We start from the raw sequence: 1,055,879 nt of genomic DNA on the forward strand, positions 1-1,055,879 counted from the left end.
CTTGTGGGTTCGCTACTGTAGATTTGGACCCAGCCTGATGACCAGCACCAAATAACTTGACCAGACTTTTTCAAGGAAGAGTCTACCAGGGGTAGGGAAGAAGGCAAAGGTGGAGATGGGATGCAGATAACAGTAGCCTTGATAGTGGGTGGGGAAGAGAGGAGGCAAGAAAAGGAGAGAGGCTTTGAGGGCTTTCAGTAAAGGGAAAGAGAAAATAGTGAATAGTGGGAAAATGAGATGCCCCTTGCAAGTCCTTATTGGTCCCCTGCTTGTAGATTCCTATCCATATATCTAATTCCCAACATGCCCCCTATGTGCAGATACTTGTTTCTACAGATAGGAGCCACATGGAGGGTAAACAGATCTTTCAGCAAACTTGGGGCACTCCCCAGGTTTGCAGAAAAATCTGAAAATGTAAAAAAGTACGAGTTTAAATTTCTTCCCCAAAGTAAACAGTGCTATCTGCACATGCTCAGACCGTGCAAGTTACCATTGAGAGCCAGGCTGCTGCTGCTCCTCTGGAACTGGGCTGTCCCTGCCCACCAAGCCCAGGTGGCAGCTTGCTGCTGGTGTGTGGTTCTGCCTCTTCCCTTCCCTCCCACCACTGGCAGACAGAGCCTCTCCCCAAGAATTGCCATGGGCTCCACTGCCACCCCCCTCTGCAGCCCCCAGGTAGGAGCCAGCTGGACTGGACAGCTCCTGCTGCTGGATGCAGGGTGGCTCCCTGCCCTGTGCATGCTCAGAAGCACCCTGTCACCCGTTCCCCAGGCTCCTTGGTCAGCTGGCCTCTTGTGGAGGGATGGGATTTCCCATGTCCTTATCCCAGTGTGCCTGATGGCCTACTCTGAAGGGAAGAAGAAGATGATGATATTGGATTTATATCCCACCATCCACTCTGAATTTCAGAGTCTCAGAGCGGCTTACAATCTCCTTTACCTTCCTCCCCCACAACAGGCACCCTGTGAGGTGGGTAGGGCTGAGAGAAGTCTCACAGCAGCTGCCCTTTCAAGGACAACCTCTGCCAAAGCTATGGCTGAACCAAGGCCATTTCAGCAGGTGTAATGGAGGCGTGGGGAATCAAACCTGGTTCTCCCAGATAAGAGTCCGCACACTTAACCACTACACCAAACTGGAAGGGGCTCAGCAGTGGCTGGAACAGAGCAAGAGCTTTCCCTTCTTTGGTGCCCCGGCCCCTAGGCAGGAACAGCCAGCTTGACAGGATGAGAAAGTGGTAGGCCCCTAAAACTTTTGCCAGCTTGAGACTTGGCTGTGCAACTGATGGGGCCCCATCAGGTGAGCCTGGCAGCAGGGATCTGGGATGCTCCTGTGCCTACCTGCTGCTTTATCTTGTGGACTAGGCCGCCGAGCTCTAAAGTAGAGGGAAAGGGGGGGAGGACATGGATTGGGGAAAAGACAGAAAGGGAAAGATGGCGTATTGGCTTTGGGGAGAGAGAAGGAAGGGGATTGGCTTGAGGAAGAGAAAGAAAGAAAGACAAAGAATGAGGGATTGATTTGGTGAGGGGTTGTAAAGAAAAAGGAGGAGGGATTGCTGAGAGTAAGAAAGGGGAAGGTGGGGGGAAGAGGGAAGTAAGCAAAGGTGGAGGATATGCCCCCTCTTGCAGGTCCTCACTTGTAGATCCCTATGTCCTCAGGGATCTACAGGTCCTCATGTCCTCAGCTCAGAGACTCCATATAAACTGCCATTAGCTAGATCTGTAGATCATCTCATTTTTTAAAAGATGGCTGTGAATAAACCTTCCACATGCATAAAGCTGAGCCCCCCTCCAGTGTATTTCCATTGAAGATAGTCATAGTTTCATCCCCTGCTTTCTGTCTTCATTATGGATTGTCAAGAGGTAAGTATAATGACATCACTGACAACCAGCAAATTGCCTTACAGCAAAGAGATTTGCTGTCACAAACCATCATAAATATTATATTTGCCACTTTTCTGTAACTCCAAGGTTCTACTTAAGCCCAAAGATAGTCCAGAAAATGTTGCACAATACACCAAGAGGTGGCTGCCACTTTTATTCCCCCAAATACCTACTGGTTGACATACATAATGCTTGAGGCACATCTTCTCCAAAGTGGGAAGCTCTCCAATGTTATTTACATTAGATTATAAGAATGCAAGAAAATCTTGTCAACCAAGGTGACAAGATTCTCAGCAGAAATAATTTTGTAAACAGTCTGAGACATTGTGCCAACATACCCAGAAGTAGTATTTTATCTACTGTACATATAGCCATAGACAAAGTGACAGTGTAAACAAATACTCCCTTATGTAGCTAGAGTGTTTGCAAATGGCTGTTTGCATAGGCTATTTCTGTTAGTGTGAGATTTGTATTAAAACATTTTAAGTTTGGAAGGGCTTTTTGTCTCTTTCTTTTTTACATATACAAATGATCTCGCTGTTCTAGGAGAACTGTTCACTTCAATTCAGCAAGTTACTTGATGGTTCCATTACATTTTCACAGATGTAATCATCATGTTTTCACTGTTATCATAACCTTGAATGGTGTTGGACCACTTGTTGCTAATGCACTATATGCTTTAGCCAGCTTGCTGGATCAAAGATATAGGTGCCTGTACTTCAGAAACTAAGCAATAGCTTAAAAATCAAAATCAGCAGTCAACCAGATTTATCCTTTGTGGTAGCTGATTTGCTACTGTCAATGTCACTTAGCTCTACTGCCAGCCCTCACATGGGAACTGTGAAGAGAAAATAGAATAACTGTATGCATAAGTCTTTCCGTTCAATCGAGGAAGTGTAGGATCCAATACAAACTCGAGAAAGTAAGTAAGATTGTTCCACAAATGTCTGTGCTTTCTCACAGCTTTTCTCCAAGGCAACTCTAACTGCCTGAAACTAAAATTTGGGCTGATAAATCCACAGAATAACAGATGCAAACAAATAAAGGAGGCCTGTGCAGCACAGTATCTACCGCACAATAGTGACCACATATCTCTACGAAATGCAGCCTCTTTCATTAAGTACATGATAGCACTCACCAATGTTCCCCCTAAGCTGAGTTAGTGTGAACTAGCTCACAGATTTTTAGCCTCTGGCTCACACATTTTTGTCTTCATACAGGAAGGATGACCCCAGAACACACTAATTTATGCAGTAGCTCACAACTTTAATGCCAGTACTCACCAAGTAGAATTTTTGCTCACAAGACTCTGCAGCTTAGAGGGAACATTGGTCCTCACCTCATTTCAGTAAGAAAAAGCAGGCAGCACAACTAAGAGATTGTGGTTCTGGCCTGATATAATGGGATTAGTAGAAATGTAATACAAATCTCACACTAACAGAAATAGCCTATGAGAATCTATTTTATTTCTCTGATGAGTACAGCAACCCAATGACATAAAAAATAACTAAATATATGGAATGCCAGTGTTAATTTAAGGATTTGTAAAACTAGCAGTTACATTCTTGCTTGCATGGCAGTGAGATTCATGACAGAAGGTTTAAAGTGTTTATTGTAATGTTACCTAAGCAGCTCTTTATCTTCTTAATCTGTCTCCATGAGGTAGAGCCTCCTGCTGAGGAATATACAGCTATATTGTTAATATAGCAAACCCCACTGAGCGATACAAAAGCCACAGTTGTTGACAATAATGAAACAATGACAGGCATTTCCAAAACACGTAACACAGAGAGAGAAACATTCTTATTGGGCTATTATAAGAACACATTTGAAGCTGCCTTATACTGAATCAAGTTGTTGGTCCTTCAAGGTCAGTATTATAGCCACCCTGAGCCTGCCTCGACAGGGAGGGTGAGATATAAATCTAATAAACCATAACTATAATCTAATAAACCATTGTCTAGCCAGACTGGCAGCAGGTCTCCAATGTCTCAGGTATAGGTCCTTCACAACACCTACTACCCAGTCCTTTTTAAAAACTGGATATCTCAGGGATTGAACCTGGGACCTCCTGTATGCTAAGTAGATGCTCTTCCACTTAGTCACAGCCCCTCTTTTTGACAAAGACAATCAATCAGCTTACATAAGGGAAGATGTTAAGGTTGTTAGCTGAGCCTGGTCAGCTAACAGGCTTTGGATATTAGGAAGGAGACCCACAAAGACTTTTAGGGGGCATCTAATTTTCCCCTCCCCCACTATTTTCCCTTTCCTCTCCCTGAATATCCCCATAACCTCTCCCCTTTTAACTGCTTCCTTCTCTCCTTCCCACCCAGTAGTCAACTTTATCCCTATCTTCAGCATTCCTTCCTTCCCTCCTGCTGGCAACCTCTATCCAGTAAAACTATGAGTAAGTTGTGCAGTGCCAGCCACCAGGCTGTGGGCAGAGTTCCATGGCAGGGGACCTACAGGGACTTGTGGGGGGGACCTCACTTTCCCATATATTCCCCTTCCCACACTGTTGTCTCTCCCTCCTCCTGGCAACCCCCATATCCTCACTTCCCCCTGGTTTCCTTTCTTCTTCCCAACAACTAATCAATGCACCTTTTATGTGCCCCTTATCTTAAGCTCAATTTACTATTTATTTATTTCATTTATCTGGTGTCTTTATCTACAACAGGAACTCAAAGCAGTTTATGTCTTCTGTTCTGTTTTATCCTCACAACAACCATGTAAGGTACATTAGGCTGAATATGCATGACTGACCCGAAGTCTGCAGCTTGCACTGCAAAATGAGGATCTGAAGCTGCTCTGATATCCCAATCACTATACCATGCTAGCTTTTATGGGGTGGCTGATGCTGAACAGTAGCAAGCAGCCAGGCCTGGGTGGGTGATTTAATCACATCAAGTCACCCAGTGGTTCCTAGAGGTCCTGACCCCAATAAGTCTCCCCTCAAAGGCCAAAATAGCCCTACAAAGGGCCCTCCCCCCAGCCTTTTACTGAAAGAAACCAAGGTTTGAAGGCTGGCAATATTGTTGCAGTTGCTTAGAAAGCCCCACAGCAGCCATTGAAAGGACATTTATTTCTTAAAGTTACAGGCATGGCTTCTATTGTTCTTTGGGGTACTAATCCCCCTTTTTAAAGATTTCAGATTATTTGGCATATCTGTGTGTCCCGACCAGCCATGGCAGGGACTTGGCAAGCCACCCTTCTCCGGCCCCGGAACAATGATGGAGCTTGCAGCTGCCACCACCCACCTAATCCCAGAAAACAGGGGCACCTGAAGCTGGGCCTCTGAAGATGACTACCATGGTCAGGTAGGTTCATAAGAGACCAGGCAGTCCTTCAGGTATGTTAGTCTGAAAGCATATTGGATTTTGTGCCCAGAAACAAGTTGGCAGCCTGTGTAGATGGGCCAAGACTGGAGTGATATGGTCTCTATGAACCGCTCCAGTAAACATCTTGGCTGCAGCATTCTGTACCAAATGAAGTTTCTGGATGCTTCTCAAAGGCTGCAGTCAGATAGGCGGTTAGAAATGGCTTCATTGCTTTTGCTTTGCAGATTTAAACAGCAGGTTCAGACAGCAATATCTGTCTACTGTCCCCCAGATGTTGGCACCTAGTACTCACCATCTTAGAGCAGGAGTTTCCAAGCACTGAGGAATGTCTGGTCTTTATGGGTGTCCATGGTTTCACCCTATATTTCCTAATGTCTGATTGTGCTGTTGCGCACTCAAGCTGTTTGGGAAGTAAAGCTTCCGGTTTCTGGCTGCTGTTTTTTTCTTCCCCTTCCTGATATGCACTTAGCTACTTATTTGCCCCTGGCAAATAAGCAGTTCTGTATATGCACGCAAAGACTTTTAAACCAACAGAAGCTGCCCAACACCTCTCCCCACACACTTGTGGCAACTATGCAGGCCAGTCAACCATGCAAGTGAGTTCAGAGTGAGGGTGGGGTGTCTGATAGAAAGTCTCTGTAACAAATAGATCACACCAAGCCTGTAGTCTGACTGCAGTCAAAGGTAGCCTCACATAGAGCACATTGAAGCACTTTAATCTAGATGTAAGAAGGGCATGCACCACAGTAGCCAGATCTTTTCTGTGCAGGAAATAATGCAGCTGACTAAACAGTTGACTCTGGTAATATACACTCCCTGGCACAGTTGCTACTTGCTTATCTGGCAGTAAGCCTGGGCATTGATTATCCCAGCAGTAGCTGAATAATCTTCAAATGGATTAGATTGATTAGAAATAGGACCAAAAGAATTTTTATTTATGAAATTGTGGGGACAGCGGGAAACAGAGTAATTAAGGAATGCATATTTTCCCTAGAAAAGTCCAGATATGTATTTTACCCCAACTGATGCATTATTTTGCCTATGGGAACCACCCCGTCTTGCTACACTGTGCTGTAGTGGCTTCATTGTCATGTCCCTAGCAATTAGAGAGCATTTCAACTCAGGCCTGTTTTTATAGTGAGGAAAGCAGTGAAAAGTGATCTTGTGAAGTATGGACAAAGATGTCCAATGAAAATATACTGTAATCAAGAATCAATCTAATTTTGCATTGTGATTTGGTTCGAACTTGGCAATGGCAGTTCAGGAAAGTGATTTTGAGATTATGCTAGATAGCTCAATAAATGTCTTTATTTACTGATATTCAGTTTTTTGGTAGAAAAAGCCCAGCAGGAACTCATTTGCATATAAGGCCACACCCCTAACACCAAGCCAGCCAGAACTGCATTCCTGTGCATTCCTGCTAAAAAAAAAAAAAGCCCTGCTGATATTAATAGGTAACTAATAAATATGATAAGCCAGTGCTATGACAGGAAAGACAAATTCTGATCCAGGGATTACTAGGAAAAGGGCATTTCAAAAGGATTAAAGCCAGTATTATAATGACCTCATATAATCTCTGATGCAGTAACATTTGTAATACTTTGTATGTAAGTCTGGCAACTCATTTAAAAAAAGATATAGGGAAGGTGCTCCAACAACTTTTGTTCTCTCTGTTTTGAGATATCTTTTGACAGGACACTGTTGGAAACAAGGTGCTGGGCTAGATATGGTCTTGGTTGTGGCATTTCAAAAGTTTAAAAAAACTGTCAGAGAAGAGTTCATCTAGCACTTGTAGAAAGTAAAGGAAGCCTGTGTGTCAAGGAAGCCTTATAAACCTGGGTGGGATGACCAAATTCTACCAGTTCTCATTATAATATAAAGTTGCATCATGGAGAAAAGAGTTCTTCCAGTGTTCACAATTCAAATCTATTCCTTGTGAATATTGTCAACAGAAAAAAATCTATTTACACCTAGGTTAAACATAAACAAACACACAACCACAAAAGCCTGCATTGATATGCACATATAGCCTATCCATATGCATTATCCAGAACTATCTAAAAGAGCAAAGGAGATCTTTTCATTTGCCTTTTGTGCTGTTCACTCCAGGAATCCCAGCTTGATCTTGACAGATCTGCTAGTTTATAATGAATATTTTCCTAGCATCAAGAAGGCACCTGGGAGTAAAATTTGCTCACTGCAAGGGGTTTTGGTATGTTTGTCCTCCTTTTTAATTATATGGTTGTTGAGTGGTGGGGGGTTTTTTACTGGAATATTTGGAGTTTCCTTATAATAAACATTTTGATTGTAACTAAATATTTTATTGGTTTAAGCATGAAGAAAAGAAGGCAAAACAAACAGAATATTGGCCGTCCTGTTGTACTAGAAAGAAATATAACTGAATATTACCCAAGAAAGGTGTATATAAGATTAAGTATCAAACATACAATTTTGTCCATCACATGACATTAATGATAGCACTAGGGATGGGCATGAACAGAGTTCACGAGCTAAAGTTCATGACAAATTTCGGCCAGTTCATAAACTTAAGTTCATGGCAGGTCAACCAGCATGAACTTTCCACAAACTTTCAAGCAGTTCATGGCAGTTCTTGAATGAATACATTTCCAGACAGACCATCTCCACTCAATTAAAATGCTTACCAAACTTCAAAACAACAAGGGGGTGAAATTCTCCAGCCTTAAAAACACTGATGGGGGTGATGTTTCCCTGTGAGTTTGGTGTCACTGGCTTGTTCTTGAGTCATTCCATAGATTTCTGTCACTGCAGCTGTCTTTTTCCAGAGAAAGCACTGGGAAGACCTTTTAGGGGGGTCCATAACTGGGACCCCAGAAATGTAATTGGCCCCCAACTTGGAGAGATTATAGATGGATGGGTGGCAGGGTAAGGTTCCCTGTGTTTGGCATGCATAGTTTGTAGGGGGTCCATTCTATACACTTTTGAGCAAAAGTGTATAGAATGTTTTTCCCCAAAAGCACTTTCCTGGGAGCATCTTCTTTGGGGGGCCATAACTTGCACTTTCTAAATCCAATCTGTGCATAACTTAGAGGACATGTAGAAGAGCATCAGAAGGAGGTCCCCAGTGATTTTGATATCTCTAGCTTACACAGAGTGCATTCTATACACTCTGGACCCAGTGCCTGTCATTTCCCTAGAAAGCACTTTTGGGGGGCATCTTATTTGGGGGGCCATAATTCAAACCTTGAAAATCTAAGCTTCACCAAATCTCTACCTTTAGCTAAATATTTAAATTATATGTCAAAAGGCTTACATCATATGCTCAAAAATAATAGTACATCATATCCACCATATTAAGAACTTTACACAAGTCTCAAATCCATAAGAAGCTAGACAATGACTACGTCCTAGCATATACAATAATTGACTTTTTGCACAATAATTTATATAGTCTTTGGCACAAAAATACTAGAGTATATATTAATGTCCATTGTTGGGTGAGGCAGTGGGCATCTATTCACTAGATCGGTTGGCCTCCCCTACTGTACTATCCTACTGCACTGTCTGGCTGCATCGTATTGTTATACCATCTTGGTCCTGCTGAACTATTCTGTTGGACTGAACATCGTAATCAGTTTTTACTGTTATGCTGTTTTATTGTTATGGTGATTTTATTGTGATGTTATTATTCATGTTGTGCTCTGCTCTGAGCTCCTATGGGGAATGGGCAGAATATAAATAAACAGATAATAATAATGATAATAACAATAACAGTAATAACAATAATAACAGCAACAACATCAACAATAATAATTATAAAGCTGTCCATGACCCAATTGATGGCTGGTTTTATTCCATCCGTTTCAGAGAATGTCCTTTGGGGGGGGGGGGTGTTTTGTTTTGTTTTTGTTTTTGAGAGAGAGAATGTCCTTTGTCAATGATTGCTGATGCAGACTCTTTTAAAATTATGACTTACTATGTTCATACCAGACATTTTGTTAATTGTCTGGTATGAACATAGTAAGTCATAATTTTAACTGTTTGTCATAAGAAGCACAGATTACAGCCTGCAAATACACAGGCGTCTGAGCTTAATGGCACTATGGAAATTGACCAACTGAGATTTACTGAAAGTTTTGTAAAAGTATTTATTAGTTATATTATAGCACTGAATAGTTTTCACAGTGTGGTTTTCTTAGTTCGGTGTCTCTAGCATACTTGGGGAAGGGGGTGGCATGTGAAACCTCACAATCTGAATTGGTTCATTTGCCACCTAAAAGTTCATGATGGTTCATGGCTCGCAAACTGGGCATGCCATGAGCCATGAACCAAAATTAACTGCATTTTCTGGGTTCATGCCCATCCCTATAAAGAACAATTCCAGAGATTTTGCATGCTGATGATCCTGGAAACTGGGTCTTTGCCCCAACTGGACACTGAAAAATTAGATACATTGATGGTGCTGTATAAAAGAACTAGCATCCAATTGAGTCAAAAGCACATGCACATTTAGATTCTGTTTGTAAATTTAGGAATAACCTTGCAAAACTATAAGGATATTGTGAGGCTTTACTAATTTTGCAACAGTGCTCCCCTTTGACAGAGCTCAGACAGCAGGCGTCTGCTCCCTCAGAGCTGGAACCCAGAAGTCTAGTGTTCAAGATGCTCTACAAAGTTTTTTGCAAGCAGGACTTGCAAAGGGCAGCAGGGCTGCTGCCCATAGCAGGCCTTGGATTTGTGGCCAGAGGATATCAGGCAGGGATATAACCTTTGCACTATACAGACTACATCCACATGTTATTTTGTTCCCAGTTAAATCTTCCCTCCCTGATAGAGTGGCACTTGTGGGAGAGAGAAGCAATATGTTGGTGTCTTGCACTACAACACAGGCATTAGAGACAGATGGAGGTGCAGACAAACCAGATTACATTCCAGTTCCTCATGTTAGACATGGCACTCGCTGGAGAGAATTCCTAGTTTCATTTTTTTAAAAGTATAATCCTTTTTGTTGTGGAGATATAAGGGGAATAGCAATTGGGAATTTTCCCCTTCTACAATGAAAAGAGTTAGGTATTTACTCTCCCCTCCCCCCCGCCAAAAAAAACCCCAAATCCAAAAGCTGGGAATTCAGAAAACAAGTAGATCATGGTAATAGCGCATAGCTTTACTACACTATTGCACAATGGCAATTATACATTTTTATAAAGCTTCCTGAAAATCTTCCAGTAGTACAGGAGGGGGGGGGGGGCAAGCAGGACAAATGACATCTGAAGGAAGAAAGTGGGCACAAATATCTCATGTGGATGCTCCATTATCAGTGCAAATTTCTCTGCATTCACAGTGGCAATGACTGAAAAACAGAATCCTTGCCCAGTGGCTGCAACCCCAGATCTACCCAAAGAAAGGCCCTGCAGGGGGACTACATGTATTAGTCTCCTCCCCCCAGAAAAAAAAGAAAGAAAAAGCCTCCTTGCACCAAGAGTAGTTTAAATAATATTCTCTGATTTTCTGACCCCTCATTTAGCTGGTTCACTAGCTGGAATAACCAGATCTGTTCCCTCTACTGCCTTTGCTTTACTGTACTGAACTGGAACTGTTCTGACAACAGATTCTTGACCACAAGTTGCTCAGTTTAAATACTAGAGAACCCATGACAAAATGGAAAGAAGGAGGGTGGGGGGGGGGAGCATTAAAAATAGCAAGAGATGAATATAAGATATTAATTATATTTTTATCCTATTGGTGTCTCAAGAACCTCTCATTGGTGTACATGACTGTCCTTCCATTTTTTTCTGTAAAACAACCTTTTATGTTAGGTTAGGTCACACAACAAGCTTCAGAGCTAACTGGTGATTTGAACCTAAGTTTCCCCAGTCCTACTCCAACTAGTACACCACAGTGGCTGTCATAGCATAGATGGTGCTAATATCAACTACAAGGATAAGACACCTTCCCTAGAGGGGAGCAAAAGATGTCTTCTTTAAGAGAGAGAAACCCACAACCGATATATGAGCCCTATTAATAAGAGTGTCCTGAACTTCAATATATTAACAAATGGACATGCACTCATGCTGTAATCAGGAATTGCAGTGCTGCCTTTGATGCTTCATTGGGCACAAAGCTCTTACAAAATGTTTGAAGTGTCTGGCTGTGTAATAATGATTTATAATTCTCTTGAACCAAAGCAAAATTTGCTCGTAAAAAATAATTTTTGAAATAAAAAATAAATTGTGACTGGAGGGTCTGGGTTTGTTTCAAAAAGAGATCACCCACAAGCAGCAAATTATTTTAAAAGCACTGGTTCTAGTGTTTTGAGATAGGCAGTGCACAACTCAGAATTTCAAAGTACTGTTAATTAAGATCAGTTTATTAAAATGTCAATCTTTCAAACCAAAAATTTCTCCTTCATAATTACTAAGTGCAAGTTACATTCTGTGTAACACTTACCAGAGCAATGTATCTAACTTCAGTGCCATTTTTTCTCCCATATCTGCCTATTTCAATATTAGATTTTTTTTCCTTCAAAAATGTTTCTTTGAGTGGCTGCTTGATGGGGCAATGTGCCACTTGCATGATTGGTAAGTTCTGGTTTCAGTATCCCAGGCAGAAGGTGGTGAATAGAGCAGTGAAATTAGTAGAGTTGCCAACTCTGGGCTGGGAAATTCCTGTAGACTTGAGGATCACAGCCTGGGGAGGGGAAGGGCCTCAGCAGGGTATAATGCAATACAGTCCACACTCCAAAGCAGCCATTTTCTCCAGGGGAACTGATCTCTATCATCTGGAGATTAGTTGTAATTATGAGAGAGCTTTAGGACCCACATGGAGGCTGACAATCTGAGAGACAATGACAGGCATGTTCACCAACCAGAATAATTTTCAGTTATTCACCCTAAAGAGGATTGTCACTGTTGGTATTTCTGTGCACAGCAGTTCCACTTTCTTCCCATCATTTCATTAGTTCAGATTTGGGAGGGTTTTTCTGTTTCCATTTAAGCACTTCTCCAGTTTCCTGCATCACAGGTGGAAGGACAGAGGCAGAAAGTAACTAAACTAAATCTTCCTTCTCTAATAGAAAGACAATGCAGTGCACCTGTGGGAGAGAGAAGCAATATGTTGGTGTCTTGCACTAGAAAACAGCATTAGAGGCAGATGGAGACACAGACAAGCTCGATTACATAAGAACATAAGAGAAGCTGCATTGGATCAAGCCAGTGGCCCATTCAGTCCAACATTCTGTGTCACACCATGGCCAAAACCCAGATGCCATAAGGAGGTCTACCAGCAGGGCAAGAATGCCAGAAGTCCTTCCACTGTTGCCCCCTGAACACCAAGAATATAGTGCATCACTGCCCCAGATATAGTGTTCCATTTATATGCTGTGACTAATAGCCACTCATTTATATGTTGTGACTAATAGCCACTCCATATGTTTATCCAATCCACTCTTGAAGCTGTTGATTCTTGTAGCTGCCACCACATTGTTTTGGGGCCAAGCACATCATCATAGCCCCAGGAAACACTGACTAGGAGAATGCCAATTTGGGTAACAATGCTGGAGATGGGACAAGGGAAGATTGAGATCAGCAAAGGAAAGGTCAAAAGAGGAGAACATGTGAGAGAATTGAGAAGGCGGCTACCTATATAAAAGATCAGTGATGAGAAGCACCTTTCTGGCTGGATTTAGATGGGCAGCCAGTGCCGGATTAAAACCTGTGGAGGCCCCGAGGCAGTAGAAATCTTGGGGATGCCCTCACAAATTATCTCAGTGTCTGATTGCCTGCCCCACTGCCCATGCCCCCGCTGCAGCCTGCAGGCACCTTCTCAAAAGCCCCTTTTATTAAGCTTCAGGGGAGAGGCAGAGAGAGGCAAACTTGGCGACACCACCAGCAGCATCTGCACCAGGCAAGTCGGGCAAAGAGCAGCTCAGTTGCTGGCTGCACGTGCAGGCTGGGAGGGCTGCAAACAGGGAGAAAACCAGTGTGTGTGTGGGGGGGGGGGGAGCCAGCCCGGGGCCTCTAAAAACATGGGGGCCCATAGGCCAGTGCCTACTTTGTTTAATTGTTAATCCAGCTCTGTGGGCAGCTCATGGTGGCAGCCTCTCAGCTTAAAAAAAAAAAGCCAGCACAGTTTGAGATACACCACTATGACCAGGTGCTGCCCAGCTGCTAAGAGAGGCATAGGCTGCATGTGCCCTGGAAGAGTGGTCACGCTGCTCATGCAGATGGAAGGCACTTGCATGGCATGCCCCGGCCATTCAGATGGCCTGGAAATGTGCCATGCAAGCACTTCAGCTTTTTGAGGCAAAGTAGAACCACTGGAAGACGAGGTGGGTGTGCTTGTGGCTTGGGGTCCAGATGTGCATGTGTAAACACTCTTTAAATCTGGGGTGGAGTAGCTGTGATAGGCCAAAATGCCTATCTGAATGCAGCCTCTGAGTTACTTTAATTTCATATATAGTCAATAGTGTAGGAAGTCACACCATTTTCCCCTTATGATTTGACCCTCTCTGCTGCTTTTAGTCCTGGAGGTGGTGGTGAAAAAGAGAGACCGATTTCCCACTAGTCTTACCTCACTCTCCTCTTTTCAGTGGGGCTTCCCTCGGATTTCACACAAGCTGCCCTGAGGCTAAAACTCAGTTCTCCTCTTTCGCACAGCAAACAAGATCCTCTAAAAAACCAGTTTCTGTTTGCCAAGTGAAAAAGGCAAAGCTAGTTGCAGTCCCAGGGAAGATAGTGTGCAATCCGACAGAAGCCCCGCGGAGAAGAGGAGCGTGATAGCGGCATGAGGCTAGTGGGAAATCAGTCAGAGTGTCCTCTTCACGTACAAAGAAAGAAAGAGATGGGAGTGTCAAAAGACAGCACACCAGCTAGGTATGCAACATCACCCACTTTTTCAGCATTTTTCCTCTCAGGCTTACTGACTTCTGTTATCAGAGTATAGTGAGATAATTTCTGGGGGAGATTCTTTTGCCCCCCCAGTCGGAATGAAGAGGCAGACACAATTGTTGGGATTTAAACCGGGCCACTTTATTAGAATTAACAAATATAACTGGCAGGGAAGGGAAAAAACCAGACCAGACAAGCCCTGGGGTCAACACCTGGACCCCGCCTTGTCCAAAGGGCGAGCCACCCTGCCCCCAGCACAAACCCGCCGTAATCGGGTTGTACTGAGCGGCCAGGCCTGCAGCCATCACCAACCGGGCTGGCATCAATCCCCATGGAAAGATCCAACCAGGTGAGGCTCTCTGTGATCTGCATCACCGTACTGAGCCGTTTAGCCCATCTACGGTTCCTGCAGACCACCGCACCAACGGTGCTAGGCCATAGGTGCTCCCCTGGAAAATCCAATGGCCAAACCTAATCCAGCCTGTGACCGAACTAATACTCGAAAAACTAACCTACTAGACAGTACAAGGTAGGCGAAAAACACCCCCACATAGGCCAATTTTGTGGGAGTGAAAAAATTCCTACCTGGCCCCAAAAGGCGACCGGCATGCACCTGTACTGCCATGGGAAGGGTGGGCGGGCAGAGAGCCGAAACAAGACTGCGCAATAAGGCGGGAGCCGGGGCTTATAAAGCCCCGACTCCGCGCCTTGCAAAACACCCGTATGTCGGGTGATGTTGGTGCCCCTCCCTCCTTCCGGGGGCGCAAAGACGGCCCCCAGCCTATAGCCCGCCAGCTGGCTCGGCTGGGAAGGGGCCGGACCTTGCCCCCCCAGTCGGAATGAAGAGGCAGACACAATTGTTGGGATTTAAACCGGGCCACTTTATTAGAATTAACAAATATAACTGGCAGGGAAGGGAAAAAACCAGACCAGACAAGCCCTGGGGTCAACACCTGGACCCCGCCTTGTCCAAAGGGCGAGCCACCCTGCCCCCAGCACAAACCCGCCGTAATCGGGTTGTACTGAGCGGCCAGGCCCGCAGCCATCACCAACCGGGCTGGCATCAATCCCCATGGAAAGATCCAACCAGGTGAGGCTCTCTGTGATCTGCATCACCGTACTGAGCCGTTTAGCCCATCTACGGTTCCTGCAGACCACCGCACCAACGGTGCTAGGCCATAGGTGCTCCCCTGGAAAATCCAATGGCCAAACCTAATCCAGCCACCGCCAATGCCAAGCCTCTGCTTAGGCATTAGCGCCCCACCGGGTGGCCCAGAGCCAACCGCACCCCCTGCCAAACTTCCTCTAGAACGGCCCGGTTACCCAAGCAATAATTAAACACTATCCGGCCGGTACAGGTCGACTCAAATGACCCGAATGGCCGGATGAGGAAAGAAAAACCTAGTCACTACTCCGTGGCCTTGGAATGGCCCTATTGGCCTTACGTCAGACCCGTTAAATTCCCCCGGGGGAATGGCGCTCCCAAGTAAACAACAGGAGTGTGAAAGCAACGCCACTCCCTCCCTAACCCACAGGACAGATCCCGCCAGGAGCCGTCCGGCGAAATGGGCAGCCCCAAAAGACCATGCTGAGCCTGAAGATGAGGACCCACCTTCTCTCACCCCGAGCCACAGCACCTGAAAACAAACCACAATCAGCAACGTGCAAAATTACAACATTAGGCCAACCCCCAGACAATCCACAGAGGGCTGCCTTCCATAGGTCTTTTACCCCGGCGACCTGTTCACCTCGGCAAAACCGTCCCCAAAATAACTAGCATCAGCCCCGCACGGGAATGTGGCCAACGACCTACTGGGAGCCGGCCGGCGGAGGGGGCTGGGGCCCTTTTCCAGGTGGCTGCGAACCGCCGCCTCCGCCTCCGGGGCGCTTACCGCCCGCTCCGTACTTTGATCTGCTGCAGGCCGACAGTGCATGGGGCCCACTGCACAGCGGACACTCGTGACGAAATTTACAGGGCTCCCTGGGGCAGACCCCCTTGGAAGCGAACTCCCAGCAAAGCAACCGGGAATGCTCCTGCTGGCCCACCGAAACACGGGCACCTGGGGTAGTCTGTTGTTGCTGAACTCCCTGCACCAAATGGCCGCTGTCGGACCTATCCCCGGGATTTGGTTTTGCCGGGGCCATCAGCTGCAGCCAAAGCTGTTGATTTATTTGGTCCCACGGCATTCCGGGATTGACAGCGGCCCGCATACGGAAGGCTTCGTCGTATTGCAGCCATGCTGCCCCGGCGAAGTCCGTATAAGCCCTATAAACTATGTCTATATATTGAAAGAGGGCGGCCGCCCTGGCCGGCTGTGCCCTTGCGATGACCCCGGCATAGATCAGAAAGCCGGGCAACCAATTTGCCCAGGCCCTGTCAATCTTCCTGCGCTTTATCTTTTCTTTTTCCCTGTCGTCGAGCTCCTCCTTACTCTTTTTTTCGAGCTCCCTGAACAGGAGACCGAAAACATCGACGTACTCCCCGCGGAGGATTTTCTCCCGTGTGGCCGCCGTCAGATGATCCCCCAAAGGCAAAGAAGTGTCGCCATAGGGGAGGGCATGAAAGGGGATACTCGCATAGGGGTTCGGGGGATAGAACCACCCACCCACTTGAGCTGAAGGCCATACCCCCCCCAACTGGGCCCCCTGTTGACCACCACCTGGCCAAATGCCCGGTGTGGGCAGTGACGGAGGGGCTGAAGGGGGCGCCCCGGCGCCCACCAGCTGACCAACGGGGGCAGGGGCCGCACTGGACAGCAAACTGGGTGTATTAAAACCCCAAGCCCACGGCTGAGCGGGGCCCAGCTGTTCGTTGGCGCCGGACCACCCGGGCCCCCAACCCAGCCCGCCCACCCCCAGTAAATGGGGGGTTGGCCGGGCTGGACCCCAAGGCCAACCTTGAATGGGCGAAATCATGGGCTTACCACCATCACCCGGAAAGACGCCCGAGCCACTAGGGGGCCGCGGGCCACCGCTTCCGGATGCCCCTTCGCCCGATGGCACGCCCGATGGGCCTTCTCCTGGATCTCCCTCCTGGTCGGGGTCAGGCTCCAGCGGCGCTTCCGGCTCCAGCTGCCCACCCTGTAAAGCAGACAGCCTTGCAAGTAATTCTGTTTCAAAAGTCAGCTGCGCCGACCTACCAGTGGCACGGCGACGGCCTTCCCAGATGGGCGCACCACTGGCTACGCGCTCCTGCTCAAGGGCCTCCAATTGACTGATGATGGCGAGACGAACCCGCTCAGTCTGGCCCTGATCCTCAACTGGGGCTCCTTGTTGCCCCCGCCCCCGAGGTGGGCGAGCGGGCTGCTTGCCTTTGGACTTACCCTGTCCCTTTTTTGGAGCCATCCCCTTTTCTCAACACTCCCTTCCTACAGTAGGAGGAATGAATGCACCCCTGTAAACAAGGCCGCCCACCTACCAATCCCCAGCACCCGACAGGCACCAAGGCTTAATGACGATGGACAGGACTAATCAGGAGTCCTCTGCCTACAAAGGAGAGCTGGTCCCTGACCCGCGGGCCTTCCGCCCCACACGGGCAAGGAAGGGCTGGCAAGAGGGGAAGGCTACTGAATGCACAAGCCCCCAGCCCCCAGGTCCGCCGTAAAGGGGGGAACAAACGGGGGTGGGGGGGGGGGGTGGGAATGTTTCCTCAAGGAAAAAGCCCGGCCCGCCCTGCAGGAAAGCAAAATCCCGGGTAAGGGCCGCCTAATGCGTAACCAGCAGCCCCAGCCCCCCGACTGCAACGCTGCACCTTGCCCTCCTGGCCTCCCCCCAACCCTCAAAACTCAGGCGCCTCGCTGCGCTACTCAGCCGCCGCAAGCGCGTCTTCTCCGCGACGCCTCCCCGCCGCGCCAACAGCTGGTCCGATGCCGCCTTCAGCAATCACCGCCGCAAGCGCGCCACGCCGCGCGAAGACCAGCGCCTAACAGCTGATCGAGCAGAAGCTCGCCGCCCGAGATAGCCGCCGCAAGCGCGTGAGCTCCGACGAAGCTGCCCAGGCCTAGTCCTGCAGCAGCGCTAACGCACGTGGCTCTCTCCAGAGAGCCGAAACAAGACTGCGCAATAAGGCGGGAGCCGGGGCTTATAAAGCCCCGACTCCGCGCCTTGCAAAACACCCGTATGTCGGGTGATGTTGGTGCCCCTCCCTCCTTCCGGGGGCGCAAAGACGGCCCCCAGCCTATAGCCCGCCAGCTGGCTCGGCTGGGAAGGGGCCGGACCTTGTTGTTGTTGTTCTTTCCTACATTATTTGGTTAAAAAAATCACTTGAAGCTACTCATCACTTGAATGTTCCAGGAAAGGAGGGAAAAAATGAACAGTCTAATCAGATGGCCTGATAAGATGAGACACTAGAAAACCCATGATCAGAGTTCCCCAGTAATTTTTTAAAAAATACTTCCCCACAAACTATTCCCCCAGCCCAATTTGAGAGTTGTACATCCGCTATTTGAAAACAAAAAGACACTAGGGAGAGCCAAACACTTACCTCTTTGCATGCCATCTCGTTTGGCTCTCACACCTCAGTGTTATCAAATCTCTGTGTGCTGGCTCTGCAACAGAAACATTTAATTGCATGTTTTCTCCCATCTATATGTAATTTAGTAAGAAGCATGCCTTTTATGAGAGGTACAAACCCAGAGAATTTATTTAATTATTTAAAATATTGCAATGTCACCTTTCCATCCAAATAGAGGCCCCAGCAAAGCAAACATAAAACATTAAGACATTTGAACACTTGAAACAGCATTTAAAGTACAACATAGAATGATTCTGTAAAAACATAGCACTAAAACAGGGAGAAGGGACAGTAATAGTTATTGGGACTATGCCAAACAAAACAAAAATTCTTTATCCACTGGTAGAAGATAATGTTAGAGGTAGACAGATTAGTTTCCCTGGGGAGTGAATTCCAAAGTTTTGGCATCACAACCAGGAAGGCCCCTTTCTCAGGTTGCCAGCCATCTAGTCTCAAATGGCAGGAGCACCCAAAACTAATCCTTCAAAATTGACCAGAGTGAACAGTTTCCTATGGGAGAAGGCAGTCCTTATGAAATTCCACATAATATATAAGATAGGTTTACGCAGAACATGCCCTTATGCTTTTTTTCCCCAGACCCCTGTTCAAGTTTTATAGATTTTATTGTAGTCAAGTTTGAAATAGCAACATAGACTGCATTAAAATATATCAATAGTAATTTGCTAGTAAATTTGTTAACAGATCAGGAACTATTATTTTTGTGATAATTTAGAGATAATTTTGTCCAAATACAAGAGCAGAGCTGTACTGAGGGCTAAAGCTAAATATGACTGTTTGAATATCTCAATGACAATTTGTTACAAAAATGCAAATCAGAGTTTAGATTCTCTCATGCCATTTCCTGAGTGTCATTTTGGAACAATGTCATAGTTAATTATGCTGGAAATAGAAAATCTAGAGAGAGTTCTTGCTCTTGTTGTTTTGCTAATGGGCTCTTATTTTAAAAAAACAACAACAACTTTGGGTTTGTAGTGTAAGGGCTGAGAGCATTAAGGCGCTACACTTGAATGCACTGAGCTTCTGAACTCCATGATACTCATTGTAAACTCAGCTTGAGATCAAGAAAGTTGTCAAGTCCCAAGTTTTATTTCTTCAAAGAGATCAAGACATGCTAAAGCTTCAGATTCTAAATATGAAAATTCACGTTGCAAAGCCACTGATGCACAGGTATCAGTTTCTGCTTCAGGTCCCAGATGGCATCCATGAAGTCTCTGCCATTACCCACTTTTACCCTTCAGTTGAAATTCCCACTGTGTTGATTTAAGGATTGGATTTTAAAATGTTTTCCCGCATTTATGACCAGATCACATTGTTTAAAATCTTATGAACAAAATACCAAAACACACTAATAAACACAGTCTCACATTGGGTATGTGATTCTACTAAAACAGTCACCGAAGACAGCACTGTGTATAGTGGTTAGAGTTGAGACTGAGATCTGGGAGTTCAGGTTCAGATCCCCACTCTGCCATGGAAGTTTTCTGGATGACCTTGGGTCAATCACACCTACACCGCCTAACTTACCATAGAGGGTTTTTTATAAAGATAACATAGAAAAGGGGAGACTGTTGCAAACCACTTTCAGTCCTCTTTGGGTGGGAGCAGGGGAGTTTGATATAAATGAAATAAATAAAATAAATGTACTCTCCACGCTAACGTTAATTTTGTGACAGCACCATGCATCTCACAGACCTGTCCTGAGCTCCTCAACCACAAAGACAAAGGCATTAGACAAAAAAATACAAATCACCAAACTTTACAGAATATATTTTGAGGAGAAGCGCATGTCCTGCATACCTGAAAGAGGCACAAGGTCACACTGTATTCCCAGGGGTGGACTGCCCTGAGCAAGACAAGCCTAAGCAAGCCAAACTGAGTTACCTCCTCAGGGCTTAAAGGAGATGACAATACAGACTGTGCCAGTAATCATTGCCAATGCCACCAGCTGGTCCCAAACTGAGCAGCCTCTGTGCTAGTGCTTCTTGCACTGTCTTACTTGTTGCTGACTGTCTGTGACCCTCTAAGTGTGGGCAACCCTCAGAGAACTCTTCCAGTTAGTCAAAGGGTCAGTCCATCCCAGCCTGGCCCCAACTTAGGCAATCCCATGTCATATAAGTTACTAGAGAGTATTGATTCTTCCTGTTGCATGTGCTGCTAACTAGTAGGTAAAGACTCTGTGGACTCAAGAGAGGAAGTAAAGTGCATGGCCACACCAGCCACCAGGAATAAGGCAGCCAAGTGAAGAAGAAACTGGGCAGTCCGAAAGACTTATCAATGCTGAGTGATATAAGGCAAAATCAATTTGGAATCAGCATATTTGGGTAGCTGTTAGGTCCTCCTATACACTAGAAGGGCCTGCCACCATCCTCTGACCTGTCACTGCACAACAGTCACTGTTGTTTGTCTTCTCTCTGGGGAGCAACAGGGATGAGCTCCCAGTCAATGTACTGTGTTGTACCAGATTACTGCTGGTGGTGGAGGTAGAAGCGCTTTATCCTCACCTTCCTTAATTGGTAAACCAGGCCACAGGGCATGTGCAAGCTGGGTAGCAGCTGCCACCACTATTTGCCTGCTTCCTCTGGTTGATGGCAGCAGGAACTGTTCCAGCTGTTTACCACTACTGGTTCTTTGCTTAGCACTTCCAAAGGCAAAAAGCAGCAATAGCAGCTAGAAGCCACAACCACTACTCACTCACCTGCCCATTTTCTCAGTAGCACCTGCTCCATGCAGCCATCAGTATTCAGCCCTCCACCTTGGTCCAGCTGAAGGTAGTTGGTGGGCCTACTGGAAAAGCAATCTGATGAGGGGTTCTTATCACCTGCAGCTACCCTTATGGACAGAGTTGTCAAGTGTCACAGGTTCCCAGTCAAAGATGCTCTCTGGGTCCTCTTTAGGGTTACCAGGTCCTCCCTGGTAGCCACTGGGGTCAGGGGGATTTAACAATGGTGGGCAAGGCCCAGGCCAATAATGCAGCAACTTCACCAATGACAGTCTGATGCCACTTCTGGATATACATGTAAGTCCCCCGTCCTCTCCTCAGTTGAGACACCCCAATTTGATCCCCAATCTTCTCTTTGTCATTTTGAAGGGCACCCCCTTAAAAATCTAAGTGCAATGGGAATGTCTAGGATAAGTTTCAGAGAGTGCATCTGGTCTGTCATATCCAGAGCACATTCCAGCTATGGAGGTAGGGTATCACTGAAATGCTTAAACATTTGAATTCCCCTAACTCCAAGCCATGCCTGATACATGAAGGCCACTTCATCAAGCCAATGTGAACCCTTTCCAGCTACAGACAGTTCAGCAACCCCTAAGTATCACTAAACCAATCCAGAACAAAGTTTGAGTCCAGGGGCACCTTCAAGACCAACAAAGTTTTATTTAAGGTATAAGCTTTTGTGCACATGCACACACTTCTTCAGATACAATGAAACAGAACTTCCTCAACCATTACATATACATATGGGGGGTTAGTTGCCAGGAAGGGCTAGTTAGAGTCATGATGCATATGTAACTGGGCAATTATAGCTGAGATTGGATTAAGGTTGTTGGGAAGATCTGTGAATAGCAGTAAATTAGCATACAGATACAAGAATGAACAAACAGATGTGAGAACCACGTTTGAGTCCAGTGGCATCTCCAAGACCAACAAAGTTCAATTCTGGGAGTGAGAACTGAGAGGACATAGCATATGTAGATGCACACTCCTTCAGTTACAGCCAGCCAGTTTGGTGTGGTGGTGAAGTATGTGGACTCTTATCTGGGAGCACCTGGTTTGATTCCCACTCCTCCACATGCAACTGCTGGAGTGACCTTGGGTCAGTCATAACTGTCAGAGGCTGTTCTGGAAAGAGCAGTTTCTGTCAGAGCTCTCAGCCCCACGTTCCTCACAGGGTGTCTGTTGTGGGGAGGGGAAGGGAAAGGAGATTGTAAGCCATTCTGAGACTCCTTTGGATAGTGGGCAGGGTATAAATCCAATCTCTTCTTCTTCTATATTGAAACAGATTTACTCAAATGTTACATATAGGTAGAGGGTAGTTGCCAGGAAGAGCTAATTAGAGTCAAGTTGCATAAGTAACTGAGCTATGATTGGAATAACACGTTTTGTAAGACCTGTGAATAGTGGTGAATTGTAACTAACAAACAGAACACAGCAGGGACTCTACCTCATGAGACTAAACCAATTTACACAAATATCCCGCGGGGAGGGAGCAGATTGTTTCATTATACCATATACAATAAAATACACCATAGTTTTCAAATAATATTTAGGTTGGGTCTGAGTAAAACAGCACAAAAGACAGGGAGCAGAACACCAGCAGTGTCCCTATGCCCTGACATCACTCCTCCCCCTCACAACTGGACCTGATAGGGGGAATTAGCTGTTTAAAGGGGTTCCAGAAAGGGATAATGCTACATCTTGTAGTCTGTGTAATACCAGGGTGGATCTTAGTAATTATACCCCAAAATAAAATAACTTGAGAGGCTTGAGAATGGCACAGAATCCATGCTACAGAAGTCCAAGGTGGCAGAGTATTGAGGAAGAAACAGGGAGCCTGCAAAGTGGTTGCAGGGGCATCCAGATAATGGGAGGACCTGGGACACTTCCTACCAATTTGGGATGGTCTTTTTAGGGGAAAGGGTCCAGTAGCTAGTCATGAGACCCCACTTCCCAAGGCCAGGATTGGTCCAAGATACGTAGTTTGAATTTTATTGGACAGTTTGAAGGTAACTGCTTTCAAGATCTGGCAGGAAAATACCCAAGATTCCAAGATGGGGCTCTTGTTGGACATACTGATAAAGGACTGGGCATGAATGATGGATTTAAATGTCCTTTTGATAGCTCATCCTGGGTGGATTGGATCTTAAACTAACTGTTTCAATGACTGGATTGGATTAGATTCAGGTGAGTAGCTGTGTTGATCTGAAGCAGCAGAACAAAGTTTGAGGCCAGTGGCACCTGTGCATGAACTCTCTGGTCCTGAAACCAGTTGCTCCCCATCCCTGTATTTCCTTGCTAATGAATAGATTGTTTGAATGTATGTGTCTCTGCTGTGAGAAACTAAAAGGAGAGTGAGTGAGTATTCCTAACCTTGAAGCAAAAGGGAACATCACCAAAGTATTCCAGGTCTTCCAGGACCATAATGAGTGACCAGGAATTTTGTATCATTCCCCCTCCAACCTTGGCAGAAGGGCCTTGTGAAAAGAAATAATGAGAGAGTCATGAAGGTTGTTTTATTAACCTGTCAGCTGGTAAAGTGTGAATGGAACCCTAAGACTAATGCTACTTATTAATGCATATTAAATATTTCTGTTCTGCCTCTTCTGCATTGCTGAAGGAGTCTTACGAAAAGTGTCACCAACCTCCAGGCGGGGCCTGAAGATCTCCCAGAATTACAACTGATCTACAGTACAGAGATCAATTACCCCAGAGAAAACTTCTGCTTTGGATGGTGGACTATATGGCATTATAACTTGCTGATGTCCCTCCCCTCCCCAGATCACATCCTCCCAAGGTTCTATCCCTAAATCTCCAGGAATTTCCAATCCAAAATTGGCAATTCTCATTCTAAAACAAAAACAAAATCTGCTAAACGTTAAGGCTGATGCACATTTTAAAACAAAGATTAACTGCTGAAAAAGTCTCTAAAGAGCCAACAGGCCAGTCTGCATAAAGTTCTATCCAAGGGAAAAGAGCCAGGATAATGTCTTCTTCAAATTCAGTGACAGTTGATGTGATTCCTCTCCCCCTCCCCCATGCATGGATCAGGTTATATGGGGAAGAAAATTTGTTTAATCTGGTGTGGACAGAAAGGATGTGTTTCCAAACTGAGAGTTTCTCTATATATACACTGATTGTCAGTGAAGATCTAAAGACCAATTGGAAAGCTTTTAGCAGCTTACAAGTGACCTAGAGTTGCCTGAATCCCACTATAACTATTGGCTGTAATCACTGGTACTAACTCAAGCCAATACTTGGAATAGAATCTATAGTGTTTCCTTTGTGGTTCATTCAATTGGGGAAGTGGCTGGTGATTGTTGAAGCTATTTTTAACAGCCGATTTTGAATTTATGCCCTTCGTATTCACCATATAGTTATTGGCTATCTTTTTTGGACTTGTCTTTTTCTCTTGATTTATGGACCTGCCATAAAGAATCAAGAACATAAGTAGATGCTGATATATGTTAATTTTATTAAAATTAATAGGAAGATAATAACTTCTTTACTTAATTGTTCCAAACTGTTTAAAGTGTATGAAGCAAACTTAAAGCACTTTAGATACACGAATGTGTCACATTTTATTTCCGTTTTGAATCTTCTCAGTGATTTACAGCATCAGAATTATACAGTAATCAATTAAAACAAGATTAGCAGCACAAATATGGCGTCTTCTTACAAATGCTATCATCTGAGCAGTTTTAAACAAGAGAATTGCCAGAAGCAAGCAAAAAAATATTAAGATTTGTATAGCTTACAAAATTTTAATAAAGCACATTGGCAAATATTTTCCAACAAATAACTTTTGGGGTTGTTGCAGAAAAGATTCTGCTCTTCTCTGCCATCATTCTGATATCTTTGGACAATGTAATACTGAGTTGCATTTATCCCTGCTGAACTTAACTTGGAAAGGGGGCTTTATGGCAGAAGGAGGTCTCTCTGAGATGTGCTACCATCAGGCTGCAAAGAATTTTGAAAGACATAAACAACACCTTGAATTTGGTCTGGCAGCAACTGTGGTTGCAACAACGCCAGTTCAATATGTTCCTGGAAGGAAGCAGGCTGCAGCATTCTGCACCAACTTCCACAACATCTTCACACATAAATAGGGTTGTCAGATGTGGGATGGGAAATTCCTGGAGATTTTGGGGGTGGGGCCTGGGGAGGGTGGAATTTAGGGAGTAAAAGGACCTCAGTGAGGTATAATGCCACAGTGACAGAGTCTACCTTTTAAAGCAGCAATTTTCTCTAGGGAAACTTACTTATGTGGCCTGGGGATCAGTTGTAATGCTGAGAGATCTCCAGGTACCACCTGGAGGTTGGCAGCTCTACACAGAAAGCATTCAAGTAATTGATTCTACAGTTTACAATAGCATGAATAATCATGGTTCAATCTTTATTATCCAAAAGACTCCCTTGGCAACAGCTGCCACCTGCTTTTAGAAGCAGGGCCAGATCCAGGAAACATTCTAAGGACTGCTAAGAACCACCATGATCCCCTGGACAAAGAGTCCATCTCCCACTCCACCCCGATATGATCCTGATCCTAACCATGTGTCTAATTATGTAATTTTACATTTGTACACACATACATATGCGTACCAGTATAGGACACACGTCTTACTTTTGATGAAATGGGCTGTAGGTCACAAAAATGGCTTATAACAATAATTCTTTAGTGAGTAAATCAGTAAGAAAAGTACTTAAGGTTACACTTGCACCTTTACCTAGCACCATTTACCATTATAGTCAATGGTCCCCATAGACTATAATGGAGAATTCATTCAGGAGTATCTGGGGCTTGGGGGCTGTTTTTTTTTGAGACAGAGGCACCAAATCTGTAGCATTTGCCTCTCCTCAACACCCTGCCCCAGTTTTAAAAGGACTGGACCAGAGAGTCCAATTCTATGGGCCCCTAAAGAAGGTGCCCCCATCCTCTATTGCTTTCAATGGAGGCAAAAGGGGCATTTAAAGAGATTGCAGGGAAGAACAATGCTGTATGTTGCTTTGGATCCTCATAGGGAACAGGAAAAGGATACAGATAGGTATTATACTGGAATGCTTTCACAAGGGAAAACATTGTCTAAGATCTGCATCCTTTTTACACCTAGTAGCTAATAAGCTGCAAACATGTAACAAGCAGGAGCCAATTGTGTGGTTTCAGTTTTATGAATTATGACAAGGCTGGGATCATAGGTTGCCAGATTTCTTCAAAGAAGAATCTTTTGAAGAAGAACCTGCAATTTTAGAAAGTAAAGTGAAAGCTAGACTCAAAGCAATTAGAAGAAACAAATCTCCAGGAGTAGCTGGGATATTAAGCCACAGGAACAGAGTCCATTAAAATCTTAATAAGATTCTGCCAACAAACACAGAAAACAAAACAATGGCCCAGGGACTGGAAATTATCAATCTTTATTCCAGTTCCCAGAAAAGATGGCAAAAAGTGAAGCAACTATCAGACCATCACATTTATTTCTCATGCAAGTAAAGTGATGTTCAACATCTTACAAGATTGTTACCATATCTGGTGTGAGAAATGGCAGATGTTCAAGCTGGAATAAGAAAAAGAAAAAGCACCTTAGATCATATCATCATCATTTTATTTATATTCTGCTCATTCCCCCATGGGGGCTCAAATATGCATTAATAAAACAAACAATCAGGAACAGCTAAAATCATAAAATCAGTTACAGCATTGAGCTCAGAATCTAGTCAGCACTCTACATACAATATATTATGATGTTACATAACCCACTGGTCCCCATCAGTAACAAACAAAATATTGTAAATTTACGGAGCATCTGACAGAATTTCAGAAGAAAATCAGCTTCTGTTTCAACAAAGTTTTTGACTGTGTAGATCATGAAAAGTTATGATTAGTTTTAAAAGAAATGGGTGTGCCACATCTGATTATTTTGATCACACTACTGCCAGAAAACAGTAAAGACTTGAAATGACTACTGATAAAGGTTAAAGCAAAAGGTGCCAAAGCAAGATTACAGCTGAACAACAAATGTAATTACTGGGGAATTACAAATCTATAAAGTTGATGATGAAAAAATTGAAATAATTAAAGATTCTCTATTCCTCAGTTCCATCATCAACCAAAAGAGAAATTGCAGTCAAGAAATTAGAAGGAGACTGAGACTGGCGAGGGCTGCCATGAAGGAGCTGGAAAAGATTCTTATGGGTAAAGGATGACTCCCTGGTGACCACAATCAAGATAATTCATACCATAGTATTCACTATTACCACTTATGGATATGAAAGTTGGACAATGAAGAAAGTGGACAGGAAGAATGTGGATCTATGTGAAACATTGTTTTGGAGAGTTTTACAGATACCATGGACTGCCAAAAAGGCAAATTAGTGAGTTCTAGATCAAATCAAGCCTGAACTCACCCTAGAAGCTAAAATGACTGAAATGAGGCCTTGGTCACATTATGAGAAGACAAGAGTCACTGGGAAAGGCAATAATGTTTGAAAAAGTTAAAGGAAGCAGGAAAAGTGGAAAACCCAACTTGAAATGGACTGCTTTGATCAAGGTAGCCACAGCCCTCAGTTTCCAAGCCTGTGCAAGGCTGTTAATGATAGGATGTTTTGGAAGTCATTAATTCATGGGGTTAGTATAATTTGGAAGTATCTTGGCTGAACTTAAACATGCACACACACACACACAGGACCTTGGGTTGGGGTCAGAAAACAGAAGCCAAGGACCAGAAGGTCAATATTATTAGGCATGTGAGGATTACAGGCATATATTAAATATATTCTCTCCGCTACTGGGAGGTCTCAGCTCGTGTTTCTGTGCTTTATAGAATCCATGCAAAGAAAAGCAGAAGCTGTTGTGTCTTTTTCTCTGTGTATGTGTACTCATAAGTTCTTCCAAAGTCAAAAAAGCAGCTGTAAAGGGGCTCTTAATTCAGCAGATAGGGTACTGAAACCCACCTACATGTTCCAAGTCAAGAGCTGAAGAACACTGCTCTAAGAACAGTGAAAGCAGGTCTCTTGAAGGCTTTGTATAAAGCTGTTCTTTGAACTGTTCTTCAAAACATAATAGAAGACATTGCAGAACTCTAAGCATAGCTGTTATTTGCTTCCATTAGCTCACTTCCACTCTCAAGCTATCTACTGTATTTTGAACTAACTGAAATGTCCAAACAGATTCCTTAGCCCAGTCTAGAGATTAACATGACATTTATTATATTTATCACCTGCTTTCTTTTCCAAAAGGGAAAATCCAAAGCAGTTTACAAATAACACCTGGCAAGAGCAAAGGAACAGATCTGGTTGTTGCTGTTGTTCAGTCGCACAGTCGAGTCCGACAAAGTCATGCCAGGCGCTCCTGTCTTCCACCATCCTCCAAAGTCTACTCAAATTTGTATTACATCAGTAACGCTGTCCAGCCATCTCATCTTTTGCTGTCCCCTTCTTGCCCCCCCAGTCAGAAGAAAGAGACAAACAAAGTATATGGGTAAACAAACAGGGCAACTTTATTGAACACAACACGGCATGGGGCAACCTAACTAGCCGGACAGGCCAAGGGAAACCCCTGACCCTTCCCTGTCCGGCAGGGCGAGCCACCCCGCCCCCGACAGTAGCCGATTAATACCGGCTAACGTCAGGCCAGCAAAGGCCAGGTATACCCTCAACCAGCCAGGCGCTGTACTCCAGAGCAGCCTGCTAGAGAAGGAAACCCTATAGCGGGCCTCCGAGCAAAGAGCCATCCAGCCCATTTGCCGTTCATCCTGCCTTATTCCCTGAAACCGGGAATAAACCGAGGATGCTCACCCGTTACCTAACTAGCCAATAAAACTCCTGCCCAAAAGTTACTGAGCAAGAAAAAGAAAAAAGGAACTCCCAAACAACTGCAAACAGTACAAGGTAGGTGAAACACATCCCAACCAGTGCCAATCATTGAGATGAAAAAATTCCTACCTGGCCCCGTACAAAACAGAGACCGGAGAAGCCTGTCCTGTTGCAGGGAGGGAGGGTGGGCCAACGAAAGCCCGGGTGAACTGCGCCACAGGAGGCGTGCCTGGGCTTATAAAGCCCGATCCACGCCCCCACCCCAACATCCCTGGATGATGGAGGCTTGTTTGCCTCTACTCCATCCGGGGAAGCAAAAACGGCCCCTTCCCTCAGCCGCCGGAAGCGGCGCGGGCTGGAAGGGGCCGCATTCTTTCGCCTTCTGTCTTTCCCAGCATCAGGATCTTCTCCAGTGAGTGCTTCCTTCTCATTTGGTAGCCAAAGTATTTGAGCTTCAGCTTCAGCATGTGACCTTCCGGGGAACACTCGAGATTGATTTCCCTTAGGACTGACTGATTTGATCTTCTTGCAGTCCAAGGGACTCTCAAGAGTTTTCTCCACCACCACAACTCAAAAGCATCTATTCTTCTGCGCTCGGCCTTCCTTATGGTCCAGCTCTCACAGCCATACATTACTACTGGGAATACCATCGCTTTGACTATCCAGACTTTTGTTAGCAGGGTGATGTCTCTATTTTTTATTATACTGCCCAGGTTCGCCAGTCGTTTTCCCAAGGAGCAAACGTCTTTTAATTTCATGGCTACAGTCAGCATCTGCAGTGATCTTGGATCCCAGAAATGTGAAGTCTGTCACTACTTCCATGTCTTCCCCTTCTATTTGTCACAGTATGATGGGGCCGGATGCCATAATTTTAGTTTTTTTGATGTTGTTTCAAGCCTACTTTTGTGCTATCCTCTTTCACCCTCAACAAGAGGTTCTTTAGGTCCTCCACACTTTCTACCATTAGAGTGGTATCATCTGCATATCTGAGGTTGTTGCTGTTTTTCCCAGCAATTTTAATTCTGGCTTCTGCTTCATCCAGGCCAGCATTCCTCATGATGTACTCTGCATATAAATGAAATAATCAGGGTGACAATATACATCCTTGTCAAACTCCTTTTCCTATTCTAAATCAATCAGTTGTTCCATATCCCGTTCTGACCATTGCTTCTTGACCCTTATACAGGTTTCTCAGGAGACATGTGAGGTGGTCTGGTATTCCCATCACTTTAAGGATTTGCCACAGTTTGTTGTGATCCACACAATCAAAGGCTTTAGCATAGTCAATGAAACAGAAATAGACGTTTTTCTGATACTCCCGTGCTTTCTCCATAATCCAGCGAATGTTGGCAATTTGATCTCTAGTTCCTCTATCTCTCCGAAACCCAGCTTGAACTTCTAGTAGTTCCCGATCTACATGCTGCTGAAGCCTAGCTTGTAGGATCTTTAATATGATCTTGCTGGCATGTGAAATGAGTGCAATGGTGCAATAGTTTGAACATTCCTTGGCATTACCCTTCTTTGGGATTGGAATATAAACTGACTTTTTCCAATTTTGTGGCCACTGTTGCATTTTTCAAGTTTGTTGACATAATGTGTGCATCACTTTAACAGCATCATCTTTTAGGACTTTAAATAGCTCAACTGGGATATCGTCATATCCGCTCGCTTTGTTGTTAGTAATGCTTTCTAAGGCCCATTTGACTTCACACTCAAGGATGTCTGGCTCAAGGTCAGCGATTTCACTGTCATGGTTGTCCAGGACATTGAGATCCTTCTTGTATAATTCTTCTGTGTATTCTTGCCACCTCTTCCTGATTTTGTCTGCTTCAGTTAGGTCCCTACCATTTTTGTCCTTTATCATGGCCATCTTTGCTTCTGTTAGGTCCCTACCATTTTTGTCCTTTATCATGGCCATCTTTGCACAAAACGTTCCCTTGATTTCTCCAATTTTCTTGAAGAGATCTCTTGTCCTTCCCATTCTATTATTTTCCTCTATTGATTTGCATTGTTCCTTCAGGAAGGCCTCCTTAACTCTCCTTGCTGTTCTCTGAAAATCTGCATTCAGTTGGGTGAATTTTTCCTTTTCACCTTTGCCTTTCGCTTTCCTTCTTTCTTCAGATGTTTGTAAAGCCTTGTCAGACAGCCACTTTGTTTTCGTGCATTTCTTTTTCTTTGGGATGGTGCTGATTGCTGCCTTCTGTACAATGTCATGAACCTCCAACCATAGTTCTTCCGGCACTCTATCAACTCTAGTTCCTTAAACCTATTCTTCACCTCCACTGTATATTCATAAGGAATGTGATCAAGCTCAAACCTGAATGGCCTAATGGCTTCCCCAGTTTTCTTCAGTTTAAGCCTGAATTTTGCAATGAGTAGCTCATGATCTGAGCCGCAATCAGCTCCAGGTCTTGTTTTTGCTGACTGTAAGGAGCTTCTCCATCTTTGACTGCAGAATATATAATCAATCTGATTTCTGTGTTGCCCATCAGGTGATGTCCATGTGTAGAGTTCCCTTTTAGGTTGCTTGAAGAGGGCGTTTTCTATGACCAGTTTGTTCTCTTGACAAAACTCTATTAGCTTTTGTCCAGCTTCATTTTGTTCTCCAAGGCCAAACTTGTCAGTTGTTCCGGTTACCTTTTGACTTCCTACTTTGGCATTCCAGTCCCCTATGATGAGGAGGACATCTTTTTTTGGTGTTAATTCTAGAAGGTGTTGTAGATCTTCATAGAATTGGTCCACTTCAGCCTCTTCTGCATCAGTGGTTGGGGCATAGACTTGGATTACTGTGATATTGAATGGTTTGCCTTGGATACGGACTGAGATCATTCTGTCATTTTTGAGATTGTATCCCATTACTGCCTTCCTCACTCTCTTGTTAACTATAAAGGTCACACAATTTCTTCTAGGGGACTCTTGCCCACAATAATAGATGTAGTGATCCTCTGAGTTAAATTCACCCATTCCCATCCATTTTAGTTCACTGATTCCCAAGAGGTTGATGTTCAATCTTGCCATCTCTTGTTTGACTACATCCAGGTTACATTGATTCATAGATCTTACATTCCACGTTCCAATGCAGTATTGTTCTTTGCAGCATCGGACTGTTCTTTCACCATCAGTCACATCCACAGCTGAGCATCCTTTTGGCTTTGGCCCAGCTGCTTCACTCTTTCTGTGGTTACTTGGACTTGACCTCCGCTCTTCCCCAGTAGCATATTGGGCAACTTCTGACCTGAGGGGCTCATCTTCCAGCACCATATATTTTAGCCTTTTGTTACTGTCCATGGGGTTTTCTTGGCAAGAATACTGGAGTGATTTGCCATTTCTTTCTCCAGTGGATCACATTTTATGTGGGTTCTCAGCTGTGGCCTGTCCATCTTGGGTGGCCCTGCATGGCATAGCTCACAGCCTCATTGAACCGTGCAAGCCCTCTCACCATGTCAAGGCAGTAATCCATGAAAGGGGATGGCCACTAGTATAATCTAAAAAGAAGTGGCCAGGCAGGTTAATGAGGGGAGTCTGGTTTTCTCTCCCTCTTCTTACAATGTGCCTATCATGCATTGAAGTAGTCAATTCACAATTGGCAGACAGACATATGCTTACAAACAGCCCCTGTGGGGCCTATGATAAAGTCACCCAAAGTTACACTGAGGAGGAAAGAATATGGAATGCAAGATCTATCTTTTGTTCGCACCTGGTAAAATTATGAAATATATATCTTTATGAAAACAGATTCTTTCTGCCAGAGAAGGTAGTCATATCAATAAACAGATGTGTCGACATGCTTGAGAATGCAAACATGATGGTTCACCTGCTACCCACACTGAAATACTGCCTGCACTATTGATTTTTTTAGTGGACATAGATTTGAGGAAAATATAATTAATGCATATCTGGCGCATTGCTAATTCCGTTACAATGTATATTTGATCCACATTACCACAGTCACCAGCAGGAGGAAACTGGTGTAGCTTCATGTAATCCAGTATTACTAGTCTGCCAACAATATTTGACAGAGAGAGCATTTCAAAAATTCTCAAACTAAATTCCCATGAACTGGATTATAGCCATCATTTATAATTGATATATACTTGACTTTAGTTATTACAGTTTACATATTACAGAGTTTAAATGCACAAGCTGTATTTGTACCTGGCGCTAGTACATTTCAGCTCTGCGAGTTCTTTTTATACATTATGCTGGAATACATTTTTAAAAATTGTCAGCGTGATGCTTTGTTCTATTTGTGTGTTGGTCTGTGGTTGGTGGTTTCCATCCTGGAAAGTGATCCATACGAATTAGGTTTGCTTTGTTACTATGGAAGCTATGAAGGACCTGGCAATTTATTACTAAGTCAAGAAAACGGAGACAAAATTAAAGCTCTCTTATGTGACGGTTTTTCCTTTCCATTATGCATTTAGAATTTTTAGCCAAGTTCTCCTAAAAGGAGGATTTATTTCAGTGTGGGAGCTTTATGTGTCCTGAGGAAATGTATTGTGTTAAATGGAAATTTGAGGACAATGGACAGCACAATACTACTTTGTATTTTGAAGTTGTAGAACAGACTCTGGATTCATACAGACTGCATACCTTGTTCAGATTTTGACATTTCCACAGTAGTGTGACAAAAACATATGTGAAGGCAATAATAAGGGATTTTAGAAAAGGGGTTGTTTCCTTACCTTCTGACTAGCTGGCTATTTGAATAAGATATTAGCCAAGGTGACATTTCACTTTGATTTAAATATGAACGTTTCAGAGCGCAGCTAAGGGAAAACATCTACTTACTGGAAAGGTTTCATTGTTGTAGGATGCAGTGCCAATGGGATTGAGAAAGGATTGTCTTGCTATTCTACTTGGCTGCAAAGAGTGAGGTCTCCTCATCTCAGATACCTTGGTTTTTTCAATTTCTTTAGTAACTTTGTCTCTTCAAATCCCAGCACAATTTGTAATCTCTCAGCCTTTTTTCCATTTCAGATATTTCTGAAATGATGCTCTCTGACCTCTAGCACAGAATTCTGTCATTGGGAAATCTCATGTTGGACTGATATATAGGAGTCCATATTCCTAGATTTTGAAGATAATTTTTAAGAGTTAGTTTACATATAATAAAAGCAAATGCTCATCACCATTGCTCTGGTACAGTGGTCTGAATAGGATCACTGAAATTTAACAATCTATCCTCTTTGGCTTCCATGAGGGATTCTGACTTTTTTTGGATTGGCCCATTAGTTTGTTCACATTCTTGTTTTATATTGGAAACATCAGTTATTGGTTAGTCTAAAATGCAAGTTAGCATCCTCACCAATGGGAAAAGTTGAACCAGCTCTAAACCAAAATTGTCAGGTTTAGAGAAGTACTGAGTAATGATGAGCATGAACTTAAGTTTTGCTTGTAGATTTTTTGTTTAAAGATGTGATGTTTACATACATATCTTATATTTAGCATAAACACTGAATACCCCAACTCACACGTCCGATGAAGATCGACAGTGAAATGGCTGGTTCCAGCTTGTAGCCCCATCACAGGAATCTTAATTAACGGGGTTCTTACTTCTGGTCCAGAGCCCCATGGCGCAGAGTGTTAAAGCTGCAGTACTGCAATCCTAAACTCTGTTCACGACCTGAGTTCAATCTCAGCGGAAGCTGGTTTCAGGTAGCCGGCTCAGGTTGACTCAGCCTTCCATCCTTCCGAGGTTGGTAAAATGAGTACCCAGCTTGCTGGGGGGAAAGTGTAAATGACTGGGGAAGGCAATGACAAACCACCCCGTAAAAAGTCTGCCGTGAAAACGTTGTGAAAGCAATGTCACTCCAGAGCAATGTCACTCCAGAGTTGTGAAAGCAATGTCACTCCAGAGTCCCTACTTCTGGTCCACTGGTGCAAGGAGAAGGAATCTATTTCCCATTGAAAATCGTCAAGAACACAGTGGACTTTTGGATATTTGAGATGGACTTTAATCTCTGGTGTTAGCGGTTCATTTGATGAGTCTAGTTCTCATATATGAAAGCATTTTTGCATATTTTGAATATATGAAATTTATGCCTTGAATGGTACTATTGAAGTATTTATATATACTTTTTTGCTTATTTTGTTCATTTTGCCAGTAATACAGCAGTGTTTCGTGTTTTGTTTTCGGGTTTTGTATGTAGCCAGCTGCCTGTGCAACCTTCTGTATTTTGGATGTTCAGGTAGACCTATTAAAGTGCACATCCTGGAACACAAATAGCAAATTCATCACAGAAAAGTGTCAGCTAGTCTAAAATGCAAGTTAGCATCCTCACCAATGGGAAAAGCTGAACAAAGGCTGAACTGCAGGAAACTGAACAGTATTTTCTTAAGATGGGCCATACAGAGGAAGACCTTAAATTTAGTGTTGCTTATAAATACAAATTACGTCCGTATGACAAAGTAGACATTTAGAAAATTTTATTGCAATTGGAAACTAAGTTTATTTTTTCTTACAATACCATGGAACCCTTAGGGTTAAACTAAGACTTGGATCTCTCATTTTTTTATGAATGTGTCCTGGTATAATTAGTTATTTGATTTATTAGAGTTGAAGGGCAACTGTGGGAAATTGTACATACTTCTTTAATGACACAGCAAGATTTGGAACTGTCATCTGGTGGTTCTTTAAGGTAAAAGGTAGTCCTCTGTGCAAGCACCAGTCATTTCCAACTCTGAGGTGACGTTGCTTTCACAACATTTTCACGGCAGACTTTTTACGGGGTGGTTTGCCGTTGCCTTCCCCAGTCATCTTCCCCAGTCTTTAGCACACTGCATATAATTAGTGAGGTAAGGCTGAGCAGACAGAATACTCCTAATAGTGAATGGTAAAGATTTGGCATTCCGAATGCACTGGATTCTCAATTATATAGATGAAGTATTAAAGTATATTCCCCTGAGGAAGGCACGAAATGGCACAAAACGGACTACATCGTTATTCAAATCCATCAGGAGGAATATTATTCAGGATGGAAGTCTTGAGAAGCACTGACTGGAAGTATGAACTTTTATGCTGTATGTCAAGGCTTATTGTGACAACTATTGTATGGATGGACATTTTGATATTTTGTATTTTGAACTTGTGATATGAATTTTGTATTGAGTATAGGAAATGTTGTAATAATAATACATGAGAGATAAAAAGTGTTGACATATTATTTATTTTATTATTGATACAGCAATTGAGTTATATATTATACATGGTGAGATTGCATTTGTTCATACGCCATGGTCAGCAGATAACAGAACCACTGTACAACACAGAAATACAAAGCAAGATTATCTTCTTTGTCTAGAAGACTTGCTATATGTTCTAAATCAGACACCATTATTTTCAGGAAAAATCTGCTGAGCCATTTACACGAAGAAGTAGTCATCTTAGAGTGGCTTACAATCATCTTCCACTACCCACAACAGACACCTGTGAGGCAGGTGGAGCTGAGAGAGTTTTGAGAAAATTGTGACTAGTCAAGGTCACTCAGCTGGCTGCATGAGGAGAAGTGGGGAATCAAACTCGGTTCTTCAGATTAGAGTCCACCACTCTTAATCACTACACCATGCTGGCAAGACAGCAAGGCACCATAACAATTGTTAGATTTAAAAAAAAAACTAACCATACTTAAACATTGGAAATAATTCTGTTTGTATCTGAAGATATATTTATGGATGTGGTTTGTGTTAAATTTGGATTTGTAACTGAACATCCATTACAAGCCACATCTCTTATCATCAAGCCACCAAATTATACTTGATACTTTAGTCATGATATATATTTTCTGTACTCTGTATGAATCTTTTCACATTGTTAGTGCTCAGAATTATTGAAGCAGTGGCTCTTGTGCCTGTGGATGCAGCCAGGTTTAGCCATTTTTAAAGCGCTTTGGGATTACAGGTAAGAATCTATTAATATGATGTAAGAGCAAAGCATTATTACATTATTACCTATTTAGCACCTGATTAAACACCACTTAACCCACTGGCACTGGGCCAGTGTAGGACTGCTAAGTGGTTTTTTTGCTGTTGTTGTTTGCGAATGCCTCATTGTTTAGATGAAGAAAGCATCTGTGCAGCAGTCACTGTCTTCCACTATCATTAGGATAAATTGGTTCCCTGGGCAATTTCCCAGGAACACAGGTGTCCTGATCACAGACATCCTGATTATGTGGAGTAGACAACAGTCATTCACAAAAGGAACCCAAGCTTATTGTTAAACAATCACTACTAAGCATTTGTTACCAATAAATACTTGCAAGCCATCGCCCATATAACCAGATATCAAAGTTGAAAACAACATATTCTAACCAGATTTCCACAAATATACTGATTACCAAACAAATATTACAGGTATATAAAAACATACAGAGTTCCAGATATACTTGAAAAAAATGAACAAATAGTCAGAAACTCAAATCACATGAAAACTGAGAACATTTTGTACTGAGAGCACATTTCGTAACAGCAACCAACAGGCATCTTGATACCACATGACTTGCATGACTCAGCCAGGCCTGACTACCTCCTACTGTTCAACAGCAGCCACTCCCAAACCCCACAATAGCCATTATGGTGAAGTGGTTAGAGTTTCAGATTAACATCTGAGAGAACGAGTTTGGATTTCTACTCTTCCGTGGAAGTTCACTGGGTGATTTAAGGCTACTCACACATTCTAAGACTAAGGAGAGAAGGAAGCAGGGAGAAGTGAGGATATGGATGCTGCCAAGAAGAAATAGTGTGGAAAGGAGTAAGAGGTTCCCCACTTTGCTCGGGCCTGGTCAGGCTGGCCCTGTGCAATGGCACTTAGCCAAGCCTGGCAACTTGGGCTTTTCATGGGGAGGGACTGCCAGAGAGAGTGAGGGAAAGGAAGTTGAAGATGAGGGCAGATAAAGGATGGTAAGTTGTGTGGTGGGTGGGAAAGAAATAGGAAAAAAGGAGAGTCTGCAGTGGCTTTCAAGAAGCTATGCCTCTTGCAAGACCTTGTAGGCCCCTGTTCGTCAATATATCTAATTATCAATGTGATCCATATGTGGATACTTAAATCCAGAAATTGGGAGCATGGACAGAGAAGACAGATCTTTCCACAAACCTAAGGGGGAAAAAAACAGGATAGAAAAAAAATAGTTAAAAAAATGACCCTTTTTAGTAAAAAAAGCACAAAATAATAGTAATGTGGGTAGCTTTAAGAAAGTGATGCCCTCAATGGACATAGCTAAGCACCAACAACAGTATTCAAGTTTTCTTTTCTGTCAGGAAAAGGCAGGGAGATGTGGAACAACCCTTTTCAGGACTGCTTTGACCATTGAAGCAGAATTTATTGGGACCAGGTCTAACAGCAGTCACTGTCTAACTTGCTACCATGTGACTTGCTTGACTCACCCAGGCCTGGCTGCTTGCCACTGTTTGACAGCAGCCCCTCCCCCCAATGAAAGCCTATGTAGTGGTTAAGATTTCAGATTGGATCCAGGTTCAAATCCACATTCTGCTGTAGAAGCTCACTGGGAGACTTGGGGCCAGTTACACAATCTCAACCTAATCTACCTCAAAGCATTGTTGTGAGGATAAAATGGATGAGAGGAGAATGATGCAATGATCATTCAGCCAAATGAATGCACACCCCTAATAGAGACCACACACTGGGATGACTGAAATAGAACAAGGAACTAAGAGCATTGTGCCCCCACAACAGTTTATCTGGAATCAATAGCTTCATTATTTCAAACATTCTATTATAGGTGTCCATGTTTTATTTTTTGAAGTAAAATGTAAATACATGGTGGGTATGAATTACCCACCTTGGCATGCCATGTGTACAGTTGGTAAAACATATTTGGCATTTTATAAAAGATTCCATCTCCATAGATGATATCTTTGTTTAATTCAAGCATAAGATCTCTGTCACCTAAAATCAGAATTCTGTCTGGATTTTTTCCACACCAGAATTGTGAAGTATCAGTTGCCTATACTTTTCAGGAATGTCAAAATGTATGGTTTTGGGGTTAGGCAAATTACTGCCTGCTCTTTGATAGCTTCTCTTTCTTAAATAGCAGAAGTAGTTAAGGCCTCTTAGATCTAAGAAGCTAAGCAGGACTGACTCTGGCAAGTATCTGGAAGGAAGAAATCAATAAACATAGTTGGAATTAATAAAAAGAATGGTATAATGGAAAATTAATCCACTGGTATCTTGGCCTCTGGGGGGGCTGTTTTTTTGAAGTAGATGCACCAAATTTGCAGCATAGCATCCAGTGCCATTTCCAAAAATACCCTCCATGGTTCAAAAGGATTGGACCAGGGGGTCCAATTCTATGAGCCCCAAAAGAAGGTGCCCCTATCTTTCATTATTTCCTATGGAGGGAACAACATAAGAACATAAGAGAAGCCATGTTGGATCAGGTCAATGGCCCATCCAGTCCAACACTATGAGCGTTTTCGTACTCACCTTCAGCCGGCGCGACGCCCCTCTTCACCGCGCAGGATCTGCGCAGATTTCACACTTAAAGCCTTGGAGCAGTCGAAAGAGCCGGAAACTCCCGGTGCAAAAGCCACGCAAACGGAAACTGCTTTTTGGCGGTTTATGTTTGCGCCGCAAAAGCGCCGGGAGTTTCCGGCTCTTCCGGCTGCTCCGCGGCTTTACGTGCGAAATCCGCGCAGATCCTGCGCGGTGAAGAGGGGGGTCGCGCCAGCTGAAGGTGAGTGTGAAAACGCCCTCTGTGTCACACAGTGGCCAATACACACACACACACACAGTGGCTAATAGCCACTAATGGACCTCTGCTCGATATTTTTATCCAATCCCCGCTTGAAGCTGGCTATGGTTGTAGTCACCACTACCTCCCATGGCAGTGAATTCCACATGTTAATCACCCTTTCGGTGAAGAAGTACTTCCTTTTCTCCATTTTAACCTGACTGCTCAGCAATTTCATTGAATGCCCATGTCTTGTATTGTGAGAAAGGGAGAAAAGTACTTCTTTTTCTACTTTCTCCATCCCATGCATAATCTTGTAAACTTCTATCATGTCACCCTGCAGTTAACGTTTCTCCAAGCTAAAGACCCAAGTGCTTTAACATTTCTTCATAGGGAAAGTGTTCCAAACCTTTAATCATTCTAGTTGCCCTTTTCTGGATGCTATAATATTCTTTTTGAGGGGTGGTGACCAGAATTGTACATAGTATTCCAAATGAGACCGCACCATTGATTTATACAGGGGCATTATGATACTGGCTGATTTGTTTTCAATTCCCTTCCTAATAATTCCCAGCATAGCGTTCGCCTTTTTTATTGCAATCGCACACTGTCTTGACATTTTCAGTGAGTTATCTACCATGACCCCAAGATCTCTCTCATGGTCAGTCTCTGCCAGTTCACACCCCATCAACTTGTATTTGTAGCTGGGATTCTTGGCCCCAATGTGCATTACCTTGCACTTGGCCACATTGAACCTCATCTGCCACATTGACGCCCACTCACCCAGCCTCAACAGATCCTTTGGAGTGCCTCACAATCCTCTCTGGTTCTCACCACCCTGAACAATTTAGTGTCATCTGCAAACTTGGCCACTTCACTGCTTACTCCCAACTCCAAATCATTAATGAACAAGTTAAAGAGCATGGGGCCCAGTACTGACCCCTGCGGCACCCCAATGCTTACCATCCTCCACTGCATTTAAAAGGAGCGTGGTCCGTTTATATGTGATGGCCAGAACTCCCTTTGGAGTTCAATTGTGCTTGTCATAACCTTGCTTCTGGCTCCACTCCCAAAGTTCCCAGATATTTCTTGAATTGGACTTGGCAACCCTATTCCACAATTATAAACATCTATGGTGCTTACATATTTTTCCATGGGAGCTTTTTTCCATGGGGGCTTCTTTCAGTGTGGGCTTTTTTCCATGTGGCTTTCTTTCCATGTGGGTTTATTTCCATGTGGGCATTTTTTCATGTGGGCATGTTTCAATGGGGGCTTTTTTCCTGTGAGCATTTATGTCCATGGGGTTTTTTCTTTGGGCTTTTTTCTTAGAACCGCTCTCAGGGACTGTGGTGGAGGGAAAGATCAAGACAAGAGGGCAGATAGAGACAGGTTGGCTGGTGGGTGGAAAGTGAAGAAGGCAGCAGAAAAAGGAAAGAAATTATGGAGGCTTCCAGGGAAAGAGGAAATAGTGAAGGAAGGCGATATGAGAGATCCCCCTCAACTTCTTGCAAGTCTTTCTCTCATAATTTCTATGTACAATCCTCATGTAGCTTTGCTGTATAGGTGAATGTACAATAGGGTTTCAGTCATTCGCATGGTGTCCTTTACCACATGCAGAGCCTTTAGTGCAAACTAGTGCTTCTATCAATAAAAACTGAAATGAGAATGTCAGTTCCTCCAGTGTGAGCAAGGGCCCCCTATTTTCATTCATATACGGACATCGTGATCACTAGTTTGGTTGCCAGGGTGCCTGGAGTTTTGACTTGCACACATCTGCTCTGAAACATGGGGCTTACCTGCCATTTTCTTAGGGACTTATGTGGATACTGCCTCAGCTTTACAGTAGCACTCTCTATCTCTAAATGAGTACTAGCCAGGAGTGAAGACAAGCTCCCAGCCGCTTCGTGTGTGTACAATATTGGCCGTTGCAATGGAAGAAGTCGCACCACCATAAGCTATCTAGTGAAGTGGTTTCCAGCCGGTTCCATGAAGGCTACATTCCAATGCTGACAGCACTAAATGACCATCTTCTGGCCCAGCCAAGATCCCATGAGGGGGATGCGAGAGGCTAACGTATCCAACAACAGCTGTTTCAACATCTGCATAAGACAATCAAGCTTAATTTCAATAGATTGCCCAAGCTTTTGTCAAATGGACTATAAACAAAGAATGGTACCAGCCAGAAGAGGATGACCAATCAAGAGCTATTGTGTAGACCGGGTGCGACCTTAGGTCCTCTATTGTCATTCTATAACCCTTGTGTTAATCCCCTAGACCATTATTTGACCCAAGCCTGACCCATGTCCCATCCATACCGTCATTTTGGAGCCTCCCCTTTTTCTGAGGTAACAGACTATGTGATGCAGCATCATGTCCCATCTGACCCCATGTCATAATCTCCTGGACCTCCTACCCCCTAAGGGCTCAAGGTAGTCCTTATAACCTCTGACCACAGGTGTGCATCTGACAGTACCCCTACCCTGCTATTTAGATATGCCTCCGGTACCTGATCAGTTGAGGGTCCCTCCCCCATCTCCCTTATTCATTGCCATTGGAGCCTTCCTTGAAGACTACGACTGGTAATTATCACCCTGTTCATCCATCCTTGTGTTACCCCTATCCCATTTCATATCTGTTTTTCTTAGATCTGTATGAGTGCTGTATGTATCCATTATCTTGTGAGTGTGTTCTATATATATATTTCATAATAAAAGCATAATGGATTTACTTAATTAAGTGCCCTTGGTCAATTTAGGGAGAGTTTCTGGAGGTAGCATCCTGTATACATAGATTCTGAATCCCACTGAGCCATTGTTGCCCACCTGTTAATTCCCCAACCTCCATTTGAGGGCAATTTGGCTTACACCAGACTCCTGCAGCCTTTTTTAAAAAAAAATTATTGATGAACAGACTGTGGTCATGGCCTAAGCATGTACAGTATGTAAGACATTATCCAGCTTCTTTGCCCTCCATGGTAATGCTGCTGGAGGGCAAGGACTGCTTTGCCACCCTGGAACAGGGATGAGGCAATGCCAGTCTTGCAACACTGTGCAACCAGTGGAGGTGGAGCCAGCTTTGATAGAGGCCAGGCTCCACCCTTGCTCAACCAGTCTTCACCTCATGCTAAAATAGAATCCATTGATTGATTGCAGGACAGTAAATGTGGGATACCTGAAGTCCTGGATATGATTTATTAACTCTTTCCAGTCAATAATAATTGGTCTTTTGAATTCTGAGATGACCTGGTAGTAGAAATGGTCACTTATAGTCACCCTTTCTGTTCATACCCTTGGTTCCCTGAGAGGTTGCGGACGATTGAATGGGTGGGTAAATGATTTGTGTTTAAATGGAAGACATCTGGTACAGAGTATACTCAAACAAAGGTTAGCATATATATCCTTGCCAATTCTGAAGGGCAGCACACTTTCTGTCTTCTGCAGGGACTGATGATACATTCCCTTCTATGCCTGAAGAAAGTTCTGAGGTGTAAGCCTACACAACGTGTTCACTTACCAGGCTAGGCCCTGAAGTCCTCAGTTCAAGCCTTGGTACCCTTATGAATACACTGTTTTAAGGAACTTCCTATGCTGCAGTATTCAGAAGTCATGGGTCCTTAAACATTTTACAAGGCTTTTTTAAAATTATTCACAGTGAGATTCAGAAACTTTCATTTGTAACAATGTAATCTTTAAGAGCATCAGCTAATGGGACTGAATGGTGCCATGTCCTGAATGAACTCTATGATAACTTATGATGGCAAATTCAAGTTACTGTTCCACATCTTAGTTACTAGTACATCCAAACAGTTGGACTAGTGAATTTAAAATATCAAAGGACTCAATAAATAATGAAATTGACCCCATTTCCTTAAAAAATATACAGAACATGACAAGCTTTTCTTCAACCCTATGAAAGAGTAGAAAGAAGTTATCAGTACCAACAGGAATTGCCCTGTTTGTAGATTCTTTATGGAATTAAGGGACAGCTGGCAAAATTTGCCTTGGGGTTAAAAGCTCAATATCCATTTCAGCTTCCTCTTTTCATCAGCAGGGACCCTAAACACAAATCACATAATGTAACACATTTGCTTTCTTTTGACTCATTCTAGGATTTAGATTATCCACCAGTAACCTGAGCTTGGCTCTTTAAACAATATAGATGTCATACATTATAATATTAGCTTTACTCATTGTCTCAATGCAAACTTTTAAACAGAACATTTTTGACCCTGAAACAAAACTCACCTCAAAGAGCCCCTTCTCTAATTAAAACTGTATGTGACCCACAAGGCATCAAGGCAAGGAGCATCATCAAGCTTATTGATGCCACCTTCACCTGCTAATGAAAAACAGAAGCCAGTTTAGAAAGTGAAAGAGGATCAGAAACAGCAAAGGAGGAATATATATATATATATATATGAATGAATAGGACAGTGGTTCAGTGAACAAAACATATATTCTTTAAACATTCATACGTAATTGTGAACTAACTAAAATGCCTTGCACCAGATTTGAATGCAGTACCACCTTAGAGACTCAAATCTAGCTGTTCTACTGCAGACCAACACATTACCTGTAACCTTCTGAAACTGAAATGCCTTGTGAGGAATCCTGACACTTGTAAACCATCTGAAGAAAGTAATCAGCAAATGCTGTTTAATACCTGCATGGTCCACACTGTTAGACAACCAGACTATCTACTTTCTTGTGTTCATCAATGTTTGATTTTCATTTCTCACATTTGTTTCTTGTCTGCTTAAATGATGTCACATCATTATTTGATGACAATAGTTAATCAGAGTTTCATACTTAAGTGTTTGGAGTCAGGGAGGAGAAAGTTACGGTAAATATCTTTGACAACTTTGCTTGTGAGATTTCTAAGGATAGCATGCAGATTCAACCTTAACTTGCGCTATTTGAGCCATCTATGTTTCATAACATTCACAGCCAGATATCTTTGGAGAGGTGGATAAAAGGAGGGGATAGTAGACCAGTAAATCAGGACAAGCTTAGTCTTGACTCCTCCACCTCATCCTTGAAGACATTCATCAGAAGGAAGGTGAGATACCAAATGCTACCATGCTTTGCAATAAATAAAATAAATAAAACTTTGCTTAAGCTTCGCTTTGCTAAAGACAATAGGCAAGACACTATGAGATATTAGACTTATAACTATGTATTCATTGTAATGTTTCATGAAGATTCCTGAATTGTAATTGGATTTTGATCTTAGAACTATGTGTTAGCAAGTACTTCTGAATAAATAGCCATATATTTAAAGATTCTTGAGTCTGTTCTGTTGCTCCTTCTTGTCCTAAGGGAATTTCCCAGAGTCTTGGTTAACGATTCCCCTCTTGCAAATTTGGGCTAAGACTTCTAAACACAGAGGTTAACACCATGAAGACTTTGCAATGTGTGAATCAGCCACAAATAGGTTGTAGTCAGTGCTTTCGAACTAGCTCACTCAAGTCCAAAGGTGTATGCTGCTCCACTGAAATCCTTAGTTGTGCTCCTCTATTAACATCCTTGGAGGCTGATGGCATGTATGGCAACATTTAGTCACCGGTACCTCTTTGGACTGCGGCTATAGAAAACATATGCAATTCTATTATTATCACTAGAATAAAAAGTACAAAGCATTCTCTCTCTTGGAGCAGGAACAATGCTCCTAAGTAAAAATAATTTACCTTTTGCTATACACTGTGCAGAGTCTAAGGACAGCATAAGAAATTGTGGGTACAGAGTACAGCTGAGAAATCAAACTTATATCAAACAATAATCTACTATTATGCAAAAAAACCCATTAAAAACTGCAAATGTTCTCCTAATCTTTAAGTTTGTGTCTTGTGCATGAAGTCACTTGGATAAATGCCCTGATGAGAAACCTGATACATTTGCTCACTTGCGTAGTTTACAGGTATGCAAAAGGCATTCTTCACAGCCTGACTGTCAGGTGGTGAAAAAACACCAAAAAGTATCAAAGACAAAAGAGGCCAATGCAGAAATTCCACAAATCAGGCAAAAGACTAGTGTGAAATTTGTTTTGGAGAAACGCTTCTTTACATTCTTTCCCCTAGTCATTCTGCATTGGAGAGTACAGCCTTGCTCTTACACGATGGACTTTAGTAACAAGACAGTCACTCAGTCACAGCTTTGTCTAGAAAGAAAATAAAGCAGACACAAAAGAATGCCACTTGGCACCACAGTATCCATCACTTCCACAGCTAAACACCAATGGCTTTTGTATTTGTGCTTATCGGCAGGAAATCCTGATGCCTTTGCCAATGAGTGCATTGCTAAGATGAGGGGAATGAATTACTATTTGTTCTGTTCCCATAACATTACATTCAGGCTACTCCAAAAAGCTTCAAATAGCATAACTTTTGAAGACTGTACAATGTGAACATAGAATTCACAAACCAAACTGCTTTGTCATATTAACTTTGTAAAGGTGCTGGGAAGGGCCAGCTGCATTAACAAACATGTTTTCCTATCCTTGTTTTCAGTATTTCTATTATGTTGTTTCTTCAGCAGAAGAACTCATTATCATTCTTATCATCATCACCACCATTATGGAGCTTCATCAATTTGTTTGGAGCTTTATGCACCAAATGCCATCTAAACAAAGAAAGCAGGTACCGGAAGAGCAGCACTTTGCATGGCAAAGATAACAGGGAAAAGGGAGGATGATGAGGCAAAGGTAAGAATATGGGCTTTTCAGTTAGATTGACTTAGACAATACACTAGGAAATGTAGTTATATCACTAATGATACAGCATTTATCTTATATTCTAATAGCTACCCATGGCCCACATCTGTTGATAGCTAAATCAATGGATTGGAGCCACATAAACAGATTGTTCAGAAAACTTGGGGTACTCCCCAGGTATGCAGGAAGATCTGAATATATTTTTTAAAATTCAAAATTGGGTTTAAATCCCCCCCCCCCCCAAAGTAAAGTAGCATTCTCTGAGCAAGCACAGATAATGCTCTTTCCTACTTACCTGTGTGGTGGAGGCTGGGAGCTGCAGTGGGCTGTTCAGGAGCTGCTCTGGGCCCTGTTGCAGCAGCAGCAGATGCTAGGAGCTGTTCAGGGCCCTGCCACAGTGACAGTGGATGCCAAGAGCCATTTGGGGCTCTGCTGCAGTGGTGGTAGATGCTGGGAGCTGCTCCAGGCTCAGCTATGGCAGAGCTTCAAGGCTCAGCAATTGGCGAGGGAGAGAAATGGGATTCCCCCTATAAGTTTCACTGGCCCCCACTTGTACAATATTTATTAGTAATGAAATAATTTAGTTACAAGCAGTAGCTTAGTTACTTGGGGGCAGGTGTCTTTGTTCTGAAATAGAGCATTCCAGTTGAATATGTACAAGAATCCCTTACAAACTTTTTACAAACAAGATTAATGTGCAGTAGGTTTGCAAAACCATAAAAACAAAACTCAAGCGTGAGAAGAAATAAAAGCTGAAATTTCTCTCCAGAAACCTGATAAGGTTAGAACGTAAAATAAAATCAGCAAAAATAGATCGCTTGAATGAAAAGACTAGGTAAAGAGTAGACTTGTGCATGGGAGTTTGTTTCCTTTCCTTTCTTTTCTTTTTTGTTATTGATTAAAATGGCACTTTAATGAACATATATGGAACTGCCTTACACTGAATTTGATCAGTGGTCCATCAATGTCAGACTGGCAATAGCTTTCCAAGGTCTCGGGCAGAGGTCTTCCAGCTGATCCTTTTAGATGGAGGTCCCCAGGATTAACCCTAGGACATTCTGTGTGCCAAAGAGATGTTGTACCACTAAGCCACAGCGGCTCCTCCAAGAGCTTCTTCATTATTGGGTAGTTTTATACAGGGATTGTTTTGTAGAAAAAGAGGTGGTGGCGCTCATCCAGGGATTGTTATGCAGCTGCAATACTATTCAATGGACAAGGAGGTGGAACTCTCAGGAGGAGGAGGTAGAACTCTCAGAAAGGTTCAGGAGCTGTGCTCCTGTGAGCTCCCACTGAATCTGAGGCCTGGTTTTATATGATTGTGTTTTATTGCCTTTTTTGTTATTGTTGCTTCATTTTCATAATTCTATTTTGTTCTTCTATTGGTGTCAGTAGAAAACACACACTCCTCATGTGATTCACACCTTCGTGATTCTCAATCCAAACAATGAAAACCACCATTTGTTGTTGTTCTTCAGTCACACAGTCGAGTCCAACTCTTTGCAACCCCATGGACTAGGCTTCCCAATCCCCAGGTCCCAGAGGGGGATCCCCCAGTTTTACAGGCTCCCCCCTCCCCCAGCCAGCTGGCCAGCGGGGGAAGCCCCGCCCCCAGAGCCATCATGCACCTCCATTAACGATTCCCATAGGGAATGATGGGGAATTGAACCGCGGGTATCGGGGGCTCTGGGGGGGGGCTGTTTTTTTGAGATAGAGGCACCAAATTTTCAGTATAGCATCTAGTGCCTCTCTCCAAAATACCTACCAAGTTTCAAAAAGATTGGACCAGGGGGTCCAATGCTATGAGCCCCAAAAGAAGGTGCCCCTATCCTTCATTATTTCCTATGGAAGGAAGGCATTTAAAAATTTGTGCAGTCCCTTTAAATGTGATGGCCAGAACTCCCTTGAAGTTCAATTATGCTTGTCACACCCTTGCTCTTGGCTCTGCCGCCAATGTCTCCTGGCTCCACCCCCAAAGTCTCCTGGCTCCACCCCCAAAGTCCCCAGATATTTCTTAAACTGGACTTGGCAACCCTACCATGGACCAAGTCACACCAGGCCCTCCTGTCTTCCACCGTCTTCTGAAGTCTGTTCAAATTCATGTTAGTTATATCAGTAATGCTGTCCAGCCATCTCATCTTTTGCCATCCCCTTCTTCTTTTGCCTTCTGTCTTTCCCAGCATCAGGGTCTTCTCCACCCTTCTCATTTGGTGGTCAAAGTATCTGAGCTTCAGCTTCAGCATCTGACCTTCCAGGGAACAGTCAGGGTTGATTTCCCTTAGGACTAACTGATTTGATCTTCTTGCAGTCCAAGGGACTCTCAAGAGTCTTCTCCAGCACTACAATTCAAAAGCATCTATTCTTCTGCACTCAGCCTTCCTTATAGTCCAACTCTCACAGTCATATATTACTACTGGGAATACCATTGCTTTGACTATACGGACTTTTGTTGGCAGGGTGATGTCTCTACTTTTTATTATACTGCCTAGGTTCGCCATAGCTGTCCTCCCAAGGAGCAAACGTCTTTTAATTTTATGGCTACAGCCACCATCTGCAATGATCTTGGATCCCGGGAATGTGAAGTCTGTCACTATTTCCATGTCTTCCCCTTATTTTTGCCAAGGAGTGATGGGGCTGGATGCCATGATCTTAGCATTTTTTATGCTGAGTTTCAAGCCTACTTTTGCACTCTCCTCTTTCACCCTCAACAAGAGATTCTTTAGGTTCTCTTCACTTTCTGTCATTAGAGTGGTGTCATCTGCATATCTGAGTTTGTTGATGTTTTTTCCTGGCAATCTTAATTCTGGCTTCTGCTTCATCCAGGCCAGCATTCCACATGATGTATTCTGCATATAAATTAAATAAGTAGGGTGACAATATACATCCTTGTCGAACTCCTTTTTCTATTCTAAACCAATCTGTTGTTCCATATCTTGTTCTGACAATTGCTTTTTGACCCTTATACAGGTTTCTCAGGAGACATCTGAGGTGGTCTGGTACTCCCATCTCTTTAAGGACTTGCCACAGTTTGTTGTGATCCACACAATCAAAGGCTTTAGCGTAGTCAATGAAGCAGAAAGCTGTTTTTCTGGTACTCCCGTGCTTTCTCCATAATCCAGGGAATATCGGGAATTTGATCTCTAGTTCCTCTACCTCTCCAAAAGCCAGCTTGAACTTCTGGTAGTTCCTGATCCACATACTGCTGAAACCTAGCTTGTAGGATCTTTACTATGACCTTGCTGGCACGTGAAATGAGTGCAATGGTGCGATATTTTGAACATGCCTTGGCATTACCCTTCTTTGGGATTGGAATATAAACTGACCTTTTCCAATCCTGTGGCCACTGTTGTGTTTTCCAAATTTGCTGACATAATGAGTGCATCACTTTAACAGCATAGTCTTTTAGGACTCTGAATAGCTCAACTGGGATACCGTCATCTCCGCTTGCTTTGTTGTTAGTAATGCTGTCTAAGACCCATTTGACTTCACATTCTAGGATATATGGCTCAAGATCAGCAATTTCAGTGTCATGGTTGTCATGGACCTTGTATAATTCTTCTGTGTATTCTTGCCACCTCTTCCTAATATCTTCTGCTTCTGTTAGGTCCCTACCACCATATTTAACTTTAAAGTCTATGGAAGAACTGATAGGGAAGATTCTGAACAGTAACACACAATGCACTAAACCACTTAGCTAGAAAGACAGTAGCATGAGGTAGAGGCATATAAACAAGGTAATAGCATTCAGTGGCATGAAGTGTGAGGCATGGAGGTGGGCAGGCATCAGCAGGAGAATTGTGAGATAGATTTGCTTGGACAGGAGACAGGACAGCAACTGGAAAGCAGGGGAGTACAGACTGCAAATGAAAATTTGGCACTGGAGGGCAGGCATTGGAAGGAAAGAAGAATGTCAAGTCTCACCCCATATCCTTTAGGATTGTGATACCTCACACATGGTATGTAATTGTGGCTGGGGCAGATTGAGGAAAGGGAAATTGCCCTTGAAAAGAGCCATGCCCCCAGCCCACTCTTACCCAACACCAAAGAAAGGAGGGAGACTATTCCTGGCCAAGCCACTGGACTGGCTGGGCTGGGCTGGGCTTTCACAGCAGTGAGGCCAGGACTAGTTCCATGCTGGGAAGAGTGAGTTAGACATTTCCTTTTCTTCAGATTTGGCTCATGGTTGTGGTGACTTGCACCTATCCCTTTCTTTTGGCTGTGCTGATCCTAGTGGGGGAGTGGCTCCTAGTCTAGAGTGGCCTGGCAGGCCATTGGCCCATCAGGAATTCAGCTGGTTAGTTTAATAGCCAATTCACCTCTGCGTCCTTCTTCTTATTGCCTATACCATCTGTTATCCCCCCCCACATTGATTCATCATCTGAACTATTATATCTGAGCCATTGATTATATTCTAACGTACACTATGAGCCTGCCCGCCTCTGTTATATAATACTGTGTTGCTTTGTTTTTAATTGTATTTTATTGGTTTTATTGTATTTGACTGTTTTTACTTGGTTGTAATCCATCCTGAGCCTGTTTGAGAAAGGGTGGAATATAAATTTACCAAATAAATAAATAAATAGTGACTACAGGTTGGAATCATTCAAGAAAGCCCAGAGCCTCACCCACCCCTTAAGGAACACTGGCATCTCTCTACACCTTTTATTTGAAAAATCCAGGCTGCCTTGTAAAAGTGAAACCAATAGAGACCAAGAATTCAATGATGAAAGAAACAAGAACCAAATGAAAGGAAAATAATGGTTTCTTTTTGTGTATACTGTTTAGATGTGGAATTTCTTTGCTTTCATATTAAGATAACAACAAAGCACTTCATTTTTATAATTATTGTCATTTATAACAACAGAAATGTACAATAATAAAGAGAAATGTTTTGGCCTATGGCCCTGAAACAACACTGTCAAATAAGCCTCAAAAAGGAAGGCATCACTGAAAAAGTCTAGTTTTTCTTACTACCTACAATCACTATAGACAGAGAACAGTCATGGTTGCCAGGCAAGGGCTGACATATTTTAGGAGATTTTGGAGGTGTAGTGACACCACCTGATGCTGTGACATCACCTCTTGTCATATAGCTTCATGTGATGTCCCTTACCCTCTAGCAACCCACCAAATCTCTATGATAAAACCATAAAGATTTTTGGAATTGTTAGAGTGTCATAATGACATGTGATGTCACTTCTGGCTATGCAATTAATAGTGGATTACAGTATTGCTGTGATGATGATTTTTCCTGAACATTTCTCCCAATACTGCACTGGGGGCAGCAGACAGCTGCAGCAGGGGATGGCAACCTAAGAGCACAAGAGGAACAGTTAGGCTGGAAAGTACGGGAAGAGGCAGTCTTTCAAATAAGAACTAGGACTTTGAATTGACATCTATTTGCATATCTTTAAATATAACGGTAAAATAATTCCTATATCTTTCAACTGACAACTTGGCTGTCATATTTTCAATCAGCTAAAGTTTTTGCAGTTTTCAAAGGTAGCCATTGTTATAATTTGGAGATCCAAGGTGCTTTGAAGCATATTAGGAAGTTCCTGGGATCTTTACAACCATTCATTTTCTTAGGGAACAGAGCCCTAAATTCACAAAGAGATCAGTTGGCAGGATATGTTTTGCCTACCTGCCAGGAAGGCAGGATGGATAATGGTTGTAAAACATGTTCTGGATATTCAGATGTATGAGGTATGTGCTCATGTATGAGGTATGATTGGAAGTAGACCGGTGTGTACCTTTCCATATGGCCAAGTCCGCCCTGAGCCACTTGTGGGAAGGGCGGGATATAAATCTTAAATAAATAAATAAATAAATAAATCTGGAATGCGGGAGGCTTCCAAACAACACAGGGCAGGAAGGATTTAAAAGGTTGGTGACATCTGTTAGTCTTGTTCAAGTGCTTCGTCAAATTCTGGAGCTAGACTCCTCTGTAGGGAGCAGGAGGCAATTCTGGAAGTCCATATGTCCCACAGACAGCCAGGAGGGATTGTCAGAGGTAACTGTTCTGCCTTGTTAAATTAGCTTAGACTTATGTTTAACGTTCTTTTCATTAGATTCGTAACCACTAGGCTTGATGGCTATTTTCTCTGTCTGTACTCTAGCTTAATCTGTAGCAATAAAATATTTTTCTGTTTAAGAAAGCAGACTGCACACACCTCTCTTCACATTCCTAGAGAAAGTTGCAAACATTCCATTGTTGGGCAAGCTTGGAGGCTATCAGCTTTCTAGACCTATTTAGTCTGGTTTAAGGGCTGGATTTGGTGTAGAAATTACCTTGGCCACCCTGACTGATAATCTTTACTTGGCCAGAGAGAAGGTGTTCTTCCCTGTTGATTCTCTTGAACTCCCAGTGGTTTTCTGTGGTTATATAAGGAGAATGAAGATGGGTCCCTGTATGACACTATAGTGTATATGCCATGGGGCCAAGTATTAATCTACAGTCACTTCTGGAAATGGCTAGCCAAGACAAGAACTACAATGCACAGTACCCTCTAACTCAGCTAGCCATTACAGAGGTATACACAGTCAATGGTTTGAAATGCCTCCAAACTCCAAGCAAATTGACAGGGATGAATTCCTTCTCTCATAGTCCTAATGAAGAGCATCACTCAGAATGAGTGTGGAGGTCTGGGGTTGATAAAATTTCTACAATGAGGTTTTAAAGTTTTTCTCTCTCTTAGCAGAGGACAGGCAGGAAAGGGGAATTTAATATTCCCCCTGGAAAGCTTCACACTCTGCTGATAACCTCCTGGTTATCCCTGGCCCAAAGGATGTCCAATTAGCCTCAGCCAGAGCCAGGGATTTTTCTGTCCTGGCCCCTACCTGGTAGAACATACTCCCATCAGAAAACAGGGCCCCATGGAGCTTGTTACAATTCCACAGGACCTGCAAAATGGAGCTGTTCCACCAGGCTTTCTGTTGAAGTGGTAGACAGGTACTCATAAGAACATAAGAGAAGACATGTTGGATCAGGCCAACGGCCCATCCAGTCCAACACTCTGTGTCACACAGAGGCAAAAATTTTTATATATACACACACAGTGTGGCTAATAGCCACTGATGGACCTCTGCTCCATATTTTTATCTAAACCCCTCTTGAAGGTGGCTATACTTGTGGCCGCCACCACCTCCTGTGGCAGTGAATTCCACATGTTAATCACCCTTTGGGTGAAGAAGTACTTCCTTTTATCCGTTTTAACCTGTCTGCTCAGCAATTTCATCGAATGCCCATGAGTTCTTGTATTGTAAGAAAGGGAGAAAAGTATTTCTTTCTCTACTTTTTCCATCCCATGCATTATCTTGTAAACCTCTATCATGTCACCCCGCAGTCGACGTTTCTCCAAGATAAAGACCCAAGTGCTTCCAAGCGTTTCAACCTTTCTTCATAGGGAAAGTGCTCCAGCCCTTTAATCATTCTAGTTGCCCTTTTCTGGACTTTCTCCAATGCTATAATATCCTTTTTGAGGTGCGGCGACCAGAACTGCACACAGTACTCCAAATGAGACCGCACCATCGATTTATACAGGGGCATTATAATACTGGCTGATTTGTTTTCAATTCCCTTCCTAATAATTCCCAGCATGGCGTTGACCTTTTTTATTGCCAACGCACACTGTCTTGACATTTTCAGTGAGTTATGTACCACGACTCCAAGATCTCTCTCTTGGTCAGTCTCTGCCAGTTCACACCCCCATCAACTTGTATTTATAGCTGGGATTCTTGGCCCCAATGTGCATTACTTTGCACTTGGCCACATTGAACCGCATCTGCCACGTTGACGCCCACTCACCCAGCCTCAACAGATCCCTTTGGAGTTCCTCACAATCCTCTCTGGTTCTCACCACCCTGAACAATTTAGTGTCATCTGCAAACTTGGCCACTTCACTGCTCACTCCCAACTCTAAATCATTTATGAACAAGTTAAAGAGCATGGGACCCAGTACTGAGCCCTGTGGCACCCCACTGCTTACCGTCCTCCACTTGGAAGACTGCCCATTTATACTCACTCTCTGCTTCCTATTACTCAGCCAGTTTTTGATCCACAAGAGGACCTGTCCTTTTACTCCATGACTCTCAAGCTTTCTAAGGAGCCTTTGATGAGGAACTTTATCAAAAGCTTTCTGGAAGTCAAGGTAAACAACATCTATCGGGTCTCCTTTGTCCACATGTTTGTTCATCCCCTCAAAGAAATGTAACAGGTTAGTGAGGCAAGATCTTCCCTTGCAGAACCTATGCTGAGTTTTCCTCAATAACCCGTGTTCATCAATGTGCCAACTCATTCTGTCCTTGATAATGGTTTCTACCAACTTTCCCGGTATTGAAGTCAGACTGACTGGCCTGTAATTTCCCGGATCTTTTCTGGAACCCTTTTTAAAGATGGGAGTGACATTTACTACTTTCCAGTTCTCGGGAACGGAGGCAGATTTCAATGAAAGATTACAGATTTTTGTTAGAAGATCCACAAGTTCAACTTTGAGTTCTTTCAGAACTCTCGGATGTATGCCATCCGGACCCAGTGACTTATTAGTTTTTAATTTGTCTATCAGTTGTAGGACCTCCTCTTTTGTCACCTCAATCTGACTCGGGTCTTTCAACACCCCTTCCAAAATTAGTGGTTCTGGGGCGGGCAAAAAGTTCTCGTCTTCCACAGTGAAGATGGAGGCAAAAAATTCATTTAGTTTCTCAGCCATTTCTCTATCCTCCTTCAGTAATCCTTTTACCCCATGGTCATCTAAGGGCCCCGCTGCCTCCCTGGCTGGTTTCCTACTTCTAATATATTTGAAGAAATTTTTATTGTTGGTCTTTATGTTTTTTGCAATATGCTCCTCATAGTTCCTTTTTGCCTGCCTGATCACAATCTTGCATTTGATTTGCCACAGCCTGTGTTCCCTTTTACTAATCTCACTTGGACTGGTTTTCCACTGCTTAAAGGAGTCCTTCTTACCTTTTACAGCTTCCATTACTTTGTTTGTTAACCATGCAGGCCTTTTCTTATGCCTGTTTGTGCCTTTCCTAACTTGTGGTATGTATTTTATCTGAGCTTCTAGGATTATAGCTTTAAATAGTGTCCAAGCTTCCCCAAGGGTTTTGACCGTATGTACCTTTCCTTTCAGTTTCCTCCTCACATGCCTCCTCATCTCAGTGTATTTACCCCTTTTAAAGTTAAACGTGGTTGTGGCGGTCTTTTTGGACAACTTTTTGGACAACTCTCTTGGCCTCCCTGCAAACATTGCCCAAACATTGCCGATGGAGCACTGACAATATGTAGTTTCATTTGACTCCATTCATTTGTCCACATGGGCTTATATCTGGATTGTATTTATATTTCACTATTTTTAAACTGTACGATTGTTTTTAATGTTTTGACTGGTTTTAATGGTTGACTATGTTGGTACCCACCCTGAGCCCACTTGTGAAGAAAGCAGGATAAAAATCCAAACAAATAATTGTTCCCAAGCCTTCACCAAGAACCAATAATCAAAACTTTCAAAATGTTAATAGGCTTCTTGGCCAATGACAATGACATGGAAACCTTACACCTTAACTGGGAATCTGATACATAAAAGGGACACAAAGACTTGCAAATGCAAGGAGCTAGACTGCATCTTCCTGAAGATTTCAGGAAAAGATTCCTTGACTCACAAGGAGTGTGCAAACAGTGATAATAAAATCTCTTGGCACATAATGAGATGGATCCATTTTGGCTGATTCAACCTGAAGGCTGATTCAACCTGAGTTCTCACATTGGAGCTCCTACTGAAGGCCCTCATTGCCTTGTGGAGCAGACAAGGGCTGGCTGCTGAACAAAGACTCCAAGGTAATACGTAGCTTTTAGCAAACTGCAACTTCTAAGTTAAACAGTTTCCTTAGAGTTTCCTTAAAGTAAGATCAGCTAAGACATATACCTAGTGAGGGACAGAGGAACTGTATGTTTATACCTCTCTTTTGTATTCCTTGCTCAGTCTGTTGCTGTGCAGAGAGTGTGCATGTGGATATTTCACTTTTAATTTTTTTTTACTATTTTGAATGCTGGTAGTTGTTCTCCATACCACATAGACCTCCCCTATTCAAACAAGAGGGGAAAGGAAGCAGTCAATTGGTAACTGGTCACTATTTCCCCAGGAATGTGCAACTGTGGTAAGCCATCCCTATGATAAGCAGACTCTGGGTAGCGGGAGACATAGGCATGAGGAAGTGGAATCTTAGAATGGCAATGCAAGAAAGGGAGCTGGGACCACTAGAACTCACAGCACATAATTCCCAAAATAGCCAGTTGGTGGCAGTGATACTGATGCAGGGTCTGGACTGGCAGCTTGGAGCAGCAGCCTCCCATCCCAGAAAAAATCCAGTAGAGGGGAAGATAAATGTTTCAACAAATCTGCACTTTAATTTAGATATTCAGTCCATAGAAAAATAAGATATTGATCATGTAAAGACTCCCTGAAGTTACTTTCCTTGTCCAGTTCTTAATGGTAACTGCTGATGCCATCCATCTCTAATACCACAGAGAGTCTTCGAAAATGACGCAAATTTAACAAATGATTACTGAACTGTTTCACAGAGAGTCCAAGAACATCATACAGAGCTAAAGAAAGCTTCATATCATGTATCAGGGATATAATAATGTATCTTTTCTTCAATACCTATGATAATAAAAAGGAACCTTTACTTCAGTACTATTTTCATGTATCTATATTTCACCAACCCTCATTTTGAACAGTAATTCAATAGGAACAAGGCTTTTATATATATATATATATTTATATATTTTTATGTTCAAATATATATATATATATATATATATATATATATATATATATATATATATATTTGAACATAAAAAGTAGTCACTATTTGGAAATCAGAAATACAATGAATTATGTTAGCAACACTATTCTGTGATGGCACCACATGAAGTTACAAGGTGCATGCTGTTCTAGCTACTGTGTTTTGCAATATCATGTAACATGTTTTAGTACTTGAATTCATATACTATATACTTTGCTGATCGATTTGCATACCATATCGATCCCAAGGGTTTTTAAATATATTTCACTTGCCTGATTAACTGACATTTAACCTATTGACCTTTACTCTTAATTAACAACCCTATGTAAATGTTGAGTAGTAATCAAGTGGCATGCAATTTTGTGTGTAATTTAAATCTTGTGAAGTTCTACATATTATGTCTTTATGCCAGGAATGAGTCAAAATGTCATTACTTCAGGCCAAAATATGTAGATTTTAATAGCTTTGGTTTTTTTACTAAAGCATTTATCCATGTTACTAAAATGCTGATTTTTACTTTGCTCCCTCTAGATTGTATCTTTTCTTCAATACCTATGATAATAAAAAGGTACCTTTACTTCAATACTATTTTCATGTATCTATATTTCATGTATCTATAAAACTCTGTAGTTTTAGATTTTATATATTTTAAATTGGTCTTTTATTGTTTTTATTGTTGATTGTTTTTATGATGTAACCTGTCCTGAGCCTGTCCTATGGGAACGGTGGGCTAAAAATCGAATTGAATAAATAAATAAATAAATTGGAGATGCCATTTGTTAAAAGCACCTGATGTTCCCTATAAATTAAGCTAAAATCAAAACAATAGCCTCTCTTACCCACCACACAGTGTTATCTTAATACATCAAATGTTTTCAGTTCAACTCCCAAACACAGATTCTGCTCCAATGTGTTTGCTGGTGGAAGATGACTGGGATTATTTGGGCATCCTTTTACTATGTTTTAAATTAAGAATACTTAACTACAGGAAAAGCACAAGAAATGTTGATCTCTATGGCATAATTTCATCACCCACTATATCCTCCCTAATACCTTCTTGTACAAACTGCTTCATATGAGGAAATTTCTACATCTTGTTCTCACGATGCAGAAAGTCTCAACTTGTTAGGTACACACACACGAAGGCTGTGTGTACCTAACAGCACATATAAGCAATAACAGAACTGATTATCCACTTATAATATTAATCAAATGATTGACATGTTGTTGCCATTTAGTGGTACCCAAACTCTGCCAGGAATGACCCACCATATTGCTTAGTATCATCTCTGATGGTCTTTTTGCATATTGTAAAAATGTGCCCATGCAGCAGTCCAATCTATCCTTAATGATATCTAAGCCAAATAATTATCTACAACTTTCTGGTCCACACAGGGCCGGCCCGCCCACTAGGCAATTTAGGCATTTGTCTACGGTGCTGGCAAGGCAGGGGTTCCAAATTCAGCCCTCCCCTAGACAAATCCCTAGTTTGCCTCTTCCTCCACTTGCCTCTTCCCCTCCTCTATAGCTTACCTGCCCCATCTGCTCTCTGTTGCTTCTCCGCCATCCTCTTCCTTTGCCCACCCCTTCTCCTCCTCCATAGCTTGCTTGCCCCACCTCCTCCTGTTGCTTGTCTGCTGTCTTCTTCTTTCACCTGCCTGCCCCAACTCCTCCCTGTTGCTTGAGCAATGGGGAGGAGGTAGGGTGGGTAAGCTACGGAGGAGGAGAAGGGGTGGACAGCTGGAGGAAGAGGACAGCAGACACAAGCAATGAGGAAGAGGCAGGGTGGGCAAGCTATGGAGGAGGGGAAGGGGTGGTCAAGCAGAGGAAGAGGACAGTAGACACAAGCGATGGTGAAGAGGTGGGGGCAGTGGGTGGTGAGTCTGCCTGGGGCACCATGCACCCTAGGGCCAGCCCTGGTCCACAACAGTTTGGCCAGATTTGGCTGGGGTGGGGGCAGTACTGCATAGTCTGCAGAGGCACTTTGCTTTCCATTTCCATTTTCTCACTCTGTTTTTAAGATTGCTTTTTTCCCCTGGCAGCAGCAAGGTATAAAGAAGGGAAAGTAAGGAGATTGTGCAAATCAGCAGATTTATGCACAATAGGAATGCTTTCCTAGCAGAAAACTTAGTACATGCTCATGCAGCACAGTGTTATCCATTACAGGCAATTCTGTGAAGAGGGTTTCCCTCAATCACATAGCTGGTTCACTGGCTTGGGGAAAGTTCTCATTTAATATAATCAAGGCACTGATTGCCCTCATCCACTTCAGCTATTAGGCCTTGGCCAGACTGCAGGAGTGGGCAAACACTCTGGTTGCACACTCACATGGGGTATGAATAGAGACAAGGATTCCAGAACATTGTCCAAGTTACTTGCTGAGATTTGTACCTTCAGACAAAGTTAAAGGCTTTGTTTGCATCCTCTAAGAACAGCTTTCCTCTACCCCATTTGTTTCCCCATATGGATCCTCCCTCTTTTTCAGTGCAGAGACCAGGGGTGTTTTTTTTGTTTTGTTTTTTTGAGCAGGTATGCACTGGAATGCAGTTCCAGCTGGCTTGGTGTCAGAGGGTGTGACCTAATATGAAAACGAGTCCCTGCTGGGCTTGTTCTACAAAAATGCCCTGCATGAAACAATACTGACATCAGGGGGTGTGGCCTAATTGTCATGTTCCCAATATTCCTTCAATAAAGATGACTCTCCATGGAATTAAATAAGCATTTATTGTAAGGATCTGGATACAGGACACTGACTTGTTGCCAAGCAGTATTAAAAGTAATACACAATGGTAGAGATTCAGATTATATACCCTTGAAGTGATCATTAAAAGCATGCCTGAATGTAGAGCACAAAGACAGTTCAAAATTTAGTGGCTACAGGTCATTCACACACATTCACTACATAGCTTTCACCTAAACATACAAGGGAGCGAGCAACGACCTTCGTACCAAGATATCTCTCATCTCCTAGGAAGCCAGGTTAAAACGGATAGAAGGAAGTATTTCTTCACCCAAAGCGTGATTAAGATGTGAAATTTACTGCCACAGGAGGTGGTGATGGCTACAAGCATAGCCAGCTTCAAGAGGGGGTTAGATAAAAATATGGAGCAGAGGTCCATCAGTGGCTATTAGCGACAGTGTGTGTGTATTGGCCACTGTGTGACACAGAGTGTTGGACTGGATGGGCCATTGGCCTGATTCAACATGGCTTCTCTTATGTTCTTATGTTTTTAAGCCAAGCGGGTTAACTTCTGGTCATGCAACAGACTAAGCATTGTTACTCTCACATTCCACATTCTACATCAAAAGAGAAAGAAAAAAACACAGCAACAGAGAAAACAGGAAGGGGACTTGACACTAATATGCATATGAGTTCTTGCTGGATTTTTTCTTCACAAAAAGCCCTGGCAGAGACTATTACAGTTTTTCTCTCTAACACACAAGCCGGTTCATTGGTTTCAATATCTTCAAATTCGTACTATCATGCTAGAAATTAACCCCAGGAAACTCACCCCTAAACCTTTGACTGCTTTCGAAACTATTATAAATAACTATGGTTCAAAAACAAGATATCTCCTCTCTGGCATCTATAAAACTATTTTGGATGCTTAACTGTCATCTCCTCCATCATATGTAAGTAAATGGGCAAAAATCCTCCCAACAAAATTGTCTTTAGATGACTGGGATGAGATATGGCCGTCTGTCCAACTTATCTTCATTTAAATCTTTATTATCAAAACCCAATTTTTAAAACTTATACCAAATTGGTATATGACTCCCAGTTGACTTCATCAGATTGATACAAACCATTCTCCTTATTGTTGGAAAAAATGTGGTCAGTTGGGAACGTACTTTCATCTTGGTGGGAGTGTCAGAAGGTGGTGTCTTTTTAGTTAAAAGTCAGGATTCAGATTGTAGAGTGGACAGGAGCGAACATCCCTTTCAGTCCTGAATTTCTGCTTTTAGATCACTGGCCAAATATCTCGGTGCTAAAATCCAAAAGAGATTTTATTTCCCAGCTACTAGCAGCTGCTAGACATACCACTGCCTCCTGCTGGAAAGATTTAGCTAAACTTACACTCAAAACATGGTACGATAGAAGAAGACTGCAGATTTATACCCCGCCCTTCTCTCTGAATCAGAATCTCAGAGCGACTTACAATCTCCTTTATCTTCTCCCCCCCACAACAGACACCCTGTGAGGTGGGTGGGGCTGAGAGAGCTCTTAAAGCAGCTGCCCTTTCAAGGACAAGTCCTGCAATAGCTATGGCTAACTCAAGGCCATTCCAGCAGCTGCATGTGAAGGAGTGGGGAATCAAACCAAGTTCTCCCAGATAAGAGTCCGCACACTTAACCACTACACCAAACTGGCTCTATAACAGAATCTGGGGAACTTTCATTATGTCTCAAATTACTCAAAATTGTTTATCTTAAATCCAACAATGTTCTACTAAATCGATCAGTTTATAATATATGGTTATTTATAATAAATGTGTTTATTCTATCCCTTATCAGTATTTTAAACAGGATCATTAGCTTTTTGTTAACTATTCAGGAACCTGAAATATAAATTTGATAAAGATGGAGTCATCAATATACTAACACATAACTTCCTTTGTAACTTTGTTTGAATGTTGGTTTATGGATACATATGTTGATATCACTCATTAATTGTTTGTAATGCTTGGAATGAAACCCCTATGTTTGTTATGTCAGTTAAGTTTTAAAAGTTCAATAAAATTTAAATTGGAAAAGGAATGTAGTTTCAGCTGGCTTGGTGTCAGAGGGTGTGGCCTAATATGCAAATGAGCCCCTGCTGGGCTTGTTCTACAAAAATTCCCTGTGCTAAACAATGGTGACATCAGGGGATGTGGCCTAATATGCAAATGAGTTCTTGTTGGGCTTTTTCTACAGAAAAAGCCCTGGTAGAGACTATTAGAGTTTTTCTCTCAAACACACAGGTTCACACACATTCACATGAAAAGGGAACAGAAGGTAGAAAGATTGCCCTTCTTTCCAAGAGTAGCTGTGGGTGACCATGAGGCTGGCCATTTGTGTATAAAATGAAAGTAGAGGAAGGAAAATAATTTCCATAATTTATTCCACTGATTAAAGCATTTAACTCTTCATGCACACTTCCGCACATGAGCTTGAGGAACCAGTGTGGTATAGAGTTTACAATGTCAGACTAGGAATGGGAAAACCCTGTTCAAATCCAAACTCAGCATGATCACTGAGTGATCTTTGGCAAATTGCTGGCTCTTGGCCTAACTTACCTCACAGGGTTGTTGTAAGGATGAAAAGGGGGGGGTATAACTATCTACACTACCTTAATTTCCTGGAGGCCATAGGCTAGAATTTAAATTTCAGTATAAATATCACCCAAACACAACAATGCCCCTAAATGCATAACCTAAAATTAGTCAGTAATCTGAGAAAAAAGTGAAGTGGTACCCATATGAGTGGTACCCATATCTGAAAAACTGCATGTGCATGAATTATTATAGATATGTATATCTTTTTGACAGTTGTTTGATATGAATACAAGGAGATTCTCCAGCAGCTAAGTAGAGAATTCTTCATCTAGTGATAAGAATTCCTCATGTAGTTAATAAGAAATTTTGTACTAGATCAAGCATGTTAACCTCTCTGTTTATTTTTATTTATTTTTATTTATCTATGACTTGTATCCCGCCCTTCCCACAAGTGGCTCAGGGCGGCTTCCAGCAATTGATCAACATAAAAATTAAACAATATTTAAATATATAAACCATTAAACATTTAAAACAGTTAAAACCTTAAAAACCAGTAAACGTTCCAAATACATATAAAACATAAAACAGAAGTCTGGCAAGCTACATTGAGTTCTCATCTTAGCTAGGTGTAGGCTAGCCGGAAGAGGGTCGTCTTACAGGCCCTGCGGAACTGGACAAGGTCCCGCAGGGCCCTCACCTCCTCCGGCAGCTGATTCCACCATGTAGGGGCCATAACGGAGAAAGCCCTTTCTCTGGTGGATTTCAAGCGGGCTTCTTTTGGCCCAGGGATAGTGAGGAGATTTTGTGTTCCCGACCTCAGTACTCTCTGGGGAACATGTGGGGAGAGACGGTCCTTCAGGTAGGCAGGTCCCAGGCCATATAGGGCTTTAAAGGTAATAACCAGCACCTTGTACTGGACTCGGTATATCACTGGAAGCCAGTGCAGGGTCCGAAGACCCAGCCGAACGTGTCCCCACTTTGGGAGACCCAATAACAGCCGGGCCGCGGCATTCTGCACCAGCTGCAATTTCCGAGTTCGGGACAGGGACAGCCCCATGTAGAAGGCATTGCAGTAGTCCAACCTTGAGGTGACCGTAGCATGGATCACTGTTGCTAGGTCGTCGCGCTCCAGGAAGGGGGCCAACTGCCTTGCCCGCCTAAGATGAAAAAACGCGGACTTGGCAGCGGCTGCTATCTGAGCCTCCATCTTTAGGGAAGGCTCCAATAGCACCCCCAAGCTCCTGTAGCAGTAGAAAAGTGCAAGAGTCCAGTAACACCTTAAAGACTAACACAATTTGTGCCCAGGGTATGAGCTTTCATGAGTCACTGCTAGCTTTTTCAAATTCCATACAATTTTAAATAGCCAGGCTTGAAGGAAACTAATCTCCATTACCTCTGCCCACACACACTTTTTCAGTACAGAAACTTTCCCTTACAGTAGTTTCTTTCTAATTCACATTAATTACCTGTGCAAAGAAAAGATGAAACGACTTAACAAAGTGTCAATGCTTTTATTCTGCAGATTGTCATTTAATTTTAATTATTTAAAACACCTCATTATATTTACAAAAGATATATCAGAATGCACACTGTGTGAAATATCAATAATAAGAAACCTGATATCACAGTGGAGAGGAGGGGCTTCTGCTTCCCCTGTGCTGTTCTTCTAACTCCAAGGAGCCCTGGGTATCAAGTTGTTAGGAGGGGATTGCACATGTAGAATTCAGTTTGACCCAGGATTGGATCTAGGGGGGAGCAGAGGGGGCGCTTGCCTCAGGCACTACTGGAGGGGGGGCACCAAATTGGGTATGGAGTCCATTCTATTCTATGGGCCCATAAGATACAATGTGCTCATAAGGGGGGGTGTCATTTTTTAATTTTGCCCCCCCCCCTCAAAAAACATGTAGATCCAGTCCTGGTTTGACCCTACTTTGGAACTGAATAGCATACCTTTATTTATTTTCCTTTTAAATTACAGAAACACCATGTAGGCAATGGTCTAGAGACTCTAGTTCTAGCATATAGCTTACTGAATGAAGTGTGAATTCCAAGGCCAAATCAATGACTAGTTTTATAATTAAAATCTATGGCCAGTGTTTGCAACAGACAGGTTTATGGTAAAATACAAATATACATTGGAAAACATGGGGAAAATATATATGAGACCAAATTTAAGAAGTTCTGCTAGATGCAAAACAGGAAGAGGGCAGTATATGGATATGCAGATACTAATTTTGGCTTCAGCTACTTGGTTGTTGCAATTTCTCATTTGGTCAAAGTCCTGCAATGTAAGTGGCTCCTATGTTGCAATCATATATCAATTTCAGGAACAGAAACGCAAAGTATCCCTGAAGTATATTGCTGTAGATGAAAGCTGTCTTCATTCTTCTATACTTCAATACCTTATCATAGCTCCACAGTTCCATCTACCTTGACCTTTAGCAGCAACCTTAGCCATTAGTGGTCAGACAGAAACAAAGCCACAGGTGAAATCAGGAAGAAACAGCCGTTTATTTAACGTGTACATGGACCCCAGATGAGACTCATGTCTAAACGAATCCGGGAGCCCTGATTTCAGGAAGGTCTACAGTTTTATAGTCACAGACAATCATTTCCAGTAAACAATCACACAATTACAGGAAAGGACCACCCCCATATCCCTTACATCATTACAAGCATCATATTACTAAAGGAACAAGGAGGAGACAGGGAGGATCTTCCCATACATGGCATTGATGTTGCTAACACTCTTGCAGCAATATCCTTAATCAAAAGCACATTTGCACCTTTGACTTGCTCCCGAGACATTTTCCAAGGTACATTTGCTCATTGCTTATTTTAGTGCTTATTCCAGCAAGTTTCTAGTTCCTCTTTTAGGCAGCTGCGGCAGAGCTGGTGGGTGAAGGATTAACTTCCTCTTTTGCTGTTCTATGCTTCTACAAGCTGGACACATTGCTAACTCCCCTTTCCTTACTTTCGCAGTCTAGAAGGATTATTTCACAGATGCATCTAGCAAGCACTTTTAAAATTTCTTTGTCTGACCTTTTGTTTCCTTGCTATTGTGCCTAATTGATGGCTTTCAATTTACCTTATTTAATATCTTTTTATTTCAGCCCTGCTTCAGACCATATTTCAGTCTGTTCAACAGAAATGCAACTAAAACACAAAGTACATGAGAATCTCGCCTATAAAATATTCTACTTATTCAACAATGAATGCACCTTGATTAGTAAAGTGCATTACATTTTAGCTACTTAACTTTGCAGCTTGATTAGTGAAGTGCCATTTAATCAGCACAGCATGCAATTCAAATGACAATATACACCAACTAATCCCTCTCTTATTACAGACTAGCAACCCACTGTATTAGCCTCATATGCACCTGCATGAAGAGAATATGGAATGCATCATTAATTCATGCAATTTATACTGCGATGAAATGCCAATTAAAATATGCAACAATTGCAGTCAAGTCCCCATGTTGTTTCCAAAAGGGTATTAATTTAGGCTATAAGACTTAACATGTTGCTGTGATGCAGTAGAAGACACAGCAAAGAAACGTAAATGCAGTTGATCATCAATCAGACAATCAACTGGATCCTATAGACTTTCTGCTTAGCAAAAGCAGATTTTTCCCTGCATTTCCCCATTCTCTACTGTGACACACCCCCCCACCCCATTACTGCTATAGAGTCAAGGAATCCTCACAAACAAAATGTCATCTTAATCTGAGAACTGCAGAGAAGAAGGGAATCAGATGACAACACCTTTCCTCTCTCTTATGTCAGTGGAATGTCCATAGCATCCAGCCTTCTTAGAGCCAAAATATAACAGACACTATACACATATTCCAGCAAGTCTTGCTGAAATGTCCTTTAAAATGTAGCCATGGCTCCACTTGTTCATCTTCCCAGCAGTGTTCCATGTGACAGCACAGACACATGTTCAGCTGGTTACAAGTACTTGATATTGTTTCTTCAACCACTTGATGGTGCAATCACAAAACCCATGGCCAGGGAACCCAGGAATGCTAGCATATGTGGCAGTGGCAGCAAGTGCACAGCGGAGAAGATAAGAAACATGTGGAATCTCAAGCACTACAACATCATAATTGTTGTCATTGCCATCATCATAATCATTATTGTTGTTGTTGTCATCTTCATATGGAACTGTATGTAGTACAGCCAGGTGATCCTAAGATTGTCTGGCAGCCAGAAGTTCCTGGTTTCCCACCAAGATTTCAGCAACAGGGCTGCTAGCTGTTGTCTGCCATTTTATGCACATGTGGCTTCTTCAGGCTCCTGAGAAGGGACCCATAAATCCGTCAATTCACTATAAAGGAAGTAATTCCTCTGGAAGTCTTTGCAGCATCTTTGGCCATAAGCAGTGTGCTTAGATCTGAGCTTAGTCACTGCTGCCTACCACATTGTGTCAACTTAGTAGGTGGCAAGAAGAAAAGTACAGGGGATGAGCCATCTTTCCCAAAACACAGAGCCCTAAGGTTTATCAGCTAAGACTTCAGTTAGATTGCCACACCTAAGACACAGAGACTGGGAAAACCTGAAAATAGAGACTGCATATTTCTTCCTTTGGGGTAAGGAAGATAAGGAATGACCCCAGAGGACAACATACTCTCAACAGGAAATTTTAAATTCTCTGGACATGAGGAAGAAGTGTCTTTCTTCCTTAAACTCTTCAGCTGTGCTGAAGACATGAAGCACTTATAATGAGACTCCACCTTGACCACATGTCAAGAGACAAGAAGGAGGAGCTCCAACATGTCAAGGGACAAGAAGGAGGAATTCCAAATTCTGAGTCCTAACACAATAGAGGATTTTAAGTGTTGCAATTTAAGGGTTCCTTGTCTATCCTAATTCAACATTGCTAAACTTTAGGGTATGTATAGCAAGTGCTTGGGAAACAGTGTGTTTGCTCCATTTTTTAAATCCTTGCTTAGCCCAGTACTTGTACATGTGCATGATCATGTGAATGTTTTTTTTTTATTTATTAATTTTAAAAATAACCTGAATGGCTGAAGCATGATCCCTATACCACTAATTCATTACTAATTCCTAAGAGCCAGTTTGGTGTAGTTGTTAAGTGTGCAGACTCTTACCTGGGAGAACCGGGTTTGATTATCCACTCCTCCACTTGCACCTGCTGGAATGACCTTGGGTTAGCCATAGTTTTCGCACAGGTTGTCCTTGAAAGGGCAGCTGCTGTGAGAGTCCTCTCAGCCCCACCCAACCCACCTCACAGGGTGTCTGTTGTGAGGGAGGAAGATAAAGGAGATTGTGAGCCACTTTGAGACTCTGTGATTCGGAGTGGAAGGCAGGATATAAATCCAATATCATCATCTTCTTCTTCTAAAGAGCTGTAAATAGGTTGAGTTGCCAGTATGAAATTGCAAATATGATCATTCATCCCTACATTACCTACTATGAATGAAGTAGGTCACATGCTAGGGGTGTGTGCAATGGAACTTATGCGGTGAAAATATACACAAAAATTGCTGTTTTGCATCGTTACTTCAGGTTCTCAGAATGGTATTAGGAATCAAGGATTCTTACTGAAACAAAACTACCCTTCCTGGACATCTATGTTGTTTGTAGTTCAGGTGCTTACCAAGCTAGCAGGAGCATTTGCATTCACTCACCATGGTATTCTTTGAGTCTGCTTGTTTTCATGGACAACAGTATTATTCCAACCAGCTGGGACCTGGCAACAGTCTAGTGCTCCCAGACAACCACCTTTGCAGACAAGCTATATAGAGGAAATGCAGTGTGCCTGTGCAGAAATTAGTGGGGGGGGGGTTAAAATGGAGCCACTTCGCTGCATGCAGCTGAGATGCAGGGGTTCTAGAGAGCAGAGGGAAGCCAGTGTTCTGTGCAATTTTGGTGATATATGCCATGTTGCTGCACAGGAGACCCTCGAGTTGGCTGTGCATTGAAAAGAATGGTGTCTGCAGTGTGCATGTGCAGAAATGAGGGACTTGCGGGGCATAAAATGGAGCTCCTTTGCTTAATGTGGCTGAGATTTGAGAGGCTGGAGAGGGAGGACTGAATTCCATGTGATACTGGTGGCATTATATACCATGACTACTGCACAGGACACCCTAGAATTGATTGTGCATTGAAAAGAATGGTGCATGTCCCAAAACATGTCCCAGAACATGGTCCCAAAAATCTAAAACACAAAAACATGGCATGGATTTAAACCCAAACCAGTAATGCCTTACCTGAAATAAAGCAATCACAGTAATTTTTGCCTCCCAAACCCTGGATCCAAAACTGTAATGACATTTTTCTTGGCATGAACTCCTAAACATCACAAAGAGATATAGTCTTTAAATGGCAATGTGATAAAGAGAGTTTGAAGTATTAATCCTTTTAGCAGGAGACAATCTTCCAATTTAGTTGGTAGCAGTGGAAAATACTCAGATATTTGTACACTGGGAATATGGAAAAGTGAGGTCTCATGGGGTGGAGACGATGGGCACAAAATGAAGTATAAATCACAATTTGTGCCTGAAACACCTGATTTGTTGTTCATTCTGAATCAGTTCAAGTACTCACGCTATGCACAACTTGCAAAATGAAGTGGCTTGTTTTTGGGGCGGTTTGTCTGTGTTGTTATTGGTAGAGGATTCTCCTTGTGTGGCTGCAATGTGCACATTTGCAGCGCACTGACGCTTTCTAGCCTTTTTGAATCAAACAAACCAACAAAGCACAATTCATTCCAATTTTTTTAAAAAACATGAAATGAAATGAACCACCAATTCAGGCAAACCAATGAACCACAAAACAAAATGAACCACCATTTTCATGGTTCTCGCTCATCCCCTGTGGAGACCCTAGGTGGCAGCAGAAATTTCCAAGGACATAGCCAGGAATGGGGTTTGCAAGACTATTTCCTAACAGGGGTTGTTGAGGCATGTAAGGCACAAGCTGGTTGATATTCATTGGCTGTTTATGCTGTAACAATTTCTGTTATTCAAAAAGAGATTTGGTGCTGTGATGGACTGAAAGCAGTCTGCCTGAGTGAGAGTTGAGAAGCTCACTCTGATTGGCTCACTGCTTCCATGGAAACTAATGTATCAAATTAGAAGAGGCAGCCAGGGGGAGAAATCTCCTCAGTGTTCAGTTTGGAGTTTGAATTGGAGATCGGAGTTGAGAGCAGACTGAGTGGGAGAGTTCAGTTCAGTTCCTGAGACAGAGCTGGTTGTAATTTAGAGCTCTTGTTTGAATGAGAGTTTATTTGTGAGAAGGGGCTAACAATAGTCTTTACTGGGGAAAACTCTCAAGGCTGTGGCACAAAGTGTCACAAGGCAGAGTGAGACTGTAAATCTCTGCTGAGGAGTTCTGGCAGACCAAAGGACAGACTCCTGGTACTAAGAAAGCACACTAACACACACTGTGAGAGGGAGGTTCTTGTGGTGACAGAAGGTTCTTGTGGTCATGGGGAAATCCCAGAAGTCAGACAGAGAGAGGGGCAGAAGGAGCATTCTCATCAGTTTTTATAATACTACTACTAATGATAATGACATTTGAGAGTTGTCATAGAGATGTCACCCGCTTTGAGCTCACTTGTGGGAATGAGGGGTTAGAAATCCAATTGGAATGGATGGATGGATGGATGGATGGATGGATGGATGGATGGATGGATGGATGAATGAATGAATGAATGAGTGAATGAATGAATGTTTCATGGCCATGGATTGCCAAGACAGTGAGGATGCTTTCAGGATAGTCTTAAGCAGGACAATTGTTTTAGTTACTTCTAGAACTGTATGCTGCCCTTTTTGTTGTTTCTATTGCCAGAACCCATTGATAATAGCAAATGCTATTGAACATGAACACAAGAGAAAAATGTTTATTTTGGGCATATGGGCAACATAAATTAACACAACTTGAACTCTGAAATGCTTTCTACCTTGAATGTTTTTTAGAAGGTAACCCTTTTAAACTATGCAAAACATTTGACCCAGATCCCCACAAGCCTTTGGGGGGGGCAGGGGGGAGTCCAGTGTATTTGAAAAGATCACAATCACTAGACAATAAGAGAAGTCTGTATTCCAAGCACATAGAGAGCTAGCAAGTAAACCCTGACAAAAGCAGCTCCCCTCACAAAAAGAAGCCAATAAATATCAATGACAGAAGAAAAAATACCTCACTTCTGTCTGGTTCATTAGATTTTTGGCTTCTTCAATTAAGTTCTGACAAGCTGGTGTTCCAGGCCTAATAAAATATTGTTATTCCACCAGGCTCACTCCAATGTTTAGCCATTAGAGTCATACAATTGTAACAGAACAGAGGCCTGTCTTGACCAGTGGCACATTAGTTATTATCTGCAACATAAACACCTTCCACTTTGTATTAACATTTTGGCAGTGAATCTAAACATAACACAGCTACATCATAATTCTGAGATCTGAGTTATTTTTCCTTCCAGCTGGCACCAGTGAAAGTATCTTATAACAAAGAAAAAGTAAATGGAACTTTTTATGAGGGCTTTTCTTTCATTCATTTAATTCTCTAACAGCAGCAAGCAGGAGAATGATTTCAAGGATGGATGACACATTTGCACAAGGACTGCTATCTAGCAAAGATGAGCCCAGTGAAGGATAGTACAATGATGGCTGTCTTAGCCTACCACCAAGAAGCCTGAGCTGGTTTAACTGGAACTTCCTGTTACATTTCCTGAGATCCAAAACTTGGTTTTGATACTAAGTCCTGGGGCAGGAATTTACTGTACATAGTGGCAAGGACAGAGAGAAAGCACACTCCTGCCCCCTCTGCTCAGCATATACACTTTTCAATTGATCTCTCAAACACTTTGGAATGTCGTCTCCAGCCCTCACCTCAATTGTCACTGGGTAGGAAAGCGAAGGGGGTGGTGAAATTTTTTACCAGATTTCCTTGCCAACATTGAGTTGGTGTTTCAGAACAACTACCCCCCCCCCCCCCAAAGTGGATACTGACCTCTTGACTTTTCAGCCTCTCTGCATTCTGTCCTAAAGGGAGTAGTCACTAATTCCAGGTACTTTCCCACTTTCCATTCACATTCATTTCCTCTCTAAAGCATACTTTCCTATTTTGATGGGAGAAATAAAAATATTTTGTAGGTTTTTGTTTATTTACATTTTGTAATGTCTAAAGCAACCACATTAATTGAACTAAAAAAGCAAGATTATGTGGGTGGAAAACAAAAAACAGAAGAGGGGAAAGAAGGGGTGCTCCCAAGTGAAAAGTACAGATGTGCAGCATATGAATGTATCAATGAGTATACATCATGAGTCTTGCTAGCAGCCACTGGAAACCAATAGATTCCAATTTATATTTTGCAGTTAAAATCCATGATTTAAATATATGTGTACTGTTAGAAACTGTGCACATATGTTTTGAAGTTAGAAAGCTACTCTTGAGAGCAAATTTAACTTATGAAAATTATTTTAGACTTTGAACTACTTGTTTCTGTTGCACTTCACTCTTTGCTCATTCCCTCATTTTCTTACCACCTCCAAAAAACAAGTCAAAGCAGTACTCTTGCCTATTATAGCTTTTATAATAAATTGGAATAATATTTTCCATCCCTTTCTCAGCTACGTCTTTAATGCATGGATATTGTAGATACCCTCCTTTCTTCTCCAGTTTTTCACATTCCATACCCAACGCTGGTTGGCTAATCAAGGAATGAATAGGCTTTCCACACAGTGTTCAATGCAAAACATACAGAGTTAACACACAAGGCAGAAATGGAAGAGTAAACATTTTGGCCACTGGAAGCTTCCCTCACATATCAAATAAAATGTAGTTCAACATGCTGGAAATAAATTTAGATGAATGAAAGAGCCCTAGAAATAGCCAAAATGTCATTAAAATGTGGTAGGAAATAGAAAACTATCCCTGTTTCCACATTTTCTATAGATCAGATTTTGTAAAGTTAAACCTGTGCAGTTTAAACCACTGTGCATATCCTCAGATCAAAGGATAGAAGTCAGAACTTTCCACAATAAGAATATTATTCTGATTAGAGCTATGAATGTCTAAACTGAGGTTTGGAGAGAATTTGACCCTAGCTATCAATATTATAGATGAAATGTAAAGATAAGCCATACATTAAACATTGAAGGGAATTTTCAGTAGCAGAATAACTTGTTTTAGGCATATGAACTGACTATAAAAGAAGGTACTTAAATGTTCCTTTTTTGCATGTGTGGGCCAAGGAGGAAAGGACAGTGCTAGAGCTACGCCTCTAGTTTTCAGACAATTCCAAGATAAGCGTAAGTCCAGGATCCTGAGAATCCTACAGTGCAATGAAGGCAGAATTACACCTTTCTAAGTCCACCAAAGTCAGTGGGAATGAAGGTGTAACTCTGCTTAGCACTGCACTGTAGGTCTTTCTCTTAACAGTTATGCAATATGTCAGGCACCTGTGTATATGTCAGAGACAACTCTATTAATAGTAATCTATCCCCCCAAATATTGACTAAACAATAAGAAAAATAGGTGTGTTATTGCAGTTATTTAAAGGATCGTACAGTACAGTATTCTAGAATTATTCTCTCTGGTATTGCCAAACTATTATCTACAGTTACCCACAGCTACTTTTGTTGAATTATCCAAAACCTTGTACCTACCTACAACTATTTCATCTTTAATGGAGAAAGTAATATCTAAGAGCCAATTTGGTGTCGTGGTTAAGAGCGAAGACTCTAATTTGAGAGAACCGGGTTTGATCCCCCCCCATGCAGCTGCTGGGTGACCTTGGGCAAGTCACAGTTCTCTCAAAGCTGTTCTCTCAAGAGCAGGGTGTCTGTTGTGGGGAGAGGAAGAAAAGGGGATTATAAGTTGCTCTGAGACTCCAAGTGAAAGGTAGGGCCTCCTCCTCCTTCAGCTTTTGATCCTTTTATACTATTTTTAAAAAGTGTAATTACATTACATTTATTAACAATATGATTTATTAACAGTTCCCTTGATCAAAACACCACATTAGAAATGTTCACTGAAAAGACCCTGTGATTGACAGCATATACTAAGAGGCAGTGCACATGAGAGACAGCTAATGGAATTCACTCTGATTGGTGAACTGCTTCCAACTGTCAAAAGAGTGTACCAGTTAGGCAGTTGGAGGAGAATAAGAAGAAGATATTGGATTTATATCCCTCCCTTCACTCTGAATCTCAGAGTCTCAGAGCAGTTTACAATCTCCTTTACCTTCCTCCCCCACAACAAACCCCTTGTGAGGTGGGTGGGGCTGGAGAAGGCTCTCACAGCTTCTGCCCTTTCAAGGACAACCTCTGCCACAGCTATGGCTGACCCAAGGCCATTCCAGCAGGTGCAAGTGGAGGAGTGGGCAATCAAACCTGGTTCTCCCAGATAAGAGTTTGCACACTTAACCACTGCACCAAACTAGCTCTCTAAAGCAGTTAGAGTTGAAGGAGTTAACAGAGTTACTGGAAAAGAGAGTGGTAGCCTTTGTAAAGTTCTCTAGTGTGTGTCAAGGGACAAAAAGCAGAGTCTGATTCAGAGCCTGTGTAGAGTGGCTTTGAATAGTACAGACTCTGGTAGAAGGCTGTTCCCAGGAGTTAAGAACAGTTTCTGTAAAATGAAGTATAGCATCTTGAGAAGGAAAACAATTTCCTGTATTAAGCTTAGTGTCCAAAGGGGGGAAAGCTGGAAGACTGGTAGATCAAGCTTGGGCAAAAGGTTTTGCAGTGGCAGTGAAAGGCCCTTAAAAGGTGCCAAAGGCACAGGTTATTTATCTTCAAGGGAAGATAGTGATGATTTTGCCAGAGAAAGAAGTCTAGTGGAGAGTCCTTAGTCTTATAACCCAAGGGACAAAGCAGGGTACACTCAAGATTGTGTAATTAGCAAGTGGAAAAGTTACCTAGAAATCTAGAACAGCTATACAGAGATAAATATTTAATATCTCACCCTAAAACAGGCAGGTCAGAAGCAAGGAGCTTCTTTTAAGAAAAAAGCTCCTAATAAATTCAGAATCCCATATTTATAGATTGAAAATCACGTTCCAACAATAGCTAGGTGTTCTATTTGTTCCCTTTGAACAAATAGAACACATGTGTTCCCTTTGAACAAATTTTGAATCCATTGGCACCTTTAAGACCAACAGTTTTATTCAAGGTATATGATTTTGTGTGAAAGCATGCTTTGTCAGATACATTGAAACAATTTCCTCAAGCCTTACTTATAGGGAGTGGGGTACTCAAGGTACTGTCAGGAAGGACCACTTTGAATCAAGATGCATAAGTGTCGGATGATTGAAGGTGAATTTGAATGCAAGAAAGATCCATGAATGGCAGTAAATTGGCATACAAATATAAGAGTTAACAAACAGATGTGGGAATGAGGTTTGAGTTCAGTGACACCTACAAGTCAAACAAAGTTCAAATCTGGGTACAAGTGAGAACTGAGATACTTAGTATGTACACTCCTTCAGATTCATTGAAACAGATTCCCTCAAATATTGCATGGGAGGGTAGTTGCCAGGAAGAGCTAATAAGAGTCAAGATGCCTAAGTAACCAAGCAATAAATACAGCTAAGATTGGAATAACACATTAGTTGAGACATGTAAATATCAGTAAATTGATATACAGATAATAAAGGAGTTAACCCTATACAGGAAACCAACTGACCAACAAACATACCTCTTTCAACAGGTTTCTCTGGCTATCATTCTGGTGTTGTTGATCTATCTCATCAAGTGGATACTTCAGTTCCAAAAAGGTTTGTTGTAGATCTCTCAAGTGAAAATGTCTATCTGTAGGACTGTAGGATTGGAGCAGATGCAGTTGTAGCATAGAGTCTGGCTGTACATAATAGAGCAGGGGTGTTGAACTCATTTGTTTTGAGGGCCGGATCTGACATAAATGAGACCTTGTCGGGCTGGACCATATGTGTACCTAGCTAAGATTAGGTAGCAGAGATATCAACTTTATAAAGGACATAAACATAAAGATTTAAAAAAAAAAACATGCTTAAAACACTAGCAATTGTTGGTCTTAAAGGCGCTTTCTTTGTATTTCTCCCATGGGATCGAGGGAACTGGCAAAGAAAGCTCTGGCTCTCTCCTTCTTTCCCCAGGGGACCAGGAGGGAGTGGAGCCTCAGCCAATAGAAGGAACAGAGGCTTGGCTCAGTGGCTCTGCTGTGGGATCGAGAGAGCCTGGAAAAGCAAGCTCTCCCTCCCCTCCTTCTTCTGCAAGGGAGGAGCCTCAGCCAATGGAGAAAATAGAGGTTTTGCTCTGCAGCTCCTGCATGATTGAGCAAGCCTGGCAAAGCAAGGGAGAGGGAGAAGGAAGCAGATGACAACCAGTTACTCAGGGCCTAATAGGAGCCCTCTGGGGGCCTGATTCAGCCTCCAGGCCACATGTTTGACACCCCTGCAATAGAGTGCTTAGTATATGCTGGCTGGAGGCATATAGGTATGTTTGCTGTCAGTAGGTTTCAACTGTACATGCATTGACTGTAACATGAGAATTTCTCAACACACATTTTTTAAAAAATCAAGTGCACATAGTACATGGAATGCATTTCCATTCACTATAACTTGTGAAGAGAGTTACTTTGATGGACATTCAGGTGGGTGGCATAATGGTTGACACTGAGGAGGAGCATTTCCTCCAACCGCAGGATCTGTGAAATAATGGCTTATTTGCCACAAGCGCTACCAGAGAGACCATCACTCCCATTGTCATGGAAGCAGGGATGCCATTTCAAGCAATTGCAAAACCCAAATGTGTCACAAGAAGTTGAAGGTCTTGGCCTTCTCTGTCATTCTCTCTGCTCCTAACTCCTGCCTGACCTGACTTTGGCAATGGTCCTCTCACCTTAGCAGCCCTCAGCAATGCCCAGAGACCTTAATGGAAAATCCATCCCATGTTTTCTTTGCAACTTTGTCTGTGCTGCAATGTATTTCAATGGAGTAGCGCTAAAGCAGTTTCACTTTTGCAGCAGTTATAGCCAGTTGAAGCTCCTTGCAAATAAAGGATTGATGCTTAGAGCCAGCTTGTCTCTGCTGAATGGACCTCAGAACTGGTGCCTAGTGAGTACTCTAAACTGGGAACCCACAGCCAAAGGGGGATATTACACTGGAAAGCAATTGTCAATCTGAGTAGACTCTGGGGAGTGGGGGGGAGATGTTGGCAATACCCAGCCATCTCGTGTTTACTAGGCTCAGAACATTTTATATTTTTCATTTCTGCTGTGATCCTGGTGCTTTCTCTTGATGTTTTATTATAAAAATTGCATTGCCAAATGCCACTATTCACCCACCTTTCCATTTTAAACAAAATGCCACAAGAGTTTTAAGCAAGTTTGTATTTTAAGTTGATGAGGAAGACATGCATAGTTTATATTTGCATTTAATACTTGCACTTGGAATAAATATGTTTTGATTATTTTGATATCTTGTACCCAAACCCCTGAAATAAAGTAATAAATTTTCTAATTGTTCAGGAGAAGCAGTGAAAAACTAATGACATAGCCTGACTGCTTCCATTTTCACACATCATGCAATTAACTTACCCTTCCTAGCCACCTGTCTAACCACTACATCATGTTTCATAAATTATAGCATTGCTAGAAATCCTACCCTCCCACCCAAATGTGTATGTTGATTAGTCAACACTTTGATGTCATTCCAAATATCCACACTTTAGAGTCAAACAAGTGTAGACCTGAACAATCTGGAGTCAACTGAAAGTTTTGCTCAAGGACTTGTACATTTTCAACTCTGCAATTTTTCAAACATTTGCTGAATTTAGCAGCTGTGTGAGTCTGGCATCTTCTGAAAGATGACTTCAGAAAATGTATGTGGTAGAAAACATCAGGTTTTAAGAGTCATCAGTGATAACTTCCAGGATCTTAAGGCAAGCATGGTCCCTTCTTAATCTTAACATTGGTACAGTGAACTGGAGGAGGGCAGGGAAGGAGCACAAACTAGTTCAATAAACTAGCAGATGCAGTCAGGAAACCTCAAGTTGTCCATAAGTGTTCTGTTCCAAATCCCCTTTATGCAGAACCAGAGCCGGCCCTGCCACTAGGCAAACTAGTCAGTTGCCTAGGGTGCCAGCAGACTGGGGGCACAGAATTCGGCACTCCCCACATGACTTGGTGAGGCAGCTACCCAGTGGCTGCCTCTCAGATTCCCCTGAACCTCTGGGGAGTCTCTGAGATGCTGGCGGTGGGGGCTTTCTCCCTGCCTTTGCACCCCTGGGGTGCAAAAGCAGGGAGAGGATACCCCCCCTTGCCACTCGGGAGTTTCCTGAGAAGAATGGAGGCAGGGGCTTTCTCTCTGCCTTTGCACCCCCTGGGGTGCAAAAGCAGGGAGAGGAACTCTCCCCCTTCATTCTATCCTATGGGTCCATACTTTCCTATGGGCCCATAGGATAGAATGGTGGGATTGTGCCACCTCTGTGGCGTGATGCCAGAGAAGGGGCTTAAAGTTTAAATCCCCTTCTCTAGCATTGCGCAGTGGAGGCGTCACTATCCCTCCATTCTGTCCTATGGGCTCATAGGAAAGAATAAATCCATTCTATCCTATGGCCCATAGGATAGAATGAACTCCGTTCTTCCCTATTGGCTCATAGAATAGAATGGACTCCATTCTTTCCTATGGGCCTATAGGATAGAATGAACTCCGTTCTTTCCTATTGGCTCAAATAATAGAATGGACTCCATTCTTTCTTATGGGCCCATAGGACAGAATGGAGAGATTGGGCCACCACTGCTGCACATCTCTAGAGACGGGGAGTTAAACTTTAAACCCCTTCTCTGGTGTGGCACTGCAGAGGCGCACACAAAGTTAGTTTTTCCTAGGGTGCAAAACTCTCTAGGGCCAGCCCTGTGTAGGACAAATGATCAGTGAAGCAGCAGGATGAAAGGAGCTAATGCTGCAAATATTCATACTAACTGCAAATATTCATACAAATTTAGTGACTATTCTGTTCTCCAGATTGCACATGAGACTACTTTTTCTATAATTCACAAAACCCACTGAATCTGACATTCATTTTTTAAAAAACAAAACAACTTTTTTTTTGCTTTGTATGTGTATGAGAACATATATTAATTTTAAAAATGTGTTGCATATGAATATTTAGCATGATCTATGACAAGTAATGATGGTGTGGCTGCTTCCACTCACCATATAACAGGGATTATATATGTGTTCTAGGTTTACAAGGCCATTATTAATTAATATCCATGACATTCTTTGACGACTGAAACATTACATTATCATTCTGTATTATGGTCTTAGGGAAAGGTCTTAGAAATGCACATACAGCTGAGAGAAAAGAAAAGCATCATGGATGAAAATTTAATGAAACCAAAATTATTCCATCCCTTAGATGGAATTATCATGTTGCTTTCTCACTGTACATTATTGTCCTCTTCCAATATTTTATCTTTAGCTGTTATGGAAATAAAATATGCAGTTGATTTTAGTCTAATTATCTGGAAAGGCTTTTGGATACTGCAAAGAATCCACTCCATCTTAGTTCTTTTAGGCTATCTACAATGGTTCAAAATTCAGATAAAGTATCAAATAAAATCATAAAATATAGACATGCTGAAAACCAATAAATCCGACAATTCTTGACAATATGAAATCAGCAAAATGTAATGAAACTTCAAATGTCATCTGAGATAAAGTTTGTTACCTGCCAGTTGGCAGGCTCCACTGCTGTGGCTAGTCTGCTATAACATACTTAAGCTCTAAGGTTGCTTATGTGAAGCAAAGCCTGTGGACTGCAACTTACTAACATATTTAAACACACAGGCTTGCTCTAGTTGCAAACAAGTAATCTTGAGTATAAATTAATTATGGATGGGATTTGAACTTTGGGCATGAATGCCCATGCATTCATATTCTCATTTTCCCCTTTTTTTAAAGCACCTGAACCACAAACCAGAGGCAATATATTTAATTGAGATTCTTGGACGGAAGTATTACTCTTCCTCCCAGATAAAATTCACTTGTTGGAGATAGCTCCTTGCCTGTCCAAGTGGGAAAGTGTGCCTCAGTCTTATACAATGAGCAGAGACTTTGGAAATCTATAAAGCTGTCTATTGTAAAGTTCAAAGCCGTAGCAGAAAAGGGATGCTGCTGATAGAATCTGTGCTCCCACACCAGGAGAATGGGTCCTTGCTACTGGGTCTGAGGAACAGACTCGGCAGCAGGTAAGTAGGACAGAACATAAGAAATCTTCTTAGAGACATTTCTGTTGTTTTCTTTGCCTGGAAACCTTTAAACTATTTAGCTCAGAATATACTTCTCTTTGACCAAGAGCAAGTGCTTCCTGCTTCTGCTGAATAAGTATGTAGCATAAATTCCAATTCAAGGGCTTGATTTCAACAGACCATTTCCACAGACAGAATGACTACCACCCACAGCCAAAAACATTCATGCCTATCAGTCATATGAACATATGAATTTATACTGAATCAGACCCTCAGTCCATCAAAGTCAGTATTGTCTACTCAGACTGGCAGCAGCTCTCCAGTGTCTAAAGCTGAGGTTCATGCCTATTTGCCTGGACCCTTTGTAGTTGGAGATGCCGGGGATTGAACCTGGGACCGTCTGCTTACCAAGCAGATGCTCTACCACTGAGCCACTGTCCCTCCCCTATGTTGCACCTATGAGATAGGAAACCCCAGGAAAAGCATTTCAAGAAACATTTTGAGCTTCAGCAGTCAGGTGTGTGTGTCACATTTTATGGACAGAAATAGTTCCCACCACAGAAACACCTCATTAGCTCAAGCCCAGAGCTACAGTGCCCCAACCCTCTTGGTACAAGCCAAACACTCCACCTTTTGCTTGCACATTGGCCAGCAGAGTACTTGGCACTGACTTTAGGCAGGCTTCCATCAGCTGCCCTGATTTGATTATGCAGACTTTCCATTAGTTCTTACCTGCCTTTCCTATATGCAAGTGATCAACAAATTTTTGCACTTCATCAGTAATAAATGATGAGCGATCATCAGTAATAAATAAAAGCCCAACTGTAATGGCAAACCTGAGAATTTTCATTGGTTGGATGTGACCTACACAGGATTGGCTCGCCCTCTGTCTCTGGCATGCCATTGGCTGATTCTGTTCTCCCATTGCCGGTCCCATCAGGCAAAAACCCCACCAGAAGGCCACTGACCTTTGAGGGAGACAGTTCTCTGCTGACAGGTTCTCCTGGGGGCTTATTGATCACTACTGCCTCTCCTCAGGGCCCATTGTAAGAAGTCTGGGACAGTCCATCTCCCCCCTCCCCAAACAACACTGCTGCGAAGCAAAAAGTGAAGCAAACAGTAAACTGTGAGATACATGTTCATGAAACAAAACAGTAGCAGTTACTTCTCTTCAACTGACACAAAGGGAATGTTCATTCACAGCAGGGAGGGGCCAGTTCCACAGCAACAGATAAACAGACTGACACTATACAATGACACTATATGAAGCCTCCTTTCCACCTGCAAATACTCTTCACTCTTTCTATTCAAATTAGGCTACAGTGGGCTCATGTGATAGAATGGACTCTGAGGGAGAGATTTTTCCTCCTGGAGAACCACTGTTGTCAATCTCTAGGTGAGGCCTGGGGAGCATTCAGAATTACAACTGCTCTCCAGATGGCAGAGATCAGCTCCCCTTCAGGTGTGTGGGGGGGAAACGCCTTCACTTGGGTGGGTTAAAAGACAGCAAGGCTGGGGGGGGCGGGCACTCATGTGGCACCTTTCCAGGTTGGTGGGAAATTCCTGGAGATTCTGTGGTGGAGTTTGAAAAGGCATATGAGTTAGGGCTTCAGAGCAGGGCCTGCCAGACACAGGTTCTTGCTGTGGAAGATGACTGGGTGATTTTAGACCAGTCACAGACTTTCAGCCTAACCTGCCTCATTGGGTTGTTGTTCAGATCAAAGGGGGGAGAGGAAAATGATGTAAACTGCTTTGATCCCCCAAAGAAGAAAGACTATCCTTTTCCTATGTAGAGGCTGCAGGGAGGGGGAAGGAAATGGAAACCTGAAAACAGAGGGGGTAGATAAACAGAAGGAGATAGGGTTGCAACTCCAGGTGAGGAAATTCCTGGAGATTTAAGGGGTGGAGCCTGGAGAGGGTGGGGTTTGAGGAGGGCTAGGACCTCAGACAGGTACAATGCCATTTCCTACTGGAGAACCACTGAGATCACTCAGATTTACAACTGCTCTCTAGATGGCAGAGATCAGCTCCCCTTGAAGTGTGTGTGGGGGAAGTTAATGCCTTCACTTGGGTGGGCGGTAAGACAGCAAGGGTGGCAGACACTTGCCCAGAGCCTCCTTCTAGAACCCGTTGTATTTTTCTTCACAGTGGACCTTATTCCTAGTCTTTTAATAACGTTTGTAAAACTCTGCCATGGTATTTTACATCTCAGACATGCTCGCAAATCCAGGTAGTACTTCTCTAACAATAAAGAGTATCAAGGGAATCAAGAAGGCAAAGTTCCATTTCTCATTTTGCTGCTCCAGAGGTGGTGGGAAGAGGGGATGAGAAGGAGGGTGAGTGCTGTAGATGAGTGGTGCTCAAAAAAGGGGCTCCTCAGCTGACCTCCCCCAATTCCAAACAGCTTGCTTCTCCAAACAGTGATGAATATCAACTCAAACATACCACCATTCAGCTTAATCGTACCCAGATGAGTACTGTGTATCATATCAACTTCACTTATGAATTACTAGATTTTTAAAAGTTTAATTACATTTTAAAAACCCTCAATTTAGGAAAGTGGGCAGTATCTCTCAGTTTGTTGTTAATTATTTACCTGGATGGGTCTCCTGTTTCAGTCAAAATAGACTTTATTGTATAAAGTAAATAGCTCAAAGAAAATTGATAAAATGTTGGTTTTAAGCTTATCATATGCGCAAAGGTAGAGCCTTGAGTTGTCCTCTGAGAGTGTAATTCCATCCCTTAACCAATATTTGCTCTGCATTATGAATACACAATGTGCTTCAGGGTAGGATTACCCAATCTCTGACTGAATCATAGAATTCGGCCAAATTGGCACATTACCGGCCGGTCTCGAATCTACCCTTTCTGGGTAAAATTATTGAGAGGGCAGTGGCGTTGCAGTTACAGAGCTTTCTGGAGGACGCTTTCGTTCTCGATCCCCATCACTCCGGTTTTCGCCCGGGCCATGGGACGGAGACAGTGCTGGTTGCCCTGGTGGATGACCTCCAGCGGCACCTGGATCGAGGCGGCTCAGCAGTACTGATGCTGTTAGACCTATCGCCAGCGTTCGATACAGTCAGCCATCGGTTGCTGACTTACCGTCTCGCCAATGCAGGGATTCAGGGGTTGGCCCTACAATGGCTTTCCTCTTTCCTTGATGGTCGGGTACAAAGGGTGGCGATTGGGGGTGAACTGTCCCGGAGACACATGATTGACTGCGGGGTGCCTCAGGGGACGGTGCTTTCCCCAATGTTGTTCAACATCTACATGCGCCCCCTTGCCCAGATTGCCCAGAGGTATGGGTTGGGTTGTCACCAGTATGCTGATGACACCCAGCTGTATCTATTGATGGACAGCTGGCCTGTGTCCCAGAAAATCTGGGCCTGGCGCTGCAAACCGTGGCTGGATGGCTCAGGCTGAGTAGATTGAAGCTAAATCCAGCGAAGACAGGGGTCCTTTGCTTGGGTTGGCGTGGTCGAGGAAGGGAAATTCCCCTACCGGCCTTTGACGGTGCGCCACTGACAATGGCGCGCAGGGTCTGGAGCTTGGGGGTACTACTGGAGCCTGCCCTGACAATGGAGACCCAGATAGCAGCCACTGCTAAGTCCACATTTTTTCATCTTAGGCGGGCGAGGCAGTTGGCCCCTTTCCTGGAGCACGGCGACCTGGCAACAGTGATCCATGCAATGGTCACCTCGAAGTTGGACTACTGTAATGCCCCCTACATGGGGCTGCCCCTGTGCTGAACCCGGAAGTTGTAGCTAGTGCAGCATGCCGCTGCCCGGCTGTTATAAGGGCTTTCTAGGTTGGAGCACATTCAGACGGGGCTCCGGGGACTGCACTGCCTGCCAATAATATACTGGGTTCATTACAAGGTGCTGGTTATTACCTTTAAAGCCCTATATGGCCTAGGACCTACCTATCTTAGGGACTGTCTCTCCCCACATGTTCCCCAGAGAGTACTCAGATCTGGTTCCCAAAATCTGCTAGTAATCTCTGGGCCAAAGGAGGCCTGTCTGAAGTCATCTAGGGATAGGGCCTTTTCAATCACAGCCCCCTGCTGGTGGAACCAGCTACCGAAGGAGGTGAGATCCTTGTGGAACCTTGGGCAGTTCCGCAAGGCCTGTAAATGGTCCTCTTCCGGTTGGCATATAATTGACTGGTATTTAAAAACTGTGGAGGAAGGCTGTGAGAATAGCACCGAACTGTTAGACTGTTTCTTCTTGTTTTACTGTTTTAACTATTGTAAATTATTGAATATATATTTTAATATTTATTAATCTTAATTGTTCTGGATTTTATGTTGTAAGCCGCCCTGAGCCTGCCTCGGTGGAGAGAGCAGGATATAAATCGAATAAATAAATAAATAAAAATCATAGAATCATAGAGTTGGAAGGGACTTCTAGAGTCATCTAGTCAACCCCCTGCACAATGCAGGAAAATCACAAACACTCCCCCCTAAATTCACAGGATCTTCATTGCTGTCAGATGGCCATCTAGCCTCTGTTTAAAAACCTCCAAGGAAGGAGAGCCCACCACCTCCCCTGTTCCACTGAAGAATCGCTCTAATGGTCAGGAAGTTCTTCCTAATGTTGAACTGGAACCTCTTTTGATTTAATTTCAACCCATTGGTTCTGGTCCTACCTTCCGGGGCCACAGAATACAATTCCACACCATCCTCTATATGACAGCCCTTCAAGTGCTTGAAGATGGTGATCATATCACCCCTCAGCCACCTCCTCTCCAGGCTAAACATCCCCAGCTCCTTCAACCTTTCCTCATAGGACTTGGTCTCCCTCACGATCTGGACCTGTTCCAGCTTGTCTATATTCTTCTTAAAATGTGGTGCCCAAAACTGAACACAATACTTCAGGTGAGGTCTTACCAGAGCAGAGTAAAGTGATACCATCACATCACGTGATCTGGACACTATACTTCTGTTGATACAGCCCAAAATTGCATTTGCCTTTTTAGCCACCGCATCACACTGTTGATTTATGTTCAGTGTATGATCCACTAAGACCCCTAGATCCTTTATGCACATACTACTGCTAAGACGCACATACTACTGCTACTCCCCCATCCTATAATCATGCATTGGATTTTTCCTACCTAAATGCAGAACTTTACATTTATCCCCGTTAAAATTCATTGTATTGATTTTAGCCCAGTTTTCCAGCCTGTCAAGGTCATCCTGTTTCTGTCTTCTTCTGTGTTTACAACCCCTTCCAATTTAGTATCATCTGCAAATTTAATAAGCGTTCCCTCTATTCCTTCATCCAAATCATTGATAAAGATGTTGAATGAAACAGGTTCCAGGACAGATCCTTGAGGCACTCCACTTGTCACTTCTCTCCAAGAGAATGAGGAACCATTCATAAGCACTCTTTGGGTGCAATCTGTCATCCAGTTACAGATCCACTTAACGGTAACGGGATCCAAACCACATTTTACCAGCTTGTCAACAAAGATAGTATGTGGAACTTTATCAAAAGCCTTACTGAAATCAAGATAAACGATGTCTACAGCATTCCCCTGATCCATCAAGGTAGTCACTTTCTCCAAAAAAGAGATCAGGTTAGTCTGACATGACTTGTTCTTGAGAAAGCCATGCTGGCTCTTAGTAATCACATCCATTCTTTCTAAATGTTCCAGGACTGACTGTTTGATGATTTGTTCTAAAACTTTTCCAGGTATAGACATCATTTTTTTCATTTACTTGGAAGAAAGCTTTGGTCTCCTTCTCCAGAGCCTCCACTATCTCTTTTTTCTGCAGTAAGTCTTCATTTATCCGCCATCTCAAAGTTTTTTAGTATCCTTCGCAAACCACATTATTGGGTTGTGATCTGCACTTATTTTAGGAAGAATCTCTATTTTATTTTGTTATCAACCCCAATTTTTTTGTAATCCATAACGTATCAATCCTTGAAAAAGAGTTATGTCTTGCTGAAAAGAACGTATAGTCTCGCGCTGTAGGGTTCATTTCTCTCCAAATATCCACACATTTTTCTTGTTTAACTAGTTCAAAAAAAAGATTTTGGCAATTTCCCTTCTTTATTTTTTCCCCCAGATCTGTCCAAAATATTCTTAACTGTTCCATTAAAGTCTCCCATTATCATAATTTGCTCATATGTCACTTGGTCAAGTTGTTGTGTAATGTCCTTAAAGAAAGAGTCTTTAGCGCCATTAGGAGCATACAATTCCAATAACAAAGTTCTTTTGTTGTTTAACATCACTTCTACTGCAATAAACCTACCATCATCGTCTTTAAAGATCAATTTTGGTTCTAAATCCTGCTTCACATTTAAAAAACATGCCTAATTGCTTAATCCATAAAAATTTGTAATCCTATTGTTTAATATGTACTTCCTGCAAAAAAATAATGTTACACTTTTGCTTCCCAATCAAATGAAAAGTTGCCCTTCTTTTTTGTGGTGAATTAAGTCAATTTACATTCCAAGATAATAATTTGTAATCCATCGTGATTTTCTGGTTTTAATCTGTACCCCCAAATTCTTTATTTTCCATCAGAAATTTTTCCATGTCTTGCACACTTGTGATGGTACATCTCATCCCTTTGTAGTCAAAACCCACACCTTCTGGAAGAATCCACCTATATCTCAGTTCACTCTTTCTCAATTGATCTGTCAGTTTTTTATATAGTTTTCTGTCACTTAGAATTTTTCTTAGTAATTCTTTCATTATTCTGACTTCACTGCCCTCCACCACCAAATTACCATCATATTGTTTACTTAAAATTCTACCCACCAGGTCTCTTATTACACATCTTACTACCACATCCCATTTTTCCTTGCGTACTCTGAATTGATCCTGTAAATATAGTTATAGAAATATTTAGTCTCTTCAGGGTCATCACCAACAAATTCAGCAATAATCCTTATTATGTATTAAGTCCATACCATCTTTTTCAGGTACCCCTCTCAAACGTATCTGGTTCTCCATTAATTTGCAATCTTGCAGTACTGCTTTTTCCTGCATTTTTTTAATAGTGGAATCCACTGAGTTAATTTTTACATCATGGTCTGTCACTTTATCTTGAATTCTTTTTGATATTGCTTTAACTTCTTTAGTGAGTGCTTCTATATCTTTTTTTAATTCCTTCTTGCTTTCACTTACAGATTCTTTAATCACCTTCACCAGTCTTGCATCCATGGCATCCATTTGTTCTTTTTTCAGATTTTTTAACTTCTTCTAGTGTCTTGGCTTTTGTCTGTATCGGTTTCCCTGGCTTTTGGGCTGACATTACTGCCTCCCCATTGTAAATATAGGCGCTAAAATTGATGTCACCAAAACTTTTGAAACTTTACAGTCTTATAGATTAGGGCATGCCCTTTCAGATAAGCCCAAATTTGCTGTCCTCCTAAGCTCCAAAGCCAAGATATTAATTTTTAAATTTTTAAAATTTCCAAAATGGCAGCTGTGCAATTTTCTCTTTGTTTTTCAATTTTTTTTCTTTTTCTTATAGATTGCTCCCAGATAGCTTTGAATCACATAGTCCAGTATATTTAACCTTCAAATGTTGATATTTATTGGCTCCACTCTTTTTAACTGTCCCGTTCTTTTTAAAAAAAATTTTTTACAAAAAATTACCTTCTTATAATGGCCGCTGATGTTTCTCTATGGTTACAGTCCTAGAGAGGCTTAGGAGGCTTATTGTTTTCCCTTTTTTTAATGGCCACCACTTTCCTTTCTTACCATGAAGTCTCGTTCTCTATGGTATAGAAGTCTCATGATATTTCTATGATGTCACTTCCTGTGACGTCTTGTTGTTCTGCATTTCTCTTCTAATGTTAGAGGGGGTAGCTGGCCACAGGTATGTACAACAATTCCAATTTTCCCCCTTTTTAGCCGTTGCTTTAATTTTCTCAGTTCCAATTTTCCCCCACCTACTTCTTTTTTGTTTTAGTGTCTTATATTACTATCCAGACCTTTATTTTTCTTCCAAATAAATCTTAGTTTAGTCCCGGAGCAATAGATAAAGATCTTTACCTTTTTAAGACGTGATCCTTCAAAAAGCACTGGTCAAATTCCATTAGTTATTAATTAGTCCCAAAGAAGCTTTGGCTCATGATGAATTTAAGTCAATTTAACAACTCCAGATATCCGCTGTAGACACTGGAATGCAATTCTTCTCCGGAGGCTCTTCAAAGCCAAAAGAAACCCCACTGGGATTCCTCGTCAGCCAAAGTAAATCTCCTCAAAATTTTATAAGCATGTCTTGGCCACCTTCTTGTCTAGAAGATGTGGACAGCAGGCATTAAAACACCTTCTCTGCCCAGAAAAGAGGGTCTGGTCTGCTCCTCACTGAGAACCATGTCAATCCTCCATGAATCCAAAACCAGAAGCCATCTTTTTTCCCCTTCTTGAAGATAGGGACAACATTCGCCCACCTCCAATCTTCCAGCCCCACTCTTGTTCTCCAAGAATTCTCAAAAATAATAGCCAGAGGCTCAGAAATTACATCCACAAGCTCTTTTAGAACCCTTGGATGCAATTCATCTGGCTCTGAGGACTTAGTTTCATTTAAAGAAATTAGGTGTTTTTGTACTACCCCTATGCTGATCCTAGGTTGGAACTTCATACCCTCCTTATATGTTCTGTTTTTGCCATGTTGAGCACCATTTCCCTCAGAAGAGAAGACTGAGGAAAAAGTAGAAATTAAGCAGTTCCGCCCTCTCTTCATTACCTGTTACAATTTCACTTTCTTGCCCTCGCAATGGGCCTACCATATCCTTGCTCTTTTTCTTACTCTGAACATAAGAAAAGAACCCTTTTTTGTTCTTTTTAGCATCTTTGGCCAGCCTAAGCTCATACTGAGCTTTAGCTTTCCTAACTTTTTCTCTACAAGCACTGGTGATTTGTTTATATTCATCCTTGGTTATAAGGCCCTCCTTCCAATTCCTAAAGGAGTATTTTTTATTTCTCAAGTCTTTAGAGAGCTGTCCATGGAGCCACTTTGGCTTCTTTAGGCTTTTTCCATTTTTTTATTCTCATAGGAATCGTCTGTGATTGCGCTTTCAGTATTTCGCTTTTAAGAAACTCCCACCCCTCCTGAACCCCCTTCCTCCTAAGTATTTCTGACCATGGGATTTTACCCAGCATAGTTCTAAATTTATCGAAGTTCGCCTTTCTGAAGTCCAACCTATAAGTCTGACTACGTATAGCTTTTCCCTTCCCTAAGACTGTAACTTCTAAAATCACATGGTCACTATTGCCCAGGGTGCCCACTATTTCCACTTCTTCAATCAATTCTTCCTTGTTGGTGAGAATCAAATCCAAGATAGCGGATCCCCTTGTTTCCTTCTTCACTTTCTGGAAAAAGAAGTTGTCAGCAAGACAAGTCAGGAATCTATCTGACTTCATTTTTAGCAGAGTTTGACTTCTGACAGATGCCCGGGTAATTGAAATCTCCCATGATCACTGTATCCCTTCTCTTGGAGAACTTTGCAATCTGCTGTAGAAGTATCTCATCCAAGTCCTCTGCCTGACTTGGTGGTCTATAGCAGACCCCCACAATAATATCACTGTTATTTCTTACTTATTTTATTTTTACCCAGAGTCTCTCAACTGAGCTGCCATGCTCAGATTCACATATTTCCTCACAAGTATATACCTCTTTCACATATACAGCTACACCTCCGCCCTTTCTCATTTGCCTGTCCCTTTTAAAAAAGTTGTACCCCTGAATCCTAATATTCCAGTTGTGAGTGTCATCCCACCAAGTTTCATTAAGGCTTATTATGTCATAGTCTCCTTCCTGTATTAGGACTTCCAGTTTCTCCTGTTTATTTCCTGTACTCTGTGCATTAGTGTAGAGACATTGGAATCCACGTTTTATGCATCCTGAGGGTTTAGTTTCTGTACAAGCCTGCAAGTTCACATCACATCCTGTCTCAATGCTGGACATGGACTGTTGGTGCAGTCTTTATTTGGGGAGGTTATGGTAGGTCATCTTTATTTGGGAAGGTTATGACTGGCAGCTCTGAAGCAAGGAGGTATTTGACTTGCTTTAATCAGGATCTAATACATTAAACTGCAGTCCTCACCAGTTTCTTTGCATCCTGCAGAAGGTGTCTGTTCCATTGTTTCTGCTTGCTCTTTCTGTGCAGATCCAAGCCAATTATCCATTCCTTGCTAGTCAAGACTCTGTTTTTTGGGACTCACTGTCACAGCAGTCAACCTCAGCTACCTTTCTATCCCTTCTTTTGTGATTAGAAGACCAAGTTGTTCCCATTCAACTCCCAGCAGGTGAATGTCATTTCTGGCTTTGTCATGTTATCATTTGTTTATATTCATCCTTGGTTGAATATAACCATTCGTGGGAAGGGGATATGAGCCATTCGTGGGAAGGGCGGGATATAAATCTCGAATAAATAAAAAAATAAAAAAATATATCATTCAGTCATGCTCACCAAGTAGCAGGCTCTCAACAACCTGTTTGGGAAATAATGTACAAACTGCTACAATAAAGGGTGAATTAAAATGTATTAGAAAGATTCTGAGAGTTGACTTTGTCTTCAGTAAATTGTTGCCTAACCAATTGCAGCAATGTACTGAGTCAGTTTAAATACCTTCTAAGAAGCAAAACCATCTCTCATGCCAAAATGCATCAAAATGTATTGACGGACTTTTTAATACAACTGTAGTAATTTTTGAGATCCATTATGTTTGCATCCAGAAAATGTTATAGACATTTTTAATACAACTGTAGCAATTTTTGAGATCCATTATGTTTGCATCCAGAAAATGTTATAGACACAATAATGTAATTGAGGAATCTAGTTTCTTGATGCCATGAAGCTAAATTGGTCATAAGATATACTATTTAAACAATTAGTGGGTTTAAAGTAATAACCAATGGTATAAATTGATTTTCTGACAGTTAATGTCCAGATGTAGATGCTGAAGTTCCTTAAATTCAGTTGACCATTAATTTCAGCGGAAGATACAACCTGCAGCACATACAGGCTGCATATGAATATCTCTCATGCCATTTTTAATAGTAAAATGAGTATTATTGTATTAGTAATACTATTTATTACAGTGATTTAGAAGAAGGAAAACTAAATAATTGAAAAATATTGTGGTTCATGGAGCATATTAGTGTACTTAAAATCAAGTAGGATGGCTTAGAACATTTAATAAGAGTTTAATATGATGCATTTTATAAACTGGGCCTGGATAAAAGTGTTATAGTGCAATTCTATGAAGAGTTATCCATTCATTTTAATGGGCTTATAATGCAGTAATTCTCCATACTATGGAGTCCATAGGATTGCACTCTTTGTGTTTGGTAATTTTTACCATATAGACCAGGGGTGTCAAACTTATTTGTTATGAGGGCCAGATCTGACATAAATGATACGTTGTCGGATCAGGTCACGTTGGACTGGGCCATGTGTGCAGAGCCGGCTCACCCACTAGGCAAACTAGGGTGCCAGGAGGGAGGGGGCACTGAATTCGTCTCCCCTTCTTCCGGTGCCCCAGGCAAGCACCTAGTTTGCCTGTCTCCTCCACCTGCTCACCACCACTGCTGCCTGACCACCTTTCCCTTATCTTCCCATCGCCTCCCTTCCCCCTGCGCAGTGCCTGCCTGTCCCCTCCTTCCCTTCCCGTTGCCTCCCCCCCACATGATCACAGTGCACCGTGCCTGGGCCCTGCTGGTTGGGACACAGCGTGCATCTTATTATTCAAAGACCACACTGGAGAAGAAGCCTCCAGTGCGGTCTTCGAATAATAAGATACATGTCAGGTTGTAGCCGGTATGGCCCAGGCACAGCACGCTGTGATCGTGCAGGGGGGGAGGTGACTGGAAGGGAAAGGAGGGGCAGGCGGTGGTGGGGGTGAGCAGTGCCCTCAGGGGGTTGCGACGGAGTACAGTGCAGGGGGCAGTGGCAGGGGATGCCTGCCTGGGGTGCCATGCACCCTTGGGCTGGTGTTGCATGTGTGTACCTATTTAAGATTAGGTAGCAAAGATATAAACTTTATAAAGGACACAAACAGAAAGATTTGTTTTTAAAAGCACTCATTGGTCTTAAAGGTACTTTCTTTGTATCTCTCCTGTGAAATCCAGGGAACTGGGCAAAGGAAGCTCTGGCTCTTTCCTTCCTTCCCTAGGGAACCAGGAGGGGAAGGAGCCTCAGCCAATATAAGGAATAGAGGCTTGGCTCAGTAGCTCTGCTGCATGATTGAGAGAGCCTGGCAAAGCAAGCAATTCCTTCCCCCTTCCTCCTCAAGGGAGGAGCCTCAGCCAATGGAAAAAAGAGGCTTTGCTCTGTAGCTCCTGTGCAATTGAGCAAGCCTTGCAAAGCAAGCTGTTATAAAGAAGGAAGCAAGAGACAGGGAGAAGGAAGCAGATGACAGCCAGTTGCTTGGGGGCCTGATAGGAGCCCTCTGGGGATCTGATTCAGCCCCTGGGCTGCATATTTGACACCCCTAGACTCTCTCATTCCTAACTCATCTAATAAATTAGAAGGGGTAGTGCTCCATAATGCTAAAATTACTTCAACATTTGCATGGATATGATAGAAAAAAATAACTCTTATTCCTATTGAAAGCATGTTCCAGTCCTGAAGTACAGGACAACATGTGCATGTTCAAACAAAAATAAATATTATTAAACTCAGTGGGATTTACTGAATTCAGTATGCATAGAGTGTTAGCCATATCATGCAGTCCTGAACAGTTATACCCTTCTAAACCCATTGATTCAACTCAAAACCAGTTTCAACTGATGTAATCAGAGATCTGCACTCATGCACAAGGTAAGCAAATTACAGTTTACAGCCTCAGATTATTAGGAGCCCTTTAAATACAAATTACTAAAATTACTAAATTATCATTTTCTGGGAATGCTGTGGAACCTCTTAAATTTGATATAATTTAGGGCCATGGTATATCTTAATTTGGCACAAGATGGGATAATCATGTAAAAATGCTTTCTAAGTCAGACTTTGATGCCTTTTCAAGTAGGACTGTTGGCTGTATTGTCTCAAGAGGACCAAGACTTTTCTTCCACTCTTTGTCTTGGATAGTATCTGTGAAAACAGTTTAAAATCTGTTGTAATCAGAACTTTTTTTGTAGAAAAAGCCCAGCAGGGACTCATTAGCATATTAGGCCACACCCCTGACATTGCTGGAAGTGCGGTTATCCCACCATGCCCACCTCATAGAGTTTCTGGTGATTGATGCTGGAAGTTCTAGAGAGAGTAAAGACTTCAGCCTCACACACCTTCCCTCCCATGAGGTCTTCCCTGCTTTCCATTATACATAATTATGTTTATATCCCATATATTACAAGTTGCCTGACTGGTTTGTACAATATTTTAACCATTTGTTTAAAGGCAAGAAACAAATACATGATAATTTTTTATGGGCTCTAGTTTTTATCTCTCAATCTAAACAATTTACTTTCAATCCTTCCTACTGATTTCAATGAAAGCAGCAACCAAATAAAGTAACTATTAGCATACATTTTGGACCAGTGCAGTACATAACTGAAGATTTCAATAAATCTCATTACTGCTGACAGTACTAGTACAATAAAACCTTTAATGACCTCAAACATGTTATATTATTCAAGCCTTAATATCTTTAATGTACCAAAGAAATGCTATTAGTTCTCTTAAATTTTGCATTGCAATGGTTAGGGAAAAACTGACAATTCTTTCATACCAAATAAGTAAACTTAAAAACACCAACACTCAAAAATACTGCTGAAAACCATCCTGTAAACAGCATTCTTGAAATGAAAGGATTTTGACAGCACTTTTGGAGGCTTGATTAGATTAGGTGCTTTATGCAGAGTGGTGGTAGTGCTAGTATTTATAAACTGGTGGTGGTGGGAAATCGGTTTAAGAAAAGTTTTGCAGGGGCTCTAAACTATGGGTTGCCAGCCTCCAGGTGATGGATGGAGATCTGCGATCGCAACTGATCTTCAGGGGACAGAGATCAGTTTGCTTGGAAGAAAATGGCCACTGTGGAAGGTGAACTGTATGCATTATACCCCACTAAAGTCCCTCATCCCCAAACCCTGCCTTCCTCAGACCCCACTCTCCCAGGTGACTGAGCCAGCCTGCAAGGCAGCAGCCACCCCAAAGAAGGCGGCTATGTGCACACAAAAGCTTTTACCTGGAGTAAAACTTTGCTAGTCTCAGGTGCTGTGAGATGACTTGGACATTGCTTTTACTCTCTCTCAAGCGTGCACTGTATGTCCTTCCCCCCCACCTCCCTAAAGGAGTGAGGGAGATAGCCCAGGGAGGAAAGGCAAGCTGTTTTCTCTCTCCTGCAGGACAGAGGGAGTTGGGTTGCAGTTTTCTGGGCAGAAGAAGCCTCCCAAACCGTGGGGAAGAAACAGGAAGCTGTTTTCTCTCTCCTGCAGGACAGAGAGACCCAGGTTGCAGTTTCTCCTGCCCTACAGAGGAAGAGTCCTAAAGCGGCAGAGGGAAACTTGTTTTTTCTTTCCCACATGAATGAACCAACTTACAATGCAGCCACCCAGAGAAGTGTGCATGTACACAAGCTTTTACCTGGAATAAAACTTTGTTGTTCCCTTAGGAGCCTTGGGATGACTGGACTTTGCTCTTTTTGAAACCTGTGCTCTCTCTCTTTCCATCCCCTTCCTCCCTGAGAGGGAGGAGACAGCCAACAACAATGGCTGTTGTCCAAGACCTGCTTGTAGTTGGAGGAGGGCAGTTGGATGGAATGGGCAGCAAGGAGGTGCACTCCGCTATGCAGAGGGCTGCACAGGGAGACACCACAGCACCATGCTCAGCCCTTCATCTTGCCTCTGGTCCTCAGGATAGGGTCAAGAGGAGAACCCAGCCCACCCCACTCCCATGCACCCTGCAGATGCACTTAGGTTTCTCCCGGGGACCCAGAAGGGAGGGGGAGGAGCGTGCTTCGAGGAGGCATGAAGACTGCTTTGGGAAAGAGGGTGGGAACAGGGTGGCAACTCTTCAGCTCAATGGAGAAGCTGAGGTAGTCTTTTTCTGCTGTCAGTCACAGATAAGCATCATTTTTCCAAAATGGGGGGGGGGGCAGTTGTATTGTTCATGCATGCTTTCCTGCTGAGTCAGCTCGGGGCAGGGCTTTTTCTGAACAGGAACGCTGCTCAGCTCAGCAGGAATGCTGCCCAGCTGAGTTGGAACTGCATTCCAGTGCATTCCTGTTAAAAAAAAAAGCGCTGGTTGTAATTCAGATTTAACATAAGAACATAAGAGAAGCCATTTAGAATGTTCTGTTGAATTATATTTATTACAGGACCTGCAATATAATGTATTTTTGTTCAGAAGAAGAAGGTAAGAACTTTCTATTCAAGCATGATACGGTACTGAATTGTTTGGACCCAAGGCAAAATGGTGTTATAGTTTTTATATTGCCAAGTTTGGTTAGTCCAATGAAGTTGAAAAGGAAATAAAAAGGAATGTGGCTAACAAGGAAGGAATTTTTGTTCTGCCTATTATTACTGGATGCAAATCCATCTTACATTAGGTTGTTTCAAAAGCATTTCCTGCTAACATATCATGAAATGATATGAAATGAAGTTGTTTGCACTTATAGGGGTAAAGAGCACTAACAGTGAAAAAATCAATAATTTATGTGCCACAAGAAAGCATTCAATAGACCAAGAATGGACAGGAAAGGAGGTTGACTGGAACGAAGTAACAGGGCTCTTTCTCTCCAATAGTTCCTTGGGATCTTAAGCTGAGTGTTCCATATAAAAAGAACAGAATAGGCTACACAGAAAAAGCCACACATATATCATAAAACAAAATTTATCTTTAATCTGTAAGTGTCAACAGCAGTACAAAAGATGGAGTGATGGTGAATAGATTAAGGGTAGAGAGGACAGTCTTGAGGTAAATGAGCATAAATAGGCAGTCTTATAGACACTCCCCTGAGGGGTCAGAGCCCCTATCATGGCATATATGGTATTACCCAAAGATGACATGTTTAACATATCAGGAAAGCACCTTGTGCAAAAATAAAAAAAAGGAAAAAAGAAAAAAAATCCCCTCAAATATGTAGGTAAGGTGCCAACATATACCAGAATATTGATATAAAGACAGTGTCTTTCAGTTTTGTCTTTTCCATTAATTTCTGAGGCAGAGGAGAGAAGACTTTTAAAGTACCACTGAAAATTATTTAATATTTAATTTACCTCACGTCAATACTGCACAACAAAATCCAAGAAGTCTGTTTATGCTAAGAAGCAAAGCTAAGAATGATTCTTTTTTCCCTTAAATTAAAAGCACAGATACTTTTAAAAAATCAACATCCTTAGCAAACTTTTCCTTTTCTTTCAAACTGCTTCAAGAGGAGAGTGTGAGAAAGATGTGATGGCAACCTTTTAAGTTCATTTAAAAACTTTACACTGGACTGTACAAGATTTTTTTTGATAAACTATTTACATTTTCAGACTTTTAAAACATATTCAAAGCAGCAATAGACACTAGGGTTTTTTTTCCTCTACATGCCCAAATAATTACCAGCCTTGGGCCCAGGTAGGTACCCACACTGTATCTTGAATTTCTACAAAGAAAACCTGCCCATTAAACTTTGCTTGTGGGTGTCAAAACAGCAGCCCTACCATCTTAAGAGCCACACTCATACTGTTGCTATAGGAACCAAAGCATAGTTCCTTGACAAGGGGAGTCCCAGTTGACTCCCAACAGCTCTACACAAAAACTTTACACTTTGAAACAGCAGCTAGCATGTCAGTCCAGCATGTCAGTGAATTGTGCTGATTAAATTAACATAGAATACAATCTCACAATATACATCACAAACAAATTACAATGTTGAGGGAGGGGAAGAGTTACAGTAAGATAAGTTATGTAGTAACAGCTTATAAGCTTGCCTTAATGTAAAAAAAAAACCTTTTATACATGGCAAATACAATAAATGAAGGAACAGAAAGACTAAAACATTCCTAACATTTACTACAGGCTGATGAAGAGTACAAGGGAAAAAAACCCTGTGCTTTTGAGAAAGCAAAACACAAATTACAAAGGAAGACGAACGGAGAATGCACACTAGCAGATCTGCAATGTGCAGCATACAAACAGTTAAATATTTGCACATTCCCCATACTTTTAGAGAGCACCAAGGACCTCACTTGTGGTTTTTGAAGAAAGCAGAAGTTATAAAGCAAACAATTGTCAACTAAGCTGCTTTATAGCTTTTATATTGCCATAAATACCAATTGGATACATTTTCCTTACACACACACACACACACACACTAGTCCCATCCCTCATCTTTGACTATAATGAGTGGACTCCCTCAGAATGCATTTTTGTTAGCTTTAAAAAATGGGTCTTGGACTTTTTAAAAAGAATGCAAAACCCATTAAATACATGTGGCTTCGAAAAGAGTAATCACTTCAGTAAATGCTTTCTGTGTTCTAGCTAGGGATCCAAGTTTTAATGTATATCTAATATATTGTCCCCCAAAAATTAAGAGATCAATGGTTCGTGTTAAATATAAGAGCAGGGATAGGAAACAAAAGAAAGTTTGAGGAAAAGGTTAAGTGCTTTTATAAAAGATTAAATGAGGTCACATGTTAGTTTTGAACAGGACATGCTTAAGTGCCAACTTCAGTTTTTATATATGCATGCAAATGTTAGGATCCAACACTATATTTATTGAAAGCATGGAGGACTATATTATACATTCTATCTGCTGCTGTTCTAGAGCAATTGTTAGCACGATCCAATCCACATATACACATACAATTCTGCTTAACTTTAAACATACACCTAAATATTTGGAGTTCAGTAGAATGGCTCGGTTGTTTAAAGTTAAGCTGCTGCCTGAGGCTATCATTTTCATACCACCTACTCTGAGGTAGAATCATGGGCGTTTGCTGGGACTATTCCAGAGTGTGTGGTTTGAGGATTCCAGCTTTAAGTGCTTTGCTGGACTGAAGAATTGTGATATTTCTTACAGGGAAATTCTTGTCAACAACACAGAAAAAAATTTCAAATCTTTAATAAGACAAAGAGTAGGAGATCATGTTTTAATGTTGTATTAGGGGATACTGGCTTCAGTCAATCATTGCTTTCAAGTTACTGCTGTAATTTTTTTCACAAGGTTTTGTATTATTCTAACTTCCCCTCACACTCCACACAACCATGTGAACTGAAGCTGTTGAGCAATTGTACCCCCCATTTTCACTTTTATGCTTCCTATTGATGTGTACAAGTACATTGATATGGGATTAAATGAAGATCCCATAGCTTCCTTAAATTATTGGGGTACTAGTTCAGAATTGTATTAAGAGGAGTAGGGGTCATAGCTCAGTGGAAGATAATGTGTGTTATGGGCATAAGTTTTCAAGCTCTAGCATCTGTTGGGGAGAAAAGCCAACTAGCATAAAATGGGGGGTGGGGTGGGACAGTGCTTGAGTCCCAGGAGAATATTATCCTGTCAGAATAATGAACTAGATGGACCAAAAGGCAGATTCAGTATAAAGCTGCACCTTATAGTCTAAGAAATGGGTCTTTCAATCAGAGTTTCTTCTCCTTATAAGCATAAACCCAGTGAAATTGTGTTTCAATTTCATTAAGACTTTTTCATTTTGTCAAATACTAAGTGAAGTACCGTAGTTATTTCTTAACTGGTAACAAAGCATTCTGAGAGTCTTCTCTTGCTAGTGAATTCCTTTAGAAGCTTTACCTTCATTATTCATAGTACAGACACTGGCCTGAATTCTAGCACTCCACTAAAGAAAGCCTGAAATCTTCCTCCTTTTTAACTAGCTATAAATCCCTCCAGCATATGGTGGCATACTGCTCACAGAGTACTAAATATCTGCATGGAATCATGATGTTTAATTTTTCCTTTTTTTCTGGGGCACATGAGAACTTTGACTGCTGCTTACTTTTCTAAAGAGTAGTTATATAAGCCTTCCTATTTCAGTTAATATTTGTTTGATTAAACTTTTTAAAAATGGTATTGCTTACAAAGGTCTGGTTAATGATGTTCTTCCAGAGCATCTGTCTCTCTCCCTCTCTTTCCAGGTTTGGCCATTCATATTGATACATGTTACTATTAGCATCATTTGCTTTCAAATAAAGATCAAGATATTTCATCAGTTTTGTTTGTAGCAAACTGCAGATCATGTCACAAATTTACTATGGGCTGGACTAAAAATTTTGCACATCTGCAACCCATTCCTAAAGCATTTGCTTTTCACAGAAGCCCTAATTAAGTGAAACATACTAGGTTTGTTCGTGTACACTGAAGATGAGAACAACTGACTGATGACAGCTCCAATCCAAAGCATACTTCTTAGAGAGGAAGTCTCATTGAACTCAGTGGTATTTATTTCTGAGTATACATGTTGGCAAATTAGTTGCTATATTAGCTTGCAACAACGGTTTTACATCATGGGCCCCAATTCAGAGAAAGTTGTACTTTTAAATCCCACTGAAATCAATGGAACTCAAATGAGTTACAACTACCTTGGCCCACTGGTATAAATATGACTTACATTTCACTACTTCTACTGAAGTAGGCATGGTCTGTAATGCTGTAATCTGCTGGTGCAACAGGATGCGAAGTTACATTTCTCTGATTAATATGTTAGCAATTCCAAAAATATAATACCACTATTAGAGAGTGAAGAATATGAAAACTGTTATTCTGTAAGTGGGTGCAGTATTTTTTTTGAAATGGTTGGCGTTTATGAAACATAAAGAGCACAAGTGAGGCATCTTGCCATTCTAGCTACAGGTCCACAATACTGCTTCAACACTGCAGGTGTAAATTCAGCATCTACATGAGGTACAGTGATTTGTCAGCATTTAATATGGACCAACGTATACTGATACAGAACAAAAGTAAATACATAACTTATACTTTACTACATATCCATGAACAAAAAATAAAATTCTATTTCCTATGTTATATTTACACATTTTTTTTAAAAAAAAAAATTGAAACTGAGATGGTGAACTAATTAAAAACTTTGTTTAAGCTCCATTTAAGAATTTTTTTAAAAAAGTTGTGGTTTTCCTTACGATTGTCCTTCCTCAATTTCTACAAACACTTTAGAGCCACAGTCGGCTAATAAATACAATAAACTGCCCCAGCACTTATAATAGCGAAGAACTTTTCCACCCACCCTGTCCCATAATGGCACATTCCACCATCTAGCTGTTACTGAAGTTCTTCCAATTGGTGTCAAGAATGCAACTTTATGTTATACAATATCAACACAGACACAGGGCTGGAGCTAAAACAAAGTATTCATACATACACAAATTTTGCATAAATAAATGAAATAAAAAGACATAAAAATGACTCAAATCTGGCAACTGTGAGACAGGCCCACACGAGTCAAAACAGATGACTTTTGTTCATGTTGTTTTTATACAACAGTTTCACATTAGTTAGAAGTGATAAAAAATACCATTTATATCCAGTGCTTATAACACTTACGAAACAAGATCTGTGAGTGTGTGTTTTTGTACTATGAGCAACATCAAGTTTCAGTCCCAAAGAACAGTCCTTTGTTCTCCGCCAGCCTGCAGAATATTATTTTGGCATGGTCATAAAATTTATAAAAAGAAAATTAACCCCCTAATCTAAATGTCTGCCTTTGTGCAAAAATAATTACATAAAATACAATACTTGCAAGACAGCATTCTACCTATGCAACAAAAATACATGAAGAAAGAAAGAAATGAGGGTGGAGAGAGATGTAGAACATTATTAAGAGAAATCTGTAGGAAATTAATAAATAGATGTTCTTGAGAAAAGAGTGACCACCTCCCCTCCAAGCTATATGTAGCACAACAGTTCAAATTCCGAAGCAATCTTAACTGCAAAGGATTTCTTTCAGTACCTTAGCTAGATAAAGAGGGCGCTCACCAGCTAATTACACAGCAAATGCCTTTATCATCTTGGCTGGACTATTTTTATTGCTTCAGCTGTAGATGCAAAACCACTATTCAAATAAATAGTAAAGATATGGTTTTGTTCGGGATTACAAAATGGCTGCTAAACTTGATGAGAGTGTTGATGTATCAGAATAATATTTTGCCTTGTAAACTCAACAGTTCCATTTGTTTGTGCAAGCTGAAATGTCTATTTTAATGCAAACCTGATTACCTCCACCACCAGCAATTACTCCTGAAAAGTATAAGGGTACTATTAGCTTTCCCAGCTAGTTCTGTAAGATTGTATGATAGCATAACAATACACCACCTGGATATTTTGCTAATATGGATCATAATATAAAAGCCACTAAACAGAAATGCAAAAAGGACTGAAATCTAGACCAGAAACCTCTGTGTCAGGATTCCCTAACGTGGTGCCCGGTACCTCTCCAAGCACCCATTTAGCTTTTTAAACAATAGGTAGGGCCATTGTAAGGCAGGGATTGCTATTGACTGTCCTCATTCAAATAAGAGAGATTTCTGCAGCTGCAGTAGCAGCCACAGCTACCAGTTCCACTTTTTCCTCCATTCTTCCACCTAGGCTTTGCTTCATTTCCTTTTATTCCCCAATTGCAATTAGGTTTGGCATCTCACAGCAGCCATTCTTGGGAGGGGCTCACCACCGCCTCTAAAAATTCTAAAGTCACCAGCAAATTCAAAAAAGGTTGCTCTCTATACGGAAAGCAAAGTTCCCAGCATTGATTACAGAAAAGGTAAGAGCCATATCTGCCATGAAGCTGCCTTATACAGAATCAGACCGCTGGTCCATCAAGGTATCATCTACGCAAACTGGCAACAGCTCTCCAGGTTCTCAAGCAGAGGCCATTCACATCATCAACTGCCTGGTCCTTTTACCATGGACTGAACCTGGGATCTTCTGCGTGCCAAACAGATGCTCTACCAGTGAGCCACAGCCCCTTGCCTACAGCTATAGTCAGTATCTGAAGCTCAGGACACAAAAGAGGAATGTGGACTATAGCCTAGGATTTCAATGGGAATGGGATCATGCTCAGATTTTTATTATTTATTTGCTATTTTTGCCAAAGATTCTTTGGCCATCATATAAGGTACAGAAATATTTTTGCAATGCACTAGGATTCTTTTCCCTGGGCAAAACTCGTGAAGGGTGAGAATGCTCTTCTAGCCTTCACATGGATCCTTAAAATGCAGAGAAATCCCTAACATAGTGCCAGTTCACACAACCTATAATAAGTATGAAGGCTGTTTGAAATGTTTTTTTGCTTGGCAGCTGCTTCATCATGATAAGTATCTAGCTTGCAAAATATTCATAGCCATGCTTTGTAATGGAGAAAATTATATTTAGCAAGTTTAGTCCTTGGAGTTGTCACTATGCAAATAATTGGGTTGCTACTATACCAATAGTGTTTGTGTGAAGTAGACTTTAGAGGTTATGAACATTTTGCACCAATAAGTTTGCCACCTCTTTGGATTAAATACCTCTCTGGAACGGTTACATGAATCCATACAGAAAACCTTGTGAACAAAATACGTCTTTCCTTCTCTTACTAGTATTTTAAACATTAAGAGTCAGATGTATTTACAAGCTGCTGCAGTCAGTTTTTGTAGAACTTGCTGATGAGGTGGAGTAAGTAGATGTTTCTGTACCCTAAATTTTAAGAGTAGATTTTTGTTTACAGAATTTCATGCTGTATAATATTGATCTAATCCAGCTTTCTGGGTTGAATGCTAACACTCAACACCTTATTTGGGCCAATGGATTTTTACATTAAGATCCAGTTTATTAACCTGTTAAATTTACCCCAAGCAGTTTTATCATTTAAGCCTGGCTTATCATTATAATCATTAAATTTCAGCAACACCTTTCATCCAAACATCCCAAAGGACTTCACAAATATTAATCTAATTTTTAAGAAATACTTAGAATATTGCTATGATTCTCTAGTTATCTTATTGGACAAACATTAACATCCTTCAAACTTTATATTTGTAAGTATATAATGTGATTGCACTCTTTTTAAAAAGTGGACTATAACTATATTTTAATGGCAAAGTATAGGGATGAACTTGGTACTCTTTTGAGTTTTCTGAGCCTTACTGATTAACTGAGATATTAAGGTATTGTGTAGCTTTTTCCTATGTAGAGCTGATGAACAGGTCAATATAGTAATGACAGTAAGAGAGTCTTTCAGCTTGATTATAGGAACGACAGCTTGTAGAAACTTAAACTGCTGTAGTATTTTACATCTCTAAAAATTCAGGAAGACTCAGTGGAATTTCTAGCTGTCTATAGTTTCTGTTCTATAGTAAAGAATATATGGTTGGGATCAGCCCCGTGCTAGGGGTTCTGCCACTTGAGGCAGACCCCTGCGCCGTGCCCCCCTGCAGGCTCCCTTTATGGAGCTCATTGGAAGCCTCTAGAGAGGGTAGTGCATTGTGCAGCGCTCCTCTGATCCTGCCTTCAAGGCAGGATCGGAGGAGTGTTCTGCGTGGGCAAGGGGGAATAAGGGGGTGTCTGGTGGCTCCCCCAGGTTGGGTAGCGCCCCAGGCAGCCACCATGCCTACTCCCTGGTTGGGATTCAAAGAACTATTTTAGGAGGACCTAAGGGCTAATGGAAGCCTAGTCAGGTTCTGCGTTACCCATTGAACAACAGACTCCCATGTCATATTGCAAATTACCATAGAAACTTCCCTCACTTTCAAAACTGGCTTGCCATATAGTGCGGTAAAGAAGGAAGTTGCAGCTTAAGAAACTTAAAAACACTCCTGGGTATGTGGAACTATTTGGATAAGCTTTAGGTTCTGTTCTGTGTGAAAGCAAACCCACAGCACAGACAAATGGTGCAAATACTGAAGGATGTATTCTTTTGTTCTGCATACCATACAATTTTCCAAAGTGTTTTTGATATGAATAAACAATTCTCCATATATGTATATATTTCCCTTTGAATATTAAGTGCCCTCCTAGTTTAAGATACTCAGTGACAAGCTGAAAATATGCTGCCATCACAACATACTTTTAAAATTTAATGGACCCGTGACATTCTGGAATGAAGACACTATTTAAGAGAAATGGTAATTAAGACTGAACTTAGGGATAAAAGCAAAGGAGTAGAGAATGGATTTGGAGGTGGCCTTATTCTCTTAAAACAGGCCTGTTTATAGCTGGTGTTCACTCTTTTGTGCTTAAGTAAGGTTTTCATCTGATGTTACATCAAGAGGCAAATGGGCAAGTGCATTATGGTAACCATGTTCACTACTTTAAGTAAATGCTGTCTCCAGATTCCTGAGTACGTTACCATTTTCTGGAAAATTAAGTTTTTAAAAAGGTATATGGGGAGGGGAGGTTAAGATGCCAAAGGATTGTCTAAGACTTTACAGTGTCTCCCTTAAGACTTTTAAATGTTAAGATTCAAAAGTTATGAAAGTTTGGCACATCAAAAGATCAGCTATACATGTGGGAAAAGTGGAATTTAGAGACTTGTTTAAAAAAGATGAGCTAAGATACACAGATGCACATATTTGAGGACTTGTTCTGTTTCATGATAGGAAACTTGCAGTAATTTTTTTTGTTCTGTTTTTGTTTTCTAAAATAATTCAGAATAAAAACACATTCACAACCTGTAGGCTGGCACAGCATACCTGAGTGAGAATGTAAAACCCCCATTTAAAACAGTAACTTAAACCTTTTTATCAGCATCCAGGAAGAGAAAAAAAAAACCCAAAAAGATAAGACTTGTAAGACAGCTGTTGATTCATATAAGTTTTCAAGTCCCAATGTCTGATACTTAATGTCTTCACCTAAATTAAAAAAGGTTCATGAAAAATTAGGGAACAATCTGTGTCACACATTAAGAAACATTTAAGACCATTCTGCAGATGTAACTGTAGGAGCCACACATGCATGCAGGCTCATTTAAGAACTTTTTGTTCAAAAAAACAAAACAAAGAAGTCAGAGTACTTTAATTCAGCAAACATCCTCAGTTGGCAGTAACAGCCTCATGGGCTTCATTTTCACTGCTATAGTCTGATTTGGGTTCATCTTCAAAGTCCTCATACATTTCTATCTCATCCTCCCCATTTATCATTTCATTTCCAGCAAGGCTCCCACTGTCTGTCTTCATGCCATAAGTGCTCTGAATGACAGGGATGCTGGGCTCAGGGCTAGCAGAGGTGCTGGAGCAATCAGACGTCATCTGAGGTGATGGTGTAGTAGTTGCCATAGTAATAGCACCAGGGTAGACCACACCTGTTCCTGTGGTGATTGGAATTTGAGGCTGTTGCCTGCAAGGAAACACAAATATGTCTAGAGTTGCTTGAGTTCCTATGTACCTCTTATTGTTATGGAAAAAAGTATTATTTCATGTTTTAAAGTTATACCCCAAACGTATGAAAATGTATCCTAACACTTTTATTGAGGCTTTATAGAATAAGCTTTTGATTTCAGTGTCTCTCTACAAAGGGTCATCAAATTTTACAGCATGAGATACAACACAACACACAGGACAAACCATTTAAGAATATCACGGGGGCTATAATTCTATATTCTTTAATATACATAGTCACTTCAAATACACCAAAATATTCTTTGATGGTAATGTGTGTAATTCTCAGACTTGCACACATCTTTTTCCCCACAGTGCAGTTCTTTCCTTCTGTTCAAATTTAGAAACAAATTAAATATGAAGTGGAAAACTATGGATGACACCTAATTTACAATTAGAATTGAAAACCAGGATTTGATAGCGATTTCCTTTTCTGATATGAAAGGTAAGCAAAAACCATAATGGGAAAGCTAGGGTTTACTTACAAACTGCAAAGGATGAAAGGAATCATGGAATGTAATGGGGCTAAATAAAAAACAGGAAGACACTGTTGGTGGGTTTTGGAATTTATCCTATTGGAGGATTTTTGTTACTACGTTATTGAATATGTCTGGCTACTCAACAGTGTTTTAGGTTTTGTTGGATGAGCCATATATAACTGGAATAACTAGGAGAAATCTACAAAGCTGACTTTTACCAAAACCACCCAAATGCTAAATTGGCAACATTCATTGTCTGCTGTTCCCTTCACAGTAATTTTTCCTGACACCTCTCTTAATTAGTTCAACAGTATTAGGTAAACTATTTTACATGCTATACCCTTTGAGACATAAAATTCCTAAAGAATGACAGAACATTAAATATGATCCAGATATTTATTTTTCAACCTGGCCAAATCTCTTGATACTTAAAGGCCAGATACAGGTGCTATGAACACACAAGACAGATCTTTCTACAAAGCAGAAAAATCAAGGTGCACAGAAAAATCTTAAATCTATAAACATAATACATTGGGGCCTAACTTTCCAAAATAACAGAACAGTGCCTGCACCTTTAAAAAATGAATGCCCCTCCCCCATGTGGGGGTTGTTAGGCAATCAGAACATTACTGCCAGTCTTTAAGTCCTGGTTTCTGTTAGTGAAAGGCAACTGGCAACACCCTTTTCAGGTCTGTTTTGGCTGTTCAGAGAGGACTTATTGGGGCTGGGGCTAGCAGTAATCAGTGGGTGACTTGCTACCATGCAACTTACATGAATCATCCAGGACTGTTGCTTGCTACAGTTCAAAATGCAGCCACCCCACATACACCAGTGTGGTATAGAGGTTGGTTTCAGACTAGGATCTGGCAGATCCAGGTTTGAATCACTACTGTGCTGTAAAAGCTCACTGGGTGGTCTTGGGCCAGTTACGCATTCTCAGCCTAACCTACTTCACAGGGTTGTTGTGAGGGTAAAAAAGAAGAGAGGAGAATGATGTAGCCTGTTTTAGCTCTCCATAGTGGAGAAAAGCTGGATAGAAATGAAGTAAATAAATAATACATATAGTTGAAGATGGAAAGGCAGATATAAGTAGGGTGGTTGGTGGGTGGGAAGAAGGGAAGGGAACATGGAAAGGTGAGTATGGAGTATGCCAGGAGGAGGGAAAGAAGAGTGTGGGGAGGAGATACAGGTGAAAGTGAGGTGTCTCCCACAAATCCTTGCAGATTCCCCACCCTGCTATTGACTTCATATTCAGCATTACACAAATGGACCATAGTTTTCCCAGGTAGAAGCTGCTAGGAGGAGGGAAGAAGGGAAAGCCAAAGACAGGGGCAGATAAAGGCAGGTTGGCTGGTAGGTGGGAAGGAAAGAATAAGGGGATTTTCAGCTGACTTAAAAAATAGCAGGGAGGATAAATTAGATGCCCCCTCCAAGTTCTTGTGTGTCCTCTGTTTGTAAAAGCATAGTTGTGTAAACTATGTAAGCTAACCCTAACCCTAACCCTTAGGCACAGCTTAACTGCCCAGAAATATTCCAAATGTATGTTATGTGCAGTATGCAGAAACAGAATCAGATGAGCAAAATAAAACAAGACACAGAAATCAGACCCGGAGGGGGGGGGAGGGGGCAGGGAAACAGACAGCTCCTGAAACTTCATACAATTAATTTGTTCCATTAATTCCAAATTCCAATTGGGATAACAATATTTAAACCAGATGCCTTAAGGATGGTGCAAATGGACTTTTTCAGGGAGGGAATTCCACAGTCTCAGAACCATTACTGAAAATGTCCTGCTCCAAGTACATACCACAAAGAGCAACACCTTCACTGATGACTATTGTAAGTGGTACTCAGAGTAAATAGTCTTCATGTACCTTGGTCTCAGGGGCTTTAGAAATCTAAAGCCCAAAAGCTAACTAGGCACCAGGGTTATTTCAGAATCAGAGTTAAAATGCTGAACATCATTGTAAACGGCCTCAAAGCTGCACTCTGAACCAGCTGATTTGCCAATATTTTAAAAGCAACCCCTTTAGAATGTGTAACAATCATTTAGTGTGGAGCTCACCCAAGCCATAGCTAGCTTCTAGTTTCTAGTTATAGCATCAACATCCATCAAACATCAATTTAATTGAAACTCACTGGGTAAAAATTTAAAAGACTTGGATGCTTATTTGGATTTGGAACACCTGTCTTCCAGCTAGTAAATTATCCATTTAATACTACTATCCTGAGGGTTTTCGTTTGGAAAAATTGCTTGTAAGTTGATTGTATTTGGACCTAATTGATTATTTAGCTACTAAATTGAATGGGGACATGAATTTTGCCAATTAATTAAAAGGTGGTGGGGGGAGGGTTTTTATTTTTTAGTTGGCTTGGATACATTATTAGTAGAAAGTATGTGTTTTTAGTTAGGTCTTTAAGAATATTAGTAGATAGAGTATTAAACTGAGTAAGTGGGTGAGAGGAGAAGAATACGTGACTGCGTGATCTGAGATTGGTGACCTGAGACTCTGTATAGATCCTTAGTAAATGATGTCGAGTCAAGGGATTCCAGTGCTCCTGGGGAGGGCAAAATTGGAACGGAAGGAGATTGAGACACAAGAAGGCTCGTTCCCCTTCCGCCCTGTGTCCCATCCCAAAGATAGCAGGTAGAAGGGCCAAGTGGAAACACTCACCTCCGTCCCTGATATTGTGCAACGCCAGGTGCATAAATAATAAAACCTCAGTCCTGCAAGATTTTTTTATCAGACAGAACATGGACCTGGCTTGCGTGACAGAGACCTGGGTGCGGGACAGGGAGACAGTGGCTCTCTCCCAAGTAACCCCTCCTGAGTTGTCCATTCTTCATCAGATTCGGACTAGTGGGTGGGGGGGAGGGGTGGCTGTTTTCATACGGGAGGATTGCTCCTTCAGGGTGCTCCCTCCACCAAAGATCGTAGGCATAGAATGTGCTGGCCTGGTGTGGGATGTAGGGGAGAATTTAGCAATCTGGCTGGTGTATCGTCCACCTAGCGCACCAGCCAGTGCCCTACCATCCCTGATGGAGGCTGTAGCAGGCTGGGCATTGGAGCACCCTCGGCTTATAGTCTTGGGTGACTTCAATGTTCATGCTGAGGACGCAGCTTCCACTTGGGTGACAGTCCTAGTGCTTTCCATGGCAGCACTGGGACTCTCCCAATATGTAACAGTGCCCACGCACCAGGCAGGGCATACATTAGACCTGATCTTTGTGGCGGGAGTTAGAGTGGATCAGATTTCTGCTGAGGCGATGCCATGGTCTGACCACTATGCCCTGAGGGCTCGTGTGAATACGCCACCTCTACCCCGTCTAGGCGGTGAGCAAGTTTTAGCTCGGCCACATAGCCAGATGGACCCTTTGCGGCTTCAAACGGCTATGCGGGATCCCTGGCCCTTTGGCGACTCGTTGGATGAACTGGTGGAGAACTGGAATAGCCAGTTTTCCATGGCCATCGATGAGATCACTCCCCAACGTCCTCTTCATCCTCGTTCATGATCCGCTCCATGGTATACCCTGGAGCTGCGATCAATGAAATGGCGATTAAGATGACTAGAGAGACAATGGCGACATACTCGTGACGAAGCTACGAGAACATCCTATAAGTCATTTATGCGAACCTATGAGATGGCAGTCCAGGCCACAAAGAAGAATTACTTTGTGTCCCGGATTGCATCTGCGACCTCGCGCCCAGCACAATTGTTTAGTATAATTCGATCACTAACAATTTTACCGCAAGGTAAACAAAATATTAGAGAATTAGAAATAGGCTGTGAGGCTTTTGCGAGCTTTTTCACAGATAAAGTCTCGTCGCTCCGACACGACCTTCCCGCCATACTTGATACAGTGAAAGAACTTGGGGCACCAAGCACGTCTTCTGGTCTAGTTCTAGATTCCTTCAGTCCACTCAGCCTGGAGGAAGTCGACAGGATCCTTTTAGCTGTACGTCCTACGACTTGTAGGTTGGATCCGTGCCCGTCCTGGCTTATAAAAGCTAGCCAGGCGATGCTACATGAACCACTGCGAGGTATCATCAATAGATCCCTGATAGAAGGGATATTTCCCATGCCACTTAAAGAGGCTGTGGTCCGTCCCTCTTGTAAAAACCATCTGCAGATCCGGCCGTATTGGCAAACTATCGGCCAGTATCAAACCTTCCCTTTTTGGGTAAGGTTATAGAGCGGGCGGTGGCAATTCAGCTACAGGGATTCCTGGAGGATGCTTCCGCACTGGATCCATTCCAGTCCGGCTTTCGACCAGGTCACGGGATGGAGACGGTTCTGGTCACTCTCATGGATGACCTCCTGTGACATCTGGATCAGGGCGGCTCAGCAGTGGTGCTATTATTGGACCTGTCAGCCGCTTTTGATATGGTTGATCATCAGCTACTGACTGGCCGCCTTGCCAATGTGGGGATTCAGGGGTCCGCCTTACACTGGTTGACCTCCTTTCTCCAAGATCGGGGACAAAGGGTGGTGATAGGGGAGGAGTCATCCCAGAGGCACTCACTCACATGTGGTGTGCCTCAGGGTGCGGTTCTGTCCCTGATGTTATTTAACATCTATATGCGCCCCCTTGCCCAGATTGTCAGGAGGTATGGACTGGGTTGTCACCAATACGCAGACAACACCCAGCTCTATCTGTTGATGGGTGGCCAGTCCGACTGTACCCTGGAAAATCTGGACCTGGCTCTTCAAGCTGTAACATCCTGGCTCAGGCTGAGTCGGCTGAAATTGAATCCGACGAAGACGGAGGTTCTCTATCTGAGCCGGGGTGGTCCAAGGGGAGGGGTCCAGCTGCCGGCTCTAGATGGGGTGCCATTGATACTGGCCCCTAAGGTCAAAAGCTTGGGCGTGCTCCTTGAGTCCTCCCTTACAATGGAGGCCCAGGTAGCAGCCATTATTAGATCAGCCTTTTTTCATCTTCGGCGGGTGCAGCAGCTGGCTCCTTTTCTAGAGCACAATGACTTAGCAATGGTGATCCATGCTACGGTCACCTCAAGAATAGATTACTGTAATGCTCTCTACATGGGGCTACCCCTGACGCTGACTCGGAAACTACAGTTAGTGCAGAACGCTGCGGCACGGCTGTTAATGAGGCTCCCTTGATGGGAGCACATTCAGCCAGTGCTGGCTACCTATTGTGTTCTGAATTCGTTTCAAGGTGTTGGTATTGACCTTTAAAGCCCTTTATGGTCAGGGACCTGTTCATCTGCAGGACTGCCTTTCCCCATATATCCCCCAAAGAGCACTGCATTCAGGGACAAAAAATCTGCTGTCAACCCCTGGACCAAAGGAGGCCAAGTTGCATTGGACATGAGCCAGGGCCTTCTCGGTGGCAGCACCAGAGTTATGGAATGCTCTCCTGGAGGCCATAAGGGCCCTGTGGGACATTCCTACATTCTGCAGGGCCTGTAAGACCGAATTGTTTCGACAGGCCTTCAATGCTTAAACTGAGAGAGAGCTGCCACCTGACATCAGCCAGAGTTCCCGGTGACCAACCATCTGAAAAGCAGAACCGCCAACATAGTAATGGTACAGCACCGTGGAATAGTTTTTAAATTTTAATTGTATTAATGTTTTATAGATTTTATTGACTTATTGTTTTAAATCGTGTAAACGACTGTTGTAAGCCACCCTGAGTCCGCTTGCGGAGAGGGCGGGATAAAAGTCTAATGTAAATAAATAAATAAATAAAATTATTATTAAGAATATCTCATTAGCAGTTGAAATTATATAAATCTTTTACTACTATAATACAATGTTCACAATCAATTACGATTATAATACAATGTTCACAATCAATGACAATTATAATACAATGGTCACAATCAATTACATGCTCCAGGTTTAATAAGGAATGAAATACAGAATAATTGAAGTAATCCAACTGGACTTTACTGTGTGAACTGGCAAAATCCAGATGGAAATTGCTTTGAAATTGGATTGAAAGTACATTATTTAACGTGTGTGATTGCAGCCTCTTTCTGTCTACCTTCTTTCCTTCCATTTCTCTTTGGCTGTTTCTACACTTTGCAGAAAATCCTGTCTTTGTGCGTATTTAAAAGTAATAGTCTACATTGCATATTGCTGTCACGTCTGTCTTGCTTTGCATTTTCTTAAGCTTTCTACATTCATTTTTTTGAATGGGCAAAGAAAAAGCTTTCATCCTGGAGTTGCCCTGCAGTTCTCAAGAGTACTTTTGAACAAAAGTTTTCCTGAACATGAAGATCTAAGTTTGTAATTGTAAAACTTTCCCTCTGAATTTTAAAACTGCTCCCCAAAGCTCCGTCCATTGTTCACTTGCGAGAGAACTGATTCAGGAAGTCGGTAGGTACACTGCTCAGAGGTGCGTAGACATGTGCTCTCCTTTGAGCAGGGCTTCCCTCACAAGAAAAGGTCAGAGGAGAATACAAGCAGTTCCTTGGGAAGGTACTGTGAAGTCTAGTGCCCACTTGATAGGAGGGAGAAGATGCAAACTGCTACTGCAAAGAAATCATGAATGCAGTTCAGGCCGCTTCATGGGTTGTGGAAACTGTGGAGGGAGGTGGCTACAGACATCCAAACTCTCCAATCCTAAGCACCTGAGATAGAGACTGTGTTTATTAATCTCTATATTGTGTATAATTGGTTTCTGTTGTTTATTTGAGTGTATTAATGTTTTATGGTTGGTTTTTCCAAGGCAACACCATTTTGGGGTAGACTTCACCAATGGGGATCCAGATTGCCAGACCCCGTGATTTGGTCTAGCGGGGTGTATGTGTGTCATGATCCAAGGCCAATGAGGCCTACAGGCTCCAGAAAAGCCTGCCTCATAGTATTACTGAAAGCCTACATTTCCCAGGATCCCTCCTGTCCCTCTGATTGGGTGGCAAGGTTTTGGAGGGGAACTAGCCCAGAGAGGGGTGAGATCTGGGAAGACAGCATGAGCCAAGCCCAAACAGGGTGTGTTCTTTCCTGGAAACGCTGCAGGCGTTTTCACTAACCTTTACTGTTTCATATTCACTATAACACTAAATCTTTGTCACCCACTTATTGTTTTAGAGTACTAATAATAAACTTCTTTTTGTTGTTATATTGCCTGGGTCCTCATGTCTCCTTGGTCACAATTAGGAGGTATTTATTAATAAGTAAGACAAGGGTGGTTGGGTGCTCTGGGCCAAGTTTGGTGTAGTAGTTAAGTGCACAGACTCTTATCTGGGAGAACCGGGTTTGATTCCCCACTCCTCCACTTGCACTTCCTGGAATGGCCTAGGGTCAGCCAAAGCTTTGGTAGGAGTTGTCCTTGAAAGGGCAGCTGCTGTAAAAGCTCTCTCAGCCCCACCTACCTCACAGGATATCTATTGTGGGGGGGGGGGAGGTAAAGGAGATTGTGACCGCTCTGAGACTCAGAATATAGGGCGGGATTTAAATCCAATATCTTCTTCTTCTTCTCCCTTACCAGAATGATGGCAGCCAGTAGAAGGCCCTGCTAGGCCCCTGCTGTGTGAGAGAACATATGCACACTGTGATACCTACCCATCTTCATGTGCTCGCCAACATGAGATAAAAGCGACATCATTTTCAGCTGTCTCAAAATACCAACTAGGTGTAGGATGTATAGTATGTATAATGGGGCTCATGGAAATTAAGATTATTAGAGTGGATGTCTAGCTTTGGGTGAATACTGAGAGTTAAAGTGGCAGTTCTTCTAGCATTAGTGTTTATTCATGATTCCAAAATGATATTATTCTATAGTTATTAATATGTACATAATTCATTCTATAGTAATTAATATGTAAATTTAAGGGTAATGTTTTAGCGAGTTTTATTACACTGATGTAATTAAGTAGCCTATACTTTCCAGCAAGTCATCTCAACTTTGCAGAAGTCTCCAGCATGTGTGAATGTTATCCACTAAGGTACAGAAGAGAACTGGTGGAAGGAAGTACAAATAGCTTGTCCAGGTTGAAATTCTTTTCCAAAGGTAATGGAAAATGCCATAGAAGAAGTAAAAATCCTATCTTCCCACCTAATTGTTTCAAAGTACTTAAGTTTTTGAATGTTACACATGTCCATGTTTAGATGTTCATCACTGTGATGACATGTCTTCCTTGTTGGAACTTGCTTTTAAAAAGGACTGTTTTTTCTGTGAGAGGGAGTCAATTTACAGCTCATTTACAGCCAACTGCTGTCCCCCCCTTCTTAATCACAGAGGAAAGAGTTATTTGCTAGAGAGGCAGTATGCAAACAGGAAGTTTGAGACATGCTTTGGAGCTTTTCTTCCCAGAGTGCTCTATGGAAAAGGTGACCAGTTCCTAGGTGGGAAAAAGAGTGGAGAGATATTCCCCACTGAGGAAAAAGAATGTGAAGAGTGCTGGGCCCTCAAGGAGAGCAGGCCTCTGGCTATGCTGTGCTACATGCTGGCCATTTTGAGAGACCAGGCAGCCTGTTGGGAAGCTGCAGAGCTCTTCAGTGTTGTAAAGGCCTTAAGACCAAACTCGAAACTTTCCAAGATTTATTATGCATATTCTGCTCGTAATATCTAGATGGAGTATGTGTTAAAAGGAGGGAAAGGAAGAATGTGTTTTCTCCAGTTTTCTTTTGTTTCCGGTTTCCTGATCTGGTGCAGGGTTAAAAGAGTAATCGTAGACTTTTTCTTTTCAATAAATATTGGTATCTTTTGAATCTGGCAATGTTCTCTGGACCATATAGTTCTCCAACCACTTGGATATGCTACTCATTTACCAGAGAGGGGTCAGATTGGGAGGGAAGAGGTCAAGGAACATGTTCCCAATCCTCTGGGGGGAGCCCCAGAGAAGGAAGTTGGTCCCTGTATTAACCAGGCGCTGGGTAACAGGAGACCAGAGGAGGAGCCTCAGGTTGAGAAGGAAGTCAGGAGTCTGTCCCTCCTGGCAGGAAGACCCCCAAAGGACAATAGTAGCAGTGATACCCTAAGTGGCAGGAAGTGGAATAGCTCCCTCGTGGAGTTGGCAACCCAACAGATGGAGTGGGCAGAACTGGGTCTTCAAGGAAAAGCAGGCAGGTTTCACAGAAATCACCAAGAACATTTAATAAAAGAGGATGGGGTTTCAGGATTCAAAGTCCAGCAATGATTAAGCAATTAATGTTTCAATAAACATATTATTTCTACATCTTTCAATCTGTAGCTACAAAACCTGGGGGGAAACTTAGCAGAAGCTAGAATATCTGATGGACTGGGGTACCCCCTGATACAATATGGACTAATGTCTTTTCAAGACTGGACAAAGGCAAAATTAATTAAAGTTGTAGAAATCTCCATTTTATAAATCCCAAGTCAAACCTGACACATCGTGTCTAATGAGGAACTTAACTAGTTATCATCAGAATATATATATATTTTTAAATGCTGGTACATAGAATTAGAAACATGTAAAGTATTCAAGTGATTTACAACTTTGAAAGTTCACATATTCTATAATTTCTTCATTCTACATACTCCTTCCTCTCCAGTGCTGATCATCCATGTGCCTGTGTCAATTTATATTGTATAGGTCATCAATCAGTGCCTGACTGCTGTGGTTAAATGGCTAAGGGTAAACAGGTTGAAACTGAGTCCTGACTAGTCAGAGGTAAGGTTGGTTGGGAATGTTGAGATCTTGAGGGACACTGTGCTTCCTACTTTTTATTGGGTCCAGCTGACACCCATCATCTCAGTGAAGAACCTAAGGATTATTCTGGATCCAGCTTTAGTTAATGCAGCTGCAAAAAGTTAATGCAGCTGCAAAAAAGGAATTCTTTCAGCTTCACTCAGTTTGGATGTTAGTAGCTTACCCTGATTCAGCAGTAGACATGGACACGAAATGAACCATGAATCGCAATTTGTGCTCAAAATGGGCTGATTTGTGGTTCGTTATGAACCAGTTCATTTGATTACGTTGTGCCCAAAATGAAAAATGAACTGGCTTTTTTCCTTGTGGTTTATTTTTGGTTCATGTTCCAGGCAGTCTGACAGGTAGAGGAGAGCCTGCTGAAGAGTTTGATGTCAGTTTAGTGTCTTTAGACTATTGGGGGAGCATTCTACCTCCCGAACTAGCAAACCACCTAGGGGCCTCTAAGCAATTCTCACCAAACTTGGAATGCAGGTAGAGGGTAGAGGAGAGTCTGCAAAAGTGTTTACCACAAGTTTAGCATTTCTAGCCCACTTAGAGGCCATTCTACCTCTTCCCAAACCAAACAAACCACAAATTGATTTGGGAAACAAAAAAACAAAAAAGAACCAACAAATTGGGCAACCCAATGAACCACAAAAGAAAATGAACCACCAATTTTGTGTTCCGTGCCCTTCTCTACTCAATAGATCTGGCCCTGTGGATTGATGCTATCATTACATTGAGGCTAGACAACTGCAATACATGGGTCTGTCCTTAGAGTCAAGTTGGAAACTTCAGTTGGTAAAAAAGCTGCCCATCTTGATCTGTCTCAACAGATATGACAATTATTCTGCAAATACTTGCAGGTATGTTGGTGAAAGGCCATTAAGGACTTTGTAGGTGATAACCAGAACCTTGAATTGAACCAGTAGCTACTGATTTAATTAAAGGTTCTGGTTATCACCTATAAAGTCCTTAATGGCCTTTCATCAACATACCTACAAGACTAATGCTCCTTCTGTGCTTCACTGTGATAGCTTTGCTCATCTGAACATCTTGCGGGTAAGATCAGCAACTGCCTCATCATGTAAATTTTCTGTGGTGGTTCCCACCCTGTGGGACAGCCTACACACCCTTCTAACACTTTGCAGAATGTGTGAAACAGAAATGTTTAAAAGGGGATTTTAATAAAGCAATTAGAACTATAATACAATGGAACAGTTTAGGAGGTCTCTGCTACAAGAGATAGCATTGCAGTGTATTGCAATGTTTATTATATATACCACTGCCTTTCCTACTATCTATGTATGTATGAGTGTATACATACATGAGTGTATATAAAATTCTTTCCACCAGCTTTTTGGACTGCAGAACATCTTGCCCTTTCTTTATACCTAATTTGCACATATGCATACACATGTAATCACACACATCACCTCCCCTGAAAAGCTACATTAACCATTTATTTACAAATGACTTTTCATTATCAGCTAAAAATGGTGGTTATTAATACAATACTTTGATTCCTTGTATAAATGGCATACTGTGATTTTTTTTTGGGGGGGGCGGGACTTTTGGTCATTCCAGTCTTGCTATTAGTCAATATGGGAACATCTGAAATGGTTCACAAAAGCCATAATAAATTTATTAGCCTTAATATTGCATTTGTTGTATGTGCTATTCTGATACCACTGATACCAATGCATTGGCTTCTAGAGATCTTGTGAATGTGTTATCAACTAGCAGTCATTATCAGGGACAGTGCACTAAGCCATAATAAATGTATTAGTCTTAGTATTGTATGTGCTATTCCACAGCCTTTTCAAAGTAATTTCTTTTAGCTCATCTATTTTGTTTTGTTGTATATTTGATGGCTTGACAGTTATTGTGTTAACTTGGTTAGGTACTTTGGGGGCCCATATTAGCCAAAACATGGGGATTTAATGCTTTAACTGAATATGTACATTTTAAACAATCAGATCTTTTTTCTTTCCTTCCCCACCTCCAATGAGCCTTTCTCTTTCATTGAATAATCTGGATACAGTAGCAGTGCCTTTAAGCTGAAAAAGTAATGTGGCTGGCTGGTCTGAATCTCTGAGACTCAATTATAAAGTTTCCTTGCTACCCAAAACCAGCTTTTCAGTATAGGCTAGAAAGGCTTGTTGCCTCATCATATTTCAAGATATCTAACCCTCATCATATTACCAGATATCAAAACCTGATTTTGACAAACCCACACTGCTGCAGGCTTTACCACAATATAATTAACTGCAATGGGAGTCCTGCATGCCAAGCCAGAAACAAGGCACAGAACCAAGTAGTCAAGGTCAATTATCTGGTTATGGGGCCCACAATAAAAGAAGACTATTGTGATGAGAGAAATAAACAGAACTTTGTGAATGTAGAAGAACTGGCAGAGAAGTCTCTTTCTTAAATTGCCAGAAACTCTAGGAGAGGGGGACACTGAGCATTTGAGTTTTTTGTTTCTAAGAAAATAATGGAAATAAATCAGCTAAGACACAACTGTTTCACTAGTCTTTAGGCTGAAAACTAAATAATCATAGTAATACAGTCTATTCAACAGTCAAAGTTCATAAATGTCGAGTGGATTCTTGAATCCTGCCTGAAGATAGGGGTTGTCAGGCATGGCAATAGCATCCAGTGGGAAGTGTAGGAACATCGGGGGGGGCACCCTCAGTGATGTTGTGATGTTATTTCTGGGGAAAATCAGGAGTGAAATTACACCACTGGGCCAACAGCCATTTTTTTTAAAAAAAAATTTCTCTCTGTCATTCTGAATAGTTGTAGGAAAAAGGAACTGGGGGCATAGGATCCCCCATCCCTACCAGGGGCTTGGCAACCCTACCTGGACAGTGTATTTCTAGCTTCGTTTCTGCAAAGCAGGTCCCACATTTCCACATGCACATCTGAGCAAATGGGAAAACCATTCCATCAGATAAGCTACTGCTCTACTGATGACATAACTCCTTAGGAGCCAAGCCAAAGTCTTTATTTCTTACTTCAGTTCATTTACGTTTTATTTAATGCTATTAAGTGAAAGAGCATATAACACAATTTCTTCTTTGGAAGAGGAATATGTGATCCAGCTGTAGGCAAGTCCTTATTCTAGCAATATTAATCCACTTGTAAGAAGGAGGTAAAAGTGGAGGGCAGAGAAACCACATGAAAGGCAAGAACATGACAGCTGACTGGGAACTCAAATGAGTGGCATCCTAATTAAACAGGTAGTTACATAAATCAGACTCACCAGGCTAGCTGATCCCACCATGTATTTTATTCTAAATGTTTGGCTGTATGGTATTGTTACTTAACAACCACAAAGGAGGAAATACTGGAGTGTCATTCATGACAAAAGCATTTAAAAATCCCACTAATACTAATGCATTGGCTTCTGGAGATCTTGTGAAGGTGTTATCAACCAGCAGTCATTATCAGGGATGGTACACTAAGGAAGCCTAAAAACTTTTCATCTATGGGAAATGGCCTAGAATAAATAGGTGGATCCTTCACAAAAGATCTAATCCCCCTTGAAAGAACATATTTGGGAACTATAGTTAGAGTGCTCTACTGAAAGTAATTTCAATACATACCCTACAGTAAAAAATTGCCTCATCTCCTGTCTTCGAGATCTCATCAGTTGTTTGTATTCTCCAATACGCAGTTTCTTGCCATCAACAATACATGTGCGTTTGGGTCGGGGTTTATATTTGTAATTAGGGTACTTCTCTAGATGGATTTTACTTAGCCGTGCTTGTTCTTCATAGTAAGGTTGTTTCTCTTGGTTAGACATGGATTTCCATCGGGAGCCTGCATAGAGAAAGATAACTGTGACTTCTCAAGAAGGTTTGAGTAAGGGCTTTTTCTCTACTTTAATGTGCCAGGGAAATCAACCCAATTGGTGTGACCTTTTGGAACCCATTTCTAGAGCTTGTGGTATAATCAATACAATCTAGAAGTCTTCCCAGTCCTTAGACATTCCTCTCAAGTTTCCAAAATGACTACTTCACTTCCTTAGCCATATAACTAACACATTATTTAACAAAAGAATATTGTAACTTGCCATCACCTTGACAACACAAGAGAGGCTGATACCATAATATTTGCTAATGAAGCCATTCTCCTTTAAGTGATCTCATTTAATGAAATCACGTTGAATGTTGACTATAACAAATTCTCCCACCATTCATTGATTACCCCCCTCAAAAAAGTTTAACATATTCAGTACGTGACTGATTTATTAAGACACTTTTTAGAATCCAAAGAACTGCTACTTCCATGTCTTCCAGAAAGATGCAGAGCTGTGGCTCTTGAAATGACAGTTTTGGATGGCACATGGCAAAACCTCCTTTTGAAACTGAGAATATTTTCAAGCCGGTTACTAATATGACATGGGAGTCTGCCATTCAAAGAAAAATAAGGCAAAAATCCCATGGAATGTACCCAGTCCCTCAGACACATTGAGATTATTTCTTTGAATCCCAGCTACAGTATTAGAGGTATGTTTGTATTGTACTCATTTGATTGCTCTTCAAGGTTTTTCACATTGCTCATGCATGCACATTTTGCCCATATGAATCTGACTTCTAAGTTTATTATAATAAATATAATGACTTGAAATTTTGCAAACCCTTGTTTTTTCAGAAAATCAGATATATTTATTCTTTATCCAAGTGAGTCTTCTTAAGTAAGATGCTCTTTGCTATAACCCTAGTTTATTATTGGCTTCCTGGCCCTTATAAATCCTATTACACATCATAATCATCCAGTGATACGTAATGAACACACTGAGTGGCACTTAAAGTTGTATTATTTGATATAAAGTGGAAAGTACATTGCAATGCTCTGCACTACTTTATTTACTGTAAATGTTAATCACAAAATACACTAATAAAAGAAAAAAAATATGACCGTTTACATAGAAGAAGGATAAGCACTCAAGTCTGTTGCATTCTTTATGAAGAGATACCTAAACAGTAAATTTAAAAAATAGCTTTCAGCTGGATAAAATGATTACAGCTGTGGTAAGCGTGGGTGGAAGCTATTCTTTTACCACGAACTCTTATACATCAACAAATGGAAAAGTTATATAAATATTATCCAGAGTCAGCAGTACTCTTGTCAGCTCTAATATTCCAGATTCTTTTCTTTTCTTTCTCTTTTGCTATCATCCTGGAAAATGTGTACAGATATTATATGTAAATTAACTCTCTCTTCTTTTACTGGGTCAACTCCTAGCCAGGTTGTACTCCCTGTTTAGCAAACATACAATTTCTGGCACTTTTGAAATATCCGTACTGAATGTTTACATTTTAATGAATACTGTTACTATACTCCTAATAGTTTTTTTTTCCTTTCAAAGAATGCACACAAATAATATAGATTCTCAAGAGCTGCCAAGACTGGAACACTGCAGGTTTTATATGAAACTGAAAGGCTATTCATAGAACTTACTAAAATGGTAGACAAATAAGAGAACTTTTTATGTAAAATATTGCAAGTTTCAGAACAGTGTTACATTTATTTCTAGAAAAAACATTTTCTCTGCAAAAAAAAAAGTGGTAGGCAAGAGTAACAGCTTCGTTAAAATGCATTCTAAAGACTGACAATAAAATCATGATACTCAGAACTTCACTATTATGATTTTTTATTGTGAAAAACTAAATTTTACATCCACATTTCACTTCAAATAACTGGGGAGTAAATATCAATTTAAACATTTCACCAGTGCCACACATTTTCATGTATGTTATCAATTCTTCTGATAGAAATCCAGTTTAAGTTATCTGAAAACTCAGCTTATTAGTGCAAATATACATTCCTTATTGCCAGATGATGTATGTTTTGTTCATTAAGTTTTAATTTTCGAAATAATCAATTAAAATTAATTTGGATGTTTAAACTTTTTATTCCCAAAAAGTTTTCTTTTTGACGTCTTTTAACAATTTGTATTACTTTGAATACTTACAGATCATTTAGATGGTAGGAAATGAGATGATTGCATAGTTTCTCTATTCCAACCACTGCCATTAAGATGGACAATTTCGTCACGATAAGCTCCTTCCCTCTTCCCCCAGGATAACAAATTATTGGTCAACATTTTCTTACAGAAATATCACACTACTAATTCATTGTGATTTCTAATAAGATCTTGCACCTGGACAGTAGCAGAAACAAATATATCTATAGAACCAGTTGTTATTTCCCCTCAAATAGCAAATCACTGGGAAATTCAAAGTTTCCTAACTGCCTAAATATCATTTACATACTTTGTGTATATATGGTGCATTCTCTATCTTCTGCTTTTCTTTAAATGCAAAGCATATCAATAAAACTTTTTTTCTGCAATAAATTATCCATGTGTACCTTAGTTTTAATTCACTTGCTGTGATTTGTGTGATCATGAATGCAAAAAGTTTTCACAGGGTGCTATGGAAAGGCAAACATTCAACTCTTATTTCAAAGGTTATGCTAGGACATTTGCCATTCCATATCCAGCTATAAGAATTTCTATGTCTGAGTTCTATAGGAATTTTCTGCATGTCATGCATTCTCTTTGAATCACAAATTCAAAACATAATGTCCTTCAGATACTCAAAATCTCAAAGTGATCTCAGTTTCTGATTGTACAATTATTTATTGTTTAATACTTACCAAGGATTTTGCTAATATTAGAGTTATGCATGTCAGGGAACGCTTGGAGAATTTTTCTGCGTTCATCCTTTGCCCAAACCATGAAAGCATTCATTGGTCGTTTGATATGTGGCTCACTGCTACTTCGGCCCCTGGCATCCCTGTAGACTCGAGCTTCAGCCACGGTGGCGCCTCCTGTTGGCCAACAATAATACTGCTGTAGTTTAGCTGCAGAGCCATTCATTGCTTTACTTCCTGTAATATCAGGGCAGGAAGAAACAAGATGGATGCAAACATTATTACATTACGTGGATTATGTGGCACATATTCAATTCTCCCTTACACTTCCAGACCTATGAGATAAAGCAATGCATATCCCCTAGATATAACTGCTAAACTGGAAAATGAAAAAAATGATGCAGGACTGTGCCTTCCAATAAAAAAAAACTATTGTGAATGTTTTGGAAAGCAAGGAAAAACAGATATTTCAATGTAATTATTAATTATATCTCATACTCTCACGTGTACTTCATCCAAATTGGTAAATTAAACGAGAGGTCAGAATGGGACCAAAGGCATTTGAATAAATGAAGCTATGGAGCAAAATGATCTGATAGGTGGTTGGCATTCTTAGTTCATTTCTCTTTCACTGAAAAATCTGTTGAGGTGTTCCAATTAAATTGTCTGACCAATTAACTCAAAGTTTTCTTCTTTGCCTATGCATATCAACATGCCTTATGTAGCCACTCTAAAGTCAATTAAAGAATACTACGTGTGTATTTTAATTAATAAATAAATGCAGTAACAAAAGTTTTGTGAGACAGCAGTCCAGAGGCTTTGCAATTATTGACTGAAACATTTGAGAATCATATTTGATACACTTTTGAAAAACTATGATGCATTTGCACAATGGGAAAGTGACATGATGAATAATTTTAAATCCACTGTGCATCAAAACAACAAAGCATATCCTCCTGCAACAATTATGACAGGACTGAGAAGAAAATGAACTGTATTTCACATTTCTTTCCACTACTTCAAATACATCTATGACAAATCTTCAGCATCTACAAAATGACACAGCTTGATGAAACCTAAACTGGTATAAATCAGTAAAGCTCTATTGAGTTCACAGAGGCAGGATGATTTGTACCAACTCAGAACTTGAATCTATATTTTTATGTAGAATCCTAACTGCCAAATTGTACACAACACTTATTTTTGTTTTTGTGTGGGCAGTTCATTTTATGGATAAAATCTTGGAACAGAGGATGCATAACTAATATGCTACCTTTTTGCCATTGTGCCCACAGTACATTAATTTCATTTCAAATGCACTGACCATACAGGATAAATTGATTTCACTTTATATGGTGTTGACAGCCATGTTTATTGTGCAGTGAAATGTAGTGTAGCTTCAAGCTGACAATATCCATCAACATATGGCAATGTGCTGACTGCTGGGCCAGATGAAGACATACATTACCCTGGAAGCAAAACACTTATTTCGATGTGACACTGTCTTCTCCTGAGGATCACTAGGGTAATTTATGAAGCCCTCAATACCATTACTTTACAACTGACACCAGTTTCACAACTGCATGCAGATAAAAGACGACAGGTCTTCTGTGAATATCAGATGCAGAAGTATTTTAATGGTACCTCAAGTTTAACTACTTTGCATTTACCAGCTGCAACTATTACTGCAGCCTCTCCATCACAGACACTGAGTAGATGGAAATGTACTTCACACTTATTCCAAAGCCAATATGATCAAATTGGAGTCTTATGACACATCACAAAGGTTTGGAACCAAACTGAATAAGCAATTTCTTTCAAAACTTCTAATGACTGTTACTTTGGTATATTTGCCTTATGGATGTGAAATGCACATAACATTTTGGCAATTCATTTCTTAATTTCACAATGTTCAATAAGAATGGTTGAGATATTCCTCTGAAGCATACAGAGTTGATCTACCATTAGCCATCTGATTTCCCTGGCAAGAAGCACAGTATAAGCATTTGTGAGAAGGTTTTAATAAGACCTTAACAACAAGCACAGGAGAGCCCCGTGGTGCAGAGTGTTAAAGCTGCAGTACTGCAGTCCTAAGCTCTGCTCACGACCTGAGTTTGACCCCCGGTGGAAGCTGGGTTTTCAAATAGCCGGCTTGAGGTTCACTCAGCCTTCCATCCTTCCGAGGTCGGTAAAATGAGTACCCAGCTTGCTGGGGGGAAAGTGTAGAAGGCAATGGCAAACCACCCCATAAAAAGTCTGCCATGAAAACGCTGTGAAAGCAATATCACCCCAGAGTCGGAAACGACTGGTGCTTGCACAGGAGACCTTTCCTATCCTTTCCTAACAACAAGCACATAAATAGCTCCAAGGACTATAATAGAATCTCAGATAAATGAATAAAGTAGTCTGTCATAACTTCTCTCTATGTATGCCATGTAGAGAAAGACAGAAGTGGCCTCCTACATTGAAAGCTTTCCCCTAATTTGTAGTATAGTCATCACCAATTCTTGTACCTGAAAAGCACCACCTGCTCCTAGTAAAAAATGATGGTGATGGCCTATGTATGAAACATGATGAAGAAAAACACAAAATCTATTGCATTCACAAGGGCTTTTTGCTCTGATTTGGGCCCCCAATTTAGTGGATTATTTCTGAGCTGCCACTCAGCCTATCCAATGTCTCTCTGTGGTTTTCTCATGCTTTCTTAAACCACCTTTGATCTGTGTTTCTTGCCAATCTACAGCCACAGCATTCTTGGCTTCCTTATGGAAGGTGTGCGGCCCTTTTAAAATAAGCCCTGGAAGCTTTTTTTTTTTAATGGCAATAACTATCTGAAATTCTAAGTTTTTTTCATTTTTTTTAAAATTTTATCTCTATCTCTTGCTGTTTCCAAGATGCATGTTTTCCCTTTTCTGCAGTGAGAAGGACTAGGACTTACATTAAAGAAAAGGAACCTGGGAATTCAGAGAACCTAGTTGCTAGAGCATTAATATCATAATGTTATAGCAATCCATCTAGTGCCAATTATTTTTTAAAAGATTAAAAAGGTGCCTAGTGCCATGGGGGAAATTGGCTACCAAGGATCAGGGCAGGGAAAGTGTAGGGAAGCCCACCATTTGGAAGCCTCATTGCCACTATGCTGAACTGGCAGCCTTAGTGGCAATGGAAAACTACATGGAATTGTTGCCATGTAGAAGACCTCAAATATAGCCTGGCATTGTATTAATCCAAAATCTGCTATATATCTTGTAAAAAAAAAAAGGAAGTTCATTATAAGATGGTAACTCAAATAATGTATTGACTTCTACATGCTACAACTCTACTTATATGTCTTGTATAAATGTCGTTTAGATTTTAAAAATAAGAGAAGACCTGCTGCTGTCTGGTTGATCGATAAAATTTAATATGCTATTTCATACAGTGGCCAATCACATGTCCCTGGAAGAACCAGAACATAGCATGGATACCGAGGTATTCTTCTTCTTGCCCCCAGCACTAACATTCAGAGGTTTACTCTGCATATGGAGGTTCCATTTTGTTATCATGGCTAATTGCCACTAATGGATGCTATGCTCCCTGGATTTATCTAGTCCCCTTTTGGACTGCCACATTTCCTTAAAAGCTAGACCTCACAGATAGTCTTCTTGGAAGAACCCTCCCTTTGGTTGGCATGATTAGGAAATGCCTTTTTAAATACTTTAGTTGAAATAATAGATTGAGCTCACTGTATTTGTTAGCAGATTCCACAACTGAATCTCAGTCTAATCTTGAATTATTAATACTGATAAATGACTTAACTTCTGATGCACTCATAATTCCAGAAGTATTTTGAGAACATAAACTATAGGTTACTGGAAGAATGATATCCCAAGGTACATTCATTAAAGCAATTTTTTTTTTAAAAAAAAATACTTTATCTCAATATTCTTTTGTTAAGAGACAATTCTTAATTGGAATCATAAATTACAAATAGACCCTGAAGATACTACCATCTGAATTCAGCAAGCCTGCACTTGAAGGACTTGGAAACAAAGCCAGTAAAACCTTGAACTTTTCTACTTGATCTCCAAGTCAAGTGAATATTTGTGCTTCAGCCTAAGGGCTGCCAAAGAAGAATTTGTGTTAAATTAGCTTCTGCAAATAATTAACAGTCACGTAATCTGCCTGTGCTCCTAAACAGCTTACCATTCCAGGAGCATGTTGAACATAATGTAAATTACAGAATGCTTCTGTTTCTAACATATTTGAAAACTCAAAAATTATTATTCACTTACACTACATAAAGTGCACTGAAAAACAAGAAAACACAGATGCAAAAAGCCACTTTCTTGCAAGCTGAAACCTATAATAATAAGAGTAATTTTGGATTGAAAACAATTTCTAAACTACTTTAATGTGTCAGTGAGAGACTAGATTTTTAAAATCTGTCCCTGGAATTTCAGTGTTTCTTACAATCTTTATTCTTGTTCTGAACTTTCAGTTCCAATAGCAAGCCATCCATAAAGCACAAAGTACTATAGAAGAAGAAAAAAGCAAACTATTTTAAAGAAAAAAAATCAAAAGAAATCTATAAGGAGGGAAAGATTATCTTTTAGATCAGAGAACAGAGGGAGTTCCAGCAGGAAACAAACAGGTTTCATGTGTCTCCAAAGGATGCTTAGAGTACTACAACTGTTGTCTTTTTCAAAGAGTATGCAGAAAATGCACTAAGTGGAGACAAAATAAAAACACTTGTTTGACTTTAATGACTAACAGGTCATTTGCAAGTATACTGTTTACAGCATGGTAATAGAACTGGACTCTAACTTCTGGAACTCAGAGACTAGTTAAGATGCCAAATAGAAGCAAATGTAGTGAAATTTGGCTGTGTAAATGGTTTGGGCTTCTGCTTCACAGCTCAGCAAAAGCTCCAATGCCAGCAGCTTTGGATTCCAGTTCTTTGATCTCTCTTTGGCTGACTTTTGGATCTCATGACGCTGTATGCAAGCCATAAGCAAAGTGGCACTTCCATAATTTACACTCTACACACATTTACTGAGAAATAAAGCATGGTTTGGGCATGCAGAAAAATGAGGTAGTAGAATGGGCTGTACCACTTCAGACTTCAGGGCAAGAGAGACATTTTTAATTCTCCTTATGTAAAAATTACTTGCAAATAAAAACATTAATGGTGCTGTACTAGGATCCCTTTTACAGGAAGTTATTAATGTAAGCAAACTTTGAGCCATGTTAATCTAAAGCAGAGAAAGTTGTGATAATGGGTGACTGCAACTAGTCTCACATGAACTGTTTAAACATGTGCTTGAGTCATACTGTAGAAATGAAATTCCTACATTTTAAAAGTTTGTATTGGTTTCTAAGAATTAGGAATAGGGGATAAGAAGTGATAAGAAATAAAAATTACAAATCAGTCTTAATCAGCATATAGAGTACTTTCAAAAAATACAAGTCTGCATCTGCTATACTTTCTTAAAATACACAGATTGTCACATATTATCATCTCTTAACTTTGCATTGTCAACATTTTGATATTTTGTATTATAAATCTTTATGTTAAAATATCTATTGAATTTGACATTTCCAGTAAAAGCAATCTTGTAATACAGAATACAGGGAAAAGGAGATATAAGTTCACACCAGAGAATCTTAAGAGTCTTGAGTATCTAGCCAGGCATAGAATTTCAACCAATATTTTCTTGCTTCCTCCTTAAATTTCCCAGCCAAGAGCTGGGATAAAAAGTCCAGCTCTGCTGTTTCCAGAATTTTTCCCACCAAGTCCATTCTCGTGGGAATTTCCTGAAATTTCCATCTCTGTGCCAAAAGGCAATTGATATGGAGGGATTTTTCGTAGGCTGTCCACTGCCCTTGTGCCATTAGCGTGCCAAAGTGGGCTCCCCAACCCCACCTCAAGGCATCTGTCATGACAATGGCTGATGGAGGTGATCTTATGAATGGCATCCCCGCCAGATGGTGATGTCCTATTGTCCACCATTCCAGTGCTGGAAGCATATAATGTGGAACGGTTAGTAGAGTTCGTTGGCATTGATGATGCGGATGGAATGTCCTTATGAACCATAATTGCAGAGGTCTCATGCGGAGTCTTGCATGGCAGAGGACGGAAGTCGTGGCCGCCATAAGACCCAGCATGCACTGAAAGATGAGAGCTGTCTGGTTGGGATGAGATTTGATGGTAGTGGCCAGAGACTGAATATTGTGAACCCTGTCTGCAGGAAGGTAGGCCTTGTGGGATACCATTGATACCATTGATAGGCATGCACCTATGAATTGGATGTCTTGTGTTGGGACAAGGTTGGACTTTTGAAGGTTGACTTGAAGGCCCAGTGACGATAGAAGTGTTAGAGTAGTGGAAATGTCCTGTTGAAGTTGCTCTTGGGATTGAGCCACAATGAGCCAGTCGTCTATGTAGGGATATATGGATATTTTTTGTTGGCAAAGCAACACCGCCACCACCGCCATGCACTTCGTGAAGACTTTTGGTGCTGTTGATAGGCCAAAGGGGAGGGCACGGAACTGATAATATTGGTTCCCGACAGCGAATCTCAGGAGTCTTCTGTGACAATGGTTGATGGTAAGGTGGAAATAGGCATCTTGAAGGTCTATGAGTGCCATCTTTGGGGATTAATGGGAGAACAGACTGCAGGGTGATCATGCAAAAATTTTTGTACTGGATATGGTGGTTTGAGTTTGTGGAGGTCCAGTATTGGACGTTGTCCTCCATCTTTCTTTGGAACCAGGAAGTATCGAGAATAGAACCCTGTGTGATGGAATTGCGGTGGGACTGGTTCTATGGCTGCCTTGGCTAGCAAGGCAGCGATCTCTTCCTGGAGAGGTAGAGAAGGAGGGGTACGTATAGAGCGATGGTGCCTCAGGGGCAAATCAAACTCTATGGTGTAACCTCTGTGGATGATCGCCAGGACCCATGAATCCGATGTTATGGATTCCCACATGGGGTAAAAGGGAAGCAGTCTTGTTGTATGGCATGGCAGAGATTAAGGTGGTACCAGGAAGTCAAAGAGACTGTTTTGGGGCAGGAGTCGTCTTCTTAGTAGGCTGTGGTCGAGATTGCTGATGGAATGGTTGCCTAGCTGGTGGAGCTTTGCGTTTCCAGTAGTCGACCTGTCTGGGTGAACGGGGACATTTGTAGAAGGATAGTTTCCAGCCTCTTTGTCTGTTGGTTTGAGGCTGTTGCTGACTGACCCCTAATCTCTTGGCTCTCTTCCTGCTGTCGTCCACTGTAGTTAGAATGTCATCAGTAGTCACATTAAAAAGACCTTGACCATCAAAAGGAAGGTCTTCAATTTTGAATTTAATGTCAGGTTGGAGTGACGAAGAGTGGAGCCAGGCATGCCAACATAAGGCAATGGAGGTGGCCATGGTTCTAGAAGAACAAGCAACAGCGTGGTGGACCGAGTTAATCTGTTGTTTGCTTACTCAGGAGAGCTCTTGCAATATCTGTGAAGCTTGCTTCTGTGTAGGGTCAGGTAAAGACGGAACCAGTGTATTGAGTTGAGATGTTAAATTAAAGGTATATGCCAAAAAGTAAGCCAAATAATTATGGATCTTGGAAGTGGCAGTCGAGAGGGAGTAAAGTTTTCTTACCTAGGTGTCCAACTTGTTTCCCTCTTTCTCAGGTGGGACAGGATGACATGTTTGTTTTGATTTTGAGGAGGAATGGATAATCATCAAATTGGGTGCAGGGTGAGTAAATAAAAATTTTGAATCCGGTGCATGTATCTTGTATAAGGATTCAATCCTCTTAGACGTAGGTGGTACCGATGCAGGCTTGTCCCAAGCCTCTTTTAGTCCTTCCAAGTGAACGGGTAGCATAGGTAAAAAGGATCCTGCAGGTAGGTCCGCATGGACCAGGTCATGGACCACATCTGATACTCTCGGTAAATCTGTGGTAAGTTTTATATTGAGAGCATTTGCCATGTTTGTAAGCAGGTCCAGGTATGCTTTGGATCCCTCAGATGGAGAGAGGTCAGCTGGCTTGGTAATGTCCAACGTAGGTGATGTTGGTGACGAGATCGATTGCGAAGATTCCTAGTGCTCGGCTTTGGAATCCTCCAGAGCATCCATAGGAGTCATAGGTGGGTCATGTGTAGGTGTAGACAATCGTAAGGTCTTACTTGTGAGGGTAGGTTGGTCAGGCTGTAACGTTTGCTGCTTCGACGGAGCAGATGTTGAAGGAGCCGGTGATGTTTGCTTCAGTTCCTGGCTAAAATGTTGGGGTTGATAGTAAGATTCTTCATGGTACCAATGATGGTGTGCATCTTCATGGTACCGAGGTTCCATGTGCCTGTATTGATGAGTTTCCTCACGGTACCGAGGTCAATGTTTTACAGATAGTGATCTAGAGGGTCTGTAATATCGATGGTGTCGATATGGAGATGGAGATCTGGATCTGGACGGGCTATAATAGTAGTAGCGATCCCTATGCCAATTAGAGACCGTTCAAGGTACCGACGAGCTGGGGACTCCCGATGGAGTGGGGAGACAGCAGAATCTTTGGATGTACACGGTGCCAATACCTCACGGAATGAATGCATCTCAAGTAGGTTGGCTCGTTGAGCTCGGAGTCGAGGTGACGGTTCCAGAGACTCCGTGGCCATGATGTCTTCAGGCAAAGACTTGTGAATAGACGGTGACTGGGATCGAATGCGGATGACTTCATTGGTAAAAACATCGGTAAGGATTGAGAGTTTGGGTGGAACAGTCAGTGCCGTGGATATCGATATCGAAGTGGAGGTTGTCGGATGCGAGGTCATGGTATCCAATGGTCTCGGGTCCGAGTGACTCTTCGAAGCCAACTTCGATGTAGATTTCGACTCCAAGTGTCATTTTGACGACGATTCCAAGTGGTGTTTTTTCTTGGAGTCGTCCGACTTCTTAGTGTGTTTCCCGGACTTAGGCTTATTGGGAGCTGATGCCACAGAAGCTGCTGGTTTGACCACGTCCCTTTGCAGAGTCAGGGAAGGTGGTGAATTTTGGGACCCAGAAGCATGGGACATCACAGGCCGCAATGAAGACTCTAAGAGATGGCTCTTCAGTCTAGCAGCACAGTTTTTTCTGGCCTGCTTCCTGAATTGGCTACAATGTGTACAAGTGTTGGTCCTGTGGGCCTCCCCCAAACAAAATAAGCACAGAGAGTGTCCATCTGTTGAGGGGATTTTGGTCCCACACTGAGTACACTTCTTGAAAGTTGTTTTAGGATCCCTCCTTTCCATACGCCCGGGGTGGGGGGGGGGGAGGAGACAGAGCAATAGACGAAAAAGATAAAGGTTTTTTTTAATACCAGTAGAAGCTGAAGAAGAAGAAGATGTCGAAGAAGTAGGTATTTGGTGAAGAAGGTAGCAAGGCTAGATGAAGTTGAGGAGACACAACAAGGAAAGACTATTCTGAGCAGCGGTTAGAAAGAAACTGGGTGTAGCGCCTCCCCCTCGCTCCAGGCATGCGCAGTGGATGTCTGCTCCCCAAGACAAAAGGGAATGCACGCCAAAATAAACACCTAGGCTAGCTTTAAATTCTCCAAGGTTGGGTTCGTTCCTGGTGGAAAACCCATGTATGAGACCACGATGAACATCTTTTACTTTTAGTCTGTTTATGTGGGGTTTTGTCCAGTTGTCTGTCAGAAACTGTATTAAAATCTCCTATTATACAATATTCCATATATTCCAAAATTGATAATTTAAAATGTAAATCTTGAAAGAATTTCTCTTGATGATCATTTGGGGCATAAATATTTGCCAGTAGGATTTTTTAATTGTCCACAGTAATTTCTACCAATAGGGTTCTTCCATCTTCAGAGGCGTACTGTAATTGTGGATTAAATTTATCCTTAATATATATTGCCACTCCTCTTTTCTTTTTATTCCTGTCTGTTGCTGCAAATAAACTGCCAAGTTTCTTATTTTTCAAAAGGTGTTGATCTTTAGTTAAAATATGGGTTTCTTGTAAACAAATTATATCAATTTCCAATTCTGTCGAATATCTGAAGGCCTTCCTCCTTTTAACAGGAGAATTGAGTCCATTCACATTAATAGAAATTAATGATGCCATTATGGATTTTTCTTATCACTATTTTTTTTAGTCTGCAGTCTTGTCAGATATCATTTGGATTCTCTTCACCAGATCTTCCTTCTTCCTCTTCATCATCATTCTTTTCCTTCCCCTCTTTTTCCTTCACTCTATCCAGAAAATTCTGGGCTTTGAAAATGGAGTTTATCCTGTACCTGGAGTTTATTCTCTTCATAAGTAAAAAGGAGGCCTTCCGGCATTAGGGTATTTCTCTTTCTCTCAGGAAACCCATTAAAGCTTGGTATTCTCTCCTCTTTTGTCTCACTGGCCATGGTACCACTCTCAAAATTTTCACCATATTTCCAGCTATCATCATTGGTTTGTCTCTTGCTTGCTTCAAAATATCACCTCTGTTCCTCTTCCATGTAAGTTTCAAGTGAACTTCATTGGGCAATTTATTCCATCTCGTAAAACTTGATGGCACTCATCTGACTTGATCAAACTCTTCTTCCATCCTTTGAGGAGACACCTGTAAAATTTCAGCCAAGGCTTCACTTAATATTTTCTGTAAATCTTCAGTTTTCTGGTATGTTTTGAAACCTCAGCATATAGGCAGCTCTGTCTATTTCCAATTGCAAGAGTCTGGAATCACGTATGTTCTGTTCTTTTCCCAATTGTTCCACCTGGGCATCTAATGCCTTTAAGGCTTTATTGGTCTCTGCTTTCTGTTTGCTGTTCTCCAGAAGCTCTTGTTTGATCTCTGCTATCTGTTCTCCTATATTATCTACTTTACTAGACAGCTGTGCTATGGCAGTTAGTAGAGTATTTTGCATCTCTTTCATATCTCCCTGCATGGTCATAAATTTTCCTGGCCCGAATGAGGCGCTGGGTGAAGGTATTGGTGGTTTATCTTCTCAATTATCTTTTTTTAAATTGTTTATTTAAAATCAATTGCAGATTTATTTTCCATCCTTATTAAAATAGCCACCAGATCCGTATGCTGCCTCTTAGGGATTTGTTTTGGAACTCAATATTCCTGTTTATAGTAGATAAACTAATCTCTGCCAGACAGTGCCAGTATTATAGAATGATTTTAAAAGAAAAACAACCTTCTAGCTTCTGTCAACAATTTGCCAAACCCAAAGCAATGATAAGACTAGTAGTAAACAAAATCTTTTTAGTACAACATCCTTAGTACCACTTAGCCAAAATAGCTCAGCTCACAATTCACTATAACAGGTGTTCTACCAATGGTAGTTCAATTAAAATCCAAGTCACAAGAAGAAGAAGAAGATATTGGATTTATATCCCGCCCTCCACTCCAAAGAGTCTCAGAGCGGCTCACAATCTCCTTTACCTTCCTCCCCCACAACAGGATCATCCAACTGCTTCAAGGTGTAAATTTGTAATCCAGGGCTGAATGCCCTATTTATAATCCACAAGAGAGATCAAAAATTAAAAATTAAACAAACAACCCAAGAGAAAAAGAAAAACACAAACTCCCAAAAAGATAGCAACAAAAATAAGAAAGTCTCCAAATATAGTATATAAAAAGGGGGGGGAAATGGAAAAAATGAATCAAAAGCCAAAAATACTCAAACCATATAAAAATAAAAACAAAATTAAAGGGTTATATCCATAACATCCACCATCAGAGAATTATAATCTACTTTGAAAATTTGCACAGGCATTCTTCCTTCAACCAACAATCAGGTTATGTTTTATAATCCAGTATACAAAGCCCACCAGGATTTAAGTGTCTAGTTGGAGCTCACATAAATTTTTTCAGAGCACTTCAATATAAGCTTCAAATTACTTCTTAAACCAGCTGTCCTTCTCATCCATATATGCTTTCAAACAACTTTCCCAAAGTCAAATCTTTCTCCAGAAAGAAGTTTAAAACAGATCAGTTAAATTCAGCCATCAAGTCTCTTCTATGTTTAGAAATTAATGTGATCCATATTTCTCATGCAGGGATTATAAGCATCACTGTGTTAGGCAGAAACTTTTGCAAGCCTTGAAAGAGAAAGAGAGAGAGCCCCCCCCCCTCTGCCTTTGCCTCGGTCTGAATTCCGCTTCAGCCCCAGCTCTCCACTTTTCCTGCTTGTCAAAAACAATGCCTCAGGATTCAGTAGTGGAAAGAAAGAAAACTTACAGTCTTTATAGTAGTGATGCAGCTTGTCCCACTGATGCAGAGTCACTTAATTCAAAAGAAGAAAAAGAAAAGTCCGGCAGTCAACCCTCAAGCCATTTAAAAATGGCGATCGAGACAGCGAGGCTTGGAGCAAGCTGGGATCAGGGGGCAGCCGCCACCACTGTCACCCCCGTTCAACCACTAGAGCTGCTTGCCTTCCAGGACCCTTCCTAGGTCCCAGAGTCGAGTTTCCCCTCAGGAAAACTGTCAGATTTAGAAGCAGCTCTGGACATGCCGGTCCGAGCCGCTCCTAACAGCACATTGCCGAAACCAGAAGTCCAGAAATGAAATTCCTAATTATCATAAATGACTGTGCAATGGAACTGTCAATCACAGAGCCAACCAGAAGGACAGTGATCTTGGTTTTGAAAGGGGCTCAAGACTTGGTAAGAGATACCATTATTGATGCACCACTTGGGAACAGTGACAACAATCTATTAAGTTCAGCCATCATGTCAATGAAAGTTACCCCCAAAGTAAAAAAAAACCCAAAACCTGTAACATTTAGTTTTGAAAGAGGGAACTTTACAAAAATGAAGAGACCAATTGGAACAAAGCGGAAAGGGAATCACAAGAGAGTCAAATCCCTACTGGATGCTTGTAAGCTATTTAAAGACAAACTGACTGAAGCCCAAAAAGAATGCATTCCCCGGATTTAGAAAAGTACTGCCAAGACTAAAAATATGCCTGCCTGATAAATCCAAATTTAAGGAAGCCAAAATGATGGTTTGCTTCATATGTGGACCAGTTCAATTCCAATAAAAGGTATTCCCAAAAAAATACACTTGGGTTAATCTCTTCATACCAAGTCTTAAATATATTTACCTTAAAGTAAACCTATTTGTTTCACTGGAATTTATTGCTATAGGGGTGCTTAGATTAGGACATAAAGCTTCTCCTGCCTCAAATTATTTCCGTTATGAGACAAAACGAGTTTATGCCTATTAAGCCAGTATCCTGTACCTGACAGATTCAAGTGGGTAGCTGTGTTGATCTAAAGCAGCAGAACAGAGTTTGAGCCCAGTGGCACTTTTAAGACCAACAAAGTTTTATTCAAGGTATAAGCTTTTGTGTGCATGCACACTTTTTCAGATACATTGAAACAGACTTCACCAATGTTTACATATAGGTGGGGAGAGGGAGGGTACTTAGCCCTTCCTGGCAACACTCTCTCTACCCTCTACCTATATGTAATGGTTGGTGACTTCTCTTTCAGTGCATCTGAAGAAGTATGCATGCAAACAAAAGCTTATACTCAGAATAAAACTTTGTTGGTCTTAAAGGTGCCACTGGACTCAAACTTTGTTCTGATCTAACACTGTTCATATATAGGAAAAACATAACAGAGAGAGAGGGGTGTGTGTGTGTGTGAGAGAGAGTTTTCTGATTTTAGAGTGCTTCCCTCTTCCAACTCCCAACTTTTCAGTGCTATTATATTATTATTATTATATAAGTGATTACAAATGATAGCACCTGACTTGTCTCTTCTTTATGAGCCTTCTAATGCCCTGTACCTAAGTATACTAAGTTGTCAATGTAGCAATGTATTCTTGTAGAGAAGTACTTTAGTCCATGTTTTCTGCAGTAAAAACATGAAGTATGATGAACAAATGTGCATCTCTAAACACCTGGGGACATGTACTGAGGAGTGCTGATTGGTCATGGCTCCCTGAAGCATGTCTCACGGGTATTTAGGAACATGTGTCTTCCCTTCACACTTCTCAATTTCCTTGCAGGAAACATTGGTTAAAAACTGCACAGTTTTGGCAAACACAACAACTATGTTAAGTGTGAAGCAGTGCTTAATACTACACCATCAATTAACTGGTGTGAAACATTTAGATACCAATCCCCACAGAGTTAGCAATGGATGAAAAATTAAAACTAGATCACAAAATGAGAACTTCAGAAGTCCTGGATATAGTGAAGTTGTTTACCTGCAGTTTTGCTACCAAACATGTTTATTTGGTAGTAAGGCAGCCTTTATTCTACCTTTCAAAAATGTATTATTCAGCTGAAAGCCTGAAAGCCAAGATTTCTGGGTGAAGAGCACTTCAGTTTAAGAACAGTATACAGCTATATTAGAATATATTCTAATACTTTAAACAGATTATAAAACACTGCATTTCCATGAATGCTAAAATATGCAAAGTAAATCCGAACAGAATGGGTAACATAGCAGAGGTGAAATCTGAAAAAGCATTATTGAAGCTCCCCCTCCCAATTTTCTATTACAGGCGCTATTCTCTTGAAACATCAACAAGAAGAATGAAAGGGAATTCCCTAAGGTCAGCTCTGAGGAAACATAAACCTCTAATTCAATAAACTTAGCTACTGCTCTGAAAAAGACCTTATTATTGCAACATCCATATGGAGTCAATTGGACATTAATGACTAATCAATCCCTCCCCTTTCTATTCTACTTATAGTGTCACAAACCATGTTTAGATTAGACCATTTCCTGCTTAGGATTGTTCAAGATGTCTTTTGTTCTTCTAGGTCTGCTCTGATGGAAGCAACTTAAACAAACACAAGGCCCAAGTGGCACAGGAGTTATAAACTGCCATATGTGAATGAACAAAGGGACCATACTAAAGACGTTTGTGGTATTTGTTAATGTTTTTCCTCTGAGCTTTAAAAGACCTAATAGCTTTATGGTGAACTGATGCATGTGGCTTGTGGCTTTGCAAAATGAAGGAAATTTTAGCCACTTAGATTTCAGTATGTATTTTGCACTGTTTCTTGTGCTTGGTTTTGATGAAAACATGTTTACTCTTGTCATAGTATTACATTTGTGTTATATTGGAGAACAGGTTTTATTTTTGTTTCTTGTTATTTTTGCTGTCTTGTTTTTAATAATATTTTCTGTTATACTAAGAAAAAAATGGTTACCTATAGAATTATCCTGCTCTTGACCATTTGGAAAGCAGAAATCAAAAGTATGTGATTTCCCCACTCAAATTAAAGGAAAATTAAAAATCAATTCATTGCATCCTTCATGTTTTATTACTGACTGATGACATTTTTCATAAATTATTAAACTATTTTAAGTAGGTTTTAAATGGGGAGCTGTGTTAATCTGTCTGTAACAGTAGAAAAGAGCGAGAGTCCAGTTGCACCTTAAAGGCTAACAATATTTATGACAAGGTATGAGCTTCCATGAGTCACTGCTATTGAATAAGTGATCAGTGACTCACAGAAGCTCATACCTTGCCACAAATGTTGTTAGTCTTTAAGGTGCTACCTGACTCATTTCTACAATTTTAATTAGGATATTTTAACCTCATTAAAAGCAATCACACATACTTAATTTTATGAACCTCAAATAGCTATGTTGATAAAATCATGATAGTATACAGTGTATATTTATTGGTGATAACACTCTGCTTCCTTCAGTACATCATAGAACATTGCCAGAAAATACTGAAACTACTGAAAAACCAATTGAAATGTCCCATTGTTAACATAGATGTTCTAAGCAAACCTTAATTGAAAAAGTAATGAGTTTATAATATTTGCAGATCTTTGCAGATCTGGTCACATTTCTGACATCTGGCTTTGTGCTCAAGATAGTCACATGGTAATGGAGGGAATAAATGAATAGCTTTGCAGATATAAGAAAATGACAGGTATGCTCACCAATCCACAAAGATGTCCACTAAAGGGATTGCTCTGAAGCATTTGTCTTTTCTAGACGTTGCTCACAGGCTGGGGGGGGGGGGCATTAATGTGATTCTAATTAAATAAGGCTATTCTATTCCCTCTGTTGTTCCACATGCTAGGCATAAGGACAACAGTTTGCTTGCTACACCTACTCCATGATGACATATATCCCTGTTACCAGACAGGGTGGAAGAGGCAAATGCTACATTCTCTCCATGAACATGCCAGACAGCATCTTTCATGCTATCTTCTCTCAATAACTTGTGTGCAGTGTTATCGATACAAGAAAGTATGCTCGCCCCAGGGCCATAGGCAGGATTTGGGGAGGCAGGGAGCTTTGGGATTTCTGAGGGGGCACTCAAGCTTCCCCCCAACTCCCCTCCCGCTGCAACTGGTTTGAGGGATGGACTGCATGGGAAGGAAGGGGGGAGGAGAAGGTGGCAGTGGCCACAGCCACTCTTTCAGCGGCTTGTCCTTCCAGCTGCTGCTGCCCCCTCACCCTGCACTGACAGTGATTTATTTTATTATTTATTTATTTATTTATTTTATTCAATTTATATCCCGCCCTACCCCACCGAGGCGGGCTCAGGGCGGCTTACAACACAAAAACTAACAACTCAATTTAAAATACATTAATAATACATTGATAATTATAATTATACAATAAAATACATATAAAATACATAAAAACATGTAAAACTCACTTCAGTATGTACTATGCTACCTTCTTTAAATCAATTCTTCAATATTCCAGTATTAAAAATCTGATGTTCGAGACTTGAATATTCAGGCATTTCGATAACAATTAATTATATGCCAACCGGAAGAGGGCTGTTTTGCAGGCCCTGCGGAACTGTTCAAGGTTCCGCAGGGCCCTTACTTCCTCCGGGAGCTGATTCCACCAACAGGGAGCTGCAATCGAGAAGGCCCTGTCTCTGGTCACTTTCAGACGGGACTCCTTTGGCCCAGGGATTGTAAGAAGGTTTTGGGACCCCGATCTCAGCACTCTCTGGGGAACATGTGGGGAGAGACGGTCCCTATGGTAGGCAGGTCCCAGGCCATAAAGGGCTTTAAAGGTCATGACCAGCACCTTGTACCAAACTCGGTATGTTATCGGCAGCCAGTGCAGTCTCCGAAGCCCCGGCTGAATGTGCTCCCGCCTAGGGAGCCCTAACAACAGCCGGGCAGCGGCATTCTGCACTAGCTGCAACTTGCGGGTTCGACACAGGGGCAGCCCCATGTAGAGGGCATTGCAGTAGTCTAACCTCGAGGTGACCGTTGCATGGATCACTGTTGCCAGGTCGTCCTCCTCCAGGAAAGGAGCCAACTGCCTTGCCCGCCTAAGATGGAAAAATGCGGACTTGGCAGTGGCTGCTATCTGGGCCTCCATAGTTAAAGTAGGCTCCAATAGCACCCCCAGGCTCCCAACCTTGTGCACCGCTGACAGAGGCACACCATCGAGGGGCGGTAAGGGAATCTCCCTCCCTGGACCACGGCGACCCAGGCAAAGGACCTCTGTCTTCGATGGATTTAGTTTCAGCCCGCTCAGCCTGAGCCATCTAGATACGGCCTGCAGTGCCAGGTCCAGGTTTTCTGGGACACAGGCAGGCCGGCCGTCCATAAGTAGATAGAGCTGGGTGTCATCAGCATACTGGTGGCAACCCAGCCCATATCTCCGGGCAATCTGGGCAAGAGGGCGCATGTAGATGTTAAACAACATCGGGGAGAGAACTGCACCCTGAGGGACCCCGCAATCCAGCGGGTACCTCCGGGACAGTTCACCCCCAATTGCCACTCTTTGTCCCCGACCCTTGAGGAAAGAGGTAAGCCATTGTAGAGCCAACCTCTGAATCCCCACGTCGGCAAGATGGCAAGTCAGCAACCGATGGTCGACCATATCGAACGCTGCCGATAGGTCTAACAACATCAGTACCACCGAGCTGCCTCGGTCCAGATGCCGCTGGAGATCATCCACTAGGGCAACCAGCACTGTCTCCGTCCCATGACCCGGGCGAAAGCCCGACTGATGGGAGTCAAGGACGGAAGCATCCTCCAGGAAGCTCTGTAGTTGCAACGCCACTGCCCTCTCAATGAGTTTACCCAAAAAGGGTAAATTCGAGACTGACCGATAGTGTGCCAATTCGGCCGGGTCCAATGTTGGTTTTTTTAAGAGGGGGCGGACCACTGCCTCCTTAAGAGGTGTTGGAAATTGCTCTTCCATTAGGGATCTATTTATGATATCCTGTATAGGATACCTAAGCTCCCTCTGGCAAGATTTAATAAGCCAGGAGGGGCACGGGTCCGAATTCCAAGTTGTAGGGCGTGCAGATAGGAGGATCCTGCCAATTTCCTCCAGGCTGAGAGCGCTGAAACCATCCAGAATACAGTCTGAAGACAGGCAAGGAGCCTTGGGTCCGCTTACTGTCTCCAATATGGCGGGGGTGTTGCGGTGGAGCGATGCGACTTTATCTGCAAAGAATTTCGCAAAAGCCTCACAGCCGATTTCCAATTGACTAGCGTTTGGGCTGCCCTGTGGCAGCGTTATCAGAGTCCGAATTGTGTTAAACAATTGTGCCGGGCCCGAAGTTGCAGACGCAATCCTAGCCGCAAAGTATGTTTTCTTTGCGGCTTTGACTGCCATCTCATAGGACTTCATACATTCTCTATAAGATGCTCTAGTCGCTTCGTCTCGAGTACACCGCCATTGCCTCTCTAGTCGTCTGAGTCCACGCTTTAATTGCCGCAACTCCTGGTTATACCAGGGTGCTAGCTTTAGGCGAGGGCGCAGAGGGCGCCTAGGTGCAATCTCGTCGATGGCCCTGGAGAGCCTATCATTCCAGGCTTCCACCAGGTCATCGAGGGAATTGCCAGAGGGCCAGGGATCCCGTAGAGCCATCTGGAACCGTTCAGGGTCCATCTGGCTCCGCGGGCGAGCTAAAATACGCTCACCGCCTAAACGGGTTTGGAGTGGAATATCCACACGAGCCTTAAGGACATAGTGGTCCAACCATGGCACTGTTTGAACAGTAATATCGTCCACTAAAATTCCCGCCGCGAAGATCAAGTCTAGCATGTGCCCCGCCTGGTGGGTGGGTGTTGTAACAACCTGGGAGAGTCCTAGTGTCGCCATGAATGACACTAGGTCCATCGCCTGACTAGAGGACATGTCATCGGCATGGACATTGAAGTCACCCAGGATCAAGAGCCTTGGGTACTCTAATGCCCAGCCTGCTACAGCCTCCATCAGGGATGGTAAGGCGTCGGCCGGTGTGTTAGGCGGTCGGTACACCAGCCAAATCGCCAACCCTTCCCCAACGCCCCACACCAAACCGGCACATTCAATGCCCCTGATCTCTGGAGGCGGGAGAGCCCGAAAGGAGTAAGCCTCTCGTATGAGTATAGCCACCCCTCCCCCCCCGCCCGCAGGTCCGGGACTGGTGAAAGACCGAGAATCCTGGGGGAACCAACTGGGAGAGAGCTACAGTCTCCCCCTCGTGCGCCCAGGTCTCGGTCACGCATGCCAGGTCCATATCCTGTTCCAACAGGAACTCCCGAAGGGTAGAAGTCTTATTATTGATGGACCTGGCATTGCATAACACCAGTGTCGGAGGCGAGTAAATTCCTCTGGCCCTACTACTTGCCACCATCAGGATGGGACGTAGGCTGGAGGGGGGTCAAGCCGTATCATGTCTCAGCCCCCTTCCCTTATAGTTCCGCCTAGTCCCACCGTCATACCTTCCCCTCCCCAGGAGTACTGGAATCCCTAGGCCAGTCATCTCCTAGTTGTGTCCGCTCCACTGATGGAATAGTTGAAGCTGAAGCTGCCCCCTCCTCAAACCCTCCTCCTCTCAGCCGATCTATTTATGAAACTAATCAGCCAATTGCTCTAATAGTTATTTAATTAAAAGTCCCACCCCTATCTTCCCAATAAATAATTAGCTAAAATTTATTGATTTATTATTATTATTATTATTATTATTATTATTATTATTATTATTATTATTATTATTATTATTATCTAATTCTGAAGCTCCTTAATTGTAAAACCCCACCAATAAATAAGTACACTTCCCAAATTAATTTGCCACAGATAAATTTTCAGTTTAGCTAATTAATTAATAATCAATGTCTAATTTAAATAACTAACAATTTAACCACAGTCCATATTATTAATTTGGCAATCTTAGATCCGCTGAAGGGTTAAAATAGGGACATAAATAGGGTTAATAAAGTGCGGTAGATTTAAAGTGGTAGTGCCTATAAAGTGCAATGCTCTTGTTCTCTCTCCTGTTCTTCCTTGCCTTTGTCTCTAGCGCGCCGGTGTCCATGTGGAGCCCGTTCTTTCTTTCTTTCTTTGGGTGCAGCCTGTCGGCTCAGTCCCTTCAAGTGTTCCTCCCATCTTTTGTACCGCTCGCTCATACACGGAGGGGGAGGGGGGATGAATGGAAAATCCAAGGCAGTCGTCCCAAGCAGCTTCTGCCGCCGTGGTACTTCACCTCACCCCCCCCTCCCAATTTGGCCACACAGGCCACACCCAGCCCGCAGCCGGCCCACACCTCCAGCGACTCCGGCGTTGCCAACCGCACTGCTCGCTGCGACTCTCCGCTCAGCTGCACTCCACCCAGCTCCACTCCAGCTCAGTCCGACTCACCCGGCTCAGCCCGCACCTCCACAGCTCAGCCCACACCTCTGGCTCAGTCCGCACCTCAGCCCGACTCGCCTGGGTCAGCCCGACTCGCCCGGCTCAGCCCGCACCTCCGTGGCACCAGCAGCTTGGGCCAGCAGCTCGGACACCGCGGCCCAGACACACGGCTCCAGCGGCTCCGATAAGTTCAAGTCCTGCAGACCACGCTGCCACGCTGCCCGCCGCCGCTCCCTGCTCCGGCCCCACTCCGGCTCCGATAAGTTCAAGTCCTGCAGACCATGCTGCCACGCTGCCCGCCGCCGCTCCCTGCTCCGGCCCCACTCCGGCTCCGCTCAGCCCGGCTCCTTTGCCGACACCACTCACAATATTTTCGGGGGAAAGGTAGGGCGAAACGTTCCAAGCCACCCTTCACCTTCTCAATCGCATATTATTCAGCCTGGAAGCTGTAACCGTGTAGCATAGTTTATTCAGCGACAAAAGTTGGTTTTTCAAGGAGCACTAGCGTTAGGGCTCCTTGACCATCACCATCTTGGTTTTGAGCACCAGAAAAGCCAGAGAGCCAGCACAGGAGCCATGATCTCTGGCTCCATTTTACCTGTCAATCAGCTGATCTGGTGGGAGGTTTTAAATAGCCCAGGAAGCCGCAGCCGCTCCATGCCCCTTCCTGGGCATTGAAATGGTGGGGAAGGGAGGGAAGAGGAGGCTGGGGAGCCGGGGAAGGACCCCTGCAGTCCTCAAGCCACCAGGGGCCCCAAATTTAGGGGATAGCCAGGGGGCTGTTCCCCCACAGACCCCCTCATGGCTACAGGCCTAGCTCACCCAAAACCATACAGGGCTTTAAAGGTCAACCCCAGCACCCTGAATTGGAAAACAGTTTAGATGGACCAAGACTGAAGTAATACGGTCCCTGTGAACCACTCCATCAACATCCTGGATGTAGCATTCTGTACCAAGTTTCCAAACACCTTCCAAGGGCAATCCATATAGAGTGCTCTGTAATCTAATTGATATGTTATCTGGGTATTTACTGCAGTGACCAGATCTTTTCTGCCATTGAAAATGTCCTACTGGCTAACCAAATTTAGTAAAAGGCATATCTGGTGTTGACTGCCACCTCCTTATCTGGCAGTAGGGTCAAAGCCAGCAGCACACCCAAGCTTTCCTGGAATCTGGAGACACTTTAAATCTTTATATTCACCAGTAGCACTTCCATCTTGTTGGGATTAAGATTCATCTTTTTAGACTACAGCCACTTTGAAACTGCCTTAAGGCACCCATTCAGGGTATTAACAGTTTCCCTGGGATCTGCTCAATGATATATATGAGTGTCATTTGCATATTGCTGACAACTCAGCCCAAATATCTGTATGACTTTACCAGTAGTTTCACTTAGATGTAAAAAAGCATGAGGGACAAGATGGAACCTTGCAGGACAGGCATCATCTGACACTGTTATTGCTTGAGAACCAGTTTGGTGTAGTGGTTAAGTGCATGGACTCTTATCTGGGAGAACTGGATTTGATTCCCCACTCCTCCACTTGCACCTGCTGGAATGGCCTTGGGTCATTGCGGGGAGAAGATATAGAAGAAGATGATGAAGATATTGGATTTATATCCCGCCCTCCACTCCGAAGAGTCTCAGAGCGGCTCACAATCTCCTTTACCTTCCTTCCCCACAACAGACACCCTGTGAGGTGGGTGGGGCTGGAGAGGGCTCTGCCAGCAGCTGCCCTTTCAAGGACAACCTCTGCCAGAGCTATGGTTGACCCAAGTGGAGAATCAAACCCGGTTCTCCCAGATAAGAGTCCACGCACTTAACCACTACACCAAACAATATAGGAGACTGTAAGTCGCTCTGAGTCTCTGATTCAGAAAGAAGGGCGAAGTATAAATCTGCAGTCTTCTTCTTCAATTCTGCTGATGAAAGAGGTAGGGTGAGCAATTTTATCACCTTTTGTCTCAGTGCATCACTCTGATCTAAGCGGCTCTTGGTCCCACAATTCTGAATTAACTTTCTTTTTAAAAAGCCTGCTAGAGAGTAGAGGAATTAGGAAAAGATCTATAATCCTTATACACATCAGCACCTTCTGCTGATTACAGTGGGCAGCACCTTTGTAATTTCTATTCATATCTAATTAAATGAAATTTTCAGGAATTTTACAGTGATGTATTTGGAAACCTAGCAAAGCAGACAGAAGGCATAAGTAATATACAATATCAAAATAACAGATACTTGCACAGGTCACATCTGGTATTTTATTGTGGGCAGGAAGAAGGTGATTTGAAGGAGGAGGAATTATGATAATTCTTTTGCCATGGACAGATCACAGGCTTTGGGGAAAACCAAGGCTCAACAAGGGTGAGGGATCTGTTAAAACGATCAACACTTAGAACAGATGGATCTAAGTGACTTTCTAATGTCTCTAGGCTGCTGAATATGCCCTGGTTAAGCTCTAGATTGAGGAAATGATCCAGTTGATTGATATGATCACTCCCAGGCACCCTCTCTCAGGTTTTAGAGCCCAAGTAGCCCACTGGTTTTCTTATGGGCTATGGCTGATGAAAAGAAAGAGAGACAACCAGAGAGATAGTGAAGAAGGATTTGGGATGAATCCAGTCAGATATGGCTCAGTTTAAAGTCTACTTCCTTGTGGTTATGCCAGGAAACAATACTTACCCACCACCAGTTTGTATGCAGAGTAAGATCAGTGGAGTTGCCCTGAGTGTCAGGATGCTGCCTCCTGGAGCAGGTAGACTGGTGGTTACTATGGCTAATTTGCGCAACACACAAAGCATCCAAAATAAATAGTTTGCAAGCCCACACTTTTGTGATCTCACTGGGGGGGGGGTACTCACAGGAGTTGCTAACTGTAACAATCTGCTGTATTTCCACCAACTTCTTCAGACTAACACAGGGAAACAAAGGGGAGAGAGAGAGGTCTACTCTAGGAAAACGCCAACCCATAATCTAGTTTCAGTTAACTCTTTACTATCCCTTTAACTATACAAGGCACTTCTGAAATGAATGCAGAGGCTATGCTGTCTTTCTCACACACTCACTGGGAAGAGCCACATGGCTCTGCCTGCTCAACCTTCCCCATACAGTTATCCCATCCTGCTGAGATTTAAAGGCACACACACATTTCAAAGAGCTTGCATGCTTCTTCTAAACCTGCTGAGAGCTAAAGGCACACCCTAGCTGTTGAGGTGGAGCTTTTCCCTGCTGGTTAGCCGTCTGGTCGTGGGGTGCAGCCTGCAAAACCAGGGTATCCCCTGCTGGGATTTGGGGACTGGCAAACCTATTATGCTGTAATAAATTTTGGAAGTCTTCAAGATGCCATTGGACTCCTGTTTTATTTTGCTGCTACAGACTAACACAGTTACCCACCTGCCTTATAGCTTTATGTGCCACAGTGCACATGCAGAACTTTGCATGTTTTGACTTCTAAGATGATACTAGAAACACTCACCAAGCCTCATGGTCTCTGCACTGGCTGGTAGCCTCACATGGTTGCCTCTGCATATGGCATGTCGGGCATAATCAGCATTGACATTAAATCACTGAATTCCTTAAAATTGTATAAAACAATGCCAACTCTGGAATGAAGTTGTTGATATTGGTAATACTATGAGAGGCACAACAAAAAATACTGTTTCTGGTTCTTTTAGAATCAACCTTCCATTTTCACTTTTGAAAACACACTAGATAATCCAGCAAGAGCACTTTGCACTTACATGACTTGTAATACTTTCTGCTGCAAACTTTACAACTGATGCACACAGGAGACTGGAGGAACTTTATGTAACAGAACACTGTGAAACTCTTAAAATAATCTCTAAAATGTTACCTCTTTCAGTTTTTTATTTTGATTTTCACATAACTCTATTGATACAACCACTAGGAATGTGCATAGGATTTTTTAAAATTATTAAGTTTATTTACTTAAAGTGATTAGTTTAACTTCCAAGTAATATGTTTTAATTATTCAATTAATTATCTGTTTTATTTCCACAGATATAAATGGAAAATATACTTCCCACTGTAATAGTTTCCATGTCCCATTCAGGTCAGGGTTGTACCCCTCACCAGAAGGATCGCACTAGCTAAATGTCAGACAAGCTGGAGGAAGTATCTCAATAATAAAGGCAATTTTTTAAAAAAATGGAGAGCAGGGACAGTATTGTTTGACCGCTAAAGAAAGCATGTAGGAATGACAGAAAGGTGCAAATGATATATAAATAATAGATACAATGCCTGCAGACACCACATTCAGCAGGAATATGCTACACATACAGTGATCAGGTGTGGTCAGAGCTTCAGAGGCTCCATTCTTTTGCTCACTTAGTCATCTCAGTGTATGAATTTTTCCAGCATTCCTTAGGTTGCCTGTCAACTGGTGGGGGGTGGGAGAACTTACCAGCAGCAAAGAGACGCCTAGGCTGGCATTACCAGCAACATCACTTCCAGCATGCACCGTGACATCATGTCACCGGGGAGCTATATCTCTCAAATGCTCTCTGAATTTAATTTGTCAAATTGGTCAGCACATATTGAGAAAAAATAAAAGCAATGGGGTTATCCCTAGAACTATTGTCCATGCTGTCCCACCACCGCAGTTGCTAGATATTGAGCGCCAAGACCTATACAGTCTGGCTAAGAAACTTGTTCCCCACTAAGTTTTGAGATCTCTCTTAGTACTGGGGAAATGGCCTCATATCTATCCGTCTTGCAGGTGCCACAGCAGTGTAGAGCTTTGTCCCTTGCCAGATGCAGTGTCATGCCCTCTGCCATTCTTTATGGCAAATTTAACAAGACAGCCTACTCAGTCAGATACTGTCTCTGTAAGCAAAAATGTGTGGAGTCAGTTACTCATATTCTTCTTTATTGTAATTTGTATACAGATCTTCATCACAAGTATTTACATCCTCTTTTAGTTAGCATGGCTGATTGTTCTGATGCACTTAAGGTCTATAGTCTTTTGAACGATACTTCATCTAGTGTCACTGAGAAAGTGGCTAAGTTTCTTTATTCTGTTTTAAAGGCATGCCAGAGGATCTCATAGAAATAGTTTGTTTATGCTTTTCTTGATGTATATGTATGTAATTGTTCCATTTTATCTTTTTTTTTAAACCAATTTGCTCTGATATATATATCTATATATTTTATGCCAAAAAAGGCTAACTTGACTTGACTTGACTCCTGTCGTCAGCAACATAAGGTACTCTATTTGGGCAAAAACTCTACAGTATAAACTCTGGAGTTTTGCTCAAATACCAGAACATTCCACATTGATGGTGATACAATGATGTCACTTTTGGAGCACACACTCACTCCTCACTGGCAGTAAGTGCCTCCAACAGCCAGCTCATTGATGGTGGGGGGCAGGGCTCAGGGCAAGGGATCTCTCACCACTGGCAGAGCCCAGCAGCCCTAGTGATCCTACGTATTACATAGAGTTCTGTGATGGTTTTTGACAATGTTTGTGTTTGTTTGTGTGTTTACTGGGCCTGCAATTTCAAGGGAAAAGTCATCTCAGTAAGGGAAGCCTTATGGCAACCCCATAGGGTTTTCTGGGCAAGAGACATTCAGCGGTAGTTTTGCCATTAACTGGCTCTGTGTAGCAACCCTGGCTGGACTTTCTTAAAGGTGTTTTCTCTGTATTTCTCCCATGGGATCCAGGGAACCGGGCAAAGGAAGCTCTGGCTCTTTCCTGCCTTCCACAGGGACCAACATTGGAAGGAATCTCAGCCAACAGAAGGAAGAGATGGTTGGCTCAGTAGCTCTGCTGTGCAATTGAGAGAGCCTGGCAAAACAAGCTCCCCCCACTTCTCCCCAAGGGAGGAGCCTCAGCCAATGGAGAAAATAGAGACTTTGCTCTGTAGCTCCTGTGCAATTGAACAAGCCTTGCAAAGCAAGCTATTATGGAGAAGGAAGCAAGAGAGAGGGAAAAGGAAGCAGATGACAGCCAGCTGCTCGGGGGCCTGATTCGGGCTGCATGTTTGACACCCCTGATCTATCACTTGAACAGAGGCTTATCTACTCCTTACTCAAAAGGTTCTACAGGGTTTCAGAGAATACTAGGAATAATTTTGAATGAATAAAAACCAGGACACCTTAAATGCTGAGGTGTCATGTTCCATGGTATATCAAGCAAACCTCCAACAGGAGATGCAAGATACACTGATACCTAGAATTTGGGGCACACAAACTGGACAGTACAATTCAAAGTAAGGTTTCATTTCTTACAAATCCACTTTTTAAAAAAATTGCCTACTGATACGTACATGAATTTTAAAAAATTCTTATCCATGGAGGGAGGGGGAATTAATTTTACACCACAGTAAACAGGTTAAAAGTTTGGCTGTTTCTGATTACAATTTTTTTAAAAGAAGAGATAATTATTTCATATTTTTATAATTTTAATATTTCCTAATTATAGGATTTAATTATATATTTAATATTAATTTGTTTTATCTTGAATTTGTATGGATGAAGCAACATGTAGAAAAATCCTATCCACAGTTGTAAGGGACATCAGGTTGCTTGTTTCCCATGATGGGCCTGAACTGACAAGACAACTGCCCAAACTAGCCACTAGTACAAGCAAAACTTAGCAGGTGAACATTATATAAATGTTCTTATATAATGTTCTTTCTTCTTGTTTAATTTGAACCAGGACTTGCTTTTATTGCCACTTCAGGAATTGCCACTTCAAGAACGTGTATGTGTGTATACCATCTTTCCTATGTTGAATGTGGTTTACAAGTATTGTTAATGACTATTGATAAATACAACAATCGACATGACTCATATATTACTATAACAACAGATTAACCTAGCGCTCCCCCCCCCCCCCACACAAGCTACCTGAAAACAAAAGCGTAACTCTTTGGAATATATATGGAAAATATACCAGCATTATATTCTAGGCCATATTTAATACAAAAGCCAAATTCTAATGTGTCTTGGGGTAGTAAAATATCTCCCCAAAACAGTGTCTGTGGTGGCAGGTCAGCCTATTTCACATCACCCAGAGCCTAAATACACACTTTCACGTTAAACAAAATGCTTTCTTTGACTTGATTGTACCTCCCCTTGTACATATTAAGTGACTTACACATTTATTCCTTTTTTATACTGGCTGGGACAATGAGGTACCCAACAGCAAAATCATTAGATTTTTAGGAATTGTTTTGTACCCTAGGAGCTTTTCTGGTCATAGACAGTAAACTGTTATATATTCTAAGGACAACAATTTTGAGCAACTTCTTTATATTGTCTGTCTAAAAAAAAGAGAAGAAGGTAAAAGCGGTGCCTTTTTATCCTGGAGATTTTGACTGGAATGTCTTTTTCCTCATCTCAGAAAGCTTATTCCAGTATCCATAAATGAAAGAGTCTGGCCCTGTTTGCTCTTACCTGAAGAATGACAGCACCACCAGTAGTGCCCACCCATGCAGTCTTTAAGATCTCTGTTGGGCTCACTGGGCATTAGCATTGTGCTCTCTGAACTTATTGACCATCAGTGGGCTTCATGACTTTCAAACTCCACACAAAAGAAGTTTCCCAGATATTTTTTTTTGTTTTAGGACAGCTGAATGCTATTGTAGATCTTACAAACACTTTCCAGTATATGACTCGACTTCAATGTAATGACAAATGAAACTCTGAGCAAACAAGTTCACCAACCTTGGTCTTGACAAGACACAAAAAGCTAAGCTCTTTTGCAAAACAAGGAAAAAGCTTCTTGCTCTCACATCACAAGTACTAGCTTGGTCTCAAAACTGAGGAGACAAAATCCAGCATATTATTTTGATTTTAAAAAGCTCCTCCAAAATGTACTAAAAATCAGAGCCACTAAGTCTATGCAGTCACTTGGGAGGCAATGTCTAGGTTTTGCAGGGGAAGTTTCTAACTTTCTAGCAATCAAAGTTGACCTTTTAGTGAAAAGCTCGGAGCAGCAGGGCAGCAAGTAGCTGGTAATAGATAGGTGGCAGATGACAAGGTAAGAGCATAGACAGAGCTTGAGGAACCTGTCAAAACTCTATTGTAGTGTCAGCCCCAACAAGAAACCACATTAAACTAAGCTTTTAAATCCTGATGTGAGCCCAGTGACTGCCTAGTTCCTGCTCCTCAGCTGAGACCTAAAGAGTTCCTTAAGGATAACTGCTGTGCCTTGAAGCCTCGCAGTTGTAATGCCAATGCATGCCTCTGCTGTACAAGCAGGGTACATTACTGGAGCAGTGTGCCTTGAGCACTCTATATCAGGACAAAGCATCAGTTTCTAGAAAAGCCTGAATTGATTTGATCACTGGTTTTGATGCTGTGTCTTCTTCCTCAGGGAGATTTGCTAACTGTTTTCTTTCAGACTATAGTTTGGCTGTGCTTAGGGATTGTGGCTTCCAACTGAGGTGGATTGGTACAGACTCTATCTACTTGCAAAGAGTAGGAGTAGAGAATTTAACATATATACTGGAAATGACAAAGGCCTATTATGCACACACATATTAGATTCTATGTCCACCTTACATATCATTCTTTTTCCTCTGGCATATTTATTCTGCAGCTACAATTTTTAAAAATGCAATTTTCTAAATTGGGGTGGAACATCATTTGTGATGTATTGGGGGTGGTGTCCAAAGGTTTTTTTTTTAAAAAAAATGTGCACTTGCCCTATCACAGCTGCACAGTAGCATCCAGCAAGTGCCTTCCATTTAAATTCTCATGGTTCAGGTTTTATGCATGCATTTTAGCATTAGTTTCTTGAATTAAAGGGAAGAGAAAGAAACGCAGGCAAAGGGGGAAAACCTGATATTGAAACTAATCAGTAAAAAAAAAACCTGACTAGCAACCATAAAGCCCTATTTTCCATATTGCTGAGCACCAGGGGATTCTCTGTGGTGTTATTGGCCACTGTGAAAAGTGGGAAAGAGTCACATGATCTCATAATGTGGGGGGACATGTTGAATGTACAGAATACACAGTAGAACCCACTGATACTCGCATTGCAAGCTGTGATTATTCATAATGTATCTACAGTATGTCACAGAAGTGAGTGCACCCCTTCACATTTTGTAAATATTTAGGTATACGTTTTCATGTGACAATGCTGAAGAAATGACACTTGGCTACAATGTAAAGTAGTGAGTCTACAGCTTGTATAACAGTGTAAATGTGCTGCCCCCTCAAAATTACGCAACACACACAGCCATTAATGTCTAAACTGCTGGCAACAAAAGTGAGTACACCCCTAAGTGATAATGTCCAAATGGGGCCCAAAGTGTCAATATTTTGTTTGGTCACCATTATTTTCCAGCACTGCCTTAACCCTCTTGGGCATAGAGTTCACCAGAGCTTCACAGGTCGCCACTGGAGTCCTCTTCCATTCCTCCATGACGATGTCATGTAGCTGGTGGATGTTACAGACCTTGTGCACCTCCACCTTCCGTTTCAGGATGCCCCCAGATGCTCAATAGGGTTTAGATCTGGAGACATGCTTGGCCACTCCACCACCTTTACCCTCAGCTTCTTTAGCAAGGCAGTGGTCGTTTTGGAAGTGTGTTTGGGGTCGTTATCATGTTGGAATACTGCCCTGCGGCCCAGTCTCCAAAGGGAGGGGATCATGCTCTGCTTCAATATGTCACAGTACATATTGGCATTCATGGTTCCCTCAATGAACTGTAGCTCCCCAGTGCTGGAAGCACTCATGCAGCCCCAGACCATGACATTGCTACAGAGGTTGAAGAGGTGGGGGATCAGCCTGTCAGTGCTCAGACCATATGCTGCACGCTGCATCAAATTGGTCTGCAGGGCTGTCATCCCAGAAGGAAGCCTCTTCTAAAGATGATGCACAAGAAAGCCCGCAAACGGTTTGCTGCAGACAAGCAGACTAAAGACATGGCTTTCTGGAACCATGTCCTGTGGTCCAATGAGACCAAGATAAACTTATTTGGTTCAGATGGTGTCAAGCGTGTGTGGCGGAACCAGGTGAGGAGTACAAAGACAAGTGTGTCTTGCCTACAGTCAAGCATGGTAGTGGGAATGTATTGGGGATGTTGTTTTCTGAGCTCGAGGTGCAACACAATAGACTGAGAGGATTCAAAGATCTGCATTCCAGTTGGCTGCATAATTCTAACTGGCCAATCGGGAGGTAGTATCAGGGAATCCTAGGAACTGTCAATGGGCATGCATATTCTAATGAAGGTTCTAAAAAGGGTGCAATCACAGGGTGTTTTCTGCTTCATAGCTGGATATATTGTTGCATGTTCTGAGTGCTTGTCAGTAGGATATAGTCACTTAATAAAGATGCTGAATCATTATGCTGGCTGAACTCACTACTTAACAGGGGAAGAGTCCTCTGGCAGAAGTTCTGGAAAGCTTTTTAAGTCTTGTGCCACTAAATTGAAAAAGGGGGGTTATTTTTGCCAATGCCTTCGCTCAACTGCATAGTAATGCTAATTTCTTGCCCTTCCTTGAAAATTGGCATGGATTTCTCTTTGTGATTCACTGATTCGATCCTGAACACTGGTTGCGATCTTGGCAGTTTTTTAGAGTCTGTCTTGTTCATATTGTACTCTGTCCTCCAAATGGGTCAATCTCAAGAGATTCTTAATGGTGGTTTGCAAAAGGTCCATGTGGCTCAGCCACCATTTTAACGTTAGGCTTCTGGAGACTCCCCCCCCCCCAAAAAAAAAGTTTCATTCACTAAAGCATTAAAGGGGAAAATGTTCTCAAAGCTTTAGATTTCCTATCCCAGTGCCCCTCTCTCTTTACATCTCATTTATTAATTTCATTCCACGCTGATGATCCCTCCTCTTGTTTTGTTTGCATGCAGCACTGAAATCCTCTCTCTCTTTTTGCACTGGGGACATTGCCAGAACTAAACGTTGGGCAGCTCCTTTTACCCTACCCCTCCAATCATTTTTTTTTTTTAATTCAGCAATCTGAGACTAGCAACTGTCTCATTGCTAGACTAATGCTACTTTCAAAAAAAAAAAGTAAACATTTTAAAACAAGGAGAAAATGGAGCTTGTATACTGATGAAGAGCAGAGGGTGGCAGAAGGTGCAGAGAGGGCAAACTACCTTGATGTGGGTTAGGGACTGATCTTCAAGGGACAGCAGAAGGGTGGAGGGGAAATTTAAGGGAATATGTGATGGACAAGGTCACTTATTTGCATATTTAATTTACATTACCCATCCAGAGGCACACCAAGAAATCACAATTTATACTTAGAACCACATCAGAATATGGGTTAAAGTTCATTTTAATTCCAGTGGCTTCCTAACACAAGATAGCCACCAATGTTCTTGGTAATTAACTTCTCAAATGAGGTATTGTCCTAATCGCAAGCTGATGTGTTTGCAGAAAGTTTAAGTTTAGACCTCCTGGCAAGCAGTTATTTTAGGAGGTGAGAAAGAGCAAAGAGAAGCAGTTTGAAGAAAGAGCAAAGAAGACACCTGGAATGGACAAAGGAATGTGCCCTCTTGAACTTGTAAACCACAAGCGACTGGTCAACAGAAGTATCCAGAGGGGGGGGGGGGTGTCTCCAAAGTGTATGGAGTCATCCTTGGGTAGCCAATCATGGTTGTTTGTATAATTTGGGATGAAGCCAGTTAAGGTATAAAAGGGCCTGCATTTCTTGTATCCCTCAGAAAGCTGAAGGATTCCTGAGAATCTTTCACTCTCTGTTCATGCTTTCTCTTAATTAATTAATTTTCCCTTTGCTACAGGACTTGTACTGTGCTGCTTATTGGCTGGGGAGCACAGGTTGTGTGGAAGATCTGTACGTTTTTGAATTACCTTCAACTTGGAAGTGAAACAAGGGAGAAATTGCCATAAACACACTCTCAAGAAAACCAGGGGAAACAGCAACCAGAAACTGAAATGAGCACTGAATAGAAGGAAATCAATGCAGAATGACAAAGAAAACCGGTCAGAAGTGAGGGAAAACAAAAATGGTTAGAAATGAGGGAAAACAGCTATGCATAATAGGCCAAGCACACAAAAAAAATAATCTTCGGGCGCGGTCACACGTACCATTAGTTTCGACACAGCTCCGTCTGGCTGACGGATTAAATGTGTTCGTTCAGACATCCACATCTGGCAATCGAGCATCATCCGGCATCATCCAGGCTTGCTACGCATGAATGGCGCATTAATTTGACAGCACATAAAGTCCGGCCCTTTTGCAAAACAGCGGCACAGGATCGGCTTTTTGTTGTTTGGACAGCTCACGCGCAATACTGCCTCTCACCATTTTTTCCAAAGAAAGCCCCAGCAGACATGCGCATTGCCAGATCATCCGGGAATCTGAGGTGACGCTTCTGCTTCTCCAATGAATACAGGATTGGAGGGGGGGGAAACGTTATCCCACTATTCAGAACAGGGGAAAAATTCTTTTTTTTCAATGTGGAGGATTTCAAGATATCATTGTCACTGTCAATTTCTAGGAAAATAATTCCTGGCAGTTCTGTGGTTTGGATCGGCAACATTAATTCTGGAAACTTTTGCTCTTCCCCCTTTGCCTCTGAAGAAAGTTTTGATTTCCCAGCTCCAAACAGTTGGGCGCATGTTCAATGGACCCCCTCCCCTCCCAGAAATCACCATCTGATTACGCATGCTCCAAGAAAGGAGCGTGATAGTATTGGATGTCTGATCGCACACAACAGAATGAATCGCATTCTTGGATGCTTGTCTGAACTGCCCTGCATCGAATCAATATTCAGCAGTTCAAATTTGAGCGCTATACACCCGCTTTTAATGGTACGTGTGACCGCACCCTTCCTGGTGTTTTCTGAAGTACATCCATTCATTGTTCTTCGTTCATCTTTTTATTATACATGCAGGCCATTTACATATTTTCTATCATAGCAGAAGTGAGCACATTATATCTGGTAAGATTAAAATGACCTATCCAAGTTTTGGATCCATCTCCCAAAAAGTGCTTAAAATTTTAGCAGTCAGGATGCTCATCTTGCCAATGACTTGCTGGTATTTTACTCCTGTACAAGTGCTTCAAAGGATGTCAACTACATCTTCCTACTCTGATTGAATAAAAATGTCAAACTCTTTCAATTTGAACCCAAAAGTAATTAACAGTTTTCTTTCATGTTGAAATCACCTTAATTTCCCTTAGCAAAAGGAACTCATTGCTGTTTATCTGAAATCAATGGCACAGCATTTTTAAAGCTATATCTTTCATAGTGCATATGTTAAAATTATTAACTATTTTAAACCACTCTGGCTTTCATGTATTACTGTGCGAGAAAATCGACATTAGACCCGGCCGAATTTGCACATTACCGGCCCATCTCGAATTTACCCTTTTTGGGTAAAATTACTGAGAGGGCAGTAGCGCTACAGCTACAGAGCTTTCTGGATGACACTTGCGTCCTAGACCCTCACCAGTCTGGCTTCCACCCAGGTCACGGGACGGAGTCAGTGCTGGTTGCCCTGGTGGATGACCTCCAGCGGCATCTGGATCGAGGCGGCTCAGCGGTACTGATGTTGTTGGACATATCGGCAGTGTTTGATACGGTTGACCATTGGTTGCTGACCCACCATCTCGCCGACACAGGGATTCAGGGGTTGGCCTTGCAATGGCTTTCCTCTTTTCTTGATAGTCAGGTTTTAACCTGACCAGTGGTTCATCGGTTTCAATATATATATTGAAGGCGGCTATGCTTGTGGCCGCAACCACCTCCTGTGGCAGTGAATTCCACATATTAATCACCCTTTGGGTGAAGAAGTACTTCCTTTTATCCGTTTTAATCAGACCAGTGGTTTATCGGTTCCAATATATTCACAGAATGGCTAGTCCTAGAAAGCAAACCATGGCAAAGAGACAAAGATCTCTCACTGAAATTGGATCCTAGCACTGAGGTTTACTGCTTCTGGATGTGGTGGTTCCCTTTAGTCTCTCTGGCTAGTAGCCACTGATGAACCTTTCCTCCATGAATCTATTTAAACCCACCTATGCTTATAGCTGTTATTACATCAATTGGCAGTGAAATCTACAATTCAATTAGTCATTGAGTAAAGTAGTGCTTTCTTTTATCTATCCTGAATCGATTGCCCCTCAACATCATTGGGTGCTTCCAAGTTCTAGTGTTATGAGAAAATGTAACTCCCTATTCATTTTCTCCACCCTGTGCACAACTGTACAATCTTCTGTCATGTCCCCTTTAGTCAGCTATTTCTAAAATGATAGGTCCACCATCTTTCCCTCCAGCCTCTCATCCCCTATCCTGTGCTTTTTCTGGAACTTAAAAAATCATGTCTGAGACGTGGCCACCAGAACACTACATATTATTCAAAATGAGGCCATGTAGATCCCAGAGCCAGTGAATTGTAGTGGTTTGAGTGCTCAAACCCAGGGGGAGACCCAGGTTCAAGGCCCCACTCTGCCTTGGAAGCTTGCTGAGTGAACTTGGCCAGCCACACATCCTCAGGTTAACCTACCCCAAGGCAAGTGTGAGGATAAAATGGAATAGAGGAGAACAATGCAAGCCTCTTTGGGTCCAATAAATCTATAAATGGGAATTACAATATTGATCCCCTTTTTCTTAGTTCCATTCCTAATGATCCCAGTATGGAGTTTGCCTTTTTCAGACAATAGCAAACACAAGAGAGCCTCTACCCATTCCTGGTTTTCTGCTGTCACAAATAGTTTGTTGCTTAAAGCTGTTATGGTTAATCTGCAGCTTCCTATACGGGAAAAGCATCTTGTACAGCAGGAAGGTGTACAAGGGTTTAATTTTTGTGTCCTTTTTCAAAGCACCTTGTTTTGAAATGTTCTCTGTTACTCCCTCTCAAGGCTTTTTTTTTTTTTTTTTTTGTAGCAGGATCTCCTTTGTATATTAGGTTACACACTCCTGATGTAGCCAATCCTCCAAGAGTTTACAGTGTTCTTATTACAGGGCCTACTGTAAGCTCAAGGAATACTGGTGACACCAGGGGTGTGTGGCCTAATATGCAAAGGAGTTCCTGCTACAAAGAAAGCCTTGCTCCCTATGAAACCTCCCCACTAAACTTCCATGAAAGACTTCTTCCCAACAGGACCTCTTCTACCAGTCCTATGCAACACAAAACAAAAACAAAACTGCAAGCTTCTGTTAGCATAATCTGATTCCATGTTCCCAGGAAATTAAGTGAATTTTAAGAACTGAACTTGGAGTTGACAGCTTAAGTTTTTAGGGGCAGTTCAGCTATTTTAAAAAAATCTGTCCACATTAATTAAAATGTTATGATCTCTAAATCGTGAAGGTTTTTTAAATGGTTAAGTACATGCTGTGTTGAAACTTACACTGTATGCAGTTCATATTAGAAATTATAAAACCACAGAATGCATATCAAATTTTAACTTAATGCAGTTCACATTTCTGAACAGAAGGCTAAAAGATATTAACAAATGATACAAGTCACAAATAATATTTTAATGTATGGCTACCCCCATCATGTATTAAATTCAAACATGTTAATTAACATGGCATGCATTGAGCAACTACTATGCTTTAAATCTTCTGCATACATCTATGAAACCCCTTCAAATTTCTGACACAAAATCATAGTAGAGACAAATAGATGGTAATTCATTACTAACAATGTTGTAACTTTTGCCTGTAAAAGAGAATGTAAACTCCAGTACTGCTGGCATGTCTAAAAATATACCTTTGGTATATTAAGGGCCATTTACAATCTGGGTAGCTCTGTCTAAGAGAATTCTTCCAGTACAAACCCTAACATAGATTCCAAGCAGTCTGCAAAAAAATACTCTAACAATTTCTTTCAAAAGAAGCTATCTGAACTGAGATTCAGAATTTTAGATAAAAGTCTGAGCTACTTCACTTCTAAAATATTATTTAAAAAGAAAAAAGAAGCATTAATAAACCTTATAGCTTTTTCAGACCTTCACATTCCAGAAGAAGGAGCAAAATCATTCTTGGTCCCTAAACTTCTAACTTCCATGAATAGATTGGTTTTTCCATGTTCTTTCAGGGCCTACATATATACAGTGTGTATATATACAGTATATACACTGTGATTTCCCTCATCCTCTATATGCTGATTATATCCAAGCCTTGGAAGTCTTAAGAGGGCTGTAAACACCACCAATACATCTGTTACAAAAAGCAAGAACAATTATCCTCTCTATAATAAAAGCCCTGTGGGGTGGCCAAATGCAGATCTACCATTGCCTGAGGGATGTGCATCAACCATTGGCCTATCAACCACCACTCAAGGTCTGTTGCATTCCACTGGCTAAGAACTGAGGCACCGCTTCACTGGAGAGAGAGAGAAAGCCTTCCCTCAATTGGTTGACAGAGAGAGGAGGGAAACTGCCACAGAAACCCTTCTTTTGATTGGCGCTGCTTCACAGAGGAGATTAAAAACGCCTTCTTGATTGGCTGAGGGAGGGAGGGGGAGGAGAGAAACAGTCACAGAAAGCCTTTCTTCAATTGGCTGACAGGTCCTCCCCTTCCTCCTCTAGGAACCAAACAGCCAGAGAGACATAGACAGAAAAAATGGCATCGCTTCCCAGCAGAAGAAAAACAGGTTGCTTACATGTAACTGATGATCTTCAAGTGGTCATCTGTGCAGTCACACTGATGGGGATTAGGCGCCAGCGCCGATCTCGATCGGTAAACTTAAAAGCTGCAGATTTCCGTGCCGACGTGCCAGTGCGCATGCCCAGAAGCCCCACTGCGCATGCCCACTGAGATGGGTGCGGACATCCCACCAGTTCCTTCTAACCGCTGCATAAGCCCAAGCTGGACCTGCAGCAGAGGGGAAGGAGGGCGGGTAGTGTGACTGCACAGATGACCACTTGAAGATCATCAGTTACAGGTAAGCAACCTGTTTATCTTCTTCATGGTCTCTGTGCATCACACTAATGGGAGATTAGCAAGCCAAATTCCTACCTGGAGGAGGGTGCAACGGTTCATCAGCAGGAAAGAGACTTCAGAACAGCACGGCCCACCGACGAGTCCTGGCGAAAACGTAGGTCCAGTGCAAAGTGACTCACAAAGGTATGCAGTGAGGACCAGGTGGCAGCCTTGCAAATGTCCGGGATCGAAATGCCCCACAGGAAAGCCGCCGAAGTCGCCATAGCTCGAGTGGAATGGGCCCGTATGGGCCCTGGCAGGGGCCTCTTGCTCAATAGATAACAGAGTTTATGGTCTCAGTTATCCATCTTTAGGGCAGCGAATCTCGTCCCAAAGACTTTCTAGTCTTTGGGACGAGATTCGCTGCCCTAAAGATGCTGTGGCATAGGAAACAAAAAATCTGGAGTCTTTCCTTCAAGGATTTACACAATGGAGATGGAACGATAATGCTCGCTTCACGTCCAAAGCGTGAAGTCTCCTTTCAGCATCATTGGCCGGATTAGGAAAATACACTGGCAGGGAGATTTCAGAGTTCAAGTGAAAGGGAGAAATCACCTTGGGAAGGAAGGTGACGTCCGGACAAAGCACTATGCCATCATTGGTGAAACACAAGTAGGGGGCGTCGCATCTGAGCACTGCCAGTTCACCCACCCATCTCGCAGAAGTAATAGCCACCAAAAAGGGCCGTTTTCCATGCCAATAATTGCAGAGAGCAAGCAGCCATCAGCTCAAAGTGTTTCCCCGCTAGAGCACGTAGGACCAAGGAGAGGTCCCAAGTAGGAGTAGGCTGTCGCACAGCAGGATACAGTCTAGAGAGACCTTTGAGGAACTTCTTAGTATCAGAATGTGTGAAAACAGAATGTCCATCAATCTGGGAATGATTAGCAGAGATGGCACCCAAATACACGCGTAACGACGAAACTGCTAATCCCTTATCCAAAAGGGAAAGAAGAAAATAAAAAATTGTAGATAAACCCGCTGTTGACGGTTCTAAGGAAAGATTAGAAGAAAACTGAATGAATCTTGACCATTTATAGGCATATGACTTGCGCGTAGACGGCTTCCTACTGTTCAATATGACGAATTGAGCTCTGTCTGATAGTAGAGTCTCTGTAGACGCCATGCTGTTAATTTCAGATGCGGCACATCGTGGTGCACCACACGGCCTTGGTGTGTGAGAAGAAGATTTGAGGCCTGAGGAAAATGGTGAAACTTCCCCTTGGCTAGATGAAGGACCAGGGAGAAGCAATGCTTTCTGGGCCACCAGGGCATCACGAGAATGCCCACAGGTCTTTCCCTCGAAAATTTCTGCACTACCTTGTTGATCAGAGGAATGGGAGGGAGCAGGTACACATGCTGTTGATTCCACGGAAAAAGGAGGCCGTCCCCCAAGGACAGGGGATCTGCCCCCCCCGCAACAGAATAGTTTGCATTTCCTGTTGTTGCATGTGGCAAAAACGTCTATCTCCGGAGTTCCCCAACTGTGAAAGACGGGTTGAAGGAAGTTCCAGTTGAGTTCCCATTCATGCAGCAAAGCTCCCCCTCGAATGAGGAAGTCTGCACACACATTCAAGTCCCCCGGAAGATGTGTCGCCACCAAGGACACACCCATTGATATGCACATCTCCCATATGTTCAGAGCAAGTACACAGCGTCTGTGGGAGACCGTACCCCCTGTCTGTTTATGTAAAACATGACCGTCGTATTATCTGTCAGAATGGCCACCGTCTTGCCTATGAGAAGCGACTGAAAGGACTGGATAGCATGGAAGATCGCCAACAGTTCCAAGAAATTTATATGGTGATGCACGTAGTGAATGGGCTACCTGTCCCCCATGCATAAGCCATTCATATGCGCTCCTCAACCCCACAGGAACGCATCTGACATTATTCTGACTGACGGGGATGGTCTATGACAGGGAGCCCCCTCCATCAGGCGCTGCCACTGTTGCCACCAAGTTAGAGAGGACAGAACTTCTGGAGGGATGGTCATCAGCCAAGATGGAGAATCACCGTTGCATCTGAAGTGTTTGAGGAACCATAGTTGCAGAGTCCTCATATGCAGCCTGGCGAAGACCAGAACCAAAGTAGTGGCCGCCATGAAGCCCAAAAGACGCTGTACCTGACACGCTGTGACCCTAGGTCTGTGCTGAACGGTTTGAACTAGATTATGTCGTCCGCTCGATTTGGAGGCAGGAAGGCCTTGCAAGCATTGGTGTCTATTATGGCTTCTATAAACTGCACCCTCTGGGAGGGTTGAAGGTGTGACTTCTTTTGGTTGACCTGCAGTCCCAGCTCCCAAAGCAGAGAGAGAGTAATGGCAATGTGCTGCAGAAGACGGACCTTGGATTCCGCCACGAGGAGCCAATTGTCTATGTACAGGAACAGGGTTATCCCCTGCAATCTCAGATAGGCTGCAATAACCACCATAGTCTTGGTGAAAATCCTGGGGGCTGTAGAAAGGCCGAAGGGCAATGCCCGATACTGGAAATGGGCTGCTCCAATGGTGAATCTGAGGTACTGCCTGTGAGAGGGGTGAATGGAGATATGGAAGTACGCGTCCTGTAAGTCCAGCATGGCCATCCAATCTCCGTGATTGAGAAGAGGGAGAATTGTTGGGTAACGAGGTCATTCTGAATTTATGGTAGGTGATGAACAAGCTCAAGGCTCGAAGGTCCATGATGGGCTGAAGACCTCTGTCTCGTTTTGGGACCATGAAGTAGCGAGAGTAAAAATTGAGTCCCCTTTGATCTAATGGAACTTGTTTGATGGCTTGTTTGAGAAGCAGAGACTGTACTTCCTCTCACAAGGTGTCTGAAGGGCTGGTGGAAACGAATGTCGGGGTGGTTGGATTCTAATGGAATTCGATCATGTAACCCCTTCAGATTATAGATAGGACCCATTGGTCTGAAGTGATGTAGGTCCATGCCGGGAGATAGGGGAAGAGGCGGGTATGGCCTAAGGAAGACGGGTGGGAAGGGAGGAAGGACAAAAGGCAGTCAAAGCCCCTGCTTGGGCTGTTTAGGGCCCTTCTGACGAGAAGATTGAGCAGAAGAAAAAGAGTATTTAGATTTGGTTCCATATGAAGGCTTGGTAAATGGCAGTGTCAATTTCGGGTGCCAAGATTGCTCTGAAGGAGATTTTGAGTTAGGTTTCTTATTCCACAGTTTGGGCCAAGGACGTTTAGCTTGGGAACGCGGAGTGGAGACTCCCAGGTTTCTGGAGGTTCGGATACTCTTATCCATCTCCTGCAGCACCAAGTCGGTATTGGAGCTGAAGAGGCCATTGCCATCAAAGGGTAGATCCTCAATGTAGGCTTGGGTGTCTGGTTGTAAAGCCATGGACAGTAACCAGGAATGGCGTCGTAAAGTGATGGCCGTTGGCACAGGTGTCACCCAGTGCTTGGCCGAGTTGAGTTGCTGCTTAGCCAGAGTCATTCCCTCCTTTTGAATCTTCCGCAGAGCAGACCTGCTCTGTTCCGGGAGGCTGGGCAAAATGTTGGAAACCTGCTCCCAGAGAGCGTATTGATATCGACCCATGCAGGCAGAGCAATTGGCAATTTTCACACCCAGGGAGCCAGCAGAGTACAGCCTTCTTCCTAGGTTGTCCAATTGTTTCCCCTCCTTGTCTGGTGGAGCAGAGTGTGTCTTCTTCGCCTTGGAAGATGAAGACACAACTACGGAATTCGGCTTGGGATGGGTGCAGAGGAAGTCTGCACTGGACTCTTGAATCCGATACATGTGGTCCAGTCTGCGAGATGAGATGGGCGTGGAAGCTGGTTTCTCCCAAGAAGATTTTGCAGTATGCAGCATGACAGGAGTGAGTGGTAGAGCTACTGCAGTAGAAGTGTCCATTTGAACGATGTCAAATACAGTATCTGTAACCACTGGTTGAGGTTGGACCGTAGTGAGGGACAAAAACTGAGCCATACGCTTGATAAGATCGCCATAAGACTTTAGGTCCTCCAAGGGAGAAATGGGTTGCTCCTTCGCTATCTTTTGTGGTGGAGAGGGTTCCCCAGGTGAAGACGTTGTTTCCTGTTCCTCCGGCGTCGACCCTTCAATGGACTTGGGTGACGCATCAGGAGAATCAGAGCGCTCTGATAAATGTGGAGTTGGGGATGACACAGGCTCCGTTATTCCACCCTTAGACTGCTCCAAGGTGGGGTCCCGAAGGGGTCGAATAGGCTCGACATCGGGCGGCTTCGACACCGACGCAGAAGGTGCTCTTTTAGATTGTCAATAAGAGGTTTGGGATCGATGAGAAGCTTCGGAAAGCTGATCCCAGTCCATCTGGCGAGGTGGAAGCCAAGGAAAGGAAGGTTGCATGGGATATGCCCCGTAAAAATACTGCTACTGACGCTGATCCCATGGGATTTGCAAAGGCAAGCGGTGCGGAGGAGAGTGATCGATCTCTCAGTATCGAGGAGAGTGGCTTCTTGAAGAGCGGTCCCTTCGTGAATCATGCAGTCGACCTCGAGGAAGCGGGCTCCGGGATCTAGACACCTCAGCTACCCTTTGGGATCGATCAGGTGGGCACTTCTCAGTACTGAAATGCTGTACCGGTTCAATCTCCCGATTGGAGTCAGAGAATAAGGCGAGCTCCGTCGACATCAAGGTGAGGATCGGAGGGCTTAGCCAACGACCCGGTGAGGTGAATAGCTTCAGTGGAGGAACGATCGGTGCCGTCGGGTCCGATGGAGAGACTGGAAGAGCTGGAGAAACGGATTTGGTATGCTTTGGCTTATCCGATCTCTTAGCCTTCTTCTCCTTCTCCTCATGAGCGCCCTTATCCTCCTTATGCCTCTTAGCAGGCATAGAGGAATCCGACATAGCAGCCGAGCCCGAGCGTTTGTGAGGGCGGATGGCGTCGGAAAGGGGACGATCGTTCTCGAGCAATGTCGATGGGTCGGCCGATGTGGTTGGTTGCTCGACCCGTTCTGCTGAGGGCAGTTTCCGATGGGGCTGCTGCAAGGCGGGCAGCTCTGTTCTTTTTGGTCTGTTTAGAGAACTTTGCGCAGTGTGCACAAGAGTCCGTTCTATGGAGCTCCCCAAGGCACAGTAGACACAACGAATAACCGTCAGGTGGGGCGATCTTACTCCCACACTTAGAACACCTCCAGAAAAATCCCCAACATCTTTCCATACGAAAATAGAAGGAAGGACGGATTGGGGGGAAGAGGGGGGAGGGGGGTGGAAGAGCGGGAGAAAAAATAGAGGTCTTCGCACCCACACTCCCCAAAAAGCCTATTACTATAACTAACTAACTAACTATAACTATAACTACAACTATATAAATATTTTTGAAAAAAGCAGTTCACCGACCGAAGTGATGAAAGATCGACTGATCAGCATGGCGGTCAGAAGAGAACTGGCGGGATGTCCGCGCCTGTCTCAGTGGGCATGCACAGTGGGGCTTCTGGGCATGCGCACTGGGACGTCGGCGTGGAAATCCGCAGCTTTTAAGTTTACCGATCGAGATCAGCGCTGGCGCCTAATCCCCATCAGTGTGATGCACAGAGACCACGAAGAAGATCGATGTTTTATTCTAGATACAGGAATTAAGAACAATAAGCTAATAGAGTTTATAGTGAAACATGCCCTGCATAAATTTTAATGGACTTCTCCAGATATTTACTAACAGCCTTCACTTTCCCCTCAGTGCCTGTTGCTGGCCAATCAACTTGGGCTTTGTCAGAGAGAAGAGGCGCTTTCAAGGCCTATTTTGGCCTTTGAGAAGAACTCATTGGGGCCACTCCTGACTAGGGTTACCAGCTCCAGGTTGGAAAAGGTGGGTTTATTGGAAGTTCAGTATACAAGCAGCTCATGCTTACATCATCCAAGCCTTGTTCATTGTAGTGATGCTTTTCTCATGACTCCACCTGACATCCAGAATCCTCAATGTTGCCCTGAGTTTTAGAGTTCATTGGTTTCCTCTCTACTGCCCACATTTTTTAGGTCAAGCCAATGTTCCTTCTCTTCCCTGCTTTTCTTCCTCACCCATCTCTCTCACTCTCCTGAGACTCTTGTGCCTCTTCAGCCTATTATTATTGCCCACCACTCAAATTGCTTCTCACCTCTCCCTTTTATCTCCATTATCCTTCCAAGTTTCATATTCTCCACCTGTTCTCAGCCTATCCATCCTCCTCCTCATCAGCTTTGTTGTCCAGCCTCATCTGAGGTTGTTTGGGCCCAGAGTCAGAAACCCAATGGTTAAGTGTCAGCAACTGGATGCTAGCACCCACCTTCCAAATAGCTCCACTGCATTATCCTTCCTTAAAGGGCTCTTCCAGGCACCCAACCCTTGACAACACCTCTTCCTCTTCTGCTTTCCGAGTGGTCAGGTAAATCACCATCATGGATCTTCCACAAGTAGTTAATGTCACCATTTGAACAGAGTGTTTTTGTTCCCATTGCAATGTAGTAAAGTCCCTGAAGTCCTGTTTGTCAGTAAGATGTAAAGTACACCTGTAACTGAAAGGGCTTTTCTAAATAGTAGTTCTATTTATTTTATGGGCTACCCAAACTGCTTTCTTCATTAATTTGTCTCCTCAAAGACAAAGGGATAATTCCATCCAGCTTCTTCCATTTCAGTAACATTAAATATGCTGCTAGCATTAAGCCATGTAACTTGAAACTCATTCATGAATTCATGTAGTGTCATAGCTGTGACAGGCTTCAGAGGGCATCTTCAAGACTTTGTGACGTCTTTGGCTAGAGGACAATTAGGATCAGGAGACTTCACATTGGAGAAGGACCCTCACTAACAACATCACAACATTGTTGGTGACACACTAGCATCACTTCCAGTGTGACCCAGCAGTAAAGTCATCATATAAGGATGACACTCTACCATTCGCCCAAACCTGTAATGGTTTGAATGAATGCTAGAGCGTCGCTCAACATGATCACATCAATTCTGAGTCACACCAGAAATGAAATTATGGTATCATTGTGCCTCTAATCCCTCCTAATTGCCCCAGCATTTCCCAATTCCACTCAGTTGAGAAGCAGCGGGCAGAATGACAGGAGGTTGGAGATCTCCCACCAATGTAAGAAACCTGCCTCCCCCAGCACAATATGCCTGCTAAGGGTTATATCTCACAAAATTTCATAATTGTGGATGGCCTATCACTACAAAGAAGAAGAAGACTGAAGATCTATACCCCAGCCTTATCTCTGAATCAGAGACTCAGAGCAGCTTACAATCTCCTATATTTTCTTCCCCCACAACAGACACCCTGTGAGGTGGGTGGGGCTGAGAGAACTCTTACAGCACTGCCCTTTCAAGGATAACCCCTATAAAAGCTAGGCTGACCCAAGGTCATGAAGCATCACATGTTAAGGAAATGTTGAAAGTGAAAGGATGTGAGGGAAATAGGTAAATCCAGGAAAAACTAAAGTTACTTCCCACCAGAACATCAAATAATTCTAAATTTTATTCTATTCATGCTGTACTAAGTACAGTTCATAGGGATATCAGTAAAATAATCATTTGTTATACTGCTCAAAAGATAAAAGAAGGTGCAAGTCTTGACATGGAAGATGACCTATTTATTCACTCATTAAGAATACAACCAATTTTAATAGAACTTTCAACCAATTAAAAGCTTTTAGCTGATTAATGGTATTGTTTTTAATTGATCAATCCAAGTAACTAATTAAAATAAACATCGCAGTATGCATCCTTCAGCTGTGGAAATCAATGCAAACTCTTAAATGATATCCAAAGTTCATAATTCCTTGATGTGAAATATGAACCTTGGCAACTTGCTTGCCTTTAACATAAGACAAAAATTACAGCCTTAAGAGTTTTCACCAGCTCAGGTTTTAATCTAAGCCAGAGAATAACTTCTCTCTCATCCCCTTAGCTCACTACTACTATAGCAGATATCTTATTTGCTCACTTTTCCAACCCCAACTCCAGAAACAATTTCTTTCCCTCATGAAGTCTGATATCATGGGACTACATCTCCCATGCACCTTAATACCCTGAATGCAGTGCTGAGAGTGAAAGACAGGAGGATGAAGAGTTGTTCTTTTCTCTGCTGAATTGCCAGCCACCACTGCAAAGTATGAGGATATCTGTGGGGACTCACAAAAAGAATTCAGCAATTATGGTCTTATTTAGAACCGTAGTAAAAAAAAAAAAGATCCCTAGGGATTCTCCATTGTCATTTGTAATTATCAGACACTTTGCAAATTGAGTATTGGAATGTTCACCTCATCCCTGCAAATGGGTAAGATTGGCAGTTTCCTGTTCATGCACATTCTCTGTGGTGGCACCCATGTTGTGGAGCGTCCTGCCTGAGGAGGTCAGGAAGGACTCCAAAATTATATGTGTAGATGTGTAAAACAGGAATATTCAGGGTATTGTTATAATTGAATCAGAGAAGTCCCCAAGCAACGTTCATATGGTAACAGATCTGTAGTCTAGTGTAATGATGATGATATATTTTACAAATGGGGTCCGTGAGACTCTTGAGTGGGGGAATCTCATATTCCCCCACACTTTCTCACTGGATGTCCACAGTTGCCACCAGGCCTGCTCTCTTCTGTCTCCCCCTCCCAGCTCTCTGCAGCTCACCTGGAGCAGCTCTGGGTGAGCTAGCAGTAGGGTTGTCAAGTCCAATTCAAGAAATATCTGGGGACTTTGGGGGTGGAGCCAGGAGACATTGGGGGCAGAGCCAGGAGCAAGGGTGGGACAAGCATAATTGAACTCCAAGGGGGAGTAAAGGAAGTAGAAGGCCAACGGCAGCTTCAGGGAAGTGTGGAAGCCACACTGGATCCAACAAGAAAGCTTCCTTCCTCCCCTCACTGCTCTCAGTGATCTGACCTCTTTAGCAACCAGAGCAACCCTAACTTGATGCTTTGTATCTTGTATCTTGTTGCTTGTAACTTCTGCTTGCTCCTATAGCCTGGGACCCAGACCCTGCATTCTGCACCTGTTCCCCAGCCCTGGAACCAGACCCTGGAACCCTTCATCCTTATTAGCTGACTCTTGGACTGGACCTTGGATCTCTGACTCCAGATTGGTTTGTAGATCTTGCCTCTGTATCTATTGTTGTACTTATTATTACTGAATTTATGTATCCTGGAAACCTCAGGCAGACCAACAGTGGCCCTGAACATAACAGCAGGGAGGAAGGGAAGGAATCCTTGCCTGGCTCAGAGTTGCCGGGGGGTGGGGGGAGGCAGCTGCAGGAGTCTGGAAGTCACACCGGGTCCAGCAAGAAGCTTCCCCAATGTTGTATAAAAAAAAAAATTAGATGTTTCTGCAAACCTAGGGATCACCCAAGTTTTCAGAAAAGCCTGTTTGGGGTAAGTGTGTCCCCTTTCTGTGGATTTAGATATCTGCTGATAGGGGCCACACTTGGAAATTAGATAGATAGATTGTAGGTATCATCTGGCTTTTACTGCATTGCTTTATACCTTGTAATTCCATAGTCTGCATTGCTCACACTATACCTCATCTCAGACAGTTTGCTGTTCTCATTGTTTCCTACATTATTTTTTGAATGTTGTATTCCTAGTACTAGTGCATTTTTCATTTGATGCCTTATGTTGCATGCAGTACTCCCTCTAAGCTGAGTTAGTGTGAGCTAGTTCACAAATTTTTAGCCTCCAACTCACAAATACAAACACACTTAAAACTCTTGCAATATTTAAGATGAAAAGGTGGGGGAATAGTGGGATTTTGCAATACAATTTTAAAAATAAAACATTTCATTTTTTAACCGTTTTAAAAAGAAAAAGTGCAAGGATCACTGCAGAAACTAAAAATGTAAAATGCTTTGAGCCTAGGAAAACATTAAATGTTTCCTCCCCCACCTCCAATCCCTGGATCTACTCAGATTGGCAATGGCTTTCCAGTTTAATACCCCTCCCCTTTGGCTGTGGGTCCCCAGATTACAGTACTCATTACTAGGCACCAGTTGGGTCCATTCAGCAGAGACAAACTGACTCAAAGCATCGACCCTTTATTTGTAAGGAGACAACTCCAGGAAGCAATGGCTTCATCTGGCCATAGGAACACTGGAAGTGAAACACTGAAGTACAAAGTTGCAAGGGAAACATGGAATGGATTTTCCACTACTAGTCTATCTGGGCACAGAGAGCTTAATGGAAAATCCATTTTGCATTTTCTTTGTAGCTTTGCAAGCCCAGAAGAGCTTCCTGCTGCAACCGGCAAAGACAAGGCAGAGGAGCTGGGAACTTTGGCAGCTTTGGAGCTTCAAAGGTTGTGGACAGGAAGGGGAAGAGGGGGGGAGAAAAGAGATGCAGGCCTGATTAAAGCCCTGGATGGGCCGCTTTCATCCTACAGGCTGGACATTTGACACCTCTGCTATAGGTGGAAGAAACTGATATAGGCCGTGGTCACACTCACCATTAAATCCATCCCTAACCCGTCGCTATTATACCCCGCAGCTTTTTTACAACGAATTTCCTGATCAGACATCCCTCCATCTTTCAGTTCTAAGCAGCGTTGGTCCCGTCAGTGGTTGATCAGAGGTCTCAACTGGACCTCATTTTTTGAGATGGCATTCCACACTCGCACAATTTATTTATTTATTTTATTTATTTCATTTATATCCCGCCCTCCCCCACCACGGCAGGCTCAGGGCGGCTAACAACATTCTACAATCATACAATAACAAGTAAAACCTTAAAATTACAATATAGAGCAATAAAACATTAAAATATTAACTTAAAACCAATCCAGTAATACAGTTGTGATGCGGTATAGATCTTTAGACCGCATTGGCGGACCCTTGGTTACCGTTTTTCCTAGCAGTCCGAGTATGCTAATTTAAAAAGGGTGGTCTTGCAGGCCCTGCGGAACTGTTCAAGGTTCCGCAGGGCCCGCACCTCCTCTGGGAGTCGGTTCCACAGGGTAGGGGCCGCGATCGAAAAGGCCCGTGCTCTGGTACTCTGATATTTAATTTCCTTCGGCCCAGGGGCAGTCATTAGGTTTTTCCCGGTTGACCTCAGTGCTCTCTGGGGTTCGTATGGGGAAAGACGGTCCCTCAGGTAGACAGGTCCTCGGCCATATAAGGCTTTAAAGGTAACGACCAACACTTTGTACTGGACCCGGTATATAATCGGCAGCCAGTGCAGTTCACGTAGCCCCGGCTGTATATGTTCCCGTTTTGGGAGTCCCAACAACAGCCTGGCCGCCGCGTTCTGCACTAGCTGCAATCTCCGGGTCCGGCACAGAGGTAGCCCCAAGTAGAGGGCATTACAGTAGTCTAGTCTTGAGGTGACCGTTGCGTGGATCACTGTTGCGAGGTCCCGGCGCTCAAGGAAAGGGGCCAGCTGCCTTGCCCGCTTCAGATGGAAGAATGCTGACTTGGCAGTGGCTGCTATCTGGGCCTCCATCGATAGTGAAGGCTCCAGTAAAACACCCAGACTCTTTACCTGGCACGCTGCTTTCAATGGCGCACCATCAAAGGTCGGGAGAGCTATTTCCCTTCCCAGAGCGCCGCGACCCACGCATAGGACCTCTGTCTTCGCTGGATTCAACTTCAGCCCACTCAGCCTGAGCCATGTCGCAACAGCCTGTAATGCCCGGTCGAGGTTCCCTGGGGCGGAGTCGGGCCATCCATCCATTAGTAGATAGAGCTGGGTGTCATCTGCATATTGATGGCAACCCAGCCCAAACCGCCGGGCAATCTGGGCAAGGGGGCGCATATAGATGTTAAACAACATCGGGGAGAGAACTGCTCCCTGAGGCACCCCACAATCCAGTGTGCGCCTCCGGGACCGCTCGCTCCCGATAGCCACCCTCTGTCCCCGACCTAGGAGAAAGGAGGAAAGCCACTGCAAGGCCGACCCCTCAACCCCAATGTCGGCGAGGCGGCGCGTCAGTAACCGATGGTCGACTGTATCAAATGCAGCCGACAGGTCTAACAACATCAGTACCGCAACGCCGCCCCGATCCAGTTGCCGTTGGAGGTCATCCACAAGCGCAGTACCGTGGGATATCGTGCTTGGCTTTTTTTCTTTTAAAAAAAAAAAAAGGTGCCAGAAAAGGTGGGTGATCTGCACCCCCCTTTTAAACACCTGGAAAGGAAGGGGAAGCCCAGGAGTTCTCTTTGCTGTCTCTCCGCCTGGCGGGGAGACAGCAAAGGTGGGTCATCTTCCCCCCCCCCCATTTAAACACCCCACCGTGGTGTTTAAATGGGCGGGGGAGCACGGCAACTCTCTTTGCTGTCTATCCGCCTGGCGGGGAGACAGCAAAGGTGGGTGATCTTCCTCCCCCCCATTTAAACACCCCGACGTGGTGTTTAAATGGGGAGGGAGCACGGCAACTCTCTTTGCTGTCTTTCCGCCTGATGGGGAGACAGCAAAGGTGGGGGATCTTTCTCCCCCTCATTTAGGAAAGGTCCGCTGTGCAAGCACCAGTCATTTTAAACTCTGGGGTGACGCTGCTTTCACAAAGTTTTCACGGCAGACCTTTTTCAGGGTGGTTTGCCATTGTCTTCCCCGGTCATTACACTTCTTCCCCCCCCCCCCCCAGCAAGCTGGGTACATATTTTACCAACCTCGGAAGGTTAGAAGGCTGAGTCAACAATTGCTGGCGCAATGATATCATTTGGAGTGGGCTCTCGCAGGGAAGCGGATGTGCGCTTGCGACGAGTCGGCTACAATGGAGCATTCAAACATAGAAAGTACGCACGGGAGTCGCCGGAAGCATTCTTATTCCGGATTTAATGTGCTATCAAAAAAAGTCCGTGTCTCATTCATGGCAGTTCGGGACACGAACGAGCCAACGACCATTGCCAGAAGCTGATGTTTGGACAACCGCATAAAATCCGACATGCATCTGGCTTTCATCCATGCCCATCTCGTCAGTTTATGTGCGCCTGACCTCGGCCATACACATTTAACTCTGAACATTGCAATGAAGCAGGAAGACATGCACATAATATAACTAATCAGCTCCCATGTGTGGGCTGTTCCAAAACCAGGAACCCCTGCCAATAGAACCTGGTGTGAGTTTTCTTGTCCAGTGCTATATGACTTGTGTGAGCAGTTAAGTATACCATGTTATCAGTCAGCTAAGATAACATACAAACTGACAGAAAGAGCTTTATGAAAAGAAATGAAACACACCATAAATAATGAATGGAGAATTCATATTGTATGATAACATTTTAAAACTATGACTTGTTCTTGTCGATGGCATAGAAATCCGTGCAAAATTCCATAAAGCTATGCATGAGGACATAACTATGCAATGCTCACCTAAGACACCATGAAGCATTCATTGTTAAAATGCTCATGGAAAGCAATGCTTGCTGACTTAATGATTACTGTAACTCACCCTCTGCATCTTCTGGCCTTGTAAGGTCAATAACTCCTGGGCCCAGTTTTCCATCTTCATTGGGCTTCCCTGATAACTGTGGGCCTAAGTTTTCAAAATGTGTTCTTTCCTGCTAAAGAGAAAAAAAAAACCTTTTGTCTATTTATGCTTTTATACTTCAGGAGTCAGGACACTGATTTGTATATTACCTGAAGTTCTGTTGCTGCTCTTCCTACCCTCACTACAGACTTATCAGTCCTTGACTACTTCTTCCCTCCCTAACCTGTCCATTTATTGTAGGTCACATGCCACAAAGGTTATGAACCTCATCTATTTGTTCTGAGAATTGTCTATGACTAAGTGCTAAAATATATGATAATATTAGTAGAAGCAGTAGCTGTGGGTCTTAAAAATACGAACAAAGCACGTTTAACTGTAGGCATCAGTTTGGAGTTTATAATGAGACCTAATTTTCAATGATTCAGATCACCTGCAGAAAATATGTGCAGCCCCCATCTTTTCTGGAAAATGCCTCTTCTCTTGGCTCTACCCCCAGTATCTCCTGGCTGCACCCCCAAAGTCCCCAGATATTTCTTGAATTGATTTACTGAACACTATTTCCTCACCTTCATGGTTGACCTGTTATACGTGACTGCTTAAGTTATATGGAGATAGAGTTGCCAATCCTGAGTGGGGGCAGGGGATCCCCCAGTTTGGAGGCCCTCCCCCCATCAGAAAGTGGGTGAGGAGGGGAGGGAAATGTCTGCCATAGGGAATAATGGAGAATTGATCTGCGAGTATCTGGGGTTCGGGGGGGAGCTATTTTGAGGTAGGGGCACCAAATTTGCAGCATAGCATCCAACATCTCTCCTCAAAAGACTCTACAGGTTTCAAAAAGATTGGATAAAGGGGTCCAATTCTATGATCCCCAAAGTAAGGTGCCCCTATCCTTCATTATTTCCAGTGGAGGGGAGGCATTTAAAAGTTGTGCAGTCCCTTTAAATGTGATGGCCAGAACTCCCTTTGGTGTTCAATTATGCTTGTCACAACCTTTCTCCTGGCTCTACGCCCAATGTCTCCTGGCTCCACCTCCAAAGTCTCCTGCCTCTACCCCCAAAGTCCCCAGATATTTCTTGAATTGGATTTGGCAACCCTATATGGAGAAAATTGGGGAGAAGGATATAATATGTTATATTCCACATCAGAACTGTTGACTCAGTGAGTACTGATACAACAATGGAAAGTAATCCTATTATATGCTCCTCACACATTGTCTCCCCGACATATACATAACCAGAGCAGCATGGGAACCTCATCATAAACATTAATGTATAAACTGATGCCTACTTCTGGGCGTCTTAAATTCACCAGCTCTCCATGGCAAGGGGGAAAACACACACACACTTTATTTTGACATGTTTTTTCATCTCAATGGGTTGTAAAAGGAAATTAATTATCACCAATCATTTAAACTGACCTTTAAAACAACTCATTCCAGCTTAAGTTAGCATAAAGTGAAACAATATCTGTGATATGGAAATGAAGGATTAGGATAAAACCTCCAGGAATCACATTTAACCAATAAAGAACACTAATAATATTTGTTAAATGAATGTAGGAATGGTGGCATTGAGTAATACTAGAATTCAGAAAGAGTAGTTTCAATTAACACTGGATGTTAATTTAATGGGAAAATAATCACTAGTGCTAGCAACAGCCACACTCCTCTCTTAAAGATATGCGTTTGCATTTGAACCCTTGAGAAAGCACAAGTCTGAATTTTATGCAAGAGGGTTTCAAAGACAAGTATTTCAAAGAAGGAATAGTAGATGACAGAAATGAGAGTATTATTTTGTCTAGGAATTTGAACTGAAACTCAATGGGAATTTTAAAAAAGAGAGTAAGAATACGAATAAGACAGTGCCTTCTTCCTAGGCAAACACACTGATTTTGATAGAAACTTACATAGTAAGTCTGGATCCAAACCATTAAAACAATAATCAAGAAGCAATTTATGTGTCAGTCATTTTCTCAACACACTAGCAAGCCTTGCAACAATATGGCGTCACAACATTCTCTCAAGTGGGAGCCTCAGTGGTAATCTGTATCTGTAGCAAACTGTTAAATGGTTATCTTTAATTTATTACTACCATAGGGGGAAAAACACAATGCGTTTTCCCTCCTGCCCTGTTGATACTTCTTAATACCTGGCATTGTGTTGTAGCTGTGAATGAACAAAACATTGTTCTTCATTGCTATGAAACTACTATATTAAATGTCATGTCATGTTGAATTTATAGACATGAAAAATTAGCTTTCTGTTTTGTGAACAGTTTCTGTATGTTATACTTGATGCATTATGCAGCAGAAGAGTGTTGATTGCCATTCACTCCATTGTTCAATGACCTAGTTCTTTACTGAGCATATCAGACCCTGGAAGAAAGAGAAAAACAACTAGCATGCATTTCCTCCCCCAAAATATCTAAGGAACGTGGAACTACTCTTTAAAACCAAGCCTGTGATTACTCTAAGAGGAGCTCTGGCTCTTTTGCTCAAACCTAGTATGTTTGTGCTATTCTAGTCTGATGCTTTACAAGGAAAAAAATGGTTCCCTAATTAATTCTATTTAACAAAACTGTGCAGAAAGTTGCTGGATTTGTCAGTATAGATGACTGCAAAATGACTGCAAAACCCCCAAACAATCCACACAAACTGACATATAGTTATTTCACTTCACCACTTTACTACATAATTTATTTTTAATATTGTGTGTTAAGTTACTATGCATTATAAACACCATAGTAAATTTTGCATAATGTAACTACTGTAATGCAGAGAAAACAGAAATATTTTCACTGCATAATCAAATGTACTAGTAAATATTATTAAAAGTTTCTTTAAATGTGCAAAAATGTTGAAATACAGAGCATTAACACTGACTATAGAAAGGAAAGCAAACACAATATTCTGTTGAAGTATCCAATAGTATCCAACAATAACAGTATGCTGTCAGGATAGATCCTGCCTGGTAGTGGAGAAGAATAATTTTCCCCGAAACTCAACCATGTTTAAAATTCAAGAGAGTGATTTTTACAAAATTGTAGCACTCAAAAGCACCACAGATACAATCAGCATTTTATGCACAGTGTTTCTATTCCGCCCCCCCCCCTTTTTTTCGTATTTAACATCTTTTCTTAAGGAGTATTAATATAACACCAGTAATCTTCGTGGCAGAAGAACCAAAGTATGTTTTTTAAAAAAGTAAACTAGCATTCTGCTTAAAAAAAAAAAATCAACAGAACTTGCTATGTATCAATATGCACATTTGAAGTATCTTGCTAGTCATTCATTCTCTTTGATTTTCTCCAGAAAATATTCTGTGTTAAAAAGAAAGTTTCTGAAAGAATATCAATATTTTGACACTGAAAGAGAAAAGGGAAAATTATATGATAAGGTACAAGAACAGTAAGGAAAGAGAAGTGAGCATAGTAATAATAGTTAAAAGAACTGAAGCATATTTATGATTCTGTAATAACCTTTAGTTAGCAAGTCATTTGAATATATTTACTACTGCACCAATTTTCTGTGTGTATACACACATACCTAATCATATTTCATATCATTTCATGTTTGCACTTAAAAATATTCTTCACAGCAATGGTTGCCAGCATTTTATAGGAAAGCAGTAAAGAGGGGGGGGGGAAAGCACAATATTTGTGATACATACAAACGTAAGAGCATTTCAAGAGCAAATGAAGTAAATTAAGTGAAGTATTGAGAAAGGGACAGAACTGAAAAATTTACTAACAGAAAAATATGCAGGGCCCAGGCATAAAGAGGGCAGAAATGCTTTACTAGGGTCTGAGGATTTGGGAGCCCCAGCTCAAGCCACCAGGACAACACCTGGATATGGCCTACTTTAGATTTTTTTTATTTAAAAAATCTATATGGGATAAAACGATTATGAGTGGCCCAAGTAACATTTTTTCTGACCTATTATCTTTGGGTGTTCCCTTTAAGCTGAGTTAGTGTGAGCTAGCTCATGCATTTTTTAGCCTCCGGCTCACACATTTTTATCTTAGTTCATGAAAGACAAGACTCCATAGCTTAGTGAGAGCATTAGTCCTGACCAATACTCCCTCTAAGCTTTTGTGAGCAAAAAATCTACTTCGTGAGCTACTGGCATTAAAGGTGTGAGCTACTGCATAGATTAGTTTGCTCCGGGGCCAGTTTTCCTGAGTTAAGACAAAAATGTGTGAGCTGGTGGCTAAATCTGTGAGCTAGCTTGCATTAACTCAGCTTACAGGGAACACTGATCCTGACTATATGAATATATACCTGCATGAAAAATATACATAATTATATACACAGCCTTCAAGCATTCACCCAAATACAGTTATAGTTATATGCATATCCAAAACACACACCAATCTATATATGTGTAACACACATGGAAAATTGTGAAAAATTTACACATACACAAAATTTATATGTGGGTGTAAGTTGCCACCAAGTTGCAGCCAACTCATGGGGACCCCAGCAAGGTGCTTTCAAGACAAGTCAGCAGTAGAGGTGGTTTTTTTCATTGTGTTCCTCTACAGAGCCTTCCTAGGTGATCTCCCTTCCAAGTACTGACCATGCTTTGCTTCTATGATCTGATGAACTCAGGCAGACTATACCATGCCATCTTCCCTCCCGCACAAAATGTATACAACATCCAAAATCATACATGCAAGTAATCCTCCATGTAAACAGACTCCCTTATTTTCTTCAGATAAATGTCGGCAGTGCTTTTTGGTTTAAAAATGAAGTGCTTCACCTGAAGGCATAAAGTCAAAGGCATATGTGACAGGTAAACCATGGGTAAGAATCCTCCATGTGTACACTAAAAGAACCCAAACCCAGCACCAGAGGACTAAGAGCCTCTTCTTAAGTAAAAACTAGTTTCTTTGGCCATATAGTTCCTTGCTCCTTTAAAAGTAGAGAGGTGACAGCACACCAGGAGCAGGATTCATTTTGCTAACAGCCAAACCTTCATTTTCCACTCAGTGACACGATTAAGCACTTATTTATGCATTGTCAGGCACAAACATGCAAGCAACATAAAAGTTATTGAAAAAATTAAAGCCTGCTTCGCTGTGTCACAGGACTGTTGGTTAAGTGCTTTGAAATGATGATGTATGAGGTAGATGTTGCATATTAAATAAAGATATTTAAATGATAAAGCCTCCTTTAGCAAGCATTGATTAATGTTAAATGTTCCAAGCCAAAAGGCTGAGCCATCCCTCATGTTCAAATATTATCATACTCAATGGTAGAGCAACCCCAGAAATGACAGATGGACTGTGAGATTATTATCCCCTTATTTCTAGAATTGCCAAACCAGTCAATTCCTGAAGCATTATTTTTAGCTTTGCATCACATTAATAACTTTCTCTTCGCTTCTGTGATTGGAATGATCGATTCTTTCCTTCTGTGTAAAGGGAAGAAAGTTGACTGGTGTAGTCAACTGAAAGAAGGAGGCTGGGCATCCTGTAAATGCGAGGGGGGGAGATGCTGCTAGAAACTTCAGCTGAGTAGAATAAATATAAAATTGTGATCTTGTGAAAGAAAAGTAATGATAATAGTAAGCACACAATAATGGCTTTTCACTGCACTTAGGTAAAAGCTGAATTTTTGATGTGCACAGTATATTTTCATAAAATTTTATATACTATGTTTTATACACTTATTGGCTATTCCATAATAATGTGTGCGCTAACAGTAAAATTGCTCCCAAATTTATGTGTGTTATTTATTCGTTCCCACGTAACAATGCTTTTTGTTGTAAAAAATATTCTGTTTATTAATGTAACTTTACAACTGCTGCATCCAAGATCCGTGGTAAATTAATGACATTTTTATTATTTTATAGTGTCATTAAATTTTTACTGATCACTCCATCAAACAGGAGCCATAAAGGCCGTAATGCAAACTGGGACACTTAGATCAGGGGAGCAGGAAACCATTCCATAGAGTCTGAAGTAAACGGCTTGCTATAAATGATATTTATACCATCTTTAAGTATGTAAGAATACTTGGACAAGTTTGGCAAAACTGTTTCAGTAGTGCTGTGGATTGTTTACTTAAATAACAGTTTACTTGCCAACAAGCCAAGGATTTCTTATGTGCCTTTTTTACTTTAAAACCATATGAAAGAAGATGACTGATTGCATCCATCTCTTGAAAAACACAATATATGAAATGTAATAATACACCAAGCACCCCTCCCTTTTGAATTACTAAGACTGATCAGACTCACTATAACCATTCCTCAAATTATTTCAACATGCTGGGTCCCCTCCCCCACTAAATCTGAAATGTATGTCGGGGTTGAAGTGGAAAATGGCATACATGCTGATCATTGTGTGGAAGGGCTTTCTTCTTTTTCCAAACAAATATATTTTGTTTAAGTAGACATAGCTGGACAGTGATGTAATAGTCTCTATTTCAAGACTCTAGCATAGATGCAGTTAACATTTATTTAAAGATCCAGTTTTGGATTTTCTATTAATGTGGGTCATACACAGAAGCCACAGAGCAAATGCCTATGTGGCTGATAATCTGGGGACAATGTTTCAGTTGCTAAATGTGCAAGTAATTCCAGCATTCTGTCTTTACATATTGTTACTGTTAACATTACTCCATACTAAGCGCTCGCTCTCTCATACACACACACATACACAAACACAAATATTTTAGTGGCTTATTTGTTACTTGTAATTTCCTCTGTTCCAAGAGCAGGATAAGCAGGAAAAGGCTATTTTCAACTAGACAAAAAGAAAGGTTTCTAGAAATAAAGCATTTGTTGATTGTGTGCACACAGCTCCACAAATTCTAGCATCCACTGTTTGAGTAAATCCTACATCAATGAAGGATCCTACAAAACTGACTTAGAGGATCTCTAACAATGAAACTGTACTTGATTCTCTTTCCTAACTCCCCTCTCAACCTAGTCTGTTTAACAGACAAGAAACAATGCTCTGGAACATTTACAAGAGCACTGTTCTTCCTGTAAAGCTCAAGTTGCGTGTTGCCCCAAATTTCCCCTTTCTTTGTGTCAGAGGTTATTAAAAAAATGTAATTGGCCTCAGTTTTGAAGCTTTGACAATATCCTAGGAATGTAAGGATTAATTAAGCATTGAGTCAAAGGATTATTGTACCAAATGAGGTGAGATGCAATGGTAATTGTTTTGTCTATGGAGTCATTTATTATCACAAAGTTTTAATAAGAGATGTCAATGCAAAAAAAAGGTCATTTGTTTCATTGAATAGTGAGTTCATGAGTCCTGCTACTACAGTAGTGGCATGGTACATTTATAAATAAAAGTGGAGACCCATGAGAAGTGATGGAGGAAGGGTCTTCTTTCCTTGCTTCCCCCCACCTCCTTCCTCAGTCTCTCCCTTGCTTTTCTAACCTTCTCTCAGTCCCCCCTCTTTCTCCACCCCCTTTTCTCACAGTCTTCCTCTATCTCTTCAACCACATACCCTCAGTCCTGCCTCCATTTGCAAGGCAAGCCAGCTACCTGCTGCCCAGCTCACCCAGCAGCAGTTTCTCATTAGGCTGCAATGGCAGGTAAACTTGGTGGATGTCACAAACTATCCCTGCCCTGCCTGGCTGGCTCTAGAGATGGCAGCTTGTGTCCTGGTCTGCCTCCTCACCTGCAGCATCTCCATCTCTAGACCCACTCTATGATCTTTCCAGCAATATCAAGCAACCTGGAGCTGAAACTACAACAGGTGGTCTCTGTTTTACATGGAGGAAAAGCTGGTGATGGTTTTACATGTCAACAGTATCATCCTTTAGTCATAAAATCCAAGCCATGGTGGCAAATCCCTGCGTCCTGATTCACTGGAATTGCTGGGAATCTACTGCACCAACTACTGGCTGACACACTGTCACCACTTCCCACTACCATAGGGTAGCCTCTCTGTCACCTGCCCACCGCCAGCCCTGTCAGGCAAGAACCCTATCAGAAGGCCGTTGACCTTTGACTTCCAGCCTAACTTGCCTCACAGGGTTGTTGTTTAGATCACACAGGGGAGAGGAGAATGATGTAAACTGCTTGGTCCTCCCCCCCACTGTAAAGAAAGACTGTCATTTTCCTATGGAGAGGCTGCAGGGAGGGGGAAGGCAATTGAAACTTGAAGTCAGAGGGCCAGATAAAGGCAAGGAGACAGGTTGCCCACTCTGGTTAGGAAATTTCTGGAGATTTAAGGGGTGAGGCCTAGAGAGGGTGGGGTTTGAGGAGGGATAGGACCTCAGACAGGTACAATGCCATTTCCTCCTGGGGAACCACTGGAGATCACTCAGATTTACAGTTCCTCTCTGGATGGCAGAGATAAGCTCCCCTTGAGGTGGTGGTTGGGGGGAGAGTAAGTGCCTTCACTTGGGTGGGTAGGAAGACAGCAAGGGTGGCAGGCACTCATCCAGAGCCTCCTTCTGGAGCCCATTGTATTTTTTGTCACAAAGGGCCTTACTCCTAGTAGATATAATAAAAGCCTAATGGGTGGCTTGATCCTCAATTTTTATTGGAAACTGTGGCTACCACAGGAGTGGCCTTGCACTCTGTCTGTCACCACTCCCCCCTGTCATTGGGTAGCTTTGCTGTGACCCACCTACTGCCAGCCCTATCAGGCCAAAACCACATCAGAAGGCCACTGACTTTGAAACGAGACAGATCTCTCCTGAGAGGTTCTCCAGGAGCCTTACTGATTACTGCTGCCTCTCCTCAGTCCATCTTCCTCCCCCACAAACAACCCTGCCACCATTTTATCGCCTCCAACTAACACTTCCTGGCAAAGTTGCACTTGCCCAGTACACACACTCCACCTCTACTGTTCGTGACACACACACACACACACACACACACATATATATATATACACACACATACACACACACACATTCTATTTACAAATATGCCAGAAACTCCTCCTTATGAGGCAATATTCCACATCTTCATTTACAGCACAGTCTGTGGTTGAATCCACTGTGAACTAATATCATGTGGCAGACACACTTGCTTAAATAACATTGAACATTGTTTAATAACTATATACACTGAAGCAAACTCTGACAGAAAACAGTTAAATATCTTCAAATGGAAGAAAAGGAATGTTCCATCACAATGGGGGGGGGGAGTTCAGCAGCAGCAGAAACAGACTCTATACTGACTCTGTATCACCTTTCCACCTGCAAATGGTCTTTACTGTTTCTGTTCAAATTAGGTTACAGTGGGCTGCTTGTTTTAAGAGTCTGGAAGCCATTTGAAGGCTCCCTTTCGCTCCCCCCACACCTGCAAGTGGTAGCAGTTAAAGGCAGGCTTCTAATGGCTGCCTACCTTCCTGCCTGCTTGCCTGTCTTCCTGTCATGTCTCTGTCTTCCTTCCTTTCCCTTTATTTTATTCCTTTCTCCCAAACTTCAACAAAACTCTCACTTCACTCATTCCTCTCATTCTTTATTAGTCTTTTTTTTTTTTTTACATTCTGTCTTCCTTCTCCCTTTTATTTCTCACACAGGCCTCATTTTGGGCAGGAGCTCATGGGAGTGGAGTTCCAGAACCTCTAAATGTTATTGCGCTTTCTTTCTTAACCATCTCACCCCCCCCCCAAAAAAAACCCCAACAACTTGCTTCTGAGCTCCATTGTTCAAACCTCCTGTGAGAATTTTGCTAAACTCTAAGATTTGACAAGCTTTCTAATATTTGCCCCACAAAAAATGGGAAAATAACCAAAACATAAAGCAGACAGGTGGAAATCTTCATCATGCCACTGTGGCCACATAGGAGAAAGTAATTTTAGAACTATGATGGGAGAAAGGTGACAATTATAATTCAAGAAGCATGTTAAAGTAGATGCTGAGCTAATACAATTTAGTACACCTTCCAGTTATGTCAGGGTTGCGTGGCATATAGGAAAGTTATGCAAATGAGTTATGCTAATGAGCTCTAGCATCTCTTCTTCTACAAAATGACCCCTGCTCTTACTTCTGCTCCCCCTCATTTTTCTACCTCCCTTCTGTTCTTTCTCTCATTCTTTCTCAGAATCTCTGTCTTTCTGTCTTTTTATTTCATTCTGGCTGCGATCACAGACACTAAATAATGCACACTCATCAGGATTGCCAGGTTCAATTCAAGAAATATCTGTGGACTTTGGGTGTGAAGCCAGGAGACTTTGGAGGTGAACCCAGGAGGCATTGGGGTGGAGTCAGGAGCAAGGGTATGACAAGCATAATTGAACTGCAAAGGGAGTTCTGGCCATCACATTTAAAGGGACCACACACCTTTTAAATGCCTTTCCTCCACTGGAAATAATGAAATATAGGGGCACCTTTTGGGGGGCTCAGAGAATTGGACCCCCTGGTCAAATCTTTTTGAAACTTGGACAGTATTTTTTAGGAGAGGCACCAGATGCTATGCTGCAAATGTGGTGCCTCTACCTCAAAAAACAACTCCCCTAGAGACCCAGATACCCACAGATCAACTCTCTATTATACCCTATGGGAATTGGTCTCCATAGGGAATAATGGAGTAGCCAGCAGACATTCCCCCCCCCCCTGCTTTCTGATGACCCTGAAGTGAGGGGAGGGCCTCCAAATTGGGGGATCCCCTGCCCACCCACCCCCTGGATTGGCAACCCTACTTTCAATCCACTTCCCAACTGGATTTTACTGTGTGAACTGGCAAAATCCAGATGGAAAGTGCTTTGAAACTGGATTGAAACTGCATTATTTAATGTGTGTGATTGCAGCCTCTGTTTGTCTACCTTCCTTCCTTTCATTTCTCTTTGGCTGTTTCTACATTTGGCAGAAAATCCTGTATTTGTGCATATTTAAAAGTAATCGTCTACATTGCATATCACTGTCACTTCTGTCTTGCTTTGTATTTTGTTAAGACTTCTGCATTCATTTTTTTGAATGGGCAACAAAAGAGCTTTCATTCTGGAGTTGCCCTGCATGTCTCAAGAGTACTTTTGAACAGTTTTCCTGAACATGTGGATCTAAGTTTGTAACTGTAAAACTTTCCCTCTGAGTATTAAAACTCCTCCCCAAAGCCCTGTCCATCATTCACTTGCGAGAGCACTGATTCAGGAAGTCGCTAGGTGTGCTGCTCAGAATTGCACTGATGTGTGCTCTCCTCTGAGCAGGGCTCCTTCACAAGAAAAGCCCAGCTCAGAGGAGAATGCACCCCGTGCAGCTGCTCTTGCCTTCAAGGAGAAGGTAGCCAGGCAGAACTTCAGTGCAGCTTCTCTGAGCCAGGCTTCCCTTGCAAGGGAGGCCCAACTCAGAGAAGAATGTGCCCTGCATGGCTGCTCTTGCCTTCAAGGTTAACACAGCCAGGTGGGGCATCAGCGTGGATCCCCCAACCACGACTCAGAGGAGAATGCTTCCACAGTGCATTCTCAGAGGTGCTCTGCGCCTCTGAGAATACACTACGCAGGCTTGGCTTGGTCGAAACCTGCCCACCCTTCCTTTCACACCACTGTGCCTGCTCTCCCCTTGGGCAGGAGTGCAGTGGCAGGGCAGGCACAGGTGGGGGGCACAGAACTGGTGCCGGTCTGGGGCGATCAAGATCATAGCACCAGGCCTGTCCTGGGTAGACAAAAAAGGTGGTGGCAAAGGACTTCAAGTGATGGAGAGGTGTCCCACAACCCCCTTCAGCTGCCTGGGTCCCAGGCAGGTGAAAGAGGCGGCACCCGGCAGCAATATGCACACTGCCACATGGGGGACACATTCTTGACTGAGGCTTCCTTCTTTTCAAATATAGAAGCAAAACTCTGCAAAAGATAAGGAGCATATTTTTAAATGTAGAAGCATTTTGAATGATGTGAGTTTGTAGCGGGTGGATTCAGTGCTCAGTAGATCTGGAGCAAAACTGAATGGAGAAAGGGTCTTTCACTCTCTTCTCCCCATCTTTTCCCTACCATTCTTTCTCTGTCTCTCTTTTTCTTTCATTCTGTTTGTCCATTTTCCTTCCTTCCTGCCACCTACACATTCATCACTCCCCTCCCAAATATTTTTCTAGGGCCTGTTGTTTTTCTTCCTACAATGGGTTTTACTGCTAGTTCATTAAATAAACCTGCATTCTTTATTTTAATAATAATAATAATTATTATTATTTATTTATATCCCGCCCTCCCTACCGCAGCAGGCTCAGGGTGGCTCACAACATATAATAAATACATAATTACAATATAAAACATTATATCAATACAATATATAATTCATAATATTTGCTATTTAAAACCAATGTAATTAAAACCATCAAAGTTAAAAACTCACATTTACAGGTGCTATGTTCTAGATGTTCTCCTCTTGTAATTTATGATGGCCGTATGTAGTAGACTAAAATCCACATTAAGAGAAGGCCAGTTGGAAAAGGGTAGTCTTGTAGGCCCTACAGAATTGAACAAGATTCCACAGGGCCTGCACTTCATCCAGTAGTTGGTTCCACCAGCATGGAGTTGCCATCGAAAAGGCCCTTTCTCTCATACTCTTCAATTTGGCCTCCTTCAGCCCGGGGATTGTCAAAAGATTTTGTGTACCTGATCTCAGCACTCTCTGGGGCACATATGGGAAGAGACAGTCCCTAAGGTAGGCAGGTCCTCAGCCATATAGGGCTTTAAAGGTAATGACCAGCACTTTGTAACGAATCTGGTATACAACTGGCAGCCACTGCAGTTCGCACAGCCCCGGCTATATGTGCTCCCACCGGGAGCCCTAATTACAGCCTAGCTGCCGCATTCTGCACTAGCTGCAACTTCCGGGTTCGGCACAAGGGCAGCCCCATGTAGAGGGCATTACAGTAACCCAATCTCGAGGTGACCATTGCATGTATCACTGTTGCCAAGTCGTCACACTCTAGGAAGGGAGCCAACTGCCTTGCCGCCTAAGGTGGAAAAAAGCGGATTTAGCTGTGGCTGCTATCTGGGCCTCCATTGACAAGGAAGGCTCCAGTAGAACCCCCAGCTCTTGACCTTGCGCGCCACTTTCAATGGCGCACCATCAAAAACTGGAAGAGGGATTTCCCTTCCCAGACTGCCACGACCTAGGCAAAGGACCTCTGTCTTCATTGGATTCAGGTTCAACCTACTCAGCCTGAGCCAACCTGCCATGGCTTGCAGCGCCAGGTCCAGATTTTTTGGGACGCAGTCAGGCCGACCATCCATTAGTAGATAGAGCTGGGTGTCATCTGCATAATGATGACACCCAAGCCCATACCTCCAGGCAATCTGGGCAAGGGGGCACATGAAGATGTTAAATAACATCGGAGAGAGCACTGCCCCTTGTGGCACCCCATAATCTAGTGAGTGCCTCTGGGACAACTCTCCCCCAATTGCCACCCTTTGTCCCCAACTATCAAGGAAGGAGGCAAGCCATTGTAAGGCCAACCCCCGAATCCCTGCTTTGAATCATGTCAGGGTTCAGAATGCACTCAGCCAAGAACTCAGAGATTGGAACAACCAACCAGCAAGAACAAAAGAGAAGAATAACAAGTTGTTCTATTTTGCTCTCTAAGGCTTTTTTCAGATACTGAAACATGGGGTTTTTCTTGTGGTGATAGTCACTGGTGCTGAGTACTAGCCTATGGGGAGGGGCTGTCCCAAGTCCTGATGGGAAAATTGGTAGAAACTGATGCAGCCTTATATATGAATTCTGGAATCTTTTTTTGAAAAAATCCAAAAAATCATTGATGATACGCAGGTCCAAGCTCTTCTCTACACGCACAATGGCTTGAAACTTGCCTTGAAATTGATTCTGGAAATTAGATTAGTAAAATATCAAATTCTAGATGATAGATTCTGCATTTGTGCAAATAATCTTCAAACATGTGGAATATATACAGCCCAGTTATGCATGCATCAATGATATGTACAAACACCAAGCGACCAACCTCTGTAAAATGCAACGAGAACCTTTCACGCATTTGAATATTTATCAGGTTTTTTCTGTTATATTAAGCTTAGAATTTTTAAATGAATGGACTTTTCAGGAAAAGTACTACTACTAAATATTTATCCATGTTTGTGAATTAAAAGCTATGAAGAATATACAAAGTAACAATATTTTAAACCCAGGGAACTTGGACATTTCTTTACTTGGCAAGGAGATGTCAAACCAAGGGATTTAAAATTAACAACAGTATTAATTTTTTTTCCTGGGGGGTAAACACTTGTGCTTCTCCCCACCTCCACTCCAAGTATATTTCCCAAATCCTGGAAGGCTACTGCACTTGGAGTCACTTCTAAATCACAAACCTCTCAGTTAGATTCCTTTCATCAAGATTATTGTACATGTGAAACCCCCTTTAAACTGAACACTTTATGTCTTTGTTCATCTGGATTTAATATGGTTTTAACCAATTGCAAGGTTATTTATAAAGTTTGCAGCTCCTCGGTAGTTAGAGTTATAAAGCGTTCAGTCTTAAACATAACCAGTTGTGTGGTAACCCAACTACTGCTTTTATGTGGTTTCCAACTTTTTATTTATGCACAAAAGCATGATCCATGGCAGTATCCAAACACTTTGGGATTAACCATTTGTTTCCACAAGAGATTTGTGCAGCTTCTTAAAGTATATTTTATTATCCAGCTAAAGCATCACAGAACAATTCTCATAAAGAACGAAACTTTTTGATATTCTACTTAGATAAAAAAAAAAATTCCACTGGTCTTCAAAATGGAGAGTTTGAACCCATTCACATACTCTGTAATGACTGAAAAGGAAAAAGGACTGTTTATGATATTTAAATGTACAAAATCCAGGGATACCAAATAATAAATATGTCTGTTCAATTATATTATATATGTGGATGTATTTGGAAACAAATGAAACATTGTTTCCTAGTGTGAGCTATTCATATGCATGGAGACAGATACCTTGTCTCAGCACCCCAAATAAAGACACAAGATCAGAGCACAGTGTTAACTCGTTTATTAGAATTTGCTGGTCTACGTAATCAAATATTAACTATGCTAATATTTAATGGGGCAGGTTGCACTTGACTTGCAATTTCCACCAGCCTTGTACTAAGAGGTGCCAAGTCCCATTCCCCTTACCTGATGTACCATAAAGCCACTACCATGTTGTGCCCTCTCTAAGAGGGGTGCTCTTGGATCCCTCTCTAGCAATGGAGGCCCAAGTAGCTGCCACTGCCAAGTCAGCTTTCTACCATTTACGGATGGTGAGGCAGTTGGTCCCCTTTCTCGACCACGATGACTTGGTAACTGTGATCCATGCTATGGTCACCTCGAGGCTGGATTACTGTAATGCCCTCTACATGGGGCTGCCCTTGTCCCAAATCCGGCGTCTTCAGCTAGTGTAGAACGCCACCGCCAGGCTGTTAATGTGAGTTCCTCTACGGGAACACATTCAGCCTGTGCTGAAAGCACTGCAATGGCTACCAATAATGTACCGGATTCACTTCAAAGTGCTGGTTTTAACCTTTAAAACTCTTTATGGTCAGGATCCTGCATACCTTAGGGACCGCCTTTCCCCATATATGCCCCAGAGAGCACTTCGGTCCAGGTCTCAAAACCATTGACAGTCCCCAGCATCAGGGAAGTTAGGCTTCAGTCAACTAGAGCCAGGGCCTTTTCCGCGGCTGCACATAGCTTGTGGAATGAGTTGCCTGAGGAAGTCAGGGCCCTGCAAGAGCCCTCACAGTTCCGCAGGGCCTGTAAAACGGCACTCTTCTACCTTGCTTATCCATAAGGACAACTTGCACCAATGGACTAGGCCCATAAACCGCAACTTAACATCATTCTGGACTTCCTACCACACTATGGCAAATTGGGGTCCCTTGGAACATCTACCATTGACTATCCAGTCTTACTGCTACCATCAAAACTCAATTGCATCATGAATTATTGTACTAGCATCTATTGTCATATTGTTTTAACTGATATTTTAATGTTGTTTTTATGTATTATCGATGTTTTTATCTTGTTTGGTCATTTTTGACCTTAACCTGTGAGCTGCCCTGAGCCTTCCTTTGGTGGGGAGGGCGGGATAATAAATAAATAAATAAAATGTTCATAAAGATGCTGCTCTGTACCAAAGGCACTTCTTCCCAAGCCCCATCCCAGTGTAAATCCAGTGATGATTAATTCAGAACACTCTCTGCATCATGCCCAATGTGTCTGGGTGGTCACAGCTCATTCCTACCTACCATGAGCAACCCACCCTATTCCTGCCAAAACTAGTTACGGCCTAAACAGTCTACAGCCAGGCCTAATGTATTCCACCTCTATGGAACACTGTGAAGCGACAGTGTGGGGAGGCTCTCCCACACTGCCAATCAGAGGAAAACTCAAAAATTCCAAATGGTGTCTAGCTGCTCCTGTGATAGTCTAGGGAGAGTGGGTAGGTTGGCAGCAGGTGGTAGAAGCCTGCAGGGAAAGGACAAGGTTTAATTATATAGCCAAGGTTTAATTATATAGCCATTATGCCTTCCCATTGGATGGCTACCATTCAGCCAGCCAATCACTGCCTTGTATCTTATTTGAAGAGAGGCTGGGGCAAATTAACCCTTGGCTTTATAGCCATGATTATGTCTTCTCCTTTCCTTCCTTTCTGAACAGTTCTTTCCCTTTCCTTTCATCAGCAGCTATTCACAAACATACATAATGGGGCTGACGATTTATTTCCATTGGTAGTGCCTGGACCACAACCAATGCCAGGGGATAAGATTTAATAGGCTGATGATGGATTATGAAGGACAAACTTTATATTCCTGTTACGTATGAAGATCAGGAAATGCATAACTTTAGAGAAGACCTTTCCCTTTAATGCCATGCTTCACTATGTTCTTGTTTTTTTAAAAAAATGAAAAATGAGCCATCCTAAGGCAGCACAGGAAAATTACTAGGAAGACATCAGTTTCTTCTTGACTTCTGCATCAGTTCAGCAATTATTTTATTATTCATTTGTTACACATGAAAAGTTCTTCCTCTGAAGAGCTCAGAGCTGCTTACATTTGGCTCTCAAGAAGACTTTGATTTGCAGGGTTCAACCTGTTTAGCTTTAATATCAGAACTGCACAGTGCTTATTTTAAACAACTGACAGAACTTGAAAAAAGCAATGATGACTAAAGTCCTAAGCATAGTAATTTGAAATTAATTTCATTGCAATCAGTGAGACTTGCATAGTTAGGACACAGATGAAGATGATTCATGGCACTGGGAGAGAGAACATTACCTAGGTACCCCTTAGTATGTGGGGTTCCCCAGGGGGAAATCCTCTCTCTGATGTTAACATCTACATGCACCCCCTTGCCCAGCTGGTTCAGCGTTTCAGGCTGGGGTGTCACCAATTCGCTGATGACACCCAGCTTAGGTGGTTGGCTGGATTGTCCCAGCAAATTTGGCTGAGGGGCTAGAAGCTATGGTGGGATGGTTGAAAACAGAGCCAGCTGAGACTGAATTCTGCTAAAATAGACGTTCTGTAGCTGGGGTGGGGTGGGGATTCAGGTCTGGGATGCCATCTCCCAACCCCTGATGTTGTGTCCCTAAGACCAGTATCAACTGTCAAGTGTTTGGGTGTGTTTCTGGATGCCTCCTTATCCATGGAGACTCAGGTCACAAATGTTGCCAGACTAGTGTTCTTCCAATTATGCCAGATCAGGCAACTGACTCCCTACCTGTCATGCCCTGATCTAGCCACAATAATCCACATAATAGTCACCTCCAGATTACTGTAATTTGCTCTATGTAGGGCAACACTTGAGACTGACTTAGAAACTCCATCTGCTACTGACTGTGGTGGTACATGCATGTGTGCCGCATGAGTTGCTTTGACTCCCAATGGAATACTTGATCAGTTTCAAGGTTTTGGTGTTACCTTCAAGGCTCTTAACAGTCTGGGACTCACATATCTTCAGGATTGCCTGTCTTGGTATACCCCTAGGAGAACACTGCATTTGGTAAATAAGAACTTGTTAGTGGTCCCCCAGCCCGAGAGATATCAGGCTGTCCTCAACCTGAGCTAGGGCATTTTCCATCCTGGCTCCAAGCTGGTGGAATTCCTTGCCAAATAACATCTGTGCCCTGCAGGACTTGATGCAGTTCTGCAGGGCCTGTAAGGCAAGATGCTCTGCCAGATGTTTGGTTGAACATCAAAAAGGTGGCAGAGCAGTTTTTAAACTAAATCTCAGGGGAAAGCCGACAGGAAATGTCTCTGGTTCGGAAGGACTCTTCTCAAAGAGATGAAGCGTTAGCTGTTACTTTTCTACCGGGTAATGGATCAGAGTTGTCCACTGAGATGGTGACAAACGGTATGGACTGTCTGCCAAAGTCTCGAGGCAGCAGGAGGAAGGTTGTGGGCCTAACTTGCCTGGGAAATTATAGATGTTTGTATACAAATGCTAGAAGTGTTCGAAGTAAAATTGGGGAGTTGGAATGTTTAGTGTTGGGGGAAAATATAGACATTGTGGGAATTTCAGAAACTTGGTGGAATGAGGAGAATCAATGGGACACGGTGATTCCTGGATATAAGTTATATCGGAAGGATAGGGAGGGAAGAGTTGGAGGTGGGGTGGCTCTGTATGTCAGAGAGGACATTCAGTCCAGTAAGACTGAGGTCAGAGAATTAGATTCCCTTCTAGAAATGCTATGGGTCAAAATAGAGGGCCCAAAAGGAAATTTAACTATGGGAGTTTGTTATCACCCACCAAATCAAAATATAGAGGACGATTAAAATATGATGGGATTAAAGATAGTGGCTAAATGTAAAAATTGTGTCATAATAGGTGATTTTAACTACCTGCAGATTGACTGGGTCAATATGTGTTCTGGTCGAGAGAAAGAGATTGAGTTTCTAGACACTCCCAATGACTGCTATAGAGCAGATGGTCAAAGAACCTACAAGGGGCGGAGCGATCCTGGATTTGGTCCTAAGTAATGCCCAAGACTTGGTGAGAGATGTAAAAGTGATTGCACCACATGGGAGCAGTGACCATAACGTTATTGTATTTATAAGGTCAACTTGTGGATCTCCTGACAAAAATATGTAATCTTTCATTGAAATCTGCCTCTGTTCCTGAGGACTGGAAGGTAGCAAAAGTCATCCCCATCTTTAAAAAGTGTTCCAGAGGAGATCCGGGAAATTACAGGCCAGTCAGTCTGACTTCAATACCGGGAAAGTTGGTAGAAACCATTATCAAGGACAGAATGAGTAGGCACATTGATGAACACGTTATTGAGGAAGACTCAGCATGGGTTCTGTAAGGGAAGATTTTGCCTCACTAACCTGTTAGAGTTCTTTGAGGGGGTGAACAAACATGTGGACAAAGGGGACCCAATAGATGCTGTTTATCTTGACTTCCAGAAAGCTTTTGATAAAGTTCTTCATCAAAGGCTCCTTAGGAAGTTCGAGAGTCATGGAGTAAAAGGACAAGTCCTCTTGTGGATCAAAAACTGGCTAATTAATAGAAAACAGAGAGTGAGTATAAATTGGCAATCTTCACAGTGGAAGACGGTAAGCAATGGGGTGTGGCAGGGCTCAGTACTGGGTCCCATGCTCTTTAACTTATTCATAAATATATTGGAGTTGGGAGTAAGCAGTGAAGTGGCTAAGTTTGCAGATGACACTAAGAACCAGAGAGAATTGTGAGGCACTCCAAAGGGATCTGTTGAGACTGGGTGAGTGGGCGTCAGCATGGCAGATGAGGTTCAACATGGCCAAGTGCAAAGTAATGCACATTGGGGCAAAAAATCCCAGCTACAAATACAAGTTGATGGGGTGTGAACTGGCAGAGACTGACCAAGAGAGAGATCTTGGGGTCGTTGTAGATAACTCATTGAAAATGTCAAGACAGTGTGCGATTGCAATTAAAAAGGCCAACGCCATGCTGGGAATTATTAGGAAGGGAATTGAAAACAAATCAGCCAGTATCATAATGAACCTATATAAATCGATGGTGCGGTCTCATTTGGAATACTGTGTACAATTCTGGTCACCGCACCTCAAAAAGGATATTATGGCATTGGAAAAAGTGCAGAAATGGGCAACTAGAATGATTAAAAGTTTGGAACACTTTCCCTATGAAGAAAGGTAAAAATGCTTGCGGCTCTTTAGCTTGGAGAAACATTGACTGCGGGGTGACATGATAGAGGTTTACAAGATTATGCATGGGATGGAGAAAGCAGAGAAAGAAGTACTTTTCTCCCTTTCTCACAATACAAGAACTCATGGGCATTCAATGAAATTGCTGAGCAGTCAGGTTAGAATGGATAAAAGGAAGTACGGTACTTCTTCACTCAAAGGGTGATTAACATGTGGAATTCACTGCCACAGGATGTGGTGGTGGCTACAAGCATAGCCAGCTTCAAGAGGGGTTTGGATAAAAATATAGAGCAGAGGTCCATCAGTGGCTATTAGCTACAGCGTATTATTGGAACTGTTTGGGGCAGTGATGCTTGTGAACCTCCTTTCTTTTTTGGTCACTGTGTGACACAGTGTGTTGGACTGGATGGGCCATTGGCCTGATCCAACATGGCTTCTCCAACGTTCTTATGAAGACAGGAATTGTTCCATCTGTCTGGTAATCCTACTCCCTGCTTTCCCCATGAGGCAGTGGCACTAGAAGTTTTTAGCATCATCTGTTAGGTTGATTGTTGTATTTTATACTGTTTTAACTGTTTTAATTACGTATTTATATATGAATGCATTTTATGTTGTACATCGCCCTAAACCCTGTTCCCACAGGGCAGGGCAGTTTAAAATCCAGTTTAATGAATAAATAGGTAAATTGGTGTAGACAAAAAACTGGAAACTAGAGCAATCTCAAAGTAGATGATCAAATTAAAAGGATTTGCTAGGGTGGGAGGAGAAGCAAATATTCTAAATAGAAAAATCACCATCTTCTTTCTCCAGTTAATATCAGCTGCACCATCTCACATTTTTGGGGGAAGGCTTTCAATATTTGGGGAGGGGGATTTTCTAGTCCCCATTCTTGAGTATATTCAAAATGTATAAAACTATACAATTATTTATTAAAATTACTTATTAGGGCAATGGTATCAGCACAACCCTACTAATTACATGCACCCTTTTAAAAGAAAATGGATCTAACACAGGCCCATTGAATCATTTATACTAATAGATATTCGGTGTGTAGAACCAGTAATTTGCCTGGAGCTCCTAAAGAATAATGCTCTGAAATATATATTTAGGAAAGGAACATGTTTCAGGATCAAAATTGAAAAGACTAATTAGAAAACACATATTATCCAGAGATATTAGAATGGTGGTGTGATAAGGTTAGCAACCTTGAAGTGGGGCCTAGAGTTCTAGAATTACAACTGATCTCCAGATTAAAGAAATCAGGTCCCTGGAAAAAATGGCAGCAGTGGAGGGCAGACTATGGCACAACCTCTCTGCTGAGCTCTGTCTAAGCCATAAACTCCACCCTCACAGAATTTTCCAAGCTGGAGTTGGCAGCCTTATTACCCAACAAGGCTTCTCATAGGCCACTGGAGATATAATTGGATTTGCAGATTTTTTTTAAAAGGTTGCTTTGGCAGCAACACAAGGATCTTCACTTTTTGGATAAATGTAAACTCTGGCAACCATTTTATGACCAGCTGTATCTCCTGTGGCAGCTCTTTTGTGATAGCCATTTTGTGGCTGTGCCCACCATAGGGTTGCTAAGTCTTACCTTGGTTTTGGCAAGGGATTATTCCCTCATGTGCATGGTGCAATGATGTCACCTGGAAATGACATCATCATGCTGGGCACATCATACCAGGGACACTCTAGGATTAGGTAAAAACTCTAGGGCACCATAGAATTTTTACCCAAATGCTAATGCCCAGCACAATGATGTCACTTCTGGGTAATGTCATCATGCTGGGCACATCATGCAACAATGGAGCTCTTTGGGGGCGGGGATCCTCCCAGTGGCCCACTCCATGCTGGTGGTTTGGGGGGGCCCCAAACTGAGGGGAAAACCCACCTGCAACAAGAGCTTGACAGTCCTAGCCCACCATGTTATATCAGAATTCCAAAGGTGCCTGCAGGCTCAAAAAAGTTTGGGGATCCTGATCTAGAGAAACACAATGAGTGACATAATGCAATGATATTGTGTTGCTCTGCCTGTGCTTAACATCATGATGTCAAATTCCACCCCACGCCCCATCACAGGGCAAACAGATATGACACTGTGTGAGCCCTTTCTCTCTCTGAACATTTAGATGTTCATCTACAAAATACATATACATATATATATATATATATATATATATATATATATATATATATATATATATATATATATATATATACACACACACACACACATATATATATACACACACACATATATATACACACACACACACACATATATATATATATCCTTATGCTTTTTAATGGTATACCCCCCATGCATCATGTTCCAAATTATGTACATAGTAGCTATTTGCATTTATCGAAGGTGGTAAGGGTACGTGAAGGAGAACTGTTTGCATGTGCAACTGCCTTACCCTGTAGCAGTTTATGTATAATGTTCCAAGCATTTATTTTAGCAGTGTTTTACTTTGTTCATATTCAGGAATACTTGGTAATGCTTCAGTGGAAAATGAAGACACTTCTAACAATCTAGGATGGATGACAATGGAACAATGCTACTAACATCATTATGCCATGTCTTTCTTCTTGTATCTACATCACTGCTGGTGTTTTCCTGTGATTAATTCAGCCTGAAGAAAATGCTTACTGCTTGTGTCAGCAAGGATGCATTATTGTATGCTAAGTTGTATCAAGCTTTCTAGCAGGAATGAAAGTGACAAAACACACACTTCAACCCCATCTTTTTTTTTTCTTGTAAGAAAAATAAAACATACTAGAGATTAACAATGCTGATATAATTTTAGGTCACAGTACAAAGCTTTACTGAGTAAAGCTGCCCAGAAAAACTTTCATTGTTGTTTCCCATGGCAAAATTCACCTGGCTATGGGTTCCCATTTTGGCTAGAACTCTCAGAGCTTGTTTTAGAGGCTGGTATCATCAGGTGTATGCCCCAAATAGAGCCCACTGCCTCAGAGGTGTCACTAGGGTGGGTTGCACCCTGGGGTGTAACTGATTCAAGTCACCCCCCCCCATTGGGCATCACCCCTTTTGGAGGGCTGCGTCACCCCCTCCACACACAACCCCGCCCACTTCACATGGCCCCTCCCTCATCCACCCTCTGGTCACATGACCAGCCCCCTTTGGTCATGTGACCAGCCCCCGTAATCCAACCCTGTTGGCGTTTTGGAAGCCCATCCCCCCCCATGCACAGAAAGCAAGCAACTCAGCAACACGGCACCGGTTTGGGAAGCCCCTCCACCCCCCCACCCCCCAGGCACACAGAAAACAGGCAGGACTCACTCAGCAGAGGCACCGTTGGAGTTTTGGAAGCCCAGCCCCCCCCCCCCATGCACAGAAAGCAAGCAACTTGGTGGCAGCGTGAGCTGGGAAGCTCAGCCAGCCCGCCCACTCACCCCCGCTGAACAGAATGCTGATCCCCTTGTGGTAGAGGCGGCAGCGCGGCCCCGGTTTCAGAATCCCGGCCAGCCCACACAGCAGCAGCGTTCTAGTCCCAGGGCCAGCCCCTTCCTGTTGGGGGGGGGGGCATGGGTCAGTGCCTGGGGCCAATGAGAATGCTCTGGGGGAGGGCCGATGGCCCCCTTGGCCCCACCCTAGTGACGCCGCTGCACTGCCTACTTCTGGACTTTTGTGGCCCTGCAGCTTTTCTTCTGGACCAAGAAACTGGAGATGCTGATGAAATCTGCACCTCTTGTGCCACAGCAGCTCAGATAATGGCAGCCTCTTTTGGGTCTTTCTCCCCATTACCCTGAAGGCAATGCTGATCATGGAAGCTAGCTGGTATCTCTCTCTCTCTTCTGTTGCCCAGCAAATGAGATGCTATTGTGGCAGTGTCCAATGCATGTCCTGGGCATCCTGAAAAGAGTTGCACCCAGGGTGCCTGACATTAGATGTCTGCCAGTGCCATCTGCCTGGTATGAAAATAGAGATGTGGTGCTGGAGAAGACTCTTGAGAGTCCCTTGGACTGCAAGAAGATCAAATCAGTCAGTCCTAAGGGAAATCAACCCAGACTGGAAGATCAGATGCTGAAGCTCAAATACTTTGGCCACCAGATGAGAAGGGAGCACTCCCTGGAGATGATCCTGATGTTGGGAAAGACAGAAGGCAAAAGAAGAAGGGGACGGCAAAAGATGAGATGGCTGGACAGTGTAACTGATGCAACAAACATGAATTTGAGCAGACTTTGGAGGATGGTGGAAGAGAGGAGGGCCTGGCGTGACTTTGTCCATGGGGCTGCAAAGAGTCGGACTGTGCGACTGAACAACAACAAAGGAGGGAACTTCCAAGTCATTCTGAGCTCAGAAGAGAAAGTATTTGCTGACTCCATGGCAAATAGCTTGGTTTCCCCAAGCCATAACTGCTCTCTTTAAGTATCTGAAAGGCTGTCAGAGGAGGGCACCCTCCTCAAGCTCCACCCTCAAAATCTCTAGGAATTTCCCAACCTGGAGCTGGCAACCCTAGTCCTGTTGCACATATTCATCAAAGTGTCCAGTGAGACTATTTAGCTAGAGGAACCAGGCATTTTATTCAATTAAAGGACCAGGGTTGCAAAGTAGTGACAGGAAGATGCATTCTGCAGCAGAGAAGGGTCAAGTGCCTTACTTTGCAACCCCTTTCTGCCAGTCCCCCTCCCCCCCCCCCGACACAACGAACAAATATTCAGAAATCCAGCTGGGGGAAAGTGACTGTGAAGAAGAGTTACAGGAAGAAAGTAGTGGAAGAGTTAAGCACAGGGCTTTTTGTGTAGCAGGAACTCCTTTGCATATTAGGCCACACACCCCTGCTGCAGCCAATCCTCCAAGAGCATACACGGCTCTTAGTACAGGGCCTACTGTAAGCTCCAGGAGGATTGGCTGCATCAGGGGTGTGTGGCCTAATATGCTAAGGAGTTCCCGCTACAAAAAAAAAGCCCTGGTTAAGTACACTTACCTTCTAAGCATCTGTCAAGCATCTAACTTGTTCCTAACACTTATTATTTTTCAAAATCTAGGTTTATAATACAAAGGATACCTTCCATAAAAGCTACTACGATAAGCCTGCTTCTTATACTGCTACATCCACATGTTTAAATGGAAATACAAATGTAAACCTGTTTGCTGAAAGTCTCCATGACTACAACATCTCTCTTTAAAGAGACACTGAAAAAGTCAGAGGGCTCACCTTTCCATAAGATGCTTCATTCTGTGTTTCTACATGATCAAATTCTAATTGCGTCAAATGCATTCGGCACAGCACTTCTGCGTGTGCGAGTGGTATTGTAATCATTTAGCTATTCAAAGGAAAATTTAATTCCTGATCAGGCCGCCAAAAACAGTCTGGTCTATTGTTATATTCAGAAAAAGCTGATTTAGGGGGAAATATTCCAAGAAAACATGATAATTAAATGCATACGAAAGTCGCAAACCTTATTCCTCAAGACTGTCTCTGCATACAAAAAGAGAAAGAAACTTTTGAGTCTCCATATACCTCGCAGCAAACTTAAGACCAAGACCAACACCCTGCTGCTGAACAATGTGCCTTCATCCAGAATCATTAGAATCATTAGAACAGGCACACTGTAAATATTGCTATAAAGCAACATATGTCTGTGACTCAAATAGAATCTATACCCAGGAATATGAAAAGCTTTCACTTCTAATATAAAGGGGGCAGTATTACATCACTTCATGTTTCAAGTTCCAAAATATTTATGAAGACAGCCCAGGCAAAATCAAAAGCTTGTATGTTGTACAAAATTGTTCTTAATACTTCTTGGCCACCGCTACACTAAAAAAAAAACGAACTACTGTTTTATTATCAGAGTGATTGTTTTTGCATACAGCAGTACATATAAAACACAGCATAAAATTCTGATGTTTCAAACTGCAGAGAGAAATTTAAGAGCATGAAGAGTAAAGATGCACCATGCTATCAAAGGCTATCAGATTTAGGAGCTTAAACCTATGCCTTCATGGACCCATTGCTAGATGGTGACAGAAAGGAGAACAAGCCTTATATGACTGGTTGGGGCAGGAGTTAAAGCATTCAGCAAAGATTCAAGTGCTTTGCTAACCCCTCACAACTGAAAGCCCCAAATGTTGTATCATAATCTGCTTTTAAATCCCTTGGATTGTTGTTTAGGATGGGATGCTCTACAAAAAGAGCCCCGTGGTGCAGAGTGGTAAAGCTGCATTACTGCAGTCCTAAGCTCTGCTCATGACCTGAGTTGGGTCCCAGCGGAAGCTGGGTTCAGGTAGCTGGCTCAAGGTTGACTCAGCCTTCCATCCTTCCAAGGTCGGTAAAATAAGTACCCAGCTTGCTGGGGGGAAAGTGTACATGACCTGGGAAGGTAATGTTAAACCACCCTGTAAAAAAGTCTGCCGTGAAAATGCTGTGAAAGCAACGTCACCCCAGAGTCAGAAACGACTGGTACTTGCACAGGGGACAACCTTTACCTTTTTTTTTTACTCTACAAAAATACACATAAACTTTCCTTTGAGCAGAGAGAACTAATTGTGTGGTTTTTTTGGCGCCTAGCTTACATGACACCCCCCCCCTTTTTTTTAAAGGAATGTAGGTCAGACTCATGTGTCGCTTAATAGTAAAGGTGCTTTATATAAGTGACTTTATTTCTCCAACAAAGTGAAAAATCCAGGTTGTTTCAGTTTGTATTAAGCTGCTGGATTTGCACAACCCTCCTTCCGCAAATTAGCATTTAATAGAGGGCATCAAGCAATGTATTTAGGTGAAAATCTGTTTGTATCTATTAGGCAGTGACTCACCATACTTAAGGCATCATCATGCACAAGTGGGATCACAGGAATGCAACACTCCTGAAGTGACTGAGAGAAGCTAGCTAGATTTATTTTGTATGCTTATGTTTTTAAACTTGTGTCTCACTTTTCTCTCCAACTGAGATCCAAAGTAGCTTATTCCATTGTTTTCCCTCCACCTTACCCTCACAACCACTCTTTGAGGAAGGTTAGGATGAGTGTCCAAGGTGACTTGGCATACATCTACAGAAAAGCAGGGATTCAAACCAAGTTTTTCCATGTTCTAGTCTTGCACTCTAATAACTACACCACACCAGCTTTCATAACTGACAGCTGTGGTAACTTCAGGGCTCCTGTTGGTTCTAAAGCAACCCTACCTAGGGTTCAGACCAGCAGGAGCTACAGTTGAAGTACCCTACAATAAGGGTGCAGAACAACAAAAACAAACAGCCAGATTTGGAATCAGGTTGCATGCTATTTTATATCAGAACTACAATTAATTGTATCAGGAAATGATAGTCTTTCTGTTAGCTTCAATGAGAAACATATTTTTCCAAGAGTAATTATCACTCCTATCCACCACCTAATCACTAAGGTGTCCTACACACATCTTAGATGGAGTGAAACTGACAGGGGCTGTGCAAGGGACATCCAAAGTATCTCACCCTTTCAATTTTCAGAGAGTAAAAATAATTGAAATGCTCATTTATAGAGCTATTGCAGGCATGTATGAGCTAAAATGTAAGAGGCCTATTCCTCCCCAAGTGGCAGGATTTCTTGGTTGTCTGGAAAGGGTTTTTTTGCTTGTTTTTTACAAAATGGATAAGTGAAGCTAAATAGTCCCACCCTCTAGCTGTGATACCTCATTGAATTTATCTCAGTGTGGCTTATTTCTTGTATTGGAAGTTGACTAGAAAACAATGTGCCAAGCACTATAGCAAAATTCAGAGTTCAGTTCTCTTGACTGTCTTGTCTGGTTTTGTTTAAAAATAAGCCACCACCCTGGTTTGTATGTATGAATAAGTTTAGCTGTCTGTCTTTTCCATGTACCGGAGCTAATGAGATCAGAGTGGGGGTAATCTGTATCAAGGAAAGCTGTGGTTACTTAGTACATCTAAATTTTGTATATACAGTTCTGCGATTTAAGAATCATTGAAAAAAACAACATTCAGGTGTTCAATAAAAAAAATCTCTAATGATATCTGGGTGATTTTCTAAGCTGATGTATGTTCAGTATCACAGTAAAGTCTTTATTATCTCTAAATTGTGGGATTGCATAAATGCATGCACATGGAGGGGAGCACAATGTTTTCCCTGCACCCGCAGTCTCTATAAATACAAGAGGGAGAAAATGAACAAAATGAGGGGACTCTTTCATGCCTTTCTTTACTCTGCCTACATCCTTTTATTATTATGCTCCTCTGGCAAAAGGTCTTAAGCAAAGTCAATACAGATCCAAAATAAAACAGAGAGCAGTAAACATTAAACTACAACATTGCAAATTAAAATCCACCTCTGCAAACGGCTTTAAAAAAGCTCAAGTGCTAAGAATTTGGCAACAGAATGTGTTCTTTCTGAACTGGTGTCTACCAGCCAAAAAGAGATCATGTCAGGATGATTTAGTTTGCTAGTAAGTCTTCTGACTGAGTATTGTTGCTTGCACTGACAGTTTACTGATACTGAATTACTCTCTCCTAGTCCAGCGCTCTAACCACAACACCACACTTGCTCTCTTTATTTATATTTATGACTCAAAATTATTCAGATAGGGGTCTGATCAATAAATTTCTGAGTGTACATCCCTACGTAACAGGGCAGGGCTACAGAGAAGGGAGATCAATGAGACACTTGTCTGTTTCAGTCTTTCAGAGGCGTTAAACTTCCAGCTGCTGTTCTGCTGCTGTTCTTTAGTATATACAGTATTATTGCTTTCAAGCTTCACAATATTTTCTTTTATTTTACAATATCACAATTCAGTAGTGTTCTTAGCCAAAGTTAAGAGTCTTAAAGTTTCATTGACTGCATCAAGAGAGATTTACAATGTTTTTAATTGTTTTGCTCAAAGCAGTAGGCAGCTGTTCAAGTGATCAAGACACTAAAATGGTGCACATAAAGTTCAACTAATGCTTCTGAGCCTGTGTTTCCTTCCAATATGCTTCTCAAATAGTCCCACATTCCATCATCATCCAAATATATGTGGGTCATAGCAATTCCTAGTCTTGAGATAGTGTGGTATACGAAATCTCCATGTGGTATTCTTTGCGCCTCAAGTGGTAATGGGTGGCTGAATGCTGGGCAGAGAACAGAAATACCACCGTATTGGGGTATAATAGGCCACAATTTAATTAATTACAGCTGTAGATGACACTGTGTGATCCCCCTGCCACACAGGGGTGAGGACAGGGTGGTGGTCCCTGAGCTGGTCCCTTAAAACCTCCCCATCTTGGATGATGGGAATGCAGGCCCAATCTTTCTCCACAAGGATCCATCCCAATGCCAAAAACACTATCAAGCTGTGACAATAGCAAAGGAAATAAAAAGAACCTGCAAATGAGTAACAACAAACAACACATGCAACTAAAGTGAGGGAGGGTTGTGTGGGAAGCCACCCAGGATGAATACAACCCAACGTGCTGGGAGCTGTAATTAAGCCAAGCAGGCAGACAGATTGACGACTGTTCACCTCAGATCCATCGGTCTAGCCCCATCCCGAGAGTCAGCCTGTCCAACCCCCTGATTGACTGACCAGGGAGGAAAGTTGCAGTGGCCCATGCAAGTCACTCAGGACTCCAGAAAATGCTAGTGCACTTTAGGAAGATGGCACTTGCCCAACAAACTGCTCACCTTGTGGTGTGTAAATGGGGGGCCCCTGGTAAGTTGGGAACCTGTTCATATTACCATTCTTATGTTCTAGTCATAAGACTCAATAATTTTTAAGTTGTCTTTTGGGGAACCCAGGCATGTTTAGAAGCTTTTCAAACATTCCTCAATAAAAATGGCAATGATACACAACTTTCACTAATAGGTTGACTATCTCCTCCCTAATTATGTACCATTGCTTTAAAAGGCTGAGTGCATTCTATCTCACATACTCAGTTAAAACAGGTAGCAGTGGACCCCACTGACCTAGATAATGCCCAAATAAAGTGAGGGTGTGCCCTAGAGTATGTTCTAAAAGTTTCTGTAACATGTAACACAATTCTGTGTGTGGTGGGTGATTCTTAGGAAGAATCATGAAGGCTCATAAAGCTGAGAAGTTATCACTGAGCAGCATGAAGAGCCAGGAATCAGTTTCCTAAGTAACAAATGAGTCAGGTGCCTCCAATGACAAATGAAACCACTGTGCTTTCCATTGTTACATGTAATTATATTGTTACTAGGAGTAAGGCCTGTTGTGAAGAAAAATACAATGGGCTCTAGAAGGAGAGTTGAGTCACCCATTAGGCTTTTATTATATCTACTAGGAGTAAGGCCCGTTATGACAAAAAATACAATGGGCTCCAGAAGGAGGCTCTGGGTGAGTGCCTGCCACCCTTGCTGTCTTCCCACCCACCCACCCAAGTGAAGGCATTGACTCCCCTTCCCACCTCAAGGGGAGCTGATCTCTTCCATCTACAGAGCAGTTGTAAATCTGAGTGATCACCAGTGGTTCCCCAACAGGAAATGACACTCTATGCATCTGAGGTTTTATCCCTCCTCAAACCCCACCCTTTGTAGGCTCCACCCCTTAAATCTCCAGGAATTTCCTCACCTGGAGTTGGCAATCCTATCTCCTTCCATTTATATGCCCCTCTGACTTCAGGTTTCCATTGCCTTCCCCCTTCCTGCAGCCTCTACATAGGAAAAGGATAGTCTTTCTTCACAGCATAAAGGGGACCAAAGCAGCTTACATCATTCTCCTCTCCTCCCCCCCCCCCCTTTGATCTGAACAACAACCCCGTGAGGCAGGTTAGGCTGAAAGTCTGTGACTGGTCTGAAATCACCAGTCAGCTTCCACAGTCCTCACCTGGAGATTGACAACAGTGGTTCCCCAAGAGGAAAGACCTCTCCCTCAGAGGCCTGTAGTGATATCTTAGAAATTTTCCACCAACCTGGAAAGGTACCACTAAAAGCCTCTGGGTGAGTACCCCCCCCCCAGCCTTGTTGTCTTCCCACCCACCCAAGTGAAGGCATTCACTATCCCCCCACACACACACACAAATCTCAAGGGGAGCTGATCTCTGCCATCTGGATAACTGTTGTAATTCTGAGTGATCTCCAAACCTCACATGGAAATTGGCAACAGTGGTTCCCCAGGAAGAAAGGTCTCTCCCTCAGAGTCCATTCTATCATATGAGTCCACTGTAGCCTAATTTGAATAGAAAGGGTGAAGAGTGTTTACAGGTGGAAAGGAAGCTTTGTATAGTATTGGTTTGTTTATCTGCTGCTGTGGAACTGGCCCCTCCCTGTTGTGAATGAACACTCCTTTTGTGTCAGTTGAAGAGAAGTAACTGCTACTGTTTTGTTTCATGAACATGTATCTCACAGTTTACTGTTTGCTTCACTGTTTGCTTTGTGGCAGTGTTGTTTGGGGTGGTGGGGAGACCAACTGTCCTGGACTTCTTACAACGGGCCCTGAGGAGAGGCAGTAGTGATCAGTAAGCCTCCAGGAGAACCTGTCAGCCGAGAACTGTCTCCCTCAAAGGTCAATGGCCTTCTGGTGGGGTTCTTGCCTGACAGGGCCAGTGGTGGGCAGGGGAGAGCAGAATCAGCCAATGGCATGCCAGAGACAGAGTGCAAGCCAATTCTGTGTAGGCCACATCCAACCAATAAAAATTCTCAGATTTGCCACCATAGTTGGGCTTTTATTTATTACTGATACTAATTTTATATCTTAGTTGTAATACACACAAAAATAATACTGATCATTACTACAATGAAATCTACTTAACGTCAGGACATGCATTATTCTATGAAATAACAACAAGATAAAACTACTGGGAAAATATTCATAGAATATTGCTTGTTTCACTAACTGTTGAACTTCATCAGTACATCCTGCAAAATTTTTCCAGGTAAGCCTTCACCTGCATGATCAATAGCCACATGTGATTGATGGAGTCCAAAAAGCTGTTATATTGAATTACATACATTTTCCATACATTTAATAGTCTCTAAATACATTACACAACAGCAGACCTTGTCTCCTCAAAAGGGCCGTTACGGACTATCAAGTCAAACTCATTTAACCAATAGACTGTAACAACTCCATTGGCAAAACATACCATTTTTAAAATTTCCCAGCTGCATTTTACATATAAACCAACAGGACTTGTGTTAGGATTTCATGTTAGGATTTAAACTGTGTACATTTGTGTCTACTAGCAGCATATTTTAGGACTTGCTTTTAGATCTAATGACCACCTGCACTTAGCTCTGAAGATAATATACTAATGAATACTCTGAACTAACAAAACTAACAAAATTTAATAAAATTTTATGTCTAGTCCCTTGCTTTAAATATGCAGTGCACTGTGAGAACTATAAAAGAAGAGGCATTTTAAGATGATTCTAATAGGGGCATTTTTAGCAGTTCCATATACGAGTATACATACACCCAAGTGGGAACTAGGGATGGGCATGGAACATGAAAATGGTGGTTCATTTTGTTTTGTGGTTTGTTGGATTACCCAATTTGGCAGTTTGTTTCATTTTGTGATTTGTTTGTTTTTTAATTTCCCTGAACAATTTGTGGTTCATTGGTTCATTCAGTTTGGGAAGGTGTGGAATGGCCCCCAAATGGGCTAGAAAGTGCAGGCATATTGTGATATGCCCAGTGAGATGATGAAGAGGTTTTTTCCATGTGATAGAGCATCCCCTGGTGATGCGCCCAGCACGATAACATCACTTCTGGGTGATGTCATCACACTGGGCACTTTGTAGCGCACAAGGAGGATCCTCCATCAATAATGACACAGGCGAACTGCCCAACGAACAAACCATTTTGTTTTTATTTTGTGCACAGCACCATTTGCTAAACCGATTTGTAACAAACCACGAATTGGCCATTTTTAGCATGAATCACAATTTGTGCTTCGATTAATGCCCATACATAGTAGGAACCTGCAAAGACTTGTGGGAGGCATCTCATTTCCCCTTCCCTCACTATTTCCTCTTTCCCTTTCCTGAAAGCCCCCACAGCCTTTTCCTTTTCCTGCTTCCTTCTCTCTTCTAGGGTTCCTGACTACTATTTGGGGACTGAAGATTTCCTGGAATCAAAACCAGATTATCCTACTAAAAAGATTTATTTATTAAATTTGACTTTTATACCACCCTTCCCTATAAACAAGGCACAGGGCAGTGTACAGCAATAGATAAATAACCATATTTATACTAATTTAAAATTAGAACATTGGAATTACAATAAAATTAGTCAGTTTGATCAGATGGTGGTCACACTACTAATTGTGCCACTGCCTTGCAGAGGGGAGGCAAGGGGTAAGATGCCATCGCTGTTCTCAGCCAAATGCCTGGTGGTAAATCTCTGAGTTACAAGCCCTGCCCAACTGTATTAAGTCTCACAGGACACAGATTTCGCTTGGTACAGAGTTCCACCAGGTTGGGGCCAGGGCTTTTAGTGCAGTTTAGTGTGGTGAGGGTATAATGGATAATCGATCTGTGGGTATCTGGGGCTTGAAGGGGGAGCTGTTTTTTGAGGTAGAGGCATCAAATTTTCAGCATAGCATCTGGAGCCTCTCCTAAAAACCCTCACCAAATTTAAAAAAGATTGGACTAGGAGTCCAATTCTATGAGCCCCAAAAGAAGGTGCCCCCCTCCTCCATTATTTCCAATGAAGGGAAGGTAAAGGAGTGTAGTCCCTTTAAATGTGATGGTCAGAACTCCCTTCAGAGTTCAATCATGCTTGTCACACAACCTTGTTCCTGGCTTCACCCTCAAAGTCTTCTGGCTCCATCTCTAAATTCCCCACATATTTTCTGTCAGATCTGGCAACCTTTTAAAAGTTGGATTTCAGCATTCAAAACTTACTTAGGTTATTTCTGGCATGGCAAGCTACTCAGCTCATGGTATGAAGTACTAGAAAACTTGAAAAGTAATTGCTTTACAAAAAATAAAAGGCTTGCTCCAGTCTTCCTGGGGCAGAGAACAGACTTTCTCTGTCATTTCCCCACTTGGGTCCTGAGATATAAGTAAAAAGTGGGCACGTACATATTTTAAATATATGAATATAAATATATGCATACTGTGGCTGTAGAGACTCAGGACCATTCAGATCTGTAGGACAGCTGAGCGCATAACAAGGTCCATAACAAGTTACTCCTTCAGATGGTGGCCATTATAGTCCAGCACAGATGATCCAAAGATGCTGAGCATTCTGTATAATAAAGCTTCTATAAACACACCCACTCACGATGTAGCCCATATTCAGCCCCTACCCAAAATCCAACAGTGAGGCAATTAGAAGGAAATTGTTTGGAAAAGGTTGAAATAGTAAGTTGTTGTTATTTGTTGTTATCTGAAATAATTAGCTCTTTCCAGAATAAAACCTAGTTGTTTGGATGCACATTTTCAGAATCTCTTTTTGCAGAGTTGCTGAAAATTAGTCTAGGAAAAACAGAACATTTTCGAAAGAACTTATACAAAATGTTAAATCTGATCCTCATAGTAATGGTATGCAGTATATGTTACAGTGATAATTTATGGCCCAATTATCACTGTCCATGCTGATGCTGAATAAGTCTGCCCATGATTTAGCAGCCTAATCTTCAAGATTCCGCTAATGCAAGCACCATACTCTTCACAACTACAGATGCCTATGCAGCTCTGTAAACCAAAGGAAGTCACTTATGTTTTTCAGTGCTTTTTAGAGGAACAGATTTATAAAGAAGGCAATAAAAGGACCAAGTCTAATCAGGGTCAGTTTGCAGTTTGAATTCTGGACTTCCAGTGATTCTGAACTATCTCCCTTCTCTTCTGGCACCATACTGCTTTGGTTTATCCCCTCATTTTCTCATACATCTTTGTGCCTTTAATTTTCTGTTCAAGTTATTTTTTTTCCTGCTTTTTTTTCTTTTGAGACCAATATGTTCTTCTGGAAGCCAGTTCTGAGTCACCTTTTTCATGTTAATTTTTCTTTCAGCTTTTTTTGTTCTGTCCATTCCCACCAACATTCAGATCACTTTTCAGTGATTGGACTGTTGTGGCCAAACTACTTCCTCTGCTTCACCCCACCCTGAAAACAAGCGGTTTCATTTTCTTTTTTTATATATCAGCACTAAAATGTTAATATATAGCAAGAGCACTGTAATAACTGGCTTTGCAGGTTCTCTGCGTTCCATGTTTTCACTTTTCAAAAAAAAGAGCAAGTCTCTAGTTCCTGCACTTGCAGAAATATATGGGAAAAGGCATATCTCCATGAAGTAAGGAAACAAAAGACTTTTTAAAATGAAAGCTGGGAACTGAGAGAACCAAAGCCTATTATTACAATAGGGTTGCCAAGTCCAATTCAAGAAATATCTGGGGACTTTGGGGATGGAGCCAGGAGACTTTGGGGGTGGAGCCAGGAGACATGGGGGTGGAGCCAGGAACAAGGGTGTGACAAGCATAATTGAACTCCAAGGGAGTTCTGGCCATCACATTTAAAGGAACCGCACACCTTTTTAAATGTCTTCCTTCCATAGGAAATAATGAAGGATAGGGGCACCTTCTTTTGGGGCTCATAGAATGGGACCCCCTGGTCCAATCGTTTTGAAACTTGGAAGATACTTTGAGGAGAGTCACTAGATACTATACTGAAAATTTGGTGCCTCTAACTCAAAAAAACAGCTCCCCCAGAGCCCCCGAAACCTCCAGATCAATTCCCCATTATACCCTATGAGAATCAATCTCCACATAGAGAATAATGCTCACACCATCCCAAGAGGAAGCCTTTCAATCAGCGACTGAAGCCTCCGGAGGTAGAAACGCACATGGTCCTCCGGGGGCGAAGCTCCCCCCCCCCCCCGCCAGCCAGACTCCCAGAGGAGACGCCACCCGGCAGCCGGAGAGGATGCAAGGACTACAGGTCCCAGCATGCACCTCGCGAAGGGAGGCCGGACTGGAGCGAATAGCAGGCCGGCGGTGGGTGGGTCTTTGTGACCCGGAGGAAGGGAGAAGCCTGAAGCCAGGCAGGGAAAGAGACACGGCGCCTTTTCATTCCCCCCACCCCCGCTATCAGATTTTTAGAGAGCGGGGGATTAGGCTGCTAATCCAGGAGTCCCCCGGCAGGGCGGGGGGGTTGGGAAGCCTATATTACAATGCTCTAGTAATAGAGCAATACTTTACTGCTGTTCTGAAAAATGAGGAAATGCTGTGTCACAACTGATGATAACACTGACAACAACAGCACCCTCTCTTGAAAATCCTCATTATTGAAGGCATGTACAAAAGCAAATAAACTTCCACATCTGAGAAAATGCAGAAGGAGGGCAGACGTGTGGAAGGACCATGCCCAAATCGATTCCAGGGCTTGTGGGTCAACTGCCAAGGAAATTAGGAGTAAGCTGAGCATGCGGAAATGCCCTCTGTTGACCTTAAGCACAAGGTTGGCCTTCACAAAAACTTCCACATTCAGCCTTCAATTCTTTTGATTTTATGTTTCACAAATTTCTTTCACTGTGGCAATTTGTATTAATTAATTTAAAATGCTATCATTTAAACAAAAGCTGTTGCAAATACATATTTATTATGTAAATACATATATTTATTTATAGTTATGAATTTGTTTTATGAACCATGCTTAATCTTCCATTGTTGTTAATATGTTGTTTTATTGTTGTACATTGCCCTGAGTCTGCTTGTGGGATTGGGCGGGATACACATCAAAAATTAAATTAAATTAAATTCTGCGGGCACAAGGCTAAGCAATTCCCTCTTACAAGCACAGACCCTTATACCTGTTTTGAGAAATAGGAAAAGGTAACATAAATCCAAATGAAAAGACATCTTGTCCTGTCTTTGAGAATTCAATTTGCAGCATTATTTTCCTTTTGTGCATGGAACTATAACTAATAAACCTCAGACAGCTACACTTTGCCCTGCCAAAAAGATGTGAGGACTGCGGCTAGTGCTACCAGCTCCTGATTTGGGCATAAATTTGACTGGAAGGTTTGTTACATTTTAAAAAGTAAATTAGGTGGACAAGAACATCTTTAAGAAAAAATGTGTCCTTAGTTTAACCCTATTTGCTAGCAATAGGGCAATTAACAGACAGCTTTTATTATCTTGTATTGGTTTTCCACGCAAATGCTATCCAGACCAAATATTCTTTCAATTTGTTAATTACAATATTTTGCCATTGGATTTTAACTTTGTACCATTTTGCATTCTAAACCACAGCCCACCAGCTCACTGTACCTCATTCCTTGTCTGAAGAAGTATGCATGCATAATCCTTTTACGCCTTGGTCATTCAAGGGCCCCACTGCCTCCCTGGCTGGACTTGTCCTTTTAGGGTAATTCCACATTAGCCTTTGCTCCAGCCTTGGTGCTTTGTTTCCCAGGGGCAGATGATGGTTTCCACATTTCTTGACCCAGAGCAGCAGTTTGACCTGCCTCTAAAGCAGTGCCACCCCGCATCTAGGAGATCGTCATTTTGCAAGTTTATTTTTGATGCGGTTTCAGGGTTCGAAATTTATGTGCGGAACTCATGCCAATGCGCTGTCAAACTTCTTGCATCAGTAGAACACACCCACATAACTCCACACCCATGATTCCGCCCAGTTATTTCATCATACTTCCTTAATTTTACTCCCTTTGAAAATTATCCAATATTTTCCTGAAATAAAGTATTTTTTAAAACAAATCATGTTTCGCGTTACAACGCGAAAAATATATAACGATGTAACGCAATTTTCTTTTACCGAATACATTCCTTGCTTCCACCCGCCCCCATTCTTTATGGTATTCCACGTGATTTTGATAATGTGTCATTGCATTGTGATTACTTTCTTCCCCCCTTCGATTAAAATCACTTCTGACTATTATAATTTTTCTTTCAAATAAGGTTGTTACAACGCAACTAAATAAATAGCGATGTTACACAAACTGCTTTAAAGATGCGCGATAGCCACCTTTATCGATCCCGCCCCCCCGTATGGCCTCAAACGGGAACAGGAATTTGATTATGTTTATATGTTTATATTTTTGATAGGTTGGGGAAACTTTCTCCCAACTCCTCTGCATAAATCTTCCCCCCCACACACACACACACTTTCATGCATCTGTTTGTAATTTGTTATAGCTTTTAATGGAAAACTGTGTGCTTAACATTCAGCGTGTGTGGATAAAAATGGTGGATCGCCGACTCAGATTTCCCGGGGCTTAGATAACCTGCCAATGGCAGGGCGAAAGGAAAACACGTGACTTTGCCAGTATAATGCCTCTGGCATTACAATGTAATGCAAACAAAGTCGATCGCGTTGTAACGCGAACACGTATGCGTGTTAAAAAAAAGGGGGGGCAATGTATGAGGGAGGTCGAAATTGCTATGATTTAATTTGTCTCCAGGAGCAGCAGTAATGCGGAATCAGAACACAAGGAACAGACTGGGAACTGAATCCAGGAGAAATCCTCTAGTGGACTTGTCCTTTTACTCCATGACTCTCAAGCTTACTAAGGAACCTTTGATGAGGAACTTTATCAAAAGCTTTCTGGAAGTCAAGGTAAACAACATCTATTGGGTCCCCTTTGTCCACATGTTTGTTCACCCCCTCAAAGAACTCTAACAGGTCAGTGAGGCAAGATCTTCCCTTACAGAACCCATGCTGAGTCTTCCTCAATAACTTGTGTTCATCAATGTGCCTACTCATTCTGTCCTTGATAATGGTTTCTACCAACTTTCCCGGTATTGAAGTCAGACTGACTGGCTTGTAATTTCCCCGATCTCCCCTGGAAAACTTTTTAAAGATGGGGGTGACATTTGCTACCTTCCAGTCCTCAGGAACGGAGGCAGATTTCAATGAAAGATTAAATATTTTTGTCAGGAGATCCACAAGTTGACCTTTGAGTTCTTTCAGAACTCTTGGATGTATGCCATCTGGACCTGGTGACTTATTAGTTTTTAATTTGTCTATCAGTTATAGGACCTCCTCTCTTGTCACCTCAATCTGACTCAGGTCTTTCAACACCTCTTCCAAAATTAGCGGTTCTGGAGTGGGATGCATACTTTTAACTTTAAAGGGGGTAAATTCTCTGAGATGAGGAGGCATGTGAAGAGGAAACTGAAAGGAAAGATAAATGCAGTCAAAACCCTTGGGGAAGCTTGGAGGCTATTTAAAACTACAATCCTAGAAGCTCAGATAAAATATATACCACAAGTTAGGAAAAGCACAAACAGGTATAAGAAAAGGCCTGCATGGTTAAGTTGTTCAGAGTGGTAAGAACCAGAGAGGATTGTGAGGCACTCCAAAGGGATCTGTTGCGGCTGTGTGAGTGGGCATCAATGTGACAGATGAGGTTCAGTGTGGACAAGTGCAAAGTAATGCACAATGGGGCCAAAAATCTCAGCTACAAATACAAGTTGATGGGGTGTGAACTGGCAGAGACTGACCAAGAGAGAGATCTTGGGGTCGTTGTAGATAACTCACTGAAAATGTCAAGACAGTGTGTGATTGGAATAAAAAAAAGGCCAACGCCATGCTGGGAATTATTAGGAAGAGAATTGAAAACAAATCAGTCAGTATCATAATGCCCCTGTATAAATCGATGGTGCAGCCTCATTTGGAATACTGTGTACAATTCTGGTCACCGCACCTCAAAAAGGATATTATAGCAATGGAAAAAGTGCAGAAAAGGGCAACTAGAATGATTAAAAGTTTGGAACACTTTCCCTATGAAGAAAGGTAAAAATGATTGGGGCTCTTTAGCTTGGAGAAACGTCGACTGCGGGGTGACATGATAGAGGTTTACAAGATTATGCATGGGATGGAGAAAGCAGAGAAAGAAGTACCGTATTTTTCGGACCATAAGACGCACCCCCCCCCCAAAAAAAAGTGTGGGGGGGAAGTGTGTGCGTCTTATGGAGCGAAGGTACCTTCCTCCGGGGGGGGGGGCGATCCGCTGCCTCCACCTCCGATCCCGGCGCTTGCTTTAAGCATCAGAGCTGGAGCCATGCAGACAGGCACGGAGGAAGCACCCGCCCCCTCCGCAAACCCAGCGCTTCGCGAGCGCCGGCTGTGGAGGGGGCGGTGTGCTTTCTCTGTGTCTGTCTGCCTGGCTCCAGCTCTGATGCTTAAAGCAAGCGTCAGGATCGGAGGGTTTGCGGTGGGGGCAGTGTGGAGCGATCCCAGCACTTGCTGGAAGAAGCTGGAGCCAGGCAGGCAGGCACGGGGGAAGCACCGGGATCGGAGGCGGAGGCAGCGGATCACCCCCCAGGAGGAAGGTGCGTCCTATGGTCCGGAGCACCTTATGGACCGAAAAATACGGTACTTTTCTCCCTTTCTCACAATACAAGAACTCGTGGGCATTCAATGAAATTGCTGAGCAGTCAGGTTAGAACGGATAAAAGGAAGTACTTCTTCACCCAAAGGGTGGTTAACATGTGGAATTCACTGTCACAGGATGTGGTGGTGGCTACAAGCATAGTCAGCTTCAAGAGGGGTTTGGATAAAAATATGGAGCAGAGGTCCATCAGTGGCTATTAGCCACAGCATATTATTGGAATTGTCTGGGGCAATGATGCTCTGTATTCTTGGTGCTTGGGGGCGGGGGCAAAGTGGAAGGGCTTCTAGCCCCGCTTGTGAACCTCCTTTTTCTTTGGCCACTGTGTGACACAGAGTGTTGAACTGGATGGGCCATTGGCCTGATCCAACATGGCTTCTCTTATGTTCTTATGAAAGCTTATATTCTGAATAAAACTTTGTTGGTCTTAAAGGTACTACTGGACTTCTGGAAAGAGAGAAGGACAACACAAGCAAAACACAAAAACCTATGAGACTCCCACTGGTTGCCAAACTTGTGCTGCCAACCCTACTGCCATCTCATCTGAGGGTCATTCTTAGATCTTCAAACCTCATCCTGCATATGAATGAGTTGGTACTATCAGAAATGACCCTGCTGCCTTATGTGAAGATTTCCTAGGACAGACAAAAGGAAATACATCTCAATGCAGCGAGTAATGAGACTGTGGAATTTGCTGCTGTGGCCACAGTGATGATAATAATAATAATAATAATAATAATAATAATAATAATAATAATAATAATAATAATAATAATAATAATAATAATAATAATAATAATAATAATAATAATAATACTTTTTATTTATATCCCGCCCTCCCCGCCAGGGCAGGCTCAGGGCGGCTTACAACATAAAAATACAATATACATCAACAGTTATACTTATAAAATCATCATTAAAAACAATTTACAAGATTTACAATTCACAATGTACAAGATTTACAATCATCATTAAAAACAATTTACAAGTTATATTAAAATTAACATTATGGTGCTATATTATGGTGATTCCAAGAGTGTAGATGGACATAAACAGGGGAGAGCTCTACTAATGATTACTAGCATTGGTGACCTGCCACAGTACTGACAACTGAGGTCAAGGCTCTTGAAGGCCTTTGGTTGGTTCCACACTGGGCCATGAGGTCTTTGGGGGTATGTGGCCCCAGCAGCAGCTGTAGGCTGGCCCATCACATTTCTACTGGGCAGCCTGGGGAGTAGTGGCGCTCTGGGCAGATCTGAAGTTTGGAGTTTTCACTCTGGTCTGCCCCTCCTCTACTTAACTGGGCTGCTGTGCAGTTTTCCCTCCCACACTCCCTGCTTTCTTGGTTGTCACAGGTTGCATTTCAGTTTAATTCTGCTTGTTGTTGACTTTCTTCACCACAGCTTGACTGGTGGTTTTAGCATTGGGACAGATCATTTTGAGGGGGGAGACTGTACCTCTGTACCCACCTCCCCCATTCTGGGGACTCCTTTAAGCATTCAGCAGCATGCCCAGGTCAGGACCTGTCAACTGACTCTCACCACCAAATGGAAAGGGAACCACACAGCAGCTGGTGCCTACATGAATCCTGGGGCACACCACTCCACAGCCTCTTGCCCCCAGCAGGTGGGCTGTGGGGGATGCAGTATCAGGCAGCAGGCAGGTTGTCTGATGCAGGATCTGTCCCAGGATGCTGCACCAAATCTCTTGTGGTGTATTCAGTAAACCTGTGACCTGTTTTATCCAAACTGGCTGGGGTCATGGTGCTTCTTCTCTCACCCCTTGTCCTTGGCTCTGGGCCTGTAAAAGGAAACCTCCAGATATAGAGGCAGCAAACCTCTGAATAGCAGTGCTAGGAGGCAACAAGGGATAGGCAGAAACCAGCTGACAAACTAATGTTCATCATGAATTTTGGCTGGGTTGTGAAGCAATGTTCACAAATAAAAGAACTGCCATGAATTCTGGTGCAGTTCATGAAAAGTAGAAAGCATTGCTCTTCACAAAAAACAGCAGTTTGGCTTAAATAGCTCTGAGCAGTCCTACCACTGAGCTGTTTGGAAACCCCTGCTTTTTGCTCTTCACAAAAAAAACAGTAGTTTGATTTAAACAACCCTGAGCCACTTGTGGGAGGAACGGGGTATACATTAACAGAGAGAGAGAGAGAGAGAGACAGATGCTTTGAGCCATTTAAACCACCCGGGATCAGGCCTTCTCCATTGCAGCCCCACTGCTGTGGAATCAACTCCCAGAGGAGGTACGGGCCCTGCGATGTTTAGACCAATTCTGCAGGGCCTGTAAGACCTACCTCTTCAACATAGCCTTCACCTAATGCTGAGTCAAGAAAGTCTCGTTGGACATATTTTAGTCACTGAATTTTATTAAAGACCTAAGTTATAGCACCACAATGTTAATTTTAATGTAAGTTGCTAATGTTTTAATGCTGATTTTATAATTGTAACTGTATTTATTATGTATGGTTTTATTGTATATTATATTCATATGTTGTGAGCCGCCCTGAGCCTGCCCTGGCGGGGAGGGCGGGATACAAATAAAAAGTATTATTATTATTAAATAAAAAGTATTATTATAAACCAAATAGATGAGTGGCAGTCCCGCCACAGCTGTTTGGAAACCCCTGCTTTCTGCTCCCTGTGAAAAGCCACGGAGAGCAGAAAACAAGGCTTTAAACTTTCAATGGCTCATGAACCCATGCAAACTGGGTTTGTGCCTCATGAATCAATACAAACTGGGTTTGTGGTTCGATTAATGGTTCAGCCACGAACTATGAACTGGACTACAAAAATGTGATTTGTGCCCATCCCTAGAGGCAACACTAAGTTAAGCTTTTTTTGTTTGTTTTAACTGTTCAAGGCAACTCTTTGACTGTTGCATGAAACAGTATGCTGGATTAGATGGATCACTAGTGGTAAAGCTGCAGTACTGCAGTTCTAAACTCTGCTCACAACCTGAGTTCGATCCCGGCAGAAGCTGAGTTTAGGTAGCTGGCTCGAGGTTGGCTCAGTCTTTCATCCTTCCGAGGTTGGTAAAATGAGTACCCAGCTTGCTGAGGGGAAAGTGTAGATGACTGGGGAAGGCAGTGGCAAACCGCCCCATAAAAAGTCTGCCGTGAAAACATTGGGAAAGCAACGTCACTACAGAGTCAGAAACGACGGGTGCTTGCATAAGGGACTACCTTTACCTTTACCTTTTAGTCTGATCCAGCAGGATTCTTCTTATGTTCTTATGTTTTAGATATCTTCAGATTGTTTCACTGGAGAACAAAACTCTCAGACTTTTCCACATTAGCATCACAGCTTTCACAGTGAACAAAAATGGGTATGTTTGAACACTACTAATTTGCACAAGTGATATTACTGTATTTTTCAAATAAGCTCAACTGTTCAGTACAACAGATCTTTTACCCCATCAGTGCTCGGTCCACCAAGCTATGTCACAGGATATTTTTAAATTATTTTTGGAAGCCTTAACTACCTTCTTCTTGAAATAGTCACAACACTATCCTAATTTTTAATAGTAATATAATAATTCTATTTAGTGATGATTAAAAACAGCAAAGAAAAATTTCTACAATAAATTTACAGGCAATTTGACCAGATAACTTGGAAATATAAATGATTAGTAGAAAAGAGAGAAGAGATATGCATTACCTTTTCGGTTCTACAGTTGTTTAAACCTATGTTGTTCATGGAGGGAAGTTTTCCATCAATGCCATGTGGTTGTTGCTGCTGCTCCCTCTGGATCTGTTCTCTCATTTTTCGTGCTTCCTGAATGGCTTTCATTACTGTATCCTGGTCCCCAAATAGGGCAGGTGAGTTAAGACTAGAAAGGATGTCTACAAATAACAGAAACAAAACCTTTATTGAAGGCTATTTTTGAAATATGATTGTAAAGTATTATATAAAACATGCCTCTCCTTTTCAGGAGTGCCCAATACATTAGTTTTGAAAAACACATTCATATTTTGGTTGTTCAGATTAACTTTATAAGCCATATAATAACGCTGTAATATTAGTCTGCACTTATTTAACCATCTAGTTTGAACTACTGATTTGAGGGAAGGTAATGAATTCTTACGACAACCCTGTGAAGTTAACCCTATATCACCTTGCCTGCAGCACTTCAGCTATGAAGCTTTATCATATTATTTAGTGATTTAAGAATTTGAGCCTTCATAAGATAAAAAAATTCAGAATCATAAGAAAACAGTTTCTCTCACACAAACACACCAACTTCCATTTATTACTAAGAAAATAATGATTTTCTAAGCCACGGGGTCCAAATAAGACGTTTTAAAATGGAATATAAACGAACTACCAAAATACAGATATCCATTTCAATAATATTCATATTTTAATTGTTGTTTCATTGTGACTGAATAACTCTGGATTCTACACATTTTAGTCATGGAATGGCATGTTACAGCATGGGTGAGAATACAAGAGTTATCACATTAATATAAGTCCAAAACTGCAAATAAACTGAGACACAATATTTTTATTCTACCATGATCAGATACTTTTAAAAATACCAGCAGGTTTTAGCATGAAACAAACTCTCATTCCTTTCACAGAGGGATTCCATTGTAGAGAAGTAATAATAGTAGTAGTAGTAGTAGTAGTAGCAGCAGCAGCAGCAGTAATAATAATAATAATATTTTGAAGGGGTGTCTATGTTTACACCAGAAACAGCGGTGAGGATAAGCTGGTATGAGTTAGTATGCTGTACCAATAAGAAGTCAGCTGAAACAGTGACTGTGAGGAGGCTTGGAGGATGGGAACAACTTGACATCCTTTAGTACAAGATGGGAGGAGGCTCACACCCTCCTAGTATGTATCCAGATCAGTCTCCTAGCACAGTGATCCCCAATCTTTTTGGCCCCAGGGCCGGCCCACCAACCACAGCCCCAAGGCCAACAGAGTGGGGGCACCCAATTTGGCCCCCCACAGTGCCTCCTCCTCCCCCATTTCCCTCCTCCCTCCTTTGCCCCCTCCATGCAGTCTCACCTCCTCGTCCTCCCCCTTCTCGTTTTCACCATTTTAAGGCCAGGGAAAGTGCCATGAAGCCCCTCCCAGGCTGACCCCCCCCTGCCGATCAGCTGATCAGGCAGGAAAACCGCTGAAGCAGCGGCGAGCAACGCTGCCCTTGCCTCTTTCTCACTTGGGGAAGAGGCAAGGGCAGCATCCTTCACCACTGCTGTGGCAGTTTTCCCAGTCTATCAGCTGATTGGTGGGGGGGTTGGCCCGGGAGGCGCTTCACAGCCCCTTCCCCGGCCATAAAATGGTGAAAACAGAAGGAGGAGGCACCGCGGGGGGCAGGGCAGAAAGGCTGTGCAGCCCATTTCAAACAGGCTGCAGCCCGGTACCAGTCCCTGGCCCAGGGGTTGGGGAACCTTGTCCTAGCAGACTTAGTAATTAAAAACACTGCCAGCATGCTTTAGTGGGCAGCAGTAAGAGTAGCTGGGGCTTTCTGGGCACAGAAGATGGGGAATTCTATGTGTATGTTTCTTCTTCCTCAGTTCAAGCAAGACTTAAAGACCTCATTCCACACCGGGCCACTCAGAGCAAGACCTGCTTTGCCCATGAAGTGTAGTGATTGGTCAGCCATCCACCCAGCCTGTCTGTTTGTTTGATGGGAAGAGAGATGAGGTTATCCTCAGAGCTGGGCTTTCTTTCTCCATTTACAATTAAAGGCTTTAAAGAAGGGAGGTATCAACCTTGGAGTCCAGTCGATTTTTGTATCCTACAGAAGAACCCAAAGCATTTGGTCTGAATGGGTGCCTTTTTATTCTCTCTCTCCAAGTCCTATCCAGAGGCATCTTAGTGCTTGGGAGGGGCAACAGTGTGAGGACTTCTAGTGTCCTGGCCCCACTAATGGACCTCCTGATGGCATCTGGGTTTTTTGGCCACTGTGTGACTCACAGAGTGTTGGACTGAATGAACCATTGGCCTGATCCAACATGGCTTCTCTTATGTTCTCATGTTCATGAGTTGTCTGCATGCTACACTAGATGCCTCCTTAGTGCCTTAAAAACTCCTTGATTTTGTGGTCTGAGGCAAGAGCTTTGAGAACATGGAAGGTGGTACTCTGCTGGACAGAGAAGAGAACACTGGCAAAGGGTGGTGAGATCCCTTTAAAAAGGCACAGAAAGTCAATGACAATTATTTGTATGTGATGGAGACTTGTGTAAAAATCTTGCTTCTTATCTGTACCTTTTAGTCCGTTATCTGCTTTTTTGGTAAGTTTTTTTCTCTGGTGCAAATTAATAATTAATAAAATTACCTGTAGTCTGTTGGTTACCTTTAGTCTGGTGTTGGTCAGTGGACTATGCAGGTTTACGTAGAAATAAATCCCACGGCAATGATTGGGCTTAATCCCAGGTAAGTGTTCTTAAGATTGCTCTGTAAATCTGGTAGCCATGAGTCACACCAGGATCTACAGACTACTCTTGGACTAAGGGCATTTATTCAAGATCAAATTTTCATGCACTAGAACCCACTTTTCCAAATGCTAAGGATGGTGCACTATTTCCTTTGCTACTCCTGCCCTCTCTCCACTACTCAGTTTAACGGGACTTAACACTAAGTGTTTTTAGGAATGCAACTTTACATGCTTGCAGGAAAAAAAATATGTGTTAAGACCTTCTGAACTGACTTCTTTGTGCATTGTATTCTTCGTGCTGCTTCTTTTCTAAGATTGATTTCTAACTGCGGGGACATGAGTTTTTAGATTTAGACTCAGCTGGAAAGCTATCAGTGGAAGAAGCAACAAAATTGTAGCATTTGTTCTGCAACATCTACACTGAATTTCAGTATTACATTATGGGAAATGTTTCCCTAACATTTGTGATAATAAGTTCAGGTGTTTATACCAACATTAAGAGCCCCGTGGCGCAGAATGTTAAAGCTGCACTACTAAGCTCTGCTCACGACCTGAGTTTGATCCTCGTAAAAGCTGGGTTTTCAGATAGCTGGCTCGAGGTTGACTCAGCCTTCCATCCTTCTGAGGTCGGTAAAATGAGTACCCAGCTTGCTGGGGGGAAAGTGTAGATGACTGGGGAAGGCAATAGGAACCCACCCCGTAACAAAAGTCTGCCGTGAAAACATTGTAAAAGCAACGTCACCCCAGAGTTGGACCTTTCCTTTCCTTATACCAATATTAAAGTATTACTTTATAATATTGATTGTAGCTTTGGGTATGGCAGTCTTGCACAGTAATTCATTATATAAATGAGAATCAGTAGTAGGGAGTGGCAGAAAGCCAACAGCATCCTTAAAAACTTTTATCCCAAACCAAAAAAAGAAGACTTAAGGAATTTTAGATTTTTTTTTTGCAGCTTATTGTGCTGTCAACTATATAATAATTTTACATTCTTATCCCAACCAACATTTTGGAGACTCCTATAAGACAAGAAAATAAATATAAATTCTTTCAGTTACATGAGCCTAAATATGTTCACGTGGTCTGTCAATGCTCAAAACTACTTGCCGGAGAACTGGACTTGGCTCTTTAAGAGCATGGCAAATACAAGAGAAGATACAGCCAGAGTTTCTCCAGCTCCAGTTTCTATTGTCCAATTTTAGGAACACCCTACAACAGTCTGAAAAGGAAGAACAATGATGGAACAGATGGAGGATTAGGGTACCAAAAGCCAATCGCTTAATATCCAGTTATAGAAGAGAAGAAGAAATTGGATTTATACCCTGCCCTTTACCAATGGCAAACCACCCCGTAAAATGTCTGCCATGAAAACATGAAAGCAACATCACCCCAGAGTCGGAAATGACTGGTGCTTGCTCAGGGGATCTTTCCTTTCTTTTACTACCTGAAGGACTCTCAGGGCCTTTCCCTTTCCTTCCCCATATGAGATAGGTGGGGCTGAGAGGGCTCTGACAGAAACTGCTCTTGAGCAGAACAGGTCACTCCAGCAGGTGCCAGTGGAAGAGTGTGGAATCAAACCTGGTTCTCCCAGATAAGAGTCCGCACACTTAACCACTACACCAAACTGGCTCTCATAGCGCTTGTAAAGAAACATGGTTTATATTGCTTATGTTACTTTATCTGGTGTTCCAAGGTAAACCCTATATAATAAACTTTACAGGAATCACTTCTGAAAGACAGGACAAAATGACTGTTAGCAGATCTCCCTCCCCCCCCCCGCCCCCTTATTGGTAAACTTAGAAACGTGATTTTGCACAGAAGCAAAAACCCAAGCTGTCACAAGACTATGAGGCATTCCGCACTAGACCTTTAATCCTGGTTCAGCCCTGTCCCAAACTGACATTCTAAGCTTGAATCATAGAATCATACAAACCAACTCTATGAGTTTATGATTCTATGATTCTATTGTAGAAAATCAGTTTGGGGACATGGCTGAACCAGGATTAAAAGTCTATGTTTTGTGGGTCCTTTCCTGTGTGGACTGCACCACTCCAGGCTGTTGTGAAGATAACTGAGAAAAGGACAGGAGCTGTTGTTGAACGGTATATGACTGTTGTGTGGGACAGGATGTGCTAAATCAAACACAAGGATCTCAAGAAAATGATTCAGAAGCACACCTTTAGAAATCAATGCTCTCATAGTACCACACTTTCCCTTTCAAAATCAGGAGTGTAAAGTAGACTGCTTTGTACTTCCAATTAGTACCTGCTGGTTGCTGGGATTCTTGCAAAAGATGGCAGTCTAAATGTATGATCCATCAAAGCATTTCTTACATTATTAATCAAAAGAAAATGCTCAGGATCACTTAATGTTATTCAGTTCATTGCTGAGATCCTGAGCATGCACCCTTTAAAATATATATACACTGGCTGATCATGCGACTGAGTTGGGGTGTGGGGGAAGTAGTTAGTCCTTATCTGTTCTAAATAATCCACATTTCTTCCTTTCTTTACCTAGAGAAGATCCTCTTCCCAGAGCTGCACCAATAGGGCTGGGGAGTCCACTTTTATTAGCCACATTCACTGGGCTTGATTTACTAGTAGGGAATAGGTTCTGTGTTGGTGACGTCGGGGATTTGACAGGTTCAGCTGTCTTGGGTCGGGCTGAAAGATTCAGTGGCTGTGCAGCATCATCCTAGAAAAGTTTAATGTAAATAATTATTAGAAAAAGACAAATGAAACACATTATCACTTAGGAAGCCACAGCTATTTTACACCTCCTAGACAATGCCAGATTCTCCAGTAATAATAACAAAAGAAGCTAATTGTCTACACTCCTTAAAGATTCCATGAAAGCAAAACCTCATTAATTTCTTTATGCTGTGCCTCTGTTTACATAAACTATGTGGCTGGATCATTCTTTTTGACAAATTAAAATTTGAATTAGCTTGTATTATTGCTTAATTTCTTAATGTGTTTTCTGAGATTTAAATTAACCCAGGGCATTTACAAAGAATTATTTAAAATACTTTATAACAGCTCAGTTGTGTTGTATCTACTCAAAAACTTCTTAAAACTATAAAACAGATTATGTGTGTGCGTGTGAGGGGGGATAATAGTGGAGATATAGGTGAAATTAAACAAAGAAAAACATATTAACAAGCATGTAGAATAGTTTATCCCTCAATATCCAAGTCTCTGTTGCAGCTTTATGTTTGCACATGACATCCTGTGTAATTTGTCTCTGCAGAATTTCATTTGTGTTCCTGACCAAAGATCTGGACGAAAGAAATGGTAGTACATTTTATGGCACATGGTCAAATCCTATGGCAGGAACAAGGGTTAGTGAAGATAAAACAGCACCACTTTATTGAAGAGCCCCATGGTGCAGAGTGCTAAGCTGCAGCACTGCAGTCCAAGCTCTGCTCACGGCCTGAGTTTGATCCCAGCGGAAGCTGGGTTCAGGTAGTCGGCTCATGGTTGCCTCAGCCTTCCATCCTTCAAAGGTTGGAAAAATGAGTACCCAGCTTGCTGGGGGTAAAGTGTAAATGACTGGGGAAGGCAATGGCAAACCCAGGGCTTTTTTTGAGCAGGAACACACAGGAATGCAGTTCTGGGTGGCTTGGTGTCAGGGGTGTGGCCTAACATGCAAATGAGTTCCTGCTGGACTTTTTCTACAAAAAAGCCCTGTGTGAAACAATGGTGACATCAGGGGATGTGGCTTAACATGCAAATGAGTTCCTGTTGTTTTTTTCCTACAAAAAAAGCTCTGAGCAAACCACCCCGAAAAAAGTCTGCCATGAAAATGTTGTGAAAGCAACGTCACCCCAGAGTCAGAAATGACTGGTGCTTGCACAGGGGATTACCTTTATTAAAGAGGGACCTCTATAAAAGTTAAAACAGCTTGATAGTGCAGTTCTGCTCTGCTGGTCATAGTAACACTCCAATATTTACTTATTTACTATCAGAATTTGACAGTGCAGTTTTGCACAGATGAGCAACAGCTGCAGAAGCAGACCCTCCCCTGCAAAACCTGCCCACCTTTGCCATACTCTGCAAGAGCTGGGCAGAACAGCTGGGCCAGCGATGGTAGTTGCTGCCACTGCACTAGTGCAGTAGCATTTGTCCTCTTAGACACTTTTCTGCCAGTATCTTCAGATCTACAAAGCACAGAACTGGATCACTGGTTATCTTGTTATGTAGGTAAGACAGGCAAGACTTAAGGACCCTAACTCTCATAAGCAGCCAGTTAAATGTTTTCTATATCTGTGTATTGTATGAAAAGAAGCAAAGAAAATGTATTGCAGACAGCAGACAACACTTTAGTATTTGTACAGTTTTGTTTAAAACAGTCCATTATTCTTATATTATACATCCTACTCATTTTAATGTTCTTAAAGTGGAATTTGAGATAAGTAATATGATGTACTATTTTTTTTAAAAAAATAACGTATCTCTCTTTAATTTACAGCATATGTACAAGTTTAGACAAGCAATATATATATATATATATATATATATATATATATATATATTCCTGCAATTTTAAGTGCCATTTGCTCTGTATAACATTTTGTGTCAGTGAAAAGAGAGAACAAGGATGGAAAACTCACTGAGAAAACTCTGAGCTCATCTAATCTTAAGAAACATCAAACTTTTGGAAAGAAGGAATCTAAGAAACTTGTTCTTTTGATCTACTGCTCCCTTTTGCAACGAAACCTTGCCCTGTTCATTGGAGAGATTGTACCCTGTGTTGAACTTGTTAGCAATCAGCCAGGCACAGCATTTTTGGAATAGCAGAATACTGATTTTCTGTAATTAAAATGAAAAGAGCCTGGTAACATGGCGCTCTCATTTAAAATATGCCCAAAGCTGAGATATGCTGGATATAAGGGTGCATCATCTATATTTCAGCAGACAGCACTGAACACTTCAAAGGTTTGAAATATATGAAAGAATACAATAATGCACTCCATTATCTTATCATTGCCATTCTCCTTGCTGTCAAGTCAAGATTCTACATGGTATATCTTGTCATATATAATGTATTATATAGGCCAATGCAACAAATAAGTAGCTATTTAAAACACTGAACTCCTCCTATGTCTGATGTTATTGCTGTTCAATTGCCATAGATGTATTGTTTCATATTTTGTAGAAGTCGCTGGAAATGTAGCCCCTTGGTCAGTCCTAGGGAGATAATAGTAATGCACTGGGGGAAATGATGATGGCTTGTCAAAAATTTCTTGGGCATATCCACACAGCTGTTGCTTTGGAAATTTAGATGTCTCATTTCATTACATCTGATCCGATAGTCCCTACATGCAAGGGCTCTTGTTCATGTTCCCTAGTCCACATGGTTGAAGGAGGGGAGGGGTTGTTGGACCCACATGGGTTGGGCAGCTTGCCAAGCTCAGTGTGGATTGTCAAATGACAAATGGAAAGGTGGATCTGCCTTTTTCTTGGACACTTACAATGTTCCTAGCTATACACTGAGGCATCTAACCAAGAATGTGGGATGCTTGTATACAAATGTCTCTTTTAAGCATTAGCAGGAACATGTGATATTGTCACAGACAAATGTCTTGATTTGTATACTTTCCTTTAAAACAAGGATAGTCTAGCTCTCTTTGATGAGGCTACTAGCTATTTATTTATTATTTCAATTTATATTCTGTCCTCCCAGCAGCTAGAGAACTGGAGTTGGCTCTTTAGTTCTTTTACCTCCTGAACATTTTTCAATACAAAAAGACCTTACATAACTTCTAGCACATCATCAGAAGGCAGTGGTTGCACTACAAAATCACAGAAATTAAAGGCTGAAAGAAACCTTAAGCTCCAAAGAAGGATACTATTTGCCAGCACTATGAACAGATATATCTGATAGAACAGAAAGGCTGACCAGCTCCTTTCTATGTCTGATGAATGTATAACTCAAAAAAGGAGGGATTCCATTTCTTGTTAAGGATTAATACTGTTTGCAGTTCAACAAGTAGGATATTTCTCATTGGCTATATTCCCTAATTTAAGGTAAATAGAGATTATATAAACAGTGACCGATTTCCCACTCACTTTACACCGCTCTCACATTCATCTTCTCAGCGGAGCTTCCTTCCGATTGCACATTATTTGCCCCAGGGCTGCAGCAAACATTGGTGTTTTTGCACAGCAAACAGAAACTGGTTTTTAGTGGTTTCTGTTTGCTGCATGAAAACGCCGACGCTTGCTACAGCCCTGGGGCAGATAGTGTGAAATCAGGAGCCCCGCTGAGAAGACGAATGTGAGAGCGGCATAAGGTGAGTGGAAAATCAGTCAGTGTTTCACTTTGTAAAAAACTGTATCCTCAGAATGGTGGGATCTCAATCTAAATAAACAAGCATATTCGGGCTGCCTACAAAATACTAGAAAGGAGAAGGCTTGGTAGTTGCATGCTGTTGCTGCTGCCAACTCCCACCCTGAACCCTCCTAGTTCTAAGGCAGTGACAATTAAGCATGCATGAGCTTTTGACAATACATCAAAACCAAATAGGAGCAAGCTAAATACCAACAACAGTGTGACATCAACAAGGGTCCAATCAATCTGCACTCATGGCATATCTTTTTTTCTCCCAATCAATCCGCAGTGATGGTCTATTTTTTCCCCCTCTAGACACCCTCCTTTTTATTTGAGGCTTCTATTGATTTAATGATCAATGTGTTAAATGAGTAGAAGGGGTGTGGTTTCCTTTGCCATCTCCCACACTTAAGGCCAATTCCTAACCACATCTTAGCATGGGCTACCATGCAATATTAATAAGATTTATGCAATCATGCTAGTGTTACAATCACATGCCTAGCATATCTTGCCCAGGTTATATTAAACATAGGACCTCACAGAGTGGCTGCACCACTGGCTCATGCAACTTGTCAATCACAGAGATTTTTTATGCTGTCCTTGCTTGGTAATGAAGCTTGGAAGACCATATGGGATTTATATTTCAGTGTTTAATTCATGTTCACTTACAAACAACAATGTAATACTGAATGACTGAAACTGGTAAAAAGCCTGCTTTAATAACTGGAATTGATAGAAAGTTTATATTACACTTTATTCTCTAATAATGATTTACCTAGTCACAGGGCTTTTTTTGTAACGGGAACTCATTTGCATATTAGGTCACACACCCCTGATGTAACCAGTTTTCCAAGAGCTTACAGTAGGCCCTGGAATATGAGCCCTGTAAGCTCTTGGAGGATTGGCTACATCAGGGGGATGTGGCCTAATATGCAAATGAGTTCCTGCTACAAAAAAAAGCACTGCCTAGTCAAATCAACCTCTGATATATTTAGATGTTCAAGGAGGAAATTAGATACTACAGTAGGCTGGAAAGATCAGAGGCTTGCCATTCCTGGTAAGTGGTCACAGAAACAACAGCAGGATTGTTATTACCTGGTGGCTGCAGATCACAATGCTGTAGATAAATGCAGGGATCTGTTAAATGGCGTATCAGAACTGACATATGATGGATTTACACAACTGAATAAAGAGAGATTATCTCAGTTCTGATATTATAAGCAAGGCTTTGAGTATCTAGAATTAGCTACCTCAAGGTAGCAAAGAAGACAAAGGTCTTGCATCATCCTAGGTGACAAATTATTCTTCTTCTCACCCAAATATGTAAACAAATGCTAGAAGAGAATGAATCAAAAGGTTATTGTATATCAGTAGTTCAAATAGAGGTAATCCAAAAGAAGTACCTTAATTTGAGTTAAAGGACTGGTCCCTCTCTTTTCATTTTTCATCCCAGTAGGTGAAAGTGCCACTGTTGTGTTTGGTGGCTGAGGGGTAGAGGGCATCTTGGCTCCAGGTGAAACCTGCATGCTGGCCAACTGAGCTGCATAGAGTTGCTGCAATAACAAAATAAGTTTGTCAGAGAAAAAAATTCTTCCTAAGTGGTAGGTGAAATAGTTTGGATCCTGGGGTGGTGAGACACCCTCCTTGCTGCTAGTAGGTGTGGTTTAAGAGATCATACATTCATAGCTTGGGGGCCATCAGAGTGACTTCAGTAAGATACTAGAGTTATCTGGATTCCCATAAAATAAGCCAGGGTATCATCAAATAGGTTTGGCAAGCCTAGTTATTAGAGAACATCTCTTACAACCCCATCAAATATAAAAATATTTGCAAGTATCTATCAGATATTATACTGAATTCCAGTTAACTTCCATTGGTAATTTTTTGCTAACATTAATAAAATAAAATTTTATTTACAAAATTTGACTGCCATCTTTCTGTCATTGTTGTTGTTTTTATTGTTGTTAATTTATATTCCGCCCTTTCCCGAGAACGTACTCAGGGCAGAGCACAACATTTAAAACCATTAAAACAATTCAGCAATTAATAATTAAAACCATTAGGTCTATAAATCAGTCAACAGATGCACTTAAATTTCAGGGGGGCCCAAGGTGGGCAACCATTTAAAACATGGCTAATAAAACACATTTTAAAAACATTAAACTTAACCTACAAACATACATATTAAAACACAGAGTTAAAAGATTTGACTAAAACATCCAGAAAGAGGAATCACTGAGAGATTACCAAATGGGGGGGGGGGAGTCTTCGACAGAAGGGGACAGATGAATGTCCCTGGGGAGAGAGTTCCAGAGTTTTGTTGCCATGACTGAGAAGGCCCTCTGCCATACTGCCTGCCTAATCCTGGAATGTGGGGTACCCAAAACAGGACCTTCAAATATGACTGTAGTGGTCCAGTAGATTCAAAAGGGAGTAGGTTGTTCTTCAGTTATGTTAGTCCCATAGGGTTGCCAAGTCCAACTTAAGAAATATCTGGGAACTTTGGGGGTGGAGCCAGGAGACTTTGGGGGTGGAGCCAGGAGACTTTGGGGTGGAGCCAAGATCAAGGCTGTGACAAGCATAATTGAACGCCAAAGGGAGTTCTGGCCATCACATTTAAAGGGACAGCACACCTTTTCAATGTGTTCCTTCCATAGGAAATAATGAAGGATATGGGCACCTTCTTTTGGGGCTCATAGAATTTGACCCCCTGGTCCAATTTTTCTGAAACTTGGGGGGTATTTTGGGGAGAGGTACTAGATGCTTTGCTGAAAATTTGGTGCCTCTACCTCAAAAATCAGCCCCCCAAGAGCCCCAGATACCCACAGATCAATTCTCTATTATTTTCTATGGGAATAAATCTCCCTAGGGAATAAAAGAGTTCCCAGCAGACATTTCCCTCCCCTCCCCCCGCTTTCTGATAACCCTGAAGCGGGGGGAGGGCCTCCAAACCGGGGGATCCCCTGCCCCCATCTGGGGATTGGCAGCCTTATAGTCCCAAGCTGTACAGGGCTTTGAAGGTCAGGATCAGCACCTTGAATTGTGCCTGGAAGCAAATTGGGATTAATGACTGCTGATATTGTTTCACTGTAAAGCAGTCAACAGATTTTATTTCCTCTGTAAGTGCAAGGAATTATATATCTAATACTTCATAGTGCTAATATGAATAGTGTAAATCCTCCCTTACAAAAGTGGAGCAAAAAGTACAATCTTAAGTATTATCATGGAGCTTATATTTAACTTCCTCAGCTTTTCAGAAGCTGAACAGAACTCTGTTAGAAGATGCAAAATTAAGTAATATATTCCCAAAAAATATGAAGTGTTTCCTGAACTAACAAAACAGGTTTAATTTCAATGCAGCAACCAACCTTCAAACCTCACCTTGAATTAGAAGCAGCAACAATTCTACCATTAAAAACGGAAGATCCCATTCCTTCTCCCACACATAAATCTGTATAAAATTTGCCTTATTAGTGAAAAAAACAGGTGGTTTGTATGTAATTTCCAACATTACTATCATTCAGATGGACAAATAAAAAAAATTACAGTAATCAAAAGCAGACCTTTCAGCACATGTAATTAAATGAAAGCGTAATAAAGAATAATTTGCAAGAGCCAGATGTGCTTATGTCATAATTGTTGCTTTCTTTGGAACAATTTTTCTAATATAACAAGCCTCCAAAGAAATGAAAGTTACACAATACTATATATGCTCAATGACTCAGTGGCTAGACAAATGAATGCATAAGGTCAATCAGAACTCTGGTCTTTAATGGAAAAAAACCAAGGGTTTTATGTTGTTGTTTCTCAAAGGTGTTCAAACCACTGGGCTCAGGAAAACAGCCTTCACTTTATGGATCAGGACTGACCTTTCAGTTCATGCTCCATTCTATTTCTATGCCATACAGTCCCTAGACAAGTAGATCACATGCCTAAAGAATCTACTGAAACTGAATACTTGAGACAAATATTGTTGTTTTTGCTCCTTCACTTGAACTAAGATTTCCCAGCTCTCTGCTGTGCAAGAATAATTGCTGTACTACTGCCAGGGCCCAGTTTCTTATCAGCACCCCTTGGCTATGGTGCAAAAGTAACAATGTTCAAACAAAACAACAACAGAACACCACTCACAGTCACATACAACTCAGATCAAATTGGTTCAACACATCATTAAGAACCTAACCTATGCTGGATAACAATATTCCTCACTATCAGGCATTGGGAGGCAAACCCCTTTTTTGCCCAAAGAGACTCCTAACTTTAAACAACTTCTCACCCAGAACAATGCCTTTCGTAACCCAGACACAGACTCTGGGATCAGGGTCTGCAATAAACCAAGATGCCAACTATGTCCCTAGATTCACTCTAACAACACAATCACCAGATCTAGCAACACCAGCTACACCATCTCAGGTTCATTCCCATATTCCAGTAGGAAAAAAACCAAAGTGGGTACCCATGTTAGTCTGACTGTAGCAGCAAAAAAAACTAAGAGTCCAGTAGCACGTTTGAAGACTAACAAAATTTGTGGTAAGGTATAAGTTTTCATGATTCCTGTTCATGTCACCTCATGAAGAGGTGACCATGTAAAGTGCAGAGGAAACTTGTATGTGGGAGTCCTATTGCCACTGCAAAGGTCTCTGCACTCACAGTGGTAATGAAAACACAACAGAGAATTGTTGTAATGTAGATGTAACCAAGGTAGTTAATATTGAGTGTGTAGTTCATGCTGTAAAAAGCAACAGCATCGAAGGCCTTTAGCCTCTCCTGATTTATTGGGCATAACTTAGTCACACACAGACACTGCCAATTTGGGCTGGTATTGCCCTGCCCATAGCAGAATTTTCAACATTCAGAAATTGGTAATCCTAAACAAATATGACATTCTGTAGTACAGAGATAAGCCTAGAATAGTTTTAGGGAAAGAAGTCTATTACCCAGTGTGGTATAATCCAGGCTTTTACAATGGGAAACTTAATTAAGGCAACTGGGTCATTTGTTCCTGTTATGCTTTTTGGATGCATTTCATCTTCAATGACAGAAAGCATAATTGCATCCTTAGCATAGAAACTTGGAAAGGTACAAGGCCAAACTAGTACAGTATTCTATTCAGAAGCAGGGTAGATTCTGTTTGATCTGGTTTTCCTATAACTAACACCAGGCAAATGTAGGAATGGTTCAAATACACTATAATTTCTCAAACCGTTTATCTCATTATCCAAAATATTATGTTGGTGACTGAAGATAGCTCTCACATCAATGTTCTTCAGTATGCCTGATATGATTCTGGGGTTGCTGAGGAACATGACCTCACCAAGCACTGCTGGCAAGTCTAGTTTCAATGGCTGAAATACTAGTCAAAATTATTAAACCAAGTTTCCAAACTATGACTTTAATTGGTATTTTAGTAACTTTACACTGTTGGTGAAACCAGTGAAGAATTTAGAGGCAAGCCCAGAAAGACACTTTTTAAAGGAAGATGCATAAAAAACATTGTTTTCTTTGAACACTTTTATATAAGTATTTTCCATAGAAATATTAACTCTGTACCTCTTTTGACTAACAATTACAAAAATTATTAGCCCTCAGCCAAAATTACAGATTTTAAGTTATGTTAGAAATCCAGGCATTGCAATTCTTTTGTCTAATAATACATTTAAAAGAGCTCTAAATATTTCCTCCTTTTTGATACTCATTTGTAAAATGAAAGTTTAATGGCTAAGGCAACAAAGTTATAAGATCAGTACAAGAACTAAAACTTTCATACTTTTATAGATACAGAATTGAAAGCTACATCAGTTGCATAGACAGTGAAACAGACAACCTTTTAATATCAACCCAACATTTAAGTGTATATATTACAACTATATAACAAGAAATGCATAGAAAAAATGAGGTTAAAAATAAAGACTTATGATAAACTGAAAAAGAGTAGAAAGAGACATGTGCATAGTATTCTTATTAACACTTGAATTTGATGTTGATGTTAATGATAAAAGAAAACAAATAGTTCAAAGTTCCAGGATTAAAGGAGAAGAACAACAGATTTGAGAAACAGCACTCTGAGGAAAGGGCAGAAAAAATGAGAAGCTCAAAACACTCCACATATATGGTTAGAGTCAATATTTTTGGCCTGAAAAAGCAATTTTTTAAAAAAAGTATATTGTTTCAGAATAGTAGTTCTGCCAGTCTGGTGTTCTGGCAGTGCTACCTTCCATAGTTTTTACTGGTAAACATGGATCCCTTTCACTGCCTCAAAAAGGGAACCTCTTTATTCTATTTGTCTGAAATGTGGCATTGTGTGTGTCCTAGGGGAATACTAAAAAATGGAGGTCTTCCATTAGAATAATGGAACAAAATTATGAAAATGAAACAACAATCATGCAATAAAATCATTACGAAACAACTGGATAACAAATAGTTTCTTTTGCAATTATAACAAAAATGAAGGAAGTAAAGCAATCTCCCATGTACAAGTCTAAACTGTTTGCAGCGTTTCATAATGAGCCACTTTATTTTTTTTCATCATTTCTCTGTGTTTTATTAAGCGAAACAGTTTTTCAATATAACAATAGGGTGATAAATCTGAGAGAGGCACCCCAAAATGAGAAAACATGGCACCACCTGAAATTCAAAATCTGATCCAAGTGCACTGTGCAGTTTAAACAGCCCATCTGAATGTGCCCTCTTTAAAGCAATCCCACCTTGCTTTTACAGTATTTAAGACCAAACCTGACTGAAAATGGGCAAAAGTGCTCTAAGAGTTCTGTGACACTTTAAAGACCACCTTTAACTTCTATAAGCAATTGCTTGTTTAATGAGATCTATAATTAAGTACAATGCCAGCACATATATATATAAAACTCAGACTGATGCAGAGAAGGCAAAAGCCAAATTGGTTTCTTTTCTGACTGGGGTAACTATTAACTCCCACTGGCAGTGTCAATGGCCTCAAATTGTCAATTCAGTCTCTTTCCCAGTATCCAAGCCTTGACATTTAATACTTTCATTTCCACCTTCTTCTTCTGGAGGTAGGATCCTGAGTCAGTTGTCAGTTTCAGACATCACTGAACACTGCATGGGCCATTCTAACTATCTTTCTGGCTGTGATTGATTTGTGATCATTACTGATAATCACTCCATAAAGATTGACAGAAATATTATACAAAATTTGTCAATAATGGTGTGCTGTGCCTTCTATCAGGAAAGCAAGAATCCCTTCTTTGTGTAGTAGCACCAATGAGTCAGCACAAGTACAAGTACAGCCAGACAAGCTTAGAAACACATTGTTTGGACTCGCAATTTTGTGGACCTATTTGCAAAGACTGCAGAGTTATAGAGGGCACCTATTAGTAACCAAGGCAAAATACAGCAAAACGCTAGAGGGTGAGTCACATATGTATAGTCATCTCACTGCCTTCCTACAACATCAAGGAATAACTCACATAGTTGACTGTGTTACATATATAACTTTCATATCACTTGAAACATATTGTTTTCAAAGGACCAATTCACTCATTCCAAAATCAGGCATTATTTATATTATTGCTTACTATACTTGATGAATGCAAAAGTGATGTACATGTACACGTGACCGAGGTGTCAGACTGGCAAGCACAAAGAACTAAGAGAGCCTTTGGTGTCTCCCTGCTCCCTCCTCATAAAGTACACTTCCTTCTGCCCTTAAAAGACTTTCCTGAGAGATATGCACCAGCAGTAATTCACTGCCACAGATTAGATGTGTGAATACAATACACTCCTTAGAGCTTTGAGAGGAATATGTGTTTAACCTCGACACTGTGTTGTTAAGAAAATGAACTGTGCTGTGAATATCTGTACTCTGTGTCATATATAAACTGGTTTGATGCTGCCTATATATGCAACAATACCAAAAATCTGTACCAAAGATCCATACAGGATACTGGCATGTTAATATTGCACACACTGGAATCAGCTATCTAGTTTATACCATCAGGGCTTTTTTTGAGCAGGAATGCACAGGAACGCAGTTCTGGATGGCTTGGCATCAGGGGGTGTGGTCTAATATGTAAATGCATTCCTGCTGGGCTTTTCCCACAAAAGCCCTATGTGAAACAATGATGACATCAGGGGGTGTGGCCTAATAAGCAAATGAGTTTCTGCTGGGCTTTTTCTACCAAGGAAGCCCTGCATACCATACAGTGATTATATAGAAATCCCAACAGGTAATTTTGAATAACAAACATCATCAGGTTTAGTAATTAACAGTACAATCCTAAAGAGACTTACTCTAGTCTAAGCCCATTAAAATGAATAGGCTTAGACTGGTGTAACTCTCTTTAGGATTGCACTGTAAATCTCTCAACTGTGCACCCTGTTAGTAGTCAGCCAGCTGCCTCTAGGTAGCCTACAAGCAAGACATAATTATAACAGCATTCTCCTCTCCCCCTCCCCCAGCATCCTAGTAGGCCCCTACCCTATGGAACCGACTCCCCGAGGAGGTGCGGGCCCTGCGGAACCTCCATCAGTTCCGCAGGGCCTGCAAGACCACCCTTTTTAAACTTGTACACTCGGACTGCTAAGAAGGTCGGTAATTAAGGATCCGCCAATGCGGTCTAAAGATCTATACCGCTGTATAACTGCATTTATTGGACTGGTTTTAATTTTAATTTTAATGTTTTAATGTTTTATATTGTAAATCTAAAGGTTTTATCTACTACTGTATGTTTTATAGAATGTTGTTAGCCGCCAAGGTGGGGGAGGGCGGGATATAAATGAAATTAATAAATAATAAATAAAAAATAGTATTTAAAGGTATATCGCTTTTGAACATGGAAGTTCCATTCTCCTACCAGTGGGGGATAGGAGGAGCTTCCATGGAGATAGTGAGAGGAGCTTATGGATGATGAAGATGCATATAAGTAAGGTATCGTTGAGAGTGGACTGCGGAGGTTGGTAGGACTTGAAAGACTTCCCTGCACACCTTTTGTTGGCATCAGCTACCCTTGCTGTACAGAGTACTCCAGGCTCCAAATATCTACATTTCACTTCCACTGATTTCATGATAGTCAAGTCCATACTTAACTGACTTCCGTGTTTGCATATTACTACAACTGCCATTATTGCTACTTTCTACAGCACTTTCAGTACAGCTTCTGGAAGAGTAGCTGTGTTCATCTGCTGCATCAATATCATCAAAACACTCTGGCACTGTAAAACCAAGATTCCAAGTAACATGAAGATATTGAGAAAGGCCCAGGTGCTCATTATGCCATCCTAAGCAGTCAGTTGAAACTGAGGGAAGTTTCAGACTGAGTCTGTGAAACTGTGTTAGTCAATCATTCAAAGAATAATGATCATCCCACTGGACTGTAGCAAACCACCAAGACCTGCACTTAGGCTTTCTAGTCCCCAGGTCCCAGCGGGGCTTCTCCCACTTTCCCAGGCTCCTTCCCACTCCCAGTCAGCTGGCTGGTGGGGGAAGCCCCGCCCCCACAGTCACCATACGCCTTTCCACCTCCAGAGGCTTCAGACTCCGCTTGGAAAGGTTGACTCTTGGGATGGTGTGTCTGTGTCTTTAAGGCTGAATGGGGGCGGGTGGAGAAGGCAGAAGAACATGATAGCTCCAAGTGGCTGTGAAAGCAGCCCAGATCCTCTGTTGGTTTCACAATCTTTTCAGAGGTCGTTTGCATAGGAAAGGTAAACTTGAACCTTTGGTTGCTCTGTGTTACTTTGAAGAAGTTGGAAGTTCAGCAACTAGTGAGTAGAGATGCCAATTTCCCACTTCAGAGTCGTCAGAAACGGGAGGGGGATATCTGCTGGGTACTTCATTATTCCCTATGGAGATCGATTCTCATAGGGTACAATGGAGAATTGATCTGGGGGTATAAGGGCTCTGGAGGGGGTGTTATTTGAGGTAGAGGCACCAAATGTTCAACATAGCATCTAATGACACTCCTCAAAATGCTCTCCAAGTTTCAAAAAGATTCGACCAGGGGGTCCAATTTTATGAGCCCCAAAACAAGGTGCCCCTATCCTTCATTATTTCTAATGTAGGGAAGGCATTTAAAAAGTGTGTGGTTCCTTTAAATGTGATGGCCAGAACTCCCTTTGGAGTTCAATTGTGCTTGTCACAACTTTGCTTACGGCTCCACCCCCAATGTCTCCTGGCTCCACCCCCCAAAGTCCCCAGATATTTCTTGAATTGGACTTGGCAACCCTACCTGCACTGTGGATCCTGACCTACTGTGGAATAAGCTTTTATGAGACAGAGCCCATTCCGTCAGATCCATTACTATACCATTCTGGTTCCAGTATTGCTGAATTCCTAAAAAAATGTTTTAAAAAAAGCAGAGCCCACAGCAACTTAGTTGACTTAAAGAAATGGAAGGCAAGCCAAGCTACTTATCATCAGCCTAACCATGTGATAAACCCAGAGGCAACTCCAAAGCTGCTTTGCTACTGCTTGTGAGTCTGCCAAGGAACCAGATGCTCTTGCTCAAAAAAATCTTCCACAGCTCAGCATCTGGTTCCTTTGAGGAGGAAAAGTGTAAATTGCATGCACAACTGTGTGCATGTATTAAAGCATTACAAATATTTTTTAAAAGTTCATAGCTGAATAAAGCTACTCATTTACTGTTTGAAATGAATTCAATATCGGGGGGGGGGGATCCAAAGGTTTGAGAGGGGGGTTAAGTGCATGTTTTCTTTCATTTAACAGTTCATTTACACAGATGTTACCTGTTAGAAATGTGTACATTCTAAATACCAGTGTTTCTGTATTCAAAACCATATTGCAACAAAACCACAACCAATTTTTATGTCTCAGTAGGATTTTCTTGGTTAAATACAAATATTATGTTAAGAAATTGAAAAGTTAATATCCCTTTTAAAGAATACTAATGTTAGAGGCCAACCCCCCCCCATCCATATTAACACATGCCCTACACAATTAATCTCAGAGTTTTAATATGTAGATCTTTATAGCTACTCCTACTTTAACTTGGCCCAAACGCTAATAAATGAGCATTGTGCAGAAAAACGGAATTTGACTAATAATCTATGAACAGAAAGGGTAGGAGGTAATCAGTTTAAAACTTAAAAAAAATCAAAATTATAGCAAATACTGTTTGCTAAACATGTTAAAGTTTTATGAGGTGGTTCACACAACCAGTTCAGCATCCACACAGTACAGCAGCAGCTGCTTCTTAGGAATGGTTCATAGGCTTGTGGCAACTTCAAAAAACAAAATAAAGCACTGATATTCTGAGGGGCTATATCAAGGGTGGCCAAACAGTGGCTCAGGAACCACATGTGGCTCTTTCACACATATTGTGAGGCTCTTGAAGCCATCATCGCCTCATTGGTTGATGGCTTGGAGAATGCATTTAAAGTTAAAGTTGCTTTCTTTCCACCTCTCTCCCTCCCCCCTTCTCCCATCTATTTGCCTTCCTTCCTTCCTTCCTTGGGCTCTCCAACATCTGACGTTCATGTACTGTGGTTTTCAAACAGCTGATCTTTATTCTATGTTGCTCTTACATTAGGCAAGTTTGACCACCACTGGGCTATATCCTTTGGCAGATATCCCATTTCCTATACAAACACCTTGGGAAAAGTGTGGAAATGCAACATATATCATCATAACAAATTTGAGTCCAGTGGCATCTTTTTGTGTGCATGTATACTTCTTCAGATACAATGAAATGGAAATTACCAGCCCATACATATAAGTAGAGGGCAGGCTCATAGCCAGGATTTATTGATTTGGGGGGCTTTGGGGAAAAGTCGGCGGCATCAAGGGAGAGGGTGGGAAAGACAGCAGGAAGAGCAGGACGAAGTTTCCATTGTGGCACAGCCTGGACAGAGCCCAGTTGGCAAACTCTGAGTGAGCCCAGCAGCACAGACACCTTCCACCCCCACCATGCCAGCCTCCCCTCCAACTCCCCTGCCAGGCCCCCTTGGGCATCACGCTGGAGGAAGTTTCCCCTCTGTCCAGTCCCAATTTCTCTACCCTCAGCCCTGTGGGCCAGGCTTGAAGAAGCCCAACATGCTGCCCTGAGTCATGGGGCCAGGAGGTAGAGGGAAAACCCGCTGCTGCTGCAGAGTGAGCTGTGCAGCGACGGGGAACTGCTGCCATGGTACAGCCTGGCCATATGAGCCTGCTCAGTGAGCCCTGAATGGTGGCAGTGCAGCTGCTGAGGCTGCTGCTGTGATGCAGCCCAGCCTTGTGAGCCCAGCTGGCCAGCAAAGCAATCCCTGAACAGTGGCAGTGGGTGTGGGCTTCTGGAAGCTGCTGCTGTGGCACAGCCCAACCCTGTGAGACCACCTGCCCAGCAAGGTGAGCCCAGAACAGCAGCAGCAGGTTCCCAGAAGCTGCTGCTATGGCGCAGCCTGGCCCTGCAAGTCTGCCCAGACAGCTAGTCCTGAATGGTGGCATCAGCAAGCTCCAGACAGACAGCAGGTAGTAGGCCCTGAGTCTGGGAGCCTTGGGTGGAAGCCAGGGGCAGGGCCCCAGAGGCCCTCCGTGGCTATGGGCTTGGTAGAGGATGAGCAGTAAATTAGCATGAAATCTAATGAAGGTGTTTAACAGATTCAAGGACCAAATAGGAATAACAAGCTTAGTTTATATGGTTACCATTTATTTAGGTTTAATTCCAGGGGGAAACATAGTCAAGGAAATAAATATGTCAAAGCACTGCTGCTTCAGACCAATATGGCTACCTACCTGACTCTAATATATATCATGCTATTATGAATCTGGTCACGGATTACATGTATGTTTGTACAATGTATTTGTCACTTTGATTAATTAACTCACTTCCCAATTCTATTTTAAACAAGACATTGTTTTTACTTTCCTTCTATGGAAGTCCATGGCCTTATACTATGAACTGCACCAACAACTCCCTCCCCCCACATAAGACTGAGTGTGTTTGTCAGCCTGTGCTACTGTATGACTGGAAGGAGACAATTCTGACACAGTTTTTTAAGTGTCATACAGAAGCCCTGAACTGCTGTATACCCATAATGGAGAAAACATGGCATCAGCATTGCGGTAAGGTTGAAGGCAACAAGCACCATAGCCAATCCCTTACTCCAGTGTCTTAAACCTTCCAGCAGCTACCCAGCTCATCCTGCCTGGTGGTGCCTTCTGTTGAAATGGGATCCCTTACCCAAACGGTGCTCAGCATTTCCAAATCACAGACTCAACTTTAACCTCCAGTCAGCATCATGGGACTCGCTGAGTCCCATATGACAACATACGACAGGAAGCCACACAGTATCACAGAAATGCTGTTAGCCGCCCTGAGCCTGCTTCGGCGGGGGAGGGCGGGATATAAATAAAATTTTACATTACATTACATTACATTATGTGACATAAAAAGAAGCGACTAGAGTCATAATTTCACTGGTGTCAAGGGCAGGGTTATGTGAAGGAGACAAAGAGATCTAGCAACAGGAAATCAAAGCCAAGTAGAAGCCAGCATTATTCTCTGAAAGATTCTGTCCTTGCCCTTTCTCTCTCCCCACCCAAGAGTGCCCAAGATACCTGCACACATACACCAGTTGTCCAATTGTTCTCACTTTTGTTTCCTAGAGAGCCAGTTTGGTGTAGTGGTAAAGTGCATGAACTCTTATTTAGGAGAACCGGGTTTGATTCCCCACTCCTCCACTTGAAGCTGCTGGAATGGCCTTGGGTCAGACATAGCTCTTGTAGGAGTTGTCTTTGAAACAGCAGCTGCTATAAGAGCTCTCTCAGCCCCACCTACCTCACAGAGTGTCTATTGTGGGGCGTGGGGGGGGGGAAGGTAAAGGAGATTATGACTGCTCTGAGACTCTGAGATTCAGAGTGAAGGGCAGGATATAAAATCCAATATCATCATCTTCTTCTTCTTCTTCGTGGAACCCTCTGTCCTTGAAAGATGACCTGCAAACATATGTATGAGCCATTGAAAGATGACTTGCAAACATATGTGTAAGCCTCTGGGGAGTAAACAACAGAGTGGAGAAAAGGAAGAACACTTTGTAGAAAGAAGGAAGCCCTGCTACAACCACAGGTGTAGAACATTGGAAGACTGACCGATGGGAGGAACAGACTGGAATGTACTAGGATGAGGGAAGAGGGAGAAGGAAAGATACAGCTGTTGACTGAAGGGGTCTCTGCCTCTGTTATGAAGAATCCCTCTCCACCAATGAAAATAACCTTACCTTTCCATTCCTGCTTCTCTTCTTCACATGAGTGCAAAGTGAGGCCAGAAATGTGGCACATGCCTTCTCTCAGCATGCAAACCATTAGCATGTCCTTCCAAACATAGCAGAAAATGGTAGCTTTATAAGGATCACAACTAGGGTCCCCATCCTCCAGCTGAGAGTGGGGTCCCCCCAGTTTGGAGGGCCCCAACTCGCTGGCACAGAGCTGGCTGGCAAAGGAATCCCCACCTCTGAAGAGCTCCATCAGTACCTAACATGCCCGGTGTGATGACATTACCCAGAAGTGATATCATTGTGCCAGGCTCGTTGCTTGGGGGATGCTCTAGCATTTCGGTAAAAACTCTATGGCACCAATGCAAGTCATGAGGGACATCCTCCTGCCGGGAGCTAGGTAAGACCTGGCAACCCAATTCACAACCCAGCAGAGGATCCGCCTACCACCCCCCCTTCTCATAAAGCTGGATTCCCCCCACCCCCCGCAGAGACCTGGAAGCCCTGTAACACCCTTTTAGACAGCCTCATGCATAATGAAGTTAGCTCTCAACCTTATTCTCTATATGCATTTTTACTTACGTATTACAGTCATTTTTGGAACTATATAGTAAAAAAACACTTTAAGTAATATCAAAATTATTTCTGATAATTTTTTATCAGTTTTTCAAAAGTTAAATAGAAAAAATAGTGGCTAGATATTTTAAATGTAAAACAAGAGTACTCATTTATTAAAAGACCAATTTTGAACCAAGTAATGCAATAGTTATGTCTCAGTGTACTACTGTGATAAAGTTATGCCCTTAGATTTCGTTACTGGTCACCACTTCCATTCAGAGCTTCTTTCTGTCATTCCTTCTTTAACTAACAGCTCAGCAAGAGGATTCATGAAACAAGTATCTATTTTACCTTGGCAAACTTATTCTAGCTAATCAAAGCTTTCCAGCAAAATAACTCTGCATAAAACTTGGCAAGAAAAATATGCAGAGAACAAAGCTTTTTGTCAAACAACACATCTCATGATGTAAACACATATGTCTCTTAAAGGAAATCTTATAGCTTCCACATTATTGGTGCACAAAAGGAGCATTCTTGTCGTAGACCTGATGCAACTGGGGAGCCATCGTCACTGGAAACAAGAGCCTGATTAGGTTCCCACACAGATATTAATGGCCTTTCCTTTTTCTGTGTAATACCACTTTTCTTGTTTCTTAAGAACAGATCACCAGTTGTAACTCTTAGGTTGGGGAAGGGGTGGGGACTAAAAGCCACACAAATCTTATGAATTGTATTGGAACATGGACACTTGTTTCTTCATTTTGTGGTTTCTGTTGTGATTATCCAGCCTTTATTATCCCATCTGTAGTTGTCCTGTCCTAGAAAGCCTGAATTAATGCACAGCTGTAAAGATGAGCAAAAATTCTGTAGACTCTAAACACATCGAAGTCTCTAATGAAGTTCACAACCTGCAAGACAGATGGTAAAAGGATCTGTAAAATAAGTCAGGGACAAAGATCCTGACCTCTGCTGGGGAAATCTTTTATATTATTCCGGAAAAGGGCATAATTCCATGCAAAAGCATTAACAATTGGGGGGGGGGGCAATCATGAGTTCTTTATAGATTCTGATTGCTTGCCTAAGTCAAGAGAAATAGATTCTCAGTAATTGTTACATGGGATAGAAAATGGGTTCTGGTCCAAATATGAGTATGATAAATAATTTATCGTGCACTCAGATGATGTGACTGCTTTTACTTTGTTCAAAAGTGCTGTACTATCAGTGCTGTCTTAACTATGCTTGCAGTACTAACAAAAAGAACTTGAATTAATAATGCTAACCACAGCACATCAATTTTAAAGTTTAGCACAGTGGGAAATACAAACTAAAGATCAAATTTGTACCCAGCTAATTTTTCATTAAATGGTATTAACACTGCTTGTATTCAAAACTAAAGGCAATTACAGTAGCATTCTGTGTTGACTCCATAGCTGTACTTGCTGGGAGAGATATAGATTTCTGTGATAATATACCTGTATTTAAATGTCAAGCAATCTCTTTCTGTTCCATGGTTCAAACATGGGGCTCAGACATAAAAAAGCTACACAGAACATCATAGTTTGCATATGTGTCATATAAACCTTTTCTAGAGTAGTCGTAGTCAGTGAGTTTGGTTTGTAGTTTTTGCTTATATACAGTGACTTCCACCATTTCAGACAAATGACCAGACAGGTGTCTTCTCTCTCTCTCTCTCTCTCCCTCTCTCTTGGAAGAAACACACAAATTGGCTGTAAGTGTGACTTTGCTTCATCATTATAGCTGCTTCATTATCTTTATGGGGGAGAAGCACACACACTTTCCTACCACATGACTGCAATACCAGTTACTAACTGTATTATCAGGCCACACAACCTCCTTCATATCACTTTCTGTAAAATGGTCCAACATGGGAAAATAATTCAGGATATTTCAGTTCTCTGGCCTATCTGTAATTTAATAAAACGTACCTGTGTTTCTCAAATTTCTGAACTTCTAAAAACTTACACTGCACACATAATTCCATATCAACCATTAGTCAAGGGAAGGGGACCGCGACCAATTAGGGCTCGGTCACCTTCCAGTCGTCCCATCCCAAGGGTGGCAGGTAATAGGGCCAGACTAAATAACCCACCTCCGTCATTGGTGTTATGCAACGCCAGGTCCATTAATAATAAGACCTCTGTCCTCCGAGAGTTTTTACTCGAGCAGGACATGGACCTGGCTTGCATGACCGAGACCTGGGTTCAAGAGGGAGATCTGGTAGCTCTCTCCCAAACAGCTCCCCCGGGTTACTCGGTCTTTCACCAATCACGGACTAGTGGGTGGGGGGAGGAGTGGCACTGTTCATACGTGAGGCTTACTCCTTCAGGGCACTCCCGGCCCCAAAGATTGAGGGTATCGAATGTGCAGGCCTGGCGTGGGGGGTTGGAGAGGGGTTGGCGGTTTGGCTGGTGTACCATTCGCCTAGCACACCGGCCAACGCCTTACCATCCCTGCTTGAGGCTGTGGCAGGCTGGGCGTTGAAGCACCCAAGGCTGATGATCCTGGGAGACTTCAACGTCCATGCGGATGACCCGACCTCTAAGCCGGCGATGGACCTAGTGTCATCCATGGCAACACTGGGACTCTCTCAATTTGTCACAACCCCCACCCACCAGGCTGGTCACATGTTAGACCTGATCTTTGCGGCCGGGGTCACGGTGGACGATGTAACTACAGAAGTAGTGCCATGGTCAGACCACCTCGCCCTCAGGGCTCGTATAGACGTTCCATCCCAAACCCGCTTAGGCGACGAGCGTATTATGGCTCGCCCGCGAAGCCAAATGGACCCAGAAGGGTTCCAGATGGCTCTACGGGATCCCTGGCCCTATGGCGGTCCCCTCGAGGGCCTTATTGAGTCTTGGAATAGCCGGCTCTCTACGGCCATCGATGAGATCGTACCTCGGCGCCCTCTGCGACCCCGGATCAGACTGGCTCCATGGTATAACCCGGAACTGCGCCAGCTGAAACAGGGCCTCAGACGGCTAGAGAGGCAATGGCGACGTACTCGCGATGAAGCGACTAGAGCATCTTATAGAGAATTTATGAGGTCCTATGAGATGGCAGTCAAGGCCGCAAAGAAGACATACTTTGCGGCCAAGATTGCGTCTGCAAATTTGCACCCGGCACAATTATTTAGAACAATTCGGACTTTAACTACATTGCCGCAAGGCAAGCCAAACGTTAAGGAATTGGAGATAGGCTATGAGGCTTTTGCGAAATTTTTTACAGACAAAGTCCAATCGCTCCGCCGCGACTGCCCCGCCATGCTGGATACAGTAAGTGGACTCGAGGCTCCGTGCCTGCCTTCTGATTTGATCCTGGATCGCTTCGACCCCCTCAGCTTGGAGGAAGTCGACAGAATCCTCTCTGCTGCACGCCCAACAACCTGCGACCTGGACCCCTGCCCCTCCTGGTTAATTAAAGCTTGCCAGGAGGAGCTACGATGTCCTATACGGGACATCATAAATAGATCTCTCTCAGAGGGTCTTTTCCCAACTCCTCTGAAAGAGGCAGTGGTCCGCCCTCTCTTGAAAAAAACTACATTAGATCCGTCCGAATTGGCGCATTACCGGCCGGTCTCAAATTTGCCCTTTTTGGGCAAAGTAATAGAGAGGGCTGTGGCATTGCAGCTACAGAGTTTTCTGGATGACGCTTCCACCTTAGATCCTTTTCAGTCCGGCTTTCGCCCGGGCCATGGGACAGAGACAGTGCTGGTCGCCCTCATGGATGATCTCTGGCGACATCTGGATCAAGGTGGTGTGGCGGTATTGCTGTTGCTAGACCTATCGGCGGCGTTCGATATGGTCGATCACCGGCTGCTGACCCGCCGCCTCGCCAACGCAGGGATTCAGGGGTTAGCCTTGCAGTGGCTTTCCTCTTTCCTTGAAGGTCGGGGACAAAGGGTGGCAATTGGGGGAGAGCTGTCTCAGAGGCACCCACAACTGTGGGGTGCCTCAGGGGGCGGTCCTCTCTCCAATGCTATTTAACATCTTTATGCGCCCCCTTGCCCAGATCGCTCGGGGACATGGGCTGGGTTGCCATCAGTATGCTGACGACACCCAGCTCTACCTATTGATGGGAGGCCGGGCCGCTGATGCCCCTATAGATCTGGACCGGGCACTGCAAGCCATTGCTGATTGGATCAAGCTGAGCGTGCTGAAATTGAATCCAGCGAAGACACAGGTCCTTTGCCTAGGTCGCAGCGCCCCGGAAGGAGGGATTCCCCTCCCAGCTTTTGACAGGACGCCATTGGCACCAGTGCGTGAAGTCAGGAGCTTGGGAGTGCTATTGGAGTCCTCCTTGACAATGGAGGCCCAGATAGCGGCCACTGCCAAATCCGCCTTTTTTCATCTTAGACGGGCAAGGCAGTTGGCCCCCTTCTTGGAGCGAGGTGACCTGGCAACAGTGATCCATGCAACGGTCACCTCGAGATTAGACTACTGTAATGCCCTCTACATGGGGCTGCCCTTGTACCAAACGTGGAAACTACAGCTGGTGCAAAACGCAGCAGCCAGGCTGCTAGTGGGACTACCTCGGTGGGAACACGTGTGGCCTAGGCTGCGGGAACTGCACTGGCTGCCAATTGTGTACCGGGTTCTTTACAAGGTGCTGGTTATCACCTATAAAGCCCTATATGGCCAAGGACCTGCCTACCTCAGGGACCACCTCTCTCCATATGTTCCCCAGAGGACACTGCGTTCCAGTTCACAAAATCTTTTGGAAATCCCTGGGCCTAAGGAGGCCAAACTTAAAACAACTAGGGAGCTGGCCTTCTCCATAAAAGCGCCCCAATGGTGGAATCAGCTACCGGAAGAGGTGCGGGCCCTGCGGGACCTTAGCCAGTTCCGCAGGGCCTGCAAAACTGTCCTCTTCCAAGAAGCCTTCAAGACGTGACCAGACTGAATATTACGCTGCCTGTATAAATAGAGACTGTAGCACCACCATATAGTTTTTAGCTTTTTAACATTAATTTATATTTGTATCTGTATTTGTATTTATATTGTGAATTGATTTTACCTGTATTGTCATATCATGATACTGTATCATGACAGATTGTAAGCCGCCCTGAGCCTGCCCCGGCGGGGAGGGCGGGGTATAAATAAAACTTATTATTATATTATTATTATAATTTGGCATGTAAATTGTGGACACTGTTTATGCAAAGTACTATAATTTAGCAAGCTAGTTCCTTGCTCAACCATCTAGTTATAGAGTTTATAGTGTGTCTAAGATAAAGGTGTTTTTTTCAGTGAGAGTAATGTTCTATATACTATGACCATTCATTACAGCACACAATTTGAACATCAAAGTTGTAAGTACAAACATGGAGGAAACATAATGGGAGGCAGGCACAACTTTCTTACTCCAAGTTGTGGAATTCCTGGAGGCTTGGGAGTGATACCACTCACTATGATGTGAGGTCTTGTGATGTTACAACTTGTGAAGTCACATCCAGGTCAAGGATCTACTCTTCCCATCCTATAATATCACTCCCTCCCCACCAAACACACTTTTTCCTTCTATCCATTCTGGCAAAGCAGGGAAGAGCCACCAGGAAGGAAAGGGAGGCAACTTAGCAAGCCTAGAGTGAGGTGACCACAGGGCTGCAGAAGGATGAAAAATATGGTTTGGGAATCTTTGTCTAGATTTGCAAATGAATTCAATATTACATCGTGAGAGATTACAGAAACTACAACTTTGATCCAGAGCCTTGAATGTAGTGAAATGAACATATCTGAACATATCTTATTTCATCTGGCCATTGATCCATCTAGCTCAGCTTTATCTATGCTGACTGGCAGGAAATGCCCCAGCACCTCCTACTCAGGCCCGTAGCTATGGGGGGCCCAGGGGGCCAAGCTGCTCTGTTAACCCCCCTTCCCTATGTAGGGCCCTTCCATTGGAAGGCCTCCATGACCAGCCAGGGGGAGAGCGGCAGAGAGAGAGAGAGAGAAAACAGCAGCGCGAAAGACAGGGACAGAGTAAGAGAGCAGCAGAGAGAGAGAGAAAACGGCAGCGTGAAAGATGGGGACAGAGTAAGAGAGTGGCAGAGTGAGAGAGAGAGAACAGCAGTTCAAAAGACTGGGGGACAGGGGCAGAGAGAGAGAACAGCAGTGTGAAAGACAGGGGGACAGAGTGAGAGAGCAGCAGAGCCAGAAAGAGAGAGAACAGCAGCACAAAAGACAGGGGGCAGAGTGAGAGAGTGGCACAGAGAGAGAGAGAGCGGCAGCGCAAGAGAGAGGGGGACAGTGAGACAGCAGCAGAGAGACAGAAAGCGGGAGAGTGAGAGAGCAATAGCAAGAGAGAGCCAGAGAAAGAGTGCATGAGAGAGCTGGAGCCGGGTGGGCTGATCGCTGGAGGGAAGAAGCAGCCAAGCCCCACAGCCCTCCCACCAAATTCTTCAGTTCCCGGGCCTCTCCACCCAAAATTTTCTGCCAATGGGCCTGCTACTACTTGATATTCTTTTTTTAATTGCAGATGATAAAGATTAAACCTGAGACCTTTTGTATGCTCTTCGACTCAGGGATGACCTTTTCTATGTCTTTGGACATTGCCCGCTAATTTAAATGGAGGGACAGTTCTGCATGTACAATGTGCCATTACCTTAAATTTAAAGAATGGCATGATAGCAAGAGGCAGAGTAGAGTTTTGAGTTTGGGGGCAGGATAGGCTGGCCCTTGTACAGCTTTCAGTGTGCTCCTTTAGACCTGACCCACCCAATACGGGGAGTGAAGATTAATTAATTTAATGTTCTGTTGCAGATTGGTTTTAATAAAAACACTTAAACCCAAGTGTTTGTGTCACTAGATGTAATTCCAAGGTATGAAGACAATCTTATGCATCAGAACCCTTGCACCCGCAGTCTTTATAGAGATTACAGCAAAATTTCCTTTAAGGTTTACATACACAGGACTTTACTTCAACAGAGAGGTTGACACTTATTTTTCTGAGCTGTAACTTTGACAGAATAAATTGAGGGGTATTGTGCTCCCTGAGAACAGCCAAATTACATAGGACAGATTCAATTATGATGTTTAAATATAACTTCCTTGAATTACCTGTTCACAACCAGTTTACCATAAAATTGAAAGCAAAGCCACAAAAGTACACTCAGATAAACCACAAATAGCTGCCAGCCGCTGTGGCAAATCAAAAGAATTTGGCACTTGGCCGTTGCTTTTATTATATATAGCATTTGCTTCCCATATGAAATAAAGCAATTGTTTTATTAGTGTTATTAAATTCAGAAAATACCTTGGTATAATGAAATATACTGACTCTTACAACATCAAAATTTGAAAAACAAAATTTCCTTCCTAGGTGGAAATTTACATATATTTTAAATTAAATTAAAAGAGCCTCCCATCCCCCCTGCACCACTTTCCCAGTCCAAACTGGGCCCCTGCAGAATGTCTATAGAGGATTCAGAGCGTCTCTCCCTCTTTCTCCTGTGCTGTCTCTGTAAACCAGTTCCTAAAGTGTTGTCATAATTGGCATGGCACACTAAGAGCCAAACTACATGTTATATTTTACATGAGGTTTCAACAGGGACTGGCAGCTACACCTGTGCAGCTCTATGTAAAGCAGAGAAGGAAATTAGGCATTGGAGGGGTGAGAGGCTCCTGTCCTCAGGGTTTTTCTCCTGAGCTAAAACAGTCCAAGGGATGTTATTTCCCTTGTTAATTCAATGTGCAAATAACACCCCCAGGCTGTTTTAATTCTGGAAAAGGATACAGGGAACAGCAGAGCCCCCCTCCCCTGCCCAGTCTCAGTCCAAATTGGGCCCTTGCAGAATGGCTATAGAGGAATCAGAGAGTCAATATGTATCAAGATCTCCAAGGCAATCTCGTGCAAAACACAACATTAAGTTGGCCCTAATATAATATTTAATTTGGCCCTCTCATGGATTGCTGCCTTGATGTGGCGAAGGGCTTGTGAAAACCAGACTCCCCTCATTAACCTGCCTGGCCACTCCTTTTTAGATTATACTAGTGGCCATCCCCTTTCATGGATTACTGCCTTGACGTGGTGAGAGGGCTTGCACGGTTCAGTGAGGCTGTGGGCTATGCCATGCAGGGCCACCCAAGATGGTCAGGCCACAGCTGAGAACCCAGACAAAATGTGATCCACTGGAGAAGGAAATGGCAAACCACTCCAGTATCCTTGCCAAGAAAACCCCATGGACAGTAACAAAAGGCTAAAATATATGGTGCTGGAAGATGAGCTCCTCAGGTCAATATGCTACTGGGGAAGAGTGGAGGGCAAGTCCAAGTTTTGTCAAGAGAACAAGCTGGTCATAGCAAACACCCTCTTCCAAAAACCTAAAAGGTGACTCTATACATGGACATCACCTGATGGGCAACACAGAAATCAGATTGAATATATACTCTGCAGTCAAAGATGGAGAAGATCCTTACAGTCAAGAAAAACAAGATCTGGAGCTGACTGCGGCTCAGATCATGAGCTACTCATTGCAAAATTCAGGCTTAAACTGAAGAAAACTGGGAAAGTCATTAGGTCATTCAGGTTTGACCTTGATCACATCCCTTATGAGTATACAGTGGAGGTGAAGAATAGGTTTAAGGAACTAGAGTTGGTAGACAGAATGCCTGAAGAACTATGGACAGAGGTTCGTGACATTGTACAGGAGGCAGCAATCAGCACCATCCCAAAGAAAAAGAAATGCAAGAAAGCAAAGTGGCTATCTGATGAGGCTTTACAAATAGCTGAGGAAAGAAGGAAAGCGAAAGGCAAAGGTGAAAAGGAAAGATTTACCCAACTGAATGCAGATTTCCAGAGAACAGCAAGGCGAGATAAGGAGGCCTTCCTGAAGGAACAATGCAAAGCAATAGAAGAAAATAATAGAATGGGAAGGACAAGAGATCTCTTCAAGAAAATTGGAGAAATCAAGGGAACGTTTTGTGCAAAGATGGCCCTGATAAAGGAAAAAACAGTAGGGACCTAACAGAAGCAGAAGAGATCAGGAAGAGGTGGCAAGAATACACAGAAGAATTATACAAGAAGGATCTCAATGTCCTTGACAACCATGACAGTGAAACTGCTGACCTTGAGCCAGACATCCTGGAATGTGAAGTAAAATGGGCCTTAGAAAGCATTACTAACAACAAAGTGAGCGGAGATGACGGAATCCCAGTTGAGCTATTCAAAGTCCTAAAAGATGATGCTGTTAAAGTGATGCACACATTATGTCAACAAATTTGGAAAATGCAACAGTGGCCACAGGATTGGAAAAGATCAGTTTATATTCCAATCCCAAAGAAGGGTAATGCCAAAGAATGTTCAAGCTACTGCACCATTGCGCTCATTCCACATACCAGCAAAGTCATGTTAAAGATCCTACAAACTAGGATTCAGCAGTATGTAGATCGGGAACTACCAGAAGTTCAAGCTGGGTTTCAGAGACGTAGAAGAACTAGAGATCAAACTGCAAACATTCGTTGGATTATGGAGAAAGCACGGGAGTATCAGGAAAATGTCTATTTCTGTTTCATTGACTACTCTAAAGCCTTTGATTGTGTGGATCACAAGAAACTGCGGCAAGTCTTAAAGAGATGGGAGTACCAGACCGCCTCACATGTCTCCGGAGAAACCTGTATAAGGGTCAAGAAGCAACTGTCAGAACGGGATATGGAACAACTGATTGGTTTAGAATAGGAAAAAGAGTTCGACAAGGATGTATATTGTCACCCTGCTTATTTAATACATATATACATAAACTTTATTGCATTAGCAATAAGAGCCATATCAAGTAAACTTAAAAGTAAAAGCATAATACAATAATCAAACCAGCAAAACAATTAAAAATTGGGTAATTCCAAAAACATAGAATACAAGTATAAACATCATTACATCAGTAAAATTTATATATCATCGATGAAATTGTAATGAAATCGGTACAAACTGTTTTTAAAAACAATTTAAAAATTAACCAGAAGCAGGTTAAATGTCGTATTAATCATTTTTTCTTTTTCTCCATTTTTCCTATAACAGCAGTGGCAAATTTAGCCACTTGGATACTGATATATTTTACCCTATCAGACAATACAAAGACCAATTTCTCTTGGTCTGTTTTTTAGAAAGGTGAGATATAATGGGCCATAAAAACCTACTTCGTTCAGCTTCATGTTTTATGCAATAAAATATAGCATGAGGTAGGTCTTCAATGGACTTTTGATCACAAGAACATACTCTTATTTAATTTATATGCAGAATACATCATGCGGAATGCTGGCCTGGATGAAGCAGAAGCCGGAATTAAAATTGCTGGGGAAAACATCAACAACCTCAGATATGCATTTGACACCACTCTAATGGCAGAAAGTGAGGAGGACCTAAAGATCCTCTTGTGAAGGTTGAAAGAGGAGAGCACAAAAGTAGGCTTGAAACTCAACATCAAAAAAACTAAGATCATGGCATCCGGTCCCATCACACCATGGCAAATAGAAGAGGAAGACATGGAAGTAGTGACAGACTTCACATTTCTGGGATCCAAGATCACTGCAGATGGTGACTGTAGCCATGAAATTAAAAGACATTTGCTCCTTGGAAGCGCAGCTATGGTGAACCTGGGTAGTATAACAAAAAGTAGAGACATCACCCTGCCAACAAAAGTCCATATCATCAAAGTGATGGTATTCCCAGTAGTAATGTATGGCTGTGAGAGCTGGACCATAAGGAAGGCTGAGCACAGAAGAATAGATGCTTTTGAGATGTGGTGCTGCAGAAGAACCCTGAGAGTCCCTTGGACTGCAAGAAGATCAAATCAGTCAGTCCTAAGGGAAATCAACCCTGAGTGTTCCCTGGAAGGTCAGATGCTGAAGCTGAAGCTCAAATACTTTGGCCACCAAATGAGAAGGGAGCCCTCACTGGAGAAGAGCCTGATGCTGAGAAAGACAGAAGGCAAAAGAAGAAGGGGATGGCAAAATTTGAGATGGCTGGACAGCATTACTGATGTAACAAACACGGATTTGAGCAGGCTTCGGAGGATGGTGAAAGACAGGAGGGCCTGGCGTGACTTTGTCCATGGGGTCTCAAAGACTCGGACTTGACTGTGCGACTGAACAACAACAATATAACCAAACATTTGAGTCCCTGATACGGTTATGCAAATGATGTAGAGAGAGCATAGGCAGATCAGAGCAAACTTTACACTTAATGACTGCCATTATATTCTCAGTACAAAGCTTTATACTTAGCAACTGCCATTATATTCTAGATACGGAGTAAAAGGGCTCAGTTCTCCCTTCAACCCAGACAAGACTATTTTGAGTCTTCTAAGCAACAGACAGGGTTGTTTCTTGAGTTATATTCAGGCTTCATTCAAATTGTGGACAAGAGATAAATAATTTTTAAAAAACACACAAGAAAAGTCCTGCTGGATCAGACAAAATGTGTATCTTGCTCAGCATCAATTTCCTCACGATGGCCAACCAGGTGACATTGGAAAGACTACATGAAACTGGTATTCAGAGATGCACTATCTCTTAACGTGAAAACTGCACACATGAAACTTAACACTTATTTACATCTTTCTTTGAAAGATTCCTCCCAACTTGGGATGGACATGAACTGCACCATGAATTCTGATTCAAGAATGAACTGAGACAGTTTGTGGTTCCCAAACCAGGGGGTTGGGAGAAATGCCTCCCATGAACCCTCCCTGAATCTCATGAACCTCCGTGGAGATCTGTGAGATTCGAGGAGGGTTTGTGTGGGCTCCAAAAGCATTTAAATACTTTTGGAGCCCAACCTGAGCGAGCTCCAGAGGCATCTAAATGCCTTTGGAGCTCTCACTTGTGTTGGTTTCCAGGTTGGGCCAGCCTGACTGAACTCTGAGGTCGTTTTCGCACTTAGCGTTTGCTCCCCTTATTCCGCGGAGCAATTATGTCCGGATCATTTTTCTCGTTTTCCCACTAGTGACTCTTTGCGGAGTCGCCTTCCCTGAAGCCCCGGCTCAAATCGTTTTCCCACTGGCATCGACTTGAGTTCGATGCCCTGTCAATCTTTTTTTTTTTAAGCGCAAGTCTGGTTGCGTAATGACGTACTAACGTAACATCGAGCAGGCACAGCTGTTCCCTCCCCTTCTTTTCGTGGACAAACCGCATCACGTGTGCTGCTGCTGCTTATGGATTGGCTGCAGCTGTAGAATCCTCCACAGCCCTTTATGTATTAACAGAAGCATTATGTATTAACAGTCTATTTTCTAACCGAGCGGAATGTAGCCAGGGAGAAGAATGCAGGACTCCAACTTCCCATTTTATACATGGCGATTTTGTGCAGGTCCAGAAATCCTGGTGGCACAGCTGAGGGAGGCATTCCCTTTTTAAAACACACACACATGAACGCACAACTTTATTAGAAAACAATCTTCCTGGAACGTACAGTATCGTTTGTCCCCCTCCGCGCAACGCTAGACACAGCCATACATTCATAGAAACCCGCTTCTGCACATGCACATCGCTAGTTGGTGGGAAACTGCAAACATGCAGATGCACAAAGAGGTGCTGCATGCTTGACGTCCCAACTTCACCCAGCAACTGGGCATGTGTGCATGCAAGCACTCCCAGATAAAATGGAGGAGGAAGTCCCGGGGCCTTAGTTCTGATGTCTCTTCATGTGCAGGGCCAAGTGGTCAGATTGAGAGAAGCTGCGATTGCACACAGCACACTGGAAAGGCTTGGCTCCGGTGTGCTTCCTGTAGTGGCGAGTCAGCTCATCGGAGCGAGCGAATCTCCACTCACATCCTTCCCAGGCGCTCTCCTCCCCCGGCTCCGGGCGGCGGCGGTGGCTTGAGTTCCCCGGGGCCGCCGAAGAGCGCGGCCTCCCGGGCCCCCAGAACTGGCTTGAGCTGGGCGAAGACGGGCTCCTCTGGCCCCAGGCAGGCGCTCATGCTCAGCACCCGGGTGGCCATGCGAGCCACAAAGAGCGGCAGGCAGCAAGAGCCTCGCCCGGGCCCGTCGCAGCTCACGAGCCGCGTCCTCCTCCTCCGACAGCTGCGCCTTCGCGCATGAGGCTGCCCTCCACCTGGCCCGGCACGTCCCTCCTGCCGCACACATGAACGCTTTGGCCCGCACCGGCACTAGATTCCCCCCCCCCAACAATGGTCGTTTTCGCATTATCGAGATAACGCAACAGCGAAATAACGCAACTAAAGTCAATAATAATAATAATAATAATAAATTCTAACGAAACCAATTGAAGTGGCAATTGAGGCTATTCCAGGAGGGTTTTTTTTTATTATTTGTTAATTTCGAAATATCGCTATTACGCAAAACTGTGAAGTTTAAAAAAAAAATGGCCATGCCGGCACTTTGGGGAAGCGCCGCGAAAGGCTGATGATTGGCCAAGGGGGTGGATGGGGTGGGAGGACAGAAAGGGAGAGGGTGCCGCCCACAAAGCAGTCGATCCGGCGTGGATGGATTTCCCACTGCAAAGTCCGCGGAGTGGATCCGGTGTGGATCCGGAGGTTTTCAAAAACTCCGGCAGCATGTTGAAAAACATACTCCAGTGTGAAACCCCTGAAGCGCCGGAGCAAAGCGCAGCGCCGGAGCAACAGGTGCGAAATCCAGGAAAAGATCCAGAGGTAAATGGGGCGCTATGCCAGAGCAAACGCTAGTGCGAAAACGGCCTGAGAGTGAGCTCTGAAGGCTTTTATAGGCCTTATATGCCATGGGTGGGCCAAACTCCTGAACCGGATGAACCATGAACTGGTTCATCCAGTGGAGGAGTTTGTTGGAAGTTTGTGGTTCATGAAACCCCTGAATCATGAACCTCCAGTGAGCCCCCATTTTCCCGGTTTGTGCACATCCCAATTCCCAACCCCTCAGCTTCCAGACAAAATCCACACAAAACCATGATTTCAAACAGCTCAATAAATAACCCAAAAATGTTAACACACCATTTCACCTGTATAAATTCATGTGCCTGCTATCTCTCTTATAGTGACTCCTTGTTTTGCTGTCCTTCAGATTTATGAGATCTGACTCTGCCACTTTCAGCTTTTTCAACTATAGTAGGATTGCCAGCCTCCAGGTGGGGTCTGGAGATCTCCCAGAGTTACAACTGATCTCCACACTACAGAGATCAGTTCCCCTGGAGAAAATGACTGCTTTAGATGATAGACTATGGCATTATACACCACTGTGGATGCTCCCCACACCCCAATCCCCAGATAGACTGGAATTTCCCAAACCAGAGTTTGCAGTTCTAACTTATAGCCTTAACTCTCTCTGGGACAGTGCCCTGACCAAAAGTTAAGAGGTTGTCCACCAGAGTAACTTTTAGAAACAAACAGGGCTTTTCCTTTTTTTTTAGCAAGAACGTGCAGCAATGCAGTTCCAGCTGGCTTGGCATCACTATGCAAATGAGTTCCTGTTGGGTCTTTTTTAACAAAAAAAGCCTTATGCAAAACAATGGTGATGTTAGGGGTGTGGCTTAATATGCAAATGAGCTCCTGCTGGGCTTTTACTACAAAAAAGCCCTGGAAACACAACACAGTTCTGCTTAGAAGGAATTAGGAAGAAGTTAAAAATAGTATGGAGAGGGAAGGCAGCATGGTATAGCCTGATCTCATCAGATCTCAGAAGCTAAGCAGGGTCAGTAATTGTAAGGGAGATCACCAAGGAAGGCTCTGCAGAGAAACAAAATCACAAAATACCTCTGCAGGTAATTCACCTTGAAAGTCCTTTGCTGGGATAGCCATAAGTCACTTGCAACTTGTTTGCGCTTAGATAGGTATATAAATACTGTGTTCTTCTGCATTGGCATGAGCTATTCACTTGGTTTTTTTGCTGCCTCTAATTGGATTGGACTGTAATTGTTCTTTTAGTTTATGATTGTTTTAAACTGACTTTGTTAGTTTAATGTTTATCATATATTGATGCATGACATTTAACATCTACATGGAACTGGGAAAAATCTTGATGTCTGGAGTGAGGCGTCACCAATATATAGGTAACAGCCAATTTTATTTCTTCTTAACAAGTGAACTGGGAGAGGTTATGAAAGTCCTGAACATGTGCCTAGAAAAGAAAACGGTGTGGATGAGGGTCAATAAACAAAAGTTCAAATCAGACAATGAAAAAGCTGCTTGAGGACTGATGTCAGCCTACTTACCCCTATCAGGTTCACTGTGTGAGGGTGGTGATGGATCATGACATCATTTCAGGCTCAGTACTTCTCCATGGTAAATAATGCTTTTCAGTAGCTTTAGCCAATATGCCAGCTAAGCCTTAAAAAGGATGATCTGGCCATGGTGAACCATTTTCTGATAGCATTCAGTTTAGATTATTGTAATGCACCAGGACAGCCCAGGATAGCTCGATCTTGTCAGATCTTGGGAGCTAAGTAGGGTCAGCCCTGGTTAGTATTTGGGTGGAAGACCTCCAGGGAAGTCTATGGTCATGACAAGGGCAGGCAATGGCAAACCACCTCTGAATGTCAGTTTCAGAGGGTTGCCATAAGTCAGCTGTGACTGATGACTGCCAAAAACTGTACTCGATTAATGTTTTAATTAGTTTTATTATTATTTTATTGTGATTTTATTTTATTTGATGTACTCTGCTCTGAGCCCCCAATGGGGGAATGGGCGGAATATAAATAGACAAATAATAATAATAATAATAAAAGTACTTTTTAACACCATTTAATCATCTATTTTATACCATTTTTAATACCCCTAAATTGTTTTTAATACTTATAATTTTTCTTGTTTCTAGAATTTTATGGTATTGTTTTTATTTCTAAACAGTAGCAAGCAGATCACTGGAGAAAAAGTATATATCAATAAGTGATCTCATTTTAGGGAAGAAAATACAGGATACAAATATTTATTTAAAACTATAAAATACTGAGAACAAAGAACAATCAATATGATCACTATACAGCCAATTTTTAATTGTTAATAAAACTCAGTTCCCTTTTTAAAGTCATTTAAGATCACTACATCCTTGGCAGTGATTTCCATGCATTAATCATGTGTCTATTTTTAAAATATATATATATTTTATTTTGCCTGTGTGGTGTTCTTGTTAGAGCAGGGGTGTCAAACATGCAGCCCATGGGCCGAAACCAGTCTGTCCAGGGCTCTTATCTGTCCCACAAGCAACTGGTTGTTACCTTATTGCCAGATGGAGTGGAGGAAACCGCCGCCAGGAGCTATCCAGGCGAACGGTTATGAAGTTCTGACCATGGAATCCACCATGGAGAACTAACACTACACACAGCCATCTTCCCACCAGGCTTGACTCCATTCCAGCAAAGCGAACGGCTCACATACACACCAGATGTCACCTATGCCTGCAAGCAGCCCACCCACCTCAGGAGTGGTTAAATCGTCCAACTGCCACTTTCTTTGTTTAACGGAACTCTAGACAAAGACTGGTGCCCAGAAGAAGACAGAAGAGGAAGACCATTTTCAGCCAGAGCCAAGTTCCTTTGTACAAACTGGATGTTACCTAGGCCATGATTTGACTCTCTCTTGTCACCCTTTTAGATAAGTCTAATATCCTAAGTATCTCCCCACCCAAGTAATCTCTCTATTCTTCTTCCCAACTGTCACTTTGGAGCCTCCCCCTGGTCCGTTTCAACCTGAAAGTTCTCTCAGGTATCCAGGATCCAGGACAGTCCATTGTTCAAGAGCAAGCACCCAATTAGGTGACACCAATGAACTCCCCATTGGCTATCGCAGTAGTCCAGCCCTTATGGTCACTGTGAAGCCTCCCCTTTTCATGAGGTCACGCACCAGCTAACCACCTTCCTCCTCCCTCATACCTCCCATTCCCTGAAGGCTCAAGAGAGTCCTTATAATCTGTGGACTAGCTACCCACAGGTGTGCTTCTATCAGTATCCCAATTCTGCTGCATAGATCCATCCCCAATTCTAAGGCCAAGTTTCGGGTCCCCTCCCACTTCCTCGCTCGTCGCCAGTGGAGCCTTCCTCAAAGACTACGATAGGTAAATATCGCCTTGTTTGTCTACCCATATGTTCCCCTATCTCTCTATCTATTTTTCCTAGGACTGTATGTATGTTTCATGAGCACATTGTCTGGTATGTAAGCCTATATTTTCTAGAATAAATTTTAATTGTTTTACTTAATTAGAGTCCTTAATATTTTTAAGCATTACTTTCTGGACGTGGAATCCAGTATACACAGGTAAAAAGATCCTGACTAAGCCAGGTGCCCACCTGACAATTCCCCAACCTCGTTTTGAGGGCATTTTGGCTTACACCACCCCCAAAGTCTCCTGGCTCCACCCCCAAAGTCCCCAGATATTTCTTGAATTGGACTTGGCAACCCTAGTCTTTGGGTCAGTCACACATTCTCAGCCTATCCTCATAGAGTTGTGAGGATAAAATGGAGGAAAGGATAATGACATAAGCTACTTTGGGTGAGTCCCCACTGAGAGAAAATTGGGGCATAATTGAAGTAAAATAAAATGAATGGATGAATGCTGAATTACTGCCTATCAACTCCATTTGGTGACCCCAAGTTCTAGCGTTAAGGAAAGGGGGTTATTCGGTTTCTCCATATACTTTGTAATTATAATTAGTAATTGTAAAGACTTCAATCACGTCCTCTTCCCTTTTCTTGTTTGTATTTACATCACAAAGACCCAACTGTTTATTCTCATAGAGAAAGTGCTCCAAGCCTTTGGTTGGTTATCTTGTTCTGCACTTTTCCCAAATAGATGATATACTTTTTCAAATGGAAATTCTTGAGCAGTAATTGATAGGGATGGCCATTAAAGTTTGTTGAATCTTGGCCAGTTCATGGTTCATGAAGTGATGTTTGCAAACTGAAGAACCCCCACAAATTTCCACAAATTTTAATAAAGTTTGTGGCAGTTGAGAAGAGCAGAAAATGGGAGCTTAAATGGCTCTAAGGTAGTGATCCCCAATCTTTTTGGCCCCAGGGATCAGCCCCAAGGCCGGCCCACCCACCATGGTCCCAGGGCCAGCAAGGTGGGGACACCGAATTCAGCCTCCCCTCCTACTCCCCCACGGTGCCTCCTCCTCCCTGCCCCTCCACAGCGCCTCCTCCTCCCTCCATTTGTACAATTTTAAGGCCGGAAAAGATGGCGGTGAAACACCTCTCCAGCTCTTTAAAGGCCGACCCCTCCCCCCACTGATCAGCTGATTTGTGGAGAAACAGTGGCGGCAGCACGAGCGACCGGCTGAAAAAGCCATGCTGCCCTTGCCTCCTTCCCACTTCCTAAGTGGGAAGGAGGCAACGGCAGCACGGCTTTTTCAGCCAGTTACTCGTGCTGCTGCCGCGGTTTCCCCGCTGATCAGCTGCGGGAGGGGTTGACCTTTAAAGAGCCGGAGAGGTGCTTCATCGCTGTCTTCCCCGGCCTTAAACTTGTACAAACAGAGGGAGGAGGAGGCACTGTGGGGGCGGGTGGCGCAGTGAAGCTGCGCATTGCTGTGGGGGTGGGGCAGCGGGGCTGTGTGCCCTGGTTGCCAACACGCCATGGACCAGGACCGGTCCATGGCCTGGGGGTTGGGGACCCCTGCTGTAAGGTTCTTAAACAGAGGCTAGATGGCCATCTGACATCAATGCTGATTCTGTGAATTTAGGCAGATTTTTAGAAGGAAGGACAGGAAAAGGTGCATCAGTCCTTATTTATTTATTTATTTATTTTTCACATTTATATCCTGCCCTCCCTGCCGAAGCAGGCTCAGGGTGGCTAACAACATCATAATATCAACAGTAAAACAATAAAACAATCACAAGTTCCTGTGCTTACATGTTCAGGGAAATACTATTCACCACTTCGGGATCAGGCAACATTTTTTCTCCAGGCCAGTATGGTCAGGAATCCTGGAGTTTTTTGTTTTGGTTTTGCCATCTTCTGGGTGTGGAGCAGGAGTCACTGAGGGTATGGGGGAGGTACTTGTGAATTTCCTGGATTGTGCAGAGGGTTAGACAAGATGACCTGGAGGTCCCTTCCAATTCTATGATTCTATGATTTTATTTTCAATCTTTCCCCGAAGCATTGCTATAATAGAATTTGCCTTTTCACTGTTGCCACTTGCCAAGTTGACTCTTTCCTGGTATATCAGCCACAGTTCTAACCCAGTTTGGGGCTTTTTTTTTTTTTTGTTCCAGTGTGCTTCACACTTTGCACTTACAATGAATCCCTTTTGCTATGTTATCCATTGACTCAATTTGGGGAGATCTGGAGGCAAAGAATTTGAAGAAGAGAAGAAATGGGATGTGCTCAAAGAAAAGAGCTGGACATTTTTAAATCTGCCAAAAGAAAAGCATCTAAAATCTGAGCAGTGCACAGTCATGCTACCATCTCGATGGAAACAAAATGACCATGTAACTAAAAAACGATATTCTGGTTTGAAATTTTAAACTTAGGCCTTTTCATCCACCAGAGTGATCTGAGCTTTAAGAAATTAACCAAACAGAAACAAGTCCCAAATAGAGAGAAAAAGAATTCCTAATGTGTCAGAAGACAATAAAGGGCAGACTCACAGCTAGCCTGAGAAGGGAAAGAATGACAAAACAACAAACCGGGAGAGGAGGTGCTGCAGTGTGGATGATGGAATTTCTAAACTCAGAAGAGCAGATCCCATATGAAACCATCTTGAGAGTAAAGCAAAAACTTGCCCTGACTTGACGGCTGTGTCTCACCTCATTTCACTCATTTTTTTTTTCAGCAGACTGAGTGTTGCTCTGCCGAGAATATGATGTTAAACCACTTTTCCTGTAGAGTTTTTTAAACAGGGCCTCTGAGAAAGGGTTTGATACAACTCAATGACTGAAGTAATACGTTTGTCCATCTGAGCATTAAATGGCCCATTGAAATACAGCTTAGCTAGAAGGAATTTTTCAGTAAATGGTGGTTTCTCTGTTTTTTAACTCCTTTCCCTACTGACTAGACTCTGGCTCTAAAACTGCAGTTCAATCACTTTTGGTTGCCTCTCAGGTCAGGCCTTTAGCCAGTGTTAATTAAATATAACCCCCTTAGAATAGCAGAGGTTAACTGAAAGCAACAAATTGGTCTTCAGCACAAAATCTAGTAGTATTCAAACTAAAGAAACCTGCTTGGGAGGCCTTTTTGACTTACAAAGTCCTCAATGCATTAAATCATAGAACATAAAAATATTAATTTTTTCTTTCAATGTCTGATGACAAAAGCGTTAAAACATTTTCCCCTATATGATTTGTCTTTTTTTAAAAATAAATAACCTACACACCATAAAGAAAAGTGTTGCAGCAGCAGAGTTACAAATTGATAAAGTATCATTGTAAAAAAAAGACATGTCAGATACTTTTTGACATGAAAGTTGTTGCCAAACAGATGCAGACAATATGAACTTACTACTGCAAGGAAGAATATTAGCAACAGTTTTCATATACCTTCATTATCCGTTTGTCATTGGTTATATTTGCTGTCTGTTGTACACCTGGACTAGACCATGAAATTGGAAGCTAGCTGGAAAAAAACGCCTCTCTCTAATTCTATTGATTTCAAATTATATTATCTAGCTTTTCTGTGTTTGTATTTGTTTAGTGCTATCATAAGAAAAATATTAAATAAAAAGCTTTTCTTAAAAAAAAGAAGTCTCTAGCTATTTGAAGATTAAAACAAGTTGGAAGGTTGTGTTTTAAACACTCAGCAATTATCTTTGTCTGCATGAACATGACTTTCCTATATATACTCCACCTTGACTACCCCTTTGTCCCAAGATTCCTTGGAAGAAAGCAACCAAGCGATAATTCAGCATTATTGCTGCCTCAGTGCCCTAATCGCTTAAAGAGCAGAAAAGACCCTATGCTCACAGCCACAAGGCTCTTACAGCCTCTTGGCCTAAGGCAGGCTTCATAAGCCAGCAGCATCCAGATGTCAAGAGGAATATCCAGGTCCTGATGCAGCATGCCGCTCCATTCCAGTATGGCCTAACATCTGTTTCAGCTGCTGCCACTCAACCTGCTGAATACACTGAGACCAAAGCTCAGGCTAGGGAACAGAAATATGGTAGAACTGAAATACTGAAATTGCCCTGTTCCATACAGGCATCACTAAAACATATAAAAGTTATGTTCTGAACTTCTTCCAATTTTTCTACTCACAATAAAAAAATTCTGAGATTTGACTGCTTATGCCATCTAGATTTTTTTTGTAAGAAAAGGAAGTGAAGGTAGTGCTAATAACCAATTAATGTTCACATTTATCAGTAACATCCACTACCCTCTTTTATACAAAACATCCTGACTAACTTGCCTTATCAACTAGATTCTTGTATTGCATTGCACACCAAGATGGAGAACAGGAATAAGAAGTCAAAAGGCAAACATGCACATACAGCTCATAAACAGTTTGTGAAGTTTATGAAATGGGGTTCTACAGACAAAAGGCATTTAAACTAAGGTGAACATATGTCTCCATTATGTATTTATGGTATCTTCTGGATAAGTTGCTTAAGAGCTTTAAAATTGCTACACACCTTTTCTCCCTTCAGCCTTGAAAGAATGCATTGAAAGAAAAAGGTTGTTAAGGGGGCATGAGAAAAGAAGGGATCTAAAATATATCTGAGCAAAGAATCAAGAATTTCTCACATTGACTCAGTCAGTGACCTTTGACAAGCCAGCAATTTCCACAGGACATTTATAAAAATGGCCATAATAATAATAATACTTGCAATAGATATAAGGCAGGATGCAGTGCTCTGAAAGCTCTGGATGACAGTTGCAACCACAAATGACTGAAAAGCATTATTATTTGTATTTGCTCCAAAAATCTAGTTAAACGTTTATAATCTTAGTGCTGGTGCACATGTGCCTTGACATTTTAACAATTGTTTTGAAGGTTAGCATAAAAGCAGCTTACAGTGAACACCTATTTACACATATCCCTTTCCTCTGCTATCCCTTCATCCTTGTGTTCTGTCCATACCACCACAGCAGCATTCAGATGGCATGTGCCCCTGGGCAGGAGCTTGTATTTTCACTTATGCAACTCTGTACAATATCACATTGTTTTATTTATTATTGAGAGTGCTTTCAACAAAAATTAAGAGGTAATGAGAACCTGAACTTTTTCTTTCTCCACAACGCGGTAAAAACTCAGAGCATGTTCAGGCCGCAGTACAGAATAGTGACATCAAACACTTCCACAGGCAATGGATCTGGCCAACTATAAATGTCAGGAGCCTGTTTGTTTTGCCTATTTTATTAGGTTTATGATATATTTTAACTGTTTATAATGATGTATTTCAAGGGGTTTTAATTGATCTTATGAAATATTTGGTTATGCTGTTTTCATTGTTAACCATTTTGGTGGCCTTGATTGGGCAGAAAGGCAGGATATAAATGTTGTAAATAAATATTTAAGACAGTGTAAATATACAGTAATACTTCCTTTGCTCTGAGCTGTCTCTTACTTGGCTTCTTCCCCAGCCCTTGATGCATGGTATCCCAGTCTCTGGCATCTCCAGACTTGTATTACAGATTGGAACAGTACTCCAGTTCCTGATTGCTGTGGCCTCTATGACACATTACCATTTATCTGTTAAGGCCTGGCTTTGTTTCCCCAGCCATTTAACTGTAGTCCAGATTTAACCACTACTTAGATTTTAAAATACTGGTGTTGCTACTCTGGCCTGGCAACTAGCAGGAGATAAGTGGCATTAGCTGATGGCATATCACTTCAGGGGAAACCTGGATGTGATATTACACCCATCTAGAAATTGGCCAAACCACTATGGTAAAACCCTTAAGTCTTTGGCAATTCCTAGACAGGATTGACAGCAGTCTGGAAAAAACCTGGAAATGACATTAGTGCTTTCTAGGAATTGAGAAAAACATGGTTTAACCACAAAGTTTCAATCAATTCCTAAAGAGGCATGATATCACTTTAGAGTTGCCAGGTCTGTGTTGGAAAATACTTGGAGACTTTGGGGATGGATCCAGGAGAGGGTGGGGTTTGGGGACGGGGAGGGGTCTCAGCATGGTACAATTCCTTAGAGTCCACCCTTCAAAGCAGCCATGTTCTCCAGGGGAGCTTTGCCAGCTGGAGATCAGTTGTAAAAACGGAAGCTCTCCAGGCCCCATCTGGAAGCTGGCAGCCCTATATCACTTCCAGGTTTTCCCAGCAGTGACATCATGTCATCAACTGACAGCCATTTTAAAAATTTCATTTGTCTCCCACTGCCATTTAGAATAGCAGTGGAAAATAGCAGCTGGGGCAGGGCATCCCCCTTACCCATCAGATGGCTAGCAACAGTGCACTGTGGCCATAATCTTGCCTTGATTTTAAATGAAAAATAATTTTAAAAAATTAGACCAACCCCCCATTTCTTATACACTCAAAATCCAACAGCATAATCAATATACCTCTGATGCAAAAAACAAACAATCAAGCTAGGTCCTCTTCATAACATTGTTTGAAGCAATTTCACTATTTTCACTAGCAGGAACTGAAGAGGAGATGGGGATATTATAAATATATGCTGGCTCTACTGATCAGGAGGAGTTTTATCACTCAGCTGGGGCACTTGCGGGGGGGGGGGGAAGAGTCATTCAGGTGTATCTCTAGCATCCCATTCAATTAACATATCATTAAAAATAGCTTCTCCCCACTGACTCTTCTACATTACCTGATAAGTAAACATGTTTTCTACAAACTGTATATTACATGCATGCATGTATGTATGCGTTATAAAATAATAATGAAATGACATATTGTTTGTAAATTATATAACTGAACACTGAGGCTACAGTGGCTTCAAATCCTTAAAACCATTCAAGTTTACAAGTTATTTCCCAGGCTTTGTCAATTAGGTATTTTGCATATAATCCAGTACAAAAATAGCAAAAGGTCCACAACATTTTGCAGACAAACCATTTAGCTTCTGTTTATTAGCAACTTCCATTTTCAGAGCAATTCAGCAGTGTAATTTACTCACAGTGTAATTTACTTATGAGATGTGCTACCAACTACCGGTCCTGCTCAGTAATCATTCATTTCAATGGGATTTGAATGAGAGTATCACTTGGTAGACTGCACCAGCCATTGACTTCCAGCCTCTGTCTTCTCTTCTGGTATCTATCAATGTCTAACTATTTGCAATTCAGTGTCCAGTTTTAAACATACACATTTTTCTTTTTATGTTTTAATTAACACTATAACATATCAATTCCTGTCACCCCCAGTCAAGGCATTTATCTTGCCTGTACGCTGGTATTTTTAAAGTCAGCTCTCTTACTTGCCTCCCAGAATTACTGTATGTGTAGTGCATTTATAACTGCTTAAACTTTATGCGGAAAATCCAGGGGGGAATCTAAGTCATTGAAATGCATCACTGTGATCAGAGAACTGATCCATAAAGTTAAGTGGATTTCAATTAGAATTATTTATTTATTTATACACCCTTAGCCAAAAGCACAAAGCAGTTAACACTTCTGAAAAAATATAAGATAATATCCAACACTAATAATTAAAGCCACCAGTCACTTAAATCATAGAGGAACCAAGGATAAATATAAACAAATAGCCAGTGCTTATAGAGAGACAGTAAGAAAAGCTAAAGCTCAGTATAAGCTGAGACTAGCAAGAGATGCTAATACAACAACAAAAGAGTTATGTTCAGAGTAAGAGCCAGGACATGGTAGGCCCACTGCGGGAACAAGAAACTGAAATTGTAACAGGTGATGAAGAGAGGGCAGAACTGCTCATATCCTACTTTTCCTTAGTCTTCTCTTGTAAGGGAAATGGTGCTCAATGTGGCAGAAACAGAACACATGATGAGGGAAGGTAGTTGCAGCCTAGGATCAGCATATGGGTAGTACATAGACATCTAGTTTCTTTCAATGAAACTGAGTCCTTGGAGCCAGATGAACTGCATCCAAGAGTACTAAAAGAACTTATGGACATAATTTCTGAGCCTCTGGCCATTATGTTTGAGAATTCTTGGAGAACAAGTGCCAGAAAATTGGGGGCAAGTAAATGCTGTCTCCATCTTAAAGAAAGGGGGAAAGGAAGATCTGGGTAACTACTAACCCATCAGCATGATCTCTATATCTGAAAAAGTTTTAGAACAAATCATCAGTCAGTCCTTGATCAGTTAGAATGGAAGGCTATGATCAAGAACCAGCATGGGTTTCTCAAGAAAAAGTTATATCAGAGTAACTATATCTCTTTTGAAAAAATTACTACCTGGCTGGATCAAGGGAATGCTGTAGACATAGTTTATCTTGATTTCAGTAAGGCTTCTGATAAGGTTCCACATAATATTCTTGTTGACAAGTTGGTAAAATGTGGTTTGGATCCTATTACTGTTAGGTGGATCTGAAACTGGTTGACAAATCCAGGTGGGCAGCCGTGTTGGTCCAAAGCAGTAGAACAAAGTAGGAGTCAAGTAGTACCTTTAAGACCAATAACGTTTTATTCAGAATATGCATGCACATGAAAGCTTACATTCTGAATAAAAATGTGTTGGACTTAAAGGTGATACTTGGTTGACAAATCACACCTTGATCTTGGTGATGAGTGACAAGTGGAGTGCCTCAAGATCTGCCCTGGGACCTGTTTTGTTCAATATCTTTACTTCCTACTGTTTTTACAACCTAAGCCATTTACAACCTAAGTCATAAACAGTGAACCCTTATCCGATGGGAGGAGAACCTAAAAGTTGGTTATTGTGTAACTTAACAACAGCTGCCAAAAATTTCACCACACACAGAGTGGTTTGTTTATCTTTTGTCTCCAAGTAGCCAGGATGATTTTTTTTTCTGGAGAAAGAGAGTTCTGATTAAATAATGGGGAAATCAATTCAGCTCTTAATTCTGAAAGCTAGGACAATCAAAAAAGATGTGGTCAACAGAGTCAAACTTACTGATGCCTTAGTTGCAGAATCTATCTAAGTATGGAATTCCACTGAATCTTCCTGGCATCACTGCTGAAGGTAAGGCATCCAGGCAGGCTAGCATAAAATTCAGATAATTTGGCATATTTGCTGGAAGTAGAATGCCAATTTAGGAAGATGAACACACTCTGCAGGCTCTGATCAGTGTACTCTTGCAATCAAAGTCCTAAGATGTCTTAAAGTGAGCTGGGTCAATTCTTGACTACTCATTGTTTCCACTGACAATTTGTGATCCACTCACAATGGTGGCCCAACTTAACTAGTCCAGGGATTTGATTTTAATATCCTAAATTTCAGGTTAAATGCTCTTCCCAGGCCTTTGCTTCAACATCTTAATAAATGATTTAGATGAAGGAAGAGAGGGAATGCTTATGAATTTTGCCGATGATGCTAAATAGGGAGGGGGTAGCTAATAAAGTAGAAGACAGAGTCAGGATACAGTATGATTTTGACAGGCTGGAAAACTGGGCTAAAATAAATTGTAAATGGTTTTATGATGCCTTCTTGATTGTTAATGTTATTTGTTGTTCCCCACCCTGAGCCCATGTGGGGAGGGTGCGTTAGATATTGAAGATATGAATGATGAATGAATGAATTTTATCAGGGATAAATGTAAAGTTCTGCATTTAGGTAGGAAAAATCCAATGCATAATTCTAGGATGGAGGAGACTTATCTTGATAGAAGTATGTGCAGAAAGGTTGTAGGGGTCTTAGTAGACCATACACTGAACATGAGTCAGCAGTGTGATGCGGTAGTTAAAAAGGCAAATGCAATTTTGGGCTGTACCTACAGAAGTATAGTGTCCAGGCTACACAAATGGTATTGCTTTACTCTGTTCTGGTTAGACATCAGCTAGATTACTGTGTTCAGTTTTGGGCACGACGATTTAAGAAGGATATCTACAAGCTGGAATGCGTCCAGAGGAGGGCAATAAAGATGGTGAGGGGTCTGGAGAACAAGTCCTATGAAGAAAGGTTGAAGGAGTTGGGTATGTTTAGCCTGGATAGGAGATGACTGAGATGTGATATTATCACCATCTTCAAGTACTTGAAGGGCTGTTATATAGAGGATGGTGTGGAGTTGTTTTCTGTTGTCCCAGAAAATTGGACTAGAACCAACTTGTAGAAATGAATCCAAAGAGTTTTCAGCTGAACATTGGAACTTCTTGACAGTTAAAGCAGTCCCTAAGTGGAACAGGTTTCCTCTGGAGCTGGTATCCTTCCTTGGAGGTTTTCAAACAGAGGCTTTGAGGGCCATCCAGCAGCAATGCTGATTCTGCGAACTTAGGCAGATCACATACACCTGCTGGAATGACCTTAGGTGAGTCCTAACTCTGTCAAAACTGTTCTGCTCAAGAGCAGTATCTGTCAGAGCTCTCTCAGCCCCACCTACCTCACAGGATGTCTGTTGTGGGGAGGGTAAGAGAAAGGAGATTTAAGTCACAGGGAGACTCCATTGGATAGTGATGGGTGGGGTATAAATCCAATCTCTTCTCATCATGAGAGGGAGAGCAGGAAGGGCTGCATCAGTGCTAAGTTGTTGTTTTTCCCCCCTCTTCTGGGCATGTAGCAGGGGTAACTGGGGGTGGAGGGAGGAATTTATGAATTTCCTGGACTGTGCAGAGGGTTGAACTAGATGACCCTTGAAGCTCCTTCCAATTCTATGATTCTGTATTTCTAAGTCTAATGTTCAATATCCTGATAAGGGAAAAATATTTTTACTGATTTTCTAAATGGGCCAACTGAACTCAGGAGAGAATCCCACAATGGAGGGACCACTAGAAAACCTAGCCTGTTCCCAGTAGACTTCAGTCTTACTTTGTATGATGACAGAACCTGAACACGATCCTTATTTCCTGATAATAACTCCAACCACTTATATATGGAAGAAGGGTCCCTTAAACAGCAGGATAGTTGGATGACTCAGCAGCACCCACTAAATGTAAGAAATTACCTTTTCTCCTATGAGCCACTGTGATAACACATCAGGTTCTACTATTTGTGAACCAGCTTGCATGGTAGACAGATAGACAGGCATGCCTATTTTTGTCTCATAATTACAGTATTCCATTCCTCTAGGTACTTGTCAAATTTGGAGCTTCTGTATAGCTTTTTCTTGGCTTGGGTTTAAATGTGAAATATGAATGTATTCATTGGAGGGTGAAGTTTAAACAATGCATGTGAAGGAAAGAAGGGCTGCTAGAGGGGATGTACCACAGTAATTTGATATATTACTAGGGTTTATTTTTATGAGCATAACCTGAATCTAAAGCCTTATGTGAGGATATCAGCATGTTCCGTGAGGCTTTAAAGACCTCTTTTTCAAACTCAGTCTCCTACTTTCCAAAGGTGAGGTGCTCTCCAAAAAAGGGCTCACAAAATTTGGGGGTATATTGGGAGTGGCTCCAATGCAGTTTGCAGAGTGGCAGGTTTGAAAGGGAGGAATGGCAGTTGGTACAGAGAAGTTCATGCATGCATACAAAGGGATTGTTGGGTCCCTGACTAATTTGATGATACGTCTGAAGACTGGAGCACTCTATACCACTAAATATGATAATGAACAAGTGGATTTTACTATCCTTTTAAGTTTAAACTAACAATTACCACTTTTGACTTGCTTTTTAGACATGCTGGTTTTCCAAATATAACAAACAAAATAAATGCATAGGATCTAAGACACCTGCATTACAAGGAAGAAGTGTTAATGTCTAATAAGAGAAAGAAGCTTACTTAAGTGTGAGAGATATGAAAATACTGGCATCCTACCACCTTGTCACTTTTTCCCCATCAGAAATCTGTTCTGAAATATTTCATCTGAAGTGGGCACAAGCAGCACAGCAAACTTCTTTATTTAAAAAGCATGTAGTTAAGGACCAGCAGGACATCTTTAGAATGGGTAAAAATCTGCATCCACATTCTGGATAGCATGATTCTCCTCTTCTTTATATTTTAAAATATATGTTATGCATTTTATATTATACTAAAAAGAATGGTGTATTTCATACATCTTGTTGTGAAAACACCCCACCTTGCAGGAGGTATCCTACAGATTTTATTATTAGTAATACATAAGGGTACAGAATCTTGAAGTTGGCAACAGGGACGTAGCATTGCCAGGCTGTACCTGGCAATCCCAAGAGCATTTGGAGATGGGGGATGGGGAAGATGGGTGTCATATGATTCAGTGACATCACTTCTGGGTAGATCTGGAAGTGCCATTACTGTATCACAGGGTCAAGGAATTTCCTATGGTACGGTAAATAGCGGGTCATGGACATTTGGGCATTATCACTTTGAGGTGTACTCACTTTTGTTGCCAGCAGTTTAGACATTAATGGCTGTGTGTTATGTAATTTTGAGGGGACAGCACATTTACACTATTATACAAGCTGTAGACTCACTACTTTACATTGTAGCCAAGTGTCATTTCTTCAGTGTTGTCACATGAAAAGATATACTTAAATATTTACAAAATGTGAGGGGGTGTACTCACTTCTGTGACATACTGTAACAACAGATTTTAACTGACAGCAGGAAACAAACATCTACCTTATAGAAGTGGGTAAGACATTTTGTTCTCTGAGTAAGGAGACCGAATAGAGAACACCTTCTAGCTGAAAAAAATTCACTAGTTTTAATTTTTTAAATCAAATATATCTTGTCTTTCAGGAATACTTTCAAGATGACTTTTAAAAAACATTTTTTAAAGTTTATGACATTAAATATTTAAAATACAAAATCCAGCAAGCAGATAAAAAATAACAGCAGATAAAGCAGAAGCAATTTTAAAGTACATATCTAGCTTATAAAAACCAGAATCAGCAGAAAAATTACTGTAACCAAATGACTATCCAAAAAAGGATGGTAAGGTTTCTCATAAAATGCAAAAGGGGGGCAGACATTTGTATCAGGTGATGGCATTCCAGATACTTGCTTCCCTCCCACCCCAAAGCTGAGATTTAAGTACGGTATTTAAAAGCCAAGAACTTGCTCAGAATTTCAAAGGTAAGTGTGAGCATGGAAGTATACAATAAGCTTTTGCTCACCTTTTGCTTTTTATCCTTTTTTTAAATCCCTGAAGTGTTTATCCTTGTCTTTCTGTATTATGTTCAAACATTTAATTGGTTATTTTGCTTGGACTTTTCTATCTGAATCCTAGAAAGTTCTGGAAAAAAATTCTTGATTTCATTAACAGTGGAGACTTAACAAAAGCTTGCATAGTGGGGACTGGGAAAATCTACAGCCATGTTGCTGTGACAGACTCAGGCAAGCTAGCCTGGAAGCTGGAAACAACCTTGCAAAGATTGGCTGGGACGCAGCAATGGTAACTAAAACGTAGAAAATTGAGAGATGCTTGGAGGGAAGTAAAACGCCTCAGGGTTTTAGATTCAGTTCAGTTGGAGCTTGAGCATGAACAGTTAAGGGTGAAGACTGTGTACTTTGGCTGATCAGTTGTTGTTGAAGCAACTGGAAGGAGCTGAGAACAGCCAGTGGAGCGGAGTTCCTTGAGGAGACAGAACTTCTGTCTGTGTGAGAGTTTGTAGTCAGAAGGGGGTCAAAAACCAGGCACCTTCCGAATTAAAAGAGAATTTTATAAATATTATGCAAAATTGTTTAAAAGCCACGTGGTGGATAAAGAAAAAATAGAGGCATTTTTACAGAAAATAAATGTAAAACCCTTAACTGAGAATATGAAGAAAATTTTAAATGACCCGATTGAAAAAGAAGAAATAGAGGCAGCAATTAATTCAATGAAATTGGGGAAAGCTCCCAGTCCAGATGGATTTACAGCAAAGTATTATAAAGTTTTTAAGGAGACTCTACTTCCAAAGCTTCAGAAATTGATGAATATTATAAGAGCTGAGGGGAAGCTACCTAATACTTGGAAAGAAGCAGTAATCTCATTAATACCAAAAGAAGATAGAGATGCCACAAATGTAAAAAATTATAGACCAATTTCATTACTTAATAATGATTATAAAATATATGCTAGTATGCTAGCAGAACACCTGAAGCAGCATTTGAATAATTTTATTAAAGAAGAACAAGCAGGGTTTCTTCTCAGAAGGCAGATCAGAGACAATATCAGAACAGTATTTGATATAATTGAATACTATGATAAACATCCAGAAAAATAAGTGGCTTTGTTTTTTGCAGATGCAGAGAAAGCTTTTGACAATGTACATTGGGAATTTATGTTTGCAGTAATGGAGAAATTGAGATTGGGTGAAGACTTTGAGAGAATGGTTAAAGTGATATATACTGACCAACAAGCAAGACTTTGTATTAACGCAGACTTGACAGAGAAAATGGTAATTAGTAAAGGAACAAGACAAGGGTGCCCTCTATCCCCATTGATATTTATAATGACTTTAGAGATATTGCTTATGCAAATTCAAGAAGATAAGGAGATAGAGGGTATGAAATGGAAAGGTTTTTCTTATAAATACAGAGCATTTGCAGATGAGGTAATGTTTATAAACGAAAACCCGACTCAAGTTACACCATTGCTGCTTCAAAAAATTAAAGAATATGGTGAATTGGCAGGTTTTTATGTGAACAAAGAAAAGTCAAAAATTCTGTGCAAAAATAGGTCAAAGAGTAAACAGACAGAATTACAAAACTTAACAAAATGTGAAGTAGTTTCTAAAGTTAAATATTTAGGAGTAGAAATTACAACAAAAATATTGATTTATACAAAAATAATTATGAAAAGCTTTGGCGGAAAATTGATGGAGATTTATTAAAATGGAATAGGTTGAACCTGTCTATACTGGGTAGAATATCTGCAATTAAGATGAATGTACTACCAAGGATCATGTTCTTGTTCCAAACAATTCCAATAGTGAAAGAAGATAAACAATTTAATAAATGGCAGAGGAAACTTTCAGAATTCATATGGACTGGCAAGAAATCAAGAATTAAAATGAAGATCTTGACTGATGCAAAAGAAAGGGGAGGTTTCCAAGTGCCGGATTTAAAATTATATCATAATGCGGTTTGTCTGGTGTGGATAAAGGAATGGATAATGTTATTAAATAAAAAATTGTTAACATTAGAAGGCCATGGAAATATTTTTGGTTGGCATGCATATTTGTGCTATGGGAAAAGTAAGATGGATGGTTTTTTCTCACATCATTATATAAGAAGTAATTTGTTAAAAACGTGGCTGAAATACAAAAAATATGGTGATGAGAGGAAACCGCTTTGGATTGTGCCGACAGAAGTAATAAAGTTATATTCTGATATTGAGGAAGGAAAATTGATAACGTACAAACAATTGCTAAAAATACAAGGTGGCAAGGTGGAATTAAAATCAGTATTGGATTATAAGTATAACTGGTTTCAAATGCAACAAATTAAAAGTATGCTTGAACAGGATATTAGAAATGAAGGAATAAGACAGGATCAAACTGAACTGGAAAGAATGCTGTTTGAAATAGTGAAATAATGAAAAAAATGATTTCAAAGGTATATAAATTATTATTGAAGTGGTCTACAGAGGATGAAGTGATTAAATCTCAAATAAAGTGGGCAATTAACATAAATAAAGACATTCAGATGGAACAATGGGAATATTTATGGAAGAACTCTATGAAAATATCGACATGTAATAATATTAAAGAAAATTGTTTTAAAATGTTATATAGATGGTATATGACTCCTAAGAAACTTTCGAAAATAAATAAGCAGATGTCTGATAGATGTTGGAAATGTAAAAAACATGAAGGATCTTTCTATCACATGTGGTGGACTTGTGAAAAGGCTATACAATTTTGGCAAATGATTCAGCAAGAAATTTCAAAGATTTTCAGTTACAATATAAGAAAGCACCTGAAATCTTTTTATTGGGATTACAAATGGAAAATTTACCGAAACAAGATAGAACATTGCTTTGGTACATGCTTTCGGTTGCACGGACATTATATGCGCAGTTGTGGAAGCAAAATAAACTACCAGAAAAATGGGACTGGATTATGAAAGTTATGCATTGGAGCGAAATGGACAAACTTACAAGAACTTTAAAAGAACTTGATATAGATAAGTATAACAAGGAATGGGAGAAATTTCAAAAGTATATCGAAAAACAGTGGGAGGTGAAAGGACATTTGGTGATTTTTAACAATGGTTAATTTTCCCCCCTCTTCTTTTTTATGTAAAGTGTTAACTATAGATAAAGTAGAATTATGGAAATATATAGTGTTCTTTGCATACAAGGATTGGGCTTAATGGACTATAATTAGGATAGATAACACCAAAAATTAAATATAGCAATATTATAAATAGACTATTAATTAAGATAGAAAATAATAGTAATAAGTAATTTTGTTCTTATTTGTATTCTATTATAGTCATAAGTGTTTTTAAAAGGTTAATATTACCTTTTATTTTTTTATATTTTATGTTGAATGCCCCGGGGAAGTCACAAAAAGGGGGGAGGGAGATGGGAAATGTGATGCAATATTTTTGATGTTTATTCTTGGATGATTACTGATGAATGTTGCTGAATAATAAAAATTGTTTTACTCAAAAAAAAACCAGGCACCTTCTATGAGGAGAAACTCTCTCAGAGGATCTGTCAGCACAACAGGGCAGATTCCTAGTAAACTGAGAACACGCAAACTCGCAAAAGGAGGACTGGATTCTGGTGGCTAGAAGGGAATCCTAATAGTCAGACTAGGAATCTAGCTGGGTGGGTCACACAGGAGTGAGTGGCTGGATATAGCACTCAGAAGGTGTGGATCCTATATGCTACTGTGTATGTCTGTGAAGGAGAATTGATCTGGCACAAATCAGTTCTCACTGAGTGTGGAAGACTGAATGTCAGTTTATTATTTTTATAATTTAAAGAAGCCTGAGCATAGCGCTATTCCATCTGTGCAAGTGTTCCTAGTGCTAAGTAGGCACTGCCTGTTCATAGTTATTAAGCCTGCCGGTTTATAGTTATATTTTAGAGCTACTTTAGCCTGATAAATCTCTGGAGTTTAGAGATCGTTTATTTTGATTTTCTGCCTGCCAACTGATTTGTTTTGATAACAACTAATTAATATTATTTTATCCCTCTCTCTTACCTTCAGTGAACCAATAAACATTCTTTTGGTTTTGAATTTTGAAAATGTCTGGTGCCTATTTTTTAGAGTTCTGACAGGATTTCTGTGTGGGTGCCTGAGGTACTGAGGGAAGGTGACAGGGGAAAAAAATTCATAGTGGTCACCCTCCCAAGCTGACCCTGACCAGTTCTTTACAGTTGCAGTCTCTACTCAAAGTGTCACCTTCCCCAGAAGAGTTCTCTTGGGAACTCTTCTCGATAATGCACGGTGCAAATACTTTCCAGGTATATTTCTGTTTCATCACTGGTCTACCCCTGATTTCCTCAGGACTCATCCAGATGACTGCTTCCTGCACTTTTGCTTGATGAATTACTGTTCAGCTGGAACTTGGGAACATGGGAGTTACATGAAGAGGGAAATATTTTTTTCCTATTCCATACTTCCCATAGGGAGCCATGCATGTCGAGTACATATAGGAACCTTAATTCCAAATGAACCATTCAGTAATGCTATAAGCAGAGGTTTGTATGCAGAATAAGTCTTTTCTCCCTCCTTTCCCACTGCAGACTGCTTTATTAAGTACCCAAGAAGTGGTTCCTGGCAATATTTGGGATCACTGCAGAGTATGACATGGTGACAATCACCTTTTTTGCTAACAGAAGTGGGATTTTGGATCCAATCTATGACCTGAAGCAATCAGAAGTACTGAAAGTACAAACAAGTTACATATTTGCTTCTTAGTAATCCTCTTTTTCTCCAACCCAGTTGACTTCTCCCTGTATTATATCACCTCTAATGATATTTAAGGAAGTGCCTCCAAGATGGTTTTGGACAATGGTACTATACATAAGCTATCTAGAAAAACCACTCTGGGAAATACAGATGCCCAACATAATATTCCTGTTCACATATAATAGTGAATAATATACCTCCTACCTATGTGTGCACGTATCTGTTTGTAAGAAAGTGCCAAAATGCGTTCACTTTACAAATGAAATCAGAAACCAGTACCTGGATAAATAGAGGTTAGAATCATATATTCAGCTGTATGTGCATTGAGTTATACAACAGTAACTCAATTCCAGGACACACATATATCAAGTGCATGCTGTACAGAAACTTCAAGTGTATTCACTGTAACTTGTGAACACTGTTATTATCTTTAAAGTATTCTCACTTCACCAGGGTGCTAGAGCCACCGGTCTTGCCAGAATACACTAGTCATCCTGAAGTACTGTTGAAATTTATAGGACTGAAATCAGTCATAATTAATTTATCCTCTTGATTTAAATAGGACAGGCATGGCTCATTTTCTCTAGACCTGTGAGTTTAGAATTCAGGAGTGGCATGCTTTCGAAATTAGCCCCCTTTAAATTGCATCCCCAATTTTTAAACAATATCTATAATAGATCGTAATTAAGTTGAGCAGACCTAGTGATGTGGATCGTCTTAGAGAATTAAAGTTTGATAGAAATATAATTTTAACAGAACAAAGTTTATTTAATTTTCTTTTCTACATCCCCAAACCTTTTTTCTTTTCTTTTTCTTTTTGTCATTTCCTTCCTTTATTAATGATTAGCAGCAGGATTTTTTTAAAAAAAAATGTCTACCCAGAGCTCAGTAGTCTTATGGGTGCTAGGTAGAATGATTCTATAGAGCTAATGAAGATGGAAACTCTGCCTGTAACAATATTAAGTTTATTTTCTCTAGTGATTCGAAGAAGTGAGCAATCTGTCACTAATACACTGAGTGAAATTACTTGTCTTGTTGGAATTCCTGCTGACAGTCAGTCACTCACAACGCTGACCTAAACATCTACCTGCTGACAAACAAATTGCAGTGTCAAACTTTGAAATGGTAACTAGCTGGTTTTAATTTTGATTGGTCTTCCTTGAATCTCTTATGCATTCTTCCTAACTCTTCCCCCTTTCTCTCTCTCCACATCTCCATTCTTTGCTAGGCTGAAAATATGAAATAAAGGAAACCCCTGTTTAGCATTTGTGTGGAAAAATTATTATTGCTGGCTGCATCAGAGAAATGTTATGTCAGATAAAACTGTTAAAGTGTGTCTAAGCAACATTAAGAGTGGCAGGCCCGCCAGTGACTGACTGGGTGAGTGAACACATTACCCAGACAGCATTGTAGGAATTAATTTTCTTCAATAAAGTGATTTTTAAGGCTCATATATTTCACAATCTAAACATATGTCAGTGTTTCATAAACAAAATAAATGGATTAAAATAATACATTACCAATATGCTGACACATGGAGATATTTTAATTAGGAATACTTAAGCTGTGTGATATTTAACTGCTGTATTTGTTGAAGAGATGCATGCATCTTTTCATAAAGCATGAGGCAGGTACAGAACTTTACATAATGGGGGACTGAAGCAGGACCAAATTGCTCTCTTTTTAACAAAGCTCCATTGCACAGCATATACCACTAGCATAAGATAAAAATAAAATCTTATACAATATACAAGACACTCCATAAAGATATGCAGCCCTTCAAACAGTTTTTTGCAATAGGGGGGAGCAATAATTCTCAAGAATAATATTTTTTCATAAAAGGCTACATTTTAACATCTTAGCTATTTAAAGGCCATATTTACATGACTGTCACATTACAACAGCCTCTTTCCTGCACATTCTTCTTGACTTTCTTTAAAGGTTTGCACAAAAATAGCTGAGGAAAGCAAATGTCAAGCCTGTCCTGAAATTTATATGTGTGAGAGAATTAGAATAAGTAGAAATGTAATATATTGTTTACTGTAGTGAGTGCCCTCTGTTCTCTAAAGGTCAAAAGCATTGTAACCTTAGAGTTACAGTTTCTGATTGTTCCCAGGGTTAAATACATTATCAAAATTAATGGTTCAAACCCCTCAACCTTCAGATATATGAGTGTTTCTTGCCTCCATCTGCCAAACTGCTCAACTAAAAATAGCATTCTTTGGCCTTCATTCTGTTAATATTGTACCCCTGAGGCAAGCTGTGCAATGCTTCAGCAGTACTTTGGATCTGCACCCAGTGGTATAACAAAAGGTCATTACTTTGTGTACAATTAAGGAAGGGGGGCTGAGGAGAGAAAAGCAACACACTGAAGAAGCATGCTGTACATTTTTTTTTGTTTAATTTAGTCAATGATAAAAACTTCAGTCTTCCAGCACACAGCTGCAGCCATAGTTAAGACTTGCCAAGGCTCATTAATGTTATACGCGATAAACTTTGAAGGACAAATTACGCAAGAAGCATCAGGGAAAAGGTAAAAGCCATAGGTTTTCTTGCTTGCTTGCTCTCCTGCTCTCCTCTCCTCTCCTTCTGCCTTTAAAGATCACTTTGTTTAGGAATAGCTCCAGCTAACATAATTGCAATGCATTATCACTAGCAACTATTTATCAACATCTGTTGATAGAACTGCTCTATTTCTTTCTTTACCAACATTTTTTGAGAAAAGAACCTGGAACATTATTTGTTTTGCCAAGGGGGATTGAAAGAGAAATGACAAGAAGGCCTCACAAAAGATTTAATGCAGTCAAGTCTTTTGGGGCAGATGCATGTCTAAGGAGCTGCAGTTGCTACAAGTGTATTATGATCCCTGAAGAGTTAAGCACAGATTTTTTATGTGATCCTATGGGGGGGAAAGTCACATAATGTCTACTTGTTTTAAGGTAAAGACTAAGAACTACCGCAATAGTGAAAAATGAGGGAGACAGGTACAGGGCAAGGAAAGAAAAGAAAAGTGAGAAGACAGAACACCAAACTGTAAATGCTGCATCATAAATATTTCCCACTTACCACAATTAAAAACTGTGTGTGGGTATTAGTTAATGCAAAAATAGGGTTGCCCATCCCCAGTTGGGGCCAGGGGATCCCCTGGTTTGGAGGCCCTCCTTCCACTTCAGGGGCATCAGAAAGCGGAGAGGGGAGGGAAATGTCCGCTGAGCAACCCATTATACCATGTGGCGACTAGTCCCCATAGGATATAATGGAGAACCAATCCATGGGTATCTGGAGCTTGGGAGGGCTGTTTTTTGAGGTAGAGGCACCACATTTTCAGCATAACATCTGGTGCCTCTCCTTTTAAAAAATCCCCAAATTTCAAAAAGATTGGCCCAGGGGACCAATTCTATGAGCTCCAAATGAAGATGCCCCATCCTATATTATTTCCAAAGGAAGGAAAGCATTTAAAAGGGTCACAGTTCCTTTAAATATGACAGCCAGAACTCCCTCCAATCATGCTTGCCACAACCTTGCTCCTGGCTCCATTCCCAAAGTCCCCAGATATTTCCTGAGTTGGACCTGGCAACCCTAGTATTTATTTATTGAAACATTTCTATCCTGCCTTTCTACCCAAATAGGGTTTCCAAGTCATTGAAGGTCAAAACATTACAATATTAAAACATTTAAGACATTAAAACAGCATTTTAAATAGCGTGTATATAAAACATTTAAGCAATTCAGTTAAAGCATATAAACACGCAGACACACCTAACAACATAAAACAAAAAGTCTTCATCCACAGGGTGTAAAGGCAACGATAGAGACACAGTGTCAACCTCCTTGGGGAGAAAGTTCCAAAGTTTTGGTGTCATAATGAAAAAAATCATCAAATGCAAGGCAACCCAAATCAGGACCTCTGAAGATCACTTAAGAGGATAAGTAGGTTCATATGAGAGAAGGTGGTCCATGAGAGGCCACCTCAGACTTTGTGAGAGGAAACTGATCACTTTACTTATTTTATTGGTTCCTGATGAAGGGAGCTTTGGATCTCAGAAGCTTATATCACCCCAAATTTTGTTGATCTCTAAAGTACTACTGGACTCAAATTTAGCTCTTAGGGGTGCCAACCTCTAGGTGGTGGCTGGAGATATCCCGGAATTTCAACTGGTCTCCAGACAACAGAGATCAGCTCCCCTGGAGAAAATGGCTGCTTTGGAAACTAGACTGTATGACACTATACCCTGCCAAGGTCCCAGCCCTTCTCATACTCCATCCTCCACAGGCTACAATCCCAAAAATCCCAATCCCAATTTGCCAACCCAGAGCTGGTAACTTTGCTAGTTCTTCTACTGCAGACCAACGCAGCTATCCTCTCTAACTGCTTATTTTACTTTGTCTTCTCCCATATCAAAAAGTTTACATATCAAAAAAGTAGGCACATTCCATTTTTAAGGTGTCACACATTTAGACACAGACAACTGGAATCGAAAGAGTGCACAGATTTAGCCATAGTTATGGGGGTAATGGAATCAGATTAGCTCAAGATACTTGTATCAGGCTAATGCCAAAAGGCTTCTCTAATTATCTGTTATATGACCATTTCTAAGGGCTCTAAGGCCCTAAGGAATGTACAAGTTACTCAAAATAGGAATTTTACTTAAGGTTGCCAGCCCCCGGGTCCCAGTGGGGAATCCCCTGGTTTGGGGGAATTTTCCTGCTGCAGACCAGTTGGCTGGTGGGGTAAACCTAAACAGAAGAAGAAGATATTGGATTTATATCCCACCCTCCATTCTGAAGAGTCTCAGAGCGGCTCAAAATCTCCTTTTCCTTCCTCCCCCGCAACAGACACCCTGTGAGGTGTGTGAGGCTGGAGAGGGCTCTCACAGCAGCTGCCCTTTCAAGGACAACCTCTGCCAGAGCTATGGCTGCCCCAAGGCCATTCCAGCAGGTGCAAGTGGAGGAGTGGGGAATCAAACCCGGTTCTCCCAGATAAGAGTCCGCACACTTAACCACTACACCAAACTGGCTCTCCAAACAGCAACATCACATGAGAACACTCTGGTTTTTGGGCAAACTCTATGGTTTAAGCCCAATTTAACAATAAAGTCTGCAAAAAAAACCCCAGAACATCCCCATCCCCATTCAATGACATCACTTCTGGGTGATGTTATCATATCGAGGACATCATGCAACATTCCTGCCCCCCACGCCAGAATGCCACCCAAATCTCCCTGCCAGAACAGCAAGGGCACCTGGCAACCCTAATTTTATTAATTCAGTAGACTACTATTCTGAACATTGTGAAGACATTAGCTGAGTTCTTCTGCACTAGTCAGTAAAGTATATGCTTTGCCACTTTAGTTGCTAGCTGAAATATCCAGGGCAGATTTCACCTCGGCAAATAGACAGAGTTCTTTAAATGACAGCATTATCTACCTGTGAATAAAGATGTAAAATTTATATGCTTTCCCTACACTCTTTACCAACAATTAGTTTACTACTGTAATAACATGAAATATATTTTGTACAAGTTAACACTACAATTGTAGTGATTGGCATATTTGAAAATATAGAAGTATAGATGTGTTTATTTTATTATTATTTTATTAATATTATTATTACATATATACCCCCATTTTTAACAGAGTGAACCGTAAACTGTGGTACCTGAAGAAACAGAAACCATCAAAGTGTAGTAAAGAAACTGAAGGTTACATAGACTTTTGATTAAAGGCACCTTAGAATTATAATATAGAAACATAATAAAACTTACATTTTTACAGAAAATTCAGAAAATAATTATTCCTATAAGGACATTAATAAATACTAATAAAGGTGGATAGTTAAATTTTATAGCAGCACTGAACTCTTCAATTATATAACCTTAATATTAGTAGTTGGTGCAAAATCCTACTTGGGCAGATTTTATAGTTTCCATTGCACTGCTCTTTGCATTAAAACGCCAAATCTCTATAATCAGTCTGAAATGGGCTCATTTCTGTGGCGTGTTTAACGTTTCCATCCCCCCACCCCAGTCTCCATGTAGACTGTAGCCACTGGAGAAACATTTTTTCTTTAAAACCCCATAGATGCATGCAACTGCACCTGTAAAATTCAGGCATCCCAGGAAGAGCATAACTGTGTGTTTTAGAAGAGAAGCAACAACAACAACAAGAAACCCCTAAAAACCACCACTTAGTAAGGTTGCTAGCCCCTAGGTGGCAGCAGGGGATCCCCTGATTTTGCAGGCTCCTGCCCGCCACTGGCCAGCTGGCATGTGAAGAAGCCCCACTCCCAACAGCCATGACTTCGTGTGATGTCCCCAATGTGATGAAGTCACATGGAAGTGATGTCATCATGCTGGGGACGTCACACAGCAATGCTCTGGTATCTTGGGTAACACTCACTGCATCAGAAACATTGCACACAGTGACATTGCCCCCCTCCTTTAAAGCTCCATCCCTCCCACCACAAGCAAGAGCATAGGACCTGGCAACCATAACCCTTAGTGTGCTGAAAAACATTCTTAAAAAACAAAACATCCAAACATTAATTTTTCCAGATCCAGGATGGGAAACTCCTGAAGATTTGGGGGTAGATCTTGGGGAGGACAGGGACCTCAGTGGGGTACTATGCATAGATTCCACCCTATAAAGCATCCATTTTCTTCAGGGGAGCTGATCTCTGTAGTCTGCAGATGAGCTGTAATTCTGGGGGATCCCCAAGTCCCATCTGGAGTCTGGCATCCCTACCATCTCTGTCTAAAAATCATCATGGCTCCTAATAAGGATAAAGTCCCAATGGGATTCATATACTATCCTACTGTAGAAGTGATTCCAATCAAGGCAAAGCTATGTTGCCTGATCATCTGTAAAAGGTTATCTAAGGCCACTGAGAATATCTCCTACTTCTGAAGAGATTCCTTGAAGGAAAAGACTTCTACAAATGAAGCACCTGGCAACTAAAAAAAGAACTTTAGAGCTATTACATACATAATATCATGGCTGTTCCTGTACAGTTTGTGATCTAAGATTAGGAAACATTTAAATATTGCCCCTCTTTCAAAAATTAAGCTGTAGAGTACTGAATAAATGTGTCATTTGATGTTCCTATTTCTCATTTCTAGCTTTTTGTTATTTTGGGCTCTGACCAGCAGGGTCGGCGTGTGGGAGTAGGCAAGGTAGGCAGCCACCTCACCACAGGGATGGGTCCCCCTCCCATTCCCACTCGTGCTGACTCTGATACTCTGCATTGTTCTTTCTTTGCTCCAATTGTTCGGAGCGGAGAAAGAAGGATGCAGCCCCTGCCCAGCTCCCTCTGAAGTGGGAGAGGGCTGGGCAAGGGGATGGCCAAGCATTTTTTTCTTGGCTCTGAGTGATCAGAGTCAAGAAAGAACACTTGCAGAAAGCAAATGAAACCTAAATATTACCAAAATACATGAATTTATTATCAAATGGTTAAAAACATTTATGGATCCAATTATAGCATTAAAAATACACTGTATACAAAAGGGAACTATTGCAACCTGACATGTTTTGGCCCATATAAGCCTTCTTCAATGGTCAAACAATGTTTTTACATAAAGATTAATGATACAACAGGAAATGCAATATGCAAAAACAATATAGAAGTTGATATCGGACCAAGAAAGAGGTTTAAAAATAAAAAATAGTTTATACAAGGCGAAATAATGTCTGTGAGGCCTCCTTAAGTCTGGCCTTATGCCTTAGTCCATTGCATACATGCTGAGTGATATTTTTTATTATATACCTTCCAATTTTGGTCCAAAGAATACAGGTGAAGATTACTGATCAGAGCCAATGTACCATAGATAGCTCTGACCAGGAGAAACAGAAAATCTCTGGGCACTGCTGTTGAAGGTTTTCCAGTCAGGTGCCCTGTTTAATTGGTCATCCATGTTTATTTAGTCATATATTTTTTTTTCAACTACTTTTCCATTCAAAAGTCCACAAAGCGGCATGCAACAGAAATCAAAATTAAAATCAACTAAAACACTAAGCGATAATGGAGCAACCAAAGTAATACATCAGTCAAGAGAGCCAGATAAAATCATACAACTTTCATTTAACAGGCATACTATACATTAAATTGTCTTAGACAATAAGCAAGTGTTAACTTACCACTTGATAATATTATTATATTTTACTACACAAACATAAACAAATATAACAAGGTTGTCTGGAGAAGTAATCTGTAATTTGTTCACCACCACCAAAAAGACTCACCAACCACTTGATCATAAAAACTGTGAGTTTTGGAATAGGTTACATCATGCTGATCTCAAAACCCAAGTCTGAGTCATGTCATCAGCCCAACATTTGCCTTCACCCCAGACATTCTGGGCCCTCCATGGTTCTGCCTCCCAATCTCCTCAAGCCTGCCTGCTGCTTCCTTTTGATGGTACATGCAATGTGAAGGGGCCCGACTCCTCTGCCAGTGGTGGTCTGTCATTTCTGGCTCAATGTTCACTTCCACCTGGACCATTAGGAAAAGCCCACTGCCTCCTGGGCCTGATGATCCAGAGGGAGAATTCAAGTGGTTCAAGTCCTTTAGAGCCATAAATACTTGAGGGATATAAAGTAAAAACCAGCAGCTTAAATCATGCCTGGGAACCTGCCAACAGCCAGTGCAGATTTTTTAGCAGACAAATATGTTCAAAATTTCTTATCACAAAGAATAATCTGTCAGACATATTCTGGACCAATAGAAGTTCCCAGACTGCCATTAAGGACATTCCCATATATAAAGCACTGTAGCCTAGATATTAAAGAATATTGAATGTGGTGACCAACTATCTCTGTCCAAAAAAAGGATGTAGCTAACACAATCAGACCGTTTTCATGCACAGCTTACCACGCAGTCACGTTCCTTTTCTCTCCACAGTGTCCGTCGGATTTCCCACTATCTGTGCTGAAGTTACAGGAAGTGCCGCAGCTTTTGCGTAGCAAACGTAAACCGGTAAAACCCAGTTTATGTTTGCTACGCAAAAGCCGCGGCACTTCCTGTAACTCTGGCGCAGATAGTGGGAAATCCGACGGATGCTGCGGAGAGAACAGGAACTTGACCGCGTGGTAAGCTGTGTGCAAAAATGGTAAGCTGCCAAAAAAGCACTACTGAGCTTCCCAAGTAAAGGACTGATCTAACAACTTTCTTCAAGCTATGAGTCTTCTCTTTAAGGGAGTGCAATACCATCCTATTTAGACTGGATACTACTTTGTGGAACCATAGAGCCTATCAATAGAACCTTTGTTTTGATTGAGTTGGTCTGAGTTCTGGTAAACCATGTGCAGTACCACTTGAAAAACAGCTGACTAACAATACAAATCCTATTATAAGATTAGGAAGTTCAGAGACTAGCTGAAGCATACTATGTAGTGTGAAAAACTAATGTCCCAGTAAACCCATTTATCTCCTGGGTTCCAAAGTAATTTTTGTTACTATAGAATCAACTCTTCCCAGTGATAATAGTTATAAAACGTATTAACTACACCATTTAAATGTCCAGGAGCTAACCTCTAGTGTGATGATTAAGCTTATCCCCTTTATAAGCTTTCAACTTCTACTTCATTATTTGACACTATTGCGCCTTTTCTTGGGGAATATTAAAAAGCTATATAATAAATTGGAGTGTAAATCATTTTCACACAACATTTAGTTCCCCCTATGACAAAAATAAATAAATGACCTAGCAAGGGACCAAACTCAGACTCCTGATGGCTGCTGGCATCCGACCAACTTAACGCATGGAAAGACAGATTCCATAAATACAGAAGCCGCAACTGTGTATAGCAGTCATCACCAAGCCCAAAAGAAAGGATAAAAACCATTTATTCAGATACCCACTACAAACAGCAAGAGCCAAGCAGGCCATACTTGGGGAAGCTTAAGAGAAATGCAATGTGCTGAATTTGTCTTTCAGTTAAATGATGGCATACTTGCCCTCTCCCTCCCTCTATAAAGGTATGAGCCTCTCCAGGTTAAGTATTTTGAACCTGACTGATTTCAGTGGAAGAGAGTTAAACATAGTAAACTCTCCTACTGAGACAGAAAAAGTGCTTAACGAAGATGGTATCATGCCCAGTATTAACAACTTATAATGCAAAATGGGCTGTGTTTCCCATTATCAAGGCTGATAGCATACTGCTCGGTTTGCAGCATAGTAAGTACACAAGGTGTTAATCCTTCTGGGGCTGTACTTAAAAAATTACTTAACATTCAAGCTATTACTTAGCATACAGCTGGTTAGCAGTTTTCCACTAAAGCATTGGCCTGGAGCCCACATATTTTTGTTTTGGCACATACCTGGAGCTGTAAAGGGCTGAGTCCAGAAGCAGCAGCAGCTGCCATTGTTGACGGAATGAACTGCACAGGATAGTTATCACCTGTCAAGAAGAACAATGCATACAGGTTTAGACAATGAGCAGAGAATAGCAGCAGACAAGTGCAAACATGGCTTCAACAGTACCTGTGCTCCACAACACTGCTCTAAGCCTAAACATCTGCAAACACAAAAGGGGTTTGCTGGGCACAGACTTGCAGCTCTACGTTGGAACTTTTGCTCCAGAGATCGCTAGTAGGCAAACTGGCAAAACATTAAATGCAATGCCTAGACCCAAGCATGCTCACCGTTATTACAGATCACAAAGCACAGCATCCTTGAAAAAATAAGAAAGGAATAATTATGTGTTTATAAATGTTTCAAGTGATAATGACACAGAGAGGCATGCAAAGGCTCAGTCTTGTCAGATAGTGAAAACCTTTTGAGCTTGGAAAAGTTGTTTGCTGCATGTCTTATAGCTAATTGATGCATAAGTGGAGGTTAACTGATTTCAATAAATTGCTTCTCCCTGAAGCATAAGAGTAGCTCAAACTTCTTGTATTCAGCTCATAGACCCTTTTCTATACTTACTATACTTTCATTGTGGGGTCCAGTGTCCACGCACCAAAAAATATTCTACAAATGCTCTGGCACAGAGCGGTAAAGCTGCAATACTGCAGTCTGAGCTCTCTGCTCAAGACCTGAGTTTGATCCCGGCAGAAGCTGGTTCAGGTAGCCGGCTCAAGGTTGACTCAGCCTTCCATCCTTCCGAGGTCGGTAAAATGAGTACCCAGCTTGCTGGGGGGAAAGTGTAGATGACTGGGGAAAGCAATGGCAAACCACCCCATAAAAAGTCTGCTGTGAAAACATCATGATGCGATATCACCCCAAAGTCGGAAATGACTGGTGCTTGCACCTTTACCTTTTTTTTTTTTATTACTTCATGATTCTAATTATCTGTGAATGAAAATTTGATACTAAACCAAGTAAACAGAACCCACATTAAATTAATATAGCTGAGTTTCAAATATTGGTCATTCATAAAGGTTGGATCCAGTGGAAAATTTCCAGAGAGCACCAATCCCCACCTGTCCCCATCCTCCATCATGCAATTTCTAGGGGCCCCTCTGTCCTCCAGAAACTTTATTTGGAGGAGCATTTGGGGAGTATTGTGGGCTGCAGTGGGAGGTGGAGAAGTCTCACTCTATTAATGGAAATCATTTCCATCAGAGGAAATTCAGATATGTATTTGCAGAACATGGTGACCTTTTGTAAAGAGCAGTTTGTCTGATCAGACTGAAATGTTTCCTCATGTCAACCTCATACAACACGTCTCTCCCCCATTGCTAACCTACCCAGCCTTCCCATTGCTGAGGTTTAGATTTACAAGTCCTTGGAACAGGGATCAGGAATTTTTGCTTATTGTCCTCTGCAAAGCACCATCTACATGGATCGTTTGTAATCATTATGGTTGAAACATTTGTAAATATTTTCCCTTCTCCAGGTAGCATTAGAAACAAACCTACTAGTACTTTTATAATTCAGTCCTGGATACTGCAGCAATTTAGAGTGTTTTATATAGTTTTGCTAAGAAGACCCGAAGTAGCCGTGGCCTGTGGATATGGTTGCCTATATATGGCATTGTTTTAAGCCATAGCAAGTATTAGGCATTAAGTCTGCAGCCAACTCCGTCACTTCAACATGCTTTTGCAAAGTTAAAGCTAGAAGGGGAGAGAAGACCAGAGCTTAAAAATTAAACTTGCAATAAAAATGCAGTGATTGATAAATTACACAATAACCATAATTTAATAGATTATCACTTTGGCTCCGTATTTAAAGTCAGCGTTATATGCTGTCTCAAGGCTATGTTTTAATAAGCTGCTCCTCTACACATTTTTGACATTCATAATAATCAAGCTACTTTGCATCAACTTATCTACATTGTATGCAGAATGTAAAAATGTAGGTGTAACATACAGGATCCAGAAAGTGTTGTCTAAGAACTATGAAGTTTTCCCCTGCACAATTGTGCCAAGTCCAATTCTCAAATATTTAGTAACATCCCATATCCTCATGAATACCCTTACTTCAACTCCCACCCAAAGCCCTGCCATACTTGCACAAATATAGAGCAAATAGTAAGCTGCTTTCACTTTTAAAATGAACAGTGAGTTTTGAATCCACAAGGTCTCTTTGCATCATATCCATAATACCTCATCAGACCATTGAGCACAGTATGTGCTTGTACACAGTCCAGTAACAATTGGCTTCTGATTGCATATGGAGCACTGCTACAATGCCTTTGCTAACACTACATTGTGCTGGTGTCCTATGGAGTAATGTTCATAATAACAAAAACTCCCCTGCTCTTATTCTCCGTCTTTATTTATTCTGATATTTGCAGAGTGCTGTTGTTTTAAATAACTAGGGGGTTTTTTCTTCAGTGGTGGGGTTTTTTGCCTATTTATGGTTAGATAAGTCTGCTTATCTTCTTTGATGGCTAAATGGAATTATGTGAATAGAGTTACAGAGTATCCTCACCCAAAGTTAAATAATGTTTCATAAATATACAAGTTAAAAAAAAGAAATCACAAAGATATAGAATTAATGATGCTTTAAATAGGAGAAAAATAAGCATTCAAGCTACAAGCATGGATTGCATTGCTGAACATTTCTAAGGCATTCTTTCTTTAAATATCATGAATTATTCATCCTTCTTCCATGCAGTAATCCTTTTCCCCCTCCATTTCCCCCTTTTGTAAGTTCAATACCAGTTGCTTTATTTGTACTAAAACATTTTCCATGTCAAACATTTTTTTAAAAAAAAAACAAACCCAAACTCTGAAAGAATTCCCTGTGGCACTGCTTCTTCACAGCTGTCATGCCTCTACGGTTTGAAATGGCATACATACACACACACTCAACTTAAAGTTAATTTATTAGTATCTGTACCACACCCCTCTGGCTCACCTGCAGCTACAGTTTTCCCTTTTGCTGATAATAAGCTTATTTTCATTCCTCTGTATTTTTCTCCCCTAAATCACACAGATATAATAGTGAACAGTATACAGCTAACATAATCCTGCCGCATTATATAATAGCATTATCTTGAGAACAAAGCATGACACTTCATACCATTGGAATGCTCTGCTGACAATAGTAAAATTAAAACAGGGGAACATTCTTTATGGGGAGGGGCTCTAGCTAAGGGTGTAGAGGGGTGATGAAAGTTTTAAAAATTTAATTACAGAAGACATATCTTTCCCATTCTAATTTTCTCAGCACAGAAATGGATCAAGGAACTTCTTGGTAGCTGCTTTGGCAATCTATCAGTCAACATGTTGTAGCAATTTTTTTCAAATTTGTTTCTGGATTTGGAATGCTTGTGTGAGGACCCATTCTCTTTAATTTTATAAAGGGAGACCAAACAAGTTGGAACAGGTTCCTTGTAGGTATAGGTGTGTGCTAATCTTGATTACTAGGAGGATGGCTGAGTGCAAAAAATACAATCCTTCATCATTCATTCTTGAACACACTAACCCTCCTCAGCTCTCCTGCTCAGATGATTGTCTATTTACATTACTTCTATTGTTTACATGTACAATGGAGCTTACAAGTCATGGGAACATTAGTTAACTTCTCTTTCACTTGTTAGAGTTGCCAATTATTTTAAAGCAGCCGCACATACTTGCAGCACATTGTCCTAGATGCAGAGCAAAAGAATGTTTCCCACTTTTAAACTAAAACGGATCACATATGTTGTGGAAGTGGATTTCCTGCATGGAAGGCACATTATGCAGCATGCAAGACAAAAAATTACCACATGCATGCAAGTAAAAAAAATGACAGTCGCCTTTTGCCATCTGTATAGCCACTTTCCAGTTTTCAGAAATTTGTTTGGTTTTACCTTCAGTGTGTTTTCCCAACCAACTTTAATGCTAATTAAATCAAACTGTTGGAAGAGCTACAATGAACTTCCTAGGATCAAAGTAAAACAATTGAGGAGCACAGCTCACTGGTCATCAAGCATCGTCATTTGCTTTCAAATTAATTAATATACTAGCTCAACTGTTGAGATAGTTCAAAATGACTGTTTCCCAACAACAATAGGCGGATTCAAGTTGCCATAGGAGCAACTGCTTTGTGCACCAAGCAAACTGTAACGGGAAAGATGGGGATGGATGAGGGGGAAGGAGATTCCTTCTCTCATTAGCAAAAGCTGTTTTCAGTCACCTTTTCACTTTCTCTTTTTCCAAGAACCCCAGCAAAAACAAAGCCTCCAAAAGTTTTAGATGCTTCTGCTGAGGGGAATCGATGGCTGTAAGGTTGCCAGGTTCAACTTAGAAAATATCAGGGGACTTTTGGGGTGGATCCAGGAAACTTTCCCCTTCCCTAATAAAATAAATCAATAAAAATACAGCAGTGCAATTCTGCTGAATACAGTCTTCATCTCCTCATCCCCAGCAGCTGCAGTTCCACGAAATGAAAGTGAACACACACACTCTCTCAGAAAGCAGCCAAATAAACACAGCACACACACTGAGGCAATTTACTCACTGGAGTTGCTGAATGTAAACATCTGCTGTATTTCAACCAACTTCTTCAGACTAACAGGAAAATGAAAGCAGAGTAGCCTAGGGGGTGAAGTTTTCCTCCAAACAAACAGAGGGACTCTGCTTGCTTCTCTTCCTTTCTCACATGTTTCACAAATAGGGTTCCCAGGTTTTATCTGGCTGTCAGTGGGGGACTTTTTTCACACACACTTAGCGCACGTGCTGCAATGATGTCACCTGGAAGATATGTCATCATGCCAGGCATGTAGCATGGGGGGACACTCTAGCATATGAGAAAAAACTCTGGTGCCATAGAGTTTTCAGCCCAAATGCTAGAGTGTCCCTCAAATGACATGCCCAGTGTGATGATATCAGTTCCAGGTAACATCATCACTCTATGCAAAATCACCTGGCATGTAGAGCAACAATGAGTTCTTTGAGGGCAGGGCTACCCTGCCGGCCGGTGGGTTGGAAGCCCCAAAATTGGGGAAAACCACTCTGGGGGGCAGGGGAATGGGAACCCTATTTACAAACTCACTGGGAAGACTTATGTGAGTCTGCCTACTCACCCCACCCTTGCTCAGATTTAAAGGAACACACACAGTCCAAACACAGGCAGTTTGCAGGCTTCTTTTAAGCTTGCACAGATTTAAAGACACATGGTGGATGTTGGAGTGAGGCTTCTCCCCGATCAACTGGCTGGCAGTGGGGAGGAGCCTGCAAAACCAGGGGATCCCCCACTGGGGCTTAGGGGGCTGGCAAGTAGTAGGATAACACATGAGCTAGTAGGCTAACACATGGAAAGGAATGAGCCACACACTTCAAAGCCTATAGGAGTTTCTTGCATTAAGCAAACTGAATGGGAAGACTGGGGAGGGAGTGGACAGAAACGCCTTCCCTCATTGACAAAGCCAGGGAGGGAAGCAGGGAGATTTCCTCTCTCACTGGCAAAGCCAAGGAGGGAGGTGAGAGGACAGAAGGAGACTCCCCATCTCATTGGCAGAAGGTACAGTTAGGAGTGGGCCCCTGGCACTTCAAACTGGTCAACAACTGTCAAGATGTGTTCTTGCCAAGGTATGTGTGTTGACCTGTAACCTCTACAATGTATATTTAATTGCATTGCCCTGTAGCAACCCTGTTCTTTTTCAGCTTAGCTGCTATCTGTCACACTCCTCTTTAGAACCATCATGTATCCACTATCGCCCTGTGCCCAAAAACCTCAAGGCCAAGGTGTCTGGTTCACAGTGACCTGCTTGCATCTGCAAAAAAGGGGGCATTTTGGGAAAGAACTTTGAAGGGAGGGAATGTTTTTTGCGCCTACTACTTGAATATGCAACAATTGTTTGTAGGATATATGTAGGGACCAAGTGCCCGCCAAAAACCCCAGTTTTAGCAACACTCATCTACGCTGTCATGTCATTCTCTCAGTAAATTGATCTCTTGCTTTCACTCAAGTCATTTAATGGGGAAGAACTGGCGGGAGTTGATAAACAACTAACCAAGTAAGCCCTGTTTTGACACTGGGCCTTGGGGCAGCAATCAAGATGACATTAGCTCACTCAGTTCCATGAAAAAAGCCCACAGAAAAACCCACCATCATAAATGCTCACAGGAAAAAAGCCCAAATGGAAAAATGCCCACACAGAAAAATGCCCACTCAGAAAAAAGGCCACATGGAAAAATGTCATGTAAAGCACCATATATATTTATAATTTATTCATCTCCATTTATGAGAATTAACAGATATTACCTACATTTATGTTGCTACTTTAGGATTAGTATGTCATATTTACATGCAACAACTTGTGATTTTATCAAGTATAATTGAATAATAATTTTGCTATGTTATTAGTATATTAATTAATTACAATACTAAAGTGACCTGAATGAGGACGGCTTTAATGCTCTTGAGTGTAAAGGTTTAGAAGGGGAAATATAGGAAATAAAAGCAACCATTATTAAGAAGGAAAAACTATAATAATAGAAATTAAACTCTATATAGAAATATTTTTAAATAAATACTTTAAATTTATTAATTTACAATTTGTCACCCTTTTTATGTTGGTATGAAGTAATTTCTAAAATACTGTCTAGTATTCACAGCTTTTGAACAACTACACGGCTTAAAAATTTACTTATTTTGTTATTGAAAATTAATACCATAAGATAACAAAACCATAACATTAAAACAAGTTGATTTCCTAGCTCAATTTTCCTTTACTTGTATTTTAACAAATATATTGTGGTACACCGAGTGACCATGACAATAGGCTGCCTAACCCTAATAATAAGAGCAACAATTATTTAAGAACAACAATAATAACAACTCAGGTATAATTCTTCATTAGCGGCCCCATGGCACAGAGCGGTAAAGCAGCATTACTGCAGTACTGTGGTCTGAACTCTCTGCTCACGACCTGAGTTTGATTCCGGTGGAAGCCGGATTCAGATAGCCAGCCCAAGGTTGACTCGGCCTTCCATCCTTCCGAGGTTGGTAAAATGAGTACCCAGCTTGCTGGGGGGAAAGTGTAAAAGACTGGGGAAGGCAATGCCAAACCACCCCGTAAAAAGTCTGCCATGAAAATGTGAAAGCAACGTCACCCCAGAGTCGGAAACGACTGGTGCTTGCATAGGGGACCTTTCCTTTTCCTTCATTGCAAATGAGCCAGTCTCCTTAAGTAATTAAGTTTATCTTCCACCTGCTCATATTGCTGCACAGAAGTGGCAACCATGTCATGTAGTGCCTCATACTTTCTCTTTTTCACCTCTAGGCGGCCTGCTGGTGTATTAGCCAGTGTAAGGCTGATTTTACACTGGGCAGAAGATTCTCTTTCAGGGCGCTTTAAAAAATGTTGGGCTGATTCTACACTTAGGTTTGATGAGCACTGAATCCGCATTGAATTTGCCTGCTAGAGATCCACATCATTCAAAGTGCATGCACATTTAAAAATCTGCTCCTCACCTTTTTGCCAAGTTTTACATCTACATTTGCAAAAGAAAGAAGAAAGCTGCAGGCCCTAGCCCCTCCCAGAGCCTGGAGGTTGAATTCAGCTGTCTCTCTAGATTGCCCGGTCATAGGTGTGTGTATGGGGCGGTGGTTCGTAACCCCAGTCAAGGCGCTGCTGTCACACACATACTCTCAACCACCCCAAAACGGGCTTTGCTTTGGCTCTGGGCTTTTCTTCCAGGACAGGGGGGGGAGAAGTGAGCAGAGCCGCCAACAACCTGGAGCAGGAGAGAGATGCCACCCCTAGCAAAGACTCCAGCCCCCCCGCGCAGCAGTGTGCACATTACTGCCGCACATCACCTCTTTCTCCTTCCAAGGGAAGTCGAGCTCAGAGGAGAAGGCACCCCAGTCAGCTGCTCTCACCTGAAGATGACAGAATCTGGGTGGGGCTGGGCGTACTCTTCTCCTCTGAGCTTGGAGGAGAAGAACGCACCCTGCTCAGCTGCTCTTACTTTCAAAGCAAGAGCAACTGGGTGGAGTGCGTTCTCCTCCGAGCCCAGCTTCCCTTGCAAGGGAAGCCAGGCTGGGTGGACAGCACCACCAATGCATTGTCCAGCTGCTTTCAGCCAAGAGTGATGGGGAGGGGGCACCCTATAGGCGAGGTAGCATCTCAGGTCGCCACCTACCTTGCCTACTCCCATGCACCGGCCATAGGTCCTTCCACCCCAGACAAGGACCCCTACCCCTTGCAGCAGTGAGCGCATTGCTGCTGTGCACCACCTCTTTTGCCTGCCCCGGACCCAGAAAATTGTACAGTTGATGCCAACCACCATTGCTGGTGAGGGTTCTGAGCCAAGCAGATCTTGAAGAGTTGCTGGGGCTTAGTTCTGCTTCATACTGGCTACCAGCATCCCTCTACGGCATGGCCCACCAGAAAATTTCCCAGGAAGATAAAATGACAGGAGAAACAAAGAGGTAAAGGAACCTGTTTAAACTTTTAAAATCTTTGCTCAGCTGCAAGTGTGATACTTGGCTACAGTGCTAGCCAAGAGATGTGTACTAGGAGCATGTTCTATTGAGCATGCCAAAAACTTTCCAAACTAACTTAACCGAAGCATACATACATGAACTGATACTGGTCAACCGAACCATACTGTGCACTCCAGCTAGAAGTATTCTCTGAAGTATCAGGCTAAGTCTGGAGACTGAGATCACTATAATAGGACTGAACCGTATATATCCTGCTAAACCTGGGGATTTCTACATGCAACATTATACTATTGAGACTATATTTACCAGGTATGCAGAAATACATGTGTACAGTCTGCAGTGATTCACTTTGTAATCTCTGCTTTAGATAAAACAAAGGCACCTGTATGTACATCTTTGATATGCATATGAAAAATACAGCACTGCATTGTCCCTTATATTATATTCAGTTACCCAAGAGAGAAAATTCACACTTTGCTTCTTATTTTATTTATTCATTTATTTTTACCCCACTTTTATTCCCCAGTGAGGACCCAAAGGGGCTTACATAGTTCTTCTCTCTTATGTTTATTCTCACAGGAGTCCTGAGAGGTACGTTTGATTGAGAGTGTGGAAAAGTGGGGATTCAAACTAGCATCTCCCAAATCCTAATCCAGTGCTCTAACCATTACACCACACTGGCTGGCATTACCATTGCTGGCTACTCTAAAGAGTTACAGTGACAGCAGCACTTCAAATATGGAGATAATTGTACAAACAAGCAGAGGTTTGTTTAGAACCATATTCAGTAGTCCCTTGTAATATCCCTTTAAAGTCTGTTGTTTGCATAGGATGGGGCATAGTACACCCTGCATCCCTGCTGAATGGTCAATAGCACTCTCAATGCCACTTCCTAGGTAGCCTCAAATAGAACCTTCAGCACTGTGCATTTGAAAACATACGGCTTAATTTCTAAACCGATACTACCTCTTTTTGAAAATCATTGCAAAATTTCAGTTAACAGCAGCATCCAGTTCCAGCCACTGCTTTTGAAATTTATACATTTAACTTCCAAAGAATAAGCTATAACAATTTTTGTTTAATATTCATTAGAGGGGGACCAATATTAATTAGTAAACTAAAGATGCCTCTTCTGGGTTGAGGATCTGGTTTACAAAGAATATACAAATGAAAATAAGGTTGCCTTTTATTAACTTAATGTTTTCATACCCTGGATTCTTTCACTAATGTGGCTTTAAACATTTGAAGCCCTGTTTACAAGGTGGTTCAGAGAGTAGCTTCAAACCATTATATCCCTAATTGAATTCCCCAGGAGCCCAGTAAACTCAAAAGGATAAAAAAAAATCATAACGTTCGTTAAGTCTCCAAACATATCTCACTGTGAAGTTGCATGACCTGCAAGAAGCCGAATTGATGATTACAGCTGAACTGCTCAAACCTCTGCTACTAAGATGGAAATCACACCAAATATTCCCCATTGCAAACACACAAATTAAATCATGCCTACCTTCACTTTTTATCTCTAATTATGGGTAAGAAGGCTTGCACAAAAGACCAATGTATGTCCATACTGATGATAAAAGGCCAAAAAAGAGATATATGTAGCCTCCCTATAAAGAGCCAAGCTACTCCCACATGCAGATTGGATAGGAACTGGTTCAATAAATTCAAAGGAAATGATATTTGTAGTACACAGAAATAAAATAAATATGGCCCCAAATATCAATTCCCTGGGCATCTCTCTAGAAGAAATTTTCATCTAGACTTGCAAAACGGCACACATTTTCTTTCCCTCAGCTAACCTGTTTGTGTATCACTATCCATACCAGACAGATCACGAGAGAAGTCATGGTTAATATCTTAACATGTTCAATAGCTTTACATCCCTGTCAACTTACCTGGTTTATAAGTTATTCCTGGGGGGAAAAGGAAACCTTGCTGAGCTGCAGCAGCCGCTGCCAATGTCCGCTGGTCGTGTGGAAAAATTGGGATCATGAGCGGAGGCATGTGACCCTGAACCTGCTAAACAGAAGACAGTCTTTGATCAGAAATTGCACAGATTTGTCTCGACAGATACTTCTCCAAGCAGTGATAGTGTTCTCGTGTTCAGAGTTCCAATGCATCTTCTCCTTACTATAATTCTTGCCAATTTCACATTATCACTCCAAAGCCCATGCTAACATTTCTTTCCCTCAGAGTCAAAGGTTTAACAGTCAAGGAACAGCTGCACTGTTCCTTGTTTTTCCTTGCTTGGTTTAATTCTTTGCTAGCATTGTTCTATGTAACTAAGGGCTGCTTTTTATTTGCACAATTCAATATTTTCTGAGCTTGCTTTCATTTGTTTTCAATTATTACTGTATGATCATGTACAACTCTTCATATATTTTGAACATTTTTAAGGTTCAGCTATTTTAGCATTAACATAAACTCTGAACAATTAAGTTACAATCATATTAGTAATACAGTATTGTAAGTAATACAGTATTTAAACAAAACTGACAGATCCTCCCTATAAAGGTATTGTCTGTCTAGAACATTTTTAGTTTTAAGCACAGTCACTTGCCTTGGCAACTTTATAGGGATATTTAGAATACATACCAGAATAAGTCCCATTATACAAAATTTCATTCAACATTACATGGATCAAAGAGCAAAAAAAACTTTTACAAATCAGAGCTAAGGAGTATAATAGCAAATAGCTTTAATGGCTCTATAACCAGAAAATAATTTCAGTCCCTTCTTCTGTTAAAAGGTAGTGGTACCAATTGCTGTTTAAAATGAAATTCATGCACTTTTTTTTTTTGCTTTAATTTCAAAAAGAAAGTTGTTTTGCTGGTAAAAATCCATATGTTGACCTATGACATTGTTTAAATAGTACCACATTTTCTTGTCATATCCATGTTCCTCTCTCAACCCCTGATGCAGACCAGAAAGGCTACTGTATGTGTGTGTGTCTATGAGCTAATTTACCAACAAATCTTCTCTGGGGGAAAAGCCCTAAGATGTAGGTTAATAAGGGTCACACAAAATATAAACACTTTACAGTATTTTTCAGAATCCATTTCTCAAGAAAATCAACTTATAATAAAAAGGTCTTTGTGCAATTACTGCCATAGCACTGGGGCGTGAAAGAAACTAGCTTTGAACAGCCATTTCTTTCATTTTAGCTGACTAAGCCTGGTTTTCTGCGTTAGCAACACACACAACGTTGTTAAATTGAAGTTGATCCCCATGTGTCCAGCACTGACTTTGTACAACATGACTGAGTTTGTGGCATGATAATAATTGCTACTGGCTGTGTGAGTAAACAACAAACAAACACAATTATATTGTTTAATGGCAAAGGCAAAACACTACCATATTTAGTCCAAACTGGATAAAACATGTTTTTCAATCACTTGGAATGCTTTCAGAGAAGGTATCAAATCACTGAGACCTCAATCCAAACAATTAATAGATAGATTAGAACAACTTGAAATAATGGAAAGAAACCGAAAACAACAGAATTCTGATGAACTGAAAAACTAAATATGAAGACTAAAGCTCTGGACATCTGTGAAAGTGAAAGAAGCTTGTTCCTTGAATGTAAATGATACATTATCACCATGCATAAGGGCAGAAGAAGTAGATATTTGGGAAGATAATACCAAAATCTACATCCTCACATGACCCACTGACACCTAATTCATGTTGTGAAATAAGAAGAGATCTTTGGACACCATGCTGCCTTCGAACAAGCAGGTTGCTTGTCTATCAACCAATACTGGTTCATCTGCTGCAGCTGTTCTGAAGAAAGCTGACTTTCCCTCAGTTAATTGGTAACATCCAGATTAGATTACTGTCATGTGCTTTACATGGGCTGCCCTTGAAGATAACTAGGAAACTTTAGTTAATATAAACATGTCTCCAATGATCCTTAAAGGGATGTTTTAGGATGATCCCATAAAGCCAGTGCTGTTCCAATGGATTCCAGTCTGTTACTGGGCTCTGCTTAAGGAGCTACTTTTGTACTTTAAACTTCTAAACAGTTTGGGTCCAAGTACTACAGGGATGCAATCACTCATGTCAAACCACCCAGATTCTGAGATCCATGAATGATGCTCCCCTATGAGCCAGCATGAGCTGAGGTTAGGTTAGTTTAAAACTGGGGGAAAGCTTTGTGGCCACTGGCCACAGATAATGAAGCTTTCTCACTCAAGAGGTAATGCTGAATAATTGCAATTTTATTTAATTTTAACTGGTACATCACTTTGAACATCTATGTATGGAAAAACAGTTGACAAATGTTTTAGATAAATGAATGAAGAAATCAAATAAGATCCTTGATGGATAAGACCAACATTCCATCTAGAACAGCATCCTTCTCCCCACAGAAGAAGAGATTGAATTTATACCCCGCCCTTCACTCAGAGTGGCTTACAATCACTTTCCCTTTCTCTCCCCACAACAGACACCCTGTGAGGTAGGTGGGGCTGAGAGAGTTCTCAGCAAACTGCTCTTGAGAGAACAGCTCTGCAAGAACTGTGGCTGAGCCAAGGTTACTCAGCAACTGTGTATGGAGGAGTGGAGGATCAAAGCAGACTCTCCCAGATTAGAATCCACGCACTTAACCACTACAACAAACTGGCTCCCAATCTGGTCAGCAACTGACCAGATATCCTGGAAGACCACAAAGGTGGCACAAAGGCCAAAGCCTCCCCCTGCTGCTGCTTCCCAGCAAAAGAAATTCAGATGGACTACAAATTAATCAGAGGGAGTAAACTTCTGAATATGGAGGGTCCCACTCTATCATGGTAACCAGTCATGGATAGACCTATCCTTTATGGATTTCTCTAATCCCCCCTTTTAAAACTGTGTAAATTAGCAGCTATTACTACTGCTTGCAGCAAGAAACAAGTGATGGAAAGTGTCATGGGAAGAGGTTGGTCATATATTCATTAATTTTCTTGCTTCATTTAGCCTCTCTCCTCAAGGGGTACCCAAAGAACTTACACAATTCTTCTCTCTTCCTGAATATACCATTCATAAATTTCTACTGTGACCCTACTTTCTAGTATTTAGAAAATGTGTGGAAATATTCGATTTGCTTTTTCTACATCATGCATAATTTTATAAACTTCTATCATATCTCCTTAGTTCCAGACTCTTCAGTTTTAGGGGAAGTTTTTCAACATCTTGATAACATTTTGAGTGTCATTTTCTGCATCTCTCCCTTTTTGAGACATAATGACTAGAACCACACAATAATCCAAATACATGCATGGTACAGAACTCTATAATAATATAACTACAGTTACCATTGTATTTTCAATTCATTTCCCAAAAATGCCTATTACAGAATTTGGGGTTTTTTTACTACTACCATGTAGACATTTTCCTTGAGCTGTCTACCATGACCTAAACATTTCTTTCCAGATTAGTCACCATGAGTTCAGACCTCATTACTCTTCATGTAAACTTAGAATTAGGAAATGGGCAATGTTTTTCATGGCTAAACCCTGATTTAGATAATTCATGAACAAATTAAATAGTGCCAGTCCTAATACTGAGACCGTTTTCGCACACAGCTTACCACACAGTCACGTTCCTGTTCTCTCCACAGTGTCCGTCGGATTTCCCACTATTTGCGCCGAAGTTACAGGAAGTGCTGCGGCTTTTGCGTAGAAAACATAAACCGCTAAAACCCAGTTTATGTTTGCTGTGCAAAAGCTGCAGCACTTCCTGTAACTCTGGCAGATAGTGGGAAATCTGACGGACACTGTGGAGAGAACAGGAACATGACCGGGTGGTAAGCTGTGTGCAAAAACGGTATGATTTTAATCCCTTGGGTCCTTCTGCTTACTGTTGTATTGTGAGAGCTGCCTGTTACTCCTATCTTCTGCTTCCTGTTCCTTACATAGTTATGAATAAACAAGACTCCAGTCCAGTGGCACCTTAGAAATCAACAAGATTTTGGGGGGTATGATCTTGTTGGTCTCTAAGGTGCTTGTTCTCTAATCTTGTTGGTCTCTAAGGTGCTACTGGAATGGAAGAAAGCTGTTCTACCGCAGACCAACATGGCTACCCTCTGAAACTACCAATACTCAAGAGACTCTGTTATCTTTTAGCCATTTGTTTGATAACATTCCCAAAGAGCTCCAGCAGGGTTAGCAAGCTTACATACTGCACACAACTCAGGATCAGGTCCAGGATTGGATCACTTGTAGCTAATCTATGGTTAAGTGTTACCAAGTACAACAATATATAATAGCTAGACATTCTGCATCTATGTCAGAACTCTAATGTGAAAGATCTGGGGATAGTTGTATCCCACTCTTAACTTTCCTCCAGGTTTGTGAAATGCACTAAGAATTTCTTTCTGGGTATAAGTAAAGCAAATACCACAGACATAGTTCCTAGTGCTTTTTGCAAACTGATTTAGGTGGATAAGAACAGCCAGGCTCATCAAAGCAGAAAGATGCCCAGAAAGGTTAATTGCTTCTGTGTTCCTTGAGTCTTTCTGAAACTCAAGATACCAAGCAGATGCCAGAGAAAAACTTAAGACTTGCTCCCTTTCTATTCATAAAAGCAGTGTATTGCTACACCATCTCTTTCTTTTTTCCTCTTCTGCTAACTTGATGATGATGCCTTTTTATTTTTGCCATCTGCCCTGGAGCTTCATTAAAGATACATGAATGGACTAACTGGCCTGATATCTTGTGAGGAACAGGTGCTATTGTTTGTCCCTGAAGACTTGCACTAAAGATCTGACTTGGAATACTTGAGAAACAGCATCTGCAGCAGTCAGTCAGAGAGCAACTTGGCAAAGACCTTGCTATGTGCTAATGTGCAAACAGAGTGACACTCAAGGGGACTCATTTTCTCTTTCATGAAGATTTAACTTATTTTTCACATGATTGGAAATATGTATTAAAAACTGAATGATCCTCTTGTTTCCAGCCTGTCGTGAAGCTACAGAATCAAAACTATGTGAATTGCTTTAAAATACTGATCCAAAGATAACAATTGTAGCTGTCTTCTAATTTACTAAACAACTTTTCAAGAAATGTAATCTCATTCTATACGGTATTTTGTGGCAAGTCACAGTTACATATAAGGTGGTGATTTTTTTGTACACCTAGTATTTGAACACTGTTACCAAGCAATACTATGCTGAGTGAAAGCCAAAAGGAACTTGGCTGTTCCAATCACTCATCAGCTGCCAGGCTGTCATTGCTCAGTCCTGTGCATAGTAGGGAAAAAATCCAAGTTTTTTCAAAGGGATTTGGCATAAATGAAATATGGTCAAGAGAACATTTGTTTTACTCTTCTCTGAGCAACACCTCAGTGCTCTGTAGGCATGAAAAAGGACTCTATGTCAGTTGCCCCCCTGGTCCTGAAACAAAAACAAATTGATGTTCAGTTATGTTTCTATTCAGATTGTTTATCTAGGAATTGGACTTCAAACTGGTTTCAGGAGAATGCTGCTCTTTTCCAGCAGAGAACAATAATTTGAATGGCCATGTGAATTCCCTGCTAATATTCCATTGCCCTTTTATTTTCCCAAAGGATAGATACAGAGATGTTTCAGTGAATAAAATCACACTAGATAAAATCAGTGGCAACTAATACTATGTTTGTCATAAGAAGGGAAATGTGTATTTTCTGTGGATAGCCCTTTATAGAACTCCTCAGAAAGCACACCTTTGCCCCTATGTTTCTTTGTCCCTAGGCATCCCTATCCTTTTCTTGTAGAAAGGATAGACAGACAGAAAACAATAAATACACTTTATGAAAGGCTTTGTAATTGTCATAGACACTCCAGTGTGCACATGGAATGAAGCCTTCAAAATTTGTACATATGCAAACTAGTATTTTTTCAGCCAATTAATCCATTAACTGTAAATTAGAGAAGTCAAATGCACACTTTAACAACTTGTTATTAGTTTAAATCCTCAGTGTAGTTAACATGCATTGCTATAATAAGATTAATTTCCTCATAGTGTTAGCCAACTTCACAGCAAAACAGTCATCTGAGTTGCTATAAATAAAGGTCACCAAGATGATGGGATAAGTGGTAACAAAGCTTCTTGGTACCAGTTTTGCTTCTTTCTGTCTTTGCATATTCTCCCATTCCATATTTTTACTACCTGTCTATTATAGAGACCAATTTGTGTCCACACCTTTAGCCATACATGCTGAAAACACAAAAGGCATCTAATACTATTTTAAAACGTTAAAAGAATGAAAAATGATTAATTAAATGACTTCAAATTGTATATGCTTTCAAGAAGCAGTCACTAGGAGGGAATGAAAATCTCTCAGCTATAAAAAAAATTAATAAAACATGTTATGCAAAAGTGAATTTATGGTTCATTTGAAATTAGAGATCTACCACCTTCTCAATCCATACAAATGCATAATCTTGTCAATTAAATATTATTGTTAAGGTCTAGTAGTATGTTAAAATCACTTTAAAGTGCAACTAAGGAAAATTCATGTGTGTTTATTACTCCTTATGGGTCTATTAGTGGGCATTTTATTCAGATTCGTGTTGTAAAATCTGCATAAACTCAGCATATTGTTATCCCCATGTGTGCATTTGTTTGGTTAAAGCATAACAGCAAATCTCGGTTACTACAACTTCTGAAAAAGTCAAGAGGGCTAAGAGAGTCTCACTTTTTAATCAGATCGAAACAGTTCATGACTAAGGGAGTGAAGAGCTGACTATTATGCAAATTCTCACAGCTAGTGGTCACTCAGCCATCACGGAAGACAGAACAAGTCAATTAATTCAGATATTTGGAATGACTAGTGAAGATCTATATGTTTCTTATATCCACTGTGTCCTATTTTCTCAGAAATAAAAGCAAAATATTGAAGTTTGTTTTCATTTAGAGTAAAGATTCAAACAAATTAGTTCTACATTTTAATAATGTTAATTTATGTGACAATTGATTTAGATTTGAGGTAGTTCAACTTCCATCTGACATTAAAAGCTCTCAAACAACATGGGTTTGTTTTCTCTTTAGATTTTTACTGACATAAGGATAATTTTTCCTGTATTATAATTGTAGCACGCACTCACATACAGCATGAAATATGTATGTATTTTAAAAGGTAAAGAGAGTCCCCTGTGCAAGCACCAGTCGTTTTCGACTCTGGAGTGACATTGCTTTCACAATGTTTTCACGGCAGACTTTTTACGGGGTGGTTTGCCATTTTCTTCCCCAGTCATCTACACTTTCCCCCCAGCAAGCTGGGTACTCATTTTACCAACCTCGGAAGGATGGGAAGCTGAGTCAACCTGGAGCTGGCTACGTGAACCAGCTTCTGCTGGGATCGAACTCAGGTTGTGAGCAGAGGGCTCCTACTGCAATACTGCAGCTTTACCACTCTGCGCCTCAGGGCTCTAGGTATGTATTACAAATCTATTTATATGAACATAGTTTGCTCCAAATCCTAGGGATTTCTTTCTGGGGGAATGCAGTGGAATGGAGTTCCAGAAGTTCTTTGTGGTACCCCTATATGTTTCTCCTTCATTTCCCTCTTGAGAGTTTTGGCACCTCTTTTTTCGGGGGGGGGGGGAAGTCCCACCAAACCCTATATGTTTTAACTGTTAGCCACTCTCTAGGAACTAAGGAAGGAGGAGATATTTCCCTGCTATCTAAGATCCTTTAACTCAGGACTAAATCAGGACTAAATCTGGGGCCTTCTGAATGCAAGACATGAGCTATACAGTACCTCTCATCTTTGTCTTGAGTGCTTAAGGGAAATGAGAGAGTAAATCTAACTACATTTTTTTAATATGATTTTACTAACAAATACTAAGGACTTAAATATATTTATGTCTATATCTTAATGATTGTCATTAAGCTTATATCTATGTATGTCCACATAGTACTGAAGCATGCATACTTTACAACACAACATATGCTACTTGGTTGGTACGGGTTGCATCTCTGTAGTTACACTTTAGGCTACTACAGTAAAAAAAATGTGTAAAGGAACGACATGGATTCAGCATATTATCCGATTTATTTCCATATTTAATTTAATTTAATTTTCAATTCATACCCCCACCCTATTCCACAAGCGAGTTCTGGGCGGCTTACAACATTAAAAAACCTTACAGAAATATTAAACAAACCACATCCAGTCTAGATAATATCATAATTAGAGAATTAACAGAAACCATGATCCACATCATTGGCAAAAAGTCATAAACCACATATAGGCTGGTAGTATTCAGCATAACATAAGCACCTAGTTGGTAAGGTGCTAATAAGATGCTGGGGGGAGCGATGACTTCAGGGGACACCTGCCAGATCAATTAAAAGCATGGTGAAAGAGCTCCATCTTACAGGCCCTGCGAAACTTCGATAAGTCCTACAGGGCCCGGATCTCCAGCGGGAGCTCATTCCACCAGGTGGGGGCCTGGACCGAAAAGGCCCTGGCCCTTGCTGAAGCCAGTTGGGCAGGACCAAGGATCACAAGAAGATGTTGTGCAGCTGACCTCAGAGCCTGGGGGGTTCATATGAGAGTCATCCCCCTCTTGGGACCAATGGCATTGGAAACAGAACCCATTAATTTGTATGATCCACTTGGCCCCTTCTTCTACATGTTACAGGATTGCTGTAGGACTCAGCTAGGAAGCAACGGCTTCCACACCTCTCTAACTGGGTGCAAGAAAGCAGTGTTACTAGAGTCAGTAAGGTCTACAGAAGTCTACAGAAGTACCATAGTGCCAGTCCCTCCCCGCATATATGTTTAGAAAAGTAATGCAAAGTTTGCTGCATCCATAATATTGCAACAGCATTTCCATTAAGTCATCTTTGCAACGTAGTGCTATGTAAATTATTACTTTTTTCATAACACTCATGATAGGGGGTTTTTTTCCTTACCATAATGCCACAGTAAATTAAATCTCACTATTGCACTTTTTGTATCATACAAAGGAATCAGCTTGAGTGGGGATTTCAGTCTTCTGGGTCTGGTGCTATAATATTTACATGTGTTCTAACTTAAACTAGAAACCACAAAATTAGGTGCAAGCTGAAGACTACAGTGGGCTTATATGATAAAATGGGCTCTATTTCTCTCCTATGGGTCCATAGGACAGAATGGACTGCATTGTATCCTCTGAGCCCATAGGACAGAATGGAGTCTATTCTGTCCTATGGACCTAGAAGATACAATGTAGTCCACTCTTTCAGATGGCTTCATAAGATGGAATGGACTTCCTGCCACCTGCCAGCAGGAGGGAGCAAAAGGGAGGCTTGCAATGGCTCCCTGCTTCTTACAGCCACCAGCGGAGTGGGTCTACCTGTCAGCTGCTTGCTTTAAGAAGTGGGAGCTACTGGAAGACTCCCTTTCGCTCCCCCCTGCCTTCAAGCAGAAGGGGGTGAAAGGAAAACTTCTAATGGCTACCTTCCTTTCAGCCTGTCTGTCTTCCTGTCATTTTTCTGTCTCCCTGTCTTCCTTCCTTTCATTTTCTTTTATTTCACTCCTTTCTCCCCAGCTTTACCATAACTCTCCCTTCCTTCCTTCCTTCCTTCCTTCCTTCCTTCCTTCCTTCCTTCCTTCCTTCCTTCCTTCCTTCCTTCCTTCCTTCCTTCCTTCCTTCCTTCCTTCCTTCCTTCCTTCCTTCCTTCCTTCCTTCCTCTCATCCTTTCTCTGTTTCTCCCTGTCTTTTTCTTTCATTCTATCTTCCTTCTCATTTTTCTTTCTCTCACTCCTTTCTTCCCCTCTTTTTTAACCTCTTCCTTCTGTTATTTATCTCACTCTTTCTCTATATCTCTGTCTTTTTAATTTCATTCTGTCTACCTTCCTTCCTTTCAATTTTCTTTCTCACACTCCTCCCCATGTTCTTCCTACTCTTTCTCTCATTCTTTCTCTGTCTCTCTCTTTCTTTTTCTTTCATTCTGTATGTCTGTCTTCCTTCCTTCCTGCCACCTACACATTAATCACACACATTCCAATGTTTTTCTATGGCCTGTTGTATTTCTTCCTACAATGTTTTTTACTGCTGGAATGTAATGAGATAAGAACTCAATATCCCTTTCTTAAATCTATTCTTAACTTCTTAACTCTATTTTTATTGATGGTACCTGTGATGAAATGGCACCAAAGTTAAAGCTGAATTTCAACCTTGTAAGTGCTCAAAAGTTTATATATTTATTTACTTTATTTATAGCCTGCCTTTCTCTCTGAAAATCAAGGTGGATTACACAACATGAAACAAAGTAATTAAGTAGCATGAGACATCCAATAAATCATGCAATGGGGCTACTATCGTTCTATTGCTTCTATTGACTCTAACTTTGTTCTATTGCTTCAGACCAACATGACTATCCACCTGGATCTAGGATTACAAAAGTTAGAAAACAGTGTAACAAGAAAAAAGGTACCAGACATGATACAGTATATCATAAAAGATGCAGAAAATTGAATTACCAAAGTACAAGACAGTGCAGTAAGAACAGGATAAACACCCAATAAACCTTGAAAAAGATTACAGTACTGCTCCTTTTTATCCTCCTGAACCATACCTTTGTACTACAGCTCTGTCCCCTTAACCTAAAACTACCTTTATAGACAGGCAAAGGTTACAGGATATGACTATCTAGTTTTTAGTCCTTTTTGTTAGTCTTTAAAGGGCTACTGAACTCTTTTCTACTGCTACACACAGACTTAACATGGTTACCCATCTTTATCCATCTCGTTTTCAGTCTGTCATGCTGGCAGTATGTAGGGTTGCCAAGTCCAATTCAAGAAATATCTGGGGACTTTGGGGGTGGAGCCAGGAGACATCAGGGCGGAGCCAGGAACAAGGGTGTGACAAGCGTAATTGAACTCCAAGGGAGTTCTGGCCATCACATTTAAAGGGACCGCACACCTTTTTAAATGTCTTCCTTCCATAGGAAATAATGAAGGATAAGGGCACCTTCTTTGGGGCTCATAGAATTGGACCCCATGGTCCAATCGTTTTGAAACTTGGCAGATACTTTGGAGAGAGTCAATAGATACTATACTGAAAATTTGGTGCCTCTACCTCAAAAAACAGCACCCCCAGAGCCCCCAAAACCTCCAGATCAATTCCCCATTATACCCTATGAGAATCGATCTCCACATAGAGAATAATGAAGTACTCAGCAGACTTCCCCCCCCCCCCCACAATTTCTGGCAACACTGAAGGGAGATCGGCCTCTCTACTCACGAGTTGCTGCCAACTTTTTCAAAGTAGCACAGACACCCCATCCCAAGAGGAAGCCTTTCAATCAGCGACTGAAGCCTCCGGAGGTAGAAACGCACATGGTCCTCTGGGGGCGGAGCTCCCCCCCTCCGCCGGTCAGACTCCTCAAGGAGACGCCTGTAGCAGCCGGAGAGGATGAAAGGACTACGAGTCCCAGCATGCAACTCGCGAAGGGAGGCCGCGCCGTTTCCCCCCCACCCCTCCCGCTTTCACGTTTTTGTAGATCGGGGGAAAAGGCTGCTAATTCAGGGGTCCCCCGGCAGGGCAGGGGGGTTGGGAAGCCTAGCAGTATGTCATTTCATATGTGGACGGGTTTGGCCAACAAATACAGACCCTTTCATAGTAATTGTTACTAGATAGAAAGTAGAGGTCACATGGGCTACATAGAAAAATATATGTGCTTTGTGGAGGGAGAAGAAAATTTGGAATATCTGTGAATTCTTTTGGTGAGAGAAGAGACTCACACCCCAAGGAAAGATGACAAATTAAAAGACTGGGAAAGAGAGAGAAACAAACATAGCCTGAACTTTAAGAATATTCTGTCTGTTTCTTAATTGACCTTCAAAGTGAAATAAGTTTTGTATTTTTGGAAGCTGCCTGTACTAGTCATTTTATTTTGCTTTGATCATATGTTAGTCAATTTTTGCTATATGTTTTTTTCTCTTTGTATACTATGCCTCTTTATGCAAGTAAAAGTTCCCTTCTCCTCCCTTTCCTGAAATATGGTGGTCTCCTGTACTCACACAGAAACCTAATCAGCTCCCGTTTACTAGGGAACAAACAGGAGACAAGTGAGATGTCTGCCTGGATCTGAATTACCGTAGTGAGATTTCCATGGTTTCTCTTACATACATTTGTATGAAGATTCTTAATGTAAAGAAAAGAAAAGAAGAGAAAATGTGGGGGTGGAGAGAGATATTGTGTGCCTATTTAACCCATTTTCACTATATTTTATTGTATTCTTTTTTTCTAATGGCAAACTAGAATGATGTTTACATGTTTAAAAGTAAATTAGGTGGACAAGAATATCACTATCCAATGTATTTCTCTTTTAGCTGTATTGACATACTCAAATAAGGGATATTGGCTGTTTATCTCATTACAGATACTAAACCCATCTTCCACTATATTTCAATGTATTTTTCTTCTAATGGCAAACTATATGTATGTTACATGTTAAAAGATAAATAAGTTGGATCGGAAAAGTGTCTGAGAAAGAAATGCCCTCATTTTGGCCTTCTCACATTTTGGCATGTTACTGTTTTATTGGTTTCTCACACTCATGCTACCCAGATCAAGGGTTTGCTCAATTTGTTAATTTTGCTATTCTGTCATTGGATTTCAAATTTGTACCATTTTGCATTCTAAACCACTGCCTACCAGCTATACGTAGCTCTGCTCACTGCACCTGATTCCTTGTCTGAAGAAGTGTGAATGCACACGAAAGCTTACATCCTGAATAAAACTTTGTTGGTCTTAAAGGTGATACTTGACTCCTACTTTGTTTTACTACTTCAGACTAACACCTGGATCTGTAATATTTGAAAACAGTGAAGGCTTTGTTTTGTTCCATTTTGAAATAAATGTAAACATTTTTAAGGAGGTTATATAGCAGGCTGAACCAGGGCTCTTGACAAAGAGATGACATGATCGTCAAGCTCAAGGTTCCTACACCCCAATTTTGGGAGAAGAGTCTCCAGGTCCAGAGAAGTCAGCAAGTACCTAATAATAGAGGGACACTGGATTATAATATTGTTTTGTAGTGCTTGGGACTTATTTTTCAAATTATTTATCTCTACCTGCAGGATGGTGTTACTGAATTATGTAATATTCCTATGTGTATGCATGAAGTGTACACCATATTCACTATATGTTCACTATATATGTTGTAATTATTAACCACTACACAAAAATGATAGAGGTTTAAAGGTGAGACTACATTGCACGTAGTAGAACAAGATACCAGTGGGTCCTATTTCACCATAGTGTCCATAATGCTGTTTCATCATTTGTAAATCATTTATAGCTGTTTCTCATACACAGTAAAAAATATTCTCCTTTAATTGCACCTGACCAAACAGCAAGAAAGGTCTACTTCCTGTGCAACTAACTGTACTAACGGCAGTTCCATGATGAAATATATAGTCACATCTATATAGAATTATCAGTCAGTTACAATGAACCTTTGTCCAGCTGTGACTATTTCACCACTACAACCGGGCCTTATCTGCTCAAGAAATGTCTGTTTTAACTGACAGGTAGGAGATTAAATCTACAGCTGCTGAAACACAATCTCCACTGTTAGATAGACTTTCACTGAAAAGTACTATAAACACATAATTTGTTTATGTTGTACCAGCAATCTTTGACAAAGCAGAATTTCTAGCTGAGACAAATGTGGTTAAACCCATTTATTGTATTATTTCTGCTACACAGAAACTAGACAAGGCAAAAAGCTCTGGCTGTCTAAAAGAATCAAGAATAGATGACTTCTTGCTATACATGCTGCCTCCAGAGAAATATCCATTGCTATTTCTTAAGCATAAGGTTTAATTATTCTTACAATTTCCTACAGTAATATTTGTTTTGTTTTACCTGGAAGAAGTGACATTTTAACAAATCAGCTATTCTTCCCCTAACTAGAAATGTAAGTACTATTTTACCCACCAAAATATTTTTATACATTTTTTAAAATATACGTGACACATATTTTCCCACATTGGCCTGGAAACTGTGACATCAACAGATGGCTGAAGTCCTGACAGCTATCTAGAATAAGCTCCTGTCTGGAAATCTGAATGGGTAATGCTCCATAGTATGACAGAGATAAAAGTTTTCCCTGTTCATGAAACAGCTTTTTGATCTTTTACCATAGTGCACACCCTGCTTTCCATGCACACATTCCTGTTATTACCAGGTTTTGGGGGTTTTTTGTTTTCTTTTTTGTAGAAAAAGCCCAGCAGGAGCTCCCCCATGCCTGCCACAGTGGGCACGTTTGGGAAGGCTGAAGTAATCAGGGAGGCTAAATGCCTCCCCATGCATTCCCCAGTGTGCCAGCTGACCAGCCCAGGTGGAGATCCACTCCTGTGCACTCCTGCCCCCCCAAACCCTGGTTATTATACAAGGGCAACAGCATTTTTAAGAGCCAGAGTGGTGTAATGGTCAAGACCCAGGTTGGAGACCCAGGTTCAAATTCCCATGTGCAGTATGGAAGCTTGCTGGTTGACCTGGAGCCAGTCACACTCTCTCAGCCTAACATAAGAAGAGCTATAATCTGGATCAGAACAATAATCCATCTAATCCACCATCCTGTCCCACACAGTGGCCAACCAGTTCCTCTAGACAGCCAATACCAGGGCATAGCGGCCCAGGCCCATAGCTCCAGGGAGGGCCACTCTATTAACTCCCCCTCCCTCTGTAGGTCCCCTCCATTGGAGGGCCTCCAGGGCTGCTGCTACTCAGAGGGCTGCATGAGAAATCCCCAATGTGAGCCAAGGCAACATAGAGCTGGCCTGGAGTGGGTTCAGCGGGGTGAAACTGACCAGCTGCACAGCTTCAGGCTTCTGCACCTTGGCTCACACAGCTTCAGTCTGGGACCTACATATCTACATGACCGCCTCTCCCACTATGTCCCTCAAAGAGCTTTATGTTCATTGGATCAACAGCTGCTGGTGGTCCCCGACCCAAAGGACATCTATTTAGCCTTAACCAGAACTCAAGCTTTTTCAGCTCTGGCTCCAACCTGGTAGAACAGTATCCCTGGTGGAGATCGGGGTCCTGCAGCATATGCTTCAATTCTACAGGGACTGTAAAATGGAGATGTTCTGCCAGGCTTTTGGCTGAGGTGATGGATTCTCATTATACTGACCACTCCTGCTTCCCACCCCACCCCTGAAGTGATATGTTCAGGGTCTGTCAGGGGAGAATGCCCCCCATCCATTGTTCAGTCTGGGGTTTATTTGCACAAATCCACAGGAACACTGCATGCCTATGTCTATGGGCCATCTTGGATTTGATTTTCTGTAAAATTTATTGAAAGTTGTATTGTTTTTACTGTTTTATCTGCACTTTAATTGTTGTATGCTATCCTGACCTCTGCATGCAGGGAAGGGTGGGGTAAAAGTCTAAGTTAAAGCTACCAGGCTAAACATAACAAGGACAGATTACCTCAATGTATGATTTTGTTTGTTTGTTTTAATGGTTATGTATGTTGTTGTTCAGTCACACAGTCAAGTCCGACTCTTTGTGACCCCATGGACAAAGTCACGCCAGGCTCTCCTGTCTTCCACCATCCTTCGAAGTCTTCTTACGTTTGTGTTAGTTACATCAGTAATGCTGTCCAGCCATCTCAAATTTTGCCGTTCCCTTCTTTTTTTGCCTTCTGTCTTTCCCAGCATCAGGATCTTCTCCAGTGAATGCTCCCTTCTTATTTGGTAGCCAAAGTATTTGAACTTCAGCATCTGACCTTCCATGGAACACTCAAGGTTGATTTCCCTTAGGACTGACTAATTTGATCTTCTTGCAGTCCAAGGGACTCTCAAGATTCTTCTCCAGCACTACAGCTGAAAAGCATCTATTCTTCTGTGCTCGGCGTTCCTTATGGCCCAACTCCCAGTCATACATTATTACTGGGAATACCATCACTTTGACTATATGGACTTTTGTTGGCAGGGTGATGTCTCTACTTTTTATTATACTGCCTAGGTTCGCCATAGCTGTCCTCCCAAGGAGCAAATGTCTTTTAATTTCATGGCTGCAGTCACCATCTGCAGTGATCTTGGATCCCAGAAATGTGAAGTCTGTCAGTCTGTCTGTCTGTCTGTATGTATGGTCAAATAATTATTTTGCATCCTGCCTATTTTCTTTACATAAGGACATAAGAACATAAGAGAAGCCATGTTGGATCAGGCCAATGGCCCATCCAGTCCAACACTCTGTGTCACACAGTGGCCAAAAAGACCCCAGGTGCCATCAGGAGGCCCACCAGTGGGGCCAGGGCACTAGAAGCCCTTCCACTGTGCCACCCCAAGCACCAAGAATACAGAGCATTACTGCCCCAGACAGAGAGTTCCAACAATACGCTGTGGCTAATAGCCACTGATGGACCTCTGCTCCATATGCTTATCCAATTAGTAAACTGCTTGTGTCATTTTGCGTCACATGCCATTGTTGATATGCAATTTATTAAACATTTTTACACAATTATCAGAAAACCAGTTGTCCATTTACTATCAAACTTTGTTAGCATAATCAGGAAAAAGAATGAATGGAGTTTCATCCGAAGCAGGGACAAACTATAAAAGAATCAACCTTTCAACCTGAATTAGAGTTGCCAACCAGAGTTCGCTACTATCTCTAGCTCTAATTTAACGGTACTTGAAGTTATGGGATACTTTTACCAACTTCCATTTTACTTCCAGGGATTAACATATATTAAAAAGAACTACTTTACAAATTGTCACTAAAAACAGAACATAACTGAGAGGCATGATCAGGGGTTTTTTAAGCAGGAATGCACAGGAATGCAGTTTCAGCTGGCTTGGTGTCAAGAGGTGTGGCCTAATATTCAAATTAACAAAGAAGGAGTCAAGTTTAAGACCAACCAAGTTTTATTTAGAACGTAAGCTTTCATGTGCTCTCTAAGCACACTTCATCAGATGAGGGGATCAGGTATTGTGGCTGGAATTCATGCAGTTTGTTGATTGAGAGGGCAAACTAACTGATCACATGGTCACATAAAACAGTGGCTTGACCATTTGGTCTGGATAGCCATAAAAGGTAATAAAATTCTCTGCCAAATGGTGTTTCTGCAAATCTAGGTAAATCACAAAAGGACATGTATATCCTAGTTGTAGTCCACCCAAACTACTTATCAACATCAATCTATACATTATAAACATCATTCTAGTCTGCCATTCCTGACAGTTCCTGAGAACTGTCCATATTTCACCTTGAAAAACCTCACCCCTTGTACGGCAACCTCCCGTTACTGGAAGTCCCGAATGATGAATGAGGAAGGGTGCAGTCAGGGTCCCTCCAGTGTGCACAACTGTCTGAGGGTCTGGGCCAAGATGACTGCATAGGTGGCCCTGAGTAAATCTCAATTTTGCATGGAACACCCTGTATTTAAGTTTTTCCAGGGAAGGCATAGAAAGTTGGCATAGCTGGCCAGCTGATGCCATGAGGGAGTGCAGTTCCTCAACGAGGATGACCACATGGCGTTGGCCAAATTGTCACCTATTTGCTCCCCCAATGACTGGCGGGTCAACTTAGTTCAGCGAACCTGCACCAGATGGCCTGTCTTTCCGCACCGGTGGCAGACAATATCCTGGAACTTGCAGGAGCAGCGCTCGTGGGGCTCCCTGCAGCTGGAACACTTTCGGGCAGGCGCCATTTCCGTAGCATGTGGCAGCTGGCACTTTGCGGCCACGTGGTGAGGTTTGAGGGCGGTGTCACCATTGGAGTCCTCAGACACAGATGCAGCAGTGGCCTTATGCATCCTGGTCGCGGGTTGCTCCTTTCTAGATCTTTCGTAAGTGGAGACCTCCCTGAGCGCCTTTGTTAGCATGAAAACCTCGTGGCTCGCCAGCTTACATTGCAACTTCTTGTCCCAGAGGCCAGTCACAAAGCGATCGAGTAGGGCTTCCTTGAGGTTCAAGAACGCACAATTTAGGGCCAGCCAGCAAAGCTCAGCAACGAAGTCGGCTGCGGTCTCCCCTAACCTCTAGATTTTGCTTGTGGAAGTCGAGTCGGTGGGTTGTGTGAGTTGGCTGGAGGGAGAAGTGGTTGGATCCTTCTCCACCAGCGTTTTGTATGTTGCCTCTTTGAGCGTGGTGGGTGAGATGAGGCCCTCTGCCAACTTCAAAGTGGCCATGCCACAGATGCTGAGCAGGAGAGACTTCTGCTGGTCCTTGTCATAATCCTATGATACTGGATGAAGTAGTTCAGCCAGTTCTCCCAGGAATCCCACATGTCTGGGTGAGCTGGGTCGAATTCTGGGATGTACCCATGTGGTCCAGGAGCAGCGGCGATGACAGGGCTGGGTGGCAGTGTCCGTTGTATGGTGGCGCTGGAGCTCAGTGCGCTGGATGGTGCCGGTTGGTCCTGGGCATCACTCATCTGGATCCCACCCTCATCGCCACTATAATACAGTGGGTTCAACACAAGGAAGAAGTGAGGTGGTAGTGATAATACCTCCTTATTCTGCACAGCATAGTATAGGGCTGCACTCTTAAGACTTGAGAACTGGGCCAACGGGGCCAACTATATACAACTCAGGGTTCCCGTGCAACCACATTATTGAATCATTGAAACCCCCTCAGCAAGGGGCCCCCTTGATTGGAGCAGGGCAGCAGGGATTTGGATCCTACTGCCCATTGTTCACAAGTCCCCAAGCTCTGTCCTTCAGGCTCCAATGAGCCAGGCAGGAACACCATTGATATCTATACTTTAGTCCACATACACAACACATTTTGTCTCCTAAGAATTCTTCAGGTTTACACCAGAAGAAATAAAATTAAAACAGTAATTGAGTGAAGCATTAAGTATTCAGAATCACACACACACACATACACACACAAATATGAACAGACTGCAACTGGGACAGAAAGGTCAAGCAGATCACTGAACCTCTGCAAATTTACTTCTGAACTGACAGCAGCATCAGCCTCTAAAAACCAAACTTTAAATTTATTTTATCTGTGCCATGTGGCTACAAAATTCCCTGTTTACTTGCTTTATTAAAGTACACAGTCCTTGTTTGGTAAAAAGGGTTGCCAATTCTGCACTGGGAAATTCCTGGATATTTGGGGGTGGAGTCTGAGGAGAGCAGAGTTTGGGAAGTGGAGGGACCTCAGCAAGGTATAATGCCATATAGTCCACCCCTCCAAAGCAGATGTAGCCAAGACTCTCCTGAAGGGGCTGGATTGCTGTGCAGGCAGGGGAGGGATTGAGGAGGTCCCCCTCCCCTTGTTCCAGCAGGAGAATGGCAGGAGCCTTAGGCGACCGCGCTGGCTGGTCCTGCATCATCTGGGGAGGCCAACCTGTCTGGTCAGTTCAAATTTTGGCGGGCACCATGCAATGGTGACATGGAGCCTGCCCAAGGTAAATTAAAGCCGTGCTGCTGGTGGGTTTAGCAGTGCAATTTTGTGGGATCTCCACACACCCTCTCCTTTTTTAGGTTTTGGTATTTTTTCTGTCACAGCTGGCAGTTTTTCCATATTGGGGTGGATCCATTCAGAGGAGACGGGCCTACATGCCCACCTCCTCCCTTTATGGGATTCTGGGTGTGAGCCACCATGCAGGTGGCCCAGCTTGGGAGCCATACCCAGGCAAGTGGGTACCACTCAGAGGCATCTGCCCACGTGTTACCAATGATATTTGGCACACCCAGGTTTTCCCAAGCAAGCGGGCTGTGGGACAGCTTGATTGAACAGCAGGCAGGTCATTTGATCTCCTTGGATCCACCCCTATGCTTTGCCAATGCTTCCTGGTTTTGTAATCAATAAAAACTGCGGACTGATTTTATTCCAAAAAAAGATGTGTGGCAGTGTTTTTGTGGATCTCCATAAGACCTCTCCTTACTAAGCCATGTGCCTGCAATCATTTTTTCTAGGGGGGAACTGATCTCTTTTGTTTGGAGATCTGCCGTAATTCCAGGAAATCTTCAGGCATCACTTGGGGGGACTTGTGCAGCCCAGTTCTTTTTACATTCATTCAGAAGTAAATGCCATAGACTTTCCTTTATTGGAGAACAAAAAGAACAATGCTTTTATTGGCTTGAGAGCACATATATATTGTGTGGAATTTTATTTTTATTATACTGTATTTCAGATCACAGCAGTCTGAATCTACTGAATCAGACTGTTAGCTTATCAGGGTCAGTACTGACTACTCTGACTGTCAGCAGTTCTCCAGGGTCTCAGGCAGAGTTCTTTCACATCATATGCCATCTGATTCTTTCAATTGGAGATGTCAGGGACTGGACTTGGGACCTTCTGCATGCAAGGCAGGTGCTCTCCCACTGAGATACAATCCCTTGATAATGAACACATGAAGCTGCATTATATTGAGTTGGCCTGCTGGTCTAACAAAATCAGTGTTGTGTACTCTGATGGGCAGTGGTTCTCCGTGGTCTCAGGCAGCAATCATTCACATCACCTACTGGTGGTTCCTTTTGAGTGGAGGTGATAGAGGCTGAATTTGGGACCTTCTGCATGCTCCACCAATGAGCCATGGTCCCTTCATTATTAATGAAGTATATTGATCTTGCTGACAGGTAGTCATGTAGGAAGAGGTGTGGAAACACTGGGCCTGACCCTCCCACTAAACCCAATGGTGTGGATCCTTCCTCTCCACTGAGCAAAGCCTACTTGGTTGCTAATATCTTTCTCCCACACTGCTGCCTTTCCCTTTGGCTCAAGACTGGTGCCCTCCCCCAGCTGCGTGGGTCTTGAGAGGTTTTAGCTTGATTAATGTATCAAAACTAGGATTAGAAATTGGCTAGATACAGATCACCTGGGGAACTTAATGAAAATTCAACTGCATATGTCTAATGGGAATAATAATAGTAATGTTGACACTGTTTCCAATTTCTGGAAAACAGAGAAAAGAAGAAGAGAGAAGCTTACTTAAAATACTTTCTGTAATGAAATTAGACATGATTGTTTTTACTTATGTTTAAATCATTCTTAAAATATAATTTAAAAGAATTCATTCTGATATTTTTATAAATGAAACCTTAAAAGCAAATATAAGTAAGTTGTAAACAAATTATATGCATTGTAATACAAATAATAGTTTATATTTTATGTTTGCAAGTTTTGTAAGTTTCTAAACTGAAATATTTTTAATTAAAATTAAAAAAAGGCTTGTTCAGAACTTTTATGCTAGTTTCTCCTTTGGCTCACAACATGCAATAGCTTAGAGGGAACATTGGCAAGGAGGCACCTACTTCGGGGTCTGTAAAACTGAGTCCCTTTGTTCAATCTGCTTGAAACTTAGGGAGACTTTCAATTTCAGGAATAATATGTAATGAGCAAACTTGGTATCACTGTCTTTACAAACAGCTGCCCCAGACTGTTGAATTGGTTCCCCACTGAAAATAATGGCCCTAAAATTCCAGTACTTGAAAAACCACTTAGATTTGAATCCTGAACCAGTAACATCCTATCCCAAAATCTATAATCACAGGGTTTTTTTAAAAAAAAATCTTGGATCTGAAATTAAAATGAATTTTTTCTCAAAGCACACTCTGATAAATAGCTTTATTTGGGGGGGGGGGGTAACCAAATAATACAAAACAGATCTAGCATAGAATATAATCACTTAATGAAATATTTGTTCATAGTATGCTATTACTAACTGAGGGAAACAGATCGGGAAAATGTTAAGCTTCTTGCAAGGATTCCTGGACATCCCAGGGCCACTATGGACTAATTCAGTACAGAGCAGTCTTGTTTTGTTATTTTATCTTCATATCATTAATTTCTACAATGTTACTGCTTTGCCCTATAATAGAAGGGCCTATCTTCACTTTCCAAAGTCAATTCCCATTCCTCAGAACTGAAAGGGTTTTCCTACAAAGACATTCCTTGACATTTTCACCTTTTCTCCACCTCTCTTATTGTGTCTTTTTTCAAGTTTTCAGTTTTTTCTGTCCATCTTATTTAGATTCAAGCCCTCCAGGCCAAGAAGGCAAGGAAGACAAAGCAAACATTTAATGAAGGCAAAGTGAAAGCACAGATGAGATGGTCTGTGGGAGAAAGAGGATGGGTGTGAAGAAAAAGCAAGTGAAAATGTTGGCAAGGACAAAAAGAACAGGTTATCCACAGTTAAGAGGATTCAAACCCCTTTAGCAACAACACAATTTCTAATTGTTCTTTTATAAAGTAGTAGTATTAATCGTTATAAACCTTGCTTAAATTTTGCCACCTTTCCCTTTTAGCATACATTCGGACCTTAGAGTTGTCTAAATGTGTGTTTGGGAAATAAACAAAAGAGACTATTTAATTTAAAAGGTAAGACAGAGTGAACAAATGCATCTTGTTTCTGGAAGATTTGCTGAACTTCTCATCCATACAAATTCAGCTTGCAAACTCCTCAGGGCTGTCATAATTTCTCCTTTTCCCTCCACTGCATGTCAAGGTTGCTGAGTGCTGATGACACAGATCACTGCTGGGGTTTCTTCAGAGCTGTGTTATGCATCCAGCTACATTGCCTGTTTGACACATTCTCATGAAATCATTGCTTGACTTGTTTCCTTGGTCAATCAAATTCCTATCAGCATTTTGCCATGCTCAGAAAGAACAACTTTATTAGACAACTTTCTAAGATAACCTCCTATGACAACTTCTTCATAAGCCTGTCCATTGGCTAAACAACTAACGGAGAAGCAGTGGGAAAAAGTATCTCATCCAAGTTACTTGATACTTATTTGCTATGCCCATTTCAGAAGTGTTATTTGCTGTACACTGTTTAAACAATCACTTAATCACACATCATCCACCTTCATGAAACTGATTTTATTGGCGCTTTATCTCATGCAAGCGACATGAATTTTCTGTTTTACTTTCTTTTTCTTATGTTCCACTGAAGGCTGGAGCCTAGTAAAGTAGAAAGCATCATTTTACAAATGTATCTGCTGATGTATTCCTTTTCTCAGGTATGAGCATTCTTGTTTAATGAATAAATTCTTTTTGCAAACATAACTTTGATATAAGAAAAGAAAGATGGGATACAGAGAACTATAAGAGCAATTATAAGGAAATTTTCATGGGACTAAGCTCCATTGTATAGATTTGAGCAGTGTTTTGACAGACGTGCTTAGGATTGCTTATCAAGGTATGTGTGCTATATAACTTGTACATGCCTGTGTTTTTTTTAAATTATTTCCTTTGAACAGCCATCGCTCTATGATATGCTACAGTCTGCTCTGAAACTCATCCCTTTCAAAAGCTGTTTGTCAATTAGAAAGGAGAGTTACAAGTGTGCTCTGCGAAAAAAAGTCATTATAATTTCAGATACAGGATTTGGGGAGGACACCTTTACCGTTTATTGGGTAGGAAAGTACTGGATCGAGACTAAAATCCATTGTTTGGCCAGATGTTATTTCAGGGTCATTTTTTTCAATGGGGGAACCAATCTGAAGTTCTGGTGTAGCTGTTTGTAAAGGTAATGGCACCATATTAGCATAGAACATAATCTTCCCTCTAATATACAGTTCTAAATTTCAAGCAGAATATAAACAGCATATATACTGAGTTCAGTTTTACAGACCTCCCAACACATTTCTCCCCACTGTTTCCTATTGGCGAAAACTGCAGCAGCCTGAAAAGAGAATGCTAGCCACTGGCATTTTTTTTAAAAAAAAAATTCCTGGCTGCATGTGTGGGTTTTTTACATAAACTTACAGTGACAGACTTTTTGTTTTTAACCTTTCTGCTAAAAACTGAATTTGCTATCCTTTCATGTTGTGCCCACTGTCTCCTTTCACAAAGTAAAGAAGGGTTCCCTTTGCAGAAAACCAGCCTACCCACACCATCACTTTAGTCATTGAAAATAGTTCATTATTTAAAAAGCATGCATGTGTGCAGGGCTTTTTTTCTGGAAAAAGACATGCTGGAACTCTCAAGAGAGATATGAAGGAGAATAACACAGGATTCTTTGAAACAATGTTATTTCCATGCGCTATGATGGACTTATCTCTACTTTAAAGCAGTTTCCAAACTTTAGACATGACACCAACTTCCTGAGGTCTTTTTTGGGTCTTGCTTTTGATGCCTAACACTGGATGATGACCTTGAAGCAACTATGTTTTAACAGACTTTGTTGGATCAAAGACTGTTGTGCTCTCCCAGTGCACCTCATGAACTTTTAGACATTTTCTGAGAATTTTGTTTCCACAAGGAGACTCCAGAACTCCATTCCAGTGCATTCCCCCAGGGGAAAAAGCCTGGTATGAGATATTATGTGATGAATCAATCACACAGTTGCTATGGGACACATGTCCTGACATTGAGTGTCAACTGCAGGGGTATTTTAACTATTTCTACCAGGGCTTCTTTTGTAGGAAAAGCCCAGCAGGAACTCATTTGCATATTAGGCCACACAACCCAAACACCATTGTTTCACACAGGGCTTTTTTGTAGAAAATGCCCAATGAGCTCATTTGCATATTAGCCCACACCCATTGACACCAAGCCAGCCAGAACTGCATTCCTGCTCAAAAAAAGACCTGATTTCTACTTTTTAAGGAGTTCCTGGTGGGTGGAGTCTCTCATTCCTCTGAAAATGTCATGCAGCTCAGAGACACAGCTGTAAGTCTTAACAATTCCTTCTCTGGGGCTCATTTCCAAAGGCTGGAAACAGTCTCCTGATCCCTTGCAAGGATCCAGTTGGAAGGGAAAAATCAGGAGAATTACAGAAAAAACAATAGTTAGCATGAACACCCCAAAACACACACACACACAAAACACAAACCCACAGCTTTTTTTCAGGGGTATTCAGTTTAAGAATCCCATATTCTTGCTTACTGTGCCTTAAATCATGGTAATAACCCAAAATACCAGTTTTTATATATAATTTCTGTTCATGAATTTTGTCATGCACACATCTAGTGAGGGCTGCTTCCAAAACAAACACAACCAAAAGCTCCCTTAGGTGTAAGGAATTAATGTATTATTGTTCTTTAAATGGAATCAAAACTACTGTAAAATGTTACATAATTCAATAAGGCATAAGGATATCTAATTTACATGATGACAATGGCTTTTCTTTAACAAAGTTTCAGTCAAGAGAACCCTTGTAATTTTTTATGTCAGTTAGGTTTGCCAAGTCCGATTCAAGAAATATCTGGGGACTTTGGGGGTGGAGCCAGGAGACTTTGGGGGTGGAGCCAGGAGACTTTGGGGCGGAGCCAGGAACAAGGGTGTGACAAGCATAACTGAACTCCGAGGGAGTTCTGGCCATCACATTTAAAGGGACTGCACACCTTTTTAAATGCCTTCCTTCCATAGGAAATAATGAAGGATAGGGGCACCTTCTTTTGGGGCTCATAGAATTGGACCCCATGGTCCAATCGTTTTGAAACCTGGCGGATACTTTGGAGAGAGTCAATAGATACTATACTGAAAATCTGGTGCCTCTACCTCAAAAAACAGCGCCCCCAGAGCCCTCAAAACGTCCAGATCAATTCCCAATTATACCCTATGAGAATCGATCTCCACACAGAGAATAATGAAGTACTCAGCAGACTCCCCCCCCCCCCATTTCTGGCAACACTGAAGGGGGATCGGCCTCTCAACTCATGAGTTGCTGCCAAGTTTTTCAAAGTAACACAGACACCCCATCCCAAGAGGAAGCCTTTCAATCAGTGACTGAAGCCTCCGGAGGTAGAAATGCACATGGTCCTCTGGGGGTGGAGCTCCCCCCCTCCGCCGGCCAGACTCCCCAAGGATACACCTGTAGCAGCTGGAGAGGACGCAAGGACTGCAAGTCCCAGCATGCACCTCGCGAAGGGAGGCCACACCGTTTCCCCACCCCTCCCACTTCCACGTTCTTGGAGATCGGGGGGGGGGAGGCTCCTAATCCAGGGGTCCCCCGGCAGGGCAGGGGGGTTGGGAACCCTAATGTCAGTGTATAGTTTTTAAGTAACAAGTTTCAAAAGCCTAAGCACCTGTTTCTTCATCTCATGATATTAGGCAAAAAATTAGCATAAAATAAACATTGTAAAATAACTGATTTTATGTTAGTAGAAAATGGTACCATCTGACTCAGAAAGCTTGTGTGTGCACGCCATTCATGTGCTGCATGAACATATATACACATGTAAATATAAATCTGCAACTCTATGCCAGTAGCACTGTAACATCAGTGTAAAGAAAACAATTCAAGGTTTTTGACTCCTTAAAATAAATTTGCTTTATGCCAATCAAGTTCTTTTAGTCAAACCACCCAAACCAAAAGAAAAGAAGAAAAATCTCACATTGTTTGCAATAATCTGGAAGAAAATTTAGTGTACATTCATGGCGTTCTATGTTTTCCATCTAGATTAAGCTGTTGTCTTCACAATTGCCTCCCAGCTGCTGTGACTCACAAAAACAACAGACTCAACTCTGTTGTCTGCAGAAAGCCTGGATTGTTATAAGTAACTTTATTGTAGGCACAAGAGTGTGTTAAGACTTTAAAACACATTCAAATGTCATGTGCACACCCAGAGACAGGCAAGAATAATTATGAAAAAACAAGAATTCTATGTCTATGAAACAGTGTCCTACAAAATGGGCCATTCATTGTATCCCTTTGGGAATACTCAAACTCTACAGCCAGAAAACAAAAAGGCACTTTTTTTTCCTGCTGGAGGCTGAATGCCTAGCTTTGCCATCTGAGCCCTAAGAAAACATAGGCCCCTCTCTAACTACTGGTTGGCTTGCACACAGTAAAACGTATTAATGCCCTCCTTTTCCACTAGTCCCTCATATGCAGGCTACAGCCAATGAAAAAGTCTAAAGACAAAACAGCTTGCCTAATATTCATTTATTTTTAAGAAGAATAATCCACAACTTCAAAACAGTCTGATAATCTCTCTGACATAGAGATTTCTTCTAAGGTAGTTCTCTTCTCTCCTTGGGTATGTTACTTTAGTAACTGTTAATGCTTTTAGCATGTAATTACAGCTGCCTGCCATTATACTTGAGATTCTCAAGGATGTATAAGATGCTACCAAAGAGCAGGAATGTGTGTAGTTGTTAAAAGGTCATTATCTACTTTATAGAAAAGCCGTATTCATTCCTCTTTTTCAGATCTCTAAGCCTAGAAGTACCTTGCTTCTTTGTCAAATGGCAGAAAATCCAGCTCTGGAGACACATGTATTTAAAATATACACTATCCATCCTGACCAAGTCTCTTACTCAAGATTTCACTTAGTGTTGAAGCTGCATGCATTCTCACTGGTCAATTTCATGACTAAACTGCTTGTATGAAGCGAAAGAAAATAGACAAAACTAGGGGGAAATTGTGAAAAATCCTCCCCACCCCAACAAAATGAAGTACCTCTCTGCTGCTATATCAGTCATGATACTAATGCTAAATGCTGAATCAGTACTAATGCCACAGTAGCACCGATTTATTAGTAATAATTTGGGAAGCAGCATGATAGTGCTAAAAGGGAGATTTCTAGAAACAACTGCCTGTGGACAACTGCAGACAATGCTGAGTTTGACCTACTGCCTAGACTGCAACATTAACGAAAACTATAAGAAATGCAGCCATCTCAGCAGGATCTGTGCTGGGTTGATGATGAGCAAACATATTCATTACCAATTCATCATGTCAATTTTCAGGAAGAGCGAGGGGAGAAATGGTACAATCTGCGCTTGCAGAAGAGGAAGGAGGAAATTATTTCATCCTCTTCTCCTTCCAAGATCAGCCCCGTGACTTGTAGGGCTATTAGTCCATGCATGTCCCACAACCAATGAGTCAACTTCTCTGGATATTATTGGGAACTAGTAAGTGGAGAGGAACACAAGAAAGACCAAAAATTTGAGTTGAGTAGCACCTTCAAAAACCAACAAAATGTTCCAGGGTGTAAGAGTTCAGAAGTCAAAGCTCACTTTGTCAGATACAACAGGACAGACCCACAAGCCTTGCGTCCACAAGCCTTGCGTAAATGGACTGACATCTCAAACCCAAGATCGACACTCAAAAATATTTGTTTTATGCGACTAGACAGCGTTACAAACAAAGTGTGAAACACTAAAACAAACAGTCTTCTATTTACCATACTCCACATCAAGGTCAGCACAAGTGCAGCAACTTAAATTGCTTTGTGGTTCATGACCCATGGTTGTTCTGCCTTGCCCTTTCTTTAAATCCAAGAGTGTCAGAGAGGATTGATAAACATGCTAACAACCACCTGGAAAATCCAAGGCTTTTGCTTCCCAGGGATCCAAAAACACTGAGCATCCAACTAGGCATGAATTTGTTTTAACAATCCAACATCACCATTTCTCATTCATCCACTTAGCTTAATTTTCCTACCATCACTTTCATTGCTGAGGTTGTCTCTATTAAGCCATTTTTTGTGCATCATTAACTTTTAACCAGGCATCGATAGCTTTATTGTTTAAATTGCGTATGACTTTATTTAACGTCAGCATTTCTTCTGGCTCCTGACAAGAAGTCACATTTTATAACTAATTAAATTGATCCCTGGGAAGCAAAAGCCACTAAACGGAATTATTCGTACCCAAGTGTCAATATATTAAATCAAAGGGCTAATGAGTTGGGTCACTGCTTCTTTTATCTGATGGCTATAGAAGAATGTTATTCATATCATCCTCTATTTTCTGCTTTAACAATCAATTTTATCTCAACCAAAAATGCATTTCATTAATACATTTGGATCTACTAGTAAATAATACATTTTAAATAGTCTATTTTAGAAGTTGTATGAATTCTACAGTTGTAATAGCAAGGAGGAAATTGCTGTTGATACAAACTGTCCAAGAACATGTTTCCTCTTCGCATATGGCAAGAGTGCTCCTGCTAAGTCATAGAAATGTCTGCAGAAATCTAAGAGGTGTTTTGTAAGTAAATGGCTTTGAGGACTTTTTTGAGTTTATGGGTGCAAATCAAGAAAAACATTTGCATCTTGGAACTGACAATACTGTCTAACGATAATGATAAAGAAATGACTATATTTGTCATGTCAGCTTTTCTTATGGTTCTTGCAGCTGCTGAGTAATATTCTGGATCCTTTTGCTATTTACATCTGGACTCTTATTTTAAAATTCATCACCTAATAATTCAGATCACTCACTATATGTCACAGCTCTGCTTCCTTTTACCAAATGTCTTCACACTGTATAGAAAAAGCTATCATTTGGAGCTTGTCTTCAGTTAATCAACTGAAGTCCAGATGACCACATCTTTTATACTTTATATACCCATCTTCCCTCATTCCCAAGGAAATCCCCAGTGGTGAATCTCAACTTTCAGTCCAGTTTCTACATCCCAAACTCAATTAACAGTACCTACCAGCAGATAGCTGAACTGTTTGATTTTTTTAATTAATTCAGCACCAAAAACTCTTATACTTATGACCTATAAGCAATGATATGGTAAGGGATAGACTTTGGAGTAAAAGTTTTGCCCCCTCCCCCAAATGCAGGTGTAACTAGAGATGGGCAAGTTCTGCACAGACCTCTTTTATCTTTCCTTATTCTTCCACTTTCCTTCCTATAGTGCATTCTCAAAATTGCTCTCCAATGCAGTTATGTAAAAGAAAGGGAAAGGGGGGGGGGCACCTGGAGCATTTTGAGAATGCAGGTCCCAGAATATCTCATAGTTACTGTCATGTACAATTCCCATAATGTGGGAGAAGAAGATGGAGGATTAAATATAGGTGGCACTGCAAACATTTTCTTTCCTCTTGGCTGGCTCCTACTGCATCATTCTCCAACAACAGGACAGATAATTTGAGATGGAAGGAAAAGAGGAAGGACAGAGGAATGCTTCCTAGGCTTATATTTAACTGGAATTCAGCAGCTGGGAAGTTTGTTCCAAATTCAAAGCCAAATAAGTGTAAGCATTTATCCAATTATTCACATTAGTCATCCCCAAAAGACCATTAAGTCCCTAGTCTAAAATTTAATAACTACACTACTGCCTATAAAGGGGGTACTGTTAAAAAGCCATAGCCAGCAAATCAGAATGACCGCTAAAGCTTAAACATATCAAAAAGCACAGACAAGTATAATCAACTTCTGATAAAGAGCAAGGAACATTTTTGGCATGAAACCAAAATACAATTAAGAACAGTGCAAGGGAGGCAGTTGAAAATCTTCAATGGCACCTTAAATTCTCTAATTTTAATGGGAGAATTAGAACACACTTAAACTTCCATTGAAATTAATGCGGCTTAACTTTAGTTGGATCAAACCCACTGTGATTGAATTAGAGAGGATCATGGTTTCCACTGTAAAATCTGAGGAAGGAAATATAGAGCTGAAACATTGCATCCTTTACTCCCTCCAATAAAACTATGGCAGCATGGTTGGGTCCTTCTCACACTCTTTTAAAAATATTTTCAACAGCATTTTGAGGTACATTAAACTGAGAGACAGTGATTGCTCCAAGATTAGTGTGCTTTAAGAACAGGAACCTAGATTTCCCCAGCCCAAGTCCACTATCAAATTAGGTACCATTAGAATAGACTGTCTTACCACCTTCATTAATTTTCCATTCATCTTTGTCTAAGGACAGAGCCAAGGGTAAGGTGTAGCAATTAAAAAATGGCATGTATTTCTTCCTCCATTGGCAATGTGAATAGCATCAGGAAAATGAAATTATCCTGGTAATGCGACACATTTCCCTTGAGACATTTTCTAAAGATGTACAATAAAGAAGAACATAGGATCCCTGCTGGATCAGACCTAGGGTTGCCAGGTCATGTCATGGTGGGAGGATTGGGGGGGGCATTCTGGGTGTGGGTAACATCAGGCTGTTTATAAAGTTAGGTAAAAAAGCAGCTCTTTGATTCTTGAAAGTTTTTATTGAAATATATAATGGCAATTCTGTCCTACCCCACTAAAGACAATTCTTGTACCCCTATCTCATTGCTTTTTCATATTAGGGGCTTCCTACAAGCACAGTGGTTTCTTTCAAAGACAACTGTGGATGGTTGCTTCTATCAATTTTCAAAATGTACATGTACTTTGGTGGTTGAATGTGTTTTCTTGTTTCTTCACATCATTCTAGTGTTATCAGCAAATTTGGAAAACACAACAGTGGCCACAGGATTGGAAAAGGTCAGTTTATATTCCAATCCCAAAGAAGGGTAATGCCAAGGAATGTTCAAACTATCGCACCATTGCACTCATTTCACATGCCAGCAAGATCATGTTAAAGATCCTACAAGCTAGGCTTCAGCAGTATGTGGATCAGGAACTACCAGAAGTTCAAACTGGGTTTCGGAGAGGTAGGGGAACTAGAGATCAAATTGCCGACATTCCCTGGATTATGGAGAAAGCACAGGAGTACCAGAAAAACATCTCTTTCTGCTTCACTGACTACGCTAAAGCCTTTGATTGTGTGGATCACAACAAACTGTGGCAAGTCCTTAAAGAGATGGGAGTACCAGATCGCATCACATGTCTCTTGAGAAACCTGTATAAGGGTAAAGAAGCAAATGTCAGAACGGGATATGGACCAACTGATTGGTTTAGAATAGGAAAAGTTCAACAAGGATGTATATTGTCACCCTGCTTAATTAATTTATACGCAGAGTACATCATGAGGAATGCTGGCCTGGATGAAGAACAAGCTGGAATTAAGATTGCCGGGAAAACATCAACAACTTCAGATATGCAGATGACACTAATGGCAGAAAGTGAACAGGACCTAAAGAACCTCTTGTTGAGGGTGAAAGAGGAGAGCACAAAAGTAGGCTTGAAATTCATCATCAAAAAAACTAAGATCATGGCATCTGACCCCATCACTCCTTAGCAAATAGAAGGGGTAGATGTGGAAGTAGTGACAGATTTCACATTTCTGGGATCCAAGATCACTGCAGATGGTGACTGTAGCCATGAAATTAAAAGACGTTTGCTTCTTGGGAGGACAGCTATGCTAACAAAAGTCTGTATAGTCAAAGCGATGGTATTCTCAATAGCAATGTATAATAAAAAGTAGAGACATCAGTGGAATGTATAATAATTATTTAAAAAGTAGAGAAATAATCAAAAGTAGAGACACCACCCTGCCAACAAAAGTCTATATAGTCAAAGCGATGGTATTCCCAGTAGTAATGTATGGCTGTAAGAGTTGGACCATAAGGAAGGCTGAGTGCAGAAGAATAGATGCTTTTGAGCTGTGATGCAGGAGAAGAATCTTGAGAGTCCCTTGGACTGCAAAAAGATCAAATCAGTTAGTCCTAAGGGAAATCAACCTTGAATGTTCGCTGGAAGGTCAGATGCTGAAGCTGAAGCTCAAATACTTTGGCCACCAAATGAGAAGGGAGCATTCACTGGAGAAGATTCTGATGCTGGGAAAGACAGAAGGCAAAAGAAGAAGGGGATGGCAAAAAATGAGATGACTGGACAGCATTACTGATGTAACTAACACAAATTTGAGCAGACTTCGGAGGATGGTGGAAGACAGGAGGGCCTGGCGTCACAAAGTGTCAGAATTGACTGTGCCACAGAACAACAACGTGACCTCCAGGGTCATCTAGTCCAGCCCCCACAAAATGCAAGAAAATCACAAATACCTGCCCCTAAATTTAAATTCACAGGATCTTCATTGCTGTCAGATGGCCATCTAGCCTCTGTTTAAAAACCTCCAACGAAGGAAAGCCCACCACCTCCCAAGGAAGCCTGTTTCACTGAGGAATCGCTCTAATGGTCAGGAAGTTCTTCCTAATGTTGAGCCGGAAACTCTTTTGATTTAATTTCAACCCATTGGTTCTGGTCCTACCTTCTGGGACCACAGAAAACAATTCAACACCCTCGTCTATATGACAGCCCTTCAAGTACTTGAAGATGGTGATCATGTCACCTCTCAGCCGCCTCCTCTCCAGGCTAAACATGCCCAGCTCCTACAACCTTTCTTCATAGGACTTGGTCTCCAGACCCCTCACCATCTTTGTCACCCTCCTCTGGACTTGTTCCAGCTTGTCTATATCCTTTTTAAAATGTGGTGCCCAAAATTGAACACAATACTCCAGGTGAGGTCTTACCAGAGCAAAGTAAAGCGATACCATCACTTCACATGATCTGGACACTATACTTCTGTTGATACAGCCCAAAATTGCATTTGCCTTTTTAGCCACAACATCACACTGTTGACTCATGTGCAGCATATGACACCTAGATCCTTTTCGCACATACTACTGCTAAGACAAGTCTCCCCCATTCTATAACCATGCATTGGATTTTTCCTACCTAAATGCAGAACTTTACATTTATCCCTGTTAAAATTCATTTTATTGGTTTTAGCCCAGTTTTCCAGCCTGTCCAGGTCATCCTGTATCCTGTTTCTGTCTTCTACTGTATTTGCAACCCCTCCCAATTTAGTATCATCGGCAAATTTAATAAGCATTCCCTCTATTCCTTCATCCAAATCATTTATAAAGATGTTGAACAAAACAGGTTCTAGGACAGATTTTGTGAGCAAAAATTCTACTTCGTGAGCTATTGGCATTAAAGTTGTGAGCTACTGCATAAATTAATTTGCCCTGCAGATATTTTTTCTTAACTAGGAAAAAATGTGTGAGCCGGAGGTTGAAAAACTGTGAGCTGGCTCACATTGACTCAGCTTAAAGGGGGCACTGCCTGTGACTAATATATTCTTATTTTATATCCGACATAAAAGTATAATTTGTAAGGATTTGGTATGAAACCATTCACATTAATATGGGGATCTAACTAATTTATAGCAATTTATTATTATTATTATTATTTATTAATTATTGGATTTATATTCCACCCTTCCCACTGAAGCAGGCTCAGGGCGGCTCACAACAAACTAAAACAATAAAATAGATAACCATTTGAGTTTAAACCAAGATAATAATAACAATTAAATAACTTAAAACAATTTTGGTGCTATTATCATTAATTTCTGTATGTTCAGCGATGTTGGGCGTCCTCTTATACTGTTATTCAGCTGAAGGCGAGTCAAAATAGTGCTGTTTTACAGGCCTTGCGGAACTGGGCAAGATCCTGCAAGGCCCTTACTTCTTCCGGAACTTGGTTCCACCAGTAGGCGGCTGCAATTGAGAAGGCTCTCTCTCTCTAGTAGACTTCAGTCTCACCTCCCTTGGCCTAGGGATCAACAATTTAGTGGTCAATTATCTTCCAAAGAATAAATTTCAACCCTAACCTGATTTTCCTACTGCCAACCTCAATGCAAAATACAACAACAAAAGAAATGTCAAATAATTTTTACTGGACAGATAACATTTTGGGAGGCCAATATTAACAAAACATTTAATTAATCAGCATGGCTGTCAATCAGATTCACCATTTTAAAATACCCACATGTGACAACTGATACATACTAATGAAGCCCCCCCAATTTAAATTTATTTCATCCAGCAACTGCAAGTGATCTTTAGTGAGCTGGATTTAAGTTAATTTTTTGTGAAGATGTTATTCATGTTAGAATTACAAGTAATGTGATACCATACACTATGGATTGATCATAACAGTAATCACTGTTCCACAAAGCCAGATAATAATCAGTAAACTTCAAAAGCTTTTGCTAACATACTGACTTAAATTTGCAATAAAAGTATATTTCAGGTCTTTCTGATCATATATACTTGGGTAAAGTAACTCACTCATGTCCCCTTAGGTCTCATGTTGAACCTATAGTAATTAGCAGTTCCTGTTTCTCCCAATTTACTTGTGGTATGCTTTCCTTTTCAAGACACTTCCCTACTCAGATGCGTGTTTGCAGGCAACAAAACCCAATATGGGATACTGGAAGCAAAGGAAAATATAATCATGTTCTAAATGCAAATATGGAATATTACATTCCCATTTATCCTAGAAATGTTTGCACATAATTTTTTAAAACATTTCTCACATATTCTTACACATACAAGTGCACACATGGAAATAACTCTGGAGCTTCATCCATTTTTTAGTCATTACCTGATGCACACTGGAAATTCTTGGTGAATGTAATGCTTTAAAAGGAAACTGACAACTATAGAAACTGAAGTTATGTTTACACACACAGTACACCAAAAGAACATGAAAAAAGTTCACCAATGCAAAAACATTGTAAAAGGGAGACATTTAATGAAAAGTTATGAATATGAATAGTTATGTTGCACAGATAAAAATGGAACTTAATGAAAATAAGGAAATTAGAGGCAACTATAGTCATCTAAATGCTTATCTAGTAACAGTTAAGCTATTTTCTAAATGGCCATACATTCAAAGAATTGAACCAATCCCAGATGATAACTAAAGTTATCTACTCAGAAAAGCTTTCAAATCAGAACATACCTTAACTTAATATTTCTTATATGAACCATTAACTATGGAATTTTCTAAATTTTAATTAGTTTCAACAATTAACTCATCTTCTATTTTCCTTAGAAGGAAATAATTAGCACTTATTTCTGTAACAGTTTGCAGTGCATGTTCAATCTATGGACACACCTAGTAAATTATATTATTATTATACTAGGAATAAGGCCCGTTGTGAGGAAAAATACAACAGGCTCTAGAAAGAGGCTCTGGGAGAGTTCCCCCACCCTTGCTGTCTTTCTGCTCACACACCCAAGTGAAGGCATTCATACACCCCATACCTTAGGTGTTTTCCTACACCCTCACTCCAACTCCCACCCCCTCAACCAACTCTTCCTCTCAACTATCCCTGCACCCTGCACTCTACTACTCCCCCCACCTGTGACATTCACTCACCCCCACCCTTGCTGCCTTACCACCCACCAACCCTTGGCCTTCGCTCACCTCCCACACTTGCTGTCTTCCCACCCACCCTGCAGCTGAAACAGATGCTGGCTTCCCTCCCCCCCCCCAATATGTATGTGTGTCCATTTCTGTGGTAGTTCAAAAAGGTGGAGATAAAAAGGTAAAGGCAGTCCCCTGTCATTTCCAACTCTGGGGTGACATTGCTTTCACGTTTTCATTGCAGACTTTTTGCAGGGTGGTTTGCCATTGCCTTCCCCAGTCATCTACACTTTCCCCCCAGCAAGCTGGGTACTCATTTTACTGACCTCGGAAGGATGGAAGGTTGAGTCAACCTTGAGCCAGCTACCTGAACCCAGCTTCCACTGGGATCGAACTCAGGTTGTGAGCAGAGTTTGGACTGCAATTCTGCAGCTTACCACTCTGCACCATGGGGCTCTTAGAATGGAGATAAGGAAGAATAATTATGCGGAGCATGGGAGAGCATGACAATAGTCACACAAACACTGAAACTCAGCATTCCTTTAGTTTGCAGTGCATTGTTGCCACCAGGGCTTTTTTGTAGAAAAAGCCCAGCCATAACCCAATTGCATATTAGGCCACACCCTCTGACATCACCATTGTTTCACACAGGCTTTTCTGTAGAAAAAGCCCAGCAAGAACTCATTTGCATATTAGGCCACACAACCCTGACACCAAGCCAGCCGGAACTGTGTTCTTGTGCATTCCTGCTAGAAAAAAGCCCTGGTTGCCACCTTTTTCTGTCATATTCAGCCTTGTGGAGTTTAGCATCAGTGGCAGCTTGTGGCGTGATTTGGTTTTTTTGGCCTGTCCTGATTATATTATGGTATACCATAGAACAGGGATAGCCAAACTTGCTTAAAGCAAGAGGCACGCAGAATAAACATGAGATGTTTGAGAGCCACAAGACATGAATGTCAGATGTGTGAGAGAAGGAAGGAAGGAAGTGTGAGGAAAAACCCCCTTACAGAACATCGTGATTACCAGCTTGGTTGCCAGAGCACCTGGAAAAGTGACTTGCACACGTCTGGCCAGAGAGTGTGGGTAAACCTATCCAGGAACATAAGGGACTTATGCAGTACTAGCAGCTATAACGCTACAAAGGCACTCTAAACCGGTACAAGAGTGCCTACCAGGAGAACGGAAGGCTTCCCGTCGTTCCGTATGACGTCCATCCCAGCACTGAAGCGAAGGAAACTGCACCACCAGGAGCTATCCAGGCAAACGGTTATGAAGTTCTGACCATGGAATCCACCGTGGAGGGCTAACACCACGCAGCCACCTTCCTACCAGGCTTGACTCCATTCCATCAAAGCGGACGGCTCACGTACACATCAGATGTCACCTTTGGCCTACAAGCAACATACCCACCCCAGGAGCGGCTAATAGTCCCAACTGCCACTTTGTTTGTTTAACGGAACTCTAGACAAAGACTGGTGCCCAGAAGAAGACAGAAGAAGAGGAAGACCATCTTCAGCCAGAGCCAAGTTCCTTTGTATATACTGGGTGTTACCTAGGCCACAATTTGACTCTCTATTGTCACTCTTTCAGATAAGTTCCCTAATCTTGAGTGTTCCCCACCCAGTAGTCACTTCTATTCTTCTTTCCAACTGTCACTTTGGAGCCGCCCCCTGGTCCATTTCAATCTGAAAGTTCTCTCAGGTATCCAGGATCCAGGCAAGTCCATTGGTCAAGAGCAAGCACCCAATTAGGTGTCACCAATGCACTTTCTATTGGGTGTCGCAGTAGTCCAGCCCTTATGGTCACTGCGAAACCTCCCCTTTTCATGAACTCACACATCAGCTGACCACCTTTCTCCTCCCTTGTACCTCCCATCCCCTAAGGGCTCAAGAGAGTAGCTACCCACAGGTGTGCTTCTAGCAGTATCCCAACTTCTGCTGCACAGATCCATCCCCGATTCCTGATCAGTTTCGGGTCCCTTCTCCCACTCCTCGCTTGTCACCATTGGAGCCTTCCTTGAAGACTACGATAGGTAAATATTGCCCTGTTTGTCTACCCATGTGTTCCTCTATCTATCTATCTATCTATCTATCTATCTATCTATCTATCTATCTATCTATCTATCTATCTATCTATCTATCTATCTATCTATCTATCTTTCCTAGGACTGAATGTGTGATTTTATGAGTATTTTATCTTGTATGGAAGTCTATATTTTTCTTAATAAATTTTAACTGATTTTACTTAATTAGAGTCCCAATATTCTTACGCATTACTTTTCTGGATAATTAATCTTGTATACACCCAGGTAAAAGATCCCGAGTGAGCCAGGTGCCCACCTGACTAATTCCCCAACCTCGGTTTGAGAGCATTTTGGCGGAAGGAAGGAAGGAAGGAAGGAAGGAAGGAAGGAAGGAAGGAAGGAAGGAAGGAAGATAGATTGGGAGAGGTGGAAAGAAATCGACTTTAACTTTAAATGTTCTCCAAATTGCCGGCTGGCCTCGCTTGGAGATTTAAAGAGACAAATGCCTTCTCCAAGCTAACCGATGGGGTGGTAGGGGCTTTGAGAGCCACACGATATGTGTGAGAGAACCACATCTGGCTCCTGAGCTGCAGTCTAGCCACCCTTGCCATTGAATATGCACCTCAAGACAGCCGTTTTCTGTACGATAAGTGATCTGACTTTAGCTTTTCATCTCCTTCCCCCTCCCTGCAGCTTCTATATAGAAAAAGTAGTCTTTCTCTGCAGTGGGAACCAAAGTAGGAGGAAAGTGACCTCAGTAGGGTATAATGACACAGAGTCCAGCCTGCAAAGCAGTCATTGTCTCCAGGGAAAGTGATCTCTACCATCTAGAGAGCAGTTGTAATTCTGAGTGATCTCCAGCCCTCAACTGCAGACTGACCACAATGGTTCCCTAGGAGGAAATGGCTGGTTTGGAGAGTGGAGACCGTGGCATTGTACCTGTCTGAGGTCCCACCCCTCCTCAAACCCCATCCTCTCCAGGTTCCACCCCTCAAAACTCCAGGAATTTCCCAACCTGGAGTTGGCAGCCCTATCTCCTTCTCAGTTTACCATCAACCTACCTTTATCTGCCTCTCTGATTTTAGCTTTCCATCTCCACCCCCTCCCTACAACCTCTACCTAGGAAAAGGACAGTCTTTCTCCACAGCAGCTTACATAATTCTTCTCTCTCCCTTTTTGATCTGCACAACAACCCTGTGAGGTAGTTTAAGCTGAAAGTCTGTGATTGGTCCACAATCATCCAGTCAGCTTCCACAGCAAGAACCTGGGTCTGGCAGACCCTGCCCTGAAGCACTAACACCTATGCCACACTGGCTGTCATGGGGGGCTGCTGCTAAGGTTTAGGGCAGCCAACCTTCAGATGGAGCCTGAAGATCATCTGGTGTCACATCTGAACTCCAGACAACAGATTCATCTCCCCCTGGAGAAAACAAATGCTTTGGTGGGTGGGCTCTATGGCATTATATTTAGATGAGGTCTTTCCCTTTACAGACAGAACCAAGTTGGGTTGCCTAACAGCCACAGCTGAATAGCTTCCCCAGTGGCCCAATCCTCATCTGTCCTGGGGTGAGGCTAAGGGGAAGATGGAGGGAGTGACAGGAAAAAGGTGGCTGCCATGGCATCTGAGGAGACACTCCCAGTGAGGCCAGGCCTTGCTGCCTAGTCACATTACCACTTCATCCCCTGTCTCTTTGCCGTCTCCACACCACCGCTGCCTACTTTCTCTTCTGAATGCAAAAGAAAGTGGGTATGTGACAGTGGACAGGAAAGAGAAGCAGACTCAACCAATGGAATGCAACGAAACTTGAGTGGTGGTTGATGGGCCAATGGCTGATGCAGTGAATAATAACCATTATATTACAAGGGGATTAGTCTGAAACACCACTAAATGTTTAGACTGCATAGGAAAAATGTATGTTTGTTTAAAACATGTTTAGTTAGCATAATCACTCCTGTTGAATATCAACTTTAAAGAGCCAGTTTGGTGTAGTGGTTAAGTGTGCAAACTCTAATCTGGCAGAACCAGGTTTGATTCCCACTTCTCCACATGCAGCTCAGAGCTGTTCTGCTCAGGAGCACTTCTTGGAGGGCTCTCTCAGCCCCACTTACCTCACAGTGTGTCTGCTGTGGGAAGGGTAAGGGAAAGGAGATTGTAAACTGGTCTGAGACTTCAAGTGAAGGACGGAGTATAAATCTTCTAATGTTAAGATATTTCAGCTTTATTTGAGGATAGTCAATGGATTGGATCCATTGGAAGATACTGGAAGAATGAATCGTTCTTGTCTTTCTTTTCATCAAGTAATCACCTGTTTTCCCCAATACTCCTCTTAGGATTGGAGAGTCTCTCAAGTAAAATGTGCTTATAGAACAGTGGAAAAAATGAATAAAATCACCTTTTCCTTTCTTCTTCTGATGAATGGTATGATCATTACCAATGGCTGCTTTTATGAACTCTTTTAGTGGATCCAACTCACTATTCTGTTAAAGGCAATGAACTCAGGAGCTACAAACTCCATTTCTGCAGAGAGTGTGTGTCTAGCACAATTCATAGACCTTACATACCACAAAAATAAAAACCCATGCTATGTTAAGACAACACCATAGAGAAGAATCAAGTTTCTGTCACTGGAGGTGACTGTTAATTTTGAAGGGCTAATTATTCCCTAAAAGTCCTTTTCTCTGAAGCTCACATTACAAATCAAGTCCACTTGTTATCTCCTCTGTTCTTTTCATGCTATATTCCTTACGATTTTGCCTCCTTGCATTATTCTGAAAGGAACACCTTTCACTGCGATAGTTAGCCAATGTACTTGATAACCCAGCCAATGTTCCTTCTAATTCCCCCCTTCCACTAAACGAAGCAGTTCACATACTGAGCAGAATATAACTCTTGTAATCTTAAAATAGATGATGGGCAGTGGAAAACCCTGCATGGCTCCAGGTTGCTTTTGGGTGGGGCTTCCTGTGTTAATGAGTGGTGTACAGTTTAGAAGGGACAATGTCCAGCACTCCAATGATTGAAATAATACAAAGTTGTCTCTCTGGTGTCTGATCAGTGATGATCCAGTCACACATGCAAACTATTACTATATACTATAATCTGGAGGTACTATATATACATGAGAGGAGGACAACCCTGAATTTAGGACACCTTTTAAAAAGAAAACTAAAAAGGGGGGAGCAGAGAATATACATGAATTTGAAAGAATCTTCCATCCCCCCTTCAAAGTAAATAACTATTTTCTATCTGTTTTCCATTGAGTAAGCATGGTATCTGTGCAATGCCCTAGATCAATGGAAGGCATTTGACTTACCGGTCTTTTATTGAAAGCAGTGAATCAAACTGAAACTGAATCACAATCATCTGACTCTGTGCTTTCAAGAATGACAATTCTTTTTACTTGTTATTTATGCCCACTTTGCTTAGGCTTATCTTTGAGCAACGGAAAATATTATTGTCAAATTTCAAAGAAAATTTTGGGGTAATTGCGCCATTATACCACCCAGAAAACGGGGGTTTCCAGTAGAACGTAAGTGTTAAACGTACATTTTGCTTTACTTTACTTACATTTTAAAAGGAAAACACACACGAAAAGAAAGAAAAGAAAGAAATTGAAAAAGAAAGAAAAATGAAATTGATAGGACACATGCATTACTAGAAAAAAACATTTCACTAGCTGGGTTTCACCATCACTTTGTCCTCTTTTTGCACTTTCCTAGTCAGAACTCTGCTCAACTCATTAAAAGCTAAAGGATATATTCAGCTTCTTTGAATATGTAGCTCCTCCTGTTTATTCATAGGCATGCACAATATGCTTTATATATTTGAATAATGTTTATCTATACATACCCCTCAATTTAAATTACAGGCAGACTTTTGTATTCAGTGTGCTTAATGCTTCAGTATCCCTGCTTTAAATTACATATTGCTTCGCCAAATTATAACCATTCTTATACCTCTGCCAATATTTAACTGCTCTGCCTGAAATTTTCCATGCTTGGTTTTGACTTTAAGGGGTTTTTGTTTTGTTTTTTAAAGTATTAAAAAATAGATGAGATTTAATGAAAAATAATATGCTCACACAGCCATTTTTCTTTTTAAGAGCTCTGCTATTTCAGGGATTTCTGTTAGGAACCTGAAAGCTGGCAGAAAGAGAAACTCCTGGACTCAAAGAACAGCCTTTTGTTATCCTTGTGGCTATCCAGAGGGTTTTGTTAAAGTACTGCCAGTTCTACATGCTTTTCCCCAAGGGCAACTAGTTTTTCATGTAGATTCAAGACAGGTTTGTTAATTTTCTTAATTTTCATGTTGTCTTATCTAAAAGTCTGGTCCATAGATCAGTTACACTAGTAATGTAAGTGCATATGTGTGAGAGTGTTTGTTCCCTACATTGCACACATAAAACATGTTCATTGCATCAATGTAGAAAAATGTGCATGATTCAGAGTGGAAAATGAAGAAACCTCTTATGCAGATCTGAAAATCCTGCTTTGTATACCTGAGAGCTGTTTCTTTAGGAACAGAGAAAAGTTAAAAACAAAACAGGAAGAGACCTATGCTGCAATCCCATACAAACTTTACCAGGAGTAAGTGCCATTGAACACAGTGTGACATTCCCAGTAGACATATATTAGGATTGTTCAGCAAATAACTGAATATACCAGAATACATGATGTTACAATAACGTTAAAGGGATGTACCTGCTCACAATTTGATCTAATTCTTCCAGATTTGGTACATGGATTAAAGCTGCACCAATTTTGACTGGAGTGAATCTCCAAGGCCGCAAGCAGAAATTTTGCCCAGTCTTCCTGCCCCATATTCTTTTAACTGGTCATGCCAGAACTGAAGCTGGGGACTTCTGCATGCAAGGCATATGATCTAAGCTGAGCTATTTGCCCTTAGTATCCATGGAAAATGATTTGAATAATTTTGTACAGAAACATTTTATTAAATTGTGTATTAAATTTCTCTCTGCTTCGCTAACTCTGAGGATACTTGGTAATATTACTATATGTATAGTACATATATATATACTTCTGGTATATTTCACCATAATATTTTTCCTTCTGCCCTGTGTAGTGTAACTCTATCATTGTGACAAGACATCACACAACCCCATTCTAAAGAAACAAGAATTTATTCCTTATCTCATTCATTCTTATCTTTTCACTATTCATCTCATTTTTCAGGAGAAGTGGTCTGAACAGAAAGGTTAACTGTGGTGGGGGTTTAATCTAAATCTAATTAGGTATAAATTAAGGAATATCCATAATAAATCTCAAAAGCTGAACTGTTCTGCAGATATTGAGAAACTGTCATCCGCAAACCAAGGAAAGGCAGAGGGTACAGCATGTATTCAATTAAAAAGTTACAAAACTGGAGTAATAACAAGGTTGCCATCTATTTTTTGAATGTGTGAACAAAAACCCCTGTGAATAAATTCTTATATATTTACAAAAATTATACTAAACTTTTCTGCTCTCATAGGGACTATCAAGGTGGGTAACAAATTCAAAATGTATGCCCATGCACAGCTTACTGCAAATTTTCCAAACTTTGGATTCTGTGCCTGCCTTATGCACCATTCTTTTTTTCTCCAGTGTATTTATTCTGCAGCTATTACTACACCAAAAATTGCAAAGATAATGTCCCCAAGGGCAGCTTGTTGGCCACTAAGGACAGTCAAAATATATACGTTTTATGGTTTCTACCATATTTGGACATATATCTTCATAAATAAAATTAACCAATATCCAGAGCATAATGCTCTAATAGTACTTTATGTTGTAGTACAGCCTACCATGAGACTGCTCATTAATTGAAGCCAGGGCTATCAGGAATCCCAGTTCCAAGCACCCAGCCATCAAGTCGTCCTCACAGCCCAGCTTTTTTTAAGAGTTCAGGCAAGAGTTCAAAAGTCCCTAAAGAATTCATAGTGCAGGCACCTTTCCTGAACTGGTTGATAAACTTCAGGTACAAGATGCTAAAATAGCCACTCATAATGAGTTATGGCAAGGCCCTTCTGGGCCAGAATTCATTTTGCATCACTTTTTTCTTAGTGATGCAGTCTGTGAATTACCTCCTTGGTGATAAAGATCCGCAGATATGTGCAGAAGAAACACCCTTCCAAGTCACTCTCAGAATTATAATTGTGCCTCACCAGTATACACAGTGATGGTCACAGAGTTTGTAGGGCTCTAAGTTTCAGCATTCCCACTAGAGCAAAGCTGTATTATACCAAACATGCCTCTGCACAGGTTCCAGATGCCACACTACTTCCATTAAAAAGGCCCAAGATCCACCAGTACTCTTCAAAATGGATTTCTTTTCACCTCCTTTATTAACATATTCCACAATGCTAACACACATTTTAGAAGAGCGACCTTCCAGTCTCTGTTCCCTCATTACAGTTTGACTTTGAAGGCTCTCAAGCACTTCCAGAGCAGTGGACCAGAATTTGGGACTTGTTGCACCCCAGGAATGGATGACATAAAAGATGCTAATATCTAGAAGTGTCACTCTACTCTGGACACTACACCTTTTCCTGATCTGTTGCTGCAGTTCTGAATTCCTATAGCAACTCTATTAACAATTTCCTACAACTTCCCTGCTGGTGGCCACAATCTCATCTCCTGCTACTGTCAACATACAAAATTTGGAAGCCACTTAATTTGTTTGTAGTTGCTCTGTAGGAGGGAATCTAATTTGTTTTCAAGAGAAGATTCCTGTATTTTGTAAAGGCTAGTCTTGGAGTCCATAAAGTGCAGCATTATGATGACACGTTGACCTGAGAGAATGCTTTGCTTTATTAAGTAAAGGAAAACAGAATGGGTAGTGCTACTGCTCTTGGGGGTTTGAGGACAGGTAGTATGCCATCATCTATTTATTCAAGTAGAGAAGGGATGGGCTAGACCAGGGGTGGCCAAACTTGCTTAATGCAAGAGCCACATAGAATAAATGTGAGATGTTTGAGAGCCACAAGACATGAATGTCGAGAGGAAAGTGGTGGAAATAAATCAACTTTAATTTTAAATGTGTTTTCCAAGCTGCTGGCTGCCTTGGCTTGGAGAAGTGATTTAGAGACAAATGCCTTCTCCAAGCTAGCCAATGGGTGGTGGAGACTTTGAGAGCCACACAATATGTGTGAGAGAGCCACATGTGGCTCCTGAGCTGCAATTTGGCCACCCTGGATGCTGAATGGCAGCTTGCTTCTGTTAGGAGAGTCAGCAGGTTCTAGGCAAAGCAATGTGCAGCACACTCATGCGTGAATAGATAAGAATTGTTGCTCTGCACTATCTGGACTTTATTCCTAATAGCATCTTCATTCTCTACCTTCTTATGGTGAGGGCTGTGATGGTATCACTACAGTAACTCTGTTCTTGGTAAAAACTAACAACTAATTATTTCAAATTGTGAATACTTAATTCAAACTTTTTAGCATATAACAATGGTGAATACCTAAAGATAGTCAATGGACCAGAAGTTAAATTACATCTGGTCCAATCTGAAATGAAACCATCTCACTGCCTTTTGCTCCCCACTCCAAGCACTAAAGCTACATAATTAAGCTTTTTGTATTTATTGAAAAAATAATATAGTGAAAAATAATATAGCATTCATTTTATCAGGAATTAAACTTGTTTATTTCTTTAACTTTATCTGCAGGAAACTAAATAATGAAGGCATGTGATGTGGGGGGCTTTAATATTCTTCACAATTCTTGCAAAATACCTCAGAAGTCTTCTCTGTGCATGAGAAGGAGATAATCTTGTGTAGGACCTTCCATTACGAGAAACAGAACAGTCTCCTAATCAAATGATGAGAAAGGTAAGGAGCTCATTTTCTTCCAGGGAATGGAAACAAATCTTCAGAGGAAGGCTTAATCAGAGAGTCTTTGCAAAATCCAGGTTAAACCATTTTTCCTGGGTCTTGTTTCAGCACCAATTGTGCTTGCGGGACATGAGATTCCTTGGCCTTATCCAAAGCTGCATTTAAATCTAAACAAGACTTCATACTGCAGTATCTCTCTTTGTAATTTTATCTGAATGTTTCTGGAATCTGTAGTTCATCAAACATTATGGACTTTGTCATACAAAGAACATATGGAGATTACTTTGTGAGACTCAACAACTGTGACACTGTTGTTAGAAAACATTATTATTTATATCAGGATACACATGTTTCTGTTTGGCAGAACTACTAAATTGCATGAAATGGGAGTTCAGACTAGGGATCGTATGCAGGAAGAGCAAAAAGAAATAGTGAGATGATTCTAAAGCATTAAAATTACAAAAGGCTAGACAGCTTCTATTGACATTTCTTTCTCCTTAAAAGGTTCATTGTTCATTTCCATTTTAACGATTTTGTACAATCACTAAATAATTTAATTATCTTTCTCGCCAATGTATCATACTTCTTAAAACATAATTCTAATATACCCATTTTTACATTGATAACTCTTGCTATTTCCAAGATTGACTGATATCTAGCAAAAATCATTAAAAGATTTTGAGAGAGACTCCCTTCTAAATAGTTCCAAAGCCTCTTGGTTGCAGATACTAAAATCCCATTTCATGTGTGTAACCTACAATATCAGCGTTCCAATTACCCTAAGCAGCTCCACCTGGCAACATATTAAAATGAAAAGGTTCTGTGTGTGGTTACACCTATTCAACTGAAATAACACAAACCCTATAAAGAAGGATTCCCAAACTGTATAGTCTGTTATATCACAGAAAAAGTTTAGCACAGAGATCTATTTCCTTGCTGTTACGTTTAATCTGTGTGGCAGATAAGTTTACATTGAATTTGTGATCATGAACTGGGCCTCCTTAAAAGGTTAATTGTTCATTTTCATTTTAACAATTTTGATTAATTTCCACCAACTATCTGCTGAAATGGAAAAGTATGTGGATAATGCAATGGTATTGGTAACTCATATTCTGTGTGGTAATTATTGAGGTGGGAAGATAAAAAGAATAACAGATCAAGACGAGAACATTATGCTGATAAAATGAGGAGGGGACTTGGCTCAGTGGTACAACATTTGATTTGCCTCTAGATTCAACACATGGCATTTCCAGTTAAAAGGATCTGGTTAGAGATGATCATGGTAAATCAAGGCAGACAATACTGACCTTGATGGACCAATAGTCTGATGATTCATTATAAAGCAGCTTAACGTGTTGTTGCATAATTCACAAAAATACTTAGAAAACCAGTACTTCATTTATATATAATTATCACACACACACATACATTGGTTGACAATTATTTCAGTCCCATTAATTTAATGACGTAGGCTTCTTTAACATAAACAACTTTTTATAATCATGCTGCAGCTAATATTCTAGAAAACATTCCAGTCACGATTGAATTTACAACTTTCTTCCGTTCAGATCCAAATGTAGATTGAAGGAAACTAATCAAAATATTTATGACTTTTGAGATATTTCTGTTCTCCAAGAGAAATCTGCAACCTTTTATTTTTTCCAGCTAAGTGCACACAATGTGTTACAGTCTCTAGCTAGTCACACATGTTTACAGTCACAGTAGGTTTGCTCTGCTCATGTAAAACACTCTTCCTGAAGAAGTCAATAATTGCTTGTTAGTGAGATGGCCCAATTTCTTGGATTAAAAAAAAAAACCCTGTTTATATGGAAAGTTTAAAACAAGGTGACATTCTTCCAAGAAGCCCAGTGAAGGCCACTGTTCTATAACAATTTAATAGAACATTTGAATCTTGCTCCAGTCTAATAATAAAAACTGTGTTTTTGTTTAGTTGTATACACACACACAGCTACCTAAGACAGTATCTGGGTGCTAACAGTCCATTTAAGTATATTCAGACCAACACTGGCTCAAATACATCATATAAAACATTCACACAGTATGAAAAGCTTGGGGGGAATATGGATTTATATTGTCCAGAGCACAGCCTATGCTACACCAGCATAGCCTGTGCTAAGCAACAAGTTTGCTGCCAGTGAAGAGGTTAGGCTTCCCAATCCCCAGGTCCCAGTGGGGGATCCCCCGATTTTACAGGCTTCCCCCCTCCCCCAGCCAGCTGGCCAGCGGGGGAAGCCCCACTCCCGCAGCCATTATGCACCTCCACCGATTCCCATAGGGAATGTTGGGGAATTGATCCGTGGGTATCGGGGGCTCTGGGGGGGGCTGTTTTCTGAGGTAGAGGTGCCAAATTTTCAGTATAGCATCTAGTGCCTCTCCCCAAAATACCCCCCAAATATTATGCTATAGAGTCCACTATCCATATGAGCCCCAAAAGAAGGTGCCCCTATCCTTCATTATTTTCAATGGAAGGAAGGCATTTTAAAACGTGTGCTGTCCCTTTAAATGTGATGGCCGGAACTCCCTTTGGAGTTCAGTTATGCTTGTCACACTCTTGCTCCTGGCTCCACCCCAATGTCTCCTGGCTTCACCCCCAAAGTCTCCTGGCTCCACCCCCAAAGTTCCCAGATATTTCTTGAATTGGACTTGGCAACCCTAGAAGAGGTTGACACATGGTAAAGACTGCTTCCTTGAATGTAAAATTAAAGAAATAAGAGCCACTCCTAGTAGGGTGCAGAAAAAGAAAAACTTAAAAAAAAATTACAGCATTCCAGACTGTGTTTGAATGAGTAAAGGGCAGGGAGAGGGGACAGGGTCATTTCCATGCTTATTTGGGCCTTTGAGAGAGGGCTCATTGGGACCTGGCCTCAGTCTAGAGTTACTAACCTCCAAGTGGTGGCTGAAGATGTGCTATTACAACTGATTTCCAGCAGACAGAGACAGTTCACATGAAGAAAATGGCTGCTTTGGAAGGTGGACTTTGTGGCATTATTAGGGTTGCCAAGTCCAATTAAAGAAAAATCTGGGGACTTTGGGGCCGGAGCCAGGAAACTTTGGGGGTGGAGCCAGGAACAAGGATGTGACAAGCATAATTGAACTCCAAGGGAGTGCTGGCCATCACATTTAAAGGGACAGCACACCTTTTTAAATGCCTTTCTTCCATAGGAAATAATTAAGGATAGGGGCACCATCTTTTGGGGGCTCATAGAATTGGACCCTCTGGTCCAATCGTTTTGAAACTTGGGGGGTATTTTGGGGAGAGGCACTAGATGCTATACTAAAAATCTGGTGCCTCTACCTCAAAAAATACCCCCCCAGAGCCCCCAATACCCATGGATCAATTCCCTATTATTCCCTATGGGAATTGTTCTCCATAGGGAATAATAGAGTGCCTAGTAGAATTTCCCTCCCCCCCATGCTTTCTAAAGGGGGATAGGGCCTCCATACCAGGGAATCCCCCCTCCCTGCTTCCTCCCTCTCTCTCACACACAAATACTTACTTGGTCTTCTTCCAGCAGAACTTTGCTGTGAAAACGAAAGCAAGGGTGCACAGAAAAAGAAAGGGAGGGGCTGTTCTCCATGGAAACTGTTACTGACCCTTTCCCATTAAGCCCTTCCTGTTTCCTGTGCAGCCTTAAAGGGACACATTTTAAAAACGGATCAGAAGCTCTACAATAACATGATGCCTACAGGTATGTTCTCTCCCCCCCCGCCCCCAGATTTTTTGAGAGTGGGGGAGGAGTCTGCAAATTTGGGGGTCCCCCGCCAGGGCAGGAGGGTTGGGAAGCCTAGGCATTATACCCCATTAAAACCCCTCCCTTCTCCTGCCATCCTCAGACTCTGTCCACAAAATCTCCAGATATTCCCAACACAGAGCTAGCAACCCTAGGCCTGGCTACAGTTGCTGGCTCCAGTAAGAAAATTCCTGGAGATTTGGAGGTGAAGTCTGAGGAGAGCAGGGTTTGGAGAGGGGAGAGGCATCAGCCAGATATTATGCTATAGAGTCCACTATCCATTTTCTTCCAGGGGACAGATCTCTGTCATCTGGAGATGAGTTGTAATTCTGGCAGTTCTCCAGGTCCCATCTAGAGCTTAGGAACCCAAGAACAGGCAGCAACCTCTGGGTGCCTTGATAACACTCAACTTGCATTACTCAACTAGGCCTAGCAGCTTGCTACTCTTCAATAGCAGCCCCCCCCCCCTGAAAGCTAGTGTGGGGTAACAGAACTTTAGAGTAGAATCTGGGAGATCCAGATTCGAATCCCTGTCTTGCTGTGGTAGCTCACTTGTTGATTTTTAGTCATGTATTTTCAGCCTAACCTACTTCACAGGGTGGTTGTGAGGATTAAAAGGAGAAGAAGAGAACAGAGTTGCTTTGATCCCTACTTTGGCGAAAAGGATGGCATAAATGAAATAAATAAATATAGCTGAAGATGTGAGGCAGATAAAAGGCAGATTTGTGAATGAGTGAGGGGGAGGGAATGAAGCAGGAGAAGGGGAGAGGATATGGAGTTCCAGGAGGAGAGAAAGAGGAAATAGTACAGGGATGCGGGAAGTGAGATGCCCCCTTAAGAGTCTTTGAGGATTTCCTACCATGTATGTGAGCCTGGCCCAGTGGCCAAGACCATGCAGTTGTGTGTAGTATTCCTAGGTAGAAGCTATTGGTGGGAAAGAGGGAAAGCTAGAAGAGCAGATAAATGTAGATTGGCTGAGGAGAGGAGGAAGCAGGAACATGGGGAGAGGCTATGAGAGTTTTAAGGAAAGGAAAAGAGGAAATAATGGGGGAGTAGGGTTACCAAGTCCAATTCAAGAAATAGCTGGGGACTTTGGGGGTGGAGCCAGGAGACTTTGGGGGTGAAGCCAAGAGACAAGGGGGGTGGAGCCAGGAGAAAGGTTGTGACAAGCATAATTGAACTCCAAAGGGAGTTCTGGCCATCACATTTAAAGGGACTGCACATCTTTCAAATGCTTTTCCTCCATTGGAAATAATGAAGGATAGGGGCACCTTCTTTGAGGCTCATAGAATTGGACCCCTCAGTCCAATCTTTTTGAAAAGTCTTTTGAGGAGAGGTGTTGGATGCTACGCTGCATATTTGGTGCATCTATCTCAAAAAACACCCCGAGTCCCAGATACCTGTGGATCAATTCTCCATTATTCCCTATGGGAATCAGTCTCTATAGGGAATAATGGCATGCCTAGTAGACATTTCCCTCCCGTCCCCTGCTTTCCAGAGACCCTGAAGCGGGGGGAGGGCCTCCAAACCAGGGGATCCCCTGCCCCCACCTGGGGGTTGGCAACCCTATGGGGGAGGGGAAAATGAGATGCACCCCACAATTTCTTGCAGGTTCCCATTGTAATATTTTCATTTGATTTTGTTTTAGTTGTTAGATCTAGTTTTATCCTAGCAATAGCAAAGGGGACAAGAACCAGGCAGTTTCATGTGGCTTGTACAATCAGGGCTTGTACAATCTATTCTGGCGCAAGAATGGAAAGAATGTCCTTTCTTTTGCTTCAGGTCAGGTCATCCCTTACCATTTGTATTTCTTGTTGGCAAGGGAAAAAGTGACTCAGAACAAATGACCAATATCACACCTCTCTCTCTCAGACACACACACACACAAACGTATAAATACACACATACATACCATACACATACACCCCATCTGAGATAAAATCATGATCAACTCCTACCCACACAAATACAGGTACCATTCAGCTTGATTGGGTTTAAAATATTTAATTGGTATCACAACATTTACATACCAGTCTGTAAAATAACTATGTGAGCCAGTTGAAATGAAGTATTTAAATCAGTGAGTCTTTATGTGATTAAATGAACAAGACAAATAGTAAAAAAAAGTTAATCCCCTTTCCACTGGGGGAAAGAAGACGCAAACATATTGATGTTTCTCTTCATAGTTTACTGAAGAGTAGCTAAGCTATGCATGCTGCTGTAGACCTGAAAAGAAACATATCCGCTGAACCCTTAAAATGCTTACATCTAGAGTAAACAACCTCTCTCTCTCCCTTTCATTTAAGGCATGTTTAGGTAAAACAAAAGTGGCAGTTCTATGTTAATAACCTTCATGGGTAGAAGGAATAATTAGTCCTTCAGCATCTCTTTTTCTTCAAAATGATTCCTCCTGGGCCAGTGCTTTTAAACGTCTCCAATTCCCATTGCCTGTGTTCAGCTCAGAAATGTTACACATATGTGAGAAATTAAGCCCTCATTTAACAGGGACACATGCCTGTCAAGTCCAGAATAACAAAGGCTGGTCCCTTAGGACTACTGAACTCTCTGTGGCTGCCAGTCATCCAGTTAGCAATGCTTACCCTTTACAGACACTATATAAGACTCAATAAATCATTTCATCTGCTCTAGTTAGTATATACAGAATCCTGTTTTTTCTTCAGTGTATTTTGTCTTCTCACTGAAAAAAAATGCTGTTGGTTATCTAACAGCTGTCTAGTTGTTTTAAAAAATGGCAAAATTTACCATTAACTACTATGGTTGAAACCATCAGGGGTTTTTTAAAGTTAAACTTTGTATCCTTAGTCAGTTCCAAGCTAGAAACAAATATCTCCCTCAAAGTGGCAGGAATTTACAGATTTACAGAATTATTGCTGCCATTTTGAATGGAGGCTTAGTAAATTACAGTTCAAAATTAACACTCCATGGTTATGCTTTAAACACTTGTAAATGCTTTTATTTTTGTTTAAACACACACACTTTTTGTCAACAACAGGGAGTACAACAGAGAAGTTTAAGATTATCCATAGGCATAATGTTACAGTTAAATAGAGACAGTAAGTTTATTTCTAGGAAATCAGAATAATATGACAGTCAAATATTATTAACAAATATTTCAAAATCTAGTTAAAAAGCAAATTAACGTTGTCTTGGGATGTTAAAAGGGGTTATACATACAATTTTGTTTTCTAATTTTTTAAAACACAAAATCCTTATTCGTGAATTTAAATGAATCCAAAATAATTAGTATTTCAATATACAACATTTGTAATTGCATGCCTTTTTGAGTGCATAAGGAAGAGTAGAAGATGGAGATCTAAATTTCCTGGTGATCAGCCTGAACTATGTGGGGTCCTCATTGACGGGGATGGTGATCAAGACTTCTTAGAAGTCACTTCCTGTTTTGAAACACCATGACACCCTAAAGCATGATAAAAAATATTCTAGAAAAGCATGATAAAATATTTTAAACAAAATAAATTTTAAAACCTACTATTAGTTAAAATATTTATGATTTGGCAAAAGATGTGATGTGAAAAATCCAACATTTTAAAACATAGGCCCTGTTGTTAGTGCCAATAAACAGTAATTTGAATGAAGAATTGATTAATATTGAATCATTAGACAAAAGTAGAAAGGATATTATGGGCACTTTGCAACTTATGTGATAGTCTAAAAGGAATCAGAAAGTTTCTTTAAAACATTTACAGGACAATGAAGGAACAGGGTGGGCCAGATAGAAAAGCCTCTGCTTAAAGCATAATAAGATCTCAAGTCTGTGTGACCAGCCAGTAACAAGTTCAAGAGAAGGTATAAGGCACTCTAGTAATATCTGTATCACAGTATAAGTAGCGAAGTGTCTATAACAGCAGCAAGCCAAAGTAAACCAAGAAAAAAAAACACTAAATATTTCTGGTGTTGTAAAAAAGCAGTTCTGGATCTATCTTTAAACCTCTCTCTACCAAACCTACCCCAAAATCACTTGCAAATATAATTTTCCAACCCCTGCCTGTTTGTTCCAAAAAAATCGATTTCTGTTTCAACTTTCAGTGTGCCTAGGTGCCTATTTCTAACGGAGAATTTATAGAAAATTTATCCTCAATCACAGTTCCTTATTTGGGGTAAAAACAACAAAGTACCAAGCAGTAATAAGGTGAGACAATGGCATTATAATAAAAGTTTATTTACTACATCAGAAGAGTGACACAGTTAGATGTTGTGGATAGTCTATATATTTATCTATTACCCATACTGTTTAGTTATTATGTTATGGCATTATGTAACTTTCCAGCTATTCTTTGTGGATATGTTTTAGTTATACGATGTACTGGCTTGATGCCATAATAAGCTGTCTAAATCTATGAGTGATATGCTACCTAAAGGCTATCCTGTTGGCAGATGGGGAAGTGAAAATACATAGATACATTAGAAGATGCCGGTGAGGAAGGAGCTGGTGTAGGTCACTGGTGTCCATAGGAACTGACAATAGTCTTGGTTTTGAGTGTGACAATTCAGTTGGAGCAAATGTGACAGAGGAGTGGATGATCTGTTCCCGGCCATGATCCTATGGCAGATATGGGGACTCAGGCCCCTGGTAAAGATCCCTCTGGAAGAGTGTCAGGACTGAGAGCTATCATAGCAGTCTAGGCCCCTTGAACCAGATTACTGAAACCAATGGGGTGGCAATCTAGCAACCAATGGGGTTGACATAATATGGTCTCCACAAGTGAAAAGCAGAGTCAAAGTGGTATCACTGTAGAGTGTTGGACTCCGAAGCATACTTAGATCCTGCAGTCTGCCTCTGCAATGAGATTCTGAATGGGACCTCATCCAATGTGTGGAGTGGTCAGATCTGGATCATGGCTGGTGTCTCAGGCTCTGTTCTGAGAGGTTTCATGTAAGCTATTGCTATGCCATTAAAGGTTATTGGAATTGGAGAGATTTCAGCCACATCAGGATTGGAGCAGTCGAGGTCCCCACCATGAGTAGATGCATGGGAAGGAGATGGAGATTGAGCGATGGCTGTGATGGTCTGATAATCCTTGGAGACTTGTGTCTCAGCTGACACTAAGCTCCCTGACAAATCCTCCCAAGAGAGAAGCATAGAAGTCATGAGACCAGATATAATCAATAAAGGTACTTGGGATAATATTGAGGTCAGGCTCAGTTTTGAATAATTCAGGATCTTCATCTTCAGACATCCTGGTTTCCAATTTGATGCCCTCTTGGACTGTTTTTCTTTCTTCAGCTGAGAGGAAGAAGCTAAACTCCCAGATGATACTGAGTGTGCCCACAGTGGAGGTGGGAGAGGTGGTGCCTGGTTGCTCAGGCTGGATTGGTCCACAGCTGGTTGGAGGGAGTTTTCCAGGACAGCAGCATGAAGGGTTTGCTTCGGAAACTTTGAACAGTGGGCGCAAGTCTCCACATGATGACTTTTGCCAAGACAAAGACAACACTGGTCATGTCCATGTCTGAAAGGGATTTTTGCCTCACAGACACTATCCTTTTTGAAAAAACTGCCTTTTCCATTCACCTCAGAAAGAAAAGAGGGGGGGGATGGGGAGGGAGAGGAAAAGCATGGACAAACACTAAAGGAAGACAAACTATGAGAGGAAAACCATCCAAATAGAAGCACTGAGGAAAGTATGAGCAAGTAGGAGACGTTGCAGGAAGAGATGTTGAGGAGAGGTTTGATCAGTGCAGTTGCTGAAAAGGAACTGAGCTGGGGGCAGGTTTTTCCTCAGCTCCAGGCATGTGCAGTCGATGCCTGCTCCACAGAGCAGAGGAGAAAGCCTGCCAAAAAAGCCTTGAGGTTAGCTCTACAAGTGCCAAAGTTGGTCGCTGTGCACATGTGGTACCCAAGTGTGAGACTGCACAGAAACCATGAAGAAAAACACCTAAGATACAGGAAAGGAGTAGAAGAAGAACTAGCATATTGTTCGGGGCCCTTTTTAAAATGGATGCTGTAATGTCAAGCTAGGCAGCCTTAACCATAAATTATGTTAATTACACAGTTCTTGTAAGTCCAAACCCTACCACAAAGGTAAAGTTTTATCATTTTGTAAAGTATGGATTTCACTATTTTCTGTAATATAATTTAATATCCCTGTATAATTGCTCTAAAATGTCTACACAGTATTTAATGAAAGCAATAACGTACCCAGAAATGGCAGAGGATATCTCAGTGATGCTCCCCTTACCCTGCCCTAACCCACCTCACAGGGTGTCTGTTGTGGGGGGAGAAGATATAGGAGTTTGTAAGCCGCTCTGAGTCTCTGATTCAGAGAGAAGGGCGGGGTATAAATCTGCAGTTCTTCTTCTTTAATGAAAGGAAAGTGGGAGGAGAAAAGACCATCCAGAAGTCATTTCCTGTTTCAGAAGTGGAAGCTCCATAATGGAAGCTATAGGTTGCCATGGTGTTTCAAAACAGGAAATGACTTGGCCAGGAGGCCAAGGAGGTGCTGCCTACCTCTTCGAGAGCACCCCACCAGAGAGAGAATGGGATCCCAATTCTGGAAACAAAATGGATGCTGCTTATCAGAAACTGGCCAAGTGTTACTGCAAAGGGTCAAGAGATACATGTTTTAGGCTTGTTCTGATTACAACATAGGCATCCTCCTGGTCTAGCCCCTCCCCTGCCCCAATGGAATGCATAAAAACAATGGGGTTCACAGATAAGTATGACTCATGCCTTAATTCTCTGCCACTGATTAATGGCCCATCTTTCTGTCTCCTTTCTCCAACTCAGCTCCTTCTGTTTACTTCTATGCTAATGTCTGCTACATTGCACAAATCCTGTGTCCTCTACACTGGCTCCTTCTCAGAGTGTCGAAGTTAAACTGATTAAAACATTAAACCCACACCATGGCAAACATTACAGTGTCAGCCTCACCTATTGTTTTGAATTAGAAATCTATTCAGATGCCCAGGAAAAATGTATCAGTGTCCACTAATCCTTTTTCAAATACCTTGAGAGCCTGCCCTTCTGTGATGTCAGGGGTCACATGAAGCTATGTCACAGGTCATCTGACAGCTGTGTCATGGGTCACCTGATATTGCCTGGGGATATGAATTTGGCCATATTGAGGCATGTTTTGGCCAGTTCAGTGTGTCATGTCCTGCCAAAGATTTGCATCCTCAACCTCTGTTTGGGTCTCTTTTATTATTCACCTCCTCTCCTTTATGGATCCCTGGACCACACCTAATATTACCCTCTAGAACGATCCCTAAAAATCCCTATCAATCATCTCTATATTTCCTAGCTCTTGATTGTGTGTATTGTATTGCTTGTGTGCGATTGCACCATTTTACATATTTTTCCAGTAAACATTATAAAATATATTTACTCTGGAGGGTTTTTTTCTAAAACCAGACCTCTGTATCATAGGTGGAAAAGATCTTCACTCCAATTAGCTCTACCTAAGTCTCCCTCTTGCTAATTTCCCCATAAAACGAGGAGACCCCCAGCATTTCTCGTAAAAACCCCATGCTCCCGGGGATTGACAGCTGAGCGCTCGCATGCCTATCTTTCTATCACAGTTTGGTAAGATTATTTTTTTAAAAAATAATTCCTAGTTTTAAATTGATTAATTTTGATCTCCTTTTCTGCTTTTCATTTTGGTTTTGGTTTGCCAAATCTTACATTTCAGGCCAAACTTTTAATCTGCAACCCATTTACTGCAGAGTAGTTCTTTTGACATTGGTGGAAATAGTCCAGCAGAGAGGTATATAACAATTAAATAGTTTTCAAAGATTTCAGGTTTTCACGGCTGGTAACATCATTAGGGTTTGTAGAATCTTTCGGGCTCAAGTGCCGTGTTCTACTGGAGAAAGTTTTCCTTCCAGACGTTTCGTTCTCAGCTGCGGAGAACATCCTCAGTGGCGTTGCAGCCGGAGCAGGCGCTCAGACCTTCTTGGCTGCTGTGCATCACTCAATGCACAGCAGCCAAGAAGGTCTGAGCGCCTGCTCCGGCTGCAACGCCACTGAGGATGTTCTTCGCAGCTGAGAACGAAACGTCTGGAAGGAAAACTTTCTCCAATAGAACACGGCACTTGAGCCTGAAAGATTCTACAAACCCTAATTAAATAGTTTGTTTATATCTAGAATCAAATATATAACAAAATGCTGACAATTTCATTGTTGATTTTTAAAAAGTTTCTTACTCTGGAAACTACTTTGCTAAGGAAAGGAAAGGAAAGGAAAGGAAAGGAAAGGAAAGGAAAGGAAAGGAAAGGAAAGGAAAGGAAAGGAAAGGTAAGGAAAGGTCCCCTGTGCAAGCACCAGTCATTTTTGACTCTGGGGTGACATCGCATCACATTTTCACAGCAGACTATTTATGGGGTGGTTTGCCATTGCCTTCTCCAGTCATCTACACTTTCCCCCCAGCAAGCTGGGTACTCATTTTACCAACCTCGGAAGGATGGAAGGCTGAGTCAACCTTGAGCTGGCTACCTGAATCCAGCTTCTGCCGAAATTGAACTCAGGTCGTGAGCAGAGAGTTCAAACCGCAGTACTGCAGCTTTACCACTCTGTGCCACAGGGCTCCGTAACTTTGCTAAGACTTTATCCTAAATAAACACAATTTCAGAATATAATTCTTTTTTATTCTATTCTATAAAAACCTGGGTGACTTCAGTGGGAGCACTGGGTTTGCAAGCAATGCACTTCATTTAGTGTCGAGTAACTGGCAAGACTGCACAGGACATTAAGTCTAGATCCCACTGAAAAATATGAAGTGTCCCATTTCCACACACCCCCAACCCCCCCCCCCCAAATATTCACTATTTTAAAATGGAAACATTTTAGAAAGCTGAAATTCAAGCAACACTTTTACATTTGTACTGGATTGAAGCTGGATTGCGTATTCTGACAGTTCTACAATTCAGTGAAGTGTAGGGCTGATGCTGGTACAACATGATATTTCTTAATTGTAAAAACAAAAAAGTAGATTGAAAAAGTAAAAAAAAAATAACACTAGGTGTATCAGACCGATATATGTTAAAGCCCTACAATTAGTAAAGGGAAATAAATTTCCAAAGGAATACACTTGCAGATCAACCTCCCTCCTCTAAAGAAAACCCTATTCATACATGTCCTTACATTTATCAATGGTACAAGTAAATGCAGACAACTAGTACCCCTCTGGTTTTTAGACTACAATAAGAAAGCATCTGCCACTGCAAGATTCTGCTTTGTATCTAATGCTCGGTTTTCTGTTTAAAAGTTTCTATGGATTGATCAGACCTCTCATAAATGCAGCTGCTGTCCTTCTGAATTAACGCCCCCCCCTTGTGTTATGATTGACAAAGGCAATTATTTATCAGATGGATAGCTGTTAAAATTCCTACGTTACTTATTTTGTTACTCACAATATATTTAGAGCATTTAAAATCATAGAATAAATTGTATTATAACTGGTTCCATGGAGCTATAATATGATAAAACACCTAGGGGATTAGGCTATTTCAGTATCTCAGGAAAATGGGGAATAATTTAAAAAGGAGACAGTTTAAAATCATTCTTGCCCACTTATCCTAAAAAAACAATGGATTTAATATTAAATAAACAATGGATTTAATATTAAATAAACAATGGATTTAATATTGAATCCAGCACAGTAATTAATTAAGTAATTATATGGTGGCATGTATAGTATGGTCTAGCCGTCAGAAGTTCTAGCTCTTTTGGTGTTACGCACCACTAGACGGCGACCAAGACTTGTTTTTAAGGCAAGACTTGTTTTTAAGGTGTTTCAGAAGTGGTTTGCCATTTCTTGCCTCTGCATCATGCCCCTGGTATTTGCCATCCAAATACTAGCCAGGGCCAACCCTGCTTAGCATCCAGGCCCTTGCAGGACATTACAGTTCCACAAGGCCTGAAAAATGGAGCTATTCCACCAGGCTTTCAGCTGAGGTAACGGGGATCCAAATCATTCCGGCCTCCCCTGTCTATAGCTCCTTCTCAGTGCCTTGGTGCTTTTTGATATTATTTGGATGCTGGAGTTTTTGGACACACACATCTGACATGAGGCATGGTGCTTTTGTTATTAATTGTTGATACTTTTTATTGTTTTATCTTGATTGATGGTTTTATGATGTAAGCCATTCTAAGCCCATTTTTGGGGTAGGGTGGGTATAAATTGAATCAATTAAAAAAGTGAAAATAAATGGAAAAGATCTAACAGGATCAGGCTAGCCTGGGCTATTCAACACAGTGTTAGTATACAGCTTCCAGCAAAGCATGGTTTTCTTGACTCTTCCCTTTTGCAATAGCCCAAAATACTTTCAAAAATACTCTTCCTGGTTACCTTTCTCAATTTTGCTGCAGGAGTGGGGAGTCATTGAAGTCATGTTCCTGCAGTGGATCCAACACAAGTGCCTGAAGGTTTCCTAAATGCACCGGTCAGGCTACTGCAAGAGACACAGGGGCAAGTGAGCTGGTAAATCTTTAATGTTTCTCTGCAAGGCCTTTTTAACCATAGATCTCCTAGCAATACTCTCATATACCTACATCTGATTACAATACCTTAAAAGAATTCTACATATCATTACCCTAAGACCTTATGTCTTCTAGTTATATGAGATGATCTGTAAAAACTATTACTCTCATGCTAAATGTAAGCGCCTGAAAAAAAGACATTATTTATACCAAACATATACCAAGCATAAAAGAAAAGAAATGTTGTGTTTTCAAAGGATACGTAGTACTAAAGTTTTGTTCTTGGCTTTTCAGGTTGATTAATATAGTCATTTCTGTAAGATTTAAAAACCCCAGTCACTTAATCACCCACCCCCCTTTTTAAAAACAAATTGCACTTTTGCCACACAAACTAGTAGGTAGAATATGTGCCACATTCTATGTATGCCACTGACATAATTCTTTATTAGGATATGTTGTAATTTCCTGCAATTAATAGCAAAGCTATAAAGCCCCCCCAAATTTAAACATACTTTCTATGCTAAAATTAATGTTGTATTTATCTTTCCATTATTAGTACTTTTCCCCACTCTTTTATATACCTGGCTAGCCTAAAAGGTAGACTATTTGATCCCAACTTTAAAAGTACTGCAGTTCTAAGCTCTGCTCACGACCTGAGTTCGATCCCTGGTGGAAGCTGGGTTTTCAGGTAGCCGGCTCAAGGTTGACTCAGCCTTCCATCTTTCCGGGGTCGGTAAAATGAGTACCCAGCTTGCTGGGGGGAAAGCATAGATGACTGGGGAAGGCAATGGCAAACCACCCCATAAAAAGTCTGCCATGAAAACGTTGTGAAAGCAACGTCACCCCAGAGTCAGAAACAGCTGGTGCTTGCACAGGGGACCTTTCCTTTCCTTAAAAGAGATATTTTGATTACATTTACACAAAATAAAACTTTGACAAAGTATTTATTTGGGGGCAACTTGAGCATCCTTCTTTATACATATAATTCAATAATGGAAGGGGTGGGATTGTTATCCAGCTTCCTTGGATAATCATATTCTAAAAGTATCCATGTAGAAAATGAAACAAGAGTAAATTTAGTAGAAAACTATTTCTGAGAATCAGAAGTTGAAGGAAATGATTAAAAACAATGTCAAATATGTCCTGCTCAGATAACAGTTTGACCTGAGTTATGAAAATTGAGAGGAATTCCTACACCACAGAGAAGAAAATAAGTAAACAGAAGAAGCCACTTCCAGATAAAAATGGGAGTGGAGGAAATCTGAAGAAAAGCCAATGCCCATACTCCCTCTCTCCTCAGGTACAATTCTGGGAGTGAAGCATTGTCCAGAAGGACCCATCATCTTCTAGGAAGTAACTACAACTTTTGATGAAAAAAGGGAGTCAGTCTATAAAATGGGTTTACATTATGATTGCCATGCCCTCAGGTGAAGGCAGGGGTTCTCTGCTACCTGGTCCCATCTCCCCACCATCCATCAGCTGGATGGCAGGGGGGAGGGACTTACCTCAGAGATCTCTCCAATGTGCAGCAAAGTCCCTATGTTACTGTCCACATGACCCAGAAGTGACATCATCACATCTGGGCTGTCACTCTGGTATTTGGGTAAAAACTATGATAAAAGCCAGATTTACCAGAGTTTTTACCAATATGAGAGCATCATCCCAACATCACAGATGTGATGTCACTTCTGGGTCATGTGTGCAGTGATGTGGCCACATCACAATATGTCAGATGGGCCTCCATGCTGCTCCTGGTAAGTGTCTCGTCCCCTGCCAGTTGCCAGGAGGGTCTTGGCATCCCTAGTTTACACAATGGGCTTAGAAAAAGTCATCATACAGTGACTATTTATGTATTTATTTATTTAAATTTATATCCCGGCCTCCCCGCCGAGGCAGGCTCAGGGCGGCTCACTTGGTCATGCATATGCATGAATATAAATATACAATAAAACATTAAGAACAATAAAAACAATTTAAAACATAGAAACTAACATTTCAGGTGCTATAATCTTAAATGTGTTGTCTTGCTATTCCAGCTAGGTGATCACTGTAAAGCAAATCTTAATGGTCCTGATGTTCTATATGGAGCAGATTTGCAAGAGCTGGTACAGATGTTTTTTGGAGACTGTAGTGGCCAATGATCTAACTTGCAAATGCCTGGTGGAAGAGTGTGGGGCTGCTACAGAAAAGGCCCTAGCTCTAGTTGTCATGAGCCTGTATGCATACTTAATACGCTTCCCACGGTAGCATATTAAGTATCTATACATCAACAAATTTATAGTTAACAGCATCTTATAGAACAGTTTAAAAATAATCTTCATCAGAATATGGTTAAATATAAATTTAATCACACATACATATGCATAAAACCATGGCTTAATAACAGGAAAGAGGCTTTTCCCCCTTTAAATGATTTATAAATTCACCTATGATAGATTAGATAGATAGATAGATCAGCTGCCCTTTCAAGGACAACCTCTGCCCGAGCTATGGCTGACCCAAGGCCATGCTAGCTGGTGCAAGTGGAGGAGTGGGGAATCAAACCCGGTTCTCCCAGATAAGAGTCCGCACACTTAACCATTACACCAAACTGGCTCTCTAGATAGATAGATAGATAGATAGATAGATAGATAGATAGATAGATAGATAGATAGATAGATAGATAGATAGATAGATAGATAGATAGATAGATAGATAGATAGATAGATAGATAGATAGAATGAATCCTGCCGTACCCCACAAGCGGGCTCAGAGTGGCTTACAACGTGCTGTCCAACAATAAATTCATAGTCACTAATAAAACACTTCATTAAAACATCAACTCAAACAGATTAAAATTTAGTCAACTCATTCCAGTATCTACTAAGAGCACTGTGAATATATCTGTGAAGAGTAAGCTTCAGATGGCAAAACGTGAACAACAATCTGAAGTTGCTTCAGGGGATAATAAACTGAACAGGTCCATGTCCTCACAGCATAGGCTAGGTAAGAAACTACTAGCTAAGGCAGGATCCTGCCTGGCTGTTGTTCACCTCCCTATATTTTAAAATACAAATATATCTACTTCTGTACATACACACACACACACACAAAATGTTTGAGTCCAGTGCCACCTTTATGACCAACATATTTTAATTCTGGGCATAAGCTTTCATATGCATGCACACTTCATAAGATATACTGAAACAGTTTCCCTCAAGCCTTACATATAGGTAAGGGAAGTAGTTGCTAAGAAGGGCTACTTAGACTCAAGATGCATAAGTATACCTAAGATTGCATTGAAGCAGTTGGTAAGACCCATGGATGGCAGCAAATTAGAATACAAATACAAGTGTTAACAAACAGATGTGAGAACTAAAAGTGGGTTCAGTCATACCTCCAAGACCAACAAAGTTCAATTCTAGGTATAAGTAAGAACTTAGAGACAAAGTATGTGAAGATAGAAGCACACTTCTTCAGATACATTAAAACACACTTCCTCAAATGTTACATATGGGGGGGTTTAGTTGCCTGGAAGTGCTAATTAGAGTAGAGATGCATAAGTACAGCTAAGATTAGACTAAGACAGTTGGTAAGGTCTGTGAATAGCAGCAAATAGCATACTGATAGAAAAAGAGTAACAACAGATGTGACGACTAAGTTTGAGTCCAGTGGCACCTTTAAGGTGAACATTTAATTCTAGGTATAAGCCAGAACTGAGTAACTAAGCACGTGTATGAGATATAAACCTGATATCTCAATTAAGTTCTGGGGGTTCCATTATCCTAAATGTTGTCACAACTTGTAATTCAGCAATTTCCCATTCCAAACTGTTTCTGAAATTCCATTGCAGTAAAACAGCTACTTTGAGGTCCCCCACTGAGTGCCCGGAAAGTTGAAATGTTCTCCTACGGGTTTCTCAATTTTGTGATTCTTGATGTCAGATTTGTCTCCATTTCTTCTTTGGCATAGGGTTTGACCATGTGAGAAAAATACCTCTAATTCCAGAACATCGTAGTCACCAGCTGCCAAGGTGCCTAGAGACTCAACTCACACACATCTGCCAGGAGAACGTGGGTTTTGTCTACCAAACTGGAAGGAACTTATGAGTACTAACAGCCATAATATTGCAGCAGCACTCCATGCCTCTGGAAGAGTGCTAGCCAGGAGAACAGATGGGTTTCCAATCGTTCCATGCAAACTCCATCTTGGTCATTGGAGCGGAAGAAGTTGTGCAGCCAGGAACTGTCTGGGCAAGCGGTTTTCAGCCTTGACCACAGAATCCACTTTGGGGGGCTAACACCACAAGCAACTATCTTCCTGCCATGCCAGACTCCATTACATTGAAGTGAGAGGCTCACGTACTCAACAGATGTCACCTGTGCATGAGATCATCAAGCTTATCTTAGGCGTGGATCCTGCCAGACCGCCTAAGCCTTTGTCTATCGGAACCCAAGACAAAGACTGGTGCCAAGAGAAGACTGAAGAAGAGGAAGACCATCTTCAGTGAGCCAAGTTCCTTTGTGTAAACCAGGTGTTACCTTAGGTAGTAATTTGGCCACCTATTGTCACCTTTTTAGATAAGTTTGATAAACTCAAGCATACCTCCACCCAGTAACTTCCCCCATTATTTCCCTTAACGGTCATCCTGGAGCCTCCCACCCTGGCCCATTGTTTCCTGGAAGTCCAATCAGGTAACTAGGGCCCAAGCTTGTTCATTGGTCAGTTATGGGCACCCAATTAGGTGCCATCAATTAACTTGCTATTGGCTACTGCATAAGTCCAGCCCTTATGGTCACTGCAGTGCCTCCCCTTTTTCTGAGGTCATGTACCAGCTGACCACCTCTTCTCCACCCCTGTACCTCCCATCCCCTAAGGGCTCAAGGTAGTCCTTATAATCTGTGACCCAGATCCTCACAGGTGTGCATCTAGCATTACCCCAGTTCCGCTGTCTAGAAACATCCCCGATTCTTGGTCAGCTGAGGGTCCCCTCCCCCTAGTCCTCGTTCGTCGCCATTGGAGCTTTCCTTGAAGACTACAATCGGTAATTATCACCCTGTTTGTCTATCTATGTGTTGTCTCTGAATCTCTATTTTTCTTAGAACTGTATGTGTGTTTTATGAGTTATTTGTCTTGTATGTATGCCTATATTTTTCTGGAATAAATTTTAATTGTTTTATTTAATTAGTGTCCCTGGTAAATTTAAGCAATAATTTCTGGACGTGTATCCTGTATACATAGATTAAAAAATCCTGTTTAAGTCATGTGTTCACCTGTCAATTCCCCTACCTCGTTTTGAGGGCATTTTGGCTTACAACCTACTTGCCCTCTGCAGAGAACTGAAGGGCACTGTTGACATTTAATTGCATAAACAACGTTGGAAGAGGAGTGAGTGAATAAGTTTGAGATGGTATAGTTCACGGGTGGCCACTCCATGGCTCAGGAGCCACATGTGCCTCTTTCACACATTTCATGTGGCTCTCAAAGTCCCAACTACCCCATTGGCCAGCTTGGAGAAGACATTTCTCTCTTTAAATCACTTCTCCGAGCCAAGCCAGCTGGTGGCTTGGAGAATGCATTTATGTTAAAGTTGCTTTCTTTCTACCTCTACCTCCCCAATCTATTTGCTTTCCTCCCTCCCTCCATGTCATTTATTATATGTGGCTCTAACATTAAGCAAGTTTGGACACCCGTGGTATAGTTTATATTGTTAAGTCAGTGATTGTGTTGTGGCAGCAAAGTTGGCATCTGGATTTCTTGCAAGCTCTGGTACCAGTGTCCATGTTCAAATTACATATTGTATTATCTTGGGGAGAAACAGTCAGGTAATATTTGGGTTAATTCTGAATATTGGCATAGATTGCATGCTTCCCCCCGTTTTTATTATTTAGCATTACTTAAATATTCTCTTTGCACAACATTATTTTGGGTGATCTAAGATAAATGTGATATCCTGTAATAAGCTATTGTGTATCATTCTTGCAATCTGATTTCTTACACTGAATCACTACAAACTTCACTAACAGTTTACATAAGTTCTTTGGGCACAGGAATTTTAGCATGGTGATACATCCCACTGGAACTGAAAAGATGGCCTGCTGTGTAATATCATGTATCGCACAGTATATCACTTTTTATTTCCCATCCCTCAAGTATGGTATGCATACTGTTTAACTTCTTAAAATCTCAGTGTAGACATAATTTACACAAGCTGTGCAAATGCTTGATTTACAGAAGATGCTCTATTGCAAGATTTATAGGAAAGACTTAGTTCTCCTAAACAAGCAGCCTCTTAAGTACAACAGAGCTAAGGACCTAACTCCACTATGTAATTTATTTGTAGCTTGAAAGATATGAAAGAAAGAATGGGAAATACTTGTTATCTGCACTCAAAACACCAGTTCTCTCTCTTTTTTGAAGACATTAAATTTTTTTGTGATAATAGTGATTATTTTTTGTTGTTGGATCAAACGCTTAAGAAAGAGACCTTACAACCCCACCCCTCTACTGAGCCATCTGACCTTTCAACTTCCAAAATCCGCATGAAAGAATATATTGCCAATATCCATATGTAGCCCTGTGTGTCCATTAGGGAGTTAAATAGTTGAGTTATTCCATATAATGGGGGGAAAGCGCAGTCTTCCTAGAATGATTGGAAGTCCTGAAGTAGCCAGTAACTTGCTTCAGGAGGATTCCAGCTTGCTTACAAGAAACTCTTGAGAAAGAAGAGGTCAGACAAACCAGAGATGCAAGTACGCTCAACTCCAAGGGACTGGCTTGATTAAAGACAGGACAGACAGTGAGATCCCTGGCCTGCATAAGCACAACAGGCCTGAACTGTTCCATGTTAATTATTGCTTTATAGACCTTGACATTTAAATCTTAGTAGAGTTCCAGGCAGTGCCTGGCCATTGGTGGGAGGGTTGCGTGGAGCAGCATCCCAGGAGAAAAAAGAAAATGAAAAATAGTCAACTGGTCAACTTACGGTAAATTCTTACTATAGAGTTCCTGGAGAGCAGTACTTGGCCGGCTGCTACTGCCGCGTGTAGAAAGCGTGCTGGCGGGTGAGGTGGGTCGGTTGTGGCGATAAGTGGTCGGTCACTGCCTTGATCAGACCCTTGTAGGTGGCGGCCGCGAGAGTGGGAGGCACAATGAAGTGCTTCATCAGCTGAAGAGTCTCGACCCTGCATGAACTCAGCAGGAGCGCCTTCTGGTAATCTGATTCTTCCATCTTGTGCAGCAGGATGTAATACTTGAGCCGGTCCACCCATGACTCCTACAGGTCTACAAGGAGGAGGAGAAGGTGCCATGGGGGGGTGCGGTGGGGCAGTGAGGTTTCGTGGCACTGTGGAATGGGTAGGCCAAATTTAGTGCCCCCACCCTGCTGGCCTTGGGGCTATGGTGGCCCAGTCAGCCCTGGAGCCAGTCCCTGGTGCCAAAAAGGTTGGGGACCACTGTTCTAGATGACTAAAATGTTCTGGTCAGTGACTGTAAAAATAAACTGAATTGAACTGAACTGAACTTCCCTCCCCTATGCTTCCCTGGACTGCCCCAGAGGTGCGGGGTGGCTGGGCTTTTCTCCTGTATTTCCAGCCTCGGCTGGAAACACAGGAAGAAGAGCCCCCCCCCCCCATGTGCCTCCTGGGACTGCCAGAGAAACGCAGGGCGGCTGGGCTTTCCACCTGTGTTTCCAGCCCCCGTGCCTCCCAAGAGGGGCAGAGGCAAGGCTTCTTCCAACCCCCTCTGTTCTAACCTATATGCGCATAGGATAAAATTGTGTCCATTCTATTCTATGGGCCCATAGGATAAAATGGAGGGATAGGGCCGCCTCTGCAGCACAACCCCAGAGAAGGGGCTTAAAGTTCAAACCCCCTTCTCTAGCATCACGCTGCAGTTGTGGCCCAATCCCTCCATTCTATCCTATAAGCACATAGGATAGAATGGAGTGCATTCTTTTTTATGGGCCCATGGAATAGAATGGAGGGATCAGGCCACCACTGTTGGGTGACGCTAGAGAAGGGGTTTTAAAAGATAAGGTAGAATTGGGGGGGGGGGGGAGTAGTTATTTCTGCCTAGGATGCCAAAAGTTCTAGGGCCAGTCCTGCTAGTGTTGACAGCTCCAAGTTGGTAAATTTCTGGTAGAGGAATTTTATGGTAGAGTCTGAGAAGGACAGAGTTTGGGGAGGGGAGGGCTTCAGCTAGGTTGCCAGGTCCCCTTGTCGCTCCAACAGGGGGATTTGGGGGTGTTCTGGGACATCCTGACATAATGCTGTAATCAAGAAGTGACATCTTCACATTGGGGGTTGATGCTTGCTGACACTCTGGTTTTTGGGCAAAAATCTATGGTAAAAATGATAATGTTACTTCTGGGTGACATCATCACATTGAGTGGGGAGAAGCCTCCAAAACTGGGAGGAACTCCTTTAAGAAGTCCCCCCTGGGGACTGGCAACCCTAGCTGCAGCAAAATATAATGCCTTAGAATTCAAGCTCCAAAGCAGTCATTTTCTCCAGAACAGATCTCTGTTGCCCAGAGATCAGCTGTAATTCTGGGAGATTTCCAGATTCACCGGGTGACTGGCAAACCTAAGCTTGGCAGCAAACTCTGGATGACTTGATACCGCCCTGTTTGCATGACTCAATTAGGCCTAGCTGCTTACTACAGTTCAACAGCAGCCATCCTATGAAAACCAGTGTGGTACAGCAGTTAGAGTTTCAGAGTAGGGTCTGGGAGACGCCAGTTTGAATCCCAGTCTTGCTGTGGAAGCTCACTGGGTGATTTTGAACCAGTCACATACTTTCAGACTAACCTACCTCACAGGCTTATTGTGTGGATAAAAAGGAGAAGAGAATAAGGTAAATTGCTTTGGATCTCACAGTGGAGAAATGTGTGGTATAAATGAAATAAATAATAAATATTGCTGAAGTTGGCAGATAAAAGGTTAGCTGGTGAATGGCTGAGAAGGAGAGACTGAGGCAGAGAAAGGTGAGAGGATATAGGAGTTGCTAGGAGGAAAAAAGAGCTACTAGTAGGGGGAAAGGGATAAAGGGAAAATTAGGTGTCACCCAATAAGTCCTTAAAAATTCTCTAACATGCATTTGGGCCTGGCTCAGTGACCAGCACAACACAACTGACCCACAGTTTTCCTAGGTAGGGACTGCTGTAGGAGGAAGAAAACCTTAAGGCAGTGGGGCAAGTTACATTGACTGTTGGGCAGGAAGGAAATAGGTTTGCAAACTCCAGGTTAGGAAACTCCTAGAGCTTTGAGGGAGGAACATAAGGGGTGGGGTTTGAGAAGGGAAGTGACCCCATGTGCATATAATGCCATAGACTCCACCCTCTAAAGCAGCCATTTTCTCCAGGAGAGGCTGGAGATTACCGGGAATTACAACTGGTCTCCAGATTATTGAAGAAAATGACTGCTTTGGACTCTATGGCATTTTACCCTGCTGAGGTTGCTTCCCTCCTCAGACTTCACCTTCCCAAGGCTCCACCCACAAATCTCCAGTTTAATCTCCCAACATGGAGCTGGCAATGCTAAGGGGAACTGAGCCCTGTAGTTGGGAACTCTGTTGTGATTCCGGGAGATCTCCAGGCCCAGTCTGGAGATTGGCAACCCTAAAAGGAGGAAAGGGGGAGAGGCTCTGAGGGCTTTCAGGAAAGAAAGATGAAATAGTGGGGGAGGGTGAAATGAAATGCCTCCCACAAGTCCTTGCAGGTACCTGCTTGTTATTTTCTAATTTAAAAAAGTATTCCATACTTTCTCGTATCCCTCATTTAAATCCAGTATGTCTCCCAGCCTTTTTATTCATCCTCTCAGTTATGGAAGTTGTTTAAAGAAACACATATGGACTTCTTCCCGTACTTTCATAAATGTCTGAAAATACGTGGCTGCACCATGAAGTATAACATCTAAAAACCACTTGGATTCCCGAGGTCAAAGTTTGCCTCATACAGTGAACAAAATGCTTTACTGTTACACTGAAAAACCTACACCCCAATTTATTTTCTAAATACTTTTTTTCCCACCAGTGGGGCTACACTTTACCTTTTGTTGAAATACCTGTATCTCTAAAAGAAAAATCTGACCTTTCATATCATCACATTCCAGTGTTGCCAGGGCCAGATTAACCCCTGTGGAGGCCCCTAGGCAGTCAAAATCTCGGGAGCCCCCTTGCAAATTATCTCAGAGTTGGAGTGCCACCTACGGCTCCTGCTGCAGCCTGCAGGCACCTTTCTCAAAAGCCCCTTTGACAAAGCTGCAGGGGAGAGGCAAAGAGAAGCAAACTTGGCGACAACGCCAGCAGCAGCCGCACCAGGCGAGTTGGGCAAAGAGTGGCTCAGTTGCTGCCTGTGCATGAAGGCTGGGAGGGCTGCAAGCAGAGGGAAAAACAGGGAGGGGGGAAGCTGGACCGGGGCCCATAAAGGCATGGGGGCCCATAGGCCAGTGCCTACTTGGCCTAATTGTTAATCCAGCCCGAGTGTTGCTTGTATGCACAGCAATTGCCACAAATCAAGTTGTTTAAACAACTATACTAAGATTTTATTTATTATTCACTTTATTTACTGTATCCTAGAAAGCACATTGAAGAGAAGAAAATTATTGCTCAATCTCAAATAGCACACGATTAATGATCAAAGAAAAATTCCATGCACATAAAACATATGGCAAGAAAAAGGCTCAGAACTTACATTGTTTCTTTCAACATCTTGCTAAGGGATGTGCCTTACAATAATACTGAGAGACAATCCAGGACAGTCTTTTGCAGTAAGCAAAACCTTAGGGTACCAACCCAACTTCTGCTTCTTTCCTATTTTCTTGGGGTTTCCCTCTTACCAAAACAAACAAAAAAGCAACTGTCAGTGATAATTATAAATACAATGTATCCTGGAACAACTTGCCATTCACTCCTTTATACTGGAAAACCAGTCCTGCAAAGAGCACCTATCAGCTATAAGTGCCACACTGAAAGCTATTTATTTTATTTTCGTATATTTCTATTCCGCCCATTCCCTGTAGGGCTTGGGGCGGAGTACAACATATGATATAGATGACATATAAAGATGACTTTAATGGATTCAGTGCAAATCTGCTTACAATGTGTAAAATCAGGATTTCAGCCTGTTTTGGGAGATAGCATTATACATTTTGTTGGATTCATCCATCTGTGGACACAAAGGTTTCCTGTGTGCCCCTCACCTCAACAGTTCTTTCTGAACATAGTATAAGAGAACCCATGTTGGATCAGGCCAATGGCCCATCCAGTCCAACACTCTGTCACACTGTGGCCAAAAAAATCCCAGGTGCCATCAGGAGGTCCATCAGTGGGGCCAGGACACTAGAAGCCCTCCCACTGTCCCCCCACCCCAAGCACCAAGAATACAGAGCATCACTGCCCCAGACAGAGTTCCAACAATACACTGTGGTTCAACCTCAAGGAAATTGATTCTGGGAATCACAGGACCCATGTAAATTCCACTGTGTTATGCCTAAACTCCTCCTCCCTTGGAAGGACTGGTCTGGTACCCTGAAAAAAGGTGACAACAGGCAATCTTGTTTCTACAGGATCACTCACTCTATGAACATATGAAGCTGCCTTATACTGAATCAGACACTTGGTCCATCAAAGTCAGTATTGTCTTCTCAGACTGGCAGCGGCTCTCCAGGGTCTCAAGCTGAGGTTTTTCTTCCCTGGTCTGCAAATAAGATCAAAGCCAGCCACATGGATTGTGTGCCACTAAACACTGACCAGAGGCTTGCCTGGGAAAAGTTATCCTAAAGGTACATTGTGAAAAGGGTCTAGTTACTGGCAGCTCCCTTCCTTTAAATTCAGCAGTGTCAAAGATTAATTTCCAGAAAAGGACAGAAAACTAACTAACCTTATCTGGCCTTTCCTTACCTGGTTATTCTAAGTGCCTAGTAAAAATAATTTTAATCCCATAATCCTCTATGTGATAGCTGCCTTGTCCTGGCACTCACCAAACACAATAGACATTTTCACATGAATTGCATTGCATTTGCAATTGCTGAGAAAGTTATAAAGCTTCAGACACACCGTTTCATTAACACCATCATAGCATTGAAGAAGATGAAGAAGATATTGGATTTATATCCCGCCCTCCACTCCGAAGAGTCTCAGAGCAGCTCACAATCTCCTTTACCTTCCTCCCCCACAACAGACACCCTGTGAGGTGGGTGGGGCTGGAGAGGGCTCTCACAGCAGATGCCATTTCAAGGACAACCTCTGCCAGGGCTATGGCTGACCCAAGGCCATGCTAGCAGGTGCAAGTGGAGGAGTGGGGAATCAAACCCGGTTCTCCCAGATAAGAGTCCGCACACTTAACCACTACACCAAACCGGCTCTCCGGCTCTTGTTCTAGGAGAAATCATGTCATGCCCAAAGGATATATCAAGCCACACTTTGTTCAGTAGTGGGACTGTGAGTCTGAGTGTCTCTGTCTGCATGTGTTTGTTTGGGTGTCCACTAACTTACACTCCTAACATGAGACTGAGTACACTTCATTCCTTGAGTGAGACAATGGTTTGTTTCACTTGTCCCTCTTCTCAGATCTTTGTTTTTTGGATAAATAAATATAGTCCCATAGAATAAGTTCCCTTCTTTGTTTCTATAAAGCTACCACTTCTGGACTTGTATGTGTGTTTATAGAGTGCTCTTCAATTAATAAGTTAACATTTTATTCTTTAATTCTCTATAATAATAATTTTAAAAATTCATTAATCACAGCCTGGTTCATTTGAGAGTTCTACTGGGGGGAAATCCCAGTACATATGTGGAGATCCTGTTTACCTGCCTCATGCACAGCCCAGGGGTCTCCTTGCTAATTCCCCCAATAAACTCAGGAGACCCTTACAACCACTTAGAGTAACAACTGACACAAGAAGCAGCAAGGGTGATTCTGTCCTTTCCCCACTACTCAGTGGAGCCCGACTAGCCATGTACCTCATAGTCAATGAAGGTCCTGTGACCTTGGGAATTAATTTTGCCAGGGAACCAACTTTGCCTTTAGAAATAACTATGGAGAGAGGGTAACACAAAGAAAATCCAGTCTTAGCCACCTTTCACTGATAAATAACTTGATCTCAAAGAATGTGAGGTCTCATCAATTTGCAGCATACCATGTTTATTGATCAACTAGTAAAATGTCAGACACTGTGGCACATGGTGAATATTTAATGGAAGTTTAGCTACCACAAGGATCCTGGGGTACTCAGTGCAAGGTACTACTTTCCCCTAAAGCAGTTAATCACAATCTCTCAAATATGTACTACCGGGGTGGAAGCTAAAATTGCTTCCTATCCCCAGTGATTCTAGCCACTGAGAACTTTGCTGCTATCAGTTTAGCTCCATCTCCATAGCACCATCCTGGGTTCTGTTTAATTTCGATTTATATCCCGCCCTCTTCACCAAAGCAGGCTCAGGCGGCTTACATATTCATGTTTAGACATGAAACACAAAAATACAATTAAGACATAAAAATATAAAACCATAAAAATATTAAAAACATTCCCGGTACTATCGATCATGGATGGCTATTCTGCTGTTCCAGCTGGATGTTCTATATAAAAATAGATCTTATGCTCATGCTAGAGGTGGTCCAGATGTTTCAAAGTCTGTTATAGCCTGTGCTCTAATTAACAAATGCCTGGTGGAAGAGCACCATCTTGCAGGCAATGCGGAACTGTGCGAGTTCTCGCAGGGCCCTAACCTCCTCAGGGAGCTCATTCCACCAGCTCTCTTATCTCCATAACTGTCCTGGATTGTCTCTCAGTTTTATTGTAAGACACATCCCTTAGCAAGATGCTGAAAAAAACAATGTAAGTTCTGGGCCTTTTACTTGCCATATGTTTTATGTGCATGAATTTTTTTCTTGTTCCTTGCTCATTCTGAAATATGAAAAAATCTCAGGAACCAGATTTCATATAGTTTGCCAGATTGCTTGACATGGTAGTCAATCCCCACCACCACTCCAGCAGGAGCAAATATGGGGGGTGGGAAGTAATGTTGCAGCAACACTTTTGGTTGTAACCAAAAGCGACATGGTGCTCCAGGAATTCCCCCATGGTTTTTACTAGAAGCATTTAATAGCTATGTTATTATCTTAAAAATTATTCTTTCAGTTATTAAAAATGATATTAAACAACAGAATCAGCACTAGGGAACTTTTAGCATGGGGAACAGGGTCCACGGATTGTAGGCAATGTGTCCCAGGGAGCTCACTAGGATGTAACCTCATTAACATAACAGGTTGTGTCCAGACTACATTTTCCAGTGGCAGAATAGAATCCTTCTGACTTCATCCTGTCACTGAACCTCACTGATCTCCATAAAATCTTGCTCTGGGTGGGGAGGGGGGACAGGGGACACAGAGGTATGACATGAAGGGCATCTACAGTGGAAACTGGTCATTTAGTCTCAATGTGTTCCATTTATCCTATTTTAATATCATGGTGCAAAAGGTTGTATGTTTTGGATGGGAGCATTGGAGGGGGGGATGTACCCTCGACCAAAAATGATGCTTGGTGGGGAACCCAGAAGTGATTCAGCTAAAGAACATAGTTAATAATGTGACTTTTGGCATTTCAAAATACAATTAAGCATGTTCTCCTAATTAAGCATACCTCTCCAATTTTTTGCTGTAACTTTAGGTCTTTTACACAAATCAGTTCAGGTTCAGTGTGCTAGAGACCTATTCTTCAAGTTTGTTGAAATATCACTTTCCAGAACATGTGTGCTAACATTTGGCCAATGCTACCACAAGATGATTTTATTAACTTGTAGCTCATTTCATAGACTGTTGCTCATGTTGCTAACATATGCTAGCCTACCATTTACTGCTGTATAATTAAAGACATCATGTGAAAGAGATACTGAAGGCATAGACTTTCCCCCCATTAAATACACTGCTTAGACATTTCAAAGGGAAATAAGCACTTCTTTTAATAATGCCATTTTCTTGCCTAGGTCAATTACTGTTTAAAATTTAGAACAGGTTAAATAAAATATATAGTTGAACGAGTTAAGAAAGTATTTCATGGTTCCCTAAGAATTCAACATTATGCAAAATTTAGAATGTAAACCATAATGTTGCACTAACATAGGTTGGAACCATCATAACACTTCATTTTCCACAGAGTATGACTGAAATACTGCTCATAGAGGTCTCCTGTCCCCAAGGAGTAGCATGGGGGGCCCATTTTGGAAGGTGGCAAGAACAGTTTGGTGACAAAATCCTGCTCTGTGGAAGGAAATCCTTCCACCCACAGACATGCTGCTCTGGATCCAATCCACTATTTAAAACTTCCTATGGTCTCAGATTTCATTAGATTGGGCAGCCCATAGTTGTTTTCACTTTCCATCTGCATACTACTCATGGCTATAAGTACAGCTTTCAGGTCCAGTGACACTTTTAAGACCAACAAAAGTTTATTCAAGGTATGAGTTTTCATGTGCAGGCACACTACCTTAGACACAAAGAAATGGAAATTAACAGTTCATATACATAGGTAGATATTCTATATAGACGAACCGCAAATTAGCATATAACTTAATGAAGATGTTTTGACATATGCAAAGACTAAACAAAAACAGGAAGCCAAGGTCACACTATGTTTGAATTTCATTATGGGAGAAAAAAAGTGGAGCAATATGTCAAAGTAGGAGACAAATGTGTAAAAGTATCCTTCTTAATTGTTAAAAGTAATTGAAACTCTGTTGTTATGCTCCCTTTGCCCCTTCTCAAGCATGGAGTTAGTTAACAGGATCCTTTCCTTTGAGGTGGGTGCAGTGTTAACTACAGTTTGCTAGTGGACAATCATCACACCATACCATAGTTTCAAAACTCTCTTCAAATCATTTCTGATTCTGGTTTAACAGCCAATAGCAAACCATAGTTTATCAAGTACAGCTTAAAGAGAGCCAGTTTGGTGTAGTGGTTAAATGTGCGGACTTTTATCTTGGAGAACCGGGTTTGATTCCCCACTCCTCCACTTGCAGCTACTGGAATGGCCTTGGGCTAGCAATAGCTCTCACAGAGCTGTCCTTGAAAGAGCTGACCTACCTCACAGGGTGTGTTGTGGGGGAGGAAGGTAAAGGAGATTGTAAGCCACTCTGAGGGTGTTTTTACACTGACAGTTTGTGATTCTCTATCACCGTATTGGAAACTCACCTTTTACACTACCTAACGTTCTCACAACTGTTTTGCATTGTTGCTGCCTGACGCATCTACATTTGTTTCAGTGAGATGGGTTCCAACACTGCTGCTGCAACGTTTTTCTCAAACCTAGTTCTGATCTGGTCATTTCTCTACAGGCGTTTCAAACTTGTATTGTAGAAGTTTCCATGCGTTTTAAAAGACTTCTCGCCAACAGTAATTTGCATGAAAACTGATTGCGCTTGAAATTTTTACATATCATTGCTTGCCTCATCTTGTAATTTAAATTTGTATTGTTTTTGCAGTGTTGACACAATTTCCAAGCAATCGTATACATTTAACTAAGCACTGGTATTTCAGTTGCCCTCTGATCAGAGACCCCCCACCCCCCAAATTGAAACACCTTCAGCAGGCAATATAGAAGTTTGGCTACGCAAAATGAGCAGAGCAAATCCACAAATGTAAAAGGAAAATAATTAAAGCGGAACAGTGGCAGGCGATTTGAAGACTCTTAAACTCTGGATCAAACTTAATGTAAAAACACCATGATCCAATATCTTCTACTTCTTAATTAAACAGTCAACTAACTTCTTTCAGTAATACAATAGTGAGGTAGAAGAGGAAGTTTAGACAGACTGGATTGCACTTGTAGTATTAACATGATGGCTTGATTCCTGCTGAAATTGTTTGCTGATGCATTTCAGTTTACAGAGATGGAAATCCTTGCCTCCTCCTTCCTGCTGCAGTCCACAATACCACCCCAGATGATGCTTTAGGAGAACACCATAGAACAACTGGGGGGGGGGGGAGAATTGCCCCTATTCTGTCAGCAGAAATCCTCTGTATGAGACAACATGTAAACCATTATTCAAATAAATAGGTGATCAAAGGAAGTCTTGCTATGTTTAGGAGGCCCCGTGTTATTTTTTTCATATTCTATCTTCAAATGGCTAGTTATATCAAAATTCTCAAAGACAGGAATGCACATCATCATCATCATAATTATTATTTTAAAAAACCAACCCTGCCAGGCACTTTATGCAATTATGAAATAAACAAGCAATTCAAGGTGCTGTTGCTTTCATTTAAAGCCCTATGTGGTTTGGGACCAATAGACCTTGAATTCAGCGGGAGCTCCTGAACCTTTCTGAGGGTTCCCCCTCCTCTCCACCTACCTACCTTGTCCATGGAACAGTACATGCAGCTGCATAACAATTTCTGGATGAACTCCACCACCTATTTTTCTACAAAATGACCCCTGGGGACCAACATATCTGAAATGACCCCCAAACTTGAGCTCTCTCCCCCGTGACATCCATCTGTCCCCTTCTCTTCCATCTACCACTAATGGCTGAAGACTTTTTGTTTCATTTGGTGTTACATCAGTGACTCCTCCTTCATGCCCAGTTTAAATTGTTGTTTTTAATTTCTGTATATATTTTTGGTCTGATTTTGTTTTAATAATTCTATTTTAATGAAGTTTAAGATAGAATTTTATCATGCATGTTTTCATTTATTAGCTGCCTGGGTGGCTGTTCTGAAGGTAGAAAGGTGAGGTATAAAACCTGTCAAAATCATAAAATAAATAAGCATAACAGATAAATCTCCCAAGAAAACTGAAAGGCCACAAAATGGGACAAGTTATGCCAAGCCACAAGTACTATAGCAATGCTGGCACTATGCACATCTTGGATATAGTCTTCCTTTGTTCCCAAGAGGATATAATAATAGAAGTTTGAATATGAATAATGTTAGCAATCTATGCATCTAATTTCAAACATAGATAGAAAGCACAGATTTTAAAAAAAAGAAATTGGGGCAAGGTACAGAAATGGGATTTCCCCCGCAACTTCTCCAAATAAACTTTTCTATCAGTCAATACTAAACACCTTTATTATATTTCACATCAAAGTATTTGTATTTCACATCTGTATTTTAATCTTTTGTAAAGGGCCAAAGAACGTTGGAACAGTGTGCACATAACAATAAAAAACACACAATAGTGAAAATGAACAGAATTTGGGGGGGGGGGGGGGTTGACTAATTAATGACGAGACAACTATAAAATACAAGTGTGGGCTTTACAGGGATGATCCCGTCTTCCCCCAACTTTCTCTATGGGCCCACTGCAGTTCCTGGGCTCCAGCACAGCCACCTGGCCTGATGCAGCTCCCAGGCTTTACTGCAGCTACCATCAGGCCTGGCATGCCTCTGGGCCTCAGCCACAGTTGCTCTAGGGTTCTGCCACAGCCACTGCCATGGCTCCCAGGCTCCACCACCATCACTGGACTCACTGCAAGTCCTGGGCTCCACCTAGGCTTCCCAAATCCCCCGCTTTGCCTGGTGACCCCGATTTGAAGCCTTCTTCTCCCGCTAGCCAAAACTCTGGAAAGCGGGGGGGGGGGAATGGCGGCCCTTCCCACCCAGCCCCGATCTCAGCAGCTTTTCCTTGCCCTGCCCTTCCCACCCAGCCCCGATCGCAGCAGCCTTTCTTCAGTTTTCCCAGGCTGCTTCCGGTCCCAATCAGCTGGCTGGCGGGGGAGGGGGGGGAGGGGGGGGAGAGAGGGAGCCCCGCCTGCAAAGGACCATGTGCCTTTGCACCTCCAGAGGCTTGACTCGAAAGGCTTCCATTTAGGATGGTGTGTCTGTGTGTGTTTCTGTGAAGAAGCTGGCAGCAAATGGTGAGTTGAGAGGCTGATCCACTGCTTCAGACTGGCCAGAAGGGGGGGGGGAGAGGGAAACGTCCTCATTATTTCCTATGTGATCGATTCTCATAGGGTATAATGGGGAATTGTTCTGGAGGTTTTGGGGGCTCTGAGGGAGCTGTTTTTTGAGGTAGAGGCACCAAATTTTCAATATAGTATCTAGTGCCTCTTCCCAAAGTACCCCCCAAGTTTCAAAATGATTGGACCAGGGGGTCCAATTCTATGAGCCCCAAAAGAAGGTGCCCCTATCCTTCATTATTTCCTATGGAAGGAAGACATTTAAAAAGGTGTGCTGTCCCTTTAAATGTGATGGCCAGAACTCTCTTGGAGTTCAATTATGCTTGTCACACCCTTGTTCCTGGCTCCGCCCCCAGTGTCTCCTGGCTCCACCCCCAAAGTCTCCTGGCTCCACCCCCAAAGTCCCCAGATATTTCGTGAATTGGACTTGGCAACCCTAGCTCCACCACAGCCACCACTAGGCCCAGCACAGGCCCACCACTAGGCCCAGGCTCTACTAGAACCAAGCGACAGCCACACAAGAGGTAGGTGTGTCCTTTGCACTTCTGCACAGAACTTTTATTTGGAGGGGGGGATTTAAACCCCGCTTCCAAGTATTTTTTTTAAAGTTTGAGATTTTTCCGCAAAACAGGGGTCCCCCTGAGTTTATAGTAAAATCTGTTTAGTTTCCATATGGCCCTGGTCTACGATTTCAGATATCTATAGTTGGGGGGCAACACACACCCACATATATATTTAGGACTTAGTGGAGAGGAGGACTATCTGTAGGCTCATGAGCTTTGTGCATAAGCCTTGAGTTATTTTCTTTTTATAAGGGCGCCTCTGATTTATGTACCATGCCAACAGAAATATCAGATTACTTCCAATGGCTTTATTTGGTCCTCTTCTGAGTTTGCTGGAAGGGGATCAGTTTCATGATCGATAACAGAACGAGAGAAAGGGCATTATTCCCTCTGCCAGAGCTCTGGTGCTGTAATTGCTTTTTGCTGTTAACGCTAAATACAGTTTACAAATAAAGAAAGAGAACCTAAGCAGCAATAGTTGCAGCCTGATGTGAACGAAATTCTAGCTGGTGCCTCTTCAGCAAACTTATAACTAGCAGCTTTAACCCTTTTCCAGAAGGCAATAAATGCAGGGTCCAGCTCTTGAAGAGGAGGTCAATTAGATACTTAATGATGAACCATATCTTCAAATATATTCCTACTATTATTATCGTAGCAAAAAAATTAATTAACCAGGTTGTGAGGGCCATGAAGGCTAATGTAGAATGTAATTATTCCTGATCTTTAGACATGCACTTCACATAAAGAGATAGTCCTTATTCAGCTCACCAGGTACCTGGATTGTCAGTAGTTAATCACAGATAAGGAGAGGGATTTGTTGGTTCAGCCTCTTAAGTTTTAAGTACAGCACAAATTACTTGCACTCAAGGACAGTTTAAACAGTTGTCATTTTTCATCTTACTGCCCCTTTGTTTACTGTTATGCTCACTCATTTTCATAAAGTGAGACCATGCAAGTTTGTTGATATTAAACTACACAGCATGAGCATTAGTTGCTAGACCTGGAGGAAAAATTATCTGTAGAAATGACTCCTATGGCAATTAAAAGAAAACACATGGAAAAGAATTCAACTTTCAATGTACAGTGGTACCATCACTAATTCAGCAGAAATCTAAATGCAGGAAATAATAGCAAGGTCAATGGGAGCCAGGGGAGGTGGAGGAGGTAGCAACATGAATGAGGAGCCCTTTGAGCTACAATTAGGAAGATTTCTTTTCCCATTGTCCCATTTTTTCCCATTGTCATGTGGAAGTGGCTAGTGGTTACATGGAGACAAACTGCACAATGGGTGCTGATCCACTCAGTAAACCAGTTTACACAGAATAGCTAATTGTGTGTAGCTAGTGATATACACAGGGAGTCTCAGGCAGCCTCTGTTGTATTTAATACCAATTCACTGAAAACATTTTGTTCCTTATTAAAAAATATTTGCTATTAGATTCAAACAAGTGGGAGACATGCAGGAAGGGGTCTCATTTTTCCTTCCGCCAGTATTTCCTCTTTCCCTTCCCTAAAAACCACCAAAGTCGGTCCCCTTTTCCTTCTTCCTTTTCTCCTTCCCATCCATCAGTACCCCTATCTTTAGCCTCCCCCGCCCGCCCACCTGCCCGCGTGTCCAGCTCTGGCAGGAAAAACTATGTGGTTCCAGCCACTGATCCAGTTGCAAAATGCCAGGCACCAGGCCAGGCCCAACTGCATGGGGGAGAATCTGCAAGGACTTGCAGGGGCACCACACTTTCTTTTATATCCTGCTCCCCACACTACTTCCTCTTTTCCTTTTCTTAGCAAGACCTTCTCATGCTTCCATTACTCTTTCCCACCCACCTGCCCATTATCTGCCCCCCTCCAGTTATGTTTTATTATTCACTTAATTTATACTCCACCTTTCTCCACAATGAGGACCCAAAGCAGCTTAAAAAAAACAGAGAGCCTTGAGTGACAGGCTGCTCTGAGCAATCTGATTGGTTAGTATCAGTTGAGTAAAAAAAGACTTGAGAGCTGCATGCTGAGATTTCTGCCTTGAATGAGTTGAGTCTGATTTCAGCCTTACCTGAGAGCAGTTTTACACAGACAGAGTGCTGGGGGGGAACCACCAGTAGAAACCTTAAGGGTGAGTAAAGCTCAAGAAGAGTATTGGTGTTCCAAGAGAAGGGGTTTGGGTACTGGAAGGAGTGTACCAGCCTTCAGGAAACCAAAAGAGTAAGATAATACACTCAAATAAAGTGTACTGGATTGTGTTTGGGGAAACGCTGGAACAAAAGCCTCTCAACATCAAGATTTAAGTAACTGTGAATAGCTTAAGAATTTTGCAGACTAAAACATAAGAATTAAAGTCTGTGCATGTAGTGGTTTTACCTCAGAGTCATCTATATTGAGTTACCTCAGAAATATCAACCCCTGATGTAATCTGACCTTTCCTCTCTATGTTGAATAAAATATTTTGTTACTTTTGAATTTCAAAATCTCTCAAGTGCCATTTAAAGTGGTTTAAGTTAAACGGTGATTCCAACCCTTCCCTGAGGTTCCTGGGCTGAGTCAGTAGTAAAATATACTGAGAAAGGGTGTGACAGCCAGACTTCTTCAGGAAAGAACAGAACAGATTTCTAGGGCTGCTCAGCCAGAAAGGTAAAGAAAAACAAAAAGAAAATCTTGCCTCTGGAAGTGAAGAAAGTTGACAGGGTCATCATAATGGCTTATGCTGAGAATATGCAACTGGCCCAGGGTCACCCAGAGAGCTTCCATGGCACAATGGGGATTCAGACCTGGCTCTCTCAAATCATTGTCTGAAATTATAATCACTATACCTTTGTGTGGTGGCTCCTGATGAAAAGAAGCAAGCAGCTGGGCCTTGGTGAGTCATGCAAGCCAGGTGGCAGCAAGTCATTCAGTAGTTACTACTAAGCCTGGCCTGGTAAGTCCTCCTTCAAAGATCAAAATAGTACTAGAAGGTTCCCTCCCTGCCTCCTGCCACTTTTTACAGATAGAAACCAAGGCTGGAAGGCTGGCAAAACTATTGTGGTTGCCTAGCAATGGTAACGGGGAACACTTGTTTATTAAAGTTGCAGGTACCGTTTTTATTGCTTTTATTTCAGATTTTTCTGGAATTTTTCTTTGATTTATAGAAATATCTGTCTCATCTATCCATGCCCCCAATCTCCATATGTAAGTATTCATAGATGGCACCATGTTAGGAATGAGATATATTAACATTGCTGTCATTTAAATGTTATCATATCTTGTAATCAGTTTACTAACTGATTGAATAAGTATAATTCTCTGCCTTGAGTCCTAATGACAGAGGTAAAAATAAATATAAGTGAATCAATGCAATAAATATAAATTGCTAAATATTAGGTGACATTGTTCAGCAATATTAGATGTCATAGAATACTAGGCTGATCTCTGCAAGGTAGGGGCCACATGTTTATAGTGGGTTAAGTTCATGATCAAGGCATGCAGAGGTGCCATTTTTCAAGTTAGCTATCATTACTGGTGCAATAATGGTTGCTTTTTTAAAATTCACTGCAATAATACAAACTGCAATCCCTGTTTATTCAGCCCTGGAAACTGTAATGTGAAGGTGGAAAAAAGTTGTGTAGCTTGAATCCAGAGCCCTGTTCGTTTAAAACAGTACATTATTGGCCTGGATTTTTTAAAAAATGCCCAAAGGAACTTCAGAATTTTCTCCCCCAGTTCTATATGACAGAATTCTTTAGAATGAGACTTTCTAAGACTCTTTGGCATGGGATTCTGTCAGATACAATAATAATTCAAATATCAGACTGGGTATGCATGAGGGATGCCAGCCTCCAGGAGGGACCTGGTGATTCCCAGGAATTGCACCTCATCTCTAGACTATAGAGATCAGTTCACCTGGAGAAAATGGATTCTTTGGAGGATGGACTGTATGGCATTGTATGCCACTGAGGTCCCTGTCCTCCTCAGGCTCCATCCCCCTAACCTGGATCTGGCCACCCTACCCTCCCAACCCCTGTTGGTGGCTGGGCAGGGGAAGGGGTACCTGCAACCCTACTTTGAGCATGCCTAAAGTTGCTCTTTTGATTACAGCTATAGTATCTTTAAAGGTATCCTAATTGTTTATTCCTTATATGTGCTTTCAAGTTATAATGCAATTTTCTACTTGGTTCCTTATATCACACCATCTTCTACATTCTGAGATGTAGGACTTTCCCATATGTCCCTAACAGACATTTGAATCAGCTTTGAGGTAAGTAATATCTGTCAAAGTGCATGCCTCTGTTTTATATCTGTTTTTGAAATAATATCCTGGTCACTATATGCTTTTTGTATCCTGCCACAATAAGTGTTGCAGATAATTTTGCTTTCAGTGGGGTATAAGAGTGCCCCATCCTGTGTTGAAATTTCTTTAATTTTTCTCCTTCCTCTTCACTTCTTAATTCATGGGGTGCTTCAGGAAGTCAACCACTGGTTATTTTTGGTATCTTTTTTACATTTTCTGCTTCCTGCTTCTTTACAGAAAATGAATTTCCTTGCATATTATTGCATTGATGATGTTAAAGAATGAAGAAGTTGTTCAAGCACAAACAAAACACAACTGAATGTGGCAAGATGCCTAAACATTACCCACCCCAAACCTCTTGGATAGGGCAGGTAATTAATTAAAATAAACAAGCTAAAGCTGGAAATGTCTTCAATAATGCTAACCATTCTGCCTCTCTGAGACTCGTTTGCGAGTCTGATGTGGCACTGGCCCAGCAGCTCCAACAGCAGCCAAAACAATTCCTTGCAAGATGCTCCAGGACAGAATGAAAAGCTCACCAGAATCCTGGCAAACATGCTATGAAGGAGAAAGACTTAACCTGCCTGAGATATTTTAATGAGCTTTCTCAATGCACACAAGAGAGAGAAGCAATCCACTAGTCTCTCACACTAAACAGGCTCTTAAACAACTGGATTGGCATGAAGTGACAAAATGTTCTGCAGCGGCTAAGCTCCATAACTCAGTGGGAAAGATGTGTATAGAACAAGATGGATTGGAAGCAATTTAGCTGTTTCTAGGAAGAGGAACTGCCACTTGATCTCAGTGACATGCCTGTTAACCTTTGCTTGAAGAACAGAATAGAAGGCAATAAGCAAGGAATCGACTAGTTTTATGAATGAGTAGCAAAGAGAAGGAACCTAAACCACTTCCAGTGTGATCTCTGTATAACCTACGGCCAATGCGAACAAATTGTTCTTGGTCTTACTGATGAGCAGAAAGAATCTTGAAGCTGGCACTCAGTAATAACAACCAGGCAAATTATTGGCACCTTTATTTCACCATGTAATTTTTTCTAGACTCCCAAAACCTTTCTGAAAAAACTGCCATATATCTCTATGTTAGAGAACACTCTTACATTTTAGAGTCCAAGGAGGCAAGGAGAAATCACTTATTAAAAATACCCTACAAATTCAAAACTAACAGTTAAAATAGGATAAGTCCTTTTCTCTAAATTTTTACATTGGTGACTGATCAAACATCTCATAGCCCTCTGAAATGGCATCATCCCAAGAGAAATACTGATCAAACACAGAATAATAAGACTGTAGAGCTGAACAGACTGCACAGGATAGAAAATTCTTCACCTTACACACCTTTGTAAAATAACTTTAGACATAATTACATAATTATTAAAGGGGTAAAAGAATCTCACTTGAATGCCTACCTATTTGAATGTCAGAAGTGGGGAAAACACAACCTATGGGAGCAAAGCTGAGGCACGACAGCACACAGAAAGCATAATGTAACCAAGAATTCTAAAAGTTATTATCTCTGTTAGAGAACAGTCTTACATTTTAGAGTCCAAGGAGGCAACGAGAAATTACTTATCAAAAATACCCTACAAATTCAAAACTAACAGTTAAAATAGGATACGTCCTTTTCTCTAAATTTTCTCTACATTTCCAGTGCTCTTTAAAATAGGAGCCACATACCAGTGACCATCAGGAAGGAAGGGGGGAAATGTTATCTCTCACAGAGCACCTACCATCATGTTGTGAAAAATCTGGAGACAGATAATTGAATCCTACACCCAAGTAGTAGTCGCTACTAATACTCCCTCTATGCTGTGGAGTCTTGCAAGCAAAAATTCTGCTTTGTGAGCTAGTGGCATTCAAGTTGTGGGCTACTGCTTAAATCACTTTGCTGCATAAATCATTTTTCCTGAGCTAAGACAAAAATGTGTGAGCTGGAGGCTAAAAAACTGTGACTAGCACACTAACTCAGCTTAGAGTGAACATTAGCCACTACATCTTCTGTTTTCCATAACAGTAACAAAGACCTTTGGGATACAAACAGGATGATGGTTTGATCCTGAACAGCAAATTGACTTGATATCGAGCCACAAATCCTATTTTGTCTCCCTTTTTAATACAGTATTTGACCCTGATCCAGCAACTGCCTTTGTACATATACACAGAGAAGACAGAGCAGAATTAATTTTGGACATCTCTGGTTAAAAAACCAGGAACAGTCTACAGGATCACATGTCTTCCATTCTTCTCTTATCCAGTACCAAGTCCTTCCACTAGTCTTATATAGATTCAAACGCTGCATGAGATTTACATTTATTGTAGTTAATACTAACTAGTACGTTTGCAAGCTCTGGGTTGGGAAATACCTAGATATTTGGGGGGGTGAAGCCTAGGGAGTGCAGGGTTTAGGGAGAGGAAGGATATCAGCAGGGTATAATGCCATAGAATCCTCCCTCCAAAGTAGCCATCTTTTTCAGGGGAACTGATCTTGGTAGGAATGCCAGTTCCCCAGGTGGGGGTGGGGGAATCCCCTGATTTTGCAGGCTCCTGCCCACCACCGAACTCTGCCCCCAAGCCCTAGCCCCAACAGCAGCCACTATAGCCACCTTGCTATAGTCAAGGTGAAGTAGTGAATTCACCTCTAGGAGTTCAGGTGTGCAATCCCCTGCTTCTTGCCATAAGCATTTAAAGTGTCCCTTTAAATGCTTTTTTTCAAAATGGGGCAGGGGCTGTGCGCACCTGAACTTTGAGCAGTAAATTTGCGGCTTGGAGTGCAGGTGCATGCAGCTCCTATTTCTTGCCAAAGAGACCCTTTATATGCTTTTGACAAGAGTGAGGGCTGCACATGCCTGCACTCCAAGTGGTGTGCTCCCCCTGCTTCCTGCCAAAAGCATTTAAAGGGATCCTTTAAATGCTTTTGGCAAGAAGAAGGGAGCGTGCCTGAACTCCAAGAAGTGAATTCACTGGTCCCCAATGCGATGATGTCAGTTCTGTGTGATGCCATCATACTGGAGACAACCCTGCCCCCTCCAGAAATGCATCCCAAAGTCCCCTTCTGGGGACCAGGAAGGAACTGGCAACCCTAGATCTTGGTGATCTGGAGATCAATTGTAATAGCAGATCTCTGGATGTTGGAAACTTTGCTAACCGGGGATGGGAGTTTTGCCAAGATTTAAGAGCAAACCTTGGTTGGGTGAGAACTATGTTACACAGAAGGGGATAATTCATGCTAGAGAGTAAAGAGAATGGATATGAGGTCACATATCCTTTATTTCTCTTTATTGTTATGAAAACCTGAGGATATTGTTTGATATAGGATTTTGTAATTTGTCTCCAGAATGTTCATAGCTCCCCCTTTTAAACTGACTGTTTGATCTGTGATGATAACATTGCCATAGTCAAGGTGAAGTATATTAAAAAGAAAACAACAACAAAAGCAATTAAAATACCATACTTTTCACAAATGGATCTTCATTTATATTCAAGAGTATACTATGGATCTTGTTGAATGCTGTTCTCCCAGATTCACTGAATTCACACACACACACACACACACACACACACACACACACAAACGTCTTTGGCAGATAAACAGTAATCTGTTTTAAAGATAGTTCTCTAGAAAAGATTTGATGGCAGTGTACCTACATGGAAGCAACAACAAATGTTTTCCATAATAATTGTCTCAATATAAAACCAGGTCTCTCTTGGTTATAATAAAGCAATCCATAAACAACAACTGAATCACTGCTTTTCCTCTGTAGCACAGAAGTTTAAATGCCTGTTTATCTTACAGTTAAATGGGAAGATTTAAAACTAGCATAGGCCTTTCAAACAAAACCTGTTTATTAACAAGATACAGTCTCCAACAAAATTATTTTTCACAATTATTTAAAACAAAATGCAGAGAATCTTCCTTGAGTTGAAGCTTTACTAGGCTAAGACAGTAAAAGCAATTTTATTTTAAAGCTTCACTTTCTCTAAATGGAGTTCAAGAATAATCAAAAGAGAGCAATAAAACACACTGACCTGAATTTGCTGCTGTAGTAGATTTATTTTGTGCTGCTGTTGCAGAAGTTGCTGCTGTTGTCTTGCAATCTATTAGAAATAAATTTTCCATTAGATTAAAACAGTGATGTTGAAACTTCAATATTATTGAATGAAAACAAATTCTAACTTGTATCTCATGATAATTTCAAAGACTTTTCTTCTTTGTTACACTGAACCTCATTTGTCTAGGAGTTAGAATCATTTAATATTCTATCTTTAAGAACCACAGAGGCAATTAAAACACAAAGGTGTAACAGATGGTTATACATACATGTATTTAATTCTTAAATTAAGATACAATTGTCATCTTTATATTTGCAGGAACACCCACATATGCTTCTCCATTTTTTTAATCAGTAAGAGAGGCTTTTTACCCTCTGAGAATACTCTTTCTTGGGAGAAGCTATTGGTGAGAAAACAGGGTTTTATCAGTATCAACATTATAGAGGCTGCTGCATAATGAAGCCGATCTTACATGACCTTTCTGTTTTTTCCAGCAATTAATTAAAATTTAGCTGTTTAAAAAAGTACTATCTTGGACTTGCTAGTTACTTACTGTTCATCTCAGCTATGGTGAGTTTATCTTGTATGTGTACTTTATTGTGCAATGTTTTATACATTTTAATAGAAAAATATTTTATATTTTATAAATATTTTTAACAATAAAGGTTATTTTAGCCTTATAGATGAAATTTATATCTTTTCACTAAACAAAGATACTTAGACTACAATCCTAAAGAAATATTCCCAGCAGGAACTCATTTGCATATTAGGCCACACACCCCTGATGCTAGGCTTGCCAATCCCCAGGTCCCAGTGGGGGTTCTTCTGCTTTCCCAGGTGCCTTCCGCCCCCAGCCAGCTGGCCGGCGGGGGGAAGCCCTGCCCCCAGAGGACCATGTGACTTTCCACCTCCGGAGGCTTCAGACTCCAATTGAAAGGCTTCCTCTTGGGATGGTGTGGCTGTGTTACTTTGAAGAAGTTGGAAGCAACTTGTGAGTAGAGAGCCCAGTCCCTCACTTCAGAGTCGCCAGAAATGGGGGGTGGGGGCGGGAGGGAAACATCTGCTGAGCACTTCATTATTCCCTATGTGGAGATCGATTCTCATAGGGTATAATGGGGAATTGATCTGGAGATTTCGGGGGCTCTGGGGGAGCTGTTTTTTGAGGTAGAAGCACCAAATTTTCAGTATAGTATCTAGTGCCCCTATCCTTCATTATTTCCTATGGAAGGAAGACATTTCAAAAGGTGTGCTGACCCTTTAAATGTGATGACCAGAACTCCCTTGGAGTTCAATTATGCTTGTCACACCCTTGTTCCTGGCTCTGCCCCAATGTCTCCTGGCTCCACCCCCAAAGTCCCCAGATATTTCTTGAATTGGACTTTGCAGCCCTACCTGATGCTAAACCTGCTTTCCTGTGTGTTCCTGCTTAAAAAAAATCCTGCCTGGGAATAATCTCCATTGAATAACATGAAAGTTATTTCTGAGTAGATTTTTTTTTAAGGTCTGCTCTCTTAATGTACTTACAAGTACCTTACAGCAGACTTAAATATATACAGTGTTTCAGCTATGCCTCCTTTTATAGCAATCATTTCATGAGACAATTTCAATGAAAATCGTGGCTAGTGGAGGGAAAAGTTTTTTTGGGGGGGGGAGTTAAGCTATAGCACAAGAAAATATCCAAATACAGTAGTTTTGATTACATATCAGGAATATATTAACACCAGCTCTCAGCATACTAGGAACCTGTAGCTCAAGAATTCCATATGTTCCACAAGCATATAACAATAGGTACAAGGTCTTGCTTACTTTGCCCATAGAATTTTCAATGCTGCTGTCAGAAGAAAAATAGGAAAGAAAAGAAATATACTTAACAACCACATTGCTCTCCTTATTAGGATAGCACCTCCCTGCACATCAGAAAAAATATATTCCTGAGATAGCTCTGGATGGAGGGAGGGAGGGGCAGGCAGGCATTCTGATATGCAGTCTTCCACCCTGCTATGAAGTTGCAGAACGACTCTTTATTTTATTTATTTATTTATTTATTTTGATTTAAATCCCGCCCTCCCCGCCAAAGCAGCCTCAGGGCGGCTCACAGCATAAAAACATTAAAACACTTAAAACAATACACGTTGTAAGTCATTCATTATATAAATTATTCATTTTACAGTTAAAACAATCAAAATTCATTAGGTGCTAGGTCTTGATGTTATACATATATCAGTTTTTCAGTTTTTCAATGATGACATTACTCCTTCTATGATGTAAGTTCCATATTAATTAAAAGCCAGCTGGAAGAGAGTGGTTTTGCAGGCCTTGTGGAACTGGGCAAGGCTCCGCAAGGCCCGCGCTTCCTTTGGCAGTTGGTTTCACCAGTAGGGGGCTGCAATCGAGAAGGCCCTTTCTCTGGTGACTTTCAGTTTGGCCTCCTTCGGCCCAGGGATTACCAATAGATTTTGTAAACCAGATCACAGTACCCTCTGGGGAATATATTCTTGCCACATTAAGAACCACTGCGGAGGCCATGCTTAAGGTTCTGCTTGCCTTTAAAACTGTAATGGAAAACTTCTTTCCAGTTAACACTGTGGCTTCAACACTTTGTGAAATATCTTGGTATGTGATTGTTTCAGTGCTTTTAAAGCCTGTGTCCTATGCTTACCACAAAGTATTACTGTTGCAAGCTAATTTGAAGGACCAACTGATTTTGGTTGGGGGAAGAGCAATTTTGAAAATAAATAAAATACAACCCATGGAGGGACTAAATCCATCCATACAAAATGATGTCTACATGAAGACCCTGTTCAGGAATCATCTAAGTGGCTTGCACCCATATCTAGGCTTCCCAATCCCCAGGTCCCAGAGGGGGATCTCCCAGTTTTACAGGCTTCCCCCCTCCCCCAGCCAGCTGGCCAACGGGGGAAGCCCCGCCCCCACAACCATCATGCACCTCCATGAATGATTCCCATAGGGAATGATGGGGAATTGATCTGCGGGTATCGGGGGCTCTGGGAGGGCTGTTTTTTGAGATAGAGGCACCAAATTTTCAGTATAGCATCTAGTGCCTCTCCCCAAAATACCCCCCAAGTTTCAAAAAGATTGGACCAGGGGGTCCAATTCTATGAACCCCAAAAGAAGGTGCCCCTCTCCTTCATTATTTCCTATGGAAGGAAGGCATTTAAAAAGATGTGCAGTCCCTTTCAATGTGATGGCCAGAACTCCCTTGAAGTTCAATTATGCTTGTCACACCCTTGCTCCTGGCTCCACCCCAATGTCTTCTGGCTCCACCCCCAAAGTCTCCTGGCTCCACCCCCAAAGTCCCCAGATATTTCTTGAATTGGACTTGGCAACCCTACCCATATCCCATGTAAGTGTTAAGGAGAGGAGTTGGTTTTTATACCCCATTTTTCTCTACCTTATGGCATTTCAAAGCAGCTTACAATCACCTTTCCCTTCCTCTCCCCATAACAGGCACCTTGTGAGGTCAGGCTGAGAGAGTTCTGAGAGAGCTGTGACTGGCCCAACGTCACCAAGCAGGTTTCATATGGAGGTGTGGGAAATCAAACCCAGTTCTCCAGATTCGAGTCTGCCACTCCTAACCATTAAACCATGCTGGGTCTCAGGTTAAGGCTTTGTATAGCTTGGGGAATGATTTTGTTAAAGTTCAATTTGCTAGCACACAGCTCACTGCAGTTCTAAGTACAATATAGAAGCAAATTAATATTCATTTCCTTATGGAAACCAGTGAAGTACTACCATGGCATCTAATATTGATGGTGTTGTGATCGAAAAAGGCATCCAAAACACCACAGAGCAATTACCAGAGCACAGTCTCAATGTATAGGGCCTGACACCGCAAAAGATGGTACAGAAGCACCATGTGGCTCAAATTCTGAATTTTATTTGCCAATTGGTTGAGCTACATGCTCGCTTCATTGAGCATGACAACCTAGTTTTAAGTGTCATTTAATTTTCATTTTGAAATATAATTACAAAGTGTTCACTGTAAGATATCACTCGTCTGCAAATGTGTCAAGATTAATTTGTGCTAGCTTATTCACAAGTGTCAATAGTTAATTACTGTGTCATCTCTGGATGGCTAAATGACATTCTAACTTCTGATTTTTTACAGTATTCTTTTATGTTACTTTCCATTAGGGACGAGTCCATATTCCTTACATGTGGGCAAATATTCAAGCACATAAAATACCAGACGTCACAACTCATTAAAATCAACAGAGCATACATTGCTGTATATACCCTATAAAACACATTGGAATGAAAAGATAATTCTAGTTATAACATCAGATTCTGAAAAACTGAACATTAATTTGGACTTAGTGCCCAGGGAACTAACGGAATCTTTTGTTATTAATTTTTTACATTAGGCAAACTAGAATGTTGTTTATCTTTTAGCCCCTGCAAGGTATAAAGGGGTACTGTTCTATTTACTTTCCTCTGATTTGCAAATAGACAAAAAAGTTTACTGAGAGGTTGCTAATATCTTATAAACTAGTAGAAGTAATGTCTTATGACTTGTCAGAGATGTCAGAATCTATGGATATAACCCATCAGCTGATGAACATACAACTGCGCATTTTGAGACTTGGAAATTTTGAAACAGAGCGTTGTTCACTTTGAACTGCAATGCAGGTACTTTTCAAGAGCTATTATAAACTGTAAATTATTTAATACTGAACCAGTTTCAGGGAGAGTGGGTTATCAAAATATATAAATAAATTTAGTAGCATTTTAAAGGGATTGCAGAATTTTCTTCTTATATTTCCAATGGTAATTCCTGGTATAAGTAGCACTTTTATGTTAAACCTCTATAATGTACAGTGGAAAAAATATCTGGCTGAGTTCAGATATCATGCAAACCACGATTTAACAAAACTAACTATAGTCATTGTGATTGTCTGAACTCAGGCCACTCCTATGACTTTGATTAGATGGGGTCTGTCAAACCAAGATAGGATCTAGTCAGTTTGTTAACCATGGCTAGCCATAACTATGGTTTTGTGCAATATCTGAATGTGAACATCTAATATAAACCCTACTTTTTCTCTGGTTATACCCTCCCAGGTTATGGAGCGAAGGCAATAAAACCAGCATTTGTCATGGCACATCAGAATTTGTGTGGTATTCTGTGAGCTGAATCTGGTTTCACAAACTAACCATGGTTTTGTCTTATGTCTGTACCAAGCCCCCTCCTCAAGCTCAATGACAAATAAATATCAGCACAGGGTGAGGGACAGAACTTATTAGAAATTTCCAGCTACTGTGTGAGAAATAAACATTTTCACAAGACTTTGGGGGGGTTGTTTTATTTAGTCACTTACTTGCTCTTGCTGTTGGCGAGCAAGGTCCATTTGCTGTCTTTGCTTTTCAATTTGTGATGCTGCCAGCTTTTTTTGCTCATCATGGGCAGCCAGAAGCTGCTCCCGTAAACTGATGAGCTGGGTGATCATGGTAGAGAGCTGTCGTTCTTTTTCTGCTAAGCTTTCAGGTGTACCTAAATAGGATTGGAAGATACAATGAGTAGATACTAGTCTTCTCAAAGAAAAGAAATACCACAGTGATGGTATTTTACAAAAATGACCCCCACAAACAACAGCCTGAATATGTATTTTGTAACGAGTATGTACCAAACTTATCCTGCTAAGGATTTTGCAGTAACATTCCATACCTTTCAGGATATAGCGAACTGTGAAACAGAAGAGACAATTTCTATTTCCCTTCTGACAAGAGTAATTAATTATGTACTCAGCAATATCAAATCCTTCTTCCATCCCAGTGTAATGACTCCTTAATGGATTCCCAAATTCACAAATAGATTAACATAATTTCCCCTCCATTATACATTTTTAAACAAACAAAATATAAGACGGCCCCCCAAAAATCCTGCTTATTAAAGAAAACAACTTAATTATTGGTGCTAATTTCTCAGAGATCTCCAGTTTTCACATGAACTCAGTAGGCAACAAGATATGCCTCATTTTTGTTACTAAGAAACCATAGCTAAGTTGAGCCTTGATTAGGGGGAAGAATGTGTTAAGTGAACTTGTAACTACTGAAAGGGAGCTCTGCCTGGAAAAAGGTAATTAAAATATTCTTACTTTAAATTAGGGTTGCCAATTCCCAGGCAGGGCCAGTAGTTTCCTCAGAATTATGACTGACTCCAGACTATAGAGGTAATTTTCTTGGAGAAAATGGCAGCTTCAGTGAGTGGACTCTATGGCATCACATCCCTGAGGAGCTCCCTCTACTCCTAAACTCCACCCTCCTCAGGCGCCACCCCCCAAATTGCTACCCAGAGCTGGCAACCCTACTTTGAATTCATTTAAACAGATTTAATATTAGTGGAAAACTCTGCACAAGTGGGCATTCTCAGTGTGCTGATGGATTTTCTTTACATACATTCCTTAATATATGTATTACTTACAAGCTACAATCTAAAATAGTCCAACTTTGGAATTGTGATTTGAAAATGGAATGTATCAAAAACATTCATGGGCTGTAGCAGAGAAAAGCAATGCCAGTTCCTTACCCAGATCCTATGTGTCCATTTCTGAATCCCTGTGGTTACTGTGAAGCAACAAGGGGTGTTGGAACACAGAAAACTAGAGCTGTTTTCAACAAAATAAATAAACAGTAGGGCCTCCCAGATATCCCTAGTTGTACCACAGTCACACACACATGAAGGCTTTGGGGCACAAAACAACAACATTTAAAAAGCCAAAAGTAAAATAATGTACATTTAAGAACATAAGAACATAGAGAAGCCATGTTGGATCAGGCCAAGGGCCCATCCAGTCCAACACTGTTTCACACAGTGGCCAAAAAAACCCAAGTGCCATCAGGAGGTCCAGCAGTGGGGCCAGGACACTAGAAGCCCTCCCACTGTGCCCCCCCCAATAGGGTGGCCATAATGTCTGAAGGCCAGCCAGGGACACCTTTGGGGAGGGGAGGTAGGGGTGTGCGCGCGCAAAGCACGCGCGCCGCCGGAAACAGGAAGTGACGTCACTTCTGGTGACGTCACTTCTGGTGATGGCATGCCACCGCCGGAAAAAGGAAGTGACATCACTTCCTGTGACATCATTTCCCCGTGCCACCTGCTGGAAACAGGAAGTGACATCACTTCCTGTGACATCATTTCCCCCCCCGCGCCACCTGCCGGAAGCAGGAAGTGACATCACTTCCTGTGACATCATTTCCCCCAAATGACATCATTTTCCCCAAATGCCACTGCCGGAAACAGGAAGTGACTTCACAGCACTTCCTGTGACGTCCCCAAAAATCCCCCAAATATCACCGCCGGAAACACCAAAATTATTTATAGAGAGGGAAAGGGGGAAATAAAGTTAAATAAAACTCTTTTTTTACTTTTTTCAAAGTGAGAAGACTAGAGAGAATGGGTTCCACGCTGAGAAGCCAGTCAGATTCCAGTGAGATTCCAGTGAGACTGTGCTGCATAATGCAGCCTATTTATTTTGTCCTGTTTGCTCTGTTGGCTCTATCTGCGCCACCTTCATCACTTTCGGGGTGTGGATCCCACAGTGGGGTGGTCTCCCGACTCCCTCCGCCGGCTGTTTCTGATAGCCCTGCGCCCCCTCTTTCATTTGATATGTGTCCCGTGCGGGTGCCACCCTCCCGCCGGGAGATGCCGCAAAATGAGCCCCCTTGAGGCTTATGGCGGCAGGGCTCGGGGGAAGCGAGCTAGACTGCTGTTCTTTTGAGGGGTTATAGAGTGTTTCGAGCCCGTCCCTGTGGCATCGGTCCCATCGTTGTGGGACCCAGGGGGCCGGCGCAGCGGCATGCCGAAGCAGCCTGTCGCTAATAACACAGGTCGAGATGCAGGACAGGAACCCGGAAGTGACCGACAGGCTGCTTCAGCGTGCCGCTGCGCCGGCCCCCTGGGCCCCACAACGATGGGACCAATGCCACAGGGACGGGAAGGAAGAAAGGAAGGAGGGAAGGAGGGAGGGAAGGAAGGAGGGAGGGAGGGAGGGAGGAAGGAGGGAGGGAAGGAAGGAAGGAAGGCCGGCCGCCCCCCCCCCGCCAGCCGCCCCCCCGCTTTCAGCCCCCCCTACTTACCTTGTTCCAGGGCGGGTGGCGGCCTCTCCTCCGGGCGGCTGGTGCTGCTGGTGGGGCTGGCGGCGGCTGCGGAGGCCGGGGAGGCAGCGGAGAGGCCGGCGCTGGTCTCTGGAGGGCCTCCAGGGACCAGCGCCGGCCTCTCCGCGGCCTCCGCTGGTCTCTGGAGGCCCTCCAGGGACCAGCGCCGGCCTCTCCGCGGCCTCCGCTGGCCTCTGGAGGCCCTCCAGGGACCAGCGCCGGCCTCTCCGCGGCCTCCGCTGGCCTCTGGAGGCCCTCCAGGGACCAGCGCCGGCCTCTCCGCGGCCTCCGCTGGCCTCTGGAGGCCCTCCAGGGACCAGCGGCAGCCTCTCCGCGGCCTCCCCGGCCTCCGCACCTGCTGGCGGGGCTGGCGGCGGCTGCGGAGATCGGGGAGGCGGCGGAGAGGCCGGCGCTGGTCTCTGGAGGGCCTCCAGGGACCAGCGCCGGCCTCTCCGCCGCCTCCGCTGGTCTCTGGAGGGCCTCCAGGGACCAGCGCCGGCCTCTCCGCAGCCTTCGTGGGCCTCTGGAGGCCCTCCAGGGACCAGCGGCGGCCTCTCCGCGGCCTCCCCGGCCTCCGCCACCGCCGCCGGGCCCCGCACGCGGGCGGGGAAGGCAGCGAGTGAGGGAGCCAGCGTCCCTGCGCGTGCGCACACCGCCGTGCGCACGCGCAGGGACGCTGCCTCCCTCACTCGCCGCCTTCCCCGCCGGCTCCCCGCTGGCTATACCGGGACTTCTAATGGTCCCGGTATAGCCAGCCCGGGAGCCGGGAATTGGGGGCCAGAACCGGGAAAGTACCGGGAGACCGGGACGGTCTGGCCACCCTACCCCCCAAGCACCCAGAATACAGAGCATCACTGCCCCATATTTAATATTTAACATTTAATGCTATTAGGTTTCTTTTCATCTTTTGTATAATGTCAGTTTACTGCATACTTTCCGTTCAGGAAAATGTGTTCGGTGTACAAAGATCCCAAAAGAAAACCTAAAAGAACAAGTTCTCTGCACAAGCCTGTGAGCATTTTCTTCAGGCATCATAACTAGGTTGCTGGTGCCCAGAGCAAGCCATTGTTCTTAGGATTTACAAGTCCAACTAAGAAAATATCTGGGGACTTTGGGGTGGAGCCAAGAGATTTTCCCATTCCCTAAAATAAATAAAAATACAGCAGCGCAGTTGAATATAAATCTTCATTTCCTTGTCCCCCAGTAGCAAAACTTCCATTAAATGAAAGTTAACGAACACACTCTCACAAAGCAGCCAAAATAAACACAGCAAGCACACACTTTTGTGATCTCACTGCAGCAATTTACTCATGCTGCTGAATATAACCATCTGCTGTATTTCAACCAACTTCTTTAGACTAATAGGAAAATAAAAGAACAGCCTGGGGGCAGAGTTTTCCTCCCAACAGAGGATTGAGAGCAAAATGGCTCTGTCTGCTTGCCGCCCCCCCTTCAGCTTTCCTGCAAAGACTTAAAGGCACACACATATTCAGAAACACAAACAGTTGTAAGCCTCTTTTAAACTTCCGGAGGTTTGATGGCATATGGTGGCTGTTAGGGCAGGGCTTCCCCCGCCAGCTAGCTGACTGGCAGCAGGGAGGAGCCTGAAAAACCAGGGGATCCCCTGCTCAGACCTGGGAACTCGCACATCCAGGTGTTCTGACCTCCTTACATTAGGAATGGCAGGTCTACAGGACCTTTCCATGCTTAGTTCAGGGAAAACCTATCCTGCTCAACACGTCAATTTTAAAGGAACTGCTCTCCCTTTGCACTGTATAGATATCAACAGTATTGAAAGCTGAAGCCAAAAGTAAGCCTTCAAAAATATGTTTTCCCCAAATGGTACTTACACTTCTGTAATTTGAGGCCAGGGAGGTTATGTTGACACAATCCACTCAATCACCCCCATAATTGTTAATCATGTAACTACAGAAGTAACTGAGGCATGCAAAGAAACTGGCATAAAATAGATTATATTAAATGAATTTGCCGATTTCCACCTCTCTGAACTTTCTTCCCAGAAGCTTCAATATAAAAAGCAAATTGCATGCATTTACTACTAGCTACTTCCTTCTCCAGCCCACTCATAATGTGGAAGTCAGCCCTGGGGTAGCACTTCACAGTCCTAAGGATGGCATATGGGAGAGTAAGGAAAGGACCGTCCTTAGCTTGTATATATACTTCAATGTATTGATAATGCACCAAAATAGTTTAAGAAATAAGTTTTAAGTAAAGTGTGTTTAAAAATATTAGTTTCCATGGCACTGCCCTGGAAGATCAGCTGGAATTTATTTATTTATTTATTTTAAGTGAACCTGCCCCCCCCCCCCCCAAATACTTGACACACAAGGCAAGAAGCTGCAGGACAAAACAACAATAACAAAACCACTAAAAATCTAAGAATACAGCCTGGAGGTAAGGCAACAATTCCCTCCAAACAGAAGTCACCAGTTTACATCATTAATACATGATTTCATCAACTGCCTTCATACAAAGCCCAAGGTGCTCTCTTAAACAATTCTGTTTATATCCCCTCTGGAAAGCTAATAAGGCAGGTTCTTTTTCACATTCTCTGAGTGGCTGCTGCAGAGACTTGCAACAGACAAAGACTGCAAGTGGGCTGTGGCTTATCATAACTTTGAGCAGGAGGGAGTCATGAGAAGGAAACACCATACTGAATGAATTTGCTGCTCAGGTTAATAGAGAGAATTTTCAGCTTGTGTAATGTATGACCATGTGGCACCTGTCTAGGGCTGGTGGCAGGGTTTTTTGCACCCTAGGCGAGGCCCCCATCACATGCAACCTTCCACCCCCCACACACCTGCAGACAAGTCAGGTCAGGGCCCTGTCACCCCCGCCCCCCTCCGCCCTGCTACCTCCACTCAGTCCCTTCCATGTTGCTGCCTTCCCTCAGCACTCCTGGCCAGGCTGGATGGTGAGGAGGGCAGTGGAGAGATGAGCGGTGGAGAGGGTGAGCATGGCAGCTTCCAACATGGCTGGCAGATTTCACTAAGCTCACTGCAACCCTGTTTTGGCAGAGCAGGAGGGCGGAACAAGGTGTGGTGCACATGGACAGCTGATCTGCAAAGAAAAGCCCCAGCCCCCAAACCAAGCCTCCTGCTTGCCCACCTCTCCCTCCATGGTTGAGGAAGTCCATTCCAAGTGGGGCTTGCTCGAGCAACACTGCCAGCCACAGCAGAGCAGCCAGCCAGCCAGTCTGCCTGCCCAGTGCTCAATTATTCCATCCACTCACAGCCGCTCCAGCCCTCACAGCCAGCCTTCCTTACGGCCCCTCTGCTGCTGCCCCCCCCCCAAACCAGGGCACTTGACTGCTGCCATGGAGATGAAAAAAACACAACCTGGAGTTGAGGAACAGTGCGCCTGAGGAGGTGAGGCCAATAATCTGCACCAGCCAGCCTGCCTCACCTCCTCCTTCCCAGGCACCATCACTTGGCTCCTGGCTCTGGTGGAAGCACAGACCTGGGAAGGCTGAACAGGGGTGGCAGGGCAGGGCATATGCTCAGAGACGTATACCCTCCCTTGCCACAGAAGCCTTAGAGGCTCTGAGTGCCTCTGAACATAGAGCTGGCATCAAAGGCGAGTGCAGCAGGGAAGGGGCACTGGGGTTGGCAGAGCACCCACTTCCCCCCCCCTGTGGCCAGGTGGTGCCCTAGGTGGCTGCCTACCTGGCCTACTGGGTAGCACCTGTCTCCGCCAGGTAGCATTCATGTCCTGAGCTCCTGCAACTACAACCTTGGTCCTTTGGTCATCAGCTCCTTTGGGTCACCAGAACTGCGAAGGATCCAGGCAGTTACTACTCTTCTATGCTGTAATGTGAAATTACCACACATGTGTGTGAGGAACTGAGCACAGTAAATGGGATATACATCCAAATGTACATTCCATAATTATGTGCACTGCTTTCATTGGAATGAACAACTGACTGTGTGTTCCATTAAAAGCAGTTCAGTTAGATACACCCCCTATATATCGTTTACCTTGAAATACCAACTGAGAATATCAACCCATGTATCTAATAAAGAAGATTCTAACCCATGAATGTGTATACAACAATAAATCTGTTCATAGTTAAAATGCTACAAGTCTCCTTAATGTATTTTCTGCTACTAAATTCACAAAGCTACCCCTCTGGAATTTGTTTCTGGAGGCTGTTTACAACTTGAAGTCATCAAAGGCAAACATTACTCTTCCTCCATATTAGTATACTGCTCTTAAAAGGTTGTGTTTTCTTCACAGTATGGACCCACAACCAGTATTTGCAAGCTATGCAGAAAGAGAGATGTTTGATTATAATTAACTGCAACTGCTCTTTTAGATGCATGATGAAACATCATCATCTGACAGAACTGCTTCTCCTTTTATTAAAAGAGATACAAGCAATGAGAAACAGAATTCTTGAATTTAAGAATCTGAACACTACTTTTTCATTTTTTGTGTGAAATTTAATTTTTAAAATGGTTTAATGTAATTAAACAATGCATTGGTATGCAATTTAGAGGACCTTCTCCCCTCTATGATCCAAACTTTAGAATCCAAAGTCACCATGCAGCTAAAATATCACTTTCTGTCCTGAATCAGATTACAGAATTTCTGATCATCTGATAGCACTGGATGTCCTGATAGCTACAAAAGCACCTTGATGGAGGAAATATATATATATTTCTAAATAACGTTATTCTAATGGATAAGCTCTTGACTGTTCTCCTTTAGATGCAGATTAAATTCAAATAAAATGCAACTTGCTAAGGATGCTGGTCAGATAGAGCAGGTCTGGCTAGGTCAACAGGCAGCTGTCATCATTCAGTTGTGTGCTACCATCATCTAGATATCCTTAAAAACATTACCAGTAAATATATTCCTCTGTTGAACTAAAAATAGCATAAAAAATACAGCAACAGTATCTATGAACGGCACTTACTATGAAGTTAGAAAAACCTTCCCTATAAGATTTCCTCATATAATAAATATATCCACTTCAATAAAGTGCTACACATCACACATGCATATCTTTGCTAGTCTTTAAATCATCTTCCATTTCCAAAGCTGAGCTACAATCCACCCCGCCAGCTTTCCAATGGGATCTTCCTTATCCCCAAATCACATCTGTCTTGAGTTTCTCTCAGATTTGTCAGGTGGATCAGTGCTCCCCAGGGCCTGCTCCAGCTGAAGTATTTTAATTTGACTAAACACCTGATTTATTTTATCTCTCCGATGAGAAAGGCAGTTTGTCTTAATAGAGCCTGTCAGCCTACAGTCCCATTCAGAGCAATTTACAGGCAGCCAGGGACGCTGGAATAGAAGAGTGCTGTGATTCTGTATTTTATCCTCCTCCAGAAAGCACCTAAAAGCAGCTATTCAGAGCTACCGCATGTGGCATTTTAGAACTGAATTAGCTTTTTATTCAAGTAACTACACTTGTTGTGAATAGCTTATCTGTAAAATTGCCACATTCACTACTGATTTTATTAACCTTTGGCTCTATCACAAAATGGTCTTCAGTTAGGAAGGACCTTTAAATTTGACATATTTTTTTTCTAAGGGACCTTTATTTTAGTGACTTCAGATTTACTAAATTTGATCCATTGACCTCTCTACTTACATTCAAAATTTTTGACTCTCAAAGGGAATGACACATCCCTCTTGCAAAATTTAGAAAGCAAACAGCAGCATAATAACTTTATCAATACCATGATGAACCTTAATAAACTGACGGATCATATCCATTCTAACTCTTCAGTTTATGACTGTTTATTTTTCTATCACTTAAGGAATCATTTGAAGCACATAAAACTGCATGCATATGTGTTCATATAAAATGAGACTAAAAAGATTTAGATAAATGTTACGAAGACAAGATATGCACACCAAAATCTGGAAGGAGCTGTGAATGTATTTGCAAACTTCTCACTATTCCCACTGCAGCCATTTCCATTGCTGAAGAGAAAAGTCCATTTTAAAAATGGTGTCTTAACTCTTTAGTGGCAGGAAGCGATGCAGCAAAAACAGCAACCAAAGATTCTGTTTCATGGGGAATTCTGTCTATATGGACATGCAGGTTCTTTCAGTCTTGAGAGACACAAAAAGCCTGAGCTATATAGCAAAAGAAAACATAAGTACTGACGTACCCGATATGTAATATGAATATACAATAAAGAAGATATAAAAAGGATTGTATTCAACACGTTGGTTCATAAATATCAATATTCACATGCTACAAAAATAAATAAGAACAAAATACAATATACATACAAAATATAATAGTGTCTTCAGTCAAATTATACACAGCGATAAGAATACCAATCAAAATGGCAAATCACACATTAAATATAACATTCAGCCAATGGATAGCTAGCAGTGATGATGGATAGCTAGCTGAAATCCATTTCAAACCCAGCCAAAGCTGCCAAAAAAGAGGGACTGGGAGGATAATATGGGGTGGCATCAACTTCAGGGGCCCCAGCTGGGGCTCTCCAACAGCCAACAAAGTAGAGATTCACTTCCCTGGAATGCCTTTGCTCTGCTTTTCTTGGAAATCTCTCTCCCCCCACCCTTTCTCACACCCACCCATACCCCAACACAGAATGAGGATGAGAGAGGAATGCTGGGTGTTGGCTCAGTTTCCTATGCCTGCATAACCAGCCAGCCTCACACACTAATGTAACGTTCTGCATTTAGATAGGAAAAATCAAATGCATAATTATAGGGTGGGGGAGCTTTGTCTTGGCAGTAGTATGTGCAAAAAGGATCTAGGGGTCTTAGTGGACTGTACACTGAACATGAGTCAGCAGTGTGATGCAGTGGCTAAAAAGGCAAATTCAATTATGGGCTGTAACAACAGAAGCAGAGCTTTTTTGTAGCAGGAACTCCTTTGCATAGTAGGCCACACCCCTCTTGTATAGCCAATTCAAGAGCTTACAGGGCTCTTATTACAGGGCTCTTATTACAGGGCCTACTGTAAAGTCTTTGAGGACTGACTACATCAGGGGTGTATGGTCTGATATGCAAAGAAGTTCCTGCTACAAAAAAAAGCCCTGAACAAAAATATAGGGTGTTTTCGCACTCACCTTCAGCCGGCGCCGCGACCCTCTTGACGCCGGAGGATCTGTGCTGATTTCCCACACGAAGCGCTGGAGCAACCAGAAGAGCCGCCAATTTCCGGCGCGAAGCCCGCTCAAGCGTTTTCCTGCTTCTTGGCGATTTACGTTTGAGCGGGCTTCGCGCCAGAAATTGGCGGCTCTTCTGGTTGCTCCAGCGCTTCGTGTGGGAAATCAGCACAGATCCTCCGGCGTCAAGAGGGTCGCGGCGCCGGCTGAAGGTGAGTGCGAAAACACCCATAGTGTCCAGATCACGTGAAGTGATGGTATCACTTTACTCTGCTCTGGTTAGACCTCATTTAGCATATTGTGTTCAGTTTTGGACACCACTATTTAAAAAGGATTTTGACAAACTGGAACATGTCCAGAGGAGGGCAATGAAGATGGTGAGGGATCTGGAGACAAAGTCCTATGAGGAAAGGTTGAAGGAGTTGGGTATGTTTAGCTCGGATAAGAGATTACTGAAAAGTAATATGCTCACCATCATCAAGTACTTGAAGGGCTATCATATAGAAGATGGCGCAGAATTGTTTTCTGTTGCCCCAGAAGGTCAGACCAGAACCAACTGCTTGAAATTAAATTAGAAGACTTTCCTGCTTTCCAGACATTAGGAAGAACTTCCTGACAGAGCAGTTCCTCAGTGGAACAGGCTTCTTTGGGAGGTGGTGGGCTCTCGTTCTTTGGAGATTTTTAAGCAGAGGCTAGATGGCTATCTGATAGCAATGCTGATTCTATGAATTAGGCAAATCATGAGAAGGCGGGCATAAAGTGCTTAGTTCTTGTGGCCCTTTCTTACACACTCAGGAAAATGCTGATTGACACTTTGGGGTCAGTCAGCAGTTTTTTCTCCAGGCCAGTTTGGCAAGGGATCCTGGAGGTTTTTGCCATCTTCTGAGCATGGAGCAGTGGTCACTGGGGATGTATGTGTGTTGGAAAGATATTTGTGAAGTTTCCTGCATTGTGCAGGAGATTGGACTAGATGACCCTGGAGGTCCATTCCAACTCTGTGATTCCCCAACCATGTAGGAATGAGGCAAATCACTTCAAGGTTGTCCCATGTACTCCAATGTTGGTGAAGTGGTAGACCAGCAGATCATGATCTAATGTGTCAAATGCTGCTCTCAGGTTGAGCAGTAACAGTAGTACTGACTCGCCTCAATCCAATTGTCTATGGAGGTCATCCATAAGGGCAACCAGCACAGTCTCTGAGTGCCAGCTGGCTCCCTTCGAAGCAAGAGTGGGGCAGGCTGCACGCTCACGGCTCCCTTCAAAGAAGGGGTGGAGCAGAGGTGGGCTGAGTGCTGGCGATGGAAAGTGGCAGCAGGCGCAGGGAAATGGAGGGAGGCAGCGAGGGGAGGGGGCGCCTCATGGTGCCCCTAGGCCAAGAGGTGCCCGAGGCAGCCACCAATTTGGCCTACTCCCACATGCTGGCCCTGAATCTAAGGGATCATACCACTCCCTCTCATACTCACACCATCTTACCTCAAGACTCTCATTTTCTACAACAATAGAAGAGTTGTTGACACAGGAGTGGGACTGTTGTGGTAGGACTCTGAAATCTCATCCCCTGAGCCTGCCTCAGCAGGGAGGGAGGGGTATAAATCGAATTAAACATAAACATTCCCAGACCTCTCTGTGCCTCAGCTTCTCCAAGTCAGTAACCCTAGCCTTGAGGGAATGAACTTTCTCCCTAAGAGCCAAGAGCTCCATGCATTACTTTTTTTGTATTCCAACAGAATACACCTAGTATGGGTCTACATGAGCAAAACTGTCCTTAGGTGTTTAAATACATAATGTTAAGATTTTGCAACAGTGTATCTATGCACATACATCCTTGGTTCCCAGGTTGTGGAATGGCCTGCCTTAGCTGGTCAGGAAAGCCCCCACACTTGTATCATTTCGCAGAATGGGCAGAACTAAAATATTCAGGAAGGCTTTATTTTGGTAAAAGGATTAGAATGTTATAATAATGCAACAGTTCAGGGGGTCTGTCATGGTTTCTGTGGGTTCCTGCCTTACGCTGCCACCACTCTGGATTGATGGTCCCTTGGGAAGGCCCAGAGTACCCTCCCAAGCCATAACCCTTTAAGCCGAGAAAAAAAACAAGTGTGATGACCAGGCAGAGAACACTACAAAGATAAAGGTTTATTAATACAAGGATGGGTATTTAAACAAGGCAATGTGCTTAATAGATATAACAGTGTATAAAGGAATATGACAATAAACCCTAATGTAGCTACCTGTACTCCCCCTAGCCTGTGAGAGAAGGATGCGAGAAGGATCCCTCACTCGGAAGGCTCCTTCTCTCAGCCACAGACTGTCCTCCCAGCCTGACTCTGTGAGAGAAAAGAACCCAGTTCCACAGCCCACAAAGTTTATGTAGCAATCCCCTCACACAATCCCTGGACACTGATTGGTTACAGTGGGTGCCAAGCATTGTGGGGATTGTAGGCTGTGTCTGCTTTCTACGCCCACACTGGTCTTTAGGCCCAGGCCTCCCTAGGCTTGCACAGATTGTGACAGGGTTCTATATAAAACAATAAGCAGGGCATCCACGAAGACTTGTGAAGGCATCTCATATTCCCCTCCACCACTATTTCTTCTTTTAGAATCAGAATCATAGAGTTGGAAGGGACCTCCAGGGTCATCTAGTCCAACCCCTGCACAATGCAGGAAATTCACGAACACCTCCCCCTAAATTCACAGGATCTTCATTGCTGTCAGATGGCCATCTACCCTCTGTTTAAAAACCTCCAAGGAAGCGGAGCCCACCACCTCCTGAGGAAGCCTGTTCCATTGAGGAATTGCTCTAATGGTCAGGATGTTCTTCCTAATGTTAAGACAGAAACGCTTTTAATTTCAACCCATTAGTTCTGGTCTTACCTTCTGGGGCCACAGAAAACAATTCCACACCCTCCTCTATATGACAGCCTTTCAAGTACTTGATCATATCACCTCTCAGCCGCCTCTTCTCCAGGCTAAACATGCCCAGCTCCTACAACCTTTCTTCATAGGACTTGGTCTCCAGACCCCTCACCATCTTCGTTGCCCTCCTCTGGACCCGTTCCAGCTTTTCTATATCCTTCTCAAAATGTGGTGCCCAAAACTGAACACAATACTCCAGGTGAGGTCTTACCAGAGATGAGTAAAGCGATACCATCACTTCACGTGATCTGGACACTATACTTCTGTTGATACAGCCCAAAATTGCATTTGCCTTTTTAGCCACCGCATCACACTGTTGACTCATGTTCAGCATACGGTCCGCTAAGACCCCTAGATCCTTTTCACACATACTACTGCTAAGGCAAGTCTCCCCCAACTGATAACTATGCATTGGATTTTTCCTACCTAAATGCAGAACTTTACATTTATCCCTGTTAAAATTAATTTTATTGGCTTTAGCCCTTTTTTCCAGCCTGTTAAGGTCCTCCTGTATCCTGTTTATGTCTTCTACTGTATTTGCAACCCCTCCCAATTTAGTATCATCTGCAAACTTAATAAGCATTCCCTCTATTCCTTCATACAAATCATTTATAAAGATGTTGAACAAAACAAGTTCCAGGACAGATCTTTCCAACAGATGTCTGGGTAACTGAAACTTCCCATGTCCACTGTGTTCCTTCTCTTGGAGAATTTTGCAGTCTTTTGTATGATTGCTCTATGCTGGGATGTGTTTGAGGATGACCCAGAAGTTATAGCTTGTCCAGAATACAGTGGCACAGGTTCTTACAGGGAAACCAATAACTGTACATATCCAATCCATGCTCCGCCAGCTGCACTGGCTCCAAGTCAAGAACTGGGTCAGGTTCAAGGTTTTGGTCTTGACCTTTAAAGTCCTAAACAGTCAGGGACCAATATACCTACTGAACCCCCTCTACTGGTATGTCCCCCAGAGAGCATATGTTCAAATGACCAACATTTATTGGAAGTCCCTGTGTCTGGCTGTCCTCAACCAGAGCCAAGGCCTTTTTCAATCCTGGCTCTGACTTGGTGGAACTCTCTGCTTTTTAACATCAGGGCCCTGTGAAATCTATTACAATTCTGCAAGGCAGAGATGTTCTGCCAAGCATACAGCTGAGGACAGCAACAGTTTTTAATGGGCTAGTAGTATCAATAGCTTTCTTCCTTGCAAACTGCTTCCACTCCCCTCCCCTATTGTTGCATGTTAAAATTTTAATTACAAATTGGGGGGCCAGAACTGTATTATGGTACTATGTTGGAGTCGTGGTTAATTAGTTCTGTATTTTAGATTATTTATATGTTTTTATAGCTGTGTTGAAAACCCCACATTAGTCCGCTTGTGGGGAGGGCAGTATAAATACCAAACAAACAAATAAATAAAACTGCACAATTTCAATAGCTTTCCATAGTCAAAAAGAATTTTCACATGGGCTTTTTAAACAAACTATGAAAGCTAGCAGATGCTTCCTGTTCTTTCAGAAATTAATCAGGAAATGGATTGTAGTGCAGTAAGGAGACAACTAGTTAGAGTTAAAACCCATTGTAAGATTTCATCCACTGAAGCAATAGAATCAAAAATTCAACCAAACCTAGTATAAATATTCCAGTATTTAAATAAAATTAAATTATTTTAATAATTTTTATTTTAAAAATAAAATTAAATTATATTATTGCCTTGCAGTTTCATACATATTTTATGGAAGTAAAACACAATGCCAGACATAAAAGCAAGTGTGTTTGATCTTAGCTGTCCAGAGAAAACTTTGTTAATCCATTCTGTCTAATACTGCAGACTGCAGCAAACATCAGATAGACTGTGATGTTCCCACTTCACAGACTGCGTCCAACCATTTAGCATTTACCTTTTTTGATTGGGTCATCTTTTAAATGCCACAGAACGGGGCAACAAAAATAAACAGTGGGAGATTTTTAAAAAAGCAAAAGAAAGCAACAATCGAATGGAAGGGCTTGCAAGATAAAAGTCACTTTGTGTTGTTCATCTGTCTGTGGAGCCTCCTTCCCTGTATACACGCATCTAATTTGAGTTTTAACTCCAAGAGCAGTTTAAAAAGCTTTCTACCCTGAAGAGCCCCCAAGTGCATCATAAAGATAAAGGACTTCAGTACAGAACAACCACAAAGGCTTCTATTATCTTATCAGTCTTTGGTTAGAATAGTTGAACCAGTATAACTAAGTTCTGAATTACTTTTTCTGGTTTTAATTTTTCTTAATGAAAAAGAGCAGGATACTGAAATTCCTTTATTCTATGATCAGTTAACAACTGCTGATGTTTCCATATGCTGCTGTCCAGTACTTAATAAAAAGTTGCCTAAATGCCACAATGGTGTTTTGTAGCATCTATGGCCACCATGCCCAGCATGCAGAATGACTCATTTAGTACATAGACATCACCCAAAGGGGGAAAATATCCTAACAAACTGTTTTCTATAAGTGTATAGAAATGTTGTTCAAATTTTATGTTTTGCTCATTAATAATTGTATTATTTTACTTTAATCATATCATTGGAATCTTTATTTGTCCCACTGGTTTCAGTAGGAAACACATCTCTGGTTGTAATTTTGCTTTGTTTTATGCTCAGTTTTTATTAACTACTCAGGGAGTTTAACTATAACTTGTGGAAGTCTGTTTGCCAAAATACACCAAATTTAAAGGCATAACAAAGGCAATTAAAGGAAAAATACATTTCAAACTCTAACCTTTTTTCTACTTACCATTTGGGTGACATTCTCAAGGTGTGTACCCATAACCCAAGGGATATTCACTGCCAAATTTTGGATGGAAGGAAGAAGGAATCTCAATTTTATATGAAATTACTCATATGCAGAATGGATATAGGGAGATATTTGCGAACCCCGGAACACAAACAGAAAGACAGAGTAAGCACAGGAAGGAATGGTGGTTTTGATCCCAAAGAAATAATTAGAGCTGTCCAGTACTTAATAAAAAGTTGCCTAAATGCCACAATGGTGTTTTGTAGCATCTATGGCCAACATGCCCAGCATGCAGAATGACTCATTTAGTACATAGACATCACCCAAAGGGGGAAAATATCCTAACAAACTGTTTTCTATAAGTGTATAGAAATGTTGTTCAAATTTTATGTTTTGCTCATTAATAATTGTATTATTTTACTTTAATCATATCATTGGAATCTACAAACAAATCTATTTATTTTTCTTTTAAAAGGTATTCCTGTCCTTTCCAAGTTTGGCTCAAGTCACTTTAAAATCATGTTAAAATCATAATCTTACAAAAACCATATTAAAATTAATTCAAAGCAATTAACCCTAAACAAAAAATTACAAATCTTAGCGGTCCTATCAACATCAAAACCAAACAGCTGCTAGTAATTGATAATTCTCTGAAATAAAGTTGTTTTACAGGAATTCATAACTGCCATTAAGTGAGTGCACATTTTGTAAAAACACCAACAACCTATTCCAGAATACCGGAGGCTTACATCTGATAACCCAAGAATGCAGACATAAACCACACATACAAACACAGCTTAACAACTGCAAAGCAGCAGCAATGCAAGTCACACAATATTCATCTCATTTATTCACAGTGCCTCAGTGGAAAGAGGATTGTCTGAATTCGTGTATGTGGATATTGTTGTTTCCAGTTCCCATTAGTTCTCACAATATATTAAAGAACAGAGTTTGTTCACTTCATGCTTTGATTAGTTCTTATTAGGATGTTCACCTATATGCTCTTTCACCCTCTAAACCAGGGGTGTCAAACATGTGGCCCAGGGCCAAATCTGGCCCCCAGAGGGCTTCTATCAGGCATCCGAGCAACTGGCTGTCATCTGCTTTCTTCTCCCTCTCTCTTGCTTCCTTCTGCATCACAGCTAGCTTTGCAAGGCTTCCACAATCCCACAGTTGCTATAGAGCAAAGCCTCTGTTTTCTCAATTGGCTGAGACTCCTCCCTTGGGAAGGAAGGGGGGAGGGAGAGTTTGCTTTGCCAGGCTCTCTCAATTGCACAGCAAAGCTATGAACTAAGCCTCTCTTTCTTCTACTGGTTGAGGCTCCTCCCCCTCCTGGTGCCTGGGGAAGGAAGGAAAGAGCAAGAGCTTCCTTTGCCCAGTTCCCTGGATCCCATGAGAGAAATACAAAGAAAGTGCTTTTAAGATCAACGTGCTAATGTTTTAAGCATGTTTTATTTTAAGTTTTTTTTAAAAAAAAATCTTTTTTTTTTAACTTTTATTTACACCACAAAAAACTTAATTACAGAAGAAAAATAAACTACTAGAGGTAGATTATGGTATACAACAACTGCTGTCTTCTGCCAGGTGAGTTACTTTAAACTTCATCAGTAAACATTGAATAGTTTCATACAAATCAGCCTTTTTCCAACCAAATATATAATTTTTCCCATTTCTTTATAGCCTCACATTTTGACATTCCTCTTATCAGATTTGACAGAATATCCATTTCAGCAATATTTAATATCTCACAAATTATATCATCTTGGTGTGGGACAGCTTTCTGTTTCCAAAGTTTAGCAAAAAGGATCCTGGCCGTTGTCAGGATGTAAACAGTGATATACTCGTCTTCCCGCGGGATTTCATTTCGGACATATGAAAGCAAAATTATCTCTGGCTTCAGTTGTATATTCACTTTTAACATTTGTGTTAGCAATCTATGTACCACAATCCAATATTTTTTAGTTACTTCACAGTACCACCACAAATGAAAAAAGGAACCTAGGCATTGACCACACTTCCAACACTTCGGGGAAAAGGAGGGATTTATTTTATTCAATTGGGCTGGCGTAATTAAAAAAAAATAAAAAAATCTTTAATTGTGTTTGCCTGTGTCCTTTATAAAGTTCATATCTCAGCTACCTAATCTTAAATAGGTAAGCACATAGCCCGGCCCGACACGGCCTGGCAAGGTCTCATTTATGTCTGATCTAGCCCTCATAACAAATGAGTTTGACACCCCTGCTCTAAACCACTGTAATCAGAAATAAAAGTACTAAAAATGAATATTTAGAAAAAAGTCTTATGCCTGATCATGCATACAAGAATAGTTTTAATGTGTCTCATGTATTGTATGCGACTGCTGAGCTCAAAGCAATAAATGAAGAGTTCTGCTGTGCTCTTCTTTTATTTTTTTTCCCCTGAAGACAATCCAAAAGCTCTGCATAGCTTTGAGAAAATAAATTGTTTTGAAAACACATATTTAAAAGTATGCAGCAATTTGACAACAATCATTCAGAGGCTGTGGCGCAATAGTAGAGCACCTGTTTTGCATGTAGAAAGTTCAAGCCCCGGTATCTCCAGCTAAAATGATCAAGTTGTGGGTGATGTGAAAGACTTCTAACTAAGACACTGGAGAGCCACTGCCACTGATCTTGATGGTCTGATTCAGTATAAGGCAGCTTCATTCATTCATGTGTGCTCAGAGAAGCCTAGACATGATCACACCCTTTTTCTTCCAAACTACATGCTTATTAGCGGTGGGGACCAAGTGCCTTAATAATTTCATCAAGGATCAATGTTCCCATAATTTATATCACTGCAATGGGAAATGCTCCAGACCCAATATATGGTGCCATGGTTTCTTCTGAACTGATGGTTGTCCCTCTGTCCTCGGGGGTGGGGGGGGAGGAAACATACGGTAATGCTAGAAGTGGGCTACTCAAGGGCATTCTAAAGGCCACTTGGATGCAAGTAATCTGGTATGGCTGCAATTGGGAAAGTAAATGTTTGCCAGTTATTCTGACATTTGCTAAGACAGCAGGGCACTTTCTTCTTTGAGGATGAGGATCAATACAGGACCAGATGCATGTAGTGTGAGCTCAGCAAGAGAGTCAGAGCTTCCACAGTGCAAAAATCTGCATTTTTGAGAAACTATAAATTTAACTGAATTCAAATATTTTGACTTTCCCAATGGTATATGTACAGAACTGCAATCCTATATTACATTATCAATATCCCAGATCTAATAAAAGAACTAGATGTAAAAACAGCATAAACAAAGAATGAACCCACCTGTCTCTATGAAGTTGCATCTAGTAGAGCTTTTCTCTAAAGCTGTCGTGTTACATTTTTTTGTCACCAGAATGACATCTGCTAACAGATGCATTGTGTAAGTTAACCCGTTTCACAGATGCGATGTTCAGCAAAGGGGACTGCTGAATTGTATGACAAGATTGTGAAGCACTAAAGAATGCTGGGGGTTTTCCTTAGTAAAGGCAATCTCCAAGCTATGTTGAGGATAAGGAAACAAAAATGCAGATGACATAACGGAAACTGTCTTTTGCATATACTGTCAAGAGAGAAAAGGCTCCTATAAGGATTGGAAAATTACTCTCTGGTCTCAGAAATTCCAAGAGACAAACTAGCGAACATTCATGCAAATCTTTAAAACTCTAGAATATCACATTTATGGTAGGTGAGGTAGGGACAGCATACCAATAAAGAGAGGGAGGCATAACATTTTAGAGCAATAAGTACTCTTCATTCTTCAAGTTGCAGGCAAAAATTAGATGTACACACATTGATTGGCTGACTCCCGTCATCCAGAATACTCTTCCAAACTCCAGAACTATTCGGGTTTGTAGAATCTTTCAAGCTCAAGTGCCGCGTTCTACCGGAGAAAGTTTTCTTCCAGACGTTTTGTTCTCAGCTGCAGAGAACATCCTCAATGGCGTAGTGTTCTCCGCAGCTGAGAATGAAACGTCTGGAAGAAAAACTTTCTCCAGTAGAACACGGCACTTGAGCCCAAAAGATTCTACAAACCCTAATGATGTTACCAGCCGTGAAAACCTGAAATCCAGAACCATTCCTTCTTCATTGTACATAGCCCTGTCCTGTGAATTTTTCAATCCTCATTTTTGAGCAATATTCAGAATTATATACATGGATCCCACCTTGATTTCCATGGCTACAGGGAGGGAATAATGTTTGCTGATTCTGAACTCCCACAGCAAACCAAAACGTACCCCATAATGCTGCTCCTGACCTCAACAGGAATAACTTAGGAAGGATCAGCAAAACTGCCCCTTCTCCTTGTACCCAAATGTAGTGGGATCCAAGCCATAATGATGAAAGAACTGTATAAAATTACTGTCTCTTTTTATTTTCAGTCTTAGACATATTTCTCTCATACTACCCCTGACTTGGAGTATAATGGCTGCTAGCTGGAGGTGAACATGTGTCTAATAAAAATGCATTTGCACTGGTACCTTACTACTAGTTGGAAATTTTTGTTACCTAAACTGTTTTTTTTGAGTTGGATCTTGTTGTTGTCCCCCCACCCACCCACAGCAGCTATAGAACTACTATTCAGTCAACCCAGTGCCTCTTCTTAGTGATACTTTCTTTTCAGAGGTTCATTTGGCCCCTGTGTAATCAAGGACACTTTCTGTTGTTATCCTAATTCTTTTTTAAATTACCTGACAAGAAAGGACATAGAGCAAGGTTTCAGAAATTGTATTACAGTGAATTTTTGGAAATTAAGCTGCATCCTTGAGGACTGTGTAGTCACTGATTTATATGATCATAGTCCTCTTGCAGATTTGGTACACTGTTGAGTGACTTTCTAGTCTGGCTTTTTTGTTGTTGGGCATATAGTTTTATTTTGGGGCTCTTAGACCCACACAGTTGGTGTTGTTCATTGTTTATTTAATAACACGTTTTATTTTTTTTCCCCTGGATGCTGCTGCTCTTGCAAAATAAGCAGGGGTATGAAATAAAATTTACTCTGGATCAGTCATTTAGCATTAAATTACTACTGGGTAATGATTTAGCTGTATTTTTTTTTTTAGAAGTTGCTTTCTCATTGCAATTATTTTTAAAAATAGCTCCCACAATTTAATTAGACCATAGATTAGTCATGTGATTCTTTTGACTGTGCTGTGACTTGTGTTAGCAACAGAGATCAGGTAACTAGGGCATTTATCTGGCATATTCATAGGGTTCTAGGATTGCCAATCCCCAGGTCCCAGCGGGGGTTCTTCCACTTTCCCAGGCTCCTTCCTGCCCCCAGTTAGCTGGCCGGTGGGGAGGAAGCCCTGCCTCCACAGCCACCATGTGACTTTCCACCTCCGGAGGCTTCAGTCTCCAATTGGAAAGGCTTCCTCTTGGGATGGTGTGTCTGTGTTACTTTGAAGAAACTGGCTGCAACTCGTGAGTAGAGATGCCAATCCCTCACTTCAGAGTTGCCAGAAACTTTGGGGGGGGGGGGAAGGAAATGTCTGCTGGGCTCTTCATTATTCCCTATGTGGAGATCGATTCTCATAGGGTATAATGGGGAATTGATCAGGAGGTATTGGGGGCCCTGAGGGGACTGGGTTTTTTTGAGGTAGAGGCACCACATTTTCAGTATAACATCTAGTGCCTCTCCCCAAAATACCCCCAAGTTTCAAAATGATTGGACCAGGGGGTCCAATTCTATGAGACCCAAAAGAAAGTGCCCCATCCTTCATTATTTCCTATGGAAGGAAGGCATTTAAAAAGGTGTGCTGTCCCTTTAAATGTGATGGCCAGAACTCCCTTGGAGTTCAATTAGGCTTGCCACACCCTTGCTCCTGGCTCTGCCCCAATGTCTCCTGGCTCCACCCCCAATGTCCCCAGGGGGGTGGGCGGGGTGGGGGGGAGAACATACCTGTAGGCTTCATGTTATTATAGAGCTCCTGAGCCGTTTGTAAAATATATGCCCCTTTAAGGCTGGGCAGGAAGCAGGAAGGGCTTGGGAGAACGGCCCCTCCCTTTCTTTTGCTTTCGTTTTCACAGCAAGAGTTCTCCGGAAGAAGATTTGGTAAGTATTTGTGTGTGAGAGAGAGGGAGGGGGCAGGGGATTCCCTGGTTTGGAGGCCCTCCCCCCTTTAGAAAGCGTGGGGGGGAGGGAAATGTCTACTGGGCACTCTATTATTCCCTATGGAGAACAATTCCCATAGGGAATAATAGGGAATTCATCCACGGGTATTGGGGGCTCTGGGGGGTCTATTTTTTGAGATAGAGGCACCAAATTTTTATTATAGCATCTAGTGCCTCTCCCCAAAATACCCCCAAGTTTCAAAACGATTGGACCAGGGGGTCCAATTCTATGAGCCCCAAAAGATGGTGCCCCTATCCTTCATTATTTCCTATGGAAGAAAGGCATTTTAAAAGGTGTGCTGTCCCTTTAAATGTGATGGCCAGAACTCCCTTGGAGTTCAATTATGCTTATCACATCCTTGTTCTTGGCTCCACCCCCAATGTCTCCTGGCTCCACCCCCAAAGTCTCCTGGCAACCCTACCCTAATTACATGACCATCTTTCATGTTTTACAAATAAAAACAGTTATATCAGTGAAAAACTCAGGTATTCCTTTTAAGTTTTGTTTAATTGCCTCCAGTTATAAGTAATGAAGACATTACTTACAATTTCAACAATTTATTGTTTAAATTGAAAACAAGTTATTCAAAAACCTTTCATCTAAGTGAGAAGACAACATTTTATATGGACTATCAAACTCATACAGGACCTGATTCATAACCCAGGGGCAGCAGCAGGAATCAAGGCTGAGTACAAGACAACCAAAATCGAAATTATCACAGGAATGTAGTTTAGATGGCTAGAAAGGGAAAGCAGTGGCATCTTTCATTATTTTCCTCTAGTCCTGATTAGGACAAGGAAAAGAGGTTGATAAAGTCTTTTAAGTTTTTCCAACAGAAAAACGGAAATTTGGAGGAGCTTTGAAAATAGCTTATATTTGCTCTTTTGGAAGAAGTGGAATAATTTTAAGACAAGGGCTTAGTCACTAGAAATATGTAGTATGAAGATTATTTTATGTAAGACAACAGGGTCCCTAGACTTTTGGGGCCTATACATACCTTTAAAATTCTGACAGAAGTTGATGTGTATAACCATAAAACAGAAGGCAGAGACAACCACAAAATGCTGATAGAGGCAGCAGAGCCAACCTCCAGTAGTCAGGAAGTGAGGTTACACAGAAATCTAATCGTTACTCTGATATTTCAGACAGAAGTTCTGATTAGGATGCTTTTTAAAAATTAAGGTATTGTGAAAAATATTTCTTTACTTATACACAGCATACCTTCACTTTGGCAGCAGCTGCCAAATAATTTTTTAAAGTCTACACAGCCTTTCACAAGCCGAGCTGTGCAAAAGGCCCACCTAGTCATATTCAGTTTTTTAAAAGATGACAGGTGCCAAGAAAGGTGTTAGTGGGTGTCATGGAGCCCAAGGTCACCAACCTGGGAATCCCAATCTAAAGCATTAGATTCCATACAGGTGGGGAACCTCTGAGACCTGAGGAGGGGATCCCATATCCTCCCCATACTGAGCCAGCGAGGCTTCAAGCTCAATCGCCAAACACTAAGCCAGGTAACCGGCATCCAGAGAGGTTGCCGGTGTCCGCCACCATTGTGCCTGGGCCTACAGAGGTTGCCAGTGTCCTCTGTCACCACTGTCTCCAGTTCTGTAGTAGCTGCCAGCATCTTCTCCTGCAGCTGGGCCTGCAGTGGATGCCAGCATTCTCTACCACCAGGCAAACAATGGCTGCTGGCATCAGCTGCCACCAGGCCGGAAGAAGCAGCTGGCATTCTACTCTATTTTCTGGAAATTTTACATTTCTAGACCTGATCCTAAAATTGCCACCAAAAGAAATCATATTGACATGCAAATTCTGTACTTTAATTTTTTTCATAGCCTAACTAGAGGCAGCAAAGCAACCATGTTACTGTGTCTAAATGTTAATAAAACTTTTTACTATGAATAATCATTCTGAAATATTTGTGGTGGCAAAATTTCAATAAAGACTTAAACTATATGGGGCACTTATAAAAGTGATACTACATATTTATTTATTTACATTATTTTTAGACTTCCTTTCTCACAGGGACTCAAGGTGGATTATACATAGTAAGTCAGTACACATCAACAAATTGAAACATTCAGTAACCAATACATTAGGATTTCAGAAGTCTGAAACTAGCAGAAAGCACTGAAGCATATTCACATGACACATTAAGCAGTACAGAAATTACATAATAGGATCCTACTTTCTATAAGCTATATGCAGCAGTATAGGCAACCATCTCAATCACTTATCCAAGTAAGTTTGTGAACCATTTTGTACTGTGCAATCCTATATCCTGTGCAGTAAAGCACTCTTGAATAGTTCAGTTTTGCATAATTTGCAGAAAGCCAGAACAGTGGGAGCTTTCCTGACCTCCTTGGGCAGGCCATTCCACAAGGCAGGAGACACAACAGAGAAAGCATGTGTATATGCAGTTGATTTCACCCATTTTCAAGTTGACATGCCCCTGCTGACATGAGTGAAGTTGCTGAGACAGAGCTAGGAGAAAAGGCAGTCCTACAAATAGGAGGGATCAGGGGGCTTTGTATGTGATAGCCAATACCTTAAACTGAGCTTGGTAACAATTGGGCAGCCAATATATTGTCTGCTGAATGAGAATAATATGCATGCTCCATCTAGTTCCCAGTAATATTGTGAGAAGACAAAGGTATGAGTAAGGGCTGGAGGTGTCTCCAGGGCTGGCTTGGTGTCAGGGGGTGTGGTCTAAAATGCAAAGGAGTTTCTGCTGGGATTTTTCTAAAAAATGACCTGTGTGAATCAATGGTGGTGTCGGGGGACACGGCCTAACATGCAAATAAGTTCCTGCTGGTCTTTTTCTAAAAGCTCTGGGTGTCTCCATCATTGTCCATTTCTCTGTGAGGGCAATATGGGGTAGCTGTGGCAGCTGTTACTGTCCTTCTTACCGCTACAACCAAAACTGCCATGTATCAGTTGGGAGGCCTGCATTGCTGATGAGGATAGCACTTACTATGGTGTTCCTGCTATTACACGTGCTAATTAGAGAAAGATAGGAATTCTTTTGGCACTATTGGACCTGGGAAATTGTACAACACTTATAAGAATGGTCCCTGGAAGAAGGATTTGAGATCCGAAACGGCTCGCAAAGCGGACCGGTCCTCCATTGGACCACCTACTTTTAACACTGGACTGAATGTTATTTAGTGGCTTTCAGCTACATAAGGACAGTAGGAGCATTGAGTAACGTATGAGGTTTGAACTTGGTTATATGTACTGATATTATTTGTTTTGTATTTTGATACTTATTATTACACGGAGTGCTTTTTCTTTTTGTTGTGGTTTAGTCTCTCCTCCGTGGTCCTGTCTACATTGTGATGTACCGAGCAGCAGCAGTGACAATGAGGCACAGGAGCATCAGAAGCTGTTGTCTATATACAGGGGTCATTTTGTAGAACAAGAGGTGTTGGAGCTCATTAGTGGCATGATTAAGATTTCCATCTGTCTACTTTATATGTTTTGATTATTTTCCTATTTTTGGTGGGGGAAATATTTGAACATTTGTCAAATCCTAGAGTTCAGAAAAATTCTCCCAGGAGGTTTGAACAGTGGAGCCCAGAAGCAAGGTTTTGTTGGTTTTTTTTTCCTTGAGGGAGGATGATAAGAAAGAAGAGCACAATACAAAAAATTAGAGGTTCTGGAGTTCAGCTCCTGTGAGAGCCTGCCCAAAATGAGGCCTGTCTATATAGCAAGGAAAATGTTAGGCATGGTAGATGAAGGTAGAAGTGGTAAGACCAAGGACAATATGATTTTATGGGCATTTTGTTTTAAGCCCCTCAAAACCTGCAGTTAGCTCTGCTCACCTTGAATAGGTTTCTGTATTATCTAATGTTGCTTAGATGACATTTATGATATGTTGGCTTTATGTATTGTAAAGTGCTGTTATTTAAAATGGATGGGATTTTTATTGTTTAAACAGGGAGCTTGGTTGCAAGAGATCCAGAACCCATTACATCAGTTGGAATCATACAACACTCAAATGATCTATTCACTATACTCATATTCAACCAACACTTTAAAAAATTACCCATACCACCTTTAAATTAAGTCCACAAATAAATTTAACATATAACCAACTAGGTAATTTCAAGCATGTTGATAAAAAACAACATAGAAAGCATTTAGAAGCGTGTTGTGTTTCTATTTGCCATGAAGAAATGAATTCCAAATAAAAGATAATCCTTTGTCAGTCGTTTTGCACTTTCAAGATCATGTTGCAAAACCATGGCTTAACCCTGCAGAAAAGCTTCCCAATCACAATATGCTGGCACATAAAAGAGAGATCCTACATTTTCCAGACCATAGTTCCACCCATGTTCCTACAAAGTTCTGGTCTAATTATATTTGCTACCACAGGCATGAGTATATTTGGCCAGATGTTTCTAAGCTGCTGCTAAACAGCAGAGTTAAATTTTTCCCCTAACTGATCAGAAATCAAGCCACTTATGCAGAGTCACAAAGAGACACATCTTATTCTGTAACCACAATATCATACTACTTCTTTGGTTACAGATAGTTTCAAAAACTTAAACACAATCCCAACAGCAAAATCTAAGAAAGGATAGATAACTGAAAAGATTTAGCATGGTTAAGAATTTGGCAAGACCTGAAACAGGCATCTTCGCCACATTTGATCTTGTGTCAAATGCATCTACAGAATATGAACAGGGACCACCCTGAGGAGTATACGAATTTGAGCAGACTTTGGAGGATGGTGGAAGACAGGAGGCCCTGGCGTGACTTTGTCCATGGGGTTGCAAAGAGTCAGACTCGACTGTGAGACTGAACAACAAAAAGCATTTTGAGAGAGTAAGTCATATCTCGGTGCTAGGCTCAGGAGTCATTTTGTAGAAAAATAGGTGGTGGAGCTCATCCAGGGATTGTTATGCAGCTGCACCTACTATTCCACGGACAAGGTGGGAAGGTGGAGATGGAACTCTCAGAAAGGTTCAGGAGCTGTACTCCTGTGAGCTCCTGCTGAATCCAAGGCCTGGCTAAGCTTATTTAAGCCATATTTTTTCCAAAATAAAACTCCAGGGCTGGGTCCAGACCAGCAGCTTTGGACACATGGGAGGCATCCCAAATCAGGCTGATTCAAAATGGAGCAGTCGAATCCTGATCAGACACTCTTGCATGCGTTGCCCAGTTCCCATGCAAGAGGTGCTTTGGCGAAGTCAGACAGCTGTTGCACACCATCCCCTTGGTGCAGTCTGGGTTTCTTTTTCCCCATACATTTTTAGTGGTCATGCGTGGTTCACACCACCAATCTGCCTCACTTGTCCGCTGCTGTGTTCAGACGCCTGGAAAGACAGATGGTGTGCAGCAGAAGGATTTGCTACCACTTTATAAAAAAGCTACCACAGCTTTTTTGAGTCGCCTCAGAGACGCTGGAGGATGGGGTGAGTACAGGAGTGGGACAGCAGGCAGATGTGCATATTTGGATCTGGTTTTTTAATCCATCTGTGTATCATCCTTTCGTTGGTTTAAAATGCCGGTCTGGACCAAGCCCAGGAGACTCACAACAGCTTTAAAGCACCCAAAATTTTAGAATAGCAAAATGCATTCTATTGTTCAGTTTTATACCACTAGTTGACTTTCGCTTCATCTGTTGAATCATTGTAATCTAAAATTAAGTAAGATCTTAGAATCCAAAGGAAAACACACACACACACACAGCAGACTAGTGGCAGTATTTAATCATAATGCATGTCTGTGTGTGTGTAATTTATTACAATATTGCTACTAGTCTGCTTAGTAAATTCTGAAGTGTTTTTGCCTAAAGGCCCTTTCTCCAACTTAAGTTTTACAGGAGGAAGATCCACTTAAGTTGGAGCAAAGCTTCTTAGGTGGAATCCTTCAAACTTTGCTGAATAGAATGGTAGACTATATGCCAATTACTTTTTTGCTACTTCTTCTTCCTGTGAATAAATCTTCCAACGCTACTTTGGGCTTTTTCATGTTTATTCTTATACAGCTTCCTTTCTTTGTTGTCAAAGAAAGACAAATTTCTGTGGAAAATTCAACAGTAGTGCCACCAACCTATAATCTACTAAATCCTTTTTATAATTTATTTTGGAAGGCTAATGCCTACTCCTGTTGCCTAGTGTATGCAGTACATTTTGATGAAGCAACTTGAGGTGGCTGGATGAAAGTCTCCCTAAACAAAATAGCTTTTAAAGTAATACACAATCGTCACTAAAAAGCTGTGGTATCAATACATTCCTCCCCTGAAATAAATATGAGCCAACTGACACTGCAAAAAATAAAGTTATACTTTCTGAATAGACCAGAACAGTGTGAAAATTCCTCATTAATAGGATTTAAATATACCAAGAGGCAATTTTGATGTTTATAAAGTCTTATTGAGAATACACAGGAACCAGCAAATCCAAGGGGCTGCCTCTCTCAATATACCCCCCAGAGAGCCTTGTGCTCTGCTGATCAACATCTGTTGGTTAGCCCTGAGCCAAAGGATGTCCATTTAGCCTTAAACAGAGCCAGGGCCTTTTGTGTCCTGGCCTCCACCTGGTGGAACATGCTCCCACCTGAGATCAGGGCCCCATGGAGCAAATGGCAGTTCCACAGAGCCTGTAAAATTGAGTTGTTCCACCAGACTTTTGGCTGAGACAGTGGACACCCAAGTATTTGGTCTCCCTGCACTGAAACTGCCCTTACCATCTGCCCCATGAGGAGTCCCAATATGGCATGAATTGGTGTCATCTGCCCAGCTCATGGGGGGAATTCTGTATTATTATATTTATTTCGCTGTCTTTTAATAGTTGAATTGTTTGATCTGTTTTTAATGACTGTATATATTAACTGGTTTTTACAGCCTATACAACCAGATACCTGCCCTGAGCCTGCTTTGGAAAGGGCAGGATATAAATTTAACAAATAAAAAACTCACAACCAGCAAAGATATAATAATACTAATAATAATAATCTTTAATTTGCATCCCGCCCTCCCCGCCGAAGCAGGCTCAGGGCGGCTCACATGGCATAATATAATATGCTACATTTCAACAGTTAAAACAGTTAAAACAAGATGTATACAAAACAATTTACAAATCATAAATACATTTTATTATCTTACATTAAAACCAACTATTAAAAACCAACAGATTAGTTTGCTGCTAAAATCTCGGTGTTGTCCATCTTACAGTTGTTCCGTGGTGATGGCTTTCTTTTACAGTAAATTCCATATTAAGTAAAAGCCAGCTGGAAGAGGGTAGTCTTGCAGGCCTTGCAGAACTGGGTAAGGCTCTGCAAGGCCCACATCTCCTCCGGCAGCTGGTTCCACCAGTGGGGAGCTGTAAACGAGAAGGCCCTTTCCCTGATGACTTTCAATTTGGCCTCCCTCAGCCCGGGAACTGCCAAAAGATTTTGAGAGCCAGATCGTAGTACCCTCTGGGGAATGTATGGGGAGAGACTGTCCCTAAGGTAGGCAGGTCCTTGGCCATATAGGGCTTTAAAGGTGATAACCAGCACCTTGTAACAAATCCGGTACACTATTGGCAGCCAGTTCAGTTCCTGCAGCCTCGGCTGTATGGGCTCCTACTTAGGGAGCCCCAACAGCAGCCTGGCTGCCGCGTTCTGCACTAGCTGCAGTTTCCAGGTTTGGCACAGGGGCAGCCCCATGTAGAGTGCATTACAGTAGTCCAACCTCGAGGTGACCGTTGAATGGATCACTGTTGCCAGGTCGTCGCGTTCCAGGAAGGGCGCCAACTGCCTCGCCCGCCTAAGATGAAAAAACGCGGATTTAGCAGTGGCTGCTATCTGGGCCTCCATTGACATGGCAGGCTCCAGTAGCACCCCCAAGCTCTTGACCTTGTGCACCACTTTCAATGGTGCATCGTCAAAGGCTGGTAGGGGGATTTCCCTTCCGAGACCGCCACAGCTCAGACAAAGGACCTCTGTCTTCGCTGGATTCAACTTCAACCTACTCAGCCTGAGCCACCCTGCCATCGCTTGCAGTGCCAGGTCCAAATTTTCTGGGACGGAGTCAGGCCGTCCGTCCATCAGTATATAGAGTTGGGTGTCATCAGCATACGACTATCAAGTAAGCCCATTTGGGCTAATGAAACTGGACAATCACACAATATTGAATGAAAACTGCAGAATTACACCACTTTCATTTTCTTATCTTCTCTCTGCTTCCTTGATGCGACCAAGCAAAATGTGAAAGCATCACTTAGTTGATATTGGTAAGACATCATCTTCTGTTATTCCATGGATTTAGCAAACATTGCTTATTTCCCTGAAAAAGGGGGTGGGACTGTTTATATGCCTTTATACAAAAATGAATGGTCAGATAAAGCTAAAAAGTTTTCTTGTAGACAATAAACTATAAAACATAACTGTAACATACAGTGAAACATACAGCTGCTTATAAAATGGCTTTCAACCTTAGAAGTTAAGAACAGTGTATAATCTTTTACTATAGCACTGAACACTCTAGGGGCACATGTCAATCTATAGCTTTTTAAAGTCACGTTAAAGAAGTGTCTTGAGATACCATGGCATGCTTTCAAAATAATGGAAATGTCAACCACTCACATAATGTTCATATTATCCCTAATTAATATAAATTGCATCTAATTTCACCTCTACTTAAATATATTGCTGCCCGAAATAAGGACCCTCATTTTTATGAGTAATTACTATTACTGATGCATCAACACAATTATTTAAATTCAACATATGCGGAGGCAGAACACAGCATTTACAGGGTTTTTTCCATCCTTGTTCCACCCCTAATTATTGTGGTTTGAATTCTTCTAGGTTCTCTCTCAAACTCTGTGGCTTTTTTAAGATTCAGGATCCCACTTGCAGTTCCTGATTGACAAGTAGGCACTAATTAGAAAACAAAACTTACCTGTATTTATCCTGTGCAGATAATTTGCTAGGAAATGCTAGGAAAGCTTTAGTATTATTTTACCAGAACATCTTGCAATTATCACATGGTTGCCCTCATGGACAGGGCAGGCCCTGCCACTAGGCAAACTAGGCAATTGCCTAGGGTGCCGGCCCTCTGGGGGCACAAAACTGGGTGCCCCCAATGTGACGGTGACATTATCAGTGCAGGGGGAGGTGCCAGAAATTAGCCTTGCCTAGGGTGCCAGATGGTCTAGGGCGGGCCCTGCTCATAGATAGAAAGTTCTTTCCCTTATAAGATATCACCATCCAAGCTCTGATTTGTATAGCTCAGGCAATCCGGTCATCAGATTTAGGAAGCCAAGAAGGGCTGGCCGTCCAAGGAATACCAGGGTCTGGATGCAGAGGCAAGTGATACAAACAACTTCTCTGAAAAACATCCATGACTTCTGGGCATGCAAACACACACACACCTTTTTTAAAAAGATATTCACCCCCCACGGAAGCATTTCTTACTGACTGGTGTCAACAAATGCTTCTGATATCAGGACCAAATTTATTCAGTTCATGTCAATTTGTATGGACAGATGAAGTACTAATAATTAAGGGAAAGTTACAGTGAAAAACACTTTTTGTTCCATTAATAGGTAAGGCATTCAAGAAATAACAAAGTTTCAACCTGGATAGGAACAGCAACCTGACTCAGTTGGGTATACTATAAATGAAGTCATATGAATTGGTCTCCACTTCTTTAATAAGCGGTGCCACATTTTACCACACTTCAGATTCAGAAGGTTTTTTCTCCACCACCACACACCTGAAAAAACTACTAAATTTGTCTTTCAATAAACAACTAACAAATGGTCCTCACATCAGCCTTAACTTGATGCAGAATACTATCAAGACATTTTGCATGATGCACTCATATTTTTAACATAGACTATAATGTCTCCAGTGGTACAGCCTATTATTAGCAGCTTTTTAGTAAGTCTCCCCCCTTGTATAATGTAAGACAAATTATGTAAAACACACCAAACCAGTTATTCTGAAAGCTGATGCTCGCTTGCTACAAACAATCAGTTTCCACAGAGTGGAGGAAAAACCCCATCAGACAGATTAAAATTTTGCATCTTAAAATTCCTGTGGAAATCAGGTGCATTTTAAGCATCAGTTCTGATTATTTAATCAGGCAACTTGCATTTTGCCCTGGCTAATTTAGAAAGCTTATAATATTTTACTCATAAAATAATTGTGCACCTGTTGTGATGGAAACCTATTTAAACAAATCTTAATAGGTATTACAATTTGTTCTAAACATAAGCAAGGTACTGATCACTTAGTTCAAGCTATAAAGCAACACTTTAAAAGCTGGTAACAGTATTGTTTTGTTCTATAGCTTGGCAAGAATTGTTATGCCCACATTGGTACTACACCCTTTTAATCTCCATCAAGATGAGCAGTTTTTGTGCTGCTGTTGTGATTTCAGCATGCAATCTTGGTTTGGGGTGGCAGGTGGTAACTCAGTGAGTGAACCTGAACACACCACCTTCAACATTGTCCTGTGCTGCACTGCTCCAGAGTTCTGGAGTTAAGAATCACTTAAGTTACACAAACACTTCATTAGAAGAGATACTGTTCCAGAAACGGAAACTTTTCCTGAAAACCAGTGAACGTAGAAATTGTTACTAGCAAGGTTACCGGTATTTAGAATTTCCCTGAAGAGGCAGCCTGTTAAAAATCTTGAACAAAATAAACTATTAGTGAAGATGCTCTTGAATTTTGGAACAGTGAAAATTAGAGATTGGATGTGCCCATGTCTTGCTCAATAATTTACTAATCATTGTTGTGAGAGCTGATTGCTTTTCCTGTAAATCCATGCATCTTACAGCTACTTTTAAACTTGGCCTCAAAGTGTGGTTCAAAAAATCTACACAGCTGGAGCGTAGGGAGGTTTCTGCAAACAGACAATTGCAATCATCTTCAATGGCCCTGGTGCAAGTGCTCCCTGCATCTGAGGCTAGACAGGTGGCAAACTGAGAAGAGGTGATATCAATCATGGCACTAGAAGTGTGGAATTTTATCTGCAGGGAGATTCAGCTAGTCACCTTAATCATTGTTTTCTTCCAACAGGTAAAGACCTTTCTGTTTCATCTGGCATGCCCTTACTGATTTTCATGTTTGTTTTGTCTGGTTTTTATACACACGTATTGTTTTTCAAGTTGATTTATAATCTGTCTGAATTTTTTTACTGCCTTGAGGGCCCTACTTGGGTTGAAAGATGGCATACAAATGTTTTAAATAAATATACATTCCTGTTGAGGATCCAGTGCTCAACGCTGAGAAATTTCTCTGCAACTGATTTTTCCCATAATCAGCCTCCTATGTTGATTTGCAATCCTATGGACTGTTTGGATTGCCCAAGTTTCTGTTAGTGGACTTCAGAATGATGTAAACCTCATGCAATGGTTGGAATGTGTAACTACCAAGTGTTTTAAATTGTTTGTCTTCAAAAAATTCTGATGGTAATTTTATAGGTGTGTTCTGAAAGGTTGTTTGTTGGAATATCGGGTTGTTTTGTCTGAATGCATTTGCTTCTTACCCAGAGAGCCAAGCCTGAAGTTTAGCTTTGAATTATGGAGTCTGAATGCCATATATTGTCCATGAAAGTTGCAAAACCATACAGACTTCCCAAACTAGATTTGTATGTGCATGTATGTGTTACAAGTTTCTTATAAAATTATACCTAATGCATCCTAGAGCAAAAGTGCATTTATTCATTTTATTCACTTAATTTGGGGCCTGATGGGAACCCAAAGCTGCTTATATCTTAAATCAATAAAATATAATGAAATCACTACCACCACCACTACCATTATCTCTCTTATCCTGGGTACTTTTAATGTGAAGGCATAACAACTTTGCAGTTTATGGTGCAAAGGAATAATTGTTGATGCTCAATGGAATTCAGGAGTAACTGAAGTATTCCTAATACATTGCATTGGAGCTACATTGGTGGGAGGGAAAATATCTTTAACAATACAGAAGATACTTCATACAAACAGCTGTTGTGTAGAATGTATATAGATAGGGCTTATTTGGTAGAAAAAGCCCAGCAGGAAGTCATTTGCATCTTAGGCCACACCGCCTGACACGAAGCCAGTTGGAACTGCGTTCCTGCTCAAAAAAAGCCCTGCATATAGAGATACATAAACTGGATTCTGATATTCTTGGAAGCTTCCAAACTAATGGTATTTGGTTGAACCCTACCTCATCATTTATCAGTGATTTGGATGAAGGAATAGAGGTAATGCTTATTAAATTTGCAGATACTAAATTGGGAGGGGTTGCAAACACAGAAGAAGACAGAAACAGGATACAGGATGAACTTGACAGGCTGGAAAACTGGGCTAAAACCAATAAAATGAATTTTAACAGGGATAAATGTAAAGTTTTGCATTTAGGTAGGAAAAATCCAATGCATGGTTATAGCATGGGGGAGACTTGTCTTAGCAGTAGTATGTGTGAAAAGGATCTAGGGGTCATATGCTGAACATGAGTCAACAGTGTGATGTGGTGGCTAAAAAGGCAAATGCAATTTTGGGCTGTATCAACAGAAGTATAGTGTCCAGATCATATGATGTGATGGTATCACTTTACTCTGCTCTGGTAAGACCTCAGCAGGAGTATTGTGTTCAGTTTTGGGCACCACAATTTAAATCAAAAGAGTTTCAACATTAGGAAGAAGTTCCTGATGGTTAGAGCAATTCCTCAGTGGAACAAACTTTCTCAGGAGGTGGTGGGCTCTCCTTCGTTGGAGGTTTTTAAACAGAGGCTAGATGGCCATCTGACAGCAATGAAGATCCTGTGAATTTAGGGGGAGGTGTTTGTGAGTTTCCTGCATTGTGTAGGGGGCTGGACTAGATGACCCTAGAGGTCCCTTTCAACTTTATGATTCTTTGATTCATGTACAAGATTAGTATGCCTGTACCACAACAAATCTTGTCCTCTTTGGTGCATAACCCTGAAACAGTATTATCTGTACTCCCCCAAAATGGAAGATTACTAAAGTGGGACACCCGAGAGAGTATTTTAAGCCATTTAATTTTATTGCATAGACATCCTTCATATAGGATTGTTCTGAAATCTTATATTTGCCAGTTTTAATAATGTAAATGTTTCATTCTAGTAAAGTTCCTTCTGTAATTTGGAGGAGAGAGAAATTTGCAGAAAATCAAATCAATACACAGAAAGTTCTCATAATTCCTATTATATTGCCCCTAGTTAACACAGCCTTTGAATAATCATTTTGCTACAACAGTTTAGCACGGTTAACCCTTTGCAATTCACATGGAAATCATAACTGCCATTTCTTGCCCTAAACAATGTTTAGTGGAAAAAATCCTACTGCCTACATTGTAACAGTACCTTATGGTAGAACAAAGTTTTCCATGAATAACAGCTATTGTTATAGTTTTCAGGTCTTCAGTAAAGATTTTGAATATACATCATTCACTATTTTAAAAAGGAATATATGCAATGTACTATGCAGACCACTCATGAAATTATCAGGGAATCATCACATCTTAAAACATTTGTGATAATTTTAAAATTATATTCAAGCATTCGGTTCTCAGAATTCCTGTAACCATGGTAGTCATTATGGCTGGTAAAAAGGGCATGTGGGTTCTAGATTTAATGGAATGAAATTGAGTATATACTTAATGTAGATTAAAGTCAATAGAGCTCAAAATAGGCTGAATCTTGGATGAATTGTGTTTTTACTAGGCTTACCAGATTTTCCACTATAGTGACTATTTCCCAGCCCCCATTGCTGCAATTAGCCCTAGTAGCATCAAAAACAGGATGTGGCGAACGATGTCATGACATCAACTATACCTATTAGTGACATCATAATGCTCTAGAAGTTCCCCAATTCTCTGTGGGCTTTATTGGGTACAACTGGAAGTGACATCAGAACATCATCCCCCTGTCCACTTAGCTGGTTGGCACCCCTAGTCCTTATTTCTAGACAGACGGACAGACAGACAGACAGACAGACACAAGCCTTCCATATACAAAAATCCTTACTCAAAAATATATATGTACGTGTGTATGCATTCAGTTTCACATGAACACATATACTGCAGATCAGTACTACAAAATGAAAATTTTTATTTTGTGTGGTCATTGTAATAAATTCAATACTAAAGATAATTTTATGCCCTATTGTATATTACTAATCAGTACTTGTTAGGAAGTCTTAAGGGGCTTTCTTCTGTTCAGTATTTATGCTGATTTCTGAAACTGAAACCAACTAATCTTTTTCCTATATATTGATTTTTTAAACCCTAGCAGTTAACAATTATTCTAACACATCCCAACACTTTAGACCTTAATCACAGAGCATGGGGGGGTTTTGCTTGTAGTTTTTGTTTGAGTTTTAATTAAGAAGCCCTTGTGTCTCCAACCCTAAGCTGTGTTTTTAATTGCTCATATGTATATTATGTAGACTTCAAAAGAAGCAAAAGACATTTATAACAGAGAGCACAGAGTAGAGCTTTGAAATGTCTACAACCGTACAAAGTGGCATAATTAAAAACCTATGGGTGCTTCTGTGATATACAAGCCATATATATTTATAAAGTAGGCTGCTGTCTATACTCATGGTATGCCAAAAGGACTGTTAGCACTACTGGAGAAATAATCTCAATGTATCTTTGATAAACCATAAGAAAACTGATATGGTAATAGCTACAATGTTCCTAAGCTAGGGAAGCCAGGTTATTGGTAGGTGTGGGGGATCCCCTGCCCCAGCTCCCATCACCTGTCACTGATCTGTTGGCACTGGGATGGGGGAAACTACTATTAGAGCAATTGTGAGCCAGAGTCCCCTCTTAATCTATATGGACATCGGTTTTTCTGGTCTAGCTGCCAGGATCCTGGACTTCATTCTCACACACATCTACACTTGGGCATAGGCCAAGCTGCCAGCCTCCTGCCAGGCCTATGTGAGTTGTTTAGGCCTCAGTCCTCAATGCTCCTACAGACGAGCCCTAACCCAGTAAGAAGGACTCCCAGCCTGCTATCGTACGCAAGTCCCCGGCTCTGCAAAACAAGAGATCGCATGGCTGCCATGAGCTGTCCAGCTATGCGGTTTTCAGCCCTCCTGATGGAAGCCATTACAAGGGCTAACAGCATCAGCGATCATCTTCCTGCATCTTCGAACACCATGAGAGCGAAGTGGGAGCCCCAAGTACTCAATGTGCAACCTGAACATTTCCATAAAGCAATCAAGCTTATCTCTGTATGTATCCTTCCAGCCATTCTAAGTGGAACATTACACAGCCAAGATGAGTCAAAGACAAAGACCAAGCCAGACCCAGAGACCAACACCATTGTGTAGGTCGGGTGTCACCTTAGATAATAATTCAGCCCTATATTGTCACATTAGATAAGTTTGTTAAGTTATGCTAAGCCCGTTATCCCCTGTTACTTTCCAAATGTCACCAAGGAGCTTCCCTTTTTCTGAGATCACATACCACATGTCCCAGCATCATAGCCCACCTGACCCCTGTGTCACAGGTCATTTGACCTCACCCCTCTGAGGACACATGTACGTTCTTAAAAGATCTGACCACGGTTCCTCAGGGGTGCATATGACAGTATACTTACCCTGCTGTATAGATTCACCCCACAAAACCTGATCAGTTTCAGGTCCCCAATAGTAAGATATGCTGGCCATGTCTTGCTCCCCATTCCCATTTTTGTCACTATTGGAGCTTCCATTGAAGACCAAATATTCCATTTGAAGACGACTATTGGAGCTTCCACTGAAGATCAAATATTTACCAAATATTCCCCTCATCATTTGGAAGGAAGTTCTGGAGGTCATCTCCTATATACATAGGTTCTGTATCACGCTGAGCCGCAGCTGCCCACCACTCTAATTCCCCTACCTCTCATTGAGGGCAATTTGGTTTACACAATGTTGTGCATCAGTTCCAGGAAAAACCCAGAAGTGATGCCAGTCTACTCTATGAATCACCAGAAACTCTATGGTAAAACTATAATGTTTCAAGTGATTCCTAGAATGCACTGACATTACTTCCAGGTTTTCCCATTATGATGACAGTGCCCCCCCCCCATTCCCCTGCCCTCCCCAGGCTCCTGATTATCTGTGCATTCTAGTATCATGCATGCTTACCTGACTACTTTTCTCTTTCTGAATTCTTAATACATACATAATAATAATTATCCTCTTGTCACTCCAAAGACCAATCAAAACTTAAGGCCTACATTGCCTACAAGACAGCCTACCTGGAGCTTACTACATCCAAAAAGAAAGTTTTCTTTCAGAATAAATGGGACCAACTTTACCACTTGATAAAATCTAACGATAATAAGGCTTTCTGGAGAATCATTTCAGGTAATCTAAAAAACAATTCTGTTACTGACCCAAATATCTCTGAGCAAACAAGGGTTGATTACTTCTCTAACATTTTTGCTGCTCCATGTGTATCCCCTCCTATCTTAGCAAACTTCTCAGTTACTGATATGCCGGTCTGGCCTCCAGTAACTCTAGAGGAAATCAGTGAGTTATTGAAGGATTTAAAAGCGGGTAAAGCACCTGGCCCTGATGGCCTTCCCGCCGAGGTATTCACAAAGTTTGCCGATTGGTGGCTCTTGCCCCTTGCAAAATTGTTCTCTTTTATCGATCTGCATGGCTCCATCCCTGACTCTTGGCTTGACTCTATAATTATTCCAATATACAAAAAGGGGGGGTTGGAGTTACCAGAAAATTTCCGCCCCATTAGTTTATTATCTATAGTGGGCAAACTGTATGCAAAACATTTAGAACTCCGATTAACTGACTGGATGTGCCTAGGCAACATCATAGGTCCTGAACAGATTGGTTTCTCCAAAGGCAAATCTGCTATGGATCACTGCTGCACTCTGGCCTTCCTTGCTGAAAAATATATGCATACCGGGTCAAAAAAATTATACGCTGCCTTCATCGATTTGAAGGGTGCTTTTGATTCAATAGATAGAGCCCAACTATGGATCAAGCTAGGTTACCTGGGAATGGACCCTCGTCTGCTGTTTCTCTTGAGGAAACTTCATTCTAATACCTTTTGCCAAGTGAAATTTTCTTCTAGCGGTGACTTGACTAGTAAAATCCCAGTGTTAAAGGGGGTTAAACAAGGTTGCGTGCTGGCCCCGCATCTTTTTAATCTATTTTTAACTGACCTGGCACAATTTTTGAACCCTCTCAACGGTCATCCGCCTAAACTTGCAGGCCGAGCGGTCCCCTTATTACTTTATGCCGATGACACTACCATCCTCTCTTGTACAAGAGGGGCCTGCAAAGGTATTTGAATGCCTTTTATGACTACTGTAATTGTAATTCACTTACTATCAATTATACCAAATCTAAAGTAGTTGTCTTTTCAAACTGCTGGCGCCCACAGAGATGGTTTATTGGCAATTCAACAATCGAGCAAACAAAAAATTTTAAATACTTGGGGATCACTTTTAACCACAAGTTAAGCTGGGTTTCACATCGTAACAACACCGTCAACTTGGCTAAATGTTCAGCTGCTCAAATTAAACAGTTTTTCTTTGCAAGGGGCAACCAATTAGTTCCAGCAGCTATTAAAGTGTTCAAAGCCAAAACGCTTGCCCAAATCCTCTATGGTATCCCTATTTGGATCTCAGCTTTTACCAGGAAAGTGGAGGGCATTCAAGCCTCATTCTTTAGACAAATTCTTGGTTTGCCAAAATGTGTGTCCTACTTTGCTCTCTGCTCTGAAGTGGGTCAGTCTTTGGTGGAGACAAAAGCCTGGATTGCAGTGTTTAAATTCTGGCTCAAAATTCATTTTAGAACAGATCCCAACAACCTTCTTGATTGTATGAAAAGAGACCCATATATTTCATCCTGGACAGCAGTGCTTCTGTCTAAACTCAATCAATTGGGGTTAGAGGTAGATGATTTTTCTACCGCTGATGAGTCATATATCTTCAGATGTATTAAACTGAGACTATGGGAATCGGAGGAAACGAAATTACGGCCAACTGACCGTTATATTTGCTCTCCAGCTTCCTTAGGTCTTTATGCTTTTTGTGGCAAAATGCCCAATTATCTATCAGACCTAACCACTCCAAGTCATCGCAGGGCATTTATGTTGGCTAGACTTAACGCATTTCCCTCCAAAGTTTTACAAGGGAGATATCAGTGAGTCCCTTTAGCCGACAGACTTTGCTCCTGTGGAGCAAATACCCCTGACTCAATCCAGCATATATTGCTTGATTGTTCTTTATACCATAACCTCCGTAAAGATTTATTTGGCAAGCTTTCTTTTTCTCCAGATTTGTCTATTCTGCCACCCTGTTATTATTTATTGAGTGATACTGAGGGGGTGGTTAGTGAGGCTGTGGCAAAATTTCTGGCTGACATCCTTAAATTTAATTCTGACCATGTTTGAATGCATCTGTAAGCTCGGTTTTATTTTGATTTTATCTCCAATGTTTAAATTTTTATATTCTGTGTATTTTTATCTGAATCTATTATGCCATTAAAGGTTTGGTATGATTGGAAATTATCCTCTTTTAAACTTTCCTCTAAAACCAGGAGCAGCACTTGCAATGAGAACATCACAACATTCACCAAATGGTCACCATCCTGCACATTATTATAATGTACATAGCATTATTCCTCATATTTTTGTTTCCCTAGTTACTGAAGAAGAAGCAGCTATTCCTATCACACCATTAGCAAGAAACCTGATATGTGCAATGATTTTACAGTGGGAATCGCTCCCTGAGTGGAAGGAGCAGATCTTCTCTGTCAAGCTGTAAAAGTCTAGAAACCAACCTGAGCTTCACTCTTTGCTACCTACATTTAGACCACAAATCATACACAAAAGCCATTTTATAAAAAATGAAGGTCCAACAATATAAACAAAAGTGACTATGAAATATATGGGCAATTAAAAGACCATATTCAAGTAACAGATCCATACAATGCAAGCACATTTCTGAAGTGAGCAAAACTATTCACATCAGTCAACGTCTATCCCCAAAATAGCACATACTGTACAAAGGAAGACTGCATGTGACATTTGAGCCACAATGCCTATAAATATAGATTATGTTCCAGTAATGTTCTCCTCTAGAAATGGAAGACAGACTACTTCACACAGTAGATAGTTGCCCAGAAGCCATTCTTCTATGGATTTGCTGGACAATTTTGACTCTAGAAGATAACATAACTGCTTATGCTACTTACAGACTGACCTTGTATATTTGAAAGGCCTGTGTATTGAGAAAAAACCACTGCAGGCTATTTCAATGCATCAAGAGCAAGACATATACAGGATTCTGCTAAACAAAAGATTTATGATGTCATATAAAACAATAAAACTAAAACAAGCTATGTATGGTGATATCTGACATCATCCCTGCTGACATATGATTGGAAGGGGAGATCTAGGCAGATGAAAAATGGAGGGAAATTTTGACAGAGTGGTAGACACAACTAGAAAATGGCTGCCACAGGGGGAGGACCCAACCACAAGAGGCACAGCCAACCAGAAAAGCCCTACTTGACCCTGCACAGTTTATAAAAACACCTGTTCAGTATCAGGAAAGGTGTTGGTAGATGCAATGGCACAGATGGCCACCATGTTGTTGGCCCTTTGCATGAAGGATTGATGTTGGAGAAAGGAAATGTATTACTTCACTTGAGTTCACAAAACGAATTCCATAGTCAGCACTAGAGATGGACATGCACTGGCCCACAAACCTAAATTTGCAATGAAAATCATTTGGTTCATGGTTCATGAGCTGAGGTCCATGTGATCTCATCTGTAATGAACCTCCAACAATCCTCCACATGGTTTCTGGAGGTTCAGGCAGTTTGTGGTGGTGCATATTGATGGCATCTATGGCAGACACCCTGGCGCAGATCAATTACAATCATCAAAGCAGAGAGGGATGGACTTCTTCAGCCCTAGAAATACCAACAATGGCCCTCCAAAGCTTGACAGGCAGCACTGGCCACCAGTAAGAGAGTTCCCATTCTGCTCAATGGAAGCAGAATGGTATATATACCCCCAGCTCACATGTAGCCCTTTTTTTCCCATTGGCAGCAAGAGTTAGAGGCAGAGAGGGAAGAGAACTGGAAATCATTCCTCAATGTGAACAGTGGAGGTGGGGGTGTTTGGTGGTTACTCAGGGCTCTGAGGCACCTGTCCTTCTGCTTACACGCTGCAGAGGGGCTTAGCTTCATTGGTTCCTTGACTGAAGACTCCCCCCCCTCATTGGGCTTTGTGACTAGTACTTTTCTGGGGGCACATGTTTGCATGGCTGTAATTCAAACCCCCTAAATCCAATCCTCACCAAACTTGGAGAGCAGGTAGAGGAGTCAGCTAAAGGCTTGCTATGAGTTTGGTATCTCCAGCCCACAAATGAGCCATTCTATCACATCACAAACCTCACAAAATGAACCAGTTCAGTAAAGAGAGCCAGTTTGGTGTAGTGGTTAAGTGCGCAGATTCTTATCTGGGAGAACTGGGTTTGATTCCCCACTCCCCCACTTGCAGCTGGTGGAATGGCCTTGGGTTTAGCCATAGCCCTCACAGAGCTGTCCTTGAAAGGGCAGCTTTTGGGAGAGCTCTCTCTCAGTCCCACCTACCTCACAAGGGTGCCTGTTGTGGAGGAGGAAGGTAAAGGAGATTGTAAACCACTCTGAGATTTAGAGTGAAGGCCAGAGTATAAATCCAATATCTTCTTCATCTTCTTCTAATTGGGAAGGTTCATGGTTCATGTGGCCCCATGAATGGAAATAAACCTCAATTTTCCTGGTTTGTGCACATCCCTAAACAGAACCAATGCCAACATCTAAGTAGCAAGATCTCTATCTCTCAGGGATGTGGTCCATATTTTACAGTTTATGGGCATAATAATCTGGGAAGACCTCCACACATTCACAGATAAATAAAATACGGACATATAAATTTAAATATAATAATATGCAGCTGCCATTCATTTCACTGGGAACTCTTACGCACAAATTCCTGGTGAATATTAAGTGATGCAGTTCTATACAATGTAGGAGTAACTGTGAACAAGGGAACATGCCAGAAAAACAGACATTTTATTTTTTGCTTTTGTGTTATCAACATTATAACAAACAGATATTAATACAGAATTTTAAAAATCACAACTATTAAATGCCCATATTAAGACAAAAAGGCATGTTTTGAAGTTGTAACTTTTAAAAATCTTCTATATATTTCTGACAAACATGGGCAGCATTGCAAATGTGTGGTGCTGGCATGACTGACTTTTTCTTTTTTTCCTGGCACCCTTCCCCATAACTCAGATGCCAGTCTTGAAGCAGAAGGGCACTTTTTCAAAGGCAGAGTATGTGCTTCATTTATCCTCAAGAACAACATCTTCCTTCTAAAGTAAACAACTCCTCAGTAACAGTCAGTGCAAAGAACAGCTCTTCCTCACAGAACCACACCTCTCTTTCTTACAATCAACATTCTTTTTTCCTAACAGCTTAATCTGTTTTCTTCTTAGCGTTTAACTCCACTGAACTGTTCCAAATGATCAGTGAATAATCCTTTTTGAGGCACCAAATGAGGTTAACTAAACAAACATAAAAATAAAATCAAAATGCCTAAACTTCCTAATTTCTAAACAATAAACCAAACAAAAAAATATTCTGTTCAAAGTCTCTTAAGGCACACTGCTAAAAGAAGACATGGGATTATTCTGAAAGACTTTGAGAATTGTAACCTAAACTGACATCCAGGAAGTAGGTATATGATCCTAACTGGATACACTGGCTTGCAACTGGAAGTGTGGGAGATATCCTATGGAAAAACAGGTAACTTTCTCCCAGAATAGGTCCAGTCCCTAACTGCCATATTCACTACAGAAGATTGTTCTCATGCACAGATTTAACATTTTATACTGCTTCTGCAACAGTTCCTGCCAGTCAAATGGAGTAAGATAGTAGACAAGACAAGGCTAAAACATTATTTTCAGGGCTCAGTGATGCCATGACAGAGCAGGTCCACAAAATGAGATCCTCATTGACATACCCCCAAAGTGCATGAATAGCTTTTGCTTCGCTCTAAGCACAGAATTTATATTAATATTCTTGAGAAGTCAGATTGTACATCAATTGGAGGCTTCTGCATTATTTTAAAGCATTTTTAAAGACTGTTTTTCAAATTAAAACATGTCTGTGTTATTTGTTACCTTTGATTTCTCCAAGGAGTTCACTTGAGTTTAATCTTTCCATTTTCTCCTTCCAGTCTTTAGATAGTAGCTTTTCCATGCAAGATGAATCTATTGGGGGAGGGAAGAAAAACAATTAATATATTGTCTATAGTGCATGAAACAGAAATTCAGATTTTTGAGCACTTGCACAAAGTGTTTTGGATGACATGGTTCCCACACTTCTTCAGTATTCTGATTGGTCATATCCAGTAACCTGTAACTGGAAGACATTGACTAGTGCAGATCTTTGCTGCATGCCCCTCCCCACAGCTATCCAACCTGTCCTTGCAAAAATCAGGTGCCACAACTGCAGGACCTGCATGGACTAATAACCATATGGGCCACAGCCAGGTGACAATAGTGTGAAAGGGGAAGGAGACAAAAATCACTGTTGCCTCTTCTGTTATTGGAGCTATGTTGACAGAAGAAAAGGGCAATTTTGTCCCTCATCTCGGCCTACCTGGCTATTAGTCTACATCAGTCCTGTGACTTTGGTTTTCCCCAGGGTTGAAAAAGACTACTGGGAAAAGGGAAGCACATGATTTATGCACAAACCCTGCAGCCTCTTTTGTATCAAATGCAATATTTGTACTAAAATGAAAAGGTGATCGTTTTTCCTTTACATTTTGACTGGAAAAACAGACCAGAGGAAAAGTTTCATACTTCACACAGACTAATGTAAACTACTCATAGAGTGTGGATTGTTACATTGTGACCCAGTAACAAGGGATCATAATGGTATATAAAGAGAGGTTCAAGGAAGAGTGACTTGCGCCCAATTGGGTTCCCCTGAAAAACTCCTTCATTAAGGTAACAAAAACTCTTTCTAGTAATCATTATGATTATACTATCTCTACATCTGAGCAACAGAACAGAGTCCTTTGATCCCTCTCTCTCATCAATACATTCCTTAGTTCAGAGACACCTTCCAAGTTATGAGGAAGCTCACAAAGAATATGGCTGATCAAGGTACAACTAAATTTGTATCCAAGTGTCTTCAAAGCATCTTACAGTCTAAGGAATCTGTTGTGGAATAGCTTCTATGCTTCTATGAGTCAAAGTCCACTTTACCTAACGATTCCTTGGAGGCCCTGGTCAAGGTCTGGCATAGCCGACTCTCCAGGGCTATCAAAGAGATCACACCTCGACGCCCTCTGCGACCCCGGACTAGGCTGGCGCCGTGGTATACCCCGGAACTATGCCAGCTGAAACAAGGCCTCAGACGGCTAGAGAGGCAATGGTGGCGCACTCGAGGATGAAGCGATTAGAGCATCTTATAGGGAATTTATGAGATCCTATGAGATGACAGTCAAGGCCACAAAGAAAACGTAATTTGCGGCTAAGATTGCATCTGCAAATTCGCACCCGGCACAATTATTTAGGATAATTCGAACACTCACTACATTGCCACAGGGCAAACCAAATGTTAAGGAATTAGAGATAGGCTGTGAGGCTCTTGCAAAATATTTCGCAAAGTCCAATCACTTCGCCGCAACTGCCCTGCCATATTGGATTCAGTATGTAGACTCGAGGCTCCGTGCCTGCCTTCCAGTTCGATCCTGGATCATTTCGACCAGCTCAGCTTGGAGGAAGTTGACAGAGTCCTCTCTGCTGCACATTCAACAACTTCTGATCTTGACCCATGCCCCTCCTGGCTAATTAAAGCCTGCCTGGAGGAGCTAAGATGCCCTATACGGGACATCATAAATAGATCTCTTTCAGAGGGCCATTTTCCATCCCCTCTAAAGGAGGCAGTGGTCCGCCCTCTCTTAAAAAAGGTTACATCAGACCTGACTAAATTGGCGCACTACCAGCCGGTCTCAAATTTGCCCTTTTTGAGCAAAGTCATTGAGAGGGCTGTTGCGTTGCAGCTGCAGAGTTTTCTGGAGGATGCTTCCACCTTAGTTCCATTTCAGTCCGGCTTCCGCTTGGGACACGGGACAAAGACAGTCTTGATCGCTCTCATGGATGATCTCCGGAGACATCTGGATCGAGGCGGCGAGGCGGTTTTGCTGCTGTTAGACCTATCGGTTGCGTTCGATATGGTTGATCAGCAGCTGCTGGCCCGCCGCCTCACCGATGCATGGATTCAGGGGTTAGCTTTACAGTGGCTTTCCTCTTTCCTTGAAGGTCGGGGACAAAGGGTGGCAATTGGAGGAGAGCTATCCCAGAAACACTCACTTAATTGTGGGGTGCCACAGGGAGCAGTTCTCTCTCCGATCTTATTTAACATCTTTATGCGCCCCCTTGCCCAGATTGCCCGGAGATATGGGCTGTGTTGTCATCAGTATGCTGATGACACCCAGCTCTATCTATTGATGGGTGACCGGACTGACAATGCCCCGGAAAATCTGAATCGGGCGTTGCAAGCCGTGGCAGACTGGATTAAGCTGAGTGGGCTGAAATTGAATCCAGTGAAGACAGAGATCCTTTGCCTGGGTCGCGGCGGCTTAGGGAACGGGGTCTCCCTCCCAGTTTTTGATGGGGCGCAACTGGTAGCAGTGCGTAGAGTTAAGAGCTTGGGAGTTCTACTAGAGCCTTCCTTGACAATGGAGGCCCAGATAGCAGCTACTGCCAAGTCCGCCTTTTTTCATCTTAGACGGGCAAGGCAGTTAGCCCCCTTCCTGGAGCGCGGCGACCTGGCAACAGTGATCCACGCTACGGTCACCTCGATGTTAGACTACTGAAATGCCCTCTACATGGGGCTGCCCCTGTACTGAACCTGGAAACTGCAGCTAGTGCAAAATGCAATAGCCAGGCTGCTATTGGGACTGCCTCGGTGGGAACATGTGCAGTCTGGGCTGTGGGAGTTGAACTGGCTGCCAATTGTTTACCGGGTTCGTTACAAGGTGCTGGTTATTACCTTTAAAGCCCTATATGGTCGAGGACCTGTCTACCTTAGGGACCGCCTCTCTCCATATGTTCCCCAGAGAGCACTGTGATCAAGCTCAAAAAATCTTTTGGAAATCCCTGGGCCAAAAGAAACCAAATTAAAAACTACCAGAGAACAGGCGTTCTCCACAAAGGCCCCCCAATGGTGGAATCAACTGCCGGAAGAGGTGCGGGCCCTATGGGATCTTAACCAGTTCCGTAGGGCCTGCAAAACCACCCTCTTCCAATTAGCTTTTTAAGACGGAACTCCTGATAATATCAATAACACCGAGCCATCTTGCACATATTCTGATTGTACTATAATGTTATACTGTTTTATTGGTTTTACTGTTTAAATTATTAATTATGTACTCTATTTTATTTGTATCATGGTTTTACCATGTCTTGTTAGCCGCCCTGAGCCTGCCCAGGCGGGGAGGGCGGGGTATAAATAAAAGTTTTATTATTATTATTATTATACAACATCTGTATCCATCTACATAATTGCCAGCTGCATTGGTTGCCAGTTGAGTACTGGATCAGATTCAAGGTTCTGGTATTATCCTTCAAAGCCCTATGTGATCTGGGACCATCATATCTGCAGGACCAACTCTCCTTATAAGTTCCACAGCAAGTCTTGTGTTCTTCTGAACAACATCTTCTGGTGGTTCCTGGCCCCAAAGACATCCACTTAGTCTCTATCAGGGCCAGGGCTTTCTGAGCCCTGGCTCTGGCCCTGTGGAACTCTCTATCAAGTGAGATCAGGCCCTGCAGGACTTACTACAGTTCTGCAGGGCCAGCAAAACAGAGTTGTTCCACCAGATTGAGGCGGCAGGTGCCTAGGTACATTTGCCTGCTTCACCACATCCTCCATATTCCATCTCACTAATAGTGCTTCTCACCTAATTCCCAAAACATTTGTTCTACCAGACATGCATGCAATAGCTCCTGGGAACATTTGAATTTGCTCTGCCATCTTGTGGTTAGATTATGGTGTTTTAATTGGATTATTGTTTTATTGTTTTGAATGTTTTACTGCTGACTTTGTTGTGAGATGGCCTGAGCCTGCTTATGGGGAAAATAATATATATCACAGGTACCAATGTAATGATAAAATACTGCAAGATAAATCATCAGTGAAAAATGCCATTTTCACGCTTACAGTGTGTACATGCATTCTACTTAGTGCAATATATAAGAAAGTATAAGTTTATAAAGAAGCATGAATAATGCAGCTACTCAAAGCTGAAACATAAAGTGTCCTTTTCTTCCCCAAGTATCCTTGTAATAAGCTTTATCAGGCAGCCACCACTTTTTTCAGTTCATAAGTCTGCCATTCATATGTCCCGGAAACAGGAACCTTGAGTAACATGCATTGATCCGTGTTTGATATAGAGAAACTGTGGCTTTAGAAAAAAGCGACATCTTTGAGAGAAAAGGCTGAGGAAGGACTGAGGCACAAAACCGTGGGATATCCTGGGGATATGGTTCCTTATTCTCTCAGTTTGATTTTTATAGCCAAACACTTAAAGACTCCACCCAAATTGTGGACTTGTGAACTGTAAAAAGAGGCGGCTGCCTGATGATTAAAGCTTATCATAAGGATGCTTACGGGAGAAAAGGACACTTTGTATTTGGTTTTGTGTTTCAGCTTTGAGTAGCTGCATTATTCATGCTTGTTTATAAACTTATAGTTTCTTATAAATTGCACTAAATAGAATGCATATACACACTGCTTATGGGGAAAGGCTGGGATATAAGTGCAATAAATAAATAATCAGAAACTTTCTAGATTGTGTGCTTCTGACCACAGGGAGAGGACAACATCTGCATGTGTATAAAATGTATGTGCATATAGCCTGCTATCAAACAAACTTCCATAAGAAGGGTGGGAACAATACACTCATTTGCAAGAGTAGTTTGAACCAGTATGTCCAATCTTCCCCTTCTATGTGTGTTGACTTTGTACAAGGATATGTGGCCCTGTATAAATAGAGTTTACCACAGAATGCACCATTCCTTTGTTTTATATTACAAAGAAAGATTTCAGGAAAGTCTAACCATCTGTTTAAGGAACTTCAAAATTTCTTGAAACACAGCTTAAAATCTGAATAGATGAAGGGGCTCAGCCCCAGAGGTATGACAAAATGTATGCATGCAGATTAAAAAAAGAAAACAAAACAAAAAGGTTACTTGCCAGACAACTACATTATATATTATCATTTTATCACAAGAAAAAGTTAAACTACAACCTTTCATCAAGTTATGACTGTCTCCAACACTGTATAAGCGCCTTTGGAAAGACAACACAGCTTGTGTATTTTTCCCCAAGTAATATTTTAGTAGGAAAGCCAATTTACTAATTATATCCTTTCAGAAGAGAGACAAAATTAAGAAGCTCTAAGTTGCAATAGGCAGCATTAAAATACTTGTTACACAATAAAACAAATAATTTAATTTTAACAATTACCAGCCTTTATTACTTTTATGAGCTCTGGCCAGATAATAGAAGAATCAACAAATAACCATCAATTACCAATAGAACATTATAATTTGTCCTCTTCTATGATATCATCAGTTTAAAAAGATGTCTCTCTTGTGCCCTGCCAAAATTTCAAGCCCTTATCCCTATAAAAATGAATAATGTTGGCTTAATTTTGATATTTAACAGAAGTTCCAAATAAAATATTTTAGACGGGAGATTCCCCACCCCCCATTTTGACAAAAAGTATAAGAGGACGGTAGAATGAAGAAGTCATGAGACTGCTGATTGTCAAAGGTTTTTTTATTTTTAGAGAAGATCTGATGATCAGAGAAGCTGATTTTTTTAAAAAAAAATCAAACCATAATGTCATTGAATATGTATAAAGACAATCTGGCCATTCCCACTGATAATGCAAACAGATCACTGTAGCATTCATTTTAGAGGGATGTCGGGGAATCTTCAGATATATATTCCTTTTGGAAGAAAAATCTGAACAGGCACTTTGACTTACAAACACTTTATAGCACTAAGAACTTTAAATTATTTGTTCTGATGTAATTGTGCTTAGATGCATTTCTGTAAATGAATTATATGTACTTACCTTACAATACTAATTATTGAAATGGATCATGACAATCAAATACTTTGAAGGTTTATACACTAATAATTATAAGTGAATTTATGATTGTATTCGTTATTTGTCACGGTTTTTCTTTGGGTTCTCATCCTATTCCGTGATTCTCTCCATTGTATTTTTAGTCTCTAGGTAGGGCCTGGAGATTTCTTGCTTCGACAACTAATCTCCTGCTGACAGAGATCAGCTTCCCTGGAGAAAACGGCTGCTTTGAAGGATGGACTCTATTGCAATGTACCATGCTGAAGCCCCTCCTCTCTGCAAACCCCACCCTCTCCTGGATCCACCCCCAAGGTCTCCAAGTATTTTCCAACACAGACCTGGCAACCCTGGAAAGGATTGTGTTTCAGCAAGATAGGGATCAGGAAATTGTACATTCTGCAAAAATGCACTTTCAGTGTGACATCAAGTTGCAGGAAGGAGGAACCAGGAAAAAAAAATACCACATGGTTACCTAACTTGAAACTATTTGTTGTAAAAACTCTGAAATGAAGAATGTGTTCCTTTCACATGCCATATTTTCCAACATTCCACAAATGAAAAAAGGGCATTCTAGTGAATTTTAGGTGAAGTCTAGCATATAAAATTCGGCATATAATGGTGACACTACTGCAATCCAGACCAGAGTTAAATGAGCTGCAAAATCAGAACTCAAAACTGCATACATACAAACCATGCATGGTGGCTCTAGATCGGGGGTGTTGAACTCATGTGTTATGAGGCCATGATGGCTGATAACAGACGGGCATTTGGGGGCAGATGGGAGGCATCCCTAATTGGGATGGCTCAAAAAGAGTCGTCCTAAAGCCTCTACACACTCCCCCACAAGCCGTGCCCATCCCATCCATGGGGCAACATGGGCAAGCTCAGACGACCATTGTGCACCATTTCTGTCCCCATAAATTTTCAGTAGTCAAGTGCATGCACATGCATAAGTGTACATGCATGTGCATAAGTGTGCATGGACACACACATGTGCACACATGCGCACTGAACAGTTTTAATTTTAAAAACTGGATGCAACTTGGGGCGGCTTGGTGGTTTCACACTACCAACATGCCTCGCTTGCGCCCTTCTGCTTCCAGATGCCAAGGAAGAGACTGGCTTGCAGCTCACAAATTTGCAACCACTTTGGAAGTGGTAGGTTTTTCAATCGCACTGCGGAGGACAGAAGATGGGGTGAGGATGGGACGAGGACAGGCAGCAGATGTTTGTATGTAGAAAGATTTTTGGGGTCAATTTCAGAGATTTTTGAGTTGATTTTGGCCCAAACTGCCGGTCTGTAATCATCTGATGTGACATAAATGGGACTTTGTGGGGCCAGGCCATGCATATCATAAAATGTAATGCCAGGTAGTTTATAAAGGTTACAGAGAAATGCAATTAAAGATATTATTTTTTACTTAAAATACAAACATGCTTAAAAATCTTTTGCTGTTTTGTTTAAAATGGAAAGATGGGGGAACAGTGGGATTTGGCAATGCAATTTTAAAAATAAAACATCAAGAAAAAGCACAAGGATCATTGCAGAAACTAAAAATACAAACAAAAATTATAAAATGTTCTGGGCTTAGGAAAACATGAATTGACTGGGTATTGCAAGCTTCTCCCCCTGCCCCCAGGTCTACTCAGACTGGCAATGGCTCTTCAGTGTAATATGGCTGTGGGTTCCCTAGGCAGTAGTTCTTTGGTACATTCAGCAGAGACATGCTGGCTCAAAGCATCAACCCTTTATTTTCAAGGTCACACAACTCCAGCAAAGAACAGCTTCTAACTGACCATATAAACACTGAAAAGTAAAACTGAGCTCCACTCCATTAAAATACATTGCAACACAGACAAAGCTGCAAGGAAAACACTGAATGGGTTTTCATTAAGGTCTCTGTGCCCAGACAGACTACTACTCCCAGAATAGTCTATCTGAGCACAGACACCTTAATGGAAAGTCCATTCCACATTTTCTTTGCAGTTTTGCAAGTCCAGAATTGCTTCAGCCTGCAAAGACAAAAAAGAAGGAGCTGGAAACTTTGGCAACCTCAGAGTTTCAAAGGATGAGGACAGGAGGGGGAGGGGGAAGAAAATAGCCCCATGGGCCTGATGAAAGCCCTGGGTGGGATGAATCTGATCCACAAGCCAGACATTTGACACCTCTGTTCTTCATTAAAGAACCAGTTAAGCAAATCAAATATGTGAAATATACACAGAGGCTCAAAGTGTTCAAAGTATTTTATTGTTGTAGCCATAGGCCATAACAACTCAGCAAACCCCCAAAGTATCCAGTTTACTTCTAGCCATAAAAATCAAAACATTAAAAAATACATAGTAAAATACATAACTATGAACAAGATTTAAAACATAAATAATAAAACAATGTGACAGAATGAGACTATAACTTGGCCAAAATTCTTGTATGGGTGGCTGTATGGGAAGAATCTTCTTCCTTATTTTTGTTGCTAAAAAGATGAAAGTAGCCACCTTAAGCGTAACATCAGGAATGCTCCTTAGTAAGCTCAAGACTCATGGAGTAAGAGCACAAGTCCTCTTGTGGATCAAAAACTGGCTAATTAATAGGAAACAGAGCGTGAGTATAAATGGGCAATCTTCGCAGTGAAAGACATAAGAACATAAGAGAAGCCATGTTGGATCAGGCCAATGGCCCATCCAGTCCAACACTCTGTGTCACACAGTGGCCAAAAAAATCACACACACACACATACACACTGTGGCTAATAGCCACTGATGGACCTCTGCTCCATATTTTTATCTAACCCCCTCTTGAAGCTGTCTATGCTTGTAGCCGCCACCACCTCCTGTGGCAGTGAATTCCACATGTTAATCACCCTTTGGGTGAAGAAGTACTTCCTTTTACAGTAAGCAGTGGGGTGCTGCAGGGCTCAGTACTAGGTCCCATGCTCTTTAATTTGTTCATTAATGATTTGGAGTTGGGAGTAAGCAGTGAAGTGGCTAAGTTTGCGGATGACACTAAATTGTTCAGGGTGGTGAGAACGAGAGAGGATTGTGAGGCACTCCAAAGGGATCTGTTGAGACTGGGTGAGTGGGCGTCAACGTGGCAGATGAGGTTCAATGTGGCCAAGTGTAAAGTAATGCACACTGGGGCCAAAAATCCCAGCTACAAATACAAATTGATGGGTGTGAACTGGCAGAGACTGACCAAGAGAGAGATCTTGGGGTCATGGTAGATAACTGTCAAGACAGTGTGCAATTACAATAAAAAAGGCCAACACCATGCTGGGAATTATTAGGAAGGGAATTGAAAACAAGTCAGGCAGTATCATAATGCCCCTGTATAAATTGATGGTGTGGTCTCATTTGGAATACTGTGTACAATTCTGGTCACCGCACCTCAAAAAGGATATTATAGCATTGGAAAAAGTCCAGAAAAGGGCAACTAGAATGATTAAAGGTTTGGAACACTCTCCCTATGAAGAAAGGTTAAAATGCTTGGGGCTCTTTAGCTTGGAGAAATGTCGACTGCGGGGTGACATGATAGAGGTTTACAAGATTATGCATGGGATGGAGAACGTAGAGAAAGAAGTACTTTTCTCCCTTTCTCACAATATAAGAACTCGTGGGCATTCAATGAAATTGCTGAGCAGTCGGGTTAGAATGGAAAAAAGGAAGTACTTCTTCATCCAAAGGGTGATTAACATGTGGAATTCACTGCCACAGGAGGTGGTGGCGGCTACAAGCATAGCCAGCTTCAAGAGGGGATTGGATAAAAATATGGAGTAGAGGTCCATCAGTGGCTATTAGTCATAACATATTGTTGGAACTGTCTGGGGCAGTGATGCTCTGTGTTCTTGGCTCTTGGGGGGGGGGGGTAAAGTGGAAGGGCTTCTAGCCCCACTTGTGAACCTCCTGATGGCACTTGGGTGTTGGTTTTTTTGCCACAGTATGACATAGAGTGTTGGACTGGATGGGCCATTGGCCTGATCCAACGTGGCTTGGGTAAATGCTTTTCTTAGAGGGGTGTTTGAGAGGTCAGCTAGATAACGGGAAAAGGATTTATTTTTCTTGAACTGGAGATACACACAAGCACTATTTTGTATTTATATTACTTAAAGGACATTGATCCCATTTTACAACTGAAGATCACTGAGTCGCAGTGCAACATCTCACTCACCCAACATCAGTCAATAAATCCACAGCATAGAATTCTTAAGAACAAACATTTACAGTAATAAAAGTATCATTGAGTATATATACAATTCCTTATAGCAGCTTCCCTTTCACCCACATGCTTAGAATTAAGAAAATTTTGCTATGCCACATCATTAGAAAATCAGTTGTTTTATATCTCCAATACAGATTAAAACTCAAGACCAGCAACCTTCAAACACAAAGTACACACGACCAGTCCCTTCTAGTCAACAATCCGATCCAATTGTGAGATTAACCATCTGGAAGAAAATAATGCACAAGAAAAAATGGGCCATCCTGAATTCTGTTTGAAAGTCTGACAAGAGTTCAGGTTTTTAATTAATGGGGTAAAAGGAGGGCAGAACTACAGTTTAATGTGGTGCAAGAGTATACACTGGAGCATCAGCAAGACTGCTGACAGAGTCAAATTACTGGCAGGGCCGGCCCAATGGTGCAGCCTCACTGTCTCCATCCCCCTGCGGCACCCCCGCCCTGTGCCGCATCTGCTGCCTCCTCCTCTCTCCCTCCCAATTTTAATGCCTGGGGAGGCAGCGGCTCGCTCGTCCTTCCCGCCACTACTGCCCCTGAGCATAGGAGCCACCAACCCCCTGCATGGTTTTACTTGTCGATCAGCTGATCAACGGGGGGAGGCATTTCAAGAGCCCCAGGAATGTGGTGCTTTTCTGCCGGTTCCCGGGCATTAAAATCAAGAGGAGGAGGTGGCTGGGAATGCAAATAGGCATTTCCCTAGGGGCTGGGGGAAGGCCGAATTTGGTGCCCCACCCCTGCTGGCGCCCTAGGCAATTGCCTAGTTTGCCTAGTGGGCGAGCTGGCCCTGATTACTGGTGTCAAACTTAACCCAAAAACTGGAGTAAGACACCTAAAAGGTTAATATGCAATTAAAGGGCCAAACATTAAAAACCAAGTGTAAAAAAATCATAAATCTACATACATATATTTATTGTTGAAAGCTATACAACTAGGATTGTGAAAACCAGGATTTGTGAGCACAGAAGTAACATTCGTCTTCAAAGAAAGAATGCTCCCTTGGAGAAACACTGGACTTCATCAAATCACTCTGATAAGCACCTGCAGTTCTTTGTCTTGGAACAAATACGGTACATGCTCCAAAATTACAGCTTGCGCAACGTCTGAAGGCCAGAGAGACATTTTGGATTCACACTCTAGGGACTTTAACACCTCATGGTTTGAATGAGGAAATTGATTGGTTTTGTGTATAACGGAGAGAAAATTTTGAAATTATTTTTGTAACTTTCTAGAGGTTTCCATTTTACCTGTAATGTACCTGTAATTTCCAATTTATCTTCCCTCATGACCTTTGTTCTAATTACATCATGTGCTTTGATTGGGCCAGGATTGCATCATCTGGTTCCTAGCATTTTTAAGCTGAGCACCAGCTTCAGTGCACTACACACAACTCTTGGCACATAGGCTCTGACTTTACTTGATCAATTCTAGACCACGTGGTGAGACAACTAATTAAATTTGAAATTTATGGTTTTATTCGGTATTATTTTTAGTGTGGTTTAACTTTTATATTTTGGTTAATATTTTGTTCTTAGACATACAAAAAATCACTGAATGCTATAGGTATGCTCTTAAGACATAAGGCTATAGAACAAGAGGCCTCAAGAATATCTCTAAGCCTTTGTCACTTCAATGTAAGTAATTAATTCTAAATATTACCCTTAAATAGCATGAAAAAATATTTTTACAAATTTATAATTTTTCTTTTATATTACAGAAATTTCCTTGTGATCCAGCATTGTTCTGTTGTTTTATTCTGTTCTGTATTATGAGCCAATATGTGTACTTACCTTTCTGACCTCTGAAGAAGACCAATTTAGGTCGAAACACGTCAGGTCAAGTTGAGTGGGTTCCCATTGAGGTTTTATGATTTTACATAGGATAGAGGCTTATGATGGGCCCTTAAATGGTTTTTGCTTTCAACAATAAATACATGTATATTGATTTATGATTTTTTTACACTTTGTTTTTAATGTCATATTTTCTATGCAATGAACAAGCTACATTGAATGCCTGTTGACTTTGAGCCATCACTCAAAAACATCCAACTATCCATTCATTCAGTACGCAAAATAGTGTATGCTCTTCTGGAAAACATAAAATAATGTTTTACTAGTGATTTTTTAAAAGGTTGTTCCTGAGTCAGTCAGCAAACCCAGTGGAACAGCACAGGTAGCAAAATTTGCAGTGGGAGTGGGGAATCAGTGAAAATACAAAGTCTGGACTGCCTTTAAGTCATCAGCGCTACATAATTAGGTAGCCACTATTTTTAAATAATATTATGTAAAATGACATAATATCAGATATCCAGAAAAAGAGGTTTATTACTATTTTATTAACCCTTTGCTAGTTTAACTTATGTACTAAATAATATTCTTTTATTTAAATATTTTTATAAGAGCTGGTTTGGTGTAGTGGTTAAGAGTGTGGGTTCTAATCTGGGAGAACCAGGTTCAATTCCCCACTCCACATGAAGCTGCTGGGTAACCTTGGGCCAGTCACAACTCTCTCAGAGCTGTTCTCTCAAGAGCAGTTCTCTCAGAGCTCTCTCAGCCCCACCAACCTCACAGGGGTTCTTTTTTGGCCACTGTGTGACACAGAGTGTTGGACTGGATGGACCATTGGCCTGATCCAACATGGCTTCTCTTATGTTCTTAGGGTGTCTGCTGTGGGGAGAGGAGGGGAAAGGAGATTGTAATCTGCTCTGAGATTCCGAATGAAGGGTGGGGTATAAATCCAATCTCTTCCTCCTCCTCTGAAGGAACTAATCCTGAAGTGTTATACAGAGTATTGTACAATTCAAAATTACAATACATGTCATAGTTTTCTGTATTCCTATGTTGTATTCTTAAGCACCTAAGGAGAATCAGTAGCCCACAGCACAGTGAGAACAAAATAATGTTCCAAAGCAGACTGTGCTCCTTTCGCTATCATCTGAAATATGATTCCTATATAAAACTTGCATTCACTTCTTTATATAACCATATTCATATGGACTTAGAATATGCTACTTTTGCTGAATGGGTCTGGTTAGGACTTTTGTCAGTTTCTGATCATAGATTCTATTTTGAATAGTCCCCATGTAAATTTTTCCAGATCCTGAAATCACTTTTAATATCAACCTCATGACAGAATTTCATGACAGAAAAAAAGTTATGCTGCTTCTAGAATTTTGATTGGAAGGTGAAAATTTAATACAGCCCCCCAAAACACACTGAATGACTTGTACATATGATCAGGGCTTTTTTTTGTAGAAAAAGACCAGCAGGAGCTCATTTGCATGTTAGGCCACAGTCCCTGATGTCACCATTGTTTCACACAGCTTTTTTGCAGAAAAAGTTCAGCAGGAACTCATTTGCATATTAGGCTGCACCCCCTGACACCAAGCCAGGGAAAGAACTCCACACAACACAACCTTTTTAACAGACAAAGTGAGCCCCTAATATAAAAAAAAAGCTGAAAAGAATGTCTCTGTGATCAGAAGGAATGGTGAAAACAATTAACATTTGTCCACAGAGTGATCAGTCAGTTTTGGAATGGAAGGAATCCTTAACTACTGATGAAGAACAAGTGTGCTATCACAGGCAAAACCTTCTGACTAAATGAAAGTCATCTTGATACTATCAGGGGCAAGTTCTCTCCCTCCCCTTCTCTTTCTCATCCACTACAGTCTTCAGACTCATGACCTTCCAAGAAATGAGCAAGCCCAGTTCCACCTTGTCTGAATACTCTGTGACCTTCAAATGGCCTGTATGGGTTACCTTTTGCATTACTTTCTTTGACTCACAGATATGAAGAATACATTCATGCCATGTGTGTGTGTTGTTGTTTTATAGTAAAAATCAGACATAAAAGAAAGTCTAAATGTGCGTGTGCTGCAGCAAACTTCAAAGCCCTTACTGTCAAACATTACTTCAAATCAGTTTTGACTTTTTGAGACTCAATAAAACACTATAGTAAACAGTGGCATATTTATAAATCCATATCACTGGTAATAATGATCAACTGTCTCACTCCTGTGGCTTTGAGACCTCCACTTTCAACATGTAGCAATACTATAAACCAATAATTATTTCAAATATAGTTCTGAAACTATAACTTGTTTGCATACATTCCTGCACAATCAATGCATTATGTAGTGACAGAACACAACAGCACACTGAATTATTAGTAATGATTGCAAATATATGGTAGATCTATAATCATAATGGAAATGCATTCAGAAAAGTAGTTAAATATATTCTTCTCTCCCCGCTGTTAAAATATGTAAAATATAATTGGAATAGAAGGGAAACAGACATGGAGAAGCCTGGGAGGGGGAAAAAATTCCAACCATATCTAAAACAAAGTAAATAATTTTCCTTATAGGAAATTATTACAATAGCAATAAAGCATTAAGTATTTTTATCATTATAGTCACAGGGCATCTTCTTAGTTCACATTAATTACACCACATCCATTTCAAATGGTTAATATTTTATAAGACTATACCTGTATTTGACCAGAGCTGGTATTTACAACAGGGCAGAGTAGTAAATTTTCCCAGGTGTCATAAACACTAACACTCTTCAGTAGAGAGTGGTCAGATGAAGTATTTCCCATATAAAATTGACATGGTAACAGCAGTACATGGAAACTTTGCCCCTATGGCAAGTAACAGAGCTGTCTGATCTGCATCATGCCCAAGGTAAAATCGGGGAGATCGAATGCTTAGTGTTGGGGGGAACTATAGACATTGTGGGTATTTCAGAAACTTGGTGGAATGAGGAAAATTAGTGGGACACGGTGATTCCTGGATATAAATTGTATTGGAAGGATAGGGAGGGAAGAGTTGGAGGTGGGGTGGCTCTGTATCTCAGAGAGGGTATATAATGCAGTAAGACTGAGAAGGTCAGAGAATTAGATTCGCTTCTAGAAATGCTTTCAGTCGAAATAATGAGCCCAAAAGGAAGCTTAACTTTGGAAGTTTGTTATTGCCCACCAGATCAAAAGATAGAGGATTATAAAATGATTAAAGATAGTGGCTAGACATAAAACTGTGTCATAATAGGTGGCTTTAACTATCCGCACATTGATATGTTCAGGTTGGGAGAAAGGGATTGAGTTTCTAGACACTCTCAATGGCTTTGCAAAAAACATAAAGACCAACAATAAAAGTTTCTTCAAATACATTAGAAGCAGAAAACCCGCCAGGGAGGCAGTGGGGCCCTTAAATGATCAACCGGTAAAAGGATTACTGAAGGATGACAGGGAAATTGGAAAAAGTGCAGAAAAGGGCAACTAGAATGATTAAAGGGTTGGAACACTTTCCCTATGAAAAAAGGTTAAAACGCTTGGGGCTCTTTAGCTTGGAGAAACGTTGGCTAAGGGGTGACATGATAGAGGTTTACAAGATTATGCATGGGATAGAGAAGGTGGAGAAAGAAGTACTTTTCTCCCTTTCTCACAATACAAGGACTCATGGACACGCAATGAAATTGCTAAGCAGTCAGGTTAGAACGGATAAAAGAAAGTACTTCTTCCCCCAAAGGGTGATTAACACATGGAATTCACTGCCACAGGAAGTGATGGTGGCTACAAGCATAGTCAGCATCAAGAGAGGATTGGATAAACATACGGAACAGAGGTCGATCAGTGGCTATTAGCCACAGCATATTGGTGGAACCCTCTGTCTGGGGTAGTGAAGCTATGTATTCTTGGTGCTTGGGAGGGGCAACAGTGGGAGAGCTTCTAATGGTCTGGCCTCACTGATGGACCTCCTGATGGCACCTGGGTTTTTTTGTCCACTGTGTGACACACAGTATTGGACTGGGTGGGCTATTGGCCTGATCCAACATGGCTTCTCTTATGTTCTTATGCCAAAGCCAAGGGATCCTTTGTGCTGCACATACATACTACGAGCAGCTACAATCAGTTCAATTTTCAAACTCAGTCCCTAGATTTATGAGGTTATAGATAGTAACGTTTTTTATTATTTATTTACTTTATTTATATCCCCTCTTTCTGCCCCACGGGGGCTCAAAATTTAACCAGGTTAATCAGACTAAAGCTGCAGTCACACAAGCAGTTTGATCCGGTATCACTGCGGTAACCTTGTGAATTTAAAGAACACAATCGGACAGTAACATCTGCCTTCTGTGCCCCAGCCATTGCCACCCAGTTCTGGCCCATCTTCAAAGTGGAGTTAACAGACACCAGGGAAAGTCTAGCCTTTAGGAATGCCAGCACTTTCACCTTGCATTTCTGGCTGTCTGAACTTCCCTCAAGCCATTTGGGAACACTGAACCTTCCCTTCTGTTTCCATCTCCTTTTTTTCCTTTTTGATCAGGTAGCAATGGGTACATAAAGTACTAGTGCTGTGACAATGCGGGCACTGTCAATCACCGTGGCCAAGCAGTCATTCTAGATTGAGAGTCCCCAGGGGAGTTGTTTTTGAGCTACAACGCCCCCCCCCCCAAAAAAATCTCTCTCTTATTCTGTGTCAGAGTTGTTGTTGGAAAACATCATATGACTGACACAAGAGTAAATGTACTGAAGTCAGTGGGGGAATACTCTCAAGTAAATTTGCATTTTACTGCCCCCAAGGAAGAGAAGCAAATGAAAGGAATCTGATTGGGGCTGGAGTACTTGGCAGAGGGATTGTGGAGCTGTCAAAAAGGAGCCAGAGCTTCAGATACATACTTCTGTGCATGGGTAAAAGGCAAAAAAAAAAGGATGCTGCAACAATCTGAACGATTGACCAGGGGATGAGCATGCAGTGAAGCCAGTTCAGGGTGGGATGTCTGTTACAAAACAAAACAGTGTAATTAGAGGCATGGCCAGATAGCACCAAATGTGTAGTATGACCACAGCCTAAAAAAGACTCACAATTGCTTATACTGCTTATGTAGTCTAGTGATGAGGAGGACATCTGAATTTATACGAGTATGTGTAGTATAACAGTATTGCACTATATTGATTAGACTGGCCTGTGCCTTCTCCCTACCCCCCCCCCCAAATGATGATCTTCTCTTGACAGCAATATGGAACATTTGTTAAGGGAAATCATTAAAGAAGCCTTGCAGCACAAACCTTTGTAACAAGACCAATTTCTATTAGATAGGGAAACATCAAATTATACTATTTTTATGCCTTTTATATTTTACAACTCTGATTTAGGAGCTGATTTCTCAGGAGAGTCCACAGCTAGCCAGGGAGGGGGCAACCACAGCTGGAGCAGACTGCTGAGGGAGGGAGGCTCAATGTGGGGGGGGGTGTGTATACGCCTCACCTCTTGCTCAAGTTGCAGCTGCCACCACTAAAGCATTCTGTGCACAGCCCAGGATGTGGGGGCAGCTTCCCATCTGGATGGGTGGAGGCAGCCGGGGCAAGAAGAGCAGAGGTATCAACCTGGTTGAGGGAGCTCTCAGCCAACCCTTCCCACTCCTGGCAATCAGCAGACATGGGACCCACATGGCCCCAATGGAAGGTGAGAAGGAGACAATGTTGATAGGAGTTGTCCTTGAAAGGGCAGCTGCTGTAAGAGCTCTCTCAGCCCCACCTACCTCACAGTGTGTCTGTTGTGAAGGGGGAAGGTAAAGGAGACTGTAACTTCTCTGAGATTCAGAGTATAGGGCAAGATATAAATCCAATATCTTCTTCTTCTTCAGATCCAACCTGGCTCCAAACTTGTCCAGCACTTTTTCTGGCCTTTTCACTACCCACTGTCCTAATGTGCCACAAGGCTCCTACCAGGTTCAAAAGATGACTGTGACCTCCAACCTCACGGTATGTGATGGCCTGTTTATCTCAGACACATCCCTCATCACACCAGATACCTCAGGGCATTTGCTGATTAACCCTACCACTTTATATCTTTCAAACTAGTTGTGGCCTAACCAGTTTACAACCAAGTCTATTTAACTGACAATATTCTGCCACAATGACAGCACAGTGCAAGAAAAAAAGGGCTTCACCCCAAGCCAGTCTGCTACCCACCCACCCCCCAAAATTCCATTCTACCCCATAATGGCAACCAGCTAATTTTATGCTGCCCTCGGGAAGGTAGGTGGGTCAGCTGCAGCAAAAATGCCTGAAAGTTAGAGGGAGCAGCTGCATAAGCAGCCTGCTGCCCTTCCTGATTAGTTGATCAGTCTGAAGCTGAACTGATTGTGCCCCATCCCTAATTTGACATTAATGGGTCCATGGCAAATAAATCCATGCTATTATCTACTGTGATCATCTCTTGTACAATAAAGAAAAGGTGAATCCACAGCTTCTATATATATTTCCCCCTCTTTGCTGGAAAAAAGAACCCCACAGTGATAAAATTAAAACTGTTCAGAGCTTTGAGAATTCTCTTAAACTTTTAATTAAACTCCCTAAGCCATCAAAAATAATTAGGCAATAAAAATACATTCTTTTTACTTTGAATTCCATACATATTCCCAAACTATTACTAGCTCTGACATGAAACTCTGGGCTTACCACTTCTAAATGCTGGGATATAAATACTAGTCGTTGCCAGGCTTGTTATCGAAGCTCAGTTTAACTTAGGAAAAGAGCTCACAGGCTATACCAAGCCAGCCCTGAATGATTTGCTTCAAAAAATTTTTTTGAATCCCTTATGAAACCCTCAATGCACACAGAGAAAATACCACATGCTGCGTATTTACCCTCCCCCATTTTGCTTCTCTCTCCAAATGAGGGAGAGCCCAAGTTTCAGCCCTGGACTTTCTTTCTTTAATTTATTTATTAAAAAACAAACCTTTCACCTTTCAGATGTTTTTGTTCTCTTAAAATAGATCATACAATGCTATATCCCTTTTATTTTTAGCAGAGAAAGAAGAGGAAAGCATGCTTTTCCCATACAGCAAGGCACAGATATAAACATCAACACAGATGCTCTGTGAGAGAGAGTTGGGCTTCTCAGGCACTTGATCATTAAGGAATGCGCCAACTGTTTTAGATAATCTTGTGCCAGCTCAAATTCTGCTCCATACTCCCCTCTGGGAGTGGTCAATCTTGTCCTACTCCTAATTTTTCATTTTGCTCACTCCTCCAGATTTTTTTTGCTCATTTCCAGAGTAAAGTGGGAGATAAAATGCATTACGGAGAAAGAAAGAAAGAAAGAAAGAAAGAAAGAAAGAAAGAAAGAAAGAAAGAAAGAAAGAAAGAAAGAAAGAAAGAAAGAAAGAAAGAAAGAAAGAAAGACTTCCCCAAACACAGCAAAACTTTCAGACAATTAACCCTCCCCTCTTCTTTCAGATAAATTACTAAGTATCAAATGCAATCTGTTTCCTTTGTTTACTCAATATGAACCATTTGTAAATGACTCAAGGATAAAATTCAGAAAATGCCATGTTAAATTAGAACCATTATAAACATGCTAATGACTGCTTAACTAAAACACACAGGATCAATGTGGAGAAATATATTTAGCTCCTGAGAAGATCCAGTTGTATTGCCACAGAAATATTTGAACACTATTCTATGATTTAGTCCAGAAAATGTTAATTCCCTGAGGATCATACCAGACAAATTCCATTTTGTATGTCATAGGGAGCTTTCTAAAATGTCATCATGACTGCTTAGATACAATGTTTTGGAACATGAATAAGACAAAACTGTGTTTTGAATCTGTTAGAACAACATACACAATTCATTTCTCTCCTTTATCTTCTATTATGGGATCTGTTTTAATATTAGCTTGCCATTATTTACAGAAATGCATTGCCCTGATCTATTGGTGATAAAACACAGCATATTTCAAATAACCAACCTTCTCTCACCAAGTACATACCTCTTATTTATTTATTAGTAACTTTAAATGTTACTGATAGTTTTGCAATTCACACAATTAACAATTCTTAGCAAAAGAGAATTTGAGCAAATTTCAAGGAGTTCTATATATCTATTCTCAGGGCTTCTTTTGTAGCAGGACCTCCTTTGCATATTAGGCTACACCACCCCGATGTAGCCAATCCTCCAAGAGCTTACAGTAGGCCCTGTAAGAAGAGCCCTGTAAGCTCTTGGAGGCTTGGCTACATCAGGAGAGTGTATCCTAATATGCAAAGGAGTTCCTGATACAAAAGAAACATTGTCTATTCTGCTTTCTTCATGCACATATTATATAGTCCCAGGACTTTTTTTATAGCAGAAACTCCTTTGCATAGTAAGCCACACACCCCTGATGTACCCAATCCTCCAAGAGCTTACAGGGCTCTTATTATAGGGCCTACTGTAAGCTCTTGGAGGATTGGCTATGTCAGAGAGGTGTGGCCTAATATGCAAAGGCGTTCCTGATACAAAAAAAGCCCTGGATAGTCCAATAACCAACAGCAGTTTTGCTTCTTTTTAAGAAGCAAATACTTGTACCAGCCTAAGTCAGTCTTCAGAGATGCCAGGAGAACCCCGCAGATCCATGGTACAAATTTCCTTTTCCATCTAAATACTGATTGCCATTACTAAATTTATTATTCATCCAGGAAAGTCAGAATATGTGCTTCATGTTCTATATACGTTTGAGCTATGTAAACTAAATCCCATGAAGTCTCATCCTGCTGAATGCCCTCACCTGCACTGATTTTTATATTTTTTGCTAGTCAGTAATGCATACAAAGTGTCCTATAAATGAGATGAAAAATTGGCTTATATAGCAATGCTAGCAAAGTACTCTTTCTTAACAATGTATCCTGTATGTAGCATAACAAATCAAAGCAGGTCCTTTCCTCCTCCCCCTTGTCTAAAACTCATTTCACAGGAGCTTTTCCCTAACTGCCTAATTGTTATTTCTTTTTTTATCCATACTTTACGTGGCCTTTTAAAATAATTGCTTCCAAAATAATTGTTAATAGGTTTACATTTTTAAGATCTTAAAGGCGGTTACCAGATCACCTGTTCCTCAATAGTACCAAGATATATAAACACATTGGGGCAAAAAAAAAAAGTCAGCATCAAATGCCCAATGAAGTAACTCACTTTGTTAAACAAGTCAAAGACAATACTTCATATGTAGTAAAACCTAAACTTTGTCACAATAAAAAGGTATTTTCATGGCACTGCTTGGCCTACACTAAAGGCATTATAATTAGGCTTCCCAATTCTCAGGTCCCAGCGGGGGATCCCCCGGTTTTACAGGCTTCCCCCCGCCCCCAGCCAGCAGGCTAGCGGGGGGAAGCCCCATCCCCACAGCCCCCACTTACTTCTAGATCTTCGGCAGGTTTAGAAACCTGCAAACAGGTCCCCTTTCAAAATGCCCGTGTGTGTGTGTCTTTAAAGTTGAGCAGGAAGTACTTCATGGGGAAGGGTCAATAGCAGAAGCTCTTCAAAGCACAGCCCCTCTGTTTGTTTTGCTTTCGTTTTAGAACAAGTAAATGGTGGGTATGAGTTTGTGTGTGAGAGAGAGAGCAGAGTAGCTAGGGCTGCCAATCCCCAGGTGGGGGCAGGGGATCCCCTGGTTTAGAGCCCCCCCCTTCAAGGTCATCAGAAAGCAGGGGGAGGGGAGAGAAATGTCTGCTGGGAACTCTGTTATTCCGTATGGAGTATTATTCCCATAGGAAATAATGGAGAATTGATCCACAGGTATCTGGGGCTCTGGGGGGGGGCTGTTTTTTGAGACAGAGGCACCAAATTTTCAGTATAGCATCCAGTTCCTCTCCCCAAAATACCCCCCACGTTTCAAAAAGATTGGACCAGGGAGTCCAATTCAATGAGCCCCAAAAGAAGGTGCCCTTATCCTTCATTATTTCCTATGGAAGGAAGGCATTTTAAAAGGTGTGCTGTCCCTTTAAATGTGATGGCCAGAACTTCCTTGGAATTCAATTATCATTGTCACACCCTTGCTCCTGGCTCCACCCCCAAAGTCCCCAGATATTTCTTGAATTGGACTTAGCAACCCTAATTATAATAAGGATGAGACATATTACAAAATATTATGTTGATAAAAGCACCTTTCTTTATTCCTGTATTATACCATTTTATTGAATTGCTTCCTAAATTTGCAGTGCAGTTTTATTGTATTATTATATGCACATTATTATACTGTTTTATTGTATCTTTTAAAATTTTGTAATCCACATCAAATCTCAGCAAAAAAGCATACTATAAAGTAAAAATATTATTTCCTCCCCCCTTTAATATTATCCATATATCAGTGGTCCCCATCATAGTGCCCACAGGTGCTACAACACCCACTGACACATCCTGGCACCCACCAAGTGTTCTTAGAAAGTGGGTGTGGACAGGTGGGCCAGCATGGTATAGTGGTTAAGAGCAGCAGACTTTAATCTGGAGAACCAGGTTTGATTTCTCCGCATAAAGCCAGCTGGGTGACCTTGGATTAATCATAGTTCTCTCAGAGCTCTCTCAGCACCACCTACCTCACAAGGTTACTGTGGTGGGGAGAGGAAGGGAAGGTGATTGTAAACTGCTGTGAGTAGGGATGCCATTCCCCAGTTGGGGACAGAGGAGCTCCTGATTTTTGGGCCTCTTCTCTGGCACCAGCCAGCTGGCTGGTGGAGGAAAATCCCACCCACCAAATGACATAATATCATTTGGAGGTGACACCATCGCATCAACAATGCTGCACGGTGATGCTCTGGTATTTTGAGGAAAACTCTATGGTAACCACAGAGTTTTGCTCAAAATTCCAGTGTCACATAATGTCACCAATGTCATTACAACATGTACTCCCCACACATTCCTGGAAAGTCCCCCCCTCTACCCCTGCCACCAGGTGAATCTGACCTGGCAACCGTAGCTTTGAGACTCCTTAGGGCAGAGAAAAGCAGAGAATAAAAACCAACTTTTCTTCTTTTACCCAACATTGATTGGTTACTGCAGTTTTTATTGGGTATGCAGATTTTTTAAAATGTTGCTTTTGCATAAACTGCCACCACAGCACAAGGATTTCCACTGTGTGACTGAAATTAAGCCAACTCTGCTCCATGGCAGCCATTCTGTAACAACCATTTTGTGCTGCAGCCACAGGTTTTCTTTAGTCTCACAACCACATTATGCTATGCTGTGAACGTGATCTACTGATTTGCTCAAGACAAAGTATTTTATTATTTACAGACATCAGTATGTTGCCACAGGTACCTCACATTAACCCACATCCAGTCTATTCTCAACATTTTGTCGCTTTGTTGAATGCTACCACAGTTAACTAAAAATAAAAGAGCAGTACAGGAGGAAGTGAAGATATTGCCCTTTTCTTTCATGCATTTCCCCTTAAAATCTATTTATTTCCTAAGCTGCGGTTTACCTCTACAAGAGAAAAGACACTAACTGCAACTATTCCATATAAAGGAAAATGCAACATGAGCACGGGTCTCTCTAGTCTTCTGAATATCATGCTGTTTTCTTGGCTAAAAATAAAAGAGCAGTACAGGAGGAAGTGAAGATATTGCCCTTTTCTTTCATGCATTTCCCCTTAAAATCCATTTATTTCCTAAGCTGCGGTTTACCTCTACAAGAGAAAAGACACTAACTGCAACTATTCCATATAAAGGAAAATGCAACATGAGCACGGGTCTCTCTAGTCTTCTGAATATCATGCTGTTTTCTTGGCTTCTTTTTTTCTTTTTGTGTTGTACCCAGAATACAGAGTCAACAGATATGTTCTTCCTTGAGCTGCCAATAAAACAGTATAGACTTCCCTAGAAAAACTGGATCAAATATATTAGGATCCTGTGACTGCCAAACAGGTACTGCAAATTGACTGTAGAACCGAGTTCTGGTAAGCCTCTAGCACTCTGGAGTCAATAACACAATCACAAAACCTTCAGAACTGATCAAGGGTCATAACCATTTCTGCCTGATTCTCCCAAAAGTACTTTCAAAAGAAAAATACATGCTATCAAGTGTTCTGGATAGAATAAACAATAAGCAATCAGATATTAAGAATTAGGATTATTGTATTAAGGTATGAATAAAAGCTAAACTTGTCTCCCACAAATAATACCTTAAAAATATGAACACACTCTTACTGTGAAAAATAATGTCTAAAGTGAAATAAAGGGAGCCTGCCAAGGGTTTCCTTTCTTATGTTAAAATATACAAAGGACAACATAATAAGCTCTTGATTTGAAATTACTTCAAATTAGGATAAGAAAGAATGAAAACAATAGTTACAATCTCATCTTTGTTTATGTCTTCCCAAGGTCTACACAGCTCATAAATTTAGTTCTTTCCAGGATACTCAGGCAAAATTATCCCTTCACCTCTTCTGAAAACTAGGCATATTTTCAAGTTTCAAGATTTTGCCAGATAAAAACAAAAAAATAAAAAAAAACACAAAACCCCTACTTGCTAATATAGTGATGCATGTGTAGGATTCTGAGGAGCAACACTGAAGATTCAGATGGCTGCCATCACTAGTTCTGTAATCAGACAAGGTGAAACAGAGGCCTTACCTCTATCATTGATGCAAGGCAAACACTCCTTCTTTCATCATTCCCCAGGCATCTTTAGAAGTCCACTTAAACTCCCTGAGCTCTCACTGTCTTTAAAGAAGCCCAGGCAACAAGTAAGGAAGCAGCGTGAGCCACTCCTGTTTCTAGATGGGAGTACAGATGATGGAAGGTGATAAAGCGCGAGGAAGTGGAGTGGATGAATGCAGCATTAGGCAGCACCCCTTCATTGGGTGTCACCTTTTAAAATATGGAACCTGTAACATTCACTTTGAGAGAGACAGATGTGTTCTCAAAAGTCATGAAAATATTTCTGCCTGGAAAATGCAGCTTCCACTACAGCCCCAGATGCCTCTTGAAATGCTGTTTCTGGGTGCTTATCTATACATTACAACAGGTATCGATCATATCAGGGTTCCCCCACTCATCTCACAACTACAACTGCATAGCGGAAATCACCTTGAAAAAGTATTCCACTGTTCAGGGCAGCTCTGACTGCTGCAAGGTGGGGGAGTTTAGGGTTCTCTTCTGTGCCATTTTTTGCAGACAGAAAAAGCTGCTTTGGCCTTTTCTTGGGCTCCACATTTCTTACAATCATGTGGTGCAGTGCTAAAAGTGAATCTGGCTAAGCATGCATAATTATTAGTTATGACAGAGGAAATCTGATATGACTCCTGTCTGTTGTAATGTACAGATAAGCCCTAGGGGCATCAAACGTGCAGCCTGGGGAAAGAATCAGGTCCCTGAAGGGCTCCTATCAGGCCCTCAAGCAACGGGCTTTTGTCTGCTTACTACACCCTTTATCTTGCTTCTTTCTGCATCACAGCTTGCTTTGCCAGGTTTGCTCAATTACATAAGAGCTACAAAGTGAAGCCTCCATTTTCTCTCTCAATCACACAGCAGAGCTACTGAGCCAAGTCTCTCTTCTTTCTATTTGCTGAGGCGCCTCCTCTCCTCCTATTGCAAGAGTCCTCCAGGGAACAAGAGGGAAAGAGCAAGAGTTTCCTTTGGCCAGTTCCAGTTCCAGTTTGAGAGAGAGAGAGAGAATATGTGTATGCAACTGGGTTTGCCTCCCCCTTTTCACTTTATTTTATTTCATGCTGTCATGATCCAGTCTTTCTCAGTAGGAAAGCTATGTGAACTATTTAGATGAGGAATAACAACAAGCCAGTGAGGTGGATTAGACTGAGAGTGTGTGTCCAGACCACCCAGAATTTTTTTTTTTTTTTGCAGACTGGGAATTTTTAACCTAGGCTTCCCAGATAAGTAGGTTGATACTGACCACTATGCATTGCTGTCTCTGCATTCTTGCACTGCCTTGTTGGAGTTATTTCTCTGGGTGATAGCTTGAAAGACAAACACATAACCCTCAGTCTGTGCCATGATACCTTCACATGTTCATGACTAGCAATATACAAAAGCTCGCAATGCCCAGCCATTTCATGTCTTCACCTGGGTTTTAGGCTAAAAGCATGAAATTTCTGTAATGAATGGCAACTTACAGATACACACTTGAACAACACTTGAACAGCATACTCAAGATTGCTATAGAACAGGCATTGTCTCCAGACTTTGATGCAATGATTCAAAGCAAGAGGCGTCAGTTACCAGAGACTGTTAAATAAAAAAAATATTGCAAAAGTGCTAATATTTTAAGCATGTTTTATTATAAGTTTTTAAAAAATCTTTGTGTTTCTCTGGGTGATAACAGACAGGCAATTTGGGGCAGCTGGGAGGCGTTCCAAATTAGAGCCTCCACACGCTCCCCAGCGAAGAGCCTGCAACCCGTCTGTGAGGCAGCCAGGCACCTCCACATGCGGAGGTGCCTCAGAAGCCAGACCACTCTTTCCCCCTCAAAATAAGTTAAGCACTCAAGTGCTCATGCACTCAAGCACTCCCAACAGTTTTTAAGGGGAGAAAAAAGCTGGAAATGGCTTGGGGTGGTGCCTAACTTGTGCCTTTCTGCTTCCAGACGCCGATGGGGCAACTAACTGTCGGTTCAGAAATTTGCCAGCACTTGCGAAGTGGTAGCTTTTTGAGCCGGCTTGTGGAGGCCGGAGGACAGGGTGAGAACAGGATGGGGACGGGTGGCAGATGTTTGTGTGTGTAAGGATTTTTTGGGTCGATTTCAGAGCCGTCTCTTAGTTAGCACAAAGTGCTGGTCTGTAATCACCCTCTGTGTCCTTTTCAAAAGTTTATATCTCTTCTATCAGGCATTGCATTTTATGACACACACATGGCCCAGCCCAACGAGGTCTCATTTATGCCCTCATAACAAATGAGTTCAACACTCCTGCCCTAGAGGACCTTTCTCCAACAGGGACTGGTGAAAATCACCTCCTCCTTTTCATTAGTTGAAAATTTTCAATGGGATCCAATCTACAATTTAGGACTGTAGTTCTCAAACTTTAGTAACATGAAGAGCTCCATTTTGATTTTTAAAATTTTGCAGAACCCTCTTAACTTGTTGGCCCACACTATATACCAGGCATCCCTTCTCAGAGCACATGCAGCAAGCTGCGTATATTCAGTGCAGGTTAACTTGTAGATGAAAGGCCAACTGAACAAGGGTAGGAAGAAACTTGAAGATGTTTTCAAAATTGCTCATAGAAATAGAAAAAGACTTTTGTCACACAAAGCATGGACTGTCAGTATTTGATTCAAAACTGCCATTTTTAAAAAAGAGTGAAAATGACTAGGTCTATACCAGATATAAGAATTGTGTCTCCCTAGTGCCGCTCAAGCAAATAAAAGTTCATAGAAATGACCAAGAAAGTTGTCTGGCTAGGTTCCGAGATGATGTAGATGCTAAGTGATCACAAATAGTAGCAATTCCATGAGCTTCTGCCCTTCAGGAGAAGAATATTAGAAAAATGAGAAGTGCTCTTTCCCTTCCTTACAAAGAACTCATGAACCCTTTGGTACCCTTGCAGAACCACAGAGGTCTTTCAGACAAGCTGGCACTGACTTATGTGGTACGACAAATAGTGGTTAGAGTGTTGAACTAGAATCTGGAAGAATCGAGTTTTGAATCCCTACTCCACCATGGAAGATTGCTGGGTAGCCTAGGGCTGTACACTTTCTACCTAACCTAACTTAGAGATTATTGTGAGGATAAAATGGAGCACTGAACAATGTAAGTTGCTTTGGTTCCCTACTGGGGAGAGATGGCAGAGTATAAAGGTGTTTATGGGTGTTTACGATTTATACACCATAGTTTTAAAAATTAATACTCCATTTCAACTCAATGAGCTTAGAAGGATGTTACTCTGCTTAGGATAGCCTCGTTAAAAGTACTACACATATAACAGAAAATAAGCAAATGCATGATTCTTCCACTGAAATAAAAGGAAGTTTTGGAAGTACAGAATTTTTTCTAGTCTGATTTCTTAGAGCAGAATTTAGCAGGAACATAAATACATAACCACATTACTACATGCTGAAGTGCTCCTTTTTTAAAATGGGTGTTGCATTTAGATGACCACTCTTATGTCTGGGGTTTGTAGTGCCACAGCCCACATCAGCCATGCATAAGGATGAATTAACTAGAATTGGGAATGACCCTTGGCACTTACCGTGAGGGGTCCTTCTTTTCAAGAGGAAAGGAGCACATCTTGGATGTTTCCCACCATCCAATCATGGAGGCAGGAATCTTTTAAGCTCTTCCTCTTCCTGTGGAGTAGGAACACCCCCTGCTCAGTTCAGGTGACTCCAAAAAGCAGTGTAAAGTAATTTTTAGCAAAAACCATAATTACTAACATCAACAAACTGGGGAAAAATAGAAAACTGGAGCTATGTCACTGAAGGGCTGCACTAACAGTCTTCGCCCAATTCTATAGAAACTACTGCAGTAATTGGATAGACAAGTGGAGGTCATAACGACAAGAATTTGAGAACAGGAAAGATAAGCCAGTCAAGTACATAGGGATATATAGAAGGGAGGGCAAGATGTCCTTCTTTCCTCTGAGGAGAAAGATCCCTCACAGTAAGTGCCAAGGGTAATTCTCCCTCAGAGGCAGAAGACATCTTGGGTTCTCCCAGAGCAGTAGATATAGACAGGGAGGGATCACCCTATTTGGAGACTACATGCTGAAGCACTTTCTCCCAAACACAACATCTCCTGAGGCATACACGTTCAGCTTGTAATGGTGTACAAACGTTGAAATTAAGGACCAGGTGGCTGCCTTACAAACTTTTTCCACAAAGGCATTTGATAAGATTGGTTGCAGCGCTGCTAACTGAGCAGTAATCCCTTGTGGCACTGAAAAATTCTGTGCTTTGTACGCTTCAGAAATGCACTGTCTGATAGCATAACTGATTGATGACGTAGACATGCGTAGACCCAAGTTTGGAACCACAATGTTAATGAACATAGCATCTGTCTTGCGGAATGACTCCATTCTAGAAATGTGGAATTTTAATGCCCGACAAATTCCAGAGAGTGCCAATACTGTTCCTTGGGATGGCTAGGATTCAGGCAGAAGGACAGTGCGATCTCCTGAGATCTGTGAAATCTGGAGGAGACCTATGGAAGAAAAGTGGGGTCAATGTGCAGCAGCACTTTGTCCTTATGGAACATGCAGAGCTCTTTCTTGACCAATAGCGCCCTTAACTCCCAAATTCTCCTTGCTGAGGTCACTGCCACCAAGATCACCTTCATGCAGAGCCACTTCAGGGGAACCACACCCAGCGGTTCAAAAGGATGTTTTGTAAGAGCTGATGGCCTTGAAGGTAATGTTTCTTCTGACAGGATCAGCTCGAAAAGGTGAAACCAAAAAACAATGTGGAGGGGACTTGCATTCTAATGCATAGCCTCTTGAAACAAAGACCTCTAAAGTCCAGGTGTCTGATTTGGAATCTGCCCATGCTGGTTGAAATTGAAGAAGGTGGGCTTCCACTGAGATGGCATCCCAGTCATGCTTTGTTGGGTTTTGTCTTTCTGTCCTTGTCTACCCTGTCAGATTGCTGTCTTTGTTACCTGGCATTGGAGAAGGGCTTGCGAAAGGACTGACTGGATTGCCCCCATGAAGCCTTTCTGGAGTCTTGTCTGGGTCTTGAGATAGAAGATGAGGGACGAAAAGGATGGGGCGCAAAACTCCATCTGTCCGTCTGACTAATGTCCTTAGGCATGGCCTTCTTTTTGTCCCTGGTTTCCACCAATGGATGGGCCATTGGCCTGATTCAACATGGCTGCTCTTATGTTCTTATGTTCACCAGGATCTTCTCAAGACAGTTTCCAAAGAGCTTCTTGCCCTGAAAAGGGTGAGAAGCTATGATGCTCTTAGAGTGTATATCTGCTGGCCATGCCTGAAGCCAAATGCCCCTCCTGTCCACTGTGGCTGCTGCCATTGCTCTGGAACTGAAGGTGAGGGCATTCAGGGATGCATCTGCTGCTCTAAGAAGTCTGTTAGTTCCCTCCAGGACCTTCTTATTGGCATCAGGAAGCAATTGTGAGAGGCATCTGACCCAAACTATGGCTGCTCTGGTTACTATGGAGTTGATGGCTGGAGCCTTGATTGCCATAGCCGTGGCCTCGTGGTTTCTTTTCAGGGCAAGGTTGATTTTCTTGACAAGCTGTCTCACACCACTCCATGCTCATCCTCTGCTAGTAGACCTTGTGACTGCAGGGTGGCCACTGGACCATCGATCAGAGGAACCTGCAACATCTCATTTTCAAAGGTGGGTAAAGAGTACAATTTTTAACAAAATTGGGAAACTGGCAATTGGCATTTGGCCTTGCCCATTCCATCTTTAACTGTCTCTCAAAAAATTCCAGAAAGGGAAGAACCTTGTCCAAAGGACGATAATGTGGAAAGAACTCTGTGTTACTCTTAAGCTTATTCTTGAGATTGGTCAGGGGACTGGAAGATTCTTGTTCTTCTGGAGCCTCACACAAGTCCAAGGCTGCTAGAACCTTGACCAACAAGGATTGGTACTCTTTAGATTTAAAAAAGTGTATCGAGGGCTCAGGAACACTAATGTCCTCTATTTCTTCATCTGAAATAAATTCTCTCTCCTCTCTTCCAGTGTCTGGGATGGGGGAGCATTCCCTGTCTAGGGAATCTTCACTATCTGCCCTGGTAAGAGTAGCTTGCTTTTTAGCTGCTTTGGTCTGCCAGGGAGCATCCCTAGGCCTTTGGGGAGAGGGAGATCTAGAGGGAATTTGAGAGCGGGGAGACTGGGAACCCTCTACACCAACCTGACAGACTCTGAAAATGGTCGAGCAGAAGTGGCTACACTACCAGCCTGGACCATGCTGAATCACTGTGGTCCGTTGTCTCCCATCTGGAGGTTGGCATCCATGCGTCCAAGAAGACTTTAGAAGTCACGCCATCGGCCGCTGGCATTTCCCGCCAAATTTGGGCCTCCAAATTTGCCACCATTCCTGGGCAGAGAATGGGGGCGGGGCAGATCTTCCGCAGCTGGGAGGGACCACCACTGCTTTCTCCTGCACTTGTGTGGGTTGTCCTTAGAGGATACATTGCAGGCAGACGTGGCAAGCCAAAAGGACATGCTGGCTCTGGATGGCCCCTCTCACATGGCCCCGGACTGGGTGCCGGAATGTGGGCCATCTTCTAGGAAGTCATCTCTCCCGTGGAAGGCCATTATTATCCTCTTCCCACCGTGGCTATTTCTGAAGGCCATTAAGCCACCGCAATGGAGATCCCCCTCTTGGAGGAAGGGGTTGGAAGGAGAAGAAGCAAAGGCAGGAGAAGGACAAAGAAGAGACAAAAGGCAGACAAGGCTCTCTCTCTCTCTCTCTTTTTTTTTTTAAGGAGATGGAAGGAAGTTAAAGAGGTATAGGAAGAAAATTAGATGGGAAAAAATGGGAAGAAGAGGCTTCTGAGAAAAAATAGGAAAGATTCTAAGGATAGGGACCTATCCTAAAAAGCTGCTCTCCCTTTCGAGGCAGAAAAGGAACTGAGCAGGGGGTATTCCCACTCCATAGGAAGAGGAAGAACTTTAAAGATTTCTGCCTCCCTGACTGAATGGTGGGAAGCACCCAAGATGTCCTCTGCCTCTGAGGGAGAACAGATTCTTTCTTGAGATGCTAGGCCTATTATGTGAAGGAACAGTGACTAAAGTGAGACTATCAGCATTATAGTTGCCATGGTACTATGGGACAGCATCTGCACGTATTTCATTTTTAATATGTCACATCCATTTATATGACCAAACATTGTGTGTTAGGATTGCATGCCCCTGACAAACTCCTTTCAGTCTGATTAATAATATGTGCAGCCGTAATTTCCGTGTGTGTTAGACTTATTACAGAACCACCCAAAGGCATAGTAAATAATGAACAATATTCTTATTGTGATTGCATATTTGCACAAATAATTCTCATTGAATGTTACGAGTTTATCAATTAATGATTTAAATTTATGTAAATGAACTTGTATAGTGCAAACACATTTGTAATCCTGCATATAGCTCTGGATGCCCATCTCAAAAAAGGGACATCAAGGGCTGGGTTCAGACAGGCAGGTAGGGGCAGCAGCATCCCATCCTGGAAGTAAACTGACACACAAAGAAGCACCCTGGGGCGGTCAGACGGTGCACAGCCCACCGCTGGAACAGGCATGGGCTGTGGGCACAACGCTCATGTACCTTACCTCCACCCCCCCACACACAAGGCACTTCCTAGCCGTTCAGACAGCCAGGAAAGGTGCCTCAGAAATGCCTCACTGTTTGCGACCACTTACAAAATGGTAGCTTTTTAAAGTTGCTCTACAGACGGTGAGGGACGAGGCGAGTATGGGAGAGGGCCATTAGCCAGATGTGCATGTGTGACCTGTGTTTTTTAAGCCACGCAGGGGCTGTCCCGTTTCAGCTTAAACTGCTGGTCTGGACCCAGCCAAGGAGTTAGAAAAACCATTAAAAAGGACACCAATGACAAGGAAATTAAACTTCCACTGAGGAAATGTTGAGACTTTTAAGTTTAGAAAAATACAAACTGGACACATAATAACAGTTCACAACATTATGTATAGTGTGGAAAAATGGAAACAGATCTTTTCCTTCTTTTCTCATTATTCTAAAGCTATAGGTCATCAAATATAATTGAGTGGGGAATAGAATTAAGACAGAGAAAAGGAAACTCTTCAGACAACACTTAATTAATTTAGGACATTTACTGCCACAAGATGTTGTGGTAGCCACAATATTAGATGGCTTTAAAATTGGACTAGGTAATTTAATAGAGAATAGGTTTATCAGTGGTTACAACCATGATAGCTAAAACAAAATACACCACAAGAAGCAGTGTACCTCTAAATTTAGTTGCTACTGGGGGTGAGTTCATTGTGCTTTTGGTCTTTCTAGAGATATGCACTTGGCTGTTATATAAAAGAAAATGTTATATAGCATGATCCAGCAGCACACTCTAATGTACAAACTTGTTATATTATAAATATCTTCATAAAAAATAGATCTAGACAAGCACGATGCTACGGTTTGTGCTGCCCAAGGCAGAAACCTGCACCCGCCCCTTCCCTGGTGATTAATCAAGGAAGTGACATCATCACGATGGCGTGTGCTGCACCCCCCGCCCAGCAACCCTGTCTCACTTTATGAGCTGAGCAGGGGCTGCGGGGACATTGTTTTTTCGCTCCAATTGATCTGAGTGAAGAAACAATGCCTCCCCATAGCCCCTGCTGAGCTCCCTACAAAGCGGGACAGGGCTGCTGGGTGCCTTCCCCTGCCCAGTGGGCTCCGAGTTCAGAGCACGCTGAGCAGGGGAAGCCACATTCTTCCTGGGCTTTGAGGGATTTGGGGAGCTCCCCCAATTTCTTAAAGCCCAGAAAGAACACTGGGCGCCTTCCCCCACCCAGCATGCTCTGAGTTTGGACAATGCTGGGCAGGAAGCGGCATTCTTTCTCGGCTCTGAGGGATTGGGGGAGCTCCTCTGACCCCTCAGAACCGAGAAAGCCTCAGGGATGGCATGAGCGGGGAAGGGGCGCCTGCCCCCGCCCGCACCCCTGCTGGGAGCTGGTGCCCTAAGTTGTCACCTAGTTCGCCGACTCCCACATGCTGGCTCTAGATTTGGAGGTTTTTACAATTGTTCTCTGTGCATGGAAGTTTGGTTAACACATGAATGAATGCTGGAAGGCTGCTATAGACCATTTTCTCCATGAACCTAAATTTGTCATTATGTTTCTCAGATAGCTTCTCACATGCTACTATATTTCAGTGTTCCTTACTGAGAAATACTGCACAAATAGCCACTTTCCTGCAGCCAGGAGGCCAGTGTCCTCTGAAAACGAAAATAATTTCAATGCATACACTGCATAGGTATTTTATAGGGTACTTGATCTGTTGCGACATTTATCTTCCTTCTATGGATAGAAAAGACAATTTCATGGCTCACAATTTGGGAGTTATACTTCCTTTGCTTTGTTTCAAGGGGAAACTTTGTAATCGAGATCAGCAGCAACACAGTATTTCGTATTGCTTCTGTTCAGACAAAGGAAAACCATGTTTTGACATGATATGAATAAGCCTCACATTCACATACTCCAGACTCTCACAGTCTTCTCTTTTTGCGTTCCCATTCTTTCCCTCCATGATTGTCACCAAACCATAATTTGCCATTATATACAAATCAGGAAAATGACGGGACACAAACTGTGGGGTAATTTCCCTCTCTTTCCCCTCCTATGTTGCACGGCTTTTTATTCAGACATGTCTCCAGTCTCTCAACTTCGCATTTTTGAGGGTCATGTGTGCTGACTGGAGGAAAAGGAAGCAGGGAATATCCAGTTCTGCTATTCTCATCAGCCAGAACTGTATAGAAATCAGTGCTGTAGTTCATAGAACTTAGAAATGACTGCACTTGTAAAATACGTATCCGTTGCCATATTCAGATGTTATATTTCAGTTGCAAGCTTGAAATATTTTCGATGCCCATCTGAAAAAGAGTACTGTGTGAAATGATCCTAGAAAAGTTAAAAGTAGAAGACTGAATGAGCCTACTAGGACAGAAATTAGGTATGCTTGAAAACCCAATGGTGTGGTTTGCCATCAGGGAACAGAGTGTCAGTTGAGCTATTTGGATGAGTCCATTTGCATGATTACCCTGTGTTCTTGCGTGATTAGACTTCCTTGTGGACAACAAACCCCCCCACACACACACACACACACTGCTGCTGCTGCTTCCAGTTTTTAAGATAGCATATAGAACAATGGAAAATAAATTAGTTGGAGTGTTGTTGTTTTACAATGTTCAGTGGCTGCTCACAAACCCAGCTGTTCTGATCACTTCTTGATTTAAAAGAAGCACAAGCATAAAGAAAGGATAAACAGCAAGTGATTCTGTGTTTTTATAAAAGTAATTATACAAAAGTAATGATACAAATGACCATGACCTTGGGGGAATACTGACTTTTCTCTGGTAAACAAGATAACTTGGTTTTTGAACTGGGCACAAGCAAACACAACTTGAAACAACCAAGTGGCTATTGCCTGGGTGTGAAGCCAATTGGTGTGGTACTGCACTCATGCTAAACGTGGTCAGGGAACATCAAAGGGATGCAATAAGGATCTTTCCTTGCATGCAATCAAGGGAGTTCCCTGGTGTCCATGTTTGCCACGAAACTCTCAGTTAATTGTGATACTTCTCTACCACAAAAAAGTTATCCCAAGAGAAATGCAATCAACCTTCTCAGAAAGGGAAAAAAGGCAATACATAGTTCAGAAGAGGAAAAAGACAGAAATTGAGGGCAAAAGTAAGCCTATTGTTATTATTGCATTAAACATTGAAGAAGAATTTATACAAACCAAACTACGGGTACTAAAAGAAAGCATAATCAAAAATAAAGTGATAAACAATATATAAGAAAATGCATTATTGTTTTTTCAGAGTATAGGACATGTGCAATGTCTACAATATGAAAATAATGTCACCCTTTTAAAATAAAGAGTTTTGTTTGTTTTGGGGTGACAGCCTCTGGTTATTGTCCTTTAATCTTTATTCCCTCTGGTACAAAAATAATTGTTCGTAGGACAAATTGCAATATGTTTGCCAGACTGGATACTTATATAAGACATTATTCAGTTTGGAGAACGTGGTCTCGCTGAACAGACTTGTTCCTTTTGTAGAGGATTACAATAACACACGGAAGCTTCTGGCTGCTTCTGACAGATGTGCTGGCGGCCTGCCACTGCATGAAGGGCGCGGCTCTGACTGACAACTTGCAATTATGGTATGATGAATGGTTCTGATGTGTGTTCAAGAGAAAACCACTTTCTCGAAAGTGAAAGTCATGCATAAGGTTCCTATAAACTGAGTCTTATGAAAAGTATCCCTCCTTTAACATTCTAGTGGGATAACTTATTTGGAAGTCCTCTCTTCTTTCAAATTTCCCCCTGGTTTTAATAAATAAAGGACTAGCTTAAGCTTATGTGGGGAAAATTAGTTTGACCCACTTTGGCTTCAAAAATGCTTTATCTGCATTTTCAGTTAAACTGGCATCACAGTATAGATCTGCATTCATAGTCACACACATATTTAAATAAATGCATATGACTGAAGAGTAAATGACAAGTTTATCAAAGAAAAGGCCACCTTCAGTCCTGTCTTCACTATCAGTGGACAGCAATGGTGCATGTGGTTAATTTAGTAACAGTAAAAGCCACTTTCACCCTTACATAGACTCCCTAAATGAAGTCTCTATAATGCTTCTAAAAGTACCATGCAGTCATAACTACAGATACCTTCAAGACTTATCTTTATTATTATCATTATTTCTGCTATGCTGACAAACAGGCATTTTTAGGGTTTGTAGAATCAAGGGTTTCGGGATCAAGTGCCGTGTTCTATTGGAGAAAGTTTTCCTTCCAGACGTTTCGTTCTCAGCTGCGGAGAACATCCTCAGTGGCGTTGCAGCCGGAGCAGGCGCTCAGATCTTCTTGGCTGCTGTGCATTGAGTGGGGCCAGGGCTGCTGGAGAGCTGCTATTTCTAGGCTGGAGGGGGTGTGATGAAAGGGCAATTAGTTTGTGGATGTGCCCATTGTTTGGTGGGGCTTCCTGGAAGGGTAGTGATAAGGAAACTGGCTGTTGAATGTGACCATTGTTCCGTGTTAATTGCTGGGAGGGTTGGAAGGGGTTTGAAGATAAGGAAGATGGTTGTTGACTGTGCTGATTGTTCTGTGGCATTTGCTGGTTGTTCTGAGACTTTCTGCAATTTATAGTCTGTAGGGTGTTTTGCAGAGCTGGGTACCAAGATTGGTGAATGAAAATACCTTTCATCACACCCCCTCCAGCCTAGAAATAGCAGCTCTCCAGCAGCCCTGGCCCCACTCAATGCACAGCAGCCAAGAAGGTCTGAGCGCCTGCTCCGGCTGCAACGCCACTGAGGATGTTCTCCGCAGCTGAGAACGAAACGTCTGGAAGGAAAACTTTCTCCAATAGAACACGGCACTTGATCCCGAAAGATTCTACAAACCCTAATGATGTTACCAGCCGTGAAAACCTGAAATCTTTGAAAACAGGCATTTGTTGCATTGATATGCTAGATGTAAATATATGCACAAGGAACTTATAAGTTACATTAGATGGCCAGTACTGAAGGAAAAATTCATGAACTAATGATGAAGAATAAGAGTATCAAACACCAACACAATAATATAAAAAGTAAGACAATGTCGCTTCATATAAGGCAGTATGTAGTGGTACTGTCCAGCCAGCACTGAAAGAACAGTCTTAAAATTATCCACAACTTATTCCTGTGGCTCTAATAGTAGTATCATTAATAATCTCAACAGTGTTTACTGATGGGGGGGCTAGACTTCCCACCATAGCAAGAGACATCTCAGTGATTTCCCCTGTTCCCTCTGGTGCTTTTAAAAAAATATATATCAAAATGTTTATTAAAATATTAATTAACTATACATATAAAATATTCTCCATATACTGAGTAATCCAATACAATCATAAAATAAATGTCAACACATATTGAAGCGCAGACTAGTGCTGTCAACTTACAATTGACGCTATTAATATTAAGCATGTGCATAGAATAAGGCCTTGTTGAGACAAAACACTTACACATATAAACACACGCACACACGCTCACATCCACAACAAAACAAAAACAAAAAATGGGGGGAGGAAGAGAGCAGGTATGGTTAATGCAATGCTATTAAAGAAAGATATTCTGCAGTAGGCACAGAGTAGGAGTGGACTGAAGAACTCATATTTCAAGTGAGAAAAGGTTCCCATCTCCACCATCGAAGATAGGTTAAAATAAGTCTGCCATGCTATACAATAAGATGGTAAAGGAGAATTAGAATGCATCAATAAAGCATACAATTTAGCTATCATACCTTTGAAAGGAACCACATCTGAATAGAGAAACTGCTCAAAATGTGTAAGCCAAATTCTTAGAGGGGGAGAGAAATTATGTTTAGACAAAAAATCCTGCAATTGAAGGTAATCAAACCAAGGCAAACACGCATGGTGTTCTGAATTCAAATTGCCTCTAGATTTCAAAAGGCCCTGACTTAAAACGTCTATAAATTGTGTCAGAGAAGAAGCTCTCCAACACAAAAAAAAGCTGCAGAGGAGTTATCTGGAGCAAAAGAAGGTAAATGTGTGAATTCCGAAAGAGGGGATGTAGGAGGAGAAAGATATACTTGATTTTGATTCAAAACATTAAACTCAGCCTTCAGAAAAGGATGTGTAGACATTCGAAAAATTTTCTTTCTAGCATGCCAAACAGATTCACGAAAGGTATAAGGAGAGAGCCAATGTTCCTCCAATTGCTTCCATTCTGCTTGAAAAGAGTTCCGGTACTGTCTAACCATATTGGTAAGAATTATTGCCTTCTCATAATAAAGCCGGAGGTCTGGAATTGCCCCCATCAGATTGTGTCTGCCTAATTGTGGGAAAGTGAATACATGGCTTCCTTTTTTGCCATATGAAGACATTGATTTTATTCTGCCACATCTTTAAAAGAGATAATGGTAAATCAATAGGAAGAGCCTGAAAATAAAACAAATTTTTTGCCAACAAAATCATTTTAATTAAGTGGATCCTTTCATGGAGAGACAACATTTTGGAAATCCAATGAGAGAAATTAGTAGTAAGGATCCTAGAGATTTCCACATGATTACATTTCACTAAGTCCAAGAGGTCAAGTGGAACAGAAATTCCCAAATAATTTGGTTTGTACCCAACTAAAATGATAAGTTTGGTTAATAAAAGAAGTGGTTTCTGGAAGTAGATGAATGGGGTGCAAAAGAGATTTGTTCCAATTGATTTGTAGGCTTGCCACCTTGCCAAAATATGAAAGTTTTGAGAAAATAGTTCAAAGAGAAGATGAAGGGTCTGTAAGAAAAAAAACTAGATCATGTGGAAAAAGGTTGATCTTTACTTTATGAGTACCTATGGCTCATAAAGTAAGGGGATGGGGGGGTGGGCTCCCTCTGGGTATCCTACCCCCCAGGGAAAGTGTATGCGCAATACATAGCCTCTCCTCTCCCGGTGTAGTGAATGCCGCGTGGTCACTGTCTGGCTATGCCTGGCAGATGGTCACTGCAATGGCCTCTCCTGCATTACTGCATCCGTAGCAACACCTTCTCGCTGGTCCCCCCCGTTTTTCACAGAGTTTGCTACGTCATGGTGCGACCGAATTGTCCGGCGGTATAACCAGATGGGCAGGCTGGGCCCACCAACCTTGCCAGCCTACGAGAAGGAAAACTCTAACATCAAACCCGGGCAGATAGAGCTCGTTAATGTAACACCTACCACCTGGAGGACTCGCTGCCGGCGTCCCGGCTTACTGGGCCATGGCAGATGACCCCCAGGTGAAAGGGTGGAGCCAGTACCGCGCACACTGGGCTTCACCCAAAAAATTCCTCTGCGCAGGCCTGAAGGGCATATCCACATACAGAACCCACAACGCATCAAGTCCTGCAGCGATGGGCAAGGGGCGAAACGGCAGGTGGAAGGTGCCACTGGAAGCCGCAGTCCCGATCCTGCATGTAGGCGGTTCAGGGTATTGGTCGCCTGATGCTAACCCGGAGACGAAAGCATTTTTCGGCAGCACTCTGAACGACCAAGCAGCCTTATCTAGGGACAGCACTACTTGCTCCACACGGAGAGGGGCCTAGAAAAGGTGGCCTCCACCCCAGTTGGCTAGCCGCGGTCAACGGGCATCCTTACTTGCGGTCAAAAAATAACAACAAAGAAAAGGCATGCACCTGCCTCACAAAGTGTGCAAAGAGTAAAGCTTGCATGTTGGAACATCAGAACCATGCTTGACACAGTAGACAGTGGTCGCCCTGAACGACGCTCTGCTCTAGTTGCCCATGAACTTCTCAGGTTGAATATCAACATAGCAGCTCTCAGTGAGGTCCGTTTCCCTGAGGAAGGTAGTCTTCAAGAACACGGTGCTGGCTATACCCTCTACTGGTCAGGTAAGTCAAAGGCTGAGAGCCGCCTTCTGGCGTTGGAACTCCATTGCCTCCAAACTCGAAAACCTGCCAACAGGTCACTCAGATCGCATCATGTCCATGCGCCTCCCACTTCAAAACAAGCAGCATGCAACACTCTTCAGTGTGTATGCCCCAACCCTTCAAGCAGATCCTGCAGAAAAGAACAAGTTCTATGCTGATCTACACAACCTCGTACGGAAGACCCCTACAGAGGACAAGGTGATCATCCTTGGTGACTTCAATGCCAGAGTAGGTAAAGACTCGGAAGCCTGGAAAGGAGTACTTGGCAAACACGGCATTGGCAACTGCAATGACAACGGGCGCCTCCTGCTAGAATTCTGCATGGAGCACCAGCTCACCATCACCAACACTATCTTCCAGCAGAAGAACAGTCTGAAGACAACCTGGATGCACCCACGGTCCAAGCACTGGCACCTTATCGACTACATTCTGGTGCGCCAGAGAGACCTTCGAGATGTCTTACACACCCGAGTAATGCCCAGTGCAGAATGTCATACGGATCATCGTCTTGTACGCTGCAATCTCCGTCTTCACTTTAAACCCACACCCAGGAGAGGAGGTATCCCTCGGAGGAAGTTTCAGGTTGGCAGTCTCCAGTCAGCCGAAGTTAAAGCTGCCTTCCAGGCAAAACTCCAGTCAAGAATTGAGGACCCCAGTTGCCCCACAGACCCCTCTCCAGAAGCACTCTGGGAACACCTAAAAACTACCGTCCTGCAGATCTCTGAAGAAGTCCTCGGGTTCTCCACAAGGAAGAACAAGGACTGGTTTGATGAGAACAATCAAGAGATCCAAGATTTACTGGCGAAAAAGAGATCTGCCTACCAAGCACATCTTGCTCAGCCCTCCTGTCCTGGGAAAAAAGCAACCTTTCGCGCTGTATGTAGCAACCTCCAGTGCAAGCTTCGAGACATTCAGAACGAGTGGTGGACCAAGCTTGCTGAGAGAACCCAGCTGTGTGCAGACACTGGTGATTTAAGAGGGTTCTACGAAGCCCTGAAGGCAGTATACGGTCCATCATATCAGACTCAGAGTCCCTTGCGTAGTGCAGACGGCCAAGTGCTCCTCACAGACAAGGCATCCATATTGAACCGGTGGTCGGAGTATTTTCAGGTTCTCTTCAGTGCCAACCGCGTAGTTCAAGATTCAGCAATTCACCTCACCCCACTTCAACCAGTGAAAACAGAGTTGGATGAGATCCCCACTCTAGAAGAGACTGTTAAAGCCATCAAGCAACTGAAAAGTGGCAAGGCAGCAGGAGTTGATGGAATTCCACCAGAGATCTGGAAGCATGGGGGCACAGTACTACATAGCTCACTTCACAAAGTACTTGTCACCTGCTGGGAACAAGGCAAATTACCACAGGACTTTCGCGATGCAATCATCATCACCCTATACAAGAACAAAGGGGAAAAGTCAGACTGCTCCAACTACCGGGGGATAACCCTGCTCTCCATCGCAGGCAAAATCCTTGCCAGAATACTCCTGAACAGACTGGTGCCCGCCATTGCAGAAGAACTCCTCCCAGAGAGCCAGTGCGGCTTCAGAGCTAACAGGAGCACCACCGACATGGTATTTGTTCTCAGGCAGCTCCAAGAGAAATGCAGGGAACAGAACAAGGCTCTGTATGTGACTTTTGTCGACCTTACCAAAGCTTTCGATACCGTTAGCAGGAAAGGCCTGTGGCAAATCTTGGAACGTTTAGGATGTCCCCCAAGGTTTCTCAGCATGATCATCCAGCTACACGAAGACCAGCGAGGCCAAGTCAGACACTGCAACGACCTCTCAGAGACCTTCCCAATAGGCACAGGTGTAAAGCAAGGCTGCGTTCTTGCGCCAACTCTCTTTACGATCTTCTTTAGCATGATGCTTCAAAGAGCCGCAGTAGATCTAGATGATGACGATGGTGTCTACATCCGCTATCGCACCGATGGCAGCCTGTTCAACCTGAGGCGACTAAAGGCCCACTCCAAGACAATGGAAAAACTCATCCGAGAGCTACTGTTTGCTGATGATGTTGCACTCGTCTCCCACTCGGTATCAGCTCTGCAGCATATGACGTCCTGCTTTGCAGAGGCTGCCAAGCTATTCGGCCTAGAAGTTAGTCTGAAGAAGACAGAAGTTCTCCACCAGCCTGCACCCCAGGAAGATTATCACCCTCCCTGCATCACTGTGGGTGAATCAGTTCTGAAGACAGTCCAGCAGTTCAGCTACCTGGGGTGCATCATCTGCTCAGATGCTAAGATCGACAAGGAGATTGACAACAGGCTGGCAAAGGCAAACCATGCCTTTGGCCGACTGCACAAAAGAGTGTGGAGCAACAAGCATCTGAAAAAAGGCACAAAGATCAATGTTTACAAAGCGGTTGTGATGACAATCCTCATCTACGGCTCCGAATCGTCATCACCTGCGACTCCTCAAGCGCTTTCATCAGCGCTGCCTTCGCACCATCCTCAACATCCACTGGAGTGACTTTGTGACCAACACTGAAGTTCTCAAGCGGGCGGAGGTTACCAGCATCGAGGCACTGCTGTTGAAGACGTAGCTGCGCTGGGCAGGGCATATTTCTAGGATGGAAAACCACCGCCTTCCCAAGATTGCCCTGTATGGCGAACTCTCCACCGGCCATCGAAATAGAGGGGCACCAAAGAAGATGTACAAGGACTCCTTGAAGAAATTCATTGGCACCTGTCGCATCAACCATCACCAGTGGTCTGACCTAGCCTCAGATCGCAAAGCATGGAGGCACACCATCCACCAGGCTGTTTCTTCTTTTGAGAACACACGCATAGCTGGTCTTGAGGACAAAAGGAGACTGAGGAAGAATCGCACTGCTACAGCACCAACCCTAAATCAGACTTTTCCCTGCAGCCACTGTGGCCGGACCTGCCTGTCCCGCATTGGTCTTGTCAGCCACCAGCGAGCCTGCAGCAGACGTGGACTATTGCGCCCTTCTTAAATCTTCGTTCGTGAAGCCAAGCCGAGAGAGACCTATGGCTATACCCTTGTTAACAGCATAATCCCTTAGAACATTTGCTAGAGGTTCAATTGCTAATGCAAACAAAAGTGCCGACAGGAGGCAACCCTACCAATTGTGGCCAGGAGGCACTGCATGTCTCTATAGGGGTACCCCTCTGGAGTAATGGGATCCCAAGCTAAGGAAACAAAATGGATCCTTGTCAGAAACAGGCCAAGAAATACTCTCTTTGCAAAACAGCAGAGAAACATGCTTGGGTCTGGCCTTGATTACAATACAGATTTTCTCATACTCTCTCCCTCCCAACTGAATGATAAGATTATGGGTTCAACAGGTAGGTATTGTTCTATCTCAGTCCATGGCCATCTGATAAAGTGCCCATCTTCCTGACTCATTGCTACAACTCAACTCTTTTCTTTGTCTAATCCTCTGGTAATGTCTGACACCTGGACATCTCCTTTGTCTTCTATACTTACCTTTCCTCAGGACAGGGTTTTTTTGAGCAGGAATGCACAGGAACGCAGTTCCAGCTGGCTTGGCATCAGGTGGTGTGGCCTAATATGCAAATGAGTCTTTACTGGGCTTTTTATACAAAAAAAACACTGATAATGTCAGGGGGTGCGGTCTAATATCTAAATGAGTTCCTGTTGGGCTTTTTCTTCAAAAAAAAGCCCTGCCTCAGGGTATCAAACTAAACAGATTTACTCATCAAAAACCCATCCTAACCTATCTAACCCATCCAGGTGAATATTACTGAGTCAGTTACAGCTACTGTTTTAACCAAGAAAGTCCATCAATCAACCATTAAGTTCACCATAGTTATGGGAGGACCTCCTCCCCTCAAGCATCATCATAGCTCTGGGAGGGTCTTCAACCCTCCAAAAACCTTATAAACATAAGAGCAAGCCACACCTCCTTGTTCAATCTGGAAACATAGGTTGCTCCCCCATTACTCTGAGTAATGGGCCTCAGACGTGGCACGATGGCAGTGCATGTCTCCATCTTCAAGTTGTAACTGGACCTTTGCACATCTGGACAGGTAGTATTACCCACTTCAACAACCCCTACAAATCCCTATCACTTCTATCTTTCCTAGCTCTTGTCTGCGTGTATTTTATTGCTTCTCTGTGTGTTTGTACCTTATATACATATTTTCTAGTAAACGTAAAATATATTTGATCTGGAGTTGTTTCTTTCTGGGACTAGACCTTTGTATCATAGGTGAAAAGACCCACACTCCTAATTCGCTCTACCGAGTCTCCCTCTTGTTAATTTCCCCATCCAAAAGAGGGGATTCCCAGTAACACTTGTACCCCTAGATAAAAAAAATGTAGAGGAGTTTAGACTATTAATGTGCAAGAGAGCCTTTGGTGAGCTATATAGAGCTGCTATGGTATTTTGAAATTTTTCACCAAACTGCATGATTTGCATAAGTGCCAGAAGATATTTTGGTTCCACAGTATCAAAAGCCTTTTCAATGTCTAAGGCTAGAAGACACACATCCTGGATTTTATTTTTAGAACAAAAGGCTAAAGTATTGATCAATTTACGAATATTTTCCATCATGTCTCTGCCAGGGATAAAGCCTGTTTGTTCATGAGAAATGAGATCACCAATGATTCTATTAAGTCTCTGAGCCAATATTACAGCATACAATTTACAATCATGATTTGTTAAAGAAATAGGACAATAAGACTTGGGGTCGGCTGGATTTCTATCAGGTTTAGGCAATACTATAATTTTAACAGTGGTCCAGGACTGGGGACTAGAGGCATTATCAAAAGCATGATTAAATATTGAAAGTAGATATGGAGTCAATGAGGATTGCATTACTTTATAAAATTCGGAGATGAGGCCATCTAACCCTGGTGACTTACCATTTTTCATAGACCTAATTGCTAAGCTCTTCTTCACTAATTGGTTGCTCCAAAAGGGAACGATGAGCATCTGTGAGGCATTGACTGAAGAATTAAGAAAGTCTTGAATAGAATCGAATGAAGGATTGGTAGAAGAATAAAGATTGGAGTAAAAGGATTTTAAAATGTTAATTATGGAATTATCAGATACCTGCAGACCACCATGCTCCCCTTTGATGCTTCAAAGGCCAGTGGGGAGGGGAAAATGAGAGGCATGGCAGTGCTAACTGATATATGATGTCATCTTCTGAGAAGAAAAAAAGAGCTGGCATTATAACATCAGGGCAATGCTCTAGGATTCATGCAAAATCCTAAAGCATCACCATGACATCATTACTTTATGGGGGGGGGCAGAAGTGACACTGTGTACCAGAGTGATGCCAGAGCATCCGTCCCTACCCCACTGTTCCTCCCATCAGATTGCCAGCTGCAGATGACATCCCAACTCATTAAAGTGGCAGGCACATAGAATGAATCAAAAAATAACTGAGTAGAAGGAAAATAGCTGCTAGAGTTGTTCCATAAATGGTTGAGTCTGTGCAACAATTTATACAGTGCTATAAGAGGTTCAAAAGCAGTTCTCATCCTTCCAGTCATTCAAGCAGATGTATATCTTTATTCACATTTTTCATGTGTTACATATGAAACAATACTTCCATGGCAAAACATCTGAATAAGTGAGCTTACACCCTGGAAAATTTTGTTGGAATTTAAGATGTTATTGAACTCAAATTGTATAATACTTCCATTAGAAGCAGATGCTTTTTATATGTGGAATCCACCCTTAGAGTTTGTTATCTCTGTTAAAAGCTTCTAAATTGAATACTGCCCTTTTTAAAACAGGAGAATAAATACAATCTGGAAAACAACTACAGTGATTAGAAATACATAAGAGATGGAATACAACTCCATGATAAATTCATTAGAAAAATGATCAGTCCATCTGGTAACGCGAAAAAAGTGTAACTTGCAAGTTGCACTTTTATGAATGAACTATATATTTATGGCACAATTTCAAAATTGTTTTAAAAGCACACATGAGCACATGCCTTACACTGCCTTATACTGAATCTGACCATCAATTTATCAGTCTGTCTTGTCTACATCACCTGTTGATTGATCCTTTTAACTGGAGACGAACTTGAGCCTAAGACCTGCATTGGGACTGAGCCCAAGACCTGCATGCTAAGCAAATGGCCATGGCCCCTCCCCAGCAAAGAGAAACACTGAAAATGACTGACCAAGAGTTGGGGCTGGGATGACTGCCTTAAAAATAAGAACCTGCTTTTTGAAATTCATCTGGAAATAAAACAGCTTGAAAAAAGAATGTGTGGGATGGACTGGCAGTTCAAGCATTAGAGAAGAAATATTTAAATAGGAGAAAAGACAGAGGAAAAAATGGGAGGACACAAAGGAAGTAAATAGTAAAAATACATAGGAGTAGCAAAAGCAAGGGACCATAAGGAGAGATGACAGAAGAATATTTAAAAGCCAGGGGGTGCTTTTCAAGAAAGATACATATGTTGAAGTAATTCATATTTCAGATGTGGTATTGAGATCTCAGCAGTGTTCCCTCTAAGCTGAGTTAGCGTGACCTAGCTTACAGATTTTTAGCCTCCAGCTCACACATTTTTGTCTTAGCTCAGGAAGGATGAGCACACTAATTTATGCAGTCGCTCACAACTTTAATGCCAGTAGCTCACAAAGTAGAATTTTTGCTCACAAGTTTCTGCAGCTTAGAGGGAACGTTGGACCTCAGTAGCTGATAAATTATCACTTAGTGATTAAAGGGGAGAAAAGCCATATTGTCATAATATTTGTTACTACAACTTCATTCAATTTTCCTAAACAAATATAAGCATCAAAGAGGATAGAGTTGAGGACTTATCCCATTTCAACTTCAAACCTAGAAATATATTTAATTGAACTATCTTTTTTCCCCTTAAAAAATTCCAAAGAAAATAGACTATACCAACAAGCCTGGTTTCCATACAAATAGTTCCCCAGTAATTACAATAAACATGATCCCAAATCAAAGCGATGTTTGAAAATAGCAACTGTTAGAATAGTAATATTTAATAAGAATACAAAAGCTCCATCCATTACGTTGAGTTGATCTGTCAGGCTCTGGGAAAGGGACATTCCCATAATACGTGTGTCTAACACATAGTAAGGTACAAGACATACAAGTGGCTCCCATTGAAATTTAGATTAATTTTGCCACCTGGAGGCTGGCAACCCTGACGTCTGTGGTAAACATATGTTGTACATACTTCATCAGTCTTACATACACTACTTAGAAGGAAATCAATTGGTTGGAGCAAACTCTGATACAGGAAGGCATATCATGAAAGAAAGAGAGCAAAATGAATTAGGACAAAAGTGTGGAAAAGCGAAAGAGAAATAAGAAAGAGGAAAGGTTGTTTTATTTCTTTACAGTGCACTAACAGGGAAGATCTGCCTGAGCAGACAAAATTTTGGAGCAAGTTGGAAGGAAACAAAGGAAATAAAGAAGGAAGCAAACTGACGGAAACAACAGCCTTGTTAGGAGGCCCAGCAATGACCATAGCAGTGATGAGCTGTGCTTGCTATTCATGCCTTGCTCCAGATCTAGCTTGTTGTTTCTTTGTTTTTTACCATAATAACTGCCTTGGTTGATGGGTTTTGCCAGATGTACAAGTGTTTGCCTCCTTGTAGTAAACTTTGCAGAAAGGAACAGTGAGCGGAAAGCAGAACTAATGCTACTTACTGTGCTCTGCATTCAGAAGCCCTCCACTGGACTTGTGTATGTTTGTGGGTGTTGGTGTGTAGTGCTGTCAGGTCATAGCCAATTTATTGCAGTAAGGAGTGACAGCAAGATGTTTTCAAGACAAGTAAGAAGCAGAGGAGGTTTGCCATTGCCTTCCTCTGCAGAGTTTTCCTCAGTGGTCTCCCTTCCAAGTAGTGATCCTGCCTAACTTCTGAGATCTGATGAGACTGGGCTATACCATGGGACCTTCCCTCACCCCAGCTGAGCTGGGACCAGGCCTTGAATAGAGCAGGAGCTCACAAGAGCGCATCTCTTGAACCTTTCTGAGGTTTCCCCATCCTCCTCCCCACCTACCTTGTCCATTGAATAGTAGGTGCAGCTGCATAACAATCCCTGTATTAGTAAAGTGGGCATTTTACCATTCCCCCAGCAGCCCTCATTAACCCCTGGAGAAGCCTACACTACCCTTTCTCCATTTCTTGTGTGATTTTGGGTGGCAGGTGGCTTGCTGGCCTTTTGACTGGGGCAGGGAGGTGGCCAAGGAGAGACCCAGGTGACCAAGGCCTCGCTTTCCCGGGGCTCTCCTTTCTTGCGTTGGGTTGCTTTTGGCTGGGGGGGGGTGACATATGCTAATGAGTTACACTAATGAGCTCCACCACCTATTTTTCCACAAAACAACTCCTGGCTGGGACTAAGGTATTTTGTACCACCAGTCTGTAATTTCCTGGATCTCCTCTGGAACCTTTAAAAAAAAAGATGGGAGTTAAATTAGCCACCTCTTGGTTCTCAGGAATAGAGATAGATTACATATTTTTGTCAGGAGATCCACAAGTTCACATTTTTTCAATGAATGTATGCCATATGGCCCTGGTGATCTGTCAGTTTTTAATTTGACAATCAGTTGTGGGACTTCTTCTGTCATCACCACAATTCAACTCAGGTCTTTTGACACCCCTCCTGAAATTGGTGGTTGTGGAGTGGGCAAGCACTTCTCATCTTCCACAGTGAAGTCAGAAGGGAAAAAAGCATTCAGCTTCTTTGCTATTTCTCTATCATTCTTTAGTAATCCCTTTACCCCTTGGTCATCTAAGGGCCTCCCTTGCTGCTTTTCTGTTTCTAATGTATTTTAAGAATTTTTTATTGTTGTTCTTTGTGGGGTTTTTTGCAATATGTTCTTCCTAGTCCGTTTTTGCCTGTATGATCACTGGCTTGCATTTTATTTGCCAAAGCCTGTGCTCTCTTTTATACCTCACTCACACCTTTTATACCTCATTCATAGCCTTCCACCGCTTATAATAATCTTTCCTACCTTTTACTGCTTCCATTACTTTGTTTGTTAACAATGTAGGATTTTTAAAATACCTATTAATACCTTTCCTAACCTGTGATCAGTGTTCCCTCTAAGCTGAGTTAGTGTGAGCTAGCTCACAGTTTTTTGGCCTCCAACTCACACATTTTTGTCTTAGCTCAGGAAATATGGTCCCAGAGCAAACTAATTTATGCAGTAGCTCACAACTTTAATGCCAATAGCTCACAAAGTATAAATTTTGCTTACAAGACTCCACAGCTTAGAGGGAGTATTGCCTGTGATATACATTTTATCTGAGCTCCCAATATTGTAGTCTTAAATACATTTCAAGCTTCCTGAAGGGCTTTGACCCCCCCTTACCTTTCCTTTCAGTTTCTTCTTTACAAGCCTGCTCCTTTGAGAGATATTACCCCTTCTAAAATCAAATGTGGTTGTATTGGTCTTTTGAGGCAACTCCCTGTTTAAATAAATGCTAACCTTAATAGCATTATAGTAACTGTTTCCAGCAGTTCCCAAACTATCATGTTTGCATCTCTCACCAGGTCTTGAACATTACTTAGGACCAAGTCCAGGATCTCCTCCCCTCTGGTAGTTTCTGTGGCCATCTGTTCCATGGCACATTGAGAGTATCTAGAAATCCAGTCTTTTTCTCCTGACTTGAACACATATTGACCCAATCAATTTGTGGATAGTTAAAATCACCTATTATGGCAATGTAGCTGCTTTCCTGAATTCTTTTTGCTATTTTTAAATCATTCTCTAATGATTTAAAACACACAGCTTTTGCTTCCTTCTCCAGGGCTGCTCATCCTCTTTTGAGGAAGAAGGAAGAGAGGAGAGAGAGAGACGTTGGAGTCCCATGGTAGCTTTAAGACCAACAATGTTTTATTCCAGGTATAAGCTTTTATGTACAAGCAAACTTTTTTTAGAGGAAGGGTGGATTAATAGATTCTTCTGATAGGCATAATATACACTGAGGAAATTATTTTAGCTTATTCTCAAAATTTTTTTGAAAGGATTGGATTTCTCTGTTTCATTGAATTTATTTTCTTTCAAAAAGACCTTGATTAGGAATTAGAACACTTGGATTGTTCCTTATATCTTGGAGAGTGGAGTGATTTCAAATGTCAAATGATAAGGTCCGGCCCCTGCCCAGCCGAGCCAGCTTGCAGGCTATAGGCTGGGGGCCGTCTTTGAATCCCCGGAAGGAGGGAGGGGCAGCAATATCACCCGACATACGGGTGTTTTTACAAGGCGCGGAGTTGGGGCTATATAAGCCCCGGCTCCCGCCTTGCTACGCAGTTTTGTCTCGGCTCTCTGTGGGAGAGCCTCGTCCGTAGGTGCTGCTCAGGGTTGTGGCCTGGGCAGCTGGGGCTGAGCGCGAGCGAACAGCTGATCAGCGCAGGCGGCCGGTGCTTGAGCTGCGAGGCACGCCTGCGGCGGCTGATTGAAGTGGCTTCCGGGGATCGGCTGTTTGGCGCGCTTGCGGGGAGCTTCGGAGGAGCGCGAGCAAACAGCTGATCAGCGCAGGCGGCCGGTGCTTGTGCAGCGAGGCGCGCTTGCGGCGGCTGATTGAAGTGGCTTCGGGGGATCAGCTGTTTGGCGCGCTTGCAGGGAGCTTCGGAGGATCAGCGGCCTGGAGTTTTTGCGCTGTGGATCGCGCTTGCGGCGGCTGAGTAGCGCAGCTAAAGGGCGGTGGTATCTTGGGCTTTCAGGGAGGCCGGGAAGGACCATTGCAGGTCCAGTTCTACCTCATCGCCTTTGCCCTACTGGGCAGTGTGCAGCAGCCACTAGTCGTGGGAGGTGGGAGGCTGGCCATTATTAGGCGGCCCCTTCTCTTGACGTTTTCTCCCGGAGGGGGAGCCGGGTTCCTTTGTTGGTGGTGTGGTCTGCCACGCTTCCCCCCCCCCCCTGGTTTGCTTTTCCTGGGGTGAGAGTTGTTGGTCCTGGTGCTGGGGTTTGTGCATCTAGCAAATTTCCCCCCCCCCACTTTTTTCATCACCCCTTCCTTACCCTTGGGGTTAGCAGTTCTGAGGGCGGTGCCTGCCCTGGGTTTGGACAGGCAGCTTGGGCGACCCCATTGACAAGGGCGTATATATTTTTCCTCCTTAGGGTAGGGGGCGGGACTATAAGGGGCCTTAGGGACGTCTGTAAGCCCCAGCCTTGTTATTGCTGGTCATCGGTTGAGGATGGCTCCAAAAAAGGGTCAGGGCAAGTCTAAGGGCAAGCAGCCCGCTCGCCCACCCCGGGGGCGGGGTCAGCAAGGAGCCCCTGCTGAGGACCAGGGCCAGAGTGAGCGGGTTCGTCTCGCCATTATTAGTCAATTGGATGCCCTTGAACAGGAGCGTGTGGCCAGGGGTGCACCCATTTGGGAGGGCCGTCGCCGTGCCACCGGTCGGTCGGCGCGGCTGACTTTTGAATCCGAATTGCTTGCAAGGTTGTCTGCTTTACAGGGTGGGCAGCCGGAGCCCGAAGAGCCGCTGGAACCTGACCAAGAGGAGGATCCAGGCGAAGGCCCATCGGGCACGCCATCGGGTGTTGGGGCTTCTGGAAGCGGGGGGATGCAGCCCCCTGGAGGTTCGGGCGTATTTCCGGGTGACGGTGGTAAGCCCCTTACTCAGCCTGTTCAAGGTTGGCCTTGGGGCCCCGCCCAGCCAACCCCCCATCTGCTGGGGGCAAGCGGGGTGGGATGGGGGCCCGGGTGGTTGGGTGCCAAGGAACAGTTGGGCCCCGCTCAGCCGTGGGCTTGGGGTTTGCATGCACCCAGTTGGCTGTCCAGTGCAGTTCCTACCCCTATTGGTCAGCAGGCGGGCGCTGGGGCGCCCCCTGCAGCCCCTCCCTCACTGCCCACGCCGGGCATTTTGCCATGGGGGGGTCAACAGGGGGCACAATCGCAGGGGGCATGGCCTGCAGCTCAAGTAGGTGGGTGGTTCTATCCACCAAACCCCTATGCAAGTATCCCCTTTCATGCTCTCCCTTATGGCGACACTTCTTTGCCTTTGGGGGAGCATCTGACGGCGGCCACGCGCGAGAAAATTCTCCGTGGGGAGTACGTCGATGTTTTTGGTCTCATGTTTAGGGAGCTCGAGAAGAAAAGTAAGGAGGAGCTCGACGACAGGGACAAGGAAAAGATAAAGCGCAGGAAGGTTGATAGGGCCTGGGCAAATTGGTTGCCCGGCTTCCTTATCTATGCCGGGGTCATCGCAAGGGCACAGCCGGCTAGGGCGGCCGCCCTCTTTCAATATATAGATATAGTCTATAGGGCTTACACGGACTTCGCTGGGGCAGCATGGCTGCAATATGACGAAGCTTTCCGGATGCGGGCCGCCGTCAATCCCGGAATGCCGTGGGACCAGATAAATCAGCAGCTGTGGTTGCAGCTGATGGCCCCGGCAAAACCAAATTCCGGGGATAGGTCCGATAGCGGCCATTTGGTTCAGAGATCACAGCAACAGGAGACTACCCCAGGTGCCCGCGTTGCCGCGGGCCAGTCGGATCATTCCCGGTTGCTGTGCTGGGAGTTCGCCTCCAAGGGGGTCTGTCCCAGGGAGCCTTGTAAATTCCGTCACGAATGTCCGCTGTGCAGTGGGCCACACGCACTGTCGGCCTGCAGCAGATCAAAGCCTGGAACGGGCGGTAAGCGCCCCGGAGGCGGCGGCGGCGGTTCGCAGCCACCTGGAAAAGGGGCCCAGCCCCATCCGCCAGCCGGCTCTCAGTAGAGTATGGGCTACATACCCGTGCAGGGCTGATTTAGCTAGTTACGGGTGGTTTTACTCTGGGTTTACGATTCCGTATGAACGGTTGTCCGGGTTAACATAGTTAAGGAATGCAGTCCTCCACGGATTGTTTGGGGGTTGGCCTAATGTCTGCTCTTCCCCGTTGGAGCGGCATTGTCCCACGCTATGGGCTACGCGCCCTGTGCCATCCAGCATATTGGCCGATGGCGGTCTGCGGCTTATAAGCTTATGTGTTCCCCTTGGTCACCTAGCAAGCAGTTGGGTGGTTGGTTAATTTTGTGCATGTTGCTGACTGTGTTTGTTTTTTCAGGTGCTGTGGCTCGGGGTGAGAGAGGGCGGTTCCTCATCTGCGGGCACAGCATGGTTTTTTGGGCTGCCCATTACGCCAGACGGTCTTCTGTGGGCACCCGGCTTGGTTTCAGTGCATGGGCTCCTGTGGAATGGCTGGGTCGTCAGGGGCCGCGCTGGCCCGGGTCATGCCACTGTTGTTCAGGGGATGTAATGGAAGGGCCAGACGTAAGGCCAATAGGGTCATTCAGACGGCCATGGAAGAGTGACGGGGAATTTTCCTCCCTCATCCGGCCATACGGGTCAATCAATTTGGCCTGTACCGGCCGGATGGTGTTCATTTACCCAATTTGGGCAACCGGGCCTTTTTTAGATGAAATTCGGCAGGGGGCGCGGTTGGCTCTGGGCCACCCGTTGGGGCGCTAATGCCTAAGCAGAGGCTTGGCATTGGCGGTGGCTGGATGAGGTTTGGCCACTGGGTTTTCCAGGGGAGCACCTATGGCCTAGCACCGTCGGTGCGGTGGTCTGCAGGAACCGTAGATGGGCTAAACGGCTCAGTACGGTGATGCAGATCACAGGGAGCCTCACCTGGGTGGATCTTTCCATGGGGATTGATGCCAGCCCGGTTGGTGATGGCTGGAGGCCTGGCCGCTCAGTTACAACCCGATTACGGCGGGTTTGTGCTGGGGGCAGGGTGGCTCGCCCTTTGGACAAGGCGGGGTCCAGGTGTTGACCCCAGGGCTTGTCTGGTCGGTTTTCCCCCCCCTGCCAGTTATATTTGTTAATTTTAATAAAGCGGCCCGGTTTAAAACCCAACAATTGTGTCTGCCTCTTCATTCCGACTGGGGGGGCAAGGTCCGGCCCCTGCCCAGCCGAGCCAGCTTGCAGGCTATAGGCTGGGGGCCGTCTTTGAATCCCCGGAAGGAGGGAGGGGCAGCAATATCACCCGACATACGGGTGTTTTTACAAGGCGCGGAGTTGGGGCTATATAAGCCCCGGCTCCCGCCTTGCTACGCAGTTTTGTCTCGGCTCTCTGCCCGCCCACCCTTCCCATTGGCAGTACAGGTACATGCCGGTCGCCTTTTGGGGCCAGGTAGGAATTTTTTCACTCCCGCACAATTGGCCTATGCGGGGGTGTTTTTCGCCTACCTTGTACTGCCTAGCAGGTTAGGTTTGGTTGCGTATTAATTTGGTCGCAGGCTGGATGAGGTTTGGCCACTGGGTTTTCCAGGGGAGCACCTATGGCCTAGCACCGTCGGTGCGGTGGTCTGCAGGAACCGTAGATGGGCTAAACGGCTCAGTACGGTGATGCAGATCACAGGGAGCCTCACCTGGGTGGATCTTTCCATGGGGATTGATGCCAGCCCGGTTGGTGATGGCTGGAGGCCTGGCCGCTCAGTTACAACCCGATTACGGCGGGTTTGTGCTGGGGGCAGGGTGGCTCGCCCTTTGGACAAGGCGGGGTCCAGGTGTTGACCCCAGGGCTTGTCTGGTCGGTTTTCCCCCCCCTGCCAGTTATATTTGTTAATTTTAATAAAGCGGCCCGGTTTAAAACCCAACAATTGTGTCTGCCTCTTCATTCCGACTGGGGGGGCAATAAGCACACATTGGTAATGAGACAGGAAAATTAGCTCTAAATTCAGTCCTGGAGGATGCATTGTCTTGAGCTTCATTATCAATTGAAATTCAGCAGTCCTCTTTCTAATCTCCCTTTGACATTCCTTTGTAAGAGCAGTGCTATTCTTGGGTCAGCAACTGAACATTGTGGTTTCTGATGTCAAACTTATATCCATTCATTATTTGCATCCTCCTGGATGGAATTGAGACCTAGGTTTCCAATCTCATTACCAATGCTGGCATTTCCACACATTCTGCATATTTACCAGGTGGAGACAATTATACCTTTAAAAGTCAGACTCATCTTGAGACACACACCTTGAGCCATTTGGAGCCGTTGCTTAAGATTTTTTGTATTGAAACTTCGTGTTCTGTTTTGAAGTAATTTAAAAATTGTAACTATGTGAGTATGAACATTATTTTGTGTGTAATTGGTTGGGAAGATTTTTAAGATGATGAGTTGGTTTGTAAAAATGTTTTGTTGGTATTATATTTAAGTTATGTATGAAGGAAGAAACTTGTGAGAATTTACTTCATTTATTGAAGCTGTGTAAGTAGTGTCTTAAAAAAAAAAGAAAGCTGTGATATATAAAGGAGTTGAAGGGTATGTATTACATTATTATGATTGTGTTTTTTATTCAGTTTACTGTAGAAAAAGTGGAGTACACCTTTGCTGGAAGAACTTTCGAAGCAGGAGCATCAAGTCAACTTCCTGTATATTGGGACTCTACATGTTTATTGGACTTTATTATTTACTGTTTGTTGCAATAAGTTTTTTGTTTGAAGTACAATACAATTAGTAATTACGGTCACTATAACCTGAGGGTTGTGTTTTTAAATATTTCTGAGTGACCTCTCTTGTGTGTTTTCAATTCCCAGTCAGGGGCAGGAGATCCCCTGGTTTGGAGGCCCTCCCCCCACTTCAGGGTCATCAGAAAGTGGGGCAGGAGGAGGAAATGTCTGCTGGGCACTCCATTATTTCCTATGGAGACTGATTCCCATAGGGCATAATAGAGAATTGATCCATGGCTATCTAGGGCTCTAGGGGAGTTGTTTTTTTAGGTAGAGGCATCAAATCTGCAGCCTAGCATCCAGTGCTTCTCTTCAAAACACCCTCCAAGTTTCAAAAATATTGGCCCCAAAAAGAAAGTGCAACTTTGGCAGAGAGTGTTAGTTGGAGACGGCAAAATGGTGGCAGTGTTGTTTGGGGGCAGGGATGGACTGAGGAAAGGCAATAGTAACAGTAAGGCTCCAGGAGAACATCTCAGCAGAGAACTGTCTCGCTGAAACGTCAGTAGCCTTCTGATGGGGTTCTGGCCTGACATGGCCGGAAGTAGGCGGGTCACAGTGAGGCTACCCAATGACAGGGGGGAGTGATGACAGACAGAATGCAAGGCCACTCCTGTGGTAGCCATATCTTCCAATTAAAATTGAGGATTGAGCCACCACATCCAGCTTTTATTATATCTACGACTGAACCCTAGTAACAAATGAGTTTGACACCTCTGCTCTAACCATTATACACAACCCTGGTTCATATGAAGAGAAACACTGACAGATAATGGTTTCTCAGCTAATTCATTGTATATTTGTGTGACGGAATAAAAGGGTTAATGGAGAAGCTGAGGACTCAGAGAGCCCTGAGTCATGTGACCTGAAGGTGGGGGCCAGGGGTGCTCAGAACTCTCAAGTCCTGAGTGACAGCTAACGGCTCAGAGGTTAACTGTCAGGAAGGAAAAAACAGTCAGAAAGGGAGAGTTGGACTCAGAGTGTGTGAGAGAGGCTTGGGGTGAAGTGAAGCTTTATATACACTCTGGCTGATTTTGCACTGACCTTTTACTGGCGCGACCACCCTCCTCACGCCGGCGGATCTGCAGGGATTTCGCACCAGAAGCGCCGGCGCAGCCAAAAGGGCCGACAACTTCCGTCGCGAAACCAGCTCAAACGGAAACCGCCAAGAAGCAGGAAAACGTTTGAGCGGGTTTCGCGACGGAAGTAGCCGGCTCTTTTGGCTGCGCCGGCGCTTCTGGTGCGAAATCCCTGCAGATCCGCCGGCGTGAGGAGGGTGGTCGCACCAGTAAAAGGTCAGTGCGAAAACGCCCTCTGTGAAATCAGCCAGGTGGCTGAGCGTGAGGCATATCTCTAGGTTACGAGTGCCCTCTAAGAAAGAGGAAGGTGACAGAGAGTGTCTAAGTGGAAGACCTTAGTGGTCACAGACATATGATACACTGCTCCTAGGAGTTTATAAGATGGCTGAGGGAGAGCCGTGGGTCTGAGGGAATCAGGAGAGCTGGGCCTTGTCAAACCAGACGACTCGAGGGACCAGGCACTCAAAGCCCAAGAGGCCAGCCTGATTAAAGTTTAGGAGAGTGGATTAATAGAAGAACTGTGTACCCTGAAATACCTCAGAGCATTGCTGGAGGGTCTAGCCGACATACTGTATAGGAAATGTTATTCCTACAAGATACAAACTAGCCTCTGTACATACATCCCATCCCCCAGTTAAAGCCTATTTTGTAAATAAAGAACTATAGTTTGCTGTTATGTTCTCTGGTGCCTGTGTGATTGGGAAAGACTTCAAATCTGCAGTGGTCCCCTGCTCATCTACCGTATCAGACCCCCGAAGAGACTAACGTATATTTAGCTGCCCTCGCTGAGGCAGGAGGTGATAGGCTGGCATCGCCATAGCAGTGTGTGATAACTTGTTTTGTGTGTACACAGGAACATTTTTTAAACAATATGTCATTTTAAAAGGCATGAAGTTAAACAGAGCTTCTTCTTGAAAATTTGAAAAACTACTATCAGAGTTATTCATAATTTGCCTCTCACATTCTGAGGTTGCCCTGACCTCCCATGGCAGCCAGCTTGTGTTAGAATTCCAAAGGTGTCCAGCAGGCTGAAAAGGGTTGGGGACCCGTCTTAGTATTTGACATGAATAAATACAAACTAGACAGCATATATTAAGTCTGAATGAAATGTATTTTGTTTCACAAATGTCATGTGGTAATCCAACATAAACTGTGTTAATTGACTTTTTAAGTTAATGCTGTGGATATATGAATAGAACATATGGTTACAAGTAAAATAAAAATGAAAAGCTCTTTTTGGTCCACACACATGCTATCAACTGGATGGCACATCGCCAAACTAAATTTCAGGTAACAGATGGCTCCAATACAGTACATGCATGACACAGGCAATTTCAATTATCTGTGAACAGTTAATAAAGACTAAACTTGGCAAATTGCTCTTTTTTATGAACATTGATTTGACAAAGTAGTACTGTACAATAAAGGAAACATTATTGCAAATATAAGTGTGCAAAGTTATACTGATTCTGATAATAATTTCATAAACTGGATTAAATCATTAAGAGGGATAATAAATAAGAACTGCCACAAATATTCACGCTTGGTGGGCGGAACAATTAATTATTCCAAGCAGAGCTCCTCTAGGTAGTTTCTGAGAAAAGGGCAGAATTTCATTTCAGTTATTATTTAGAGAAATGGCTACCTGACTAACCTTGCTCACAGAAATGTTCCCACCGGTTTCACTGAAACAACTGATGGCAGGGACAGGAAGGAAAAATGCAAAGGATTTGGATATTTCAGTTTTTATGGGTAACAGAAAATTATTTCAATTAAGACTCTTTAATGTGCTACAGATGTGGATATAGGTGCAATCCAAAAACAGTACTTTTCAGATTGTATCCATTAAAGGATTGTACTGAAGTGGCCAAAACCATTAGAGATTGTACTGAAGTAGCCAAAACAAGAGCATTGTGGGAAAAGGACAACTTTTATTTATTTATTTTATTAGATTTTTATCCTATTTCACCCCCAAAATGAGACATGAGGTAGCCAACAACACAGCAAAACAACAACAGCAGCAGCAGCAGAACTTCAATAAAATCCAATTAAAAATTCAGCACACAGCAAACTAAAGATTTTGGCATTTAAAAAATTAATAGTATTGACTGTAGAGTCTACCAAAATTATATCAGTGGAATGCCCAGTGGAATAACTCCATTTTGTATGCGCTATGGAAGGCAGACAGGTCCTGCAGGGCATAAGTCTCTTCAGACCAAGCATTCTACCAGCTTGAGACTAGGGGTGTGCATTCAGCTTGGCCAAATCAAAGAAGCCGCCGAATCACCCCTGATTTGGAAGTATACGGCACCATATACTTCCAAATCCAATTGTGACCCATTACACGGGAACCGTATATGGCTCCCCATATACTTCCGAATAGATATTCGGAAGTATACGGAAGTCCATGGAAAAGGCAGGAAAAGAGCTTCTGCAGCCTCAGGGGAGCTGCTTGCCTCCTTTCCCGCCTTTGGAAGCCTTTTCCCGCCTCTCCCATAACCTCCCTTTGATCAGGGAAGGAGGGGGAGAGGAGCCCCAGCAGCCAATCCAAAGCATGCATTTGCAAAATGCATTGCAAATGCATGCTTTGCAGGGCTGTTGTGTAGCTGATGGCTGGGCTAATCCCCCAGCCATCAGCAACATTGTTGTTCTTTTGTTTACTTGAGTATCCAAGTAAACAGTGTTCTCTGGCCTATCACAGAGCAGTGCTATTTTTTGAAACTGCTCTGTGTAGGACCAGAGAACTTTTTTAAGGAGCCTGCCTGGCTGGACTCCATTCCATTGCTGCTGTGTTGGTGAGAGAGAGAGAGATTGTGCTGCGCTGGCCCTTGGCCTCAGCTGCTGCTGCTCTCTCTCAGCCTTGCCTGACCTGCCTGGAGAAGAGAAGATGTCTTGGGGTTCTTGTTTTTATTTTAGTTAATAAAAGGACTTTTTAAGTCCCTTTACTTATCCAGATTTGGGTGGGTGAGTACTGGGTAGCTTATTTGGGGTTAGAGGGCTCTGCTGGGGGTGGGGCCTGGGGTGGGGGGCTTGCCAATTTGCCCATATCTTACTTTAGTGAGAGGACTTTTAAAAGTGCAATGTCCTTTTACTTTTCCTGATTTGGGTGGCTTGGATTTCTTGGGGTTAGGGTGAAGGGTTTTTTTTGGGGGGAGGGGTTGGTAAAGTTCCTGTATTGTAAAAAATCAAGTTTTGTACTGTTTTAAAAGGATTCTGTATTTCATTTGTTGCTGCTGTGTTCTGCTGCTGTTGTTCCTTTTCTCTTCTGGTTTTAGTTCTTGGGGGGGGGGGGCTGTTTGGCCTAATTTTCATTGTTAAAAAGGTCACTTTTTTAACAGTTGAGTTTGTTGGCCTTTTCTCAGTGATCTGTTTGGATCTATTCTCTGTTGCTGCGGGTTTTGCATCCTCCTGTCCTATTGTCCCTTTTCCTGGTTCTGGGTTTGGGTGGGGGGTGTTGTTGACTGATTTGGCCTGAGATTTTTGTTGAAAAGGTCACTTTTTTAACAGTTGACTTTATTGGCCTTTTCTCAGTGATCTGTATGGATGTATTCTCTGTTGCTGTGGGGTTTACAACCTCCTGACCTATTGTCCCTTTTCCTGGTTCTGTTTTTTTTTTATTTTTTTGCTGGGGGGGCGTTAAAAGTTAAATTTCTTTCTGTCACATTTTGGTTTTTTAAATTACCTCTGGTCGGTGTGGGGGCTGGTGTGTGGGCTGGGTCACTTTCATGTTTTATAGAGTTATTTTTAAGAGTCTGAGGGTGCTTTCGGTTTGCTACGGCCACTCAATAGGCTGCCCCACTAATAAGGGTGTTTTTAGGGATTGTGTTTTTTTGAAATTTTTTAAAAATTAATCCAGTTTAGGGCTTTATTTTCTTTCAAAATTCAACTAGGCCAGATAGGGGTGATTTAAAAAGATTTTAGGTTTCTTATAAAAGGCAGCGTGACTACTAGGCCGCATCAAGCTCCCTTTTAAAGAGACTAGGGTTGCAGTGCATCTTGCTTTCAGCCACTGAAAGCTGGGGCATCGTTAAATTTCCATAGGGTAAACCACAGCTTCTCTCTAGTTATAGGGGACACCTGATTTCTAGTTTGCAAGGAAATCTGGTTTGTCCCAGGATCTAGTTAGGAGAAGTTTAACTAGGAGGATATAACGATTGCCTTCATCTCAAGGTAGCCTTTTAAAAACTGTAGCCAGGTAGAGGCAGGATCACCTAGTCTCCTAAACTTTACCAGACTACTACTACCCCAACCCAAAGAACGACAGGTTAGGGAACAAAAAAACACATTTTCGTGGGAGGGTTTTTAAAAAGAAATCAGGGCACCTGTTGGTTCAGGGTACAGTGTAGTGAGTTAGGTTTGTAAAAAAAACCCACTCTCAGTTCAGGTTGTGTGAGACTGGCCAAGGGTGACATGAGTGGCAGGCAGCAGAAGACGGGCCCTGGGGGCAAGGCCAAGGAGAAAACTAGAGGGGTGGAGGGAAGGGGGAGGACCCAATTTTCCCCCCACCTGTGCGTAGGGCCACTCCACAGCCACCTTCCAGCACTCCGACCTCTGGCTGGAGTGTGATGAAGAAGAAGGCCCACTTTGGGTCCTTCATCGAGGATGCCGCTGGAGCGCCCCCAGCAGAGGTGACATTAGGTGCTGGCACTGAGCAGGGGTCTGCTGCTCGGGCAGTCTCTCCTCCAGCTGATGTCGCTCAGCCTCAGCAGCTGGAGGAGGGGCAGTGAGAGCAGCCCTCCTTGGAGATGAGCTTTGGGGACAGTTTTCTTTCACAAATGATCACCCCAAGGAAGGTGCAGAGTGTCATGCAGGAGCTGGAGGAGAAGCTGGTTAAGGAGGACCAGCTTTCTTCTTTGGTTCTTTCTGGCACCAACAGTCCTTCATGGGATGGCCAGGAGAGGAGGCTGCATGGGGTGGAGGGGAAAGAGATGGATAAACACGAGATGCCTCCATCTCCACCCACTTCCCCCAAGTGGCCAGCCCCTCCTGCCACCCCAAGACACGATGTGTCTGCCCCGGGCACCTCAAAGGAGGTTGCTCCAGACACCCAAGCTGCCAGTCAGGTTGGGCATCCGTACACCTCCGAAGTCTGGAAGCATTTCTGACTTATGGAGGATCCACACTATGCGCAGTGCCAGCTGTGCAGGGCCCAGATCAGTCGTGGGCAGGACCCTGCCCACCTGACTCCGGGGGGTTGCGGAACCACCTGCGGAAGCACCACCCGGCGGTGCTTCTTAAGGGGGAGAAGCAGGCTGGTGCTGGGGTGCCCAAGCGGCCAACACCACCCAGCCAGGAGGTCTGTCCCATTGCAACTACCTCCAGAGCTCTCCAGGAGAGTTCCGTGGCAGTGCAGGGACGCCAGCCATCTCTGCCTGAGATGTTTGGTGGGGGTGGCACCTGTGTGCCAAGAAGGGGAATCAGGTATGGCAGGAGGGTGATCACCTGGAACCTTGCCAGGTTGGTCGCCCATGGGCTTCCATTTTCAGTGGCCGAGAATCCTGGGGTGCTAAGGTTGCTTGAGCACCTGGCACCCTGGTACAAAGTTCCTGCTAGAACCACCATTAGTAGGACCATTGTGCCAGCTGTTTTCAGGGCGACCAGATCTGTGGTGAAGGCGCATTTGTCCCGTGCTGCCGGGGGGACTGTTCATTTCACCTCAGATATCTGGAACTCCAAACATCTGGAACTCCAAACTGCGCATTGGTGGCAACACAGTGAGCTGCAGGGTGTGGGTGGCAGTAGCGGCATGCAGGGTCAGGGCTGCCAGGCCACCTATCACTGGGCCTTGTTGCACGCTGAAGCAGTCGACGCACCACACACGGCAGACACTCTCAGAGCCATCCTCTCACAGCAGTTAGAGGGCTGGGTAGGCAGCGAGGACATCGCCATGGGCTTCATGGTGACTGATGGTGGCTCCAACATCAAGGCGGCTTTCCAGCATCAGGGCCTACAATGCCTTCCTTGCCATGGGACTTGGGGGGTTTGTAGGGGAGAGTCTCCTGCAGGTCCCTGGAAAATTTGGGGGCTCTCCCTCAAACCCCCTCCCCTCCAGGCAGCTTCCAATATACCCTATTTTGTCATTGATTTCAATGGCCATAGGGTATAATAGGGCCGTATATTCAGAAATAGCTGCGCATCTACCATATATGCAGCTATTCCGAGCACCCATATTCAGAAATTTATGGTATTCCGAATTTTTTGGCCCTGTATATTTCCAAATCCGATTAATTCCATTTTTTTTTTTTTTGCACACCCTACTTGAGACCACAATGGAAAAGGCCCTTGCCCTTGTCACACTCTCATGAACAATCAAAGCCAGGCAACACCAAAAGCTCATGTGCAGCAGAATGAAGATACTGTGGGAGGTCATAACAGGATAAAAACAGGATAAATGGTTCTTTAGGTATGATGGTCCTATGATCCCAGGCCATTTTGGACTTTAAAGATTAATATCTGTGTGACTGACTGGTGGAGCCCAGCCAGCAGACGGTGCTCTCCCACAGCTTGGGCACAGTTAAAAACACCCACGCCAGGAGGGAGCAGCCACAGGTAGAACTGTGAGGTCCACGTGGGCAATCAACATTTTTAAAGAAGGCCAATGGAGGAAGAGCCACAGAAAAGAGAAGGCTGGGAAGCTGCAGAAGGTGGGAGAGGACTCAGGAGCAGCAGAAACAGCAAGCCAAGAAGCAGTGCAGGCAGAGGCAGCAGCAATGAGAGGAGTGAGCACACCAGCAGCCAGAGCAGTGGGCATTGTAAACAGGGAGGAAAAGCATGAGACAGTCTGGGTGTCAAAGCAATAAGCAGGAGGAAGGCAGAAGGAGCCATCAGGACAGGGAGAAAAGGTAAACCCCAGAACTTGCAGTAAGGACTTAGGGGTAGTTATGGAAACTCCTCCTCCAACTGAGGACCTGGAGCAAGAACCTGCAACGGGAGCAGAGGACTTTGAGGGGAAGGAGTTAGCACTGAGGTGACTTGGTGAGGAGGTTGCAGAACTGCAGGACCTCAGGTCAACCGAGCTTATTTTAATAAAGGAAAAGAACTCCACCCTCTAAGGCTCCTTTTCCTAACCTCCAAGAATGTCCCTACTCAAAACTGGCAAGCCTATGAACAGTGTAAAGTTCAAGGGCCATCAGTAAGAAGACCAATCCAAGGCAGGCAAGTTTTAAGTCCAAGGCCAGGCTGATTTAACAGGAGAAATGAATTAACAGCTTAGTGTGTGACTACTTTTCACAGGCTAAGAAGATATCTAGACTGAGGAGAGACCCTATATACCCAAACTTTGGTTCCAGTCAGGTGATCTCAGACCAGCAGGGAAAATGCAGTGCTGGAGAGACAGTTTAATGCAGGCTGCTGAGCTAATAAATTTTTTGCATACTTCAGCATCAGTTGTAGCTTGCATGGAAAAAGGAAAATGCTGTTATAAAAAAATTCAAACATCTTATAGAAATAGGAAGCTCAAGGGGTGACCTCTATATAGAATACTTTTCATGGCAAGAAAGATTTATTGTGGTATCTGTTCAATGACAAAATGAACAGGAGAAGCTAACAGGAGAAAACAACTTGGTAAGTTTGTTTTTAACTTTCAGGACAGCTTACAGAAAAGCAAGGGCCAAGGCCATATCTATTTCTTCAGCCTTTTGCTTAGACATGTTAAAAACCTTTCCACTCCTAGAGAAGCAGGTACCAACATTTTTAATTTTAAGGGTCTAGCTAATCTCACAACTTTCTCATTACAACCCTTTCTTCCTGTCTGTTGTATATGTGATCAAAATTGTGACTATTATATGGAGTTCTTGCCTGGCTCATTGGAGCCTGTAGGACTGAACTTGGGGACTCAGGAACAATAGGCAGCAGGATCCAAATCCCTGCTGCCATGCTCCAATCATGAGCCCCCTGTTGGTTTGAATGGTCCAACAGCATGCTAGCGTGGGAACTTTGAGTGTATATATAGTTGGTCCCATTGGCCCAGTCTTCAGTCTTTGAGTACAGTGCTATACTATGCTGTATCTAATAAAAGAACTATGATCACTACCACCTCGCCTCATCATTGTGTGGAACCCACTATATTATACTGTCCAAATTTAAAACTACAACATTTCTCTGCCATTCTCATTAACTTAACTGCACAACATTCCAAAGGCTAGGGATATCTTTCTTGCCATTAAGGATCACCACATTTCCATTGCATTCAAGAATCAGGCATTTGGTTATGCAAAATCATAGATATTGGCTGTCCTTGCTATTAAGAATGGTCGTAGCTCATGACACTATATTCTAATTGTTATTAGGACAATTTTTAAAATCAGGCAACAGGTATATTTTATTACAACATAAGCAATACATTTCTTATTGCCCTGATATCATAGCCCCACATGCTAAGGTTGCATGCCTCCAGGGTGGGGCCTGGAGATCTTCCACTTTTACAACTGATCTCCAGCTGACAGAGATCAGCTTCCCTGGAGAAAATGGCTGCTTTGAAGGGTGGACTATGGCATCATACCATGCTGAGGCTCCTTCCCTCCCCAAACCCTGCCCTCTCCTGCATCACCCCGGATGTCTTCAGGTATTTCCCAACACAGACTTGGGAACCCTACATATGCCTGTGAATTCGCTGTTGATTCCTAGATAGGGTTGTGAACTTCTGGGAGTGGCCTGGAGATCTCCTGGAATTACAGCTGATCTCCAGAATACAGAGATAAGCTCCCTTGAAGAAAATGGCACCTTTGGACAACTGACTCTATGGCATTATACCCCACTGAGGTCTCTCCACTCTCCAACCCTTGCACTTCTGCGGTTCTGCTCCCAAATTTCCTACACAGAGACGGCAGCCTTTGGAAAGGTAAAGTACAGAAGTTTGGACAACCACTAAATAGTTTAAAATATTTGTCTTAGACATTTATAATTCATTTTAGTTTAAGGAACAGGATGTTCAAATTTCCAAGTTGGGAAATGTGTTATTTTAGTTAAATAACTTTTCCCAACTGTTGAATTGGACTTTCTGAGGAGGCAGGAAGGAAAAGAAGAATTATTTTACTTTTTTCTGGAAGTTTTAAAAATATTCATTTATTAAAATATTTATACCCTGTCTCTCCTCTGAACTCAGTGCAGCTCAAGTGCAAGTCAAGTAGAAATTATATGGATTCAGCTTCATAACAGAAAAACTTGCATTTAGTGAGTTCTTACTTGCTACTGTATTCTTGAGAAACAGGCTAGAAAAAAATGTCAAACAGACTCTTAAGACTTAGGTACAATTAAAATATATATGACTTAATGTTTGTTTTCATGTATTAGTTCTACAAGATTTGGGAAGTGCATCTGGGGGCATCAAATAACAGTCCAAACCAGTAAATAAGCAAGGCAAATACATAAAGCAGAAACATGTGCTTTTTTTAAAAAAGTAGCTTTATAAAAAATGAACTTTCTGTTGAGGAAAAAGGTTAACAGAATAACCAATATTCATTTTAGCAATGATTTCTATAAAGACAGATAACATTGGCATTTATGAAATTAACCAAGATTAAAACAGAATATAAATCTTACCAACCACTGCTCTCTGAGTACAAAATTTCTCCTAAATCTAACTAGTATTCAAACATGCAGCTTGTGATGGTTCAATAGCACATAGCGGATTCATTATGTTTAACATCTCCTTTTCACTTATGCAGGTAATCAATCACCAGTCATCCATCAGCTTTGCTCAAAAACAAAACCCAGCCCAGCTTAGTGGTGTCATTACAAGAAGATCTATGGCTGCTGCTGCCATTAAACCTTAACACTGGAATGCAATCCAGATCCATTCGCTACTGGCTTTAGAAGTTTAAAGTGGGCAACAATGAACAAAAAGAGCAATCTATATCTAATACTGCCCAACTTAACTAAGCTTCCATGACTATACCTTGTGCAACTGCACTCACTACAGCCTTCTTTGAATGACTAACTCTGCAAATTGCAAATGTTTTATATTGGTTTTCCCACAGCAAATACATAAGACGTGTGAGTATGCAAATCTTTAAACATCATTGTACACTTATCCATGCATTGTATGTCTGCTGTGAGTAATACCAAATAACACTGATGTTGTTGTTTGTATAACAATATACACTAGTTTGGTGTAGTGGTTAAGTGTGCAGACTCTTATCTGGGAGAACCGGGTTTGATTTCCCACTTCTCCACTTGTACCTGCTGGAATGGCCTTGGATTAGCCATAGCTATCGCAGGAGTTGTTCTTAAAAGGGCAGCTGCTGTGAAAGCCCTCTCAGCCCACCCACTTCACAGGGTGTCTGTTGTGGGGGGAGAAGATATAGGAGATTGTAAGCCACTCTGAGTCTCTGATTCAGAGAGAAGGGCGGGATATAAATCTGCAGTCTTCTTCTTCCTTTCCAAACAAATGTGGAAGAAAAGAAATATATGATGCACACAAATCTGAGAAAACTGATACATATCCACAGATATTTACCAAAGGTAAACTGGTATTTTCCAAGCAAGCATAGCATGTAATACCTTCAGGTTCTGCATGCCCATCTGACAAATTGAACTGCCAGATTATTAGCTGCTTGGACATGTGATCACACTAAGCTGTTTTTATATTAAGTCACACCATTGGTCTATCAAAGTCAATATTATCTATCTTGGCTGGCAGCAGCTCAGGGTTTCGGGATTAGTTTTGGCTGTTGCATATTTGCCTTTTGGGCTGCTTAGTACAAAATAACCTTCATACACAAAATACAAATATGCCATCATCTCTTGATGAACACAGAGGTAACAAAAATTAAGCACATAATCTTTATAAAATGACTCAGCTGACTCTCAGGTCTTATCATGGACAGTATATTTTCATACCCCTTATCTTGGTAACATCAATAGGAGCACTTGAACAATATGTTCCTTTAAAAAGAGCTTTGACATCTGCTGAACATATTTCTTTACCACATAACATTTGCAAACAATGTGTCAAATATAAAGCAATGCAATAGTTGTTGAGAAAGGTATCGGCATATAACAGCATAAGTTTGTAGAATTCCAGAACCTCCTTCCAGGTGAAGGAAATAAAGACATCTCTCCAAAAACCACAGAACTAATTTTTATTACGCTTCCTAAGTAGAAAGTCTGCAGTTCTGGCCACTAACATACAATACATGTGGAACTCCTATTGTAATAAAAGGCAACCATGACTGCATTAAAGCCTTAATCCCCAGGACTTTTTATTTTTAAAATAATGTTGGCTCCCAGACTGTGCATATTAATAGGCATATTTTGATGTTATAGAGCCAACAATGTGTCCTTCATCTCAAGTTCTCAGAAACTGCAGAAAGGAAACCCTGAGAACTTTTCACGTAGGTCTATTATGGTACTGTATAATTCAAAGATTAGCTGAAAGGCAGAAGGCTGAAATGTCTTAACACAGGAATAGGGGAAAGTATATTTTCACCAGTAAAAACCATGATACGTCATCATCTCTTGATGAACACAGAGGTAACAAAAATTAAACTTATAGCCAGGGGTGGCCAACGATAGCTCTCCAGATGTTTTTTGCCTACAACTCCCTTCAGCCCCAGTTAGCATGGTCAATGGCTGGGGCTGATGGGAGTTGTAGACAAAAAACATCTGGAGAGCTACCGTTGGCCATCCCAGTGTTAATGCACCATCTTTATAAAATGGAAAAAAGAGGAATAAATTTCAGACCACACTGAAACTCTGATTCACAAATTATTATTCTGACCCCACTATACTGTGTTTTACAAGCTTACAAGTTCACAGTATACTTCCAAAAGAGGCAGCTATCATAAAAACTCCGATGTTTTCTGGCCTCTTTATTTTATTTTGCACTGATGTAACTGGGACTAGGGATGTGCATTCGGTTCGGCCGAACCGTATTTACAGCTGAATCACCACTGATTCAGCTGTATATGGAATAGGCTGCAGCCAATCCCCATAGGCGCCCATTATACGGCAGCCGAATACGGCTCGCCGTATACTTACGAATGGCTATTCGGAAGTATACGGCTGTCAATTCAAAAGGCAGGAAAGTAGCTTCTGCAGCCTCAAAGGAGCTGCTTGCCTACTTTCCCGCCTTTAGTTGCTTTTTCCCGCCTCTCCCATAGCCTCCCTGGGATCAGGGAGGGGGGGGAGGGGGAAGAGGAGCCCCAGCAGCCAATCCAAAGCATGCATTTGCAAAATGCATTGCAAATGCATGCTTTGCAGGGCTTTTTAAGGAGTCTTCCTTCCTGGCTGGACTCCTCCATTGCTGCTGTGTGTGAGAGATTGTGCTGCTGCTGGCTGGCCCTTGGCTTCAGCTGCTGCCTGCTGCTCTCTCACTCAGCCTTACCAGACTTCCCTGGACTAGAGAAGACAAGGTAAGAAAGTCTTGGGGTTCTTCTTCTTATTTATTGTTGGTAAAAGGACTTTTTAAGACTTAGAGTCCCTTTACTTATCCAGATTTGGGTGGTGGTGGTGGTGGGGTAGCTTATTTGGGGTTAGGGGGTTAGGGGTTTCTGCTTGGGGAGGGGGCCTGGGGTGGGGGGGTTGCCAATTTGCCCATATCTTAATTTAGTGAGAGGACTTTTAAAAGTGCAGTGTCCTTTTACTTCTCCTGTTTTGGGTGGCTTGGATTTCTTGGGGTTAGGGTGAAGGGGTTTTTTGGGGGGGAGGGGTTGGCAAAGTTCCTGTATTGTTAAAAGTTAATTTTTTTACTGTTTTAAAAGTATTCAGTGTTTGATTTGTTGCTGCTGTGTTGTGCTGCTGCTGTTACTCTTCTCTTCGGGTTCTTGGGGGGGAGGTGCTGTTTGGCCTAATTTCCATTGTTTAAAAGGCCACTTTTGTCCCCCTTTTCCTGGTGTTGGGGGGGGGTGTTGTTGACTGATTTGGCCTGAGCTTTCTTATTGGTGAAAAGGCCATTTTTTAACACTTGAGTTGCTTGGCCTTTTCTCCTTTGGTGTGGGGGTGGGGGTGTTGTTGACTTATTTGGCCTGAGCTTTCTTGTTGGTGAAAAGGCCACTTTTTTAACACTTGGCATTTTGTGATTCTGCTGGTTTTGTTTTGGTTTTTTTAAATTACCTCTGGTTGGTGTGGGGGTTGGCGAGGGTGTGTGTGGGCTGGGTCACTTTCTTGTTTTTATAGAGTAGATTGTGTGTTCTGTGGCAGGGAAGCTGGCACCTGGGTGAGAGACCCAGAACCTGCAGGCTTATTGTGGTTGGCCAGCTCTCTCCGTGTTGTTTGGGGCAGGGCTGGAGAGCTGGCATCTGTAGATTGTGTGTTCTGTGGCAGGGAAGCTGGCACCTGGGTGAGAGACCCAGAACCAGCAGGCTTGTTGTGGTTGGCCAGCTCTCCCCGTGTTGTTTGGGGCAGGGCTGGACAGATGGCATCTGTAGACTGTGTGTTCTGTGGCAGGGAAGCTGGCACCTGGGTGAGAGACCCAGAACCAGCAGGCTTGTTGTGGTTGGCCAGCTCTCCCTGTGTTGTTTGGGGCAGGGCTGGAGAGCTGGCATCTGGGTTTGCTGCAGCCAGGTCTGCAGAGCAGACCTTGAGCAGATTGTGTTTTGTGTGGCAGTGATGTTGGTAACTGGGTTTATATTGCTTCCAGGCCTGCAGGGTTCACAGAGTAGATAGAGGGATGTAATGCATTTAGGTCCTATAGAGAGTCTCTGATGTGGTTAGGTTTGGCTTTGGGTGCCCCAGGAATTGGACCCCCTGGTCCAATTTTTTTTGGCCTTGTGGGTTTTGTGTGGGACAATGCCCTGAAGCTGCACAGCAGTTTGGGGGGCTCTCCTCAAAACCCCCTGCTCCCCAGAGCCACTTTTCCCACAACAATTACAGTGAGGAAGTGGCTAATTGGGCTTTCCCCATCATTGTTGGCAATGGGCCTTTTGGGGAGCCCAAAGACAGGGACCCCCTGGCCCAATCTTTTTGGGACTTGGGGGGTTGGAGGGGAGAGTCCCCTGCAGGTCCCCTGCAAATTTGGGGGCTCTCCCTCAAACCCCCTGCCCCCCAATAGTCTCTAATTATGCCCTATGTTGCCATTGATTTCAATGGCCCATAGGGTATAATGATGGAATAGGGGCACCCTCTTTGGGTGCCCCTGGAATGGGATCCCCTGGCCCAATCTTTCTGGGACTTGGGGGGGTTGGAGGGGAGAGTCCCCTGCAGGTCCCCTGCAAATTTGGGGGCTCTCCCTCAAACCCCCTCCCCTCCATGTGGCTTCAAATATACCCTATTTGCCATTGATTTCAATGGCCCATAGGGTATAATAGGGCCGTATATTCGGTAATAGCCGCGCATCTACCATATATGCAGCTATTCCGAATGCGCTATTCAGGAGTATACGGGGATTCTGAATTTTTTCCCCACCGTATACTTCCGAATCCGTGTAAAACCGATTTTTTTTTTTTTTGCACATCCCTAACTGGGACTCCTATAAATGAGCAATGTTTACTGTGTAGGATACTGAAGTAGGCTTGATAGTCTCTGGGAGTCCATGGTTTTGCAGGCTCCTCCCCACCACCAGCCAGCTGGCCGGACAGGGAAAGCCCTGCTCCAACAACCAGCATGTGCCTTTAACCTTGGCAGGCTTAGAAGATGCTTGCAACTGTTTGTGTTTTGGAACATGTGTGTGCCTTTAAATCTCAGCAGCAGAAGAGCAGGGGATGGGGCAAGCAGGCAGAGCCACAAGTGTGTGAAGTTTTGAGAAAGGCAGAGAGCAGAGGCCCTCTGTTTTGCATTCGCTTCAGAAGTCATTTGTATAGTAAAATGGATAAGAAAGAGTTAACTAGAACCTGATTTGGGGATGGAGGAAAACTCCACCTCCTAGACTGCTCTCCTTTTCTGTTCCTGTTTGAAGAAGCTAGTAGAAATACAGCAGACTGTTACACTCAGCAACTCCCATGAGTAAATTCCCCAGTGAGATGACAAAAGTGTGGGCCTGCAAACTCTGTTTATTTTGGCTGCTTTGTGTGTCTGTGTGCATGTGTGTGCATCCCTTTAAAAAGTCATATTTAGAAATCCTCCCAAAGCCTGACAAGGGAATTTTGGGGGGTTTGATAAATTTTACTTTCATTTAGTGGAAGTGCAGCTGCCAGGGTAGGCAAAAAAGAGAGAGAGAGAGAGGATGAGGAAATGACTGTATTCAAGAGAACTGTACTACTGTAGTTTTATTTATTTATTTAGGGAATGGGAAAGTCTCCTGGCTCTATCCCCAAAGTCCTCAGGTATTTCCTGAGTCAGACCTAGGAACTCTATACTGAAGGAATGTGAACTGAACATTTATTATTGGAAACAAAAGTTTCATAGACATGAAGATAGCTGTACCTTGGTCTAACACTTTCGGGGTTTCCAGGCATTTCATGGTGCAGGAAACTGCCCCAAAAGCTTGCTGGGTGACCTTGGGCTAATCATATACTCTCACTTAACCTGCCTCACAGGTTTGTTGTGAGGATAAAGTGGAGGACAGCAGAGCTTTGTAAGTCATTTTGTGTTCCCATTGAGAAAGAAGGAAGAAGAAAAAGGAGAATTGCAAATTTATACCCCGCCTTTCTCTCTGAATCAGAGATCAGAGTGGCTTACAATCTCCTATATCTTCTCCCCCCACAACAGACACCTTGTGAGGTGGATGGGGCTGAGAAGGCTCTTACAGCAGCTGTCCTTTCAAGGACAACCTCTGCCAGAGCTATGGCTAACTCAAGGCCATTCCAGCAGCTGCAAGTGGAGAAGTGGGGAATCAAACCCAGTTCTCCCAGATAAGAGCCCACGCACTTAACCACTACACCAAACTGGCAGGTTATGCATGAAGCAGGGGGGGACCCACAAAGCTCACTTCCACACCCCAGAGAGCTTTGGCTTCTGTTCAAAGGAGGTTAGTACATCATACACATTGATGCCCAGAGCAGGAACACACAGGAATGCAGTTCCGGCTGGCTTGACATCAGGGGGTGTGGCCTAACACGTAAATAAGTTCCTGCTGTGTGAAACAATGGTGACATCCTACTGTGTGAAACAATGATGACATCAGAGGTGTCGCCTAATATGCAAATGAGTTCCTGCTGGGCTTTTTCTACAAAAAAAAAGACCTGATGATGCCACATGTTTAGAAAGATTTACAGCAGAAGCCAGCAAAGTGTTGGAGGTGGAATCGGCAGAACCACCTAAGCAATCATTTCTATTCCACAAAGGGATATGTCCATTATAATGACAAATACTACTGATCTAAGTATTTACATTTCTGATGTAACATTTCATTGACCCTGCTTCTGGACATCTGATTCATCTGATTCAGACTAGCTTGGAATCCATTCACACTCTGCTTCTCTGACTTGGTTCTTTGACCTGAAAACCAATGAGTTCCCTTCACTCCTTAATCCAGTTTTTACACAAGGTCATGGGAACAGCCCAACCAAAGTAATACAACCAATTCTAGCTCAATCATTAGGGATCGTCCCCAGATGTTTCTGTGTCACTTTTACATATTGCTATAATGTAAACAAAGTGTTTCATGCCAAGTAAAAACAACAATAATATTACAGTCACTAAATAATGAGTTAGATCCTAAGCACTAAGAGTGGAAGTATGCTTGTGGAACAGAAATGTCCTACTCCCTTACCAGAGCAGCCTACAGTACTCCCCAAAATGTAGCTGATGGAGATCAGTGGTCTGCAGTGGGAAGGAGAATAAGAGAAAATCTTGCCTCACTGAAAGTGCCCCTTGGTTGAATACTAGAAATAGTCATAACATTATGGATGGGGCCTGGAGATCTCCCACAAATACAACGGATCACCAGACTACAAGGATCAGTTCTCCTGGAGAAAATGTCTGCTTTGGAGCATGAACTCTGTGGCATTATAGCCCCCTGAGGTCCCTCTCAAATCCCCCCTCCTCAGGCTTTACAATCATATCCCCTGGAATTTCTCTACACAAGTTGGCAATCTTACTATAATATAGTGGGTTCAATGCATGGTAGAGGCGAGGTGGTAGTGAATCATCAGCTCTTTATTGATTACAGCATCTTGCGGCATACGCATAAGACTGGCTAACTGGGCCCACAGGGTCAACTATATAAACTCTTGTGTTCCCGCACAAGCGTTTGGTTGGACCATTCAAACCAGCAGGGGGGGCGTGATTGGAGCAGGGCAGCAGGGTTTTGGATCCTGCTGCCCATTGTTCCCAAGTCCCCAAGCTCTGGCCGTCTGGCTCCAATGAGCCCGGCAGGAGCATGTTTTCAGTTCTCACTTGAGTCCACATACATTACACTTACTTAGGATCCAACCCCATATAACCTCAAAATATAGCTGTATAACCAGCCAGGAGTGAAAGATGTAATCAAAACGGCAATCAGATTTATGCAACACAGAGATCACAAAAATATACAGCAGTAATGCCAACACCCTATCCCTTCAGCCTGCTCAACATATCAACCATCCAGTAACCCATAATATATTGTTCAGCTTGATGGGTTGCATAGGGTTCCAAGCCTTCAGATGGGGCCTAGAGTTCTCCTGGAATTACAAATAATCTCCAAACTATAGAGACCAGTTCCCATACAGAAAATAGCAGCTTTGAAAGATGAACTCTAAGTTATCACATTTCTGCTGACTCTCTCCAATCCAAATTCAACACTCCCAGGTTCCGCCCACAAATTTCCAGGAATTCCAAAGCCTTGAGTTAGCAACCTAAGAAGTCAAAGAAGTTTGCAATACAAAGTATAGCATGGGGAAGCTGAGGGGTTGAAGGGTACCTTTAGGAACCAAAAAGGAAGACCCAACAGGCACCTGCAAACCCTTAGCCCAAGTCTTTTTTAAAAATATATTTTTATTGACAATTGGCAATGTAAACAGCTTACAGAAAACAGTGAAACATTAAAATGGTATAGTAGAAAATACAATCCACACATATATGATAATACATGCAAAAGTTCAGCTCAAACAACTTATGATAAAGATAAATAGTCAACGAAATTAGTTTTTAAAAAGGGAGACCACTTATCCATTATAGATCTTTGTGACAACATATTAGAGTCATGATTTATCTTATCCGTGATCTTGTCTAATATGAAATAATTCCAGACCTTATAGAGGGAGAATGCTCATCTTTCCATTTGCGTGCAATAACAGCTTTAGCTGCGGTTAATAATACCATTATTAGCTCTTTATCTGGTTTCTGAATAAACTTAGATTCCCAAAGATTGATAAGGATAAAAGTTGGAGAGAGTGGGACCAAAACCACTGTGATTTAAAAAATTTCTCTAACAACTTGTTTCCAAAAAATGGCAATCACTGGGCAGGACCATCAAGGGTGGAAAAAAATCTGCCTTAGCTCAACATCGCCCAAGTCTGGCGGAAAAGCGCCATTTAAATCAGGACTGGTTCTTGGGAGCTGGAGCTGCTCAGTCTGAAGAGGACATCCTCTAGGGTGGAAAAGACACCAAAGACAGTGTGGGCTGGGACCCTCCCAGGTTACCCAGATGGAAGACAAGTATTGAGGATGGATTTAAAGATGGCCACTATGAGGAGCTAGGGATTGAGAGAGCAATCCTAAGCAGGTCTTCTTGGAAGTAAATATTATGCTATTTAGTGGAGCTTACTTCCAAGAAAGTGCTCTTAGGATCAGAGCCTGAGAGTGGATGCTGTGAGAACTCAAGGCAGCAATCAAGGTGGTGGGAAGGTGAGGGAATCTAAGCAGGGCCAAGGAGTGTTGGAGCTACCCTGAGCGAAACCTTGCAGGTATGCCAAACAGTGCATAAACCTATTTTTGAAAGCACTACCTGTTTTCCACATGTAAGTGCACCTCTCCCTAGCTTATTGAAGGCCTCAGCTCTGGCTAGTCCTATGGTGTGGGCAGGCCCCAAGTAAGACCCAACAGCTACATAAGGGTAAAAACTAAACCTAACACTAAACCTAAGACAAGATTTAGTACTAATCTTTGCTTCATATTGAATACAGGAAAATTTACCAGGGAGAAACAAATAGTGGCATAGTGAAACGAATTAGTGGTGTTTATATTTTTGTTAAGCAAGAAGCAAACCAAGGGAGGGAAGGTGGCATTGCATAGCGCGATTTCATCAGATATCAGAAGATAAGCAAGGTTGGTTCTCACAGAGGAAGGAAGACTCTGCTTCTCACTTGCCTTGAGAGTCCCTTTGAAAAGATCATCATAAGTCAGCTACTACATGATGACACTCTACAGTCAGAAGAAACAAGCCACAAGCACTGAATCCTGATGTCTGAGTACACTGTTGTCAGACTGAAGAGGAGGGGGAAGCAAGAGAACAATGTTTGGGTTTTCTTGTTCTCTGGCTCATTCTTACCATGAAGAAGCAATTACACCTGATTAATCAAGGGACTGCATTTGTGGGCCAGAAGCAATCGAGACCTGCATCATTGGCACCCAGCCAGCCACATGTAACTCATGGCACCTAGGCAGCAGCCCATGGCTAGCCAATTAAACCATCCGGGGGGCGGGGGGGAGGACAGAGCTCCAGGCTAACCTGGGCCCCACTTTCTCAGGCTGGAGCTGCTCCTTTTCTATTTAGCTGGGCTGCCACCAGGACCTCACCTCCAGTTAGTACCAGCTCCTCCTCCCATTCTCCTTTGCCTTCAGTTGTTACGGGTTGCATTTCAGTTCACTTGGTTCCTTGTGACACTACCTTCAACACAGCTTGGATTGGGTGGGTTGGGCATTGGGATGGATCTTTTTGAGGGGTAAGCTATGCCTGTGTAACCACCTCCCCCACTTTGGGAACTCCCTAAAGCAGGGGTCCTCAAACTACGGCCCGCGGGCCAGATGCAGCCCGCTGAGGACGTTTATGCGGCCCGCCGGGTTACGGCAAAATCAGACCGGAAGTGATGTTCGACCTAAACTCGCGTTAGCAACGCACACTTCTGGCACTGGCTGAGGCAGCGGAGACGGAATGTGAGGTGATACCGAGGTGAGATGAGTTCCCAGGCCGGGGTGTGTGGTGTGGGGAAGGGAGAGAGATGCAGAAGACGGAGAACTGACGGCCCACGGCCTTGTACAGTAACGGCAGCCACCACAACAGTCCGGCCCTCCAACAGTCTGAGGAACAGTGAACTGGCCCCCTATTTAAAAAGTTTGAGGACCCCTGCCCTAAAGGGTTCTTGGGGGGTGGAGACTTTCACTAGCATGCCCAAGCTTGGGGGCTGTTGGAGGGCATTCACCACTAGGTGGCAAGGGAATCAAGCAGCTGCTAATGCCCATGTAGAACCCCGGGGGTTGCCACTTTGTGGTTCTCCCCTGGCATGTAGGCTAGGGGGAGGGGTAAATTGGACAGCAGGCAGGTTAACTTCCACCCATCTCTTCATAATATTAACAAAGGTTTGCTGCTATACTCCTATTAAATACATTCTAAATTGCCAACCAGTATGTATGAGACCAAGACTGAAAAATAAGGAAGGGGAAGAAAAAATAGGTGGGGATAGAGGAATGGCAGATCATAGAAGGAAAAGAGTAAAATGAAGGTGAAAAAGTGTGGAAAAGAGAGAAATTAAGGAAAACAAAATGAGATTTTGTTGTTGTTTTGCTACCACACCCCAACAGGGATGTCCTTGTGAAAGATCTGGCTGTACAGACAAAACGATGAAGCTGGATGGAACTAGAGGAAGAGGAAACCATAGATTAATAAAGATAATGATCTCATTAGGAGGCTAGATTATTATTAGGACAGCCAGTTTGGTGTAGTGGTTAAGTGTGTGGACTCATATATGGGAGCACCAAGTTTGATTCCCCACTCTTCCATTTGCAGCTGCTGGAATGGCTTTGGGTCAGCCATAGCTCTCACAGAATTGTCCTTGAAAGGGCAGCTTCTGTGAGAGGTCTCTCAGCCCCATCCACCTCACAGGGTGTCTGTTGTTGGGGAGGAAGGTTAAGGAGATTGTAAATCGCTCTGAGACTGAGGTTTGGAGTGGAGGGTGGGCTATAAATCCAATATCTTCATATATCCTGGCAATGACTGTAGCTTGTCCTAACTGGTTTGCCTTGCTCCAATGCTGATGTGGTTGAAGGCATCTGATAAGCAAGGACTTCCCCTCAGCCTCCTAGTGAACACAGAAAAGTCTGGCCAACAAAGTCATAACAACTCCTGTTTGCTGTATTGTGCCTTCCTTGTGTCACTAGTGGCTGCAGTGCAGAACTATTTTGGAATTGGGAGGGGAGAGTAAATGCATTCCATGAATGTAGAATAGGAATGCCTTCAGGAGCCGTCCAGCTGACCTGAGTCCTATGAATTTAACCCCCATCTTGGCAGCCTTGGATGGTATTGAAGACAAAATGGGAAAGACCTTTTTTTTGGGGGGGGAGAAAATGGGGAATATAATAAAAGTATAGGATGAGTATAGCAGAAACATATTTTGCTCAAGGACTACTCTAGTGTGGTGCAACAGGAATGACATTTATTCCTGATGCTTTGAATTTTTTCACATTCCCATATTTATCACAAAACTGTATACAATTGACAGTTTTTGTACTCACTACTATACAGAGCTTACAGGCTTGGCCCAGATCCCAAGATTCCTTTGGATGCTCCACATACATATGGTGGATTCCACTCAGATTTTCTAATTGGTGGTCCTAATACTGTGTCTGAGATCATTCCCAATGATCCTGCAACAGTCATAAATGACAAGTCGATAGCATGGACTACTGCAGTTACAGAAGGGGGGGGGTCTCAGACATCCCTCTGCATGCTCCCCAAATGACCCTTCAAATTACCATTATTCATTTAGTGTGTTCATTCTTTGTTCAAAGACCCTTTAAATTTAAATTCCTTGGAACAGGAAGGGACTGAAATAGAAATACATGCTCTAGCCATACTACAGAACACCCTAAACTGTTTAGTTGTATTAAGATTCTAGAGACAAAGAAGATCTGCAGCAATGTAATTGCTGTTCAGACATAAAACATATACATGCTCTACAATGATTAATTGTTCTGACTCAGTTTTATAGCTTCTTTGTTTTTGTTATAAATTTAGAATTACTAGTAACAAACTTCTTACTAGTTCATCTTTAAATGCTTTTTTAAAAAAAAAAATAACCATATTTACACATATGCATGTATATACAGCTATCTCTGAGACTAGCACCTTGGCATTCAAACAAGTACTGTGTCAAAAGGGGGGGGATAAAACCTGTATAAATGACAGAGTGTTCACCCATGAACACATTGTCTTTTATGAATATTATAATCACAGAATCAATAAGCCTACAAAGAAAAAACAGGACACAAAACGTGTTTTGTCATTTCTGACGAAGTTATAAAAACAACAGACATTCAATATGCCAAGTGTTCTTCAATCCTTCATAATCATAGCCTTATTGAAGTGAGGACAAAAAGGGTCTAATTGCATAGGAGCAATCTCAACGTAATAGGTTATACACCCAGGCACTGCTGCACAATACAACAAAAACAACGTTCCCTGTGTATAGCAGAATGTCATCTCTCATTTTCAGGCAATTACCTTCTTTCTTGTCAACAGTTTTAATAACCTCCATCATCTCTAAAAGACTTTTGCTTCAGTTAAATAATTTTCAGCTTTTTAATATGCAAATGTGCTTGTTCATATGCATGGGTGAAGTGGTGCTGCTACTTGAAATGTGTCAGTACATTGTGGAGCACCTGCACCTCGGGGAAGCTTGATTTAATTGACACCTAATACTATTCATTATTCCACTTAGTGAGCAACTCCTATTAGTCACCTGTAGGTTTTCCTATAAGCCGTGCTTTGGACACCAATGAAAATATGAATATTTCTATAAATAGAATCGCCATATATAGCACAGGAGGATTCACTACTGGTGTTATCTCTCTAGAAATATTGTTACAAAAATGTTATCCTGCCTCATTCTCCCCTTCCCTCTAATAGCCTACAACTAATTAATATTAGCATTTTAATACACTAAAGAATTGCATAAAGGCTATAAAGTCCATTCATTCTAACTACAGAGACCATTAAGTAGCAAAGGGAATCAAACAACCTAGTGGATAGGTTTAGAGCAGCTATTGCTGCTCTCAAAAGTAGTTTGTTCATGTTCTTACGATCACATCAACATGAACATTTGATGACTAGATTCTGACCAACAGCACGCAAACCAGAATTCAGATTTAATATGTTAGCCACCTGCTTAGCACAATATTTTAAAAATCTAATAAATACACTATATCTGGGTTTTAAAAAAAATTGCTCAGATGAATACAATATATTTAAAAAGACTCAAATGGAAGCCTCATTGTAACATAACTGCATTTGAATTGAGGTGTGCTTGACAATACATCCATCTTGATCAAGCTGCAGTAGCTACTATACTGCATGGTCTGTATTCTTATTGTTCAGGCCACATTTCATACCAGTATTAATGCATTTGTTAGTCTCAAAAGGCTTAAATTACAGATGTTTAACATCCTGTTTTGGACAGTTCATCTGGAATATGGTGAGTAATCCATGTTGCTTATTAATATACTTAATAGTGTTATATTACAAAGAGAAACATAAAACTAATACACAAAATAAAAAAGAAAAATATTGGTTGTTTTGCACAAATTAAAGTATATAAAAAGTCTTTCATTCGTGTAGCATAACTGATTATGTGTATAATGTAAATTCTGTTTTTCAAAAATTCTAAATACTGGGAGAGTTGTGGTATAGAGGTAGAGTGAAAATCGAAGTTCCCCTAAGGGCTTTCCAGCAGTGAATTAGAAGTGATGATAAATTAAGTTAAAATCTCAGATCTCTAAAGGCAACAAAGAACAGAGGCAGAAAAAAGACCTGCTAATCATAAAATCCAAATATTTCTCAGGAAGTTGTGTGAGCACTGGTCAACTAAGACCTTTGTTGGTATCCCCAAAAATGTAATCTCCAAGCTGAAGAATGGCAGCTTGCAGAACAGCTGGTGAATAGGATTAATGTCAGAAGAAAGAAATAAAACTCAACATATGTCCAAGCCTGCAGTGCTGGGACTGAGCATGATTGTACCCCGACGGATACCATGTGTACAGCTGGAAAGTGCCACTGTGCCATGCTTCCATACCCCACAAGGTCATTTCTAAGTACAGCTAATAACCAAAGAGAAAATTAAACTTTTGTTCAAGAACTCTGTGACTGATTAAGGAAGAAACAAACAAGCCCCATTACTTCAAAAACTAGAGCATGGCTTTAACTCACTGCAGATATTTTGTGCATATTGCTCTATCAAACAAAAACAAATTAGCATTATTAAAGCTCACAAATTACATTAAGGCAAATTCAATTTTAAATCATTTAAACATGTCACTCATGACTTATGCCAACACAGGGTCTCTTCACATGAGGCCTGGATAACTTGCACTCATTTCCCTTTTTCAAAAATAATTACATCCTGGATATATTTTGGTAACAATGATAAGTACACAATAGATAATGGCTGCATAACTTCAGTTTGTCTCAATACAGGAACTTTTTTTAATATAACTTTTTTAAAAATTGTATTCTTTAAAAACATACCTTAATTTTCTTTAAGAAATAAACTAAATAACTGTAACATATAGCTAATGCAAGGTCTAGTCATAATAGAAAAATGCTCAGAAAGCTACAGATGCTGTAGAAATTAGAAATGACAAGTTCTCCTAAGCAGCAGCCTGCTTTTATTGCATTAATTAATAAGATACAGGACTGGTCCCAACCTCCATGAAATCAAAGGCAAACAGTTAAAACACAAGGCAAGACACCAAAGCACCATATTACAGCAACACAGTAATTGTAGACAGTGGAAATGATGATAAAAAAAAAGCATTGAGTGATGCTTCCAGTGAAATTCAGGATTATATACAAAGAACCATATTCTTAAACCTATTTGAAAAGACTTTATCTCTGGTTTATAACATTATTTTAAAATCTTTATTACTTAACTGTGCTGTAAGATAGTCACAATGGTATTGTCTGCAACTTTTTTGGCAGTACACCAAGAATCCTGTTGTGAAATGTGACCCAACACATTTTGACCATGTGTAAAAGATGTACCCTTTGAAAAGATGCAAGGATGCAATGGTACCTCCAGACTGAACATCCAGCAGAGAGACCATCTGTCCCAAGCCATGTAGAATAGCAACAGGCACCCAGAAATGATTTAAAGTAGTTCAATTTTTTTTTTTTTTTTGCTTCATTAAGGGCAACATGGTTAACAACTAGAGATTGGACTGACTATTGAAAGTGAAGCCAATCATAATCCACAATATCACCAGAATACTTTGCAAGGTAAAGGAAAAGAAACAGAAGATAAATGGGGAAAAGTTAAGGCTAACTTAAATTTCACATTGTTTAAGCTTCTCTATCAGATACAGGAAGAAACATATATCTGACGGTAGACCAATTTATGTTAGCTTGATGAAATCATGAAAGAAATCCCTCAGAAGGTAATTCAGCGTACTTCAAATTCCGTACCGCGTTTTCTGTACCTGATCTACTTCTAACTTTGCTTGTATTTCTCTGACACACATTCATAATTAGTGATGAACTTGTGAAAAGTTAACCTTTGTGTGTTACAGATTTGCTTGTTATAATAATTATTCAGAAGAAATCATAATTTGTCAGAACAAACTGCATACATGCTTTAAAATATTTAAGCAAAAGATAGACAAAATTTAACTGTTCACATATTCATTAATTTGTTTGTGGCTATGAAGCTGCATATTTGAGATAATAACAGCACAATATAAACAATGCTTAGAACAAACATCATTTCATCATGCAACTTCATTGCAGTTTTACACCAATATAAATTTGGAACTTGAATATGTATTAATATTTAAAGTAATCCCAATTACTGTACAATGAAATTGTGCCTTTTTACTACATTCACCATTCAAGATTATCTGGATCTATTCAATTTATCTAATGTGTAATTATGAGTAGCGCCTCTTATTGGATATCCATGAAGTATCTCATGGATTCAGATGTAGTAGCACCACTGTGATTTTATCTGATTGTTTTATTGTTATGGTTTTAATACTATTTACTAATGTTGCCTCTGTTTATTTTCTGTTGTTAGCCAACTTGAGTCTTCACAGAATGGGCGGGATATAAATCGAATGTAATAAATAAATAAATAATGAAAAATAGTATGAATGGCAATATTGTTGGGTCTACACAGTATACATGCCCATTCTGCACATCAAATTGATTATACTTCTCCTTTCAATAGAATTCCTAACTTTTTGATCTATCAGATACAACTTCCCAAAAGTTAAACACATTTAACTGAGAAGGTTAAGAACATGCTAAAATCTAGAAACCTTTAGACAGTATGTCTTTGGCTGTAATCAGTCCCTCTTAAGTTATAAATAACTGACTTGAGTTGAACCAGCTATTTTCAAAGTTAATATTTTTAAAGGCTGTGAAATTTAAAAAGTGATTAACATAATGAGACTAATTGTTTAAAGTAACAATTCTATTTATAGTCATCAAAAACTATTAATGTATTGGAAATTTTGTGTTTTTATGGGATCTTTAAATAAGGAATAGTGTTTCCTATTAACGCTTATTTCTGTTCTCTTTTATCCACATAGAAATATTGGCTATATAACTAGGATCTAGAGGCAAAGTGACTAATATTATGGCAGGTTTTCTTTGTCATTGCAGTAATAGAAAGAAAACTGTGTTATATTAATATCCACGGAATTGTTTCAAGGTTTTAAAGATATTAGTTTAAAGGATTTCATAATTTCAATTTCTCCCTTTTCATTTAATAGTAGACATTCATTAAGATCCACACTCTGTAATAAATTATAATAATTTCAAACAAGAATTAAATTACTAGGTAGCTACAGAAAGAGCCATTTTTTCTTAGGTAACCTGTAATCTAACTGTCAGATTTCAAATCTATTCCCAATCAACTCTTCACAACATTCACATTTATTCATCTATGTTAAATTAATAAAAGGTGTGAATAATACTGACAAAATTGATCATTATTGTTCATGCAGATTAAAGAAAATTATAAGGTAATCTCAGATATAAAAGGAATGGAGGAAAACTATTAAAGATCTTATAAATAAATTCATTCTATGCTTTTAAAAAAAAAAAAACTCCACCAAGACTTGTTTAAATTGGCTATGGAAACTATTTAACAAGTTGTAAATTTGAGACCATAAAACATTTGCCTTAGCCTTTTATTTACAGCGAAGAATAGAAACATACTGATTTCTAAGACCTCTGTGCCAAGATGGAGCTTTTACAAACTGTAAAAATATGAAATTGAAATAATACTAAAGAATTGCATGAATTATGCTTAGTTTGAGTGCCCATAGGTCTTATATAAGGTTGTCAATGTCATTGAGTGTCGCTATGGAGAATAGTGCTCACTCCTGTTTATTTTGAGCTCCAGTGGATATATCCATTATAGCTCCATTAGGAATAGATTTTAGAAGAATAGGATGAAAAAAATCTCTATCATCAAATAAAAAGAATGTCTGCTTAGTGGAACAAATTGTGCCATAGCTTTGTCTGATATCCAATATATTTTATTAATTAAGTGGACAACATAGTCCAACAGGTGCTAGCATCAGTTGACTTGCATGTTGAATAGCCATACCATCTTGTTATAATCCTCTGCAGAAGTCAACAGCCTCTAGCAAAAGTTATCTTGTCTGCTGCCAATTTGCCTTAATTCCACATATCCAACCTTGTTGCCCTTCTACTCTCCCTGAACTGTCAGATAAAGAAAATCAAGTCAACATCTGTTCTCCCTTCATACCAGTTTTAATTCACACACATACATGTGAGAGAGAAATTTGCTATTTTCAGAAAAACTCCAAAGTACAGTTTTAAGCATAAACAAAGCTGCATTATGTAGTTCATCATCAGCTACATTCTGGAAGAGTTTCTGCCATCAGGATCTGTGGGGTTACACACACTTTAAATGACACCAAGTCCTATTCAATCATAACTATTAAGCAGTTAGTCATGTAATAATTCACAGAGCTTACTGTTCTTGTGCCCAGGCATCAAAACACAAGTTACCAACACAATGCACTGTCTAGCAACACTCCCCCATTTCCCATCAGTCTGGGATTCCAGAACAGCTTCACTGGAGTGTAGAAATTTTAGTTTTGGTTCAGAGATCCCTCTTCCACTTGATAGGTGGTCCATAAAGGACAAACAAATAAGTTTAGGAATTACAGAGGTAGTATTTAATATGTGCCCTCCTCCTAATACTGAGTAAGTCTGTTGAAAGTGCTTGTCTTAAAACCTAACACTACTTGTATGCTGGGCTTAAATTCAGCAGGAGCACCGTTCCTGAAACTCCAGCCAGGGTCTGCATGCAGTGGGGAATTCTCTCCCTGCTGCACATAGATCCTGGAGCATATGCAAATAAGATATGCTACTGAGCTCCTGCGCCTTTTCCCCCCTACAAAACAACCCCTGCTTGTATGAAAATTATGAGGGAGATCCTGCTGAAAGCCATGGAAACTAAATTTGGTAAGTACTGATTGCCTTTTTCAGATTTAATCTCTCTCTCTCTCTTTTGTGGTTAGTGTTAGGATAGCAGCTACACTGATTGTTGTGGTATTCCTGTAAATCTCAAAAATTACTTCCTTTCACACCAATGTAATATAATGACAGACCTTACTCACAGCAGAGATCACAGTTTTCTTGTCTTGCCACACCATTGTAAAAGTACAAGCAGGGAAGCCTTGCTATAATCTCTAACCCACTATGCAACAAGCATCACAACAGTCTATTTTTCCCTAACTGAAAATAAAAACTTCCCAGACTACTTTAAGATATATAGCTTGAAGGGGGGGGGGGGGGGGAACAATGCATAAGTTGTGTTGTAATCACATCGAGCAGCTGAGCTCAAGGCAGGCAGGCAATGGAATGCCATACAGTAATCAGCACTGTTGACTAATCAGAATTTGAGACACTAGAAGGTAATAAGGGTATTATAAAGAATGGCTTATTGAGGGAGCAGCTGTTTACGGTTAGTTCACTGTTTAAATGAGTTCGTCTAGATTGCTGTGGCATGTTTTAGCGAACAAAAAAAACTTTACTCCTTTTACTCCTTTAAAATGATAATTAGACCAAGAAAAAAGAAATCAGGGAGTAACTGGCAAGTATTCAGATGGCAGGAATATACACAGTCCCTTAGAAGAAATTACTTGGATTTGGGGGATTTCTAAAAATTGATGAAACTCAGTGCTTCTGTTAGCTTCAAATAAATCTCTACCAATATTGTTGTCATGGTACAGGAGCTAGTGTAGAAAAATAAAGAGGTAGCAAAGAGGAAGTGTTGAGAGGGAAATGGGGAAAGGGGAAAGAACGTGAGAAAAGAATAGCAACCAGGTATTTAGTTGAATCATTATCCAATCAACACAGTAAGTAAAATTACAGAAATAAATTCCATTTTAATTATTTTAAGATGCAAAAAATAAAAATGAACTGTCATTAGTTCATCTATGAAAATGTAGTAAATTTATGTTAAATGGCGACGATGAAAGCTGTATCTTTAAAGCACACACACACATCATTGAAAACAGACAACTCACCATAACTCTCAGACAATAATCATCTTGTTCAAATCTATTTGCCATACAGTTGTTCAACTGTTTGAGTTTTTTTTTAATTTCCCCTTCAGGAAACCAAATTCTGGTTTGGCGTCCAAAAACATATACGAAGTGCTCAAAGCATGAAGAAGCTGAATAATACTAATGGAAATGTATCATAATGCATTATTTAAACATATTCTAGTTTGGGCACCAGCCGGCTTGGTAATTTTTAAAAGCAGTCAGCAAGCCGTGGAAACTCTGATACCTTTTGTAACAGTTCACATGTCAAATTGGCAAAGTGCCCATAGCGTACAGCAGGAAAAAAATCTATTTAATGTCTGCCCCACAAGGCGACATGAGGTTTGATTGGCAGAAAGCAGAGTAGCTTTTGATCATGTGTCCTAACAAGCAGTTCCAGCTCCTGTCTCTTCGGCTGAACAGCTCCACATTGCCTATTCAAACAGAAGTGACAAGGCCACTGCACTACTCTTTGGCTCTAGTCTCACACAGTGGGAACTATGCTGGAGACGCGGCCACTGATTAAATAGAGCACTTTTTTTCCCAAGACAAGCAGGTTGTCTGAATCAAAGCTGGGCAGAATCAATTCAGCATTATTAAAAGAGGATATAAAACTGGAACTGAGTGATGCTAGGCCAGTTTGTGCAGCCTCAGGGATTCACAGAGTGGTGGTGAGGGGGATAGAAAATGGCAAGACTTACAAAGCAGGGTCAGAAATTAGCTATGACACCCTGGCCATTTTCCCATTGCTTCAGGTTCACTGTATTTCAAGCCTGTTAGTTTTCTTTTTAGCCTTCTGTTAAAATAACATATTACACCCATGGTCTCAACAGGATTTTCATCAGCAGAATACTAATCTCTTCAAGCATAATAGTACTGTTGTGAAGCCTCGTCATTTCCTTTCTTGTTAATGCAGCAGCTAGGATTCCTGAAAAGTGTTACCAGTATGCTCAACTGTAGATGTCACTTATAATTTGGGGGGTGTATTCCATGTTAAAAAAAAAAAACTGATCACAAAAAGAATAAGAGGAAATGCTGAACTGCTTGTTTATCTGTGGTCATTAACAAATTTATCATTTTTAACAGCTTGCTGATGGTAATGTGTGCTTTGCTGCAATGCTTAGGCAATTCACCTTATCTGGTAAGTTTGCTATGGGGAAGAGAGCAATGTCTACATAATTGTGTTAGTTCCATAGAACAGAGAAAATGATAGTTTTATTTTATATTTGTTTTAATTTTTTCACCATTTTCAAATTAAATCTCAGCCTTCTGTGCAAAGCCAGTACATGGATGGGGGAGCCCCCTGGATACTCAATATACAACATTTGAGATACTTGGAGACTACAATTGCAGCAAATCATCACAGTAATAAAAAAGATGTAGCCTCAGCAAAGACACCCACCAGCTTAGGCAAATAAGATTGATTTTATTTTTCCTATGATGGTTGTTGAAGAATACACATAAGCAAAAGCTTGCAGGTTTTGAGGAAACTAAGTCTTCAGAAACTAAAAGTATAAAAAAAAAATTACCTCTCTTCCCAAACACATGTGCAAAAATACAAGCAGCAATCTTACTAGAATAGACAACTAGGAGTCATCAGAACTCTCTTTTTGAGCTGAATATTAAATAAAAGAGGGAAGGGATATACTGCTGAGAATGATGAAAAGCCCAAATGTGTGATTTGTAAAAAGTCTTAAGAAGGCTCAGAAGAAGAATTATGCAGACTTAATTTTATTAGCCCTTGCCTGCTGAAAACAGAATTCAGACTACAGGAAGGCATGCCAGACTGAACAGTGCTATGGTTTGTGCTATGAAAGAGTGTTACTGAGAGGCGCTGCCTGATAAAATGGAGTACCCCAGTGCAAATAAAGAGAGAGGGTCTCCTACTTTTGTTAAACAAAATGGAGTCCGACCAAACACAGTAACTAGACACAGAAGGTTCACTAATGTGTACAAATGTGATGGAAAACAGGATGCCGGAGAGGCCATGACATGTTATTTAGCCTGGAGCCCAGAAACACTTGTAGTTTTGAAGGATTATACAGACCTAAGAATGAACAAGACCCTGCAAGCCTTCCCCTCAGAAAGTATTGTAAACTGTGTTTTTAAGATGTCTGGAAAGATTGAACAGTTCTGTCACCAGCCTAAGCTAAAGGCGGAACTAGCAATCCCCGTGGTTTGCCGGCTCAGGCCCAAACTTTCTCAAGTTCCCAGCACAGAATCCCCCAGTGCACAGATAGCGCCCTGCTCGATAGCCATTGTGTCTGCCGCTGTTTGGAACATCAGTGACCTGCTAAAAATCATTGTGTCAATTGGAACAGACCATTTCCTCCCCCATACTACTGAATTTCCTATTATGCTGACAGACCCAAATGGGGGGAAGCACCCATTTGCCTCTGTAGAATGGAACCTGCTAAATTGGGTCGCGGAAAGTAAAGCGATGTCAAGGCAAGGACCCCTTGATTGAATCATTAATTTAAACAACACAGAATGCAGCAATGTGACGAGAGATCTAACGTTTATTATGCTTGGCACTCTCGTTATTGATACCATCCATGTTGAAGGAAATTACTCCTTAGCACTAAGTGACCTGGCAACCTTAATCTTCAATCCATTAATAGGTGAGGTAGGATCCCTCAGAACTCTCCAGTATCCAGTGGTAGGATCCCATGTTTTGAAACGTAATTGGCAGGAGACGGTCTTAATTAGACCACAGCCAAAGAAGTCAAAATTTTCCTAAAAGGACTAGATACCTTGCTCCGTCTTAAGCAATGCGCTCCCTATATTAGGCCTGATGAGATAGGCATGGAAAAATGGATGGATATGTTACAGTTCAAAAAAAAACCCAAAAAAGTCAAAACGGGGTTTTGCAGACTGGGTAGCATTCATTGGAGCAGGTATGGCAGTCCTAGATGCAGCCAATTTGGAAGTATTGTCTAATAAATTGTTACGATCTGCTGCAGACACATCCAAGTTAGGAGAGCCTATCACACAATCTATGCATTCTTTGGCTGGCATACAACATGCTATCAGTTCAATGTTAATTACTTGGGAGCAAGTAATGGAAGGAGACTTTTACCTCTTAGCAGACAATCTTCTTTCCTTCCAGGAAAATGTCTCATTAGCAATTTTTTGTACCCAAGCACTAGCCCTTGACTCAGCGACTGCTATGGGTGTAATGGACGGTCATATCCCTCGAGAAATTTGGCACCTCCTCAAGGCGCACATGACCAAAAGAGAAATGCAATTAGAAAACTGGTGGTCCCTAGAGAAAACTGTTTTTGATAGGGCTCTGCAGCAGCTAACTCTGTTAATTACCAAGGTGGATGCCAGCAACATTTTTATCGCATATCCAGATGTCCCTCTTGGTCTCCAAATGAACTCAGATACAGTACTCTACGCCCGGGACAGTAACCAATGGGCTAGAGACACCCCTTCTGGTTGGAAAACCGTTAATGTCCAAGGTTGCAGACATACGGAAAAGTTAGGATTTATATGTGAAGATGATGCATTCAAGGAGCACCACCCCTGTCTGAACCCGGAAATAAAGGTTTCAGGACAGTGCCAATATGACTCCATGAACGAGTCCCTGTCAGCCTTGGTGTATGCGGGACAAGCGTGCATATGCCTGAGGATGAGTTGCAATTATGCTATTATAAATTCTCTTTATGTGCCACCCATGCTCTCCAAGATCAATTATGTTTTTGCAATATTTCCACTATATACGGCTGCGTATACACCCCAATATGGACGAAGCAGGAAATGACTTTGTCCCCTGCATTATATCAGTCTATTTTTCCCGTCTCCCTTGGTCTTGGTTAGAACTCATTTGCAGCCTGCTCACTCACCTCCTCTTGAGTCAAGCATTGCAAAGGTCAAAGAAACAGGGGAAGACGCCGTACTCACTGTCTTGCCTAATGAAGCCCGAATAGCAAAATCTCCACCGACATTATTTCTGATGCAAAACATTCTTGGTGGGAGGTATTTCTTGGATGGAGCCCTACGGCCAGGGACATTCATAATGTTATGCTGCACCCCATTGCTGTAATCTTAATTTTTCAAACTGTGGTAGTGAGAGCATTTATAGCAGTGGTCTGCTGGGTTCGTAAGCAAATCAAACGCATTGAAAGCTTCTCATACTCCCCACCACTGGAACTGCTGCAAACAAGGAAATGATACCGTGGGAGGGATAGCCCACCAGTTTCATTCCCCTCTTTCTTTTGTTTATGTTCAAAATCTTTTTTTTTTTACTATATTGAGTGGTTGGGATCCCAACCTGAAGACTGAGTCTTCGACAAAAAATTAGGGTCATTGTGATAGACCCAGTGCAGTTTCTGTATTGTAGTGGCTCCACATTATAGAGACTATAATCTCTGACCTTCAAGCGGTCTATGCGGAAAACAGACTGTTCGTATGCATGGCCACACACAGAAAAGGTCACCGGTTTAACAGGCACTCCTGCTTTCCTGTCAGGCAAGCCCGGGTCAGAACAGACTCACTCAAGGCCATGGCCCCAGATACTGAAACATCACTGACACTCAGAGCCTACCTTGCACAGACCTACTTTCATAATGATATGTTAATGTGAGTCTGCCTAATGCTGCTGCCAATCAATAATGAAACAGCACACCTTCGTATATTCGATATATATGTATTGTAACAGTACCTGGCAATAAGGATCACCACCAGAATAAGCCTGGAATTCCCCACGATGTCTTTAGACAGCTGTTTTACATATGTACAGCCCTGTAAAAGATGCAGCATGCTCCGAAGAGATAAGGAAAGACGCTGAGGGATTGTAGGAGTAAGGTCAGGAGGCTCGGCTATGCAAGGAACCTCCACCCCCTCCCGAAGGCATGTAGATGAGACTGCATAAGGCACATTATCTTATACAATTTGAAGGGAGGAGACCCTGATGTCAGGGTCTCCTGGAAACAAAAGGGAGGAGGAACAGGCCTTCCCTGGCCTATTACTGGTTAGGATTCGGTCTGCTTAGGATTTGGGAGCCCCTGTCGAAACGAGACCCACACGGGCCCCGATCGACGGTGGGGGAAAAGTGAAAGAAGTGCAGGCTTGCATTGTCAGGACTCAGCCTTACAGCATGAAGTCCCTTTTTGTTTATAATAAATATGGGTATGTTGCACCAGCACCAGAAGAAGATTGTGGAACCGAGGAAACCTTGTAAAACTGGGTTTAGGAGTTGTGTCTTTCAATGAAATTTCTTGTGCTCTTCCAACAATGTACCCATAATGCTCTAGTCCATTTTAGCATATTAGAGGTCTCTCGCCCTATCAGAGTTTTCTCCCATGTCTGTGTACTCTTGCTGAGCAAAGACTCCGTGCTATTCGGGAAGGAATGCAGCCCAGCTTTGCAATTAGCAATTAGTCACCAGGGTGACCGTTCCAAATCCCTAGGCCTGAACCTCTCACCTCAAGTCAAAGACAATGTATTATGAAAAAGAGAAAGACGTCGCTGTGCCAACCGGCACGAAGGAGTGTGTAAAGAATGAAGAACTGCGGGTATAGATAGAAAACTATGTTAGATAGATGAGTGTTATTTTGTAACATGGGTTGAAGGCAGACTGCCTGCCAGACTCACCATGTATTTAGCCTTCGTATATAATGTGTACACATTTTGCATGAATGATTTTGATGCTTCTGGTAGACTGATTTAATAAGCACACTCCTATTTCTTGTATATAGACTCGCCCTGTTGCATTGTACTCATGCAGAAGTCCCTGGGACTTCTTCCCAGTCACTACTACAACTGGGAAGACTCTTTTGAAGTGCCTCTTTTGAAGTGCCACCATCGGCTAAGCAGCAGTGGCACATCAGGGGGGTTGATAGTGTGCATTCTTCACTTATTGCTGCTCAACTTATGAAGACTGATATTGCAATCAGGAAGTCTCCTTGCCTGCAGGTCAGATGGGTCCATGACATCATGGAAGCCTCCCTTCACCATTTAACTGACTTTTAACAGTTTTACAAAGAATCTGAAGTTGGACAGGGCTTTGAATCTTGACCTCACAGATTCAAATAATTCAGTCTATATGATACATTAAATTCAGCTTCCATTCATTGCTCACACAAGCCACAATGTATATTTCAGGACTGACACTTCTTTGCTCAGATCTCCTCCACACCAGTGTAATCTTCTTTGAAACGTAAGGGAAGAGATACAGCAGGAGATTTTACATGTTGGACTGCAGCAAAGAACACCCATTTTATATGTTATATAAAATATTATATGGGAGAAGATGTAACACAGCATGTAAAATCAAACAAGACAAAGAATTTACAAAATGTATTGATTCAGTGAAGAAAAAGTATTTGGAAGAGAACTATATTGTTAAAATATGAAGACGTTTTTGTACAAGAACAAAACAGAAATAAAAATGAAACCTGATAAATGAAACATTGGGAATGCGTATCAAAACCAAACAGTTATTTTCTTTTTAAAAATTACTTCCTTCCATTTTTGACAAGATTAAAAATATGCCTCTGTGTTCTGGAATCTCTGGCTCAGTGCAAGTGTAATGCTGCCTAATAATAACTATGATTAGGAGACGGAGAGCCCCCCATTGGCTAATGTACTTCCTCACCTTCTGCATGTGCATTCTCCCTTCCTTTCAGTGTCAGAGCTATTTATGGGGAACATTACATCTGTGAGGGAATTTTTACTAATTGTATGGCCACTCACCGTCTGCATGGTTAGAAGCAGGTCTGTAAGTAGTGGTTTGGATTAGCTATTGATATTTACTTATTTAAAATATTTTCTCCTGAAATTTCATTTTCAAAACTGCCAAGGAAACTGGCAATAATTAAAAACAGAGAACAATAAAACCAAGAGCAATGGTAAAAAAAAGTTCCAACAAAAACTTCAGCATAATCAATTCTGAAAAAGATAGAATAATAAATTCATCATTGGTTACAACAGAGACAAAAGCAAAGCATGAATGCTGAAAAAAAAAACCAAAAAGCTTAACAAGGTTGACACCAGGTAAATAGGAATGGAAGTGAATTCCAAAGGTAAAGTGCCACAACAGAGAAGGCACTCTCTCCATCACCTACCTCACTTCTGAAGGCAGGACACACAAAAAAAGACCTTGAAGGACATGTTTAGCTATGGAAGCCCACCACCAGGTGAGATAGCAACCGGAAGGAGGATCTTTTCTTTTGTGGCATACATCTGGCTTGGCATATGCTCTTTTGTGGTATGCACTCTCCCTTCAACAGTTTGCATTATGTCTACCCTTTTCAGGAGTAGGCACCAATGTTCCCTCTAAGCTACAGAGTCTTGTGAGCAAAAATTCTACTCTTTGAGCTATTGGTATTAAAGTTGTGAGCCACTGGCATTAAAGTTGTGAGCTACTACATAAATTAGTGTGCTCTGGGGTCATCCTTCCTGAACTAAGACAAAAATGTGTGAGCTGGAGGCTAAAAATCTGTGAGCTAGCTCAGCCTAACTCATCTTAGAGAGAACATTGGCAGGCACCAGGACAAGACTGCTGTTTTGTAGATAAGTTTGCCAACCTTCAGGTCAAACCTAGAGATCTCTGAAAATCACAGCTGATCTCCAGAAGATGGAATCAGTTCCCCTGGAGAAAATGGCTGCTTTGGAGGGTAAACTTTAAGGTATCAAATTCCTGGTGAGATCTTCTCCCCAAACTCTGCCCACCCCAGGATCTATCTACAAATTTTCAAGAACTTCCCAGCCATGAGTTGACAACCCTGTTAATTCATTAGTTTTTATGACATTCTACTGCTCTGACATTTTTTGTTGTATTTGTATTGTGTTACACAGCATGCAATTCTTTTTTGTTGTTGTTCAGTCACACAGTCGAGGTCAACTCTTTGCAACCTCATGGACCAAGTCACACCAGGCCCTCCTGTCTTCCACCATCCTCCAAAGTCTGCTCAAATTCATGTTAGTTACACCAGCAACGCTGTCCAATCATCTCATCTTTTGCTGTCCTCTTCTTCTTTTGTCTTCTGTCTTTCCCAGCATCAGGGTCTCCGCCAGTGAGTGCTCCTTTCTCATTTGGTGGCCAAAGTATTTGAGCTTCAGCTTCAGCATCTGACCTTCCAGGGAACAGTCAGGGTTGATTCCCCTTAGGACTGACTGATTTGATCTTCTTGCAGTCCAAGGGACTCTCAAGATTCTTCCCCAGCACCACAGCTCAAAAGCTTCTATTCTTCTGCCTTCCTTATGATTCAACTCTCACAGCCATAATTACTACTGGGAATACCATAGCTTTGACTATGCGGACTTTTGTTGGCAGCAGGGTGATGTCTCTACTTTTTATTATACTGCACAGGTTTGTCATAGCTGTCCTCCCAAGGAACAAACGTCTTTTAATTTCATGGCTACAATCACCATCTGCAGTGATCTTGGATCCCAGAAATGTGATGTCTGTCACTACTTCCATGTCTTCCCCTTCTATTTGCCAAGGTGTGATGGGGCCGGATGCCATGATCTTAGTTATTTTGATGTTGAGTTTCAAGCCTACTTTTGTGCTGTCCTCTTTCACTCTCAACAAGAGGTTCTTTAGGTCCTCCTCACTTTCCGCCATTAGAGTGGTGTCATCTACATATCTGAGGCGTTGTTGATGTCATCATGCCAAGGGCACTGCATGGCAACACTCTGGTATTTTGGGCAAAACTCTATGGTAACCTGTATTAGTTACTCAAAAACATACCTCTGGACATGAAAGTTCCACTGTTCCATAGAGTAACCCTAGAGTTTTATCCCAAATACCAGAGCATTGCTGTGCAACACCCCCAACATAGTGAAATTATTTCTGCATGATGTGGGACATTGCCCAAAATACAAGAGCAGCACTGCATGTCCCTGTTGTAATGACATCATTTCTGCATAAGGTCATCATGTCATGCACATCAGCTTGCTGACGTTGCCCCCAAGCCACACACTCCTGAGAGCTCCCTCCTATCCCTTGCTGTGGGATATTGCTGTGGGTTGCAATCTCACAGCCACTATAATAATATATGGCACCATCAAGATACTTCCTTTTAACCCATGCTATGATCATACCCAGGAGAGACTAATGTAATGCACTTTATGTGGCACTGCCTTTAAAAACAGTCTAGATACTTCATCTCATCCATCATGAAGCAGTCAGGCTTCTGCCAGTGGCTGTCTATGGGGATCATATCATCCCAATTCTGAAAGATCTGCACAGGTTGCCCATTTGTTTCTGGGTACAATTCAAAGTGCTGTTTCTTACCTTTGAATACCTACATAGCTTGGGGCCAGGATACTTGAAGGACTGCTTCCTCCCATATTGTCTTGTGAAGATCTGCCTCACAAGCCCTGCTCTCTGCCCCTGCCAATACTTCCTAGTGAATGCCAATACTTCCTAGTATGGCAAGATGGAAGGACCAATATACTACAAGAACATTAATAACTTTTTGATGAAAGGCCACCTGAACACACCAACCAGAAATACCACATCAAACAGATAGGGTTGCCTAGTATAACTCAGAAAATATCTGGGGGCTTTGGGGGTGAACCCTACCTGAGGGACCATCTCTCCCCATATGAACCTCAGAGGGCACTGAGGTCAGCCGGAAAAAATAAAATGACTATCCCTGGGCCGAAAGAGATCAAGCTTCAGAATACCCGACCACGGGCCTTTTCAATTGCGGCCCCCGCCCTATGGAATCAGCTTCCTGAGGAGGTGCGCGCCCTGCGGAACCTTGATCAGTTCCGCAGGGCCTGCAAGACTACCCTCTTTAAACAAGCATATATCGACTGCTGAATTGTTGTTAATTAAGGATCCGCCAACACGGTCCTGTCCAAGGACCTATGTCAACATGGAACTAATCAAATCAGCAGAAACTAGCGTCAGAACGCCACCATTGCTGCCAGATTAATTTAAATTATGAATTTTAAATACATTAACTGGTTTTTAAATGATGTTAAATTTAAGTTTTATCGTTAAATTTAAAGTTTTTATATTTATTATTGTATATGTATGAGATGTTGTTAGCCGCCCTGAGCCTGCCTAGGCGGGGAGGGCGGGATACAAATAAAATTTTACCTTACCTTACCTGTGAGAGCCCTCTCCAGCTCCACCCACCTCACAGGGTGTCTGTTGTGGGGGAGGAAGGTAAAGGAGATTGTGAGCCACTCTGAGACTCTTCGGAGTGGAGGGCGGGATATAAATCCAATATCTTCTTCTTCTTCTTCTCATCCCCAACCAGCTGCACGTCCAGTGTACTCTCTCTCTCTCTCTCTCTCACACACACACACACACACACACACACAGCAGCCAAAATAGTTTCCAATCCCACACTTGTGTGGTCTCACTGGGGCAATTTACTCATGAGTTACTGAAGTTCCAAGTTCTTCAGACTAACACAGGGAAATCAAAGGTTCTAGTTTACCCTTTACTACACAAATGACTTCTGAAAAGATTGTAAAACAAACAGAGGGTCTGGGCTGCTTCTCTTCCTTTCTTACGGTTTCACAGGTCACTGAGAGCAACCATGTTCTTCTGCCATGTTGTTTATTATTTATTTATTTATTTTGTAGGCTTCTATTCCACCTTCTCCCGTAACCGGGCTCAAGGTGGATCACAACATATAATAGAAACAATACAAAGCTATAAAACAGAGTTAAAATACCACATTAAATTTAAACAGTAAAAACAATAACCAATAAATAAAATGCACCATAGGCGAAAAAGGCACAGCATGTCAACTAGCCAGTTATAAGCCCACATTTAAGTGATGGTGATAGCACTGCGATAAGGTACAATGTCACCACAGGACACGATGTCCCCACAAGGGAGGTCAAATTATAGAATAATAGGGAGCCCGCTGCCTCTACCATAAACCCGGTGGAACAGCTTCATCTTGCAGGCCCTACGAAATGGTACTAGTTCAGGTAGGGCCCAGATCTCCACAGGGAGCTGATTCCACCAGACAGGTGCCAGGGCTGAAAAGGCCCTGACCCTGGTTGAGGTGAGCTGGGCATCCTTAGGGCCAGGGGTGGTCAGGAGATGTTGCATAGCCAATTGCAACGACCTCTGGGTTGTATATGGGGAAAGGCGGTCCCTCAAGAATGTTTGTCCCAGACCGCGCAAGGTTTTAAATGTCAGTACCAATACCTTGAAGCGGATTTGGTACTCAATAGGCAGCCAGTGCAGCTAGCGCAGCACTGGCTAAATGCTTGCCCGTAAAGGCAAAGCAATTAACAGCCGTGCTGCTGCATTCTGCACTAGCTGGAGTTTCCAGATCAGCTACAAGGGTAAGCCTGCGTAGAGCAAATTACAGTAATCCAACCTGGAAGTGACTGTTGCATGGATCACAGTAGCTAAATCCTGGGGGGGATAGGTAGGGCGCAAGCTGCCTGGCCTGCCAGAGAAGGTGAAAGGCAGACAGAGCAACTGCTGTGACCTGGGCCTCCATGGTAAGTGAGGCATCCAGTATCACTCCCAGACTTCTCACCTTCTGAGCCAGTGCAAGGTTGGGAGTCAGAGGCCCAACTCTAGTTCCCCACGGTTCAGGTACAGGACTTCCGTCTTGGTTGGATTGAGCTTCAGCTGCTTTGTCATAACCATCCAGCTACAGCTTCCAAAGCCCCGGTCACATGACTCAGAGTAGTGTTTGAGTGGCTGTCCATCAACAGATAGAGCTGGGTGTCATCTGCATATTGGTGACAACCCAGCCCAAAACCTCGAGCAATCTGGGCAAGGGGGCGCATATAGATGTTAAATATAATTGGTGAGAGAATAGCTCCCTACGGTACCCCACACTCAAGTGGGTGTTGCAAAGAGGTCTGCTCGCCAAGAGCCACCCTTTGTCCCCGACCATAGAGAAAGGAGGAAAATCACTGTAAGGCAGTCCCCTGAACTCCTATGTCGGCAAGGGGGTAGGTCATTAGATCATAGTCGACCATGTCGAATGCTGCTGAAAGATCTAATAATAACAGCAGCACTGACCCGCCTTGATCCAGATGCCTTCTGAGGTCATCTGTGAGGGCAACCAAGACAGTCTCTATGTCATGCCCAGGACAGAAGCTGGACTTAAAAGGGTCGAGGATAGAGGTGTCCTCCAGGAAGGCTTGAAACTGCTCCACCACCGCTTTCTCAATCACCTTACCCAGAAATGGAAGTAATTGGCCAGGACCATAGGGTCCAAAGATGGCATCTTCTAAAGCGGATGTACCACTGCCTCTTTGAGCCTAACTGGGAAAGTCCCTGATGACAGGGACAGATTAATAATATCAACCGGGGGCTCCAGACCTCAGCGCCACCTGCTTTAACAAGCCACGATGGGCATGGGTCTAGAGGACAAATGGTGGGCTTCACTGCAGTCAAGATCCTGTCCATGTCTTCCAGAGAAAGCCGGCTGAAGTGGTCCAAAGAAGGGCTCAAAGATGGACAACGGGCTTCCAGTTCACGTACCATATCAACTGTGGCTGGGAGATCTCAACGGAGAACCAAGATTTTGTCTGCGAAATAAGTCGCAAAAGCCTCACAGCCAATATCCAATTCCCTAACCTTTTGGTTGCCAGGCGGCACTGTAGATAACGATCAAATTGTCCTAAACAATTGGGCTGGGTGTGACTTCACAGACGCAATGGAGGTCGCATAGAATTCCTTCTTAATGGACTTCACTGTCTTCTCATAGACCTTCATAAACGTTCTATAAGAAGTTCTTGACTCCTCATCATAAGAGCACTGCCACACTCGCTCTAGCCGTCTAAGTTGCAGTTTCATCCTCTGCAGCTCCAGGGTATACCATGGGGCCACCTTGGTATGGCAACGCAGAGGGCGCCGGGGGGGTGATGTCGTCGATGGCCATAGTGAGCCGGGAATACCAGTCCTCTACTTGCTCATTTAGCGACCCGCCAGGGGGCATCAGATTCCGCAGAGCTTCCCAAAGCTGCTCAGGGTCCAGTTGGCTCCATGGGCAAGCATAAATTTGCTTGCCGCCTAAACAGGAAGAGGGCTGTAGGTCAAAGATTTATTGGCCTGGATACTACCACTTCACTGGGCAAAATCTGTAGTCTTACTCTAGCCTACATAACATACTTCTTCCAACATAAGAGTAATTTAAATTGAAAGAATGTTCCTTAGGTTGGCAGAACCTCCTCCTGTCTAAGCATGGATCCACACAGGTGATTTTATCCAGAACTGAACACACTTTATTAATTATTGACATAACAGAGCTCATATTTTATAAAATGACAGTTATTTGATTTGCTGTAAAAATCTCGATCTTTAAGATTTGAAAAGAATGCAGAATCTATTTTTTAATTAACAATCAAGCTAGATTCTAAATTATAAGAATAAATAAAAATCAGGCCCAGACTGCACAATCAACTCATTGCACGCTCTTTTGGGGTTTTATCACAGGCTCAGCTAGGTGATATATTTCTTCATGAGTCAGATACAGGTAACAAATAGTCTAAGAGTCATACGTGAGTGGTGGAAACTAAATCCCCAAGCATACCAATATGAAATTAGGGATGCCAAGCTCCAGGCTGGGATCTGGGGATCCCATGGAATCATAGCTTATCTCCAGACTACAGAGATCAGTGCCCTGGAGAAAATGGATACTCTGAAGGGTGGACTCTATGGCATTTTACCCCACTGATGTCCCTGTCCTCCACAGTTTCACCCACAAATCTCCTGGAGTTCCTCAACTTGAAGCTGGCTCTAGAAGTGGACAGGGGGACTCCTGTCCTCCTTGCCAGCCCCGTCTCTTTGTTGGCAAACCACCACTCCATGTGCCTCTTACCAACCCCCCTCATGGTTGCAGTCTGGGGTAGCAGTGTCAGTGCAAGCCGCTTAGCTAAGCCCTGCCATGTAAGCAGCTTCACTAACCTCACTGAGCTGTGTCAGAGGAGATGGGAGGGGGAAAAACACCATGCCTCCTCTTTCTCCACCTTCACTTCAATTCCCCCCACATTATTTTACCTCAGCCTCATAGCCCTGCCCCCTAGCAATTTCTTTATTTATGTGGCTTTTAGCCCCACCCCAAGCAGAACTAGGGTGGGATCCAACATAGCAATAAAACATATAAAAATAATACAATTCAAATAAAGATCTAAAACCCAATTTAAACTACAAGATGGTGAGATGGTAATAAATAGGCTATAGGTTATAAGATAATAATTGGCCCTAGTCCCCATCCAATAATATCAATTGGTATACTGGTTCACATAACTGGATTAGGGGACCTGATAGGGTAGGAGAGGTCAGATATGATGAAGCACCTGCCACCTCAACCAAAGGTTTGGTGGAAAAGCTCCATTTTACAGGCCCTGTGAAACTAATAAGTCCTGCAGGGCCCTGATCTGCACTGGGGGCATGTTCCATTTTATTTGTACTTTCTTCTGAAGTTTTATTTACCTCCATTATTTAATGTTTACAATGTGACCAGGGCTGTCTTCATGATTCTGGGGCCTTGGGCAAAAGTTCAGGATAGGGCACCAGAAATACCGCCCCCCCCCCCCCACACACACACACTTATGGAGCCAAGCAAGGAGAGGTCCTTGTCTCATGCAAGGCAGGTGGAAAGCATCACTGGAAGCGAGCTGTCTGAGCCCTGGATGGAGCAGGCACGAACAGCCACTGAGCCACTTACCCGAGCTCCAAATGAAGTGGGCTGTCAATGTGACTGGGTGGCCAAAGCCCCAAACAGGCCAGCTACAAGCCTGCTCCTTTTCTTCTTCCCTCCTATTGGAGACAGGACTATGGGTAGTTCCCCCAAACATGGATCCCAGGGCAGCTGCTCCTGGAGACTACTGGCAAAGATGGATCCTGAATGTTTCTTGACATGCTCTGCACCAACCACAAAAATATTTCTAACAAATGGAAGTTGTTGTTTGCACATAAGGGAAATACACGCATAATTCATTTAAGGTAATGCACTTGTTGATTCTCTACTTTGCAGTAATAAGTAAAAGTAACAGTTGAATTGGGGCTCCCTTATTTAGTATGTTGAATAAAATTAAAGAAGCGGTTAATCTAAACTCTTTTAGACACTTGTTGCTAGTGAAGTTATCCTCAGGCCTCTTTTCACTGCACTTGTTATCATCTCATAGTTTTTGATTAAAACACAGAGGAGAATATTTGATGTTTCCTTCACACATATTACCTTCTACTCTCCCTTCCATCCTCCTTTTCTTACCACCAAATAAGTCTGATCTTAGATGTAGTTGTTTTTTGTGACTGCCTGAGAAAAACATAAAGGTGTCAAAATTATTTTAAAGTAATGATAAAGATATCTGAAGCCAAATAGCTTCCTGAAAATATGGAATATATTAGTATTTAAAATATGTAACAACATTGGGCCTTTTTCCCATCATTTCCTTTAAAAAAGCTGATCTAATTAGCTATATCTCCAAAGTGCGTACCTAGCATTTTTAGTATTATCATAACATTTTGCTTAGTGCTGACATTTTTATTCTGACAAGCACTGTCTGGAGAGCTCTCAATAAATAATACATTTACAATTTTCCGTAAATAAGCAGTGGACACAAATCGTTATCCTTACTTACAGCTGCCCCTCTCTAAGAGTGCTTTTACAAGTAAGGTGACTATTCAGTCTAATGCAATCCTCCCAGTGCTCCAAAGACATTTTCATTCATTACCATGGTCACAAGCACTTAAAGCACTTTTAGGCACTATTGCAAAACAGCAGGAATGGCAGAGCAAATAAGACAAACTAAAACCAAAGTTCATCACCCAAGAGACCCAGGATTGTTCACCTAAACAAATTGAAGACTGACTTATGTAAGGTCAACATATGTGCCATTAATGTATTCATAAAGAATTTCCTTTAAGAGATTTCTTTATTAAAAGGGGCAAGTCATAACAGAAAAAAATTCCAGGACTCCAGAATACATTTGTTCAGGCGTCATTTTGTAGAAAAATAGGTTGTGGAGCTCATCCAGGGATTGTTATGCAGCTGCACATACTATTCAATGGACGAGGTGGAACTCTCAGAAGGAAGAGGCAGGCCCGTAGCTACGAGGGGGCCTGTGGGGGAAAAGCCCCCTGACTTCTGGCCAAGGCCCCCTGACTCGGGGCCTCTGCACTGTCAGAGGGGCTGCTGCTGGCCCTGCAAGCGATTTGCATGATGGAGACGTCTCTCACAGGGCTGGCAGCAGAAGCATCATGGCCTCCTGCTGGAGTTAAAGGGGCCCCCAATCAGTTAATCGGTGGGGCCCTTTAACTGGTGGGGGAGGCTGAGGGCTGCTTCTGCCCCCAGCCCAGCACTCTATTTTAGTGGAGGAGAAGGAAGACCAGTGGCGCTCACACACACAACCCGCCGCTCTCACCATAGCCCTCCCCTCCACTCAAATTGCTTGCAGAGCCATGGCAGAAGCAGTCCCAGCCTCCTGCCTGAGTTAAAGAACCCGTCAATCAGCTGATCGTGGGCCCTTTAACTCCCCCCAAAAGCTGGGTGCTGCTTCTGCCCCGGGCTGGCATGCGATTTTAGTGGAGGGGACAGCAGCAGCAAGAGCAGCAGGGAGGGAGAATCTTAGAGCCCAACCACTTTCCCCTTCCCTCCTTCTTCAACTCTGATAGACTGGAGCATCCTACAATTAAATATTATTCATCTTTAAAGCGCTGCAAAACTCCGGTTTCTTTTGGCTGCACCAGAGAAACTCTTGGAAGGCAAGCCAAGATCATGGCGGCATCCAATTGCAAGCAACCAGGATTTAAAAAGGTAAAGGTAGTCCCCTGTGCAAGCACCAATCGTTTCCGACTCTGGGGTGACGTCACATCACAACGTTTTCATGGCAGACCGTTTTTTATGGGGTGGTTTGCCATTGCCTTCCCCAGTCATCTATACTTTACCCCCAGCAAGCTGGGTACTCATTTTAACAACCTTGGAAGGATGAAAGGCTGACACAACCTCGAGCCGGCAACCTGAACCAAGCTAAACCCAGGGTTTACTCGGAAGTAAACACCACTGAGTTCAAGGCTTACACTTGTGTAAAAGGCATAGGATCATCATAGCCTTGAAGTCCTGGCAGACTTGAGACCAACGTGTTAGTGGCTTTCCACCCCAGCCATTTCAGGAACAGCAAAGGGGGGGAGGAGGGGGGCGAGCCTGAGCATGAGCTGCATGCTGGGCCACCTCCAATGGGAGCCTCCCAGAGGTGCGGCAGGAAGAGGCTTTTGTGGTGAGATAATCTGTTTGGGCCACTGAGAAAGGAGAGGATCCTGCTTGACAGCCATGCTGTCAAGTTTCTGTCTCTCGATGACTTTTTGCTTTGGTCTCTGCCCTGAAGATGCCACTGGAGCTGAGGGAGTGGGATGGGCCACTGTGACTGAGTGAGGAGGATGAGAAGCAGGCGCATCCCTTGCAAGTGCATTGTGGGGCCCTGGAGAGCGAGGAACTCAGCCAAGTGCTCAGGGGATTGAGTGCTGCCGGCCTTCCTATCCCACCACTAATATAGCATGTCGGGCCAGGGGCAAAAGCAGCCCCCCCAGCGCAAGGTCAGGACTGCTTCTGCCACTGCCCAAAAGCAATTTGGGTGGCGGGGAGGGCAACAGGGAGAGTGGCAGGGAGGTAGGGAGGGGGGGGGTAAGGAGAGGGAAGGTTGTGTGGGGTGCCAGGAGGCATAAGTGCTCCTGAAAAAAATGCCCCCCAAGCTTCCAAATCCTGGCTACGGCCCTGGGAAGAGGTGGAACTCTTAGAAAGGTTCAGGAGCTGCACTCCTGTGAGCTCCCACTGAATCCGAGGCCTGCATTTATTAATTCTAAGGGAAACCACATCACATCAGTGGTGGGATTCAGTCGGTTCGCACCGGTTCTACTGAACCGATACCTAATGTGCTATCAGTTTGGCAGAACCGTTTGTTGGCCGGGCTCCTGCTGCTAATTTTTATTACTGCCTGCACGGGGCTTGGGGAGAGAGCGGAGGGGCGCAACCTACAGGCGGGGTGGGCAGGCAGGCACGGCGCAGGGCCTCGGAGGTGCTGGTGCTGCTGCTGGTGGGGGTGCTGCTGCGGGTGCTAGCGCCGCTGCCGGCGCTGGTGCTGCTGGGCGAGCTGGCTGAGGTGCAGGGCAAGGCGGCTGAGGAGGTGCAGGGAGAGGCGGAGTGCAGGGCCGAGCGGCCTCAGCAGCTGCTGCTCGCAGCCCAGCGGCGCCCGCCTGCCTCGCCGCCAACGTCGCCTCCTGCCTGCGCAAGGCTTGGGGAGGGAACGGAGGAGCGCAACCTACAGGCGGGGTGGGCAGGCAGGCGCGGCGCAGGGCCCCGGAGGTGCTGCTGCTGGTGGGGTGCTGCTGCAGGCACTAGCGCCACTGCCAGTGCTGCTGGGCGAGCTGGCTGAGGGTGAGGCGGCCAAGGAGCTGCAGGTGGAGGCGGAGTGCAGGGCCGAGTGGCCTCAGTCGCTGCTGCCCGCAGCCCGGGGGCACCGGCCTGCCTCCTGCTGCCACTGCTCTGCCTCCCGCCACTCTCGACTGTCTGACTGGCCCTGCCGCCCACTTTTGACTGGCCCCACAGGCCCCCTCCTCGCCTCGTTGCCGCAGCGCCTAACTCTGTGGGGAAAGTGTGGCGCCTCGCCTCCCTCAAGTCCTCCTGGTCTGCCCCTGCCCTCCCCTGCAGCAGCAGCTCCTCAGGTGCTCCTGCCTGCCCTGTCCAGTCCTGTCCCGCCAGCCTCAGCCCTCCTCGCCCTGGCAAGACAGAGCGCCCCCTATTGTTCTTGGTGCGGCTGGTGCTGCCGCCCCCTCTCAGCCGGACAGGTGCCTCTGCCTGCCAGCAGCACCCCACCAGCAGCAGCACCTCCGAGGCCCTGCGCCGTGCCTGCCTGCCCACCAGGCCAGAGAGAGACTGAGACCTCGCACCAAGTGGGCTCTGCGTGTCTTTCTCACTCCCTCTGCTGCCGGCTGCTTGGTGCCCATTGTGTAAATGGGAAGCCCTGGATTCCACTGCTCCATTAATACAGACAACTCCTTCTGCATTTCGGTGGTAGGAATAAGAGCGATTTTGCCCCCTCCGGAGGAGAGAGCGGGCAATCTAGCGCGCTTTTGGCGCGTTTGCAGGAGGCGGGACCTCTATGTGCCTTCGGAAGCCTCCGCTCCCTTCCTCGCAGTCCTCTTGAGTTTCTCGGCGAGAGGGAGCGTTCTTTCGACGCTTGTAGCCGGCATCGGGAGGATTAGGCCTCCCTCTTACCTTGGGAGGCTGTTCGTCAGCTTGACGTTTAGTTGCATCGTGAGGGAGATCTCGTCATAGGACCCTGGTTTTTAGGAAGGCTCGTTCAGTAGAAGGCAGCTTCATATGTTTGATCCCCTTGAGGGAGCCGCTATTTGCAGAGCGTTCTCCCTTCACTGGCTGTGTTGCAGCCCTCGTTTTGTTGCCCTGAGTAGCGTGGGCTGCATTTGTAGTTTCAATTTTGGGAGAGGGATGGTGGCTCAGTGGCAGAGCATCTGCTTGTTAAGCAGAAGGTCCCAGGTTCAATCCCCGGCATCTCCAACTAAAAAGGGTCCAGGCAAGTAGGCGTGAAAAACCTCAGCTTGAGACCCTGGAGAGCCGCTGCCAGTCTGAGTAGACAAGACTGACTTTGATGGACCCAGGAGGATCTGATTCAGTAGAAGGCAGCTTCATATGTTCATATGTTCAATGGGCCCCTGACCTGCTCAGCCCCTCTCCCAGCCTCTTGGTATATCTTTTGGTATAGTTAAAATGGTCATTAGGACATAGAACCTGTTGTTAATTTATTTGAATCCCACCACTGCATCACATCCCTTAATTATATAAAGCTCTGTTATTGTTCAGCATTTTTTCAAACTCAAATGTAATACAAAATTTTACAAATGCAAAATTATTGATGCCAAGCCTGTTGTCTTCTGCCTTCCTAGATGTACTTTGTAAAAATAATTCTAAACTTTAGTATGTGGAACCACAAGGACATTCTGATCCATGGAGAACTAACTCATTGTGAACCCTTGAGTTTCATGTGTTGAACTAGTATTACATCCCGACTAAGGGATCTATTACTTGCATGCCATAGTTTGATCACAGGCCCTACTCAGTGTGCCAGTACTACTTTCTCATGCAACCTGTCATGAGACTTTGAACCAAAACATATTCATGTCTCCTGCTGAATTAATAAAATATGTAAAACTATTTCTGTTTTATAATGTTATTTATTTTATTTTTTCTAATAAAGGTAAAGGTAGTACCCAACGCAAGCACCAGTCATTTCTGACTCTGGGGTGACATCGCATCACAGCATTTTCACGGCAGACTTTTTAAATGGGGTGGTTTGCCATTGCCTTTCCCAGTCATCTACACTTTCCCCACCAGCTAGCCGGGTATTCATTTTACCGACCTCAGAAGGATGGAAGGCTGAGTCAACCTTGAGTCGGCTACCTGATCAAACTCAGGTCATGAACAGAGAACTCGGACTGCAGTACTGCAGCTTTACAACTCTGCACCACAAGGCTCATTTTTTTTTCTTATATCTCCTTTTTTATATCTCCTTCTTATACCTCCTTTTGAGTTATTCATCTATTAGAGAAAATATCAAAAAATTCTACAGTATAGGAAACAGTGGAAGTTCTCTGTACAATGAAGGATCTATCATAAACCAGTACTTTTTTCAAAAAAAAAATTCAAGGTCACTTTTTGTACTTTTCAGTGCTGGTCAGGTTTTATCTCATCCAGCAGATAAAACCTGCTGCAATATATTCAGGCCCATAGCTACAAGGGGGCTGTGGGGGCACAGCCCCCTGACTTCTGCTCAAGACCCTCTGACTCCGGGGCCCCAAGGAGCCCCCAGGGCCTCTGCCATGTCAACGGGAGCTGTCACCAGCGCCACAATGATTTGTGTGGTAGAGAGGTCGCTCGCGGAGCCAGCACCAGAAGCAGTCGTGGCCTCCTGCCTGAGTTAAAGGGCCCGCCAATCAGCTGATTGGCGGGCCCTTTAACTCATGTGGGATGCTGGGGGCTGCTTTTGCCCCCCACTGGTACGCTATTTTAATGGTGGGGAAGGAAGAAGAAGACTGCAGATTTATACCCCGTCCTTCTCTCTGAATCAGAGACTCAAAGTGGCTTACAATCTCCTATATCTTCTCCCCCCACAACAGACACCCTGTGAGGTCAGTGGGGCTGAGAGAGCTCTTACAGCAGCTGCCCTTTCAAGGACAACTCCTGCAAGAGCTATGGCTAACCCAAGGCCATTCCAGCAGCTGCAAGTGGAGGAGTAGGGAATCAAACCCGGTTCTCCCAGATAAGAGTCTGCACACTTAACCACTATACCAAACAGGCTCTCTCTACACCAAACTGGCTTGGCAGCGGCGAGACCAACTCTCCTTGCCACTCTTACCGCTGCCTTCCCTTCCCACCACTAAAATAGCATGCAGGGCTGGGGGCAGAAGCATCCCCCAGCCCCAATTAAAGGGCCCGTGGATCAGCTGGGGGCTGTGTCTTTCCCCGGCCCTGCATACTATTTTAGTGGCAGGGAAGGAAGGCCAGTGGAGAGAGTGGCAGGGAGAGCCTTCCCTTCCCTTGTCACAGCCTTCACTTCCCTGCCACTAAAATAGTGTGCAGGGCCAAGGACAGAAGCAGCCCCCGGCCTCCAGTGCATTAAAGGGCCCACTGCTCAGCTGATCTGCAGTCCCTTTAACTCATGCAGAAGGCTTGAGGCGGCTTCTGCTCCCGGCCCCACTAACTATATTTGTGGTGGGGAAGGGAGGGTGGCAGACAGAGCGGCAGGGAGGGAGTGTGAGGGAAGTGAGGAGAGGGAAGGTTGTGTGGGGTGCCGAGGGGCATGAGTGCCCCCCCCCCAAAATTAAATGCCCCCTGACCTTCCAAATCCTGGCTACAGCCCTGAACATATTAGACTCTTACAGGGCTTCAAGCTACTTCATGGACAGTCTGTTGTGCCCAGCAGGATCAGTGACAGCTATTTTTATCAATTCAAAAAACTATCAAAATCTTTAAACATTTTATGACAATTAAACAGGAGAACAATTTAGGAATTTGTTTTATGGAAATGGTCAGCTTTCTTTGAAATTTAGTTTGAAGAAATCGTGCACATGACAGATGTTTTATAAAATCTTCTGCCTACATATATGTATGACAGGTTGCGACACTATATGATAAACTTAGATTTGACCGCACTGTGGGCATCACCATTAGAGAAGTGATTTTCATAAACAACTATTTATTCAGGTTTTTTTCATTACTTGAACTAGTTGGAAGTTAAATGAAATAAAGTTACATTACTGTTACATTATATTAAATGATAGGCCACAAAAAGGGAAATTTTATAGGATGTTTGTTTATATCTGTGAAAACATGATATTGTATAACTGCTAGATCTGAGTCCAGTAGACCCCTTAGAAACCAACAAGATTTTCAAGGTATAAGTTTTTGAGAGTCAGAGCTCTGCTCATCACATACTATTTTTGACAAAGGGAGCTGCCTTTTGAAAGCTCATACCTCAAATAGCTTGTTGGTCTTTAAAAAGCGACTGGACTCAGATCTAGATGTTCTACTGCAGACCAATATGGCTACCATCTGAAATGATACCAGGGTTGCCAAACCTAAAGCCCATGGGCCAGAGTGGCCCACCCAGGGCTTTAATCCAGCTCACAGCTCTCTTCTCGCCCACCCCTCCCCTGTCTGTCCTCACCCTTCTGAGGTCAAGCTTGAGCTGCTGCTGAGTGCAGGAAGCAGTTTCCAGTTTAGCTGTAGTTGTTGGTTGTGGGAGCTGCCTCCTTGCAAATAAACAGTTGATGTTTAGAGCCAGCTTGTCTCTGCTATATAGACCAAGAGTGACTACTCTAACCTGAGTAGACAAAGGGGGACATTACATGGAAAGCCACTGCCACTGTGAGTAGATGGGAGGTGGGAGAAAGCTTGCAATACCCAGCCAATTCATGTTTTCCTAGGGTGAGCATTTTATATATTTTTAGTTAATATTTTCAGTTTCTGCAGTGATCCTTGTGCTTCTTTTTGATGTTTTATTTTTAAAATTGCATTGCCAAATCCTGCTATTTCCCTAACTCTCCATTTTAGGCAGACATTTGTTTAAGGGAGAGGGGAAGGTTTGGCGCTAACCACAGTTAAAATTGAGTTCTACAAACTTAAGGAACTCCAGTTTTGCAGAGAAATATTAGTTTTAATATACACCCTCCTAATGTGTGAGATATAAAGTTTATATCTCCACTACCTGGCATTACATTTTATGACACACATGCCCCAACACAAAAATGTCATTGATGTCAGATCTGGCCCTCATTAGTTTGACGCCCCTGTGCGTATACTTAGTATACAAATCAAGGACAAATTAAACCGTGAAAGTGTAAACCCTGAGCAACTGGCTCTTGGTAGTCAGAGAAATGAGACAGTGTGTCGGATAACTTGCCACAGAATGCTCCATGGTCATACTTTCTCAGCGTAACCTCCTTCATAGGGTTTTGAGGATATAATAAAAGAGGAAAGAATGTGTTAAGCTGTTTTGGGTCCCCACTGGGGAGAAAAGATAGGTATAAATAATTTAAAAATAATATTTCATCTTAGAGAACAATCGTATCTTACAGCACAATTCAGGAGATATTGGCTTGAATCCAACACTATATTTGCACAAAGGCAATTTTCACCAATTCATTGTCCCGCTGCAATCCCATATGGGCTGGACACATATACCTACAGAATGGGTAAAAGGTAGCTCATTGTCCTATCTTAGGAGGGAGAAGATCAGAAGGAGGTAGGGCACAAACTGCACCAAAGCCTCAAAAGAAAACTGAAAGTTTCATTGATGACTGAGCTCTCTCTAACCAGATAGGAAGAATTAAGGTACAAGTGCTAAGATAGCATAGGGTGCATCAGCTTGCAGTTTTCTCTCACACCGAGCTATTTGCAATTTTGTTTGAACAAAACTAATGCATTTATAACTTTTAAATGCCATAAATATGTCAAAATATTGTAATTTCATATGCTAAGTAAGTTAAAATGAGGCATTTATATGTTGTTTAAAACAGTAAAATCAGTTTAGGGTTGATAGAACACTAAGCATTGGATATATTTTATTTCTCCCCAAAATTTCCAGGTTTTTTTCTAGGAAAAAATAGGGGAGACATTTTTTTCCCCCATGGCTTCAACATTTCCAGAAATCAAAGATTTTAGGTTTTCACGGCTGGTAACATCATTAGGGTTTGTAGAATCTTTCGGGCTCAAGTGCCGTGTTCTACTGGAGAAAGTTTTCCTTCCAGACGTTTCGTTCTCAGCTGCAGAGAACATCCTCAGTAGCGTTGCAGCCGGAGCAGGCGCTCTGACCTTCTTGGCTGCTGTGCATTGAATGGGGGCAGGGCTACTGGAGAGCTGCTATTTCTAGGCTGGAGAGGGTGTGATGAAAGGGCAATTGGTTTGTGGATGTGCCCATTGTTTGGTGGGGCTTCCTGGAAGGGTAGTGATAAGGAAACTGGCTGTTGAATGTGACCATTGTTCTGTGTTAATTGCTGGGAGGGTTGGAAGGGGTGTGAAGATAAGGAAGATGGTTGTTGACTGTGCTGATTGTTCTGTGGAATGTACTGGTTGTTCTGTGAATTTCTGCAATTTATAGTCTGTAGGGATGGAAATGCCTTCTTCCTTTCTGTTAAAGTTGTGCTGGTGTTTGTAAATCTCAATAGCTTCTCTGTTCAGGTGGGTATGATAATGTGAGGCCGTAGAAAGGACTTCAGTTCTTTCAAAGTGGATGACGTGGTCTCCTTCTTGAAGTGGATGTTCAGCTACAGCTGATTTTTCTGGCTGAAACAAGCGACAGTGTCTCTTGTGTTCGGTGAGACGGGTGTTGATACTGCATTGGGTAGTGCCAATGTAGACTGCACCACAGGAGCAGGGTATTTTGTAGACTCCAGGGGTTGAAAGTGGATCTCTCATATCTTTGGACAAGCGCAGCATGTGGCGGATCTGTTGTGTGGGCTTGAAGACTGTGTCAACATTGTGGCGTTTGAGAATTTTGCCAATGCGGTCGGTAACAGATTTTATGTAGGGCAGGAAGGCTGTACCCACATTTGTGTGTGGCTCGGGATTTGGTGTGGATGGTCTCCTGGGATGGAGGGCTCTTCTAATTTCTTGTTGGGAAATTACCAACCACATTGGCAAAATTCTCAAACTCATTGCACACTCTCTTGAGGTTATATCTCTTCAGAATGAAAGTATGGTATTATATTATTGAATGTTCCTATATATTTTATAAAACATGGAATATTTATTTCCCTATATTAAAGATTTCTGCTGCACACCATAAGATAGAACTTTAAAAGGTAAAGGTAGTCCCCTGTGCAAGCACCAGTCATTTCTGGATCTGGGGTGACGTCGCATCATGACATTTTCACGGCAGAATTTTAATGGGATGGTTTGCCCTTGCCTTCCCCAGTCACCTACACCTTCCCCCCAGCAAGCTGGGTACTCATTTTACCAACCTCAGAAGGATGGAAGGCTGAGTCAACCTTGAGCTGGCTACCTGAACCCAGCTTCTGCCAGGATTGAACTCAGGTCATGAGCAGAGAGCTCATACTGCAGTACTGCAGCTTTACCACTCTGCACCACAGGGATAGAATTTACAACAAGTTTAAAACCAAGGTTCATACAAAATCTCACTCAACTAAATAAAGCAGCAATAAAGTAATATAAAACAGAAATAAAAATGACAACGAATAATCCTAAACTAACTGCACAGAAAAATAGTTGAAAACATTGGGAATACCATAATAAAATTTAAATAAAACCACTGGCCAGCAGAATAATCTGCAATCATAAGTAAAGCACAGTACAGTTTAAGCAGCCACCAAAAACCTTCCAGAAGAATATGCTCTTTACAAATCTTCAAAAGGCTAGAAGTGAGAAGGCAAGATAGATTTCCTGGGCAAATTGCTCCATACTTGAAATTCCTATCCTAATTCCCCAAGAATTTCACTTCAATCAAATGGAAACCCAGAACAGAGTAGCAGCATTTGATCATAAGATAAAGAAGTTTCATATGGAGTATGATGGTCCCTGACTAAGGCTTCAGAGGTCAAAGCTATCACTTGAATTGTGCCTAGAAAATAATCAAAGAATGACACCAAAGTGCAAAATACAAACTCTACATCACATGCCAGGTATTGCACTTCACACCAGCTGATATTTTCAGAAAGTTTTCAGAAGCAGTGAGACAGAGCTTTTTACAGTAATTTATCCTAGATGTTTCCAAGGTCCACTCTTTCCAGAAGTGGTTAGTGCTACTGAATCAACCTAAGCTGGTAAAAGGCACTTTTGGCCACCTTCACCCCCTGCTTCTCAAGCAGCAGAGCTGGATTCAGTGGCACTGACAGATGGTAAATTTGACCAATGCAATACTAACTAACCAGTACACTAGATAAATAGTTCTATCTCTAATCAGCATTATTCATTATGCCTGGATTAAGCATCAGATGCTGCATTCAGTATAAATCTCTGTTCATTACGAGCATGAATCCAGTTTGTTGCTATGCCCAGGGCTCCCTTCCTCCTGCCCACCTCCCATCACACAGAAATTGCCATTGAAGGATTCTTCTTGCTTTTGGAAACTTTGAATCAGACTATCAGAATCTGAACAAATGTGCCTCAACCCAGCCTACCAACTGCAGTATGGAAACCCATCAAAGACAAGGAGCCCAATGTCACCATTTGGTCACCATCAGGTGTGCGTGTGTGTTTGTCTTCACTGCTTGGAGTCAACTCAAGGTATTGGCTATCACATAAAAAGCCCTTCATGGCCCTGGGGCATCATATTGGCAGGACTGCCTCTATCCCTATGCTCTGCCATGGCAGCTTTATTCATTTGAGCTGGGTCTTCTGCAGGTACCAATCTGCAAATAGGCAAAATCAACAACTGCCTATATACATGCATTAAGAACATAACTTAAAAGAACATGTTTTGTTCCTCTGAGTATCTAATAATTTTATCTCTAATGACTGTTTTAACTAATCTTCCTGGGACAAATGTTAGGCTAACAAAGCCTATAATTTCCTGGTTCCCTTCTGGATTAGTGTAAAATTTGCAGTCTTATGGTACAACAACGGAATTTAGGGAAAGGCTACATACATCGGTTATATCTGAAGAAGGGAATTTTACTTTTGAAAGTTTATATTTGAAAGTCTTGTTGGTCTCTAAGGTGTTACTGAACTCAAATTTAGTTGATACACTGGTTAATAGCTCAGCTATCTCACATTTGAGTTATGAAATCAGGTCCTCAAGACTTTAGGTTTTTAAAATTTCCCCAGTAGGTCTAAACTTCATTTGTCATTACCTCTATTCAGGGTTGTTGTTTTTTTGTAGCAGGAACTCCTTTGCATATTAGGCCACACACCCCCAGATGTAGCCAATCCTCCAAGAGCTTACAGTGGGCTCTGTACTAAGAGCCCTGTAAACTCTTGGAGGATTGGCTACATCAGTGGGATGTGACCTAATATGCAAGAGCATTCCTGCTACAAAAATAGTTCTGCCTCTATTTCACTCAATCCTTCAGACTCAGCAAATATTGGCTGTGGCATGAATATATGTCCCACACTTTCCACAGTGCACACAGAAGCAAAAAATTCATTGAGTTCCTCTGCCATGTCCTCATCTTCCTTTAGCAATCACTTTATTTCTTAGTAACCCAGAGGCCCAATTGCTTCTCTTGCTGCTTTACTGCTCTGGATATGTTTAAAGAAATTTTTACTGTTTGTCTTAATGCTTTTTAACAGGGCCAGATCTACCTATTTTTTGAGTGCAAGCAAAACTAAAAAATGCCTCAAACAAAAACAAAAAATGACCCTGCTCAAAAAAAGCCCCCTGCCCCCGCACAGGCAAAGGATACACCCCACTCCCAGTCTTTCTCTGCCACAAGTGCCTGCCCCTTTTCTCCTTCCCTGGTCTGTGCACAGGGGTGGGGTGGGGGCAGCATGGCAGCATTTGCTCCACCCTCGGAGCCTGAGAAGGCAAGCTCTGAAGACAGAGCAAATGCCACTGCCCCCCATCACTTTTCTCCTTCCCAGGTCTGTGCACAGACTCAGAAAGGAGAAAGGGGCAGGGGGCGGCGTGGCATTTGCTCTGTCCTCAAAGCTTGCCTTCCCTTGGAAGCCCCACCTACCTCACAAAGTGCCTGTTGTGTGGAGAGGAAGGGAAGGCAATTGTAAGCTGGTTTGAGACTGCTGAATGAAGAGAAAAGTGAGGTAGGAAAAAATCTACTCTTCCATTCTTTCCTGCCCCACTCCTATGCCCCTCTGGAACCCCAAAAGACTCCAAAAATGCCAAAAGATACATTTTTGTTGTTCCTGTAATTTCAATGGTGTGCTGCATCATTTCAAGTGTTTCTGAGCTGGCCTGAGACACTTAAGTTTGAGTTTAGTTTCACGTTGGCAGTATCCAAATGCACTCCCTCAACTATAAGGAATAAAGGCATTATTTGATATCAATCAAGCTCAGTATGTGGCTATAGGCACAATGTGAATAGTTTTTAGCATAATCAGATATATATTCCAGCTAATGCATGGTGTATCTACTTGCAACCAGCAGACTTGTTTTTGTGGTGCAATACACATGGCATGATTTTGGCTGAAATGCTGTTATTAAAGAGCGATTAAAACAGCTGTACGTTTATGCTGAAACACTCACTGTTCCTTTCACAGACAGACGGTTCCCAGATTACAAGCAGCACTTGACCATTTAAATCCGTACAACAACCAGATTTAACCAGCTGGGCCATTTCTCCTAGGCAAGGTCTGTTGATCTCCACAATCACAGCTGCTCAAGTGAAATTCTGATTAGACATCATTTCTAGAAGACAAAGAGCTCTGAATACACACACATACACACACACACACACCTAGACATGTTAAAATCTTTAAATGAACTTTTTTTAAAAAGTGGGATTCCCAGCATTAAAGTCGGGGATCAGCTTGCCCCCTTGAATTTAAATAGGACATGAAGTTTCTGGGCAATTTTTCTGGGCACTACCAATAGAGAGGTGTCATTCTAGCTGTGGCTCCCTCCAAGTCAAGCTTTTGCTGCTGGCTGCTGAAGAGAATTGGTGCCTTGCCTTGTGAAGTTTTCAGATCTGTTGGCCTAATAAGTAGATTTGTGAAATGGTGTGTGTCTGAAGGGCATGTTTGGCTGCATTTAGGGATCTGTGTGATAGGGTGCTCAGGACCTGGGTTCTGTTTGTGGGGCATGATTCCTGGTTCTGCTTGTGGGATTCTTGTTGGTGCTCTAGCCCCTGGTAATGCTTGGGAGGTGCGTCCCCTGGAACCTGTCAGGTCCTAAGAATAAAATGGTAATTAGAGTCCAGATTAGTTTGTTGAGCTTCCAGCTACCAATTGCTTTTTGGATAATTCTTCCAAATGACAGAATGCTATGTAGACAGTATTTTGGGCCATATACGTTAGGCAATAAACCAACAGAGTCTTTTAATGTGTGACTGTATCATGGAGCCTGATCAGGTTACTTATATTGGGTAGCCAAGCTGACTTTGGCTAACAAGTGACTGAGAATAAGGTATTGGCAATCTAGTACCTTTAAACAGTATTTTAGATAGATTCTAACTGTATGGCAATGTGTTTTTCTCTCCCTTGAGGGATGTGACAGACCTACTCTACATTCAGGGAACAAATGGATGTAGAGTAGGTCGGGCCATTAAATTGCATTAGGAAGTTTTTAGTATATAGGGGAAAGGTTTTTGGTGGCCTTGCCTCTTTAAACCAAAGCAGAGGGTTTGGCAGACAATAGTTCAATGTTAGAATTAGGATGATATTGCATGGGTAGTCTAAGGAAATCCCAGTCAGGCAGAATGTTAGACACCCTTTATGCCAGATCAGAGGCACGTGGGGTCGTTGGGCCTAACAGGGTTTTCTTGTGCCTGGTAGGCAATTCTAATAGGAAAGTTTGTGATGCACACCACAAAATTATGGTAGAAAGGGAGATCAAGGTGGTTACTAATGTATGGCTGAAGTTTCTTTATACTATTAATGGCCTTTTTTCTCTTTTGCTATGACACATGGTTGGGGGAATACATTTTCAGAGATTGAAGCACGGTTGGCAGTAATGGTAGCATTGCCTACTGGCACAAGAACTGACTGTGCAAGGCAATGTAAGAAGTCCACTGATGTAAGGGACGTTTAGGCTTAGAATGATTTGGGGCCCCTGTTAAATTGTACATGGCTGACAGTTCCTATTTTGTTTGAAAGAGATGGGCTTAGCTGCTAGGGTTCTTAGAATCCAGTTGACTGCACTAGCCTCTAAGGCGACAGTTGTGGCTTTAAAGAGAACTCGGTAGACTTTAGGATCAGATGGACTTTAAAGAGCTGGCCACATAAAACTCAAGTATTTGCCTTGATGAGTCTGTTGATATAGCAATATGGCACCCAGTATTTTGGTCCCAGTGAGGATGATTTCCAGGCCACAGTGCTGAAAACTGGCTGGGCTACATTATTCATCAGTAAACTGCTGGCTTTGTCAGCATGAGTTGTGTTGGTCCCTACAAATGTCAAATATAGGCGTTTTGCCTGAAAAGGCAGTTAGGTGAGCCACAGGTTCAAATTAGAGCAATTGTGCAAAGGTGTGATCTGGTTCAAGGACTGCCACAGATCACCAGTGTTGCTTGGTGCAGGCACTCAGGGTTTTCCTTCAAATGAGGGATATTGTCTGGGTTGCCTTTTTAGCACATTAGCAAGTCACCCTTGACACAGGTCTGAATCAGATCAATTTGGCAAGGATCAGCACTACAAAAACCTTCTGGTGGAGAAAAAACAAAGCGCACATAGACACTCCTGGGCCCGTATGATCCAAGCTTCTAAATCAAATAACCCAAAAACTTTTTATCATTTAATCAGGGCTGAGCTCCATACAGTGCCCCCAAGGATAACCTGCAATACTGGTCCTCAGCTTTGGAAACCTACATGATCTATTTGTGATCTATTTGTCTAAAACAAACCTACACATTCCTCTGAAGATTCAACTACAAAATCTCCCACCATAGCCACCATCTAAGGAAGCCAAGCTTTCATTCACCAAAGCTTGCTGGTAAAACAATTCCTGCCTTGCTATAGGCAGATAATACTGTCATCCTACCCCATCCACAAGTGGGCCTTAGGAGAGCACTCTATGCCTTTACTACATACTGCAAATAGGAGCCACTACCAAAAAACAAAAGTCTTCATCTTTACAAAAAAATAATCCATTGATGGCAAATAGAAATATTCAATAATATTGAACAAACAAAAGTCTTTAAATACCTTCATATATTCTTCCAGTAGTCTGGACATTAGAGAGCCCAGGCACTACAAGCCACAGAGACGGCCCACAGAGTCTCCTCCACCATTCAAAGGCCCTTTCTACATCAAGTTCTGCTCCACATTTTGCAAGCACTCGATCTGTCTGCTACAGATCCGCATCACCTAAATTGATTCTGCATTTAAAATATTGCTTCACACCTTCCTACAGAAAGTTTTATCAGTGGATTTTCACTTCTGTATTTGCATTGTTTAATGCACTTCTGGGTTCTAGTATGTGTGACTGTGAGAGCGGGGTGTGGGGGGGAGCCTGCAAGAGTCCTTCCCCCCCCCCCTAAGCAAGTAGTCAGCCAGCCAGCACTGTCAGGAGAAGATGTGTTTGTCTGTAAATGAGGGTGAGAGTGTTAGCAGAGGGAAGCTTGCATGAGTCCTTTTCCCTCTCAGAAATTGGCATACCAGCCAACATTGTCAGGAGAAGATGCATGTGTGCATTAATGAATGTAAGAGTGATTGGGGGGGGGGGGAGTCTATGAAAAAGCCCACAGGTAAAAAAAAGCTCACAGAAAAAAACCCACTGTCATAAGTGCTCACAGAAAAAAAGCCCACATGGAAAAATGTCCACACAGAAAAAGCCCATAAAGAAAAAATCCCACACAGAAAAAAGCCCACAGGGGGAAATACCATTTAAAGCACCATAGATATTTATAATTATGGATAACCATTCCTCTCCATTTATAATGAACAGATATTTACCTATATTTATGTTGTTATTTTAGGATTAAAATATGTCACATGCAACAATTTGCGTTGTGATTTTATCAAGTATAATTAAATGATAATTTGCCATGTTATTAATATATTAATTCATTACTATACAAAATTGGCCTGTATGAAGAGGGCTTAAAGCTCTTGAGTGTAAAGGTTTGGAAGGGAAAATGCAGGAAATAAAAGTGACCATTTTGTTATAAATGAACTTTATAAAGAAGGAAAAACAATAATAACAGAAACTGAACACTATATGGAAAGATTTTAAATAAAATTAAACATAAATGTATTAATTTACAATTTGTCAACCTTTTTAATGTTGGTATGAAGTAATTTCTAAAGTACTCCCTCGTATTCACAGCTTTTGAACAACTATATGGCTTAAAATGTTCAAATAATTAATATTATTTGCTTATTTTATTAAAAATTAAAACTATAAGATGACATTAAAATAAGTTGATTTCCTAGCTCAATTTCCCTTTACTTGTATTTTAACAAATACACTGTGGTAAACCCAGTGACCATGACAAAAGGCTACCTAACCCTAGTAATAAAAGCAACAATTATTTAAGAACAATAACAGCAACAACAACTCAGATATAATTCTTCATTGCAAATTAGCCAGTCTCCTTAAGTAATTAAGTTTATCTTCCACCTGCTCATATTGCTGTACAGAAGTGGCAACCATCTAATGTAGTGCCTCATATTTCCTCTTTTTCACCTCTAGGCGACCTGCCAGTGCATTAGCCAGTGTGGACTTTTTTCTGTATGGACTTATTCTGTGCAGGCTTTTTTCCATGTGGGCTTTTTTCCAGTTACTATAATGGGAGGGAGCATGTGTGAGTCTTTTTTCCCCTTAGCAAGTAACCAGTCAGCCAATGCTATCAGGAGGAGATCCATGTGTGTGTGTCTGTGTGTGAATGAGTGTGAGTTTTAGCCGGGGGGTAGCGGGGGGGGGGGAATCCGTACCAGTCCTTTTTCTCATCAGAAATTGGCTTGCCAGCCAGTGCCATCAGCAAAAGATGTGTGTGAATGAGTTGAAGAGTGGGAGTGCTGGCTGTATTGGTCTCAATAATGTCTGGGTTCCACTCCAAACAATAAAAAGAAAATATATAATTTCATCTAGGAAAACGTCTGCTACACAAAAATAGTAAAAACTAGTCCGAAAGTGACTCTTAAAGTAAACAATGCAAAGTTGGAGAAAATAATCAACAGGAGGTGGGAGGGTGAAAAGACAACAATGAAAAGTGGGACAGAACTTTGGGGAGGATTTTGAAAATGTGAAGGGAAAGCTCTACTGTTCAGACTTCAGTCCACATCTGGAAAGGGACCAAAATGTGGGGCTACAGCAGAGTAGAGGCAGTGTCAGCACATGTTTGCACAAAACAAAGCTAGAAGCTAGAAGAAGGTGCAAGGCAAGACAGAACTGTGGTAGGCAACACAGAAGGCCACTTTGGAATGCACACAAAGAAAGCAGCAAATGGCTGGTGTAGAAAGGGCATTCTACTTCACAAAAGGAGCCTCCTTTATCCCAGCAGCAATTAAGCCTCCTTTATCCCGGCAGGAAAGGTCCCATACAGTTCCCACCTCTGTCTTTACAAAGAAAAGGGCTTACTGGAAGTGGTACAATCCACGTTCCCATGATCGATCCTTGGAGTCCTGCAATTCAGGGCTTTTTTTGAGCAAGAACACAAGGGAATGCAGTTCCAGCTGGCTTGGTGTCAGGGAGTGTGGCCTAATATGCAAATGAGTTCCTGCTGGGCTTCCCCCCCCCCCCCCAAGCAACATATTTTCTGAACTTGGCTGTGGCTGTGCAATACATCAGAGGAGGAGGATGGAGTTGGGCACCTCTCAGTACATTGTATGCAGATGATGATAAGCAAGACCAGCAGAAAAAGTCTGGGGTAAGGATGGGACTACCCAACAAAGGAAATCATGGTCAGGCTGGCTGTCCATATAAATCTGCTAACATATTTAATATTATGATGCAGATCAATTTATTTAAAATAAACTAGCTAAGCCCAAACTATTGTCCTGTGTCTTCATTTACAGAGTACCTGGGACCTGGGCTTCAAAACTTTGTACATAGTAAGTATGGTATAAGATATAACTAATTATGTAAAACATATGTCTATTTGAAACATTCTGCTGTAGACCTGCATGGAGAAGATCATACATTTACTAAAGATAAAAACAATTGGAAGGCTTTATTTGTCTACTGCAGGGATGGGCAACAGGCAGTGAATGCCACACCAGAAATATATTATAAACCAGAGGGTCACAGCTAATTTGCATATGCTAGTTGCAACATGCATTCTCATGGATTGCTGCCTTGTCGTGGCGAGAGGGCTTGCACGGTTCAGTGAGGCTATGGGCTATGCCATGCAGGGCCACCCAAGATGGACAGGCCACAGCTGAGAACCTAGATTAAATGTGATCCACTGGAAAAGGAAATGGCAAACCACTCCAGTATCCTTGCCAAGAAAACTCCATGAACAGAAACAAAAGGCTAAAAGATATGGCGCTGGAAGATGAGCCTCTCAGGTCAGAAGATACCCAATATGCTACTGGGGAAGAGCGTTCAAGTAACCACAGAAAGAGTGAAGCGGCTGGGCCAAAGCCAAAAGGACACTCAGCTGTGGATGTGTCTGATGGTGAATGAACAGTCTGATGCTGCAAAGAACAATACTGCATCGGAACGTGGAATGTAAGATCTATGAATCAAGGTAAGCTAGATGTGGTCAAACAAGAGATGGCAAGACTGAACATTGACATCTTGGGAATCAGTGAACTAAAATGAATGGGAATGGGTGAATTTAACTAAGAGGATCATTACATCTATTATTGTTGCCAAAAGTCCCATAGAAGAAATGGTGTGGCCTTTATAGTTAACAAGAGAGTGAGGAAGGCAGCAATGGGATACAATCTCAAAAATGACAGAATGATCTCTGTCTGTATCCAAGGCAAACCATTCAATATCACAGTAATCCAAGTCTATGCCCCAGCCACTGATGCAGAAGAGGCTGAAGTGGACCAGTTCTATGAAGATCTACAACACCTTCTAGAATTAACACCAAAAAAAGATGTCCTCCTCATCATAGGGGACAAGAATGTCAAAATAGGAAGTCAAAAGGTGACCGGAACAACTGACATGTTTGGCCTTGGAGAACAAAATGAAGCCGGGCAAAGGCTAATAGAGTTTTGTCAAGAGAACAAGCTGGTCATAGTGAACACCCTCCTCCAACAACCTAAAAGGTGACTCTACACGTGGACATCACCTGATGGGCAACACATAAATCAGATTGATTATATACTCTGCAGTCAAACATGAAGACGCTCCTTACAGTCAGCAAAAACAAGACCTGGAGCTGACTGCGGCTCAGATCATGGACAAAGGGGACCCAATAGATGTTGTTTACCTTGACTTCCAGAAAGCTTTTGATAAAGTTCCTCATCAAAGGCTCCTTAGTAAGCTCGAGTGTCATGGAGTAAAACGACAGGTCCTCTTGTGGATCAAAAACTGGCTAATTAATAGGAAACAGACAGTGAGCATAAATGGGCAGTCTTTGCAGTGGAGGACGGTAAGCACTGGCGTGCTGCAGGGCTCAGTACTGGGTCCCATGCTCTTTAATTTGTTCATTAATTATTTGGAGTTGGGAGTAAGCAGTGAAGTGGCCAAGTTTGCAGAAGACACTAAATTGTTCAGGGTGGTAAGAACCAGAGAGGATTGTGAGGCACTCCAAAGGGAACTGTTAAAACTGGGTGAGTGGGCATCAACGTGGCAGATGAGGGTCAGTGTGGACAAGTGCAAAGTAACGCACATTGGAGCCTAAAATCCCAGCTACAAATACAAGTTGATGGGGTGTGAACTGGCAGAGACTGTCAGGCTCTGTAACTTTATCATACTGAAATTATAGAAATTATAGAATACTAACCAAATGGACTCTCCATACTAACCTACAGCCTTTTGTTATACTGTTATATTGTAGCTAGCATGCATATCAAAGGGGGGACGCTTGAAGTGCTAACTTTGTTTAGGTTGTAAAGGGAGCAAAGGAATGTGACCGTTAATAGATACCACCGCTGGCCAGCATCTTCCCAGAGGCAACGAGATAAGCAGAAGCTCTCGTGTGAAAGTTTGCACCTTCACTCCCTGTTGTTTGAAAATAGTGTCTTTGTTTAGATATCGCTTTGATGCAGATTCCATAAGACTAAGAGTCACCCATTCCAAGGTATTAGTCTCAACTTTTGTTTCCAACTATGAGTTTCCAATAAAGTATTACATTGTCTCAATGAATACAGCCTTGAGTCTTCATCGCCTGACAGAGACTGACCAAGAGAGAGATCTTGGGGTCGTGGTAGATAACTCACTGAAAATGTCAAGACAGTGTGTGGTTGCAATAAAAAAAGCTAACGCCATGCTGGAAATGATTAGGAAGGGAATTGAAAACAAATCAGCCAGTATCATAATGCCCCTGTATAAATTGATGGTGTGGTCTCATTTGGAATACTGTGTACAATTCTGGTCACCACACCACAAAAAGGATATTATAGCATGGAAAAAGTCCAGAAAAGGGCAACTAGAATGATTAAATATTTGGAACACTTTCCCTATGAGGAAAGGTTAAAACGCTTGGGACTCTTTAGCTTGGAGAAACGTCAACTGCGGGTGACATGATAGAAGTTTACAAGATTATGCATGGGATGGAGAAAGCAGAGTAATAAGTACTTTTCTCCCTTTCTCACAATACAAGAACTCGTGGGCATTCAATTAAATTGCTGAGCAGTCGGGTTAGAACAGATAAAAGGAAGTACTTCTTCACCCAAAGAGTGATTTACATGTGGAATTCACTGCCACAGGAAGTGGTGGCAGCTACAAGCATAGACAGCTTCAAGAGGGGATTGGATAAAAATATGCAGCAGAGGTCCATAAGTGGCTATTAGCCACAGTATATTATTGGAACTGTCTGGGGCAGTGATGCTCTGTATTCTTGGTGTTTTGTGTGTGGGGGGGGGGGGGTTGCAAAGTGGAAGGGCTTCTTGTGAACCTTCTGATGGCACTTGCGGGTTTGTTTTTTTTTTTTTTTTGCCACTGTGTGACACAGAGTGTTGGCCTGGATGGGACATTGGCCTGATCCAACACAGCTTCTCTTATGTTCTTATGTTCTAAAATTCAGGCTTAAACTGAAGAAAACTGGGGAAGCCATTAGGCCATTCAGGTTTGACCTTGATCACATCCCTTATGAATATACAGTGGAGGTGAAGAATAGGTTTAAGGAACTAGAGTTGATAGAGTACCTGAAGAACTATGGACGGAGGTTTGTGACATTGTACAGAAGGCAGCAACCAGCACCATCACAAAGAAAAAGAAATGCAAGAAAGCAAAGTGGCTGTCTGACAAGGCTTTACAAATAGCTGAGGAAAGGAAAGCGAAAGGCAAAGCTGAAAAGAAAAAATTCACCCAACTGAATGCAGATTTTCAGAGAACAGCAAGGAGAAATAAGGAGGCCTTCCTGAAGGAACAATGCAAAGCAATAGAGGAAAATAATAGAATGGGAAGGACAAGAGATCTCTTCAAGAAAATTGGAGAAATCAAGGGAATGTTTCGTGCAAAGATGGCCATGATAAAGGACAAAAATGGTAGGGACCTAACAGATGCAGAAGAGATCAGGAAGAGGTGGCAAGAATACACAGAAGAATTATACAAGAAGGATCTCAATGTCCCGGACAACCATGACAGTGAAATCAATGACCCTGAGCCGGACATCCTGGAGTGTGAACTCAAATGGGCTTTAGAAAGCATTACTAACAACAAAGCTAGTGGAGATGATAGTATCCCAGTTGAGCTATTCAAAGTCCTAAAAGATGATGCTGTTAAAGTGATGCACACATTATGTCAACAAATTTGGAAAACTCAACAGTGGCCACAGGATTGGAAAAGATCAGTTTATATTCCAATCCCAAAGAAGGGTAATGCCAAGGAATGTTCAAACTATTGCACCACTGAACTCATTTCACATGCCAGCAAGGTCATGTTAAAGATCCTACAAGCTAGGCTTCAGCAGTATGTAGATCGGGAACTACCAGAAGTTCAAGCTGGGTTTTGGAGAGGTAGAGGAACTGGAGATCAAATTGCCAACATTCGCTGGATTGTGGAGAAAGAACGGGAGTATCAGGAAAATGTCTATTTCTGTTTCATTGACTATGCTAAAGCCTTTGATTGTGTGGATCACAACAAACTGTGGCAAGTCCTTAAAGAGATGGGAGTACCAGACCACCTCATATGTCTCCTGAGAAACCTGTATAAAGGTCAAGAAGCAACGGTCAGAACGGGATATGGAACAACAGATTGGTTTAAAATAAGAAAAGGAGTTCGACAAGGATGTATATTGTCACCCTGCTTATTTAATTTATATGCAGAGTACATCATGCAGAATGCTGGCCTGGATGGAGCAGAAGCCGGAATTAAGATTGCCGGGAAAAACATCAACAAACTCAGATATGCAGATGACATTACCCTAATGGCAGAAAGTGAGGAGGACCTAAAGAACCTCTTGTTGAAGATGAAAGAGGAGAGCACAAAAGTAGGCTTGAAACTCAACATCAAAATAACTAAGATCATGGCATCCGGCCCCATCACACCTTGGCAAATAGAAGGGGAAGACATGGAAGTAGTGACAGACGTCACATTTCTGGGATCCAAGATTGCTGCAGATGGTGACTGCAGCCATGAAATTAAAAGACATTTGCTCCTTGGGAGGACAGCTATGGCAAACCTGGGCAGTATAATAAAAAGTAGAGACATCACCCTGCTAACAAAAGTCCGGATAGTCAAAGCAATGGTATTCCCAGTAGTAATGTATGGCTGTGAGAGCTGGAACATAAGGAAGGCTGAGCGCAGAAGAATAGATGCTTTTGAGATGTGGTGCTGGAGAAGACTCTTGAGAGTCCCTTGGACTGCAAGATCAAATCAGTCAGTCCTAAGGGAAATCAACCCTGAGTGTTCCCTGGAAGGTCAGATGCTGAAGCTCAAATACTTTGGCCACCAAATGAGAAGGGAGCACCCACTGGAGAAGATCCTGATGCTGAGAAAGACAGAAGACAAAAGAAGAAGAGGACAGCAAAAGATGAGATGGCTGGACACCTTTACTGATGTAACTAACACGAATTTGAGCAGACTTCGGAGGATGGTGGAAGACAGGAGGGCCTGGCGTGACTTTGTCCATGGGGTCGCAAAGAGTTGGACTCGACTGTGAGACTGAACAACAACAACAAAGTTGCAACAACTGGCCTAGTTTCCATAACATTTCATGAAATTCAAAGGTGAAAAGCTACGGTTGTTAGTCCTGCTACCCTTATCTTTTTCCTCCTGAAACTGGCAATTCAAAAGGTGAGAAATTCAGCTACATTTCACTTCAAGAAAGCCCAAATGTGCATCAAGGATGCATATGAGCTCCTCCAATTTATAGATTAGATTACGAAATTAATGCCAAGACACTAAGAAAATATAATTCATCTTCAAACCACACGGCCCTTGGTAAGAGTACAGTCAGTTTCTGTTACCTGACTGATCAGTATTATTCCCAGTTGTTTATATCAGTGATACTCAAACTTTAGCGACCTAAGAAGGCTTCTTTCTATTTCTTTATTTGCAGCATTTCTGCTATCCATCCTTAAGCATAAAACAAGCAGCACAACAACCTGCCAATATAAACAACGTTATTCTAAACAATTGGTTTTTGCATATCCTGAGGAATGATAAAAAATATGGATGAACCTTCCTGAACTGAAAGTTAACATTGTCCAGAGTCAGTCTGCTCTCACCAGGACCCCTAGACATCAGTCAGCCCCCTTCCAAATTCACTTCAAGCCAGCAATGGCCTACAGAAACCTCCATCCTCTAGTGTCCTCAAAACAATATAGTGAGAATCACAACTACAGTTCAAAAGCAAAAGATTTATATAGTCTGTATATGACCTATAAGGTTGGGCTTCAGAAGATAGCTGACTCTGAAAGTAACAACAAAAAAGACTCTGTCGAAAATACTAATAAGCCTCATCTCCTTACTGAAACGGGCTGTATAGTACAAAACCCATATTGCACAAAACCTAAAAATCCAATGTTAAAATAAAAACTACCATTCATTATTATTCCTTATTGGTGAGGACTGAAGTTTATTTCTATCGTGAAATCCTTCGAATTAGCATGAAAACTAAGTGACTTTAATACCTGAAATAATGACTGTAATAATTATATATTTTTATTTACTTATGATATTTATAAGGGCCACCAAGGCAGCTAACAGATTTAAAAATGTACATAATAAAAACACATCTTAAAATGGTTAAAACAACAAAAGCCCAGATAATTAAAACCAAGCTAAAATACACATTCAAAACATAAAAATAACAAGTAAAACATATGACAGGGAAGCAGGATCATTGAACGAGCATCACATGAAACAAAAAAAAAGCCTCTATCTACTGGAGGAAGAAAGCAACAGAACTCTGCCTTTCTGGGGATAGAGTTCCAGAGTTTTGTTGCCATGACTGGGAGGTCCTCTCCCAGGTTGTCACCTGGCTAATCTGAGAAAGAAGGGGCACCCAAAACAGGGCTTCAGAAGATAACCATGGCATTCAGGAAGGTTTAATTTAATTCAATTTGCGATTTATACCATGCCCTATCCCGCAAAGCAGGCTCAGGGAGGCTTACAACATTAAAACAATAAATAAAACATATCAGATTAAACACAACAAATTTAAAATATCTCATAAACATAATACATACAGATTAAAATAGAAGACCATAACTCCAGCAATAGTACAGCCTGAGGCCATAGTTCAGCAGTTGGTACAACTTCAGCTAATTAACACCACTTAGCACAGCTTCAGGTCATTGACACCACTTAAGGTTGTAACTCAGATCCTTGACCCAACTCAAGCACATGGATAGTAAAGTGCTGGGGGAAGGTTTCAGAGGATACCCAGTAGATTAAAAGCCTAGTGGAAGAGCTCTGTCTTACAGGCCCTGCAAAACTTAGGTGTGTCCCCCAGGGCCTGGATCTCCAACAGGAGCTCATTCCATCAGGTAAGGGCCCAGATTGAAAAGGCCTTTGCCCTCGTTGAGGCCAACCAGGCAGGATCAGGGATCACAAGAAGATGTTGTGTAGATGATCTCAAAGCCTGGGGGGGGGCTCATATGGGGAGAGGTAGTCCCAAAGATATGGGGAGAGGTGGTTGATTAGGAAGTAGGGCAGGTATTCTGGTTGCAAACCATATATGGCTTTAAACATTAACACTAGCATCATGAATTGTGCCCAGATTAAGACCAGAAGCAGCTGTAGATGAGCCAAGACTGTAGCAGTATGATCCCTGTGACTTATTCCAGTCAACATACTTGCTACAGCATTCTGTACCAGCTGAGATTTCCAAATACTTTTGAAAGGCAGCCCCACACAGAGTGCATTTCAGTAATCAAATCTAGATTTCTAATTACCTTTTTGGTGTAATTCAACCAACCACTGGAATGTATGCAGTGGCTAAGAGAATGTATTATTATTTTGGAGGTTCTCTATCTTTTCCCTGCCACAAACCCATCTGCAGCCCAGCATCTGTAATATGGATTGAATAATTTTAACCTAGTTACAGAGCTGTTTTAAGTAGCAATGGGCATGAACTGGCCGATGAACTATTTTTGGTCTGTTTGTGGTTCACAAAGCAATGTTCACAAACTGAAGAATTGCCACAAACTTCTAAGAATTTTGGTGCAGTTTGTGGTGGTTCATGGCAGTTCATGAAGAGCAAAAAGCAGGAGCTCCCCGTCACTCAGCTGGAAGTCATTTAAACCAAGCAGCTGAGCAGTGGTCCCTGCCACTCATGTGTTTGGAAACCCCTGCTTTCTGCTCTGAGCAGCTTTTTTGCTTTCAGCTCTCCGCGAAAAACCACAGGGACCAAAAAGCAGGGATGTAAACTATAAATGGCTTTTAAAATTATTGCTGATTCTGCACAATGTTGCTGATTCAGGCTGCCATTGGTTCATCCAGATGGCAGCCTGAATTATATACAACAGTGGAAGACCATTATATGCACTGCACAGGTGGTAAGCCTCAGTTTCACCATTTTATAAATCTCAGTAGTATGAAATGTTTGTTGCACTTTGCATAGAAAAACTGGTAGGAAAACCAGGAATTACAGCTTCATCTTTGCCAATAATTTCAATATTTAGCAGTGTGATACTTTATAATCATGGACAACCAAAGGACTACAATGTATACCTAATGAATTGGTAGAAATATACTCCGTTAAAGATGTGTATATGCACTTTTCCTTTATGCGTGAGAGTACCTTTAATTGCAATTAAAATTTAAATCAGCTGCAGCTAGAGTTACCAGCTTTAAAGTGTGGCCTAGAGTTCTCCCAGAATTAGACCAGATCTGCAGAGTACTATGACAGTTCCCATAGGGGAAATGGCAGCTTTGGATGGTAGTCTATGCAAAATAGAAGTCTTAGATTGACATCACATCCTTGTTGTGCTCTGTTCCCTATCCAGACTCTCTCCTCTTCAGGCACTGCCTCCAAATATCCAGAAATTTCCCAAACTGGAGTTTGCAACTCTAGCCATAGCACAAGCTAATAAAGTGGAAGGGCAGAAGACACACAAGAATTTGTATGGAAAGTAAATAGCAGTGCAACCGTAACAGCACTTCCATGGGAGTAAGCCCCATTAAATATACCTTAGTAGAATTCAGAGTAGACCCACTTAGGATTGCTCTGTAAATCATTCTTTGAAATATTAGATTCACGTCCAGTAGCACCTCAAAAGTGCTACCAACAAAAGTTTTCACAATATACAAGAGTCTGAACTTCCTTCAAGCTTTGACTCTCTAAAGATTATACCTGAAAACCTTGTTGGTTTTTAAGTGCTACTGGACTCAAATCTAGCTTTTTTACTGCAGGCCAACATGCCTCCCTCTGAAACTCTCTTTGAAACATAAATCTTAAATACCTTGGCATACATACTGCTATTCAAGGTGTATTAAAGAAAACTTGCACTATGATCAACAAAAAAATTATGTCATCTCAGTAAAAGATGAGCCCAAACAAAACTAAAATTTAAAATAGTTTCCTTTAGCGTAGCCATCAAACTAAAGCAAGAAACTTTTTTTAAAAAGAAAAAGAAAAAGAAAAAAATAAACTTCAAAATTCTAAGTCTGTAGACAGATGGCTGCAAAAAAATCTGGGACATTATCACTGTGGAGAAGCTTAAGACACCTATATAAAACATATTTGTCATATAAAAATCAAGCCAAGAAATGAATGTAGAATCTGTCATGGATCTACTTCTACATATAGCTTTTTCTCATTTTTAGCTACTCTGCTGAATCAATTTTAGAATTGCAAAGTTTTAACTTTTACAATCTGAATATTCCCATTCTCAAACCACTAAAATGTATAGGCCCGTCATGGAAGTGGCAAGGAGAAAGTCTCTCCTGACTCACTTGGAGCAGCTTCGGACAAGCCAGCAGAGACTCCCCCCAATACTGTTATCTGTGGCTCACACAGAGTAGCTCTGTGCAAGCCAGCACACTGTCCCCCTACAGCTGGGGGGACGGAAGTATGCTGGCTTCCCTGGAGCTACTCCAGGTGAACCACAGAGAGCCGTGGCAGTGGGGAGTTTCTGCTGGCTTGCCCAGAGCTGCTCCAAGTGAGTCTGCAGAGACTTTCTGTCAGCTACTTCCATGACAGATCCAATGCAACCCAGGGGCTTTGCTGATGCCAGTGGCATACCTTGCTGAGCTCCTAGGCTATGCAACTGCCACTGGGCCAAGCACAGCTCCCAGGCTGTTACCACCACTGCTGGACCCAGTGCAAGACCCACTGCTACTCAGAACAGCAGCAGGAGAAAAGTCAAATAAAATTGCCCATCAAACCAGTTTGAATGTTAGTTAGCTTGATCCTATTATTGTGTATAAAAAGTAATTCCAATGTTGGGTCAGAATGCAAGAAGCAAGTTTTCTCAACTAGATCTTTCATGGATCTTTCAGTACTAATAATTAAAACTGAAATCCCTTCTCAAATAAACAACTGTTTTCTTAAAATAATATATCTGCAAGCTGTTCAGCATATTGTTCACAAAACCAGATATTACATTAACCAATTTAAGGTAAATGCTTATGTAGCAAGGTTTCAGATATTTTAATTATAATAATTCAAAATTGAGAGTTCAATACTGCATTGCTATGGCCTCAAATATTTATTATTTAAAGAATGAAAGCTACATAAAGGAAAGAGATCAGAAAATGCTTTGTCCAGACATACCCTCCTGTTCAGTTCTGGTCATTTCCTCTAACTTCTTTTGTTTCAGTGTGTCCACCACATCGGCAAGGCTTCCTTTGCGGCGTTCTGGAGTTCCAAAATTAACACTGGTCATTAGGTCACTGCGCTCGCGACCTCCTTCTTCGGGCTTATGTGGTGAGGTAGAAGTATTTCGGAAGGAATATAAGGAACATAACTTATTACTTTCTGCGTCCTGTAAGAAATAAACACAATAATTTAAGAATAAACACTTCATATGCCTGAAAATTGTATTAATTTATTATAGCAATTGAACATTTGGTAATATTAGAGATGAACCAGGACAGTCGTTTTAATTTCATTTTTACTTTCATTATTGTGGGGAAATGAACACCATTATTGTCTTTTGAACTGTTCACTGCACATCCAAAAAGCAAACAAAATGTTGGAGGTTTTCAGAACTTTTGATGACAAATGGACTTATGAATTTTTGGCAGTCTCTTCTCTCGTTTGGTGTAGTGGTTAAGTGTGTGGACTCTTATCTGGGAGAACTGGGTTTGATTCCCCACTCCTCCACTTGCACCTGCTAGCATGGCTTTGGGTCAGCCATAGCTCTGGCAGAGGTTGTCCTTGAAAGGGCAGCTGCTGTGAGAGCCTTCTCCAGCCCCACCCACCTCACAGGGTGTCTGTTGTGGGGGAGGAAGGTAAAGGAGATTGTGAGCCGCTCTGAGACTCTTCGGAGTGGAGGGCGGAATATAAATCCAATATCTTCTTCATCTTCTTCTCCACTTGTAATGACTTCTGACAGCCATCTGCAAAAACTTATTCTCGATTGTCTATTCTGACCTAAGGATAAACACTGTAAAATTAAATTCTTCTAGGGCTATGAAAGTTAATTGAGCTAAGAAAGGTGTATATCTGTATAGAATTGTACTGACGACAATCTCTTATCCTAGATTTCTTCCCCAAGTCCTGCAGCAAACAGGAATCAAACCTAACATTAAGGAACTGGCAATGGCCACCAGGCATTAACGGCTAATTGCATGAATGCTGAGATTGGTGTTTCATACAAATATATCATAAATGTATCTATATAAATAAAGTTGCAGTGTTTGGAGTCCTGTTCTGTGTCCTACTTTTTAGCTGTGGCTCAGAGTGGAGTATTTGATAATAATGTTGCACACTTGATGGATAGACTCAACAGAACTACTGCTTAGGCAGATTGCTTTTATATCCTTTTTTTGTAAGCTATTCCCCACTCTATGTAACTGATAACCATTATGCCGTAAGCTCACTACAGTCCCTATACAATACAGGGGTGTCGAACTTATTTGTTATGAGGGATGGATCTGACATAAATGAGACTTTGTTGGGCTGGGTCATGTGTGTCATAAAATGTAATGCCAGGTAGCAAAGATACAAATTTTGTAAAGGATGCAAACACAAAGATTTTGTATCTCTCCCATGTGATCAAGGGAACTGGGCAAAGGAAGCTCTGGCTCCTTCCCTCCATCCCCAGGGGATGAAGAGGGGACGGAACCTCAGCAAATAGAAGGAAAAGAAGTTTGGCCCAGTAGCTCTGCTGTGTGACTGAGAAAGCCTGGCAAAGCAAGCTCTCCCTCCCCCCTTCCTTCACAAGGAAGGAGCCTCAACCAATGGAAAAAATAGAGACTTTGCTCTGTAGCTCCTGTGTGACTGAGCAAGCCTGGCAAGCAAGTTATGAAATAGAAGGCAGCAAGAGAGAGGGAGAAGAAAGCAGACTTGCTCACAGGCCTGATTGGAACCCTCTGGGGCCTGATCCGGCCCCCAGGCTGCACATTTGACACCCCTGCAGTAATATACACTAGATACACCTATGGTGTATCATTTTGCCAATAGCTAAAAAATGTCACCATTCCCTAGATACTTATATAAATCACCCCAGGGATGAGGGTTGCATGGCTCTGTGTGAGCTGTGAATAGTGGACTTGGATAAAAAACAGAGAAATGTTAGATGTTATTTCAGTTTACTTGCTATTTCATTAAACTTTTCCCCCATGAAGCATGCTCATTTTGAAATGAAAACTGAAACTCAAGACAATTCAGCTCAGCTGTAATGAAATATTTCAAGGAGCATACCCTAGCAGCATGCCAGGCAGCTTTGTTTTTGAGTTCTAAGCAAAATGGTATATTAAAAACCCCAAAGCCTACAATAATTTTCCCAGTTAGCTAAGGCCCAAAATAGGGTTTCAAATTAACACTGTTTTCATGTCACAGAACAATTTTAATTTTTGTTTAAATATTTGTTCAACATCAAATTATGTGAAGGAAAACTATGTTCATAAATTTCTGTAATCAATAGTGAAGTTCTTCAAACATTTTCTACCCATGGAAAAAACACAGACCATTCCCTTGAAGTCATAAGCTTTTCACAATTTAAAAACATTAACAAAGTTATGTATTAAAATGCTTACAATCTGTCTTTCAACTGAAAGTTAAACAAGGTGGCTAACCATAGTTTCAGAAGCACCACAACACAAAATGAAAACAAATTGGTACAGCAGATACTAAAAGGAACAGCAGTACTGTTTATGGTCCTGTTAAAGTAACTGGAGTTTACTGTTTATCCAGTGTTATGTTAAACTTACATTAATGCCATTCCAGGAGCCATATAAATATTCAAGGCCACATTTAAGTCAAACCTTATATTTGTCGTTGTGGATTTTTGTTTTGTTATAACCTTTATTAAACAAATAACCTGAACCTTCCTGGATTATAGCTGGTTCAATCCTGCTTCACAAACTGAACACCATCATAATGATTTTTGAACATTTACATATAACTGCAAGTATACTTTCTTATACATTAAGTAGCTGTAATTCTGTAGGGTTGTCAACAACCTGGAAATGAAAATGCCCTGTGTCCCTTTAACAGAGGATTAATAGGATGTTATTTACCATGCCGTGAGTAAATTGCAAGGTGAATTTCCACACATTAAGCCTGCATTGAAGAGACAGGACATTATTTTTCCATGTCTGTGGGCAAACTTATCTATACCCCATGTGCTACATTCATGAACATAAATGTATGGCTCTTAAGCCATAATGTGAGATGCAGACATTACAAATGCAGTGACACAAATTTAAACATCACTGATTTTACTGCAATATTGTCTCTGTTCTCGTTTGCATTTTTGAATGACCAATGTATTTTCATAGTTTATGGCTCCTTGAAAATTACTGAATAAAATTTTTCTTCTGCTGCTGTGCTTCAATGTAGCTGCATGGAACCCATGGATATGAAAGGCAAGGGGGAGCATTGCTAGGTAGACACATGTTGCAATGTTTGTGCATATTCTTTTCCACTAAAGCATTCAGTAGTCAAGGCACCATTCTCCAGAGCTAATATATGTTAACTTAATTTAATATTAATATTTATTTGGTAAGGCTTTCCCCTAACTTCAAAAGGGATCCATTCTCAGCTACTGGTGGTTCACAGGCCACAGTTTGGAAATTATAAGAGTAGTGCCTATGTATTTTATTCTGTGATTCTAGATATAAACACAATTATTTTTTAAAATCTTGGAATGATGGTTTCAATGATGATTTTTTCCCCTTCCACATTTTACTGAAAATGTTCATTACAGATCATGTTATCACATTGCCATTTTTGGATTATAATATCGAAAAATAAACATCCCATGGATATAATCATGGGTCAAACTGAAAGTCCCTAATATATTTTGATAAGATTAGCTGTTGACAACACAGGAAGGCATGCATTCTCACTATCAGGTTGTGGAAATTAAAGAGTGCCCTTGTCAAATATGACAACAAGCAATGGGCAACTGTGGTTACCAAGGATCGTTGTTTGCAGAGACTATGTTGGTAACAAATCATCATTCACAGGTACAATATATATTTAGGATGGCATTGCTGCCATAATCTACAAGGGAGGTAGCATGTATCAATGCTGCAAATATATTTTAAGCAGGTGATTAAGAACGAAAATGTGTGTGTTCCAGAGAAAACACTTAGCCATTCAACATGGTTTTGCATAACTTATGCAAAATTTCCACAATTCCCTTGTTGCTTTTAATCATTTTATTTTTGGAAGACTGGGATTTCTTCCCATGGTGGAGAAACTTCAGAGAAGTGCACTCAAGACCCACTGAAATGAACAAAATGTCAGCAATTAACTAGGTACTTATTTCAGTGGAACAAGAGTGCTTAATTACCTTTGGATAGCATCCTTTGCTTTGGTAAAGTGGAAAGGACTGGGAACCAAAGTTTTCAGTGGAAAATGACCCTTTTCTTTTGATAGGATTAGCAAAAATGACCATTTGCTAATTTGCACCTGTATTTTCACATCACATTTATATGAACATTGTTATGTTAAAAACTACAGGCAGAGAAAGGAGAATATTTCCTACACTTTCTACAGGTACTAGTAAAGGTTTCCATAGGGGCTAGAAAGGAAAGTGCATTAGGAGGAGTAAGAATCACAGCAAGAATCCAAGGCCTGCTTTTCAACATATTCAAGATTTAAGTTGCCAAATAGAATTATAAAAATATGGTTATTTTTTTACTTTTATATTCCTAATCCTCTATTTTCTCTAAATGATGCCTATGTAATGGTCAAAATCTACTGTTACTCTACAGAACAAGCATCTTCATTCTTAAAACAGAACACCAAAGCCACAATTTCCACCTTGTAGCCTATGCAGCATTATTCTATGTCTTGAATATCTGATCTGGCATATGGTTCTCCTAGGCTTGCCAGCCCCTAAGTCCCAGCAGAGAATCCCCTCAGTTTTACAGGCTCCTTCCCACCGCCAGCCAGCTGGCCAGCAGGGGAGAGCCCTGCCTCACCATGTGCCTTTAAATTTGTGCAGGCTTAAAAGAAACCAGCATACTGCCTGTGTTTTGGACCGTGTGTGTGCTTTTAAATCTGAACAAGAGGAGACCTGAATGTGTGGAGTGAGAAGGCAAAGCCATGTGAATTTGTGAAGCATGTGAGAAAGTAAGAGACACAAGCAGAGTCCCTCTGTTTGGTTTGAGGAAAACACTGCCTAGGCTGCTCTGCTTTCATTTCCCTGTCAGTCTGAAGAAGTTGGTTGAACTATAGTAGATGTTTACATTCAGCTACTCAGAGAAGTAAATTGTCCCAGTGAGATCACAAAAGTGTGTGAGTGTGCTGTGTTTATTTTGACTGCTTAATGAGTGTGTGTGCGTGCATGTTCACTTTTATTTTGTGGAACTGCAGCTGCTGGGGGATGAAGAAATGAAGACTGCATTCAGGGAGATTGCACTGCTGTATTTTTATTTATTTTAGGGAATGAGAAAGTCTCCTGGCTCTACCCCCAAAGTCCCCAGATATTTTCTATTTTGGACCTGGCAACCCTAGGTTCTTCCTAGCCTTGCTAGTTTTTGTATCAATGTTACCAGAGATTCCTAAATCAAGTAAAATTTGTTTTCTGTTTGTGGCAACTTGCAACTCAGGGTAAACCAAAAGGAGTTTCATCAATATGGTGTCAGTTTACAAGGAGGTGGAAGTTGATGTAGGGACAAAATTATCAGAATAGTCCAAAGCTCTGCAGATGTCTTATTTTTTTGAATTATCAATTTCGTGTAGGAACCAGATGTTGTACTTACCCATAAAATCCCTGTTTCCTGAAGAAGACAGGCACATAATCAAAGATGCTTGTCCTTTTTAAGACAAAGGTCAGGAGATGTAAGCTAATTTATCTCTATTCATGTAGATCATGTCAAGAAAGATTTTTTTTTTTCATCTTAGTATTTTCTTCCATATATGTTGACTAAACTCTGCCATATAATGCTAGGTCTTTTCATCCCCGCTTAAAATAAAATGTGTGAATGATATAGCAAGACCCTCATTTCTGTTATTTGAAATGTGTTGGATCCATTATCAAAGCAATCTCAACACAAAATGGTTCAGAGAATAATGGGCACTGTCTCCTTTTGACATTTAAGAGCACAATGTTATGTACTAAGTTAACCTTCATTTCAGATAAGGACTATCCGTTTAAGGGTATCATGCACCAAGCGGGATTTCATTCTGATCTTTATTTGCCTGTCAAATCAGCAATAGAAGGCATGCAGTCAACAGGAGAACTGCACAAGCTTAAACGTATTTAGGGATTAAGCAAGCAAATGGGAGAACTATTAGTTTATCTAATAATAGCTGGAGTATATTATGGAAATCTAAATTAGCAGTAAATACATTTTTCCCCTTCAGGAGAACTGGAATAATAGTATCAGAGACATTTTTTAAAAACAAACAGTTAAGGGCATTTTATAGCTGCAACCAAACCACACATTTGCCAGAAAAACATACTTAGAAAAGCAACATGTATCAATCACAAGTCTAGATTTGATCTGTCTAAAAACTGCAGAAGCAAACTAGACAGGTGGAAAACAGTGGGATACAGAAGGACTTTCCTTGACATTTTCCTTGGGAACCTGACCCATCTATAGGATTAACTACTTGAAAGGCTGAACACTACAGCAATAATTTGCTATGTGCCCAACAGAGGGTTTATATGCTTCAGCAAATGCCTGAAGAATTCCCTTTTGTTTGATGTGTAAACCATGGGTTATTTTCCATTATTTTATCTCTTAATGGCATGATACATTTTGCTTGAACAGAAAAAGCATATCTGGGAATAAGAGGAACGTAAGAACATAATGAAACCCCTGCTGGATCAGATGAGTGGTCCATCCAGTCCAGTACCCTGTCTCACATGATGGCCAACCAGCTATTATGGAGGGTCAACAACAGGGCATAGAGAATGGATGTTGCTCTCTAGTGCTGGCATTCAGAGGTCTTCTCTTTAATCAACATGCCTAATAGTCACTAACTGGCTTATCCCCCTTGAGTTTGTCCAATCCTCTTTTAAAGTTGAGCATGCCTGTGACCACTACATCCTCTGCAAGTGAATTCCACATTTCAATCATTCCTTAAGTGAAAGCAGACCTCAGATTCAGTGGAAGCTCACAGGAGCACAGCTTCTGAACCTTTCTGAGAGTTCCTCCTCCTCCTCCTGAGAGTTCCACCTCCTTGTCCATTGAATAGTATGTGCATCTGCATAACAATCCCTGGATGAGCTCCACCACTTATTTTTCTACAAAACAACCCCTGAGTGAAAGAGTACTTCCCTTTTCCTTCCTGAAACTATTGCCCGTCAACTTCATTAGGTGCCCCTGAGTTCTAATATTTTGGGAGAGAGAGAAAAGGTTCTATCTACTCTTTTTGACCCTTACATAATTTTATAAATCTCTATCATGTCCCTCCTCAGTCATTTTTTCTCTAAACTGAAAACTCTCAGTCTCTTTAGCCTTTCCTCATAGGAAAGGTAATCCAACTCCTTAAACATTTTGGTTGTTCTCTTCTGTTCTTTTTCCAGCTCTGTATGAGTCTGCACAAAAGATCTATACATGGATATTATAATATTGGCAATATGTATTTTCTGTCCCTTTCCTAAAAATGCCCAGCATGGGGTTTGTCTTTTTTACCACCAGCACACACCTAGAAGAAGTTCCTCACTGCATGATAGGGCAAAAATAACAGACACTTTCCTGCTACCCAGGAGCAGCACTCACATAGAATAACAGCTGTTGGTAAGCGTTATGTCAAACCACCAAGACTATATCGCTGGACTGCTGTATCCCTGGATCCTTCACCTCTCTAAGGAGGGCAGCATACTGAAATGGAGAGGGGTCTTCATTGTGCTGGGGCAGGAAATTTGATGAATGTACTATTTCGGTGCAGATAGGAGCTAGTAGATATGGGAGTGAGATTATTGTATTTCTCACCTTCAGCATGGTTCAGCTGACCCCTGTTGACTTGGTTAAGAGTTTACAGGATATATTGCTGAAGAAGCAATGAAGCTGCAAAAAATGCTTTCTGCCAACTCAGTTTAGCCCAGAAGATGATCTCCTACATTGTCCTGGCTGATATGGCCACCTGCATCCATGCCATAGTAACACTGAGACTAGACTCCTGTAAAGCACTTTACATGTCTCCTCTCAAATGAATTCAGAGACTCCAGTTGGCATAGTTTACTGGAGATTATTATTAGGAACTAGGTGGAGCATAAACAGCAGTCCTGCAGTCACTACATTAGCTGCCCATCAGTGAACAGGTTCAATTCAAAGTATTGGCTATCACATACAAAATATTTCGCAGCCTTAGAGTCTCTGCAGCACTACCTCTCCTCCTATGCTCTGTCACAATAGCTTTACTTATCTGATCAGGGCTTTCTGCAGGTGCCACCCTGCAAAATGAAAAACTGTCTGAACAAATATACTGGCCTATTATGCATGCACACCTTATTGCAGAGTTTCCGAGCAGTAAGCCTTTAAGCTTGACTTCAGATGCTGTGCCTGCCTTATGCATCATTCTTTTTCCTCCAGTGTTTTTATTCTGCAACTACAATTTTTAAAAATGCATTTTTCTAAATGGGGTGGGAACATCACCTGTGATGTGTCGGGGTGGTGCTCATTTTTTAAATTTATACAGTTGCCCTATCACAGCTGCACAGTAGCATCCAAAAACACTTTCCATTTAAATCCTTGTAGTTCAGGTTACATGCATGCATTGTTAGTTCGTTGAATGAAAGGGAACAGAAAAGAACACAGGTAAAGGGGGAAACCTGATGTTGAAACTGACATGACTTTTTTTGGAAGTGACAAGCAGCTGTGAAGCTCTGTTTTCCATATTGCTAAGCACTAGGGGATTCTCTGTTGTGTTACTGGCCACTGTGAAAAATGGGATCACAATCTCATAATATGGGGAAACACATTGGGTGTACAGAATGCATGATAGAACCCACTGGTACTGCAAACTTTTATTATTGGCAAAGTGAGTGTGTCTGTGTGTGCACACACCTGCACAAAGTCAGCTAACTCCACCACACTTTGCACAGGGCTGCAATTTGTATGGGGGAGGAGTCTTTTGGCAGAAGCTCTGTAGAGCTTTTTTTTAACCTTGTGCCTCTAAATTGGGGGGGGGGGGGAATGTATTTTCTCCAATGGCCTAGTGCAGCTGCACAGTAACACTAATTTCCTGCCCTTATTTTCTCTTCGTGATTCTCTAATTTGATCATGATCTTGGCAGTTTTTAAAAGCTTTTCCTGTGCCAACTGCACTCTTTCCTCCAAACAGATCGATCACAGGTGATTCTTAAGTTTGGCATTTTGCAGAAGGCTCAGCTGCCATTTTAATGTTAGGCTTCTGGAGACTTCCAAAATGATTCCCAACCCCCTTTACATCTCATGTCAATTTCATTCCACACTGATGATCCCACCTTTTATTTTGTTTGCATGCAGCACTTAAATCCTCCCTGCCCCTTTCTTTTCTTTTCTTTTTTTGCACTGGGTTTGAAAACCAGTTATGGGGCTAAATGCTGATCATTCTGAACAGAGTTAAACTCAAGTAAAGCACAAATACTGAAGTATTCATTTGTAATTATAAAGGTTAAAAGAACCAACTCTTTTGTCCTTACTGCTTTAACAGCAAGGGGAGATAAGAACTTTTCTTTTCCCGGTCTAGTTATCCTGTTCTACATGACAGAAGTATTTAAAACCAATCTCTATGCATATGGTGTGCACTAACCCTGTGTAAGCCAACCTCAGTAAAACATAAAACTACATGTAGACCTATTTCTAAATGTAGTGTAGAAATGTAGTGTACTTGTTAAGTAAACACAGGAAATTAATCAGAAAAAACATTTCAGCAAACTACATACAAATGCTGAATTTTAAGTTTTTAAATCACAAACTAGAAGTTAATACTTCCCTCCTTAGTAGCTAACAAGAACACTCACAACACAGGACAACTGCTATTTCCATAGAAGTTCAAAGAAAGCATTTGTATGAATGGCTAGCAAAGCAGAAAACAAATATTAGCATCATGAATGAGTTGCTTGAGCTCTTAATTTCTCAGCAGTTGAAACTTCTCCGTTTTAAAGGAGTGTTTATCATTCCTTCCATTTAACAGGACACAGTGAAATAAATATCACAGGAAAGTTGGATATCCAGAATTATTTTTATTCCAAGATCTGGCAGCAATCTGGCATTTGAAGCCTAAGTGTAGTTAACATATAATGAAAATAAATATTTACAAAAAACATTTCCAGCTATCTCATTAATATAAAAGTTTCTCATTTTCTGGATCGCAAAATATAGATATAAAAGATGTAACAGAATAGTTTTAATATGATTTTTTAAATTTTCATTTTTAAAAGCTTACATATAAAATAAAACCTCAAATGTCAGGTATGTTTTAAAAAAGGACTTTAATAAGAAATGTTTAATAATTTTTAATGTTTAATAATTGCTCCCTAATGGTTATTCTACAATGAAAATCCAGTGGGATGGAGATTTTTTTGAGAAGAAAAGATACAACCCAAATGGTACTTGACCAACAGATCGTTTATTTTATAGTTCACTTTTCTTCCCTAGTGGAATCAATTACCAAAGGAGGTGCGGGCCCTGCGGAGTCTTGCCCAGTTCCGCAGGGCCTGCAAGACTACCCTCTTTCAGCTGGCCTTTTCTTAATGCAGATTCAGCTGTACCGTCGTTATGAAAAATCTGTATATGAGTAAGATTGGAAATTTTGAAAATGTAGCACCAAGTACGATCGTATGAAATTGTTGGTTTTAATTAGATGGTTTTAAGGGAATTTTAAGGAAATTGTATAATGTTGTAGGTTATTGTTTTATTATGTAATCTTAGTATTTTATATTATGTTGTGAGCTGCCCTGAGCCTGCTTCGGCAGGAAAGGCGGGGTATAAATTAAATGGTATTATTACTATTATTATTATGAAGCAGCTTACAGCATCTTTCTCCCCTCTGCCATTGTGCCTTCACAACAACTCAGTGAAGTAGGTTAGGCTGAGATGAGATTGAAGAAGAAGAAGAAGATATTGGATTTCTATCCCGCCCTCCACTCCGAAGAGTCTCAGAGCGGCTCACAATCTCCTTTACCTTCCTCCCCCACAACAGACACCCTGTGAGGTGGGTGGGGCTGGAGAGGGCTCTCACAGCAGCTGCCCTTTCAAGGACAACCTCTGCCAGAGCTATGGCGGACCCAAGGCCATGCTAGCAGGTGCAAGTGGAGGAGTGGGGAATCAAACCCGGTTCTCCCAGATAAGAGTCCGCACACTTAACCACTACACCAAACTGGCTCTTGATTCACTGGCTTGAGTGAATCAAGGTCACCTAGCAAGCTTCCACAGCAGAATGTGGATCAAAACCTTGTCTGGAATCCTAGTCCAAAATTCTAACAACTAATTTTAAGATTTCATCTAATGTTTATAACTGTGTTATCACTGGGTCAGTTCCTTAAGCATAGATTTCCAAAACAAGTATTTGCTCTAACAGATTATATGATGTAATAGAATCCACAGAGATCTTGAACCTTGAAGCTTCGATCACTAATTGTTTCATACTGTACTCATCAATGTGGAAATGTTTAGGAAGAGGGGAGATTATTCCCTATTGCGGCATATTTCATTTGTGCCATTTCTGCACAGCACTTAGTACACCACTGGCACTACATTCAGATTAAACAGTAGAAACAGCATAACACCTGGTTACAGAAAAGTTAGATGAGCTAGTCAGTATTGAAAAACAAAACAACCCAAAATATTAAACCCATATACAGCAACAAGATTTTATAGCTCAAGGGTAACATTAGCAGCCTGCTCACACACTGAGCATGGTCCACTATAAATGCCATTAGTGTGCCATTGTAACTGTCAGAATAAAATTGGATAATTTTATCCAGTATCACCTATTCATGCAGAACATTTATTCTATACATTTACATGCTGCACCTGCAGTGGAATGTTGGGAGAAAGCAATATAGTCCTCAAGTTTCTTTACAGTAAACAGTGCCAAACCATTTGTAAGCATCATATAAAAACAGGACATTTATGAGACAGAAAGGTATCTCATAAAACTGTTATGAATTAGGAGATCCTTGGCCAAATCACAGAAGAGATAATCCTTATAAACATGCAGGAATTTTGTAACCTGTATGTGAATGTCAGTGGCCAGCATGATAGAAGATTCATATTTCAGGGGACTAAGTGTCCTTGTTGCAAGATTTTTCATAGCCTCGGAAACTAAAATAAATGTATCTGGTATCTTTTCCTGACTCCATGAAAACCTTTCACACACACAGTTTTCTTATACTTAGCAAAGATACAACTCTCCCCCCTCCCATCACCACCACGAGCTGTCAACAGTACAAAAGAAATGCAAAAAGTCTTTGTACAGATGTAGTAAAGTACTGGATTTTATCTTCTGGCAGGTGTTCAATATGCAGCCCACATAATCACATGTTAATGACTGGAGTGTGTTAATCAGCACGCATACCTGATTCCTTCTCATCCAAGGAAGAAAGAACCCAAACAATTTACAGCATGTAAATGCTGCTACTTTCAAAACACACATATGCATAGCAACAGAAGGTTGGGGGGGGGGGAGTCCATACACTATTATCCACAGTATCTCAAACAACTGAAATGGCTCAGTTATCATGTCCACAAAAAAGCTGAAATTTTCTGTCACAAAGATAATTTCTCTGGACTTATCATAAGTCAAATCTTCGTAGAAGCTACCCTTTCTGACTGGAAACGTTTTATTCACTACAGTTATTCAGCGATATCAGTAGGAGAAGCATATTTTTCTTTACATTTCTAAGGAAGTCTTTGCATTTTGATAACATGTCCCAAGACTGACTTCTGATTAACCAGATCTCAAGTGATGCCTTGTTACTTCATGCTGCATTCAAAACAAAATGTATAACTATCATTAACAGAAAATGTACATAAAGCTGGCTTGTTACCTGCCTCCTCCTCTCCCATGTAGAGAATCATTGTTAAACATTCTTCAGTTCCACACGATGTACAGGATATAGGTATGTGAGTTAACCATAATTAGTTCCATTCCCCCTCCCCCCAACAAAATGCTTTTTGAAGGCTGAATTAAATCCTGGTTTGTGGAGGAAACTAACCCCATTTGACCCATGTTTCTGCATTCATAAGTCACAGGCAACCAGAGTTAATGTTTTACCACAATCCTTGGCATTAAGAGGGAGCACATGCAGATGTCCAGCAATAGGACAGTTACCACATGTTTCACTTTCCCTTATCAAAAAACTATTTTATACACATAATACAAATAATTCTGAAAACATTATTTTCAAATTCTCAAGTGGAATAGTGTGCATAGGTGTTGAGGATATCTGGTCCTTTTGTGGGTATTCCAGTGTTGAGTATTTCTCTGTATACTTGATAGTACGGTGGCTGCTTAAATTTGTTAATTCTACTGACTAGCTGATTAAACCATTTCTGATTTCAATCCATTTAAATTCATGGTATTCTTTTCATGGTTTGTGGAGGAACTGCGGTGTGACTTTGTAAACAGATTACTCTTGCTGATAGATCCAAATAGGCAGCCGTGTTGGTCTGAAGTAGTAGAACAAAATAGGAGTCAATTGCACCTTTAAGACCAACTTCAGTTTATTCAGAACGTAAGCTTTCGTGTGCATACACACTTCTTCTCGTCTGAAGAAGTGTGCATGCACACGAAAGCTTACGTTCGGAATAAAACTAAGTTGGTCTTAAAGGTGCAATTGACTCCTATTTTGTTCAGATTACTCTTGCTGTTTGTGTATCTCTGCCCAGAGTAGGGTAATTTAGCAAACTGATATGGAATGTAAACCAGCAGTTTCATTTTGCTTAAGCCATCCTAGTATAAATTTCGGCTCAAGTTGGAAAACTGGTCACATGATGGGTACATATCTCCCTGATTATACATAGGAAGAGAATTTTAAAATTCACTTTCATGCAATCACCCCAGTCCAGCAGGGACTATACACACAGCATACCATGAAAGCAACAGTTTATTTTATGATCTTTCTTGTCAAGAAATTTCAATGTGCATACCCTCATGGTATATGGAAAGGACTGCCTTTGCTTCACATATACATCAGAGCCTTGCAGAGATGAGGGCTGTTTCTACACTCAGGGTTGATTCTGATTTTATGAGCATGGAATCCGCCTGCAGAAGGCTCCTGTTCAAAAGTACTCTTGTAAAGTGAAACCAGGGTGAAACCACTTTCGGTGCCAAGTCAAGAAAATGAGTGTAGACAACTTAAGATAATGCAAAGCAAGACTGAAGTGACAGCAGTACGCAATGTAGATGAACATTTTAAATGCGCACCAAGAGAGATCTTCTGGCAAGTGTAGAAACAGCTGATGATAGAGCAATTTGTTTAGATTTAGAATACAAAGCAGCAAATAACAAAATGCCAATATATACATATAGCACATTTCATATGTTGGACATTCTTCATATTCCTTTTCAATATCCCGGGTATGGGAGAGGATTTTTTTTTAGACTTCTCTAAAGCTACGTGTTGAGTTCATGGGTGAGGAAAACAAACTCCTCACCACAGTTTAACAATATGCTATACTAGCTACTACTGGGATTAGACAAATGGAAAGATTTGGTATTTGGCACTAAAGTTCCTTCCAAAGAATATTTTAGTTCTGTAAGCCAAGATTTAAATTGCCCTCCAGCAAAGCCTGGGATCTATGAAGTCCTTAGGAAAATGTTTCTCTTTCTCTTGGGGAAGGATGCAATACACCAACAAAGGGACAAACCCAGTCACCTCTTTTCAAAGAAGGAGAAATGTGTGAATTGTAGTCTATAATCCAGAATTCGGGGGGGGGGGGGTATTGCTTGGGAGAAAAAAACTACTCTTCCATGAACCTAAAAGGATGAATCATGGCCATTGTTTTCTGAATACAAATGATATAATTGATTTGATAAATGACATAATTTCACCTTTAAAATAGGATTGTTATAGCACTATGTCCTCAAGAAAAGATACTGTAAGCCTGATCAGCTGATCAGTAACAAGGGTTACTGGAGAGGGAAACACATTATAGGGGTCTATATGCCAAAGCTAGAAGTCTCTGAGCCAAGATGGGGAAACTGGAGTGTTCAGTGCTCAGTGACAACTTAGATATAGTAGGTATCTCAGAAACATGTTGGAATGGAGAAAATCTATGAGATACAGTCATTCCTGGGTATAAGCTTTATAGGCAAGATGGGGAGACATGGTTGTTGGTGGTGTTGCATTGTACATCAAAGAGGGCATAGATTCCAATAAATTAGAAAATTCCAATAAATTAGAAGCTACATGGGTGGAAATACTAGGCCCTAATTATTACTTAAAAGTGGGGGTGTACTGTCACCCAATTGATCAAACCCTTGAGGCTGAGTTTGAGATAGAGAAGGAAATAAGGAAGGTAACTAAAGTAAATAATTTTATTATACTGGGAGACTTCAACTACCCTCACATTGACTGGGTAAACATATGCTTGGGTCATGCTGTAGAAACTGGATTCCTAAACATCATAAATGACTATGCACTGAACAAACAGGTTGCTTACCTGTAACTGATGATCTTCGAGTGGTCATCTGTGCAGTCACACACATGGGTCTTGCCGCAGGCAACGGATCCATACCTCGGAGCTCCAATAGCTCGCCTATAACGTCTTTTGGCGCGCTTTCCTCCCGCCCTGGGGAGCAGGCAGCGACCGCGCATGCCTAGAGCGGGGGGAGAGCGCCCATTCCACTCAGTTTCTTCCAGCCGCCGTTGGCACTGACACTATACAAGGTTAAGCAACAATTACAAGAGGCCAGCAGCGGGGAAGGCTGGGTGGGCGTGTGTGACTGCACAGATGACCACTCGAAGATCATCAGTTACAGGTAAGCAACCTGTTTATCTTCTTCGTGGTCTCTGTGCAGTCCCACACATGGGTGACTCGCCAGCTAAATGTCCTGGAGGAGGGTGCTGGTAAAGAAGAAAGTTAGTCACATAACCCAATCAGAACAAATGCAATCACATCAAATGCAATCACGTGATATTATGCGACATGGTATGCAACATAAAGATGGAAGCGGATGCACTCACCCCTGGCTTCAGTGGAAGATGGATCTGAGGACCGCTTGACCGAAGGAGGCATCACGTCTCGCACGAACGTCTAGCGCATAATGGGAGACGAACGTGGATGGAGAGGACCACGATGCAGCCGCACAAATGTCCTCTAGGGAAACGCCTTGCAGAAAGGCCGAAGACGTCGAGACCGCTCTAGTAGAGTGGGCCTTAAGACCTTCGGGCAAAGGCTGTTTAGCCAGTTCATAGCACAACCTGATGGCACTGACTACCCATTTAGACAGTCTTTGGGTAGAAATTTTAAGACCCTTGTGAGGGTTCCCGTAGGCCACAAACAGGTTAGGGTCCTTACGGAAAGGTTGTGTACGATCAAGGTAGAAGGATAACGCCCTTCTAACGTCCAAAGAATGTAGGGCTCGTTGTCCTTGGTCGGATGGGTTGGAGAAAAACGTTGGTAGAGAAGTTGAGGTTGATAAGTGGAACTGGGAGACAACCTTAGGCAGGAACGCAGGGTCCGGTCGCAAAACAACTTTGTCCCTGTGGAAAATGGTGTAGGGAGGATCGTAACGGAAGGCGCATAAGTCACTTGCCCGTTTACCTGAGGTAAGGGCTACGAGTAATGTTGTCTTCCAGGAAAGGAGGTTGAGGTCTATGGTAGCCATAGGTTCAAAAGGGGCTTTCATCAGGCAGGAAAGTACTAACGATAAACTCCAAGTCGGAACAAAGGGCTTAACAGGTGGGTTGAGGTGCAACATGCCCTTAAGAAAGGACTTAGATAAAGGATGGGAGAACACAGTTTTGCCATCAACCGGAATGTGGAAAGCAGAAACTGCAGAAAGGTGAACCTTCAAGGAGGAATAACAGAGTCCTGATTTTTGTAGAGAAAGCAGATAGTCCAGGATCAGGTTAAGGGGTGCCGATTCCGGCTGTAGATGATTAGATGTCGCAAAGGAACAGAAGCGCTTCCATTTACGTTGATAGGAAAGTCTCATGGAAGGCTTCCTTGCGTTGAGGATGATATTGGCTACCTCTGTAGAGAGGTAGGTGGATGTATTCTCCAGGCTGCCAGGGCCAGGACTCGAGGGTTGTGATGAAGAACCTGACCGCTGGCTTGAGAGAGAAGGTCGCCCACAGGAGGAAGCCGGCGGTAAGTGTGGCGGGACAGTTGAAGGAGCCTCGTGAACCACGGTTCCCGAGGCCACCATGGCGCAATGAGGATGCAGTCTGTGCCATCCCGAGCTATTTTCACCAACACCTGTGTCAGAAGGGGGGTCGGTGGGAAGAAGTAGTGAAGGGGACCTGTCCAGTTGTGTAGGAAGGCGTCGTTGCCCCTCCTGGAGTAAAACTGAGGACATTTGGCATTGTCCCTGGATGCAAAGACGTCCACCTTGGGTGTTCCGAAGCATCGGAAGATACGCCGAAGGTAGGTCGGATTGATGGACCATTCGTGGTCGTCTATGCGAACCCTGCTGAGGGAGTCGGCCAGAGTATTCTCCACACCTGGGAGATGAATGGCAGTCATGTATATGTTGTGCTTGACACACCATTCCCAGAGCATTACGGCTATACGGCAGAGACGGAGGGATCTGGTGCCCCCTTGCTTGTTTATGTAGTAAACCGTTGCCATATTGTCCGTGGAGATCTGAACGTGCCGGCCCCTTATCAGTGGGAGAAAGGATTGAAGGGCTCTGTGTACCGCAATCAGTTCTAAGCAGTTTATATGCATGGCTCTCTCGGAGGTTGTCCAAAGTCCTCTGACAGTTTTGTCCTCTAGGTGGGCTCCCCATCCCCACTTGGAGGCATCTGTTGTTACTGTGGCCGTCGGGGAAGTCGGTAGAAACGGCTTGCCCTCGAGGAGGTTGTTGGGAACAGTCCACCACGTGAGGGATAGAAGCGCTCTCTGTGGAACAGTGAGCAAAACGCTTTGTGGTTGTGTCTGAGGGTGGTAGGCTCGTACAAACCAAATCTGTAGTTGTCGCATCCGTAGCCTGGCAAAGTGAAGGACAGATGTTGTGGCGGCCATAAGGCCCAGCAGGCGCTGGATTGTGAACGCAGACTGACAGGGTTGTTGTTGCACTGACCTGGCTAGGGCAATGATAGTCCGTGCCCGATCCTCGGGGAGAAAGACACGATGCAGGGAGGTGCATAGAAGGGCGCCTATAAACTTGAGGTCCTGGGTAGGTGTGAGGTGTGATTTTGATGCATTCACACGAAGACCCAGGGAACTCAGGAGAGTGAGAGCTGTGTCGAGGTTGTGCTCCAATTGTTGTTGGGTCGGAGATACAAGAAGCCAGTCGTCGATGTATGGGAAGACTGGGATGTTCCGGATGCGAAGCGCAGCTGCCACCACTGCCATGCACTTGGTAAAGACGCGGGGCGCAGTGGAGAGGCCGAATGGTAGGGACACATATTGGTAGTGATCCCGGCCCATGGCAAACCGCAGATACTTCCGATGTTGAGGTCGAATGGTCACATGGAAATAAGCGTCCTGAAGATCTAGGGAAGCCATCCAGGAATTCCTGGGAATAAGGGGCAAGATGGACTGCAGGGAGATCATTCTGAACTTCCTGTATTGGATGTGCTTGTTGAGCTTCCTCAGATCCAGAATGGGACGCCTGCCTCCATCCCTCTTGGGGACTAGGAAATATCTTGAATAGAAGCCTGTCCCTCGGTGTAGGGGAGGGACGGGCTCTATGGCGTTCTTGTGGAGTAAGTCCAGAATCTCCTGATGTAGGAGAGAAGACGGGGGGGTAGCTATGAAATAGTGGTGGCGAGGTGGAGAAATGAACTCGATTGCGTAACCTAGGCGCACGATGGTCAGCACCCAGGAGTCGGTTGTTATCGAGTTCCAAGTGGGAAGGAATGGTGAGAGACGGGTGCGGAACACCGGTAGGGTGTGAGGAAAGTCAAAGAGACTGCTTAGAAGGAAGGGAGGGCTTTTTGAGCTGTTGTGACCGAGGCCTTTGTTGAAACTGAGGCTTCTGCTGTCCACTCTTCCTTTTCCAGAAGTCATTACGCCTAGGTGACCGTTGACGCCTCTGGAATGATGGTCTCCAGGGTTTTGTACGGTTGGACTGTTGGGAGAACGGTTGAGAGACTCCCAAACGCTTAGCACGCTTGCGCCCATCATCCACTGATGTGAGAACCTCGTCGGTAGAAGCATGGAAGAGGCCCAGGCCATCAAAGGGGAGGTCTTCGATCTTTTGCTTAATGTCCGGTTGTAAGTTGGTGGACCTTAGCCAGGCGTGGCGGCGCAAGGCAACAGAGGACGCAAAAACCCTTGAAGAGCAGGAGACAGCGTGGTGTATGGTGTTTATCTGTTGCTTCGACACTCTAGACAGTTCTGACACCAGTCCAGAGGCCACCCTTTGAGAAGGTTCCAGAAGGGAAGGGATGAGAGGCGTAAATTGGTTGGCCAAGTTGAAGATGTAAGCCGAAAAGTAGGCTAGATAGTTGTTCAGCTTGGAATTTGTGGAGGCAAGGTTGAACATTTTCCTGGCCAAAGTGTCCAATTTCCTGCCCTCTCGGTCTGGAGGTGTCGGATGTCTGGAGGGCTTAGCCTTGGTGGCTGAGTGCACAATAATAGAGTTGGGTGCTGGATGAGAAGCAAGAAATTTAGCCTCGGGAGCATGAACTCTGTAGAGAGAGTCCAAGCGCTTAGAGGTAGGTGGGATTGAAGCAGGTTTGTCCCAGGTTTCACGGAGGCCTTCGAGGTGCACCGGTAGCATAGGAAGCAATGAGCCAGGTGGAAAGTCCGTTTGTACGAGGTCGTGTACGATGTCCGAGACCTTAGGCGAGTCCGACGGAAGGGTAATGTTCAAGGCTTTGGCCATAGTGGTAATTAGATGGAGATAGGCCTTGGAGGCATCAGATGGAGAGAGTCGGGGCTGTGGCGTCGAGTCCGAGACTACAGAGTCTGGATGGTCGTCGGAGTCAGATGAAGCTAAGGAATCGGCGTCGGAGCGGGAATCCTCACCCGAAGGAGGATGTGGAGGCGGGATCGGGTCCGAAGGGGCGGTCTTAGGCTTTACTACCTGATCGCGCTGGTCCGTAGGGGTGGAAACCGGGGGAGCAATCGAAGCCGAGACTGACGGAGTGCGCGGCCTAGCACCTTCTCGCTGGTAGTGGTCCCGGGATCGCTGTACACATTCCCGAAGTCGCTCACGGAGTCGAGGGGAATAGCGAGAATAATCAGGTTCTTGGGTCCGATCTTGACCACGGGGCCGTGGGTAATATCGATCACGGGGTCTAGGCGAATCTGGAAACCGATCGAGATCACGGAGTCGTGGGGAATCCCGGAGTCGTGGGGAATCCCGGATCTAGGAGAGTCCTCGTACCGCATAGCAGAGTACGGTGAGTAACCTGAACCCTCCACAGATGGGGACCGAGAAGGATGACGGTAAGGCCGGCGTCTAGGTGAAGGAGACCGAGAAAAATGGCGGTCGTACCTTGAAGGGGCGTAGTAGTCTTGATAATACCCCGAGGAGTCGGAGTCTCGACGCCGACATGGCGATCTGGAGCGGCCTCTAAGAGGCGGCGACCGGGATTGGACTCGATGAGGAGGCGAACGAGAGCGACCTTCGTTTGAAGCTTGAGTAGCCGAGTCCCTATACAGGGGAGAAATCCCGATGTCTCGGAAGGATCCGATCCGAAGCGGAGGTTTAAAGTAGGCCTGAGTCGAATCAGTAGTCAGGTCGGGTTGCAGGAAGTCGGTAGGAACCACGCTGTGCACCGAAGGTGAACGAGAGTGGACTGGTATAACCTCTACTGCTGTGGATGAGTGAGGTGTGAGTTGCGGCATGTCAGTGATGACGTCCGACGGAGTCGACAGTTCAAGCGGAAGTGCGGGCTGCGTCGGGGCCGCGGGATCCATAGACGTCGAAACTGGAGCCTGAGGCTTCTTAGGAGCCGAGTGTGAGTGGTGGAGTTTCCTCGGAGCCGAATCAGCCAATTCGGAAGGACGAGATTTTTTGGGCGCCGAATCCGTGGATTCAAGATGGCGCGATTTTTTCGAAGCCTTATGGCCGGTATCGGCGTGCTTCGATGATTTTTTCTCGGACCTGTGCTTCTGCTTAGAGAGAGACACGTTTGTAGAGGCCGAAGCTCCCGCTTGTTGTTGGGGAGGCGGCGAGTCCGACGCGGGCATAGCCCTCAGGGACAGTTCAATAAGGAAACTCCGGAGCCTAGCTGCACGGTTCTTACGGGCCTGCTTGCCGAAGTTCGCACAGTGAGGGCAGGAGTCGACTCGGTGAGCTTCCCCCAAGCAAAATAGGCAGTGGCTGTGGCCGTCTGAAGAAGGGATTTTGGTCCCACAGCGCGTGCACTTTTTAAAGGTAACTTTCCCTTCCATGCGCTCCGGACAAGGGAGGGGAGGGAAGGGAGAAAAGGGGAAAGATAGCGCAGAAGGCGGGGTTTTTTTTAAAAAAAAAATGTTTCGGGACGAAAGAAGAATATAAGAAGAAGAAAAATACCAGGTGAAGGAAGGAAGACGAAAAGATGAGGTAATGGACGAGCTAAGGAGGAACGCAGCGAGGAGGGTTTTGTCCGGGCGGCGGTAGGAAAGAAACTGAGTGGAATGGGCGCTCTCCCCCCGCTCTAGGCATGCGCGGTCGCTGCCTGCTCCCCAGGGCGGGAGGAAAGCGCGCCAAAAGACGTTATAGGCGAGCTATTGGAGCTCCGAGGTATGGATCCGTTGCCTGCGGCAAGACCCATGTGTGGGACTGCACAGAGACCACGAAGAAGATCATTTGGTTACAGAGTGAACCAGAGGGATAGTGATCTTGGACTTTGTTCTGAGTGAGTCTCAAGACCTGGTGAGAGATACAGAGGTTGTTATAGCCATTGGGAACAATTACCACAATGCTATTAAGTTCAGAATTCAGGTCAATGGAAAGTTATCCCTAAAGTCCAAAAATGTAACATTTGATTTCAAAAGAGGAAACTTTACAAAAACTAGGGGAACAGTAAAGAGGACGCTGAAGAGGAAGCACAAGACAGTCAAATCCCTGCATGGAAGCTATTTTTATTTATTTAGTAGGCTTATATTTCACCCTTTCCCATAAATGGGCTCAGGGTGGATCACAACATACAATAACAACAATAAAAACCTATAGATTAAAGTTAAAATACTACATTAAAATTAAACAGTAAAAACATTAAAACAATAAATGGAGTGCACCACCGGCAGGAAGGGCACATCATACACGATAAACAGTTATGGGCCCAAATTAAATGATGGTAATAGTAGTAAGACAGCACTGCAGTAAGGCACAATGTCACCACAAGGGAGGCCAACTGATGGAATTATTTAAAACCACACTAACTGAAACCCAAATAGAATACATTCCACAGGTTAGGAAAGTCACTGCCAAATCCAAAAGAAGGCTTCCATGGTTAACAACATAAAGGAAGCTATACAAAGTAAAGAAGCTTCTTTTTAAAAGTAGAAGGTCTGTCCCAATGAATTGACAGGAGGGACCACAGGCTCTAGCAAAATAAATGTAAGTCAATTAGTCATGCAAAAGAGATTTTGAGGAGTGGGTTACCAAAAGCATTAAGATAAATATATATATATATATATATATATATATATATATATATATATATATATATATATATATATATATATATATATATATATATATATATATATATATATATATATATATATATATATATATATCCAGACAAGGAAACCAGTCAGAGAAGCAGTGAGGCCTTTGGCTGATAAAGGAATAAGGACATTGCTATGGAAGACAAGGAGATGGCAGAGAAAATCAATGACTTTTTTGCTTCTGTGTTCACTGTGGAAAGTGTCGGCACATACCCATGCCACAGCCCCTATTTTCAGGAAGAGAGTTTGAAGAACTGAGCCAAATTGAGGTGACCAGAAATAAAGTTCTATACCTACTGGGGAAATTTAAAACTTATAAATATCTAGGTCCTGATGACATACGCCCGAGAGTTCTTAAGGAACTCAAATCTGAGATAGTTTATCTACTAACTTGTACATATAACCCATCATGCATTTCAGCTGCTGTATCAAAAGACTGCAAAGTAGCAAATGTTACACCAATTTTAAAAAGGGATCCAGATGGGAACAAGGAAATTACAGGCCAGTCAGCCTAACCTCTGTTCCAGCCAAGTTCATAGAAATTGTAAACAAAGATAGAACTGTTAGGCATAGGGAAAATCGGCATGGCTTCTACAAAGGGAAGTTCTACCTCACCAGCATTTTGGACCTTTTTGAGAAAGTGAACAAACATGCAGACAATGCTGACCTGGTAGACATTATATACTTGGCATTTCAAAAGGCATTTGACAAGGTACCTCATCAAAGACTCCAGAGTAAACTTAGCTGTCATGATGAGTTCTCTTATAGATTAAAAACTGGTTAAATGACAGGAAACAAGGAGTAGGAATCAATGAACAGTTCTCACAATGGATGGAAGTAAGTAGTGGGGTCCCACAAGGATTGATATTGGGGTCCGTATCCTTAAATTTACAAATGAATTATCTGGAACTAGGGGTGAGTAGTGCAATGGCCAAGTTTGCAGATGACATAAAATTATTTAGGATAGTGAAAATCAAGGCTGATTGTGAAGAGCTGGGAGAGGACATACACAAACTGGGTGAGTGAGCAACAATGTAGCAAATGAAGTTTAATGTTAGTAAGTGTAGAGGGATGCACATTGGGACCAAAAAAATCCTAACTTTAAGTAAAGGCTAATGGGATCAGAACTTCCTAAATATGAGAGAACAAAAGATCTTGGAGTCATAGTGGATAGCTTAATGAAAGCATCAACCCAGTGTGCTGCTGTATAGATTTGTGGTGCAGCCTTGTTTGGAATACTGTGCACAATGCTGGTCACCTTATCTCAAAAAGGACATTACGGGGCTGGAAAAAGTACAGAGGAGGGTGACCAAGATGATTAGGGGGTGAGAGTACCTTTCCTATGAGAAAAGGCTGAAGAGGCCAGGACTTTTCTATTTAGAAAAGAAATAACTAAGAGTGGACATGATGGGAGTTTATAAATTATGCATGGGATAGAGAGAATTGACAAAGTGAATCTTTTCTCCCCGTCCCAAAATGCGAGAAATCAAGGGAATCCAATGGAGCTGATAGTCAGTGGTTTCAGGACAGACTACACAAAAAGTGATTAAAATGTGGAATTCACTGCCAGACCATGTAGTGATGGCCACAGGAATAAACAACATTAAAAAGGGATTAGATAGATTCATGGAGGGGAACCCCACATTCAGAGACCCTAATCCTTTGAATCCCAGAGTCAGGAGGCAAAAGCAGAAGGCCTCAGCCTCTGTGCCCTGTTGTTGGCTATCCATAGGAACTAGTTAGACATTGTGTGAGACAGGATGTTGGACTAGATGGACTACTAGTCTGATCCAGCACGGTTCTTTTTATGTTCTTATGACCTTATTCAACCCAGTGAGAGTCTTGTACTCAGTTCTTTACTGAGGGGAAAAGTAACATCTGACATGGCTGCATTTGTGTTTGGAGCACTATTTGGACTTCCACCAGAAGAAATGACAACAGAATAAAAGGAAGATACATATCAACTTTCAAGTAGGGCTATCAGTTCAGTAAAGGGTTTACTGAATATTTACCGAATAGAAGCCTTTTTGGTAAATATTTGGAAATAGGGATTCCGGATAGGCTTTTGAGCCTATTTTGTATTTCCGAATACCTGATTTCCGAATAATTACAGTATTATTCAGAAATATTTGGTAAAGCTATTGGTTCCATAGAAAACAATGGGGAAAGGCAAAAAGCAGTCTGTGATTGCCTTATTCACCTTTCCCTGGCCTTTTCCCACCTCTGGCTGGGGTGAGGGGGAGAGGGGAGGGGGGAGGAGGCCTCTGACCAATCAGAGCCATGCATTTTTGAAGATTGCTAATGCATGGCTTTGCAAGACCCTGCAGGGCTGTTTCTGTTGTGCAAAGTAGGGCGAAGGAAGAAACTGCAATTCTCCAATGGAATTGCATGTTTTCCCCCTCAAGCCAATCAGAGAACAGAAAAAAATATTTTCAAACTGTTCTGTTCTGTCCATGGGCATAGAGAGGGTATTTATTTACCATCGCTTGTCCCCTGGACTCCATTGCTGTTCCTGTTGCCATAGACTGAGACTGTGAGCTGCTGTTGAGCCTCTGCTGCTTCGGCACAGTGCTTTGGCACAGTGGTCTGCTCTCTGTGGCCTGGCCTGGCTGGGATTGTTTGTTTTAATCACTTTTTAATGTTATTAAAATTATTTTTTATTTTGTTAAAATTATTTTTGCTTTGCTCTGCTGTTTTGGGCCTCTGGTAGTCCGCTTTGGTTCTTTGGCACAGGCCATTTTTCTGTGGCCTGAGTGCCTCCCTGGTCTGGTTGTTCTGCTTGTGGGTGGGTTTGGGGGTGGGGGCCTGGTTACCCTTCCTGGTCTGCTCTGTTCTGCTGTTTTGGGCCTCTGGTAGCCTGGTTTGGTCCCTTGGCAAAGGCCATTTTTCCCTGCCATTTTCCTGTGGCCTGAGTGCCTACCTGGTCTGGTTGCTGTGCTTTGATTATGCCCTATGTTGCCATTGAGTTCAATGGCCCATAGGGTATAATGGTGGGATAAGGGTAATATCTGGCCTGCCTCAAACAACACAAATGGGATAGGGGTAATATCTGGATTCGAAAATATTCAGAAATAAATTTAACGGTATTCTGGATATTACTGAATAGTGGTATTCAGATACATCTGAATATACAGCTATATATGCGGATGTATACGGTATTCAGCTCCCATTATACCCTAATAGCCATTGAAGTCAATGGTAAAATAGAGTATATTGGAAGCCACCTGGAGGGGAGGGGATTTGAGGGAGAGCCCCCAAATTTGCAGGGGACTCTCCCCTACAAAACCTCCAAGGCCCAACATGATTAGGCCAAACCATTAAGCAGTTACTGTATCCATATGAATATTCTACCATCTGGAATGCCATGGTGAAAAGGCAGTAGAGACTCTTATCAAGCTAAGATATTTCCTGAATATTTAACATCTGACCACACCCAGTATCAGCTTTGGTTGTGATATCTCCCAGACTATCTCACCTACCTACAGAAAAAAATAGGAAAGCTGGAACAAACCATTAAACAGTTAATGTATTCAGCTGAATATTCTACTATCTGGATCTCCAAGGTAAAAGGGTAGTAGAGAGGTGGGTCCTGAAACTCTTACCAGGCTAAGATTTTTCCTGATTAAACATCTGGCCATGCCCAATATCAATACAACAGAACAACCTGACATTTCATTTCTCCTTAATCAGCAGTGAAATGATAAGACTTAAATAAACTTTAAAGGCATGTTACAAGTTAACATGAATATCTATGGATAGATACTATATGAGATAACAGCTACAGTAATATTAAAAGAGTACAAATGACAAAAAGACTTGTTAAGGCACACCCTATTGTGAATTCTGGGGTAAAATAAACCCAATTCAGCTCCCACTGTTGTAGAACTACAGCAGTGTGACTGAGGAAGTTTGCAAGTTAGTTGGTGATACATGCTATGTGAGCAGAATGGTGTCCTAGTTGTGAATAGGCAATTTTCCTGTTTGGATTAACTAATGGTATAGTCAGTGAGGTTGTGCCTGCTTGGTTGTTTAAATGATCCCTGGCCGTGAGAATGTTGATTACCACTTGGATGTTCTTCCCTGCCACATAAGAATGAAGGGCAAGCAGCCTTACCTTTTCATAGGGCCTGTTAAAATGGAGCTGTTCTGCCAGGCCTTTGGTTGAGGCAATGGGTGTCCTATCCCATCGGCCAGCCTTCTTTGCTGCAATACCATCTTATTGCTATACCATTGCTCATTATATTTTTAGACCATCAGTACGCTGAATTGTAGAATGTGTCCAATTGAAATCACCATCTATGGTCTATAACTTGCCCATTGTTTTATTGTACTGCCTCATATTGTTTTGATTTTAATTGTAAGTTGTAATTGTTTTATTTATATTGTCATCCACCCTGAGCCCATTTTGGAAAAGGGCGGAATATAAATTGATTAAATAAATAAATAGAACCTTAAGTTAAAGGATGTTTATAAAGACAGCGTGTGTCAAGTAGACCAGGTACAGATACCTTCCAAAATATCTACATCATAGTCTTGTTTGTATTTTTTACTGTTAATACAACACCTTTGAGTATGTACTTTGTTTTATTTTCTTTGTGTGCACTCAGTTGGATATACGGTTTATACACTTGTACTGTAATATTTGTACTCTTGTTGTGTAAAGATCTTTGTGTCTTATTTTTTGCTTTCGTTTATTTTTGTATGTACTATGCATATATTTAGTAAAATTAAAAATGTTCTTTAAAAAAGTAGACCAGGTACCAGTGTTGAGACAGGTCCCATATTAACACTCTGATGTGATAGGAGTATGTCTGTGACTAGAATGATCTCCAGAAGTGCATGGCTGAATGGTATCCCTGACAGGAGGTTGGAACATACTGTCCACCAGCGTAATGATCAGAGAATCTATCCTAGAATATCCAGTCTTTTCAGTTGGCAATGACAATGAACATCAAAAGTCCTGAAGAACCATAGTTGTACTGAGTGTATGCATAGTCTTGTGTATAGTATACTGAAATACTGGAGGCCACTGAACCCAGAAACCTCTGGATTAAAATGCCTGGCTGTAGCCACAGCTGCTGGCATCAAAGTATAGTCAGCTAGGTGACCATGAGGCTGTCTTCTAGTGGAAACTCCCTTATTAAGGAGGTACAAACAGCCTATTGACAAGATATGGGCACCTGAATCTGCATATATAGGCCATGACAATGTCCACTACTTTGATAAATACTCTGGGAACCACTGCTGGGCTGGCGATTGTAACATGGAGGTAATCATCTATCACCTCCAGGATCATGACACAAATGCTTGGATGCAACAGGGGTAGGACATTGGACAGACAACATTGTAAACCCTTTTTCTGGACTGGAATGCTCTAAGAATCAGTCTTACTCCCCTCCCCCCTTGTATCAGAAAAGTATCTGGAATAAAAACATACGTGCTGCATGTTGTAGGCACCTTTGAAATAGGTGTTTTGCTGAAAAGGACCAGAAGTAGGGGTGGGGTGTAACGATTTGATAAAGGGAGAGAGTTCCAAGGAAGCTATTAGAACTCCACTGCATACCACTTGGAAACTATAGTAAGGGTCCACTGGTCTTGACAAATGTCCTGGCAAGTTAGGTAAGGAAGATATTCCTCCCTTATAAGCAATTGCACTGAGCAAGGGCTGTAATTGCCAAAAAACAGGCTCATTGGGATGTAGTTGAGCACAGGGTGGGCGGAAAGGCCTATAGGTAGAGTGCAGAGTGTGACATTTGCTGACCTCTGCCTTTACAATAAAAGTGATAAGGCATATTGCCATGCCCGGATCTTTGTGGATGAGGTATGGGAGAACTATATGTAGGGCCTAAGCCTTGTATTTGTCCTTCCTCATTTTTTTCAAGACATCATCAGTTTTAGTACTAAACTGGACAGTGCCCTCAAAAAGGAGATTGCAATCCTGACACAAGTCTGATTTGGTAGTACCACTGAGTACACCTAGGAATAATGAAAGGAAAACACTGTGACAAGACAGAGGGCCACAAAATAAGCTATACACTTTGCTGAAAAGCTCCAAAGGAAGCAGGAAATTAGCCACTTTGAAGTCAATGGAACCAAGAGATTAGCCAGTTTACACTATTCCTCCAGTAAAATTTCAGGTGAGGGTTATACCAGCCCACAAGAACAATTGATAACTGGTCATTATAGACTGTAAATCAGCTATTTTAATGCCTAAGCCAGGTTTTGTGACTGAAAACAAAGTTTAAAGCCTTCTTTGTCAATGGGCCAAATGATGCGTTCTTGCCCTAGAGAGCTCGCCATTGCTGTACTCATTATAGAATGGTGATTGAGGAAAGAACATTCTTTATGTTTGGTGCTCTATCTATTCTCTATGCTACAGGCTGAAGGTAGAACTGAGGCATCCATCACTGGAAGATGGCTGGTCCAGAAGATCCTACGTATATGGTGGATCTGTTACTGTTATGGGAGTACAAGATGCCAGTCTCTAGACATTCTGCCATGCAAAGGGCGATGAGTGACACTGGCTGGATCAGATCCAAAATGAGTTTATGGATCCAGCCCTTGATCCTAATAGTCATGTTAGAGGTCTCAATGGCAGTGGGGACATATGACACTATGCTGTCAGATCCAACCAGGTGGCAGATGGAAAAGGGATGATAGTAGCTCAGAATCAATGAACTCACTTTCTGACATTAAATGTGCTAACATAAGAAAATGGCCTGAATTGGCACCACGTTGAGAACTCTTTCCACAACTGAGTCACAATTATGGGAGAGCTGAGGTCACCTTGGATTATATTTCAGGAGAACTATGCTTCGGTGAAGCCTTTTTTAGGTGACAGCTCAAAGCTTTATATCCAAACAATGTTGGAGTTGAAGGCTGGTCACCGTCAGAGCCTGTGGTTAGAACTGAAGGGCTCAAATCCAGTGTCAGTACTGACAATTCTTGGCTCCTTCTCCCTGGTGTGAAGTAGTGTTGTGTTCTGACAATTTTCTGGAGCTGCACCAGGGAGAGTCTTCTCTAAAGCCACCTCAACTATGCCTTGATTTTGGAATAATTAAACAAGAGATTGCTGATATGAAGAATTCTTTGTCTCATGAGACATACACTTCCTGAAAATAGAATCTCTGTGCCATATTTTCTAAGCCCTAGCTCTACAGTATACATTTTTCAACTTGTACTTTCAAATTTTGATGGATCTGATGTGCAGTGTTCTTCGCTTGCCATATATATACTTCTTGAAAACAGCATCTTGGGTCCAGTGTTCCCTCTAAGCTGAGTTAGTGTAAGCTAGCGCACATTTTCTTAGCCTCTGGCTCATGCATTTTTGTCTTAACTCAGGAAAAATGGCTCCAGAGCAAACTGATTTGTGCAGTAGCTCACCACTTTAATGCCAGTAGCTCACAAAGTTAAATTTATGCTCACAAGAACCCACAGCTTAGAGGGGTCATTTTTTTTTTTGAGGTCTAGCTCTGTAATATAAATTTTCCAGGATTATTCCTTAAATATCAAGCGGTTCAATATGAGGTGGGGTTGCCTCACAGATCATACACTTCTTGGAAAAGCAGCATGGGACACATTTTTAGACCTAGCTCTGTAATGTACATCTTCCAAAATTTTTCTTCAAGTATTGACCAGTTTAATGCGTGGGGGTTTTCCCTCACACGTTGCACACTTTTTGTAGATTTGCCAGGTCCCTGTAACTCATTGGTGGGCAGTGGGAAGGAACTTTTTGGGAGTTTGATGGGACTCTGCCCCAAATAGTGATGTCCTTGCGCAAAGTCAGGTAGAAATGACATCATCACATTGAGTCTGCCTTGAGAGAAAAACTCTATGGTAAAATTGCCTTCAAACCATAGAGTTCTGCCCTGTGTGATGTCATCATGTTGAGGAAGTTGCTGCTGTGGGCAGGGTTCCCCCAGCCACCAGCGGTGTTCAGAAGCCCCCAAAATTGGGAAGATCCTCAGTCCTTGCCTGGGGAATGGGATAGGGATGTGCATTCAGTTTGGACAAACTGAATAGACCACCGAATACCCCCTGATTCAGAAGTATACGGCGCCATAAACTTCCAAATTCAACTGGAAGGCATTATACGGAAGTATACGGAACTCAATGTAAAAGGCAGGAAAGGAGCTTCTGCAGCCTCAGGGAAGCTGCTTGCCTCCTTTCCCGCCTTTGGAAGCCTTTTCCCGCCTCTCCCATAGCCTCCCTGGGATCAGGGAGGGAGGGGCAGAGGAGCCCCAGCAGCCAATCCAAAGCATGCATTTGCAAAATGCATTGCAAATGCATGCTTTGCAGGGCTGTTGTAGCTGATGGATGGGCCAATCTCCCAGCCATCAGCAACATTGTTGTTCTTTTGTTTACTTGGGTATCCAGGTAAACACTGTTCTCTGGCCAATCACTGCTCTGTGTAGGGTCCGAGAAACTTTTTCAGGATCCTGCCTGGCTGGACTCCATTCCATTGCTGCTGTGTTGGTGTGAGAGAGAGATTGTGCTGTGCTGGCCCTTGGCCTCAGCTGTTGCTGCTCTCTCTCAGCCTTGCCTGACTTGCCTGGAGTAGAGAAGATGTCTAAGGTAAGACAGTCTTGGGGTTCTTGTTTTTATTTTAGTTAGTAAAAGGACTTTTTAAGACTCAGAGAGTCCCTTTACTTATCCAGATTTGGGAGGGTGGGTAGCTTATTTGGGGTTTGGGTTAGAGGGTTCTGCTGGGGGTGGGGACCTGGGGTGGGGGGGGTTTTTGCCAATTTGCCCATATCTTACTTTAGTGAGAGGAGTTTTAAAAGTGCAGTGTCCTTTTACTTTTCATGATTTGGGTGGCTTGGATTTCTTGGGGTTAGAGTGAAGGTTTTTTTGGGGGGGAGGGGTTGGTTAAGTTCCTGTATTGTTAAGAGTCAAGTTTTTTACTGTTTTAAAAGGATTCTGTGTTTGATTTGTTGCTGCTGTGTTGTGCTGCAGTTGCTCCTTTTCTCTTCTGGTTTGGGATCTGGGGGGGGGGGGGGGCTGTTTGGCCTAATTTTTATTGTTAAAAAGTTCAGTTTTTTAACAGTTGAGTTAAATGGCCTTTTCTCAGTTGGATTTGTTTGGATCTGTTGCTGTTGGGTTTGCATCCTGTCCTGTTGCCCCTTTTCCTGGTTCATTTTTTTTTTTGGGGGGGGGGGTGTGACTGATTTGGCCTAAGGTTTTTTATTATTTAAAAGTTCAGTTTTTTAACAGTTGAGTTTGTTGGCCTTTTCTCAGTTGGATTTGTTTGGATCTGTTGTTGTTGGTTTTACATCCTGTCCAGTTTTCCCTTTTCCTGGTTCTGGCTTTTTTTCTGGCGGGGGGTGGGGGGGCGGTGTTGACTGATTTGGCTTGATGTTTTTTATTGGTAAAAGTTGAATTATTTAACTGTTCAGTTTGTTGGCCTTTTCTCAGTTAGATTTGTTTTGATCTTTTCCTATTTGTTTTGCATCCTGTCCTGTTCTCCCTTTTCCTGGTTCTGGTTTTCTTTTTCTTTTCTTTTTTTTGGGGGGGGGGTTAAAAGTTAAGTCTCTTTCTGTCACTATTTGGTCTTTTTTAATAACCTCTGGTTGGTGTGAGGGGGTTGGTGTGTAGGCTGTGTGGGGTGGGTCACTTTCATGTTTTTATAGAGCTATTTTTGGAGTCTGAGGGTGCTTTATGTTTGGCTAGGGCCCCTAAATAGGCTGCCCCACTAATAAGAGTTTTTTTTTAGGGATTCTGTTTTTTGAAATTTACAAAAAAAATTAATCCACTTTAGGGCTTTGTATTTGTTCAAGATTTTAGGTTTCTCATAAAAGGCAATGTGACTACTAGGCCACATCAGGCTCCCTTTTAAAGAGACTAGGGTTGCAGTGCATCTTGCTTTCACCCACTGAAAGCCAGTGCATCCTTAGATTTCCATAGGGTAAACCGCAGCTTCTCTCTAGTTATAGGGGACACCTGATTTCTAGTTTGCAAGGAAATAAGGTTTGCCCCAGGATCTAGTTAGGAGAAGTTTAACTAGGAGGATATAACAAGTTTTGCCTTCATCTCAAGGTAGCCTTATAAACACTGTAGCCAGGTAGAGGCAGGATCACCTAGTCTCCTAAACTTTATCAGACTACTACCCCAACCCAAAGAAGGACAGGTTAGGGACCAAAAAAACAAACAAACAAGTTTTGGTGGGAGGGTTTTTAAAAAGAAGTCAGGGCATCTGTTGGTTCAGGGTACAGTGTAGTGAGTTAGGTTTGTAAAAAAAACCACTCTCTGTTCAGGTTGTGTGAGACTGGCCAATGGTGACATGAGTGACAGGGTGACATGAGTGCAGAAGAGGGGCCCTGGCCAAGTGACATGAGTGCAGAAGAGGGGCGATGGGGGCAAGGCCAAGGAGAAGACTAGAGAGGTGGAGGGGAGAGGGAGGACCCAGTTTTCCCCCCACCTCTATTTAGGGCCACTCCACAGCCGCCTTCCAGCACTCCAACCTCTGTCCAGAGTGTGATGAAGAAGACCCACCTTGGGCCCTTCATCAAGGCTGCTGCTCGAGCGTCCCCAGCATAGGTGACATTAGGTGCTGGCACTAAACAGGGGTCTGCTGCTCAGGCAGTCTCTCCTTCAGCTGACGTCGCTTGGCCTCAGCAGACAGAGGAGGGGCAGCAAGAGTAGCCCTCCTTGGAGATGAGCTTTGGGGACAATTTTCTGTCCAAAACGATCACCCCAAGGAGGGTGCAGACTGTCGTGCATGAACTGGAGGAGAAGCTGGTTGAGGAGGACCAGCCCCCTTCTTCGGTTCCTTTGGGCACCAGCAGTCCTTCAGGAAATGGCCAGAAGGGGACGCCCCATGGGGTGGAGGGGAAAGAAATGGAGACACAAGAGGTGACTCCATCTCTGTCCACTTCCCCCTGGTGGCCAGCCCCTCCTGCCACCCCGAGGCACAATGTGTCTCTCCCGAGCACTCACAGGAGGTGGCTCTGGACACCGAAGCTGCTGGTCAGCTTCGGCATCTGTACACCTCCAGAGGAGGATCCACGCTATGTGCAGTGCCAGTTGTGCAGGGCCCGGATCAGTAGTGGGCGGGACCCTGCCCACCTGGCTCCGGGGGGGATGCGGAACCACCTGCGGAAGCACCACCAGGTGGTGCTTCTTAAGGGGGAGAAGCAGGCTGGTGCTGGGGTGCCCAAGCGGCCAACACCACCCAGCCAGGAGATCTGTCCCACCGTGACTACCTCCAGAGCTCTACAGGAGAGTTCTGAAATGGCAGGGATGCCAGGCATCTCTGTCTGAGATGTTTGGTGAGAGTGGCACCTGTGTGCCAAGAGGGGGAATCAGGAACGGCAGGAGGGTGATCGCCTGGAAACTTGCCAGATCAGTCGTCCATGGGCTTCCATTTTCAGTGGTCGAGAATCCTGGGATGCTAGGGTTGCTCGAGTACCTGGCGCCCTGGTACAAAGTTCCTGCTAGAACCACCATTAGCAGGACCATTGTGCCATCTCTTTTCAGGGTGACCAGATCTGTGGTGAAGAAGTATTTGTCCCGTGCTGCCAGGGGGAGTGTTCATTTCACCTCAGATATCTGGAGCTCCCAACATGCGTTCAAGTGGTATCTCTCCCTGAGTGCACATTGGTGGCAACCCAGTGAGCTGCAGGGTGCAAGTGGCAGTAGCAGCAGGCAGCGTCAGGGCCACCAGGCTGCCTATGGCGGACACTCTCGGAGTCATCCCCTCACAGCAGTTAAAGGGCTGGGTATGCAGGGACGTCGCCACGGGCTTCGTGGTGACTGACGGCGGCTCCAAAATCAAGGTGGCTGTCCAGTGTCAAGACCTAAAACACCTTCCTTGCGTGGCCCACCTTCTCCACCTCATGGTTAAGGACACATTAGACCAGACGAAAAGCCAGGATCCTTGGTATCTAGCCACGACCCATGAGTACCGACTTCTGCTCCAGAAGTGTCGGCACATCACGGGTCACTTCTCACGCAGCAATACGGACTCGTATTTACTGCGTGAGAAACAGACACTGACAGGCATGCCAGGGCACCGCCTGATCGGTGACATCAGCACACGCTGGAACTCCATCTGTGCCATGCTGGAGTGCATGGTGGAGCAGAGAGCAGCCCTGGATGCCTTTGTCTCTGAGACGAGGGTCTTTCGGGATGAGAACCATCTCATCCAAGAGGATTGGGTGGTCATTTCTCAGACTGTGGAGGTTCTTGGGCCCTTTAAGACCCACAGAGAAATGCTCTCGTCTGACACAGCGAGCATCGCACTGGTCGTCCCCATGGTCCACATGGCCCATAAGGACCTGGCCTCGTTTCTAGTGCCAGCTCAAGGCCGTGCAGACATTCTTCCAGCAGTGCACGCCCTGGTTGTTAGGCTGCAGAAAGGGCTTGAGGCCCGCTTTCAGACTTTCACCCAGAATAAGGTCGACATGATGGCAACCATGTTAGACCTGTGACTTCAGGGCACGATTGCCAAGTGGGCCAACAAGCTCAATCTCTGGCGAGACAAGCTCTCCCAGAAGGTCGAGCGTTGCAGAGTCAGGGTGGGCCCAGTGCCGGTAACTGAGGAGGAGGGAGGTGGAAGCAGCTCATCTGCCACTTCCACTGCTGTTCATCCCCAACCTCCCTGGCTAGGTCATATTTCCCACCAGACTCACACCAAGAAGAGTGCCAAGATGACACTCATTGGGCGGCTCATTGGCCCATCTGGGAGCGGTAGGCCCCTGAGAGCGGAGACAGGTGATACGATGGTGAGGGACTATCTTCTGGAGCACAACAAATCGCAGAAAACATCTCCTTTGAACTACTGGGTCGCGAAGGAGGCGGTCTGACCAGCCCTCTCCTCCGTGGCCAAGGCGTTCCTCTCATGCCTACCGACGAGCGTGCAGAGCGAGCACATCTTTTCACATATGGTCAACATTGTCTGCCCACATCGCAATCGCCGGCAACCCTGGAAAGTTGAGCAGCTGGTCTTCCTGAAGGTCAACTTGCCTCTGTTCGGCTCCCCGAACATAGATTTTGAGAGTGAATGAAGTGAGCACCTAGTTGTGCCTGCATCCTCTCATGGTCCGTGCTTGGAAGGTGGTTGTAAAATGCTTTCCCACTAAACATAGACTAGAGTCCAAAGACAGCCCAAAAACTCACTCACAAATTGATTGGCAGTGCACCCCCCCACCCCTCATCCATCCCCAAACCAAAAGTGAATGCTGATTTAAAATCTGCAAAGCAATCCAAATTTCCCCAGTTCCCATCCACATATGCCTAATAATACTGAAAGGGCCACTGCAGCCCCCAACTGTAACAGACAGCACCCACAGACCCAGCCAGGATAGCCCTTTTTTTTTTTCAGGGGCAGGAGGAAGAAAGAGGGAGGTGCCAGTGATGATGACAGACAGACAGCAGCCATACCAATGCTGAGGTCCCTCTAATGGGACAGTGATAGCTGGTGTGTTGCTGCTGAGCTGAGAGAGAAGGAATGGTTCCCTTCCTCTCACACAGTCTGAGGCCCTCCTAGTGATCTTCCTCTTATGGGGTGCAACTCTGGCTCACCTCCTCATGGTGCATCCTGGGTAACGCAGAACCAACATGATTGTTGTGCTTGGCCAGCTCTCCCCGTGTTGTTTGGGGCAGGGTTGGAGAGCTGGCATCTGGGTTTCCTGCAGCCAGGTCTGCAGAGCAGACCTTGAACAGATTGTGTTCTGTGTGGCAGTGATGTTGGCAACTGGGTTTATTTTGGTTCCAGGCCAGCATGTTTCACAGAGTAGATAGATGGATGTAGTGCATTTGGGTCCTATAGAGATTCTCTGGTGCGAAGTTAGGTTTGGCTTTGGGTGCCCCAGGAATTGGACCCCCTGGTCCAATTTTTTTTTTGGTCTTGTGGGTTTTGTGTGGGACAGTGCCCTGAAGCTGCACAGCATTTTAGGGGCTCTCCTCAAAACCCCCTGCTCCCCAGAGCCACTTTTCCCACGATAATTACAGCGGGGGAAGTGGCTCTAATTGGTTTTTTCTCACTATTGGGAACAATGTTCCTTTTGGGGTGCCCACAGATGGGTGCAATCTTTTTGGGCCAGAGGGGTTGCATGTGGGGGAGTCCCCTGAAGCTGCCCTGCAGTTTTGGGGCCTCTCCCTCAAACCCCCCTCTGGCCAGAGTCATTTTTCCCACCGCAATTATAGTGGAGGAAGTGGCTAATTGGGCTTTCCCCAGCATTGGTGGCATTGGGCCTTTTGGGGAGCCCAAAGACAGGGACCCTCTGACCCAATCATTTTGGGACTTGGGGATTTTGTAGGGGAGAGTCCCCTGCAGGTTCCATGCAGTTTTTGGGGCTCTCCCTCAAACCCCCTGCCCCCAAGTAGCCTCTGATTATGCCCTATGTTGCCATTGAGTTCAATGGCCCATAGGGTATAATGGTGGGATAGGGGCATCTCTTTGGGTGCCCCTGGAATGGGAACCCCTGGCCCAATCTTTTTGGGACTTGGGGGGGTTCATAGGGGAGAGTACCCTGCAGGTCTCCTGCAAATATGGGGGCTCTCCCTCAAACCCCATCCCCTCCAGGCGGCTTCCAATATACCCTATTTTGACATTGATTTCAATGGCCCATAGGGTATAAATGGGACCGTATATTCGGAAATAGCTGTATATCTCCAGTATATACGGCTATTCCGAATATCTGTATTCGGAAATATACGGTATTCTGAATATTTTGGCCTTGTATTTTTCCAAATACGGTTAATTCCTTTTTTTTTTTTTGCACACCCCTAGAATGGGATACCTAACTTCTTGAAAGTGCATTATGGGCCCTGTTTTTGAAGCCTAGCTCTGCAGAACAAATTCTCTTCAAATATGAACAAATTCTGATCTTTTGAGGTTCTTTCAGTTGTTTTCTTTACTGGGAAGGTCTTCAACAGCTTCATGAAAGTGAACCTCTCAGTGGTGGCAGAGAGAGAAGGTTGCTCTTCCCCCTCCTAAGCATGCTGAGAAAAGGCAGGAGAACAGAATGGAGGAGCAGAAAGGTGGACCCTCTCCCATTTTTGAGCTTCAAAAACCTGTGGAAGGCCTGTGCATGGGCAGTACACATGTGGGACTGCACATATACCACAACAATAAATCCAGTGATCTGCTACTGCATTTAAACCAATGATTTTATACAGAATGACACACACAATATAGAAAAAGACCGAAAACATTAGAAGAGCCCTGCTGGATGAGATGTCTACCTATTCCAGCATTCTGTTTCATCCAATGGTAAGGTTGCCAGCTCTTGGTTAAGAAATACCTAAAGATTTTGGAGGTGAAGCCTGGGAAAAGCAGGGTTTAGGGAGGGAAATGGCTTCAGCAGGGTACAATGTTATATAGCCCACCCTCCAAAATAGCCATTTTCTCCAGAGCAACTGATCTCTGTTCTCTCGAGATTAGTTGTAATACCAGGAGATCTTCAGACCCCACCTGGAGGATAGCAGCCCTCCCAAACCAGTTGTGCTGAAGGGCTAAACAAACAGGGCCCAGAGGCCAAGACTTTCCCCTGATGCTACTTCTGAAATGGAGGTTCCCTTTACTCACCATGAATGGAAGCCATTGATAGCCCTATCCTTCATGAATCTGTCTAAACTAGGAGCCCCTGCAGGGCTCCTATAAGGACCCCTCCCCACAAGCAACTGGATGTTGTCTGCTTCCTTCTCCCTCTCTCTTACTTCCTTTGGCATCACAGCTTGCTTTGCCAGGTTTGCTCAATTGCACAAGAGCTACAGTCCAAAGCCTCTATTTTCTCAATTGGCTGAGAATCCTCCCTTGGCGAGGAAGGAAGGAGGCAGAGCTTGCTTTGCCAGGCTCTCTCTTGCACAGCAGAGCTACTGAGCCAAGCCTCTCTTCCTTCTATTGGATGAAGCTCCTCCTCTTCCTGGTCCCCTGGAGAAGGAAGGAAAGAGCCAAAGCTTCCTTTGCCCAGTTCCCTGGATCCCATAGGAGAGATACAAAGAAAGCACCTTTAAGACCAATGAGTGCTACTGTTTTAAGCATGTTTTATTTTGAAGGGGGGGTTGAAAAAAATATTTAATTTTGTTTGTGTCCTTTATAAAGTTTGTATCTGTGCCACCTGGCATTACATTTTATGACACACATGGCCTGGTCCAACAAGGTCTAATTTATGTCAGATCTGGCCCTCATAACAAATGAGTCCGACACCCCTAGTCTAAACCCTTTTTCCAAGCATTCTACATTCATGGCCATCATTGCTATCCCTCAGTTCTATTCCCTTAGTTCACAGTGGCAATCCTCTGAATTGATTCATTGTCATTTGTGAGAGCTAAGCTATGCATTTCAGGAGATGAGTGAGGTCAATATTGGTTTAAGAAATAGTTGCATCTTCCTGGACATTTTTACCATTTATGTAGTTTCACAATCTTTTTTTAAAAAAATATCACTGATTCTTGCAATAATCCTGAGAAAAAAACTTAAGCTGATACCTCACACCTGACCAGAGAACTGAATCTGATTTTTCCACTGGGTTTGTTTTTCTAACCCTACCAGTTGATGAAGCATGAGCTTCATATGGACAATCAATATATCTCTTTAACTAAGGTAACATGAACAATCAATGTATTCTAATTATACTTCTGTTCACAAAATTATCTAGCTGCTCTCTTGGGGCCAAATAAGACATTACATAACAATGTGTTTGGGTTTCCTACATCTGACTCCCTCTCCCAACAGCCCAATTCAGGTGGGAGCTGCAGTGCAAGAGGGAGGGAGGGGCTCTTGCCTCCCCCCCCCCTCCCCACTTTGTTTTCCTGAGCTGAAGCAGTGCCATCACCATTCTGGCTCAGGAAGAAGAAAAAAAGAGATTGGGTTTATACCCTAGCCTTCACTTGGAGTCTCAGAGTGAATCTCGTTCTCCCCACAGTTCTCTTAGAGAACTGCTCTTGAAAGAACAATTCTGAGAGAACAGTAACTGACCCAAGGTCACACCAGCAACTGCATGTGGAGGAGTGGGTAATCAAACCTCACTCTCCAGATTAGAATCCACACATTTAACCACTACACCAAACTGGCTCTTAGCACACCAGCACAAGGGGGAGGCAGGAGCCCCTTGTTCTCCCATGCCACAGTTTAAGATACAGTTCAAAGCCAAATCAGGCTGTCACTCATTTTTAAAGAGACATTCCCAACAAATGATGTATAGCTGTTGGGACAATCAGATTTAGGGAACCCCCATACAACTCTTTTAAAAAGTGTAATATCATTTTTAGGTTATGAACCTTCTAAGCACCTGGAAATAAGCTGACTGAAAACCAATGGAACTTGAATTCAGACAAGTAAGTTTAGGACTATGGACTAAATCAGTTTCTGAAGTAAGACAGACAAACTTTAGAGGAAACAGACCCACCTGGATTAATTGGATGATAGTTTTAAGCTCTCATGGGCTTCTCAGAATCTAAAATGCCCCTTATATGACTCTAAATACCCACTTTAACCATATTTCCTATGATCTAACAACATCTTTATTTTCACTTTCTCTCACTGTAAATTGCACTTTCTCCCCCTCACAAAGCCCTTTCTGCTTTTGTGTTTACTACAGTTCTCACCTCCCACTTCCATTGCTTCAAAAACCTGCTTTCATATTCACTCACACACTCACCCCACTCTCCCATCAGATTTTGAAATTCCGTCCACATCCTTTTCCCAGAGTTCTGCTGTCACTCTGCTGTATCTCCGTAGTTTCCAAGAGTGGTTTTTAAGAGCAGTATTTCCCCCACCTCTTAATTCGCTTCAAAGCCTTTAAAAGTAGAAACATTTCCTCAGATTTTTCCCCTCCCCTCCCCTGGCAGACTAATTGGTCTGTTCTAATTGGTCAGTTTCACAGTAGACATGTTTTTTTTAAAATAGGAGATTAGGAAAGTTATTGCCTTGGTCTGACTCATTTGCAAGAGCATCAAGTTAGCTTGGTTGGTTAAGATGCTGAGCTATTCCATGCAAGTTTGATTCTTCTTTGGGACAATTTTGTATTTGAAAAAAAAGTTTCCTTTTAAATTGACTCCGACCACAAACATTTCAAATGTGAGAATAATGCTGCAAAACCTACTTTGTGGCAGCAGCAGCCTCTTCCCCTTTTATCATCTCATTTCTAAATAGCAATGGGGGGAACTCAGGCTGCAAAGCACTGATGTCTCCACCTCCCCCTCTCTCTCACTAAATTCTTAAAGCAGTGTCTGCCAGTGTGTTTTTTCTCCAGCAAACTCCTTGACTACTGATGGGGGAGGGGGAACACTAATGGAGATCCCACAATAAATTCAGCTGTAAGAATCTCCTACTTCAAAAGGCACGCCCAGTGTGAAACTAACCAATCAGGAGAAACCAATCCCAGAACATTATCCAGGTTTTCTCATTGGTATGTAGAATATATACACCGCAATTCTCAACAGAAATTGGAGAGAGAGAGAAAGATGTAGAATGCAGGCACAGCATTCAAAGTAAACTCCAACTGGCTCAACTTCAGTGAAAATCAGAAGTAAGCTGTGTATGCAGAATGGACCAGACTTTCTATCGGCTACCCCCACTCATATTTTTCTTTCAGGATTTCAGCACTAGTGGACGGACAGCATCAACAACTACAACAACGAATGCCAGGAAAATCACATTGCCTACCATTACTCTATTTATTCCATTTGAATGTTACTATCCATTTCCACATATCTAGTAGTCATAGTCTGTTTGCATCAGACAGAATCAGTTACATAAAAATATATCTACACCTAGTGTTGCCATTTACCCATTGCAGGTGGGAGAAACCCTGTCAGATGTCCTCCATCCCTTTCTAGCATTTAAAGGAGCAACAGTAAGGAAATGGTATGGCAAAGCAGCATCATGCAATGCCATTTCTGGGCAAAATGAATGGAAGTGACATCAGTGCGTTGTGTGACACTATAGGAATCCCTGCTAGAGTTTTTACCATAAAGACATCACTTCTGGGGGGTGGGTTGGCCAGAAATTACGTTATAGAATCACAAAATGCCATTCTACCCATTTCTCCCCCTCAATCTTCTTGCTGGTTGCCAGCCAAAGTTTGGCAACCTTCTGTACACTATTTACTTAAATTGATTTCCCACTCCCCAGGAAACCTTGGAGACTATAGTTTTGTAACAAAAACAGGTGATTCTCATAATTCTCAGCAAACTATACTCTAAATCTGCAACAGGTCAACTGATAAAAGTCTAATAAATGTTTGCACAATAGAGATATACTGTGTCTGTGCCTTTGCATATGACCTATAAGTATGATGGACATACACTGTAAGCTCTTAAATTAGGCCTGCATAATGTGTGACACAGCAAGCCTAATGCAGCCTAAAAGCTTTATACCGTCATTTACCAGGTGTTCTGCAATACCAAGTGGGAAGGCAGCTTGCACATACAGTGATTATTGGATGTGGATCAGGAACCACCCAGTTTTGAATCCCCAATCTGCCCTCAAGTTCATTTGGGTGACCTCGAGGCAGTGACATTTCCCTCACAGATTGCTGTGAGAGTAAAAGGGAAGATAGAAGACCTAATCTACATGGAAGGATAATAGAAAGACTGAAAAAATGGGAGACTTTTTTCATCCTCTGGCAAGTTGCCATATCTTACCACTACTTTGATTTTAGCTTATTGTGTCACAAGTTGGGGGAGTCTGTCTTACATCTGATACTAACAGGAATAAGTGCTGAGTATTTCACGCAGGCCATAAGATGATATAGAACAGACCATTCTCCCAGACTGTATATTAGTAAAGTCAAGTGACTGTGTAAGACAAAAACAATTTGCTGTAGATGGCAGCAACCAAGGGTGCAATGAGAAACACAATTGATTTGAAGTAAGTTCCACTGAACTCATTGGGGACTTCTTGTCCCTGGTTGTCAGGCTATGTACACATCAGTCTCCTTATAATGGGCAAATCAAAACATCAATTATAAGAGAAATGGCAGTGATACTGTTCACTACTACCTACTGTACTATTAACTATGACACTTCCTTGCTGTTTTCCTCCTGTCAGTTGCTTTCCCTGCACTAAACAGTCCCAGCTCCTTATTGATTTGCCATAGGTTTACATGGTTTCATTTGCAACTAGAAGGATAAAATGTTTTAAATAAATGAACTCTATCCGGCAGGAAAAAAAACTGACTTTTTTTTAAAAAAAACCCTTTATTTTGACTCTTTTTCCCCCCTAGTGAAATATGCCTCTTTATACAGGCAATATCAAACATGCTCCCAAAGCTGCAATGGAAAAGCCTCCCACCACCACCACCACCACCAATGCTTCATATTGTTCCTTTTTGTAACCTCAAAAGGGATGGTGATGAGTTACTTGAAGTGGAAGCCACTCCAGGTCTGACATGGCAGTTGTTGCACATTGCTGAATCTGTAGAATGAAGAGCAAGCACAAAAGGAATTTCCAAATACAGCTGCTATTTCCCATTTGTTAGATCCTTTTATTACACCATATAAGTACACAGCTGGGAAATACTATAGAGTGGGAGTTATAACAAAATATTTTGGCTTCCAGACATTCAGAACACACAAAGGACTCCCTGAAAAGCAATTCCTGATATCAAAAGGGAGTGAAAGTTTGAAAACATTTCTAGTCAATGTGTAGGGCTTGGTGGTAGTTGGTTTTTTTAAAATGATAACATGACATTCAATATACTATATGTTACTGCCTTGTTATAATACAGGAAATGCAACACACAGTGAATACTGGAAATGACTTATTTAGTAATTTTCTCAGGCCATTTCCATATTCAATTTTCTTTTTTTAATCTCACACAGCTGCATGTGGTGGACACTCAAAACTTCCACTAAAGATACTAAGTTGATTCATGTGTTATATATTGGCCCAAATGAGTTTAAGTGATTGTTCACAGAAGTTGTGTAATGTATTGGAGCGAGCTTGCTTGAAGAATTTACAACATCTTTCATAAATATTTCCCCAGTAGCCTCATTTCATAGAAACTGGGGTTGCATTTTCCATAACTAATGTTCTCAGATGCCACACTTATGTTAGTAGAATATTTACTTGAGAAGGCTTTGGCAAAAGATTTTGAGGTGGCAGTGAAAGGCTCTCAAAAAGTGCCAAAGGTGCAGATTATTTATCTTAAAGAGAAGATAATAAAGGAAAGATGTGTCAGAAAAAGAAGTCTAGTGGACAGACCTTAGTCTTATAACTCAAGGGACAAAGCAGGGTACACTTAAGATTGTGTGATTAGCAAGTATTAAAGTTACCCAGAAATCTAGAACAGATATAAAAACATAGACTTTTAACATTGAGGATATCTTTAATGGAAGTTAAACCAACTGAAGGGTAACACTGTATCTTACGAAGTCAGTTACCTCAGAAATAGTTCTATGTTCAGTTTTAACTTTCTGCCTACATATTTTAAATCCCAAAAACCTATGTAAATATCCCATCCATTCCCTACCAGTCTGTTTAAATAAACCAAAACTTGTATTAAATCACTACCTGTGCCTACTGTGCCATTTTCCGAAAGATAAATTTTGACACCTGAAGAAATGACAGGGTGATTGTTCCAGGAGAGTGCTTAGTAGATGCAAAACCTACTGTCCATCTTTGGACCAAAAGAGGCCAGGCTATGCTCCACACAGGCTAGGGCAACAACAGAAATGTGGAATCCCCTCCCGGAGGCCATAAGGGCCCTGCAGGATCCCTCTACTTTCCGCAGGGCCTGCAAAACTGAATTGTTTTGACAGGCCTTTAACATCTAAACCAGGAGAGGACTGCTACCCCACATCACTAAAGAGCTACGGTTACTATTGGATCATCATCAGGAAAGAAGAGCCCGCCGATATCAAAGTGTACAGCACCATAGAATGTTTTTAATTGTAATTGTATTTTATTTGTTTTAAACTGTAATTATAAATATCTGAATTGAATTGATTGTTAGCCGCTCTGAGTCCACTTGTGGAGAGGGCAGGTTAGAAATTTAAAGTAATAATAATAATAATAATAATAATAATAGAATGGTCTCCCCTGTCACAGGGACAAATCCATGCTGACTTCCCCAGATCACTAAGTTGTCCTTTAGGTGCTTGCAGACTGATACCTTTAAAATCTGCTCCAGTATCTTTCCTGGGACAGATATCAGACTGACTGGCCTGTAGTTTCCTGGGTCATCCCTCTTCCTTGTTTTGAAAATTAGGATATCTGCCCTCCTCCAGTCTTGTGGCAGGAGCGTGCGCTGAGTGCAGGTAGACCAAAGCAGTAACTTGCCTTAGCAACAGGAACGTTGATATAAGGAGCCAAGACACCAGTTTGGTAGTATAACAAACTGTGTATTATACAGATATTTACAGTGAAGATATATACAGATATAGTCCAGAGTAGCAAAGTGCTTCGCCAGTACGCCATATACATAGAGAGAAAAACCACTCTGTTACTCTGCTGCTTATATAGGACAGCCCACCAATCAGCTAACTGCTGACTCATGCTGACTCCTCTGAACAGATCCAGATATTACCAGTCCTTGCATCAGCCAGGTTAATTAGTCTTGTGACTCTTGTCATGTGATTAGCTGTCACTTTGACAGTTCTTGATCAAGCATGCTTCATAGCAGGCTACATAATACTAACACACCTCCTTAGACTGCTAGTGGACACATGCCTAATAGTTCAGCCAGCTTTACATGTCTTTCACATAATGTGTGCTATACCCAGGTATACTACAAACCCTGACGTAGACTTAGCTTCTGGGCGATCCCTGAAGTAGACTTCAGCCCTCCTGTGGGAGAAAACACTTCATTCCTGTGCAGAGATAAATATTCTCTTTCCATGGCTTCCAACCAGGCTTTTTTCTCCTCATCTGCCAGAGTCATTATTTCCTGATAACTCTCAGGCTCAGACACGTACACATGGTTTACACTGTTGTCAAAACCATATCGTACAGGAGGAACACCTTTTCTACTAAGGGTTGAAACCCGAGTCTCCTGACAAGCTTTTTGCTTATTATCAGATACCTCCTGCTGTACCACAGCAGGTACTGGTGCAGAACCTTGCTCCTGACTATCATTGGTCAGTGGCAGCAATACATGAGTATTCCCTTCAGTTCCATGCAGCTTAGCTCAATTGCTATACTCGCTGAAGTTAGCTGATCTACTGAACGTCACCTTCTGTTCAGTGTCACTAAACCTATATGACTTCATATTGGTTTGATATCCCAGAAATACCAATTTTCTGGATCTGGCACCTCCTTTCCTTCTCAATTTCAAAGGAATGTTTACCCAGGCTTTTGTTCCAACACTCTGAGGAACTCTAAACTAGGCTCCTTCTTGAACATAGCCTTATAGGGGATGTTCTCTGTAGCCTTTGTCCACAATCTGTTGTCCACAATCTTGCCGTCGGCTTCCCTCTCACATATATCAATTGATCATCCCCCACACTGAGGATGATGTTTGCAAGAGCTTTCTGCTCCAGGACAATCTTGTTAGCCGTAGGAGCAGCCAGGGGGGGGGTCAGACACACACGTCCACAGCCCTTCTCTCTTTAGGAAAAATTCCATTTGCAGAGACCACGACGTGAGTTTCTCAACCACAACAGCCAAAGGTTGAGCCATCTCTCTGCTGCCCATAGACACCTGGAATTCCTCCTCCTCCTCGTCACTCACTGACAAGGACAATGACACGGCGTCAGCACACTCCTCGGACTCACACTTCACCTCCTGCGCCAGAATGGCTCCTCTCCAAACTCCAACAAACCTCCACAGCCAGGCACAGTCTCCAGGTCTTAACTGCACAGCGCTCGGTTTGGGCCCATAACCCTGACAGCAGAAGCATGCGCTGAGTGCAGGTAGACCAAAGCAGTAACAATCCCATCCTCCAAGATGACTTGAAGATTTATTTATTTATTTCAATTTATATTCCGCCCTCCCCTCAAGCAGGTTCATCATCTTGTCCCTGCAAGATGATGGACAAAGGCTCTGTAAGCTCTCTAGAAAGTTCTTTAAGCACTCTTGGATGCATACCATCTGGCCTGGGGGATTTGTACTCATTCAATGTAACCAGCTGCTTCTCAACTACCTCTCTGTACATGTCAACCAGCAGCCCAGATGCCATGCCTTGCCTACTACCATCTCTAGATGAGCCTATACTCTTCTTTAGAGGGAGGAAACGGAAGTATTACAAAGATTTGGTGGGTTGATTCCCATGACTGGAATGTAGTAATCGATGGATACGAGTTGTTCAAGAAAAACTGAAAGGGTCAAAGGGGAGCCAGAGTGGCACTGTATGTGAAGTGATGGTTTGTTTGTCAGGAAATGCTGGAGAAGGAAAGTGATAGCTCAGTGGAAAGTATCTGGGTGAGGATAAGGGAAGGAAGAATGAACAATATTGTAGACCACCTGGTTCAGGATGAGGAGGTGGATGTTGCTCTCCTTGAACAGCTTGACAGAGAAATAAATAAATAAATAAATAATCATATACTTCTATCTGTGTTAAAAGCTCAAGTTCTTCCTTCTTATTGCCCAAACTTGGGTGTTGATACATAGACACCTGAAGCCTCGCATGTTTGGCTTCATTAGATCTGTCCATCCCAGGCAGACCCCTGTTGTTTGCTCTCCATTTAAATCCCTAGGTTGGTTGTCTCCTTCCTCTTGCGGTGTCAGTCTAATGACCTCTTGATGAATCTCTCTAGATTTCCACAAAACACATTCTTTTCTGGCCTTGACAGGTGAAGCCCACTGCATGCTAGTAGGTTATCATTCAGAAAACCTAGTCCATTGTCCTATAATCCAAATCGCTCCTGCCAGCACCACCAACACAGACAGTGGCTCACCTCCATTATTGTCTGCTCCTGTCATATTCCCCTTCCTATGTCAGGAAAGATGGAAAAGGACACTACCAGTGCCCTCATTCCCTTCAGCTTCCTCCCAAGAGCTTCATAGTCCATCTTAATGCTTTCAATGGTGTTCACAGCCATGTCACTGGTTCCCGCAGGGATCATCATGAATGTGGGTTTGGTGAATTTCAGGATCCTGTCTGTAATATCTTTAAGTTTTGCCCCTGGCAAGCAACACACTTCTTGGGCCAGGGGGTCAGGCCTGGGCACAGGACGTTCCATACCCCTTAGCAGGACTCACCTATGACCAACACCTTCCTTTTCCTTCCCATGCCATTTCTTTGTATTTCCCTGCCCACCCCCTCTGTCTTCCCTGTGTTTGTGATACTTCCGTTAGTAGCATTTCCATCTCTGTCTCCACTGCAAGGGCCTGGAATTGATTTCTTAGTTCTAATGGCACTGAGCGATCTTGCTTGATACCTTTTGGGGTCAGTCTGTAGCACTCTGGGGAGTCTCATTAAGACAGTCAACCACATTACTGTCCCTTTAACTGGTCTCTCCTTCTCTATGCAGAACATTGATTCCAAGAATAGTAATCCTTTCCTCCAGGCTCTGAACCTTCTCCTCTAAGAGACCTGTCAACTCACTGTGGGGCCTTTCTGAGCTCTCCCCCCCCCCCCCGGTGGTGATGCCTCCGTGTCTCTGGGGGACAGCAGGGGCACTTATGGCCTTAGAATTGGAGGGCGGTAGTGTTAATGTCACTCTGCTTACTCCTCCCATGGAGTAGGGTTCAACGTGTCCACTCTCTCCAAGTTTGACACCCTCTCCACTTTTTCTTCCCTGGCCAGCAGCAGGATGCCCCTTTTCATGCCCTCACACTTCCATCCCCGATGCTCTTCCCCACTCCCACTCGCCTATCACCCTGTCCCTCTGATTCCCCACCACCTCATCGGCCTCCATCTCCACCCGCTCTGCCTGCCCCTGGGCTGTGCCCTCCCGATTCCTCCTGCTGCTCCTCCTTCCCTTGTGGCTGAAACAATGCTCCTTCCTCCACCGCTGCCCAAGATTGCACCACTGCCCTGTTGTTTGTCTGCAGTGTGGGGGCGAGCCACTGCAGGAGCCAGCAGCAAGGTAAGCTGCCCTGCCTGTCATCCCCCACTGCCGCATTGGGGCCCCACCATGACCTTCACCAGCAGGGCCGGAAAGAGGCGGCATTCATCATAGGGATGCTGCCACCAGCCCCTGGCTACAGATGGGTGGTTTAAGCCACCCCAGGGATAGCAGGCGAGTGGATCTAAAAAGTGCATCCAAACAATCCCATCTGCCTGCCATCCCCATCCCATACTCACCCCATCCTGGCCCAACAGAAAGCCGCCTCAGAAAGGTACCACTTCCAAAGTGATACCTAATTTCTGGGCTGGTTCCATATATAGCTTGTGTACAGAATGCATTACTTGCATCAATCCTGTGTCATTTATTGTAATCATAATCAGTTACTGAAGCATCCCACATTTTTATACGATGAGAAAGGCAATTGCAAAATTAGGTTTTTAAATTTCATACAGTTATAACTGTCTAAAAGAGCTCCAGGAAAAAGACTATGCTGATGAACACATGAGTTGCCTGGGTTGTTCCAAACACTGACTGAAAGAGAAAACTGGAAAGAAGGACAGTTTTCACAATTATTTGAATCACTGCAGTGGTTCAAAATGAGTAGGCTGTGTTAGTATTCAGCCTCCTGATCCAGTCAAAGCACACACAAAATCTGAGCCAGGCAGGCCAAAGCGGCATATCTTCCTTGCCTTTTTTGAACATCCTGATTTACACTTCAGAAGTGTTGAATTAAAGGAGGAGGAGAAAAGGAAATCAGAAAAAGCTGATTGGAAAGGCAAAAAAAGAAGCAGAAAAAGGAGACAGACTATATGAGCTTTCAGGAAATAGAAAGAGGAAATAGCGAGGGAAGGGAAAATGGGGTTGTGCTTACCTGTAACTGTTGTTCATTGAGTGGTCTTCTGTGCAGGCACACATTTGTGCACAGGCCAACTGCAGAAAAGATTTTCAAAGCTTTCTAGTAGACTAGGAATGCCCCCTTCCTCTGGCACCTCTCCACCAAAATGATCACATGACCAGGAGGAGGGGTGCTACTCCCTTAGTTCTTTCCATGTGTGACGAAATCAAAGGGTTAATGGAGAAGCTGAGAACTCAGAGAGCCCTGAGTCATGTGACCTGAAGGTGGGGGCCAGGGGTGCTCAGAACTCTCAAGTCCTGAGTGACAGCTAATGGCTCAGAGGTTAACTGTCAGGATGAAAAAACGGTCAGAAAGAGAGAGTTGGACTCAGAGTGTGGTGAGAGAGGCTTGGTGTGAAGTGAAGCTCTATATACACTCTGTGAAATCAGCCAGGTGGCTGAGCGTGAGGCATATCTCTAGGTTACGAGTGCCCTCTAAGGAAGAGGAAGGTGACAGAGAGTGTCTAAGTGGAAGACCTTAGTGGTCACAGACATATGATACACTGCTCCTAGTTGTTTATAAGATGGCTGAGGGAGAGCCATGGGTCTGAGGGAATCAGGAGAGCTGGAGCTTGTCAAACCAGACGACTCGAGGGACCAGGCACTCAAAGCCCAAGAGGCCAGCCTGATTAAAGTCTAGGAGAGTGGATTAAAAGAAGAACTGTGTACCCTGAAATACCTCAGAGCCTTGCTGGAGGGTCTAGCCGACATACTGTATAGACAATGTTATTCCTACAAGATACAAACTAGCCTCTGTACATACATCCCATCCCCCAGTTAAAGCCTATTTTGTAAATAAAGAACTATAGTTTGCTGTTATGTTCTCTGGTGCCTGTGTGATTGGGAAAGACTTAAAATCTGCAGTGGTCCCTGCTAATCTACCATATCAGAACCCCAAAGAGACTAACGTATATTTAGCTGCCCTCGCTGAGGCAGGAGGCGATAGGCTGGCATCGCCATAGCAGTGTGTGATACCATGCCTCTACCAGAGACTCCAAGACACTCCATGCCTCTACCAAAGAGTTCACAGTGGGGCAAGAGGGAGGGATGCATGCCTACACAGAAGACCATTCAATGAACAACAGTTACACATAAATGCAACCCTGTTTTCATTATCATGGGTTCTCTTCAGTCCCACATTGGGAGATTAGCAAGCTCACTGAGTGAAGGAGCTGGGTGGGAAGTTTCCAAAGGAAGAGACCACAGAGGACCACATTCCCAACAGTGGTCTAGCATCCTATATTGACCTTCACCCAGAACTGCCTTATAAAGGAGCAGGGAGCTCTCTACAAGTGTGTTAACCAAGGAATGTGGCAAAGAAAAACAGCAATCTTTTGTAGAGAGAACCATTGTACATAAAGTGGAATAAAGTTGCACTGAACAGTCAAGAACTCAAGACACCATGTGATAGCCTCTACCAACCCATAAGGATGGGTTGTGTGAAGATGCTGATCATGTATAACATAATGAAAGACAATCCATGATAGGGGATTCTGGCCAGAGCATCACCTTGTGAAACTTCATTAATGGAGGGGACATAGGTTAAAACCAACAATGCCCTCATTCCACAGTTGGAAGTGTTGAGTATTTTTTTTAAAAAACCTATTCTAAACGGAGCACCAGGGAAGCATTAAAAAATCAAGTCAGGGGTTATACTTATGTTTTGTAACATCTTCAGAAATACGATAAGGGGGAGGAAAGTTTACAGAGTGGCCAAAACATAATCAATAGCACAAGAAGCAGGGTCCAAATTCTGTTACAGCCTCAGTGGTGACTCTTTTCTGTTTAAAGATGCAAGATACAGTAGTGAAGCAGTGGAGCTTGCCACTCAGAAATGTCAGAGGCTACCGCTACCATGCACAAAAGAAATTGATCAAACCACCAAAATTGACAATCAGAGTGAGAATAAGCAGACCTGTGCCATAATAATGAAGGTGGTAAAAACAGGAGTGATGTGGCAAAAGAAAGGATGGAAAGGATGCACGTAAATGAACCTTGTGCAGCTTGCAGAGCAATCTGAGCAGCAAAGCAGCCAGAGAAAAACATAAAAACAGATTACCTTGCTGAGGGACTAGAAGGACATTCCCCAGTGACAGGGTATCCCTTTCAGGAAAGAAGCAAAAAAGACAGGACACAGAATGTCCCTTTGTGATGCAAGTACAGGACTCCAATCAGAGGCAGTTGGTCTCCATAAATCAATGAAAATATAATTACAATGCATTCCATGACTATGTGGAGTATTTGCACTAAAATAAAAGACAAAAATAAAGTATGTCTAGTGCTCTAGGTGAAAGTAATGGTATGACAAACTAATTTTGTAGACCAGGAGCCACTGGGAAGCACATGCCCACAGTCGATCTCCACATCATAACGAAGGAGACATCTGAGATGACGCTAACCTCCAAAAGCTCAGAGTCAAAAGAAATGCTCTGAGAAAAATGCAGCGCTGAGACCACAAGAATGGTGCACATTAGCTCTCCCTCAGAAAGAAAGAAAAACAAATCTGGACATCATCTGAAGGGTAAAATATACACCAAAAATACAAATTCTATTATGGAGTCACATATAGATATGTAAAAATGATAGAAAATGCAGCAGTGGAAGCCAAAAAAAGCTAACTATCTTAGTAAAATAAGGACTGACTATAAGACTAAAAAAGCCAAAGGGAAAGTCAATCAGAAAGATTTAAAAAGTTGTCCTGGAAAGGATCAATGACAACCCATCAAAAGAGCAGAGGAAAACAATGTAGCAGCCTCACATGGGCCACCCTGATTGTTGTGCTTTTTGTAAAACAGCCAAGGCTGAAAACGTAGGGGAATTTTAGAATTCTACCACTGGCTATAGAGCTTATCTTACTCCCTAACTGGAACTCAAAGTGCCTTGTAACATTTTATGCTTTTCCATTTCATCCTCTCCAGAACCCTGCAAGGCAGGTCAGATTGAGAGAATGTGATGGCCCAAGGTGAAATTCTCACCTGAAAAATCAATGGAACAAAGCTTGAAGAACAGCCTTCCTTACATCAGTCTCCTTCCTTGCTTGCAGATCAAGGGCAAAACCCTCCACAGACGTATCTGTGGATGCCATGTAGTTGACTTGAATTCACTGCCACAGGAGGTGGCGGTGGCTACAAGCATAGCCAGCTTCAAGAGGGGATTGGATAAACATATGGAGCAGAGCTCCATCAGTGGCTATTAGTCACAGCGTATTGTTGGAACTCTCTGTCTGGGGCAGTGATGCTCTGTATTCTTGGTGCTTTGTGGCAAAGTGGAAGGGCTTCTAGCCCCACTTGTGAACCTCCTGATGGCACTTGGGGGAGGGGTTGTGTGTTTTTGTCCACTGTGTGACACAGAGTGTTGGACTGGATAGGTCATTGGCCTGATCCAACATGGCTTCTCTTATGTTCTTATGTGCTTGACTTATTTATTTATATTTATACCTTCAACTTGATGAATTGCCCTAACCAGACCAAAGCCAGGCTCTGGGTGACGTACAACAAAATTTATAAATAAATAAAATAAATTTATATAAATATACAACTTTTAAAACCAGTAAAAACAACTAAAATAACAATTATAAATCCTAATGGGGTCCTATTAAATTTTTTGATCCAGATTTCTGGATGCATCAGTAAGGAACCCCTAAGGGGTGTGGGAGCTGGTTGGGAGGTGCCAACTAGGGGTCTGCATTTAGTTCTGCCGAATCGAAGAAACCTCCAAATCACCCCTGATTCGGAAGTATACGGCACTGTATACTTCCGAATCCAACTGGAAGCCATTATACAGGAGCCATATATGGCTCCCCGTATACTTCCGAATCGATATTTGGAAGTATATGGAACTCCATGGAAAAGGCGGGAAAGGAGCTTCTGCAGCCTCAGGGAAGCTGCTTGCCTCCTTTCCCGCCTCTCCCATAGCCTCCCTGGGATCAGAGAGGGAGGGAGAGGAAGAGAGGAGCCCCAGAAGCTAATCCAAAGCATGCATTTGCAAAATGCATTGCAAATGCATGCTTTGCAGGGCTGTTGTGTAGCTGATGGCTGGGCTAATCCCCCAGACATCAGCAACATTGTTTTTCTTTTGTTTACTTGGGTATCCAAGAAAACACTGTCCTCTGGCCAATCACAGAGCAGTGGTATTTTTTAAAAATGCTCTGTGTGGGGCCAGAAAACCTTTTTCAGGAGTCTGCCTGGCTGGACTCCATTTCATTGCTGGTGTGTTGGTGTGAGAGAGGGATTGTGCTGCGCTGGTCCTTGGCCTCAGCTGCTGCTGCTCTCTCTCAGCCTTGCCTGACCTGGCTGGAGAAAAGAAGACATCTAAAGTAAGACAGTCTTGGGGTTCTTGTTTTTATTTTAGTTAGTAAAATGACTTTTTAAGACTCAGAAAGTCCCTTTACTTATCCAGATTTGGGTGGGTGAGTACTGGGTAGCTTATTTGGGGTTAGAGTTACGGGGTTCAGCTGGCGGTGGGGGCCGGGGGTGGGGGGTTTGCCAATCAGCCCATATCTTACTTTAGTGAGAGGACTTTTAAAAGTGCAGTGTCTTTTTACTTTTCCTGATTTGGGTGGCTTGGATTTCTTGGGGTTAGGGTGAAGGTTTTTTGGGGGGGAGGGGTTGGTAAAGTTCCTGTATTGTTAAGAGTCAAGTTTTGTACTGTTTTAAAAGGATTTTGTGTTTAATGTGTTGTGCTGCTTTGTTCCTTTTCTCTTCTGCTTCTGTTTCTTGGGGGGGGGGATGCTGTTTGGCCTAATTTTTATTGTTAAAAAGGTCACTTTTTTAATGGTTGAGTTTGTTGGCCTTTTCTCAGTGATCTATTTGGATCTATTCTCTGTTGCTACTGGTTTTGCATCCTGTCCTGTTGTCCCTTTTCCAGGTTCTGTTTTTTTTTTTGGGGGGGGGGTTGTTGACTGATTTGGCCTGAGGTTTTTTATTGTTGAAAAGGTCACTTTTTAACAGTTGAGTTTGTTGGCCTTTTCTCAGTGATCTGTTTGGATCTATTCTCTGTTGTTGCTGGTTTTGCATCCTGTCCTGTTCTCCCTTTTCTTGGTTCTGTTTTTTTTTTTGGGGGGGGGGGGCGGTGCTAAAAGTTAAGCTTCTTTCTGTCACGTTTTGGTTTTTTTTAAGAACATAAGAGAAGCCATGTTGAATCAGGCCAACGGCCCATCAAGTCCAACACTCTGGGCGTTTTCGCACTGACCTTCAAGTGGCGCGACCACCCTCTTCACACCGGAGGATCTGCCCGGATTTCGCACAAGAAGCGCCGGCGCACCCAAAAGAGCCAGCTACTTCCGTCGCGAAACCCGCTCAAACGTTTTCCTGCTTCTTGGCGGTTTCCGTTTGAGCGGGTTTCGCGACGGAAGTAGCCGGCTCTTTTGGGTGCGCCGGCGCTTCTTGTGCGAAATCCGGGCAGATCCTCCGGTGTGAAGAGGGTGGTCGCGCTACTTGAAGGTCAGTGCGAAAACGCCCTCTGTGTCACACAGTGGCAAAAAATTTTATATACACACATATACTGTGGCTAATAGCCACTGATGGACCTCTGCTCCATATTTTTATCTAAACCCTTCTTGAAGGTGGCTATACTTGTGGCCGCCACCACCTCCTGTGGCAATGAATTCCACATGTTAATCACCCTTTGGGTGAAGAAGTACTTCCTTTTATCCGTTTTAACCTGTCTGCTCAGCAATTTCATCGAATGCCCACGAGTTCTTGTATTGTGAGAAAGGGAGAAAAGTACTTCTTTCTCTACTTTCTCCATCCCATGCATTATCTTGTAAACCTCTATCATGTCACCCCGCAGTCGACGTTTCTCCCAGCTAAAGAGTCCCAAGCGTTTCAACCTTTCTTCATAGGGAAAGTGCTCCAGCCCTTTAATCATTCTAGTTGCCCTTCTCTGGACTTTCTCCAATGCTATAATATCCTTTTTGAGGTGCAGCGACCAGAACTGCACACAGTACTCCAAATGAGACCGCACCATCGATTTATACAGGGGCATTATGATACTGGCTGATTTGTTTTCAATTCCCTTCCTAATAATTCCCAGCATGGCGTTGGCCTTTTTTATTGCAAACGCACACTGTCTTGACATTTTCAGTGAGTTATCTACCATGACCCCAAGATCTCTCTCTTGGTCAGTCTCTGCCAGTTCACACCCCATCAACTTGTATTTGTAGCTGGGATTCTTGGCCCCAATGTGCATTACTTTGCACTTGGCCACATTGAACCGCATCTGCCACGTTGATGCCCACTCACCCAGCCTCAACAGATCCCTTTGGAGTTCCTCACAATCCTCTCTGGTTCTCACCACCCTGAACAATTTAGTGTCATCCGCAAACTTGGCCACTTCACTGCTCACTCCCAACTCTAAATCATTTATGAACAAGTTAAAGAGCATGGGACCCAGTACCGAGCCCTGCGGCACCCCACTTCTGGTTGGTGTGGGGGTTGGTTTGTGGGCTGTGCGGGGTGGGTCACTTTCATGTTTTTATACAGCTATTTTTGGAGTCTGAGGGTGCTTTCGGTTTGGCTAGGGCCACTAAATAGGCTACCCCACTAATAAGGGTGTTTTTAGGAATTGTGTTTTTTGAAATTAAAAAAAAAATTAATCCAGTTTAGGGCTTCATCTTCTTTCAAAATTCAACTAGGCCAGATAGGGACAATTTAAAAAGATTTTAGGTTTCTCATAAAAGGCAGCGTGACTACTAAGTCACATCAGGCTCCCTTTTAAAGAGGCTAGGGTTGCAGTGCATCTTGCTTTCAGCCACTGAAAGCTGGTGCATTCTTAGATTTCCACAGGGTAAACTACAGCTTCTCTCTAGTTATAGGGGACACCTGATTTCTAATTTGCAAGGAAATCCGGTTTGTCCCAGCATCTAGTTAGGAGAAGTTTAACTAGGAGGATATAACAAGGATTGCCTTCACCTCAAGGTAGCCTTTTAAAAACAGGTAGAGGCAGGATCACCTAGTCTCCTAAACTTTATCAGACTACTACCCCAACCCAAAGAACGACAGGTTAGGGACCAAAAAAACAAACAAACAAGATTTGGTGGGAGGGTTTTTAAAAAGAAGTCAGGGCACCTGTTGGTGCAGGGCACAGTGTAGTGAGTTAGGTTTGTAAAAAAACCCCACTATCAGTTCAGGTTGTGTGAGACTGGCCAAGGGTGATATGAGTGACAGGCAGCAGAAGAGGGGTCCTGGGGGCAAGGCCAAGGAGAAGACTACAGGGGTGGAGGGAGGGGGAGGACAAAGTTTTCCCCCCACCTGTGCATAGGGCCACTCCACAGCCACCTTCCAGCACTCTGACCTCTGGCCAGAGTGTAGTGAAGAAGAAGGCCCACCTTGAGCCCTTCATCGAAGATGCTGCTGGGGTGTCCCCAGCTGAGGTGACATTAGGTGCTGGCACTGAGCAGGGGTCTGCTGCTCGGGCAGTCTCTCCTCCAGCGGATGTCACTCGGCCTCAGCAGCTGGAGGAGGGGCAGCAAGAGCAGCCCTCCTCGGAGATGAGTTTTGGGGATTTTTCTGTCCAAAATGATCACCCCCGGGTGGGTACAGAGTATCGTGCAGGAGCTGGAGGAGAAGCGGGTTGAAGAGGACCAGCCCCCTTCTTTGGTTCCTTTGGGCACCAGCACTCCTTCAGGGGATGGCCAGGAGGGGAGGCCCCATGGGGTGGAGGAAGAAGAAATGGAGACACACGAGGTGCCTCCATATCACCCCACTTCCTCCCGGCAGCCAGCCCCTCCTGCCACCCCAAGACACGATGTGTCTCCCCCGAGCACCTCACAGGAGGTGGCTCCAGACACCCAAGCTGCCGGTCAGCTTGGACATTCGTACACCTCCGAAGTCTGGAAGCATTTCCGACTTATGGAGGATCCACGCTATGCACAGTGCCAGCTGTGCAAGGTCTGGATCAGTCGTAGGCGGGACCTTTCCCACCTGACTCCAGGGGGATGCGGAACCACCTGCGGAAGCACCACCAGATGGTGCTTCTTAAGGGGGAGAAGCAGGCTGGTGCTGGGGTGCTCAAGCGGCCAACACCACCCAACCAGGAGGTCCATTCCATCGTGACTACCTCCAGAGCTCTCCAGGAGAGTTCCGTGGCAGTGCAGGGACGCCAGCCATCTCTGCCTGAGATGTTTGGTGGGGGTGACACCTGTGTGCCAAGAGGGGGAATCAGGTATGGCAGGATTGCCTGGAACCTTGCCAGGTCGGTCGCCCATGGGCTTCCATTTTCAGTGCTCGAGAATTCTGGGATGCTACGGTTGCTCAAGTACCTGGCGCCCTGGTACAAAGTTCCTGCTAGAACCACCATTAGCAGGACCATTGTGCCATCTCTTTTCAGGGTGCATGGTGAAGGTGCATATCTCCCGTGCTGCCGGGGGGGGGGGTGTTCTTTGCACCTCAGATATCTGGAGCTCCCAACATGCGTTCAAGGGGTATCTCTCCCTGATTGCGCATTGGTGGCAATCCAGTGAGCTGCAGGGTGGGAGTGGCAGTAGCAGCAGGCAGGGTCAGGGCTGCTAGGCCGGCTATCGCTGGGCCTTGTTGCACGCCGAAGCAGTTAACGCACCACACACGGTGGACACTGTCAGAGCCATCCTCTCACAGCAGTTAGAGGGCTGGGTAGGCAGCGGGGACGTCGCCACAGGCTTCGTGGTGACTGACGGTGGCTCCAACATCAAGGCGGCTGTCCAGTGACAGGGTCTACAATGCCTTCCTTGCGTGGCCCACCTACTCCACCTCGTGATTAAGGACGCATTGGGCCAGACGAAAAGCTAGGATCGTCGGTATCTAGCCGCAACCCATGAGTACCAACTTCTGCTCTGCGTCACTTCTCACGTAGCAATACGGACTCGTATCTGCTGCGTGAGAAACAGACACTGACAAGCGTGCCAGGGCACCGCCTGATCGGTGACGTCAGCACACGCTGGAACTCCACCTGTGCCATGCTGGAGCGCATAGTGGAGCAGAGAGCAGCCCTGGATGCCTTTGTCTCTGAGACGAGATTCTTTCGGGATGAGAACCGTCTCACCCAAGCGGATTGGGTGGTCATTTCTCAGACTGTGGAGGTTCATGGGCCCTTCAAGATCCACACAGAAATGCTCTCATCTGACACGGTGAGCATCGTACTGGTCGTCCCCATGGTCCACATGGACCGTGAGGACCTGGCCTTGTTTCTAGTGCCAGCTCAAGGCCGTGCAGATGTTCTTCCAGTGGTGTGTGCCCTGTTTGTTAGGCTGCAGGAAGTGCTTGAGGCCCGCTTTCAGACTTTCACTCAAGATAAGGTTTACATGATGGCGACCATGTTAGACCCGCACCTTAAGGGCACGATCGCCGAGAGGGCCAATGAGCTTGATCACTGGCGAGAAGAGCTCTCCCAGAAGGTCAATTTAGTGTCATCTGCAAACTTAGCCACTTCATTGCTTACTCCCAACTCCAAATCATTAATGAACAAGTTAAAGTGCATGGGCCCTGCGGCACCCCACTGTTTACCGTCTTCCACTGCGAAGACTGCTCATTTATACTCATTCTCTGTTTCCTATTAATTAGCCAGTTTTTGATCCACAAGAGGACTTGTCCTTTTACTCCATGACTCTCGAGCTTACTAAGGAGCCTTGATGAGGAACTTTATCAAAAGCTTTTTGGAAGTCAAGGTAAACAACATCTATTGGGTCCCCTTTATCCATATGTTTGTTCACCCCCTCAAAGAACTGTAACAGGTCAGTGAAGTAAGATCTTCCCTTACAGAACCCAAGCTGAGTCTTCCTCAATAACTCGTGTTCATCAATGTGCCTACTCATTCTGTCCTTGATAATGGTTTCTACCAACTTTCTGTCCTTGATAATGGTTTCTACCAACTTGATAATGGTTTCTACCAACTTTACCAGTATTGAACCTTTTTAGGGCCAGGGATCATAAGTAGGTTTTGACCAGGAGACTATAATGTTCTTCCAGGGACATAGCAGAGGAGGCGGTCCTATAGATACGTCGGTCCCACCATTAATGTCCTTAAAGGTCATATCCAAAACCTTGAATCTGACTCGATGCTCAACCGGAAGCCAGTGTAGGTGGCACAGCACAGGTTGAATATGTGCTGTCCTAGGCGTTTGTGTCAGGACCCATGCTGCTGCATTCTGGAACCATTGGATTTTCTGAGTCAAATTCAAGGGTAGGCCAGCATAGACTGAGTTGCAGTAGTGACCACTGCATGGATTACTGCATGAATCTGGAGGTGACCATTGCATGGATTACTGTGGCTAGGTCTGAGCGAGATAAGAAGGAAGGCAGTTGCTGAGCTTGGCGAAGATGGAAAAATGCCACTTTGGCAACATGCATAATCTGGGCCTCCAATGAAAGGGAGGTATCCAGTGTTACTCTCAGACTCTTGGTGGTTGATGCAGGTGTTAGAGGTACCCCGTCAAGAGCCAGCAGTCTATGCTCCAACTCCAACCCCACTCCTCCAGTCACAGAAACTCCTTCCTTGACGGATTCAGCTTCAATCTGCCCTTCCACAGCCAGCCCACCACAGCCTCCAATCCCTTGGCCAATGAGGATAGGACAGCAGCTGACCAATCGTCAAACAGCAAATACAGCTGGGTGTCATCTGCATATTGATGACAGCCCAGCCCAAAGCTCCATACCAGCTGCGCAAGGGGGTGCATATAGATGTTAGAATCAGGGAGAGGAGTGCTCCTTGAGGAACCTCGCACACTAGGGGGTTTCTAGTGGACACACACTCCCCTTGCACCACCCTCTGTCCCCAATTTGCAGATATCCAGAAGCAATATGCCTCTGTTGAGAACAACTGAAGATTCCTTGTGCCCATGTGGCTTGGCCATGGATATGAAAAGAGAATGGCACACCTGAATTCTCATAACACAACTTTATTGCTATCGCAATCCATCTAGACAGATTGAGAGGAAATGGACTTCTCCTTGCTGTGTTCTGTATATGAAAACAGATTCACATATTTCCCAAATGGCTGTGTTCTCTTTGAGTAGACTAACCAAGGCCCTTCATGTCAAGACTCAAGAGTATGCAGTGTGTGTTCTGTTGGTGAGGACAGATCAGGGTGGGATAGGGACAGCCAAAGCAAGATTTCGGAATATATGAAAAAATGACTAAATCTTAGGTAAAAGCTAAACTCAGACTAAGGACTACATGTTCTGGAAACATTTTCAGAACTGGGGGGTTGACATGCAGAGCAGCCAGTTCGCTCACCTTCCTAACAGAGGTTATGGTGACAAGAAAGCAAACTTTAATAGATAGTAATTCTAAAGGGCACATGGTCAAAAGTTCAACGGTCTTAAACATAAGTTGTGAAAGCACTAAGGACAAAGCCCAAAGACCACTGTGGAACCAGAGTAGGGTGTGGGGGGGTACATATTTACCAGGTCATTGAGGAATTGTTTGCAGAGCCTATATGAGAACACCAGTGTGTTATCCACAGGATCATGGTAAGCTGACATGGGGGTTAAATGCACCTTTATTGAAGAGTGTGCTAGCCCTTGTATTTTCAGGGAATAAAGTTACTCCAGAATTACAGCATGAATAGGGTTGCAAACCCTTGGGTACAAGCCATGCTGAAAACCATCTCCACTTATTTTCATATGAACATCCAGTAAAGGTCTTTTGTACATTCAAAAGGATTTCCTGGACTTCTTTAGGAAAGGTCAATAGATAGGAACATTCAGGAGGTGAATGAAATTTCCCTTCAACCTCCTGAACAGGGGGATGAACCAAACCTGGGGAGGCCAAAATGGGGTCACTAACATGGTAAAGATAGTGAGATACATATATAAAAAAGAGTGCTTATCCAAATGAATGGAAAAGTGTCCCCCACTGAAAGGGGGTTGCTGCCTGCCATACAGCAGATCTGAGCCTTGGCATTGAAATAAACAACGAAAAGGTCCACTATATGGGACCCTGTTGAGGGTATCAGCTTGTAGGTTATTTTCCCCAGCAATATAAATGTTCTGCAAAGAAAGGCCCAATGCCATGTTTCAGCCATTTCCTTGTTTAGCGTCCTGGATCCTATGCTTCTCTGTCTGTTGGTATAAAACACTGTGGACACATCGTCCATTTGCACTAATACCAATGTCCCCCAAGCAATGTCAAGAATGAGGTAAGAACATACTTAATTGCTCACCATTCAAGTACATTAATATTAAGGCTTTTTTCATGGGGGAGCCATTTGCCCTGTACAATGAGGCTCTCACATTTGCCCTGTACAGCCATTTGCCCTGCACAGTGAGACTGTCACAATGGGTTCCCCAAACCTCCAGGGGAGCATCAGTAGTGAGGATCACATTGTGATGCTTAAGACCAAAGAGGGTCCCCAGAAACAAATTGTCATCTGGGGACCATTAAGCCAGAGACTTCATAATATTATGGGGCCTAGGAAAAAAACTGATGCTGGGAATGGTGACCCAGTTTGAACCATGACACAAACCAAAGTTGTAGCAGTCACATTAACACCGCCATTATTGAGACCATTAAACCAAGTAATCTCTAGCTGGACTGGGCACCCATGAAACAACAGAGTGAAAAATGAGGAACTAATGCTTTGATCACACAGCCCCTATTAAACCCTTAGCCATTAAAGAGTCCAATGTGGCTCCAATAAACTGAATACTCTGAACGAGTTCTAGCCTAGAATTCTTGTGATTTATAGCAAGTCTTAATTGGTCACACACCTTGAGCATGTGAGCCTTTGGACTCCTCAACTAAGATTTTTAAAAAAGGTAAAGGTATTCCCCTGTGCAAGCACCAATCGTTTCCGACTCTGGGGTGACGTCACATCACAACATTTTCATGGCAGACTTTTTACAGGGTGGTTTGCCATTGCCTTCCCCAGTCACCTACACTTCCCCCCCCCCCCCCCCCCAGCAAGCTGGGTACTCATTTTACTGACCTCGAAAGGATGGAAGGCTGAATCATAGAGTTGGAAGGGACCTCCAGGGTCATCTAGTCCAACCCTCTGCACAATGCAGGAAACTCACAGAAACCTCTTTCTAAATTCACAGGATCTTCATCGCTGTGAGATGACCATCTAGCCTCTGTTTAAAAACCTCCAGTGAAGGAATATCCACCACCTCCCAAGGAAGCCTGTTCCTCTGAGGAATCGCTCTAACAGTCAGGAAGTTCTTCCTAATGTTGAGCCGGAAACTCTTCTGAATTAATTTCAACCCACTGGTTCTGGTCCTACCTTCTAGGGCCGCAGAAAACAATTCCACACCCTCCTCTGTATGACAGCCCTTCAAGTACTTGATGGTGATCATATCACCTCTCAGCTGCCTCCTCTCCAGGCTAAACATTCCCAGCTCCTTCAACCTTTCCTCATAGGACTTGGTCTCCAGACAAATCACCATCTTCGTCACCCTCCTCTGGACCCGTTCCAGCTTGTCTAAATCCTTCTTAAAATGTGGTGCCCAAAACTGAACACAATACTCTAGGTGAGGTCTTACCAGAGCAGAGTAAAGTGTTACCATCACATCACTTGATCTGGAGACTATACTTCTGTTGATACAGCCCAAAATTGAATTTGCCTTTTTTAGCAACCGCATCACACTGTTGACTCATGTTCAGCGTATGATCCACTAAGAACCCTAGATCCGTTTCGCACATACTACTGCTAAGACAAGTCTCCCCCATCCTATAACCAAGCATTGGATTTTTCTGACCTAAATGCAGAACTTTACATTTATCCCTGTTAAAATTCATTTTATTGATTTTAGCCCAGTTTTCCAGCCTGTCAAGGTCATCCTGTATCCTGTTTCTGTCTTCTATTGTATTTGCAACCCCTCTCAAGTTAGCAAATTTAATAAGCATTCCCTCTATTCCTTCATCCAAATTGTTTATAAAGATGTTGAACAAAACAGGTCCCAGGCTGAGTCAACCTTGAGCCGGCTACCTGAACCCAGCTTCCACCAGGATCAAACTCAGGTTGTGAGCAGAGAGCTTGGACTGCAGTACTGCAGCTTTACCATTCTGTGCCACATGGCTCTCTAATCAACTAAGATAGAGTCATCCAAATATGGAAAGATGGTACAGCCCTGTAGACGCAAGCAGGCTACCACTGGAGCCATGTATTTGGTAAATACCCTGGGGACTATAGCCAACCTAAAGGCAAAACAGAGAGTTCTGGTATATCTTCCCTTCATAGCAAAAACAAATTTCCTATGTTCCTTATGAATACATATATGGAATCAGGCATCTTTCAAGTCCATTACTGCAAACAAAACATTGTGATTTAATAGCCCACTTGCAGGGGAGGGCAGGATAGAAATATAATAAAATAAATAAAATAGGTGTAGAAAGGATACCAAAGAAACTGTTTTGAACTTAGTCAATCAAAGAAATTGATTTAACACTCAGAGATCAAGAATAGGATAAGAGTCCCTGTCCTTCTTGTCCACCAAGAAGAACCTAGAGTAAAGCCCTGGGTTTGCCTCAGATTCTGAAACTACTTTGATTGCTTCCTGTAAGGAAGAGACTGGTTCAGGCCCCCAAACAACAACTCTGAAGAACTAAACAAGGGGTGAAAGACGGGAGGACTGGCCTTGCAAGTCATTGCAGGAACTATCTGACTTTTATCTTGCTAAGAGCTGTGTAGCTGAGTCATCTTAATTAACAGCTGGACTGGATAGAGGGAGGGGCAGCCTGTTAATGGTTTGTTCAGAGGATAAAAGCCAAGTCCTTGGTCCAGGTGGGGAATCCCCTGTCCAGGAGGTTCCCAGATGGGGGAAACCTCCCCCGACATCTCTAGCACGATGACATCACCTGGAAGTGACATCATCATGCCAGCAACATCACACGGCAGCCACTCTAGATATTTCTGGGGAAACTATGGTTTTCCCAGACACTCTAGTCATTTGGGAGGGAAAACTCTATGGTGCAATAGAGGGTGATGTTATCGTGCCGCGCCTGCAAAGTGCACTCGAGGTAAGACCCCCACTGGAGGCTCCGAGGGACTTGGCAACCATAGCCAAGAAGGAAAAAGGTGGGGGGTTTTTAATTGTGTGTGGCTTTGGGGCAGGATATGCCCCTGCCTTTTGAGTTTGAGTAAGTATTGGCTGATTTTATTGTTTTGTTGTATCTTGCTATCCTTCTCAAAATGTTGAAATTTGTTTGTCTAGCTAATTATTGCTAATCCAGGTCATTTTGGGGTAAGCGGCAGTTCACTGCCTAAACAACTTTTCTAACTCATGGAAAAGCAGCAAACTTTAACTTATAGCTATGTGCTACAATCAAGAGAACTCAAATTGTCATCAATAATTTTATTCCAGGAAGGGAGAAATGAACATAACCTGTCACAAAATGTGAGGAAACTTAATGTCAAGGGTTCCCAACTGTTTTAGTCAGAACAGTTTGGACCAGTGACTTTGGGAGTCTGGCAGAAATGACTTTTTGCCCCATCTTCTGCTTCAATCTTTTATGTCTCCTGACAGAGAACTGGTGAGAAGGGAAAGATCTCTAAGCAGGATACTAAAATCTTGAAGAAGGGTGGAAATGCTATTTCCTCTGTGGTGGATACCAGTGTGTTGGACCTCAGTCCTAAAATGGCTGACTGACTCCATCTTAGTAATAGTAATGTTGTTTCTGCAATGTCATGCTGAGTCATGCTGCATCATGATCCAGCTGTTACCTGTTACTGAGGTAAGGTGGGATGACCTCACCTGTAATTAGGCTTTGTGCTGACTCACAGAGCTGATGCAACCTTGCATGATTGGTACGTGTACTTAGGGAAGCTCAGTGAGCCTGCTCAGTCTGCCTGTAAGGATTGTGGGTACTGTGAGGCCCACTGTCTGGGTGGTAGCGAACACTGCTGGTGTTGGATCCTAGGCTACTGTGCTTGAATCATGCTGTGTATACTTACTGCCGTATACTGTTATCTACTGAAGTGTCTACTGTTTACTGTGTATGACCTTGGCCTGGCAACGACTCTGAATATTGGATACTATCCTGGTAAATATATCTACCATTGAATACAGTTGTTTCTCTTGTCTACTAATTCCTGTGTTTGCCTGTTCCTCTCCTTCAGCTCTTCTGCTGCGTGCAAAATTCTCTAACATGAGTGATGTTATCTCAGATTGGTGGAGGCAGGGTGAGTGACCCTAGGGATCTAGCCATCTTCAATTCTTTCTAATTTGTGTGAGGGTGTCATCTGTGTTTTCTGAAAATGTAGTGTACCCTTATAGGGGAGATCTTCAATTTTGTCCCTTGTTTCATAGGCAGTGTGATGGAATGGAGCCATGCCTGACAACAGATAACTATGGAGGACCCAGTCATCCAGACCAGAGAACCTGAAATGTAGTATGCTGCATTAATTTGCTGCTTTGAGAGCTTGACAGCTTCTGTTTGGAGGATCTTTCCTAGATTTCTTTTTTCTTCAGGCAAGGCCTCTAAATACATGGACATCTTTTTCCAAAGAAATGGTACACTGACATAATCGCTTGGTAATTGGTGATCTAAAAATGTCAGGGCAGCTGAGGAAATAGGTATTTCATCCCAGACCATAAATCATCCTCCCCTCCTTATCAGTCAGAGCAGTCCTTTAGCCTGTAGTTCTTCCATAGTTGTTCCATTATCAAAGAGGACGGAGGGGGATACAAGAATAGAATCACCAAGTCCTCCTGTTTAACTCTGCATATGCCTTCATTGCTCCTGGAAGTGGCAGGAGCTGAAGCTGGTTTATTCCAAAGATCTTTGGATAAATCTTTAAAGCCCTCCAGAATCAGAAAGGCTACAGTGCCTGGTGAGTCTGAGTACAAATGACCATGGATCTTGTCCTTTGATGTCTGTTCTGTAGTTGTAACATCAGTGTCTAGGGCTTTTGCCATTATGACCATCTGTTCAGAGTATAAACATAAATTTTCACTGAGTGAACTAGATCATCTTCACTTGCATCAGATTTCATGGGGAAATCTGTGAAATGTGACTGAAGTGGAATTGAAACTGAAGCCGAAGGGCGATTCCTACAATGCAATGGTTCCATGCTAGGTTCCATACACTGTGGAGGCATAGGACAGTTGCCTTAGTCTGGACCTAAAGGCAGGTGATTTATAATAGGAATAGGGTTGCCAAAGAAAATATGGATAGCTTTGGGGACATGCAGTAGGCAACTTCAGTTCCATCTGCATAGTCTTTGGATCTAAAGGTGGAACTGGGTCACAGCAGATGTCATCTTCTATTTAAAAAAATCAAAAATGTATTTAAGGCATCTTTGGAGAATAAGAAACAGAAGCCTTGAGTTCAGGTACCAGTTCTATCAGAACCGAGTTGCAATGGGCACAAGCCTCAGATTTAAATTTGTCCTTACATTTGGCTTTGCTTTTCTTCACTGGAGGTTCCGAGATGGAATGATTTCTGGATTGACATCAAGTGGGTGAGGCCAATAGAACCAAAACTATTACAGATGATTTTGAGGGCTAAGAGTGTCATCTGCACGGGTTTACCAGATGATAGGGCTTTCTCCCAGAGTGCTGCTTTGAGGCAGGAGGCTCTATCATGCTTAGCCTTGGGTGAGAACTGTTGACAAACATGGCAGGTTAAAACGTTATGCTCTTCGTCCAGACACAATATGCAAAAGCTGTGGTCATCTGAGTAGGGCATCTTAGTGTCACAATTGATGCAAGATTTTAATAATGCCTTCTGTGGCATTGTTCCCCACAGTGAAAGACAACCTCCTTTGAGCAAGTAAGGCAGGGTGCAAAAGGCAGCCCTTAGGATAAATTGCTATGAGGCAAATGACTTGTGGTCCTGTCTCCACCAAGTATATCTTCTCTTTTTTTAGATAATGGCTGAAGAAAGGAAGCAAGATTTTCTCACCTTCAAGCAGAAGAAATTCAATTTTCAGCAGAAAAGATGACAAAGGTATACAGAGAACCTACTTCAACTGCCTTGGTTCCAAGGTCAGAATCAGTTCTCAGCTGATTTCAGTCCAAGCCCTCTTCCTAATGCCTAGTTCATCTTCAGTCATCTGTGCAGTTCCCCATTGGGACTGCAGGCAGGCAGGCCAGCTGCAGAAAAGTTTCTTTAAAGCAAAAATGTCACTAGAAGGTGTCCTCCACCTCTCCCAAGGCCACAGGAGACTGTTTTCCTGCTGAAAGAGGCATGTGGCCTTGGGAGGAGGCACCCATTCCTCTACTCCAACACTGGCAAAGAAAGATCCCGTTATATTTTTCTTCACAACAGGCCTCATTCCTGGTAGGAAAATATATTTGGAAGAAAATTTGCAAATGTACTAAATACAAGTTCAGTGTCATACTGTTCTCTTTTTGAGCTTTTTGTGATTATTCTCATAATATAAATATTCAGCTACTGTGTAAGCAATATGCTTGATCATATTTAATTTCATAAATCTCTAACACCTTGATTCAGAAAAACATTTTGCTCTCTTCGTGTAATCTACTCTCATGAAGGATAGGTCCATGAATGATTCTCATGGAGGATAGGGCCATGAGTGTCTACTAGACACTGGGATACTAAAGGAAGCCAACATACTCAGTGGTAGCAAACCTCTGAATACCAGTACAAGAAGGCAGTGTTAGAGAAAGGTTTTGGCCTCGATACCGTTTGTTGGCCCTCTGGCTGAACTGGTTGGCCGTTGTGTGAAACACCATGCTAGACAAGATAGACACTAGTCTGATTCAGCAGACCTCTTCGTATGCTCTTAATATTTGTTTTTAACATAATTGCCATACAATGGCAGCCCCTCCAATTAAGGAATGGGTGTCTTCCTGATTACTAATGAATGAGAAAGAGTGAGGATGAGACTTCTATCTATCTATCCCCTCCTCCTCAATGTATGAATTGTTTAGTGGGGGGAAGTACAGGTTCTCTAGTGCGTATTTAGAGCATTCATCATTAGCTACAATCTCCTCAGTAGTCCAGGACATTACAGGCATTTTTTGAAGCCAATAAAATTAAAACCATTCAGGCACTAGTAAAAATATCTACTTGCCAACACTGTAGTTCAGAACAATTTTTAGACAGGACTTTTAGAGTCATGAGAGTCTATGAATTGCCTCTTTCCCTCAAATTGGTTGAGAGTTAGACAAATTTTTCATCTCCGTGCTACTGCTACTAGCAGTCTTACAAGTTTAGTACACAACTGAATAATGCATTCAGCAACATTGCTGTTTAATGTGTGTAGTAGACTAGCCTCAAAATCCACAAAATCAACCCTTTTTCACAGTAATGACTGAAGGAATTGGTACAGATTTGCTTGTTGAAAGTATGTTTTAAGCTCCTGTTTTTAAAATGATGAAGTCCAGTTTATGTGAATAGCTGTAAATCTTGATAACATGAATGGGTGCCTCAGTTTTCACACTGGGGCACACAGCTCACAATCATCAGTGTAGCCTTTGACAACCATTCTGTTAGCCCATGGCCTTGTGTACAAATATGAATTGGATTTGGCAGAAAACTTTATGGAAGGCACTGGCAGAGTTCATTGTTCCTCACTTTCAGCCTGCTGTTTGTCTTGACACTTTTCCTCTAAGGGGCTCACAAGCAAAATGCCACAGGATGGGGCAGACTAATGACAATGAGAAATGTGGTAAGATTACCTTTTCTCTGCTGATGGAAGCAATGAGCAAAATTGAAAGAAAGAGGTGTTTTACTTGATTTTCCATTGTTGCTGCAGCACACTGTCATGTGGTGCATCTTGCATGCGAGGCTCTTACAGTGCTCCAAGGACCATCAGGACACATATAGTATATATCAAAGAGAAATTCTTGACGTTACTGTCTACATAAACAACTATGTAACAGGCTCCCTGGCTGGGAAAAAACTAAAACTCTTTTGGAAAGCAACACATTCCTTAAAACACATACAAAAATCATTGCCATAGACTCTAAAAGCTTTGAACATAAATTGTGCTGCACTTTAGGTCACAAATTTGATCCCTGGAATTTAATAAGGCTGTCTCTTAGTGCCCCTAGTTCTGTACCCAAAATAGGCATTGCTGGCAAGGACAGAAGCCTCAGCATCACCTCCTTCCACATGGCTTTTGACATTACAAAGAAGAAGATGTATGGCAGTAATAACACAGCAGACTAAATCATCACAGCATTCACCCCAATGTGTACTGCATGTCAGTGTGGGTATTCCTATCCTTTCAGGTCAGTTCTTATAACTGCTTTTGTTGTAATAAGTTAATTATTTAATTCATGATTAGTGTTTTAATTTGAACAGACTGGTGCCCACCATTGCAGAAGAACTCCTCCCAGAGAGCCAGTGCGGCTTCAGAGCTAGCAGGAGCACCACCGACATGGTATTTGTTCTCAGGCAGCTCCAAGAGAAATGCAGGGAACAGAACAAGGGTCTATATGTGACTTTTGTCGACCTTACCAAAGCTTTCGATACCGTTAGCAGGAAAGGCCTGTGGCAAATCTTGGAACGTTTAGGATGTCCCCCAAGGTTCCTCAGCATGATCATCCAGCTACACGAAGACCAGCGAGGCCAAGTCAGACACTGCATCGACCTCTCGGAGCCCTTCCCAATAGGCACAGGTGTAAAGCAAGGCTGCGTTCTCGCGCCAACTCTCTTTACGATCTTCTTTAGCATGATGCTTCAAAGAGCCGCAGTAGATCTAGATGATGACGATGGTGTCTACATCCGCTATCGCACTGATAGCAGCCTGTTCAACCTGAGGCGACTAAAGGCTCACTCCAAGACAATGGAAAAACTTATCCGAGAGCTACTGTTTGCTGATGATGCTGCACTCATCTCCCACTCGGTATCAGCTCTGCAACATATGACGTCCTGCTTTGCAGAGGCTGCCAAGCTATTCGGCCTAGAAGTTAGTCTGAAGAAGACAGAAGTTCTCCACCAGCCTGCACCCCAGGAAGATTATCACCCTCCCTGCATCACTGTGGGTGAATCAGTTCTGAAGACAGTCCAGCAGTTCAGCTACCTGGGGTGCATCATCTCCTCAGATGCCAAGATCGACAAGGAGATTGACAACAGGCTGGCAAAGGCAAACCGTGCATTTGGCCGACTGCACAAAAGAGTGTGGAGCAACAAGCATCTGAAAAAAGGCACAAAGATCAATGTTTACAAAGCGGTTGTGATGACAACCCTCATCTATGGCTCCGAATCGTGGGTTTTATACCGTCATCACCTGCGACTCCTTGAGCGCTTTCATCAGCGCTGCCTTCGCACCATCCTCAACATCCACTGGAGTGACTTTGTGACCAACACTGAAGTCCTCAAGAGGGCGGAGGTTACAAGCATCGAGGCACTGCTGTTGAAGACGCAGCTGCGCTGGGCAGGGCATATTTCTAGGATGGAAAACCACCGCCTTCCCAAGATTGCTCTGTATGGCGAACTTTCCACTGGCCATCGAAATAGAGGGGCACCAAAGAAGAGGTACAAGGACTCCTTGAAGAAATCCCTTGGCACCTGTCGCATCAACCATCACCAGTGGTCTGACCTAGCCTCAGATCGCAAAGCATGGAGGCACACCATCCACCAGGCTGTCTCTTCCTTTGAGAACGCACGCATAGCTGGTCTTGAGGACAAAAGGAGATTGAGGAAGAATCGCACTACTACAGCACCAACCCCAAATCTGACTTTTCCCTGCAGCCACTGTGGCCGGATCTGCCTGTCCCGCATTGGTCTTGTCAGCCACCAGCGAGCCTGCAGCAGACGTGGACTACTGCACCCTTCTTAAATCTTCATTCGCAAAGTCAAGCCGAGAGAGAGAGAGTGTTTTAATTTGTAATTCAATATAAAGGCTCAGTAAATTGAGGGATTTTCCCCCTCAAAAAATTAAAATGTCTGATTATCTCAACCCAGTAATAAACACAGCCATGGACACAGACATCCATCCCCAAATGACACCTGCGAAACTTAAATGGGATTAGAACATGGGTGCCAATCATGTGGCCTAGAGACTGAATCAGGCCCCCCGGAGGGTTTCTATCAGGCCACAAGCAACTCACTGTCATCTCCCTCTGTTGCTTCCTTTTGCTTCACAACTTGCTTTGCCAGGCTTGCTCAATCGCACAGGAGCTGCAGAGCAAAGCTCCTCCCTTAGAGAGGAAGTGGGGGAAGGAGAGTTAACTTAGCCAGGCTCTCTCAGTGGCAGAGCTGAGCTACTGAGCCAAGCCTCTCTTTGTTCTGTTGGTTGAGGCTCAGCAAGGCTGAGATGGATTAGGCTGAGTGTGTGTGTTTGTCTGTGTCCTTTATAACGTTTATATCTCCCTGACCTGGCATTACATTTTATGACACAAGTGACCTGGCCCTACAAGGTCAAGATCTGGCCCTCATAGCAAAATGTGTTCGACATCCCTGGATTAAAACCTTCTTCAAACCCCCATGATCCATAAACCCTTGTTCAAAATCACCTTTCATGTTTTGTCTTTTTGCTGTTTTGTCATCTACTTTGCTCCAACAGTGACCAAGGAGATTATACCTAGTGCCTGTAATACTCTTATAGCAGTGATCAAGTTCCAGGAACCCTGGAAAGAGTAGTTCTCCTGGGTCCTAGCAGAATTGTATGCACCAGGGGGGAGACAGAAAACAATACACAGGAAGACAGAAAGTAGGGAGAAAGAGAAATCATTGACTAATGCTGCTGCTTGAGGAACACCTGTCAAGCAAGTGATATGGAGTCGGGAAGGGTTATTTTTCAGGCTGAATGAAAACCCAAAGCAAATCCAAAGTCTATAATGCTTGTCTCATATTTAAAGTGAGAAATGCACAATAAGAAGGCTCATATACAACTTCAATTCAAAATTTACCCAGGATTATGACCAAAATAGTCTTGGTCATTCTGGTAGATTGCCTCTGCTGAGAAATGGATGGGGGGGGGGGAGGTGCAACCCTGTTAATGTTCCTGGATTTCTCTGAGGTTTTCAAGACCACTGAATGCTGTCCTCCAGGAGTGCTTTGTAGAAATGGGAATGGGTAGGATTACACTTTTGGCTCATTTTATTTTCTGAGGCTTGGCTCCAAAATAAAGGGCTGGGAGCTGCTGTGGGATACAACCTGTTCTGGATTGGGTTTCTCTCCCCTTTAAGAATCACAAAATGAGAGTATGCCTAGACCTGATGCTGCAGCAGGATATTCAGACTGCAGTAGTGGTTAAATGTGCCTTTTTCTACTTAGGTTGACAACAACCAACTGTGCCCTTCCCTAGATGTTATTGATCAACTACAGTTATTCATTTTCTAGCCATATCTAAGTAGGACTATTGTAATTGTCAAAGCACAGGACCTTTGAGGAATGTTGGGAAACTACAACTGGCTCCAAATTTCATGGCCAGGTTTGCTAAGTAGTACCTGCTAAAGGGACCAACTCCAATATTATTAACTCCAACTTATTTAATGTATATTGCTGTGTATTCATCTACAGGGCTTACTGAAACAACTCTTAAACCTAAATCTGGGGGTAGAATATTTTAAGAACTGTCTCCTACCATATGTGTCTATCCCACTTTTCAGATCACCATGTTTGGCTCTGCTACAGATCCCTTCATCGTTTTATATGTGTGAAGTTGGGCCATGTAATACAGACTTTTAAGCTGCGGCATCACAAAGGGTGAACACCTTCCCCAGGAAAGACTTCTGATTCTCAATAGCGACTACATTTAATTGGGCAACAAAGATATCGTTATTTAAGAAGGACCTCTGAGCCTTTTCAAAGGCTTTGTGGATGGGCACATTTTTCCTTCTCTTGTCTCTGATTATAGTCCATTAATTACTTTGACTGCAGAAGTTTTAACCCACTGAAGATGTTATTGGTTTCAATTTTATTATCTTAATAATATAAAATAGAAAGACTATTTTGATAAATAAATACTGTTTTGTAGCTACAGTACATATTTCCAGTTATTTAAAATAATTGTGTTTCTTTAATTACACCCCTCTAAAAAGTGAAGCATAGTAAAATGAAGAAGGCTGGCTAGGGACAGATGCAGATTGCTGGGACCCCTTCCTTTCTCCCTCTCCAGTCACAGGCACTGCTCCTCCCTACTGTGACTCCTTTCTGCCCTTCCCGCTTCTGGGGGGAATGCAATGTAACTCTCACATATTTCTTTTAGACCCATTTGTGCCAGCAGATCTAAAAGAATCATGGAATAGTTGCTGCTTTGCTGCCTTCAGCACTCTTTCCATTAAGAAATGTTAGAGAGAAAGACCTACCACGTGGCAGGGCTTCTGGGGAAAGCATCTAGAAAAAGAAGCAGAGTATAGTACCCTTGCACTCTGCTGCTTCTATTGCTGCTAAGCACTTTCCTCACTGGGAAGTATGGATTAACCCAGAATTTCCAGTCAGCAGATGGCTTTCTTTCAGGCTGTGGACCCCAGCATGTGCCCAGTCATAACAACTCCTGAAGCCAGTTCTGAGGCTCCACTACCATGTTAAGACTGCTACTTAGGTAAACACCTCAACTGAGCCTGAGCATAATGACAATCAAACCATATACTGTACAAAAACATCTACGCCAGTACTTTTGAGGTTTTAAAAGTTGCACAATCATTAACTTAAACTGAAAACACATTAGAAAAAGGACAGCCACAGAACTTTTAAGAATAAAAGGCTGTCATTGCTAGCAATCCTTGTTAATTTGAAATTAATCCTGCTGTATTATTATACAGAAACTTCCAACCAAACTAGATGACTAGAAGCCTTTAGTCAAAGAACTGAAATGTTAGTACAGATCAACATACTCTCCCCATCTTTTTCAGTCCTCATTGCCCCTCCGTTGGGTTGCCAGTCATAATGCTGCACAGATAGAAGATGCCAAAACTGCAATAATTCTCTTGTCAAAGCACAGGGGTAAAACCTACTCTATTAAAACACCCTGCTTTGTAGTCATTTTGTCTAGCTCTGAGGTCTCCTTCCTTTATCCTACACAATATGTAACCCTTCCTGATGTTCCTTCTGAGTCAGCTGGTTTATCTCAGTTCTGTTTTTTCCTCCCTTCCTTTTTATTCAAACCACCCATCCTACCTTCAGGTTCTTCTCTCTTAGTCTATTTTACCCTGCAACCATCCTTCTACTGCATTGCCTCTGGGTTTTATATTCCTTGGCTTCCCTACTCATAATGGGGCCTCTATGCCATTCTCAGTTTGCAATGTAGTATTTTTAATCTCAGTGACACTTCACACTTTCCCTTCTCTTACTGAAGCAGAACAGTAAGCTAGTTGGTTCTCTGAGTGACTGAACATTCATACCGATTTCCAACTACCGTAGTCTTATGCCGCTCTCGCTCTCCTCTTCTCTGTGGGGCTTCCATTGGATTTCACACTATTTGCCCCAGGGCTGCAACTTGCTCTGCCTCTTATGTGCAGCAAACAAGATCCTCTAAAAACCGGTTTCTGTTTGTCATCTGAAAAAAGGCAAAGCTAGCTGCAGCCCCAGGGCAGATAGTGTGAAATCCAACAGAAGCCCCATGGAGAAGAGGAGCTTGAGAGCGGCACAAGGCTAGTGGGAAATCGGTCTCAGAGTTAGAAGCTTCTCCAATACTAGCACAATACAACATGGATGCCATTCCCATAATATTTAAACTTAAATCAGGAGGTAGTAAATGCTATGATAAATGGAAGCATCAGTTAGAAAGAAGAGTTGTACTAAAAAGTTCTCAAAAACTAAACGTTGAGACTCACATACCATTCTATGTTGGGTTGAGATAATACTGTTCCAGTCAGCGTCTTGTTGGATTGTAGTGACTAGCGTTGGTAGCTCCTCAGAGTGAGGTTTGTTGTGCAATATGGTGTGGAGAGGGAGATGTGAAGCCACCAGCTCTTCATTGTTGCCTTCTTCTTGCTCCTGTGATGCTAAGTCCTGGGTTGGTGTTTCCTCTCCATCAGCTGCAAATGGAGAGGTGGCCTGCTTGGAAGACATTCTCCTGCAAAATGAGAAGAAACAATTTTGTTAATTTTTTTTTAAAGACCAAGAAAAAATCCATAAACATATGCTGTTACTAAATATATTACTTAAACTACAGGCTTGTACTGGCAGGTCTCCCACAATTGATTTATCACAGTAGCCCTAAACCAAAATGGGGAAAAGTGCATTACCAAAAGAAAGAAGTAAGTGATTAGTGGTGATCTCATGCAATGGGTACTCTTTTACGGCTGTATACATTGATTTATGTTATAATATATTACTTTAATTCAGAGTAACTTTAACATAAGAACATAAGAGAAGCCATGTTGGATCAGGCCAATGGCCCATCCAATCCAACACTCTGTGTCACACAGTGGCCAAAAAAATTATATATATATATATACACACACACACACACACACACACTGTGGCTAATAGCCACTGATGGACCTCTGCTCCATATTTTTATCTAACTCCCTCTTAAAGCTGACTATGCTTGTAGTCGCCACCACCTCCTGTGGCAGTGAATTCCACATGTTAATCACCCTTTAAGTGAAGAAGTACTTCCTTTTATCCGTTTTAACCTGACTGCTCAGCAATTTCATTGAATGCCCACGAGTTATTTCATTCATATGATGAACTTTCATTCATATGATGGAGAGTCTTTGATGTCTTTGATACAAAGTTCTGTTGTTGTACACTGACCTTGTTAATCATGTGTCTGCCATTTATCTGGGATGTACCCCAGAGTAACAAGAGACCCTGGGTTAAGTTTTTAGCATTTACTAAGAATTTCCAAGTGAAGCAGGTAGGTCCTGTATGATTCAAGGCATGCAGCATCATCATATTTGAACTACCAAATGGTGTCATTTTCCCCAGTCTTATGATATCATGTATGTTATTGACATATATCATTTTTCCCCCTTAGAATCTTCTTCCCAAAGGGTAGTTCCTACATTTCCTCATAATTTCACTAGGCATGCAAGAAATGCCTAGCTGTTTGCACAATTAGACTGGGAATCTTCTGCTCCCATAGTCAATTAATTATGGCACATTTGACTCTTGCAAAATAAATTTTACAAGCCACCAGCTACGCTGCTCTAAACAAGTCCTATGATATATTTGTTTTAAAGCAGTATCTCATAAGCTGTTTTAATCGTAGCAAAGTACTAAAATTGTCCTGCAAAGCCATGTAAAGCTAAGTAGAACTCTGAATGAATGACTTGTAACATCTGTAAGTCTTCACGGTTGTTCTGCAGTTTCCATTTTATATTGTGCATTTATTACAAGGTACACATAACTTGGAAGAATAAAGTTAAATGTGCATAATCAATTATAAAGAAATAATGTTTTCAATATCATTTATTAAATGATATTATAAAGTTAGAAGTGCATAATCAATTATAAAGAAAGACTGTTTTCAATATCATTTTTACTTTTAAATATATTTTTTCATGATCTTTCACATTAAGTTCCATAGAAGCATTCACATAAGACTAGTTTTCATTTTGGCTGAGATGTAAATTATTTCAATTCAAAATGCAAAATCATATTTCACATGAAAAACAATAATCATTTTTTTAAACTGTAGTAGTAAATGAAAATATATTATTGGAGACAGATCTTTTAAAAATAGAATATCTTTATGCTAAAACTGCATCAGTAACTAAAGAATAAGATCACCACCTTAATTACTCTTTAATAATAATTGATTTCATACAATTTCCTTAAAAATGCACAAATCAGTTAACAGAGGAAACCACATGAGCATTTTTCAAATTAGCAAATCATTAACTCAGTAGTACTGTTTCTATAGACAAATAATTACTGATTAAAGAGCCTGGAAATCTGAGACTAACAGTTAAATTTACAGATCTGACACATGCTTTCATGAATATTACAGTGAAGGAAATATCAAGTGTAAAGAAAAATAATTAAGTTAATTCCAATTTAAACAGTAGTTTTTAATGTAGCAGTCCATGTTTCACATAGGATTTAACAGCTAATGTTAAATTTCTCACAATTAATGAGAAGACACAGATTTAGCATCCTACAGAAAAAACATTAATATAGGTTCGTTAATCTAATTATACACAGTTCTAGATAAGTGTACCACAAGCTTTGGAAGTAACCTGAAAAATATTTTAAAATATTAGTTTTTTTAAAATTACAAATAATGGCAATAATGACTTGATATTTTCTTGAAGAGTACTAACTGCTGAAATTTACTAGAGTCAGCTTGCTGTAAACATGATTACAGCCCCCATTTCGCTAATAATTACTTATGGGTAGGGCTTTTTTTGAGCAGGAATGCACAGGAACGCAATTCTGGCTGGCTTGGTGACAAGGATGTGGCTTAACATACAAACAAGTTCCTGCTGAGCATTTTCTACAACAAAGCACTGTGCAAAATAATGGTGATGTCAGATGTGGCCTGATATGCAAATGAGTTCCTGCTGGGTTTTTTCTTCAAAAAATGCCCTACTTACGGGATATGGCTAAAAAATATGAGTCTTTGTATTGTATACTTCACTGTGGCCAGATCAACAGTGACTGTCATACAACAGTCCCAACCTAACTTGCAACTGCTGAAACACTGCAACTTTTCCATCACCCTTGTGTTACAAAGGCAGGATTCCGGCCAACAGAAGTATAAACTAACACAAGTATTTGGATCACAGGGCAGTACTTAATGGCTTACTTTAAACTTGTAGATACACTATTGCAATGAGAGTGTAATACAATTGTGCACAAATCTCTAGTAATTTAAGGCAATGGTACATTTAAAACAGTTCTTGGGGGGGAAATTCTATTCACTTGAGCAATAGAAGACATCTTCCAATTATAAACAGGACTGACTTCTTCCAGAAGGAATAAGCTCTGGCTGCTTTGCTCAGTTTAAATTAATCATGACACAAACCCAGAAATGAAAACGTCTCTTAAGAATAATTCCAACTACAAACTGCACCAATGAATAACAGTGCACAATCCTAATTAAATGTAACTGTGCAGCTGTGAAAATAGGTTAAATCTGTCCAAAGCTCTGAGATGGCTTTTAAAGGCTGGTTTGTTAGGGAGTGTTTTCCTAAGAAAGGCTGGGTCTTCAGTCTTAATCAGCCAATAAATTATTTCCTGCAATTACATTAAATAGAAAATTATCTTCAAATTGGGAATGTTAATTGAAAATCAAAATTCAGAGTGAAGTTTAGAAATTACATGCTGAATATAATTAGTGTGGAAAGACTTCACCTCAATTTCATCAACAGGCTTTTGGTAATTCCTCAAGTGACCATTCTGAAAAGCTACTCTGGTAAGAGTACAATTAAGTGGGAACACCTTTCTTTTTAAATGTACACCATTTCATACTAGTTTACACATATGCTCCAATGTTCATACCCATAAACAAACATTGAATAGAAAAATGTGCCTGATACAACATATTATCTATTTGACATACTAAATAGAAAATAATGGGGGGGGGGGGGTATCCTCCTTATTACTGAATTTAGGAGTTTTTCCAACCAAATATATTTGCATGGGTCCAATTCCATATATTTATACTGCCCGCCTTCTTTCAAACTAGTTTTGCACAGAACAAAACAAATAAAACTTTTATGAGACACTCCTGCATTCTTCTGCGATAAGTTAGTGTGTAATAAAATGCAGCAGAAGCATCAGCTTAAAAAACGCTCCTGCTGCTACAGAACCACAATTCAACAGAGTTCTGTAAAAGGCCCATTACAACAAATGAAGACTGCAGTGCCTGGGGAACTCTCTAAATTCAGGGAGAACAGAGAGGCTGCCTCATTCTTACACATGCACACACAGAGGTGTTTCAGCCCACACATGATTCTGTACACTGAAGGACTATTGTCATAAACAGAGTTTGAAGGCTATACTAAATACTGATCATTAGTCTACAGAACTGTCCACATGATCTCAAAGTATTTATCAGCATTCCTCTCATATTTTCAATTATTTGCATACCACTTATAGTTTAAAAGTGGTTTGACTTTGTGCCATCTTGGAGTTTACCTACTATTTCTGTGTAACAATTTTATAAGTGAAATCAGTCCTCTGCTGGGGGTTATCGTTAAAAAAAAAGAAAAGAATTTCACGCCACTTATAACCCCTGAAAACAGGAATTTATAATGGAAGTGCTGACACAACCTCAACTAAAGCAGCGCAAATGGTACTGCTTATAATACACAAAATCAAGTTCTATTATTCTAAACTCTTCTCACTTGTGAGGTTTTTTTTTACTGTGCTCTCAGACAAACTGCTGAAGCATGAAAAATTTAAATGCAATCAAATGGATCCAATTCCACTTTCCTAGAACAAGTGTGTACAGTGGTACAGTAGTAAAAAGATAAGCATTCAATCTGTTTGATGCTTTTCTAAAGAAAAAAAATCTGTTGAGAATATTGTGCAACAGAATTAAAAGATGAGGTAATCATACTCACTGCATTGTATATTGACTCCTCAGCCCTAGCAAAGGGAAAAAACATGCACTATCACACAACCTATTTAGTGAAATAAAGGAGGGGAAGAATTTGAGGGGTACAAGGTCACTGCTATAATAAATTGCATAACATCATTATAAAATCAGATGGACCAAAAACTTTAATCTGAAATAATTCCACATTTTGACTTTGAGATCAGAACCCACAGAAGCCCCCTCTTTCAGATTGTAAATTGCCAAAAAGGAGAGCAAGTAAATTTTCAAACATCAATGAAGTTAAAATCATCAAATCAACTTAATTTGTCATACGCAAAAATTAAAATTAAGCTAATGGGTTTTTACTTTGCCCAGATGTTCTTTTTACATTTGTGTACATTTTTACATTTAGGATGATTTGCTCCTCTTCTTGTGAAAGCTGTTGAACCAAATAAAGATCACAGATTTACCAAAAGTAATGCCTGTTTACAGTCCCTTTTGTAAGAAGCAGATGCTGATAGAAACTTTTTGCCTAAATGTCCAAGAGTTCTCCAAGACATTCAAAGACAATCATTCAGAATTCCTAGAGGGTATTTGGAATTGTCTCAAAGTGAGGGAAAAAATCAACCATATGTTGCTCCATAACATGTCTGCATGAATAAGCTTGGGCAAGGACATTTTCATACTGCCATTAATAGGTGCATTGTGTTCAGAAAAGAGCATTTACTTCTCTACTTCTTGGGTATTCACTGCTTCCTGTGGAAAGTTTACAGTACTTCAAAGTTTGATCTTGATCTGCCCTGCAAAGTGATTTTTGGCTGTACACTGATTTAAGAGAGTTGTATCTGCTGAAGTGCAATCTAATACAATGCCACCAAGAAGCCCTTCTCAGGTACCTTAATCCAATTGTCTCTAGTCTATGGCTCTCAGAATCAAAACAACCCATATTTATGTGGTACTGGCCAATAATTCCATGCAGTATTTGATCCCTCAGTCTCACCTGGCTGACTGATAGCCAAGGTTGTACATCTCTGAAATAAAGCCTTGTTAACTCCTACACATCACACATCTAGTCTTTCATCCCAGATCTCTGCAGCTAATTCCGTGACCGGCATCCTTGCTTCCAGACCTGTTTTTTCAACCCATGTACTTCCTTTTGAAAATTATAGATTCAGTGGTATCAAAAATGCAGGAAGTCCAGGACCCAAGCTCACAGACTCAGCAGAAAGCCCACAAAATCAGCTTTGTATTTAAAGTACCAATTACTACCTAAAGGGGAGTCCCTCCCAAAACACTGTCTGAAGTCTAAAATTACATGAATATGCACCACTGTAAATATACTAACTATTGCTTAATCTCCTGATGAATAAAACTTATCTTCTTAGATATCCTGTATCTACAGGGCTACTTAATCCCAGACTAGGGTTGCCAATTCTAGTTTGGGAATCTCCTAGAGATTTCGGGGTGGTGCCTGGAGAGGGCAGAGTTTAAGGTGGTAAGGGAGCTAGGCAGGGATATGATAACAACAACAACAACAACAAATTTTATTTGTATCCCTGCTCAGGGCGGCTAACAACATGGTTCAGGGTTGAATTATACAAATGGATAAGATTACATTAAACATTATAAGCATTTAATTAAAATCTGGTTAAGTTTTAAAATTAAATTAATTAATGATATCACTCTAGGATTTCTATTTCTCCTGCAATCTATGGTATACCACAGCTATTACGGTTACCAGCTTCCAGGTGGGGCCTAGTGATCGCCCACTTTTACAACTGATCTCCAGCTGGCAGAGATCAGCTCCTCTGGAGAAAATGACTGCTTTTAATAGTGGACTCTATGGCACTGTACCATGCTGAGGCCCCTCCCCTCCCCAAACCCCACCCTCTACCAGATTCCCCCCCCCCCAAGTCTTCAGGTATTTACCAACACAGACCTGGCAACCTTACACAGCTTTAGACCAGCAGGTCTTCCATTTTCCCAAAGGCAACTCATCTCTGTACTTTGAAGAGCAGTTGTGATTCCAGAAAAACTACCCCCACTTGGAGGTTTGTCCCTATCCCAGGCCAACCCCTAGTATGAACAACTTGCTGGGTCTTGGCCTGTTAATCCAGGTGGAGCCCAGAGTTCTCCTGGAATTTAGACTGATCTCCAGATTACAGAAATCAGTTCCATTTTAGAAAATGGCAGCTTCAGAAGATAGAATCTATGACTTCACATCCTCGCTAAGCTCCCACCTCTCTCCAGACTCCACCTTTCCCTGACTCTGCACCTAAATCTCCAGGAATTTCCTAAGCCTGATTTGGCAACCCTATCCTGGTGCACTCCTCTTTTTATACATGATCCTGCTATGAAGATACTAATTTTATAAATGCCATCTATATCAAACCAAACTATAGTTAAAAGGGACTTGAACTTTGCCTATATCTGCAGCTGACTGATTAGGTAGACTTCTGAAATGATAAAATAGACTTGATCACTTGAAATTTATACTGGCAGATAAATAGCCCCCTGTAACAGTTCCGAGGTCAGTAAAATGAATGCCCAGCTTGCTGTGGGGGAAGTGTAGATGACTGGGAAAGGCAATGGGAAATCACCCCGTAAAAAGTCTGTCGTGAAAACGTTGTGAAAGCAACGTCACCCCAGAGTCGAAAACGACTTGCTTGCACGGGGGACTACTTTTACCTTTTTAACAGTTATTGCACAGAATTCTTAGCACCTGGAGAAAGGTTCTAAACACCACCTCTCTCTACTATGCTAGCTTTCTAGGTGTTTGGCGGGAGAGGTCTGATGAAGGCTGATTGAAAATGTGAGTCAGACACCTGAACATTAGAATGGTACTGTTCATTCTGCCTCAGAACTATTTCATTGTCCTCATTTTTCTGCATGTATATATCTAGCTTCAAACTAAAGAACGGGTTTCACTTATGTGAATAAGTATTCATTTAATTTGGTCTAGAAATTAGACCACAAATCGGACATATGAGACTTGCAATAGAAGAATACTCCTTTCCAGGAAATGTAAATTAATTGGGGAGGGTGGATTTTAATCTTGGTGCCAGATTATTTGGGATCATGCTCTAGACAAACATGTTATATAGCAGTAACTCAGAACCATAATAAATTGTTCAAGCAATACTGCAGTCTCTCTGACATTCAGCAGTTATTACCTAAAATTATAGTACATGTTATCTGATTACAAGGGATATTCATGATAGAAATGAGGTTGTGCAAGATTAAATGCCAAAAAGTGAGATTTGCATAATTTCTGAACACAGAACTGCTGTAATGATATTTGGGTTCCAAATTTATATCAACTATAAAAAATTCTTGATTTCTGCTTCCTGCTTCCTATCTATGTATTTAGTTTATTGTTTCACTATCATAAGAAAATAAACACATAACAAAATCACTGTAGTTTCAGAGAGCAGCTATATTGCTCTGCAGTAGAAAAGCTAGATTCAAGTCCAGCAGTACTTTAGAAAGCAAAAAGATTTGCACTATGAAAATCTTGTTGGTCTGGAGCTACTGGATTCAAATCTAGCTCCCATGCAATCACTATGTTTCTGGAGACATTAGGTTTTAAAAGCAACTATTAATTAAAGCAGCCATTTTAGTCTCTTTAAAATAACATTGCCAGTACCATATGCCACCTCGGTAACCAGATCTTTAATGAAGCAATATCATCAAAATCTCTTAAATGTACAATCTTTTGTGTATATGATTCTTATTAGGTTTCAGTAACATCACAAAACCCAGCCAATGATAAGAAGATTCCTGAGACAGGCAACATAGCCAGAAGGCATACTAAAATTCAGTTGGCAGCTCTCCCCTTGTCTGAAACCTCTCAAACTGAACTGCTGTGGTGTTACTGAAATTTCTTGTCCAACTGTTTAGAGGGGAAGGTTCAGATTGCTTTTAGCTATGGAAAAATCCCTCAGGACCTGGCTGCTGAAAACTATGGTCTATTTGCAATATGATGGGTAAGCAGAAAGACTAAGAACTTGGGAAAAAATAGATAAAATAGATCTATGAAGTACACTACTTGTGCCTTGGACCCTTGCCCATCCTGGATGCTAAAATCATGTTAGCATCACATCAACAAGCCATTGCTGGACATCATAAATCAATTACTAACTCAGCGGACCTTTCTTCATGTAAAGTACTGGGGTTGGCGCAGTAAGAGACCAGTTGGAGAGTGATTTCAGCAAGCTTTACTTCAGGAACACACACACACAGACTGAGCTCTATTCAAACTTCCCGCTCTTTTATACAATTCTTGCCCCCTTCTGATTGGTCCTTAACTATCTACATGGATTGGCTATTTACAGGGCCCTAAGGGCCTATCAGGGTACAGTATGAGCCTAGATGTTGATTGGCTACTTATGTTTCAATCCTTCCCCTGATTGGGCACGCTTAGGCCTTCTCTGGAACCCTGGTGTGGAGTACAAGCTTTGGCTTGTTCAGCTTCCCTCCAAAAGTAACAGTTCTCCCATTTAAGCCTAGGACACAACACCCCTCCCCCCATAGTTCCAGCTATCAGGTGACATAGTCCTGGAGATATGCCGGAGGGCGGCGGTCTCGTGTCGAGCGTCGGAGCTCAGAGGTGACTGGGCGTTCCGACTCGGTTGGTGGTTCCGCGGCTGCAGAGCTGGAGACATCTGGGACGGCGGCCCTGGGAGACCTGGGTTCAGCTGCGCGGTCGGGGGTCTCCTCCTGCTGGGCAGAAGCGGGCTCCACGGAACCCTGTTCTGTGTCAGGCTCTCGGGGACTTACGTTGTCCGGATCTGGAGCCTCTGACCTTGGCTCCCCGGCAGGCAGGCGACCTCGGAGTTGGTCGATGTGTCGCCTCAGGAGATGTCCACCCTCCAAGGTCACTGCATAGGAGACCGGTCCGGTGACGTGGTCCACCTTTCCAGGGAGCCAGGCGGGGCCAGTGGTGGCATAGTTCCGTGCCCACACTGTCTCACCTGGGTAGAACCCTCTGGGGGCTTTAAGGTGTTCCGGCGCCGGTCGCCTGTCGGGGGCTCGGTCAGGGTGCAGCTTGTCCAGCAGGGTGCAGATGCGGAGGCCCATGAGGAGTTCTGCTGGACTGCGACCTGTGGAGGTGGTAGGTGTGGTCCGGTAGGCCATTAGGAAACACGCCATGTCTTTTGGCCAGTCTGAGGGGCCCAGACGGTTCAAGGCCTCCTTTGCCGTGCGCACCATCTGCTCTGCCTGGCCGTTGGTGGCTGGATGAAACGGGGCAGAGTGAATGTGCCTGATGAGGTTCTTGGCCAAGAAGTCCTGGAACGCTGCGGACGTGAATGCTGTGCCGTTGTCGGTGACGATGGTCTCCGGCAACCCGTGGGTTGCAAAGATGGCCCTCAGAGCCGTGATGGTCGCCTGTGATGATGGCGAGGGCACCTGGACCACCTCCAACCACTTGGAGTATGAATCCACTAGTATGAGTAGAGTCCGCCCATGGAAGGGGCCAGCAAAGTCCATATGCAGTCTTGACCAGGGGTTTTTGGTGGATTCCCATGATTGCACTGGGCCACGTGGGGGGTCAGGCCTTGACACCTGGCATGTCGGGCACCTTTTAACCCAAGCCTCAATTTCTGCATCGAGGCCGGGCCACCAGACATAGCTCCGTGCGAGAGCCTTCATGTGGACTATGCCCGGGTGTGCCTCGTGCAGGGCTCTCAGCACTTGGTCTTGCAAGGGTTTGGGGATGACGACTCTGTTACCCCATAGTAGGCAGCCTTTGTGGGTGGATAGTTCGTCTTTCCGGGCTGCAAACGGAGTAAATTCCGGCCCAGTCGAGCCCTTGGGCCACCCCCTCCCCACCCAGTCCAAGACATGGGAGAGGACTGGATCACGAGTGGAGCGGGCAGCAACGTCGCGGGCGAGCAATGGCCTGTCCGGAAGCATGTCCATCAGTAGGATCTGATGAGCCGGGGCTGGATCGGGATCCACGTCAGGCAAGGGCAAGCAGCTCAGGGCGTCAGCATGGCCCATTGCCTTGCCCAGTCGATGCACTAGGGTGTAGGTGTTGCCGGCTAGAAAAAATGGACCAACAAAGGACCCGTAGGGACAACACCTGAGGGGTCTGCCGGTCCGATGCAAAGAGGCCCAAGAGGGGTTTGTGGTCCGTATAGAGGGTAAAGGGCCGGCCGTAGATGTAATCATGAAATTTTTTGACGCCGGCCACAACTGCCAACCCTTCTTTGTCGATTTGGGCGTAGTTCCGCTCCGCTGATGAGAGGGTCCGCGAGTAGTATGCGATAGGGACTTCGGTCCCATCAGGGAGTCGGTGGCCCAGAACTGCCCCCACGCCATAAGGGGATGCGTCGCATGCAAGGACCAAGGGCAGGGTCTCGTCGAAATGGGCAAGGACGGAGTTGGACATCAGGAGGCCCTTGATATCCTGGAAGGCTTTAGCGTGCTGGCGGCCCCATGCCCAGGGTCGGTTCTTGTCTAGAAGTCGGTGCAGGGGTTCGGCCACCGCTGCCTTGTGGGGGAGAAAAGCATGATAAAAGTTTAGGAGGCCGAGGAAGGCCTGGAGTTCTTGCTTGTTGGTGGGCGCTGGAGCATCTCTGATGGCACGCAGCTTGGCATCGGAGGGGTGGACCCCCTGGGCATCGATGGAGAACCCCAGGAATTCCACCCGATCCATGCCCAGGAGGCACTTCTCCCGTTTGACCTTGAGGCCGGCTGTTTCAAAACGTTGTAGGACTCCTCTAAGGCGGGCGGCGAATTCTTCAGGCGAGGCTGCCGCGATCAGCACATCATCGAAGAATGGAGTGACTCCGGGAAGTCCTTTTAAAAGAGAGTCCATGAGTTCCTGGAACAACCCCGGAGCCACACTCATGCCAAATTGCAACCGCTTTACTCTAAAGGCCCCCCGGTGGGTCACAATTGTTTGGGCGTTGGCCGTGGCCTCATCCACCGGCAGCTGTTGGTAAGCTTGGGCCAAGTCCAACTTGCCAAAAAATTTTGCGCCGGCTAGGGTGGCTAAAATGTGGCTGACGATGGGCACAGGGTATGCGTGGGCCTGAAGAGCCTTGTTGAGGGTGCACTTATAGTCTGCACAAATCCGCACCTCCCCACTGGGCTTGACTGGAGTCACGATGGGAGTTTCCCAGGTTGCGTGGGTGACAGGCTCTAGTATTCCCTGTGCAATCAGTTTATCCAGTTCCTCCTCAATTTTAGGCTTGAGCGCGAATGGAACTCGCCGCGCTTTAAGCCTAATAGGCCGCACTGTGGGGTCGAGGTGTAGTGTAACTGGGGGACCCGTGTAGCAGCCCAAGGTGCCATCGAAAATGGCCGGGAACTCTTCGCAAACCTTGTTAAAGTCCACTCCGACAGTCTTATTGACCCCCCTGATCTCTATTCCCAGGGGCTTAAACCAGTCGAGGCCCAAAAGGTTTGTAAGGTGGTTCTTGACCACTAGCATTTGTAGCTGGCCCTTGAACCCCTTGTATTGGACTGGGACCGGGCCCACTCCCAAGATAGGCACCTTATTCTTCTGGAAGTCCACTAAGGTGAACCCCGGGTCCCTGAGACGAGGCCTCAGCCTGGTGGGAATTTTAAAAAATGTCTCTGCTGCTATAATAGATGATGCTGACCCAGAGTCCACCTCCATTTGGCAGGGCACCCCCCCCCCCGATCCCTACATTGACCCGGATTTTGGAGGGCCTGACTGTCGAGGGTAAGTACTGTACCGGGTATGGGTGGGCGTGGAGAGCGTCGGTCTCGAAGTCTGGCTGGCCTTCGGAGTGTGCAGATCTTTGCGGGACGCGTGCTCGGGATTTGGATCTGCAGGCGCAGGCGATGTGGCCTTCCTTGTTGCAGAGTCGACAGGTGGCATTCCGGAATCGGCAGGTCTTCCGCTCGTGCTGGCCCCCGCAACTTGCACATGCAGGTAGTGTCTTGTGTCTCATGCCCTGTGGGACATGGGTGGTCTTCCTTCCTGCTGAACGATAGCCGGTTTGTAGAGCTTTGTCCTCGTCTGAGTCCTCTGTAGATGGTTCAGGGTTGATCTGGTGTGCCGCAGCCTGTCTTGTCAGCCATGGCTCTGCTGATCTGCCCTTCTCCCAGCTGGTGGCCACATCGATTGCCTTTGTTAGGTTGCACTCGGAGAGGGACAGGAGTTTCTGTACTAGTTTTTCGTCCCTCAAGCCCCATACAAACTGGTTGAGAAGGGCTTCGTTGAGGTCTGCGAAACTGCATCGGCTTGCCACCCGGCACAGGCTTGTCAAGAATGCCATCGTGGTTTCGCCTGCCTTCTGTGTCCTTTGTCGGAAGTCCCAGTGCCGGGTGAGCTTGGTTGGCTGGGGCTGGAAATACTTCTCCAGAGCGCTGATGATGTCGTCCACCGGCGTCTCTGAGAGCTTCCTGGGTTGGAGAAGAGCCCTGGCTAAGTCCACGGTCTCCGTGCCACACATACTGATAAGCAGAGCTCTCTGCATGGTAGTCTCTGTAATCTTCCGGAAGGTCAGGTATGACTGGAAGCCTTCGACCCACGAGTCCCACAACTCGGGGCGATCGATGCTAAAGGGCTGTAGGAGGTTGGCTGGAGCCTCCATTCTTGGCAGCGTGTCTGGGCGGCTTGCGAGCTGGGGTGTGCGCAGAGCGGAGGTGCGGACCCAGATGGCTTGGATTTAGCCACCTTTCCGTGTTCCTGGTTCTGTTGCTGGTTCTTACTGGCATCCCATCCTCGTCGCCAGTGTAAAGTACTGGGGTTGGTGCAGTAAGAGACCAGAGTCGGAGAGTGATTTCAGCAAGCTTTACTTCAGGAACACACACACAGACTGAGCTCTATTCAAACTTCCCGCTCTTTTATACAATTCTTGCCCCCTTCTGATTGGTCCTTAACTATCTACATGGATTGGCTATTTACAGGGCCCTAAAGACCTATCAGGGTACAGTATGAGCCTAGATGTTGATTGGCTACTTATGTTTAAATCCTTCCCCTGATTGGGCACGCTTAGGCCTTCTCTGGAACCCTGGTGTGGAGTACAAGCTTCCCTTGTTTGGCTTGTTCAGCTTCCCTCCAAAAGTAACAGTTCCCTCCAAAAGTAACAGTTCTCCCATTTAAGCCTAGGACATAACACTTCAGTCACTGAATGAGATAGTTATCCATCTGCTTTTAAAATCATCCCTGCAGAAGAATGATGTGGCCAATTACTGCCAGTCTCTAATCTTCTCTTTCTGGTCAAAGTAACTGAGAGAGTAACAGTTGAACAACTCCAGGCATTCTTTGATAACTCATCAACTCTGGCCTCTTTTCAGTCTAGCTTCAGGCTTGACTACTGAATAGAAACAGATGTGGTGGCTTTGGTTGATGACCACCATCTAAAAGGCCATGCCTCTCCACTGCTCCTTCTGCCCATGTCACCTTGTAGACACATTTGGAGACAGAAGCAGATATCAGATGATGTGCTCTGGACTGGTTCAAATCACTCCTAACAGATAGCACTCAAAAGACTGACACTGGAAAACAGCTGTCATCAGTATGGGACCTGATCCCATTGGGTTCCAAAGAGCATACTCTTATCCTCCCACCATTCTATTCAATCTCTGTGTAAAGCTGTTGCAGAATGGCCCACTGATCACAAGCAGTGCTCTGCTTTGAGCCATCCAGGAGATCAAGATACTGAGCAGCTGTCCCAGGTCTCCACCTGGTGGCACACTACTCTCCAAAGCCCACCCAACTCCAAAGCAGTTCCTCACTTCTCTCTGGGTATCTGTACTGCCACAAGCTGGTCAGTTAGACTATCTCCTGTTAAGAGGGCACTCCTGGCATTCCATTTACATTGCCATTTACAAGCTTCACCTAGTGCCCACACGTCTGGCTTTTGTTCAGGCTAGCCTTCGTAGGGATGTGTTATGATACTTCACACTCCCAAGCATCTGTTTCAACTTTGTTCCAGATTTCTACTGGTTTTCATTTTTCAGTCCTAATCCTGTTACACTGTTTTTTGAGTGTTCTATTCTATTGACTGCACTTGCATGTGTGACCCACCTTGATTCTCAGTAAGAAAGGCAGAATATAAATAACATAAATAGTAAATAAATAAATGTATAAAATAAAATTATTATAATGATTAGCCTTGCTATGCTGTTGGACAGAAGAAAAGGTAATGAAGTAAAAAACTGTGCTTTGTTTGTTTTTAGGTTTTAAAATTATGGCCCATGACTACACTGTACTTTTCACAAAAGGCAAATTTGAAGGAAAAGGGCTGTCAGAATTCATTAAAACACATAATAATGCACCTGTACATCTAGTGATTTTCGCTACAAACTGCTGCCCTAATCACCCCAGAAACAGGATTGTATCCAAAGAGTGCTTAGAGAACTATAGCTCTGCTTGCAAGCTATTTAGGATAGATGACATCTTCCCCTCTCTTTGTTATTATAGCAATCATGAATTATGTAGAATGTGTGAAGAAGATTATTTGGCTATCAGAAAGTGGGAGGAAGGAGTGGGGCTAATGTGCTTTTCCAGCACAAATTTGGGGCAGGAATAACTTAAGTTCTCCCTACAAGTATTTGTATCATTGTAGCATTCACTGGCAAATTTGCAGACCAGAACACAAACCCACATGAGGTGCTAAAGACCTGTGAACCTGTGAGGATACAACGTAGAATTCCAGGAAGTTAATATTTTCTACAGTGTATATTTAGCTGATAATATTGCTGTTGCTTTATTTATACAGCTTAAGTCTGTTCTTTGGACTGGAGCTCATATGCCTCGGAATGCTTTGACTCATGAATTGTTTCTCCTGATAATGTTACATCACGTAACTACCTCTGTTTAAATGGTTAGTATTAGCTTCTCTATGATGACTGCCATTAAAGTCGTATGACTCTGCCATGTGTCTATGCATATCCAATTTCCTACTGTTGCAAAAAAAACCACTCCAAAAATACACCATCTTTAGTACAAACTTTCTCTGATGAAAACAATAGTGAGAGTACGGACAGCTAACTTTTTTTGCTCTTTTTACTTGTTGCTTTGGAACAATCAACAGAACATATATAGGCCAATTGCAACAACAATAAGAGAAGATGTAAGAGCTAATCATTGACAATAGTTTCTGTGGTATGTCTCAGCTGTTAAAGGTAGTTATATGCCGTTGTGAATTCTTGAAATCTCTCTACATGATTTCACAAGTGAATTTGCAAAGATGACCCAAAGTGAAGACATAATCTATAGTAATAATTCTCTTATCACCATGGCCTAACCGAGGAAAGCCATTCACTAATATTTTGAGAACAAACAATTGGCCCATCACATGTCAGTTAGTGCCTCTGGCATCTTATTGGTTGATTTCCCTGCCCCGCCTACTCAGGCCCAGGAATGTTGAACAAACTACCAGAAGCAGTCTTACCTCAGAGACAGCCACACTGTCAACCAGAAATGGCTGCAGAGCACCTGTGGCCTCACAAAAGGCCATATCAGCAGCCCACACAGATGGCCTCCCAGTACACACAGCCTCAGAAGGCCACTGCAATAGCCAGAGAGCCTGGCACCGCCTCAGAGGGCATGGCTGTCCCAACTTTACTGTCTTTCATTCCCTCTCTCCCTCCTCTCCTCAGCCTCGTCCCAAGATGGTTGACTGAGAAGGAGATAGGGAAGCCTTCAAAGGGTTGTTCAGATCAAAGGGGGGAGAGAAATGAGGAGAATGATGTCAGCTGCTTTGCCCCCCCACCCCGCCATACACACACACTGTGAAGACAGACTGTCATTTTCCTTAGAGGCTGCAGGGTTGCCAACTCCATGTCAGGAAATTCTAGATAGCAGAGATCAACTCCCCTTGAGATGGGGGTGGGGAGTGAATGCCTACACTTGGATGGGTGGGAAGACAGCCAGGCTGGGGGGGGGGGGGCACTTGCCCAGAGGCCTTTAGTGGTAAGGTTCCAGACTGGTAGGAAATTCCTAAGGAAAGGCCTTTCCTCCTAAGGAACCAATGTTGCCAATCTCCAGGTGAGGGCTTGGGATCTCTCAGAATTACAACTGCTATCCAAATAGATGGCAAAGATCAGCTCCCCTTGAGGTGGGGTGGAGTGAATGCCTTCACTTGAGCGGGTGGGAAGACAGCAAGGCTGGGAGGAGGCACTTGCCCAAAGGCCTTTAGTGGTACCTTTCCAGATTGGTGGGAAATTCCTGGAGATTCTGTGGTGGAATTTGAGGAGGACATATGAGTTAGGGCTTCAGAGTGGGATCTGCCAGACCCAGGTTCTTGCTGTGGAAGCTGACTGAGTGACTTTGGACCAGGCATAGACTTCCAGCCTAACCTGCCTCCCAGGGTTGTTGTTCAGATCACATGGGAGGAGAGAAGAATGATGCAAACTGCTTTGTTTCCCCCCCAAAAAAAACTGTGAAGAAAGACTGTCGTTTTCCTATGTAGAAGCTTCAGGGAAGGGGAAGGCAATGGAAAGCTGAAGTCAGAGGACAGATAAAGGAAAGGAGATAGGATTGTTGACTCCAGGTTAGGGGTGGGGCCTGGAGAGAGTGGGATTTGAGAAGGGATAGGACATGAGACAGGTTCAATGACATTTCCTTTTGGGGAGGCACTGGAAATCACTCAAATTTACAGTTGTTCACTTGGGTGGGTGGGAAGATAGCAAGGGTGGCAGGCACTTGCCCAGGGCCTTCTTCTAGAGCCTGTTGTATTTTTCTTCACAACGGGCCTTACTCCTAGTAATAATATAAAAACATGCAACCTCACTGTTATTCTTAGCATAAAACTAATTTAGGCTTAAACAAATCATGTGTTCTTGACCAAGATCTTGAATACTGATTTCTAAAGCTGGATTCCACAAGTCAACATTTCCCTTTTTTTCCAGATAAGGAAATGAAGTACCAATTTCAAGTTCATTTCTAATTACTTTATAGTAAACCACAAAATTAGTATCTTGGTATAAAATCAAACAATTGCTGCTGTAATGCAGTTGCAGATTATTGGTTTAATTTAAACTCTACCATGCAAGCATAGGAAACATTTCTAGCAGGCACAGTAGTTCTGATTCAGCAGGGGTTACACAAGCATCAAAGCAGTTAAATATAGGTGACAAACCACACTGCCAGGAGCTCTCAGTGCTGTGAGGTAGTGTTACCTGACACCTTACTGGATATAAAATTACTTGTTTCTGCAACTGAGGACAATCAAATTGTCACCTTCCATTGTAATAAAACACAACTGGTGATCAGCAGAGTGCAAACATAATTACCGCAAAGCAACAAAGAGAAAATGTAAATATCTGTCAAGAATAAACACGTCAGTCTGGCAATCCAAAGAGTGATGTTCATTGTAATATTCAGCAATATGTGGGGATTCAGATACTAGCAACAGGAGACAGTCCAGTTTCATGTGAATTGTTTAATGTAGTTGGATACTAACACAGCAACCAACAGCCAAAGGAGACAAGTGGTACAATCATATACAGAATTACTGCAGTCTAAACTCATTTATTTCAGTGTGCTGAAACTAAAGCAACACTGCTTAGGATTGCACTGTAAAGGGTATGACCAAGTTTATGGGTGCTTATCAAGATCAGGAGGGCCCTCAAATTGGTTTTAGAACATAGTCTGATATGTACTTCATCCCTGTTTCCTAATTTGGTACACATGAGGCAAAACTACCCAAAGCAAAAGAAAAAGAGTCGTTTTTATACCCCATTTTCCTCTAATCTAAGTGTCAAAATGGCTTACAATCATCTTCCCTTCCTCTCCCTACAACAGGCACCTTGTGTTGTAGGTGGGGCTAAGAGAGTTCTGAGAGAAATGTGACTAGGTTACCCAGTAGGCTTCATGTGACAGAACAGGGAATCACACCTGGTTCTTCAGATTAGAATCCACGGATCTAAATACTGTACCATGCAAGCATGTGGTGTTGCATATGCACTGTGATGTAGTACATTATAGAGTGAAATTATCAGGACCTTATTTTTGCAAAGCATTTTGGAGACCTTTCAGTTGTTCTATACCATCAACCATCAAATTCCGTTTAATTTATTTGATGATATTGTATCCATGCTCTACAGTGATTTTGTTTGTTCTCATCTGGGCAGTTCTTCTGCCTTCTCCTGCTTCATCTTTTCCAACAAAATTAATTACAGATGAGTACATATGTAAAGCTACTTAACAGTCATGACTGTTCTCTAGTGAAGCAATTCAGAGATGTTAATTCAACTACTTGATGCCTGTACTGTGCAAACTAATAAATGTGCCACATGATAGTGCCATCCATACAATCTAAAATTAGACTTAACCTGTTAGAAACCATAGATGGCTGTATACGTCTCCATAGTCAATTCATTTATCTCATAGCTATGGGTGGCCCTACCATGTGGATCAAAATGATCCACTCAGGGCTAGGGGAGATATTTTGGCATTCCCAGAGGGAAAAAACCAAAGATTTTCAGAAAAATCTTTAAAACAGAAAGGGATGGGGTAAAGTAAGACACAAAATAGTTACAGATATTGACTGCCCAAAATAGTTAAATACATGGAGTTGTAAAGCTACAGTACTGCAGTCGGAGCCCTCTGCTCATGACCTGAGTTCAATCCCAGCAAAAGCTGGTTCAGGTAGCCGGCTCCAGGGTGACTCAGCCTTCCATCCTTCTGAGGTCGGTAAAATGATTACCCAGCTTGCTGGGGGGAAAGTGTAAATGACTGGGGAAGTCAATGGCAAACCATCCCATAAAAAGTCTGCCATGAAAATGTTGTGAAAGCAACATCACCCCAGAGTCAAAAACGACTGGTGCTTGCACAGGGGGACTACCTTTACCTTTACAAAATAGTTAAATTTTGGGCTGTATTAACAGAAGTATAGTGTTCAGATTATGTGAAGTGATGGTATTGCTCTACTCTGCTCTGGTAAGACCTCACCTAAAGTATTGTGTTCAGTTTTGAGCACCACATTTTATAAAGGATATGGAGAAGATGGAACGGGTCCAGAGCAAGGCGATGAAGATGGTGAGTGGTCTGGAGACCAAGTCCTATGAGGAAAGGTTGAAGGAGCTGGGGATGTTTAGCCTGGAGAGGAGGTGACTAAGAGGTGATAAGATCACCATCTTCACGTACTTGAAGGGCTGTCATATGGAGGATGGTGCAGAATTGTTTTCTGTTGCCTCAGAAGGTAGGACCAGAAACAATGGGTTGAAATTAAATCAAAAGAGTTTCTGGCTCAACATTAAAAGAACTTCTTGACAGTTAAAGCAGTTCCTCAGTGGAACAGGCTTCCTTGGAAGAGGCAGGTTTTCCTTCCTTGAAGGTTTTAAAACAAAGGCTAGATGGCCATCTTGACAGCAATGCTGATCCTGTGAACTTTGGGGAAGGAATATGTGAATTTCCCGTATTGCGCAGGAGGCTGGACTAGATAGCCCTGGGGGTACCTTCCAACTCTATGATTCTATGTATTGACTATGCAGACAATGCAGAAATACAAAGAAAACCCAATGGACATGCACCATGAAATTGACAGAAAACACCCGGGCATATTAGGCTACTATTATAATTATTTGGTCCCGAAAGGATATTTGTTCTGTTGATGATATTTGGGATGTCTATAGTTTATCAGGAGAAGGCTCTTACAATGCCCTGAAGGGCAAAAATGAATAGGGAATGTAAGTAACAAATAATTTCTGTTGCTACTCTCCACTTTACCTTGTATGAAACATATTGAGAAAACCAGGAATGATCTTGATTAACTGATCTATATATTATCAAATGAGAAATCAGCATAAGTAAACACGCACAAGAAGCCTGCACAATTTCCTTAAATCTGATGTTAAATTACAGTTGGTCATATATTTACTTTCACATCAGCCCTCTAATTATTTGCAATCTATAAGCTGCTTTCTGATGTCACTATTAACCAACATTAAGCAAGCATATATCAAACCCAGCTTGTTCCCAGGTTACATACATGCCTCCTTCCTTCCTCCTGCCTTCTGATACAGAGTACTCTGAAGGAATCCCAATCAGAAACTTACACCAATTAGCTGTATGAATGAAAGCATGCAGACTGGCTACAGTTAGGCCCCCCTCTGAAAACTGGAAATCTAGCAGGGAGAAAGCTAACACTCATTAATGCTATCTGCATTTGTACAATGATATCAGAATTCATACACTGTAGCCAGAGTTAATTTGTAACCAGGATTCCTTCATCAGACTGCATGAGGAGGGAGGAAAGAGACTCACATGTGAGCCCAGCAACTAGTTGGTTTGTGTATAGCAGCTTAAATGTGAAGTTTGTAAATAGCCATTTATTTACATGTTGCTCTTCTCCAGATATTGGGCAGGTATGGTGCTTCTGCTTAATCTAAGATCACAGAAGAAATTATTTCCACAAAGACCATGGTGGCAGCAAATGACAGTATAGACCTGGCAGGCATATACAACTCGGACATCCAGTGTATTTGAACATCAGGCATTTTGCCCTCAAAAGATCAAATGCTGTAATAGCACTGTATACCTCACCTAAAGAGATTTTTGCCTCTATTTCAGTTGTGTGGTGGTTTAGACAAACACTGTTTTATATATGACTTAGAATAATGTGAAAGTATTTTCTAAAAATTGAAGAATAAAATGTTTCAGCATTTCAAAGGGGTGGACTTTTTTGCTGTTCTATAGATGGGATCTGCAATAAAAATCACAATAGGGATCAGCAAATAGGACTAAATTAGGCTTTGAAATCATTAGGTTTTTGTTTCGTTTTTGTTATTGCATGTGTGTTTCTACCCTCAATGGAACCGAATTGACAACTTTCAGATCAACACCTCTTTAAATTCATGAGCACATACAAATAAGCAATGGTAATGTTTCCACCTATGAAATGGCACTCCAGGTGTTTTTCATATATGCTTGGCTCCAACCCCTACACTAACTGCTGTTATTGCAGAACAGCTCACCATGCAGTCCTCAAACTGAAATCTGTTACAGTACAACTGAATAAATACCTTTGCAGTGAAAGGACTGTTGTTTTTTTCCAGGAAGAAAATTTGAGAAGTACCAAAGACTTCCATATCTTAAATCATTACCAAATCACTTCACTCTGCTAGAAGTTCAATCAACTATCAAAAATCAAAACCAAGGTTGAAGAGTATCTGTTGGCAAAGAAACAATAAATTTCTGTAAAATGTGGCTGCACATGAAGATGAACAGCAACATCATTTAAAATGGATAGTGGCGACTGTTAGTTTAAATGCAATCTTAAATATATGTTCACAAGCTAAATGCTATGAATGCAAGAGAACTTTAGAATGTAACTGTGGTGACTAGATACTTGTAAACAAATTGAAGAGAATATATTTCACAGTGACAACTGAAAAATTTCTAAATGGTTACAAAAAGCAGTCAAGATGATTATGTGCTGCAAGTACTGCTTAAACTACATGCAAAAATACTAATTTCAATTTTTAAATAGCTTTTTTAATTCCTTTAACAAAAAGTATCTCTTAATTTTAGCAAAAATTATACCTTGATTTCATTTAATTTCATAATTTTAATGCAAAGGAAAAAGTCAAAACTGCACAACAGTCACAACCAGGCTTCTATAGCTCTTACTATGAAAAGTGCTAAAAGCATACCACTATATCCCCTCAAATACCAAGCTGTAATAATTCCTGTCAGCATATTTACTATCAGGTAATGGAACACATTTCATTAAAAGGCATGATATATTTTTGTTATGGAAAAGTAGTCACCAAATCATAAATTCTACTGACATCATCTTCTGAAAACAATTCTTTTACCTTTTATTATGGATCAATACACAATGGTTTTCACAGGTCATCTATTGAATATCCAAAGTGGCTTCCAAGAGTTAAATTGCACGCTCTAAAAAGTTGCCATACCTCATATATTCCAAAATTAAAGCCAAGACTCTACATATGATTTTTGTGTTGTCTTTTGCAAAAGGAAATATTGTCAGTTTTGAAATGTATAAACTGAGTTCGTAGCTATAAGTTATTTCAGTAGCAGTCAGAAAGTGATGGAGAAATTATAGTCACTGTTAACAGACACATGTAACACTCACACAGTATGGTTGTTCTTCCACTTCTCTGTCTTGCTTTCTCCTACCATCTCAGCCAGCACTTCAGAACTAGATGGCATAACACCTTTGACACCTTCCCAAAACACAAGAACCACTGTCAAGTGTCAGGAAATCTCTCTAAATTAACCTCTTCCAACTCTCAGAATACCAGAGCTATCCATAAGGAGCAGAGAAGCAGCCTCCAGCTTGTGCCACAAAGCACTGACAACTCTCTCCAGCAATTAAAGTTGATAAAAACATAAAAGCTACTGGAAGACGTAAAGGAACTGGGGGCCTGTTGGGAGACAGAGAGTAACCCACATGCCTTCTGCCACCGCTGCTACAGTTAAGCAAACTTTACAGCCAGTCAAGCCATCATCCAATAGAGCCTATTTGCTGAGCAACAGTGGAGCTTTGTGGTTTGCTTCACAGTTGACAGTAAGTTATGAGCCCTTTGTGAGCACAGGGGAAGGAAAACAGAGATCGGAATTTGGCAGGAAAATATAATACAGAATTCTCCTGTCTATGGAACCTGAATTTTTGTGAAAACAATCAAGCATTGTTGAAAGAAAGAAAAGCAACTTTGACAGATGAAATATAGAGGGGCCCCTTTTAGGAAAACAGTAAACAAAGCACCATTCAGGCCAGGTCCATTCTGTCATTTATAAAGATAGTTTCTTCTGTGTGGTGAGAGTTTACAGCAGAGTTCAGATTCAACAAATCAAGTGTAAAATCTCCCACAGTCTGCGTTAAAACAGCTAGCAAGGAAAGGACAGGAATGCCAACGAGAAAATATCACAAGATTTTCTGTTTGAGAGGATACAATAAGGAGACGGGGTGAAAAGAAGCTCTAAGAATAAAGTCTAAAAGACAAGCCAAAAAGCTAAACAATTGTTAATTATAAAGAAGCTAATTTTTCCTGAGACAGGAAAAGAGGAGGACACTGGGGATCACTCAATAGAAATATGAAAGGAAGGAGCCCATTCTTGAACATAGTTCTTCAACAATGTCTTTATTTCTCCAGGCTGGACCTCATGAGATCACCATTGGCATGAAAGGCTTGAAAAAAGAAAGAACTTGGTCTGGTACTACTATAGTTTGGACATCTGGAATGTCAGCACACAGTGCACTACTTTCTCCACAGTATCTTTATTCCATTTTCCTAAAATAGGCATCCTCGCCAGTTTTAGTCACCCAGACTGGAAAACTGTACCACTCAAAATGAAATGAAAAGCATTTTTGTTTCCTTACACTGCAGAACAAGTAATAAGATTTCTGCAGGGGCAAATTAAGGAAATAGCATTTGACATGCTGTAGCTATGGCTTAACAGTGCCTATTCTTTCAATGTGGCTGGCAATTATTTTGTGGCTATGGCTGGTGCAAGTTTCAGGAATCAGCGGGGCTCTAAAAGACATACAGAGAGAAGGGAAATTCAGCTATCACAGTAATTGCTAATGCTTTAAATAGGAGAAAGGGACCACAAGCCAGTAAAAACCCAGTTAGATTCAAATGACACATTACTTGCACATCATTTGGAAAACATGAAAACTCTTTGGTTCAGCTACAGCTAGCTAAAGTAACAGTCTTCATTGTGTGCTAATCTGGAGGCCAACCAAGCCACTCCTAAACAAATAATGCCTGGTAAATTCAGAGAGAGAGAGAGAGAAATTACTCGTTTCTTTATTTAGATTACCAAATCTATTTATTTCACCAATGGAATCACATAACATTTGTGTTTTAAACAGTCCTTTAAAACAAAGCCTGCAAAATGCAGAAGTGTGCCAATAGGTCAAGAATAATAAATGCAAGCATGCATATGGATTCAATGTGGTAGATTTATTCAGCTTCAGTTAATGGTTTCTATAGAGATTGATGTCAATCTCTCTGGCCTTTCTTGTGTCAACAGTCAGTTACAACAGAGAAGATCATGGCTTTTGCCTTTGATTAGAAGAAGCATCTTTCTGCAGTTTACTGAAGGTCACAGCATTTGCAACAAGTTCTCTCTTATTACAAAATCCTGTGTGTAATGTATACACTTGTGGGGCATACCAAGAAGAATTTATTTTATAAACATAGGTCAAAAAAGGTTATAAAAAGTTATAGTGAATTACAGCTTTTTCTTACCCACTTAAGAAGCTCTGGGTGTCTTAGGCACATCACCCTGAAAAACCATGAAAACCAAATAAGACTAACTAAGCTGTCAAAAGGTGACACACCACCGCAACCCAATATGTTATTTCTACTGTCAACTTGCTGTTGTCATAAAGGACTGTCATAAAGGTGGGACAGTGAATCATGTTCTTTAAGTGTCTTTTAAAAATAAATTAAAGGCTGTGTATTTTGACCACGGAAAATTATACATGGGTACGTTTTCCCCTCTCCAAAGTTATTTGCAACTGGACAAGAAAACAAAGGAAATACAGCACAATACAGATATATTAAGTTGCAATCTAACCCTTAAAAATAACACTGGTTACAAAAATTTGCTATAAATATACAGAAGATAGTCTGAAGAAGTTCCTTTAAGGTGGCAGTCAAAACAAAATACTACAATGCTGCTACCATGACATCAGACTCTATTATCATCAGAATAGCATCTTGACTCAAGAGAATCAGCTATAATACATGCTTGAAATGAAAACACTACAGTTTTCTTTGACACTATTTACCATGCCCCACTTTAAGAACAGTCAGAAAGGAGCAGTGGGATAAGAAAAGAGGGTGGCAGTTGAGAACTTGTATTGTGAACACAGGACCACCAGGATGTGAACAAGGAATATGCAGCCAAAGCAAAACTGCAAACAGCTAATCTGTAATGCGTAAACCAGCTATTTATTAAGTGCTGTTTACATTCCTCCTCATATTCTAGCCATCTGTTTTCTCCTACCTAGCACTCTGCATATGTCTCCCACAGCAGGTGAGAGCATTCACGCACCCTCTGTGAGCAGCTTAAAGCACATCAGGATTGAGAAATGTCTTATCTCTTTAAATAGGAATAATGTGATAAGGTGAGACTTTATTTTAACTTCCCTCTTAAGGGAATTTCTGAAAACTTGTCTGTCAATATGACCAGGTCACTGCATGACTCAGTTTCTGTAATTGCTCTGTATATGGGTTTCCAGCAATGATTCTCCACTGCTTGTAGCTTGTTCAGAGGAGAGGTGCATAGCTGCTTATTGCCTTAAGCAACTATGATCAAAACATACCCATTCTGGGTTGTGTACACTGCCTGCCTGTAGGATAACTGTTTGAATTTAAGATTTCATTACATTGTATGTTTTAAACCTTTACCTTTTTATTATAATCCTGCTACAGAACCTCACTCCACTCACTGTCTTTGCACATACAAACCCTTTCAACAATCCTTCACATACAAACCTTTTCAACAATCTCCACTTGTGGAGTAGGAACAGGCAAATAGTCCAAAAAGAGGCATAATTTCTAAGACCTTCCCCCCTTTTCAGAGAAAATAATAGCATAACCCAGGCTTTCATCAGGTATGCCGAGTTCATACATTGGATTAGGAGGAGGACAGAAAGCAGAATAAGTTTAGAAGGCAATTTAGAGTTCACAAATGAGGAAAACATTGCCTGAGTTGTAGGGTGCGACAATGGGAAACCTCCTTCTTGTCTACAGAGAATCATCACCATGTTTCCTTATAACAAGACTTATTACCTATTTTGTGTCAATGTGGAAGAATGCAATATAGTGTGATAACTGAACTAGTTTACCATGTCACCCTTAGTACAATCCAAACACTATGCATCATGGTACATCTCCCACTTTAGATAAATGAACAATTATGGAATTCACTAACAGATGAATTAGTGAAAGTCAGAAAAATAAATTGTTTTAAAAGATTAGGCAGAATTAAGAGATAAGCCAGATTTATGCAGGACAGGTCTATGTGTGGCTACTAGATATAGTGCCTAAATGGAACCTTCACATCCGCTAGTAGTAAATTTCTGACTACTAGTGCAAGGAATAAACATCAGGCGGGAGTCTTGACCTGTATGCCCTCTTCTTTGGCCCCTGGAGTACAAAAGCAGGGAAAGGATCTCCTCCCTGTGCCTCTTGGAGACTCCGAGAGACACAGGCGGTGAGGCTTTATCTCCCCCCCCCCGCCCACTAGGGTGCAAAAGCAGGGAAAGTATTCCCCCCCATGCTTCTAGGACAGGGGTGGCCAACAGTAGCTCTCCAGATGTTTTTGCCTACAACTCACATCAGCCCCAGCCATTGGCCATGATGGCTGGGGCTGATGGGAGTTGTAGGCAAAAAACATCTGGAGAGCTACCGTTGGCCACCCCTGCTCTAGGAGATTCCAAGAGGTGCAGGCATTGGGACAACCCCTTCTCTGGGGTCACTGTGGCCCGATTCCTCCATTCTATCCTATGGACCCCAGATAAGAGGTTTAATGTTACAAACCCCTTCTGTAACGGCCCAATCCTTCCATTCTATCCAATGAGCCCATAGGTTAGAATGGAGGGATTGGGCTACCACTGTGGTGTGATGCTACAGAAGGGGTTTGAAACTTTAAATCTCCTCTCTGTGGTCGCGCTGCAGTGGCAGCCCAATCTCTCCATTCTATCCTATGAGCCCATAGGATAGATTTGGCCAAAGCAACCCAAGAGAAGAGGGGACGCAAGTAGTTAGCCTTGCCTAGGTTGCTAAAGGGTCTAGGGCCGGGCCTGCACACAAGTCCAAATTTACTTGGTCACCCATCCAAGGCTGGCCCAAGGTTTTCTGGCACTCAAGGCAAGCTATGACCTTGGCACCCATCTAGTTCAGCATTCCATTCTTTACAGTGGCTAACCAGATGTTTTTGAGAAACCAGCAAACATCACACAAGGGTGCAGCTGCCTCCACTATGAACCCTAAGCAAGTGGTATTCTGACATACATAGGCCTTTGCATACGGAGGTTACATTCCAGCCTTTGACCACCCTCTCTTTCTCCATTACTACCTCTACCCCACACCCACCCCCCAATATTCTAAGAAAGATTCACTGTAGTAACCATCTGGACATTTCTACTTGATCAACATGTATATGCAGTGAATACAAAATACAGTATATTACATTGTTTCCAGTGTCAGATCTTGCTGAGAGCAATGGAAAGAGGTTGCTGAGAGCAATGGAAAGGCTGATCTGCAACCCACTTTCAGAGCCTTCATATCCACTTCTGGATTCTAACCCACAGGTTGGGAAACACTGCTCTAAAGCATTTGAAAAGGATTATATTCAAGTGCTGCATTTCAGAAATTAAAAAGGCTATGTTTTATCATACAAACACTCCTGGGAATGTATACACACAAACTTAAATAACAGTTACTGGAAATTTGCAGAGACCTCTTTAGGTAGAAACAACAAAAATTCCAGGACAGAATACTAGAACATCAATAAATCAAAGAGTGGGAGGAAGGGATTGGAACTAGAGATAATGCACTAAGAGTGAACTCATCATACAGATGCTGTCAGATCTATACGTGTACAATGATCTTATGTAAAGAGAAAGGCTTGGATCCAATCAAATTTCCCAGTATTGAAAAACCACCTAAACAGTTAAGCTGGGAAACATGGAATATTTGTGAACAAAAGCTATATGTGATGGGTTTATAGTAAGAAGGAAAACTGAGCAAGATTGAGCAAAAAACTGACTGAATCAAACCCACAACTGGAATTAATGTGATATTAAAAACTGTTTATTATCAAAACTGTTCTTTTAGTTCCTCAATACATTATAATCCAGACATCAACTACAAAATATGTCCAAGTTCATCATAAAGAGTTTATCCAGATGATTCATGCTGACATTATATGACTAAAATTAACAATAACTGAAAAGTATGTTCATATTAGACCTTTCTGGGATCTCTTTCTTTCTCATTCTCACTTATATGAGCTTCCCCTCCCCCTTATCTTTCTATCATAAAAAGTACAGCATCTCAATAATAATGAATGAAAGTCTTAAATTATTATTTTAGCAGCTTAAGAGATTCTCACTGATTTTAGTGAATTTATACATAGAAGTTTTGTCTGGCACTTTGCAGTTTATATAAACTCAAAAAGAGTCAATGTTCATTTTTTGCAACTAGATGTAGATATGTCAGTTTGTTTCTACAGATTTCTCCATATCAGCAGCAGTATTAATAAGGTTTCTTTGAAAAAAAAAGTCATAATTCTTAAAGTGAATTAGCTTCAAATGTGGAGATGCAGAAACAAACCTATTCCTAACATGTCTTTGTCTTTATTTCCATTACTTAGTGAGGTAAGCAGTTTAGAAAAACTCCAAGACCAATAAACTTTCTCAAGCAATGTGGGAAAATGCAACAAGCAAGCGAATGTTGGACAGATAGATGATTGTCTCATAACCTTATAGGGAAAGGGTTTCCATCTATCCACCACCATGTTCTCTAACTGTACGGAAAGTAGATCTAGGTGGGTAGCCGGGTTGGTCTAAAGCAGGGGTGGCCAAACTTGCTTAATGTAAAAGCCACATAGAATAAACGTCAGATGTTTGAGATCTGCAAGACATGAACATCAGATGTTTGAGACCCACAAGACAGAAGAAAGGAGGGAGGGAAGGAAGGAAGGAAAATAGATGGGGTGAAGGGAGTGGTGGAAAGAAAGCAACTTTTAACTTGAAATGCATTCTCCAAGCTGCCAGTTGGCTTGGCTTGGAGAAGTGATTTAAAGAGATAAATGCCCCTGAACAGCCCCTGCTGAGCTCCCTCCAAAATGGGCAGGGGGCGTGCAGAGCATTCTTTCTTTGCTCCATTCAGAAAGAAGAAAGAAAGTGGCAGCCCCTGCTCAGCTCCCTCCGAAATGGGCAGGGGGCTGGGCAGGGGGTGCACCGTGCAATGGCATCACTTCTGGGTGACATCATCACCCTCCATGCACAAAGTGCGTGTAACTGGAGTCCGCAGGGGGGGCCACAGCACAGGGTTCTGCCTGGGACGGCAGAACCCCTAGCACCGAGGCTGGGCCACCCACTGAATGTCCTGGAAGGTTGAAGTGTTCTCCTACAGGTTTCTTAGTTTTATGATTCCTGATGACAGATTTGTGTCCATTTATTCTTTGGTGTAGAGTTTGACCTGTTTGGCCTATGGTTCTCTACATAGGACACTCACCATCCAGGACACCTCAGTCTCCAATTATGATGGATTCATGTCCTTGTGATGTTGTTCCCCCCAGCTGAACCCTAACAGGTGATAGTCATACAACTAAGCTTACAGAAAGTAAGCAAATACCCACCTCACTCACAGCACATTAGATGTACTGAACAAGTTCAACTCTATTGCTGTGCATCATGTATTCCACAGACAAAGAATATGACATTTGAAGCAAAGACATCTTGTTCTGTGGCAACCAACAAAAGAACCACACAGGTTTGGTGTCCTGCTTCTTTTTCTTCTAATAAAACAGGATTACAGATCAGGACTTGACATAGTTATCCCATCTTTGATTTGAGCAGTTATTGCTGAAAACCAGACATTTTCCATAACAGGTTTTTTTATGCAGCTCAGCTTCTTAACTGCATCGCTCCCCTTACAGAAATAATTGTTTTCCAGGCCCCCACCCTTAGGTTTCCCATCCCCCCCCCCAAAAAAAAGGTGGTTTGAAAAAATACATGGGGAACTTGAATAAAAATGCCAAACTCTCTGTAACCCAGTGCAGTTAACAACCTGTGCTGTATCAGAAACCCAGTATTAAATAATGGCTATGAGCATAATACTAGCTTTCTCAAAATGTTAAATTCTTATCGCAAAAGGATATATAGTCAAATTTTACACCCAAAAAGCAACAGTCCAGGTCTTGCAGATATTTTTTTTCTAATCTTATTCTTTGTGCTCCCTCTAATCTCAGCTGCTTCTATTGTATGTGCATTAGTAAAAAAATGTAGCTGTTTGCCTTAACTTTATTTCTCTGCATATACCATATAGCAGAAAATAACTGAATCAATAGATCATACATTTATTTTTATGATATATTATGCTGTTTGATGTCATGTTGACATCCAGTTGATGTTTTTATTTTTTTGTCTTTGTTTCTGAGTTTCAATAAAGAAGATTTTTTAAAACTTTTTGTGTTGATGAGTTAGAGTACTGACAGACATAAGGTTCTCTTTTATGATGTATTGCCAGTTGAATGTATAGAAAATATATAGACAGTTTTCACTGGCAGTATAGCATGAGAATTGGATAACTCAAATATGGAAATTCAGAAGTACATTCCTCTAGCTAGACATTAAAGAGATAATACACATTTCAAAAAAGGGATTAACTCGAGTAGATCATCATCCCCTATCGAGCCTTAAAGGAATGCAACAGCTCTGAAAGGACTGAACCTACCAGATTTCCCCTATCACCCTGGCTATTTCAACACAGTAATATCTCAGGTGATTAGGAAACCCATAGTGTCAATAAGGATTTAGTCTGTGAACCAGAAGCAAAGTTACAGTAAAATTTGATACACAAGAATTCAATCTTTAACTTATCTGGAAATCTGAAAGGAGCCTGGGACCTTCTGCATGCTCACAAGGTGCTCTAGCACAGAGCCCTGGCCTTACACAGAGGCCATCAGTAGTTTCTACTAGGGTGATTGGGGAAATTTTAGTTTTGTACCTATTGGTTCCATTTAATTTTTTAAACAAGATTGATTAATTATTTTGAAAATTATTATTCAAATGTTCATTTCATTAAAAGTATTTAAATATATTAATTCAGTATTAATTCATATTAAAGTTTACAGGATGCTGAAAACATTAAAGGTGGCGATCCATTTCTTTAGCAATTTCTTTCTTCCCTTGCTTTTAAAATCATAAGTTATATGCAATTTTCAAATGGGAGAAAATGTCTGCATTGAACATCAGCAAGCAGTCAGCAAAATCTTCAATACACTGCAGGATCCATTCAAAACTCTGTATGTAAATCATGAAACATTCATTCAGCATTCTACAGAGAACACAGTGGCAAGCTGACATTTGAAATGAGACTTTCAGTGAGTCAGATAGTAGACCTGGACTGAGAATTGTTAAAATATATTACTGAAATGCTTGTTAAGACACTAAGTGCTTAAATCAAAAGGATTTAAGGGACGGTGGCTCAGTGGTAGAACATCCGCTTGGTAAGCAGAAGGTCCCAGGTTCAATCCCTGGCATCTCCACTAAAAAAGGGTCCAGGCAAATAGGCATGAAAAACCTTAGCTTGAGACCCTAGGGAGCTGCTGCCAGTCTGAGTAGACAATACTGACTTTGATGGACTGAGGGTCTGATTCACTATAAGACAGTTTCATATGTTCATATATGTTCCTTGCAGTCAACCTGGGCACTATACTATTAATGATGCAATTACAATTATCCTACTTTATTCACAACATATATAGTGCTTCATAGTTCTTACCTTCACAGGGTAAGTTAGACATGGATAAAAGAATTGTCCATGTCTTCATAAATGTGCAACAATTTGAGTCTGAGCTTCACATATTCAAACCCAAGTACAATTTACTGATCTTGCCTGTAAATCCTACAGAGTGTGTGTGTGTGTGTGTGTTGGAATATAATATAACGGATTTAAAGGTTTTCAACCAGTGTCATCTCTTTGAGGCAACACTAGCATTTGCCCAGAGCACTGTTCATGAATCATAGAGGTCCCCATGTGATGTCATTTCCAGTTCTGTACCAGAAATGATGTTGTGCTCTAGCATAATGCCAGCTCCCATTTGGCTCCCAATTCCTCCCTGATCCTGCTCACATCTTTCCTCACATGGGGCAATGAATAGTTTATCAGGTGCAGATCCAAGTTAAGATGTGTTGTTGTGCCAGTAGAACATCACAAGCAACCAGCCACGCCTATTTCTCTGGACAAAAGTTGGGAAAGGTTAAAATTACTACTTTATATAACTAATTCTCAATGTGACCCCATCTGTAGATGCTTAAATCCAGAGATTGGGATCATGGGAATAGTTTTAAAAAATGAATGCTTACTGCAGCCTTCAAGCCTTGGTTTCTGTGAGTAAAAGTCAGGGGGAGTGGGCAGAGCCCTGCCTTTAAGGGAGGGCTAATCAGGGTCAGGCCTGGCAGTAGCCACAATGTCACTTGCTACCAAGCAACTTGCATGACTTATCCAGGCCAAGCTGCTTGTACTGTTCAACAGCAGCCACCCCATTAAAGTCATTGTGGTGTAGTGGTTAAAGTTTAGGATCTGGAAGAACCAGGTTCAAATTCTTACTTTGCTGTGGAAGCTCACTGGATGACTTTGGGCCAGTCACATATTCTCAATTTAATTGACCTCACAGGGCTTTTCTAAGGATACAATGAAGGAGAAGTGAATGATGTAAGCTGCTTTGGGTCTCCATATTGGAATAATCTGGGGATAATGAAGTCAATAAATATAGCTGAAGATGTGGGCCAGATAAAAGGCAAGTTGGTTGGTGGCTAGGGAGGAGAGAACGAAACAAAGAAAGGTGAGGATATCGGGATTGCCAGGAAGAGGGGAAAAGGAAATAGCGTGGGGAACAGGGCTAGATTAACAATTAGGCAAAGTAGGCGCTGGCCTATGGGCCCCCATGCCTTTAGGGGCCCCAGGCTGGCTTTCCGCCCCAATTTTCCTGCTGCTTGCAGCCCTTAGAGCCTGCACGCACAGCCAGTGCCTGTGCTGCTCTTTGCCTGATTTGCCTGGTGAGGCTGCTGCTAGCATTGTCGCCAAGTTTGCCTCTCTCTGCTTCTCCACTGCAGTTTTGTCAAAGGGGCTTTTGAGAAGGTGCCCTCAGGCTGGACCAAGGGCGATGGGCTGCAGGGTGAGTGCTCCGACTCTGAGATAATTTGCAAAGGCCCCCCTGAGATTTTTACTGCCTAGGGGTCTCTATAGGGTATATAATATAGTGGGCTCAATGCAAGGAAGAGACGCAGTTGTAGCTCTCTTTATTCAGTACAGTATAGTAATGGCTGAGCTCTAAGACTGGGTTACTGGGCCATCGGGGCCAACTATATACAGTTCAAGGTTCCCACGCTCGGCGGCCTGTGATTATAGCAGGGCAGCAGGGATTTGGATCCCACTGCCCATTGTTCCCTAGTCCCCAAGTTCAGACCTAAAGGCTCCAATGAGCCAGGCAGGAACACAGGCAATAGCATCATTAGTCCACATGCACAACAGGGTATAATCCAGCACTGATGGGAAGGAGGATATAGGGAAAGTGCGTTCCTTACTGGGCAACTGGGTATAGTCCATTAGGCAACACTACACAACTGGGTCTAACCTAACCTGGCAAGTTTTCCTTGGGAGGAGCTGTCAGAGAAAGGGATGGAAAGCAGAAGATAAAGGTAGGATGGCTAGTGGATGGAAAGGAAAAAAGAAAGCAGGAAAGGGCAGGAGTCTATGAAGGCTTTCAGGAAAGTGATAGAGGACATAGTCCAGGAGGGAGGGAAAGGTGTCCCACAAGTCCCTACAGGTCCCCCTGCTTGTTCATACTCCTCGTGTGTTATTTTGTATCTTCCATTAAATTACCATTTATTTAATCTCCACTGTTGGTTAAGCCATCATTTCCTACTTCCCCCTACTAATGTGTAAATTCAGACCAGGGATGTCCATCTCCCCCCCCGCCCCCCCATTTTGGATGATTTTTTAAAATGTTGATTTTTAATTCATGAACATCTTCTATCCTCTTTCTTTCCCCCTCTTCACTCATTGAATGAGCTGGACTGCTTTATTGGCTGATAATGTTATCATCAAACACTCCCAACATTCCTACATTTTTAATACCTCAAAGCATTATCTCCTTTTTTTCAAAACATATCAACTTTCAAGTAAAAACATAAAATTACTCCTCTCATTTCTCTCATTCTTACCATTGCACTTTTTCTCATTTGCAGTTAAGCCCACAAATTAAATCCAGTGCAAACAGCAAAAGCAAATATCTTTAGAAGACTAGACAAATATTTAGGAAGCAAAAAAGAAAGAGTGCCTCTATCTCTAGATCTTCCTCCAACTTGTGTTTGCCAGATAGGATTTTACCACTTTTGTGTGCTTTAAAATAATGAGAACATTGTAGCTTCAAAGCCTGCACTTCACAAAGTGTATGAAGCCATAAACAATAGCAGCTGAATAACAAATGTCAAAAATTTATACTAGGTCTTTTATCAAGACCGTGTAGAAAAAGTGATTCTATAAAAAAGCCTGTAATCTGACAAACTAATACAAATTCATTTTCAGGCAACATCAGTTTAAACACTGGAAACTATGACTAAAAGCAGACAATTTTATCTGCTTTTACAAGACCTGGTTTCTAAGTATTGTCATCCAAGCACTGTAAATTTATCTAAATAGGCACAGTGCAAGATTGGGGAATAGCATATACACAGCATTAGCAGGAAAACTCATAATAAATACACCTTTGGGTAGCAATTACATTTGCTGGTATTGAAGTATACAAGCAGAAGCATGGACATATCCATGAAAAAGTATTTTTCCTGTGACATACCCATGTTGAAAACAGGAAGCCACTATGTCAACTACATAGCTTATGTTGGTCTAACTCAGGGATGGCCAAACGTGCTTACCATAAGAGTCACAGAATAAACATCAGAAGTTTGAGGGAAGGAAGGAAGTAGAGATGGAAAGAAAGCAACTTTAAATGCATTCTCCAAGCCACCAGCTAGCTTGGCTTGGAGAAGGACTAAAAGAGACAAATGACTTCTCCAAGCTGGCCAACAGGTGATGGGGGCTTCGAGAGCCACACAATATGTGTGAAAGAGCCACATGTGGCTCCCGAGCCACAGTTTGGCAACCCCTGGTCTAAATTATTTTTGTCAAGCATAAAGGCAATTGCCAATGTGGAATGTGGGGAATGGATATGCTGTCCACATACAAATGTTGGTTTACAAACTTAATACTGTGCAGCTAAGCAGCAAAAATAAATGTAATGCAAACATGAACTCTACAGCTATTAGATAGGGTTGCCAATTCCCAGTTGGGACAAACCAAAAAAACTGTGGAAGATTAACAAAGTCCCAAACACTAGAAGTTGCTACTGTTAAACCTAGTTCCAAAACTCTCTTGAAAGTGAAACAACCTGAAGAATAATTTTTTTTTATCTCAATACTACATATATTTCATTATTATCACAGTAAATTATAAAAAAACCCATAAATTATAACAACCAAAGTCTCAGTCCATTCAGTCCCATGTATGCATGTCAGTTTCAGACTTCAGTAGCTTATTTCAGACTTCAGTAACTTCGCTTTCCTGCTCCTGCAGGACAGGTTAAAGTGCTAGTGCTTGTGCTGATTCCATTGAAGAAAAGTGCCTTATGATTTTATATCAGTTCTTTCCTATTTCCAAACAGCAGTTATAACAGCTTCAGAACATCAACAAGTTGGAATTCATGAAAGTGGGTACAAGGAAGCCTCTGACTTTGTTACTGTTTCCAGCATTTGTTACCGTTTCCAGGTTACCTTTCCTCGAAGAGGCATTCCCCACTCATCTAAAATGCACAAAATCATACAAAATCACATATTGTACGTCATATAAGTCCTTATTATACCCAAATTATGAATCCTAACCACAGTCAACATTCATTCACCACTTCAAAAATGGATCATTCCTACAGCACTAAACACAGAGAAGGCTCGGCCCTTCCCAGCCAAGCTGGCGCAGCCGGCGTTCGGGCTGGGGGCCGCCTTTGCCCCCGCGGAAGAATGAGGGCAGTGATTGGCAGCTCAAGTCAATCCGGGGCTAGTGAGGGGCGTGGCGTCAGGGCTATATAAGCCCTGGCCCCGCCCTGAGTGAGTGCGGCTGTCTTCTTGGCTCTCTGCCCACCCACCCTCCCTTGGCAGTACAGGTTTCAACCGGTCGCCCTGTTGGGGGCCAGGTAGGAATTTTTTCATCTCCGCATAATTGGCCCATGTGGAGTTGTTTTTCGCCTACCTTGTACTGCCTTTTAGTGCTAGGTTTTGTAGGTGGCTTATAAGTTGGTCGCTAGCCGGGGATGTGTTGGCCACAGTGTTTTCAGGGGAGCACCTATGGCCTAGCACCTGTGGTGCGTGTGGTCTGTATGAACCGCAGATGGGCTACACGGCTCAGTGCGGGGAATGCAGATCACGGTGAGCCTCACCTCAGGCGGATCTTTCCATGGGGGATCGATGCTAGCCCAGGTGGAGAAAGGCTGAGGCCTGGCCGCTCAGTTACAACCCGAATACGGCGGGTTTGTGCTGGGGGCAGGGTTGCTCGCCCTTTGGACAAGGCGGGGTCCGTGGGTGACACCAGGGGCTTGTCTGGTTAGGCTCATCCCTGACGAGTTCACAGGTTAATTGAATTTAATAAAGCGGCCCGATTTAAACCCAATACTTTGTGTCTGTCTCTTATTTCGACTGGGGGGGCAAGGTTCTCGGCCATCTACCCACTCATAATCCTTTATAATGCTCAAAATAGGAACACGAATTGAGAAGAGCTTAGGGGTGGAGTCCTCCCTTCCATAATCATAAAGAGTTCTAGCTAACTCTTTACTATCCATTTTGCTATGCAAATGGCCTCTGAAGCAAATCCAAAGCGACTGTGCTGGTTCCTCTGCCTTTCTCGCAGGCTGATTCACAGCCGTGTAGTTCTGCCTGCTCACCCCTCTCTGCTGCAACTCTTCTCAGCTGAGATTTAAAAACACATACACATTTAGAAACACAAACTTTTGCAAGCATCTCCTAACCCTGCCCAGATTTAAAGGCACATGGAAACTGTTGGGGGGGGGGGTAGGCTTCCCCCCACTGATTGGCTGACTGGTGGCAGGAAAAAGCCTGCAAAACTGGGGGATCCCCTCCCAGACCTGGGGACTGGCAAGCTTAATCATGTGGGAGAATCCAGTTCCCTGAGGCTATGATACAAAAGTCCCCAAATACATGAAACAGCTCAGCTGGACAATTACTTGCAAATGAAATGGTTGCACCATCAACAGCACCAAAGAATAGGCTCTAATATGAGCTCTATGCTGTGTTTGATCAGCCTTGCTCAGAATTTTCAACCAGCAGTGCCCTAGCCATTGTCTCTCCCTTTTCATCACCAGTAAAACAGGGAGACTGCTTGGCTATGCCTAGGGGAAGAGAACACTTAGGGGCATTGTATCAACAGCCCAGGCCATCTTCCTATTCAGAATAGTCAGTGGCTGAGGTGGGGAAATCCTCAACTGTTGATAGGAAAGCATCAGGATCCATCAGACCTCTGGAGTAGACCATCTTAATGCGCCCACCATTCCTGCAGAGGAAGAAGGAAGCAGTAGATCTAAACTTTATCTGGTGATGAATGATCTGTCCATGGCAAAGGAGTAAGCTTTAACTCTCCCACCTCCAGGTGACCCTCCTCATCAGTGTAACAGAGCATATCCAGTGTGTGCCCTGCTAAGTGCTTTGCTAAAAAGAATGCTTCTAATCTTAATAAATGTCCTCAGGACTCAAATGGGTCAGTTTTTTTTAATAGCTTGTGGTATCCTAAAATGGGAAAAATAATTTTAGAAAATACATATTTCACAGATGATAGTTTATTATTAATTTACTCTATTATTAATGCTTAAGCACTTCAATCTTCTCCACCCACCACTCTTTGCCTACAGATACAATGATGCTAAACTGCCCTTGGTGTTCCATGGAAGGCAATAAGAATGGTCAGCCCTTGTGAACAATGGGAGGAGGTGCAGTTTATTGATTTACAATCTACAGTTTGTATGCATACCTGGGCGTCTGCACTTCTTAGTTATGCAGAGAGCTTTTATTCCTCTCTCTATTGTGTAATTTCAATTGCTTGCCTGATAAGCCCAGGACCATCAAGTACACTGCAGATGTATGATAACCAACTGATAGCATCTTTGAAAGAATATTTGAAAAGTAATCAATTTATTGATCATCATACATTGTTGCAACAAACTCTTACATGTTGCATGGAAAAGTATTTCCTTTTATTTGTCTTGAAACTATTGGTTATCAGTTCATTTTGATGGCCCAGAGAATGGAACATGGAGGAACAGAGATCTGCAAAAGAAATGTTCAGGGAGCTTGTCATAAAAAGAATGAAGGGAAGGAGAGAAGACTAAATTGATCTCCACACCCATATTCATGATCCATAGTTAATGTTTGCTATGGTCCTACTGAATGAGGTTTTGCCAACTCTCCCAAGGTTATATGCATTGTCTCTTGGCTTCGTTTTTTTTCTGAATCAGTTCCCATTTCTCTGTTGTCTTAAGAAATGTGGCTATCTGCATAATCATTCACCTCACCTATTTATGATTATGATCCTTCCACTACTTCAGGGTAGGAAGAGACAGATGTATCATCCTCCTGAACAAAGCAGGAGTCAAGTTGTACCTTTAAGACCAAGCAAGTTTTATTCAGAATGTAAGCTTTCGTGTGGTCTCTAAGCACTCTTCATCAGACAAAGGGATCAGCTATTGTGAGCTGAAATACATGTAGTTTGTTAATTAAGAAGGTAAACTGGCTGTGATCTGTGTGGTCTTTAAGGTGCAACTTGACTCCTGCTTTGTTCAACTGCTTCAGATCAACACGGCTGCCCACTTGGATGTATCATCCTCCTGAGCACTTTTATTAATGAACACGTGAAAAACACAAAGAGATGTCCCTTTCCAAACAATTCATGCACTTATAGCAGGCAAGAAATACATTAATAATTCTACTACATGGAAGGAAATAACTAACAGATTTAAAACATTAGAAGAGTTGATTTTATACCCCAGTTTTCACTACCTGAAGGAGTCTCAGAGCAGCTTACAATCGCCTTCCCTTCCTCTCCCCACAACAGACACTCTGTGAGGTAGGTGAGACTGAGAGAACTTTGAGAGAATGGTGACTGACCCAAGGTGACACAGCTGGCTTATTGTGGAGGAATGGGGAATCAGACCTGGTTCTCCAGATTATACTGTTCTTAACCACTACACCATGCTGGCTCTCCAACAAGGGAAATAGAAACTACAGCTGGGTGGATGGCTGAGGGAAGATTCATTTTCGAACTACAAAGCAGATGATAGTTTTCCATAAAGAAAAGATGAACTCTTTTGGCAGTCTACATTAATAGAATGCAATAACGTTAATAAGCTTATTACATTTTTAGCCTGCTCTTCCTGCAAAGAGCTCAATGCAGAAAATTATTTTCATAATTTTATACTCACAGCAATCCTGTGAGCATGACCCAGTACAATATGGTTGATAAGGGATTGGACTGGATAGTTCCCATTTCAGTCCACCACCCTAAACTTACTGACTTCTCCTTGTCTGATTTTGCTTGTGCTATCATTATAATGTATGTACATGGGACATTCAGTGTATATCATATACAACAGCTGTATAATCTTTACAACAGCCCCTGTTATAATATGTGTGTGTGCATGCACACTCACATGCTCACATTCTATCCTAAGCAGAGTTACACCTAAGTCTATTCAAGTCCATGGGCTCCAAATGGCATAACTCTAGTTAGGACAGAATTGTTAGTCACTATATTACAAAACTCACAAAAACATAAGGGATCACTTGCCAGACTAGTTCTACCTTGTTCTATTGTTGTTGTTTAAACCTTGTAAAACAATTAAAAATATTGTAGAAAAAGTACTGGGGACCATTCATATGGAAAAACAAAATAACAGCAGATTTTAGCTTAATTCAAATGTTTGACAAGCAAGTAAAATTAAAATAAAAAGGGGAAGCTGAAAACTGACAAGATTCCATATGTATCAATCTATAGAGTTCTAAATACTAAATAGTTAATGTTGGGTTGATTCATTCATAGAAATGATGACAAAGGTTTTTCAAAATGACAAGCAGAGTAAAAGATCATGGAGCCCTATTAGGAAAAGAAATGTAAACAGCCAATACAAAATTAACCATGAAACAAGCTTTAATGAACCAGCACTTATTTTAAACACAGTTTATCAACACAATGGCATACCTGCTAGTGCTATAAATATTGACAGATGAGTGGTTTACAATATGCTTTGCCTTGAAAACCTGGTAAAAATAAACCTGATATGACAGCATTAGTGTTCTCTCTCTGAGCTCTAAAAGCAATTGTGTTTAGAGCAAGCCATAAACTAGGGTGTACAATGCTTTTTTTTTTTTTAAGCTTAAAGATACAGTGGCTCATAAGAAAAGACAATTATCTATTAAGAACTGGGATTTACTTATTAGTGCCTCTACTGCCTCTAACAGTAAGCTTTTCTGGTCATTAGTTACTAGTGCTTTTGATGTGAAGAGCCACTGTTCTAGACATTCCATTCCTGCCAAGGTCTGGCTAGACCATTTCCATCGTTTATTTTTTGACCCTCTGACCATTGTATCTGATCAGCAAGAACAAATTCCTCCTGATCTACCTGAACGGCCCCCTGTTAGACCTAATGAGATTAATAATCTAATCAATCATTTGAAGGCAGGGAAAGCCCCAGGCCCAGATGGGCTCCCACCAGAATTATTTACAAACAATTCTGATTGGGGGGCTTCCCCTCTGGCGACTCTCTTCACAGTGATCGATAAAACAGGGACCATGCCTGAATCATGGACAAATTCGATAGTTGTCCCAATTTATAAGAAGAGTGACCCACAAGAACCAGAGAACTATTGCCCAATTAGTCTGCTTGACATAGCAGGCAAATTATATGTGAGACACCTCTTGGGAAAACTTACTTCATGGATGAAAGAGCAAAATCTTCCAAGTAGGGAACAGATCGGATTTTGTCCTGGCAAGTCTACAATAGACCACTGTATAATTCTTAACCATCTGATAAAGAAATACAGCGGCAGAGGGGAAAGGCTGTTTGCAGCCTTCCTTGATTTAAAAGGGGCATTTGACTCTATTCCCAGGAATCTTCTCTGGAACAAATTGGAGATCATGGGTCTGGATAAACGCCTACTTTTTCTTATTCGTAAAATGTATTCCCTTAATAGCTGTTAAGTGCAATATAACGACCTAGGTGCATTAACTTCAAAGATCATTTCCAATCAGGGGGTCAAACAGGGCTGTATTCTAGCCCCCTATTTGTTTTAATTTATTCCTGAATGATCTTGCCCGCTCTCTAAATGCTATAGATAGTCACTCCCCCAAACCTGGGCCATCCGTTATCCCTTTATTGCTCTACGCCAACAATGCAGTTGTACTGTCACGTTCGCAGAAGGGCCTCAAGCGCCTGTTACTCGCTTTTACTTCAAATTGTGAGACAAATTTCCTGTCTATAAACTATGTAAAATCCAAAATTTTAGTTTTCACAAAGTCCTGGAAACCACAAAGCTGGTGCCTCAAGGGAAATAATATTGAACAGGTGAAATCTTTCAAATACTTGGAGGTCTTTTTCCAATATAATCATAACTGGACAGTACAACGCAAGCAAGCAGTCATCTCAGCAAGGTGTAGTTCGTCTGCAGTGGTTAGCTTTTTTTACAAGAACGGCAACCAATTTGTCCCAGCTGCCATTTATGTTTTTAATGCTAAAACAGTTTCTCAGTTGTTATATGGGACCCTCATTTGGGTTTGCTCTCTCTATTTCCAACTTGAGCAAATTCAGGCATTTTTATGCCATATTTTAGGGGTCTCCAGCTGTGTCAGCTGTGCCTAGAGACTGGAACCCATTTGATTGAGACCAGGGCATGGCTACTAACTATAAAGTTTTGGCTACGCCTACACTTTACGGCAGACCCTGCTAGTTATATCCATATGATGCCAGCGGATTCCTTCATTTCCACTTGGTATAGTCAGATCCAGAAGAAAATACATTCCATAGGTGTACTTTTGGACAACCTCTATATGCTAAGTGAAATGCAGGCATTCAGAATCCTGAAACAGAGGATCTTAGATATTGAGAAACAGTCCCTTTGTTCTTATGGACATAAAACTTGTTCCCCTTTAGCATTTGGTATCTTCCCAGATCATGGGCTGCCTGCTGCCTACCTTTCCCAGATTACTTCACCCCAGTTACGCCGCTCTTTTATGTTAGCAAGATTCGATGTTTTACCCTCAGCGGTATTGTCTGGGAGGTTTGCCAGCATCCCTTATCAGGATAGAGTCTGCCCATGTAATGGAAGGCACCTTGAAACTGTCACCCATGTCTTACTTTATTGTGATTTTTATGGGGAAGTGCGGGACTGTATAATCAAACCTATTCTGTCTAATTTTTATGGATTACCTGAAGCAAAGTTAGTTTTTTTCCTACTATCTGACCAATGTTTCCATATCACAAGCCTGGTTGCAAAGTATCTTTGGCTGTCATAACAATCAGAGAGCAAAAGACTAGCTCCCCTTCTTGATGTTTGACTGGTTTTTATAGCTGAAACTCAATGTAAATTTGCTATGCTGTACTTTTTATTTCTATGCCAATAAAGGTATTTGGATTGGATTGGCCCCCTTTTCTTAATTTCTCTGGGAATAAGAACAACAAAAGAGACAGCAAAAGGTCTCAAAACCTTTAGATGGCCAATTCAAAGAGAAAATTCAAACCGGAACTAGATAATGCTTAGACTTTAAATAAAGTCTACCAAACTCTATAATGGGTTTGGGTTATAAATTGCAATATGGGCTAGGATTTAAAGGATCACACAGGGAATTCTACACATACAGCTAGGCTTCTCAACCTCCTGCACTCCCACCTCAAGAGTCTTCTTAAGAGTGATTCCTTAGAAGCTATACCTAAAAACATGAGGAAACTTTTGATGCTGCATCTAATGCTGTAGTACAGGAAGCTGTAGTCAGGGAAAAGATACAGAAGGTCAACGCATATACAGAAGGACATCTACAAAGGTTACCTGAATCCTGCTCATGCAGTTAAATATCATACAGGATAATACATATATATGCAACATTACAATCAACAAATCAGTCCATGTACGCCAAGGAAATTGCTTTTCATTGCCTTTTTCATCAAAAGCAAAGAGCTAGGTTTTTAAAAAGATTATATATGCCAAAATATACAACCTATTCAACTCAAAATCACGACTACAGACAAAGCCAGCCCTCAACATGCTTTTCATAGAGAAATTCTGGTTCATTTCTCAGACATCATTGGTACGCTACAAAAGAAAGTTGTGTATCATGTCCTGTTCCCTCCCTCTTCCAACTATTAGCTCTTCTTTATATGTACTTGAATATCAAATCCAAAGGCAAAACAACTATTCTTCAGATGTTTTACACTGAGCAACTGAGAAGTATTAATCAGGCTAAACAGACAGGAGTCACAAGATCATCAGTGGCATTTTGTGACAACTGTAAGGCAATGATAACATTAAATAAAGTGCAACTAGTAAACAAAAGGGAGGGGAAGCAAATCCACAATATAGTATAAAACCATTTTATAGAAAATAAAAGGACAACACTGAAAACAGTTTCACCACTGTGTGCCATTTAATTACTGACACTCTGCAATCTTATTTCGTAGAACTGTACCCTTCATAAACACATATATGCACAAGCAAATGTTGGCAAGTGAAATTGAGGCCTGTTGTTTAGCATAAAAGGGAGAGTGTTATGTAAGTTGAATAGCAAAATGCAATGTGTTTAACTGAGAATAATTTGTTCTTCAAAGTGAGTGCGCTCATGAGGAAATTCTCCAAGCTGAAGTAATGGGTATTATCACAATAGCACTAATTTGCTTGGCACTGAGAGTTGGCCAGTGCTTCTACACAGATACATCTAATCTATTACACATGTCTATCTTCTGCTCATTACCATTTTCAGGATGTATTTGAACATCACATTCCTGGTCCTATCATGAGATAAGTGCCATAGCTGTTCATGACACTTGACAGTGTTGCAAAAAAGCTACAGTTTCTCTATTTGTATCAATAAACCCTAAGCCTGAATTTATAGAACTGCAAGGCATACAAAGATTTGCAGGTCTCTCTCTCATACTCTCATACTTCACCCAGTGCTATGAAACTGTAATAAGGCCATCATATGAACTGTGCTAGTGAAAATACATTTAAGTAACTTTTATATATAAGATGCTAAAAGTTGAAAAAAATACTATCTGGTCATGCATCTTGATCTTGTCAGGAAATTACACACTGCCAGCTGCATCACACATTCCAGATTTTTGCACAGTGGAGTAACTATCCCCCCCCCCTTCACCCAAGATACATAATATCTCCTGTTGGGAATATTAAGAAAAACAGCACACTTGCTTTTCTATAGATGCACTTGGTCCCATCATTTCTACTGTCTTTGGACTGCTTCATCAGGCCCATAGTCAGAAAATTTGGGGTGGAGGCGCCTTGAAGATAAAAAATTTGGTGGGGGGGGCACAGGGCTTGGCTGCTTCTGCTTTCGGCCTTCCCCCCACCCCAGCCCCAGGCAAGGGTCACTTCCCCCTACTACTCACGAGAAAGCCCCTGCCCACCTGATTAAATGGCAGTGGGCCACAGAGTCTGAATGTGGGGGGCGGGGATGCTGTCAGGGCACCGCTTAGGCTCACTCCCCTTCCCCAGCTGTCTTTCCTGCTCTCTTTCTCACTATTACTCTCTTTCTCTACCATGCTCTCTCTCTCTCTCATTGTCGCTCTCTCTCATTCTTTCACTCTTCCCTGGCTCACTCTCTTCCCTTTCTCTCTATCTTACTTGCTTTCTCACTCTCTCCCCTTCTCTCTCTCCCCCTCGATGTCACTCTCTCAGTCTTTCCTTCTCTCATTCACTCTTGTTGTTCTCTCTTGTGCTTGCTCTCTCTCTGTCTTCCCTTTCCTTTCCTTCGGTCCTGGACTGACCCTGTTTAGCTTCTGCCATCAGGCACGCCTCAGCCATCCGGGGCAGCCTGGAAGAAGCGGGTGGTGGTGGGGAGTCTTGTGGTCAGCAAAGCCCACCATGGTGGCACAGACACCTGAAGCTGTGCAGCTGGTCAGTTTCACCCCCCTGAACCTGCCCATCCACCCCCATGCTGCCTTGGCTCACATCACTCTGGGTGGGGATTAAACACATAGGAGCCCCAATCGAGTCAAAGACCTCCCGTTGCCCCCTGTCTTGCTGCTGCAACCTCCTCCCCCCCTCTGAAATCCCAGGTGAGTTTCCCTCTAAAGTGGCTACCGGGGACCAGAGCTGGCGAGGAGGAGGGCAAGGAAGCACAGCTTGGGGGCTTATTGGGCAGCCCCCCAAGCAGCAGCAGCCCCAAAGGCACGCAAATGGATGGGCTCTACAGAGGGAAGGGGGGTTAATGGAGCGGCCTGGCCCCCTGGCCCTCCATAGCTACGGGCCTGTGCTTCATACACCTTGTAACAGAAAATCCATTTGCTTCTGACTGTATGTTCATCGTGTATATGCAACTGTCTCAGCTCCCCCAGCTAAAGTTTATGTTTGCCACCTTCATCCATTGGGAATAAATGTGGATCTGGACGCTACTGATACAGTATCATGGACAGACCACTTTGCTGTGAAGGCTCACTTGAACATCCAAACCTTCCCTGTTTAAGCAGTGAGCTGATTTATGCTTGCCCACGGTGATTAATGAATCCAACTGGTTTCCAGAATGCTCTGAAGGATCTGAGCACCCCTGGCAACTTGTTAGATTAGCTGGTGGAGGACTGGCATAGCCAACTCTCCAAAGTCATCAATGAGATCACTCCCCAATACCCTCCTGTGCCAAACTAGCTCCCTTAATATACCATGGATCTGCGGAGGATGAAATGGGAACTAAAATGGCTACACCAAGTGTGGCAGTGTACTCATAACAAAGCTACAAGAACATCTCAAGAGCCAGTTTGGTGTAGTGGTTAAGTGTGCAGATTCTTTTCTGGGAGAACCAGGTTTGATTCCCCACTCCTCCACTTGCAGCTGCTGCAATGGCCTTGGGTCAGTCATAAATCTCGCAAGAGTTGTCCTTGAAAGGGCAGCTTCTGAGAGAGCTCTCTCAGCCCCACCCACCTCACAGGTCGCCCACGGAGGCATTGTTAACCTATCCTTGACGTCAGAGACCTTCTGGGGAACTTTGAATGAGGCAGTGGTGAGACCACTCTTGGGGGAAAAAATACTTTGGTTCCAACAACTAATGCCCAATGCCGAACCTTCTGTTCCTGGGCAGTTCAGAGAGCAGTAACAGAACCGCTCCAGGAGTTCATGGATGATGCCGCAATCCTGGATACATTCCAGTCCAGTTTCTGCCCTGGCTATGAGATGAAGACAGCATTAGTCACCTTCACACACAACCTCTGAAGGCATCTGGATCAAGGCAGGTCAGCACTGCTGTTGTTGCTTGACCTAACAGCAGTGCTTGACATGGTTGATTATGATCTCATGACCCACTACCTTGCCAATCCAGGGATATGGGGGACAGCCCTGCAATGGCTAGTCATCTTTCTCCATGGTTGGAGACAGAAGGTGGTGCTTGGGAGAGGGTTTCTCCACATTACCTCTGGTTTATTTTAATGTATTTTAATATTTTAATTTATTTTAATATCACCTTAATCTTATTTGTATGTATTTGGTTTTGATGTAAGCTGCCCTGAGCCCCGCTTGCAGGGAAGGGCAGTCTAGCAAATTGAAATAAATAAATGGTATGCAACATCCCTCAGGGGGCGATCCTCTCTACAATGTTGTTTAACATCTACATGCACCACCTACCCAGTTAATCTGCGGTGGGGGGGGGGGGGGGCTAGAGTGTCACCAGTACACTGATGACATCCCACTGTATCTGTTGATGGATGGACAGCCTGACTCCATCACAGATATATTAGCCAGGGCAGTGGAGGCTGTGGCTGGTTGGTTATAACAGTCAGTTGAAATGGAACCCATCGTGCCTGAATCACAGTGCTGTGGGATCAGGAATCTGACTCCCAACTCTTGGTGGAACATCACTGACACCTGAACCAATGGTGAAGAGCTTAAGAGTGACTCTGGATGCCTCACTTTCTGTGGGAGCCCAGGTCACAAATGCTGCCAGATCAGATTTCAACCATATTCAGCTGGTCAGGCAACTGTTTCCTTATCTCTTCTCCCCATGACCTAGCCACGGTGATCCACGCAATGGTCACCTTTAGGCTGGACTACAGTAACTCCCGCTGTGTGGCACTACCCTTGAACTTGAACCAGAAGCATCAGCTAGGGCATTCAACTCACTAACAAAATAAGTACCCTTTATAAAGAGAATTATGAAAAGCTAATCAAAGAAATAAAAAAGGATTTGGAAGCATGGAAAGATTTAAGTATATCTTTAATGGGAAGAATAGCAACTATCAAAATGAATATATTACCAAGGATATTATTTATTTTTCAAACAATTTCTATAGTGTTACCGAAGGGGTTCTTTCAAGAGCTAAATAAGCTAACCACTAACTTTATTTGGCAGAATAAAAAACCAAGAATAAAGTTGAAAGCACTACAAGACTCTAAAGAAAGGGCTGGATTTGCCTTTCCAGACTGGTAACTTTATCATAAAGCTTGTGTTCTAACCTGGGTGAGAGACTGGATACTATTGAAAAATAGGAGACTGTTAATATTAGACGGCCATGACCTTGCTAAGGGATGGCATTCGTACCCGTGGTATCAGAAAATGGACACTCAAATGTTTTAATACTCATTTAATAAGAAGGTCCCTTAATCAGATGTGGTCCTGGCTAAAACCAAAAATCTATAATAAAGTGCCTAAATGGGTCTCACCAACTGAAGCCCTTATTCAGCCAATATTACTGTCACCAAACATGATACTTACCTATGAAGACCTGTTAAAGGACAATGACGAACTGAAAACACAAGATGACCTAATGGTTTATAATGTTATCTTTAATTGGTTGACCAGACTTCAGCTAGAATCAAGATATACTAGAGACAAAGCAATGGGATTTGCCACTTAACAATATGGTTTTGATAAGATTATTTTGGGACCATACCAACAACTAATAAAAAAAAATTATTCAGTGCTCCTTCAAATGAAGCTACAAGATGAGGAAGTGAAAGACACTATGATAAAGTGGGCTCAGAACTTGGGTTATAACATTGAAATGGGGGTCTGGGAAACGTTGTGGAAATCTCACATAAAACTTACTAGAGCCATTACTCTTAAAGAAAACATTTATAAAATGTTCCATAGATGGTATATAATGCCTGATAAACTGTCTAAAATGTATAATACTGTTTCTAATAAGTGTTGGAAATGTATTTGCCATGTTGGTACGTTTTTTCATATGTGATGAACTTGTGGAGTGATGAAAAAATATTGGATTATGGTACATGACATGTTACAAAAAATACTGAAAATTCATATCTATTTTCAACCGGAACTATTTTTATTGAATATACTACTGATGGACCTTTTGAGGCAGAATAAACATTTGATGATATGTATTATTACTGCATCAAAACTTTTGATAGCACAAGGCTGGAAACACAATGAAGCTCCGAAGAAGCAGGACTTGATCGATAAAATATTAGAGATAGCTGAAACAGATGTCCTTGTGCTTCGTCTTAAGGGCAAACTAACACGAGAGGAAGAAAATCCTTGGAAACTTTTTTACAAATTGCTTAATGCATAAATATGATTTTGTATATGATCTGTGGCACTTGATATTATAAAATTTATACTAGCTAATTATTAGTTATAATCTAGAGGTTATAAACTTTTAAAGACGAAGAGTATTATTTGTAATCTAATGATGCAGAGTATATGTTGGCAAATTTATTTTATTTTATTTCATTTCCTTTTTCCCCTTTCCTATTTTGTATTCCCCTACCCAGTTCCTTTAAAATTTCAATAAAATATATATAACCAGAACCTTCAGCTGGTGCAAAATGCAGCTACAAGCCCGCTGATTGGGATACCTTGCAGGTACACAGACAGTGCTTTGCCTGCTGCACTGGTTTCCAGTTGAGCACTGGATCAGGTTGAAGGTTATGGTATCAACCTTTAAGGCCCTAAGTGGATAGGGACCAACATATCTGAGGGACCTTCTCTCCCAATATGCCCCCCAAAGAGCTCTATGCTCATTGGATCAACATCTACTAGTAGTCCCCAGCCCAAAAGACAGCCACTTAGCCTCAACCAGAGCCAGAGCCAAAAAGGCCTAGTAGAACATGCTTTCAAATGAGATCAGTGCACTGTAGGATTTATTACAATTCCACAGGGCCTGCAAAATGGAGCTGGTCTGCCAGGCCCTTGATTGAGGCAGTGAGTGTCCAATTTATGGCCTCCCCTGCCCAAAGGAGACTGCTTCAATCAGTTTATGCTGTATACTATACCAATTGTACAATAGGGTATCGGCCAGACCACCAGCCAGATATGCTGGCCCTTTCTGAACTGTTTTTAGAGATATTGTTAAATTGTTAAATTATAATTTGCCATCTTTGAGTTAAATTTGAATTTAAATTTTGTTTTTGGGTTTTTTAAATTGGATTTTATGGAAATTGTGCTATTGGGATGTATGTCCTGAATTTATGTGTAACTGTTTTATTGTTTTATTGGTACATTGCAACCTGCTCCGAGCCCACTTGCAGGGAAGGGCAGAATAGATGATGATGATGATGATGATATTGGATTTATATCCCACCCTCTACTCCAAAGAGTCTCAGAGCGGCTCACAATCTCCTTTACCTTCCTCCCCCACAACAGACACCCTGTGAGGTGGGTGGGGCTGGAGAGGGCTCTCTCAGCAGCTGCCCTTTCAAGGACAACCTCTGCCAGAGCTATGGTTGACCCAAGGCCATGCTAGCAGGTGCAAATGGAGGAGTGGGGAATCAAACCCGGTTCTCCCAGATAAGAGTCCACACACTTAACCACTACATCAGACTGGCTCTCCCATTAAATAGAACAATAGAAATCCCATTAAATAATTAACACATGAAACAGTCAGCATCGTGTAATGGTTAGAATTTCAGGCTGCAAGCTGGGAGGCCCAGATTCAAATTCCCACTCTGCCAGGAAAGCTTGTTGGGTGGCCTTGGGCCAGTCATACACTTGCAGCCTAACCTACCTCACAGTGTTGTTCACAAGATAAAACAGATGAGAGGAGAGCAATGTGAACTACTTTGGGTCCCTGGCAGAGAGAAAGGTGGGGTATAAAGTAGATAAATAAATTCTGTTACCCCTGGAAATACTGAGCACATATTTCTTCAAGTCCAGGACTGAAAAGCCTGTTTACATAATATTGGTCAAAAGATACAGCCAATAGGTCCCTGTGAACAATGCTAGCTGAACATTGGCACAGCTGTTAAAATACAAAGGTTTGGAGAAGTTCTTAAAATATCTTAGGTTATTATTAGTGTGTTGATAATAATAACATTATTCTCTGCTATTCATATATTATCACCAAGTTGTTCCACAAAATGACTCCAGCAACCACCAAAAATAAATAGTCTAAAGTAAATGTTCTCATTCTTTTGGTGTAGACAATTCCCAGAGAAAAGAAACACATTCACATTGTACATATCCACTCCATCTATGCCTTTCTGTTTTACCCAGAGAAAGACTAGACTGGATTTCTTATCACATACCACAAGCATAGACATTCCAGCAGTTTATGTTCCACTACAATTTTATTTTAGGCTCCATTAGATGTGTAGGTCATAGCCATTTGCAGACAGGCTACCCTAAATAAAAGCAATGGGGTTGAAGCATTTCTTCGCCTCTAGCAGTTCTAAGTGTGTAAAAAATTCATAGACACGCATTTTCTTTATCCCATGCAGAAATCTTCCCACTGCTACAGATCTAGCTAAAATCTGAGTCACATTTACCAGAATGGATCCTTTTTATAACCCAGTTTGATACATGAGCCCCGTGGCGAAGAGTGGTAAAGCTGCAGTACTGCAGTCGGAACCCTCTGCTCACAACGTGAGTTCGATTTCAGCGGAAGCTGGTTCAGGTAGCCGGCTTGAGGTCGACTCAGCCTTCCATCCTTCCAAGGTCGGTAAAATGAGTACCCAGCTTGCTGGGGGGAAAGTGTAATGACCAGGGAAGGCAATGGCAAACCACCCCGTAAAAGGTCTGCCATGAAAACGTTGTGAAAGCAACGTCACCCCAGAGTCAGAAACGACTGGTGCTTGCACAGGGGACCTTTCCTTTCCTTGATACATTTCATTTCTTAAATTTTCATCTCCTTGACCCTCCTTAATGTAGAAATGTATTGAATGTGAGCTCTGGAAAAGATAATCAATATTGCAATAATATCTTTTGTGACTGTAAAAGACTGTGTGTGACACAGGGCTTTTTTCTGGGGGAACACTGCAGAATGGAGTTCTGGAACCTCTTTGGGGAAACAAATTTTTCACATGTTTAAAAATTCATGAGGGGCACCCCATGTGTTTCTCCTTTTTCCTCTTGAGCGTTCCAGCACCTCTTTTTCCAGAAAAAAAAAAGCCCTCATGTGACATAACTGAAAAAAAAACACAGATGTTATATAACATTAGCCACAGTACAGAATCTTTTTCTTGGGGCTACTCTGCAGACCACGGAACCACACTGTAGAATGAGAGCCACTATCCCCAGCTGTGACAGAAATATTTTCACAGAATTTGGCAAGGAGTCTGCAACAGCATTTCTTGCAGTTGGTTAACTGGCAAGTCTTATGGACTGATCTTCAATGACTTGTCAAGTATTATAAATATATATTTATTTGGAAAATATATATATATGCTGCCTCTCCAGTGACTTGCTCAAAGTAGTTTCAACTAATTTTAAAAAATAACATAAAACCATAGAAACCAGATTAACACCATTAACACATAACCATTGAAAAACAGGCCAATGCCATTAAAACAAGTCAGAACTAACAATAAATATGTGGTAGCCTTGTCTTATTGTGTCAATTATAAATATTTCACCTTTGTCAACCAAGCAATATAGGCATTCTTGTTCACAAGGGACACACCCTACCAATCCACTCATCCTCTAGATTTTGTTTTAAGGCAAACAGGAAAGCTGCAGGCTTCTAGAATACCAAAACTAAACATATTTTCACATTTACATTTCCTCCTTTCCTAGCTTACTTAGAGTCAATAATGGAAGCAATACAGGAGATCCATGAACACAGAAGCCTGCAGGAACAGGCATGAATGCTTTGAAAACTGGGGAAAGGAACTATACAAATGAGTATTCCCCAAATTAAATTAATTGGTGCTGCAAACCTCTGTAGAACTAGGGGTCCCAACCCTCCCGCTCTGGCGGGGGACCCCAGTTTTTCCAGCCTTTTCCCCCGCCCCCCCCAAATGGAAGCGGGGGAAGGGTGGGAAACAGCGCCAAGGAGCGGGCAACGCCGCTGCGCTGCTGCCGCCTCTTCTCTGTAGCTACTCCTCCGAGATGGGCTCAGCCTGAGGAGCAGCTATGGAGAAGCGTGGCGAGCCCCGAATCTGGATCCTTCTAGGACCCTGAGGAGCAAGGGGGACGCGCTTCGCTTCTCCGCCGGAGAAGGAGGAGGCGGCGCTGAATTGAGCCGTGGCGGGAGGAGGAGGAGGCAGAAGGAAGGGGAGGGGCGGTGTTGAGAAAGGCAAAAGGAGGGGGAAGAAAAAGGAGGAGGCTGCTGTCGTCGTGGTGTGCGCGCGCAGTAGTAGTGGAATCGCCGCCGCCTTCGCTAAACCGAGGCTTGAGCCCGCGGGGAGGCCCCGCCCGGAAGAAGAAGGGGAGACATCGCGCCGCCGCCACCCACCACCCCCAGAGCCAGGCTGCCTAGTCATCAGCCCTCAGAGCCAGGGTAAACCCGAGAGAGCAGCAGCGACCCCTCCTCTCCGCCCTGGTACGCCTCAACTCCTCCCCTCTTCACCTGCCCTCCTCAGGGAGTTGCTTGGCAACGCCCCTTGCGAGGGAGGGAATCGAATGTGTTGGGGGCCGCTGTTTGAGGCGAGGAGATTGGGAAAGATTGGCCTGGCTGCCTCCTCGCCTTCCCTGCTGGCCGGTAGGGTTGCCAATCCCCAGGTGGGAGCAGGGGATCCCCTGGTTTGGAGGCCCTCCCCCCCTTCAGGGTCGTCACAGCCTTGATCTTGGCTCCACCCCTAATGTCTCCTGGCTCCACCCCCAAAGTCTCCTGGCTCCACCCCCAAAGTCCCCAGATATTTCTTGAATTGGACTTGGCAACCCTATGTAGAACAGGGGAGGGAAGAAAAGATAGGTATTATTTTTTCCCTTTATGCCAGGGTAATTGCAGCCAGGGCTTTTTTTGTAGAAGGAACTCCTTCACATATTAGGCCATGCCTCCGGATGAAGTCAGTCCTCCTGGAGCTTACCCTGTACTAAGAGCCCTGTAAGCTTTTGGAGGAAGGCTACATCAGGGGGCATGGCCTAATGTGCGAAAGAGTTCCTGCTACAAAAAAAGCCCTGATTGCAGTATTTAGGCAGCAGCCACTGAACTGGGGAAACAGCACAGGAGGAAAGTATTGAGTGCCCCACCACAATGTGCTGCCTCAGTCTTCAAAACAGTCACGTTACTTTTTTTTATTAAAACAAAATAAAACAGGAGATCTCTCACATTACATCAAGCTTGGTCCTTAGGATAGAAAGTGGGCAGTTTAAGAAAAGATTCTGGACTATGGTAATATAAATATGGTGTGAGCCAAACACCCCTCTCCATTCTATATGAACATCATGTTTTCTGGTCCAGCTGCCAGGATACCTGGACTTCTAGTTCTCACACACATCTATACTTGGGCATAGGCCAAGCTGCAAGCTTTCTGCCAGGCCTATGTGAACTGTTTGAGCCTCAGTCCTCAAGGCAATGCTCCCACAGACAGGCCCTAACCGTCTCTCCCCATATGAGCCCCGGAGGTCATTACGATCGGCCAGCCATCATCTTCTGACCATCCCTGGCCCAAGGGACGTCCGGCTTGCCTCAACCAGGGCCAGGGCTTTTTCATCCCTGGCCCTGACCTGGTGGAATCAGCTCCCTGTGGAGGTTCAGGCCCTCCTGGATTTGTTACCATTCTGGAGGGCCTATAAGACGGAACTGTTCCACCAGGCCTATGGCTGAGGCAGGGGGACACCCTTATAATTTAATCTGGCCCCCTCTGCACTGATTGCTTAAAACCGATATAGAGATTTTTGAACATCTAGGTTGGGACAAGTATGCCTAATTGATCTGTCCACACCATCCATGTCGCCTCAACTAATGGGAGCTGTGGCTTAATTGTCTTAATTTTAAACTGTTTTAATTGTTCTTAAACTGTTTTGATTGTATTGTTATGTTGGAAGCTACCCTGAACCCACTTTGGGAAATCTATGGAAATAAATAAATAAATAACCCAGCAAGAAGGACTCCCAGCCTGCTATTGTGTGCAAGTCTGGAACAAAAGATTGTGCGGCCACCATGAGCTGTCCAGCTATGTGGTTTTCAGCCCTCCTGATGGAAGCCATTACAAGGACTAACAGCATCTGTGATCATCTTCCTGCATCTTCGGAATGCCATGAGAGTGAAGTGGGAGACCCACGTACTCAATGTGCAATCTGTTCATTTCCATAAAGCAATCAAGCTTATCTCTGTGTGCATCCGGCCAGCCTGTCTAAACTGAACATCACACAAAATACTTTGCCAGCCAAGATGAGTTAATGACAAAGACCAAGCCCAACTTGGAGATCAACACCATTGTGTAAGTTGGGTGTCACTTTAGATAACAATTTGGCCCTGTATTGTCACATTAGATAACTTTGTTCAGTTATGCTAAACCCATTAATCCCTGTTACTTTCCAAATGTCACCATGGAGCCTTCCCTTTGCTGAGTTCACATACCACATGTCCCAGCATCATAGCCCATCTGACCCTTATGTCACAGGCCATCTGACCTCACCCCCCAAGGGTACATGGTAGTTCTTAAAAGGTCTGACCCATGGATCCTCAGGTGTGCATCTGACAGTATCCCAACCCTGCTGTATAGATTCACCCCCAAAACCTGATCAGTTTTGGGCCCCCAATAGTAAGATACGCTGACCATGTCCTGCTCCCCCTTCCCTTTTTCATCGCTATTGGAGCTTCAACTGAAGACTACGATAGGTAAAGTATCACCTTGTCTGTATTTCCCCTTCATGTTACCCCTATCAATTTCCTTCTAATTTTCTTAGGTCTGTATGAGTGTTGAATGAATTTATTTCCTTGTATGCTTGACTGATTTTTATAATAAAAACCATTTATATTTTATCAAACGTTCTATTCGTTATTTAGAGGAAAGTTCTGGAGGTCATCTCCTGTATACATAGGTTCTGTATCCTGCTGAGCCATAGTTGCCCACCACTCTAATTCCCCAACCTCTCATTGAGGGCAATTTGGCTTACAATGGGTAATATAAAATCTACTCAGCTGAAGATAGGGTTGTCAGGTCCTCCCTGGACACTGGCAGGGGAAGGGGAGGTAGGGTTGCTTGATCCAGGTGGGGAAACTCCTGGAGATTTGGGAATTGAGCCTGGGGAAGATAGGAACCTCAGTGGGGGTACAATCCTCCAGAGCATCCATTTTCTCCAAGAGAACTGATCTCTGTAGTCTGGAGATGAGCTGTAATTCCAGGGGGTCCCCAGATCCCACCTGGAGGCTGGCATCCGTAGCAGGCATGTGTGTTTTAATTGTTATAATAACCACTTGATTATCTATAATAACCTCTATGATTCTCAGAGTTGGAAGGGACCTCCAGGGTCATTTAGTCTAACCCCCTGCACAATGCAGGAAACTCACAAATACCTTCGCCTGCCCTACTCATGATATGCCGAAGTTCACAGAATCTCAGTTCATAGAATCTGCCTAAGTTTGCAGAATCAGAATCAAAACCTCCAAAGGAGAGCCCACTTAATAGACATATAAGTCAGGAAGTACATGAATTGGAAAGTTAGAGGCTTAGTTTTAATCAGTGATTGGAAGGGGTCATTTAAATCAATTATTTAAATCAATCCACCCTATTATCATTTACTGTTTATGGTTCAGCTTTTAAGCAGGCCAATCAGTTGCTTTCGACCAGAGTTCTTGCTTTGCTTGCCAATCCCTTGCCAATCTACTTTTCATTGAATGGATTGATGAATACATAGCACAAATGCCACATAAGATGATACTACTACCACTCTAAATCTACTTCCCAGCTTCTCTCTAATGCCCTCCTTTGCCCATTCTGTGCTATTAATGGCTCACCAATGGCTTACTGCACAGCTATAGCTTGTGCTTTAAAAGGAAGCAAGAGATTGCTTTAAAAGTACATTTTTTCTGCCTTCTCACATAGCACAAATTCTTCCACAACAACAACCAAAAAAATGGCACAATGCACTTTGATGTACAGAGCCAACATAGACCCATAACTTCCTCCCTCCAGCTCACCGTGTGGGCAATTTACCCCTGATTCACATGGGGAAGTTAATCAAGAACTCATGGAAGTGGGACATACCTAGACAAGTCACCATTTCCCACTATCTAGGACAGTTTTGTTAGTTATATAAGAGTGCAACGAAGGGACAGAACACCCAAAGTGGCTTTTATACAGATTCAAACAGCCAGTTCATATGTTCCTTGTTTAGCATTTAACATAAACCAGTTTCATATAGTAGAACAGGGTTTCCCAAACTTCCCTTCCCCCCATGATCCATTTTTCCCCCCGTGGTCTGCGTGGAGGACACTCAGGGAGTGATACAGATACTGTGCACTGGCCAGGAGCTTTCCCCACCCTCTCTGATGTTTCCAAACATCAGAGAGGGATGGGGGGAGGGCTTCTGGCCAGCGCACAGTCTCTGTAGTGCTCTCTGAGAATTGTCCACCTGAAGGACGCTCAAAGAGTGCTACAGTCGGCGGCGGCGTGGAGGGCAGGGGCTGGAGCATGGCATCGCAAATAAATAGGGGAGGGGCAGTTGGGTCGCCCCTGGTGACCCATCATTGAGGCTTGCATGGCCCGGTACCGGGTCGCAACCCTGAAAATAGGGAATACTGTCATAGAACATTCCAAGTGGCTCACCCAGTATAGTATAAATCATTGTAAATACAATCCATCTAAAACATAGAGATAAACACAATTAGACACAGCACAGTTTTAAGACCCTCTCCGAGCCCATTTCTAGCTTTCAGACAAACTATTCAGAAAAGTTCAGTCTCAAAACTGGTTATATACATTTTAAACACTGAAAGAAGGAAGCCTGGTGGATCTGGATTCCACAATATGGACCTCACCACTGACAACTGATACTCAGATACTTAGGAGCTCTCGATAGAAATTAGCTAAGCCTTAACTGTTGAAGGATCCTAAATATATGGTCTGATTTTTGGTTAATTTAAAGTAGGTCAATAGACCACTGAATTCCACTGGAAAAAAACAGACCATGAAAGATTGAAATCAGTTCTTCCTACCCTAAGACATCTCAGGGCCAGGTTACTTTGGGTTTTTATGGCTGGAAGGTTTGAATGTAGCATAGAAACAAACTGTTAACTAAAAGGCAAACATATAATTAGTACCTGCAGCCCACGAGACAAAAACTTGTGCAGTGCTATTCAGCTAATGCTAAAAGGCAATAACAGGGAACCCCATTATACTGATCAAGCTGAGAACATACAAGGCAATGAAGAGACCCTTGACAAAGTGGCGCAGGAGTCCTTTAACAACTAAAATGATGAAAAGCAGTTTGGGTCACTATAGGAGTTTGAAGAAATGTTCATTTTTTTCTGATTTCCTGCAATTAAAGTAACATTTGAATTATAGTTTTTATTCATATAAATATACATGCACATTAAGTGACTTTGGGTTGGTTAAAAAGGTAACTCAATATGCAGATTCTTGATGTGATAAATTCCTTATTGCAAACCTAAAATTACTTGTTTTTCTTCACTCTGCATCATCCCTGGTTAAGGCTGCCAGGTCTAACTCAGGAAATTCTGGAAACTTTGGGAGCAGAGCCAGGAGATGTGGAGCTAGGAGCAGGGTTGTGACTGAACTCTGAAGGGAGTTTTGGCCATCACAATAAAGGGACCACACTCCTTTTAAATGCCTTCCCTTCATTGGAAATAATGGAGGATGGGGCACCTTCTTTTGGGGCTCATAGAATTGGACCCCTGGGTCCAAAAGTTTGTGGCACTTTTTGAGGAGAGGCACCAGATGCTATGTTGAAAATTTGGTTCCTCTACCTCAAAGAACAGTCCCCCCCCCCCCTCCAGAGCCCCAGATACCAATTCTCCAGTATACCCTATTGGGGCCAGTCTTCATAGGATATAGGAGTGCCCAGCAGACATTCAATATCCTCCCCGTTTTCTGATAACCCTGAAGTGAGGGAGGGCCTCCAAATCAGGAGATCCCCTGTCCCCAACGAGGGATTGGGATCCTCTGCACTCAATTGCCCCCAACCTATCCCTGGCTGTTCTGCTAGGTGTTTGGCTGAGGCAGGCGGAAACCCCGGGTTACTGCCTATACCATCGGCCATCCTCCCCCACAGTGATCTGAACAGTGATCTGAACTGACATATCGAGGCCACTAATTTACCCCAATCTGTATTATTTGTTACTTTGTTACACTATACTGTATTGTGTGCTATGTTAATTGTATTTATTGGCTTTTATTGGTTTTATTGCATTTCATTTATTGCATTATGTGTTGATTTTATATGTCTATGATCTGCCCTGAGCCCACTTGGGATAGGGCAAAATATAAATGAACCAAAATAAAAAATAAAATAAAATATGGCATGACACACAAAAAAACTTAATGTAAACTGTAATATGGAAGTATTCAGCAAACCACATACATCAACTTTGTCATTTTTTAATTCTGACAAGACATTTTAAAATTAATAAATAATAGATAAGCAATGTTAAATTCAGACTGAATTTAAAAGCATTATTGATTTAAAAGGTGTCTCTGATTAATCCAACAAATTAATATTTATTGTTATTCTTAATTCAAATAATGAATAGCAGGCATCATCCTAGAATCATTCCTCCCCCTGTCGTAAGCACATAGTTGCATCCTTTTAAGTCCACTGAAGTCAAGAACAGTATAACTCTTTAGGATTGCACTGGGGAGGAGTTGCATTATCTTAACTCAAGGAAACATTTTTTCCAGTATTTATTCATATAGAAATGAATAAAGATATTGGGATGAAGTCTAGTTCTTTTACTACGTAACAGTCATAATAAATAATCATATATTATGCCGCTGCTGATTTAGAACATAAGAACATAAAAGAAGCCATGTTGGATCAGGCCAATGGCCCATCCAGTCCAACACTCTGTGTCACACAGTGGCCAAATATATATATATATATATATATATATATATATATACACACACACACACACATACATATACACACTGTGGCTAATAGCCACTGATGGACCTCTGCTCCATATTTTTATCTAACCCCCTCTTGAAGCCATCTATGCTTGTAGCCGCCACCACCTCCTGTGGCAGTGAATTCCACATGTTAGTCACCCTTTGGGTGAAGAAGTACTTCCTTTTATCTGATTTAACCTGACTGCTCAGCAATTACATTGAATGCCCACGAGTTCTTGTATTGTGAGAAAGGGAGAAAAGTATTTCTTTCTCTACTTTCTCCATCCCATGCATTATCTTGTAAACCTCTATCATATCACCCCACAGTCGACGTTTCTCCAAGCTAAAGAGCCCCAAGTGTTTTAACCTTTCTTCATAGTTTCAACCCTTTAATCATTCTAGTTGCCCTTTTCTGGACTTATTGAGATGATTGCAGCATTATACTTCTGTATTCATTCTGTAACAATATATTTCTGAATGGGACAAAAATAGCCCAGTATGCACCTTTGTAATGCTTAAAGAGTCAAACAGGAGCAAAACCGGCTATCCAGGGCAATCAACGAGATAGCTGACCACTGACCACTATATGGAATATATTATTAATTATTTAATTAGATTTTAATTGATTGATTAGTAATTGGATTGTTATTATACATTTATATATTGAAATAGATATATTTATATATTTATATTTTTAGCAGATTAATCGGGAAATTATAAGGGGGGAATTATTTATTAATGTGCTAGAAATGGAAAGGAATAAATTAACGTGACTAATCAATTAGAGGGAGTAGTAGGGTGGGTTTTTCTAAATTAATTAATTCGACCTAATATATAGCGAGTCAGACAATAAGGGGGTTGAAGCAATGGTGAAGCAGGAACTCAAGCTGCAGACTGAGAATCTGGATGGGAGGGGGAAGACTGTCCGGGATTAGGAAAATTACACCGGGCATGGGTGTGGATGCTTGGCCAGGGGATTCCAGTGCTCCTGGGGAGGGGAAGGTATGACAGTGGGAATAGACAGAAGTGTAACAGAAGGAGGCGGAGACAAAACAGTGCTCGGCCTCCTTGCAGTCTACTTCCCATCCCAACGGTGACAGGTAGTGGGGCCAAGAGGAAGTGCCCATCTCCATCATTGGTGTTATGCAACGCCAGGTCCGTGAATAATAAGACCTCAACCCTCAGAGAGTTCCTGCTTCGGCAGGACGTGGACCTGGCTTGCGTGACCGAAACCTGGGTGCGAGATGGGGAGACAGTGGCTCTTTCCCAGATGATCCCCCCCCGGGTTACTCGGTCTTTCATCAATCATGGACTAGCAGGAGGGGGGAGGGGTGGCGTTATTCATACAGAAGGGTTACTCCTTCCGGGCTCTCCCGGCCCCAACGATCGAGGGTATTGAATGTGCTGGTCTAGCGTGGGATGTTGGAGAGGGGTTGGCGATCTGGCTGGTGTACCGTCCGCCTAACGCACCAGCCAACGTCTTACCATCCCTGATGGAGGCGGTGGCAGGCTGGGCATTGGAGTACCCAGGGCTTATGGTCCTGGGTGATTTCAACGTCCACGCTGATGATGCGGCCTCCAATCAGGCGATGGATCTGGTGTCGTCCATGGCGACTCTGGGACTCTCTCAATTTGTCACGACACCCACGCATCAGGCTGGACACGTTAGACCTGATCTTTGCATCCGGGATTTTGGAGAACGATATCGCGGTAGAAGCGGTACCACGGTCAGATCACCTAGCCCTCAAGGCCCAAATGGAGACACTGCCCCAACCCTGTGACTGAAAATGTGACTGTATGGGCGGAGAGCCTATTTTGGCTCGCCCGCGGAGCCTAATGGACCCGGAACGGTTCCAAATGGCCCTGCGGAATCCCTGGCCCACTGGTGATTCCCTTGATGACCTGGTGGAGGCCTGGCAAAACTGGCTATCCAGGGCAATCAACGAGATCGCACATCGACGTCCTCTACGCCCTCACGTGAGGCTGGCGCCATGGTACACCTTGGGGTTACGCCAGCTGAAACAAGGGCTCAGACGACTAGAGAGGCAGTGGCAGCATACTCGTGATGAAGCGACGAGAACATCCTATAGAATGTTTATGAGGTCATATGAGATGGCAGTCAAGGCCACGAAGAAAGCTTACTTTGCGGCCAGGATTGCGTCTGCAAATTCACGCCCAGCTCAATTGTTCAGAATAATTGGAAGTCTTACTACACTGCCTCAAGGCAGACCAAATGTGAGAGAATTAGAGATAGGCTGTGAGGCTTTTGCGAAATAGTTTGCAGATAAAATTACGTCGCTCTGCCAGGACCTGCCTATCACATTGAATACAGTACAGGAACTTGAGGCTCCGTGCCTGTCTTCCGATTTCATTCTGGATCGCTTCGACCCACTCACCCTGGAGGAAGTTGACGGAATTCTCTCTTCTGCATGCCCAACAACTTGCGATTTGGACCCTTGCCCCTCTTGGCTGATTAAATCTTGCCAAAGGGAGCTTAGATGTCCTCTACGGGACATCATAAATAGATCCCTCTCTGGGGGGCACTTTCCAACATCCTTGAAAGAGGCCATGGTCTGCCCCCTCCTGAAAAAAAGTACAGCAGACCTGGCCGAATTGGCAAATTACCGACCGGTCTCCAATTTACCATTTCTTGGTAAAATTATTGAGAGGGCAGTGGCATTGCCGTTGCAGGGTTTTCTGGATGACGCTTCCATCCTAGACCCTTGCCAGTCCGGCTTTCGCCCAGGTCATGGGACAGAGACAGTGCTGGTCGCCTTAGTAGATGACCTCCAGTGGCATCTGGATCGAGGCGGCGTGGCGGTGCTGATGCTACTAGATCTGTCAGCCGCATTCGATACGGTCGACCATCAGCTACTGACCCACCGCCTTGCCGACATAGGGGTTAGGGGGCTAGCCCTACAATGGCTTTCCTCCTTCTTCAAGGGACGAGGACAAAGGGTGGCAATCGGGGGTGAGCTGTCCCAGAGGCACACACTAGATTATGGGGTGCCACAGGGAGCAGTTCTCTCCCCGATGCTATTTAACATCTATATGCGCCCCCTTGCCCATATTGCCCGGAGGTATGGGCTTGGATGTCACCAATATGCAGATGACACCCAGCTCTATCTGCTAATGGATGGCCGGCTGGACTGCGTTCCAGGGAATTTGGACCTGGCATTGCAGGCCGTGGCAACCTGGCTTAGGCTGAGTGGGCTGAAGCTGAACCCGACGAAGACAGAGGTCCTTTGCGTGGGCCGCAGCGCCCTAGGGAGAGAAATACCTTTCCCGGTGTTTGACGGTGTGCTGCTGAAAGCGGCGCACCAGATCAAGAGCTTGGGAGTCCTACTGGAGCCTTCATTATCAATGGAGGCCCAGATAGCAGCCACTGTCAAGTCGGCGTTCTTCCACCTGAGGCGGGCAAGGCAGTTGGCTCCCTTCCTGGAGCGCCGGGACCTAGCAACAGTGATCCATGCAATGATCACCTCAAGATTGGACTACTGTAATGCCCTCTACATGGGGCTGCCTCTGTGCCGAACCCGGAAGTTGCAGCTAGTGCAGAACGCGGCGGCTAGGCTGTTATTGGGGCTCCTGAAGTGGGAGCACATACAGCTGGGGCTACGCGGACTGCACTGGTTGCCAATTACTTACCGGGTTCGTTACAAAGTGCTGGTTATTACCTTTAAAGCCCTATATGGCCGAGGACCTGCCTACCTGAGGGACCGTCTTTCCTCATACGAACCCCAGAGAGCACTGAGATCAGCAGGGAAGAACCAGCTGACTATCCCCGGACCAAAAGAGGCCAAACTGCAAAATACTCGCACACGGGCCTTCTCTATCGCAGCTCCACACCTATGGAACCAGCTTCCGGAAGAAGTGTGAGCCCTGTGGAGCCTTGACCAGTTCCGCAGGGCCTGCAAGACCACCCTTTTCAGGATGGCCTTTGCCGGTTGACCGACTGATGTTGGGTGACTTTTGTCACCACTATTTTATGAATGGAATTAGCACCTGAAATTTTTATATTGTATTGGTTAAATTGGAATGTTTTAAAACTAATGTGATTTTAAACCTTTGTATAATCATATGAATTTGTTGTTAGCCACCGTGAGCCCGCTTTGGCGGGGAGGGCGGAATATAAATAAAATTTTATTATTATTTTTTATTATTATTATTATAAAACACCTAGCAAAACACCCAAGTCCTTACCACAGTACAGACCAGGCCTCAGATTCAGTGGGAGCTCACAGGAGCGCAGCTCCTGAACCTTTCTGGGAGTTCCTCCTCCTCCTTCTGAGAGTTCCACCTCCTTGTCTATTGAATAGTATGTGCAGCTGCATAACAATCCCTTGATGAGCTCCACCACCTATTTTTCTACAAAATGACCCCTGGTACAGACATTTCATACTCAGATGTTTCAAATATGTGGCTACTTTCTGACCCTTTTCCTAAATGAGTCTGTGGTGTGTCAAAAGGGAAACTTTTTACACTAGTAGGGTTGCATGGACTGTGCTGGAAAATACCTGGAGACTTTGGGGATGGATCTGGGAGAGGGCAGATTTTCAGGAGGGAGGGATTTCAGCATGGTACAATGCCATAGAGTCCACCCTCCAAAGCAACCATTTTCTCCAGGGGGGCTAGGGTTGCCAGCCACCAGGTGGGGTCTGGAGATCTCCTGCTTTTACAACTTATCTCCAGTTGGCAAAGATGAGCTCCCCTGGAGAAGATGGTTGCTTTGATGGATGGACTCTATGGCACAGTACCATGCTGAGGCCCTTCCCCTGCCCAAACCCTGTCCTCTTCCAGCTCCACCCCCAATGTCACCAGGTATTTTCCAACACAGACCTGGCAAACCCTGATCTCTGCCACCTGGAGATCAGTGGTAAAAGCGGAAGATCTCCGGGCCTCATCTGAAGGCTGGCAACCGTATTAGAAGTTGCCTTAATATAATCTAGAGGCAGTTGATTGACTGTTTATCCTGTACACAAAGATCTTTAGCATGAAACAGTGGTCCAGTGGAACAAGCTGGATTATCTTAAACAGGCCTTGCACTTATGCTGTTCCGGAGCCTCAAACTGTTTGCTTAAACGGAAAAAAATAGAAAAAAAATAAAAAAAAATTAAAAACTGTTTGCTTAAATGGTAAATTAATTTGCTTGTGTCTAACAACTGACTGGAAGAGCACAGAAAATGCAGCAGCTAATAACAAAGGGGTCTGACATTCATTTTACAAATAAATTCTTCAGAAAAGCTGGCTAATAATTAGTCTTTTCAAACAATGTAAAGCTTTGGTTTGCTGAACTTTTTCAATAAACATGCCTTAACAGGCCTCTCTCAACTCCTGTTGCTCCCCTCCCCTCCCCCTCCACATTTGAAACCCATTTTCAAGAAGTAGGAAAATAAAGCATTTAAAAGATGATAGAAGATATTATCATGACCATATCATCCAAGATGATTCTATTTTCATAATTATGATCTTTCTTCTTGTGAAATCCTATATTTACAACGATAACTTTCACTTTTCAATACTCTGGAGCTCTTCCACTACAAAACAAATGATACAATTTCTGAAATTGTTACCATGAAGGATTATTTTATTTAACGTCACATTAGAGCTTGTTCTGGTTTTTCTAATCTCTTCTTGTTCTAAACTACAACTCAATCCTGGCTTTCAAAGGTATTTTACAATCTAGTAGTATAAAGCAATATTATTACCAAAGCAGCTTTTAAATTGGTTTTGTTTACTTAAGGGGGGAGTGGATTATGGTGTGATTAACATAATAACTCTTATTTAAATCCATCTAAAATTAGATGCCCCCTTAAGGAAAATGTTTAACGTTTCTAAGAAGATGTCTGTGCTTACCTGACTCTGCCATTCCACTCCGACAGGCTGAACAGTATTATCAGCTTATTGGGTACTAAATTCTTGCTTACTGGATGGATATTTTTCTCTTGCTGGATTAATAATCAACTTTCTAGATCATTTACAGTTCTCTTCTCATTAACCCTTTGTAATACCACTCATAAAAAGTGAATATTATTGTTTGTTTTTCCATCCAGGTTTCATGAATAAAATCAACATAAACTACACCATTATATAATTTTTGTTTAAATTTTTAATTAGACCCCTAACAAGTGATAAACATTGAAGAAAATACTTACATAGTAAGCCAATATTAAATGATTTGCCCATTAAGGATTTGCCAGCTCCTACTACTTCTTAATATGAGAAGTCAATATGCCACTTCTTGCAAATCTATTGGTTTGTGCTTCAGGATCAAGTATGGTAAGTATCATTAACACACTCAAATGCAGGGTAAATGTGACTAGCTAGCAAAAAAAAAAATCAGTTATCAGTTTATGCAAGGCTGTTATCAGAAGGGGGAAAAGCAAGAGTGGCCAGGAGCAAGGAAAAGATAAGAAGCAGTCTGATCTTAAAAAAAAAAAGTTTAAGTCAGGCCAGAATTTCTAAAGGGACAAACATAGTAATTATTAAGTTTTTTTCCCCAGTTCCACCCCAATCAAATAAACAGAAACTGGGGGGGATCATTGTTCTCCTAACTGCAGCAAATTTAGGAAATTTATCCCACACTTGAGATGACTCTACTAAGATTTTATAAGATCTCAAGAACCTGAATGGGTTAAATTCTGAACAGGTTAACTCTACACTGGGACAGTCCTTGAGATCTGAGTGTGGTACCTGTGGAAGCGATTTCATGAGGGATTTCACCAGGACTGTATGGTCTATCAAGGAGTTTGACCTCTGAAGCAGTCATCACCTCCAGGAGAACTGATATTTATTTACTTACTTACAAAATTTAGATCCAACATTTGAAAAACCACCAGGGCTTTTTTTTTTAGCAGGAATGCAGTTCTGGCCTGTTTGGTGCCAGGGGGTGAGGCCTAATATGCAAATGAGTTCCTGCTGGGTTTTTCCCTACCAAAAAGCTCTGTGGAGAACAATGGTGACATCAGGGGTGTGGCCTAATATGCAAATGAGTTCCTGCTGGACTTTTTCCTACAAAAAAGCCCTGAAAACCACTAAAACTAACCAAAACATCATTAAACAAGTAAAACTAGAGCTAAAATACATATAACAAAAACATTAAAGCAATCAAAACATTGGCTAGCAAGGAGGAATCACTGAAGGAACACCAAACAAAACTGCAGAAGGGGGCAGATGAGTCTCCCTGGAAAGAGAGTCCCAGGGTTTCGGTGCTTCAACTGAGAAGCCCCTCTCCTGGGTTGCTGCCTGCCTGTCAGATAGTGGGGGCATCTGAAGCAGGGTCTCAAGAAATGACCACAGTGGTTAGAAGGTTCACAAGGGAGTAAGAAGTCCTTCAGGTATGTTGGTCCAAAACCATATAAGCCTTTTAAGGTCAACATCAGTACCCTGAATTATGCCTGGAAACAGGCTGGGAGCCAGTATTGATAGGCTGAGACTGGAGTTATATGGTCCCTATGACCCACTTTAGTCAACATCAGACTGTAGCATTTTGCACCAAATGAAGTCTCTGATAACTATTCAAAAGCAGCCTCATGAAAGTGCATTGCATTAATCTAATCCAGAGGTGACTACCACATGCACCACAGTGGCCAGATCTTTTCTGACCAGGAACAGCCACAGCTGGATGACCCAACAAAGCTGTCCATTTCCCTATGCAGGTCATCCACCAGGGCAACCAAGGCTGTTTCAGTTCCATAACCATAACTAAAATCAGAGTGGAAAGGATTCAAACAATCCACCACTTGACATTGTCCAGCCACCATCTGTTCAATCACCTTGATCAAGAACAGAACACGTGGAACAGGGTAGGTATCTTTAACAGTGGACATACCACCCAGTCTCTCAAGAAGACATTAACTACCTCTAGGATCCAGTCAGCCAGCGGATGAACTCTGGGTTCTGACACTCGCAAGTGCCTAGAAAAGAGCACATCAACTGCCCAGGTAATTTCCTCATTCCAGAGGTCAACTACAGCATCTTTGTTGTCTGGAGATCAGTTGTAATTCATGGAGAACTCCAGGCCCTACTTGAAGAACCCACTCCATCCTTACAAAGAATGAGCTAGAGCCTTGTGAGGAAGAGACAGGATTTTTGGGTTCCACTTAAAAGCCATCAGTCTTGAAAAAGGCAACGAAACGTTTGACACCAGCTAACGTGGACTGGCTTTATATGGATGAACTTATTCATTAGCATGGGAGAAAACAGTGGACTGAACAAGCAAGACTGTGAAGTGGGATAATTTGTTTATTTACGTTTCTGTGTGCAATCTGGATGAAAGAATTCATTACAGACTGTTTCCTTATAATTTTGGTTTATGAGTCAACAGCAGACTCTTAACTTTCTAAAAGTGCCTACGTGCACTTTAAAAGTGCCTCTGTGCACTTGGATTTATTTTTCTGCAGACTGTTTTGAATTCATTTTGGTGCAGACTGTTTGAGAATAGAGGTTAAGTGCCTGTGTGCACTCTTGTGTTCCATATTGCAGTCTGTTTAAGGTAGAAGCTTTGGATTATTAAAGTGCCTTTTGTGCACATTCATATTGTTTATCTTAGATTATTTAGGAGCAGAGTCTACTCAGAAGTAGAGGCCAAAAGGGTTTTCCCTATTACATATATGTTTTGATAGTATAGTTTCACCCTGATGTTTTTTCAATTATAGTCTTTCTTAAACTCAGGAAGCCCCCCTTTTTCTCTATAGTACCTACTTGGAAGTTGGCAACTCTATCCAAAGATCATTTTCCCCCTATATCTTATTCTTAGCTGTTCTCAACCTTATGAATTCCTGAAGTAGGGAGAGATTCCACCCCCACCCCCCTAAATTGCAAAGTCCTATTTTTCTGCACACCTGAAGAGTCCCCTGAATATAGACAGCAACAGAAGGGGGCTGTGAGTTGCCCCATCAACCACCTTTCATTAGCATGGGAGATAGCCACTTTAAAAATTACCTCTGATAGTAACCTAGAAAGCAACAAGGGCTGATGTTTACAAATAGCAATGTCACTCACAAAAGCAGGTTGGAAATATTGGAATAATGAAGATTAGATGGAATTTTGTTTTGGTTAGGAGAGCTGGAAGAGAAGAAACTAGCTGGTCAGGAAAGTCAAAGTGGCCTGCTACAGAAAAGGTAATAAAAGAAAGCTCAATCTTTCTATCATGCCTATACTTTTTAAAAAGCAATGAGATAGTTTTAGGGAGCCCTGGGCAAAATCCAGGAGATTGCAGCCTTTTCACTCTAACAAAAATGATTTCCCTGCAAAACGCATACTGGACCTGTTTTATTAAACAGCTCTGAAGTACCATTATGTTCCCTACAGACAGGGGAAGAACCCTTTCAAGAGAAGGCCTAGCACAAAGATACTTGACTTTCCCTTTGCACAAAGTAAGTAGAAAATGTATATTTTACATGGGAGTAAAAGGGCTGCGCAGCAGTAGCTCTTAAAACACTTTATTGTAAACTTTCCATAAGATGTGCTGTGGACAATAAAATGCTGTAAAGTGTGGAAGCAAATTCCCTTCATATTTATAGTGAATATTATTCTTTGCGTGTTTGAAGGAAAACCTTTTTAAAAAACCAATAATGTGAGAAAGCACAGCAGCTAAATTTATTGTTAAGTATCACATCACTGATACTCCTGGGGGTTTCTCTTCATGGGAAGACAGCTTAAATAACATTTTCTAACACATTGGAGTGCTTCCCAGATATCTGAGGGCTTACAGAGGCAGTACAGTTTTAAAAGTGCACAGGAACAGTCAATTAGTAAACAAGACTTTCCTTTTTTTAAAACAGAGAATGGACACAAATAAATCCAACTTTGTTTAATAAAAGTGAACTATAGTTATCTTTTGTTCTGTGCAAGGTATATTATCTCTCTTTCCTGTTTCACCTGACTAACCTAGAGGTATTTGTTCCATCACCTGATTTAGCAGTTGGCTAGGAATAATAAGTCAAAACAATCTGCTATTGTTATATGAGACAACAACCTTTCATGTCCTTCAGCTTACCATGACCTTTCACCCTGCCTATCCCCCAATGGTCTCTCATAACAACTAAAACTACACTCAAGCTGAATTCCAGATTGTCATATAAAGAACTCTGTCCTTTCAAAACAAAACCAATTTTTACACCAAGGTGGGGGAGAAACACAAGCCCATTGTTCCCTCACAGATGGATGTTAGAGTTACTAAGGCAACAGCTCTAATCCTTCTTTTAACCACCTTTTTCACATCATTGGCCTATCAAGTATGCTACCTTTTAACTCATAAGCTCAGAAGCTGGTAGTCTAACTGGCTGCTCTAATTAGCTACGATTTTCACAGTACAGACAACATGATGAGCTAATCGAAATTTGCAAAATAATGACGTACCTCCAGCAAATATTCCTCCTCCTGAGGCCCAGTCTTAGAATAACAATAATGAGACCATTATTAGAGGAGGACATTAAAATGCTGCACTGCTGCTAAACAGAGGACTTAATTGTTCTGGTCTTGTCCACTGAATCAACAACCTATTGTTGCAAACTTGAAAAATAAAGGACTAGAGAATGGGTGCCATAATGATTGGTCTGTGCTGCCATACCAGTACTCTGCAAAATTGTTTTTCCTTTTGAAACTCCTGATGGACTAGTAGTTTTGTTTAAAAGTAATATAAAAGGCAATTGTTTTGGAGGAAAGTCTTAGTTATCGAAATCCTTAGAAGAAGTTCCCGGGATTTGTTCATGACCCCCTGAGATAAAAAAAAAAAAAGGACACAGGAATACTACTATTTGAAGATGTCTACTACAACTGCCTACAGTTACTCTACATAATACTGCCTTATTTAGTTACTGTAAGGAGGAAGGACACTTCCTTGGATCTCTACAATGCCAGATTTTATAGATCCAAGTGTGGACATACCCAACTAAAGAAAATTATCAGCTATCAACAACACATATTTTTTACTAATAGTATGGTCTTTACTAATCAAGTTATTAATTATAACTCAGTTATATAATTATAGAATTAATTATAACTTGTTAACAAGCAACAAAAGCATTCTTTAACACTTTTAAAAGACTGACCCAACCTTTTTGGTAAGATATTCTACCACTTCTAGCACAATGCAGAGCATAATCCAAGAGAAACTTCTTCTATGTGTCACTAAAAAGAACAACAATAAGTGACACCAGGGCTTTTTTTGAGCAAGAATTCACAGGAACACAGTTCTGGCTGGCTTGGCACCAGGAAGTGTGGCCTAACATGCAAACGAGTTCCTGCTGGGCTTTTTCTTCAAAAAAAGCCCTGAGTGACACTAAAATGAAAAACAAATGTACAAAAGTTTGAACTACATTTCAAATATGCCTATGTATCAGTTGTTACCAGTGACCTATAATAGGTAAGACGGTTTTTTTAAAGAGTGAAAAGAGAAAGCTCACAGCAAAGATGAACCCAATGAAATAAACACCCAAGATAGAATCAGCAAAAATAATAATAATAATCTCTGTTCCCTCTTGTGTGATGTTGTTCATCAACTGAACAGGTGCTTTGGCACTTTTACACATGCTAAATAATGCAGTTTCAATCCACTTCAGCAACTATTTGCAAGTGGATTTTGCCATTTCACACAGTAAAATCCAGTTGCAGAGTGCATTAAAAGTGGATTGTGTATTATTTAGTGAGTGTGAGAAAGCAGATGTCTGTTGATTCTCCCTCAAGCTACACCCAATGCTATTCCTGAGGGTTCCTTGATCTTTATTAGACACAAAAGTCTGCTACGAAAAAAGAGTAGCAAGCCGGTCCATAAACAGAATGAATTCACAATTCACTGGATTCAACCCACTGTTGGAGCTGTCAAATGTATGATATTGAAATGTCCATTCATTACCTATTTCTAACTTTAAAGGAGCTAGATATGGTAGCATTTTATATTACTGTTATTTATAGATTAATGTAAGGAATATTAAGAGAAACTTACCTCTGCTTGGATATGATTGTGGAGGAAGCCTTGTTTATTACATTTCAGTCATTCCTCCCACACTTACGTTTGAAAAAAATGACCACTCAACTTCATAGTGAAATTTACTCTGGTTCTGCTCATAATTAACAGCTTCTGGCATGGATTGACAGACCAAACCACCACAGAATGGTGGAGAAGCATGAAAATGATTTGATAATCATGAAGCTTCCGTGCAATTTCTGAACAGTATGCCTGGTTCTACTCATTTGCTATTTATATTGATTTGTATGTCACACCTTTAGCACATAGATAATTTCAGAGCTTATTTATTGTATGTATCTTAGTTGTTTCTCCTCCACATACATACTTTTTCTGCAGCTGTCAGCCTCTGGCAAGAATGAAAAGCCAACTGACATTATACAAGTTAAAGTCAACTCAGCTTGCTTTCAAGCTTATACTGAGATCTACTCCAAGTCAAAATCAGCAATTCTGAAAGGTAATTAATAGCTGGATGAGAAGGAGTTCTGTGCTCACTATGAGTCTCCCAGCTCCTGTTCAGGATGATTGCAGACTACTCAAAAAGCAGGCTATTTTGTGAGCGCCAGCCAAAATTTGCTATATTAGCAGTTTCCTGTATCAACAAAGAAAGGTTGTTTTTTAAGTCCTCAAAAGCTGGTTCCAAACTGTAAAAGAATATACTAGGAGAAAGTCTCTAAATTTAGATTTCAGTTAAATCAAGAGTGACAGCCCCAAAGCTACTTACAAACTTCACTAATAGCCAAAGCAAGTAGAGGTTGCCATTTTATAAAATAGGAAGTGTTGACCTTCAGAAGCTGCAGAGAAGCAGAGAAATCAACAGCGCCTGGGAAGAACAAAAACAATCCCCAGAAGATGGTGCAGTTTCAAGAAAAATATCACACATTCAAGAGGTAGAAAAAGTTGAGTGTGAGAGGCTGGGGTGCAAGCTCAGAAAAAAAATCAATTTAAGATATTTGGGAAGGAAAAAAGACAAAGGGATAGTACACTGATGAAAACTACTGTGCTTGGAACATTACTGGCAAAGTGGGTATTTACTAGAATATTTCATACATTATAATAACCTAACAGGGTTGAGGGGTTTTTTTTAACAGCACAGCAGAAAAAAATCTACAGCTGAATTACACAGTATAACTGGAATTAAAAGTGTGGCTTTTGGCCTCTTTTGCATATGAACATAAATGCATGTATTCTAACATATATTAGAAGTAGGCTTCCCAATCCCCAGGTCCCAGCGGGGGATCCCCCGTTTTTACAGGCTTCCCCCCTCCCCCAGCCAGCTGGCCGGCGGGGGAAGCCCTGCCCCCAACAGTCATCATATAGCTTGAGAGCTCCTGCAGGTTTAGAAACCTGCAAACAGATCCCTTTTTAAAATCTGTGCCTTTAAGGCTGAACAGGAAACAGGAAGGGCTTCATGGGAAAGGGTCAGTAACAGTTTCGTTGGAGAAGGGCCCTCCCTTTGTTTTGCTTTCGTTTTCAGAGGAAGTGAAGTTGTGCAGGAACAAGACCCAGTAAGTATTTGTGTGTGTGAGAGAGAGGGAGGAGGCAGGGGATTCCCTGGTTTGGAGGCCCTCCCCCCTCCGCTTTAGAAAGCGTGGGGGGGAAGGAAATGTATTCTGGGCACTCTATTATTCCTTATGGAGAAAGATTCCCATAGGGAATAATGGGGAATTGTTCCGTGGGTATTGGGGGCTCTGGGGGGGGTTATGTTTTGAGGTAGAGGCACCACATTTTTAGTATAGCATCTAGTGCCTCTCCCCAAAATACCCAAGTTTCAAAACAATTGGACCAGGGGGTCCAATTCTATGAGCCCCAAAAGATGGTGCCCCTATCCTTCATTATTTCTTATGGAAGAAAGGCATTTAAAAAGGTGTGCTGTCCCTTTAAATGTGATGGCCAGAACTCCCTTGGAGTTCAATTATGCTTATCACACCCTTGTTCCTGGCTCCACCCCAAATGTCTCCTGGCTCCGCCCCCAAAGTCCCCAGATATTTCTTGAATTGGACTTGGCAACCCTAATTAGAAGAGACAGAGGTCCAATTTGCCAAGGACAAAACAGGAAAGGAAAGATACCAGACTTAAGTTACATTTTGGACAATGGAAATAACTCTCCACTTCCCTAAACATTGTTAACAAAGTTTTGCCTTAGACTTAATTGGTTCTAATGTTTTATTTACTTCTGTTGCAAGAGTTTTTAAAAAATGACATTAAAAGCTAGCTCATGTGACCTTTTAATAGTATTAATACATGTTGCACATTGAAAAGTTTCTTGGCCTCTGAATTCACAGCACACATTTTAGTTATAGTCAGGCATTTTTCCATGGTAAATTGAAAATGAAAATACATAGTATCAAGAAGTATTAAATTGTAAACAAGATCTCTTGATTTATGAAATCCTTGCTTTGCTTCATTTATCTTCATCCTGTTAGGCTAAATTAATTAATTCCAGCACTGCATACCTTCTCTTTTCATTACATCAAATAATATGGTTTGGAAATTAGACGCTCTCGCTAGAAAAATGATGAAATACTGTCTTAAGGAAAGTATCTACATATGTGTAGTTTGGCCAATATTAACTAGATCAATAGTGTGGTCCCAGACAGAGTTATACCATTCTAAATCCACTGAAGTTAGAGAGTTTAGAAGGACGTTACCTCATTTTAGGATTATACTGTAAATGGATTAAACTGTATACAAGATATACAACATTTATTTTTCATTCATGTTTCTGGGTTCTCAAAATGTTTCAGAATACTAAAACAGATCAAACTATTCTCATGTTTGAAAATATACTGAAAATATTAAATCATTAACACAAAAACAGGGGAAGGGATGATATCGCGTAATTTAGTTTAAGAGGTAGATGGATATATTTTAAGGTTTGAGAATACAAACAGTTTGCAATTGTTTATGTGATCCAAATACAATACATGAAATATGTGAGACAAATTGTTGCATAGTTTCTCTGTATATAATTAACTGGATGACTGAAATTATGGGAAAAATCAAGCTATTTTAATACTTTAATAGGGGGTAAAACACTAAATTTACTCTCTGAATTTACAACAATACAGCATCTGGAGCTATGTAAATGAACAAAACAGTAAAGCCTTTTTTAATCTTACCCTGATCAACCAAGCTTCTCCCTCTTCAACCACAGCTTTGTGCGTGATATCTTTCTGCTAGTGTTTCTTATTTAATTAAAACAGACACTGACAGAAGGACATGGATTAGGACTGTAATGATGCATTTACTTAGATTAATCGGAGTCTCCTTTTGGAGTAATGGCTTAAACAAAGAACAAAAGGAAATTGTTATGAAACAGCCTTTTATCCCAAGCAAAGGTCGTATTATGAGGTTTTTAATTTTGTAAGCCTCTGTTACACTGGGCCTCGCTCCTGGAACATGAGAAGTGCCCTTTTTTCCTCTTCCAAAGCCAGTTATTATAATATAGCCATTAAAGCTGCAAATTAAAATGTCTGATTTTAAAACAGGTTGCTTAGCTTTCAGAACACTCTAATTAGCATGTTGTGCATTGTTGTGAAAGAAAGAGGGCTAAAACACTAATGACCCACTGCCAGGTGACCGCACTGCTGCACAAACTAATAAAGACTCCTCCCCCCCACCCCCAGCAGGAATATTAATTATCCAAGCTCAACTCAGGTCTCCTCTGCACCACTTTATACATTTTTAAAAACTCTTCATTTGTCTACATGTATGAATTTAAGAGATAATGCCACAGTTTTTAATATGGTAAACTGAAAGCCAGAATTGTACAATACTCATGAAAGCAAAACCAGACAAGCCACCAGAAGCCACCAGAAGTTAAACAAGTTTTTTATTGTTATTATTTATTACATGTATATCCCACCTTTCTTCTATTATGAAAGTGCCTATCCGGGAACTGACCAGACAAGTACCTGCTTAGCTTCAGTAATATTGCTGTATCATGTCTACCCAGTTGCGTCCAGGAAACACTGCACTTTCTGCTACAGGCATTAGCCCTTAAAAGTACATAAAATTAATTTATTCATTCAGAATATTTATTTATTTCGATTTATATCCCGCCCTCCCCACCAAAGCATATTTCTATGCCACCCTTCCAGATCCTGCAATTAAAAAACACAACACAAGCCATTGGACATATGCAGCTTAAAAACTACCCATAAAACAGAAGCAGACCACTAAAAAGCTAATAAAATAAAACCATTAATTAAAAACCCAGGTAAAAAGATTTGGATTGACACTTAAAATAAAGTTGGTGTCAGGCGTGCCTCTAGGGGAAGGGCATTACAATGGTGAGGCATCACCAAAAAACAATATTATCCTGTTTCTATTCACCACCTGCCTCATCTATGAAGGTGGGGCACAAAGAGCAGGACTTGAGAGTCAGATTGAAAGTATGGGAGGACCCAGTATGGGAGGAGACAGCATGAGAATATGGGAAGAGACAGTTCTTCAAGTACCCTGACCCTAAACCATTTAGGGACATGAAAGTAAGAACTAGCACTTTGAATTGTGCCCAGAAACAGATGGGTAACCAGAGCAGATCCTTCAGCACAGGAGTTACAGGATCCCTGTAACTAACCTCCTGACAGTAGCCTGACTGCCATATTTCAGACCAACTGAAATTTCTGAACCATCACACGAAGGGTCACATACTGCCTTGAAAGAGAAAAGATGCGGTTCAAGTGTGGCTTTGCTAACATTGTCCTGCTTCCAATACAGCTGACAATTATGTGACCTAATTAGAGATCTCACTGTCAGAGGATACAGGACAGAGTCTCACAAAAGCACAAATTCAATCTTGATCAGGCCCATAACTATGGGGGGGGGGGTCGCTGGGGGCCCCACCTCTGACTTCTTCTGCCCAAGGCTGCCCAACTTAGGGTCCACGACCTGGTGGAGCAGGAAAGGAGGGTGAGAGGCAGCTGCGCTTTAAAGCTGGCTGCAAAAGCATGGGGACCCAGCCTACCAGCTCTGCCTTTCTCCCCTCCTGCTCAGCTTGAGAGGCCAAGAGCACAGGGCTGAGCTGGAGCCCCCACTGGTGGTGGCAGTGGCCGAGAGCTGGTTGGAGGGGGGGTACCGTGCTTGGCCAGACTTCCTGCTCCACTCTTCTGGACCCTGTTCACTCTTCCTGGAGCCTGCCACAGCTGCTAGGGCTTGCCATCCAGGCTCTGGGCTACTTCCCAGCACAGCTCATCCAGCAGGTCAGGGCTGCTTCGGTCTTGGCACTGGGTCCTTCCACCACCGACTATTCCACTCACTGCCACCTCTTCCTCACCCTGCAGCAGCGGTAGCCTCTTCATGCTGCTCCAGGGAGAGACTTGAAGAGTATAAAGGGTATGGGAAGGCAGGGAGACCATCCAAGATGTGCAGCTGGCCAGATGGGCACCTCCAGGCAGGAATCACTCACAAGGGGCAGGTGAGTAATTGGGTGGCTTATCTATGACAACCAGTAGGCTGGGGCTGCTTTGGACTTGGCACTGGGTTCTTCCCAATTTGGGAAGAAAGGCAGGCAGAGGAGCATGACGAGGTGCCCCCTGACTTATTTAAGACCCAATCGAATATTTAAAACCTGGCTAAGGCTATTAACTTGATTCAAAAACAGTTACCAAACAAGTTCACATTTACTCCAATAATTATAACACCTTCTAATAGTGAAAAGAAAGGAGGAAGACTGGTTTCTCACAAAAATCTTATATTCATTTATGTAAAGCATAAAACACATGGTTTCATATCCAGTCAGCAATTTGAACACAAGTCTTACCACCCCTTTCTTCCAACATTACATAAATATTTATTGTTGTAGTATCATGAATGACAGGACACGTCAGCTTCGCTTAAACGTAAGAGGGGGAGCGTTATTTAGTTCTCTGACCAATTCTTTCTCTGGCTGGGCCTTTCTTCAGTCAACCTCTCAATGAGCTTACTCAGCCACTGACTTCCATACAGGAGCCCTGCAGCGCCAAAACTAAAGGACATGCAAAACTTATCCTTAGAGGCTGTCAGTATACATTACAACATTCTCCCCCATTAAGTTTTGCTGAACACTAACAATAATATTAATACAAAAGACATGGAGAACTTTATAATGCATGATCTTTGAAATGAGTAGGAGTAAATCTCTGACATGTAGAATGATGTATTGCTTGTCTGTCATGTTGCCATTTCTGCTGCTGTTGTTTATGATGCATTCGTCCAGTCAGGTATGGATGTAACAAATCAAATTTGGACCTCAATTTCCTGCCCATTACATTTCAGCTGGAGATAAATCTATGGTAGAATGTGGCAAAATTCTATAATTAAACAAATAATTCTATAATTCTATAATTAAACAAATAATGAGCAAGCCTTATATTGAGACTTTTACCCAGTCTTCTTTTAGCCTTCTTTTAAAGACTGCACTGTGCATTCTGCTAGGCCATTTGATGCTGGGTGATAAAGTGCAAAGCTAACATTCTAAATGTTAATTTGAATTGTTCACCAGTAAAGGAACTTGCATGATTTGTCATGAGCATCTCAGGCATGCATGCTGAACCAAATGCATGCCTACTGAAACACATTCTTAACTTACCAATTGTAGCTTCATTAAGTCATGTAGACATCGGATAAATCTCCACCCATTTTGAATGAGATCTACCAATATGAGGAATATCTTACACAGAAAAAAAACCTTCATAGTCTACATGTAATAATCTCCAAGGTTGTCCTGGCCACTCCCAAGGATGAAGGGGAACCACAGAAGGCATTTTATGGCTTTCTTGGAACACATCACAAATCTGTACCATGTGCTCAATTTCTTGGTTAATTCCCGGCCACCACAGATAGCTTCTAGCTAAGACTTTCATCTTAATGATTCCAGGGTGGCCTTGTGTAGGTCTTGTAATATGGCGGCCTGACAATACACATCCACCATAGATGCTTAGTTCCCACCAACATTGGTAGAATAATGTAAGCCCTTTGTCTTCCAAAAAATGTGGCCATGCCCTCAATATAAATTCCCTGACTTTGGCTAATAATGGGATCTGTATAAATCCAAGACTTTATCTGTCTGGCTGTCATTGGTGGAGTGGCAAGGCAATCTATTCATTGTCTGACTGTCATTGGCATTATTGTAGGCACTTCAGGTAATGGTAGGCAGCTCAAGGCATCTGCATGGCCCAATTCTTTTCCAGCTCTATACACAATATTACACTCATAGGCTTGTAAAGTGACAACCCATCTCTGCATCCTTAGCAAAGCCATCTGTGGTACTACTTTCATTTCATTAAATAACAAAATCAGAGGTTTGTGGTCTGTGCAAATTGTAAAATTCTGACCATTAATATATTTATGGAATTTTGGACTTCAGACATAACAGCTAATCCTTCCTGATCCAGCTGTGAACAATTATGTTTAGCAGGGGACAGAGTTCATGACACCATCCTATGGGTTTCTCAGATCCATCCTCCATCTGATAAGCCAGAACCGCCCCAATTTCATAAGGGGAAGCATCACCAGTCAAAATCAAGGCTTTAACCAGTTGATAATGAACCAGCACATCTAAAGTCTGCAAGAGCTGCTTTGAGTTCTCAAAGGAGTTCTCCAATGCTACTTGACTCTTTTCTTAAGCAAGATGTAAAGAGGCCTGCAAAGTGCTGACAAATTAGCAAAAACTTACTAAAATAATAAAGCAATCCTAAATATGCTTTCACTTCAGAAACATTCTTCCATCACAAGGTGCAGCCCATGAGCATCCACTTTATATCCTAAATAGATCACATCTACTTTCAAAATAGAACACTTGCTTTTTAAGGTGCAGTCGTGGTCCCTTTAGTCTGTTTGAAACTTCAGATTCCTGGATCAACAGTAATTCTGGACTCCAGAGGCAAATTTCCATCTTCTTTCTACCTACAGCATATATGGTGTCCTTTTTCATCCAATGGAGGACCTTTAGAACTATCCTCTAGGTGCTGATGGCTCTTATTTGTCCTACCCTGTTATAGTAAACAAGTGGTGTTTTTTTCTCCTAGCCATGAAAATACAGAATAATTCAAAATAAGAACATTTTCTCACAAGGACAGTTAACTTGACAGAAAACTGTCAAGAAAAGGTGATTACATTTGGCAAAAAAAATCTCCTGCAATGGTATAAACTCTTTAGTTCTAAATAAAGTATTCTCATTAGCAAGGAAAGCTCTACAACTTACTCATATAGACTTCAGTAGTATAAAGCAAAATGAAATTGAATTACAGTGGTTAGTCATTTCTTGTGCCCTGCCCTACCTAAACCCACCAGCTTCATGTCTCCTCCACCTAATGCAAAACTGTGGAGAAGAACGAAGAAAGGAAAATATTAGATCTACCACGTAGGTTTTAAACTGACAGATAAAAGGTAAAGGTGCAAGCACCAGTCATTTCTGACTCTGGAGTGACATCACATCACAACTTTTTCACTGCAGACTTTTTAATGGGGTGGTTTGCCATTGCCTTCCCCAGTCATCTATACTTTACCCCCAGCAAGCTGGGTACTCATTTTACCGACCTCAGAAGGATGGAAGGCTGAGTCAACCTTGAGCCGGCTACCTGAACCCAGCATCCGTTGGAATCAAACTCAGGTCATGAGCAGAAAGCTCCGACTGCAGTACTGCAGCTTACCACTCCGTGCCATGGGGATCTCTAAACTGACAGATAGGGACCCCAAAAATATGGCTGTTTACATTACAGCCTGGGTGCTTGCAAAATGACAGAGTCATTTAAGTCACAGTAAGTCCTGTCCAAAGTATAATTTGAAGTTAGGGCCATACTTCACATTTTGTCCAAACCTATTAACATCATTGCTATCATAAGTTCTCTCTGAGCTGTAAAGTGGATTACAAGATATGAAAAACAACTGAATCAAACAGCAAACAAAATCAAACAAAACAATGCAATGGGACTAGTATTATAGAACTGAAAATAATGCAAGTAAAAAATTGCTAAAGCAACAAAACTGTTTAAGACTTGACATACAGTAATGCAGGAAGGCTGCAAAAGTACAGTACATAGCACTGTGGTTATTAGGTATAATAAGCATGTCACATCTCGGGGCACAGGCAGGAGGGAGTCTAAAGCCGGTCCGAAGTCAAAGTTCAAGGAGTTAGTCAGGAGCCGAGTCACCACATCAAAACAGCAAACCAGAAGGAGAAGTCAGTGTCCAAAGCCAAAGGGTCAGGATGCCAAGGAATTTAAACAGGTCAGGAACTGGAATCAGGAAGGAGCGTGGATGCAAGCCAGGGAATCGACTTGTTGCTTCCACGAGGTTGCCAAGTCCCGGGCGTGAGTTATATAGGCACATCAATCAGCCTACTTCCTGGGTGGCCGTAGTTCCTCTAGTAATCAGGGCTCAGAGATCTGAAGCATTGGCATGCAGCACATCTGTTTTCTGTCAGTGTCTTTCGAAGACACACGCACATTCTTGAGATGGGAGGGGGAGAGTTTGGAGGAGACTGATTGTCAACCGCCAGCGTGGATGCCTGGAATGTGGAGGGTGTGAATGACGGCCCAGCTGTTGGTTCTTCCTGGTCTGTTAACCCTTCCAGCTCCCCCTCCTCAGGGCTCATTACACTATCCCCCCCCGCAGGACCCCCCCTCCACAGATGGGCCAGGTCGGTCAGGGTAGGCTGTGTGAAACTGTTGCACAAGGTCGGGGGCATGCAGGTTGTCCATGGGTTCCCAGGACCCATGGGGCCATAGCCTTCCCAGTACACGAGGTACTGGAGGTCCCCACGGTGGATTCGGGAGTCCGGGAGGTGGTGGATCTCATATTCTTCCTCGTCATCGACCAGGACGGGTGGAGGCGATGCTGGAGGCAGTGGTCGGATGGGTGTAGCAGGAACAAGGAGGGACCAATGGAAGACCGGGTGGATGCAGAGGGTGGCTGGAAGCTGTCGCTGGAAAGCAACGGGGTTGATTTGGTCCGTGATCAGGTAAGGCCCCGCGAAGCAAGGGTCCAGCTTGCGAGACCAGCCAGGCCAACGTAGGTACCGGGTGGAGAGCCAGACGTGGTCCCCGGGCTTCAGTGGTGGCCCCACCTGCCGCTTTCAGTCAGCGGCTGTCTTGTAGGCCTCTTTAGCCTGTTGGAGCTGCTCTCGGAGCAAGTCCTGGAGAACCTGGAGTTCCTGTAGGTGCACATCAGCAGCAGGGACTGCTGTGGGGGACAGGACTGCAGGGAAGAAGCGAGGCTGGTACCCACAGGTGGCCGCAAACGGGGTCTGTTGCGTGGACGCATGCACGCAAACTCAGGCAAACTCAGACAGGGGTAGCAGGGTGGCCCAGTCATTCTGCTGGTAGCTGGTGTAGAAATGTAGGTATTGTTCCAGCGTGGCATTGATGCATTCAGTCTGCCCATCCATTTGGGGATGGTATGCGGAGGACAAATGCACCTGGGTGCCTAAGCTGGAATGCAGCGCTTGCCAGAATCGGGAGGTGAACTGGGGGCCTCAGTCTGAGATGAAGTGTTCCGAGAGCCCATGAAGGTGAAAGATGTGCTGGAGGTAGAGCTGGTCTGTTTCAGGAGCTGTGGGAGGCTTGGGACACAGAACAAAGTGAGCCAACTTGGTGAAGAGGTCCACCATCACCAGGATGCAAGTGTGCCCCTTGGACCTGGGTAGCTTGGTGATAAAGTCCAGGGAGACAGTGTCCCAGGGTCCTGCAGGCATGGGTAGGGGATGCAAAAGCCCCGGGGGCTTAGCCAGTATATCCTTGGCCCGCCGGCAGACCTCACAGGAATCGACAGCGGGTCACGTCGGCATGGATGCAAGACCACCAGAACTCCCATGTGAGCAGGTGTAGGGTCTTGTGTTGGCCGAAGTGCCCCACAGGAGGGGAGTCATGGGTCAGGTGGAGCATGTCGGCTTGGAGGGGCCCCAGAGGCACGTATAGGCGTCCATGGTGCAGGAGGAGACCTTGGCGAGTAGTGGTCCCTGGCCAGGCCATCTTGCACTTCCAGGAGGTGTTGCTGAGCCCAGAGGTCTTGGGCCTGGCTGGCCTGGATGTCTGCCACCATGGTCAGGCGAGTCGTGGTGGCAGTGAATACCGAGGGTGCAAGGATGAGCCCAGTTGGGGTTTCCTCCGTGAGAGGTGCAGCGTACTCTGGTTTTCGGTTCTGGTTCTGCAGGATGTAAGTGATCCAGAAGTCAAACTGGGAAAAGAAGAGGGACCACCGGATCTGACGCTGGGTTAGGCGTCAAGCAGTCTGTGAGGTGTTCCAGGTTCCGGTGGTCAATCAGGACCTGGATGAGGTGCGGGCCCCTTCAAGGTGATGCCTCCAAACCTCGAAGGCAGTCTTGATGGCCAGGAGTTCCCGCTCCCAGATGGTGTAGTTGCACTCTGCGGATGTCAGCTGCCGCGAGTAGTACACGCAGAGTTGTAGCGGCTGGGAGGGGTCCTCCCGCTGGGATAGCACTGCGCCGAGGACCATGCTGGAGGCATCGGTCTCTACTGTGAACAGCAGCTGCGGGTCTGGGTAACATGGGAGCAGCTCTGTGCTTTTTCCATGGGTGAGCTGCAGCCGTGCAGCCCCGAGTTGCATGGGCTCGGGGTCTTCAGTCCTGGGGCTGGTGTGCATTGGGGTTGGCACCATCGCTAGGCAGCAAGGCAGCTGAGAGGGACGGATGCTGCTGCGCGCTTGGCAGCAGCTTTCCAGGTGGCCATCAATGCAGAGACACGCGTGATTAGACCTTGCAGCGTGGCCGGTCAATCTACTCGTGCCAGCTCATCAAGGACTTTGTCAGCCAGCCCCTCCGTATACTGGTCCATGAGGGTAGCCTTGTTCCAGGCCAGCTCTTGAGCCAGAAGCTTGAACTCAGTGGAGTACTGGGAAACCGAATCTCTACCCTGCTTCAGGGTCCGGATCTTCCGATTGGCGGTGGCTGCTTGCTGGGGGTTAGCAAAAGCTACCGTCATATGATCCAGGAAGCCCTGGTAGTCAGTCAGCAGGGGTGATGGGGCTAAAAGCAAGGGGGTAGCCCATTTAGCTGCCTGCCCCTTTAAGAGGCTGACAATGAAGCATACCTTGGTCTTGTCGTTGGGGAAGTCTCTGGCACGTAATTCAATATACAGTTTGCACTGTGCCAGGAATGCAGGAAACTCCTCCACCTTCCCAGCGAACTTCTCTGGGGGGAAGCACCAGGCATTTGGGTGGGGCAGTGACAGCGGCTTGCAGTTGCTGCTGCTGTTGGATAAACCACCATTTGATTGAGGTGCTGCACCTGCGTAAGCAAGGCTACTAGCTGCCCAGAGCCTCTGCTTGCCTCTTCATCCATCCTGTGGAGTGAGTGTGTGGGTGGAAGCAATCTGTCACATCTCGGGGCACAGGCAGGAGGGAGTCTAAAGCCAGTCCGAAGTCAAAGTTCAAGGAGTCAGTCAGGAACCGAGTCACCCCAGCAAAATCGCAAACTAGAAGCAGAAGTCAGTGTCCAAAGCCAAAGGGTCAGGGTGCCAAGGAATTCAAACTGGTCAGGAACTGGAATCAGGAAGGAGCGTTTATGCAAGCCAGGGAATCGACTTGTTGCTTCCACAAGGTTGCCAAGTTCCAGGCGTGAGTTATATGGGCACATCAATCAGCCTACTTCCTGGGTGGCCGTAGTTCCTCTAGTAATCAGGGCTCAGAGATCTGAAGCATTGGCGTGCGGCGCGTCTGTTTTCTGTCAGTGTTTTTCGAAGAAGCACGCGCATTCTTGAGATGGGAGGGAGAGAGATTGGAGGAGACTGATTGTCAACAGCCAGCATGGATGCCTGGAATGTGGAGGGTGTGATTGATGGTCCAGCTGTTGGTTCTTCCTGGTCTGTTAACCCTTCCAGCTCCCCCTCCTCAGGGCTCATTACAAAGCATTGCAATAGAGTACAATACTATCTTTATACTATAGTTCCAATTCCTTTATATATAAGAATGTCCTCTTGAAAATTTCTGATTAGCACATTCTGCAAAGCAACCAAAGTACAGGGGCCTTCCTGACAACCTCAGGCTGGCAGTTCCATAAAGTTGAGGCCGCCATAGAGAATTTAAGTGAATGGACAGTTGCTGATTTTGCCTCTTTACAAGATGGCATCTTCAAAAGGCTTTGTTCAGGTTATCATAAACAAGGGAATAGGGCAAATAAATTTTGAGCTGGAAGAAAGTTGGATAAAGATGGAATAAGATATACAAAGCAAACCAAGACAAGGGTCAGAAATAGCAGAACAGAACACTAACATGATGTGACCAGATACCCACACAGTGGCACAGCTCATACAATACTCTTATTTGTATCACCAAGTTAGAGAATTAATTTAGATGATTGGGCAGGGGGAAACAGAAGTAATTAAATTAATAGTAAGCTGCTTCCACAGGCTGTAGTGAAGAGTGATGGCTATTCAAAAACACCAGTTCTGCCCAGGCGAGTCCAATCTCATCAGTTCTTGGAAACTAAGTAGGGTCAACTCTGCCAAGTACTTGGGTGGGAGACCTCCTTGGAATACCAGTTTTATTCATCTACCTCTCTGAATATCCTCCAGGCCCCCAGAAGGGGTCAGTCACCAGAGGTTACCATGACTTCCAGGTGCACGCACGCATATACACATACACACATGCACATAAAAATACAAAAAACCCCAAAAACTCACAAAACCACCAGATCTGTGACACTTGGCTAGTATTAGGATATGTGCACACACATCATTCAATATTCAGCACTTGATGACTTTCAGCGAAATATATGAATGAACTATAAAGTAGTCATATAAAGTTGAGTCTATGGTGTTTGATCTATGACCATTCATAAAAAGTAATCTGTTAATGAGTCATCAAATCATGACCATACATGCATAAAACTATCCACAATCCAGCAAAAATAAGTATGCTGAAATACAAAACACAACTCAAGCACCAACAGCCGCAGATGAATTATCAAGTACCTACATGAGAAACAAAATCTAAAGTCTGGATGTACAGAGCCCAAATTTTCAAAATATCTACTCATAAACCTTTCATTCAATTTAGTGGTAGATTGGCAGCCAAAAGAGTTACAAGACTGGGTCATAACAATATTTTAACAATACTATGTGACATGAGTAAATGTATTCTGTGTATAATACAGTACCCACTAGCCTAAGCTAGCATTCCAAAGGCACACTTTACTTGATAAATGTCAAATGTGGAAGTACGCACCACGGTAATTGTTGTAAATAAGTAGGAAAAAATGTGAATCTATCTCCCATACACAATATGAACACTGAATTTAAAGTTAGAATTGTTTAGATAGTAAATTAATATGTTGCTTAACCTCCACTGGATAAAAAAGACTTCCCAGGCAATATCTGCATCCATTCAGCATTAGAACAATGAGCTCCTGCCTGAGCATAGTACTTAGTGTCCTGTGGTTTCTATCGAATATCCATATATTACATTAGTGTACATAGCACAGTAGCAGTAATTTAAGAGTTCATCAGAGCAGGCTGGCAGGATCAGACTGGCAGAAAAACAGTTATTGGCATGGCTCAGCACAAACAGGAGCTAAGCAGTCAAGCAAAGTTAGGATTCATGCTGGTGTAGAACAGAGCTAGAATCTGAAGTGAATTTGATACATTACAAAATTGTGCTGCAAAAAAGCAGTACTCAGTGGCCATACACCCATTTTATGTTACCCCTTAGTTCTATGAACAAGTTGTAACTGGCACCTGTGTTACCTGGTTGGATACATCTATTTACAATATCCTACATAACATTGCATTATAATAACAACAGCACAAAGGTAAATTTATTTGGAATTAGTTGTAATTGACATGGGTCACATGGCCAGACCCATTACACACACCACTAGATAATCATTATCATCTTTAGGTAACTGCCAGACTCTCTGCTTCGGCAGGGAGGGCGGGATATAAATCCAATAAATCAAATCAAAAACTTAGATGTAAATCAGGGGTCCCCAACACAGTTGCCCATGCGTGTCACAGCTCCCATCAACACTTTTCCTAATGCCAATCAAGTGTTTTCAGGAAGTGGTTGGAGCCACATGGGCTTTTGCCCAGCAGGGCTTCTTATTGGCAACTAGAGATCTGACTGACTGGGAAGATTTTTTAAAAGTTGCTTCAGCAGCAGCTTCCACTACAGCAAAGAATCTTCACTGTGTGACTGAAGGTAAACTGTGTATGGAAGAAAACTCTGTTAAACTTATGGTCATGTAAAAAAGCAGCCGGCTCAAGGTTGACTCAGCCTTCCATCCTTCCGAGGTTGGTAAAATTAGTACCCAGCTTGCTGGGGGTAAAGTGTAGATGACTGGGGGAGGCAATGGCAAACCACACCGTAAAAAGTCTGCCAAGAAAACATCATGATGTGACGTTATCCCATGGGTTGGTAACAACTTGGTGCTTGCACAGGGGACTACCTTTACCTTTTAAAAAAGCATCCTGTTAAATAAAGACCATGAGACAGAGCAGGAATCCACCAGCATTACCTTCTGATATCAGCTTCCCAAATAGGACTTCAACCACAGTAACACAGTGCCTGTTAATCTCTGCACTGAGAGGTGGTCCAGGAGAATTACCAGTGTTGCTGGTATTGAAGGTGGCTGAGAGCTCCAGCAGAACTAGCAGGTTCACACTTCTCCTGTCTAGTTCTCAGTAGTTTATCCCCCAATGACCAAAGCAGTCCCTGATCCAAATTCTGACTTAAAGCTGGATTTAATTGGGTCCAGAAAATAATTCTCCTCCAAAAGCCCCTGGAGCTGAAAAGCAACCACCCATTCTAGCACCTTGCCTAAGAATGGAAGAATGGAGACTGGATGGAAGTTTTTAACATGGTAGGACTCTAGGAGGGTATTTTCAGAACAGGTCAAATCACTGCCTCTTTAAGCACAAGGGGCATTTACCACCACCCCTTACCCACTTGGTCGCTCCCTGGGAGATTTCATCAGCCAGGAAGGGCAAGGATCAAGGTTACAGGTGGTAGGCCTCACCTCTCTGAGGATCTTGTCCACAACCTTGGGTGCCACAACTTGAAAGATATTCATATATATCAGTCAGGCAAATGCCAAAAACACATCACCTGAACAGGCATCCATGCTAGCATCTTATCCACTTATTGTTATAATTTCGTAAATTTTGTAATTATTAATAAGATACACAAAAAATTTTGGTAATATTTGTTTGAGATTCTTTATTGTTTGTGGTATTAATCACAGTTAGCATCCTTTGCTGCATGGAGACTGCAGCATCATCTGCAAGTCCCCAAGAACTCTCAGCCTTGAAAACTCCAAGACCCAGCCTGCTATGGCCTCCAGCAGGCTTGGGAGGCTGCCACCAGTGCACTAGGTGGTCAGTACACCAGATGTACAGCCAAACTCTCCTCAGCATCCTAGACCAGGCCAACACAGTCAATGCTGGCAATCTTTGGGATGGGGAGGCCTGAAGGAGCAATCCTCTCAGACGAGCATTGCAACCCCTTCCCCTGCCCTTTTGTTCAGGACTGATGGAGGACCAAGAACCTGGGGATGGGGGGACAGTTCCTTCCTTTTGTACCCTTAGGAGCTCACTGATTCACAAATCTTGAGCAGTAGAAGACACCTTTTTTAATGCAAGAGCTAAAAGGACTGAGACAAATTTCACAATTGTGGACACTTCCTTCAAAGACTGTTTCATCCTCCCTAACCAAAGTCTCAGTCACACATGCCAGGTCCTCCTTTTGTGCTGCAATATAATCATACAGTGTTCTGGTCTTCTTATTAATGGACCTGCCATTGCACAGCATCAGTGTTGAAGAGGGGTTTGTATTCCTAGCCCTTACACCAACGTGCCTCAGGATGGGACAAAGGTTGGAAGAAGCTCAAGCATTACCATATCTCCATCTCCTTCCATTCCAATCCCTCCTTCCACTGCCATATCTCCCTCTGCCCTTGATTACTAGGATCCCCAGCCCAGTGATGACACTGATGTTAACTGACTCCATTTCAATGCTTTCCCGCTCGCAACCCTGTAGCAGCCACCCATAAAGCAACTATCACAATGTACAGAATTTAGATCTAAGCAAACACTATAAAGCATCCTAATCTAACAGCAGACCTCTTATCTTACTGCCTCCCTACTCCCAACACATAGGACTAAACTATTCTAACTAAAATTAATGGCTGGGAAAAACATTCCCATCTATTCTACCAGCTAAGCTAACTAAAGGAAAACAGCAGGGCAATTCACAAGGCTTGAATAGATGTTCTGTAGTCGGCAGTTTGACTGGTGTTCTTAATCAACTACCTTGGCTACTCCATTGAATGAGTTTGGACAGCAGTTCCTGGGTCGCTGGTGGAAAAACCAAATGGTTCCTTTGCTGAAGAACAGTGCCCACTGTTGTGTCATAGATGGTAACAAGTGAGGTACCCAGGACTTTTTTTGTAGCAAGAACTCCTTTGCACACTAGGCTACACCCCCCTGATGTAACCAATCCTCCAAGAGCTTACAGGGCTCTTCTTACAGGGCCTACATCCAGGACACGGACTACCCACCAGTAGTCCCAAGTGTGTCTCTGGCATCAGCAACCCCACAGACAGGAGATGGTATAAGATCACCAAAGAAAGTGTGCATGAAAGGATTGTTTACTTTCTTTGCTCATCTCCTCTGGAACTTCAGAAGCCACATCAACCCCTCAATGTTAATAAAGGTAATCAGGGATAAATTCCCTTGGCTGGTCAATACTGGAGTCTAAATCTAAGAAAATGTATACAACTGGGTGGAGCTCAAGCTTTGAGCTTCCATCCAGATGCCATTCAGGTGATAGAGTACCACTTCATGCTATTATTTTTATAAAGTGTAATATGCCCTATCCATTGGCAGCGATAGTACTAGACAGGGTAAGTCTCGGGTGGCAGATTAGGGGGAACCATCAAAAGAAAACAGATTTTCAGTTATTTAGTTTACTATTTATATTTTTATTTCCATCACTTATTATTGTATTTTTACTTACATATTACTTACATATTACAGTGTTATGTAGCCAACACAGGAGGTTCACCTTCAGTCAAGTACAGCTCTGCCCATATCAACAGTGGCCAGTGAAGCCTAGTTCTGAATTTTATTATCCGCTCTAATCCATTTAACTCAGCAAAAATAATCAAGTATGCATAGTAGAATATAGTAATTTAAGAAATCTCTCAAGGAACACCTGAAAAGTAGCAATAATCTCTTAAGAGACATCATCAGAGAGACCAGAAGACAGCATTAGAGAAAAGAAGTTCCCCAAATATGGTTATAGTTAAAGAACATTATTTGTGCTGACACACAGAATCAATTGTATCTTAGTGGTTAAATATTTATTGCCCTCTGTCTGTCTGTCTGTCTAGTACTGCTTATACAGCTATCACCTTTAGCAGAAGTTAGAACCAGAATTATTTTAAAAGACCTTAGTATTATTTCTCTCATATTTGATTATTGTGCTTATGAATTTTGCCACTGAGAGGGTGACATGATCATTTGTATCCAATAGTAGCCATCTGATAGTTGCTCACTATAGCTTTTATTCTTTGCTTTACTGCCAAGCAAAAAGCAGCAGTTATCAGGCCAGTTTAAAAGCAGGATCACAAGAAGAAAATCATGCCACTAAAGCAATCAAGAGTGTTCTCTCTCTTCCTCCCTCAGCAGTGATCATATCTCACATTCAGAATCTCATCTGCATCTAGTTCAAGCTTGTCCAACTTGCAGCCCACAGGCCATATGCAGCCCAGTACAGCTTTGAATATGGCCCAACACAAACTCTTAAACTTTCTTAAAACAGCGCCTGGAACTGTGTGCTGCGGTGGCCGTGGATCCTGTGACTGAAGCTACATCTGGTTGCTTTTTCCTCCTGCTTGATTTCCCCCCCTGCCACATTAGAGGGTGCCAGAGCTGATGTGTGTGTGTGTGTGTGTGTGTGTGTGTGTGTGTGTGTGAGTGAGTGCTCTTCCTTTGCTCCTGGGAGCTCTCCAGCTTTTCTTTCTTTCTGCTATGGCCCCTCTGGATCTCCCATCCAGGACAAGCAGCCCTCTAGGCTGTGCTACGGAGGTATCAGGGGTGGCTGTGGGCCCCTCTCTGGGAAAGTTGGGGAATAGCATAACTGGCCTCCCAGGCTCCTGGGTGGGCTTGTAGGGTAGGGTGGTAGTTTTCCCCATCAGGGGGCTGTTGGCCTCTCTCTGTGAAGGTTGATGGAGTGTGTGCAGTGAAACTGGGCTTGCTATTCTCAAAATGGCTCCACTGCCTCGGATAGATTCCATTGCATTCCCCCTCCATCTCTTCACTCTGGGAGTTCCAGAATCCCCTTACCCTTCTCTGTAGCAGAGACTGGAAAAGAGATAATTTTTAAAGACCCTCCAAATGGGGTGGCACATAATTAGGATTATTATGCAAGGGCTTTTCTGCTTATCTGTGGTGGCAGATAACAAGAACATTATACATAGACCTTTCTTTAGCTCAGTAGCTAGTGTTAGCATCAGTGTATTTTATATGCTGCCCAAGACAATTCTTCCAATGTGGCCCAGGGAAGCCAAAAGTTTGGACACTTCTGATCTAATTAATAAAATGCTAGTTATAAATTAGTTTTATGCATCAATGTCTGTTTTTTATATAGATGAGAGAAAAAAGACATTCTGTCTTAGTAAAAAAACCCCTGTGTGCATGTGATTAAAACATTAACATCAAATAGGACTGGATTTGCCAGAAACAACTGAATGTGGACAATAGTTTCTAGCCCATAGGCCCTTGCTATAAAATGTCATCTGGCAAGCCAAAGACAAAAAAACAGATGCATGAATATGAACCATAATTGTCATCAGTCCAGTTTATACATGGAACAGATACGAAATACAATAGCTTCTTTAGATGGCCACAATTACTCACATGCCATCTGCTAATACACTAGGTTACTGGTTAATAATTATTTTAAATATTGGTTTCTATATTTTGATATACAAAATACATAAATAAATAAACTTAGTATAAATAAAATAGGGATGGCAGCTTCCACATGGGACCTGGGAATTCCCCTGGAATTATATTTCATATCCAGATTACAGAAATCAGTTGCTGGGTCTCTGGTGGAAAAACCAAGCAATGTCTTTGTTGAAGAACAATGCCCAATGTTGTGGCATAGATGGTAACAAGAGAGGTAACTTAAAAGAGCAGCTTGGGGTACCTTAAAAGAGCAGTCTACAGAGATCAGTTCCCCCGCAAAAAAAGAGAGAGATGCTTTGGAGGTGGGCTGTATGACACTGTGCCCCACTGAGGTTCCTGTCCTCTCCAGGATTCACTCCTGAATTTCCGGGAGTTCCCCAACCTGGTGCTGCCAACCCTAAAGTAAAACCATCTTAATTTCAGTTTGTTCCTGATATTAATCCTGGCATGCAAGCCTGCATTTTTTGAAAAATAACTGGACCAAATTATACAGGACTAGTAAATAACAAGAGATGACAAGACTGAACATTGACATTTCGGGAATCAGTGAACTAAAATGGATGGGAATGGGCAAATTTAACTCAGAGGATCACTACATCTATTACTGTGGGCAAGAGTCCCATAGAAGAAATGGTGTGGCTTTTATAGTTAACAAGAGTGTGAGGAAGGCAGTAATGGGATACAATCTCAAAAATGACAGAATGATCTCGGTCCGTATCCAAGGCAAAACATTCAATATCACTCTAATCCAAGTCTATGCCCCAACCACTGATGCAGAAGAGGCTGAAGTGGACAGTGAAATCGCTGACCTTGAGCCAGACATCCTGGAGTGTGAACTCAAATGGGCCTTAGAAAGCATTACTAACAACAAAGCGAGCGGAGTTGACAGTATCCCTGTTGAACTATTCAAAGTCCTAAAAGACGATGCTGTTAAAGTGATGCACACATTATGTCAGCAAATTTGGAAAATGCAACAGTGGCCACAGGATTGGAAAAGGTCAGTTTATATTCCAATACCAAAGAAGGGTAATGCCAAGGAATGTTCAAACTATCGCACCATTGCACTCATTTCACATGCCAGCAAGGTCATGTTAAAGATCCTACAAGCTAGGCTTCAGCAGTATGTAAATTGGAAACTACCAGAAGCTCAAGCTGGGTTTCGGACAGGTAGAAGAACTAGCGATCAAATTGCCTACATTCGCTGGATTATGAAGAAAGCACGGGAGTATCAGAAAAATGTCTACTTCTGTTCATTGACTACGCTAAAGCCTTAATTGTGTGGATCACAACAAACTGTGGCAAGTCCTTAAAGAGATGGGAGTACCAGCCCACCTCACGTGTCTCCTCAGAAACCTGTATAAGGGTCAAGAAGCAACTGTCAGAACAGGATATGGAACAACTGATTGGTTTAGAATAGGAAAAGGAGTTCGACAAGGATGTATATTGTCACCCTGATTTAATTTATATGCAGAATACATCATGCAGAATGCTGGCCTGGATGAAGCAGAAGCCGGAATTAAGATTGCCAGGAAAAACATCAGCAACCTCAGATATGCAGATGACACCACTCTTATGGCAGAAAGTGAAGAGGACCTAAAGAACCTTTTGTTGAGGGTGAAAGAAGAATACAAAAGTAGGCTTGAAACTCAACATCAAAAAAACTAAGATCATGGCATCCGGCCCCATCACACCTTGGCAAATGGAAGGGGAAGACATGGAAGTAGTGACAGACTTCACATTTCTGGGATCCAAGATCACTGCAGATGCTGACTGTAGCCATGAAATTAAAAGACGTTTGCTCCTTGGAAGGACAGCTATGGTGAATCTGAGCAGTATAATAAAAAGTGGAAACATCACCCTGCCAAGAAAAGTCCGTATAGTCAAAGCTATGGTATTCCCAGTAGTAATGTATGGCTGTGAGAGCTGGACCACAAGGAAGGCCAAGTGCAGAAGAATAGATGCTTTCGAACTATGGTACTGGAGAAGAACCTTGAGAGTCCCTTGGACTGCAAGAAGATCAAATCAGTCAGTCCAAAGGGAAATCAACCCAGACTGTTCCCTGGAAGGTCAGATGCTGAAGCTGAAGCTCAAATACTTTGGCCACCAAATGAGAAGGGAGCAATCCCTGGAGAAGATCCTGATGATGGGAAAGACAGAAGGCAAAAGAAGAAGGGGACAGCAAAAGATGAGATGGTTGGACAGCGTTACTGATGTAACTAGCACGAATTTGAGCAGACTTCAGAGAATGGGGGAAGACAGGAGGACCTGGCGTGACTTTGTCCATAGGGTCGCAAAGAGTCAAACTCTACTGTGCAAGTGAACAACAAAAATAATGCCCATTGTGGAGACAAATACAACAGGCACTAGAAATTTGCTGTGCATGAGTGTCATGGCCTTGGAGAGGCTGGGGAGGGAAGGGAAAGATAGAGGAAGGCAAGGTATGTCAAGAAGGCAGCTATAACCATCAACCTACCTTTATTTGGCCCTCTGACTTCAGCTTTCCATCTTCTCCTCCCTCTCTGCAGCCTCCACCTAGGAAAAGGACAGTCTTTCTGTGCCGTGGGGACCAAAGACGCTTACATCATTTTCCTCTCCCCCTTTTGATCTGCATAACAACCCTGTGAGTTAAATTAGGCTGAAAGTATGTGGGTTGTCCAAAACCACCCAGTCAGCTTCTACAGTAGGAATCTGGGTCTGGCAGACCCTGCTCTGAAACAATGATGGTCACATCACACTGGCTGTCATGCGGGGGGGGGGGGGGGCTGCTGCTGAACAGGAGCAAGCAGCCAGGCCTAGTTAAGTCATGCTGGTCGGAAGGGCATGAAGTCACCCAGAGGGTGCTGCCAGACCTAGAGTAGAAAACTTCCAGATGGAGGTTGAAGATCTCCTGGTATCACAACTGAACTCCAGACAACAAATCTCTCTCCCCATCCTGGGGGAAAAAATTGCTTTGGAGGGTGGGTCCCCATCTGGGGCCTCTTCCCTCCCCAATATGGGGCTTCCTTAGACTCCACCACAAAATCTCTAGAAATTTTCCAATGAGTTCTCCCTCAAAGGCCAAAATAGGCCTGGAAAGGCCTCCCTCCCACTTTTACTGACAGAACCAAGTTTAGTTGGCTAGCAATAGGCACTGAGGGGAAAGTGAAGGCAGCTTCCCCAATGGCCCAATGTTAAGCATGGGACTCTCCCCCTCCCTTCTCTCTATATATAGAATAAAATGTCATCATTCTACTGGGAAGGATGCTTTTTTTGTTTATGTTACTCTGGCTGTTTGGTTCTGCAGAGAAGGAGGGGGAGGAGCCCTCAGCCAATTGAGGGAAGACTTTCTGTGGCTGTTTCCCTTCTCCTCCCTCCCTCAACTAATCAAGGGAAAGCTTTCTGTGGCAGTTTTCCTCTTTCCACAGTCAGCCAATCTAGGGAAGGCTTTTTCTCTCTCCTCTGTGAAGCAGTGCCTCAGTCCTCATCCAATGGAATGCAACAGAACCTGAGTGGTGGTTGATTGGCCAGCTTAAGAAAGCCAGTTTGGTGCAGTGGTTAAGTGTGTAGACTCTTAATTGGGAGAACCAGGTTTAATTCCCCACTCCTCCACATGCACTTGCTGATGTGACATAGGGTCGGCCACAAGTTCTATTAAAGCTGTTCTGCTCAAGGGCATTTCTGGGAGAGCTATCTCAGCCCCACCTACCTCACAGGGTGTCTGTTGTGGGGAAGGGAAAGGAGATTGTAAGCCACTCTGAGACTCCTTTGGATAGTGAAGGGTGGAATATAACTCCAATCTCTTCTTCTCTTCTTTTTCTTCTTCTCCAATGGTTGATGCACATCCCTCATTCAATTGGAGACCTGCATTTGGCCACCCCACAGTGCTTTTATTATAGAGAGGATAATTAGTACAGCTGTTTGTGGGGGCCATTTTGTATTTGTTCTTTCAATGGTATTCACTTTTTAATGATCTAGGCATATATCTGCTAGCTACAAGTATGTGAAATTATTTGTCGCTGAATTTTTCCCTCTTTCCTCTATGCAACATCCCACCAATTGTACATTTAAAGTTCCTTTTTTAAAAATCCAGCTCTTTGTGTTTTCCACAATCTGAAGATGTCAGTGAATAACAAATGCCTCCTCGTAGTCTTTATGTGATGGTCATTTCAAATATGCACAAGTTTAAAACCCTATGCTTCATTTGTCAGACTCTCACATATGGACGCATAACTCCACAATAACAATATGCCATAGCAAAAAAAATAACATTTAATCAGCAGCCTAATTCAAAGTGCATAATGAAGTAATACACTCCTCATGCAAGGACTGTGCACCACTAGGTTGTATATGACAAACAAATCATTAGAAATCTCTGTATTGTGAAGAAAATATATTGCATCAGAGAATGTTTGACCTATCCTTCTGACCTTTTGGGCCACTTTCATGTGGGATTGAGGTAGTACAATCCCTATATGCAGTGCTTTTTTGTAGAAAAGGCCCAGCAAGAACTCATTTGCATATTAGGCCACACCCCTGACACCAAGCCAGCCAGAACTGCTTTCCTGTGTGTTCCTGCTCAAAAAAAGCCCTGCCTGTATGAAAACTGTTATCACCCCATTGTTCTGGAAAAAAGAAAGGTCTTTTCTTGCTGTCTACAACCCACCTTCATCTAGCTTCCCCTCAGCCCACTCTCAGTAGCTCAGAAGCTAAGTATAACAATATCCAACACACTCAGAAGCACTGGATGCAGACATTTCTAGAATGAGAGAGGAATGAGCACAAGACAATGACATGTTCTGTCAAACATCAGTGTAGATTAATAGGCTTCATTCCTTTGTCAGACTTAGCAGGAAAATAACTACAAGATGAACATTAACAGGAAAGTATCTTCATCTAATGAGGAAAGTTGAACATAATATTTCCTTCATATTGCCACTCACTGGCACAGCAAGATGCATTGTAAGCCCTCACTTAGTGAAATATTTGTGTTGCCAAGCAGTTTAAACAAATGCTTTTTTCATTTTCTTTTAAGACAGCCACCCACCCATGTTTTTCTAAGGAGCAACAAAATACACTTCAGTCCCACTGGAGAATGCATGTGCTTTGGTCAGTCTCCCAGTATTTGTACAAAGAAAAGAAACAGGAGAGTGACTTTATTTCATCATCTAATTTATTTAACCAAATCGCCAGTACTTGCTAAAGAGAATTCTAGTGTTATAATATTCTTATTCTTGTTTTTTCCAGTTATCACAGAATATGAATGGACACATGAAAACATTAACAAACTCTTGCAAATAAGATCGCCTTTTAGATTGTACTGTCCTATTAATCATGCTAGCCTATTCACCCATTCTCCCTCTTTTCCCCTTTTCTACATCTTTTCTTTTTTGAGTCTTTGTATAGAATATGATGAATTCAGAGGTATCATTATCAAGTTTATGGCATATATTTCCTGCACGGCATGTTATGTCTCATAGTAGTTTGCCCTGCAGTAGAAAAGATTTGCATAGAGTTTAACTGTATGTGGTCTATACAAACTATAGTTAAAACACTATTACACAGTTATATGTTTTTCTATATGAAATAGTAAAAAAAACCATTTTATTCTTCTTTAGGGCAACATTTTATTACAATTAAATGAAACGCTTAACACCACTACTTCTTTGAAAAGAACCATGACCTAAATAAATAAATGACATTTAACTGAAAAGATAAAAGATACCTTCTTCCATGAGGTTATATCAAAATCAAATATGCTTTTTTGATCTTTAAAGTGTGAATGGTTTCTCTTTTGTAATTCTTCCATCTGTATACAATTTGGACAATCATTTTGACAAAGAAAAATTGAAGGGCTTAAAATGAAGCACTTGCCTTTAGTCTTGACATTTTAATTTTTTAAAAAGGGATTCTACTCTCCTCCACCATTCACTAGTGGCCATCACGGCAGATCCATACCCCCAGCTGTGAATTAGAACATGCAGCTTCCCTGAAACCAAAACAAGAGATGCTTTTACTGACTTGGAAAAAGGGGCATTGTAAAAGGGAAACACTTGCATTTCTATTTCCTATGAGCTTTGGTGTCATCTCCCTTACACAGGACAAAGAAGAGCCACCTGTATTAAGTGGCAATTAAAAAAAAACAAAAAACTTATATGTAGTATTCTGAAGGGGAAAAACTGTAAGAGTTAATACAGGCAAAACCATTTAAGCACTGAAGTAGTTTTGTACATCTACCCATAACCATTAGATCATACCAAACATTTATTTCATCTTTTACTAGAGAGTTTACTTAAGTATTAACTCTTTATATTGTTAGCCCTTCAGGGACAGGTACCCTTTCGTATAAAAAAACTGTTGTTCTCCTTCTGCGCTTTGAGGCAGAATGAACTATATGTTGAAATAAAATCAACATTTTATACTAAATTCAAATCAAGGCATGTATATGGAATCAATTAACAAGCAGTGCACACAAAGCCTTTATGTGTAAAGTAGTAAGGAATATAAAGCCCCATTCATATTAAAGGAAGTTCCTGTGTTGGGTAATTAGAAGAGCAAATGCTCAAACAGACAATGAAACCTCCCCAAGATGTTCTCTCTCATCTTGAAGTAGCATGCTCATCTGTGATCTTTCTGTGTGGCAAAACCATGGCAAAATGGTCATTATGCAGCATCTCGAGATACAACCCAAATTAGTATTCCCTGGACTTGGAATACAGTATAGTGCTTCTTACTTTCAAAATCAATGTACCACCCCAGATTATGTATCTCAGCCAGGAAACAAATTACCTCTCTTCTTCCCCAATCCTACTTATTTTGTTATGGCTTGCTGCAGTACCAGGATGACAGCAACAGTAGTAGCTAAACCCATGTCTGTGGTATGGAGAAGTGGGCAAAAGCAGTTCTCTGACTCTGTGCCTCTACGTATTCTAACAGCCTGCCGGGTGTTTATATCTCTGCTACCTAATCTTGAATAGGTATGCACACAGCCCAGCCCAGCCCAAAACAGCCCAGCCCAGCCCTACAAGGTCTCATTTATGTCAGATTCAGCCCTCATAACAAATGAGTTCGACACCCTGCATGTAGACTGTTCCTCAACAATACATGATCAGTTAATTTGTTTATGAAATTACATCACAGTCATCTATATATCTATTTCTCAAGTGTGGCCCCCATCTAAATCCACAGATCAGGGCCACACTTACCCAAAAGAGATGGTTCTGAAAACCTGGGAGGATTCCCCAGGTTTGCAAAAAAAAATCTGAAATTTTTTAAAAAATACAGTGGGGGTTAAATTCTCCTCCCCAGATAAAACAGTGTTGTCTGTGCACATGCGGACAGTGCACTTACCTGTATAACTTCTGGTGGTGGCTACAGGGAGCAAGTCCAGGCCTGGGCGTCAGGCAGCCACCTTGAGTCTATTAAACATCTGAATACTTTTGCCATGATAGTGGGCTTGCAAATTAACCATTCAAAATCTTCATTATATCCTATCAATTTATTTTCAAAATCGGTCTCCTATATTAAATCCCATTATATTTTTTTCATAGATCAGCTCTACGTGGAGATATTTAGGAGTGAATGTTCCACTACAATTTAAGAACCTAATTTCTGCTAACCATTCATTGGTCAGTTCAATGATAAATGAATTACTACATCAATGGAACAAACAGTTTTTTACCTTATTAGAAAGAATAAATATTGGGGGGGGGGGGTGTTGTTGACTAAGATTTGGCCTAAGGTTTCATATTGTTGAAAAGGCCACTTTTTAACAGTTGAGTTTGTTGGCCTTTTTTCCTGTTGTCCCTTTTCCTGGTTCTGGTTGGGGGGGGGGGGGTTAAAAGTTAAGTTTCTTTCTGTCACATTTTGGTTTTTTTAAATTACCTCTGGTTGGTGTGAGAGGGTTGGTGAGAGGGTTGGTGCGTGGGCTGTGTGGGGTGGGGCTTTATAGAGTTGTTTTTGGAGTCTGAGGCTGCTTTAGGTTTGCCTAGGGCCACTAAATAGGCTACCCCACTAATAAGGGTGTTTTTAGGGACTGTGTTTTTTGAAATTTAAAACAAAATTAATCCAGTTTAGGGCTTTATCTTCTTTCAAAATTCAACTCGCCCAGATGGGGGTGATTCAAAAAGATTTTAGGTATCTCATAAAAGGCAGCATGACTACTAGGCCACATCAGGCTCCCTTTTAAAGAGACTAGGGTTGCAGTGCATCTTGCTTTTAGCCACTGAAAGCTGCTGTATCCTTAGATTTCCATAGGGTAAACCACACCTTCTCTCAAGTTATAGGGGACACCTGATTTCTAGTTTGCAAGGAAATCTGGTTTGTCCCAGGATCTAGTTAGGAGAAATTTCACTACGAGGATATAACAAGGATTGCCTTCATCTCAAGGTAGCCTTTTAAAAACTGTAGCCAGGTAGAGGCAGGATCACCTAGTCTCCTAAACTTTACCAGCTCACTACTACCCCAACCCAAAGAAGGACAGGTTAGGGGCCAAAGAAACAAACAAACAAATTTTGGTGGGACGATTTTTAAAAAGAAGTCAGGGCACCTGTTGGTTCAGGATACAGTGCAGTGAGTTAGGTTCGTAAAAAAAAAACCCCACTCTCAGTTCAGGTTGTGTGAGACTGGCCAAGGGTGACATGAGTGACAGGCAGCAGAAGAGGGGCTCTGGGGGCAAGGCAAAGGAGACGACTAGAGGGGTGGAGGGGAGGGGAAGGACCCAGGTCTCCCCCCCACCCGTGCATAGGGTCACTCCACAGATGCTTTCCAGCACTCCAACCTCCGGCCAGAGCGTGATGAAGAAGGCCCGCCTTGGGCCCTTCATCGAGGCTGTTACTGGGGCACCTCCAGCAGAGGTGCCATTAGGTGCTGGCACTGAGCAGGGGTCTGCTGCTCGGGCAGTCTCTCCTCCAGCTGATGTCGCTTGGCCTCAGCAGCCGGAGGAGGGGCAGCAAGAGCAGCCCTCCTTGGAGATGAGCTTTGGGGACAGTTTTCTGTCAAAAACGATCACCTCAAGGAGGGTGCAGAGTGTTGTGCAGGAGCTGGAGGAGAAGCTGGAGGAGAAGCCCCCTTCTTCAGTTCCTTCAGGCACCAGCAGTCGTTCAGGGAATGGCCAGGAGGGGAGGCCGCATGGGGTGGAGGGGGAAGAGATGGAGACACAAGAGGTGACTCCATCTCCGCCCACTTCCCCCCCGGTGGCCAGCCCCTCCTGCCACCCCGAGACACGATGTGTCTGCCCTGAGCCCCTCACAGGAGGTGGCTCCAGAGACCCAAGCTGCCAGTCAGCTTGGGCATTTGTACACCTCCGAAGTCTGGAAGCATTTCCGAATTATGGAGGATCCATGCTATGTGCAGTGCCAGCTGTGCAGGGCCCAGGTCAGTCATGGGCGGGACTCTGCTCACCTGACTCGGGGGAAGGGTGTGGAACCACCTGCGGAAGCACCACCCAGCGGTGCTTCTTAAGGGGGAGAAGCAGGCTGGTGCTGGGGTGCCCAAGCAGCCAACACCACCCAGCCAGGTCTGTCCCATCGCGACTACTTCCAGAGCTCTCCAGGAGAGTTCCGTGGCAGTGCAGGGATGCCACACAACTCTGCCTGAGATGTTTGGTGGGGGTGGCACCTGTGTGCCAGGATGGGGAATCAGGCACAGCAAGAGGGTGATCGCCTGGAACCTTGCCAGGTCGATCGCCCATGGGGTTCCATTTTCAGTGGTCAAGAATCCTGGGATGCTAGGGTTGCTCAAGTACCTGGCGCCCTGGTACAAAGTTCCTGCTAGAACCACCATTAGCAAAACCATTGTGCCAGCTGTTTTCAGGGTGACCAGATCTGTGCTGCCGGGGGGACTGTGCATTTCACCTCAGATATCTGGAGCTCCCAACATGCGTTCGAGGGGTATCTCTCCCTGACTGCACATTGGTGGCAACCCAGAGAGCTGCAGGCAGTGCAGGGTGGGAGTGGCACTGGCAGTAGCGGCAAGCAGGGTCAGGGCCGCCAGGCCAGTTATCGCTGGGCCTTGCTGCACGCCGAAGCAATCAACGCGCCGCACACAGCAGACACTCTCGGAGCCATCTTCTCACGGCAGTTAGAGGGCTGGGTAGAGAGGGACATCACCACGGGCTTCGTGGTGACTGATGGTGGCTCCAACATCAAGGCAGCTGTCCAGCATCAGGGCCTAAAATGAATCCTTGCGTGGTCCACCTTCTCCACCTCGTGGTTAAGGACGCATTGGGCCAGGATCGTCGATATCTAGCCGCGACCCATGAGTACCGACTTCTGCTCCAGAAGTGTCAGCACATCACGGGTCACTTCTCACTCAGCAATACGGACTCATATCTGCTGCATGAGAAACAGACACTGACAGGCGTGCCAGGGCACCGCCTGATCGGTGACGTCAGCACATGCTGGAACTCCACCTATGCCATGCTGGAGCTAATGGTGGAGCAGAGAGCAGCCCTGGATACCTTTGTCTCTGAGACAAAGGTCTTTTGGGATGAGAAACGTCTCACCGAAGAGGATTGGGTGGTCATTTCTCAGACGGTGGAGGTTCTTGGGCCCTTCAAGACCCACACAGAAATGCTCTCGTCTGACACGGCGAGCATCGCACTGGTTGTCCCCATGGTCCACATGGCCCATGAGGATCTGGCCTCGTTTCTAGTGCCAGCTCAAGGCCACGTAGACATTCTTCCAGTGGTGCGCGCCCTGGTTCTTAGGCTGCAGGAAGGGCTTGAGGCCCACTTTCAGACTTTCACCCAGGATAAGGTCTACATGATGGCAACCATGTTAGACCCGCACCTTAAGGGCACAGTCGCCGAGCGGGCCAAAGAGCTCGATCGCTGGCAGGACGAGCTCTCCCAGAAGGTTGAGCATTGCAGAGTCAGGGGGAGCTCAGTGCCGGTAACTGAGAAGGAGAAGGTGGAAACAGCTCATCTGCCACTTCCACTGCTGTTCATCCCCAACCTCCCCGGTTAGCCATTGTTTCCCACCAGACTCACGCCACGAAGAGTCCTGAGATGACACTCATCGGGCGGCTCATTGGCCCCTCTGGGAGCAGTATGCTCCTGAGAGCAGAGACAAGTGCTGCGATGGTGAGGGACCATCTTTCAGAGCCCAACGAGTCACAGGAAACGTCTCCTTTGGACTACTAGGTCACGAAGGAGGGGGTCTGGCCAGCCCTCTCCTCCATGGTCAAGGCGTTCCTCTCATGCCCACCGACGAGCGTGCAGAGTGAGCGCGTCTTTTCGCATATGGGCGACATTGTCTGCCCACATCGCAATCGACTGCAACCCTGGACAGTTGAGCAGTTGGTCTTCCTGAAGGTCAACTTGCCTATGTATGGCTCCCTGAACATAGACTTTGAGAGTGAATGAAGTGAGCACCTACTTGTGCCTGCATCCTCTCTTGGCCCGCGCTTGGAAGATGGTTGTAAAATGCTCTCCCACTAAAAATAGACTAGAGTCCAAAGACAGCCCAAAAACTCACTCACAAATTGATTGGCAGTGCATCCCCCCCCCCATCCATCCCCAAACCAAAAGTGAATGCTGATTTAAAATCTGCAAAGCAATCAAAATTTCCCCAGTCCCCATCCACACATGCCTAATAATACTGAAAGGGCCATTGCAGCCCCCAACTGTAACCGACAGCACCCACAGGCCCAGCCCGGATAACGCATTTTTTTTTCAGGGGCAGGAGGAAGAAAGAGGGAGGTGCCAGTGATGATGACAGGCAACCAGCAGCCATAGCAATGCTGAGGTCCCTCTAATGGGACAGTGATAGCTGGTGTGTTGCTTCTGAGTTGAGGGAGAAGGAATGGTTGCCTTCCTCTTACACAATCTGAGGCCCTCTCAGTGATCTTCCTCATTTGGGGTGCAACTCTGGCTCGCCTCCTCGTGGTGCACCCTGGGTAATGCAAAAGAGCCTGGACCAGCCAACCATCCATCACTCAAGGTAAGTCTAAATGCTTCTTGCTTTGTGTCAGATACAGAATGATGTGGAGCTAGGTGTGGTCCAACGCTTCTCTTGTTTGAGAGTTGTGTTGTTTGGGGCAGGGCTGGAGAGCTGGCATCTGTAGATTGTGTGTTCTGTGGCAGGGAAGCTGGCACCTGGGTGAGAGACCCAGAACCAGCATGCTTGTTGTGCTTGGCCAGCTCTCCCAGTTGTTTGGGGCAGGGCTGGAGAGCTGGCATTTGGGTTTGCTGCAGCCAGTTCTGCAGAGCAATCCTTGAGCAGATTGCGTTTTGTGTGGCAGTGACGTTGGCAACTGGATTTATATTGGTTCCAGGCCTGCAGGGTTCATAGAGTAGATAGATGGATGTAGTGCATTTGGGTCCAATAGAGATTCTCTGGTGTGAAGTTAGGTTTGGCTTTGGGTGCCCCAGGAATTGGACCCCCTGGCCCAATCTTTTTGGGACTTGGGGGTTTTGTAGGGGAGAGTCTCCTGCAGGTTCCCCTGCAGTTTTGGGGGCTCTCCCTCAAACCCCCTCCCCTCCAGTAGCCTCTAATTATGCCCTATGTTGCCATTGAGTTCAATGACCCATAGGGTATAATGGTGGGATAGGGGCACCCTCTTTGGGTGCCCCTGCAATAGGAATTCCGAATTTTTTGACCCCGTGTATTTCTGAATCCATGTAAATCCGATTTTTTTTTTTTTTTTGCACACCCCTAATTACAATCCCTGGATTAGGAGAGCAGAGAGCCAGCCAGCCACCAGGAGCTTTGCCACACCCCCAGCAGCCCTGATTAACCCCTGGAGATTAACCCCTCACTTCTTATGTGATTTTGGGTGGCGGGTGGCTTGCTGGCCTTTTGACTGTGGTGGGGAGTGGCCCAGGAGAGCCCCAGGTAAGTAAGGCCTGCTTGGTCTATCTGGATCTCTAGCCAGCCCAAACAGACCTTGCTCACCCGGGGCTCTCCTTTCTTGCGTCAGGTAGGTTTTGGCTGGTTGGGGGGGCAGCATATGCTAATGAGCTCCACTACCTATTTTTCTACAAAATTACTCCTGGCCAGGAGCCATTCCAGGCCTGGCTTCAGGAAGTACTTATGGCCTAGCTGCAGCAGCAAACATCAGGAGCCACTGTAGGCCTGGCTGTAGTGAACATCAGGAGAGACTTCAGGCCTGATCACCACTGGATCACCACCACTGGAAGCCACTCCAGGCTTGGAGAGCCTCCCAGGCACAACCAAAAAAGAAGGGAGGGAACTTGGCTCAGGTGGGGTGAAAGAGAAACAAGGGGATTGTCTGGGAGAGGAGAGAAAGAACGGGAGATTGAAGGAGTGAGAAAGAGAAAGAAGAGCGAGAGATTGTCAGGAAGTGAAATAGGGAGAGAGGGGGCAGACTGAGAAGGGGTGGGGAAAAGAGGACATGGTCTGAAAAGGCTGGGGAAAGAGAAGGGTGAGACCTACAAGGGGAGAGAGGAGAAAGGGGGTAAGAAAGGATTGCTAGAGGAAAGGTAGGAAGTAAAGCTGCCAAGGAAGGGGTGAGAGGAAAAGGAAAGGTGAGGGAAGATTGATAGATATGGGATGGGTGCAGAAAGACAGAGGAGGGAACTTTGACAGAGAAGGGGAAAGAGGGAAGCAAAGGTGGGGGAATGTGCCCTTTCTTGTGGGTCCCCCTGGTATAGTCTAATAGTTGTCAACCAAATCTGAAGATAATTAAATCCAGTGATTGGAGCTGTGAAAGGGCAAAACATATATATATATATTAAAAACATGCCAAATATCCCAAGTTTGCAGGAAAATGTGATTTTTTTTAAAGCATTTGATAAAAGTAGTGCCACTAGCTTTAAAAAACAAATTCCCTCAGTGATTGTTCCTAGGTTACCAGAGCATTCCAGGCTTTGTTTTTGTGAGTAAAAGACAGGAGGAGGGGGTAGGGCCCTTTCCAGGGCTGTTTTGGCCTTTGAGTCAGGAATCATTGGAGCCAGGCATGGGTCACTGAATGCTACCTGACTTGCATGACTCACCTAGGCCTGGCTGCTTGCTCCTGTTCAACAGCAGTCACCCTATGAAAGTCAGTATGGTACAGGCATTAGAGCTTCAGGGTATGGGAGACCCAGGCCTGAATCCCAAGCTTGATGTGGAAGCTCACTGGGTGATTTTGTATCAGTCACATACTTTCAACCTAACCTACCTCACAGAATTGTTATGAAGATAAAAAGGAGGAAGAGAGACTGGTATAAGGTGTTTTGGCCCCCACTGTGAAGAAGGTGGGGAATAAATGAAGAAAATAACATAAGAACATAAGAACATAAGAAAATAAATAATAAATATAAGGTGGCAGGCCATGTCTAATGGTCAGAGCTTCAAGACCCCATTAAGGCTGTCAAGTGATCTTAATTTTATGGCTAATTACAAAGATTGTTAAGGTTTTAGTTGACAATGCCATTTCTTAAGTTATTAGCTTCTATAGAAATGTACATAGTTTCTGGCTAGATCCAACAGTGCCTTATATTCCCCAGGAGTACTTCTGTGAATGGAAAGCTTTTTCTGTGAAAAAGGGGGTCACTGAACACAAATAATGTTTTTTGTTCATGTGATACTTCCATTTCATCCTGAAAAAAATTTCCCGTTCAGATATGCTCTTATGCATACAGAAGATTGCCCAACTGGATTATTCCTCAGGACAAAAAAATGTGCATTTGTAAAGCATCATCAAATTGCAGCCAATTCATGACAACTCCATAAGGTTTGGAGGCAAGAGATTAACAGAGGGATTGCCACTGCCTGCCTCTGCATAGCAATTTCTTGGTGGTCTCTCATCTAAACAGGGCTGACCAATACCTAGCAACAAAAAGGAATGTCAACCAGTATACATAAGCTTGCCAGCCCCCAGCTCCTGGTGGAAGGTTTTGCTGGCTACTTCCCACTGAAAGCCCTGCCCCAACAGCCATGATGAGCAAGTTTAGAAACTTGCAAACTGCTTGTGTTTTGAAAGGTGCATGTGTGCCTTTAAATCTCATCAAGACTAAAGCGGGGGGGGGGGGGGGTTGGTAGCAGGCAGAGCCATGTAGCTCTTCCCAGTACTGTGTGAGAGAAGAAGAGAGGGAGCCCCATCCCTCTATTTGTTTTGCATTCCTTTCAGAAATCATTTGCATAGTAAAAGGGATAGTAAAGAGTTAACTAAAACCTGATTATGGAATGGAGGAAAACTCCACCCCCTAGACTGTTCTGCTCAGTACTTTTTTTCCTATGCTAGTCTGAAGACATTGGTTGAAATACAGCAGATTGCTACATCTAGCAACTCCCATGAGTAAACTGCCCTCATGAGATCACAGAAGTGTGGGCTTGCAAACTTTTTTTTTGCTGCTTTGTGTGCGTGTGTGTGTTCACTTTCATTTTGCAGAAGTGCAACTGTTGGGAACCCTTTGAAGACAAAAAAGAGGAGGAGGAAATGAAGTTTATTCAGGAGAACTGCACTGCTGCATTTTTATTATTTATTTGGAATGGGAAAGTCTCCCAGTTCCACCCCCAAAGTCTGCAGATATTTCCTGTGTTGGACCAGGTAACCCAAAATATTCATGAAGCTACAACATACAGAAAAATCTACAGCTGCAGATGTGGTTAAGTAAATATGTTAAACTACATTTACTCTGAATACTACATCTTAATTTTTGTTTTGCAAACACAAAGGGCCTTACAAATACTTTTGTAGTTTTGAAACAAGACAACTTCTGAATGAAAGTGTAAAAGTCTCTTGCATAATTCCATTAGGAATTGCCTCATAGTCTTATGCAAGTTCCAGGTTTATTTTTATATAGAGCTTTCAGCTCATCAATGATAATTTCTTGTAATATCACATACCTACCACATTTGTTTCTATCATAAAAGCCACAAGCAAAAGACAAGTTACTCCAAGGACATAATGTCTTTCAGGCTCTGTAGCACTTAGCAGGTTACTGGCCCTCCAAGGCCTAACAGATTTAACCAAGACTTTTCACACAATCAGGTAAAGAAAGCTTGGCTAGTCAGCAGATGTCCCATTCAGAAAACAAAGAAATATTTTAGTGACAACGTGAGAAAAGAACAGTAAAAATGGTTTTAAAAAATCACTCAACCATGTTGTGGTGTTTTTGGGTTTTTTGTTTTGCACTCTAAGAACCTTCTCTACAAGTCTGTGACATTCACAATAGTCTTCCTTAGCTAATGGAAGGCAACTGTATATCATCAAATTCATCAAGATTAAATACTTATGTGAAACAATACACATGAAAGAACTAAAAATTTACAAATACCACAAAGATATAAAGTGTATTCATCTATCAGTCTGGGTATAAAAAATGCACACTGTGATGCATGGCTGAGCAATTGATCTTCCTTTTTAACTTAAGTATTTAGCATGCTGAGTTTTATTGAGTTAGCAGTCATAAAGAATTCACAAAAGATAGCTGTTAAGATTCTAAGTGTAATGACTGTTAACATAGCACCATGGTGCAGAGTGGTAAAGCTGCAGTACTACAGTCACGACCTGAGTTCGATCCCAGCAGAAGCTGGGTTCAGGTAGCCGACTCAAGGTTGACTCAGCCTTCCATCCTTCCAAGGTCAGTAAAATGAGTACCCAGCTTGCTAGGGGGAAAGGCAATGGCAAACCACCCCATTAAAAAGTCTGCCGTGAAAATGTCATGATGCGACATCACCCCAGAGTCGGAAACAACTGGTGCTTGCACAGGGAACTACCTTTACCTTGTTAAGATGCATCCCAATTCATTTTCAGTTTAGGCCTTTCTTTCCCCCAATTCCTCTAGTAGGCATCAAAGAGAATTGCCAGAAGGTATCCCTATACAATAACTCTAGTAGATTGTCCAAAGAAACCGATAGGGGGGGCATGGCTTTGAGCTTGCCCCAGTTGATGTTAGTAAATGGAGGGGTTCCTCATATTATCTTAGCAGCACAGGGAGAGTAGCACTTTGCCATGAAGTGTAAATGGCCTTTTGCCAGATGCTCCTTCTCAGCCTAGGGTCACTAATCCTCAGTTGGAGACAGGTTTGGAAGCTCTCCTCCAGCTTTAGGGTTATCAGAAAGCGGACAGGGGGGAGGGAAATATCTGCTGGGCACTTCATTATACCCTATGGAGACTGGTTCCCATAGGGTATAATGGAGAATCAATCTGTTGGTATCTGAGGCTCGGAAGGGCTGTTTTTTTAGGTAGAAGCACCACATTTTCAGCAAAGCATCTGGTGCCTGTCCTCAAAAGACCCCCCAAGTTTAAAAAAGATTGGACCAGGGAGTCCAATTATATAAGCCCCAAAAGAAGATGCCCCTATCCTTCATTATTTCCAAATGCAGGGAAGGCATTTTAAAGACACATGGTCACTTTAAATGTGATGGCCAGAACTCCCTTCAGAGTTCAGTTATGCTTGTCACAACCTTGGTCCTGGCTCCACCCCCAAAATCCCCAGATATTTCTTGAGTCAGACCTGGCAACCCTACCTCAACGTAATATTCCTCACAGGGGTACTGTAAGGATACTGGCAAAAACAGAGCCGTGTGCATCGTCCCAAACACTTTAGAGGAAAAGTGAAAGAAAAATATGCTCAATACATAAGTAATAGCTCCCATCCTGGTTAGGCAAACGGTAGAACGTATTCAAACTCTTTTATATTATAATGGCTTTCAGAAAAATAAATCCCACCAAAGCCCAAGAACACTGGAGATGCTTTTAGAAACCATGTTTGAGGGAGACAACAGTGGAATATTGCTGCTTGTATAAACGTGGCTATCTAATTCCAGCACAGGGCCTCTGTAAACGTGCTTTTTCATGCCAAATAAAATCTTAAAATAATTTTATTTTGGGCACTCCTGATCCTTGAAACTACCTCTCATTTTTAGGGCTTTTAATTCATTTTAAGGAATTATTATGGCTGTACTCACTTGGCTCCCATCCTCCTTTCCCTGTGCTTTGCTCTCTGCTATGGGCTACATCCACAGCTGCTGACCCCAGCATATGCCTACTTAATCATGGTAATTGCCTCATCCCAGAAAATGATGCCAGGCAAGTTTACCAAGTGATGAGCTTAATACCTATCACCTCAACTAATTGTGTGAATTGGCCTCACATATCAGCAATTTGGACTGAAGAGGATACTGTCAATCATTTGTACATGAAAAGAGAGTACATTCATAGAGTTCAAGAAAATAGCATCCCCCACCGCATCAGCAGTTTAATCCTACCTGCACCATCACCTCCGCAAACTCCATCTGATTAAATTCATACTATACCAAACTACTGTATGCTTCCCAGCAGTTCTTGTATGTAATATTTTACCTATTTCACTTTCTGTTTTTCTCTTCAGAATATAAATAAAGCTTAACCTCACTTGATTGACAGCAAGAAAGAACAATATTTAATTAACATCTCTTCATTTGTAACAAATCTTTAAGTCTCCACCCAGTTAATAATGCTCTGCAAAAGTATTTCTCCAGTGCTTTGAGAAACCTATTCAAAGAAAGCTCAGAACGCTGTGTTCTTAACTCAAAAGCACATGCCAAATTAATTATAGTCTTATGCTTTGACCAAAAGTAGGATTTGGGGGATTTTCTCTTCCTTAAGTCAAGGGATTCTAAAGTAATTTATGAATGATACTGAAATAATGTTTGAATTAGTTGCAAACATGTTGTTAGCTCACAGTTTTCAAAAGTGTTTTTAAACAATCCAAATAGGGTTGGCATCTCCAGATTTTGGGGTGGAGCCTGGGAAAGGCAGGGTTTGGAGAGCCGAGGGACCTCAGTGGGGTAAAGGGTTGCCAATCCCCATGTGGGGGCAGGGGGTCCCCTGGTTTGGAGGCCCTCCCGCTGCTTTAGGGTTATCAGAAAGCAGGAATGGAAGGGAAATGTCTACTGGGCACTCCATTATACCTATGGAGACCAATTCCCATGGATATAATAGAGAACTGATCTGTGGGTATCTGGGGCTCCAGGGGGCTGTTTTTTCAGCATAGCATCTGATGCCTCTCCTCAAAGCACCCCCCCCCCCAAAGTTTCAAACAGATTGGACCAGGGGGTTGAATTCTATGAGCCCCAAAAGAAGGTGCCCCTATCTTTTATTATTTCCAAATGGAGGGACAGCATTTAAAAGGCATGCAGTTCCTTTAAATAAGATTGCCAGAACTCCCTTTGGAGTTCAGTCGTGCTTGTCACACCCTTGCTCCTGGCTCCATCCCCAAAGTCCCAAGATATTTCTTGAGTTGGACCTGACAACTCTAGTGGGGTATAATGCCACAGAATCCACCCTTCAAAGCAGCCATTATCTCCAAAGGAACTGATCTCTATAGTCTGGAGATCACTTGTAATTCCAGGAGATAGCCAGGCCTCACATGGAAGTTGGCAATCCTAAATCCAAGTAATATATAATGAGAATAAAAACCATATTTCAAGACATTACTTCGAAACAGTAAGAAGTAAAGCAAAAGTGTTTCACATTCTGTCTACTTGTTTTTAGATTATTACTGTGTCTTAATAATACAAAACTGGGTTTCTTCTGGCTAGTACTAGAACAGGTTCACCACAATCCTAAGAACACTTTTCCGGGTAGACCCCTACTCAACAGACCTCAGTAGGATTCTGTGTAGAACTGCTTGGGTTTGATCTCCCATTTTTCTAGACATCCATCAGTAAGCGAAAATTATGCAGCTGAATCCCTAATAATCACTAATTTTGACAGTAAGGAAAGGGTGTTGTTGTTTTCAAATCCTCAGTGTATACTTTTTATTTGTTTTGTTTTGTTAATAGATATCAGTTACATTTTTATAGTTGTTTAAGTCCTTTAACATGTTAAATATGCACACCTACATTTACACCTCTGTATCATTTGAAAGATTAGGTCATAAGAATGTATGGCCCCTGCTGGATTAGACCAGTACCCAGCCAGATGCACTGGAAGGCTAAAAAACATCTTAGGTCAAGATAGTCCCTTGTTGTTGGGTCATGGGGCCTTTTTTATTTTACTACCAATATAATTTAAAATATTAAATTCAATTAAATTTAAAAATAATGCAACTAACATTAAAATTGAATATTCAATGAGATCTAGCATCATCATATACACTTCTGATGCATTTCACACAAAGGCTCCCTTGTTCATTCCAATGGAAGAGACCACTGCATGTCAGCATAATGATAGAGTTTTCCCCCAAATGATAGAGCATCCCCTGCACAACATGACCAGGATGATGTCACTTCTGGGTGATGTCAGCACACGCACCGAGGATCCAGAAGAAGAGGACCAGTGTCCCCTGCCGGCAGCCAGATAAGACCTGGCAACCCTGCCAAGGACAAACAGTAGTTTTGTCCCCTTTTCACCAGCTATCAGCTCTTCTGGTCTTTCACTACATCACAAGCCCCTCCTGTACCCATTTACTGTCCCCATTTGTTATGTTCACAGAAACAATACCTGCCCATGTGTGCCCACTCTCACTTACACAGTTCAAGCTTTAACAGGAAATTAATATTTTAATGACTAGAAGAGAGCAAAGGAACAGGTATCGCATAGCAGCATATTTCTTTAAAATATTTATAGACTGCCTTTCAACCAATAGTGTCCAAGCTTCAAAATAATAATCAACCATCCTTAATAAAACAAAAGTAAATAGCAAATAAGAATCATGTTTAAAATAAAAAACAATGTCACAGATAAAAAACAACCAAGTGGGAGTATGAATTAATGAAAAGAAAATTGTTAGGTCTGCCCTGAAAAAAGATGTCTTGTCCCTTTCATGGATTTGGGTGATCCAAGCTCCAATCACTTCCTGCAAGTGTGAATAGTGGCTGCAGTGTGAAACTGGAGCTGGCAGATTGGCATTTTCTGTCTTGATTAGGTGTGTGCATTTACTTAAAATTTCTTTGCTGCAACAATGCAACACCACTGGACAGGAAGGACATTTATGCAGGCGCAGTATTCAGCCGGGGAAACTCCACTCACCCTTCTTGAACCTGACATATCTAGAATGCTTTCTATCACACACATATCAAATAAAGTCCATTGAATACTGGCTGGTCAACTGGATTTCACAACTCTTGCTTCAAATGGATTCTCCTATTAAAGTAGCAAAATCAAATACTATTTACCATAATTTATTTCAGTTGGAAGATATTAGTTTAACTCTTATTTTAAAGTGTTCTTAGACCTCAACTGAAACCTTACTTTAAAAATATGTATGAAGGAGCCTGGGCAAAACCCAACATTTACTATTCCCAAATTATGTTTAAATACTAGTAATAAGGCCCGTTGTGAAGAAAAATACTACAGGCTCTAGAAAGAGGCTCTGGGTGAGTGCTCCCCCCCCCCAGCCTTACTATCTTCCACCAATTCAAGTGAAGGCATGCACTTCCCACACACACACACCTGAAGGGGAGCGGATGTCTGTCATCTGAATGATCTCCAGCCCTCACCTGGAGATTGGCAACAGTTGTTCCCCAGGAGGAAATGGCATTGTATCTGTTTGAGGTCTCATCCCTCCTCAAACCCCACACCTTAAATCTCCAAGAATCTCCTAACCTGGAGTTGGCAACCGTATCTCCTTCCCTTTATCTGTCCCTCTTTCCGCTTTCCATTGCCTTCTCCCTCCCTGCAACTTCTACATAGGAAAAGGACAATCTTTCTTCACACTGGTGGGGGAAAGACCAAAGCAGCTTACATCATTCTCCTCTCCCCACTTTGTGACAGGCCCGAACTCACCCAGTCAGCATCCACAGCAAAAACCTGGATCTGGCAGACCCCGCTCTGAAGCCCCCGCCCCCTGCAACCTTGGCTTTCACTCACCTCCTCACCAATGTTTCCTCTAAGCTGTCGAGTCTTGTGAGCAAAAATTTTATTTTGTGAGCTACTGGCATTAAAGTTGTGAATTACTGCATAAATTATTGTGCTCTGGAACCATTTTTCCTGAGCTAAGACAAAAAGGTGTGAGCTGGAGGCTAAAAATCTGTGAGCTAGCTCATGCTAATTCAGCTTAGAGGGAACACTGCTCCTCTTGCTGTCTTCCTTGCAGCAGGGTATAACCTCAGCAGGGTATAATGACACAGCCCTCACCTGGAGATTGGCAACAATGGTTTTCCAGGCAGAAATGGCTAATTTTTAGAGTGGATTCTATGTCATGGTACCTGTCTGAGGTCACACCTTTTCTCAAACTCACCCTCTCCAGGCCCCAACCATCAAATCTCCAGGAATTTCCCAAGCTGGAGTTGGCAACTGCCAATTCACATTGGCTGTCATAGAGGGATTGCTGCTGAACAGGAGCAAGCAGCCGGGCCTAGTTAAGTCATACCAGCCGAGTGGCATCAAGCCATCCAGAGGGTGCTGCCAGGCCTAGGGTAGCCAACTTACAGGTGGAGCCTGAAGATCTCCTGGGATGAGAACTGAATTCTAGACAACAAATTTATCTCCCCATCCTGGAGAAAATAACTCTGGACTGTATGCTATTCTATTCACCTGAGGCCTTTCCCTTTACTGAGAAAAGCAGCCTGGGTCGCCTAGCAACAGCCTCTGGCTAACACTTCCCAGGGGGGAACACTCCCAGTGTGGCCTTGCCTCCCTGGCTATTTGTGTGGCCTTTGGAGGCTGCGTGTGCTGGGAGGCCTTTCATGAGGCCACAGTAGCTCTGCAGCCCTTTCTAAGGCTGGTTAACAGAGAAGACACAGAGAAGAGTTGACTGTCTGTGAGGTAAGACTGTTAACAATTCTGGGCCTGAGTAGGCGGGGGCAGAGGAACATGTCTCTCACAGTTTACTGTTTGCTTCACTGTTTGCTTTGCAGCAGTGTTGTTTGTGTGTGTGGGGTGGGGGTGGGGGACAGACTGCCCCAGACTTCTTACAATAGGCCCTGAGGAGAGGCAGTAGTAATCAGTAAGGCTTCAGGAAAACCTCTCAGCAGAGAACTGTCTTGTTCAAAGATTAGTGGCCTTCTGATGGGGTTCTGGCCTGACAGGACCCGCAGTAGGCACGTCACAGCAAGGCTACCCAATAACTGGGGGGAGTGGTGACAGACAGAGTGCAAGGCCACTCCTGTGGTTGCCACAATTTCCAATAAAAATTGAGGGATGAGCCACCCGTTAGGCTTGTATTATTTCTATGATGATGATATTTGAACAGCATATTCTCCCTGCCCTTGCAGAAACAAAAACACTGAAATGGACCTCATGGCAGTCAATTTGTACCCAAAACCTTTTTTTCAAAATTTCAATATCGTCAAATTTCAAAATTTCTCTAACTTTCAATATTGAACCCACAGGCTCAACAATATTAGGGTCCCCTGTTCTACCCAACCATATTATATTAACAATATTGTAGATACCCCTTCTAATTATCAGTGATTCAGTTTCAAAATATTGTCATCGTAATAAAAACAAACTAAAATAATTGCATGCAGAAGTACCATTGGAAATATTTTAATTATATTTCTCAAAAGTAAGAGAGTTCAAAGTTCCCAGTGGATGTTCTACAATGTATGAGCTTTTTTCCCTTGAGAGCGAGAGAGAGAGAGAGTTTTGTTGGGTTTCTTATACCAGGGCTCACCTGGTTGCAACTGGGTTCCCCTCCTCTTTTTCACTGTACGAGAGCATGAGCCCTCATGATCCAGTCTTTCTCAGTAGGAAAGCAATGTGAACTAACAACAAGCCAGTGAGGTGTGTGTCCAGACCAAGTTCACCCAGCACATTTCCTTACACTTCCCACATTGTAGGCTGATACTGGCCACTATACATTGCTGTTTCTCTCTTCTTGCACTGCCACATAGGAGTTGTTATTTCTTTGGGGAAGACTATAGTTTTGTAGAGAAGCACATAGCCATCAGTCTGTGCCATACTCCTTTCACATGTTCTTGACCAGCACATGAAGCAACTTATGTACAAAAGCTCACAATGCCCAGCCATTTTATATTTTCCTCTGGGTATTAGGCTTAAAGCAGTGACCATGAGATTTTTGTAATGAATGTCAATAGATCAAAAATAGGTTTGCAACTTGCAGATACACACCTGAACAACACCTGAACAGCATACACAATATTACTACAGCACAGACATTGTCACCAGATTTTGATGCAGTAATTCAGAGCAAGAGGTGTCAGTTATCCAAGACTGTTAAATAAACAAAATATTGCAACAGTGCTAATGTTTTAAGCATGTTTTAGTTTTTCAAAAAACTTTGTGTTTGTCTGTATTCTTTATAATAAAGCTTATATTTTTGCTACCTGGCATTGCATTTTATGCCACACATGGCCCAACCCAGCAAGGTCTCATTTATGTCAGATCTGGCTATCATAACAAATTAGTTCAACAACCTTGAATAGAGCTTTCAAAGCCTACACTAAAAATTTGAATTCTGCTGAGAAATAGATTGAGAACCAATGTAGACACAGGCCAAGCCTAAAGAGATATGGTCTCAATCCAGTCAGCATCCTGGCTGCAGCATTCTGTATCCATTTCCAAACCTTTTTGCAGTCCCATTATTATAGACTACAGTAATATAGTAGTCAGATTTTTATTCTGCTCAAGAAGGGCCACAGCTGGTAAAAGGCACTTCCTGGTAGGGTTGTCGGCCCCTAGGTCCTGGCAGGGGCTCCCCTGCTATTGTGGGATTCAGCCCCCCACTGGCCAGCAGGGGAAAACCCATCCCCAAACAGTAATGTCATTGCATGACATCCCACAATGTGATGACATCACTTCTAGGTGACATCATGCTGGAGACATCTCATGGCAATGCTCCAATTTTTAGGCAAACTCTATGGTTTTGAAGCAAACCCCTCCCATAGAATTATGCCAAAAAACCAAACGTTGCTTGACATTGCTGACACAATAATGTCACTTCTGTGTGATGTCATCACATTAGGGACAACATCCCATTCACCTCAGGAATGCCCCCCAAATCCCCCTGCTACAACAAAGAGGGGACCTGGCAACCCTAGTTCCTGGCCACTGCTGCCATCAACTTATCCAGCAGTAGGCCTGAGTCCAAGAGCACTCACAAACTAACTGTTCCTTGAAGTGGCGCGCAATCTCATCCAAGTGTATACATTGTGTTGTGTTGCCTGTTTGTGTTGTGACTGTTTCTTCTTACGTAAACTATTGCTGCTTACATAAGAGCTGACTGAACTCTCTTTACAATAGCCATGCTGGCCTGCAGATTTGATGGAGTAAGCTTTGACTTGTGGAAGATTATACTCCCCTCCCAATTTGTCAGTCTGTAAGGTGCACTAGCTGCACCTTTCCTTAAGTTGTTTGCATGGTCTGTTTCTAGCCTGAGGTCTGTTGTAGAAATATTTTATGATGCTTAATGCTGTTTTACACTGGTTTTATGCCTTAGCTTGTTTTAATGACTTGATTTTGTCATATCATTTGTTTCAAGAAAGTTCCCAGAAAGATGGCATGTAAATTTTCTAAATAAAAAACATGTAACCTTTCTTCTCTGTGCTGTTTCACTAAGCAAACCCAACACCAATACAAACACACACACAAAATATTATTAGCCTTGGAAGGGAAAGTTACAAGCCAGTCTTTTTTTAAAGGTGTAATGACAGGGGGCTGAAAGTGAATTTTGATTAGCAGAAACCTGGACTGACAATTTTATTAGAGAATATAGAAGAAAGATGCACTGAAGTCCTAGCCCAAATTAGGCTCTTAAGAGGCAGATACTTTCCCTTTCAAAAGCTTTTGTTTAGCTTGATCCTGTTAACAAAAGAGTTCACAGGAAAGTTATATTACAATGAGGAGAGTTCTGGATCTTTTAAACATCAGACCAAGCATTAAGACCACTTCCATATAGGCAAAATAAATTTTTGGCAATTTACAGATCTCTATAGCAAATGAAAAGGCCTACATTAACTAAATGTGTCCCTTGATATTATGAATACAGTCTATTAGCTGCCATTCAGACTTGTTTTAGTTGCATTTGCCTACTAATTCCATTTTTATATGTTGTATGTAGCACTCTTTTTCTCATTACCTGATATCTGTATGTATTCATGTTTTAACCTTTCATGCTATATTCTCTATTCCTTACTTTGTTAATAAACTCTGCTTTTGAAACTAAAAAAACAAAACAACTAAATGTGTCTTCAAGTTTAAATGTCTTTACCCACTTTCCATAAAATATTAATAATGCTAATATGATATATCCAGACTAAAAGGTGTTCCCCATAACACTTGTAAATAGTAGTCAATAATCAAGCCGATCTCTGGAAAGACAGCATATAATTTTTCTAAATTAATTAAATATATATACATACCCTTAGCAATTGGATTCAAATATTTTTATAACGCCAAAACATTTTCCTAACTGCTAGAAGTAGGAAAGAAGTAACATGCTTTGAGAATAGAACTAAACTGTGGTAACAACTTTGTTTTTTGGTTTTCTTCTTATTTACCAATAGACATTTCATTAACTGAATATGAATATATTAGAAGTATTTTAGTCTACTGAAGATGTAAGTCCAAACATAAACAGAGATTATGCTAAATAAATATTTGTCAGAGAAGGGATTTCTGAAAAAAGGACTCTAGCAGACCTTGAGCTGTCTTTTATTCTTGAGTGAACAATGCAGAAGAATCACCATTTATCTTAAAATACTGGAGGTGACCCTGTCTCCCACTCAATAATTTCACTCCTATGCTTGACTAGATCAAGTGTGTGTGGGGGGGATTTTATTGATCATTCAGTCAGAGATGTCTGTAGACCAAATACACAGAAATGTTTGCCATAGAATGATCTACCATGAACCCAAGATAATTAAGTCAAGCGAAGTAACAAAGAACCTTTCAGACATCTGCTTGAGATACTTTACTGTGCTTCAAGACCAGCAACAGTTACCACATTGCTCCTTTCTGGAAAACAAAAAGCCTTTTGGCAATGATGCAATATTAATTCCCATTTGCCTTTTGATAAGTGCTTTTGATAAGCTCTCAGAGACTGAATGGAGAAATGTTGACCAGCATACTCTTTTACAGGTTTTGAAATAACCAAGAGATGAAATCCCAACACAAGTTCAGAAGCAGTACCAGGTGACTTGTAGTAATGCACAGATCCAACTCATACAAAATGTTTCATGAATATATGCTTTTAGCATGTATTTATTTGCTGCTGCTACCATTACCATTTAAGGAATAACACTATTATATAGCTGTAAACAAAAACACTTTAACTGATAAGCTATTTAAGAATTTAGACAATCAACCTTCCTTCATATGCTTCCTTTGTTTCACCCTTATTGAACTAATTCTGATTTAGAAGCCAAAAGCTGATCAACAATGCTTCAGCAAAGCTACAATTTTTAACAAGCGTGAATAAACTTAAAAAAACAAACTACCTTAATCTCCAGTGCCTTCTACAATTCACAGTACTTCCTGAATTGGAGCAATTAAATTAGTATTTGCTGTGTAATTACCTTAAAATGCATCTTCACTAGATCTTAGCAACAGTTGTAGAAGCTTATGACAGGATAGTACTACAGCATCCCTCTAGCAAACATAAAATCAAGACACTATATGGTGACTATGTGTAAGTTTAAGGATATCCATATGGTTTCTGAGGATATATCAGTGTTGATCATGGCACAATATAAAAGCTTTAGAAACGCAAGGAAATGTCTTAGTATGTGAAACAACATTAAATGTATGGATGCAATCAACTTTAAGTATCCAGATTTCATAGTGAGGGCTAGAACAATGGTATTTAGCACTGAAGTCTTAAATTACCTGTTACTCAGCCTGGTGCCTTAAAACTGCCAAAAGAATTATTTTTTTTATTTATTGAAGAAAGAACGATCTTTTCTTCATTAGGCAACACAATGAAGCAAGTGTATCGGGTTAAATTAGGACAAATCAGGAAACAAGAGTTCAACTATAGGTTACAAGAGAAAGCTTACAAGCGTTTACTTAAGAACCTTGAGACAAAGCAGGTTGATGAAGTTAAGAGAGTAATGGCAACTTTTAAATTTTGGTTTCATTCCCCCCACCCCACCCCAATAATAAGTCAGAGTGCTACAGACTGATAAAAGCTGCCACATCCTTTACTATCCTAATTGTCCAGTTTCTTCCATGGGGAAACTAGTTAGCATTGTGAAAAATATGCGGAGCTATCCATTTCCAAATATTCTTCGAAGATGATGACATCTATGCAAACTCTTTATCTCCAGGGGACAGAGCATATAAATAAACAATGCTTGCTTTCTCCAGCAGGGAGGAATAAACCATAATGTGAACTAAACATATATACAACAAATACAGCTACTGCCACCATTTACACGATTGCTGTGTCATGGAAACTGGAAGCTGTGAAGATGGAAGCAGCCAGTTTGGTGTAGTGGTTAAGTGCGCAGACCCTTTATCTGTGAGAACCGGGTTTGATTCCCCACTCCTCCACTTGCAGTTGCTGAAATGTCCTTGGGTTAGCCATAGCTATCGCAGGAGTTGTCCTTGAACGGGCAGCTGCTGTGAGAACCCTCTCAGCCCCACCAACCTCACAGGGTGTCTGTTGTGAGGGGAGAAGATATAGGAGATTTTAAGCCTCTTTGAGTCTCTGATTCAGAGAGAAGGGTGGGGCATAAATCTGCAGTCTTCTTCTTTTGCTGTGTAAGCTCTTATTGCTTTCCATGTGGTACTGTGCGTGAATACATAATTATAAGGAGAAAACAAATGTTCTTAGTACCATTAAGCCCCCGAAAATGATACTGGTGTAATATTTTATTTTTTTTAGAGTTCCCTATGTGTCAAAACATGTGGTATAAGTACTTTAACCCTATTTTAAAACAAATAAATCAGTAGTTAGCTAAGGCCACTTTTTTTAGATGCTAAGAAATTTCTGCTGTGTTGAAATGCCTTTGTGCATTTAGAAACCATTCAAAGCAAAAGTGACCAAATGATTCCTCTCCAGTAATTTCATCTAAAATTATTAATTATAGTTTGTTATTTAATTAGTATTCAAGATCTTGAAGTAGACTGTAAAAGATTAGCAGGATTTTGTAATGTTGTGATATCTGTATATCCTGCTTAAAAATACTCTATTGTGTACTTCTATCTATATATTGCAGCAGAAGCACAACAGGGAGAAACATCGTGCTAACAGGACTATGGTACTGATGAATAAAAACCATAACCCTCAGGCTAAGCTGCCAAATAAGTAGTGAATTAATTTCTGTAAAGTACTCTAACATTACAAAGGTGTGTTGAAAGGTGTCTGCTCATGTTTCAAATTAAACGCACTGCTGGTCAGCATTAGCACCTCAGCTTTGAACAGCAGCCATTTGCCTATAACACTTCAGGGGTTGGGAAAAACGGATTTTCCGTTCACACTGGAATAATTAGAACATGTCAGGAAGAATTAATTTCCTCATTTTTCAAAAGGATACACAGAAATTACCATGTTATTATATGACAGGGTCCCTTGGAGAATTGTATTAAATTTAATTTCTAGCGCAGCCCACACAACAAATTAAAGTCATAAATAAGATGGAAAGAAGCGGGACGCAGAGCATATGTTTATGGCAATGAATGAAGCCAAGGGACCAGAAACAACTATCTTCATTTCATTTTATTTAAATCAGCCAGACACTGTGTATCTGAATGACAGCACTTGTTAATGGTGCTGAGATTATAGCTCCTTAGATTTGGAAAAAGAAGCAGTCACTCAGTATTTCAACGAAAGCAGACACTAATTTAAATTTTGTAATCTTGTGATCATGTTCCAGATTCTGTACAAGGTACTCTCTTTATATTTAATCACACATTTTAAGCATTTCAATGGGTGGGGCTTGAGTTAGGGTTATGTCATTCCAATTTTCCTACAGCTGGAAAAAAGAGTGTATGTTTTACTTAGTCTAATTCTATTACTTAAAAGTACCATAAAATACCATAAAAGCACTTATGATGAGATATACAGGATGCCATACCAGCTGCTGTTACACAAATACTGTGGCAATCCTTGTGTGCCAATCAAAAAGCTCTATGGTTTACTTTAGAGCAGGAAATTTAGCAGGAAAACAAGCTTTTACTCAGCGAAAAGGACAACAGCTTTTTGGTTAAAAATCATACTGCCTACATGTTTCATGTTTCAGGTCTCATGAGAACTTGAGATTCAGGAGCTCAGGTATAGAATTTGTTAGAATAGAAAACATACCCTGTAGTCACTTGATTTTTGTTAAAGATGATATACCAATTTTTTTTCTAGATAATATTCAGTGCAGAATTATTTCCCTTTATACCATGTATTTTCAATTTATTTATTGTGCACCTGTTAGTGTCCACCTTTCAGAAATGCTCTTTCACACAAATATATTAAAATAGAAGAATGTTCTGGGAAAACAAGTTATTAAACTTCAGAATGAGAACAAAAGTCTGAGGATTAGTCATGCAGAAAATGTTATGCCCACTTGTTTTCAGTCCTTCATCCTGAGATTCAAGTCCTTTCCTTGAAAAATGCTGAAGTACTGAAATCTCAGATCGTAGCTTTACATGCACAATCCAGAAATGCCCATGGGTACCAGTTTCTTGACATCTACATACCTGTGGAGGGCGGGATTCCCCTCAGCTCCATAAACCAGTGGCACTCACAAAGGGGTTTCTACTAATGGTCAGATTATACAATGTTGAAATCAACGCATGTGTATTTTAATAGTCTTAATAAAAGTTTAATAACGCATTACAAAATATTAACACTGCTCTAACATACTTTAATACCTGCTTCCCTTTTATGCTGTATATGCTTCAAGCTTTTGTTGCTCATGTTATAGATTAAAATATTAAAATTGGATGCACTAGCATGGAACAATATTGCCGCTCCTACCTATACTGTAGAAGGTATCAAGACCTAAGTGTTAAATCCTGCAATCATAGAGGCATAACAGATTATGAAATATGGTGCTTGACCATTCTAAATGTTACCATGATTACTGTTAATCTGAAAAATGAAATTACAAGTGAGCATAGCCCTGTATGAAATAGTCTTCGACTACAACAATTTCAGAAACACTGACCTTCATTTTCATAAGCAACAAACAAAACATAATGCAAAGTAAACATGCTATAATAGAGGCTAAAGGAAAACTAAAAAAACCCAGGAGATTATAAAAAGAATTGGCATGTGACATTCTTCTGGACATTAACCTCTCACTTATACATTTAAACTTTGTTTAGATATATAGATATCTATTTTGTGTGGGTATGCACATGCAAAAGCACACACACTGGTACAGCATAAAAATCTGCAAAAAATGGTTTTGCTATCATGATAGCTGGGCACTAGAACTGCCAATATAATTTTGAGCAATGCTGACATCCTGCTTGTTAGCATCAGCCTTGAAAAGGAGAGATTTGTACCTTTTAAGAGGTAGCTGCCATGGAACTGAGCACTCCCTTGGGTGCAACAAACTTTAAATAATTTGTGAATCAATTAACTGGCAATTCTGAGCACAGCTCAGATTTCACACTCCCAGGTCACTGCATCATCAGCTTGATATGAATCATAACATTTTGGGGAAAAGTTCATAATTGAAATCATTAATTAATTTAACAGGACTTTTAGTTATGCATTGCATTACACAGCTGTAAAGGGGCAGGGATTAATTGGTTGTTTCGCTGACAGTTTTCTCTAGTTAGAAGAAAACTTTTTCAACAATATCTTGATATGTCCATATCAGTAGCAGCCTCTTACAGTCAATATGAAGCTTCAGCAGGGATTTTGCTACACGTTCTAATGGCAAAGAAAACTAAGGAAGATATCTGCTGTGTCCATAGCAAGGAGGAGGAGTTGGTTTTATAGCCTGCCCTTCACTACCCAAAGAAGTCTCAGAGTGGCTTACGGTCATCTTCCTTTCCTCTCCTCACAACAGACACCCTGTGAGGTAGGAAAGACTGAGAGAGTTCTAAAAAGACTATAACTGACCCAAGGTCACCCAGTTGGCTTCATATGGAGGAGTGGGGAATCAAATCTGGTTCTCCAGAATAGAGTCTGCTGCTCTTAACCCACTACCCCAAGCTGGCTGTTTTATGTTTTTAATGAGATGGTAGCCATGAGTCAAATGAGATGGTAGCCATGAATCAAAAACACATGTAAGTGTTCCATACAACTGCTATTTAGTTTTAGTGTTCTTCCCATGTGAACAAATCTGTTCACGTACAGTGTTATAGTACCTGCAACAAATGTACCCTCATCAGAGACTGCTGGCTTGCTAATGTTGTAAGTATATGGGTTAGATACATGATAAGAGTATTTAAAAAATGACAGTGTACACTTCTGCACAAGGTTGGTTTGTTTGTTTTAGGTTTTTATTAATTCCAAAAGGAACTATATAATTATAGTTTCTCTTGTTATTGCTGTTTCATTTTCATGATTCTGTTTCATTATTATTTTCCACTGGATTCAATTAAAGATATCCAAAAATAGGGTTACCAGCCTCCAGGTAACAGCTGGAGATCTCCCACTGTTACACTTCCAGGAAACAGAGATCAGTTCACTTGGAGCAAATGATCACTTTGGAAGGTGGGCTCTATGACCCCACTGAAGTCCCCACCCACCCCCAAGTCTCACCCTCTTCAGACTCTACTTCCTAAATCTCCTGGCATTCCCTGGTATTTTCTGTTCTGCAGCTGACAACATTAGGTTTGTACCTTCGTGATTTCCCATCAAAATTATACAAAACTCAGAAAGATAGCTGTATTTCCAGAGGATGCCATGTTTGAGAAATGCAAAGGGATTCCCTTTTTGAGTCAATGATAGGCATCCATGTTTATTATTAAAGTTTAATAGAAAATTGGAAGGAAAAATTGCAAACAGTAATATAAATAGTACCACAGCTGTAACCTCCAGCTAAGAATTGAATGAGCCAGGAAGGGTTGAACCTCTAGATGCAGAAGGGTGCAATATGTGTGGAAAGCAAAGGAGGGAATCAAGACTGTACTGCTGGGAAGCTTGAACCTTAATCATATACTCTTCCCTCCCAACAGAACTGTGGAAGTATTTTTATCACTTGACAACACCAAAGCTTAGAAGAGCTTTCACTTTGGCAAGAATTAATACTCTACCCTTGGTGGTTTTGGAGAGCAGATACAAAAGGTTCCATACGCGGCGGTGATACACCAGTAGAATATGTAGATAATCACAATATAAAGTTGCAGTCATTGAACACGGGATCATAGAATCACAGAGGTGGAAGGGACCTCCAGGATCATCTAGTCCAACCCCCTGCACAATGCAGGAAACTCACAAATACCTCCCCCTAAATTAATAGGATCTTCATTGCTGTCAAAATAGCCATTTAGCCTCTGTTTAAAAACCTCCAAGGAAGGAGGGCCCTCCACCTCCCAAGGAAGCCTGTTCCACTGAGGAATTGCTCTAACTGTCAGGAAGTTCTTCCTAATGTTGAGCCGGAAACTCTTTTGATTTAATTTCAACCCATTGGTTCTGGTCCTACCTTCTGGGGCCACGGAAAACAATTCCACACCATCCTCTATATGACAGCCCTTCAAGTACTTGAAGATGGTGATCATATCACCTTTCAGCTGCCTCCTCTCCAGGCTAAACATGCCCAGCTCCTTCAACCTTTCTTCATAGGACTTGGTCTCCAGACCCCTCACCATCTTCGTCGCCCTCCTCTGGACCCGTTCCAATTTGACTATATCCTTCTTAAAATGTGGTGCCCAAAACTGAACACAATACTCCAGGTGAGGTCTTACCAGAGCAGAGTAAAGCGATACCATCACTTCACATGATCTGGACACTATACTTCTGTTGATACAGCCCAAAATTGCATTTGCCTTTTTAGCCACTGCATCACACTGTTGACTCATGTTCAGCATATGATCCACTAAGACCCCTAGATCCTTTTCCCACATACTACTGCTAAGACAAGTCTCCCCCATCCTATAACCACGCATTGGATTTTTCCTATCTAAATGCAGAACTTTACATTTATCTCTGTTAAAATTCGTTTTAGCCCAGTTTTCCAGCCTGTCAAGTTCATCCTGTATCCTGTTTCTGTCTTCTACTGTATTTGCAACCCCTCCCAATTTAGTATCATCGGCAAATTTAATAAACATTCCCTCTATTCCTTCATCCCAATCATTTATAAAGATGTTGAACAAAACAGGTCCCAGGACAGATCCTTGAGGCACTCCACTTGTCTCATCTCCAAGAGGATGAGGAACCATTCACAAGCACTCTTTGGGTGCGATCTGTCAACCAGTTACAGATCCACCTAATGGTAACAGGATCCAGACCACATTTTACCAACTTGTCAGCAAGGATAGTATGTGAAACCTTATCAAAAGCCTTACTGAAATCAAGATAAACGATGGCTACAACATTCCCCTGATCCAGCAAGGTAGTCACTTTCTCAAAAAAAAGAGATCAAGTTAGTCTGACATGACTTGTTCTTGAGAAACCCATGCTGGTTCTTAGTAATCACAGCCATCCTTTCTAAATGTTCCAGGACTGACTGGAATGACACATAATTATAGTGTCCCATATTTAATGAGCTGAGGGCTAGTTTAATTATCCCCATGTCTTTTTTGTAGCAGGAACTCCTTTGTATATTAGGCTATACCCCTCCACCTGATGTAGCCAATCCTCCAAGAGCTTACAGAGCTCTTCTTACAGGGGCCTACTGTAAACTGTTGGAGGACTGGCTACATCAGGGGTGTGTGGCCTAATATACAAAAAAAAACCCCTGATTACCCTCTGCTTAAACATATGAAACTGCCTAATATGAGGTTCAGGTAATGTGGCCACGATCAGATATAAAGGAATCTGTTACTCTTTCTGTGGAAAAATTTATAGGGGGAGGGTTGCCAAGTCCAATTCAAAAAATATCTAGGGACTTTGGGGGTGGAGCCAGGAGACTCTGGGGGTGGAGCCAGCAGACATTGGGGGTGGAGCAAGGAGTAAGGTTGTGACAAGCATAACTGAACTTCAAAGGGAGTTCTGGCCATCACCTTTAAAGGGACCGCACACCTTTTAAATGCCTTCCCTCCATTGAAAATAATGAAGGATAGAGCACCTTCTTTGAGGGCTCATAGAATTGGACCCCCTAGTCCAATCCTTTTGAAACTTGGAGGTTATTTTGGAGAGAGGCACTGGATGCTATGCTGAAAATTTGGTGGCTCTACCTAAGGAAAACAGCCCCCCAGAGCCCCAGATACCTGCAGATCAATTCTCCATTATATATAGGAATCGGTCTCCATTGGGAATAATGGAGTGCCCAGCAGACATCCAACACCACCCTGCTTTCTGATGACCCTGAAGCAGGGGCAGGGCCTCCAAACCGTGGGATCCCCTGCACCCACGTGGGGACTGGCAACCCTATATGGGGCAATAATTAAATATCAGGAAAATAATAAATAAGGCTTTTAATCATTTTATTTTCTGCTCAAGGTGATAGATGTAAGAGCAGTACTAGAAAGACAGATATATATGCTCTTAAAATCTTTTTCAAGGAAAATATGGTTTGTGTACAGAAACTAGTAAGGGAGGGAGACTTTTGTTCTACATCGTAAAATTTAGAATTATTGTTTCAGGGTTGTGTTATCTAATAGGGAGTTCATTTGGGTGCTAGTCACAGAGTGTTCAGCTGGAGATTTCCTGGGCCAACAACAAGAGGAAAGAGATAGACTTTGGTAGTGTGAAAGAGGGAAAAATTAATTGTTTGGGCTTTAAAAGATCATTGTTCTGTTGTGTTACTAAATTATATGCTTTTGTTATATGACATGAAGTGAAAAGTAAAAAAAAATGCTTTATTCTCTTTGAATTATTGTAAGATTTATTCCAAGTCCAGTCCCACAGAACCCCCTGACAAAGCAAGGATGTTTTGTGGAATAAGGAAAGTAATGATCTGGGCAGGGCAGGCAGCAACACAAGGTTGAGGTAGGTTTGCTTGGATGGGAGGTAAGATTTGGAGTGCAGAAGGCAAGCAGGAGAATACAGGCTGCAAGGAAAAATCTGCCACATCTGGCAGGCATTGGGAAGGGAGAAGAAGGCAAAAAGACCAGAATGCCTCACACATTTTTGTTATCCTAGTGGCTATTAGAGTTGGACTCAACTGTGCGACTGAACAAAAAAAGTTCAGTCAAGAAAGCCTAGAGCCTCTCCCCTCCCTCTTCTGGACAACTCTACAAGTCTGTATTAGGAAACTGTTGGATGCCTTATAAAAAGTGAAACCAATACAGGCAGAGACTGATGAAAGAGAACAGAATGAAATAAACTCATTTGGGGGGGGGGCAGTTTCATTAATTATAATAATTACAAAATACCTCATTTTTATAATTATTATAATTAATAATGAAAGAAACTCACATCTTGTACACATACAACAATTGCAGAGGTAAGTTTGCTCCATGGCAAGTACCATGTTTCAGCTAGAAGATTCCAGTCCACAGTAGCCCTGGAAAAAGCTAGATTTGGGTTCAGTTTGTGCTCAACCAGTAGCTTTTAGCCTTGGGAACTATAAAATGACTGCTAGGCTTCAAAAGAAATCTCTTAGATATCAATGTCTAAAGCCTAAAACCTATAAAGGCACTAGATCAGATATGCTTTACATAGCTTGCCACATACTTGCATCTCCTGGCTACACTTTACATCACCTTTGTCATAAACTTGTTATCCTATATATCCATTCTTGACTTGGTCTCCAGCCTTTGCCCCCAGAGAAAGCATAAACCAGGGGTCCTCAACCTACGGCCCGTGGGCCAGATGCGGCCCGCTGAGGACGTTTATGCGGCCCGCCGGGTTATGGCAAAATCAGACCGGAAGTGACATTCGACCTAAACTCGCGTTAGCAATGCACACTTCCGGCACTGGGCTGAGGCGGCAGAGACAGAGTGTGAGGCGATACCGAGGTGAGGTGAGTTCCCAGGCTGGGGTGTGTGGTGTGGGGAAGGGAGAGAGATGCAGAAGACGGAGAACTGACAGCCCGCGGCCTTGTACAGTAACGGCAGCCACCACAACAGTCCGGCCCTCCAACAGTCTGAGGGACAGTGAACTGGCCCCCTATTTAAAAAGGTTGAGGACCCCTGGCATAAACCATGTCTAGAAGGCTTAGCACAGGGAAGGCACAAAGACCCATTTATCTCAGAGGCAAATGCTATTCATTTTCTTCTTCCAGCTTCCATCCACACATCTAGGAATAGATAAATGCCTATATGTATGCATTATTTGATTTCTTTTTAGAACTGATAATTCTGAGGGATCATTCCTGACTTCATTTCAGTGTGACCTAAGTTGTATTCTTTGAGAGACAGCACTAATTCCAAAAGGCAGTTTCATTTACTTGATTTTGTGCAGAGTAATACAGTGGCTAGAAATCTGCAATGGCACACACCCACAGAAAGTATAATACAACATGATGTAGAATGAAGCTGGTTATCACTTACAATATGGTCACCACTTTATTGTGACTGTCGAGGAAATGTTAACCATACAAGAAGTTGGTTGCTTCTGAAATCTATATACTGAGCAAAGTATCCATCATCCACTTCCCCCTTAAAGGTTTGTATTCCCAGATGCCCAATTAATAGTCAATGTGGCCACAGGGAGAGTATATTGCATACTAGTATGATCCAAAATAACAAAACTATTTTGTACACTTGGTGACCTCTAGCCATTGTATTACAAATAACTTGGCATATATTCTAGTGTGTGTGTTTTACACATATGCAAACATATAGACACATTAAAATTTACCAATTCCACATCACTGACAATGCTGGACAGGACCCAGAAAGCCTGGTTTTAATTACTTTTCCTCCTCTTCAAGCCAATACTATATTCCTATTTTCTTCATTTGAGTGATTTGCTCAGCTAATCACACTTTGAAACACCAAATAGATTGTAATGCTTTGGACAGAGAATTCCGCCCCCCCCCAAAAAAAGCTGATTTATTTACTAAAAGTTCGCATTATCCCTCCTCATCCATCAAGCCTTCTCCCACTCCTTTTTCAAACCTCACTCCAAATGCACTTCTTTTGCCAAGCCTTTTCAAGCCAAATTTTAACCATACCCTATCTACTCTTCACTGTATTTTATCAAACCTTCTCTCAAGGTACTAAAGCACTGCTCAGACTCCATATAATGCCCATCCTTCAACTGTATTACATTTTCTGCATTATTGAAGCAACCAAATGAATGTTAAGCAGTAATAGAAGCTAAATTTCCCACTAAATTCATTCCAGATTTCTAGCCACTGTATCACTCTGCATCAGATCATATAAGTGAAACCCCCTTTTTGGGATTAGTGCTGTAACCCAAAGGACATAGCTTAAGTCAGGCACAAATGAAGTAGAGAAGAATTCCTTAGAATTCTTAACTCAGAAAAAAAAATTGTGTTTTTGTGTTGTCTTAGTATTAGAATTTGGAAGAATTTAGCAATGCTTTATTTTGGAAGTTTATGAAATTCAAGTCCATAAACCAAAGTAATGAGTGCAAAGAGCAATGTCATTTCTGTATCAGACCAAAACATATAAATAAATGAGAGGAAGATATCTTTGTTTGTTTCTCCTAACAGAAAAAAATTCAATGCCCCCCTTCCCCACAAAGCAATCCTGAGGTTCTGAGGCGCTTAGGAACAGCATGTTGGGATAAGCAGAAACCTCTCCACAAGCACTCTTGTTTGAGTTTTGCAAACTTCACAGACCTCATTTTTCTCAGGAAAAGATCTATAATTTTTTTGCAGGAAAGATGTATGATATCTTTTTGCCCCTCCCTCTCTCCCCTGCACAGCATTCCATCCTCATGGCTCTCTGAATCTCAGTAGCTTATTTCAGAGCTCTGAGATTTGCAATGGGAAGAGGAAGGCAACAACAATCTTTCATGAACACTTTCTATTTGCAGAACTATTAAGATCCAACCCAATACTTTTTAAAAATTGAGTACTGTGGCAGAACCGGCCCGATTCTGCCTTCAGACCCAGTCACGTCAACTCCCTTTTGAGTTGCCAACTTCTGGAGGGAGCTTATCCTCTTCCCACCACTAGGGCACGCTGCCACCACCTGTTCAATTTAGGGGTTCCTGACCGAGAGGAACAGGACTCCCAATCCCCCTTGCCAGTTCTGAGGCCTGGCCTCAAGGTCCTCTGCCAACCCAGCACCTGGTTATGACAGAGACCAAAGTCCTTCTTTGGGAGACCCCTGGAGGATTGGCACCCCTGCCAACTGTATGCCTTCCCCCTTTCCTGGACTCACCTCTTGCAGTAGCGTGGTCTAAGGCGGTTGGGGAACCTATGTGGTACAGAGGGACTACCTTTTTAAACAGACAAAATATTTATTTAAAATTTATAACTATATACAGGCATTTTTAAATACAGGGTGAACAGAAGTAATAAATTAAAGTAGGGATAAACGCTCCTTCTTTCCCTAATACATAACTGGCCCTGACGATACCATCCAGAACCGACTCACCGGTCACCAAGACTCAAATCAAACTCAAACTGACTGTCAGCTTCCCCTGACAACTTTTAACTGCCTATCTCCCTCCAAAAACCTCTAATATAAAACCCAGTTCCTGCCCAGGAACTGGTTTTCCCTCCTGCAGCCTTCTGGGAGACCAGCCTGAAAGACTTCCTGTCTCTCTAGGAGGCCTCCTCAGAAGTGCTGCTTCCAGACAGGAGGGGAGGGGGGAGGAGGAATAGACTAGGCCAAAGCCTTGCCTAGAGTTTTATAGACTTCTCTAGCCAACTCCCAGACAAGCACAGGCCTAAAATGGTGTTTCTCCACAAGTACAACAGAAGTTTTGTAAATAAATTATTTTCTCATGTTGTTGTCCAAAGAAAAGGTAATAGACTATTATGAAATGTTGTGATGTTAAACAAAATCTCTCTCTACAGAACATTCTGTCAAAGCTATTTCCTCTTGGGGTTTGAAAAAGCAAAATCTACTGGGTAGTCCAAAAATATATATTTTCAATCATTTTTTACTGAGTCAGCCTTTTTTCTGTCCCAAATACGTGATTAAATTGCAAGTATAATTTCCTCTTGTTGCATCCTGGGTTAATCGCCCTGAATAAGCTCACCCCACTGGGGTTCTCAGTCCTCCACCAATTTTGGATGACCCGGGGGCGGGGGTTGCAATGCTCATTCATGAATCTTTTTCTTTCAGGGCTCTCCCTGACCCAAACATCACTGGTATTGAATGTGTCAGTCTTGTATGGGAAGCTGAGGAGAGTCTGGCTATGAGTGGTGTACCGACCACCGAACACGTCCCCAGAGAGCCTGCCTGCCCTGCTGGATAAGGTGTTGACCTGGGCATTGGACTTCCCTAGGTTGCTGATCCTGGGGAATTTTAATGTCATGTTGACAATGCAATGTCCACATGGGTGCAGGACCTGTATCATCCATGGAGACACTAGGACTCAGCCAGTTTATTTCAGCTCCCACCCATCAGGCCGGCCATACACTGGATTTGATCTTTGGGGCCGGGATAATACCAGATCTGATTGCTGTTGATACAGTTCCATGGTCAGATCACTATGCCCTGAAAGTCCGATTGGACTTGCAGCCCTCCTCCTGTTTAGGCAGTGAGCAGATTTATGCTCACCTGCAGAGTCAACTAGACCCAGAACGGCTTTGGGAGGCCTTGTGGGATCTGATGCCCCCTGGCAGATCGTTGGATGAGTTAGTGGAGGACTGGTACTCCCAACTCTCTACAGCCATTGACGATATCGTCCCCCGGCACCCTCTTCGCTGCCATACCAAAGCGGCTCCATTGTATACCCTGGAGCTGCAGAGGATAAAGCGGCAGCTTAAACGGCTAGAGCGAGTGTGGCAGAGATCTTATGATGAGAAGTTTAGAACTTTTTATAGAACATTTATGAAAGTCTATGAGAAGGCAGTGAAGTCCGCTAAGAAAGATTTCTATGCGGCCTCCATTGCATCTGCAAAATCGTGCCGAGCCCAATTATTTAGAACAATTCAATCACTGACTATGGTGCCAATAGGCAACCAAAAAGCTAGGGAATTGGACATTGGCTGTGAGGATTTTGTGACTTACTTCACAGATAAGGTCTTGACTCTCCGCCAAAATCTTCCAGCCACAGTTGAGACAGTACAGGAACTGGAAGCCTGTTGTCTGTCTTCAGGTCCCATGTTGGACCACTTCAGCTGCCTCACTCAGGAGGATGTGGACAAAATCTTGGCTGCAGTGAAGCCCACCATGTCCTCTGGACCCATGTCCATCTTGGCTTGTTAAAACGGGTGGAGATGGTATCAGGGGTCCCTTGGCTGAGATCGTCAACTTATCCCTGTTATCAGGGATATTTCCAGCCATGCTTAAAGAGGAAGTGGTTTGCCCGCTTTTGAAGAAGCCATCTTTGGACCCAAAGGTCCCAGCCAATTACCGCCAAGACTCAAACTTACTGTTTCTGGGCAAGGTAATTGAGAAAGAGGTAGCTAAGCAGTTCCAAATCTTCCTGGAAGATACATCTGTCCTTGACCCCTCCGAGTCCGGCTTCTGTCCTGGTCACAGGATGGAGACTGCTTTGGTCGCCCTCACAGATGACCTTAGAAGGCATCTGGATCAAGCCGGGTCAGCACTGCTGCTGTTCTTAGATCTTACAGTAGCGTTTGAAATGGTCAATTACGATCTAATGGCCCATCGCCTTGCCGATATTGGAGTTCAAGGGGTAGCCTTACAGTGGTTTTCCTTCTTTCTCTGTGGTCAGGGACAAAGGGTGGCAATTGGCAAGCAGACCTCCCGGCATCATCCACTAGAATGTGGTGTCCTGCAGGGAGCTCTTCTCTCACCAATGATATTTAACATCTATATGTGCCCCCTTGCCCAGACTGCCAGAGGTTTTGGGCTGGGTTGTCACCAGTATGCAAATGACACCCCGCTCTATCTGCTGATGGATGGCCATTCAGACTCCATCCCAGTTCATTTGACCAGGACATTGGAAGCATTGGCTGGTTGGTTGCAGTTGAGCTGGCTGAAGCGTAATCCAACCAAGACAGAGGTCCTCTCCCTGAGCCATGGAGGGCTAAGATTGGGTATCCAACTTCCCATGCTGGATGCTGTACTTCTTGTGCCAGCTCAGAAGGTGAGGAGTTTGGGTGTAATGCTGGATGCCACTCTTTCTATGGAGGCCCAGGTCACAGCAATTGCACGATCTGCCTTTTACCATCTCCGGCAGGTCAAACAACTAGCACACTATCTGGCTCCCCAGGACCTAGCCACAGCAATCCATGCAACAGTCACTTCCAGGCTGGATTACTTCAACTCGCTCTACGCAGTCTTGCCCTTGGGACTGATCTGGAAACTCCAGCGGGTGCAGAATGCAGCAGCGCGATCGCTGACTGAATTGCCTGTACAAGCAGTTGGCCATTGCTGTGCAGTCTGCATTGGTTACCAATTGAGTACTGGATCCGTTTCAAGGTTCTAGTATTGACTTTTAAAGCCTTATGCGGCCTGGGACCGACATACCTGCGGGACCGTCTCTCCCCATACGAGCCCCGGAGGCCACTATGATCGGCCAACCAACGTCTTCTGACTATCCCTGGCCCAAAGGATTTCCGGCTTGCCTCAACCAGGGCCAGAGGCTTTTCGGCCCTGGTCCCAACCAGATGAAATCAGCTCCCCAAGGAGATTTGGGCCCTACTGGAACTATTACCATTCTGGAGGGCCTGCAAAACGGAGCTGTTCCGCCAGACTTTTAGCTGAGGCAGGCAGGCATCCTCACACCATCTGATCGGCCTCCCTGCACTGACTGCATTGACTAACCAGGGACCAGGTTGACACTGTTGATAATTGACATTCAAGACACCTATGATTCCTGTCTCTCAATTTGTGAATGATGTTTATACCACCAACACCACCTTATTTCATTCTATTTAATGGTTTTAACTGTTAAATTTTTAACTGTTTTATTGTACCATTTTAACTGTTTTATTGTGTTGTAATCCACCCTGAGCCCATCTTGGGAACAGGTGGACTATAAATTCACAAAATAAATAACTAGATAAAATAATCAGTCCAAAGCAGTAACTATCCGATACTGCAGTTTTTTCAAGAGAGCAGGGAACAAATTTTCCCCCATAACTGGTTTGTAGTTAATATTTTAAATGTTATTTTATTTTCAGTCCTTCAGTCCTCCGTCTTTTGTACTTGGTAAGAAAGATTTTGTACATGTGCAACCTTTTTCATGAGGTCAAGGGATTTTCACTCCATGCAGATGAATGTGGTGCCCTCCGTGAAGGTACTATCAAAGTCATGCTGGTCTGCAGTAGAATAGCTATCTCACAAAGGGAGTTTTTACTCTCAAAATCTTATTCCACCACCACCCCCATGCTGATGGACTCTAAGTTGCTACTGGACTCAAATCAAACTGTGCTACTGCAGACCAACACAGCTGCTCTCTGAAACTGCAATTCTCAGTTACATTACTCTAGCACCAGATATGTCTGTCATCCTGATTCTGATTCCTACATGTGCTACTCAGCGCACTATTCAGCATCATCAGTTCCATAACCCATTATAAAGTATGATCAGGGCAAGATTAACAAACTAGGCCAAATAGGCACTTGCCTATGGACCCCCACACCTTTAGGGGCCATGGGTTGGCTTCCCCCCTCCCATTTTTCCCCTTGCTTGCAGCCCTCCCAGCCTGCTCACTCAGTCAGCAACGGAGCCATTCTTTGCCCAACTTGCCTGGCGTGGCTGCTGCTGCCATCGTCGCCAAATTTGCCTCTCTCTGCCTCTCCCCCACACCTTTGTCAAAGGGGCTGTTGAGAAGGTGCCTGCAGGCTGCAGCAGGGACTGCGGGGCAGGCACTCCGACTCTGAGATAATTCACAAGGCAGCCCCAAGATTTTGACTGCCTAGGGGCCTCCACAGGGTTTAATCTGGCACTAAGTATGATGTGGATACTTGAAGCTCACATGGCTAGATACTATCTATTGTCCTAACTTATCCCACAGGGTATTCCATGTAACAACAGTTTCATTTGTTACATGGAATATTCTGTCCCCACTAAAAGCTGTACTCTTTAACTTCTACTTAGTACTCATTGTTTACACACAAGTATGTGGTGTAATTTGCCACTTATTCATAAAAATGTTTGAAGCTGCAAATGATACTACTGAAAATACTTTCCTGCACTACACTACAAACCTATATTAATATAATCATAATTAATTTGAGTTTAAATTCTGAGAGTAAAACCATTTCCACATAATCTGAACTTCACAAGCACCTGGATATTTCCATGCATTAAAAATGAATGAGGAGAGTAGCATAAGAGATTGGTAGTTTGATAAACATTGGGTATGATCAGACGGGGAATTAGCCACGACAATCTCTTGGCTTTAAGAAAGCCAATCCTGGTTGAGACAGTCCATGGCAATCAGACAGTGCCTGCTCACTTGGTGGCTGAGACACAAGGCTGCACATGCATAGGGCAGAACAATCACTCAGCTCCTGTGTGTGCATGGTGCACCTGGGCCAATCACATGGCTGGGAACACACTATGGAAACACCAGAATGACTTTGCAATTGGGAAGTTCCTGGTGGCTATTTACTCCATTCCTGGGCCATCCTACCATGAGGTAAGGATGAGCGGGCTGTAGGCAACAGATGTATGTGTGTGATTACACACATTAAATCTGGGGGTGGGGATGGCTAAATGGCCAAAATGCCTATCTGATCACAACCTCAGATTGTGTTATCTAACTAAATCATTTAGCAAGGTTTCAAAGAATGGACTATGAAGAAATGTTGAAAATTGTTAATCTTCAGTTAAAGGGGAAAGGAGGAGGTGAAGAATTCTGCTCAAGCCCAGCAGAACTTCAGGAAGAAGATTTCTAAATCATGTTCCCTTCTCCTACAAGCAGTGTAAGTGCTTGGGAGCCAGTGCAAGGCTGGCACCCCAGGCCAGATGCCCCCCCCCCACTGTCCCTCACTTCCTCAGCGAGGGAAACAGTGAGCACAGCAGCTGCCACAGGGCTTCCATTTTCAGCACACACACACGCCACTTGCTTGCTGTCCCTCCTCCCTCGAACCCTTCCCCCAGAGCTGCGCTCAGCGCTCTACCCCCAGAGCTGCGCTCCAGGCAGCCGCTTCAGGCTGCCTAATGGACATTCTGGCTCTGCCCATGAGTCTTCGCAGATAACCAAGCCTGCATATATATATCTGGCCAAAGAAAACAGAGCAGTGTCTGCAGCAGGTTTCTATAGATCTGGGATATTATTGTTTTTTAATTAGGTGGACCTGGCATGACTTGATCCAAGGGGTTGCAAAGAGTCAGACTCTGCTATGCGACTGAACAACAAATACTCATGGAAATAACATAATCCTTGCTTTCAATAAGGCACCTGTCTTGTGACAGATGCATAGTATCAACATTTCTTAATTAAATAAATATAATAATGTGAAATACTTTGTTCTATTCTTCATCTATGGGGTTTGTCCCAACAAGCTACTTTAAAAGCATGGACTTTTTTCTTTAGTTAATCTGATATTAGAGTTGAAACATAGGAGCTTTGTGGTACCTTAAAGAGTAACAAAGTTTTATTCCAACATAACTTTTGTAGCTGGAGCCCACTTCTTCAGGTAAAATGAGCAAATTTTCACTATGTTGTCATTTTATTTATGAGGTATTTAAAAAACAGCCGGGTTAAAGAGACATGACATACAGTGACTACACAGTAAAATTTAACTATGTAAAATTAAAATTTAATCAAGAAAAATACTGAGACCATTCACTAGTTATGATAAACTAATTAACACCTCTAATGAGTGAGGAGTCCCAGGTTTTATTAAGGTAGAATATAGGTACACTAATTAAATCAATGAAGGACTCATAGTACAATTATAAGTTAATAATGTGTCCTTGGATAGCTGACAGTATGGCATATTACTAGGGTTGTCAACAGGCCTGGAGAAAATGTTGTTTCCCTTTTATAGAGGTTGAATATGTGGGAAATGACCAGCGAAAGTTCTCACTGCTCAAAGGTAAACAACATCACCTAATAAACACCTCGTAAAGCCTCTGTTGAAGGGACAGAACTTTTTCTTCTTCTTCAGAGAGTTGGCAATCCTATAATAGATATTTGCCTTCTTCTAAGTCCTCTGTGTATGCCTGTTTGTGGTAATAACTGCACATGTGAATGGAGATAGGAAGCAATAATACAGCACTAACTGCTCAATTACATTTTACATTTAGCATAGTTAGCTTACTGTTATTTTTATTCTTTATTCCCATAAATAGTCCATCTTTTCAAGGACACATGTCCTCAGATACAATATACCTAGTGGTGTGTGGATGTACTACCACTAATGCTGCTATTTAATGTGACATCACCAAGTCTCAACCCCATAACATCATCAGACCCTGCCCAATGAATCTAATGAATAATGAGGACCTGACAACCTGTGTACTTATACCACTTCACTATAAAATTTCTAGCTATAGACTTGGCTACCATACAGTCAAGAAAATGTTATTTTCCAAGTCACAAATTTTAGATTAACTTTTGAAGCATAAGTTGAAATTCATTAATTTAATATGACAGGGTTCATCACTGGAACTGGTAGTGTGGTGGGGGGTGGGGTAGAAGAATGTATGTAGCTGATATAAGACTACATTTGCTAAACAGGCAGGGCATTCAACCAAAGTGAAATACAGGTTTTGAATTCAATTTATAATACCCCAAATATCTCCAAAGGAGTAAGTGAGCACAAAAATAGTATATAGAGAACAGTGGATGAAAAAAAAATCCTTACCACTGATTAGAACATTTAGGTGAATATGCAAATGTTACCTGGCCCCGCCACAGGCTGACTCTGTGTTCTAGCAGTATGCTGTGATAGTTGTCATCAGAGAAGGAGCCAACAAAACAACAGCCAGTGGGCCTATTAACAAGATATAAAGTAAGATGAGATGGTAATATTTCACATTTTCCAACAAGCTGCATTGAAAAGACTTATTTAAAGCTTCCTTTAGAAAACACTAACAACAATTTATATGATTAATCAGTACCACAGCAAAATGTTTACATATAGCTGGCATTCTCTATAGTTTTATTATCCTACAAGGATCTAACTGCCTGAAACATTTGTTATGTTTATCATAGTCTGAAAGACCTACTGATTCACAATCCAGTCTAAGGGAGAATAGACCTCAGCACAGAACCCTTTCTCTACAATAATTTTTTTTAAATAGTAATTAAAAAAATCCTGAGGCAGCCAAGAAGCCACTATAAAATTATAACTACCCAAACATTTTATAATCCACAAGGAACAAACACTGAGCCATTTGTGATACCCTCATGAATGTATCCTTTGAAGAAGAAGCCCTTCAGCGATTGGGCCAACACCTGAGATTTTTAAAAAACAGACACTAATGGAATAAAATTTAAAATTACATCAATTTCATATGTTTCAACTAGTTTATAAAGCCTTTGGGTATGATCCCATAATCAATACAATTAATTAATCTTTCCAACCATCTCAACTGATTCTAAACCAAGGTCACAGCAAGCTCTGAGTCATTAAAGCCAATAAATAAACATATAAACCCACCCGCTGCAGATTGATACTATCCCTAGAATGGTGCTGCTGAAAGCTGGAGAATATTTGAGAACAGAATGGCATATGGGATTGGTGATGCAATATGAATTGACAGGTCAACAGAAGTTCTCCCTCCTCTTTCATGCTTTTGTTCCATTTGCAGAAGATCTGATACCCAGTTCAGTTCCTAAGTTCTGCCCTAAGGAACAACTTTTCAGAGATGTGGAGAACTGCAGGGAGAACTGGGAGATATCCACTCCATGAGTTGCTTGCACTCAGGATCAATTGGAAATAACCCTGAGCATTTTTGGCATTCTGCTATGACGAACTGGCCCAGAAACTGATTTGCACAAGATCATGCAGCAAGTTAATACTATTGTCATGTAGAGTTATATCAGACCACCACTAACCACATTACTTAGTCTAACTTAGGGCCATAGTGCCCCTAAGTTACCTCATGGCTCTATTCACTTGACACACCAGCCACTATTATGTCTACACTCAAATTAGAGTAGTTGTGAGGAAATAGCAATACTAAGGTAAACTTGTAGTAGAAGCACAAATAGGTATTGCCAGTGCCAGCATCGGCAGTGGAAAGGCTGGGGCAGATGCCAAAGCCCATGCCTGCTGTGAAATAATTGTGTTTCATTTCTCACATTGCAAGGGGAGAATGGCAACTTTATTACTTTATGGTAACATATACTAAGCTCTCACCAGGAGACCTCACATCAATTCCCATATCAAGCAGAATTTTTTGGAATTTCTGCATGCCACAGATACAGCAGGGAAAACCTTACAAATATTGTGTTGGATGACGGGGCGGGGGGGGGGGGGGGGCGCGAATATTTTCAAACTCAGAATGAAGGTTTTGCTCAGTTCAAACCTCCAAAGAAAAAATGCATTTTTTCACACCATGAGCTTCAGAAAAGAAAGTAAGTTGGTCCATTGCGCCCTAAGATGGCATTTGACTTATCAGAGAAAGTCCAGTGGTTTAAGCTAGCATTTCAAACTTTGAAGGTAGTGTGGCAGTAGCAACAAGAGGTAACTAGAAAAATTAAAGGGTTGGAATACTTTCCCTATGAAGACAGGTTAAAACACTTGGGGCTCTTTAGCTTGGAGAAATGTCGACTGAGGGGTGACATGATAGAGGTTTACAAGATTATGCATGGGATAGAGAAAGTAGAGAAAGAAGTACTTTTCTCCCTTTCTCAAAATACAAGAACTCATGGATATTCAATGAAATTGCTGAGCAGTCGGGTTAGAACTGATAAAAGGAAGTACTTCTTCACCCAAAGGGTGATTAACACATGGAATTCACTGCCACAGGAGAAGGTGGCGGCTACAAGCATAGCTTCAAGAGGGGCTTAGATAAACATATGGAGCAGAGGTCCATTAGTGGCTATTAGCCACAGCTTATTGTTGGAACTTTCTGTCTGGGGCAGTGATGCTCTGTATTCTTGGTGCTTGGGGGAGGGCACAGTGGGAGGCTTTTAGTGTCCTGGCCTCACTGGTGGATCTCCTGACGGCATTTGGGGTTTTTTGGTCACTGTGTGACATAGAGTGTTGGACTGGATGGGTCATTGGCCTAATCCAACATGACTTCTCTCTCTAAGTGACAGAAAAGTATGGATTGTTCATGTCTAATATTTGCAGCCAGTGCTATAATAATGGTGCCAAAGTAGTGCAAACCATTGTTTAAGGCATTCTTTATATCCAACTACCCCTACAACTGGAATCTTGTGTTGGTGCACACAGGGCAGGCTCGCCCACTAGGCAAACTAGGTGGTTGCCTAGGGCGCCGAGAGGGTTGGGACGCCAAATCGAGCTCCCCCCTCCCAGTGCTCCAGGCAAGCACCTAGTTTGCCTGCCTCCATTGCCCATGAGCTCGCACGCCGCCCCTCACCCCCTCCTTCCCTTTCTGTACCGTCCCTTTACCTCCCCCCATGCACCACAGGATGCCACACCTGGGCCCTTCCAGCTGCTGCATGCCTGCCTCCTCCTCTGCCTGCCTCCCACCCGCCGCCAACACTGCCGCTGCCTGCCCACCCCCTCCTTCCCTTCCTGTCGCCTCCCCACCCTGTGTGATCACAGTGCACTGGACCTGGGCCCTGCCGGCCTCAGAGACGAAGGGACGGGACAGGAAGGGAAGGAGGGAGTGGGAGTGGGCGGCGGCAGGCAGGCGCACGGGTGGAGGATGAGGCAGGCACGCCTCCCCTAGTCCCCAGCACTGCTTGCTCCCCCAGTCCTCAGCACCCCTTCTTTCCACTTCCAGCTCTGCCTACTTCTAACTCGAGCTCTCTCTATCTCTGGCAGAGAAAAGCGGCTGCTGAGGCTGGCCAAAGGCCCTTCTTTTTTCTTGGCATAGCTTAGACAGATAAAGGGCAACACAACACCAATTTCAGCAATTCCTTTGCGCCCTGCGCCTTCACTAACCCCTCAGCCGCCCCGCACAGTGCATCTTCTGAATAAAATTTCTTTGATCTTAAAGATGCCAAACTGGACTCAAACTTTCTGCTGTTATTTCAGACCAACACAGCTGCTCACCACAAAGGTTTCTTTGCCTTTCAGGCTTGAGAGGGTTAAAGTGATAGAGTGGCGCTTCCTAGAGAACCTCCACAAGTCCTCCCACTTCTGCCTTTGGGGCCGGTTTCTCTTGCTGGAGAATTGAAGGACTGAGGCTGGAGCCGGACCACTGAGGCTGGAGCCGGACCAGGAGATGGAAAGGCTGGAAGGGTAAAGATCTTGGGGGTAGAGGAGGAGGGAGAGGATTCCCCCAGGCTGGCCTCTCAAATCCTGTGAGCCTCTCATAGCAAAATAAAACAATAATCCAATGGCAACAGGGGGGGGGGGCAGAAGTTAGCTTTACCTATGGTGCCAGATAGGCTAGGGCCGGCCCTGGGTGCACCCTACAGATAGTTTTGTCCATGTAAAGAATTTTTTTTTAATATTACATCATATGTATTCTTTTTTTTTCCTGGAGCAACAAAATTTTAAAAGAAGATAATGCAACTTAATTTTAAAAAACAGTACATATGTATAAACAAAACGTTTGGATTGTGATATTTGTTGGCAGATTAAGTTAGCTGCATCAAAGATGTAACTCTTGATTTAAAAAAAAATGAGTAATACATTTCTCCAGGGCTTTTTTTGAGCTGGAATGCACTGGAACACCATTCCAGCTGGCATGGGCAGCATTCTGGCTGCCTACGTCAGCATTCCAGCTCACCCCAGGTGGCTTCCCGGCTGGCCGCCAGGCTCAGGGGACCGAGCCGCACTTGTGTGGGGCCTCCTGATGTCATGCCAGCCGGCAGAGCTCAGGGGGCCCAACCACGCTTGCGTGGGGGCCTCCCGTCATCATGCCGGCCAGTGGAGCTCTACAAAATCAACTGCGTGGCACAGAGCCAACAGTTGTTAAGGTGAGTTGCTCCCATCCCCTTTCAGTTTCTTTCTTTCTTTTCCTTTGTCTCTTTCTTTCTTCCTTTTCCCCTCCTTTCTTTCCCTCCTTCCCTCCCTTTTCCTTCCTCTCTCTCTCTCTCCGTTTTTTTCTTTCCTTTATTTCTCTGTTTTCCAACTCTCTCCCCCTTTTCATTCATTCATTTTTTCTTTCTGTCAGTCTTTCTTTTTCTCTGTCTATTTGCTTTATTTTTCACTCCCTCACTCTTTCTTTCTGTCAATATTTCTTTTTCCCTGTTTGCCTTATTTCAACTCCCCCTCCCTCTCCCCTCCCTTTCATTCCTCCCCTCCCTCCCTTCTCAACTCTTCCCCCTTTCATTCATTCATTTTTCTGTCAGTCTTTCTTTTTCTCTGTCTACAGTATTTGCTTTATTTTCCACTCCCCCACTCTTTCTTTCTTTCTGTCAATATTTCTTTTTCCCTGTTTGCCTAATTTCCAACCCCCTCGCTCCCTCTCTCTCTCCTTCCTTCCTTCCTTCCTTCCTTCCTTCCTTCCTTCCTTCCTTCCTTCCTTCCTTCCTTCCTTCCTTCCTTCCTTCCTTCCTTCCTTCCTTCATATTTGCTTTCTTTCTTTCTCTTTCTTTCTTTAAGCACTACACCATGCTGGCTCTTGTGATCAAGTAGTGTCTTGGAATTTGATTTTTTTTTCTGGGATGGCTATATATTTGTGGACTTTTTCCAGTGCTAGAGTATCTTTTTTGAGATGTGGTGACCAGAATTGTACACAGTATAATTCTGGTTACCACAACTCAAAAAAGATATTATAGCACTTTTGGTGATGTCAGAGGTGTGGCCTAGTACACAAATGATTGTGATGTCAGAGGTGTAGCCTAGTATACAAATGATGATGATGTCAGAGATGTGGCCTAGTATGCAAATGACAGTGATGTCAGAGGTGTGACCTCACATACTAATGAGTTCCTGCTGGGCTTTTTCTACAAAAAAGCCCCTGTATTTCTCAATATGAAAAGGTCCCCCCCGCTCTTTGCATTAGCTAAGTTATGGCTCCTTTGATCAATCTTGAGTGATAAAATTATGTTCCTTTCTTTCTACTGGATGATTCCAAATATATTCAGCATGTTGAGATTGTTAAGCATTTTGGATGGACATGGACTGGCCTCACTTCTGAGAAGGAGAAACCTTTCTGTAGACCTTGATACCAAGGCTTCTCCAGAACAATATTTGTACTATTTACACAAATTATACCAATTGTATTGAATAGCACTTCAAATAACCTCATGGAAAGCATTTTCTCTCTCTCTGGTTTTATATGAAGTAATAAAAAATAACCAACAAAGTGAAATTTTGTATGATTTCGCTTAACAGAGTAAGCAAATTGAAATGGAGAAAAGAGTGTTTAAAGAAGAAAGGGTAGAGCCAAACAGAAGGTGTGTGTTTAGAGGAGAAAGGGGTTGTACCAAAAAGGAAATAGGGCTTCCAACCACAATACAGTAGACAGCTGGATCTAAATTCTGAATGCAGCACTCTCTTTATTGGACTGGTGGCTCTGTGATAGAATCTGGGCAATTTTTTGCCAACTGGATCATTTTCTTTCATTTAAAAGATTCCATTTAGTCTAAAGCAGTTCATACTTCATGTATGGTGTTCACTACCATTTATAAACAAATCATAATAATTTCTTGCATTCAGAAAAACTAAGAAGTAGCCATATATTCTTGTGAGGTTTTTTTCTCTCCAGTCAGATTCTCACCATAATGAGTATATAGTTTTATTTAAGCAATTTCATGGAACATTGTTAAACTGTCTAGCCTGCTGGTTGGTACTATATGACTTTGCAAAAACTCTGCTGTTTTACATGCTTAGCACTCTGTGATCACTTCCATCTGGAGAGAATATAGGCTTAAAATAAACATCAAATTGTAGAGAAAGAGGCAGAGAATTTGTCAGCAGGCAAATACAGAAAGAAACCAGTTACCACAGCTTATTGTTGTTGCTTCAACAATGCAGCATCTATGACAGTTCACAGAGACAGTGTGCCTAATGATCTTATTAGAGCACAACACAGTCAAATTGGAGCTTCAAGAAAATTTGGAATGGACCAAAAAATGGCAAGAAATGTACAACTTTTGCAGCCAAACCTATTTCTTGCATTTTCCTGCAGTGGAATATCCAAGACAAGAAAACGGTCACAGGATGAGTATTTGAGAAGTTTCACAGCAGGTTAATAATTTTCTTTCCAAAATTTTTATTTATTTATTTATTTATTTATTTATTTATTACTTTACATTTATATCCCGCCCTCTCCGCAAGCGGACTCAGGGCGGCTCACAACATCATAAAAACAATCAATTCAATAAAACATATAAAACCATAATTTACTTATCAATTTAAAACTATTAGCGCTGTCTCAGTCCAATCTAGGCGGTATTGACTTCTGCCTATGCTCGCCAGCATTCTGAGGGATGTCCGGTGGCAGCCCATTTTCAATCAACCACAAAAGCCTGTTTAAACAGTTCGGTCTTACAGGCCCTGCGGAACGCCGACAAATCCCGCAGGGCCCCTATAGCTTCTGGGAGGGTGTTCCAGAGTTCTGGTGCTGCCACCGAGAAAGCCCTAGATCTTGTTATGCATAGCTTGGCTTCTTTTGGGCCAGGGGCAGACAGCAGATTTTTTTGTCCCTGATCGCAGTGCTCTCTGGGGAATATATGGGGAAAGGCGGTCCCGTAGATAGGCAGGTCCCTGACCATATAGGGCTTTAAAGGTTAATACCAACATCTTGAAGCGAACTCGGAACACAACAGGCAACCAGTGCAGCTCTCTCAGCACTGGCTGAATGTGCTCCCGTCGTGGTAGCCCCATTAACAGCCGTGCCGCAGCGTTCTGCACTACTTGTAGTCTCCGGGTTAGCGTCAGGGGTAGCCCCATGTAGAGAGCATTACAGTGATCTATTCTTGAGGTGACCGTAGCATGGATTACCGTCGCTAAGTCGTTGCGCTCCAGGTAAGGGGCCAGCTGCCGCGCTTGCCTAAGATGGAAAAAGGCAGCTCTAACAGTGGCTGCCACCTGAGCCTCCATTGTAAGGGAGGACTCAAGGAGCACGCCTAAGCTCTTGACCTTGGGGACCGGTATCAGTGGCACCCCGTCAAGGGCCGGCAGCTGGATCTCTCTCCCCGGACCGCCCCGACCCAGGTAGAGAACCTCCGTCTTCGTCAGATTCAACTTCAGCCGACTCAGTCTGAGCCAAGAGGCCACGGCTTGTAATGCCAGGTCTAGATTTTCCAGGGTACAGTCAGACTGGCCACCCATCAATAGGTAGAGCTGGGTGTCATCCGCATATTGATGGCAACCCAGTCCATACCTCCTGACAATCTGGGCAAGGGGGCGCATATAGACACTGACAAAGAATAATTATTCTTACAAAAGTCATCCATTTATGAGAAGAATAGAGCAGACACTGATACTCTCTAAAATGCCATTTTTAGTCCCTGAATTTCTGACACAGAAGGGAAATATCTCCCTGAGATCATGAGAGTCTTATTTAAGAGTACTGCCATTGTCCAGGAATGACAATCAAGGGGCTAGAAAAGAATGGGTCGATCTAGCAATAGGCACATCCCAAGAGGGCGGGGGGGGGCTCATAATCTTGAGCTGCTCTTGGCAAAAGTGAGAGTCCAGACTGGCACCTTTGATTCTGGGAACTTCCCTATATCAGGAAATCCACCATGATAGCACTGCAACATGGAGCTTTGATCCTAGAAATCTATGCACGTGTTTAACCAAGACATAAACCTCTAGGACTGTAGATGTCATATTTGGACCTCTTTCTGAAGGAACTGTGCCAGCATTACTAGAGACACCTACCTGTGGGAAACAATCAACATGGGAGTCCTTCTGCAACTAATACACTGAAATGTGGAGAAAATACTACTGAAGTAAGATAAGACATTCTGCTGCATCCTGCTATCTTGCTAAAACCACGCTATTTTAAAACTTGGGCCTTCATTAGTACAAGTTAATTCTTCATATATGTTGTATTTTAGCTATATATTTAATAAAGAAGAAAGCATGTAATGGCATTCCAAACAAAGTAAATACATGGAAGAGATATAATCTTACAACTGTTATTATACCATCTAGTGGCTTTTATGATTTCAATTAACTAGTAGCTGGTTCCAAGAACATTTAAATACTTAAGATTTGATAACAATGGTTAATCTTCATTCAACCTAAGATTACACAGAGTAATTACACGTAAACAGGAAAAATGAATTCAATAATACTTCCTGTTTCAGTGTTGGCCACTATACTGTGAATTGTACAGCATATACAATTAAGAGTTGCATTGCTAAGCTAAAAATATTGGTGAAGATTTAAAAATGACGAACAGTGCCTTTTTAAATTAATGTCTTATTAGTTGGGTGAAGTACACTGACAAAGAATAATTTATGCTTATTCAAACTGCTCTCGACATTTTCAGGTGTTTCCAAATGAGCTCACAGAAGAGTGATTAAATGCATCTGATAACAAGCCACACATTGCTGAAATTACTTACCGCCTCATTTTATGATTAATTAAACATGTAGATTAAAGTTGCAAAAGAATTTAGATTAATGAGCAAGTTAAGTCTTGCTGATATAAGTGAATTGGGAATTGGATGCTCTGTGGAACTTTATAAACATGCATTTTATAATGAGTAAGACAAGGCTACATGTTGAATCTTGGCCACAAGGGCCTTTGACGATGCAGTCTTTTTTAACATGGTTTGACAGCTTTCAAATAACATTCTACTATAGGCTTTAAACTTTGTGCATTGCTGTAAAACATGAGACTACATAACTCATGTATTAGGAGTACAATTATTTCTAAGCTCTCTAGGGTAATGACCCCCTGTAGCAGCAGCTGTTCAGAAAAATTACAGGCTCAATTGTTATTTTAATCAGAGAGAGAGTTTAGTAGTTAAAAGCAGTTATGCAACTTGTAAAATTATATGACACCTCATCAGTGTTTTTTCTGCATCATCCGGAAGGACGGAAGGAAGGAAGGAGAGAGAGAGAGAGAGAGAGAGAGAGAGAGAGAGAGAGAGAGAGAGAGAGAACAGCTTGGGCTTATTAGTAAAGCACAGTACTCAGTCATTCATAAAAAATTCAAAGCCATTTATTAGTGTGGTTTCTGTGCAAGGCAAGGTAATGTTTAAATTTACGATGACTCTTATCAGCTCCAAGTGAGTTTCAAAATATCTGCTGGGTTTGCCGAACATCCAATTTTTCTCTTTTAAGATCAGCTTTCCCTAATATAAGTAGTTCAGTCAGTGTCAGAAAGCCAAGTTAGACTTTATGGATTTGAAGGGAAGGAACAAATCTAATTGTTCACAGAAACACAGCTGGAAATAGGGTCCAATCTAGCATTTTGTGGGAAAGCTTAACTTGATGGTAGTCAACAGAAAAGATAAATCCTATGTTCATCTTAGAATACACACTGAGATGATTCAGTACAGTGGCTCTTAGCCCCAAGATGAAGTCATTTTTCCCCAAGGATAATTTCCCCCCCTTTTTTTAAAAAAAGCAGCCATTTCTTCCATAGGAAATCCAAATAGAGATGTTGCAGACATGACGATGTCACTTCCAGGTGATGTCATTGCACTGGGGAGATAGTGCAGTGATGCTCTGGTTTTTTGGGCAAACTCTATGGTTTTGAAGGCAAAAACCCATAGAATTTTGCCCAAAAAAACCAGCATCACACGTGACATCCTGCAAACACCCCCTTGAACACCCCCCCAAATCCCCCTGCTGCAACAGCAAGGGGACCTGGCAACCGTAACTGTAGAGAAAGATGGGATATAAATGAAATAATATAGCTGAGAATGGGAGGCAGATAAAGGTAGGTTCATGAATGGCTGAGAAGGAAAGAATGAGGCAGAAAAACCATGGTAGGTTCCCTACCATGCAAGACAGCCTAGCCCAGAAATAGGGTTGCCAAGTCCAATTCAAGAAATATCTGGGGACTTTGGGGGTGGAGCCAGGAGACTTTGGGGGTGGAGCCATAAGCAAAGTTATGACAAGCACAACTGAACTCCAAAGGGAGTTCTGGCCATCACATTTAAAAGAACCGCACACCTTTTAAATGCCTTCCCCACATTAGAAATTATGAAGGATAGGGGCACTTTCTTTCGAGGCTCACAGAATTGGACTCCCCTGGTCCAATCTTTTTGAAACCTGGAGAGCATTTTTGAGGAGAGTCATCAGATGCTATGCTGAAAACTTGGTGCCTCTACCTCAAAAAACAGCCCCTCCAGAGCCCCAGATACCCCTATGGTAGATCAATTATCCATTATACCCTATGAGAATCGATCTCCATAATGAATTGCCCAGCAGAAATTCCCCCCCCCACTCCGTTTCTGATTACTCTGAGGCAGGGGAGGGCCTGCTCCCACCTGGGGATTGGCATCTCTACTCATGAGTTGCTGAACTTCCAACTTCTTCAAAGTAACACAGATCAACCAAAGGTTCAAGTTTACCTTTCCTATGCAAAGGACCTCTGAAAAGATTATGCAACCAACAGAGAGTCTGGGATGGTTTCACAGCCAGAGGGAGCAGCCATGTTCTTCTGCCTCCTACTCCCATCTCCATTTAGCCTTAAGGACCAGACACACCATTCCTAGAGGAAGCCTTTTCCAAGTGGAGTCTGAATCCTCCAGAGGTGGAAAGGCACATGGTGGCTGTGGGGGCGGGGCTTCCCCGCACTGGCAAGCTGACTGGGAGCAGGAAGGAGCCTGGGAAAACGGGAGAACCCCCACTGGGACCTGGGGATTGGCAAGCCTACTCAGAAGCCTGCACCACACCTGGCCTATATTTTTCCTAGATAGAGGCTGCCAAGTAGCAGGGAGCTGAAGAAGAGGGGCAGATAAAGGTATATTGGTTGTTGGGTAGCAAAGAGAAAAGAAAGCAAGAAAAGGACAGAGGCTTATGGGGGCTTGCAGAGAAGGGAAAGAGAAAATAGTTGGGGAGGGGAAAATGAGATCCAACACACACATGTCCCTGCAGGTTCTAACTTGTTTAAACTAATCATATCCTTCCTCTGGGAAGGAGAGGAGAAAAATTAAGTCTCAAAATACACTTTTCAAAGAGCTTTTCACAAACAAGGCCATGTAGACATAATTATCAATGACATGCTGCATTGTCTAACAATATGCCAAGCAGATCCAATACATGTGCTTAAACATGGCTAAAACTAGTACGTTTAGTGCAAACTTCAGCTGTGAAGTTGATACATACACAAAAGTTAAAAACAAATTTTAAACTTTTCACTGGGTCTGTTCTGTTTAGTGTTTGGTCTTTTAAAAAACATATTTTAGAAATTGCACTCTCTTTTTCCATACTAAGGTTGCCAAACTCCAGGTAGCACCTGGAGATCGATCTCCTGTATTACAATTGATCTCCAGGTGACTAAGATCAGTTCCCCTGGAAAAAATGGCTACTTTGAAGGATGGTCTCTATGGCATTGTACCCTGTTTTCTCCTGTCCCCAAACTCCACTCCAACTTTCTAGGTATTTTCTAATCCAGAGCTGCAACTCTATTTCATATGCATGGAAATTCAAATTAATAACTCTTCTCAACTTATTTCTTTTATAAAACTTTTAAATGATCTTAGCAAATATTTTACAATTTCCATTATTGTACTTTTATTATAGATATATTTGCATTCCAGATTCCAGAATGGATATATGTGGAACCACAAAATAAATTAATTTTCCTTGACAACTGTTCCCTGCAGATGTACTGGGAGGGAGGAGGACCAAACTAGAATGGTCCCATGTTCCAAAATAATGTATCTTTGGACAGGACTATAAACCCAGTTTATATACCCAAAATAACATGTTATTTGATCCTGTTCACAGATTTCACCTACTATTTGGGCTTCCATTACAGGATTATTTCTTAAAACTGTTCCTAGCTTCTCTTCTGGATCTTCCAAGGTCTTCAGATGTTCTAAACAATCTAAATTAATTTCTTTCCATCTTAACTCTGCAGAAGCGTTACATAAAATTATCCACCACTTTGAGGCTCCCCCATGTAAACAACAACTTTAATTATCCAAGCTTGAATAGACTGGATGTGGACTTGATAATTTGAATATATTAGACAAAGCATGCTTTTATTTATTTGAGTATTTCTATGCCACTTTTCTTGCCAAAGGGACTGAAAACAGCTTGCAAAAATTTCCAAAACAACTAATTTTAACAATAATGGTAAAATAAACAAAAACAAAGAAAACAAACACATCCTGTTGGGCTCCTCTTGATTTACTAGACTGGCTATCATAGGCACCAGACTGTGAGCCAGGGATAGCTTTAACAACTTCCTATTGGGTCTGAAGATCTCCCAGAACTACAACTGAACTCCAAACTACAAAGATCAGTTGTCCTCTCGGGAAAATGGCTGCTTTGGAGGGTGGACCCAAAGGCATCATACACTGCTAAGATCTCTCCCCAAACCCATCCTCAAATCTCCAGGAATATTTTAAATTTTGAATGGCACTTTAGTTCTTTTAAATCATATATCCCTAAATATTTACATCATAGTCTGATATTGGTTTTTTTTAATTCCATCATATTTTTTGTATTTTTCCTAACTAATCTTGTGCCACAGCAATCATTCTTTAATTATGACTTTTGTATATTTATCTTGATGTATAGTTTGTTAGTGTATTGTATTTATGTAATACTCTTAGTATATGTACTGTTGGTGTCAGGGCTTTTTTGGTAGAAAAAGCCCAGCAGGAACTCATTTGCATATTAGGCCACACCCACTGGCATCACCATTGTTTCACATAGGGCTTTTTTGTAGAAAAAGTCTCCAGGAATTTTCCAACCTTGAGTTGGCAACCCTAGCTAGGAGACAAAAGCTGTTGGGCTCATGCCTTTTACAGTTCTCAGACTAAGTACTTGCAGGTAGAGAATTAGTTCAGCCCAACTTCCCCTGCCTCAATAACCTGTTGTTCCATTATAGGGAACCACTTCATATTAATGGACTATGTGGGCAACGAAAGTATAGTTGTACCAAGTTGAAACTTCTTTTTCACTACAGTACTCAATGGATTATATGGGGCCAGTTATTATCACCCCAAACATTTTAGCCTGCTGCTGAAGAGGGACCCCTGAATAATTAATAAATACCCCTATAATAATAAATGAAAATATGGTTTGGCCTCCAGAAGAGAATGTCTGATGCAACGTTTAGAGTGACTGTTGGAGGCCACACAGCCCAAAATGGGAGTGGATTCAAGGTTGTAAAAGTAGATAAGAGAGGCCCTGAGAAACTTTTGCTAAGCTGATAACAAAGAGGGACAGAGGACATATGGAAAATTACAGGAAGGTGGGGGCATGTGGAGTAGATAAGTATGGGGGCTTGGCTGCTTGTATAGGGGGTGAATAAAAACGGTCTGTTGAAGAAGAACTTTAACTTAGCTATTTTAAAGGCATATGCCTTGCTAAGTTCTGCTTTGATGTCAAAGTAAATACCTCATTTCAACACAGCAATGTGTGCGGACTCTGTTATTTTCCTGCTACACTGCAAGGATGACTGTAAAAATTAAAGGAGGAATAATATGTATATCACACATGTAATCAAATTAAAACAAATGCTATTATAAATTATTGTGTTCCAGTCTTACAACCCTTAGTGCCAGTGTTCCCACTTAGAAATTGTAGGGCTAAAGTGAAATGGAAAGTATATTTGATTTTTAAAAGATCTGAAACTGTTGCTTCAGTGACTCTTTGTGGGGTCCTGCGAAATGAAGTGAAGCTAGAAAGCTTTACTTTAAGTCATATTTGGCTTTTTGACATCATCACAAACCCTACATAATTGCTAGTATAACTTCAAAAAGGGTTTATGTTTAAAAAATATATAGTTGTAAGGTCAGAAAAAGAATCAGCAAGAATGTGCAAGTGAATTCACTATACATTTCCCTACTCCATATTTCTACCTTCTTTACCACTAAAATGTTAATAAATTGCAATTAAATATTATCCTAATAATTTGAGATGTTATAGGACAGAAAACTGGAAACAGTTACAAGTTGAAGAGCAGTTGGCCACTATGTGACACAGAGTGTTGGACTGGATGGGCCATTGGCCTGATCCAACATGGCTTCTGTTATGTTCTTATGAAGAAGGGCAGTTGGTATAGAACACTAAAGGCTGTAGCACTTGAGACATTCACATAGGACGATGTTTGACTGAACCATAAAAATGACTGTCCAGACAGATACCTGGGAATAAGCATATGCAATAAAGCAGCACAGCAGTTAGCAAAATTATTATTTTAATAGTGGCCTATTTTCAATTATTCACCAGCTACACATCAATTTAGTTAAAGAAAGAAAGAATCCATTAACATTAAAATGGCAACTGCACTAAGAACTGTAACAACAGTCTTATTCTGGAGACTGGCCAATGGAAAATATTGTTAATTGGAGTGTCTCATACCTCTCAGAGAGTTTTATAGAACTCCCTCTCCATCAGGAGGACATGCTCTGCAAATGGAGAAGGGGGACAGTTTCAAAACTATCCATCATAGTCAATTACAAAGAAAGCAACATTAAGCTGCTACTCAAGGAGAATTTGTTCAGTAAACATGTAAAAGAAAATTATGTCTATGGAATTAAAAGGAAAAGAGCTCTGATTGACACCTTCTGTACACAGCAATTAATGCATACATATACACACCATTAACAAAGGAATAGTAAACTGCTAGCCAAAAGCTACCTACCTAAAGTCATTGAAAGTGCTTGAAGCAAAATTGCTCTGGAGTAAGAGGCTTGTGAACTTTAGCCTAAATGGCAGTCAACCATTTACTACTTAATTTTAATTTGGACAGTATCTTTCTTTTGGGCAGTTATCTTTCTTTGCAGTATTAGTTTAATTTACTTAAGCACGTGTGTGATATAAACCACAATACTTAGACGACTAATTCTTAAAACTTTCTACTAAAGCCAAAGAAGCTACAGTAGTTAGGAGGCCTGGCAAATGTAATGTTCCTGGCAACAAAATCTTTTTGTTCTTGCTTCAAAACACCCTTATGTACATAGCAATATTTGTTATTGTACATATAATTTTAAAATCTGTGTTTTAGACAGAAGCAGCAGTTCATGAGATTTATTTTCAAAGGACACATTGATAGCACTATTAAGTTATACAATGAGGCAGCAGATATCTTATGCCCACAAGCTCATGTTGACTGTATCCATCAGAGGACTGTGTCTGATTTCTTCTTAGCCCTTCACTCAGTCACTAAGCTGTCATTAAAATATTTCTAACCCGCCTTCCCTGTGAAGAGGCCCAAGCGGCTTGTAAAAATGCCCACTGCCATCAACAATAGCAGTTAAAATAAGCAGCAATCTAAATCAAAATTATTTTTTTTAAAAAAATCAAAACACTAATAAACCAGTCCAAACCAGCCCTGCCACTAGACCGGCCGTCTGGGGGCACCAAATTGGGCACCCTCATGTGACTCGGTGATGTTATCAGTGGGGGAGGAGCACCAGAAGTTAGCTTTGCCTAGGGTACCAGACTATCTAGAGCCAGCACTGAGTCCAATCACAATACTCCAATTTAATTGTTCAGCAAAATGCCCTTTCAAACAAAACTTCTTTGCCACGCTTCCTGACTATCATCAACAATAGCTAATTCCCTACTTGTTAATGACAGCCAATCTGTAGTGTAGAAAGCAGCAACCCAAAACTGTGCCTCAGCATTGGCAGTGGCCAGAAGGGAGAGGTGGTGGTAGAGATGGTCAGGAAAGGGAGTTGGTAAGCTGAGTCAAAGGTGGGAGAGGTGTGTTGTCAGTGACAAGGAGATGGTACCCCACAGCTAGCAGCAGGGGTGAGAGGAATGGATTTCCCCTTCTCCTCAAGTCCTTGCGGGTCCTGCTCGATAGATAAAAGCTAGCGCTAAGCACACCATTATAATAATCAAACAGAATTGAGGACAGAGCTATAAAAGTGAAAGAGAAGGATTTGAGACCAGCAAACTCTTGATAGCTGGGGCCCTCAGGGACATTTCCAAGTGAATTCTTCCAGCAAGAGGCAGGTGGTGGGACTTTGTGATTCCCATGCGTTCCCATAAGGGCAGCAAAGTGACATATGTGAGCTATTGTGTGAGAACAAAATCTGCCTCTGGAATGGAGTCCTACTCCCAGGAAATACCACAACGTATAAACAGTCTTCCATATGTTCCATATGTTCCCCACCACCATAGTTACATATATTTTACCAGTAAAGTGCTGCTGTCAATTTCAGTAAAAGTTTATGCCAATTCATGAATTTATTAGAAAATGCACATCAGAATCCAGTGTTATTCAACTTTTCAATACCACATCCATTTCTCCTGACTTTTATATATCTTATTTCCAGAAATGAATATAATTTAAATAATAGAAGATTGCTTCAGATTATTTCACATAGGTCGTTTTCGCACTCACCTTAATCAGCAGCGACGACCCTCTTCACCGCGCAGGATCTGCGCGGATTTCGCACTAATTGCTGCGGAGCACCCAGAAGAGCCGGAAAGTCCCGGCGCTTTTGCGGTGCAAACGGAAACTGGGTTTTGGTGGTTCCGTTTGCGCCGCAAAAGCGCCGGGACTTTCCGGCTCTTCTGGGTGCTCCGCGGCAATTAGTGCGAAATCCGCGCAGATCCTGCGCGATGAAGAGGGTTGTTGCTGCTGATTAAGGTGAGTGCGAAAACGACCATAGTAAAATGTGGAATCTTTTGCAGAAAAAACAGCCATCTTAATAAAGTACACCACTTTAATGCCAGCAGGACACACACATTAAGCACTGTCATGAGAAGGTGCTCCTGTCAGAGGAATGAGCACAGGATGTTCCTGCTAGCATTGGACTGAAGAAGGCAGCAAGTGCCAAAGAAACATGGGACTTGTTCAGATAACACTGGGCATATGACTAGACTTCTGTGTAATATAATGCCAATTTTGCTGTAGTAAACTGTACTTTGTTTAACTGGTGTAAATTCTCAAATGCAACACCTTACCTTAGCATCAGAAACAATTCAAACTTTTGCACCAGGCTGCTGAACTATTGACTTTCCAACAAAGTTAGAGTCTACCGGCACCTTTAAGACCAACAAAGTTTAATTCAAGGTGTGAGCTTTCGTGTGCAAGTTTTCTAGGATAGAGAGTTGTACAAAGGCAATGCAGTGAATAACTTTATGGTGAATATGGTGCAAATACATATAAGTGGTGGAATAGGTGTGGTATCAATGCCATTCTCATCTAAGAAAAATAGTTAATTTTTGTCCTTAACGCTACCAAGGAAAAAAACCCAACTATACTGCTTTGGCGTGGAGTCAAAGTGACCCCACATTAACAGCAAAAAGCAATAGAAACCTGATAGCTCTCTTGGTCATGGCATTAGCTACTAAGAAAAATATCATGACTCAAGAATAACTTCCTTCAGAAATGCAGGACAAAGGAGAGTAAAATTTGGAACTGGGGTCAAAATACCCCTAATTGAAAACATCAAAACTCCACAAAAACATAAATGGGGTCAAATTGACCCTACCATTGTTAAAGCAGAAGACACAGTTGGGAATCTATAAAATGGTTTATTTTAAAGAAAACAATCATTTTTAAGTGTTAACAACATCGAAACTTTACATGATAATAATGGAACAACAAATTAGGATAAAGGGAAGCAAATAGATCAGAAAACAGGTGGCCAGGGTCACAAATGAATAGTTCAGTGTACAGGTGGCTATGGGTCATCTAAAGAAACTTCCCCCTATAAAGTTGAGATGGTCAGATCAGAGGTTTGGAAAATTTGAAGGTGAACAGTTCAGTGCAATGGTCAGCTCAGTGGACAGGTTGCTGGGGTCATCTGAAGTATTTCCCCCACCCCAGATATGTAAAGTTGAGAAGACCATTCTGAGGCTTGTAAAATTTGAAGGACAAGGGGAAGCAATTAGTTCAGGAAACAGGCGGCCAGGGGTCATCTAGAATTCCAGGCTTCATAGCTCTGTCAAGTCTGAAAGATGTGAGGTTCAGAGGATGCCTTCAAACATGTCCAGGCTTATTCTGTTGGGGGATAGAATGACCCCATTTCCAAAACTTCAGTACAGTTCAATTTGAGCTTTTCCATGTGGCTATGGGCATGAGGGAACCATTGACAGAGCACAACCACAGGTCTTTTACCTGCTCCTCCTATGTAAATAATTCAGGTGGCAAAGACTAGTTTCCTTGGGGGTCATTGCAACCCCCAATTTCAAAAGCCACGTAAAACCTCAAAACCAAATAATGTTTATAGATATATATTATTGGGGGGGGGGTTGTTTTCACTGCCTGCTCCACCTTTCAATAAAATGGAGATGATAGATGTTGGTTTATCTGTTTAAACATGGGAACATTTTTTCAGTATTTGTCTCTGGGCGCCATAATATCACTTCCTTTTCATTCGACAGAGTCCTATGTCTAAAAAGTTTAATCGCTCAGTAACAATATTTACTGCAAAGAAAAATTGGGAAAGAACATGAATGAATGTCGAGTGAGAACAAGCTGACAAAGCAGTAAGATGTGAAACAAGGAGATATATCTTGTAGCCTATCCTGTAGATAGTTATCTATTTTTGTAGACAGGGTTCCGTATGATTTTTAACTGTACAGTAGAAATTGTTTGGGTAAAGAGGAATATGATTATGGACTAAGGAACAGAATGCTCGAGAGAACCAAGGGCAGACCAGGCACTAGCACTAGCACAAAGAAGCTTATGTCTAACCATCCCATCAGACTTCGTAGTAAAATGGAGCACTATGAACACTACATAGATCTATATCATTACAATGGCTGAGATCCAAAAAAGCTCATGTAGGGGCTTTTGCTAAACCAGTGGAGTTTATTGTTTCACTAACACACATACTATTGCCTATCACAAATGCTCTCAAAACTCCCTTTGGTTTCAGAAGTGTTTTGCTGTGTTATGGTTGGGAAGGTGCAGATGTGTGAGGGAAAGCAAAACTAAAGCTCCCTCTGGTTCACACAGACTATGTCATGGTTCTTTGAACCATGGCCAATATTATTTCTTCTGTGTTTCCTGAATTCATGTACTTTTTATGCCTTGATATGTTTTATGCATCTTTTTCTCATCCTGTAGGTCCGGGGTATAAAACTTATTTGTTACAAGGGCCAGATCTGACATAAATGGGACTTGTGGGGCTGGACCATGTGTGTCATAAAATGTAATGCCAGGTAGCAGAGATATAAACTTGATAGAGGACACAAACACAATTAAAGATTTTTTAAAACTTAAAATACAAATATACTTGAAACTCTAGCGAAATTTTGTTCAAAATGGAAAGGTGGGGGAATAGTGAGATTTGGCAATGCAATTTTTAAAATAAAACAGCAAGAAAAAACAAAAGGATCACAGCAGAAACTAAAACTATAAACTAAAATATAAAATGTTCTTAGCCTAGGAAAACAAGAAATGGATGAGCACTGCAAACTTCTCTCCCCCCCCCCAACCCACCCCTGAGTCTACTCATATTGCCAATAGCACCCCTGTGTAATATCCCCCTTTGGCTGTGGGTTCTCAGCTTAGAGTACTCACTAGGCACCAGTTCTCCAGTCCACTCAGCAGAGCCAAGCTGACTCAAAGCATCAGTTCTTTATTTGTAAGGAGACCACTCCAGCAAGCAGCAGCTTCAACTGGCCATACAAACACTGGAAAGTGAAACAACTTGCACTCCAGTCAATTGAAATACATTGCGGCACAGACAAAGTTGCAAAGAAAATGTGGAATGGATTTTCCATTAAGGTCTCTGGGCCCAGATAGACTACTCTCAGAGTAGTCAATCTGGATGCAAAGATCTTAATGGAACATGCATTCAGTTATTTTCTTTGTAAGCCCAAAAGAGCTTCCTGCTGAAGCAGGCAAAGATGAGGCAGAAGGAGCTGGGAACTTTGGCAGCCTCAGAGCTTCAAAGGGTGATGACAGAATGAGGGGGGGAGGGAGAAAAGAGCCATGGGCCAGACTGTCAGGATAGGCTCCTGACAATGGTCCTGAATGCTACTGAATGTTATTGATGCTAAAAGTGTGATTGCATTTGTCTGATCAACTGAATATTCTCTGTAGTATTTTCATTGCATATGAATTATGTTTTGATTGCATTTTCGTTGCTTCTTATTCACATATTCATGTATTCATATACTTTATATATTCATGTATCCATATCCATATATTCATATATAGTAGTATAGACTGATGTTTATCATGAACAACAGACCTGTATTTCAACAACTAAAAGACTTGTATCTCACCAACTGTTACGTTCTGTACTTAATCCTTCGGAATAACTAACCTGAGACTGCTCCAAGTAAGGGGCCCAAAAAAGGGAAATGTGACCCTGAGAGAATTGATGGTTATCACGTCTGATATAAGGTTTTGCTCTGAGTATCACTCAAGGGAACATCTCAGGATGGATGCAGAAGAAGCTTTCTTTGAACTAAATCAGCAAAGCAAACACTTATGCCAAGAAAGTCTTTCCTTGAAGAAACTGAAGTAAAATGAAACTTAACTAATATATATATATACAGATAACCTAATGGCCTCAGCCTTACATGTCAGAATTCTTGGCATGCAATTCCAGTGCCAAAATTTATTTAAAAGAGTTCTCAAGTCCATAACATTTTGTGTAAGCAGGGCTTTTTTTGAGCAGGAATGCACAGGAACGCAGTTCTGGCTGGCTTGTTGTCAGGAGGTGTGGCCTAACATGCAAATGAATTCCTGCTGGGCTTTTCCCACAAAAAAGCCCTGTGTGAAACACTGGTGACACCAAGGGGTGTAGCCTAATAGGCAAATGAGTTCCTGCTGGACTTTTTCTACAAAAAAAGCCCTGTGGTAAGTTAAGGTTGCAGATTCCAATCCAAAGCTACTCTCCCTTGTCTCCATCTTCTGTTTCCAGGGAGACATGATAACCAGCAATTGCCTCAGTTCCAACCCCTGATCTGAACATCAGGGGCTGGAACTTTTATTGTCATTGTTTTATTGTGCTGAAATAAGTATAGTTTTATCTTTTATGTATTTTAACTGATGTAAATAACAGCAACAACAATGCAAAGACATAAGTCTCCACAATAAAAGGGGTGGGAGACCTTTTTTAAAAAAAGTGGAGAATTCAGAGAAGCTAATACGCAAAATGTTACAGCATTAATATAACATTGTTGACTGCCATTTAAAAGAAACAAGCCCTCCATGGGGATGGGAATAGCCGCTGCAGATTTTCCTGTCCCATGGCTGCCACACTAGCTTTTGAGAAAAGACTGCAAGAAATGAAAAACTGGGAAGTGCATTGAAGGACCACAATGTTATAGGGAAGCAAGAAACAAAACTTCCTTGCTAATGCAACTGCTGAATGGAACTTCCATAGACAATGTTCACCTAATACCTCTCTGCCTGGCACTCAATACTGTATTCTTCTTTAGTATACAGAGCACTCTTCCTCCCCCCCCCCCCAAAAAAAGGCAGTGAAGAGGCACTTCACAAACTGCACAGGCAAGAAGTTGGTGCTACAGAAATCAAACAAACACTCCCTTTTCCCCAGTGGTTACTAAATAGATGCTAGTATTTTTAGACAAGTGATTTTATCTTTTACCAAAGAGAAGTTAACCTTTATACGAAAAGAGAAAATAATCACTGATTTGTGCAAGTGTTTCTTACCATAATGTAAACAAATGCCATGTTTCTATGCATTAGAATCAAGCCTCAAGACAGCCAATTAAGTTAACAGCAGCCTCTTAACAACACTGTATGCAATTATATGTAACAGAAGACAGTTTCAATATTAGATTTCTAGGTAAGGAGAGACATAGGGAGAACCAGAGCTTTCTCACTATAACCCCCACCCCACACACAAACTTTATGGTAGAGTTACGTCCTTCATTGAAATTAAACTTTTCTCACAGGAGTGGAAAATCTGTATTTCAAAATCAAATCAAATTTTTAAAAACCCTTAATGGCATAAAAGAGTGAAATAAAAGTACAGATACGATCGGAATAGATAAAATCCAGTAAAAGTTATACTGTCCAATGGGTAGGTAAAACAATATCTTAGAAAAGCAGTGCATAGAAGCAAAATTGGTCAAATATTCATAATCTTTGCCTAGAAATATAATAGCTGTAGTATAGTACAAAGCCAAATACTCAGCTAGTAGTTCCGTCAATCTGGGAGATTTGTCAGCAAGTAAATATCAGGTAATTCTTTCTGGAGGACCAGAGAAATTAGAGATAACAGGGTCAAGAAGCTGCTGGCAAATCTTACAAAACATAGGGCAATGAAGTAAAATATGAGTAACTGAATCAGGTTCCAATAAACAATATTTGCATAGTTCGTTCTCAAAGGGAATATTGCAGGTATTTCAAAATCTACACATTCTATGATTTACAGTGAAATCCCAAAAAGAGCTACACTTTTATAAAGCCACTGATCAACAGTCTTGGAACAATGTATCTCTGCTTGGGATTGCACTGTTAGTGCAACAAACTATCTCAAAAAGCTTATATTTTTCTTATACAAGAAAATAATTTTGAAAAGGCTTCTGACACTGTGCTTTAAAAATTTACAAAAAACTGAATGACTGCGCATAAAACAGAGTGTGGCAAACTGAAGTAAAATCTAGTAAGCAGGACCGGATCTACATGTTTTTTGAGGGGGGGGGGCAAAATTAAAAAATGACAACCCCTTATGGACTATTCTGTCTTATGGTCCCATAGAATACAATGGACTCCATACCCAATTTGGCGCCCCCCTCTCTGTTGGCGCCTGGGGCAAGCACCCTCCTCTGCACCCCCCCCCCCAAGATCCGGCCCTGCTAGTAAGCACAAAGTGGTCTTGCACAAAGACCAGGAGCAAGAGAAGGTTTTCTTAACAGCAGCTTCCAAGGGCCGGAAGCGTTTGCCTCTCCTCCCCACCATTTCCATGAACATTGCCAGAGAATCTAGAATAGCAGTCGTTCCTCCACTGTTTCCCCACTCTTTCCTTTCTGAAAGAAAAATAAATTATGGCAGCATGTGGGATGGAGTTAGGCTAGCCAGGCGCCTGCTGACACTCAGCTGGTTGATGGGTAGAAACAGGTTGGCCAAATGGAGGAGAGCTGTACTCTTCAACACCATCACTTCCAGTGTTTGGGCTCAAGTGCCAGAGTATCATCCCAGCGTGATGGCATCACTTCTGGGTCTTGCCAAAAATGGCATCATCGCATGACATTGATGATCACTGCCATACCATAGTAAGTAAACACACATACACACAGAGAGCACCATCTCACACCAGTTGCCATGCCTGCCGGGTAACACTAAATGAAGTACCAGTGTGTACATGTGTCATATGATGTCCTCACATTTCAGACAATCAGACATCACCCAAGTAGCCCATGTTTTACAGGAGGATTCTTTTTTCCCCTTGATTTGCTGGTTCACAACATTATTTTAATACTACTTGTAAAAACCTATTTACATTTCCTATTCTTCATATTCAAATTAAAGATGTCACACCAAAATACTTGAGTGAACAATTTGTAGGCGAAGTAGAACAAAAACAGGTGTATGGATCTATTTTCAGGCATAAATCAGCCTTACAATGCCATCCTAAGCAGAGTTGTTGGTGAGTAGAAAGTGCCGTTAAATCACAGCTGACTTATGATGATCCTGTAAGGTTTTCAAGGCAAGAGACATGCAGAGGTGGTTTGCCATTGCTTGCCTCTGCATAGCAGTCCTGAGCTTCCACGGTTGTCTCCCATCCAAGTACTAACCAGGGCTGACCCTGCTCAGTTTTCAAGATTCAATAAGGTCGGGCTAGCTTGGGCTATCTGGGTCAGAGCTAAGCCCTTTTTTGTCCACTGAAGTTTAAGAAAAAAAGATGTTACTCTGCTTAGGATGGCAATGTTATAGACTTACTCTTGACAATGAATCCTCTTTTCCATTTATATGTGTGATTTTTATTAAACAGTTGACGTTAATCAAGTATTTATGGAGAAGAGAAAGCATCCCTCACATTTCAATATTCAATGCTGGAACATTAAGAAAGCAGCTGTCATCAGTGGTATGCACATTTTATTGGCAACCCTTAAACAACTGCCCTCAAGCTATATACAGTATCAGATCTCAAGTCAAAGAGGACGCCCCTCCTTCTAAAGGGTGTTGAATCATTTTAATGTTGATTCTAACACTGGCCTCACTCTGCCTTCAGTACAGCAGTAAATTCAACTTTACTACAGTACTATAAAGATGTGAAAGTACTGTAATAACATCTACAAAAATAGGCTGTTAGTGTTGTAGTGTTCTGTTTGGAAAACGCTAAAGAGAATACTGATGAAAAATGTTAATGGTGGTTTGCTGCATGGCCAAAAGGAATAATATAATTCTCTTCTCCCCCCCTTTTTTTTCTTTGTTTGTTATAGCATGTAAATTATGCTGTCCTTGAGGCACTGATGAGATTACAAAACAGGCTGAAAAGATAACTCAAATATCATTGCAATAACTAGGACACTTACATTTTATACACTTAACTTCCTTCCTAAATCTAAAGAACAATACTTGCTAGCACCTAAAGCAATCCCAGATAGCTAGACAGAAATGGTTGCTTCAAGTTGGAAAGAATAGTAATGATCAATCCAAAGTTAAATGCAATACCTAAAGTCCTTCCATTAAACTCAGTGGAACATGGATGTGCTGAACTTCAGCTTGAACATGGCATATGATTTTTCTAGGATGCAGATTTATTTTTCTGTGCTTATCATAACCATTTTCAATAATTTCATCACAGAATGCAAACAATTCCATACAAAAATATTTGCCTGGTTTATATAGTAGTTTCACAGCTTGCCTAAGTACTCTACCCTATATTAAGCTTCAGAGCTTTAAACTTAAATTTGCTTGGAAAATACACCATTCTCTAAAGACTACTGGAAGTTTAAAGTTGGATGGAGACATTTTAACATACGCTTGTAAGTAGCTATTTGACCAGTTGCCTGCCTGGGCAAAGGGAAAAAATGCTTGATGACACAGTTTGTAAAATGGGAGAAAATTCATTCGATTTTTATCCTTTCTGGATATTGTGACTGACATATATGTAACCAAGTCAACCAAGTGACTGACATATATGTAACCAAGTCAACTAGTACCTTTAATAACCAAAAAGCTCTTTTGGAAACTTAGGCAGAAAATCAACTTGTTTTAAATAATAGTTCCCATGTGCAATCTGGGACAGATACTTCCACCACAATAATCAGTTGGGGAAGACAAATTTACTTAGATTGGATGAGATAAAGAAAAAAAGAGGGCTGCACCAAGAATAAATGAAGATGAAGAAACAAATGATTCACCATTTGTTTCTTCCTCTTCATTTTACATTGGGTGAGAGCCAATGATTTCTTTCTACTATGTAGGAATCTTCTGTTGGAGGAAGGAGTCTTCACTGTACCAAACTCCTTTCTTTAAAGTCCTTACTTATCAGATGGGAACCAGGATCCTGTCCTTTAAATACAAACATGCACACACAGAGATATGAGGTTTGCAATGCAAAACCATATCCAAAGTCATGCTTCCTATGATTTCTTGAAACACACCAATTTAGTGTTACCCACAATATACAGTCATTGTGAAAAAGGAAGTGCAGTAATTAGGGATGGGCACAGACCAGAAAAATGTGGTTCAGTTCAGTTCATGGTCCATGATGTGCCCTGTTCATGAACCACAGACCATCCTGAATTTTAGTCACCTAATGAACTGGTTCAGTTCATGAGGTTTGTGGCCCAGTAGAATGCTCCTTTAGCAAGCTACAGACACCAAACTCGCAGAGAATCTCTGCCAGACTCTCCTCTACCTGCCCTCCAAGTTTGATGAGGACTGGATTTATGGGGTCTGAGTTATGGCCTCCAAAGAAGGTGGTCCCAGGAAAGTGCTTTTTGTGGAAATGACAGCCTTGCACGGGATCTGTTCTATACACTCCTGAACCTGCACCAGTCTAAATGACCAAGGTTTAGAAGTGCATAGAACAGATCCTGTGCAAGCTACAAGACATCAAAATCACAGTAGACCTCCCCCAGAAATTCCCCTGCAAACGCTCCAAGTTGTTGCTTTGAAGTTTTGTAAACATTTTGAGCAAAGATTATCTGGGAACCTATCTGCTTGCAAACCAGCACAAACCTCCATGAACAATGTCAAAGTTCATGGAAAGCTCATGCTGGGTATTGTGCCACAAACTTGTCTTCATGCAGGATTGCCAATCCCCAGGTGGGGGCAGGGGATCCCCCAGTTTGGAGACCCTCCCCCTGCTTCAGGGTCATCAGAAAGCGGGGGGAGGGGAGGGAAATGTCTGCTGGGAACTCTATTATTCCCTATGGAGATTTAATCCCATAGAAAGTCATGGAGAATTGATCTGCGAGTATCTGGGGCTCTGGGGGGGCTGTTTTTTGGGGTAGAGGCACCAAATTTTCAGTATAGCATCTAGTGTCTCTCCCCAAAATACCCCCCAAGTTTCAAAAAGATTGGACCAGGGGATCCAATTCTATGAGCCCCAAAAGAAGGTGCCCCTATCCTTCATTATTTCCTATGGAAGGAAGGCATTGAAAAGGTGTGCCGTCCCTTTCAATGTGATGGCCAGAACTCCCTTTGAAGTTCAATTATGCTTGTCACAGCCTTGATCTTGGCTCCACCCCTAATGTCTCCTGGCTCCACCCCCAAAGTATCCTGGCTCTATCCCCAATGTCCCCAGATATTTCTTGAATTGGACTTGGCAACCCTATCTTCACGGGACAAAACTCATGATGAATTTTGCTTTGTGGTTCAATTTGTGCCCATCCCATGCAGTCATTTTCTACTATGAAATGTTTACTGGGCCCAGATAATAATATCAGTTCCAGCCAATGCTCCTTCTGTAATCTTATGTAGCAAACACAAAAAGAAAAAGAAAAAAGAGAGCTCTGAGCAGTATTCCACCAATACAAGAAGCATCTGCTCTCAGTTATTAGACTAATACTGGCTGAGTTAACAGAAGCAAAGACAAAGTTTATTAAACTTTATATTTAATTTAAATTTTAAAAAGACAAAGCTTACAAAGGCCAGGATAATAAATTATGCAGTTATGTATATGGTTTTCTTCTACATTCTGACAAGAATCACAAATTGCATTCTTCTACATTCTGACAAGAATCACAAATTAGTGACAATTGCATGGTTTTAACTTATTTCTCCCAAAATCCAGAAGATTAAATAGGTGGGCACAGAACTCTGATACATAAAAGGGATGGTGCTAAGCAAATCTCTTATAAATTGTAGGCTACAGTGTTCATGGCAATATAGAGTTCAAAGCTTAGACAATCCTGTGCCTGCAGATACTGGCATGCCTGACATTTTAAACTATGAAATACCAACCTATTTTGAAATTGTCCAAATCATTAGTTGTGGAATTTTCCTAGCACTTTATGAATACCGCTGTTAATTGAGCAATTAACTTGAAACTGCAGAATGTGCTGTGATGGCATGATATGACATAAGCCATGTAAAAGAAGAAGCAGCCAAGCAACTCAGTATGTTGAAAGATATTAATGAACTGGCAAAATCTGCCAGAGAAAAAAATAATAATGGATGATTTCAACAACCCCAATATTAACTGGCTGAATGACACATCTGTACATAGTTTGGAGAAGCAGCTAACTGATACTATAAATGGCTTCTTTTTGGAACATCTCACTCCAGAATATAGAGAGGGAGCACTGCACTTGGTTTAGTTTGTTATATGGTTAGCAAGAACATCTATTCTCTTAGATACAAAAGGCACAAAAATGCTGCACTACAGGCTCAAAAGAGATACCTATCCAGTAAAGAAAAATGAACATAAAGCAGAGGCAGATGGGGCAGATAGGATTACAAATTATTTTTAAAGGATTATATTTATTTATTTAATATTTATACCTTGCTTATCATGTTTGGTTCAAGATGAATTACAAATAAAATTTAAAAAGATATAGGACATAATTTATAAACCCCAATAACCCCCATCTCTACTTTTTACTCATTTCAGAAGCTATTTTAAGACACTCTGGGAAATTTAGAAAGCATAACTGGGAGATGAAATGGATGTATTTTAAAGGTATGGAATGAGTATATGAAGAATTAAATATTACAAGTGAGAGCCCATGAGACTTGGGAGGGGGGAATCCCATCTCCTCCCCACTCTTTCACCAAGTCCATTGTGGAGCCCTGGGCTGCCTGACAGCTTTCTGGAGCTCCCCCAGAGCAGCTCTGAGCAAGACAGCAGAGCTGCTGCCACTCTCTACAGCTTACCTTAAGCAGCTCCAGGTGAGCCAGCAGTGTCCTCCCCCCAGCTCTCTTTGGCTTGCTGGAGAGCTGGAGGGGAAGAACTGTTCCGCCTCCCCTGGAGCTGCTCCAGGTAAGCCACAGAGAGCAGCAGCAGGAGTGAGTGCCTGCTGGCTCACCCAGAGCTGCTCTGGGCAAGCCACAGAGAGCAGCAGCAACAATTAAGGGAGTCTCCGCTGGCTACTCCAAGCCAGCAGAGACTTTCCCCCAGCCACTTTTGCACCAGGCCCAGTGTGACCCAGGGCTTCACCACTAGTATACCCTACTATGTTCCAGGGCTACACAGACACTGCTGGACCCAGTGTGGCTCCCTGACACAGCTACTGTGCCCAGCAGTGGCACAGCCCAGGAGCATCACAGGGCCCGGTGGTGGCTGCACAGCCTGACTCCCAAGTAGTGCTGCTGCTGGCAGCATGCCCTGCGAGACTCCCAGACCACAAGCTGCCACTGGGCCCAGCTGGACTCTTGAGCTGAGCTGTTGCTACTGCACTCAGGGCAACTCCCAGCCTCCTCCAACTGCTGGAGGTAAGTGCAAGTGCTGAGAATGTTGAGAATGTAGGGAACACTGTCTTACTTTCAGGGGGATTTTTAAAAAATCCATGTTTTTTTTAAATATTTCAGATTTTTCTGCACACCTGGTGAGTCCCCCAAGTGTGCAGAAAGAACTGCTTAGCCTCCACATGGCCCTGATCCACAGATTTAGATATCCACAGATAGTGGCAATGGGTGGCTAACAGTGTACAGATTATCTTACTACAATTCAAATCCAAAGGATACTGAATCAGGATAGTAGGCACACAGTTTAATATATCGTGAACATCTAGTTCACAGCTTACTAGTATCAGAGGCAGCATCACATTTAAGAGAAGGAAATTAGACAGTAAAGAGAGGAACCTCAAAGGCTACTTGTCAAGAAGCAGGCAGTTAATGAAATACAGTGCTGGCAAAATAAAAAGCTAAAAAATTATCTAACATAATGTTGCTTCTGATGATGCAAGCAAAATGCAAACAAAAAAATAGTCTTCAAAGTGTCACTCAAACTGCACCAACATGGGGATGAGAAAATACACCCCTATGAGAGCAGCAGCAAAAGGGCCAAGTACAGGTAAGAATCTAGGGTTGCCAATCCCCAGGTGGGGGCAGGGAATCCCCCAGTTTGAAGGCCTTCCCCCACTTCAGGGTCATCAGAAAGTGGGGGGAGGGGCGGAAATGTCTGCTGGGAACTCTATTATTCCCTATTGAGACTTATTCCCATAGGAAATAATGGAGAATTGATCTGCGGGTAACTGGGGCTCTGGGGGAGCTATCTTTTGAGGTAGAGACACCAAGTATTCAGTATAGCATCCTGTACCTCTCCCAAAAATACCCTCCAGGTTTCAAAAAGATTGGACCATGCGGTCCAATTCTATGAGCCCCAAAGAAGGTGCCCCTATCCTTCATTATCTCCTATGGAAGGAAAGCATTTTAAAAAGTGTGCGGTCCCTTTAAATGTGATGGCCAGAACTCCTTTTGGAGTTCAGTTATGCTTGTCACACCCTTGATCCTGGCTCCACCCCAATGTCTCCTGGCTCCACCCCCAAAGTCCCCAGATATTTCTTGAATTGCAACCCTATAAGAATTCGCAACCCTATAAGAATTCGCAACCCTATAAGAATTCGCAACCCTATAAGACTTCGCAACCCTATAAGAATGGAGTCCACATACATTCTTACTATGCTCACTGCTGCTACCCCCACCCACTCTGCTCCTCCACCTTGCCTCTGTTGTGTGGGTGCAAAACTGCAATGACAATCCCTCCAGAACCCACATAGCCCAGAATTTGTCTTTCCCACAACTTTCTCAGCTCAGCCACACTGTAAGGGCATAGCATAGTTGTACCATGATGTGTAGATGTTCCCTTTGAATACAAGGAAAATCACATTCTTAATGCAGAGACAAATAAAGTATTCTTGGGATCTACCCTTTGGAGCAGTAGAAAGGCCATGACTCTGTACCCTGTAAGCACAGAAAAGAATGATTTCTCACAGGGTTTACTTTCCTGCCATGTTGCCTCCACACCTGGCATATCACTGCTGTGACAGATATACACTTGTCAGTGTAAGGCCTTTCCATGCCTCACCTTAGATTTGCCAGCAGACACAGAGCTCTCAGACAAAGTAAAAGTAGGGATGTAGGTATTGCAGCAAGATTGAGTTGTTCAGTTCTCTAAAGTGAGGTACAGGTCAGCCATTGGTTGAGCTAAAAGATCTGCGAATTTAGGAAGTATCAAACCTAGTAACAGCACACTGGGCACAGATACAACATGTAGAATCCAGGATAATTCTACTGGGGCCTAAGAGAAGCTTCTTCAGTATTCTGCTCTTTGTATAAACATAGCTTATGGCCTTGTGCAAACCTGGGCACTGGCTGCTTAAATCCCACTGAACAGCAAATATACAAAATCACAGCAATTCTGCAAATTGTCATCATGATTTTAAAAATTCAAAAAAATCTCTATATATTTTTCATATCTTGCTATTATACTTTACATGTTTCATTAAGAGATGGATTTTTTCCCAATCAGTTTCAGATACACAGATGTTTTTCTAGTCATATCTTTATCAAGCATTGTGCTAAGTGGGTAAAAGCTCTCTTATATCTGCACTAAACTTATATTGCCAGGCCTCTAAACAGCAGTTATTTATTGCAGATCTCATCCATCCACTGAGCAGTTAACCTTTTACCACACCATCTACTATGATGAATGAATGGCTAGTGCTAAGTGATGCTGTTTTTTTTTTATATCAGTAGATGAATCAATCCACCCTTGTGATACGTATGGGGGTGAGGAAGAAATATATAATACATCTGCATGTGTGTATCTATGCTTCAGTTATGTTGTGTGCACACACATGTGCCTGAGAAGGAAAATGAGAGAACTTAAACCATCCACTATCCTGACTTACAAGAAAAAACGTACTCAATTGGATTCCATTCAGAAGTCATCATGCAGAAAGTAGTCTGTAATTATTTAATACAGTCAGAGGTTTTACTCATCCTTCTTTCTAGAATTTTGATTTGCACTTTCCAAAAGTTTTAAGATGGCTGTCCTGCAGGCATAATTCATTTTAACTTTGGTGACTGACACAGTCCCTATGTCCCACTCCAGTCAACATTCTGACTGCAGCATTCTGTACCAACAGTAGCTTGCAGATGGTCTTCAAGGGTAGCCCCACATACAGAGCATTGCAATAATCTAATCTAAATGTTACCAAGCATGCACTACAGTGGCAAGATCTTTCCCACTAAGAGCTACAGTTGACTCACCAGTCAAATGTGAAAAAGGCATCACTGGCCACCTCTGCCACCTGCTTATCCAATAGGAGGTCTGGGTCCACAGCACCTGCCAGCTACAACCTTGTTCCTTTAGAGGGAGTGCAACTCCATCCAGAACAGGAGATACATAAGTCTCCAAGTCTGACATTCCTCTCTCCAGTAGCATTACATTTCAGCTCAATAGCCCTCATTCTTCTCAAAACTGCCTCCAGGAACCTGTTTCCCTAGGATCTGCTGGAAATATACAATAGAGATGAGTGTTGTTGACATACTGGTGACAATTGAGCCCAAATCTCCAGATGACATTTCCCAGAGGCTTTATGTAGATGCTAAAAGGCATGGGGGACAAGATGGAACTTTGTTGGACCCTGTCAGCCAGAGGCCAAGGGGCATAGCAGCACCTCCCTCACTCCACACTCTGAAAGCTACCTCTGAGGTAGGACTGAAACCACCACAAAACAGTGCCTTTCAGTCCCAATCCCAAAAGGCATTCCAGAAATATACTGTGATCAATAGAACCAAAAGCCATTGAGAGGTCAAGGAGGAGATTGGATTTATACCCTGCCCTTCACTCAGAGTGGCTTACAATCTCCTTTCCCTTCCCCTCTCCACAACAGACACCCTGGCTGTGATCACACACAAAATAATGCACTTTCAATCCACTTTCAGTGCACTTTCCAATTGGATTTTACTGTGTGAATTGACAAAATCCAGTTGGAAAGTGCCTTGAAATTGGATTGAAAGTGCATTATTTAGTGTGTGTGTGTGTGTGTGATCTCAGCCCCTGTGAGGTGGGTGGGGCTGAGAGAGCTCTGAAAGAACTGCTCTTGAGAGAACGCTCTGAGACAACTGACCCAAACTCACACCAGCATTGCATGTGAAGGAGTGGGGAATCAAACCCAGTTCTCCCAGATTAAAGTCCTCGCTCTTAAACACTGTACCCAACTGGCTCTCAGGTTCACACTTCCCCTGTCCATCTCCCAATGCACAGCAGCCATGACAGTGACCACATCCATTTCAGTCAAACTGGAATGGATCCCAACAATCCACTTCATTCAGGAATCCCTGAATTTTCCCAGCCATCACTCACTCAAACACCTGCTCAAGAATGGTACATTTGAGAATGGATTGTGACTATTCAACTCTCCTGGGTCCAGCATAGGTTTCTTTAGAACTGGGCACACCACTGCCTACTTCAAGTCAGGGTCAATCAACCCCTCTCTCAAAGAGCTATTTACTGTCTCCATGACCCAGTCCACCACCATCACCCAGAAGGAAGCCAGAAGGGAGTCAGAAGGAACAAAGGTCATACAAGCAGGTGATGGGCCTCAAGAATCTTCTCCACATCCTCAGACTGTACAAGCTGACATACATACATACATTCATATGCATATAAACATTTCTGCATAAATATATAAACACAGACATACATATTAACATAATCTAGGAGGGAGTTACTGGGAATATGCCAAGCAAAACAAAAAGTCTTCATCCACTACCAGAAGACTGTGAGATTAATCTCCTTGGGGAGGGAATTCTGAAGTATATATAATATATTCAAAACCTATTCTGCTTCAGATAAGTATATACATAATAACAAATCTCATCTTTGCAAGCTCTTGAGGAAGTGTGAACAATGAGATGATTGAAATCCCAACTACCCAACATCATTCCAGGGGAGATGCTAGCAGATAGCTTACTGCTATGCGCAAGAAGCTCTGAGGAAGTAGTGGCCAGTAGACTTAGTGGGGAAAATAAAGCCATGACTTCAGTGAGAGAGACTTGGAGTGCACAGAAAGGCACAACAGACATTGAACAGCGATGGAGGATGCTGAGATGATCCTGGCAAGGCTTCAACATGAAAGAACTTCCATCAGAGAAATTGCATTTGCATTTATGTTCCAAAAAAGCCCAGAAAGTACACTAGGTTGCTATAGGAGGTAACAATATGTGCAGGGGTGGAATTCTAGCAGGAGCTCCTTTGCATATTAGCCCACACTCCTCTCATGTAGCCAGTCCTCCAAGAGCTTACAAGGCTCTTTTTTGTCAGTTCTTGGAGAATTGGCTAAATCAGTGGTGTGTGGCCTAATATGCAAAGGAGCTCCTGCTAGAATTCCACCCCTGAATCTGAGGCACTGGGAAGAGACACATGCAACATGTGATTGAGCTGCTGTCCCGTGAAAAGTAGCAGCATCTTGCCCTGCTAAGATCAATAATAAAAGTTTCCCAAGGATCAGCAACAGGAAAGATGTTGAATTATTCCTAACAAACTTTGAGTGTGCATGGTCCTTGCATGATGTGGCAGAAGAGGGATTTTTGAAGGCTATAGCTCTTTAAATTTCTGGGTGATCATTTGAACATCTAAGGTAAATGCAACAAGAAGAAGTGCAGAACTTTGCTCTTTTTAAATACAAGACATGGGGGCAAGATTTGGACTAAGGCCAGAGTTTTGCAGGCTACAGGTAGTGTCTATGAAAAGGGAACCAGACAAGTCCTAGGAACATCTGGCCATGTGTATAAAAGATTGTTTGACAATATGGTTGGAAGGTGAGATAGCCACAACACTGCAACATGTGATTGAGCTGTTGTCCTAGGAAATGTTTTCAGATAAATTTCCCCTATGTTTGAGTAACTGGGTAGAGAACAAGAACCCAGAAAACATGGCAGCCAAAACAGAGTGAACCAATGTTCTTGAGTTGAAAAGGGGACTAAGGCACCACTGGAGGAAGTAGCAGTTCAAGAGAAACTTCACATAGATGGGACTAAAGCTACATCTACCCCATAAAGAACCCTACTGAGTCGCAAGGCTGTAAGCCGCCTTGAGCTGTTCGTGGGAGGGGCAGGGTATAAATCAATGGAAACAAACAAATAAATAAATAAAGGAGCCAGGTCCCCAAAAATTTTAACTGTAATACCACCAAGTGATATGTGGTGCAAGACAGTCTCTCTATAAAAGACAAGTATAAATTTGAATACACTATTCCAGTGAGCATGCATAATTTTTGTGTTGCAATTTTAGGAGGGAGAAGAGTTTATTAAGGCTGAAGGGCAGGAAAGTTGGACATAATAAGATTTTGGGCCAGGAGTATCTGCAGCTCATGCTTGCTTTAATTTGTCCAGTCCCAATATTTCCTGCTACAGCCCTGCAAAAGTACTGCACTTAAACTCCCTAAACCCAAATGGATATAGAATACATAGAGCGGACTATGCTAAGTAGGGATGGGCATGAAACAGGGAAAATGTGGTTCAGTTTGTGGCTGAACCAAGAACTGAACTGGGAGGCTGATTCATGAACGGAACCAGTTCATGTGACTCACAGCCCTTCAACCACCTTTGAATGAGACCACAGTCCCTTTAAATAGGCTTGCAGAAAGCTCAAAAAACAGCTGAGTGGCGAGGAGCAGTTAGCTCCTGACTGCTCAGCTGTTTCAGGCTGTCTCCTAAAAGGGCTGCAAAACAGCATGAAAATTTATTTATTTATTTGGCATATTTATATTCCACCCTTTCCCATACAGGTTCAGGCCGTTTCCCATACGGAGGCATTCCCCACCATGCAGCTGTTTCAGCTGAGCGGTGGGGAGTAACTCCCCTCTGCTCAGCTGCTTTTGCGGCTTTCACAAGGAACAGAAAGCAGGGGTTTAAAGAGGCTGCTCATCTTTGAACCACTACAGACTGCTCCAAAAATTCAGGGAAGTTTGTGGTGGTGAACTCATCTTGAACTTCTGTTTAGAAGACCCATGCACAGGGCAAAATTCATCCCACATTTTGCTTTTTGGTTTGGTTCGTGCCCCTCCCTAATACTAAGAGATATGGTAATGCATCACATCTATCGATCCAAGTTCATAACTGGGACAGACATAAGTGTTCCCACCAGTTTTCCCACTGAGCACCTTCACACACTTTTTGAGGAAAGACACACAGAAACAGAGGGAGGAACAGAGAGCATCCTCTGTCATTACACTTGAATGCCACCTATTTATTTATTCGTATTGAAATGGCACCTGTCATTTTAGTCCATTGTTTTTATATTGTTGTTGTTTAATTATATGAATTGTGAGCTGCCATGAGTCTGCTTCAGCGGGGAGGGTGGGATATAAATCGAATAAACTAACCATTCTTTTTCAGAAGGAGGGGATTGTCAAGAACACAGGGTAGAATTCTACAAAAAAGCCCAGGAGGAACTAATTTGCATATTAGGCCACACCATCTGACATCACCATTGTTTTGAACTCATTTGCATACTAGGCCACACACTCTGACACCAAGCCAGCCAGAACTGCGTTCCTGCTAAAAAAAAAAAGCCCTGGTAGTATTTATCTTTTCTATTTTACTTCCTTTTACTGTACCAGTGCAAACTGAAGCACCATAGCTCTTCTGTGTTTGTATATTTGAGTAGAATGCATGTTCATTATATAAACTCCTTTTCTTAAAGAGTATATATGAGACTGTACTGCATCTTTAGCCACTCCCCATGCTGTTTGGTCAAGCTATACATATTTCTCCACCTGGTGACCAAAATTTGAAGGATCTAAAGAGAGTAAATAAATCCTGTGGTGGTGGCAGAAACCTAACATGGCTCTTAAGGCTCAGAAAGGCTTTGCAATGAACAAGTTATGAATATTTCCTTCTTGGTGACCACAAATCTAAAGAGGATTTGGGTCAATGATTGTTAAGGCGGGGGGGACCCCTTCAGACTTGCTTGTATGTTATGAGCCTTCAAATGACACATGTCAGTACAGATAGCTTGTTTCAAAGTCTTTCAATGGAGTTAGTGAGGCAGCACTTTTCGCTAATGCATATGATACAGTTTATATTGAAATATACTAGAAGGGCCAGTTCATATGAACTTACCTGATAAATGAAGAAACTCATGACAACTTGCAAGAGTAAATGGCACATCACAGATTCAACAGTACAAAACACTTCCAAACACTTCCTACTTGTCAGTTAAAACAGTTCACACACTGTGCTGCAAGTCATTAAGGAATGCCAATCAAGTGGTATAAATGTATGTGTAAACCAATTCCATTACAAAATCTACATTTCATGTTTACCCTAAGAGGATTTGGAATTTCCTTGCCATATAAAGTGAACAATAAATTCTTTAACTGCAAAGCAAACATAATCAGCTGCACAGTGCAATTTCCTTCAAGACCCCATCAATGTGCCTTAACCTTGAGTTGCAAAGACCACTCGACAGGATTTCAGGGAAGTTCCATTTACAATTTCGTTCAGTCTTCCATTTCCTTGTGGAATTGGTTAAATATATATCTACTGGGGCTACAGCAATATTATGATATGGATACATACCTTCTAGTAAATGCACTTGACATAGCCAACTAAATCAACAGAAGCTGGCATGCAGTTTTCATGATATACCAATAAATGATGTTGTCACTTTGTGATATAGGACTGCTCAATGAAGGTATTCCTAAGGATTTGACAGCTGGTATAGCACATCTCTTAAGAGATTGAGCTATGAATCAGAAGTCCCTGATTTGAATACCATCTCTGCCACAAACTCCCTAGGTTATTTTAGGAAAGCTCTGATGTTTTGTTTCAAGAGTCAGTCTACAATATGGAAACAATATGAGGCTGTTGTCAGGATTAAAAGATAATATATGTTAAATAGTTTGAACACCCTAAAATGCTATATAAATGCTTAGTATTTATGTACTTATATAATGATGTTCAGTATCATCCTGTACAGTTAATGCAAAGCACTACTATACATGGGTGGCCATAATGTCTGAAGGCCAGCCAGGGACACCTTTGGGGGGGGAAGGTAGGGGTGCCGGAAACAGGAAGTGACGTCACTTCCGGTGACGTCACTTCCGGTGATGTCATGCCACCGCTGGACACAGGAAGTGACGTCACTTCCTGTGACATCATTTCCCCCGCGCCACCTGCCGGAAGCAGGGAGTGACATCACTTCCTGTGACATCATTTCCCCCAATGACATCATTTCCCCCAAATGCCACTGCCGGAAACAGGAAGTGACTTCACAGCACTTCCTGTGACGTCCCCAAAAATCCCCCAAATATCACCGTATTGTCAGTATTGTCTAGTCCAGTCACAAACACAAAGCTCCCTTACACTGAATCAGTGCTTGGGTCCACGAAAGTCAGTATTGTCTAGTCCAGTCACAAACACAAAGCTCCCTTACACTGAATCAGTGCTTGGGTCCACCAAAGTCAGTATTGCCTAGTCCAGTCACAAACACAAAGCTCCCTTACACTGAATCAGTGCTTGGGTCCACCAAAGTCAGTATTGTCTAGTCCAGTCACAAACACAAAGCTCCCTTACACTGAATCAGTGCTTGGGTCCACCAAAGTCAGTATTGTCTAGTCCAGTCACAAACACAAAGCTCCCTTACACTGAATCAGTGCTTGGGTCCACCAAAGTCAGTATTGTCTAGTCCAGTCACAAACACAAAGCTCCCTTACACTGAATCAGTGCTTGGGTCCACCAAAGTCAGTATTGTCTAGTCCAGTCACAAACACAAAGCTCCCTTACACTGAATCAGTGCTTGGGTCCACCAAAGTCAGTATTGTCTACTCCAGGGGTGGCCAGAGGGAGGGAGGGAGGGAGGGAAGGAAGGAAGGGAGGAAGAAAGGAAGGAAGGAAGGAAGGAGGGAGGGAGGAAGGAGGGAGGGAGGGAAGGAAGGGAGGAGGGAGGGAGGGAAGGAGGGAGGGAGGGAAGGAAGGGAGGAAGGGAGGGAGGGAAGGAAGGAAGGAAGGAAGGAAGGAAGGAAGGAAGGAAGGAAGGAAGGAAGGAAGGAAGGAAGGAAGGAAGGAAGGAAGGAAGGAAGGAGGAGGGAGGAAGGAAGGGAGAAGGGAGGGAGGGAAGGAAGAAAGGAAGAAAGGAAGGAAGGAAGGAAGGAAGGAAGGAAGGAAGGAAGGAAGGAAGGAAGGAGGGAGGGAAGGAAGGAGGGAAGGAAGGAAGGGAGGGAGGAGGGAGGGAGGGAAGGAAGAAAGGGAGGAAGGGAAGGAGGGAAGGAAGGAAGGAAGGAAGGAGGGAGGGAGGAAGGAGGGAGGGAAGGAAGGGAGGGAGGAGGGAGGGAGGGAAGGAAGGGAGGAGGGAGGGAGGGAAGGAAGAAAGGAAGGAAGGAAGGAGGGAGGGAAGGAAGGGAGGAGGGAGGAAGGGAAGGAAGGAAGAAAGGAAGGAAGGAGGGAGGGAGGGAGGAAGGAGGGAGGGAGGGAGGAAGGAGGGAAGGAAGGGAGGAGGGAGGGAAGGAAGGAAGAAAGGAAGGAGGGAGGGAGGAAGGAGGGAGGGAAGGGAGGAGGGAGGGAGGGAAGGAGAGAAGGAAGGAAGAGAGGGAAGGAAGGGAGGAGGGAGGGAGGGAAGGAGGGAAGGAAGGAAGGGAGGAGGGAGGAAGGGAAGAAAGGAAGGAGGGAGGGGAAGGAGGGAGGGAAGGAAGGCCGGCCGCCCCCCCCCGCCAGCAGCCCCCCCCCCTCCCTGCTTACTTAGTCTCTGGAGGGCCTCCCGGGACCAGCGCCGGCGCCTCCGCGGCCTCTCCGCGGCCTCTGCTGGTCGCTGGAGGCCCTCCAGAGTCTCTGGAGGGCCTCCAGCGACTAGCGGAGGCCGCGGAGAGGCCTCCGCTGGTCGGCGCTGGTCGCCGGAGGCCCTCCAGAGTCTCTGGAGGGCCTCCAGCGACCAGTGGAGGCTGCGGAGAGGCCTCCGCCACCGCCACCGGGCCCCGCACGCGGGCGGGGAAGGCGGCGAGTGAGTGAGGGAGCCCACGGCCCACCGCCTCCGGGGCTGGCTAAACCGGGACCTCTAATGGTCCCGGTATAGCCAGCCCGGGAGGCGGGAATAGGGGGCCAGAACCGGGACATTCCCGGGTGCCCGGGACGGTCTGGCCACCCTATCACATTCCAGAATAACTATTTAATGTAGTTTTATACAGTGCAGATATATAAGTTCGGGGCTTAAACATATTTCCATGTCAGCAGCAACAAATAAGTGTAGACTGAAACAGATTTAAAACATTTTTTAAAAAAATTATGAAATTTGTATTAATTAAACCAAGCATGCTCACCATAAAAAATTCTGCCCACTTTTTCCAGTACACTGTACATAATTTAAAGGACGGAGCTATCATGTATCATATTGTACATCTGGTATACTATATATAAATCTGTTTTGTTTTTCTCAGGCCTAAGTATCAATGTCAGTACAACTACAGTGAATCCACCGAAATTTTAATTGTACTTTTAATAACTAATTAATGTTACCTGGGACCGTTGCTCATGAAGGACATGGAGATGAGGATTGAAAGCTACTCAAGTGTACTCTGCCACAACATCACCAACTTTGAGCACCTGGCACACTTTCCCCATCTCCTTTTCTAATTAATAAGATGCAGAAATGTTTTTACAGAAGTAGATGTGTTATATGAAAAGGTTTTACCTCTAAATAAGGCACAAGTAAGTAAGGGCATCCCATAAATTGTTAATATTCCTATCAAGCAATTCCTTTGCTTTGACCCTAGAAGAGATTTTTGAAGCTCACTTTTTCAGACAAATACAAGGAAGACCACTGTCTTTGTGGTTCCAGTTGAGATAGACCATTTGTTTTTTCTTGCTCAGAGGAATTATTTTGGAACATGACCTGACAGCAAAGGTACCTACTTTCCCACCTGCACTGAGCACAGGGATTCTGAACAGAAAAGGCCATTAAAATGTTCCCCACAGGTGTTTTTTCCCCCTGAAGCATCCTGTGTAAGCCGAAATGCCCTCAAAACGAGGTTGGGGAATTAGTCAGGTGGGCACCTGGCTCACTAGGGATCTTTTTCCCAATGTCTACAAGATTAACCATCCAGAGAGTGATGCTTAAATAATGGGGACTGGCTTATAGTATCCACATAAGCCTTAGAAACTGTGGGCAAAGTCCACTTCTTAGAGCAGATGTGTGCGAGTAAAAAACTCCAGGCACCCTGGCAACCATACTGGTGATCACGATGTCCATGCGTATGAAAAGTAAGGGGCTTTTCCTTACACCTGCCTTACAGATAGTTCTGGAGAAATCAAAAGCTTGCATACTATTTTTGTCATTTCATTTGGTTGTAATAAAAGGTATTATGTGGATTGTGGTTGGTTTGTGAATTTTGTTTTTGAATCAGCATGCCAGTAAACAGCAATCTACTTTCACCATGTTTTTATACTGTGTCCATCATTATGGGCATTAGAGGGCAACTTATACATACATGCGTACCTACCTACATACATAGATATTGCTTTGTGACATGTACAATCAGACAATAAAATATATCAGTACTTACAAATACGCAACACCGTCACCCAGAAATCACTGGTAAATGTCTTTTGAATTCATGAAACTGACCTGAAAACAAAAGAGGAAAAACTATTAAAATGTTTTCAAAATTATCTTTTTTACTATTAATGCCTGTTGAGGCATTTTGAACCATTCGTAGAACAAGTTATAAAAACTATTGTTTTCACCCATAAAAGATGAACAATTTACATAGAATTTGTTTCCAGGAAGCCAATATCAAGGGAAACAGATATTTCTTTGTTCTCTGTCTCACATAGCAACATTGCCCACTACAGAATTCTTAAAACTATCAGAAAAGCAAGCATGGGACAATGCTGCAAGATGGTTTTTAAAGGCAAGTATTTGTAGGACATCCTTTTGAAACATTATTTTAGTTATGCAGCCCAAATTATGTTCATGGGGAAAAAATTAGGTGTACTTATTCAAAGCTGAACTGGAAATTAATGCAAAGAACATTTAAAAGTAAGGTAAAATTCTTGATAGACTGTTGGTGGGACGAGATCCAAGTTCTTTGGTCTAACTTGCTTGTGGACCAGGTGAAGGTTACTCGAGCACAATGCAATCAGTATAAAGCATTATTCAATTTAACCTCTTTTTCTTTCTTTTCTAAATGCCCTTCAGTACTGCCTGGAAAGGTAACAGATGCAACTCCGAGCCACAGTGCTTGCCTTATAACATTCTTCTGCTAGCACAATGAGTCACTTTATGCCTCTAAATATCCCTGGTTTCCTCTCTCCAGAACCCCTGTGTGTTAGAAGGTAGTTCGGCAGGAGTTTATTTTTATTGTTTGGTCTGCATGCAGCTGTTTTAGTTCTTGCGAAAACAAAAGGCACTTTGTTTCAAAACTCTTGCTTTCTGTCCAGGACATGGGCATAGATAGCAGTAATGCCCCTGAAAACATAAATGACTACAAGGTACTAGCTTGGATTTAAAGCCTGCACTACTTCAAATGAATTATTTGCAACTGATATAGAATCATGTTATCTTTGGACCTCTTCCTGCCACTTTATAGTACTTGAAGCTGGCTGGGAATGTACTGTTTTATTATATTTTACTGATACACTGTAAGATCCTTTGAATTCCTGATTCTTTAGTAAATCAAGATTTGTTTGAAAAGTGATTGAGCTTGGGAGACAGCATTCAGTAGACCTGCCACCTTTTAGGGTTTATATTCTCTAAGAATCTGTCATCAGAATGGACCCATCCCAGCCAACACTCTGGCCTAGAATTCTGTACCAACTGTAACTTCCAAAAAGGTCTCAGTGATAAACGCCATTTTAGCCCTCTCATCTAGCACTTAATCATGGGTGTCTCGCACTTTAACTAATCTGGCATTTAAAAGTAAGACATTAAAGCACACAGGGGTGTTGATATTGTTACCAGCATCACCCTGCCTGGATGAAGAACCAGAAAGGGCAATGGCACACAAATGCCTGCTATCCCTTTCTCTTACCTGGCCTGTTCTTCTACTATGCCTGTATGTCCCCAATCCCACACCCTATTTATTGTGGCACCATTCACAATAAGCTGCAGCTGTTTTAGTTCTTCCAAAAACAAAAGGCACTTTGTTTCAAAACTCCCCATTCCACTACCTCAGACACATCCCCAGCCATCAGGTAGACAAGACATAAAGACAACTAACTCTCCAAGGCTCCATCTTGTCCCCCATGCTTTTCAACATCTATGTAAAACTGCTAGGAGAGGAAATGCAGATATTTGAGCTGCCATCAATATTGCAGATGACAGTCTATCTCATGCTACAAGCAGATCCAAGGGATGCTGTAGAAACTGTGACTGATTTCCCATGAGCCTTATGCCGTTCTCACTCTCCTCTTCTCAGCGGGGCTTCCATAAGATCTCACACTATCTGCCCCGGGGGCTGCAACTCACTCTGCCTCTTTCATGCAGCAAACAAGATCCTCTGAAAACCAGTTTCTGTTTGCCGCATGAAAAAGGCAAAGCTAGTTGCAGCCCCGGGGCAGATAGTGTAAAATCCAACAGAAGCCCTATGGAGAAGAGAAACGTGAGAGCAGCATAAGGCTAGTGGGAAACTGGTCAGTGAACAGGTGCCTAGAGGCAGTTTTTCAGTGGATGCAGGCTAACAAACTGATACTTAATCCCAACAAAATGGAGGTGCTACTGGTGGTGGGATATTTGATCCAGGCAATGGTTTATCTCCTCTTCTGGATGGGATTGCACTCCCCCTAAAGAAGCAGATTCATAGCTTGGAGGTACTTTTGGGCCCAGGCCTCCTGTTGGATAGGTGGCAGCAGTGGCCAGGGTTGCCTTTCAGCATCTTCAGCTGGTGAACCAGCTGAGTCCCTTCCTGGGAAAAACCCTTCCTGGGTTGGCACAGAATGCTGTGGCCAGAGTGTTGGTTGGAGTGAGTCATAGAGACCCTATCACTCCAGTCTTGTTCTGTCTATACTGACTTCCAATTTGCTTCTAGGATCAATTCAAGTTGCTAGTAGTGACCCTTAATGCCCTATATGGCATATACACCCTGAACCTGTTCTTCAGGAAGGGCGGGCAATAAATCGAATATAATATATAAATAAAATAAATTAGGGCCACCATAATTGAAAGACTACCTTTTCCCATACTAACCTACCTGTTCACTCCAGTCATCCTCAGAGCCACTTCTTTGGTTGCCCACACCATCTGAGGCTAGATAAGTGGCAACCTGGGAAAGGGCCTTCTGAGTTGTGGCACCAAAACTCTGGAACTCTGGAACTCACTCCCCAGGGAGATTTGTCAGTCTCCTTTATTGGGCTGGGTTCAGACCAGCAGCTTCAGGAGCACCAGAAGTGTCTCAAATTGGGCTGGTTCAAAATGGAGCATCTGAATCCCAATCAGACACTACCACACAAGTTGCCCATTTCCTGCATGGGAGGCACTTTGGCGCTGTTGGATGGCTGTTGCACACCATCCCCTTAGCGCAGTTTGGGTTCCTTTTTTTCCTTACATAAAAAAGAATACTGGTGGGTGCCTAGAGCAGATTGGCGGGTTCACACCACCAATCCACCGCGCTTGCATACTCCTGCATTCAGATGCCAGGAAAGGCAGATGGGCATGTGGCAGAAGAATTTGCTACCATTTTGTAAGTGATAGCTTTTTGAGCCGCCTCAGAGACTCCAGAGGACAGGGTGAGTATGGGAGGCAGATGAGCACGTTTGGACTTGATTTTTAAATCCATCTGCAAGCTGTCCCTGTGTCGGCTTTAACTGCCAGTCTGGACCTAGCCTTGGTGTCTTCAACAGCAGGTAAAGACTTTTTTGTTTTCTCTGGCTTACCCCCAATAACAGCTATTTACCCTCCTTCCAGTGTTGTTTATTTTTGTGTTTTTAACTGAATTTTATATTTTAATTAATTTTTAATATGTTTGCTTCCTTGTGGACCCTGACTGGGTGGAAAGGGAGAATAAATCAGTTCTAAACAAACAGACTGTGGACCGAAGGCCAAGGAGCAGAGCAGCAGTTTCCCAGCACCACACTCTGAAACTTACCCTAAGACAGGACCAGAACCATTGCAGAACAGTGCCTCTCAGTTCCAATCCCAAAAGGCAATCCAGAAAGCCACTGAGAGATACAGGAGAATTATCTTGTCTATCTCCCTGTGCATGTCATCAACCAGGATGACCAAAGCCATAGTCTATTTTGGTTCTAAATTATTTATTTGTTTTGTATTTACTGTCTTATCTTGAGCTTAAGACCATTAGTCAAAGAAGCTAACCAATAAAAGGAAAAAGGAGGGCCATAGCAGTCCCATAATCAAGCTTGAAACCAGACTGGGATGATTCTAAACAACCTGTTTCATTTAGGAATCTCTGAAGTTGGCCAGCTGCCATTCATTCAAGCGGCTTTCTCAAAAATGGTACATTTGAAACTGAACTGTAGTTCTTCAACTTTCCTGGGTCCAGAGTAGGTTTTTTTAGGGATGGATGTACTACTGCCTGCTTCAAGGCAGCAGTGATCACCCTGTCTCTCAGGGAGGCATTTACTGTCTCCAAGACCCAGTTTGCCAGCCCCACCCCCAGCAGATTTAAGCAGCCATGAGGGACAAGGGTCACACAAACCGTGGTAGGTCTCAAACTTCCAAGAATTCTGTTCACATCCTCAGAATGTACCAGCTGGAAGGTATCTCACAGAACTGGAAAAATCAACACCCTGGGACCATCCAATCCTGTTGTGGCTAATGTACAGTCCAAGTTAAGACAGATGCAGGCGTTTTTATCTGCAAAGTACTTAGCAAAAAGATCACAGCAGGATTCCAACAGAATAGTCCACTTCCTCCTGCCAGCCAGAACCCAACAGGTTCCTAACTAGGGGTGTGAGCTCAGTATGTAGTAAGCCAAATAAATACCAAAATAACCATGCCCAAATAAAAACTGATATTATTTGGCTTTTATTTGGTGCAGCTGGAAGGCATTTCAAGAGACTACAATCTCTTTAAATCTCTTCTGTCCACTTGACAAGTCGTGCCACTGCAGCTGCACAACTCAGCAAGTCAACTGAAGGCAGTTCCCTCACCAAGTCATGCCACCACAATGGCACAACTTGGCAAGTGAAATTCTCCATTATACCCTATGAGGACAGTCCCCATAGGGTATAATGGAGCTGAATAAATTCAAGTTCCCCAAATATTTACCCAGATCCCACCACAATACAGATATTGGAATTCAGGTATAAGGTATATTCAGGAATGCTGGTATTTTCAGGTCCAATGTACCCAAAACCAAAAAACCCAAACATTTCTTTTTGCAAACCCTACTCCTGACCATTTGGAAGAGTTATGCAGGTCTATACTGTGAGATTGCAATAATAGCAAAAAATATAGTTTCTTTGCTGTCATCACCGCCTTGGAATAGACTTGCAAACAAGCTCTAGCCCAGGGGCGTCAAACATGTGGCCCAGGAGCTGAATCAGGCTCCCGGAGGGCTCCTATCAGGCCCCTGAGCAACTGGCTCTTGTCCGCTTCCTTCTCCCTCTTGCTTGCTTCCTTCTGCATCTCAATTTGCTTTGCAAGGCTTGCTCAATTCCACAGGAGCAACACAGCAAAACCTCAATTTTCTCCATTGTTTGAGGCACTTCCCCCTCCTGGTCCCCTGGGGAGGGAGGGAAAGAACCAGAGCTTTGTTTGCCCAGTTCCCTAGATCCTACAAAGAAAGCACCTTTAAGACCAAAAAGTGCTAATGTTTTAAGCATGTTTCATTTTAAGGGTTTTTTTAAAAAAATCTTTAGTCACGTTTGTCTGTGTCCTTTAAAAAGTTTATATCTCTGCTACCTAATCTGAAATAGGTACAGACATGGCCGGCCCAACACGTCCCAGCCCGGTCCAGCCCAACAAGATCTCATTTATGTCAGATCCGGCCCTCATAACAAATGAGTTTGACACCCCTGCTCTAGCCTGTGCCTTGTTGGATTCATCCCGTCTTTCTTCACAATCATTCTAGCCATTTCCCTATCTTTTCATTGTCCACAGCCCCATGGCAAACCAAGAGGCTGCCTAGGCTCTTAGAGCTTAGAGTGAAAACCTCAATGCAGTTTGTTGACTTGTCACTTCCTTATTTTAGAAGTCATTTATTTGTGATTCTATCATTTCCCCCCAACTTTCTTACATCTTAACATATTTTGAATTATGTAACAAGACAACAAGGATTTTCCCCCTTTTCTTGCTGTGATGTATTATTTCCCACTTTTGTTGAACCATTTCTTCCCAGATATATGCATATAATTGCATCATATCTATTATCGCCAGGACTGACTCTCTATTTCTATTCCTCCTCCTCTTGTGCTTTAACAGTAGCCTGACACACAAATACAGCAAGCAAAGTTTTTCTTACTTAACAAATAAATTGTGGGCTGAAGTTCATCTTTTTAAACATCTGAGCTCTTCTTTAAGAGCACAGGATTGTGGGCGGGGACAGCCCTAGGCATAACCCAGTATAGAGTCAACAAATCTCATTTGCCATTTGGGATGCAAAGCTATTATATATGTTTGAAACCAGCTCTGAAGCTCATTATCAGATTATTTATGCCATTACAGTGCTTTGGAGGCACCAATTAAACAAGGACAGCAGTTCATAAGATCACCAATTAATCAAAAAAAAAGTATAAGTACACTTTAATGCACATCATCCCATGAAGAGTATTTAGAAACAAAGCATCAACATTTATAATGGGTTACACAATTAAGTCTGAAGGTTAAATACACACAGAGAGAGACAATTTCCACCTTTGCATTCAGCTTATACACGCGCGCGCATGTGTGCACACACACACTTATATATAATTTTTCTTTTAAAAAGGAGAAAGTTCAGGACAGCAAAAGAACAGTGCTAGAAATATTTGCATCTGAAAGCCTTTGTGCTTAGGGCAACAATGCAAATAAGTGAGAAGACAGAAAAAGGCTAACCATGCCCAGTGATCCTGAGCAAATTAAGACCTCCTGTTGTTCAGATAACACCTCAAGACTGAGAATCAGCTGCAGGCTCCACCATCACAAAGGCAGTCAAGCCAGAAAAAACAAACAGCTTACCCTGTTCAAAACAGTGTGAATCAAGAAACTCTACTGGAAAGAAAACCCCACTTCTTCAGCAAATCCTTTCTTGAATCAGACTTGTCCCTTCCACACACAGCCCTTTGGCTGCTCTCCACTTTATTTTTATTTATTTTATTTAGTAGGCTTATATTCTGCCTTTTCCTGTAAACGGGCTCAAGGCAGATCACAACATATAATAATAATAAAAACCTACATATCAAAGTTAAAACACCATATTAAAATTAAACTGTAAAAACAATAAATAAAATGCACCACTAGCAGACAGGGCACAGTGTATCCATAACCAGTTGTAGGCCCACCTTAAACGATGGTAATAACAATAAGATAGCACTGTAATAAAGCACGATGTCACTACAAGGGAGGCCAAATGATGGAATAATAGGACACCCACTGACTCAACCATAGGCCCAGCTTCGTCTTGTAGGCCCTACGAAATGACAGTAATTCAGGTAGGGCCCTGATCTCCACTGGGAGCTGATTCCACCAGGCAGGGGCCAGGGTCGAAAAGGCCCTGGCCCTGGTTGAGGCAAGTCGGACGTCCTTAGGGCCAGGGATGGTCAGGAGGTGTTTCATAGCCAATTGCAATGACCTCTGGGGCGTATATGGGGAAAGGCGGTCCCTCGGGTATGTTGGTCCCAGACCGCATAAGGCTTTAAATGTCAGTACCAAAACCTTGAAGCAGATCCTGTACTCAATAGGTAGCCAGTGCAGCTGGTGCAGCACTGGCTGAATGCTTGCCCATAAAGGCAATGCAGTTAATAGCTGTGCTGCTGCATTCTGCACTAGCTGGAGTTTCTGGATCAGCTGTAAGGGTAAGCCTATGTAGAGTGAGTTACAGTAATCCAGCTTGGAAGTGACCGTTACATGGATCACAGTAGCTAAATCCTGGGGGGATAGGTAGGGCACCAGCTGCCTGGCCTGCCGAAGGTGGTGAAAGGCAGAACGAGCAACTGCTGTGACCTGGGCCTCCATGGTAAGTGAAGCATCCAGTATCACTCCCAGACTCCTCACCTTCTGAACCAGCGCAAGAGATGCACCGTCCAGGGTTGGGAGCCGGAGGCCCAACTCTAGTCCCCCATGGTTCAGGTACAGGATCTCCATCTTGGTTGGATTGAGTTTCAGTTGGCTTTGTCGCAACCATCCAGCCACAGCCTCCAAGGCCCCGGTCAAATGTTCCAGAGTGGCATCTGAATGGTCATCCATCAACAGATAGAGCTGGGTGTAATCCGCATACTGGTGACAGCCCAGCCCAAAACCTTGAGCAATCTAGGCAAGGGGCGCATATAGATGTTGAACATCATTGGTAAGGGAATAGCTCCCTGTGGTACACCACACTCAAGTGGGTGTCGCAAAGAGATCTGCTCACCAACGGCCACCCTTTGTCCCCGACCATGGAGAAAGGAGGAAAACCACTGTAAGGAAATCCCCTGGACTCCTATGTCTGTAAGGCAGTGGGTCATTAGATTGTAGTCAACCGTGTCAAACGCTGCTGAAAGATCTAGCAATAGCAGCTGCACTGACCCGCCTTGACCCGCACTTTACACAAAGTGCCTCATCTCACTCAGACTACACTGAATATGAAGAGCTTCCCATTGTGCTAGGGCAGATAACACCACACACAGCTATAACCTCATGAAACTAAAGGATACCACATCCATTAAAACTAGTACCCACCAGCCCACTTATCTTCTGCCTTCTCTCCTTCCTTCACCCAGAAACCTCTCCAGGAGTAAACTCTGTGCAGTTCTGCTCCTTGGGGTGGTTGGCCTCACAGAGCAGTGGGGAACCCACAAGCCTTTGCACGGGCACCTCACTTACCCCTGTATCCCCCTCTCCACATTATTTCCTCTTTCCCTTCGCCTGTCAGCCCCATGTTCTCACTTTTCCCTACCTCCTTTTCTCTTTCCCACCCATAGAATGACACCCCTCCCATATTCAGCTATATTTATTATTTATTTACTTCATTTATACCCCACCTTTCTCCCAATGGGCACCTAAAGAAGCTTACATTATTATCCCCCTCCTCCACTGTCTTCTCACAATAACTCTGAACAAAGCAGGAGTCCAGTAGCACCTTTAAGACCAACAACCAACTGGAAATAACTCTGTGAGGTAGGTTAAGCTTTAGGGTTGCCAAGTCCTGCCTTCTCACTGATGGGGGTATTTGGGGGGTGTTCCTGAAGATGGCAGGGATGTTGCATGATGCCCTGATGTGATGACATCAAGCAGAAGTGATGTCATTAAGTCAGGGATGTTGTGCGATGACACTCCAGTTTGAGGGCAAAACTTAGGTAAAATCACCCTCAAACCATAGAGCTTTGACAAAAAGCCAGAGCATCACCACACAAGGACATCAATGTGATGACGACACTTCTATGTGACATCATCGCATTGGGGACACATCATCGCATTGGGGACAGCTTGACTGTTTGGGGATGGGGTTTTCTCCACTGGCCAGTTGACCAGCAATGGAAAGGAGCACCAGAAAGCAGGGGATCCCTGTCCGGACCTGGGGACTGGGAAGCCTACTAAGCTTAGAGCTTGTGAATGGGCACAAAGTCACCCAGTAACACCATAACTCAGACCTGTTCTCCCAGGTGCTAGTTTGAAACCGTAACCACTACAGCACACTGGCTTTTGTGTTGTGGCTACTGCTGAATACTAGAAAAAAGCTGGGCCTGCAAGTGACTGCTGGTGGGCCTGGCCCCAATGAGTCCTCCCTCAAAGATCAAAACAGTCCTGTAAAGGGTGCTGCCCCCTCCCTTGGCCTTTGCTGACAGAAACCAAAGCTTGAAGGCTGGCAGCATTGTAGTCACCAAGCAACCCCCGCAATGGCCACTGCAGAGGGCATCTGTTTATTTTTACAGGGCACTTCTATTATCTTGAGAGGTTAAGTTCCCCTAAGATTTTTCTGCATATTTGGGGCTTTCGGTCTTGTCTGCTCTTGGCTCCATTCTCTTAATTTAAATATCCACAGATGGGGCCATGTTGAAAATTAGTTATATGGACAAGTGTGGGAGCTGCAAGGATTTGTGAGGGGCATTTTATTTTCCCCTTCTCCAATATTTCCTTTCCCTTTTCTGAATGCCCAGTAGACTGTACCCTTTACCTCCATCCATACTCACCAACCTACCTTTTAACTTATAGAATCATAGAGTTGGAAGGGGCCTCCAGGAACATCTAGTTCAAACCCCTGCACAATGCAGGAAACTCACAAATACCTCCCCCCACGCACACGTGACACTTACTTCATGTCCAGAAGATGGCAAAAAAAAAAAAAAACACCTCCAGGATCTCTGGCCAAAGTAGCTTGGAGAAAATTGTTTCCTGACATCAGAGTGATGATGATCAGCATTCCCTTGAGTGTGTAAGATGGGGACATGGGAACTAAGCACTGATGCAATCTTCCTGCCCTCCTTCTCATTATCTGCCTAGGTTCACAGAATCAGCATTGCTGCCAGATGGCCATCCAGCCTCTGTTTGAAAACTTCCAAAGGAGAGCCCACCACCTCCCAAAGAAGCATGTTCCACTGAGGAACCACTCTGTCAGGCAGTTGTTCCCAACGTTTAGTCAAGAACTCCTTTGATTTAATTTCAACCTGTTGGTTCCGGTCCAACCTTGTAGGGCAATAGAAAACAATTCCACACCATCCTCTATATGACAGCCTTTCTTGAAGATAGTTATCATATCACCACTCAGTCATCTCCTCTCCAAGCTAAATATACCCAGCTTCTCCATCCTTTATTCATAGGGCTTGGTCTCCAGATCCCTTACCATCTTTGTTGCCCTTCTCTGGACATATTCCAGCTTGTCTATATCCTTCTTAAATTGTGTTGCCGAAAACTGAACACAATACTCAACTATTGTATTACTACGATCCAAGGAGAGTACAAAAGGGAAGATAAAACATATAAATGTATAAAACAATGTTACACTAAAAAATTCCAACAGTCATAAAATAAATGTCGGTGTTAAGAATACAGAGTCATATTTCTCGTAAATAACAGAATTTGGGGATATTCTTCTAAGTATTAATTAGAAATTTCCCACACTTTAATGACCACCATACAAATTTAGCAACCTTGTATGGCAGGAACATAGGCGGGATTTTCTTTGTTGAGGGGCATTTATATTTCTTAGGGGGCACTTAACATAATTAAAGTTTATTAAATCAAAGTTAAATTAAATTACTTTTACTTTAATTAATGCCATCAAACGCCCAGCCAGATTCTCCTGGAGTAGGCCCTGACTGTTACCAACCCCACTTGCTGTCAAAAGGCATCTGGTTTGCAGACACAAGGGCAGGAGGCATCGGGGTAGTGTGTGGCGATAGTTGGATTGGAGGTAGGGAAGGGGCAAAGGAGAGGACAGAAGTATAGAAAATTGCTTGTAGACTTGATGGTTTCTTTGATAAGTCCCCTATCTGGTGTGTAGTGTACCAACTGCTTGCCACTCTCTCTTTTACAGGGACTGAGTGGGGAAGGCAGGCAGGCAGGCAAGGCAGTGAAGGTGTGCTTGCCCACTTGGATAGCTACCAGCCAGTCAAGGCATCTGCAGAGCTCAGCCTGAGGTCCCTTTTGGGAGTGGGCAGCAGTCAGAGCAGGCACAGCAGGTGAGGAATCTAGGCCTCCTCCTCCTCCTTGGCTGCCATCTCCTCCTCACCCATCTGAAAAATTGCAATTAGCCAGCAAGGGTGCAAGAACCAGCTGAGCACCTGCTGCAGTTGTGGAGATGGAGTCAGAATCAAGGTCAGTGACTGGCATGTGCACTCACCAGCTGGCCTGCCACTCACAGCAGTGGGGAAGGGGGTGCAGGAGGTTGGATGGGGCCTTTACAGCATGTCAGGGGGCTGGGCCTTGGGAGGCCCCATCGTGGCTATGGCCTGTTGTATGTTATGTCTTGACTCTAATCAGAAAGCATTTTAGAGAGAAGCAGGAGCCTGTGTCTCCTTAGGTAAGCTCAGAGTATGTGCATTATGTAAACTTCACATATCTGATTATGCATCTTACAGTTGTGAACACAATACCCTAGGTGAGGTCTACAACCCAACACTTCATGGTAGTCCCTGGTCCCAGGACATCCAGCTTGCCTCAAACAGGGCCACAGCCTTTTCAGCCCTGGCCCCTGCCTGGTGAAATGAGCTCCCCTTGGAGATCTGTGCCCTGCAGGACCTGCTCCAGTTCTTCAGGGCCTTTAAACAGAGCTTTTCCACCAAGCCTTCAACCGAGGCAGCAGGCATTAGCTGCTATTTGGCCTCCTCCCTTCCATTCCAGTGAGTCAGGATCTGATGGATCTTGGACTGATAGGTCTTCCCTGTTGAGGCAGTGTTTGTTATATCTGGTTTTAAGACTAGTCTGTATTTTTAGCAATTTATATGGTAATTTTAACTTGTTTTTAATTGATTGTATGATTTTATGATGTGACCCGCTCTGAGGTTGCTTTGCAGGAAATATGGGCCACAAATCAAATAAAGTAAATAAATAACTAGAGCAAAGATCACTTTGCGTTATCTGGACGCTATATTTATGTTGATACAGCCCAAAATTGCATTTGCCTTTTTAGGTACTGCATCACACTACTGACTCATGTTCAGTGTATGGTCTCCTAAGACCCCCTAGATCCTTTTCACACATACTACTGCTAAGACAAGTCTCTCTCAACCTATAATTATGCATTGGATTTTTCCTACCTAAAGGGAACACCCTTGGTAGACCCATTGATTTCAATGGACTTGGAAGAGTGTAACTACTAAGAATTGCATTATAAAGGGCATAATCAGTTATGAAGTCAAAATGCATATTCAGAAATAGAACAGCAATCAATTACTGCAAATATGTCAAAAAACATCAGCAGTTGTTTGTGTATCCTGAGCCTTACAATTTCACGAGGTGATGATCTGTCACTATCCCTCAGCCCATCAGGGGAGGGCGGGATACAAATGTAATTATATATATATATATATATATATATATATATATATATATATATATATATATATATATATATATATATATATATATACTGCACTTCCATGTGAAAGATTAAACAAACACATGGTGTGTATAAAAGAAGTACAAACAACTTTATGATAATTCTCTCACTTCTTCACATTTAAAACAGAAGTCTTTTTATTTTTTCTCTAATTTTTAACATTATATACATTGATCAGCATACACTCAATTACTAAATAATAGCTCTGTTTAGCCAAATCTAAATCCATCTCATTCTTAATCTTATCTCATAATTCTGTCTGCACATGCATTTTTTCCCATCATAGTCATACAAAAGGACCGAAGGTCTGCATTTATGTGAATTCAGCATTCATCTATTAAAAAAATAAAAACCCAAGTCTGTCTATCTGTCTGTCTGTCTGTCTCGGTCTCTCTCTCTCTCTCTCTCTCTCTCTCTATATATATATATATATATATATATATACAGACACACACACACATAATATGTGTATGTGCACATGAAGCTTATTAATAGCTTTCCATATCACTATGCACTTAATATGCCTGGCAACTCAAACATTTACTAAATGGCAAATTTGATGAGTTATCAAAGAACTCAGCCTATTGTATGAAGGCATTTTCAAAGTAAGTGATTCTCAAAACTGATACCAAATTATACAAAGAACTTTTAACATCCTGTCAGTAAACATCCTCTACCATTTTTGCAAGCAATTTGCATGTGCATAATATATCATCAGGTCACAGCCAACTTACAGCAACTCCATAGAACAGGGGTGTCAAACTTATGGCCTGTGGGCCACAACTGGCCCACCCACGGCTTTAATCAGTCCTGTGGCTCTTTTCTTCCTCTTACTGTCCTCACCTTTTGAAGCTCTGAGGCTGCCAAAGTTTCCAGCTCCTTCTGCCTTATCTTTGCTTGCTTCAGCAAGAAGCTCTTCTGGGCTTGCAAAGAAAATGCAGAATACATTTTCCATTAAGGTCTCTGCACCCAGATAGACTAATCTGGGAATAGTCTATCTGGGCTCAGAGGCCTTAATGGAAAATTGATTCCACATTTTCCTTGCCACTTTGTCTGTGCAGCAATGTATTTCAATGGAGTGGAGTGCAAGTAGCTTCACTTTCCAGGGTTTGTTTGGCCAGCTGAAGCTGTTGGTTGCTGAGTGGTCTCCTTGCAAATAAAAGGTTGATACTTTGAGCCAGCTTGTCTCCTGAGAACTGCTGCTTAGTGAGTACTCTAACTGGATATTACAGTGGAGAGCCACTGCCAATCTGAGTAGACCTGGGAACAGGAGGAAAAGCTTGCAATGCCCAGCCATTTCATGTTTTCCTAAGCTTAGAGCATTTTATGTTTTAGTTTAGGTTTTTATATATTTATATTTTAGTTTAGTTTCTGCTGTGATCCTTGTGCTTTTTTAATGTTTTATTTTAAAAATTGCATTGCCAAATCTCACTATTCCCCCAACTTTTCCATTTTAAACAAAATTTCACTAAAGTTTAAGCATGTTTGCATTTTAAGTAAAAAGAAAATCTTTGTGTTTATCTGTATCCTTTATCAAGTTTATATCTCCGCTACCTGGCATTACATTTTATGACACACATAGTCCGGCCCCACATAGTTCCATTTATGTCAGATCTGGCCCTCATAACAAATGAGTTCAACACTCCTGCATTAGGGTTTTCAAGGCAAAATAGGAATAGAAGTGGTTTGCTATTGACTGAGACTACACAGCAATTCTGGACTATCTTGGTGGTCTCCCATCCAAACACTAACTAGGGCTGACCATGCATAGCTTCCAGGGTCTGGTGAGACTGAGCCATCCTTCGCCATCCAGGTCAATGTGAGAGCAATTTACTTCCCTAAATATTTTGTTATGTGTTCACCAAAGAAATTAATATTGGCTTGCTGTTTACTGTGTTATTTGCATTACATAGCTACAGTAAAACTACAACAGCTGCTTGTGGTCTCAGTTTAAATTCACAAACCATTTTCCAAGCATGTGTTATGTACACACCCTATTAAGTAAATCCTACCTCTTGCCTGCCTGCCAAAGTTTCATTTGAGACATGGCTCACGTCTGAAAAACTGCTTTCACTGCACTAGCTCCATGTTAGATCAATCAATCTGATGCCTCTGATCATACATAGAGTTCTCTCCTTGCTGAGAAAGTGCAGCCTTTTAAAATATTTTTGAAGGAAATGTATGTCTCAATGTTTATTTTTTATTTATTTGGGATATATTCAGGGGTCATTTTGTAGAAAAATAGGTGGTGGAGCTCATCCAGGGATTGTTATGCAACTGCACCTGCTATTCAGAGGACAAGGAGGTAAAACTCTCAGAAAGGTTCAGGAGCTGCACTCCTATGAGCTCCCACTGAATCCGAGGCTTGGATATTTTTATGCCGCCTCTTCAGAGTCCTACCTGAGGCTGCTTACAATTAAAATTACCACAAAACAAGCCATTAAACACAAGCCACTGGACATAAGCAACAAAACAACTAGTATAAAAGAGAAACAGACCAATCAAAAGCTGGTATTTTTAATTTTTTAAAAAAACAAATTAAATCTCTGGGTAAAAAGATGGAATTTGACCTGACACCTAAAAGAAAGTTGGACCTCAAGGTAGAGGGCATTCATAGAAAATGCCCTGTCTCTTGTTGCAACCCATGTCACTCTGAAGGAGGGGGCACAGAGAGAAGTGCTTGAGAGGCATATCTTAACTGGTGGGCTGGATAGTATGGAAGGAGACAGTCCTTTAGGTAATTCTGAGCCCGCCTTTTGGCGGGGGAGGGCGGGATATAAGAATAAAATTTACTTTACTTTACTTACTTTACTTAATATCTATGTATTGTCAACTAAGCACCCACAATAGTTATCTGGGAACATGCCAAGTAGGTGAGGTACTCCTGGACTCAGGCCTGCTTCTTCAGAAGTCTGAAGCCTTTGACAATAATGCTCCCTACCGCCTTAAATCAAATGATTTAAATGATCCCTTCCACACAAGCCTGATCTTGATATGGTGAATTAGACTTCTTTCAAGGTCTGATTGTTGTACTGGATGGGATTACCAGCCCTCCACAGGCAACTGGCAGCAGGTATGGGGGGCAGAAACTGGTATTGCTCAAAGTGGCAACATCACTTCTGGGTGGAGACTCAGAAGTGACATCACCATGCCACACCACACTTTAGGAACTTTCTCAATAGGGGTGTCCTATAGTGTCACCATACTGAGCAACACCGGGGCTTTTTTGTAGCAGGAACTCCTTTGCATATTAGGCCACTCACCCCTGATGTAGCCAATCCTCCTGGAGCTTACAATAGGCCCTTGGGGTCTCTTTGGGATGAAAAGCAGAACAGAAATGCCTAAAAAGTAAATGGAATTTCCAAGTTGAATTCAAATGAGCAATTGGGGGGGACAGTGCTCTTTCAATAGTGGTATCTGCTAGGGTTGCCAATCCCCACTTGAGAACAGGGGATCCTCTGATTTGGAGACCCTCTAAATGCTTCAGGGTTATCAGAAAGCGGGGGGTGGGAGTTTGCATGTCTGCTGGGCACTCCAGTCTCCATAGGGTATAATGGAGAATCAATCTGTGGGTATCTGGGCTTGGGGGGCTGTTTTTTAAGGTAGTGGCACCAAATTTTCAGCATAACATCTGGAGCCTCTCCTCAAGAAAAGCCCCCAAGTTTCAAAAAGAGTAGACCAGCGGGTTCAATTCTATGAGCCCCAAAAGAAAGTGCCTCCATCCTCCATTATATCCAACTAGGGATAAGATCCATTGTGAAGAAAAATATGGGCTCTAGAAAGAGGCTCTGGGTTAGTACCCCCCCCCCGACCTTTCTGTTTTCCCACCCACCCAAGTGAAGGTATTCACTCCCCGCCACCGTAAGGGGAACTGATCTCTGCCACCTGTTACGGTTAGGTGGATCTGTAATTGGTTAACAGATCGCACCCAAAGAGTGCTTGTGAATGGTTTCTTATCCTCTTGGAGAGGAGTGACTAGTGGACCTGTTTTGTTCAACATCTTTATAAATGATTTGGATGAAGGAATAGAGGGAATGCTTATAAAATTTGTAGATGATACTAAATTGGGAGAGGTTGCAAATACAGTAGAAGACAGAAACAAGATACAGGATGATCTTGACAGGCTGGAAATCTGGGCTAAAATCAATAAAATTAATTTTAACAGGGATAAATGCAAAGTTCTGCATTCAGGTAGGAAAAATCCAATGCATGGTTATAGGATGGGAGAGTCTTGTCTTAGCAGCAGTATATGCGAAAAGGATCTAGGGGTCTTAGTGGACCATATACTGAACATGAGTCAAAAGTGTGACGTGGTGGCTAAAAAGGCGAATGCAATTTTGGGCTGTATCAACAGAAGTATAGTGTCCAGATCACATGAAGTGATGGTATAGCTTTACTCTGCTCTGGTAAGACCTCACCTGGAGTATTATGTTCAGTTTTGGACACCGCATTTTAAGAAGGATATAGACAAGCTGGAACGGGTCCAAAGGAGGGTGACAAAAATGGTGAGGGGTCTGGAGATTGTCCTATGAAGAAAGGTTGAAGAAGCTGGGCATGTTTAGCCTGGAGAGGAGGCGGCTGAGAGGTAATATGATAACCATCTTCAAGACTTGAAGGGCTGATATAGAGGATGGTGTGGAACTGTTTTCTGTGGCCCCAGAAGGTAGGACTAGAACCAGTGGGTTGAAATTAAATCAAAAGAGTTTCTAGCTCAACATTAGGAAGAACTTCCTGACCATTAGAGTGGTTCTGCAGTGGATCAGGCTTCCTCAGGAGGTGGTAGGCTCTCCTTCCTTGGAGGTTTTTAAACAGAGGCTAGATGGCCATCTGACAGCAATGAAGATCCTGTGAATTTAGGGGGAGGTATTTGTGAGTTTCCTGCATTGTGCAGGGGGTTGAATTAGATGACCCTGGAGGTCCCTTCCAATGCTATGATTTAATGATCTGGAGAACAGTTGTGATTCTGAGTGATTTCCAGTCCTAACCTGGAGATTGGCAACATTGGTTCTCCAGGAGGAATTGGCATTTTGGATGGTCCAGTGCATGGCATTGTACCTCTCTGAGGTCCCACCCCTCCTCAAACTCCACCCTCTCCAGGCCACACCCCTTCAATCTCCAGGAATTTCCTAACCTGGAGTTGACAACCCTATCTTCTTCCCTTTATCCGCCCCTCTGACTTCAGTTTTCCATTGCCTCCCCCCTCCATGCATCCTCTACATAGGATGTGGTGGCTCTGCTCCTTGGACCTTGCCGTATTGGCAAATTATCGGCCAGTGTCAAACTTGCCCTTTTGGGGCAAGATTATTGAGAGGGCGGTTGCAGTGCAGTTACAGAGCTTTCTGGATGATGCTTCCATGCTTAACGCTTTTCAGTCTGGTTTCCATCCGGGTCATGGGGTGGAGATGGTTCTGGTCACCCTCACAGATGACTTCCATAGGCATCTGGATAGAGGTAGCTCGGCAATACTGATGCTTCTAAACCTATTGGCTGCGTATGATAGGGTTGATCATCAGTTGCTGACGCGCCACCTTGCCGACGCTGGGATACAGGGGTTGATCTTATAGTGGCTTTCCTCTTTCCTACAGGGTTGGGGACAAAAGGTGGCTGCAGGGGAGGAACTATCCCGATGGCACCCACTTGTATGTAGTGTGCTGCAAGGGGCAGTTCTCTCCCTGATGTTGTTCAACATCTACATGCACCCCCTTGCCCAGATTACCCAGAGGTTTAGGCTGGGGTGTCATCAGTATGCAGACGACACCCAGCTCTATCTGCTGATGGATGGCCAGTCCAACTCCTCCCCAGAAGAACTGGCCATGGCACTACAAGCTGTGGCAAGGTGGCTCAGGCAGAGTTGACTGAAATTGAATCTGATGAAGACATAGATCCTGTACTTAAGTCGTGGCAATCCAGGATCCGAGGTCCTATTACTGACCTTTGATGGGGCACTACTTACACCGGCGCCCAAGGTTATAAGCTTAGGGGTGCTCCTGGATTCGTCTTTAACTATGGAGGCCCAGGTGGCAGCCACTGCCAGATCAGCCTTTTATCATCTTCAGCTAACAAGGCAGTTGGTCCCCTACCTCAAACACAATGACTTAGCGACAGTGATCCACACCACAGTCACCTCAAGGTTGGATTACTGCAATGCTTTCTACATGGGGCTGCCCTTGTCTCAAACTTGGAAGCTCCAACTAGTGCAGAATGCTGCAGCCAGGTTGTTAACAGTCTCCCCAGGAGCGCATTCAACCTGTGCTGAAAGCGCTGCAGTGGTTGCCCATTGCATACCGGATTCGTTTCAAGGTGCTGGCTCTTACCTTCAAAGCCCTATATGGTCAGGGACCTGCATACCTTAGGGACCGCCTTTCCTCACATGTTCCCCGGAGAGCACTTCGGTCTGGGTCAAAATGCTTTCAATCCCCGGTCCTAAAGAGGCCAGGCTCATGACAACTAGAGTTAGGGCCTTTTCTGTAGCAGCCCCACACTGGTGGAATGAGCTCCCGGAGGAGGTCAGGGACCTGCGAGAGCTTGTACAGTTCCATAGGGCCTGTAAAACGACACTCTTCCACCAGGCATTTGTTAGTTAGACCATTGGCTACTACAGTCTCCAAAAAATATCTGGACCACCTCTAGCAATCTGCTCCATATAGAACATCTAGACCACTAAGATATGCTTCATGGAGTACACCCAGACGGAATAGCAAGACAACACACTTAAGATCATAGCACCTGAAATGTCAATTTCTATGTTTTAAATTGTTTTTACTGTTTTAATGTTTTATTGTATATTTATATTCATGCATATGCATGACCATGTGAGCCACCCTGAGCCTGCCTCGGTGGGGATGGCAGGATATAAATTGAACTAAATAAATAAATAGGAAAAAACAGTCTTTCTGACAAAGAAGTTTACATCAGTCTCCTCTCCCACCTTTGATCTGCATCACAATCCTGCAACGTAGGTGACACTGGAAGTGTGTGACTGGTCTGAAATCACCCAGTCAGCTTCCACCGCAAGAACCTGGATATGGCAGACCTCGTTCTGAAGCCCTAACCCTCCTCAAACTCCACCACAGAATCTCTAGGGATTTCCCACCAAGCTGGAACAGGCAGCCCTAGTCAGAACTGTCCCCAATGAGTTCTCCCTCTGAGGTCTTTAGTGATACCTTTCAGAATAACATTCTCTCTCTGATAATGTTGACCTCAATCTCTCTCTATCACTTGCCCTCCCTATCTGTCTCTCTGTATCTGGCCTACTGTGACAGGACACCATTTTTATCCCCGTCAATGGGTGTTTCCTTCCCAGGAGAGGATGTTTATGCTTATGTTTAATTCGATTTATATCCCGCCCTCCCCGCCAAAGGCAGGCTCAGGGCAGCTTACATCAGATCATAGTATACTATGATCACAATCATAAAATCAATAAAACTATTAAACAATATCAGTTAAAAACAATATACAGTTGGTGCTAACAAATTAGATGTTACTCATATTCTCAGGACGACAGTTGTTCCAAAATTCATCTACGGTTGACTGAAGGCTTACCAGAAGAGAGCAGTCTTACAGGCCTTGTGGAACTGAGCATGGTCCCGCAAGCCCCTAACCTCTTCCGGCAATTGATTTCACCAGAAGGGGGCTGCCACTGAAAAGGCCCAATCCCTGGTGGTCAACAGTCTCGCCTCCTTCAGCCCGGGGATCACTAGGAGATGTTGGGATCCAGATCTAAGAACTCTTTGGGGAACGTGTGGGGATAGATGGTCCCTCAGGTAAACGGGTCTTCAGCCAGGACAGGAAGAAGTCCTCAGCCAATTAAGAAAAAGCCTTCCCTCCTCCTTTGTCCCTCGGCCAATCATGGGAAGGCTTTCTCTATGGTTGTTTCCCTCCTGCTCCATCCCTCAGCCAGACAAGAAAAGGCTTTTTTTCTCTCCTCTGCAAGGCAGTACAATAAGCAGCTTAGCCAATGGAAGAGTAGGGAGAGGCAGCAACTGCCTTTTATTGACAGAATCAGCTGGTCTGGCTAGCAACAGCCACTCAGGCGGGAGAGAGGAGTGGAGTCAACCAATGAGTTCTTCCTCAAATGCCAGAATAGGACTTGAGATGGCCTTCCCCACCATACTGAGAGAACCAAGCTTGGTTGCTTTTTACTGAGAGAAGCAAGATTAGTTGCCTAGCAGCAGCCACTGCCTTCCACCCCCAAAATCCCCAGATATTTCTTGAGTCAGACCTGGAAACTCTAATCTGCACTCTGGAGCCTGCACTCTAATCTGCACTCCTGAGGTTTATAAAGCTACACCATTTTTGTATTTCCAAAAAAAGTTGATATTCAGTTGTGAGTGGGCTGCTTTTGTTTTCAATTCCTTATATTATTTGCATTTTTAATATTTGATTAGTTTTCATTCATATTTTAATTGCTTTGAGTTCATGGGAAAGTACTGAAGTATATATATAAATAAATATCTGTATATTAGGGTTGCCAATCGCCAGGTGGGGGCAGGGGATCCCCCGGTTTGGAGGCCCTCCCCCCACTTCAGGGTCATCAGAAAGCGGGGGGAGGGGAGGGAAATGTCTGCTGGGAACTCTGTTATTCCCTATGGAGATTTATTCCCATAGAAAATCATGGCGAATTGATCCGCGGGTATCTGGGTCTCTGGGGGGGCTGTTTTTAGGGGTAGAGGCACCAAATTTTCAGTATAGCATCTAGTGCCTCTCCCCAAAAGACCCTCCAAGTTTCAAAAGGATTGGACAAGGGGATCCAATTCTATGAGCCCCAAAAGAAGGTGCCCCTATCCTTCATTATTTCCTATGGAAGGAAGGCATTGAAAAGGTGTGCCGTCCCTTTAAATGTGATGGCCAGAACTCCCTTTGGAGTTCAATTATGCTTGTCACAGCCTTGATCTTGGCTCCACCCCTAATGTCTCCTGGCTCCACCCCCAAAGTCTCCTGGCTCCACCCCCAAAGTCCCCAGATATTTCTTGAATTGGACTTGGCAACCCTACTGTATATTTGAACAGGTAGAAGGCAGCAGTATATCTCTCACTGGCCCCAGCCTCCATAGATTCATAGTCATTTGAATGAATCTTTTCTGTTTCTCATTTTAGAGATGAGTCATTCTTTCCTTATTGATGAACAGGGTTGACAAACCTCTGCTCCTGCTATGGCAGACATCTCCTGCTAGCACCCTGTGTTGCCCACTGCCACTCTGCTCGGTAGCTGGAGGAAAAAAATTAAAATGTCATCATGGCATGCATCATGACATCACTTCTAGGGAAAAGTCATACATGATGTTGGGCAACTGTAGGAATTGCTGAAAAATCTATAATTTTACCATAGAGTTCCAACAATTCCTGAAGCTATCCAACATCATGTCCATGTTTTTCCAGAAGCAACATCATGGCACATAAGATGCAGTGAGCCCCCACATGTCCCTGCAGCCTAAGCTTTTGTCAGTTACTTACAAAATATTCAGATTTCTCATTCATCTTAGCTTCATATATAAAAGGCCAATTGCCATATCACATAGATAGACAACCCTAACATAAGTTCTGGTCCTTAACCAAAACACAATAAACACAGTAAAATACTGCTAACAATGTGGTTAAATATCAATAAAATATCCAAAGACTGTATTTGAATTAGGTCATTTGAAAATACTGAACAATATTTCATATTCATATGAACTTTTAAAAATATTTTAGGAACAACATAATTTTGCAAGTTTATTTAAGTTCTTTAAAAAAAATTATCCTAATTTTATTTATCCTAATCCTGCAGGGATATCAAAGCATGTGACTATTTCTGATTATTTCCTATGCAACATAACGTTCAGATTAAACTTGATAAAGCAACTGCATTATCTGCGAGAATGAAAATGTATTTCACCCACCATCATATTAAACCTAGAGACAAGTAGCAGTTTGACTAGGAAGACTACAACACCCTATTCAAACCTGCAATTTAACATGCAGTTAACCTTCTCTAATGAACTCTACATTGAATTAAACCAAATTCTTCAAGCAACAGAATGATATTCACTTTGGTGTACTTAAAATCCACTATGTTTTATTTTAAAATCCCTATATTACCTTCTATTTAAAACAAAAGTGCAAACATTTTCAGATACTGGTTGACAATGACTTTTATGGCTAATCACTTTGGCCACAATGGCACTAAAAAAACAAGACATTCTACAGTTTATGCATGAATTCAGTTCTAAAACTGAGTAGGGTATGAATCAGCAGTGTGAATTTTCTGACTTGTAGAAAGTACTAAGTTATCCACTGAGGGAGAAAATTACCTATGGACAAATTGTTCTGTCCCAGGGTTCTTTTCCAAATACAATTTCAGCCAATAAAACCTAAACTTTACTCATGCTGATTATTAAAGTCAATGAAACAGTGGATTGGAACCCATCTGATTATTAATAAAGACAACTTCCAATCTACTAGAATAAAAAGAGACCCACAGAGCATATCCACCAGTGCTGTACATTGCCATCAAGTCTTAATTTTTGACTTGTCTTTTTTCACCCTTCTTTCTGACATGGGACAAGTTTCTTTGTGCTATTCTCAGTGAGCCAAGCAACAAAACTTCTAGCCATAGTCACATCCAAAAGAGAGAGCAAGATGTCTAAATAGGACAACACCTAGTCCCAGGGCTTTTTTTTTTTTTTGTAGAAAAAGCCCAGCAGTAGGCTTGCCAATCCCCAGGTCCCAGCGGGGGTTCTTCCACTTTCCCAGGCTCCTTCCTGCTCCCAGTCAGCTGGCCAGCAGGAGGAAGCCCCGCCCACAGAGGACCATGTGCCTTTCCACCTCTGGAGGCTTCAGTCTCCAATTGAAAGGCTTCCTCTTTGGATGGTGTGTCTGTGTTACTTTGAAGAAGTTGGCAGCAACTCATGAGTAGAGAGGCCAACCCCTCGCTTCAGAAACGGGCCAGAAACGGGAGGGGGGGGGAAATGTCTGCTGAGCACTTACTTCATTATTCCCTATGTGGAGATGGATTCTCATAGGGTATAATGGGGAATTGATCTGGAGGTTTCGGGGACTCTGGGAAAACTGTTTTTTTGAGGTAGAGGCACCAAATTTTCAGTATAGTATCTAGTGCCTCTCCCCAAAGTACCCCCCAAGTTTCAAAACGATTGGACCAGGGAGTCCAATTCTATGAGCCCCAAAAGAAGGTGCCCCTGCCCTTCATTATTTCCTATGGAAGGAAGACATTTAAAAAGGTGTGCTGTCCATTTAAATGTGATGGCAAGAACTCCCCCTTGGAGTTCAATTATGCTTGTCACACCCTTGTTTCTGGCTCCACCCCCAATGTCTCCTGGCTCCACCCCCAAAGTCCCCAGATATTTCTTGAATTGGACTTGGCAACCCTACCCAGCAGGAACTCAATTGCATATTAGGCCACACCCCCTGATGTCACCATTGTTTCACACGGGGCTTTTTTGTAGAAAAAGCCCAGCAGGAACTCATTTGCATTTTAGGTCACACACCCTGACACCGAGCTAGACAGAACTGTGTTCCTGTGCATTCCTGCTCAAAAAAAGCCCTGCCTACTCCTATTTATTGAGAAAATAGCTTTTCCAAAGAGAATTTCTACCTTGCCCTATAAATGGCTATCAGACTATTAATCAAGACCTCAAGTACTTAATGTATGTGGCTGAGTTACCATTCTCCTAACATATTAGAATTTCCTATGAAGAGGTGAAACCATAGCTTAAGATGCCAGAGGTACAGAGAGAGTGCGGAAAAGGTTCGGGTGGTCGCTGAAAGAAATTTTAGGTAGTGTTAACCTCCATCAGCCGTAGTCTGAGGTGTTGCAAACCAACAATAAATCATGTTCTGGAGCCTCCTACACCTCCACTGAACCAGGACCCTTGGAACCTGACAAAGCCCACATTCAATCAGTTAACCAAAACTGTCCCGAGGACACAACTCTTTCCTGCATTAATGCCTCCCCTCCCTTATATTTTTAGAAATATTTCCAGGTCTTCAGAACATCCTCGCCCTTTTCCTAAAAATGTTACATATCTGACTACTCACTGGAGATTTAACTAACATGGATCTCTGAGGACATTTTGTGATGTTTTATGTTGTCTTATTCAGACTCGATAATGGATTAATGGTTTTATTTTATATCTTATTACATTTTATATAATTATGTTATACTGATTTTATCCTTGGTTTGTAATGGCCTATGGCTAAATACAAGCAACTATTATTCATTCAGTTACATATCTGACTGCTCACTTTGCCCCTCCCCTTGAAATCCAACAAGCATTTTTTTAAATTTTTGACTAAAGCATCTTGCCCTATAACTGAGCTAGACAAGGTTCCCAAATATAATTGCCTTCCCTTACACTTGGAGGTGTCCACTCTATATGTCTCTTTATCATTCATGTTTCTGTAGCTTCAGAGAACTGACTCACGTCACATGTCTCTATTGCTCTTTCCTGTCAGCTTCTCTGTCACTTGAGTTCCCCTCATTGAAGGAAAAGACCTGCAGGTTGAGGAAGTGAGACCAATAGGCTTTATGGGTCTCAGAATTCCTGTGGAAGGCAGTTCAAGAACAGCACCAAGAATTCTTCTTCTGAGTCTCAGAGGGACCATCAGACCAGGTTCTCTCTCTCTCCTCGGACTGCCCCACATCCCTTTCCCAAGCTTCTCCTCAACTTCTTATCCTCCTGTCTTTTATTCCCTCTCTTCCTGTGTCTTTTCCCCTGAGCCAATCCCACCACCTGTGTCCATCAACTCTTGAGGCTACATTTACCTCTTCTTCACATGTTCTCGCAGTCACCCTGGTGGCACTGGGTGGGAACTGGGCCCATCTGGCGGGAGCCAGTTTTGGCTAGCTTGTTAAGACACCTTCCCTCCCTGGTTGCCCTATCCTCCTTGGAAGGCAAGAGGTGCATCTGTGCCATGAGACTTCCCCCAGGTTGCACAGTCGATGCCTCTGCCTCCTCTCTGTTGGGTCAAGGGCTGAGAATTCCAAGCCTCACGGGCTCCCAGTCAATGTTTTGCACTTTGGCAACAGACCCCAGACTTGAAGGGGGGGGTTGGCGGCAAGCTTGAGGCAGTGGAGTCCAACTGCCAGGCCCTGAGAGCTGGACATTTCCTTTAGAGTACATCTGAATTATTTGCTGCCTAGATGGTTGGACCTCTGTCTTCATAACTGGACTCTTGCCAGACATGTAAGGATACATACTACTCCTGCTCCATCACCACAACACAGTTTGGTGCAGTGGTTAAGTGTGCGGACTCTTACCTCATAACTCTTGTAGGAGTTGTCCTTGAAAGGGCAGCTGCTGTTAGAGCTCTCTCAGCCCCACCTACTTCACAGGGTGTCTGTTGTAGGGGAGGGAAGGTAAAGGAGATTGTGACCACTCTGAGACTCTGAGATTCGGAGTATAGGGTGGGATATAAATCCAATATCTTCTTCTTTGCTCTGCTAATTCTCCAACTGAGCTGCCTGTATGGTTCCCCTCAATAAAAACTTTGATTCCGATTTCACTCTCAGTATTCCTTCTAGATTGATAAAGGTGCCCTGCTGTGCCCTCCAAATCTAAGAACGGATATTGTGATTTCTGACTTAATGGGCAGGTTGCTTTAAGCATGCAGGACTCTCAAACATCTGTGTCAGAAGAAGAAGAAGAAATTTGATTTATAACCCACCGTACACTCCAAGTCTCAGAGTGGTTTACAATCTACTTTACCTTCCCCCCCGCCCCACAACAGACATCCTGTGAGGTAGGTTGGGCCAAGAGAACTCTAACAGAAGCTGTCTTTTCAATGACATATCTGAGATAGTTATGGCTGACCCAAGGCCATTCCAGCAGCTGCAAGTAGACGGGTGGGGAATCAAACCCAGTTCTCCCAGATAAAAGTTTACACACTTAACCACTACACCAAACTGGCTCCCATGTGTTATTAGAGTACGAATTCTAACTCCTTGTAGGTCTCAAGCAAAAGCTCCCCTGTGTAGAAATTTTTTTGGAATTATTTATTTGAACTAAGGTATACTTCACTTCCTAGAGCAAAAAAAAAAAAAAAGCACTTGAGCCTGGTTTATGCATAGGGAATAAAACTGTGAAAGTATCAAGAGAATTAAAATGATTCAGGATAACTAATTTATCTATTTTGGTCAAAAAACACCTACATTATAATGTTCAGAGAAGGAATAATTTCACTGGGAGCAATCTAGCACTTGTGAATACTTTTAAATCCCAGTGACTGACAGTGCAGTCCTAAACAGAGTTATATCTAAGTCAAATTAATGGGTTCAGATAACTGTAATTGCGCTTAAAGTACACTGTTAATGCATGGAATGCTTTCCCATTAAAATCATCGCAGTTTAAATAAATTCTTAATCTATTTTCCTTTCCAAAGACCTTTGGACAAGTCATGTCCCTATAAATGGTCATGTACATTGTTTCATATTCTAATAAATGAATTATAACTGGAAATTGATTTCACTTATTCAGATAGCTTCAAAAGCATCCAAGAAATGTTGGCGTTCACTACTGCTTGAGAAAATATATTGACAACAGATTCTGGAGTAACTGAAAAAAATTAAAACACAAAAATGTCACGTGCTCCAATGATGGTTTTATTTGCTTTAATAGAAGATTATGTGGATTTTCCTATAAGTACCTTGTATATAATTTATTAATATCAGCATGAATGCTACTGGCAAAGAACCAAACCTATAAAATTCTTCCAACAGAAGATAACGGACTCAAGAAATATTGGTTTCTAATCTTGATGGATAACCTAACAAATTATAAACACATACCTATTCAAAACTGGAAGCCATTTCATTTTGAAATAAAGTTAAAGATATTGAATCTGTTTTATCGAAAGATTTTTAATAGGCATGTTACATGTAAAAGTTATACATGTAAGAGCTATAATTTTATCAATTATTTTTGTGCTATCCTTTGTCTTTCACAGATTTTCGTATAGTTTCTGGAGTATATATATTTGAGAAAAGTTTAAATTTAAAAATTCACCAAGTTTAAAAAGTCACTTCTGACAAATAATCCAGATATACCATAAAAATATGTAAACGCACTTGCTGAAAAATTCATACTGATCACATTTGGAAAAAAAACTTTATTAACCCCTTCCTGGATTCTAAATTCGCCACAAAATGAAGTATTTGTGGTCACAATATATTTATTCTAGAGTAGTCCCATTCACTTCAATAACCACTGTTTGAGTGGTTGTGCCACTCTTGAAGAAACCAACTTTAGATCCTATGGATCTGCCAGGGTCTTTTTTGTAGCAGGAACTCTTTGCGATTTGGCCAGACACCCCTGATGTAGCCAATCTTCCAACAGCTTACAGGGCTTTTAGTACAGAGCCTACTGTAAGCTCCAGAAAAATTGAAAAAAGAAGTTCCTGCTACAAAAAAAACCCCAACAACCCTGCTGCCTAGTCTCAGTTTTTTCATTTCTGGGCAAGGTAATTGAGACAGCAGTGGCAGAACAGCTCCAGAAATGCCTGGATGACACATTGGCATTGGACCATTTCAGTCTGGCTTCTGCCCTGGCCATGAGATGGACACAGTGCTGGTCACCCTCTCAGATGATCTCCACAGACAGCTGGATTAAGGCAGATCGGAACTGGTGGTATTGCTTAACCTTATAATAGTGTTCTTCTGGCTTACCACATTGCTGATTAGGCTTCCCAATCCCCAGGTCCCAGCAGGGGATCCCCCATTTTTACAGGCTTCCCCCCTTTCCCAGCCAGCTGGCCGGCGCCCCCACAGTCATCATATAGTTTTAGAGCTCCTGCAGGTTTAGAAACCTGCAAACAGGTCCCTTTTTAAAATGAGTGCCTTTAAGGCTGAGCAGGAAACAGGAAGGACTTCATGGCAAAGGGTCATTAACAGTTTCGTCGGAGAAGGGCCCCTCCCTTTGTTTTGCTTTCCTTTTCAGAGGAAGTAAAGTTCTGCAGGAACAAGACCCAGTAAGTATTTGTGTGTGTGTGTGAGAGGGAGGGGGCAGGGGATTCCCTGGTTTGGAGGCCCTCCCCCCACTTTAGAAAGCGTGGTGGGGGGAGGGAAATGTCTACTGGGCACTCTATTATTCCGTATGGAGAAGGATTCCCATAGGGAATAATGGGGAATTGATCCGTGGGTATTGGGGGCTCTGGGGGGTTATTTTTTGAGGTAGAGGCATCAAATTTTTAGTATAGCATCTTGTGCCTCTTCCCAAAGTACCCCCCAAGTTTCAAAATGATTGGACCAGGGAGTCCAATTCTATGAGCCCCAAAAGATGATGCCCCTATCCTTCATTATTTCTTATGGAAGAAAGGCATTTTAAAAAGGTGTGCTGTCCCTTTAAATGTGATGGCCAGAACTCCCTTGGAGTTCAATTATGCTTGTCACACCCTTGTTCCTGGCTCCGCTCTCAATGTCTCCTGGCTCCACCCCCAAAGTCTCCTGGCTCTGCCCCCAAAGTCCCCAGATATTTCTTGAATTGGACTTGGCAACCCTATTGCTGATGTTGGAATCCATGCGGAAGCCTTGCAGTGGCTTACCTCATTTCTCCATGGTCAGGGATAGAGGGTGGCGCTGGGAAAAAGATTGTCAACTGTCACCCACTAGTATGTGGGGTCCCTCAGGGGTCAAACATCTCCCTACTGTTATACCCATCTGACACATCGTTTTGGGCTGGGATGTCACCAGTATGCTGATGACATCCAGCTATACCCACAGGATGCGCAGCCTTGCCCTCAAAAGTGTTAGAAGGGAAATATAGAAAAGTTCCATACGAAGATCGACGCTGTTCTTGTGCTATGGGAGAGGTGGAGTCGATGACTCATATGTTTTTTCGATGCCCATTCCACCAAGCATATAGGGACAGGTTTGTTTCCCTGTTTGTAGTCAAACCAATAGCAGATGAGGACAGGGCGTGTTTGGAGAAACTTTTGGTGGATGCAAGTCCATCTATCTCTAGACAGATAGCTAAATTCTGCCATTACCTTGTGAAGTTCCATACTAAGAAACAAGAAATTGTAGGTTCTGTATGATCTGTTTGAATTTTAGGTTATAAACGATTTTATATATTCTGATTAAAAGGATTTTATATTAATTTGAACTGATTCTGGATTTTAAAATTGGTTAAATTATATTTTAGTTATCCCCAACCTGTATAGGCGGAAAAGTTTTATGTATTTTATTGTATTTTATGTAGTTTAGGAGAGTTTTTACAAGATGTGTTGTAGTTTTTATATTGGTCTATGACCGTAATAAAAAGTTCATTCATTCATTCATTCATTCATTCCCACAGGATACCAGTCCTGTGAATTTGGCCAAGAGTTTGGAAGCCATAGCAAGATGGCTAAAGCAGAGCCAGTTGAGGCTGAATCCTGATAAGATGGAGGTTTTGGGGCTGGTTGGGAGGGACACAGAATTGGGATGCCAATTCCCAGCCCTTGATGGTAGGCCCTTATCACTAGCACTGATGGTCAAGAGCCTTGTGTGACACTAGATGCCCTCCTATCAATGGAGGTCCAGGCCACAAAGGCTGCTGGACTGGCATTTTTCCAACTTCATCAGGTCAGACAACTAGCTCCCTACCTGTCTTGCTCTGACCTAGGCTTGGTAATCCATGCAACGGTCACCTCCAGAGTATACTACTGTAATTTTCTCTGTGCAGGTCTATCCTTGAGACTGACCTGGAAGCTCCAACTGATACAGAATATGGCTGCAGAGGTTCTTACCTGGACCTCCCCACACACAGACACATACACATGGCACACATTCATTCTGTGCTGTGCAGCTATACCTGTTGGTGGCAGCCAACTGGATACCAGTTCTGTGAATTTGGAAGCCATAGCGAGATGACTGAAGCAGAGCCAGTTGAGGCTGAATCCTGGTAAGATGGAGGTTTTGGGGCTGGTTGGGAGGGATACAGAATTGGGGTGCCAATTCCCAATCCTTGATGGTGAGCCCTTATCACTGGCACTGATGGTCAAGAGCCTTGTGTGACACTGGATGCCCTCCATCAATGGAGTTCCAGGTCACAAAGGCTGCTGGATTGGCATTTTTCCAGCTTCATCAGGTCAGGTAACTAGCTCCCTACCTGTCTTGCTCTGACCTAGGCTTGGTAATCCATGCAATGGTCACCTCCAGAGTATACTACTGTAACTTTCTCTGTGCAGGTCTACCCTTGAGACTGACCTGGAAGCTCCAACTGATACAGAACATGGCTGCAGAGGTCATTACCTGGACCACCCCCCCACCACACACACATACACATGGAACACATTCATTCTGTGCTGTGCAAGCTGCACTGGCTTTCGGTGGAGCACTGAATCAGGTTCGGGCCTCTCCCAGTATACCCCCTGAGCTTTACGTTCAGGAGATAAGAACCTTCTGGGGGTCCCCAACCTGAGAGAGATCTGTCTGTCCTCAACCAGGGCTAGGGCTTTACCTGCCCTGGCCCCAGTCTGGTGGAAATCTCTGCCAGATAACATCCATGCCCTGCAGGATCTGCTACCTTTCTGCATGGCATGTAAGGCAAAGATGTTTCACCAGGCATTTGGTTGAAGACAGCAACAGTTATAACATAGTCTGGCACTCTCCACTTCACATAATCTCCAGCCTCCCTCTCCTATGAGGCTGTGACATCTCCTACAAACTTTTCACCATTAGTTGGGTTGGATTGTGTTATATGTCTTAAAATATATTTTATATTTTAATTCTGGAATCTTAAGTATAATTTATAAATTGAACTAAAAATTCAGTGTGCTGTACACCGCCCTGTCTTTCAGGGGAGGGCAGCCTAAAAGTCTAATTTAATAAATAAATAGTCTGGCTTAAACCCAATTTCCAGATTAACTTTGTAAAACTAACATTCACCTATCAAAAAAAAGCAAAGAGAATGTTAGAGTCATTGCAATCAACAGCAAGAGAGATAATTTTATGATATAAAACAATATACACACACCCATTAAATGATAAAATCTAAAACAATTTGAATCATTCAAAACATAATTAATTTGGTAAAGGAAATTTGCAGTTTGAAGGGGTCAATAGCAAATAATACCTTATTAAGCCCCATATGACTTCCTAGTACAGGCTCTTAGAAAATTAACTCTCTACAAATATAGCTATGAAAAAACTTCATAGGCCAAATTCATGACCTACAGGAAGGCATTTCATTCACTTTAAACTCTTCAAGGGGATGATCATCTTAGGGTCCTGACTTGGATAGCCCAGGCAAGCCTGATGTCATCAATCTTGGAAGCTAAGCAGGGCCAACTCTGACAAGTACTGGGATGGGAGACATCAAAGGAATACCAGGGCTGGGATGTGGGACATGCGGCAAGCCACCTCTCTAAATGCCCTTGCCTCCCAGCCTCACAAGGGGTCACTAAAAGTCAGCTACGTTTTCCAGGCTCACGCATATATACACAAAATACTCCCCCATTTCCCGTTCTGTTTTAATGCCATCAGTGAGCATTGTTCTGTTGTTCCAACATTTCTACTATCAGAGTTTAATCATAATTATGTATCCCTTGACTACAGCTGCAAAAAAAAATTACAACTCTGGAAAAATTGTAGTCACATTTCCCCCTACTATCAAATGGAGGTGCTACAGCAGCTTTTAGGACAACAGCCTGTTGCCAAAACATTTTCTGATATTTAGCTTCCAGTTTGCCAAGAGTTGCATCAGTGTTTAGTTCTCATGGCCCTTTCTTACATGCCCAAGGGAATGCTGATTGCCACTTTGGAATCAGGAAGCAATTTTCTCCAGGCCAGTTTAGCCAGGGATCCTGGAGATTTTTTGCCACCTTCTTGGCATAGAGCAGGGGTCACTTGGGGTGTGGGAGAAGGTATTTGTGAATTTCCTGCATTGTTCAGAGGGTTGGACTATATAACCTTGGGGGTCCCTTCCAACTCTAGGATTATAAGATTCTATCAAGAATTCCTATTGTACTGGGGAAAAATTACATAAGAACAGAAGTACAAATATGAATATTTGACAAATATGACATCCAGGGCTTTTTTTGTAGAAAAAGCCCAGCAGGAACTCATGTGCATATTAGGCCACACCCCCTGATGTCACCATTATTTCACACAGGGCTTCTTTGTAGAAAAAGTCCAGCATGAACTGCTCAATGCTGAAATAACATTAACTTCATGACATCTAATCCCTCCAGTCAAGCCATCAGAATACCAAAACTAATAGGAGCAAAACGAAATCATTCAGAGCAAAGTGATGTGCCCTACTCAGATTTTTTTTTTCCAGCATCCATGAGTGTGCTTAGTACACCACATAGAGCCAAGGGATTCCAGAAATGTTGGGAGGGAAACAGAAAGAACTTGAAACATATCAAAAGCTGTAATTCACAAGGCAAGTTTTTTTGCCAACTCATTAAAACAAATGACAGAAGAGAAGATTTGCTATGATAGCATAGATGGGTTTCATAGAGACACTTTATACACCAGCTTTAATCCTAGACAGGTAGTAATGGTGATTATAATAAAAGAAATATTGTGGCATCTTAAAAACTATTCTGGCATCAGCTTTCATGGCCTAAACTCCACTTCATCAGATGTATGAATTGTGTGCTCATTTGGGCAGATATAATATGGGCAAAGAAAGAAGAAACTGTAAAAAAGTTAGGTCAGCTGCACACTTTTAAAGCTTGTATAGAACAGTTTCTTGCATTTTGTTGCCTTTTAAAACCACTGTTTATAATTTTTCTGCTATGGCTGCATACCTGTGTGCCAACTGGGGATGTAGTACTTGCATCTGTGACAGTTTATGTCACAACAAAGCCATTGTTCTCATTATGGTTTCTGTGAACAAAAACAGTTAACTAAAAGTACAAGTATGCTATTCTTCATCAGAGTATCATATCAACTATCACAACCAAGGGGACTTCAAATGCTGGAAACAGAGAGTACTTAAAAGATACCAAATACAGACTTCCACTTTGCACCTACTGTACAAAATATTCACATAGCCAAAATGCCACCAAGTATTGTATAAGCATGTTTGAAAGCCCAGAGGACAAGTACAGCCAACTTTAGCACAACCCACAGCCAGTTTTGTCGTGGATTTGAACAGGGCTTTTTTCCAGCAAAAATGCACAGGAATGTAGCCTAATATGCAAATGAGTTTATGCAGGGATTTTTCTACTAAAAAAACCCTGGATTTGAAGATGACCAACTGCCAAGTGCCTTGAAGACTTCTGGAAACTATTAATTTCACAGTATTTTGTTAATTAAAACAAGCACAAAATATGCTATTGCATACATAATTCAATGTCCTGACATAAGCAGCTTAAAAATATAGACCTTCTAATTCTAATTGTATCTAAAATATGTCTATAAGCACCACCTTATGAAACTTCATAAACCAGAATGTATACTAAGTGCATGTTTTAGAATTGCTATGGGAAATGCCTGCAAAAACAAAAGTTTTATAGGGCCCTAAGTAAATCCCCTTATAAGGTCTATGGCAGTGGTCCCCAACCTTTTTGGCCCCAGGGACCGGCTCCAGGGCCAGCCCGCCGATCGTAGCCCAGAGCAGGCAGGGTGGGAGGACCCAATTCGGCCTCCACCCCCCGCGGCATCTCCTCCCTCCTGTTTTCCTCTCCCATTTTCCTCCTCCCTCCCTCGCTCCCCCCCACCGCAGCCTCACCGCTTCCTCCTCCTCCCCATTTTTCTCCTCTCTCTTTCCCCCGCCCCGTGCAGCCTCATCACCTCTCCCCCCCCCCCATTTTCTCCATTTTAAGGCTGGGGAAGGGGTGGTGAAGTCCTCCTAGGCCGCCCCCCCACCAAACAGCTGCAGGGGGGAAAACCGCTGCAGCCAGTGGCAGCCGAGGGCACATTGTGCCCCAGGCAGACACCACCCAAAGCGCTTCAACCCCCCTGTCCACGGCGCTCACTCCCTTCTTCTCTTCCCTTTCTGTCCCATTCCGTCACCTTTTCCCCCATCACAGCATAACGACGACGCCAAGGTGGGGGGGGAGGCGACGGGACAGGAAGGAAAGGGAAGGAGAGGATGGGAGGCGGTGGTGGGCTCGGAGGAGGAAGCAGACATGCCGTGGCCAGCAGGGTGAGGGGTGGAGGCAACAGGAAGGGAAGCGAAAGAGTTGACAGAGGAGGTGGCAGGCACGCCACTGCTGCAGAGCCCAGGTGCAGGGGGTGGGAGGCAAAGGGATGGGAAGGGAAAAGAAGGGTGGCTGGTGGCCAGCAGCAGTGGAGAGCGACGCTGCCCTTGCCTCCTTCCCACTTGAAGAGGAGGCAGCTTTCTCGGCCGATCATTTGATCGGTTGGAGGGGTGAGGAGGTGGGGAGGCTGTGTGGAGGGCGAAGGAGGGAGGAGGAGATGGGGGGAGGTCCGTGGGGGGGGCTGTATGGCCCATGGAAAACAGGTGGCGGCCCACTACCAGTCCCCGGCCCGGGGGTTGAGGACCCCTGGTCTATGGTCAGACTTGGTTTAGAAGATCAGAGGTTGCACAGAAACAGATTAGATGGTACAAAATTGTGTCTCTGCATTTCACACCAGCACCAGTTTTCTTCTTGGTCTTGTCCTATATATGGCAAGTTCTCTTGCATGTATTTGGCTGATGCATACACATTTTTACTTTCGTAGAATGCTACACTGCCCAGCATGATATGTGCAAATCCTTCTGGAGTTCCTGAGTGAGTGAAGAACTTTCTAGGGTATTATTGTATAGTGAGTTCAGTCAGCTTGAGGTAAGCAAGAATGTTTATTGTACAAGAACTGAACTGAGAACAAACAGGCCACCCCACTCCTTATATCCATTTTGCCTGAGTTAAGCATGCCCCTTTATGTGGGCAGCAATCCACCCTATTGGTCTCTCCAGGATCCTTCATTTGCATTTCCTAAGAGAAATGCCTCGGGTCCTGATTGGCTGGTTCTAAGAACAGTCAATCAGAATGTAGGCATCAGGGTCCTGGAGGGCATGAACTGTGTTTTCAGTCAACTAATAGACGTAACAAAACAACATTCAAAACAACCAATACACAACAGGTATGTTCTTAGGAAGTGACACATTTGGGTGTTAAACTATTGTGGCTTGATTATGGGATTTGCACTAACCTCTCCTTTGGTATTTCAAAAACTTCAACAAGACAACTATTTTCTTCACATAGTCTAGAAGGGTGTGGAAGTAACACCATTACTATACACATAATGAAGTACCTAGCCATTTTCTTAAAAACTGAAAAAGTCCATATATTGTCTTTTTGAAAGACCACTTTCACAAAACCATTTACAGTTGTTCTTTTCCGACAGTAATGTTCCTTTAAGGAAATCTGAGCACACATAGAGATAGCTGTACCCAAAACTCAGATATGATCTGGCTTCCAAAACAGAAAGGTGAGATGGCATATCTTATATAAGTATGTCACTAGTGCTTTTGTTTGAATAGGGATGCTGCAAATTTCTAGTCAAATGTATTAAAAAATTATGCTTAGAGGTGGGCAGATCAGTTGGTTTGTTGAACCAATGTGAGGTAATTAAAACACCTGCTAAACAGGTTTGCATTCTTTTTCAAAACTGCCCATGTGCAAAATGCTGCCAATCCAAGCAGGCTGGCAGTCATTAATGAAGAACTACTCCAATGAACATCAAATGATGAGATTTTAAAAATAATTGTGGATGATACATATAACATGGGACTGATTTAACTATCTATGGTTGCATCCTCACAGTGAGCCACAATTTTACTGTATTTTTCCGTGCTATGTCATTGCAAGTCTCTTTGAAGTTTAAAAAAAGAAATCAGTAACTTTTTTTAAGTCCTGAGAAAGCCGTCCAGTGGCACAGCAGGAAAAATGGTAGCCACAACTGCAAGAAAATCTAGTTTTACTGTACTGCACCAGTAGGAAGAAATACAGTGAGACAAGCCATAAACAAATTAACAAATGGCTGAACTGATTATTGAAAAACCATTAGTGACCCGCAAACAAGATGTGACTCGAGCCAAACACTTTTGAGTGTTCAAGCATCTCATGCACTAGGATGTTGTCATCTGATTCCAGCGAATATTCTGCAATATTCTGCAACTTTTCTCACCTCTTTTCTAATTAATAGTAAGAACCATTTTCCTCCTACTCTTGTATTTAATGTTAATTTCTGCTTACGAGGCATTCTAATTGATTTATTATTTCTGGGTTTCAAATGTACATTTAGATAGTTGCAAATAATTGAGAAAGTGATTTGAAATGCACTAGTAACCAGAATGTAGAACATTTTGAACTATGATAGATCTGTATTTAGTTTGTCACAATGATTATCACCAAATCTCAATAGCTTCTCTGTTCAGGCGGGTATGATAATGTGAGGCCGTAGAAACACCAGCACAACTTTAACAGAAAGGAAGAAGGCATTTCCATCCACCAATCTTGGTACCCAGCTCTGCAAAACACCCTGCTTACTATAAATTGCAGAAATTCACAGAACAACCAGTACATTCCACAGAACAATCAGCACAGTCAACAACCATCTTCCTTTTCTTCACACCCCTTCCAACCCTCCCAGCAATTAACACAGAACAATGGTCACATTCAACAGCCAGTTTCCTTATCACTACCCTTCCAAGAAGCCCCACCAAACAATGGGCACATCCACAAACCTATTGCCCTTTCACCACACCCCCTCCAGCCTAGAAATAGCAGCTCTCCAGCAGCCCTGGCCTCACTCAATGCACAGCAGCCAAGAAGTTCAGAGCGCCTGCTCCGGCTGCAACGCCACTGAGGATGTTCTCCGCAGCCGAGAACGAAATGTCTGGCAGAAAAACTTTCTCCAGTAGAACATGGCACTTGAGCCCGAAAGTTTCTACAAACCCTAATGATGTTACCAGCCGTGAAAACCTGAAATCTTTCATTGCAACAATAGTTTATAAATTCTTGAAATCAATTTTTCGTTATCACCAAACAGCATTCTCTCCAGTTCTGTTTGTTCTTGTCTTATTCCATCATTTTTAATGTCCTGTTCAAGAAAACTCTTAATCTGTTGCAATTGAAACCAGTTATATTTATATTGTAATTCTTCAGCCAATTTTAATTCCACCTTTCCTCCATGTATTTTTAACAACTGTTTGTACGATAGCCACTTCTCTTCATTAATATCGGAATATAATTTTTTTACTTCTGTTGGCAGAATCCAAAGAGGTTTCCTTTCATCACCATATCTTTTATATTTCGACCAGATATTTAACAAATTACTTCTACATAGTGATGTGAGAAAACACCATCCATCTTACTTTTCCCATAAAACATATAAGCATGCCAACCAAAAACATTTCCATGACCTTCTAGTACTAGTAGTTTTCTATTTAATAACGTCATCCATTCCTTGATCCACACCAGGCATACTGCATCATGGTACAACTTTAAATCAGGCAGTTGGAAACCTCCCCTTTCTTTTGCATTAATCAAAATTTTCATTTTAATTCTTGGTTTTTTCCCAGCCCATACAAATTCTGAAATTTTCTTTTGCCATTTGCTAAATTGTTTATTATCTTTCACTATTGGAATGGTTTGAAACAGGAACATAATTCTTGGTGAGACATTCATTTTAATTGCGGAAATTCTGCCCAGTAAAGACAAATTCAACTTGTTCCATTTTATCAAATCTCCATCAATCTTACACCAAAGCTTCTCATAATTATTTTTGTACAAATCAATATTTTTGTTGTGATTTCCACAACTAAATATTTTACTTTAGAAAAAACTTCACACTCTGTTAAATTTTGTAGTTCTTTCTGTTTGCTCTTTGACATATTTTTGCACAGTATTTTCAATTTTTCTTTATGTAAAAACCTGCCAGTTCTCCATACTCTTGTATCTTACGAAGCAACAATGGTGTTACATGAGTGGGATTTTCATTTATAAACATCACATCATCTGCAAAAGCTCTGTATTTATAAGAAAAACCTCTCAGTTTCAACCCCTCTATCTCATCTTCTTGAATTTGCATAAGCAAAACCTCTAAAGTCATTATAAATATCAATGGAGATAGAGGGCAACCTTGTCTTGTTCCTTTACTAATTGTCATCTTTTCGGTCAAGTCTGCATTTATACAGAGTCTTGCTTGTTGTTCAGTACATATTGCCTTCATCATTCTTATAAAATCTTCTCCCAATCTCAGTTTCTCCATCACTGCAAACATAAAATCCCATTGCACATTATCAAATGCTTTCTCTGCATCTGCAAAAAATAATGCTACTTCTTTTTCCAGATGTTTCTCATAATATTCGATAATATCTACAACTGTTCTGATATTATCTATAATTTGCCTCCTGGGAAGAAATCCTGCTTGCTCTTCTTTAATGACATTGTTCAAATGCTGTTTAAGGCATTCTGCTAAGATCTTAGCATATATTTTATAGTCATTGTTAAGTAGTGAAATTGGTCTATAGTTTTTTTACGTTCGTGGCGTCCCTGTCTTCTTTTGTTATCAATGAAATTACTGTTTCTTTCCATGTGTTAGGTATTTTCCCATCTGTTCTTATAATATTCATCAATTTCTGAAGTTTTGGTGATAGCACCTCCACAAGCACTTTATAAAATTTTGCCGTAAAACCATCTGGACCGGGTGCTTTCCCTAATTTCATTGAATTAATTGCTGCCTCTACTTCTCCTCTTTCAATTGGTTCATTTAATAACTTCTCTGTATTTTCTGTTAAGAGGTTTACTTTAGATTTCTGTAAACATACTTCAATTTTTCCCTTGCCCACCTTTTGACCTTTAAACAGTTTGGCGTAATAGTTATAACATTCTCTTTTAATTCCTTCCTGGTCACAATGTCCTTACCTCCCAATACGCTTTTATTAATAATTTTATTCTCCCTTTTTTTCTTCATTTGCCAGGCCAAATATTTTCCGGGTTTGTTCACTCCTTCAAAAGATTTCTGTTGAAGCCTTTTTAAATTCCATTCCACTTCTTTGTTTAACAAATGTCTCAATTGACTTTGTAATATTGTAATCTCCCTTATAATTTTCTTTTCCCCAGGTCTCTTTTTAAGCTCCTTCTCCTTTTTTGCAAGCTCTTTCTGCATATCCACCATTAGCTTGTCTTTGGCTCTTTTATCTTTATTGTTCAATGTAATTAAGATACCTCTCATTACCACTTTTATGCATCCCACACAGTTTGAAATTGAATGTCCTCTTTTTCATTTATTTGAAAGAAAGACTTGGGTCTCCTTTTCTAGAGACACCACCACTTCCTTTTTTCTGTAGCAAATCTTCATTTATCCGCCATCTTAGAGTCTTCTTCACGGGTTTTGTAGACCACATTAATGGATTTTGGTCTGCCCCTACTTTAGGAAGAATCTCTACTTTTTTTGTTATAAGTCCAAGATTTTTTGTACTCCATAGCATATCAGTTCTTGAGAAAGAGTTATGCCTTGCTGAAAAGAAAGTATAATCACTTTCTTTAGGGTTAAATTCCCTCCAAATATCTTCCATACTTTCTTGTTATACTAACTCAAAAAATGACTTTGGTAATTTTCCTTCGTTATTTTTTTCCCCGATCTGTCCAAAGTATTTTTAACTTTTCCACTGAAATCCCCTATTAGCATAATTTGCTCATATGTCACTTGGTCTAATTGTTGCATAATGTCTTTTAAAAAAGAGTCTTTTGCTCCATTTGGGGCATACTATCCCAATAACAAAGTTCTTTTATAGTTCAACATCACTTCCACTGCAATATATCTACCATCATCATCCTTTAAAATCAGTTTGGGGTCCAATTCTTGTCTAACATAGAAAACAACACCCCTTTTTTCTCCTTAGCCAATCAACAAAATTCCACACCCAGTTGTTTATTCCATAAAAATTTGTCATCCATTTTTTAATGTGCACTTCTTGTAGGCAAATTATACTACATTTTTGTTTCCCAATCCAATGAAACGTTGCCCTTCTTTTTTGTGGTGAATTTAGTCCATTTACATTCCAAGATATCAATTTGTAATCCATCATGATTTTCTATTTTTAATCTGTACCCCCAAACTTCTTATGTTCATCCAAAAACTTTGTCATTTCTTGAGTACTTGCAATTGTAAATCTCTTTCCTTTATGTTCAAAACTTAAACCCTCTGGAAGTATCCATCTGTATCTCATTTCATTTCCTCTCAGCTTTTCAGTCAGTTTTTTATATAATCTTCTGTCATTTATAACTTTCCTTGGCAATTCTTTCATGATTCTTATACTACTGCCATCCACCTCCAGTGCATTTTCAAATTGTTTACTTAGAATCTTTCCCACCATATCTCTTGTAGCAAATCTTACTACCACATCTCTTGGTAGTTTGTTTTTTCTGGCATATTCTGAATTAACTCTGTAAATATAGTCATAAAAATAACTAGTTTCATCAGGGTCGTCCCCCAGGAACTCAGCAATGATTCTTATTATGTATGTCCTTAAATCAGTCTCAATAGATTCAGGCACCCCTCTCAAATGTATCTGGTTTTCCATTAGTTTACACTCTTGTAGCACTGTTTCTCCTGCATTTTCTTTATAGTGGAATCCACTGTGAATTCTTGAGTCTTGGTCTTTCACCTTTTCTTCAACTTCCTGCACTTTCTTTAACGCTGCTTGGGAGTCTTTTCTGAGATCCTCAATTTCTTTTTTAAATTCTTTTTTAATCACCTCTGCACTGGATTCAATGTCTTTTTTTAATTCTTTCTTACTCTCTGATATTGAATCCTTTATTACTTTTACCAATCTTGCCTCCATGGCCTCTATTGCCTCCTGCCATTTAGACATTTTTGCTTCTTCAAGTGTCCTAGCCCTCGTAGAAATCTGCTTTGCTCCTGATTTATTCACAGACATCACTGTCTGCCCATTGCTGAAATAAGCTCTGAAGCTGACCTCATCAAATTAATTTTCAATATCACAGTCTTATAGATTAAGGCATGCCCTTTTAGATGAGCCTAAAATAGCCATTCTCAGAGGCTCCTAAATCAAGATATTAATTTTTTAAAGTTTTATTTTCTTCAAAATGGCATCCACAGCTTTTCTGTTCCCTTTTTTAAAAAATTTCCTTTTTCTCCTGGAGTGCTCCCAAATTAATTCAAAATTTATAGTCCAATAGATCTCACCTTTTAATGATGATATCTGCCGGCTCCACTATTTTTTAAAGTCCCATTTACTTTTTAAAAAAAATTAAACTTTTGACCTTTTTTAATGGCCGCTGGTACTTCTCTATGATTTAAAGTCCCAGAGAGGGCTAGGAGGCTTGCAGTTTTCCCTTCTCTTAATGGCCACTTCCTTCCTTTCTTGCCACGAAGTCTCGTTTTCGATGGTTGAGAAATCTCACGTTAGTTCTATAATGTCATTTCCTGTGACATCCCACAAGTCAGGGATCTGTGACATCCCACAAGTCAGCAGATCCGTTTCAGAGGAAGTTGTCTAGCCCGACCACAGGAATTCAAAACAACATTTATTTTCCTTCTTTTAACCTTATTTCTCCAAATTCGTTAGTCCCAAATTTACCCCCTCCTTTATCTTCCTTACTTTTACATAACGTAATTGGATCCAGACCTTTATCTTTATTTCAAATAAGTCTTATTTTAGTCCCGAAGTGATAGATAAAGATCTTTTACCTTTAAAATTGTGATCCTTGAAGAGAAAGGTGCTTAAAAGATAGACGTTATTTAGTTCCAAAGAAGCTTTGAATCCTGGTGAATTTAAGTCAATTTAATGACCTCAGAAGTCCTCTGTAGACGTTGGAATGCAATCCTTCTCCGGGGACTCTTCAAAGTCAAAAAGGAACCCCACTGGGATTCCTTGTCAGCCAAAGTAAATCCCCTCAGAATTTAATATGCATGTCTTGGCCATCTCCCTGCCTGGAAGATGTAGGCAGCAGGCATTAGAATCACCTTCTCTGCCCAGAACAGAGGCTCTGGTCTGCTCCTCTATTGAGAAGCACCTCAATCCTCCATGACTCAAAACCAGAAGCCTCCATTAGCATCTCTTAAGAGGTAGCCAGATGCTCCTGTAATGCCAGGGACTAACTTCCTCTCTCTCCCCCCCCCCCCGCCACTTCCTGCTTGTCTCTTGAGCTCTGAGAGAGAGCTCTTTAAAGCCACTTTGCCACCTCTCTAGGAGGCAAGGCATTTCTCCACATAGACCATTCATGCATTTAGGTAAGAGTCTGCTGAGGGACACTCCTGCAATGAGGGTGGTTTACAGGGAGATGCCCCTTGTTGATATGGCCCAATGCCTCTCCCACAAGGGCCAGAGAGCATGTACTCCCTCACTTGTTGAAACAGACCTTTGCTGTCATGTTATCCATTGATATAAGACCCATTTGATCTTGAGGAGGGCTTCAAAATAGAGCATATCTAACTGTCCTAAGTTCTAAACAATTAATATAAAGGTATGACTCAGCCACAGACTGCTGGCCATTTGGTTACAACTAGAAAGTCCTTTCTCCACAGTGACAAAGTGAGGAGTGAGGAGGGAAGCATGTTCCCCATCTCCATAACTTGGTTTGGGCAGGAAATATTGCTGTGTGCCAGAGGGGAGAAAGAACCCTCCTGTAGCCTTAGAAGGAACTAGAAATCTTGGGAATTATCTTCTCTGTAGCTGGCCTGAAATGTATGGTCCCATGTGGGACTGCACAGAAGTCACAAAGATGAATCAGATATTCCCTTGACTCTCCAAAATCCCATTATCATGGCAAGTCATTATTTATCAACTTTCATAGATTATGAAAATACTGGAAAACTATAAAATTAACATATATCTAAAGTCTTGTAATACCCAAAAGGCATATGTAGAAGCTGTAAACATTTGACTATAAGTACAATGTCTCACTGTATGTCATTCAAAAGAGCATCTGTCTCCGCCACTGGCAGCTGCTTGCAAAAAATAAACTGCACTTTGCATCCGTGTGTGACTGAAAAGAGCTCATGGCAGTTTCCTTACTATCAAAACTTTAAAAACAGAATGATTGCATAAAAATAGAAGAGTCAGAACTATGCTGAAAATAGAATGATGGTACCCAGACATATTCAAAAGTTGGCCTCCAGAAATGAATAGATCATCAGCGTAAAACACAGATAGATCATAGAATCACAGTGTTGGAAAGGGCAATACAGGCAAGGCCTTGAATTCAGCAGGAGCTCATAGGAATGCAGCTCCTGAACCTTTCTGACGGTTCCCCCTCCTCCTCCCTACCTTGTCCATTGAATAGTAGGTGCAGCTACATAACAATCTCTTGATGAGCTCCACCATCTATTTTGCTACAAATGACCCCTGCATACAGGTCATCTAGTCCAACCCACTGCTCAATGCAGGATCAGCTTGGAGTATCCCTGATAAGTGTTCATCCAGCCACTGAGTAAAGACTGTCGATGAGGGGAAACTCACCACCTCCATTGGTAGCTGATTCCACTGTTGAAGAACTCTTACTGTAAGAAAAGTTTTTTCCTACTATCCAATCAGTGCCTTCCCACCCTTAATTTAAACCCATTATTGTGAGTCCTCTCCTCTGCTGCCAACAGGAACAGGTCCCTGCCCTCATCTAAGTGACAGCCCTTCAAATAAGAAAGCAATCATGTCCCCCATCAACCTCCTCTTCTCCAAACTGAATATTCCCAAGTCCCTTAGACTTTCCTCATAGGACTTGGCCTCCAGGCCCCTGATCATCCTTGTCGCTCTCCTCTGCATCCACTCCATTCTGTCCGCATCCTTTTTGAAGTGCACAAATGCTCCAGATGCAGCCTGACAAATGCTCCAGATGCAATGTACAACGGGACCATGACATCTTGCAGTCTGTTGATACACTCCAAGATAGCATTAGCTTTTTTTATTTCTGCATCACACTGGCTGCTCATATTTAACTTATGGTCCATCTATGCCCCAAAATCTTATTCACACACACCAGGGCTAGATGTATGGGGGCAGAGGGGGGTGCTTGCCCCGGGTGCCAACGGAGGGGAGGGCACCAAATTGGGTATGGAGTCAATAGTATTCTGTGGGGCCATAAGATAGAATAACCCATAAGGGGGCACCACTTTTTAATTTTGCCCCTCGCCCTCAAAAATATGTAGATCTGGTCCTGACACACACTGCTACCCAGAACTGTATCCTCCATCCAGTATGCGTGTCCCTCATTTGTGTTACCCAGATGTAAAACTTGCCAGTTATCCTTGTTAAATTGTATCCTGTTCACTTCCAACCACTTTTCCAGTGTGTTCAGATCTCACTGAATTCTATGTCTTCTGCTGTGTTCGTTGCTCCTCCCAATTTTATATCTCAGCAAATTTAATGAGTAGCCCCTCCCTACCCTCTGATATGAGATTATCGATGCAGTATGGGGTTTTTTTTCCCAACACCACCAACAGTTTGGTAGCTTCTTCCCCAAGAAGTTCACCTGGCCCTTTCACTTCTTTGTTCCATCAAGCTGTGAAAACTGGTTCATTCCATTAGGCTTCAGGAGTAAAACTGAGTAATGGTTTTATTACTCCACAGTAGTTGTTTTATCTACTGCCTAAATGGTTCCTTCCCTTGATTATCACTCTCAGTGTCTCCTTCTCATCACTTTGGTCTTCCTCTTATGCAGGGGTTGTTTTGTAGGAAAAAGGTGCAGGAGCTCAGTAGCATAACTCATTTGCATATGTCACACCCCTGGGGTGGTATATGCAAAGGAGTTATGCTAATGAGAGAATAAAAGAGAAAGAAAGTTATAAGATATGAGGAAGGAAGGAATCACTCTGCAAGAGAAGCTGGGGCAAGGATCTTCCTGCTGCCCGCAGACCCCTGGCTGGAGGCTTCTGTTGCTGGACAGCTGAAACCTTAAAACTTGCCTATTAGGCCACACACCCCTGATGTAGCCAAAACCCAAGATACCAAACAGATAGTATTACATTTGTGCTAGAATGGTGAGATATAACTTTTATAAATAAGAATTTTATGTACAAGTGCACCAAATCTATACTTACACCTACTGACAAAGTTGGAAATATTAGCTTATATCAGCTTGTTTTTCATAAATTACAACAAAGCTTTTGACTGTGTGGATCATGAAAAATTATGGTTGGTTTTAAAAGAAATTAGTGTGTCACAAAATCTGATTGTTTTGATGTACACCCTGTACTCAGGACAAGAGGCTCCTGTTAGGATAGAATATGGAGAAACAGCAGGGCTTCTTTTTTTTAGCAGGAATGCACAGGAACTCAGTTCCAGCTAGCTTGGCCAGGGCTCCAGCTCAAAAAAAGGTTTCTGGCAGAGGGAAGGCACTAGGCAGCTACGTGCTCCCAGACCACACACTCTGTCCTCTCTGCAGCCTCCAGCTTCCAATGGGCTTGCAAAGAGAATGAGAGATGTGGAGTCGCCCATGAGCACCCTCTCCTGGCAGAAGCTGGGCCTGCCACTGACTACTCTGCCACTCTCTGGCCATGTTGGGGGGGGGGGGGGTGAAACAAGGTCTCTCATTGGGCTGTGTGAGAACACATATCCATGAAATGCAGCTGATGGCACTGTACTGTTCTGTTTCAATATGCAGAAAATTACCTACTGAGTGTGTGACGTCACTTCTGGTAACATCAGGGGGTATGGCTTAATATGCAAATGAGTTCCTGCTGGACTTTTTTTTACAAAAAAGCCCTGAGAAACAGAATAGTTTCTAGTTGTCAAAGGTGTCAAACATAGGTATTTTTTATCTCCCTGACTGTTCAATGTATATGTAGAACCAGGGGCAGAATTCTAGCAGGAGCTCTTTTGCATATTAGGCCACACATCCCTGATGTAGCCAAACCTCCAAGACCTTACAAGGCTCTTTTTTGTAAGCTCTTGGAGGACTGACTACATGAGGGGGATGTGGCCTAATATGCAAAGGAGCTCTTGCTAGAATCCCACCCCTATGTAGAACATATCATAAAGATTTAGATGAAGGTGGGGTGGAAACTGGTGGAAGGAACAATAGCAATTTGAAATATGCAGATTTTACCATATTACCACCAAAAAGCAGTGAAGCCTAGAAACAACTCCAGATGAAGGTTAGAGTAGAAAGTGCCAAAACAGGATACAGTTGAACATCAAGAAGACAATAGGAATGATTATATTAAATGAGAATTATACAACTTTAAAACAGACAATGAAGAAATTAAAATTGTTCAAGATTTTCTATTCCTTGGCTCCATCATCAACCAAAATGGAGATTGCAACCAAGAAATCAGAAGGAAGGGTAGCCATGAAGGAGCTAGAAAAGACTAAGGATATGTTGTTGGTGACCAAGATCAAGATAATTTGTGCTACACAGGGGTGTTATGAAAGCCTGATCTGACATAAATGAGATCTTGTCAGGCTGGGCGATGTGTGTCATAAAATGTAATGCCAGGCAGTGGAGATATAAACTTTATAATGAACACAAACACAATTAAAGATTTTTTTAAAACTTTATAGAAATCTCATGGTCAATGCTTTGAGCCTAATACCCAGAGGAAAATATGAAATGGCTGGGCATTGTGAGCTTTTGTACATGTTGCTTCTTGTGCTAGTCAAGAACATGTGAAGGCACCATGACACAGACTAAGGGCTATGTGTTTGTCTACAAAACTATAGTCTTTCCCAGAGACATAACTAGAACTCCAAGGCAGAAATAACTACAACTACAAGACAGTGCAAGAATAGAGAGACAACTATGTATAGTGGTCAGTATCAATCTACAATCTGGGAAGTCTAAATTCAGACTTCCCAGTTGGGCTTCACAACAATGTTAAATTATTACAATAAAATTATTACAATAAAGCATTATTAAAAATATGACAATATAAATTAAGATATAATTTGTGGTTCCAAGATTGCGTTAATAGCACTAGTTGTTAACATTTGTTGATGCTTTAAGCGCTTTATTTTTCTGTCTGGCTCGGAAGAAAAGTTTTGCTGTGGGATGATGGGTACTAACAGGCCCATAGCCACAGGGGGGCACGGCCCCTCCACCCAACTCCCCTTCCACCTGTATGACGCCTCCTGGTGGCCTGGCTCTCCCCGCCGCTTTTGCAGCCCCCACTCTCTCTGCGGCTGCTGCTCTCTGGTGGCCCCGTCCCTCTCCATGGTGCCTCCCACCCACCGAAGCAGCGAAAAAGCAGCGCTGAGGCCAGCAGCTTCTATGCCGCTGCCTCCTCCCCACTTCCCCCTGGATCGCCCCACTGGAGTAGGAGCCACCCGGCCGGGGAAATTGACAAGGGGAGGGCCAGAGGAGGACGAAGTGCCCTTCAGGCAGTGGGCTCTGTCTGCTCCGCACGTGACTCTGCAGCCCTGATGGTGTCCCTCCCTCCCTTCCTCCCTCCCTCACCAAAAAGTTTTTATTCAGACCTTACCTGGTAGGCAAGGAAGGACGGAAACGAGGGGGACTCCCAGGCCAGGCTAGTTTAGGCAGTCCTGTTGCTTGCCGGAAAGTCAGCTCGGGTGGGGGGGAGGTGGCGGCGGCTTTGAAATAGTCCCACTTTTTCGGCACTTTGTGGTGGGTCGGAGGGAGAGGAGGCGCCGAGGAGGGGGGCAGGGCCACCAGAGCGGGGGGCCCTCCATCAGAAATTTTATTCTGTGGGGCCCCCCCACCAAAATTTTTCTGGCTATGGACCTGGGTATTAAGCGCTGCTGTCGGATGTTAAAATGCCTCCGGTTAGACATTAAAACCCTGTCTAAACAGGTATGTATTACAGGCCTTGCAGAATTGTGGCAAGTCCCACAGGGCTCTGACCTCTTCAGGGAGGGCATTCCAGAGGGCAGGAGCAGCCACTGAGAAAGTTCTTGCCCTTGTGGAGGACAGGCAAGCATCCTTTGGTCCAGGGATCTTTAAAAGATTTTGGGAACTTGATCATAGTACTCTCTGGGGCTCATGTGGGGAAAGGTGGTCCTGGAGGTAGACAGGTCCCAGGCCATAAAGGGCTTTGAAGGTCATGACCAGCACCTTGAACTGGGCTCGGAACGCCACAGGCAACCAGTGCAGCGTCCCCATCGCATGTTGGATGTGCACCCATAAAGGCAGCTCCAGTACCAACCTGGCTGCAGAATTCTGCATCAGTTGCAGCTTCCGGGTCCAAGTCAAGGGCAGTCCCATGTAGAGAGCATTGCAGTAGTCTATTCTTGAGGTGACCATTGTGTGAATTACTGTGGCCAAGTCGTTGCGCTCTAGGTATGGAGCCAACTGCCTTATCTGCCTAAGATGGTAAAATGCAGATTTGGCAGTAGCTGCCACCTGGGCCTCCATAGATAATGAAGACTCCAGGAGTATTCCTAAACTCTTGACCTTTGAAGCTGGCACTAAAGGCGCCCTATCGAAGGTCAGCAGAGGGATCTCTCTTCTCAGGCTGCCTCAGCTTAGGCACAGAACTTCTGTCATTGCTGGGTTTGATTTTAGTCGACTCTGAGCCATTTCATTACAGTTTATAGTTCCTGGTCCAGATTATCCAGGACGCAATCAGCCCAGTCGCCCATCAAGAGATAGAGCTGAGTGTCATCCACATACTGGTAACACCCCAGCCCATAACTCTGGACTTTCTGGGCAAGGGGGCGCATATAGATGTTAAATAACGTCAGGGAGAAGACCACCCCCTGAGGCACTCCACACACAAGTGGGTGTCTCTGTTGGAGGAGAGTTTTACAGATACCATGGACTACCAGATCTAATCAACTCTAGATCTAATCAAGCCTCAACTCTCCCTAGGAACTAGAATAGTTAAACCAAGGCTATTGTAAGACAATAATGTTAGGAAAATTTGGATCTACATGAGATTGATTGACTCAGTCAAGGAAGTCATGGCCCTCAGTTTGCAATTGCAACAGTGAGCAAGGATGTTGAGGACAGAATGTTTTGGAGGTTGTTCATTCATAGGATCATCGTAAGTTGAAAGTTATTTGACAGCACTTAACGCACAGACACTGGCCTGAACAATTCTCATGAAGTTATTAATACTCTTTATTAACATATGCTCATAAATGTAACATTCATGATGGTTATGGTGTTACATAATAATTAAAGTTCATCAAAAGCAAAATCAGGCCATTTAAAAAGGAATCAGAACATTAAAAGCTTTTTTAAAAAAAAATAAACTTTGATCCCACTGAAATATTCCATTGGTGGCAGGATTTCCACGTGTGGAGCCTGATACAAATACCCTCCCCCCGCACACCTGATAGACAATATTCAATCCTGCATCTTATAGACATTGAAGCTGGAAATAAGTGTTCTTATACTGTACCAAATGTACCATTTGCCACACAACTAGGAAGGCTTACATTTATATTCAAAGTATTTTTTCCCAAGTGGCACAGTAAAGACAACAAAAGATCAGTGCAGTGGCAGGATGAAAGTGTCATGTATCACTCCATAGAGATCCCTCTATGAAACTGTGATTTCAGCAGCTTCTGAACCTGAATGTATGAACTAGCTGTCACAAATTTGTCACAAAACTGAAGAAAGAACACAAAGTCTACTCTAAAATAATGTATAAAAATGTATTTTGTAAATAAAACAAAAAATGTATTTTATCAGTACTGCAAGGAACGCCCCATCACTTATAATTTTGTACTCAGGCATGCAAGTTATTGTTAACCACAGTTAGCATGGGCATTTCCCTGTAAGTCTGAGTTTCAAGTCAATCATATGGTAAATTAAACTGGAATAAAAACTATTGATCCATAAATGATTAGATCATGCAGCCATAACAGTTTGAAGGGATTGTACTACTCATACACAGTGCCAGGAACTATAACTGCACATGTTTTTAAAAATAATTTGACTGCCAAATCAGAAATATATTTCATTGGCCATCCAAAGACAGACAATTCAAATATGAGGCTATTGGTATGGTTTTCAAAAAAGTACATCTGCAGTTAAATTATGTGATATGGCAAACATTCAACATTAATTTTGCTCAATCACTACATCACACATTTGCAGTACTTGATTTTACTGGGAAAATGAGACATGGGCCTTCTTTCAACAGCAACCATGAAACTCCCATAACATGTAGTTCTGGATCCTGATGTAAGATATTAAATTTACTAATAGATAAGCACCTACAGTGAGATCCATAGGACAGAAGGAAACAATCAAGAATCGAGAAGCCATGCCATTGGTTCCATCCACATGATTCCTGGAATCATGTATAGTCAGTAGGGATATGGTTTTGGCTAAATCCAAGCCAAAAAATATCCAGAAAATACCTTATTGGTAAATACCTCATTTATATATTCTAAAATACCTTATTGGTATTTTCTGGATATTGTTTCAGCTGGATATAGTTTGATTATTATTCAATTATCTGAAATGGCTAAGCCCTGGAACTCCAAAAAATATTCAGGATTTTCAGGACCACCTAATAGTTGAACTTAAAGGGCATTTAAAGGGATTGTGGTCCCTTTAAATGCTTTCTCCAAGCTGCATGACTCCACATAGAGTGAACTCCAAAGACCTCCTAGGTGAAGGTGTTTAAGGGACTGTAAGCTTGGAGAAGGCATTTAAAAGTGACCACAATCTCTTTAAACATCTTTTTTCCATTGCTTTCAATAGAGGTGGGGACCCACAGAAATGGACTCCCTGGTCCAATCTTTTTTAAACTTTGGGGGCTGAGGAGAGGCACCATCAGCTAACCTAAAAAAAAAAAAAAACAGGGGCCCCAGAGCCCAAGACATCCCTGGACTGATTCTCCATTATACTCTGTGGGGACCACTGACTATAATGGTCTCCATAAGGTATAATGGAGCTGGGGAAAATTCAGGTTTCCCAAGTATTTCCTGAATCCAAATATCATACTGGTATTGTGATTAAGGTATGCCAGAAAATACTCATATTTTTCAGGTTCAAAATACCCAACACCCCAATATACATCATTCCTAATGCTTCTTTATACACATGCACATCACATCTCTGAGTAGGGTTGCCAGGACTATGTTGGAAAATATCTGGAGACTTTAGGGGTGGATCCAGGAGAGGGCAAGGTTTAGGGAGGTGTCTCAGCATGGTACAATGCCATAGAATCCACCCTTCAAAGCAGCCATTTTCTCCAGGGGTATGCTGAAATATACAGGCTTCAGAGTAAAAATGACTGAAGAAGTAAACACTGAAGAAACAATGATAAGCACAATATCATTTATATATTCTAAATTTCCGTACGCATATACAACCCAATATACTCTTACTACTTATGTAACTTTTTCACAAATCTAGAAATGCTTTTTCACAAATCTAGAAATTCAGGTCTTTCAACTCAAGTTGTATGTGGTTTCTAATCCAAGATAGAGGACTATCTTGAATTATGAAAATCCTTAATTTTCAAACAATTTTTTAAAAAGTAATTACCTTCACAGGTTAGACCCTCTATTCTATGGAGGATAATCTCATTTTAAAGTCTTCTAAGTAGTACTAAATTATTGGCTGCATTCATATGTAACAAAAAACTATGGATTTTCATTATGTAAGCAAACCCAGGAAAGCCTTGGATCATGTTTCCTTTCCTGTGACTTCCTGCATGGCTCAGAAATTAACCACTTCTATGCTTACAGCAAACCACAATTTCTCATTTCATCCAAATCACAACTGAAAGTTTGCTTTCTTTTTTGCTCCCAAAATACTATTATACCATGGCCAGAATTATTATCTGAGACAAAAGAATAAACCATCAATGGTATTTCAGATAAGAACATAAGAGAAGCCATGTTGGATCAGGCCAATGGCCCATCCAGTCCAACACTGTCACACAGTGGCTAATATATGTGTGTGTGCATATATATATATATATACACACACACACACAGAGACTAAGATGAAACAGACTACATTAAACTTTGCTTTAAATGCAGAAGTGCTCTCTTTCCAATCCCTGCAGAAGAGGAGTGTGAGATGAGATGTTTCCGTTAATTTCCATAAGGATAAACTAGTATTTGTTACATATAAAAGCAGTCCTTGTTTCTAAAAAGGACACTAGAGAAGAGAGCAGGAAAGAACACTCTCAGGTGAATAAGATGGGAGAAATGGAAATGTTTGTTAACCTATATTAAACATTTAAATTGTTTCCAAGACTTGCAGTTGCCAAGGATCCTTTGCTTATTAACTGGTCTGCTGAAGAACTTTGACACAACGCAGAAGATTGCAATATATTCCATCCAAACAGAGCCGGATTAACAATTAGGCAAACTAGGCGCTTGCCTATGGGCCCAGGTCTTTAGGGGCCCTGGACCAGCTCCCCCCTGTTTTCATAGCCAGGGTGTTCCTTCCGCCATTTTCCAGTCAAGCAGCGCTCCTTGCCGCCCTGCAACAGCGCCCGGTGGCCTCCTTCCATGCGTGCGTTCCTCTGCTTGTGTGTGAGGGGGGGAGGCAGACTGGGTGCTTGTTTGGAAAGGCGTGGAGAGATGGAAAGATGTAGGAGGAGAACTAGGACCCAGCGCCTGGCATGGCATGGGTGGAGGCGTGCATGAGCTCACCAGCAACAGGTTTTTTTCATGTGTTGTGGGGAGGAAAAGCCAGCTGCTTTCTCATCCTGGACCCCTCCCTCCGCTTCCTTTGGCAGCTGCTGGCTCCCTAGCAGTGTGAACGGGAAACTTAGGGGGGGCCCTTGGAATGCACCCGTCCCTTGGGCTTGGTGCTCTTTTTTGGAGTTGGACTTTTCTGTGCCTGTGGCTCATTGACCAAAACTATAATGAAAAAGGGCCAGTCTAGCCTGCCTGGGAATAGGCATGAAAGGTTGACATTGTAAAATAAAAAGTGGGAGGCCCAGGACTTAAAATGCTCAGTCTGGAGTTCAACTGGAAGCAATCTTATCCCCCCCCAAAAAAAAATTCATTTGGGAGTAAGCCCTAGTAGGTTTGCCAGTTCCAGTTTAGGAAATTCCTGGAGACTGGGGGCTGTGCCTTGGGCAGGGAGGAGCTGAATGGATCCCTAGATCCACCCTTGAAAGTGGCCATTTATTCTGGGTAAATTCTGGAGATCAGTTGTCTTTCCCAGAGAACTCCAGATCCTTGACAGTGGCCCTAATTCAGCACAAATTGACTTCAATGGTACATTTTTCTTTAGAAAATACTATTTCTTGCACATACACAAAGAGATCTTCCTAATAATCTACAAGTATAGTCTAGGAAAAGTATAGTCTACAAGTATCTACAAGTATGGTCTAGGGGAAAGGCCCAGCAGGAACTCATTTGCATATCAGGCCACACCCCTGGTGTCACTGTTGTTTCACACAGGGCTTTTCTGTAGAAAAAGCCCAGCAGGAACTCATTTGCCTATTAGACCACACCCCCTGACACAAAGCCAGCTGGAACTGCGTTCCTATGAGTTCATGCTCAAAAAAGCCCTGAGTATAGTATAAATAAATTCCAAATGAATGGTCTATATATATATATATATATATATGTGATCCTAAATATTCTTACATGGCTGTAAATACCATAATAAAGTTGTTTCAGTGAAATCAAAAATTGAGAATTTTGAGGACTGAGCAATACAATATCTAACTAAACCAACTTCACAAAATATGGGTGTTAGCTGAGCTGCACTGCATTCTGGCAAATGCCTATTCTGATGCATGTTGATACTGAAAACACATATTGTTTGACCAATGAGCCATAACTCCTCAATGAAAGGCATTGTGAAAATCCCCCTTATTTCATAGCTCACTGGACACTGTTTTCAAATCCTTCTTTGCTCACAAGCAGTTGCTGATGAAATAATAACAACAGTTCCAAAGAGTATGTAAACTGAAGCTGCAAACACAGCAGCTTTGGAGATCCCAATCCTACACAGACATGCACTTACATCGTCTCTATACCCTACAGCTCCACTGAGTTAAACGTAGTCCTCTTGAAAGCAAGAAGAATTACTATATATGACTAAATTTACCCACTGACATCAAGAAAGCATAAGCATGATTGTTCCTTTGCACTGGACATATATAAAGGTAAAGGTAGTCTCCTATGCAAGCACAAGTTGTTTTCGACTCTGGGGTGATATAGCATCACAACATTTTCACAGCAGACTTTTTACGAGGTGATTTGCCATTGCCTTCCTCAGTAATCTACACTTTACAACCAGCAAGCTCAGTATATGCAACATCACCTTTCATCAGGGCTTTTTGTAGAAAAAGCCCAGCAGGAACTCATTTGCATATTACGCCACACTCCCTGATGTCACCATTGTTTCACACAGGGCTTTTTTGAAGAAAATGCCCAGCAGGGATTTATTTGCATATTAGGCCACACCCACGGATGCAAAGCCAGCCAGAGCTGCCTTCCTGTGTGTTCCTGATCAAAAAAAAGCCCTACCTTTCATAGCTCACAAGGTGTGGAGACACTCAAATCTCATTTATAAAAATCTACATTTCTAGTCTGCTTCTGTCACACCCATTCTTTAGCTTTTGGTAGCTTACTAAAATCACTAAAGGAATACTTTAAAGATATTCAACACTATGGAACCCCTGTTGATTCCATACTCTGCACTGTCTCTGGTTTTTGTATTTTATGTGTGTATGTGTGTGTGTGCGCACCTGGAATTCATGTCAACCTCTGGTGACTGATGCCTACTGGAGGCCTGGAAGATATTGGGGGAGGTGGCTGAATAAGCCTGCTCCCGCCTTTCAACTGGGTATTTCAAGAACAGTCTCCCATTTAAGTACTAACCACAGTCAACCCTGAATAGCTTCCAAAATCTGAAGAAAGACTGGGCTTGCCTGGGCTATCCAGGGCAGGGCTTTGAACTGCCTGTTAAGAATCTAAAGACTTTTTTGCCAAATTTTGCAGCTACAATGGAAACCCTCAGGAGTTTATCTAGCCACGGCAAATCATACTGTTAGATTAATATTTACTTTCACTCGCAATATCTTGTTAGATAAGTTACTCTTCCCCTTTGATTTCCTGCTGAAAGTGAACTCAAATCTGAATCTGAAGGCTACATAAATGCAAATGTTATTTTCTACTGTGCCAGCAACTATTATTCTCCAAGATCACCCTAACATGAGGTTACAATTGTGAAAGCACAACAGGTGGGTCATGAAGAAGGTCACGTTAGTTTTGTTCACAAGCCCAGACACAAGGTTTTCATTATTCTTAATAAAAACAGAAGCAAGCAATAAAAATATATCACGGCAGGAACATATCTCTCCATTCATAGGCCATATATAACCTCAGACATTAGCTCCTAGTATTTCAAAATACTGCTGCTGGCTTCAGCATTACGATTATTTTTGTGGTTGCTAGTTTAGAAAATGTTATAAATCATTTCTCAGCTTCTCAACAGACCTTCTGAAGTGCATTTAAAATGATGGACTACTAGACAAATCTAAAGGTATTGGCCTGCTTCAAAATCTTTAGGCACTTCAGATGGTCAATAAGGTGACAAAACTATTTAATAATCCTTGTTATTAGAGAAATATGAACCTCTGACAACCTAGAAGTAATTAAAACTATGTTTAAATCCCTATAGAAGAAATAAAACTTGGCTGTGATGTAAAATACCTCAGAAACGTAAAGCCTGCATAAAGTACTTGCACTTCTAAGACTAAAATCCACACATTTGGGCTAATATCAGCTTATAATTTTGACCACATGTGGACATCCAATTTTAAAGGATACTAATAAGCATAGTATATACACAATATATAGTATTGCTAAATAGTTGTGCACATTTAAATACAATTATATAGAGATTAATATTAATAAACATTTCAAAGATCACTGGAGGTTATTTTGTGTTTTCCCTCTATAATAGCAGCCTTCAATAATAAATAAGGAGCCCTATGGCGCAGAGTGGTAAAGCTGCAGTACTGCAGTCTGAGCTCCCTGCTCATGACCTGAGTTGGATCTCGGCGAAAGCTGGGTTCAGGTAGCTGGCTCAAGGTTAACTCATCCTTCCATCCTTCCGAGGTTGGTAAAATGTGTACCCAGCTTGCTGGGGGAAAATTGTAGATGACTGGGGAAGGCAATGGCAAACCATCCTGTAAAAAGTCTGCCGTGATGTGATGCGGCATCACCCCAGAGGCGGAAACGACTGGTGCTTGCACAGGGGACTATCTTTACTTCAATAATAAATAAGCTGAAAATTGATGGAGAAGAACTAAAAGAAAGGTTAGTTGGTGAGTGAGTAGGTGAGAAAGAAGCATGAAAACAGAAGAGGATATGGGGCTGCCAGAAGGAAAGATGAAATAGAGAGGAAAAGAGAATACAGAGCAAAATAAAGAGATCTCCACAAATCCTTGAAGGTTCCCCACATGAATCTTTATATTACAACTATACTGAGCTCTATAAAAAGAACAGAAAATTTATATTGTTATCACAAAAACAAACATAATGTACATCTGTAGATATTTATTCCAATGTTGCATGAAGTATGGCAAGCAGAAAGATCTCAAATATTTCAAGTCATGGGAAATCCTCTTTGGCTGTTTCCAGATATGTGCATACAGAAGGTGATGCTCTTCTGATTAGAGGGCATGCCAAAATCTTATCTAGAAAGTGTTATGCTAAAAGTAGTGGCATGTAAATAACTTTGACATGAGAAATCTCTCTTGAAAGCAGAACCTGACCAAACAGACTGTATTTTATTTTAGTCTGTTTATATAAAAAATTCCAAGGACTTCTGCAGAATTAGTCCAAAGAGTTTAGTAAGTAAATCTGTGGCTCACATGCAGTAAACTGGACTTTTATTTTTTCACCTCCTTACCTGTGTGTACATATATGAATTCACTCTGGGGCTGAATTAACTTCTAAAAACTATAGTAATGCTTCAGATTATGAGCCTTGCAAGGAGATTTAAAATAAAGTTAGTCATTTCAAGAAATTGCAACATACACATAGTTAAGTAAACAATTCCCCACATCCTTCAAGTCCTATAGTCTAATAACCAACCTGAATTCCTGCAAAAGCAAAAAAAAAGAAAACTATAAAGTTTTAAATTGGCATTTCAGGAAAGTAGACTGGAATAAAAGTACAAACATGGAGAAAAAGAACAAAATAAATACTTGAAAATAAAATATGCTACATTTGCTTTCTAAATTTTGCTTTTAAAGAATTACTACATCAAGGGAGATTCAGGTAGGGTAGCCATGTTGGTCTGAAGCAGCAGAACAAAGTTTGAGTCCAGTGGAACCTTTAAACTGAATAAAATAAAACTGTGCTGGTCTTAAAGGTGCCACTGGACTCAAACTTTGTTTTACCTCATGGGGGACCCAATTTATTTAACCCAAGGTTAAATTACCCACTTCTTTGGAGGCTTTGTCACCAACAGAAATCCAGTTCCAGGAGCTAGATTCCGTAGCAGGTTGTGCCCATTTCTGCCTTGTACAATACATAAGCCATCAACATATTGCACAGGAAAAACATGCAGCCCTGGGGCCAAATCAGGCCCCCGGAGGGCTCCTATCAGGCCCCCAAGCAACTGGCTGTCATCTGCTTCCTTCTGCATAACAGTTTGCTTTGCAAGGCTTGCTCAATCGCACAGGAGTTACAGAGCAAAGCCTCTATTTTCTCTATTGGCTGAGGCTCCTCCCCTGGGGAGGAAGGGAGGAGACCTTGCTTTGCCAGGCTTTTCTCAATTGCACAGCAGAGCTACTGATCCAAGACAATCTTCCTTCTATTGGCTAAGGTTCCAAGACTCCCTTCCTTCTATTGGCTGAGGTTCTCCCCCACCTCCTGGTCCCCAGGGGAAGGAAGGAAAGAGCCAAGACACTGAGAGCAAACCATTGCCATAACAGTGCCCAAAATGCCCTTATAATGGGGCCATTGTTGCAACTACTATGCTAGAATAATATTTCACTAATTCTGGCAAACTGATCAACTGACACAAATTTCAGCCCAATCCATAGCTGTGACACAGCCAAACTTAATCCATTTTAAAATCAGATTATTTCAGTGGACTAGAATTGAGCACATACTTAATATTCTGCATCCAGAAATGATACTTGGATTTTAGTCAATTCAATATGTTTTGCAATGATGGAAACTTCCAGAACCTTGGAATTGTACTGATGGTCTCTCTAATCAGTTCTGCAGTTCTGCTGATCAAATGACAGAAAGGTCAGAATTATAATGAATTATAGGTTTTACTTATTTATGCTATTTATAGTCTACCTTTCGCAAGGTATATTACACAGTGTGAGTCAATAAAATCAACAGGGATATCCAAGAAACAATGCAATAGGATTTGGATTGCAGAAATATGAAACCAAACAGAAGTCTGAAACAGACCTATAACAACCATTAACATGATGTATTAAATGATGTAGAAATTCCATAGCAGTATCAGACCTTTAGCAACAGGGAGTTCACACTATACACAGTGTAGTCCCTGTCCCTTTACCAAAGCATCTTTCTGAAAATGAGTGGATTTGCCATTTAACTTACAGGGAAGTTTCCCGGTGAGCCACTACCCTAGAGAATCATTAATGGCCACAAGCAAGTTCAGCCATGTGCCTGCAACTCTGCTAATGATTCAGGGGCCAATTGGCTCAGATCCTTCATAGGCAATGGCAATTGGTGTCAGTTCACAAATTGTCTCTTCCCACATTGCTACTAGTCTAAAGGAGAAAGCAAGGAGTGAGCAAATGCTTGTTGTTGGCACTACTGAACTGAGCAGCTCTGCAGCACTGGCTCGTAGTGTAGTAGAGGCAATTCAGCTAGGTTTGCTCCATGGCCATTTTTACTTCTTCATTTCTACTTACTCCATGGCCATTTTTACTTTTAAGGAAGGCCAAGCGCAGAAGAATAGATGCTTTTGAGCCGTGGTGCTGGAGAAGACTCTTGAGAGTCCCTTGGACTGCAAGAAGATCAAATCAGTCAGTCCTAAGTGAAATCCACCCTGAGTGTTCCCTGGAAGGTCAGATGCTGAAGTTGAAGCTGAAATATTTTGGTCACCAAATGAGAAGGGACCACTCACTGGAGAAGATCCTGATGCTGGGAAAAACAGAAGGCAAAAGAAGAAGAGGACAGCAAAAGATGAGATGGCTGGACAGCATTACTGATGTAACTAACACAGATTTGAGCAGATTTCAGAGGATGGTGGAAGACAGGAGGGCCTGGCGTGACTTGGTCCATGGGGTCGCAAAGAATCGGAATCAACTGTGCAACTGAACAACAACAAGCGAGCTCTGAGAAGTGTGACTGACCCAAGGTTACCTGAATCAAATCCAGTTCTCCAGATTAGAATCCATTGCTCTTAACCAATACATCACACTGTCTGTTGTCCCTTTCCCTTACCTGGCTTACTCTTCTCCCACCACCATCTCTCAGCCCACCCACACTATGAATTGTGATACCATCTAGGGCTTTAACAGAACCAGCATTTTGAATTGTGCATGGAAACAAATGGAAAATCAGCACAGATCTTTTATCATGTGGAGTGATGTGATCCCTGTATCCTGACCCAAATAATAGCCTGGCTGCTGCATTTTGGGCAAACTGCAGTTTTCAGAACATTTTCAAAGGCAGCCCACATAAAGCACACTACAGTTATCTAACAGGGATGTAATTAAGGTATGGTTCTCCTATCCTGCAATTCACATGATGACATTTTCTTCTAGGAATGTTGGAAAGATGGCCAAATATTTTCCAAGTGGAGTCCCAGAGAGTATACTTTAGCAGCTTGCAAAGTATCAAAAACCATCAGTAAATAAAAAGTGTGTACCTCTTTTTATACTCCAACATTGTTCATCAGGCTGAGAACACAAAACCTAAAAGCCTCAAAACTGGCATTGCCTCCAAGGTTTCCCCCCCACCTCATTTTATCAAGTTTAATCACAAGTTCATAAACATTTGTAGGTTTTACTAAGATTTTTGTGATTAATCACGAATTTATTATAACATGATCTTCTGCAGGTGTGTGCTGTTGGCTGGTCACAGCAAGACTCTGTCATTCGTATTCCATCAGGCTATTCCAGCTACTATACTGGTTATTAAAGAAATGAGAACAAACAGAAACACAATGAAAATTCAGGATGCAACATGTATTGCTTCCAAACATGGTGTAATGGTGGCAAATAGACGTCTGCGCAATTTGACATATATACGCTTCTCCACCCCCATCCCCAATACACAAGAAGAATGATCTTTATAAGATAGAAATCCAGTCACCAGGTACCTGATAACAACAAACTTAACTTTGTTCCACTGCTGATAAGATAAAAGACACAGTGAAAGTCTGGCCCAGTGTACATTCACTCAAAAGCACATTCAATGCACTTTTCATTCCCAACAAAGATTAGCAACAATATTTTATCAATGCTAAAATCTTATATTACTGTTATTTGTAAATAGAGATGAATTACATAAACATTTTTATAGAAGATATTATATCTTTTATTCTGATGAGACAAGACACACTTGTATAACTATTCTTATGTTATTTTGTACATGCTCACTTGTATCAGACTACAAGTCCAATATCAGACTAGGTTGTGTGGCAATAACTTTACAGAAAGCAAATGCTCTCCCCAAAAGTTATAAAAAGGTATATCAAAACAGCCTGGGGGGGGGGAACTAACTTTTCTTTATACGACTAGTAAATACCACTGGTGCTTCTCACACCTTTCCCCTTAACAGCAGCTTCTTGCACTGTATTGCAACATGTTATAAGAAGCAGATCTGAGTTTCAGGGAATTTATTAAGTAGTAATGCACACTGCTGCTGAAATAAGAGGAGCCAAGCTGAATGCGATTAATAAAGTATTTAAGCCCTCTTCATGACAAAATTTCCCCTACTGAGAACATTTATATAGTGCAAACCTGTCAATGAAACTACTGCTGGACATAAAAGAGAGCCATATTAAGACATATTAACAGCCAGTGTGATGTAGTGGTTAGAGCAGACATGGCAAACATGTGGCCCAGGGGCCAGGGTCTTAGCTGGCCTGCAAGCAACTTGAGGGGGGGCAGTCTGAATGTGGACCAGAAGGATCTATATTAGTGTACAGACTCCCTCCTCCTGAGGTCTCTCCCTTCCCCAAATGCAGGCCCTCCTCAGGGTCTTCCCCCAGATCCCCACGGATTACCCATCCCAGAGTTGGCCACCATAAGGAGTGAGAAGGGCTAGTTTGGCCCAAAGCTCTGTGCAGCCAGTCCCTTGGGGCCTGCCTGCTGCCCTTGGCTGAGGCATCAGAACAGGATGCACTGCCTGCCAGGATGCACCGCTGCCACCTCTTCTTCCAGCCAAAGCACATTGGACTCCTGCCTGTTCTGCCAGGGCTGCTGGAAAGACGGCCAGCTGTTATGTGTGGCAGGCAAAGTTTCTGTAGCATCACCTCCCAGAGCCCAGCCAAGCAGCTTCCCCCTTGCAGGCAGCCCAGGGAAGGTACCCACAGGTAAAGGTGCCTGTGGCAAGCTGCTGGCAGACTTCCCAAATGTGCCCACTTATGTAAGTATGTGAACAAGAGTGAATGGCCAGGGAAGTGTGCTCTGCACAGAAGGCCAGAAGAAAGAGAAAAGCCCAGCACTTATGTGAGGGATGCAACGCATGCAGAATACTGAGAGTTGGAGTGGAGAAGGCCTGCTGAGCTGGGTGAGCTGGAGCCTGCTAACTCACTGACCCAAATGTGCATGTCTCCTCTTCTGCCTCCCTCCCTCAGTAGCACTGGGAGGGTTAACTAAGAGGCAAAGCTGAAACTTATGTGCACTCCCTGGGCTCCCTGCTTGCATGCACTGACTTATGTAAAAGCCCGAATGGAAGCGGAACAGCTGTGCTTGGCATTGGCCTGCAGATTTTCTCCTCCCAATCCTACAAACAGCCTTGAAGTGCTGGATGGTGATACTTTTGTTCTAGATAACAAGCTGTAAATTATGGGCTCTTTTAAGGACAGAGGGGGAAATGCAGGAGGACAAACCCAGACCAGTCTTCGAAGGCCAGGAATGCAAATTAACTTGACTTTCTTTCCCCAAAGGATAATGTAAGTGGTTTATCTACCTTTTATTCACCAAATTGATATGAAGCTTCAGAAACTGAACAGGACCCATTATCTCAATCTCCACTTAGTAATCACTTCCAGGGTTCTAACAATTCTCCTAAATTATTTGAAGAAAAAGAATCAGCCCAGCCAGGCAATAATGAGGCATGTAAACTGGATTCAGACTATTTAAGATTATCTACTGAAGTTTGTTGGAGATCATTATTTACTGACTTCACAAATAGTTATTTAAATTTTTCAACAACTGAACTGCATTGCTGTTCAACTTGAACAGCTTAATCATCGTTTCAGAGCTTCTATGCAGGAGTTTTTAAATTTTGCCCACTCAAAAGGCTTACAGGGTGAGACACTAAATAATTCTAAGAAGAATGGAATGCCCTTATCCCAGGAGCTGCAGCCTACTAAGTGCACAGATGAAGGGAAACTTTGGAAGAAATTTGCTTGTGCAATGGCATGTCAATTGCAAAACAGCCAGGAAGTAGCAATCTATGTTCCAGAAAACAACTTGAACTGTGTTCACTGGCAAAATAGGCGCAATATTATATATTCCATTAGCCAGCTTTTGAGAACAGAGCCTCATTTTGTTGATCTTGTTAAAGTTGAAAACTTTGTGAATTTGCAGTCAGGGGTGAGAGTGCTTCTCACTTTCTCTCAGCCAGTCATCCCACAGATGTTGTTTAAAATGTGCAAATTCCTTTCACTGTTTGAAATTACAGTCAATAGAGTTTTTGGCCTTCAGCAAGCAGATGCAATGACATAAGTAGACAATGGATGGTTGTAATTTGAGTCCCCATTAGAAAGAAAATTGGGGTATAAACAAAGTAAATAAAATAAGCTGAAAAGGCCTACATTCCTTCAGCTACAAACAGCCAGGGTTCTGGAGAAAACAGCTGAAGACACATAATGCAGGCAGGTACATAATGCAATCTCTCCAATCTGTGGGAGGACTTGGACAGTTTTATATATAATTTATATATATTAAATTATATAATTTAATGGATCAAGATGGGTAGTCATGTTAGTCCGTCTGTAGCAGTAGAAAAGAGTAAGAGTCCAGCAGCACCTTAAAGACAAACAAAATTTGTAGGCAGAGTGTGAGCTTTTGAGAGTCACTGCTCATTTCTTCAGATATACACATTCATTTGCACATACAAAGCTGCTTTATACTGAATCAGATCCTTGGTCCATCAAGTCAGTTTTGTCTGCTGGCAGCGGCTCTCCAGGATCTCAGGCAGAGGTTTTGCTCATTACTTACAGCTAGCTAGATCTTTTAACTGAAGATGCTGGGGATTGAACCAGGGACCTTCTGCAGGCCAAGCAGATGCTCTACAACTGAGCCATGGCCTCTCCACCAAGCGAGTTATCTGCCAGATTATATGACTTGGGTATAAAAAAGTGACAAACTACTAAAAAAAAAAATTGGCATGGTTGAGAAACCTTTTACTAAAACCATGCAGCATCTTATTTCATTCAGATTGTTTTTAGTGCATTTTGTTATTAATACTGTTTTCTTGATTATAGTAAATATATCTGTTTGTATAAAGAAAGAGCCCCATGGCGCAGAGTGTTAAAGCTGCAGTACTGCAGTCCTAAGTACTGCAGCTCCGCTCACAACCTGAGTTCGATCCCCAGCGGAAGCTGGGTTTTCAGGTAGCCAGCTCGAGGTTGACTCAGCCTTCCATCTTTCTGAGGTCAGTAAAAAGAGTACCCAGGTTGCTGGGGAGAAAGTGTAGATGACTGGAGAAGGCAATGACAAACTATCCTGTAAAAAGTCTGCCGTGAAAAAGTTGTGAAAGCAACATCACCCCAGAGTCGGAAACAACTGGTGCTTGCACAGGGAACCTTTCCTTTCCTATAAAGAATACAAAAAAATTGATTTCCTTTGTTCTTAATATGAAAAACTCAAAATATTTTGCTTTTTCTATCCAAATGAGATTAAAATCCAGTTGCTGTACCAAGGCATCTTCCCTGTCATGCAAACAGGAGAATATTGCCCCATTCTAATAGCAATTAAATTCTTGGACAGCTGGCACAGGAGGAATCAATTGGCATCTATTGGCATGTAAGTTTTCCCCTCCTTAACTGGGATTCTTAATTATGGAATGTCTGTTTTTAAATCAAACTGGAATGGAACTAATGTCACCTTACTTCACTGTGCTCAGTTCATTTCATCTTCTTCACAGACAGGCTGACTTCCACTATTAGACCTGGCAAGCAGAAAAAAGCTGGAAATGCCAAAAGAGAACATGGGAGGAGTCAAGAGTTTAGCTCCACTCACACTTTAAAAAAAAATTAAATTCAATCAAACTTTATTAAAAGAGCAAATGCCAAAATATACATAACTTTCTTTGTATACCAGACATTGGCAAATATAAGTACAAAGTACATTTCCAAAATCTTGAAAAAAAATGAATATTACTAATTCTGGTGACCATATAAATAGTGCTGGGTGCACTCATAAAAATACAAAGAAAAGGGAAGGAAGGAAGGAAGGAAGGAAGGAAGGAAGGAAGGAAGGAAGGAAGGAAGGAAGGAAGGAAGGAAGGAAGGAAGGAAGGAAGGAAGGAAGGAAGGAAGGAAGGAAGGAAGGAAGAGGTTAAGAAGACAGGGGAATAGGAATGAAATGGCAGAGGAGATCAGTGCAATGCTAATAGAGAAAGATAGTCCATAGATTATATCAAACCACATTGAACTGGAGAATCCATATTCCATTAAAAGAAAGGTTCCCACTTATGGAGAAAAAATGGGCTCGAGAGGTGTCAGAAACAAGTTTATTGTCTGTTATTTCGTCCAGCAAGAAATATTCCCAGAGCTTAAATAGCCACGTTTTAATAAAAGGTGAATCAGGTGTCTTCCATTTAATAGCAATAGAATGTTTAGCTGCTGTAGACATAATTGAGAACAACTCCTTTTGAGGCTTTGTTAGCTGTAGATCTTCCCATAGATTCAATAGAAGAACTTGTGACAAGCAGGGTACCTGAATACCCATAATCTGCTGAATGTGCTGCAAAGCTGTTTTTATAACCGGACAAGTCCACCAGTTATGCAAATAGGTTCCAGCCACAACCTTTCCAGTATGTGGAAGAAATAGCAAACGACAGCTCCACTCACACTTGGGTTTTGTATTAAGATGGACATGCACACATCATACTTTACATATGTATGGTCCTTTTTCCCTACTAGGCTACAGCAGCTCAATTTGTATTAGAGAAAAGGTGTGGGTTCTTTTGTATGATATTCAAAATTTTATATAATTTACAGTCTGCCTTTCTCACAGGGACTCAAAGGAGATTACACATTGAGTCAGTACAATCAACAATCAGTAACTTACGCATTAGGACCATCAACAAAACAGAAGCATGGCATAAATATTAAAATGACACATGAAGCAATACAGACATTACATAATAGGATCCTATTTATATATTTTATATATATAAACATAATATGTACATTATATATTTAACATTTATGGGCACCGCCTCACCCAGCTGATGCAGAGTTTCAGGCTGGGATGTCACCAGTACACTGATGATACCCAGCTATATCTGTTAATGGGTGGCCACCCAGACACCACCATGCAAAATCTGGCTGAGGATCTAGAGCAGAGGTGTCAAATGCATGACCTGCGGGCCTGATCCAGCCCCCAGAGGGCTCCTATCAGGCCCAGAAGCAACTGGCTGTCGTCTGCTTCCTCCTTCTCCTGGTTCCTTAAGTCACCATTTTTGTGTTTCTCTGTGCAATGCAGTTGAGCAGAGCAACCTGTGGCTCATTCCCTCTTCCCCCTCCCTTTTACCCAAGAGAGAAGAAGGGAGAAGGAGCCTCAGCTGTGGCTCAAGCTGTGCTAGGCCCTCTCAATCACACAGCAGAGCTACAGAGCCAAGCTCCTCCATTGGCTGAGGTTCCTTCTCCCTTGAGGAAGAGGGAGGGACAAGGTGAATGAACGGGAGGCTCCTTTGCTTGGCTGCATCACAGGGGAGAAACAGAAAAAGCACCTTTAAGACCAAAAGTTTTTTGCCTTGCTATCGTGTGTGTGTGTGTGTGTTTAAGCTCATTTTGCTAGGGCTCTCCTCGGTGCAACTGGATTCTCTCCCCCTTTTAAACTCTATTCATGAGGATAGTGATGAGTACCATCTTGGCTGGTACTCCCTCCCCCTCCCCACTTGCTCCTTCCCTTTGCCTTACAGATATGTTTTCAGCTATGTTTCCCATATTTATAGGAAGTGGTTACTCAGCTGAGAATCTCAGTAGGAAAGCAATATAGACTATTTAGATAAGAAATAACAGCAAAACATCAGTGAGGTGGATTAGGCTGTGTATATCCAGCACATTTCCTTTGTAGACTGGAGATTTTGCACTTAGACTTCCCAGACTGTAGGCTGATACTGACCACTATACATGGTTGCCTCTCTATTCTTGCACTGCCTCAGTGCAAGACAATAGTGGAGAAGACTATAGATAAACACATAGCCCTCAGTCTGTGTCATGGTGCCTTCACATGTTCTTGACCAGCACACAAGACATCTTGCATACAAAACTCAAAATGCCCAACCATTTCATGTTTTCCCCTGCGTCCTATGGAACAAAGCACTGATCATGATATTTCTGTAATGAATGACAATAAATCAAAAGTAGGTTTTGCAACTTACAGATACACACCTGAACAGCATACTCAAGACTGTACAGAACAGACATTGTCTCCAGATTTTAATGCAATAATTCAGAGCAAGAAAGGTCAGTTATCAGAGACTGTTAAACAAAATATTGCAAGCGTGCTAATCTTTTAAGCATGTTTTATTTTAAGTTTTAAAAAATCTTTAATTGTGTTTGTCTGTGCCCTTCATAAAGTTTATACCTCCACTACCTGGAATTACATTTTTATGACATACATGGCCTCACCATGTATTTATGTCAGATCTAGCCCTCATAACAAATGAGTTCAACATCCCTGATCTAGATGCCCCTTATCTAGAGGCTAAAGAACAGTCAGCTGAAATTGAATCCAACTAAGACAGAGGTTCGTGGGGGGATGGGTCAGGGCTCGGACGTCAGCTTCCCACCATGGATGGTGCACCAATGACACCAGCCCAGAGCATCAAGAGTTTGGGTGTGATCCTAGATACCTCCTTATCTATGGAAGAGCAATTTACAAATGTTGCCAAGCTTGCATTTTCCCATCTGCACCAAGTACAACAACTGGCCCCTTTCCCAGCTCACCCCAACCTAGCCACAGTTATCCATGCAGTGGTCACCTCCAGATTAGATTATTGTAACTTGCTTTATGATGGCTTGCCTTTAAGGCTGATCCAGAAACTCCACCTGATCCAGAATACAGCTGCACGAGTCCTAACAGGAACATCACAGAAAGCATAGATTCAACCTGTGTTGTGTCAGCTACACTGGCTTCCAGTTGAATACTAATTTACCTTGATGATTCAGCAGTCCTTAACCAAGGCCAGGGCCTTTTCAGCCTTGGTCCCTGCCTGGTGGAATTCTCTGCCAAATAACATCTAAAACCTGTATTTTTTATATCATATGTTTTACCTTTTTAAGTCCCTCTAGATTTTTACAATTTTTCTGGGGGTGTTGTTGGTCTGCATTGTACTGTGTATTTGTTCATGGACCGCAATAAAGCAAATTGAGCATTGAACCTGATGCAGTTCCACAGGGTTTTGGGTTTTGATTGATGACAGTGACAGGTACCATCTCGGCTGGTACTCCCTCCCCTCCCCTTACCTTACAGATATGTTTTCAGCTATGTTTTCCCTATTTATAGGAAGTGGTTACTCAGTTGAGAATCTGATAACGCCAGGCCTCATTTTGGGCAGGAGCTCACAGGAGCGGAGCACTGGAACCTCTAAATTTTATTGTGCTCTTTCTTTTTTTACCCCATCTTCCAAATATTTGCTTCTGGGCTCCATTGTTCAAACCCCCTTTGAGAATTATGCTGAACTCTAATATTTGACAAGCTTTCTAATGTTTTCCCCCACAAAAAGAGAGAAAATAACCAAAACATATAAAGCAGACAGATGGAAATCTTCATCATGCCACTGTGTTCACATAGGAGAAAGTAATTTTAAAAGTATGATGGGAGTAAGGTTTTATTATGACAATTATAAGTCAAAAAGGGTTTTAAGGTAGATGCTGAGCTTATATAATTTAGTACCCCTTCCAGTAATATCAGGGGTGTATGGCATATTATTTATTTGTTTACATTGGTAGTTAGTTTATTCACAGCATAAGCCAGCATTTAAAACAGTAATATTTATTCATCCATTTATTTATTTATTATTTTCTATTTCTAGCCCGCCCTTTCCCAAATGAGCTCTGAGTGGGTAACAACAGTCAATAATACAAGTTTAAAATCAGATACATATAATAAAACAATATACAATCTAAAAAACTATGTAACAGTCTAAAAACAAACTCCAATTCTGCAGTTGGTGGTGCAATATACCAGGGGTGGCCAACGGTAGCTCTCCAGATGTTTTTTGCCTACAACTACCATCAGTCCCAGCCATTGGCCATGCTGGCTGGGGCTGATGGAAATTGTAGGCAAAAAACATCTGGAGAGCTACTGTTGGCCACTCCTGCTATATACAAATGAGTTATGCAAATGACTTGTGCTAATGAGCTCTGGCACCTCTTTTTCTACAAAATGCCCCCTGGACAACGCCATCTGTGCATTGTTTTTATTTGAATTATCTAATTGTTGGAAGTGTTTTTATTTAAAATTGTTTAATTATTGTATTTTGATGTATTTATGACTGTTCTATATCACTCAGAGCCCTTCTCAAGGATGGAGCAATCCACAAATTAAAGTTTTAACCAACTAATTAAATAAATATTACTGCTATATACAGCAGTAAAGACCACAAGTCCCAATCATTTATTTAACCATTTTGTACTGTGCAACTTTATTACCTGCGCAGTAAAGTCTTCTTGAATAGTTCAGTTTTGCAGTTTGCAGAAGGCCAGGAAAGCAGGAGCTTTCCTGACCTCTGTGAGCAAACCATTCTACAAGGTGGAATCCATTACAAAGAAAGCACATTTAAGGGCAGCTGCTGATCTTGGCCATTTGCCGGTTAGCACCTGCAGAAATTCCTGTTGACATGAGCAAAGTGATCATAGTGGAATATAGGAAGCAAGGCAGTCCTGTAAATAAGAGAGGCTAAAACCATGAAGGGCTTTATATGTGATAAGCAATAACTTAAACTGAGCTTGATAACAAATGGTCAACCAATGGAAGGTCCACAGGATGGAAATAATATGCATACTCCATTTAAAAAGGTAAAGGTCATCCCCTGTGCAAGCACCAGTCGTTTCTGACTCTGGGGTGATGTCGCATCACAACGTTTTCACGGCAGACTTTTTACGGGGTGGTTTGCCATTGCCCAGCTCCCACTAATTCTGGACCTTAATTCCATGACATTCTGGTCCAGTTGAAGTTCTGAGTTGATTCTGAGGGGAGAAACCAGCCAGGGAGGCAGTGGGGCCCTTGGATGAGCAAGGGGTAAAAGGATTACTGAAGGAGGATAGGGAAATGTCTGAGAAGCTGAATGCATTTTTTGCCTTCATCTTCACTGTGGAAGATGAGAAGTGTTTGCCCGCTCCAGAACCACTTATTTTGGAAGGGGTGTTGAAAGACCTGAGTCAGATTGAGGTGACAAGAGAGGAGGTCCTACAACTGATAGACAAATTAAAAACTAATAAGTCACCAGGTCCAGATGGCATACATCCAAGAGTTTTGAAAGAACTCAAAGCTGAACTTGTGGATCGTCTGACAAAAATATGTAATTTTTCACTGAAATCTGCCTCCGTTCCTGAAGACTGGAAGGTAGCAAATGTCACCCCCATCTTTAAAAAGGGTTCCAGAGGAGATTCGGGAAACTACAGGCCAGTCAGTCTGACTTCAATACCGGGAAAGTTGGTAGAAACCATTATCAAGGACAGAATGAGTAGGCACATTGATGAACACGAGTTATTGAGGAAGACTCAGCATGGGTTCTGTAAGGAAAGATCTTGTCTCACTAACCTGTTACATTTCTTTGAGGGGGTGAACAAACATGTGGACAAAGGAGACCCAATAGATGTTGTTTACCTTGACTTCCAGAAAGCTTTTGATAAAGTTCCTCATCGAAGGCTCCTTAGTAAGCTCGAGAGTCATGGAGTAAAAGGACAGGTCCTCTTGTAGATCAAAAACTGGCTAATTAATAGGAAGCAGAAGGTGAGTATAAATAGGCAGTCTTCGCAGTGGATGATGGTAAGCAGTGGGGTGCCGCAGGGCTCAGTACTGGGTCCTATGCTCTTTAACTTGTTCATAAATGATTTGGAGTTGGGAGTAAGCAGTTAAGTGGCCAAGTTTGTGGATGACACTAAATTTTTCAGGGTGGTGAGAACCAGAGAGGATTGTGAGGCACTCCAAATGGATCTGTTGAGGCTGGGTGAGTGGGCGTCAACATGGCAGATGAGGTTCAATGTGGCCAAGTGCAAAGTAATGCACATTAGGGCCAAAAATCCCAGCTACAAATACAAGTTGATGGGGTGTGAACTGGCAGAGACTGACCAAGAGAGAGATCTTGGTGTCATGGTAGATAACTCACTGAAAATGTCAAGACAGTGTGCGATTGCAATAAAAAAGGCCAACGCCATGCTGGGAATTATTAGGAAGGGAATTGAAAAATCAGCCAGTATCATAATGCCCCTGTATAAATCGATGGTGCGGTCTCATTTGGAATACTGTGTACAATTCTGGTCACCGCACCTCAAAAAGGATATTATAGAATTGGGAAAAGTTCAGAAAAGGGCAACTAGAATGATTAAAGGGTTGAAACACTTTCCCTATGAAGAAAGGTTGAAACGCTTGGGGCTCTTTAGCTTGGAGAAATGTCAACTGCGAGGTGCCATGATAGGAGGTCTACAAGATTATGCATGGGATGGAGAAAGTAGAGAAAGAAGTACCTTTCTCACAATACAAGAACTTGTGGGCATTCGATGAAACTGCTGAGCAGTCGGGTTAAAACGGAAAAAAGGAAGTACTTTTTCACCCAAAGGGTGATTAACATACCATAGGAGGTGGTGGCGGCTACAAGCATAGCCAGCTTCAAGAGGGGGTTAAATAAAAATATGGAACTGAGGTCCATCAGTGGCAATTAGCAACAGTGTGTATATATATGTGACACAGAGTGTTGGACTGGGTGGGCCATTGGCCTGATCCAACATGACTTCTCTTATGTTCTTATGAGACCAATGAACATCACAGTAGTCTAGTCTTCATGTTAGTTTGACATGGATCCATGTTAGGTGTGTCAAGGTATAGGGTCATTTTATGGACTAAGCTGATTTGGAAGAAAGTCTTTGTAGCAGCTGCATTACCTTACTTCTCCATTAGTTGAGAGACAAAGTTGAGAGACAGAGTTCATATAGAAGCTAGCAGAAATTGCTCTCAGTTAGAGATGTGTACTTAAAAATAATTTTAACTTGAGTACTGGTTTTTTTAAGGGTTATGATTTTCATTATGCTGAAATTTCAAGAGCATTGATACTGTTTCAAAAACTGTTTTGGGTACATTTTTCTGAATCCCAAAAGTATGTCTTTAAATAACCCAATGTGAATTTATGATTATCTTTGTGCCCCACCCCCAGCAGCAGGAGCAATGAGGCAGGGAGGGAAAGGACAGGAAGCAGAAGGGGAGAGAGGAAACACTCTCCTCCCTCATACCTTCCCACCCCTGCTGGAAGCCCACGGCAAGGCTGGCTCCTATGTTTAAAATAATTATATCTGTCTAGATTTCACAGCTTTTATAAGGCACTGTCACTTTAAATGAACTGACACATACCATGGCGCACACCTGGAGCCAGTTTACGATTGAGGTCTTAATACTGACCAGTAGAATTACGAAGCTGGGTGTGATTTTTATGATGTTGCTTGATTAATGATAGCCACAGCATTTTATAATGTAAATATATTGAGGAATAGTCATTGACTCCATAGTGGTAAGTACCCAATTATTGCCCAGTAGTTGATTTTATAATTTTTTTAAAACAGAGACTTTAAATTTTGTACAAATAATTTTTTATACAAAAATTGCAACTCTGGAATATTTCAGGTGAATTTTAATAATGTGGAAACTCCATTTGCTTAAGGAACTGGAGAAACTATGTCTTGCATAAACCAACATGACAGAGAGCCGACTGACCATTAATAGTCCGACCCCTGATAAAGGACTTTTTCTGAAACAGACCAGCAATCCACTGGGTTTCATATTCATTATTATATTAGTTGTTGGAACATATTGATCTATTTGTGTAAATATCTCTGATAATACAGTGTCTGTGGAGTATCTATTGTTATGATAAAGTATTATGTATTTAGTAGTTAACATGATGAAAGCGTGAACATTTGCTTATTTTGACATAAAATGTCAGTCAAATTTATTTAACATATTCATTGACACATATATACTTTATTATTTACATATCGGGATATAACACAGTGCGGTAGTTTGTTTTGGTTGATATTTAAACTATGGCAGTTGAAGTAGCCATTCTTTTCAATGGGCAGTAGACCTGATCTCTGGCATCTAATACCCATTGAAAATAATTGGTCAAAGGGTTGATAAGCTATAAAGCAATTAATACATTGCCTTCGTCTCCTTCCTGAATCCTGCTGCCTCCCCAAACCCAAAACTTTCCCAAAAATTCCAGGGGATAAATTATTGTTTCTCCTAGAATTTTGGATATTCCCAGACTGACACAATTCAGCCAATTTCTAACTTCACCCCAGGACTATCCTAAGCTGCACTGGGGAAGTGTATGATGGCTACTGCTGTTTGACACCAGAAAGGCACTCAAGCCTTCCACACCAGCCATCCTCATCTACTATCCTAGTATTATGGGCTGCTGCCATACTGACCTCTGAGTGGAAACACACAAAAGTAGCTAAGGGATAGATTTGTTAATAGGGGAAAGTGTAGATGACTGGGAAAGGTAATGGCAAACCACCCCATAAAAAAATCTGCCGTGAAAACATTGTGAAAGCAATGTCGCCCCAGAATCGGAAATGAGTGGTGCTTGCACAGGGGACCTTTCCTTTCCTATGATGAGAATATACATTTATTCCCCACCTTTCTCATAGAACTCAGAGTGGCATACACAGAGTTCTTCCCACCATTTTACCCTCACAACTACCCTGTGTTTCAGACTAGGCTGAATAATAATAATAATAATAAATTTATTCTCATATCCCACCCTCCCCCGCCGAAGCGGGCTCAGGGCGGCTTACTGAAGGACAGTAACTGGCCTAAGATCACCTGATAAGCCACATGACCAGGATGGGGGGGAGGGTCTAACACTGTAATCACGTTGCTGTCCCAGCTGTAATTTTAAGCTCTTCAGAATGCTTCTTTTCCATGCTCCTTTTTCTTGCTTAACTTTGCAAATGGCAGCTTTTAAAACGAGAGTTACTATGAAACACAAAGACTTTTGTTATCCTGGCCTTTCAGTGGCTTACTTCATCAGTGCCCTTTTCGTCTTTTTTTTTAGCCTTACATGATCTGTTAAAACAAAGGAAGTGAGACGTGTTCCTTCTCCCCTGTGTAGCTGGCCTTTCTCTTTGTCCAAGAGAAAAAGTGAGAGACCTAACCTACTTTTACTCTACAGCTTTTCCGCATGGGGCATCAATTATAATATAGAAATCTGTACATTAAACATCAGCCTCTTTCTTTCGAAGTGGGTTGGGGGAGACATCCATGTTAGAAATGCACAAATTTGCATTGTGCCCATTTTTTAAAAAATATTCCTTCACATCAGAAAGCATGTTAATTGTAGTAAAATGAACAATACTGGAGTTGTTTGAAGACAGAATTAAATTTAATGAAATTCACAAACAACCTCTTTTAAGAAAGTAACAACATTTTTGGAACATTAAAGAGAAGCTCATTATATCAAGACAACTCCAATGTAAAAGGGAGCCCAACTTCAATCGCTGCATATCTGCATGTTAATGAACTTGCTGTGTGCAGCAGGGACTGAGCAGAGTGACTAAGAAGACTGTCTTAAAGCACACAGTGCACTCTGAAAAGAAGAAAAAAACACGCCAGCTTTAATCAATAGAACACCTTTTCACTGGTACCTTAATAGCAACTGAAATGATTTCAAACACAACACAAAAGGAAGATGATACTTAGTAAAGGTTTCTTTAAGACATAACATTTCTTGCACATTCTTTCAGCGTTCACATGCTGTCAGCATCACTGTGGCAAAGACTTTCAAGTTTCGGCAGACAGATACCGCCTAGTACAAAGTCTTTGTCATAATAATTTCATTGCAGTGCCCTGATCAAACATCTAGACAAATCTGAGACTGAAAAGTGAGAGCTAACCAGTGACCTTTGATTATAACCACCAGCACCAGTTTTAATAAAATGCCTCATTCATTGCTTTCTGCTGCCAACAAGGAAGGTGTGTTAGAGTCTCAAAAAAATGAAGCCAATATACCATTTACACCCATATAATGATTCCTATTATTCAGTCAGACTTTGCAAATGCACCAAGTGAAACACAGAGATCTTAAAATAGCAAATAAAAAACCATACAAACAGAATGTTCTACCTTTAAAATAAACACAGGTCTCAAATAGTTGCCTCATTCTCTCCTTTCCTGCTGTTGGCTTTCATGTCATGTAATAATCTTCCATCCAAACCCTTTACTAGCACTGTGTTTGCATTTGTTACTTCTGTAGGTCTACAGATTTGGGGAAAGCAGAGTTTTCAAGGTCGTATTAACTCTTTGAGTAATGTACTGAACACCTTTCAAATATATAATCTATGCCAATGTTAGAAATTTAATTTAAGCTTTATTTTCTAGCACTCTTGTTGCTTATGCTTCACACACACACAAAGACTTTTGAGTTTTGGAAGCACTATCAGCACACTTTATGTCTTTTGTGGACCAACTGGTGTTTTTAAGTACAATGCTCCGAGGAGACACAATTAGAGTCAGTCTCACATATTTGCTGGTTAGCAGATCAGGCAAAGGGAGAGGGAAAGGCAGCCTTAGCACATTTATTTCCCACTTGAAAAGAAAAAGTCTTAAGCAGGTAATAAATATTCAAATAAGTTTGCACCATGGAGCAACCATATCAAGCTAATGATCAGTAGTCTGGAGATCTATGAAAAGAAAACCTTGCTGCCTTCCATCAGCTAGAGGTGTTGCTATAAACACGGTGGGGGAATACTCTCTTCTCAGTATGTATGCATGCCGCTCTACTTCACGTTGTGTTCAAGTGGGGAAATAAGATTGCTGACTTGTACACACACAACCACATTTTTGCTAAAGTATGAAAAAGTGGAGAAAAATGCAGAGCAAAAAGGGGGGAGTCATACTTTAAAATGTTGTATCATTTTTTAATAGGAAATTACATTTCAGAATTTCATTGGCAATGAAAAGCTACAACTTTTAACTGAGTAACTGTTCATGGAAATTACATTTAAAAAAAATCAGTGTCATCCTAAGCAGAGTGACTCCACAGAAGTCAATAGGTTTATAAAGGTGTGAGAATTGCATTATCAGAGCACATAGTATTTTCAAACTGGGGGGAAAACACATCGTGCATTCACTGCAATTACGGTATGTTTGGTATACAGCATAGCTGCATGAAAATCATAGGGTTGTTTAAGACATAATGTGAAACAATAACTTAACAGTGGCTAGTGAAACCAGGATTTGGTTAGCAGCAGATGATCAGAGAGTTATGGCTTGTCTTGGCAAATCCTGGCTTCAGTGTTGACACTTTTTCCCAACCTCTCCACTAGAGATCCAGGTATCCCAGCCTGCCTTATATCACTCAGCTGACGGGAAAGCCTCACTACATCACCAACTCACTTATCATCAGTTGCTTGCATGGGGAAGCTTTGGCTGCTCTTTGATCAGCAAGGAGCCATTAAGTGACATCCTCCCTTTTCATTCTAGCAAAGGAAGCTGACGGACTTTCATTCTAACCTTTTCCGAACACCCCCCCCCAAAAAAAAAAACCCCTGAGGAAATACTAAATACTGAGGAAAACCACCTCCTACTGCTGGTCTCTTTTTACCTCACACACAAATGCAATCAAATATACTTAGCTAAACATCTCATTGCTGATCCATGACATCACCAGTGCTTGTAGAGAAAAAGTTAGGAAAGCTAAAGCTCAGTATGAGCTTAGGCTGACCAAAGATGCTACAAACAACAAAAAAGGGTTCTTTTCTTATGTTCAGAGTAAGAAAAAGAGCAAGGACATGGTAGGCCTATTGCGAGGGCAAGAAAGTGAAATTGTAACAGGTAATGAAGAGAGGGCGGAACTGCTCAATTCCTACTTTTCCTCATTCTTCTCTTCTGAGGGAAACAGTGCTTAACATGGCAAAAACAGAACATATAATGAGGGTATGAAGTTCCAACCTAGGATCAGCATAGGGGTAGTACATAAACACCTAGTTTCTTTAAATGAAACTAAGTCCTCAGGGCCAGATGAACTGCATCCAAGGGTTCTAAAAGAGCTTGCAGATGTAGTTTCTGAGCCTCTGGCTATTATTTTTGAAAATTCTTGGAGAACAGGAGGGGTGCCGGAAGATTGGAAGCAGGAGAATGTTGTCCCCATCTTCAAGAAGGGGGAAAAGGAGGATCCGGGTAACTACCGACCCATCAGCTTGATGTCTATACTTGGAAAAGTTTTAGAACAAATCATCAGTCAGTCCTGGAACATTTAAAAAGGATGGCTGTGATTACTAAGAACCAGCACAGGTTTCTCAAGAATAAGTCGTCAAACTAACCTGATCTCTTTTTTGAGAAAGTGACTACCTTGCTGGATCAGGGGAATGCTGTAGACATAATTTATCTTGATTTCAATAAGACTTTTGATAAGGTTCCACATACTATCCTTGTTGACAAGTTGGTAAAATATGGTTTGGATCCTGTTACCGTTAGGTGGATCTGTAACTGGTTGACAAATCGCACCCAAAGAGTGTTTGTGAATAGTTTCTCATGCTCTTGGAGAGGAGTGACAAGTGGAGTGCCTCAAGGATATGTCTTGGGACCTGTTTTGTTCAACATCTTTATAAATGATTTGGATGAAGGAATAGAGGGAATGCTTATTAAATTTGCTGATGATACAAAATTGGGAGGGGTTGCAAATACAGTAGAAGACAGAAACAGGATACAGGATGACCTTGACAGGCTGGAAAACAGGGCTAAAACCAATAAAATGAATTTTAACAGGGATAAATGTAAAGTTCTGCATTTAGGTAGGAAAAAATCCAATGAATGGTTATAGGATAGGGGAGACTTGTCTTAGTAGCAGTATGTGTGAAAAGGATCTAGGGGGTCTTAGTGGATCATACACTGAACATGAGCAATCAGAGTGATGCAGAGGCTAAAAAGGCAAATGCAATTTTGGGCTGTATCAACAGAAGTATAGTGTCCAGATCACGTGAAGTGATGGTTTCGCTTTACTCTGCTCTACTCTTCCTCAGGAGGTGGTGGGCTCTCCTTCCTTGGAGGTTTTTAAACAGAGGCTAGATGGCCATCTGACAGCAATGAAGATCCTGTGAATTTAGGGGGAGGTATTTGTGAGTTTCCTGCATTGTGCAGCGGGTTGGACTGGATAACCCTGGAGGTCCCTTCCAACTCTATGGTCCTATGATTCTATGACATATAATGTTCCCATCCTGCATCTTTTCACTTATATGCCCCAGCAAGTTTTTTTCTCCACAAAGGCACTATCTGCCAACCACAGAATGTTCGCATAGAAACCTATCAAAGCCCCTGGCAAAACCTGCATACCATACACCAATACATACAATAAACACACAGAATTGCATCAAATGAATTTAACTAAACAGGACAAGCAATAAGAAGCAGGAAAAGTTGTGAATGCTAATGCAGATAGTTTGACTATGAAAAGGAGAAAGATACTTGAATAGGATTGTACATGAATAATAGGGTTGCCAGATCCAACTCAGGAAATATCTGAGGAGTCTGGGGCTGGAGCTGGGAGATTTTGGGGGTGAAGCTGGGAAATGTCCCATTCCCTAAAAATAAATAAAAAAAATACAGCAGTGCAGTTCCCCTGAATACAGTCTTCATTTCCTCCTCCTCTTTTTTGCATTCAAATGGTTTCACAATAGCTGCACTTCCACTAAAATGAAAGTGAACTCACACACCCACACAAACTCAGAAAGCAGCCAAAACCAATGGAATGCATGCTCACACTTTTGTGATCTCCCTGGAGCAATGGAATAGATTGAGGTCATTTTGTAGAAAAAGAGGTGCTGGAGCTCATTAGCACAACTCATTTGCATATGTCACACACCCCTGATATCACCAGGAGATGTACTATACTTATACTTTATTTGATTTATGTCCCGCCCTCCCCACCAAAGCAGGCTCAGGGCGGCTCAAAGTATAAAACCACAACAAACAATTAAAATCCATACGTATTATAAAATTACACATTCAATAATTAAAACAGTTGAAATAATTTGGTGCTAGTCTCTTAGATGTTATATAGTTTCAATGGCGACAGTATTTCTTCAATTTCCCTATGATGCAAGGCTCAGCGTCAGTTGAAAGCCAACTGGAAGAGAGTGGTCTTACAGGCCTTGCGGAACTGGACAAGGTCCTGCAAGGCCCTCACTTCCTTTGGTAGTTGATTCCACCAGTAGAGGGCTGCAATCGAGAAGGCCGTCTCTCTAGTGGTCTTTAATCTGGCCTCCTTCGGCCCAGGGATTGCTAATAGATTTTGAAATCCAGATCTAATTACCCTCTGGGGAACGTGTCAGGGGAGATGGTCCCTAAGGTAAGTAGGTCCTAGGCCATACAGGGCTTTAAAGGTGATAACCAGCACCTTGTAGCAAATCCAGTATACTATTGGCAGCCAGTGCAGTTCCCGCAGTCCTGGCTGTATGTGCTTGCACCCGGGAAGCCCCAATAGCAGCCTGGCCGCCGTGTTCTGCACTAGCTGCAGTTTCCGGGTTCAAGACAGGGGTAGCCCCAAGTAGAGAGCATTACAGTAGTCCAGTCTTGAGGTGACTGTTGCATGGATCACAACTGCCTCACCCACCTAAGATGGAAAAAAGCAGATTTTGCAGTGACTGCTATCTGGGACTCCATTGTCAAGGCAGGCTCCAGCAGCACCCTCAAGCTTCTGACCTTGTGCGCCATTGTCAGTGGTGCACCATCAAATGCTGGTAAGGGGATTTCCCTGCCCAGACCGCCACAACTCAGGCAAAGGATCTCTGTCTTCATTGGATTCAGCTTCAAGCAACTCAGCCTAAGCCATCCTGCCATGGCTTGCAACGCCAGGTCCAGATTTTCTGGGACACAGCCATGCCAGCTGTCCATCAGCAGATAGAGCTGGGTGTCATCAGTGTACTGGTGGCAACCCAACCCATACCTCCGGCAATCTGAGCAAGGGGGTGCATGCAGATGTTAAACAGCATCACCCCCTGAGGCACCCCACAATAAAGTACATGTCTCCGGGACGACTCTCCCCCAATCGCCACCCTTTGTCCCCAACCATCTAGGAAAGAGGAAAGCCATTGCAAGGCCAACCTCTGAAGCCCTGTGTTGGCGAGGCAGCGGATCAGCAACCAATGGTTGATCGTATTGAACGCAGCCAATAGGTCTAACAACATAAGTACCGCGAGCCGCCTTTGTCCAGATGCCACTGGAGGTCATCCACAAGGGCGACCAGCACTGTCTCCACCCCATGACCTGGGCGAAAGCCAGACTGGTGGGGGTCTAGGATGGAAACATCATCTAGAAAGCTGTAGTGCTACTGCCCTCTCAATAGTGTGTCAATTCGGCCGGATCTAATGTAGATTTTGTCAAGAGAGGGCGGGCCGCAGCCTCTTTAAGAGGTGTTGGGGAAAGCCCTTCAGAGAGGGATCCATTTATGATATCCCGTATAGGATATCTAAGCTCCCTCTTGCAAGCTTTAATTAGTCAGGAGGGGCAAGGGTCCAAATCAGAGGTTGTTAGGCACACAGTGGAGAGGATTCTGTCAACCTCCTCCTGGCTGAGTGTTTCAAAGCAATCCCAAACTGGTCCAGAAGACAGCCATGGGGCCTCAAGTTCATCAACTGTTTCCAATGTGGCGGGGAGGTCATGGCTGAGTGACGAGATCTTATCTGCAAAAAAGTTTGCAAAAGCCTCACAGCCAATCTCCAATTCACCAAGGTTTGGCCTGCCTTGCGGCAGGGTTGTAAGAGACTGAATTGTACTAAACAATTGTGCTGGGTGTGAAATTGTAGACGCAATCTTGGCCACAAAGTAAGTTTTCTTTGTCACTTTGACTGCCATCTCAGAGGACCTCATAAACTCTCTATAAGATGTTCTCGTCGCTTAGTCCCGGGTCTGCCGCCATTGCTTCTCTAGCTGTCTGAGCCCTTGTCTCATCTGCTGCAATTCCGGGGTATAACAGAGGGCGCAGAAGATGCCGAGGTGCGATCTCATCAATGGCTCTGGAGAACCGGCCATACCAAGACTTGACCAGGTCATCCAGAGAGTCACCAGGGGGCCAGGGATCCCGTAGAGCCTTTCGGAACCACTTGGGGTCTGTCAGGCTCCGCGGGCAACCCAAAATGCTCACCGCCAAATGGGCTTGGGGTGGGACATCCACACAAGCCTTGAGGGTGTAGTAGTCCAACCATGGCACTGCTTCAGCAGTAATACAGTCCACTAAAGCTCCCGCCATAAAGATCAAATCTAGCATGTGCCCCAGCTGGTGTGTGGGCGTTGTAACAAATTGGGAGAGTCCCAGTGTCGCCATGGATGACACTAGGTCCATCGCCTGACTGGAGGTCGTGTCATCAGCATGGACATTGAAGTCACCCAGGATCAAAAGCCTTGGGTACTCCAATGCCCAGCCTACTAAATTATATCAGCTCAGTATCTACCTTAAAATGCTTCTTGAATTATAATTGTCATAATAAAACCTTTCTCCCATCTGCTGTATTTCAACCAACTCTAAGCTGAGTTAGTGTGAGCTAGCTCAGTTTTTTAACCTCCAGCTCATACATTTTTGTCTTAACTCAGGAAAAATGGCCCCAGAGCAAACTAATTTATGCAATAGCTCACAACTTTAATACCAGGAGCTCATGAATTAGAATTTTTGCTTACAAGACTCTGCAACTTAGAGGGAGTATTGATTAGGACAAGTGATGTATGGAGAGGTTTCATGTAATTAATTAATTTTATAATACTACTTTTATCTGTTTTTATTTCTTTTGTTCTGCTTCTGAATGGCCCATGGGCCATAATAAAGTTTGAACAACTCATACAAGAAAATTTCAAGCCACATAATAGGCTGATTTCAACAGTACAGGCATCTTATATAGACATAAAACTGGTTTCATGTTAGCAAATCCCAGCATCCTGATTTGTTGGGACTGAGTGGGACAGCATTCATCAACCTTTGGCCCATCAAACTATCAATCAAGAGTACTTGTGTGCCATTGGTTGAGTCCACTCCTCTCTCCCACACAAGTGGCTGTTGCTACCCAGCAAAGCTGATTCTATCAGAAAAATGCAACCAACCTGAAATCTGGCCCTTACTGGTTCTCCCTACTCTCCCCCATTGGCTGAGCCACCTGTCGCATTGATTCACAGAGGAGAGAGAGAAAACCTTCCTTCAATTGGCTGAGGGACAAAGGAGGAGGGAGACAGCAAAGAAAGTCAGAGACAGACTGTTGGTCTGAAAGGTATCACTAAACGCCTCTGAGGCAGAACTCATTGGGTCCAGTGCTGACTTGGGCTACCAGTAGGGCTGCCCAGGCTGGGTGGGGGTTCTCTCGCTTGGGAGGTCCCCAACCCGCTATCCTGCATTGAACCGGCAGAGGGATCACCTCCTGACATCACCAGCGTGTCACTCATGAGTGACATCATTATGCTGGTCACATCACACACCAGCCGTTCTATGAGCTTCCAGGAAAACTCTATGGTTTACCTAGATGCTCTAGCAATTTGGGAGGGATACTCTATGTTATAACTTGCAAGTGACATCATCGTGCCAGCAATGTCACATGCCGGCCACTCTAGGAGAAACCCTATGGTTTTCCTGGATGCTCTAGCAATTTGGGAGGGAAACTCTATGGTGCCACTCATGAAGGATGTCTGAAAGGCATCACTAAAGAGAATGACGCAAGCTGCTTCGGTTTCCCCACACACACACACACTGTGGAGAAAGACAGCCTGTGTAGAGGCTGCAGGGTGGGGGAAGGCAATGGAAAGCTGAAGTCAGAGGGGCATATAAAGGGATGGAGATAGGTTGCCTACTCCAGGTACTCCTAAGATATTTAAGGGGTGGGGTCTGGAGAGGGTGGGGTTTGAGGAGGGGTGGGACCTCAGACAGGTACAATGCCATTTCCTCCTAGGAAACTACTGTTACCAATCTCCAGGTGAGGACTGAAGGTCACTCAGAATTACAGATGGCAGAGATCAGCTCCCCTGGAGGTGGGGGGGGGGGGAGTGAATGCCTTCAGTTGGGTGGGTGGGAGGGAAGGCAGTGGGGGGGGGGACTCACCTGGAGCCTCCTTCCAGAGCACGTTGTATTTTTCTTCACAACGGTCCTTATTCCTAGTAATTAATAAAATAACCAGCTACCTCCTTATTAAACAAGCCAAGGAACAAAATGTTGCCCCCTTAAAGGTACTATCATTACAACAATCTGAAAGGAGGGAAACATCAGGTTTGCCTGGAAAATTTGATAAGATTGGAGTTATGTATGGAAACTGAATGTCCCTATAAAAGAACAATACAATGACACATGGTTGACTGTTTTGACAGTCCAATTGGCAGGGGCAGACACATTGAGAGTCAGAGATATATGTGTATCTCCCTTCCAAAAGAACTGATGTGAACGATTAAAGCAAGCCAAGGTGAAGGCTCTTTGGTATTTCTAAAACACAGAGATAATCCACCAGAGCAAAGTATTTACCATGGTTTAAAAAAAGGTAAAGGTACTCCCCTGTGCAAGCACCATTTCCGACTTTGGGGTAATGCTGCATCACGATGTTTTCACAACAGACTTTTTTTACGGGGTGGTTTGTCCTTGCCTTCCCCAGTCATCTACATTTCCCCCCCAGCAAGGTGGGTACTCATTTTACCAACCTCAGAAGGATGGAAGGCTGAGTCAACCTTGAGATGACTACCTGAACCCAGCTTCCACCGGGATCAAACTCAGGTCGTGAGCAGAGAGCTCAGACTGCAGTACTGCAGCTTTACCACTCTGCGCCACAGAGGTCTTTACCATGGTTGCCTACCACCAGACAAGACTGCCTGCGTTCTGCTGCTAAAAAGGCTATATCCTAGCTATGCTGTTTATTTATTTATTTATTGCATTTATATCCCGCCCTCCCCTAGCGGGCTCAGGGCAGCTAACAACAATTGACAAAACATAGTATTAAGAACAAGATACAATAAAATCATTAAAACAATTCGACAGTTCAAAACAATTTAAAAATATCGTATAATTTCCAACGCAGTCACTAGGATCCAAATTGTGAGTTTTAGTTCTTGTTGAGCACTTCTTGTTGTGGAGGCACACCATCCACCAGGCTGTCTCTTCCTTTGAGAACGCACGCATAGCTGGTCTTGAGGACAAAAGGAGATTGAGGAAGAATCGCACTGCTACAGCACCAACCCCAAATCAGACTTTTCCCTGCAGCCACTGTGGCTGGATCTGCCTGTCCCGCATTGGTCTTGTCAAGCCACCAGCGAGCCTGCAGCAGACGTGGACAACTGCACCCTTCTTAAATCTTCGTTCGCGAAGTCAAGCCGAGAGAGAGAGTGAGCACTGCATCTGACGATGTTATAAAATAATTCTTTGGCACTTTAAATTTGTACTGTGGTGGTTCCGGTGTCAAAGCTGCAGGGTGGTGAGATGGTGGTCGCCTCCCCGTTATTTATTAAACACTAGTTTAAATAATTCTGTTTTACAGGCCCTGTGGAATTGTTGCAAATCCCGCAGGGCCCTGATGTTTTCAGGGAGGGCATTCCACATGGCAGGGGCTGCCACTGAAAAAGCTCTTACTCAAGTGATGGACTTTGGCCCCCATAAATCTAGAGCTGGGGGTATAATGATGTGTTTCTCTGTCTTTCAGATAGTGGAGGCACAGATTGAGAGTCAAAATGTTGCCAGCAGGGACACCTCCTCACACTGATCTGGTGATGTCACTTACAAGTATTTCCTAGAAGTGACATTACACCATGAGTGCAATGTCATTGCCCCCTGATTCTATGCCTCTCCTGTTGGCTGTCAGCCAATGGCTAGTTTCCAAAAAGTTTCCAAAGTGAAGGTGGTGGGAGACTTGTCAAGAGTGGATTTGTTTTTGAGGCATTGCTGTCAGACAATTCTCAAGGAAGGACATAAAATATCAGAGGGAAACAAACCATGATTAAGGCGGGACAAGTGGCACAAGACAATCACAGGAGAGGAAGATCCCATCTTCCATACTGTCTTTCAAGTATGTGGATCTGAAGTATAAAGGGCTTAAAAGTAAGCAGCCTAAAACAGATTGATAATTAGTTATGGGACTTTAAGATAGAACTGACCCTATTATCTTAAACCTGCTAATGAACAGGTTGTTGCATTTTGCACAAACTGACAACAACATAGACACACACATACTGTTCTACCACTTGTGAAGCTTTCACTCTAATTATTTGAGGGCTATATAGTTCAGCTTCTTTGTTAATAGTTCACATTTAGCTGATGTTTAATAGGTTAAGGGTTATAACACAATATGAGTATTTTTTTTCTGCATGCGTAGCGCCTCCATCTATTACAAGGGTGTCGAACTCATCTGTTAATGAGGGCCAGATCTGACATAAATGAGACCTTGCTGGGCCGGGCCATGTCGAGTTGGGCCGAGCCATACTAGCCTGGGCCATGTGTATACCTACTTAAGATTAGGTAGCAGAGATATAAATTTTGTAAAGAACACAGACAAACCCAAATATATATATTTTTAAAAAATTAAAACATGCTTAAAACGTTAGCACTCATTGGTTTTAAAGATGTTTTCTTTGTATTTTTCCCATGGGATCCAGGGAACTGGAAGCTCTGGCTCTTTCCTTCCTTCCCCAGGGGACTGGGAGGAGGACCCTCAGCCAATAGAAGGAAGAGAGGCTTGGCTCAGCAGCTGTGCTATGCAATTGAGAGAGCATGGCAAAGCAAGCTATTCCTCCCCCCTTCCTTTCCAAGGGAGGAGCCTTAGCCAATGGAGAAAATACAGCTTTTGCTCTGTAGCTCCTGTGCAATTGAGCAAGCCTTGCAAAGCAAGCTGTTATGCAGGAGGAAGCAAGATATATGGAGAAGGAAGCAGATGACAGCCAGTTGCTTGGGGGTCTCATAGGAGCCATCCAGGGGCCTTATTCGGCCCCCAAACTGCATGTTTGACACCCTGATCTATTACACGTGGACAGGATATTTTATAAGGTAGATAGCATAGTGGCTAAGCTCCAGCTCCTCCCCCAAAAGTATGTGGTTTGCCTCTGCCATCAACTTAGTGGTTAGCCTAAAGCAAGCCACTCTCTACCTGCTTAAGCACCACTCCCTGCCATATGGTGATAATAATAGTGACCTGCCTTTCAGAACTGATGTAAAAATGATTGGAATCACTTCAATCAAGCCCTTAGGACACTCAAAAGTAACATTTTTAATTTATTTTTATTTGATTCAATTTCTATCCCGCCCTTCCCATGAATGGGCTCAGGGAGGTTACAACATTGGGTATAAAAACAACATAACCAAACTTTAACTTCAATGTTGTAAGCCGCCCTGAGCCTGCCTCAGCGAGGAGGGTGGGATATAAATTTAATAAACTAAACTAAATGCTATAATATAACATCCATAACCCTAAAACGATGGCATTCAGACTATTTCACTATTTCCATGATGTCTCAGTATAACAACTATAAACAGAGAGGGCAGAATCCCATAAGGGAATCCAGATGGTGGATATACTACCCTTGGCTAACCAAAGCAGGTCATCCAAAGTCCTTGAAAGCGTGAAGCCCTTATAGGTGTAATAGTGGGAGGATCCAGATGGTATTTGATGCCTGTTGCCTGGCGGAATAGATACAACTTTGCAGGCCCTGCAGAACTGTAGAAGGTCCCATATTAAATTACAGACTGTCTGGCAACCTAGGCAAGGCTAACTTCTGGCACTCCCCCCCCCTGCAACTGATAACATCACCGAATCACATGAGGAGTGCCCAATTTGGTGCCCCCAGAAGGCCAGAACCCCAAGCAACCACCTAGTTTGCCTAGTGGCAGGGCTGGCCCTGTATATACCATCGGGGTAAAATTCTAGTAGGAGCTCCTTTGCATATTAGGTCACACCCCCTGAATGTAGCCAATCCTCCAAGAGCTTACAAGGCTCTTTTATGTAAGTTCTTGGAGGATTGGCTACATCAGGGGGTGTGGCCTAATATGCAAAGGAGCTCCTGCTAGAATTCCACCCCTGTATACCATTACTGTAATGATTTGCCATACCAATAAACCAATAATTTGCCAGACCAACAAACATAGCTTATAAAGATTAAATGCATCCAGTGCATGTTTAGTCTGATTATGCAGAAAAGACCTGGAGCTCTGAAATCCGCCACATCAAAGTTAAGCATTTGATTCAGTGGAATAATATTTTTCCATGCATGGTATGGTCACTTTTGAGAAAGATAGAATAATACAATATTTGATGAAGACGAGACAGTCAAACAGCAATATACTTCGGGCAACAGACGACTTCATGCCATGCAACAAGAGAATACAACAGTTCTTTACTGGTCTCAGATAGAAACAATTACCCCAAACAAACGCAGCTTCTCCAAGACTGTGCTTTGGGACCACAGCATGCCATTTCCAGACCAGATTTTTGTTCTGGAAAACATGTGTAGGGTGACTTTGCTTTCACCATCTAACCAAAGCAGAAGTACATTTCTGGGCTTGTATCCTAGAGTACAAATTTCTCTTCTACCCTTGCAAATTGCTTCAAGAAAATATTCATGCTAAAAAATAAAGAAAAAACAGTTCATAGCAGCAGAGATGAAATACTGTGGCTCTTCGCTTATTTCTTCATGTTTTGTTGTCTCAGTCAAAATCCTCTTGGTGTCACATTTTAAAAATTCTTCATATATTCTTCCCTTTAAAAAAAGTGGATTTATATCCCCCCCCCTCCACTCCGATTCTCAGAGTCTCAGAGCAGCTCACAATCTCATAGAATCATAGAATCCATTCTACAGTGGATTTGGAAGATGCCACACAATATGTATCTCAAATCCTTACTAATTTGGCACTTTATTCTAAAATTTCTAAATATATTTAGTAATAGGGTGAATCATCGGCTACAAATATCGCATTACCTAGTATTTGTGATAAAGCAGGAAAATGCAAAATCATCCTATAATTGGAGAGCCAGTTTGGTGTAGTGGTTAAGTGTGCGGACTCTTATCTGGGAGAACCATTTGATTCCCCACTCCTCCACTTGCAGCTGCTGGGATGGCCTTGGATCAGCCATGGCTCTCGCAGGAGTTGTCCTTGAAAGGGCAGCTGCTGTGAGAGCCCTCTCAGCCCCACCCACCTCACGGGGTGTCTGTGGCGGGGGGAGAAGATATAGGAGATTGTAAGCCGCTCTGAGTCTCTGATTCAGAGAGAAGGGCAGAGTATAAATCTGCAGTTTTCTTCTTCTTTATTCAAGCATCCTAACCGCGGACATTTTTGCAGGGGTAAGCTGGGATGTTAAAAAGACCATGGAGTAAACTGAGTGCTCCTAGTATACTACAAGCCAATGCTGCAGAGACCACTAGACTTAGCAGTGCCAAGAATGGGAATTAGCACTTCCAGTGCTTCCTGACACAAACTGGTGGTAGTGTGGGAGGTGGCACTGGTGAACTGCTACTGATTACCACTGCTACTGAAGAGTCTGAGCCAAGTGTTCCATAAGGGGCTGTCAAAGTTGCAAGGGGATGACTCTGCTTAATCCTTGCCATTAGTAATCCTCTAAACCAGGGGTGTTAAATTTGCGGCCCAGGGGCAGATGAGGCCATTGGAGAGCTCCTATCAGGTCCATGAGCAACTCACTGATGTCTGCATTCTTCTCCTTCTGTTGCTTTCTTCTGCATCTCAACTTGCTGTACCAATCACCCAGGAGTTACAGAGCAAAGCCTCTATTTTCTTCATTGGCTGAGGCACCTCCCTTGGAAAGGCAGACGAGGAGGGAGAGCTTCTTTGCCAGGTTCTCTCAATCCCACAGCAGAGCTACTGAGCCAAGCCTCTCTTCCTTCTATTGTCTGAGGCTCCTCCCCCTCCTCATCTCCCAGAGAAGGTGGGACAGAGCCAGAGCTTACTTTGCCTAGTTTCCCTGATCCCATGGGAGAGATAGAAAGAAAGCACATTTAAGATCAATGAAATTTTATTCAAAGTTTGAGCTTTTTGCCTTGCTAGAGAGAGTGTGTGTTTGTGTTTTGTTGGCTCTTTATGCCAGGGCTCTCCTGGGTGCAACTGGGTTTTTTCCCCTCTGTATTCTTGCCTCCATGATCCAATCTTTCTCAGTAGGAAAGCAATGTGAACTATTTAGATTAGGAATAACAACAAACTGGTGAGGTGGATTAGGCTGAGAGTATGTGTTCAGAACAAGTTCACCCAGCACATTTTGTTGCAGAATGGAGATTTTAATCTAGGCTTCCCATATAAGTAGGCTGATACTGACCACTATACATTGCTGTCTCTCTGCTCTTGTACTGCCTCATAGGAGGTGCAGTTATTTCTCTGCGGAAGACTATAGTTTTGCAGACAGATAGTCCTCAGTTTGTCATGGTGTCTTCACGTATTCTTGACCAGCACATGAAGCAACTTATGTACAAAAGCTCACAAAGGCCAGCCATTTCCTCTGGGTTTTAGGTTCAAAGCACTGACCATGAGATTTCTGTAATAAATGCCAATAAATCAAAAAGTAGGTTTGCAGCTTACAGATACACACCTGAACAACACCTGAACAGCATACTCAAGATTGCTACAGCTCAAACATTCTCTCCAGATTTTGATGCAATAATTCAGAGCAAGAGGTGTCAGTTATCAGAGACTGCTAAATAAACAAAATATTGCAAGAGTGCTAATCTTTTAAGCATGTTTTAAGTTTTAAAAAATAATTAACTGTGTTTGTGTCCTTTATAAAGTTTATATCTCCGCTACCTGGCATTACATTTTATGACACAAATGGCCTGGCCTGACAAGCCCAGAAAATCTACAACAACTCAATTTTTTGAGTTTCTTGTTTTGACAATATGTAAAATGTTGAGTTTTTATTAAAATATTTTTTAAAAAACACCAGATGAATTCCTATCAGACATCTGCAAATTGAATCATGACAGCTCGTTCTGTTTGGTCAAAACCAGTCTTAAACCTTTATATTCTATACCTGCTATGTCTTTTTTTAAATTTCTGCTTGAGGTGTCCTACCAACCTCTCATACATCTGCATTTGTTTCTCAAAGTGGTATTTATTCTGGCCTCATTATATAACATATTTTCCGATTGCACTCCTACATTTCCATTGATCCTATTAGCTATTAGGTTCATTGCCCAGTGTTGAATTTGAATGTGTCTGATGTCACTTCTGCTGTTTCCATTGTGCATGTTTTTAACAATATCTGTTCTAGTTTTTAACATCTGTCCAAGAATCTTGACCTGTGCATGGCAATAGATAAGGCATCTTTGGCCACTGGATATTAATCCTTGAATTACACAAAACTGCATGCACAACTCATCATAAGGGTAGACCAAACCATATTATGCATCATGCAACTCCTAACAATCTTTTTTTATAATTAACTAGAGGATTACTATAGGCATGCACCAGACAGTGTTTCTTTCAGACACTTAACTGGAGACTCAGATTTTATCATTAGGCATTTGCCAAAGACAAATGAATTCTCTGTTTTTAACTGCATCTCATAAGTTGTTATAGGGTTTTTTGCATAGCTGCTTTCATTACAATCTCAAAAGGGAACATTCAGTCCCAAAATAAATACTTACGTACAGAAATATTGAAAGGTGTAAATTTTTGAATTTTGTGTGTGTGTAAAATTGTTTACATATGAATTCCACCGCAGATTCAAAAGCAGAAGTTGTTATTACCAGACTTGTTTATTTTTATGATAGTAACTGAAATATTCTCTGCCCCTCACAGCAGACATTCATTTATTCTAAGAAAAAGTCAAGGCTTCAAGAAAAATCAAAATATTTTAAATTAATGTTGATATACCAGACATTCTCTTTCATTTCCCCAAATGGATAAGGATGGATACCCACATATCTGATTGGAAACCCTGGCTGTTGTCAGCTTCAGTGGGGCTAAGAGAAAACCAAAACCTTTTTTTTGTAGCAGGAACTCCTTTGCATATTAGGTCACACATCCCTGATGTTGTTAATCCTTCAAGAGCTTATAGGGCTCTTAGTGCAGGGCCTACTGTAAGCTCACAGTATTGGCTACATCAGGGTGTGTGGCCTAATATGCAAAAGAGTTCCTGCTACAGAAAAAGCCGTGGATAAAACTATTTTAGGGGTGGAACAGTTTCGGTAATCTGTATTTCTTCTAGAGAACTATGAAAATTTGTTAACACAATCTGCATTTTTGCATAAGGTTACATCACCTCCTCAGTCTTCAGACCCTTAACACACTAATCAGATTTTCTGGAATTATACAAAGATAGAGATCTTATTGCGTTATGTTACACTGTTTTGTAAGCTGCCTTTTTGTAAGCTGTATGACAAAGAGAAAACTTCACTGTTAAGCATTAGCCCCAAGTTAAGCAGTAATATGATCCATTCAGTGGCACGCTTATCAAGTCAGTTCTGCCACTGTTTATTTAAATAGAAACTGAAAGATTAGCTAGCAGCAAACACCAGGCATTCCACACAGGAAATCGAAAGAACTTGGGGTCTCCTTATAACGAGATAACTTTTGACAAGTTCTCCAAAATTGTTTCCTGTACTGCAAATAAGTCTTTGCGTGCACGCATACTCTCCAGAACCCCAATACCCTTTCTTATTAAACAGATTAAAACATATTTAAACACTCCGCCTTCAGGATATATTACCCAATAGTTTAAATAAAATGTTTTATTTGTGAGTAAAGCAAAAATAACTTTCAAAGAGGTCAATACAACTGTAACCCTATTAAAATCTTCAAGTGGGGCTGCCACTCCTCGCTATAGTTGTATGTGTATAAAAACTGTTATACTAATTCGCATCTTTTCCTCACAGATAACACTGAACCTACACACGGAAATGATATCCTGTACCTCTCTCCCTCAGGTTGCCAGCCTCCAGGTAGGGCCTGGAGATCTCCTGCTTTTACAACTGATCTCCAGCTGACAGAGGTCAGATCCCCTAGAGAAAATAGCTGCTTTGAAGAGTAGACCTCTATGCAGTTGTACCATTCTGAGGCCCCTCCCCAAACCCCACCCTCTCCCACATTCACCCCCAAAGTCTCCAGTTATTTCCCAATACAGACATAGCAAACCTACCCATCTATCCATCCATGGCTTTTTTTTGAGGAAAAGCCCAGCAGGAACTCATTTGCATATTAGGTCACACCCCCTGGCATCAATCCAGCCGAAACTGCGTTCCTGTGCATTCCTGCTCAAGAAAAGCCCTGTATCTGTCCATCTATAAAAGAAGCATTTGAAACTATAAGCCTAAAAATATGGCATTATTTATTATTCCATATGAACTATGCTATACATATTACTAGTCAGTGATATCTTACAATAAATGATACTTCCCAACATGGTTTAACTTTAAAAAAAAAAATCCTACCTTTCCAAAAATATCTGGAAGATACTGCCACCATCCTCAGTACTTCACATAACAGAATGTGATGGCTGCAGTTGCCATTCCACTATTATTATAGTCCTCAAAATATTCAGTTAGACATGCTAACTTTGATTTCTGCTAGATACTTCCTTTTACATACTAGAGTGGGGGAAATAAAGAAGCCAAGTAATTTATTTTAAGGAAGGCTAAACTGAGAACACTTGTCTGTGATCAGTTTCTATATCACATTTAAAAAATATTGGTATATTAACATCCTACTTTCTAATAGTGAAGCTGGTCAAGCTTTTGGATGCTTAAATCTGGTGACTAGAGCTGTAAACAGACAGGACAGATTTTTCTCCTAACTTGATAAAGGGCCCAGGTTTGCAGGGGGGAAAGTTAAATCTATTTTTAAAATTGGCTGATCTAAAAAATGTGAAAAGGAGCAAAAGGAGCACATGTAGCTCTAAGAAACAGACTCCGTCAGTGGCTGTTGCTTGGCAGCCATAGGTTCCAAGGTCAGGTTTCATTGAGCAAAAGGCTGGGGGGGGGGGGCTTTGAAGGAGGACTTACTGAGGCCTGGCTTAGGGATATCAGCTGTAGGATGGGAAATTTCTGGAGATTTTGTGGTAGAGTCTGAGGAAAGCAGGATTTGGGGAGAGAGGAGAGAAACCTCAGTTCGATATAATAGCACAGAGTTCACTCTTCAAAGCAGACGTTTTCTCCATGGAGATATCTGAAGTTCAACTGTAATTCTGGGAGGTCTCCAGGTCCCACCTGGAGGTTGGCAACCCTATGCCTGGCAGCAACTCCGGGTGACTTGATACTATTACCTGATTTGAATAGCTGTTGCTATTCAAAAGCAGCCACCATATGAAAGAAAGCCAATGTGATGTACCAGAGCTTCAGAGTCAGGTCTGGGAGACCCAGGTTCAAATCCTCATCTTGCTGGGGAAGCTCACTGGGGGATGTTGGACAAGTCACATATGTTCAACTTAACTGACCTCTCAGGGTTGTTGTGTGGATAAAAAGAAGAAGACGGGGGGGGGGGGACGTAAGCTGGTTTGGCCTCTACTGTGGAGAGAGGTGGGCTATAATGAAATAGACAAAAATAAATACAGCTGAAGATGGGAGGCAGATAAAAGGTAGGCTAGTGAATTAAAAAGGAGAAAATGAGGCAGGGAACAGGGAGAGGTGGGCAGGAAACAGGGTACCAACTCTAGGTTACGAAACTCCTAGAGATTTGGGGGGGGGGGGTTGGAGCCTGGGGAGAGTGAGGTTTGAGAAGGGGACCATAGACACCACCCTCCAAACTAGCCTGTTTCTTCAGGGAACAAGGGTTACAAGCCACCAGGTGGCAGCTGGAGCTCACCCAGAATTACAACTGCTCTTCAGCTGACAAAGATCAGAGCCCCTGCAAAAAATGGCTGCTTTGAAGGGTGAACACTATGGCACACTATACCCTGCTGAGGTTGCTTCCATCCCCAAATCTTGCCTGCCTAAGGCTCCACCCCCAAATCTCAGGGATTTCCCAACCTAATGTTGGCAACCCTAAGGCAGAACTCATCTCTGTAGTTCAACAATCCACTGTAAATTCAGGAGATCCCCAAGCCTGATATCAAGGCTGGCAACTTAGAAGGAAAGTAAGAAAATGAGAGAGTCTATCAGGTTTTTTGGAAAGGGAAAGAGGAAAGAGTGGGGAATAAAAGGCCTCCCACAAGTCTTTGCAGGTTCTCATTTGTAGTATATAAATAGCATTTGAGACATGGTCCTGAAAACACATTTTGAACCAGCAGACCCAGAACAGCAAAGAGTGGAAGAGGAGAGTTGGATGTATATCCCACCCTTCACTTGAAGTCTCAGAGTGGCATACAATCTCCTTCTCTTCCTCTCCCCACAACAGTCACCCTGTGAGGTAAGTGGAGCTGAGAAAGCTCTGAGAGAACTGCTCTTGAGAGAACAGCTCTGAGAAAATTGTACTGACCCAAGGTTAACCAACTGGCTGCATCTGAAGGAGTGGGTAATCAAACCCAGTTCTCCAAATTAAAGTCCACTGCTCTTAACCACTACACCTAACTGGCTCATTTGAGTGCTTTTACATTAATAAGCGGTACAAAACAAGAGCCATTCTTGGTTCTATTTATAAACTAAACTATATAACATTCAGGGGTCGTTTTGTAGAAAAATAGGTGGTGGAGCTTATTAGCATATGCCACCCAGTCAAAAGCAACCCAACGCAAGAAAGGAGAGCCCCAGGCAAGTGAGGCCTGCTTCGGCTACAGCTCTCCTTGGCCGTCACCCCTCCCCCCCCATAGTCAAAAGGCCAGCAAGCCACCTGCTGCCCAAAATCACATAAGAAGTGGAGAAAGGGTGGTGTGGGCTTCTCCAGGGGTTAATGAGGGCTGCTGGGGATGTGGCAAAGCCCAGTGGCTGGTTGGCTGCCCGCTCTCCTAATCCAGGGATTGTTATGCAGCTACAGCTATTATTTAATGGATAAGGTAGGTGGGGAAGAAGAGGGGGAACCCTCAGAAATGTTCAGGAGCTGTGTTCCTGTGAGCTCCTACTGAATTCAAGGCCTGATAACATTTATGTTATTATTTCCTCACATAGTTAATATTTCTGCTTCATATTTGGTAATATAAAATTACTACAGTTCCGTTAGTACATTTACTCCCTTTGAACTTTTCATTTTGTGATATTTATATCTCACATAACAATATATAAGCTTTGTTTCATCATTACCTGACTGGAACCCAATTTCCCTATTTATCTAAATTGTTACACAGAGGTATTTTGCTGATAGCATCTCATTTCTGATTGAACCAGTACCCTCCTTTTAGCTTTCCTAGCAAAAGATTGTCCACTGTATACGTCATTTTACAAATGGTTCATTCATTTGATACTAAGTGGAACAAATGCTTTTGTAGCTCAGTCTAAATATACATAGACTTCTTAAATTAATGTTGTTTTTCCTGTAATAAGGCTCAGCCCCAAAGAGCAGTTGTATTGATACAGTCCCCAGGTGGAGGATCCCCCAATTTTGTGGGTTCCTGGCCCCTGCCGGCCAACTGATCAGGGGGTGAAGCCCCACCCCAAGCCCTGCCCCCAAGAGTAACCACTGGTGGCCAGCCCTCTCCCTCCCCTTCTGTGAGATTTAGAGGACCCTCAAGCTGATCTGTGGGAGCATGTGGCTTGCTGTTCTTCTGCATGGGCCTTTAAATCTTGCAGGAGAGAGGGAGAGTGGTGGCTGCCGGCCACATACCTGAACTCCAAGTGTAAATTTGATGCTGGAGTTCCAGTGTGCACAGACCCCACTTCTTGCAAGCAGCATTTAAGGGGTCCCTTTAAATGCTGTTTGCAAGAAGCAGATGGGTCACCTGAACTCCAGGAATGCCTCCCAAAGCCCCCCACTGAGGAGGATACAGGACCTGGCAACTCTATCTAAGGGAACTCTTGATGATACAAGAGCTTAGGAGATAATCTATTTTTCATGTCCAAAGAAGATACACAAGTAAATCAGAAGGTCTCACAATCTCACATTTAAAGACACAACTAAGAATTTATGATAGGACTCCCAAACTCCTGCTGAGGGTGGGGTTTCCCATGGTTCGGGGGCCTCCAACCCACTGACACAGAGTAGGCCGCTGGGGGGATCCCCACCCCAAAGAGCTCTGTCATCATGCAATATGCCCAGCATAATGACATCAGTGATGCCATTGTGCTGGGCATGTTGCACAGGGGATGCTATGGCAGCCAGGGCAGGACTTGGTAGCCCTAATTTATGACAATATTAAAAAGACTAGCCTTCTGTTTAATATGACTGCTATGTAAATTTACAAAGTGTTGTGTTGCAAACAGATTGAAAGTAAAAAAAAATGATTTGTTCCTTGTCTCCTTAATAATTGATACTTTCTTACCTCTTAAATAATATTCCCAAGGAGTTAAAATATATAACAATACATAACAGAGGCTAACACACAATGCATTTTCATTTCATAAGTGACCATTTCTAAAATGACAGTTACAGAATATAAACAATAGCCTATTTCCACCTCACCCCAACACATTTAGGGCCATCCAATATATATATGGACCTGGCCAAATTCTCATTCCCTCCTTTATCTCTAAATACACTTTGTATGTGTTTTTCTATCTTGTATTAAATCCAATCACATATATTTAATTCCATTCTTAAACATTTCAATAGACAGCTTTAACACTAACCTACAACCACCCTGTCAGAATATCTTTGATGTCATAGCATAATAGTTCCTGAAAGAACAGCACTAATACTTAATGTAACATGAAACCAAGGCCCTGCAGTGGGGCTGTCTCCTGTCAAGAACAAACAGCTTCACCACTGTTACTCAAAGTGACAAGATTGAAAATTAGCAAGCCAGTGTTATCTGACCTCTCCATAAGAGTTGAACAGTAGAGTCACTAGTAGTAGATGCAATTGTGCCACTGCAGATATATTAGCTTGACTTTTTTAAAGGAAAGAATCAAAATTGATTTGAACCACATATAAAAGTCTGAGGTGATTGTTTAGAATTCTTCAGAGTCACTGATGAGAATATCAAATACAGTTTTGTGTTGCTATTACCAGTTTGTAAATCTCAGAACAAATGAAAGTATACCAGTAAAGTTATTGTTTTGGAATAGGGAAATAAAGGTGGCTCTTTTGGCTAATGGTAACTGTGAATGTGGCTCTCCATGAAGCACAGAAAGAGTACTACAGATCTTATTTTATGACATCCATTTTGAGGGGGGAAATGCATAAGAGACTGCAACATTCATCAGAAGGTTTGCCCCCCAGTACTTGTAAAGGAGAGCTGTCATTATTTAGAAGAGGTTGTACGTCACTGATGATGCGTGGAACTGTTTTGAGTTGAAAGGTGCATGTGATCACTAGTGCTGTTCTGTTATTGTCTCTTGCGAAAAATATGCAAAACAGTTGCTTGGGAGGGCATTTTTATAAAGCTTATAGAGAACAGCACTGTAGCTATGTACACTATGTGTTATTGATTATATGTGTGTTCTATCACACTCTTACAGCATTGTTTTCATTTTTTTTGTAATTCCATTTTCTGCATTGCTTGACATAGCAAGGTTGATACTTTTTTTTGCATTTTTGTAATTTTTGCAAGCCTCGTGGCTATTGCATTATTACATCTCATATGCTACAATATTCTATACCATGATTATAATATTCTATACCATGCTGAGGCAATTATAGTTCCAGGGTAACAGCCACGTAGATGCTCTGTTACAGCTAAGAATGTCTCAGCATATGCAGCAGGAATTAGAACTACACGAAGAATTGTCATTGTGTGGAAGGAGCCCATGGCAGAAAGTACACTAACTGATCAATAACTTATTACTCTTTTTGGATGCCTCTTTCTGCCTATGTGAGACCTTCAGTGGGAACTACTTTAAAACACCAAAAAGTTACTATTCCCTAGGTTACAGTAATGATGAAGTAGCATACCAACAGAGGGCTGCATTAAACTCTAGAGAATTTCAGGGGGATTACTTTTACCTCAGAACTTTAACCAAACCTATTCCTGATCCCTTTCCATATATAATTGATAAGTGTCATGTGCATTTGATAAATTTACACAAAATATCAAAGTTGTTTTTCAACAGAAGCTCCGACCCACTTCTGCAAGGGCAGGTCAGCATAGTTGCTCTATCAGCTCCTCAGCAGGGGGAAGAGGAGGTAACATGGTAGTCTGAAACTGCACTCTCCCTTGTTGCTGCCAAGACTGTCATGAGCAGGAGAAGAAGCAGGCAGCCTGTCCTTGGAAGTTAACATAATTTAACAGAATGAGAGACAACCTCCATTCAGTATTCCTTTCCCTGGGGAGGAGAATCAGAGGTTTCTCTGAGCAGTACTTCTTCCTCTGGGCCTGCATATCTATCAGAAAGCTTGACTTCCTGTCCCCTTGTTCTGAGAAATTTCCCTCTTTTTGAATCCAAAATGGGGGAAAGAAGCAAGGAAAAGCAAGAAAAGCAAACATTACTAAACATTTAGCACAAGCTAACAAATTTCCCTATTAGAACTTGTGTTGATAGTCACATGACTTGAAAGTCTTTATGTTCTCTCTCTTGGTAGATCCACATACTCTTACAACAGTACCAGGGCAGGAGCTTAGGAGCGACAGTATTACAACTCTTAGATAAACCAAGAAAACTTGGAATTATCTACAGCTATTATAATATAAATAGTCTAGAAGCTTATAGTAGGTACCATTTAGCCTCCAAATTATTTCTGCTTCTGCTTCCTTGCCTCTTCAGCCAGCCAACAACATTGGGGCTGTTTTCAATCAGTTTTACACACACTGGGTTATATTCAGCACCCATACACCATTGAACACCTCAGCCACTGATTTAATTCAGTTCCAGTACTACTCCTGCTGTTCCAGGCAATGGTGAGCAGAGATAAGTGGGAACATCACACTGGATGGATAATGTGAATTGGGGGAATGCAGTAGGAGACTAAGGAGAGCTGTTCTAGGGTTACTAGGGTAGTAGGGTTGCCAAGTCTGTGTTGGAAAATACCTGGAAACTTTGGGGATGGATCCAGGTGAGGGCAGGGTTTGCAGAGGAGATATCTCAGGCCTCAGCATGGCACAATGCCATAGGGAAAAAGGAAAGGAAAGGTCCCCTGTGCAAGTACCAGTCGTTTCCGACTCTGGGGTGACGTTGTTTTCACAACGTTTTCACGGCAGACTTTTTATGGGGTGGTTTGCCATTGCCTTCCCCAGTCATCTACACTTTCCCCCCAGCAAGCTGGGTACTCATTTTACCGACCTCAGAAAGATGGAAGGCTGAATCAACCTTGAGCCGGCTACCTGAAAACCCAGATTCCGCCAAGGATCAAACTCAGGTCATGAGCAGAGCTTAGGACTGAAGTACTGCAGCTTTAACACTCTGCACCCAGTTCCTCCAGGGGAGCTGATCTCTGCCAGCTGGAGATCAGTTGTAAAAGTAGGAGATCTCCACGCCCCACCTGCAAGCTGGCAACCCTCATTAGAGAAAGTGTATGTGCAATAAAGGAAGCCAAAGAACTAGCCACAAATTCAAAGAGATTTTAACCTTCTATCTCAGGAAAATCACAAACATGATTTCTATTAACATTTAATTTTCATTATGCTAATTAAGTATAAACATCAAGACCCAAACAGCAGATATTTATACATAACTTACATTTATGGATATTAAATATTTCTAGCATCCAAACAGGCCTTCTGTAATTCAAAACAGCACCAATTTAAATGTGCTGATATGATGATACTGGTGAATCAGGAATTGTACCTTTATCTAGTAAATCTAATCTAATCTGGCCTGTAGCATATCCTGCACAAGATATAGACCAGAGGCCTCCATAAAGTTCTCCATAGAATTCCTGTGAATTGGGGGGGCAGGCACGGTAATTGTGAATTTCCTGCATTGTGCAGGGGGTTGGACTAGATGACCCTGGAGGTCCCTTCCAACTCTATGATTCTAACTGTCAGAAGCATCTACAGAAAAAGCAGGACTAAGTGTCCATTTCAAAGACTACATGCTCCATACATTGTTACTCAGTGCAGGGAGTTATGGGAGAACCACTTATTTGCAACACAAGAACAGAGAACAATTGTACATTATTTTTTACTGAGGTATCACGTACTTATCTTGTGTAATATCTACATTTTATTGGTGACATCAAAATATTTGGTCTTTGAAAAAGTAAGTATATATTCCCCCAAATATGTATTTTTAAATATGCATATTTTATATACACATGTTCACTGGGGTTGTCAATCCCCAGTTGGGGGCACGGGATCCTCTAGGTTGGAGGTCCTCCCTCCCCTTCAAAATCATCAGAAAGTGGGGGGGGGGATGTCTGCTGGGCACTCCATTATACTCTATGGAGACTGATCCCTATGGAGAATTGATCTGTGGGTATCTGGGGCTCGGGGGGGGGGTGTTTTGAGGTAGAGGCACCAAATTTTCAACATAGCATTCGGTGCCTCTCCTCAAAATACCATCCCAAGTTTCAAAAAGATTGGACCAGGAGTTCCAATTCTATGAGCCCCAAAAGAAGGTGTCCCAATCCTTCATTATTCCAAATTGAGGGAAGGTATTTAAAAGGAGTGCAGGTCCCTTTAAATGTGATTGCCAGAACGCCCTTCAGAGTTCAATTGTGCTTGTCATGCCCTTGCTCCTGGTTCCATCCCCAAAGTCTCCAGGCTCTATCCTCAAAGTCCCCAGATATTTATTGAGTCGGACTTGACAACCCTAAAGTGCACAAACACACACACATCTAAAACTAAAGTTGTGGATTAGGAATAAACCTTTATATTTACATATTCCTTCTGTCTCCAATAATAGTGTATAGGAATACTTCATTTTATATCAGCAAAGGTGCAATACGTCACATTTGAAGCATACTTTAAAAGCAGTCTTAAGCAATAGCTAAAAATTATGCGCTACAGCCAACTCCAGTACAATAAAAACATATCCATTATCTGCTGACAAACAGAAAAACTTGGGTAAACTGTTCATTAAATGAGCAGAAGCAAATGAAGAGTAAGACAAAACTTCAGCTTCTGCCAACGCATTCAGAACTCTTGAATCAAGCGCTCTGACTACAGTTTATAAAGAGGGTTATATATGTGCTATGAGCTTCAGCCGCATGAGAACTGCTTAAAGTACTCTGTATGAATCAGAGCAAGTGGGTATTATCAAGTTCTATCAACTAAGTATTTATTTACTTACACAAAATTTCTTCCTTACCACTCACCTCAAAGACCTGAAGTGTCTTACAAAATAAAGAACATTTTCCATAAATGCAAGAAACAGTAAGAATAAAAACACAGAACAAACCAGATATAACAGTGATCAATTTAAAACATAATCCTACAAAACAAGCAAAGTATGAAAATAGCAGCAATCTTGATAATTTCCAAACATCTGGTGAGAAATAAATATTTCTCCAGTTTTTTAAATATTCCAAAGGATTGTACCCACAAGACTCTCTTGAATGTATGCACTATATGAAAGATAACACCACAGAGAGAGCAAAACTTCCAGTGAACACAAATTTGACCTCTGACAGCAAAGGAATTCAAAGCAATCAGATTTTTAAAAGACAATGAAATTTAGGCATTAAAACTTAGAATCTTGACAAGCATTCATAAGTACAAAGATATAAAAGACAGGCTGACAACTGCCCTGGAGGAGGAAACTTGAAATGAACAGCCTGGCATGTTAACCATTTAAAACAGTACATTGCCTGACAATGAAGTTAGACTGAAAAAAATAGCCAAGCTACATTCACAGACAGAACAGCAAATACATTTAAAATGACTATTGGTCTATTCTAACAGGCAACAACATCTTAAGTGGGAGAATAGCTTACTATAGATATCATAAATAATTCACTACATTTTAGGATGAACCCTGCAATCTGTACCAGTTACAAACCATTCCATCTTTAAATTAATTTAATTTGTCTTCAAATTCATTGCATATACAAACACTGGCTACTCTCAAAAATTCAGAGATACAAGAAACTGGGTCTGCTCCTAGCAAAAGAAAATATGTGCCTCTCACTAGATACAGAAGTAGTGTAGTGGTAAATATGACCAAAGTAAATCTCTTTTTGCATATTAACCCAAAGGAAACTTTAATGTTCAAACACTAAAATTACCTAGCCACCAGGGAACTAACAGCTTTACCAAGTACACTTTCCATGTCTATGGATACCTCTGAATCATATTCTGTCCTGGTGTTCCTAACCAGTGATTGGTAGATTGGTGTTCCTAACCAGTATTAGCCACTCCATTTAATGGACTACTTCACAATACTGTAAAGACATCCAGAAAGGACTTGTGTGGAATAGGGATAGATTTATCAAAGATTTCAGGTTTTCACGGCTGGTAACATCATTAGGGTTTGTAGAATCTTTTGGGCTCAAGTGCCATGTTCTACTGGAGAAAGTTTTCTTTCCAGACGTTTCGTTCCAGATGTTCTCCACAGCTGAGAACGAAGCGTCTGAAAAGAAAACTTTCTCCAGTAGAACACGGCACTTGAGCCCGAAAGATTCTACAAACCCTAGGGATAGATTTGTTTGGAATAGGGATAGCCATGGACCCTTGCCAAACAATCAACTACAGCCAGACTAATTTATGTGCGAGAAGGCAAGTTTATTTTTTCTGCTTGCATAAAAATATTAATCTTAGCACAAATTATCATTCTATTGCTTTTTAGTAGTCCCTTTTCTCTCCATTATGATATTTTCCCTTCTAGTCTTCTCTCCCCCCACCCCACCCCACAATTAGGGTGCAATTTCAGTGAAGCTGTTTAGCTGTTTTTAATTCTCTTTACAATAGATTAAGAGGTTCTCTCTGCCATGTTTATCCTATTTTTATTGATGTGCTAAAATATCCCACTTCTATATATATTCCACACCCTTCCCTAGGCTTCAAGATCTTCTCAGAACAACTGTTTCAGGGGTTAGTTCCTTCAGGAGAGGCATATGGTGATGATGAGGTCCTTTTCCATGATGGTACCTTCCTTATGAAATACTTCATAAACAAATTCATTTTGTCAACTCACTGAACTCATCTATGAAGGCCATTAGAATCCTTTTGATTGTGAAGGCATTTGACTCATTGAAGTATTACTGCTTCTCCGATTTATTATAGCATTACTTTTTTTCTTCTACTTGTGGCAGGTTGGCACCTGATGCTCTGCTGGGGTGGTGGTGGAAGCAGTCAGAACAGAAACCACTGCAGCCCCAGATGGAAATTCAATAGGAAGGAACCTGCATTAGCATGAGAACCTACCGGGATAACCCAGATTCTGGAGCAGGAGAAGGCTAACAAGGAGATAGCAAATCAGTCAGGCCAAGACTGGCAAGGATCCTCACACATATAGGCTTCCCAATTCCCAGGTCCCAGTGGGGGATCCCCTGGTTTTACAGGCTTTCCCCTGCCCCCAGCCAGCTGGCTGGCGGGGGAAGCCCCTCCCCCACAGCCACCATGTACATCTAGATCTCCGGCAGGACCTGCAAACAGGTCTGGTTTTAAAATGTGTGTTCCTTTGAATTGGAGCAGGAAGTACTTCATGGGGAAGGGTTGGCAACAGCAGATCTCGTCAGAGTGCAGCCCCTCCATTTGTTTTGCTTTCGTTTCAGACAAGTGAGTGTGTAAAAGAGAGCAGCATAGCCCCTATACTTTCCAGACCTCGTTGTGGAGGCACCAGAGACAGTTAAGCGTGTGTGTGTGTGAGAGAGAAAGCGGCGGGCGGGGGGGGGGGAAGAAGGAGCTCTATTATTCCCTATGGAGACTTATTCTCATAGGAAATAATGGAGAATTGATCCAAAGGTATCTGGGCTCTGGGGGGGGGGCTGTTTTTTGAGGTAGAGGCACCACATTTGCAGCATAGCATCCAGTACCCCAAAATAAATGTGATGGCCAGAACTCCTTTGAAGTTCAATTACGCTTGTCACACCTTTGCTCCCGGCTCTGCCCCCAATATCTCCTGGCTCCACCCCCAAAGTCCCCAGATATTTCTGGAATTGGACTTGGCAACCCCTACACACATAAGGGTGGGGAGCCTCATTCTCTGGGAGAATCAGAATGAGGTTATCAGCTTATTGCAGAAGAGGGCAATTTCAGCACAGGGGAGGGGGAGGTTGCAGGTCTAGCAGATAAAAAGAGGCATGCAGTGAGACAGAGGGAGGTCAGAAAAAGAGAAAACCAAGCACACAGTTATGGCTGGGGGAAAAGATTCTCTCTTTTTATTTAAGTTGGCCTGTGAATTAAATACTGCTACTGCTATACCTTAGGACCTCCATCTGGTTACTGCAGCAAGGAAAAAGGGTGAGAACATGGGCAAATGTCCACCCCTCTCCAGCCTTCTACTGTATTTGCTTTTCAGCTAAAATTGCTTTCAAAGCAGCTCACAGGAATGAAAATGCAACACAGGTAAACTGGATTCTGGCTAATTCCTCTCTTCCCTTTGATGGGAGCTGAAAACCGCCAGTGAATGGGTGAGGAAATTTCAGCTAGAAAATGATCCTGGCACAATGGAGGGGTGTCTGGCTGTTTCCTGTGCTTCTTCTGGTACCTCATCAATGGCATTGATTCAATAACCATGTTATAAGCTTTTTAAGTGGAAAAACTGGTATATAAATACTTTAACTGTTTTGGGGTTCAGTATCTGCCATTTAACTGCATTTTTCTGTTTTATTTGTTAGGCAACACTGGAAACTTTTGGCTGAAAAGCAGATTGAAAAACACTGGAATCCACATTTATGTACCCTTAGTAACTGAAAGCAGCAACATATTTTTTGCCTACACAACACCAGAAATAAAAAACACTTTTTTATATAGCTTTTTTTACAGAAAGGAAGCAGTAGATGCACGTGTGCATCCATTTATATATAATTCTGATGCCACTGCCAGTGTTAACTAACCAAAATCTCTGTCAACATGTGTAATTGCCCATCTTTGAAAAGATAACACACACACACTGCTATTAAAACAAATAACAGCACACACAGGGTTTGTATTTAATGTCTTCCTTCAACTAATAATCTTAAACAGAGCTACACCCAAAAGGAATAACTCTATTTATGACTGTACTGTACATTACCCTTCAATGGCGAAAGACTACCTATGAGTAAGATTACCAGAAGAGTGTCCTTGGATACAAACCACTGCAACTAAACGCATTTCTCCAGAGTGTCCAAAAAAGTTAAAGAATTAAAAGAAAATTAAGATTTTCCACAACCTCACTAAGAAATAGATGGTTATAATATTCACTTTTAAAGAATTAACAGAATAAGAAAAACTTAAAAAGAAATTGTGAGCTTCAGGATAGCCCAATTAACTTGATCTTCATATGAGGAACAAAGCACTATATGAACACCTATAGTTAAGCGTATGTGAATAGTGCTGAGAATCTTGTGGTACCTTTAAACACACTATCAAAGACTATTCTTTATCAACGTTACAGTAATAACCAGTGCTCTTGGTCTTTGGATATACAGTGAGTGTAGGCATGGGGGGGGAGGACTTAGTAGCCCTCAACTTCTTTCTTCCTTTGGAGTCTTCACACTCATCCCTTATCTTTTACAGGTTCCAGTTTCATCTGGCTGCAGATGCATGCTGTCCAGCATGAAGCAACAAGGCTGAATCTCTCCCACTTCCAAATATTCCCTGCCCACCAACACAGAATAATAATTTATAATAGTACTCACCAAATAAGTGTTTTCAAGTTAAGCACACAGAGGAAGTACTACTTCATGAAACAGATGTTTAAATTCTAGTGGCGTAGCCATTTTAATGTATTACAGCAGAAACAAAAAAGAAGTCTTGTGACACTTTAAAGACCAACTGATTTATTAAAACCCATGAAAAAGCTTACAATTTGATAAATCTATAAAGTCTTTAAAATGCCACAAGTTTATTTTTGTTTTACCTATATGTCATAAACATTCAAAGAGAGTTATGATCCACATACAGACTCAAATTCATTCAGAAATATGTCCCAGTTATTTCAATGAGATTTTAAAAATTTATTTACAAAATTTATATCTCATCTTTCTGCCTGATCAAGGCCACCAAAGTGGCTAACAATTAGATCAGAGCATTATAAAATGGAGTACAAAAACAGTTAAAATCAAAACTAAAATACATATGTAAAAACAGAGAAAACACTTAAAACCAGGCAGGAAGGAGAGGGCACAAAGGAAAACCAAACTTCACCTGCCAGAGGAAAGCACACACAAGATTGCAGTCTTAGAAACACCAGAGCAGTTTGGAACAAGACCCATTTGCTGTTCACAGGACATATATACCATACATATATACATCACGACAAATACCACTAATGTAGAACATTGGTTTTGCCATTTTCCTATTTTTACTAATCAGCAGTTAATTAACTGATTTTTACTTGGAATACTTAATCTCTTTCTCTTATAATCAACTTGTTATATTCCCATTTCTCAAAGAGAGAGAGAATATTAAGTTAAGAAAAAGGCACTCATAGCCACCTCAAATGTATGCCTGTCATTCGGAAAAAGCTAAGTTTAGCTGAGCAGAAATCACTGCACCAATACACAAAAGCTCAATTCTACACAAATGCCGCAGGTTTGCACCATAATTAGGAAGTACACTGGTGACTTCATGCTCAAGGCTGCAGCTCTGGCAACTTCTTTCTTTGATGTTATGAATGTTCAACATTCTCTCTCTCCACCTTCTCTCTTCTGATCCTTTTTACCAGGAGTGGAAGAGAAGAGAAGCAGCATTCATTTAGAGTTTCCCTCCTTATAAAGGTACACCCTTAAACATATATATTCCAGACTAGACAAAATAATTTCAGTTCAGCTTAAAATAGGAATGGAAACACACTTCATTGGTTCAATGCAATGAATTAAAAAAAAATCTGCTTCTAGCACACAACTGTGAATGGTGCTTAAAAGCTAACCACAGGAATGAAGTTTTAACAAGAGAAGGGCCTTAATGTAAAGTAGCATGCTTGTGTATAATAATACACCTTGTGATAATTATTTTTGTAGAAAAAGAGGCCATTTGTAGCCCTTTTGGCTTTGGAAACAACATCAGAAGTGGGGAACCCACAAGGACTTTTGGATGCCATTTCATTTTGCCCTGTATCTGCCTCACCAAACTATTTCCTTTCTCTTCTCTTAGCAACCCACATATCCTTTCCCCTTTCCCTGCTTCCTTCTCTTCTTTCCACTTATCAATGGACTTTTCTGCTTCCAATGTTCACTTTCATTTATTTAGTTAATTTATACCCCATCTTTTTCCCCAATGGGTATCCAAACCAGCTTAAATTATTCTTCTCTCTTCCATTATATCTTCATAACAACCCTGTGAGGTAGATTAGGATGAGACTGACTGACCCAGGATCACACAGCACTTCCAAGGCAGAGTAGTGAAACTCCGTATCCCAGATCCTAGTCTGACACATTAAACATTATACCACACTGGCTCTTGGCTTTCCTTTCTTCACTCCCCAGTGGCAGCCTCTCTCTGGGAAAGCTGCGAAGTTGGCCCAAGTTGTGAAATTCATAGAGTAACTAGTCGCTTGGGGGAGTTATATGGTGACTGTAGGGTTGCCAGGTCCGACTCAGGAAATATCTTGGGACTTTGGGGGTGGAGCACAGAGATTTTGGGAGTGGAGTCAGGACCAAGGTTGTGACAAGCACGACTGAACTCTGAAGGGAGTTCTGGCAATCACATTTAAAGGGACTGCATTCCTTTTAATGCCTTCCCTCTTCTGATGCTTTTTACCAGGAGTGAAGGAGAAGAAAAGCAGCAGCATTTGTTTAGAGTTTCCCTCCTCGTAAAAGTACACCCTTAAGCATATATATTCCAAACTAGACAAAATAATTTCAGTTCAGCTTAAAACTGGAATGGAAACACATTTCATTGGTTCAATGCAACAAATTGAAGAACGGGGGCAGCTTCTTTGGGGGCTCAGAATTGGACCACCTGGTCCACTCTTTTTGAAATGGGGGGGGGGGGTACAAGAGACAACAGATGCTATGCTAAAAATGTGGTGCTTCTAACCCCAAAAAAGGGACCCACCCTAGCCCTAGATACCCATGGATCAATTCTCCATTATAACCTATGGAGACCAGTCTCCATAGAGTATAATGGAGTGCCCACCTGACATTCAAACATCACCCTCCAACTTTCTGATAACCCTGAAGCGGGGGGAGGGCTTCCAAACCAGGGGATCCCCTGCCCCCAACTGGGGATTGGCAACTCTAGACCAATGCCAGGCCCAGCCAAGTCTAGCAAGGTTGTGTGCAGGCTGCCACTGGATGCAGGGAAGTTGCGTGGCATCAAGTCATAGCCACTGCCACACCTTGGTGAATTGCTGTTTACATGACACCAAGTTGGCCCGTTCTTGCTAAACCTGACCCCAATTAGTCATCCATCTAGGGCAGGAGGAAGGACAACAGGGTAGACTGGGAAGTGGAAGTAGCCCTGGAAAGTGCTCCTTCCCAACCCCCATGTTTTACCTGCCTCAAAACTGACAGAAACCAGTTTTGAGGCAGATAATATTGTTATGATTGTTTAGCAACCCCTACAATAATCACTAATATCTCATAGGACATCCATTGCTTAAAATTATATATGCTGTTTCTAATATTTGGGGGTGTTCCCCCCCCCCCTCGATATTGGAGGAGTAGATTTGAGATCTGGAGTGTTTCTCAATGTTGAGAATTAGGCATGTTGATATCCACATATGCCCAGTAAGGCTACAAACCTATTATCTGAATCCAATCTTTACTTCCTTTTCTCAGAGTATCAAAAGGACTTTGAAAACCCAATTCCGTTATTATTATTATTATTATTATTATTATTATTATTATTATTATTATTATTATTATTATTATTATTATTATTATTAAAACTATAAGGGCCAAATTTTGCTTAGACATCATAGTACAAATGTGATTGTATCAGTTGTTGCTATTCCAACAATAAAGAACATCAAGGAAATTTGTAGCATTGAGGCTGGATGTCATCAATATGCAGATGATACCCAATTATGTATACCTTATCCTAATCCCTTGTGATGCAGTAGAAGTCCTGGCTGCTGTGGTAAATTGGTTAAGAGTTGAACAAATTGAAACCAGACCCTGAAAAGACAGGTAATATTGGTTGGTAAACTGGAGATGTTAAAGGACAATGTGCTCCCACTTTTGATGGAGTTCAGCTGACCCTTGCTGATTCAGTTAAGAGCCTTGGGGTTATACCAGACCCACCATTAATACTGGAGAAGCAAATTAATGCAGCTGTATATAAAAAAAAAAGCTTTCTTCCAACTCTGCTTGGACCCTTATCTTGATCCACATCAAAGTAACAGATACTAGAAAGCACTGTACATTGGTCTCCCCTCACAATCAATTCAGAAACTGCAGTTGGTGAAGAATGCTGCAGCTCAGGAATTATCAAGAGATAAATGGAACACGTATATTATTCCCATCTTGCAGGCACCTTATTGCCTGCCCATCAGTTACTGGGTTCTATTTAAGGTATTTAAGAAGCAGGAGTGCCAGCCAGTTGTAAAGCCATCATTGCCCTCAACCAAACACCTTGCAGAACATCTCTGCCTTGCAAGCCCTGCAGAAATTCATTTAATCCCACAGGGTGTGGGTGTCACTTGCAGAGAGTTCCACCAGGTTGAGGCCAATCAACCTGCAAACAGGAAAACCAACAACTGTCCATATGCATACCTTCTCACAGCTCCAGGGGCAGGAGGCTTTTTAAAAATTCAGTGGGCACTCAGATTTTTTTAAAAGCCCGACCTAAAAATGCAGGATTGGCAGGCCAGGTCTTCTTGTTTTTGCAGCCGGCTTTGAAGCCAGCCGAGAGAACATGAAGACCCACTACAGATGCCTCTCACCTTCCCTTCCTGCTCCACCAGGTCGGGGCCCTTACAGGAAGTCAGGGGGTGGAGCCCCCAGAGAATCTGCCATAGCTACAGGTCTGTGTAGCCCTCAGCTTATGGAATGGCCTGCCTGAAGAGGTTAGGAAGGCTCCCACTCTCCTTGCAATGATGCAAAACTAAATTAAGGTGGTAATAGAATAATACTTTACTAAATGTTTCACAAAAGTTAATTGGATAAATTATTAGGGACTGAAGTCTATACCGTGTATAGCTTGCTAAAATTAGGATCCTACCATATAACTTTTGCATCATGAATTTATGTTTTCTTATGCTTTGCTTCAGTTGTTTTTAGACTTCTTGTTGGTTCAACAACCTTAATTCCTATTGCACTGTTCATTGACTGTCCCTTTCTGTCAATTGTATTGACTCACTCTGTTGTAATCAGCCTGGAGTCCAATTGAGAAAGGCAAACTATAAATAATGTAAATAAATAAATAAATCCATCCATTCATACATACATCAGGACTCTGCCTTTTTGTGTGCTAATTCCTTACCTGTGCTGTAACAACCCAACATCTCAAGAGTGGCCATCAGGCAACAATCAGGGGCTGCCAACAGTTGGAAGAGTCTCAGAAGCATGTAATACACCAAAATAGTAGTGGAGTGACAGTTCAGAACATTTATAAGAAAACCCAACACCAGGCAAAAAAATCTCTAATATTAATTAATTAATAAATAATAAATAAATGAGTCCAACGCAGTGATCTTTTAGCCCAGTTCCAAACGAAGGTCCTAGGTATTTTTTTACTCCGTTTCATTTTTTTCTTCCAGAGTGGTTAGGGTTCTTCAATCAATTACATCCAGGACATCAATAGTGTACAAATTAAGTGATGATAATCTGTAATTTATCAATGTATAAACTTCCCTTGAGATGTTCTTCTCAATCTCCTATTTATTTCTTGCATGAATTTAGGAATCAAATCTCTTTTTTTCAGACGTCTCAGAAGCATCAGGACACACATTTCCTCTTGGATCTATCCTAAAGCATTACCTCAATGGGAACTATTCCGATACCTGATGAACTGGTGAATGGAGTCCTATGCTCCTATCAATATATCTGTTTCTCAACAGGGCTCCATCTGTGAATACTTAAATCTAGAGGCTGTGCCCATGGACAGACAAGACAGATCTTTCTTGAAACCTCAGAAAAGTCCCAGGTTTGCATCATGGGGATTAGAACCCTCCAGATGACAGAAGCAGTATCTCTAGCTTTAAAAACAAAACACCCTCAGTGGCTGTTGCTAGGCAACCACAACTATCCACCCTTGGTTTCTATCAGTAAAAGGCAAGAGGAGGGGCAGAGCCCTTATAGGACTATTTTGAAGGATTCATCAGGGCCAGGCAGTAACCACTGGGAGACTTGGTACTCTAAGACTTGCAGGATTCACCCAGGCCTGGCTGCTTGCTGCTGTTCAACATCAACCACCCTATGATAGCCAGTGTTGTCTAGAGCAGGGGTCCCCAACCCCCGGGCCGTGGCCTGTTAGCAACCGGGCTGTGGAGCGAAGCAAAGGCACCGCACCACCCAGGACCCAGTTGGACAAAAGAGGCAGCATAGTCTCACTCTGAGGCTGTCTCCTGGGTGGACAAAAGAGGCAGCATGGCCTTGCTCCAAGAAAGCACCACCTCTTTCATCCGCCTGGATTCCAGGCAAGCAGAAGGGTTCCAGGCAAGCCTACCCCTCATTTAAAGACCCCCATGGGGGGCAGGGATGGAGCATGGGGGAACCTTGGGGCAGCAAAAAACCCAGCGCCCCCCCCCCCCACTGGTCCATGGAAAAATTGTCTTCCACAAAACCGGTCCCTGGTGCCAAAAAGGTTGAGAGCCACTGGTCTAGAGCTTAGAGTTTCAGATTAAAATCTAGGAAACCCAGGTTCAGAAAATAATTCTCATGTGGAAACTCACTGGGTAACTTCAAGCCAGTCAAACATCCGTATTCTAACATACCTCACAGGGATCAAATGGAGAAGAGGATTATGTGAGATGCTTTGGGTCCCCATACTGTAAAGAATGAAGTAATTAAAATATAGCCAAAGATGGTGGGGCAGATAGAAGATAGGCTGGTGCATGGGAAGGAAAGAAGGAAGCAGAGAAAGTTGAGGATATATGGGCTGCTAGGAGAAGGGAAAGAGGAAATAGTGTGGTAAAGGGGATACAGGGGAAAGTGAAGTGCCCCCAGAAAAACTTTGCAGATTTTCCACAATGCAAGTGGGTCTCGCCCAGCTCACAACTGGTACCATGCAGTCTTTCCAGAAATATGCTGGGCCAGAATGTTTCCAGGGATATGCTACCAAGTGGAGGGACAGCTGAAGAATGTGGGAGGGGGCAGATAAAGGTAGGTTAATTTATGAGTGGGAAGGAGAGAAAACAACTGGGACATGTGAGGATATGGGGACTGCCAGGAGAAAGGAAAGGAAATAGTGTGTTGAAAGAGATACAAATGAAAATAAGGTGCCCCCTGAAAGTCCTTGTGGGTTCCCTACCATGAAAGTGGACCAGCAACTGCCACTCCACAACTGGATCATAGTTTTCCCAGGTAGAGGCTTCAAAGGGGAGGGAAGGAGGGAAAGCTGAAGATGAAGGCAGATAAAGACAGATTGGCTGGTGGTTGGGGAGGACAGAAGGCAGCAGGAAGAGAGGAGTGACTATGGGAGCTTTCAAGGAAGGGAAAGAGGAAATAGTGGGGAATGGTAAACTGAGATGGTACCTGCAAGTATACTTGCAGGTCCCTCACTTGTACATTTCTAACAGTAGTCATTCAAGTATCCACAAACTTCTATGTAAAAATTAAGACCAAATGTAAATATCAAATCACAGTTTAAATTTTTTTTGCAAAAGTTCACATTGCATTTGATTATCAAGTGAAAGCCAAATATGTATTATCTTTATTTCAATTAAATAATTACAAGTAGCAATCCATCAACATAAACAGAATAAACTGTTTGGAGTTCTTGATTCAGTATACCCATCCCCAGAAGACCAGCCTTTCCTTCTGAAATCTCTCATAAAACAGGAGACTGAATCTACATAACTCTTTACAACTAGTTGGTACTATAAAAACAAAATCCCTTATGTACATTAACACCTTTCCTGCAGAAGACTCCCAAAGTACTCTACATGCTACATAGCCCCAGGCATCTTACACTAACTGAGGCTAGAGGTGGATTCACATGACAGATTATTTTTCATTGAATGCAAGTTAATTTTTACTTTTACCCACCATATTCTTCACATAAAAGTGGTCATGTAAAAGATCTCATACATATTAGGATCACAGAACAACACAAGCTCAAGTCTCAAAAAAGCTACTTGCTGTTTATATTATTCTGCAACTTGAATGAGTACTTTGGATCCTATGCATGACCTAACTCTCACCAAGAAGTGACTGGTGAAATTCTGTTTCTTCGCTGTCAGAGAAAAATGATTATTTGTATCACACCAGTACCACAGAACACAATATATGCTCACTATGTTTCTCAGTGTTTGAGGTTCAATTGCAAAACATCTGAGAAGGTGCTCACTACTGCTTTATTTTACATTTATGTATTATGCCAAGGCCAAAGAGGGGGGGGGGGAAGCAGCAAGATTACAATCCTTCACATACTTCTACCACCCATACATATTTAGGAGGGATAAGAGTTTTATGTGAGTCAATTAGTGCAGGACAATGTAGACAAACAACTTCATCCTACCTTCATCTTGTAAATGATGCCTATCTTTCTCTTCATCTGACACCATTTGCATTAAATTTTCAAACAAAAATACTATTTTGTTGTCTCTTAATTCACTTAAAACGATTCTCTTAATACCATTCTTTCTTTTAATACAATCTCAGTCTTACATTAAAAATACAAGGCAACTGAATTCTTCCACAAATATATCAAAAGGTACGTAAAAAGTGTGCCTGGAGCAGAGTGCATTCTTCAGAGTAATTTGCTCATTCTCTTTGCATTGTGTAAGAGATTAGTCAGAACAAGCAATGTTCATTGTATCTGTAAAAGGAAAAGTCTCCCTGATCATTCAATGGATTTATTCTAAAATGCAACCTTCAGCGCTCTTGTCAATTAGGCTATGAAAATAGTTACATTTTGACCTGAAAATTAAAGAATTTTTTCTAATAACAAAATAAGGAAATATACAGAAAGGGCTAGGAGTGGAAAGTCTTAGGAAACAGTAAGAGAATCTGAATATAAACAAGCCATCATTCTGGTAAGAGGAAATACAAACAACTGGAATAAAAATAGTTGATCACAAAAGCCATAATGAGGGGGTTGCTCAAAAAAATAGCTCTGGCTTTGAATGGCTTGGATGAAATACAAATTATCCACAGAAAAGTGTGGACTGGCATAAATGTTAACACAAAACTGCAAGTATATTTCTAGAAGTATTCAAGTGGCAACTAGATGCATTCAGTACAAGGTCCGAACAATGCTCTGCTTAAGTGATAGCATAGAGTCCAAACTGCTGCATTTTAATTACTTTTCAGCCTCAGATATATTGCCTTTGATATGGAAATGTTCTTGTTCTCTCATCTTCACATACGGTCTCATGCACAGAAATCTTTATCTGATTCATAAAAAATAAACTAGAATCCAATCTCAACACCTGACCTCAGTGCTTAGAAGTTTTTTTGCTAAGCACAGTGTCACTATAAAAAGAATGGCTAATATTGGTGTAAAGTTAGATATTTTGAGCAATGATATGAAGGGCCTGCAGTTAGGAATCAAATCAATACTGAATCTCCAAGATGTTAAGGTTCCATTCCATATTCAATCAGGGTACTAGACCAATAATGGATTATATACCTTTACGGTATACAAGTGGCAAACACAACACACATTTCCAACCCTATTCTTGCCTCCAACATATGAGAAATACTTAGGTACAACAATTTATAGCACCATATGTAAACAATATGTATCAAGGTTCTCAAAAGTATCAATGTAAAAATTATTTTGAAACATGGCTGCTATATCTTCATAATGTATATCATCAATATTTATACAAAGATTCACATTTTCACCATGTCTAATCTGTACAATACACCGGAGGGGGGGGGCTGTTAGTAATTGTCACTATTGGAACAACTTACAATATAGATAATAACTGTAACAGGTCAAGGCTAATAATTGTGCATTGCTGCCTATCGAATTCTATCAAACATTCCTTAAACAGTCAATAAGCAAATATATCCAATTTTGCTAACTCATGTACAAAAAGACATGTTTTTACATCACTGTTGTAGATACTGACACCCTTGTAAATAATCTGGTTGTATGTTATCTTTGTTTTGTCATTTTTGTTGCCTATCTGCTCTCAATATGACACTCTTAAGTACATTAACTTGATGGAATGTTTAGCTTTACTTTAAAAAATCAGCTTACCTGCATTTTGAATGGCCAACCATGTTCTTTAATTAACTTAACCATTAAGTACTTCTAAACAGAGGAGTTTTTCTTGAAGTTTTAGCTGAGGAAGTTCTCTTTCTTGGAAATGCATACAAGACTACAACTGATAGAAGAACTGTCAAGTATGCAAGGAGGAGGGAAGAAATCAGTATGTACTGATTCTTGTTTCTTTAACAGAAATCCATTTTTCAAGTTCCTGTTCTACTAATTGAAAGAGAATTATTTAAAACTTCACTGAATACTTGAATAAACGATGGCTATCTGTAGCAGTTTCATCAATGTCAAATAACTCAGGACTTTCTAAGGTACAGCAAACTGAAAATCGGAACAAAATTATTCATGGGAATATGAGCCAAATATTAAACCAAACAAAAAAATTATAGGAATGACTTCCTATTACTGTATGCCATTGGCACTGTCCAGTATATAATTTTTTTCCAAAATGGTGGGTTTCAGTACTAATTTATCTCACATTTCTTTTTTGTAGTATGTTCGAAACAAAGATAGTCAACATTTTTACATTCATGCAACAACTAAGATTCCAGCCCATAAATACCCTACTGACTATCTGACTTCTATAACCATTCCCTTTTATCAGCTGATATGGTCCTGGAAAATACAGATCCTAAAATACCATTAAATAGCAAAAATATGTATTATTTGAGCTCATTGCAAAGAAGTTTGCAGTGACTCTACAGTAACAATATATACCTGTTTTCCTGTCAAAACTGTGAAACAAGGAGAAGATAAAAGACATTTTGGATCAACATTCTGATTGAAGAGATGAAATCTCCTAATTTGTTTTCAGACTACTAGTCCTGGAACAAATGGCATCCAAATAACTGTATATTGTATAAAGTGTGTCAGAATTCTGATACCATTCTAAAAGCACTAGTGTACTTTCATAATTTCTACTGTGATCCTAAACACATCAATAAGGCTTTAAGTCCCACTAACTAACTTCAAGTAACCATTTTATAGTATCAGCTAATACTGTTAATATAAAACATTATTAAAAGCAATGTACAGAATTAACTGTAAAAAAAAGTACTAGGTTGTTCAATGCCAGGATGCAAAAAAGCAACCTTTATTTTAAAAAAATCAGGTAAGATTTTACATATATATGTAACTAAATGGCATATATATGTAACCAAACTGCATACTAACCACCAACCAAATCCAATATGCATTATGACTAAAGCACAGATGGGGGGAAGCATTTAAACATGGAATTACTTTTCTCTATAAAGTTTTGTTTTGCATAATAGGTATACAAACAAAAAGAAGACACCTTTCAGTTCTGGCTGAAATATTTTAGAAGTGCAACACCAACTACAGAGGATTAACGGATACACTTTCCAAGAGGTTATTTCCCAAGGCAATTAAAGTACTAGATAGACATAACAAGGTTATGATTACAGAAACTTTTCTATGTCCACCAGAAACAAAATATTTATTTTACTGTCATTGTAAAAAGACCCAGCTTCAACTTCTTTACAGTGTTTTCCACATCAAGCATACAAAATACTTTCATTAGGTTTTTTTTAATCCAGGCCTGTACAGATCCCCATTAACCCCTCATTAAAATATGCCTGGTTAAACATCTGATATGCACTACAAAAGAGGATACAACACTGAACAAAAAAAAAATCTACATTTTATCTTAGTTTAAGAGTTCAGCCTTAAATGCTGCAATATTTCTACACCACCAAATTCTATGACTATTCAAAAACTTTTTTCTATTTGAGAGCAAAGTGGCTGAAACATCCGCGCTTTAAGAAAGAAATGCTACACTGACTTTAATTCAGAGTAAACCCCATTAATTCAGTGTGTCTTACTTCTGAGTAAACCTCATAGAATGGCTTTCAGACTTTCATTTCAATAATATACAATGCCAATGACGCATTTTAGGGTTCAACTTGCCCCTATGTTCTCCAACAATAGCTTCAGTCATTGATTTATTCTGTGTAATCTGCCTTGAGTCCCAGTGAGAAAGGCGGACTATAAATAACACTAATAAGAATAAAATATAAATACATGATAAATCTTGCTCTGTGAATATGAACTCAGAAAGGCTGCATCATTTGACATCCTATGGACATATTTCATTTATCTGACCTGTTCACTCTTCATATACTATCCTCACTAGTGTGCCCAAAATGTGTATCCAGTTATTTGACTGAACAGAATTTATCAGTTGCTAACTCCTGTGTGTGTTTAAGGAACAGTGATAAGAACAAGAGAATGCTTATCACTATTTTTTGTTTACATGAGCTATATGCTGCTTACTTTCTAAGATAAATTGTTCAAACCATCTTAGTCAGTCAAAAACACAATAGGCATGAACTTTACTGAGACAGAATTACACTGCAACTAATTGTGTACATAAATAAATGGCCGTGTGAAAGAATGGCCATGTTCACACTACAGTGATATAGTACCGAATATACTTATGAACGGGGGAGGGGGGGTGACACTGTATGCGCGATTCGCTATGGGGAACGGTCACAATTAATTTGTCCCAGACAGAGTAGTCCTATTGAAGCCAGTGAGAGCGATCCAGCGTACAAGCTTTTTGGCACTGTAACAAGTCGATGGCTGGAAAGGACTCAGTCAAGCTACCCTCAGGAGCGCTTCGAATGAATGAAAGAAAGAGCGTGACTAGCAGCCGGGAGCGGCATTTCCACCGCCCAGCCTTGTTGCGTAAACTAAGCATGTTGGAGGACTCTACTGCGAGCGCCCCTCACTTCCTCCCTTGGTGCCACCGCCGCGCCATCTGTGGGAAAACTTGATAGAAAAGCCGCTAATTACCAAGGACCGACTCACCGTCCCATAGTCCCTGTGGGCCCTGCCGCAGCCAACGCACTTAACCGCCAACATATCCCTCCTCCTGCAATTCACTAGTTGCTTCGAGGGAAGCAACATTTCAGTTTGAAGAAGTTCGGCCTTCCTTCTCCTCCGGCTGACCGATTAAGCCTAAAGCTCAGCGTCCTCCTTCCACAGGAATGAGAAGGTCACTGATTGGTGGGAAGGGGCTGAGAATGCAAATGACCTTCTCCCGGCCCAACAGCCTGCTCCCTCGCTGCCTGCGGAAGAGCGCTCGTGCCCCTGGGCCGAGGCTGCAGTGTCCCTGTCGCTCTGCTCCTTGCTGCTGCGGAAAGAGCCCGGCAGGCCAACGGCGCTTGCTGGGCGCCAGGCCCTTTCTTCCGCCTTCAAGAGGAGCTCCGCACTTTCCCTGTCTGGTTTCTCTGGAAATCTGTGTTCAGTGCTAAGGGGGCAGGTGTAATTGTTATGCTCTCTGACGGTCCCTGCTTTTGCAAGATGCCGTTGAATAGGGCAGGAACTGCCTGTTTCTCCTGACACACCAAACTGACTGACTTGGTTGGGTCGTCCACCGCCGCCTCCAGAGTCCTTCCGAGGGGGAGGGGGGAGTCTGTTGCCAAACTGGCATTTGATATATGGATTCCAGCCACACTGGAAGGATTGCTTTCTGTATATTCTTTGGCTTTTAATAGCACGCTGAGGGGGAAAGGGGGAAGCGACTGTTTTCTTTCCTTTCTCTCCCTGCCTATTCTAAATTTGATTCCGAAGTTGAAGTAGTTGAATTGGCTAATTCTGAATACAGGCTATTGAGAGAGGGGCCAGACACAGCAGTATATCCCTGTATAGCAATGGATACAATGTGCTGAATTGGCAGTCTAATTATAAATGTGGCATTTGGACCTCCTTTCAGACCCAGTGCCACCTTACCTTATGAGGGAACTTCAACTACAGCAACTGTTCAAAACAAAATGCCATTACAGGATCAGCTTCACCCAACACTGGGACTAGCCAGGGGATTGTTTTACAAACAGCCTTTCTCACTTAACACAAGAATGTATTATAAGGAACGCAGTTATGGAGAAGGAGGCAGAGTTTAAAGAAAACGCTTAAGCGGTTCTCTGCCAGGTGTCAAGCTACTTCAAGCTGCAAGCGTAATCCAAGTAACCTAATTATTTTCTTTAAGATATGTACCTCCCTAAAAATACATTGGAGTAAGGGGGAGCGATCAATTTTATTTTTAAAGATGAACTAGATATGGTTACCGGTTATAAAATGGGGGGTGTTAGACATTAAGAAATCGGATGGAAAAAACGCCCTCTTGAATAAATTATTCGGTACAAGGTACTGTTTCTAAAAGTTTCACCCAACATAAACTGTTTGTCAGACATTCTGTTCATTATTTTAGAATGATGTGCTTTATGGCATGTCTTAATTCACTGAGTGGGGAGGAACAGTTCAGCACAAGCGCGGTCTAGTCAATGTATCCAAGCCAGTTCTCCCTCCCCCCTCTTCAGACATTACAAGGCAGTTTCAAAACATAAAATATGCACCGCTGGACTGACATGCCCATTGTTAGAGACCAGATCGTCATCAAAAGGAGGGAATATTGTAAATATTTATTTTCTTTCATCCCCACCCCAGCATCATGAAAACTAGAATTAGGCTAAAAGTTGCCCATTTTACACCGATAGGCTATTTTTTTTAATTAAAAAGTAAGATATCTATATAACAACAGAGTAAAAGACAGACGCTTGCTTATCTCTGAAAGTTTTCCTTTCTGTGCTTTTTGAAGAAACACCCTAGAGGACTTCGTTAATCTCTGGTCCGCAGGCTCCCAAGCCCAGGCAAGATCACCCTGACATCCAGACACAAGTCAGTTGCCTTTTCACGTTTGCCACTTGCACTCTCTTCTCGCCCTCCTTACAAAATTACCCGGGAAATGAGTGCTGTGCGAAGCAGAGGCAGCAGCAACCCAATCGATATGATCTGTACCTCTGATTGACCCCAAGGCCCTGTTCTCCTCCTAAGTCAACCACACAAGGGACCCTGACTGCAAATCCTCTCCATACCGAGAGGAAACTGTAATGCACAAGATCTCCCCACAACAGAAAGTCGGTTAAATTGTTTACTTATGTGTGTATCACTTACTCCTGTGCCCACAGCTGGATGCACAGTCTCACGTACATACACATGTTGGTGGCCAGTCTCATCAACAACTCTGTTTTACCACTGAACCAAGCAACGAATTCTTAGTTCCTCCTGATCGCTCTCACTCTTTAGAAGTATGTAACTCAACACATGTAGTTGTAATGATACATACATATTTTCAGGGCAGTAGTTAAAAACAGCAACATAAAGCAAAACTCATCAGACCATCGAATGCAAACACAGAGTGGCATGCAGTTTGGGAGGGACAATCCAGACTCCAACAAAACAGTAAAATGCTAAAAAAAAATATTTAAAATTTAAAGATAAGCACACCAATACATTTTATATATTCGTAATTAAAAAGATATTCTTCACCAAGTAAGAAGCAGCACTGAAAAGGAAAAGAAGGAAAGCAAACCTCCCCCTGACGCACGCACCTTGCCTTACATTTCTGCAAGTCCTTTATAAAATTGTTCAGCATAGCTCCGCTGCGTTCAGACTGGCAAGCAATAAGGATAACAAAAAATAACAAAATGCAAGAAAGAAAACACCTCCTGGGAACTTACTTTGCATTTACTTTAGGCACTACTCTTTTCGTCCAGCTCGCAAAGGAAGCCGTTTTGTCCAGGTTAGATATTGTCTGCTAATGGATCGGCCCGTGGCTACGGGGTTTATTTTAATTTATGGCTTATGCATTCTTTTAAGGTCGATTTGCATGACCTCCGGCAAGAGCTAAGACACAGCAAGAAATCCTCAGCTGAATGTTGGGCAAGCCTACAATGCAGCCAAGAGCTCCCCTTCTCATGGTGTAAGCATAGCCTTGTCTGTTGTTGGGCTCTTTTTTTCTCCCCCTCCCTGTGGAACACAAATTAGGGTGATATCAATTTTAAAGTTTTCAGTATAACTTTATCCCAGCCTCTGCCTGCACAAAGATAAGGAGCTGCTGGAACAGCAAATGCTCTATATACTGCCTCTCTGTGGTCAAACGCAGCATTACCACCTAGCGGTCCAATATCGCTAGCTCTTTCTTTTCTTTCTCCCTCGCTTTAAAAAGATCTGCTGCACAGATATATAAGCACACTAGCCGCGAACTTCTCGGAAAGTTTACCCACCTAAAAGTTAACGGCGAACTTAAAGGCGCCAGCAAAGCTCCATGTTCTAACATCTTTACTGTTACTACGGGTGAGGACAAACTCCCTTTCGCAGGAATGACAGCAGGTTTCTTCTGCTAGGATTGATTTAAGGGCTCTACGTCCCCCCGCGCACACTCTCGCTCCCTCGCCTGCCTATGTTAGTATCTCTCTTACGTACAGTATCTCTCTAGCGCCATGTGTTCGCAGACAGCGGGCGATCTTAAAATACAACGCTGATCTGTCACTACGTTTTAAAATAGACACCACTTGAAGGGCGGAAGGAGGAAAAAAAGAAGGCAACAGTGTTGTGATTTCAGAGTAGCGGCATCTTTTATAATGCAGCCTCGGGATCCTCTCAGAAAACTCACCTAGTGTTAGAAGCGCAAGGACTTTCTCCACCAGTTCGACTTTTCCCATCCCAGTCACCGCCGCCAACACCATCACCCTCCCCCCAAAAACTACTAGTAAGCGACTGTGCCGGGGATTCATTCACAAATCTCTTAACTTCACAATCTACCTCCGGACGCGGCGGCGGTCGCTGTGGCTGCGGCTGCTTTGGTCAATGGCAACTAACAAGCCCTTAAAAGACAGCGCGGGAGGCTACCGTATTCTCTGGTATAAAGCGACACGATTAAAACGTGGAGATCCCTTTCAGACTACGTCCCCCTTCCACGTCAAAAAAAGAAAAGAAAAAGCCAACAACAACCCACAGCAAAGGCAGGCTGCACAACACGAGACCACAACCAGGTACCAACAACAAGACAGCGCTGGGTTGATTTCTTTCCCCAGTTACCTCCTTAGAGATCCGGTGTCGATTTAAAAAAAAAAAAAGCCTTGGGGTCCTTCCCGGGGGGTGGGGGGTGCAGCAGCGGGAGGGAAGGAGACAGAAAGATGTGACTGAATGACTGCAGAGTGAACAAGCTGTAAATAATATACTAACGAAAGAAATCAATTCAATGAGCTACAGGCAAGCTGCTGGTTGGTGTTTCTCCAGGCCATGGATGTGCAGGCTCCCGATCGTCAGAAGAAGTTTGCTGACGGGTTGCCTGGAGATTTAGTTACAATCGGCTTCATTATTATTTGTTGTTGGGCTCGGCTCCCCTCCTCCTCCTCCTCCTCCTCCTCTTCCCCCCGCCCCCGGCTCTCTTTCTGTCTCTCTCCAGATACAAGTGAAGGCGCTGGTTTACTGCTGTCAATCTTGGCAATCAATGTGAGCGGCCATGTCGTAAGTATTCAAAGCATTTCCCGTCGTGCAACATCAGAAAGTGAGTGGCCAGGGGCATTGATCTGAGAGAGGCGAAAGGGGGCAGGGCTGCAACTGCCGCCACCCCCACCCCACCCCACCCCCGACAACCGAGGCGAGACGAGACAACACGCACAATCAGCGCACAGCCGAGAGGGAGGAAGGGAGAGAGCGTGGAAGGGAAAGTGAGCGGGAAAGAGAAAGTGAAATCTCTTTCTTTCCCCCCCTCGCCCGCCTCTTCCCCCTACCTCCCGCCAGCGCACAGGCGCGCACTCCTTACACAATCCTCCTTTGGCCGCGATCGTCACTGGGAGAGCAAAAGGCTCTTCCCGGGCTCTAAGTCAGCTGGACTTGATTCCGAATAAAGCGTTCCTAGGCTCAGGCTGTGAGGTTCCAAGCAGGCTGATTTGAAAGTGAGCCCCAGGAAGACAGTATTTGATTCCCAGTAGACATGTTCACACGGATGACGTTTGCTCCCAAAGAAGGGCGCAAAGGATTGCCGTTTTCCTTGGAAATGAAAGGCTTTGATTTCAAAGGAAGTCTGTTTAGGACTGCAGCCTCATTCGCTTAATGTTTACTCCCATTATGCCCAACAGCTCACTCCTAAGTAACTGCACATAGAGTTTGCACCGCGAGCTGCATATTTACTCGCAAGTAAATTCCACGGAACTCGATGTGTGCAGGATTCCATCATCCGTTGGATGTTAGAGCCTTGCGTTTCAGTATAACCAAGTAAGCATGGGCATAATCCAATCTAATCTAAGGGATTTTGCTAAATATCGTTGATTTAAAAGGAAGAGTTGACAAGGATTAAATTGGGCTGAATCGCGCATCCTATCGTTTGGACTCCTAATTTACAGTGCATCAGTTAGGTGCTTTAGAGATCCATCCTAAATATACAGCTAAAACTTTAAGGTGACTTCTAATTAACCATTATAGGACTACAGCCGCGCAGACCGATCCTATGCGTGTTCGGTCAGTTTTCAAATGACCTTCAGTGATATTTGGGTCAGCGATTCGAAAATAGCACTGAAATCGTCCAGACTTACTTCCAGGTAACTATTAATAGTGTGTTGGCCGGCGGAACTCCATTGTTTAAGCACCCACTCTTACAACCTGATCCTGCCATGTGCGCTGAGTTTGACATCCGGCTTACTTACCAGGGTTCAGGTAGATGCACCCCAAACAGCAGTGTGCCATTAAAATCTACAAGATCTACTCGCGAGTAGGTGTACAAACAACAGGAGGCATCTTAGCTCTCATTAACTCTCCTAAATCTTGCTGGAAAGTACTTGAATCTTGCGCAGGCTACTTGAAAATGAGCCCCATTGGGTTCGGTGAGCTTACTTACCAGCGGGCATAGCTAGGATCGGGCGAAGCAAGGCGAACAGAAACTGGAAAGGTAAAATGGGGAGGAAAAAAACGGAAGAAAAATCTCTTCAGCTCAACAGCGGTTGATAGCTTCCAGGAAGTAACTTTTAGGGGAAGACGGTGCAGATGCAAATGAGGAAGGGGGGATGTGGAACAGGAGGCTGTCGCAGGAAGAAAAGCATGAAAAGGTGATCTGCTGAGGTAAGGAAGGAGGCCGTGGGAAGCCCTAACGCCGCGTACTACGCGATGCGGTTGATGCAGAAGCGAATCCCTCACTGTAACTGTGGAAGTGTGCATACAGCTAGACCTTCACTTGGGATGTGTTGATGGGGACCACGCTCAAAAGTTGCAGAACACTTGGTGTCGGAGCACTTGCTCCCGGGGAATCCGATCCCACGCACACTCCCTTGGGAGAGGGAAGTCCCATGGAATACGGGGAGACTTCTTTGCCCAGGCAGAGGGACCACGTTCCAGCTCCTTGACCAAGTTCGGTCAAATTAGGCAGAAAGTGACAAGCCGCAGCGCGCTTTCTTAGAAAGCCATTGCAACCCACAGGATTTGCTTCCGAGTCACGGGGGGGGGGGGGGGGGTCCGGAGCGACTAAGTGGATGGCTCTGCATCGCATTATCCTAAAGGTGCTGCGGCTGCAATCTGGCAAAGGAGAAGGGTGAAAGAAAGAGCTTGCCACCCAAGCCAACGCCGGATGCACAACGCGGCGGCCGCCTGCACTGGAGGGGGCGATGGGAAGAAAGTGGTGAAACCAGAAGGGCGCCCCACTGGCAATCCGGGGGGGGGGGGGGGAGATGCTGAAGTCTGGAGTGCTGGTTCTGAGATTGCCTTGCCCCGCAATGCCCGAAAGGAAGCTGAGAACCCCTGGCTCAGAGGAGCAGCCCCTTCAGGAGAGTTCATTAAAAGCCAAGGTTGGGGAAGAGAAAGGCGAGCTCTGCGGAGGTGGAGAGAGTAAATCAAGCAGAAGCTTCTGGAATGTTGCGTGAAAGGGGAAAGTTTCTCGATCGTTTCTTTTTGGGAAGTTCAAAAGGGGGGGGGGGGAGAGTGAAACGCTGAAAGAGGCTTTTCAAACTGTCAGGGATCATGTGAGCAAACAAAAGTGAAAAAACTTAACGCGGCTCTTTTTTCCGGCATGAATTTCACCTAGGCGAAAGCCTTGTAGTGGTGGTGAGGGGAGAGAGACCAGAAGATACTTGTGGAGACGTCTTTGGGTTTGGGTCCTTCTCCACCGGCCCACCTGCACACACACACACACACACACTGCCCGTTTCCAGGAGGGTCAGGGGAACTTTTCAGGTTTAAAATAGCTGTCCAAACTTGTCAAGGCCAAGAAGGGAGCCTCAGTGCTTCACCTAAGTCCCTCCAGCTCAAATTTGCGGGCTTGGGTAGAATCCTAAAATCCAGCTAGACAGAGCGCTGACGTGATTAATATTCATTCATACATCGTAATGGAAAAGAAAGCGTTCCAGCTCGCCTCAATCTGGTTTTATTTTAATTCATTCTTAGGGAGGGGGGGCTTCATTTTGATTATTTTAACCTTTACAGTTTAACACACGCTTTTCTTCTTCTTCCAAGCGCTATAAGGACGATGAGAGATGTTCTCTTCCACTTAAGGTTGTAGAAGCAAGTAGTCCAAAAGTCCTATGACTATGGTTTAAACCTTAATTAAAATAGCTCTGCCCAAATAAAAATTCAGCAGTGTTCAACAACCATCTTCGTGCACCGTTTGAAGACCGGAAGTTTTAATTCATCCCGCTTTCCTGAGTAATTTTTTTTAAATGTCATTTGTCGCGGATCTATTACAAATCCTAAATCCATGTCCTTTTTATTCCATTCAAACGATTGATTGTTTTTTGTTTTCAGAACTTAAAGTCTACGTCTTTCTTTTAGTTTATATAATGACACAATGTGTATCATGAATGAAGCTGCAGGGAATTATTTTAAAAAAAAAACTGTTTAAAACATTTCTATTGGTTCTGAAGGTGCCCCCCTAGTCTCCCCCCCCCCATTTATCACACAAACTTGGAAAACATTATACATAGGTCACAATTTCCGTTCTCCCTTAGCATAGTTCAGACATATGCCAAACTGGTGCTTGATGAAGAGACCTGTGTGACTGGTAAACTTACACAGCAGAGAACAACTGACTCTGGGGTAGCAAAAAATCCCTAACTCGTATCTCTTACAAAGGATGTCACTTTCTGATGTCAACTCACGTATTGTCTTAAGTTGATTTTTTTTTTTTTTAGTCTGAGGTACCCGGACCCTGTGTTTGCTGGGCAGCCAACAGTGTGACATGTTTGAGCATAGTCGGGTGTCTCCTATCAGTCAATTAACCGAGGAATCCATTCCTCAGGTGGTACGAATTTATTAGCAACCAACCTGATCGCTAACTGGCGGAGAGGGACTTGTGGAAAGAGCACCTTGGCACAGGAGGGGGCAAACGCGCCGCTCCAGTGTCGCTGGGGCGGCGCGCCCGCGAAGATAGTTGGAAGGCTCGCAAGCACGGTTTGATGAAGGCGCAGTTAGCCTTAGACAGACCGCGGGCACGACAGGACAAACAGCTGCTTAACTTTGCGGAAGTTTCCGTGTGCCTCGCAGCAGTCGACCTCCCGTCCAGCCAGCCGGATTCCAGAAAAGCACCTTGGAAATAAGTCTCCCATTCAAACTCAACTCTCTTCCCCTGGAGACTTAGTTCCAAGCAGACCTATAAATCCGCGCCGGGCGCAGAGAAAGGCGGGCCGCCCCGATCCTGAAGGCACGAACTCACTTCCACCAGCAACTGTTGAGAGGATGGATGCCCCGGAGACATCTCTGGGACTGCTGGAAGGGGGGGGGGGAGGGGAACTCTCCGTGCCCGGCTAAAGATGCTGCTGGGGGCGTCACCAGCCAGCCTAGCGGGACTTGGGGCCCAGAGGAGGCGAGCGCCCTTCGCCCGCCCAGCAGCCTGCCTTGCCCTGGGACTGCGGGTGGGGGAGCCGAGCCGAGCCGAGCCCAGCGCGGCGCTTCTTTCGCCCTCTCCTGCTGGAGTCCCATCAGACGCTGCTCTGAGGTGTGGCCCAAGCCCGCCAACCCCCAGCTCTGCATAGGATCGCGGCGCGTCTCTACCTGTCCAGATCAAACGGGGGCAGGGGGCAGAGAGAGCCCTTCCAGCAAGTCTCCGCCACAAGGTATTCTGACTTCCCACCCCGCCCCACCCCGCCTCTGCTGATACCGAAGGAGGGGAGAGACAAGGCAAACGTCCATCCGCAACACAGTTCTTGGAAGTACCGTAAGTTCCAGGTTTACTCCCAAGGAAAATGTTACGTTCCGGAGCTAGGTAGGTACATCGCTGGCTGGATTCTGTTCAGGCAGGTGGAGGAGTGGCTGTCCTCAGGCTGGGCTCCCAGGGGGACGAGAGGAAGTCTTTGCGAAAAGACTTACTTGCAAGTCAGGGGTGCAGTCCTCAGCAAGTTCTCGAGGAAGCAAGGCACCTCAAATTTAGTGGCACCAACTTCAGAATAAGCATACTTAGAATGGGGCTCCAGGGGCTATTCAGCTCCACGGCACCTCTTTCCCCAATAAAAAGTGAAGGTAGGAGCTGCAGAGACCTCATCCTGCCTGCGTTTTACGGAACATGGAAGGAAAGAGAGAACTTCAGGTACAATCGCAATGTTTCAAAAATCAAACTTCCCACAATGCCTTATAGGATTAGTGAATCATTTCTGGGGAACAAACTTGGAGACAGAATTCGTAGGCTTGGGGGTGGGGGGGTGGGGGGGCAAGAGTTCTGTCACGCGCAAAGCCCCTCATGTTTCTCACCCAGAGCAACCCATCAGTTGTTCTGAATTCCCAGACCGAAGCTCCTTCCCGTTGCCCCCTCCCGAGAGAGATTTGCATCTGGGGGTCAGAAGCCAGCCAGCCAGCCAACCCACCGCCCGTCAGACCCAGCCCGGAGCAACCAACTCCAAACATTCCTCAGGTCTCCCATTGGCAACGCGTCTCATTGTCCTTCTGGCGGAAGTGGCATTTCAGGTTCATCTGACACCAAAGCTTGAGAAGCGTCGCTTACCAGGAAAGCCTGCAACTCCACACACCAAGAACAACCATCACCACCCCTCCGACTTTGCAGGTCGTCTTCTCCCCCCCCCCCCCGCCACCGTGGCAAATCGCCTAACTTCTCCCCCCAAAAAAACAAACAAACAAACAAACAAACACGCAACCGCAAAGAAAAGTTGCACGTGAGATCTTTCCCCAGTTTGGCAAAGTTGTTGGGAAAGATCCCCCCGCTCTTCCTTTGCGTTGTCTGTGCAGTGCAAAACTCGGGCTGGTTGAAGCGGGGCTTTGCACGCTGCTGTGCCGAGAGCAGGCTGGGGGTACTTACAGCGCGAGAGGGCAGGCTGCCTGCGGAAGGCTGGGATTCAGCGAGGCTGCGAGGAGGAGAGCGAAGAGGGGGAGAGAGAGAGAGAGCGAGCGAGAGCGCGCGCGAGAGAAGGGGGAGTGGTGCCAAACTGGATACACCTTCACCGCGGCTCATCACATCTGCCAGCCTCTCTCCCCTCTCTCTTTCATTTCCACATTCCCTTTGTTCCTGGGGAAAAAAAGCTACACGTCACATCAGAGTCCCCAGATGCAGTCTTCTCCCCCCCCCCAAAAAAGGGGGGCGATATGAATAATTCAATCAAACAGTAGACAGTCTCTAAGGTAATAAAATGTACAGCACTTAAGGCAATCCAGGATAATTATTACCGCGCAGGAATTCCAGGCAGTCTAATAATAATAATAATAATAATAACGACAACAAGAAGAAGTTCCTATCTCTACAAACTTCCAGGGGGCAAATGAAACAGAAAACAACTTTCCCTTTTCTCCCTGTCCTTCAGTCTTTCCCCTTTTCAAAGAGAGAGAGAGCGAGAGAGAGTCAGAACTTGCTGGGATGGCTGGGATGGGAAGTGTCACCAGAAGGCAGGAGTGTCTGAGGGGGGAGACGCCACCCTCCGACTCCTGAATTCTTTTGTTTGCTTGTTTGCTGTGAAGTGCTTTCGGCGGCTCCCCTCCGGGGTTCAGCCTCCCCCCTCCTCCCGCGCGCCGGCAGATGCGGCCACTCACTCAGCGGCTTCCCCGCCGGCCGGCCGGCTCTTTCCCCCTGCCCCAGCCTGAGCCTGCGCTGCGCTGCCTGCCTGCCTCCCACTCGCCTCGCGCAGCCTTGGCAGCCTTACCTGCTTCCTAGAGCTCAGCAGCCAGCCTTACAAGCAAGCAGGCATCCCGGCAAGCGGCTATTTGTTCCGCGCTCGGGGGGGGCACAAGCCGCGCGAGGGGAGGGGAGGGGAGTGGACTTCTGGGCTGCTGCTGGGGCAGAGGGAGCGCGAGAGGGACGCGCCGGAGAGAAGGGCAGAGGAAAGGAGGCGAGCGAGTTTGTCACTCCGGGGCCGAGGGGGGAGGGGTGAGGTGACAGCTCCCGCCAGCCTTTGAGGGCTCCCCATCCTCCGCCTCTGGGGCTGCCCTTCGGTCGCGGGAGGTAAGCGTGGCGCTCTCTGTGTCCTGGCGGTGGCCCCCTCTCGGGTTCTGCTTGGGACTTGAGATGTGCTCGCTCGCCTCAGCGCGCCAGCTGCGGGGGTGCGGGCCAGCGGCGGACCGGGCGCCTTCGAACTGGCTCCTGAACGGAGCGCCGCTGCGAGTCGGAAGGCTTCGGGAGAAAGAGCCTCCGCCGCCACTGTCCAAACACAGAGACCAGGTAAAGGGCTAGCCGGGGGAGGGAAGGATTTTTATTTAGCGTCCGGTGCTGGGTGCAATGGCAGCGTTCTTCGGCGTGCAGGGGGAGTGGGGAGCGTTTCATGAAGCGTTTTCTTGTCCTAACAAGGCAGACGTGACTGATCCTAAAACCAAAACATTAGCGGCACCGTTAGCCTAATAAGAGGTAAACTGCAGAAAGACATACGCTCGCTTGGCTGCCAGGCAGCTCTTTGGCAGGGCTTTTGTTTACGTGCCTGAAACGCCACCTCGAGGCCGGCTCGTTAATAGCAGCCGAAGCCCTGGCAGCAGCGCGAGTGAGTCCTAAACTTGTCAAGGAGCGTTCGGAATCGCACTTTGCAATGAAAAAGCAAAGAGTGTTAGGAAGATCCCCAAAGTAATCAAGGAATGGCACGGGAGGGCGGGATGAAGAGAAGAGGAAAACGCATTTCGGATCAGAACATCAGCAAGCAGTACCAGCAAAAAGCTCTGCCTAGCAGCTTAGTCAGGACTGGAAGAAGAAAGATCAGGGCAAGAAACCTTACCTATTTGAATTCAGTTATATGAGGAAAGCTCTTGGACTCAGGATTTATTCATTCCTTCCAGGCTGTGCAGAGAGCTGTAAGCAGAGGAGAGGGAGAACAACAACAAAGCAGTTCTGGCTTTTCTTCTCTTAAATCCAAACTTTCCCCCATTTTGCCAAGAACACCAGTCAGCTCTTCCCAGCCACTTGATGCCGGAAACCGAAATTGAAATAGACCAGGGTGGGGTGAAGATGCACCTTTCTCTATTCTTTTCTGAGGATCCCTCAACCCAGATCTCCCGCCAAAACAGACAAATTCAGACCTTCCTCTGAAAGTTTTTATTCCAAGGTATCATTCCAGGTTTTTTTTTAAAAAAAAATAAAAATTCAGAGTTCTTTTTTTGAGAGGAGTGGAGGTTGTGGAGGATTTATGTATGAAAGGTTAGGTAGAACTTGAATCAGTTTTAAAAAGTGGAACTGGAATGGTTAAAACAATATTTAAGAGGGCAAACACTGAAGTCTGTTTTATTGCATGCTTACTTAGTTCAGTGGTACTTTTCTAAGTTGCAACTGGACCCCCATGTGTATTTATTTGGAAGGCTGTGTTGCCACTGAATTCCATGGGGTTTATTTCCTATGAATAGAAAGGTACCCTTACCCTGTACTCTACAACCCTTGTATTACTCCCAAGTGTGCTAAAGATATACTGTGGTCCTAAGACAACGTCATGTTCCACTAATATACCTTGTATAAGGATTACATTTGAAAGGGGGGGGGGGTGGAATTGGATTTAAAACAAAGCTCACAGGTCATTCATGCTAAGTGTAATGCCAAAGGCAGAGCACAATGTTGTGACTAGGGCTAGCCCATAGTCTCTGGTTTGGAAACAAGTTGAATATTTTTCTCTAAAACGTCAATAACAGAAGCATTCTTCTTCTGCCTGGCAAACACTCTCCCCTGGAAAAACTCTCACTTCTCCTCTACAGGTTGCACTGAAGAGACAATCTATTTACTACAGGTTGGAAGTTATTCCAGCTTTTTTCTTTTTTAAAATGATGTTCCTTTCTCTCAGTTTAGTTGTTTGAAAAAGAAGTTGAAATGATCTCATTGGGGTTGGATGAGCAAAGGTATATGGAAGGACTAAAATAATTCAGTGAGATATGGGGTAGCTAATATACCAAAAAATAGGGAAGCTGACGTTTCAGAAAATAAACTTGACTTTCTATTCTCATAGACAGTCTTGTCCTTCCTACATAGATTTTTCTGGATACTTCTCTGAAAGGAAAAACTGACCTCATTTTAAAAAAAACCACCTTCCTTTTAGACATTCCTTCAAAACCAGCATTATGAATACTTATAATAGCTCTAAAATATGTCTTGAGAATTCTGTAGAAGAATCACACACCCTTAGTGTTTGCCATTTCATCCAGCAGTATGTCTAGCAATGTTGTGTAATAAATGACCTAAATCTTCTATGCTTGTTCAGTGGTTTTTCTTGTAAAATCAGCAAAAGAAATTAAGCCTACAATTCTATGCAGACTTTTCCTGTGAGGAATCAGTGCATTGAATACAATGGGACTATCTACTGAGTAAAGGTGTGTGAGATTGGGTTCCATTATTCTGCCTTTCTTAGAATAGATTGAAAATGGGCTGCAGAAGTTAAAAAAGAGTAAAAGGACAGCAAAAACCCTGAGCAGCCATCATTTTGACTTCACAGTGCACAGCAAGCCAGCTAAGTGAAGACGAGTGTACATAAAATGTTCCTGACCTTTAGATCCTTCCCTAGGAATGCAAGTTACAGAAATGCCCATGCTGAACACTCCTCCCAAAACACATGTGAAAATCCTAAGTGCTTATCACCTCACGGAACACTGGAATACAGAATGCTGTCCACAGCCATGGGGAATCAATAATAAAATATTAAATGATTTGAGTGGACATGGACTATTTGCAAAATGTGTTCTTTATTTGTTCATAGGGTCATCTTAGTGTTTCAAGAGACAATCAATCAATTTATATCACATCTGTACTAGGCTGGAGATCATTGTTTGCCTTGTTCATTCAGCTTCATATGTTTACTGATACAGACATGTATCATACAGATATGAAAGTATGTATAGATATGAAAAATGCCAATAAATGGTGAGGTCAGTATGAGAAGACTTGGCTATATAAAACTATCTTTCACCTGTACACATTTGTGTTGCAAATAAATGCACAGGTGCTACAGGAAGAGAATCCACTTGAACATCTTTTTGTGCCTGCTCTATTTAACTGAACAGGAGTTCCATTAGATGTCCTGTGATTGTAAACAGTCACAATTCTTTCAATGGGCTTAGGAGCTTATTATCTAAGCCATTTATCTAAGCTCAGGAGGAAATTTTATTGGAAGACACTGATTTCATTTCATGCTTTCCCTGTGTGGGTTATAATGTTATATGAATGCTGTACTTGCCAATAGTGATGATAATTTATTCTTTCTTAAGAATTGAGAAAACAAGATACTATGCAACTTTGCCTAACTCAGATTTTGAAGGCCTTGTCACTGTCACCTACATATTCTTGTGAAAATGTAGCCTCAATTTTAAGATTTTGTTCAAATATATTTTAGTGACCATGGGGAAAGCAATGTAACAGTTTCAATGTTTAGCCTCCTATGTCCTAAAGGAAAGGTTAAGATATTGGCTTCAGTTAGATACTGTGTGGATCTAAATAGGCCATACTTGAACCATGGTATCCTCCATTTATTACCTGGTTTACACTTTAGCGAGACTTACTTCATAAAAAGTGGGATTAAGCATTAATATTGTCTAGAAAATTACACAAGGAAGAAAAAATTGACCTATGGAGTAAGATAATCGTGGTAAGCCTTCCTTTCACAAAGATAAAGAATTAAGCATTATGTTAGATATCTCAACTGATGTAGCTGTTAAAATGAGCAAAATGTTCACATCATCCTCTATGTTTTAAACAACTGCATTTTGTTGGCTAGCAAGGCTGTTTTTTATTAGTATTTTGCTTACTAGAAAAGGACATGAGAAAACATATTGGTTAGCTTCTAGAATTAAATGAGCTGTTTCTTTAACCTTAATTTACTCTTAGCTTTCGAAACTGGAGTCCTAATTTTGAATCCTTTAGTCAGATGCAAAGAGCAAACAGAATCTTTCTAAGAAAAAGATGTGAAGGATGTGACCAACTGGATGACTTACCTAAACAATTAACAATGTAAGCAGAAGAAATAGCCATTAACATTTGAAAGTTCTCATTAGTACATTCCATATGAAGTGTGTATTTTATTTCAACAGAACAGTCTTAAATATAATATTCTCAACCCTTAATCAAGAATTAAATAGTAATAAGACATAGATAGCGACTCTCCAGTTTTTATGCAAACAGATTTTTAAAATCTGCCTAATAAGCAATATGACACTTATAATAAGCATCTTTCAGAAAGGCATACTATACCATTTAATTGTTTTGAAAACCTATACCGCATTAACAGTTATTTGATTTATGAATGTCAAAATGCATTAAGTTCTGATGCACGGTTTTGTAGGATGGGTTCTATCCCCCCATATGATAATGAAGCTGTAGCTTCCACATGTAATAATAGGAACCAAGACTTGGGTTGAAAATATAAACTCCATATTATATATAAACAAAAAAGCAATATTATATTAAAAACTATGCTATGTTTTATAGTCACACAGTCACTGTGTACCTTCTATTTTTTATGAGAGAAGAATGTATTCAGTGGTATTAATATCTGCAAAGTTTACATTATACTAATAATCCCAAAAGAAATAGAGTGCAAGAGAGAGATGGAACAAAAAAAATGTATTGAATTTGTGGCTTTAAGATTATATTGATTCTGATCCTGAATCCTTATTGTTATGAAATGATAGAACTTTGGGTCTTGGACTGTATAGTAATCAAATCTTAATTCTGTGTCCTTCCATTTACTAACTATACTTTTTAAATCTTTGAGATCATTGCCATTACTGTATGGTTGTGGCTAAAACTGCATTTTAATTAAATTTTATACGCAGCAATGAGGTTTATGTTGATAGTCCAATAAAATAAGAGGGAAAGTGAAGATTCTAGAGCAAAGGAAATTAGATAAATATGTATAGCTTACATTTTAATGTCCACCAGGCTATAAACTAACAGAATGATGTAACATTAAGTTAAAATTATAAGTTAACATGCAACTGAGTGGATTTATTTATCAGAGAGTTTGAAATTAAGAGAAATACACAGAGAAAACATTTAATTGAGCAGTTCTACATGAAGAAAATTGTTAGAACTTAGTGAAGCGTATCTTATGTATCTAATGAAAGAGAGACCAGCTCCAGTTTAATAAATATACATTAATAATACTTGAACTGCATGCATTATTTCCCTCCAAGTAGAGGAGCAAAAAGAGAAAAATTAACCATGGAAAGTGCAAGGTAATAATAACTGTAATAAGAACAACAATGCCATTTTTTAAAAATTTAAAAATTGTGAATAGATTGCCTTTGTTAATGCAACTACTGTGTTGGTGAACACAAATAATTGCCAAGCAGATTCCTGTAGCCTTAATGATTTGGTTATTGGGACAGAAAAATTTACCAAGACTTTATTCTACAAAAATCAATACATACTTCATTTTTTCCATTGTGGAATTTGCTATGTAAGTAATCCAAGAACATTTGTTAAAAAGTTTAATATTTGCTTTTTCATAAAATACTGACAGCAAGACTTAAATATATACAGTTTTGCAAGTTATTACCTATTTAGCAATATTAAGGTTTTTTCAAACACAGTTTGGCAAGCCATGGTGTAAATTTATTTAAAGTTATTGTAGTTTAATGTTGCCAGAAACATTTTAAATGCTGCATTTTTCCATGTTCACTGAGCTTCAAAAAAGGTTTTTATGTTTTAAAAAAATCTACAGAATTAAATAAGAAACAAACTTGAAAATAAATGTAAACTAACATACAATTTTTTTAAAAGAAAAAGTCTGGAGTAGTTGCACTAGAGCAAGAGGAGAGTGAGAATCCAGTACTTTTCTTCTTACAAGATTAAGGAGCACAACAAAAGAAGCATTTAAATCTCTAATTTTTCTTGACAATTAACAATGAAAAGCAGATGTTTACAGAGCTGTTTTATATGCTGGTTTATAAGATGCTAAAAGATGGTTTGTGGATGGTAGGAAGGAAGAGCTGGATAACTGCTTGTCTGGTGTATTTTTAAAAGCATTTTCATTGGCTCAGTTATTGTTAAGAATGAAAGAAACACTTTGTGCTACATGGCTGGGACTAAACTGCCATCATAAAGTCCTCAAGAAAAAAAACCACAACCAACTTTTAAGATGTAATTTACAAAGATAATAATAACACAGAATGATTTCCTTCTCTGAATGCAATGCATTTGCATACCACGACTGTGTACAATGCACTCATAATGCACATTCATAATGACAAGGACTTCTTAGCAAGGCAAACTGCAGCTCAAGATCTGCATGCTACAAACCGTTGGGAAGAACCACATTTCTCGTTCCAGCATGGAAGAAACTGCTTGTGGCTGTATCACAGGTGCTGGTTGCTTACACAAATGAAGTACTCATTTGTTTCCACACCTTTTGGTGGTCATGACGATCTAAATAATAACGTTGTCTTTACATGGCACAGTACAGAGCAATTATGCTCAGAATTATTTTACTTAGTGTCATGATGGGGGATGGAAAATCAACATTCACATTAATTACTATTTTGTAAGAATTATTATTGTCTTTTCCATTGCACTTGGTGTCTCATTGAGCCACACACTGAGGCTACTTCAGGTTACAGATATTACACACAAAGGTATTAATTAACATACTTTTGTATGTAGGTTGCCATGCAGATTTTTAACCCAGGTTATGCTCAGTGTTGGGATAATAACCACACATTATGATTTGTGAGATATTTTACATTAATTCCCACATGCAACTTATTTTTCAGGAAGGAATGAAGTAATGTGTGAAGCAGCCCTGAGACACATGGCTGAATCTTGACCTGGGTATTAGAACTCATTATCCATTCTTGACCTTGTTCTTTCCCAACTGTTGTATTCTACTCAGGATTAATGGTCAAGAAATGTGATTTCTAGTTCTTCCACCACCACACACATGCAACTTTGTTATGTGATGCAATGCACACTTGTACAAAGATATAGAAAACATACCCACCTATTTGAATGTGGACAATCCCAAAGGAGTAGTGGTTTCTGGAGGCTGGATGCAGAGATGTACATCTATAGTCATACATTATGTTGTATACTGAGGAGGTGTATCTGTGAACTTGCAGCCCTATGATGTCTATGGTATTCCTAAACTGGACAAACGTGAGTCCGTTCTTTATTACTCCCATACATAGACAGCAAACTCAGGATGAAATGAAAGTGTTGTTTTCTCTGCCTTGACAGTGATGGCCATGTTATAGAAGTGGTATTTTTTCTCTGATGTTTTCTTTCTTTCCTTGTTTTTTTTTTTTTGTATCTAAAGGCAGTCTCCAGAGGCTGTTTGTTCTAGCAGAGGAACAGTAATGGAAATATATATTTTAGCACCTTCTCATTGTTTTGCAAATCAAAATTGCCCTCCCAAGCAACACTATGGATACTCAAAAGCTACAGATACCCCAAAGCAAGTTGAACTATCCTGGCTTATATCATAGCTGCTTATCCAGAGCCATGTCTTTTCTTTCATCTCCTCCTACAGAACTAAAGAGAGATAAAAGGAACACATTTTCACAAGAAAATGCTGCTGCCTTTAGTCTGCACTGTATTTTGGTCCAAGCAATCCTGAGATCTCTTCTATATACAGATGAAGTATGTCTTTATGTCCCTCTTTCCATATATAGATGGGGAATGTCAAAGAGACTTTTGATTAAGGCCCCAGAAACCGCAACAAAATCTCAGGAAACTGAAGGAGAAACAATAGATGCTATCTGTGCTTAGGGTTACCAACTTAAAGGTGGGGCCAGGAGTTCTCCCAGAATTACAGCAGATCTCCAGGCTACAGAAATAAGTTCCCCAGGAGAAAAACAACTAAGATTCTATGACATTTCATCCTCACTAAGGTCCCTTCCCAAACTCCATTCAGCCATGCACACACCCTGCCCAGCCAGGAATTTCCCAAGCTGTACTTGGCTACCTACTTCTACTATAGTGGGTTTTATACCAGTGCAGGCAAATGGAGATAGCTAACCTGGTAAATTACACTAGGGAACTGCTAGTGGGGAAGCAAGTCAATGGCATCCTTCTGGAATCTACTCCCTGAAAAGGACTGTTCCATAATCTTCATGGTAAACCCACCTTATAAGGGCTCTTTCAGAGCAGTTGATTTTAGTGGATAGCATGAGGAAGCGTCACACCTATTTTATTTCCTGTGTTTATATAATGCGCTTCCTCTACATCATGTAGGTAATTATGTTTTAACCTCAAATCAAAATTATAAGTGACTTGAAAAGGGCAGCATTTATCCATTATACCACACTGGTCATCCTATATCTGGGATATGGAAATAGAACCTTTATTAATGCTCACCAACTGTTTGGTGCAGGTCCCAATCAAAAATGAGAACCTGACTAGCTTGAAAAGGTGAGTCAGAACACTTTTTGGCCTTTTTTGCACAGTCTCCTACTCCATATCAGGTCAGGATTGTGCGCCGGATTTAGTGAAGAGTTCCGCACATTCTGTTCCTGATCGAATTTTTGGTCCTTCTTTTCTGCCTTTAACGCGGGTTTTCTGGACTCTTGATTTTTTTTGGTGTCCAGAAAACCCGCGATAAAGGCAGAAAAGAAGGACCAAAAATGTGATCAGGAGCAGAATGTGCGGAACTCTTCACTAAATCCGGCGCACAATCCTGACCTGATATGGAGTAGGAGACTGTGCGGAAAAGGCCTAAGATTCCAAGTTCATAGTGGAACAGCCAGATGAAATATTCTAAGGAGCAGGTATCTAACAATGCAGTCTTGTACAAAGTTACAACTTTCTAAATCCATTGACTCCATTTGGGATTGTACTGTAGGCTGTCAGCTTTGTAAGAAATTGTGACAATGGATATGTCCTTGGTTAGCAGTGGTGCCACAGAGCATTTAAGGAACTGTTTTCTATGGGATTTGTCCTTGTCTCTAGTACTGTCCTTGTCTCTACTCACTCCAGTGGTACTGCTTTATCAGGGTTATCTTGCATAGCACAGTTATGCCACAGCCTTGGCTTCTATGTCCTGTCACTGGCCATCCAGAGGAACTTGTTGGCCACTGTGTGAGACAGGATGCTGAACAAGATGGACTATTGATCTGATCCAGCAGAGTTCTTTGTATGTTCTTATGACAACTTTGCTGGGGCTGGGGAAAGGCAGGATCCCATCCAACCTCCTTGAATGGGATCATATTACTTTTTTGCCTATGGAAACCAAAGAGACTGGCATAAGCACCTGTGACTTAGAAGGCAGGTCAGCTTTGCCTCACTTCAGTTACTTACTCAGACTTTATTTACAATCTGTCTTTCTCACTTAGATGCAAGGTGGTTTACACAGTTAACTTGCTGGGGTCACACTTCAGCCATAATGTCATAAGCAGTTATTTGAGTTTGTGGAAGTTTAAACCAATCTATAGGATTGGTTTGTCATAAAATTATCTTCAGACACCCATCAGGACATATCCCTCTTTTTTCCTTTCAAGTGGATTTCTAAATCCTGGTCATATTTAGGTATTCAAGTCCCGCCCAACTTCCCAGACATTATAAAGGTTAACCATAACTCAATTTTAAAGGAGATTTCTAAAAAGCTTCAGAATTGGGACAAGCAATTCCTTACCTGGCTAGAGCGCATAACAACAATTAAATCTTTCATTTCCCCAAAATTTCAAGCACTTCCAGTTGACACCCCTCTCACCTTATTAAAAAGCTGGCAGAATAAGCTTTTTCACTTTATATGGAGCTACAAGAAACCAAGAGTAAAGTTTTCAACAATGTGTAGATCTAAATCAGGAGGTTTAGCTTTTCCGAATTTAATTTATATTACAAAGCTTCTATGTTGGCCAATATGGTCAAACTACTCTATCATCATCCCTTTCCAGATTGAGCCAAAGCAGAGGAGACCCATTTTACGCCTTGTAAATACTATGAACTAATTTGACTTTTAAAGACTAACAGACCAAAACAGGAAATTTTGAATCGCTTTGTCACGGCTCTTCTGGCAACTTGGAATTCAGTGAGACACTTACTGGCCCTGGAATCTTCATATTATCCACCTACTTGGTCAAGCCATAGTTCCCCCTATCACGTTTTCCAAATTCATTTATAAAATGGAGACACTTTGATTTTTCTTTTTAATTTACTCTCTAAGTCTAGGAAACTCCCCAAACTCCATCTTGAAAACAAAACCTCTACCTCTCTCCCTTGGTTTGAATATTTCCAGCTAAACCACATGTTTTCGGATTCCAAACTTAGAGAGACTCTTGCATGCCCTCTGACCAATTTCAAATCCCTTATTATACACTCTGAGAAAACTAAGAAGGGCCTGATATCCCAACTATATTAAATTCTCCTCTCCTATAGTTGTAGGAACCTACCCTCATATACTATCCAATGGCATAAAGATCTTGACTTAACCCTTACTATGGATAGGTGGGATGGCATGTGGGCATCTGAAGCTCTGCACTCCAACATTATAAATATCTCCCAGCAAAATTTTAAAATACTCTCCAGATGGTATTACACTCTGTTACCCCTTTCCCATTTTATCCCAAATTACCTCTGCTGGAGACAATGCGGCTCAAATGCATCCTTCTTTCATTGCTGGTGGGATTGTGGAAGAAAATCTTAGAGTTAATAACCGATATCACTGGGTTGACCTTACCAAATAGACCAGAAGTCGTTCTTCTCAAGTATTGGTCTGGCATCAAATTATCAGCAATCCAGAAATCTTTACTCACCCAGCTTTTCTCAGCCGCTAAACAAGTAGTAGCAAAAAACTGGAAAAATTCCTCTACATTATCAATTGATTCTTGGTTTTTAAAAACCTGGGAATTCATTATAATGGATAAGATAACAACTGGTTTTAATCAAGATGATCCCTACCAAGCCTACTTGAACTATATCTTCATCTGGTCTCCGGTCCTTGAGAAGATAGACACTGATCCTCACTACAAAAAATTATTTAACAACCATCATCAATACTCAGTAATATTGTTATAGTAGTCATTTGCTTTAGGGAGAGCTAGTTTGGTGTAGTGGTTAAGTGTGCGGACTCTTATCTGGGAGAACCGGGTTTGATTCCTCACTCCTCCACTTGCAGCTGCTGGAATGGCCTTGGGTTAGCCATAGCTCTGGCAGAGGTAGTCCTTGAAAGGGCAGCTGCTGTGAGAGTCCTCTCAGCCCCACCCACCTCACAGGGTGTCTGTTGTGGGGGAGAAAGATAAAGGAGATTGTGAGCCACTCTGAGACTCTGAGTGGAGGGTGGAATATAAATCCAATGTCTTCTTCTTTTCCTCAATCTAGTTTTGTGGTCACTTCACCCTACTCCCAATGGTGTTGCTTTAAAAGCATGTTATGACTATTTATTTAATTTTTTTTGTAATGCTTAGTTTTATGATATTTTATTTTATTTTTAAAATTTTGTTGAAGTATGTTAATTAGGAATCTCATTGTAAAATTCTTTAATTTAAATTTTTTTCCTATCTGTATGGACCAATATAACTTGATTTTGCTGTATTTTGTTATTTTTATACTTAATAAAATCCTATTTCAGCGCAAAAAAAAAGAATTGGTTTGTAAAGTTACAATGAAAACTGTTCAAATATAAAGTGTCATTTTCAATTTGTGAATTATTTAATATAAGCAGTTGTCAGTCTTTCAGTGTAAAACCATATATTTGAACATACTTTTGAAATGTTACATTATTACACTTACTGGTCGTTTTCGCACTCACCTTAATCAGCAGCGACGACCCTCTTCACCGCGCAGGATCTGCGCGGATTTCGCACTAATTGCCGCGGAGCACCCATAAGAGCCGGAAAGTCCCGGCGCTTTTGCGGCGCAAACGGAAACTGGTTTTTGGCGGTTTCCGTTTGCGCCGCAAAAGCGCCGGGACTTTCCGGCTCTTCTGGGTGCTCCGCGGCAATTAGTGCGAAATCCGCGCAGATCCTGCGCGGTGAAGAGGGTCATCGCTGCTGATTAAGGTGAGTGCGAAAACGACCACTGAGTAGTGTAACAGAAGCAAAAAAAAATCTTAATTGATTTTCTAATATACTTCACAGTTATGTTTTATGGTAAGAATAGCCAACGAGATAAAAACAATAGAAATGCACCTAGTCACGCATGTCTATAATGTGAAACATGAGGAATGAAAAGGAAAGCTTTGGTTCAGTGGGAAAAGATGCAAAACTAGACAATGGGACAAATATATTTATCTTATTTGTATCCCTGCCTTCATCCACAGACCACATGGTGATATTCAAAAGGATCATTCCATTTTGGAGTAAAATATGTGAAAAGATAATACTGTCCCAAGGTTACCAAGTAAGCTTCATAGCTGAACATCAGCTTCATAGCTGAACACTCAGGTGTTTCTTATTCAGGCCTTCCTTCATCATACAATTCCCTGTCCTGACCACTGCTCCATGGTGGCTCAGTAGTAAACATTCTCATGACTTCAGATGGCTTTCTGGCAACCAACAGTGTTACAGTAATCCTAAAATGAAACAAACAGACCTAGCAGCAGTGTTTCCTCTAAACTGAGTTAGTGTGAGCTAGCTCACAGATTTTTAACCTCCAGTTCACACATTTTTGTCTTAGCTCAGGAAAAATTGCCCTAGCTAGAGCACAATAATTTATGCAGTAGTTCACAACTTTAATACCAGTAGTTCACAAAATAGAATTTTTGCTCACAAGTCTGTGCAACTTAGAGGAAACATTGCCTAGCAGTGGTATTAATATAAAGCTGTGTTTTCTTGCAATGGGGAACGTGATGAACTCTGGCCATGACACTTGTGTGTAAGGAACAGAAGCAGGGCAGAAATTGTGTTCTTGCCAGATGGATTTTGGGATGCTACCTCTCTGGCAGCAGGGAATGATTAGGCACATTTCCCACCAGCGTGCTGCTTCACAAAAGATCCCCAGGCACGCACAGCTTCTGTGGAATGTGCCTTGGAATATAAAGAAGTTTCAGATAATTAAGATGCAAATAATTGCTTTTCTGCATTACCCAATTTAATGATTTGGGCATAGCAAGCAAAACATATACAGTCTTGCCAATTTTTAATTTTATTGCCGAATCAGACTTTTCTGGTATAGCTTTGAGGCTCTTCATTTCTTAGAAATATACTCCTACCATATATTATACATAATGTATCTTTTTAAGGAGTGGAATCTAAAACTTTTCAAAGGCCTTTTCATGAATATCTTCACTATTTCGTTTCCCCTCAATAAAAATTAATAGATGTACATCAGTCTGATTTGAAAAAAAGGATTGATTTTTGCAAACACCATTTAAGGGATCCTGCTGTTGATATTTTCACATCAATATACATTTTTTTATCTCTACAGGATGGTGAAAACGAGGGAATTGCAACCCTCCAAAATGAGGGGGTTTGAGGCAGGAATTGGGATTCTCTATAACCAGCAGAAGCAGGGGACTCTTTGAGGTTGTGTTGCAAGTTGCTGCTAAGGTTCTAGGAGGATGAAAGTAATTGTGTTGAATAGTGGGCAGACAGGAATATGCAGACAATTGCTTCAGTTCAACATGGCAGGATTCCATTTCTATCAAATTTTGCCAAGACTGATTCCCAGCATCTATTTTCAGTGTGAATGTGAAAGCCTAAGATACCTGAACTAAGGCAATAGAATAAAGTATTCGCAAGTAGGTGCAGGGAACATTTCCTTTTCTCCGATGAATAACTAGAGAAAGTTTTCAGACAGCAGAGATCAGGGAAAGTTGTGTTTCCAAAGAAATGTGAGCCCATGCTTCTCTTTTTCTCAAAGTTAAGCACTGTGAGTGTAAGGCTTGCCCTATTATTAGCAAAGCAGTAATATATCATTCTGTAATGTTTGCTGAATTTCATTTCAAAAAGTTAACTACATTTTTAAGCACTGTTACTGGACAAAGTAAACAATTCTATATGTAGTCACTGGAATCTAACCAAGCTGTAGTTAAATATCTGGCACCTTTTCATTTTAGGTTTTATATGGAAACCTCAGAAATAATGTTTTCTCAGATGTTTTCATTGATGTGTTAAAATTCTTTTGGGGGGAACCAGACCATGCCCCTCCAGTCCAAGTACATTTCTTTTTAAAAAACATTCTTAAAACCCGTGTGAGATGGAATAACATGTAGATAATAGACTGGGGTGCCAGTTCAGATTTTAGTGAAAGAGAGTGCTGTGCCTTGATACCTCGGTGGGGTGGTGTCAGTTCCCTCCTACCCACTACTGTGCCCATTAGGAAGGAAGGGGATTCCAGTCATCCTTGGGGGGAGGGAGAGAGACACTCTGCCTACCTTTTCCTCTAAATGACTGAAGGGCAAGCCTCCTTTGGAGGAGAATTCGTTCTCCCTACCCTCCCTCTGGGACAGTCTGACTGAAAGTATTTCTCTTTCTTGCCCCTTGGTTGTAGGAATTGTTTGTATTTGTTGGGGGTTTGGGAGTGAGTGAGATTTTGGGGCAAAAGCATGTAATTACCAGGGGTGGGATTCTAGCAGGAGCTTCTTTGCATATTAGGCCACACACCCCTGATGTAGCCAATCCTCCAAGAGCTTACAAGATTCTTTTTTGTAAGCTCTTGGAGGATTGGCTACATCAGGGGTGTGTGGCCTAATATGCAAAGGACCTCCTGCTAGAATTCCACCCCTGCTAATTACTATATTACAAGATTCCCAAACGTTCATGAAACATAGAGGATTGTAATGAGACATACTGTAAAATCCTAATCATGTATACAGAAGTATGTCTCACTGAGTTCAGGGGGACCTACTCTGTAGTAAGTCTGGTTAGGATTTCAGCCTTATTATCTAGAGAGTGATATGTTTGCTGCTGACAGCAAATACTTTTTTAAAAGGGGGCACAGTGCGATTTATTTATTCAAGGATATTTCTGACTAGGTTGGCAACCTGTAGGAGACTCACAGCCTAATTCTGACTTCCATGGCAGCTGGCTGTGGTGGAACTAAGGTGCTGCTAATCGACTTCCTATCGACTTTGGCATGCTCCAGTGGAGGTGCGGGGAAACGGAAGAGGCATAAGTCACTGCATGTTGGGCAGTCGCCACGGCAATTCCACTGGACTGCAGACTCCTGGCGCACAGGCAAGGCATATGCAGCAGGAGGGGAGGGCCAGCCCAGCCCCCCCCCCTAGATTGGCCAGTGCTGGCACAGGTGCCGTGGCAGATGACAGTCGGGGGTGGGAAGAGGCAGCCCCAAAGAGGCTGATGGCCTGTCCCACCTCGCCCCCTGACAGAGAACTGAGCCAATTGTGAGCAGACGGTCAAAGTCAAAGGAGAGAAGTCCCACCAATGCGAGGTGTGGGTGGGGGGAGGAAAGGGCAAGTGTAGAGCTGCAGGATTGGCCAGTCCCGTGGCTGTGTCCACCCACTGGCAGAGACCCATGCCAATGGCAAGCTGGCAAGTGAAGTCATGTGCCCCCTCTCACGAGCCATAAACAAACAGGGAAAACATTGTGGGGGAGTCTGCAATCAGTGAAACCAGGCAAAATGTGTGTCCCGGAAAGAGCAGACTGAGCCGCAACATGCCCAAGTCCCACAAGGAAGCCCCCCCCCCCGGCACAGACACAGAGTCTAATCCTGACTTGCAGAAAACCTCTCCCCCTGGTGGCAGCAGGATGCAGAGTACGAGGCGCCAGCCAGGTGCCCAGTGCAGGAACCACTACCTCCCCGCACTCCCCTCTGTTGTGTGCCATGGGATGAGGGGGCAAAAGACCCCCGGAGTCCCCTGTCCACTCTCTCACGGAGGTGGCTCATAGATTCGCCCCTCCCCTGGGAGCATGTGAGCCCACCCTCTGATACATTCCCTCGAGAAGCCCACTGACAGAAGGAACACTTCACACATTACACTTGGAAGGGGGTGGGGCACAGGGAACATGCAGTAGACACCAAAAACGAGCGACAAAGAGCAGCACATCTCAGACTTTATTGTTCAGGAACCAAGTGCAGCAGTTTCCCAGGAACAACTTGGACAGTCTTTCTGGGCACGAGGCTCCATGCAGAGAGAAGGGTGGGAACAGCTGACTGAGTAGGGGGGGGGGGAGTCGCCACACAGCAAGCTTCTCTGTAGAATTCCCACCTACAGACAGAGATCAAGAGTGCCCAAAGGGGCGGCAGCTGCAGCTTGTGGCTGTTTTCCTGAGGGGATCTCTTAAAGGGGCAGTCTCTGACCAACCCCTCACAGGCATTGAAGCAGCTGCTGGACTGCCCTCCCTCTGGTGTCCTGCCAGGTGTGGGAGCGAGGCAGAGGACAGACCGAAGGGGGGCTCAAGTGACATGCAGGGGCCGTGGCAAGTGCCCCTGCCTGGACTTGCAAGTTTGGGGCGTGCAGTCACACTTACCAATCCATGCACAACGGCCTCTGCATGCTGAGCTTCGGGAGGCTGGGCACCTGTTGATACTTGGAAACAAGCAGTTAGCCACAGAGGAGGGACCTTGCTCCCCTCCTCACCAGACAAAGAGCCCACCCTGTACTATCTAAGCACCTTCGCTGTGCGGTGTCCTTCACCAAAGTGCCCCACCCTCACGCTAAGTCAATGTGGCAGAGAGCTCCCCGGCAGAGCCCCGTGCTGCACGCCCTACCCTACCTGAAGAGCGTGTGGGGTAGGACCGGGAGTGTTTGTAGGAGGGGGGGGTTGTGATTGGGTGCTGGACAGGGGGCTTGTCTTGTACAGGGCATGCAGAGAGTGGTGTGCCATTTAGTCAGCTTCCTAAGAGGTTCCGGGGCTGCACTGGGAGTGGCAGCAAGCTTGGCTTTTGGGATATATAGGGCTCTATGGGATATGCCGACATTTTCCTCACCATACCTATATGCCTCTTGCAGGGGGCATGCCCGGGCTGAAACGTCTTAGGAAGCCACCTAACTGAAGCCATGTCCCTAGGGCTGCCCCCTTGCACGCTGGCATAACTCCTACACCCCAGTTGTGCTGCTGGCTGGGCGGGGAACTGCTCTGCCAGCAGGCAGGGATGGGTGTGTGCTGAGGTGTGCATAGAGCGGCACAGGTCCTGTTTGCACCGGTGGGGAGGGAGTTAGAGTGGCATAAATGCCATTTCTGCTGGTGCAGTGCTTAGTTCACTCCCAAAGCACTTTCAGCCCCCCCCTTAGGATTGTACTCTCATCGGGTGGGGATGGGGAGTGTCACAGCTGACTTGTTAGCCAAATTGCTCTCTGATTAGATATGGGGAAATTTATAAGGTGGGCAAAGATGGCAAATGTGTGGGGTCAATAACCTATGTATACAAAAGGCAGTTTACCCAGGAAACCCTTTAAATAACCAGGAGGTGGATAGTAAACTTAAAGGATTTTTAGTAGAATAATAGATCAAGCATACAAGAAAATAAATCACACTAACAAACACACAGTCTATAATATAGTGGGTTCAATGCAAGGAGGAGACGTTGTTGCAGAGATCATAGCTCTTTTATTAAGTGTAGCATGGTAATGGCTGAACTCTAAGTTTGGAGAACTGGGCCAACGGGGCCAACTTTATATACTTCAAGGTTCCTGCGCAAGGACACCATTGGATCATTCAAATCAGCAGGGAACCCATGATTGGAGCAGGGCAGCAGGGATTTGGATCCTACTGCCCATTGTTCCTAAGTCCCCAAGCTCAGTTCTAAAGGTTCCAATGAGCCAGGCAGGAGGACCATTAATTATCCACAATCTTAGTCCACATACACAACATTCCTCCCCCCTCCCCAAATTTCACAAGCCTTAGCAGACATAGTCCCTTAGGTAGGCAGGCTTGCTGTGCTCCCATGTGGACCGGATGAGCGCCAGAGTGGGCAGAGGAGCAGTCGCTGCTTCTGGTGCAGTGAGCAGAGGGGCCGGCAGTGCTGGAGTTTCAGCCAGTAGTTTGGAGTCCTCAGTAGCCATTGGCAACCAGCTCTAAGACCCCTTGTGCTATGAGGTGGTCTAGCTCATCCTCGATCTTAGGCTTTAGAGCAAAGGGTACATGTTGGGCCTTCAGCCATACGGGCTGCACGTAGGAGTTCAGCTGTGATGCCACGGGGGGGTCCTGTATAAGTCCCCATCAAAACCGGATGGGAACTCCCTGCGAATGCGCTGAAAGTCCATGCTTCTGGGGGGTCTGGTGAATGCTGATTACCCGGATCCCTAAAGGATCAAACCACGACCAGCCTACTAAGCTACAGAGGGCCCCATCTACTACCAACAAAGGCAGTTCCTGAGAACTGTCCATATTTTACCCTGAAGAACCCTACCCCTTGTATGGTGACCTTCTGTTTCTGGAAGTTCCGGGGAGGGGTACAGACTGGGTCTCCCTCTAGGGCTCAGTTGTTTAAGGGTCTGGGCCAAGATTACTGTGAAGGTGGCCCCAGAGTCAATCTCCATTTTGCATGGAGCGCCCTCTATAAGCACGGTAGTCTCAAGTTTTTTCAGGGAGGGCCTAGAGAGTTGGCATACCTGGCCAGCCGATGCCACGAGGGAGTGCAGATCCTTGACAATGGCGACCTCATGGCATTGGCCATTTTGTTGCCAGGTCGCTGCCCCAAGGTATGGTGGGTAGACTTGGATCGGCAAACTCTTGCCAAATGGCCTGTCTTTCTGCACTGGTGGCAGACGGCATTCTGGCATTTACAGGAGCGGCGCTCATGTGGCTCCCCACAGCAGGCACACCCTCAGGCAGGCACAGTCCCCATTGCACATGGTGGTGGGCATTTCGGGGCCACATGGTGAAGCTTGAGAGCATTGTCACCCTCCAAGTCTTCCAAAGCAGATGACGTGGTGGCTTGATGTGCAGCAGCCGTGGGTCACTCCCCCTGAGACTTCTCATAAGCTGTCACCTCCTTGACTGCCTTCTGTAGATTGGTGACATCTTTGCCCATGAGCTTCCGCCGCAGCTTTTTGTCCCTCAGCCCAAAGACGAAATGGTTCTGCAGAGCCTCTTCCAGCTGGGGAAAGTCGCATCAGAGGGCCAGGTTACACAGAACAGCAACATAGTCCCCCACAGGTTTGTTGGCCTGCTGGTTACACTTGAAAAAGTCGAAACGGCAGGTCAGGATTGCGGGTTGCAATGTGAAGTAAGCAGTGAGCGCCATGAGGATCTGGTCGAAGGTCACGTTCTTTAGTGTGGTGGGTGCTAAGAGGCCTGGGCCAGCTCCAGGTTTGTGATCCCACAGGAGCTGAGTAGCAGTGCCTTCTTTTTGGCCCCTTTGATTTCGTGGAACTCCACGTAGTACTGCAGACTAACCATGTCTCCCACAGCTTGGGGTGGGCTGCGTTGAACTTGGGCAGTGTTCCTGGTGCAGTGGCCATTTTGACAGTGATGGTGATGCGATGCGCAGAGCTGGATGCAGAGCAATGCACAAATCAGTGCCAGTTGCCAGGCTCACTCACCAGGATCCCATCCTTGTTACCACTATAATATAGTGGGTTCAATGCAAGGAGGAGATGCTGTTGCAGTGATATAGCTATTTTATTAAGTGCAGCATGGTAATGGCTGAACTCTAAGACTGAAGAACTGGCCAATGGGGCCAACTATATACACTTCAAGGTTCCCACACAAGGACACCATTGGATCATTCAAACCAGCAGGGAGCCCGTGACTGGAGCAGGGCAGCAGGGATTTGGATCCTACTGCCCATTGTTCCTGAGTCTCCAAGTTGAGTCCTAAAGGCTCCAATGAGCCAGACAGGAACACCATTAATTATCCACAACCTTAGTCCACATACACAACACAGTCCTAAGAAAATAGCAAGAAAATTGGGTAGTGAAATACATAGGATAAGACACAGACTTTACTTTACCAGTCTCAAAGAATCCAGAAACACAGACCAATAGGGATGACGATAAGGCAGGAGGAGCAGGAAATGACAAGTGTAACTCGCAAAAGAAAAAGGGCTCAGAACTGATCAGGTATTTGGTGGTGACTCAAGCAGCAAGATAGGGTACCACAAGTGCCACACCGATCTGGCCAAAAACTGGACTTCTTATAGCCAATTTTGTGTCCTGGGGCTCTATCAGATGACACCTGACATCATCCCCAGAGATGGCTCCCAGGAAATAGACAAAAGGATTAATGGGTGTTGATAGTTTTACCTATTGCAAACCATTGCTAAAACAAAGAAATATGAGAGGCAAATTTAGCATCAAATCGCTATCATGACACCAGAGTTAACACAATGGAAAGGTCTACGTGACTGGATTAAGTCTTCAGCAATGATAATCTTTCTGGATGTTTCATTGTGTCAGACACTTGCCTAGATGGTGGGCAGGAACAGTCCTTTGTTAGGTGTGAAAATGTGTGTTAGGTGTGAAAATGTGAAAGTCTATTGTTGAGAGAGCTACAGAGTCCTGAAAACTGCAACTGCATCCTTGTCATCAGAAGACAGTGCCAAAAGCAGCTCTGCCAGAAACCATGTTCCTGGGATGTTCTAACAACAACTCTTTATCCTGCCCAGCACCATGAGGGTGAGATGAGAGCCCCATGTACTCCAGACATGCTATGGAGATGCAAATGGAGAAGGCAATGGTCAACAATAGAAGTCACACCAAACTCTCTAGGATTCAGTGAAAAGTCTGTACCATAGAGTTTTCACTAAATCCTAGAGCAATGTGATGTCACTTCTGGGATCACCCTGACAATCATGCCATCACATTGACAGTGTTTTTTCCTTCATTTTTGCCCTGCTGTCATACCAAGATTGTTGGAGTTGCCAGCAAGAGTTATACGCTGGGAGACTGGGCAACCTTACTTTGAACCCAGTTAGGATAGAATAAGTGAACATAATATATTACTTTCTGTATGAGGGAGAAAACAAAAATTTGCTACATTTTCATGTTATCTGAAAATGTTCAGTCTTATATTCCCATGATATATTAAATTATATGGGGGTTTTTTTTAAAAAAATTTCTCCATGCAATGTAAATATATACGTTGCATAAATGGGGCAAAAACGGATTTTTAAAAATAGAACATTATGTACTTACATAACATTCTGATATGTTTGCTCATTGTAAAATGAACTCTTGCACAATATAGCTTAACAACCAAAGCAATAAAACAAAAATAAAAAATAAAAATATTTATTTCATAATCAATGCCAGATGTTGGCCAATTTGGAATCTCAAAGCCTGTAAGAGGACCAGTGAAGACACCTGCAGCACCATTTTAACTTGATCCTGCCTTCACAGGAAGATCAGAAGCAGCATCAATTTAACTCATTCTTACGTTGTTCCTGAGATGCCTTTGTCAAGCGAGACATCCTGCCGCTTCTCCTATGGCAGCAGAATTGGAGGAGGATGTCAGCATTTCTGTACTTTGCAGTGGGAGCCCAGGATTTGTGGAGCACATTGCAGAGGAATCAGGAGAAAGAGGAAGGTCATTATTTTGGCTGGGTACCCAGCAAGAAAGGAACAGATAAAAAGAGATATGTACTAGTTTTGACACTTCCCAAAATCCAGCACAAAATTAGAACACTTTGACCCTTCTTATGTTTGTTTGCACCCCATTCTATTTGCTCTTAGTCTGTTAAGGTGGACTACTGGAGGGTCTTGCCCAGTAGCCACCCAAATCCTGGTTCTGGGCCAATTGTAACTAACTATGAAGTTTTGCAGACTTTGCAAACAGTTAATGGTGAAATCAAAATATTTTTTGTTTGTTTTATTGATATTTTATTTATTTGATATTTCTGATTCATATATAGGAAAAGCTACTTTTTCCTGTTCAATTAATTAGCTCCATGTCTGCTGAAGAAAAGATAAGAAACAATCAGCTCCAACAGCAAGTTCTGGTCAAATATTAGAATGATCTTTAATTATGCCTAACTGAGTTGTCCTTGGGAGTGGTAGAAAGTGCCAGCAAGTCACAACTAGCTTATTGCGACCCCATTGGGTTTTCAAAGCAAAAGACATTGAGAGTTTGCCATTGCCTGCCTCTGTGTCATGATCCTGGTATTCCTTGCAGGTTTCCTTTCCAATACTAGCCAGGGCCAACCCCATTTAGCTTCTGAGATCTGACAAGATCAGGCTAGCCTGTGCTATCTACGTTAAGGCTAGTTGTTACTAAGATGTTATTTGTTCAGTTTATATCACACAGTCGCATATCAAGTTATAGATGTAAAAATCACAGTTTAAAAGACAAATACAAAGATTATATGCTGTGCTCCTTTCATAGTATGTAGTATATATTATAATAAATTGTATTTTTGTAGAATAGTGTATAGTGCAGGGAATCTGTGATCCTTTTAATCTATATCACTGATCTATACCCACAAGAGGGCCAGTTTATTATCTCAGAATGCCTCTGGCAAGAACGGGAAAGTTTAAACAAACCGGCCACCTCCACAGTCTGTTCCAGCCTGCCTGTCACGGCTGGGGCCGGGTCAGGCAAAGTCCAGAGGCAGTCCGAGGTCTGTAGCCAGTAAGCGGGAGGGTCCGAGGCGCCAAATCCGAATCACTGTAGAAGTATCGTAGGTCTGAGGTCCAGAAGCCGAGGTCAGGGAGTCCAGAAGTCCAAAGCCAAAGTCAGGGAGTCAGGAACCAAAGTCAGGCCGGAGTGGATGCTAGAATGTCAGGGAGATGACTAGTTGCTTCCACAAAGCTTCCTCCCAAAGCCCACAGCTATATAGCCCTCTGCTGGCTGTTGCCCGTTTGGGCTAATTGCTGGCTCAGGGAGGCAGCCAGGATCCTGTTACCACTCAAGCATCCTTGCTCTTAGAAGGGCCAGAATCCTCTCAGAACTCAGGGCTCAGGGAGCGTCTTGCTTGTGAGCGTGCCGCCCTCCTCCGATCCCTGAGGTCCTGCCGGAGGCGGTCACGCACACGAGCCACCCGAGAGGGCGAGGCAGGGGGGCTGGGATCTTCTCCAGCAGGAGGCAGGGGCACTGGTGCAGGTGGCAGGGGCACAGTTTCCTCATCAGACTCAACTTCCTCTGAAGGGTCCCCAGCACCCATGACACTATCCCCCCCCCCAGGGCCCCCCTCCGTCGAGGGACCTGGAAGGTCGGGGTGGTCGTTGTGGAACTGGTGCACCAAGTCCGGGGCATGAAGATTGTCCTCGGGCTCCCAAGACCGGTCTTCTGGGCCGTATCCCTCCCAGTCCACCAGGTACTGGAGGCCTCCACGATGGTACCGGGAGTCCAGGATCTGGCGCACCTCATATTCTTCCTCGTCATCCACCAACACTGGTGGTGGCGGCGGTGGGGAAGGAGTCCGAGCTGGGTCAGGGGGTGCAGCCGGAACAAGGAGGGAGCGATGAAACACGGGGTGAATGCGGAGGTGGGGTGGCAACTGGAGCCTGAAGGCGACGGGGTTTATTTGTTCAACGACGGGGTAGGGTCCAATGAACCGTGCATCCAGCTTGTGAGACCGACCAGGCCGGCGCAGGTAGCGAGTTGAGAGCCACACCTGATCCCCCGGCTGCACTGGAGGGCCTTCTTGCCTCTTTCGGTCCGCAGCCCGTTTATATGCCTCCTTGGCTTGCTGTAGCTGCTCTCGGAGCAAGTCTTGGCTGGCACGGAGTTCTTGCAGGTAGGCATCGACGGCGGGGACATTCGTGGGTGGTAGGATCGCTGGGAAGAACCGAGGGTGGTACCCGTAGGTTGCAGCAAACGGGGTCATTTGGGTGGATGAATGGACCGCGTTGTTGTATGCAAACTCCGCTAGGGGCAATAGAGTGGTCCAGTCATCCTGCTGGTAACAGGTGTAACAGCGGAGATATTGCTCTAGCGTGGCATTGGTGCGCTCTGTCTGGCCATCTGTCTGTGGGTGGTAGGCCGAGGACAGGTGCACTCGAGTACCCAGGCTGGAATGGAGGGCTTGCCAGAACCGAGAGGAGAACTGAGGGCCCCGATCGGAGATCAGATGGGCTGGGAGTCCATGCAGACGAAAGATGTGTTGCAGGTAAAGCTGGGCCGTCTCCTGAGCTGTGGGGAGTTTCGGGCACGGAACAAAGTGGGCCATCTTGGTAAATAGGTCGACGACCACCCAGATACAAGTCTGACCCTTGGAGCGTGGAAGTTCCGTGATGAAGTCCATCGAGATGGTATCCCAGGGTCCTGAAGATGTGGGCAAGGGCTGCAGCAACCCTGAGGGTTTGGCTGGGATGTCTTTGGCCCGTCGGCAGACGTCACAGGAGCTGACATAGCGGGCAACATCAGCGCGAACTCGTGGCCACCAGAATTCCCTTGTCAGCAAGTGGGTGGTCTTATGCTGTCCAAAGTGCCCGGCGGGTAACGAGTCGTGGGTCAGGCGTAGCACTTCTGCCCGCAAGGGCCCGGGCGGCACATAGAGGCGTTCACGGTGTAGCAAGAGGCCGCCTCGAGTCGTGAACTCCCCTGTTGGGTCATCTTGGAGAGCCTGGAGGTGTTGCTGGACCCAGGGATCATTGGCCTGGCTAGCCCGAATATCCTCCACGAGTGCTGGTGAAGTGGAGGTGGCTGCAAATACTGAGGGCGGCAGGATTGGAGCAGCGGGCGCGGTCTCAGTTGAGGCAGGGGCGTATTCCGGTTTCCGGGAGAGCGCGTCTGCTTTCCGGTTCTGGGTATGGGGGATGTAGGAGATCCGGAAGTCGAAGCGAGAGAAGAATAGGGACCACCGGATCTGGCGCTGGTTGAGACGGCGGGTGGTCTGGAGGTGTTCCAAGTTCCGGTGATCGGTGAGCACTTGAACAGGGTGGCGAGCCCCTTCGAGGTAATGTCGCCAAACCTCAAACGCCGCCTTGATCGCGAGCAACTCCCTCTCCCAGATGGTATAGTTCCTCTCTGCAGCAGTGAGCTGCCGCGAGTAATAGGCGCAGGGCTGTAGTGGCTGGGACGGCTCCTCGCGCTGGGACAGCACTGCTCCCAGGGCCACGTTGGAGGCATCAGCTTCCACCGTAAAGGGAAGCTGGGGGTCGGGGTATCTCAGGAGTGGCCCGGTGGCAAAGCGAGTCTTCAGGGTGGAGAAGGCGTTATCGGCCTCTGGGGACCAGTGGAAGGGTTCTTTGGGGCGGAGTAGTTGAGTCAGGGGTGTGGTCAGGGATGCATAGGCCGGGATGAATTGCCGATAGTAGTTGGCAAAACCGAGGAACCGCTGCAGGTCTTTGCGATTCTGAGGAGCCTGCCAGGTCAGGACCGCTTCTACTTTTTTCGGGTCCATGAGGATCCCCTGCGGTGACACGATGTGCCCAAGGAACTCGACGGAGCGCAGGTCGAAGTCGCACTTCTCCAGCTTGGCGTAGAGACCATGGGCTCGTAGGCGCTGCAGGACCTGGCGGACGTGCTCGGCGTGCTGGGCAGGATTGCGGGAGTAAATTAGGATGTCATCCAGGTATATGATCGCGAAGCGGTCGAGCAGGTCCCGGAATATGTCATTCATGAACCTCTGGAAGACAGCGGGGGCATTGGTCAGTCCGAAGGGCATTACCAGGTGCTCGTACTGCCCGTATCGGGTCCCAAACGCGGTCTTCCATTCGTCTCCGGGCCGTATGCGCACCAAATTGTACGCTCCACGGAGGTCCAGCTTGGTGTAGATTTGGGCCCCCTTTAGGCGATCCAAGAGTTCAGGGATCAGTGGTAGAGGGTACCGGTCGCGGATGGTGATCTTGTTCAGGGCCCGGTAGTCATTGCACAGCCGGAGCTCCCCACTTTTCTTCTTCACGAAGAGCACTGGAGCAGATAGGGGAGAGGTTGAGGGTCGGATGAATCCGCGTTTCAGGTTCTTGTCCAGGAAGTCTCGCAGAGCTGCCAACTCCGGCTCCGACATTGGGTACAGACGCCCCACCGGGAGTGGTGCCCCAGGTACCAAATCAATGGCACAGTCGTAGGGCCGGTGAGGGGGAAGCTGATCAGCTCCTGTCTCTTCGAAGACATCAGCAAAGTCCACATACTTCTGAGGGAGCTGATGACCACCACTCGGGATGCCAGCTGCTAGAGTGGTGGGAGGAGTCAGATGGGGGCATGGGTCTCGGAAGCATAGTTCCTGCTGGGCCCAGTCCACGATGGGGTTGTGCAGCTTCAGCCAGGAAAGGCCTAGAATCAGCGGGAAGCGAGGCATGCGGGCGACGTCAAACCGCAGCTGTTCTTGGTGCTGCTGGACGTGGAAGGTGATGGGACAGGTCTCCTGGGTGACGGGGCCAGAACGGAGGAGGCGCCCGTCAATAGCCTCCACCAGCGACGGAATCCCTTTTGTCTGCACAGGGATCTGGTGCTGCTTCACAAAGGCGGCATCTATAAAACAGTGGGCCGCTCCCGAGTCCAGCATGGCATACACGAACAGCCAGCGTTCGTCAGGCAGACGGAGTTTGACTGGTAGCAGGAATGGCCCTGGGGTATCAGCCCGCTGTTCGGAGGACCCAGCTAGTCGCCCCAGGCTGGGGGGTCCACTTACGCCTGGGGCTGCCCTTTTGGCGGCGGTGGCAGCGAAGGTCCAGGTATCCGATGCTTAGCAGGGCAGCCAGAGGCATAGTGGCCTGCCGTGCCGCAGTAGAGGCACAGATTCTGCGTGCGGCGTCTGGTCTTTTCCTCTGGGGTCAGGCGGGGTCGAGCAGCTCCAAGCTGCATAGGCTCATCCTTGGTGCTGGTACTAGCTGGGGACGGGCGAGGAGCCAGGTAGCACGGCGCAGGGAGCTGGCGCCCTCTGGTCTTGGCTTGGCGGCGACTTTCCAGGCGGCCATCGATGCGGAGGCAGAGGGTGATAAGTTCTTGGAGCGTGGGTGGCTGCTCCACCCTGGCCAGTTCATCCAGGACCTCCTCTGCCAACCCCTCAGTAAACTGGTCCATCTGGGCAGCCTCATTCCACGCCAAGTCCTGGGTCAGGAGCTTGAATTCAGTGGCATATTGGGCCACCGAGGAGTTGCCTTGTTTCAGTGCCCTGATCTTCCGGTTGGCTGTGGCTGCTTGGACTGGGTTTGAGAAAGCAGCAGACAGGTGGGCCTCAAACCCCTGGTAATCAGTCAGTAGGGGAGAGGACGCGACCAGTAAGGGTGTGGCCCATTTGGCCGCCTGCCCCTTTAACAGACTGATGACGAAACACACCTTGGTTTTGTCATTGAGGAAGTCCCGTGCTCTCAGTTCAAAGTACAGCCGACACTGTGCTAGGAAGGCAGGAAATTCTTCCACGGCACCCCCAAATCTGTCAGGTGGGGGAACTGGGCACTTGGCTGGAGCACTGGCCGCAGGTTGTTGCTGCAAGTGCACTACTGCCTGTGTTAGCTGCTGTACCTGGGCTTGGAGCGCAGCCAGTAGTTCTGTGGTTTCACTTGCTTCAGCATCCATCCTGTGGAGTGGGTGTTTGTCGGTGGAAGCAATCTGTCACGGCTGGGGCCGGGTCAGGCAAAGTCCAGAGGCAGTCCGAGGTCTGTAGCCAGTAAGCGGGAGGGTCCGAGGCGCCAAATCCGAATCACTGTAGAAGTATCGTAGGTCTGAGGTCCAGAAGCCGAGGTCAGGGAGTCCAGAAGTCCAAAGCCAAAGTCAGGGAGTCAGGAACCAAAGTCAGGCCGGAGTGGATGCTAGAATGTCAGGGAGATGACTAGTTGCTTCCACAAAGCTTCCTCCCAAAGCCCACAGCTATATAGCCCTCTGCTGGCTGTTGCCCGTTTGGGCTAATTGCTGGCTCAGGGAGGCAGCCAGGATCCTGTTACCACTCAAGCATCCTTGCTCTTAGAAGGGCCAGAATCCTCTCAGAACTCAGGGCTCAGGGAGCGTCTTGCTTGTGAGCGTGCCGCCCTCCTCCGATCCCTGAGGTCCTGCCGGAGGCGGTCACGCACACGAGCCACCCGAGAGGGCGAGGCAGGGGGGCTGGGATCTTCTCCAGCAGGAGGCAGGGGCACTGGTGCAGGTGGCAGGGGCACAGTTTCCTCATCAGACTCAACTTCCTCTGAAGGGTCCCCAGCACCCATGACACTGCCTTACTTTTGGAGCACTTGATGATTCTCAGTCTGTCATTCTAGAACAGGGTGTCAATGTCCAGCCTACAGGCCATAACCATCCCACTCAGGTCTTTAATCAGGCTCTGTGGGTCTTTCTTCTCTTCTCCTCCCCCTCCTGCCCTCACCCTTTGAAGCTCCGGGGTTGACAAGTTCCCTGCTGTTTCTGCTTTGTCTTTGCTGGCTGCAGCAGGAAGCAAACCTGCAAAGAAAACATGGAATGGATTTTCCATTAAGGTCTCTGCACCCAGATAGATAGGACCCAGAGACCTTAATGGAAAATCCATTCCACATTTCCCTTGTAACTTTGTCTGTGCTGCAATGTGTTTCAATGGAGTGGAGATCAATTTCACTTTCAGCATTCATATTGCCTGGGTCTGCCAGCTCTGATCCAAGAAATATCTGGGGACTTTGGGGGTGGAGTCACGAGGAAGGGTATGACAAGCACAATTGAATTCCAAAGGGAGTTCTGGCCATCACATTTAAATGGACTATGTACTTTTTAAATGCCTTTCCTCCATTTGGAAATAATGAAGGATAGGGGCACCTTCTTTTGGGGCTCATAGAATTGGACCACCTGGTCCAATCTTTTTGAACCTTTGGGGGTGTTTTGAGGAGAGGCATCAGATGCTATTCTGAAAAGTTGGTGCCTCTACCTCAAAAAACAGCCCCCCAAGCCCCCAATACCCACAGATCAACTCTCCATTATACCCTATGGAAACTGGTTTGCTCAGCAGACATTTCTTTCCCCCTGCTTTCTGATGACCCTGAAATGGGGAGAGGGCCTCCAAACCAGGGGATTCCCTGTCCCCAACTGGGGATTGACAACCCTACTATAGCCAGCTGAAGCTCATGCTTCCTGGAGTTGTGTCCTTACAAATAAAGGGTTCGTGATATGAGCCAGCTTGTCTCTTCTAACTGGACCTGTCCTAGTGAGTACTGTAACCTGGGAACCCACAGCCAAAGGGGGATATTACACTGGAGAGCCATTGTCAACCTAAGTAGACTCCCGGGGGGGGGGGGGTGGCAGGAGAGAAGCTTGCAATGTTATTTCATTGTTTTCTCAGGCTCAGAGCATTTTATATTTTTATTTTTTGTTTTGATCCTTGTGCTTTTTCTTGATGTTTTATTTTAAAAATTGCATTGCCAAATCCCACTATTCCCCCACCTTTCCATATTAAACCAAATATTGCAAGAGTTTTAAGTACATTTGTATTTTATGTTAAAAATAATATCTTTAATTATGTTTGTCCGTGTCCTTTACAGAGTTTATATCTCTGCTACTTCACATTACATTTTATGACAAACATGGCCCAGGCCCACAAAGTCCCATTTGTATCAGATCTGGCCCTCCTGACAAATGAGTTTATCACCCCTGTTCTACAACTTTTCATATTGAAAGGAAAAAAGTGTCTGATAAGTAGGAAAGTATATGGATCAATAGTATGAAGAAAGGTAAGACCTGTGCCTTAAAGTCTCAGTGAATCTACTATGCATGCTGCTTAAGAACATAAAAAGAGCTATGCTCCATCAGGACAATGGTTCATCAAGTCCAACTTCTGTATCTTATACAGTGGCCAACCAGATCCTCTTGACAACTACTAACAGGGTATAGAAACTGAGACCTTCCTGTGGTGTTGCCTCCTGCCTCTGGGATTCAGAGGTTTAGTGCCTCTGAATGTGGAGGTTCCCCTCAGTCACCATGGCTAGACCTATCCTCCATTAATCTGTCTAATCTCCTTTTAAATCTGTTTATTGCTGTGGCCACTACTCTGGCAGCAAATTCCACATTTTTATCTCTGTGTAAAGAAATCTTTCTTTTTGTCCATCCTAAATCTACTGCCATCAGTTTCATTGTATGCCCTTGAGTTCTAGTATTTTGGGAGAGGGAGAAAAACTTTTCTTTGTCAACTATCTCCACCCCATGCATAGTTTTATAAACCTCTATCATGCCCTCCCCAGTCATCTCTTTTTGAAACGGAAAAGTCCTGGACTCTTCGGCCTTTCCTCATAGGGAAGATATTCCAATTCCCTAATCATCTTGGTCACCCTCTGTACTTTTTCCAGCTTTGCAATGTCTTTTTTTTACTATTATTTTAAAATATAGTCTTAAAATAAGATATATTCATCAGAACTGTACACAGTATATCAGCTGTTTTATTTAGAATCTCTTTCCTAATAATTAATATAGAGACTGATTCCTCACTAGAAGTTGCTCCACTCCTGGGTTTCTACTTTCCATGGCTCAAACTATTGATTCCCCACCAGCTGTTGCACGGACACATTTTGACCTGCAGTTCCCTCCAATTTCCCTCACAGCTTCCTGATCTCTAAAAAACAAGACCTGGAAGCCTTGAGGGAAATTGCAGGGAGCCGTAGGTCAAAATGCATCTGCACAGCAGCTGGTGGGGAATTGATCACTTGAACCAGAGAAAGCACAAGCCAGGGGGCAGAGCAACTGCTAGAGAGGAATTGGTCATGGTTTGCATTTTCAGTTCTGCAGTACAATGGATTGACACTTTCATTGAGCTACCGACTATGACCCCAAGATCTTTTCCCTTCTCAATCTCAGCAAGTTCAGTCTCTGTTACCATATACTTGAAGTTGGTTTGTTTGTTTTTTGTTCCCAGTGTGCATCACCCTACACTTACCAACTTTAAACAGTATCAGCCCCAATACAGATCCTAGTGAGACCCCACTACTTACTTCCCTCCATTGTGAAAACTATCCATTAATTCCTACTCTTTGCTTCTTTAATTCATAAGAGAACCCATCTGCTTATTCCATGATTGCTAAATTTAGTCTTTGGTGAGGTATTTTGTCAAAAGCTTTTTGAAAGTCCACATATATAATGTCTACTGTGTTACCATTGTCTACATGCTAGTTCACTTTTTCAGTTAACTCCTGAAAGTTTATGAGGCAGGTCTTCCCTTTGCAGAAGCCATACCAATTTTCCCTCCACACACTTCATTCCTCTATGGGCCTAATAATTCTGTCTTTGATTCATTTTTTATTATTTTGCCAGGGACAGAGGTTAGGCTGACTAGTCTGTACTTTTCTGCTTTCCCTCTGGATCCCTTTTTAAAAATTGGTGTGACATTTGCTACTCTCCAGCCTTCTGGTACACTGGCTGAATTTAGTGATAGGTTACTTACATATATGGGTCAGTAAATCTCACATTTGAGTTCCCTAGTAACTCCTTAAAGATAAGTAAATGCAATAGACATGTGAAAAGAAACTTGTATCTGCCACAGCAACATCTACTTTAGCCCCCACAGCATATAGGAAACCTAGATTTTATGATAAACTATTTCAAGTAGATCAAAGCAATCCAAAAGCTGTTTGTATGCATACTGAATAATAGTCACTAAGTGCTAAAATTGCTCTGTTTAGTGAGTCTTTGTTCTAGTGAGGCCCTAGAAATCCTATATAAAAATGCAATGAACAGCAGGGGTAGCAGGGGGAGACCAAGTAAGATGGAAACTTTGCTGCCTTAACTATATGCCTGGCAGAACGATTCTGTTTTACCGGCCCTGCAGAACTGGATCAGATAGGTAGAATATATTTGTAATAAATAAAGGAGTGGAAAGTGCTGTCTTGCTAGATTAGATGGCTGGTCCAGCATTCCATAGTGGTCAGTCAGATATTTTACAAAACCCACCAAAAGCTGCAAGTGTATGAGAGGTTGTATTGCAAAGATCAAGAATGTCATGGTGCAGGAAGTCTTGGGGTGCATTCACACTACACTAAATAATGTGTAAGAATAACAAAAATCCAGTTGCAAAACACATTTTTTACTGTAGTGTGAACACACCCTGGTATCAGCATTATACCTGCACACACAGAGACTTGCGTGATGTATATCACAACGGTTACTAGGTGCATTTAAGTCTTTAGATGTTCCAGCTGTATAACTAATTAACTAATTCAATTGTATAGAAGGGGTAAAAATCCTAAGCATATTCTCGTCATAAATTTTAATGGGTTTTTAAAAAATAATTGGAATCCTCATACGGCATTTCTCTCTCTTGTGTTTGGTCCTATTTCTTTAATGATAGCAGATTAAGAGGACAATCCTATGAAGAGTTACTTGAGTTAAATCCAATGAAATCAATGAGCTTACCCTGGAGTATTGCTGCACAGGATTGTTAGGGTTGCCAACCTCCAGGGTGAGCCTGGAGATCTCCCACTTTTACAATTGATTTCCAGACTACAGAGATCAGTTCTGCTGGAGAAAAATGGTTGCTTTGGAGGGTGGACTGTGTGGCATTGTACCATGCTTAGGTCCCTCCCCTCCCCAAAGCCTGCCTTCTCCAGGCTCCATACCCAAAATCTCCAGGTATTTCCCAATTCAGAGCTGGCAACCCTAATTGCATTTGTTAGCGCATCAAACCAGAGTGAATGCTCTTGAACACTTGGTCCTCCTTCATGGACTATCCAGCAATACAACAAATCAGTTCTGCCTCCCCAAATGCAAATGGTCTGGAATATAATATAGCTCATTTTTACCTCATTCATTTACCCTTCCGTTACGGTTACACCGAGAACCATGATGATTTCTACTAGTAATACTAAAAATTTTCTTGTTTTGTTTATTTACAAAGATATTCAACTCACTAAAAAGTTTATTTTCTCCAATTCTGACTGTAGTTTTGCCAAATGTTGTAAAAGATTGTCTCTTGTTCTAATAATATTGTAGTAAAATTTAAACATCATTATAGATCATTTGTTTTACAGTGTCACAGTTTGGAAACTTCACAGTTAAACAAAATGCTCAATAAAGATGGCATTTCAGTTTAAATAACTGCAAATTAAGCTGAGTAACGCCCTGTATAAATTGAAAAAAAAATTAAGTTCATTTTTTAAGTCTATAAGTTTAAGTTTAGTTAATTTTAGATGCAAAACTTTCTTTGCGCCGTGCAAATCATGTCTAGATGTCAAAATGAAATAACAACCCTAATGAGCAATGTTAAAAAAGGCAGGGCCCATTAGTTTAAAGACACATGGAAACTGCCAAAGACGACAAACACGCATAAAATTCAAAACATGATGGAAAAGAGAACAGTCAGCTGAACCACATAAATCAGTGTTTTGAATTTTATTTCTCTGTGGGTATAATTGTACCTTAGTTTCTTATAATGATTTATTGAGGTAAATATTCTGTATGGTTTAACAGCTACAGCTTCAAAGTGTCAGCCACACAGTCCCCCTTATTCATGAGGCAGCTGAGTATGGGAGTTGTGAATTAGCTTCTGTATTCTGGGACTTGGCAAAGTTTGTTTTTAAGGTCCTTATAAAGGATTCATATTGATGCAGCTATTCAAAAGTGAAAAACACTGTGCTGTAATGGATGAAATAGAAAACCTTTACTATAATTCTTGGGGGGGGGGGGAGAGTAAATAAATTGAAGTAAACCAAGCAGAATTGCCCTCAGCAAAAAAACATGATATGTCCTGAAGTTGGGACTCCCTCTGTCCACTGTTCAATAGGCATATAAGGAGAACACAAAGTTTTTATAGCTTCGGAACAAGAGGAAAAATTAAAAGAAAAGATTAAAATAGAACAAATTATAACAAAGTTTTAGACTGTGACATTTTGCTGTTTGTGTTGAATGCCAAACCACACTTTCTAGTGCTCTCTGACCAGAATAAACCAACCATTAACTAATAAAAGAGTCATAGCCCGTGAAAGCTATGATGGCATTTTAACAGTTCTTCATCTATTATTTAAGAAAGTCTAATTTGCAAAATACAGCTCCTTGTCTGTTTATAGTCACAGGGCAATGATGGCAAAGATTATATGTGTTCCCATGAAGTGGAAAGCCACGGAAGCTGTGAAAACGCACTGACTTTCCTTGTGGTCTATGCCAAGATATTCAGAAGGAAGCCTGACCATTGCCAAAAAATGCGTGTGCCTCAGATATTGAAGATTTGCATGTGCTGATGTTTCAACATTCCTGGAGAGAAATCTGACCCCTTGGTGCCTATCCTAGGCTCCCTGGCATTTCTGCACTTTCCCCCATCTGTCCAGAGTGGCACTGTGCCTTTACACATGGTGCCACACCAGTCACACAGCACAGGTGCCAAATATCAACTGAGCTCAAAATCTTGCGAAGATGCAGTAAATGAGTTCCTTTCAAGAAAATGCCATTCCTTGCTAAATTAGCTCTATGCTTCATTAGAGAAAGATGGCACCATTTTTCCATTGAAGCCTCATTAAAAAGCAACCATTCTTAATGTTTCTTCCAGTTTAAACACCTTTTGTTCTGAAACCAAAAACCCATAGTTGTAGTGGCATTACTGGTATTTGGATTGGCTGCAGACTACAGCACTTTTCCTGTATGTAAGATGTTCAGTCAGTTATGCTTCTGGGCAACTGAATGACACTTGGGGATTGGGTAGCTTTAACCAGTGCCTGGGGGGGCCAAACTAGACATGATGATGGGAGGCCCATGTGTCAGAATTAGCTGAGTGAGAAGAGGGAGTTGAATTTGGTTTCAGGCCAGGCTATAGAATGGAGATGGTGCTGGCAACCTTAGTTGATGATTGCCTTCTAAATGTGGACACGGGCTTTGAAGGACAGTGTGCATTTGCAATAAAAAAGGCCAACGCCATGCTGGGAATTATTAGGAAGGGAATTGAAAACAAATCAGCCAGTATCATAATGCCCCTGTATAAATCGATGGTGCGGTCTCATTTGGAGTACTGTGTGCAGTTCTGGTCGCTGCACCTCAAAAAGGATATTATAGCATTGGAGAAAGTCCAGAAAAGGGCAACTAGAATGATTAAAGGGCTGGAACACTTTCCCTATGAAGAAAGGTTGAAACGCTTGGGACTCTTTAGCTTGGAGAAACGTCGACTGTGGGGTGACATGATAGAGGTTTACAAGATAATGCATGGGATGGAGAAAGGAGAGAAAGAAGTACTTTTCTCCCTTTCTCACAATACAAGAACTCGTGGGCATTCGATGAAATTGCTGAGCAGACAGGTTAAAACGGATAAAAGGAAGTACTTCTTCACCCAAAGGGTGATTAACATGTGGAATTCACTGCCACAGGAGATGCTGGCGGCCACAAGCATAGCCACCTTCAAGAGGGGTTTAGATAAAAATATGGAGCAGAGGTCCATCAGTGGCTATTAGCCACAGTGTGTGTGTATGTATAAAATTTTTTTGCCACTGTGTGACACAGAGTGTTGGACTGGATGGGCCATTGGCCTGATCCAACGTGGCTTCTCTTATGTTCTTATGTTCTTATGACATAGTACTTCCCACTTTTGTAGGAGTTCAGCTGACACTTGCTGACCTGATCAGGCTGCCAAGAGACACCATGGACCCCTAAATAAAATTCTATCTGCCCCCATTTTTGACACTGATTTACACCAAATTTTCGTAACAAACAAATTACTTGGCTTCCTGATAACATGAACAGAATTATTCATTAGCTGTTAAACAGTAAAGGAAAAGGGACAGGATTTTTAATGAATAAATCATACTTAACTTGTGATTTACACTGTGCAAATTGCAATATGATATTGGTTTTTTTAAAGCAAGCAGATTCAGAAAGAGTTACCAATCAAGACACCAAGACAGAATACTGAAGTGCATTATAAATTAAATACAGATGAGACAAATTACCTAGGAATAAGCCCTACTAAATGAGGTGAGACCACTCTTTCTTAAAAAGAACTCAATTGAAAACATGTTTTTAAATATTTCTATTCACCCAAAACAAAAAAGCTAGCTTAAAATAATGTAAAAATGCTCAATACAAAAGGAGAATTTGGGAAATGTGAAAAGTTCATTGCATCCTCCACAAAGAGGAAGCACATTAGCTAGAATCCACTGATGGTGGTGTTAGTTGTCATGGTGGCAAAAGATTCCTTTTTGGTTTTGCTACTGTCAGCTTTCATATTTACTCACTTGATGCCAAGATTTCAGTAGGGTTTTGTCCAAGAGTTTGTTTTCAGCACAGGCAGAGTCCTGGAAGATAAATAATTCTGAGTTTGTACAGAATGTCTACCCCTTGCCACCTTAAAACTGAAATCTCTTTTCTTCCCATGCATTGTAAATGCCTTTGTAACATTCTTACAGAGACTGTGCTAAAATAACTGATTGGTATTTTTTAATTCCTCTGTAAAAATGAGGATCATGTAACTAAATGCTCTGTAGGTTTCATAAGCATAAATACATACATAAACAAATAAATAAAAGAGGCTTGTTGGATCAAATCAAATGTTTGTCCAGTCCAACATCCTGTTTTCCACACTGGCCAGCCAAATGCTTCTGGGAATCTCACTAGCAGAGAATAAAGGTAACAGCCACTCCACCACTCATAGTTGTCCCTAATTAACTGGCATTCAGACATATGCTGTGGTTCACCTCTTCTTAAAAAGTCATCTTTAGACCCGGCTGAATTGGCAAATTACCGGCCGGTGTCTAATTTGCCATTTTTAGGCAAGATTATTGAAAGGGATGTGGCGGTGCAGCTTCAGAGTTTTCTGGATGATGCTTCTGTGCTCAACCCACATCAATCCAGTTTTTGTCTGGGTCACAGGACGGAGATGGTTCTGGTTGCCCTCACAGATGACCTCCAGAGGCACCTGGACAGAGGTGGCTCGGCAGTGCTGATGTTGCTAGACCTGTCGGCAGCGTTTGACACGGTCGACTATCAGCTACTGACCTGTCACCTCGCTGATGCTGGGATTCAGGCGTTGAAGTGGCTTTCCTCCTTTCTCCAGGGTCAGGGACAGAGAGTGGCGCTAGGAGATGAACTGTCCCGACGACACCCACTTATCTGTGGTGTGCCACAGGGAGCAGTTCTTTCTTCGATGTTATTCAACATTTACATGCGCCCCCTCACCCAGATTGCCCAGAAGTATGAGCTGGGTTGTCACCAGTACGCTGATGACACCCAGCTCTATCTGTTGATGGGTGGCAAGTCTGACTCCACCCCAGAAGATCTGTTCACAGCACTGCAAGCTGTGGCGGGGTGGCTCAGGCTGAGTGGACTGAAATTAAATCTGACAAAAACGGAGGTCCTGTATCTGAGCCGTCGTGGTTCAGGACCGGAGGTCCGCTTACTGACCTTCGATGGAGCGCAGCTCACACTGGCGCCCAAGGTTAAAAGCTTAGGGATGTTCTTGGATTCCTTTTTAAAAATGGAGGCCCAAGTAGCTGCCACTGCCAAGTCAGCTTTTTACCATATGCAGATGGCAAGGCAGTTGGTCCCCTTTCTCGAATGTGACAACTTGGAAACAATGATCCATGCTACGGTCACCTCAAGACTGGAATGCTGTAATGCCTTCTACATGGGGCTGCCCTTGTCCCAAATCCAGCGACTTTAGCTAGTGCAGAACGCTGTAGCCAGGCTGTTAATGGGAGTTCCTCTACGGGAGCACATTCAGCCTGTGCCGAAAGCGCTACACTGGCTACCGATAATGTACCGGATTCGTTTCAAGGTGCTGGTTATTACCTTTAAAGCCCTATATGGCCAGGGTCCTGCATACCTTAGGGACTGCCTTTCCCTGCATATGCCCCAGTGAGCACTTCGGTCCGGGTCTCAAAACCTGTTGACAGTCCCCAGCATCAGAGAAGCAAGGCTCAAATCAACAAGAGCCAGGGCCTTTTCCGTTGCTGCCTCTAGCTGGTGGAATGAGCTGCCGGAAGAGACCAGAGCCCTGCAAGAGCTTTCATAGTTCCACAGGGCCTGCAAAATGGCACTCTTCCACCATGCATTTTTATAATGATAACATCTGCAGCAGTGGGATTGGCCCATAGAAACATCACTAATGGTCTACTTCTTTATGTTCTTGCAATCCTGGGAGCTCTTAGAATGGCTAACCACCATTCAGATTGCTGTCTGAAACTTTGATACCAGTATAGGTAGATGTTTTTAAAAATTGTTTTTATGTTTTATGTTTTTATTGTTGTTTTATTTTATTTGGTCGCACAATATAACCATGTGACCTCAAATTTGTGAGCCGCCCTGAGCCTGCCTTGGCGGGGAGGGCAGGATATAAATCAAATAAATAAATAAATGTTGCCTCTGAACACGGCCTTTATAACTTTATAAGTAATGGCCACTGATGGACCTGTTTAATACATTTTCTAAGGCTGCCCTACATAAAATCTGTCACCGACCGCATTGGCAAAATTCTCAAACGCCATAATGTTGACACAGTCTTCAAGCCCACACAACAGATCCGCCACATGCTGCGCTCGGCCAAGGATATGAGAGATCCACTTTCAACCCCTGGAGTCTACAAAATACCCTGTTCCTGTGGTGCAGTCTACATTGGCACTACCCAACGCAGTATCAACACCCGTCTCACCGAACACAAGAGACACTGCCGCTTGTTTCAGCCAGAAAAATCAGCTGTAGCTGAACATGCACTTCAAGAAGGAGACCACGTCATCCACTTTGAAAGTACTGAAGTCCTATCTATGGTCTCACATTATCATACCCGCCTGAACAGAGAAGCTATTGAGATTTACAAACACCAGCAAAATTTTAACAGAAAGGAAGAAGGCATTTTCATCCACCAATCTTGGTACCCAGCTCTGCAAAACACCCTACAGACTATAAATTGCAGAAAGTCTCAGAACAACCAGCAAATTCCACAGAACAATCAGCACAGTCAACAACCATCTTCCTTATCTTCAAACCCCTTCCAACCTTCCCAGCAATTAACACAGAACAATGGTCACATTCAACAGCCAATTTCCTTATCACTACCCTTCCAGGAAGCCCCACCAAACAATGGGCACACCCACAAACCTATTGCCCTTTCATCACACCCCCTCCAGCCTACAAATAGCAGCTCTCCAGCAGCCCTGGCCCCACCCAATGCACAGCAGCCAAGAAGGTCTGAGTGCCTGCTCGGGCTGCAACGCCACTGAGGATGTTCTCCGCAGCTGAGAACGAAACGTCTGGAAGGAAAACTTTCTCCAGTAGAACACGGCACTTGATCCCGAAAGAGTCTACAAACCCTAATGATGTTACCAGCCGTGAAAACCTGAAATCTTTATTATATTACTCTTTATAGTGACTGTTATTTATTTATTTTATATCCTATCCTCCCCTTACAGGCTCAGGGATTAACACTGTAATCCATTTTGAGACTCTGTGAGAAAGGTAGACTATAAATACAGTTTAATAATAATAATGAGGAGGAGGAGTTATTGTGACCTCAGTTAGGAAATACAAATTGTGGGCAGGAGATAGGTTCAGTTGGCATTAAAATTTTCCTTCACCCCTCACTACATAGGGAATTAGTAGGATCTGGGTTGAGTCCTTCCACAGACATGTTTAATTGTACTCTGAAAAAAACTTCTACATCATCATCTCAGATCGCTTATGTTATGGGGAAATGATTGTGTGGGATCAAGAGTAGGCTTTTGTATAGCTAAAAGTTAAAAATATCTTTGGACAGCAATTGATAATCAGTTAAATATTGGGATATAGCTAGTAAATAATTTTTGTAATAACTGAAAAGTTGTTTTGTTTTGTTTTTGAGGAAATTGATGCTGCTATGAAAGCCAGTGCTTTCTGGCTAGGTATTTGCCTGTTTCTCAATGCTTGTCATGTATATTAAAAATGCTTGAATAAACTGGTATTTTTAAAAATATAAGATATTATTATGAAATGTCTAGTAATGTCTTCAGAAGGCAGCTGATCCTGAAGAGCATGGCTTCTGGGACAGCCTGCCACTTTAACAAGTAAGGAGCATGCAATCCCACATAGCAGAATGAGGAACCTTATTAGCCAAAAGGCTTCAAACCTAAATCTTAAAAAGACTCACACCTGGAATGAACAACAGGGAACGTGGTGCTCTATTCTATCTCTAGCTTTTCTAATTTCTAAAACTTGCAGGAATAGATAATGTTTGAAAGATGATGGTTAGGAAGGACCATGCTATTCATCTACCTTTTTATTACTGTCCTGTCAAGACCGATCTTTCTCTACTGTTCATTCTTTCCTGTACTGTGAACTTTATTGATCATGCATTGTATAAATTATTCCTGTTTGCTAACTTTGAAGAATGTTTCGTGAAAGCAGGAGGGGCCAAAAATGATATATTGGTTAAACTCCAAAAGGTGTGCTTATGGCTACAGTTATAAAATAAAGTATTATTACTGGTCATTTTGAGGGGGGAGGAAATAAAAAGGGAAAGGGGGGAAAGAAGCATTTGATGTATTGATGTATGTTATGCTGTGTATTGTTTGAGTTATATGGAAGCAGGATTCAAATACTTCAATAAACAAATTTAGCAAAAAAAAAAATTAAGAATGTTTCTCCTGTTTTATTTTTGTATCATGCCATTCTCTAACAACATTTAATACCATTTGTAGTTAAATGCACACATTTAATGTAAATATTTTAATAAGACTAATATCAGTCTGATTTTTTTTAATAAACTGTATCTACTATCTCAAAATCACTCTCCTACCTCTTTCCACCAGTTTTGTCACAAGACAGTTTCAGCTTACACGGAATCTTTTACTAGCTATATTATTTTTTTGTTTTATTATTTATTATTAGGGAAAAGGCCTGCTGTGAAGAAAAATATAATGGGCTCTAGAAAGAGGCTCTGGGTAAGTGCCCCCCCTTGCTGTCTTCCTACCCATCCAAGTGAAGACATTCACTCCCCCTCTCCACTTCAAGGGGAGCTGATCTCTACCATCAGGAGAGCAGTTGTAATTCTGAGTGATCTCCAGCCCTCACCTGGAGATTGGCAGCAGTGGTTCTCCGGAAGAAATGGCTGGTTTGGAGGGTGCTGTGTATGGCATTGTACCTGTCTGAGGTCCCACCCCTCCTCAAACCCCACCGTCTCCAGGCTACACCTCTTAAATATCCAGGGATTTCCTAACCTGGAGTTGGCAACCCTATCTCCTTCCCTTTATCTGCCTCTCTGACTTCAGCTTTCCATCACCTCCCCCCTCCCTGTAGCCTCTACATAGGAAAAGGCAGTCTTTCTCCACAGTGAGGAGGGGGACAAAGAAGCTTACATCAGTCTTCTCTCCCCTCATGTGATCTGAACAACAACCCTGTGAAGTAGGTGATGCTGGAAGTGTGTGACTGGTCTGAAATCACTCCATCAGCTTCCACAGCAAGAACCTGGGTATGGCGGACCATGCTCTGAAGCCCCAACTCCTATGCCCTCTTCAAACTCCACCACAGACTCTCCAGAAATTTCCCACCAAGCTGGAACTGGCAGCCCTAGTCAGGACTGGCCCTGAGGAGTTCTCCCTCAGAGGCCTTTAGTGATACCTTTCAGAATACACTCTCTCTGATAATGTTGACTTCAATCTCTCTCTGTCTCTCACTTTCCCTCCCTTTCTCTCTGTATCTGGCCTACTGTGGCAGAACACCATTTTTATCACATCACTGGGTGTTTCCTTCCCAGAGGAGGATAGTTCTCAGCCAATTGAGAGAAAGCTCTCCTCCCTCCCTCCCTCAGCCAATTGTGGGAAGGCTTTCTCTATGGCTATTTCCCTCCTCTTCCTTCCTTCAGCCAGTCAAGGGAAGGCTTTCTTTCTCTCTTCTGCAAGGCAATACAACAGGCAGCTTAGCCAATGAGACAGTAAGGAGAGCAGCAACTGCCAGAACCAAAGTTGGTTGCTTTTTACTGACAGAATCAGCTTGGCTGGCTAGCAACAGCCATTCAGGTGGGAGAGAGGAGCAGAGTCAACCAATGAGTTCTTCCTCAAAGGTCAACATAGGACATGAAAGGGCTTCCCCCACTGGCTTGTACTGAAAGAACCATGCTTGGTTGCTTTTTACTGAGAGAAGCAAGATTAGTTGCCTAGCAGCAGCCACTGACTAGCATCCCCAGAGGGCCAAGCCTTGTCTGTGCTGTGTTAGCACAAGTCTGTAGTTTAAATCTTAAAGTGCAAAAAGTAGAACCTCCAGCTGCAGGAGCAGCAACAACTGATATAGTGTTGATTGACAAATCTACAGCAGACTGTCTCTAGCCATCTATATGCATTTACGGAAAAAGAGGAAAGAAATTCAGCCAAATTCAGCTTGAGTTAAAAAAACTGGAAAGAGTTACAATTTGAGCCTAACCAGGCAGAAAGCTCATTATTTTTCCCTTCCCCACATTCTTTTGTATAGACTGGCTTAAAAACTCATCAAGATCAGATAAGATAGTACTGGGAGTCAACTGTCCAGCCAAATCCATTGTTTCTGTTTTAGTCTTCTGTTAAATAAAGTCTCCTCCTCCCAAGAGGGAAGGAATTTTATTTTTGTTTAAAACCTTCCCCCACTTTCAATATTTAGGGGGAAAGATACAATTAAGATATTAGGGCCAGCAGTGGGGGTGGGAGAGCAGAGTCAGTCAGTGTGATTCAAGAACAGTTGATTGATGGTTTGATGAGCCAAAGGTTGATGCAACACAGTCCCACCCAGTTCCAACCAATGCGGGATCTTGAATTTGCCAAGGCGAAAGGGAATTAGATATAAAAGATTATATTTGCTCTACTGTATCAGAGTTTGGAATAAGGTTATTATCCTAATTTGCCCCAAAAGAACTATCAAGCTGAAAACCAAAAAGAAAGACACTACCTCAGTCACAAATTAAAGAGGCAATACTTAAAACATCATTAGATTGCTCCTTGTATTGTGAAAATACTCCAGTTTACTGTTGTGTGGATTTGTCAAAATTTTAATACAAGTAATTTGTGCTGAAATGACATATGTTAATGATTGCCCACCAAGGTCGGAATAACGAGTCGGACACAATGCATTGGATTAAAATTGGGCCACTTTATTAACTTACAACATGAACAGCAAGGGTACCCCACCAGAGGCGGCCTGGCCAGGGCTAGGGGTCACCGCGACCGCTCCCCTGCCATTAACGGGCGAGGACCCAGCCCCCCTTCCGGAGCTGAGCTGCTCAGCTCCATCCAGGCAGGCCCAGCAGGGAGGCCCGCACCAGAGGGCCCAAACCCAGACGCACGTCTCGGCGGAAAGGCACCCTCTAGCCGAGCCTCCTGGACAGTCTGCATTCTCCAACCCGGGTCTCCAAACCCCAAGGCCGATCATGCCAGACCCCAAAGTTTCCCCCAAAGTGGGGGATGCTTCACAGTCCTCCCCTAGCCGCATAGTGTCCTAAACCCCTAAAACCTGCCAACTAAAGTGACCACCTATTTAAAGGCACCTTCCCAGAGCCAATTCCACAATCCACTGCACTGCTATGCAGGGTAGGCGAAAAACGCACCCCAGCACCAGCCAATCAGCTGGGGCGTAAAAAATTCCTACCCGGCTCCCCGAATGAGGCAACCAGCAATGCCCACATAGCAGACAGGGCGGGTGGGAGGGCCGATCGTCGCAGGACTGAAGAGAGGGACGGGGAGCTAGCCGTTGAAGCGGCTAAACCCCGCCCCCTGCAAAGCGCGCCCAAACAGCGCGCGGACCAACTCTCCCGCCCTGGAGGGCAAAAGGATCTAAGCAGCCTAGCAGCTACGCTGCAGGCTGCAAGATTACTATTGCCCACCAAGGTCGGAATAACGAGTCGGACACAATGCATTGGATTAAAATTGGGCCACTTTATTAACTTACAACATGAACAGCAAGGGTACCCCACCAGAGGCGGCCTGGCCAGGGCTAGGGGTCACCGCGACCGCTCCCCTGCCATTAACGGGCGAGGACCCAGCCCCCCTTCCGGAGCTGAGCTGCTCAGCTCCATCCAGGCAGGCCCAGCAGGGAGGCCCGCACCAGAGGGCCCAAACCCAGACGCACGTCTCGGCGGAAAGGCACCCTCTAGCCGAGCCTCCTGGACAGTCTGCATTCTCCAACCCGGGTCTCCAAACCCCAAGGCCGATCATGCCAGACCCCAAAGTTTCCCCCAAAGTGGGGGATGCTTCACAGTCCTCCCCTAGCCGCATAGTGTCCTAAACCCCTAAAACCTGCCACTAATAAGGCCAAGTCTCTACTTAGGGCTTAGTACCCACCGGGAGGCCCAAAGCCACCCGCAACCCTTGCTGCAAATCTCTCAGAAAAAGCACGTTACCCTTTTCCGAGAGATGCACCCCATCCCCTCTGTAGAGGTCAGGACATCTCGCTGCAATATCCGGATGGGGTAAATAGTGGCCCAAACCCTTTTCAAGTAATTTTTTAATTTCTTTATTGGCTTTATACCTAGCTCTTTCTAAGGCTGCAGGGTCCACAGCATGACGCCACACTTGGCGGGGCAGCATGGCTGACCAAACTATCGTGGTCTCCGGCCATCGCTCCCTAATGCGCTGGAAGTCATCCCGGGCTTGCCACACCAAGGCCTTACCCTTCAATAACCCCAGATCATTACCTCCCAGGTGAACCATTAAGACCTGTGGAGGAGGACCCGCTCTATCTTTGAATAACAACGGCAGCAAGCCTGGCCACTGGAGGCCCCGGCGCCCCTGCCATTCGATAACCGCATGCTGGCTGAGTCCCAGCTGAGAGCCGACCGCAGTTCTCCGTGCTTGAAGACCAGCCCATAAGACGTAGCTATGGCCGCAGATGAGAACTCGGCACCGGCTCCTCTGGCCAGGAACAGCAGCATCTACAAAGAGAAAAACCGTTAAACACAAACGGAACCAACTCATGCACACCATCCAATGCACTCATTGCCCGCAAAAGGGGCGGATGTATGCCTTATAGGCTGAAGAACGCCAACGCCCCAGCCTCTGAATAGAGGTGGAAGGCAACCCCATAGCAGCCGCTGTCGAGGCCGCCCCAATCCTAAAGGAGTGGGTACCAAACCGCACCCCCGATAACCCTAACTCACCCAGCGCCCTAGACGTAACCGCCCAGAACTGGTGCTTCGTTAATGGCTTACCATCCATGTGTATAAACAAAAATCCGTCCTTGGGCCCGCGCACTGCCAAATAAGCAGCCAACGCATTAACTGGACACAACTCGAGCTCCGAACAACTACCCAGCTCAAGCACAGTACCCCGCTGCAACTGATCCGTCTTCGAGCGACGGACAGTAACAACCGCCTTAGGCCCCAACAACCTCAGGTCCCTCAGCTGCAAAGCCCTACCAGAAACATCGTTTCTAGACTGAGCAACCAGCTCACTCACTCTAAGCGCCCCAAAAAAGGCCAACAAGGACGCGGCATGAAATAAACATGCCTCAAAAGGCGAGGCACACACCACGCCCCATACCCTCTTCAACCCCTGCAGAATCGACGGAGACACCGGATTCCGCGTATCAGCCCTGGGTCCGGCTTCTCTAGCCCACCCCTCCAGCATCTTTCGAAGACGAAAATCTGCTGTATCTTCCCTATAACCGAGTGCCTTACTTGCAAAAGCCAATGCAGACAGGCACCCCCTAATAGATCGCACGGCCAACCCCTTACCTCGCAAAGACACACAGTAATGGAGCAATTCCTCCACCGGGAGGGGCCAAACCCTGCGATACCCTACCTCAGCCCGAAAGTCCTCAAACTGCCGCACGGCCCGCTCGTAAGACTTCCGAGTGCTGGGCGCAATGGCTAGGCCTATCGCTCTGCAGGCTTCGGCTCTCCAATCTGCCATAGCTCCTGGGGCATTGGCACCGGCTCTCCGTCTGCCTCCGGGGCCAGCTGACGAAACCTCTCCATCTGTTTACGAGATAGAGCATCAGCCACCCCGTTGCTCACCCCAGGAACATGCCTGGCTAAAAACAATATATTAAGCCGCAAGCAGCGCAGAGTGAAGGCCCTCACCAACCTCATTACCCTCTGCGATTTGGATGAAAGGGAATTAATGACGTGGACTACTGCCATGTTATCACACCAGAAATGGACAGTGTGATTGGCCATATCCTTCCCCCACAGCCAAACCGCAACTAAAATGGGAAAAAACTCGAGAAACGTAAGATCTCGGTTTACCCCTACCTGCGTCCAGGAATCAGGCCAAACATCCGCGCACCAATGTCCGCGAAAATAAACGCCAAAACCTAAAGATCCTGCAGCATCAGACATGACCTGTAGTTCGGCCTCAAGCGTCAAGTCGTCCCTCCAAAAGGAGACCCCGTTAAACGACTCCAAAAATTCCAGCCAAACCCTCAAATCCTCCCTCATGCTGCAGGTAACCCTAGTTCTATGCTGGGGCACAGTCTCCTAAGGAAAGCCCTTCCAGGAGCAACCACTTTGCAAGCAAAGTTGAGGTGCCCCACCAACTGCTGCAATTCCAGCAGAGTGACCTTCCTCCTATGAAGAAATGCATTAATCCTATCCCTCAACTCCCCCAATTTCTGCAAACTTGTCTCTAACGACCTGTTCCAAACCTTTAACAGACTTAAGATTTCTAGACATAAACGCAACTCGAGGCCCCTGAAAAGGGATCCTAAACCCAAACTTAAAACCCTCCAACAGGTACAAAGCGTCCGCCCTCCTAGGATACTTAGCTAGCCATCGCTTAAGCGGTCCCACCCTTATCGGGCTGGGGCCCTTTCTTGGCTGGAAAAGCTCCTCCGCCCCCGCCAGGCTTCTTTTGATCCCTGCGCCCTCGGGCTCTAGGGCAGCTTTCAAAGGCGTGGGATCCACCACACAAGGGGCAGGCGTGCTTGAACTGGCACGCCTTTCTATTACACACCCCCAGGGATCCAAAGTCCCAGCAGAGCAAGCGGGGTTGAACCGCCTGCCCCGCTGTACCGCGGGGAGAGCTCGACGAAGTGGATGAGGACGCCCTGCTCACTAAGTGACCACTATCTGATCGGTCACCCAGGTTAGGCCTAGCCGGAGACATAACCTGCAGCCAAAGCTGCTGGTGAATCCGATCCCACTGGATGGACGGATATAGGGCAGCCCGCATTCTAAATTCCTGGTCATACTGTAACCAGGCTGATCCACTAAAGGCCGTATAACCTTTATAAATAATGTCCAAATATTGGAACAATGATGCCGCCCGCCACGGCTGCGCCCTGGCAATTACCCCAGCATAAATGCAGAACCCAGGCAACCAATTAGCCCATGTTCTGTCAACCTTTCTCTTCCGCAGCTTCTCCTTTTCCTTTTCATCTAATTCCTCCTTGTCTTTCTTTTCCATTTCTCGATAAAGAAGGGAAAATATGTCCACATACTCTCCCTTCAAAATCTTCTCCCTTGTAGCAGGAAGCAAATGGTCCCCGAGAGGCAAAGCAACTTCACCAAAAGGCAAGTCTGTAAAAGGCACCATCCCATACTGCGATGGTGCACCCAAAATGGGACCAGACCAGCTTAACTGCCCTGTACCCGGATGAACACAAGGTGTGCCCTGCCCCCCTGGCCAAGCCCAATTCTGCACCAGCCCAGCCCCAGCAGGAGTGGGCACACCCAAGCCTATCCCTGAGGTGCCAAGCCCGGCTACTGTAGCAGGTCCCCATGTTCCCCATGGCCACACCTGCCCAGACCCAACTTGCAAACCATCACTGGACCTACCTCCAAGTCCAGCCGGCACCACCGGCAAACCGATGCCCGACGTCTGCGCCTCCTCCACCGCACCTGCATCAGGGCCACTGGAACCAGCATCCTTGCCAGGCAGGACTCCACCAGACCTGCCCTCAAGAATGGACAACCTGGTGAGAATGTTAGCCTGCCTTGCCTTTTTGGATTGCCTAACCTCGCCCCCTTTACTCAAGGAAGGAACACCCGCCGCCTGCTCTAAGGCCTGCAGCCTACTTAAAATACTATAATCCACCATCCCTTCACCCTCCTCATCCGAAGAGGATGACGGAGGTGGTGGCCTCCTGGCAGGAGCTTTAGATGGTCTGGGTGCAGGCTTCTTGCCCTTAGACTTGCCTGAACCTTTACCACCAGACATTTTGCCCACCTGCTTTATAAAAGGGGGACCTAAAATGGCCGCCCAACCTGCCTGGCAACAGCCCCAACCACCAGCACCACAAAATGGCCGCCCAACTGTCTTTTTGCCCCTCTCTCAAGGAACCCACAAAATGGCCGCCCACACTGCCTAGCAACAGCCCCGGCTACCACAACCTAATGCTACTCCACTATAACCAAGGGTGGTGCGGGGTTTTTGACTGACTCCACCTTTCGTGAAGACCAATACAACCTAAAGCCCCTCACCTGGCCCAAGCTTCCGCCAGGATCTAACTCCAAATTTGAGTAGCTCAAACTGCAGTACTGCAGCTTTAACACTCTGGGCCCCCAAGCTCCTGCAGCATATAATTACTAAACACACAATGCAGTAGCAAGGAAGCAACTCAGCTAACCCAGATAAACACCCACAACTCATGCAGTAGCAAGGAAGCAACTCAGCTAACCCAGATAGACACCCACAACTCCACCAGGCTGTCTAATCCCAATGCTAACCAGAGCCAACCCCTGCTGAGATTACTAATTTCTCAGAATTCTGCACACTGCCAAACATCCCGGGAGATTTTAACAGAATTACAGATGTTGGTAGAGAAGTGGGATAGTTTCTCTGGAAGCTGAAAGCTACTATTGTTGAAGCTGCAGCAACTGGCAAGCTATCCCGTGCCACCCAATTCCGGGCCCGTAAACCACCAAGCCCCCAGAGCAACTCAGCCTGCCAAACGCCGCTCCGCTCCACAACTCCGACGCCGCCGCGCCTCCCGAGGAGCACCAAGCCGACTCGCTCTCTCCTGCCAGAAGCCGACTCGCTCTCCCCCAAATCAGCCGCCGCCGCGCCTCAGAAGGAGCTCCCGAAGCCTCAGAAGGAGCTCCCGAAGCCGCCGACACGACCGCCAACAAAAACGGCCTCCAGCCCTGCCCCGATCGTCGCAGGACTGAAGAGAGGGACGGGGAGCTAGCCGTTGAAGCGGCTAAACCCCGCCCCCTGCAAAGCGCGCCCAAACAGCGCGCGGACCAACTCTCCCGCCCTGGAGGGCAAAAGGATCTAAGCAGCCTAGCAGCTACGCTGCAGGCTGCAAGATTACTAATGTGCTTTTGGACATCAGATTCTTCATCCTTATATAACTATAGTGAAGATTCCCTTCAAGTGATTGATTGTATGGAATTAGAGACGGTCACTACATTTTTGCCTCTAGTTAGGGCTTCTATATTTTTCCAAGTTGCTGATTATTTAGCAACTATCATCAAAGGGAAAATATTCTTGGTCTAAAAGGAAGAGAAAATTATTCTTTATTTGTGGAACAAATGACAAGATATATGTCATATTACATATGCTGTATAAATATATGATGGCATATATTTATATATGAGGTGTGCCAAAGATTAGATGTTGAAGACAGAGCCAGTCCACAGGTTTGGTATGATTTTGACAGCCCCCCTCCCACCCAATTTAACAGAGTGAGAAAAGATGTCTAGAATGAACTTGTATTTTATAAAGTTGGCATTTGAAATGAACAATGTAAGAATAGAAACAGCTATCTTACAAATTTTTTTTAAACCCTTTTCATTAATGCTAACATAACTTTTGATCTGCAGTCCTTTTGTACTAGGCATCAACTTGTCTAAATGTTGAACTTTGCTTTAAGTGTTTTTGCTTCTATAAATTAGACTGTAAGTTGTTTGGGACAAAGTTTAGAACAGGGGTGTTAAACATGCGGCCCAGGGGCCGAATCAGGCCCCTGGAGGGCTCCTATCAGGCCCCTGAGCAACTGGCTCTTGTCTGCTTCCATCTCCCTCTCTCTTGCTTCCTTCTGCATCTCAACTTGCTTTGCAAGGCTTGCTCAATTGCACAGGAGCTACAGAGCAAAATTTTTATTTTCTCCATTTGTTGAGGCTTCTCCCCTTCCTGGTCCCTTGGGGTGAGAGGGAAAGAGCCAGAGCTTCCTTTGCTGGATCCCATGGGAGAAATACAAAGAAAGCACCTTTAAGACCAAACAAGTGCTAATGTTTTAAGCATGTTTTATTTTAAGGTTTTTAAAAAATCTTTTGTTGTGGTTGTGTCCTTTAAAAAGTTTTTATCTCTGCTACCTACTCTTAAACAGGTATACACAAGGCCCGGTGCGACATGGCCTGGCCCAACAAAGTCTCATTTATGTCAGATAGGGCCCTCATCACAAATGAGTTCAACACCCCTGGTTTAGAAGATATTTTGTGTCCTGTTGAGAAGTTTCTTTTTCAAAGAGACTCAAACCAGTATGCAAGCTTTGGAGTAGGCTTGCCAATCCCCTGGTCCCAGCAGGGGTTCTCCCGCTAGCCCAGGCTCCTTCCTGCTCCCAGTCAGCTGGCTAGTGGGGGGAAGCCCTGCCCCCACAGCTTCCATGTACCTTTCCACCTCCAGAGGTTTCAGACTCCACTGGAAAGTGGAGTTGGGTTGGTGCGTCTGCATCTTTAAGGCTGAAGAGGGGCAGGGAATCAGACAGAACAATGTGGCTGTGAAAGCAGCCCACACCTTCCGTCGGTTGCACAATCTTTGCAGAGGTCATTTGCAGCCCAGACCCTTCGTTGGTTGCATAATCTTTTCAGAGGTCAGTTGCTCTGTGTTACTTTGAAGAAGTTGGAAGTTCAGCAACTCGTAAGTAGAGATGCCAATCCCCAGATGGGAGCAGGCCCTCCCCTGCTTCAGAGTTGTAAAAAATGGGGGTGGGGGGAGGGGAATGTCTGCTGGGCACTTAATTATTCCCTATGACGATCGATTCCCATAGGGAATAATGGAGAATTGATGTGGGGGTATCTGGGGCTCTGGAGGGGCTGTGTTTTGAAGTAGAGGCACCAGATTTTCAGCATAGCATCTAATGACTCTCCTCAAAATGCGCTCCAAGTTTCAAATAGATTGGACCAGGGGGTCCAATTCTATGAGCCCCAAAAGAAGGTGCCCCTATCCTTATTTCTAATGTAGGGAAGGCATTTTAAAGGTGTGTGGTTCCTTTAAATGTGATGGCCAAAACTCCCTTTGGAGTTCAGTTGTGCTTGTCACAACTTTGCTTATGGCTCCACCCCCAATGTCTCCTGGCTCCACCCTGAAAATCCCCAGATATTTCTTGAATTGGCCTTGGCAACCCTACTTTGGAGTTATCCATAACTTTTAATCAAATTTAGGTTTATGATCTTAAGCCTGATAAAGAGTTCTAGATAATTTGTAACCCTGCACATTGTTTTGTATCACTTTGCAAGAGTGTTATCGAGGCCTTGAATTCAGCAGGAGCTCACAGGAGCACAGCTCCTGAACTTTTCTGACACCCTCCCCTCTCCACTTACCTACCTTGTCCATTGAATAGTAGGTGCAGTTGCATAGCAATCCCTGGATTAGGAAAGCAGACAGCCAGCCAGCCACCAGGAGCTTTGCCATACCCCCAGCAGCCTTCATTTACCCCTGGAGAAGCCCACACCACCTTTTCTCCACTTCTTATGTGATTTTGGGTGGCAGGTCACTTGCTAGCCTTTTGACTATGGGGGAGATGGCAAAAGAGAGCCCCAGGTGAGCAAGACCTGCTTGGGCTGGCTAGAGATCAAGCAGGCCTCGCTCAACCAGGGCTCTCCTTTCTTGTGTTGGGTTGCTTTTGACTGGTGGGGGGGTGGCATATGCTAATGAGTTGTGCTAATGAGCTCCAGCACCTATTTTTATACAAAACAACCCCTGGTGTTATCTGTTCCTCCATCACCTTTGTTCTGTAACATCCATTAAGAGTTTTGAAAAACTCAAAAATTTGGACACTATGTGTGGTGTTAATTTGGTCCAGTATTTTAGACTGCCCCAGTTTTTTTTAAAAAAATTAATTTTAATGACAATCTATCAACGAAACATCATAATCAACTACAGAGTTAAAATTACTGTGATACAGACTTCATCCTTATAGTATAGAACTGTTAATTGTTACATTAACTAAATAAATTTGACTGCTCAGCAGCAATATTGGAATACACTTCGGTTGCCTTTGATATAAATTTTCTATTTTCAGGAGTGTTATATGCTTTATGTTTTGCATGTCTGAAATGTGACCAGTCAGCACAAAGTTAAAAACAGCACCCTATCAGGAAAACCAGCAAACACAAATATGTACATGGAGCATTTAAATACTGGACTTTAAATATAAATGCAATTTGCCATCAGTTCTACAGCAAGCTATATCAAGGAGAGAAGTTAGCTGGCAGTTAAGTTAGAAACCAACAAATTCACTCAAAATTACATCGAGCATTAATATTCTTTTGAATTGCCTTTTCTCTCTGCCAGTTATTCACATGAAATACAGAACTGGTAAGAAGTAACTGGTAAGAAGTTCCCTAACTCTAGTACTTATAATATCTGCCTCAGTAACGATCCAAGACCTACCTTGGCTTTCTCTTGCACTCAACAGATTACAAGCGTGCATGGCATGGGTTCTGTATAAGATAACTCAAAGACTGCAATCTTAAAAGCATTTCTTGCTATTTAACACCCATTAAATATAATGGAACCTAATCCCAAGTACAAGTAGACCTGATTGGATATGCTTCCAAAGACATTTTTCTATCCTCATCCCACCATTTCAAATTGAAAAAAGCAAGAGACTGGCAAAAAGTTGAGTAATGCTTGGAATGGCCTCTCTCTCTCTCTCTCTCTCAAATAGAAAACTATGACTGAAACTTGTGAAAAGGAGCAAAATTTGGTGCTGGATTAGGATTTTGAGATACAGGACCACAGGTAGTGGAAAGGAGAGCTCGCTCACTCACTCTGCAGCAGTGAAGTGAAACCCACAGGAAGGCAGCCATGTTTACTACCCATTCCTGCCATCAATATATCTAATTTTCAACCTTACCTGTGGGTATTTAAATTTGTGGTTTGGGGCCATATAAACAAAAATAGATATTTGAACAAATTTAGAGGACTTTCAGGTCTGCAGAAAAATCTGAAAAGTTAAAAGGGTAGTTTAAATTCCTCCCAAAACAGAAAGATTATCTGAATGCGACCATCAGCTCACCAGAGTTTATAGTGTGTGTGTAGGAGATGGAAGAGGTAGAAAGCAGCTATTCCTGGCTCCTGATAGGCAAAGGAGGCTGTGGAACTACAGTTAGGCAGGGGAGGAGTGGGGTGGGGGGCATAAGCCACTACTGTCGCTCCACTGCTGAGGCAGCAGCCCTGTATGTAAGGGAGGAGGAGGAGGAGCAGAAACTGCTACTACCCCACCTCATCTGTCACTATGGCAGCCAAGAACAGCTTTGTTACCTTTCCTGTGCAGCTGGAAAGAGGAGGAGGTAGCACTGAAGGCAGATAGGGGGGGGAGTGGGACATGCTACCGCTCACCCCCTCCACCATCATCAGCACTGTCACTGCTGTCTCTCCTCTGCAGGTAGACAGGCAAATGATGAAGCAGCTATCACTGCTCCCTTACATGAGTCAGGAGGGGGGCCAAGGGAGGGAGGAGTGGCGGCGGCACTGCAGGTGGGTTGGTTGAAGAATGGCTGGCCCAGTGAGTGAGCAAGGAGGGTTGATGGGATTCCCCCTTCTGCAAGTTTTGTAAGTCCCCTTTGTTTCACCAGCCCCCCACTATTTACCAGTACTAGGGAAGGGAACAGTCCCAAGAAATGTCCCACCTATCTTCCCGCCCCACCCCCCCTTCAGAAGGCAGCCATCCTGAAAGGCAGGAATAGTGTTTGTTTCTTGCTGTTACCCAGCATGTCTTCTCACTAGTGCTTTCTCCTGACACTTATCAGCAGCAAGTCCAATGAGAACTACCTCTCTCACCCATTATGCTGACTCTGCAGAGGTAGATGCCATGATAGTTTGCAATTGCATTAAGCCCCTCAAAATCTGGCACTCTAGGCAATTGCCTAGGTCACCTATATGGTTGGTTGACTCTACATGATTAAGTTCTAATACTGGTGTTCCTAACTGCTTTGTCAACCTTAATTTGTTGCCATATGTCTCGCAGAAGTAAATCCTGTTGAAATGTTTAAAGTCACATGATCATCAATGAACCCTGGTCCCCTTTCTACATTACGGTTGGGAGTCACTGCTCTGTAGCTCCTTCTTGGACCACACATGTAATGTTAGCAACTGCCATGACCCCCTCCAACTCAATCAGTGACTATCTCAGAATCCCTGGGGGAGGAGCCAGGTTCTGTGACTGAGCAGAACCAGAGGGACCAGGAAGGAACCACCTGAAGACAATACTTTCTTAGAGCCAGAGGTTGCCCTGCCAGAGCCTGTGAGGGAAATCTCACAATCAGCCCCTTTGATAGTCACCAGGCCTTTTCCTAACAGAACTCAAGCATGGCTTTGTAGCCCCCAGGACCCTCTACCAGTTTGCAGGAATGCTGGCATCAGAAGGACCTAGACAAAATGGTGCAGAGGAGGTGAATTGCCAGACTGACTACACACAACAACATGGTAGAGCTAGAGCAGTGCACTGAGAGTGATTCCTTGCAGGATCCTGCTCAGTGATCATCTGCAGGGTAAGTCCTGGCTCTTGAGGAGATGACAGAAGTCTAAGGCCAGAACAGCAGCCCTAAGCCCTAAACTTAATTTCTTGAGCAGCTGAGAATAAATGCATCAACACAGTCTTGCAAAATACATAGCTATAAATCTAAAAATTGATTTTTCACAACCAAATGACTCATTTTCACTATATGGAGACAATAATGTTAAAACCGTGACTTTTAACCTTTTGCAGTCCTGTAACCCAATCCTATGCAAATTTACTCAAAAACAAGTACTATTTTATTTAATGAAACAATTCATAAAACATAGGATTACAATCTTATTCTCAGGGTTCCCTTCTTCTACCAGTGCACCCTTATTGGTACCCAGAATCTCACTCTGCCTCATGATAGGGTGTCCAGATACCTATAGACTTTTCATGACATGGGGAAAAAACCTTTGGGCTTCTGTAAACTCTTTTACAACAAAACCCTCTTTGCCCTAAAATATTATTTTGTCAGTATTAGTACTAAAACAAAGAAATCTATACCATGGAACAGAAATCACATAAGAAACTGAAATCATAGTAGCTGTGTTGGTCCGCAGAAAAATTCCAAAACAAGTCACATAATGCTTTTAATTAGATCAACCAAAATATCATAAAACAGTGAGTGAGAATTCAATTTCTCCAAACCACATTAGTCTGGATGTTCTATACAGGCCCGTCCAAAAAGGGAGAGAAGGAGAAACTGTTTAGGGTGTGATATGAATGTATTACATGCACCTGTTTCATGTCCTGAAAAACTTATTTTCACAGCTTCCCTCCTTTTTTTGTACTGACATCAAGCTTGATAAAGAGTTCTGGAAAACTCAAAAGTTGTTTTTCTATTACATGAGTTTTGTTTATAACTACAGGTACTTGCCCTGGGCACTTGCAATTGGTGTAGAAAAAACATCAGCCTCTTGTCACATTATATTCTCAGTGTACTGAGAATGGATTGTTTCACTCTGAAGCTATCAGGAATGGTAGAAACCTCCCCCCGCCCAAAAAAAACCCTGACCCCCAAATCTCCTTAATGTATTGGAGAAATCGGAGCAAGGCATATCACAAAGAGACTGAAGAGACACAGCATGAAGTGTAGCTAATAGGAAGGGATAAGCACTTGTGGTCTGATGGCCATACTCTTCCTGACATATTTTTTTCCACATTCTTAAATAATGCCACACTTCTACAACCAATTTCATGTCAAATTGTTATGCTTCCGATGCCTTGACTCAGCAAGTTAAAGTACCCTGAAGCAACACATGGAATTGCTGTTCCTGAAGCCAAGATAAAAATGGGTTTGCCAAGCAATGTGTTTGCAGCTGTTTGAATGCAGAACTGAGTAAGTACTACCGCAAATATGTCCAACAAAAGTCACTGTTTATACAAAGGGCAGGTCTGCACATGAGCATTCTGTTACTCACATTTTAGCACTTAAGGACAAATCTGACTGTGTGGGAAGCTAATCTAGCATTGCATTTATAAAGCACATAGCTTGAGAGGCCTCACTGCAGATATAACATTGCAGTTCTTTTGCTTCTTTTCTGCTGGATTGGAGAATGAATGCATTCAAGCTGGGGTTTGAATATGAATTGCAGAAGAGTGTCCTAAACTTTTATTGCAATATCTAAGCCATCAAGGCAGATATTGCATTGCAATGTATTTTGCATCTTTCCGTCTTTCCCTTTGAAAAATTATTCAGGGTTCAAATGGGTGGTTAAATTTCAAATGGAGAACTGGGCCATCAATGTATATAAAATTCTATTGTGTACCCAACTAGAATCCCTCAGTGCCTGAAAGACTTAGAACCATCCTAATGAGAACTATCCCTTCTAACTTATTGAATTTACTGAACTTAGAAGGGTTTTACTCTGCCAAGCATGACAATGATAGTACTGCCATAGATTGTACAGTGTTTTTACCCCTCCTTTCTCCAGTGGATCTTTCCTGGGCTGTGATCACATGATCACACAAACTAAATAATGCACTTTCAATCACTTTCAATGCATTTTCCAACTGGATTACACTGAACTGTCAAAATCCAGTTGGAAAGTGCATTGAAAGTGGACTGAAAGTGCATTATTTAGTTTGTGTATTCAATACACAGTTCTGGGCTTCACACCCACAAGGCTGTGATTTCTATGTGTGAAGCCCAGAACTATATATTGAGCATGAAGCATAGAACTACACCCTAGACATCATTCCAGATATTATTACTTGATCTGGAAGATATTTTTGCTGTGTTTGCTGACTGCTAGAGAGTGTTGCTAAGCAGCTTTTGTGGAATTTGCTGCCAGAGGATGTAGTGATGGCCACTGTAATGTACTCGGAGACGAGACGTGTTGAAGGCAATGTACTTTATTGGCTCGTACATCACAGGAACTGGGGAACATGCGGCCAGGTCCGCTTTATATACATGCACCCCGGAACAACCCTCCCGCTGGCCAGCCCAATCCTGGCCAGTTGAACTTCCCGCCACAGATCTTGATTGGCGGAGGCTTTCCCACGCTGCACAGGGCAACCCGGGAACGCCCCCCGGTCGCCGCCATTGCCTGACCGCGCGGTGTTTACCAAAACCCCCCAAGACACTACAGCCACAGTCAAAGACATCTTTAAAAGGGGCTTAGATTCATGGAGGATAGGTCTATCAGTGGCTACCAACCATCGTGACTAAGGAGAATCTCCACATTTAGAAGCAGTCAACCTCTGAATTCCAGAGACAGAAGGCAACACCAAGGAAAGGCCTTGGCCTCTATTCCCTGCTTTTGGCCTTCCGGAGGAACTAGTTGACTTCTGTGTGAGACTGGTCTGATGCAGCAGAGCTCTTCTTATGTACTTATGGATAAGGGCAGTCCAGAAGAAATCGTATTCTTGGAGTTCCAACAAGTTTTTAACAAGGCACCTCACCAAAGACTCCTAAGTATAGCAATCATAAGATGAGAATGGGTCCTCTAATGGATTAAAATTGGTTGAATGCAGAAAGCAAAAATGAATAGACAGTTCTCACAATGGAGGAAAGTGAGCAGTGGGGTCCCACGAGGATTGGTACTGAGACCAGTGTTGTTTCATTTGTTCAAAAATTATTTTGGATTGGAGGGGAGGAATATAGAGGTCAAGTTTGCAGACGATACCAAATTATTCAGGATGATCAAGATGAAGGCAGATTGTTAGTTTGGTGTAGTGGTTAAGTGCGTGGACTCTTATCTGGGAGAACCGGGTTTGATTCCCCACTCCTCCATTTTCACCTTCTAGCATGGCCTTGGGTCAGCCATAGCTCTGGCAGAGGTTGTCCTTGAAAGGGCAGCTGCTGTGAGAGCCCTCTCCAGCCCCACCCACCTCACAGGGTGTCTGTTGTGGGGGAGGAAGGTAAAGGAGATTATGAGCCGCTCTGAGACTCTTCGAAGTGGAGGGTGGGATATAAATCCAATATCTTCTTCAAGAGCTACAGGATCTCTCTAAATTGAGTGAATGAACAGCAGTGCTGCAAATGAAGGTAGATGTGGGTAGTGTAAGGTGGAACAAAAGCTTTAAATACAAGCAGACAGGGGTCTGATCTGGCTGAGACTGAAACTGAAAGAGATACTGGGGTCATAGTGGTAAGCTAGAAGAAAATGTTGATCTTTGTTTGGCAGGGGTGAAAAAGGAAAACTCCATACTAGAAATAATTAAGGAAGGGACTGAAATATTGTGATGCCTTTGTACAGGGCAATGGTGCAGCCTCCTATGGAACACCATGTGTGATTCTGGTTACTCTATTTCAAAAAGAATTTTGCAAAATTTGAAAAAGTATGTAAGAGGAAAACCAAGGTTTGTAGTGCCTTTCCTATTTGTAAAATCTGTAGGATTTTTCAGTGTAGAAAAAAGGACACGATAACATGTTTATAAAACTACACACTGTCCAAAGAAGGAGTTTGTTCTTCCTTTTCCAAAATTCTAGAACTTGGTGGTATCCTCCAAAGTTATTGGAAAATAGGTTCTGGAGAGACATAAGCAAATACTTTACCAACTATTAAACTGTGGTATTCACTTCCATCAAGCATAGTGATAACCATGAGTATTGACTAGGCTTGCCAATCCACAGGCCCCAGCGGGGGATCCCCTGGTTTTGTAGGCTTCTTCCTGCCCCCAGTCAGCTGGCTGATGGGGGAAACCCCACCCCCACAGCCACCATGAGCCTTTCCACCTTGGAATGCTTAGAAAACTTGGGAAGGGCTTGTTTTTTGAAAGGTGTGTGTGCCTTTAAATCTCCAGAGACAGGCTGAATGGGGGTGGAGTGAGCCTGCAAAACATGGCTGTTGTGAGAGAGGGAAGGAAAACAGTCCTGTTGCTCTGTTTGTTTTACATCCGCTTCAGAAGTCATTTGCTTGGTAAAATAGAGAGGACCTCTGATGTCCCCGTGTTAGTCCAAAGAACTTGATTGAGTATATAGCATTCAACAACTCCCATGGTGACTAAATTGGCCCAGTGAGACCACAAAGTGTGTGTGTGTGAGAGAGAGGGGGGTGTATGTGGAAATGCAGCCAGCTGATGGGGGATGAGGGAATGAAGACTGTATTCAGAGGAACTGCACTGCTGTATTTTTAAGATTTATTTTAGGGAATGTGAAAGTCTCCTGGCCCCACCCCCAAAGTCCCCAGGTATTTTCTGAGTTAAACTTGGCAACCCTAGTACTAGGGTTGCCAATCCCCAGGTGGGGGCAGGGAATCTCCCGGTTTGGAGGCCCTCCCCCTGCTTCAGGGTCATCAGAAAGTGGGGGGAGGGAGGCAAATGTCTGCTGGGCACTCCATTATTCCCTATGGAGATAGATTCTCATAGGGTATAATGGAGAATTGATCCACGTGTATCTGGGACTCTAGGGGGGCTATTTTTTGAAGTAGAGGCACCAAATCTACAGCATAGCATCTGATGTTTCTCCTCAAAATATCCTCCAAGTTTCAAAAAGATTGGACCAGGAGGTCCAATTCTATGAGCCCCAAAGAAGGTCCCCCTATCCTTCATTATTTCCAAAGGAGGGAAGGCATTTAAAAGGTGTGCAGTCCCTTTCAATGCGATGGCCAGACCTCCCTTTGAAGTTCAGTTATGCTTTTCACAACCTTGCTCCACCCCCAAAATCTCCTGGCTCCACCCCCAAAGTCTCCTGGCTCCACCCCCAAAGTCCCCAGATATTTTGAATTGGACTTGGCAACCCTACCTAGTACAGATGGCTTTAAAAGAAGTTAGACAGATTCATGGAGGAGAGGTCCATCAATGGCTACTAGCCATGGGTAGTTACGGGAACTTCTATATACAGAGGCAGCAAACCTCTAAATACCAGTGATAGGAGACAGCATCAGAGGAAGGCCTTGGCATCAGTGCCCTGTTTGTTTGGCCTTCCAGGACAACTGGTTGGTTGCTGCATGGAACAGTATGCTGGACTAGATAGATCAAAGGTCTATCTGCTGCTGCAGGCTCGCTGGTGGCTGACAAGTCCAGCAGGCTCTACTTATGTTCTTACTCCAGAAATGACACTATTTTGGGGGCTACAATCTCTGTTGTGTGTCATCTTTTCTATTTCCCTTCCCTCTTTCCCACAGTCTTCCAAAGCAGGACATAATTTAGATTTTCCTCTCAGAATGAAAATGTCTAAAGCCAAAACATAGAGGGAAACCAAATATTCAGTTGTAACATTTGACAGTGTCTTATGCCAACAAAAGTTCATATAGTCAAAGCGATGGCATTCCCAGTTGTAATGTATGGCTGTGAGAGTTGGACCATAAGAAAGGCTGAGCGCAGAAGAATAGATGTTTTCAAGTTATGGTGCTGGAGAAGACTCTTGAGAGTCCCTTGGACTGCAAGAAGATCAAATCAGTGAGTCCTATGGGAAATCAACCCTGATTGTTCCCTGGAAGGTCAAATGCTGAAGCTGAAGCTCAAATACTTTGGTCACCAAATGAGAAGGGAGCACTCACTGGAGAAGACCCTGATGCTGGGAAAGACAGAAAGCAAAAGAAGAAGGGGACAGCAAAAGATGAAATGGCTGGACAGCGTTACTGATATAACTAACATGAATTTGAGCGGATTTCGGAAGATGGTGGAAGACAGGAGGGCGTGGCATGACTTGGTTCATGGGGTTACAAAGAGTCAGAGTTGACTGTGCACTCAACAGCAACAAAATAGGACAAATACGCTATACAAGAACCTCCCAATACTTGTGATGGCTGTTTCTTTTGAAAGGGACAATGTACATATATTCCAGTTTTTGAATATGTGTAACCTATGCATGTCTCTCTGTCTCTCGGCTTGACTTCGTGAACGAAGATTTAAGAAAGGTGCAGTTGTCCACATCTGCTGCAGGCTCGCTGGTGGCTGACAAGACCAATGCGGGACAGGCAGGTCCGGCCACAGTGGCTGCAGGGAAAAGTCTGATTTGGGGTTGGTGCTGTAGCAGTACGATTCTTCCTCAATCTCCTTTTGTCCTCAAGACCAGCTATGCGTGCGTTCTCAAAAGAAGAGACAGCCTGGTGGATGGTGTGCCTCCATGCTTTGCGATCTGAGGCTAGGTCAGACCACTGGTGATGGTTAATGCAACAGGTACCAAGGGATTTCTTCAAGGAGTCCTTGAACCTCTTCTTTGGTGCCCCTCTATTTCAATGGCTGGTGGAAAGTTTGCCATACAGGGCAATCTTAGGAAGGCAGTGGTTTTCCATCCTGGAGATATGCCCTGCCCAGTGCAGCTGCGTCTTCAACAGCAATGCCTCAATGCTTGTAACCTCCGCTCGCTTGAGGACTTCAGTGTTGGTCACAAAGTCACTCCAGTGGATGTTGAGGATGGTGCGAAGACAGCGCTGATGAAAGCGCTCAAGGAGTCGCAGATGATGATACCCACGATTCGGAGCCGTAGATGAGGGTTGTCATCACAACCGCTTTGTAAACATTGATCTTTGTGCCTTTTTTCAGATGCTTGTTGCTCCACACTCTTTTATGCAGTCGGCCAAATGCACGGTTTGCCTTTGCCAGTCTATTGTCAATCTCCTTGTCGATCTTAGCGTCTGAGGAGATGATTCACCCCAGGTAGCTGAACTGCTGGACTGTCTTCAAAACTGATTCACCCACAGTGATGCAAGGAGGGTGATAATCTTCCTGGGATGCAGGCTGGTGGAGAACTTCTGTCTTCTTCAGACTAACTTCTAGGCCGAATAGCTTGGCAGCCTCTGCAAAGCAGAATGTAATATGCTGCAGAGCTGATACCGAGTGGGAGACAAGTGCAGCATCATCAGCAAACAGTAGCTCTCGGATAAGTTTTTCCATTGTCTTGGAGTGGGCCTTTAGTCGCCTCAGGTTGAACAGGCTGCCATCAGTGCGATAGCGGATGTAGACACCATCGTCATCATCTAAATCTACTGCGGCTCTTTGAAGCATCGTGCTAAAGAAGATCGTAAAGAGAGTTGGCGCGAGAACACAGCCTTGCTTTACACCTGTGCCTATTGGGAAGGACTCCGAGAGGTCGTTGCAGTGTCTAACTTGGCCTTGCTGGTCTTCATGTAGCTGGATGACCATACTGAGGAACCTTGGGAGACATCCTAAACGTTCCAAGATTTGCCACAGGCCGTTCCTGCTAACGGTATCGAAAGCTTTGGTAAGGTCGACAAAAGTCACATACAGAGCCTTGTTCTGTTCCCTGCATTTCTCTTGGAGCTGTCTGAGAACAAATACCATGTCGGTGGTGCTCCTGTTAGCTCTGAAGCCACACTGGCTCTCTGGGAGGAGTTCTTCTGCAATGGTGGGCACCAGTCTGTTCAGGAGTATTCTAGCGAGGATTTTGCCTGCGATGGAGAGCAGGGTTATCCCCCGGTAGTTGGAGCAATCTGACTTTTCCCCTTTGTTCTTATGTAGAGTAATGATGATTGCATCGCGAAAGTCCTGTGGTAGTTTGCCTTGTTCCCAGCAGGTGACAAGTACTTTGTGAAGTGTGCTATGTAGTACTATGCCCCCATGCTTCCAGATCTCTGGTGGGATTCCATCAACTCCCGCTGCCTTGCCACTTTTCAGTTGTTTGATGGCTTTAACAGTCTCTTCTAGGGTGGGGATCTCATCCAACTCTGTTTTCACTGGTTGAAGTGGGGTGAGGTGGATTGCTGAATCTTGAACTACACGATTGGCACTGAAGAGAACCTGAAAATACTCCCACCACCGGTTCAGTATGGATGCCTTGTCTTTGAGGAGCACTTGGCCGTCTGCAATACGCAAGGGACTTTGAGCCTGATATGATGGACCATATACCGCCTTCAGGGCTTCGTAGAACCCTCTTAAATCACCAGTGTCTGTACACAGCTGGGTTCTCTCTGCAAGCTTGGTCCACCACTCGTTCTGAATGTCTCGAAGCTTGCGCTGGAGGTTGCTACATACAGCACGAAAGGTTGCTTTTTTCCCGGGACAGGAGGGCCGAGCAAGATGTGCTTGGTAGGCAGATCTCTTTTTCGCCAGTAATTCTTGGATCTCTTGATTGTTCTCGTCAAACCAGTCCTTGTTCTTCCTTGTGGAGAACCCGAGGACTTCTTCAGAGGTCAACAGGATGGTAGTTTTTAGGTGTTCCCAGAGTGCTTCCGGAGAAGGATCTGTGAGGCAACTGGGGTCCTCAATTCTTGTCTGGAGTTTTGCCTGGAAGGCAGCTCTAACTTCGGCTGACTGAAGGCTGCCAACCTGAAACTTCCTCCGGGGGATACCGCCTCTCCTGGGTGTAGATTTAAAGTGAAGACGGAGATTGCAGCGTACAAGACGATGATCCGTATGACATTCTGCACTGGGCATTACTCGGGTGTGTAAGACATCTCGAAGGTCTCTCTGGCACACCAGAATGTAGTCAATAAGGTGCCAGTGCTTGGACCGTGGGTGCATCCAGGTTGTCTTTAGACTGTTCTACTGAAAGATAGTGTTGGTAATGGTGAGCTGAAGCTCCGTGCAGAATTCTAGCAGGAGGCGCCTGTTATCTTTGCAGTTGCCAGTGCCGTGTTTGCCAAGTACTCCTTTCCAGGCTTCCGAGTCTTTACCTACTCTGGCATTGAAGTCACCAAGGATGATCACCTTGTCCTCTGTAGGGGTCTTCCGTATGAGGTTGCGTAGATCAGCATAGAACTTGTTCTTTTCTGCAGAATCTGCTTGAAGGGTTGGGGCATACACACTGAAAAGTGTTGCATGCTGCTTGTTTTGAAGAGGGAGGCGCATAGACATGATGCGATCTGAGTGACCTGTTGGCAGGTTTTCGAGTTTAGAGGCAATGGAATTCCTGACCAAGAAGCCAATGCCAGAAAGGCGGCTCTCAGCCGTTGACTTACCCGACCAGTAGAGGGTATAGCCAGCACTGTGTTCTTGAAGACTACCTTCCTCAGGGAAATGGACCTCACTGAGAGCTGCTATGTCGATATTCAACCTGAGAAGTTCATGGGCAACTAGAGCAGAGCGTCGTTCAGGGCGACCACTGTCTACCGTGTCAAGCATGGTTCTGATGTTCCAACACGCAAGCTTTAGTCTTTGCACACTTTGTAAGGCAGGTGCATGCCTTTTCTTTGTTATTTTTCGACCGCAAGTAAGGATGCCCGTTGACCGCGGCTAGCCAACTGGGGGGGGAGGAGACGAGCTTTGTTTAGGCCACCTTTTCTAGGCCCCTCTCCATACAGAGCAAGCAGTGCTGTCCCTAAATAAGGCTGCTTGGTCATTCAGGGTGCTGCCGAAAAATGCTTTCGTCTCCGGGTCAGCATTAGGCGACCAATACCCTGAACTGCCTACATGCAGGATCGGGACTGCGGCTTCCAGTGGCATCTTCCACCTGCCGTTTTGCCCCTTACCCATCGCTGCAGGACTTGGTATGTTGTGGGTTGTGGATGTGGATACCCTTCAGGCCTGCGCAGAGGAATTTTTAGGTGAAGCGCAGTGTGCGCAGTACTGGCTCCACCCTTTCACCATGGGGTCAACTGCCATGGCCCAGTAAGCCGGGATGCCGGCAGTGAGTCCTCCAGGTGGTAGATGTTACATTAACAAGCTCTGTCTGCCCAGGCTTGATGTTAGAGTTTTCCTTCTCTTGGCTGGCAAGGTTGGTGAGCCCAGCCTGCCCATCCGGTTATACCGCCGGACATTCGGTCGCACCATGACGTGGCAAACTCTGTGAAAACGGGGGGGACCAGCAAGAAGGTGTTGCAACGGATGCAGTAATGTAGGAGAGGCCATTGCGGTGACCATCTGCCAGGCATAGCCAGACAGTGACCACGCAGCGTTCACTACACTGGGAAAGGAGAGGCGATGTATTGCACATGCACTTTCCCGGGGGGGGGGGCAGGACACCCGGAGGGAGCCCACCCCCCCCCCCCCACACACACACCCTATGCATGTACCAAGGCAGAAAATCCTCTAGTTGCCCCTTTCAGAATAAACAGCAGTAGCAAATATCAGGAGAACGTCATGTCATGTGTTTGTCCCTATGTGCACTCACTGCACCAAGAAAGGGCTACATCCTGCTTTTAATCTACCTTTCTCCAGCCAAGAAGTTGAGCTGCAGAAAGTCTAACAAACATTTGGAATATTGATGTAATAAGATATGAATCCATTTGAGCATTTGTACAGGGAAATTTCCATCAATTCTGAATCCCATTGAGAGAAAAACATATTATAATGGAACAACTAACTTTTAAAAAATTCATATCTGAAACAAGAATGAGTAGTGATTCCATTTTAGAGAAGATTGCTCCTAAATAAACTTAGAGTAGAATTAGAACACAACATCTATCACATTTGTTTAAAAAAATTATTCAAAAATAACAAACTTATCTACATACTCAAAACTTATTGTCCTCCAAAGGTATAAAACATTTTGCATACAGAGGTCTATTACAGATAACACATTTTATGAAAATAAGGATTAGTGGGGGATATTTTTGCAGCAGACAAATATTCAACAATAGGATACCACAATGTAATAAATTTCTTCCCTTCTTCCAAGGAACTCAGGGCAGAACATGTGGTTCCCCACTGCTCTGTTTTATTTTCACAACAGCCCCAAGAAATAATTAGACTGAGAGAAAGTAAAAGGCCCAAAATTAACCTGGGAATCTATCTGATTTGGACCCAATCCTTATTCAATCCTCTAAACCACATGGGATCACACAAGTACTTTCTCAAGCATGTTACAGTCCTGCTATAGAAGGGAACAACAATGCATTACCCCTGAACAGAGAGAGACTACACTCAATTCCCAGTAGTAATTTGAGTACATTCATACTTCAAATATTGGTATTGTTTGGTCGATGTACACAGGTATATAGTGGTGAGCACTATTAAAAAGTGATGTGCGGGCTGCTGTTTGAAGATACACAGCTGATAAGCACTGGAAGTTGTGGCCAGTCTCAGTTTTCTGGCACAATACACGCGCTATGTCCTCATGTGCTTCATCTCTCTTATGCAAGTTACATAAGAGAAGCCATGTTGGATCCCAGTCCAACACTCTGTGTCACACAGTGGTCAAAAAACCAGATGTCATCAGGAGGTCTATCAGTGGGGCCAGGACACCAGAAGCCCTCATCCCGTTGCCCTCCTAAGCACAAAGAATACAAAGCATCACTTGCCCCAGACAGAGAGTACCAACAATATGCTGTGGCTAATAGTCACTGATATGGCCTGCTCCATATGTTTATCTAATCCCCTCTTGAAGCTGGTTATGCTAGTAGCTGCCACCACCTCCTGTGGCAGTGAATTCCATGTGTTAATCATCCTTTGGGTGAAGAAGTATTTCCTTTTATCTGTTCTAACCCCACTGCTCAGCAATTTCATTGAGTGCTCATGTGTTCTTGTATTGTGAGAAAGGGAGAAAAGTAGGTCTTTCCCTACCTTCTCTATCCCATGCATAATCTTGTAAACCTCTATCATGTCACCCCTCAGTCAACATTTCTCCAAGCTAAACAGCCCCAAGCATTTTACCTTTCTTCATAGGGAAAGTGTTCCAAACTTTTAATCATTCTAGTTGCCCTTTTCTGAACTTTTTCCAAAGCTATAATATCTTTTTTGAGGTGAGGCGACCAGAATCGTATACAGTACTCCAAATGAGACCGCACCATTGATTTATACAGGGGCATTATGATACTGGCTGATTTGTTTTCAGTTCCCTTCCTAATAATTTCCAGCATAGCATTGGCCTTTTTTATGTGCATTACCTTTTTGCAGAAAAAGCCCAACAGGAACTCATTTGCATATTAGGCCACACCCCGATGTCACCATTGTTTCACACAGTGCTTTTTTGTAGAAAAAGCCCAGCAGGAACTCATTTGCATATTAGGCCACACACCCTGATACCAAGCCAGCCAGAACTACATTCCTGCTCAAAAAAAGCCCTGGCATCGCTCATCGTCATATCTAACTGGGCCCTCTGTATTGCCATAACACTTCTGAGTGTTTGGAACACTACATGCATTTTTTCGGAGTAATCCTTATGACACTGCAAAATAAGTTGCTCGTGTTAGTGCCATATTCATCAGACAAACCTTTATAGGCATGTATATACATATACAATAGAAAGTCCGCCAAATTACAAATTAGGAGAGTACAAAGTCCATGTTAGCACCATGTGGTAGGTAGGTATATGGAGCTGAGAGACAGTGGCTTAAGAAATCTGATTCTTTTTCATTCATAAGTACATAGTGAATATGTTACTGTCATGTTTCTGAAGTGTTAATTTCAGCTAATGAGACTATTTGAAAAGATAGCTAACAGATAACTCTAGCAGGATGTTTCCGTATAAATATGAGAGTGCAGGCAAGTTTCTGAAGTAATAAGATGGCAAGCTGAAAAATAACATGTTCCTCCCTTTACTGAATTGGCTATAAGAACATAAGAGAAGCCATGTTGGATCAGGCCAACGGCCCATCCAGTCCAACACTCTGTATCACACAGTGGCCAATATATATACAGCAGAGGTCCATCAGTGGCTATTAGCCACTGTGTGTGTGTGTGTGTATGTATACACACACACACAGTGGCTAATAGCCACTGATGGACCTCTGCTCCATATTTTTATCCAAACCCCTCTTGAAGCAGGCTATGCTTGTAGCCGCCACCACCTCCTGTGGCAGTGAATTCCACATGTTAATCACCCTTTGGGTGAAGAAGTACTTCCTTTTATCCGTTCTAACCTGACTGCTCAGCAATTTCATTGAATTATATTCATTGAATATAATCCAAAGCAAGTCATATTACTGTTGCATCACACTATTTACTCAGTAGTCTCAAGTAGCTACCATGATATGACCACAACAGTCATATATAAATCAGGCCAAGGAATAGAGCAAGTCCCTTTCCTATGCCAATTATTTTGGAATAAATTCTCTTCTGATTAAACATAAATAGGATGGGATACATGCAGGAGCCAATTTGGGGAGGGGGAGTGACAGTGGCCATTCAGCTAAAGGAGACCAACAGAGGGCATTATTTCACTCATTGCTTACTCCCCCAATGCTCCCTCTAAGCTGTGGAGTCTTGTGAGCAAAAATTCTACTTTGTGAGCTATTGACATTAAAGTTGTGAGCTACCGCATAGTTTGCTCTGGGGCCATCCTTCCTAAGGCAAAAATTGTGGTCTCACTGGGCCAATTTAGTCACCATGGGAGTTGTTGAATCATCAGTCAGAGGAGCTCCCCCAGCCTCTCAGCGCACAGAAACTATAGCACTTTCAGTCCCTGGTGCTCTCCAAACTCGGAGAGCGCTGAGGGCTGATAGTGCCTTGTGTTCTTTCTGGGCTCTGAGTGGTCAGATGAACTCCCCCGGCCCCTCAGCACCCAGAAACAATGGCGCTTCAGTGACCGACCTGATAACATCACTTCTGAGTGATGTCATCATGCGAAACTTTTCCCCAGTGGGAGGGGGTTGGGTGCGTGTCAGAGTTCTGCCTCAGGCGGCAGAACCCCAAACGCCAGCCTTGGACACACCTATTCCACTAACATACCCAATTCCCCTTCTGTTATACTATGGCATTTCTAGTACATTTCTTCTCCAAGTAGTCACTCTATTACTGAAAAACAGTTCTTCTAATATTTATTTAAATCTGCATTTCCTTCCTTAGAGAGCCAGTTTGGTGTAGTGGTTAAGTGTGCAGACTCTTATCTAGGAGAACCGGGTTTGATTCCCCACTCTTCCACTTGGAGCTGCTGGAATGGCCTGGGGTCAGCCATAGCTCTTACAGAGGTTGTGCTTGAAAGGGCAGCTACTGTGAGAGCCTCTCAGCCCCACCCACCTCACAGGGTGTCTGTTGTGGGGGGGTGCGGAGAGGAAGGTAAAGGAGATTGTGATCGCTCTGAGATTCAGGGTATAGGGTGGGATATAAATCCATTTGTCAAGTCTCCTGTGTATTCCTAACTGTTTGCAGCAGTAAGTCATGTCTTACAGTTTAGGCCCATGTTACGTCTTCTAAAGAATGCAGAGGTAAAGCAAGGGTGTTCATGGTCTCGGATCCTCCCTTTTCATTCCCAGGTTTCTCTTCCCCTTATCAGTTCCTGCATGCCTCATAGTATTAGTAGTGATGTAGGTGTATTATTCTAACCTGTAACCTTTCAGCCTACAGAGATTCTCTGGAGAAAATGGATGCTTTAGAGGATGGGCTCTATGGTATTATACTCCACTGAGGCACCTGCCTCCCCAGGCTCCATTCCAAATCTCCAGAAGATTCCCAACCTGGATCCTGCAACCCAACCCCACTTCCCTGCCAGTGGCCAGGGGGCACCTGGCAATCCAAGATGACTTAAGACCAGTCACACATTTTCAGCCTAACTTACCTTATCAAGTTGTTATGAGAAAAAAATGGAGGACAGAAGAATTATGTAAGCTGTTTTGAGTCTCCACTGGGGAGGATGCCAGGATAGAAATGAAGTAATGAACAATAAATATAGGTGAAGATAAAAGGTTGGCTGATGGGTGAATAGGAAGGAGAGAAAGTAAAGGCGAGGAAAAATAAAATTTGGACCACCACACATCATAGCTCCCATGATCATGAGGACATATTATGTCCACATTAGGGTTGCCAGCCTCCAGGTGAGGTCTGGAGATCTTCTGCTTTTATAACTGATCTCCAGCTGGCAGAGATCAGCTCCCCTGGAGGAAATGGTTGCTTTGAAGGGTGGTCTATGGTATTGTGCCATGCTGAGGCCTCTCCCCTCTCCACAGGGCCGGCCCTAGACTGTCTGGCATTCTAGGCAAGGCTAACTTCTGCCCCCCCTAAACTGATAATGTCACTGAGTCAGCTGGGGGGCACTCAATTTGATGCCCCCAGAAGGCTGGCGCCCTAGACAATCACCTATTTTGCTTAGTGGCAGGGCTGGACCTGCCTCTTTAAACCCCACCCTCTCCTGGATCCACCTCCAAAGTCTCCAGGTATTTTCCAACACAGACCTGGCAGTCCTAAGACATATGCCGTTTCCAGATCCAGAGCCCATTTCTTGTACTATCTGCTCTAAAGCAGGGTGTCCCTGGACAATCACACAGGCAGACACTGGGGCCAAACTGCACCTCAAAAAAATCCCCACACTGCCTCCTGCAAGAAGATGCTAATGAATGAGATACTAATGAGGGGCAGAGTGCTGTGGTCATGGAAAACACTATACAACTTCAATTGCAAATGAGGGATTATGTTATTTAAAATTCCCTCAGATCAATAATTTCTTCCTTGTAAATGGGAAAGTTAGTACAGCATATGATGGGCTAGGCTCACACTTTCCCCCCTTGCTTTTATATTTGCAGTAAGTTTTTTGTCGGGATCATTACAAATGTGAATGGAGGTTGGTGGAGTTGCCACTATCCAGATGAGGCCTGGAGATCTTCTGCTATTTGTTGTTGTTCAGTCACACAGTCAAGTCCGATTCTTTGCAACCCCATGGACAAAGTCATGCCAGGCCCTCCTGTTTCCGAAGTCTGCTCAAATTCGTGTTAATTACATCAGTAAAACTGTCCAGCCATCTCATCTTTTGCCGTCCCCTTCTTCTTTTGCCTTCTGTCTTTCCCAGCATCAGGGTCTTCTCCAGGGAGTGCTCCCTTCTCATTTGGTGGCCAAAGTATCTGAGCTTCAGCATCTGACCTTCCATGGAACACTCAGGGTTGATTTCCCTTAGGACTCCTGCTATTACAATTAGAAAACAGCAGCTTTGGAAGGGGGGCTTTATGAAGTCCACCCCCAAAGCCCCCCCTCCCCAGGTTCCACCCCCCACCCCCAAATCCCTAGGTATTTCCGAACCCACAACTGGCTACCTTACAGAGCTTCAACTTCACTGAGTAACGCGATTCACTTCACGGCAAAATGTAACGGCGGGAAGGGGTAAGAGTACTTCAGCGTCCGCAGGAATTTTTTTTTTTAACGTCTAGCGTACAATTCACCAACCAACAATATAGTTAATTCTTTAATCCATTCAGTCACCCTTGGTATCATTTCTCAAGGACATCTGGGATTTAGTGTTTCTTTGATCCTGACAGTTTACATTGAAAGTATTTGGGGGAGAGAATGAGCGTGAGCAGAACTACAACTCCCAGGAGCCATAGGGCCGGGCGGAAGAAACGAGAGGGGCCACCTGACTTGCCGCCGTTCTCTCGCGCATGCGTTGTGCAAAGTCGCTGCCTTTTCAAGCAGGGCAAGAAAGTGGCCCTTGGAGGGGCTGTGATCTTGGCGGCCTCGCGCGGGAAGATGAGCGCCACCAAGGAGTCGCAGCCGGAGGCCGACCACGGGGTGAAGCGAGCGGCTTCCCCTGATGTAAGCAGCGGCAGGAGGGGAAACTGGGATCTGCGTGGGGCGGAGGAGGGCGAAACCGCACTGCGACTGGGTTAGTGGAGGCCTAAGGACGGGTGAGGGATGCGACGGGGGTGAAACTTGGATGGTTTCTGCAACTAAAAGAGGCTCATTTGCGCCCGCTTCTGTAATTCCAGGGCACTTTCTTTCCCGCGGAGGAGCTACCTGGGTGCAGAGTGGCTGCAACGACCTTTTCTACTAGGCACCGATGCCTTCTGTGTGGGCATATTTCATCTTGGAGGGCAGAGTCCTCTGCCCATGGTGGGGGAGATGATGTGTGGTGGCTCCAACTTTATTTTGGGGCTGCAGACGTTCCAGTTCCTTGGCAGAAGAGTACTTAAGAATAGGTCGTTGGGGTGAGCTCTTGGGCAGCTTGGCCCGTGGAGTTGAAAAAACAGAAAAGGGCCAATGAGGTGGGGAATGTGTGAATTGAATGCATGCTGATTCTGGGGCTCCAGTTTCCGTTGGTGCAGGGCCCATGCATTTAGGAATGTTCGTCCAAGCAGAGAAGCTTACTTTCGTGATGGCCCTGATTTGCATATTACAGAAAAGCTGTAATTTGAATACACTACCAAATTGTTCATTTGTTAATGTGTATTTGCTTGATGAGTGTGAAGATGTGCCTGTTCCTTCCTTGAATATTTATTGTTCAGAGGTCTGGAGCTGAAACCTTAAGAGCTGTGTCTTGCATTAATACAACTGCTTTAATCCAGTCCAGGTATAATTGCCCAGTTACCTTTGCATCTTGACTCTAAGATGTTAAATAGAAGCCTGATAAAGAGCAAAGCAAAGTTCTTTATATTGGCTATGTAGGAGAGCAGGCGTTTGGGGTTGTTGTGATATACTTGCAAGCTATTTCTGGTTATCTGGATATGTCTTATTGTCTCTGCTTTCAAGTTTATCATGAAAGATTTGTTTAATTGATCAGTCTTAAAATACAAGTATTTCTAGGAAATGCTGGGATCTTACCTCCCAGGAAGCTGGCTTGTGGGACCCTAAACACACCACAGCCGATCACTTCAGCTGCTTCATATTTTATGGCATTAGATGACACACCAGTGGTAATATGCATATTTGGTCATGAGGGTCCAGAGTCACCTGTATCTCACCGCGTAGGTTGTAAATATTAGAAATGGACCTGCAAATGTGGCATACTTGTGAGGTATGCTCAGTAAGCTAGTGTGTGCAATATCAGAAGCAGCTTTAGTCTCACTGTTCACACTTCTTAAAGGTAAGCCCAATGGAGAGAAAATTATCATTCTTCTATTTATAACATAGTTGGCAGCATCATTTTGCGGGGCAGCAGAAGGGAAGTGAAGGAGCTATTCTCTTTTCTGTAGCTGCTACAGGCCATTACAAATGTCTGTGGAAGCTTTTGCTGCTGCTGTGTGTGATAGCTTTGTTGCTTGAGGTTAATGTTACTGATTATAAACCTGGATTTGTATATTTAAAGTCCTCAATTTTCCCTACTGGAGTTAATGCAAACCAGCTAGGCACATTTTATATCCCTACAAAGTTTATTAAATTACTGTGGTCTTAAACACTAATGATAAAAGCTATCTGATGATGCATCTTGTTTTAAAACTATGCAATAATTTAATGTAAGAAGTGGTTTACCTAATGTAATCACGACTGTCTTCTTCTTCCAGCTTGGATCTAGCAGCTGGGAGGCAGCTGACCTTGGTAATGAAGAAAGAAAACAAAAGTTCTTGAGACTTATGGGTGCTGGGAAGGTGAGGCTTTTCCTTGTAGCTAAACAATTAAGTGTTGGTACTGCTCTTTCTTGACTGATCAATTCCAAAAGGTGCTGCTTGTACCCATGGCATTTATGCTGTGTGGTCCCACAAGCCTCTGTCTTACCACCTGTGCTGTTTAACACCAACATGAGAGGTCATCAGGGGATTTGGAGTAAGGTGCCACCAATTGCAGGTGACTCTGCTTCTCCTTAACAGCTGAGTCAGGTGGGTCTGTGGAAATCCTGGAGCAGGTGATGGGATAGATGACGGCCAGTAAACCCAGATTCAGTCCAGACAAGACTATGGTTCTGCTGATCAATGATAAAGCTGCTTGAGGACTGATGAGTCAGAACGTCCTGGAAGAACTCCCCCTGAAGCAATTGGTTTGCAGCTTGAGGGTACTGTTGTTTACTATCCTACAGTTGGAGGCCCAGGTCTCCTCTGTGGTATGTTATTTTTTATTAGTTTTGGCTAATATGGCAGTTAGAGGCCCTGTGGTGCAGGGTGGTAAGATGCAATACTGCAGTCCAAGCTCTGCTCACAACCTGAGTTCGATTCCAGTGGAAGCTGGATTCAGGTAGCCAGCTCAAGGTTGACTCATCCTTCCGAGGTCAGTAAAATGAGTCCCCAGCGTGCTGGAGGTAAAGTGTAGATGACTGGGGAAGGCAATGACAAACCACCCCATAAAAAGTCTGCCGTGAAAATGTCATGATGCGACATCACCCCAGAGTTGGAAATGATTGGTGCTTGCACAGGGGACTACCTTTACCTTTTTAATATGGCAGCTGTGGTCATTCCTCAAGGTGTGACCTGCCAGTGGTAATCTATATTCTGATTACATCTAGGTTAGATTACTATTATGTCCTTTATGTGGGGCTGCCTTTGAGAATGGTTTGGAAACTAGCTTATCTAAAATTCAGGGATCATATCACCCCAGTGCTGCAAGACTTGCACTGGCTGCCAATTTGTTTCAGACACAATTCAAAGGGCTGGTTCTTTTCTTTAAACTTCTGTATGGCTTGGGGCTAGGTTACTTGAAGGATCCATCTCTCTGGTTCAGCTGTACCACACAAAGCCTGCTTTTCTGTGCCCCCAACCTTCAGAGGCAAGGTGGAGACCTGGCTTTTCAGTAGTGGTGCCTTATTCATGAAATGGCATTCCATTTGGGGTCTACCTGATGCCTACATTGCTTTCTTTTAAGTGCTAGGAGAATTGTTTTTATTCACACAGGCTTTAAATTAAGATGTTGAACTTCTAACACTATTTTAATCTAGAAACCTATTTTAAGCCACCAGTGATCTTTAGGGTTTGTAGAATCTTTCGGGCTCAAGTGCCGTGTTCTACTGGAGAAAGTTTTCTCCAGTAGAACACGGCACTTGAGCCCGAAAGATTCTACAAACCCTAATGATGTTACCAGCTGTAAAAACCTGAAATCTTTGACACCAGTGATCTGTTGTTATGGTCTGCATTTTTTTATGCTGGGCTGGGATTTTCACACTGGATTTTAATTACTATCTTTTAATGTTTTGTTTTTATTATTTTGGGGACAGGTTCCTGGAGAGGCAGTATAAAATTTTTCTATCTGAATAAAAAAAATTGAAATTACAAAAAGGATAATCACACAGAGAATTCCAGAAGGCTAGCTATGATAGTCTGTAATAGTGACATAAAACAGGCATTCAGGTGGACTATTAGAAACTGACAGAATTTGTTCCAATAAGCTTTTGTAAGTCAGGCACATGAACTTTTAACTCATAAAAACTAATCCTATAGATATAAAAGGCAAGCCGTCTTGGCAGTGATTCACCTACTTTCCCATTAGCTGAGCCATATGTCGCTTAGTCTCCATGAAGAGCAACCCTACTCTCCAGCCCTAGGACAGATGAGGATTGAGCCACTGGGGAAGCTGCCTTTGCATCCTATTGGCCCATCTTGCTGGGTCCTCCATTTTCCCTCATTGGCTATTACTAGGCAACTATAATATTCCAAGCTTGAGTCTGTCAGTAAAAGGCAGGGAGAGGAGGCCATTTCCAGGCTATTTTGGCCTTTGAGGGAGAACGCATTGGGGCCATGGTTGTGGAGTCTAAGGAAGCCAGAGTTTGGGGAGGAAGAGGCCCCTGCTGAATATAAGGCCATATAGTCCACCCTCCAAAGCAGTTATTTTCTCTAGGGGGAGAGAGATCTGTTGTCTGCAGTTCAGTTGTGATACCAGGAGATCTTTGGGCTCCACCTGGAGGTTGGTTACCTTAGGCCTGGCAGCAGTCTCTGGGTAACTTGATGCCACCTGACTAGTATGACATAACTAGACTTGGCTGCTTGCTACTGTTTAGCAGCAGCCCCACTATGACAGCCAATGTGGTGTAGCAGTTAGCACGCCAGCATGGTCTGCCAGACCCAGGTTCTTGGTGTGGAAGCTGACTGGGTGATTTTGGACCAGTCACAGACTTTCAGCCTAACCTACCTCACAGGGTTCTTCTGTAGATTAAGGGGTAGAGGAGAATATTTTAAGCTACTTTGGTCCCCGCTGTGGAGAAAGACTGTGCTTTTCCTGGGTAGAGGCTGCAGGGAGCGGGGAGGAGATGGAAAGCTGAAGTCAGATCACTTCTCCTAAAGAAATTAGCTGCTTTGAGATGCATATTCTGAGATATACCCTAATACAACCATGCCAGGCAAAAAAAAAAAAAAAAGCAGATCACATCACAAGCACATGCTGATGGACAACTCTGGGAAAGACATGTTCTCAGTTTAACCCTGACTTGCAAGTAATAGAGCAATTAACAGACTGATTATATTCTCCCATTCTGACATGTTACTGCTTTATCGGTTTCCCGTGCAAATACTATCCAAACGAAATGTTCTTTCAATTTGTTAATTTCACTATTTTGCCATTGGATTCTAACTTTGCACCACTTTGCATTCTTAACCACTGCCCACCAGCTATATGTAGCTTATGAACATATGAAGCTGCCTTATTCTGAATCAGACCCTTGGTCCATCAAAGTCAGTATTGTCTTCTCAGACTGGCAGCAGCTCTCCAGGGTCTCAAGCTGAGGTTTTTCACATCTATTTGCCCGGACCCTTTTTTGGAGATGCCAGGGATTGAATCTGGGACCTTCTGCTTTCCAAGCAGATGCTCTACCACTGAGCCACCGTCCCTCCCCTGAATTCTCACTGTACTCCATTCCATTATGTGATGAAGTTTGCATGCATACAAAAACTTACATTTTGAATAAAATTTTGTTGGTCTTAAAGGTGCTAGTAGACTCCTACTTAGTTCTATTGCTTCAGACCAACATGGCTGCCCACCTGAATCTAATTACAGCCTGAAGGTCAGAGATCTCAGGGCCAGCTGGAAACCAGCAGGATCCTGTGAAAGGCCTGTACTGAGAGTTATAGTTGGAAGTGTGAATTCTATTGCTAGTGGTCTCTTGTCTCAGTTCACAAAGTATCTTTTAGAATCACATATTATGTAGTTGGTATTTTCACCCATTGCTATCACATTATTCACTGTACAGTGAAAGCAAAATGACTGATATCGTATACCAGAGCTTCTGAAACAGCTTTATTTTAATCCTTTATTCCAGTGCAAAATGAAAAAAAGATCCATAAGCAGTATGTCTTGCCAAATACCACTGTCATTCTTCCCTCTGTGTCTTTCGTTTTCTGCACACATCAAAGGTAGAAAGTATAATTTTGGTCTTGTTAGCACTGAGGCCAAACAAATGGTTACGCGTCCCTGTAGCAGAACATTTTATGGTCTTTAAAGTACCACTGAAATTTGTTTTTATTTTGCAGTGTGAGATTAGCATTATTATGCTCTGGTATGTTCTTCTTAAATGAATTGGCCCTCTGAAACGGTATCTGAATTTTGTTTTTGTCTGATGTAGACATAATGGATCTTGTGATTCATGGGTTGTTACATCGTCTCAGTAGTAGGATTTTGATGTCTGTGCAAGGCTGCTGTGTAGTAAGGATAACAGTTGCCCTTTGACCACCCCTATGTTGTACAGTTTGACTTTTTTGTTAGATCTTCTAATTAGCAGCTGAATCAGTGTAACTAGGTGGGATAGGGTTCTACAGGATAGGTAGTTAGGTGTTCTCTTCCACTCTTCTCAGCATGAATTAATGATGTTCTTGAAATAAGAATAAGAATTTTGGTGTAAAAGATAGTACTGAAACAATTATTAATGTTGTTCTGTGAATATTTATAGTAGTGGTCAGCTAGCATGAAACCAGCTTTTCATTGGGTTTCTGTGTTTGCATTTTTGATGTAAGATGCCAGTAAACACTTTGGGAAAGATACCAGTCAGCTGGCTTAATTTTGCACTTTTATCTTTTTCCTAAAAGAACTTAGCTACCTCAGCACTTTATTCAAATTATAATTAAATCCAAGTACAGGAACATCATTGTTAAATTCAATTTTGTAGCTTTGGACAGTAGCTGCCACTGAGAGCAGCCTAATATTTATGATCACCTTAATCACTTGTGTTTTCTTTTAGAAAGAACATACTGGCCGCCTTGTTATTGGAGACCACAGATCAACTTCTCATTTCAGAACAGGTTAGTCTATCACAGAGTATCAAATGAAAGTAAATTTTAAATACCTGTAATGAATTGTAGCTGAGGTTTTGGGGTCCCACTTTTGTGACTGGCTAGTGATTTCTCAAAGCTATCCACTGAAGAGTGAAGATTTGAAATGAGATTTATTGCACTCAGAGCCATCATTCAAGTTGCTAAACTGGAGTCCCCAACCTTGGTGATTCTGTGGTTATTTTTTGAATTTGGAGATCAGGTAGTGTGTAGCCAGTCACAAAGTGGCTGTTGTGGGGGCTGGTGCCAATCATATAACGTTTGGACGTTCTGAGTAAAAATATCCTCTTATGATAGAGATAGCTGTTTCCAAATAGGTGCTCCTTAGAGTCACAAAAGGGATGCTGGCCTGTTCTAGTGAGGTAGAAAAAAAAAGCCAGGACTTGTTGTTTGCTGTGAGGAAGAAAGGCACCAGAAAGCTCATTGGTATGTGTCATTTTGGGGTCGCTACTCTAAACGACACTGACTCTGCACTATGGATGTGAACAGAAGCATGAATTGGTGGGTTTTGCAAGCATCTACATTTCACTGGAGGAAAGGGGATAACCCAGTTTCCAAAACATCCCAGCATCGTGTGAAAAATTTATCTCTCCAGCCCTATTCCATCATCCCAAGGAGAAATAAATTATCACCAGAACCTTTATGTGTGAAAAAATATATTTCTGAAGGACTAAATTGGCACAGATTCATGAAGAGGACTTCTTGTCTTTCTCTGGCCCTCCACTATTTATACTGAGGCACAGGACCAAGTCTTCAGATCTTTACAATTATAAGGAAGGGAAAATAAACATGGATTATAAATCTGATATTCTACTAGCCAAGTCAGTCAATCTTTGGATACTTAAATCCTGTTACTGGAGCTGTGAATGGGCAAGGCAGCTCTTCCTATAAACCTGAAAAAGGTCCCAGGTTTGCAGAAAAATGTGAAATCTAACTTCTGGAGTTCAGTTGTAATTCTTGGAGATCTCCAGGTCCCACATGGAAGCTGGTAACCCTTGGCCTGGCATTCACCTCTTGGTGACTTGATACCACCTGACTTGCATGACTCAACTAGGTGTGGCTGCTTGCTACTGTTCAATAGCAGCCACCCAATAAAAGCCAGTGTAGTATAGTGGCTAGAGCTTCGGAGTAGGTTTGGGAGACCTAGGTTCAAATCTCTATCTTGCTGTGGAAGTTCACTGGGTGATTTTGAATGAGACACATACTTTCATCATATCCTACCTCACAGGGTCATTGTGTGGACAAAAAAGAGAAGAAAATAGTGTTAAGCTGCTTTGGTCCCCACTGGAGAAAGGTGGTATATAAATGAAGTAAATAAATAAAAAATATAGCTGAAGATCGGAGACAAATAAAAGATAGGACGGTGAATGGCTGAGAGGGAGAGAATGAGGCAGGTAAAGGGAACAGAATATGGGGGTTGCCAGGGAGAGAGGGGAAATCGTGTGGGGAAGAGGATATAGAGGAAAGTGAGGTACCCCCATACAAGTCCTTGAGGATCCCTGTCATGCAGGTGGGCCTGGCCCAGTGGCTGGCAGCACACCACTGGGACATTGTTTGCTAAATAGAGGCTGCTGAGGTGAGGACAACTTAAGACAGAGGGGCAGATAAAGGTGTTTTGGCTGTTGGGTGGGAAGAAGGTAGTGTTTCTATCTCCAGGTTAAGAATTTCCTATACATTAGGGTGATGGGGCCTGGAGAGGGTGGGTTTTGAGGAGAAGAGGGACCTCAGAGGGGTACAGTGCCATAGATGCCATCCTCCAGGGGAACTATGCTTGCCAGCCTTCCATGAGGGCCAGAGATCACCCAGAATTACAACTGTTTATGACAGGTCAGTTCCCATGGAGAAAACGGCTGCTTTGGAGGGTGGATTTTATGCCATTATACCCTGATGAGATCACTTCCCTTGCCAGACCGTATCCTCCCAAGCTTCTACCCCCAAATTTCCCAGTTTGAAGCTGGCAGCCTGAAGGGTAATTGATCTCTGTAGTTGGAAGATCTATTGTAATTCTAAAAGATCTCCAAGTTGGCAATGCTAGAGGGAAAGAAGGAAGCGGGAAGATGCTATGAGAGCTTTCAGAATAGGGAGAGAGGAAATAGTAGGAGAGGGGAAAATGAGATGCCTCCCACAAGTCCTTGTGGGTTCCCACTTATTCATTCTTTTCTTAAACTAAAAGTGATTCCTGATGATGACATATGAGAAAATTAGTGTAGTCTTAGTTAATGTGTTCGTTTTATACTGGAAGGGAAGGTCTTACGTGTTTCCATTTTTCATTCACCAATCTTCATTGAGCTTTGGCTCCCATTTCCACCTGATGAAGAAAAATAGCTGGTTTTCTCCTCCTGCCCCCAGATACAGTCATTCTTTTATTTTTTCCTGCTGAAGTACACCAATTCTACCTTTTGAAAATCACCACACAGACCTAAAATGTTCTTTGTACCTACTTTAAGATAGAAGTTTGACCAGACTGTAGAAGAGCCCTTGTTTTATGTACCAGTTGCCATTCTCTCGGCCAGGCTGAAAGCTTGCTAGGAGAACTTTTTCTCTAGGCTTTGTCCCAGTGGGTCCATTTTAGGTTCATCTCTGCGCACAGGCAGAATTTAAATCAAACTTTTGTCCTCAAAGCTGTACATTTCACACAGATGACTTGTGACTTGTGAATTGATATGTCAATTCTCTTGTGTAATGGTCCAAGACAGAGATAGAATGTGCCTAATTTTCTCTTGTTCTCTGACATCTCACATTCCATTTGCCCTTGCTGTATTAACATATTCTGACACTTGTTTTTGGATAGCGTTTTAGTCTTTCCACAAAATAAGCCTAATTGTGGCCTGAATAAAGTATTGATTGCTCAAGGTTACATTAATGCCCTTTCCCTAGATTCAACATCTTTTCTCATTTCTGGGAACAAAGCTGTCCCTATAACTTTTGCAAGGCTTGCAGTGGACTCCTTTCAAGCCATCCTATCAGTTGGTCCTACACACATTGGTTCTTGAAGTACTAACAAGAGTTGAGATGATTCACATGGTATGTTCTTACTCCAAAAAGCCCTTATGCTCCTGCATTTGTGTTGTAATTAGATGATTATTAATTTGATTGGATGATAATCAACATGTATGAACATATAGGGGAAGAAGACAAGAAAATGAATGATGAGCTTGAGACTCAGTTCCAGCAAAGCATGGATAGCACCATGTCAGGAAGGAACCGGCGGCATTGTGGACTTGGTTTCAGTGAGGTAATACATTTAAATTGAAACAATGACCCACAAATTCATGTGGAATGATTTTGAACAGTCAATATTATGTCCTAGCCTAGGAACTAAATTTTTATTTACTTCACTTAAATCTGGCTTTTCTTCCAGTGGGACCAAAGTGACTTACATCATTCTCCACTGTATCCTTGAAACACTCCTGTATGGTATATTAGTCTGAGATTGGCCCAAGGTCACCCAACAAGCTTCCATGGCAGAGCAGGAATACAGGCTTGGGTCTCTCAGATCCTGGTCACTGATAACCACAGCACACTGGCTCTCAGGTTTTTTTAATGCCAGACTGCCACTTTATACAAGTTTTCCCATGTGATTCCTTAGTGCTAATTTGTGGACACATTCAAATAGCTTTACATTAATTTTGTATGCTGTTGAGGTTATACTGAAACATTCATTTACCTGTGATTAAAGATAAATGTTTGCAGCTTGAAAGGAAGTTCTGCTTGCTTTCTTTAATTTGAATCTTTCTTTTAGCTGGAGGAAGCTAAAGAACAACAGGAGGATTCAAGAGATTCCCTGGAGCCAGAAAGCTCGGAGGACTCTGAAAGTGAATCTGACTCTGAGGATGATGATACTGCAGAAGAGCAGCCATCTACTGAGAAGCACAGTGATGCTGAGAATCCTCAAACCAAGAAGGATGCAAAAAGCAACTATAAAATGATGTTTGTTAAATCCAGTGGTACATAGCTACAGATCCAATCAGCCTTTAAGTACAGTAAGCCTTATGGTTACAGTGCAAAATGTTGGACTGCTTATGGCACAGACCTTTCTATTATGGTTTTAGTAAGTCCTTTTAGAAAAAGAATAGTGTTTGCTTTCCCAAAGCCATTAAATATTTTTATCAGCATGATTGTGCCCATTTTGTTTTGTAAGTATAAAAAGAGGGGAGGGCAAAATTTAAGTTTTCATCCTGCTTTTACATTATTATTCTGTTTCCCTTCTTATTCTATGATGGCTGTTGAACATTTTTGAAGCTTGTTAAAATGATTTATCTAAATGATATCTTCATCTGTGATTTATTTTTCAAAGCAGCATTCTGCTTGGGTTTTGAATGATGTGCAGTTATTAAAAAAAGTTGGTGTTCTTTTGTCTGACTCATAGCTATAGTGGTACAGTGGAGGGAGGATGTGCCATTCATTAGATTCTGTTGCCATGGTCTTGTATCAAAGCTAGGGCTGTATGTGTGAGCATTTGCCTGAAAATAAGGGCTGGGCTACCCATGATGTGAAGTGAGTTGCAATCTTAGGCATTCATCAGTTAATATGTTTTGATGCTGTCTATTTGATTTCTAGAGCGCCGCACACACACCCCGCCCAAGCAGGGCTCAACGTGGCTAACAATATTTTGACAATGCATCATAATACTTCATACAGTAAATTATAATAATACATTATACAATCTATGATGGGGAGAAAAACTAAATTGAAAAGGTTGTATTGCTGAGTTTGAGAGAGTAAGGTAAAGGAAAATGTATGTGCTCTACATGAGAGTTGCTTTAAAGAAGAATCATCGTTCTGATTTAGGCTGGCCCAACCTTCTCTAAATTCATTGACCATGAAGCAGAATAGCTACAGTTTATAGTCCTTTTGATTTCAGGATGATGTATCTTAATTTTCTGTGTTAAATTCTGTGCAAAAATGCTGTCTGTATTTTTATATATTTAATTTGGTTAAGAGAATTGGGAAAGATTTTGCTTAGAAGACTTTTTTGGCAGTTATGCCAGGATGTTTTCTTCACATAATTCCATCTGGAAATACAGATCGATTCCATGATGATAATTAGCTCTATCCAACACCAGTTAGATTAATGTCACTGTTCTCTGCATAAAATAGTATGTATAATTGTATGACTAATCATTACTAGTTGTTTCAGACTATCCGTATTCAGTGGTTGGATCAGTTGTACCCAGAATGTATGTAGTTAGAACTTTGTATTTGTTTTAAACATAGTGTCTGTTTCAGCCTTAATTCCACCTACTAACATACGTGTCTGTGGGTTGACTCAGCCATCTGCAGACACAAGGATCATGGATCATTCTTGCATTTCCCTGTCTCCCAGGAGCCATTTCTGAAGATTAATTCATGGAGTTGTAGGGAGCTGCATGAATTTAATAGTCACATGAACTGGGAAGCTACAGTATGGAAGGCAATTCAGTAGTCCTTTATGCCTCTTCCTTTAGTATAACCCGTGTCAATTATGTGTATTTTCTGAGAAATTTTGAATTAGAAACATTTCTGATTCATTAGGGTTTGTAGAATCTTTTGGGATCAAGTGCCGTGTTCTACTGGAGAAAGTTTTCTTTCCAGACGTTTCGTTCTCAGCTGCGGAGAACATCCTCAGTGGCGTTGCAGCCGGAGCAGGCGCTCAGACCTTCTTGGCTGCTGTGCATCATGCACAGCAGCCAAGAAGGTCTGAGCGCCTGCTCCGGCTGCAACGCCACTGAGGATGTTCTCCGCAGCTGAGAACGAAACGTCTGGAAAGAAAACTTTCTCCAGTAGAACACGGCACTTGATCCCGAAAGATTCTACAAACCCTAATGATGTTACCAGCCGTGAAAACCTGAAATCTTTGATTTCTGATTCAAATTTAAATAAATATTTGATGCTTGGAAAAGAAGGCAAATGCACCATGTACAAGCACTAGTGCTTGTCCATTTATATCCTACATTTGATTGATTTTTTTCAGCAGCTTACATTCTGAATAAAACTTTGTCTTAAATATAGAACAAAGTTGGAGTCCTTTATGTATACATGAGGCAGACAATTTTCTAGGAAACGTTGTTTTAGAAATAGTTTTTGCTCCACATTTCTCTTTTGCCAGCAGAGGGTGATTTTCTCTCCTTCCTCTACTCATTCTAGGCTCCTTATCCATATGGCTAAGAGTCCATGTGGTTCCCACAACCCCAGGAATGAAGTTTCCTGGGGCTGGAAATGGCTTTTGTGGGAAAGGGAATGCAAGAAAGATCTGTGACCATCTCCTGATAGATTGCTGGATTCAAGCTCGTGTGTATTTATATTTCTGCCTTTCTTGCAAGGGTAGTGAGCTTGAACTTCAATAGATCACAGTAACACTAAGAAAAGAATGTTCTCCCACTCAGGAAGATTTGAGAACCTACTACCTTATCTTAGAACCTCCTACAGCTGTTGCGTAGGTTAAGGTAATTACACAGGTAAATTTTGTTCATATACCCTCTTATAGGTTCATGGTTCTGACCAGGTTTTTGTCATAAATTAGCAGCTGCTGGCAAGCCAGAGATTAACCACTGATCAGATAAGACAACCACTTTCTCTGTGATTGGCAGAGAGCCAGTTTGGTGTGGTTAAGTGTGTGGACTCTTATCTTGGAGAACCGGGTTTGATTCCCCACTCCTCCACTTGCGCCTGTTGGCATGGCCTTGGGTCAGCCATAGCTCTTACAGAGGTTGTCCTTGAAAGGGCAGCTGCTGTGAGAGCCTCTCAGCCCCACTTCACAGGGGTGTCTGTTGTGAGGGGTGAAGATATGGGAGCCTGTAAGCCTTTCTGATTCAGAGAAGGGTGGGTATAAAACTGCAATTCTTCTGCTTCTATAGATAGGACAAAAAAACATGCCAGTAGCCATGATGCCTGAAGAGGACTAACAGTATGTCCCATTGAGGTATGGAGCAAATCTCATATCCATCCTAGTCACATTTGTATTTCAGTATAATAGCATAAGTATTTATGATGATTTCCAGATCTGACTCAAACTTGCTCTTCTTTCAGAGGGACCAAGGTAGTATCTCCCCCCCCCCCACACACACACACACTCTTTATATTCACAAGTCGATGTTGGAATTTGGGCTAAGATGAGATAGTGACTTGCCCAAGATAACCTGATGAGCCTTATGACTGAGTGTTATGCACCCTAGCTGTAATGCAAATATGATTTGGTTAAGCATAGCAAACAGGATTTTAAGACTGTCTTCATCATTCTTTCTGGATAGATCCAGAAAACTCTGCTCTGGATAGCAGTTGTGGAACTACATTATGGGCGAGCAGAGACAAACTGTCCCGGAGAATGAGGATGGCATTGGAAGATGTGGCCCGTGCAAATGCTAGCTATTCCATCACCTTGGTTCTTTTAGACTTGCTTATTAAAATAGTTGAACCATCATAAAATGGTTTCTCGATGGTGGGCTTAGACAGGTCCTTTCTTAGCCCACGTGCTGCTAGGTTTTCCACATGGGTTTCCTTTTTTCTAGAGTTTTTCTCGTTCCTGGTCTAGACCTGAAGTCAGCTTTAGCAGCCATTTGTGAGCTTCAGGCTCAAGTGTAACTTGCTGATTAAATTTCCTTTCTTGTCCATGTAACATTAGAACTTATGGAATGAATGACTGCTGAAAAGTGATCCTGTGTATTAATCAGTATAGGAGTTACTTGAAACTCACCATGAAGATCACTCCTGACTGGTGTGTGCATGTGGGTGTCTTTCTCATTGGTGCCATCCTTGTGGGAATCAGTTTCCAGATTTAGGGGTGGTGTGCTGGCTAGCAAGTATTTTGGATTTGATCACAGGGGAATGTTTTTTTATTCAAGCCTAGAACTTGTGGGCACCCTGCCCACCCAGCACAGGGAAAAGGGATAATGCAGCAAGTCGCCAATTATCCTATGCCACAAAACCTGCAACAAAAATATGCCCTGTTAGCAACATATGCATTTGGTAGTGTTGTACTGTTCTTCTAAAAACTCCACATAGAGTACTACATATTAGTGAGAACAATTATAGGCTTCTCCCTATGTGTATGGATATTTTTATGTGTGAATATATTATATATTGTATAAACACCATCTGCAGCCGAAGCTAACTCACTACTTCACTGAGAATTTGCTAATTTCCAGAATCTGGAAACAAAGTATCCTCATTAGAAGAGAAAATACTTTGATCCAAAGGAAAATAAGGCTTCCAGTAGCCAAGAGAAAACACTTCATTCTGGTTTAAAAACATTCGTTGCTGTGGCTAAAAGGGAAGGCTCGTATAAGGTGCTATAACTTTATACCGCACTTCCATAGTGTTCTGTTTGGTTTTCTTGAGAAAGGAACCTCAAAAGTTTATTTGAGAGCACATTTTTAGGGCAGCATCAAAGCCATAGGTCCTTCTAAGGCTACGGTTGGGGAATTCACATCAAAGAAGGCATGCACATGTTAGTTCTCATAGCAGAGAGGACTGCTGGTGGAAATCTCTTGTGGTTTTACTACAGTCCCCAGAAGAGATTAAATTATGCACTGAGGCTCCATCTATAAACTCTAGTAGACAAAGAGAATCAGTGCCATAGCTTGGTTTCATAATCAAAGTCTGGCATCATTATTTGTTTCAAGTCCTTATGAACTGTCAAGAGAAACTGTAGGAACCAGGAGTGGAGGAAACAGGTTGGCCAGTCAGTGTATTCTGGCTGCTAAAAGGTGCTGCTTTTCTTAACTAGACTTTTCCCTGCTTGTGTGGTGTTTTAAAAAAAAAGTATTCTTTGTATATACCAGCTAAAGAATATGCACACAATTCTGGTCCTGTTGATAACAATGTCAGTATTAATACAAATAACATTTCTAACATTGTTGAACAACAGACTGTGTCTTCAAACAGCATTGCCCACATTCTTTAGTTCATAATACACTGAGACTATTTTATACCAATAAGATTTTTGGGTTATAATCCTTTGAGAGTCAAAGTTCCCTTCATCAGATGGCATCTTGTCAAGGAACCTTTGACTCTTGAAAGTTGATACCCTGTTACCTTCTGAAACACCATTACCATAAAATTATATGTTGGGATGGAGGAAAGGCAAGCTTCCATTTAGTATAATTTATTTTGTTAACATTGAAGCTTGCTATAAAATGTTTTGCCAGACACCTGCTACCTGTCATACAACTTAAGTAACAACAACCTCTCTAACGATAAGATAAAGCAAAGCCATCCAGGTATTGGGACTTCGTAGCTAATCCTCTACTAAATGCAGAAATGGAGCCTACCTTGTTGGACTGTATTTCCATTTTAATACAAAAAGTGTCAACAAGGTAGAAAAGTAGGATAAAAACTTGCTAAACAGTGGTAGTTATTGTTGGAGATAGTACTAAGCTATAATTAAAATTTTCTACATTAAATCATTTTGGGGGATTAACACAAAACCTGTCCGGTATGATTAGCATTACTTTTTTTAGTTGGCTATTAGGGATGGGTATGATCTGGGGAAAATGGTGATTCATTTTGTTTCATGGTTCATTTGGTCCCCAGATTCAGTGGGTTTTTTTTTAATTTCCCAAACAGTTTGTGGTTCCTTGGTTTGTTGAGTTTGGGAAGGGATAGAATGGCCTCATTTAGATTCCCTTCTAGAAATGCTTTAGGTTGAAATAGTGGGCCCAAAAGGAAGTTTAACTATGGGAGTTAATTGCCCACCGTGTCAAAAGATAGAGGATGATTATAATATAATGAAAGAATTAAAGATAGCGGCTAAACGTAAAAACTGTGTCATAATAAGGTGATTTTAACTACTTGCAGATTGATTGGGTCAATATGTGTTCTGGTCCGGAGAAAAAGATTTGAGTTTCTAGACACTCAATGACTGTGCTATGGAGCAGATGGTCACAGAACCAACCAGGGGTGGGGCGATCCTGGATTTGGTCCTAAGTAATGCCCAAGTCCTGGTGAGAGATAGAGAAGTGATTGCACCGCTTGGGAACAGTGACCATAATGTTATTGATTTCACCACAAGTCAGGAAATGCACAAATAGGTATAAAAAAAGCCTGCATGGTTAACAAAGTAATGGAACCTGTAAAAGGTAAAAAGGATTTCTTTAGTGGAAAGCTAAAGTAATGCTAATCCAAGTGAGGTTATAAAAGGGAACACGGGCTCTGGCAAATCAAATGCAAGACTGTGACCAGGCAGGCAGAAAGGGACTATGAGGAGAATATTGCAAAAAACATAAAGACTAACAATAAAAATTTCTTCAAATACATTAGAAGCGGGAAACCAGCCAAGGGGTAAAAGGATTACTGAAGAAGGATAGGGAAATGGCTGAGAAGCTGAATGCATTTTTTGCCTCCATCTTCACTGTGGAAGATGTTTGCCCACTCCAGAACCGCTAATTTTGGGAGGGGTGTTGAAAGACCTGAGTCAGATTGAGGTAACAAGGCAGAAGGTCCTACAACTGATAAGACAAATTAAAAACTGATAAGTCATCAGGCCTGAATGGCATACATCCAAGTTCTGAAAGAACTCAAAGGTGAACTTGTGGGTCTCCTGACAAAAATATGTAATCTTTCATTGAAATCTGCCTCTGTTCCTGAGGACTGGAAGGTAGCAAATATCACCCCCATCTTTGAAAATGGTTCCAGAGGAGATCCGGGAAATTATAGGCCAGTCAGTCTGACTTCAATACTGGGAAAGTTGGTGGACCCTATAGATGTTGTTTACCTTGACTTCCAGAAAGGTTTTGATAAAGTTCCTCATCAAAGGCTTCTTTGTAAGCTCGAGAGTCAAGGGTTAAAAGGACAAGTCCTCTTGTGGATCAAAAACTGGCTAATTAATAGGAAACAGACACAGTATAAATAGGCAATTTTCTCAGTGGAGGATGGTAAGCAGTGGGGTGCTGCAGGGCTCAGTACTGAGTATGATGTTTTTTAACTTGTTAAGCAGTGAAGTGGCTAAGTTTGCAGATAACACTAAATTGTTCAGGGTAATAAGAACCAGAGAGGATTGTGAGGCACTCCAAAGGGATCTGTTGAGGCTGGGTTAAGTAGGCATCAACGTGGCAAATGAGGTTCAACATGGCCAAGTGGAGAGTAATGCACATTGGGGCCAAAAATCCTAACTGTAAATACAAGTTGATGGGGTGTGAGCTGGCAGAGACTGACCAAGAGAGAGATCTTGGGGTCGTGGTAGATAAATCACTGAAAATGTCGAGACAGTGTGCACTTGCAATAAAAAAGGCCAACACCATGCTGGGAATTATTAGGAGGGGAATTGAAAACAAATCAGCTAGTATCATAATGCCCCTGTGTAAATCGATGGTGTGGTCTCATTTGGAATATTGTGTACAATTCTGGTCAAACAAGATGTTAACAAAAAAGATTTTATAGCTTTGGAAAAAGTGCAGAAAAGGGCAACTAGATTGATTAAAGGGTTGGAACACTTTCCCTATGAAGAAAGGTTAAAACGCTTGGGGCTCTAGCTTGGAGAAATGTCGACTGAGGGGTGACATGATAGAGGTTTACAAGATTATGCATGGGATAGATAAGGTAAAGAAAGAAGTACTTTTCTCCCTTTCTCACAATACGAGAACTCGTGGACATTCAATGACATTGCTGAGCAGTTGGGTTAGAATTGATAAAAGGAAGTACTTCACCCAAAGGGTGATTAACAGGTGGCAGCGGCTACAAGCATAGTTTCAAGAGAGGTTGGATAAGCATATGGAGCAGAGATCCATCAGTGGTATTAGCCACAGCTTATTGTTGAAACTCTCTGTCTGGGGCAGTGATGCTCTGTATTCTTGGTGCTCAGGGGGCACAATGGGGGGGCTTCTGGTGTCCTGGCCCCACTGATAGACCTCCTGATGACATCTGGGGTTTTTTGCCACTGTGACACAGAATTTTGGACTGGATGGGCCATTGGCCTGATCCAACATGCTTCTGTTATGTTTTCTTATGCCCCTAAGTAGACTAGAGATGCCAAATTTGTGGCAAAGTCTTCAGCGGACTCTCCTCTATATGCTGTCCAAGTTTGGTGCAAATTGGATTTCGGGGGTCCAAGCTACAGCTCCTCAGACCAGGTACCCCCAGTAAACTGCTCTCCTTGGCGTATGTGAAGCTGGTGAAAGAAAGGGAAGCTGCCCTGCAGCTTCTTGTCTGCTTCACCCCCAGGTTAGAGGGGAGTGAAACTGATTAGAAGTGGGCAGCTCTGCTTTTCCCAGCCCCCTATGCTTCTGTTCAGTTTCACTGCCTTCCACTGGGGCAGCTCAGGATGGCATGGGAAATACCCATGTTATAGGGATAGTTTTGTGGCAATATTTTGCAAGTGATAAGATGAACTAGACTTCCCAGCCATTTTCTAACAGCTGTTTCACCACTTACCTAATTAACTGGTATAATATGCCACAACCCTTTACTATCTGAAACTACTTTTCAATAATAACATTGTTTTTGCTTAGACAAGTTGTGGTTCATATTTGGTAAGAAGAGCAACAAGCCGTCACCTTTTACATTTTCAAATGGTAAAGTATTTAGATGTCTTTTTAGCCAGTTTGAACAACTTAAAAAAAATTCTGCAATAGTTTCAGACACACAAAAGGGTGCTATCCGATATCTGAATCAGAACAACTCTACCATCTATGTCTAACCCCTTCTGCCATACAGCAACCTTTACAGCACTGTATATTTGGTAAATGGTGCATAATTTGGTCGTGTCAGCAGTACCTTAAACAAACCCCAAGTCCGACATCTTGTTTTATTACTCCATGTTGTGCCTTTTGTTTTATGTACATGGAAATGGAGATAATATTCAGTTTTAAGAGTTTCATTATAATTTTGTCATGGGAGGAATCATACGTTGTGGAGGAGCCACCCAAATTTTTCACTCCATCTTGCCCTATTCTCCTTACTGTGGCTCTGCATGGCTTTATCCTGGCATGTCTCATGATTTCACAACAACCTTTTTCAGTGGTCAAAGGAGACCCTTCATTTTTTCAACAGTAGAAAAGCTGGTCAGTTCCCCTCCCCATGTCTGGGGTAGGCTTGTTTTGGCTGATGCCGTTTTGTTCCTTAGAGTAGCCCACTGGCTACCTAGAAGTTAGTCATGTGGAAAATTTCTAGTTGGAGGTACTCAGATGGTCGAGGACTAACTTCAGTCAGGAATTTTATTATCTTGCATCCTATCGTTATGTAAGTGATCAGAGTATATCCTTCAGACCATTCTAAACAGTGATTATAAAGAACCCTGATATAGTGGCATACAGTAGAACACCATTTTGTCTCAAAGCATTATTTGACATTTCCATTTGTTTCATAGGTGAAAAGGTTTCTTCAACTCTTCCTATCATGGTACTCCTGCTATACCAGGTTTTTTCTTCTTAGATTTACCTGTAGTTTAAAACATTCAAAGTGTGGCTCTGGTACAGAATACCTCAACAGGCTTATATTAAAAATGCCCTTTAAAATTCCAAAGCTTTGAACTAAAAGAAATATCTCAAGAAGTTTTCATGGAAAGTTCATCACAGTTGGTTCAATTCAGCTACACTTAGATGCACCTTTTCAAATAATAGAAAAAAGTGTAAAGAGGTCAGACCCAATCAATACACGTGTTCAAACAGAATTCCAGTCACTGTGATGTATGTACATTCTGTGCTCTTCCTTTGTACTGCTCCACTATGAAGAAAGGTTGCTTTCACTAGTAGGCAATAAAAGTCTTAGCCTTTTGAATGCAGCTAACCAACCAATGGCAATGTTTATTGGGTACAAACATAGAGCAATTTTTCCATGCCTTCTCTGTACTGCTTATAACTTTGCAATTCATACATACACATTGCATTAGCCAATGCTTTAAAACTATAGGAAGACAAACAAATCAGAAGAGTGAAACCTCAGAAACATACTTTCTAGGTAGCAGATGTTTGTGTTTCAGTAGTTCTGCTATCTCTCTCTTAAGCACAGAAAAATAAATTGCTATGACGGTTCTTTTTATGTTTTTCCATCTACATTTTCAGAGGCAGCAAAAGTGGGAAAAATCATTCTGGAGGCAGCTAATTTTTAGCTATCCATACTTTTGCTGCTTAATTTGAAACGTGCAACTTAGCTCACTGCATTTTTTGTTGTTGTTGTTAGGACAGAAGCATGTGCTAGATAGACAAATGGCTACCACACATAATGATGTTCAAAGCCGCAAGCAGGTGGAACACCAAAGTCAGATGCCATTACTAACCCTTCACCATAAGGACTGCTTTATAAGAGTAAAAGTTCATAGGCTTCTTAAATTTGTGCCTTATTTCTGTAGGTGATATACACAGTAGTAGCCCATAGTATCACTGCACTCCATAGCTGCATTGTTCATTTTTATTTAGATTAGGGGTCCCCAACCTGGCACAAGGGGACTGCATTAGAGTGCCCAATTCCTAAAAAGGGCCACATCGTAATTCAAAATTTAACAAAATTATTAACCTACCTATTTAGATCAAAAGTAAACATTCAAAGGTCAATGAAGAAATGTTAACTTGAATGTAGTCTATTTTGGAATAATATTTTACTGTGGAATCTTTTTATCTAGCTATACAAGCTTGCCTAGACAGTGTGATTTTTGTGGCAGTCTTCTGTTAATGAAGGCATTAAATGCCCAGGTCAGTGTTTGTGATACACCCTTAAAATGACATGTAAATGTTCATCTGTAAATCTTGACCCAAGTGTGGATTTCACAATTTTCATCTTCGAAAAAGTTTGTTCACAGATATATGTGGTGCTAAAGACTGTGAACATGCCTGCAGCAAGTTTCTTTAGGATGATATCAGGTAGACCAGAATAGAGATTATTTTCTTTGTAATTGTCTCTGAGATGATTTTGTTGTTACTGGCTTGCAAATCAATTAGTTCCGTCTGAGAAAAGTTACTTGCATCTTCTGGCGCTACTTCAAATGGATTCTGAAACATTCTTACTTGCTTTCCATGTTTATGCGATCAGTGAATCTGTTCTGGAATTCAGTAGAGTCAGTGTTTTGATACAACGATGAATTGTAAATTCCCATCCTTCTCAAATTTTAGTCCATTGCAAGTTACCGTCACTAGCTTGCTTTACAAAATGTTTAGCTTGCTTCAAAAGCTTTCAACTCAGAATACATGTCTCACACAAGCTTTCCTTATCCCTGCAAATTTAGATTCAATGTCAATTCAGATGCTCTATGATAAGTTAAGACAGCCAAATAAAAAATCCACTCAGGGTCAGAAAGTACTTCTTGACCTTTTCCTTTCTCCTTGGGTACGGTCACATGTCACATTAAAAGCAGGTGTGTAGCACTCAAATTTGAAACGCTGAATATTGATTTGATGCAGGGCTGATCAGACAAGCATCCAAGAATGCGACTCATTCTGTTGTTGAGCGATCAGACATCCAATACTATCATGCTCTTTTCTTGGCGCATGCGTGATCAGATGGTGATTTCTGGGAGGGGGGGGTCTATTGAACATGTGCCCAACTGTTTGGAGGTGGGAAATCAAACGTTGCTTCAGAGGCGGGAAGGGGGGAAAGTTTCCGGAATTAATGTTGCTGATTCAAACCAGGGAACTGCCAGGAATTACTTTCCTAGAAATTGGCAGTGACAATGATACCTGGAAATCCTCCACATAGGGGGGGAAAAAAGATTTTTTTCCTGTTCTGAATAGTGGAATAACGTTTCCCTCCCCTCCAATCCCGTGTTGATTGGAGAAGCAAAAGCATCACCTCAGATTCCTGGATGATCTGGCAATGCACATGTCTGCTGGGGCTTTTTTTTTTTAAAGGTGGGAGGGGCAGTAAACATTCCAAGGGGCAGTATTGTGCGTGAGCTGTCCAAATAGGAAAAACCAATCTTGTGCCGCTTTTTTGAAAAAGGGCCGGACTTTCTGCACTATCAAATTAATGAGGCATTGATTTGCAGCAAGCCGGGATGACCCTGGATGACACTCGATTGCCAGATGTGGATGTCTGGACGAACATATTTAATCCGTCAGCGAGATGAAGCTGTGTTGCCACTAATGGTACGTCTGAACGCACCCCTTGAGAAAGGCATTTAACTTCTTGATGAAGACTGAGAAAACAACTGAGGATTTTTCTAAGCCACCTGACTTCTGCATGGAACAATACATCTTCAAATTCTGCATTTATCTCTGAGAGAAAATTTTGAAACTGACGATAAGCAAGGCTATGATGCTTGATGTGATTAATACTGGTACAACAATACGCATTATACTTTTCCACTGAAGAATCTTACCACTCAAGGCTTGCTGATGGATGATGCAGTGAAATTGCATGGAAAGTGTAGAGTTTTAATTTCAGTATCTCTTCAGTGATTCTTACAATGACACCAGTTTTACTTCCCACCATATTTCTTGCACCATCAGTTATCATGTCTTTAAATTTATCCCAACTCAGACCAAGATTTTCTACTGATTTACACACTTTCAAGAATATGTTTTCTGCAGTTGTAGTGCCCTTCAAACTCTGCAGTGCGCACAGTTCTTCTGTAATTCTGAAGTTGGAATATATCACCTTGATAAAAATTAGTTGAGCGGTGCCTGTAATAACATTGCTCCCATCTAATGCCAAAGGGAAATCAAAACTTTTTACCTTGACAGTTAGTGAAATATGCACCTCTTCTCTTAGTTCTTCAACATGCCTGATGATTGTTGATGCAGATAAACCGATACAACTAACGCAAGATGCCACATCAGAGCAGGTTTCCTCCATTACTTTAACCATGCACTTTTTAACAAATTCACCATCAGTGAATGGTCTGCCACTCTCAGCAATACATTTAACAACATGATAGCTGGCTCTCACAGTAGACAAATTCTTCTCAAAGTGCTTTCTAAGACAATTTTGCTGCAAAATGATTTTTAATAAACTATCTTGTTCACTCACATCTTTCCTTGATTGAAGTGGCTCTGCCTTGCTCCTTGTCCTTTCGGGCATACCCGGATGGTTGGTAGGGAACAAAGCACAGCAAACTTTGTGCTTGCCCATGGAAAAATACTGAGGACAGTAAACATGGTTATCTGGTCTCTGCTCTCAAGCACATCACATGCCTTGACCAAACAGCTTTGTACAACTCAGCTATCCACATTAGACTATGTCTCGTGATTATCTGATATGACTCAATAAAAGGCTGAGAAAGACCCCATCAAGGCAGCTCATGCTGTGGCCTTAAGACTGACTCTGAGTTGTTCTTTGCATTATTAAGCTGTGCCTTGCCAGAGACTGAGCACATTGCAGAGACTTCTGGAAGGGAGCAGAGAGTGCTTCAAGGGTGAGAATTGGCAGCTGGGGGAATTGCTGAAACTTTTGAGTTCATGTGAAGGGCTGAAGGTGATTGTGGCTGATTGATTAGAGTGGCTGTGTTGCCCACCCTCTTTGGGGAGGGACGGTGGCTCAGTGGTAGAGCATCTGCTTGGTAAGCAGAAGGTCCCAGGTTCAATCCCCGGCATCTTCAAAAAAGGGTCCAGGCAAATAGGTGTGAAAAATCTCAGCTTGAGACCCTGGAGAGCCGCTGCCAGTCTGAGTCGACAATACTGACTTTGATGGACCAAGGGTCTGATTCAGTATAAGGCAGCTTCATATATCCATAGCCATATCATGTGGTGCCCGAACAGGGACTTCAGCCTGCTCACTCCGTCTGGAACAGACTTCGGTGCACCTTTTTCATTCCTTTGGGAATCCCCTTCAGGGTGAGTATGGGGGCTTCGCTTTCGCAAAAACAGAAAGCACACACCAGGGAATTGACCTATTTCCTTAGAAAGGCTGGGCAGGTTATTTCTGAATCTAAAGTTCAGGGACTGGTAAAAGAGATAGGGCAGCAATGCCCTTGGTACCTGGAGGGCAGGTCCCTCAGGGTATCTGACTGGAAGAAAATTGGCACTGCTCTTCATGCTGAACCACGAGCTCCGGTGGAAACCCTGCATTTGTGGTTCCACTGTTACCATGCTGTTGTTACCTATGGTCCCGACGCTCTTTCCCCCTCTCAACTTAGCACTCAGCCGCCTCCCTCCTATTCTGATGTTCAGTTGAATCCTCCTGCTGCCACTCCTCCTGTCCCTCCTGTAGATACTGCACAGAAGGAACAAAAACCTGTGGAAAGTGCCTTCCAAAAATGGTATGACAGGAACAGGAAAAGGGTGCATTAACGGGGGAAGAGTTGGCTGACCTTTTATTGGTATACCTGGTAACATATGCACAGAATGCGGACGGGCAACAGGTTGTTAACTATGCTGCATTGCCCTACTCTGTTTTGAGTGAAATTCGAAAGGCTATCAGAGATACGGGCATAGGGGGAATCTATGTGCAAGGTCTTTTAGAAGGACTTTCAAGATTGGAAAAATATGATGAGGATGATGTTAACTCCTGGACAGTATATAGTATGGGACAGTGAATATCGTAATTTGGCTGATGCTCAAGGGCATGGCTCCAATGGGGCTTATACTGCTGAACAACTATATGGATCTGGACAGTTCAGCACTATTGAAGTTCAAGTTGTACTCCCTGTTGTGACCCTTGCTATTGTGTCTAAATGTGCTTTACGGGCCTTTGCCAAGGTACCTACAGAAGGGCAACCTGCCCATAGTTTTGCAACTGTCTGTCAAAAGCCACAAGAACCCTATTTAGACTATCAACCGGCTTCAGGCAGCCATCAGAAGATAGGTTGATAATCCTGACGCAGCAGGAGATACCAAGATGCACTTTACTTTGCAACAGCGCTCAGCGCAACGGGCTGAAATTACTGCTATAATAATGGCCTTTCAGCTCTATTCACAACGGCCTTTCAACTTAATAGTTGACACCTTATATGCATTTTATTTTATTCATCAACTTCCTGGTGCATGTATCACTCCCCAAATTGACCCTAATTTGTTGGCTCTATTTTTAACCTTGCAGTCTTTAACTTCTTGCTGTGCGTTACTCTTTTTTGTTGCTCATATTTGAAGCCATTCTAATCTTCCTGGTGTGATTGCTCAGGGCAATGCATATGCTGATAAGGCCTTAAAAGGTGTTACCTCTCTATTTACTGATCCCTTTCTCAGTCACAGCTATTTTCACCTAAACGCCAAAGCACTTGCCAAACAGTTCTTGTTACCTTTTGATCAGGCTCAGCAAATTGTTCGCTTGTGCTCACATTGTGCTTCTACTAATCATATTCCTGATTATGCTGTTAACCCACGTAGTTTGCAGGCTACCGAGCTTTGGCAAATGGATGTTACCCATATAGCTTCCTTGAAACCCTGGTACTGTGTCCATGTTTGCGTAGACATGTACTCTGGATATATTTGGGCTACTGCCCACTGTGGTGAAACCACCAAACATATAATGGCTCACCTTATTTCTGCCTTTGCGGTAATGGGTTGTCTGCAACTGTTGAAAACTGATAACGCCCTAGCATATATGTCTTCTGAATTTGTTGCTTTTTGTACACAATGGAACATTCAAATCCGGCATGGCATTCCGTATAATTCCACGGGTCAAGCTATTGTGGAACGCGCTAATCGGACATTGAAAACCACTTTTCAAAAACAACTAAAAGGAGTGAAAATGAGGGTTCCTACCCAAATGCGGGTTCAGGAACAATTGAATTTGGTCTTATTTACTTTGAATCAATTAAATATTGGCCCATCCTGGTTTTCTGCCTTTGATCGACATTTTGGGCGATGTTTGGAGGCTTCCCAACCCTTGGTGTATTATAAAAAACGTCCAGATCCTACTTGGCATGGTCCAGTTCCCCTTATTACCTGGGGGTGTGGACATGCTGCTGTGTTCTCTCCTGCAGGTCCTTTGTGGGTTCCGGCACGCTGCGTTCGCCTGGCTAAAGATGGCGCGGTGACGCCCGCAGACCCAGATGGCTCGTGATATCACATGGGGGATGGGGGGATGTGAAGCGTCTAACTAATCAAGCTCAAAAAACTTTGGAAGAAGCTGAGAGCCATCCTCGGAGAACCTGATGGCTGTTTTTTTTTTGTGCAACTCACAATGAACTCCATGACTGTTCTTTGTTGTTTGTGTTTATGTATTTTGTCTCCTGTCAAGGCGATTAGTTTTGGAGATCATCTTCAGTTTAATATTTGGAAACGCTTAGCTAACATTAAGAACATTTCACATTTTTGTTTGACACAACACACTGATTTACATATGTTATTAGGAACCTGCCTAATTCCCATTTACAAGGCTCCAGGAACTGTAGGAAACGATATGGTTCCTGGTAAATTTTTAAATGAATCCCAGATCTCTTATGCAACTTTACCCAACTGGAGTATCTCACCTATAAGCTTCCAGCGGATGCCTTAACTCTATATACCCCATATGTGGCTAACCATGAAAATCTTACTTGTGCACAGATGGTAAATTGCTCCCGCCATAAGCCATTGCACAGTTGCCTGCAAACAGGTATCCCCTTGTGAAGCTGTGCAGCAGATGTGCTGCTTTAACTTGTCTGACAATAGTCATGTTATCGAAAATGAAATACAAACCCTCAAACAACTGACACAGCAAATCAAGCAAGACGTCCTCCCTTCCTGGTGGAGCAGCTTATGGTCCTGGCTTCCCTCAGGAGCCTGGCTCCGAATTCTTTGCATGTATGGAATATTAATTTTTGTCATATTGATTTTATGTTGCTGTTTAATTCAGTGTGTACCCTCCTTATTGCTGCAGTGTCTATTTGCCACACAGTTCCCACAAATCCTATTTCACGACAACAATTGCCATATGTGTTTAAAGCTCTTGCGCAGATGGACAATCCGTTTATAAAACAAAAAAGGGTGGAATGAAGTGGCTCTGCCTTGCTCCTTGACCTTTCGGGCACAACCAGATGGTTGGTAGGGAACAAAGCACAGCAAACTTTGTGCTTGCCCATGGAAAAATACTGAGGACAGTAAACATGGTTATCTGGTCTCTGCTCTCGAGTACATCACATACTTTGACCAAGCAGCTTTGTACAACTCAGCTATCCACCTTAGACTATGTCTTGTGATTATCTGATATGACGCAATAAAAGGCTGGGCAGCTCATGCTGTGGCCTGAAGATCAACTCTGAGTTGTTCTTTGCTTCAGTTGATGTATTGAGTAGCTCTTGGAGACAGGATTCAAAGTGCCTTTTAACATTGTACTTTAATACTAAGACAATTTCAAGGCATATCAGGTGAATTGCTTTATCCTTGTTTAAAACAAATAAGTGCTCAGTAGTCCATTTGTTGTTTTAGGGGCCTAACTCTTCCCATTCCTATCAAATCTACCCCACTCTACTTGCTGTTTGCTGGGGATTTTCATTTTGATTATAGCAAAGAAGAGGAGACCCCTGCTTTGCTGTGCACCACATTTCTCAGGCGTATTGGGCCATATGCACAGGCTAGGAATTTTAAAAATAGATTATAAATCTGACCTACCAGATGGCAAAACTACAATCCTAATTACATTGTATAATATGAGATTTATCTGTTAAACATACTGCCTTGAGGTTTAAACCTACATGTGCTAATACCTTAGAAGCTGGTGGGCCCTACAAAAAGGGGCAGGTAGAGAGAAAGAGCAAATGAAAGGGCAGCTTCCCACCTGGAGCAGAAGCTATGCCATTAAGTTGGCTTCAGATTATATGCAGGGTGCACATACACTTCACTGCCTGTTGTGAAGCCTCAGTCATGAGAAGCAAAATGGCAGCCGGCTGAAGGAAGATGTGGGAAGGAGAATCCCATAAGCTTCCCTGCTCAGAGATTGTATCTATGCCCCACCCTTCACTCAGTCTCAGAGAAGCTTCCAGGCTCCTTTCCCTTCTTCTCCCCACAACAAACGGCCTGTGAGGTAGGTAGGGCTGAGAGAGCTCTTTAGAGAACTGCTCTTTAAAGAACTGAGACTGACCCAAGTTCACCCAGCAGCTGCATGTGAAAGAGTAGGGAATCAAACTCGGTTATCCCAGATTGGAGTCTGTGTACTTAACTACTACACCAAACTAGCTTGACTCCTTCCCTCTCAACCTAAGGGGTCACCAACTCCTGCAGTCACAGATGCATGAGAGGACTCCTAGCTGGACTGGGTGGGGAAGGAGAGGCAGAAGCAAGCAAACAAGGCAAGAAGTCGGAGCAACAAGCTCCTGCTGAGGAAGGAAAAATGCTTTTGCCTGCAGAAGCAACCTCAGAAGTAACCTTGGAAGTCACTTGGAGGAGCTTTGATGAATGATGTCTCTAGAAATATTCAGTATTAAAACACTTTTAATCCTTTGTGTGTGTGTGCAAAAATACCAACCCTTTCACTGTCCTTTTTGCAAAACATTCACACAGCTGCCTTATCTTCCTTACATATTGTAATGAAGGTTGCTCCTCCAGAAACTCCCACAGATAGGGCTCTTCCACCTGGCTGTGGGCTATCTGCTGCACAAGGAAGGAAACTCTTTATTCCAATAGTACACAGTCCTTCTTTATTCAGTAAATTCCAAGAACCAAGTGGGGGCGGGGGGAGGCAAGAAGTCAAAATAACAATACTAGTCCAGGTACACTTCCCAATAGTTACCACAATAACAGTTCCAAACCTTCAACAAATTCTGCACCAGCTTCTGGGGAGAGCCTTTTCTGACAATTTAAATAAGATAAACTTCAGATAATAAGATAAACTCACGGGCACGAGCTGCATTGCCTCCTCTCCCTCAAATTCTACTCCAACTCTGAGGGTTTGGCTCTCCAGCTCACAACCTGCCTATTAGGCTACCTCAGGCTTAATTCACTGTAGCTGTTAGCTCTACCTTGCAAGGATAGAGATTAACCCATTGAAGGTCCAAAGAGGAGGGATCTTAGAATGCTTGCATCTGTTATCACAACAGTCTTTGTCCTTTACATCCTTCCCCTTCTAAAATAAAAATTGGGGTCCTACTTCAATTTTTATCTCTATCAATTAAAACCTTTAAAAGTCAGAACAACTATATCCACATTGAAATGGCAATAAAACAATAGCATAGTCCACCTGACATCCAAAACAGCATTTTTCATGCAAACTGACTGCAAAGATACTTGAGGGCTATACCTTCCATGCTTCTCTCTCTGACAGACATCATCGGTTTGCACAAACATCGTGACAGAATGATGAACATCCTTCCAATAAAAATAATGCACTACTTTTTCCAGGGTTTTCTTAATCCCCAAATGTCCAGCAAAAGCCAATTCATGACCCCACCTCAACACCTCTGGCCAAAATTGTTTGGGCAATAGCAACTGCTTTATAACTTCAGAATTGGCATTAGAAGCAGAACATTCCCTATACAATAACCCTTCCTGAAAAACAAAATGCACCCCTGTATTAGTCCTAGGAGACTGACCCACAGATGTCCAGCAGTCTGCCAGACCCTCATCTGTCATAACTCCAGCTATAAAACTTCAATACTTCCAGCTAGCAATTTTTCACAGGGATCTTGCTCTATCTGCCCTTCCTCCTGGTAACCTTCTGACAAGCCTTTAGAGCTGCCACTACTCTTCTCTTCATCAGCTAAAATAACAAGCTGAATGGCTGGCAGGGCAGGTGGGCAGAGGTTTTGGCAATCAAAATTAGCTGACTCTATTCCCACACTCTCAGTTTGAACACTCACAGTTTTATTTCCCAACCTCTCCTTAACAAGATGAATTTGGAAACATATATTGTTCCCTGCTAAACATGGGATCTTACACTGAGCAGTATCATGTACCAACACAATCAGTTTCCCACTAAACCCCTTATAGTCAATTGAACTTCTGCCAACTGCCTCTCCAAACTAGCACTAGCATAAGGCGTCACCTGAACAGTTTTATCTTTCAAAATTTGATTTGAGCCAACCAAATCCCATTAAACCGAAGAAATATCCGCCCCCGTATCCCTCCAAGATGAAACCTTAATGCCATTAATGCCCTTCCTCCTGGTAACCTTCTGACAAGCCATTAGTGCTGCCACTACTCTTCTCTTCATCAGCTAAAATAACAAGCTGAATGGACAAATGAGACAGGCGCTACAACTTCCTGGATTTCTTCCTCCTGGACTTGTGTCAGTTGTTGTTGGATCACCCACACTGCAGGGCCATTGGATCTCAACTGGATCTTCTCCCTCCAGGCCCTACAGATGGACTTTCTGTGCCCTGCTTTTTTTTTATATATAAAAAACCCACAAATCTGAAGATAGCACAATTCGTGGTGGCCTTACAGTTAAAGGGGGAACAGAAAGACTATTATTAGGAGACAAAGTCTTCAGATTCCCTCTAGACCTCCCAACTTCTCCACTTCCTATAAAGATAGGTTGGCTCTCAATACTTGTCCCAGAAGTAAGTAGCCTTTGCCAGCTTTTGGTCCTGTTAAATTTCATTTTTTCAGCAACCTGAGCAGCGTCTCACAAGCTTACCACCTCTCTGTCTTGAACCAAGGCTGAAAATTCTTCTGGGAGCAAAGAAAAAAAATTGTTCAAGCAAAATTAGCTCTCTAAATTCAGAAAGTCACATTTAGAAGTCACAACTTTAGAAGCCAGCCAATAATCCAAATTTTGAGCTAACTTGGCTGCAACCACTGGCAGGCTGTTCTCTGCCCACAGTCTTTTCCCATTTTCAAAAAGCTTTTCTATAGGCCACAGGACCCAAAGTAAATGTCTGCTTTGCTAAGTCCTTAAATCCCCAATAATCTCCAGCTTGATAGAGACGCATCTGGCCCAAAAGATCTTGTAAGGGGCCAGTAACTTGAGATCTCAAAATGGACATATAAAGGCGTTCCGGCACACCGTAATCCTGACATGAAAGTTCAAACAGGTTAAAGAATGCAAAAATGTCACTTCCAGTCTTATACACAGGAAACATACGCCTGCCAAAATGCAAGGCTGTAAGTCCCTCTTCCCTCTGTCTGCCACTCCACTGTGGACGTGAGCCACCAATATCCCTGGGTTTCTGCTCAGTTTGGCCTCTTCCTTCCCCAAACCTTGAAAGAGCAGGACCATTTGGCTGACATCCATCCCCAGGGTGCCAAGACTTACGATCTGACATGATATTTTCAAAGTCAGCAATTAACAAATTGTCCTCTGTTCTTGCACTGGCTCAGCTGCAAACATACTCCTCCGGTCCTGAAGCCCAGCATAACATTCAGCTAGGTAAGGTAGCTGATGTCCTCTTCCACTGCTGTTAAACCTTTGCTACAAAGAAACAGTATCAGATTCTACACCCCTTCTATGAGACCAATCATTCTTTAAGGTCTGTTCAGATGTATATGTTGATTTTGTGTTTAAAAGCTCAGCAGTTTGTTTAAAACCAACTCTTATCTCAGACCTCAAATTCCCTCTTAACAAGGGTTTTGGTTCCCAATAGAAATCAGCCAAACAGTCTGGTTTACCATTAACATCCAGAGTCTGAAAGGACATATCTTCCAAAAGTGGTAACTCTTGATCTTGACATCCAGCCAATACTGAGCAATTCAACAAACTTCTTACACTCTCAGCTTAGGTCCAAAACTCCCTCCTTTTGTGCAGAAATATGCCATCGCTGTACCACCATGTAATGAAGGTTGCTCCTCCAGAAAATCCCCCAGATAGGGCTCTTCCACCCAGCTGTGGGCTATTTGCTGCACAAGGAAGGAAACTCCTTATTTCAGTAGTACAGTCCTTTATTCAGTAAATTCCAAGAACCAAGTGTGTGTGGGGTGGGGGGAGGCAAGAAGTCAAAATAATACTAGTCCAGGTACACTTCCCAATAGTTACCACAATAACAGTTCCAAACCTTCAACAAATTCTGCACCGGCTTCTGGGGAGAGCCTTTTCTGACAATTTAAATAAGATAAACTGCAGATATCTTGCGGGCACCAGCTGCATCATCTCCTCTCCCCCAAATTCTGCTCCAACGGAGGGCTTGGCTCTCCAGCTCACAACCTATTAGGCTACCTTAGGCTTAATTCACTGCAGCTGTTATCTCTACCTTGCAAGGATAGAGATTAACCAACTGCAGGTCCAAAGAGGAGCGATCTCAGAATGCTTGCATCTGCTATCACAACAGTCTTTGTCCCTTACACATATATAGCCTTCAACATGGTAATGCACAGAGAGGGGGATTGAAGAAGTTGATTGGTACCTGAGCTTTGCTGACTAGTAAAGCACCCAGAATGGCCAAAATGGAAGATAAGATCAAGAACAGGCTGGCAGAAATACCAAAGAGACCAGAAGAAACAATGCTGTTACTGTTTTTTGCAAGAAATGGACAGGAGGAACAGCAGATAGTGCCTCTTGAGACAGGAAGAACAGTGTGTGTCTGAGGAGAAAATGCCTTGAGGGTGATAGCAGCAAAGAAGTAGATTGGAGGGCTGCACAGAAAGAGCTTGGGGGCCACATGCAGACCAGATTGGGAACCCCTGATTTAGATTATGTCTGGTCTCATTACAGAGCAGATGGAAATTTAAAAACAAATTTGGTTTTCAGCATTGCTGTTCTACCTCTGAATATTGTAGTCACAATATTTACAAACCTACCTAGATTAACTAAAAAGAGCAGCAAATCTACATGAAGCTGGCTGATAAGGAGTCAGACCATTTGTCAATCAAAGCTGGTATTGTCTATGCTGACCTGCAGTGGTTCTCCAGCATCTTTACATCATCTACTACCTGATCCTTAAAAAGAAAAATAATAACCTGGAACCTTACGCATGCTAGCAAGATGCTCTTAGCACACCATGATCCCCTCTGCTAGTTTTATTTGCTTCATGACATAAATCAGTCTGAGAATTCAGAATTTTTCATAGTGTGAACCAATTTAATTAAGAGTCTGTCACAGTGCACATCGATTGGGCTTTTGTTACTGAATCCTTTAAAATTCCAGCCTAAGTTGCCAAACATTTATTTGGCTAATGTCTTCTGCAAAAGGGCTTCTATAATATTTTGTTATGATTGCAAAGGAGTTCTAACTATTCCATATAAAATCAAATATAAATAATTACATATAAGTAAGTAAGTAAGTACATTTTTATTTATACCCCGCCCTCCCCGCCAAGGCAGGCTCAGGGCGGCTTACAGAACATGATACGAAATCATGATATCACAATAACAGATAAAATCAATAACAGTATAAGTACAAATATAAATTAATTATAAAAAGTTAAAACAATACAGTGGTGCTATTTATCCGGCAGCGTAATATTTATTCTGGTTACATCTTAAAGGCTTCTTGGAAGAGGGCAGTTTTGCAGGTCCTGCGGAACTGATTGAGGTCCCGCAGGGCCCGCACCTCCTCCGGCAGCTGATTCCACCATTGGGGGGCTTTTATAGAGAAGGCCAGCCAGAAAAGAAAATTTAGACTAAAGTACTGTAAATCTACTGAAAACAATTTTAATGGTTTTAGGAATGATTAAGTGTTTCCTTTGGTTGCTATCTTGGGGACAAGGTACACATGAGATACTTAAAGAATGGCAAATTCATGCCTAGTATAATTGCAACAGATATTGAAGCTTTCATATGCACCCTGCTGAAAGACAAAATTCAGCAGCTATCAAATGAGCTCTGAAATTATCAGGGACAGATGCATGCTACTTTTATCACTTTGCATGAAGCAGAAATAAGAGAATTTTGACAGAACAGACCATTCCTGAATAAATTTAAGAGACACATTCAGGCATACATGTAGAACATGGGAATCATCCCAAAAGTTAAATCTCTCACTATAATTTAAACAGATGGTGATATAATCCTATTTTATGCTGACAACTGCCTTATGAATTAGTTTAACCTGAGAGTAATTTGCAGAATTTATCAAAGCTTCATTATAATATATTGAACTGGTCAATATATTGGACTAGGATCTAGGAAACACAGGTTCATCCCACTTCTGTCACAGAAGCTTGCTTGTTAACCTTGGGTGAGTTACACATTCTCAGCCTAACCTACCTCACAGGGTAGTCGCAAGGACAAAAATGTAGAATGATATAAGCAACTTTGGGTACCCACTGGGGAGAAAGGCAGGGTATATTTTTAAAAAAATAATGACTGATCAGAGCTTAAACTTGAGAATCCCATGTCCAGAACCTAACATTTAAGTCACTGTGTTAAACAGGGTTTTTAAAACCAGAATAGTATTAAATTATGGAGCACTGTTATAGCTGTATGAGGACAATAAGACCGCAACAAGCTAACTACATGGTCATAGAATCATAGAGTTGGAAGGGACCTCCAGGGTCATCTAGTCCAACCCCCTACACAATGCAGGAAACTCACAAACACCTCCCCCTAAATTCAAAGGATCTTCATTGCTGTCAGATGGCCATCTAGCCTCTGGTTAAAAACCTCCACGGAAGGGGAGCCCACCACCTCCCATGGAAGCCTGTTCCACTGAGGAATCGCTCTAACAGTCAGGAAGTTCTTCCTAATGTTGAGCCGGAAACTTTTGATTTAATTTCAACCCATGGATTCTGGTCCTACCTTCTGGGGCCACAGAAAACAATTCCACACCATCCTCTAGTTGACAGCCCTTCAAGTACTTGAAGATGGTGATTATATCACCTCTCAGCTGCCTCCTCTCCAGGCTAAACATGCCCAACTCCTTCAACCTTTCCTCATAGGACTTCAACCTTTCCTCACCATCTTCGTTGCTCTCCTCTAGACCCGTTCCAGCTTGTCTATATTCTTCATAAACGGTGGTGCCCAAAAATGAACACAATATGCTAGGTGAGGTGTAACCAGAAGAGTAGTGATACCATCACTTCAAGTGATCTGGACACTATACCTCTGTTGATAGAGCCCAAAATTGCATTTGGCTTTTTTAGCCACCACATCACACTGTTGACTCATGTTCAGCATATGATCCACTAAGACCTCTAGATCCTTTTCGCACATACTACTGCTAAGACAAGTCTCCTCCATCCTATAACCATGCATTGGATTTTTCCTACCTAAATGCAGAACTTAGATAAACTAAATGCAGAATGCTTAGAACGATGTCTACAGCATTCCCCTGATCCAGCAAGGTAGTCACTTTCTCAAAAAAAGAGATCAGGTTAGTCTGACATGAGAAACCCATGCTGGCTCTTAGTAATCACATCCATTCTTTCAAAATGTTCCAGGACCGACTGTTTGATGATTTGTTATAAAACTTTTCCTGGTATAGACGTCAAGCTGATGGATCGGTAGTTACCCGGATCCTTTTTTCCCCTTCTTGATGGGGACAACATTCGTCCGCCTCCAATCTTCCGGCACCTCTCTTGTTCTCCAAGAATTCTCAAAAATAATAGCCAGAAGCTCAGAAATTATATTCACAAGCTCTTTCAGATGCAATTCATCTGGCCCCGAGGACTTAGTTTCATTTAAAGAAACTAGTTGTCTATGTACTACCCCTATGCCGATCCTAGGTTGGAACTTCATACCCATACCCTCCTTATACGTTCTGTTTTTGCCATGTTGAGCACCGTTTCCCTCAGAAGAGAAGAGTGAGGAAAAGTAGGAACTGAGCAGTTTTGCCCTCTCTTCATTACCTGTTACAATTTCACTTTCTTGCCCTCGCAATGGGCCTACCATGTCCTTGCTTTTTTTCTTACTCTGAACATAAGAAAAGAACCTTTTTTTGTTCTTTTTAGCATCTTTGGCCAGCCTAAGCTCATACTGAGCTTTAGCTTTCCTAACTTTTTCTCTACAAGCACTGGTGATTTGTTTATATTCATCCTTGGTTATAAGGCTCTCCTTCCAATTCCTAAAGGAGTCTTTTTTATTTCTCAAGTCTTTAGAGAGCTGTTTATGGAGCCAACTCGGCTTCTTTAGGCTTTTTCAATTTTTTTCTTCTCACAGGAATCGTCTGTGATTGCGCTTTCAGTATTTCACTTTTAAGAAACTTCCACCCCTCCTGAACCCCCTTCTTCCTAAGTATTTCTGACCATGGGATTTTACCCAACATAGTTCTAAGTTTATCAAAGTTTGCATTTCTGAAGTCCAAACTATAAGTCTGTGTACAGCTTTTCCCTTTCCTAAGACTGTAAATTCCAAAATCACATGGTCACTAATGCCCAGAATGCCCACTATTTCCACTTCTTCAATCAATTCTTCCTTGCTGGTGAGAATCGAATCCAAGATAGCAGATACCCTTGTTTCCTTCTTCACTTTCTGGAAAAGGAAGTTGTCAGCAAGACAAGTCAGGAATCTATTTGACTTTTCATTTTTAGTAGAGTTGGACTTCCAACAGATGTCCAGGTAATTGAAATCTCCCATGATCACTGTATCCCTTCTCTTGGAGTATCTGTTGTAGGAGTATCTCATCCAAGTCCTCTACATGTCTTGGTGGTCTATAGCAGACCTCCACAATAATATCACTGTTATTTCTTACCCCTTTTATTTTTACCCAGAGACTCTCAACTGAGCTGCCATGTTCAGATTCACATATTTCCTCATAAATATATACTCCTTCACATATACTGCTTTGCCTCTGTGGCGCAGAGTGATAAAGCAGCAGTACTGCAGTACTGTGGTCTGAAGTCTCTGCTCATGATCTGAGTTCGATTCCGGCAGAAGCTGGATTCAGGTAGCCGGCCCAAGGTTGACTCAGCCTTCCACTCTTCCGAGGTCGGTAAAATGAGTACCCAGCTTGCTGGGTAAAGTGTAAAAGACTGGGGAAGGCAATGGCAAACCACCCCGTAAAAAAAAAGTCTGCCATGAAAACGTTGTGAAAGCAACGTCACCCCAGAGTTAGAAACGACTGGTGCTTGCACAGGGGACTTTTCCTTTCCTTTCCTATATACCACCTTCACATATACTGCTAAGCCTTTGCCCTTTCTCATTTGCCTGTCCCTTTCAAATAGGTTGTACCTCTGAATCCTAATATGGTCTTGAATTATGTACAATTTATGGAAGGAGGAAATACTGATTTCTATCCCACAAGATCACTTTAATTTATTCCAGTGAGAATGACAATTAGAAGCAACCAAAAAACACAAATGGAATTCTGGATTTAAAAACAAACAAACAGGTGAGGAGATAAAAGGCAAAGACAGCTACATGTCTTATGTTAATAGTTTAATATGCACATATACATTTTTCCAAACTGTTAAATTGTATTTAAATTAATGCTTTCTTGCAAAATATTTCAATATTTTTATAAAGGCAAAAAATAAAATAATTTGATTTTGGCAAAACATTACAGATTTGACATTGGCAGTATTAAGTTAGTTAAAAATAAACTGCATTTTCTAAATATATTTCTCAAGAATAGCTTCCAAGGATAGGGTATGTCAAAACAGAGTAAGAATTTTTAATTAAAGATTTTAATCACTTGCAATTTATTTTTTGACCAAAAAAAGTACCTTTAGTTACTTGACAGTACAATCAAATTTAAATTGAAGTAATTTTGCATAGATTGTACCATTAGCAGTGGGATGTGAGCTCTGTGTATGTGTGTGCAAAACATCTTCAAGAAACTATGCCTAAATAAGCCCAACAAAACGGATGGGGAATCACAACTGCACTAGAATTGACTTGTTAGCACTTTAAAAGGTAACAAATCTGAGACTGTGAAAAAGGGTAGTTACTTATATTTTTGTGTAGAGAAAAAGATTATATATACTGCAACTTGTGAAATATGGTAGCCATGTGGGCCAGGGCCTGAACTGAAGGTGAGATTTTTTCAGAAGCACAACTTTCTGGACAAAAGAGGAAAGGGAATTTTGCTCCTTCTCCTCATTGCTGGCAATTGGTGTGCATGGTTATTAGACCATGGTTATTGGTTTTGTAACCTCAGGATATACTTCCCAGGGATTGGAAGAGACTGCTGGGAGAAGGAGAATGTGGCAGCTATCTATATTGGTCAGT

General features: G+C 42.6%; 2 protein-coding genes and 1 non-coding gene across 20 annotated transcripts; 2 read left to right on the plus strand and 1 right to left on the minus strand.

Annotated features, from left to right (window-relative positions):
- Nucleotides 1–104,690: 104,690 nt before the first annotated feature.
- Nucleotides 104,691–945,832, minus strand: SOX6 (SRY-box transcription factor 6). 18 transcript variants are annotated; one of them, XM_060261709.1, is made up of 17 exons: nucleotides 945,782–945,832; nucleotides 817,499–817,560; nucleotides 776,322–776,450; nucleotides 637,981–638,218; nucleotides 563,011–563,221; nucleotides 432,635–432,724; nucleotides 388,762–388,934; nucleotides 383,399–383,467; nucleotides 295,831–295,954; nucleotides 285,427–285,506; nucleotides 227,074–227,223; nucleotides 221,851–222,031; nucleotides 216,607–216,791; nucleotides 172,602–172,713; nucleotides 121,857–122,090; nucleotides 118,796–119,012; nucleotides 104,691–105,035 (listed from the first exon to the last, which is right to left on the minus strand). In XM_060261709.1, the coding sequence occupies exons 4-17, from the start codon at nucleotides 638,212–638,214 to the stop codon at nucleotides 104,732–104,734; spliced, it is 2,364 nt and encodes a 787-aa protein (XP_060117692.1). In that variant the 5' UTR covers nucleotides 638,215–638,218; nucleotides 776,322–776,450; nucleotides 817,499–817,560; nucleotides 945,782–945,832; the 3' UTR covers nucleotides 104,691–104,731. The 18 variants fall into 18 exon arrangements, with proteins under 18 accessions (XP_060117692.1, XP_060117691.1, XP_060117690.1 ...); XM_060261708.1 differs by lacking the exon at nucleotides 945,782–945,832 and adding an exon at nucleotides 938,229–938,556 and having other exon boundaries at nucleotides 776,360–776,450; XM_060261707.1 differs by lacking the exon at nucleotides 945,782–945,832 and adding an exon at nucleotides 938,229–938,556.
- On the plus strand, nucleotides 538,087–538,159 carry TRNAN-GUU (transfer RNA asparagine (anticodon GUU)). The gene has a single exon. It is a non-coding gene; the product is annotated as a tRNA-Asn (tRNA).
- Nucleotides 945,833–1,017,572: 71,740 nt separating the features above from the next.
- Nucleotides 1,017,573–1,028,495, plus strand: C21H11orf58 (chromosome 21 C11orf58 homolog). The gene is made up of 5 exons (XM_060261267.1): nucleotides 1,017,573–1,017,778; nucleotides 1,019,464–1,019,547; nucleotides 1,024,050–1,024,110; nucleotides 1,027,266–1,027,375; nucleotides 1,027,883–1,028,495. Exons 1-5 carry the CDS (start codon nucleotides 1,017,713–1,017,715, stop codon nucleotides 1,028,093–1,028,095), a joined length of 534 nt encoding a protein of 177 aa, XP_060117250.1. The 5' UTR covers nucleotides 1,017,573–1,017,712; the 3' UTR covers nucleotides 1,028,096–1,028,495.
- The last annotated feature ends 27,384 nt before the right edge of the window (nucleotides 1,028,496–1,055,879 follow it).

This window comes from Heteronotia binoei, chromosome 21 (genome assembly GCF_032191835.1).
Source record: "Heteronotia binoei isolate CCM8104 ecotype False Entrance Well chromosome 21, APGP_CSIRO_Hbin_v1, whole genome shotgun sequence".
In the NCBI taxonomy this organism is placed as follows: Eukaryota; Metazoa; Chordata; class Lepidosauria; order Squamata; family Gekkonidae; genus Heteronotia; species Heteronotia binoei.

Excerpts from the sequence above, each read along its gene's own strand:
- SOX6 (XM_060261698.1), bottom strand. The coding sequence starts at position 660,749 with ATGCCATCTAGTTCTGAAGTGCTGGCTGAGATGGTAGGAGAAAGCAAG. Across the intron at positions 432,725-563,010 it reads GACCAGAACTGAACAGGAGG|ATTCATCTTGCATGGAAAAG; the intron begins GTATGTCTGGAC and ends CTCCCCCAATAG. Across the intron at positions 105,036-118,795 it reads AGGCAATTTTTTACTGTAGG|GCAACAGCCTCAAATTCCAA; the intron begins GTATGTATTGAA and ends GTTTCCTTGCAG.
- C21H11orf58 (XM_060261267.1), top strand. The coding sequence starts at position 1,017,713 with ATGAGCGCCACCAAGGAGTCGCAGCCGGAGGCCGACCACGGGGTGAAG. Across the intron at positions 1,024,111-1,027,265 it reads AACTTCTCATTTCAGAACAG|GGGAAGAAGACAAGAAAATG; the intron begins GTTAGTCTATCA and ends ATGAACATATAG. Across the intron at positions 1,027,376-1,027,882 it reads GTGGACTTGGTTTCAGTGAG|CTGGAGGAAGCTAAAGAACA; the intron begins GTAATACATTTA and ends TCTTTCTTTTAG.